This window comes from Orussus abietinus, unplaced genomic scaffold (genome assembly GCF_000612105.2).
Source record: "Orussus abietinus isolate OABI.00-Male unplaced genomic scaffold, Oabi_2.0 scaffold39, whole genome shotgun sequence".
NCBI classification, from domain to species: Eukaryota; Metazoa; Arthropoda; class Insecta; order Hymenoptera; family Orussidae; genus Orussus; species Orussus abietinus.
This window is the reverse complement of record NW_019394554.1, coordinates 1-952,537: the sequence shown is the minus strand read 5'-3', so window position 1 is coordinate 952,537 and position 952,537 is coordinate 1. Positions and strand designations below refer to the sequence as shown.

Below are 952,537 nucleotides of genomic sequence, written 5' to 3'. Positions count from 1 at the left end.
ATGGCGCAGGGGGTCCCTCTGCAGTCAATTAGGGCCCCAGAAAGCATGAATCCAGAGGATTTCTGGAGTTTTACTTAGATTTCTTTATAATTATTATACGAAAACGACAGGTGGAGTATGCCATTTGGGACAATACCCAATATAATTCGATACATCTGTCAATATAAAAACCACCTCGGCAACGTAGGCATTGAGAAAAATCTTCTTTATCGACGTTGATCAAGTTCCTCGACGTGTGTCACTTCACCTTAAAAGCCGCCGTCTTTAGAAGCGAATTGGGAGTCAATGTTTGGACGTTTTTCCCTGATTTCTTCTCGGACCTTCGTCGAAATCGACGGTTCTCTCTCTACACTTAGCTGCCTTTTATGTCTCCTTCCTGCCCGGGGCGCACATCGTCCCGTATCCTGTCCCGTTCAGCGCGCGTCTTCCGCCTCATGAATATTAATCGCCCGATGAAACTCCGTGGAAAGTTGTCGGGCCCGGAGTCACAACTTCGGTCCGTCTTGCTCTTGCCGCCGGTAAACTTCTCGTTATTTCACCTGCCGACTCCTGCGGCTCTGCCCGTTCATCCAAGGGGGGCTTCCGCTCGCCGATCGGGTCTCTCTCGCTCTTCGGAGTTCTCCGATACCCAGTGCGCCGGAAGTTCCCGCCACCTAGGTAGGTACTCTCTAGGCGTCGATCCATATTCCCGCCATTCGCTCTTAGAAATTTTTCTCCGTCTTGGCGGAGTTCGCAACTTTGCCGTTATCCGAATTCCTGTTCCCATTTGAGTTTGCGAACGCGACTCCTCTTCGACCCCCGAGTAATCCCCCGGTCTTTGGTGACCGGCGTCGGCTACCGTGAACCTTGCATCGAATTCCACGGTCCTTTGTTTCGAGTTCCCGGCCACGAGGAAATCCTCTCGTGGACGGTTCCTATCCACGTCGAGTCACTTGTTTGCGGAGCCGCGATCAATCGGAGTCGGAGGGCACTCGGCGCGACAAGTGGCGACGGTAACCAGCGGTGCGCCGATCGTTAAAACAAACGATGTATATAAAGCTGGAATTGCCACTTTGGCACAATTCAATAAAATTTCTTGCAAAGTTTATTGTTAATTCATTGCTATTTTATTGCACAAGAGAAGAATTTTTTGCTCCTATACTTTTCCGAAAAATGGTGGCGATGTCAGCTTTATATAAACCTAACACTGCCACAATAAAAAACAATTATTAAGTAAATATTCATCGATGAATTGTATACCAGAATTTATTGCTAATTAATTGCTCGCAGAAAAAGCGAATTTCAATTTTTTTCCTCACCCCTAAAGGACAGAAACATGAAAAACATGGAAGAATCGAACTATTTGTTCACGTGGGAATTAATCGCTAATTAATGTAGCTTTGAAAATTGTATTTTTACTAAGATATTGGTTCTTCTCGGAGCAATTAATTTCCACGTGAAGAAATAGTTCGATTCTCCCATGTTTTTCATCCTTCTGTCCTGCGATCAGCACTAGGGTTGGCGATTCATCCCTTTAGGGGTGAGGAAAAAAATTGAAATTTGGTTTTTCTGCGAGGAATTAATTAGCAATAAATTCTTGCATATAATTCGTCGATGAACATTTACTTAATAATTGTTTATTATTGTGGCAGTGCTAGCTTTATATAAAGCTGACATCGCCACCATTTTTCGGAAAAGTATAGGAGCAACAAATTGTTTTCTCGTGCAATAAAATAGCAATGAATTAGCAATAAATTTTGCAACAAATCTTATTGAATTGAGCTAAAGTGGCAATTCCAGCTTTACATACATAAACAAACGGTCGTTTCGTCCCAACCTGACGTTTCGTTCCTCGCCTCCCGGAGATCGGCTCGAAGGAATCGAACAATGATCGTCGTCCAATTCCTCGGGCGCGTAATTAGGGGAACGGCCGTCATTTTTTACACCCCCGCGTTCGCTCGTTAGAGGGCGGCACGCCAACGGCGTTGCAACGAATCGGCCCTCCGGCAATTAAACGGGCCAGGTATATCCGGCGCGCATAATGATACCCGTTATCAACGCCGCGAGCACCGCCGCGCCCCGTTTTTCCCCCCGAACCTGCGGAACCGCCTCGCCGGAGAATGATCGTTGTTTTAACCAACGTCGAGGGAAAAAGATAGAGAAGAAAAAAAAAAATTACACGGACCAGGAAGTAGGCCTCCTTTGTTTGGCGGTCGGCCAGTGTTTACATCGAGAGAGAGATACGCCTCGATGCATCCGCCCCAAGGCGAAGTCGAAGCCAATGGCACTTCCGAGCTCGAAGTCCATCCCCTTAACGCGGACGCTGATTAGACTTATCGGCCGAATGCCGCGCATATCTCGCGAGAGCTTTAAACGCTCGCGGGACCCGATTCTCTGATCTGCGTTTCGCGTTTAACGACCCGACCAGGCTCGGAAATCTCGGCGCGGAAAACGCCCCCGCCACCCGGGGAGGCCGAAAGCGGCGACAAACTTCGCCGGCGAAATGAAAAGCTCCTCCCCGGCTCTCGCGCGAAACTCCGGCGGAAGGGTGAAGTCCCGAGACTTTCCATAAATTTCGAAAAGGGGAGCCCCACGGCTGCTCGCCGGATAACCGAGACACCGATACGTAGTCCGGTAATCGGATTAATATCCGCGTGACGAGATTCCTAGGATTTTATCGGGGCATGATCGGGCTGTGCATACCGCGGAATCGATTTCCCCTCCCCCCTCCGCGCGATAAGGCAGACTTTTGGAACGATGGCCGGACTTTTTGCGAGCCTCGATTCCGCCGGATGCGTTTCCCTTTCCTTCCCTTGCCCTCCGCGCCGGATCTGGGGTCTTATCGGTTCGATTGGCAATTCCGTTTAAATTCCGTTTACGAGGTGGACCTCGGCGGCGAAGTCGCTCGCGCGGCTCTAGTCGGCGCGATAACGCGATTGCGCCACCCGACACCGCGGTGCGCTAAACAGCGCCGGGTTCCCCGCTGGTACCGAGCCGCCCTGGCCCGGGGAGCGTTCCTATCGAGCTACGAGGTATAAATCCTGGAACGAGACGGATGTTCCTTCGGGTTTTTGCGCGGGGAAACGTCGAAATTGGAAGTCTTATCGCGGAGGGCGGCAGAAGAGGCGGATCGCGGATGACAAATGGATGCGCCCTCGAATCGGGCGCCGTTTCGGGGAGTTTAACAAAAACCGCTCGATTTTCCTACTTCCTCGATGTTTTTCCTCCCTCTAATGTGGGTCGGTTCTGCCCCATAATTCCTTTCTTTTTTTTTTTTTCTGCGTCGTTGCCGACTTTACCTCGCTCCCTGTGGGTGGCGTCGAGGGTGGGACGCGAACGGCGACGGCTGACGGGAGGGATAATCGGAATAAAGGATCAAATTCCCGGGGTTCTGCTTAATGACCGGAGAACCTAGGCGGATCGGAGGGTGCGGCCAAATCGCACGGAAGGAGATTCGCGGTGGTAAGCGGATGTTTACGCGGCCGTTTCCGAAGGGTGGCGCATACGCCGCGGCGACGCGTCGATGCGCCGATGCAACCCGCCGAGAGGTGGTCTCTACGTGGGGATAATGGGGAGCACCTCAAAGGGTGGGAACGATTTCCATCCCTCGAGGGATGCTCGAGCCGGGGCTAGAATCGTTTGACCGGTGGCGATCGGTAGTCCCGATATCTCCGAAACGCCGACGGTGCTCGACGTCGGTGCGGTCGACCTCCTCCGGTTTCCTGCACCGGGGGCGACGCGTGCACCGAATAGACCCGATCAAGGGATAAACTTCCGCCAACGGCGACCTGCGTAAACGTCCCTGGAACGCCCCCCCCCCGCTCGGACCCGTCGAAGTTGCTCCAATTAATTCCCACCCCGGCCTCGCCGGGATGCCATAAAGCGGACCTCCCGGGGACTCTTTGGTTTCCGTCGGGCTCGATAAACGGCGGGCGATAAACTTTGCCGCGGGAAAACCGTCGATAATGGCGCGGCTAATGGCGCCGGCTCGAGGTTTGGAAAATAATTGTATCGCTAGACGGCGACAGCGGATAGGTAAGGGGGAGACGATCCCCGGCTTTGTTCGGCCTCTGTATCGCGCTCAGAGGTGGACCGTATATTTATAGGAAAATACGATTATTCCCGGGGAAATCCCGCGGTCGGTCGATGCGGAAAGGAAAGCCGCGTCGCGGCCTCCCCCGGGCATGGAAAGCTGGATTTAATTAGCAACTTTTTTCGGGATGGGAGCCGCGCGATTAAATGCCGTAACTTCGTGATAATACATTTGACGGAATCCCTCGGAGGTTTTAGTTGTACCCACACGCTGGGCTTGTCAGTCGTACTTTTATCACCGTGGTCATCGATCATCCGGCCGGTAGGGAAAAATCCATTCGCGGGATGTAACGAACGCCCGACACGTACCTATTCCCCGATGATATCGTTACACCTCGATTACGGTCCCGGAGGATTTATCGGCCGGCACCGCTCGCATATCGCCGCTTCTCACGCGATTTTCGCTTTTCTCGGATGTCCTAAAGTTGGAGACTTTCGTTTCCAAGATCGTCAACCGAGGAAAAGATCCGAGTGCACGTCTTCGTCGAGACGTTTGCTAGGGAGACGGAAACGCAAGTCGGGTTAAATAATTTAATAATTTCCCGCGAGGTATCCGAAAGTCTCCCCGGAAGTGATTTGCGAGACCCTAGATGCGAAAAACCGGGAGAAATAAATCCCTGCCGGGGGGGCTCGTTCGGATATTTTTCGGGAAAAATTAATGGTGCCCGCGGGTCGGGTCCTATTGTCCTAATGGCAGAAATTTGAATTTCCAATGCGCGACTACGTCGCCCCGAGGTGCTCCATAATTCCGCAAGATACCTTCTCGAATTGGGAGCGGCTCGTCCTCGCTTTTATCAGGGGGCGCATTCCTAATGATATCCTTTCGGAGTGACGCGTTTGGACCACTTCCCTTTTGTCAGCACTCGGCCTTAACTCCCGTCCCTTTCATTTACGTTTTCTAGCCGGTTCTTTGTGTCGCCTTTGTTTCAGGACGTTTCCACCTCGCGTCGGGTACCCTTGTTTCTCGGGGAAATCGGAATTAAGGACCCTCGAGGAAACCCGAGCTCCTTCGGCGGGGGCGACCTCTCCTTGGAAACGAACCCCGGGAAGCGTCAACAGCCTCCATTTTCTCGAATATTGGAATAAATTTTATTCCCGGGGTGGGAGGGCTCCGCGGCTGCGGAATTCGGCCATTTTTCTCTCTCCCAACGGCGCGATAGTTAATTTTCTTCCGCGCAGTTCGTCCCGCTTCTCCTATCTGGAGTCGCGTCGGTGCAACAACGCGGCCGTGATTTATCCCGGAAGCGTGGAGAAAAATTTTAACGACTCCGATCCATCACTCGCTCGCGGACCAATAAGCGCGGGCAAACGCGTCAGAGGAGCATAAATTACGGATGTTTTCGAGAACCGGGAGGGCCGGGAACGATGACGGTCGATGCGTCAGAACGAATTGAAATTATCGCGACAATTGTAACTCCTCGTTCCACGTGTCCGCCGAGGTCAGAAGGTCCACAACCTCATCTGCAGGAGTCTCTCTTTAACCCGTGCCGATGGATAATCTCCTCTTTTGCATAATATTTTTCCTGCCCACCAATAACATCTCCATCGCCTCTTCTGCGTCTCCGGAGAGTTCACCGATTATTTCCTCCGGGGTCATTCGGTCGCATGACTCAATCCTAGCCTCTTCTCCTCGGAGTAAAAGATCCTGCATTCTGCCCGGGACAAATTGAACTCCTTCGGGAATTTAATAACCAGTCTTCCTCGCCAGGCGCTCTTCCAAATCCCCGACGTAATCGTTCTAATTTCGATTTTCTATTTCAGGTTGAAGCGGACCAGGAAAAGCCGAAGGGCCCGATTCCGTCGTCACGTACAAGCGGAGGGAATTCCGCGGGACATCCCGAGGGTCCCGACTACTTTCCGCGTTGCCGAGTGATCGTCGAGCTTGGACGAGTAGTCCTTCTTCGAAGATGAATCGGATGCTGTTGCAGGAGCCCGGGTGGAAGTTGGACCGGAAGGGATCGGCCCTTTTCTTGAGGAGGGACAGCTCGCACCTGAAAGCGGCTCGCGTGTGTTTCCGGTGCGACGTGGAAGTTCGCGAGTTCGAGAGGGACGAGGAGTACTACGTGGACTCGGAACCGGAAGCCGCCGCGAGTCCCTTGGCGATGTGCGCCAGCTGTTTGGCAGCCATCTGCGTGACCGTGGTCCTCCCTTGGCTGCTGATCGGCGGATAGATCCGCGTTTTCGCCTCGAACCAGCATCAAGCCCCGATGGATTCGAATCGTCTCGACGAGGGTCGATGAGAGAACTCCAGAGAAGCACAGTGGAACAAATCTCGGGTGTCTCGAAACGGGGGAAGAAACTCGAAGGTTAATACCGACCGCCAACCATCGGAAGAGTCCTGGAAGCTTCCGGTCTTTTTGGGAGCGTCCCGGAAACCTTCCGGGCTAGGATTGACTTCCCGCGGATGTTTTTTGTCTCCGGGAAAGATGGGAATCGAGACGACGCGACGGGACCAGAAAATGACGGAAAACGAGGAACGGACAAATGGCGCGAAAGACATCAAAGGCACGCGCGCCGAGAAGTCGCGACGCCCACAATTCTCGCTCGCTCGGGGAAATTCGTCGATTCTTTCCCTCCCGAGAGTTCGTCTTTGAGCGGACCTTTGCTTCCTTATGCGCTTGTAACGTCGCTCCTTTTACCCTCTCGCTTCCTTTTTTCCCTATTTTCATCCCGCGAGTCCGTCTCTTCTCCACCCTCGTCGCTGAGCAATTTTTTCAATCTTACGTTCACCGATACCGGATCCCGATAATTGTGCCCATAATTATGAAAGTGGTCTAAGTCATATATTTTTTGTTTCGAAATTACATTGAATTAATTTCGTTTGAAATAATATGCCGTGAAATAACTGATACTCATTTTTTTTTTTTTAATTTTGACTTAGACCACTTTCATAATTATGGGCACAATTGCGGTCCGTTCCGCGGACCGTCCACCCAGAGCATGATTTACTTAACTCGAAGCAATTCTTCTCAGCCGAGTGAACGTAATTATTTTTCGTAGCAGGTGGTCGGCGGAAATTTCCCGCTGCGGTAAATTAGTCCCGGTAAACCAATCGTCTCGTTGATCTACCGAGAGGAGTTCCCCGCTGTTTTTCCGCGACAAAGTCGATTTGCTGCCGCGGCGGGTGCTTCCTTTTGTTTCCCGGGAGTATCGGGAGAATCGGTCACGTTCTCCTAGAATTGATCGAAAAATATCTCGGAAGAAGACCGGGTCTCCTCGAGGAGTCGATCGATCGAATCCTTCGTATTTTCTCCTCGGGTTTCTCGCTTTTTCCCGGCGTGCCGGGAAACTTTCTGAGCGAGTTCTCGCGTTACCGCGAATAAGATCCACGTCTCTATGCTCGGTGACTGACTTTTCGAATTCCCGGAGGAATTCTCCCCCGCTAAAGTTCCCGGAGAGGAAGCTGGAAGAATCCGGCAGGGGATCCTTGATATCGACCCATAAGGACGTTGTTCGAAAGAACTTCCGGCTCTCGATCCTCGTTAAGTCGGTTCCTCGGGCGGGAAAAACAGAGTGCTTCCAAACGCGAAAGCGGATTGCCGACTAGCTTATATTTCTACTTTTGAAAATCCAATTTTCGTTGCACGTAATTCGTATATAAAAACAACGGTAGCGTACTCTCTGGGTATTATCGAGTGCGATGTGAAATCTATGTACATAGCGCTAGATCGGACCAGGTATTAAAATCGGTACAAAAAGAGATCCCAGGGAAATGTAATTTCCCTCGAAGTGAAAGCGCAACTCTGACCGTACTTCCATGGGTGGTGCATAGTTTATAAGGACTCGATGTGAAATATACAACTGTCGATATATTAGTGGCGATTCGATATCTAGGAGGTATTTCTACGGAACAAAGTTAATTACGTCGGCTGCTTTTGAGTATCGGCATTGGAATGGTCGTTGTATCGCGGTGAGACTCGTTTTACAAGTGAAATATTTTCAAACGAATCCTGGGGATGTGTGATAATTACTTTTAACGTAACGGGTCGTTAAGTTAACAAGGTCTTGATCCAATTACTGGGCAATATTTCATCGACAATGGCGCAGTCTCGATTACGATCGTATGCCTTCGCGTTACCTGTTTAGATTTCAGGATTATAAGTTATTCTTAAATATAAGTATTATTCCTATTTGCAGTCGAACATTGTATTCGCCCGTCACTTCCTCTCATGACTAGTAATAATGCAACTTTCGATTACCCTTGTACATATTAAAATTGAAAGAGATGTACAATAAAAGTGTTCTATTTTTTAGAGCACTAGATTTAATGCAGTCAGGAGGTGACACCAAGTTTCTAACCTTTTCTCGTTTGAAGAACTTTACGGCACATCTTTTTTACGCGATTTTAAGAACGTGTCGGAGAGTCTATATTAATTGTCCCTGAAGTAGGGTGGCAATAAAAATATCCGAAAGATGGAGTTAATGGTGCACGAGAGGGCCACGTTTATTTCCCAGATGCAACGAGGTCGTATTTCCGGGAGCTCAAACCTATCGGAGCTTTCCGGCAAAATCGCCCTAAATTTGTGAGCCCAGGACACGCATACGGGGATAAAATCGAAATCGTCGAAAAAGCCTGCAATTGATTATCGACTGGACGCGCGGGTCCATCAATGTATTTGTTTATGTTTCTAATAAAAGCGGATACCAATTCAACGTGGATGTTTCCCTCCGATCTTACCATGCCGGGCAACTTCGCAACGGATGCATTTTCTGATCGCGACTTTCGAAATACCTGAAATTATATTTAAATCGGTTATTGCACGATATACAGTCTACTGTGTCGTAATCGATGTACTCCACGCCGCGTGGATAATTTCCTCTCTCGGCCGAATGTTTGGAAATTTTCGCATCCGGCGACCCCCCGGTTCCGGGTTTTCGGAAAATTCGTAACGGGCAAAAATGTTTTTCATTCGGCTCTCCCCGATCCTCCTCTCCGGCGTATGACCCGCGGTCAGTAAAAATATGCGCATATTCTCCCACTGAATTGTGGGAATTTAATTTCCCGGTGCCGGGCATAAATATGCATTGCGCACCTTGCCTCTGATTTATGCGCGATTACGCGTGACCGCCGATTTCACGGACTGAATGTGCACGCCTCGCGTCTTTATGACAAACTCGCCATTTCGATGTTTCCGCCATTTTACTTAGAGATGCCCCCAATTCCACCCGCGAACGATTCGACTCGACTTTTTGATTTCTACCGGGAAAGCACCGGCGAACATTGGCTTTCGGATTCGACAGGAATCGGTACGCGAATTCGATCAGTCTCGCGTAATCGAAAGACGATCCGACCTTGGCTCGAGTCGGTCGGAAAAGACGATAAGCTAACGCATCGAGAGAGGCGTTGCGCAAGAATTGGCGAGGTCATACCTGCGTTTTCCCCGGCCAAAGTTATAAGTGGGCTCGGGCCCGATTTTCGTCAATTGCCTTTGACGCTCGCGAGCGGCGGATGTTTTCCCGGTCCGATTTCTTCTTCCCCCCTTCTTGTTTTCGCTTAATTCCTGGGAACTAAATTTAGCAGAAATCGTCGATGTAGGTTGCCTCGGGCGCGGCAATTTGGCTTCTCAATTTGCCTCGCTTCCGGTAGCGCGCTCGGATGGAGTTTCGAAGTTTCCGGGTAAAATGAATGGAAGTAATCAACTCGGCAGTCCAATAATTGGTTTAATAATCGGGGGAAGGGCCACTCGACGTTGAAAACGCGCACGGAAATCGAATTACTTCATTAGATTCCCTTTGACGAGGTGTACTCCCATTCGTTTCGAATCTCTGAGGTCGGTAATTCCATTCGCGTAGCGGGTGACGTTATCCACCGGAACTCCGTTTCGGTTCCCCTGCGTTCTCGAGATTCTTCGGGTCCCGCTTGTGCCGACTCCACCGCGCTCGAATATCGCGTTAATTTTTCCCGAGCACGCCAGCGTCGGCGGCCTTTTAAATTGCGTGCTCCGTAGTCCGGGATTGAAACAAATTGGCTCTAATTTGACTCAATTGGTCGCCGTTTCGAGAAAAAATCCCACGCGGAGACATCTACACGAGCGAAGAAATCACGGTCAATTAGGCATCTGCGTTACCGGCGCTGGGAAAGGAGGTCGAGGGGAGCACCGACGAGAGCTGATCAACTCTGATCTAAACCTTTACTCGCCAAGACTACCAGCTCCAAATATCAAACTAGGACTCCAATACCATATCCTTGATACTTTTCTGCATTTAGGAATTTCATTACCGACTTGCAGTGCACGTAGGTACCGGGAGCTATCGTAGTTACTCGGCGCGGCGCTCTGCCATACCGACGCCATTTCGGTTCGGCCACGCGCCGAGGGGCGGCGCCACCGCGGCGGTCACGGCCATTTCGGCGTGTGAGGTCGTTGGGCACGGGCCGGCTCTTTCGAAATAGGATAATTTTACCAAAATGTCCGCGTAATCGGGCAGTGCATCGCGAGGAATGGCGTGTCGACGAGAATATCCGAATGAGGTGCTACATCAGCCGGTCTAACTGCACTCGGGTGGTCTATTTCCGTCGTGTTTACCGATGTTTTTCTAAGGGCCCCGCGAGGCCCGAGGCTTACGGCGTTTCTACGGTTTTCGTGTTTAGACATCCGAGAGGTCGAAAATCTCAATAGTGCGCGTCGGGCGTTTCCTTCTCGAGTACACAAAGGGAACGAGAAGGAGCGAAGGAGGCCGAACGGATCCAATCCTCGGAGTGTGATACCGAGCTACGAGCAGGCGGACGAAATAATGCTGCCACTGTTAGAAGACGAGCAGTGTGAGTTTCGGCTAAAATTACGAAGCGCCGATGTGTACGTTACGCTCCTGCGAGCTTAATCCTCCCGCTACCTCCCTAGTAGAGCCACGAAAATGAGGCTCCTGCGCATCGAGTGCCAAGAAGTAAGACATTTAATTAGAATTGAGTAGGGCTTTTAAATCCCGTTGGAAAGTTACCGAATTAGGATTTACGGTACCATGGAATTCAATTCGCGATCCCGTGATGACCGGCAGATGCGATTAAGTGGAGAGTTCTACCTTCAAAATGTATCTTTTCTTGAGATCGTGCCCCATAAATCGCGGTACCTTCTGTGTGATCGGTCCCATTAACCGAGCTCTTTGTTTTCTGTTACAGTTGCCGGACCTGAACAGTCTCGACGACAAGGTGAGTCAAGTTTGTTGTTTATCGCCCATGTTTTGCTCTTCGCGCCAAGAGAAAGACATTGGGCCGGTAGGTACACTCGTTGACTACCAATAAACAGGATAAATCTTGTCTCAACCGCGTGGCGCAACGAGTACTTTTCAATAACGATTCCCCGAGGCTTTAATTAACACGGCCAGGTGGTAATTAAATCCCAAGCAAAATGCCCTTTGCCCCGACTGCGCCGAAGCGATCGGGGAAATATCGGAGCCCGGGAACGATTTGCTCCGGATCGGTCTCAGCCTCCATTGAACATTTTCTTCCTTCCGAAAAAGGCGAAACTAAAGAAACATCGCCGACACCCGTGGCCAAGGATTTGTAGGCCCGGCAATCCGATTTCCATGTTACGCGCGACCCACGTATAGACCGAAGGTTGCGCAACGATCCACGACTCGTTGGATCTCTCGGTAGATCCCATAAAGACCTTTTTTCCCGCATTAGGAAAGCCCGTGTCGGGGGATTTTTATCGGGATAAATTTCGACCGCAAGATCTTGGCTCGATGAACAATGGGAAGAAACGATATATGGTACGATGCCCCTAGGGGAGCGCCAATGGCGAGCGTTGCGTAATGGCGGACCCGGAGATCGGTTTCATTTTCAACGTCACGCCAATCCGGTAATGACAAGGTTCCGTCGGTCATTCCGGTTAACAATCCATAATCGAACCACGACACTCCCCGGTCCTGTCAGCTGCCCCGAGCACGCTTCTCGTTGGGCTCGTATTTTTTTCTATTACCGAATTTCGGCGGACCCTTTACGCAACGATTTCACGGAAGCGACTAGATCGCCCTGTGATCGATTTCCGGATCGACCGATACTAGGGGAAGGATGGGACGGTGCAATGTTTTCTAATTGCCCGTTCGACGTGCTCTCGAGCGGCATGATTACTACCGGTCGATAATACCCGTCGTCGAGGGATTAATCGAGTCCGTCGAAAGACCGTAAATCCGACATCGAGCGTACTTTGGCTAACAAGGAAGGTACCTGAGGTGTCCCCCTCCGATTTTGTTCATTTTTAAATATGTTATAGAGGACTAAAATCTAAGGGACCCGTGTTTTTTTTTTTTCAGCGGATAAACACTTTTAGGGGATGAAATTAGGCTTCAAGGTTGGCCGTGTAAGGGGGTAAGTTGGCTGTTTCATGTAGAAGCACTCGACCGATTTTCATGAAACAACTGTCTAAATGTAGGCAATGAAGAATTATGAAACATGCATTTGGAATTTCTCGAAAAAATTCTTTTTTAAGGGGTGAGCCACCCCTTTGAATACTTCTTTTACCCCTTACGCGAGCAGTAATTGCTCTATCCAATTGAAACTTGGTTAATTTACAGACCAGAACAATACAGAAAAAGTTTCATTTGGATAGAACAATTACTGCTCGCGTAAGGGGTAAAGGAAGTATTCAAAGGGGTGGCTCACCCCTCAAAAATGAATTTTTTCGAAAAATTCCAAATGCATGTTTCATAATTCTTCGTTCCCTACATTTTTACGGTTGTTTCATGAAAATCGGTCGAGTGCTTCTATATGAAACAGCCAACTCACCCCCTTGCACGGCCAACCTTGAAGCCTAATTTCATCCCCTAAAAGGGTTTATCCGCCGATAAGAAAAAACCTTCCTTGTAAGATGGATACTGACTCGCGAATCCGGCCGGTATTTATGGTTTACGTATCTCGGACGAACGGTGGCAGTCCATTAATCCGCTTGACCGAGGAGAGTTATTCGGAGCTCGCGGTCGGCTGCGCGTCCGCGCGTCCGCGCAGCCCGGTCATTAGCGGACGCCATCTTGTCTCGCGCGTCCACCTCGCGACTTTTCGCGGCTCTTCCGGCCGCGGTTCGAGGGGGATTCTCCTCGCGAGACGAATTTATCCTTCCACGCGTCTGCACCGATCGGCCAACCGGGGCGACGATCGCTCACTGTCCGCTCTCGGGTGTTTTCGAGCGGTTAACGTCCGCGCCGCGTTGTCCACGGCTTCCGAGAGCCCCGGGATTTAGGTTAATGTCCGTTGGCACCGACCACACGATCGAACCGTGCCGCCGCGAATTGTTACGCTGAGTTATCGGCACGCAGCTGCGTTACCGGTCGCGTTTTGCCTTCCTCCTCGGGGAGACTCGGAGTCCGCGTCGCCATTGTTCTACCCGAGCAAACGTTGCGGAAAGGACGTTGTTTTGGCCACCTGAGGGCATACTTCTTCTTCGGGAACTTTAAGGTGAAGTGAAACACGTCGATTAACTTGATCAACGTCGATAAAGAAGATTTTTCTAAATGCCTACGTTGCCGACGTTCGTTTTTATATTGACAGCTGTGTCGAATTATATTGGGTATTGTACCAAATGGCATACTCCACCTGTCGTTTTCGTACAATAATTATAAAGAAATTGAATGTAACTCCAGAAATCCTCTGGATTCATGCTTTCTAGGGCCCTAATTGACTGCGGAGGGACCCCCTGAGCCATCTGTGATTTCCAGATCAATTAAATTTTCACTCCGAAACCTCGTATTCCCATCGTTTTAGCATAGAAGCGCACACAACACTTTTTTTGCCTTTATCCCGTTCAAATGCGAGTTTATCGATTACCAGAGTGTTCTAAATTGTCGTAAAATTGTCCTGACCCTTTCGATTCTCATATCAGAGCCTTCGATAATTGTATACTGATCGAAATATGAGAGCTCGACGCCATTTTGGTTCTGGTCTGGACTGAGTTAAAAAATTTGTTTGAAGAATCCAAATTTTTAACGTGTCAGAACAATTCTTAGATGGTCAGAAGTGACGTGTCAAAGTTTCGGACAGTTTGGTCTAATACCCTTAAAAAAAAGTGTTGTATTCGAATCGACTGATTTGAAGGATGTTTCACTTCACCTCAATACTCCGGAAATCCCCCTTTCGATGCGATAACGTACACGAGGCTTCCCAGATGGCGCTCGCGCGGGCGCAGAGGTTAACGAAATATCTGTGTCACCCGACGAGCGGCCGGTCGGATCCGCCCGGCGTAAACAGGATGGAATTTGCATGCATATTCAACGGGGCCGGAGCCGCGAACGCTGGGCGCGTTATTGCGCCCGGACGGCGGCCAGATCGCGCCGCTTCCTCCGCTGATAGGAGAGTTTACGCGGCGCGGAATAATTAGACCGGACTCTCCGCGTCGGTCTCGCGTCTCTTCCCGGGCCTGTCTCGAGTTTGACCCCTACCGATCGATACTCCTCGAAACCGACGCCTCTCTAACCGTAAAAACAAAGAATTCAGAATCCCATAGAAGTCCAGATCCTATGTTAGCGCTTGATGCTCTAAAAGTTGGCTAACAAACCAGAAGTGGGAGTAAAAAAGAGATCGCACGTGTTAGCCAACGATATCTCACGGGAGGAAGAGAGACGCATATAGAAAGGCGAGTATTGCGTGTAAGATAAAGAGAGAATGCAATCGCTATATATCGCCATAAGATTAAGAGAGATGGAGAGGTGACTACAGCGCCGCCATCCGTTGGCTAACATACTATTTATCGAGCGTCGAACGTCCGTATACTTCTGGGCTTCTGTGGAGACTTCTGAATTCTTTGGTAAAAATAACGATTTTTTTCCCCCGCTGATAAGGGAAAGGGGACCCCGTTTAATCGAGAGGCGACCGGATTCCGAGGAAAGGAAAGAAAGGGACCTACCGGCGACGAGTCGGCTCGTAAAGCTTGCCTAATGGCGAGTTGAAATTCCCTGGTCGCTCGGTCGCAGCATTATGTGCAAATTCCCGCGGACACGGACGAGCGCGGACGAGCGCGCGTGCGCGCGCACCGACGCGATCCCTATATGGCCGCTCTCGGTAAACAACAGTGGTTGCCAAATCGCGGCCGCTATTAATAAGTGAAAATTCATTTGCGTAACGAGGGGAGCCCTCTCGCGCGGGGAGAGACGGGGAACGCCGACCCGAGTCGCGAGGAATCGTTCTCTCGAAAAAAGGTGCGGCCTTCGTCTCCTCCACTGGATATAGCAGATATTCTCCCTCTGCTCGAACTCGCCAGGAAGGATTAGACGCAACTTGGTCGAGAGAATTCCCTCGCACCGGTGACGAGTGTTTACATCGATCGCCGCGGAGGTCGCCGCGGATTGCGTCGCGGAAACGCCACCCAAACGTTCCCCCAGATGTCGCGGCTAACCTCCCGTGGGACTTGCTCCCGACGATTCCGCCGTGCGGAAAGTGGACGTTCGGTGGATTTGGAAACTCCTAATCGCTCGCGGAAATAATTCCTAACGAGCGATCTGCTCGAAGGGATGCCCGAGGATGCGCGCGCATCGCGACACTCCACCCGGAGCGATAACGGTCCTGGAATTATGGGAATTATCTCTATCGAGGAGGCGTTTATCCCTCTTGCGGTATCGCGGTCTCGACCGAGACGTATTATTTACCAGAGCCCCGAAGGGGGACGTGCGCGCCGAGGCGAGGTGCAATTTGGAGGTCCACGTCCCGCCCGGGGGAGAAATCTAATTCCCTTCCTCCGCGGGAGAGAAAGTAGGGGAGGCGCTCGAACGAATTACTCCCCGTAGATGCCAATCTCGTTTTAAGCCAGGGTCAACAAGGAGTTGGAATCGAGACGGAGATAAACCCGTAATATCCTCCGAAGGACCTCTCTCCCTCCCCCTCGATCGGACCGTGACATCAGCGGCCGTGGCGCCGAGCTCGAAATATGTGCCGATGTAAAAAAAGACGTGTCCCGGTCTTGTGAAAAAAATAAAAAATTCCTGAAACCTGAGGCCACGACTCGGTTCTTTTTTTTTCTCGCGATAATGGATCATTATACAGCCTCCTCAGGGTCATCCACCGTTCATCGCGGGCGGTGCCTCGAAATACATCCGAGTTTACGCGACACCCACGTGTCGTCGACCACGTGGTCGGGTTTTCACCCCTCGAGAGGAACGACTCCCGTCTCGATACTTCGCCCTCGGCAAAGCGGTGCGAACGAGGTGCAAAATTTTAATACGCGGTAGAGAAAAAAAAGACCGTCGATTTTTTCCTCGAAATTGCCGTTCGCCTCGACTTATCGCGGATCGGGACTTTAAGTCGAGTTTACGCGACACCCACGTGTCGTCGACCACGTGGTCGTATTTTCACCCCTCGAGAGGAACGACTCCCGTCTCGGTACTTCGCCCTCGGCAAAGCGGCGCAAACGAGGTGCAAAATTTTAATACGCGGTAGAAAAAAAAAAGCGTCGATTTTTTCCTCGAAATTGCCGTTCGCCTCGACTTATCGCGGATCGGGACTTTAAGTCGCCGATAAGTCGTACACTTTTTTCCCTATCGTTCCGCGGCGTTTCGAATCTCCGTCTTCGCCACGCGCCAGCTGGTTTTTGTTTACGAGGAATGGCGCCAAAGAAGTATCGACGCGACGCGTCCGATCGCTTTAAGTGTCCGGGCTGGCTTATGCGAGGCGACAGGTGCCCGCGGGGTTTACGTACGCGCACTCGGGAGAAATACTCGAGTTACGGAGTAACGAGTTTGCGCGTGGCGGCAAAATCGGTCGAATTAAATTCGCTTCAGGGGAGACCGGTCCGCGCGCGACGCTCGGCGTCGTCTCCGGCAATCGTCGAGGGAATCACGCGAGCAATATTTTTCTCGGATGGTTATCTCGGAGGAGCACCGGTTAACCCCTGACTCCTTTTTGCACCTTTTACGGTGGATTCGCCGTCGAGGAGATCCGAAGTGACGTCACCTGGCCGAGAGCCGAGTCGTTCCTCGCGGAAGTCGGTCGTCGCGCGTGGCGCCGATTTACGAGGGACTCGTTAACCATTCAAGGATAAGTTTGGTGTACGGGCGTGCACGCATCGGCTTGTAAATTCTCATTTGGCGCCAGTGGTAAAAATAGCCGAGACCGATGCCCACGCCCTGCTCGCTGCGCCGAGAGCGCGCCTCCTCTCCTTCTCTCCCCGTTCCTTGGAGTGACCCTCTCTCCTTTATTCCCGGGATTTAAAAATGGCCCCCGCGCTCGTAGGGACCATTCCTTCGGTGCTCAATTGACCCTCGACCTGGGGGAATTGCGCCGGACGAGCGGAGTGAATTACGGTTGGATTCGCGAGACTGGCTTCGGGGACGGGTCGGAGGTCGCGATCGCTCGAACGAGGACGTGCAAAGGGTACGAAGAAATCGGCGTCCAGTCGGAAAGGGAAATCCAAGTTTACGGGTGGCCCCCAGAGGATTCCGGTACTCGCGAAGCAGAGGGAAGTCGTCTTAAGGTAAAGTGAAACACGTCGAGGAACTTGATCGACGTCGATAAAGAAGATTTTTCTAAATGCCTGCGTTGTCGACGTTCGTTTTTATATCGACATCTGTGTCGAATTATATTGGGTATTGTGCCAAATGGCATACTCCACCTGTCGTTTTCGTACAATAATTATAAAGAAATCTAAGTAAAACTCCAGAAATCCTCTGGATTCATGCTTTCTGGGGCCCAAATTGACTGCAGAGGGACCCCCTGCGCCATCTGTGATTTCCAGGTCAATTAAATCTTCACTCCGAGACGTCGTATTACCATCGTTTTGGCATAGAAGCGCATGCAACACTTTTCTTGCCTTTATCCCGTTCAAATGCGAGTTAATCGATTACCAGAGTGTTCTAAATTGTCGTAAAATTGTCCTGACCCTTTCGATTCTCATATCAGAGCCTTCGATAATTGTATATCGATCGAAATATCAGAGCTCGACGCCATTTTGGTTTTGGTCTAGGCTGAGTAAAAAAAATTGTTTGGAAAAATCCAAATGTTCAATGTGTCAGGACAATTCTTAGATGATCAGGGGTGATGTGTTAAAGTTTCGGACAGTTTGGTCTAATACCCTTAAAAAGAAGTGTTGTATTCGAATCGACTGATTTGAAGGATGTTTCACTTCACCTTAAAGCCCGGTTCTTATTGGCGATAACGACTCGGCAGATAATCGGCGCACAGTGCCCATTTTTCGCCACGCGATTATTATCCGCGATGTAAAAGTCGGATTTTTGCCGTGCCCGTTTGCGCCTACGGCACGGCACTATCGCTCGGTAAGGGGCACGGGGTTTTATCACCATCTTGTTTGTTCCGTCGATCTCGGGCACCGGCCCATCTCGTCGATCTAGGTTTCGCGACGGAAATAGCTCCTCGTGCTCGATCGGCCAAACGAGAGGGAGAGCTCGAGCTTTTTCCCTCGGCACCCAAAAACGCGTTATCTGCGCCGGCTCTAACCGGCCAACGTCATTTCTCCCCGCGTTTATCGCGGGAGCGCATTCGAGAACTCGCGCAATCGATAAGGACCCGGGGTGGTGGCGCACCGCGAGGAAGAATCGCGTGGCGCGTATCGTTATTTCCTCCGCTAATGCGGAGTCGCCGGGCGATAAGCACCGGAGGAGGGAAGCGAATGATAAGCGGGGGGAAGGGGCGCGTTCCAATTACTCTCTAATTGAAGGGGTCGATACTTTAAGCGCGATTCGTCGCCGGGTCGGCGCGACTCGCGACGCTCTTCTATCCAGGAAGGATCTAGGGATGATCTAGGAAAAATCCAGGAAAAATCCAGGAAGGAAATTTCGACTCGACGTGGAGCCCTCCTCGACCGTCTCGGGCTTCTCCGGAAAGTCGGCAATTTTTCCACGCGTTTCCCCAGGGATTTGCATCCGGCGAGATCGACGCGCGGCCACTTGTTGCGGCGGGTGGTCGCGCGGAATCGCCGCGTGGAACGGAGAAACGGGGGATCCTCGGAGAGGCTTCGAAACCGGTGCGGAGACGACGCCGGGCGCCGCATCTTCCTCGGACGCCGGCTCTGACCCTTATCCGGTATCTGCCGGTCTGCGTACAATAACGTTAAATAACAAACGTAAAAGTATGGCGGAGACGTCACTGCAGGATTATAGTCCAGCGCGATACCGGGGTCAAACGCCCTATTATCTCCGCTCACCCAGGCCCGTTTGTCCGGCGCGTAATCGGCGGTACGCGCGACATTTAATCGAAGAAAACCGGGGAGAAAAAGTCCCTTATCGTGAACTCGAAACCGATCGTAGCCACGCCGCCGATAGTTTGTAATTATTCCCAAGGATGTCCGCGGGGGGAAAAACGACGAGGTTGGATCGGTCGCGAAGGTTCCTCGTTCCGCGAGCTCGTCGCCGATTTCCCGCGACAAGGGGACGGCACCGGCCGGACTCGTTAATATTCACGTTTCCACGTGTCTAGCATTGAAAACCGACGTCTGGCGATTATGCAACGGCGCATAAATGTTTTAGCCGGTGGACGGAGGCGAGGAGGAGGGTGCGGGCCAGGACGTGCACCGGGGTCAATGAAAGCGCCGGTTCCATGTTTCCCCCTCGTCGTCTAGGTGAAGAATCGCCAACGGGTGGAACCTCTCTTTCCGACGTTACGATCACACGGACACCTTTCCTCGCGGAGGGGAATCGAATAATTTTTTTTTTTTTTTTTTCCAGTCGCGCCGATCTTCGTTCCGATCCATCCGTCATAGTCGACGTCGCGCGACGAAGTGGATAGTGGATTTCTTTTTCACACCCCTAACCGCTATTCACTCGACCTATCTCTCGTTGCACCGCGACAATCGCTGCCGCGATCTATCCGCGGCGGCCACTCCGCTCGGTCGAATCGATTACCTAGATCGGGATCTACGATTCCTTGGGAGAGATCCGCCGGTTAAGGTGAAGTGAAACACGTCGAGGAACTTGGTCGACGTAGATAAAGAAGATTTTTCTAAGTGCCTACGTTGCCGACGTTCGTTTTTATATTGACAGCTGGGTCGAATTGTATTGGGTATTGTACCGAATGGCATACTCCACCTGTCGTTTTCGTACAGTAATTATAAATAAATCTAAGTAAAACTCCAGAAATCCTCTGGATTCGTGCTTTCTGGGGCCCTAATTGACTGCAGAGGGACCCCCTGCGCCATCTGTGATTTCCAGGTGAATTAAATCTTCACTTCGAGACCTCGTATTTCCATCGTTTTAGCATAGAAGCGCATACAACACTTTTTTTGCCTTTGTCCCATTCAAATGCGAGTTTATTGATTACCAGAGGGTTCTAAATTGTCGTACAATTGTCCTGACCCTTTCGATTCTCATATCAGAGCCTTCGATAATTGTATATTGATCGAAATATGACAGCTCGACGCCATTTTGGTTCTGGTCTGGGCTGAATTAAAAAATTTGGTTTATAAATCCAAATCTTGAATGTGTCAGGACAATTCTTAGATGATCAGGAGGGATGTGTCAAAGTTTCGGACAGTTTGGTCTAATACCCTTAAAAAAAAAAGTGTTGTATTCGAATCGACTGATTTGAAGGGGGTTTCACTTCACCTTAACGTATAGTCGAACTCGAGACGAGTCGAAGATACGAGCCCAGGTTCGGGGGAAACCCTCTCGCGAAATCGCCCCCGGGACTTTCCGTCGTCGTCGGGCGTTATTTATATTTCTCGCCGCGTTAACGGCCGCGTTGCCGGGTGCACCGGCCATCGGCGTTTCCAATAAATCCTCGTACACGCGCGACGAGTGCCCGCGACATGCGCGTCCACCTTTACACGAGCCGCCACTATATATCCCTACTCTCGACTATAGTCGTCGCACGTGCCGGCCGTACTGCGCCGTTTGTCGAATTAAGCATGCGGCTCGACGTGCCGCAAACACCGTCGCTGGACGATTTGGGGTCATCGAGGGAACGCCAGAGTCGCCCGAACTCTGGGGCGTCCCGACGCCGACGTCACCGTCCCAATAATAAATCAATTAACGTACGCCCCGAGATATCGCGGAATCTCTCGGAAGCGAGACCGTAGATATCGGCCCGCGGAATTCGCGCGTCGCGCCACGTGGAGGAGAGTTTCGTAATTTGCATCGCCGATGACGCGACGCTCGAAGCGAGAGCGCGGAGGAAACGGCGCCGCGACGACTGCCGCTATCTTCGGGGAAACTCGACGTCGAGTTTCCTGCGAGAGTTGGACTTCGGGTTGCCGTGATTTTGAAATTAAAAAAAAAAATGTTTGTTGTATCTATTTTCTATTTAGAATTTTTTTCTCTTTTTCCGGGGTGATGGAAATGGGAGAAAGAATTACTCACTATTAAAGTTGATTTGATTTCTTTAATTTAATGTCACGAGGAAGGACCATCTGTACGGTATGAACTTCTCCAGGAGACTAGCAACGCAAGAGTTAGGGTCACAGACTCCACAAGTCGTTGTCGGCTTTATACAAAAGAATCCTTGGTTCTTTCCCTATCTAAATCCTACGTTTATGTTTATGTGACACCGATATTCTCTGCGTCGATTTCTTTTTGAACCCAGTGTGTGGTTTCACTTACATGCTAGTGTATACTATCGGGAATAGGAAGTAACAAATTCAATTGAACAATCCAATACGGGGGAAATTAATATTTGCCATCCGGAATCCGCGCGACGCTGCCAGGATTTCCGAGATTCCTCGATTGGCCCACTCGCGGACGGAAAAAAAAATTCCGGGGACAAACAGTGGCGATTTACTGGCTATCGGGCTTATCTATCCGGCTCGAAAAGTACGCCGATGCCGCGGAATCGTTCGATCGAATCACGCGGACATCCGGCTGCCTTGCGGGGAGGTGCACGCGACTGCAGCTGCACCTCCGATCGTTGCGGTCGGCCCGCGAGCGCGCGCTCACCTTTCGCGTCGCCCGAGGTACTTTGTCGCGAAACCGATTAGACGCGAGGAACGCGACCGCGACCGCGACCGCGCGAGTTGGAAGGGGCCGGAAAGAACGACGTCGGCTGCGAGACGCGCAATTGCCTCCCCGGACGCTCGATTCGTCCTTTTATTTATTTTTTTATTTTATTTATTTTTTTTTCGGGCAACCCGACCTCGACGGGCATTTCGCTACGAATTATCGCGAATCGCGGGAAAACCAGAGACCCTCGTGTCGTTGACACCTATCCCGGCAGGCTTCGTTTGTTTTTTTCGCAACCCGCCGCGAATCTCTCCCCGGCCTTAGGCGTAGGCATTTGCACCAGTTAACCATACGTAACGCGAGTCGCGCAAACACGCTCGGTCGAATTGACATAGATAAGTTATCTCCAATATAAACCTCTTAATATGTAGATTTTTTCGACGTCCTCCGGGAGCTATTTCGGAGAGATGCGGCGGCGATAGGGTTCCGCCGCGCGACAAACAATCCTCTTATCGAGCCCTCTCGAGTTCTTTCCTTTTATCGATTTTTGCCTTATCGACGCTCTTACGTCAAGGAGACGCGGGAAATCGGCCGGACCTCCGCGCCGCCGCTATCGATTCGTCGCTCTTGTTTTTTTTTTTTCTTTCTTTTTTTTTTTCCAGACGCGATCGAGGGTTTTCCGGTGGATTTGTCTAGGCAGCCACCGCGTCTTATCCAATTTTTCCTCCTCGTGGATATGTTGCGACTTTTTCTCCGTTATCCGGCGTTATCCATCGCGAGGTCCATTTCGCGATCGGGGCGCAAATCGACGCACTCGCGACCGGCGACGTATCTACCTCGACGTCGAAACAAAGTGTCAACGGGTTAAAAATAAAGGTACTTAATCTCGCGCGATCGGCCGATGTGTACTCTGGTGATTGGCAATGGAAGGCCGAGACTTGCGCTCTTCTCGTCTCTTTCGAGGGCATGCCGACCGTTCGCACTCGTCGCACGTGCTCGGGCTTTCGAAAAATGCAGGGATCACGCGTCGACCCTGTGGAGATTGCGGGAGGTTCTAATAGCGTCCTCACCCGCGAATCGGCGAGAGCGACGATCCCTCCGGGAGGACGTCGAGTGGCGTCGACCTCCGCGGATCCGAACGACCGACGACAGGGATCGGACCTAACAATAGCTCGGCAAGTGACGTAACGCTTTGGCGAATTTCCGTAAATTTCCGCTATCTCGACTCCCCTTGGCAAGGAAAAATCTAGAAACCCCCCCCCGTCGACCCTGCGGTAATTTCAGAAGGGGTTAAGGTGAAGTGAAACCCCCTTCAAATCAGTCGATTCGAATACAACACTTTTTTTTTTTAAGGGTATTAGACCAAACTGTCCGAAAATTTGACACATCCCTCCTGATCATCTATGAATTGTCCTGACACATTCAAGATTTGGATTTTTAAACCAAGTTTTTTAATTCAGCCCAGACCAGAACCAAAATGGCGTCGAGCTCTCATATTTCGATCAATATACAACAATTTTACGACAATTTAGAACACTCTGGTAATGGATAAACTCGCATTTGAATGGGACAAAGGCAAAAAAAGTGTTGTATGCGCTTCTATGCTAAAACGATGGTAATGCGAGGTCTCGGGGTGAAGATTTAATTCACCTGAAAATCACAGATGGCGCAGGGGGTCCCTCTGCAGTCAATTAGGGCCCCAGAAAGCATGAATCCAGAGGATTTCTGGAGTTTTACTTAGATTTCTTTATAATTATTGTACGAAAACCACAGGTGGAGTGTGCCATTCGGTACAATACCCAATATAATTCGACCCAGCTGTCAATATAAAAACCAACGTCGGCAACGTAGGCATTTAGAAAAATCTTTATCTACGTCGACCAAGTTCCTCGACGTGTTTCACTTCACCTTAAGTGTGGCATTTCGAGCGAAAGATTCTACTTAATATTTTAAGGTTTGATCATTTATTATTTTTTTTTTTTATTTCAATTGAACCTTAGAAACGCCACCTCGCGAGAGGTCTTATCCTGGCTTTTCTTCTCTCGTTCCCGACCTGAAATCTCGGCTCGGCGAGTGCCGGTTACGAAATCTATTAGCACGTATCGAGGGCGAGCCTCTTCGCGGAATCCGAGCGGCGATTCCAGCTAAAACCAGAGCGAGTTCGGGGAATTGGTATCGGGTTCCCTGGAAGCCAACTGGAAAGATACGAAAATTGTTCACAAATTGAGGCTTTCGGTATATTATCGATAAAAATAAATAACCGTTGGACAGTTGCTCTCGAGGCGCTTCGCTCCGGCCGGGAAGCGATTACCGACCGATATAATTCGATTTCGTTTGGTTTAACGATCGGCGTATTTTTGGGAAGGAAATCAACGAGAAGGGGCGAAGAAGAGTTGGGGGGTAGGGGTTGGGACGAACGAAAAGGGGAAAAAATGGGGAAAAGCGAATCTCGCGCCCGGTCGCTTCGCGGGCGGCTTTCGACTCGATAAACACTTTATTTCGAGCCGTTTCGAAAGGTTCCGTCGGTACCATGTGTGCTGGCCCTCTATAAATATACAAGAGTCTGCTTGCAAGAGGCGAAACTGCACTCGGAAATAACTTTTGGAACACCTGGCGTGCCGTCCGTAGCTTTTAGAGTGCAGTCGCCGAGGTGGCTGCCGTTGCGAGATCGAATTTCCTGCGATCGATACGGTTCCGATCGGAGATGCATCTTGGGGGGGTCGAGATCGTTGCATCCGAGATTGGCGAAATGATCTCGATTCGATTACTAAAACCGAGGACATCCAAAGCGGCATCCCCTTGACGTTCCGAAGAATGGAGTCTTCCCGGGCGTTTTTATTTTTTCCTCCCAAGAAAAATGCGAAAAACCTGGAAAAGGGGCTCGAGGACGGCTTTTTTTGGAACCGGCGATCGCGAAGCGTTGTGCACGCGGCTTAAGGGGGGTATTTGCGATCGGTAAGTCTGGCGGATGGCCAAGGGGTGGCTGACGAGAGCGGCGAAATTCTCAAGAGCTATTCCCGCGGATTCTTCCGAGCTCGTTTTCGATCCGCCTCGGGGAAGCCCGGGTCGACGTACGCGCGACGCTCGACTTTTCGTAGTGCCCCGAAATTCGGACCAGGGGATTTTTTTCTTGGATATTTTCACTTTAAGGTGAAGTGAAACATCCTTCAAATCAGTCGATTCGAATACAACACTTTTTTTTTAAGGGTATTAGACCAATCTGTCCGAAACTTTGACACGTCACTCCTGATCATCTAAGAATTGTCCTGACACATTCAAAATTTGGATTTTTCCAACAAATTTTTTTTACTCAGCCTACACCAGAACCAAAATGGCGTCGAGCTCTCATATTTCGATCAATATACAATTATCGAACGCTCTGATATGAGAATCGAAAGGGTCAGGACAATTTTACGACAATTTAGAACACTCTGGTAATCGATAAACTCGGATTTGAATGGGACAAAGGCAAAAAAAGTGTTGTATGCGCTTCTATGCTAAAACGATGGTAATACGAGGTCTCGGAGTGAAAATTTAATTGACCTGGAAATCACAGATGACGCAGGGGGTCCCTCCGCAGTCCATTAGGGTCTCAGAAGGCACGAATCCAGAGAATTTCTGGAGTTTTACTTCGATTTCTTTATAATTATTGTACGAAAACGACAGGTGGAGTATGTCATTTGGTACAATACCCAATATAATTCGACCCAGCTGTCAATATAAAAACCAACATCGGCAACGTAGGCATTTAGAAAAATCTTCTTTATCGACGTTGATCAAATTCCTCGACGTGTTTCACTTCACCTTAAGTCCGCCCGGCGTAAGTACTTTGGAGCTCGAGAGGTGTGCGCATCGGATCGAGCTCGCTTCCACGGAAGAAAGTGCCCTTTTTACTCCTAGAGGAGCACTTGAACGGCAAGGGAGCGGGGGCAATCGCTCCATGGTCTTTTATCCACGCATGTATACGCATATGGGTTCTCGAGTAACGCGATACGCGTATCCCGTGGCGCGTGTACCTCCACTCTTTTATCAAAGCGGCCCGTTAAACGGTGTCCCGTTACGGCGGTGTCGCAATTCAGAATCCACGGGGTGTCGGCTGATAATGCGAGCTCGTTACATCGAGGACATTGTTGCACCCCGGAGACACGTAAAGAGGCGAGAACGACCCCTCGCGATTTCACTACTCGCGTGAGAAATTCGTGGTCCTTCGAAGGGTTCGATCGAGCTCGGCGAGGAACTCGGTTGGAGAACGGAAAAAAAAAATTTCCGACGAATGCTTCCCACGTTCCGAGTCTTCGTTTAAATATTTCATCGACCGGGCGCGAGGCGAATGTAGGGTTGGCAAAAAGTGGAGGGAAGGGGATCGCGGGGCGAATAAGTTTAGCCCCTCTTTGCCGGCCGGCAACTTCTAATATAGAGAAGTTGACACATCGGGAAGCCATTGGAGAGCCGCCAAGAATCCGCCATCGGGGGTCTTTTCTCCTTTCGGTTGTCGGGGAACTCCGTAAAAGCCCGTAGTGGCTCGTCCGCGACTCTGGCCCGCGACCATTCGAAATTCCGTATAAAATCCCCGCCATTGCCAAGATACTTTCCGCGACGACCTGGGCTCTCGGGAGGGTACATTCTTTGAACCGCTTCCAAGAGAATGCCCCTAAATCCTCTCTTAATAAATTATGCAATAATGCCTCCGCTCGCTCGTGCCTCTTCGGAATTCCCTTCGTCTCCTCCCGCGTTATGAAACGATTTCGAGAGAATCGGGAATACTCTAGGAAGAGATTATCGTCCGTCCGAGGCGAGCACTATTTATCGCGTGAATATTCATCGTACGTCTGCTTGGAAAAAGTCTCGGCCTGGGCGCTTATCGGAATTGGCTCAGCCAGGGTGTCATCGCGATAAGCGCGCAACTAACGTCTGCTCGCGAATTAGTTTTAATATTTTTCTAACGTGCCCCCCCCTCACTTTCACGGCGATCGGATCGGCGATAGTCTTTTACGAGGAGATAATGCCCCTTCTTTCGATCTTATCCAGCAACCTGGTTGAGAGGCCTGCCGAAACGAGGTGAATTTTTGCGACGAAGTTGAGAGCCCCGGCATTCGCGCAGATATTTAATTAGTCGGAGATAATCCCGCGGCGTGACCCGTGGCGGAGTCGGTGCTCTATTCCGTGTCAAGGATGTAGACAATTGCGCCTTTCTCGCGGCTGCTGGGCCTTTATCAGCGACGCTCTTTATCCTATCCGGAGTGGATGACAGGCCCGCGATATCGGCAGAAATCGGCGGGCACGTGTAGAATCTTAAGTGGCATCTGCCCGACAGCTATCCGTCCTATCTACCGTCGAGGTTCTTTCATAGGCTCGTTAGAAATTTCTAACCTAATTAGAATTGCCCCCGAGCGAGCCGAGAGTGGTCTCCAAATTAATTTGGTAATATTTCCAAGCGCCTCCAATATTCGTTGAAAATATCTCCGGGAGGGATTAACCCCTTAACTCGAAGGGGGAGGCTTAAGGTGAAGTGAAACACGTCGAGGAACTTGATCTACGTCGATAAAGAAGATTTTTTTAAATGCCTACGTTGCCGACGTTGGTTTTTATATTGACAGCTGGGTCGAATTATATTGGGTATTGTACCAAATGGTATATTCCACCTGTCGTTTTCGTACAATAATTATTTAAGAAATCGAAGTAAAACTCCAGAAATCCTCTGGATTCATGCTTTCTGGGGCCCTAATTGACTGCAGAGGGACCCCCTGCGCAATCTGTGATTTCCAGGTGAATTAAATCTTCACTTCGAGACCTCGTATTCCCATCGTTTTAGCATAGAAGCGCATACAACACTTTTTTTGCCTTTGTCCCGTTCAAATGCGAGTTTATCGATTACCAGAGTGTTCTAAATTGTCGTAAAATTGTCCTGACCCTTTCGATTCTCATATCAGAGCCTTCGATAATTGTATATCGATCGAAATATAAGAGCTCCACACCATTTTGGTTCTGGTCTGGACTGAGTTAAAAAATTTGTTTGAAAAATCCAAATTTTCAATGTGTCAGGATGTCTTAGATGATCAGGAGTGATGTGTCAAAGTTTCGGGCAGTTTGGTCTAATACCCTTAAAAAAAAGTGTTGTACTCGAATCGACTGATTCGAAGGGGGTTTCACTTCACCTTAAAAATTCGTTCTCGGGTCGACCCGAAGTTCCCTCGTATCCGTCGGTCTTAACGTCAACCGGGTATGAACTTTCCGGGAAATCTCGCTCTCGAGGATGTTCCCCTGACGAAGCCGATTTTTCCGCCTTCCCGTGAAATTTCGCCGGAAACGGGGGATCCGGGGATCAACCCTTTCCTCTCGCTGACGTCAGCAAGTCGAATCCGCGTTAAACGAGCTCGGGGACCGAGAGGACGATTCCGGGGTTTCAACGGGTCTTCGGGGAAGGGGCCGAAAGGTTTATCGTTTCGTCTCGTTAATTTTGGCACAATACCGGGGAATCGGCCTCGCCAGCGAGAAATCCCCGCTTCCTCGACGGGGTCTTTCTCGGTTTTCACCGACGGAAATTCCGCGAGTGGTGCGGAATCCGCGGATAAACGGTTCCCCTCCGCCGTCGGCAGGGCGAATCGACTTCGGCCGAGAGGTGGGATTCGAGGGGCGATATCGAGATGGATATCGCTTCGATTCTTCCACTTCGAGACGACGAGAGTGGACGGGCGAATTCAGGCCGATGGCTTCTATTTCCGAAGTGTTTATCCTCGCTCTGCCAAACCCGATGAGAGTCCCCTGTTCCTTCCGCCTCCCCGGCCGGTCAGCCTTGCGGTTATTCCCAACGTTTCTTACTCCAACGGGCTAAATTCCGAAATTCGTCCATCTTATTTCCTGCCCCTTCGGTAAACCCTTTAAGGTGAAGTTAAACACCCTTCAAATCAGTCGATTCGAATACAAAACTTTTTTTTAAGGGTATTAGACCAAACTGTCCGAAACCTTGACACATCCGTCCTGATCATCTAAGAATTGTCCTGACACATTCAAGATTTGGATTTTTAAACAAAATTTTTTAATTCAGCCCAGGCCAGAACCAAAATGGCGTCGAGCTCTGATATTTCGATCAATATACAATTATCGAAGGCTCTGATATGATAATCGAAAGGGTCAGGACGATTTTACGACAATTTAGAACACTCTGGTAATCGATAAACTCGCATTTGAATGGGACAAAGGCAAAAAAAGTGTTGTATGCGCTTCTATGCTAAAACGATGGGAATACGAGGTCTCGGAGTGAAGATTTAATTGGCCTGGAAATCACAGATGGCGCAGGGGGTCCCTCTGCAGTGAATTAGGGCCCCAGAAAGCATGAATCCAGAGGATTTCTGGACTTTTACTTAGATTTCTTTATAATTATTGTACGAAAACGACAGGTGGAGTATACCATTTGGTACAATATTCAATATAATTCGACCCAGCTGTCAATATAAAAATGAACGTCGGCAACGTAGGCATTTAGAAAGATCTTCTTTATCAACGTTGTTCAAGTTCCTCGACGTGTTTCGCTTCACCTTAATCGCCGTTAAACAATTCGGCCGTCTCCGATAATCCCTGCGGGAGCTCGATCAACCGCAAACGGAACGATCTTCCAAGTGGTCCTCGTTGGTACCTTTCCTGGCCTCGACGTTCCAGGAGACGATTCCTCGCCGACCTTTGCAAAGCATTTTTAACCGCCCTGAAGGGGCGATTTTTTGCAAAGGCCAACTACTCGGGCGGTACTGCAGTTATCGTTTGTTCCTCCTGGAGGAACTACTCGGTTAACTGGAAATGTTGGAGGAATTTCCTAGGTGGTCGTAGCCGGTGCCTCCTCGGAGACTCGAAATTCCGGAGGACTCTCCGTATCGGAGGAGGCGAGCGGTAATGGAGGACGCGGATACCCCAGATAAATGGTAACGGTAATGGCGGATGAAGACGAGAGATAAATGGTAATGGTAATAGAGGATGAAGGGTTGCCTAGCTTTCCTCGGGGGGAGAGAAAACCGCTCCGCTCCTTCTTCGACTCTCCTTCCTTCCCTCACCTGGAGGGTCGTTGGTCGAAGGAAGAACTCTCAATGTCCTATCGTGGGGTTGCCGTTCTTATCGCCACCTTAATATGGCTCAAGGACTCGTGGTTGGAACGCCGAGAGGCTCATTGTTCGGGGGAATTTTTTTGTTTGCTCGGGGTAAACCATTGTGTGAACGTGTCAGGTGTTTTCGGAATCGCTTTCCATGTTTGCCCGATATCTCGATGATTCGATCGCGACTCCGACGACGAAAGTCCTCGAGGAGGGGGTCTGTTAATTCTCTAATTTTCGACATATTTATGCTGTTTATTATATTTTTATGAAGACGTGTACGCGGTCCCTCGTGCACCGCTGCCAACAATGTTTGAATTTAGCTCGGGCTGGCCGCGTAACGTAAGATGAAGCTAATTTTGGAAATGATTTTGTAATTAGCTTGCCAGGAACACGCGGCTCGGCCTGTGGACTTGAAATAATAGTTTCATTAGCTCTGGACAAGCTAATAACCTCGGTCTACATTCGGTCAGAAAAGTGCGTTAATATTCTAGCGAGCCAGGAGGTCGAAGACCTCCGGCAGTCGTGTAGCAACCGCGCCGAGCGGCTCCGGGGACAGAAATTCTTCGAGACGATTAGAATGGAAAATTCAAATTTCAGGAAGGAACATACGCGACGAGGGATCAAACTAGTGATTAGTAATAATTATCAGACCGGGGCAATTTTTCTAATTAATTTTTTTAAAATATTATCGACCGTTGCTACGAATTCTTTACACCTCTGGAGATTATCGGGGAAATCTGGTCACGCAAATTTGGTCGATTCAAGTTTTTGGCATAATGTCGTTTAGGGAAGTGTATCACTATAGATGGGAATTCCACATGCCCGGATAGCTCAGTCGGTAGAGCATCAGACTTTTAATCTGAGGGTCCAGGGTTCGAGTCCCTGTTCGGGCGATTTTTTTTCCTTTATCGACGCCATCGCTGATCGCTAACAAGAACCTGGACATGATTTATTGGCCAGTTTTATTTAATTTATTATTTTGATATTTCAACATATTTGCCGTTCGAGGCGAGAAGTGTTCCGGTAAATGTATCAAAGCCATTGCTGGGGCTCTTGGAGGAATATTAATATAATTTTTACTATCGAGTAGGATAGGGAGCATATAATTGTCGTTCAACCACTTCTGCGGTTCTAACGTACTGGTTCGAGGGAATATCTTCGTGGGTTACCTCGCTGGAACTTCCCGTTGTAGTAAGGGATGTATTGGCAGACCGCTTTCCAGTCGGTGAAATATAGCATCCCAAAAAATAAGGCTGCTCCGTATATCATCGTGGAGGTCTTCCTGAAAAAAAAGGTTAAGGTTCATCCTGGACAAGGCGCGCCTTCCTCGGAGCTTTTCCGACATTATCCCAGGCGAAAGCAACGGGAAAACGTTCCGGAAGCGATTTGACGGTTCATCCTACCGGAAACTCCGGGAATAAATGTAACGCGAGCGATTCGATTCGCCAGGACGATCAAACATCGGGAAACACCCTCGACCCGGAAGGGCGCCGAGAAAGGAACGATGTTTCCAGTGGACCGAAATATCTATTTCCGTTTCTTTTTCCCTCGAAACTTCGCGGCGTAGGTTTTGACACTCGCCGAAACTTACCACACTCGGGCCCTCTCGATGTACAATTCCTTTTTCGCCCAGTAAGGCGGGTCCTCTCCAATTCGGAACATCCCGTGGACGAGGTCAAAATTGCTCCGACTTGACGCGTCCTCGAGAGATTTCTCTCCTTCACCGAGGTTCAATTTTTTTTTCTCTTTTTTTTCGGCCTGCCGGATTCGCTCGAAATTATTATTACGGTAGACCGAGTGGCCGTGAATGGCGTACTCTCGTTAATCCATTTACGTGCACGTGCATCGACTAGGTCCAACCGAGGAAGTTCCGTGACAATTTTCTCGGGTCTTTTTGCCCGACTCGTTCCGCGGACGACCCGGACTCGCGAAGACGGTGGTATCGGTAAATGGTGGCTCGTTACGGTGAAACCGAAGTAATTGGACAATAAGGAAAGTGGATTCGTGCCGCTTCACGTGCCTAAATCAGGGAAGTGGAAAATTGCTTTGTTTGCCTGGTTTCGTTTGTTGAGTTCCTCGTCTTGATTTCTTTCAACCGCCGACGTCTCGGCTCGCTCTCGTGTCGAACTCTTTTTGCGCGCTCTCTCGAACCCGCCCTCTTCCTCTTTCCCCGGAAAAGATGACCGGACTAACGGTCTTCCCGACCGGCTTCGGGCTTTCCTCGACGTTTTGCTCCTTCCCCCGGAATTTTCTTCCCTTTCCGGCGATCCCCTTTTCTTTTCCACCGACCACGATTTCCGTTCTCCCCCCGCCGGGACTTGTTAGCTTTTCATCTTTCTCATGGTTTTCCTCCTCGATAACGAGATAAAGTCACGTGCCAATTATAATTTCCTAACCCTTCGCGGGCTCGGTCGAATTAGCAATTTCATCGAGGTCCCTCGATTTTTAAGCGGAAATCGATCCTCGACGTTTCCCTTTTCGGCACTCCCTCGGTTACTTTACTCTTCGTTTATTTTCCCCGATCGATGGCCAGGCATTGTCTTCGAGTTCGCGCAACCCCTTCGGCCCCGTCAGTCTAAGTAAGAACCGTCATCGAGAAAATGAGAGGCCCTCCGCAAATGACTCCCTCGTTCCTTCGGCTTCCCAGGAGTGGAGGGCGTTCAGGGGGCAGCAACAAAGCGTAACGCGGTACCCTCTTGAACAACAATGACCGAGCATTTTGCTCCTCGTAGAGCCGGGAAGGCTTCGAGAACTCCCCTGCTCGGCGATCCTGCGAGCCGGTGCTTTGAAAAAAAAAAAAAATTGGAATACCAAGATCACCCAAAAATTGAATTCGAGTCGAGATCGGGTCGGGTTAAACGTGTGGCGAGATGCAGAAGGAGTGCCGCAGCATCCGCGGTTTTTTTTCTCTCCTTTCCGGGCCCAAAGGTGAAACGCTAAAAAGCGTGAATTTCTCATCCGACTCGAGCCGCGTCGATGCCTCGGCGTGCAACGCGCGCGGTCGCAAGCGGCACGATTGGCACGCAGCGGGACGGACGGCGAGAGCGCAGACTGCGCGGGGCCACGCGGCCGAGCGTGGCTCTTCCTTCTCTCTCCGTCCTCCGCGACTCCCGCTTGCGTCCCTCTCTCTCCGACACCTGGACTTCCCGACCGATCCTCCTCTTCACCTGTAGAAATTTTCGCGGTCTCTCTTTCCCGTCCCTTCCCCGGCCTTATCGCTCTTCCTGCGCTCCAAAGTAGGAGTGGCGGAAGCACGTCGCCGGTCCGTTTGCGTTTTCCTTCCCTCCGTCTCTCTCGAGCCCCCTCTCTTTTCTTCTGGTATACCTGTCGCCGTCGCTTCTCCTCCCCCTCCCGGACCGCGCCCTCTCTCCGCCGAGGAGGAGGTCGCGCTAAGGGGAGCCAACCTCTTAGTTTACGTAACCTCCTCTGCTCGGGGTAATTGCCGCAATAGTTCCTCCACGGTTTGCATCCTCGTGCCAACGCTGTCCGTCGCTGATACCGGGCGATCCCCTTTTCCGGCCGAAATTCCACGAGGTGAATTATCTCCGTGAAATTTCTAAACCTCGGTACGCCGCCACCATTGACCGCTGGACGCGGAAAATTGCGCGAAATGACGTCAGGAGGGGGGTACCGTGACGCGGGACGATAGACTTTTTCGAGCGGGGAGTAAATCCCGTTATGCGTCGTTCCAGTTAGCGTTCTAATTCTGGATTTTATAATTCTGGTAATTATTCCACCGGGGGTGGGGCAACGCATCGTTTCTTCTCGGGTTTGTTCCGCGAGTCCGTTATCGGGCCGCCCTAATTGCCAATTTTACGTACCTCCCCGCGCGGTCAATCCTCCGAATTAATTAAATAAAATTAGGGTTAATCTTCCGCGATCCTTCCGAGTCCTTCCGGGAGTTCGGCCTCCGAAGACGGGGCCCAGGCGCGATGGAGCGATCCGCTCGGTTATCTCGTTAATTCCGAGCTTACGGACGTCAGCGGTATCTCTCTTAATGGCGACCCAACTGCGAAAACAATGAGCCGACAGCTGCGGCCGCGGGCTCCGAGGCCCTGAGATTTCCGAAGAGGAAGAAACCTCGGCGAAGCGTCGTAACGATGCGGCCGCGATGCTAATTTTCGCTAAGTGCGCCCGAGAGATATCGGCGACGCGAGGCACGCGTGAGCGCGTGCCCGGGCGTCGGCACAGAGCGGCGCACAAAACAGCACGCGAGATACATACCTAATTGGAGCAAACCGTGCCCCCGGTCTTCCGCCGTCTTGGCTGACTCACCGAGTCGCCGCCTTGCTCCCCGCTGCTCGATCGATCGACTCCGATGTCGATGAGATCGTTACGAGTCGATAGGGAATCGACGGTTCCTCGTGCTCTTTGAACCCCAGTCATGCGGAAAAATGTGAGGAAAAAAAAAGGCGAGACGATAATTCGCTATCGGTTTTGGACCCTGCGCAAAATAGACCAGCTCCCTCGTTTCGGGACGATTAAGGTGAAGTGAAACACCCTTCAAATCAGTCCATTCGAATACAACACTTTTTTTTAAGGGTATTCGACCAAACTGTCCGAAACTTTGACACGTCACTCCTGATCATCTAAGAATTGTCCTGACATATTGAAAATTTGGATTTTTGGAAAAAATTTTTTAATTTAGCCCAGACCAGAACCAAATTGCATCGAGCTTTCATATTTCCATCAATATATAATTATCGAAAGCTCTGATATGAGAAAAGAAAGGGTCAGGACAATTGTATGACAATTTAGAATACTCTGGTAATCGATAAACTTGCATTTCAACGGGATAAAGGGAAAAAAAAGTGTTGTATGTTCTTCTATGCTAAAACCGTGGGAATACGAGGTCGCGGAGTGAAAATTTAATTCACCTGGAAATCACAGATGGCGCAGGGGGTCCCTCTGCAGTCAATTAGGGCTCCAGAAAGCATGAATCCAGAGGATTTCGGGAGTTTTACTTCGATTTCTTGATATTTCTTGTACGAAAACGACAGGTGGAGTACGCCATTTTGTACAATGCCGAATATAATTCGACACAGCTGTAGATATAAAAACGAACGTCGGCAACGTAGGCATTTAGAAAAATCTTCTTTCTCGTCGTCGAGCAAGTTCCTCGACGTGTTTCACTTCACCTTAAGGTGTTTGTATATTGATCGAAATATGAGAGCTCGACGCCATTTTGGTTCTGGTCTGGGCTGAATTAAAAATTTGGTTTAAAAATCCAAATCTTGAATGTGTCAGGAAAATTCTTAGATGATCAGGAGGGATGTGTCAAAGTTTCGGACATTTTGGTCTAATACCCTTAAAAAAAAGTGTTGTATTCGAATCGACTGATTTGAAGGGGGTTTCACTTCACCTTAAACGGCGCGATCGCGGGCCTCGGTGGAAAGATGGAAATTCGAAACCGCCGCGGAGTCAGTTACCGGGGAATAAATCACCCTTGCTAATGCATCGGCGGAATGCAGTTGAATTAAGTCGGTTCGAGTCGATATCCCATTCCGAACGGATTCCCTGGTCGGGAGGATAAAGAGATCGTTGGGAGAATTGTACGAGATCATCGCCGAGGGTATTCGTACGCGAGGCTGCAGAAATAGGAATAACGACTTATTATACGCGTTATGAAACCGCGAATAACTCGGCGGTTAGTTCTTTGAATGGGTAATTGGATGGCTCGTTTTCCGGAATGCGTTTAACGATGCTAAACCTCCGGGCGATTATAAACGCGATGACTGCAGATTTGGCGGATTTTACGATACGTTTACGTGCCGCGCTAACGACCGTCGTTACGCCGAGGAGTAATTATTTAAAGAACGCTCACGATTCCTATTTCATCGGGAAACGCGCTCTGGAAGGAAATTTAATAGCGGGGCAGAGTGTACAAAGCGATGTCACCGATGCTTGGCCGGGATTGTGAAATATCGACAGCCGAGTCCCGATTGGTCCGATCGGCCGGAGCATGTCCCTCGTAATGTCGCGTCGAATCATCGGTATCACAGGTGCACTCCCGTAATGCACCGTAGCGTACTTAACCTCAACTCCGCGATATACCCAGGTGTGCCCGATCCACCGGTAAGCGATCCTTATCGATCGGTTGTTAAGATCGAGCGTTTGCGGCGAGCTCGCGGAAATCCGACCCGCGAATCGCTCGTCGGGGAAGGTCTGACCCAGATTGATTATTCTAAGGCTGTCTCTAAGGTATCTCCTCGTAATTAAAAAAAAAAATTCAAATTCAATTATATCCCCGCAACGCACCCAGGGAATTTTACCGGATTCGCCCATCGACCAATCTCGAAAAGTTAGCGCAATCGCAACTTGGAGACCGATATCAGGGATTCGTCCTGCGTCGTAGCGGCAATTAGTAATGACACGTTATCGGGGGGATATTGCTTCTTAATTATTGAAGCTTCATTGTCCTTCGTCTCGCTCTCCCGATATCTCTTGCCTTCCTATTCGTTTCGCAATGCCGCCGAAGTGTTTGGACGCTCGACGATGCCTCTTAACCCGTAACCTCCGGGGACGCGGAATCTATAAAATAATTAAACAATAAACGTTTAATTCGGCAAATTCCGCTCCGGCGAGGAAAGGTCAATTAAATCGCCGGACGAGTACCCGGTCGATTCGGATTTCCCGATGCAAGGTACGCGAGAAAAAACGTTAATTAAAACGCAATGGCGACCCAGGGCAGCCGATCGATGCCGATCCTGGAAGGATCGAAGGAGCGAGCAAGAAACGCGATGTCAGGAGTAAAGTCATTTGTCATTCATTTTTTATCGGGCACTCGGCAATCGGTCCAGTAATTACGACAATGTCCATCTGGCTGGGCCGTCTACGTAAGCGGAGGATAAATTGCCTCCGGTCTCTCTCCTCCACCCTAATAAGAATGACGTTTTTTTAGAGTCGATTGGAAATTACAATGTGCGGGGCAATTTCCTCGGCGGGCGTGCGATAAATTCCCGGTGGAAATCGCTATCGAGTGGCCATCGATTTCGGTGATGTCACCGTGGATCATCGACCAATCCGATGGGATTTACCGGTTTGCCCGATTATCCGACAATCGCTCCGGCCGTCCTACCGCATATGCACGCAGGGCCTTATCTGGACGCGGGTATTTTACGAGTTTTATTTTTTAATCCCGGTACATCCGTTCCGAGCCCGTTTGCAGAAAGATTCTTATTTTTTTATTTTTTTTATTTTTTTTTTAACGCCGGAGAACTCGCGCAAAACTTGTTTACCGATGACAGAGGGGCGGGATTGATAACCGCGCTCGGTTACCGTCTTTATCTTTTTTATTCCGCTTTATCGTCGCCTGCAGGCTGCGAAAAGCGTGCCTCTGGAATTCTAATTGGCCGTTTCTACCGATTCCCCCGATGTCGTTCGAACTGGATTTCAGAGTAACCTTGTCGACTTTTTATCACCTCGGCTCTCTGTGTGTGCAAACTATGACTAATTGCTCGCCGGTGGAAAAATATCACTAGCGTGTAGTGACTAATCTCGACAGGTCTCGCGCGACCACCGGCACGTCGGATCTAGACGACACATTTCGAGGTGCCAAATTTCATCGATGAGTCGCTAGGGAAAAAGTCGTAATTCGACGCGATGACGATATCGATACGTGCGGAAAAGCGCGGCGCGACGCCACCTCGAGAGACTTCAGGGAAGACCGATCGCCTCTGGAAGAGACCGGTTGATCAGCCGAGTGGTCGATTAATGTCGGTTTCCAGAGCACCTCGACGCTAATTGTGCCCATAATTATGAAAGTGGTCTAAGTCATATATTTTTTGTTGCGAAATTACATTGAATTAATTTCGTTTGAAATAATGTGGCGTGAAATAACTGATAAACTCATTTTTTTTTTTCAATTTTGACTTAGACCACTTCCATAATTATGGGCACAATTGTCAATGCATATCCATTGCGGAGGATGGAATGATAATTACCAATCGGCGCACGGTAGTTGGGCGCGACTTTTTTTCATAAATCTCGCGACGCTGTTCGCCGATTGGACGATTCGGTCGTCCGACCGGCGGAATTCGTGACGTCCACCCCGTAATACGTAAACCGTGAACGTTACAAACACGAGTTAAGGATAAAGAGAGTTCGACGAGAGAGAAAAATATCGGCGGGTCGTTGCATCATCGCGTGTTCCTCGTTGTCGTTGCATGAATCACCGCGCGGCTTTTTATCGTCCTCGTGGAGAACCCTCGATAGGAAATATATCACCCGGGCAGAAATTCCAGAGCATTTGTTTGCTCGCCATTTTGCTAATCTACCAATTGTTAACGAGCGGCTCCGATAATAGAGCGAACTTTCGATATTATTACGCTTCACCTAGTTTTAAGCGAGGTTCCTTTTCAACGCGGGCGCTCTTGGTGGAATCTTTGATTACTCGAGCGTTATTATTCCGGGGAATACTCGCGTTTGCGTTTTCCGAGAGCGGATCCCACTTTGCACTCCGAGCCGGGAACGCGTCCCCTGGGATGAGCTCCGGACAAAAAAGGGATATTTCCGAGGGAGAGGTCTCGAATTCCTCCACTCCCTCCTGCGAGGGTCTGACGGATCCTTTTTCTTTTCCTTTTCTCTCCTCGGGCCGGGACTCCCGTCCCGTGTCCCCGTGAAAACCTACACGATGGACTTTTCCAAAGAGCGCGGATGCTCCCCGTGGAAATTAACCGAAGAGGCGTGTCGCCAAAACCAGACACCGCCTTTAGGACACGAAGGATCGGACACTTCGATTAAGGACCTTTCGTCCCGGGACTCGGCACGAGGCGTCCATTTTTCAGCCACCGGCTTTTACTCGATAACCCAATTTCCCATATCTGCGAGCTTATCGCTTCCGACCTGGCGATATTTACAAAAATCCCGGCCGCGCTATGAGGAAATTCCTGGTGTAGGTAAATAAAATTAAAAAACGAAATTCAATTCCGTCGCAAAACGCCGAATTTTGCAAAACTCTTGCAGAATCTCCCTGAACTTATGAAGTCACCGTGTCGCGACCCGCGATGTCCTATCACCTCCTCATTTCTTTCAATATAACGCGAATCAGTGTTTCCGTGATCTGTCGCGGTTGTGCAGGGACTCGATACGACAATTATGAAATTACCTCGATACAAAGACCGCACGCAAAATTTCCTTTCATTCTCTCGCGGTTCCTTTAAATCTCGAGCTCGCTCCCTTCATTCCCTACGATATATACGTATAATAATGGCAATTTTCGGTACACCGAGCGAGCAAGGCCGTAAAGTCTGGACGGCGCGTCGATTTGCATAAATTTTAATAAAGCTGTCCGACTTTTAGTCCTCGCGAGGAATCCACGCAGTAGATTTCCCGGGGTATATACGAGCCTGACAAAGGGTGCAGCTCCAAACGGGAAGAAGGGGGCAAGTGAAATAACCAGAAGGTACTCCCTCTCTCATTTAGGGACGAGGAGAGAGAGTTCCGGGGAAGAACGGGAAAGAGGGATGGACGGGAGGGAGGGAAACGCGCACCTGGGAAATGGGGTGGCGCGAAAGACGAGGAAAAATACTCGCGAGAAAGATTTTCCGTTACTGGGGGAGGTTTCGGCTTCTTTAGTGGGCTGGCTTCGACCCGGCTTCGACCCCCAGAAGGGTGGATTATAATAACGCGAAGAGGTGAGGCGGCACGTGTTACGAGGGAAAAATGAAAATTAGCTACCCCGGATCATTGTGCCAACCCGAGGGAAAGAAATTTCGGCCGGTGCGAGGCTTCCTTAGAAATTATACGGATTACACCCTTGGCCCCTTATTATTCGGGGACCAAATTACCGACGGGGCTGCTACGGAAGTTGGCTTTTCTCCGGGGAGAAAAACGGCCGGACCGGTGAAAATAACCTCGCCTTCCCTTATCCGAGGGATCCTTTGTTATTAGCAGGAAAATCGGCCCGAAGGAGAAAATTTCTTCACCCGATTACGGGGGGGTTGGGTTCGGGGTTAAGGGTAGGCTCTCTTGGATTCGCTCCCGGGGAATGAGGATGCATTGCCACCTACCGAATCTCCTGGCGAGTGAATATAATTCTTAGAGATTTTTTTAAACTCATCGCGCACGTAACGCCGAGATGCAGAGGGCGATGAAGAATTCGATCGGCCGCTTTCGATGGAACAATACGATTGGGCCTCCCGATAACGAAGACGCCATATTTCCTTTGTTTGCCCGATCGGTAAGGCGATAACTTGCAAATGAACTTAAAAACAGCGGGAAATGGCTCGGTAGATCCGGATTTATGAAGATAACGTCCCGTGCCTCCGAACTCGTACCGTTCTCCGATCGGCTTGCCATTTTCTTGAGGATTTCCATCGGCTGACAGTTTGTCAAACCGTGGGTCTTTTTACCTGGAGGCAGGAGGAACGTAACCCTAAGCGAGCCCATCAAAGTCAGTCCTTTCCGCAGGGACAATTTCCCTTTCTTCGTGTCTCGGTATTACGCACCATTTGGTAAGGTAGGCACGAAGGACCATACACGGAGCCCTCCTCCTGCGGGAACCCGGGACGAAGGACTAAGGACGAAGGATCCGGGGAGAGGGATCTAGGGGTCCTTTGGGACCCAGGAATGGAGACAGAGATGGAGTCGCGGGATTATAGCTCGACAACTTGGGTCAGTGCCCTCGAAAGTTTTGCATCTCCGCTGTCCCCTTCCCACCGAACAAAGGGTCCTTCCTCTAGGGACCCTTCTCGACCCTTTCCATTTTTTAATTTCTACTTTGCCCCCGGATAAAGAAACCTATTTTAACGCACTCGCGGAGTCACACGATTACCACGTATCATTTAGATTTTTCATCGGGCCATTTTTTGTCCTCGGTAATCGCGATACCTTCGGATCGCATGACCACATGTAATATACCGATTTTTTGCGGCGGACATTTTTCCCGCTTGTAAACGCTCGTGTTACCACGGTATAGTTTCGATCTTTCTGCGGGAGGAAGGAGAGTGCCATTGACAAAAAGGGCGTTTCCATTTAATTCATCGATTTTTCCTTTTCCCGTCTCCTCGGCTCTCTTCTGGCACCCTGGCGGTCCTCGACGCGGCTCGCCACTCCACCCGTAAAAGCGGGCATGAATAACCTCTCCTCCTCCACGAAATGTAGGTCACTACACAAAGGGGTTTATTTCGATGTTGTCGTTAAGTAGAGCCAATCCGACTCGAATCTCTTTGTTTCGAACCCTCGCGCCTCTTCCGCCTCTCGTTTTGGTTCCTTTGAGGTCCATCGATGGGACTCGGTAATCGCCCTCTACGATTATGATTACTGCAAGCTCGCCCGTCGATGTTGTCAAAACTGCGGAATCACCTTTCCCAACCCGAAGAACAATGGGCTAATTATGAAATAACCGTCGACGCGCGTGTTATCACCGATGCCGCCATTATCTTAGCCGGGTTAACCTAACAACGAAGTCCGCCTCATATTTTTGTTGCACGACCTCGACCAAACATGTTTTGGCGACGTTGTGCAATCCTTATCGCGAACGAAAACATAGATGAAGCGGTATCGTGAACTTGGGATTGACAAATTTGTTGCCCTAACACAAGGTGGAGGACGTTCAGGGTATTTCGATGTCTCAATTTCTGTCGGATTCGAGTATGCGTCCGGGGAACAAGGAAGAAGACCGATTCGAGAGGGTTTCGATGGAGTCGTTTGGTCGGATCAAATCGTTGCATTGCCAGGAAAAATGGACGAAGCAATAGCGGCCTATTTAGTCGGTCGCGCGTCGCTATTTCGAGAAATGACGAAACGCATTTCCGCGTTGCATCAGTCGGCCGATAAGAGGAGTTCTATTTACCGATTGTCGATGACGAATGCCCTCCCCCAATTGCCGATCCAAACACGCTGGAATCTCGTTTTCCCTCGTTTCTTTATTTCCGTCCGATACTACCCAGAGAGAGAGCATCTATTTGCCGGCTGCCGATGGGGAGCGGCAATCGGTTCTCTTCGTTCCCTTTCGTTTCCACGGAACTCTTATGTCACGCTTTCCTTATCCCGCGATTCTACTGCACTTCTCAAAGTGCGCTCTCCTTTGTCTCCGAAACGGGCTCTATTTGCGAATCGCAAACAGAGAAAGGCTCTCGACCAATAAGTGCGTCCTTATCGCGACTCTCGTCAAAATCGATCCTATTGCCGTCCAGCCACGTCGACGACGTCTTCGACCTCGTCCTCTCGACCCGATTTCGACGGTTGGCTCCAGTTTACAAATTTTCCGCATTTTTTTTCCCCGCAGCTTCCGCTTTCCCGGGTTTCCGTCCCCTCGGGGGACCGGCTGGCCCATCATTGCAGTCAGTCACAATTCCAGGATCCCCCTAGGAAGTCGTAAACGCCCTTAAGCACCTACCCCTGGTGACATCGGGCTTCGAGGTTGGGGTCGGAAACAGGAGCCGTACCTTTTCCATTGTCGGCGGCGGCGTCGCGGCGCTTCCTTAAGCAAATTTCTACGATTCCGGCCGCGTGCCGTCCAGCCACGTCGTCGACGTCTTCGACCTCGTCCTCTCGACCCGATTTCGACGGTTGGTACCAGTTTACAAATTTTCCGCATTTTTTTCCCCCGCAGCTTCCGCTTTCCCGGGTTTCCGTCCCCTCGGGGGACCGGCTGGCCCATCATTCCAGCCAGTCACAATTCCAGGATCCCCCTAGGAAGTCGTAAACGCCCTTAAGCACCTACCCCTGGTGACACCGGGCTTCGAGGTTGGGGTCGGAAACAGGAGCCGTACCTTTTCCATTGTCGGCGGCGGCGTCGCGGCGCTTCCTTAAGCAAATTTCTACGATTCCGGCCGCGTGCACGCAGCGAATCGGATCGGCGCACTTTACGACCGGAGGAAGTAGACTCGATCGTAAATACTGGCGCTCCGCCCTGGGTTATTATCGAGGGAGTAATCATTTTTTTTTTTCTAAGGATCGATGATCGACGTTCCGCCCGGCCGGCCAACGGCTCCAGACCTGTCCGATGGAGTCGATCCGGGATTCGTCCTGGACAAAGGACGACTCTCCCCCTATCTAGGGCCACTCCGCATTTGATCGCGCCGAATGTCTCCAAGCGGTCACTTTTTGACAACTCCATGACGTCTTTCCCTTCCGGACGCCATTCGATGCGCTCGACGTCCATCACTCCGCGATCGATTTCCGCCACCTGGGGCGAGTGCAAAGATCGTTGCCGGGAACTTTGTCCGAGTTTTCGGTATCGCTGGAAGAGCCACGATGACATCTCTTATATATATTTGACGTCGCTCTTAGGATTTCTTGCGCGACTTGCCACGGTAATAGTTTCGAGCAATTCCACGATTTTCGCGATTACCTTGTCTTCCGTCGTTCGCACTTTGGCCTCGCGCTTACGAAATCGTACCTGGGGTCGTCGTCGAAGGATTCTTTATGAGACGTGATTAATACCTCCTGACCAATCGAGCAACAATAGTCGCGCGAACAAAGACCGAAAGTGCCGCAATCGGTGGCGGAATTATTCATGCATATTGCAAAAGATATCGAGGGGCACTGCAACTCGGTGATAATTTCTATACGCGAAAGGGACGCATTTTCACCGATTGCGCGCAAGAGGGATTTCGAAAAAGGCTGCCAAGGGGATGAAATCTCCGATCCAGGGGATAAAATTCGGACGCTCGAAATTCCGGCCACCCCACGTCGGGGACCTTTTACGAGCAATAAAAACGGAGGCTTTTCATTCTTTCTTTGCCCGCTCCGCTCCGAGTGATTGCTGGCTTCCGATGGCGGAATCAGCGATATATTGCTCCGTATCAGAACCCCAGGATTACTCGGAGGGCATGACGCGCTTCCATCGGGAATGGAAAGCTGTACACCGGGGACCTGTCGCGACCAAATTTGGGAAATCGACCCTTCGATGGCTCCATTCTACGCCGATCAATAAAACTGGACCACGCGGGCAATCGACTGAACAAAGACTCGGCCCTGTGCAACCTGATACCGGGACCGATCCGTCAAAGCTTGTCGCGAAGAAGAAAAAAAAAATCACTCTCCCAGATCGAAAATTCATCGATGACCCGAAACATTTTCCAGGATCTTGGGACTAGAGAGACGAAATTCGAGTCATCGTTTAACGAGAGATTAAATAGATTCGGGGCGTTTTGGGATGCACCTACCAAACGCGGTGCAATTTCGGATGCGCGATCACGTGCCTTTGTTATCATACTTTGTTGGCATATGGGAGCCATTTGCTTTGGCTCCCCTGGTTCGGTGGTGCGTTTCGAAAACCAGGAAGGCGGTTCTCTCCCGCTCGAGGGGGCCTCCAAGATTTTCTTTGTGTTCGCTGTGACCCTCTCAGGACCGTGTTTCGGCGGGGAATAAATTTGTTACGGGCGCCTCCGTTGCGGCTTCTGGTCCGACGTAATCACGATTAAGGGACGTCGAAGAGCTATCGGTACTTTGTCCTGGCCGAGCCGAGGTAAGCGACAAAGACCGATGGGAGTCCGTCTTTGAACGACTTTCCAATGTTTAAATTTATTTTGGCCGACGTCCTGGGATAGATACCGGAGCCAGGTCTCGGTTATTGAGACTCAGCCAACTGAATTTAAGGAAATTAATAACCTCCCGACGTGGATGCATCGCGGATGGGAAGATGGATCGGGTCCGTTGAAACGGCCGGGGAGATAGAGATCGGTCCGGGGTATTTTTATGCGATATCTAGGCTCGACTTGCGCCGTTACGATGTTCCGGTGGAGGAGGCTTATCCGCGTATGGTCATCGGAAGCGATGGAAAGAGACTACCTCCATCGGGCTATTTCTTGCAGCTCGATTATATAAAATATCGGGGCACGTTGTCGCTGCGACATTCTCGGTGGTCTCGAGTTACGCATTGTTGCAGCCTTGTCGGCACGATCAGCGATTAAGGAGTAATTAAGAACTATTTCCAGTCGGGCGAATGAAAAATCAATGCCTGCCTAACGACGATTTCTATTTGGAATCGAGCAACCGATGCGGGGTCACAAAGAGTATCGATTATCGACATCCTTGATCCGACAAGGTCCCTGTCGAACGAGCCGAACGCAAACATCTCGTTCTCGCGTTGTTCCGCAAAGGTGCGCGTGCGCGCACGTAAGTCTTGCGATAATTATGGGTTTCATTGTGGGACGCGAGGGCATCGGTGCATCACTTATCGGGCGTTCTCCTCGTGTTGGATTACGAGTTGCATCAGGGGTCAAGAGGCAAAAAACAAAAGAAAACTAATCTCCTTGCGCTACGTACTCCGGGGAGGAAAAATGGTTAACTCGATTACACCGTTCAATGAATGCGACAATTTGACATCACGGGTTTCCCAAATCCGAACTTGAAGAATCTTTCCGGCTTTCGTCCCCTCTCTCTTAGGGGTATCGAATTTTGGTTCCCTCTACCATGATTCGGGGATGTCGGCCCTCTTTGTCAAGACGTAACAAAGGGCCGTTAGGTGGGGAATTAATTTAGCGACGTCCCCCAAACCAGGAAGCGGACACTCCTCGGTCGATCCCGATCCGTTTCACACCTCTCTCCTGTCACAACGTCGGTCTTTGCCGTTCCGTTTCATCTCTTGTTCATCCACTCGATATGAAGAGCGTCCGCGGACCCACGTGACTCGAGCCCACGTGGCGCGAGGGTATCCGTCACTTTGACAAGCTCCTCGAGGTTCCGCGCGAGACTCCCTGCTCTGCCATTGTCGGCGAAACATTCGTCGATAGCTCGGAAAGGCTCCGATAAATCAATCGTTCGAGCGAAAAGAGCATTTGGATTTTTCTACCGCCATTACAATTTCATTGGATTCGATCGCTCGCCAGGATCGCGGTTCGGGGTACATAGGTACTCGTCGGCTTTTTTGGAGCAGCCTGTACCCGTCGAGGGGTTGCGTGAGGTGCACGCGTGCGCCTGGGAATTCTTTTATCCTCTAACCCAGTGACCGAGAGTCAGGAGGGGGCGGGGCGTATCGGCCGCGGGGGTTGGGCGGTGGTGGGGACGGCGGGGAGCGCCTGTCCTCGGGTCGGCGCGATCATTGCTCCTCCGACCGCCGAGGCGTCGACGTCGTCGTCCGAGGATCGACGCGTTCCGTTATAACGCCAGGGACGTCGAGGGGCCCTGAGGAAAGGGACAGGAAAGAGCCGTGGATCTCCGTAATAGCGCACGCCAGTGCCGTAACGAGAGAGGCGCTTTCCCGAGCGTTGACCTCGAGGCTCCGACGCTAACCTCCCGCAACTCCCTCCTTCGAGCGGAGGGGAACGCCGAATATCGCGGAGCTCGTTCCTCCGAGGATTTTTCCTTTCCCCTCGCCTCCACGGGAAGGGAACGAGACTTCTTATGGAAGGAACAAGGGAGGAAGCTCCGGGAAGAGGGGAACGTCCGGACCTTATTAAAGAAATTCCTGCTTTTTTGCCATGGGAACCGTTTTCGGTCGCCCGGAAAGTGCACCGAGATGTTTTCCGTCGAGGGATACCGACACGTTTTTTGCTCCTAAGAGATCTCTCGAGGAACGCGTCCCGTCCTTCTTCCGGATCACCGACCCCCGATGTCTGCGGTTCCCTCGGGACCAGGGTCCCCGGGGTCTTAATTCTTTAGTCCTCGCTTTCGAGCACTTCTCCGAGACTTATTTTTTCTTCTTCCCTATTCGGCGATTTAACGCTTGTTTAAACTTTTCTTCCCGGCGCGGCGTCCCACTTGCGTCGCGACGCGATCCGCTGCCTCGTTAGCGGTTTATTATTTCCCGCGATAAAAACCCGCCGGGAGTTAATTCGCCAGCGCCGGTTCGAACGATCCGGGATGATAAATCGTCCCTCGTGCGGGGAAATTTATGGCATCGGCTCAAAGCGAGTTAACGGCTAATTCGGTTTGCCATTGGCGCTCCGAGGAAGCGCGGGTGCACCGACCGGGCGATCCCATTAGCATATTGCCATAAAGTCGTCTCGGTCTTGTCGAGGCTCTGCAAAACGTGCCCGTCTCCTTAGAAGAGAGAGGCACGGTCGGTCGTAGGGAATTATCGAATCCCTGCGCGCATGCGTCGCGTCATCGGTCGCCTAGGCAATCCGGTAGGAAGTCACATTTTCGATTTAACTCGCGAATCCACGTGCTCGACGCGTCGAACACAAAGCGGTTGGTAGGTCCTTATTGCCGGCGAGATTACCCTCGATCATTTTTCATTTTCCGAAAGGAGATGAACCCTCCGCGCGGAAAGCGTCGATCCACCCCGGTCGCAATATTTCCTCGATATACGCGTGGCCGCGCTTTTCCAGCTCGCCTAGACAAAGGGTCGTTAAAAGGAATCGCTCGAAACGATCCCGAAGCAAGTATGGCCGAGCTTTTCCCTTTGGGTGGAGGGACAAAGAAACGGCGTCGCTGGCTGGCCCCTTGCGCGCCCTTTGTCGCGCGGCGCGAGGCGCCGATTCGATCGGGTTCCGATATCGCGTCCTTTTCCATCGATTTTATGCGCGAAGGTGGACGCGCGAATAAACGACACGGGGCAAACGTAGAAAGTGGAAAGCCGAGGTTCGTAACGCTATGAAAAATGCGCCACGCCGGTCTCGCGACCGCAGGACCCTCGGGGGCCGAGGCTTTTCCGCGGCCCTAGACAAAGGGTCGTTAGGAGGAATCGCTCGCAATGATTTTCCTACGTCCGTATGGGTGAGCTTTTCCCCTTGCATAGCGGGACAAAGAAACGGCCTGCTCGCTCGGTCGGCAACGTCCCCTTGGGTTTTTTTGGTTCCCCTCATTTTTCACCGGTTAAGGAGTATCCGCGTTCTATTTTGCGTTTCCGCCTTATCGGAGAGACACTCGCCGGCGTTGAAAGCAAAATAACTACCGCGGCCAAGGCCCGTCCCTGGGGCCTTTTAAACGCATCGCTGATGCATTTCCGATCGGGATTCTTTGGCTTCCTCTTCCGGTCGACGCGAGCGAAGTCCCGAAGGGAAATTCGAGAATCCCGGGGAGAATTCTGCGTTGCCGGGTCGTACTTGTCGCATCGGGTGCCGGGTGCCGGCTCGGCTCGATATTCTTAGCCCGGGCAATAACTCTGTTGCTAGGGCATCAGCTGATCCATGCCGGCTTCCTGTGATGAACGCCAGGGCCGTGCTCGTTGCCACCCGGCTCTCGGTGCCCGCTGGAGTCGTTTACCCCCTCCACGCCCCGAGGCGACGAACGCGATCCGTCTTTTCCTTGATTTCCTTGATTCCTGAAGAAAATATAAGAAAATCCACCGATGCGGGGAATGAGAAAAAAATTCAAGTTTTCCAGGGTTGAGGTGATTTTCATCGCAGAACATGTGGGAGATGGTCGGGATCGCGAAATTAAAAATTTCAAGAGTTCTCGAGGCCCGGACGGGGAGTTGCCGCAGGATCGTTAAGAGAAGTCGACTCTTTCGAGAACAAAGAGCGAGGCACCCGCGGGCGCCCCGAGTGGCTCGGCCCTATCGACCAATGGCGGCGCGCGGCCGCCCCCCACTCCTCGCCGGCCGGCACCCCCCACTCCGGCGCGACCAGATGATCGCTGCTCGCCGGCCGCGAGTCGTCAGTTAGCAACCGGCGACCGGCGCGAGAGGTTGTTTCCGTCTCGAGTCTCTCTCGCGGCCCGTAATGTGTTTTTGGTGCAACTAGACTCGCGTCCTGTGCAACTTTCCTGATCGGAGGTACACCGCGCGCGATTCTCTCGAGACCGAGAGCACGCACCGAGATCGATCCACGTCTGTGATATGAGCGGCTCTCTCTCGCCGGTCGTCCTAAAAAGTGACATCTTTCGGACGTCTCCTTCCTCGCGACCCGCGGACGTGCCGGTCGGTCGGTGAACGGGGAACTCTGTCCCGAGGCCGCGACGAGTCGATACCTCGAAGTCGAGCCGCGCCGTTGCGAACCGGACAAAATTCCCGTCGCGGACGAGGCCGATCTCTTCCCCGAGGTGAGGACCATCTCCAGGGACGGTGCCGCCAGCATGGGCCAGATTGGAAATGACGTGAGTTCCTTTACCTCTGTTCCGCGTACTTGGCGCGAGACTCTACCGCGCCGGCTGTCTCTCCACGGCGACGCGATCGTCCCTCTCGAATAGACGGCGATTCAATTCATGGTATTTTTCGTACACGTTGGCCGACGTTTCGCGGGCCCTTTGCGCAAAACTGCAGAAGGTTGCGTCAGCCCGTCTGACTCGCGGAAATTCTGGAATTTCCTGATTCTCGTTTACGTGGCCGATGCATGGACCGCGTTTGCAACGACGTTTTTCTAATTGGGAGGGACGTATCGCCGTTTGTCGGTTTGCTGCCCCGCCGTGTCGCGCCTCGGATTTATCCGTTCTCGCGATAAACGAAAATCTTCATTCTTCCTCGCCGTACCGGTGCTCGCGCCGATCCACCGGCGAACATTGACAATTTTTTTTCTTCACTCTATTCCGCGCTCCGTCCACTATTTACCCTTCTTTCTTTCTCCGTTTTACGAGAACTCGAAGAAGGGTCCGACCGCGTTGCTTCTTTCCGGACAAGAAAAAAAAAAAAAAAAACGCAATAGGATCAAATAAATTCAGGGATCACCGATTTCGCCCATTTTCCTTATATTCTCCCCCGATGAATTACAGCTCGTGAAAGCGCGATATAAAGCGGGAGGCCGGGAATCGATTAATTAAAATTCGCGGGGCAGGGAGTCGTGGCTCCAGGGAAGAAAGGAACAACTTGGAGCACTTTTTCCCGTTGCCGCGGTTCTCGGGGGGGCGGGGCCCGTTAAATAATGGATTTAACTTTCCTCGGCAGAATGCGGCCGACAAGTGGGTCGATGGGGATCGATTTTCATCTCGGGGCTCCGACTTGGAGGTCGCGGATTCGCTTCCGCGGGGGCGCACTCCGGACCGGGTCGCGGGAAACCCCGTATCGGCTACGAGGGATATTGGCCGTCGCGTTTCGAGATTTCCCGTCGCGCGACTCGGCACATCTTTGCGAGGATTTCGTCATCCAAGAGGCGCACCTCGGCCTGAGCCGACTCTTCCTTCGAGAGAAAGGAGCGCCTCCACCCGGGAGAAAGAGAGAGAGAGAGACGTATCGTCGTCCGCCGATTACGCGCCCGGGGCTCGAGGGGAGGCGGCTAGGGCGAATTTATGGGTTTTTGCCGCGTTTCGCGGCGGATTTACGACGTCAAAGTGGGAGATTCTGCTCGCTTCGAGGAGGAGCGCGAACGGGTTTACATCTCGTTGGCCGAAGACGCGGAATTTATTCCGCGTCTTCGGCCGCGGTAGAAAGGCCCGAGCACTTTGGCATTTCTCGTAACGATACGCGTTTATTGGCGTTAGACGGAAAGGCGCAATTAAACGCGGAGGGATTCCGGGGTGATCTCCCCCGCGGGGCGGGACACGAGAATCTCCGAGTACGCCGGGATGTGTAGGATTTTTTTTTCTTTTTTTTTTCTACGAGAATCTAGGCCCGGAGGAACGTAAACTCATCCGAGCGTCTCCGCGAGGATGCGGCTCGATTATTCGCTGCTCTTCCACGAGACCGGCGGCAATAAAGGCCTAAAATGGCCGCGTTAATCGCGGTCTCGCGATGCCCGCGATTCCCATGCAAATTCCCGCCGCCGTTTATACCTCTCATTCATAAACTCTCGGCGGACTCGGCGGTTTATTTGCGTTTTTTCTTTAATTTTTTTTTTCTTTCGTTGAGCCGCAATTACTCGCCCGTTGTTTTTTTTTTTGCTTCTCGGCGTATCGCGTCGTCTTCCCTCGTTAGTGGTTTTCGCGGGATTCTCGGCGGTAGCCGTGGACGCGCCTTTTTTACGACTTCGCTCGCTCTTCGCGGCCGTTGCGAAATTTCCGAAGGCCGACCTCTCGAGGATCTAAGGAAGATCGCGGGAAATGGCCTTATAGAGCGAGTTAGTTATCGGGCCGTGCCGACTTTTGGACGCGCGATTCGCTTGAGGCGCATTTTGCGTTCCCTCGATCGGACGATTCGGAGTAGATCGATCGGGATTTAAAAAATATATCCCGCATTTTCGTCGGGTCGCGAGATCGCTCGTGGTCGATTTTTAAACGACGCCGAGAGCGCGGTTCCACTCGGATCGAGGAGCGATTAGGCTACCGGGCGACCCGAGGCCCGCCACCTCGGGACCTCGGTCCTCTCTCTTTTTTCCCCTCCCGGCCGATCCTCTTTCTCCCGAGATCGTAAAATTGTTTTCCAAGGCGGGAACCGGTTCCCGGGAGATCGGGTTCTCGTTTCCCGTGTTGTTTACGCGGCGGTCATAGGCCGCCATTGCTCGGCCGCGAGAGAGCGGGGACTTGAATGCCGGCCGATGCATGCCATGGGATATATGTGCCCATAATTATGAAAGTGGTCTAAGTCAAAATTAAAAAAAAAAAATGAGTTTATCAGTTATTTCACGCCATATTATTTCAAACGAAATTAATTCAATGTAATTTCGAAAGAAAAAATATATGACTTAGACCACTTTCATAATTATGGGCACATATATCTCGTTTCCCCGGGGGGGAGGCGACTGCTCGACCTTGAGAAGGAGGAACGCAACTTCCCGATTTACGGGGTGCAACCCGCGAGTCCACCCACGTCCATCTCGCGTTTCCGAAATCCCTGAAAATTGTCGAAACGATCCGCCGAGGTCCTTCGCGAGGTCATTTTCCTCCTCCCCATGGAAGGAGGACGACGATCGCCCCCTTCCACGAGCCTTCGAGAACGTCTCGACGGGCTCTCCCGACACGTGGGGGTCACCGTCGACGTCCTTCGTCCTCCTCCACGGGGGAGGATAAACTTCCGGACAAAGTTGCCAGGTCTCCTGGGGACGAGGAAAGAAGTGGACGGGGGCGAGGGTGTCCGGAAAAAAATCGCCAGATAAGGGAAATCCATTTGCGGCCCCCCGAGGCGCTCCCCTTGGGTTTCGGGCAGGTAAGGGACGTCCCGACGGCCGGCGTCGCTCGGGATGGATAGCAGCGTCGATATCGATGCCCGGGGGTCCTTGGCCGCCGCGAGTTAACCCACAAATCATCGACCCCTCGAGGTCCTCCGACCTCCGCCCCTCCACCCGACGACCACCCTCCGCCCACGCGGAAGGGAGTCGCCGGCGATTGCGTCACGGGCGCCCTTGAGCCTCCCCCGACTATAAACCGCTCGGGGACTCGTGGGGAAGGGTGGCGGAATCCGGCGAGGCCTCCTTCATCGAGGACCTTGTCGAGCTCCAACGATTTCGGATCGGGACGCGTTACGCACAGGTTATTCGGGGAAACTACCGAGAGGGTGTTTGCGTTGGCTCTCGTGCCGGCTCCTGGTGGCGTTCCGGAAGACCCCGAGGACGCTCGAAGAAAGCGCTCTTGGCGCTCGTTCTCCGCGCCGGTCGAAAGGACGAGTTCTCGGTTACGCGCGCTCGGTGGAGTTACGCAAGGCGGAGGAATCGCGCCTTTATGACGAATTTCCCAGGTTGGCCCGGTCTAATTTTAGCATCTCGGGCCCGGCCGAGAGGCTAGAGGCCCGGCGAGGGAACCAGTCCTTCTCGATCCTTCCCCCATCTCGGGTAGAAAGTCATTGTTTATGGTGTTGCTCGCCGACCGGTTATTTTCTCGCTTAACCTGCCGCGCGGCCGGATTAGCCCTCGGGTCGCGTAATTGGGCAGGGATACGGGGATCGCCTTGGGCCGGTCGAGGACGAAGCCCCGGGTTCGACATTAATTACCTATTCGGTACATTCTTCGTTAATTCTTGCATTAGCCGTCTCGATTGTTTCCGCTCGGTGGCCGCGCGGAACGCACGTCCGCCCCGCCTGCATCGGCCGAGCCGACTGGCCGGAATTCGGAGCGGAGCTTCGGGTCCTTGTCCTCGGGCGTCTCCGCTACCGCTCGGGCGCGATCGGCCTCTTCGACTGGCCGACTGGCCGAGTCACGTGGCGGCCGGCCTTATAATCGATAGGCGTGATGTCAGAGGCCGCGCTAGTCGGCCAATCGGGCGCGACCTGGCGAGCGGGCCGTCCGCTGATAACAAGGAGCATCGAACTTCGAGGTCTCCGCGCTTTCCTTTGTGCGCCTCCGTCGCTTTCCTCGAATCTCGCGCTTTTCCCTCTCTCTTTCTCCTCTCGAACCTCTCCCGGCGTCGTACGCTATGCCCGCGGGCGCTTGCCCGACCGCCTCGTTCTAATTATACCTATCGCCTTATCTCGCCACGGCGTAGACTCTTTCTTCCCTTCTATATCCCCTTATCTCGTCCTCCGCGCGTCTGTCAACGCCGCGTCTCGGTCGCGATCGCGCAACCTACCCCTTTGCGGGGGCGTCGGAGGGGGTTAAAATGGAGAAGATTCGTCAAACGAGAGATTTTATTTATTTATTTATTTTTTTTTTCGGCACGTCGAATTTTTTGAGAACCTTGAAAGAATCGATTCACCCGGATCTCCGCTCCGATGGCTCCTCTTCGCTCCTCCCCGGGGCCTTTCCGAGGGGAACTCTCCCTGGCCGAAAAAAGCACCGGCTCGCCGAATGACCTCAGAGGGACGGATCCTCTCATTGGCTTTATTCGACTTCTTAACTCGATAATGGGTCGACGCTCCGCCTCTCTACCGGCCGCGCGGTCCTCCTTAGATATTGACGCAACCTGGCCCCGGGATGACTTTTAATGGATTTCCATTAAAATTAAATTGACGCGCCCGGTCTCTCTCGAGCTCCGTTCGCGGAGAGAATCCGCGATCCGAGGTCTCGTTCTCTCCCTCTCGGGGGCGCACTTCGAACTTCGTCCAAGGCGAGCTTTATCGAGAGGCGATCCCGTCCTCGCGCGGTGTGTCTATTATTATCGAAATATCTCGGTGACCATGAGAATACACACGGTCGCGGTGTACTGCCGGGGTGATAGCGCGCGTTATCGTCGACTTTCGTCCGATCGATACGTCTCGTCTCGCCGCGTTGTCGGTCGGGGACGTTACCGGCTTTCGGCGAGATATACGGCCTTGGGGCCGCCGCGAGCGCGTTACGTAATCCCGACAATAGGGAATAGTAAATGAAGTTTTAGGCCTATCACGCCCTGGCTGCGTGCGAGGCGGGTGGGAGGGAATTATTTCGTCAGTGGCGGGACGAGGCGGTATTTTTGGATCCTCTTTCGCCGTTTACCCGTCAGAGTGCGCTCGGGTCTGGCGTTGCTAGTACGCCGATTTGTTGCGGATTCGTTATCTCCTGGGTACGTCGCGATCGGGTAGATCTCGGAAGTGGGTCCTCTCGAGGGGTTCACGGGTTCTCCTTTGGCGTGGGGGTCGTAGTGCCAAAAAAAAAAAAAAAGAGAGAAAAAATTACCGAATGCCCCTCGAATGCCTTTTCGTTCCCTTTGTTTTTCCCGACGTCGCGCGCCAATGGTTTGCTTTTCACGACTGTAGAAAAAAATATGTTAATGTCTCGGTTAAGGCGGGGCGTATATTTTTCTTTTCTTTTCTTTTCCTCTCTTTTTTAAGACGATTCGCTTGGCTACGTATACCAAGAGAGGGCGCCCGCTTCCTCGAGGTCTCTGCGCGTTTCCGATCATTGTTCCTGGATTTCCAAAGGAAATGTCGGAAGGGGCAGGTGATCGTACCTTCATTTTGGTTCCTCCTTAAATTTGGCCGAGGTGACGCGCCTTAATCGAACGCTAAGGCAATTATCGCCTTCGTCGACTTTCTTCCTCGTAAACGAGAATATTCCCGTGTAGACGATTAATCATTCCCATCCCCGACCCCCTCCCTCCCCCCGATGACTTTCGCGGCATCCGGCCTCCCCGCCCTCGCCCCTCTACAACCACTCGCTTTGTTCCTCATCACTTGACGGAATTCAGTGGAGGCGAGGGGTACACGTGGACGCCGGAGGGCGAATCATCGACGTGGGTGTTGATTCGCGAACGCGTGCGGTACGAGGCTCGGATTGTATAATCGGTCGATTGGTGGCCACGTTTTTTCGAGGGGCTTTGTAAAAGCTCACTCCTCGGAGTGAGCTTTTACAAAGCCCCTCGAAATGACGAAACTACTCGTTCCGTTCCGGTCGTCGGTCGAAGCCGTCTTATTTTTTTTTATAAATTTATGTCGACGACGATCCGGACAGGTTTCATTAGGGAATCGATTATCGGAGGTGGGCGATAAACGTCCGCCGCGTGACCCCGATCGTCCGCTCGTTTTCGGACTTAAGGTGAAATTAAACACGTCGAAGAACTTAATCAACTTAGATAAAGAAGATTTTTCTAAATGCCTACGTTGCCGACGTTCGTTTTTATATCGACAGCTGGGTCGAATTATATTGGGTATTGTACCAAGTGGCATACTCCACCTGTCGTTTTCGTACAATAATTATTAAGAAATCGAAGTAAATCTCCAGAAATCCTCTAGATTCATGCTTCCTGGGGCCCTAATTGACTGCAGAGGGTATTATTTCTACGACTTCTCTCTTGAGGGAAATATCCTCGGGGGTAGTTTTTGGGTGTAAGGGGTGGCATTTTGAACTCGCCCGTGGGATATTTCTGGAGCACTTAAATAGCACTTAATTCGGGAACTGCTTTTTTTTTTTTGTTAACCCCTTCTGTAAGGAAATATACTCTGTGGTGGTGCTGAGCGTACGTTCACTCAGCACCACCGCCGATTTTTGGGGTATGGGGTGGAGCACTAAAATTCCGGTTGTAGTACTAAAATAGCACCTGATAAGCACCTAATTCCCCGATAAGATTCATATCATTTTTCTGACGTGGTGGTGCCTACTGTACACATATCCCGACTCGTCCCATGGGAACACTGGGAACGCGGAAACGCGTCTCTCGACGACATCTGGTTATCCCAAGAGCGGCCAGGAGGAGAGGAGTCGGCCCGGGCATTTAAATCCCCGACCGGGACAAGGGGTCCTTTTAAATCGAACCGCCTCCTCCTCGGACCCCTCCCGGAAACCTTTTTTCTTCCTCTCCTCGGGCGTGGTATCCGAATACCCGGGCGCGATCGTGGTCCGAGGAGGAAGGCGGCTCCGAAAATACGCGGCTTATTAATTACCGTCACCGCGGCATCGTAAGAGCCGTCATTAATCTTCCGTTTGGCCGCGCCGATCCGCTTAGGAAGCACCGACGCTCGGGAATTACGCCCACGTTCCGGGGACGTCTCGGAAACGGCGAAAATCGGACGATCGAGGGAGGGCTCGGTCGTCGTGCGTCGAAATCGTTTATCGGGGGCATATCCTAGATTTTATTTTCACCCCTTGACTTCCGGGTGGGCGGACGTTGGGGTCCGATGCCGTCGTAAACACGGTCGCTCTCGCCGCGTCGCGCAATACCGAGGGAGGAGAAAAAAATGGCGGAGGAAAATAAGAAGGAAAAATAGAAACGCTCGGTGGAGAACTGGTTTCCCTCGGATTGGCCGCCGGGCGTTTATTCGAGGAGGACGAAAACAAGCGGAGGATCGCGATCGGGTGACACTATTTTCTCCTGGCCGATGTCTTCGCGCCGGCTAGTATGTCGGGTCGGTTCGAGCGCGTACGCGCCTTCGGTACGTGCTCGCCAGCTCTGTATCTCGGGGCCTCGATAAGATTAAAAATCTAAGCCTCCGTTAAAATTGACGCGGCCGTTTGCGCGCGGCTCCTCGGGCCGGAGGTTGCGCGGCGTTCCGCGCGACGCCCACCTGCCGACTTCCGGCCTGATTTTATCCGATTCCGAGCGGAATGGATCGTGGAAACTGGAACGGCTCGCCTTCTCGGCACGGCGCGAGCCTTGCGGAAACGAAACCCGGAGCGCGTATCTCGCGCGTCTAAACGGAAATAATGCGCGGCCCGCCCCCGCTCGAAGCCCGATAAATCGGCCGCCGCGATTATCTCCGATCTTGTTTACGGGATGCCGAGGACGATCCTCCGGGACTCGAGACGAGATTCCCCGGCTCGGTGATTCCGGAAGGAAGAGACGGGATATATTTCCTATCCGCGGGAGATCCGAGAAACCGGGTCACGCGGGGGGAGAGAAAGGACCGCTTGGGAACCTCGAGATTGGCTAAGACTTCGGGCTTCGAGGTGATTTAAGCTCGTGTTTACGGCACTCCCCGCCACGAGGCGCCAGCGGACCGTGAACGCCTTATGCGCGGAGACGGCCGACCGCTCAGCCCACGAGAGGCGCGGATTTCTTCTCTCGCGTAAACATGACATACATTTTTTCCCTTTCTTTTTTTTTTTTTCTGGGGGCCTGTTTACTCCGCGCCTGTCTAACGCGGAGGGCCCGAGAGCCTCGCAAATAAGCGGTCTTTATTAGACTAGGTCTAACAAGGAAGGTACCTGAGGTGTCCCCCTCCGATTTTGTTCATTTTTAAATATGTTACAGAGGATTAAAATCTAAGGGACCCGTGTTTTTTTTATTGGCGGATAAACACTTTTAGGGGGTGAAATCATACTCCGCGCTTGTCTAACGCGGAGGGTCCGAGAGCCTCGGAAATAAGCGAGGTCTTTATTAGACTAGGTCTAACAAGGAAGGTACCTGAGGTGTCCCCCTCCGATTTTGTTCATTTTTAAATATGTTATAGAGGATTAAAATCTAAGGGACCCGTGTTTTTTTTTTATTGGCGGATAAACACTTTTAGGGGGTGAAATCAGGCTTCAAGGTTGGCCGTGCAAGGGGGTGAGTTGGCTGTTTCATATAGAAGCACTCGACCGATTTTCATGAAACNAAACGAAAGGGTCGGGACAATTTTACGAGAATTTAGAACACTCATTTTCATGAAACGACCGTAAAAATGAAGGGAATGAAGAATTTTGAAACATGCATTTGGAAGTTTTCGAAAAAATTCATTTTTAAGGGGTGAGCCACCCCTTTGCATATTTCTTTTACCCCTTACGAGAGCAGTAATTGTTCTATCCAAATTAAACTTTTTTTGTATTGTTCTGGTCTATAAATTAACCAAGTTTCATTTGGATAGAGCAATTACTCCTCGCGTAAGGGGTAAAAGAAGTATTCAAAGGAGTGGCTCACCCCTTAAAAATGAATTTTTCGAAAAATTCCAAATGCATGTTTCATAATTCTTCATTCCCTGCATTTTAACGGTCGTTTCATGAAAATCGGTCGAGTGCTTCTATATGAAACAGCCAACTCACCCCCTTGCACGGCCAACCTTGAAGCCTGATTTCACCCCCTAAAAGTGTTTATCCGCCGATAAAAAAAAAAAAACATGGGTCCCTAAGATTTTAGTCCTCTATAACATATTTAAAAATGAACCAAATCGGAGGGGGACACCTTCGGCACCTTCCTTGTAAGATAAAGATCCCGCCCCTCCGATTCTCTTTCCGCGTCCCGGGCCTTGGGTCCTATGCTTTGGGGATTTCTCTCCGGATATCAAGATCGCGGAAATAAGGCGCGGTCTCGATCGATCGCTTTACCTCGAATGTCATAACGAAGCCTTGCTAATCGGGAATCACCGCCGCGACCTTTTGGGTCGGTGGAGCACGGACAGGTTGATGTCATCGTTTGCGATTACGTAACGGATAGCTGGGGGGGCGGAAGCACCTTTTTTTCCTTTCTCCTGGGTCTGGTAATTTTGAGAAATTTTTAGGAATTTTCTGACATTAGTTTTTCCCAATGTCGATTCTCTCCCCCGTTGCTCCGATCGATGGAAGGGTGCGGATAGGAATATCCCCAGGAAGTTAGCGGGGTCTCGTTAGCATTCCGCGTGGAGGTCCCCTTGCGGAAGTAGAATCGAGGTCCGCGAGGTTCGAGGTTCGTGGTTCGTTTATTCACCGCATCGATTCGGACACGGTAACGGATCTCTAAGGTTGTGAGCCTCTGGAGGGACCTCCGGAGAGTTCGAGGTTTGAGGTTCCTCGAGTCACGGCCGGGCCTCGGAAAAGAGGTCAAAGTACGGTTCTCGTTTGATCCTCGGCGAGGTCGAGAGGAGGGACCTTTTCCTCGGGGAAGAGAGTACCCGTCGAGGACGAGCGATTTGAGTTTCCTACCCGAGGGTTTTCCCCGTCCCCTGGGACGGAAGAGCGAATTACAAGGATTAATGTCAAGAATTTAATTTTTGCGACGAAACGGGCCACAAATTAACGATGTCGGTATTCCTGGCACCGCCGATCACTGACCACCTAGGAAGTTTAGTCTGAGCAGGGGGCTGAAAAAAATTCGCCGCGAAAGAGATCTTTACGGCAAATTATGGGATAAGTTAGGATGAGTCCCTTTGCGGGACTCTCCGGGTTTGGATACGGTATCGGGATTTCTCCCTGACCCCTCTAATGTATTTTCTAACGTTTGTCGATTCCGGGTGTCGAAACGAAAAGGTCATTAAGCCTCCTTATTTGAGTTTCACTCTCGATCGTCTCGTCCCTCTCCGACTCGCCGCGAGATGGGTTCCCCCTCTTGCTCGGCCGATCGACCGGGAAGCTCTTCGTCAAACGAGCGGCCCGTCATTTGTCACGTTGACGGCGCCGACTCGGTTGCGCACGCGAGACCATTTGTATCCTCTTCTCGGCCGAGGAACCGTCGCCCCCCCTAATCTACGAATTTACCCTCTGAACCCCCGAGTCCTCGTTCCGCTACGTTTACCCCGCGTGTCGCACGGGAGGCCGCCCTAGAGCGACGAATCCCTCCTACGAGCCGATAAGTGGACGTTCCACTCGTGTTAACACTTTGCCGTCCGCACGATTCGTAAATATTTATTCGCTTGGCGCCGGCAGCGCTAATTCGGATCACTTGACTTGTCGCCGGCCGTTTTTGACGTTATCGACACCACTGTGGTGTCGCCGGCCGTTGGCCAAAAGTTTGCGCACATCACCACTGTGGTGTCACCGGCCGTTGACCGCTACTTTGCGCACGTCACCACTGTGGTGTCGCCGGACGGCATAGTGTTAATTAGTCCTCGACATTTGGAGCTTGTCGAGGACTTCGTGAAATCACCTCGCGAAGCGGGGAGACCCCCCTTGAATTTCATCCCTCGATCGCGATTAGTCGGGAAGCGACGTCGGGAATTTAAGGTCGAGAGGGAAGAGGGTGCGCCATGGGTCAGCCAAAGTCTCTCCTCGTGGTCTATCTTTGGCGGGGCCTCGTGCCAGGTTGTCCTGCCAAAAAAGTCGTCCCCAGGGGAATTCTCTGCCCACTCCCTGCACCGAAATGTTTTTTTCTTCTATTTTTCTTCCTGGTATATATATTTTTTTATTCCTCTTTGGGAGCGATCTCGAGGAGAAGTAGGCCCGGTTTGCGTGTCGTTAATTGCGCGACGTTAGCGACCGTTGTTTACTTTGACCGCTGCCGGAATCTCTGGCTTTTTCGGGCCATTTGCCCCTCTGATGCCAACGCTCTTCCTGGGGGTTTTGTTAATTCTCTTTATATGGCAAAAAACGTTAAGGAAAGTATGGAGTGACACCGCCAACAAGCAAAAGAACAACGCGAACAGTTAAATGCTCTTTTAATGAACCGCAAAAAAAAAAAGACAGATACGAAAGTATCTGACAATAACATAATCACTATTAACAATTCTGATTATGAACAAAAAAAATATCAATCAAACGAACATAAAAAACGGCAAATTGATATCAATCAGTTATTAACTGACTTGGATGACCAAATGTTTAGTTAGTAGAATAAAATAAAAAAAATGTTATAGAGACACAGGGACGAAAGTAAACCCAAAAGTGTCCAACTACGTAATATCACTGGTTTTGAATTAATAAAAACATTTTTTTATTAATTATTAATTTATTAAACAACCTCACACTGGGTCCAGGTGACGGTTGGGGCAGTTTGTTGCAATGGTTGCAATTTTTTTTGGGGGGGAATTTCGTTCCCTTCCGCGCGGCTATCAGGGGAACCGCTTTCGGATGGGTCAACCGGGGTTAAAGGCTAACGTATCCTCCCGGCCTCGTTTCGCGGAGTGGAATCTTCCGCCACGCTTTGCGCCCTCGTTCGCCGATCCCGGGAAGGTGGCGCCAAGAACCGGAATATGCCGCCCGAGGACGAAAAAAAAATCCCGTCACCTTCGCCTCGAGTAATCGCGGATTTAACGGCGGCTTTCGGTGTCCGATGATCCCGGGATATGCCCGAGCTAGAAATAAATTCCGCGTCCCGAGCGACCTTTGCGAAGATTCCATCGCGTGGTATTCGAGGAAGATGCCAGGACTCCGGGGAATCTCTCTTTTTTTTTCGGCCATCTTCTCCTCGCCCCGATTTTCCCGGCACCGTACGCGGGACTTTTTTCCCGTCGCCCTGCCGGCGATACTTTCGCAGAATTTTTCTTTTTCTTTTTTTTCCCCCTTCGCGGTCCCTCTCCGGGGATCACCTAACGACGCCACCTTGCTTCCCCTCTTCCCGGACGAGAGACACTTGTTGAGTATCCCCACCGTAACTCGTGGGAATAAATGTGCCCATAATTATGAAAGTGGTCTAAGTCATATATTTTTCGTTTCGAAATTACATTGAATTAATTTCGTTTGAAATAACTGATAAACTCATATTTTTTTAATTTTGACCTAGACCACTTTCATAATTATGGGCACAAATCGGACCTTTGCGTTTTCCGATTCGCAGGTGCGATCGGCGCATGCGCCTCGCCATCGCGCCGTCCCTTTGGACGCTTGCCGAATTTTGTCGATATTTCTTATGGGACGATTCTCCGATATATCCGAATAGGTGGCCTCGGCCTAAGCGAAACCTCGGGTCGTCGACCGTCGAGGCGGTGGCAACAAATTGTCGGGCACTTTTGGCCCGCAACTCGCGGAATTGCCCACGATTCGGCGGATATGCGCGAGCCGAGCTCTCTCGGACTCCGCGAAGTCGGACGAGCGGGCGCATTAACGATTCGTTACGACTCCGTATCAAGTTCCTACCAGGGCATTATGCGAATTACCCGGAATTAGCGGACATTACTTACCCAGGGGGCGTCTCGTCCGTTCGCCCTGGCAGCGCGCGGTCGCTGGAGGCGAGATGAGCCGCGAGTCGCGGATTCGCTCTCGGTCCTCGATTATTAATAATTTTTTTCATCCGACGAATTCTTTTTAATCCACGTCTCGGAAGATCCGCGAGGCACCTTCGCGTTATTCTCCTCGTTACAGGAATTCCGCGGCGCATGGGTGTCATAAAGTGCGGCCGTGTCGCGTTAATATTCATGCAGCTTTATCTTTTGTCCTAGAAAGCCTTCCTCGCATAATGCGGACCTTTGTTCGCGGGTATTAATGGCGCGTTTCAGTGGTTTACTCGCATCGGTCCCCATCGGTATATTGATATTGCACGGGCGTGTGCGGGTCGCCGCGCCTTGGTGCGTGGACGGTGCGTCGGATGATGCAACGTAAACACCTGATTGCGCGATCGGGGATCGGCAGGGAGCGAACGGGTCCCTGGCCTTCGACAGGTTTTCGGCCTCTCGGGCTCCCCCTCGAAAACGAACAATGCGACCCGTTCGCGAGACGAGACTCTTCTCTCGTCGTCCCTGCCTCGGATAATACCCCGACGAGACGCGTCACTTGCCGGTCTCTTAAGGTGAAGTGAAACTCCCTTTAAATCAGTCGATTCGAATACAACACTTTTTTTTAAGGGTATTAGACCAAACTGTCCAAAACTTTGACACATCATGATCATCTAAGAATTGTCCTGACACATTCAGAATTTGGATTTTTCCAAAAAATTTTTTTTACTCAGCCTACACCAGAAACAAAATGGCGTCGAGCTCTGATATTTCGATCGATATACAATTATCGAAGGCTCTGATATGAGAATCGAAAGGGTCGGGACAATTTTACGAGAATTTAGAACACTCTGGTAATCGATAAACTCGCATTTGAATGGGATAAAGGCAAGAAAAGTGTTGTATGCGCTTGTAGGCCAAAATGGTGGTAATACGACGTCTCAGAGTGAAAATTTAATTTACCTGGAAATCACAGATGGCGCAGGGGGTCCCTCTGCAGTCAATTAGGGCCCCAGAAAGCATGAATCCAGAGGATTTCTGGAGTTTTACTTAGATTTCTTTATAATTATTGTACGAAAACGACAGGTGGAGTATGCCATTTGGTACAATACCCAATATAATTCGACCCAGCTGTCGATATAAAAACGAACGTCGACAACGTAGGTATTTAGAAAAATCTTTATCTACGTCGATCAAGTTCCTCGACGTGTTTCACTTCACCTTAAGGCGGCACGAAAGTGGCGTCAAAGAGGTCTCGTTTGTGAAAATTCTTAAAATTTCTTTATAGATATTTTCACAAGATTTGTATAAAAAATGAAATTTTCCGAGGGTCAGGACCTTCCTTATGGCCTCTATATTCACGTTGGACAGTTTGACACGATTCGGTATACACCCAGTTCGTAGAAAAGTTTGAGAAAAGAGTTTTTAGATGCCGTTTTCACATCCCCTTAACTTCTCGATCGGCCGCCACCCACTTTTCCCCCCATCCCTACCGGTCGTCGAAAGGGCGAAAGGATTTACAAGGACCTTTCCTTTGCTTTCAGACGCACATGCTGTTGATGGATGCTTTCGTCCAGAACAACAGACTGGATCATGTCTCCAGGGTGATGGCCTCGCATCCCAGCTACCTGGAGCACTTTCTTCGGACCCAACACTTCATTCTCCGCGGGGATGGACCTTTACCTTACGACTACCGCCACCTGATCGCCATCATGGTAGGTCGACGCGAGGGGTAGCTCTCGACCGACGATATCGATTTTTGCCCTCGAGACTGCCGACTCGACGATCGATGGCGCGCTTCCCATTTTCTCGCGGTACTTTGTCGACGACCGGAGGGAAGACTTTCTCTCTCTTTCTTGGAGAGGTCGAAGGTTATCGAGGATCGCAGCGCCCGGCGCCGCGACTTCCTCCGGATTGTCTACTCGACGGCCGATGACCAACATTTGCCTCGACGGCAGAGGAGAGGTTATCGTCGACGCGAGGTCGCCCTAGAACACGTGGGCAACCTTGACTGTCGGTCGATCCCTCTCGATCTCGAAATTTCACCGCGAAACGCGATTTTCTTTTTTTTAAACATGTTTTTCGTCTCGAATGGCCGAATCGATCGATACTTTTTACCGCATCTCGAAAGTTGCAATTGGCGGGCTTATCGGCCTGCGGGGAATTTCCCATTTGGCGCGATAACATCGATTCGGGAAAAAATATGGTTCCTCGTGAGGCCACCGAGTTAATCCGTGGTATTAAGTGCGGTATTAATAACCGGCATCGGGTCGATAAATGACATGATTTTTACGCGGAAGGAGTCCGCGAATTTTTGATACATCGAATGTTGACCCGCGATCGATGGCTGAGGTGTTGTTGCCGATAGTCTGAAATTCTTATCGGGCATAAAGTTCGTGGGTATTCCAACTCGTATCTGCACTCGTACTCTTTCGCTCGTCGGTCAGCGATAATCGATAAGATATTTCCGAGTAAAAAGATTTTATTTCCCCGGACAAACATGCGGACACGTAGACCCGCGCGACATAGATAGTCCCCAGGGTGATCGATGATCGATCGGTCCGTCGAACGAGTCGGTAAAAATCCGAGCAGGAGTTTTCGTATCCTCGTGACTGGGTCTCTTGTGTGCTCTGGAGGTGTTTTTTTTTTTTCCTTCACTTAACGCTTCCGATAAGAGTATTTATTTACGGCAGATTTTCTGTTTTCGTGGGAGCGTCCTCATCCGTTCCTTCGTAATCTAGTACGGCTCGAGATGGTGAGAGAAAGGTTTTTTATTCCAGGCGGCGGGAAGACACCAGTGCAGTTATTTGATAAATCTGCAGAAAGGAGAGTTTCTTCTTCAGGGTGGAGATCCTTCGTGGCTTCAGGGCTTGAGGTCTATACCGGGGAAGTTACAAGATCTCTATGAGATCAATAAGATCCTGGCACACCGGCCGTGGCTTTTAAATAAGACTCACATTGAGGTAGGGATTTGTTCTCTCTCTTCATTCCTTTTTTTTTTGGTAGACAAGAAAAATCAAGTTCAGCGGATAATTATCTTTTTTTTTTAATGTCGCAGAAACTGACCAAAGGTGCGGACAACTGGTCACTGGCCGAGGTGGTGCACGCGATCGTCCTCCTGGCTCATTTCCATTCGTTGTCGTCCTTCGTCTTTTCTTGCGGTATCAACGAGGAACTCGATAACGTTACGGGGCACCATTACAAGGAAAACGTCCAGGATAACAGCAATAAGGTCCAAGCTGCCAAAGACAAGATCTCCAGCAGTCCCAAGAAAATCCCGCACGCCGGCGGTAAGACTGGTAAGTTTCTTCGGAGTTTCGTATTTAACATTCCAATAACAACCATTGTCATTATGGAGCTTTATTGAAATTAGGTGGCGAGCAGCGATAAATATTCACCGGCACCCGGTTAATGCAAACCTCCAACCTCTTTTGATATTCCATCCTGTTAGAAGTTAACTTTCAGGTTTTCCAAGTGGTATTAGATTTCATTTTTCCAGATATATTTCCAGACAGGTTTTATTTCCAGATGGATATTAAGTTTCGCCTAACAGGACTCAGTTTTCTCATATTTTATTCCGAACGCGGAGGGAACGGCAGAGTACCAGTACTCGTGGAAAATGTCCAGGAATTTTTCTCTTTTTTTTGCGACTACTCTGAAAGTAGTTTTTATGGTTTTTTTTTTCTACGTGGGACTGGAGTAATCGTTGCTTGCACTTTGCAGATAACATCCCATCGCCTCCGTCCTCGCCCAGTATAGTCGGCGAGCAGGAGGTCGGCGTGGAGACCTTAATGGAGCGCATGAAGAGGCTCTCGGAAAAATCCGAGTCGTACCAAATTACCCAAGAAGAGCTTTCCAAGCGGTTCGAGACGGTGGAGTCGCAATCGGCCGAGCTTGCGGCTGCACCTCAGAGGAGCAGTTCGGTCCTCGACTCGGACATCGGCCTTTTCATCGAGGATCCCGCCTTTATTTATCAGGACTTCGCCAAGGTAGGCTTAGGAGGAGCGGCCACACCTTTTGAATACTTTCCCGAGGGTACCGCAGATAGTAACCAAGTGGTCTCCGCGTGCCACGAAGGATGCCCCCGTAATGGAATTCATCCTATCCTCGTCAGAATGGAATATGCAAAGCTCGTATCGTGCACGGACTTTCGACTCCCCTCACTTCGGGAACGATGAATATTCACGGGTCATCCCCTGCCTCGCGAGGAGACCATACGCGTCTATGGTTTGCGTTCTCGTGTCCGAGGAATCGCGAGGAGACCTCTCGCTCGATTAAATTCCATTAAAGCCCCGAGCCCTCCTTGCAAAGATCGTGCCTCGCCTTTGTCGAAAAGGACTGGGCGGTCGGTAGTTTGCCTAATAAATACACTTGTTATCTTTCGTTGCAGCGTGGTCAGCTGAACGACATACCTACTTTTCGAGTGCAAGATTACTCTTGGGATGACCACGGTTACTCCCTGGTAAATCGGCTGTACAACGACGTCGGCAACCTCCTGGATGACAAGTTCAAGACGGCCTACAATCTGACCTATTATACCATGGGCACGCACAATAAGGTCGATACGTCTCGCTTCAGACGTGCCATCTGGAATTACATACAATGTATGTTCGGTATTCGGCACGACGATTACGACTACAACGAGGTGAATCAACTGCTGGAGAGGAGCCTGAAGACCTTCATAAAGAGCGCCGTTTGCTATCCCGAGCGGGTAACCAAAAGGGATTATGACCGCGTCATGAGGGAGTTCAAGCACAGTGAAAAGGTGAGCCATCTCTTCCTTTTTACCCTCGGTCAATGTTAACACCAACTGGAAGGTTCTTCGAGACTATGGATATTTTTAACGATATTTATATTTCTCTTGTTTCTATTTTTCAGGTCCACGTGAACCTGATGATTCTGGAGGCTCGCATGCAGGCGGAATTATTGTATGCCCTGCGCGCGGTAATGCGGTACATGACCTAAGCTTCGTCGAGCAAACCTCGTCTGTATGTCATTTGTCGAATCTTTCCTCGCAAATTCGTCTTCTCGTTCTCGTGTCTACGGCTTGGTTCACCGTGGGCCTGGCATCGCGTCATCCGAGAAAATCTAAGATGGAGTGAAATTTCGTACGGAGACGTCGAGAACGGCGACGGAGAGTAGCCGTATCTCGAGGGAAGAACGAAGAGTTAGGCTACGGAAGACGAAGGTTTGAGGACAAGGCATAAAAAGCGGAGTTCTTTTGAAAGTCTGAAGGTCGCGATGAGAATTGGAAAAAATTCTATCCGGCTGGGCGAGCTACTCGTCCTCCTTGAGGTCTGCGAAAATGAATTTTAGAGGTCGCGAACGCGATGCGAAGCTCCGATGAGGATCTCCTTTGGAAACGGCAATGCGTAGAGAACGTTTATTCCTTTCTTCGGTGTTAGACATGCTTAGAGGGACGTAAAGAGACCTACTATAGGGAGCTGCAGAGGGGTGAAACATGGCGAAAAATTTAGTGAGAGAAAGAGAGAGAGAGAGGGGGGGGGGCAGAGAGAGGATTATCGGAGGGAAGTTTCGATTACTTTGTAAATATTGTATTTTTTTACGTTGAGCGACATACAGCGGCTGTGTCTCGCTTACGCGCATCAAAGCGCCAATTTAACGGGGATATGGCGGTCCTTTGTGATTTTGCAAAATGCCGGGCTTACGGATCCGCTTTTCCCACTTCTCTGTTAGGGGGATACCTCGTTGCAATTTGGAAAAAGTCATTTAATATAAGAATTGTCCCGCGACTCTGGCATTACAGTATTTAAGAAGCACCTAAAAGTTGGCAGGGTATCGGTCGGCTCGTTTTAATTTGAGAAATTATCCGATAGCGGGTACAGAGGTATTCCCTTGAATGTCAAAATTTTCATTGCTCGATGATATCCTTGTTGCATCCTGGTCACCGTAGACCGAAGCGCTGTAAAGGGAACCTCTCGACTACGTGTGTACATATACAGAATACATACATTATTCATATCTCGAGTCATACCTAGGTCTTTGTCACGTGTGATCTTTTAACCATTTAAACGAGAAAACAATCGACGTTGCTACGCCGACGAGACCGACGTCTCCCGAATGCGGCGTTTCCGTACTAGTTTACGCAGGGCTGTATCGAATTTTACATAGCGCTACAAGATCTAATGTAAATGCGACGAGTTTATGTTGAGCCACGATCGGCTGAAAGTCATGCTGGATCGAAATTCACTTCAATGTTTTTTTATCGGGCCCCTTAACGATTCCTGGGGAATGTGTTCGCCAAAAAAAAAAAAGTATTCCGTGAAAGGGCCATTTTTATTCTACACGGCTTATTATGAATTAAAGCAGGCGCTTATCGTGATGTTTAAATTCTGGCTGGGAGACTTTTTTCTTGTGATATTGCTTGAACGGCTGGTCGGGGTGCGCGAAGCTTTCAAGGTAGATCTATATTATATTTTAAATTAAATTGCACTCGGAGATCGATTTTCGCCCACGCGGGTGTACCACTGAATTTTTAACGCGAATCGCTTTTTAAACGATACACTTTTTGGCGAGCATTTTTTTGCTTGGGGTCCTGGCCGGGCCCGTAGTTGTAAATACGCCGAAGACTCGTTAATTTCAAATATTACCGTATACCGAGTATAAGGCAGAAAGAAAGCTAATATAATGTTCGTCTACGTATAACTACAGGATGGAAGACAAACATTTTAGATTCTAGGGCGACCCTCGTGTACGAGTTTCCGTACACGGGGAGGCATTGTCTGTCGGCTATGCTAATGCGATAGCGAAGAGACGTCTATCTCTCCGCAAAATCGTAGATAATGTTTAATGTGACGTGTGTACGAGGGTGAAAGTTAGAGTCGAAGAATCGAGCTGGGTGAAAGTAATGGACGGGTGCAGAGAAAGAGGCAAAGCGTAGGCATCGAGGGTCGTTTGCCCGAGAATTTTCTACCGCGTTACTTTGAAAATGACGAAAACAAGAAAAAAAAAAAATATAAAAACAATTTAATACCATTCTCCTTTCCGTATCGAATGGCTCGAGGATGGTCGGCAATTTTTTTGTCGTATCGTGCTACGTCTAAAAATAGCCATTGTCACGAACGACCGGTGTATGTAGACTGCGTGGTAAAAAATTGTCGGGTGAGATAGTAGGACCGATATTTGCGGACCACCGACGAATCAAAGTCGTGCGTTTAGATATCAGTCGATCAACGAATTTCATGCCTTCGGTAGGATAACTTCATCAGGAGACAGAAACGATAAACGAGAAACATCTTTCCAGAGTTGATCAAGACAAGGACGGCGATAGCGAGAATTAACTGTGAATTAACGTTAAGCTTCCGTTGACAGATATACCGTACTAAGAGAGAAGAAAGCGAGAGTAACATGTAGAGGCGATGTCAAAATCATCTTACAGCAAGGATGTTTAATGGGGCGGTCACTACTCCTGCTTTTTCATTGGGACTCGAGCTCGTATTCCTTTAACCCTCGCTCTTAACGATGACTTTTCCCGCATGGTCTCGATCGGTCTTTCGATCTTCAACCAGTATTCTTTTATTCTCTTTGCTCATCCGTCTTACTCCTCGAGCGGGATTGGGTTAGACATCCTTGGGTGTAAAATGATTTCGGACGAGAATAGCTAGGAGACTCGTTCAGACCAACGCGCGACCGATCCGTAGGTCGTCGCCTACGACGCGCGGACGTAAAATAATAGAGAAAAAAAAAAAGAAAAGAAAAGAAAAGCAAAAAGGCTGCTGTAAGGAAATCAAACACACCGTAGAACTTTCGTAAGGCCGTACACGCACGAATGTGGCAAGAGGCGGGCGAGTCGTCGCAGGTGACAAAGTCGAAACTTCGCAAACAGTGGTTCCCTATATCCGAGAGTGAGGTCGATTACCACCCTTTTCGTTCTCTTATGAAAGCTTGAATTTTCATAATTTTCTAAAATACGTCCTGCCACTACTTCACGTGTTTTGCTTAAAGTCGTTTCCCCCTTGAACGTTCTCGTAGATCGAAAGTGATCACTTCCTCGATTACTCGTTTAATTTGGATTTATTATTTAATCTTAAGGCGTTTATTTATTCAATTCGGAGCGATAGAGTCATTTATCACGAAGTGTCGGTATTTAAACGATTGATTCGTTGACGAAGGATAAACGTGTCGAACTTTGGAGGAAGGCCTTAGAGAGACGTCGAACCTCTCGACCAACATACGTCCTACCGCGTTCTACCATTTAGAGCAGCATCTACATATCAGAGACGACTGTTTTCTCTTAAAGATAGAAAAGGAAGTCACCTGCGACGATTGGCATTAGACAAAGAAAAAGCGGAGCCGAGGTATCCGTCGGTTTTAGGCTCGACACCGCGGGGGTGCGGCGAAGCGCCCTACAGTATTGAGTCTTTAGAAATTATTTTCTACTGAAATCTCTCCGACCTATGGCGGCCCCTCGCTGACCAAACGGTAACCATTAATTTAGGCGAGGCGGTCGAACGATACGAGGACATTTTATTCTTCGACTAAGCGGCGTCCTCCCCGTAGCGAGTCACCTTTATTTTTCTTTTTTTCCGCGCCGGAGGCGGACGAGACAAATCGCTCGCGTATCTTTAACTGCAATAAGGTTCTTGCGAGGTCGTCCGATAGTAATTATTTTTATTCTTGTAATTTATTTAAAACGAGAAAGAAGGGGCGAATGAGGCGAATTCGAGAGCGTGCAAGTGACTCGAGCGAATGTGAGATTTTCGAGCGGAAGGAAATGAGAGGAAGCGAGGAACGGAGGGACGACGAAGGGACATTTTGGTTTCGAGAGAATTTCGACAGGCCGGTTGACGGTCAACTGTGGTTTTTTTTTCTTTTATTTTTTTAGACTTCCCGGAAGTATAAAGGATGACGATAATTTCGCCTTAGGCGTAGGTAGGACCTGCCACATTCGTGAAGCGAAATCTCTCAAACACAAGTCCGAGGACTGGATTCATAGTCGAGTCTTCAACTCGAGACATTATATTTATTTGGCTGAAATTACATGGCGATGACTTTCCCCATGGGTTCGCGAGGCAACCCGTGCACGATTCGTAAGACTGTTTTTAAATACGGGGTACGTCCACCTTGGGACTCGACTATGAATCTCGTTTGTCGTCTTACAAACTATACCCACCAATCCACAGCGTTTCGATTCGTACGTGCCACCACAATTGTGTGATCGTGTGATACTCCAAGTGATTTGACATGGCCCTTCTCATGCAATCGTCAATGGAAGTCGCTTCCAAAAGCGGAAGCGTTGAACCAACGCTACTCCGATGCCACAAATCTCCAGGAACCGTTTCATGAGCATCTTACGAAGGCGTGTTCGAACTTCCTAAGAATGTTCGCGGGGCGTCTGGAAAATTTGTGCCATCAGGATTTTTTCTCCTACATAGCACGCGAGGTCTACGAGAATAATCTTCTTGGACTATCCTAAGAATTCTCAAAGTATTCAGAGGACATTCTCGAGATATCCTCGAATATTCTTTTGGACCGTGTCGCGTGTCTTGTAGGACGGATCGCTCCATGTCCAGGAATCGTCATTTGAGACCGTCGTGCATCCGTTCCCTTTTTCGCGTTTCCCTTAACAAGGATGCCACCCGTCGTACCATTTATCGGCGGACTTTTGTCGCACGTCGACGTACCATCTCGACTCTTTGACTCGGTTAAGCTTGCGGTCAAGCCTAGCTTTGTCATATGGGTCGCCATTGCGACTCCACCTGTGCTCGATTGGAAAAGGTGGCCGATCGCGCGACGTCTCTGTGGTACTTAGACTCATTGGTGTAATGGCTTCGATTCCCTTTGACGTAATTCGCTCCTCATTTCTCGGTATTCCTTATATTTGATTCTCGCAACTGGCGACGGTAGTTCGCGACGATTTCTCGATCATCGGGGCGGTCGTCGAACGCGCGAGGGTCGTATGATGTGATTTCTTTTATATCGTAACGAATAATGAACACGCTCTAAAAAATGTTATAGTTTCGTATAAGTGATATGTTATTTGTCATTTATTTTATTCCTTAATAAATGATGTTATATAAAAAAAAAAAAAAGTATCGATCTGGTTTTGGGATTATTTAACCTGTCCACCTTGTTCTTTTTTTTCAGGCATGTGTGTCAAGGAGGACTCCTTCCGATCAGCTGTTCGACGTGAAGCGAAACGCCGTCCTCGTTTAGAGCTAGGGCCAGGGACAGTTTACCGATGTCAAAAGAAAGGAATATGAACAGAATTGCGCACCGGGGAGAATCATGCCAATCGCGGAATCAAGAAACGTTGCCGCTGCTCTTTTTTAACTGAAGTTTATTTTAACTGGCTGATATACAGATGGGAGTGACATCGATATCGAAATTGTACTCGATTCTAGCATAGTTTCCTTCCTTTTTTAAATGATACTTTATGCCATTGACACGTGGTCCAAGCCTGCCTTTCTAAACTAGACGGTCTTTATGTACAATGAACTTTTCGGCAGGGATGGGCCAATGTATAGGCTCGTGAAACTAAATTCTGGAGCGCCGGAATTCGGGAGGGAAGTCTGCGCGCCCTAGAATTCATTCGTTAGAAGTCATCTCTCGAGTTTCTTTCATGTCCGAAAAACCTTCACAAGGTTTCCAAACGAATGTTGCAAGTTTTTAACAGAGACCTCGGTTTAAGAGAGCAAGAAAGGATCCACGGGCCAATCGACGATTAAAAACGCGGAATGCAATTTTGAAGTAACTAAGAACAGTCATCGCTGTCGATCGGTGGACCCAGGCTTACTTCGGGAATGACTTAGAAAATACAATTTGGCACCTCTTTACTTTTCCTTAAAACTTTCTGGAGAAATCAATGGGAAACGGGCAAAAGATTCTGAACGTCGACGTCCGTAGGTTTCCGGCTTTCAAAACGAATTCACAGTGAAAACTGAACTTACGAGGACGTGGACGCACATCAGAATGGTTTTTTGTTAATTTTCTATAAAGTTTTGCAGAACGTCTTTAACGGAGCAGCACATTGCTCGGAATGGAATCGACTCCGATCGTCCGTACTATTTTAAATTCTCTTTACCGGAGCTTCTTTCTCGTTTTGATTCTTGATCCGAAACTGTCCCGTCATTTCCAAGAGAAATCGCTGATCCATCCTCAGTTTCCCTCGTAATCGTGCGGAGGTGGATGCATGTGAATGTGAGGTGGTAACTCCATCGAAGCTCCCAAGCTGCTCCTCTGCAAAATTGCAACGAAGCACGGATACAACGATATCGGTGTGTAAGGGTCATCCAGATATTTCTTTAATTTTCCGCGGATTCTAACGAGTCCCTACATCAGTGTCTCCAGGACTTCACCTGGGATCTCATCCCGTTGATGGGAGTCGCTGTAGGGTTTTCCTGAGGATATCCCACGGCGTGGGTCGAGCATTTCTCGCAAGCTCGTCTCCTACGGGACGAGGCGTGACATCTCAAGGCCAGACACAACTCACGGGCCATCTCCGAGCAAAGCGACTCCTGGTGGTGTTGCTGGTGCTGCTGCGACACCTGAGGAATGCCCTGCAGGGATCCGGAACACGTAGGTGGTGCCGTAGCGCGTTGCTGGAGATAGAGAGAAACGCCAATCGGTCACCCGGTCATTTTGTACGATTTACTAACGGAAGGCAATAGCAGTGGGATTTCAACTCGAAGCGTCGCGTCTCTACGTTAAGGATTTTGCGGATGTAATTTCCGATGCCACTTCAATTTACGATCGAAATGCTCCCTCCCAAGTGGCATCGAGAATGATTTCGATAGCAGCCGCCCTCGCGGTCGGTCCCATAGCGTTCGGTAACAAGGTACTCACCGCTGCATTTAGTTGATTTTCAAGTACCGGCAGTCGAGTAGTCGCATACTTCAATCGATGAGCTCATGCTGAAGCGAGTTTCGTGAAAACGTGGAGGGTGAATTTCCCACTAATTTTCATTCCATTACCGCACGCGTGCATTCTGTCGCTATCGAGGTGTCTAACCCTCGTTAGGATAGGTTTTCGGAAAATGCGACATGCAACAACGATGCCTCGGCTTTGCCGCTGCCGCGGCGTAAACTTACGCGTTCGGCAGGTGCGCTTCTCTTGGAATTGTAGCAGAACTCGAAGATGGCAATGAGCACCGCGAAGGCCAGACCGCACAGCAGGACCACGAAGACCCCGCCTGGACAGGAATATCCAAACTAACGTACCATTTCTATCGAAAAGAAATACAATTAGAGGCAATTTGGAATTTTCCTACCTATATTATCGACTCCCAGGGCGTTGGCTTTGCTCTCTTTGCCTTTCTCGGTCCTGGTGCACGTGTCTCCGGGACTTTTCCACCACTTGTCGTACAGCATTTGTATCTCCCCTTTCTCCTGCAGCTCCAAAATCGCCAGAGAGATTTTATCCCTCCAGGGTGATCCTGAAAATCCATCTAACTATATTAACCTCGGGGGCGTCCCCCGAGACTTAAGGTGAAGTGAAACCCCCTTCAAATCAGTCGATTCGAATACAAAACTTTTTTTTAAGGGTATTAGACCAAACTGTCCGAAACCTTGACACATCCGTCCTGATCATCTAAGAATTGTCCTGACACATTCAAGATTTGGATTTTTAAACCAAATTTTTTAATTCAGCCCAGGCCAGAACCAAAATGGCGTCGAGCTCTCATATTTCGATCAATATACAATTATCGAACGCTCTGATATGAGAATCGAAAGGGTCAGGACGATTTTACGACAATTTAGAACACTCTGGTAATTGATAAACTCGCGTTTGAATGGGACAAAGGCAAAAAAAAGTGTTGTATGCGCTTCTATGCTAAAACGATGGGAATACGAGGTCTCGAAGTGAAGATTTAATTCACCTGGAAATCACAGATGGCGCAGGGGGTCCCTCTGCAGTCAATTAGGGCCCCAGAAAGCATGAATCCAGAGGATTTCTGGAGTTTTACTTAGATTTCTTTATAATTATTGTACGAAAACGACAGGTGGAGTATGCCATTTGGTACAATACCCAATATAATTCGACCCAGCTGTCGATATAAAAACCAACGTCGGCAACGTAGGCATTTAGAAAAATCTTCTTTATCTACGTCGACCAAGTTCCTCGACGTGTTTCACTTCACCTTAAAATACTTATCGAACGATTTGGCAAAGTTACCCATGGGGGTCGCGATCCCGTAGCCTTTGCTATCGAGGAGACCGCCGATCTGGGTGAGGTTGCAGTCCCTCTGGACGATGTAATCCAGCATGGTGGACTCCATGAGGAAAGCGTAGTCACCCTGAAGAACTCGCTGAATGCCTTCCTCGTAAGTCGGCACAAAGACGGACGGTTTCTTGTTCTCCATGAACCGCCACATTTTCTTGTACGTCTCGATCATGGAATCCTGAAATCATTCTGATCGTTAATCCAGGCTCTTGCTTTATCTCTCATTTTCTTTCATAAATAGCCAGTACCCTGAAGAAGGTCATCGTGCTGCCACTTTCCAAAGTCCCATAGGAGATGTCCGTCTGTCCGGCCAAGTCTTCGGCGTTCTCGATTGGCGTGATCATTCTTTCCACCGTTAAAAATGCGGCAAGGTTGGCCGTGTAAGACGAGATGATGATCAGGGTGAAGAACCACCAGATCCCACCCACGATTCTCGTACTCGTAGCCTGATGGAAATTAAACTATCGTTAGCGCATATTTCCGGAATCCGCCGTAACGGTGCGTTTGCATCAGGCACGGAGTTGAGGAAAAATGAGAGAAGCGCGAGGGGAAGTGAAATATGAGTAATTAACTGAATTTTCATGATACGGTCTCGGTTCAATTACCCGTGAAATACGGGAATTGTAGATTGTCAAAAGAATTAATTGTATCCGGGAGGCCGGGTCGGGCAATAATTTGATAACCCCCATTGCGGGGTGAAAATTCGAAAAATTAAGGGAACGCGCCCGCGTGTCGCGGTATAAGCATAATCGGAGCATAATCGGTGCGCGTAATTCGTCGTAATTTCCCGGCGGGTCGAGTGGAGGGGAACGACTCAATTTCGTTCGAAAATGATGCCGACGTTGTCACCAACGGCGTCGATAATACCATTGTTGCCTCCCGCATCGATATTCAGCCTGGATGCGTAGAGAAAAAAAAAATCAGGAAAAAAATCACATAAAAGTCTTCTGCCGTATTCGCCATACCGGATGGTTTTCCCCTTATATAGAAATTCGGAACCTTTGGGTTCAAGTCGCTGCCCTGCTGCATCAGGGTGCCAATGGTGAACCAGAAGCTGTTGGCCAGGGAAAACTGATTCTCCACGATGTCCGGCCCCGAGTGACAGGGATGCGGATCGTTCCACTCGTAGGGGCTGAACCTGGCGACGACGAACATCGTCACCGACACCAGGATGTAGGCGGCCAAAACGTAGAGCCAGATCTCGATGGCCAGAGGATTCATGAAGGAGAAGAGCCTCGCCGGATGGCTAGTCGGTACCTGCAACGAAATCGACGTCCCTTCCTAGACAAACCGATAGGGCCGCCTTTTCCAGCCCTACGGAGCGACGTCGATCGGTTCCCTGGGAGGCCGAAGACGGCAATCAAAGCCGAGTCTCGGTGGAGGAAACCGAATCCCAAATACCCCGTCGGCGGAGCCGCCTTTGATCTTTCGCATTTCCTCAAACACGACCGTTAATTGATCGAGCTTCGACGCGAAACGGGCTCCGAAATCCGCGGGAACCGGTCGAGCTCGCGAATCGCGAGCGGCCCGGAGGAGTCCTCTTCCTGGAGGGATGACGGACTCGGAGCAGATGGGTCCTGTACCCAATTAGCGAGCCTAATTACCTCGCTCTGTGAGCGCCGGATCGCGTCCCGGCGTTGCACTTGGGCGATCGAAAGGCCACCCCACTGGGCGCACCGTCGAGTTAAACGCCCCAATTTGGGGTCAATGAGGGGACCGACGTTATCGCCCCGTGGAGCCGCGATAAGGCCGAGGCATATTCGAACCATCCCCACGAAATTCCCAACGATTCGCAATCCTTTTCCTCCTGACGCCAAGAAATCGACACCTGGGACCCGAGCGCGACAAAGCGTGGGCTTTTCATTTGTTCCCTTTTTTTAACGGAGTTCCCAGCATTTTTGCAAGGAATTCCGAACCGCGTTGCGCCGGTACCGTGTCCTGAAACGTCTCGTTTCCACGGGCAAAAACCCAGCTGCGGCTCGCTTTACGCGGCGGGAACGACAAAGCTATCGGCGAAAACCCGGTGTCATCCCGTATCGAGTTTTAACCCCGACAATAACACGGACGGATCCGTATCGATAAATCGAGGATCGTTGGAACGATCCCGCGGCTCGTTGATTCGATGCCGAGCGGAGGGCAATCTTTTAGTGGGATCATTTTTCGCGAGCAACCCGACCGTTTCGACGTTCCCGGCCCTTTAGTCGTGGATGCGAGACGTATCGCGGATGTCGGACGGTGCATTAAATCACATCGCGTATCGCCTTCGGCCTATTCTAATTAGCGGGAGACAGGTGGCCCGGGTCAGGGTATGCATCTCGCGGTCGCATACGTGCCTCGGTATAATACGGACTGGTCGGCGCGGAAACCATAACCGGGACGGGCGGCGATCGCGGCTCGTGGACGGAATTCGGGTCCCGATTTAATTGAACCTCCGCCGATCGGACAGCCCCGGGCGACACTTTTGCGACGTCCGACCGAATTCCCCGGCGATTACGAGCGACCTTTCGAGAGGTCTCCTGGAAATCGCGGGGAAAAAAAGGACCTCCCAGGGGAGGATTTCATTAGCGAGCGATGGCAGAGCACCGGCTAGTCGGATTACGGGGAATTCATTGCTCGGCCGGCAAAACTCGCTCTCTGGGGGTCGTTCCTCGTGGATTCATTAGTGTCTCGCCGGGCCAAGGCCAAAATTACAGGAAGCGCCTCGGAAACGAGCCGCATCCAGTGCCGAGCCCAGTTCGGTCGGCCCTTTTCGTTTCCGGGGGACGACTCTCGAGAAACCGAGTCCGAGGAGACGGATACCCACCTTGAAAAGTATGGAGATCCCGAGGTTCATGAACGGCTTCGTGAAGTCGATGACGCTCTCCCGGGCGTAGTTTATCGTCATCGAGCCCACTGCCAAGTCTGCCTTCTACAAACCAAACCAGAGAGCCGTGTTATCGAAGGTACCTCTTACCCCGCCGTTAAAGTACGTTCAAGCTGTACCTCTACCCACTACCGAACTCACGTTTCGCTACCTTCTCAATGTGATCTAATTACCCGGGAGCGGGAGACACAGGTTTCGGGAATTACCTCGATAGAGCGAACGATCCGCGGTTTCGTTACGTGCGTTACCCGGCCAATTTCCATCTAACCCCTGCTTCGCGAGGGCTTCGAGTGGACGCGCCTTTGGAAGGAAGGACAGACTCCGACCAAAGACCACTCGACGCGTCGTTTCCCCGATTCGCCCATTCGGGCGACGCATTTACGGCGTTGCGCCCTGAATCGGGACGTAGCCGATTAAAAAGATCAGCTGAAAGGAGTCACGGGGGGTCGGGGCCGGAATTTACATCTCCGAGCGGCGTCCCTCGGGGCGCGGGTATAGAGGGGACGAGAAAGCTCTCGGTGCAAGCGGTGCAGTCGATACAAGAGGGAGCCGCCACCGAGGAAAGCGCGCGTTCGCCAGCCTCGGTGAAATAAAGAGATTCCGTACCGAGCTGGCCCGGGTCTCCGATATTTAACTGCTTTTTCAGCGCCCGATTCAGCCCCCGCGTGTCGGCGGGGAACGCCCGGGGAGAAATTTATTTTCCGCCACCTGTTCGAAAGTGGCCGTTGTCGCGCTTCGCCGATCCACGAGTTTCGAGGCGCCGATCGTGCACTATTAGGAAGTCTACCGGGGGGGTCGCGAGAATCTGCAGCTTCAGGGAAAATACGGGAAAATCAAGGCACTTTTCGTTCGGAAAACTAACCGGGACCCGTCTGGGTGGCGGCGCCTTTTACGAGGAGGGTCGATGGGGAGGAAAGGCGCGATAGGCGGGACAAATAATGCTCCTCGTGAATTAATCTCGATAAATTTCAGTTTTATAGCCAATACATCCGGCTGAGGCCTCCGGAATTCATGGCTGAAACATTTTTTCGCGCTTTTTAGAGGAGGGCGTAAAATCGTCTCGGATGGGAGCTACCGAGCCTGTCGTCGACCCTAACTCCTTGTCACCCGGGCTCGGTACCTCGCGGCTAAAATATGATGGCCTCTGTTCCTGAGATCCGCTTACTTTTTCACCATCCAGCCAGCATTTCACTCGAGAGCACCGATTCCTCCCCGCGCTTTGTATTCTTTGGTTCTTGCGGTGCTCCCCCCGGATTCCTCGTCTTTCATTTTTCCCACATCCGTTCCTCTCCGCGGTTTGCGTGTACCATAGAAGAGTTCATAAATATGCACGGGCGGGCGAAGAAGGAGCCCTTCTCTTTGGCAAATATTCTACCGTACAGAGGAGGGAAGATAATTAACTAAGTTGAAAAATTCCACCGAGGCCAAATAGGTTCTTTCCGCGGTGGATCCGGAGCACCGATTTCTCCGTTCTTTGCCATTCCCCGGTTATCGCCCCTCCCCCCGTCATCCCTTTCACTCGGTTCCCGTCCTTTCGGAGTCTCCTTGTATCCGTCTCTCGCTTCGGCGGAGAGAACAAATGATGATCCGAGAAAATTAATATAAGCGACCCGACGCATTTGGCATTGTCGCACCTGCGCTCGAAAGAAACTTCCGGAAGAGACCGACGAGCCCGGGATTTTTCTTGCCTCGACAAAGTTTCCCTTCTTTGAGCGTGAAATGAGGGGGAAAGATTTATTAACCCCCGGGAAGAAGCATATCAAGAAACCCGGAATAACTTTATCATCGCCGAAGGGGGTAGGTGCGAGAACGGGGTCTTTAGCCTCCCGCCTATCCACCGCTGCCGATTGAAAGTTTTACAACACCCGGCGATTTAAATTTCATCTTACGAAATACCGCGTCTGAGTTATGTCCGGCTTCCCCGGCACTTCCGGTGGTAATAAAGCGACGATATAACGCGAGGAAAATGACACGCAGAAATATGCTTTCGAGAAGCTGTTTCCCCCAAGCGCGACAATTACGCCCCGTGATTAATCGACCTTCGGGGTGGTTATTAACCGTCGGGCGGCTCTACTTTTCAACGTTGGCAGCTATAATTCATCAAGGATTCGCCGTTTTATCGGGCAATTCTTCCGAAAACGCGGTCGCTGCCACTTGCCGAACCATTGGGGACGCTCCCTCGTTTTCCCATGGCTCCCTCTTCCCCATGACTCCCTGCGGTTTAATTCACCCTCGAGGGTTCTTTCTTTCCCGAGAGCATCGGAAAGGCGTTAAAAAATGGTTAACCAAAAGATAAAGATGATCCGAGCTCGGGAGGGAAATCCGAGGCGCGACTAAGCGAACGTCGCATCGCCGGCTGGTGGTTTCGGTTTTATTTAGATATCGCTCATCGCGATAACGAAGCGAGACGAGGCGGGAGGAAAAGTCGTCGAGTAAGGGAAAAGCGGCAGGCGAGAGGGAAGGATACAACCCGAGGGCGAAGGGAGATATAACCGACTTGGCTCGATTCGGCGTGCAAATGGCGCCGGCTCGGCAGGAGGTACGAGCAATCGTTTCTTCCCGGATTCGGCCTCCAGGAGCCTCGTCGAAGTCTCGATCCCCGAATAGGTCGAGATCCGATCGCTCCTCTCGTCGATCCTCGGCCCCGGGCTTAATTAGGACCGCGAAAAAGGACCGCGACATGGACGACGAACAAAAGTCCGATAACGAAGGTTCGACCGAGCGTGAACCCGCGGACGACCCCGACCCCTTTCCGTTCCCTTCGGTTCCGCTGAATTACGGAAATTGCGGGAACCCCGGATCGCGGAAACGCACGCCGGAAGAACGAGCGAGGGTGGGATCGAGTCGATCGATCGGCTCGATCGATCCGGCCGGAGGGTCTCGGATTAAGGAGGAAAGAAAACGCGTCTGGCGGGCACGCCGACGCGAAATTGGGCATTAGGGAGATCAGCCGTCGTGGGCCAAACTTGAGGAGGTCAACGAGAGCACGGGAATTTATCCCAATTGCGATCCGACCGTCGCGACCTCCTCTTTGCAATGAATGAAAATAGTCTCTTCCCCGAAGAGCCAGGCCAGTGTCATCGGGGAAGTCGCACAACGGCGCAAGAAGTAAAGGGATTGACTGCTCGGATGTGTCCTCTAAATCTGCATCGGTGGTTCTTCCGGGTTCGGTCGTTTGCAATGCAAAGGGGAAACGTACTCGGTGACCGATCTGAAATTCGAATCGGAGAAATTTCGGTCCCGCTCTAACGTCTGCGCTTAACGAAGCGAGTCCACGGCGCTCGTCGAATCGAAAGAGGACTCGATCTTCCGACCGATGGCCTCTCCTGGTATTTTTAATACATCAATAAATGCCGCGTCCCGTCTTTTAGCGGCGCATATAAAGTTTACCGCGACTGGAGCCAGGCTGCTCTCGAAATTCCGGTCGATCGGCTCGGGGGCGTCCACTTCGAATTTCCCGCGGATCGAAAGGGCCAACGAGACGTTTACCGTTCATTTCGTTAACGTAGGAGTTTAATTTTTCTTCCCCGGAGGCCGGGTAATAAAATGATTGCCAACAGAGAGGGGCAAATCAAACCCGAACCGCGAGCGAGGGGGGCGACTGGAAACCGCGACCGCTTCAATTTTCCCCGGCAATTATTACAGGCGCATCGGCTGTTTTCCTCTCGCTCGAAATTCCGCGGGAAATTCTTCCTCCGCGGCCGCCGTTGATCGAATCAATTCCGTTGAATTGCCGCGACCCCCGCAAAAAATAGTCACGTAGGTTTCTCGAATCCGCATATTCGGCAGAAACGATGACGAAAGGAGAACGAGAGGGAGACAGGAACGAGGTTAAAGAGTTAGCGCCCCGGTGTAAACCGGGGGAGAGAGAACTCAAAATTCTCTGGGAATAAAAATCCGCTCGATCGGCGAACTCGGACGCCGGGAAATCCCAGGGAAAAAATTCTGCATTAACTAAAAGCACGTACTTCTGCCCTCCGCGTTTGCCTCGAGGCCTGATTAGGAGGGGCGAATTTAGGTGGAGTAGGTGGGAGGTAATTTCGCCCGCTCGGAGGTCGGAAGCGTAGCCGAGGTGTAGAGAGGGACTCTTACCTTGTCCATGAGCTGCCTTACGATTCCATTCCACTCGCCGGTCTCGTAATCGTAAACCCCGTACTTGCCGTCCGGGACCAGTTCGATTCGGTAAACGAATCCGACCATCCGGGCAATCTCCTTGAGGAGATCGATGCAGAACCCCTCGTACCGTGCATTCCCCGTGTAGTTGCCCTGGCCCCGCAGCATTACATACGGCTGTTCCTACGGGGAGCAGTAAAAGTGCTTCTCTAGCTCTTTTAGCGAAGGAGCGGGAGGTGATCGCGCGAAGGACGCGACGAGAAATTAGTCCGGCGGCGATTTTTCGATTCTATCCTCGACTCGTTTTACCATTATTGCCCTCGATTCAATCGGCGCCATTTTGAAAATTCCTGCTTCGCCTCTCTTTGATGTCTAACTAACGCTCAGAGACCGAAATAACGGGCAACGGTGCGCTCCTCGAGGGACTTGTCAAGTTTCGTGGGTGGTTTGCGGGATAAATGAAGAGGAGATCGTTTGTCACGTCGCGGCCAGCGGGGATAAATTTTTGACGGTCGATACCGCGAGGCGTGATTTTTCCTTTTTTTTTTTTTTTTCAGGGAAATTATGGAATCTGCCCGGGGGTGAATCACTCGGTGACAGTTAACAGAGCATTTAGACTGGATCGGTTGACCGCGATCGGAGCGGTCCCGAGTCCACCTGTTTTCCGGGATTCACCGATATCACCAGGGGTAGTCGCTCTTCTACCCTGATAACTGTCACCGGTGACAATGGTCAAATTGGTATTTACAATGCTCCTCTCGTCGGTGCGTCGTTCGTACCGGTGACACGCGCGTATCAGCCGATACGCCCACACCTCGTCCTCGTTTCGTTCGGTCCGAATACCATGGCGACGCGAATCCCGGGGCGTTCCATGGTGATCGGTGCGGCCGATTGCCCCGACTCTCGACGAGTCATTATTGCGAGACTAAACGAGCTCTAAGAGGGCCAAAGCTAATTTCGACATTACACGAGTCCGCGTCCCGTGATAAATATTTCGGCGCAACCAAAAATGAAGGGATCGATGCCAAATATCTAATGCCTAACCTAACCCTTTGTTCCGAGGGTGGGCATGGCGTGGACGAGTTTGCAGAAAACCCGGAGATAATCGCTATTCGTGGTGGCAAGAAAAAATAATAGAAAAAAAAAAGAAAAAAAAATACTGCTACCCTTTCCCGGGTTTCCTCTACGTGTTATTGTCGAAAAGTCCGAGTTTAAGCAGGAATTAAGGGACCTTCGTCGCGAAGGAACGCTTCCGTTCTTCGTTGAAACTTCGGTCCAATTTCCCGCGAAAAAGTTTCCATGACTTTTCCGGACGTGCGGATGTAAACTTTTGTTCTCTCTCGCGAACGCCCGGGAGGGGGATGAAAAAAATTGTCCAGGCGAGGATAGGGCGAATCGGGAGGTCGTCCAGGAAGAAACGGAACTTCGAGGGGAATTAAGCCAGGAGTTGAGAGATTCAAGTGCTGAACTAACGAAGCTAAGAGGGATGTTTCTTCGAGATAGGGAATCGCCTCGGATCTACTCGAAATTGCTAACGGCTACGAGCAACTGTTACGACACGGCTAATTACCACGACGCGGTTGTACTCGCATCGCCTATTAATACCCTACGCGAATGACTACTGTACTCCAAAGCAAGCCATACTGCAAAACGCTTGTACCCAACATCACCAATAAGCATTTCTACGGTACGGGTATAGGTAAGTTTACACGACTACAGTGTGTTCGGTTAACTGCGAACCGTAACCGTCAAGTGAAAACGTGGCTGCCAAAACAATCCCGGGGCAATTCCGCGGCCACGTCTAAAACAATGGATTCGGGAGGAAATTTCTCGAAACACCGTGAAAGTCCGCAACGCCGGATTCGACTTTGGAGATGCCACCCGAGGGTACATCCTCGCGACTGTCAAAACTCGAAGCGGTAATCGCGGTCGTAAGGTGATAACGTATAATGGGAGCGAAACTCCTTTCAAAGCCAAACACCTACCAAGGAGGAGGAAGAATGGCTCGAAATTGCCGTGACGAACGCAGATGTCGGAAATTTGTCAAAGGCGCGGGAAAGGTGGAGGAGAAATTTCATCACGTACCCGGGTTAAGTGTATTGAATTTTCAAAGGACACTTCTCTCTTAAGGGGGTCGTCTCCTCGGCGCTTCCGGTACGGGCAAGGTAAGAGTAGAGGATGGAAATTAAACAAACCAAATCATACATGTCCCATGAGCTCTCTGACGATGCCGTTCCACTCGCCGGTTTCCGGGTCCCGGGCGCCGTACTTCCGGTCCGGGACGAGTTCCATCCGGTACGAAAAGCCCACCTCTCTTGCAAGTACCTCGAGGAGGTCCACGCAAAAACCGTAAAACCGAGAGTTGCCCGTGTAGTTCTTTTCGTAGTGCATCATCACGTACGGCATCTCCTGGCGCGGGTGATTTTCGTTTAGACGCCGTTGGCAGTTTCGAGGTGAAAAACAAATGGGAAATAATGAGACAAATCAAAGGTCGCCATGCGTGATCCTCGCTATGAAATTCAGATCAAACGGTACTTTTAGTAGAGGGTCGTTAATTGTTTCGCCCTCTATGCCATCGAGGGTGAGAGGGCATTTATCGCGAGAGTTATGAAAGCGAAAGCCGATGGATGAACGTTATGTGATCCCGATTATCGATCGGGTACACATATTTATACGGGTGAGGTGTGTAATTGGGAAAATCTTCGTTGTTTCTTTCGCAACTCACCAGAATCGTAATGACGATCAGAGTAACGTTGGCGGCGCCAGGCTCGAAGAAAGCCGACATGTCGGTGACGTTTATCCCTGCGCCGGGTCTCCATTCGCCGACCTGGAAAAAAAAGAGATTTTTAAGGGAGGAAAGGTACTCGACACCGATTCGAAAAATCGAAGGAGAGTGAGAAATAAGTACCTTAACGAGCGAGTATTGCTTGAGTTTGAGCAGGTCCAGCTTGAACTGTATCCTCCTCCCCTCCTTGAATTCAATCGGCCCGGAAATGCCCTTCATTTCCACCTGTAACGAGAAATCGTCATGCTCGTAAAGTCGTCAACTCAGTCGCGCATAAATAGGAATTGTTCTTTAAAGTCGGCCGACATGTATAGGGTGTTCGACCCTCCCTTAATTCCCTCGACCACCGTTCCCGTCGAAGCTCGGGATTCTTAGGCCGGTCGTTAAACCGCTCGGTATAGCCCTCGCGAAACTCTGGAAAACGTGAAACTCGGATTACGGCGCGAAGATGGACCATCGGGACGTCCCGATACAACGGAAATCGAACTACCGATCTGACGGAAAGTTCGCGCCGGGACGTAAAAGTTACGAGGCGATATTAAAAGGTACGTCTCGTAAAGCCGAACGTCTTTCTTCGGGACTATTAAGACCCGCGAAGAGGGTGTAAGTGCCTGTTTGCGTCGTAAATTTGAAAAAGTACTATAACCAACTCGTGACGCCAGCTCTCCAGGTATATAGATTGTTCGCGAGGTGATAAAGGCCGCGCTATCAGCGGTCGAATTTAGAGAGGAGAAGGATACCGCGAAATCTCGATTCGATCGCCGTAATTCCGATCCCCGTGTTCCCAGGATCCCGGAAAGACTGTCGGCGACAGTAAAATGAATCCACGGGCGGCTACGCAAGCTGAGAAATACGCACCCACCCCGCGAGCAATGATCGCGGAAATAAAAGCTCCTCGAGGCGTTTCCGTCACGGAATGAAATCCTTCTAGCCGTCTGTTCGACATTTTGACGCGGAATCGGCCGCGGAAACCGTAGACTTCCGCTTCGGCGTGAACGTCCCTTTACGATCGGGAACGAGGTCGTTTCCGAGAGACTCCGCGGAGAATCGCGAGACAATGTGCAGGATAAATGCGACCCTTTCAGCCGGTATAATACGGGACTCGATATCAGTCGATATCTACCATGGTACCTCGAATAGGGTATTTACGGCACACGTGTACAGAGACTCCGGTCGGACTCTGGGGGTGTATGCCAGTAATGTATGCACCGAAGCCAGAGAGGGGGTGGAAAGGGCTCGGGGGAGGAAAATCGAAATCGAGACGTTTTCGAACATCGAACGCATCGAGAACGAATCGAAAGGAGACGTTTCCGCAGTTTCCTTTGCACCCTCGATCACGGGGGTAGATAAATCCCTCATAACGTCATAATGTCGCGCGTGTCCAGCATCCCCGGCCGAGGATCCGAAGTCCCTCGCGCGGCCGGAGTGGAAAATAGCTCCGAGTTCCTCGTGATTGTAATTTGTTATTATGAGCCTTTGAGGAGGAAAAAGGAGGAAACTGGGCAGAGGGAGAGAGAGGGGAAGTCGCGACTGGGGAGGACTCGACTGGCCGGAATATCCTCGGCACGCGCCTGGAATATGAGAACCCGGCTTAAAGCACTGTCTGGTAGTTTTGTGGATTTAGCCCAGTGGAGTCTCGCCTTACGTGCCCCGGATTTCCCGGGTGTCGGCGTCGGACGGGGCTGGTCAAAAAGTGGATCAAGTTCCTGGAACTTTTAACTCCTGCGAAAACGGGCCCGCTCGAAGGACGCGTCCCGACTTTCGAGGATAACCCTGGAAACGACCCGCCTCGCCAGGATCCGTGGACCTCCCGAAATCGAGGGGCACGAGGTGGCGATTGATCCGCGAGGCCGATCGATCGAACCGAGAGACTCGCGCTTCCTCATTAAGGCTCCCTTTGAGGCGGGAAATTCCTGCCGATTTTCCAGTCGCTTTGTCCCGATATCGCGGTCTCCCCTCGCGGGCGATATTTGCGACAACGAGACGACGTCGCGTTATAACTGCACGCGTTGCATTCGCGGCACGATTCGGACGCCCCTTGCGACACCGATAACGATTTCCTCGTTTGCCCTCTCCCGTACTCTTCCTTTCGAACCAGTCGATGGATCTTCCGGGGTGGAAAGTCGGTCCCCTCTCCTTGAAAGGGAGGGGCATTAGTTTTCCGTGGCAATTACTTCTCGTTCGGTTCAATTAAGCCACTCGGCTGGACGGTAATTTAACTGGAGGATTTAGCGGGACCTCGAAATGCCCATTAGGGACCGTTAACTAACTTAGTTATACGCCGCAATTCCAGTTTCCCCTTGACATAGTTAGGACCATGGTGTAATGGCACTTTGCCGCCGAGGCCGACGCGCGTCGTCGCCTTGGGGCCGTTTTCGCGTCCCCCCTGGCTTCGCCGAGATTTTCGGGACCCTAGGACGGCTCCCTCCTCTCGCTACGGCCAATTATAATATTTAATTCATCGAAGACGGCATCGCGATTCCGGGGAAATCGAGCCGCTGGGCACGTCTCCGTCGACAGAGGGTGGATCCGCGATTACGGGACACCGGGCTTGCGGATCCTCGCGGTAAGACGCGGTGCGTCGCGACGCTCCTCCCAGGAATTGAATATCTGCCTTACGTGACGAGGGTCGCTAATAGGGCGCCTCCGCGAAATCGGAGAGCTGGCGCATTTCCAAATGGCGTCTAAATGCCGCGCTGTCATTAGCATTGCAGAGCGGCGCCGTTAATAGCGCGCGGTGCGTTTCTACGGTGCCGGAAAAGTGCATTCCCGTCGCCTCTCCGGGAATTTCTTCTAATCTTTCCGCTCTTCCTTAAGGTGAAGTGAAACCCCCCTTCAAATCAGTCGATTCGAATACAACACTTTTTTTTAAGGGCATTAGACCAAACTGTCCGAAACTTTGACACATCCCTCCTGATCATCTAAGAATTGTCCTGACACATTCAAGATTTGGATTTTTAAACAAAATTTTTTAATTCAGCCCAGACCAGAACAAAAATGGCGTCGAGCTCTCATATTTCGATCAATATACAATTATCGAAGGCTCTGATATGAGAATCAAAAGGGTCAGGACAATTTTACGACAATTTAGAACACTCTGGTAATCGATAAACTCGCATTTGAACGGGATAAAGGCAAACAAAGTGTTGTATGCGCTTCTATGCCAAAACGATGGGAATACGAGGTCTTGGAGTGAAAATTTAATTGATCTGGAAATCACAGATGGCGCAGGAGGTACCACTGCATTCAATTAGGGCCCCAGAAAGCATGAATCCAGAGGATTTCTGGAGTTTTACTTAGATTTCTTTATAATTATTATACGAAAACGACAGGTGGAGTATGCCATTTGGGATAATACCCAATATAATTCGATACAGCTGTCAATGTAAAAACGAACGTCGGCAACGTAGGCATTGAGAAAAATCTTCTTTATCGACGTTGATCAAGTTCCTCGACGTGTTTCACTTCACCTTAATTCCGAGCCCGGTGAATGCGAGGGACATCGAGGCGCCGAGCGTTCTCTCCGTATTTGTGAAAACGACTAGGCCAGTAGATGGGAGAATTTGGAAAATGGTCATCATCCGAGAGGCCTTGCGGGATATTTGGCAGCGTGCAGCAATTCCCCCCGGTGTATTCGTACGAGGAGAAAGCGTTAAAGCTCGTCGCGGACGAACGATTGACTGTGCAATTTCGGGAAGCGACCAGCCGAAACATTGCGCTTTTTTGGGCGTCGCGGGTGCGCGAATACGCACCGTTGGAGGTTGCGCTTTTCGCCGCGATTTGACGGTCGCGATACGTTCCGGCAAAAGTGTCATAATTAAATTCCATAACCGAGAAAGACCTTCGGTCGCCCTCGTCGGGGAATGTCTAACAAATTTTGGGATTCCTGCCGGAAATTCGCGTAGAGGACGCGCGAACTTTCCGATGTGAATGCATCCGACGCACCGGTGTCTGACATTAAGCGCGTATGAATATATTCATTAAAGGTCCGATTGCTAGACCTGTTGGTCCTGCCCAATTGCGCCTCGTCGTCAGGGTTAACCCCGGATCCTGAACCATTCCACGTCTCGATTGTCGTCCGAAATTTGCATCCAACTCCGACTCGACTTCGAGATGGACCGGGTCGTTGCGAAGGGTTTTTGGGGGCTATTGAAAAATCCTGGGGGTGGATTTTTTGGCAGGGGTCCTCCCTCGGGCATTAAGGAGATATGAATATATTCATTAAAGACCCTCCATGATCGATTCGAGACGGGGAGTGAAGGTGTCAGCGAGTGATCGTCGAACTTCCGGCATGTGGAGGCGTGCGCTCGGTATGCGGAATTCCGGAATTCCGCACATCTTGGTCACCGGATGGGGTGCAAATATTCCGGTAGTCGATTAGAGGAGAGGGTTGTACGGTGAAGTAAGGGGATGGGCCGATATTGGATGCTCTTGGTGGCGCTATTAAATTAATAGCTGTGCATAAGTGCCGGGACGGTGTCCGCTGGCTCTCGAATATCGCCGATTAACGCCTTCCTCGCCGGACCAAAGTCGGTCCCGATATTAGACCGAACGTCGTCTCGCGAGTGGAATAGTCAGGAGAAATTCTGCGAGTCGACGAAAAAGAACGCTTTAATGACGCTCGAGGTATCGGGGGTATTTCGAGGACGTTTTAATCGACCGGAGGCTTTTAGTCGGTGCACTTTTCACTCGAGCCGTTCGCCTCTGTCTTATTGTCGAGTAAATTAAAAAGGTGTATCGCTTCACGATTCCGCGTTATTAAAAACAAAAAAAAAATGTTTCCGAGACGTTCTTTTCCCTGGGCGGGAAAATTAGTATCTCCGAAATCCGCCCCATCAAATTCTGCTTCTCTCGGCAGTTCCTTTTTGTTCGGGTTCCCTTGGTTTTTCGGCATTCCGGGTTGGCGTCCCGGAGAACGAAGCACACTATAAACAGGTCTCTACCACCCCGGCGTAATGATCTCGATTTCGCATACATATGCATGAGTCCGCATTAGTGGTCGTGGAATTAGCATAATTACCCTCCGGTCACGGGCGGAACATAACCGCGGTTACGACTGGCATTTTTGCGAGGACCTATACGCATATGCCGGCTACTCGGTACATACGTACACGTGTCGTCCTCGCATGACCACCCTCGAAGCTTTTTGTCTTCTTACCACGTGGCACAAAAGTCACGTGCCGCACGGTCGGGTCACGAGAATTAATCCGAGGGCGTTCAAACGTCACCGAGACCCCCGGAAAAATCGGGTCATAAACCGCGGCTCGAAGTACATTTTAATTAGGGGTTTTTCGTGGAGTCAGGTAGATAAGAGCGACTTCCAAATGGTAATTCCCTTGGTTAGTCGGGTCGCGGAATCTCCTGACGCGAACACGCGTGAACACCCTGCTCCCACGGGGAGGGAAGCACGGAAGGATTTGTGGTTTCTGTTCCGGACAGGTTTCGAGCCGTTCGGGGTATTAAACAATTTATCCGCGGTTAGTCCGTGGCGGAGAATCGCCGCGAGGCTGGCGCTGATGAAAATTTCGGGCGGAAAAACGCCCCAGGTCCCGTTTTGTCAAATCTTTTCAGCTCCCGCGTAATTTTCCATCATCGCGGGTCGACCTCGATTATTCGATCGTGTTTCACACCCGAAGTTAGTTTCGCGCTCCGCTGCTCTTTCCATCGTAACCCGGGTCCGGGCCGAGATTTTGATCCACGTATTCGAGCGCGTCCATTTCGGCCCGGACCTGCCTTAACGAGGCCTTCCACCCTCCCGAAGATAAAGTCCACCTCCTCGTTTTTCCGCCGCGGGTATTTCCCTCAGCGAATCCGGAATATCATCGCTTGGCCATCGACCAACTCCCACCATGGACCGTTCACGGAGGCTGGAGATAGCCCAGAAACTTCAACGGCAATCTCGACCAGAACTTGGAAGAATAAGCGCCCCGGAAAGCGTTGCTTTCGTTAGTTTGCTTAAGGTGAAGTGAAACCCCCTTCAAATCAGTCGATTCGAATACAACATTTTTTTTTAAGGTTATTAGACCAAACTGTACGAAACTTTGACACATCCCTCCTGACCATCTAAGAATTGTCCTGACACATTCAAGATTTGGATTTTTAAACAAAATTTTTTAATTCAGCCCAGACCAGAACCAAAATGGCGTCGAGCTCTCATATTTCGATCAATATACAATTATCGAAGGCTCTGATATGAGAATCGAAGGCGTCAGGACAATTTTACGACAATTTAGAACACTCTGGTAATCGATAAACTCGCATTTGAATGGGACAAAGGCAAAAAAAGTGTTGTATGCGCTTCTATGCTAAAACGATGGGAATACGAAGTGGATTTAATTCACCTGGAAATCACATATGGCGCAGGGGGTCCCTCTGCAGTCAATTAGGGCCCCAGAAAGCATGAATCCAGAGGATTTCTGGAGTTTTACTTAGATTTCTTTATAATTATTGTACGAAAACGACAGGTGGAGTATGCCACTTGGTACAATACCCAATATAATTCGACCCAGCTGTCGATATAAGAACCAACGTCGGCAACGTAGGTATTTAGAAAAATCTTCTTTCTCTACGTCGACCAAGTTCCTCGACGTGTTTCACTTCACCTTAAACGGTGAGATTATCGAGACTTTTTATAGGTGGGTCTCGTACGTTGGATCGGCCCAGACTGGAAGAGGAGGGCGAAGTCAACATCTCCAGGGAGGAAGCCACCGAGAGATCTATCACCTTCCGCACTCTCTCGTAATAAATTAGTTACGACCGTTAAAAATGTCTGCGGTAGAAATCTCGAGGGGGGGCTCGCCGATACCACAGGTGAAGAATAAGTGCTCACCGAGTTGATGTAATTGATGAGAGAGAGTCCGCCGTCCCAGGGGTGCTCCAGCTCGCAGGAGAGGTTGGCAGGTCTGAGTGCGTGCGACTGCTCCAACGTCCTCAGGCCGACTGCGAAGACTTGCACGCTGTCGTACATCAGGGCAGGCTCCGCCTGGAAAATCGAAATCCAGCCTCCATTAGATGCCTAAACGTTCCCGCTTCGTCCATGTCAGACTGCTCTCCTCTCCCCTCGCTCAAGGTTTTCGCACCTAAGGATCCACCGTCACCAAGTTCCGCCCTTTGAAGACGTCCCATTAAATGTCGTTTTCCCCGGCGGACGCCCACAAAGAGACGCGTCGGACCTCCTTCTAGGAAAATATCAAAGGGGGATGACTGGAAACGAGGGGAAAAAATCGGAGGCTGCGACCCAGGCCGGACGCGGCCAGGATTTAGAAATATAAATCCGCGAATAACGAAAATAAAATTCCTGGATGTGTTCTCCGAAAAGCGGAGTAAGAAGATAACGTCCTGCTTCGAGGCGATAACTCCTCCCCGCTTAGGAGAAAGAAGCCATGGCGTCCCGTTGCGAAAGCTTTCGGCTCGCGTACTCAGTTTTTATCTCCTCGGCTCGAAAGTTCGCATGTGCTCTTTGCGGGGGAGTCCTTATCTCGGGGGTTCCTCTGTTTCGGAGCTCTCCGAGGAAAATGAAAGATGAAGCCTGGGAGGGAAAACGGCGGGGAATGGATCGGGGAGAGCCGAGAAAAAGCAGGAAACAGAGACTGAGAGGTACCAGACGGCAAAGCGCTCGCAGTGCCGCGCCACGGCCGGCGAACCGAGTTGGACAAACACATTTCCTTTCCATTTCCCGAGAATTTTGCCCCCTCATCGCGAGACAATGCCTCGGATATTAATGCGGCACCCTCTCCCGTCCTCTAAATTCGTTTGTTCGCCCTCCCGGCACCTCCTTGGCTTCCGATCCGCCATCTTGCGTCTTCGTGCCCGAAGAAAGTGCCGCGGACTCGTTCCTTTGCTCGCCGAAGGCATCGTCATTCGACTCTAATCGGTTCTAACCTCTCCCCGCTTTCACCCCTCGATCTCTCGATTTTTATTAAATAAATAATTAATTAAGAATATACGTCGTATCGCCTTCTAAAAAAATAAACGCCACAGGCGGTTCGTGATTTTTCCATATCCTGCCTCTTGAACTTCGCCTTCATTTTTCGTCCTCTACCCGTTAGGAGTGTTTAGGTCTTCTTTCTCTTTTAGCCTCGAGAAGAAATTAATCGCCCTCTAGTCTCCCTTGATCGTTGGATTTTTTCCTTTCGAACCAAAATGCACCCGGGAGGAAAGGCTTGCTCATTTCTACATTTTTTCGCCTTATATCTACCTCTAATCGCTTTCCAGGGGAGGGACGACGTTTATAGTCGAGGTCCCTGCAACTTCAGGAAAAATCCAATCCGACCCTCCGATGACGCGTGCTCACTTTTACCTCGTTTCACGGAGGGTGAGCGTTTTCGCTAAGAGACCGCGATTTGGCACAATTTTCCGGGCGTTAATTCTACTTTTGTACCATTCAGGTAGAGCCGGGAGAATTATTCCATTCATGCTCCACCTTTTCCGACAGTCGAGTGGTGACTTTCGGCTCCGCTGTATCCCGAGGTGAGTTATAGTCGCAAGCTCCCTCGGTCAAGCTCCGGAACTATTCCGGAGGCACGTGGCCGCGGGGTGATCCCACCATGACGAGAGGAAAGCTCCTTGAACGTCGCCGCGGAATCCTGAAAAGGATTACTCGGCGCTTTCCAAGTCCGCGGTTTCCTAACTTTTTCGCGTCCGCGGCTCTTCCGCCGCTGAATCCTCGCGTTTAATTGCCCCTCTGTATATTAAAGGGTTCAGAGGTCCGCACAACCGCCGCAGGAGAAATTATTAACGGGGGACGGTATCCGGAGAGCCTTTCACACGTAGGATACGCCCGGGATAGTCGACCCTTTTTGTCCCGGGTCGGCCGATAGCTGATAAACTTTTTTTTCGAGAATTATTACCCCCTGCCAGGAATTTCTTTATGAACTAAAGAGCAGGATTTTTATCGAGCATCGGGGAATTATTTGACTTTTTAATCCGCCGATAAAGTATGTATCGATTATCAGAGGCGTGGCGCGTTTGCCGTCGACGTCCGGGGAAAACTTGTATATCGGGAAAACAGAAAACTCGGCATCGTTATTTTCACTTTTCATTGGATTTTTGAGCGATCGAAGCTAAGTGTCGATCGGAGATCTACGTTCGGTGATGTTCCCTCATCCGTACTTATTAACTACGATTCATCCCTCGAGAAAACCATCTCGCGTCTGCCGCGAGAGCGCTTTGCTCGGTCCATCCGTCGTTGAAACTTCTTTAAGAGAGTTATAGCCACAGCCCGGAGATCCTTCATCCTCATTGGAAATTTAATTAAGATTCAAAGGCGGGAAACTTGGACAACGTGATTCATCGTTCCTTTCTAGAAGCCCTCGGCGGTCACTGGCTCTGGGATCTGATTCTCGAGTTCATCCGGATTTTTCATTCTCATACGGAGATTCGCATGAAAAATTTTGCATTCTTGCGAAGTCGCGTCATCGGTCAACGTATGAAAGTCGCACACGAAACTGTTACTTTCGCCTGCGAGTGTAGATCTTATGAATTCGAGAATAGGGTCCTTGGAGGCCTATCGTCTCTCTCTTGCTCTCGAAAAAATAAAAAAAATTCAAAATCAGGATCAGGGTTAAGGTGAAGTGAAACACCCTTCAAATCAGTCGATACGAATGCAACACTTTTTTTTAAGGGTATTAGACCAAACTGTCCGAAACTTTGACACGTCACTCCTGATCATCTAAGAATTGTCCTGACGCATTCAAAATTTGGATTTTTCCAACAAATTTTTTAACTCTGCCCAGACCAGAATCAAAATGGCGTCGAGTTCTCATATTTCCATCAATATACAATTATCGAAGGCTCTGATATGAGAATCGAAAGGGTCAGGACAATTTTACAACAATTTAGAACAATCTGGTAATCGATAAACTCGCATTTGAATGGGACAAAGGCAAAAAAAGTGTTGTATGCGCTTCTATGCCAAAACGATGGGAATACGAGGTCTCGAAGTGAAAATTTAATTGACCTGAAAATCACAGATGGCGCAGGGGGTCCCTCTGCAGTGAATGAGGGCCCCAGGAAGCAAGAATCCAGAGGATTTCTGGAGTTTTACTTTGATTTCTTTATAATTATTGTACGAAAACGACAGGTGGAGTATGCCACTTGGTACAATACCCAATATAATTCGACCCAGCTGTCGATATAAAAACCAACATCGGCAACGTAGGTATTTAGAAAGATCTTCTTTATCGACGTCGATCAAGTTCCTCGACATGTTTCACTTCACCTTAAGCGACTAATTCTCGAGTGTCCTATCCGGAGACGTATCGAATATTCATCGGGCCCCTCAGGTCGGCGATTTTCTCGAATCCCGGAAGTTGTCGCAGGGTTGCGAATTAATGGGAGGAGGCGAGTCGGGCGGCGAAGTTCCCGCGAGACGACGTCGCCCTCGCGGCTTAATGTAAACGGGTAAACACAACCGGATGCTGCGGAATTTCTCAGCGTATTTACTCGGCAAATACGTCCCTCGGATCGGAAACTTCGGCGGCCGCGCGGCCGTCCCGTCGCCGTTCCGCCGCCGTCCCGGCGATGCCCCGGCGCGTAAGCCCCGCACACGCACTCCCCCCGCGTGCACGGAGCTTAATTTGCTTCGGCGCGCCGTACGAGAGCGAGCTTTAGTCACCGTTTCGCATAACACGCCCCTGTCCTCGGGAAGCATAAATTTCATTAGGGAATTCATCAACTTTCCCGGCGAGCCCGGAGCGAGTCGTACTTCGCAGCCATGCGAGAGCTTTCCAATTAACGCTCGCCGAACTAAGCGAGCGTCTCCTCTCCGTCGGACTGCCCATTGCCCCTTGTCGCCCTCTCTCGTTTCTCTATTTCTCAATCCCTCTATTACTCTATTTCCCTTCCTCTTCCTCCACGTGGCCAGATTACGGGGCCCTCCCTTGGGAGGTCCGAGCTTTCGCTCTCTTCCCTTCGCGGACCGAATCGGCGCCTCCGGTACTTAGGGTACCGAGGGGCCGGTAATTCGGATTATGAAGATGTAACGAGGGAGACGTAATTCCGCACGCGACGTGTGTCCCTCGTCTGTCCGATCTCGCGGGGGTGTATCGCTATTTCGGGCATCGTCTCCATTGTGGATGTCCCTGGCCGCCCAAAGGGGGTGGCGGGCAACTTAAAGCACCGTGAACGTGGAAGCTCGAAATAACAACGGTTTATAGACATTATTGCAGTTAATGCGACCGCGGTGTAATTAGAAGTTTGCACCGAGAGCTCTCGAGCTCGGAGGAGAGGGAGAGGGTGAGTACCGTCGAGAGTTATGGCTGCGTACCGAGGGCACGGGGTGCCCTGCATTCCACGGGGTTGGGAATGTACGCGAATAAATAATTATGTAAATAAATAACTACTTCTTCCCCCACCGTGGATGTGCCCATCTTGGCCGGTTTATCCGTTCCTCGAGACCTCTTATCTGGGGAGACAGACCCGCGGAAAGAAAAAGGAGGGCGGAAAATGGGAGAAGAGAGGAGGTGCGAAATCGCTGCTTTAAGTTGTAACGCCGGGCCAAGATGGCGGCCCATTGGCCCTGTCGTTTCTAGTTAGCCGGTATTTCGCGAGTAAATTGCAACGCGGTCGGAACCACTTGAAATCTTCATCTCCGTCTCGTTTATCCCGTCTTCCGGCCACCCGCCATCCTCTTCCTGAGATGTCCGGGCGACTTAGTCGATCCTTCCTCTCCCTTTCTCGCCCGAATTTCCCTCCTAGTCTTTCTCTTTCCCTCGCTCCCTCTGGCCCCGGCTTTCTCTCATCGCGACAACAAACTTCCTCGGCGGAAAGGGCACGTATCTCGTTCAACTCGCTAATGCGAATTTGCGAACGCGGAATAAATGGTGTCCCCACGTTTTCGCCCCTGGGCGAAGAAAGATGGCGGCCGCCGGGCGGAAATAGTTGCCGGTCCGTTTGAGTTCCTGTGGGAACTTCCGGAAAGGCGGCCAGAGGAATCTCTCGACGATAACGCACCCCGAGCCGGAAATTTCCGGAGTGTACAGGGCGCGTTAATGCGCAATTGTTCGGATGCCTCCCGGTGATAACGGGAATAATGCAAGGGATATTTAACGTCCCCCCTATAGTTACTTTCGCAATCGATGCTTGATCCCGTCGTATTTTGCCCTTGGACCGCCGATACGGTCGCTCCGGTGATAACTCATAGTTTTATAGGTTATCGCTTCCTGGAGTGGGTTCCCACGTGGTTTCGCGCGTTCGCCTAACGCGACCAAATCCACGGTGAATTTCTGCCACGGTTTTAAGGTGAAGTGAAACACCCTTCAAATCAGTCGATTCGAATACAACACTTTTTTTTAAGGGTATTAGACCAAACTGTCCGAAACTTTGACACGTCACTCCTAATCATCGAAGAATTGTCCTGACACGTTCAAAATTTTGATTTTTGAACAAAATTTTTTAACTCAGCCCAGACTAGAATCAAAATGGCGTCGAGCTCTCATATTTCGATCGATATACAATTATCGAAGGCTCGGATATGAGAATCGAAAGGGTCAGGACAATTTTACGACAATTTAGAACACTCTGGTAATCGATAAATTCGCATTTGAACAGGATAAGGGCAAAAAAAGAGTTGTATGCGCTTCTATGCTAAAACGATGGTAATACGGGGTCTCGGAGTGAAAATTTAATTGACCTGGAAATCACAGATGGCGCAGGGGATCCATCTGCAATCAATTGGGGCCCTAGAAAGCTTGAATCCAGTGGATTTCTGGAGTTTTACTTCGATTTCTTGATATTTATTGTACGAAAACGACAGGTGGAGTATGCCATTTGGTACAATATTCAATGTAATTCGACCCAGCTGTCAATATAAAAACGAACGTCGGCAACGTAGGCATTTAGAAAAATCTTCTTTATCGACGTTGTTCAAGTTCCTCGACGTGTTTCACTTCACCTTAATACTCCGATTCGAAGGGACAATGAAAATTAAATGCCTCCCTAACGTGGAAACGGTGCGCCGGAAATGCATAACTCGGTGGCGCCGGGACGCGCATACGCACTTCGGCGTAACTCGCGGAAATGAATTCCGCAGGGCGAACGGGTTAAAAAGCATTTCGACAAGTAAATTCCGCGCCCTTCCCGCATTTTGCGTCCCGACGACCTTTTCCTTGCGTGTAATACGGGGAAGCGAATGAAAAGTGCACCGGGGATGGTAATTAAATGGGGAGTTTGAAGCGCGCTTAAATACTTTTTTCGTCCATCTCGCGTGATTTGCGCCCTCGTCGGGGTGTCTAAAGAAACCGATAAACAAGGGACGAAAGGATCCAGTTTCCCGAGGACACGGGATCGGCAGGCGGAAAAAGTGCCATTTCGAGGCTGATTCTTCCGGTCGTAAAAATTGACGGAGGCGAGCGGTTATCGACGCTCCTTCTTCGATCGGTCTCCACGAGGGTGTCGGAAACGGAGCCGTTCGTCGAGTTTACAATCAAGAGTGGGAGCCGTGAAGGAGCCTTAACTAGATTTGTAGGGGGCCGGCAGTTGCGAGCCCGGCTTAAGCCGCAAATTCCGCGGAACAACTTGGCGGTGATCCGAGGGAAACTGTCGGTTTCCGCCGCTATTTCTTGCGGCGGTCCCTCGCGTTAAGCCCCGTCCACAAAGTGCCGATTCCATTTTCCACGGGGCGAGCAACGCGGCTTTACGCCTTCTGAAATTGCGCGGTCGTTACCGCGATTACGCGTGTACACGGGGTAAACGGGGGGGCCTCTCGGTACAAGTGCAGTCATCGCGTAGCGCCATTCAAATCCACCGGCAAATATTTGCCGACTTCCGGCGCGGTCTATCGCGAATCCGAGACCGGGTTTCGGGGGCTGCCCTAGAGTTCTAAATCCAGTAAGTTACGTCAGAAACGAAGAGAAATTCCCGGTAATTTATCGCTAATTTCTCCAAAGCCTTTGTTTATCGAGAAATTATGAGAATTTGAATTTTTCAACAGAGCGAACGAGAGGTTTCGATTAGCTATAGAGAAACATCGTAGAGGGGAGTTTCCGTTGCACGTTCTCCGTAGCCAATCAAAACCTCCCATACGCTTCGTCGCAGAATGAAATGTCAGTTCGTTTGAAACAAATGGCATGGAATTTTCCGTGAAGTTGTACATACGTGAATATTTTTACCTGGAATTAAATACGACCCTATAATAAATATTTTCTAATAGTAATTATTACTCCTTAGCTTGAACTTTGAAGTTGATTGAAAAGAAAAAAAAGTTATTTAAACGAAGAAACCTAAAGTATAAATAACAGAATTAACGTTCTCTTAAATTCTCAATGTTCCCGGTAACTTACGGTATGTTTCACAGTTACCTTCTCCAATTTAATGTTACCGAGAATTTTCGAACTCTAGGCTGCCCCTGTCGGCGAGTTCCGGTTAAATTTATCTTGGCATCCTCAAGTCCCGGCCACTCCGGGATGACGAACGCCCCGTCGAAATCTCCACTTAATTGGGAATATCGAGCGAATTTAATCGGCGGAGGGACGAATGAATATCCGGACGATAAATTGACGAGAAAGATATAGATCACCCGGGAGTCCCTGCTCGCGCATGTCGCGTCATTACGGCACGTTACCGACCCTGTATCATTCCCGGCACGTCCCGTTCGAGTTTCTTGCGGGCTCGTCTAGGCACCACCGAAAAGCCATGGCGCGACTGCGCTCGAAAAACAACGGTAGACGGTATAAACCCCAGCGGAGAAGTTCGGGGTCCCGAACATTTACATTTGTATGAATAATACAAACGCGTCTTTCTACACCGAGTCAATTACTCGCTCCTTTCCTCGCAATCGGCCTCTTTCTCTCTCCTGCCCCGCTCCGTTCTTTCTCTCTCCCTTTCCGTTTGTCTTTCCTCGTAGCCATTTGAAACTCATCCGAAAGACGTTCGCCGAGACTCCAGTAGAATCCCCTCTGTTAAATTAACATGGCCGACTCGAAATTTGCACTCATCCGAGTCGTACCGGGGCGCAGCCAACGGCAGAATTTCTCGGCTTTACAGAGTTTTGGGATTTACAATTTATTAAGGTGAAGTGAAACCCCCTTCAGATCAGTCGACTCGAATGCAACACTTTTTTTTAAGGGTATTAGACCAAACTGTCCGAAACTTTGACACATCCCTCCTGATCATCTAAGAATTGTCCTGACACATTCAAGATTTGGATTTTTAAAGAAAATTTTTTCATTCAGTCCAGACCAGAACCAAAATGCCGTCGAGCTCTCATATTTCGATCGATATACAATTATCGAAGGCTCTGATATGAGAGTCGAAAGGGTCAGGACAATTTTACGACAATTTAGAACACTCTGGTAATCGATAAACTCGCATTTGAACGGGACAAAGGCAAAAAAAGTGTTGTATGCGCTTCTATGCTAAAACGATGGGAATACGAGGTCTCGAAGTGAAGATTTAATTCCCCTGGAAATCACAGATGGCGCAGGAGGTCCCTCTGCAGTCAATTAGGGCCCCAGAAATCATGAATCCAGAGGATTTCTGGAGTTTTACTTAGATTTCTTTATAATTATTGTACGAAAACGACAGGTGGAGTATGCCATTTGGTACAATACCCAATATAATTCGACCCAGCTGTCGATATAAAAACCAAAGTCGGCAACGTAGGCATTTAGAAAAATCTTCTTTATCTACGTCGACCAAGTTCCTCGACGTGTTTCACTTCACCTTAACCCCGACGAATCGCCCCGCTCTGGAGAGGGGGAGATCCGGGACAATAAGGGGAAAAAGCGGGGTCCGAAATATGTTCCGGACCGGGTTTCAGGGACCACGTCGACGAGGGCGACGGCGACGGCGCGGAATGTCTATCGGCCTGGCAAATAAAATAATAAAACGCTTCGAGTGCGAGATTGTCTGATTTACGAGGCAAACAGCAGAGGTTATCCACCGTGGCGGAAATTCAGTGATTCATCGGCGACAGAGGGGGAAGGAGGCGGAGACTCCGGTATCCCGGTGTCCCGGTATCCCGGACACTCCCCCGTCTATCCCGACCGGCCGAGAACTTCCCGTCGCGGCGATGAGGGAACATCCAGGAACATCGGCGAACATCCCTTCGAGTTCCCGCTCCCGAGGATCCCTAGGGATGTCCGGGACGCTCGGGGAGTTCCTTAATCGCCCGCTAATCTTACGATTCGCCTAATGTCCCGCTCCGGCAATTACGATCCGATCTCGTGCCGAATCACCGCTCGCATCGAGATCGTCCCGGCAAATTGACGTCATTTTATAATAATTTAATTTGCCGACTGGGATGAAAAAATTCCCGAGTTTTTTAAACGTCGGTCAACTCGTGAGGTTCGACGAGGTAGTTAAATGCCGGTTAGGTCAATCGTATTTAAGTAATTGCAAGTAATTTTCATAAGCTCCATTAATTAATTTTAATTAATTCCCAGGACTGGGAGAGTGGATTCTCGGGTGGGGGTGGCTCCGGTATTCCGGACTCCTAGATCCTCCCTCCTCTGTCCTGACCCCGCGGGGCGGTCGCGAAGTTCCCCTTTTGGTGATGAGGGAACATCCAGGAACATCGGGGAACATCCCTTTCGGGTTTCCACGCGCGAGGAATTGCCGACCCGAATCCCGGATGGATTATCCGGGACGAATGGGAAGCCCCCTTAATCGCCCGGTAATCTTTTGATTCCCCTAACGTCCCGGCCTGGCAATTATGATCCGATTCCAGACCGAGTATTCGTATATCACGGATAGGATGATTTCCCGTCGGCGAGATGTTTCCCCCCGCGTTAAATGGATCGAATAATTTTCCCGTCGACCGACTCCCTCGGCCCCTCCTCCGCGAACATAGTGGCGGGACGAATTCGGTTAACGAGAATTTTCTTACATTTTCCGAACGCTCCGATTAATATCTCACGTAATTGGCGTCTCGATTGCCCCATCGGCCCTCCCTTCGAATCGTTTGCCACGAAGAATTAAAAGGAGGTCCCTCCCTCCCCGAGAAAACTGCCGCGTGTGCGGTAAAGTGCAAAGCTGAAACCCCGTCTGTAACTACCGCGTTCCATTTTTAATTAAACCGGGAAAAATACGAACGAGTTAATGCGCCCCGATTGCTTCTCTCCTGGGATCATTTCCAAACCGAGTCATCGCTTTGGAGGAGAGCCATCGACTCGAAAGGAGCGCGGTTGTCCTTTCCGCTTGCTAAGCTCGTTACGTGATCGATCGACGGGAATATCCGATATCCGAAAAACCACCCACCACCCCCGGCCTCGTCGCAAGGCGTTCCCGGACCACGAGGGAGCAGGAAAAATTCGGCAACCACCCTCTCTCGTTGTCCTCGGGCAAACAACGATGTTTACTTGAGCGATCTATCCCCTCGTAAGAAGGCGACCGGAACAACAAGACGGGGACATAAATTAAGCTCGCGAGATCGAGGCCGCGGAGTGCAACTCCGCGAGGGTCTCCCGAGGGTGGGGTTCCTTAAAAGCGGAGTTTCCCGAAGAAAAAGGAGCGGTTTAACGGGGAGCAAATGAACGTAGCGGAAGTACCGAAAGCAGGGGATTTCGACGGGGATCCGGGGGCGATTAGTATGCAGCCCGGCGTGTTGCGTGCCCTTCCGCTTTTTCTTTACGTTTCCCGTTTATTTCCCGGTCCGCGATTCCCGCGTCGCGCGCTATCGCGAGCTTTCCGCCGCGTTTCCTCGGCGTTTCCTCCCCGGGGGTCCAGGACGGTCGGGACTTCCGGCGGCCCCGGTCGCGGTCTCCTTTATATTTTTCCAAGGTGGCTGCCGGCCGAACTTATCTCGGAACTCTTTGCGTGCTCCAGGCCCGGGGGCCAACCCCCCCAAGACGGGCGGGGGCAGCGGAACTCTTCTTGTTTCCGTCGCCGTTGATTGTGGCCGAGCTTTTTCCGTGCTCTCGCCGGCTAACTTGGCCGTTTAATTCGAGAGGGGGAGGAGGAAAAACCGAAAGCGCCCTGCAGACCCCGGGGGAGGGGTCGGGATAACATCGATGCATCCCCGGAGCCGAGCTCATCCCCCTCGACTCCCGGGGAGACATCCCTCGCCTAGACAAGGGTGTCCGGCCGACCGCGAGGATCCGCTCGCGGTTAAGGTGAAGTGAAACACGTCGAGGAACTTGGTCGACGTAGATAAAGAAGATTTTTCTAAATGCCTACGTTGCCGACGTTGGTTATTATATCGACAGCTGGGTCGAATTATATTGGGTATTGTACCGAATGGCATACTCCACCTGTCGTTTTCGTACAATAATTATAAAGAAATCTAAGTAAAACTCCAGAAATCCTCTGGATTCATGCTTTCTGGGGCCCTAATTGACTGCAGAGGGACCCCCTGCGCCATCTGTGATTTCCAGGTCAATTAAATTTTCACTCCGAGACCTCGTATTCCCATCGTTTTAGCATAGAAGCGCATACAACACTTTTTTTGCCTTTGTCCCATTCAAATGCGAGTTTATCGATTACCAGAGTGTTCTAAATTGTCGTAAAATTGTCCCGACCCTTTTGCTTCTCATATCAGAGCCTTCGATAATTGTATATTGATCGAAATATGAGAGCTCGACGGCATTTTAGTTCTGGTCTGGGCTGAATTAAAAAATGTTGTTTAAAAATCCAAATCTTGAATGTATCAGGACAATTCTTAGATGATCAGGAGGGATGTGTCAAAGTTTCGGACAGTTTGGTCTAATACCCTTAAAAATAAGTGTTGTATTCGAATCGACTGATTTGAAGGGGGTTTCACTTCACCTTAAGGGCTCCGCGCACGTCTCGCCTCGCCCGGGACCGATCTCGCGTCGAATCGGGAAAATTGAAAACCTGAGACGAGCCAGGGAAAGGTCCGGCGAGACTTTCCGCAGCTTCCGTCCTGCTTTGCGAGCCGATGCGCGATCGGGGACTCAAAGTTTCGCGACGCGTCCCGTCGACGGAGATGTACCGTGAGCGGAGCAACGACATTTAGGTACCACCGATTACGCGAAGCGCGAGTGCGAGGACGCGTAACCGAATCGAAGGTAAAGGGGGTGGATTCGAGGGCATCGCTCCCAAACGGGAGCAAAGTGCGGCCCTTTCTCTGGATTAATTTATCGGCCCGTTCCTCGACCGACGCTTTTATTGCCGCGGTACATTTCGGGGCATCGAACGCTTTTACGACGCAGGAGGTTGGGGCCGGTTGCCTGCAATCGCCCTCGATGGGGTTGCCTAGGATGAAGGTATTCGTAGTAAATAATTGCGCGATGGGTATTTGATTGGGGAAATTTTATGTATACGTGGGGGTGAACAAGGTGGACGATGGCCAAGGAGACCGTGCCGCCGTATGGGGTACATCAGGGTGGATGATCTAAGATCCTCGGAGTCGCTTAAAGACCCCGGCGATGAATAACTTCTCGCGGTCCCAGATTCCTTGGAAAAGCTCCCGTATAAGTGTACCGAGCGATTACATGGAGGGTGAAAATTCAACCGCCCCTGCACGTATACGTCTTTCCGACTGCAGCTGCACGATGCGGACCGGCGGACCTTTATATCATCTTTGCGGTGGTATATGCCCGCACGAATGCTATCCTGGGGTGGATTACACCCCCTCGAGAAATAGGGCTTTCTCCGGAAATGTAAGGGGACGAGTCGCAATTTATTTCCCCGGCATTTTCTGAATTCGAATTTTTCCCCGTTTTCCTTCCCCTCGCTTTCTTCCGTCCCTCTCGGATTGCGCGCACTTCTCCGGAGGAGGGTGTCGCGTTATCGCGGTGCATTGAGGTAATTCGTGGTAATTCATGGTAATTCGAGGTAATTCAGGGTTGGAAATTTAGGATCCCCCACGGGACTATGGCTCGTCCCTAGGAGCAATCTTGCTCGCAGCGATTGGTAACTTTGCCGAGGCTCGAGATCGGTGCATTGTTTAAAACGAATCGAACAGGTATTGCCCGACGATTTGCAATTTTCAGGTGATGGGGTAGTTTCATTCGCAATCCCGTCTACCGGCCGAATGCGGCAAATTGATTCGCTGAAGTATTCAGTACGCAGGGGTGCACCTGCAGATCGGTGCCCCTCCCCTGGCACGTGGATTTATTAAATATTAATTTACGCGGTGCACTCCGATTATTTCAAGCGCTGTCGCGTATTTTAACGAGCGTGCGGAATTTACCGGGCCGGCCCTGCGGAATCGGTCCGATAATTACAACCGGAGGCTCCGTTCTTTCGCGCAGTCCCTTCTTTTTTTTTTTTTCCCCCTCACTCTCTCCCCTTCACTAATTATAATAGCACGAGTCACTGGTAAATAATTTCGGTCATCTCGGAGCAATTAGTAACCGGACCAACGAGCGTAATTGCCGGCAGCTGGAGCGCCGTCGATTTGTCGAGCGAGGCACCTCTATTAATATCAAGCCCCGATACAGTCAAACGTACGATTAGCGGAAAATAATTATTTCCGACTGATTCCCGCCATTTGTATCGCGATCCTCTTTCCGCCCTCGTTAGCCTCTCCTCCCCTCTGGCTCAAGTTTTTTCCTTTTCGGAAAAACATGGACGGCGTTTCCTTTCGCGGGGTCGCGAGGTCAGGTGATCCGATTACGGTTAATTAGTGTGCATACACAGTCCGGTCGGTGCGTCGAAGGACGTAATTACAGGGCTCGTCGCGGCGACGGCGCCGACGCTCCAGGACCGGAAACCGCGCAGTCGTCGGTCCCAGGACGAGGTCTAATCTAAATGGAAATTGGAAAAACGCGGGAGGTACGAGTCGCGCGGACAGTTGGAAACTTTAACGAGCAATCCTCGCACAATTTTTCCATCTCCCAGAAATTCGTCCTGGCGACCGATCGACCGATGCCATCGGTTTCGCAAAATAAGGAGTCTCCTCGAATTCGCGTTTGTCCTCGACGGGATCGAGGGATCTCTCGAAAGAAACGAACCCTTCCCCGGGAGGAACTCACCTGGATGACTCGGGACTTGTTCAGGATAGTGTTTCCCGCCGGCTGAAAGCGCTCCATGTCCCTCAGGATGTTCCTCACGGAGAGGTCGTCGGCGTCGACCAGTCGGAAGGCGGTTATGTTGACGAAATTGTACTTGAAGTCCTCGAGGTCGAAGGTCTCGATGTCCTGAAAGTGCGAGCGAGCCTTCGTTTATCCAGGACTCGGGGTCCTCGGAGCCGGTCTTTCCAGATCCCCGACACGGCTCGAGATACTTACGAAAGTCGTGAAGAGGTAGTGGTATTTGTAGTCGTTCATTTGCAGCTGCAGGATCTGAAAGAGGACACTCGGATGAGAATGGACAGCCCTCCGGCAGGATGTGCGCCCGCGGAAATTGTAACGTATCGTTGGTTTACACCGAGGTGTCCGGAAGAACGGCTCCGCTGACCCCTCGCGGCGTAAATTTAACGCCTCTCCTCATGTAGCTTAACGTAAAACGAAACGAGGGCACCAGAGACCGGGAAAAGGATCTCGGGAGCCAGGGTGGTCCAGATGGAACGAAGACCACTTTGCTCCCCGATCGGGGTAATGGACGAGGTATGGTCTCGGGGTTACTCACCATGCGTAGAAAATGGTGCATATTCTCGGGTTTCGTGTCGATCACGAGGTTCCGGATCTCCTTGGACTTCATCTCGGAGAGGACCTGTCGGTAAGACTCGGGATCCGCCTGTCGGAGGTAGACTTCCACCTCCCTGGGCTTCGGGAACTTGGCCAGCTCGCGGAGCTTCACCAGACCTTCGGCAGAGACGAGGGATCGCACAATTAGCTCGAGAAAATTCAAGACCCAGTCCATTTTTCCCCGGATTCAGGGCGCCGTGAAATCGTCTTCGAGGCTTTTCTTATGGAAGAGACCGGTCGCATTAAACGCACGGAAACCCGTGAATCGCGGCATCACCCCTTCCTTCCCTACAATCAGATCAATACTCCGAGCGCCCTAAGTAATCAAGGTATCATCTCGACTTGTGGGTCTTCCACGGGTTCGAGTTCGTTCCCTTCCAAGTTTCCGAAGGAACTCCGGGACCCGGGGTTGAACAAACCCCGGGGCCATCCGGAGGTGACGCGAGGTCCTGCTCCCAGAGCCACGACGTTAATTCAACCCTAACTCTCGAATATTAATATCGACGGAGAAAAATCCTGAAGGTTAAGTTCTCGATATGGCGAGTTCGAGGGTAAATCTCTACCGTCGGTCGGGATAATTGGCCGAAGAGCTCGCAAGGATGCTCCGAAGGTGGTTCCTCGGGAAGGACAGTGATTTCTCCTGGGACAAAACCGGGGTCTTTTGGATTCGAGGACTCGGAAGCGGATTACGGATGGAATCTAATTTATTTTCTAACGGTACGGGTTAGGATCACGGTTTCTTTCTCGTTGTCTAATAAGCCGATTCCCATCGAAACGAGGGGAAGCCGAGGAGGAGGGTAAACCCAGGTCGTAAAGGGACCCCGTTTCTCACGATTTGGATAACAAATCGGCCGGGTGATTGCTGGTTCAGGGTCGAAACGGACGGTAAAAAGCGAATGGCAGGGCGAAATGGAATGCTCGACGAGTTTGTAAAAGCGCCATAATGGTGCGTTTTTTACGCATCGCCCGGGAGATGACTCGAAGGTGGTGCTTATCGGCGCCACCCGGGACGAGGATCGAACCGGAGCTTCTTCGGTAAGACCAGCAATTCCAATCTCAATATTATCCAGGTTGAAAAAAGTGAAATCGTAAAGTCTAGTCGTCCTCGGCTGGCCAATGGTCTTGTCCGGTTAGAGGAGGCCGCGTTCTGGCCGCATCTCGACTATAAGGCCCCCCATTCGAGTAGCTTGCAGGCCGCGTTCGGTCTTGGCCATCTCGTCGGGGGAATTTCTCGTTGGTCGGGTGGCCATTGGCCAAGCAACGGGGGGGTGGAATCGAATTTAGCCGGGGCCGCACCCAGGACGCGTTTTCCATTGTGGCGTCGGCCAGGGTACGCGCGGATATTACAGCCGGGGGGTCCTTTGGAAACGTTGCTCGCCCTGGAATTGCTCCTAAGCCCGAAGCCCGGGACGAAGGCTGCGTTTCCCTTACGTCTCGCGAATCCCAAATGAGCCTCGACGCTCCATTTGACGGCCATTGTCGGATTCCGCGGATTTTTATTTATCAACGTCTCTCCGGCAGTGGAGGGTCATTCGTGGCCGCGGAATACGTCCACGAGGCGACGAGTTGAAATTCGAATCGACCTCTTTTAAGATCTTCGAGCAGGTGCCCCGTGGCAGGTGGAGCATTCCCATGCGTATGCATCTCCACGGGGGATTTATAAAGTGCAGAGTTACGTATACGTCGAACGACGTCCTTGCGTTCGAGCACGCCCGATGCGTCGCGACGGTTCCTTCGGAGCGTTCCGAGCAAACTCGCGTCTCGGAAGCGGAAAGAGGAATACGTCGCATTAACAACGACGAAGAGCGTATCCCCGCGCCCGTCGTTAACCCTCCTTTTGAGAGCCCAAAGGTGGAATTCGCCCGAAGATACGTCGAGGTCCCGATAAACCAGCCAGCCCCGGAATCATCCCCCTTTTGTCGGATCCTGTCGAGACTTCGAGGCGGCCGAAGACACTCCGGCCCTCCTTTCCCTCCCTTTTCCCCGAATTTAAGATTTCATCTCGAAATTCGACGCTGCACATTTTCCCCCGAGTTAGTCGGCGGTCCTCCGGGGACTCGGTCTCGGTAAACAAAAATACCCTCGGAGTGGAAACCCTCCCTTTTCGTTCTCCCCCGTACCTTTCCGCCCTCGAGGCCCGGAGACAGGGAAGAGATCAAATAAATAAATCGAATCGCCGGGAGCGAGCGGCACACCTGCGGTGCATCGGAGTATCGGGATGCACTCGCCCGTGTGCGCCTGCAAGTGCAACTGCAAGCTCGCAGGTAAGATCGCCGCAGCTGCTCGATCGAGAGCCGAACGCGTACACGGGGCTTTAGTACCGAATAAAGTTCCCTACAGCCGTGGATTCCCTTGCCCCCCCCCCCCTCAAAGTCGGAAATCGGAGCATCGGATTCAAGATGCTCCGAGATTCATTTGATCCCGTTAATTCGAAATTTTAATTTTAAGAAATCATCCCTCCGACTCGGTATTCAATTCCTGACTCCTAGAGCAAGGAGGAGTCTCTTATCCCCGAGGGAAAAGGAGGAATTCCGGGAAAGTCTCGTGGGAAGTTCAATGAACGAGGTCATCCTTGGAGGGGAGGGGGGCTCGTGGCTCCGGGATGTCGAAATGGTGTATTTGGCGGGGACGCACAAAAGAGAGGCGGCTCGTATCTCCTCGGGTATCGATAGATTTTACTAGGTTCGAATGGATTCTCGGGGTGGCCCATGAGCCGGGGATGATTGGATAAGGCTGTTTCGCAGTCAGACAGCGCGTGACTTCGAAAACGTATTCCGGGTGAGTGCGTCCCCTGCGTGACTGCACTCCACCCTGTCTCATCCTTATTTATGCCGGCCCGACCGAGGAGCGAATTGCGCGCATACGCAACGGCCCGAGAGAAGGACGAGATGCGTCGTCCGTTGCGTTATCTCTGGTCTTGCACTTTCCGGAAGATCGAGACCAAGACCGAGACCGACTTCGCCGTTCCCGAAGGAGAGCCATCTCGATCCTCCGGTCGAAGGGGCCATTTATGCCGGATTATCCGGCATAACCGAGGATGGTCCGAGGTGGAACGAGTCCGGAAACGTGTACCGGGCGGACGAACAACCCCATAAATCTCTCGTTACAGGGATCCCCGGGAGTTCGACGGGGGTTGAGTCCAGGAGTGGCTCCAGGAGGCGAGGATCTTCCCGAGATTCGACGGGGAGGTTCTAATCGACGCGGTCGCGACGTCAGACTGAATTCGGGACGATCAAGGAGGGCTCGTCGACGCGGTTACGTCCTCGAACAACCCTTGCCGGACTCCTCTTCGGGACCATCGAAATGGTCCCATTGGGGCGAGGAGGAGGCGGCTCGAGTGATGAGAAAACACGGAAGAAGGAATTCTAATGGGGATTTCAATCCGCGCGCGGACCGCCGACAGTCGGCTTTCCTTTTTATTTTATCTCTCCAATTTCTTTGCATTCATTTTCTTACTTCCTACAGATTACACTTCGGGGGGAATGGATGGCAGAACAAACCGGGAAGACGTCGCGATGGGACGGTACTTTGAAAAAATTCCCGATGGAAGGCAAAGAGAGGATCGAGGGTGCGATAAATTAGAGGCTTTTGTATTTCGGTAACGATTGTTCATAGAGTTTCGATTACTTTCCTTTTTTTTTTGGTTTTGAAGACTGAAAATCATATCGATCTGAAATCAGTGCACGCTTTAGCGGCTCAATGTATTTCGTTTTTTGTCCCTCTAATTCCTCCCGGTTAAATGCACCTGGCAGAACGAGGCAATCCGATCTCGCGGAGGAAAGCCGAGCCCGCTCGCTCGAGCGATCGGCGACACGTGGGAGAAAAGTCAGCTGTGGAAACGTCGAATCAAGAATGAAATCCATCGTTAATACAGATACTCGGCGAGCCCGGGATAAATTCGTCCCGTCTGCCTTCCGAATAAATATCCCGAAAGTCGGCGAGCCGGTTTGCCGCTAACGCGAATTACGTATAATTTAATTTCTGGAAAAATCACGGGGGGGTACCTTTCGAAGTTTCCTGGCGGAAAAAGTGGAGGAGCCGGTACGGGTCGGACGAGTCACTTTTGTATCCCGGGGTCGCGGATCGAGATGGATTATGCAGAGCGATCGCAGGAAGGGAAGCGACCGAACCGTGGTATCCTTTGCATAATTCATTATTTCTAAGGACTCCTCAGTGAATCCTATCGGGAGGTGAGAGATGGACCTTTCCGGGACATCCATTGCCGGGACTTTCTCAGGGAATGGTGAATATCTCCTGCGACGTCGAGACCCTTAACGTCGGTCGCCTATAAATCCCGATAGGCGAAATAGGGGAAGGACGTCGCGATTTTGCATGCTCCTCGCGTTGCGAATAATTTTGTAATCGCAGGAAATTTAGTGTTGGTAGACCGCGACCGGCGTAGATCATCAGCGAACGCATTCGATGACCCCCTCGTTACCGAGGAGGGTCGTCGTCGTAATTCACGAGAATGACGATAGGGTGACCGATGACACAAGAGACGCCGACGCGTCGTTTCGCGTCGGTATCATCGATCCTCGTTATCGAGACCGGAAACGTCCTCGTTGGCCCGGCAAAAGACCGGAGGCATTTTTGCGAACGAATCCCGCTGCGACTTTCCCCGCCGAAGGGGGAATTTTATTGCCTTCGACACCGAGATCGAGTACTAGGAAAGTTTCCTCATTTTCCAACTTCCCCCCCGCCGGAGTTTTATTTTACTTTCGGATGAAAAACTGAAATAATGTCATGCGATAACGGAGGATTCCTCCCCGGCAGGGTACGGAGCTCCCTTAGGCGCGCGTAATCTCTTTACGGCATTAATCATTGTGGTTAACATGGCCGGGTAATTGCGACAACTCCCCGGGAAACTAACTCCCCGCGAACGACGGGACTTACCGTAATCGTCCTCGTAGATAACGGCGACTTTGGTCCAGTTGAGGAACGCCATTACGTCGCGGTAGGCGTTATTGAGCAGAGTTTGTGCGGGATGAAGGTTGATGCTGAACTCCTTGGCCTCGGCATCCAGGTCCAGCCTGGCTTCCAGATGCGGAATGTCCAGTGCGTCGCAGATGCTGTGAATGTGCTGTCCCAGGATAGGATCCGAGGGCCCGAAGACGGCCTGCACGCCGAACTTGACCTGCTGGCAGGCTGAATCAAAGGTAAAACTTCATAAGGTGAAGTGAAACCCCCTTCAAATCAGTCGATTCTAATACAACACTTTTTTTTTAAGGGTATTAGACCAAACTGTCCGAAACTTGACCTGCTGGCAGGCTGAATCAAAGGTAAAACTTCATAAGGTGAAGTGAAACCCCCTTCAAATCAGTCGATTCGAATACAACACTTTTTTTTAAGGGTATTAGACCAAACTGTCCGAAACTTTGACACACCACTCCTGATCATCTAAGAATTGTCCTGACACATTGAAAATTTGGATTTTTCAAAAGAATTTTTTAACTCAGTCCAGACCAGAAGCAAAATGGCGTCGAGCTCTGATATTTCGATCGATATACAATTATCGAAGGCTCTGATATGAGAATCGAAAGGGTCGGGACAATTTTACGAGAATTTAGAACACTTTGATAATCGATAAACTCGCATTTGAACGGGATAAAGGCAAAAAAAGTGTTGTATGCGCTTCTATGCTAAAACGATGGTAATACGAGGTCTCGGAGTGAAAATTTAATTGACCTGGAAATCACAGATGGCGCAGGGGGTCCCTCCGCAGTCAATTAGGGCCCCAGAAAGCATGAATCCAGAGGATTTCTGGAGTTTTACTTAGATTTCTTTATAATTATTCTACGAAAACGACAGGTGGAATATGCCATTTGGTACAATACACAATATAATTCGACCCAGCTGTAGATATAAAAACCAACGTCGGCGACGTAGGCATTTAGAAAAATCTTCTTTATCGACGTCGATCAAGTTCCTCGACGTGTTTCACTTCGCCTTAATGTACCTGAAACGTCCACGAGAAAAGCGAGTACCAGATCTACGGTCCCGAAAAAAAAAAGAAATCACAATTTTACACGTTTTATTTAAAAGGAGAGGAAAAAGGAGGATGACTCTTCTGAATATTGCTAGCGATATAAATTCTCCAACTTGGTCGCGGGTCGCCACAAAATCCTAGAGATTACCCTCGAACGTTAACCTTTGACCACGCTCCCTGGAGGGGTCTTTGCGGGGGAAGAGCCGGTAATTTTCGGCGCGATAATGCAAGATAATACGAGATAATACAAATGGGGCGGCGTTAATACGTCGAGAGGTCGTCGCGGTAACGTCTCCTGACTTCCGGCGTTGGTTCCCGTTTGCGGATATAACGCGCGCGGCGTTTTCAGCCCGGAGCTCCCGGGAGTTTGGTCGGTGGTTGCGGTATGGATAACGCCATGGATATGTCGAGCTTGAGGAGGTGGAGGAGGTCGAGGTTGCGTAGGCGCGCGAGAACGGTAGATACGAGTTCGGGGGTTATCCGGGACTCGGATTTAAGGGGGTTGTTACGGCCGACCTGGGCCCTGTATACCCGGAACGCGATACGCACAACGAGCCCTCCGTACCCTCCAAGGGTAAGTGCTCCATGGTGTACGGTACATAGATACGTCAAACTTAAACGGCCCGCCTCGAGGACACGAGGGTAAATCGGGGTTAAGCGAGCCCAGGGTCTCTTTTTCCGGAAAGTTTACGATATCTAGACGGAGTCTCGCCTAAACGGTGCGTCACTTGCGATTCCTTCATTTCCATTTCGAGATTTATTCCGAAAAATTCCACGAGTGCGTTCCCCGGGACGGTCTCTCCGTCGAGAAGTCGCAACTTCGCCCACGGTCGGATTAAGGGGGGATTTTACTTTAATCCAATCTGGGAGAAAGGTCAGAGAGACGAGGCTTTTCGAAAGTAGCCATTGCGACGCGTGCGTGTTTCTCTCTTTTTGCAGAATTCGAGCATTACTGGATTCCGTAGGTAGGTGCATTTCGAGCGGAATCCAGAACGGTTGGCGAAATCGCCGGTGCTGGGCTAGGTAAGAGTATTTCGTTTGTTTAGCCGGTGTCCTTTGCCCGATCCCGGGATTTGCGCAATTAACGCGCACCTAGCCCTTTGCGCTCGTGGGCACCGAGGGCGTTCTCGGTGCTCTCGCGAAAATCCCCAGATAGTCTCGAAGGATTTTCTCGTGGGGTCTCCTTTCTCCTGCTCGGCGAGTCGATTAATAATGTCTTCGCCGTTTCTCGGCGGCGAGGAATTTCTGGAAACACAACCGTTCATAATAAATCAGGTCCCCGGGGGGTACTCCGTTCTCCCCCGGCATGTATGCCCCTGGTATTTCACTTATTTTTTAATATCTCCCGCGGCTCCTGCTGAAAAATCGAGGGAGGTTAAAAGGCGGCGTTCGATTAGAGGGAACCCCCAATCGTTACGTGACTCCTGAACGGAATTGGAATCGATTCCGATGTCGTTCCTCGGCGATAACGCTGCCTTGTCGAGCACTCGAAGGAGAGCTAGTCTCTTCGGGTATCCGGTATAATCGGATAGTCGCATTCCCTGGTGGTTACTACATCCGAAAGAGGCCACTAGGGGAAACCAGTTAAGTTCCGTGGGGACTTTCCGGGAGACGTCTCCGTTGAAATATCCCCGCGTCGCAACGGACGTTTCCAGGGAGCCTTTTTCCCCGTGATCCCGAGGGGGAACCTAATAATGCCGTCTCTTTCGGGCGAAAAAGACACGGACCTGGTGCTTTCAGACCCTTCGAATACCTCGCCCCGGCGAATGCGAATCGCCCGGAATTTCAGATATTTTTCAGAGTCCCGGACGAGTCCGAGGATTCCGCTCGAAGAGGAAGGAACCCAAAAGAGTTCCTTCGAGATTATCGGCCACGATAAACTTTCGCGTCCCCTGTAAGCCACTCGGTTACTTCGGTGCATTTCTTGTCCTCGAAATGTTTCCAGGATGAAATCAGGCCTTGCGCGATATCCCGGACGGAAAGATGCCTTTTTGAAAGTTTCAGAGAAGCCGCGGCGGCTTTGCTTCCTTCTCGGGGCGGTTACAGGACCTCTCAGGATTGTACGGGAAACGATCCAGATGGAATACGAGACGCATCCTTTCTTCAGTTTTTATCCCATCCAGCGTTGGAATTGCATGCGCGAGCGATTCTCTCGGGCTTGCAAGCGTTATATATCCTGTTTGCGCGGAATATCGACAGCCCCGCGGGTTCGTCTTTATTCTCCGGCCTTCACGTATCGACGTATTAAAATTAAATGACGCCCCTCCTCCGAAATGGTCGCTGTATTATCTTTGTGCATAATGCGTACCGGGACGGGGCACAAAGCGCGGCCAAAGCGGATAAAAGGCGCCATTCGAGCGGCTTTCACGAAGGCACGGGGTTTGACGTGGACCGAGTTTAATTCGCGTTAACAATTTGAAATAAAAATCAGGGCAATTCGGGGATCCAATGGTTTACGGTGCAAGTGCCAGCGAATTGGATACGCCGATTACACTTCCGCTCAAACGGCGGATTTCTCTCTCTTTTCGCGCGACGCCTTCTCGCCTGATTTTCCTCTCATGTATCGCCGATTTTTTCGCCCGAATGAACACTCGGCTTCTCTTCGAGATGGGATTGGATCGCCCCAACTGTAGAAACCGTTGCATTTAATCGAGGGGAACGAGGAGAAGAATAAATGTCGCGTACTTGCTTTCTGTCCGTTGAGAGAAAAGATTATTTTCAACGTTACATTCGATCGTCAATTTTACCTGTATTAAAAATGGAGAATTCTTTGGAAGGAAGTGGGAAAAAAAAAAAGAAATTCCCTCGACCTTACCCCTGATCTATAAGCATCGATGATGTGCCACGTGGAGAACGAGGTAGAAGGAAACCTATTGTTAAGGCTCGGGAAATTAGCCTTCACCAAGTTGGCGGAGATCCCCGCTAATTTCTAAAAGCGTTCCCAGCAACGAAAGAGACAGGTCACACCCCTTTCCAGGCAGCTTGGCGGGTTCTCATTAAAATTTCAAAGTGTCCGACCATTTTCCTTCCTGCCTCCTCGGGGGGCACCGGGTACTTCTCTCAACTTCTTCCCCTCCGACGACATTTTCGAGTAGCCGAGCTCCTCGTTAATTGGTTATAATCGCGGATTAGTCCGGAGAGGAGGACCACTTCGGGGCTAACTTTGCGCCCACGGCTCGATCCTGCCATTTTGCCCAATCAGAGCTAAACGAGAGTCGCGGCCGGTAATCCTTTCAATTCCATGGGTCCTCTTCGTGGTACTCTTCGCTCCTCGATCGACGGGCAGAGATCGATCGCGCGGTTTCGTCGAGCCTTTTCGACAAAGGGTTCTCGAAGAACAGGCCGTCTCCTGTATATGGCAAATCGCTCTCTTCGGGATTGATCCGAAAGCCGGTGCTATAGTCCGGTTAGAGGGACTCGACGAAGGCGCCAAAAGCGGAGAGAACTCGAAAAGATGCCGAAAAGCTGCTCTTGACGTGTAGCATCGTCGAGATTCGACGTGACGTCCGCTTAGGGACTCGGCAGAATCCTCAAGAATTCCGGAGACTGCGGGTTAACGCTTTTCTCGCCCTCCGGCACGATTATTATGCATCCTCGGTGCTTCCGCGACGGTAAGTGCATCTGACGCAGCATCGATGCCGATTTTCGATGCTCGAGGTCGGCGTGATGGTCCTGGCCCCGAAAACGAAACCCTCACCGACCAGTCTTCCTCATCCGGGAGGAATTTCATAATTTTCTCGCAGCTGAAAATTTATTTTCCATTTTTGGATCACCCAGTGTCGCGCGGTTCTGGAATCTTCAAAGGGCAAGTGCTCGATTCTTCGGTTTTCGAGCCTCCTGGAGGGCTGTACGGGGTTTCCGCTTTTTTTTTTTCCCCCCCGATTAAATGGCGCGCGTGTCGAAAGCCCTTCCTCCATCTAACCCGGGGATTCGGAGTTTCTCGGATTTCGATTGGCCGCAAGTAGCTCGACGTTTCCGTCAAGGGCCCAGACCTATTTGCTCCCGTGGAGGGCCTGCCGGAAGATCGAAGATGAAGGAGGGTGTAGAGCCACTCGTCGGGATCGGGAACAGGCCATGAAGAGCAGCCACTCGAACACGTCACGTGACGTCACACTCTTCTCTCGATAAGTGACAATGCGCCCACCTTGGCACGTGTAGTTCAAATCCACCCGTGAGACCGATAATACCTACGGGAACGACGATCGAACCCTGGGATCGTTCCTTTCCGTCCAAAAACTCGGCCAAGGCCCGCTCGACGTCTTGGGCAAGGTGTCAAATTTTTCACGGCTCTCTCCCTTGTCGAGCGACACTCCGCCTTGGCACCCGTCGACGGACCTTCCTAATGAGATCGATAACGTCGACCGAGACCGAGATCGCGATTGCTCGGTTTGCCAGAAATTCGGCCAAGGCCCCCTTTAAAGCCGACTCCTCTTCGGAGGGTCGAGGAAATGCGAGGGGGTTGCAGAAAAAATTTCAAAAGCCCTTCGCGCTGATGTCGCACCATTTCTGTGGTCATTTTTGGGATAACAGAAAGTAAAGACAGGGACGATGCATGTGCACTTTCGGGTCGGTTCGTTGCGGGATCCATTCCGGATCTCCGGGGTCGGTTGAAAACGTTCGGTCGGTTCGGTTATCTCGCTATCAAATCCCGCTCCACGTTACGCCTGGCAAACGGGTGCAGTCGAATGTCCACCTTTTTCGCCGCCATTCGTTTCAACCGCTCCGGTGCAACCGCGTCGAGTGATAACTTTTTCTTGCATCGCTCCATGGCGGGCACTTAGGACTTTCGAATGTGCGCGTCCACCCGATACGTGCAAAATCGGGGCACAACGGGGGGAATAATTTCCCCCGCAATGAAGTCGTCGGTGGACAGCTAGAGGCAGGGAGAAAAAAAAAAGGGAATCCCACGAGTTCGGAAAATCCCGTAAGCCTTAACACGACAAACTCGCGGCTGAGTGCATCGGCGCATTTCCTCGACGGGGGGGAGAGGGAAACTTTCCTCGAGTTTGCTCGCTCGTTGCCGGCAGTTTGACAGTTTCCGCAAATGCATCCCCAGTTAATTTTTAAGATGTCCGGCCCGCGGTCGGCTCGGAAAGTTTCCGAAAGTGGCACCGAGTGTCAAGTGCAGTTCATGTACTTGGTGCCCCGGTAACTTAAACGCTCGGCCGCGCGTACACACGGAAATCGCACGTGTGAATTTCAATGACGGATTTTAATACTCGAGATTATTAAACCGGTTGCACGGGCCCCCACGACGCGAACGGACTTAAAATACTTGAACCTATTAAAATACGTCATTGTACGAATGATCCTCCGATTTTGCAAAAAAAAAAAAGGGACGTGGATAATTTGTTCAGGGCTCGGGGACTCAATTAGGGAAAATGCTGGAGTTTCGGGAAAATATCGCTGTTGCCCTCGGGGATGCACCTTGCGGTACGCGCAATTTGTAAATACGGAAAGTTACGAGGATTTCAGGATCTGTCGGCGACTTGGAGACGAACTTTAAGGAGCTTTCGTGAATCCTGGAAATTGCAGCCTGCCCTCCTCAGAAAGCGAGTAAATCGCGGGGGAGGATATCTCAGAGTCGATCGTCACTTTTGAGGACTCCCGGGGGTGGAGCGATGGGAAAGAAAATACGATCCCTGTACCCGCTATCCTGGGTAATCGACGGAAGTTTCTCTCCTGTTTAGAAACCGATAAAAAATGGCGATGACGCACCTCGCGAGGGACCTTTAGCCCCGCCTCAATTTTTTTCAAACTCAGACCTCCTCCCTTTTAATTTATACAATTTTTCCGAACAATTTTCTATTCCCTCCACGGGGTGGACACGCGAAACGTAATTTTCCCCCACGTCGAGGAATCCCTTGGATCTTACGTTTCGAGCTCGGTCGATTGGTCGATCTCAAGAAGTTAGTCGAGTCCTCTCTTCCGCCCGAAAATGGCGAAACTCCATTTATCCGCTTTTCGCGATATTGTCCCGACCGTCCAGAAGCAGATATTGAATTTTATACGGCCCATACGAGTTGCCGACACTCGAGTGGTAAACACTCGATATCGACTATCGATAGAATAGGTTCCATTCCTTCCCCCTTGCCTCTCCACGGTCAACTTTTTCCCCCTATTTTAACGTTCCCGAGCGAACGATAAGTGTTACTAGCTATGAAAGACTACCTGCGAATATGGACTCCAAGAATTCCACCCCGAACGTTTCCTTCCTCCCGGAGATGAAAATCGAGATCTGACTACCGCTAATAGAAATCTCACTTAAAATCATCGATTCGAGGCATTAAGGTGAAGTGAAACACGTCGAGGAACTTGATCAACGTCGATAAAGAAGATTTTTCTCAATGCCTACGTTGCCGACGTTCGTTTTTACATTGACAGCTGTATCGAATTATATTGGGTATTGTCCCAAATGGCATACTCCACCTGTCGTTTTCGTATAATAATTATAAAGAAATCGAAGTAAAACTCCAGAAATCCTCTGGATTCATGCTTTCTGGGGCCCTAATTGAATGCAGTGGTACCTCCTGCGCCATCTGTGATTTCCAGGTCAATTAAATTTTCACTCCAAGACCTCGTATTCCCATCGTTTTAGCATAGAAGCGCATACAACACTTTTTTTGCCTTTATCCCGTTCAAATGCGAGTTTATCGATTACCAGAGTGTTCTAAATTGTCGTAAAATTGGCCTGACCCTTTCGTTTCTCATATCAGAGCCTTCGATAATTGTATTGATCGAAATATCAGAGCTCGACGCCATTTTGGTTCTGGTCTGGACTGAGTTAAAAAATTCTTTTGAAAAATCCAAATTTTCAATGTGTCAGGACAATTCTTAGATGATCAGGAGTGATGTGCCAAAGTTTCGGACAGTTCGGTCTAATACTCTTAAAAAAAAGTGTTGTATTCGAATCGACTGATTTGAAGGGGGTTTCACTTCACCTTAAACGCGTTCAAGAAATTTCCCGGGCGAGTCTTGAATTTATTTATCATCAATTACCAAAGACCGGTGCCGGGCTTGGGACGAGGAGTTGAATGGCAACTCTTAACACGAGGATCGTAAGGGGAATTGGACGGATCGAGCAATTCCCACGGCTCATTCCTAGAACGATCGGTCAGTGGTGCAGTTAATCGGCATCGAGGTCAACCCCGAAGAGGGGACGAATCAGCGAGATTTCCAGGAGCCATCCCTCGGAGGAGGAGGTCCTAACTCATCGCGGAATAGATTCTTGAAAATACAAGCTCCCCTTTTTTTTTTTTTTCCATCCTTTCGCGAAGTACCCATCGTCGGGCAGGATGAGGTGGGAAGAGCCGGGAGAAAAATTATTCGGTAGGTAAACCATGGGGAGTGTTGCTCGAGGTTCGGATAATACGTTTCTGACGAGGCTGTAAAGCGAGCCAGACAATGCTGCTCGCGATGTGTGTAACGACATGGACGGGCCCAGAGTTCCTGGGCGCGAGCCTTGTGTATCCGATATCAGGATAATAATGTGTATGCCGCCTTAATAACGACCGCGACGGCCGAGTAGCCTGTTATCCTGCTCAGCTTATATTCCCGGGTGATAAATCCTCCTTAAGAGCACTTCCGGCAGCGGCCGAAGAGAGCCGCGCCATGTCGGTCCTTTTCGAAGAGCGGAAGTGAAGCCGGAGAGGGAGGAAAAGGAGAGGAACGAAGGGAGAACGCGACTCCCCCGAAAGGGTGAATCCCTGAGAGGCTAACGGCGGTAAAAAAGGTGCCCGAAAAACCGATCCTTCCCCCCCGAATTATCTAAATCAAAATAAATGGAATTTTATATGGCGCCTTTTAGCGTGTGGAAGGATCGACCGGGGTCGTAATCAGGATACATGAGACGAGGTGCAACGATGGGGTGTAATCGCGGGGTAAATAGGTATTACCATTTTGCAGGTGAACGGGGATTAAATTACTAGGCGATATATCTTGCGACGGAGCACTTCCGGTGTGGGTCCAGGTGAGCTTCCCCGGGTCGCGTATCCTTTAAAGCGAGAAAGTGAAGCCGGAGAAAGTGACAGGGCTCGAGATAGGGAAAGATGTTTTTTTTCCTTTTTTTTGGGGAAAGGAATCTCGCGGATTCGCGGGTTGGAGGAGTCCTTTGAACTTGTCCACCCTTTGTGAAAGTATTCCTGGAGTTCGTAGGATTATCCAGTTTCGAGGAGGGAAAACCGGAGGAAGAGGAAGGAAGAAGATATTCCTCCTGTCGAAACGTAAGGGAAAGTTCGGCGCAAAGGGTGGAGGGTGTAGGGGAAAGCTCGTAAAACTAAGGAATTCGCGGATAAATGGAAGGAACGGTCCGGGAAGATCGTGACCGTAAAGTGGGGTACTTCCGGCGCGAAATCGCCTAGGGACGGTTTCGAGGTGGAATCCGAAAATCGAGAACGAGGGGGGCGACTTACCCTTCTTGGACGCGTGGAAGGAATCATCTTTGGGCACGTATTGGATGTCGTAGACCAGGTTGGTCTTCGGCAAGATCACCTTTTCCTTGTTGATCTTGTATACAGCGTACTTGAAGGCCAGCTCCGTGCTGCTATCCTTTTGGTCATGAGTGAATATGGCACCTGGTCAAAACAGAACCACGCGTTAGCAAAAAACTCGTCAAACTCAACTACAAAAAAAAAAAGAAAGAAGATCCCGAAATAGCTAGATTTATGTCGAATAATTCTCAGCCATCCCAGAAGCGACTTCGAGCATCCCTACGGCTGGTGCACCCCCCTCAAAACGAGTCATTTTCGAAAATGCATTTTTTTCTGGAAATGCAGCGGCGAGGAACAATGCACATTTCTGTAAAGATATTACGGCGGGATGGTAAACGCGGAGCAGGATACGCGTTGACGAAGCGATGCAGTCTTCCGGCTCGTAAAACTTGGAAAGCCAGTTCTCGGGAACTCATCGGAGTTATATAAGACCGAGCAGGAGTTCTTGACTTCCGGTTACCGGTGGAATTTCGGAGGCACTGCTATTCCGGAGCAACGTAGGAGCATAATTTAGAGGCGAGCCTCGCGCCTCGTTCCGGCGGTCGAGTTCATCCGAATCGTTCGGCACGTACGCGAGCCGCAATTGCTGCTCGATGAGCCCACTTTGTTCGGGACGTCATGAAACAAGGTCCCGGTGGAGCGCTCATTAAAGCATCGAAATTAATAACGCGGGGCGAATGGAGAGCGCCTACTGAAAGGAACGGATTAAAATGCCGAGGCTCGAGGGATCTTTGAGAGCCGTTCGGAGGTCTCGAGGCGGTGTCTTTTTATCAGCGTATGAAATTCATATCGCGCCACGGTCCCGGGGACAATTAGCCGGCTCTCTTTATGCCGAGGAGGCTTCTCAGAGTGCCAGGGAGCTTTCGAGGCGTCGTCCGAACGTCCCTCGGCCTCCTCGAATATACATGCTCCCATTTCCGCGGTAACTCGCTGTCGAACCCCGAGGGCTGTTTATCCCTCGCGTCCTCGCTCGAAACGTTTTCCAAGATGCTTGGACACCTCGGTGTTCTTAACCCATAGCTCGTAGCGATGCGGAACGGAGATGAGCCCGAGATTAGCGGGATGAATGGAGCTTTCTTGATGGGAAACCGCTTCGAAATGGGACGCGGAGTTCTATCCGAGTCGCGCGTATCGAAGTTTCGGATTGAATCGAAAAATAAAAAGAAAAATATGAGGTAAACCGAGGGTCGAATTCCTGCCTTCGGCGGCTTTTTCACGGGACGAGGTAGATCGAGGACGCGGTTTCCGGGTATTTTAGGGAAAAGGATAAGAGTTTCCAGGGGACGCTTCCGAGACGCGGGATCCGAGGACGGGGTAAATTGTGCCCGTAAAATAAATAACCCCGAATCGAGCGACATCTCCGAATCAACCCTGCGTCCATTCGTCCCCGGCAAGTATCTCGGCTCTACTTTGCTCTTATTTCCTCGCCATAACTTGTCCATTTATCTAAAACGCGGAGTAGGTGCCCGGTAACTCTTCGCCCACCCCGGTTCCTCTGTTTTCCGAGTAGCGCGTTAAGTGCCTCGGTGGACGTGCTTTTTCGGATCTTATTTCCGTTCGGGCGATCCCTCTTCCGTGCAGGTGATTTGTCCGTAAAGGGCGGTTAAAGCTCGCCCCGTCTCGATAAAACGCTAAGTTACAAACGTTTCCAACGTTTCATCTCAGATTTAACAGGATGCCCGTCGTTTCTCATTTATCTTTATCTCCCCGGCGTAACTAATCCATTTATCCGGGAGGGAGTTAGTACCGGCTAAGCCTCGTTCACTCGAGTTCCTTTATTTTTCGAGGGCGGCGATAAGTGCCTCGGCGAGGTGGTACTTCTTTGGATTTTATTTTCGGCCCGGCGATCGCTCCTCCGTCTCCACCGGTGATTTGTCCGAGGTGGTTAGAACGGTCCTTCCTTTACCCTGCACCTTGGCTCGGAAGGTGTCGGTGCGCCCTCGATCACTACCCCCGAGTACACCGAAACCTAAACAAGAGGTCAAGGTTTGACGACGTACAGTTTCATACGGTTCGGATGAATTAAATCGTCCTGTAAATAACTCTAAAAGCGACCCAACATCCGCGGCTTCAATTTAAAGAATCGCGGCAATAATCGTATCCCACCGGGAATTATTATTCGAGTCCGCGTCGAGGAATGTCGCGTACTCGTTCACAGGTATTACCGGTATAAATTACCGGGGATGAAGAAGCTCGAATTAAACCGATTAATTATCCCTTTTAATTTCGCCGGATTCCCCGGTTTTCAATTTCGCCGGTTTCAGCGGGAGGTTTATTCGCGAGCCAGACATCCCGGTTATTCGGGCCCCATTCAGGGGGAGATCCCCAAGGATACCCCTGTGGCCATCCTCGCCGGGGCTAATCTTTATAATGCCTCGTAAACAGTGGGCGCAAAAGTGCGATGTAAAACCGATGCCAAGAACGGGGGGAAGTAACGCGACCTCGCGAGGTCGGCCGTCGAGAGGTCGCTCGGCTAATGAAAGAGACGCCGGGCAGGTGCAAGTGCTTCTTGCCCATTTTTGTCCCTTTTTCCGGCCAGCTACCTTCCCTTCCCCCCTATTATCTCGTCTTCGGGAAAAGCCGAGGAGAGAGCCCGGAAACTGGCGCCGTTGCTCGCCAAGGGGTAACTTTAGCTCGCGAGGTGGTACAGAGAGGCTCGCGGCATAAATCTCCCGCGAATTTTCCGACTCCCTGCCTTCCTTTGGCCTTATTCCGCAAGAAACTTTAATAACACGTGAAACGTATCGATGAGAAAAAAGCTTGGCCGGAGGAATTCCGTCGAACAGGTCGGAGGCGTCGCGACGCCATCGCCAGGGGCGAATCGCGTCGAGGGCCGATGAGGGTTGGGAAATTCGAGGGAATACGTTCGATGAGTTTCCACGAGTTTAGGGTGATTCGAGGAGTTTGCACCCCCTCAAACTTCCCGAGTCTCGCTGAGAAGTTCATGGAAAATATTTCTGGCGGGGCCATTTTTACCTTTTCAGATTTCCGCTTCTTGAGGTCGGGGTCGATTTCATCTTTCGCGAGACTTTGGGGACGAAGAAACGGGGATGGTAAGTGAAAGGCACCGGCGGGAAAAAGAATTCCTTTCGAGAGATTTCCCAAAAGTTGCCGGCCTCCCGCGAACAGGTGGAAATGGCACGATGCCATAAAGAGAAGCTGAAATCGTCTTAAGGGGTGAAAGGGGAGGGAACTTCCTGGAATGCGTTCAATGAGCTTCGAGAAGCTCGAGGAGATTGCTCGCATTTCCGCGACTCTCGCCGCTTTTTGGAAGAGGCTATTCGTCGAACTTAATGGGCCGATCGTATATCGATGATCGAAACCCTCCACCTCGAAAATAACCAACGAAAAATCCTCCTGACACTTTATAAAGAAATAGGTGCGAACGATTAAAATTCACGAGGGAACCGGCAATTACGGGATGGCACGTACTAGAGAAGAGCAAGTGCCATTGGAAAGCGATCAAATTTGAAATTAACACCGGCATTCGGAATTCCGAGCCGAGTCGTTTACGCTCTCTGCGATTATCCCATCGAAGGTCGATAAAGGGAGGGGGGGCGGCGAGGGAGGCTATATTCGATAAATCGAAGGAGGAAAATAAATTTTACTCCCCGCCGTAAGGACATTGGCCGCTGTAAAACGAAGACGTTTAATTCTCCCCAGAGCGATCGGGAATGAATTAAGGGGAGGCTTTCCGGGGTCGAAGGGAGTCGAATTTCTCCGGCTAATTCGCGTAATCTCAAAGGATTTCAATAATCGGGGGGGGGGGGGGGGGACGATCGGGCGCAGGGGGCTCGCAATTTCAATAATTAATCTTTTTCCCCCCTTTTCGAAAGTTCCTCTCTCGAGGTTATTCCGATCGGTCGATGCACGCGCAACGTATACACGGAGAAAACAAGTACCTCGATTTCTGGAGTTTTTTTTTTGTTGCCAACGGCGAATAGAAAGAGGTCCAAAGTTTGGCCACGAGGGAACCATTGAGTTCCGAAAGAAAGTCGGGAAATTCTCGAGTCCACGGGCGAGTCTAGAAAGAATTCCTGGGCGATTCCGATAGCCCTGCGCATTTCTGAGGTCGGGGAGTCAATTTTGACTGGCGTCCCTTCCGCGACGCCGACGAAAACGAAACTCTACGGAAACAGCTTTATCGCTCGAACTTTCCTACCGATAGCGCCGCGACGCGATAGATCCGATCCGAGTAACGACGACGCGGGAAAACTTTTCGGGGAGCTTTCAGGAATTTCCGGGACCCGCGTCCAAGTCTCGACGGGGGGCGAGACTTTTTCCCCCGATTTTATCTATCCACCGAAATCCACCTCGCCATTTTTGGCGACTTTTCAAATTACCACTCCACCCTTTAATTACTATTTTTTATTACGATAGCCCATGCCCGTAGGGCTTAAGGCGAAGGTCCCTTCTCTTCTCGTACTCGAATTCTCGAGCCCGGAGCTCCAGACTCGGCGTCGCGACGTTCACTCGATTTCCGCGAGCCATGGGATTCCTCTCGGTACGTAGGAATTCCCACGGCCGAGAAAATTCCTCGCGTCGATAGCGCCGTCTACCTGACCGGCGTCTCAATTCGAGCGACGCCTCGCAGGCGGCTGCGGATTGGAACCTCGCGATTTCGTCCCGCGACGGCGCCGCGACGCCTCCCCGCGGAATTACGAATGCGGCCCGTGACCGGCCTGCGATTTCGCGGCCATTACCCTGCCTCCGAGATATTCCGGGAATATCTTTTTCCTCTCCACCACAGGATATCTCGTAGAGTGCCTCGTATTATGCCGGAATTATTACCCCCCCCCCCCCCCCCAGGACTCGTGGCTTCCGCAATATCGGTTTCGCGCTTCCAAGTTTCGAGGAAAGCTCCTTCGAAGGCGGCGTCGCGGCGCCCCAGAGAAGCCGAAGGTACCGAGTCTCGCGCGCAACTTCGCAAACGCATATTCGCCTTATCCCCCGTGATTAAATTTCCCCCCCCGGGGAATATTAAACGCGATCATGTCCTCCCGAGGTGAGCTTTTTCTTCCCCGGGGAAGTTGCGGGGGATTATCGATAAGTATCGGGATATTATACGCGTCCATTATCCGATTGAAACCGCGCGGCGATTCCTTCCCGGGAGGGGAACTGCTGCTTTCGCAAAGCATTGTTCCCGAGTAATGTTGGAAGTGTTTTCCAAGTTTTATCGAATTTATCGTAGCTTTCGGGGGAATCATGAGCGCAGTTATGTCGGCGTTACGCACTGCATGTTCCGGTCCATCCAAGTTGGGGAAAGCTCATTCGTCTCGGCGACGGTCCCTCCAACTTCCCCGGGGTCCGCCGAAACTTCGCCGCTGTTTCACGGACCTTCGTCTTAATTATTCTCGAGGATGGGATAGTTGGGAGCGAGTTTCCGTCCGCAGGGTCCCGGGATCGATCCGCTAAAATTTCCGATCGACGAGTATTCCCCTCCCCCCTGCTGCTGGGTCGAAATAAAAATTCCGAAAAATTATTTACACGTCACTTTGCAATACGTAATAATATCCCAGGTCGGTTCGATGATCCTCGGACACGGTTACATCCCCGTCTACGTCAGGACGGGCCAATTCCGTCATAATCGTTCTCGCTGGCAGCCATCCTAATCCTGATTCCATCTGATCGAGAAACCGTATCGGTGGGGCTTAATCATCGACCCGGTGGGGCGTTTTCTGGGGCGTTTCCAATCTCGAAACCAAGAACCGATACCAGAATTTCCGCGGATCGTGTGCCGCACGGCCCTTCCGTACCTTGAAAGAAAGCGGCGAAATTGGAGGAGAAAGAGCCTCCTCGGAAGAGATTCTCTCCCCGATCCCGCGGAAAGGACTTCCGGCCTCGTTTCCGAGAGAACGCACTCGATAAATCTCGATTTACCGGAGGCGGCCGCGGAAACGCGAATTCCGCTTCCGGGATCCCTTCCCCGGCCAGTTCTTCAACCCCCTCTCCCTGTAATATTTCGTAATCGCATTACGTTTCTCCGTTCCCGCCTCAAAAGACCGCTGCATTTTTGAATGCTACGAGGCGATGCAACGCGACGCAAAATATTCCGCAAGGAAATCTTGCGGGCGTTGGCAAGTTGCGGAAAAGCAATTTTCACTTATGGAGGGTTCCTCGGATCGCGACGCACCCCGCTCGAGGGACTAAGGACTTTCCATCGAGGGGATGCATTTTTTTTATCCTCCTCAAAATCCGAAGGATAACGTTCCACTGCATTTTAACTGCGCTTCACTGTGCGTCCTTCCTGGATGCACCGCACGATGGCATTACCGCGTTACCGATTTGCCATAACGAGAATTAGGAGCTAGGAGGGTGCCATTGATAATCGATTCATCCGGTGCCGGAATCGCTCTGATCTCGTACGAGGGTTAGGGCATCGAGTTATTAGATCAATGCACCTTGTTAAAGGGCTAAATGCAGGATCGAAGGGCTAGACAATGTACATCCAGCACGTTGCAACGACCCTGTTGGTCGAATTCCAATGGTTCACATCGAGAGGGTGAATTTCCTCTTGCATAAATTTCCACCCCCTAGGATATCTCCTTCCAGACAGGAGTCTTCCAGGCGATGCACTTTTCTTCGTTCCAGAGACATGCCACGTGGTGCTGGCGATTGCTTCATCAGCTGAAACGTTTCTAGGGGTGTCTTTATTCCGAGGTGTCTCAGGGCATCGAGGTATTAAAGTAATCCAGCGCGTTACCAGTCTCGCAGATGTCCAACCAGGAGCTCGAACGCGGCGCTGCACATTCGGCCGGCCTGCTGCACTCTTCGGGTCAGTCGGGTTGCAATTTTCAAGCCAACTGCTGTGCGGCTCGGGACGACCGGCATTTACGTGGAGTATGCTTCGAGTTCGTTGCATTTCCACGAGAGCGTTTCGGTGGACACGAGGTGTACAGAGGGGAATGTTTCAACCCGTAGCACCCTTCATTTTTACCCCGGAGTGTGGTACTCCGGTTAAATGCATCGGAGCGTCCACCTTGCCGAGGCAGTTTTTTCTTTTTTCTCGCCTCCTCCTTTTATTTTTCCCCCCCTTTTTTTTGGAATAAACTTTACGCCACCAGCCGGTCTGTGTCCCCTTTCCGGGATTATGCCGGGCCGCTCTTCGACTGCAAAGTCGTTGTTTTTTTAAACGCGGAATCCGTCGATGGATATTTCCGATTTTTCGGCGGCCCTTTCTTTCCCGGCAGAAAGCAATTTTTTTTCTCTCGCTCTCTCTCCAATACTCGAAAACGTATCCCGCGCTCCGAATGAATTTTCTCACCGAACACCGGTGAAAAGGGAAGGAGGGAGGGAGTCGGGCGAACGGATGTAACGATAACCGTGAGATGCAAAAAAAAGAAGAAAAAAGGAAACAGACATTTTCGCCCCGAGCCCTTTAAAAAATATCGACGGACCGTCGTTATTCTTTTCGCGGCGCCGCCATCTCGCGCCTCGAGGAACGAAGAACCCTCTAAGCCCGATGGGTTATTAAATTTCATATTCTGATAAAGTGATATTTCATTCCAGGGTGTCGGCGCCTTTTCTCTCTTCCTCTCGTTTCACGGAGGAGCGGAGCCGGATGGAAGTTAACTGGAAACAAGTTAAAAGCAGGCCGACGATATACCGAACTTTTTTATGCCATCAGCGTATTACGAGATATCGCTCCAGCTTTTACGGGAGCGCATTAAAACGATGGCCATCGGTACCGCAGAAGGTATCACTGCGAGTGCAGCGGGCCTGCCAGGGTATGGTTTATTAAAACGTATAAATTGTTACGGCAATGAATAACTTTTGCGCTCCCTTCGGAATATCGTATTACGTCCGTTATTTCGATAGCTGGCAATACGGCGGGCGATAAAGCACCGTACACGTGTCGGAATTAGAAATCCTAACTCGAGTCCTTAAGGGGGTTGAGTTTTCCCTTTCCTTTCGTTAACCGTTTGAGTCCCAGGCAGCGCGATTGCGCTGTTCAGATTTTATTTCGAGAAAACCCAGCACATTTCGAGCGTTGTGGACAACTGACGGTGCGTCACCGATTGTCAAAGTCGCTCAGATTCACTGACCCAAGTACATTACACAGCTCCTTCTTTAAATCTCTTAACTTACAATATCGTGTGAGAGACGTGGTAAATCAATCGGGCCAAACGTGAACAAAACGTGTGAGAGACGTGGTATGTCAATCGGGCCAAATGTAAACAAACCGTATGAGTAGTTACGTTCAGCCAAACCGTGAAATGGGCCGATGTATGACCGACACTTCTGTTGTTTATGGCACGCGCTATTGGAATTTAAATCGTAACGCAAGGGTGTAAATAATACATCTTACAATTCAAGAAACGCTATCGCGCCGAGTGGGATCCATCGACATAAAATAAACAAAGCGCTATCGCGCTGTTTGGCTCTTCTCGTGCTCATTTAGAGAAAGCGCGGTTGCGCTGTTCGGGATTCTTCGACAGTGTTTTTTCAATACCTCTTTTGGTCGGTGATTCCCGTGCATCGGGGCCTTCGTATGTACGGAGGGATCCGATAATATGACAATAACCGAGGCAACGTGCCCTATTCGGACCGAGCCTCCTCCCTGGCGAAACCTTCAGGGTCGTTTCGCGAATCTTACCTTTGCCTCGAGTTACCTCCGGCTGTCCCCATCACGTCCCCCCGCTTTTCCATGAATATGAAATCAGCCGTCGAAGCGCCTTTCCGTTTCCGGGGAAGCGCGACTTACGGACGCATGAGCGGCGATCGATTCTCGAAATCATTTCGAATGTGTCGCGGGTACGAGGAGTTTCGCGAGTGGGGGGTGAAAATTAGAAGCGATCTCGAGGCGTTCGGGAAATTCGGAATCGCGACCGAGCTCGACACCCTCCATGGGAATCTTTAAGACGATAACGAGCGGGAGATACTCATTTAAGGGGCGATAGTAGCCGAGGGTTGAGATAACAGGGGAGGGTCGGGAGATATAACGACGCTTTCGCGCCTGTTTCACCTAAACGAGGCACTCCTTCGGGCAGTAATCCGATACTCCCGCCCGGAAAAGCGTCTTCGGGCAATCTCGGGTGGAAAAGGGGGGAAGACCTCCATTCCGACCGATCTTGGTCGAGGAAGAAAATCCGAGGGAGTAAAGGGTTGCGGAGCCTCTCCCTCTGCGGCCGCGAGTCGGCAGCTGCATCTGACTTTCATGAAAACTAATAAATATTTCCATCGGTTGCAGGTGCACCCCGGTGGCCGGGGTGTCGGCCGGCTTGACGCCGATGAAAACTCGGTCGTCGATCGATCACCGACCGGAGTCGATATTCGGTCGATGTATCGGACAATAGACCGAGTAAGTTGATCGCGGCCGGCTGCCTCATTGAGAATCCGCCGCATTATGCGATGTACCTGCAAACTAGCGGGACCGGTGCACCGATGAATAATGCATCGGCCTCGAGGGACCTTGCATTAATGTCCATCACGTGGGAAACTTACCAGGGGGGCTCGGAAACTTACCGGTCGAGACCGTCCTTAGGCGATTGCTCGCCGACTTCGCCGCTCTTTCCTAACGAGGGAAGGTCAGGGGAGGAATTTAACAAAGGTTTTCACGGGGTAGTATTTCCCTCGGAAATCGAGGAGTCGGGGAATTTTCCGGCTCTTCTAGTGCGCGTCCACGGGAATCTTTTCGGCGAGAAATTACAAGGGGTGGCTCTTCGTAGGAAGAAATCGCACCCCACGTTGCAACGCGTTCGAGAAATTAAGGTGAAGTGAAACACGTCGATTAACTTGATCAACGTCGATAAAAAAGATTTTTCTAAATGCCTACGTTGTCGACGTTCGTTTTTATATTGACAGCTGGGTCGAATTATATTGTGTATTGTACCAAATGGCATATTCCACCTGTCGTTTTCGTATAATAATTATAAAGAAATCGAAGTAAAACTCCAGAAATCCTCTGGATTCATGCTTTCTGGGGCCCTAATTGACTGCGGAGGGACCCCCTGCGCCATCCTTGATTTCCAGGTCAATTAAATTTTCACCCCGAGACCTCGTATTCCCATCGTTTTAGCATAGAAGCGCACACAACACTTTTTTTGCCTTTATCCCGTTCAAATGCGAGTTTATCGATTACCAGAGTGTTCTAAATTCTCGTAAAATTGTCCTGACCCTTTCGATTCTCATATCAGAGCCTTCGATAATTGTATACTGATCGAAATATGAGAGCTCGACGCCATTTTGGTTCTGGTCTGGACTGAGTTAACAAAATTTTTTGAAGAATCAAAATTTTTAATGTGTCAGGACAATTCTTAGACGATCAGAAGTGATGTGTCAAAGTTTCGGACAGTTTGGTCTAATACCCTTAAAAAAAAGTGTTGTATTCGAATCGACTGATTTGAAGGATGTTTCACTTCACCTTAACAAGCGCGGTTGATCTTATCGGGACGTTCGACGGGCCTCGTGAAGCTAATCACCGGATAATTATGGACTGTAATTATTTGCTTTATCGCCGTCGAGGAATCGATAATGGATTCACAGTGGTACAGGGATTCCCGAGAGCGTTCGGGCCCAGGGTTCCTCGTGGGCGGAAAATTCAAAGGTGCAAGGCTGAAATTTACATTACACGTCCCGGTGATTAGCGCGAAAATATTCTCGATACAGCGGAAGGACGAGCAGGGATTGGTCGATTTTAGGCCAAGTTTCGAATTCATGGTCAGCTCTCGAGTCCCGGTATGAATTCCAGCGAGGCACTTTGAATTTATTACGGAAAAATCTGAATTTCCTTGAGAGACCTCCCGGTATCGAGGGCGCACTTAAGAGGGGATCGAATTGTACCCTCTCCGAATAACTCATAGAAACGTCGCAACGAAGCGCGACTCCTTTTCCCTCGCTCCATACGTAATTCGCGGAGCACTAACATTAATTCCACTATCCAATTACCCTGTGGCGTCTCGAGCTTCTATTCTCAATACCATTTGCCTAAGACGGAACCATATTGAGTAGAAAATATCTCTCGGTAAATACCGGCACAAAAGTAGCTTCAGAGGTAGTCGTCGGTAAAGTAGAGCAATCGCGTAACGGGTTTATCGACCTACGAGGAGGATCTAGGGGAAACGCAGAAGCATTTTTTTTTTTTTCTATTTTTCGCGACCGACCCGTTCGCAGATCCGCTCGGCGAAATTATCCTCCTCGGGGAGTGTCCCCAGATTCGGCAGTCCTGGTCGCAAGGGGAGGATTCCAGCCTCCCGAAAATCGACCGAGCCGATCACGGTGCGGAGGTTCGACATCTCGAGGACCGTCAGCTTCGCGGACACTTGGCAAGGGCGAATCTCGGCTTCTGAATTTACCCGTAGAGTCCGGACACGCGTGGCGCTAATGTCCCAGGGGATCTCCATCGCAAGAATGGCACGGAGCAGTGTCCGTTAACCGCAGGAGGTTTGCCAGGACTCGACGGCCAGCGCCTCCAGGACCCTGGGGTCAATGCTCCAGTTGGTCGGCTGCTATCTGGCAAATGTCCAATCGCGCTCACCGGGCCGTCCTATACGTCCAGAAAATATTTACCGTCGACTCGAGCCCCGAAGATGGGTCTTGCCCAGTTTCGCCGTCCAGAAATGGCCCGAGACGACCTGTAGCTAAGAGTCCTCGCGCGACGTCGGATATCCCGGCCATAACTCGAGTTTTCGGGACCACGTCTTCAGGTAAGATCAGTCCCCGATACTCCAACCGAATCCCCGAAATCCAAAAATCCCGTCCAGATCTGGATTTTTAATGTTTTTTCTCCAGATTTATTCGCCGCTTCCGTCGGAGCCGAAACAACCAATCGGGCAAGATGTTTAGCCGGAAGGGGCGGTGCCGGTCCAGGGGGTAGGTGGATGAAGCCCTTGAGGGTAATCGCATTACCAGCCCTCGGGTATAGTTCTCATTACAGCCCAACGCCACTCCATCACCCCTGGGTGAAGCTCTGTCATTAAACCATGGATCCCGAGTCACCTGCGCGCGGCGCCCTTTACATGGCACGTTGCGCTCGTTACGGGAAAAGGAAAAAAAAAGAAAGAAAAAAAAAAAAACAGAAACTGCAGGCGATGTAACGACGCGCCTTTTTGCGGAACCGGTAATCACCGCGCCTCGCCTTGCAGGGCATATTACAGGATCTTCCCCCCCGGCGCGACGTTAACGTAATATCGGTAAACGGGGTAGGAGGACTTGCATAAACGATGTACCGAGCAGCCGCGATAGGATATAATCCCCGTCTTACACGTCGACGTTAAGCGACGACCCTCTGTTTATTGGGGGCATCGATTATCGAGGAGCTGAGCAGCATTTTCGGTCTATCGTGGTCAGGGTCTCCGTAGATCAAGGTGTCCCGGATTCGCCCCTTAAGGGCGCGGCCATCCAGAACTTGGGTAATGGATTCTTAACCTTGGAGGAGGCTCGTATAAGAGCCTCCCTCTCTTTGAGAGGGCGGCCGCTGCTCGATTAACCTCGGGCTACCCCGGGTTATATCCCGGAAGATCGGGATTACCCTGTAAACTCATCGAGAGGATTCCGAAGAGCCGTCGTAATTACGGAGGTTTCTCTACCTCGGGAAGCGGAGTTTCGCCGCGTCGACGACGACGAAAGGAATCTCGAGGTACGGGCTCTGACGGGTTAACCGATACCTCCGCGTTTCTTTCCGGCCTGCATCCGGAGAAAAGAACGCCGAAGGCCTTCCTACGAGTTCGCCGGTAAGCTCCGGCTCGTTTTTTGCCCGGCTGGAACGGCTCAACGGCTCCTTCGGTAATTAGAAATGGTCGCGTGACGACGGAATTAGGGGGAACCCTTTCAAATAGATTTTTCGGGGAGGTACCGGGTCGGGTTTTCTTGGGAACAATCCCCGACGTGGAGACCTCCCTCCGAGGTTACCTCGCGTCTCGTGGAGACACCTCGCCGGGAGGTGGGAAAATTTCATCGAGGATTTTTCGAAAGACCCGACACCGCGAGGGTATCATTTTCAGAGTTGGACTCGAGGTGGGAAAACGGGCCCGGAAGTCGGAAGTAGGCGAGTATCGAGATCGAGCTCGTTTCCGGCTCTTCCAGGGTCTCCTCCCCCGACTTCCGGAAGCCGAGCCAGATTCCACCGCTTCCGCGGAAGCGGCCCGGAAATAACGAGGTGGTCCAATCACGATCGATTATCGAGCCTGTCCTCTTCCGGAGAAAAAGGAGGAGATATCCCGGGAGCGAGGTCCCCGGGTCCCGGGGATTCTGCACACGTGCAGCAATAAAGTGACCGCCCCGAAGTGAGAAAAGTACTTGCGGGATATGACAAAGAGGGAAAAAGGAAGAGGGAGGATCGAGGGCTCGGGGAACGGCGGAGGGGACGCGCGTCCTGTCCGGGGGAGGGACGAAAGGGCAGGAAGGAGGATAGAGTGTCATACTCGGGTGAATTACGAGCTCCGATAACGCCGACAAATGTATTTATTCGTCTGGTGGTCCTTCGGGGGTTTCGCTTCCCGCGCCCCGGCCGAAGGAATTATCCGGGGAAGTGTCGGGAAAGGACGTGCGAATTGCGGGACTGCCGCTGCTGGGAATTTCTTTCCGCGCGAATGGCGATTAATCTCTCGCTCGTGATATGAAATTCGAGATTTGTCCCCGACTCCCGACCCCCGAGATCGCGAGTCGGTTTAATTCAATTGAAAGCAACTCTTCCTCTCTCCCCCTCTCTCTCGGTTAATTAGAATTCCCGACGATGCACTTTGCTACCATCCCGACTGATGGAGGGTACACCTACGGTACCCTCGACTGTTTGTACAATACCGCGAAATTCGATCAAATAATCGAAGCCCTTTCGGAGGGAATGCCTCCCGGGGTGGTTTTGAAAATTGGAAAAAAAAATTCACTCGCCGTTTTTCCCCAAGTCATTATCTAGATTCGATTTTTACCTCCGCTCGGAAGAAACTCTTCGGCGTTAGAAAACCGGAGCTGGTTCTCTCAAGGGAATGAAACGTCGGGTCGACGTCTCGTCTCGCCGGCGGCCTTTTGCTTTGCTCTTGACAGGGTGGCGTTGCGATTCAGGGGGTAGTTTGTCCCCTGAACACAAGGGGACGTTTTCTCGCGGTAAGTTCTGTCGGACCACTGCTCCTCGAGATGTTTCCAACGCCTTCTGCTTCGATCCTCGCTTTGCTCTCCTTTCGGGACCTTCTACCGCGGTTATAGAATTTCGCGATTAAACATGAATTTCCCATCGGGTGTCTGGACAAAGAAAAATGCCGCGGGCTAATCGGAAAGGCGAGATCGATTGATTACCGAAAAATTAAGTCGTCCTCCGATGTGTACTTCTAGCCCTGAGGAATTGGAATGGAATTTAAAAACCAGGCTTGGCCCAATGTTTTTCGAAGAACAATTCGAAGAGTTGTATGGGGAGTTTACGTCAGTGGGTCTGAATATTTATAAGAGGTCTGGCTTGACGGGAAAAAAAAATACTCGTTAAATACCTCCTCGAGGCGAGGGATCGACTAGGGAATTTTTTGAGGTCGGAGCGCGAACCTTCCTGGAAAACTGAAACAAATCTCGCACGACTCGTGGAAACCTTAAAAAACACAAGCGGGGCTAAAAGTATTATTCGCTGGTATAAAGAGACCCCCGGGGTATTCGTTACATTTTTCTTTTTCCTTCCGAAAATTCAATTATTCCTTTTTCTAGAATCTCTGCTCGCCGCCTTCTTTTGAGCACTTTAAAGAATTCAGTAAAGGGTTAATGCTATTTGCAAGTCGCGTCTCTGCAGAGGTAACACGAGAGGATTTAAAGAGAAGCCTCGGATCGATGGGTCGGCATATTAATCGATCAGCGTCAAAAATTGGCCGAGTGGGTCCTTTGGTAGGGGACAATCGGGGTGGCTATCGAGGGACGGAGACAGTCGGGGAGGCAAAGGAATCGCCTCGGTGTGAGATGGAATCGATAGGACATTCGATCCTTCGGAGGGGCCGAGGGTCTCCCACGAGGATTTAAACCAAACTCGGAGTTTGCAAAGACTATCCGATCCTAATCGATCTCTGATCCTAAACAAACCCGGCCGCGACCAAAAGGGAACACGAGCAAAGACGTCGAGAGTGAAACCGGAGGAAGAGTAACTTTCCTTGTAGTCGAGGCTTTTGATTTTCCGGATGCGGTAAAAGAGGGGTGGACGTCGTAGAATTTCATCCCTCCGATCGTCGAGCCCAACCGGAGCGAGGTCTCGGGGTGAAATTAATTTTTTTTTCTTTCTTTCCAACGCGATCGTGAAATTTTGTATCGAAAATGAACGCGTATTCGGAAGGTCGATATGCAGCGTCAATCGGCAAAACAAGGGTAGTTCGTGTCGGTTCGATGTTAAGGGATTATTCGCCACTTCGGTGAACGCGGTAAAACAAATTCCGATACCGCTACCTGACATTTTTCGGACACGTAATAATCCGCTTTTAGCCCTGTAACTTTAACCCTAGGAAATAACGGCGGGCAAATCCGAATGGCAGAGCATCCGGATTGCTCGCATTTTTTGGCCCTCCCACGGGAACCGGAAACCCATTTAAATCCAAATCTGCTCGGCTCGGTTCCGGGAATTCGCGTTTGGTTTTTTTCTCCGCCCCCGACGGTGATGCATTTTCTTCCCTCCACCCAGCCGACAAAGAGAGGAGTCGAACGGCCCGCGGTGTTTCGCCTTTTCGAAGGAGAACAACTCCCGCAATTAAATCGCTAAGTCAACGCGAGCGTTAACAAACCTAAAGGAAAATCAAGTGAGACTCGATGCTCTCCTCGACGGCGAGTGAAGCTACAATAATTATGTTTGTCGAAACTTCTCCCCCGAGAGGTCGATAAAGAGGAACTAGAGAAAAGCAGGAAAAATCGTCAACCTAAGGAGGTGTCGCGAGTCGGCAATTTTGCCGAGTCAACAAAAGTATCTCGACCGATAGAAACGACAAGTGAAACGAGTGACCGAAGTTCGATCCTTCGATTTAACTCGAGCGTTTCCATTTCAAGCCCCGGATAGCCGAGGGGGTTGAAAATCGGAAAAGATCGAGAACCCACCGAGGATACATCCGGGGGAGTGAAACTTATATTTGTCGAACCCTCGTGAATTTATTAAAAGCGTTGCCGGCTCGCCTCGCGACCCCCTTCCCTCCAGAAATCCCATAACCCGAGTATTTCGGAAAGAAGATGGAAAGATACGTCCAGAGTGTCCGTCGTAAAAAGTAGAAATTACATTTTTAAATTTCCTCCGACTAATTCACCTCGTGGACCTTTCTAGTTCTTCCCTTACCGGGTTAAAGAATCGAGGCGATTTCGGGGAATGTCCTCCACCTTCCTTGACGAAGTCCAGGACAGTGGTCATCCATTATCGACGCGAATAAGACATTCGGGGGAAGAATATTAATTGGGTCAACGGGAAATTCTCCCTCGTCCGTTGAGATCCTTTCTTTCCCCCGTTGAGTTATTAGGACTTCCTCTTTTATCCGCGGAACCATTAATGCGGTTCCCAACCGAGCGCCTCCACGTGGATAGGCCGTCGGAATGGCCTCGAAAAAATGAGTTCGAAAAAGAAGAAAAATAATAAGGATAAAATCAGCTCACCAGGAAATTTCGAAACGCGTGCCACGTGCCGCGACCTCCACGGTGTCTAATTCTCCCTATAAATTGGCTCGTTTTTCAGGACCCCCCGCAGGGATAGTCACCGAACAAAGGGGTTCAAGTTCGAAAGTATAGCCCGCGAGGCGCCGCGTCGTCGAATTTCCCCTCTTCCTCGTTCTTTTTCCTTGTAGCTCCCTCTCTGATCCTCTCTTTTCCTTTCGCAACCATTCCTCCCCCGCGGCCTCCTTCCCACTCGTTTTCACCTTCCTCTCTGGCGGGTCCACCTATCTCCGTCTCCTCCAGCTCCGGTGACATCCCCTGCTCTTTCCTCTCGTGGTCGTCGTAGGCACTCGAGCGAGCCACCCTTCCGTCCACGTGGCTCCAGCGGAAAGGAAGGCTGCCCATTGGAAGCGAAGGGCGGAAAAGCGCGGAGCTTCAGCCGGAAAAAGTGGGATGTGGACGTCCGCGGGAAGAGCGGCCACGTCGTGCCGGGAGTAAGAGCGTTTTCCTTTTTATTTAAACTTCCTTCTGCCGGCCTTTATCCGGTCATACACCGCCGGGATCAAAGGGGGTCGAGAAGGGAACTCGTCGGGCGTAAAAATCGGGAGAGAACCCCCTTTCAAAAAGGCCGCGCAAATGGCGCCCAAGAATCACCCCCCTTTTCGGACTCCACTCGAGCGCCGTAAGTTCACGAGGGGGTAGCTCGTTCCCCCATTGATTTTTATCGCGAGCTGTCCAACTTTTCGATTCGGTTTAGGTAAATCTCCATCCACGTGGATATCGGCGGCGTTATATCCGAGGAAAGTGTTGTTTAAACCTCGAACTTCGCGGCACGCGTTCAAAGTATCGACGAATCTCTCCCAGGCGAAGATACTACATGGATTGCCGGTATTTCACGGCCAACTTCGAAACGGCTGTTTCAGTTCCTACGAGGATTGGCGCCGATAAGATAGTTCCCCGGCATAATCCTATCAAACCTTTCCGGTGTCGCGTCATTTCGTCTATTACGGCGCTTATCGCGTTATCCCCGGCAAATTTCTGACAACTTCAGGGAAGGGCCTGGACCACGCTGGACGAAACTTTCTCGAATGACGGAACTTCCGGAGGGAATTCTGGGAAGTTTCGTGCCTTCGACTCGTCAAGGTGGAGAATGGGAATGGACTTGGCAATGTTCACCTCCGTCCACCTTTCTTTACCTACTCGAGAATTGAACGTTCTGGGAATTTACCCTCCACCCTTTTTTTTTTTTTTTTCGCCAGCACCTCGGGAGAATTATGTCTCCGATAAGAAGCCAGATCGTTATAATCGTATGAAACCTTTCCGACAGAGTCTCTCCCTTCGGGGCGATCACCCCGTCAAGCACCGAAAACTCGGAAAAGTTCAGATACAAGACGAGGGAGACTTTTAGAAACGGAACTCGGATAAGTCACCAGGATTCGAAGGTGCTCGAAATCCGGCCATTGAAAGGGAAATCTAGTATTTCAGAAAGGGGTATCAAGCGAAACGTTAAACAGGATCAAGACGGGATGTCTCGCGAGGATTCCTACGAGATAGACGTTCGGCGGAGACTGATTTCTCCTTCGATTTTCGCCCCCCCCCACGTAGGGGTAGTTCGCAGAGGGGATGGAATCGAAAGAGTAGCTCGCGGTTGAGATTCCTTCGCATTTATTTCCGCACGTCGGCGCCTCTTTCGGAACCCCTCTTCTCAGTCCCTCTGTTTGCCGAGGTTTGTCGCGATCTAGTATTATTTGCCGAGGGTTACCGCCGCAACGTGGGGTAATATTACTAGGGGTTTGCCCTAGGGGAATTGTCGCGACCAGCTATCACGTTAGATTAGCACCATCGGATGCGTTACGGCGGCTATCACCGGTTCCCTTTGAACTTTGATTTCCGAATTTGCAATCGATCATTTCCCACGACTCCTCTCCACACGTTCGTCAGGAATTTCAGAGAAGTCGAGGGAATTTCGGATGGCTTTGAGACAGCCGGTGAGAACGTCCACTCCAAGGATCCATTGACCCCGCCTTGGAGTCCTCATCGAAAAGGAGGAAAGGAAAAAAGGGTAGGGGAGGAGAAAATCTTTCGAGTAACGGAAACCAATGGCGGAGGAAGGAGTACCTCGCTTTTCGATGCTACTCGGTGATTTACCGAACGATGGATACGGACCATTAAATCCTGACTGAGTTTCCGCTGGACGGCCTTTTACTTTTCCTCTTGAAATTACCTTCCACTTCGCGATAAGTCGCTAAGGGAAGAATGCGCATTCACGGGCTAGGGTTGAAAACCGAAGCTCTTAAAGCTTCGTTCAAATCCCCCGTCATCTCCCGGTGATTCCGTTCCGCGCTTTCCCTTCCCTCGAAAAAAAAAAAGAAAAAAAAGTCCGACACTGATTTCGAATTACGTGACCGGGAAAATTTTTGTTTACCGAGCCATCGGTTCGCGAGTGACCAAACATTTAATTTACACGGAGAGGATAATTCGATTACAACCTCGTTTAAAATTTAAAGCCTGGCCCCGGAGTGCTATTTTGTCTAAAAACGTTGCCGAATAATTTTGTTCAGAGGTAACAGCAGCGACGAAAAAATTACAGCCAAAATTTATCGCAGGCGGATGGTGCATTTTCATTTTCTGGGTTCAACAAAATAATCAGATAAAGGTGGAGGACTAATTCGTCACGGTGACAAATTTTCCCGCGAGCAATGAACACTGCTCGTTATCAGTGCTAGTAATGTAATAATTATTTTACAGAGGTACCTGCCAAATTTCCCAGTTCCTGTATCAGCACTTCATTTTCCGCAGGAGCAGTTAACCAAATAACCCTTATTGGCAAAGTCCTCAATATCGGCTAAATTATTGCCGTTAATAAATCGTGAAATTTGTTACTAATATGTTACCGTTTGACGAGCCGAATCTGCCGTGAGTGATCAACATTTATTTGATACGTAGTTAATGCTCATTTGCGAGAATAATTTCGCGCATCGGGCTCCAGACAATTGTTCTTACAAATTTAGTGCGGATTATTCCATTTCCACGGGAGGAGCGTTGTTGACGTTTCCGCCGTTCCCTTTTCAATTGAATCCCTCGAGGTCGGCGCGATTTTCTTTGCGCCAGTAAATAAAGTTCTCCGCGAAAAACGACACAGAGGCGGCGATTTGTCAAGATAAACTTTTCAATGAGTCTCGCCTCCCATCGTCGCTTACCGCGTGCAACAATTTCTCCTAATTTACGAGGGTGGTCGCATTTTCCTCCTCTGGTCCCACTTCCTCTCCATCCCCGAGAAATTTCCGGGATTTCCCCCAACCGAGTAACTTTTAAGAAAAGATGCCATTTGAATTGTATAGCACCGAGTTGGGCGGCTTGATGAATCGCCTTTCCATTATTTACAATACATTCCCTCCCTTGGATATCGAAGATGCAATGTTAATTGGCACATCGATTTAACAACCGACGTTAATCAATATACATTTCACCGAGGTCATCCTCCATTTCGTCATTTTATATATTTTCCTCTAAAACGTCAAAGTTACAGCATGGTTTTCAGAGTGGAAGCTAATAAACAAATTAACAGGGGGGGGGCTCGAATTGATATCTTATCGCGCATGGGCGCGCAACGCGTCGAAATTGCATTTCGCAATTTGGTCGCCGGTTCGGGCAGTAAGAGGATTTGTCAAAAGCGAGGGAAGACGAGAGAGTAATAGAATGTTACACAAATGGGGGCAGACAAAGTGGAGGAGTGGATTTTCGATGGTAACGAATACCAAGGTATATCGATATTTCACCAAGCCGGGCCATTCCCGAACCGCCGGCCATTGTTGCATTTATTCGGCGGTTGAGCTCCACCAAATAAACGCCAACCTATTCTCGATGGAGATCGAGTTCTTCGTTGATATAGATTAATGCCTTGGAATTTCCTAGCCCCGCTCTCGGCTCTTTCCCGTCCTACTCTTTTCGCGAAATTTGTACCAAAAAAAAAAACTATTTCGTCAATTTTAGAAAGGTCCGACTTACCGATCTTGACGACTGGAGGAAGGGCATCTACGGTCAGTGTCAGCTGGACCAATTGGAGGACAAACACGGAGGCTATCAGGCAGCCCAGGCCTCCCTTCATAGCTCATCTCGAAATCCCAGTCCTGAACCCGTTCTTCCGGCACACACTCGGTTACACGCGTCCCCGCACAGGTGCAACCCTTCTCAGGGTCCACGTGGCACCCTGGCCCGACATCCACCTGAAAAGTCACGAACACGTTTCCTTCAAGCACATTTCGCCTTCAGCGAAGAGGAAAAGAAGCTCCTTAGCAAACAAGACTCTTTTTCCCGCGAGGAGAAGACGCACCTAATGCGGCGGAGGCAACCCATGGAAGTAATTTTTAGGGCCTTCTTTAAAAAGGTTACAGGACTTTACGAGGCTTCTTAAGAGAAAAAAAAAAGAAGTCCAACTTTACGAGGTGTAACATCGGCGAGATTTTACGACCCGGCTGAACTTTTGCGGCGGAAAATGAGTCGCGAATGGAGAACGGAGAACAGGTGCTCGGTACGCGTACCCGCGGACGAGGTGGGCGCGATTAGATTTTCCCCTTAGAATTTCGCGGATTCCTTTGCCATCACAAAAGACGATGAAACATTGGGAGCGAAGTGGTCACTCTCGGGGAAAAGTCGAGGGGCTCGCAGATCGTGTAATTAAAGGCGGAGGAAATTCGTCGCAACGACCGCCCCGGCCGCGTGAAAGAGAGTTAATATCTCAATTGAATTTACGTAGCTAATTAAACGCCAAGGAAATAGAGGAATTCATTGGGCGAGGTGTCGTTTCTAGCAGAGAGGCATTTTCAAAAGAACTCGACGAATGGCGGAGGCGCCTCCCGACGCATTTCCGCCGGATGAAAAGTGCCTCGGAGGAAGGTGAAAATTGCATCCCTCGAAATCGAGTCGACATTACGAGTAGACGGAATTTCTGTATTCTAAGCAGCACGTCTACGAGCCTCTCCGACTTTATTACGGTAGAGTGGAAAGGCGGAAATGACGTACGGAATTCTAGGTTAGGGTACCTCCGGTATTTACTTCCTATTATTAATTCAAAGATCATCGACGAGTGTCCACGTAGGGGAAGAGAGGGGCGAACGAGGAACCATGGAAGGAGCATATTCCGGGGTATAGGAATTTACTGCGTTATATCATAAAAAGTACTTCGCGTGCATAAGAAAGTAGGGAAGCCCATCGTGGAGAACGACGTTCGTATAAGCGACAGCTTCCGAGATTTATGGGGCACGGCCCTTCTTCCGGCATGACCTCCCTTTTCGGAAGTGGACGGATAAAGTGTCTCCCGGAATTACTCCAGAGGCAGTATTTCCCGCAATGTCGAGAGTCGAAAAATCCGTTACGTCGTACATTTCGACCCTATCGCCGTGGAAAATGATTTCCTCCCGTGAGGAAGACGCTCCGTCACGAGGAGGTTCCCTCGGGTACATAAGAAATCGGGCAAAGTTCGTTGCGGAGGACAGCGTTCGCATAAGCGACTCTTCCCTAGATTTACGGTCGAGACCAGACCTTCCTGAAATTTCTCCTCCTTTTTCGAAAATAGACAGGTAAAACACTGGCCGCGAGTTCTGCCAGGTAAGTTCTTCGCGCCTTCCCTTCCGCAAGCATCATGAATTAATGAAGCCCGGGTCGACGAAATTCCCACGGTATTTTTAAATTCCCATTCCGCGATCGCAAGAAGTAACCTCCCTCCAGAGCGAAGTAGTAGAACGTGGTTTCCCGCAAAATCCGAATTTCTGCGGAGCGATCGCATTAATTCGGTGACAGCTAAATAACCGCTCGCCCTTTCTCGATATTTACGGAAGTGGTCCCTCGGGTCTTTTAGGTCTTCCTTTCTCCTTCGTAGATGGGTAGATATAACATCCCCATCGAACTCTCCCCTAGTCTCCTCGCGTTAGTCCCCCAACAGGAATATGCATTTATGGCGGCTTTCTTTGCTTATCCAAAATGCGCGTCCACCCGCTCGGCGGGCGTAAAAAGGGGCGAGGAAAAAGTGCCGAAAGTAGAGGGACGACATTCAGGGTCGCGTTCTCGGTAAAGCCTCGACGTCGTCGGCGGGAAAAAGTATCGGGAGGAGGGAAGGGGATGGTACTCGTAAAAATTTATGAGGGCGGCAGTGAAGTTTCAATTTGGTAGCGTGCGGCGAATTCACCGCGCCTTGAAAAAGCATCATCAGGGACGCCATCGACTTTTCCGGGAACGCTTCTTCTTTCGATTCCTCCTTTATAGTTTATAGTTGGGGAGTCGGGCTTACGGGTTACCGCTTTCTGATTGTAGCCGTGACGTTACCCGTGGCCGGAATTTTCGGAAAAATATTTCACTCGTCGACCGAGTCGACATTTGTCGCCAGAGCGTGTCGTAAACTCCTGTCGTATCGTCCCGAGGTTGAATAATGTCGCCCACGTTCGGTGTTTGTCACGATACGAGTCCTTTTTTATAAGGAAGTGGTCGTAACATCCTACGTCACGATCCGTCATTGAGCGGAATCTCGAGTTAGAGCCTGGGGGAGTCTAACGCTGAGGAGAAAATCTATCCCCGATTTTTCAGACACCTCCCGCGCAGAAAAAAAAAAACATCCTCATTCAAATAAATCAACCCGTTTTACAGAGGACCGTGTCGGGATTTATTACAACCAAGGAGAATTTACTTCTAGCAAGAAGATCCTCCCGATGCAAAAAAACTTTTACTGGCCTGCAATAAATTGCAGCATTGTCCTCGATCGAGGGGGATTGATTTATCCGTACTCCGAGGATTTACGTTCATAAATTTTAAGAATTCCCGAGAAACTCGCCGTCCATGCTGGCGATACAAATCCGAGGCTCGGCTTTTTTATATCGAATTTATATTCGACTTTTTTTTTCCATTTCCGCGGTGGATTCCTTTTTGGCAACTGCTCGGCAAAGCGTCTGGCGAGAACTCTGGACAAAGTTGTCCCTGGTCCCCCCCTCACTTTCTTTGTTCGGTGCTCTACACTTTCTCTAGTTCCGCGGTTCTTTTTCCGAGTTAGAGACTCGGAAGGAGAGAGAAGGGGTCGGCAGGAAAAGAAAAGAATCGAGAGCGGATCGACTCCAGGGGTAACTCGTAAACATAGGGCGCGGGCGTACACTCTTAAAAATCGTCCGCGTTCAGCAGGTGTCTCTAGGGGTAGGGGTCACCAGGTGACGACTTCCCTTGGAGCACGGTTTATTCCACGACCTCGTCACGAGGGGAAGACCGACCTCTAGCTCCGAAATTTTCTCGCGAAGGGGGACTCGTCCCGGGAAATTGGGAGGGCCCCCGAGGGTGAGTTTTCCTAACGACTCGAACCGGGTAGCTAAAGAAATATTCCGGCGGAAAGTCGCGAGGGGGACAAAAAATCCTCTCCGAATCCGTAATCTCCTCCGTTCTTCAAAGCTAGCCGGGGGGAAATAAGGAAGATCGAGGTGGGCGATTTACAAGGCGCGAATCTGGGCGGCCAAGGGAAACGGATACAGAGTCGGTGACAAATCAATGGCGAGTACAGGGGAGGCTGCGGCAATACAGACTAGCTGGCGTCTCCTCGGACCTGTTTTCTTTGCCTCCCTGCCCCTTCCAGAAACGACTCAGGGTTGGATTTCCGCATTTATCCTCGCCATCTTGCCCTGACGTTCGTTCGCCGCGCCCCGCGTTACAATAGGGCAGCCCTTTTCGTTCTCTCCATTCGTAGGAGAATACCTCGAATTAGTGAAACCGCCAGAGAGATTCCCGAGTATTTTTCTTCCTAATGGAATTTCCGCGATGCGAAACGGCAAGTTCTTTCGAGATCCTTGCCATAAGTAGCGCCGATTGTATCAAGGGCTCCTGCGAGTTCGGAGTGATCGTCCCGCCAATGCGCTCCGCTTTCTGGTAATGGCTTTTATATTCCATCTTGAGAGGCATTCGTTTCCGACAATTCCCGTAATAGTTTCCACCCCTCTCATTTGGAATAATTCATTGAAATAACGAGTACTTTGAGGGCATTTAGTCGGGTCCCTCTCGCGGTCCAGATCGCGGCTCTCTTTTCGTATAAAAACGGGGCTGGAGAAATGCATCTCCACCGGGCCGATGGATCTCCCCTTTCAATTCAGCCAGTGAAAGAACGTTCAATTCCGGGGAACTCCCAAGGTGAATTACATTCGTTAATATCTCAGGGAGTGGCAGGCAGGAGGGGGCTCCCAAAGCGGATGAGTCGAATAACGAAGAAAAGGGAAGAAGGCAAAGGGAACGGCATTTCATTTGCATCTCGAGAGCGCCGCTGTCACGGTGGACGTTCGCGCCGATAAATTTTCGGTTTAATCGCTCCCACCTAACGATAACGCGCGTCCCTTTATTTCTATCCCGATTTTAAGGAGATTTTTCCCTGCAGTACGCATTCCGAGGATTTCGGCGTCCAAGGAATAAATCCATCCCTCCCGAGGAAAACATAAACCCTTTCGATTTCGCGGCGATTAATTTAACGAAGCGACTAATTCCGGCATTAAATCGGAAAGGTTTAATATCCACGATGTTTAACTCGTGGTCTCAGGTCGCTCAAAGATCTGGATATTAAACCCCGTTGGATTCGAGGACCCCCTGGCGCCCTTGTCCGCATCTCAATATCCACAGGAAAATACATCTCGCCAAGAGTTAACCGAGAGACTCGAAGGACGTAGGAGAAAAGGAGGAGCGAAAGAGGAAGTTTCATTTCCATTAGGAGAACGATGTCGTTACGGTCGACGTTTACGTAAACGTGGACTTAATCGCGCACGGCGATGCCAAAGATGATAGGAGTCGCGTTACTCTTATCGGGATTTCAGGATGGACTCGGCGATCTCATGTTGGTCATGGCCCCTCCACCGTGGAGAGCGTTTCCGTCGCATTTTCCTCGAGTAGGCGGGGTTCAGGGGAATGCACTTTAGTCAATCAAATGGGGCCCCCCATCCGAGCGTTTAATTTCGAGGGGGCGAATCGGGCTCCTTCATATTTCCAGGAGAATATCTCGGCAGGAGGGGCGGAGGTCCGAAAGACGAGGAGCTGACGGGTCCCGAGGAAAAGAGGGAAACGAAGAGAACCGGAAGAGGGCGTTCCATTTCCACTGCGAGGACGCCTCGGTCGACGTTCGCGGGAATAAATCGTCGGCTTAATCGGCCCCGCCGTCCCTAATGATAATTCGCGTCACTTTATTTCGCGATCGCGACTTCAGGAAGGACTTAATCGTCCCGGCGCAGTAGGCGCCCTCGGAAATATTTTTATCGGGTGGCCCGATAGGGTGGCGTCGCTCCTTTTGATTTACGGCCGGCCGGGAGCATCTTCGGGATGGAAAATGGCCATTCGGGGGAAAAATTCGAGGCTCGAAATTGGGTCGTTCCTCGCGCTCTCCTCCGCACCTTGGGGTCGGTCTTCGGATCGTTCGACTGCATTATATCGCGGATTGTGTCGTGACCAGAATCGTAACAAGTGTCCGGACACCCCCCGTTTATTTATTCGGCCGGTTCACTTATTTCACCGGGTAAAAAGTGAATTATCGTTGCGCCTGGAGGGCGCTTCACCGGCCTCCGCGGAGGGCCATCTTTCATTTGGTCCAGCCACTCGAGGATCGCTCTCTCTCTTTTTTTTTTTTTTTTTTCGACAGGCGCCCGTGTACCTTCGAGTATGTGACACTCGCAGACGGAATTTTCAAATTGCCCCTCGTCCGTCTCGTTTGTTTAACCGTCCGCATAGCCGGGGCTCGTTTCCGTGAGACCCATTAGCGGCGAGGCCGCCCGAGAATTTAAGGAGTTCTTTGCGAGGTTTATGTGTCCGGAAAAGCTCTTGACGGGGACGTAATCGCGTCAACGCGAATTTTCATTCGGGCCGAGACTCTGGATGGCTCTCCTCGTTATCGCCTTCGCCGAGATGGATGGGATCCGGAAGCGAAATTTCCAGAATGGAATATTTCACTTGTTGATCCCTCGGGGGGGAGGATCGGCGGAAATAATTTAAGAGGTTTCCCTCCCGGAGTGTATATTTAAAATCCGTATCCGACTGCGCGGGTCAGTGGCTCGAAAACTTAACGGAGTTGGCCCGATAAGGGGAATCTCTACCAGGCGGAAATACGCCGCTGAAAAATCATTTTCACCTCGATCCGGTATTTGGAAACATCTTTCTGGGTCTTTGAAAATGACTGGGCGTCTCGGTGGATCCAACAGCAAGGTGAGAATGTTTTTTTTCTTTTTTTTTTTCAGCCCGTTGCCACGGGATACCGCAGCACTTCTACAACGGGTCTGAAAAGCGTCCTCATATCGACATAACCAAACGGACGCAAAATTTCCATTGGAGATTCTCAGCTGGAAAATTGCGGGAAATGTAGGATGCAAGAGCGCAAGGGCGGCGGATTCGTAATTCGTTTCGCATTCATTCCAAATTTCCCGCTTAAAGTACCACCGAACGTTCTCGCCAAGGGAGCGCTCTTTACGCTTCCGCGTTTCCGCCCTTCCGTGGAAATTTGCAAGTGAACTGCCACGATTTTCTGAAACTTCGGTTCCTCGAGTTCCCTCGCGACCCTTCCCCTTGCTTCATTTATTTTCCAGTATTTCCGCCGGGATAGAAAATGTCTCCCCTCGAAGAGTCTACATATTTCTCTCGATAACGACTTAGGACAACGGCCATATTTCCTCCAGTAGTGAACAATTTTTTCATACAAAAATTTATATAAGTACCTCAAAATATGTAGTAATTGATACTGTACAGTGTATTTTAAAATTTTAAAAAAATAAAAAACAAATTAACCGTCTTTAAGGATCGTCCGAGCAAATTCTATTTTCTAACGAAAGGGTACTTAATATCGATTACCCCGAGTCGGAAAATTCGTAGATTATGAAGGGACTATCAAGAAGGAAAATGACGGTTTCCGTCATTTTCACCTCGACGAGCATTTTTCAGGGTCCCCTCCCATTCCTTCTAAAGTATCTCCGCGGGGTTTTTGTCGAAACGCGTCGGCGAGTTATCGGGATCATCCGTGGGTCATATCGGCACCCTCCACCGATTCGCTTTTATGAGTTTCGCTGGGTGTCCGCCTAAGTTTCTTTGCTCGAAAATTGGCGAGGCCCCCCTTTTCCGTAGCGCCTAGGGATACAAATACGCCGGCGGTTCAATGGCTTTCCGGATTATGCGACTCGGACGAGGAACGATCGACACGTTCTGGCACAGTTGGACGCGCCGAAGCTTCCGAGCTTCCGGCGAGTGTCGCGTAAATTTATTCCCGTCCAGTCCAATGACTCTTCCCGATCCCCGAAATCGAGCGATCATATCGATTTTTATCCCCAGGGCCGAGAAGTTAAATCTCACGGCCTCGTAACTCCGACGCCAGGGCGGATTACGGATTACTAGTGTCGATCGTCGCCGATATGTGGATTCTGACCGAGATCGAAGCGAATTAATCATCCCGAAGGACGTAAAGCTGGCCGAGCTTTCTCGATTCCTCGTCCTCCATCGAAAGAACCTGCCTTGTAATTCCCGGCAGGAAAAAAAACCACGAATCGCTCGCTTGATTTATTATGTAAAGCTTAGAAAATAGATTGAAGAAAAAAATAATAAATAAAATTCGTCTCCACCCAACGGGCAACGTTCATCGTCGTTAACGTCGGTGCGTTGATCTTCGTTACTGGGGGGGAAATTAATTGCCGCTACTGTCAGGAGTCCGTTTTTTAATCGTGATATACTCGAGGAATAATTACATTTCGACCGTTCGGGGGTATGTCGCAGAGGTAAGCGTGATCAGCTTGAATAACATCAGAAAAACTACTGCAACGATCCTCGAACAGTGATTAAAAAAAAAATGCTGAACCACAACGCATGTCTATTCCCACGGTTAATCTTTACTCCGGCCTGTAATCCATTATATAGCCGCGTGTATGAAAATAAAAAAGAATATTTGCTCGCGAGTGACATCCAATATTTTTGTTGTTCTCCTGGCGAAGCTGTAGAAATTTGAGCACGCGTTACGAACAGTGAACAACTATATTTCTGTTAGCTGAACGGTGGAATAGTGTTACGCCAGGATGGTCGATTGTTGCCATCGCTGTTCCCGTTGCCAGTGTTGCATATCCCGGACCATCAACGCTTTGCATTGAATTTTTTGAAACGTTGACCGCGTCTCTCCTTGGGATTCGTCGCGACTATCTGAGGCAATTACGGAAGGAAGTTATTCCCGGGTAACGACGAGGAAGACGTCGAATATATCTGGGCAGTTGTTCTCGGGTTTCGGGGCTCGGACGTGAGTTATAAAACGCGACTATAGGTGAGGTTATGGTCACGATACGGAGCAACGAGTTAGAGGCTGCAGGCCAGACATAACCTCAAAACTCGCGGGTCGCAGTCAGTTCGGAGGACGTCGCGGCGCATTTACGATAGGGGTGGCCTTAAATTCCCGGCGAAATACCGCGACGGAAAAGTAAATTCCTCCGGGGGAATTTTTTCTACCCGACTCGAGGAAAGATTCACCGCATCTCGGCATTTATTTATAACATTGGCCCGGTTGTTTCTCCGGTTGCCTCGGCGTTCGGCACATAGCGCGACCGTGTAATTGAATACAACGTAATCGTCGCGCCGGTTCGTGCCTCGAGGTATGCTCCCGGAATTTCGTGGCTTGAGGAAGTTCCTGGGGTTAGGGGTTTATTAATTTAGACAGCGTTAGAGGTGGATACTCTCTCGGAGATATTTCGGGGGAGCCGTAGGGGATGTTTCGCGTTACACGGGGCGTTAAAAATCTAACGCTCGATTTGATGTTCCGCTGTAAGAGGGGACGATCTTTTATGCTCTCAAAAATTGTGCGATAATTCTTCCCGATTGTAATGGCCGTGCGGGGATTATTTACAGTGCACGGAACTTGACAACACCGAGTAGCTGAGGAGGACTTTGAGTTTACGTTTCATAAATGGTCTGTTTATGTCGTTGGTTCCAATAATCAAAGACGTTCGCACGGTTACGAGTTCATCGAAAATATTCCTCGGTACGGGAATGACCTCACTCCCCCATTGAGAAAATTATTAGTTCTCTTTTTAACCGCACCGAACTCGTAGCGAATCACGAAAATGAGAAAGAGTAAGATATGAGCCCCCTCGCGCATGCGCGGGCACACGCGTAGCATGGAACTATGTTAATCACTATATAAACCACCCATCCAATTATCCTTCATTACCGCGAAAGCCCGCACGTACATCCCCTCGAGTGTCCGAATAATCAGCAAATAACGTATCATAAACCACGGTTGACAGATGTTATTTTAAACAATATCTACTTTTCTAACACGTATGTCCCAATGTTGAAGAATCCACGATTATCGTTTACTCACTCGTACACTAAAACGCTTCGGATTAATAACCACCACGGTATTTTATTTTCTACAGTTATCACTGAACTTCACGTTACCTGAACTGAACACGCGGTGTGTATATATATACATATACGTGTGCGATATATATATCTAATCACTGCTCGGAAATTCGAAATTAAATTTATTTCGATCGGAAAATTTAATTACATTTGTAAAATGAAAGCCATTAAAAAATGTAGGCGATTATATATCTTGTAGTAGGACGAATTTTCCAGTGGGGACACATTGGGGTACTCACCTCGATCCTCGATGGAAACACGGATCCTCCCCTGGCAGCGGCTGGCGCGCGACTGGCCGCTGCGGCTCGTTGCCGGAAGGCGCCACCCGGCCGGACCAGGAGCGTGCTTTCTTCACTGCGCGCCGCGGCCGACCACGTGCGAGCATCCCTCCTGCGCCTGCGCGCCACGTGTTGTCTCGCCGACTCGAATCCTCGACATGGACGAGTAAGGATACATAGGATGGTAACATGTACTTCCTCTTATTTCTTTTCTTATTTGTACCGGTATATTTCGGAGTTAAAATTTAATTCGCCATATAATTTCCGAAACTTTCTTCCTCTCTCCGATCAAGTGCTATGGAAAAATTCAATCATTGACATAGATTTTCGGTGTTTTCGGTAGTCGCGTATATGATCTACTTGTAGACGATATCCAGGCGAACGACTCAATTTCAGGAGTTGAAAGCACCCTCGGAAGAGAGCCCGGTAAAGTACCGTTGTTCCTGGCCGAGACCGAGTCACATCGGACTGCAGAAAATGACAAAGGAAACACTCCTCCGGATTCTGGAGGGATCTTAAGCCGAAAGAGATTGCCATTTCCGATGAGAAATGCGATTATCGGTTCTGCATGTACTGGGGAGACTCGAGAGACTTCCTCCTAAAAGTTTCGCGATATTTACTGCCGTCTACTTCTCGATACTAACGATGCTATCGCGTTCCGGAAAGCTGGGAGTGTAATAAAACGATCTCTTTTCATTTTATAAAGACACTGTAGGTTAGAGTTCGGCCAGCAGAAAGGGTGCAGGGAACAAAGATCGTAAATCGATCGAAAGGGCGTATTAGGAGCGCGTAGAAATAATTCCGGGAAAAATACTTGCGATCCATGCTTCCGAACGGTAATCGATAGAAAGGAGCAGGCCGGGGCAAATTGAGTAAAGCGGAGAAAAACGAAGAGAAAGCGGCAGAAAAGACCGTGAGACGTAAACGGTAACGAGTCGTTTAATCGAGTGGCTGTTCGGTCAATCGAGAGCGAACTCAATTCGCTGCACGGTCCGCGGCGCCACCGGGCCATTCCGGAAAAAGTTATGGATAATTAATGTCGCTGGATTGTTTACGATCGCGAACCGGCACAATGCTGTTGGCGGCGAGTCGGTGGCATATTTTACCACGTCGGAACGACAAACGCAGCAATGGGAAGCGACGCGTAGCGTCTCCCGAAACACCCTCCGAATTTCGGACACCAGGCGGTCCTGCCCCCCCGATGTATTTCCAAAATTCCTAAGTCACCGTATCCGTAATTCAATTTGTCCGAATTTATGGAGACACGAGCGATTTCGCGGTGACGATGATCCCATGCCCCAATTGAGTTTCGGATCGAAAGCCCATGCTAATTCGTGGGCTCAAGAACGACGAAGTAGCTTCTCGAGGAACGCGATTCCGGGACATTATGAAACATTTCTCCGCTTCTCTATTTTCCTGTCGCCTCTTTCTCTTTTTCTCCTCACGTAATGCCAGCTTGCGAGGGCATGAAAATCCCGCGAACGGTAACGACTTTCAAAGTAACGCCGGGGAAAATTCAGTTTCCCTGTAATGTTTCTTTTGGCAGGGTAACTCCGCCACCGAAACACGTGCACTCGCATAATTCGAAAGTTTAACTCATTTTTCTCGATGATTGACGCAACTATGGTAAATCCTCGACGAGATGGGCTCCCACTTCAACGGGCCGCGGAACTTCCCCAAGTGGTGTGTTTCATTCGTTGATGGTTACATTAATTTTCTTACTTACAAGGAAGGTACCTGAGGTATCCCCCTCCGATTTTGTTCATTTTTAAATATGTTATAGAGGACTAAAATCTAAGGGACCCGTGTTTGTTTTTTATCGGCGGATAAACACTTCTAGGGGGTGAAATCAGGCTTCAAGGTTGGCCGTGCAAGGGGGTGAGTTGGCTGTTTTATATAGAAGCACTCGTCCGATTTTCATGAAACAACTTTTCTATCCAAATGAGACTTTTTTTGTATTGTTCTGGTCTATAAATTAACCAAGTTTCATATGGATAGAGCAATTACAGCTCGCGTAAGGGGTATAAGAAATATTCAAAGGGGTGGCTCACCCCTTAAAAATGAATTTTTTCGAAAAATTCCAAATGCATGATTCGTAATTCTCCATTCCCTACATTTTGACGGTTGTTTCATGAAAATCGGTCGAGTGCTTCTATATGAAACAGCCAACTCACCCCCTTGCACGGCCAACCTTGAAGCCTGATTTCACCCCCTAAAAGTGTTTATCCGCCGATAAAAAAAAAACACGGGTCCCTTAGATTTTAGTCCTCTATAGCATATTTAAAAATGAACAAAATCGGAGGGGGACACCTCAGGTACCTTCCTTGTTAGACGCGCCGTCCCAAGAAAAGCCTGGAAAGTATAAAGTAACCGAGTCGGTTCGACCGGGTAGGATGAAATTATTTATCGCGTCGAAGTAGACCCTGGGCACACGAAAATATCGAGCTGGTCCCGTCTCGAGTTATCACGTATTTAATACACCGAGTAGATACCTCGTGGCACATAACTCCCGTGAAAGACTCGCAGATATATGTAACACACAGGGATTCGCGGATCCGCGGATGCGGAGGAAAATATCCTGGCGAAACGGTGGCTGTGGGGGGTGAATAAAGAGACTATACGAGAACTACCTACTTTCATGGCTGCGACGGTACACATACAAGCCTGGAATAATGGCTTGGATGGTGTTGCGAGCAAAAGAGGGCCCCGGATCGACCGCGGATGGAAAATTTCAAGTTTCCACGCAGACTGCCAAGAAACCGGCGAGGCAGGGGGCGCTCGAACTATACGATATTAAATTTCAGGTTTAGCAGTCAGCGAGGCTCGTAAACTCCGCGAATGTGTCGCGTAAACTATGGCGTCGGCTAAATTGGACATCAACGGAAGGAACGAATTTTTGATCCCGGCCAGGCCCGATACCGAGCGATCGATTTCATCGATGGGTCGATCCGCTCGTCCTGAAGGCGCCAGAAGGATGCATAAAAATTCTAGAAAAAAAAAAACGCGCTCTTAATATAATATATGCAGTTCGTGGAGTACATGCCAAGGTATATATACAAACACATGAAAAGAGCGAAAGGGGGAATAGGAAGCAAGAAGTTAAGACGGGGGAGCGCGGATCCGCGAGACGCGGATGCACCCGTATCTCCGGAGATTGTTTATGCAAATGGAATGTAAATAATGTCGCGGTCTGTATATTAATTCCGGGGAGGAGGAGAAAAATTTCGTCAAGTTGGTGGGCTCGGGGATTGAGTCGTCGCTCGAAATTACCGGGCGAAATCGTTTAGGAAAATCGATAGTCGAGGGGGGCGGCCGCATAACAGGAAGACGTCGTCGTCCAAGGAGCTCGAACAACGAGGGGAAAAAACCGATTGTATATAAAGCCGGATAATATACCGAAAAGTTGGAAGTTTCCCGTTCTGTCGGGGGCGGGGCGAAAAACTGGATAGCACTACATAAGAATAGACGAGGCGGAGCGGAAATGACGTAGGACTGGAAAACCCTCGGGATGAAGTTACGTTCCGTTTTTCCAGAAACAGACGTGACGTTCCCCTAACGAAATCCCGGCAGATTCGGCGGGACATCGAGCTCCGTCCCCTTGTAAACAATCCACTTTACGCTTTCGTTCCGAGGTAGAAAATGCGCGGAATAACGAATTTCCCGAGGAGAAAGAAACTCTTCCGAAAATACGGGGGAACCCGATTTTCCCTCTGCGGTCACCGAGCCCCGAATCGGATTTTCCTGCGGCTCTTACGAACTGCAAAACTTGGAAATTACTCCGCGAGTTCGGGGGGAAACGACTTTTTCGGTTGCTTGAATCTCATCGTGAAAATACCGCTTTGGATTGAGAGATGGAATGTCATTATTCAGTTTAAACGTTTACAAAAATTTCTATCCATCGGATTTTTAAGCTACAATGTGTTTCGGCCAACTTGCAGTTGGATGTCTCCAATTAACACCGCACCACCTAACCTAATCTAGATACTTCGGCGTGCAATGAGGTACTAACCGTTTCGGTGAGTAGGGTGCGGCGAATTGTTTCAATGGACACGTATTTTTAGATTCAGAGAATCCGAGGCCATTGTGCTGACGAAACGTGCGAAGTCGTAATTGTCTTTGATTGGTATAAGTAGGAGCGAACACGGACACAAACCGTTTTTCGGAGTTCGATCCGCTGGCTTGCGGGTTCAGCCGTCAGCTGGGAGATGGCGGGGGCGTCGCCGCGCTCGCCGCTCGCCGAAGGCGCCAACTTCCAGCGGAGTTACCGCGGTAGATGTGCCCGTGAGATAGTCTGACGAAAAAATTCAGGGACGAGGACCAGCCACCGCTTACTCGGCATCTCGCGAGTCGGGAGTCATTTCGCGATATAACGCCGACTCAGCCACTTTTTGCTCGTCGGCCTCGGCTCCTCCTTGTCGTCCATTATCATACACCGAGGAATCCATCGAGCCGAAACGTGAATTCGTTGCTCGGCATTTTTCACGCCGTCCAGAATCTAGGGAACGCCGGACGGACACCGATGGCTTTTTGCTTCGATCGGACAAATTCGAAGCGAAGTCGATACGAACCAGGCACGTAGGCACAATTTATATACTCGTTGGAATGGGTATGAACTAACTTTATGGAAATAATTTAGGATCTCTTTCCTCTGGAGGTTATTCTATCGCAAGGATGGCTTTCAGGTGTATCAAGGAGCGGAAAACTGATAGTGGGTTGAGAAGGAAGGCAGTGCATCTAAGACTGGCACGTACACGAGGCGAGGGGAGGAGACGGGAAAGGGGTCGAAGGTACCGTGCAAATCAACGTCTAACATTTACCAAGGCATACGTTCAAAATCCTGCTTACAGATTGCAGGCAGCGGATTACGTTCAGCTGGTAACTCAGGGTGTATCGCGAGCCATGCGGAAGGAGAGCTAGAGCGAGCGAGAGAGGTGTATAGAGGGTCAAGCGGGAGTGGGCGAGACGGAGCTATGCGTGGCCCGAGTAGTGGAAAGAGGACGTCCCGGATCAGACGCTCGAGACGTGAGCACAAAGGTGAATTCGTTTGATGGAAGAAACCGTCTTAACCGATGAAAATTTCAAGGCGACGTCTTCTTCATCTTTCACTATTCAGTTAGATGCGCATTTCACGCCAGCTTAGCTGTTTTTAAATTTTAACGGATTGATGAACGTGGATCCCCTAAAAATATGGCGACATGGATGAAGGAAGTTGCGCGCCAGCGATGGACGCTCTAAAAGAAATTCCCATAAACCGTGGAATGGGGAAAGGGATTCGGAAACGTCTTCTTAACTCCGTTTTTTTACTTTTAGATTTTCTTTTGGACGCGTAGACTCAGGATGTCGTAATTCGCTAGATGGGAGTGGCCGCAAGGTGCCGCGTTCTTTTTCGATTTCTCGGACGCAGGCGCCAGAGAAGGCTGCAGAAATTAGAACCATTACTAATGGCGACGACAGAAAGCAACGAGCATAATTTGCGGGCTTGCTCGAGCCATCGGCAAAGCGAAGTTTACGCCATAAAAAGCGAGGTCCGGGAAACTTTTGCGGTACTCCGCCGGAGTTTTCGCGAAAATCGATGTCCACCGTTTGAGCCTCGTTCTGGGTCTCCTGGGAAATGGGTGAATAAATAAATCTCGGGACCGCTCCTCTCGGTGAACGAAAGGTCGGTCATGTGCGAGCTACGAATTATTCCCATGCAACTTCTATGCCATATTCTCGCCAAGGGTAAACAGTTGACAACTGGAAGTAAAGTGTTCAAAAAGTTGGACTACTTAAACGCTGGTCCGAATAAACCGTTTTATTCGCTCTACACATTGGTGGTTGTTTTCACTTCACGCTTCCTGACGTTAAAATTTAAGAGCAACTTGTTCCTATGAAAATATCTTCACTCTGGCGGATTATCGCCGCGAAGTATACGGAACGGAACCTCAATAAGATTGCACTCAGTTTTTCAGCGTAGAAAACAATGACGGGTAATAACCGCCTCCGGGGGTTACTGCCCACGTAACCTATATATCTTCTATTTTTCCAACATCCGTATGCAAATTTTAGAACGTAAGAGCTGAATCCTACATTTCCGATTGTCGGACACGACGATAGGGTTTCCGAGCTTTACGGCATCGCGCGGTGCAATGTGTAATATAATCGCGAACGCCGTAATAAAGGTAAATTATTTACCCGAACGGAATTAGAAGCAGTTCCTACAATCGCGACGTAAACTTGAAAATAATGCTCGGCAAGAATTTGAGCGCGCCTACTTCGCGCACACGATTCTTTGCCGGAGTCTCCGTAATATTTCTAGGGTAATTCCGGCTCGATTTACCGGATCCTGACGAAACGTCGGATTTCCTGGGTACATGTAACCGACTTTCTAGCAAAAATATTTCCTCCTACGGGAACTTATACAACAAAGCATTCCGGAATTTCGAGTCGCAAATTTGATGCCTGAAAATTCCTCCGCGTCGTGATTTACCCAGAAACGATGAACCCTCTCATAGGATTAATAGAGTCGGGCTTCTGAACGGGAAATATAAAAACGATAATCGACGTTTCCCCCGCCCGGAGTAAAGGCGGTATCGCATCGATAAACTTCGCGAGGGAGGTCCTGCGAAATGTAATTGCGGCCGACGAATCCGACCGAACGTGAAAAATCGGGCGGAGCTGAAATTGGACTCTGTTGTTCGATCGCCTAATTTTCTCGCTATCTTTTAAATTGGGTTTTGGCTCGCTCGCCCGGCCCGCTGGCTCCAACGGGCGTCCGCTCCAGGGGAAGTGGCCGCCCATTGGCTGCGATAACGGCACCTCTCTTCAGCGGATGGATCTACGCCGTTGCCAACGATAAGAATGGTTAAATGCCGGCATTAGCGCCCCGATGATGCCAGATAGGTTTAATTCGCTCGCGTCCTCCCCGGCTTGCTCTTGCTCTTCTTTGATCGTTAAGCGCCGTCCACAATAATGAGCGTTTTACCTCCCTTCGGCGCGTGAACGCCTCTCTTTTCGTCTCCTTCAAAGCGATTTATCATGGTTTTCTTCCAGGCGAATTATTTTCTTTCAGAAATGCGCGTTTTAAGGTGAAGTGAAACCCCCTTCAAATCAGTCGATTCGAATACAACACTTTTTTTTAAGGGTATTAGACCAAACTGTCCGAAACTTTGACACACCACTCCTGATCATCTAAGAGTTGTCCTGACACATTGAAAATTTGGATTTTTCAACAGAATTTTTTAACTCAGTCCAGACCAGAACCAAAATAGCGTCGAGCTCTGATATTTCGATCGATATACAATTATCGAAGGCTCTGATATGAGAATCGAAAGGGTCGGGACAATTTTACGAGAATTTAGAACACTTTGATAATCGATAAACTCGCATTTGAACGGGATAAAGGCAAAAAAAGTGTTGTATGCGCTTCTATGCTAAAACGATGGTAATACGAGGTCTCGGAGTGAAAATTTAATTGACCTGGAAATCACAGATGGCGCAGGGGGTCCCTCCGCAGTCAATTAGGGCCTCGGAAAGCATGAATCCAGAGGATTTCTGGAGTTTTACTTCGATTTCTTTATGATTATTGTACGAAAACGACAGGTGGAATATGCCATTTGGTACAATACACAATATAATTCGACCCAGCTGTCAATATAAAAACGAATGGCGGCAACGTAGGCATTTAGAAAAATCTTCTTTATCGACGTCGATCAAGTTCCTCGACGTGTTTCACTTCACCTTAAAGCGCCACTTCTCCGCTCGGAATCCATTGACCTTTAATAACGTGGAAACGTCCAGAGGAATATATTACCGACTCGAGTGGTCATTGCGGTGGTAAGTGTCGATCGTGATTATTTATTAAATAGAGTACTGTTTACAGGGACATCCTGACGGATTTACAAACTGCACGGTTTGCCGCAATAGCCGAGAGCGAACTGCGCCAAGTTTACGTGGGACGGTGGCGGTGCTGAACAATAGTGTTGACGACTTCTGTATAGTTACGGCTCGTAACGAACCGCCATAAAGGTGGGTTCTCATCGTATTCGATGGTAATCCTCTGGTTATATACCGAAGAATACCACGAAATGTTCCCTTGAAAAACCTCCTCCTGGAAAGCGTAGTTTTGTCGTAATCGGTTCATCATTTTCCGTGTTAAAAAATTACTGAATTTTTTAATCCTTGATTTCCTTCTCATGAAAGTTTAAAAAGGAAGTAACCGTTTATTATCTGAATTCGTTTGTTGCAGTATTACCGACCGATTTGATGGAAATAATTATTCGCAGAATGTCTGATGAATTTAAAAATGGGTTTTCCTATCAAAGGAATCCGTGGAGAACCCCTGAACTGCCCTGGCTATAAGTTCTTCTTCGCTCTCTCGTGGGACACAATCCGCGGTAATTTCCAATCGTGGGACTAAAAATTCCCCTCGCTCGCTCGATTTTCAAAAAGGACCACGAAGAGGAACACAATGCAGGAAGTGGGCATGTCCTCGAGGATCCTGGTCCTGCTTCTGCTTTTAGTTCACGGAGCTCAGGTACCGATACTTCGAAGCTTCGGAAAATAAACTCCCGTGAATTTCTCAGCGAAGGAAAAAGAAACGTAACGAGGTAAACCAACAAATGGTCGCCACCCTCGGATAAATAACAATTCCGAGGAAAGTGTAAAATGAAGTACTGAATTATCGATGTAACTGAACTGACAAAACTTACTGCATGTAAAAGTCAGTCGGGTACATCCTTTACCTAAGTGCTCTTACGTGCCTCCGGAGAGCTGAAAGTCTTTTGTAAATTTAATGGGCCGTTTAAGGTGCTCGGGCTCAACTTTTCCCGGGCTCAGAGGTTTGATTTGTTGGTTGCATCTCGTTGAATAATCACGATCGTTACCTCGGGATGTGTCGGTTGAACTGTCAAGACCCCGGCCTCTTGAGAGCGTCGAAACTCGGTATTTCATCCCACGAATCTCGTTTTTTAGTCATTCCGGACGACTGCGAAGAACGTCTTTACCAACGTCAAGGATTTTGTCGTGAAGGCCTTCTCTAGCCTCGAGACCGAGGTTAAAAGGATTGCGAATAAAGTGCAAGTGACAATGAACGAGCTCCTGGACGGGCAAAAATCGCCCAGAAGAAACATTTCCTATATAATGCCACCGACAAAAGGTCGGGTGTAGCCAAAATTCGGGAGTGAGTCCAATCTACCGCTAAGGTGTATTTAAAAAAAATCCCCGAAATCGATGGATGGATCCAGAAATATTTAGTAGCCAAAAAGTGGCCTATAGATGAACCTTGAGAAAAGGTAAATTGCACATCAAACGCTTACGTTTATTCCAATGAAACATAAATCAAATCCACCGTGCTCTTCCTACCTGCCTCTGGTTACCGAAATCCAGGGGTCCTTTGTGTCCCCGAAGTCGTGAAAAAAAGAGAAAGACGCTCTCCGCGAGTCCCTCGCTTAATCCCCAAATTTGTCCAATTACTTTCCCCAAGTTAAACGCCGTTTCCACCGAGGGGGGTTTAATTCGCGACATTACGAGGAACAGTCGTTTTCTTTATAGGATCGCAGCACGCCGGAGATCCTTTAAGGTCCTTTACAATGCTGTCCATTAGTCGGGGTCGCCCTAAAACCCCGCGCCCCCTGGCGACCTCTCCTCGCCCTGGTCGCTCGTACCTTAAGTCCTGTTTGCACCGGGCAAACGCGACCTACCCCAACCACCTCCTAATTCCCCTCGACCCTCCCAGAGACCGACTCCAGGAATCCCCACACCCGTGGAAATTGCGGCGTAAGTCAGCCGCTATCTGAAACGGCGTAAGTCAGCCGTAATCAGTGCTCGATGCGAAGTCACGAACCTCCGACGTCCCGATCGGCCGGTCCGTGACCGTGATATCTGCCGAATGCCGATTCGCGCCTCTAGCCTCTCTTCGGACACGTCTCGAGGCGAGTTGGCTTCTGCCAAAAAGTATGACAAATGCCGAGATCGATTCTCTTTGTCCGAGCGCCGCCGATAAGGTCCAGTTACTGACCGATTACCTCGAAGATTTCGGAACTTCCAAATAAGCCGCTCCGGGAATCAGAACGCGACATTCGGCGGAATTACTGCGTAAAAATGGCCGAGTTAAAGGATCACTTTTCCCTGGGAACTTGGAAATTGGTGCCAGGACGATAACGACGTCCACTGTACAGTAGCCGTAAATTTGCCGACCTAAGGGCTAGTCCCAGAGTGGATTTCCGAGGAGATACGGAATAGGCCCTTCGGGACACGAAAGTGCGGAGAAAGGTTCAAGTGGAAAGAACGGTCTTTTCACGGCCACTTCTAACCGGGGTTGGTTAAAAAATTTTCTCGCGAGGGTAAAGCGACGCCGCAATTTGCCTTTGGAGCGATTCGATGACGGAATGACCGGGAAACATGGGCGCGAACTTGGGAAAGGAGCTTCGAGACGTACCGTGGAAGACGGAACCAAGTAAAGGGAGGTACTTTATACCGTGATAATTTTTTTCTTTATACCGGTTAAAAAATTTTCTCGCGAGGATAAAGCGACGCCGCAATTTGACTTTGGAGCGACTCGATGACGGAATGACCGGGAAACACGGGCGCAAAACTTGGAGAAGGAGCTTCGAGACGTACCGTGGAAGACGGAACCGAGTAAAGGGAGGTACTTTATCCCGTGATCGGTAAATACGCCGAGTCCCTCATCCGATTCCCCTTAAACTCGTTTAAGCAACTTTTACGCGCTCGGGAATTTCATGCCGGGATCGAAACTTGGATCGGAAGAAACTTTCGATTTCGCGAACGGTCGGCGAGTGGACCGAAGTGATTCTCGCGTGCCGATCGGCGTCGCGACGGGTCGTGATCGCCGGAAAGGGAAGATTCCCCGAGACAGGGATCGGGAAAGTTGCAGTTCGCGAAAGAAAAGAAAGCAGCCCGGTCGTGGTAAAGTAAGAGAGAAAGAGCCCGGGGAAAAGTTCAGCGGGCACTCACGGTAATTGGTAATAAATTTGCGACGCCCGATAATTCGATCTACCTATAGAACCGAAACGAACTTCACCTGCGATCGCCGACCCTATCGACACCATTGCGTTTCCCATCGAATCGATTTTCCCGGCAGAAAGACTCGCTTCGTCAACGAATCAATTACATGGGGTAGAACGTAACAACGTTATCCTGGCCATTTTCCTTTTCGATCCCCGGTGTCGCGCAGACTTATCGAAACCGAGTCCAAGGCCAAGTCGGTTTCCGGGTGAATTTTCCGGAAAAGCGGGCCAGCCGATGGCGACTCGTCGATTAAGACCACTCTGGACTCGCAACTTTGCGAGAATTTCCCGCGGTTTATTCCTGGAGAGAGCGTCTCGTCCCTTGGCGGTATCGAGGGCAATAAAACCGTAATATTCGACGGAGCACATGACGTGACGGTCGCATTGCGTTACGAACGGCGAATCGTAATTCGGCCAATGGGCTCGTCGAGTCCATTGCGCTTCCCCGAGCGCGACAATTTGGTATTGTCGTGGTCGCGGCCTGTGCATCAGAGCAAAGTGCCCCGCCGGCTGGGAAATTCGTGTTTTTCCGCGTGAAAATAACCCAAAGCCCGGTCCTCCGGCAGACCAAAGCCGGGCAGGGGTGCGGCCAAAGCGCGCAATAAGCACCGACACGCGAAATTGCGACAACGCCGGCCGATAAATCAAAAGAGTCGCGCCCCGGGACGGGGCCTTAAGGTGAAGTGAAACCCCCTTCAAATCAGTCGATTCGAATACAACACTTTTTTTTTAAGGGTATTAGACCAAACTGTTCGAAACTTTGACACATCCCTTCTGATCATCTAGGAATTGTCCTGACACATTAAAGATTTGGATTTCTAAACAAAATTTTTTAATTCAGCCCAGACCAGAACCAAAATGGCGTCGAGCTCTCGTATTTCGATCAATATACAATTATCGAAGGCTCTGATATGAGAATCGAAAGGGTCAGGACAATTTTACGACAATTTAGAACACTCTGGTAATCGATAAACTCGCATTTGAATGGGACAAAGGCAAAAAAAGTGTTGTATGCGCTTCTATGCTAAAAGGATGGGAATACGAGGTCTCGAAGTGAAGATTTAATTCACCTGGAAATCACAGATGGCGCAGGGGGTCCCTCTGCAGTCAATTAGGGCCCCAGAAAGCATGAATCCCGAGGATTTCTGGAGTTTTACTTAGATTTCTTTATAATTATTGTACGAAAACGACAGGTGGAGTATGCCATTTGGTACAATACCCAATATAATTCGACCCAGCTGTCAATATAAAAACGAACGTCGGCAACGTAGGCATTTAGAAAAATCTTCTTTATCTACGTCGACCAAGTTCCTCGACGTGTTTCACTTCACCTTAAATCTCGATCCTATCGAAAAACGCGGGACGAATCGCATCGGCCATCCGCAAGTGGAGAATCGCCCTGGCCCGCCTACTCGTCGGATCTCCGGTCGGCGTCTTTTTTCATCCCTTCGCTTTTTCTCCGGTTTTCTCTCGAAATCAGGAAATCGCGGAGAATTCGATTTCCGGCCCGGCGGCCGGGTCGCGCGATCGATTCCTTTTGACTCATTTTTTTTTCTCGCTCTTCGGCGGCTCTTTTTTTCTTTCGCTCCACCCGCGCTTCGTTTTTCCCCCTTTCTTTCCTTTTCCACGGACGCGCGGAGTCACTCCGATGTCCTCGGCGCAATTTCTGCCGGATTTTTCCAATTTTCCCAGCTGTCCGGACGACGCCTGCCGTCCTGACGGTCCCTCCACCGCCGGGCGGCGTCGACGTCGAAATGCCGCCGCATTGTTGACGGCTTGTGTTCGCGATATGGTCGCGCGTCTCGTTATTTTTGATCTAAAGCTTTAACGAGATCAGGAAAACACCTACACCACGACCGGACGAAAATCCGACGTTACGAGATCCCGCCGACGTCACAAGATCGTCAGAAGGCGACGCCGATGTCCTCGAAATGTTCGGATTGCTCCGAATTTCGGATGCTGCGGAAAAGAAACGGCGCAACAGGGTCCGTTCCGACTTCGTCGGGATTACATTTTTTTCGAAGTACTCTTGTACCTGGACAAAATTTATACTGATAATTTGCAAATCCCCCGCCGTGAGATTACGCGAAATGTATATAATTTACAAATTGAAAAGTCTTACGGTATCCGGCCCATTAGCGGCGAGAAAATCTCAGTAGAACCGCGAGTCAATGCGACTACGGTAATTACGGGCTGGCAACTTATTGCTCATTTGCAAAACCTACGCATTGCCGGTACCAAATTATACACATCGGTGATACGACTTCCGTTCAGTTAATTCCGTTAACACGCAATAAATTACCCCGGAGTGTCTACGCTCGTTAATGGCACGATCGAATTAGTGCGAGAAATGTGATCAATCTTTTTTTCTCCGATTTTTCCGGGTGCCGGTTAATCGGGTTTCGAAATCACTCGAGATTCTCTCCGGAGCTTTGTTGAATTTCCTCCTCATCTTCAGGCGATACGCGATATCGCGCGAACACAGTCCAGGAACAACGTGCCAATCAATCGTTACGAACGAAGGGGGGCCATCGGACGTTGTCCAGATAATGACTTTCGGGACATGGAACAACATTCGGGATACATATAAGATGACCGCAGTGGAGAACGACTCAGTTCGAGATTTTCTGAAGCAGTTCGAAGAGTTCGTCGCAGAAAGTTTTCGAGGGAAGACCGAAAGTAAAAACTCGGTCGAGCAAGATGTTCCAAAAAGTGGTCGCCTGTTTGTTAATCTACGTCTTCTTCGCGATGAAAGTACGTCTGTCAATAATATCAAATTTAATTATTAATTAATTAGATTAAGTTCGCTTAAAAAAAATGTCATTCCACCAAGTCGGACTTAATTTCGATCAATTCGCGAATGGGTCGATCACCTCCTCGATTGCGTTCCCATTTGGATGGTTAAATCGGTAAATCGATCCAGCCTTGTTGGCCGTGTCGATTCGAATAGCGTAGTTCGGACTATGTAATTCGATTATTACATCCGCTTAAGGTGAAGTGAAACACGTCGAGGAACTTGGTCGACGTAGATAAAGAAGATTTTTCTAAATGCCTACGTTGCCGACGTTGGTTTTTATATGGACAGCTGGGTCGAATTATATTGGGTATTGTCCCAAATGGCATACTCCACCTGTCGTTTTCGTACAATAATTATAAAGAAATCTAAGTAAAACTCCAGAAATCATCTGGATTCATGCTTTCTGGGGCCCTAATTGACTGCAGAGGGACCCCCTGCGCCATCTGTGATTTTCAGGTGAATTAAATCTTCACCTCGGGACCTCGTATTCCCATCGTTTTAGCATAGAAGCGCATACAACACTTTTTTTGCCTTTGTCCCATTCAAATGCGAGTTTATCGATTACCAGAGTGTTCTAAATTGTCGTAAAATTGTCCTGACCCATTCGATTCTCATATCAGAGCCTTCGATAATTGTATATTGATCGAAATATGAGAGCTCGACGCCATTTTCGTTCTGGTCTGGGCTGAATTAAAAAATTTTGTTTAAAAATCCAAATCTTGAATGTGCCAGGACAATTCTTAGATGATCAGGAGGGATGTGTTAAAGTTTCGGACAGTTTGGTCTAATACCCTTAAAAAAAAGTGTTGTATTCGAATCGACTGATTTGAAGGGGGTTTCACTTCACCTTAATTCGCGAACGCCTCGGAATTTCCTACGGGGGCAAATTCATTTTTTACTCGGACATCCACGGAGAGGGGACGTTATCTCCGTGAATTTGGTTTGACGGTTCGGGTCATAATTCGCAAATAGTCGGACATGTTCGGCGTCGATTTTGAGTCACAACTCGGGCATGCTCATTGAAATCGAGACTAGCCGTCCGTGCAACTGCACGGCTCGAGTTGAAATATGTATGGCGGATTCCGTAACGTGTCGCTAGCTGATAATTCGCGAACGGTCAATATCACCGGGAGCTGACGGTATTCGCGATTTGTAATTTAATCGCGGACAAGCGATCGCGATCGGCAATAAAACACCTCGTTGAAGCTGCGCGGGATCGCCGAAGGAGGGAGGAAGAATAATATATTCGCGTGGGTTCGAAGAGGATTAACGATGCACGAATAACCACGCCCCGGTTAATGAAATCCTGTTAGAGGAAGCGAATAAAATATCACGAATACCGAGGAGGAAGGACGCTGGGATTACTTTTTGCAATTTTTTTTTTTTTAACATTTATGTATTTTTTTCATGTCCGCAGGTGCAGGGCGACATATTGAGCGAGGTTGTTACCCCAGATCAGGTATCGGCCTTCCGGACCTCTTTGCAGCAGGTCTTCGGAGGACCTGGACAAGTCATGGACGTCGTTTCCAACAGCGCGTTCTCCGCGTGGGAAAATCGACCGGACCTTCCGATCCCGCTACAGGTGCCACCCAGTATCCTGGCTTTGCGAAATTTGGCAGGACAGCTACCCACCCCGGCGTCTCCAGCGTCTCCACCGGCTCAGCAACCTGTTCCGCCGATAGAGAAACGATAATTCATACCTCCAACTTTCTCCCTGGGCAGTCGGAAGAAGACCCATCACGCCACGTTGGATTCCTCCGAGTTGCGGCGCTCCGACGGAGCGTCATGCCCGAGGGCACTGAAAATTAATAGTTTGAATAAATGCAAAGCAAAAGCGCCTGTTAATCTATGACTGCTCTAGAAATGAGCCGTTCCAAGCTGGGAGCCAACCTTTGCCGAGGTAATTCCGACGCGGTCGAAGAAGCGTATATTACCTGTCCGCATACTTCCACGGACATGGTGCGATTACGAGTTCGCGAGAAAATCCCCGACATTGCAGTCACACGCGGATGTTTAGTGTGAATTAATAAATCGATCGGCTCGTATCTTAACGTCCTTGCGCTCATTTCCCTCGGCGGCGTGTTCACCGATCTGGAGCAATGTCGGCGAGGGCGTAACGTTAATTGCCGATCGGTTACCTAGACGGCCGTTTGCGTGCGCGGATTTGCGATTGCGCCTTGCTCAAGGTATTTCGAATTTTCAGACGCGTCTGAAAATTCAGATCGTCAATTTTCATTTGTGGCTTTATTTAAAAAAGGCAACAATGAATTTCCGGCGACGGATTAGTCGAAGTCGCTGGACTTTTGGAGCGCGAGCGTTCACCACTTGCTGTAAGCTGGGACCCATCGTCTGTTAAAGTCCCATGGATAGGATCCACCGGTGGTAATGGTGCCGGATGGTCCAGAAATGACGGTTGCCGGTACCGAAGGTCCCGAGATGGACACCGATCCCGGGGAAGGTCCCGCGATCGCTATGGGAGCCGGACGAGTCGAGATCGCAATGGGAGTTGGACGTCCAGCTGGCCATCTTGGAGCGACGAGGTCAACTTCCGGTGGGCACCTCGTCACGGGGCGATAATCCTCGCGAATTACGACCGGAGCAGACGAAGAGCCGTCGATCACCGAGGAGCTCGCGACTGCACCTAAAAATGCAAACGTTTCGTAAGGATGTGTAATTACCTCCTCTCAGGAGGAGGAGGTAGGAGGAGGAGGTAGGAGGAAAGGACTGATACACGTGCCGGTGCCGCTGAAAGTCGGTTATTTAGAAGAGGACATTAAACCGGATCATTAAACGGAATAATTATAAGTATCTTTTGAAAGAGAATGGCTGCCATTACGGTGAAATAAAAGGAACTGGAGCTCGGTGAGAGATTCCATTCAGCCTCGCCATATAGAACGCCGTGACGTGCGGTAATGCCCCCCATCGTTATTATCCACTAAACCCAGATACTATTTTTCCTAGTATGCATATGCAAACATGTCAGCAGGGAAATCCCAGAATTCTGATTACCGGACACGAAAACGGTCGTTGCTGCTCGGCAATACAGAAGTGTGGCAGTGTATGACAATCGTAAACACGGCAATAACGACAAGTGGCTTACTTATACGAAATTGGAACCCGTTTCCACAGTCAAGGCGTAAACGATGAAACCGTTTTTTGCAACCGTTTGATCGTACCTACTTCTCGAGGGCGATCCATTACCGAGTCGTTCTTACGCTTTCGAGGTAATACCGGTAAGGAACGATTACTCGTGCAGTCGATATATCCGTTCCAGAGTAGGAGCAGCATCCTGCCTGACGTGACTATATCCTGCATCTGAAATTAGGTCGGGGACAAGGTTGCCGAGGTTGGCGAAGGTTGCTGACCTTTGACAAGGACTGGACTGCCGACCGGCCCCAGGACGGAAACTGGACCCGAAGAAGCCGAAGCCAGGGCACTGGGTGCACCCGAAGCGTACGCTCTTGCATCCGCAGTTGCACCGGAAGAGCTTCGGAGGATCGGGCCGGACAATATCGGCGAAATGGCTGGATCGTCCACCAGGACGGCTCCATCGGGATGCCCCGATGATGCGCTCGCGGATGCGGATGCGGAAGACCCGTACGTGGAGCTTTGTGCCGAGCTTACCGCAACTGGTCTCTCGGTGGGTCCGACTACTGCATAGGGGACTCGATATGAGGCCCGATATGGACTCTCCAGATAATAAGTCCTCTCCGATGGGCCTGTTTTTCAAAATCATACAGAGGACCGAGCACGATAAATACATTGTAGCTTATCGCTAGAAGGAGTGCAGGTTTGTGGGAGAATAATTAGGCATGGTAATTATTTTTTCGGAGCAGTTTTTATAGAGGAGGATTAGAATGTAGGATGAATGAAGAAAATTTCGTTAAAGTTCGAAACGATGTTGCAGGGGTTGTCGGAAGAGGGGAGGCTGAGCGCACCTGCAATTCTGACGGCGCTGGAAAGGGGACCTTTGATCACGACGGGTTCAGAGGCTGGTCCAGCGGAAACGCTTGATGCGTGGGCAGTTGCTACGTTGGAACCCAGGTTAACCGCAGGTACAATTCTGTGAGCCGGCACGGCGATGATTCCATCGTTATCGGAAACCAATCCCACCGATTCGTGATACGGCCAGACGCTGCCGTACGCCGTTGCCAGGAGTACCGAAGCCACCAACTGCAATTGCACCCGATAGTCGTAAAATTAGATAAAGTTGAGGCGTAAACGAGGTTTTTAGGTACGGACGTGCCAAGGAGAGCATCGAGGAGACCCTAGGGTACGAAGGACGAGAAATGTTCTCGATATCGGATCCGTTACGTTTTGATAAAAGACTCGTACGTCGATAACAGGGTGAACGGGTCCACGATTGCGACGGGGGCGTAATGGAAGATGGTGTAAAGGGAATTACGAGAAATAAATGAAATTCATTTTTCCGAAGCCAGCTAATATATTTCCCCTGGCGGAAGGTATTTATAAGAGGGCGAAGCGGGTACCTAGCCCGAAGGTGCCCGTACTCCCGACAGTTTAAGATCGTAAGTACGAAGCATGGTGTGCACATAGGTGCCCTTTTACGGTACATCGTGATCTCTCTTGGCGCATTCGAATCGTAGGTGGGAGCTGGCAAACGCGAAGTGGGGAAAATCCCATCTTTTTCCTTGCCATTAACAGTGCAGTTTCCCCAGCACTTTTCTCGGTTTTTTCCCTCTTCCCTTCTCTCGCTTCCTCCGCGATCCTTCAGTCGCAATTTAACGCGCATCCCCGTAAAAGTGGCAGTAGTTTCGAATAAAAAATGTCAATACGCAACCGGAGCTCTTTGATCTCTCGAGTGCCCCTTGATTCGATAAACGGGATCGTCTGGTTGCAGCTGCAACTCCGATATGCAGCGGCTGGTGCAGTTACCGCTGCCCCTATATAACAAATTTGCGCCCCTTTTCCTTTCCTATTTCGCCGAGACACTTCTTTCCCCCTACTAAAAAAGTAGTTTCGTTCCGCACGGAGGGAAATGATTTATAACGCGGTAGGAAGGAATTCCATTTTCGTGCACACGGTAAAAACAACTGTGCCCAATAAAAATTAACATAATTTGTAGCCCCGCGCAGCGGTTCTCTCATTTCACCCGGAATCACCATCTTCTATTATTTCCGCTTATCCCGGAAACGGGGAAAATCGTAACTCGAGGGCATATTCCACGGCATGAAATTGCGATTCTTCCTCCAGTTTTTGCTGGGCCAATCCATTCGACGATAATAAAAATGTCTTTTTCATTTTTGATATCCAATAAATAATTTTTTTTTCTGATCGATTTAATCGATTAAGCGGTGGCTGCTCTTATCATTCCGAAGACTCACCAGCGACTTCATGGCTGGACACCTAATATCGGTCGAAAGTAGAAACGAAACTGTCACTCCGTCGCTCGGCAAATCAACGGCGTCGTCCCTGGACCACTGATTCGTCTTTCCTGAGATTATCTTGTTATATAGCCTCCTCGTGTGTGTCTTGTTTAGGTGATGGAAAAAATTACCACGCCCTGTTCCTTATGCAGGACCAGTGGAGGACGGTAGATGTCGGACAAGAGAATCCGACAAGGATGTCGCAACTGCCCCCACTCGCGAAGATGCAAAGATGGCGACGCTTCCATCATCGTGTTAACATTGTTATTAAAATAACTATCCTCATAGCGTACAATATTTATGTTACTTTTATGACGGCCGTGGGTTCCTTGGTAATATCCTAAGGAACAAAATTTAAGGACAAGGTTTAAATCGAGGGTGCTCGATTTCGTCCTGGCTTTCGAGCATGTGTACCGAACAAAACCCTTATTATTATGCAAGACGACGCCGAAACGTCGCTTAACATTGATCTCACGAAGGAACCCACTCGTAATCGATCGCAATTCGATCCATAATTATTTCCCAGGTAACCGTCCATGCAAAGAAATCCACCTTGATGCCAGATATCGTGACGGGTAATCCCGCGTAATCGCATCAGGATACGACCACGCACTTCGTCTACGCCTGAGAATTGTAAATATCACCGCCTCCTTAAATCTCGTGCAGCCTTGTACCTACTTTGTACTTTGGTCGCGAAGGTTGGGGAATCGCCATTTAATTTCTTAATCCGTTCAATTACGATTTCCTTCATTAACGTGGGTATCGATGACATTTAAAGGCGTGACATGGGGGATTCTTCTCCAAGGAAATTTTATTCCGATACATTTCTCCGGTGAATATCGTACAATGGTAGAGCAAGGTTGAATTACAAAGGATTTTTAAGATTATCCGGACGACCGGTTGAAATTAGTGCACGGTGAGTCGGAACTTCGACAATGCACTTCTGCTTCGAAGGGGAGCGCCTATCTTACCAACGTCAATTTCCATAGCGCCATACAGCATCGACCGACGATATCGAAGCTGGCATGCAAATCTAATTACTGCCTCGCTTAAACGTTACACGCCTCGATTTACCGCTGATTACTCCTGACTTTTTGCAAAAGTTAAGCCATGCTCCGGGATTGATCGGCCGCCCCAGCGCGGGATAAACTTCTGAAAACGAAGGTAAACCAATTGTCGGGTTCCAACTTCTTCTCGGGAGGTGGCTTATCGAGCTTAAGATTCTGGTCGGCTTAGAATCGACAAGAAAGCACCAGGAGGAATTACAGTACAGTACGTTAATTGCAGCACCCCGAGTTTCATGAAACTCGCGCCGGTACAGTTCGCAGATCATTTAACTCGGACGACTATGCGCAATTGTACGTCCAACTATGCGTATTTGCGAAAGCACCATTGCTCCCGAGGTCATTCTAACTTCTCGGGGGAAAGAGTATCCGAAGTTTCGGCTCCTGAAAAGTCGAGGACTTGCCTCGACCGTGTGTATAGAAATTGTGTCCGTAGGTAAGAGCGCATCGCGTAAACTTTGGAACTTCGAAGGGAGGCCCGACGATTGGTTGGCTGCTTTTGGTGGAATCCCTCGGAAGATGGCCTCGGATTCGCCGGGGAACAAGGACTGTTTCCGATGGAGCATGATCAAGGGCTACCAATAGCCATGGAATCCCAGGGGGCCATAAGGATACACCAGTGCGTGACCATGACCGAGGCTCGAGGAAATTATGGTACCGGAGGGACCGGCAATAATGGCGTCTCCTGAAACATCAATGCTCATGTAACAAATGATTCCTTCGCCTTTGTTCCCAGCCTTACCATTTATTAATTCAAATATTAATATGACTAATTAAAAGCGTACCAGCCGATGGTCCCACGATGGTGGCCGATCCAGCAGCAGGTCCCACCACGGAAACCGGCGGCTGTACAGGTCCAATTATTTTGGTGGCAGGTGCCACTGGTCCAGAAATTGACACTCCATTATGACCATAATCATCGTAATACACAACACCGTCATGGCCCCATCCGAAGTCCAGATATCGACGTAAGCGTTCCGGGGCGCAAGATGCGATGGTCACCGTCAGAGCGAGGATTGCCTAAAAAAATTCCATTGTATTAGCGATTCCATCTCCCGTTCGATAAAATACACCGAACCGCAATTACGGACAAAGTAACCCATGGCACAGGTCGCGATTACGACCCGAGCACCTTCCGCCACTACGCATAAATCCCACTTCCGATAATCCGCGACTTGATCCGCACTCCCCACCCGACTTGGATACGCAGATCAATGGATCGAGCTTTCATAGTAATTAGATCTCCTACCAGGTACTTCATGGCGTCAGCGATGTCACCTGGTTTCTTCGAAGATGGTGAGAAATCCACTCGACTGATGCACAATGTCGAGTCTCTTCGGCTTATATAGTGCATCGTCGGTGATGGCGGAACGTCCGGTATGCATCGTCCCCCGTAGAGAAGTTGCATAGGTAGTCGCTGGGTGTGGTTGTGGGATTAGAATATAATGAGAAATTGCCGATCCACGTGTCGATCAATGTCACCGTTTACCGGCCCCCGGTTACGACTTCGTGACGTTTAACTGGATCGATCATAACTTGCCGTAGCTGCAGCTGCAGTGTGGAGGTCGACCCGCGGAACAAGGTGCGCGGTTCATTCGTATCAGGGTGACATAACGCATTCGATCGGACGTTTACTCGAGGTACACGAGTTTTAAGTGCTCCGTGGGTACTTGCAAACGTCCGCGACCTGCATACCGATCGTTCATATCGAATTCCGTTAAGATTGAAAAATGAGGCGAATCGATAAACCGCCGACCGGTCCCGCGGTCATTGAATCCGTATCCCGGTGCATTCTGCGCATTCTCTTTCGCGTTATCTCGTCATTCTTTGGGAAGACTTTCACCGAGGAGTTCCGCGCATATTAAAAATCCTTAGAAACCGCAGGAGTCCGTCGGTCATTCGAATGGTATCTCGCGATACGTGGGCATGTCGATAGAACTCCGATGAACTCATCGGCCCCGGTGCATTTCCACGTCTGTAAAATAAGCCGTCGAATGAGATTCCCCGTTGCCGGGAAGGGTGCATCAGCTGGTGCAGCTAATTCCGCGGATGGCGAATCCGCGCGTCCTCGCACGGCAAACGCTACCCTGGAAATCGGACACGATGTCCACGAAACTGGTCAAATCGAATTAAACGCGGCTGCGTTTCCGTGCCGACGAATGTGCTTCCTCGTGTTAACGATGCAACGTTGTTGCCGACCGAACAAATTGGCACCGCGACTCTGCACGACGAGCACGTTGACGGGGACGATTGAAAGCGCTCAATGAGGAAATTCGACGGTTTCCGCGTTGCGGGGACTTTTTAGCGGTTCGGTTTTAGGTGGCACACCTTCGAAATGCACGGTTCCATGATCAAACGAGAAACAGTTGGACGTTTTAATTTTCATTTGGAATTTTAACGCGTCGACTCCGGAACGTTTGGTGTTCATCGAGCAATAGATCGTAATCCTTTCAACATCCCTAAGTACGGTCCAACGAGTCGCCCATTGTAAGGTGCAATTGCATCCTGGTACGACGTAATTCCCTGCGATGCATTGCACGCATTTCATAGATTGGTATGAGACATAACAATTCGGGCCACCAGGAAATGCATCGGTATGTTCCGAATCGAAAATGCTCCGACGTTCTACTGACAAATAGACCATCACGGATTTCACGTAAATGATATCCGATTAATCGACATAGCCGTTCGACGATACGTCAATTGAGTTGAGCGAAATTCCGCCTCGAAGGTATTTACCGACAGCGAATGTCCGTTTAATTGGAGAACTGTAAACACGGTTAATTGATTTATAGTTTCGATTAACATTTCTTACGCGATCTACGCGATATCAGGGTTGGACCGAAGGATTGTCTTTCGCGGTGGTTTTTTATTCGACGAAATCATGCTCGGACAAACGGCGCGGATTTTTTTTTCTCATATTCGTTCCGGTCGACCGGGGTTCCGTTGTCGGCAAAAACCCGTGAGCTTTGCCCGAACAAATTAAATGAAATTAAATTCGCCACGCTCGACACCAGAATTTTCCAACACCGCCGACGAGTCTGACGGCCGGATAAAGACGGGCACAAAGAAACTCGCGTTAATTCTTTTTCGAAATAGCGACGGCTCGTTATCCTGGCGTTATCGATCAGGACCGTTAGAAGTCCTTGGTATGCGATCGTTCGATTGGATAATTACAGCGTCGATGCAAAAACATGATCGCGCACTTCGGGCTCTTGGCAGTGAAACCATTAGAAAGTCGTCGGATCGATAATCGATAGCGCGACGCGCTCGGGTGGCAAAGATCGATGGGCTTCGAATCGAAGTCGCCAACTCACGGCTCCATCGAACGCATTAAATTTCTTTCCCCATGATGCGTATTAACGTTTAACCTTACTTTAACTCGGCCTCCGATCGCCGATCAAGTTCAGGAGAACTCGCTCGATTTACCATATTTCTCCTCCGTCTGACGCCGCGTCGAGATTATCACTTACGGCGGCACCTTCCGTTCCCGGTTTTAACGCAATTTTTATCTTTCCCGATACCCTCCCCACGGAATCGTCGAGTCTAACCGCCGATTCCTTCTTTGACGCGGACAAGAACCGCGAGATTGGAGTTGCAAGTCGGAACCGTCAATTCCTCCTTTGTCGGTTCTTATCAAAGGATACACTCGTCTTCGTTCCACTCGATCATCTCGATCAGGTGCTCGGATTACGGCCTTTACACAAGGGAAACTCCTGGCTTTACGAGCGAACCGTGGAAACAATCTTCCCCGACTTCGACAATCGAGAGGGCCGATCTCTCTTCTTTCCGCATCCCTCGACGTCCACGTCTCTCCCTCGAGTGGCGAGAACAGTGCCCTCTTCTTCAGGGGCAAATAATTTTTTTTCCTCCTGAAATATTGAAAATCGACATCCACCCTCTACGTCTCGACTCGCGGAAAGTCTTACCGAGTCCCAGGAATTTCATTCCTCGTCGATAAGCATTTATCGATACATCCTAAGAAGGGGAATTATCGACTTCCTCTGGTGGAGGCTCTTCAAGGTTCCATTGGTCGCCAATCAGCGGCGAGAGGGATGAATAAGGACATCGTGTCGGTCGTCGGTCCAGGACCTCGACGAGGGGAGCAGGGGCGGGGTTCCCTCGGGAATAAGAAAACTAGCCAGGGGACGGGACGCCGGGAGAGCGGAAAGAAGAGGAATCCCTTTTGAGATGGAAATCCGAAGTCGGCATAATTCTCGAAGCGCGGCCGGGTAACTCAAACAGTTTGGCACGCCATTGAAAGCTCGAAGCCCTACGGCGCCGCAGGGCTAGAGCGCGCTTCGGAAAGCTGCGCTCGGGAAGCTCCGGAAAGCTTCGAGTCGCGTCGCGACGCTGATTGAAAACGGAGATTAAAGGCGGAACACGGAGGCTCGGCTAGACTGGGCTCGCGGCCCCGCGACAAAGGGGAAGAAAATATATAGATAACGACAATCGCGCCGCTCAAGGAGAATACTCGACTGATTGGAGTGGCGTTAAAGCAATTTCCCATAATTACATAAGGTATCACCCACATCCGCCCAACCTCTGGATCCTCTGGACCGCCCTACCCAGCCTGGATCGGAATGGACGAGATAGGCGACCCGAGGTCTGCCCAAACCGAGGCCTTCGGATAGACCAAGGCTTACCGCGTTATCTGGGAATTTGCTTAGTGAAATTTTAGACAAATTAATAAATCTTTGGCGATTCTGCCGTTCCACGGACCTTGCGACGAGTTAGAATCGACTAAAAATTCGAATAATCGTCCACGGATCGACCGCAAGGAGCATCTCGTCACGTCCCGACGTCCCGAGGATTCGACGGCCTTCGACCGGACGATAAATACTGTATTTCGTTTTAAGGTGAAGTGAAACACGTCGAGGAACTTGATCGGCGTAGATAAAGAAGATTTTTCTAAATGCCTACGTCGCCGACGTTGGTTTTTATATCGACAGCTGGGTCGAATTATATTGGGTACTGTACCAAATGGCATACTCCACCTGTCGTTTTCGTACAATAATTATAAAGAAATCTAAGTAAAACTCCAGAAATCCTCTGGATTCATGCTTTCTGGGGCCCTAATTGACTGCGGAGGGACCCCCTGCGCCGTCTGTGATTTCCAGGTCAATTAAATTTTCACTCCAAGACCTCGTATTACCATCGTTTTGGCATAGAAGCGCATACAACACTTTTTTTGCCTTTGTCCCATTCAAATGCGAGTTTATCGATTACCAGAGTGTTCTAAATTGTCGTAAAATTGTCCTGACCCTTTCGTTTCTCATATCAGAGCCTTCGATAATTGTATATTGATCGAAATATCAGAGCTCGACGCCATTTTGGTTCTGGTCTGGGCTGAATAAAAAAATTTTGTTTAAAAACCCAAATCTTGAATGTGTCAGGACAATTCTTAGATGATCAAGACGGATGTGTCAAAGTTTCGGACACTTTGGTCTAATACCCTTAAAAAAAAGTGTTGTATTCGAATCGACTGATTTGAAGGGGGTTTCACTTCACCTTAACACAAAGGTAAGTCGGATCTTCTTTGGCCTCTTCTCCCGACGCGAGTCCCCTCGAGCCCGCGGGCAAAACCGAACCCGGCCCCTCTCCCAGATCCGGAAGCCGATCGCGGCCCAAAATCCGGAAATCGTTCCTAAAACGCACCGCCACCGTGGCGGATCTTGGAACGGGGTCCGGACTTCCGAAAACACCTCGGTGATTCCTCGGAAGCCGTAATATCCTATTCGGCGCGCATGAAGCATGAGGTTTACGACGAGCCATTTGTGGAGGTGCTCCGCCGTGAAATTTCAATTGTCCCGGGAACGTCGGCCCCGAACGATACCGAGAAAGGTTCCCCGATGCAATTACGTCTCCTGTTTCGCGAGAATCCGAGCCTGGTTTTAAGTTTCGCGTTTGTCTCGATGCGAGGACGTATAAGGGATCCCTAGAAGAGGTGATCCGAGGCGGAAAATCTGTATAAAAATCGGTACACATTGTTTTCTCCCAATCCAAATAAAAATCTCATAGGTATATAGTATGCGATTTATTGTGTATATATACGCAAAACATTGTTATGTACACACAAACACAGTGAGAGCATCGCGAAGAGGTACGAGCGGTAATGCGAAGAGATCCATCGTGTGCGATCAAAGTTTGAGGTCGGTATGGTTGAAGGGGATATCAGTCGGGTCGTCGAGAAGGTCCTGTTTCAAGAAGCACCTCGGTCGATTACCAGTGTCCACCGGCCCATCCACGAGCGATGCTGCCCACGCCCGCTGGTCCGGCCTGGATGCTGCCGGATGGTCCGGCGATGTAGGCAGGTGCGGCGATGGGTCCGGCCAGGGCGGCAGGTCCGGCTGCAGGTCCGGCCAGGACGGCTCCATGGACGCCTGCGGATTAACGAAATCGTGTCACGTTCCTGTCCATGGGGCCGGGTCGGGCCGTACTCGCGAGTCACCGGTGCGTGACTTCGACCGGTCGATTCTAATGATCCGAGAGTAATTCTTCCTTCTAACACCGGCCGATAAATACCGGGCCCGATAAGCTGCCTCTGACGGAATGGGCGCCATTCTCGGCTGTTCTCCCTCGCAATGGGGCGATCGTGGGTTGGGCGAGCCCCGGGGCTAATTTCTGAGGTTATGAACCGCGCAATAGGCTCGACGATCATTGAATCGGAATGATTTTCATCCGATGGCCGTGTCGCGCCCGTGACGGCCGATCGTAAATACCGGCGACAGAGGCGGCCTATAAGGAACTCGAGCTGAGAATTATTGCCAACCATGAGAGGTGGCGTGGGGTGATCGCGATCGAGAGGAATGCCTGGATCGCGGTGTCAGGTCGTGGGATGATTCTTTTCCGAGCTTTTTCTCCAACGAACTCCCGCAGTCGCAGGTGATCGCGAAAGCCGATTGATCTCGGAATGACCGATTCACGATAAAGGGGACCGAGGCAAAGGTGAGAATTTTTCCCGGGGGATAAATGCGAGCGTTCCTTTTTCATTACCACCGATTGCTAATCGTTGGAATTGTCCCGGGTTGCTAGCGGTATATTTATGGTGGCCGTAAATACAGGGCGGAGGAGTGACCCATATGTATCTCGACGCGAGAATTATTGCGTATTATGTGCGGTAGCGTAGGGTGATCGAGATAAATGCGAAGGTCTGCCGCAATTGCGGGCGGAGTTTGATTTGTGCCCGGACCCCATTAGTGGCGATTCGAATTGACGGAGAAAAAGATAGGTAAATGTACTCCGTAGTTCTAGGAGCGAGATCTCCCGAAGGGTTCCAGAAATGAATTACAAGAAACGAAATGAGTAAAAATTGCCAAAATTAGTAAAATGAGTAAAAATATGGAAAATTAGTAAAAAGGGAAAAATAACAATCTCGAAGACACTCACCGTATCCGTAGGCGGGAGCACCACCCCAGGCGGGAGCACCACCCCAGGCGGGCGCGACTCCCCAAGCGGCGGCCGGTCCCCAGCCTCCGTCAACGGCGGCCGGTCCGGCGACGCTGCCGGAGACGACGGAGGGACCGGCGACGGCTCCCGTGACGACTGCTCCTCCGTCGACGGCGCCGGAAAGCCTAGCGGGTCCGCGAACCGGACCGGCCAGAGACGCAGGGCCCACCGAGGGGCCGGCCAGGGCGGCCGGGCCGAGTGCGGGACCCGCCAGGGCGGCGCCGCCCCAGTAACCGGAAGGTGCCGCTGCCGCCACCGACAGGGCTGCTACGAGGACTACCAGGGTGTACATGGCGAGCGAGTGGATCGGGTGGATGTGGCTTCGGTGAGTCTAGTCGGTGCAGGTTGCCGGGTGTGATGTGACGCTTTGCCGGCAGTCCTCAGCTTTTATAGGAGCTTTCCTCCAAGGCGCACCACCGGGCCCGATCTTGCAGGGCGGGGCAGGACACGCCGAACATTCTCTCACCGACACTCCGTAGGCTTATCAGCGACCACGTTTGAGTTACCGGCGCGCTCGTGGTACGCGACACCGAGACGCGGGTCACGGGGTCCCGGATCCTGAGCCTTTTCAAAAATACGTCTTTAAGAATGTCGAGGCGACACGGCCGCGTTTGTCCAGGACTCCGTACTTGGTGGTCGTCGCGCATGGCGGGTCGACGTCGTACCCGGGGCGGCCATGTTTGCGGCGAGGACGAGGCTGGATTTTTAGCTCGCTCCGATTACGCTACTTCTCTTCCTCGTCGACGAGACGCGTTCCCAGGGTGGAACTTCGCGTTTACCCCTAAATTCGCGACATGACTTATGAACGGTCGCGTACCAAAAATTAATACGCACGTTTAATGCGTTTCGCGTGAACGTCGATGCGGACGGCAGGGATGATAAATCGAATTTATTTATACGGTTAAACAGCGACCGCAGACCGGACGTGAGGTTATGGATTTTGATCCGAGAATCGGGGAGGAGGAAAATTAAATGTCGAGGAGGGATTTCGGTTTTATTGGCGATTCTGGCAGATTACAATGGCGGATAGGATTTCGAGGGCCACGAGGGGCGGGGGTGGAAGCGTTTAGAAGTTCGTCGCGAGAGGTGGATTCGTTCTTGACTTTCGTCGGTCGTGTTTTGTACATGGGGATAATTACTCTCGGTGACATCAAAGGGTCTCGCCAGGAAAATGGAATTACTCGCCACGGGATGGAAATGCCGACCACCCATTTTGGCGTTTAACTTAAAGTAGACGATTTAATCGAATAATGGGTTAACGATGTTTCCCACGTTTGGAAACTCTTTTTGACCCCCGCTTATAGAAGGTAATAACGATTCTTAACCCCGTCAAAGAGTCGCGCCGTGCAATTAAAATTATTCACCGGAGTGTGATGATATCGGTCACCCTCTTTCTCCCCCGAGCGCGTCATTTGAAGAAACGTAAATTAATCCTTTCTCCGTTTCGCCAGAAATTTTTCGCTTCCGACGTCGCGGGTCAGCAGAGGTTTGGAAATTAGACAAGAGACTTCCGGAGGATTCGAGGGCCCGGAGAAACATGCGAGCGTCTTTGACACGAGTGTTGCTGGATCATTGGACTCCGCGAAGTTACGTTAGATAACTTTAAGGTTAGGAAAGCGTGCCCACACGCGTGCCACACCGAGAGCGTCGAAACAATGACGTCCCATTGTCCCGGCGCGGCACAATAGGCACGAGGTCTGTTAATGGATCAATTACCCGCGAGTCAATTATACCGGATCGCCGTGTACTTCTTTGCTCACTTTCGTGCATATCATTTCGTACCTTGACGCGACAATGTCGCGCGGACGTCCCGCGGTAATTGAAAGAAACTGCCGCTTCGTTATGCGGAAAAATTTAACATTGATATATTAGACGCGCTTCGAAGGGCGCAAATTTAATATAAACGAGACCCGACTCGTCTTGGAAATGAGTACCCCCTCTAATCAGGTGATTACGGTAAATATATCTCCCCATCGGAAGAGCCGCGTCTTCTGACGTTAATTAAACCGGTCACCGATCGATCGCGTTTCAGGTATATTATTTCATTCTTCCGGCAAATAAATTTTCCTTACCGGGCGCAATTTGTTTCCAGACAAAAGCTCGCATTAATGGGCTGAACGTTACATAGTTACTTATGGCATAAAATTATTCATGGCTGACAATGTTATTCACAACGAGGACAGTGCACGAGACAAGGACCGCGGAACGAGGCAGAAATTCCGGGGGGGAAGCTGCAGTTCCTTTATCAGGGAATAAACGTGCTCCGCTTTTCGGATTTTGGGTTTTGATTTTGGATCGTTATGTAGTCGAATTATCGGAGTTCATCGACGACCGACGGATGGGTCGAAATCACGGAAAATTCATGGAAAATTGCTCCCCGCTGCATCAATTGACCACGGTTGCATTACGACCGGAGCTGCCTTCCATATTATTAATTTCAACTCTAACGAGAATTTCATCATTGATACCGACTGAAAATTGCTGCAACGAAATTTCTACATCGACGTACAATTTATGAATTCCATTCGTACGGGAATTACGTGCATAAATTCGAAGCATCGGGCCGAATGAAACGTTCGGATAATCCCTCTAATGGGAATTAAATGCAAGAAAATTGCGCATATAAATATCGCGGCCGATCGGGGCAATTTTTCCACACTTGAGGAAGTAATTGAGCGACTGCATCGAGAGATCAGGCTGTTTCTCCCATCTCGCCGTTTCCGTCTCGACGACGTCGTCGATGACATTCGTGGATGCGGAATGCATCTCAGTTATGTTTGGAATGCATGTGCGCCAGTACACGGCTTAATTAGGGGCTTATTGCATTTTCCTCCCTGCGATCGATCCTCTGCTTCTAATTAGCACCGGGTTGTAATTGTTGCCGTCTCGGAATTATTCTATTATAGTAATCCTTTCCTAATCTAGGACCATTTCCCGGTTGTCTGAGTCCTTTTGGACGTCTCCTCGAACTGCAATTGCATTTTCGTCAACCTCCCTCCGCCATATTAACAGGTGTCCCGTTAATGGAATTGCTTCGATAGGTTCGAAATTCCCGAATCTGATGGGGATACGCATTTCCGACCGTCTCTCTTCTTAGTGGTTTTAAAATACAGGAAGAAGAGGCTTTCGATCCACATCTAGTGGAGCCCTTCCTAGGGAGCGAGGGCTTTGTCAACTTAGGCCCCATATTGCATCAGCCCCTGCGTTTTCAACGTGATCGAATTCTTTGGTGACGTTGCAACTGCCGGGTGCGCCGCCCCGCCCTTCTTATCCCGCTGGCATGCAACTCGGCCCACGTGGAGTGCAGCCGCAAGTATAAAAGCTTCGTTTGGTCCCACATACGATGCCACGTATGTCCGAGTGGTCGCGCGATGTCGAATTCGGGAGCGAGCAGCGCGGCCGACTGCAGTTGGCATTGCACTTGCGGCAGCGTAAGAAGTTACCGGACGTTAACGCCGGAAGACGAACGCATCGCGCGATGACCCCTCGAAGTGGTTCATAATGGAAGAAGATCCAAATTTGGGGCAATTCCATCCTCGGGGCATCTCGAAGTTGCGGTACCATCGATCGCAGGTAGGGCAACGAGCGATATGGTGATTGGAAATTTCGAAAATATATATTTAATTTTTATAATAGACCGCTCGATTACAGACGGGCCAATCGGTGGGGCGCCCAAATTCGTGCAGTACGGGGCAATCAATGAATTATGCAAAATCCACTCTGCAGTTATTCGGATCTCCGTTGAATTATTTGGCTCGATTAAATAAAGGTACACGGATAGCCAGGAATTTAAATGGAACGGGAAGGAATTAAATTAGGGAGGAATTAAAAATTAACGGTTGACGAGGAGGAATTTTTGCGTTTTTGATCGCGCGTCCGATCTTTCTGTTGCAGGAGGTCGCGGAGCGCTGCAACCAGATGCAGTAGCGGTCGCCTCCAATTGCAACCCGGCTGCATCTGTACTTCCGACCTTTCCGTCCCACCGATTGCACCCACCGGCAGTCTCTATTTTCCTCGATAATTCGTGGTCGATTTCTCCGAGGCTATGGATGATATGCACTCTGCACTCGGCACGTTTCACGCCTGGCCCTGCATGCTGCACGTCCCGTACCGCATGCACGCTGCTCGCTGCAATTTCTTATCGAGCGCCACATGTCGCCTGTTGCAAATGTCACGCCTCGCGTTGCTAACTTCGCACCTCGCGTAGAAACGCACGCTCTGAACCCCATCTCCCACTCGGTATGAACTTTGTCCGCTGCAACCTCACGGTTTCCTTCCCTGCCTCGCGTGTTGCACCGGAAAGGCTTTGCCCAGGAATTTCATCCCTCGAATTGTAAAATCACACATCAGGGCGAAATATTAGCGATCCATTAACACAAAGTTGAATTTTGAAAATTCTAACCCCCCGTTTGCCCCACCCACTTGCGAAGACCACATTATATGGTTCTCCATGGAAAATCGTAAGGATAAAAAATATAGTACCGTAATTCTAAATAAATTTCAGGGTCCTTGAAAGTCTACTTTCACGTACTCCCGGTTTTACGAAGCTTTTTCCCTCGAGCTTACGCTCCCACATCCTGCGCCCCATGGCCGCGGTTATTCCCACTCCAAGTATGACCCCTTACACGCATGACCTATCGTTATCAATTAATGGCACACTTTCCAAGGAAAGAATGCACATGTTTTCTTCTTTAATCGTCGTCATTTTTATCGCGCTCGAAGGATCGGGGTTACCGTCCGTACCGATATATTGTACTTGTTTATCGCGTGCCCCGAGTGGCATGACTTTTACGTACGCACGGAATAAAAGTACCCTTAACGGCATTGCGCGCCTTGCGTGGCACGCCGTACGCAGTGCCCGACCTATCTCCGTATGGACCACTCCCTATCGATGTCTTCATCCGTGTCCGACGATGTCGGTGAAAAAATGACCCAACCCATTTTTTCGCGGCACCTCGTAACCTCTCGGTTCCTGCTCGGCGGCCACGCGGCTCGCTCGTAAATGTGTCACAAAGAGCGAAAAGGATTTATGCCGTCGGTGCAATAATGTCGTGGCCACACACGGTAGCGGACCGGCTGTACGTGGCAAAAATCGATTGTACCTGTTACAGTGCGCGTACCGGTAGTCGGGCCGGTTCGGCCGTAACATCGATGTACAATGAAACCGGCCACCAATTGTTTCGCTAACAATTACGTTTATTGAGTATGTAATTTGCATCGATAAACCGCCGGTTTACGATTACCTGCCGCGATGTCGCGCCCCCCTATGGCCATGATTTTATATCTATTTAAATTAATTGCGAAATTTGCATACTCCCCCACTTACTTTCGACGCGTCACGCGTCCCACCGTATGTTCGCGTTAACGAGGAACAACATTTCCCGGGGAAAAAATCCTCCCGAGATGCGATCCCCTCTTTTCCCGGCTCGTAATTATATTACTAACGACGTCATAAAATATTTTCAACAAATATCAAAGACCTTGCTCTTCTGCCTTTTACTTAATTAACCTCGCGAAAAGCCCGTTCCCCCTTCCCTTTTTACGCGCCCACCTCGCGCGAGGGACTACCTTTCTATCAAACCATTAGACCTCGTCAAGCACCTCTGAAGTTCAATTCCCGTTCCATTAACTCAAGTTTCAAATTAAGTTTCGTTTAAGTTCGGATAGTTCACAGGGTCGACGCTCGAAACGCAAATCGGTCAACTTTTCCGTTAAGCGGTATTCCACTTAGAACTTCATTTCACGGTAAAAGCCCCTAGTTAAGCAATAAGATCTCTCCTAGTTACCCAGAAATTGATCACGCACGTGAATTCCACCCAAAGTGAACCGAGACGACTCCAATCGAAGCTCTCGGCGACCAACGAATCTATCAATCGATATAATCGAGGATTAAGTTTTAAGCCTCGATAGTTAATTTGCAATTTCCGGCAATTACTAAATATTTGAGCACGCAAGAAAAATTATTTCCTCTAAAAATTCTGCCAAATTATCGTCTTTAATAAAGGAGAACTCGTGGGCGTTGCACGATGTAGGAAGTCCAGAGACTCGAAACAATAAACGTAAAATATGCTTTAATAAACCCACGTGTACTTGTTTCACCGATTTGAATTTTCTGGCGGCGCGAATAGATATGACGCGTAATCGAATACCATTACTCAGGGGTATTTGTATGGACCGAGTTATTCCCTGCGTCTGGGAAAGTTAAAAGTTTTATATTCGTAATAAAATCCGCCCAGCAATTTCTGTATTCACGTATATCGTTCGTTCCGTGTTTCGTCGTTTGGAACAGAGGATGGTGGGTGAAATCGAGGCTCGGACGAACGACCAGCAATTATCGGGAACTCAACGAAAATGTACGAGTCGCCATTGTTTTTTTTTTCCTCCTTTCAATCGTTTCATTGCTCCTAGACCCCTTTTTATCCGGATACGCGTAGGAGTCAAATCTGACCGCAAACGGTGATTTGCCCTCCGGGTCGCGCAATTGATCTAACGTTTAATTTCACGGTACCGGGCTCAGGTTGCAGAAACGGGAGCTCGCGATTACGCAGAAGTCGATCTACCACGCAAATTGCGTCTATGATAAAGTAAGGCAGTTCCAGGCGGGGTTCTTTCGTGCGACCGAGTCTAATCTCGGTGTCCTTTGAGGACAATTGAGTGTTAAATTGCGTAGGAAGTGGAAAGTATCCTTGTACTCTTTCTAGGAGCGGAGAGACCGATCGGCTATCCCGATCGACCGCAAGTATGCGTCCTGGGAGCAGGATGGCGGCCGTCAGGAATCCCTCGGAGAATTCCTTGGGAAGTTTCCCTTGGAATTTTATTAATCGGTTTTACGTTCGACCCGTTTAGCGACGATCTCGAGGTCGATCGATGCATTAATCCTAACACTGGCAAATCGGCCTGCCGACCTTCCTCACTGATTTAAGACAAGTGCAGGAGGAATTTCTCAATGAACTTCCAGATCGGATAATTCGCATCGTTTGACCCATTATCGATTAATTTCGAATCGACGCTCGTCTGATATTTAGGATCTCGGAATATCTTGTTAATGGTATTTCACTTATTTCTCGATTTCGCAAATGATCACGCTATCTGGAATTTCACCATCATCGTCGAGACAAAATTATGTGTTGACTTTCCCGATGACGTGCCCTGAGGATATAATAAAGAGTTAGTAATGATCTAGCAATGAACACGGACGCCATTTTTGCAAGCCAGGACCCCGACGACCTTACCCTTTGCGCGTTTCTCCGTAAGTGCAATTGCAACCGAGTTCTCTAAGCAAGATGTACGAGTCTATCGACTCGGTTGGTTCTAACCGACCAGTCGGCAATTACCCCACAGGATGTAGAACAAAGAGTCACTAAGAGTCGACTTTACGATCCATCTCCCATTTAGTAATCAGCGTCCCGCTGGAAAATTGATTATGCGCCTGATTGGTTCGACGAGGTGCACCCTGCAACATGGGAGTGCACGGCAACTCCATCCGTTCTAGAAGTCGCGGTTCCCACGTCGGAGGGATGCATCTGCGTCGACGAACTCGCCTCCACGCGGAGAAATTCCATTTGTTGACGATAAATTAAATTATTACGAGGCCGCGTCATGTAGATACGATCCCTGCGATAGTTAAAGAGGTCCATCGATGGTCGATGAATCAGATCCTCGTCATCACCGAGTCATACTCTCTACCGTGCATTGCTTTACATTTTTTCCCGATAAATTTCCTCGTTACGAAGGCGGCACGGCGACTTCGAAGCAAAAGCCGAGCTTTCGTTCATAAACAATAAGATTATCCCGGTTTCCCCCGTGAATTTTCTAATTTTATCATCAGTTTTTCTCCTGGATATTTCTTATTCAAAATCCCGAGTCGATTCGACGTCTCGGGTGTCATCCAAAACCACTGATCTCACGTGGAAAAAAACTTGCATTTATTTCGCGCATACAAAGTTCAACGTGATATGTACATAGAAGTAGTCGAGATGTTGAGTATCTCTGTGTGCAATGCGAACATTAATAATCTCTCGGGGTGGTGCGAGGAGGGGAGTCGTCGCCGATTTTGGCAGCTCTTCGCTCAATTTGGCAGTGTCGCTTGGAGGTAATGGCGTCGTTTCCTTCGAGTCGGTTTAGACCATTTACCAGTGGCCGTGGCCGGCATGGATGGCCGCGCCGTATCCGGCACCGTGCGTGGTGATCTTGCCGGAGGGTCCGGCGATCACGGCGGATCCAGAGTGAGGGCCGGAAACTGCGGCACTGCCGGAGTGCGGTCCAGCGACAACGGCTCCGTGAGATTCGGGACCGGCGAGGACCACTCCGTGTCCTCCATGGCCACCATAGCCATATCCAGCGGCGACCAGTCCATGGGCTCCGGGTCCACCGTATCCTGGAACGCGACAATTCTCTCATTTCCTCGTTCCATCGACGCAAATTCCGGCCACGCTTATTTCTTTTTTCCACGGCATTGCTTATCGATACGCGACTCGATTAATTTTTTCCCGCCGCAGAGAATGCTCCGTTACGCCATCCCATTCATCTCGCTTTCCACGGTTCGAAAGTGGCAAAAAGAAGGGTACGAGCGATCTACTTTTTTTTGCTTGCAGATGGCGAAACTCACCACCGTAGTACGCAGGGCCGCCATAGTATCCACCGTAGTAGGCGCCTCCGTATCCACCGTCATGGCCGTCGTATCCTTCGACGTGAGCGGGACCGGCGACGGAAGCGGTCACGACGGCGGGACCGGCAACGGCGCCGGAAACGTGAACGGGTCCGGCTACGGCCCCGGAAAGATGGGCCGGCCCGGTAGCCGGTCCGGCGAGTCCGGCCGCTCCTACGTGGGGTCCTGCGAGACTGGCATGGCCCAGAGCTGGACCGGCCAGGGCGACCCCGTGGTATCCACCATAGTACGCCCCATGGCCACCGTATCCACCGTATCCGTGGCCGTACACGTCGCGCCTCTCCCGGGGAGCCGCTGCTGCGACGACGAGCAAAGCTGCGATTGCGATCTGCGAACACAGGGTAAGTATTCGGCGTGACTCTAGGAACCCGGGAATTTTCGGACTCTGGATCTTTCACCAGGTCTCCTAAAGACTTTCGAGCTAGATCCGGAGTTCCTGCACTGTCTCGCGGTTCACGTGAGAGGAAACTTTGGATTTTTTGGTCGGAGGGATTCGAAATTCCCGCACTTAGAGGACTCGAAATCCGAGTCCTGGTGGAGGCGCTGCGGTCACGGCGACTAGGGCCAGGAGGTCACGAGGCAAAGTAACGCGTTCACACTGTACTACCGTACTACTTACGAAGGACTTCATGTTGTTCACTGTTGATGGGTGAGTGTGGCCACGACGCCTCCACCCAAGCTTATATACGATTCCGGCGGCAAGAAAGACCGCGCCCCCTCTGGTCCCTTCGAGTCATACCTCCCGATGGGAGGCTCACCCATTGTGCAAGAAGGTCACACCCGCCACACCCACCACAGGGACTTCGGTCCTTACCGCACGCGCGACCTTCGTCGGGAAAAAACGCTCTTACACCTCACCACGCGCGAAAACCTGGAGGAATGTCGCGAAATCCCGCGGTGGGAGGGAGCGGTGGGTGGTACCGACTAAATGTCTTTTTCTCGATACTTCGGCGGTACCCCTCGGTGTGGCAATTCCATCTTGCCTGGAAACGAGGGGGATTTTTCCCCGGAGGTTAGGAGGAAGGTCGTCAGATCGCTTGTTAGGAAAAATGGCGCTCCGAGAAAATTATTGGCATTATCTTCTGCTGTCGGTTTTTCCTCCGATTCTTGCGGAAAGTACCCTCGGTTTTTTTTCGATCCACGCACGTGGGGTCTTTTCCGAAAATGGAGTTTACGGCCAACGCTGTACCCTGGAATTTTGCACTTTTTTGAGCAATGCATGGTCGATTTTCTTTTTTTTTTATGCGGTGATTGCGAAACATTTTGGTATCTGCATACCGGGGATATTATGCTCACGGAAAAAGTGCTCGCGGTTTGATATTTAACCGCAAAGAAACGTGGAAGAAGGTGGGGGTGGAGTGCAGGAGAGGGCGGTGGTTTCCCTCGACATTTCGGTGGTGCTCCTGTCGATCGACGCAGAAACGCAGGCGGTGATTTGCGAGAAATTGGCTCGATCCAGATTTCTTTTTCTCTTGGCGATATTCGAAAGGGGGTTCGCGTCGGCACTAAAATCGTACGCCTGGAATGCGTAAGCCATTCCTAAAGCATTAAGCGATACGCTTGCAATCGACTACCGCATTTCTGCGTGCTGAAAAATGTGAAAGGTGCTAAATCGAGTCGTGCCGGCCGTTACGATTTTGGTGTTAAAAATAACACTGCTTTCAGCTACGAAATTATTCTTCTAAGGTCGCTCCCGCCATTACGCGGTCGTTACAGTTAAACACCAATTTGAGAAAACCGTTCCTTGACACCGTCAACCGCGCGGCCTTATATGCACATAATCGGCGTTACACTTTAATGCGCTGTTTAGCACGGTAACATACCTCTTAACGCAAGATTTTTATACGACATTATTCCGGGGATGACATAATACCCGCAAGCTGGAAAAATTTTATTAGAATCAAGCTTTTTGAGTCCGATTTTAAAGTTACGGAGTGCCCATACCATCCAATGCACGATGCAGAAATTAAAGAACTTTTTTTTTTATCCCGATCCCCGTATTCATTAAAAATAATAAATTACGGTTTCCGAGGTTTCATGACACGTTCCAGATGTATAGTTCCATTGGAACAGAGGTTGCTTTATGGTTTTTAAATTGAATCGAAAGTCCCTAAGTAAATACCGTAGGAATCCACATAATGTACTTGCGTAGTCGGCCTACGTGATTTACGTTGCCTCAGCTTATACGTTACGGCTCACTGTTCGCTTTTTGTTGCCCATGATCGTTGGTGCCTTACCCCACCTGACGTTATCGGAAAAATATGATTCATCCATCAATGCTTGTTTCTCAATTTTGGTCTTTCAGCAGTCCGGTAAGTCTCGACCGGCCGCCTTAATTCCTCGGTCCAGGATCGAGGATTAAAATTAGGCAGCTCGAACGATGCACGAAAGTGTTACTCGAGTGCAGCTTTCGAGAAAGAAGCTTTTGGACGTTTCCTTCCTCTCGGCGCTTTTTCCTTAATTGTATTCCCCAGTCGGGGCAACGATCTCCCAGTAAATTTTACAGGGCGCGTTTTCAGCATCGTAAGTTCATTTCCGGGAAACGTTGGTACCCAGTTACGGAATGAACTCGACCTTTAGAATTATGGCTTACGACTTCCTTGCACCCCGCCTTCTTCGAGTACCCTTAAAGCTCTTTACCGCCGGGAATAATTCTTTTTCCGAAATATTTCCTTGCGCCACCTCGCCCGTCTACAATAATAATCCACGAAAAGTCGAGGATAATTACCCAGCCGAGACGTCGAGAAGAAATAAGGTACTTCGGGGGATAATTACAGTTGATGTAATGTCAAAGTAACGTGAGTATCACTTACAGCACATGTCGAAAGTGGCGTTCAAACGCAATCGGGGCACGCGTAACGAATTGTTACCGCAAGACTTAGTATAATTTAGAGTAATGCAGTGTACTCAGTGGCGTAACCTGAAATCTTGGATTCAATGGCCAGTTTTACGTACGCGGAAGAACGGTGACTTATTACTCGGGAAAACACTAAAGTCGAATAACGAAGAGAAAATGCCGCTTAATGAAAAAGAGAATCCGAAAAAAAAATCTGGGAGCGCCTTCAGAGCATAATACTACATTCCTCTACATTTTGTACATAATAAGGAAGGTCGTAAAGGTTGGCAGGATTTTCAGCGTATCGGCGATGTATAGAGGCCGGGAAAAAAATGTCTTTTTGCCGCCGATTTCACCGTGCGGTCTACTCTCCCTTGCCCAACAGTTTTCTAGACGTCATTTCCAAAAAGCGGCCACCTATGATATAATTTATCTTTTCACTCGAAGTGCCTGGCGCATTTTCGTCCACCTTTTGTCAGGACCTTTCAGTTTTCACCGTGGATAATTCTCACGATGCTTCCGCTCGATTTTCACTCTCATCGACGGGATCACGATTGCTCCTTGGAACGGGCGATGGTTCTCAGCAGCGTAAGGATGGTACGAAGTTCAGCGTCGAACTCGACCTTTAAAGTTGCGAAAGACTTGCGATCCAGTTCCCTGAAGAACCTTCGGGTGTGTTCCAGGTCTTATAAACGTGGCAAAGCGTTGCCATCGGTGATCGAGGTGCACGTACCCCTGTGTTTAGATTCGTACTCCGAGTTAATCCGCCGAAGGGAGCAGGAGGGACCAGGAATCAGACGTGATCCGTGGGTAATGGTGGGACTGACATTTAGAGTCATTGTTTACCGGTGCAGATGCAATTCCGATGCTCCACCCGTGAGAGCTGCATTTAAAAAGAAAAGTCCATGCTCCCTATTAACGAATTCCACCGTACGACCGCAATGAAATTCCCTCACACCTGCGGATGACACGTGAAAATTCGCTCGGTGGAAGGACACGATAAGAGAAATATCAGAGAGGAAGACCTGCTGGAATTATCAGTGACCTCCTTGTTTTCGGAGAGGCTGTCGAGCGGACGCGAGGAAAATAGTCAGATTTTCAGGGTCCTCTTAAGGTGAAGTGAAACACGTCGAGGAACTTGATCAACGTCGATAAAGAAGATTTTTCTCAATGCCTACGTTGCCGACGTTCGTTTTTACATTGACAGCTGTATCGAATTATATTGGGTATTGTCCCAAATGGCATACTCCACCTGTCGTTTTCGTATAATAATTATAAAGAAATCTAAGTAAAACTCCAGAAATCCTCTGGATTCATGCTTTCTGGGGCCCTAATTGACTGCAGTGGTACCTCCTGCGCCATCTGTGATTTCCAAGTCAATTAAATTTTCACTCCAAGACCTCGTATTACCATCGTTTTGGCATAGAAGCGCATACAACACTTTTTTTGCCTTTATCCCATTCAAATGCGAGTTTATCGATTACCAGAGTGTTATAAATTGTCGTAAAATTGTCCTGACCCTTTCGTTTCTCATATCAGATCCTTCAATAATTGTATATTGATTGAAATATCAGAGCTCGACGCCATTTTGCTTCTGGTCTAGGCCGAGTAAAAAAAATTTGTTTGAAAAATCCAAAGTTTGAATGTGTCAGGACAATTCTTAGATGATCAGGAGTGATGTGCCAAAGTTTCGGACAGTTTGGTCTAATACCCTTAAAAAAAAGTGTTGTATTCGAATCGACTGATTTGAAGGGGGTTTCACTTCACCTTAACGAGATTCTCGGCAACGAAAGATCTACGTGTAACAGCATCCAGGTACGCCAGATCGCGCCGTGAAATCTCAATTATGCGGCGACGAAAAATGCCGGGGGTCTTTTGCCAGGAGTTAGTTCCAAGGCGGAAGTGGCGAAAGGCTTGACAAGAGCATCGAACGTAACCGCGAAAGTGTGTCTATGGACGGACCGACCTTGGCCGTAAAAGACAGTGTCAGAGGTTTCAGTTGGGAAAAAAAATTCCACGAACGCCACCCCCGTACGGTGAAAGGGCCACGCCTTGGAAGAGGTCGTTCCCTGATAGGTGGACATTGTCCCGATTATCCGAAGGCGGGAGGGACAAAAGGATATTTAAGGTCGCGGTAAATAGTTCGAGCCGTAACAATACCTTGTCAGCGGTGGCCATTTTGTCGGCATTCCCTCCGCTGCAGGAAAGGGTGCAGATTCATAAGATTTGTGATTTATGCCAGGGAACGTTACGCCGGCTTTTTGAAAGCGATAATTTAAAAGTACGGAACGTCAAACAGGGGTTTATCTGGTTGTCGGGCTTATCGTTCAACGAGCGCCGAGGATTTCTCGTTTCTCCGGCTTAATCAGAATATTTAAATATCCGCAAGCTCGGGCGCTTAAATCATTTCATGTTTTAGTAAACCGGTGATTTATTTGTACCGCGAGATCAAAGCCGGTTTCTCGATTGAAACGTATTTTCGCGTAACTCGGTAGGAAACCTGGACGTATATCATTCGTAAAAGGAATTAGCGAACTGCTGTTATTTCGGTCGATATGCTGATAGTGCACGTGAAATGTACTGTAATTACTTCCGTGAATGCAAGGTCAACCGCAGGGGCGTATTTCCTGATAAAGATCACATTAGGATAAAACGATAGAGAAGTTCGACCTTTGTCGCAAAATAGATTCGTAATGCTCTTTCGCCGTTACGGATTTATTGCGTGGAATTCCGATAGTTTGTTAATAATGGTTTCACAGTCGGAATTTTAATCATTCGTGGATGCAAGTAGTGTACCTAGGTTTGCAGAAACGATACCAAATAGTACGACAAGGAACAAATGATGCTTTGAAGTTATTGATCGAGCTAGAAAAAAAATGAGTTGCCCTGTGTAGATCGCGATCTCGCTGCAGAAAGCATTCGGAACGCATTTTAAGTTGACGCGAGCTGGTCGAGAGGGAGCCACCGATCAAGAGACGTTCGAAAGGCGAGGAATTGTAATTACGGAGCAGGGCCAACTGTATAAAGCGCTCCGTAGAAACGAGGGCGATCGATCGCGGTTATGCTCTTTTCACGTCTTTCACGGGTTTCTCCACCTTTAATTACCCCGAAAAAAAAGGAGTAGGTACAAAATGACGTTCCCACACTTCGTTGGGCAACTGCAGCCGCGTCGCGGAAAAAATGTACCCTGACGTAAGCCTAACCGCGGTGATGGAAAGCATAGATTTTGTTAACCTCTCGGAAAAAGTCGCAAAACCTCCGAACCTACGTAATTCATTAAGGCAAACTTTCGACATATGTACCTACATTGCCGTGATCCATTTTAACAATGCGACGTATCGAGGCGAACAATTTACGGGGCAACGGATATATAATTGAGCCCATAATTATGAAAGTGGTCTGAGTCCAAATTAAAAATAAATGAGTTTATCAGGTAATTCACCCCACATTATCTTAAGCTAAATTAATTCACTGTCATTTCTACGATATTGTCAAAAATTCACCATTAGAGAGTGGTTGTAATTTCAACATTATATGGAATTCATTTAGTGTTAATTATGAAAGTGGTCTAAGTCAAAAATTTAAAGAAATTATATAAGCATAACCTTAAAATGGCACGTGGCCCTCTTTGGCGCGTTTTTGAACTACACGATAAGCCGACAAATGACAATCAAACGGTAACAGAAACGACAATACTTTCCGGTCTACCTAACAATACATGGAAATCATTTTGTTCTATTTTTAAAGTGCATTAATTCAGTTGGGCTCTTCCGAACTAATTATTGGCGGAAAAATAATTTATATATTTTACCACTATGTCCGCCGATAGCGGTTCAAGTAAATTAATGACAACGTACATATTATGTGAATAATATATATAATTGCATAATATAAAAATATTTTTTAATTTATTCAAATGCAATTCATGAAATATCTCATAACAAGAAATATATGACTTAGACCACTTTCATAATTATGGGCACAATTAACAGGTAACGTTACAATTTCGACCGACATATAATTAACAAGCAACGTTACAATTGTGACTTACGTTAAAATATGTTATTACAATTTATACGACCGCTGCCTCTTAAAATATCTCGAAAAAAGCTTACTTTTTTCAGTCTCGCGAGCGTTTTCGCCCCGGTTCCGCAAAGAGGGTACGCGTACTTTACACTTCAGGATTCAAACGCGGCCTTAAAGTAAACGACTTCATCGGCGCAAAGGGCGAACTCGGGTTTCGATCTTCAGCCCGGAAAATTCGACGGGCGTGGACTTCTTGCGGGGAAAGCTTAGAAAAGCTCCCTGAAACGGGAGGCCGGGAGACGCGGACTAATTTCGCGGCATTTCCTTTGAGAGCATAAAGGCGCGTAGGTAAAGGCGCCTGGCCCTGGCTGGAAATTGAAACGAGGATGGCACCGGTACCGGCGTCGGTACGTACCCGTGCCGGAAACCGGAGGACGCAGAGTCAGAGCCAAGCGTGCAATAACTGCACGGCCGGATCTCCGGCTTAATCCGCCGCTTTTATTTTACGCCTGGTTTTGCCATCTGGGGGAAAAAGCCTCGGCCTTAGTGCACCCGCGAGTCCGGAAAAGATTTAAAGCCTTTTTACCCCAGTGGCACAAAGACGCAACTGTCGGGAGAAAGAAACCCTCGCCGCGCCACGGTTAGGAAGAGGAATTATCACCGCTGGGAATCTGCACACGACGCGAGGTAAATGATGAATTGCGAGTCCTTTCAGGGTAGGCTCTGAAAGACTGGTTACCTGGAAAAAGAGAAAATCGTGAGCTCGCATCGATCCCATCGTGAATCGCGGATGAACGATCGCAAGCTTCCCACAAGGGGAACTCGTCCTACCTCCCCACCATGAAAGAAGTCTCGTGTATGACTCTCGATGCTCCAGATTCTGTCGTTTTCCCTTTCGTACCTGGATATCGAGCTGTATTTTCGAAAACTGCATCCAGGATTGTTCGGGCTGTCCCATTTTTGGCGACGCTTCTTCTCCCGTTGCCCCGTGAATTTCTCTGGTGGGAGTCTCTCCTGCAATTGGGATCGAATTTATTAAAACAATGCCGAAGAACGGACTCGGAAGGGTGGGCACGAGAGGTACAAGGGAATGAAATTGGGGGAGTTCTTCCTGCTAAAGTTTTAACGAGCCGAGGGGACTGACGAGCGTTAGTTAACTTCATTCGAGTTCTTGGGGGACGTGCAACAGGTCCAGGAGAACTTTGGAAACTCGTTAGAAGGATCCAGCCTCTGGCGTTTTCCAAAAAAATATCCTTCCTCCTCGATATGAAATTCGGGAAATGAAACGATAGGCAGTAATTCGTGTACCTCTGTCAAATGGGGTCGTTGGGTCGATCCACGTGGCGTTTGGCTGTAGGAGTTGCAGAATTCTCTCGGTGGAAGTCTCGGTAGAAAAATGTCCTGAAAACATTTGAGAATAATTAGGTGATAAATTTTATTACGTGCCGATTATGAATTTTAATCGGAAACGGTCTCACTGGATTTTATTCTTCACGAGGGTAGTCTCCAGAAGGTGCCGAGTTCTCGAGTCAGGGGTAGATGGAGATGAATGCCGGACAGCATCTGCCAGCAGTGGGTTGGCCTACTCCAAATAATCACCCATGAATTATTAACGATGTCAGTCTTTCCCCTCGATCTTCCCATTTTTTCGACATTCATCTTTAGCCTGTAAACGAATCGCCTCGGAGCTCCTAAAGATCCGAGTTCCAGTAGTCAAGCTGGGGCAAGAGTCATCACTCCACCATAAATTTCTCCGTTCAGGTTGAGAAAAGCCGGGATTACTAAAATTATGACTTTATGTTCCTTACGAGAGCAATCGCTTCCTAGCTCGCAGAATTGCACCGGGGCGGCAATTTGGAAAACATTTCAAGCACCCTATAATTACTACGCTTTCTATCCCCAGCAAGAAGTGGCTCAATTTCCCCGAGATAAAGCAATAATCCAGGCGACAGTGGAAGGAACTTCCCTCGAAAAAGGACGACAAAAGTCGAGCGTATCGAACTCGAATTCCCATAGAAAAAATTCTGGAAATCCTTGAAATCGTTCCAGGGAGGACAGGGGTCGAAGGCAAGACACAGAGCTGAGTTTTAAATACTGATGCTTTATTTTTATATAAAGTATTGTATAAATGTATAAACGCTATAAATACGTGGTATCTATCTATGGTGGTGGTGGGGTGCTAGTCGTGATCGCAAAGAAAGGGTATGACGAGGGCGGGCGGGGTCGGGGGCCGGCGGCGGCGCGCCATCTATGTACATTCATTCACTCGCGGAACTGCGACCTACCAAAGTCCTTCCGGTCTCCATCTAACGTAACACTGTATAAACGCGCGATCGGCCGCGAACAGCTCGGGGCGAGATAGCGTCCTTGGGCGTCGCGGTGGCGACGCGTCGGGGCGCATCGACGTCCCTAGCGGAGCCCGGTCGAAGGAGCTGCAGCGACAGTAGAGTGAGTAGTAGTACGAGTAGTAGTGCATATACATATGCGTATACATATATACGTGTAGATACATACATGTATATATACCCCCGTACGGTTCGGATACGGGTACATAAGACAAGAGGGAGACACATGCAATGCGCGTGGAGTAATGTAATAATAAAAATATGTATGCTTGAGTGCGGCAGTGAGTAATAACAACATCGAAGAACGGCGGAGGGCCGGGGGGTCCGACCCCCGATCCGGTCGAGGGTGCGGCCGGAGGTGGTGAGTCCCGGGTCCTCTCTCACCCGACTCGGTCCCCGCCTGCCGGGTCCCTGGCTCGGCGCCGGGGTCGGAGGCGCTCGAAATTGACTAAGGGCCCCGGGGGCGGCTGGGGTCGCCCTCTCCGAGAGGGCTCCTCCGGCCGACTCGGCGACGCTCCGGGGCGGGCCGGCAGGTCGGCGTTCGGGGACGGAGAGCGGAGGGCGGACCGTTCTTCAGGGGGGCTACCATGCTCCGAGGGTTGCATACGAAGCTCCGGGAAGAAGACGTTGAGCGCGTGAGGGTGGTTCAGCGGACCGGGAAGACCGTGGTGGGTGTGCCGCCGTCGCCGTGCCGAGATCGCGGGGGTCTTGGATCGTCTACCACTTGCCGTGAATGGGGGCGGGGATGATCGCTCCGTGGGAGCCGAGACCGGCATGGATGGCGCCGGACGGTCCGTTGATCACAGCAACTCCGGCGTCGTGTCCGCCGATGCCACCGGCGATGCCAGGGCCTCCGCCGATGACGGCGATGGCACCAGGGCCTCCCAGACCGGCACCTCCAAGTCCGAATCCTGAAAACCCACCCGTTAATCCGGACCCTCTGCGAGCGACGCCACCGAGGAACTCGGAGTCGAACTCACCACCGGGAGCGGCAGCGGCGGCGGAGCCAGAGCTACCGTCGTCACCGTTGATTCCACCGGAGCCAGCGTAGAAGGCGACTCCACCGTAGCTGGGTCCTACGAGGTTAGCGGTAGCCTGGGAGGGTCCGACGAGGGTGGCGGTTCCCTGGGAGGGTCCAACGAGGGTGGAGGGTCCAGCGGCGGGTCCTACGAGGCTGGCGGGTCCGGTACGGGGTCCTCCCACGGACTTGGCTCCCTCCTGGGGTCCGACGAGGTCGGAGGGTCCGTACTGGGGTCCAACGTTGGCCTTGGGTCCCTCGGCGGGTCCGATGTCGGACCTACCTCCGGTCACACCTGGAGACGCGTCGCCGTGTTAGAAAGCGGTCCCGACCCGAGAACCGGAGTTAGATACCCACCTCCGGAGACGATCTGTTGAACTCCCGCGGCACCGGCGGCGGCGGCCGCTCCGGCGGCGTAGCTGGCGCCCAATCCACCGGATCCCAAGCTAGAGGCTCCTCCCTGGAGGGACGCGGCGGTGCCGGCGCCGGCGGCCAGGCCACCGCTCAGTCCGGCTCCTCCGTGACCGCCAGCGTATCCTGCATATCCTCCGTATCCTCCGTATCCTCCCAGACCGCCACCGTGGCCTCCGTACGCGATCGCGGGACCGTGCGCGATCCCGGCGTGAGCCGTCGCCACTGCCAAGCAGGCGAACACAACCTGGAACCGTCGAATCGTCCGGTCACTCCCCGGGTCGTGTTCTGAGCCGCCTCCGGTGGCCCGGAGAAATCCGCTCCTCGGCGCTTTCGAAGGCCTGGCGACCGGAAGTCGCCGGCGACGCCCGAGCGGTGGAAACACGGAAACGCGACCGCGCGTCCCTGGAATCCGTCCGCCTTTCCCCGGTGGGCCCGCTATGGCCGCGACTGGCGTGCGAACCCATAATCTATCGATATCGCGACCGCGCGCCGAGATTACGGCCTACGTGGGCAGCGCGGCGACGTAACCGAGTGCGCCGCTTTCACTTTCGCCTGTAGCGTGTACGCGCAAAACACCCTGGATTCCCTGGCAACGAGAGAGAACTCCTAGTCCGGACTCTCCTAGGCTTGGTGTATTCCCGAGGTCCGGGCGCCAAGTCTCCGAAACTTGATCCCGGAATTTTGTCCACCCGGTGATCCCGCGATCGGAGGCAGGATCACCGTCATCGGGAATCCCGGATGACGTTAAATGCAGAAATTGGGTACCGAGCGCGGAGGCTTTACGAGGCGCAATTACGATTTGACCGGTACCGAGAACGGCTCTCGGCGGTAATCCTGGAAAGCTATGCGCGAGCCTCCCTCCGCTTATGGCGTTCAATAATGGGCAGGTTAGGCACTACGGATCCGGCGACGAGGAGCCCGGCAAAGTAAACGACTGCAACGATGCGGTTGCTTCATAGAAGTCCGGAGTATCCCGGTATCCCGTTATGTCACCGAGCGGTAATAAGCGAGCGTTGCGCTCCTCGGAAATTTATAAGGGTCCGGTGCCGTAACGTTTCGTAATTGGAGCGATAGCGCGAGCCGATTGCATTTTCGCATAGGCAACGATCGAGCCGGTCGTCGGACACCACGCCTAAGCTGGCCGCCCATATTAGGGTAAGAATTCTCCGACTCTCGGCTCGGGACGACTGCCGTGCCAGTTAGGCCGATCGACGGGGAAAAAAAACTAGGGGCAACGATTACGAGCAACCGCGCCACGTAATGGCGCGACCGAGCGCGAGAGGCATTCATAATTAATCGGGGCCGATTTTGCGAAACTGGACTTTTCCCAAGCGCGGACCGTACTGGGAAACTCGGGGAGTGGGCTTGGAGGAATCCGCGAAATCCGCGAATGTTTGACTCTTTTCTCCCGTAATTCGAGACCGGGTCGAACATCGAATCGACCTAACTTGCCCAATCGAGAAAATGGGAAATGGCGGGGAGAACGAGAGCATTTTGCCGGGCGATGTAAAGGCGAGGAGTAAATTGGATTTATCGGCGATATCGGAGAAGCCTCCACCGAGGAGAGATTTACCTCGTGGAGAAAGGGAGAGTGAGGGAGAGAATTCCGGCGAAAGAAGGAGCTAGGACGCGTTCTTTGCACGTGTCGGGAATCGGCCGAGAAGTTGCACTTAGAGTTGCGAGCCCGGAATTATGCATATCTAACGAGCGGGAAAACTTTCACATCCCGGCGCGACCGGCGCGGAAGCGGACGCGTCTCCGATGCGAAATTCCGAAGAATGAAAGGAGGGTCGCGGCGAAATTTTGTGGAAAATAGTCGGGCCGGATTTCGGTCGCGATGCATATTACGCGGCGTTACGCGATTCATTGACGGGATCCTCAAGGAAGATGCCCCGAGACGGGCGTCGATGACACCGCAACCGGTTCGCGTGAGCGTCCCGGGACGAACACCGTCCCTGGTGGTTATGAATGAACGGCGAAAGGCGCGCCGAGACGCCGACAATGTGCGCGCGTCCACCTCAAAAACCGTGTCAACCCGACGGCATTGAATTCCCATCGCGTGCCCCGTTGAACCTGGAGGCGCGACCGATGACGACGCGTTTTCCGCGACCGTGGCTGGCCGGTCCTTTTCGTCGTCTAAGCGATTTCTAATCTCAAACCGCGCGTTTCGGAAAAGGAATCGCGAGAATCTACCGGGAAAATTGATCCCTCGGAGAAGCAAGAGCCAATTACAGGTGAAAATTGGGGGAAAACCGGAGAACTTCGCGAGTCGTTTTCCGCGAGAGCGAGTCCGATTGCGAATTCCCGAGGCGAGTTTACGTTAACGGTTAACGGTGACGTTTCCAGGTCGAGCCGAGAGAGCGAAAGTCGACCTCGGCGAGACTCTTTCCCCGGGGATGAGTCCGGAGTCGGAGGAAGGAGTTCGGGCAGAGGTCCGAGGTGCGGGCCAGAAGGGCCTCCCTTTGGTCTAAGGGCTAAGGGCAGCTCACCACCCTTAACCGTGAAGGATCGATACTCACGAAGGCCTTCATGTTTGGTATGTGTGTGGTGGGCTGGTAGTCCGGTGAATGACTGACTTGGGCCGGGCCGCTGGGCCTTATATACGCCTAACTCTACTCTGGCCACGCTCCACAATCACCATCCTTTCGAAAGCCGCGCACCTCCACCCTCCCGCCCTCCCCCAGAAAAACTATAATCCTCCGAGTTGAGTCTCCGCGGCGAAGGAGCGCTCGGTGGTAAGGTTATAGGTAGTAGGTAGTGTCGGCGGCTCCGTCGAGCTGCCCGCACCTGCGACTTCTCCGCTGCACCTGGAAGTTTCTCGCGACCGTCGACCATCCTCGATGGCTCGCTTCGTCCCGGGTGCGCTACCGAGAACCACCCGACACAACGTCCTGGCAGGTCGCGTCTCGACGGATGTGCCGTGTTCGAGATGATCCGAGACGTCGAAGCTCGGCCCCGGGTGCCGCCGATGGCGCCTCGACGAGGATCGGGGTGGACTCGAGGATGTCCTTAGATCGAAAATCGGATCGCCCCGGACGACCGGCACTCGAGGTTAAGCATGATGCAACTGATCCACAGGTTACGAAGATCCCTCCGGTCGCCCGAGGGTGGGACGAGTGCAAGATGCATCGGCACCCGGGATGATGCAACCTCTTCGGGGATTACATGGACTCCGGAGAATTGACACGCAAGAAGGAAGGTTGTGGTCGGGCCTTTCGAGTTTGCAGATGTCGGGAAACGCCCGCCACCTGAGCGCGATCTTGGAACCCTAGAGTCGAGGATGTGCGAGCCCTCCGGAAGATGGATGAGTCTGCGGATGCGGTATTTAACTTGCATAAATTATGCCGATCGCGAGTCGAAGGCTCGAATTAACGCCCGATGCACCTGATTCACAGATTAAGCGCGCCATGCCGTTCGGGATCCTGGAGCCCCTGAAACGAAGGTCGGACGGATCGCCCTAATTTGCGGATGCATTTGCAGTTTGGAGTTCCGTGGAGTTGCTCCGAAATTGCAGAGACTTTAAGGGACGCCGGAGGTGGAAAATGTGCAAGAAAGGAAGGCGCAGGTTTTTCGAGGACGAAAACGTGACCTCGTCCGGGACAATGGACGACGCTTGTGGTGGTCAGGGTGGAGTTGCACGTCGGTTGTCCAGCCGGCGAGACCGAAGGAGTATCGCTGAATCACGGTGCCGCTTTACGACTATAGTTTGCGGAAATGAAGGATACGGGAACAACGCTGACTTGTATGCCATTATTATGACTCGATTCCGATGAAAAGAAAAGAGAAGGGAGTGCACTCCGTTTCGAGAGCCGCTTAATAAAAGAACGTCTCAACCTTTTTTTTTTGTTTTCACGAGTGCTCGCGACGCGTAACGAGTCGACGTTAAACTCCTCCAGGTCGAACCTCTTCTCTGAGATTTCTCGAGAATCGAAGTCGAATCGTTTCGGCTCGCCGAGAAAAAGAAAGACATTCCCCGCGGCGATTCATTTTCGGATTGGAGTCGCTGGAAAATGGCCGGTGGAGGGCTCGTCGCCTCGGCTGGAAGGAGAGCTCGAAAAGCCAACCTTTTCGCTCCAGAGGGTGAATAAATTCTTGTAAGGACGTCACGAGGTGGACGAGCGAAAAGGAGCGAAAAGGAATCGCGAAGGGCGCGTCTAGCCGCGGAATGGCGGGTCGTCGAATGGCCTTACGAGACCTGAATTCTTTTCTAAATAGATTGCTCGCCGTCGCTCGTTACTTATTACCTCAACCCACTAATTCCACGGTAGACGTTGAAACAAGAACGAGCCGCAGCCAGAGGGTTGGTTTCCACCGCGAGCGACAGTCCGAATTGCCTTCTCTCGCGGCCATAATGGGCGGTTCGGACCATCCGACGTCGAGCCAGAAAAGTGGCCGACTCTTGAAACGGTTTTCAATAAAGGAGAGGAAAAAGGAGAAAAGTGGGAATTAATTTGCCGATGGCGGCGCCTTTTTTCCTCGTTCGCTAAATTTTATTCTCTCCCGTCCGTTGTCGGTTCGTTCGACTTTACGCCCGCCCATGTCGCGTCGTTACGTCGATCCGACGTGCCGCGCGTGCATACGATCGGCCCGTTACACGAGTTTTGAAAATTTCAGGTGGATTTGGTTATTTTTCTCCCCCCCAGGTCCGCGACTTTCCTTTTCCACCCGCGCATCGGAGGGCCGAATGCCATGCCGTGCGGATGCGTCGCCGTAATTTCATTCCAGCCGTGTCGCCGGTGCTTTGAACTCCCATTTAACGAGTAATTACCCGCGCGGTAATTGCGCGGGCACGCCGGCGGACTTATAAGTTTCGAGATTCCTTTTTCCAAATTACGCCGGGCGGGCCGACGTGACGGAATCGAGCGAATCCGTCGCCGTTGGCTCCTATCCGCGAATCCGCGGGATTTCTTTTTCAGAGATCCGAAGCCGGTCTGACGTTTCCTAATTTTTCTCCCCGATACGCAATTCCGCCTGCACTTTGCCGCAATCCCGCGCGCGGATGCAACCCTCCATTCTTTCTTCGGCAAGCCCGACGAAATTAGTTGCGGAAATTAAGCAACAAAGTGTGCAGCAAAACCCGATGCACCGTTGCAGTTTCATCTTTTCTCGACCCGTGGACCCGGCCTTGTAATCGGAGAGTTTTATTGGAAATCGTTTCAACTCCTTTACCTCGGATTCCGCGCTGGATCCGCTTCGCCCTTTTCTCTTTTTGACGGAAACTCCCTTTTTTGCCATACCAACGATACGTTGAACGAAAGTGAAAGCATTATTTGGGAGCAACAAAAATGTCCGGTCTAATCGCAGTCCGGTCTCTGGGCCTTTTTCATTTGCCCTGACCGGTTTGCATGTAAACGTCATGGGTGTGACCGGGTTTCTCGCAGTTCCCCGCAACCCTGAAGAGTCCCCGAGACGATTTTCCGCTCTACCGAGCCAGATGCAGAGAACGAGTCTTTCAGAATTCCATTCGAATTCAAGTTTCCCTCTTGAAAGGGGGCTTTTGAGCTAAGAATTTCCAACTAAAAGGGTAACTCGAGCGTTATGTAACGCGTCAGGGCAGAGAGCTCGGGCGGGATATGATCGGCAAAAGTCTTGTTTAATCTCGGTAAAGGACTCTTACGTACGTTTATTTGTAAGAACGATACATTCCTCCAAGGAGTGAGTCAAAAAAATAAAAACGGGACGGCAAGGGTAGGTCGGAAGTTTTACGAAAATAAACGATGCTCGACGTCATATGAAACTCTGCGCACGCATTAGGAAATGAAATGATTTATTTCCTTTGATAAAAAATTCCGAAGCTGGACGGTAGCGCCACTCCGCGAGGAAATACGGAAAAAAGGAATCGTTATCGATATCAGCGTCCACGGAAAGATCTCCTCCACTATTCGGCTCGCGTTTTCAGACCTCTATAATTACTCATGGAAATGGATATTTGAAATGCAAGACCGCCGCCTGATTTCGGATTCACTACTTTCCTTGGAAGGAGGGCTTTGCGCTAAACAATTTCATACTAAAGGCGGCATGCAAGTATAATGTAACTGCTCCGAGAAAACGAATAGGTGGGAATCAATGACCCGGAGAAGAGACTCTTAAGAATACGACAAAGTCCTGCGAAAAGGAAGCGGAAAGGCAAGGAAATTCAGAAAGAGAGAGAGACGAAGACGGGTGAAAAGTTGGGCGGAATCGGCTGCGGATCTTCCGATCCGAGTCGAAGACATTTTCCTGCGGAGCCACTCCCAGGGAACTATCCAGGTTTCCGAGCCAATCAATTAAAACGTGGAAACTCGTCCGCAGGAATGTTAAATTGATTAAAAAAGAACGCGCCGTAGTGGCATTTCGTAAAGGGTAATACATTTGAACCCGAGCTCGGGCCGGACCGAATTTTCCCCCGGTAAAGGAAAAATCAGAAATGAAGCAAACACTGGCGAGTCCTTTTAAGCTCTCGAGCGTTCGCTGAAGATTCGTGTGGGACATTTCGCAAAATGGACGCGTTTCCACGTGCACCAATTACTCGGTGGCTAAGTGACTCGACGTAATTAAATCGGCGAACCTGCGGATTTGGCCAGCCAGACTGGGGCGTGATTGGCGGAACGAATAGGCGAGCCAGCAAACGAGTACCCGAACTTGGTAAAATGGCATTCTTGAGGCAAGCACCGGCGAGCGAGCTCGACGGTCCACCGTGGAATACAGAAACGGCCTAGAGGGACCACCGTGGATAATGGTATCGAAATAAAGACATTAGACCACCGAAGCGTTAAATCCAACAATGACCAGATTTTACAAGCCGTCGTTTCATTTACAATGCCGCCATGAATCATATTCCGGCCTGGCCAGGTGATCGCGCTCTTGTTCCGCCATTGACGACTTCCACCATGGGGAGGGTCGTCGGTATCCGACGATTCTTAAGGTGAAGTGAAACCCCCTTCAAATCAGTCGATTCGAGTACAAAACTTTTTTTTAAGGGTATTAGACCAAACTGTCCGAAACTTTGACACATCCCTCCTGATCATCTAAGAATTGTCCTGACACATTCAAGATTTGGATTTTTAAACAAAACTTTTTAATTCAGCCCAGGCCAAAACCAAAATGGCGTCGAGCTCTGATATTTCGATCAATATACAATTATCGAAGGCTCTGATATGAGAATCGAAAGGGTCAGGACAATTTTACGACAATTTAGAACACTCTGGTAATCGATAAACTTGCATTTGAATGGGACAAAGGCAAAAAAAGTGTTGTATGCGCTTCTATGCTAAAACGATGGGAATACGAGGTTTCGAAGTGAAGATTTAATTCACCTGGAAATCACAGATGGCGCAGGGGGTCCCTCTGCAGTCAATTAGGGCCTCAGAAAGCATGAATCCAGAGGTTTTCTGGAGTTTTACTTAGATTTCTTTATAATTATTGTACGGAAACGACAGGTGGAGTATGCCATTTGGTACAATACCCAATATAATTCGACCCAGCTGTCAATATAGAAACCAACGTCGGCAACGTAGGCATTTAGAAAAATCTTCTTTATCCACGTCGACCAAGTTCCTCGACGTGTTTCACTTCACCTTAAGGCCTTTTCCAGCTTGCGATCGGAGGTTCGTTAAATAGTCGATCTAATTCGGTCTTTTTGCAGGACTCGAATGCATCGGCGGTGTCGACGAGCGCCTCGAAGGAGACGAAGAGGAACGGGTCGCGTCGTCCACCGAAGGGTGGTACGACATTATCGGATAATGGAACTTGACACGGTAAGCGAGAATTTAATCCGGTCTTCGCGATCAGCGAAAGAGATCGGGGAGCATCGAACGCGAGGCCTTGGGGAAGTCTTCGTGACCTTCTCTTCCTGCTCTTCCCAGGGAGAGTGCACGTGCTGCAGCTGCACGCACCGAGATGGTAATCACTGTAATCCCACGGTAACGTGCCGCTACCGAATGGAAATCGGCACGGAAATGTTTCACCGGGTCTAGGATGTCCTGGATATAGACATCGCCTCGGATCGGATTGCCTGTCGAAGGGGATTTCGAAAATAAAGGAACGAGCATTCGAGAAAGAATTTAGGTAATAAATGAATATATTTTGATTTCCATCGCAGAATTTCACGGTGCCATCGATTTTCCTCATTTCCCTCCTGTGAGATGCAAAAACCTGGTAATTACGAAGGAAGGCTTTTTACGTAATCATGCGCGTTATGGCGCTCCGCTCTTTTGGAGAGCGTTATAAAATTCGAAAACTTTATGTATTGCAAATTTATCCAATTTCGTGGTTTTTGTTAATAAAACCGCGGCCGCGGCGGAGTTAATATCGCTGATGGGGTCGGTTATGGACTGCTGGGGAAAAATAAAGTGAATTAGACGGATATGGAATATTTGGACATCAAGGTACGCACGGTGCTGACGATTTTTGCACGGTCATTGGAATTACCTGTTCGTTTAAATGGACATTTGAAACATTGGCGCGATCGGAACGGTCCTCGTAATTTCAGGGTGTTACGAGTTTCAGTGGAAACTCGAAACGGGGGATATCTCGATACTGCCATTTCCTGTATTAGGGTGCTACACAGCGGACGAGCTTGTAACGAAACGGCATTATTTATTTCGATTATAATTTTCACGCGAAGTATAATTCATATAAAAAGTAAAAGTGGTTTTCAGGCGAGTCTGTCGAAAGTCTCTCAATTTTTCATACATTTTCCCTCAGCTCTCGGCGTTAAGTTATCTCGCTACGTGAGAAGTAAATTCGTCGTAGGTTCTTGAAACTTCGTCATAAGGAAGCCCGAGGTTGAAGCGGCGCCAATGGGCAGAGCCAAGCCGAATTTGAATGCAGAGGCGTATATCAATTCCCTCGGGGAAAATTGACACCGTTAAAAATGGAGCACGCCGAGCTCGATATCTCGGCCGAAGGAAAGGGAAAATCCGAAGGAAAAGTAGGAAATGGGGGAGAAACGTAGATGCGCACCGCGCGGTTGCAGGTGCGGTCGTCGCCGGTGCGCGCACTTTTGCTCCAATTTTTATGTAACACGAGGATGTGAAACCGGAGAAATTTTATTCATGAAACGCACCCGTGGATCCATGGGAAAAACTTCCTACTATATAACGAAGATGACCATGCGTAATGCTCACCTTGAAAGCCTAGGTGCAGCGAGGTGTATTCACTTTGCGAGCGCATGGACGCGGCCATCCTCGAATAGACGGAGCTTTTGAAAGGCGGGTTTCTTTGAAAATTTCGAGGCTCTTAAGGACGACGTTGCAGCCGCGAGTCGAGGCCGCTCGAACGAACTCGTCTCTGGCCTTAGTTACCGGGATGTAAAGAGCACACCGTGAAGACACAATGCCGGCAAATCGGGTTACGAAGACGCGCGTGGAAACGCGCAGCGGAGATGGATATTCCCTTATTTGCCGATATTCCGCCGAGGGGACGAGACCTCGCGTCTCCTCCGTTCCCTGTACCTGGAAACGCGCCATTTTCTGCCATTTTCTGCCATTTTTTCTCATTTCCTGCAAAATATAAATCCAGATGAGTTCGATGCGACGAGGAAGGAACTCGGGGAGACAAAAGGCGACCCACGTGGGTTCGCGTTCGCGCAATGCGCCACTTCTCTCCGGCCAACTAGCTCGAAAGTATGTTACGTAATTGGTAGCACTGGATATTGCGAACTACCAGTGGCCGGCGTGGAGCTGTCCATCGTTTCCGTGTTCTGGCTGCTAGCCTCGAGCTCTTGCTCGCCCATTTCAGAACATTCTGAGGCCTGCTTTCTGTCGACGTACAGCGACACTCGATGCAGCTTCGACGAACCCGTGCTCTAGCCTGTCAACGCGATCGGCTTATTTCCCATCGGAAGGGGAGATGCCATTTTGCGGTATCGACCCTCTGGGGAAATGTAGATAATTACCGCCACGCGATAAGAATCGAAACACTCGAACGGGTGCAATCGATCGGATGCATTTCAAAGTAGGCGGTTCGAAAAACTGGGAAGATCTTTCTCGTTGCGGGAATTTTTCTCCGATCGGCTAGCAATCACAAATAAAAAGACACCGCGGAAACGATAGAAATCCCACTCAGAAGGGAGAAGATCGTTCTGGGTGAGCGTTGTTTTTATATTTAAAACATGACCATGGGTTGCGGAAGTTCGAAACAACCCGGTGCCTCGTTGGAAGTGCAGCGCGGCGTGCAGTTGATTTTAATGCGAATGCTCTGAATTTCAGGAACTCGGGGATAATTAGTCACGCGATTTTAATGCTTTACTTTTTCGAACGGTGAATATTGAATTTATTGCCGCGAGATCGGTTTCCCGGGCAAGGATCGTTCCTCGAGCGTCGGGAGTAAAATTCGTTCCACGGGATTTTGCGGAAATCGCTGCGGAGAGAGAGAGAGTTTATTATACGTCGGAGTAAGTGTCACGAGTGGCTCGAGATTTTCTTCGACTCGTCGGAAACGACTCTCCGAAAATACAGACCGCGTTCGGTCCGTATCTCGCCGCGAGTTTTCGCGTTCCTTTTAAAGGCCCTTGGCTTTCACTTCTGCTCGAGATTTCTGGGGAAACTCTAAATCTATTTGCGGGAAATTGGAGCGAAGTGCTCGCTGGCCGCGGACAATAAGCGCGACCGCGGTTACCGCTCCAAAGTATCATTTACCGCGGCTAATTCGAGTAAATATAACTTACCAATTGCACTAAATCGATCCTCGCCGACGCGAGACGTGCGGAAACGGTACACGCGATCGCGATTAATGGTCGGCGCGAAAAAGAATGGAACGATTCGGGCAAACGACCGATCCGAAGGCACCGAGGGCAATTGCGGTCGACGAGTAACGCCAAATATTACCGACGAGACGAAATAAAAATGAGAAATACCCCAGGCCCTTGCATTTCCCGATTAATTCAGCCGAGAGCAGGCTTCCCCCTAGGTCCCTTGGCGTTGCTCGAGGTCCGGTTTAATTAAAAGGCGAAAAAGGCCGATTGGCGGAATTTGTCCAGATCTGGCGCAAATTCCCCGGCGGTTCCATTCGGACGAGTGTCGAGCAGAGACCGTTTCTCGCGCAGCTGCAAGGTCGAATTTTTCCTTGCAGCTGAAAGGCCCGGCGATACCAGAGGGGTTAACCAGGCTCGTATGTTAATTGGTTGCACAACCTTCTTCCGGTCTGGATCTAACGGACGACGTAGGGTAGGTAAGCTGGTGCAATTCTCGGCCGATCTCTCTCCCTTTTTCTCGGCCAGAAAGGAGACACGCCTATCTTGGACTTATATATAGAGGTCGGTTGGTACCCGTGCCCATGCGTGTAGTAAATGCTCCGGTTAAGGTGAAGTGAAACCCCCTTCAAATCAGTCGATTCGAATACAACACTTTTTTTTAAGGGTATTAGAGCAAACTGTCCGAAACTTTGACACATCCCTCCTGATCATCTAAGAATTGTCCTGACACATTCAAGATTTGGGTTTTTAAAGAAAATTTTTTAATTCAGCCCAGACCAGAACCAAAATGGCGTCGAGCTCTGATATTTCGATCAATATACAATTATCGAAGGCTTTGATATGAGAATCGAAAGGGTCAGGACAATTTCACGACAATTTAGAACACTCTGGTAATCGATAAACTCGCATTTGAATGGGACAAAGGCAAAAAAAGTGTTGTATGCGCTTCTATGCTAAAACGATGGGAAAACGAGGTCTCGAATTGAAGATTTAATTCACCTGGAAATCACAGATGGCGCAGGGGGTCCCTCTGCAGTCAATTAGGGCCCCAGAAAGCATGAATCCAGAGGATTTCTAGAGTTTTACTTAGATTTCTTTATAATTATTGTACGAAAACGACAGGTGGAGTATGCCATTTGGTACAATACCCAATATAATTCGACCCAGCTGTCGATATAAAAACCAACATCGGCAACGTAGGCATTTAGAAAAATCTTCTTTATCTACGTCGACCAAGTTCCTCGACGTGTTTCACTTCACCTTAAGCCTCTAGGAATACCCTGATACGTGGTTTGCGATTCGCGGGGTATAAAGTACAGTTAGGGACAGAAATCCCGACCGGAGGCAGCGAAGCAGTGGGAGTTAAAAGGCCAAAGAGAGATTACGAGGTGCACTCTCCGAGTAGGTGCAGCCCGGATGGACCGGACGCACCCTGAACGCCTATTCCGCGGAAAGGGAATTTAATCGATGGCTGTAAATTTTAAAAAAAGTATCTCCCTTCCTTGCAGATTCTATCTCTTACCCCAGGGTCTTAGGATGCAACGGAGCGGGATAATATTTCGGGAATGGGAATAATTCGGCCGTTTCAACCGAATCGTGACACGAACCATGTAATGCATTTCCGCATCTACGTCTTCCAGCCACTTTATGCCCAATGCACCCAGAAGGGCATCGCCTGTAGGGCCTGATCCAGCTTGGTTCTCAGGGCATACACCTTAATCCGAGCATACTTGTTCGCATATTAATGAGTTGGACTATACGGGACTCGGAGCGCGATCAGGCGAGCGTGGCGTGTAAACGTTGAATAATAACTGCATTCCATTGGGGCACAGGTATATATTCCCGTGCACATTGCTGCCGAAGACTATTGGCTTGTCGGGCCTCGGCCGATGCAACGAGCTCTCGATCGTTGCTTCGCCGAGAGCGACAGGACATCCAGAGGAGAGTAGTTGGCGCAATTAGCTGGTTCTGGAAAAGGGGAAAAAAAAATTGAGAAAAGCAGGAAAAGTCGAGACCGCTCTAGATATCCAATCGAGTCGATTCCGCGTCTCTATGACCCTCTTCGAGGTGTCCGGGAAGGAGGGCCTGGAACGTCCGAGATATTTAGCCATGAATTTAAGGTGAAGTGAGACCCCTTTCAAATCAGTCGATTCGAATACAACACTTTTTTTTAAGGGTATTAGACCAAACTGTCCGAAACTTTGACACGTCACTCCTGATCATCTAAGAATTGTCCTGACACATTGAAAATTTGGATTTTTTTTTTATTTTTTAACTCCGCCCAGACCAGAACCAAAATGCCGTCGAGCTCTCATATTTCGATCAATATACAATTATTGAAGGCTCTGATATGAGAATCAAAAGGGTCAGGACAATTTTACGACAATTTAGAACACTCTGGTAATCGATAAACTCGCATTTGAACGGGATAAAGTAAAAAAAGTGTTTTATACGCTTCTATGCCAAAACGATGGGAATACGAGGTGTCGGAGTGAAGATTTAATTCACCTGGAAATCACAGATGGCGCAGGAGGTCCCTCTGCAGTCAATTAGGGCCCCAGGAAGCATGAATCTAGAGGATTTCTGGAGTTTTACTTTGATTTATTTATAATTATTGTACGAAAACGACAGGTGGAGTATGCCATTTGGTACAATACCCAATATAATTCGACACAGCTGTCAATATAAAAACCAACGTCGGCAACGTAGGCATTTAGAAAAATCTTCTTTATCGACGTTGACCAAGTTCCTCGACGTGTTTCACTTCACCTTAATGGGCCGATGTGGCCCATTCATGGTCGATTCGTAGTGGAGGCACGAAACGCTAAGGTCGGGCTTTGGATGGATGGGAAGTAGAAGTGCATCCCGTTGACGAGGGATTTCGAGTCGTAGATTTAATGGATCGAAAAATGTAAAGACGTAAAAGTGGAGGGAAATGGGCGGAGGAAAAAAGCCGAGGAAAGTGACACGGAACCTAAATACCAGGACTCTGGGTGAACATGCAGCGACTGTCCCGCCAACTGCAGCCTTAACGTTCGAACGATTACGACTCATAAACCAGGAGCAAGCCGCGTTTACAAGGTCCGGGGAGAGACGGGTTTAGGGGGAGGCAACGAGGAAATTACTCTCCGTTTTATTGGTATACAGTTGAGTTAGGTCAGGCATTTCGAACACTTTCGACGTTCGTCCCGAAGCGACCGGGATCGTCCATCTTCGTCCTTTCGCCGCGACTCCATATTTTTCAATCCTCGGTTATCACGAATCTCGAATAACCGCGAATCTCGAATTATCGCGAGACTCGAGTTACCGCCAATCCGAAGGGCGGCTCGATAAAGTGGAATTTTTATACGCGGGGAAAATGAAATCGACGGGCGTAACCGGACTCTGCGGGTTTTTAATGGGTTCAGGAAATTGCAGTACCGTGCAGTCAGGTGACCCTGGCTCGCGGGTATATACGATAAATAGATGATAAATATACGTAAGCCCAAGGTATTTATTATCCGCGCGGCAAATTTACAGAAACTGGCCGGATTGCGTCGCTCGAGCCGCTCGAAGCTTTTCCAGGTGGACGATAAATAATTCAAAGTTCGGAGAAACGTGTAACGCGTCGAACAATAAGAGTCGGGCATGAAATAACGCGCCGACTTCGGGAGTAACCGCGTCGTAAATTTTACCGCTCAGCGTTATATGCTTTATAATGGAAGCATTTGCTGTAGGGAATATTCTACGGGAATTGCGGCAATCTGGGATCCTGTCGAAAATAATAGCGGTATTACTCAGGATTTATTGATAAATTTGGAAAACTCTAGGAGCCAAATTTAATTACCGTCATGATTTTTCTCAAATATCAGGTCGAGGATTTGTTTGTTGGGCCGAATGTTTCCGCATAATCTTGAAAGAAACTCGAGGATTTCCAGGATCGATTGGAACCGGTCGATCCTTTCCCGTGGCGAGTCCGCAGGCCGGCCAATCACCGTCGCCGGGTGATTCTTTGCTCTGACAAAGTCTTTGTGCAGAGCCGGTTGCACAATAATAGCTGTTCTCCGGATAAGTTCATGCTCTAGAATCGAGGAGATAGAGCGGCACCGATCGCGCAGACTCGGCGCTGCAGAACTCGAGGATATCGAAGTGCATCCTTGACCTCGTAAGACCTCGTCTCGAGGTGGATCAACCTTGAATCCAAGGATTCACGAGAGCGGAGACAAAAATCCTACGAACCCGTAAAAAAAAAAAATTGAAATTGAAAACCGCGCCAGGATATTTGGGAATTAAAATCGTCGCAGCGTCGAATTGGGGCTGTATCGAGGGAAAGGAGAAAACAATGGGCAATCGAATTTTCACCCCGATCCGGAAAATTCTCTCCCGGATCTGCAGTCCCTCGGGAGCCGTACCGGAGAAAACGGAGTTCCCTGGAAGAGTAACAAAGGCGGATTCGCGTCCGGAACCTAATCGAACGACTTCCGCAGCCGACAACCTAATCCTCCCTTTCGCGATGTTCGCTCTCGATCGACCTTCTACGTCCTCGAATTCGTTTTCCACTTTCCCAGGAAGCCTGGCCGATTCCTCCCGGTCGGCTCTAAATTCTTTATTCGATCGATAGGTGGATAATCAGGTGCGAGGACGAGGAACGGAATACGCTCCGCAGCGCTCGCTCGGGGTATTTATTACAACAATTGCGGTTTACGTAAGGAAATCCGAGTACGCGAATAACACGGCCGTCGGCCCAGTTAGTGGCCGGACGACGACCAACTGAAATAGGATATTTTCCGAGTTTCCTTGCGAGGCCGATCCAACGTTTAATTTATGATATCTCTCGCGAGGATTACGATTCGACGAGGTAAGAAGAGCGGGACGGTTAAGGTGAAGTGAAACACGTCGAGGAACTTGGTCGGCGTAGATAAAGAAGATTTTTCTAAATGCCTACGTTGCCGACGTTGGTTTTTATATTGACAGCTGGGTCGAATTATATTGGGTATTGTACCAAATGGCATACTCCACCTGTCGTTTTCGTAGAATAATTATAAAGAAATCTAAGTAAAACTCCAGAAATCCTCTGGATTCGTGCTTTCTGGGGCCCTAATTGACTGCAGAGGGACCCCCTGCGCCATCTGTGATTTCCAGGTGAATTAAATCTTCACTTCGAGACCTGGTATTCCCATCGTTTTAGCATAGAAGCGCATACAACACTTTTTTTGCCTTTGTCCCATTCAAATGCGAGTTTATCGATTACCAGAGTGTTCTAAATTGTCGTGAAATTGTCCTGACCCTTTCGATTCTCATATCAGAGCCTTCGATAATTGTGCCCATAATTATGAAAGTGGTCTAAGTCAAAATTGAAAAAAAAATGAGTTTATCAGTTATTTCACGCCACATTATTTCAAACTAAATTAATTAAATGTAATTTCGAAACAAAAAATATATGACTTAGACCACTTTCATAATTATGGGCACAATTGTATATTGATCGAAATATGAGAGCTCGACGCCATTTTGGTTCTGGCCTGGGCTGAATTAAAAAATGTTGTTTAAAAATCCAAATCTTGAATCAGGACAATTCTTAGATGATCAGGAGGGATGTGTCAAAGTTTCGGACAGTTTGGTCTAATACCCTTAAAAAAAAGTGTTGTATTCGAATCGACTGATTTGAAGGGGGTTTCACTTCACCTTAATCTCTTTTACGGCTCGTAAATGGAAGAGTTGCCGATACAATGTACTCGGGAGAATTTGAAAAATGCCCCGGCCGATTGCAGGGAACGCTGTTTCTTGGAATTCTTCAGCTGGGCGTTGCGTTCGTGGAAGTTCCCGGAGCTTTTCCAAGTTAATTGTAATCCGATCAACCTATTACACGGCGCATAAGCGTTGGGTAACGAACGGTAATTTAGCTGTAAATAAACCGCCGAGCGCCTCCAATGGAACGATTGGAAAGAGTCGAATCTCCTCGAAGGCTGTGCTAGTTTCGCAAGATCGCAAGTGTCATAATGACGGCGATACAAAGTGTATAATTTTCCCCGGATATTGGCACACGCCAATGCACGTCGAGCTCCTCGAGAGGTTTCCCGAGATCGGCCGGTGCCGCAAAAGCCGACGTTTCTTGCAGGCGTGTGTTCCTCGGGGATTCTCGGACATCCTCGGACGTTCTCAAACCCGGGACGCCCTCTCTTGCTCCAAAGTGACGCGATTCTTTTCGCACCATCGAGCGATCGCTTTCTCCACGGGTCGTCAGCTTCGCCGATACTTTCCCACCTCGCGGCTCCGGCCTACTGGGACGATTTTTCTCCGGGTACCTCCTTCCGCGAGGAATTCTTCGTTAGAAAATCATACTTTCCGCACAATATCGCCGGATATCGGCGCGAACGTCATACGGTCATGTAACCGACGCGGGCAAGATGGCGACCGGCTGGAAGAGAGTCGGCCGCGTTTCCTGGGCGGGAATTATGTAAATGTAACCCAAACCCTCGGAGGTTAACGGTCGAAGTCTCGGAGGAGAGGGAAGCGCATTTAAGTCGGGCAAACCGCATCTCGCGCAGAGGCGAACAGACCGCGGCTCCCGCGGAAATTAATGTCCGATCGCGCGGTCTCCGCCGTGCCAGGAGGCGCATGCGCCGACGCGACTCGCCCGCGTGTTGGTAGGTGACCGGCGTCGTCTAACGTCCAACCGGAGTTCGCTTTTGCATTACGCAAGAACCACGCCTAAGTCGGTGTACCGGTTGCACGCAGCTGCAGCGCGGGCTTTGCATGTTGCCAAGACCGATCGCCGGTCTTTTTCTTCATTTTTTACTGCTCGCCGGAGATATTTTAGCGCGAGCGAGGCCGAGGGCGGAAGTCGGATCGGTGGGATTTAGGAACGTGCCAATTTCGTAACAGGGTACGAATCGAAAATTCTTGACAAATCCTCGGATGAGGGACGAGATGGTTCTACCCCGAGAGAAAGAAATCTCATCGAACCAAAAAATATTTCTTCGAATAGTATCAAAGAAATATTTTGTTATTTCGAAGAATAATTATTTCACAAAAATTCTCATCGAACCAAAAAGAATATTTCTTCAAATAGTATCAAAGAAATATTTTGTTAGTTCGAAGAATAATTATTTCACAAAAAATGTCATCGAAGCAAAAAAAATATTTCTTCGAATAGCATCAAAGAAATATTTTGTTAGTTCGAAGAATAATTATTTCACAAAAAATCTCATCGAACCAAAGAAAATATTTCTTCGAATAGTATCAAAGAAATATTTTGTTAGTTTGAAGAATAATTATTTCAGTCAAACTGGAATACATTGGATGCACCGTTTCTTTAGAATTATGACAACTTGAGTATACTTGAGTTATTCTTGGGACTAAGGAAATTTTTCTTCGGTTCAAGGAATTTTTTTCTCAGTGCGGATCAATTGGCACCTGCATCTGCAAATAAACACCTCGGGCCGCGACGCTTCAAAAGGAGCTCGCGAATTTTTCGAAAACTATACCCGATTCTTCCCTCGGGGTTCGAGGGAACTCCTGCAGCTGCAGTTGCAGGTTGCTCGGCGCCTCTTTGTCGATCGCTTTCGCGACTCGGCGATCGAGATACGTCCGATCGTGAATCATCGCTCTCAGCGAATGCAGATTTCACTCCTCGTAGTTACTTCCTCACTTTCCCTGCTGGGACGCGCGGAAAGTAATCGAAAACATGACAGTGAACGATCCGAATCGACGTGGCCACGATGAAAGGGGTGGTCAAGAATACTTTGCAATTCTCTGTCCCCTCGAATTGAATCGATTTTTTTTTTTTTTTTTCAGACAATGGACAGGGCATAATTCCCGCGCGGAATTGTCGTTCGCTGAAAGCGAGGGAAGGATCGCGGAAAGGAATCTGCAATATTAAAGAAACTACCGCGTCCGGCTATCTCGGCGGGATTTCACGGATCTTCCTTGAGATGCATCTGTAAGGAGGAATCCCGTCCCGGCCTTGTGCGCATTCTACCGGTGCATTACTAACGCAGGGCATTTGTAGCGTTTCCGTTTACTCCGAGTGCAGGATAAGTGAGACGGTACGAGGGAAAGGGTCCTTTATAAAAATGTGAAAAAATTCAGAGTGGGTTCTCCAGGGCTGCATCTTTCGAAAATGCCCTCGACTTATCGAAACGCCCCCGCCCGACACGGAGGGCAAACGTTTCTGCGGTAACCGTCCGAACCGCCGAACGGCGTGGCGGTTTCCGGAGCGAAGTCGACGCACGCGCGATAAAGTAGGGAAATTAATCGGGCCACCGGGTAACCGGGGATTTTCACGGTACGGCCAATTGCGCCGTTAACTTAATCGAGCTCGCGTTAGCGGGAGTTCGTTTGTTTACCCCTCCGAGAAATGCAACTTCGAGATGAAGTCCTTGGCGATGACGCAGTCCGGCCCGCGAAGGAATGGCTCGTAAAAGTTACTAGGCTTTTTACCACTTTCGGGATTCATGGTGGCTCTAAAAAACGCGCCTCGTGCTTAACGGACTTGACTGCGAGTCGGAAGTATTCCCAGGTGGTCGATGGGAAAATTTGCCCCCCGAGGCCCCGAAGGATCGGTGAAACAGGCCAGACACTAAAGACGAGGGCGGTGCCCTGATCGTTTATTGCATCGGACACCTGATGCGGCTAAATAATTGCTGCGATATATTTTTTCATACCTATACACGCGTTTTTTATATGTAGCCTATTCAATGCCATGCAACGCGTCAGGCTTGACTCAGTGGAGCTTGGAGCTTTTTCCAGAGTCGAAGTCATCCTTTCTTTTTTTCCTTTTTCCAGGATCCCGGGTGCTGCTCCACAGGACACACCGCGAAGTTGGTCAGCAGGTGCAACGGACCCCGACGACCTTGTCCCTGAATCAGTTTTCCAAGCGATAGCCGTTCGGTTTCCCCGGGCAAAAAAGCGCGCTCTCAGCCTCGGTTGAGCGATCCGTGAGCTTTTTCTCCCGACGACGATTTCTGAATGGCACGGTTGGACAATCGACTCTCTTCGGCGACAGCGGCAGGACCTTGCACATGCAACGGAGCATGCAGTTGTGCAACTCCCTCTCTTCCCTGCGGCGCGGGGCGATTCCTTCCCTGCGTGCAACGCCGAGTCCGGGCCAAGAAATCGCACGAATAATTCGGCCCGACTTTTTCGGGACTTTCGGCCGAATCGCGTCCACCTTTTTCTCGGCTCGAATCATCCGAAAGCGTGAATAATCGGACCGCTACGTGTCAGGAACGAGCGGGACTCGAATCGACCGGGTAACGTTCTCACATTCCCTTCGTTCATGGAGAGAAAAATGAGGAAAAGCGGAATGCAATTGCAATTGAGCCCATAATTATGAAAGTGGTCTAAGTCAAAATAAAAAAAAAATGAGTTTATCAGTTATTTCACCCCACATTATTTTAAACTAAATTAATTCAACGTAATTTTTTCGATATTGGCAAAAATGAACCATTAGATAGTGGTTGTAATTTCAATATTATATGGAATTCATTTAGTGTTAATTATGAAAGTGGTCTAAGTCAAAAATTTAAAGAAATGATATAAACATAACCTTAAAATACCACGTGGCCCTCCTGGCGCGCTTTTGAACTACACAATAAGCCGACAAATGACAATCAAACAATAACATAAACGACAATACTTTCCGGTCTACCTAACAATATATGGAATTCATTTAGTTCTATTTTGAAAGTGCATTAATTCAGTTGGGCTCTTCCAAACTAATTATTGGCGGAAATATAATTTATATATTTTACCACTATGTCAACGGATAGCGGTTCAGTTACATAACTTACGTTAATGATAACGTACTTAGTATGTGAATATGTTAATTATCATTCAGATATGATGTGATTTGCAGATATACGACTACGTAATACTTCTTTAGATGATTCTAAATTCCACGTTTTGAATCTTTCACCTAAAAGAGGAAGACCAAAAATATACGGAAATATTAAATTACTTCCATTATACCCCACCACTAGACCAGTAACGGAAGAAAAACAAACATATTATGTGTTTATTACCATACATCCCTCCAGTTTGTCAGGAACATTTTAAAAATCTTAAAAATACATAATGATAAAAGCCTTAAATGATAAAAATGGATTACTTTTTTAAAATAATTAATAAAGGTTCATGAATTATTTCATTAAAATTATTGTTTCTAATAAAACTCGTAGTTTTTTATTGCTTTAAGTCATTCATAGGACATTCAGTTAATTTTGAAAATGGTCCAAGTCAATTCACACTTTAAAAACGACATTTTGGTATGAAATTCACACAAAATTTCATATTCATAATAAATTCCCATTAATCAAGAGTAATAAAATTCTAAATTAAAATGTTGCATGATATAAAAATATTTTTTAATTTAATCAAATGCAATGCATTAAATATCTCGAAACAAGAAATATATGACTTAGACCACTTTCATAATTATGGGCACAATTGGTCCTCTACGGATAAATATCGTGGATTTCACCTTGAATTTTTGAGACAGAGGCCACGACCGGAATCGATTGCGGCATATTCGATGAGGGCGTAATGACAATTATTTGGAATATTCTGAATATTTTTTTGAATAATCGAGTCCACGGGTACGGTGGCTTTCGCATCGTCCGAGTCGCGGAAGGGCCGATCGGTCGCAAGGCGTCCAATTACGGAGCACTGGGTACGATTACGGTATTAATTAACAATTGCCGTTAATTGAGTAACGGAGAGCCGGTCGAGACGCTCCATGAAGTATGTTGCTTTATCCGGAGAAACCTGACGGGTCGGATAATCGCGTTTCAAGGACGCTCGGTAAGATCGGTATGCACCGAATGCAATCGAGGGGGATTTTGGAAAGCCGTGGTCCACGCCTCGCTGCACTTCCGGCGCGAAGTGCGCGAGGATATTCGGCAATTTGCGCGGAAACGATGGAAACGAAACGCCGATGAATTATTAATGCGATTCTCGCTGCGTGCCTGTAAAACGCATGGCTCGGCGACGCCATTATTTCGCAACGTTCTATTAATTTACGGTACCTTGATGTGGGAGTAATTATCGATTTTGGCTGGTAATGACTGTCATTAAATGGTAACTCAGCGGGGGGTTTATTTGCGCGACGGCCTCGGTGCATGGTCATCGGAATGCACTTCGATGCATCTCGTTGATCGGGAAGCCGCGCGGTCGATCGAGTTTAAGGATTTTAATGCAGTAACGCCATTAATCGCGCCATAACTTTACGTCTCATTAATACCGAACCGGAGTTAAATTATACGCTCGGCTCATTTTATGCCGATTGGAGTAATGATTTTATAGGGAGATCGTTTTTATTCCCGAAGCAAGTGCCATTATGAAAAGCCAACGGGAACGATCCGTCGTAACGGCGGAAAAACTCGATCCAATTCCGCCGATCGTTTAATGGCGTCTTAGGCCCCGAAAAATGGCCTCCACCCTGCTCAGGTTTATCGCCCCTTTTTCCCGGACGCGTTTCCCAATTCCTCGCGCTAACCTCGGTTCGCGAGTTTCTTAACAATCGACTTATGAGCGCACCTTTCATAATCGCGAATAACAGAGATCGGGATGGTTTTGTAATATGTAATAAAATGCATCCTTACGCCCTGCGATAAATTATTTTACGGCCGGCCTTGAAGGACGTTTATGCTCGCGTGGTACGATTTTCAGTTTCCCAACGGCAGAGGAATGGATCCGCGTCGATTTGTATGATAATAAAAATGAAAATGAAAAAAATTGAGTCCGCTAGTTCCCTGCTTTTAGGAATTTTGACAATTCCCTAGCGCCCTTCCGCGCTCGGCCGCGACCTTACGCAACGTCCGCTTAAAGCGCGCTCACGACTCTCGACTCGCTTATTCGAATTTGTAATTATATTCCGTGCTCCTTATCGACCTTTCAAATCGGCCGCCGTCGCGTAGGTTACGTTAACACGCCATAATTGCAAGAGTAAGCCGCATTCCTCGATGCGGAGATCAGTTCTGGGGGAAATTGTCGCAATCCTTGCCGATCGATGCCGATCGAGAGCGCCGATCCTCGCCAACAATGGCCACCGGTTGCAAGTACCTCCTGCGTCGCGAAAGCCTTCCTTGCGAGAAGGGGGAACCGCCACCTATTTTTTTTCTTTTTTTTTTTCCAATGAATTGAACGCAAGCCGACCAATTTCCACCCCTTGCGGAAGCGTCGAATATTGCAGCCGTCATCAAAGGGCACGGGGAAAATGGGATGCACATTCGTTAGCATTGCTCGGTGGCCTAAGTCGGAAAGCAACGTAACCGTGGACTTTCATTAGAGTCCTGAGCTTTGACCAAGGTCCGACGGCCATCGAGGGACCCTGGATCGCCATTAGAAAATCGAAACGCGGGTGCAGAAATTTAATGGAGAACGCGCCGAGTCAGGGTCGACGTTCTCATCCGGCATGCTCTCGGCCAGGAATGTCCGATTTTGAGGATGAAATTCCCGATCGAATTCCGAAAATCGAGCCGCGGGCCGCAGAAGTCTCGGCTCTGAATATTCATTCCGGTATGGACGGCTAAGCCGCCGAGTGGAACGCGCTGGCTGTCGTTATGGCCTCCAAGGGGGTGCATTACGCATTCTTATTGCGTCCTCGCGGGATTTATTACGTGCGACGACTTTGAAAATGACGATCCCCCCTTCCCGGGGCGGGAAATATGAGGAAAGGATCTCCGAGGAGTCCCGACGACGCCCCGACGTCTTCGAGGGACTCTCGTCGAACTTCTCCCGCGGCCTATGAACTCTTTTTATAAGGGGAACTTCGCTCCGCACTCTTGGCCTCGTTCTCCAGGTAGACGTGCCGAGGAAGACCGCGAACCGGAGAGCCTTTGAAAGTGAAGCGCCGTACGAAAAAAAAATTAATCCCGGGATTTTGAGCCGCGCAATTTGCTTCTCCTTCGCGTTCCTTAAGCCCCTTCGCGGGGCTCGCGGGTCCCCGAAAGGATTTCTGGAACGAAATCCTGTCGTGACCCAAATGCGAACGGCCCCCTAATGGCACTTCCTACGTACTTTCTCAGAACTGAAGTTTGGTTTTTGTTTCCCTATCCCGTTTCATCGGGCGGCGAACGCATGCGAAGAGTAGCCGGGGCTACCGGCGGACTTTTATGGTTCTCCGTAAGCAGGTGGCTTTACAATCGTACACATTTAACGGCAGTTTTACAGTCGCGAAACTACCCGCGTGCCTGAGCACGATCTGCACCACGAGCGTGAGCAGATATACGCAACTTTTTACGATTTTACGGAGCAAGGACTGCGTCTCTCGCGGGATCTCGGAGTTCGCGAATGGACCCGGCAGGTTGGTCGGTTCGATGATTTTTACGCGAGCTAAATCTACCCTAAAAAGTCAACACCCCCCGTTGCGAGATCCTGGAAAAAATGGCGGCGCCCGATTTTTCGGGATCTTCGGCTGACACCTCGGAAGAATTCGACCCTGCCGGGTAAACACCCCGAAGACGAAGGAAGGGAGGTTTTCGGTCCCTCTGTCCAGAGACCTCCCGTTTATCGAGGTACATCCAAACCGAGCCGTTGTTTGATCTGGGAAAACACGGTTTTCGAAACCCTCGTCGTCGGTCGAACCCGCCGGGCGGAATTACGCTCCTTCCCGGCCTCAACATTCCTGGACTCTCCCGGGGGATTAAGGGAGAAAATCCTCCTTCGTATCGCGACTGCCGAACAACGTCATTGTTATCCGCGGGCACTCACGCAGACGAAAATTCTATTCGCAGGGTATAATTTCGAGCCGGGGGTGGGTTTTCCATGGAACGAGTTTTCCTTCCAGGAATCGATGCTCCTGATTTGCGTAATTGCGGGCCGGACAATGGGACGAGGCGGACGGTCGTGAGTTCTCGAAATTGAGATATTAATATTCATCCCATTGTTAGACCGGGCTCTAACTCGCGTTTGGTAAACGCAAGTTTTTTCCCAAAATGAGCTTGATTACGCTAACGAGTGAGATGCTCGAGTTTTATGAAAACGCGGCTTTCCTTTCATTCGCGCGGCGTAATGGCGGACCGCATCCCACCGCACAATCGACTCGGGTGTCGTTAAGTCCACCTTTCGAGGCGGGAACGAGCATTTTTCGGACGTGGTTCTCGAATCCAGGTGGTCACACTTGAACCGCGCTTTGACCACCCGGGTCCACGTCGCTCGAAAGGGAAACCTCTCGACCTCTCGCAAAAATAATCGAGACGCCGGCAGAACCGGGGAAAAAGGTGGCCTCTCCGGGGAACAAAGGAAATCCACCGGCAACGTAATCCGCGAGCGACGATTACGCCACCGAGGATCCTTTCTCTGGAAAAAGAAATCCTTCTTCTCACGCGTCGGCGCGGGAGGGAAAAAAAAGGGAGCACAGGAGGTGGCTCGTGCTCCGGCGAATCACGTAATTCTTGGCCCGAAGAACCGTGTCAATCATAACTGCCTCCTTTGTCCGCCTCCTTTTTCCTTTTTTCCGCCACTCCGGCCCGCGTTTTCTATCCCCCCTCGGTTTTTTCGCCCCCCGCGACGAACGCCGAGGATGGCCCCCGCAAAACCGACGAATTAAACTCCTCGTAAATGTTTAAACCGTGCATTATACCCGGCAAAATGTCCATTCAATGCCCCATTTATAGTCCATTATTCCGTTAACAGGCGTGCGTGACCGCACATTTACATAGTGCATTTCTTAAACCGGGCGCATAATGGCCCGTAAGTGAACGCTGTTATTACATGTCCTCGGGAAAAATTTCGGGCGTTATCGTTTTTACACGGGTCTTTAGCCACGATTCAAAAATGTCCCGGGAAGTATCTTTCTCCCAGAAGTTCTCAAGTGACGAGTTTTTTCCCCGCGGACAAATTGGAGAAAGTAAAAGGGGCGGTTAATTTAAACGCGCGCTTTGCGATCGGGTGAAGTGATCTTTCTCGCGTTTTAAGGTGAAGTGAAACCCCCTTCAAATGAGTCGATTCGAAAACAACACTTTTTTTTAAGGGTATTAGTCCAAACTGTCCGAAACTTTGACACATCCCTCCTGATCATCTAAGAATTGTCCTGACACATTCAAGATTTGGATTTTTAAACCAAATTTTTTAATTCAGCCCAGACCAGAACCAAAATGGCGTCGAGCTCTCATATTTCGATCAATATACAATTATCGAAGGCTCTGATATGAGAATCGAAAGGGTCAGGACAATTTTACGACAATTTAGAACACTCTGGTAATCGATAAACTCGCATTTGAACGGGATAAAGGCAAAAAAAGTGTTGTATGCGCTTCTATGCTAAAACGATGGGAATACGAGGTCTCGGAGTGAAAATTTAATTGACCTGGAAATCACAGATGGCGCAGGGGGTCCCTCTGCAGTCAATTAGGGCCCCAGAAAGCATGAATCCAGAGGATTTCTGGAGTTTTACTTCGATTTCTTTATAATTATTGTACGAAAACGACAGGTGGAGTATGCCATTTGGTACAATACCCAATATAATTCGACCCAGCTGTCGATATAAAAACCAACGTCGGCAACGTAGGCATTTAGAAAAATCTTCTTTATCTACGTCGACCAAGTTCCTCGCCGTGTTTCACTTCACCTTAATCGACTCAAAATTTCGAAAGAATCACGCGAGCTCGCATGTCTCGGGAATTTCGAGCGTTTCCGCAAACATCTGCATTTGACGCTTTTTACGAGGGCAATCCTCTCGGTCGTAACTTACGACGCGAGTGCTGGGATCACGCGATGACGTCTATTACATTCACTTGTAACTTCGAACAAAGTTACTTGTAACCGAGTCTCCTGGCATCGGAGACCGTTACAGCCACCCTTGGATTTGCCGCAAACCAACCCTCGTCGTTTCCTCCACCATCCTAGGTTGCGTCCCACGAGGCGTAACGCAGTTTACCGGCAAAGTGCACGGCATTACGCGTAATGCCTCAAATAGTTGCGTAAAATCGCGGTTGCACCGCGTTCGTACGACGAAAATACTAAGGAGTACATTAGGGGAGCGTTTGGGTTTAATACATCTCTGGTATGTATCGTATGCATATTGTGTACAAACCGCGAGTACTCGGCGAGCTACGCTAATTGGGCACAAACGATAGACAATAACGACGGAGCTTCGACCGCTTCTGAGTATATGAGGTTTCCTTAATTATTGCATAATTAAATTCCACGGGAGGATCGAATGTAAAATAATTGGACACGAATCTCGTACCCTCGGTGAGGGTTCTCGGTAAATTGCTTGTAACGATCTCGTCGTATTGATATTTCCGCGCTTTATTTCTGTAATACATTTCTCAGTCGGTTTTCTGGATTTCTTTGGGTCGAGCTTTTCACCGACACGCGCCGACGGAATCAGGGGAGCTTTCAATAAAATTGAGTGACCTTCCATGCAGGGCGGAGCCACTTAAGCGACCGGGAAGCTCGAAGGAAGCTTCCTTCTCTCGTTTCTCCCTCCTTCGGGTTTTTTATCGTACGATTTCCAGGCGAAGCCGCGTATCGGTGTATATTAAGTAGTCCGTCGGGTCCATTCATCGCTTTACGTTTATGGAGCCTTAAAAGAGAATCGCGACGAGGCGCGAAACGAGCGGGAACTTCATTATCGTACGTTATATTTATGGAAGGCGTCTTTCTGCAGGGTGACGCACGACGTAATATACGGAGACGGATGGGAAAACGTGCGACAAGTATCCATCCCGCTGCCTTTTCGCCCTAATTCAATTTGCCGAGATCGAAGTGACTCTTTCCCTCCCCTCTCTCTCTCCACCCTTGCCGGACGACGGATGCACATCCGGTCGACGAAGAAAGTAGCTCCTCCTTCGTTGAATATGCAACGAGATATTGTAAAGTCGAGCCAATATCCAATATACTTCCGCCAATGAAATCCACGTCGAATTACCCTTGGCTCGTATTTTAATCTTTCCCTGTCTCCACCCCTCTCCTGGTTCACAGAGGGTGGAGTTTACGAGCGGCGAGTTCGAGGGAGAACGCTCGCTCATTTATACAACTTTGCGAATTGAATTTGAATACCGCCTGTAAGTGAAAGATTAAAGTCCCTGCCGATATCTTGGCGGTCGAAGTTCATCTCCGAGTGATCATCCCGAGGTAACTCCGCGGGGGGTCGAAAAATCGGAGGATCCTAAAGTCAGATATTAAACGTATGGATTTAGTGATGGGCACATCGGTTATGTTTTATGGAGCGTAAGCTGTTTCCAACTTACCGTTGGGTGGAAAAGTAGCTTAAACGGATGTTTAGTGTATTACCTGTAAGCCGATTATTCGGAGCTCTTTGATATAGGGATGCTGGGTTTTGGGGGATAAGGCGTGTCTTCGAGATGGAGAGGGTTATTAAAGCGTCAAATTGTTCGGAAGGCTCCGACGACATGACCACCACCGGGAGGTGGAGGAGGTCGGAAGTCGAAGGGCCGGCGAGGAAAAGATTCGCTCTTCGGTTTCCGGTGATGGATTTCCCAACAATGCCGGAATCCCGAGGGAATAGGCCGGAACGTCCACGGGGGAGGCGTAGGGCTACAACAATTCGAAGGAACTTAAGTCGCCTTAAGTGCCTCAAGAGCGCTCCACGAAGAAGAGCACCCCGAAGGGGGTTCGTCCGGAGGGATGAGCGGAGGAAAGACGAGCGAACGATCCTCGAATTCTGGAGAGAACGAGACCCCAAAAAGGGTAGAACTCTCGTTACTCCCTTAAAACTGCGCCCGACGAGATCGATCGGTCCGTCACTTTTCCGAAAGGCCTTCTATCTCATTCCGCGAATAATGGGCCTGGAATAAAAAAGGGCTTCGAAATTTAGTGCTCTTAAACAGGGATCCATGAGATCCGAAATGACGTCCACCCCGGGAATTGAAACCGAGGAGAAATTAAAGGAGATTGCGAAGAACTTTCCAGACGAAAAACCAGTTCCCTGGTTTTACATAAAATCACCCCATTCCTTGCAAATCGGTTTATTCAATTCTTGTCGTTACTTCCGTGCGAGCCGTTTCCTTCTCCACGGTTCCCCTTTACCACTGTCCATATATTCCTGTATTCCTTTCCGCGCTGGATGATCCCACCTGCATTAAGGATGAGTACCTGAAAAAGAGAGCGGTAACGCAAGGGATAGGCGAAGAAAGGCGGTGCATTTCATTGGACCCTGAAGAATCGAAGAATCGATTACGACCTATCGGTTCGATGGCTGCGGTTTTAACGAGTATTCCGGAAGTAGAGAAGATCCAATTTGGACTCGAGTTTAGGGTCCTTAAGGTGAACTGAAACCCCCTTCAAATCAGTCGATTCGAATACAACACTTTTTTTCAATGGTATTAGACCAAACTGTCCGAAACTTTGACACATCCCTCCTGATCATCTAAGAATTGTCCTGACACATTGAAAATTTGGATTTTTCAAAAGAATTTTTTAACTCAGTCCAGACCAGAACCAAAATGGCGTCGAGCTCTGATATTTCGATCGATATACAATTATCGAAGGCTCTGATATGAAAATCGAAAGGGTCAGGACAATTTCATGACAATTTAGAACACTCTGGTAATCGATAAATTCGCATTTGAATGGGACAAAGGCAAAAATAGTGTTGTATGCGCTTCTATGCTAAAACGATGGGAATACGAGGTCTCGGAGTGAAAATTTAATTGACCTGGAAATCACAGATGGCGCAGGGGGTCCCTCCGCAGTCAATTAGGGCCCCAAAAAGCATGAATCCAGAGGATTTCTGGAGTTTTACTTCGATTTCTTTATAATTATTGTACGAAAACGACAGGTGGAATATGCCATTTGGTACAATACACAATATAATTCGACCCAGCTGTCAATATAAAAACGAACGGCGGCAACGTAGGCATTTAGAAAAATCTTCTTTATTGACGTCGATCAAGTTCCTCGACGTGTTTCACTTCACCTTAAACGCGAATTTACGGGAATCAAAGTGTCGTATCGAGGCGAGGCTCCTTCTTTCGGGGGGTCGATTAAACAGCTTTCGAGCGCGATACCGCGCATATCGCCCACGCGCGATATCCGCGCTCTTATTAGCGGTAATGCATCCCGACGTGCTCGTGTTTCGTATGCACCGTGCACGCGCGCACCGGCGCGTTTGCTCGAGTGCATAGAGTTCTCGTAACATAACCGGATCCTCGTATCCCTGCCTTTTCCTGGCCGAGACCGCTCTCGTTCCAATCGGCGTAACGAATATTTTTACCAGAATTTTCGCGTGACCTGCGCCTTAGAAATCACGCCAGATCAATTAGACCGCATTTCGCGAGCCGTGAACCAATAAATTATCGTAAACCGTTTTCACCGCGACACGGGCGAGCTATCTCGAAACGCGAAAAAAAAAAAAAAATAATCCTAACGACTTCCTGCTTCTAAATTTCCGCGCCCTGGAGTGCAGCGATTCTCTCGCGGTTAGATGACAAGTGCACCAAATACCTTATGCAACGCCCAGGAGGGAACGCCGGTTTCTCCGTCGATTTAATTTACGCGGCAGGTTCATCGCTTTCACGTCATGCTCGATATTTTTGTCAAGGAGCTGTTTCCTCGGAGCGATAACTTCGCACGTGGAAAGAGTCGGCGTTTTTCCAACAATGTAGGTGCACCAAATATCTTGTGCAACGTTCCCTTGCGAAAGAACACTTACCTCCCCCCCCCCGTAGAAATTAATTTATGCACAGGTTGGCGTAACGCCCTCATTGTATAATTCCAATAATTCCAGCGCGTTCTTATTAGCTCGCCTCGACCGACTAATCCATCTGATAAATTAACGCAAAAAGAGCAGCAACCGCGGCGGGGGGCAAAAATCGGGGGAAGAGTTAGCGTAATCGCGTGAAATACAAATTGGTAAGCTCGTAAAGATTCGTTTAACCGAACGCGATAAAATGCCTGTCTCCCTTTTTCCGAGTGCACGCGATAGCACTCGGCCGTGTGCGCGCTCGCGAGCTGCATTAGCTGCACTCGCACTCGCGTGCATCGCGCTTACGGTTACATCTGTATGGGTGTCATTACTCCCGTCATGCTTCACAGGAACACTTTCACTGCCTTTTAGCTTCGAGACCGTCTAACGCGATGGAAATCTCTGCCACTTTCCGCGCTAGTCAACGGAGAAAAATCACCCACGGTTTAATGCCATTGTGCGTTACGCCGTAATAAGTGCAACAAGGCAAGAAAAAAGGCTCGCTTCTTAGCACTGCTGCGTTGGAAAAGTATTACCGTCGTAATCGGTCTGGCTGATTTTTCAGTCGCGCGCCGATGTCGAGAATTTCCAAGGTTGGGAGTAAAATGCATTTCGGAGCTCGTCCCCGACGAGTGGGGTTGGATATTCCGCGGGAATGGAAACGACGGAGGCGCGGGAAACCGGCTCCGTGACCTGCCGGGAATAAGGCATCTCGGCTGCGCTCACTTCGGGATCCCGGCGTCTAGCTATCGACAGGGATCGGGAGGACTCATTCCGTATCGTACATCGCTCGCCCCGCTTATGAAAAGGACTTAAGTAAATATTATTTTGTCCGAGGTCGGGCGCATCGCGGATTTCCGCCGTTGCACTAGCTGCGCGGTGCACGGCTGGGCCTACCTCAACACCCAGCTCGCCATGCTCCTATAGTGGTTTCGCAACGGGGATACTCGCAAAAGTGAAATTATTTCGAAAAGGCCGATCGGCATTCCGCACTTCGCGGGCAACGGCGGGAGAATAACGCATAACCTTGCAGCGAAAAGGCGTAGTCTGGCACGCTCGAGCGATTCCCACCGCTAGTCTCCCGGCTTGCCGCCATAGTTCTCACAATCCACGTCGCGCTAAATGGGAAGGTTACGTTTACGTAACCAGGGAATTCTCTCCTAACCCCGTCGCGGACGTTTTCCTTCCCTCTATGATCTTCCCTTCTAATTATCCCGACCTCGAAGGAGCCGAGCCTGCCGTTATCGCGGCGACCCGGAGCGTCCGTAACCTGGAATAACAATTTTTATTCCCGCAGGTAAACCGTTTCCCTAGCCCTTCCCATCTAATTACCCCGGGCGGCTCCTCCAAAGGGAACGCCGAGCCTTCCAGCGGTTTTCCCAAGATAAACATCTTGGGCGGAAAACAGCATCCGAGCTGCCTCGAGGTGCATCCGAATTTTCTGCCCGACTCGTCGATCGTTTATTAACGCCAAGGCAGGTGTTTCGTTTAGCGATTCCCCGGGTCGGCGGCGTGTGAATTCCCCCGGGTGCGGGACAAGGTGTCGAAATCGACCTACGGCCTGGAGGAGCGACTCGGCTCTACGATCCTCCAACGCCACCTCCTCGTGGAAGATTGCCCCAACGATTGGCGTGCGTGGGAAATATCGGACGGCGCAATTGCGCTCGTTGCATATGGCAGCCACGGCCCGGGCGGAATGTCGGAGTTCGTATCCAGGATCTTAGGTCCTGCGGGAAGTCAAACGCTATCCCGGTGTCATCGCGCGACCTGGCAAATGACCCGACACCTTCCCTCGGCCCTGTCCCCGTGTTCCGGTAGTTAAGGCTGCCCGGTAATTGGAATCGTACGTCATCCGGCGTTATTTAAGTGGGTTATACGTTACGCGAGCGTACATAGGTACTCGCATACGCGAGTATACGGGGCAAGCCATTCTCACAGGAGTACCATGATTTACTCGCGATTAGTCACCGAGAATTTCCTCCGAGCCGACTTAAATGTAACGCGATGGAGGATGTAAACGACGCGGCAGATGCGGAGGATGTAAGCGATGCACTCCGAGGGCGATTCCTCTTTCAGGGGGCGGGCCAAATTCGGGAACGGACGCTCTCCTGCAGGACTCTCTACACCTATTGCCCGTATAACGCCCGGGGGAGTTCCCAGGATGCCTTTATGTCCTTATTAATCCAGCGATCGGAGGCAGAACGATGACGCCCGCTCGGAACTATTTCAGGATTATGGCGGCTCATTATACCGCCTTAATATCGATCTCTCGAGGTGGAGTCGCCTTCGGGGGTGTAACTCCCGGAGAATAACGCGATTCCCCGCATTATCGGATGTCTCGAGAGATCGTTTCCGCGTTTATGACTGCCAATAAGTTCTCGTTTCTTCGTCGAGAATTTCGGGAAACCTGGAATTCCATCCGCTATTTTAGCGGTAATTCTCCCCTGCGTGGGTGGAACGTTATGGATGTCATCGATATATTAATGAGGTCTGAAACGTATCTGACATTTTACGCTCGGCGCTCTCAATTACGTGCGACGTGGATAGAACTATCAGTATTTTGCCCTGCTGGGTGTGATATGCCCTCCGATATGATCGATACGCGTTCTCCTAGGGTGGTAATTCCAGGTAGATCGATCTTTTATTTCAAAGGACGCGGTGCGCTCGACGCGATCTTAATCCATCTCGTCTTCGGTGTCGATATCTCTTGGTTTCCGCGGATATTCGAGGTGTTCTCGATATCTTCGGACATCCTCGAGCCCTCGAAGACCTAAGAAGCTCCAGGATCGGTCCGGACCTCGATCGCGATCGCAGAGTGGAGGAGCTGATCCTGGGGTGTCCATCGCTCGTCCCCTCGCTCGAGACTTTGGGGACTCCTTCCAAACAATTTGGCCTCTATCCAGAAGGCTAGCAATCGACATAAGCGTGCCAGCTTATGAACAATGGTGCTGGATATCGGAGGGAATAAACGGGGGCAGGTTTTCGGCGTGGTGCGCGCTTATCCTCGATTTACGGCATCACGCATCGACAACCCGAGCACAACCCTTTACCGACTGAGCTATGTATCTCGTAAAAGCGCAAGGGTCATCTCCCATGGCAGAGAGCGCGGGTCTCGTCGAAAACAGTGAAAATTAAATTCCTCGTCTCGAGAACGGTGAGCCGGAATTCGGCGGGTTTTGGATGCACTGGCGCTCGATATTAGTCCGGCGATGTCGAAACGAAAAAGGTTCGCGATGCAAATGCTGAGCGTGCCGATCGTTCCTTCTTCCGTTTCCGGCAAGGGGACGATATTACGGATCTAGGTTTATTTTTCATTTTCTCCAAGGGGACACTTTCGATTTTAACAATGCGAAGTGCAGGGCCCTAGACTCATTTGCTTGACCAAGTTGACGCTCAACCCTTCCCATGATGAAAAGATGTCCTTTTTATTAATCTAAAAAATTCCTCTTCGGGGATCTACATTTTTTCCACGAACAAAAATCCTCCTTTCTCTGGTATCTACCGTGAGAGGTGATTTTAAAGTGACTCCGACTGAATGTTAAGCGAGAAACTTAGGATCAAGGGATTCGATTTTCCTTTTTCTTTTCGCTTCAATGAAGCACACTCGAACGACGCGCGTTGGCAGGCAAGAACGCGGAAACTCTTGGATTTCCTTTCGGAAGATTTCACCTGAATCTCTCCTTCTGACTCCCTCTCTCTCCGGGGGGATACCGCATTCGTTTGGTGAAGCAAGCTGAAATTAACGCGACCTTAATTAGGGGGTGAAACTTGGTGAAGTCGGCGAGGTACAGACGTAGCCGTGGGCTGGAACTTCCGGTGAAGTTCCTTCCCAGCCGTCGGCGACGTCGACGGAGTTCCGCCTCTTTCGGGGGATGGTTTTTCAGTCTCCCCCGACGGGATTTGCGTTCGCGGGACTCCGCCGAGACGCGCCGCAGGTATTTACGTTAATTCATTCGAAATTAACGCCGAATCCATCCTCGAGCTACCCCGAGGAGGCACTTTGGGTCCTGATGGCATCCTCGAGGACTCCGGCAGTCGCGGATGTAACTACTAAGACTGCTGATTTTTACGCGCAAAGGATCCCGCAACCCCTCCCAAGGTAGAAAGGGTAATCTCAAGTTTCCCCGGGACTTAGCCTCGGCAGAAAAAGCTAAAAAAAAAAGTCAATGAATATTGGAAAAAGCACATTACTTCTGCATGAATTTCTCAGTGACTGCTTTGGAAGACGAAGAGCAAGGATTCATAGAACCTCAAGGATTTAGCAGGAAAATTGTGCGGAAATTGACCGCCCTTTTGAAGAAGAACATTTAAATCGTCGATTAACATTTAAAACTACCTCCGTTAAATTTCTAGGCCTCGAAAATTTAGGGGCAGATCTCTCAAACGCGTAAATATTGCTTACAACCTTTCATAAAGTGCAATTCAAAATTCGCACACTTTAACGAGTTAACGATGTACCTAATTACGAGTAAGCGGCCATTATATCGACACCAGTCGCAACTCTTGTCTGCAATTAAATGAAAATGCCGAATACCAGGTTCAGGTCGAGAGGTTAACCCCCTCGAAAATTGTATATAATATTTTCCTCTCGGGGTCTCACTTGGAATTTTGCGAGATGTTGAAACGAGCCGAAATTATCCCGCGGGCTGAAATCTACCTTTTAAACGTCACTCTTTTTAGCGAATTAATTTCATTTCACGGTGAAACCAATGGCGAAACGAGTGGCTCTCGTACCTCGGCTCTCGTTCGCGGAATACAACTTCAGCTTCGGATTTCGTTAATTCAACGTCGCGCGCAATATTTCACGTCGTCGTCGGAAGTAGCGCGGGGCTGCTAATAAATGCAACGGAATGCAGGCGCGTCGATAAAACACTTAAGGGCCATTAATGGCCCCGTAAATGCGCCGGGTGCTAATGGGTCAGAGAAATAATCGCAGAGGCCGTTCCGGGGTATGGGACGCGTGTCCGCGGAGATACACGGCAACTCTCGTTGAAAATCCTCACCAATACCTACGTACACCCGACACGAGTAATCCCTGGATACGTGCTCGTACGTACATGTCGGGCTCATGTCCGAGAGAGAACATATTCAGAATGAAATCAGGAGACATGTCCAACGAGTTTGTCAACCTCTGCGGAACGCGAATGGAAGAGTAATTACGCATCCGTCTGGCGGATGTACATAGTAACCCCGAATTACTTTACGTCCGTAAAGAGTGCATTAATTTCGGGGAGCGACGAGTGCCCCGGGGCATAAAGTAACGAGACAGCGGCCGGATAATGCTGAAGTAGCGTTGATTACGGCCGCGCTTCCCCTGTTCGATAATTAAAATATTTCTGACCAGGGATTAGCTCGGTCCCGAACCTAGAAACGGCGGTATAACCTTTTAACCCGTGAGTCGTCCTCTTCGTTATTAAATTTCCATCCCGGGAGAGGAAATTTCCTGGGAGCCAGGGATCCGATTTTCGGGCAGGCTTCGAATACTTGGCTGGCTAATTGCAATTCGAGGTGGCCAAGACACGTTGAAATATCGAAATATCGAAGGGATCCTGGGCGGGGTGGGTCGATATATTCCGGGCAAATGGTGGACGCGCCAAAGTACCGGTCGATCGGGACGAGATGTCCCGATCCCATGGAAATCCTGTCAGCAGTCTTCCCTGGATTTCGGCCAGGACAACCCTCGGGACTCGGTCAGAAATGTTAGGAACGCGATGGCCCCGACGATGGGAGCCGTTCTCAAGTGCGGGAGTGGATCCTTGGACGTGGCAGCGACTCGTTGCCGATGATCCGATGATCGATTTTAATAGCCATAAAAGGAAGCGAACCTGGCCGGACCCGAGGACCCGTCGCACCGATTTCACCCGCACACCCCCCAGGACACGGGAGCACTTCCACGCCGGGGGGTGGACGGCATCTCTAGGGAAGTTTCGCTCGAGCTCTCCCCTAGCGGAGTCTGGGGGAAATAAATGTAAGCGCCTGAATTTGGATTAGCGACGAGATTACCGGAGTCGAGTTCCCGGTGTCCTTCCCTGGATATTCACGGGGTAACTTTCTTTCTGGAAGTTGGGCGTCTCCACCCCCTTCCTGGAGTAGGGCGTCGCGTCGGCGTTTTGAAAATCCCCTAATGTACGAGGGCGCGGAGATTTGTCGGCGTCGCCCGAGTGCTCGCCTGGTTGTAGGTGTATGCACGCGATCCAGAGTTTCGGAGGGCTAAGTATATTTATGAACTAGGCGTGTGTAGCTGACGTATAACGAGACATGGAGAGGCTTGCCAACGGAACGGCGAGCCCCGCGATTCCGCCGATCCCGAGGACGCAGTTACCCTGCACTTTTATCGAACGAACAGGGACAAAGTGTCGAGAGGTCCGATAGGGATATTTACCGCGCCTCTGGGAAGTATTTGTCGGAGGTCGGCACTTCCACCGGCCGAAGTGCCGGGGAAATATCGCGACTCTTCGCGATATTTTACTCGAATGCACTTTTGATAGGATCTACCGGCGACCCGCCGCCATTTTCCCAGTCCTCCAACCCAGTTCGACTTGCTCGATAGGCATATATTTCTCGAGATCTAACGAACGTCGTTAGGTCGATTTTACGTCCGGTTTTTACTGCCTCCGATGTCCGACCAAAATTGATATGCACTACTGAACGAGTCGCCGCGAGGAGAACCGCAACGTCCGCCGACCGCTGATATGCTAATTTCTGTTTCGCGGGTGGAACCATGGAAAGCTCACCGGATTTTCCCGGGAAATCTCATTCGCCCCGCCTAATGTTTGTTACCTTGTGCACATTTCACCCGGAGTCGGTTTACCACCCTGCCTGGATCGGATTAAACTTGAAGCATCCCGATAATCGAATCCTGATGCACGTATTTATCCATCGGCGGTCTCGCTAAAACGGAGCATTTCAAATATCGTCCAGTGGAGGGCAATATTGTCTCGATAGGATTACCCAATAAATATATATAACCCGGTTAAAAATACTAGGATCGGTGGGAGGATCCGGGACGTCGAGAGGATATATTATTGTTCCATATTTCTTTCGGGGAGTTCAATTGGTTGATTTAGTTTCTATGACGGGGTGAATCTATGGTTCGATTGGAACCGTTATTGGAATGGTTCCACGAGGACTGGCGTGGTCTTCGAATGGACTCCGCCCGTAACCTTAATCCCGAGATTTGGTCGAACGTATATATACACATTTCGGGTGAATCGGAAGGCTTCGCCCATTGTGAACGTGGCTTTGGTCACGCCGCTTAAATAGTTCCGGGAGCTCCATCGAGACGCCGACTCGATAGAGTCTTCCTCGAGAGGGTGAATGCTCATTGTAAGGGCGGCTTAACCCTATATTACCCCACCCATTTGTGAGGAGTCCTCGACAATACACCATTCCTCGCGAGCGCGTCCGTATATAAAATCATCCCCTCTGAATTTCCATCCAAAAAGGTGCAAAGGAAGGATATATACGATCTCCATTTCTTGCGGTCCCCGCGCCCCCTATTCGAAAGTTCAGCTCGCATTTTCTTGTTCCTTCGACATCCGTTCCGCCAACCATCCCGACCGAGTACTTCGAAAATAATCCTCCTCTCGTTAACCCTGGAAAGCCTTCTTCGGCTTCTTCCGTATCCACTTCGAGAGCAGTTTACAAATCCGGCCCAGATGGCCGCCTTCCAACTTCGGTCTTCCATCCCCTTTGAGACCGCCACGAGCGAATAAAAGCGCAGAGACAGAACTCTTTTATCCGCGAGATAATCTCCTGGCAAAAATGAAAATCATTTTTCCGTAACGGCCCGAATACGTTCCGCCTCCGTTGTTCCTTTTCCCACGAAGTTGTACACCAGCTCTTGGCCGGAGTCCTGGGGATTTTTCGAAACTCCCCCAGAACGTCCGATGGAATACTGTCTCCAAAGTTTCCCCATTACCCTCAAATATCAAACCCTTGTATAATAATTTCCGACAAATTTTTCGTCACGGCAATCCATAGTAAATTCCCAGCCGTCCGGAAAAATCAGCCGAGGAGTTCCCGTCACTCCAGGGATGATCGGAGTTAACGTCGAGAATGCCGCGCACGGGCACGCGTAAATCGACCTTAATACCGCCAGAGTCTTCCGCTGGCGTCCTTCCTCAATGATTACAGCCGTCACCCACTGACCCGGTTTCGAGACCATTGACGGGGGGGCCCGCCCCCGAGTGCGAGGCAGGGTGCCCCCGTGCCCCTTCCCCCACAGGGTCTCGGGGCGCAACGTGCGCGCGGTGTCCGCACACTCTCGGAGTCGGAGGGTGGGGCACGCGTGCGCAGCGGCCGGCCGGGGGTGGTCGCCCCCGGAGGCAGCCCCAGCCCCCCGGCGCGCATTTCGGGGTGGTGGTAAGTTCCTGGCAGCAGTGGCCGCGCGTCTTCCGCGACCGACAGACCGCGTGTTCCTCGAGCTCAGGGGGAGTCTCGCGTGGCTCGCGTGTCTCGCGTGCTCGCGTGTCTCGGCTCGGCTCGACTCGGCTCAACTTGGCCCGGCTCGACTTGCCCCCGTCTCACCCTCGGACCCAGTCTTGGGGGGGCCGTCGCCCCGTCTCGTGTGTCCGCGTCGCGTGTGTGTGTGTGTGTACACGTATGCGTGCACCCATATACGTGGACACGGATGGGTGGACACGTATGTGTTGTGTCGTGACGTCGCCCAAGAGTTGGATCTTTTCCAGTGAATGGAAAACGAGGACTCGACCCGCGACCCTCCGAAATATTGAGAGACCCCCACGGTGACCGTTCTCGTACCTCGTGGACTTTTTAGTCGCGGTGGTTTGTCGAGGTCGGAGAGTTTCCGGTGATATTTTGGATGGTTTATAGGAGGAAAGAGGAAGAGATGCTCCCTTGAGGGGAGGGAACGCGCTCGGACGAGGTCGAGGGGGTGCGTGTCGGAGCTGGAGGTGTTCCGGCCGCGAAGAACGGAGGGGAAGTGCGAAGGAGAGGGGGAGGATGAGGAACGAGGTGGCCCTGGATGAAGGGGGCACCGGGATTCGCGAGATAAGGAGGCCTGCCGGTGGACGCTCGAGGTTTCAAGGACGAGAGTGAGGAGAGCTTTCGAGGACCACCTCTGGCACGATTCGGGGAGGTTGGAACCGCTCGAGAGATTTGGAGAGAGTCTTTAAGGAGGACGCCAAGGCGAGCATTTTTTAAGGAGCAAGGTTTGGACGCAGACCGTGCCCGGGTGGATCCTCGAGGGGAATCTCGAGGACCTCGAGGAACACCTTGAATATCTATCTCGAGGACGCGCACCGCCAAGCCCACGGGAGAATTGTCCTCCATCGCTCAGGGGGTTTAGGAAACACGTGGAGGTCTTCGCCCACCCGGAACGGATTTCCTAAAGCTGCCGGAAGCTCTAAAGGCGATTTCGGAAACGCGAATACACGGCACATTTATCACGGTATCAAAGGCGGCTTTGAGGGGTCTCGGGAGGAAAATTCGAAAAACCCCGAATACATACGCCTTTGAGGTGAACAACGCGGACGATTTTAAGAATCTCACGACCAGCTACGGTTTCGGGTCCTGGGCCGGAAACGACGCCGAAGGTGTTGATCTTCTCCCCCTCTTGGAAACTCGACCGTACCTTTGAAAACGGTACCGAGCCAAAGACGCGTTCGAAGTACGACCGCGAAAACGGGAGAACCGTTGAGGACTTCCAAGACCGTAAACCGAATCGGAGACCGGCATTCTTCGACTTTGTCCAACTCGAACTCGAACTGGAAGACCAGGACGTAGAAGCGAACTCCAAGCGCAACTTGGCGTCGTCGACTCCAGTGACGGCGGCGCTCCTCGTCTTTCCCTGAAGTTAAACACGGCTCCCCGGATAACCCCAAAGACGTTGCAGATTATTCGGAAAACGAGTCGACAAACGTTTCGAGAACCTCGAGGACGGGGGACGGCGGATACCTTGTCGAAGAGCAGTTTCGCAGCCTCGTTCTTCGCCTCGGCGCTCTGGTACCGGCGCTTCCTCTTGGTCCCTTTGGACGTCGGTACCAAAATTTGCATACATGTAGGAGACATCGATGACCATGGTACCGCCGGTGCCGCCTGCTACCGAACCCGAGGAGTCCCTCCAGCGGCGGTTCCAAGATTTCTCGAAGGAAGCCGTAGACTCGTAGAGGCTGCCAAAGGTGCCAGGGGAAACGGAAGTGCGTCGCGGCGGTCTCTGGGAATCGATAGCGATTAGGCGACGCCCATGGAAGACGTCGACGTCGATGGATATCGGTGAAAAAAGGACTCCGACTTATCGAGGGAGCGAAATCGAAGAGGTGCAACTCGAATTCGTCGGCGACCTCGAGGACCACGAGGACCACGAGGATTGCTCCAGGATTCGTCGTTCGGCTCTCTCGGTAGGCCAGACTTAACATTTCTCCAATTTTCTGGAAACGCTCCCTTGAATCGGCTTCGAGTCCTTATCCCTTGGTCGAGGCCGATTCGCGAGGTCGAGTTAAAGGCAGAGAGTCGGTTCTTAATTTCACGGAGATGAATATGTTACGGTGAAACACCGAAATCTGGAGAATGTCGACTTCCACCGGTAAATGTCAACATTCGCATAGTCGCTTAGTGTATGTCCGAAATATTTGCTAAATACCCTTATTTCTGTCTTACACCGGTAAATGTTGACATTAACCGGTGTGTGATTGTCGATACACACTGGAGAGGGTCCGAATGTACAACAATGTAATGAAATATTCGATCTTTCACCGACGTATTTGGTATCTGTTGACATTCACCGGTGAAACTCGACATTCTCCAATTTCGGTCATTCACGGTAACAAATATATTTGATGCAAATTGGAGATATCAAGGGTGTCTCGGTGTCTTGACAAAGATTCTATTCACAGAGGGCATTCGCAATGATAACCGTCGAAAATCCTCGGGCTGTGCCGCTTCGGCTTTAATCATGCTTAATAAATAAGCCGGAATATGGTCAGAGGGATTGACTCATCCAAAGTCGATTCGTTATCCGGCTTATATTTAATAATGTATTTAATTATCGTGGTTGTAACCGAGGTAGGACCGACATGTTCAAATTCAGCAGCGGAGGATTTATTTCCGAAAAACTCGAGATCCTTCGTCGTCGCTCGATCGTGTCCACTTGATAAAAATATCCTGTGACGGAAATAAAATTTTGGCATCCCTTAATCGATATTAAAAAAATCTAACAAACCCAGGATTAATTATATCCGGATAGCGGTCGTGGTTTGGGTGCGACCAGATTTTTCTTCAAGACTCCTCGCATCCGAATCTTTTCCTCTTCCGCTTTCTCTCGCGCCTCCGACCAACTTCCCTGGGAACTTGAAAACTGTCAGGAATAATTCAGTGGTTCCTTTCGGTTTGCGGCATGCATTCTTTACGACGTATCTCTCCGATCGCGAGAAGGCTCGAGAGTAACGCACTTGGGAAGATCTTCATAGAGCGTAGGAAAATCTGGCGAAGAAACTCGCGAATCGCGCCGATGTGAAGCCGTATCTTTTCGTATATTAGGTAATGAAATTTAGATTGATAAAAGTTTCCAATTATGCCTCATTTCGTAGGGAAAACTGAAATGCGCCCTCGCGCTGTTAATATTAATCTCCCGCTTCGTGGATCTTTTTCCAAGTGAACTTCAGCCTCTTTCGCGAGCCTTCGTCAGCAGAATTTATTCTCTCGCTCCCCCTTGGATTTATCTTCCGCTCCGCGTCGTCGGCCATTTTTCCGCATTAATTAACGCGGCCGATTATCATTAGCCGGCAATAATATCAACAGAGTTGTCGCGCAGTTTATGCGTCTCAATTAGCACTGGCCGTGCGTTTGGTTGGCTGGCCATTCTTTTCCATAAACCATGCCCTGCATGTGACGAAAAGGGAAGGCAATATTTCGGAATTAGTGTGCGCGATGTCACCGAAAAAAGGTGATTACCCCCGCGTTATTGGCTCGCCCAGTTTTGCCACCCGAATTACGACGTCCATTTAACGTGCCGAATATGCGAAAGTATGTTGGATAATTTCTGGTATTATTATTGATTTCATCTAGACTGTGTCGATTAATCGAGTCAATTTTAAATTACATGGAATTAGCGATGGAAGGAATCGACGGTGAACTACCATGATGAATAGGGCACCGCATATTCCGACCCAGCACAGGGACTCGCTTTCAATCGACATTTAATATTCCTGGTCCATGCTCCTGAACTGTTTAATTGATTCCCATTTAGCGCAAATTGATGCATCATTGTATCTAGTCATCGATACGACATTAAAGCTTTTCCTCGAACAGGGATCGACCTTGGGGTGGTTTAAAGGGGTGCGTTCGCTATCAAACGTTCGCTATCAACCCGAGTGCACTTATTACCGAATTTGCAGAATTCTTTAAAGAAAAGCTCGTGTTTACGGTGGAGGAGTTTCAGGAATATATGCGAATTAAAAATGCATTTCGAAATTGCCATTACGTGCATATCGGTGGCAATCGACAGCCAATAATCAAACGTTCCGCTGATACGGGGCTTCGGTCCGTTTGCATTCTGCGGGGAAAAAGCGGTATCAGTATTCATATTCTTTATGATTTTCATCGTCGATGGCGCGAAAGTTCGGCCGGGCTTTAAACTGCCGACAAACTCAAAAATATCTGAAACTAACCATCGCGCCCCCCTCGGGTCCCTCCATGGGCATTCAACGTTCATAAAGCTATGCTCATAACGCGGCGGGATTTTAATCGGCTGTATTTTTTTTTTCATTTTTGCAGAAGGACCACCCATCTACACTGTCGCCGAGAATTAACCACGAAGCGGTGGGAAAAATCCGCGATATAACACCTCATCCATTTAGCTCTTGCAGGATTTTTCAAACGTGCTTACGTATTTGCGAGTATCCATTTTTATTCCGCCTCGTAATGGTCGTATTTATTAAGAACGTGTAATGGTCTGGATGCAGTGAATAATTATAATAATCGGTATTTGTCTCCTAATTGGCAAATAGCCGGTACCGCACCTACCGTATTACGGTGATATATAATATGTATCGTCGGTCATTTTTCATCGACTTCTCCCACGTTTACCTGGGGTCATTGCTTTTCTCTTTTTGGTATTATTTTTTTTTTTCATTTCGTACGCGGGAATTCTGCTTCCGATGCGGAGTACCGGGTCGACCCAGCGAAATAGTTTATTCAGAATGAAAAGTCGTTTCCAACAAACGACTGCGACAGTCCGTTTCACGTGTGATGGGTGTTCGAAATACCTGTAAATAAAGTCCCCATTTCCTGGATCGCTCCCAAATCCGTTCGTTTCAGTGGGGTGTAAATCGATATGAGAGAATTTCGAACGCGGTGCACGCGACGATTATTAGGAAAATTATTAACGCTCGGGAATATCGAACTTTTCAGGGGGCGAGACCGGTGGCGATAACTTGGGGACGAAAATTGGAGCAACTCCGAAAATGAGATTTACAGGTGTGAATGGTCAACCCCTCGGAAAATTCCCGAGGGACTCGAGGAGGGCTCTACCCCTCTCTCATCCCGAAAGTAATTCTTTCCGACACCTTCGGATCTCCCTCTCATACCGTCGAAAGCGTTACTTTAATTTCGCGCGTATCCGGTGATGCACTAACGCGATTACCGTCGCAATTTGTTCACTACAAGTAGAGAGTGGAGGTGGAGAGGGTGGGAACGGGAGGTGTACAGTTTCTGACAAACGATCACGTTGCCGAGAGCCGTGGAAAGGAGGGGAAAAAAAAAAAAGGGGGAAAAGACCAGACAAGTTGAGAGTCAAGCGAGAGGAAGAGATGGGAACGAGGCTGGTTTAAGAGTAACCGTTGCGGAGGATATATGTCCTTTTTTTCGGGTCTTCGTTGCTCCATAAGAAAGCCTCGAGTCCCGGGAGAGGGATCTCGAGGACGTCGCGTTTATCTCGAAAGAGAACCACGGGCCATTTTTCGAAACGACGACTTTTCAGCGAGGCCAGGCACGAAACCTCACCCGGAGTCCTTCGGGAGGGACAATGGGTCCATCTCTTCCTTCGAGGGACTCCCTTTCATCCCCCGCAATCAAAGGAGTATCCGAACGAATTTTTAGCCCGTCGTGCGGCATGAAAAATGGGATACTTTTCCCTCTCCAGTTTTTCTGTTCTCTGGAGAAACGAGGTGGCAGCGCACCCCGGTTCCCAAAAATCCGGAGAATTCGGAAAATTCGAGGGGGCGAACTTCCTCTCCCGTAGGCGGCATCTCGCGGGGGAGACCTTGGGGGGTCCTGCGAAACTGCATCCCAGGGTATCAGGTGCAACTGCCGGTTCTCAACCACTTCCAAACTTCTCCGAAAGTGAGGCACATGTCGTGCGCATCTGCCCTCCAGAAATTCCGTTTTGACTTCAAGGTTGACTTTGGAGTTGGAACGAAGTCGATTCACGGCGTCTGCGGGAAATGGCTCGGTTTACCGGAAGTTTTCACCCTTCACTTCCGGCCGCGGCGGTTCTGCTCCAAAAGTGGGCGCTCTGAAACGATGGAGAAGGAATCAAAAGGAAATTTGCAGTCGCGGGGAACGGTAGCCTCCGGGGAGGGGATGTCGCGGACAGGATGTTTGGGCAGAAAAATGTTGGAAAATGTATTAAATTTCAGGGGTTGACAATTGTCATTGGATTGGGCCGCTTGGGGGTGGGATCGTGCACTCCGAACTGTATCATTACCCTGGCTGGGAGGCTTTGAAATTTCTCGAGTGTACAAAGTGTGACGAGTGTGTCGGCAAAGAAGCGACGAAGTGCACTTTTCCTTTGAGGACTGCACGACGGCGAACCTCGGTCGTTTACACCTACTAACGACCAAATTAACGTCGAGCCATTCTTATGAGAGAGATTTAGCACCCGGGACGTCGTCCTTTATTTTGAGAGCCACCCGCAAATGTACCCTTTCCGCGCCTCTCGGTGTCGCCGCACAAAGCGCGAGCCACTTCGTATCGAACAAAAGAATAACTTCCCCCTACTTTGTAATCGCGCCGCGAACGATCCGAAATTTTCTTCCCGGCCCGAAATGGTTTTCCAAGTGGTTTCTCGGGGATTCCCGTAGCGAGAGATCCCCTCGACCGGGGAGAGCAATTAAAGACCTAACGAGAGGTGAGTCTTGCATCGCGGAGCAAACTCCTCGAGAGTCCTTCCGCGAGTCTGGAGATTCCCTCGAGAAGTTCGCGAGGACCGACAGGGGTTCTCAGTCGCCCAAAGTGGCCTCGCCGAGGCGGAACTTGCAAAGTGGCAAAGTACCGAGGTGCCCAGGCGTTCGTTTTCAAAAGCTAATGGATCGCGAAGGGAAATCCGATCTTAAAAGGGCGGAGTAGAGCTCCCGTACCTTCCAGCGACCTCGTGTCTCGTCCTAAAACTTTCCCAGGAATTTGCAGACCTTCCTTCGGATGAAGTTTCTATGCGCGCTGCTCTATGTCCTTCCTCTAGATTTCTTTCTTGCGAAAATCCCTTGTCTCGCGGCATCCGACCTCAAAGGTCGAAAAAAATCCTCGTCTTCCGGAAGAGCTCTTTTTTTTTTTTCTCGAAGAGGCTCCATCGCGAAGTCGGCGACAACCGGCAGCGATTCTCAATTTCTCGGCCGCGACAAAGTAGCGGAGCTTCCTCGTCGGAGGCAAAAGGAGGGCAAAGGGGATCGGATCTCGAAGAGGAGGAGTCACCGGCTCGTGTGTCTTCGTTTGACTTCGTCTCGCTTCGTTGGGACGTCGCAGGGGCTCTCATTCCTGGGTTTCTCTCTCGGGCCGAGACCCGCGGCACATGCCTCTCACGCTCGCGCCATTAGAGTTAGCGTAAAGGGATTTGGACTAAACCAATTTAGCTTTCGAAGGAAGGGGTGCCGACGAGACGGGGTAATTTTGTTCCCCTCGTGTTTGTTCGTCACTCCTCCTCTCCCTCGCTGTCGCGATCCGGCCTATCGTGTGCCTCTCTCTCCCCTTCGTCTCGAGCATTTTAAGCGGCCACTTCGTTACGGCGTGCCTCGCGTTACATCCTCCGCGTCCCACTTTTACGACGGACTGGCTCCCTCTTCCACGTGAAAATTTCATAATATCGTTACGGCACCACTCCGAACCCGTTTATAATCCTCATTTTCCCTTAGGGCGATGGGTTATCCGAGAGGTTTTCCATAGAACCGTTCGATTCGAAGGAAATCGCCTTTCTTCTTCAGGGACGAACTGCGGACGAGAAGCACCAAATGCGATCACAAAATAGACCCGGTATAGTGGTAATTCGGAAACATTTTTTCTACATCAGTCGACGGCGAGATTTTCTTTCTTTTTCCGCTTCCATGCGGAGAAAGGCCAAGTACGGTCGCAGGAGGGACGCTATCCAGATAACGAGCAATTTAGCGCTACACAGTTTTAATTAAACGGAACCGGGACCAGCTCAATCACCATTATGTAGTGGGTCCTCGTGCGAAGTCTTACTTCGGCTTGACATCAATTCCCCGGCGAGGTTTAAATCATGGAGCACTCTGGAGCGGGAATTCCCGAAAATCCCCCTGCGGAATTCCTGGGAATTTCGTTAACGAGCACCCGAAGAGGACAATGGAGGTAAATTCTGTGCGTCTTGCTAAACGCCGATTCGATTCCATTTAGCCCGGAACTCCTTTTGTCGGTCTATTTTCACCTTTTCTTTTATTTACGAGGAATCGCGGAACGACCGCCCCCGGGACGTCCACGGCCTCTTTTTAGAGAGAATTGAAAGTAATTTCATTTTCACCGGCTGAATCTGGAACCCTTCCACCCGGGTACAATTTTATAAGCATTCTCTATCCATCCCCAGGGAAGGATCTTTGTCGAGATTTCCAAAATGAAAAATAGAAAACTGCTCCTCCTCTCTATGGCTATCCGCGTGCACCCTGCATCTCGACTCGAGGCTGTCAAATTCGAGTTTCCTTTGCCCCCGAATTATCCTTTCCCTTCATTTCATTCGGTGATGTCGATTTCCCTTGTAAATCAGTCTCAACGATCGTCGCGGCCGCATTTCCCCTTTTTCGGCGAACGGAAACAATCCTTCTCCGCTTTTTAGTTTACTCTTTCTACCTCCTTTTTCCGGGCCTTCCCTTTTTCCTAACTCGGCGTGCGGTTTACGAGACTCGTGAGAGGATGGTACACGAGAGGAAAAAGTCGCAAAAGAGAGATAGAAGCGGCGCAGGGCGTCATCCGTATCGCCGTTAATTGTGATTGGTGGGCTGCCGTAAAGCGCGTCCTCCCACTGGACGACGGAGCTTACTCTTACGGAATCGGGGTCAAAAGTAGCAGTCGTAGCTTCCACATTTCTCCGGCTCTTTCGATGCCCCTTTTTCCTCCTTTTCTTGCGCTTTCTTCTTTTTCGGGGAAATTAATTATCTTCTATTTTTCCCCTCCCCTCCTTCCGGCCGGTCCTCCCGCGGCCCGGTCGTGTAATTCAGTCTTTATTACAATTTCCTATGAATTATTTTACGACGTGTAAATAATTGCTCCTCGACGGCCAACGAGCACTTCCCCCCGGTGTTAACACAACTTTATAACCGTGTAACATTGCGGCCGCTCTTAAGGGATCGCGTCTTTATCTCTCTCTGTCTCCCTCCGCCGTAAATATCCCTTTCCTTGCGTTTTGCGTCACGCTTGAAGCCTTTTCCCCCACTTTTCCTGTATTTTTTTTCGCGTTTCTTCCGCGGGATATACGATTACCCTTATTTATGGACCCGCGGCCAGAAAAATCTGCACCGCAAGATTTTACTTGCCGAGTCGCTCCCCGAGTTTTATACACTGGATGAGTAGTGGTCAAATAAATATCCCCTAGGTCGGGGACGGTGTTAAGATTTATCGCGGCTAAATACAGTTTGCTTAGAACGCGGGGATCCGCCTCGGCCACCTCCCTCGAATGCACCTACTATCGGCGTCGAAAAATCGAGGCGCGATTTTTTATTAAATGGACACTATTTATCTGGACTTTTTCGCCGACTGTCAATTAACGAGTTCCGCGGCCTTAATAGTAAATCGCACCTAGGCGGAGTATACGTACACCGGGGACAACTGGAGTACCTCCTCTCCGATTTCATCGCGAGATGCTTCTCTCTGGGTTCCCTCGAGACTGGTATTCGCTCGAGGTATCGGTTTTACGAGGGCAGCGACAGTTTTTATTCCCTCGATAAGATCGGTCTTATGGACCCGCCGAAACGTCTCACTCCCTTGCGGTCCTTCGCCCTCGAGATACGCCGACTTCCTTGCAAACCCCGGTACACCGAATTTCTTCCTATTTCTTACCCAGAGGCCTAGGTCGGCCATCGATTTCCAATATTTTTTACGAACTCGCTCCATGCAGACTCGAGCCACCGATCGCTCGCTTCGAACGATCTCCTTCCGCAGTCGCGTGGTAAAGCTTTAGCGACAAATCGAGTAAGCTCGCTCTCTCGGGCTCAGGAAAAAATAATGAAGCCTATCACCGACGCAAAATGGGGCAGCAGTAACAACCTCGCGTATATATGCGAGCACAACCGCCGGTGGAAACGAGCCGCTCAAGTAGCTACTATAATTCTATTTTGCATCTTTAAACCTTGAAAAATATCGAGGTACTAGCAGGCGACTAGGAGGCAGGTTCGGCGGTGTAACTCTCGATTGCCCAGAAAGTGCTGGGATAAGTTAAAAAAAACAGGGATTTTTAATTTTGTTTCGGCTTGGAAAAATATACGATCATAATTTTAGGAGTTATATTACCCCGATATGCTCATTTTTAGTGAAGGATCGAGTCTGGATTCTGGGGAATAATTATTTCGAACGGCATTGCAAATTCGGAATCCGTCGACGGTTTCGAGCGACGGTGTTACGGTGAATGACCGAAATTGGAGAATGTCGACTTTCACCGTTGAATGTCAACAGATACCAAACACGTCGGTGAAAGATCGAATATTTCATTACATTGTTGTACATTCGGACCCTCTCCAGTGTGTGTCGACAATCACACACCGGTTAATGTCAACATTTACCGGTGTAAGTCAGAAATAAGGGTATTTAGCAAATATTTCGGACATACACTAAGCGACTATGTGAATGTTGATATTCACCGGTGAAAGTCGACATTCTCCAGATTTCGGTGTTTCACCGTAATAACGATGTGACACTCGGATCGTCACCAGCCGGGAGGTCGAGGTCTCGGCATGGAATCACCAGTGCGCCATGTACTATTACCAGCAGACGTATTACCCGGCTCCTTGGGAAAGGAGTCCAAAACCGGGAAATTCTCTGCTGGAATTCCGTAGAATTCCCAGCCGAGCAGGGGCGCCCGATTTAAATCTCGTCGCGAGATCGGCGCCATAAAGTTTAGTGGCCGTCGTTACTTCCGGCACGAATAGGGAAGAGGCCCTTTGTGGTGGTGCTCTTCAGGGTCCTCCGGGATCGTCCTGGGTGCTCCCAAAAGAGGGACGTCTAGCAGTTGGCACGCGGCACTACCTTCTAAATCTCGATGTTCGATCGCCTCGTAAACTTTATTAGTCGTTATTACTCCTCTCGAGAGATATTCCCGGCCCGGCTGACTTCCAATCTCGGCGAGTCTGCGAGACATTCATGGTTCCGCCTTTTCGTCCCATTATCGCTCGCCCATCCTTTTACGTCTCGTCGCTTTTTCGACACCGAATGGGCTTTTTCGACCTTGAATTAAAAATTCGAATTTTTTTTTCACCGCGATTTCGAGCCGTCAGCCATGGAGCACCTTCGCCCTCGCAGAGAACGGAGGTGGCTCTTCGTCACGAAAACTTGACCGAGTTTCGGGAAGGGAGTTCTTCGTAGAAATGGGACTGTCCCCTAGCTCAAAGTTACCGGGGCGTTCTTGCAAGCTCGCTGTCACGCCTTAATTTTGATCCACTTCCCGTACGAGCACTCGGCTATCATCTCCTCTGGGAGAACGAATGGCGGCTATGAACTTTCGGGACAAATGATAATGCCCCCCGCGGATCTCCGATCTCGTTACGACCGCTCCTCGCCGCTTTCGGTTGTTCGGAGATGAGATAAATCGGAATCATCCCGAGAGCTGCAAGAGCTTCCGGTCCCACCCCCTACCCACGGCTCTGGCCGGAAGAAAGATTAATTATTAATTCTCAGACCCTCTCTGTTGTTGTCTAATCCTCGCTTACTTATTCCACTTTACTAATCCCTTTAATATCTAAATAGGACCGAGACGTGTCTTCCCGCACGAGCTAGGCAGGTCGTCAAGGACTATTAATTGATAACAAGCCGAATTAATTAAACTCTTTTCGCCCCTCGTTTAGAGAGTTTACCCGGGAGAGAAGAGGTGGAGGAAGGCGAGGAGATGCGATCTTTGCGGGACAATAAACGACGCCCATTCCGGGGGTTGGTAAAGCGCCTTTTTCGAAAGGTAAATAGAGTGACGCCGTTTATGCTGGAAGACACGAGGCCGTTTACGCGAAACGAACGTGTACACGTAACGACCCTCCATTAAACTGATGGCGTCCATTAGATTTCTGCATGCGCCATGGAGATGAACGCATCTATAGGGCCATTCCACGCACGCGTTAAATGACCGCCGATAAGTGACGGCAAGGCTCTCTTTTATAGTATCTCCCTACGTGGGCTCGTTACGCTCGCGATTACGCATTAAATATGGCCCTCGAATGACCAATTCTCCCATCCTGGCGACTCTTCTATTCTTTCGCTCGGCGAAATAATTACACGGGCTCGTTACTCCGCGGTTGGACCTTAAATATGCCCGATTCGTTTACCCGGTAATTCTTCTTTCGTTACGCGGAATGGTACATGCTGGATGGGCATGTATGAATTTATCTGCGTATTATTTGCGTGCATATGATTATACATTTTTTACGTGAAGGCAAACACGAGTTCCATAACCATTCCCTGTAAACGGGCCGCTCGAGAAAGTATTTACTGAGGAAATTATGGATTTTAACGCCCGAAATCATGGGGAAATCACCAAGACACCGTTACAATTTTAAGACCGAACGTCACTTGTTACCGAATTGCATCGTTGTCTATCATATGCAATTAGAGGAAATTGGCTCTCAAAGAAGGAAATCGTTTTGGCTGATTTCCAAGTGAGTATCCCCTTGGAGCCGCCATTATCGCTCGGTATCGGTAATTCTTTCCCCGGTTGATTTCGGGCATAGGAAGTCAACAAACGTTTCGAATGCACAAACCGGAGGAAACTTACGTCCTATTAGAGAAACCGGAAGGACCGTAACTTAGGGCACCATAAACCAAACTGGCACGAACAGTACCACTAACTCCGAGATTATTCTGAACATCGCAGTCCTGAATAGTCGGCGCTACCGCTCGAATTATAGTTACGAGAACTATAAACAATCATACCGCGGAATTACTGTGAGTAACTTATGCCGCGACACGTACTTCCTGGCAATATTCCGATCCCTGGTATTACTCTCTATCAGAATCTCTATTAGATGTTAAATTAATCGGAGAGGGTGCCATCTTGCCTGGTTTACTGCGAGGGATCCTTTCGCAAGGAGGACGCGATTCGCGATTAGGGTTTATGGGTGGCGACAATTAATACCATTGTAAATGTGCTTTAATTGCTCAGGAATATTTTTTTTTTCATTTCAGGTGCCAATGGTAGGACTCGTCATGTCGTTCAGCTGAGGTCGGCGCGAGATTCGCTGGACTCTACTCCGGAAGATGTGCAGTTCGAAACTGATGTGTGGACGAAGAGTCGAATCGATCGCGTAGATCCTCCGGTGAAAACGCAGCCTCCAAGGAAGATGTCATAGCCTCCCGTGTCGTGATCGCGTACGGATATGTCAGACAAAATGGCGCTTCTAATCGCCGTGATCATCGTCCTGGTGTCCGTCGCCGTGTCGCTGCCTCCGGTCATCAGAATCGGTGTGTGCTTGAATTTTACCACTTCGATGTTAATGTTACATGTATTAATTACGCGTTACGAACTCGACTGTATCTTCAGGAAATATTTCGCGGCATGGCACGACAACGTTAGCGGCGAAATAATCCTGAGAGAAGCACCATCGAGGTTAGGGGTGTATTAATCCTACGAGGTCTTACGAGCGAAATTGGAGCGCGTTTCAATCAAGTGAAATCACAGAAATCCAGAGCGAATCGCTGGGGAAATATTTTCGCCCTCGATCTCCTCTCGCAGCTCGACCGACCGGCCAAGGGACTCGGATACGATTTTCTTGTCGGATTCGCTGAACATTTCGGCCCAGAATTTGCTGGAGGGTTGCGCCGCATCGAGCCTACCGGAAAAGCAAACATGTTCTTATGAAATTAATCAAATATTATCTCAATAACATCGACTGCAACATTATGGAAACGCCCGCGGGCCCAGCCGATGCGGTTAATAGCGACGCCATCGCTGTCGGTTTTCCAAAATGCACCTTGTTGCAAATAACTCCGGAAAATACAGCAAAATCGGAGCGAAAGTACACGCGGTATGTGGATTCAATCGCGAGACTAACGTGGAAATATCGGATTTTCGGGGTAGAGGCCGGTTAACTGAAACGTACGACCGAACCGGCATACCCTGGGAGTCGTTCGCTTCGTTCATACTAATCAAACCATTCCCACGTGGAAGAAACGGCCAATTAGTGCGATCATTCGCACACTCCATACAGCAAACACGCTCTATGGAAATCTCTACGGTTAAACAGTATCCATTTAGGTGGAAGTCGTTAATTTCGTCGCGCCATATCTGCCGAGCGTTTACATGTGATTAATCATGGATTACCCATCGAGTGCATTTCGTCGACCAGTTTGTTCGTTGCTCTCGACGATTCGGTGTGTCCCGTGTGTAGAAACGAGGGGGGACAGTCGATACTTCGCAGATGGTAACCCTCATTTCCATTAAGTGCACCGTAAAATAGGCCCACAATTAGTAAAGTGACCCCGTGGATCTGTCAATCGAGGTCTGCAATTTGACGTCGATTGGCGATGCAAAATCGACTCTGCTAACGAGGTCTCGAGGACGGCCACTCGCGAGAGGTTCTTCGTTCGGACCTTTCGTCCTCATCTGTTTCGTGCGGTACTCCACCAGGAGATCCCTCCCGAAGGAGACCTGGGGTTCCTCGCCACGACCCCATCTGTCTCCACCCTGACGATGGCTTTGGCTGCATTCCGTCTCCGCTTCCGCTTTCTCTGGCTTCGCCACTTCCGGTTCCTCTTCCTTCGTTGAACGATATTTAATCCTTGGCACTTGCGACCCGTGATCACCGTGACGTCCTGACTGCCTTGACTTCGAGTCGAAGGCCGATGGCCGAATACACGGTGCCGAGTTTCCTCGGGCAAGATGAACGAACGCGCCGGATTCTCCGCGATCGTTTTAATAAATCGTCAAAAGTACTTCGGCAAGACGTTTCGGATCGAGACCGCAGGAGTTCCCGCCATATTTCCTGGTTCGAGGTATCGCGCTTCCGGTCGATCGCGAGGGCTCCGCGCGCTGCACTCGGAAGTGCCTCCGATCGATCGGCAGGACGGCCGGTGAGGTTCGTTTGACAGCCTAACAAAGTGCATCGATTCTGCCGTAACTCGTTAAGGAGAGCACCGGTTTAGGTATCGGCGGAGCACCTGTTACCCAGCACGTGAGACGTCGCCATCGCGCGAGTGCTCCTGGAAGAGTCTCGTAGAAACACGATAAAACTTTACGAGAGGAAATTTCCGCGTATTCGAATCGCGTTCGCTCGTAATCCGACGTAAGGCGACGGAGAGCTCTGACACTTCCGGTTTGAAACTGTTACCGAAGCTTTCCAGGAGAAAGCCCTCGCGAGGGCAGCCAAGAAAGTCGAATTAGCATTTCGCGGGCCTCTTCGGGTGGACGAGCCACTCCATGGGGTTTAATAATCACCACCGGAAGCGAGGGAATCGGGTAAAAAAATTCCGGAAGCATGATCCGGATGGCAGGTAGGACGTGAAATTATCTAACCTGACCTAATTGATCCTGAAAACTTGGTAGCAATTTCCGACCCTGCTACAGGTGCATCGAAAATGTTGCATCCCCGATCGACAGGTATCCGTGCCTGGAAATAACGTGAATTTCGAAGGCGGGAATTATGCGAACGCCCGGAGCGGTACAGGGTGCGTTAAGGGGAGAATCCGGTGCAGGGGTGACTGCACCCTTCACAGGTGCAAGTGCGACCACGAGGTCCTAAAGCGACGCCAGATGCGCCAGTCGCTGATTGCTGCAATTACGAGGGCTATGTCGGGGCTGAAATCTCGAAGGACGATCGGGAAGGACGTTAGGAGGTTTTGCAGCTGCAACCGGCACTGGGGTGACCTGCCACAATGTCAGTTTTGGTAACGATCCCGCCTCGTTAAATTCCGCCAAACCGGAAGAGTCGGGGACACCCGAAACTCGGGCAAGGCGACGGAACCGCACCTTCTGGGGCTGACGTTAATGTACACGTTCTTCGGGCACAGCTTTAATAAAATCCTCGGAATTCTTCCTCCACCTCCTTCCTCCCTCCGGAGGTCGCTTTTACACCCGGGAGATATCGTTGAACGCCGCTTTGAGGAGAATCCGAGGATCCCGCAAGCTGACACTGCTCTAACCTTTTTACCAGTTACTCGGGCGTATTACCGCTCCTGGCAACTTTGCAGCTACTTTGGCCTAATTGACAAGGTGACAAGTTGGCCAAAGTCAAGAGCCGTAATCAGGAGTCTCATCTTCGCGGTTAATTCGAGCTTGCGAGTGCACGTCGAGAGTTTATCGCAGCCTCCCGAGGAGACGGCATCGATACACGAGGACGTTTCGTTGCTCGCTTTCTCCTTGCCCTAAGTTCTTCGAGGTGCACTTCGACCCTGATCTAACTTCTTCGGTTCTGCCCTGGCTTACGTCGTTTTGAGGAAGTTATACCGAGGCGACGTGTTGATCGAAGACAGACGCCCCGAAATTGCACGCTGCATCATAGATGCAGCGTCAATCCGGATCGACGGATTCTCCCTACGGGGTGGATAACTCGCGTTCCGATAAGTTCGTTCGCAGCACCTATCCGGAAGGATATCTCGGTGTAAACCAAAGGACGGTTTGCGAGAAATCTGAAATTCCTGCGTGGCACCTGCAACTGTTGAACGCGGTCGAGCTCATCGGTATTCCAGGGATGGCGACCATGGATCCTCTTTCGACAAGAAGCGCTCCTAAAATCGAGACGAACTCGGGGGGTTTTATACCTTCTCGAGGCAACCGCGAATACCGGAGCAACCTCGAAGACGTCCAACCCTTCCCGACCAAGTTTTCCGCCCTGTGGAAGACGTCCTTCGGAAGCGACGTTGATGGATGTCCCTTAGTACGTGTCTTACCGGCAGTCCGACCACGAAGGGTGTCGATTTCCACCACTCGAAGTGCACTCTCGAAATAAAAAGGTGGGGATGCAACTGTACCCCGCTTTATGAACCTCCGAAGGCATCCTACGGTTGCCCGAGACCGTCTACATGGGAGATCATCTATATGCAGCCTCCTTGGCCGCCCCAATGGCCCGAAATTTACATTTGGATGAAATTCCCTCGGCACTGCAAGAGATGGACAGGGAAGATAATATATATACGCGCACGTACCTATGGAGAGAGCCAATAAGGGATGCAGATAGAGGAAAGGGGTAACCGGCGCGGTCAGGACTACGGAGATAACCATAGTGTGAAATATAAGAGACAAGGGACCGCTAACGAAGGACATTCACCGAGATTCGAGGTGTCTCCCTTCGGTCACGGTACCGTGGAACGGAAAAGAGACCACGACCGCGTGTCCTAAATTTTCCTCCCTTAAAAAAAATTCCCATTTAATTCCCGGTGACCCTAAAAATCCAAACTCCACGAAACGTGCCAGGGAGCAGCTTCTTGTATTTACGGAAAATATTATCCAGTCTCGGCCTTAATCCCGGAATATCCCGGGCACTCATCGGCGCGATCCGGTCGAGCCAACTGCTCTTGGGCGTCAAGTCAACGCTTAAAGCCACCCTCTGCGGCGAACGGAAGTGACATCTCCATTGCGCTAACAGCATTAAAGATTTATACCCCGACGGGACGGTCAGAAGAATTTTAATATGCTCAGAAGCTCTACGAAGGTGTAGTTACCGACCGATGAGCTCCTACGACACAAATTCCCGATTTACGTCTCACTGATTTCACGACCGACGCCCCGAACTGACGTGAGCGATCGATCGAGGTTTAGGGAGGTGGCCGAGGTCGACGGTCCATAAACGATCGACTTAATTTCCCGGTTATTATATTCCGCCTCCCCCGCCTTGGAAGACCGATAAAAACTCGATCGATCGGGGAGGTGGCCGAGGTCGATGGCCCATAAAGGATCGACTTAATTTCCCGGTTATTATATTCCACCTCGACTTAAAGGACCGATTCCGAACCCCTTGCAGAAGGAGATCCGCCCGTGATCGTGGGGGAGCATAAATCGACGTCGAGCGTAACTCGCCTGACGAGCGGAAATCGATCGCCGGGGGTGGAAGCGACCGACGTAAAATTGGAAGCGAGTGATTTCTCGCCGCCGTTCGGCGATCGATGCCTCGACGCATTCCTAGGTAATGGTCGCGAGGCCGTAGAACCGATCGTTAAGGTCGATTTGCAGTAAACGCTCGGCCAGCTCGCCGGAATCGGGCGAGACCTTTTCCCCGGCTTAAAAAATCCTCCCGGCGACGTCCCATGCAATTGCTCGCGCGTCGCGCTACTCGCGTTACGTGCGACTCGTAACTCGCGCTCGCGCCTGCGCATTCCCGGGAAATCGCCCGTAGCGCTGCCCGCGTTTTGTCCGCAATAAAAGTAACGGCCGATCGTTATTACTCTCTCGAGCAGTCGGCGAATCGCCGGGATTTGCCGCGTTTACGAGGAGGCGCTGCTGTCGCGACTTGGTCGCCGCCGTCGCTGCAACCGCTGCAACCGCTGCACCGGACGACGGCGAGGCCCGATGTGGATCAAGGCCCTAGCTCGATGCTTACCTATCCACTAGGAATTCCGATATTGCAATTCAGCGTTTTGCCCGGCCGTTCTCGCCTGCACGTACTCGCGCGCTCGGGATCCGCCCGCCACCCCCGGGGGCGACCCTCCGGGGATCTGGCCCTTTGCGACGGGTTCAAATTTAGGCACCTCGAATCTAGGGAGGAGACATTTCTCCCCAGGGTTTGTATCCAACGACCAAGGCATTCTTTGAACAACGGAGACGAAGCCGTGCACTCGAATGCAACTCGCACGCCAGGCGCGGATGCATCCGCGGGTGCATACCGCAAGGCGTGCAACGTGGATCTCTACTTTGAAATTTTCCTGGATAATTATTATTTTCTTTAAATCGCGGGATGTGGACGGATGTGTAATATCGATGTTCAGGGGAGGAAATAAATTCCAGGTCCGCCCCCTGTATCGAAGTCCATTCAACGACGAAGAAAGGGGTAACGAGGGCGAGAAGTAACGAGACGCGTTCGATCGGGGAGGTTCGATGGGACGATGCGGCATCTGTGGCAACTTTTAACGACGAGGCACCCCAGGAACGCGACGATGATGTCGCCATTACTCCCATCCCTGGGAAAATTATTCCGGAAGCCGGCGAAGCGCCGGCCCGATGTACCTATACCGGTACGCGGACGCCCCTCGGAGGGGACGCTCTCGAACGAATCGATTATCGCAGACGTCCCGAACGTCATCAGCAACTCCGCCAATCGTTTTCCCTTGGTCGGCTCGTTGGGGGAACTATTTAAGGAATTCCTGATCTCGAAGGAGGGGTGCGACTTGGAACTCCGCGCGGAATTCCTATATCGTGCGGGGATCCCTCGGTGGAGGCGCCGTACCCGATGGGGGACATTTTCACAATTGATCACGTACTTATTCCGCCCGCGGAATACCGAGTGTCGTTAATCGGGACCCTTCGTCGGATCGTTTCTGGGGGAACAAACTATAATTTAGATATTTGCAGGTCGAGGTCTCGAATTTTTATCCAGGAAAGGGGTGTAATAAAATCGACGCTGGTCGAATTCGATTCCTCTCTTGGGGTGGCTCCTCCATGGGGTTGATATACAATCGTCGGTCCGATTTGCGGTTTATCTGGAAATAAATGTCGTAAAGCGCTTTCAGGGCACGGCCCTCCCTTTATGTCCGAGATAGCCGAGGCCCCGCTTATCGATGCACGCCGATAATGGCGGCATTAATCCTCCGGGATTCCCTTAAATCACGGGGAAATAAGATGTCGAAAGGTGGTCCTCATCCTCGGAGGCTGCATGCGGGCGTCTTCCTTCTTCTCCCGTCTCCCATCGATCAGGCGCTTCTTTCTCGAGGAATCGTTCGTTCCCGTTCCGGATATAAACCTCCGAATGGAATTTCCACATCCAGAATTCCTACAACCAGTTTCGACTATTTTACGTATCTTTTTCAGAAACACCATGCTCCCTTCCGGTAAGCCTTCGATTACGCCCCATTGTCTCCGGATGAGGGAACAAATCGAATCCCTCGGAATCCCTGATTTCCTCAAGCACCGAAAGACACTCCATTTGCTCGATACTGTCTCCTGCAGAAGTTGCACCCGAAAGGGCGCTTCGCTGCTGCGTCGAAGGCAGCGTGGAAAATGAAATCCCTAGTCCACCATGGTGGACAGTAGCCGTATATTGGATCGGGTCGAAATAGAAGAAGACCCCGGCACGCCATGGTGCTCCCTGTTAGAGACGTCGCAGGGCCTGGAATGGAACGACTTTATCATCGTATAATTTTATCGACCTTTCAAAGCTGACTGATAATGGGTTAAGGCGCTCTAGATTGGATCCTCCTTTCTGTTTGATTTCTATGTTCAACATCGCTCGGCACATAGTCTCGCAGCGTCAATATTGGGACTCGAAAACTGAGTTTCGATTTACACCGATTCTCTTGGGGAGGGTTCGTCGCTCTTCGAGTTCGTCAGAAATCGTGGACGTCTCGTGAAATTCGTTATCTTGTATATTTGAATGTCTTCCTCGTGGGGCGAATCGAAGCACTCGTGGGGAAGGGTTTCAAGATTTCTCGATTTTCTTGAGGAATCCGTCCCGCCTTTGTATGTCGGACGCGTACCTGAAATCATCTCAATCGATTCGATACACTTCCCTGTTCCAATGAAAATACCATGTACTCCTCGACGTGCATCAAACAATGCGCCCGGAACACGAATTTACGTCCTGAAAAGTAGGACATGTTTCCCCGAAATATATAGATAATTCCGTATCAAACCTATCGAACCGTTCGCGACCTTATCTCGGGAAGAAATTGTTCGCAATCGAGTTGATGTGACTTTTATACTATTTCCGGAGTAGGTCTTAGACCGTAATACGACGCTTTTACAACATCGGGGCATGCCTCGAAAAAACATTTCCCTTATCGCGGCGTATACATTTTCTTATTCCTACATCGTTGTCGAACGCTTTCAATCCCGTCGAAACGTTGCCTTGCAGGTTTTACAGCTCGACGCATCCTGCAGAGCCCCAAAAGAGGCTCGATCTCTATCTCGAGTTCCATTTTCTCCACGGTACATTTTTTATCGCGCCATGACGGTAACAATTCACCGTATGCAAACCCCGGCGACCCACTTCCGAATCCGTTTCGTCAATCTCTCGACCTTAAGGGGCCGCAAAGTCCAGGGAAGTATACCTGGAGGAGGGGAAATGAGGAAGAAAAGTGGATACGCGCACACACGAGTCGGGGAAAAGTGCAAAGAATCGGAGGTAACCGAGGGTGGGCCGTTTGAAGATGATCCCCAGCGGGGGTTGTAAACCCCCGGAGCGATACCAGGACAGGGCCGATAACCACAAAGAGCGCCATGAAGAGGACCACCAGGGATCAAAGGCAGGGTTAGCAGGCTGATATTGTCGGGCGGGGTGTGGAACTTGCAGTCATTTCGGCGATGAGATCAGCCTGTCGAACCCGGCTTCTTAACGCGGACCCATCCACTCGATCCGCACCCTCTGGGATCGGGATCATTCCGGGTGGAAAACGCACTTTTTACTTCTCTCGGAGGACATTTCAGTTGCTTTTCCAGGGGAACCCCTGGGGACGACTTCGGTGACCGGGCGCGGTTATTTCACGGGAAATTTGATAGCTCGTCCTCAAAGCGGCGCGGAAGCTCCAAAGTTGCCGCGCCGTTGCGAAGTTTAACTCGGTCGCCGAGGAGTGGAAGGGTGGTTTGGAAGCTTCGGTGGCTGAAAAGCTCCGAGGGGAGTCCGCGAGTCTTCGCGAACGAGCGACCCGGTGGTGCCGCGAGGACTCGAGCTTTTCCCGCTTGCCGAGTTAATTCTGCGGAGCCGCAAGCGCGTCGCACGCGGAGTGTTGCGGCCCCCAAAAACCGAACTTTCGTCCGCCCCCTAGAGCCCCCCCTCAGGAGTTCGCGAACTCGATAATCGTTCCTCCTTTCGAGGGCCTCCTCGCCTTTCCAGGACCGCGCCTCCGGGCGCAAACCCTCAAAGCCCTCATTACGCCCTATAATTGCATTGCCCGTTAATGAAACGACTTTATTCCCCCGAGAATTAGATTACACCTATTTCGCGTTCTTTCGCCGAGACGGCGCTTTGTGTATTAACGGGCAAGCGGTCGCTCGACGTCTCCTGTACTCCCGCGAGCGCGATGAATAGTATCGGAAAATGTATTTCCCGTATCGGGCCCTGTCGATTAAACACCCGTACTCGTGAAAGAGTTGCGATCTCCTGAAATGCCGTGCCAGAAATCGCTGTAAATATTTTGGAGAATTTTTTAGTCAATTTTGTCACGGCTCTTGGGGGTGGATGGGGAGGCCTATTTTCCTTCGGGTCCGTTTTTCGCCTCTTTTAGCTGCTTCTTCGACATCTCCAGGCCACGTCCTAGCTTCCAAGCTCGCAATTACGGGTCCCCCTCCATCGATGAACGCTCCGGAAATTTAGCCCTCTCATAATCATTGCTAATTCAATCCTAATAATGGAATTCCTCGAGGTCGGCGACGTGACGATTCCGGCCGCGTCCGGGATTCTTTGGAGACTCTCAGAATTTCTCAAGCTTCGCTGCAAAACCCCAGGTCGATAAAACGAACTTCGGATGTCTTCCAATAACGCGGACCATTAAAAGATCCAGTCTTCGGATAGAATCAATCGACGTTTATGCAGTGGCGATTCCTTGCGACCTAGACCCCATTCCGAGGAAATCGCGGCGCGAAAGCTCTCGTTATCCAGGAGCTTTCATTGACCGGGGCTCGATTCGAGGGGTTCACCATCCGGAACGGAACAATGCGACATTGTCTTATCTCGGAAGTGTAACGACTTTAATGGCTCGCTCGGAAAGAAGCGGTCCTCGAAAATTAGCCTCCGGCCGGAGCTTTCATATTCCGCGGACTGCCAGGCTCAAATTGTCCCATCAGGACCGGTGAATTAAACCGAGGCCTCGACGTCGTCTTCCTCTTTTTGCGGAATAATTGTCTTCCGCCTGCTGTAATCCAATTTCCTCGGGGAAGAACGCGGCGCGGAGGAAAAATAAAGTCGACCTCTCGGGGCCTCCGAGGAGGGCGATCGGGTATCGCGATTCCAAAATAGAGAAATTATCCTTGGCAAGAGCTTTAATACCTATTCGATTAACGTGGATATCCCTGGACGACGTAGGACTCGTCAGAAAATCGATTCGTCCACCCGATTCGCCGCCAAACTTTCGGCAATCGGGGGAGAAAGTACTCCGGCGATCTGCACGCAGCGGAAATGTCGTTCCGACCATTAGTTGCGTGTAAACTGTCATAACGATGTTAATTTACGAGGGCCTGGGTCGACGGGGTATTTTTTGCGAGTTCCCTCCGTGCTTCGTCGACTCGACTCGCGCGAAGAGTTGAATGCGTTGCTAATAGTCCAATTTTTGTCGGAGTCCCGGGTACTCGGAGAAATTAAAAACACAGTTCCGCGTTTTTCCTGATTCCGTAAATTGCACTCAAATGCGGATTTAACTCCGACCTACCCACGCCGCAATTTTGACCTCGCCCGCGAGCGAATCGATGGAATTTCTATTCCCAATTCCCCTAGGAATATCGGCGATTTTCGGCGATTCTCCCGTTCCATCGCTCGTAGGAAGCTCGGGAGCTTTTGGCGATCGCGTCGGGGCCGTAACCCGGGAAACAGAAAAAAGCTCCCATCGATAACTATTCCTTTTTCGCGTCGCCCGCAAATCATTTCCTCCGGCGCGCGGGGCACGGCCGAAAGCTCTTTGATGTCATTTTCTGATGTCATGGTCTTTCGAGTAGGCTCTCGAAAATTCAAAAACTCGACTCTAATTGACGCTCTCCAGCGACTCTCTCGCTTCCGGTTCAGAAATCGCGCCCGGCGGAAAGAAATCGGCTGGATCGCTAATTGGATCCTCGATATTAGCAAAGAATCATTAAGTGCCGCCAATTATCGAGTTTTATGGCGTCGGTGACAGAAAAGCTCCCTACTCCGCGGAACTCGAAATTTTCCCGAGTTCCTCCGAGAGGCGTTTCGAAAACTCGAGCGAGGCTGTGTAAATTTGAAAATGTCCTACGTTAACGAGGTTCCAGAAAATTAATCCACGCACAATGCGCGCTTATATCGGAACGTCGACGGTGATTCGAATTCGAGATGTCCTGTCATTAGCGGGAGTGGCGCTCGTTCCTCCGTTGGGATTGCCTCGGCTATGGAAGCCCCGGTTCATCGAAGATCCGATACTTTTTAATTAGGAACTCGACGCGAGTTGCGGCTCGCTAGCCTTTGGAACCGACGCCGTTAGAAGCTCGGCGGAAAACGGAAAGCTTCGACGTTTATCGATGATTTTCGAGACCGCTTCGTCGAGTCTCCTCCTTGACGACTGTCCGAACTTTCCGTCTTCGCGCTTCCACTTCTCAATCTCCCCTCGAGCTTTTTTCCCTGCTTCCAGTTGTTCTCCCCGGGTGACCGAGCGTAGAAAATTAGCCATGGTTAATGGCGAAGTCCTGAATTTTTTCTGGGAGTGGATTTTTGAGGAAAAGCACCGTAGGGGAGCGATGGCGACTGCGAGTCTGGGTCAGGGTGGCTTCGCGTAAGGGTAAAGAACGCGGAAATGGAAGTCTCTCCTTGGGGTACCCGCCAATAATGACGAATTCTGCAATGAAAGAGGGGCAGAGAGGGCTGCGATCGGTGCTTCCCCTTTTTTTATTCCCAATGACACCACTCCGTCCCACCGAATACCGCCATTGTGGCACCCCCGCGCATTAAGTCGCGGATGTACTCCCATTTATTGCCGAAGGGTTGCCTCGATGAAACGAGGGAGCAGCCCCTCGCTTGATGAAATCTGCCTCCGCCACGTTTTCTCTGTCGCTACACGTGTCATCGTACGCGAAATTCATGGCTACACCCCTCCTCGTTGCTCGCGCTGCGCTTTGTCTCATCTAAAATTTCTCCCTCTTGCGGAGCTTCAGCTGTTACAGCCGAAATCCTCGCGAGCATACCGCATAATTTCGTCGTAAAGTCAATATCATACACCACCGGGCTGTAGGCTGACGTAACGAGCACAAAGACCGTCACTTTGTGGGGATTTAATCTTTCAATTAAGTCCTCATTGTCAGCGCCATACGAGGTTACGGGGGAAAAATCCACCCCCGGTGAAATTTAGTAGAAAGTGAAATAAAATAAAAGTAGCAGGGGGGAACGGTACTTCCTGGCTTATTAAATATAAATATTGAGCGTGGGCTTGGGCAAAATGTATTCTTTAGTTCCGAGATAGAATGGACAGTTTTTCCTCCCGATGGGAGTGCGCTTTCTGGAGGCGCCTCTAGGGCTAAAGGGTGGAGGTGTAAAACCCGAAGTCTCCTCCTAGATGAGTCCATGACCAAAGCCATGGCCAGAGCACAACTCAGGGAACCTTCCGTCATGAAAGGTCGACGAGAACCTCCGGTGATTCGTCCCGCGCCTACGACTTTTCGTCTTTCATGGCCGAGAAGTGAATTGCGGCCGACCGGATCGTTACGACAGCCTCCGGAGAGGTTCCTCTTCCGGTCCACGGATTTGCGGATGGACCTCGAATTTTAAAATGCAAATATTTCCCCCGGTTAGCGGGGGCCACGTTTCGACATTCAAATTACTCTTACACCGTGCTCGGGTGTAAATCTACGCCGCGGAAAATATAGAGTAAACGTTTGCGAAGGGTCCGATAGATACGTCTTGCCTGTTTGCGCTATCAAAAATGATCTACTTAAGCCGGAGGAGAAAATCGCTAGCGAAGTACCCGTTTCAATTAATACCTCCTGGCTTGAAGGCCCATTTACGGATTACCTCCCGCGATTCGCGGGATCGTCGACCCATTATTCTTTAATCACTGCATCCCGAGATAGCCGTTCCGAGTCGAGATTATAGGCAATGCAGTCGGACCCGCAATTAGCCTAACGGTCCGTGGTGAAGGCAACCCGTTCGACACGTCGGAATCGCGGTTCGGTGGCTCCTTGACAAACAGCAACTCCACCAGGACTGTCGCCTCTGTCGGACGTGTCCGACCTCTCCTGACATGTCCCAAGAGCGACGTCCCACCCGCCACTCCGGCGTCTATCTTTCGGTGGCCCTGCAAAATTCGAGCACACCATCTCCTGGGGATTTCACTCGATTCTTGATCAGGACTCGATTATCCTGGGCAGACATGGAACGCGAAAAGTACACGCGATTTAACCCCAGAACCAAGACAGGGTGAAATTGCCTGGCCGTAACAAGCTGTCCGAAGGAGGACCTCGATCGTTTCCCTTTGTCAAACCTTGCAGGAAAGTGCATAATGGCGCTCTTTCCGCGGAATCTCGCGAAACCCTCTTTCCCTGCACTTACTCGTACATTTCCAACCCGAGGAGGAGCTCTCGAGGCTTCCGTGGAAATTTCACAAGGACGTTGCTCATTTAAAAACGGACATTTCATGCGCGCACCCTGCACACGTAGCGAGTGAATTTCATTTCCACTAAGCAGAAGAGCTCCACTCCTCGTTTAATGAAGTTCCGAGGATGAACACGGTTTGGAATTAGTCGTCGAGACCGGATCCGGAAAGAGGCTCGCCTTTCCTTTGGGAACCGGAGGAGACATCGCAGTCTCGGACGGAAAAGGTCGGTCCATGACCCAGTGACCGAGGCTACGACTGCGACTCGGAGTCTTTCAATTCTTCCGGCTAGCTTTCATCATCCCTGATGCATGCACTTTTCTCTCGCGCGAACACTGATGATCACGCGAACCGGGACGCGCGATTCGAGAGATCAAAGAATCCCTCGGCACAGTTTTTCAGGCCCTCTGTCGGCTCTTTGCGAAATCACAGGAGTCGCCCCTCGAAATTTCATCCCGGGAGAGTCAATGAAAGCGGAGCGTCGAGACGCCCCCCCGAGAGTTCTCATATTTTCGGCCATGAATCCGACGCAACTTTCCAGAAGTTCCCTTAACTAGTCCAGACTGCGGAAGTCCGAGTATATTGGCTCCCCCTGTGGAAGTCTCGATCGAAAAGCTCCGCCTCTTTATCGATGGTCATAAATGTCCGAAATGACCGGTCCAGCTAGGCAGTTCTCAACATCCATCAACCTTCTTATCGCCGATTTCTTCCCCTCGGGCCGACCGAGGTCGAGCTTCCGTTTCCGCCGGCAACTAGCTTTCCAAACATCCTGTCATCTCTCTCGAATGGCGCGCGTCCATGGAGACCGTTTCTAATACGTCTTCCGTCGATAAGTTCCTCCCCTCGTGATAAGCATTCCGAGTCGCGATCGATAAGGATAGCTCTTAACGCCTCCAGGAAAAGAAATCGACATTGACCGAGATCATTTTTCTAATTTACCCATCCAGGCTGAGGAACTAAAAATGACCTGGTTGATGCCGCCATACCGAGAAGAAATTTCATTGAACCAGAGAAATATTTCTTTGGTTCGTGCATCGGTGTGGGAGATCCACTCGGTCGAAGTGCAAAGAGTCGTACGTAAGGTCGGGGATATAGAGGGGCCGTAAATAAAATCGCGTTAAAAAGCAATGAATCCTGGAAACTACTCCGCCAAGTCAGGCTCGGCCCCGCAAACCAGGGAACGTCGATTCCCGACCTCGGAAGCTCGTTATCGGATCGATCCTCGAGCTTCCTTGGCAGGAATGAGAACTAGCTCCCGAGTCAATTATCGCGGAGCTCCCGTGGGAAAAATAATCCCGGGTCTTGCAAAGGATCTTCGCGAACGACTGACTCGGAGGAGAGCTCGACGCGGTGGAACCATTAGCGAGGAGGCTTCTCGACGACCGATCGGCGGGAATCGATGCGTCATCGATCGGTCAATCGGAAGAGCTTCCGAGCATCCATGTCGCGGATACGAAACCCTCCCTATCGTACAACCCGTGAACAACCCTGGCCACGTTCCTGGTGTCATCCGTGTGCTGGCAACCGGCCAAAAATCCGCCGATCGGCGACACCGCTTACGGAGTCCGCCATATTGAATTATGCCCGAATGATACTCCGGAGGTGCCTCTTCGGGACACCGGAAATTCGGCCTCATCGACGGCTCCTAGGCTTTCGGGCACCGAAAATCGATACCTGAGTGCCTCGGAAAGAAAAACCAGGCTTCTACCACGATCTTCTGAAATTGACTCTTGAATTTTTGAGTAATTCATGCCGAGAAAAGAAATTTCATCGAACTAGAAAAATATTCCTTTGGTCCAATGAATTTTTTTCTCTCGTTTCTTCATTCTTAATTAGGCTCGGGGGTTGATGCTCCGGGGATATTAGGGCGGTACGTAAGGTCCTTTGGGGATGCGCGTCATATCGGAAGAATTGAATTATTCGATATCGTCTCGTCCGTGGAATGACAATTCGGTGCGCCGGGAGAACTATGCGCAAGGATGAACGGGAGAAAGTCTGGGTAAACAGGGAGCGGCAAGTTCGTAGCTGACGTCCATGCTCGTGACTGCAGTTGCGGAGTAAGTGCAGTTGCCGGGTCCTGGTCTTGCGGCCTCTTGCTTAGCGACTGCAGTTAGTTCATTATTACACTCCCGAGGTCTGCACGGAATAACGCCGTCGTGTACCGCCGTTCGTATAACCCCGAGACATGGGACACCGAAGAGAATGCAGATCTCGTGCCGAATTCGGACTGCAGGGTGACCACAACTGATCGCCGCGGTCCTTGTCGTAGTCGGGTGCGCAGCCTGCCGTTGAATAGAATTAATAAATCCTATGTAGTCTACAGCGGAGGATTCGCTACGCCGACCGCGAAGATAATTTTTTTATACAATATTTATGAATTTAATTCCAGGAACGGGGAATATGGCGAATGTCGGGTGAGGTGAGCTACTCTACCGTCGATCTTCGTGCGCGAAAAGGGCTTCATAAATATTTGTCCCATGAAATATTCTTTCCCGATGCAGTCCCTTTGCGAAGCGGCGAACATCGACGCCATCTTGGTTGCGGAAACCCCGATTACGGTGGCCCTTGGTAACTGTACCAAGTGCCGCGACATTTGCAGTTTAAGCCGACCGCCGAGGGATGAGCTTTTGCATACTAAATTCAGCCTTAAACGCATCCCAGATACGGTGAAAGATTTACGATGATAGAGGCGGCGAAAGTCGAGGAAAAAAGGCGCGTTTCCACTCAGCTTCTCGTCTCCACGAAAAGGGAAAACGTCGCTCGCGGTCCATGATCGATATATCTCGTAACCGGGCCTTTCGACGCGAAACCGTCGGCTCTCGTTGTTCGATCGATCTACCTGGTCGTTACATTCTTTATGAGATACAAGGTTTGTCTCTCATTATGCATGTAAAAGTTCGATATCGATTGGTTGCACAACGAGACGCAACGGCCCGGTGGGGAAATGCGGGGGTTACATCGACGCCGAGCTCGCCGCTTCTTTTGTGATAAATATATAACGGGGGCACATAACGGATTATTTTTCTATACATGAATTATCGAGGGGAACTGTAAGGTCGGGTATTCAGGGGCTCTTCCTTCATTCCGCGAGTACTCGAACTTTTAATGGCGCCTCCGCGTGGCTATGTCCTGCCTTGTCCGCGTTTTCTCGCGTCGAAGGGAAATATCGGAGGGGATCGGTATTATCGACCGAGATGCACTTTTGCGCGTTCGACTAATTGTTTCGGAGGAACGAGGTGATAGTTCACCGCCTTTGGAAAGCTCCTCGATGCGAACCTTCGACCTACGACCAACCTGTGGAATATCGATGGAGCCGTTCCTCTGGAATTTCGAAAGCATTTCCTCGCTCGGCGATTCATTTTGCGCTAAATTCCCCAAGTTAGCGCGGGTAATTGCTCCATGTGCGTAATGGAAAGTTCACTCCAAGTATCGACGATCGAATTAGGGACGGGAACTTGTTACACCGTAAAATGATCTCGTCCTTTTTGACGACGGAAGCATGTCATTGAAATACCGCGGTATCGTTAAAAAGCATATTATTCGTGAACAGGATAATAATCATTTTACTCCCCGAGGAAATTATTTCACGGAATATGCAAGGCGTTCGCCTACCCCGGAAAGGTTCCTTGAAAAGAACCTTCGATCTACGACCAACCTGTGGAATATCGATTCCCCTGGAACTATTCCTCTGGAATTTCGGAGGCATTCCTTTGCCGGTGATTCGTGTTAACGCAGACATCTTACCTAAGTGTCGGAGAACTTTCCGTTACGAAGAGCGCGTGAAAAATATTTACGGTAAATTTAGTAAAATTCATTTTGGTCCCTCCGACGTATCCGACATTTTTACAGAATTTTTTACAACGTATCAAGATGGAATCATCGATGTTTCACGACTTGGCCCGGGACGGTGTCTCGTCAGGCTCGATTTCATACCCGGGGGAACTGCACTTTAGGTGCATTTTTTTTACGATCTATTATACAAACGATGTCTTGAAAGTTCACCGGGAAGTTCAGACTTCGAGGTTTACACCCGTAATACAGCGGATGTTCGAACTTATACAAGGAACTTTGCAGGATACTTTGGCTTATGGACATGCGAGCGAATTACAGGCCCAATATGTACTTACCGTATGTACTCGTAATTACGCATGATCGACGTCAGGGCGTTTCTTGGAGCCGCGGTAAAGACTACCGCGACTTGGAAAGTTCGATATTAATCTTACAAGATTTTTTTTACTAAAGAACTTTAAATACCCGCTAGGAATTTCAACTTACCTCTCGGGACCGGGAGGTGAAATAAAATATAACGCGATGCGGCCGGAATGCAAATTCGTTTGTTCACCGGCCGTTCGCGGTTATTAAGTGTAACGTACACCCGGAGAAGGATCTTCGCAAGTTTACCCCGGCGTTGCTTTTTTATTTGCTAATGCAAACTTAATGAAGTCCTTTTTAAAGCTTCCTTTAGCCGGCGCGCTATCGATCTTGCCCCCCGACTGTCGGCGCTGGGAATAGTTTGCACATTCTGTCCCCATCGGAAAGCTACTTCCGTTACCGTGAAATCATCTCCACCGGGTGTAGAAAGTCATGACGGACCAACCACACCGTTTATATTTCAAGAAATGACTCGTTGCGACTCCATTATTACATTTCTCGAGGCGTTGAGCAATCTCGATCGAGTTTTTCCTCGGAACTCTCAAGCATGACTAACGACTCCAGTGTGGCGAACTGAGGTGTCGCATATCTCCCTGCATATTTTCTGCACTTTATGCAATTCGGTCTAACGGTAGTCTCGACACCTGACATGTCAATTACGTCTCCAAGGACAGCAAGCAGCCCATTGTTGGCGCGATCCGAGGGCGTCGAGGCAACCTTGCTCGACGTTTTATTAATTTCTTCTCGACGTGAAATATATCAATCTGGTTTTTTCGCAAGATTCGAAGTTGGACGTTTTATGCATCGATCTGAAGGAGCCGAAAAGCCGAGACAGGGTTCCATAGCTCTTTTTCCGTTCCCCCAGGGGTAGTTCCTCCACCCCCATACATTATTCATCGCAGATTATGACTGATACCTCCTACGTGGAATTTTTAAAGGGTTGTCTGCGTCGCGACGACACCTCGACCTCCGTCTTTGGCGCCAGAAATGATCGGCCCCGAGGTTTAAGAAGGCGCGGAAATATCTGAGAAATTTCAACGGAAAGGGTTGCCGCGGCTAAAGGTGGCGGGCAGTCGCGTTTAAATTCCTGGTCGCAGTATTTCCAGTCTGCATACGACAAGGGTGTAGAGAAGTTCGGAAGACCTACAAAGGCTTCCCTCTAGCCCTAAAAGTGGCCCAGTTCTCCGGCGTCCCGTTTAACCATTAACGAGCTTCCTTCCCACCGGCTGTTCCGGATCCCCTGTCTATTTATCGGGCTAACTTTCGCCCTGTAAAGTTTGAAAAACGAGTCGTGGATTCTCGAGGGGTGAGACTGCCGGGCGAGACATTGGACGAGCAATTCCGACCGTCACGCCCCTCGAGATATTTTTCCGCGAGGACATTCGCGAAGAAATCCGCGCTAATAATCCAACCCTCTCGAAATTTCGAGCACACCCCGGTGTCGGCCATAACGCGTAGAGTTCGCCCTCGAAAGTCGCGGCTCTGGGGAAGTTGTCGACGACTGGAGGGCAATTTCGATATCGCCGAGAAAGGGAGGAGCGGCGCCTCGGCGGATCCGGGATTTCGTCGTTACGTACCCCTACAGGAGCATCCCTGTGCCGGGGGATAGGAAATTGCAAAGGTGCCGGTGCATTCTGCGACTGACGGATTTTCAACCCCCCAGCTCGACTATCCTGGAATTTCGGCGCACCTCTAAAGTCGATCGCAAGAGGGTACTTGGGCGATACCTCGGGAAGACTCCTTCGTTACATAGCGAGAACGGTGGAGGCGCCTCTAAAAATGGGGTGAAAAATTTAACGATTACCGGGAAAAGGGGCGCGCCCTCCAACGATTTCATCCAATTTTCTAATGTCCGCCAAAGTCGAGGTAAAACTGGGGAGAGCTTGGCTCGGAACGAAAGATTCATCAAGATCTCGGGAAGCGTGGAGGATTCGTACTCTCGCGAGGGATCCTTCTCGAGGGGGAAATCAGCCTCCAGAAAAGGCCACCTACTTCTTTTTGAGGTTATCCGGACGGAAAGGAGAGAGGAGGTGAGTCCCCGTTCGGAAAGCGCGCGGGGATGGAAGGGCGATTTTGACTAATCCTAACCTTAATTGGGGGGCTTCCCTCCCGAGAAGGTTCGCTCGCCTCGTTTCCCTTAATAGGTTTGCCTTGGGAAAGAGTAGCGGGAAAAAAGGAGGAGGGTAACGAGTTGCTCTTTTGTTCGGCGGATCATCTCTTCCGGCAGGCTGACCTTCGCCAACAATTCCATTGTTCGCGCTCAAAGGCTCTGGAGATTCGGAATCTCGCGGAAGGCGTCGAATCACTCGGGGTTGCTCGACGTAATCGATGGAAATTGACCCGATACATGCCCGAGGTGACGGAAAATCCCAAGGCGGAAAAGAGGGGCACTTAAGACGTCGCGGAAAAAATTCAGACGCATTCGCGAAGGAAACCGAAGAGTCTGAAATAATTTCAGACATTTCCCGGAGGAGAATCCGACGACCACCGACGAGACTAACGACTGGACCGTCCGGGGACGTCGACCAGACTCGTACAAAAAATCTAAATTTCGAGGGCGAAACCGTCGCGACGATCCTCGAATCCGTGACGATTCGAGTCCAGTCGCTCGTACAAAACGACGTCTCGACGCCGCGAAAAGCTCTCGGCTGGTCTCATTCGCATTCATCCCAGGAGCTCGATTCGAAATAAAGCTGCCGATTAGAGGCCCTCTCTCTCCTCGCCGCCATTCAGGGGATCTCGTTTCCGAGATTCCCGGGAATGATCTCGACAATTCGACCGCATTCGACGTCGTCACGTCGCGACGGCGGAGTCGCTCGATCGGCCCGATAATTCGCCGACATTTCCGAAGCTCACGACTTCGAGTGCGCATTTCCAGTTTCCGCGGCAAAAACGGTCAGCTGCGCGATTAAATCCGAAACGAGATCCGGATCTCTATAGAACCCATCCCAAAAATTGAACTTCCGGCTCCTTTTTCTTAACCTGCCTATATGAAACCCCGTGCACTATTTTCCTGCGAATTTCCGAATATCTCCCCTGGGGAGTCTCTGACAAGTAAGGTACCTGAGGTGTCCCCCTCCGATTTTGTTCATTTTTAAATATGTAACAGAGGACTAAAATCTAAGGGACCCGTATTTTTTTTTATCGACGGATAAACACTTTTAGGGGGTGAAATCAGACTTCAAGGTTGGCCGTGCAAGGGGGTGAGTTGGCTGTTTCATATAGAAGCACTCGACCGATTTTCATGAAACAACCGTCAAAATGTAGGGAATGAAGAATTATGAAACATGCATTTGGAATTTTTCGAAACAATTCATTTTTAAAGGGTGAGCCACCCCTTTGAATACTTCTTTTACCCCTTACGCGAGCAGTAATTGCTCTATCCAAATGAAACTTGGTTAATTTATAGCCCAGAACAATACAAAAAAAGTTTCATTAGGATAGAACTATTACTGCTCTCGTAAGGGGTAAAAGAAGTATTCAAAGGGGTGGCTCACCCCTTAAAAATGAATTTTTTCGAAAAATTCCAAATGCATGTTTCATAATTCTCCATTCCCTACATTTTGACGGTTGTTTCATGAGAATCGGTCGAGTGCTTCTATATGAAACAGCCAACTCACCCCCTTGCACGGCCAACTTTGAAGCCTGATTTCACCCCTAAAAATGTTTATCCGCCGATAAAAAAAAACACGGGTCCTTTAGATTTTAGTCCTCCATAACATATTTAAAAATAAATAAAATCGGAGGGGGACACCTCAGGTACCTTCCTTGTATCTATCTAAAAATGTTGCGATCGATCCCTCGATCCGGGGGTAATATACCCAAGGCGCTAGTTAGATTCCTTGCGAGCGCCTTCTGCACCGTGGAAGTGCAAGACGACTCAAGGAAGGGTTAATAAATGCATCGATCTCGTTCGAAGTAGCGTGCTTATGCTGCGGGAACGGCGGCCAGGGGTAGTCCCGAGGGGGTGGTCAGTCGCGAGCGAAGCCCGTGGAAGCCCCGCGTTGGCACGCTTAGTTAAGTCGACATCCACCCATATAACGGCATTATTACTCGTGTGCACGCGTGCACACGACCACGAATACGAAGGGGCATCCCCGCGTACTCGTCCTCGGCATTAGTGAGGGTGCGACTCTTCTGTCGCTAGGGTGGAGGCGCGACGCCCTATAGAGGAGGCACGTGCCCCTACTTCCTAGAGTTACGAGTCATCGATTCCGATGGACCTAATAAACCCGTTCCCCGATTCCTCGACGTCCCCGGATCTACCCCCAACCCTTATGAACCTCGCAGAAATCGGAAAAATCCTCCTGGTGAAAAAAATTAATTTTTAGGAGTACCTGGATTCTGGACGCGGAACAATTCAGTGGATAAAAATGGCCAGTCCAGGCGCTGGAGTGGAAAAAAAAAGGCGACCATTGGGAAAGGAGAAAAATTTGAATGAGAACATCAGGGAAGGAGCAAAGGGGACGCCTCGTCGATCTCGACAAGGGGAGGGCCCGAGGACAAAGGAACTTTATTTGCTTGGCGCGGAAAACAAACAAATTTCTTCCCTCTTCCGGAAGCCCCGGCGGCCGAAGTGGAGGAGCTCGCGGTGGACCGGAAGCGGGACGCGAACCGAAGATTCCTCGGCCGAGAGGTAACACTTTATGAAGCGACCTTACAAGTGGAATAATTCATGAGAAGCAAGGACCGCACACGTCGTTTCCGCGCCGGAACGCCTTGATGGGCTTAGAAAGTTCCCCGGCGAATCGCGTCGCGACTCGATAACCTCTTTTATCGAAACGCCTCCGTTAGGGAGAGATGAATAAATGCGCAGCCTGGAAGAGGGGCCGGAAGTCCCTCTTCGCCTATATTGGAATCCGCTCTAGATTCACGTGAAAATAAAACGATATTTGTATACCGCACTTTTAATAATTAAAAATTGAGCGGGTCTGCAAATGGCGAAGAGTGATAGGGCTCTCGTCGCTGCAACGTCCCGCGTTAAAATCGAGTTAAAATTGCCTGACCGTTTTACGGAGGAAAGTGGCCAGTCTCTATGGAGATGGCTCCAGGGTCGGTGTCCTGGAAGGATTCCAGGATTTTCCGAAATTCCGGGCGCCAGCCAAGAGGTAGATCCCATGCAAACCTGCGGGAAAAGGACTCTTGAACGAGTCTCCGGAAGGACCGATGGGAGAGATCTCGCCGATCGATCCTTTCCGGATCGTTTCCGTTCATCTCGTAAACTTTCGGCCCGGGGTTATGAATAGTCAATGGCCGACACGGTAACTTCCGACCGGCCGGAAGCGGCAACTCCAACCTCTAGGAGGAGAGTCGGAAACTTTTCGGAATCGAGTAAGAGATTGCGCGTCGAGTTTGGTTGCGTCAACGAGGACCTCTTGTAGTCCTAGAGATTTCACCCCTAAATCCACCGACAGGGTCGCAGGTCGAGCTCGGGGCTCCGGGTTATTGGCACTAGCCGATAAGGGAGCCGTTAACTTAGTTAGGAGGCAAGAAATTAGATCGAGATGTGCCAATTAGTGTAAATATCTGCCCCGTGTTCCAATAATTGCACCTATTACTTCGCCTCGACCCTTCCTTGCTTCACTCGAGACAATTTATTTTCCTAGCCTTTTCCATCGACTCCGAGTTTTACGGTCTCATTTTTTCTACACCCTTACCTCGACGCTTAATCACAAATTAATACCACGGTCGGTGCATGGTTCGCAACAATGGCGGCGCGATTGACAATTGAGAACGATGAGTAGTCGGGTCAGTCGGGAACAAGTCGGGTCTAATTAGTCTAGCACGTCCATTATCCCCGGGAGGGTGGATTTCCACTTGACTTTTCGACGCGGAGGATTCCAGGTCTGCAAAGAGCGGCTCGGATGTCTAAAAGCTCGACAGCTTCTTGAAAGCTAAAGAGAGAACGTCCTTTTCGAAAAGCCCGAACGTCTTGCGCATCTCCACTGGGTCGAACCGCTCGATTTCGCCTCTAGGGGGTAGTTGGTCGATCAGGGATAAAAGTTGGGGGAGTTACGAGAGAAATTCGGCGGGTCCCGGTTTCGAAAACGCCCCGAAAAAGAGGTAAACTTAGTTAGCGATCGTTTCCGTAAAAAGCTGGGAACCAGCCGGAAAAGTCGGGACTGTTAATTTCTGGGCCCCGCAGGAATTGCGCCGTTTCGAAGCCCCGGAGCGCTGTAATGTTTTCATCAAGGGGGAAGAAACGGAACTGCACCGCGAAATTTTCCGGAAAATATTTTGCGAGCGAAACAGCAACCCCGGAACCGCACTGCAGCAGCTGCAACGTTTATACGGCGAGTTTTATTGAATCCACGCAGCGCTTTGCGATTGCCCTCGAAAATGAGATCCACCTATTAGCGCAAGTAATTCATTTTGAAGGGTAATGTCGCAGGAAAAGACGATAATGGCGGGTAAAATGAGAGTCCCGTCGTTTCTCATGCATAAACATCTAGAGCAAATCGGGATGAAATAATTATCTACTACGATATGGGGAGAAGGTCGATTTAAAAGTACGTAAAAAGGAATCAATCATCGCCTCCTTCTCGGGAAAGGGAATTCAATCGGCTTTATATTTCCTCCCCTCGGTAAGAACTAGGGGACATCATACTTAAAATCTCTTCCGAGGGTGTTTCGAAGGTTTCTCGGTTTACCCCTCTAAGAGCGATATATTTCACCCCCCGATAAAGATTTCCCGACGTTACATTTAATTTAGTCGTGAAAGATTTGGTTGCTGTCGGGAGAGGATTTTCCTGGGTCATTTTTTATCGCAGATCTTAGCGATAATAATCATTTATTCGTACAAGTAGAAAAATTGAAGGTCTTCCGTTACGCGGAGAGGCGTATCGAGCGTCTTGTTCTCTCTCATGAAAAAGACTGTAGTAGACTTTGTTCTCCCCCTCGAGCCAAGGGACCACGTCGCCCCCAAAGCCTCCTCGGAATATTTCGGGGCTTTTTTGGTTTACCCTTCCGAGGGCCATATTTCACCCCTCGCGAGGTTCTCCTATCTCGACATCGAGTTTATTCCAGTCGTTAATTATCGGACCAATTGCGGAAAAAGAGGGCAAGGGAGCGTCACGCTGAGCCGGGTCATTCCTCGGACCAAGATGGCCGCGCAAAGACCGTATCCGATTGCAATGCCTAATTTATTTACTTCTTTTCCCAGGACCCTCCGGGCCAGAAAAAGCCAACATTTAACGCCAAAGACCTTCCATAAAGCCATTGTGTACCCGACCTCAAATTACACCCCTGCGACAATCCATTTGCGGTTTTTTCGCGAGTTTGTCCCCAGAGGCTCGGCCGATCTCTCCCGGCATCTCCGGATGGACCCCTGGACCACTTCTCGAGGATCCCTGGATCGATTCCACCGTGACTCATTTTCTTTTCCGACCTCCGGGAGGACGTCGAGGTGTCCTTCGCCCAGCGAAAAGAGGCGGAAAGAGACGGAAAGGGCCGCCCTTAAGAGGACTGTCCCAAAGGGAGAGATGGAAGGGATGAAGCGTGGATGGAATTGAGATGCCGCACGGACTTAGAGGGGGAGATCTGAATATTTCATCCCGCACTTTGTTCCGGTATCGCTGTCGACTTTGAGGGCTAAGGAACGCGGCTTGGGGGTGACGGCTCCAGACCGAGGGATGAGGCTGAATTTGACAGGATTCCTCGGAAGAGGATCTCTCCAGGGACACAGGGGTGGATATCCTGCGAGGAGGTACGAGATAAAGGATCGGTCTCGCGGAATTTATTCGGTCGCGTTTACGACCTGTTTCGGAGGCGCTTCTTTCGCTCCAATTTTTCTCTCGCCTCCCCGTGCACCTGTTCACCTGCCAGAGACTAGCCCTGCCATTTTGGCAGGCTTTGATATTCATGGACCGCGCCGAATTTTCCTGGGAAATTTACTCGATTCCCCCGTACCCTGGGAATGAGTTAGGAGCTAGTTTGCAGGTATGTAGGACGGACACCTACAATTGCAGCGCCGTTAAATTGGATTCTAAGTTTTAGCCGCGGAAATCCCCGGGTCATCCCCATGCGAAATTCCGTTCAATTCGATCACGATCGTTCGATAATAAATCTCTTCGCACTCCGCGTTTCCTCCCTTGGAATTCGACCAAGTCCGAGTCCCTTACCTCGAGTCCGCATCGCGTCGTTTCCATTGCACCGGAGATGTGCATCGAGTCCCGATCTCCGGTGCACCTGATCGCATTTGCGCTGCAGGTGCAGTATCGCGAAAACGTGCCCGTTTCCAAGAGGGTACCTTGCCGATAATTATCAGGGGTTTTACCTGGGCGATTGCCCGAGCTCGCAGCTGGGCTTGCATCGAGGTGCACCGGAGATACCCCCGAAGTGCATCGAGAGCATCCCAAAGCGCATCCAATGCTCCCGGCAGGGCGCCCGGTGCACCTATTAGGACGGGCGCATCTTAGCATACAGAGAGGCTACGTGACGACGGCCCTAAACGAGCCGTATTTTCGTAATGGACCATTTAGCGAGCCGGGCTAGATGAGAGGAAAATCGCGTCTTATGCCGAAACGATTGTATCGCGGACCACGGAATTGTTATGGCCTCGCCTTAACGCTGCAATCGTCGATTCCGACGATTGTTCACCGAGGTCTAAGGAGGCTCCCACCAAAGTACCATTTATCCCCCACTCGTCAGTTCCCGAGGGAATATTTCCAAGATATACTCCTCGAAAAGTTTAATCGCTCCTCCCGGTGCATCGCCGATGAACCAAGCTAACTCGGACCAGTTCGGAACCCCTTTCGTCGTATTCCGCGAGTCCGCAATAATGGAAGCCGAGCTTTGTGTCCGCAAATGTGGGTCCCCGAAGTTTGTGCATCTTTTAATCGGACCTCCTCCACCTTCTCTAGGGGTCGATCCGCGGACAGAGAGACGTAGTTTCATCCTCCCTTCTTCGGTTCCCCTTTCGGTCGAGGAAGCTAATGCTTGGCTCGGCACTGTGAAATATAAAGCCCTTCAATGGACCGCGAAGACTGTCGCGACCTTCTTCGCCTCGCCTGGACCACCGGAGAAATTCGGAATTCGCAACTAAAAGTATTTCTTTAAAGGTTTTAATTGAAAGAAAAGCCGCAAAGTCTGAGGAGGTAATTGGCAGGGAGTTTTGTTTTCCCACGGCAAGGACCTTATCTCCGAGCCTGGATTACAGGCGTGATTACCGCAAATGCATTTAACGAGGAAAGGGTGCGATTCCGCGGATAGAGATACAGGGTCTCTCCACCCGCGAGAGAGCCACCCCGGAGAATTCCTTCGTTAAAGCTCGAGTGACTAACGAGGGCCCAAAGTAGCTGAAAGTGTTTCGCGGGCTCTAACCCCCTGAAAGTCGCGATAAGAAGTTCGACCGCGGAACTTCGAATTCCGCTTCCGCGGCAGCGCCGCCGCGATTAAGTCATAATTGCGATCCTCCGGAAGATTAGGGAGCCACTTCGCGGCACTTTGCCTCCACTTCCCCCTTGGCGTCCCTTGCGCCTCTCGCCGCTTCGGCAATTACTAATTATGCGAGCGAGGCTCCTTACAGTTATTACTCGAGCGCGCTCGGGCCGACCAGTTATCGCGTCTCGACGGCTTCCGGAAAGATCATCCCGGTATTATCGCAGGTTTGATTTTAATCCACCGATGGCTCTCGTATATCCCGGTGACGGAATCATCGAATGCCCATCGAAGGTCGACGGATTGCCAGGGCGGATTATCGTTCGACTTTTACTGCCCTCCCAAGTCCCCCACGCGACGTTAACCGACGAGTGGATTCGCGTGATTTAATATTCCAATTATGAATCCGCGGCCGTCACATAGATCACTGGAAACGAGGCTTCGTTGGGAGGGTTCGAGAGTTCGAAGGGGCGAAGCGGCGATCGATGCTCGAACTCGATCGTGAGGGTCATCGATGCAGTAAGTTCCTAATCCGTCGGATGATAATGTGTCGATTGGATGATAAATCTGCGAACAGGCACCCAGAGCGACGTATCTGCCGCATTTATACCGGAAGTACATTATCGGCTCCGGTTGCACCCACCAACGCGTATTTCCCTCGGGGGTGACATCACCGGTCTCGATAATTCAACCGCGGCAATTATTTAGATACGCGATCCTGTCGAAGCTATCAGAAACACTCGAGGTGTTTCTCGCGAGCGATCGATCTCGAAAATCAATCGACGTCTCGTTTGGAAAGCGAGCGGATTCGAGATCAACGAGACCCCACTGGGTGGAGGTGACTTCCGGCATGGGAGGCGTCTATTAAGAAATAATTATCAGAAAATGAAGACCATGGCTGGATTTTGGAAAAGACATATGAAATATGATTTAACGGTTTATATAATCGATTTTTCAAAGTTGGAGCATTTCAACGAAATTTTAGGGAGGCTCTCTCTCGGTCCGACTTTAAGCACGAATGTTCGTGCTCTTCTTTTACTGCCATGAATGATAAAGGTGAGAAAGAAGGGGAGGGGTGGAAGAGGGTCGGCCTGCGGATTTAAAAAGTGCATTTTGATCTACTGCATCTCATCTTTCGAGGAGGTCAAAATTCTCGGTAAAAGCGGCCAGGAGGGTGAAGTGCAAGGAGAGCAATCGAGGAATGCCGAGGCGAAAATGAGAACGGCGGAAGAGAGAAACTCGGTCGGAAGTGCATCCACGACCAAGGAAGGATTCGGGCATGTCGGATCGAACAACCAATGGGCACGAGAGAAGGTGCTGATAAATAAATACGCGCTTTTGTTTTTGAGGGATCTTGCCAGGGGCGCTGGTTTACTTAAGGTGAAGTGAAACACGTCGAGGAACTCGATCGACGTCGATAAAGAAGATTTTTCTAAATACCAACGTTGCCGACGTTCGTTTTTATATTGACGGCTGGGTCGAATTATATTGGGTAATGCGCTAAATAGCATACTTCACTTGTCGTTTTCGTACCATAATGATAAAAAAATCTAAGTAAAACTTCAGAAATCCTCTGGATTCATGCTTTCTGGGGCCCTAATTGGCTGAAGAGGGACCCCCTGCGCCATCTGTGATTTCCAGGTCAATTAAATTTTCACTCCGAGACCTCGTAATGCCATCGTTTTAGCATAGAAGCGCATACAACACTTTTTTTGCCTTTATCCCGTTCAAATGCGAGTTTATCGATTATCAAAGTGTTCTAAATTCTCGTAAAATTGTCCCGACCCTTTCGATTCTCATATCAGAGCCTTCGATAATTGTATATCGATCGAAATATCAGAGCTCGACGCCATGTTGGTTCTGGTCTGGACTGAGTTAAAAAATTCTTTTGAAAAATCCAAATTTTCAATGTGTCAGGACAATTCTTAGATAATCACGAGTCACGTGTCAAAGTTTCGGATAGTTTGATCCAATACCCTTAAAAAAAAGTGTTGTATTCGAATCAACTGATTTGAAGGGGGTTTCACTTCACCTTAAAGAATCCAATTTGGGGTATATTTCATCTTTACGACTGATTCCAAGACGTTAAATCTCGCGCGAGGAGGTGTAATTCAAGCCGGAGCAATCGAAAAAGGGAGAAATGCGGAGCCATAATTCCTGCGGAATATCTTCCTTAATAATCCGCAGTGGTGCAGCTCTCCCCGGGAAGCGACACAAACTGAGTGTGTTGAGCAAACAAATTTAATCAACTTCAAGTCGCGTGATATACTATCGAGGTCGAGCGTAATTGGGGAGGGAGAGAATGACGATAGGTATTCGATGTCAATCGAGGCTCGCTCGATGTGAAGCGCATTAAAAATTTACCTTGCTAATCTACGTCGAGGGAATTTAAGGCGAGCACCAGCTTGATCGAAATGGTATTCCCAAGGACCGAACGGACCATTATCCAGGATTTCTAAAGATCACCCTGTTTAATAATCGCCACCACCGAGCATCTTCGAGGAGTCACAAACCCGGAGTGTTGAGCAAACAAATTTAATCAACTTTAACCCCGTTCCAATTCCAGGCTTAATCGACGGGGAAGAGGGCAGAGGGTCTCGGATGCTTCAACGTCTCATCTTTGGCGGAGATCGCGTCGCGTCAACTTGGCCGAACTTCGGGAAACTTCGCCAAGTTCACCCACCGAAAGCGCTTTGTTCCCATTCGGCGAGTTGTCCCGGGAAGAGCGACGGCCAACCGAAATCTCCTGCAATGCCGTGATCGATCGAACACTTCATTTCGATCGCTATTAATTAAGCCGACTTAGGGTAACGAGGCGACGTAAACCAGGTCTCTGCATAACTCCACCCTCCTTAGGAGTTTGGGATGGATCTTTGGATTAGATACTCTCGACTAAATATCTCTCGCTACCCCGTCAATTAATTGCATTTCTTTATTTCATCGATATTCCCCTTCTATTTCATAACACGGAACTTCTCCAATATCAATTTAATGACTCAATTCTCTGGCTCCCTGATATTACGGCAGTTCAACACCGAGCTTAACTTCATTTAACATGCTAAACGAAAGTTCTGAAAACACGGTTTTCAGAAATTCTGGTTCAAACTCCCGAACTAAATTTCGAACCCACGGTTTACACGATATGCAATTATTGTTAAAGGTTTACACGGGATCACGCGATAAAAATAAAATAAGATATTTGGCATATGAATAGTATAACGATTTCATATACCATTTTTTTCTTATGAACTTTTTAAACCGGTGGAATCTCTGGAAGAAGATTACTCTTTAGAAAATAATTACGAAACCGATTGATTTCCCGGACTGCCTGAGAAAAATAAATTTTTTCTGACCGACCGCAGCATGTTGCGAATTTTCCCTGTGAGCTTTTATTACAAACCGGAGGGAAAAACGGGAGATGCAAAAGTCTAGGCTGAACGTATAAATGGTCTGGCTGGGTGTGATAACAAAAATATGTATTTTTCATTTGATTGCGTCACAAATCACATTCAGTGATAGGTGAGGATGTGATACACAGCTTCCGCGGCTCTGCGGCCGGGAGCGATTCGAAATGTCAGAAAGGGCATAAATTTCCAGGATATTCTTCCCTTTCGAGCGTTATTATTTTTTTTTTTAATAATCGCGCCGCATTCGCTAGTTTGCACCTGACTCGAGCAATACGTCAGGATCCATGGGTACTCGTTCATCATGAGCGTCATGCTATTATCCTCAGATTACGGTAATTGCAGACATTACAGGTGATACAGCGACACTAATTCAAGCTCGAATGGCAATTTCCGTGTATCTGAGATCCCCGGAATCCGATAAATTCTTCACGATGTGTCTTCGCGAATCTTTCGCACCCTGTCGGCTGTAGTGTACCCAATAAATAGTAAATTTTCCATTCTAAAAGAATCGATCTTCGAGAGCGCCATATAGGCCACGAATCGACTCGAGCGGCAGTCGGAAATGCCGATACCACCGGAAAAATAATCATTTTCCATGACCCAGATGAAATTCAATTTATCGCAAGCTCGGTTCCGTCCGAGACAGAGATTTGCTGGAGATATTTATTTCCCCAACAAGATCGGATTTTATTCCACGGTCGGGCCGATCTGCTCGGCGATGCGTTAAACAGAGGTCCAACCGAAGTGTTATTTTGAGTCCTCGAATGCAATATCGAAACTTTTCCATACCGCATTCCCACGGCATTTGTCTTCGACGAAGCCATTCCGATCAAAAAAGTAGAATAAGGTAAGTAAGGACTAATAAAAGGAAACACCTCGTATATTTTTATACGAATTCTTTCAAAGCCACAGAGGCAAAATTTTCGCAATAAATTTGTAAGTATGGGTCAAGGGCCGAGATATTTTTCGCTCGCTTAAAATTTCTATCCGAATTCATTACGTGTCGCCACTGAAGCGAATTTTTCACCACGATACATTCTTTTTAACGAAGAATAACAATTTTCGCCGGGAAACCGTGGTCTAGCCGGTTTTCATGAATACGAACGAGAGAGGAAGGGTGGCGCGTTTACATGCCACCAATTTATACCATAAACGATAGATAAGACCGGGGTAAAAAAAGAAACCATCGGTCAATTAAAAATTTCCGCTGCCAGGGAAAACTGATATAGTCTCCTGGACCCTAATTAAATACAAATGAATCGATTGCACCATTAATCGGTGGTCTCTTCCCCGATCTCCGAACCACCTGTTCGAAGTGAGAAACCGATTAGTGGTCAATCGACATAATCGGAAGGAACTCAGCCGAATCAGCATTCGAGAGAGACTGGTTCCAGCGCTCGACCGCACGTCACATCAATCAAACGTTAAATAATTCGACCGACCCTTGAAAGCTGTGCCGAATATCGAGTTGCGGGAAATCGATTGGAGGTACCTGGATATATCGATGTAGAGTAGCCGCAGAGAAAACGTTTACCGAAACGCAACGGCAACCGCGTTAGAAGAGTTCCCTCGTGCAGTCAAAGAATGTTGCCGCAGCAATTCGTTACCCGAGTGCAACACTGGGAGCCCCCGCAGGGTACACCGACCACGGTGGCCATTAGCAAGACCAGCTACACGAAGCGAGAAACCGATTAATGGCTAGTGGACGTGGTCGGAAGGAATTTAACTGAATTAGCAAGGAGGGGGAGGCAGATCCCGACGCGAGACCGCACACGTCCATGTTCTCGTGTCCATTGACCGGGCGTTGAATAGTTCTGACGCGAGGGAAACGTGCCATGGCGCCTCCGAGAATTGCCGAGAGTTTGTAACGTTGCAGCCCTGGATAAATCCGGGAGCAACGAGACAGGAGAAATCTCAGAGCGCGCTATTGCCAGGGACCTGCCGCCTCTCGGCGCATCCTCAAAATCGCTTCAAACCCCTGTATCTCTCCTTAAAAAAATCGCAACCCCTCATTTGATCGAACAACGTGAAGGAATGTACCTTCCCCGTCGAGCTGCAGTAAAAGCAAGTGCGAAAAAAGCAATGCAAAGACGTAGAAAGACATATAAACGGGTACGAGGGGCAGGTGCGTCGAGTATCTGCTCCCAGCGTTCGCCAAGTTGCAGGAAAATAAAGCGCAAGATGGTGCCGATATGGCCGCGCATCCAGGACACTATTGAAAGAGACTTCGATAGAATCTCTGACTCGGTGAAAAGGTTTGGATGGAGCTTCGATAACTCACCGTCGATTCGATGACGTCCACCAGGAAGCCCGACCACGTCGAAGCGAGAAACCGATTCATGGCCGGCGGACGTGGCTGAAAGGAATTAAAGCGAATTAGCGACTCGAGGTCGTGGGTCGTCATACCTGACCTCATATCCACGTTTGTACTCGCAGCTGCTCTTCGTTCGCCTCCACTAACCGCAGAGAAAATGGCATCGACTCCAGGAAAAGTGCCGCCGCCAGACGGAAATCATTTACGGACTTCTCCCAGCCCGGAAACGTCTCGAGCGACCGAGAGGAATGCTTACGAAACGCCGACCTGGATGAAGAAACTTCAGGACAAGTCGATAATTCGGACTATCCACTGCAGGGGAGAAGGGTGAAACTACAGAAATGGAGAGAAATCACCGTGACCTGGTGATTCAATTTTATTATACCATGGATAATGAGATTGCATTGGCAAGAATAAATGATACATACGAACGATGAATATTCGGGCCTAATGTGGAAGGATACCGAGGTACCTGTACGAACTTCACCCCCGAGGGTTGCGCGGCAAATGACCCCTTTGGCTTGCGGCGCGTCCTTTTATACCCTCGCTTCCCTAGAGCCCCCCTCCCCCTTGCCGCGCAACACGTGCGCGGTGCCTCCTCCACCTTCCCACGCACACTAAATCGTTCCGGGGTGTACATTTCCCCTCGCCACCTGTTCTATTAACTACTTTATTCAATGCTTAAGTGGATTACAGGTAAAAAAATTATAAAGCATTATTTCAATTAGCAATGAAACGATGGCACTATATTTGCTGGAAAAGATTTTCTCGTAGTCTCTCAGGGTGCACCGACAGCCAGAAAATTGGTGTTTGGCCAAGCGACGTCGATCGAAATTAACTCACCGAGATTACCCCGAGATGGATTACTTGTAATAAAGCTTCGGACGAGATTGAACGGATTCATTTTTCGAAAAGTCCCGGGGCCCATTCATCAACCGCCCCTCGGATGACTTCTGCGTTAATCCCCACGAACGCCACCTCTGATATAGACCTTTCCGACTTCGATGTAATTTGGAGAAAGCTGGATTTAATAACTTTTACCTTGGACCGGCTCCCTCGAAGGAAGTAATTTTCGAAATTCCCTCCGCGAAAGACTCCTGATGAGATTTCGCTTATCCGGGGGATTCGATGGAACTTTTAAGACCGAGATCGATATATTTGCGAGCTCCACTTCGTCAATTTTCCGCTGAGAAGAAAACGATCGTGTCGACTCTTTGTTCGGCCATTAATCATGCCGGGTCGTTAGGGGGTCTTAAGGACTAAGAATTTCTTTCTCGAATCCGATTTTATCCTAATTAAATTTCTCATTGGCCGGATGGATCGCGCCTGTGATTAGGCGATATTGTTTCCGCCTTCACGGCGAGATTATCGTGATAAATGGTCCTGGCCATTTGTCACGGATAACTTGATCTTGACGCCCCGTGTCGCTTCCGGCGACACTTCATCTACGGTCCTTATTACTTGGATATTTTACGGAAAGTCGAAGTTGCCCCAGGCTGACGTTGCATAAGACTGTCTACGTGCGACTGGAGAAGGTCCGAGTAATAATAAAAAATCCGTGTCTGTTGCAGGGGCAATTTTTACAGAGGACCAAAAAGACAGCCCGTCGGAGTTGGCATTTAAGTACGCCGTGTACAGGATCAACAAGGATAAGATCCTGATGCCAAATTCAATGCTAGTCTACGACATCCAGTACGTGCCTAAAGACGACTCCTTTCGGACCTCGAAAAAAGGTAATCGAGTCCATTCGTAAATGTTACTTCAAGTATTCCTGGCTACTGATTGTATAAGTGCGCAATTGCTCGCCGGTAAATGAGAGAACGTCTAACTAAGCTCCTTTCTCATTGTCAAAGCGATGTGCCGTTTCCGAAATCTTTCGAGCACTCTTAGACTTTTCTTCGGGCAACGAAAGTTTCCCGAGAGATACGATGGGGGAGTTTCGAGATATCGATAAGTCACGACTTTTCAGCTGGCTGACCTCGAGATAAAAACTCTCTGTCCCTTCCGAAAACGCTTCGTTAGGACGATTTATCCACTCGGAGATTCGAATCGCTTTATCGTCGGTAAGACGGGCGAAATCGAATAAAATAATTCCTGCCACTTAATACGTTACGAAAACGTTATATTTATTTTTATTTTCCGGCTCAATTTCAACGAACTCTCCCCATAGCGGAATCTTTGGTCTCACCCCAAGTTCTTCACCCCTTCTGGGGCGATTCCACTAAGGGTGGCAAGTCTCGGTCGCAAAAAGCCCGTTACCGGCAACATCGAGCAGTGGCGTAGTCTCATTAGTTATGCATACAATTTAATAACGGGGTGATGAACGGTGCCACGAGACCCCGTCGAGATCCTACCCCTGTAAGTACATTTTACCCCCACTTCCCCGAGCACGATTTCGTTCTCGACTATCACCGTAGCTCCAAAAAGATTTTCGCCTCAGTCGACGTGCCATCTTCTGCCCTGACTTCTCGCACTTATTTCATGCAAGTAGATGCGCCTTAAGGTATCATGGTCCGAATAAAATTACTATTTAATATATCAAAAGAAGCGCCAAAATGGCGGCCGGAGAGAATCCTCTGAAATTTGACGCAAAGGAGACACTTCCGCTGGAAATATTTTTCCCTCTATTTTGTAAAATTGGCGAGTAAATTTTTTTTTTTTTATCAAGACGTTGAGATTCCAGGATTCCGAAATCCCGAAAATGTCCGGTTTCCGGGAAAAATCTACCCCCGTATATCTTGGTGGGTTTCTCGTCCTGATAACCGTCTCGTCCACCCTCGCATTCGAGATGCGTAAATTATACTTATGCGACGGCGATGTTCATCGGGACTGACATTTTGAGGGGGTCCCCTACCGATTTTGGGAAAAGCTTCCTTTACGATTACGTCACTCTTATATGTCCCGAGATATCACTTCCGTCAGCGGTGGGCATTCTCTCCGAATTCGGAAGCGTCGGAAAAACACGAGAAATCTCGCGGTGGCGTTCGGAATTTATCTTTGGCCTAAATACAAAAATCAACAGCAGGATTAGCGCGTCTGGGTACCGTAGAAGCGGTTAAATAAACAAATGTCCGCAAATGCGTTTTAGGGCACCCCTTCGGCGTGCACCTGCGAAAGGGAAAATAAACGAAAAAAGGATATTAGCCTGGTAAATCGTGAATTTAGCAAAGCGGTCAAAGCTCGGGACGGACCGCCATCGTAGACGAGAGATTGTTAGTAAACTTCCGTGGATGGAAGTAACTTTCAACGACAGTTTGAACGAACCCTAATGGCATATTTAGCGGGGTGTCACCCCCTTCACCGACGACCCTCGCTAGCCGCCCCTTACCCCCGGGTATATCCATTTTCATGGGAACCTTGGTCTACATACATTTATACATACACGACACGCCGTCATATCGGATAAGCGGGAGATCTTTACAGGATCCACGTTACAAGTCGAAGGGGAAAAAGCATCGTTTCCCCGAGATCTTCCCCTAGAAGCCGGAGAAATGGGAAGTAACTTCCATAGTAAATTTCATTTCCGCGCTCCCACGGAATGGCCGCATAATGCCCATCGCCGAGTAGTTACCTTTTATTTTCCAGGAGTTCAGGGAGAGAGTGGCGAGGGACAAGTCAAATCCATGCGCGGTATGAAGTGGGTTGTAAAAAAGGTTTCTCGTTGTTCCGGTGATATACGGGGCCCCTGAAAAACCGTTCTTTATGGCGGCCCAATTTTGCCACGTGTCCGAACCAACATTTTTCCACGGTTTATGGACACTCGGTCGTGACACCCTAACCGAGCTGATTCCGGTATTTATTCCACGATCCGTTTCGACCGAGCGTTTCTTACGCTTTAATTCATTCATCATCCTCAAAACTTGCCCTATCCCCTTTAAAGAGCAACTTCGAGGTGGACTTGAGATTCATGGGTTTCGTTGGCTCGGCTTGGCAATGACACAACTTATTTGAATATTCAAGTCGAGCGTGATTAAATGAGAATTCTGCGCGTTAAGCAGCCCCTGTAAGTGTCGCGATTAAGGAGGGGCTGGACAACCCGTTAACGTCGTAAATCGATCCCAATTTATTTGTCACCACTTTTTTTACCGTCATGTACCAAAATAGTTTTTCTATTTTTTGTGTGTTTTCGAATCGTAATATTCACAACGAATGACTCGCGTCAGAGGTGGCATCGGTAAACTTCGAAAACGAGACACGGAGGGCGAGGGATAACCAGGACCTGCGTTCCTCGCTTCGACGAACCTTTTGTCGCGTTCCTTACGACTTCTGGCCTGGGCGCCCGAGAAATTGCATTATTCATAACGCAACTCCTCACCTTCAACCTGCCGTGGTTTATGCACGCGATGTACGGCCGTGTACGCCTCTCGAGGCCTCTCCAAAGACACCGAGGCCCGCGGACCGTTCGCCATGTTGTTTTGCGAACGTATGTCCCGTCCTTGCACTTCGCGCTTTTATGCCCTCCCCTTTTTTTTCCCCGGAAACTTTATCCCGCGATTTATCGCGGCACTATTCAAACTTTCGCGACGCTACAACAACCGGTGACACGACTCGCTGGCGAAAGTTCGCTAATCGCTCGTCTACTCGACGTTTTGGGCAAAGCCCACTTTGCTCGAATATTAAACGGCATTTGCAATTTACCCCCGAAGTAATTAGTCGGCTTGAGTGGATGGAAAGGTCTATTAACGCCAGACAGGGGACGGGAAAAAGTTAGATCTTGAAGCCTTCCTTGAAGTCCAAGTCGCGATGCAACTGCATCGGACTCGGGTCGATTCGGGAGATCCTATTTTCTCCTTATCGTCCGATCGCCTCTAAAGAGGGTTTTCGAATTTTCCATCCGGGATCTCTCGATTTTGCCAGCGTATCTCACCGCGAGAGTTTATGCCGGCAATAGCGTAAAGTCAATTTTCATCAGATTCCGTTTCGGCCCATCCTTCTATTTATCCTGCGATATTGGCGCGAGCACCGTTTCCGAACGAGAGCTCGAAAGTTTCTCCATTTGCCCCGCCAATATTTTCCTCGGTATACTCCGTCCGAGGTGTTTCCTAATTTTGGGTACATACTCCCTTCTATTTCCTCCCCGAGTCTGGCGACCCATCTCGAAGTCTTTTCCCCGGCCACGTAATTTCGAAGTTCCCTCGGATTCCTGTCAGAAACGTCGAGATCGAAATTGGCGATAACCGCGACGAGCTGCGTCTGGTCGGGAAGTTTTACCGGATTTCGTCGCAGAAATTCCCCGGAAAATTTAGCCACGACGTGGGATTTTATTTCCCAGAAGTGCACTTTTTCTTTCCGGCAATTCACGCGAAGGCGACCACCTTTTACTTCCGAAAATCGAATCCAGCGATTTTTGCCCCAGATGCGCGCAAACATCGTTGGTTCATTTATGTATAAGGGACGTGACGCGATATCGGATATTCTCTATTGACGTTTTCAAAAGTAGTTATGGAGTATGTAACAGGAATCGTGACCATTACCGGTCCCCGGTCACGGAATGGAGGATGCGGCAGGAAGAGCGGCCATTCGTGGATGTATCCATTTCCCGTCCATTTCCTCTAACATGCGGCATTTTGCGGCTGATCGGACAATTCCCTCTCCCGATCTCTCCTTCTCTCGTCATCTTTCCGACACCTAGCCATCTCCTAGGGAATAGGAGTCTGTTTCATAAATCTCCATTTGCTCCTTTCACGAGGCGGCCATTCTTGCCCGTTTCCTCGGACGGCTCGCCCGTGGGCCCCCCGGAAATTGAATTCTAAGCTCGATCTAACCGACCCCAACGAAACACTTCGTAAAACGTCAAACGAAAACGAACCCGGCACTTCGGCCACGCGTCGGCCCAAAAAGGGCACCAAAGCCGCTTTCCGCCTCGCAAGAAGCGAGAATGCCTCGAGCTCTCGCCATTTTGATTCGACCGGGTGGACGGGGGGAGCCCATAAATCGATATTACATTTTATTGCGCCCTTGATACGAATGCGACCGATAACGGGATAAACGGCACAATTTTTTAACGACGTTCGCAGCTTGCAAGCAGTTGTCCAGGTCGGTGCAGGGAATTTTTGGTCCATCGGATCCCCTCTTGGGAGCTCACATTCAAAGCATCTGCGAGGCTCTGGACGTTCCTCATCTGGAAGCCAGGGTCGACTTCGAGCCAACCTTCAAGGAGTTCAGCATCAACCTCTACCCCTCGCAAGACCATCTCAACAAGGCTTTCAAGGATCTCATGTCTTTCCTGAACTGGACCAAGGTGGCCATAATCTATGAAGAGGATTACGGTAAGTGGTTCATCTCGCTCCTCAACTTCTGACAATGTAAAATCTCCCCTTTCGAATTCCTCGAGGGTCTCGAATATTACATGGGGATCCTTCCAGGACTCGAAACTCGTAAAACTCATCTCACGGTATTTTCCAGGTAATCGGCGTTCCAATTAATCTCTCTCGAGACGCACTCGAGTAGGAACATAAATGAAATACTTATGAATCTCTCTGCACCCCTGAAAGCTCGCCCAGAACGAAGTTAGTGAAAAGTAATGCATCCCTGGAGGCGAGGTACAGGGATGTAAAACATCTTTCCATAAAAAAATCGACGCAAAGGCAGGCATAAAAATGACTGGATTTTAATATTAATTTATTACTTGGCACTCGGGCCATTTTTGCGAGGACTCCACTTCGGAGTTCGGAGAACTCGAATTGAACGGGAACCGAAGCGACGAATTCCGTCGCTTCTCCTGGAAGCTCCTCGACGACGTCGTCGACGATGTGGCCGTTGCTAAAAAGGGACTTGCAAAGTACGATTAACTAAGGAAGTATTCATACCTTCTAGGGATTCCCTCCATAAGTCCCTCCCCCTCGTTAGAACACAAATAAACCTGATCCACTCGCATCTGCATTAGCTCGGCGTGGTAGATGCAGCTGCCGTTTGCGTCCCGACGTTTTCGCAAGCCCTCGGCTCCTGGAAGTAACCTCGGCTCGCTAAGACGATGAATTGCAAGTGCAAAATACTCGCGGAAATGGGAATGGGCACTTGAATCGGTGGTTGTCTGGTACCGTTCCTGCGAGGAACGAGGGAGAAACTGAATGGAAACGGAAGTGACAAGTTCCGAGTTACGCTCGAGTTCTTGCCCGGCACCGCGGACAATGTAGAAGTTGTTGAAAACTCAACTAACACAACTTTGGTGAAAAATGGAAAAGCTACTCGGAATACCTAATGTACGGTTGGCAAAAGGTTTTCCGATTCAGGGCTCGTAGTTGTAGCCTCGATTGGCCTAACGACAAGCGGACATTTCTACTCTCGAGCACTTTCCAGGAGACGTGGACATTTTTCAAAGTACAGTTTTTATCGTCAATTAGAATCCCCGTCTTCTGGGAGAGTTACCGGAACGATCAGAGGTAGGACCGGTAAAATGGCAGCTAGGAGGAGGTGATCGATCGGAAACGGAAGCAAGCAAGTTCCGAGTTTCGCTAGAGTTCCAGACGCTGCCGAAGACAATGTAGAAGTTGTTAAAAGGGGTCTCGCACGAAGGATTCGGAGGTCCTTCCAGGGTGGTCCACGCCGTTCCGCGGCAAATGAAATTACACGCTTCTTTTTCCTCTACGTCGGTACTTCCCGTCCGGCAAGGACGCTCCGGAGTTCCTGCCTACCCTCAAACTCGAGTCCCCTCTGTCCCCTCGTTTGAGTCTCCGGAGACGCTTCTCGAAACAATCGCAAACTGGTGAGGGGCCTCGGTGTTAACTTTCTCGAAAATACCCTCGACCTGGATTTTCGACCGGCGAATTCGGGTCGATATTCCCTCGGACACTCGGTCGTCATTTCGGAAGCACCATTTGCATCCCCTTCGATTCGGTCTTTTTTCGATTTTGCCGGCCCCCTGGAAATTTTCCCACGCTACATCTCGTCCGATAAATCGAGGGGAGTGAAATAATCATTAATGGGCCATTTGAAAAGACTTCGCCCCGTTAAGGGTGGTCGCGAATTCCTGACGAATTTATGGGGGACGTTACAAATTGGCCATCGTCCGTTTCGTCGGCCATGACGACGCGCGTCCGTTCGGTTGACGTTTCGATTTGGCAGCGAGAGGCGTGACGATTACTCGTTGATTAATTTTTTCCATCTGCCTGGAGCCGTGACAAATTAGTTACCGATGAAACCGCCGATTGGAAGTGGTCTGTTTACGAGGAGAGCCATACGGTAAATCGTGCGATGCGCTGACCTGGTGGTTTTCTCGTTCCAGGACTCTTCAAGCTCCAGGACCTGGTAAAGTCGCCACCGTCGGTCAGGACGGAAATGTACATTCGTCAGGCTGGTCCTGGATCCTACAGGCAGGTCCTTAGAGAGGTTCGCCACAAGGAGATCTACAAACTGATCGTGGACACCGACCCCGCGCACATGCAACTCTTCTTCAGAGCGGTAAGTGTCTCGAGGAATGCAATTTGAAAAAAATTCAAGGGATCAGGCTATTCCCTCCGGGCCAAAAAGCTCTCCAGAATATTTCCACGACTTGCGGCACGATCAAAGGACGAATCTGCATTGCATATTGGTCAAGCCGAAGATTCTTCCCGACAAGCGAGACGCATCGGTCGACTTTTTCTCCCGGAATCATAAAGAATCTCGGACCCGGGAGGTCGATCGAATTCTGCGAGGCACGAGTATCGGAGAATCCCATCGGATAGCCTGGAGAGATCCAGAATGTGTGGATATCCCAGATTTATTCGGCCAAGTTCTCTCCGGGGTCCAAAGGAAGGACCCTAGCGGCTTTGTCGATAGGATCGGAAGGATTGCCCACGAAAGTCAGTGTACAGATTGAATTCTGTGAGAAGATGCTGCGGCCTGGATCTCTCCGGACCGTGATTGGTATTGGTCCAGCGGATCCATGGGAAAGGGCCGAGGGGATGATGATTTCTCGGCTGCACTATACGCGGGTCTCGTTCGATAAAAACTCGAGGTCGGAAAATATCGGAGCTGAAATTTTCTGCCCAGTTTTGTTGAAAATGGAGGCTACGGTCGCACGTAGTTACCCTATGGAATATTTGTACAATCATGTGGATCGTGGATAAAATCGCGTAATATCGCCGGGGGACAGAAATCCGAATGCACCAGACGTTCGAGAAATCGATGAGACGATTTCCAGGCAGAAGTTCGAGTTCCACCCGTGGCATACTTCCACTTAATCTTTCGACCGACTGTTTGAAGTTTCTCAGAGTGTGCCGCCGAAAGAGCGATGCTCGCTCTGCTGCGACAGGTGGAAGTGACTTAAGGCTAACCTCAAAAGTGACTTTGATCTTCCCGCCCGCGAAAATCCATTTATCCACAGAGGTGCCGTTCCTCCTGCTTTTCCCTTTTATTCTCCACGAAGTTCCTACCCCTTCTTACGGAGTAAAATCGCCGGATTCCATCAGGCACGACTCGAACTTTTTGAGTATTTTTTTTTAATTCGGTTATTCTCGGGCCCATTTGAAGAATTTCCAGGAAAATTGTAAAGGTTGCGGTTAAATAAGACCCGTTGTTCCGGCGATCGTTCTGATCGTGTTTAACATAGCAAGTAAGATCTTTCCTTTGGGCTAGCCGGGGCAATCTCGTCCGATGTGGCCAGGAAAGCGTTATTTGCATGCAGTCCCTCGGGATCGCTCGGATATTCTCTCCCGGTAGAATAATCAAAAAACATCCCGGCCTTTATATTCTACCCTTCCGGCGTCCCGGATTCCCGGGGATTGCCCGAAAGAATTACCCGCTTCTGGACGAGGGATCGATAGGTCGAAAACTCCTTCGGAGAACGCCGTTGTCGCCGGCCCCCTTTTCCGAGCAGACTTGTCCTCCATAATGAAGTACAAGACGGCGCCTTTGAAGACAAGACGTTGTCTCATGGAGTATCTTAATAACCCTGTAAATAGGTAACTGCCGCGTTATCGAAATGTCCTGGAAAAAATTCTCTCCTTTTCCTATCAATTATTCATAATTTACTCTTTATCATTTTTATACCCCGGTCTTAAATTCCCCTTGAAAAAAATTCCAGTTGATTAAACTAAATTACCAGCACTTTATCCATTTTTTCTTTTTCCGTTTCAGATCTTGCAGCTGCAGATGAACGACTACAGATACCATTACATGTTCACCACTTTTGTAAGTGCCGATAATTATTTACTTGACCCTGTACGATAGTATTATCTGTATATGCAGAGAAGTCTCTGTCATTTCAAGGATCAGTTCGATTCCTTGGTTCCGAAATTGACCTAAGGGTCCTCCTTTGAATTCACCCCAAAGAAATTTCTACGAGACAGCAGGAGTCGAAGACGATCCTTGATCCTTGTCCCCCTCGCTTTGGAATCGATTGATCCCTTTGATGTTCGGATTTCGAATTTACGACCACCTGAATTAGCATCCATTGGGGAAAGTCGTCGGGTCGTCATCGCGTTTACACGGAATATCGAATCGGAAGCATCTTAGGGCCCTAACAGTCTGGGAATATTTGACTAAGGGCCACGAGGGGAGGTTTGTAAATTCTCGAGGACGATGCACGATCTCTCGACAGGAGCAAGCATCCCCGGAATATCCAGTTTGCTCGAATCAATCACCGGATATTTACGAGGGTGCCCACCCAGTATGCACGGCATTACCCAAGCAATCCTTAAAATAATATCCGAAAATTGACGGTACACCTCTCCTCATGCATACGTTACGTCAAACTACTTTAAGCCTCGGAATCTGGAACGACCCGAAAATGTTCCAATCACTTACTCATTTAATTAATCGAACTCATGTAATTCATTGAAAGCCCCCGTGTCGCGGTATCGTAAGATCGGCATAAAGTACGTCATTCGCTGTATACGCGCGAATTTGCATACTATCGTTCATTCAAAGAGACCGGCGTGTTTGATCCTACCCCTTTCGTTCGGAGACGACATCCCCTGGGTCGATAAAACAACGGATTACCTCTAAATCGACAGAAACGTCCCCATCGGAACGCCATCTTTGTCATCCCTCGTAGTTCGTCATTCTAGATATAACCAAAGGATCGATTCTACTTTTTTTTTTTTTTAATACCTTTCCTATGGTGGATTTTTTGGATTCGGGAAATTTGAGGGGCGAAGGACGTTTCGAGGATTGGGATTTGAAACGAGATCGGGGCACGATACCGAATCAACGATCGGTTTTCCAACGGGTTGTAGCTAGTCAAGGTAGCGTCGAGGAGGCGATTAATCGACGAGCGTGATCGGGGCTTTATCGAGACGGCGGATCGATGTCGATATCGATCGATCTGCCCGGTCTAGTTTAATATGGTGCCGGGCACGTAGGTAATTTGGTAGATTTTTGGCTAATCGTTTCCTGGACCGATTGGCTTCCAAACCGGAGCCATCGACCAAACGCTCGCTTTTCCCGAGCAGGAAGCACCTGCCGATTTTTTCCCCTATTCAATTTCTCCGACGCTTTTCCCGCTTTCCAGCTCATTTCCGATCGCAGCTTCGCGTCACTCGAGCCGTGGCGAATAAATCGCCTCTCCAGCGGCCGTTCCGCGTCGGATGTTCCGCGGGCCGCGGTGACCAACGCTCGCGAATCAAATTGCTGGTCGATGGCGCGTCGGGCAAGATTTATTTCCATCGGATCGAATTCATGACGCATTGATTATCCAGACGAACCGACGATTTCCGGGGAAGAGTCACGATTTCCGGGGAAAAGTCGCGGGAAATAATGAAAATCTCCGATTTTAGTATTCCCTTTAGTTTTCGCGCGTCATCCATTTTCGGTGTCCACTTGCTTCCAGGATATCGAGACGTTCGATCTCGAGGACTTCAAGTACAACAGCGTGAACATGACAGCCTTCCGATTGGTGGACCTCGAAGAGCCAAATGTTGCCGAAGTCCTGCGGCAAATGGAACGCTTCCAGCCGATTGGCCACGCCATTCTCAATAAAACCGGAGTTATACAGGTTGGTCGAAAAAAACCCGAACGCCAGGTTAGCACCCTCGGGCTTGTCCACTTTCGGTCCCATCTCGCGCACCCCTCTCTCGTATCGGTGCATTTTACTTTCGCATCCCCTTTCCCATTTGCGATTCCAGCGATGCGCGAACGCGAGTCGCACCTCCTGAGTAGAAATAAAAAATATGTTCCAGGCAGAACCAGCTCTGGTGTACGACAGCGTCCAGGTTTTCGCCCATGGACTCGCGGCCCTCGACAGGAGTCACGTCCTGCGCCCTGCAAATTTATCCTGCGAGAAGGAGGAGCCCTGGGACGACGGCCTCTCTCTCTACAACTACATCAACGCGGTACGTTCCATCGATCCTTGGAGGTTATTAAAAGCAGGAAATCAGGATTTTTCGGCCACTCGCCAACCGGGAGATAAGGAAGCTTCCTTTCCTTGGAACACTCGCGAACTTCTCACGAGGGGAATTAAAATCCGAACTTTTTTACAAGTAGCCTGCATCTGCTGATAAGGGTGCACCTGTTTCTTGAATTTATTAAAAAGTTGGGGCGCCAGTTCTTTCCTTAACTCGTTCTGTCACTTAGCCCGGAATCCCAACATCCTGGCGAGCACAAATTGTCGGTTATTCATTAGGGCGGAATTGCAAATGTCGGCGCACTGACACGCAACTGCAACGCGGTGCGGATCCAACATCCGGGTTGACATAATTAAAATTGATAACGCTCCGTAAATAAATTTAGTCAACTCCCCTGAGGGATGAGAGTTGAGATTTTCTCTCCTGTCAAGCCGCGACTCCGATTCGCAAGAAATCCTGGAAAGGGTTCGGTCAAGTTGGACAGATGGAGGCCTTTAAAAAAGATTCTCGCATCTTGCGAATCCGATCGACTTGCGATCGTATAAAGGGAAATTTCGCAGCTCGCCGTGAATTTAACGAGCTGCCGAAATCGTTTGAAAGCAGCTCGATGCTTCCTTAGACGGTAAATAAGACGTCGTAAACCGAAACCTTTTATTCCCCCGTTTATGTCACTGGCGTGATAGTTCACCGTCGACGTGATATCGTCCTTTTTTCCGCATCTCCTGTATCCCCAGGACCCGGGAAATCCTCTTACCTCGGGTACTCGAGAGAATTTTTCCAATTACCCATCCGCCGGCTTCCTCGACGAGACCATGTCACATTACCTGAGCGGGTATTGCTTTATTTTCATTTAACCGGAAGGTACCTGGTGAATACGTCTAAGGGTTCGGTTTCATGCGAGAACCGCAGTATCCCCTTATTACGCCATGACTTTTTCATGGCATTTTCAGAAGAAGCCCCTTACACGGCCGATCTCTGTCGTTACGCTAAAGCGAACTAAAAAGCGAACTTTGCGTTACCGGTAAATGCCGCGTCGTTATTTAATATCGGAGCTAGGCAAGATCTTTCGGTGAGGTGTTTCAATGCTCTTTCGTGTTTTATGTAATTTATCGATATCTCCTGATATTACGGCGCGATATTCGAGAAAATGGGAAGTATTACCCGCTCTCCTGGAATTCAGCGTAACGCTCATAAGGTGGAATTTATAACGTGGAATATCTGATGGTTTTAGGAGGGGAGGGGGTGTGTTCATCAAAGGTGCATGTGCTAATTAAGACCGTGTTCCTGATAAAGCTCCCTTCTAATGAGCTCCTCGTTACATTTTACTTGAAAGGTTTTCGGTTTCAGACGTCAAAGCGAGCTGGTGATACCGTATACCGACCTCGTCGAAGAGACATTCTCATAAATATAACCCTCCGAATATTAAAATCTTACTAGGGCTACGTTCATTGACCGACCTCGCGCGTTTTAATCCTCGTTCCCCGAAGGTGACAAAAGTCCCACGAATTTTGTCCCTCGTTTTTAACTCCGCATCCGTGGAAACCCGTTCTCGTCGGGTTGAATGCATTTCCGACTCTGACGAGCGAAATCGGAAACGTTTCGGATCAAAATTGACCGAAATTGGACCGTGACAGGAGTACAAAGGGTTTCCACCCCGCCGTTCTACGAGTCCTCTTTAGGACTCGATAAATAATAATTCAACCTCTGTTAGCTAATAAAACTTTTCGAGCGCCCGTCATGTCGACTCGTGAAGAAGTCAGTAAAATTCGTTAAAAAATTCTAGCTGGATAAAATCGAGCGGATAAGTCGGTTAAATCTGTATCGACAGTCTTGGAAAGTTGGGAAGCTGTTCAGTTTAACGAGACACCTGCAACCTGTTGTCGAAGAAAACGAAGTTAGCGGCGGTCAACAATCCCGCGTTCTTGCATAAAGGCGCGAGGGGATGAGCGACGGGAGATCGAAGAATCCCGAGGGAGATGGCACGGTGGAGGAAGGGATTATGGAGAAGTTAAGCTCTCCCGAGGGAAGGCGCGAAAGCCGAAGAAGCCGAGTCCTCTGAAAGGCGGCTGAATTAGACATGGAAGGAGCTTTTTGTAACGCGCGAGAGAGGCCGAGAAAAAGCGGAGATAGCTGCGCTGGACGTTTTCTATTGGTCGTTAGGGGTCGACCGTAAATTAAGGAAATAATTACCGCGACGACGTCGTTAGGGCCAGGGAGGAATTTAAATTCTCCCGTAAATCCTGGAAAACGTGGACTCGTCGGAATAATATCGCGACTGATCGAGCCGTCCCTCTTCGGGGCATAAATGAGCGATTTTGACGAGCGACATAAGAAGGTACTTAGAAAACGCCCAATTAATGAAGAACGACGACCAGGATTTACTCCTCGGCTCCCTAAGGTACTTTAGGAAAGGATGTCCGGATTTAAGAAATAATTTGAGAAACCACCTCGGTCCAGGGAACGCAAGAAAATACTCCCGGCACGTCGGGAAATTAAACTCCGAAGAAGCCCGCTGATCCAGATGAAAATAATCGCGAACTACCAGGACCCAGTTAAGTCGATGAGTCCGAAGGAGGTTCGAACTTTCCGAATTGCGAGATAGGAAATCGTCCAACTTCTCAAGCCGGAGTTTCATCGACTCCATTTCTCTATCGATGAAGTCGCCACCATTCGGGCAGGACGAGGAATCGCGGTATTTCGGTAAAGCAGGGACTTGCTTAATGAAATATATATCTACCCTCCGCTCTCCATTATCGCTCTCGAGTGGCGCTCGATATTCGATATTCCCGGAAATTCCCCGGCGTTTCCCTTCGATTACCATACCGATCGAATCGAGCCCGACTTATTTCACAGCCTACCGAGATTTTAATGAAACTCTGGGACGCCGTTCTCGGAACAAACGTAAATCATTCTTTTTTTTTTCTCCCGAACTCGCAACTCGTTGCAGCTCCCACGAACGGTTTTGCGTTCGAACGGCACTCCACGACTATTCCCAACTACGGGACACAAATACGGGATTCGAGAGCGCAAAGCCAGCCTGGAGAAGGAGCGTATCGTTGGCACATGAATAATTAAACAGTGTAATTAGCAAATAGCTCGGTGCACGAGCTGGGTTCTCTTACACCCACGTGCGCGAATCCGCACCGAGCCCGACATGTCCGAGTACGATGCCATTCGTATCGGATAGGTACAGGTGCGTGTACCATTGCACGCACTGCGGGTGCACGCGTATGCAAGCAACTATCCTGAGCAAGCCGAGGCCGACGGGAGCCGAAGTCTCATTAGCCAGGAATTACTGACAAAATTGAACTTTGCGACGCGTTACCTAACCCCTCCATGAGTTCTTCGAGGTGTTCCGAGCATGTTCCCATGCTTTTCCCATTACCCCGCGATCGTGTACGTAATACCCCCTGGTAGATCTACACATCCACGTGATTTTTCGAGAGATATAGAACATGGAGGACCAGAAGGGCGGACCTTCCGTGCTAACAAGTTGCCAATGAGAGCTGGTGGGACCTCTGGCGGGTAATTCGGTGTAATGGAGGCGCTCGTAATGCACATTAATCGAGGAATGGCCTCGGAAAGCGTTTCGGGGAACGAATGGTCGCTAGGAAACGTGCCCATTTTAACCGACCGTTAACCTATTTTCCGAGGGACTTCTTTGGAAGTCGTACTATTGCAGTCGGCCATTCTCGACAAGTGCAACAAGGCGAGGATCTCCGCGACATCCAGAAATTCCCGTTAGCACGATCAAGCAAACCGTTTCCTCGCTCCTCGGCCGATTCCGCAACTTTACGAGTTCGTCGTCCCGGTTTGACTTTCGGGATCAGCTCGGTTGAATTTCCTCGGAAGGTCCTGCAAAGTCGTCGCGGTGGGGCGCGACGCGGACCGGAAGCGGAGGACGTTCCGCGTCCGTGGAAGCGACCCCCGCGACGTCCGCGGAACGGAATGGCCTCACATCCCGGAACCCGGGGAAACTCCGCGAAACTTATAAACCGGGACAATGAAGACTCGCGAATTATTTGGTTAGACTCTCCTCTCTCCGTCGCGCCGTTAGAACGCGTGGATCCCATTATAAGTTCGCCGGGAAGGAGCGGGCCGAAGACCTCAACTTTCGGCCGCGTCCGTTCCGTTCCGCACAACCCGGTCCCAGAAATGGCCCCGCACAGGCCGGCTCACTTCTCAAAGGAACCAACTTTAGTCGTGAGACGAGGCCCCGGTGGAACTTGGGCAACTTCTTTAAGCTCCGCGAACAAAGTGCCGGATATTTCGCCGCGATTCGCTTTGACGCCGTCCGATTCCATCTTTCTAACCTCGAAATGGGACGAAAGGGACAATTGCGAGTTAAGCGTGGAGCGATTTGAATTTCTTCTCTCCAAATGTATGGAGCTTTCGGCTTTCACCTTGAAGAGGCATTACTAAAGTACCAAGAGACCAACCGTCCGACCGCATCCCGGGGATTGATATCCCAAACCAAGGACTATTCACTTGGAAATCAATGAAAACGATTTCCTTTGATTTTATATGATAAACGAGAATACGAGTTGGTAACGAGTGACGGTTGGTCATAAAATTGTGCCAGTCTTTCGGTGAATTCCAACGATTTCCAGCTGACTTCCACATGATTTCAAGGGCTAAAATCCATGATTTCCTGAGTGATTACCCTCTCGATCTCAAAGGAACGACTCTGGAATTTTTTTTTTTCTTTTTTTTTCTTTCCGTGAGGACCCTCGGGGCACATTTTCGAGCTCCATCCTTCGACGAGAGATCCGGCGAACGCGAACGCCGCGATGCTCTCTCTGTAACTGAACGCTTGCAAATGGATTTATGCTGGCAGCACCTAACATAATTCACCTCCCATCGGCGTGTGCGCGAACGGGGTAGAAGAGCCGCGATGTAGAGCCGCGGTGTAGAGCCGCTATGTAGAGTCGGTGCCAAACCAGGGGTAATTAACGCGCAAATCTGCCAGGACGATTCCAGCGGAAAATCTCGCGCGAACTTTCCGCCGAAGCGTACGTTAACAGGGGGTGATTTACGACGGAAGAAATGGCCGAGTCTTTTCCAGAGGACGAGGACGAATGCGGCGGTTTCGACGCTTTTTGCCCCGCGGATTGGCTTCGAATTCTTAGCCGCGTCCCACTTGCATTAACACGCCGATAATCTGCCAAATCGGTTTTGCACGTCCGTTAAGGGTGGTCGCGATTAATTGTGATCATTTAGGAGGAAAAACTGCGACGCGAAGTGACGAATATCGGTGTTGTAGGCAGGCTTACACGGACTAACCGGCCACATCGAGTTCAACGAGGGCAAGAGGAACAACTTCAAATTGGACCTCTTGAAGCTGAAGAAGGAGGAGCTGGTCAAGGTCGGCGAGTGGAAACCCGGAAGTGGAGTAAACGTTACCGACGTGGGGGCTTTCTACGAGACCACGGCCACCAATATCACCCTCGTCGTAATGACGAGAGAGGTACCCTCCATTTTGCGATTACTTCAACATTCACTTCAGGGTCTCGCTACTAGCAAGAGATGGCACCTGGGGCTTCTCTTCTTCTCTCGAAATGGTCCCCGTTCCTCCCTTTGCGCTCCTTTTTACCATTAATATAAATTTCGAGATCAAAGCCGCGGTGGACCTCGTTACGCCGCGTCGAGAAAATTGCGGGGAAGTGTTAATAAAAAATTAAAGCAAGCCTCGAGACGAAGGATGGGAGCTGCAAAGCCGATTGATCGAATAACTTTTGATCGTAAGTTTAATGTTCAATGTTTGGACCGACGATCGGCTTCCAACTCCCGAGAGTACGTCGCAATTATCCCTGAGGTCGGATCGAGATGAGAGGTTATTTATCACTGCAGGAAAACCTGATTCGCCGATGCAAAAATCGAATTTGCATCGATCGTCCGGTTTTTATTTTCAGGGAGAGGAGAACACATTTTTAGGCACGCTCTCGAAAAGATTGAAAAAGGAAAAAATCGTCGATGGCACTCGGTTACAGTTGAAAGCTTGGGTCGTCACCGAGTTTCGTTTAATCTTGCAAAGTGACTACGTCTAACAGGGAATTTTTTGCTTTGAACAGGAAAAACCGTACGTCATGGTGAAGGAGGACAAAAATCTGACTGGTAATGCCAGATTCGAGGGCTTCTGCATCGATCTTTTGAAGTGGATCGCCAGTCAAGTCGGCTTCCAATACGCGATTCGATTGGTCCCCGATCACATGTACGGGGTCTACGATCCCGAAACCAAGGAGTGGAATGGAATAGTACGGGAACTCATGGAAAAGGTGAGCAGTGGAATTTTAACCATCTCGTAATTTACTTGATTTTTCACTCGGCGGCCTCTTTTATCCAGGAAATCCCGCATAAATATTTTTAACGCCCATTCGAGATACTCGCCAAGGTAGAGGATTCGGGAAATTTATGAACACGTGGAATTAATAAAGGCAAAGGGGAGGAAAAAGAAGTTTGTATGCAAAATACCCTGGAAGTATGTCGCAATAAATCCGACGGTGGGAGAATTTCATTATGCATACCACGACGAAAACATGTGATCTAATTTGATTTTTTTCCCGGTTGCTCCCTCCCACCTTGCAAGCTCCGGCCGGAAATGTCGGCCGGCGAGCTTCGATCCGCGAAACGTCCTACAGATGTTGCCTCCGGGAATTTGCATTGTAAAGCTCCTCTGGATTATTAAGTGTCCCCCCCGGTGTTCTTTCAGGACTTTAGTTGTAGTTTCCCGGAAACTTGGGAGTTAAACGTAAAACCGTGCAGGACAAGACAAAAAAATGGAGGAAGCACTGGGTGTGCACTATTTTTTAAGGAACGCGAAGAAAAGCTCTAGAGAAATTCCCGATTTTTCATTTTCATCCAAATATTTTCCTCGACCCCCTTGCTGTTAGTCAAGTATACGAAGGCTCGTGCACATGCCGAAGCGACAGTGAAAAATGAAGCTGAACTCTTCTCGTACGGTTTTCTTACTTTCCTTATTCCCCTTCAAGCACTTCAAACTTTATTGAAGAGAAAGAAACGGATCGATGATCTCGCTCAAAAGCTACACAAATTTCGAAACAACTATTATTTCATCCTGACTGCCCTTCAATAAAGACGAAGTACGTTTGGACAAGAAGTACGTATTGTACTCGTGGACATTTCATGTAGAGACTTTTTCAGAAATATATCAAGCGACAAGCTTTCAAGAAACTCTATTAGCTTTCACTTTGAAACCGAGTCGATATAATACATATAACGTCCGTATAAAATCGACAGCTTCTCCACCCCTTGCCGTCTCTTTCCGGTGGCGTCTCCGAAAATATTTCACCCTCCCGGTTGGTCGGTACCTTTAATAAATATTTAGAAAAAAATCCTCCGCCACTAATATCGCGCAATTTTACCATATACTACGATGTAAAGAAGCTCAGAATTTTCCTCGGCCCCAGCGTTCTAAATTTTAATAAGCGATTTAACGTTTGAAATCCACATTAAAATCTCGTAAAACGGGACCCTCTGGAGCGGAAGAAGAGCTGGAAGTACAAGGACGAATCGGCAGATCCGGGGCGCGAGTTAATAAGCGATTTCAATAAACTATCGCGTCATCGTCGCCGTGGAAACGAGCCGAGTGGATTTTCTGAAATTGTCGTCGCCAGGAAACAGCCGGAATAACGAGATTTAAACGAGGCGGAAGCTGTAAAGCGAGTACCGGCCCGGCAATGCAAACGATCTCGCTCGTCTTAACGACGCTTGCGACGAATTACTTCTAACGAAATCGCCGCAAACGATCGATCCCGAATACGCGTCCCATAATGCGTGATCTCATTACCGAGAGTCTATAATCGTGAAAGAAAAATTAATTGTTAAATTAACGGAGGGTAAAATAATTGAAAATAATTTCTCCAAGGCATGGAGGGTGCTTTCCGAAGGGAGGTGCAAATTTCGAAGGGTGACAAAGCAGCGCGTCCTTGATGAAGTGAATGAAGTCGTTCAGGGAAACGACGACTCGCGGTGGGAACTCGAATTCGCCCTGCACCTTGGGCGTGCAGTTTCAGCAGATGTTTGCCTTGCAAAATAGTGCATCAATTTTTAATAACGACGAGACGTCAGCCCTCCGCCACGAGAGTCTCTCGGTTTCTGGGTTAAGGCGTTCTCCCTTTTCACGGCGGAGAGATTGCTCTGCATCTTTCATAAAGCGCTGATCTTTGGGATCCGCTGAAATATGTGGTCGGAGTTCTCCTTACTTTGGAACCACCACTACAAACGACGTCCTCGTGACGCGTCCTCTCGATCTCGGGACAAAACTCTTTGTTGCACTTTCAGAGAGCCGATCTGGCGGTCGCCTCCATGACGATCAACTACGCCAGAGAAAGCGTAATCGACTTCACAAAGCCCTTCATGAACCTCGGCATAGGGATCCTCTTTAAGGTGAGTCCTGTAATTTAACACGTGTACCAAAGTACCTAGGAAAATCCAAAACACTGAAATTCAGGGTGAGACATTTTTTACCCTATTTTTAGAGACCGATAGAATGGTTAGAGGTATCGATCGTTACTCGTGAAGGTGTTTTATCGGGACAAGGTGTAATGGCTCAACCTGGATGTAATTTTCTTCGAGGTACCTCGGGTCCTCCGAGAGTATCTGCTGCAGAAGTTCGAAATATATCGAATAAAGTCAAGTCGAAGAAGGCCGGAGGCCTGTGTCGTTACCCGAGAAATACTGCGAATTTTTCGGAGTAACGGCTCGAGTATCTTAGAAATTTGCCGCGAGCGGTACAAGAGAAGAATTTAAAAATGGATAAAAAAATAATCAACGGCACAGATGTTCGTATTATTGGACAGATGATTTCGGAGGGTCGGAAGAAAATTTAGTGGTGGAATTTGAAGTCCGGTCAGGCGTCACGGGACGATCGATTCGCCGAGAAGGTTTGCGGAACGCAGCTCGCAAGCATTCGCTCGTTTCGCGGGAAAGTCGCAAAAAGAAGTAGTCGTAGAGCCTTAGGAGTATACAGGCATAAAAAGGAGCGATTTCGTCGCATCGTCGAGAGTCAACTTTATCCTCGCCCCGCTCGTCTGCCCGGAAATATTCTCCGCAGGCTCTACTTTATCCACTGGCTTTTGCACCCTGAGAAAGAAGTTGCACTCGCGACGTTCCCTGGCTTTCGCGAATGCTCCTTCCTTTCCTTTCCGTCTGAAAAAAAGATACTTCTTATAGAAAACCGAACTTTTATCCGATTTGCGGGTACATTCTCTCTGCAAATCCCGATCCAAGCCCGGGTTCCCAGGTGAGCCAATATTTTCCGACTTTGATAGCCGAACGAGCGACGAAGTCGCCGGAGAAAAATTTCACTTGCATCATTTATTTCCGACAAAATTCCCGATAATAGATTTTCGACCTGAAATATGGCATTCGCTTCCCAGGACACGGTCCACGACGTATCAATTAGGTTTACACGTATCGAGGTGTACGTATCGATAGCCGTTGACAAATCGATCGTCCTACAAGGCGCGACTGATTCGCCCATCGATTGGCCGAACGTTCGGATCGATCGATTGTCGAGTTAAAAAAAAAGCGAAGAAGTCACCTTGCTTCAGAACCGAAAGGGTTCAATCGAGGACTGTCAAAGGGGGACCAAAGCGAGTGCTGTTAAAAAAGTGACTCCATCGGATTCCTAGGGATCTTTTTTCATTACATATCACGACCGCGGGGATTGAAATGCCTATCGACCACATTTAACCGCGGCTTCCAAACGTACAGTTTTACATTTTCAATGTACTTCGCAATTTTCTATTTTTTCCTGATGTTTACTCTACCGAATACCGCGAACGACTATTCGAGGGATCGCCCGACTTTGGCAGGGGGGATTGCTGGACACACAACGGATACATTGACAGGACTTGGTACCGATAGGGTTGAAACGAAAAATCCAAAGTGGAACCAAAGTAGTTTTGCAAACAAAACTAGCGCACTCGCTCGATACACCATTACTCTTCTCTACATACGTCGAAATCGAGGTACGATTGATCGATCCGCCTCTATTATGTATATCCAGTTTCCTTCGACGGAACGTTCGGCCCCCAAAACCAGGTGATCACCGATAGTGTACGTTTGCAAGATTTGATTAGATCGATCGTGGGTCGGTACGATGATTTGAGTTTCAAATTATCGACAAGTATTTTGTGTAGTCCAACTTTTGAAAGTTTCGTCGCACAATACCCTCTCCCGCGTGATAGCTACTGATATCCAGTTGATAATAGAGGGCCGAGCCTCGATATCGGGTGATCGCTTTCCGTAATTACTCGATCGATTCCGCCCTATCGATCCAGACGTCCGAAATGGAGAATTCGTATCAGGTAACTCCCCATATGGGAGTTGTGGCCACCCGAGTAGCTGAATCTCATTATTCGGATATGTGTAGTAGCCATCGGAACCAGTCCAGATCCTGTAATCGAGAGTTGTCCCACCCAGCTGCGGCATCCAGCAATGGGTCGCAGAAACCGGTGAAACATTTTGTGCAGTTCGTATCTATAATTCCTTCCCCAAGGATATGATTAGAATTTCACTCCGGCTCGAGATTTCATGCATGGCGAGGATCGGTCATCCCAGGGTGCAGGGGGATGGCACTCCGCTTAAGCAGAGTGCAATCGCAATCAGCAAGTGCGAGCGGGCAGCACAATTGCCAAATGCAAGTGTGCTCGTTCCATTCTACGGTGTGTTAAACGCCGCGCGATATGGTCCGGCTCGTTAACGTGCGGTTGACAAACGCTCATTGGGTGCCGATAATGCACCTGCATTGACCCATACACTAAACCATTCGATACCATCGCAGTCGCCAACAGCGCCCTTTGTTTCCTCGTTTCGAAGGATTCGTCATAATTACGCGTCACATGTTCGGGCAGAATTTTACGCGTCCATAATCAACGGCATTCTGTAAGTGAAATTACACGAGTCTGACCCAAAACCACGAAGGAGATCGCCAAACGCCTCGATCCATGGTTCCATCTTCCATCCATGATCGATCTCCAACGCTCCCCTGCAAGGTCGCGACGAACGCGGCTGGTTTTAATTAAAATTGTAGCGTAACATAATTTAGGTACCCACCAGCCAACCGACGCGGCTCTTCTCGTTCATGAACCCGCTGGCGGTAGAAATCTGGCTGTACGTGTTGGCGGCCTACATACTGGTGAGCTTCACCCTCTTCGTCATGGCGAGATTCAGCCCCTACGAGTGGAACAATCCTCACCCCTGTCTGGCAGAAAGCGACGTCGTGGAGAACCAGTTCAGCGTCAGCAACAGCTTCTGGTTCATAACTGGTACCTTCCTCAGGCAAGGCAGTGGCCTAAATCCCAAGGTATCATCAGGTGCATCCGACGGAATGCACAACAAATTTGCCGATGGACTTCCGACCCTGATACCAGGCACTTTGAGGTTCCTTCAGGTTCCGTCTTTCTTGACACCCTGAGATGTGTAGAGTGCAACGCGTAATGCCGAAAGCGTTTTTTTCCAGCTCTCGGGGGAGGCGAAAGGGATGGACGGACCCTCTTCAGGGCTTCCATTTTGGTCCATCTTGGCGGTCCACTTTGAACTCTCGCGTGGGGTGGCCTCGTGGACAAGTTCGCAACTGCTAATGGAGGTCTTGTCGGTGTTCCTCAGGTTTCCGGGAGAATGCCGTCCAGGCTGTTCAGCTTCATGAATCCTCTCGCCGTGGAGATTTGGCTGTCGATGCTGGGCGCCTATGTGATGGTGTCGCTGACGATTTGGATCGTGGCCAGGTTTTCCCCCTACGAGTGGGTAGAACCTGCCCCCTGTCCCAGCTGCAAGTGTCCCCTGCAGGTAGGCTCCCGCCAAGTAGTGCAACGTCCAGGTGCATCATCCAGGCCCCAGATTTCGTTAGAAGGGCATTCCGGTAATTGATATAATCCGCGACTACGGTACCCCGGAGGTATGTTTAACACGACGTAAAAAAAAAAAAAAAAAAATAGACGACGTCGGTCGATCTCGTTTAGCATTTTCAATACACTTTTCGTCTGCACTTCCGTGAATTTCCATAACAGCCTGATGAATTGCCCGCGGTCCGGATTATTCGACAATATAAATTTGCATTGCCGCGCGGGAAATGCATCTCTGCCGGGGAGGGAAAAATGGGTATCGGGGTAACATCGATGCAAAAAAATGCATCCACAGCCAGGACCAACCTATAGGCTTTCCGGTGCGATCCGTGGTAAGGACCGTCGGAGTGCAGTTTTGCCCCCCGTGTAATTAGAGCTTGTAATTTTGCACCACTTGGCGGGGGTTACGCTATCAGGGCGGTCACGTCGGCTCCCTAGAACCTGACAGCGACGACATCGAGCTGCCCACGAACGTCAACGAATTCACCATGGCCAACAGCTTCTGGTTTACGGTCGGCACCCTGATGCAGCAAGGCAGCGACCTCAACCCCAAGGTAACGACATCGCAGAGTCGGCAAAATTCGAGACGACCGTACAAAATGTTTTTTTTCCGACTGTTCCAACGGACGACTCGCCGCGGTGCTTCCCGTCTTTACGCCAGGTCGAAGGAGACGCGACACGACTTTCGGAGCATCTTTGAAAGACTCGGGAATTCTGAAAAGGTCTCTTTTCATCTCGACTCGCGCCTATTGTGAGCCGGCGAAGACTCGGACCATCGGATCCAGGGATTCGAGAGTCGAGAATCTCGTTTCCCTCGATAAGAGCCGAAGAGCCGGAAGCTCGGTCGAGCTTTTAGCGTCCTCGTTAAGCGTTTCCAGCGGTAAATGGCAAGCACCTCCACGAGTCTCTCCGTTTTGCCTTACGAAGCTACGGCAACGTCTCGAGCACCATATGAGTACACCGTAGTGTTTTCCGAGATTTTCCTCCTCGAGGCTCTCCCCTCTTCCCTGCCTCCACTTCTCCGTCTGGGAAGTCTTGAGAGGTCGACGGAAAGACCTTTTGAAATTCGTTACCCTCTTTAAGGGAGTTAAATGTATAGTCTCGGAGCTTAAGAATGACCAGAGACCCGAGTTACCGAAGCATGCCACCCCTGCATGCACATAGCGGACGAGCACCTTATGTTTTTTCCGACGTCATGTATTTTCAACCACCCTGCATGCCGACGCGACCCCCTGCAAGCTCGTTCCCGTGAAACCTCGCGACTCGTAGCCATACAACTTGTATCGTCTTTGAGATAACTACGTGGGGCCGAGTCTATGGGAGTTGGTCCCGGAGAGGTGTTTCTTAGGTAGAAGTAGTTCAAGGAAAATCACCAAACTATCCTCGTCTCAGGATGGAGCCGTGCAGTCGCTCGATGACGTTAACGTTGACGGGGGAAATTGATAAAAATCTCAAGTACAAGCATCGTTGACAAGAGTGTAAAAAAAATCGCATACGAGAAGAACGCTCGAGGAGAGAGACCAAGAGAGACCTGTCTGGTGCAACATTTGCATTGTGCATCGCCATTGTATGCACCGTATCCGCGTTGGCAGGTGCACGCGTAGTTTGGGTTCTCCACGGGTGACAGATTGCAAGTTTTTCCAATTTCTCCTGTTTTTTTCCCTCCTTCATTTGGATGTCTCTCTCCCTCTTTCCAGTGTTCGCCTCTCCAGTGGCCGTAGCCGTTCCGCTCCATTGGACGCCTTTTTATCCACTTTTTTTTATATTCTTCCTCCTCCTTCCTGCCTTTGGGCCCCTCTAATTGTCTAGGTCGCTCCGTAAGCGAATACGTTCTCTCGAAAACCCGGACACGTCGCATTCTCCCGATGCCTCATCACCCTCGCGGCTCCCTTTCGCGATTGTCCTTGCCGGACTTTTTATCCCGGCTTGCCCTTCCTCGCCGTAGGAAATAATTTCATTACACCGCGATTTGAACAAAGAGTCGAGTCACCGGGAAGACGGTGCTTTTCAATTTTGCTTTCTTTCGCGAAAAACTCTCCCTCGGCGCTCGACCCAATTCCTGGGTTCCCTCCTGAGAGGTCGACGAAAGAACGCGAAGCATTCGCCGGTAATAAGCACGGCAATGCGTGCGAAAGCTCCGGGCCATCCGAGAGAGACGGCTCGAAAAGAAATATTTGCAAAACTACCCGAGCCTCCGTCGGAGAAAAAGCTCCAAAAGTCGCGAAGAAATCCCCGCCGAGGCGGAGACGCCGAACCGAACGGTGATTTACCCTCCACGACCGTCGACCCTCTTCGAGCACGGTCTTGGGAACTCTTGCAATTAAAACGCTTTTTCGTTCCCCTACTCGCAAAAATCTTTTAAACCCGGCCCCGACGCAGGGCCAGCCAATGACTCGTTTAAAAGTTGCAAGCCGAGGCTCCAAGTTTAATTTGAAAATTTCTCCAAGTCTCTGCCGGACCTCGGACTCCGGACTCAAGGTGGGGTGTTGGTTTAATTAAATAAACTCCTTGTTTTCGTTTCGAATTGTTCGTAGCGACATTTCTTGATATTTGTCCGGTTTCGATCGGGTTGGGCTGATAGGCGTTTGGGATTCCTTGTTTATAAGAGGTAATCGTTGGGTCCGTCGATGCTTTCGAGTTCTAACGAGGAATATTCAATCTTCGGGGACAGCTGCGAAAACGGGGGCGAAATTATCGAGCCGGAAGTAATTAATGTCGAAAGCTCCGTTTGTACAGTTGCACGGCACAGAGCGCGTGGATAACGACTCCGGTCACGGGGGAACAACGCAAACTGCGAAAAGGTTTCCCCCTGTTTCCTTTTCCTTTGCAGTCTACCTTTTTCAGGGTTAACTCCACCTAACCTTGCCGAGATCGCGAGCTCCTTTACATTCGCATTTTTCATGCCGCATGGGAATGCATCCTGCATCCGTGCATGCAGTTTCCGTTCGTTTCCCGATTTGCCTCGCTAGACGCCCAATGTTCCCTTGAACACCTTCCGTTGCCCCGGCATCTTCGCGTAAACTGAAACTACTACGTAAAATAACAAAAATAAGAGAAAGACCCGCAAAACTCTCATCCCTACCCAGGTGGAATTTACGCAGGAACTTTTTAACGAAGTACATTCATACGGCTTAGCGTAATTTAAGTCGTTATTTGTTTAAAAAATACAGACGAAGGAGTAAGAGATCATTCCAGTCTAGAGAGCCAAGTAGAGTAGCACTTGCATGCAAGTTCGATCTCGGTGGATTCAAGGTACTCTTCGGACTCCCAATAGTCACCGCCCTCGGTATTTATTTTTACGGCATGTCGATCAATGTGTACCCTCCATGTCCGGGTGCATGCGAAATTTTTTCCAAACCCTAGTTGTACCGAAAAACGAGAGTAGGTCTTTCGAGGTGGTTACGAGACGGAAGGGTGTCTACGAAAATCATCACGGTGACTATCGAGGTCTGTCATGTACACATGTACAACATATGGTGCTGGCCGGCTCTGTTGGCATGTATGTACATGCGGGGATGTCGTCGCTGCCACTTCTTCAGCATCCGCGAGACTCGCGACACGGTTGGCCACAATGGAATATCATTAGGGGTCTTAATTTACATGCCAACTCCGCTCTCGCGCTGCAGGATGCACCCGGGTGTGGCTCATTGCAACGCACCGCGGGTTGCTCCAAAAGAAAGAGAGAAAAAATACCGTGTCGCGAGTCGCGACCGCGGGATGAAATGTCGGTTGATACGTCGAGATTAGGCGAGTAATAAAGTTATCCCCGGCGACGATGTGCGTGAGAGTCATTCGAGTCTCCCAAAAATGCAGAAGCGGCCAGAAGTGGGTGCAGCTTCCGTACCCCGTGTATGCAATCATTTGCGTGCCCGGAATTTTTTCCGGAATCCACCCAGTGAGATAACGAGACCGTAACGAAGCTGATGGCCATATTGAATACGAAATTTAAATAAAACTGGCCATTACTGTCGCTACGACTTGGCGGGGAAAATCGTCATTACGCGTTGCCGGAATTACCGTCCAGGGCTCGGCGAGGGCAGATAAATTAGAACCATATCTTTAATTGGCACACGTATTTCGTACTGCAGGAAGTAATTACGAGTGGCCAGCCCTGACATAAATCAGGGCGAACCGATACCCGTTGTGTTTTGAGCTTTAAAGCCGCCCAGAGGGGAAATAACGAGGGGGAGCGCCATAATTGCCCGAAGATTCCTTGTAGCTTCTGCAAGGATCCTAGGTAATGCTGATAACGACGCAACGGGGGAGCGGGACGATTCCTCTTTTCGGTTCCTCGGAAGGAGACCAACGAACGCAGCTCTTTCCTTTTCCCAGGGATCGAGAGTTAAACGCTGGTATCAGGGGCGGAAACTTCCAGCCACAATCGCGAGTCTCGAGCATAAGCGAATTTTATTCCGCAAAGCTCCTCGAGGAAAGCAAGATCCCGGGGATCTTCGCCTTGACACCAGGGATGCTGATGGGTTTTCGATCGATCCTTCGAACTGTCATTAGACTCGAAGTATGGCATCGGAGATCTTCGACTTCCTCCTCGAGAATGCATTTAAAACCATTTAACAAGGCCTGCCGGGTTAACGGATGCGGACCGTGATCTTGGGTGGCTTTCGCGAGCTCACCAAAGATGCCTTATGACACTTTGCCGAGGATGATAAAATGGGAATATAAAATCGAACAGCGATTTGCTTGCAGCGAGACTCGCCCACCCACGCGAAGTCGAGGCCCCCGAGGCGGTTTTAAGTTTACTTTGATCTCGATTGAATTTAGGCCACCAGCACGAGAATTGTCGGCGGAATTTGGTGGTTCTTCACGTTGATCATCATCTCCTCGTACACTGCCAACCTGGCGGCTTTCCTGACGGTGGAGAGGATGATAACGCCGATCGAAAACGCGGCCGATCTCGCCGAGCAAACCGAGATCTCTTATGGCACCCTTGAAGGAGGAAGCACGATGACGTTCTTCCGGGTAAGACTGAGAAAAAAATATTTATTTATCGGTCATTGCTGCCGGTTTCTCTTGAATTTTACCCGGGATCCTAATTTACGAGCATTCGATCGCTTGGATCGTATAAAGATTTTAAAGAGCGCAACCAACGTTTATTTAGTTCCATCCGATTTCTTCGAAAGCTTTTTCGCGATACAAACTCTGCACGTGCATCGCGTTACACAAGTCGGAGAGCCAAGTGTGAGTCCTAAAAAGGAAATGGAATTTTCCGGTCCAATCGGAAGTCGTGGACTGATTCCAAACAGACACGAGAAAGGTTTCCCTTACGAAAAGACTCCGAAAAGAAATCATTCCAGAGATCAACTCCCTAAATGAAAGTTTTCACCCTTTAGAAAGTTCCGCAGGGTCACCGCGCTTTTGGCTTCTACGTGTCTCGGCGATTCGCTCGCTATCGAATTCTCTGAAATTGGCAGGGATTGCGGGAAAATAAAAAATCTCTGGAAATTATTTAATTTTTGTGGTGGTTTGCTAGGACTCGAAAATCGGGATTTACCAGAAAATGTGGAGATTTATGGAGTCGAAGAGGCCTTCCGTCTTTGTCTCCACGTATGAAGAGGGTGTCAAAAGAGTGCTCGAAGGCGACTACGCTTTTTTAATGGAATCCACGATGCTCGATTACGCGGTACAGAGGGATTGCAATCTCACGCAAATCGGAGGCTTACTGGATAGCAAAGGATATGGAATCGCTACTCCGAAAGGTAAATTTCTGAGTTCTCGACCGATATGTCTGCAACGAGTTCTGATCGTCGAAACGTTGATTCCTCTTGCCTAGGATCGCCTTGGAGGGACAAAATATCCCTCGCCATCTTGGAGCTGCAAGAGAAAGGGGTAATACAAATTCTTTACGACAAGTGGTGGAAGAACACCGGGGATGTGTGCAACAGGGACGAGAAGAGCAAGGAGAGCAAAGCCAACGCTCTTGGAGTCGAGAATATTGGTGAGTTCTCCATTGTTTTTGATACGTTGGCAAAGCAAAAGTCATTAGAATTCTAACTTACATTTTGATATGTACTTTATCGATTAAAATTGAATCTTTCCTGGAAAACACCAGGGACAAAGAAATGGTCCCCTGCGAGGACCTACGAATACCAAGAATAGGAATCTCAGGGAAAGCGAGAATTTTTATTTCGCGTCCGAGTGTCACTTTGACTAGTATCTTGAGAGAATATTATCAGTAGGTGAAATCCCGCAGAGATATCCTCATTGAAACTACGCGAACGGTCTCCGGGATAGGAAATAATATTTTTCCTACGAAGTCCAAATTTTCACGCAAAATCTCTTCGACTCTTAGGGGACCGTAAAAATTCGACTACCGCGAGTGACGCGAAATTTCACCGATTTACCTACAACTGGCTGCATAAAATTCGAGCCGTAATGGCGAAAGCCTTTCCCGGAGCAACGAAATGTCCAAGGTAGTCAAGACCCCGGAGAATGACTCCACGCAATTGCCAAAAGACGGGAAACTGGGACAGCGCGCCGGCTGGAAATGCTCGAAATTGCAGCAAATCAATGCATAAGTATGTGCCACCTTCGATCACACCCCACACAAAAGCGAAAATTTGCAGAACGAGCCGCTTCGACGGGTACGACCGTGTACGAGAGAGTACGGCTCGTTCGATACATCAATTTGAAGGGAAGAACGGTTAACAACGCGCCAAATTGCACGAGCGACTCCTGAGATTCCGAAAATAGAGAAAAGACAGCTCGAAAATTCATTTCCGGTGGATCCAAGATTTTTTGAATAAAAAAATCTATTTTATTACTATATTTTCTCGCGTCATTGACGAGATCGCTGCCGAGGACGGGCAAATCTTTGCCCAGTTAATGGCTAATCTTCGCCTCTGCCAAGGACCTCGTTCTCTCTCAGCTCGGTTTTCAAGTGGCTATTACACGAGTGGGCCCGAGATTAAGACGAAATTCCCATGGTACAGGACTTATCGCGAGTTTCTGGAGCATCGGCACGGGGTACGTCGGCGGAAGTGCCATTTGGATGCAGCGGGTGCTGGTAATCCGGAAGCTGCGCCGTCCAATCCTGGGAGAGTTCCTCCTCTTTGGTTCCAAGGCGCATCTCGCGTCGCTTTTTCACCCCCCACGAGTCCGTACGTCCTGTAACTTGTTCCTGCATTGGCGGAGATACCGGCGCGAATTCTCGTTATCACCAGAAACTCACCAGCCCTGCCCTGGGAGATAGGCGCGAGTCCGACCTATGACGAGCAGCCACCCTAAGCGGAACTCGCGCTCCGGCTTCCGGTGTCACCTAAATCATGACACCAAGAGTTATGCACATCCGGCAAGCTCGCACGGGAACCCTGCCCTCTCGTGTGACTCCAACTCCCTAAAGTAAGGACCAAAAGGGTTACGTTGGGGACGGTTCGATGGGCGGGAGAGTTCGCGACCGGGAAGACAAAAGAGAGTACAGAGGAGGAACGAGAGAAGGAAATCCGAAACGTCTCGAATATTCCATCGGGACGCACCAACTGCGCGGTAGTATCTTTGACCTCGCCTCGGAAACTTTTTTAATCCCAAGGATTTCTCCAAAATGTCTTCCCCGGGGAGTGACGGTTCGGCGCTCCATATCCGGAGCAGGTCGGAACGAAGATGCCCTACGTGCTGATGGATTGAATTCTCAGCTTTTCGAATTCCTCCCCGAGTTTACGGAACTATGGAGACGGAGTTTCCACGGAAACAAGGGAGGGTGAACTCGGAGGTGGAGATCCTGTCGCCACCGCTAGAAAGGGTTGTACGGTAAAAAAGGGAACGCTTTAACAGAGTTTGCGGAGACGAGGAGCGGATTCATCTAAGTGTTCACGACTTTAAAGTTACTCCGCCGAACAAAAATGTCGGAGTAAAGACGTCCGAGTGTAATTTCGGCACGAGCAAGGGGGACCAACTCGCGCAAGGAAAGTTGCACCCCGAAGCTTCGTTAAGCGGAGGGTACCCTATCCGGTCCTTTCATCACGGGCTTGCAAAACTCACTTTATGAGTAGTTAAGGCGTGCCCTCGAAAACCTCCGGGGGACTCGGAATCTGGAAAACAAGGAAAACCACAAGAATCTCATAAAACCTTCCCGGCGAACGATACAACTCGGAACAGATCACCCGGAAGTAGTAGCCAGAGGAGTACGGAAAAGAAGGTCAGCTTTCCTGGCTCGAGAGCTTTAATATCCTCAACCTTGCGCTTTCTGGGCACAACCAAAAAACAAAGCAAGCAGCCAAGAGGCATCGCCAGAATAATAACGGGAGAAACATCAATCCCCGCCGTCGTAATATTCCGAGTAAAAAGGAGAATCGATCCTCTTCGCTATTCCGCAAAAATAGTTAATTCTACCCGCTTCAAACTCCACTTTAATAGGAATCAGGGATGCAGATTCAATGTGGCGGCACCGATGAAGATTTGCCGATGGTATTGCCGATATCCCTTCTCGAGACGTCACAAATATCATTCTCGGTGTGCCAATTGTTTGTTTAACTCTGATAAAACTCGATTTTCATGCGTTTAGCTTCGATCGAGGAGTTTCGTCCCTCGCAAGCTCGAGTCGAATCGCGTCCACCTCGGGGGTGGTTTCTCCGCCCCCGCAAGTAAAGGGGCTCTCTTCTTCGCCGGAGAAAGCGGAGGAGGACTCCACGAAATCGTGTCAAGAATAGAGATGCGATCTCACCTTCGGCCGACGATGCAACGGCCCATGGAAAAATGTCCAAGTTTTGATAAAGTCCGTAACCGGTCGCACCCATGAATACATAGTGGCCTCTTTTTACAGGCGCGGCACGAGCGCCGATGCGACTCGTCCCTTGTAAAGTAACGACGAAAAGGAGTCCAAAGAGATTGTCATGTGCGGATTTAGGCGAGCAAGGCCCGTATAACTCTTCCGGGTTATGCGCGATCCCTGGATTCCGATCCCGGAGGTCGTACGTGTCGCGGCGTTGCACCCTATGAACCCTATGCACCTCCTGCACCCCATACACCCCATACACCCCGTGCACCACATGCACCCCCATGCAGCTGCATTCGCGACTTGATTCCTATGGCATTTATATTCCGCCTGTATTCCTGGTGGCCCACTAAATTCTTGGGACGCGCTGTCGAACGGCTCCAGGAGAATCCTGATTTTCTACCTTTTCTGGAATCCACAATGGGGCATAGTGTTGCTCCCAGAAGTCTCGACTCGTCGTTGTCTCTCTTATGTTTCCATCTGGAGAAACTGAGGGAGATGGTTATAGAAATGAATTTTTTATTCTCCTTCAAGGGGGAGTCTTCGTGGTACTCCTCTGCGGCCTCGCTCTGGCCATCCTTGTGGCCATTCTGGAGTTCTGCTGGAACTCGAAGAAGAACGCCCAATCGGACAGAGTAAGTTTATTAACTATTCGAGTAGTCCGTTCCCAGATATATGTGTAACATCAAGTATTGCATGAACTCGTGAAACCTTGCCTAAATGATACTTTTTGAGGAACAATGGCGTCCAAACTCGTGTCTCCTCTGATCTCGAAATTTAAGCTCACGGCTGGGTCTGATATCGAGAAATATCGTTATGACAAATTATTTCGTATCACCCTCGCGTTTCCTATCGGGAAATATAAAAACGAAGGGGACGAGTTACGATTTCGACTCAAAAACAATAGTTACGAGAATCGCTCGGGCAAAATGTCGCCACCGGAAGCATATCAGTCGTTATTCATGATCGATGTAACAAATTCCGAACGATTCTCGATGTACATCCCGCTGCATGCATCCTGTGCTAATCGTTGCGTCGTTGTCTGATGTTGTAAAGTATAATTGACGTATCGCATCCTCTTAATAGTGTTCTCTAGTAACTCATGCGACCGCATTCATCTCCATGGTAAATTTGACGATACGTGATCTTGTGTAACAATTTCGTAAACAGTTTCCTATTTGTCGTGCTGTACATATTTGATATCGAACCATTGGTCCATCACAACCTGCTAAAATTGACAAGTAAGCCATAATCGATATCGATATCTGGAATTTTGGCATCGGCGATTTCATGTTCAGATTATCATCCTCCCCTCAACTGGAGTGTAGAAGAGACGCGATAAATGTTTAGGCCTCCCTAGACAATTTTGTCGTAAATCCCTCGACAATTTGTGTGTTGTCCAGGAATTAACCTTTTAATTCCATGTGACTATTTTTTTTTGTTTTAAGTCGATTCCATAAAACACTCAAAATTTGCTAACGTAGTAGTGCTCTCTAAAAGCCCCGAGTATCATGGTAAATATTCTCAACTCTATCCGACCATTAGCACGATATCCAACCCTCTTGCCCTTGTAACGAAGTTACATCAACAATTAAGATCGCTCCAACAAACTTGATAAAGTCGATCCTCTCGGGAAGCTTATTGCTGTTCATAAATTAAACAATTCCGAGATATCGCCATTTCGAGGCAACGCTGCGACATGATTAGACGATGCAAGCTCTTTGTTGGGATTTCTGTCATTAACGGCTGACCTAATTTTCTATGTACCTACTTTCATCGGCATTTCTCTCACTTTAACAAAAATGACAAGTTTTAATTTACGGAAAATTCGAACCTGTTCGCGTCGAAGCTGACCGGTGCACCGGGCGATGCACTACAGCCGACCACCGCATTATCACGGCATTAATGTTGTAAAAAGGGGATACCATGGCATTACCATGATAATTCCACGGTTCAGCGTATCAAGTGAGGGGGTAATTAAATCCCGATTTCAGATGAACCTTTTCGATTATCGATATTTTCGGGAGAGAAAACGCAATTTGAACGCGACTTGCGGTGAGTCTTGCGAAGCTTGCCTCGTCTATGCATATTTTGGAGTTCGAGGAACTCGGTGGTGGTATCGGATGAGGAAATGAGGTGTACCAAAAATGAACGCACGCAGTCCCTGTGCGCCGAGATGGCCTCGGAGCTGCGCTTCGCGGTGCAATGCGGCTCGCGGCAGAGACCAGCCGTAAAGTCGCGCTCACCTGCAGCTGTACCTTGCGCCAGATGCAGTCCGCATTCCTCTACCAGGCGGAATCGCTACTGCAGCCACGAAGAGACCACCTACATACCGAGCATCGAGATACCTCGATTAAATGGTGTAAGTCCTGTCCTGCACGAAGGGCCCACCTACCTCGGGGCGACTCCTCCGGAAAATCAATTTTCCCGCGGTCAAACAATTTTCCACGTGAATTTTATCGGTCACATCGGAACACGCGTGCGATCTGGACACCAAACATGGGCAGTCGAATTAATAAGAACGACTACCCATTATAATAGCTTGATAGCTTAATTCCGAAGTCGAGAATCGAACAGGGGAGAGCAGGGTAAACGAAAATGAGAGAGCAAAAACTTTCCCGGGAAGTTCCCTCCGAGGTAGGGAAACTGCACTCGAGCCACGACCGTTCGATTTCTGCGCCCTCGCAAAGTCGCTTCCAAAGCTCTGAAGTATATTTACCATAGTATTATTAAACCGAGGAAATCGAGCCTCCCGATTGATGAATCCGCCCGGAAGCGGCGAGCAAACTCGACCACTTAAATTCAGATGCCTCGCCAGGAGGTAGAGGGGTGATAATGAATTTTTGCATTTTTCAAATGGAAAAGAAAAGCTCCGATCGCGGATCGGTGAAACGATTCTTTCGGGGGAGGTTCCAAATTCCCACGGAAAATATAGTAATGGGCTCCGGTCTGGCTTCGAGGCCAAAAGTCAAATTCAAATTTTCAGCGGTCATACCTCACGGGCTTCATCGAACGGAAATGAAAAGTCTTTAATGTCCCGAGCGATGCATCAGACCCGTCGAGCTCTCGAAAGGACAAAACGGAGCGGAGTTTCGGGACGAATTGAACGATCGCAGCTCGAACGCAGTTTCGAGAGTCCAACTTTTACCAATAACGTCTCAAAAAGCTCAAAAGGGGGATCTAATCCAAATCCGTCGCCGATTAAGGGAGTATCGAGCTCGTAATAAATTTCTCCGTCTCGTAGCGTCGCATTTACGTGCGACTCTCGGCTTGAACATGTACCGAGGGAGAGTGCCATTGTGTGAACGTGACACGTGTGTATATACGTATATGTGCGTCAGTGTTATGCATTTTGGCACGCCAAACCTTGCCACTTAGTTAATTGACTTTTCGCGCGAACTCCGGGCTGAATTGACTTAACACGCTTACATACGCAACACTTGATACCCAACCTCGACTTGCATGTGTGTTTCAGTGTATTGTCGTTGCAGAAGTCGGATAATCGGCCCTCGAACGAGATCATTCCCTTAAGCTCGGTATTCTTGTGCTCGATGGCTCATCTCTAATACTCGATATAGGCGATAAAGTCGATTAATATCAGGGATTGCCTCGGGCGAAACGTCGGAATTTTGACGAGGGCGATTTTCGGAGGATCCATCGACAAAATTGTGTCGACGTTCCCAGGGAATGGCCGAACTTTCCGGCGCCCCTTTCCGAACAGAGTTTAACGTCAATTCCAGGGGCGACACGAAATCGCCGCGTTTTCGGAGCCCTCTCTGGGATTTCCCTGTCGGGAATTATTCCCACAGCTCGGGGACTCTTTCGGAGCTCCCATCTCCGACGACTCGAACTTTCCACAACGGAGCGTCTTTAATATCGAGCGGTCTTCATCGATTTCTTCGAGTTGGCCGTGGACCTCTTTGCTCGTGAAACGAGCTGTATTAATGCATACCATTTACGCTGACGCGGTACAAATGGCGCAGGAGTCACTGGGACGATGTAGAGTGACTTCGAGGGGCCGAAGTAGATTTCTAGAAGAGCTTTTCCGAGCTCAGCGTTGAATGTGCGATACATGACTCGACTACGTCGCCGGAACAGCCCAAAGTCGAGGGGACGTTCGCGGATCCGGAATTGCGAGCTGGCTTTACCCTCGCAACTGCATGCGTGCACTTCTCAAAACCACCCTGATAAAAATCGATATAAATCTACGCTGGCATTTTTATCAGGGCAGAACTCTGGATCGTTCCTCGAGTCCCTTCCTTCCCAAATTTCCGTGTTTTAGGGACGAAATTCCCTGGATCTCCAGTTTCTTCTCTGAAAATTTCAAAGATTACAATTTAAATCCTAATTACCCGCGAACCGAAACCATCCTGGAGAAGGATGCCCCAGCTGCAGGTAAATTTAGATTAAAGGAGCTCTTCGAACTTCGCTCGGGGGTGGGAAGAATGGAGTCTCCAAGGAGTCGAGTTTTCAACTCATTCCGAAAACGAGACGCCGGAAGGGGAGCCGCAAGGAAATGCGGTTCTGCGAGCTCGCGCCTTCCGGCAGGACAGCCGCCATCTTGGTATAGCTAACACTGTTGGTAACTCTCAGCAGGAGGGTGGTGCGTTGCCGATGACGGAGATGAAGAAGTCATTGAGCTTCGATCAAGTGGCAGCTGCCCGTGGAGGGAACACCTAGCACAGGCCTCCTCCTCTTCGTCTTCAACCACCGCCCTGCAAAACCCCCACGCACACGCGTCACACACACTGCCACTCACACAGTCACAGTCACAGCCACAGTCGCACGCACAAACATCAACCTCCTCCGAGGCAAAGGCGGGGCTCTTCAGGCATCGCCTTGGCTCAAGGTAATCAAATTCCTCCTATCCATCGGCGATAACTTCATCTTCGACCTCGGCTGGAGACCTTGCGAATCCTGCTGGAAAATATCCGGAAGACCTGCAAATTGATAGAATTTCAATTTCTAAGTCACACCTCAAAAAATACGGCAAATCCAGCAGATGTCGCGTAGGATCATCGAAGTATCCTTTATAATCCTTAATTTCTGCTTATTTAACGTTAATTTCTTACATTTTGACAATCCGGCCACGCAGGAGAGGTGGGCTGAATTCGGGGAAGCGTCCTTATTTTTCGGGGGTATAGGATTCTTGGATGAAACGGTTTATGGGACGATCCAACAAGAAGGATTTCGAGGATTCGGCCCATCTCGTTTTCCGCGTGGTCGGGACTTTCAAGACGCGTTGCGCGGGTCGATAGCACCGGCGAATCTCACCCTGTGTAATTTCCTACAGAGACGTTGGAATTTCAGGAGGTGACAATCCTGAGAGCATCCTGTGGAGGTTTGACTGCGACCTGGCAGGTGAGCCCGACGTGGTGATATCCCCGCCACCCCCGCCACCCCCGCCTTCGGCGGCGATTTCAAGGACCACGACTCTTTGACCGATACTCGAAGAGGTGCCCACGGGGGTGCCGATCCAGAAGGAGCTTCCCACGCAAACTTGCGTCGCGGTGAACGTGGATCAAAAGGAGACCTGCTTATAGCGACGCCCCGTCGCCCGAGAGGTCGCGAGGACGTCACATTGAGGTCCTGATAGACACCCACGAAGAAACGTTTTCAGGGTCCTGACTTGCCAGGAATTTTTCCAAATCCCCCGAAATCGTCGTCGTGGGAGTCGCAAGAATGGCGAGGACGAACAAGGACGGGACCTCGGGAGGACCATCGACGGACCAAATTTCCAGCCATCACTGCCAAGATGCCTGAGAGAGAACACGGCCCGGAATGAACGCTCGTTCCTCTTGCGAAAATTTCTTACCGCAGCCCTGGTCCGAACGGGGCTTCCTCGGGACGAGGACCTCCTTTGCGGGGGGGTTTAAACGCCAGTTGTCGTCGAGGGGAGCTCGCGCGAAACTCCGAGGGGTGATCCTTGACCTACCCCGAGGGAAGGCTAGGAAAGGACCCCGAAGAGTGTCCTTAGATTCGACAGAAATTAAGCTTTCCTCGGTCAAGGTGACGTTAATCCTTCACTGGGGGTCGCAGGAATTTGCCATTCCAAGTTTAATGCGAGGGCTTGATATCCTTTCTTCGTGGTCTCGCGATGCATCGAATTTTCTTGGGAATTCTTGCGAGACCATTGGCAGGATTTTTATCGTGTTTTCGAAGGCAACGCTCCTCGACTTCGTGAAATCGGCCGCCGATTTGTATCCGAAATTCCGGTTGCGGTTTTAAATTGTGACCAATTCTTCTCGCTGATGTTTCCACGGGAAATGGATTTCGTCTACCTGGTAACGGCGTCGTTGAGAGTGAGTTATGGAGATAAGTAATCGGCCATATTGAGTCGTTTCGCGCTGAAGACCCCGTAGTAAATGGTTCGGCATCAGCGTGAATGCAAATTGCGATTGCGCTACCACTGCGAATGTCAATTTGAATTTTTATACCCGGAATATTAATCCATCGTGGCAAACGCTGAAACGACACTTTTGTACTTAATTGAAAATCGGGGAATACGAGGTGCGATTCTCTTCCACTCGGCGGTGATTTTTCCCAATTGTCATGGTGGAGATAGGCGTCTCGCGAAGATAATTACCGTTTCGGGAAGATGGAAGTTTCTTGCGGGGCGAACTTCTCGAATTTCTATGAATTTCTCTTTTCGGAGTCGCGAATCTCCCGGGAAGGAAAATATATTCAGCGCCGTTGTAATGACTTCGCTAAAAGCCGCTTACGCGCGGAACGAAATTTCAGATCGCGACGGTCTCGTTTCTGGGTCACGAAAATTGAAATCAGATTATTTTGAGTTTGTCATAAGGACGGCTTACGGTAATCCCGCTGCCATGGTAAAAATCCGCGCGGCGGTTGAGGTATTAAATTTCTCATGGTTTTCAAAATCCGGTTGTTTCGCGATTGCATCCGAAAAATTCACCTGGACGCGTTGGCGGAACGAGTAAAACGGGATGCGTTTCGAAACTCGGAGTGCACCCCGGGTATTTTGGAACTCTACCTGCAAATAAAATGCAGCTCGCGCGTTCAGAATGGGGAAAAATTTTAAACGATCCGACACCTTGGCTATCCCGCCGCCTTTTTACAATTTCAAAAAAATACCCGATAAACGGCACAAAGCAATGCCACACTGCGATGTAGCATAGAAATAGAAAAGATGCATTTCGACGAAATCAAGTCATCCAGTTGAGAATGGCGACGAAATCCTCTCGACGACAACGCAAATCTCGTTGTATTATACCGGAGACGTTGTACACAATTCTAGTTGTTGAAGTCATTGATAAATGTATAAATATGAACATAAATACATATATATATATATATATATATTCATATACAAAAGATAAATATATCAGAATAGAAGTACACGTACGCGGACCCGTAGGGAGGGCTGATCTATGACGGCATTTTCTCCTGTTCATTCCAGATTTTATTTTCCAAAACTGTCCAAGGATCTAAAAGTGCCAAACGAGTAGTTTTTGATACGATAAAAAAATGTAATGATTGACGTAATTTTTTTTTTTTTAAGAGCGTGACCTGAAATAAGCGATGGTGTACAAAAGTCAGACCTGAAGCAATTCTCTTTTTCTGGTTTATGAATGCCATTTTAGAGCAGTTTCCTCTACCGAGCCGTTTGTAAGGTGTATAGCCGCGTAAGAGTACCACTAGTCGTATTTTGTCACGACTGGAACAACGCCAAATGGTAGCCGAACAATTTTCAAGCGGGACAACAATTAGCGAGAACAGGCAGTAGCCTCGAAATTGACTCGGTGGATGGAGCAAAGGCATAAGTTTCAAAATGAGGTTTCGAGATAATTAGCCGAAAGTTTCACACGTGGTGGAAATAAATACTAGCAAGTTGTGTCATGGATGTGACACGATCAAAAAGTTACCTTAATATTCCACGAGCAGGGAAAATACCTTCCAAAATAGTTTCCCGATTCGCAAATTAGCAATTACTAATATTCTTATTATTTCGAAATCTCCCCTGCTAAGTCACCCCTAATTAATTAGCGAAAAATAAAGAAAATATTCTCGGACATTTGCTCCATCCATCGCTTCGATAACAATTGCAATTCTCGTTAGGCCGTTGAACCATATCGCGATTAATTACATAGATTGTGTCTACGCGAGGTTTCGTAAATCCACCGACGAGTTTTATTACTGTATGCGTATCGTGAGAGTGAGTAGATGGGGTAGGAAATGAGAAAAAGAATCAAAGTAATTACCAACGAATTGTTCCCGAAATAATGTCTCCCTTAAAATTGAGTTGTCTGATTCCGAGTGAGGATTAAAATCCGAAACGTGGAAGGTAGATCGATCTAAGCATGCCTATTTCCGTATTCTCTTGGGTTTGAATGCATTCAACTACAACGATTTGTCAAGGAACACTTTTCGAAAACACTTCGAATGTCAGGAAGGCGTCTAATTGTACATATAGGCACATCCGAAGTGCCGAGACGAGTACCAAACGAAACCCAGTTTACTTCGCCAGTACCAAATTTGGCCGAAAGTACATAAGTAGAAGACTAAGAAAGCGTGTATGTGCGAATAATTGCGCGAGAGAAAGCAAAAGACGATGGAGCGAATGCGCCGAGACGCGACGAGCTCTCCGGTGATTACTCGTTATCGATTTTTGATAATTAATTGACATTCTTGGTAATGGAATTAAAGTGTTAATTTTTTTACCTACCACTCGCCGATTTATTTTTAAGCCCCTTGCATGACCAACGCATTGAAATATCTGCGATTACCTCGTTACATCTCGTCTTCGATTTTGTAGCTCTCCGCAAAATTGCCGGGAAAATGGCGTACCGTTATTCCAGATTGACAATTGCATTCGTTTAACGTCGCTTAAAAGGTACGCGTTAAAATCTGGGCCATTCATGTTCTCGGCTCTCGAGGGTGGAAGAGGCCGGAAGCTGAGAACAGACGGCAAGGGTACATCGGAAGGAGGGTCGGGAAAAAGAGACAGGGCAAAAACTGAGGAATCTTGAAAAATAGAACGAGCGGGAAATAGAAATAGGAGTGCGGAAAAATTAAAAGGAAGAAACGCTCCCGAGCTGAGGCGTTTCCACGCATCTATCGGTTTTCGCTTTTCCGCTTTTTCAAACCCCTCAACGGACTCGCGGATAACTTCGAGACTTCTCCGATTTCCCGAAGTCTAAGCTCGAAAAAGCGCCTAAAAGGGGTTTCGAAGAGGAACGATGGAAATTCAAGCGCGCGAAGAGGAACGATGGAAATCCGAAACGGGGGAACAAATAAAAGAGACCGAATAGCGATCGAACGCCCTATGAATTGTCCTTTTCGGTCTTTCGGCAGAATTGGAGGTCTGGTTAATGCGACGATACGTCAAAGCGGATCCTCCGATCGCGGAATGCCTTCACGGCCTGTTGGATCGGCTCTTAATCGGTTCGTTAGCGAATTACAGGGGTCCTCGGGTAATTCGGCTTGCGTTTCCTTGACCAGCAAACCGAAAGCGACCGGCCATCGCTTGGCCGGAAATCGAATCACCCAGGAATGCTCGGTCCAAAAGGCGATCACCGCTTCAAATCCTCATGTAACCGAATGTCCGGTTCTCGATTCCATCGCGATACCGCCCAGGGAGACTGCAATCTAATTATTCAATTTCATCGCATTCCATATCAGTCTGCAAATCTCGTGAATCCCAATGAGAAAGCCTTCATATTTCGCTTTAAGTGAAAATTGAAAATCTTGAAAAAGGAAAAAAGCCGATTTTCGAGGCCCACCCGGTACGAGATGGTCGAGCAGCAGGACAGCGTATCGGTGGATTTATCACGCTACAACGAGCAACACTCGCTTCGGCGAAATTTCCATATTGATTAACAAACACGCTCTTATTACAGACGACATCGACGCGCCGTCGATGGTTTCGCCAAAAAATCCGCAATGTCGATGCAGCGCAACGACTCTCCGTGCTTTTCCTTTTTCCCTCTCGTCGAAGAGCAGACTCGCAATAAGAGCTCTCAAATGCGACGTCCTTCTTGATCAAATTGTCCCCAATCACTCGCGAACCTCTGGTCTTTTTTTCGTGCCGGAAGGAATCGCGTACCCTTAAATCTCCCTTGAATTTTGTCTTCTCTCGTCTTCCGACCTGCAGAGGCCTCACCGTGTCACGAATCCGTGTCACTTCCTCGGAAGAAACTTCAGCCAGAAGTCTACCTTTTTACCCTTTGATTGGTGCCTTTAGCTTCGCTTCTTTCCCTTCTGCAGCTTTAATAGTCGACGAGGAAATGGGACGGAAGAAGAGCCCCATCGTCGCTGCTCGTCGCTTTCCAAGGACCGAAGAATCATTACCATGAGAGCTTCGACTTTGGAAACTGACGTTCGAATGCTAAAGAAGGTGGGGAGATGCGGACAGTATTAACTGGAGGAACTTACCTTCTTACGAGATTAACGAGAGACTCATCCACTGAATGCAAATCACCTCAGCTATTTCCACGATTTTCCTCCTGGCGCTGCGAAAAATGGCGACGATGAAATCGTACCAGCTCGGATGAAAAGCTTTTCGAAAGAGTTCGATTTGGAAATTCAAAAAATGCCTGGCTTAAAGTATCACCAAGGTGGAATGTTGCCGTCCACAGAGGGTACCCTGAAGCGGGTCTATTTATCGACGGTAATGTAATTATCGGCATTTTCGGGTAATCGAGAAAATTGCTATCGGGTTTCCCGTGTATGCTCAAAAACCGGAAAATAATTGTTCGTAAATCAACACTAAGCCCGCCGGGTAGAATGGGGGTGGTTAATTATAGCGGAATAACGTTTCGTCGGGGCTGCGGTAAACCACTATTTCAGGGTATCCCCCTTTGATGCCTCACTGCCATTTATTGAGCAACATTGTCATGGATTTCTACGCAAAGGTGTATCCGCAATCAGTTCGAACGATAACATAAAACCGATATCGTGTCTACAAACGAAGGGCTATCGAAGGGCTCGTCGGGTTTCCCAATGGGCTTCAGATTGGATATCACTTTCCTTGCGCTTGAATCCTGCAAAAAATTGTACGGTATCGTGAAATATAAATCAAACATCACGCGAGTGGGCTCTCTCGATGAATCCTAGTATTTCACTACGGTATCCGTGACTCGTTAAATTCTGTAAAAAAAAAATTGAAAATTGTACTGGAAAGGTAGTGTTCACGAAACGGTACCTTCATACCATTCGAGTTTAGCTGTATCGAAGGCTGGATAAAGAGAACTTATGTCTTGTCGACGGAGGTTAAAAGGATTCCTTTCCCTAACGTCGGTATTGTAGGATTCCGTTGGTACTGCGGTTATATTGTACATTAAATATTAATGATTACCTCGCCTTCACTCGTCGATGAATACTTACTTCGGATTACTGGGGTAAACGGGTTGGTGAAAGCTTTGGCCGATAAAATAATAATCAATGCAAATCTCTGTCGGTAAGATGTCGAATGGGGAGTGCTTGAATTAGCAATTCGAAATCCAATGAAGGACCTGGTGCCGTCCTATTCCTGCCGGTAAGTGTCAGGTGGTATTAAATAAATACTCGCAACTACTGCGCCAATTTTCGAAGGATTTCGGAACTGTCAGGAATTCCCCATGAATTTTAGAAATCCTAAAAACATCAATCGTTTACGAGATGGAGAACGCTGTCTCTGAAAATGCCGTATTCTCTCAGTGTTACTGCCAGTTGCTCCAATCTCTTTGGAACGTATCTACAAATTATAAACAACGTAAAAAAGAAATCTAAAAGTAATTATACATACAGCTGGTTTAATTTTTCAGAAACTAACCCACTGATAACGACCTTATATCCTCTTGAATGATCATTTGGTAAATTTCTGTCCAAAATTTGGTACAATTTGGCAACCGTATCATCCGCTGAAACATGCACTAAGTACACTGTACATCCGTTTAATGACCTCACCTTCAATCGAAGTTCACCACCCTTCCCCGTAGGTCCATTAATTTGACGAATAAATGGTTCCTACAATAAGGAAATAATGAAACAACTAGTTGATTTAAGATGTATACGAATAAGACAAAAATGTTACGTCATTCCGCCTATCCAGCGTCGCCGATTTGCTAACCCGTGGTATTCTATATCCAAAACTTTGTTTAACATTTTCCTTCAAATTTTTGACGTTGTTTGCGAGTGGATACTCCATTTCAGACATCGACCTCAGATTTGGACGTGGGGAAGCCGAACTTACCGATCTCGATCGAGCTCTACAAGCAATGACTTTATTTTCAATTAATATTTATACGTCCGAAACTATTCAGAATTTTAAATTCTGCGTGTTAAATCCAGTGGAGGAAAATTGTATAGTCAATCATTTAAATCGTTAAAGCATTACCTGGGTGTCGTTCTCACGGGAGAATTGTTCTTGTAACTGTGCCAACTTGTACTGCTACTATCTGGAACCCTTGGCGTGTTTGACCGAGGTGTGCTTGTCCTCGTAATTTTTTCATTCGTGGACCCGCGATACTCTGTGCACTTTGTCGCTAAATCTCGCTTCTAAAAAGAAAATAAGACATGGAATTGAAAAATATAAAAAAATTGGGATAATACATGATTATCTGTAGATTTTTGTCTCACCTCCTTTCGACTGCTGAGTGCCAATTCGGCATTTATGTGGGATTGCAAATGACTATCCGAACAGTTATTATTATGCGAAGCAAGGATCTGCGATCGAAGATTCGTCATCCGAGTTGACGAAATCTGGGTGTAAATTTTGGCCTGCCTGGCCTTGTCCGAAACGTTCTTCGACACAAAATCCGTCGAACTTTGTTTCCACTTAGAAATTTCTGAAGTTCGAGATGTGCTCGCAGGACTCGAAATCTGGCGAGGCGAAATTCGGGGGGATGATTTTTTAATCAAAGACCGTTTCCCCAGACGATAGCCCTGGCCAGGAAAATTGCCTTGGCTGTAGTAAATTTCCGTCCTGTGATCGCCCACCTGAATAAAAGGGAGAAAGTAACAAAAGTACTCTACCTCGTAACGATTAGAATCATTTTTCAATCCCGTTTAACCTTGAGGGGAACTCCATTAGGGTAGAATTTCTGCAGCTCTGATGGAAAATAACCATCGAGAATGTCGCGAATGAATGATCCCGTCTTCGGATCATCGTAATTTCTCAAAGGCCCGTCCTGGACTACCATGCCGTTTTTATAGAATTTTAAGGACATGCAGGAAGAAGTCTTGAGGCCAAAAAGAAATATTTTACAATTAATCGCAATATCGTGGATCACCAGGAATGTCAGTTTTTCGCTCACTTTGAAAGAGGCACCAGCTCCATTTTGCTTTTGTTGGATGTGGACCTCGCCTTTGCCCACTGACAAATTCAGCTCCTCGATATTTGTCATCAACTGAGCGTAACAAGACTCGATGTAATCTCTAAAATACGTTAACGAATATACATTGATGACTCCTGTAGAGCTGCGAAATTGATTTACTTTGGCATGGACTGCAATGAATTATTTTCATCGTCTGCATCACCCACCCAGACGAGTCCATAGTCCGCCAGAAACTTCTAAAAAAGACATAAATGATTTAAAAGGAATTTTCCTCGCAAAAAGTGATATTGAACGTCAACGGTACCAATAGATCGGACCTCCATTTCATAGATTTTATGCTCTAACAATAGACATCTTCTGTAAAGGTACTCGGAATCTTCAATTTGCGCACGTTTCTGTTGCAACTCCTTTTTATGAATTAAAGTTTGATTCTTACTCTTCATCTCCCAGTCCTTTACCTGGAAAATAATTCATTCTCCATATTTGCTGCAGAATTATTAAGATAAAATAGCGACTTTGACGTCAAGCACGCTACAGAAATATTAAATGAAAAAAAAAAAGAAAGATATTCCGAAGGTATACTTTTCGTTTGAGACGTCCGATCTCCTGCTCCTTCGATTTCAACCTTTCCTCCGCCTTGGCCAAGACCTTTTGCATTCGCTGCATTTGACTTTCAGCAAGATAGAGATGCTTTGACAGCATTCCAATCAGCTCCCCGTCTGCTCTACCATATTAATACACCATTAATCAATCTGTATAAACGTCCCACATAATAAATGGGTCGTCCCTTTCTTACCATCCAATACATGCCATAAACAATTTATGCTACGCGAATGTCGTAAATCTATCACATCAGAGATCGGATCAACAAGTTTTTGCAAGATTTAATAGACCTTTTTTCGCGGCCAGTGTACTTTCCTACATGAAACCACAAGTTCGATCCATTAATCAGTACGAGTCGATCGCCGTATTTAAAAGAAATAATAGAAAGGTGACGGAACGTTATTAGTACGTATTGAAAATTCAAGAACTCAGCGAAGGGTGTGCCAATTCTGATAATGCAAAGTAACCATTAATGCGCGAACGTGGTTCACGTACGTCTTAAGGTATCATTATGACGCCTATCTGATCAACAACTTTTTGCAGGATTTTCTCAACGTCTTTTCCCTGTACGTTACAATCGTCCCGTGATTATGGACCATACCGCTGTCGCAATTAGCACGTGATGATGAACGCTCGATCGGCGCGAAATCGGGCAGCATCTTCGAGGAGTTCCACGGAGTGCGGCCATTCCGAATCGAGCTTGGAAGCTGGAAAAGCAGTTTTGAATATTACGCCATTCGATTTCAGACTCTACGAATGGAACCTCGACTTCCGGGATGACATCTTTCCTCAGGATCGCCGATTTATTCGAGTTGACCGACGTCGTTGATCGCAGGGACGACTTCGGCTTCGACCCTTCCGGTTCTTCCTCGCAATCCGACATACGGACCAGCATTTACGCGACAGATTTTGTCATACAGACCGAAACATATCTTGCATAGCGTTCGACGGAACGTGGGGCGTTTGGAGACACCTGACAGGTACTGCCAAAAACCGAGAAAAACCGTCAAACGTGTCAGCTAGCCGTTGTTTTCCCGCGACCAGCGCTTTCCTCCTCACTGCCCCCCGCCGTTCATTTCATTTTTACAAAACTCACGCTTTTCCTTCCGGACAAAAAAAAATCCTAATCGCACACCGAACAGATGGATTTCAATCATTTCCCGACACCGAGTCTCAGATGCCGCTTGACCACAATCGGCGCATAATGTTTCTGTTAAAATTACGCAACTCAAGGAATATAACCGAGCACAAAGCGCGATTGAGGTATCCTCGAAACAACGTGAGTCGTGTCGTAATTATTACGTGCAGCCTAAGGAAATTAGCACTGGTCGTCTCTTCGCAGACACGTGAGTTCCACCAGAAAACAACAGCCATGGGTAGTTAAAGTCGTTTGCGGGTTACCGAAAATTCTTTCGACTCCCCTCGACGCAGATGTCCGTTAAACTCTTCACGCCTTTCCGAAAATGGTCCGTGCATGCGGCGTTGTTCGTTCCAGTCTGAAAAAGAAACGAGTCGAGTATTAATACGCGATTAAATCTGTCCGTGGTTACAAGAGAAAGGGGTTCTGGTCTTTTCGAAAGGACGCCGTTCGAATCCGATTGCCGCGCTGCGATAAATCCGGCCACGCGATTGGCTGGTCCGCGGTGACGTCACCCGTCATGCGCGCGGCCGACCGTGCGGTGCGCGACGCGCGGCGCGCGGCGATCGATGGCTGTTACGTCACTGACCGGGTCACGTGACAAGCGGCTCTCGGTCTAGAATGAGTTCACGACTGCGTCGAGCGGCCGTCGGCGTGGCGTTGGCGTCGCTCCGAGGTTCTCTCATTTTCAGTCGTCGCTTTCAGGTTATTGATAAGAAGAATGGGGGTGTCGCTCCTCTGAATATCGCCAACACCTGCGACATGTACTTGGACAACATGCTGGAGGACCCGGCGCCGATAGCAGAGGACTTTGCCAGCCAAGAGAACGATTTCAAGGTGAGCGGCCGAGAGAGAGATTCGCCCTGAGCGACTGTTAATCCGTCACGTGCTCTCGGAACCGTGCACGCCCGGCTGCGGCACGAGTGCGTTCACCGGGCCCTTTGAGATGCCCACCTTTAACCTCCAGTCCCTTACTTTCATTCATTTTTCGGCCGCATAGTCATGTCGTTCTTGCGTGCCACCAGATGGCATTCATGTAATTTATCAACGACGAGTCTTTCCTTCGATTGCATACGGACGGTTATTTTCTGCTGTACGTTCCTTGGATACACCCAGAGTACCCAGACACTAAATACATTATTTGGGCATGATGGCATGAGTGGCTCATTGATACGGTATCGTACATTCCCGGAATGCTTTACTCCGTTTTTTTTTTGCCGATAACGTGCCCGAGACTCGATACGGATAGTTCGGAAAAAACATATCGGAGTGGTCTCTGAGATCGTATCCAGTGCGCTCTCCGCTGCATAATCGCGGATAAGACTTTGAACGTACCGAGAGCGTATCTTTGTTGCAGCGTTTCTCTTAAACTTAACCACGCATTTCGTTTGTCATATGGTTTGCGTCGTATTAATCTACGTATTCCGGGTTGATAGGACTCGAAAAAGTCAAGGCATTCGCCATTCCTGAAGACTCATCTTGCTTATCGCCATTCGGTCAACAAAGCCGGTACCAGTGTTATAGCCAGAGTTTATTTACCATTGTAACGATATCGGGACATCAGGGAAATATTTGCATTCCGGTATTTTATAGCTCTTTCACTTTTATGCAAAAATGGTAGCTACATCGTTGGGATGCTACTGGAGCTCGATTTTTGCACTTTTGTCAACGAGACGGGGTAATCTAAGACGTCGGGAAGTAGGTTAAGCTACATCATGGTCAGACGACCCAGTGGCGAGGCCTTCACCCAGTGGAAGGAATGCCCTGCGAACTCGTTATATTATTCGTCCATCGGACCGATGAACAGGACCGGACATACGCGACCTTGAAGGTTTCGCAATATTAAAACCGTGGATTACGGGACGCGCAGTAGACCCGATTTTCACGTATCGATCCCTTTGCAGAACCGGCGACGTAATACGCATCTCCCTGTATTCGATGAATCATTTATGTAGCAGTAAAGGCCCGGTAGTCATCCCAAATATGCCGCGAAAAACGCAGATGCTTTCCTTTCTGGAGCATAAATCATCCGACTGACCTGAAAAGTGAGAGTTGCGAATTTATATGTATATGTCGTTACAATACGTAGGTATTAAGGGAGGTGACGCAAGCCGGCTATTCGAATAACTTGATGGTCGCCAACGTTTCAAATTAGATGGATTTCTGGTCTCGTAACTCCCATTGAGGAGCTCAAGTGCCAGTCTGAGAGTTATTCAAGATCCAGCTGAGAGTTATTCAAGATCCAAGAAACGATTAGGTCTATACGATGATGGCGCGATTCTTCCCCAGAAATGAGTCAATTGACTTGTAATTCAATTTCACCTGCGGTCAGCAGATTTTCTGCAGCATGGGGAAATAACTTTGGAATCATGTCGCAGATTGGCAGCGAGGCGACGTACACGTATCTTGAACCCTGTCATTTCCGACTGCGATATATGCCGCCTAGTAAGTGACTCCTAAACAATGCACTTTTGCCGTCTCATTCTTAGAAGAAAGCCGAACCGTGTACTCGAGGACTGACCGATGATTGGAAATGATTTTTTATCAAACTTTGACGCAACTCACGTGCCCGTAAAGAATTATCCGACACTACATACAATTTGAAAGTATTATCGTTATCGTATGTTAGCAATAATTGAAACGATCACAAGACATGCGTCCCGTGCCTTGTAATATATTGCGAGATTGACCGAAGTGCGCGATCCTTCCACTTCATGAGGTTAATTACTGAATTATCGGACGAGTGACCGGTCGAAGCGAAAACTCGAGGCAAATTCTAGAATCTTTCTTAGCTATTGCACCTACTGTCTGCGATTACCGATCGAGAAAATTCCACTTTCCAGCGGGACATGTCGAAGGAAAGCTGCGGAAAATCTCGCGAAAAGTCTGCCGTTTTATTCTACGATTCAAGGAATTTTTTAACACGTTTCATATGTAGAGTACGCAGCACCGTTGACTTACTGCTGTAAGCGCAAATCGATAACGTTCCCTCGTCACGTTTCTCCTATCCTGGGTATTTCCTGGCTGCACGATCTCGTGCAGGAGGCGATAACGAGGGCTTTATTAAAGGCCGTCGCGTTGGTCATCGTATCGATAATCGATCGATTACGGATTTGAGCCTCCCCGTGGTATTCTTGAGACTGGCAATAGTTAACGGTGGAGGGGCCACTTCTTAATAGTCAATGCCTCGTGCTTCAACCGGCACTCAGTATACGGAATTCCGTGGCTCATTGACGAGCAAACCAAGGAACGGTCCGACGTGATTTATGCTCCCCATCTAAACATACGTTTCTATCGATATTGACAAAGTAAGTACCGAGCAAAGTTTAATTGCAATTAAACCGCGCCATCTAATAGATGACCATCGGACAGTTCGCGCAAATCATCACGAGTAATTGCTGTTGAATAAAAAATTCGAGTCGATCAAGAGCGTCTTCGAGTTGTCCGTAGAATCGCGCGTTTATTCTAACAAGGACTGGAAGTACCGAAGAGTATTAATATTTAATTTTTTATATATAAACAATAATTGTGATTTCTGCAGTGAATTATCGCAAGACTGTGCGAATACTTTACATAAGTAGTGATGACGATGCAGTCGTTCTCTTGCCATTAACATTAAGTCTATATCTGTCATGATTACCAGCGCGAAAGAACAATTACTATTGCCTTTTAAACTTAACTCGCGATACAATGATATTTGTTTTATCGGCATGCGTTCCTTTCACGTGTTTCTTTTTTTTTTTTTTCCCTCCTACGTAAGAGTTACCGGCATTCTAATAGTACGCTAGTAGTTCGATCGATGAGAAACTCCGAGAATTTAAAGGCCTCGGTGTATGTTAAAACGGGAAAGGAAATGCAATTCGTCAGAGCCCTCCTTATTCCCTTCAGGAATTTCTGACGACCTTCCGTAAAGTCGGATAATAAGATTCCTGTCCACAATTCATTCCGGTATTCGAAAATTTCTCATATGAAGCTCGCGTCTGGAATTTTGATAACATCCCACGATGTGGAAAAATTAATATCGGAGCTGATTCAAAATATTTCCTTCCTCTCAGATTTGTACCTTTAATTACTCTCGTGTAAGAGTACTTCGGTAGAAACGGAATTTGCTGTAAGTAAACCCATCGGTGGGAAAAAAAAAAAATTCAAGGTAGACTTCATCGTAAGAACCGTTTCGATTGCTAGAACAGAAGTTATGTAAACCAGCGTGTACCTTACACGTTCAATTTGTATATCACGACATCCTGATACTCCTGGTCATACCGATTTACGTAGTCATTGAATGTTACATGGTTATAATCGCATTACACGATTATTAATTCATGGACAGGTCTTAACCCTTTAAATACCTCGGAACGCAGTCGCGTAACGTATTTGCCTCGTGATCGAAGGAATTTTTTTGAATTTCAAATCGCTTCGGGTTTCAGAATCAAAGGTGATCTTAGACAAAGAGGATTTCGGAAGGAACATTTCCAGAAATCGCAGCAACTTGCCGCGGTTAAATGAAATCATGGAAGACCCTGAAAGGTGAGAATCCTCAAAATCATGCACAGAATAAGAATCCAAGCGCTGACGCCATTGTTGTCGATCCGGTATAATAATCCAACCTTCGTCATTGTTCGATCGCCTCCTGTTACTCACCAATACCTATTCCTCGGTTTCGGATCACATTGCCTGTGTAATAACGTGCTATTATACGACAGCAACAATAATTAAAAAGCAATGACGGAGATCGATTATATCACCCGAACTTTACGTAAAGAAGAGTTGGATAAGTCTCCGCGTTTAATTGCCCTTGATTTGCTGATTCCGAAGCCATTAAAAAAGAATTGCTAGAAAACGAAGCTCATTAAGTGACGGCCGAAAAATTGCAGAAAAAAAGATTGACGCCCAGCTCCGTGTAGTCATTTGATGGAGCAAAGTCGATTGTCAGACCGAAGAGGTTAAAATCGTCCAAGAAACTGGTTTAATTAAATTTGCATTAATTATTTTAAACTTCATTTGCAGGTACGAGCACCCTGTAATTTTCAAAAGGCCATTATCATGCAGTTTGCGGAAACTCGGAGGTACGAGAAGCGTTTACTTTATAACAGTTTTCGGAATTTATGAATGCCAATGTGGACATATTTCTTATTTCTTGTAGACATGGTGCCAGCAAGGGTAGTCCTGTACATAATGTCATTCACCGGCTTTCTCGTGTCCTTTATGATGCGAATGGACATCAACCTTGCCATAGTAGCAATGGCCAAGCAACAACCTTTGAAAAATGAAACCGTCACCTTTGAGTCTCACTGTTACGTGCCATCGAATGTTTCCTGGGACAACTCCACCGACATGTACCAGGTACGTGACTCGATCAATTGGAAATTCATTTCTCTTATCGTATTAAATACTTCCGCACGTTCGTCGTGCCCATTCCCACGACGAGGTAAATATCGAGAAACGGACAATTTATCTCGTTTGAATTGCTAACATTTTAACAATGACCCAATCGATCGAAACAGTTTCCTTGTAGATCGCATAAATTTGCTCGTTCTCTATTATTATTTTTTATATATATATGTATATAAAAAGTGTGATTGGCAATCCAGTTGGAACGAAACTGCTGTTTTACAACTGGTCAGATGTGGGACTTCATAAAATTTTCAATTTTAGGATATAGCTGAATTCGATTGGAGTTCGACCATTCAATCGACCATTCTGAGTTCGTTTTACTGGTGCTACATTCTTTCTCAAGTTGTCGGTGGTGTTTTAACTCAACGCTTTGGCACAAAAGCTATTTTCGGGGGTTCGCAGCTGGTCACGGCGATTTGCAGCCTGCTTATTCCTACTGCGGCAGAGCTTCATTACGGGGCCCTGATAACCCTTAGGAGTATCCAAGGCGTAGCTAGCGTGAGAATACTTTTCGATGAATTACTTTCAATAAATATTAGTACACCGGACGGGTGTAAGAAAAAAATTTTTTTTTCTCAGGGACTAACCTGGCCTGCCATGTACGCAATCGTGGGACACTGGATACCACCGGTTGAGCGCTCCCGATTTATGTCCTCCTTCCAAGGTGAGAGATCCTCCTTTAAATAGGACATTAAAACTATTTCTTTTGTATTACAGTGAAACTTCGATACTATACCTTACAGTATGCAAACCCGTAATAATTGCGGTTCCAAAAGGTTGTGCCGTACAAAGAACGCACACGTTTTAAATTTATTAATATGCATTTCTTTCAGTATATATCATAGAACGTCGGGGGTTAATGATCAGTAGCAGTTGACTTAAATATTAATTAGAATAGGATACATGAAAATGATTGTCTGATACTAATTTCCATTGATTCAGCCCATCATTGTTGCATTGGCCGGACTTTGGGGTATACTCACAAGACAACCGCTCAACAGCATGAGAAGGGCCGAGTATACTTCTTGCCTGGCAGAACCGATCGTTCACCTTGAACCTCTTAGTAAATTCCCCCCCGTTAACCAACGCCGCTAACCGGAGTCAGAAAATTTGTACAATCCATAATTCCTTAACACGGAGACAAATAATGATTTCACAATTACCCGGTTCGGTACTTGCAAATATACACGACCCACGTTCTAAGAGTATCTCTGCTTAAAGACTTGACAGGGCTTTGCAGCTTATTCGCTAAATGAGTTGTTCTTGATATCGGAAAGTAAATTTTCCCGTTTGTTAAGTCAAAGGACAGCTTTGCGAATAAGATGCAACCTCTAGGCGCTTAAGAAGCGAGACCATCCTGGTCTGCGATGATATCTTTTTTCCAGGTATAGAAGTTTCATTGTCGCGCCTGTATCAGGTTGAACCGTGTCATCTCCTGGTCGCCACGTACTAAAATTGCCACTTAAATCGCTTTCCAGAGTCGCCGTGCATGGCCCTTCGGCGAGGAGACATCGTCGCGTACAAGTCGAAAGTCCCGCGCATAGTACCCGATAGTACTTGGAGACCTGAAAGACAGTCGCAGTTTCATCATGTTTCATCTCCGTACGGATCCCTGGGGTGAGCCACTCCTAACATCTAGATTATGTATATTCAGGGTTCAGCTTCGGCATTGGACTGACCTACCCACTCTGCGGCTTCCTCATCGCCCACTTCGGATGGAGGGTTGTCTTCTACACGACAGGTTCCATCGGAGTCGTTTGGTGCGTCTTCTGGTACCTGCTTGCCTTTGATACCCCGAGTGCTCATCCCAGGATATCCCAACACGAACTTCGGTACATCCAAGGGAGTGTCGGCAATCAAGTCGTCGGCGGCAGCGAGGTATCACCCTTTGTCCCGGTTCCCCCTGGACAGAAAGAAGTCGACAGCGAACGACGACTCATGGTGCTCCATATTTTCAGGGCGTTCCGGTACCATGGAAGTCTATCTTAACTTCTCGGCCTGCTTGGGCCATCGGCATCACCACCTTTGGGAGGATATGGGTCCACTACGTGTTCATCATCTCTGGTCCAATGTATATGAAAACTGTCCTCGGCTTTAGCATTCAGGCCGTGAGTTTCTTTCATTTTTACAAATTTACGCGAACCCAATTTGATAAATCTTCTCTTGCAGAATGGTCTACTCTCGGGTGCACCCTTTATCTGCAGTTACCTCAGCTCTGTCGTTTTTTGCTACGTTGCGGACGTGCTCGTTACGAGGCAAATTCTATCTCTCACGAATGTCCGCAAGATATTTACCGCGTTATGTAAGTCGCTTTTATCCTGCAAATCGTATAAACGTTATTTTCTGCGTTAGCGATTCCTGATATCAAAGGGAGTCTGAACTCGCAGTAATGAGTTAACCTGATAAAATTCAAAGATGTATTAACGTGTCTCCAGCACAAGTCGTTCCTGGCATCCTTGTCCTTCTGGTCGGTTACTTAGGATGCGATATCATCCTAGCTTTGGTGGTGTGGTTCATTGCCGTGACTCTAATCACGGCAGCTTATGCCGGTGCAATGGCAAACATCGTTGACATTGCTCCTAACCTTGCAGGTAAATTATGAAAAAGCAGGTCGACGGTATTAAAGAAATATAAAAATTACTGCATTTGTTTCGTTTTATCATAGGCCCAGTTCTCGCCTTTGCGCAGACAATCCACATGACTGCCAGTTTCTTGTCGCCCATAGCAGCTGGTCTGTTGACGCAAGAGAGCGTAAGTATTATCGGAGTCTCTGCTATAATTTTAGTTAAACTGTACTAGAATTCACGGGCTTGGAATTGGCAACACTGAGCGTAACGACTAAAAACTAAATATTCATATTTAATGCCCTTTAAAATGGATGGGTATTTTATAGCAAACTCTGGAGGCGTGGAGAAGGGTCTTTGCAGTCACGACTTGCGTGGCTTGCGGCACGTACGTCATCTACCAAATATTCGGTACCGCTGATATCCAAGAGTGGAATTATCCCGACCAAAAGTATCCGCAATCCGTTCATGAAGATTCGGAACCTCTGAACGAATCACCTCAGAAGAATGGAAAAATTATCTCGAGGCGACCGAGCATCCAGCGACAAATGTAATCTCAGGACAGTATCTGTATTACGTTTATCGGTGTTCATATTCCGATTGACAAAGAAGTGATATATATTTGTATATACGAAAGTCCTAGGATGAATCTACGGTCAAGGACGATTTCGAGCATTCGTCGTATTATTTTGATACAACCATCGATCGTACGCGTCTCGTGCAATCATTTCCATGACGTCATAACGGACGAGTATCGATTGACAATGGCAATACAGCTGCGTCATGACAAGTACCCGATTGTACGCGTAGGGGTGTCCCAACCTGTATCCAATATTACTAACATTTTCTTTACAAACAAGATATTGGATATTTGACCGAGGGTACGATAATATTATATCGTATTGTCGTTGTCAATTTATTTTCGGTGTTTTAGGTTAGGCCTCGACGCGAGATTAGAGGTCTGGGTACAAAAGTTATCGATAGAAATTCTCTATTGACCGTAGTTTCCACCAAGAACACATAACAAAGAATATTTTTACGAGGTTATCGTATCTCAGGAAAACTGGCTTTTCGTGTCACATAGGGTGTCACAGTAGGATAGTTTTCCTTCATTTGAAAGTAGAATCACCTTCCGTCATTGTGTTCGCCATCGGGGTAATAGAATTGTACCCTTTCTCTGATTACTTATGTTGATCGATCGATTGAAGTATCAATGGTAAATGCACAAAGAAACGCAAAAATTGAGCCTTGCGAATAACGTATGTATAGAGTCTCGTCTGTTTCGGTTCTGTGATCTGATCTTTTTTTTAATTTTTATTAAAGCCGTCAGTACTAGTACGTAAGAAAGGATCTCATAGAACATAGTTATTACCAGAGAATGCACCAATAACGATTGGTTGTTTGAGCTCATGTTCTGTCAAAACCCAGAGTAGGTTTTTCGAACAAATCTTTATCAATGCAAAGCGTAGCATTGCAAAACAATTGCAGTAGGATCGGATTATGCCATTATGATCAGTGCCTTGGGGTATTGTACATGACAATGCAAAAGTTAGTTTTCTCTTCCTTTACAGTACTTACTCAACTCTTAATTTCCCTAAGCCAAAACGTCTGCTATTTGTAAATAAAAGAAATATTACAGACTTTTAAAATACTTCCGCAATGAATTTAGCCGGAAAAATCTTGAATGTTATTTTCTTGAATTAATATCTTTACAATTAATCGCAAGAGATGAAAATTGTATGCATAGTCTCGTTTTATATTGTCGGTTAAAGCATCTTACTACATCGTGTATTAAAATTTTAGTTATTTTTCTACTGTTATCAAGTAGTAGTATCTCACTTCCATTGAGATGTAGTACTCCTTTCACATGGACATAGGATATATATGTGGATGGAAAAAATAAATAATAAATGTCGGCTCTTCGAGGAGAACCGATTATACGATTGTATAATTTTCTGCAAGCGGATGTATCACTTCAACGGCAGAAATAACGTTTCTCATAGGGGATTTAAAAGAAGTGCAAGTTTAAAAGTACTAAGAATTGTACTTATATATGTTGCAACTGATTATCGATGAATACAACCATGTAGTTTTATTAAAGGTGGACGAGTTTCCGAATATTCTTTCTTCCCTGCCTGTAACTAAAAAAAAAAACTTCATGGACGTAGTTCAGAAAATGTTTTTATTCATGATTTTTTTTCAAACAGTGCAAGAAGATAATATTTACATCATACATGCCGTGCTGTCTACCTTCCTTTAACTAACTTACTCATCCCTCAATAACTGTGAATAGAAATAAATGGATTGTTAATAATTAAAGATTAAAAATCTCAATTTTTCCAAATTAATCTACTCACAGTCCTCTCGTGCAATAAAGTAAGCGGTCCAACCTGTTCCTCCGTTATTCACGCTCGTATTATATTTTAGTATCATTTTGGACGTTGTGGATTTAAAGCTCGCTGGTCGATCCTGAATAATATTACAATGTAATTAATTCAGCGTTACCAAAATTATTGACATTAATAGTTTTCTTACCCCTCCGCAATATGTATTTCTCCAGCTTTGCTCTCCGTTTTCTAATACGTCATATAGTTGAACATTATTCGTATCACACAAGTCTCCGTTTCCTAGGTCGAATACATAAAATTGGAGATATACCACACGACCTACTGGAACGACAATGAGCCACGTACATGTACTGTCATTCCGATAAGAATTCGGATACAATGGCGAAGCAAGGCTCCCTGCGTAGTTGTAAATTTCACCACCACAACCTCGACCTAGCAAAAAACCAGATTCTCAATAATGAAAACATACCGGAGCTACAATTATTTTTTCGCTCTATAAACAATAAATGTTATACCCTTGTTGGTCGAAGTGTAAGTAATATCGTAGCTCTCGTAATCTTGTTTACTCCATGTGTGCAAACTGAGTTTGTTACCCGTACTAAAAATTGGACTTGGTGTTGTTGCACCGCACAATGTAGCTAAAACGTTACCACTGAAACTTCCCTCTCTAACCTAAAAAAAAAAAATTCAAGATTTATTTATTTCCTTCTCGCAATCTGTATTCGCACTTACCTGGAAAGCACTGTGAGTACACTGCTCATTGTCGTAAATATTAAACTGTGTAAAGTAGAGTGAAATCGTATAGTTTTCTGGAACAGTTATTGTAATCCAACAATCTTGCTGTCCATTGTATACAATTCGGCCTTGTAAGCTCGTGTAGTTTCGACTACACGAAAGAGAACTAACTTCAAGCTTAAATCCTTTATGCATCTTTTCACTAGCTGTAGACCTGAACGTGACGTCTACAAATTTGCTAGCACTGCATTCAAAGAAAACGTACAAATAATAAATATGAAAATATATATTAGTTTAATCCTATTCAAACTAAGTCGCTACAGATAGATACCTGTAGTAATTCTGAGGTATAACATTCCCGCAAAAGCTGTACGTCCTAATCGAGTCGCTAAACAGCTACAAATGTTATTTATCAAAACATTAGTCAATATGCAAAAAAATCGAAACTTGAATCACAGTAAATGAAGTACTTACGCTCATGTACCTATCACCTTGATTTATCTGCCCACTGAATGTTAAATTCTGACCGAAGCCTTCGACGACGGATCTTGAGTCCTGCCGATTAACGTTAAATAGTAACTTGTAACTATCCAACTTCTGATCTCAAACTAATAAGGATTCCACAATTTCAACTTACCCCATGCTCTGAAATCTGCAGACGATCGCCAGTGCATTTCTGTGTGTCCTCGAGGTCGAGGTCGATAAAGTGAATGTTCATTTGCGATGAACCGTATGCACTTACGAAACTACTTTCCAGAGTCCAACGACATGATATACCAGATGGATAAGGTTGAGGGTACCCCGGAGAAGTGATGATACTATTTTTGTTGCCGATGCGCAGGATTTGTTCCCCACAAATAGCTGGAAAAAAACAAGGTCTGATGCTTCTCGCCGATTTTTAATCCCTTAGAAATATTTCGGAACTACTTTCGTCATTCAGAATTCACCCTTCGTACGTACAAGGAATGCTTTCCAATGAACCAACGACCCCGCTTCCTTGTTTATTAGAATTTGTCACAAATCTAATCCAAAGGACATTTGACATTGAGAATATCGGTGGAGGAATCCAGGTACTACCACAGTATCGACCAATCGATTCCGAGAAAGGGCTACGTCCATCGAAAATCTGAAACAAGTCGATGAAAATATTCCTCATGTAAAAAAGACAAATTTCAACATTTAAACTATCGTAAATTTCTTCGGTTCCTTTAATTCCTCGTAATAATTTATAGATTTGAAATCAATCATTTATATTAAGGCATAGATCGTTGGTTAAATTTGCATTCAAACCTCGATGTAATCTTCGCTACAGGGACCGTCTGTAGAATTCTTCAAGTCCATACTAATGATAGTCATTCGAATTATCATGTTGCGGCCAGCTTCAACGGTCCAATGACAGTCTTGATCTGGATCGTAAGTATTACCAATCTGCGTGTTAAAATACATCACCTTCTGATTTGACGTCAAATTGATGTGGCCTCCACAGCCTTCGGCTGGTGTATTCGCAAAGAGAACCTAGAGTTCGTTAAAAAAACAATGATTTAACTGTCATGCGGATTAATTTGTGATTAATTTCTTACTATTTTTATTGAATCACGTATGTCTTTAGATCAAATTGATTACCTCGGCTTTAAACGTTGTGTATTTCCTCAGCAGGGACGTTTGGTAATTGATGGTCAGTTTGTTACTTTCGGATTTGAAAACAGGCAAGTTTAACGTTAAGTTTCCGCAAACTTCCCCAAGTTTATTGGTTTCATTTATAAAATGTCCTTCGAACGCCGACAGACTGTCAATGGAGCAACTAGAAAATATATTATCTTAACATCGTGGATTCACATTGTTACAGGCATGAAAAGTCTGTTACGTTTTGCTCTGCTCTGCTCTGCGAACTAGAATACTTAGTCTACAAAGTTTAAATCTTACCGTGAGTCGGCAATAATTTGGAATTTCTGGAATCGCACCACGACGCTCTTTTTCGCGGGCGCGGTAATGATCCATGTACAATTAAAGGGAAAGTGGGATCCCGGTGGAATGAAGACCGGCGAAACGATTTCTGATGGCTGAGTTATTGTTCCTCCGCACTCTGCAACACCATAAGTAAATCAGAAAATTGAAAAACTATTAAACGATATTACGACTCCGTACGTGAATCAGTAATGGTCTTCAAAAGTTCAGAATACTTTCAGTTTCCTACTAACCGTCCAGATAATATTTCAATTCGAAGCCTCTTTTATGTACATATTTATCAGTTCTGAAAATGATTTCCACCATATCTTTACTCCTGTATGGAGTTGGCACACTGTGGCCGCATTTCACGGCCAAATTCTTTGCGTATATTTTAGTTGTGATGGTCACATTGTCATATGAGCAGTCTGGCTGATCTGCAAAAAGTATTGCCAAAGTAACAACCGTAGAAGGCCTAAGGCTGATTAATAAATTACTCGTATTAGACGAGTATCTATTTGATACAAGTTCTCGTATTTTTTTCTCTTTTATTTACCGTCTTCAAGGAAGAAATCTGTAAAGTCCACGCGGATGTTCTTCCCTGGTGCCAACAGGGTGTAATTGCAGAACAAATTTCCAGTGTACGCATGGGGATACCCTGGGGATTGAATGTACTTCTGATCATGAGATGTAACGTCGAAGATTCCACCGCAATTTTCTTCCCAACGTGCGGTAAAACCGTCTCCTTGAATAGCCTCATTAGACCGGAAAAGGACTTTCATTCGATTCGTCGTTGACTTAACAGGAGCGGGTGCATTGCGACCACAGAATTTTCCAAGATCTTCCCAAGTTGAATTTTTCGACTTCCAACCGAAGACCTGGTAAAGAAATGTACAACTTTCGTATTATTACCAAAGAAAAAAAAAAAAAACTAGTAGAAGTAGTAATTGTCAGAAATTAAGCCTTCTCACTTGTACAAAGTCTTTTTCGCAATTATTAGAAGTCTCCATCTGGAATCGGTCAACAAAGACCAGGGCGACGCTGTACCCCGGCTCTGCCATGATCTCCCACGTGCATTCCGCATTATTTGGATAAGGTTTGGGGAATCTAGAAAATAATTTCACATGTAAAAGCTTTCGCCTTGGAAACGGTCAAATTTATCTGAATTAATTCCGGCTACCCTGGTGTTCCGATGATCTTCCTGCTACCCCAGAGGGCACCTCCACATCCGCCACTCACGGTCTCTAAACGGAACCGGAAATTACTTGGATCCTGTTTAACATGATACTCAATCCACATTTCGTTCGACTGCGAAGTCAAAGGATCTGGTTTCAAGCTGCCACAGTATTTTCCCATCTCGGGTGACATGGGACCGCCGTTCCTAGAAATTCACTTCTTTTACGATTCCATTTCCAAGCCGGAGATACGATCGATAAATCTACCTGATACTGATGTAGCCGTTTTCGCAACTTCCCAAGTTCAGATTTTCGAAAGTCAACCTGATGGCTTCGCCTTCGTCAGGGAAACGAGCGAACCACACGCAACTAAGAGGATACGAAAGACCTTTTGGAGCCTCCACCGTTTCTTCGGGTCCACTCAAAATCCCTCCACATGACTGCCATTGATACTCGACGGTGAAATTTGTAATATTTGCATGGAAACCTTTCAGAGCCTAAAAATCCATTTCCATCCATTAACAATCAGCTACTATCGGATTCATGGACAAAGGAAGAATAACCACTTACCGAAAGGACGTTATAATTATAAGGACTTCTAACAATCTGAGGTTCAGTTAGATTTCCGCAAATAGTAGCAAGAGTTTCCGTATTACCTGCAGAAAGCCGACGAAGCCTCGTTACATTACACATTTTTTTTTTTTTTCTTTGGATGATATCATTAAAACGCTGCATTATGCTCAAGCCACTCACTGCTAATTTTGATGTTCGACATAAAGTATTTGCAAGACCTGCTAGCTGATACATTATAGCCGATGAGACCGGTAAGTGTCAACGTCAAAGTCTGTTTGGTTGCATTATTGGAATCGACGATGCTCACAGGAGATTTAATCAACCATTTGCAGAAAAAGTTGGTCTGGTTAAATAGCGGTGGTCGCGGAGAGTATAGGAATCCATGATAGCCAGTCACCTCACCACCACAAGCTAAAATATTATGTGGCTATTAACATTTATCATTCGGTCGCTTAATTTTCTTATTGTAAATCAATTACGGGCTGGGGCAACCGCCGTAAATCTAGCTTTGAATCCACGATGTCCACTGCCCGTCGACCAGAACCAAACCATCATAGTGTTGCCAGAACTTCTGAACTGCCTTCGTGTGTCCGTAGGTGGTACATAGGCAATTCGGGATTTGTAGTTGAAGTCGTTGTAAAACTGAAATAATGGCGGCAATTTGCATTAAGCAGAGTTCATTTCGATATAAAAAATGCCCATTTATCGTGTCCTTTACCGAGAGACGATTGCCCATCCTTGCCCAATTAAATTCATTGCCGAGAGCCATATCCAAAATGTCAACCACCACTTGGAAGCCAGGTGGAACAGTGATTTGCCATTCGCAATACCTGAATAACGAGTAATCGAATTTCAAGAAATAATAATAGACACGCGTTAACACCAGAAAAAATATAAATATCGTTAACCTTCGGAGAGGATTTCCGGATGGGTACCCTGGAGACTGGAACGTTCCAGATAATCCTTTCAATGAACCTCCGCATGCTAAAATAATGAAGATTTTTTTACAGGGAAATTTAAAACCGACAAGAAGACATAAACATGTAATTTAATTAGATGCATATCAGGAGCTCTGACAGTCATTGCTACCTTCCTGGCTGGCAGAATAATTCAGGCTAAATCCTCGGTAATTTGTATACTCTCTGTCGTCACTGTCGAACGTGACCACTAATTTGTCACTAGTCGTTTCAATTATTCCAGGATTCGTACTTCCGCAAAACCTTCTCTCCTCGGTATCTGGAATCATTTCACCGTCGGAAAAAAAAAAAAATTTAATTGTCTGCAGGGTAAAGGCTACTAAAGGTAATGACCTCAAGAACACACATGAACTCGTTAGAAAAAGCATGCAACGACAAATAAGGAGAATCCAGAATCCAGGGACGAGTCGAGGATGCGACAAACAGCTGTCAAGATACTACTGAAATACGACTTGTATAATTACATGAAACGACACTATGTCGTAGCGTTGCACATCTAAGACTAACTTCTTGGAATTCTCCATAATTTGTTTCTCTTGAAAAAGTACTCAAATTGTTTGCTCCCACTTCTTCGCTTTAATGAAAAAACGTAGAATCTCGCTGAAATGTCTAACGGAAAATCTAATGTTTGCAAGGAAGGTGCTTTTGAATGACAAATGATTATCACACTATCCGGTCTATATTTGCAACGCTTTGGGTACTGGCATCTTTCCCATTCCTCGAAGGTTGTAACGTGATTCTGACGCTTATCAAAGCTTATTGCAGTGATAAAGAAAACTAGATCGGGAGGTTCGCTTATCACACGATGAGAGCTCCATGCGTAAAACTGATATAAAGGAAATTGCTTATCAGGCGCCACGTTAGTTTCATGTGTACCGTGAATGTTACGAGAATCGTAGGAAAAATAATAATTTCACCTATTTTTGGATTAATAAGGTAACCAAGAACGTGAAAATGCGGTGAGTTTTCAAACAGAAATTGTGTATGATACATTGGGAAATGATTTAAGACATTAAATGTATTCTTTTCAGAGTCTCCTTGTTATTAATATTCCTAATTACTTTGACTATCGTATCCGAGATAGCAACAAAGAAATCAAGTCGAGACGTAAAATCGGAACATTCCGATAAAGAGAAGTTAAGAAAATTTGAGGAGAATTATCATTCCAAGTAAGAAATGAACGTACCTAATCGTTTTGTATTTCCTCACATAGACTTATGTTATTAATTATATTTAGGGCATATAAAAAGAAAGGGAAAGAGAAGGCACGAGAAAGTAGGCATTCGGAAAGCAACGAATTGAATTCATCGAAAAAGGCAAAAAATGGACACATTAAACACGAAACAAGCGCAGAGAATGAAACACCTATCATTAAAGTGAAAAGAAGTCGAGACCTTGAGGAACAACCAGTCGAAGTAAACATTAAAAAATCAAAGGAGACCGGGAAAGCAGGAAAGCAGAAACGTGACACTTATAATTTAAAAAATGTTAAAGTCAGCAAACAAGACTCACTCCCAAATAAGAAAAAGGATAAGGTGAAAATAAAGTCAAAATATTCTGAGGAGGCAAACGATGATAGCAGCTCTGCGGAACAGGACGTTGGCAAGAAGGCAAAACCAAAAGTTACTAAAAAGAAGTTACAAAATTGCTCCAAAAGTGAGAAAAGTCGGGAAATTAGAGAGGACAAGTGCGTAAAATGTGGAGAAGGAAAAAACAAGAAAGAGAAGAAAGTGACAAAAAAGAAAAATACTAGCTTAGAAACCGACGAAGAAAGCACAGAAGGAGTCAATGAAGCTACGAAGAAAATAGAAGATAATTCTTCTAATAATTCTGAAGACGAGTCCAACGAAAAAACTGAGGCAAATGTCAAGTCTGAAAAAAAATTCAAGCTTTCGTCTCGAAGAAATAAAGAAAAATGCAGTTGCGATCTTGAACCAGCTAAGCACGACGAAGAAGTGGACGATGAGTTATCCGGAAACTAGCGTTATTGGAAAAATTGGAAAAGCACTGAATATAAATTAAGCCTACAAATCTGGAAATTAGTACAATTGTTTTAAATTCATCACTTACGAGTTGTGTTAAAATTAAATCGTTCTCCAATACTGACGTGGTCAGTATTCTGGCAGCTTCTAAAACTCGGCAAATGAAGATCGAGGAATTGCAATTTCAACATGTGTTGCCGTGGTCCAACAATGACCCATACACACGTAACATTCTTCGGGTACATAGCGGGATAGTTAGGTGAAGTAATAACGCCCGTAGAGCCTCGTAAAATTCCGCCACATAGACCTATAAGATACCGAACAGAATTATTCTACATATATTAAAGAACTTTGGAAAAATGTTATATGAAATATATCTTGGAAAGCGGAGATAATTCGCTGATATGATTAATCCCAATCCGATCCACCTGTTGTTATGACTGCTTTAAATCCATTTTTCGGATCGGGTATGTCGGTGTAATAGTGAATGTACATGACGTTGCCGGTTGAGGACATTGTACTGGGTGCAGTGTCTCCACAAAATTTGCCCAAAACCTCGGAAGCCTCGGTACCACCATCTCTAATCTCCAGATATTCTCTCTCGCAGCTACATGTAAAAAATAAGATTTAACATAACATTTTAAGCCCATTTTGTAACAAATTTTGTTGCATCCGACTTATTCGTCCATCGTGATTTTCATGACACGAAATAGTTGCATACTTTCGGGTGTAAGCCAGATCGAATCTTTCGACAAAGTGAATCGATAGCCGATCTCCAGGACTGGTCATGAGAGTCCATGTACATTCTGTGTGCGGCGACGGGATATTTGGATAATTTGGAGATTTCATCTCCCATTCGCGCGTTTCCTTAGTCAGATAATAGTTTCCTCCACAATTAATGCCCACTTCCCTAAAATGAAAAGGTCATTCAAATAATTACTTGAGAGAAAAAACATATGAAAAATACCTAGGCGAATTTCGAATTACCTGTAACGAAGTATTAGCCCCAATGCATTCTTTACGCCTTGTATTTTTACGAAAAGTTCATTTCCAGTAGTTTTCAAGGTAGGGGGTAGCTCCGATCCACAATATTTCCCAGCGCCCAAAATGGGGGACGATGAAGATCCTCCATTCTTCAACTATATACAGAATTCGAATTATGCTACAATTGTCGTTCTGACAATTCGGTATTTGTATCAACTGCGCTCGATGAAAGAGTAAAATTAAGGAAGTATTCGGTAAGATTAAGAATTTCACCTCACCATAAGGTAACTATTTCCACAGACGCCTCCTTCTGTCGTTCCTGTCTTCAATTCGGTAACATCGACTTGAATCGTTCTCCCAGGTCTCACTGAAATTGTCCAATTGCAAGAAATTGTCCAGCTCTTTCTCCAAGTTATCAGCGATGAATTCGTGATTTCAATCTCTCCGTTGGGCCCACCGAGACGACCTCCACATTCTGTATATAAAAACCACAACTTTTGTTTTTCGAGTCCACTACATCGTTAAGAAAATTCGTGTTCGGGTTGCAAATGTTAAAGTTTACCTCTCAAGACCGATGCTTCAAATCCGGTACCATTGGAATAGGCATCGGTAATAAATTCCACTCTCATCAGGTTCGAAGCCGAAATTATTTTTCCCTTAGATTCAGAATTGCAAACTTTAGTAACAAGTGTCCACTCCTCGTGCGTCGACTCAGCGATCCCAGAATATACCGCGACGTAGTCGTTTAAACAATATGAATTTGAATTCAAAGAAATACTCTTAAAATTTAAAGAAAGTGACGTTCCCGGAAGTGATTCGAAGATCCAGGAGCAGTTCAAGTCATTTTTGTATCCATTTGGCCATCCAGGTGAAGAGAAGCGGTACTCTAGACTCGTTGGGTCGCTTAAAGAAACAATTTCCTCACACTCCGAAACTGCGATCAAATTGAAATTGTAACAGCCTGTTTCAAACAATTAAATTCACGCAAAGAATCACGAAAAGAATCAGACTTACTTTCCGTTATGGAAGTCCCTCTCACGTCTCTCGGAACTTGCAACCACTTCATGAAAAATTTGGAACCTTCTTGATAGGTGGCCGTATTAAGTTCAATGTAAACGACGTTGCCGGTAGATATTATTTCATCCGGTATGGAGATACCGCAATGGGACAGCAACGTTGGAGCTTCGTTGTTGTAGCCGTCATAAACCTAGAATAACGTGTCATACGAAATATCATTTCCTCTACCATTCGGATGGAAGGAATAATTTTCTACCAAAACGGATACACATTCTCGAAATTTCTCATGAATGCCTTACCGCGACATAGCCATAGCAACCGTAGCTAGTTGCGTCTGTGTGGAATTCCGTGAACGTGATCCTAATGGACCAACCGGATGCAACGGTGATCCTCCAGGAGTAATCTCCTTCCATGGTGTAAAAGTTTGGATACAAGGGAGAAGCAATTTCTCCGCTGGGTCCCTCCAATTCGTTACTGTGTACCAGTGAATACTCTGCCATGAACCCATTCCCGGAGGTGAACTGCTGGTCCTTCCTGAATTTCACCCACAAAGTCTTCATCGATGTTATTTCACCGGCTTGACTTCCACACCACAGACCCAAAACTTTACCAGCGCCGTCGACTTCTCGCACCTCTAGGTAATTAATATCGCAAGTCGTGCACTCATCGCAGCCTAAATTAAATTCGACGAAATTTAAGCTAATGCGACTTCCTGGGGCGGTCTGCAATATCCAAACACACTCTGCCTGAGAGGGACCACTATTTGGATATCCAGGGGAAACTATAGTTCCGTTCTTAGATTCGTAAACGCCACCGCAGGCTGGGAAAGAGACGCTGATTTTAGGAAATGCCGTTCAGATGTAATAAAGAACTTAAATCGTGGGTCCTACCTGTGTTTAAGACACTGTAGATGGCTCTGAAATGATTCGCACTGACACTGTCCAATGGTGACAAGACCACCGTTAATGCATTTCCTTCGCTGACGACTGGAGGAGGCGCCTTATAGCCGGACCAGCTACCTCGAAGAGGACCATCGGAACCTTCACCTTCGAATACATCCACGGTCTGATAGGACCTCTGCTGATCCACGTCATAATGATCCGTCGATGCGAGGTTCATGTATGTAAACGTTAATGTCACGTGGTCCGCTGAAAGTAGCAAGAAAAAGGCAGGACAATTCACGGTTCTGCGGTATCATTTTCTCATATTTTCCAAAATATTAACCTGGATTTTCGGCGACGATAATCCAAGTGCAATTCTCACTATTGAAACCGAATAAGGCGTCGGAAGAGGGAATCAAAACGCCATTTTCGTTAGTCACTATTCTGGCACCACAGGCAATGGAGTAAGAAGCTCTGAAGCCCTTCGATGTAACGATGCTATCCGATCTCATAACTATCAGCAACTCGTTGCTGGTCGAAATATAGCTGGGAGGAAGAGAACTGCGGCAATGAGTGCCCAGAAGAGGATCCTCCTTGGTAGATCCATCGAAGATCTATCCAGACAATTTTTTTCCGATACAGTGTCGCGTCCGATCGTTAGAAAATTATCAGGAATACTAAAGAGAGTACCTTGACGTAATCGTCCGTGCAATTGGCGGTGTCCTCGAGGTCGAAGTCAATGAACGTCAGATTGACGACGTGATTGACGTCGACTCTTAGTAGCCACTCGCAGTTCTGATTGTGTGGATAATTTTTCGGATAATTGGCCGAGTGTATGTACCCGGACGGAGTAGTGAAGAGTCCTCCACATTGAAGGCGGACGCTCTTATAGGTGGCGGTGAAACCCTTTCCGCTGAACGAGAAATCCGACTCGAACTTTATAAATGCTTTATTGCCGGGAGTCGTGTACGTAATCGGATGGTCCGAATGGCACGTCTGTACGAGCATGGGAGCATGCTCGTTCTCACCTCCGTAAATCGTCATCTGATTATAAAAATTGACCAGTTAGAATTCTCGCTTAAAAACCTTCATCAGGCATTCGTTTGGCGTGTATACCTTGTCGTGGTAACATTCCGCCGATTTTTCTGTATGGACCTCCTGCAGAGTAATCTCTATGCTCTGCCAGAAGTCCACCTCGATCAGCCACTCGCATTCGATGTCCTCGGGGTAGGGTTTAGGATAACCCGGAGAGCTGAATGACCCGAATGGTCTTTTAAAGTGTCCACCGCATCCATGTATGACCCACTCCAATCGAAATCCGCTGTAGGTGACAAAAGAGTCCGTCATGAAATTTATGAACACTTGGGACTGCGTGGAAGACAACGGTGGAGGGAGTTCCAGAGAGTCGCAGAATTTTCCGAGCTCTTGGTTCGGCAGATCATTCTCGCCCTCTTTTATTTCCACGTAATCGTAGACACAGGAATCGCTGACTGGACCTTCCAGTTCGAAGTGCGAAAACGTTACGTTTACTTTGTTGCCCAGGGGGGCGTTTATCACCCAGCTGCAGTTCGTCGAGTGCATGTAATTATTCGGGAAGTTCGGAGATTCGATCACCCCGCGGAATCCCCGGACACTGTTGTGGCAAACTGCAATAAATATAAACTCGATTAAAAATACGTTTCCAAAATTATTTCTTACTTCTAATTGTTTCTTATTTGCTTACGTGTGTTGTACTTTATATGAAATCCGCGACCAGCAGTGGTGAAATCACTTCGGAAAATCACAGTGACAACATTAGATGTTGATTTAATATAAGGTGGATACGACGAACCGCAGAATCGACCCAAACTCTTCCCTCGTTTGTCGGGACCGTCAAATATCTCCACATAGTCGAATCTACATGTAGCGTGCTCCTCTAGTTCAAGATCTACTATGATTATTTGAACCACACTGCCAGCTGAAACTACGATCTTCCAGGTGCATTCTGCACTCCTGGTATATGGTTGCGGATAATTCGGGGATGTAATGGCTCCGTTTGTAGAGGTCAACGTTCCTCCGCAACCTATGAAAAAAAAAAAAAAATGCAGAATGAAATATCTAAAATATCTTTTACGACCGAATGCTTAAGGGTTGAATAAATTCACGGACCTATTGTAGTACTATCCCAAAGGAGGCTGAAACCTTTTTCACTTCTCGACGAGTCCGACACGAACTTCAAATAAATTTGGTTGCTCATGCTGGTTATTTTCTGCGGCATATTTGTACCGCAATACTTTCCAATCAACGGTGAGGAGTCATACCCTCCATTTCTAAGGAATTAAAAAGAATATAAGTATTATCCGAATCGACAGAATCTCGATTCGCTGTCGAGACTCAAGATATAATGTACCTAATTTCTAAATAATCAAAGTTGCAGCTCGTGTGGTTCTCCAAACGGAAGGTTTCCACCGTAAGTTTCACTTGTTGCCTGCTTGGAGCCTCTATCACCCAAATGCATTCTCGTCCGATAGGATAGTTAGCAGGATAATTTGGAGTCCTGATAACCCCAGTGATGGCATAGAAACGGCCACCACAAAATTTGTTGGCATCCAGGAAAACATAAGTTGCCACGAATCCTTCTCTGGTGATGCTGGAGTCCGAATGGAAGACTATCGTCATCATGTTGCCTTGAGACATTAACACGGGTGGAATTTTCGCACCGCAGTAACTAGAAAAAACATCAACGAGCCTTAAGTATATCTTCTGAATTTTACTTCATGAAAAAGGAACAATTTTCACCGTCATTGGATGGATTTAATATCGTCCAATCCTTTTTCCTTAAAAGAAAATAGTGTCTAAAAATCTGAGACCTGCCAATGGGAGGAGATTCATCCGACGTGTAATTATCGTAAACCTTGACGTAATCGTGAGCACATTTTGTATGGTACTCCAATTGGAATAAAACCCACGTAAGTTGAATAATATGTCCAACTGGTGCTTGAATCAACCAGGTGCAGGTCTCGCCGTTGTCATATCTTCCATCGCCAGGACTCTGAATAACCCCAGCTTCAGCCTTATACATTCCTCCACATCCTTGAAAAAGACATTAAAAAATAGACCGACCGTATAATCGTTGATAATGTAATAAAATATTTGTCTATTAATTAATCTACGCAGTCAAAAGCTGCATAGCGAGAACTTACTTTGAACAATGGTCGTATAATTTGCCTGAAATCCACGTCCTTCGATGTTGTGTTCCGTGGTGAATTTGAGATACATATAATTAAAAGTCGAGTACATGGGTTCCGGTAAGAAATCATCGGGGCCGCAGTAAGTTCCGATCAGAGTAGAATTTTCGTTGTCGCCATCTCGGACTTCAAGATTGTCAAAGTAGCAACCCGTCGACTCTTCAATGTCCATGTCCGTAAGAGTCAGAACAATGGAACGATCGGAAGGCACAGCGATTTTGTATATGCAGATTTTGTCGGGCGGATAGTTTTTCGGATACGAGGGAGAAGTGATGATCCCAGTCAAATCGGTGAAAAGTCCTCCGCATATTGTCTCGTATCTCACTCTGAAACCTTCCGCATTGTAGGACCAATCGGACCTGAATACCAAAAGAACGACATTCGACTCCAATTTAACTGATGGAGGTAAATCAGATCCACAGTATCGCCCGACCAAAGGAGAATCGGTCGTAGACCCTGAATAAACCTACAAAGAATTTAAAGTAAAAAATTAATACTTATTAATTATGAAAAAAATCAATCTGTTCGACAATGCATTTTTTTCAAGTGCAAGACATAACGTTTATTCCGTTAATCACCAAAGGAGCGAATAGTCACCTCCACGAAGTCGAAGTGGCAGGATCGAGATTCCTCAAGGTTAAACGTTATCCAATCTAGCTTAATCTTTTCTCCGGGAGGAACCTGAATCAACCACTCGCATCTCATATTTGGTAGATAGGTCGAAGAACGCGTGGGATTCGTAATTTCTCCAGACAAATCGGTATAAATTCCGCCGCATCCAGGTAAGCCTAAACATTGCAGAAAGAAAAATATGAAGCGATCATTTTCATTCGGTGGATTATCCAGTTATGTTTCACGCATACCAGGTACGCTTGAGAAGGTAATCTGGAATCCGGCATCCCTTCCGACACCGTCCGAGTGAAAGTGAAGAAAGGCTTCGTTCGAGGTGGTTGTTAACGGAGGAGGATGCGTATGATTGCAATACACGCCAAGGATCGAGTCTTCGCGATCTGAACTCTCCGCGATCTATGAATAGTAATGATATAATATACGAAAACGTTTCCTTTACATTGAGCAAAACTCGAGGATTTCCGTTCACCTTTAAGAAATCTTTTGCGCAGGTGGGATGTTCTTCGAGCATCATCGTAAAGAAGTGGAATTGAATCCTTTTTCCATGCGATACAGAAATCTGCCAAAAGCAATCTCTGTTGGGAGGATACTTTCCTGGGGAACCAGGAGAGCTTATGGTCCCATGTTCGGCGTTTATCTCGCCCCCGCAAACCGGAGGAATCGTTTTCCAAGTCAAGTAGAAACCACTATGGGAAATACTGCTGTCGGAATGAAACCACAGATACAAATTATTATGTGATGAGATGATGGTCCCATTTTGTGGTAAATTGTGGCCACAGTATCTGCCGATAAGATGATCGCCTGCGCTTCTTCCATCATGAACCTACAGAATATTATATTTTTTTACGTGACATATCATTTCTTATCAGCATTGCCGCTACATTTAGTCGATAATACGCATGCGCCTTTAACGTTTCAACTTTTATCGGCAAGCGTTAGAATATTTACCTGCAGAAAATCGAATCGACAATCCCTGGACGTTTCCAGGTGAAAGTCAGTGAAGGTGATGTTCAAAACCATGCTGTGGTTCGTTGTTAAGACCCACGCACAACTAAGGCCGTGTTGATAGTTGGTTCCTCTTAAGGGGAATTGCAGAACTCCAATTGGATCTCGAATGACACCTCCGCAAGTATCTCTGGGAGTTTCGCACCTTGGGCCAGAGTAGCTGCCAGTGCACAGGCAAAGCACTGCCCCAGATGGTGCAACGGTGCATTGTCCGTTGTTCTTGCAGGGATTTAGCGAGCAGGGATTTATCGTGGTTCTGCACGTCGGACCTGAGACATTAAATAATAAAAATATAAATTTTAAATTAAATAAAAATAGTTTGGTCAATTCTCCATGTCCTGTTTTTATTGCTTACCCGTGAACCCGGGACTACAGACGCAAGTGAAGACATGAGCGTCCTCGGAAAGGCATTGACCATGAATGCAAGGATTACTGCTACAAGCATTAGTTGTAACGACGCTGGTACCACCTCCAGCTGCTGGTTGACAGCCTCGAGGACCCATACCGTCGCCCACGTATCCATATGGACAGCGACAGCTGACATACCAGTCAGATATCGCCGGGTTATCGGTGCAAGTCGCCAAAGGATGACAGCCTCCATTATTAATCGTACAAGCTCCTACGAGGAAACAGGACACTCCATCTCCACGATATCCTGGAGGACAGGGTCCGCAAATTCTGGAGCCCTTATCGGACACATATTAAAATTCATTAAATGCAATTAAACCTTCTTGGAATTTCTCGAATAAAACTCCGTTAAACAGAAATCTAGGTAATGGAAATAATGAAATCGAGAGTATTTTATGGCAACGTAAAAATAACGTGTTTACCAAAGTATTGATACACTGTGCCATAGGCGATGTACTGCATCCACCATTATTGGTTGCGCACTCGTCTATGTCCGTACAATAATATCCGTTTCCACTATATCCCTGCGGACAGGTTCCACAGTAGAACGTTCCTGGAACATTGATGCACTGTACAGGGGGATTTACTGAACATGACGGGTGTCTCCCGGCGCATTCGTCAACATCCTTTATACAAGCTGGATTCGTTCCTTCAGCTTCCCAGCCCTACGGAATATTGGAGAAAAATTAATACATCGATGAAAAAAATCAGTGAATCCGTTTTACTAGTAAAGGATTTTAATTAAACCGCACTTGGTCACAGATGCAAGTGTAACCCAACGGAGAACCTAATTTGTTCACGCAAACACCATGACCGCACAACTCGTCCGAATTTTGGGTGTTGCACACAAGAGACTTCTTCGTACAGTGAATTCCATACCAGCCCGATGTGCAGGAACACCTGAAGTCATCGTTTAGTTATTGGGAAAAATCAAGCATTTCATATTCGACATCTTTACACCAAGAAAATTATTAATAAAACATTTTTAATCCATAAACATCGTAAATCTGGTCTTACTGGTAGGTACCAGGAAGGTTGACACACGTTGCTCCGTTTTGACATCCCAAATCGGTACCCTCAAATCTCGCGCACTCGTTGACATCTGTCGCACAGTTTGGCCCCTGGAGAAAATACGTGATCGATCGATAACGAAAAAAAAATAAGGTTCCTTCGATGTACCAACCTCCCAGCTTGGTGGGCAGACGCACTTGTAGCCCTGGTAATGCTCTTTACAAGTGCCTCCATTTTTACAGGGATCTCCTTGGCAATGGTCTGCAGCCAATTCGCTCAGAAGAGTTTTTACAATTCGTCCCAGATCCCGTAACTTTGCATAAAATAAACATTTTTCAACACAGGTCCCTTTTTCGTTCCTACCAAGATTCATTCCAGTGTTCCGACTTACCTCGGTGCTTACTTGCCGTATGCGATTTCTCGCTACCTTGTCGACTATATATGACTAAAAAATATATACGGTAAAAAATGTTGGCTTACAAAATTTGTAAAATACGGCCATTGAAATAATGAGGTACTCAGCCCAGAAAAAAAGCCACGAAACTCACTCGATCTCCACTGAATGGCAAACGAGTAGTTTTATCGTTGGTCGTGTTTCCACTTCCACCCCAATCTAACATATTCATCCTTCGTTGTAAACCGTGAGGACCTTCGATGACATCGGTCAACCTTTGCAAATTCAGCTCCATCTCTAACAGAATACCCGTCTTCCACCTTTCCACCACTCGTGATGCGTCTCTCGCCTGGTTTTTCGAGGTTCTTATTAAATTTACAAATATTAAAAAATTCTACACAACTGAAATTATTAATTTGTACCGCAGTCGTGACGTGCAGGAGATTGATGTCGTTCACGTTAACATAGCCAGATCCTAATATCTTTAACGTGATATTTCGGTCCCTTGCACTCGATATGTACAGGTTGCCGTCGCGTGATTCCAAAACAGGACTAAAAGTTTCAAATTAGGACTTAATAATTTTAGAAGGAAGTAGAGAAGAAAAAATTGGTGAACGTACCGTTCGTCCATCCACGCCCTGCACAAACCGAAACACAGGAACACGAGCCATCGCGAGTGTCCAACCATTTTTGCAGGTAAAACACCATACGAATTCTGAGATCGGATCACTTGATATTATTCAGTAGGAAGGAGATGGACCGTCCCAGAAACGAAGATCATCCGCCACTGACTGAATAAAGTGCACCCATGGTGCGACCTAATCACCGTGGATGGGCGTATTTCGGGAAGATATCACTATCCACCCAATATCGAATTACTAGCGACATTATCCACGCGTAGAACGCACTGGCATCGATAGATAATAGCTGTAAAATAACGTATGTAAAACGTATGCTACAATAGAGTCTACATACAACTGGGAATAATATAATACAGCATTTATTATTCGGTACTCCATACATTAGCGTTTTGTGTAAATAACTAAAATTTCTTAATAATTTAGTACGGTCATATTTCCTTTCCCTGCCGTTATTTTTTTGCTGGAAAAGTAAAGAGAACAGGAAGATCGACCGATGTACGTAGTCGGTCGATCGCGGCGTATCGGGTAAAAAGCGTCGTCACCGAGTGCTCTATGCAGCATTCATATTTGTGTACTGCAGGAAGTCTCGTAATGGAATATAGAGATATTATAGTTCTATAGTTTGTGCATAGTACACAGGTACACAGGTAGTAAAACGGTGGGGCGGATAGGATACAATCGGATACCGAACCTCTATTAATATGGCGAATCCCAGTGATCGAGGTGTACAGCAAGCCAGACGGTCAGTCAATCGCGACCCTACCTGCCCCATCGTTGTCCCGCTACAAGTGTAACAAAGATGGTAAGTTTACTTCCAATTGCAAATTTATTAAACTTCTTCGTGAACTTAACGTTTGTCCACAACTAGTCTACAACTTGTCGAGCGCGGACTTTCCAGCTGATCTCGAATGAATTATTAAGTCTGCTATCGACACATTTGTATGTCAAGAACTTCCTTTGACTTTCGCCCTGAGTTGCTAGCTATTAATTATCAATACGTGTCGTTCAGTACGCAAGTGTCGGGTAATTTGGCAACCGGATGATCGGAAGAGATAATGGTCGATCTCATGTTCCCCGTGAGAATAATTATCCACCTTGCGATGTGACCCGAGGTAACATTATCCGAAGGTTGTTGCGTGACTCTTTTAAACCGTTTCCAGGTGCAATGCTTCGCATCGCTCTTACGTTACTGCCCTTATGGTCATTACCTGACGATTGCTCACGCAATGAGACTTACGGAAGTATTTCAATTTAAGGAAAAAACCTACCGAGTAGCGCAGAAATTCATCTCCAGCTTAAATAATTTTATATCGTCATTTTCTTTATCTCACTAGCGAAGTCTTGCTTGGCATAAATTTGATTGATAATATCATAATATGATTATATTATAATCTTCGGCAGATGAACTATATAAATCTTGCGGTAGTCAGTAGGACGCTCGATCGAACTGCTATGGTTACCGGGTGACAACCTCAGAAATCGATTTTTCCTGTCCCACATAAACCTCGACGCGTAGCTGCGATCCCCTATATAACAACCTATCCGTTATTCTAAACATATGCAGTTATAATTAATCCTTAAACCAATTTCGTAAATTATTCAGCATTGCGCTAGGTCAAGGGTACATAAGTGCCCCTCCATCTAACACACAACTATGCCATTTCATCCAAGCTGACTTATTTCTCCAGGTAGTAACCAACTGCCGAGGAAATTTGTTCCAAATGAATTATTTGTCTAAACGTTCGTATTACTAATTGGAAAATGGATAAGTCATTCCATTCCAATTGTCAAATGGCTAAATAGGTACCTTCGAAAGTAATTTAGGAATTTTAATCAATTTTCCATGAATCCGTTGGATTATACTAACATAAGGATAAAGTATCTCTATATAAGGTGGAATTCCAAATAAAACATTTCTTTTGAAAATTTTACTGTACATGATTTTTATTTGTCATAGCGGGAGTGTATATCAATACACATTGGCCAAGCGGGCGTGCAAATGGGAAATGCTTGCTGGGAATTATATTGTCTAGAACATGGGATCCATCCCGATGGTCAGATGCCCAGTGATACCACAGTGGGGTATGGAGATGATTCCTTCAACACATTTTTCTCTGAGACTGGATCAGGAAAACACGTGCCTAGAGCTGTCTTTGTCGATTTAGAACCCACGGTAGTAGGTAAGACGAAACGGAAAAGAGCGCTTTTATTCTTCTTATACTTATCGAACAATCTTAATTAAACTACATCTTAACGATCCATAGACGAAGTTCGCACTGGAACCTACAAGCAATTATTTCACCCAGAACAATTGATAACTGGGAAAGAAGATGCAGCTAATAATTATGCAAGGGGGCATTATACCATAGGTGTGAATTAATCTAGTTAATCAAAATGTTTAATAAAAAAATATAGAGTCGCAAATAAACAAGGCTCATTTTAGGCAAGGAAATCGTTGATCTGACTCTGGATAGAGTTCGGAAACTTGCCGAACAATGTAAAGGTCTTCAGGGTTTTCTGATCTTCCATTCCTTTGGGGGAGGTACGGGGTCGGGATTCTCTAGTTTACTCATGGAAAGACTGTCTGTCGAATATCCTAAACGGAGCAAGTTGACTTTCAGCATCTATCCAGCACCTCAGGTACTTCTGACAAAAATTAAAGGCATTTATTTCGCACGCAATATTTGCACAAAATGCGGCCGAGCATTTCGTTCAATTTTACTGAATAAAAAAATCACAAATCCAGGTATCAACCGCAGTGGTCGAGCCCTACAATGCAATTCTTTATACACATCCAACATTGGAACATTGCGAAGTTGCATTCATAGTTGACAACGAGGTTCGTAGAATTTGATCACCATAATTCCAAACAAAAATTTTGAATTTCCAGATTTTCCAATATTTTCTTGTAAATCACCAGGCAATCTACAAGCTATGCAGGAGAAACTTAAACATCGATCGGCCTACTTATACTAATTTGAATCGCCTAATCGGTCAAATAGTTTCATCTATCACAGCCAGTCTAAGATTCGATGGAGCTCTGAACGTGGACCTCACGGAATTTCAGACAAACTTGGTTCCCTACCCAAGAATTCACTTTCCACTGGTAATTTTTGTACAGATAATAATTTGAAACCGATTCCGTTGTTTAACTAAGGAAATATACATTTTTAGGCAACGTATGCACCTGTATTATCTGCGGAGAAAGCTGGACACGAACGGATAGCCGTAGCGGAAATTACCAGCTCGTGTTTTGAGCCTAATCATCAGATGGTTAATTGTGATCCCCGAAAAGGAAAATACATGGCGGTTTGTATGCTTTACAGAGGAGACGTCGTGCCGAAAGATGTAAACGCTGCCATTTCGATGATTAAGAGACAAAAGCATGTCCAGTTCGTTGAGTGGTGTCCGACTGGATTCAAGGTAAACGAGAATTTCTGAAACAAAGACGGAAGGTGATCCCTTGTGATTTTTTTACAGGTGGGAATTAATTATCAACCACCGACAGTAGTTCCTGGAGGCGACCTAGCTAAAGTGGAAAGAGCCGTTTGTTGCTTATGTAACACTACAGCCATTGTTGAGGCCTGGGCTAGAATAGATCACAAATTCGATCTGATGTACGCCAAGAGAGCATTTGTACATTGGTATGACCAGACAGTAACTGTATTTTTTTTTTCCTATAATACCACTTTATGCAGGCTGAATACTTATCTTTGATTATACACGATTTCTTATGTAACTTAATATTTAATAAATGATCTTAGGTTCGTTGGCGAAGGCATGGAGGAAGGAGAATTTTCAGAAGCCAGAGAAGATCTTGCTGCCCTCGAACTAGATTACCGCGAGGTTCAAGAAGATGCAGTAAACACTGAAGAGGAAGACGAATATTAAGCGATATTTATTAAGTAACATAAATGCCTGCTCCGTTGTATCCTCTGTCCAGAATATATGCAATTTTCCGAAACGATGGGAACGATTTTTACAGGTTATTAATTAATTTACCGGAATTAAGAAATGTTTGAAAACTGGCCTAGTCTTAGTCTCCTTACTTTTCAAATTTACAAACTGAGTCTCTGTCCTCTGGAGAGCAGCGCCACTATACAGAAACTATTTCTAGGTCCTCTTTCAATGGGTACTGAAACATCATTACACCATATCAACAAGCTTTTCTGTGATACTTCGATTTCATTCGAGTAGTGTTTTGGCTGACTGTGGCTGACTACATTCGTATCGAAATTAAGTTAATCGCGAAATTAATTAAAAATGTCATTGGGTTCTCTACTGTTTAACCCATTGAAATATTCAAAAAATTTGCTATTAACCGGTGTCAGTAGTAATGTAGGTATGTATTCTTCCAACATACCTTCTACACAAAATTGTATATTAAAATCAAAATCTTATTACGTTTTCCTAAATGAGCTTTACATGTAATAATTTACCCAGTCTTTCTAATGGCTGATTATTAAATATCACAGCAAGTATTAGATTTGCATCGAAGAAATCTGCCACGAATACGAGGAATCCACCAAAACATGGAAGACCTAAGCATAGAGGATATAAGGTCCCAGATGGAGTTCGCGTACCGGAGGGCAAAATTTTAGCTACCCAACGAACCACAAGATTTCATCCTGGTTATAACGTAATTTTTACCATAACGAAAAAATTGTAGCGAGTTATTGCTTTAGTTATTATCTGTTATTTTTCCACTAGGTATCATTTGGCATAAATGGAACATTATGCGCATTACAACCCGGTAAAGTGTATGTTACATGTGAAAAGGTCGATCTAAATTGGGATCATGATTGGGTTCAACGGAATTATGCTGGTCACAATGGAAAAATAATTTATAAGAAACATTTTCATGTAATTCCTGAGCGTCAGCATTGTTGCTTCAAGCTTGTTGAAGCAATATAGAAAAATAAAACAAGCTACATATAAAAATATAAATAGATAAATATTAACTATTTTACTTTTTATTATTGCTATTATTATTAACATAAATCATAGAAATTAAGTCATTATCTCTGAAATGCACTGGATTCACTCCATTGAATCGATTGATACATAATAGTCTCTTTATCACTGGCAAATGAAGCATATACTTCAGTTTTTCTTACATGACATCCAATACGACACTCACCGATGAGCTCAGATACGGCTATTTCATCATCTCTATCTCTGCATTGTATTATAAACTGAGAATGGAACATTATCGGATCTCCTATAAAAATCAAATGTTATTGAAAAATTCAACTGTGGACCATAAAATCATAGTAATCTATAGAATATTTTTATACCTGAATATACAAGAAAGTCACCACCAAATTTTTCACCACCAGTTACATAGAACCCCTGTTCCCATAAATCTTTAAAAACTTTATAACGTAAAATTTCTTTAGTAGTCAAAGGATATTTCCAATCCGCTAGTTTTATGTCATCTTCCATTAACCATGGATAAGCTAAATTAAAAAAAAATATGGTACTTCAGAATATAACTTATACATAACTTTTTAAATCCTTCATTAATACACCATTTACTATATCTTTTATCCCACCTTATATATAGTTAATAATCTCACCGGTATGAGTTTGCACAAGAGCATCTTTTTTCTCCAGTTTTGGGAGCTTATCCATTTCCTCACTAACCACTTCTTCATAATTAATTTCTATTTTCTTTGATTCAATTTCCATTTCTGGCGTTAATGGCTTTTTCATCTTTTTCTTGCAGCTTCCTATACCTAATAATTTTCGTCTTTTACCTGCAACAATTCTATCCAGCATCAAAGTCACCTGTTGCTTTCTCTGTTCTCTTAAACATTTCTCCTGTTCCACAAACAACTCCTGCCTATAATCCTCAAAAGCTTTTTTCAATGATTCACTTGGTATTTGTTGTAAGCAAGGATAATGTACTAGTCGTGCTACTTTCTGTTCAAGTAAGACGGTTACCTCTTCTGGAAGTAATAGCAAAGGTAGACCTAAAAGAATTTCTTGTCTCGGCAACTTAGGATTACACCCTACTAGTTCTCCTATTATTCTATGCTCTTTTCTGAGTATAAACCAGTCTGAAATATAACACTTTTATTATTAAAAATAATTAGTCCCACTATATCATATTTTTAGTCTAATTCTGCATCGAGTAATCCCTTACCTTCAGCATTCCAAACGAACGCAGAACCAGCAGCATTCGAAAATACTAAGTCAATCATATTTGTCATGATGAGTTAAAATAAGAGAACCGTATAATTTCTCAAGAGAAAATAAATAATATTATTACTTAAACATATCACATCATTATGTCTAGAAAAATAAACATACACTCAACCATTGCCAGAGATTAGTTGGGAGATTTCTGACAGGTAGGAACGCGTGATTCGTTCTGTGCTGCCCTCGGTGGAGAATGCAGACGGCTAATGCATTTGCCACCTGTTACAACTCTGAGCAGCCCGAGAACCGGCTGAAAAAGTGATGAACTCCTCACAAAAACTCCAAACCCTGTGTCTCCTTCGAAAAAAATCTCATCCACTAGCTCGGAAGATCAATTTAAACACAACAACCTTCCCCATCAAGCTACTGTGGACGCAGTTCGCATCGCAAAAAAATTCACAAACATCCTTTTCCCCTAATTTCCCAAATAACATCCAATCCCCTAATTTCTCGAAGTTGAAAAAAAAAATTACTCCGCGAGCAGATTCAAAAGCTAGCAAAACGACGACCTGCAATCCGAGGATGCGCAGTCCGGGCGTATTGCACATTTATTCGATTCCCAAGCGCGGTCTAATTAATTTTATTGCTGAAAGAAATGTCCCTTGCACCTCGTTACGATCTCTGGATGCCGTCGATTGAGAATTATAGCACCATGTCGATATAAATGTCTCTCGTGGTATGCAATACGTCCCTCGCGCCCCTCGCTATTTTCTTAATTTTTGACGACGTCTTATCGCGGCAAATTTTCAGGAGCAACTGGCGATCCGGCGGCCGGGCCGCAATCCCCGGCCGCGACCCGACTCCGTGATTGGACGACGTCACCGGCCCAATAAAGGACCGTGATCGGGATCGACCAATTGTCGACCAATCGTTACGCCGCCCTTGGGGGCAAAAAACGGTGAAAGCTAACGTACGAAACCAGAGGGCAGCACACGATGTGATCGCGCGACCCTGCCCGTGAGCAATCTCTCAATTCATCTCTGTCTTCGGTTGCATAATAGCAGAATTCATGGTGTGAATTGCATATACAGTTTAATAATCAAGAACTTTCACAGTATTCTACAATGATTAATCTGCGATTAATTTCATTGATACGATTGTCAGTTACCGATTCCAGTAGAAATGCTCAATTATGGTTACGGAAATCCTTTCACTCTGTAAATAGTGTCCATCATTTTTCCAAGCTTCAAATGGGTCAAAGGAACAGTACTAATCTTGGTATTTATTTTAAGTAAATATAAATTAATAAAAATAGATTGCAATGTTTCAAATTCTGTATCGAAACGTACTTTTAAATTGTGCCAAAGTATGGGTTTGCATAATTCTTATAAATACAATTTTGTAGGAGATGCATTTTATAAAATAAATTGTCTTTCCAATACAGTAAATTCCCTGTTTTCAAACTCAGCAAATCCGAAAGCGTGTACAAAAATCGTTCATGGAGAAGGAGATTGTAAAACATTTGACATTTCTTATGAGGAACTTTTAAAAGCACAAAAAGACGATAGTGTTTTATTAATAGACGTTAGAGAACAAGTTGAAATCAATGAGACTGGTAAACTACCAGGAAGTGTTCACATACCAAGTAAGCAGAATTGATGTACATTCTGTAAAATTATTTATAATTCATGTAATTAGTGATTTAAAAACCTTTAATTTTTTTTTTGTTCAGTGGGAAATGTAGCAAATTTGATCACCTCACTTTCGGATGAAGAATTTAAGAATAAGTTTTTAAAACCAAAACCTTCGAAACAGACAAAAATTATTTTAAGCTGTAAAATGGGAAGAAGGAGTGCTACGGTGCAAGAAGAACTTAAACAAATGGGATATAAGTATGGAAAATTATGAATTTTGCGAAAATTTACATACAATTGTATATAAAATTTTTTTACAGTGCTTATAATTACACTGGTGGCTGGCTAGAATGGGAGAGCAGGCAGAAACAATAAACAAGAAAAACGATTGTCTGATTTTTGTATTAGATTTATAGTAAGTATATGTATATTGCAGTTAATGATGACAACAGTATCAAATTAATTAAATATTATACTTAAATAAGTACAAATGATCTGTACAGTGTAAGTTAACAAACTCCATAAAATTATTCCTTATCAATCCCTAATATTCACATATATTTATTTTTTTTGTTCTTGAGCTAATTTTTGGTTAACCATTTCTCGAAACTGTCCTAAGATCAGATTTTCTCGTTTTTGCCTCTCCTCTTTGCTAAACATGGCTAATGCTCTCTTTTCATCGGCAGAATAAATTTGGTTTTCTTTACGAATACGTACAGCTTCCATACGACGATGTCTGCTTCCACTCATTACATATCCTACAGATTCATAGGAAGCAATTTCATCAGATGTGAGTCCAATTTCACCTCTCCGTGGAATACGTTTTCCTTCTGCTACATATGCAGCCATTGCGGCACCTTCACCCGGTAGTAATGCCTTTCCAAAATCCTTAGCAGATAATGTTACGTGTTGTTTCTGTATCGGACCTACGAGTCCTTCGTCTCCGCTTTCATCAGAATTAGATCCCCTTCCTCGTTTTGTTACTTTAGAGACATCCTTCTCTACCCATTCTAGCTTTTCTTCATCTGAATCGTCGGAACTACTGTCAGAGTATTTCTTTTTCTTCTTCTTCCGTTTTTTTTCTTTCCTGGCTTTCTTTTCTTTTTTTAATTTTTTGCTTTTCTATAAGCAATGTACAAAATTAATATATCTTAAACTGACCTAAAGACTATAATCTATCAATAAATGTTACCTTTTTCTTTTCCTTCTTTCTCTTCCGATCTGTAAGTATCGAGTCATCCTTGCGCTTATTAATTACCTCATCTTCATCGCTCGTGCTAATAAAATGAAAACTGGTTAATGTCAACTAAATAAATCATCTTGATAAATGAAACAGAAATGGCATAAGGTATTTTTAATTTTGTAAAAAATAAACGTGCGTACTCTTCAATGCGCGCTGGTGATTTTCCCCATACTCTATCCACACCGAAAAGTCCAATTTGCTCTCGATCTCGTCTTCGTGCATCCATGAGAGATTTTTGACGTTAATGTTTGGTCATGAAAACTAGTCGTACATACATACATAAATAACTCACGCGACGAATTGAAATAAACTGCAATGACTCCTAGCACCGTAATGCCTTATTTCCATACACGCGGAAAGCATACGGAATCAACGCGAAATACGGAACGCGATAGGCGCGTGGGGTTAAGGCATTACGCTGATTGGTTAAGCCATCTCAGGGCCATTCTGCGTTCCGCGCTCCGCGTTGATTCCGCGTGTATAGAAATGAGACATAAACTAGATCACATATAAATTGCCAGATATGTTGATAATCATATTAAATCATGATCCATTTCAGTTTTTTGTACTTCATATCCAAAAACCTGTCGTAAAGCTGACTCCTACAGTTTACATTTTGGATAAGAAATAATGGCGCCACTTGGCAAGTATAGATGGACATGCGCCTGAAACCTCAATTTCGTGTTTCATATCTTATTATAGAACTCTTCTGTATTCTTATTCAATTAAGCTTGTTGCCATGGAAATGAGTGAGACATATTTGTCATGACGCGAACCAACAGTCTTAAACATCTTTAACACACTGGAAATCTTTCAACACATGTTTAAATGAGCATTTTAACATTAAAGCAGTATTCTGGTGTCATATTATTGCAGCATATTTTGCTATTTTTTGATATTTCCGTAAATTCCTTTGCTAGTTTTGCTAGATCACATCCAGTGGATTTGCTCGTCCTTTATGTGTAAGTATACACAAAATATTCTCGAAATTAATGCTTATGCTTATACATCAAATTTACATTTATACAGAATTCAAGATTTCTGCTTAATTGTTGCTCTTACGTTACTTTTGGTCAACTTTTTCTCTACGTATATTTTTCAGGTAACTACATTTTATATTACACTCATAAAATTACGTTTAATAGATTCTTTGAAATAATGATTATGTGAGTATAAAATTTCTGGAAGTTTTTTGTATCAATGATTTTTTTACTTTAGGTTGGATTGATACAATTGCTGTATATCAGATTTCGTATTACATTGATGTTATGTGTAATTTATATAATTTTAAGTATCATGCTACATGTGTGGGATATGACGATTCACTGGCAACATCCATTAAATCAGTATTGGACTAAAGAATTCCATGGTCTTTTCTCATTACATAAAACAGGTAAAAAGTAATCAATTATGGATAGCATTTAATTACATAATTTTATTAAACTGATAAATAAAATACTTTGTATCAATGTATGGGTGACAGTTGCTGTGTCTTACTACTACTTTTACAAGAGGGCATCCTTACGAATTGCAGATCCTAGATTTTTTGAAGGATCTACATGGTTGGAGAAGCCTTTGAATCTTCCATAAGTATAGTTCTTAATGTTCCATACTGAAAATTTATACATTGTTTCAAATAAGGGTAAATATTACATCAGTAAAAAGTACTGTATTTCATATCTTCAAATTTACACGTGATCACATAATATTCACTGGTTTTGAAGTTTCTCTTTGCATGTATCTAATTAACATACAATTTTATGTTTCAATATAACGTATTTCTTAAGCGAGTGTGATAAACTACATTGAATTATTAATTTATAATGCAAATGAGAATATCGTAAGTATTTTTTAAATAAACAAGCTCAAAGATCCAGTTTGTATTTACAAATTTCAACATATGTTACGTATATACAGCAAACGCCATCACGCAAACCAATATCTTATATAATTATGCAATATACAATCCATTAATAATAATGTCAAATGGCCAGGACATAAATGACAATGAGAATAAAATAATTCACATCATTTGATATTATTGTTTTGACCCATTCAATGTTAGTTTTCACCGTTATTTACGATTTTTGTACAGTTATCACAATACATATTCTTGCTTTGCATCGTTTGGTGGACATATGATTTCCATTTTGAGGAACGAAGATACTTTGTCACTTCAAAGAGGTGGTTACTGACAATGCTGTACATCGTGTCTATTGTACATAATAACCCTAAGCTTTTAGTTATAATATCTGTCAGTATATTATAAACAATTTTGGAAACTATGTACATTCATGACATTATAATTAAGGAAATTATTTGAGATAACGCAATCCGTAAAGTTCTTCCAAACTGCTGTAAACTCTCTGCTTTCCATTGGTACATAATTATTCGATTCGCAAGTAAAATATATGTTCAACAATGTATCACAATGGCCCTTCTTCCTCTTTAACACTTTTTGCAAAGTTATCACTGTACAAAAGCACCCTCATAGGAGCTTTTGCTTCATCGCTCTCCAATAGATGAAGTGTATGTATAAATGTGTATATATACATATGAATCGAGGAGTTCGACGCACATCTGATTCTTGATTTAAATATCCTTCCTTAGTGCACGATGAAAGAATGATTCCGGCACAAAGTTTGATACGTTATTAAAACACGGTCGTGCCAAGGAAAGCTGCATCTTTCATGTAGAAATATCGCATCTTTTGGCTGCAAGTTTATCTTTCTTTAAACAGGCAGTTATGCCGCCTTCATTTATATGTTCATACCGTATGATTGCCATGAAGAAATAACAATTTGTCGATCAGATGAGGTGGCAATGCGGCACGTCTTGTGTCGTAAAGAATTTGAGCTTCTGCAGGAATCCGACTGGGTGGTGCACAGCAAGCAGGAACACAGTTATATCTGCGTGCTAGCCTACCAAGATTCGGGCATTTTGCCGATGTTCGAGCCCACCATTGCAAAGGACAGTAATCTAAAGGAGCTGTCGCCTCCGAATGGTATTGCACCAATTCTAAATCTGCTTTCTCTTCTGCTGACATTCCAGTCTTTGTTGAGCATAGCCCACCAAGCAAAAGTTCCATTCCTATAGAACACATAGCCACATAGATATAACGTTTACCATATGAATTCAAAATCGTATAGTCGTATCATTGTTAAGAAAATCTAGGTACCTGACAATCGGTTCTTCTTTGTAACAGGTTCCTCCTCCATTTTGACATCTACTTGGTCATTTCCCTCGTCAGCTATTAATTTTGTTAACATTTCTTTTATCGGTGCTGCAACCATACTTTTATCTTCATCCGTAGCGTAAGGTAGTTGTTTAAATCTGAAAATAAAAATTAAAATTACACCTCTGAACTTCTTATAATTACAGTGGTGTCATGGTAAAATGCATTTACAATTGTTTATCATACATTATTCACAGGTTATATTTGGGAAAAGTTACCTGGGATCTAACGTGGTAGCAATTTGCAGAAGAAGCGTAACATTCCCGTCAGCATATCGTTCCCAGAGCATATCAGATAAGGATTCCTTGAAAGATCGAGCCATTTCAGAATCCGTGTCCTTAATCTTGAGATGAGAAGAAACTAGTTGCCATAGTAACGGTTTTAATAACGATACTAATGGCATTTTCTCCTCACTCAGTGTCATAATAGTAACTTTGAATGGCTCCAGAACACTAACTAGATCTTCTATAACCTTCCATTGCTCGTTAGAAAGATCAACGGTGTCTTGATCAATGCCTTCCATACTCTCTAAGATGGAAGTAATTATGTTACGTCGCACAACCATTTGTTCCAGCATATGGTAGGTCGATGTCCAAACTGTTGGATAATCCATAACCATAGCATTTTCTTCTAACTGAAATATAACAAAAGTGAAGGAGAACTAAATTTTATGCGATTTTATAACGGATAACAAGTTGTAGGTAATTAATACCTCTAAAATTTGTTCTTGCATCGATAGGGCTGCAGAAGCCGCTGGATGACTTACAATTGCACCAATTGCTGCCCTACATTTATTTAAAATGTGTGCAACCTCAAGATTCTCAAAGCATGCTTGTGCACATACTTGCAATGTATGAAGCAAACAAGGTACCAACGGTAACCCTTTGGCATTTAGTGCTGCAATTAATTCTGGTCTCGAGGTTCCAATGACAATTGCTGTGATTCGTTCAATTCTGAGGTCCCAATCGAGCAACAGAGAATTGATAGAATTTCCCCATTGCGATTCAGTCCAGTCCATAGGCACATGCATTGTACCGAGCACTTTACAGTCCAACAGCGCTTCCCCAATATTTTGATAATATACCGACACCGTTACGAAACTCTCATCAGAGTTAGATTTCCATTCTTCCATAGCTAAACCAACTTCACTGTTTATGCAAGACAAATTTGCTGTGACCGATTCTCGAAATGTATCGTAAACCTTTGGTATGATTTCTTCCTCTAATTTATTTTTGCTTGGAATTTCACAAGGAGATCTTAAGGTGGCAACCAGTCTTTGAAATCCTCGTCCTTCCACTATTTCTGGCAATTGAAGATCCATTATAATAAACTCTGCAATGGCATCCGATACAGTCTTTCCGTCGACACTGCTTTGATGTACAGTACTTTCTTCGGGCATAAGAAATGCAACATTCTGACTGTTACCACCTACATTCGATCCTCCCTTTATCATAACACGTAATGGTTGTCCAATACCGATATCATCCTCAATATTAGACAAATTAATATTTGGATCCGTAACGAACTGAATGTCTCCATCTATTTGAACGGTGCCATCGACATTAGTCGTATAAATGTGTTGAGCAGTGGTTAAACCTGCTTTCAACATGCGCTTCTGCGCTCTACGTTCCTTAGTCTCTTGAGAAAGGACTTGCCTCCGTGGTGGATTTGACGATTCTAGCTCGAGCAGTTCTTGTGCATGTTTGTTTTGTAAGTGCATTCGCAGGTTACTCGTATTACGATTGTATGCAATTTGAGTTTTGCATAGGATGCAAACGATTTTCACTTTAGTGAGAATGTCACCGTCGTCGGTGGCTGGAAATCCGAAAAACTTCCAATAAATACTCCGCATAGACATTGGTACAACCAGTTTCTTATAAGTATACGTGTGTTTCTCTTCCATCATTTTTGCAAGTACCATTTGCATTTCACTCCTGCTGTCATCCGTACAAGACTTGGCACTGTTGGACGCCGTTAGTTGCTTACCTTCCATAATTAGGCACCGGTGTACATAACTGATATGAAACTCCGTTTTCTTACGAAGCCGGGTAAAATATACATTTACTCTATTTACAGCGTTTCACAAACTCCATATCTTCCCAAAATGGAGGGCTTTCATTGCATAATTTGAGTCACAACTTCTTAAGAAAAGACGCATGTTTGCTCCTTGAAATTAAACCCGTACTTTCCCGGCACTATAACAAATTTACCGCGAACACTCCGATATTTCAAAACGACATTTGACGAATTATTTTACAGATATCGAACTTCAATTTCTCGCTTCGAAAAGAACGACGAGTCTACAGATATCGACCACCGTTTGTAAACGATGCTATCGACTTTACGTGGTGTCGAGGAAATATCGGATAGTATAGATCGGAAACATAAGGGCCAATCGGAAAGCAAAATGGTCCAACATGGCCGTTGTTTCTGGAGCATCGACCAATCGCAATATCGTGCTCTATACGATACGAAGTATTTGTGGAATGCGTGCGCAAAGCGAGGTAAAACTCGAGTTCTATGAAAATTTGTTTATCGGTACTTGCTACACAAAGATTCTTCGAAATGACAAAGAACAATAAATGGTTAATGTAACGGTTGAGACACTAAAATCGGGGACACCACGAAGTATTATCTACACTATGGCCTTCACGAGTAGAATTGGACGGACCTTTTGTTTATTGGTTGTCTGGAGGTTACTTTCCGTATTTGTGGTTCAAACTGCACACGTGCCTGATGAATACTGGCAATCGCTGGAGATAGCTCATCGCATGGCATTTGGATACGGATACATAACGTGGGAGTGGGACACCAAAATACGGAGTTACATATATCCGTTTCTGATAGCAATTTTATATAAAATTCTAGCTTTTCTTTGCATTGACCATGCTACCGTTTTGATAACAGCACCGAGGTTATTTCAGGCAATCCTTAGTGCATATGCCGATTATCGGTTCTATATTTGGACCCGCAACAAGTGGGCACTGTTTAATTTGTGCATTAATTGGTATTGGTATTACTGTGCAACTCGAACATTGATAAACAGTGTGGAGACAGCATTAACCATTATAGCTCTCTCAATTTTTCCTTGGAGAAGTAGCGATTCTCAAAGTCTTAAATTTGTATGGATCGTTGGTTTCCTGTGCTTTGCGAGACCTACTGCAGCTGTTATATGGATCCCTTTATGCTTGTATCATTTATGTGCAAATTCTCGTAGTAAAATGAATACGTTTATGCGGTACATTGCAATCGGTAGCATGATACTGTTAATATCGATATCGATCGATACGCTATGTTACAAAGAATTTGTGATAACCCCATGGGAATTTTTTCGTGCAAATGTATTACACAAAGTTGCTGACTTTTATGGAAGACAACACATGCTTTGGTATATTATGTGTGGTATACCAGTTATACTCGGTCTGCACAGTTTTACGTTATTGATAGCAATTTGGCAGATCATTAAATATGGCATCACTATGCATAAAGATGTAATGATGCTGTTAATAACTTGTTGGACAATTGGCATTTATTCTACTCAGTCTCACAAAGAATTCCGCTTTCTCCTACCATTGTTGCCACTATTCATTCACCTGATTGCACGTGGCACGACTCATGTGAATTACAAAATCTCAGAATATAAAAGAAAGATTATCATTCTGGTACTCTTAATAAGTAATCTGTTGCCTGGCCTTTATTTCTGTTTCATTCACCAAAGGGGATCGTTGGATTTAATGAAGATACTAAGAAATGAATTAGGAAACGTCAATGTTACAGAAACAAAAATTCTATATCTGATGCCATGCCATGCAACGCCTCTTTATAGTCACTTGCATGTAAACGTATCGATAAAATTCTTAACATGTGAACCAAATTTGAACTCTTTGCAAAATTACACAGATGAAACGAGTATATTTTTTGAGGAACCAATGGATTGGCTCAATCGCAATTACATTGATGATAAAGATGCAACTTTACCTACCTATATAATAATGTTTGATGACTTGGTCTCTAAAATAATACCATTTTTAAATGACTATAAGCTGATTGCTAAAATATATTATACCCACTTCCCACAGAACAACTATGGGAAATATATAGTACTATACAAGAAAAAAAATCAGTGAATAATTGCATAATAATTCTGCAGTGATGTCATTATCACAAAGCATGATGCTTTAAATAAAAATTTTACATTGTACATATGGATATTGACTTTAAAATTCAGATGTGAATTTTTATATTTAACAAATAAAATTATCGTGTAATACCAGGGGTATACGATACATTGTACACTTTATAAGCGACAAGCAAATGATGGAAAGTAATTGATTTCATTAGAACTAAGATAAAGAAGTGTAAATAACACTTTAGATGGTAATAATATAAAAGAAATATAAAGTATCGTATTAATGTTAATTTTATATTAATTAAATTTTGCACCGACTTAACCTCATAAGGAAATCTTGACACAAAAAGGACAAATGCATGGTGAAAGTGGACTAGTCAAGATATTGACGTTACAGGGACTTATTTGTAACCTGTATTGAAGAATGAAAAATAAGCAAAACTTGGGAGTTACATCATTTGAAGGTTGAATTTATAAATTACAAATTATTTTAAAGTAAACGCTGATATACAACGACAAAGGTGAGCCTAACCTAAAACATTGTGGCAACACATGTGGTTCTAAAGAATCTCTTATATTGAGTGGAGCTTTTGTTTATGGGTTTGGTTGTGTCTGTAAATAGAATAATACAGTTATATATTACTTATTTTCTAGTGATTAAATTATGCCGGAAAACCTAGAGGATGTTTGTACCAGAATTGATGGATTGACTATTCAAAATTTGGAATTGATGGAGGAAAAGATATCAACTTGTATACAAATGGAACAGCTTTTACGTGATGGACATATCGAGCTGGCAAAAACTCGGTACATTCGGGGAAAAGAAAGTTTTGGAATTTTGCAGGTCCCTGCTGAAGACCGACAAATGACATCCTTATTTGATTTAGAAACAACGATAACGAAAAATGGAAATAACATAATACCACATTTTGATATTACTTTGAAAGATCAAGAAAACTCTAAAGAACTTTTTCAAGATCCAATTAAATGGTTTGGTGTTTTGGTTCCACAAAATTTAAAGGTTGCACAAAAGAGATTTCAGACTTCGCTTTCCCTTTCCGTGCAGATGGCAAATGTCCAGTCAAAGATAGCAGTTGCAATGAATGAAATTGAATGTTTAAAAATATTAAAAAATAATTTATTAATTCAAGAGGAATAATGTTAATTTAAGTTAGATTTTTATTTAAAAAATAATACACATTGTTATTAGTCTCAGCATTTGTTTAATTGTAACATGTAAGTAAAACATGTTAAATTATATATAATTCAAGTGTAATTCAATTAATAATAAAATGTTACTACAACTTATTTTATTCTTAAAAGTAAATGATTTTCTCATTTTTGACTAATGACCAAGTTGAAGGGAAAAACCTTCTGGGTTCAGCTGGAGTGATTGAGGTGCGAAAAAAATTCACTGGCCTGGCTCAATCCGGGAGCTGGGTCGGGCCAGCGGTCGCGGCCAAACCCAGCTCCCGGATTTCAAATTAAATTTAACGAGATCGATCTACCATTAATATTCTTGACTTTTAGTAACTTATTCGCTATTTAATCTCAGACTTCCTGGATTTTCTTTAATGTTCCGGTTTGCCTGTTCTTTTGTGCCCCATTCCAGGTTTAGGTGGATCACAACAGGATCTATTTTTTTTCAAGTCATCATTAGTAGTCTATTGTAGTCTATCGTCATGAATCTTGCTGGAGATGGTAAGAGACGTTAAAAGATGGTAAACGATGTTTGTTATCACAGAGATGAGCAGAGACGAGTTGGGAGATTGCTCACGGGCAAGATCGTGTGATCGCATCCTGTGCTGCCCTCTGGTTTCGTATGTTAGCTTTCATCGTTTTTTGCCCCCAAGGGCGGCGCAACGATTTTCTGATAGGAGCTCGCGCACTCGCGATGGCGGTACCATCTACCAGTCGCCGTTGGCGGCTCACGTACTTGTGATGGTAATACCATGCGGCAGTTGACGGTGGTGACTTACCTACGCTTACCGATACTGCTCGCTTTTGATGGTAAGGGAAGAACACTCGTGACGCTCCTTTTGACTTTATCTACTTATCTACTACTATTAAGTCCATTGATGCCTCGAAGTCGACGTGATGCGGAGCTTTGGGGCACGCGTCAGTGTCGTGTACGGAACTCTCGTGCAGCGAGAGTGCAACTCTCCGGCACTCTCCGACACTCTCCGGCCCTCTGCGACAACTCTCTGACACTCTCCGGGACTCTCCGGCACTCTCCGAAACTTTTTGGTACTCTGCGGTAACTTTCCGGCAATCTCTAGCAACTCTCCGGCACTCTTCGGTATTCTGCGGCATTCTCCGGCACTCTCATTTCTGAGATGAGTTGGGAGCTGTGATGAGGGGAATCCCTGAATTGGTCGCTATTTGGAGGGTATCAGGTGGCAAGTGCGTTAGCTGTCCACGTTCTCCACCGGGGGACAGCACAGGACTGATCTTGCGACCCCACCCGTGAGCAATCTCCCAACTCGTCTCTGACTTTATAGTCAAAGGTGGCTACTCTCATCTGCTCTCATTTCCCTGCTTTAACATTTTTAACCATTTGTAACGGTGTTGCCGGTAAAATCTCCGAAAGGCACGTTTACGTATTCCTGAGTGTTTATTTTTGGTACTCGGAAAAAAGTCCAATGATATATTAGTTTATATAGTTATATTAACGAAACTTCATCATATAATATTGCAAGGCTTTGAAGTGACTGTTTATAACCGGCATTATGGTAATTTTTAATTAATTTAAAAATAGAGTGTAAATATTATTTCAATTCCATAAGACTTTTTACAGATAAATATTGCACAACTATGCATTATTGTCACAAGTCTAAACTTGTTGGCGGCATTACAATTGACGTTGTGAAATTATTTTAATGTTTTTCAGAGCCAAGTAAGTTCTCCCGTACGATCGGATAGGTATGGAGATACTATGACATCTCCTGCTCCAGACATAGATGAGCCATTTGAAGATGAAAGTGAATTACTTGGTGATAATAATGTTCAAAATGAAGAGGAAGAAGAAGAAGATGGAGAAGAGTTATTTGGAGACAATATGGAAGCGTAAATATGCTTAATATAGGCGAATGCTTATACATATTAAGTAAATGTAATATAATAAAATGCCCTTTTTAAAAAGAGACTACCGTCCTATGTCGGCATTGGATCGATATGATCCCAATCTGGTTGATGATGAAGATTACTCGGAGTTATCCCAAGGAGATAGGCTAGCTGCTGAAGCAGAGATGCATAAGCGAGATCGTGCTGCAGGAATTATTAGAGATGATAGAGAGCTTTTATATGGTAAGTCCCTTATATGAAACTATCTATACTTTTTAGGAGAGTTGATAGTATTCCGTAAAGCTAGTAGCATTCATTTTCTAATTAAATAATTATAGATGAAAGTGATGACGATGAAGTGCCTACACGTAAGCGACGTTTGGCTGAAAAAGCTGCAGAAGGTGAATTAGATGATATGGAGGTCTGTAATTTTTCTATATATGTTTAATAAGTATTCATAATTTACTAATTATGTATACAGCAAAACCAGAACTTTTATTTGCAGTTAATTGAATCGATAGAAAATTTGGAAGATACTAAAGGTCATTCGGTTAAAGAGTGGGTTATGATGTTAGGACCTCGTACAGAGATCGCTAATCGTTTTAAGAGCTTTCTAAGGCAGCATATGAATTCCACTGGGCAGTATATATATAAAGAACGTATTAGGCACATGTGTGAAAGCAATCAGGTAATTATCACTTTGTACATAAAATTGAAAGTAACTTTATAATTGTAAAATTAATACATTTTTCTGTTAAATTAAATACAGTCTAGCTTTGTTGTTGAATTTCCAATTCTCGCAAGCAAAGAACATGTACTAGCATATTTCTTACCTGAAGCTCCATTTCAAATGTTGGAAATATTTGATGAAGTTGCAAAAGAAGTGGTTTTAACGATTTTCCCAAGCTATGAAAGAGTGACATCTGAAATTCACGTTAGGATATCAGAATTACCTCTTATAGAGGAGCTGCGCACATTTAGGTAATCAAATTTCTGGCAACTATTTTTTTCTTATTTTGGCAGTGTTTAATAATTTATTTGTATTTCATGTAATTGACATTGAGAACACTTTTTTCTTTTTTTTTTTAAATTGACAGAAAGTTGCATCTGAATCAGTTAGTAAGGACTCTTGGGGTGGTAACTGCAACTACTGGTGTTTTACCTCAATTATCTATTGTTAAATACGACTGCACAAAATGCGGTAATGTTCTTGGTCCATTTGTTCAATCTCAAAGCACGGAGGTTAAACCTGGCTCCTGTCCGGAGTGTCAAAGTAATGGTCCATTTATGGTAAGTCAAATGTTAATTAATTTGTTCATCATAATATTAATTACTGTAAAAATGATGTGATGTCTTGATTCATTTACAATTTTTAGATAAATATGGAACAAACTATATATCGGAACTATCAAAAGATAAGCATTCAAGAGTCTCCTGGTCGTGTTCCAGCTGGTCGAATACCACGCACCAAAGACTGCATTTTACTGTCTGATTTGTGCGATCGCTGCAAACCAGGCGATGAGATTGATGTAACAGCCATTTACACAAATAGCTATGATGGATCACTGAATACTGAACAGGTATGTTAAACATTAAATTGGACGAAATTAATAAGAAAATACATTAAATAGGTGCAATTAATTTATATTGAAACTACAAATTAATGTATACTATTTAATATCTCAGGGTTTTCCAGTATTTTCAACAGTGTTACTAGCAAATCATCTATTTGTCAAAGATTCTAAAGAAATTGTTGAGTCTTTGACCGAGGAAGATATTAATAGCATAATTTCCTTAAGTAAAGATCATCGCATTGCTGATCGGATAGCAGCTAGTATAGCTCCTTCGATATATGGTCACGAATACATCAAGATGGCACTTGCCTTAGTAATATTTGGTGGAGAACCTAAAAATCCTGGTATGATTCTTATTCAATCCGTTCTAAAATACCCACAAATTTGAATAATATATTAAACATTTATTATGTTTGCTGAAAGGTGATAAACATAAGGTGAGGGGTGATATAAATGTTTTGCTATGTGGAGATCCGGGGACGGCGAAATCTCAGTTTCTCAAATATACCGAGAAAATAGCTCCGAGAGCAATCTTTACGACAGGTCAGGGTGCTTCAGCAGTAGGTCTAACTGCTTACGTCAAACGGTCTCCGACATCAAGAGAATGGACGTTGGAAGCAGGTGCATTGGTATTAGCAGATCAAGGAATTTGCTTAATCGATGAGTTTGATAAGGTACATCTAACTCCTTGATCAATAAGTTTCAATGAAGGTTTCTTTTCTTTTAATAATATATACCCAAATCTAGAGTGCACATTGTGTAGGTATCTGTTTTCATAGATGAACGATCAAGATCGGACGTCCATTCATGAGGCTATGGAGCAGCAAAGCATCTCTATTTCTAAAGCCGGTATCGTTACGACCTTACATGCAAGATGTTCTGTTATTGCAGCATCAAATCCCATTGGAGGACGATATGATGCTAGCATGACATTTTCAGAAAACGTATGAACCTAATATTTTTTTACCTTACAAAATCAGTTTGATGTTTTCTATAAATTTCTAGAGCATTATTATAATCAGAAAGTATTTCAATTATTCCGTTCAGCTGTTTTTGCTTTTATAAAAATAATATATTTTATGATTTTTAGGTGGCTTTGTCAGAACCAATCATTTCACGTTTTGACATTTTGTGTATTGTTAAAGATGAGGTTGATCCCATGCAGGATCGGCATTTAGCCAAATTTGTTGTCAGTTCACACATCAGGCACCATCCTTCGAACGCCAATCGAACTGTTCCCATTGAATTAAATTCTAACATACAAGACATATCAATTCCACAAGATCTCTTGAAGAAGTATATCGTATATGCAAGACAAAATATACATCCTAAATTGGCCAATATTGATCAAGATAAAATTGCAAAAATGTATAGTCAACTTAGACAAGAGAGTCTGGTAAATATCTTGATATATTAAAACTAATATTACCTTTAAATTTACGTGAAATGATTATTTCCTTTTTCTTGTTACAGGCTACTGGGAGTTTACCCATAACAGTACGTCATATTGAAAGTGTAATTCGAATGGCAGAAGCCAGTGCTAAACTGCATTTGCGAGATCATGTGCGAGAGGAAGATGTAAATCTTGCAATAAGAATGATGCTTGATAGTTTTGTTGAAACTCAGAAATATTCTGTTATGAAGAGTATGCGGCAGGTAAATTAACAATAGTTGTAATAATTTAAATGAACAGCCATTTGGTATAGAATTAAGTAAAAATTTGATGAAACACCTGCATCACATTTTATTACAGACGTTTCAAAGATATCTGTCATTTAAAAAGGACCACAGTGAATTATTGTACTATATACTTCGGCAGATTACTCTGGATACATTGGCTTTTCAGAAAGCTTTGCATGGTGGACGTGTTAGTACGATTGAAATTCCAGAAAAAGATATGCTGGATCGGGTAATCTCAAGTTTCTCAATTTTTTTTATTTAAATTCATACACTATTATTTCTGACTATATGTATGTACACCTTAAATTTTGCAAATTTATTCTTTCAGGCTAAACAAATCGATATTCATAATTTGAGTTCATTTTACGAAAGTGACATATTTAAGATGAATAATTTTGTATACAATCCAAAAAGAAAAATGATAGTACAGACTCTCCCAGAAACTGCTGATGAATGAAAAAACTGAAACTGACGTTCATTACTTAACGATCTTTACAAATGTGTACGACGCTACTTGTTGCCTTGAAAATCAAATTCATCTGTGCCTATGAGTATTATAAGTACTATTAATTTACACTTTCCATAAGCTTATAAAATACTTGTAAGAACTTTTTGTACGTGTATGTGAAGTGTAGAAATGTACGATGTAATATTTTTAATTAGTTTTTTTCAATTTTTATCAGTACCGACATGTTTTGATATGAAATTTGTAGCTTTAACGATATTGTAAGTGTATTACGAATAAGTGATGAAATACATTTTTACTTTTTATACAACATGATTAATGACTTAAACTAATGTAGGTGAGACTTACATTTAATCGAATTCTATATACATCGTTGCCATGTCACAAGAATTAAGTTGGAATGTGTTTCATAAATTTAACAGTTAATTTTACTGTTTCACATGTTTCTAGATGAGATGTAATGAGTTAAAAATAAAAAAATATACATATTACATTTCAAACACGATTTAAAATATTTTTGAAATAAAATAAAACTATCTTGAAAGATATTGTATGGTTAAATAAAAAATGTATCTAGGTGTCATTTCTTGTGTTTTCTTATGCTACTAGATGAAGTGCTAGTTGTGCTACTAGATACGCTGTCACTGGAATCTGATTCACTGTCGGAAGAAGTACTATCAGAGCTGTCCGAACTGCCGCTATTACTGCTTGATGAGGATGAATCGCTAGAACTTAAATCTTCCTTTATCTTCTTCTTTACTGGCTTTGTGTGTTCAACTTTGCATTGATCTCTAAAGCAAAAGAAAATATACCACTCTTTACTTTACAAGTATTAAATTCATATTGAATACATGAAATTATATTTAAATGAACAATACAATTTCGTTAAGTGTAAATATAACAATAATATTACGTTCATGTGATTTATTTCTTACATTTTATTTTCGGCTTGTTCTTTTATGACCTTTTTCAAATGTGCAGTACGGGATGTTCGGTGTATGTATTTTCTTTTTCCTTTACATTCATAACTCCAGTGACCCATTTCCAAACATTTTTGACATCGCATTCCCTGAGGATACGGGTTTCTTAAAAGAAGAAGCATACATCATCAAAACCTAACGTCACGACAAACTCAAAAATTGTTTACGTAGGTTAGTGATATCACCGAACGTTAAAAGCTACGAATAACCTATAAATATTATCAAGATCTATACGTGACATTTAATCCGACATTGGTAATTTATAAAGACTGATGACTTTACTTACGGTTTTTTCAACAATTTAAAACCACTTCCATCCATAATTGCTTAATATGCTTTTGTTTATTAGAAATCAAACTCCTTCACTCAGTACGTAATAAAATGTCACGTATATTGTACTATCTACACCAGAGATGAATTGGAAGATTGGTCATGGGCAGGGTCGCGCAATCGACTCCTCTGCTGCCTCCCGGTGGAGGATGCCGACGACTAACGCAGTTGCTACCTGTTACCCCTCAATGGCGGCGCAACACATTTCTGGTGGGGGCTCGCGCAATCGCGATGGCAGATACAGGGTTTGACGATTTTTTAAAGGGTACATGACTTTTTCAGCCGGTTTTCGGGCTGCCCAGCCACTGGTGAATTTTTTTCGCACCTGCGACCACAGGAGCTCGACGGGGAAGGTTTGTTTTTCGCCGCCATATTTAAATGCAAAAATTCAAGTGAGTAATTTTTCCGATGAAAGTTATAAACTGTTTTTAAGGAAAAACCAAGGCAATTTAATGTAAGAGAATGCAGAACGTCAATATTATTCCGGGTCGACAGCCTGTCCAAGATTCTATAACTGAATCAAGTGTTAAATTATGCGAATATGTTGATAAGAACATTAAATTACAATTACTTAAAGACTTAGTCCGTTTAAGTAACCAGATATTGCACCAAAAGGAGATGGAATCGAAAAACGAGATACAAAAATTGGTAAAGTCGAAAATTTCAAATAAAGTTCGCTATTTACGCATTACAAATTTTCCAATTGTTTCAGCATAATCTTCAAGATGAGGCTTGGAATTTAGAAGACATCTTTTCCGAGGACGTGTGGACATTTTCTGAAAACCATTTCCATACCATATTTAAACAACATTTAAAAAGTGTGAAAATAATAAAACAAATAAATATGCAAGATTCAAATATAAGTGCAAAAGAAGAATATAAGTCGATATCAAATGGTGGTGGTACTCATTGAAACACTGCATTGTTCGAGCAATCAAATTCCATTATTAAATTTTTTTTTCCTAGATGTGAGTAAAAAATTGGAGAACGTGAAACGACTCAAGGAGGAAATAGCTGTCATTGAGAAAAAAATTACCGATTTAAATGGAGATGATATAACTAAGCGCAATTTAAACGCAGCATTGGCAGAATTGGAAAATTTGAAACAATTTTTGTTTCATGACCCAGAATGCTTGCGGTAAGGCGGGTTCTTACCACTAATTACAGCACGAAATTTTGATTTTTCAACACAGTGCTAATAATGATATTATCATTATAGATTAAGAAGTGCGTTAGAATTTTTGCAAGAAAGCGACTTGTTATTACAAGTAAATACTGATGAAAGAGATACGAATGTTCCGATTGCGAAACATACTGTAGAAAAAATGCAATTACTGGAATTATCAGGCCAATTTTTTTATACCGGGAGGAAGAACTTTGATGACGAGATGCGTGGATCCAAATCCTACTTGAAGACATCAGTACCTAAATACGGGGCAATTTCAACATTTTACAGGACGTCAAATCAAGACGCAAGGCAAACCTTAGGATCTACGGTTCTATCGCTATCATCGAAATCACCGAAAAAGAAGGAAATTGGAACAGGCAATAAAAAGACTGAATATCTCAGGGAAGAAGTAAAAATTGAAAGAAAACTTGAAGCGAATTCGTTTTCCGACGGACATCAAATAAAGGAAAATATTGCTAGAGAGGTTAAACAGTATGACAACATTTTATACAAGTCTCCAGTTTCTAAATCAGTTTCAAATTTCACAAGTACTGGACAAAAAGTAAGTATTGCCCAATGTACGATCGATGGAAATCGGTGTTTACTTCATTATGACAAGTTTTCGGCAAGGTGAGCCTAATTCTAAAGCAAAGAGTTAATTACAGGTTACAGATGTGGATTTAAAAGACCATAATTATATTGTGAAAACGCCGAGCAGCATATTATTTAAAAAACGTTAAAGGCTACCATTACTTCAAGAACAAAGGTATTTACTTACATTTTACATTTTTTCTTTAATGATCCACTCTTCAAAATAAGTCTACCTGATTTGGATTTTCGAAGATGAAAACATTAGTCATTCAAGTCTTGTTTATAGTACATTGGTATATTTAGAAATATTTATACAGTGATCTATATAATTATGTAATATACATTGAATTACATTAATATTACATTTTTTAAATTAAATGTACAATATAATGCCCCATGGGCTATTCAACGGATTTACGTTTTGAAAATAGTATACTATTTGATTGACAATATTCACATAGATTCGCCATTTTCAAAACATAGGATCGTAGGACATCTAGTTTAGATTTAATCTGTTAAACAGTTAATCATAACGAGTTACGTACTAGCATTTACTCCAGCGATGGGCGTATAGAAAGCATCACTTTCTTCGTTTCTTGCACAAAGATACAAACATACATCTGTAGGCATAATGGCATACAGAGCCTTTTTATATATCTATATGTATGTATACATATTTATATCATTTCTTCGCCTAATGTCAACCTACAAGAACTTTTATGGCTAGTTATATATTTCTTTATGCCCTGAGGTATAACAAGGAGGATCATAGTTATGTTAACAGCTATTTAAAGTTCTTATGTAAAACCAAATACTCGTGTTCATGAGTAATGAATATTCGACTTGGGAAAATATCTGTAAAAATATGTTGTATAATATACAGCGATCTCATCTTATGACAAAATACAACTTTTTAAATATCTTAATTTCAACAATTTCTCTCTCAGCCTCTCTCTATTACTCTCCAACAGTTTGACATGTTTTCCCCTGAATTACCCCAAAACGTTCCCAGTTATTCAGCAAATCAAAGGTAATATTTGCTGGCAACGACAAAGCTCAAATATCTTTTTTTTTCGCGTTTTTTTTTTACGGTTGGCTTGTCGTCAATCAATGAGGAAAAAAAAATTCTAATCTGTGTTTACACCCTTGCAGTGCCTATGCTTATGTGGGTAGCGAATCATATTCGTCCAGAACACAGGTTTGTGAATTGTCACAGTTGTAAAAAATACAAGAAACGAGACAACCCTAAACAACAAACGAAAGAGTACAATTATATACAAAAGTTGATTGCAATCCAGCGCGAGTAAAGGGTGAACCGCGTACTTTGTAGCGGAAGGGAACGATTATACCCCCATGAACACTGGTCGAGCTTTCGATAAACATCGTTCCTATGGAAATTACAATTCACGCACTAACGACAAATTGAAAAAGAAAAAGCACGAGGAGAGCGGCTGGCACGAGTACGGTAGAGCTTACTGCAAATTCTCTACTTGTCGATTACTTTATCACTGTAGAAACTTTCTTCGCATCGCTCGAACCGATAACTCACTAAACGTATAGTCCTTCTAGAAGTCTGTACTTTCTTAACGGACAATATCAGATTTCGGAAGCACTCGTCGAGGCAACGTATTGGCGACCTGTTATCTAAACAATCACTATGACAGTATTACAAATTTATAAACGTGCAATTGAGACACCGAATGCCTTACGCAGTAGTCGTTGGTAACGTAGTTAAAGTGCAATCGATTAACCCTCAGAGGTTGCGTTCTACCATCACGTGTGATCGGTGACACATGCCAGTGTTTTGAAAACACGTTTCAGGATACAATTGTTGTAATGTATTTATAAAATGCAGTAGTGTGCGCCGTACCTACTGCGAAGAGTCTTCTAATTTGCCTTTAACAAGTTTAATCGAACTCAATGGGTGATCGGTACCCAAAGAGTAAGAGAAAACAAGAGACGTGGATATATATATATGTATAGAAAATAGAAATGCAGAATTGCTCAAATGAAATCCTTACGCTCTTTGACAATATCGATAATCACAGCAATGTTTAAAATGTACATGTTTGCGTAACAGGAGTTTCTAGGGCAAGTTAGGGTAGTCACGAATAAACGCATAGTTGAAAGCTCGAAGTAGTTGCACAGTTATTGTAATTAACATGTTTACGAAAGAGTTAACATAACAATGCATAAGGTAAAGCATTAACCGAAGGAAGCATACACTTATTATTGCACAGCCACAGGAGTCTCAAATTTGATCCAAAGGCTCTTTCGTAGAATTTCGAAGGATCGTTGAAAAATACTCAACTAGAGTAAGAGTCACAGTTGTTAGCAACCATAAGCAGAGGAAACCTTTAGGGTATCGGTGTATTTTTAACCTATCTACTTGTTACCAAAAAGTAGTAGTCACCATTGCGGAAGCAACAACTAATTATCTTACCCTATTCATAAGTTTCTGAAACAACGCCAGTTAAGAAACAGTTTCTTTTTCCCGTTCGTGAGCTTTCTCTCGAACTCTTGACGTTATTTAATCTCACTTTGGACAGAGAAACGGGAGAAATTAAAAATTTCTGTTTCAAAGTAAACAATTTCCATCACCTTGAACGATGTTAATAAATATTTGTGGTATATCATCATTTTTCAATCGATGATAGGCATCCCGGAGATAAAGGTATTAAAAAAATTATTACAGTCCACTTGTGCACAGCTAAAATGACAGGGCTTCGATATTGCTTACGCTCTTCGAGCGACCCGCGCGAATACCGCATCAAAAACAAATGAATTCTTTACGATAAGTTATATTCAGACAATGAGTCTAGAAAATAATTTAAATCAAAATGCTGCCAATTACCGAGCGCATAAAGCGTCTCATCTGTCGATGCTTCGGAGTCCTAAGCATTTAGACTTTGTTAAGATGAAAATCTGAAGTTTGACTTTTGGCCATTGGAAAATCCAGTTATACTTTGGATTCGTGAATAGTCGATCAATCTTGAAAAACAATCAACACCAATTACGATTAAGTCCGTGTAAAATGTAAAAATAGTTGCAAGACTCTTTACAAAAAGAAACAACTTTACAAGAATTGACAACATTCCTGTGGTTGCACATTAGACACATGGAAATCACCCGCTTCGGTATCTACATTCTTAACGCACGCAAAGTATTAAACCAACAAATCACTATTGTTATAAGACTTATAAAAATTCGCTGCTGAATGGCACATGCAAAGATTGTTACATGAAGTGGCCCGTACTATGATGTTAAAATGAAATATATGCATATGTATGTATACATACGATCAACGAGAACGGTGCAAATAATTGCAAGAAATTATTCTATCGATACACGCTTGGAACTCTTGTTGCTTGTCAGCCTATGGCCGAAAGTAAAAAAAAAAAAAGACAAGGAAATTACAAGCGTATAAGATAGGTTTAAAATAATGCGTAATTGGGAATACACAAAATTTTGCATCAACAATTTTGACGATATATAGGAATCTTATTTCTGCAATTTGTGCAATGGAAAAAAAAAATATCCGTGCATCAATTCAATCAACGTTTAAGGGCAAGTTCAGAATCGATCGCCACCGTACAAGTATGTTTCTTAAAAATCTTCTTTTCTAACTATTGAAGATGTTTGTAACATTACGTTCCAATAATAATTGTTTTACAAACTAATACTAACGGAATACACTAAAATTAATAATAAAACACTTTGAGTGTGCACTTGCCGTTATCGATGCACGATTATTTTAGCTATTGTATTCCATTCGAGTGACAGACAGGTACTCGTTCTGCTTGCAGTCAATGTGCATTACGGAAGAAAAGAAATTACCAATTTTAAGTGTACAGTCACATTAAATTGTAACCCCTGATGTCATTACATCGATCGATAAGGTCCCTGCATCTTGAGGAATTGTATGACCAGGGATGGTCCTCCAGAGACGATCTCTGGTGGAATTTGTGAGAGCGGACAGTTTTCAATCGACATAATACTGAGATTAGTGCAGAGTGCCAGCTCGAACGGGAGGCTGTGCAAATTAGCATTGTCATTAACATAGAGGGAATCCAGATTTTCCAGCGTACCGATCTCTTCGGGCAGGTAATTAAGATTGTTTTCCCCAACGCTCAAGTGTGTTAAATTTGTTAGATGCCCGATGGCTCTCGGTAAACACGTTACTTGATTCGACTGTAAAATTAATTTTTGTAAATCTCGAAGAAATCCAATTTCATTGGGAAGCGATTCGATTCGGTTTTCTTCAAGATCCAGTACTCGGAGTTTTCTCAAATTTGCTATGCTGGCAGGAATACGTTTCAGTAAATTGTTTGAGAGAATAAGAATCTCTAGACTTTCCAGACATTGAATGTCATCCGGGATCTTGATCAGCTGATTCGTCCCGAGATTCAGTTCCACCATATTGGTCCACGTTCCGATGTCTAGAGGCAAAGCGGTCAGTTGATTTTCCTTCATGTTGAGTTTAGTAAGATTCTTGGCTCTTGAAAAGATCCCATACGGAATCTTGTCGATTTGATTGTGCTCCAAGTTAATGGAATACACGTTAGTAAACTGAGAAGGTCCCCCGGAAGGATAAGCGGTAAAAGAATTTCTCGATAACGTAATCGTTGTTAAGTCAGAGAGACTCGACAGCAATCCATCGGGCAGTTGCGATACTTGATTCCCCTCCACGCTGAACTCGTCCATTAATCTACAATTCGCCAATGACTTTGGAATACTGGACAATCGATTGTATCTCAATCCCAATCTCGTCACTGCGACTAAATTGCCGATAGTCTCCGGGATGTCCAATAGTTCGTTGTGCTGTAAGTCGAGCGTGGATAACTGTACACAGTTGCCGATCTCCACGGGTAAGTGTTCCAAATGATTATGCGACACGTCGAACGTAACTAAATTAACGAGCTTTCCAACACCCGCGGGAAGCTCTCTGATTTTGTTCTCCCTCAGACTGAGCATGGTCAAGTTGGTAAGATTTCGTATATCATCGCCGACGTATCTGACCCGATTGAAGCGTAGAAACAAGGTCGTGAGGGAAGTTAACTTATAAACGACGTCCGGAATCTCGTTTAGCTTGTTGTGCCTAAGATCGAGTACCTTCAGATACCTGAGATTTACCAAAGCATCCGGTAGGCTCGTAAGCGAGTTCTCGCTGAGAGCCAAAGTCTTCAAGTTGGTCAGGCATCCTATCTCGGGAGGCAGAGTGACGAGTTTGTTACCGTACAGGTAAAACTCGACCAAGTGAGTCAAGTCTCTCACGGTAGCGGGAAGATTGGTGATGCTGGATTTACTCAAGTCGAGACGCGTTACGCACTCGTCTCGACACCGGACGAACTCCTTGGATACGTCCAAGTCGGCTTGTATAGGTTTACCCTTCTTAATGGTTGGCTTCGGCTTATTGGACTCGGGGTGTTTAACGGTGACGGTTTTCTTAGTATCCGTAGTGGCAATGGAAGTAGCGGAGAGTTTTTTCTCTTTGGACTGTTCCTTGGAGTCTCGGACGACTTCGACAGCCTCGGGCATGTCGACGGTCGAGCAGGTGGTCAGGCCACAACCTTCCAGGTACTCGGGGATGTCCTGCTCCTTGGCGTAGAAGGTCGTAAGATTCTCCTGGGGGTCCCCTCCCTCCCCCTTCCCGTCGGACAGACACACGGACGAAAAGTTACCCACACCCGTCCGATGTTTGCTCGACTTCTTCATAATCACCGCTGCGAACAGCTAAAAACCTACCGTTTCCGCTTGGCCTAGGCTCTCCCCGTTACGGCATCCTCGAATTCCGACGGTTTTACTTTCTCCTCGGTATCGACATGATCGACGATATTCGCTTCTCGTGGCGCAAACGCGAAACTGCGCGGACGACGGATCGCCGAAGACAGCCGAAGATTACTCGCGTTCCTAAACTCATTCGGTCCGCCCCTTTTCGCAAACGTCAAACCATGGAGGAATCGCGTTAAGTCGGGTTTCCACCAATTGCAGTCGCGTTTTACCCGTGGGTCACTTTCCTCACGGTCCCATTGGTTTCTCATTTTTGACTCTCGGACGTAGTCGGGAGTCGGCGCGCGAGATGGCGCCAGCGGTCCTCCGCGCGCCTCGGGCGCAGCTCGGGCCGTCGAGTTCTCCTCCGCGACTCGCAGGTGGCGGTCGCGTCACCGTAATGGCGTGTGACGGCTAGAAAAGGGAAACACAACACGGGGTACCCCACGGCTGTCGCGGAACGTGTCGAGCCTCCGTGCGCGAGTGCGAGGTGTTCATCGGGAGCCATGACGTCGACGGGAATCCTGCCGACCTACCAGCGGTTCGCGAACGGCGTGCCGGTGCCGCTGTTCGGCCGGCGGGCCTTCCGGCCGCGCGAGAAGTACCTCATACTCCTGGTGTTTTTGACGTTTGGCATCGTGTGCTTCGGGGCCTTCTTCTGCCTGCCGGACTTCCGTGGCGCCGACGGCGGCGCCTCCGCCGTTAACAGCGTCTACCGCGTGTACCAGCGCATGCAGAAGGCCGGTCCGGACTTGCTCATACCGGCGCCACCGCGCGCCCTGCCCGCCCTGCCCGCCGACGACGCCATCCCCGTGGCTCTCGGCCACCACGCGGATCCGAGACGGCCGGACGACCACGTCATCCGCGACAAGCAGAAGCTCCAGGTTCGTCTCTCTCCCTCCCCCCCTTCGCTCTCGGAGACTCTCCGGACGATCTTCCGGAAACTTGCGCAATTTTCTCCCCCCGGGAGGAGATTTCGCGAGATACGAAACGGAACGCCGCCAGGTCACCGCTGGAAGTGGGTTAGGCAACGTGTCGAGGGGAGGGGATTACAGTTTACGACCGCGCGTATAGTTTTGACGGCACTTAAGCGTTTTCCGAAGTTACCTGGTGGGGCATTTTTTCCCGTTCGGGCAAGTCTCGATACGAAGAAGGTCCGCGTTAAGGGCAGTCCAGTCGCGATACGCCGGGGCTCGACCGAGCGTTCCAACGAATCTCTCGTCGTCGTTGCCAGTAAGCGCGGCGTAAACACGAGTCGTCCAAAGGACCGTTCCACCTGCCCCGGGCCCCTCGTTCCGCGCGCACGCGCCGAGCCTCCTCCGACGCCCTCGCGTCGCTCCGTGATTGCGCGATGGCTTTCATTTTTCGGAGTATGGGTCGCGACTCTGGAAAGAGTCCTACCTCGATGGGACGGAGGTACCCGTTTCTAGGTTTTTTTTTTTTTTCACCCGCCAAGCGAGGGCAGGTCTAAGGACGGTTCGGACACGATAGGAAACGCGGTGCCTCGTAAACGGAGAGGGCCGTGACTTCGAATTTAATGGCGCGACCGGCTGCTTCGCCGATCAAATTCCGTTGCGTGCCGCGACTCGCTCGGCCGGAAACCTCCTTGTAAATTTCGGGAGCCTCGTTTTTCGATCTTTGCTCGCGAAAATGCCATTTTGCGGACGTTTATTTGGCAAATCCGCGTTCACCCTCGCGTTCCTCCTTTTTCGATGCCTTTGAGTGCATTGGCAACGCGGATGTTCCATCGACCGATAAACCCCGAAATAAGCTACGGAAGCTCGGTAACTCGATCGTGCGGCCCAATGGTACACGGTAATGGAAATTAATGGCAATAATTGAACGGTAACGCCCCGCGCCAACAAATTCAAAGCCGTCGTATGAACGATGGCGAGAGATGGCGAGCAAACGTTTGCGCGCCAATGAAACACGAAGAATCGATTGTAACGAACATGGACCTTTTTGCGGACATATTGCGAACTCGTTCGACTCGTCTTGGAAGGAAACATTCCGATCCGCGTCCGGGTGACGGAATTTACGATGGAATGTTTACGTTTCTTTCCGAGCGCCTTCCTAGCGCTAGTCACGGTCGAATCGCAATGGTCGTTCTCGGGAGACGGGGAGAGGGGAGAGGGGAGAAAAGGGAAATCTCCAGATCCACGTGGACTTGGACGTTATCGTTAATAAAATAAAATTTGGAAAAAACGAATAAAATTGGGATAATTGTAGGCGAAAATCGACGAGGAGTACCAGCATCAAAAGACCCTGGAGAAACCGGAAGTGGCTAGGGAGGTTAAGGTGCAGACCAGTAGCTCGCCGTCGGTGATCGGACATCGACAGGGCGTCACCTTCGAGACCGTCCCCCCGGCCCCGGCGGTCAAGCTGCCCCTCGCCGTGGGAGGAGAAGACAAGGACCCGGTCGCCAGGCAAAGACGCGACAAAGTCAGAGAGGTAAGTCTCGTCGAAACGTTGGAAAGGTACCCGCCAGCTGGGTAAAGACCTCAAAACGGAGAAGTCAACGTAAACTTTAAGTCGCGGATAACTCGCCCGCCGGAAAAGAGGTTTGCAAAGATTTGGAGCCGACGTGGCCGATTTCGGTTCCGTCGAGTGATCCGAAGCTTTACAAGTTTTACGGAAAGACCCGATGGAGAGGCATTAAAACGAACGGTGCCTCGATAAAAATGAAAGTTGATTAAAAATGATCGAGTTTCCTTCTCGGTGCGGCCACTTCGTGGTAGGCCATCCGGCATCATTCGGTAGGCATTTTACCTGGCCGAGTGAAAAGCAAGGAAAAGGAAGCGGTCGGGTTACGAGCTCGTTCCGATAAAACGGCCGCGGGAAGGAGAAAGAGGGAAAGCTTCGACGGGATCGCCACGAAATAATGAGCCGCGTGGAGAACTCGAATCGCGTCGAGAGCCAGAGAGAGGGCGAGGGAAAAATAAAGGGCCGGAGAGGGACCGAGGGGGCAGAGAGGGAGATTCCAATTTCCGGGCACAATGCTGGTCGGTCGTTCTCTATGCAAATTGCTTGTATAAAAAAGCATAGGTTCGCCGAGGGGTACGCGGCACTCTCTTCGAGATACGACCTACATACTTTTCGGTCGGTCACCTTTCCCGCTAGATCGGGGCAGGGAAGACTCGAGTCGGACGTTTCGTTCGTGGATTCGGGGATTCAGATCGAGGGAGGGAAGGGCATTTTTCCGTTCTTTCTTTCTTCGCGAAAGTTGTCCCCGTAAAAGCGTGTAGTTTTCGCTCGAGTTGCTTTCCATCTTCCCCCGGAACCGCCTTCGACCGCCGGATGAATCTTCGAAAGCCGCTTCGGCGTCGATACCGGCGTCGATATCGGCCATCGCCGCGGAATGGGTCGTCGAGACGAAGACGTGGTCGCGTTCCGTCTCCTTCCCTCCCTGAATTCAATGTCCGTTGACGCGCGAAATGCGTATCTTTTCCTGTTTATTCCGGACTCGTTATTCAACGTCGTCGAGGACGGCATTAGCTACCGGAATGCCAGGGTTCTTCTCGCGATCTCGACTCGCGACTAAATAATGGCCGAGCTTTTAAGCCCCGGAGACCCTTGAATAAATTAGCGTTAGGAGGTGCACCGGCCTCTGTTTGCTCGGCACAATGGTCGAGCTTTTCGAGCAGTTGCTCGCTCGGTTCGTAAAGTACGTACCGTCCGGCGTTCCTCGGCCGAGTGCGCGATATACGCAGGGATTAACGCCGTTATTGCCGTTATCGACGATATCGATTTATCGCGATCCAGACCCCGCGCCACCCTGAAGGAAAGGGTTCGCGATCGCTCGTCGATCCCGAAGAGGTCGAGTGTCGAGGGTGCGGCGACCCGGGCGAACGATTCGCTTTAATTTCGCGAGCCTCCCCTCGGGGACGTACCGGGCCTCCGCGAGCGTTCGGCTTATCGCGAGGAAATTCCGCCGAGCTTTTGCACCTCGTGCCGACGTTAACGTAATTTATTCGGTATCATGCTCTCAAACGCCAGGAGAGACGGGACGGAAGTCTCGGTAAACCGCCCGAGATCCGGTCTCGGGTCCGACCGAAAATTGAAACTATGAAGTCACGAAGTGCGACGTCGTCCATCGGGCCGGGTGATTTTAATTTTCCGGGGTAAACGATCGATCAATGGCGGACGGTCGGGACCGCGGGATAACGATTCGGCCGTTCGTCGCCCAGGGCGAGAGGCGCGCTCGTTTCGGCACCATTGCGAATATCACGCCGGCGATTCCGGAACGATCTCCGTTCCTGCCGGTTCGACCATGAATTTGGCCTTCCTGGACTCGCTCGGGTCTTCCGCCCGTCAGCCCTCGTCGATGACGCGGGTCAATCGCCGACAAAATAAACCGTCGACTCGGACTCGCGCTCGTGCACGCGTTTCTCCCTTTGCGCTCCGACGAACGATCCGACGAACGATCCGACGAACGAGCAGGCAAGCGAAAGGAAATATTGGCGCTCGCTGGTCCTTCGGTTTGGCCGGGCGGGCAAGAACGGACGCGAGTTGATACGTTTCCGACATGGTCCGAGGTAGAACATTTTCCTCCGTTAAATTAGGTCCGGCCGCGAGGAAGTCTCGTCCGGCTTCTTCCAGGGGATGATTACAAAGTATCGAACTCCGAATAAATCCATCGAAGACGTCTACGGTCGCTCCGAGACCCCGATTTTAATTCCAACGTCTAGACGTCGACAATGGACGGCCCGGGTGGAGCCCGGAAGAAAGCGGAAAGGAAAGGGAGAACGTTTAGACGACAATGGCCTGCATCTCGAACGAGACGTCGGCATCTTTCGCTCGTCCAGGAATGGGTAGAAAGGACGTTCTCTCGTTCCAGTTTCCCGCTGGCTGTCGGGAATCGGCACCCCGGTCGTCGAGCCCTCGGCCCTCGACCCGCCGCGGTACTTCCGCGTTTTCCGAAGGTTCCCGAGGAGGAGTTCCCGCTCGAGACGTCGTAAACGTCTCGCGAATCGCCGACCCCTCGTCGTTGGGTCGACGTTGATCGCCCCGTAGGTGGAATATTATTGTCGCCGGCTTCGGGGCCGGGGCCCCTCTCCTCTCCGATGATTTATGTTCCCGGGGGTGCTCGCCGTCGGACGTCGAGAACGACGTCGGGGCGGGTCAGGTGTCGCGTTCTCACGCGAAGTAACCGTCCTCCGTAACGTACTCGACGAAACAACGGGGGGATCCGCCGTCGTTGTTTCGTTACGCGTCCAACGATGAGCGACCATCGTTGAAGAGGGCAGCGACGCCCTCTTCGACGTTGCGTGCTCGTTACGTCGAGCCGAGTAAATATTTTTTTCCTGTCAGCGAGCCGCGACGACTCGCGAACGGAACGAGGGCCACGTTTAACGGAGAAACGCTTTCGTTTTTTTTCACGAGGCGAAAGGTCGCCGCCGATAGGGCGACAACCAGGAGAGACACTCGAGTACTTTGCGCCACGTGCCAGGGTGTTTTCCTCGAAATTATTTCTTTTTTCCGAGAGCGGCATCTGCGGTTTCGGACGACGGACTCTACTCCCCGTGGACGGCGATTCGAGCTCGGTCCCGAGCCGCGGCTAGAAATTCGGAGCAACGATCGCTCCTTGTCCGGCAGGCTCCTCGCGCCAGGGAGGATCCATCTTTCGGATTTCCCCCTGACGGCACCGCACCTCGGAAATTAATAAACTGCCGTGTCCTCCGTTTTCATTTTCCTCGCCACTCTCGCGTCCCTCCCTCTTCGTTTCCCGGTCCGTCCTTTCGTTCTCTTTGCATCTCATTTTGGCCCCGTCGCCCGTCGTTTCCGCTCGCCTCTTCGTCTCCGGACGGCACGGGCTCGTTCCACTTAATTCTCGTATCCGCGACGCGCGAGAGGAGCTTCTCCGGAAATAATGGCCCAGGCCCGAACTGGCGGGTCCGCTCGGACGAACGAAAGCCACCGAACGATATCCTCTTCGTCCGTTATAATCGCGGATAACTATTCATGAAAACGCCCGCCCACCTTTATAGGGGAAACCGTTTAATTCGTTCCGCGCTAAATACGGCCGAGGGTTTTCGTTTTAATCCCGTCGTTATTCCGCGAGGCGACGCCGATTAATAATCGAATCGTTCTCCGAGCGAGGGCAATTCGACGATTCGACGGAGGACACGAGTATCGCTCTTCGATACCTCCGACTCGTAATGGCGATTTAATGGTCTCCGGCGTGGAATTAAATTTTGAGGAAAATCTCGCTCGGCGGATACTTTCCATGGAAATTCCTCCATTTTCCAAGAGAGCCCCGCGGGGACGTCGTACGTTTTCGGGAAAGCGTCGCGACGCTCTCGGACGTCGTTGCTCTCCTTCGTAGAGAGCCGAGCTCCCACGTGGACGATCGTCCTGGCACGTGCAAACGCGACGCGGGGAAGAAGGAAGGTGGCGGAGAAAGAGGGAGATTCGAGAGACCGCAGGAGTCAAAGGAAAAGTCGGAGACGACGGCACGGATCGCTGTCGCCGATCGAAGCTCAAGGAAACGCGCATCCCGTCTTCGTCGATCGGCCAAAGAGAAGGCGGCTGCGTTCTTTAAACGATTTCCACGGGAGCAATCCGTTCCTTTACACTGGGTTCCGTATGTCTCGCTTGCGAAAGAGACCGCGATTCTTGTCCCTCCGCGTTCGCGTTTAGGCATGGGGTGGAATTTATCGAACATCGAGATACGTTCTCCTTGGGGAGTAGGCATCTAGTGCGGGACGAGCGCGGACGAATGCCGCCGTTTCATTCGATTTGGCTCTCGCGGGTTCGTAATATTCCTCGTGGGCTGGCGACCTCGAGATCGGTAAGCTCCGAACGCGCAACGAGTCTTACCTTGGCCTCGGCCGAGCGGGAGGCCAAGGACGAGAAATATCCCCAGGACATCGCGCACCTCGCGCAGAAGAAGAGGAAGCCGCTCTCGCGCGGGTCGCGAAAGACAATTTTAATATCGCGCGACACGGTAAGCGGGAATTTTTCCTCGTCCTCGAGGACGGTCATTTTATTAAATGCGAGATGTTTCCGTCTCGCCCGGGTCGTCCTCTCTCAGAAATTCCTGGCACGAACAACCGGTACGCGAGACTCCCGAAATCGAGGGCAAATTTTCCGACACCGAATCGTCTCGTCCCGGAGCTGTTCATCTCGCGTGGTATCCGAGGCTCACGAGGGAACGTCGCGTTCTTAATCGACGGGGTAGTTTTCCCCCTCCCGTTTCTCGGCTTCCTTCATCCGGCGGGTTTTTAGATTTGAAAAATCTGGGGGCAAACGAGTCGCGACAGCGGAGGCGAGACGAGCGAACGAAGCAGGGAGCGGGAAATGTAAAAAAAAAAACGGATGGGACCTACTTTTAAAATTTGGTATCGCGGTCGTATTTTGCCACCACCCCGACACCTTCTCCTCGCGCGGAAGGATTCCGGGGATTTGCCGGGACACGCGCGACCGCGAGGAACTCCCTAAGCAACTTAGCGACTCCCGACCTGCCTCTCGGGGAATTATCGGATGGCAACGGGCGCTCCGTTCCGGTAAACGATCGCAAAATGTCCGGCCGAATTTTCGACCAACGAGGTGAAGCTGCATTTTAATAATGCACTCGGGAATGAGAAACGTGGCCCGGCTGCGTGGAAATTTCGGCATGCGCGATCGGGCACGACGTGTCCGCCCCTCGAATCTAGATTTTCCACCTCGTTTTGCTCCGGATGGGCAATTTCTGCTATTTCTGATCGGGCTGGAGCTCGGACAGCCGGGATGGATTTTCGGAAAAGAGTTTACGCGGCGGGTTTGCTCTAATCACTTCCGACGACGGACGCGCTCGCGTTGGCCAATCGGTACTTTCGATAAACGCGTTTATCGATGCCGATCGACGCCGGATGAACGATATCGTTCTTACGGCGGAGATTCGCGCGGGTCGCGTTATCGGCGAATCGGCGAACCGGAATTATAACGGTTTGCCGATAATTTATTCGGGCCGCACGCGGCGCGGGCCGTCGAGCTATCCACGTGGATATCGTCGCGACCCGTTAAACCTCCGGCGCCGCCAGAGCCACGCATTTCCTACGGTTTTTCATTTCATTTCATATGTTTTGGGAGCTCGCGATGAATATTCCAAAGAGGGGTGCTCGCGATCGACTAACGGCCACCGAGGATTTTGGGGAAAAGTTTGCGTGGCGTATTCGTTCCGATAACTCGGCGAAACGGGCACGCGAGCCCAACGGCCTGGACGAGCTGACTCCGGAATTCGGTGGCCCCGGGTCCGGTTCGTAACTCCACGGATGGCCGGTTAAAGGCCGGTTAAAGGCCGGTTAAAGGCCGGTTAAAGGCCGGTTAAAGGCCGGCTATCGACGCCACCGACTCGCGTCTTCTTCCCCCGTGCGGATATTCGATCGATCGTTCGGACCGGTCGGGAAAGGCGGGCGAAATTTCCCGAAATCCCGGTGGATCGCTCTCGCCTCTTTCTTTGTTTCCCGTGCTTCGCCAATTTGATTTTCCGGCCCGCGACCCGACGGTTTCTCATGGCCAAAGCGAAAAAGCCGGGACGTTTGTTTCGCGCCGCGGAGCTTCCCAGGGGTGTCCGGTCGCGGCGCTTCTTTCTCTCTTTTTCGTCGGCGGGTCCTTTTGAACGAGGGGCGCCGGGAACGTCGCGATTGTCCCACGCCCGGGAACGCGGACGCGTATTTCGACGAGGGCACCGCGTCGGCCGTTCCGCCGGCGATAGGCGGGATTTAACGGCGTTACAGCAATTTCGGAGCCGTCAATTCGGGGAATTGCGCTACCCGACAAACGCCGGCCGATTGGTGCGTCATTAAAAGCTTTTAACGAAATTTTTGCGAGTAACGCGACGTTGATGCGCGTATCGGGCCGCCGACCTTTTTTTTTTTTTTCCTTTCCGAGGCCGAATGCCGCGACCGCCGTTTCCCGTTACGGCGGATAACCGGCCATCGCCGAAACGCTTCCAAACGCTTCCATTTCGCGTCCGATCCAATGAAAGCCCGCTGCATTCCTGTAAATACAGCCAACGAGCCGGTCAGCGGGTGCATTCGTTAAGAAGGGAATTCCCGCGTCCCGCGGCTTTGCACCGAATTCATTATTATTCCGATTCCGAGCGTTTCTCGTTGAATCCCGCGCAAAACCATTATTCCCCGCTGGGCGGGACGTCGCCGACCATTGGTCTTTTTAACGGAGCACCGCGAATACCGCGGTTCTCGTTTCGGGAAGAAGTCCGAGAAGTCGATCGAGTCGGATCGTCTATCGGACGAGGAGGAACGCGGGGAGCCCCGGAAACGAAATGCCGATCGAAAGCCGACTGGCGCGGAGAAGAGGGACTTTCCACAATTGACGTTCTCGTGGTCGTTTTTCGGAGAAATATTCCCTGCTCTCTTTTCCCCGTTCGCTTCGGGCATCGAGTACGAGACATTTTTCCCGTGCGCGAGAAAGGCGCGGAAAAGGGGCGAAGTACGAGCGGTAGTCGATTTAAGACTCGTCGCGAGTCAGGTTCGAAACGGCGCCGATAAGAGCCTGGCCGATAAGGACGGAGAAGTTCCCGTGAACGGGGTGGAATAAAATTAAGGACGTCGTACGCCTTATCTTGGACCAACTTAAGGCGGAGGCCGCCGAGTTGACTTTTTTCTTCGACCGACTCGTATTCTATGAGGCCATTAAGGACGTTAGAATATTCAAATACGACCGAAGGAGAGGAAAACCTCCCGAGAGAGCCATTTTGGTCGAGATTGGACGTATCGGCGCGTACACCACATCGTTACGTCTTAATTGTAACCTTAATTCGAGCCATTCGTTGTTCGTCCCGTCGTTATGACATTTGACACGTAACGTCCTCGTACGCGTTGAATAATTTCATGGTAAAATCACTCGGGAATAAAAAAAAACACGTCGAACGAAACGATGTCATCCATCGGGTGGAAAATCGCGAGGGTACCTCGAGTCGGGTCGATTTCGGTGGCTCGAGCGAACGGAGGAAGGAACAACGATCGAGAAAATTCAGGACTCCCGGAGAATCGTTTCCCAAGAAATAACCGAGTTACTGCTTAATATCCGGTAAAATTTAAGCATAGGGCCGATTTATCAAACGCGGTTATCGTTTTCTGCGAGAGCGGACGGCTTAAAAGGCGAAATACGAGAGGCGCAGCGATAAAACGGTTTAACGTAATAACGATTAAGCTCGGCGAGACGTAATTGTACCTGCTGCCGGATTAAATCCCACCGAAGACCCGGAAGTCCAGGAACAAGCCGAGACGGCCTCGAATATCCGCTTTTCCTCGAGATTTCCGGGCTCCCGTTACGTCGGAAGCGGGAGAAACTTTGATCGATCGTTTAATTGGTCGATGGGATAATACCACCCGATGTTCTTCTCTTTTCCCTCTTCCCCTGGCATTCGCGCGGAAACTTTGAAATCGCGAGTTCGGAGTTCGTCGAGAAAGGCTTCGGCGGCTTGATTTAAGCGACGTCTTAATTGGGTCTCGACTAACAACGGCGGCGCGTCCACCGATCGACTCTCGGCGCGGCACCTTTTCCTATCCCGCATTTCTCGTCGCCATTTTTTCCGAGGAAGATGCGGTTTCGGTGCTTTTCGGGTGGCCCGGTCTTCGTTAAAGTTTTTCCGTATCCGCATTCGTTTCGGCATCGATGCCTCTGCTACCGCGGCGCGGCTCTCGTCGAACTCGAGCCGATCGTACGCAGGACGAAGATCGCTCCTTATTGGGCAATAAATTCCCGTTGACCCTCCTTGACCCTCCCTCGGTATTACTCACTTCGTTACCTCGTTTACAGCGGGGTAAAATCGCGCGAGGTGGGGGCGGGCTCCGCGCGATAATACCTATCGCGATTGAAACGTTACGAGCCATTAAGCTCTCGCCGGTGCTGCCTCCAATTGATTTTTCGTCGCGACCGCTGCAGCGAAGCTGCACTTTCCCTGCTTGCGCGGCAGCTGCCAAGTCGAAAATAAAACGCCGCTCTACTAAAAAAATCGACCTCGATTCGATAAACGTTTGTCCGAAACGGGGATAGGTACGTTGCACCCTACGAGATTCGCTCTCGTATCCTCGTCTTCGTTTTCCGCGAATTGTAGCGAATCATAGCGAATGCAAGGATAACTTGCGTTTCTCGTTGACGGGATCATCCCGGGGGTCCCAGGGGTCCCGGGGATCCCGGTCATCGCGACGCTTTCGATCAGGCGGATGTAGGGCGAAAGTTCACGGTGCTTCTACGGCCTCTCGTCGGTCCGGATCCCAGAGATGACCCGCGAGTTTGCAGAATTTCCACGTTCCTTTCCCGCGCGCCCATTTTCGGCCTAGCGAGGAAATCCCGGTAGCCCAGCGATCGATCTCCCGGGTATCCGGAAATAGGGCCCACCCTCCCTCGCGAGAGCGGAAGGTGTCGTTCGGCGAGGAGCATTTCCGCGGATCCTCCGAAAGGGTCGTCGCGGCAGGTTGGACCGTAATTTCCCATCGGAGGGCTCCCCGAATCCCCTCGGCTCGGCGCCTCGGCCGTTACGAGAAACCTTATAATTAAAACGTAATCGCTCGTTGGGCCACCACCGCGGAGCGAAACCTAATTGCCGTTTACGCGGGGATACGAGGTAAAGAACGCGAGCGAAATTCCTTCCCGCTGGGCGATAAGATTCCATCGCCCGGACCGATTTATTTCCACCGACCGCTGTACGGACCGAACCATTAAACGGGACGTTAACTCGGCGGATTATCGTCACCGGCTGTTTATCATTTCGAAAACGATCTCCGGCACTCCGGAGCGTTATAAAATTCCGACTCGACCGTATCCGGCGGAGTCGTTAAAAACGAAGGAAAGAGTCCGCCCCGTCCTCTCCCGGCGCGGCAGCGAGAGGTTCCCAGGTCCGCCGTCGTCCGCGGTAATCACGGAGAGTAGACCGGAGCATCCGGACGCGACGGGTTCTCGGAGGGTCCGAAAGTCGAGGCGAGGACGGGTCGATCTCTCGAATCGGCGGGGAGGAGAGGGCGTTATCGGATTACCTCCGCCGGGCACGTATCGCGTATAATCCGAGAGCGTTGCGTCGATACGTCTATGCTCGAGCGAAATTCGCCACCCGGAGGCGCTCTTTGTCTGGCTTCGGGCCGTTTCGAATTCGACGCGGAGCCCGAGTCGTCTCCGAGTCCGCTGCCATCTTGGATTCGTGCCATGGGCGACGAAAGCGTCCCTCGAGACCGGAACCGATACCGGACGGAGCGACCGCGTCCGGGGAGCCGGAGGAACTTCGCGGCGACGACCGCTAGACGACGCTCGCAAAGGGGATCTCCCCGTTTTTTTCCAATGTCCGCCGCCTCGGCACCGGGCGTCGCAGGGCGTCGCAAGGCCGTGGGGGAACTCGGCCGGAGCCGCGTCTCCTCGAGCGCGGCGGTAAAGAATCGACAATCAACCAAATCGCATTTGAATCGGATGCTCTTCACCGCGACGATCGAGTTTAGCCGAGACTCGAGTAAATTAGATCCCGCCGAGTCGGCGAAATCGCGTTTTCTCGTCGCGAGGAAGGAGAAGGATATCGCGGCGAGGACCGAACTCGGCCGACGCCCGGCGGGACGTCGGACGTCGGTCTCGGGACCCCGAAGGCGACGGAGGAAGCCGAGATTTACGGTTCCCGACGACCCCACCCGAAGCCGCTCTCTCTCTCCACCGATAGCGAAAGCAAATTTCCTGCCATTTTACGGCTGGGGTATAAATTCAAGCGACGCCGAGGCGGGACCGTCTTCCTCGACCTCGAAAGCCGTCCGGGAGGAAGGGCAGAATCGGGGGCGATCCGGGACGCGAAACCGAGGAGGGCGAGACTAGAGCCCGTCCCGGCGCTAGTCGGAGCGATTCCGACCGGCACCCCGCGAGGACTCGACGCTCTCGGCCTCCGCCGAGTCGTCCGGACGACGAAAGGAGGTCGCCGAGGGCAAAGCGAAGAGGAGGACGCCGCGACAGGCGGACGTTAACGAGCGGAAGGAGAAAGAGAGAGGGCCGACCGAAGCATTGTTTGCGACGCGGTCGAAGACCGCTCTCCTAAGATCTCGGTCGCGGCCGCCTTTGGTCCTTTGTTTCCGCCTCCGGGCTGCTCCCTCGACCCGCCCTCGTCTCCCGGTCCTTCCGCCGCGCCCCCAAAGATTATTACGCCGGCGTATAATTACCGGTTACTTAGCCGTTTTCTCTCGCCGGGGCGAAGAGCGCGACCGAGACGAACCCCGATATCGCGCCTTTCGACCTTCCCCTCCGTCGAGACTCGTCGACGGCTCCCTTCTTCTTTCGGCCAGGGTCTCCGTCTCGGTCCCGCCCGCCTCGAGGACGTACGCGAGGCGTCTCGACGCGTTCTTCACGGATTCCAAAGGGCGTTCGTTAGTACCGACTCTCCGTATACGAGACGCGTTGCGACGTCTAGCCGGAGTCCTCTTGAAACCCCGCGGGTCGGCCCCGCGCGGCCCAAAATTCGGAGATCGGGGGGGCCGAAGCCGACGGAACCGCGCCACCGAGGACAATGAGAAACCCCGCGTTAATATTCGCGGCATGCCTCTCGCTCCTCCCCTCCCTTTCTCCTTTCCCCCGAAGCTACGTATACGCGGCCGTCTCTTTCCGCGACTCCCTTGGCGAGGCTTTCGCCCGGCGGCGACTCGTGCATCGGATCGCGATCGCAACGGTCTCGTTAACGACCGGACCCTCCGCTTCCCTCGCCCCGCCGCTCCCCTTTCTCCCAATCGGGAGGGGGAGGACGAGCTTCGATTTCAGGAGGCGACCTCTCTTGCCGTCGGAGTCGCTTTCCCGGTCGTCGAGTCGGTCGCCTCCGGGTTCTTCGAGTATTTCCGCGGAGATACTCGGGGAAAATCGAAGGTCGACCTCGAGGGGAGTTTTTCGTGGCGCGAGTCCAAGAGGAGATCGCTCTCGCCTCGGCGCGACCTTCTCGCGAAGTCCATCCAGCCGGTTCTTGCTCTTCCTCCCGGTTCTCGGTCACGGTCTCCCTGCCGTTTCCTCCCCCTGTCCCGCGGAGCAGGAGAGAGAGAGGCGGCGCGTCCGCGGAATCTCGAATGTCTGCTTTGCATTCCGCGGCGATCTCTCTCCGCCGGCAATGCGCAACGGTTACGCCGGATTGCTGACTGGGAAATTTATTCTTCAAGGTTCGGGCACCCGGGTGACGCCGGTACCGCATCGCGCGGGCCATTTCGTTCCGGCTTTCTTTCCTCGCCTCCACTTTCCCCGGATGGCGCGTATATTTCTCGTCCCGTCGCGGCTTAATCCGGAAGCGAGATCGCTCTCGAAACCGCAGGGTCGCGGCCTGCGAATCCGCGCCCGTTTCGAGGCGACGGTCGTCGATATCCGGAACGCGTCGACGTCGGTTTTTCCGGGAGCTTCCATCGCGCGGTCTCGACCCCGTGAAAACACGAATTAGAATGCCGCGAGCCGGCGTTAGACCCTCCTATGGAGGAAAACCGCCTCCGGCCGCACTCGGACCGCGATAATTGAACGTACATCAAGGGCCGGCGACAGACCGGATTATTCCGCGGCGCGATTCAAGCCTCTTCGGGGATCGCCGATATAAATTCGGTAATGCCGTCATTAGGGTCCCAATTGAAAATACCGAGCGTCTATTAAAGCCTAAGGAACTAAGATAATTATCCGGGCGGCGGGCGCTCGCCCCTCCGGCCGCATCGTTCGGCTTCTTACCGACCATTCCGCTCGGGCCGCATCGGCGACGCGACGCGGAAGTCGCCGGGCGCGGCCGGTCCCACGGGAGGCGGTCGCGCAACGAGGAATTCCGGCACGGCCGGACGCACGGTTTCGGGAGCGCTCCGTAAAAAGGTTAAACTACGTTTTTCACGGTGCGTTACATTTGTCGGATACCTCGCCGCGGGAGCGGCACCCCGGCGGAGCCACCGACGTCCTCGGGAACGCCCGCGGCCGCGCGGTGGTGCCGCGCATTCCTCGGGACCGCTGCCCCGAGGGGCCCCGTGTCGGCGTCGTCGCCAGACTCCGGGGAAAAAAGCTCTTCCCGAAACGGCCCCGCTCTACCCGGCGAATAAAGCGCGTTTTCGCGGCCGGATCGATTCCTGCGAGGACTCTCCCACGGACTCGGATCCGGGATCGCTTACCGATTCGCGTCGGTCACGTCCTGGGTCGCGTCGTCGTTTACGAGCTGCGTAATGACCGGCATCTCCTGCGTCTCCGGGGCCCTCCGAGAGGCGTCCCTTTCGCGAGCCCGTTCGAAGACGATCCGCGGGCCGACGACGAGAAGACGTTCTCTTCGACTCTGCGAGCGTTCCCGCCGTCGGGATGGAATTCCCGTTTCGGGCGTCGGAGCGGGTCGAGAGGGGATCGATCGGGTAATTGGCGTTGCGCCCCGGGATACGCGTCCGATGTACCCGCGAGCATGTCGCACCTCGGGTACATCGCGTAGAACGAGACGTTACATCGATCACCGCGGGAATCGGCGGTCGTTCGCCCGAGGAGTCGACGTCGAGGACCTATTCCGGGTCCTCGGGGTCCCGATCGGGGACGAGGACGGAGATATCGGCGGAGATTATCCCGCGATCTCGCGCGTTCGAGGGCCGACAACGCGGACGGCATAATTCGTTTCGCCTCGAGACTCGGCGCGAGCGCACGGCCCGGGCAAGAACTTCATCCCGGTGGACCGGTCGCAAAAGGAGGCCCAAAACCGTCTCGGAGATCGCTCGTCGGACCGCCTTCTTTCGCCGAGAAAAAGGAAGCAGCCGTCGGTTACACCGAGATCGGCCGATTTTGCGGCTATTTTTTCGATCCCTCCTCTCTCGGCGCGTCGAGTCGAGATCTCTCTTCCCGGATTTTCGGGACGCCGCCGTCCCCGCTGCCCGGAACGAAAACCGGGACGCGCCCGGGGCGGCGGTAAACGTAAGCCTCTCGTTATCGGACGGCAGGAGAGACGTCGTTTCGCGGCCAATTCGCGGCTCGCCCCGAGGGGAGCCCGAAGGAAACGGGCCGTTCCATTTTCCGCGAAGGCTCTTCGACTCGACGGTCCTTTCGACCCCTCGACTCGGGCGAAAAGAATTTCGAGGCGATCCGTCGGACGAGAGTCCACCTTGGCCGCGAAAATCCGACGAGGAGGGAATTTGCATACCGCAAATCCCCGGAAGCCGGGGACCTCGAGAGGAGGGTCACCGAGTGTCCGGGAATCTTCGGTCTTCCACCCTTCGCCGACTCTCGAGGTTCCCTCGGGCTTTCGTCCCGTTCCCGTGCCCACGGAAAAACGGCTCCCGCGATGACGACGACGGCGAGCGGGAAGAAGACCGTCTCGAGAGGCACTTCGCTCACCGCGAACAGGGCCACCGGAATCGATCCGGGGCCGAGTCGGCGACTCTCTTCCGCGGACCCTTTGGGCAGCGACTTCTGCCCTCTGCCCTCTGCCCTCTCCCGGCTCGGGTCGCCGCTCTTTCGACGCTCTTCCGACCTCTTCCTTTCCTCGCCACTCGACGACCGCCCCGAGGACGACCGACGGGACCCGTCCAAGGAGTTGCCGACGGAGCTCGGAGCTCCTCGTCCTCGGAAAGAGCTCGGGCGACGAGTTCTCTTCCTCGGCCGTTTCTTGAGGGCCCGAGAAAAAAATAAACGTTGACTCGCCCTCGCTCGATTACCGCCCGATCCTCGTTTCTCGAGAACACCGGCCTTTCGAGGGAATCGCTCGATCCCCCGGCGAGTCGACGGAGACGCGCCCGTAATCTCCCCGCGGAGAGGGCGGCTCGAAGATCCTTCCGCGATCGTCCCGCCGTTTCCCTATCACGGGATTCTTCCCCAGGGATCGGAGTTTATCGGCGGTCGTCCCCGGGAACCTTGACCAGGGCCCATCAGGCTTAACTTTCCCGGACCTCGGCCGACCCTCTCCGACGAACCGTGCGAACCCGGGCATTCGTTCTCCTCGGCCAGGTAACGACGATCGATCCACCGCCCGACCGGGGAATCCGCGGATCCTCCGCCTCTTGCTGCTAGCTCGAATGGACCAAAGCCGACGATCCTTCGGAAGAGGGTCCTTCGATCCGCTCTGTTCGCGGAGGGACAGGGGCACCATTTTGCGATGGATCCCATTAACCGGCGATAGCTTGCAAAGCAACCGCCGTTTACCATTTAATGCGCACGATCCGATTACGCGCGGTTAAACTCCCACAACCGGGTTACCGGCTCGAGATCGATCGATCACTGATCGGCATGGCCCTTTGTTGGCCTCGGAACGTTTTCGCATCCCTCGCGTGCACGGCGATTACGGGAGGATCCAATCGCCTTCGCTTCCGTTCTCGCGGAGGTCTTCCAGGACGCGTTTCGGGGGTCAGGAGGAAGCATCGAAACGACCGTCGAAACTCGCCCGAAAGTCTCGTTCGATGCGCGAGAAATCGATTCCTCGATGCCCGGACGCGTTTATCGACTTGTACGGTGAAATTAACTCCGCGGTCGCGCAAAGAGAGACGCATATATTGCGATTCGGAGCCTTAGGTTGCATAACGCGTAACGGGTACGCGTTACATGGAATAGCTGTAATCGATACCAGGACGGGTATCGCGACGTGCGCCACGTTTGAAGATTAATTGATCCTGTATTTGCGGATGCGAAACGGTCGCTCCTGAATTTACCGCTTGCGCGATGGGCGAGGTGACCCTCGGTCGCGACCCGAAGAGCGAAAAGTCCGGGACGTTTTGCGAGGCCTCGATCGAGGCTCTCGCCCGAGAGAGATATCGCCTTAAACCGCCTTACCGAGCGACGGGGTAGGTGACTCACCGGCGGATAATTCCATCCCAAGGATCCGTCCGCGGTCCGGCGACGACCTTTCGAGCGAATTCGTCCAGCCGCTCCCCCGTCTCCTCCTAGGAAAACGGCGACGGGGGTCGCCCGATGCGGACGGAAGATGCGATCCCTTTCTCTCTCCGGCTCGGAAAATCTCGCCGAGTCGGAGGAACCGAGAGCCGCGGCTTCTCCGGTTTCGGGCCATCGCGGAAACTCGCCTCCCTCCGTGCAGCAGTTTCCCCGGGCTCGCCACAATGTGCCCCGACGTGGGGAACTCGCGGCTTGTAATTAGAACAACGATCGCGCCCGGGTTGCTCCTTGCACCGCAAACTCCGCAATTGGCGCGCCGCGTGCAATTATCGCGACTCGCGCTTTCGGCTAAGGCTTGCCGAGAGAGTCGACGACGTTCCCGGATCTCGTTAGCGTCGGCTACGCGGGACAAGTTTCCGCGTCTCCGGTCGACGAACTCGTCCACTCGCGCCCACTCGCCCCCACTCGCCGGCGGACAGAGCGACCGATCCTCGCCTCGAGGAAGAGGCCGCCGGGCCCGGGGCCCCGAATAAGCCAAGGCCGCTGGGGTGGATTACGGGCCCTTTCGAGGTTTTCGTCGAGGCGTCCCGACAGGGGACCCTGGATTCGGGCCCAGGACCTCCTAGACCCGGGGAAGAAGGGAGCCGTCTTTGGGAGGAGGAAAGCTGCTAATGCGCGAGGACGTCCATGTAGACCGTCGATCGGCTTAAGTCGCCCTAAAGAGGCTTAAGAGCCGGACCGTGGCTCTCCGCCTCGCGGAGAGTGCCCGGGAAGGAGCGCGGTCCGGGTCGGGAAGCGACCCGTCGGTGGTCGACCTCGGCGTCGCCCCCCAGGAGAAAGGGTTCGAGGGTCTTTGAGTAATTAACGACTCGTCGGATCGGCGTCGACGAGGAGGACGATTAATTCCCCGCCCCTCGACCGCCGTCACCTCCGACGGCTCGTAACGAACGGCGTCGACGCGACGGAGCGAACCTTCGGGCCGGGGCGGACGGTAAACGATTTCCCCGGGGCACCGGGAAGAATCACGTCGGGACGTTTCTCGAGAGGAATCGCCGAGTCATCCGATCCGCGGTATCTTTCCACGCTTTTCCGGGATGGGTTTACGGCGCGTACTCGCGAGGCACGTAAATCCAATCCGCGATAGAGCCGACGACGCGGACGAGGGACGGAGCCGAGCGCCGTCCGAACGTCGGGGATTATCCCGGGAAGGGAAGAAGTCGCGATCGCGACGTCCTTAAGGAGACAAATCCCCGAGCGGGAAGAGGAGGGCGGCCGATCCGCGGAGTGGAGGCGCGCGCGAATTTACGGACTCGGGGCGGGACGCGTCGGTGGAAACGTCGAATCCGGGGGAAACGAAATAATAAATAACGACGGTGATTCGGTGGCCCGACGAGCGCGACCGGCGGATCGGGGAGAGGCCGACGGGTGGTCGGATAAACGGTCCTTTATGCCGGGGGACGGGTCCGGGCGAGAGAGGGGAGAAGAGAGACGTTTATTACCCGCTCCGGGACTATATCTCCCGGGCGCCCGAGTGCTCGCCCGGTAATACCCGCACCCGGGAAAATGGGAAATGACGAGCCGGACTTTGTCTTTTCAAAATTCTCGTATTAAAACCATCGATTAGAGTCCGCGGATTTATGGGCTTCCATCGAGCAGCTTTAGCGGCTCGCGCGATTCCGTCGGAGTAAATCTCCCGAAACGGAAAATTGCCCTTTCGCCGTCCGCGGCCGATTCCGTCGGTCGTTCCGTCGGTCCGGGACGCCTCTCGGCGGATGCGATTTTCCTCCCCGTCGTCGTTCCTCGGTTAGGACCAAATCGCTCGATAGGCGCGGGGCCGTTCTCGCGGATTTCTGGGATTTCTTCGAGGGGGGTCGCGGACGGCCGCGACACGAGCTCGTCGGCGTTCGGTCCCAGGATCGCGCGGAGGAGCGGCCGCCTTCCGCCCCGCGGGGTCCCCGAACTTTGGCGTTCCTCGAATTCCCTCCGATAAATATCCATCCGAGGCACTTACGGGAACGAATTCTCCTTGACCGGGTGATTCATGCGGCAAACGATCGTTTCCGTCCGGGCCGCGGTATTCGTGCTCCTTTCGAGCTCCGAGGAGGTCGTCGAGGATTCCGCAATTTCCGGGCGCGGAATGGCTCCGCGACGCGGATCCCTTCCTTCCCGACGGATTACTTTAGCACGGCGAGTTTCCGCGATTTAATATCGCTCGGACGAAGAAGTTCTCAACGCGCCGGGGCGAAGCCGGACGGCGCGGAGATTCGCAATCCGCGGCGATCTCGATTAAGGGGTCGCGCGGTCGGGGGCGGGAGAGGAGAGAAGAAAGGAGGGAAAGGAGCGACGACGACGGACCGGGAATCGCCGTCGAACGATATTCCTTCTCCGGGGGAAAGGGGGCCGCAAATTTAATATAGCCTCGTTACGCGGCTCGGCTCCCCGTTGCGGACCGCAACGGCGCAATAAAAGGATCCGACGCGGAATCAAAGCGAAATAAAAATCTCCTCTCGAGACCCTTGTCACCTTTTTATTCGAGAGGGGTGCCGTTCGGGGTAGCGGCGCTCGCCCTCGAGGACGTCCCGAATTCCGAGGAGGCCGGCGCGTCTCGGCTTCTGGAACACCGCGGGTTGTCTCGTTAGGTCGCGTTTTACCACGGAGGTGAATAAGGCGAGGAGGCGTTAAAGGTTCCGCGATTCGAGACCCCTTACGCGACGGGGACTCGCATTCCTCGGTAACGTCGCGGCATACCGAGACGTACCTCGGCACGCTTTCTTTCCCGCTCGCAACCTCGCCTCACCCGGGGGAATCCGGAGAGTAACCTTTCCGATGCGAAACGTTTTCGAAGGGAGCGATCAATGGTCGCCCCGACTGAGTCTCTTCGCATAGACGTTTCGTTAATTTCCTCAATTTCTGTCCACTGGCCTCCCGTGACGCTCGAGGGGCCGGTCGTCGTCCCGCGGAATTTCCCCGAGGACCGCTATCGGGATCGAGCCGGGAAAGAGGGGGTCTTCTCGTTCACCGTCGCGACGGGGGATTTCGACCCAAATTTCCCCTACTCACCCCTCGGTTCCATCGGGCTTACTTTTAGTCAGGGCTTTGCCGTTTCTTCGGCGCGTGATACGCCCGCACCCGCGATCGACGAACCGCGGTTTCGAGACACGACGAGAGAGGCAAAAAGTCTCTGTCCGGGGGTGGGAAAAAAAAAAAATTCGGTTCGAGTTCGGCGACCAACGGGTGATTTCACGACGGTGCTCGAGGTTCGGGAACTCGTTCGAGCGAACGATAGCGACGAATTGCAAAAGCGATCGATCCTCGGGAAACGAGAAGTCGCGGGCAGGTCGTCATGCAAATTCACGGTGCCGTTGAAACGAAACGATGAATAAAGATGGTCGTCGACCCTCCGGGTTTTCTTTGGCACCCTTTCCGCTCTCGCCGCGGCGTAAGCACCCGCGTTTCGCGGGAAACGTCGAATCCTCGGTGCTCGTCCCACTTTTTTTCTCCTCTTTTCCCGCGAACGACGAGGGCACGCGTATAATTAGAGAAAGAAACCCTTCCGCGTTTCGCTCTCCGGATAGCCTTCTTTGGCTGCGTTCCAGCCGGAACGACCCCGGTCCGGCCCGAGATTGGCCGGAAAATGGTCTGCGAGATGGAGTCGAGGGGGGCGAGAGGGAGGCGAGGGAGGTCGTCGGGAAGTTCGGCCGGACTCGGGGTATCGAAAGGTGAGGCTCGTTAGACGGAAGACGGCAAGTACCCGGGTGGAGGACGTAGTTTACAAACGCGGCACGGGCCGGTGGGCCTTAAACCTTAAGGCTCGTTTAACGGTTCATTAGCTGCGTGTTTGCCCGGACTCGGAACGAGTCCGGAGAGCACTCGGTTTGCTCGGAGTCTTAAAACTCCTCCCGGGAGGGCCGAGCCCGTTAAGGCTGGCTCGAATGCGCCGCGTCTCGTCCGGATATCCTCCGAGGACCGATCGCGATCGTCCGGGAAATTAAATCCCGTTCCCGAGGCCGAAAACTCCCGCCCACGTGCCGCGCGACTCGATTCCTCGGCATTCCCTCGGAAAACGTACTCGCGCCCCCGGGAAAGGACGAGAGTCGAGGAGTCGGCAATTTTGAAGGACGCTTCGCGAGGATCCGTCGATCCGGCCTCGACCCGGAACCCGATTACTGCCCCGGCCTAGGCGACTCGAAGCTCGACGATAAGACCCGAACTCTCGTCGAGTCCCCGACCGACCCTTCCCCAGACTTTACCTTCCCCTTTTGGTATCGAGCGAGAGTAATTCGTTGCGGGGCTCGCCGCCATCCTCCGTCCCCCGAGGCTCTCCTCTCCGCGGAGCGCCGCCCGGTCGGGAGCAAACGCGGCGAATAACTTCCGCGCATCCCATTTGCTCGGAAAATTACGTTTATACGGTTGGCCCTGCGCGGGGCCCGCTCGATGCATCGTTTCCTTGATTTAGGACGAGAGAGGAGCTCGAGGCGACCGCCCGAAATATACCGCCGTCCTTTGGGAAAGCGGCCGCGTTCGTCGCGATTGTCGGCGCTTGGCGCACCGACGACGAGCCGACGATCCCGCCGATTATTGGCGGAATTTAAGAGTCCTGTTTAGGATACGCTCCGCGGAGAAAGTCCGTCCGCCTGGACCGCACATGTCGCTCGAGGGTTTTCCGAATTAGGCTGTCTTTTGGGCAAGGGCGGCCATAAGTTATCTCCAATGACCGACGTAAATCAGTGGTTAAACTCAGCGAGGGTCTCTTTACTGGTTTATTGCTTGATGACGGAGACGTGCTTGAAAAATTCTACGGAGTTTTAGGCAACCCTCTTCAGGGAATTTATGGGCGCACTTCTGCGAACTACCCTGCGATCGGAAACTCACTCGGCGACAATGTTGCTCCCCACCCGAAGGCAAGACGCAGGGGAAGTGTCTTGCTTAACAACCAAAAAGCTCAGTTCAACTCAGGCTTCGGTTAACTCAGGACGTCATCGGGACGCTCCTTCACGGCTTCACTTCGGCTATTTCGGCTATTCACGGCTTTTTCGGCTATTTCACGGCTAGGCTCATCATACTTTGATAGCCTCTCTAGACTAGTTAGCTTAACTTCTTGCGCTAGTCCGCGAACAAAGACGGATACTCGTTAGTTTTATTCACTCGCGTGATCGATAATTAGAACAACTTCATTCCGCGGATCCCGATCGAGTTCAAGTTCGGTTAGGATCTCGCGCCACGCGGTCTAGTACAACCGCGTACAGAACAAGTCCGCTCATGTGGGACCCGAGACCCTCGCTTCGTTCGCCCTCGGTGAATCGCAACGAGACGGACCGCGACGTCGGCTGGGCGTTAACCACCGAGCGGCCCGTTAACGGATCGACGGATAATTCCGGCCGCGAACGACGCGCGCACGAGCGCCTGCCTCGAATCACGCGGATTCGTATCGATGCCTCGTCGATACCCATAATTAGCTTAACCACTCGACCCGAGCCGATCGGCTCCCGGCCGCCGCAAAACCGTAGGAATATCCGTCCGGGTGCCGCTCGATCCCCGTCGAATCGAGGTGCCTCTCTTTCGGCCGGTCCGGCCCCGGGTCGACTCGGGGGCGATTTCTGCCCGTGCGGGTGAAAAAGATGCCTACGTTGCATCCGGTTTCGCGCTCGCGTTAAAGGCAACGTCGGAAGCGATTGGACCAGACGAGGGAGAAGAGGATTCGAGAGGTGACGCCAAGCGGGAAACCGATTGTCCCATGGGTGGTCTTTTTTCGGAGCGCGGCGTCCGCCGCGTGCATTTATTATTCAGGATTATCGAGGACCACTGGCAGCTGGGACCCGCGTTACGATTGCCGGCGACCGGGACGCACATCGAGTCGCTCAGACGTCGGGGAAGGAACGTAGCCATGCGCGTATCGAACCCGTATCGGTCGTTGCGGTTATCGTTACCGATGCGGGGCCGCCGCGGGAAATTCTTTCGGAAACGGCGGCGAATATTTCCGAGGCAAGTCCCGGGAAATCGCGCTTCCAAGAGTGAGAGAGAGAGAGAACGGCAGACCGGGAGGAAAAGATGGGGCGAAAAAGGGACGCGAGATCGCGACGGAGATTTTTCCCGCGCTCGCGCAATTATCCGCCCCTTGCTGCTGCAACGGCGTCGTTCCGTTTACATCAGCGGGCACGCAATCAAGTCTCATTCGCCCGTCCCTCATTGAATTCTTCCACGGCCGATGGGGAAGCGAGATTTCCCGCGACAAATTGATTGCTCCTTGAAGATTCCTCTCGCTCTTGTCGCGCCGAGCGAAAACGCGTAACGATGTTTTACGAGGAAAAAAATCCCTCGACGTAAACGCCATTCCTGGAGGAAGCTTCGACGGCCCGTTTCCCCCCGGGTCACCGGGTCTCCGCCCGCGGCTTCCCCGGGCCGACGCAACGCGCTTAACCCTTTGAGTCCCAGGCAGCGCGATTGCGCTGTTCAGATTTTATGTCGAGAAAGCCCAGCACATTTCGAGCGTTGTGGACAACTGACGGTGCGTCACCGATTGTCAAAGTCGCTCAGATTCACTGACCCAAGTACATTACACAGCTCCTTCTTTTAACCTCTTGACTTACAATATCGTGTGAGAGACGTGGTAAATCGATCGGGCCAAACGTGAACAAAACGTGTGAGAGACGTGGTATGTCAATCGGGCCAAATGTAAACAAACCGTATGAGAAGTTACGTTCAGCCAAACCGAGAAATGGGCCGATGTATGACCGACACTTTTGTTGTTTATGTCACGCGCTATTGGAATTTAAATCGTAACGCAAGGGTGTAAATAATACATCTTACAATTCAAGAAACGCTGTCGCGCCGAGTGGGATTCATCGACATAAAATAAACAAAGCGCTATCGCGCTGTTTGGGTCTTCTCGTACTCATTTAGAGAAAGCGCGGTTGCGCTGTTCGGGATTCTTCGACAGTGTTTTTTCAATACCCCCTAGGACTCAAGCGGTTAAGAAGACTCGAAGATACCACGGAGTCATCAAGACGTCCGAGCAACCCGGTCGACGGACCAGTTTCTCGAGCCCTCTCCCTCGCCGTCCCCAAGGCCGATCCTCCGGCTTTCCCACTCTCGATCGCCGATCTTCCGGATCCAGCTTCCCGCTTCCCAGAAGTCGATAAATCAGGGCGCGGGCAAAAGGATCGACGGAAGCGACCGGTCGTCCCGTCTCCGTTCATTGAGACGTCTCGGCGACGTCGGCGTCGAGTCGATCGGCATCGGCGGTCGATGGCGGTATCGATCTCGCGCTCGCGATTAATCACTCGTCCCGGTGGTCGAGCCGCTCTTCGGAACCCGTTTGACCGATCGGTTCTCTCGCGTTTACGATCGAGCCTTCTCCTCGCGGGCCGGCGGAATCGTTTCCTCGGACGACGCGTCGGACGTCGATTTCCTTGCGAAAAGGACGCGGAAGGCGACTCTTTCCTCTGTCGGTCGGGCCGAGTATCGATCGTCGAGGCGACATCGGCTAATGGGCCTGCAAGTTGGGCGCGTAACCGTCTCGGTCATTCCGGGCGGTGACCGCGCAGGTGGCGGAACCTCGTAAACGCGTTGAATGCGGGGACTTTACGCGGTCGTTCCGCAGGCGGAGGGCCGAGGCCGGCCGGAAGAGTCGGATCGCCGCGGGATCGACGATCGACGTCGCGGCGTTTCTCGGCCCGGATTTCCGTTCGCTTCTCCGGCTACTGTTCAACCCGGGCTAGAACTGGAACTCGCTCGGCTCCTTCCCGTTCCGGGATCGATCGAACTTGCGGCGAGGTGACGATGATCGGTCCCCCGGTGGCGGAGTGGGACTCGAAATCCCGACGAGGGCCGCGGCCGAGAGTAATTCCGGGGCGACTCTTTACCCTCGGCCCATCATCCGCCTTTTACGGCGGAGTCGAGAGAGGGTCGGACGTTACGCGCTCCCTCGGGACATCCGCCGATTTCGGGAAAGACCTTCCTTCCTTCGGAGCTGCGGCGCCCGGGCGAGAGACCCTCGAGACGCCGCGAGTCCTGGGGATCCTTTTACGGGGCACTCGGCCATACGCGTCCCGGGTAAAGGCCGGGAGAGGAGAAACCGTAGCGAGGCCTCGTTCGGGGCGCGCGTTGCGCTACTCTCGGCTACGTGAATCGGTGCTAGATTTTCTATGGGAAGTCGCCGCGGAAAACTTGTTTACCGCGGCCGGGAAAAGCGTCGACCGCCGGGGCGAAAAATCGCGCGACTTTATCTCGTTGCCGTGACGCTCCCGCGGGTTCTCCTCCAGCCCGGTTTCCCGGGATTCCCGTTTTTCCGACTGCCCGGCCGAGCGCTCGTATTCCTCCGGCCAGGGGCGAGGTTTATCGCCGGCCGCGGGCGTCGTGCTCACTTAATCGTACCTCTTCGAGTGCGCGAGTTTTCCCCCTTGTCCGCGGACGTCGGCGAAAGATGGACGGCCGCCGGAGGCTCGCCATTTTTTACGCCCGGTTTTGCGCCCCCGGGCGGCGAGAATTATTCCGAACCACTCGAGAATCGCGTCCTGGCGAACTCGCCGTTTCGTTTCGCTCGCGAAAGGGAGGACGCGTTACGAGTTGATCCGCGGGCGCGGCCGTTCCGCACAAGTTTACGTCGCGATCCGTTCCCTTTTATTCGCTACGCGCGAGGGCGATGGCGGCGAAAAGAGCTTCCGTCGCGCGAGCGGGCCGACTTTTACGGTGAGTGCCCGTGAGAGCGAAACCGCGCGCAAACGACGGTTCCGTCGTAAGCCTCGGGGCCTCGCCCCGACTTTCGCGACGTCCCCGAAAGGAGGCAGGGCGCGAGAACGGTGGACGCGTCTTTCGTTAACGGTGCTCGAGGAGCGTTCGAGCGGGTATTTAAGGTGAAGTGAAACATCCTTCAAATCAGTCGATTCGAATACAACACTTTTTTTTAAGGGTATTAGACCAAACTGTCCGAAACTTTGACACATCCCTCCTGATCATCTAAGAATTGTCCTGACACATTGAACATTTGGATTTTTCAACAAAATTTTTTAACTCATTCCAGACCAGAACCAAAATGGCGTCGAGCTCTCATATTTCGATCAATATACAATTATCGAAGGCTCTGATATGAGAATCGAAAGGGTCGGGACAATTTTACGACAATTTAGAACACTCTGGTAATCGATAAACTCGCATTTGAACGGGATGAAGGCAAAAAAAGTGTTGTATGCGCTTCTTTGCTAAAACGATGGTAATACGAGGTCTCGGAGTGAAAATTTAATTGACCTGGAAATCACAAATGGCGCAGGGGGTCCCTCCCCAGTCAATTAGGGCCCCAGAAGGCACGAATCCAGAGGATTTCTGGAGTTTTACTTCGATTTCTTTATAATTATTGTACGAAACCGACAGGTGGAATATGCCATTTGGTACAATACACAATATAATTAGACCCAGCTGTAAATATAAAAACGAGCGTCGGCAACGTAGGCATTTAGAAAAATCTTCTTTATCGACGTCGGTCAAGTTCCTCGACGTGTTTCACTTCACCTTAATTCCCGCCAAAGATCCCGCTTAAAGCGGCCGACGTCGATTTTTGCGCGAGAAGAACGGCCTGGAAGATCCCCTCGGTTAATTGCCGGTCGAGAAGACGGATCTTTCGTTCCCGGGAGCGACCGTGGATGAGGGAGAGTTCTCTGGTTGTCGGAGTGTCCTCGCAAACCGCGACGACGCGAACGCGCGGACGGGACGAGGAAAACGCTTGGGCCGCGCCAGGTCGAGACCACCCGAGGAGTCTCGAGGCGAATCAGGGAACAACGGAGTCAAAGGACGAAACGGAGAAACCGCTCGAGGATTTATCGAAGCCGACGCCCCGAGAAGCGCGTCCGCGACGTTACGCGTCCGGCGGGCGTCGGGCGCAGGTACCGCGTGCGTATCGCGTTGCCTGGACGCCCGGGCGATAATGCATCACCATTATCGGGCCGCGATCGGTGAATTATTACGCGCGTCACGCGCACCTGCGAAAAATATCCCCCCGACCGCCGCCGATTATTTATAAGAATTTATTACTCGATTCGACCCTCCCCCCGCGGGCCCGGAGCTTTCCTCGTGGCCCCTCGTTTTTAACCCCTTTCCGAGGTAGCCGCGCGTGATTACCGACTTTATCGGGGATTTATCGAACGGGAGGGGAAAACGGAGCGGGCCCCGCGAAGGACGAGGTCTTAACCCGAGCTCGACTCGGCCTCGCCGAGGCCGTTTCCGGTTTGCCTCTCTTTTCCGGAGACGCTTCGTCCGCGTCGTCGCTCTCTCCGGTCCTCCTTTCCGGCGCCTCGGCCGCGTTCATAGAAATCGCTTAAAATTACGAGAGTTTTTTCCCCGGGCGATTCGTCGCGACCTACCTCCCGAGGGAGACCGGGGGCGACCGGGACAAAGAGGACTTCCTATTTCTTTGGCTAATTCCGACTCTTTGCCTGTCCAAGATTTAGAAGAGTAATATCCGCGGCTGCCGGAACTCCTTTTCGTTCGGGTTCTCGGAGGAGCGACGCCTTCTCTCCCTCGCCCCGTACAAGCCGCCGCGGATGTACCTACTAGTAATCCCGGGCGTAATCGTTGCTCGGTTCGAGTACACGGCTTCGCAAGGATCGACTCCGCGAAAGCCCCGAGGAATTCATGTAGGATCAAAATTCAAGTGTCAGGATTAACATGAACGGTTGGTTTATTAATAAAAAAAAATTAATATAAAGAAATCGAATACATTGAAGAGTACGTCTTAAAGATCTTAAAAAAAAAGGGACTTGACTTTCCCTCCGACTTCGCTCGAGCTCTCCTCAGTTAGAACTAACTCTCATCCGATCATTCTCATCCAGCCTCACTCTAATTTCTTTCTCACTCAATCCACATTCCCCACTCTCTCATTCCCACACTCATCAATACATTTCTTTGTGCGTCAAAATTCTCACTCACTGAGTCACACGGCCGCTCGCACTTCACGAACTCTCAACCACGCATAAACAGTATCGCCTATCGAGCTGTCGTTTAATCTAAATACTTCTCACTTCACACCACAATCATACAAACATTACATTTCAGTCTAACTTCTATTTAGTCTAATTCTTAATCTTTATTGCCTTATTGGCGACACAACTATTCGTATAGCTAAACGCTTTCATCTTTTTTTTTTATTCTATTAACTTCATCGGATCGCACAGGACACTGACACTACATTCATTTTGGTTTTCGCTTACAGGCCGGGTACGTTAACGAGGTCTCGTGGGCGCTCGGGGGCGCTCGCTCTCGGAAACCGAGCCATCCCGATCACCGGCGATGACTACATCCGGGCGCGCTCGTAAAAATGGCCAAGCTAATTATCGACGGGGTGACGACGGTGCCTCCGTCCCATAACGAAGCTCGCGACCGGGAGCGCATCCTTGCCCGCGGAGGTTCGAGAGGCTCCGTGGCGCGGTTGCATCGCGCGAGTGCAACGACGTCGCGTCCCGATTTTAAGGAAATACGACTTTGCCGGGGTAATGGGCTCGTCCCTTCTCCGCGCAATTTCGTAATTGCGTCAATCGCGCTAATTGGAACGCGATGGCGTCTAATTAAGCTCTCCGCAAAAAAAGAAAAGGGACCATAAAACGTAACGAACGAACGCCCCGTGTCGGGGGCTCCCTCCCTTTCGCTTTGTCCCCTTCGTTGCGGCCTCTTTGCCTCTCTCTCTCTCTCACTCTTTCCGCAATCCGCCCCGTATCGTTCCGGACTCCTCCGATCGGCGGTACGCGGACGATGAGTAGGTACTTGGACTCTTTTTTTTTAATTAGCCGGCCGCTTTAAACGCGACTTACAAGGTAACGTCGACCGGCTTCCTCGAAACCGAATTTGGCCCCTTTTCGGCCTCTCGCGTCCCCGTTTCCCTCGAAATCTTCGAATGAGCCAATTTCTCCGTTCGAGTCGTTCCGCGAAACCGCATAACGCGGCAGGTGTATCGCCGCTCTCGGAGCAATCGGGTTAGAACGCTCCAAGGATCGGTTTTAAAGTAACTCGTTGCCGGGATGGAAGACGTTAAGGGGATCCAAGGGGTAGCGGGTAAAAGTACGAGAACGGTTAGCGGAGGTACGAGCGTCCGGCCGCGAAATCCGTACCCGGTTCCGCTCGGGACGCAACTATTGCGCCGTAAATCTACCGTGTCTCGGATGTCCCGTTCATATTTATCTCGAGCAACGGAACATAAAGAACGGGTCCGTGACCAGAGGGAACGGAGGGCGGACGGCTAAGTGACGTACGACATCGTCCTCGCACGCGACCGGCCTTCTCAAACTCCCCGATAGCGTCACCGGGATCGAGCTCTCGTCTTCCTTTGGAGCGCGGCCCCCTCGCGGCTCGACTCTTAACGCAACCGAAGAAATCGTTGCCTGCATCGAATGCGTTCCCTAGGCAGTCGACCGAAACGCGGGTCCTCGAGGATGACGTCGGTCCGGCCGACCGTGGCCGCGTGGAAGGGAATTTTTTCTTTTCCTTTTTTCTCATCGAAAACGCGTAAAGTATCGCGGGAGGCCTCCCTCGATCCTTCGATTCGGCAGTTTCGGGTCCCTCGGCGTTCTCCTCGCGACAGCATCTGCGTTTACAGGTGCGCCCGTGCAGGTGCGCGATTAAGCTCCGACTGGCCCGAGTTCGGTATCGGCTTTGGAAATCGAGAGCCGTCGGCCCACAAATTGCGAGATCGCTCGGTCGTAAACGGCCTTCTGGAGCCGATTCGAGCGGATCGGCTCCCCTGGTCGTGATCGATAAGAGCGAAGCCTATCGATAAAACCGATATTAATGCGACGGGATTAATATCGCGCGCGGCCACGCGGATCCGCCGATGAACGGACGAGTGAAATAGGTATGGCACTCGGGGCCCATTACCGCTGATCCCCGGGAGAGCTCCCGAAATGCCGGCGAAGTGGGAACGAGGGCCGGTTCCCCCGGGAAAAGGACGGACGCGACCGACGCGCACGGGCGAATCCCGGATGAGCCGTTTCGAGTTTCCACCCGTCCTAGACGGAAACGGTTGCCATTAATTGGTCTAACCTTGAAAAATTCTCTTCTTACCGATCCGGGACCACCGACGGCGTCCAGCCACGACCGGGCGTCGTCGTTAAACCAATGAAACGCGTTCCCGGCGTTCTCGTGGTCGAATCGCACACCACGGGACGACGCGTTCGGATCGAGGACGAAGCAGGGTGTGCGTAAGCACGTCGAGCTAGGTAAGCCGCACCGGTGGCGTTGCACCGAGCGCAGCGGGAATATCGAAGCACCGATGGACTCGATGCGGCTCGGCCCGGGGCGGCTTTGTTGCCGGAAAAGGTGGCGAGTGCTTCGTTTTACGATGCCGGCAAAGCTGGACAGGAGAAAATAAAAAAAACATTCGGAGCGAGCGCCCGAAATGCCGGTGGAAATTTTCTAAAGTGGATCTCGGGACTTAAATTTCATTTCGGGGGAGGATTTTCGACCGGCACTGGGTTCCGACGGGTTCGATCGAGTCGTAAAGCTACCGGGAATTTTTCCGAGTGCCTTTTCATTTTTAATCAATTTGGATATGGAGCGGCGTCGCCGAGCTCGGAGGAGTAACCGCGAGGTACGTTGGCGCACGGTCGCGGGAGTAACGTTTCGATGGGTCGAATCGACGTATTTTCGGTATCGTTCTTCGGGCTACCGCGACAGTCCGTCGAATCGATTCACGCGTACACGCGCGCAAACGCGGGCAATCCATGGAACGCGCGTTCCCGTCGTTCTTGCGGTGACATCGCCCGCCACGAGTCGGCATACTCGAAACCGGAAGACCCGGGTATGCGTAAACGCCCTTGGTCGACTATGCGGCAGCGATGCCGACGCCGGATTCGCCCCGCAAACTGGGATCGCGTTGGACGACCGTCCCCGCGACTCCGCGTCGATTCCTTATTCCGCGTTTACGTGAAAAATGTCACCCGAAATATCGGTTCGTCGCGGTATCTTCTGTACCCCGAAACGATCGATGAACCTCGCAACGGCCGGGCCCAGGCGGTGGATCGCCCCAGGTGCGCCGTGCCCCCCGAATCGGGGGCGGGTCGACGGGAAGAGTCGTCCGGGAAAGGGATGGCCGGTGTTCCGTTTCGCGGTACCGCGGCATTCGCTCCGGGGATAAATTGATTCGCTTCCGGGCGGGCAAGCTTATCCTAGGAGACGAAGTGCCGCTAAGAGCATCCACCGCCTTTCCGGCCGAGGCGGGGAGAGAAGGACGAAGGGCTTGCCCGATCGGCGACCCCTGCGACGAGGTGCACACAGGGTGGGTCCGTCGATGGACGGCGGATAGCGTTTCCGGGAGGCATTAAAGTCGATCGAAACGTGGGTGTTGCCGTTGGCGATGTTTTCCCTCCGCCGACCCCTCGTCGAGGCCGTCAGTCGAGGGTGTCAGCCAGGGTGCGGTCGATGCCAACAAAGCGACGCCCCTCCGAGGAATTAGCGCGGCTTCTTTCCCGTGGCTCGCCGAAAACCAATCGGTTCGATCCCGGACTGCCGGCCCACCGGGATGCGGCGCCCGCGGAAAAGGGAGCCGACTGCCTCGGGCACCCGGGGCCGACTTCTTCCGTCCCTTTCCGCGAGCGCCGAGAAGTATATTTCGCTTCCGGCGTTCGTTGCCGCGGCGCGCTGAAAATTCCACGTAATGTGCCACTTTGAAAATCCCCGCCCTTTTTTAATTTTCTTTTCGCGGCTCTTCCTGGCGCCACTCGGTCTCGCGCTCCGCGGGTACCCCCGGGTGCCGCGGACGGTTTTCTGCAAGAGGGACTTCCAACGCGTCGGCTTTCGTTAGGATTCCGAACGGTTTCGGAGGACCGAATCCTGGACTATTAATAATCCCGGAGGACTCTTGGCGCGAGTCAAAGTATAAATGGATCGCCGTCGCCCGAGCGGGTCGAGAGGCTCGCCGAGGGACTTCGCGCGGACGAAATTTCCCTCGAATGGAGCGGAACTGTCCATAAGGGCCGTAACGAATGAATCGCGTTATGCAAATGCGGGCCAAGCGTCCGGAAACCCCTTCCGGAGAAGGAATTCCGCGCGAGCTCATCCGAAGTGCCTCGCGGTAGTTTTTACCTTCCGAACCAATTGACATATTTTTGGTCCCCGCATTTTTCCATTTTCCGGCCGATCGCGCGGAACTGGCCGTTGCACGAATTCGGGAAACGATCGCTTTCCGCGACGATGGGGGAACTTTGGAGGTCCGCTCGCGGGACGGACCGAGGAGATGCCCGGACGTCGGTCTCGAGGAGATTCGGTCCTCTTGGCCTAGCGAGCCTTACCCTCGTCTTATTCCTCCCGACCCCCACGCCGGAAGGTCGTAGATCACTCCTAGAGCGGAGCTGTAAATCATTAGCCGCTGCTCGGTCTTGGCGAATTTATCGTCCGCTCACGGGGAGCTTAATTTATCAAGGGGGCACGCACGCGGTGCCCGCCCCCGCGAACACGGCCGGAATCCTCCGTCCTTCGAAGGCCGTCCGTCCTGCCGTGGGTTCCGCGTCGAGGAGCAAAAAGTCATCGATTTTAGTGCCGATAAATACTACCTGTAAACGGCTGGCCGCGAGGGGGCGCGTTTCTCTACGTATTGCCCGTAGGATACGTAATTGATTTTTACCGACCTGTCGTTCGGTTCGTCCCGGGGTCGCGGGCCGAGGGAGCGAAGTTTACAAGTCGGAGGCATCGCTCGACGAACGACGCGGACGGTCCGGCTCTTGGCCGGAAAGGGGAATCTTTAAAGGGAATTTTAAATGACTTTTAAAGGAGGCGACTTTACCGCCGATAAATAATTCTCGGAGGAAAACCGATCTCGCGGATTCGCTCCTACGCTTACGTCGTGAATGGGTTTTCGGTCCTCCCCTTTTTCGTCGCGCTCGGTGTCACGGCCCGTTGTCGTTTCGTCCCGATCCTGCCGGTTGATTCTCTATTCGGTGCAAGGAGGACGGAAAAAACGCGTTCCGAACGCGGGCCAAAAGGAAAGGGAATTTGGCCTAAAGATGAGAATAATTACGCCTCGTTTCCCGGGAAAGCATTTCCATCTCATTTATCTCGTACGGCCGAACGAGTTACTCGGAACCGGGTCTTTCCGTATTACAAGATTTATGGTACAACTTGTAATCAAGTACGGGGTAAAAAAAGAAATAAAATTTGCACGGTGCTTTCTGCGTAATTCACCGCGTCGAAAGAGCGGAGGTAAAAGAAGGAACTTTCCTCGATGGCGGAAGCCACGTCCGCCAAGTATATTTCCACCTCTATTACCGACATCAGGAAAATGAGCTGAAAACAGTTTTCTTGCGGTAACGGTCTCTCGTTTGCCTTCTTTTTTCCTCCCCCGGTTTATTTCGAGTACCCTCGCTCCGTGGCGGCATTACGGCCAGAAGGAGCGTTCCCTTTAAGGCGAGGCGAGGCAAAGCGAAATCCAACCTATCGCGTCGGGTCGGCCTCCTCCGCGTCGAGATCGTTAATTTTAACAACCACTAAATGACGAATCGAGGGTCATGATTAGTAAGCCCGTTTATCGGTCGTTAAATTTAACGGCACGCGCCGAATCGGAACGGAAAGCAGGATATCCGCGAATCGGTCGATCCGGGGGCGACCTCGAGTACCCGTCGCTTTCGGAGTCGAAAACGCGTCCGGCGATGTCTCGGAGGGTCTCACCCTCGATAAATGGAAATTCGAGGATCCCGACCGCGGTCCGCGCACGAAACTCGGTCATTTTCGCGAGTCGAGACGCGATTCGTGCCGCCTCCTCCTATTGTGTGTCCCGAGTCGTTAATTTTAACCGGAATCGCGTGACAAATCGAGAATCGTCCCCGGGAAATCCGTTGTTTAGTGGTCATTAAAAGTAACGACGGGCGCCCGAGGGTGCGCGACGCGGGGCAGCATCCGCGATAACGGCGCGCCGACGCTCGCGTAAATCATCGATCTCGATTACGACAAGCGGGAAAATTGAAACCGCGGTAAACGTTAGAAAAATCGAGGTTAAACGGCTCGACGTCGACGCGGTCGATCGCGCCGCGACTCCGAATCGACCGCCGTAATTGGTAACTCGGTGGGTAAAGTTACCGGAGCGAGGTGGAATATCCGCGGCCATTTCCCCCCAAAGTACATGCCCGAGCCATAGGTCATATCCGAGCACTTTGAGTTTCGGGACCCGCCGGGGGCGAAGGAAACTCCCGAAGTCGAATGTACGCCGACATAATACGGGCGAGCCGCGCGGACGAGTTCCCCATGGATAATGGCGCCTTCCAGATAGGAGGTGTCAACCATGGCTGGACCGGGATGACAAGGACCGTCCGTTCGGTGCCCTAGGCTGTCCCATACGTAACGATTGTCTCTTCGACGTCGGATTACGGCCGTCTAGCGACGCGTCGACTCGAAGAAACGGACCTAGGGAGGCGAATTATCGCGCTTACGAGCCGTCCGTCCTGCGGATCGATTCCTCTTCTCGTCCGTCGATTAACTAATGGCGTCGGGGGCCGTTTAAAGGCGGCACCACCTCGAGCATATTACGGGGATGCCTCGGCCCGGGAGAAGGGAAAACGGATCGCGAAACGGCCCCCGGTCCATTAAGCACATTGCATTCTTCCGCGAGCGAGAGCGGCGAGAAAGAATTAACGGCGAGCGACGCCGCCTGCCGGCGTATTATTCCCCGTTACGGCACTCGAATTAAGTCCTCGGGTTCCTTCCCCCCGCGCGCCCCTTTATTGGAAGTCCCTGCCGACCGACGAGGAGCCGCAATGGACTTTAATTAAGTGCGAGGGCCCCTCCGGCAGACGAGCGCTTTATTAACGCGTTATCGTCCGCGGCGGGGCGATAAGCTCGAGTCCGCTCCTTTTTCGAGGATCGACTGGAAAGTGGAACGAATCCGGGGATTCGCATCGGTCTCGGCCCGCTGCACCTGCGAGCCCCTGCGAGCCCCTGCGAGCACCGGTTGCACCTGCGAGCCCTCCGAGTGCACCCGTCGACGCGGAAACGCCCCGCGGTCGCGATTAATCACCCTTAATGGATGACGATTTGCTTTAATAATCATTCCGGAGTAGATGCAACCTGCGTCACGATATCGATGGGTGCTCGATGTTTGCGCCAACGATATTACCCGCGCCGCTACCTTTGAAGCGTTTCCGACCCTTTTCCTCCGTGCGCGGTGCACTTTACGCCAGGTTATTTTTCCACGCGATACTTTTCAACGGATCGCGATTTCATCGAGGATGTCCGGAGATCGTTCTTCGGATAGCAACGGGGAAGACGGGACGAGTCCGTGAGGCGTGCAAGCGGGAAGCCCTTTTGAGGGAACTTCTTGGGCGAAACTCCGAGCTCGGAGAAGAATGAATCGGCGAAGCACTTTGGTCTCGAGGAAACGATTAACGCCAATCTTTATTATTCCCGAGAGAATCGGCCAAAGACGAAGGAGGGCTTTCGTTACTCCTCCGTCCTCGCCATCTTTTCGGGCAGCCCGGGCGGGGACTCGAGACGGTAATTCTCGACCGCTCTCGGTTTTGGACTTTCTCGATAAGAATTCCAAGTTGCCGCAACCGAGGTCTTTTGCTCTCCGCGAGATCGAGTTTCTGTCCTATCGCTCCGATGTCGTTTCCGGAACTCGACTCGCGCCCAACGCTTCGACGGAAGGGACGAAATCGTCGTGGATCACGGAACCGGTAATTACCACCTCGAACTCTTCCGACCGGGGTGCCCGGGGATTTACGGGTATCTTCTTAAGGAACGGCTTTCCTAATGGACGGTGCGCTCCGAACGCGAAGGGACGAAGATTCAGGGGCCAATTATCGAATCGATTCCCTTCACCTTTGGCGGAACAAGGAGCGAAATTCGCGATATCGTCGTTTCTCTCGATCGACGAATCCACCACCCTTTTCCGTTCCCCTTTAACGAGTATTCGGAGGGCGGAATTTAATCCGGAGCGATGCGCGCGATAAGCAAGGCGGCTTAAATGGCTTTATCCGCGCGGACCATCCTCCAGGAGGAAACGGTTTCCTCGGAGGACCTCCGAGGCGACGGGCCCGAGGCCGAGTAACGAGGATACGTACGGGAGTATTTACACGGCGCCGCGTTTACGTCGAGGCGCGTTTGCCTTCGGAGGCATCCCCGTATTTAGTTACTCTAAACGCTCCGATTCTCGAGCACGGAGAACCTCGGTACGTCCCGCGACGTAACCCTTCGCGTCTCCGTCCTCCCCTCCGCGCTTCCGCTCCGCCAAAGGAGAAAAATCGCGCAACTCCCTACCGGGGCGCGCGCGCTCCTCCCGAGCTTCGTCGATTAAATAATCGGCAGTCCGCTCCAATTTCCTCGAACGACGCCACCCGGAGAAGTCTCGGGAGGAAGGGAGGGCGAATCGCCCGAAGAGGGAGGTGGCGCGCCGGATCTCTCCTCGTCGACATTTTCCCATTAAGGGAGTGACCGCCCCCGACGACCGAGGGCACCCTCGGGATCCGAAAACACCCCTGGAGACAAACTGCAAGAATTAAGATTAACAAGGGCCGCGAGCCTCGCGCTCTCCGTCATTGTCCGCGTTAAGGGAAGAAACATTGCACTTAGGGTGAAACTTTTGCCCCGGCCGAGAAAAGGAGCGCGTCGTTACGGCAAAATGGCTCCTTCTTTATCCGTTCCCTCTTTCTCGGTACCGCTCGTTGCGCGAGGCATTTCGACGGCCGTCCCGCCGGTCGCGTTATTACTTTCGAGGCGACGATAGGAACTCGGTATAATTTAATGAAGTAAATGCTCGCGGAATTATTTTATCGGTCCCTCGGCGAACGACGAGACTTCCGGCCGGGCGGAGAGGCAGGGAGGTTCCGCCCCGGAAGAAGGAAACACGCAACAACCCCCGGGAAACTCGGGCCGAGTTCGTTTCGAGCACGTGGCACGCCGGACCGTCGACTACCGTCGAGCCGGTAGTGGAGGAATTTATTGAAACGCATTTAACTTTGTTGCTTTTATTGCTTCGGCAGCTCCGCAACGCCTAGACCCCCGGCAGGCTCGGGCTTAAAGGAGGCTGCTTGATTTATGCGAGTTAGAAAACTTTATTAACTCTCTGTCAAGAAAGGCGTTGCGCGCGGGGGGCCGGTGGGAGGCGAAAGAAGGAAGCCGCCGGGGAGGTCCAAACGAATCAGCGACGCGGCGGGTAACGAGGCCGCGAACTCGCGATTTCTTATGGCCGAACTTCTCGCCGGTCTCGCGAGACCCCTCCGAGCTTTTCCCCGCTTTTCTCGAACGGCCGGAACCGGCCTCGAAGTCTTACCTTCCTCCACCCTGTCATGGACGGTCGTCGAATCGATCGCTCGGAGACATTTCCGACGAGAGCGGTCGGTCCCGGTAATTCTCCCGGGAAAATGGCGAGATATCGCGCATAAAGGCCGCGTCCCCGATGACGGCCAAGATTCGCTTAATCGCGGCCGATCCGACTCGTCAAAGGGTTCGTTCCGCCGGACTTTTCGGACGGGTCGAGCCTCGCGACAGGGACTTCAGCGAGGACGGGGCTCCGGATAGGACGATTCAACGAGGTTCCCGGACGGACGGTCGTGGACTTTAATTAGGTCCGGCCCGGAGCGCTCTCCGATTCCGCATCGATTCCGCATCGAGTCCGCCTGTCGGCATAGACGGGCGCTCGCGAGGAAAAAGCGAGGCCGACACTCCGGCCGGTTCGGGCGCGGGACTCCCCGGCTCCCTCCTCGGAGAGGAACGGAATCCAATAACCGGGATTAACGTCCACTTTCGAAGACTTCGCCGGGGCTGTCTCTCCGTCAACCCGGACCCACTCCGCCGGGCCATCGAATGTCGGTTTTTGCCATTTTATCTTCCTTCCGAATGGTTCGTTTCACGGGTCAAAGGCCCGACTCGGGCGCACCTTGGCTCGCTTTCGAGTAGGTGGAATGAATTTTTTCCTCCCTCGTCGGGGAGCCGACTTTTTCCGAGCTCGCTTCGCACCGCGAGAGACCGCGAGACAAAGAGACGCGAGCTAGGCAGGAAATTGGACGTACGCGATGCGGTTAACCGTCGAAGCTGAAATTACCGATACATCGCGGCAACGCGGAATGGGAGATCGGCCGCGTCGGGGCGTTTGCGGGAATCCGGATGTCTGGTCTGGTTGTTCGCGATGATTCGAGGGTGCGCGGAATACCCGGGGATATTTGACGCCGATCGGCGGGCGTGGATGGATCCCGTGGGATTTTCGAAGGAGAAAGAGTACGTACTCTCGCGCGACTCGATTTACCGGCTAGGAGGGAAGGGAACCGCATCGAAAAGGTAGCGCCGAGTCTCGAAAGGGACTCGGCGAATGAGCTTTCTATGCCGCTTGTAAAAAGATGGATCGACGACAAGACGGATGGAAGGAAAATGGGGAAAAAGCAGCCGCGGACGCGAAATTCGTCATTAATTTCCAAGCCCGTCTCGGCCGAGAAGAAGTTGCGGGAAACATTCTCTCGCAACCTGGGGGTCGCCATCGTACGTATCGGGGAAATCGTCGGGACGATCCCGCGAGATCTCGAAGCGAGAGTGCCTCCTCGGTATCGAATGGACGACGACGGAACTCGGGAGAGAAACGACGAGCGAAACCCTCGAAGAGTGCCAGGAAGAATAACATTTATCCCGGACCAATCCGGGTCGGGCTCGCCGGTTTTCCGCCGTGTTTGTACAAAGCTCGGAGACGGATGGCTCGACGACGGGATAGATGAAATGAAAATAACGGAGAAGAGTTGGAATTTATGATAAACCCGCCCGACGGCTAAAGACCTTACGTCACGACGCCTCGAGACGTTAAACGTCATAACGACTCGGATTTTGAGGCGTTTCCAATTCTAGGGGAAATCTCGGCGAGTTCCGAGGTTCGACGTTCGCGATATCCCGTAGAAGATACTCGTGGAATAACGTTTTCTGGATCCGAAGACGGTAATCGAAGATGCATCCGTCGCAGCTGAGAGAGTTCTCACGTGTCTCTCTTATTTTCCATCCACTTCCATCGAGGCGTCTTTTCCGTCGGTAGAGTGCACTCGGGAAAAGCGAAAGGGAAGACGCTCCCGAGGTATACAAGCCGGAGCGGCTCGGATTATCCGCCGTTAATAATGCAACGTTTATCGGAGTCGATCCGCGCTATTTTCTTCGGAGCGGAGCGTCGCGGTTTGCCCGACCTCGGGCGTTTCGCGAATTTCGCCACTCGGGGCTGAAAGACTCTTCGATCGGAGCGTATCCGAAGCTCCGACTCCTCTCGGATCTCCGCGTTAATACGTTGCCCTTAGAGGACCGTAAATTATGTAGAAGCCGGCTACGGCGCGGAGCGTTCCGTGACGGGAAAATCGCCCTCGGGGCCCAGCGCCACGGACGATCGGGCCCGGGTCAGGCCCGAGTCCGGACCCAGGAGGTTCGGGCTCGGCTCGGGTGCTGCGTCCTCGCACGAGTGCCTAGGGTCTACCGACAACAAAACGCCCGCCGAGGCGTCGGAAATCTGCCATTCGAGGACCGTTCCCCTCTCGCTGGAACCGCCGCCGAGCTCGTTGGCTTTACGATTCACGGCGTCGCGACGCTCGTATTCCGGGCCTTGGTCGCTCCTCGAGTCGGATTCTCGTTTCACGACCTTCCGCTTCCATTTCGCTAACCAGCGAGCTGGACCGAACGTTTTCCCCTCGGAGAAGACGGTCGTTATCAACGGATCGTAAACGAATTCACCTTCGCGACGACGGAGTTCTCTCGACGCTCCGGGAAGGGAGACCAGCGAGATGAATTTTCCGGTCGAACGTCGAAGCAGGGGGACCGACGCGTCCGGAATAGGAGTCCGTTCGTCGGCCGTGGAGTCGATGGACCTCGTGGCGAGGTGGCGGCTTCCAGTCCCGGCGCGAGCTACCCCAACGGCCGCGACTACGCCGCGTTTCTCGAGTCATATATGGTTACCGCCAAATGGGCCCTCCGTTACCTGCCGGCCCAGCAGGTAACGGAGGGAATCGCGAGACGATGTTTTCTACCTTTCTCGTGGAAGGACTCGCGGTCCGTCGGTCGCGACAGACTTTGGAAGGGCCGCGTCCCACCCAGGACCCGGAATAAGAAGAGCCGTTCGGCGATACGATTCGGAAGGATTTATCGACTCGCCGCGCACGCCTCGTTGATTTACGGGTTTCATAATCGACTTTTTCGCCCGAGTTCGGACGCAACCGGGTACCGGTTGAGAGGTACCCATCGACGGGGAAATGGTTTAATTTGGAGGAGCGCCGCGAGCGCGGAACCGAGTCCCACCTCGACTACCGCGAGGGCCCCGCCCGGAGAGGTCTCGACTCGGGGAAACGAAACGATCGCTCGGGGCCAACGCGAGCGTGCCCGGCACCGCGAAACGAACACCCGACTCGTTCCGTTTGTTCGGGCGAGCTAGCCAGCTGTCGCGCGACGTTAACGGCGTTCACCACCAAGTGGGGACGATGACTTCCACCGCTAGATGGCACTAGCATCGAATTCGGTGGGAGGTAACCAAAACGTACTTTCTCGCTCGGATGAGGGAGACGCGACGCATAATTGGCAGTATTTAGCAACGGGCGAAAAATGTGTGCGTATTTTGCACGTATACAACTCACACAACGGCTAGACGCCTCTGGACTAGGCGCTGAAACGTGTGTGACCCTCGGCCGCACGCACACGCAAGTTGGACGCTCCGCCTAGAGTCGGCAACGGTTGCTAAGGAATGCCCAAATTCCTCGCGAGAAACTTGAAAATCCTGAAAAAGCTGCTCCACGGGGACAACGATTTTGAGCGTATTTCTCAACCGATTGAGCTCAACGAGTCCTCGTTTTAAAGATAAAATGTTGACGTGTGTTTATATGGGAGCGATTTTCGATCGAGCACCTCCTTCCTAGGTAAAAGGGCATTGAAATTATGTCGTTGCACTTTTTTATATGATAATGACCACTTATCGAAAATCGCTCCCATATAAACACAGGTCAACATTTCATCTTCGATATGAGCACTCGTTAAGCTCGATCGGTTTAGAAATACGTTCGGAATCGTTGTCCCCGTGAGGCCCTGCAAGATCGCTGGAGTGGTGAGCGCCCTTAACTCGCGTCCTTTCCCCTCCCGTCGTCCCTACCGGAACGCGGCCGAATTTTCGCGGAAAACCGGCCAGGGAAAAATCCGAGTCGTCGCGGAAGGGAGCGCCGCTTTGCGCGGATTTACTTTCCGAGTCGCGTCGACTCCCCGGCGGGGTTCGCGGCGAAGCGATAAAGGAGAAGCGAACGCGAGATAATGGAGGTTGGAGCGTGGAACGAAGTCGGGGGGAAATCTGCGCGTGGTTCGATGAAAGGCGCTAGGAGTGCTCGAAAGGTTCCTCGTAACTGGCCATAAAGAGCCGTAATTGTTTCCATTGTGAGGGAGGAAAGGAACTCGCGAGGTCGCGGGGGTGTCGGGCGCCCCTTCGTTCGTTTAAAGGCACCCTAACTCGGAGGCGGCTCCGAGTCCCGACGCAAATCATCGGCGATTCTCAATGGCATTGTGTGCCCCCGGTGCCGCAAATGGGCCGCCTCGCATTGTCTCCCGTATTTGTCGCGCCGCCCCCTCTCGCTTTATTATTTCCCGGGTCCCCGCCCGTGTTCTCGTCCCCTGCCGGGAGCGAGCGTCGAGGCGTCGAGGCGTCGTCGCGATCCCCGGGGCTCGTGAATGGAAGGACCTCCGCGAACGTCCTCTGGAAATCGATTCCAAGATTCCTTTCGCAGCGTTTGCCGATCCCGATCGAGTACCGCCGACCCGGCGGATTTCACCTTTCGGAGCCGCGCTTGACCCGACCTCTCCTACCTCTCGAGGAAGTTATTCGTGCACCCGGTGCCGGGATGGAAATGCGAGTTAAGGTTACCCTCCTCGGAACGGAGACGCGTTTCCGGATCTCCCTCGGAGAACGCGAGTCCTCGGCGGGGGCACGCCGCCTCAGAATTCGGCAAAAAGCAAAGGCGAGGACAAGGGCGGCGTAGCCGACGGATATCGTTGCGGAGATAAAACTGCATTGCTGGAAGAGGAGCGTTTCGCCAGGCCCCGAAAACCGGCCTTTCGGGCGGTTCCGAGCGGCGACGCGGCCGAGATTATCTCCCGTGAATCACGTATTTCGCTTAATGGATTCGAAATTCATCCCGGGAGAGAGGACGCTTCCGCGGAACGCGTCAACCGTCTTCGGTTCGGTCTTTCGGTAGCGCCTTCCACCAGACGCGAATAACGTAAAGAGGATCGCCCGGGTGGAAAAGGGAGGAGAGAGCTCGGAACATAATGGGTGCATTCGGAGGAGAAAAGCGGTCACCGATGAATTGGGAACATGTTGCGATTTTCTGCTGAATGGACTGCTCAGTGATCATGATATGGCGGCATCCAGTGTTGCGTAACCTAACCTCCTTATAGCACTGACTACTAATATAATTATATTAATTATATTAGCAGTCAGTGCTTACAGTACATGTACGTCGTGTATTATTTCAGCTACTTCATTACCTGAAGGATTTTGCACCTTTTCGTTACATACACCAACAACTTCTATAGATGATATCTTTTTAGAAAAATATTCGCAACAGAATGTAACGTCTGAAAAAAAAAAACACTCACATGTTCATACTAACTTAATTATTTATTTATTATTAGTTTTTTGGTCTATATTAGGAAGATAGAATACATTAGATTAAGGTTAAGTATACATTTTGAAATAACGTACCATTTTGTAACATTTTATGCACTTCTGCACTCTCTACTACATCGTACCGAAGACCGTTTACTTCACACATTTTACTGTAATAATTGATTTCATTTGCCATCCATGCTTTAACTTGAATCTACACGATTTGAATTTGAATTTGATCTACCCAACACGTTGAGCGTAGGTAGCGTAGAAAATTTGTGATACATAAAATGGCGTCTGATCAGTAAACACGTTGAGTGAACGTACCCATTCAGCAAATGAGCGCTAACCTATCACTCAACAGTTGTCTCCTCTGAATGCACCCAATGTTATCGCGAGAAGGGGATCCGAGCGCGCCCGTGAGAGAGCCGACCGCCCCTCGAATTCCCCGGGTTTCAAATTATTTTATTTTGCTTTTAATACACTCCCGATGCGATCGGCCGCTGCCGGTTGGACGGTCCTGGCTTCCGATACCGGATAAACGGCGGCAGATCCCCCTCCGTCGGGACCGGCACCCGGACCGCGAGCGCGCTTTCCTCGATCCGGAATAATTTACCGCGGGCCCCCGGGCTCCCCGGTGGGGAATCCGCCACCGCTTTTGGAACGAGTCGCGAGTCGTCGGCCGGAACTCGAAACGGCGATTTCCGAGTTCCGGGGGAAGCCGCGCTCGGCCGACGACGTCGACTCTCGAGTCGGCGAGTGCATTAGGATTTTTTATCGCCTCGTGTTTCACGGAGAACTCCGAGGTAGAAAGGGTCCGGAAAAAATTCAATAAAGTCCAACAATGCCCCCGGCGAGGCTCACGAAATACAAAGTGGGTCATACCTTTTTGCGAGTGTCTGGGTGTTTGCCAAGCCCGGGCCGGAGGTTCCGGGCGATGGAAGAGGGCGGCTACCGTTGCAGAAGAAAAGCCGCTGGCCGGAAATGCGTGCGAGACCCCGGGAACGCATCGGTGCTCGATGTCGGTCGCTCCCTCTGCCTCTTATTCGAGGACCTCGGGACGGCCGCGCACCGGCCGCGCATCGGCCGCGTATCGGCTCGTCGCATCGATATTCGCGAGAGGCAATCGCAGCTTTGCCGACGGATATATCTGGGCTGGCGCGGCCTGGGAGGAGGAACTCAATTTGGCCGAAAACCCTCGTAAGAGCGATTGGACGTTTCGTCCGTATTATATATACACCGACCTATCGTTCGGGCCCACGGTAAAGGTGGGTACGTAATTACGGTAATGTTATGCGAGCTAATTGGAGGGTTTTGCGAGACTCGATAAAAACGAGATTACCCCCTCGGCAAAGCTGCGCGTTATTACGCGCAAGAAAAAGGGGTACGGCCGAAAAATTGGCCCGCGCCGACCGATCCCCCCGAGAGTCCGCGATAAGGGCTTCGATCCTCCAGGACGCGGAGGACGGAGAGGGACGAGACGGCCCCGAAACGACGGAAGGTCGTCGATGCTCTTGCGAGCAATCAATTTGGTCGGAATACCGAAAAGTGTATCCGTCAAAGGCCGGCGAGCGCCGCCCGAGGGACTCTCTCCGGGAGCCTCCGCTCGAGATGCCTTTGCATCTTCCCCGCGAGTGCCCGGAGCTTAACGGCAGCCTCTCCCGCTCGCCCGGCTCCGATCCCGCGGGATACGCGTCCTTCCACGAAACTCCGGCGGATATCTCCCGCGAACCTCTCGATGATATCGCGGAACGAGTCCTCCGAAAAGTGCGCTACCGGCCACGCCGTCCGGCGTCTTCATCGGGGAGAGAAATTTCATCTCGACCGGGCGTCGCCGTTATCGGGGTGCGCGAGGGCGACTGCCGGCTCGAGGAGAGAGAGAGGGCCGGATACGAGGCCCGCAACAAGGACGGCCGACGCAAAACCGAGCGGGACCGAGCACCGGAGCAAAAACGTTTGGCCGCCCGCGGAGGCGCCCTTAATTCGCTGCTAAACAAGGAGAACCTGCCGAGTCCACGCTCGCGACGATCGGCACGATAAAAAGTGTCATTGTCGACTGGAGCGTCGAGCGACCTTTCACTTGAAGCGAACCGTCAGGATGGAGCGATTTTCTACAGATCGAGTAGAAACGGCCCGTCGAGCTTAACCGTTTGAGCCCCAGGTAGCGCGATCGTGCTGTTCAGATTTTATGTCGAGAAAACCCAGCATATTTCGAGCGTTGTGGACAACTGACGGTGCGTCACCGATTGTCAAAGTCGCTCAGATTCACTGACCCAAGTACATTACACAGCTCCTTCTTTCAACCTCTTAACTTACAATATCGTGTGAGAGACGTGGTAAATCAATCGGGCCAAACGTGAACAAAACGTGTGAGAGACGTGGTATGTCAATCGGGCCAAATGTAAACAAACCGTATGAGAAGTTACGTTCAGCCAAACCGTGAAATGGGCCGATGTATGACCGACACTTTTGTTGTTTATGGCACGCGCTATTGGAATTTAAATCGTAACGCAAAGGTGTAAATAATACATCTTACAATTCAAGAAACGCTGTCGCGCCGAGTGGGATTCATCGACATAAAATAAACAAAGCGCTATCGCGCTGTTCGGGTCTTCTCGTACTCATTTAGAGAAAGCGCGGTTGCGCTGTTCGGGATTCTTCGACAGTGTTTTTTCAATACCCCCTAGGACTCAAACGGTTAAGTTAGACGGACGCGTCTCGTGCCGGGGCCCGAAGGGCCGATTCCGAGCCCGCGGTCGTAAATAAGACTGTCCGAATCCTAAATACCGGATAATTTCACGTAATGACTGTTGCGCTAATTAAGAGGGCGCAGCGGAGGGGGAGTGATAAAAACCGTCCGTGCCGGAGAGCCGGGTGGACTTTTATCGGGTAATCCTCGTTTATGGAAACGGTCGTTTGTAATTTTTACGTATCCCCGCGGATAAGCGAGAGAATTAAGTATAAAAATGGAAAGCCGCATAAATACCGGGGGCACGTCCTTTCGCCCGGGGAACAAGGGAAGGATCCCTCGGGGCGCGCGAGCCGAACGAGAAGGACCGTCCAGCGGGGCGCGATCTTCCGCCATCGGCACCTGTACCCGATACCGAAAGGAATCGATTCGCACCCCGGCGCCTCCCCTCCGGTGGGTCGGCGACCCCAAAACCGACGAAGCCCTCGGTTTACTTTGGGGACCCTCCATTCGAGAGGCGGACATTTGAGCACCGCTCGAAACCGCTTTTGTTGCACGTCGTGCCGGAACGGGCCTCGCGGCCTTCCGCAACTTTTGTCCGTTTTCTCCGCTGCGTCTCGGATAGGCCGCAGCGGGCAGGAGGCGAAATATGTGAAAAAACGTACCTTTGCTCGAGGATGTCGGGCTTCTGACGATCTTTTCCGCTCGGGGCGCGTCTGCCTTTTCGTTGTAGCTCCGTTATCGGCCGAGGGAACGAGCGGTTCGACGGACAGCGAGCGATCTCTATCCGGCAGGCACTCGAGGAGGAGTCGGGCACGGCTGCGAATCTACCCCCATTTTCCCACCGTAAAGTATACCGCTCGTCCGTAGACGTAGCGGGAGCACCCACGAGGAGCCGGGCCTCCGCCTGATTTTCCGTCTCTCTTTAAATTTCCCTCGACCGCGTCTCGCTCCCGAAGGCCCGATGCTCCGAACTCGTCCTCCGAGCACCGGCGATGTAGCCATCGTTATTGTTACTTTATTGGTCGTAAATTCTCTCCAGGGTGTACGTCGTGCGCGAAACCGGAGAGAGAGAGAGGGAAGAGAGAAATTGCCCGAGCTCGTATGACCGTAATATACAGAGTATAACTGAAATAGGTGGGTAAACTTCGGAACCGTCTTTTGATCATCTCGAAGATGAAAAAAGCGACGCGAGGAGGGAGCGGAATTTCTTCCTTCGGGAGACATTTGAAAGGAGGTCGGAGAGACGAGAAAGTAAGGTTCGCTAAGGTGCGTGCACCTTCTTCGGCTTATTGGCCGTATCTTTGTTGGCCACCTGACCGTGGTGGCGAAAGGAGGAAAAAATGGAGGGACCGGGTGATACCTCTCGATAAACGCCGTACGTGTCGGTCGAAACGAGATCCGATTTCTGGCAAGCGGGTACAAACGGGTAGGCGCTAAAGTAGGAACCATCTTCATAGACACGTTAACGAGCGAACTCGAGAAAGTACACCGCCCGATTAGTTTGCCGTTTTCTCCAGGCCGCTTTCCCCAAAACCGTCCGTGAGATGTGAAGAAAAAAAGAAAAAAAAAAAAGAAATACCGAATCTACATACAGCACCTACAAAATTCGTAATCACCTCGCGGTCTTATCCGGTATCCCGAAAGAGTACCCTGGTCTGGACCCGCGGAATAATCGAACGTATCCGCGCGTGCCGGCGCTCCGTGGGAACGGTGGTGCACCCGGATGCATCCGGATGCATCCGTTGTCGGCAAATACCGCGCGTTGGCTCGCGCTAACTCGATTTTTCGCGAGCTAACGCCAATCGCGAAACGAAGCCGTCCCCTCGCGACTCGCCACTCTCCGGGGAGCCGTCGATCGGCGCGTCCGCCGTTTATCGGCCCCCCGCGATTAACGATCCCTCGGACCGGCGTCATCGATATTCGGACGTCCTCCGCGAAAGAGGCGCCCTCCGCTGCGAAAACGTCGATTCGACTCGGTGGCGCGCGAATACCCGGGGGAGCCGGAGGTGTCTCGACCGGGCGGCGAGCCGCAAAAAGGAGGGTTTTCGAATCGTGGACGTCGATCGGGTTTCGTAGATGGAAATAAATTGGCAACCGATGGAGACAACACCGACATCCTTCGTCCTTGTTACCGCGAGGGTTCCGCGGAGATCCTCGCGTTCCGCGTGTTCCGCGCGTCCACCGAGCGGATCTCGAGGTGCGGGGGGGAAGGAGGCGGAGAAGAAGACGAGGAAGAAGGCGGGGAAGAAGAAGAGCCGCCTCAGAAAACGGTTGGCCTTAATTTGATCTTATCTAAGCTGGAACGGACCGGCGGACTCGGCGGCCGGGGCGGCGCTGCTGCCCGGGGTATATAAATTACGGCGGGACGTCGCCCAATGTAAATGCAATACAAATTGGACCGGGGCCTCTTATTATTATTCATTGGGGACATTTGTTAGCTCATCCTACGTCGCCGCGTCCTCCGCGGGGTCGTCGGTCGACCGCGGGGAAAACCCACCGTCGAAGCGCCTCCGGAAGGAGAAGAGCCAAAGAGAAAATCGGCTCCCTTATCGGGGAGTTCCGGTCACCCGAAAACCGCCGGAGACGGGGCAACGGCGGAGCAACGGAGAACCTCGCCCCGGAGTATTGGCGACTCTCGACGCGGCGCCGGCAGTCGCGAAAGCGAAACTTTCGTGAAACGGGCAATTTTCACGGGAAAGTTTGCGGCCGTTCCGCTCCCTCGTCCTAGTTGGCTCTATCCGCGTCGGTCTCTCGGGGCGAGAAAACGAGAGGACAAAGACCGGAACGGCGTCGCGCCTCTCGGACGAAACGCCTTTAATTAAAGTTCGATGTCGAGCGAATCGGCCGCTGCGAGTTCCTCCTCGCCTCCGTGTCTCGGTCCTGACCGACTCCTTCCCCTCCGGGCCGAGTTCGAGCTCGGCTTCGTCGCCGAAACGTTTCCTCGCGAGTTAACGCGTCCAATTTGGAGGGGGCGAACGGGAATGAATTTTTCGTTCCGCTACGAAAACGGGTCCAAAATCGAAACGCCCGTCCAGGTCCCGGCATTACGGGCGCCGTTTCCCCTCGCTCGCCCGCGCGTCCACCCCGATCGATCCGCTTTATGGCGACCGGCGAGACCCGATCGAGGCTGAAAAAGTGGCCGGGACGTTGCGGAATCTACCCGTCGGTCAAAGATCTTCTCGCGACGATCGACCCGCTCTCGAGGGAGAAGACTTTTCTTCGATCGGCGACAAAGGGGCCTCGACGATACCACACATGGCGTCGATCCGGCCACGGAAGAAGCGCAAAGGAGTAATGCGGCGATATATCAAAACTGCGTGACACCCCAGTCGCAAGGAGGATTTCGCACGTCGGGGGATTATCGGATTATCGTCACGGCGGTCCAAGGGCCTCGGATATTTCACTTCCCCTCCCTACCCCTCGCCGAATATTCGCAATCCCTCCGTCCCGTCGAGAGGAACGGCGGACCGGGAACTCCCGCGTCCCTCCGACCCTTCTTCCGGCGCGCCTCCACGCCGGAAAATTCGCCGGCCGCGCGGGGGCAAGGAAGAGCATCGGAGCCGCTTTAATTAGCGAGGATGCCCGTCGGATAAGATCGGCGGACCTTTCGGAAGGATTGCAGAGGCGAGTCCGAGCCCTCCCCGCGCCGCCGCGATATCGGGCCGGCCGTCGGATTCCGAAGAAATCATCGCGGTCGATCGCCGCTCGGCCCCGAATCGATGTCGCGGCCGGATATACGGTCGCGTCGGCGTCGTTAGCGGTCTTAACGAAGGGAAGGAAGGGAACAAAATGAGAGGAACGGTAGCGAGCTCTTTCGGGCCCGGCCGAGGAGGCGTCGCGGAGGTCGTCCGACGCGGGGCGTCCGTCTCCTTTCGGGCCCGGCTAATGACGTCGTTAAAGGACGATAAATATCCCACGGGAACGGGCCCGAACGCGAGCGCGGCCCTCCCGCGGAGGGGATTCCGCCGCCGTCGTGGCCGCGAGCTTCGCGGAAACGCAATAAAAGGGCTTCCTCGGTTTATATGCTAATTGCGCGGCCGTGCCAAATCCCCGCGCGTCGCGGCCCCCGTAGACCCGCCTCGTAATTTTCGGCTCCGTATATCGGTCCGCCGTAAATCGGTCATCGAGACCGAGAGACCGCGACCGAGGAACGCGGTCGACGGTTCGGCAAAGAGTCCGGCCCGGAGGGGAGACTCGAGGACGTTATTTACTCGGCGCCCCGCTCGTCGATCCTGGATCTCGAGTCGCGAGTCGAAACTCGGGGCGGATTTCGAGCTTTACGAGCTGTAAAAGTTACGACGGATCGGTTGGCATCTTTAGGGGGAAATTCCGGCATTTCCGTGAAAATGTCTTTCTCCCCGGGCCGTGAGAGGAATCGCCGGCCGCGGAACGAACGGGATAACGTCCTCCGGGGTGTCGCGAGTGCGGGCTTTACGAACCGCGACGTAAAAACCCGCGAATCCGGGAGGATGGCGGAAAGAGTTTCCGGAGTGCCCGAACCCCTCGGCGTTCGAGGGAATTCCGGATCGACGCGTTTCCTCGGAGCGGCCGAATCGGGGGTGTCGGTCGAGGAACGGGAATCTCGAAGACGACTCAAGTTTTAACGGCCGGGTGAATTATGCACCGCTCGGTGACTTTTTCCGGATGCCCCGCGAGGTCCCGTCGACGAAGACAAACCGAAGGTTCTCTTCGCTGAACGATCGATCGCCTCTCGCCAACTTTCCGAGGAAGACGAGTCGAGTCGCGTTGATCGTTTGAATAATAAATTGAACCGCCCCCCGGTCAAACAAATCGTAACTTCGTATCGACGTCGTCCATAACGCAAAGAGTTCTCCCGTGCATGCCCGAACGTGTGGACTCGCGATACGCAAAAGTATTTATTCAGTCGATGAGCTTTCGGTGCGGTCGGAGAAGAGCGCCTATCGATAACGGGCGAACGCGCAGAAAATCGTGGAAACGTTCCCGTCAGCCTGGGGTTATCCGCGAGCGAGTGTCGGGTTCGGCGGTTCCTCCCGATGTGCCATTGTCGATAATTGCCAAACGACGATTAAAACGTTCGCGTTCGTCGGGCGGGAGTATTTCCAGGCCGCTATGTTTCGCCTCCGCGGGTGATGCGAGGAAGAGCGCGCGGAACCGCTTCTGTTTAGGATACGCTCCGCGGAGAAAGTCCGTCCGCCTGGACTGCAGATGTCGTTCGAGGGTTTTCCAAATTTGGCTGTCCTTTGGGCAAGGGCGGCCATAAGTTATCTCCAATGACCGACGTAAATCAGTGGTCCTCGAAGAGGGTTAAACTCAGCGAGGGCCTCTTTACTGGTTTATTGCTTGATGACGGAGACGTGCTTGAAAAATTCTACGGAGTTTTAGGCAACCCTCTTCAGGGAATTTATGGGCGCACTTCTGTGAACTACCCTGCGATCGGAAACTCACTCGGCGACAATGTTGCTCCCCACCCGAAGGCAAGACGCAGGGGAAGCGTCTTGCTTAACAACCAAAAATGTTCAGTTCAACTCAGGCTTCGGTTAACTCAGGACGTCATCGGGACGCTCCTTCACGGCTTTTTCGGCTATTTCACGGCTAGGCTCGTCATACTTTGATAGCCTCTCTAGACTAGTTAGCTAAATTCTTGCGCTAGTCCGCGAACAAAGACGGATACTCGTTAGTTTTATTCATTCGCGTGATCGATAATTAGAACAACTTCATTTCGCGGATCCCGATCGAGTTCAAGTTCGGTTTGGATCTCGCCCCACGCGGTCTAGTAAAACCGCGTACGGAACAGCTTCTAAACCCGCGCTAACGAGTCGTCTCCTCGACTCGAGGCCCTGCGGGGACTTTCTTGCCGGTCCGTGTTAAGAACGATTCGCTGACCCTAGAAAACGGAGTTCGCGTGGTCGGGAATCCGCGGACGATACGTCAGCGGCGTGGCAAAGCTGCCGCAACCGCAGCAGCGGGTGCCAGCCCTCGGATTAATCGCGGACACGTTTGGGCAATCGAGCAAAAGGCCGGAAAGGAACGATAGAGTATTTACGAAGCCCCGATCGGCGTCTAAGGCCGTCGATTATCACGGGGAAAATGCTCGAGGGCGGGAAACCGACGACTTTGCCGAGGGGCGAGATTCGGCCGAAAATAGGCCCGGGATATTCGAAGCTTCGTTAAATGGCGCGATAACGAAGAAACCTCCCCGGCTGGCTCTGGAATAACTTCCGAGGCGGCGTTCGAACGAACTTCTCCGGAAAGTTTGGACGAAAATCTTTCACCCCCACCCGGTCGATCCCGCGCGCCGCGAACGCGAAGTAAAGGGAAGTCGGGAACGCTCGAGCGAACTTGGAAAAATTTCACGTCAGTCTCGGCGAGCCTTTCGCCTTATTGAAACGTCTTTCGTACAGTAAAGGATTACTTTTCCCCCGCAGCCCTCTCGACGGAGTTTGCCGATCGATCTCTCGTCTCTTGTCTCGCGTTGCGCGCGCTCCGTCCGAGGCGACTCGCTTCCGATCCGGAGGGGACGCTACTTATCCGGCGCCGACGAGCGCCACTTTTCCACCGGACCGACCTCGTCGCCTCGAATCGATGGCGCCCCTTCGATGGGTGAAATTTCGGGGGTTCGCGTTCTTCTCCCGAACGGCCAGTTTAATCGGCCGAAATTCGACGGTCCCGGTCTTCTGGGATACGCGCTTTTGCATCGATGAAAACCTCGAACACCCTCGTTTCGGCATTCATCGTCGATCCGCGCACCCAGTGGCGCATATCCACGCGGAAATGCTATCCAACGCGTTCGGAGGGACGCTTTAAAGCCGGTGCCCGGAGAGCGTTCCCGTTCAAAGGCGTCCAATTGCATTGTGAGGGGAATCGAGCGCGAGTGTCCGGGTGGAAGTGCATACGGGGAAAACGAGTTTGGATCGATGCTCCGCGCTCCTGTAATCCGGTAATAATCGGGATATTTTAGATTCGGGCGCTCCGGGACGACGGTCGTCGAGGAACGCGTCTGTTTTTCGGACCGCCTCGACGATCGGTTGGACGGCTTTACCTTATCTCGGAAAACGACGAGGAACGAAGAGCGAAATCGCGCGTTTAGGCGCCCGAACTGCGATTTCTCCCGATGGACGTCGACCCGACCGGGGAATTGGCTAACTTAATTTTCCGTTCCTAACCAAATACCTAACAATATTTGCGTAACGGTGCTTTCCAGCACCCCTCGACCAAAGTAATCGGCAACTCAAATATAATTAATAACCATCCAGTTAATCACGCGGGCACTGTGAAAATAGGGCCTCGCGTTCGCGGGCACTCCGCGGCCGTATTTCCGGGACAAATCACGGCGGATGCGGCCAACGGAACCGCGTGACGTCGACGCCGACGAGGAACCGTTGAAATTTCAATTTCAATGGGAAGAACGCCCGAGTGAAATTTATCCCTTGTCGAGGCCTCTTCCGAGTGAGTCGCGACCGGTAGTGGCGCAGGTTACTTCCGTTCTCGCGCACTGGCGTGCGCGTAAGCACCGGTACCGGTCGAACTCGCTTCGGAAAAAGTTGCCGCGTCCCGTAACCCCATTAAACTTTTACGATTTAAGTTTCCACGGAGGGCTGCCACCCTCCGAGCGGGGCCGGCGAGCCTTCCGGTCGGACCGGGACGAGGCGAATAAAAGTCCGTCCCCTTCCGTTGGACCGCGGGGGTTGGGAAAAAGAGGTAAGGTCACGTAGATCGTTCGCCGCGTTCGATTTGTCCCACAGAATCGTGGCCCTTTCCGGTTCGTCGGGCCGCATAAATGCTCTGGTTAAGGGCCGGACTCCGGTCGCGGTTTGAATTAATTCCACCTTTTTACCAGGCGTTCGCGTTAAAAGAAGAATCGGGGTGCTCGCCGACGCCCGGAACGCTGGGAACGTTGAACGCCTCGCGTGGACGGATTTTTCTTTTTTCTTTTTTTTTTCGTATATATATATTTTTTTTTTCGACCAAATGGAACTCGTCTCTGCAAATACGTCCGAGAGGGATAAACTCATTTCGAGCTCTCTTGAATCGGCTCGCTCGAAAGCCCCAGAGTACCTCCTCGTCCTTCGACCTAGGATCTTGAATCCATTTTCGACGAGTCCGGAGCGATTCGAGCATTCCCTCGGAAGGTATCGGACCGACGCCCGACCGCTCCCGATATCGTCCATGGAAATTGTACGTTTCGCGAGGAAAGAATCCTACTTGGCCTCGAGAGTCGAGCTTCTCCGAAGCTTTTGACCCACTTTCCTGGGGCCTTCGTCCGTATCCTCGCGCACGTTGATTCAAAGGCCTCCAAAAGTGCAACCCTTCGACTCTCGCGGAACGAAAAGGAGCAAAAGGGGAGCCAAGGAGCTACGGCAAAGAAAGTGCCGGAGTGTGTCCGTCGTTGCTTCGAAAAATAGCTAATCTCCGTTTGGTTTCCGAAAGCCCGATTTGTCGGCGACCGCGATCCCGATCTTCGTCAGAGGGACGAATATCGAGAGAGAAACGGACTTCAGGTCCGTTAAGGCTCGCTCGATCGCGCAAGAACGTCCGGAGTTAAAACGCGATCCGGAAGATCGGGTCCCATCTTTACGAGATCACCGCGAGTGGGGAGGAATCTCGATATTAAGGCGGCCCGAGGGGGAGAGGGCAAAAGCGAGTCGTTTCCAAGGCGGTATCGGAAGAAGCGGAGCCCGTAATGTAGTGGCGACCCCCCTGGCCGGAGGTGGCCGGAGGGTAGCTCGGAGGGTAGCCCGGAGGGCGCCCTAATGTATTCATGGAGTCCTCCGGCTCGGCGCACCGTGCGCTATATGCTCCGGAGTAACGCCCACTCTGTACTCGGAACCCACGAGTTTCGCCAGCTCGACCAATTTCCCGCGGATTCCTTCCCCCGCGACTTTTGCTCCCGATACCGTTTGCCCCGGAGATCGTTACCGTCTCCTTCCTTTTTCCCCTTTCCCTTTTCTATTCCCATTTCGGCCGCGGTGGCGCACGAGGGGGACAGGCACGAACGACTTCGGACGTCGCCACGGAGGAAACGGTCTTAGTCCTTCGAGAGCGGAAATATTTTCGCGCGCGGGACGCGTCGGTCCGATTATTTCGTTCGACGGGAGCACGTTATCGCGCGAAAGGTCCCGCTGCGGGGCAGCGAGGGGTGAAACCCGGAGGCACGATTCCTCGGGGAGAGAGAGAGAGAGAGCGGCGACACGCGCCACTCTCGCGCTAAACCCTTTCCCATAATTCACCGAGAGGAGATGTAGAACGTAGAGAGTTCCACGGCGTGTCGGGTTTACGCCGAGAGGAGTTTACGACGTCACGGGGAAACGTTTGTGCGTATTAAAGCGTATTTTCACGTGCCAGCGACTTCCCTCGTCCACGGCGCCGCCGTTCCGGGAGCTCCAGGTGGATCCGGTCTGGGTGCTCGGAGCGGAGCGAATGGATTAAACCGCGACGGGGTTTAAGGTGCAGGTGGAGGGGAGAGAGACGTCGATAAGCGGGCCGCGCTCGAAACGTGCGTCGTCCTTGAGTTATCGTTTCAGCTTTTTATTTATTTTACGGACCCGGGGCGCTCGGCGTTGGGCTTATTTGGCACGCAAACGACGTCCTCGATGTTTTCGCTCTCCGGCGGAACCGACGCGGCCGTGCTTCCCTTGATCTCGCTTCGCGCACACGGCGGTTGGCTCCGCACCCCGGACCGCGGATGAATCGGAGACGAAGAAGCTCGATCGAGGGAAACTCCGAGGATTTTCCGGCGGACGCGGTCGCAGGTTTTACGGAAAGTGCGTCTCTCCTCGACCAACCGAAAGGGCGCGGACGCCGGTGGGTCGATGCTCCCGGCGTTGCCCCCGGAGGGTCCTGCTTCCCCGTTTGCCCGACGATGTTTGAGGAGAGCACGCCCGGAATTGATCCGCGAGCTCCTCCCGGAGTCAGGGACCTCCCGTGCAAACGGACTCTCCTCCGGCAGCGACCGGGGCTTCCCGGAGGGTCCGGAGTCCGCCGCTCTCGATTCGCGTCCCTCCGCGAGAAACGGCTCTCCCGGGTCGACGGGAGTCCCCTGGGGTCCCGGCAGTTCCCGAGGGACGCCACGCCGAGATTCCGCGGGGAATAAATTCGATCCGACCCGACCGCGACCTCGGCGCGGCTCGCGCGAATTTATGAAGCGGATCCCGCGCGGCCGTGTCTCCATTTCGGAATTTGTCAAAAAGTGTCGCCATTGTTCTCTTACGAGCATCCGCTCTCGGGCTCGGTGCCTCGCTGGAAATCGCGGTCGTATTTTAAGGGACTCGCGACGTTCCGCGGTCTCCTCGGATGTTCCAATGGGCCGAGCCGTATCCCCTTCGTTCCTACTTTAATTTAATGCCTCCTCGTCGCTCGGGGAATTTGCGTCGCCTCGCGAGCGTCCCGTCGCAAGGAGCACGAGGGATTCGCGAGAGAGGCGTCGGACACCCGATTCGACTTAATTTTCCCCGGCTCGGGCCGTCCGAGGGGACGACGCATAATCTATACAAAGGCGAGGCGATACTCTCGGGCGATCTTATCGAAGAAATCGTTCCGAGGCTCTAAACCTCCGGTCTGCGTTTCGCCGAGCTTTCTCCGAGGCCGATGCCGAGTCGGCTTCTTCTCGTTTCGTCCCTCCTCTTATTTCTAGGGAATTTACGGTCTCTATTAATAATTCCCGCTTATCGATACACGCGACCCCGGGTTATGTACGGTGTCTCCGGCGCGGCACGGCGCGGGGCCGGATAAAAAAGGAGGAGAGTCGTCGCATCACCCGGGGCATTGACGATATTTTTCTCCGGCGGGAGTCCCGGAGGAAGGTCCCGCGTAGCGTCCCGCGGAGCGTCCCTCGAGGTGTGGGGCGTGCGTGCGGGGCCGCGCGAGTGCGCGCGAGAGAGCGCGACGGCCCACCCTCCTCGATCATACGTAAAATATTATTGCCAATAAAAACCTTCGTTATTATTTATGGCGGCCGAGCGATCCGCGGGATAACGTCCGGACGGCGCGGCGGTCCGATATCGCCGCCGACTCGGTACCAAAATGGTGCCACGGGCGAGACGACTTCGATCGGGCCAAAGATTAAATATCTCCGGGTTTCTACTTTGCCGGGCGAATCGACCGCACTTGGTTCCTCGAAACGGACGAGATCTCGGCCAGCGAACCCTGGGGTCGCGTCCCGCGATCGTCCCCGAGCAGCGGCGCGGTTTTATCGCGAGCCCCAAACGAGACGCGGAGCCGGTTGGGTCCGTATACGACTCAAAAAGTGAATTTATCGACTGGCTGGGACCGATAAATCGTTTCGGGGTCCATGGCGAGGCGCAGTGGCGGACGTTATTGAGCCATTAAATCGTGATTACCTGCGTGTTAGAGGGTGCGGTGACACGGACAAGGGACGGTCCCGGGCTCTCTTCTCTCTTCGGGCTCCAAGGGTCGATTAAAGACCCGGCCGCCGTCGTCCCTGCCCTTCCCTCCTCCGAGCCGATTCGCCCGCGAAATCCACGCTCCCGGCTATTATTGAAAATTTGCCGCTTAGGCGAATGGCGCGACGTACTTCTCAGAGATTACTTCCCGTAGTTTCTCACCCTTGCCTCGCTCCCGTCCTCTGGTGATTTTCCCGGGTGGCACCCCCGCCGAATTGCGGCGGAAAAATTGCAACGCGTCTCCGAAAAAATCCTGTCTCGGGATATCTCGGGGCCCGTTCTCGGGCCGGACGAGTTCCATCGATTCCTCGGAGTTCCAGCGAGGGAGGAAAGATGGCCGCGTGCGTGTCGGGGGTAGTTAAGGGAGTAATTGCAAACTAAATATGCAAAAATTCCACGCGGGATGCGAACTTTGGACTGCTACATATTCAACGCCTAAGTGTGACGTATGAATTTTGAGGGTCGCGGCATATCAAACAGGGCGTAATCGCGGACATAATCCGGCGATAAATCTCTCGTAATTAACCTACGTGCGCGGACGGTTCCGCAGATGTTCCCGGGATAGAAATCGGCACCGAGCCGTCCCTTCCGATGCCGTTCGGTCCCATCGATCCGAACTCTCCCGCCTCCTGTGTTGGTCACACTTGTCACGGACCGATCGCGCCGTAACGAGAATAACGACGAATGGCGCGTCGGACAATTTTATCGGCCGAGGCATGGTCAATTTTCCCGGCTCGATTCGTTCCGGACGTCGACGTCAGCGTTTCGCGGTCCTCGGCCGATCGGGTGGAAAATTTTCGAATTTTACAAATCCCGATTCCAACGCTTTTACGATCGGTCCCCCCATTTCGCTCGAGATACGTTCTCGCGAGTCGCGTTCCTTCGAATTCGTTTTCATCCCCGCGCGCTCGCGAAGGATTAATGGGCACTTTAATTTCGCTCGCCACTCGCAGGTCGCATCGGCGATATCGAGAGAACGAGGCCGCTTTCGGGGAACGTGGACGCGAGCACCTAAGAGGATCACCGGCGTATTTCGCGATGTCACCGCGCCCGTGGATGCGTGCGATCGAACCGGACCCACTTACCGTAATGGTCCTCCCCCGTTTCGTCCGCGTTTTCTATCCGACGCCGGAAGATCGATCGCGCTTCGGGTCTGTTTAGGATACGCTCCGCGGAGAAAGTCCGTCCGCCTGGACCGCACATGTCGCTCGAGGGTTTCCCGAATTTGGCTGTCTTTTGGGCAAGGGCGGCCATAAGTTAACTCCAATGACTAGCATAAATCAGTGAGAGTCCTCGAGGAGGGTTAAACTCAGCGAGGGCCTCTTTACTGGCTTATTGCTTGATGACGGAGACGTGTTTGAAAAATTCTACGGAGTTTTAAGCAACCCTCTTTAGGGAATTTATGGGCGCACTTCTGCGAACTACCCTGCGATCGGAAACTCACTCGGTGACAATGTTGCTCCCCACCCGAAGGCAAGACGCAGGGGAAGCGTCTTGCTTAACAACCAAAAAAGCTCAGTTCAACTCAGGCTTCGGTTAACTCAGGCCGTCATCGGGACGCTCCTTCACTTCGGCTATTCACGGCTTTTTCGGCTATTTCACGGCTAGGCTCATCATATTTTGATAGCCTCTCTAGACTAGCTAACTTAAATTCTTCCGCTAGTCCGCGAACAAAGACGGATACTCGTTAGTTTTATTCACTCGCATGATCGATAATTAGAACAACTTCATTTCGCGGATCCCGATCGAGTTCAAGCTCGGTTAGGATCTCGCCCCTTCGGTCTTGTACAACCTCGTACAGAACAGGGTCCCTACGCCCTCGCGCAAAGGAGGGGGATCCCGCTCGCTCCCCGATCTCCTCTCGTCGTCTCGTAGCGGTCTTATCGGTCAACGAGATTCCCCGCAATTTTATTGTTTGCCCCGTAATAACCCCGTAAGAACGAATCCGGATAGAGCTCGGCGCGTTGAATAACGCGGTCCCGGCACGCGACCCGGCCTCGGGGGTCCCGGGCATAGACCGGAGGATGGGAACCTCGCCTACGTCTCAATTCCGCGATAATCTCCCCATCTGTCCCCGCTGCGGCCAGATCGGCCCGGGCTTCCGCGAATCCGCGACCCGACCGGGCCCCGCAAAAAGACCCCCGCGTCTTCACTCAGCGAGCGTATAAATTCTCGATACTTGGCCTCTGCCGGTTTCTTGCAGCAATAAACGCCCGAGGACCGCTCGGCCGGCATCGGGCCTCCACCCAAGTGGCGGACGAAAGACTCGCCTCGACGGTCGTCCGGGATTCGATGCGCCGTGAGCGGAGACGGCACAGGGAAGTGCAGGAAAGCGCGGTATCCGCTAATGGTCCTTGCGACGCGTAAACCGATCACCCCTCCGGCGCGGCTGATCCGGTGCGGCCTTCCCTCCTTCCTCGAATCCATCGGTCGCCGTCGCGGAAACGCCGCGTTCCCGGCGAATGCGTCGACGGTTTGCTCCGTTTCGTTCTCTGGTATTAAATATTCATGCGGGTTTGGATCGTTTGGGTCGTTTTCGCATAATCGCGGAAGAAAATTTAATCAAGAAGCGAGTTTGGATTACTACGGTGGAAGTCAGGATTCGGGTATCCGCCCGAATTAACAGGATTTCTCCCTGGCACCCGGGAATTTCGACTTCCGCTGCAGGTGCTCCCTACGTAACGGACGTATCCTTCTTTGTCGTCGACTCCTTTTTTTGGGGAACGAGTTCCGCGAAGAAGAATCTCTTCGTATCTAGGAGTTTTGTCTCCCGGGCCGCATCGCTCGGCCCACCGAAAATTAGCATTCGAACGTGTCGGGATCGGTAAACATGTATGTTAATCTATACGATAGTTATCACGCGTTGCTCGGCGGTGCCGCCCATATTTATGCATTTCGGGCGGATGATAGCGTAAAGATTCCTCGACGCGTGCGCTTTTTCCCGAGTTTTCGAGCGAGCAGGTAATGACAATCCGTTGCGGAAACGCCACGCGGGGGTTGGTTTCAATTTGCGACAACGTCGGTGGCGGCGAGTCGAAAACCGAGTTCCCGATCGATCGCGTCGTAGCCGAGAGTGTATGGCTCCGGGGGTCGAAAAATTTCAATCGACCAGATTTCGAGCCCTCGCCAACTCCCAAGTTTGCGGTATCCGCACTTGGAAATATCCGTGGAAGCAGCCGAACTGGAGCGGAGGGCTCGTGTGCCGCCTTCTATCTCGATGGCGTGAGGACTGCTCGTTTATCGTTCTCGCTTTGTTCCGAGCCGGTTGTATGCATCCGCGGATAATGGCGGTTATATACGCGTATATACCCCGGTATAATTTACGGAGGAAAACGTCGGAGGAATCAACCCCAAGGAGGCTGCTGGAAATTACGGTCGACGCGTGTTAGTTTCGCGAGGACTATGCCGTGGATCGGCCAGTCGCCAGGAATTCCGAAAAGCCTGTAATCCTTAAGAAACTAAAAGATCGACGGAAAAATTCAAGCGACCCAAGCGAAGTGAAATATTAAAAAATGCACATCTCTGTATTAAATGAACCAATCGGTTTCGTTCATAGCTTAAAAAATGCAGAAAAATCGTCCACTCTCGATGGCCTCGTTAAAGTTGACTTTCCTCATTCAAGAGGTTCAAAAAACAACATTCATTGTCCAATTTGACACGCCAGGCTGAACATCGCAGATAATGATTAGGTCTGAGTTTCGCGCCTCTATATATATATTTGGCGCGAAACTCTACCGAGTTTCTTAATATGCGCGGAGTACCTATTTCGAGGAACAGAGCAATACTTCGCTTCTTCGGAGACAGTCCGAAAAGATATCGTTCTTGCCTCGCGGAGCGTCGGTTTCCTAGAAATTGTAATCGTTTTTCGATAAAAGCACGGATCAACGATACCGCACGATTACATCAATCGGTATACATTTGTCGGAAGTCGGTGAAAATAAATTATCGAGGAATAAAAAAAAAAAGTATTCCGGTACCGGGAATCGAACCCGAGCCTCCTGGGTGAAAGCCAGGTATCCTAGCCACTAGACCATACCGGAGTTGTGGAAAAGTCGTGACGATTCTCGCTTCATAAGACGAAGCATCGGATTCCCTTTTTGTACATTCCGATAAAGTCAGACGTCGCGAGCGATATCGCCGCGTGAAAGAAGCAAGGGGTCAAAAATGCGGATCCGTTTCGTAAGTACCGGAGGAAGAGAGAGAGAGAGGGGAGGGGAAGAGATTTCGTGCGATCGCGCGACTTGGAAACCAAAAGACGTGTCTTCGGTTTCCGGTTTTTCGCGTTAATGCTCCGAGTTGTTTGCGCCCCTGGGTTCTGCGAACGAACTTGGCGAAAAGTACGTGCCCACCAGGAACGAACGACCGAAAGTATTGCCAAGAAGTAGGGTATTTCGCGTTTAGGTCATGGAATATATCCCCGCAAGACCGAAGGAAAAGTTTATCCCGTGATCACCGTCTGGGGTCTAATTGACAAAGTTCTTTCCCCTCCGACGAGACCGCAAAACTTCCGGCATGCCGACGGCTTCGATCCTTCGTCTTCACGCGCGGATCGATACTTCCCTTTTCTACTGATTTCGGGCTCCTCGAACGGCCGGCTTTCGGATGCGGTCTTCGATTCTTTTTTTTCAATCGCTTTTGCGTTACTTACGACGGTCACGCGGTATTTACAGATTTTTTTTACGTCTCTGGAGGACATTCTAGGAGTTATTAATGCCGCTTCGTCTCGAGCAACGCGACGAGTGGGACGACAAAGCGTTAAAGCAAACCCGGTAGACTCGCGAAATGAGCGGTGGCGGATGCACGCCGCGATACGTATGTGCGTCACAAGCCTCGGCTCGTGTTCGCGCTTAACGATAATTACGTTTCATATTACTTCGATGCACGTGATATCGCGCTCTCGTGACCCTGGGGAAGGAGCGGTTACGGTTCGCGTAGGCGAAAAGGCGAGTGCCTCCGCCATCCGGTTCGTCGAAGATCGAGCGAGCGGAGGATAGGCTCGTTGGTCTTTCTGGAAAATCTCGATCTTGCATTAGTCGAATCGATATTACGAGCGAGTCCGCGGGGTTCTCTCGCCTTAATTTAAATCCGCGTCTGTCCGCGACTCCTTCATTTTCTGCCTTCCGTTGGCAAGTTCCTCTCGCTCGACGCCGCCGAGAGGGCGTCGGTAAACACTTCCTCGCCGAGGCACTGAATAATAACGAGATATAGAAGGAAATGTCGCGTTAAAGGGCAAGCACTGCCGAGTCTCGACGGAGGCCTTCCTGCCGAATGGACCGAGCGGGCATTTTCCTCGGTGTATTTATCCTGCATCAAAGCGACCCTTGCCGGGCGGGCTACTCGGAATGGAATTTCGAAGTTTCCCCGGCTAATTTACCGGCTGGATTTGTTCTTACCGCTCCCTGGGATTGCCGCCTGCTCGGAGTTTTCGCCCAGTTTCCTGAAAGGAAGACGCGAGTCCCGCCTCGGTCCCGGCAGGCGAACGGAAGGCCCGCGAGGTGCTCGGAGTCTGGGACCGCTAAAACGGGAGAAGGACCCTCCGAACTCGATCCCCGATGAAAGAGGAGCACCGTCGAGGGGGCGGGGGTCGTAGGTTCAAAGGAAACGGAACTTAAAGACTCTACACCTCTCGGCCACGCGAGGAGGAAACGAGGGGCAAAGACAAGGTGCAAAGCGAACCCGAAGGACGTCGGGATGTAAAGTCCCGTCGAATCGTCTTTGGAAGTGCTCGAGGGGAAAGAGCTCTTTTAAAGGATGCGAACTCTCCGTCGTTTTCGCATCTCCTCTTTCCCAATCGCAGCCTTTTTTAGAAAAAATTGTCTCGGTTGGCGAAAATCCAGAGGCGAGAAAATTCGCCGCTGCGCGACGACGGAGGGTATGCGTCGCGCAACCTTTTCCTTGGGACGTTTCGAAGGCTTCTCGATGTGGTCTCCCGCGAATCCAGGGGATGCCGTGGAACCGGGTAATGCCGGGGCGATTAGATAATGCCAGAAGTGGATCAAGGTAATTCGCGGCTGGAGATTATTCGATCAATTCTAAAACGATTAACGTCACCGCTTCCTCGTCGTGGACGAACTCGGAACGACGTCGACGCAACGTCGAGCGGCGCCTTTCGCCGTTTGACTCGTACCCCATGGTAACGCGTCCAACGGGATTTGAATTTTTCGTAAACCACCCCCGGGGGTCGAAGACTCTCGCGAGGTCTGCAAACGGGCCCCGAGAACCGCGACATCCGATGAGACGCATTCCGAATTTCTGGGGGCGAATCGAGCGCAAACAACCTGTCAGCCGCACACCCGCGCGAGTGAAATCTCGAAGGACGTCGAGGCGTTTTTCGTCCGATCGAAAATCCGCCGTCAAGGAAACGATCCCGCTCCTCGGCTCGGTCGTCCTTTTCGGAACGTCCTCGCGGTGTCGGTTCAGAATCGAATCGCGCTTCCGAGGGTGCAAGGCATTGCGGTAGAGTATCGGGAAGGCGGACGCGAGGAGGGAACGCAACTGCCCCGTGAACTCGCGAACCCCCTCCGGTGAAAATAGAAGAAATAGAAGCGTTCCGGAAGAAAGCAACGGGGGCGGAGGCGCTCGTCCCGGGCGCTAATAAATCCGCGACGAGCGAAACGAGCGAGCCATTACAGAATTTACACAATGGCAAGACGGTCGCTCGCAATTTGCCGTTCCCTGCGAGACCGTTTGCTCAACGGTTGACACGGCGTTGCCGTGCAAACCTTTTGTCGCGCAAACACGGTCCTCGCGGAGGAGGATAGGAGCGACTCGGGAAGAAGCGGGACGTTTCGGACAATCCCGGGCGCGGGGAAAATATCACCGGAAACGACGTCGGAACGAGAAGGGAACCCGTCGAGAGAGTATTACCTTAGAAAGTCGCGCCGTTGTCGCAACGGAGCTATCGTCGCTGCGTCGATACCTCCTTGTCGCTGTCGGTCCGCGAAACGTTCGGGGTGCGCCGAGTAGGTACGATACCGCCGGAGAAGCGAGCACTTTTTTATCCATGCGGTAACGTTGCTTTTTTCGTGGTCGGATTGGAACGAGTCGGGTCTTTCGCCGGCACGCGAACCGATCGTCAGGAGGGGATCGGTTTCCGGTAGGGTTCCCCCTCGTTGCCGAGGAGATCCACCTTTTGCGGGGATGGAGAAATCCAAAGCGCGAATCGCGTAGAGTCCGAGTGGACTTTCGCGAGAGCTCGCCGGACGTGGGAATAATTGTTCGCGCGCGACGTCCGTTTGCCGAAGAGCGAAAAGGTCGGTAGTTCGGGTTTGCGATCGACGACGTCGAGGAAGATCTCGGTCCAATTTCCCAGTTTGGCCCCGACCGCGCGTAATCTCCGTAACTCCGGAACGATCCGGCTCCACTTAAGAGCCCGCGAAGCTAATGGGGGAACCAAGGACCGCTCCACCGGATGTCGCTGCCCATTTCGCGTGGAGCCCGGAACGTCTTTATCGCTTATCGATGTTAACGATGTTAACGATCCGACGCGAGAGACGTTAAAACTGGAAGCTCCCGAGATCGGATCCTCCGCGACCGGCCTCGCGGATCCGGTTCGACGCGAGTCCCTCCCCTCCGTGGCGCTTCCGCTAGGAGACTCGGTTTCGACGAGACGGGAGATCGATCCGACCGGGGAACCGGACCCGGCAGCCGGAGAGTCCGCGCAGCGAGAGGTGTACCGACTCCATGCGACGCACGTATCGCGCGTTTTCGGGAAACTGTCTCCGCCGCTCGAAATCCAGGAGACGGAGGGAAACGTAAACGGGCAGAGAGAGAGAGAGAGAATGGAACGTAATAAGAAGGTACACGGATAGGAAGCGGGAAGCAATCCCCGAAACACCCGTCGCGGCTCCTCGTTCGGGACCGCCTTTGAGATCGGGTTCGCCTCGAAATTGCTCGACTCGTCCGATTTTAATTAGCACCTCGAATTGGAGGACCGCGCGAAGTCCCGAAAATCTTTCGTTGCAATTTCCTTTTCCGGGCCGTTATTTGTTCCTCGCAGCAGTCCTGAAGGGCCGATACGAAAATATGACGAAAGTTCTGCAAAGGACTCGACCGTTGGAGGAATCGTCCCCCGAGGAGACGGAGAAGGGCAGCTCGGGCCACGAGAAACGACGAGGGAGGAGTGGGGAAAAAGAGGTCGCCGGCTTCGGGAGTTTTCCCCGCCGCGGGTCACCGCGGCCATTACCGGTTTATTAGCCGGCGGCGAATCCGCGCTTTTTATCCCCTCGTGTCGGGGTTGCGATTCGACGGCGTGACCGGCCGCGGGTCGTTACTCGCGAAGAGCGGAGCGTCCGTCGGTTTATGCGTTACGCATTGGAGGACGCGGACGTGGCTCCTTTGCGTAAACGGTTTTACGCGCGCCCCATGGCCCGACCACCCGATCCGGTGGGGCCATGGGGTCGTATCGGAGACGAGCGAATTTGTCGGACCGAGGACCGAGGTGGGACTCGGTCTCGCACTTGGCGCGACGCCGGGCAGAGGTGTCCCCCGGGGTCGAGCCGAAAACGCCCGGGGAAGACTCCCGTAAGCCGGGCTTGGATCAAAATGAACGCGGTCGCTTTTCCTCGGCTCGGCCGCGCCGCCCGTAAGTCGCGATATAACGGGCGCGAACTCACCGCGAACGCGGCCGCCCCTGACGAGAAGTAACGGAGCGAGTCTCGCGCCCCGCGGATGGCGGAAACTTCGGAACTCGCAAGGGACAGGGGAGCTCGATCCCGATTCCCCGAGAAAAGAGAATCGCCGTTTTCTCTTCCTCCGGTCCTCTCGCGAATAGCCTCCGGCCCCGTTTCCGAGAGGCGAGTACTTTTTTTACTTATTTTACGTGAGCATAATTCTTCTTCCTTTTTTTTTTTTGTTTCCAATGGGAGGAGGAGCGGGGTTTTACGCCTCGTAGTAGGCGGAAACTTGGACGTTTCCCGTAAGAACGGGGAAGGAGTGCTACCTTCGGGGTCGCTTATATACCGCCTTAAACTTCGTACTCGGAGGTCCGGCTCTTGCGGGCGATCGAACGCCCTCTTCGACTCGACGTCGACGTTCGGGAGATTTTATTTCTTTTTCCGGCGACTTTGTTAGTAGAACGGAAGCTCGATGAAATCCGTTCACGGTTCCGATTCGAGAAACAACGAAGGAAAGTCATGTCCTTAAAGAGAATCCCCTAAAATACGGGCCGCCAGAAAAAACTGGCCAGGTCGTTGGGAGGATGCGCAGAGATTTAATCGCCGAATCCGAGGTAGAACTCGCGTAGGCGGGAAAGGCCATTTCCTAGTTTTTCCCGATGTTTTACGAGAGTAAAACGCGAGCCGTCGTTACCTTGTCGCCGTCGTTGTATAATTTTAACTCCCCCCGTTCCACCGGGCCTTCTCGCCCGCTTTTCAACTTTTTATGATCGTTGGGATACCCTAACGACTTCTGCCACTTTATGCCGCGAATTTAGTGCGAAATCTAGTAGAATAAGAGAGGTACTTTATTGTACAAATCTACCGCTTTATGGAGTAAGTTTTCAGGGGAGACTGGTCGACCGAAGCTGCTACTTGGACGTTCGCGTTTGCCTTTTACGGTTGAACTTTATCGTAAAACTTCGTCAAATAAACGCTCCTTCTGCAAAAGCTCCTCCACGTCGAACGGCGGAAAAGGACATTTGGTATCGGAACGACTCGGCTCGCGAAAAGCGACCTTCCGCCACATTCGCTATTTACTCTACCCCATTTATTATTTATGCTAATAGGAAGCCACCTCGCGGTGGAGTCTCGTCTGCTCGGGTTTTAAGTCCAAGGAATTACCTCGAGCAAAGTTAAGGAATTTCTTAGCGCTGACCGGGTCCGACCTATTTCCACTCCCACCTGAGACTCTCCTCCGCCGCGTTTCGCCCGTTCGAGACGATGAAAAAATATCGACATAAATCCGCACTGCGGGTACATCGCGGAAATTCGGGGAATTACGTCGCGCCGTGTCACTCGTTAATTATTCAAGCGCCAAACACCGGGTTTCCGCCCTGCGGCCCTCGAAACCCAGGGCACATTAGCGGAAAATATTTTTCCGGTCCGACGAGGTAAAAGGGGGACACTTTCCGAGATTATCGTTTATAAAAATCTCGAACGGCGGGATAAAATTTCCCGGAGAAGCTTTCGCTGAGTAATCCGATCAGCGGAGAGGCGAGCCCGGAACGAGGAGCTCCGGAGCCGGTCTCGCCCCCCGCAGGATCGGCCCGTCGACGAGGCGACGATCGATCGGGAACCGCGGCAGGTGTACGCGAAGGAGCGATCGACACGCGCCGCCCCGAGTCCCCAAAGATTGCGGCCCGTTTACCCGGCCGCGGATATCGCCCGAGGAAGGCAACGTTTTATCCGCGATAAAAATGTATCGGAGAATCTTATATTCAGAGCCCGTCCTCCCCGGGGAAGATAAAGCCGGCCACGAAGCCCGCGCCGTGTGCTCGATCTGCATGCCAAGGGGAACGACGTTCTCTCGATCCGCCCCTCCCGCGCCGGCTGCCGCGCGCTGAAACCGCGGCACGCCTCTCCCGCGTCCGCGATTCCTCCGGAAAATTCGGCTTTGCGTCCTCGTGGGAAAGCGGTCTTCGGGTGGAGGGCTCGCGCGTGGCGGCGTTATTCCCGCTCGGACTCCGAGGGCTGCCGACGGAAAATGGGTCCTACCGTTAAGGACCCCGGGGCACGCCAGGATTGGAATTACCGTGGCGTGCGCCTAGTTGAATATCAATGCCCTCGATCCCCGGAAGTGTGCGGCTCGGGCTCGCAATTGCAGCAGTAATCCCTCCGATTGCGCCGAGATCCCGATAGCGGCCCCCCGGAGGAGGACCCGCCGGGCCCGGCCGTGGGGCGTGCTCCGACTTCTCTCGCGGAAAAAGGAAGTCGACCCGGGCCACTCGCGAAGTATCGAACGTCAGCATCCCGGCAAAGAATGGAAGGATAATATTTTTTTTTTCTCGGGCTCTCCTCGGGACCCCGCGGATCGGTTCGATGGCGTTCGTCTTCGTCCGTCCTTCGAGGACCCGGTGCTCGGTAACGGCCGGACGGAGGGAAGGAAGCTTTGTCGACCACCTCGAAAAACGGGGAAGAGGCCCTCGCGGGACGCGGATATCAAGAAGCGCGTCTTGGAATTTCGCAACGGTAGCCCCGCGAGCTTACACCCGCTCCGTCGCGAAAAAGACGCGCGTCCATATCGCCATATGTATCGCCGCGGTATCATTGGCACGCTAGAACCGACCTAGCCCACGCGCGTTCGTTCCCCCGACGGCCGTCCGAGAGGATTTATGTCGCTTGTCGCGCGTATCGGCTCGTAATGTGGCAAATGAAAACGCAGAGGTGAGCGATAAATCCGGCCGCGTTGGACGCGAATCTCGTACAGATGTCGCGTAGTCGTCGGGCTCTCGGGATTGCTTCGTAGCGTTGGTCGCGGTTCTCGAGAAAACTGGCGACGTCCTCGTGATGCTCTTAAGAAACGCGAGGGAAAGGCAATTGCTCCGGATGATCCTCTTTAAACGCCGGGTCGCTCCTGCCAAGTATGCGCCGAGGTATGGAGAAACTATGGGCAAACTTATTACTCTCATCGTTTTACTGCCCCAACTTTCTCGGCAGCGCCCTTTCCCGGCGCGTTTGCCAACTTCTGCCGGATGAGCGTAGAATTCCGATTATCGGGACCCGATTTATTATGCGGTCCACCCAGGCGAGCGCCATCGGTGGTGCTCTACCTACCGAAAGGAGTTCCTAAAGCGTATCGTTAGAATTCCGAATCGCACCGTTTTACCATTTTCGTCGACGGGAGTCGCGCTTTCGGGTCCGCGCGTATCCGCGTTCTCGGTCGCGCGACTCGAAAGAGGACCAGCCGAAGGGGTGGTTTACGAGTCGACTTTAACTACTCGAAGATCATCCGGCACCCTGCCGCCATCTCGCTCCGACCGTCCTCGTGGCTGTCGCTTTGACTTCGGCACGATGTCCACCTGGTTACGACCCGCGGTGGAAATCGCAGACGGGGCCCGCAAAGCGTCCATTAGGGCCCATCGCGGGCGATTTTTCCTTCGCGCCCACGTCCTATCGTGGCCGGGAATCGACTAGGGGTAGACTCGTCCCGTTTATCCAATAATTGAATACCGGGGGAATCGGGCGAGGGAGGACGGGCCCTCGTCCGAGACCTCTCATCTTTGGGCCGGGCCCAAAGCCGGGGCCAGATACGAGAGGAGACGTCGACGGCCCTCGGGAAGAGGCGGAGGGGATCGCCGCCGTGGAATTTAATATTGCGCCGGGGATCCGGTTTAAATCTCACGATCTTTGGTTCTTGCTCAGGGTGGTAGCCCGAGACTCGATGCCGGATACGTTATTACCGCGGAGAGACGGGCCCGCAGAGAAAGGACGTCCAAGGAAGGAGAAAGAAGGCCCGACGGAGCTCGTTTTTAACCGAACTGGACACTCTTCGCGCCATTCGATCCGCAGGGATGAGATCCTTTGATCTCGCGTCGTCGCTGCAGGACCTCCGGAACGGTCGACGACGCGACGCGACGCGTTGCCACCGCCGATTACCCCCGATTACCCTCGATTACCCCTCATCGATCCCTATCCGTCGCCGGTGCCTTATCCTCCCTCGGCTCGTTCCCCTGGTGGATAATCGGACGCCGCTCGGACGCGACGGTTCGCCCTCGTTATCGGAATCCGATCGGCCTCTCCCCCGCGAAGTCGAGGCGAGTCGAAATCCGATGATTCCAGGGCGGTTATTTCCGCGCGAGACATCGCGCATCGGAATTCTTCCGCTCGACCGGACCGGTCGAAACGTGAAGCGATCGAGTCGTGGCCAGGTGCGACCGGTCGTCAGCCGGTGGACGCGCCGGCCGGGTCGACCGTGTCGGATGTAACGCCAAGGGCCCGGCGCGGAATAAGAGAGAGAAAATGGCACCGGTTGACCTCCGAAAGCCGATCCCGATTCCCGAGCGAGGAGCCCCGAAAGAGCCCCGAGCAGTCAGCAAGTGCAATTAGATGCTGCAATGAGATAACCCGTCCATTAATAGCCACCGCGTCGCCGCGTAATTATAGTAATCGGTCGGAGTAGAGTCATAACCGAGGAGCCGGTCCCTCGGAATTCGTAGCGACCGCCCGGTCCGGCGGCTTGGCCAACTTCGGGGCATCGTTGAGCCAGCTCTCGGCGTCGGCCCCGTCGGCTCCGTCGGCCCCGTCACTCGGCAAAGAGCGATCGGCCTTTCCCCGGGAGGATCGCGCTCTCGACAGCCGTCCTCTCGACCGAGAGTAGGCTCCTCGAGAGGGGCGCCCCGATCCGTCGAGACTTTTCCGACCCCGTCGATCGGTCTTTTGTCCACCGCCCTCGGGTATCGCGCGTTCCTCGTCTCGCTTATAAAGCATTTTAGGCCACAGGGGCCACTGGAATCCCAGTCGTTCGGGACTCCGGCCGGAGGTATTTCGACTTTGGGTAACTCGATCGAATCTCGGTAGCGCGTTAAGCCGGCATTCTCTCGCATCGATGGCGCGTCGATCTCGCCCCCTCGTACAGTTTCCGAGGAACGTCCCGGAGATGCCGTCCGCGATAGGGGGCATTGGCCGCGTCGACGAGAGAGCGATCGATTCGATCCGATTGGGAAGGAACGTTCGGCCGGAGGGAATGAGGGAACGTTCCTCTTCGTGGATTTTTTATTCTAATTAATAACGAGCCGAGGTCCTCGCGACGGTTCCGTAAAATGGTTCCCGGGAATCGTTACCTGGCATTTTCGACAGAACGCCCTCCCGCTCCGCGTCGAAGGCATTTCTCCGGCGTGCCGGATTATTTATCGTTTGTACGAAATTTCTCCCGGACGACCCGAAAAAGCCCCCTTCGCGCCGTACGTTTCGCGCCACCGGCGGCTTTATCGAGTTCGCTCCGCCCTGCCGCTTCGTTATTAGACATTCCAGGGCGTCGACGACCTCCTGGCTCGCGGCTGCGTCACCTACGATTTCTCCGGACAACCGATGCCTCCGGAAATTCCCTGAAACTTCCGGACCTCCTTGACGTCCGCGCGACGGCGAGGGGAATCGGGCTCGGCCGCGGAGCACCGATCGAAAGAACGAGTGCAAGACTCGTTTCTCCGTAACTCCTCCACGCGGATTCTGCCGAACCGACGTAAATCGGCCGTCTCACTCGCCCGGATACGCGCTCTCTTTTCCCGAAAGGTCCTGGAAGACACCGGGAAAGGACGAGAGGGCTCGGTCCATCGGCTTGCTCCCGACGACGTTTCGATGCCTTTCCCGACTAACGAGTCGGCGGTCCTCGTACGAACCGCTCCGGCGTACGCGGCGACATAATTCATACATAAACTCGAGTTTAATCCAGCTTTGGTAGCAGCGCCGGCCGGGGAAAGTTACGAGTCCCCGCGCGGCCGCGGATTAGAGCGCCGAACGAATCCCGTTAGCGGCCGTGGCTTCCGTTTCGTCGAATCCTCTATCCGGGAAAAATCGACCGGACGTCCCGGGATCGCGGAGGAGCGCCTGCCTCCGGCACCGATTTTCGCTCCAACGGTTCGCCGGGGACCGATTCCGCTCCTCCGCGAACGAACTCGGTCGAGATGTCTCCGTTCCCTCCGTTTCGGGCTGCTTCGCGAGGTTAACCGTTTGAGTCCTAGGGAGTATTGAAAAAACACTGTCGAAGAATCCCGAACAGCGCAAACGCGCTTTCTCTAAATGAGTACGAGAAGACCCAAACAGCGCGATAGCGCTTTGTTTATTTTATGTCGATGAATCCCACTCGGCGCGATAGCGTTTCTTGAATTGTAAGATGTATTATTTACACCCTTGCGTTACGATTTAAATTCCAATAGCACGTGCCATAAACAACAGAAGTGTCGGTCATACATCGGCCCATTTCACGGTTTGGCTGAACGTAACTTTTCATACGGTTTGTTTACATTTGGCCCGATTGACATACCACATCTCTCACACGTTTTGTTCACGTTTGGCCCGATTGATTTACCACGTCTCTCACACGATATTGTAAGTTAAGAGGTTGAAAGAAGGAGCTGTGTAATGTACTTGGGTCAGTGAATCTGAGCGACTTTGACAATCGGTGACGCACCGTCAGTTGTCCACAAGGCTCGAAATATGCTGGGTTTTCTCGACATAAAATCTGAACAGCGCGATCGCGCTGCCTGGGACTCAAACGGTTAAGGCGATTTTTCGCGTCGTACGTTCGAATCGGCAGGAAATTTCGGGATTCGTCGAGAGTACCGCGTCACCTGTGATTCTCAAACAGCGGCCACGCGCCAAAGGTGGACCGGTAAACATTAAAATCTCCCTGGAATCCGCAAACGTTTTCCCGGCTTTCGCCTTAAGACCGTACCTGGCCGTGTTTCCCGCCAGACTCTCTAGAAAACTCGGGGATGAAAGCGCGGACGCGAGAGTCGATTGAAAAAAGAAGGCGCGCCAAAGAGATTTCGGGACGCGGAGAAATTTAGCCGCGGACGCTTCGAGTATCGCCGCGAAAGGCCGCGAGTCGTTCCTTCCGCCCCGCAAAGAACCCCGGACGTTCCTTTTTTTATCCCCTACCTCGTCTCGCATTCCTCGCCACTTCCGCACCTTCCGAGCACTCGAGCGCGTTAGCGGCAAGCTGCAGCTGCGGTTACGGCGCGTTCTCCCTTTGCGGTCGAGGGCGGCAGGACGAGGTGAGACGAAACTCTGGCTCCGATAAGATTGCCTCTACGTGCGACCCGATGGAGGAACCTGACGAGGTCGTTCGGGGTTTAAGACGGCCTAACGGATTTCTACGCGCGACCGTGTGCTCCGACCTGGCCCCGGTCGTCGTTAACGCGTTTTTACGAAGTCGCAAAACGAATCGTTGCGGATGCTTTCGCCCGCGAAAAGTTTCCCGACCATCCACCGCCTCGGCTCGGGGACTTTACGACCGCGCGGAACGGCCGATCTAAAAAAGAAAACTATGCCGATACGCGCCACCCTCTGGGTCTAACATCCGCTTTCGGGAGACCGTCCCCGAGCAATTTCCGGGTCCGAGTGGGAGAATTCTCGTTGCATTCCAAATTGTAAAGGGCGAGAAACGCGATAAAAAGTGGAAACGGTTTGCGGCGACAACGTTCGACACCCGAGTGCGACGTACGCGTGGTAGAACGCGATGCAACCTCCTCGACGTCGCCCGTCCTGTTCTTTGTTTGCCGAGAGTTTGAGCGACGTTCCTCGGATCTCTCGCGGGCCTCACAGGCTGTGGAGGCTTCGCACGAAACGCGTGAGAAGCGAACTCGGCCAGGACCGGAGGAGATTCCCATTATCGCGTTCCTTCCTCGCTTCGAGAGCGTACCCGAAAGGGCAGGTACCTCTCCGCTTTCATCGCGCGAGGATGCGAACGATCGTCCCGGAATCGGAACGTTCGTTCTTTCCGGTCCCTCGGATCCTGCGAAATGAACACCGCTGGCAGGGCGTTTCAATTTCGCTGACTTACGGTGGCGTCTTCGCGGTTTTGCCGCGAGCTAAGGCAAACGGCGACCCCGCTGACTCCTTCTTCCCGCCCCTAATCCGTATCCTCCTTTCCTACCTCGCGGTCGTTATAAGTTTACACTCGGAGGGGCTCGAGAAGTACCTTCGGGATCTCACGGAGTTCGGAACGTCGGTTCCCTTTTACCGATTCCGCGTCGTTATTAGGACCGAAGGAGCCCCGGGCCACCTCGACTCGCTCCGGCTTTGGCCGTCCCCTCGAGTCCTCGAACGGAGAGGGACTCGCGGACGCCCTCGAAGGAGCTACCCCGCTGTCGTTCGCGATCGTAATTCTCGTTACCGTGGACGAGACAGGAATACGCATCGACGACCCTCGCCTTCCCGCAAGAAAAGTCACATTTCTTACGTTGTACCCGCTTGTACCCTATCCGCGAACCCCTTCTTTTTCGAAAATGTATACCATTTTTTTGCCCCAAATTGTCCTCGGTTCAACATTTCTCTCGATACTAGTGCAATCCGGTCCAACTAAAAAAATATCGATTTTCGAAATGTAGGGGCTAGGTGAAAAAAGTTTTTTTTTTTTTTTTAATTTGTTAATTAACTATTGAAATTAGGATAATTGTTCCGGGACAATAAGGGACTAAGTGGGTACAATATGGTACGAAAGAAAAATGTTTAATTTTCGAGAAAGTAGGGGCCAACTTCACGGACGTCGACTCGGCGCGAATCGCGAGAATTCCGCCAACCTCGAGATTCAATTTTTCGCTCCGATACTTTCCTTTTAGCCTTCTACGACCGAAAAGGTAAATTTGCGTTCGGAGGGTGCGGATTCCTTAGACTCCGAGAGAGGAGCGCAACGATCCGCGAAAAGTGGGAGCGGCCGGGGTTTTTCCTAGGAGCGATTAAACGCGGCTCCTCCGTAACTCGCGGGCGTTTTATGGTAAACTCCGAAGAAGCCGTAACGATCGGTCGTGCACCAAGTCGAGAGTGTCCGCGCCGCGGCGCGATATCGGGCCCTTTACGGGGCCGATATTACATATTTTTTCTCCGATCGCCTTGCATAAATCAAAGGTGTAAAATCAATTTCGCGTTTCTCGAAGCAGCGGCGGGCCGCAGATAGCCGGGGAGCGGGAGAGGGCTATTCGCGTTGACGAACGCGGTGGCCGTGGGGCCGGGAAGATGGATCCCTTCCGCGTGACGCGCGACGCGCCGGAGTGGAACCCATTACGACGCGTAACCTCGGACTCTGCGGGCAAAGTACCTCGGAAGGGAGACCGCCTGGACGCCGCACCCCCGAGGAGCCGACCGACGTCGTTCGGGGGACCGAGCCGCCGACTTCTGCCCCCCTCCGGCTCTCGACTGGAGAATATTATTACGGGTCTCTTATTTCCCTCGGATTAATTAATTAACGGATTAATAGACGCGGTCGCGAGCATAATTTAATTCTACGTTTTAATTACGGCGGGCCAAGTCGCGGAGAGGGGTAATTCATTGTTTTCTAGGCCGTCCGGAGCGCGTCGTCGCCCCTACCTCCGAGGGATGCTCGGAATTACTCCCGCGTTTCTTCTTTCCGGCAGGCAAATTGCCGCCGGCGTCTCTTACCCGAGGAACGCGTCGTGGTCCGAGTCGGCTCGGAGCCGCTTCATTTTTTGGAAAGGCAGGACGAAGGAAGCAGGGAAGCTGGCTCGGCGGGCGACGGACTTCTTTTCGGACTTCGTCCTCGACGCAACGCGTACCGCCGCTTTTCTTGACCGGATCCTTCCCGTCGATTCGTTCGATTAAACGAGGGATAACGATTGGCCCAGGGTTCCACGGTCCACCGACCTTATCGTTTATTTATCGAGCCGGCCATTTTCGGGGCCAGGAGAAACGCGAGTCGGAAATCGGATCCGCGACGTCCGGAAGGGAAATCGAAGCCAGGTCCGTTCGCTCGTTTTTCCCTCCCTAGCAGAATGCACCGTTACTCGACGGGACTTCGGTTACGATGATGCACCGCGACTTTTATGCGGTGTACCGTGGAGAGGGTGCTCTCGCCGAGGCCATCCGGGCGGAAAGGGATAGTAATTCGTGTTCGTACACGAGAAAGATTCGTCTCCCTCGAGGAGGGCATCGATCGAGACGGATTGAAACTCCTCTAAGAGCGAGCGAGGAAGAATCCGAGGAATGGGGACGGACGCGAGAGGGAGGGAGAGAAAGACCGAAAGGTAAATAATTCAAGAGGTGTGGCGTTAAGCCAAATGGCGCGACCTTCCTCTCCACCCTCCGTTTCCGATTTCCCTCTTCGACCGCCCGGTGCTTTCCGCCCGTCTCCTCTGCCCCTCGATCTCGAGAAGGCGGCTACCGTCTTGGCTCCTTTCCACCTTAATGGATTGTTAATCTTTAACGCGCGTAACGTCCGACCTCGACCAGGCTTTACGCCCGTAAGCGGGCAACGCGCCGTACTTTTTCAACCATCGACGGCCAACCTTATGAAACGGTGGAACGACTCGGTCGTATCGCCCCGACGGTCCTTTCGCTCTTCCACGTTCGACGCGCCCCCGTCTCGCTCTCCTTCGCGTCGGGACGCCGTTTTTTAATCGCGACGAAATCGAGCTCGACCTTTTGCCGACAACGAACCCTTTTCGAGTTCACCGAAGGGAGCTTCGCGCGACCTCCGGTGGTACCCCGGAAGCGGACCGTGAGCACGGTTCGACGGGTGTCTCGAGCAAAGGCACCCCCGAGACGGTAATTCCTATCGACAAAAGTTCAGCGGAATCTCCGCGCGCGACAGACGCAGGCTTTGTCGTTGGGTTCGGCAATTCGCGATACGGAGAAAGCCCCGGGCTACTAATAGCCCCCTCTATAAATAGCGTGGAATTCCTATCGGTCCCACCTACCTTTGTTAACGTTTCCTCCACCCTGGGGTCCTCGACTTCCTCGTTTTGCGGTGTCCTCCTCGAGGCGGTGGCCACCGAGACTCTTTATACGGCATTAACCGGCGTCGAATACGAGCAACCGTAATCTCTGCCCGTTGCCCCTTCCGAATGGGTTTTGGAGTTTCCCTCCTTCGTCGCATCGGCGACTTCGCATTCGCTCCTTTTGCGTCGTGTTTCCCTTGACACGGGTACCGGCGAAACTTACCCTCTTCGTCCACGGTTTTCTCTGGATCCACTTTGCCCCCCGTCATCGAAGTTTGGATAAAAAAGTGCGTTTTTAGGGCCGACTCGAGGACCGAGCATTGGGGTGCCCAAGAGATCGTTCTTGGGTGGCTCCGAACCGACTGCGACCGATCTACCTAGGGAGGTCCCTACCCTCGGCCTAGGAAGGAAGAAAGTGCCCTCCATCGAGAAATCGACAGGCGCGAGATAAAGGGAAGAGAGGCAGGGTCGGCGCCGGCTCTTCTCTGTCTGAGAAGCGTCGCGTTATTTTCCCGCGTATCAATCAGGTCCTCGTCCCTCTTGTAATTTCCCTCGGGCACCGTGCCCGGAATTAACCCGCTTCGGCCTGTTGCGTTTCCAGCGCGAAACGCCGGGGTTGACATCGACTCCAAGAGAAGGTATTCCCGGGTCTCGAGTTGCGCGTTCTCCCCGGCAAGGATTAAAATCGGTCGATCCATTCCGCGGAGTTTCATGCAATTTCGATATCCGAAGCCCGAACGTACCTCGAGAAGCGGTTGAAATCTCGCCGGCAAGGCGAGGTCGATCTTCGTCCTTGGAAGGGCGCTCCGAGGTGCTCCGCCGGAGGGGACCAATGGGGGGTTTCCAAAAAGCGACGTCTCGAGGCTGCGTGTCTCGGAAGGCCCCGTCGTAATTCTCGTTGAACGCGTCCAAACGACCCACCGTCCTCGGTGTTTATCGCCGTATTTACCAGGCTCGGTTACCCTTATATCGTCCCTTCCCCTCGGGAGTGCCCCCACCCGTCGTTCCCTTCGTCGTCCCGATGAACCGGAACGGCTGCAAATACGCATTGCGGTGGCCTGTATCGCGTTTGTGCAGCTGCGAATGGTTATATTAACGTTAAGGCGTGGCACCTCGGACCGAGCGCTTCTCGCCTGCGCGGATGCAAACGGCACCTTCTTTCGTTTCTTCTCGCCCTTCGTAGCTTCGCCGTCGGGCATTTTTAGACCGAGCAGCCGAAATCCCGGAGTGATAATTTAAAGGGTCGTTTCGTTGCCGCGCGAGGGGCGCTTCGCAGCTAGACGGGCTCGTACTTAATCCGGACAATGAATTATCCCTCCGTTTTGCCCCCGTCCCTGGACCTCTTTCCTCGCTCTCGGGGCCATCTTCCGCCCGGAAACGCGAGTGGCGTTATTCCGCCAACTACGCCGTTCACCCGAAATGGATAAAAAGGGGTGCTCTATTTCTTCGGGTGTTTAAACCTCTTGCATCTCCCCTCGGGTGCTTCGCTGGAAAACTGCTAAGCGGTGCCCGCACGAGGGGAGGAAATATCGATTTCGCCCCCACTACAGGGGAGGATCGTAGAAAGCGTATTTGGTAACAATTATCGCGTCGATTTCTTTCGCAGAGAAGAGGCGCGGCACTTTGGCCCGGTCCTGCGAGAAATTGCGTCGTCTCGGTCATTGAATCGCGGATCCCGAAATCGGAATTCCTTCAGAATGATTATCCTTTTAATTGTACTACCGCACGCGCTGCTCTTCTGGCGCGTCACTGGAATTTTCATCGGAGAGCAAATTGTTTCGCCGCAATTAAGCCGAGGCCGGACCGGCCCGTAGCCGGTCCGGAGCCGGTCCGGAGCCGGCCCGGAGCAGACTGGGTGTTGCTGAATTATACGTAATTCAAATTCACCCGGTGGAGGCATTTAGTCGGCCGCGCGTTTCCGCGGCTGATACGCTCCGGAAAAGAGAATGGAGAGATTTCATCGAGGGTGCAATTTCAACTGGAAACCGACGCGCTTCGATCGCCCGCCGAGCCTCCATATTTTATCGCTACGACAGATATTATCGCGAAAATTCGAGGATCGATCGGAATTCGAGCGCGTTTAGGAAAACGTCGCGCGGCGCGTCCGTGTCGCGTTACCTCGCGTTAAGGTGAAGTGAAACATCCTTCAAATCAGTCGATTCTAATACAACACTTTTTTTAAGAGTATTAGGCCAAACTGTCCAAAACTTTGACACACCACTCCTGATCAGCTAAGAATTGTCCTGACACATTAAAAATGTGGATTTTTCAAAAAAATTTTTTAACTCAGCCCAAATCAGAACCATAATGGCGTCGAGCTCTCATATTTCGATCAGTATATCATTATCAAAGGCCCTGATATGAGAATCGAAAGGGTCAGGACAATTTTACGACAATTTAGAACACTCTGGTAATCGATAAACTCGCATTTGAACGGGATAAAGGCAAAAAAATTGTTGTATGCGCTTCTTTGCTAAAACGATGGTAATAGGAGGTCTCGGAGTGAAAATTTAATTGGCCTGGAAATCACAGATGGCGCAGGGGGTCCCTCCGCAGTCAATTAGGGCCCAGAAGGCATGAATCCAGAGGATTTCTGGAGTTTTACTTCGATTTCTTCGTAATCATTGTACGAAAACGACAGGTGGAATATGCCATTTGGTACAATACCCAATATAATTCGACACAGCTGTCAATATAAAAACGAACGTCGGCAACGTAGGCATTTAGAAAAATCGTCTTTATCGACGTTGATCAAGTTCCTCGACGTGTTTCACTTCACCTTAAGCGATCGCAGGGAGGAAACGACGAGTGGCGTTCGAGACCGTAGTCATGTCGGTATTCGAAACTCCGGTCGTTCCGCGAGGGCAAACGCTAGCGTTCGCCTAGGTTCGCCTAGGTTCGAAGTCGACGCGCAAAGTTCCATGAGTTTCGACAATTGAAATTAATACCGGCTTCGATCGTCGAGTTTGCTTCGAAACCTGCTCGATTATAATCCAGATTTAACGAGGACCGAGTGGGCTCCGCCCCGTGTTCCTCGCGACCTCGCGAAATAATTTTCCAAGCAGGAGCGTTTCAGAATTGCTCGGAATAATTAACCGCTGGGAAAGGGCAACTCGCGGAAAAGAGAACGGCTTCCGGATCCTGGGGAACCTCCGGTTTGGGACCGTGGCTAATCCGGAGCGAGTCGGGAATGGCTCCCGAAAAATAATCCTTTAAACTCCGGTTAATTAAGTACACGCCGCGGCTCCGGCGCGGCTCTCGTGACGCGGAAACAATGAATCCGGGCCGAGGTCGCAGCCTGGGCTTTTCACCGCGACTTTCGGGAAATTATCTCCGGACGGAAGCGGCGATATCCTCCGGTTTCGAGGCTCGTTCGAGAAATCGGTCCCGATTCCGACCCGATTTCGAGGATTCGACGCCGCGGTGGGAGCCGCATCGGTCACGTGGGTGCGGCTTCCTAGTCGCGGGACGCGCCATTCGTCGAGGCGCCTCGGGGCGCAATTTGTAAGGGCTTCTTCGGCTCGAATTCCTCCCGCCGCCCGCCATTAGCTCGAATATTGGACTTCCATTTCCGCGATAATAGACCACGCGTCGATTCGAGCTTGGCTCGGCGAATCGACGGGCGCGAGGGGTCAAGGCGGCGCGGTCCAAAATTTCCCATCAAAGGGTGTTTATCGTTGCTTTCCAGTCGGTACACTTTCGGCCGTGCACTTAATTCGATTGGGTTCGAGAGCGCGGAAAGGGTTCGGGTTTGGCCCCGTTCGAAACGGGGGCAGTAATTAATTTCGCCGACTCGATACCGTGACCCGAACGAACGGCCCCGCCGGGCCACGAGTCCCTTTATTCCTGCGCGCGCCGACGCGGGAACGAATAAAAACGAGCCCGGTAATAAATAATCGTCGATATCGCAATCACGCCGTGCGCCACCTCCGCGAGGGACGTTCCGGGAAGAAGAACGTCCCGCAAGAGGGACGTTCATACATATTTATGGAGATTTATCGCACGCGCTGCCCGGAGTCCATCCTTTTTTCCGACGCTCCGCCACCGTCACCTGTTCCACCCCACCGGATTTTATTTCCATCCCCGAGCGGCGGCCTACCCCCTCGATTTTACGCCCTTTTTCCCGGACGGCCGGTCCGCGGATCCGAGGAGCGGACGACGGCGCGACGTTCGATTACTATCGATTCCGCCGGGGGAAGTCTCCCTTGATTCCGAACTCGACGCATTTTTCCTCTGCGCCCCTTTCGAGCCCCGAGACTCGAGAGAGACCTCCGGGGCGCGATAGCGCGGATTAATATCCAAGCACGGTCCGCGGCGGAATTTCCGCGCGTCCGAGTTTCCCGCGGCGCGACGCAGCTCCGGCGGATCGACCGCCGCGTCATTTCCGCCAGTCGCCCGTTTAGTTTCCGGCGCATCCGGCGGCTATCCGTATCACTGCGTCATCGCGAGTCGCGAGGGGCGCCCGTGGTAAATCACCCTCGACCCGACCATTGTCGGATCGTGCGCCGATTTTTTGCATCCCTCCCGCGCTTTTTCACGCCTCTCCCCTCTCCCCAGCGGCGGTCGTTCTCGCCGAGGTCGAGGATTTGCGGACGCGCGTGACGACCGGAGCCTTTCCCGTGCGCACTTAATCCTTCCGTGTAGGTGCGAGGATGGAAATTCTTCCCGACGGCAGATGCGAGGCGGAGAAACGCGTCGAATTTCCCGGCAACCCGGCTTTGCGCGCCGCGCTTTTACGCCGCGTCCCCGTCGAGATTTCCCGAACGAGCCGAGCCGAAAAGCGACTTGGGGGCGCTCCCGCGGCTGCTTAATTTCACGGCAATTAAAGTTAAAGGGAGACTCGAATACTGGTCGGCCGACTCGCCGACGAAACTTATCGCGTCTTCGGACAAAAGTCTCCGGCCGCGACGTCCTTAATCCGACGCGCTTTCTCGCGGCTTAGCCTTTCGTTCGAATCGAGCTCCGAACCATAAACGAACTGCGATGTCGCGGCCTCGTCGGCGATTTCGTCCCCGGCCGGTCCCTTTCGGTGGCTGGGGGGTCTTCGGGAGGGTCCTCGCCCGTCTCGGATTTTGGCCGCTTCCCTCTGGATCTCTAGCGGAATTTCTCTCCGGAAACTCGGCGGCCAAAAGGATCGGCCAGGTCGTAGACCCGCCCGGTCGGTGCCGGGGAGGCGTCGAGTGCGGATAACGAGCCCTCGAAATCCTGTTTCGCGGATATGAGGCCACGAGGAGAGGACGCTCGGTCGGCGAGATGAGGTTGGAGCAAAGAGGGGTCGATTATCCCGGCTTAATGGAGACCCCGGGCGAGAGCGTTTGAGCGCTCGGTGGCGCCGCCCGGACGACTCCATCGATCGGGAAAAGTGCCCGGTTAATTTTCGACCGATCGGCCGGAATTCGTCCGAGCGGCGAAAAACGGCGGCCGAAGAGACGGGAGAATTCCCGCTCCTTCGCGGCCGAGGCGGACCGAATCCGGGACAACCGGAGACCAGAGGAAGGCTCCCCCGAGCGTCGAGCGAATTCTCGCGGGGTCTGGCATCGGCGCCAAAAGCCGTCACCAATGGATCGAACGGATAACGCGCTCGCGGCGCGTCCAATTAGGGCGACGCCGCCACTCGGAAAAGGGATACGCGACCGTTGCCCCTGCGGGGAAAAATAATGCCAGCGCGGATCAAAGCTCGCCTCGCACCAACCGCGAACGCCATTCACCGTCGAGCCAGTCAACCGACCGGGAAGGAAATGCTCGCCGACTCGCTTACTTGGTGAAAGAGGAACCGCCGCTTTTGCGCTTTCCCGATTATTAATTAAAGCCGGGGCACGGGCGGCGCGAAAAGGCAGTCGCCAGACAAACGCCAGTCGGGGAGCGCGGCGGATTCCGAAGAAGGAGCCTGACTCGATCGCCCTCGAGTCGCAGCAGCGAATTTCCCCCAGTCCAGTCCGAGGCGAGGGCTTTTCCTGGACGTTCGATTCGGCGAGCGGCGTCATCCGACCGTGTCGGAGATCGTCTCGAGGACGGGCGAGGAGTCGGGGAGGGGAACGATCGGCGGTGCTGCCTCCGCGTAAACTCAGGACGACTCGATTAAAAGGTATTCGATTTCCGCGGAGCTGCCGCGGGTCGGAATTTTGCGGAACGTCGGGAGATTCGTCCTCGTCTCCGATGAGGACGGCATCGGCCGGCCGGGCGAGTGGGACCCTTTTGGCAGGCCCAGCGGGCGACCGCGGTCCCAGAGCCAGATACCGCAATGTATCACGCAACGAGCACAAATCCCGGGCCCGGGGGGCCAGGGACCTGCCCACGATGGATGGACGCGAGCGCCGCGACTCGCCCGCCTTTGTGCCGCCCGGCCCCTCGGGATTTCGCCCGTTCGGAGGATCGGCCACGGATTCGCGCCGGCGGCGCGGACGCGGAGAGACGCCTTTCGGCCGTCGGAGATGATCGATAGCGGGAGGACTCCGCGTCGCGGCTTCGGAGGCGCCCGAGAACGGAATTTCGCTCCGGAGAGGTCCCTTTCCTCGCGCCCACCTCCAGCGGCATCCGCGATTCACTGTTCGCCCCCGCTCGGCGTTACGGTCTCGAACGTCGCGTCGATCGATTCGTAACGCGTTTTCCTCCTGATTTAATCTCCTGTCAGGGCTCGCTGGATTCACGGACCGAAGCCCGGCGGACAATTTGCGACTAAAGCGATGTCGAGCAATGCAAACGGTTATTCCCGCTCTTTGTATACGATTCCTACCGCGGTTACGGGCGGCTCGTTAGCCGAGTCGCGGGCCAAATCCGATCCGAGTCGCGTAACCGCGACCTCGAAGACGAGGCAACCAAAGCGGACGAAGACTCGACCGTGGCAACGGGATTTCGAGAAACGATCGAAACGCGTTAGCGCGACCCGGGGACTACTCGGTGGCTCTCCTCGCACCAGGGTTGGCCACCTTTTCCACGCTCCGTGGGACTCCGCGGAGTGATGCTCCAGGAATTCCGACATTTTTCGGAGCTCATTGCCCGGAAAAAGTATTCGATCTCCCACTTACGACGGCGCCTTTGCTCGTCTGGAAGACGTGCCGCTCTCGACGACGAATCGCGTTGTCACCGACGTCGGCAGAGGCGACGACGGTGAGATCGTCCTTTCGTGCAAGGATATGGACGAGGAGGCATGCCTCGATATTATCGCGACGTAAGATGTCTCCATAGAATCGCTGTCGCGGACGTCGCAGCAGGTGGTCTCGCGGGTGACCTGGGTCATCTTCGGTCCCATTCGAGACCCGGGACGCCATAATCGCCGAGCTCGTTCCCCCGCTGGACCCGGAACCGGCCGACTCCGCGAGATCACGGCCTCGAACCGTCGTCGGGTTGCTGGCTCTTGGCCGATAGCTCCTCTCCAGGGTGGAAAAATATTTCAAGCGACGATTTGGTCAATTCCTTGGAAGAAGAAGGATCGAAGCCGTACCGCTCCGAGGGCGACGGAGCTCGCGGATTGTCGTGGAAACGGTAACAAGGCTCCGCGCTGGATCGACGGTTCCGCGTGCTCGAGTCCCGCGGGTTGAGTACGCGCATTGTAGATGTCTCGTAAAAAAACTCGTTAAATCTATTTCCGGGGATGTCGAGCGCGCAACGAGATGACGCGTTTCGGTGGTTCGGGGTCTCTCGTGAAGCGAATCCAAACTCCATACCTCGAGACGTCCGGAATCCGCGTTGCGGAAAAGTTTCGCGCGTCTCGCCGCAAAGGTCCATTAAACGCGTTTCCGGGCATTGGTCGGGTTTGCGGTAATCCGGTCAACCGTAAGTCAAGCAGTTGGGGGGTAATAAACCGTATCTCGTGGGACGTTCGAATTCGGAACGAGCGATCCGGCAGCTACGCGCCGCTTCCGGACGTTCCGCCGGCCGGAGCGCGGAACGCAATACTTGCATTCCGCGTCGTCCCTCTGGAATGCGGTTTCCAGGTACCGGCCCGTAGCTTAATAACGAGAGTACGTCGCCGGGGGACTTCTCGGACGTCGGATGAACAATGGAGCCGCGTGCCCTTTCGGGCGTTGCTCGCGAACGCCGCGACGAATCGGAGGAATCGTCCTCCCGTCGAGACGACCGATGTTCCTGCCCGGACGGAAGTTGAAATTTCTTGGGTAAAGAGAGCGCTTTGGGGGAAGGTACGCATCGGTATTCCGCTCGAGCGGTCGGCAGTTTCGTGGGAAAAAATCCAAAACAAAGTGGCCTGCCGGGTCCGAGGTCTTAATAAGTACGCCCCTCACGAAGAGACCGTTCGGGGCGATCGTGCAAACGAAAGTTCCCGGGGGGATTTCACGCCTAATAGGAGGATCAAAGGGGCAATTAATTTGTGTCGAAACTTTTAACCGCGACATCTAGTTCGAAGTCAAAGTTGGCGAGCGCACCGGGCCCGGCAAAGTGGCCAAGTTTCCAAGTCGCGGTGGCCCACGAATCCCATAAATCATCTTCGACTGGCCGAAACGAAACGCCCACGGTACGACATAACGCGCCCATTAAAAGTTGGACAATCGGCGCCCCCGAGGAAAGAGAGGTTCGACGGTCGGAAGAAAATGGAGTTTCGAGGCATTCGAAATGCCCGGCGCCACGGTGACCCGCTGAACTTGGACCGGTCCGGGTTGCCAGAAAGAACCCCGGTAGACTCCCGTAAAAACACGTTCCTCGTCCAGGGCACGCGAGATCGTCAACCGTTCCAGAATGCAAAACGCCGCGGTGCCCCGGCGGCCGTGAAACGATTGCTTTTGGGTAACGAATACTCGCGGCGTCGATCGGACGTCGGTCGAGCCCCGGATCGGACCGACCCGATCCGTCTTCCCTCGAAACCCCTTACACCCGGGATGGCGGTCGATCCCCTGGAGAGTCCCATCCCGAGAGCGGTCCCTCCGGCGGTTTTCCATTTCCGACGACATAATCCCCGGCGGCGTTTATCTCGTCGGCGACGTCACTTTACGTCACTTTACGTCACTTCGATCGCTGTCGACGCCGATGCCGGCGTCGGCGTCGAGGGTAAAAAGGTCTTTCGGCGTCTTCCGCGATCTGACTCAATTAAGTAAGCGGGCCTGCCCTCGTTGTGCACCGGTTGACAAAGGACGACATCATCGTTCTTTCACGGGCGGCCCTAAATAAGTGAGTCGGCCGGCATATCGAGTGGCACAGCGGAGGGAGGACGAAGACGAGTCCGACAAAAAGAGAAGAGACGAGGCGGACGCGTCGTCGGTCACTCAGCGGGAGCGTCGGGCCCCATGGGCGCAGGCCCGACCCCAAGTCGGTTACAAGGGTAAAAACGCTCCCGAATGCGAAGGACCTGGGAGCCGTACCTCGGCGAGCGACCGCCTCTCTCCGATCGATCTCGAGTCCTCCGCTGCGGGAAACGCCGGCTTCCGGGACGGACGGTGACGATCGGCACCGCCCGCTCTCGCCGCCCTTTGATCGTCGAGAAGTCACCCGCCCTCCTTCTGCGAGTCTTCGTTCTTCTCGGCCCTCGCCCTTCCTCGGTAATGCGTTTTTAAACGGGCTCCCGACGATCCTCGAAAATTGGAACTCGCCCTCGAGTAGCCGCCGGCCTCTTCGCCGCTCCGATCTTCCACGTCCGGTTGACAAATGGCGCTCGCGCAAACGTTGCCCGCCTTCGCGGTTCCCGGGTCTTTTGCCAAGCCGAGAAGTCGGAGGGGACAAGGAGCGGTTTCCTCGGAATCGGGACGTTCTCGGAGGACCCTTGAATTTTCGATCCGCGGTCTATCGACGGCGCGCATCGCGCGTTTTACTCTTGTATTCGATTCGCGGGGGGGGGGGGGGGGCGGCGGAAGAGAAACGCGCCGAACGGACGCGGCTAATCAAAAGTTTCGGGGGCACTTCCATGGCGATCCCGTCCGAATTGAATTCCGGATAATAATTGCGTTTTCAAAGCCGGGATTTGGAAAGATGGGCTGCGCTCGGATTTGAATTTCAAATGTTGCAGCCAGCCGCCGTAAAGGATGCGATATTCCCGTGCTTTCGGCAAATGGATAGGAAACGTTAGCCCGCGGCACCGCGTGGATAAACGGGTTAGACGTACGTTCGCCACGAGCTCGAATTCTCCCGTGAAAGCTTTCCCGGCGCGTTCTCGAGACGCGAGTTTTCCGAAGCGCGGGGATCCTCGGGACCCCAAAGGACCAAGGTCCCGGAATCGAACTCCATTCCGAAAATGGATCGCGAGCGGAAGAGCCACTTTCGATCCCTTTTCGAGATAACTCGAATTATCCACCGATGGTAAGAAACTTCTCCTCGGATCGCGGCTTCTCGAAAAAGCTGGTAGGAGTTTTCCGAGTTTGGCCCGGGCCGAACGCAAACTCGATACCGTCGAGAAAGTTATCAAAAACTCGACAATTATCGTGAGTCCGCTTCAAGAACGCGGGACGATCGAGACGATTCGATAATTGTAGCGAAACCTGTCCGGGAAGAGGGCGATCCTCGGTGATTCTCGAGCTTCCGATTTAGCGAGTTTGGCGAATTAGGCGAATCGAGCGGAATCGACAAAGGAAAGATCGTCCTCGATCGACGGCTCGACAGGGCAAAGGTGGACGAGAACGAAGGAGGGTGCTCCCGAGGGGAGGCCGAAAGATTTCGCGCAAACACCCCGAGGAAGCTTTCGGATTCGATTGGCTGGAAAGTCGAATCGATGAATCTCGAGTCTTGCCACTCCGTCGACTACGGGGCAGAAAAAAAAGAAATCCCAGCGCCATCTCGTTTTCCCGCCTCTCGCTCGCAGAGGGAAAGAATTTCATCGGCTCGCGTGACGAATCGTTATCGTTCGAGCTTCCCGCGAGGTCGGACGATAAGTTTTCCGTCGCGCTCGCGCGTCGAGCGATAAGTCATAGCGAGGTCGTAAAGCGTTTCCGAGAGGCGGCGGAGTGGACGGGATCGTTTCCGAAAGGTATTCCGAGGTCGGGAAAGGAGCACCCGCCCTTCCGCGGCCGAGTCCCTTTGAGGGGATGCGCCGCGGAAGGGCGGGGGGCCTTTTCGCGCGGAGTGCGGCCGCGGCCCGAGACGGTTCCCGGTATGGCTTTGAATGCCGGCACGGAACCCACTTTAACTTCTTAAGGAGGATCCGAAGGAGTCGCGAGGAAGACGGCGCGGTGAAATGGAAAGGAACCGAACGAGGTACTCGGAGAAGAAAGGCTCGACTTTATCGCTTCCACTCCGCGGTCCCACGGCCGAGTGCCGGCGGGACCGCGACCGAGTGCCCGCGGGATCGCGGCGACGTCGTGTTTTTATTGCCGATCGGAATTATCGTCGCCGTAACTCCTGGCGTTACCTCCGAGGGACCGGCACGCGACCACTTCCGCGGCCCGAAGGAACCCGATTTTACGTTCGAGCGACGTTAACCGTTCGTCTCGTAACGATACCCCCGACCGCGACGAACCGAAAGGAACGAACGTCGGTGGAGGAACGTTCGCGGCCCGACTTCGGGGGGGCGGGTCGGCCCTCGGTAAATAAGCCGCCTTCCCCATCGGAGGCGCACCCGGAAGGTCCGTCGTTCCGCCTCGAGCTTTCCCTAAAGGACTTTATGGGAATCCACTAATGGCACGGGAACGGGCGCGGCCCTTCCTTCTCCTAAGGGTCTCGAGCGGGCGGGCGAGCACCTACTCGGGAAACGCGAGCGATATTTCCTCCGGACGGAGGAAAAACGGATTATTGCTACCCTCGGAGAACCCTCTCCCGGGGAGCGAAACGCGGATGCGCGCATATTTTCCCCTCGATCGATCCGGATTAACCCTTCCGTCGTCGCCCGTCCCGCGATCGATCGTTCGACGGGCGCCCCGAAAGCGTCCCTCGACCGTCTCGGCGCTGTCTCCTCCGCCCGGCGGTCCTCGGTTCCTTTCTCTCCTCCGGCCGCCGACCTTCTTTCGGGTCCGACAAAGGTTAACAATGCCGCTCTCGAGGATCGGGGACGCCCGTTCTCTCGGCGACCGTCGAACCGCAGTCCCGGTTTCCCGGTCGGAAGTCGGCCGCCATGCAAATTCTTTTATCCCGAAACTAATCCGGTTCTTCTCCCCGGCCCTCGCATCCCGCGTTCCCGCGGCAGTCCGGGACCGATTCCTCGATTCGCTCCGAGGTCGGGGCGGCTTCCCGATCCCGAGCCGACGGTCGATGGAGCCAATCTCCGACGTGCCGGCCGGATTGGAACCTCGCGGGGAGTCGGTGGCGAAGCGAGAAACGCCGGACAACGCCAGCCCGGTCGCGACGGACCGCTCGGCATAATGCCAGGGACGTAATCCCGTGGTAGCGATCGGCTTTGTCCCTGGACCGAGCTTACGCAAGGCGGACCCACTCGGAGACCGACGCGGCGACGAGAGCTTTCGACGGCGGTATCGGTGTACCGATTCCATTGTCCGCCGACGGTTTCGATACGTTGAATATTCGAAATCAATGGCGATTAGGACTCGCCGAGTCGAGGGACGAGGGCCACCTCTCGCAATCGAGAGCCCGGACTATTCCGATCGCTGCCAATTGGATCGGGAAGTCGAGGCCGGGATCGGGAGACGGACGCCTCGCTCTTGGTCGGGGCTGCGTGATCTCGCGGTCCCTTTCGCCGGTCCTCCGAGGAGGCGTCGCGGGAACGAAGGTCGTAATCCGCGGATTCTCCCCTCGCGAACCTCGGCGCGAGTACTTCGGGGAAAGGATTCGACGAAACGGAGATCCAATTAAATCGTTCCAGGAGAAGCGCCGGGAACTTCTCTCGACGGCGTCCCGGAAATCCGCTTACGGGTTGCGAACCCCTCCGGAGGAAAAAGTTTGAATTCCTGAGGGATTTGCAAGGATTACGTCGGACCCCGTGCTCCGGGAAGGGGACGCCCGCGTTGGATCGTCGCCGAAGACCGCGAGGGGTTGAAAGCGGCGGCTGCGGCGCGCCTTCGGCGTCGCGCGGACGCTCCCTCTCCCACGGCCTCGCGATCGGATAAACTCCCCGGCTCCGATCGTTCCCGCCTCTCCTTGCCTCGGTCCCGGAATTTCCCCCGAAAAATCCCCAGGGAACGGGTGCCTTCCAATCGAGACCGGAGCCGAAGCCATCGCCCCGCGAAACGTTTGCCCCGGAGAAGCGCCGAGTCAGCCCGATCCCCGGACGTTCCCGGCGACTCGGCCGACTCGATTTCGCCTTCCGAAAGCGGAAACCTTCCGCCAACCCATCTCCGGATTTCCTTGTCCGCTCCGACCGGGCCCATCCCGATTGTTTGTCCTGCTTCAATTAAAGTGGCCCTCCCCGTTTGCTCTCTTTTCCTTCCGCTTTGATCGCGAACCCCTCCGCTCGCGGACCGGGCGATTTCCGCAATCTCGTCGACCGGACCAATAAAGTTTCGACGACCGGAAGCACCGAAGGCTCTTCGAGTTCCCTCTCGAGGCTTCCTCCGCGCCTCCTCTAAGGGGGACCGCGGCCCTCTTATCGGGCGAGACGTCGTCAACGCGCGAGAGATAGGACCATCTCTCGAGCCCGTTCGAGTTTCCGGGGAAACGGAGCGTTTTGAGGTCGTTTTGGAGCCACGGTTTCCGGTTAAGGACTCCACGAAGCTGTGCGTTTCCCGGGGCGCGCCGGTAAGCGTAATAGACGACGGCGTGCAAGGCGGTAACTCCTTCTCGAGGGCGCCTCCGCGGCTCTCTCCGTCCTCGGGGACCACTAGGGTATCCCGGACCGTAGCTCGAGTCCGTCTCGAGGTGCTCGCCGGCTCTCGCGGGTGATCTCGAGTTACCGTTCCGTCTCTCGCCCCAAAATGCGCCACCCGGAGCGCGTACCGAAAAATTATTTAACGTCCTCGAGGCGCCCGTTCGACGATCCAAATCCACTTTCGGAAGCGGATTTCTGCGTCTCGCGTTCGCGGTTTTTAACGATCCGCGCGTATAGGTGTCCGCCTGTCCTGTCGGGAATATCATATTTTCGTGACGGTACGGCTCGCGTTGTAAAACGGGCTTACGCTATTTTTACGGTGGTCAGGGCCGCGGCAAATCCTTTAAGACGACCCCGCGATCTCCAGGGATCTTCCGAGACCACTGGCGGATCTCCTCCGTTTATTTTTCAGGCCCGGGCTCTCCCGGAGATTTCCTACCGAAAAGTACGTTTCGGTTTACGCGAGGGCGGTCGTGCCAACGAATGAAAGGATAAACCAGAAGAAGCTGTTCGATCGAGTAACGCTCCGAACCGCGTTCGATGCGCGACCGCCGCGTTTCATTTTGACAAAAGTTGCCGCGGCTCGGGAGACGAAGCGACTCCAAGCGAGTACTCGAGTCTCGGGGTAGATCGATCCGAGGGCTCCGGCAAAAGAAGAAACGGATCCGTCAATTAGACGGCTCGGAAGCCGGCCGTCCTTCGACGAATCCTCCTCTCGGCGGAATCCGCCGCGAAAGTTTGCCAGTCGGAAAAATGGCCGAGAAGGAGAAGGTGCTCGCGCCCCGGAACAGCATTTCAATTAAACTTCCGTGAAACTTCTACTTTGCCGGCCCGTTGGAGCACGTAATAAAGATCCGATAATACGCCCGAGCGATAATCAGCTTATCGATAATCAATCGTTTTTGCGAAATTTCGTCGGCTCCCGCGGGGTCTCGCATTTTCTCCGCTTTGCGTGCCCGATTTGTCTCGACGCGACGGAGGAAACCCGCGGTAATTTCCGAGTTTCCCTCGCCGAGGTGTGCTGGGCGGAGGAATTCCGCGTCGCGTGTCGGTCGTGAGCGCGACATTAGCGAATCGGGTCGACCTTTGGAGATCGCGTTACGATTCGAGGATTAATAACGAGGCGCGTCACGAACGCGCGAACACGATTCGCCCGGCGATACCACCGGAAGACGGATCGGGGACCCTCGATTTCGATTCCGCTCCTGCCCCCCAAATTACAAAGGCTCGCCTCCTGGCGTGACCGCGCGGTCACGCCCCGTAATAAAAATCCCCTGGAAAATTCGCAGAGACTACCGGCCGGCACGAAGTGGCCCAGTCTTCGGCCCCGATATCGGACGGGGACTTCCTAAACGCGATCTCTCCGTCCGGGAGCGGCGACGCACCACGGGCGAAACGAGAGGGAGTGCTCGTTCGAGTTCCTCCACTCGTCGACCGAGTCTCTCGACGTTAAGGGCGCTCACCACTCCAGCGATTTTGCAGGGCCTCACGGGGACAACGATTCCGAACGTATTTCTAAACCGATCGAGCTTAACGAGTGCTCATATCGAAGATGAAATGTTGACCTGTGTTTATATGGGAGCGATTTTCGATAAGTGGTCATTATCATATAAAAAAGTGCAACGACATAATTTCAATGCTCTTTTACCCAGGAAGGAGGTGCTTGATCGAAAATCGCTCCCATATAAACACACGTCAACATTTTATCTTTAAAACGAGGACTCGTTGAGCGCAATCGGTTGAGAAATACGCTCAAAATCGTTGTCCCCATGGAGCAGCTTTTTCAGGATTTTCGAGTTTCTCGCGAGGAATTTGGGCATTCCTTGGCAACCGTTGCCGACTCTAGGCGGAGCGTCCAACTTGCGTGTGCGTGCGGCCGAGGGTCACACACGTTTCAGCGCCTAGTCCAGAGGCGTCTAGCCGTTGTGTGAGTTGTATACGTGCAAAATACGCACACATTTTTCGCCCGTTGCTAAATACTGCCAATTATGCGTCGCGTCTCCCTCATCCGAGCGAGAAAGTACGTTTTGGTTACCTCCCACCGAATTCGATGCTAGTGCCATCTAGCGGTGGAAGTCATCGTCCCCACTTGGTGGTGAACGCCGTTAACGAACGCGAGCACGAAAATCCGGTGCACCGTCTGGACCGGCGAATGCACTTTTCTCGGCGAGGAAGCTGCTTCTCGAAGACGCTTTCCGCCGTACCTGGAATCGCCTCACTCCGCGAGAGACCGGGACGTCCCCCGAACAATGGACTCCTTTGTGCGGTCCAATAACGCGCGAGTATCGATGCACCTCCGGGTCGATCCTCGGGTCACCCGGAGCATTCACCGGAGGGGCGGACCCATTTCCTGGATAACGCGACGCTCCGTCTTTCCCTGGAGTGCGAGGAAAAAGTCATTCGGTAGATTGTCGGGCCCTCCGGAAAGTAGGTGTCCCCTTGCGGGACGTCCAGTTTAATGACCGCGGTAAGCACCTTTCCGACGAGCGGAAACGTTGAAAATATAGATTGCAAACATCCACAAAGAAGGCCGGAAGAGAGACAAAGTAGGGGGAACGGAAAGCGGGGAGGAGGGTGATTTATCGGGTGGCTGCCGGAGCCACGGCGATTACATTCCCGATGAGTCCGCGGATCGCCGACTGCGGGGTATCGATAGATTTCCCCGCAGACCCGGTATTTCGTTTATCTCGCGCTTTGCCGACCGGAGCTCCGGAATCGGGGTGAAATTTCCGGGGGTCGATCTCGAGGAACCACTCCGCCCGCCGCGAATTCCGCCTAATAAGGCTCCTCTGTCTTCGACTTTTCCAGGGGTTTCCTTCTCGTCTCCGCAACCTTCCCTCCGGTAATTGGATAAAGTTCTCAAGGACTTTTCGAGAATATTTTCATGTTTATTAATGACGGTGTGTATATATATATATTCTGCACTCGACGTCTCCGGAATCCCGGACGCGGCCGGTAACTCGCGGAATCGGGCCAAGAACCGCCGCTTTTTCTCGGGGGAACGCATCGGAGGGCCGAGGAACGGAGAGGGAAGATGAGCGGGTTTCCGCGGAAAATCGAGACCCAGCGAACGCACTCGAAGCGAGAGAAAGGAAAGCCCTGCAGGAAACGATATCGTCGCGTCATAGAGATACATGCGTTGTACGCCTCGTTTATATTTCGCCGGGAGAGCACGTCCTTGGGGAGGCGGAAGTTCTACGAGTTCGCACCTTCTGTACCCATAGCAAGGATCGGTAGAAATACATCGAGTGAAAATTAATGCGTCGGGGCGCCCCACCCTGCCACCGGACGCCCGCCGGCCCGAGGCCTTCGGTAGCGGACTCGTAACTTCCGTCGGCTCGGCGACGCCCCGGGTTGGATAAACGCGTGGGTAAACCGACCTGGCGGACGTCGACGGGATTCCCCCGGAGTCCTGCCGAGCGGCTCGCGGCCGTAAATCTCTCGAAAGATACGCCGACTCGCCTCCGATTACCGTTTCGCGCGGACAAAGGATCTTATTCCCTCGGACCCGCCGGCGTCGCCAGCGTCGTCGGCGTCGCCTCGGACATCGGTCATGCGAGAGCTCGCGGAACCGCGCGAGCACCGACGGTAGCCAGCCGAGATACCATCGGCCATTATCGTCCGTGTCGTTCGTTACCGCCGCGGAGGTAGGATATCTCGGCGGTCGGTTCTTTACGGTCCTTGCGACGGGTTTACGCCGGCGTCTCGCCGTAAACCAACCGGAGGTGGACGAGTATTTACGGACCCCGAAGAGAAGCGCCGCCCGCGACTTTTGCCTTCGGGAACCCTCCGAGCGTCCCCCGCGAGTAGTCAACGATTCGGCCTTCGCCGCTCCGCCTCCGGAAAGCGCCGGATCGTCTTCGGAGTCCACGGGGGCGGAACGGATCGTCCTCGAGGTGGACCGGGGCTCGAGGAGGCGAGGGCCGTCGCGGTTCCCCGGGTCGTAGATCTTCCCTGGCGTGGCGTGGCGTGGCCGGGCAAAAAGGGAGGGAAGTAACGAGAAAGGGGGGAAGGACAGTCGCCGCGTCTATTCTTCGCATGCCAGAAGAAAGAGAGGATCGTTATACCGCTAAGTAGCACCCGAGGCGGCCGTGTTCCCGTTACGTGCACGCTGCTCTCGGTAACGATCCGTTACCCCGTCCCGCGTAATATTATAGCTTCCTCATTAGCGAACCTAACGAGGATAGCGCGACTCGTCCCACCGGCGAGCGAATCGCGCATCGTAACCGTCCGTCTGACGTAACGGCGCCGAGGAAATCCGCCTTGGACGAGACTCGCCCGGGGGGTGGTTCTCCTCCCGGCAGAGCGAGACGCCCGGGTGCCGTCGAGGGGGTCGCGGGTTTTCGAAAAGTAGTCGGCTGCTGGCTCCTTCGGCGAGGCGAATCGGCCTCCGAGTAAACCGAGGAGCGCCGGGGCTTAGGCGCACGCTTAACCTCAAACGAGTAATTTATCCGGCTGCCTCGGCAGTGGGAAGTCCCTTTTGCCGGGGAACTGAAATTGGTATGCAAAACGAGATAAATCACGCTTACGTCCGCGGCAGCTGCCGGGCCTGGCGCAAATTTGTTCATCACCGACCGACGTGCCTCGTTATACCCTACCCCGGTACGGAACTTCACCGGCGCGGAGCTTTCGCCGCGGCAATTCCATTGACGACGTCGTGCCCGCTCGGCCAACTTTCCACCCTTTTTCCTCCTCTTCCCTTCGGACGGATAACCGCCCGTCGATTGCCTCGCGCTCTCCGACGACCGGTCGATTCGTCCGTATCGCGTTCCTTTTAAATTTCCCGGAGATAGTCTTCGACGTTCACGAGATATCCGGATTACGAGACCGCCGAACCGGACGGTCCGCGGCTCCTTCCGGATACGAACTAACCGAAGAAAGTGCTCGGAACGGGCAGACGGAGGCGATCGATTCCGTCCCCTCGTTCCCCGGTCATCCGTCGCATCTCGGGAACCCGAAGGCGCGTTCGACGTCGATACGTTAACCGGAAACGCCTCGAGATTAGTTTGCGGTCGTGGAACGGAGTACCTCGAAGTACGCGTTCCGGTCCGTTCGGTCCGTTCCGGTCAGTTCCGGTCGGTTGCCCCGAGACGTAGGAGCCGCCCTCGGTCGAAATCGAACCGACGCCGATTCCTCCGAATTCTGCGACTCCGCCACGTAAAAGCAGGCCAAAATCCAACCGGCTTCCCGATTATCGTTCGACTAAACCGAGCGCACCCGGTTTCCTCGTTATCCGAGCGACGCGCTGGGACAGCGATTCCTCCGCACTCGAGAAACGAGCGGGCCAATCTCGAGTCGAGGGATAATCGAGCGTGATCACTCGGTGGCACGAGCGAGCGGATTCAAAGGGATGGTTTAAATCAAGCCGGGAGTTTACGATTCCTCGCGGTGCAGTGAATCACGGGAGGACGTTGCGGCCATGTTGCCGGCTTCCTCCCGTCCTCCTTCGGGGATCCATTAAACCTGGAAATCGTCCCTGGGTAGGATCGTCGTTAAACGACCTAACGCCCGGCCAAATTGATCGTTAAGGGTTTTACGCCCGTCCCCCTCCTTGCCACGGAGATTTCGCCTTGGAAAAATCTGACACGCGACGCGAGCCTCGTCTGGGAGGCTCGGGAAGATCGAGGAAGAGACGACGGACTCCTGCGCGATTCGGTCGAGGTGGAGTCCCTCGAGGGGCGAAACGAAGTCGTCTTCGGGTGCGCGGGCGAGGGGCATCGAAACGACGTTCGGAAGAGTCTCCTGCCGTAAATTCGCTAGGCCGGGGTCGGTCCGTTCCCGATTTCGAGAGCCGCCGAGTAATTTCCTCGCTCGCGTCGTACCGTCACGCGATCCTCGGCCGTTCCGGCTCGCTTTTAAGCGAGACCGTTATTTGCATTTTGCGTCCAGAGAGGCGAAAACGCTCGTCTTTAATCGCGACAACGTTTCCACCCTTTTAGCCCCCTGCGCCCTTCGGTCCCTCTCTTTAAATGGAGAGACCGAGCCGGCAAGTGTCGGCTTGTTCCTCGCAGCCGCGTTTACTCGCTCTTAATTATGCGGGATTAAAAACGGCATTTTTTATACAACGCGGCAGGGTCGGCGTTTTAAAAGATTTTCCCTCCCGGAAAACGCGACCGCCCGAACGTCGCGGCCCGGAGGGTCCAATTAACGCCAAATACTTTCTGCCGTCGAAGCAATCGAGAAATCTCTCGCGTACTCTCGCGACGGATCGAACCAGGGGACGTCTCTCTCCGCCAGGGATCGATTTCCTTTCGACGCCCCGACCGGGAGTCCGGATCCAGGGGAAAAGCGTCGGAAAGCGGAGTCTTCTCGAAGCGAACCGCCCCAGCCGCTAATTAAAACGGCAACCCCGGCGAGAGGGCGAGAGGGTGGGTTTCGCGACGTCAGCGCGTCGCGAGGGCGCGCCGTTGCGTTACCGTAACCGAATTACCCGAGGATTTTCCAGGTAATGCGGGACGCGGTCCTCGTGGAGGACCTCGCCGGGCCGGCGGGGTTAAAAGTAGCCCGGCCGGAAAGAGAGGATGCGAGTTCCATACCGCTGACTGCGCGTCTCCGAGGGCCGCGCAAATTACTCGACTCCGAGCTCCTCGTGGTGGCGGCTTAGGGGAAAGACGTTATTTCATGCGCGGCCGCGTCCTAGGTGGTGCCTCCGTCCCGCGGTCACGCGGCTCCTCTGTTTGTCCCTCCCTCGCCCTTCGCGGGTGCGAGAGAAACCCCTTTAAAAACGATTACCTGGAAACGGTTTCCCTCGTCCCCTCGGCCGTCAGCGGGAGCGATTTCGATTCGGGCGGAATTGGCTCGCACTTCGAACGGGCAGTTTCGTTTCCGGCGGAAACCGCGTCGGCTCGCGGGGCGCTTTTTGCAAATCGCCGAGACTCGCGGCACTCGTCCGCCATATGTTGCCGAGGTAAAATATGACGACCCGCGCGTCGGCTGCTCCCGGATGCGGAATGGCTTCGCTAGGGTCCTGCCCGGCCTCTGGATCGATTTTGGATAAAACTAAATAACCAACCGCCCTTACGGGAGAGCCGCTTCGACTCTATGGCCTATTTCGGAGACGACGGGTCCGCCACTCGGGCATTTACTTTCCCCATCGATCATCCGCCCACGCCGCGCCCTCCTTCGACGATTCCTTCGTCCGTCGCCTTCGGTGCCTCCTGGTCGGCCATCCGCGCACCTTGTGCCGGAGCGGAGAAAAAACGACACCCCCCGTGAGACGAGCATAGTCGCTCCGGAGTCGAACGAGGTATCTCGCGTCGCGGTCCTCCGCTCGTCGTCCGTAAATAATGCATTTCGCGAGACGCGCCCCGTTATCTCGCGAGTTATGTGGGTCAATTTTTCAAAAGCAAAAAAAGAAAACGACTCGCGTCCCCGTGGCCGGCGAGCTTTCGAGCGCGGTTACCATCCTGGTCGCGCCTTCCTCCGACCGACCGATTGGCCGCGAAGGTTAAAAAAATTGACCCGGTTCGTTGACCTCCGAGTGACAAGACCCACCGACCGGAAGGAGGCTCTTCGATTCAAGGTTCCGCGGGGACGCCGACGCGACCCGGATGCTTCCGAGAGTTTGCGCTATCCGGAAATCAGGGAAATTTATTCGAGAACCGGTCTCTCTGAAAATTCTTGCGACGCATACTTTTCCGAGTCGGCGCGTCGCCGTCTCCGTCGGAAATGCTGGCTACGACGACAGTAAACGTCGGTGGCCCCGCCCTCGTCTCCGTTCCCGGCATTTTTCTCCAAACGGAGGATGGCGGTCGATCGGCCCCTCTTGGCGCGGATACTTCGAATCGCGAGCTCGTCCCGTGGAAAGTTAGTTCGAGTCGGGAAATCGGGACGATTATGGAAAAGTCGTTCCGCCATTGAATTCTCGAGGGTAGCAACCCGCGGCGCCCTCGTCGGCGGCCAAGGACTCTTCCGAAACCCACGGAGAAGTTGAAGCAGTCCTCCGGGAGTGCCGTTTCGAATTAGTACTCGGCGGAACGTCGCCGGGCCTCGCCCGGGGAGACTCGCTCAGTTTTCGGGCCCGGGCGCCACCGCGAATCGTTACCGCGGCCCGGAAACGCTCCGGTAATCGTTGCGGACGGCCATGGCATAAATAATAATAACGGCCGTGCCGCGGACGTCGTCGATATCGGTGACAGCCATTATTGCGAACCGCGGGGGGCGGAAACGTAACGGTCACCGCGGGTACGCTATCGTTATCGGCGTCGCCGTCGTGACGACGACGACGGAGAACCTCCCTCGCGCTCGATTCTTCGCTGGCCCGACTCCCCGCAACGGCAATAATTTCGGTCGCGTCCGTCCTATCGGTGTCCAAGTCTTCGACCGCTCGTTTGCGCGAAGGATCGATCGATCGATCGAGAGAGAGAGAGGAGTTTCGGGACAACCGTTTTCGTTCCAAAGGTAACTAAAACGGTCGTCGCGACGCTTCGGCTCGAAAAAAAGTCTCGTCGTCCATCGCAACGGGTTGCCCACGGGCCGTCATCTTTATCGTTTCGATTCGCCGATCGATTCCCTTCCCCCGCGGAGTTACGGCGTCGCCTTAACCGGCGGATCGAGTCGTGCCACCGCCATTAATATCGGCGATCCCGCCCGAGTGTATACAACTCGGAAATTAGCTTAAACTTCCGCCCACGCCGACGATCGGCGTGAATTGCGACCCCGGAGAGCCGAGCTCCTCTCCGAACTCGAAACTCGCTCGTCCGTCATCGGCCGAACCAATCGGCGAGGTCCGACGCACCTTGCCGACGGCGATAGCACTTGGCGTACGGCGTTTCGTGCCGTTCCAGGGTATTTATATGCATCGTTAAGAAGAGCCGCATCCGTCGGTGCACGCATTCGCGTCCCCGGAGCGGGCACCGTCCGAGAAAAGGAGACAGAGGGAGGCTGACCAGGTATTTCGACCTGGTCTCCCCTCCGCTCCTCGACCGGAGACGAAGGAGAGAGAGGCCGGGTCTCTCATTTTGGGCAAAATCACGGATTGGGAAGTCGTCGCATCCTTTCCTCTTTCTTTCTCCTTCGGTGTCCGGGAAATCTCTGGGACGTCAACGAGGCCGTTGCGGCTACTTGGCGTAAATGCCACGTACTCGCCGGTACCGAAGCGCGTCCGATTGCTTCTTCCATCGGGGGTCGACCCGCGGCGCCGGTTCGCCCCTCCACCCGGACGAGGCTTTGGATTTTTCCTAGCCACGCCTCGTGCTTCGCGATCGCTTTCAAAGCACTCGTCCCTCGTATCGAGGTCAACGAGGGGAAACGAGGGCCGGGGAATAGGGTGAAGTTCGCCCCGAGACGGCGTCGACCGAGGACCGGAAACGACGGTTCCGCGAATGGGAGGAAATTTGTCCGAAGGCGTTTCGTCCGGAAATTACGCGGATAATCGAAGGAAAAGTTATCTCCGATCCGCGCTCGCCCGATGCAAGATGCAATTAAGATGCGATCGTCGCTCGAACGGCCTTGGCGTGCATCCGTTTGGTCGCGTCCTCGGTCGAGGATGTTCCGCGAGCGACGAGGAATTCTCTCCAGGAACTTAATAAATTTCGACCGTCCCTCGGTGTCCGTTTCCGAAGGGGAAATCCGGCGGCGAGAGGATCCATCGGGGATTTTTCCCTTTTTCCTCGAAGCACCGATCGCGATCCATCGATCAGCCTTAATACGGCTTATCGGTCGTAAAACGGCTCGCCCATTCAATTATTCCAACCCCCGGATTTACAGCGCTCGTCATCCAATATTCATGCCGAAAATTGGAACACCTATAAATTTTACATAATTCGAAAACAAGCCCGGGCACAACCTACGCCTCTACGCATACGCGCGACGCGCATTCGACTCCACCCGTCGACATACATCGGTGCGAGAAAAAACGAGACTACCGAGCACCGCTGGACCGGCCATTAAGCGTATTCATAACGCGTGCGTCGTACACCGTGTACGCGCCCGTCGAACACTCCTAAAGAGATAATGGCTCGATAATTCGACGGATTGTCTTTCACTCGGGGTCCCCGGTCCCCGGTTCCCGTCTCGCGTCGGGACCGACGAGCCGCTGTTCCTCAAGTCATCCGGTTCCGGATGTGGAGTCGCGGGGAATTATTTTCTTTGCCGTCGCGTTTCGATTGGCTCCGGAACGTTTGCGGTTTCTCTTGGTGCACGCGAATCTCGTACCTACCGCGTTATGCATGCCAATTTCTGACAAATTCATCCGTCATCCGGTTCCTAACGCGACAATGCCGACGACGGTGCTTTACGATCTCGTAAAGTTCACCGAGTACGGTTGCGCGTTTCCGCCCCGCGGAAACTTGCCGCGCTAAAGGACAGCTCGTAAAACGTATCGCGGAGGGAAAGGAGGACGTCTCGTCGAGGGGTCGAACGAATCGTTTCATGGTAATTGCCGTTGCAACGATCGAAATCGAGGACGCATCCGTTGGGATTAAGAGGGTATGACGCGTTTGGATAGGTACCGGATAGCTCCCGTTAAATAAAGGTCGCACGATGCGACCGTCAGGATCGCGTTCCGCGGAAAGACTCTTCTTGCCACGTGCCGTGACATTCTGTATTTTCTCCGTTACAGGTAAGGAGACCTTTGCTCCGGTAGGTACGTAGACGCTAATTCGGCCGGGCCATCGGAAGCGCGCAGGTCCGAAAAATTCTCCTTGTCGCGCGAGACCGCCTCGAATGGTAGGTAGGACCGTCCTCTCTTCTTCGGGGTCTTCCGGTAAGTGCGAATAAATTATTCACAAGTAGCTATTTAGAGTACAAAAGGCGAGATCCTCTTTTCGGGAGACTCGGAGGTGCGTTCGCAGCGGCGAGGTAAGTCAAGAAAGTTTCCTCGCATGGATCGCATTCGAGATCAAGAAACGTGTACGGTACCGTTAAGCGAACTCCCGAGCGGATCGTCGCATCGGAGAAAATAAAATCGTCTTGCCGTTTTTTCCGTTGACTTTTCTTCCTACCCCCCGCATGAGCGAAACCGACGAAAAGTGCCACCGCAGCCCCTCGAATGCGTCTTCTCGGCCGATCTCGAGGGTCCATTATTTAAATGCGGTCGTTTTCAAAGCAAGCGACTTTCCTTTTCTTTCCTCCCATATCGAGGAGATTATCCCACATTATGTAAATACGCCCATTGAGACGCGGGGAACATACATGTAAACACGTTTTGGTTCGCCATTATCCATGAAATATCGATCGGAGAAGATGGGACCAATATCGCTGGACGTCCCGTTACATTTTATTCAATTTTCGTAATTCGTTCGCGTAAGTGGCAAGAAATAGTCCCGCCATCGCGCTCGGTCCTTCCTTTCTTCGAACCACGCTCGATCGGCTCGAGGAACGGAAGGAAAGGATCGATGCGCGATCGGGGAAACGAAAAGGGTTAACCGACCGATATCGCGCACTTCCGCGCACCCCCGCCGACCGGGACAAATAAATCGGCACGGGTTATCGTAATCTCCTCCCCTATCCGTCCCCGGCGTCGCCCGGGCCGTTTCTCTCGTAAACTACTTGCGAGCTCTCAAAACGACGGCACAAGCGTCGTACTCCGCGGCGAGCCAGTTGGCGTTAACTTTAAACAGGACCGGGTGGAGTAACGTTCGTTTCAACCTTAGCGGAACAACCCGTCGTGGACGCGTCCGCGCACCTGCCCTCCTTTCCGACGATACGGCCGAGGAAAGGGGTTCCCCGCACCTGCCGCGTAGACGGGGGCGAGGAAGGCGCTTCGGTATCGCGACGAGCAAGTGGCGAAGGAGAGGAGCGTTCGAGCGTGCCAGGACAATGCAGGCCGCGGTGCTTTGACGGTGCCACGTTATTGCACCCTCTGCAAAAATCCATCGGCTCTAGCCCCTATCAAAGGGAGCCTATCGCGTCGAGACGCCTCGAGAGGAGCGATATTGCGACCGGGAAGGGAGGAAATTTCGAAAAGTGTCCCCGATCCGACGACGACGCCTGAGCGTATATGCGCACCTTCCCCGAGACGGTTACCTCAATTTTCCCCGCTCTGCCGAGCGGGGGTTTCGGTGTTTTCTTTAATTTTCAAAGTTCAACAGAAAGTAGGATTTCCTCGAACGCGAGGGATACCTTCTCGATCGAGGGAGACGGCGGAGGACGGTTCCCGGGGACGCGCGTCGCCCGTAATAAATCGATTCGCGGCAGAGTTTTCCGCGGAGAGAGGCGTCGGTCGGGAGATCGAGACCGCGTAGGGTGACTCCCGGTAACTCCGATAATTTCGGATTCGGTTTCGGCTGTCCGCATCCGGGACGCCCGGGCCCTTCGCGAGGAGATCGCCTCCGGAAGTCCGCTCCTTCGTGTTCCCTCTCGCCCGCGCGGGTCTCCTCGGCATTCCCCGAGTATCGGTCGGAGGAACGAGTGCCCCGGGCGGAAGGACGCGCGAGTTATCATCCGCGAGCGCCGAATACCAAATGAGCCCGGATCATAATTTCGTCGGGTTTAACGAGACTCCTCGGCGCTGAATTATGTTTTTCGCGGCGGTACTTTGTTTCCGCGGGCGCTCGATCACGCGCCGCGCCCTCCGGTAAAACCGCTTTCCTCGTAGGAAATGGCAAAGATTTTCTACGTGACTTGGGGGTGACTCCGCGGATCCTCCCGGGCCGCGAAGAGGGACCTTCCCGAGGGTCGGCCCGCGCGTCGATCGGCCGGGGAATTTCTCGCTTACGACGGCGTGCCGCGGCACGATCGTCCGGACGAGGAGGGAGGGGCGGCCTCCGCCACGGGGAGCGGAACAAATGGTTGCATTTAGGAACACGCTCGCTCCGTCGGGGCGACTCGTGTCGACGATTTCTCACGTTTTGAGGCGCACAAGGGCCGCGGCCAAGAAACGACCGGGCCGGGGGTTTGCCCTCGCCATTTTGGGGCGCGCGATAACAAATAGAGTTCGCCGGGGTAACCAAATTAGCAGGAGTGAATTATTGCCGACCCAGGGGATCGTCACTTTTCGCGCGGAATGGCGTCGCGTCGAGAGCCCGTTCTCGCGGCCGGGGGGCCGATTGCGAGACCTCGAGGGAGGTCTTACGAGAACGAGACTCCACGGTCGTCCGCGTTTCGTCCCTCGCTTCGGGAATTTTTCTTTCATGAAATACGAGGCGGACCGGTGGCGGGTGATCGACGGTGACCCTTTTTTAGGAGCGCATCGGCGTTCGGCGAAAATCGGGGAGAGCCAAAGTTCCGACAGGCGGCCACCCTCCGGCCACCCCCAACCACCCCCAGGAAGGACGGGAATTCGATGGCCGCTCACCTCGGGCCTCAAATATTTCAAGTCCTGGCCGTTCCCGGCCCTCTTTTCCGAAGCTCCGGGTGCATCCCGTTGTCGAATCGCGTCGCCAATCGGGATCCGTAATTTGCATTAACGGCCCGATATCGCAGCGACTCCACTCGCGATAAACGTTCCGCGACCACGATCTTCCGACGGGGCGGCACTCGCTCCAGCATCCCGGGAGGGCGGAGGAGTCTTGGGAAAATCGAAGGTCGCGGATTCTTAATTGAATTACCCCCGGCAACTAAGGGACGCCATTTTGATTTACAGGTAATTTATACAAACACCCCCCACCCCGAACGATGGGGGTTATTTAAGGTGCCGTAAATTAGACGGCGCGGCCCGCCGAGCGTCCTCCGTTCGGCCAATAAACGATATCATAGCTCAGCGGAGTCGAGACCCCCTTCTTTCCGTCTCCTTCCTTCTCCCGGGTTCCGTTTAATTCAGGCACCGCGAGCGACCCGTAAATATGCGATAACGAATCTATGAACGGCGAATCTCGTCGCCCCGGGCCATATCCCGCCTCCCCTTCCGCGCGTCCCCCGTGGAGCCGACTATCGCTCTTTTTCATCTCCCTTGATGAGGACGTACGAGGGCGTGCGCTCGAGATGCCAGAATGCATTTGGAACGCACTTCGCGACATGAAACGTCGGTGCCGATTCGAAGGCCTGGAAGGGGGTTTTCTGGCGCGGGTTCTTAAAGGGAAGAGAACTTTGACGTCGCCCATCGCCGAGGGGAAAAAAGGCCGAGGAAGGGTGTCTTAAAAAGAATAGATATTCAAAGTCTTTATATGGACACGCCTTATTTTTTTTTTCACTCCTTTTTCCTCGGAAATAAACCCATCGGGACGAAAGTAACGGTACCGGGGACCGATTTTATTAACGCACCGTTCCATCGATTTCCTGTCGACCGACCGACCCGACCATTTTCAATATTCATCATTTTTTTGCCATTTTGGGCTCGCTTTGGAGTTCGACGGGCCAATCGGCGCGGTCTTCGAGGATTGGCACGCATCATCGAAAAAATCATCTTAACATAACGGACCGCGCTCGCCGGGGAACGGGCTAATAAAATTCCGGCATGGCGCGTACCCCGGGGGAGAGACAATTTATTCCCAGTAAAGAGGCTAAGTAATGGCCGAGTTCGCGAACCTGCTTTTTACACGCGCGTAAGGCAAGCGTTAAAGATCCACGGACAAAATGGCAAATATTTACGAGCGTCGTCCCGGGACGCTCGCGACGCCGTCGACGGAGATGCGATCGGACGGATCGGGAGAATGCGCTTCTTTAACGATCTTTACGCCGTTTCTTTCTTCCCAGCCGGAAACCTCGCTCGCGACAATTGCATTCGTCTCCTTAATCTTTCCAATTGAAATACCCCACCCGGGTAACGAGTCCGACTCCGGGTCACTCGGTAACGAAATAACCGAGTTTCGTAACAGAGATGAGTTGGGAGATTACTCGATCGCGCCCTTGCTACCCGATGCCCTCCAGTGGCGACCCAACTCGGAGACGAGGAAGATCCCTGAGTTGGGTTGCCACTGGGGGGTATCAGGTGGCAAGTGCGCGAGCCGCCCGGATTCTCTACCGAGGGCAGCGCGGAACGCGATCGCGCGACCCAGCCCGTGAACGATCTCCCAACTCATCTCTGTTCGTAACTCCTGTCACGCATCAGAGACATAATTCTGTGCGAGATCCGGTGGGGGCCACGAGGTATCCGATTACAAGACATGTCGGATATTAACGGTAAAACAGCATTTTAAGTGCCGCCGCGAACCTGCAATTAAACGAATACTTTGTCCGCCATTGGAAGGATTGTACCTCTTCGTTATTAAGCTGCATAAAACGAAGCCGGTTCTCTGAAAATCCGAAAAATGTGTAAAAGCCTTTCGACCATATATGGGGGGATACGTCAGCAGGGGGTCCAAAATGATCCCGAGAAGCCGTCTCTGAATCTTATCTCTCGGAAGTATCAATTATTCGGTCTCAACTCCAGAGGGCGAAATTAACGGTGAAAATCACTTCGGTAGGAATATTCGTGAATATATCCGAGTATAAGGCGGGATCGGCAACAACGTTACACTATTTTCGTTTTTACGCTCTTTTAATCACCGTATCGTTTACGTTTTATCCCTCGGCCTCTGCATATATCAGCGCGGAAACTCCCCTTGGCTCGATCCCGCGTCACACCTGCCGGCCACGATGGGCAGAAATTTGCTTAAAAAATCTGCGCAATTTACCCCGCCACTGGCCTGCCCCGTTCATAAATTAACACGAGCACGACCGATTGCGTATTAACTACTCGTTAAGGGGCGGAATTTTGAATCAAGACACACGTCCGACGGCTCGTACGAAGATGTCCACCTGGAGCGTGAGGGAGCAGTGGTCGAGATCGACCGGTCCGGTCGGGGATCGAACGAAATCCCCCGGTTCGCTTTCCGGTTCCGTCGTCCGTGCGTGCTCCCGAGACGCGTCCGGAGGGAAGCGTCTCGACGATCGGTCTCCCGGAAGGATCGACGAGGTCCGGAAGCCCGCTCGTTGGAAGGACGTTCGGTTCCATTAACGCCACTCGTCGAGTCTCACCGAGACGCGCGAGCTCTTCCGCGTGGCAATTCGAGTTATCTCGCCGTCCCCGCGGCGGGGTCGTGCCGGTTTAATTATCCTTCTTTGTCCGTCGAGTGCGCCTCCCGGGGGAGCGAGCGAGATGCGTCGAGGGAGCCGCTCCGAGGTGGAGAGAACGAGAGAGGGGGCGAGCAACAAGTGGGCGCCGTCGGATTCCCGGCAACCGCGTCGCGGCAGGTGCGCGACCTCCGACCACCGCCGTCACCCGAGGGACTTTGCCGAGCCGTCGGGAAGAACGATTCGATCGATCCGGGCAAGGTCCGAGGTTCGATCCTCTGGCGGAGCTCCGCATGGGGGACGGTACCGGATGATCGATCGGAAACGCCGAGACCCTCGTTCTCGAGTCGAGTCGAAGTTCTCGATTAGCGAGGGAGAATTTCTCCCGTTTGCCCCGGGAATTATCTCCGAGGCCGGGAACTCGGAAAGGATAGCCGAAGGTACAGTCGGCACCTGGGTCGGCGCCGTTAATTACTTAATTGCCCTCGGTAGCACCGCCGCGAATGCCCTACCTACATATCGGAACCCCAATACGGAAACCGAGACCACCCGCCAAACCGTGCTCGAAGCTCAGCGAAGCCGTGGTCGGTGTATCTTTATTTTCGAACGGGAGGGAAATCCCCTAGAAAGAGCTCGACGAAATTTGACATGTTTTTTCGATCTCTCGACCGGCCACCTTTTCGTCGACTCGAAGGGCTTTACGTCCCGTGTGGATAACCGGGCCGGATAAAAGGAGGATCGTTAGAACGGTGTAACGAGACTCGTTACTTACGAAGCCGTATCCGGGAGATCACTGTATTTCCTCCTTATGCCGGAGAGCTTTTAACATTCTCCAAGCATACCCCACGTTCCACTAACTTCTGCAAACAATGTCTCGGCGATTTACTGCAAAGGGGTATACGTGATTATTAGAGGGGGCGCTATCGCGCTCCGCTTCCAGAGTGTGAGAATTCGTATCTGTTTCGTTTCATGAGTCGGAGCCGGGAAACAATGGTCCGGAACGTTATCCTTCCGAACGGTCTACGTTCTTCCCCTTACTCTCGAGATTATTTCTGCGAGAAAACTAATGATTTCAAGAAATTCTAGGCACTCGCGTAAGAAAACTGCACCGAGGTAAAATCGTTCAGTTCAGTTTTCCCGAATCCGAGTCAAGAAAACTACCCTCGCGATCGTAAACGGTACACGCACGTACGTACGCCCTTTTCCGAACCTCCTGCAATTCCGATACTACGATAGATTGAATATACAAAGGCACCTGGGGTCTCCTCGTAGGCGCATCGCGTTTCCGGCCGAGTTACGTTTCTCCTTTCTTTCTTCCTCCCGTTTTGCTTCGAAGGTGTACAAAGCTCATACGTGATATCGAAACGCTTTAAGGCGCCGTCCCGTTCGAGGGAGTGCACGGCCAGATTCGAGAACCTCGTTAAACTTTTGCACCAGTATGGCCCTCGTTTTGCCTTTTTCTATCTCCGTTTGTACGCGCGTTCCGCCGTCTTTTGTACGGCGACTTCTCGTTCCGTTTCGCCGCTCCTCTATGCCGAGCGCTCCGTGAGAGCTGCAAGTATACTTAACATTTACAATACGAGTATAACGCTCCATTCCGATCCGCTGCACCCCGTGGACCGGGACCGGGCGTTCGAGTGGCAATATCACCTAACGAATGTCCCTTCTATTTTAGGGTTAACGCCCGGCGAAGCGATTGCGACAGGTTCCGAAAAACGTGCTCCTCTCGAACGGGGCCGTCGAATTTCGTCATTCGTTTTTGCGACTCTCGCACGTCCGGTCGACCATTAAAATCGCAATCGAGAGGAACTCCGGTCGGTTCCAGAGGTTAACGGCGCGGCCTGATTGCCGCGGGACAATAACGAGGCTTTTCCGCGGTTCCCCGTCCGCGACGAACGGTTGGCCCTCCCGCGTTACTTCGAGGTGGAGAGAAGACGGTCGGAGGAACATTCGGAGAAACTCTCGGGAGCGGCGTGAGTTTCGGCGGGACCGGACCACAAAAGGGGCGAAGGAAGGTGCAGGTGCTCCAGGGGGCCGGGGGAAACGAGCGCCAAGTGTTTGTCTAGGGCCTTTGTCTCGGCCCGCTTCCGGAACGTTTAACCGCGGGACGAGAGCTCGTTTGTCGTAAAGAGAAAAAGTCGGAAGAGAGAAACTCGCCCAACGCGGCGAACGAATCTCCTAGCCGAAGGCCGATCCCTCGAGCCTCCTTCGACGAGAATTCGTTCCCGGAGAGCGGCGGGTCGTCGCCCCGCGACCGCGACCTCTGGGGGGAGGACGGGGATCCTCGTCGGTCCGGGTGGGCCGGGGACTAGTTGACGGGAGGCGTCGATGCTCCGTCCTCTTACTTCCAACCGAAGTCCGCACTCTGCGCCGCCTTTCGCCGCGATCCGAATATCCGTGAATACGTCTTCTCCCCTAGCGGACGGGGGCCGGGAACGGACGCGGGATTTAATAAAATCTCTCACGGTGCCCTTCGGATCCGCCGCCCGTCTTCGACGCGAGCGGCGAAATTGAATACGAACCTCGCCGCCGGTCCGAGTGTCCGGCATATCCCGGACGTGACAAATGGATTCGTTATTATCGGCCACGCAGAGATGCTTGAATTCCGCGGATCCTCGGCAAGGGGAAAAGTACACCTCGGAGCCGCCAGGTGGCAGGGTGGCCGCGCGTTTCGCGATCGCGGATACCAAAATCGGTACGTCGATCGATCCATGGGGCCCCTCGGCCGAGGAGAGTTCTCGATTTCCTTCCAAGAGTTTCCCGAACCGTTCCTCCCTCCCTCCGGGCGTACGTCGGGCATTTGCTTGCCGGCACCATGCACCATCGGTAATGACAGGGCGGTGAATATCGTGAGAGACCTCTTCGACCGGGGATAATCGCCGTCGTCGCGGTCGCGTTTCCGCCCCGAATTTGCGATAGTTTGCGCGATCGGTCCTCGCCGATTTTCGGAGGGTCCGGGCTCCGTAATTAGCGGAATAATTGAAACGGATTCGGGCCCGCTGACTCGGCTCGCGGCCGTCGCGCAAGGGGATTACCGGGAAGAGGGCATCCGTTGGTCGAGCGCGATCGATCGAGAGCCCGATAGGAATCGGTTCGTGTCGCACGACGGAGCCAATTTGCTGAGCCGGACCGCGAGCGTGCCCGAGAACTCGCCGCGTCACGACGCCGGCCGGATCGCCGAGCTCTGCCCCGACGTTGTCCGGGACTGGTTCCGGACGGGTACATTTTTTTCGACCTCGGACCACGCGAGTCCTTGCGGAGGACATTCTCGAGCGGATCGGCCTTCTGGCACCGGAGCCGTTGTCGATCGGACGCGGCACGGCGGCGGCATCGACGTCGAACCCGAAATCGCGGCCGTCGAAAGGTGGGAATTCAAATCGAACGAATACGCGCGAAAGGAAAAAGAAGAAGAAAGGATAGAGAAGAATACCGACTCGCCGACATTTTCCATCTTGCCGGACGTTCACGGATGTCCTCGTGGAACGGCTTTCCCTTTCCTTAAATATCCCCCTCCCTCCCTCTCAGCCCTTCCTTTTTCCCGGCAAAACATTTCCCGATAACGATGAGCTTCCACGGGACCACGATACTCGGGGATGAAACCCCATTGACCGTTCCACGCACGTCGCGTCTCTCCGGCACCTTCCCTTCGGCCCATTGTGCAGGAATCCTCTTTGTCGAGTGATTGTCGAAATCTTTTTCCGATTTCGTCGGAACGTCCCCTCGTCTTTCCTCGTCTCCGGTTTCTCGTCAAGCGAGGCCCGGTAGAAATGAAAATTTAACGCGTTCGCCCCCTCGCGACATCGAATCTCCCGGACGGCTCTTCGGAGTCCCGGAACCTCCTCGCGAGATCCGGACCAAGGAGAGAAAGAAGATCCAGGTCGCGTAAAACGGTGGATTCCGTGTTCGTCGGACGTCGTCCCAAATTAAAGAATCCTCCTGACCTCTTCCTTCCTTTCGGCCTCCGTTCGTTTCGTCCCATACCCCGAGACACTCGATGTCGCTTAACACGTTCTCTGCCAGACCGTTTTTTGAAGACTTCAGTTCAGGCCGCGTGGGGCGTATACGCCCCACGATCAAATGAGCGATCAGCAATAGTATTAAGATGCCCATAATTGACTGCATAATGAATTTTTTAAAAATTCTTCATTTTACAATGATAGTACCAAATGGCTTGAACGGAAAGTTCAGCGTGGGGCGCATACGCCCCACGCGGCAGGGAACGTGTTAACGCTGCCCCGCGAAACGAGCTAATGGCAAGTAAGTTCGCCGCGGGACGTTAATTTAATCCGGGGCCGTAGAACCATCTCGAACTGGCCCGGGACACTTCGGTAGGTACAGGTTCGGCAGGGTAACGCCCGTCGACGTTATTGCTTTACTCTCAACGATCGTCGGATCCGTTACTTTCGACGGATCGAAGGAACTCCGAGCACCGAGTTTACCGCCCCGGAGACTTCGGAAGAGGTTCGGTACTCCGACGGCAATTCCGAAGCGTTATGCCCGATCGGTCGTTCGCTTTTACGTCGACGCGAGGCGACGTCGCAGCGACGTCGTAAATGTCCCTCGACTACGACCGATTAATATTCCCCGTCACAATCCCATTTGCGCGGCGCCTTTGACCGATACCGAGCTTAATAGCTCGTTACCGTTCGCCGTACCTGTCGGCGTTCGTGTCAATGGGCTGCGATTTCCAAGGACTGCCCGATTATTTTCACGATAATGGCACCGATTGTCCCAACTCCGAGCCAACGACAACGGCTACCGATCGCAGTCGGAAGTTGTCCTTATCAGGAACTGACGATCGGCGATACCGCGGAAGAAAGTTAAGGGATTGCGTTTCAAATCGCGTACTCTCCGAACGTTGTTACCGTCCCCGACGATCCCGCAAGAACGGCGTATCCCACCTTGTCGGCAAATTTTGCAAATTAAGTCGCTCGGACAGTCGTTGATGCCGGCGCCGACGGAAGGGAAATTGTAACGGAGCCGGAAGGGCAATTTGTAACAAAATGTGCTGAAATTTCGATCAAACGGTCGCCAGTTTAATCCGTAATTGCGATCGTTCGTCGGCCCGATTCGTTCATTTACGCGGCACCTTTGCCCGATACGGTACTTAACGGCATTATTATTCGGCCAGCCTGTCGACATCCGCATCAATGGCTGCGATTGCCGATTATTGTCCGATTATTTCCACGGTAATGACTTCGATAGTCGCGCCAGCCGGGCGGCGGTAATGGCCGCCAGCCATGGGAGGAAACTCCCTTTAGCGCGCGGATCGTAGATCGATATGGGTCACCGATGGATATTCAATCGGGTGGTTCTCTCCCCCCTCCGGGGTAAAAGCTCTACGTTGCACGGTGAGCAATTAGCGAAGACGCGAACGGCCGGTTCCGGTCGCGACTTGGTCCGGGGTCGCACCTGCGCCATCGGCTGGAGGTGCCCTCCACCTTACGAGATTTCCGTCCCTGCGGAAAAGTCGCTACCCTACGGGAAACGCTGGGGGCTCGCAACGACGCCGGGAGGATCCGCGCGTTTATCGCGACCGGAACGATCTCTGGCCGAAGATCGGGGGCACGTCGAGACTCTTTCGCGAGCGGTCCGGACGTTTATCTCCTCGCTGCTTCGACTTACGATCCGAGCTCTCGCCCTTTGACCTCCCGGCCGTTCCGATCCCGAAGAGCGCTTTCGATTGTTCAACGAGAACGACGACGCCGACCTTTTGCTCGCCAAGGGGAATTATCGACGACTCCCCTTCCTCCGGCGAGACGTCGGTCGAATTCTCGATTCCCGTGCCGTCCCGTCGAAGCGACGATCCGCCGGACACGCGCGAGTCGGTTCTCGCGAGCTCGGGAGAATCGCGCTTCGTCTCGTTCAAAGCGACCTTTCGCTCGTATACGAGGTGACATCAAAGCCGCTTTTCCTGCCGTGCCAAAAACGCTCGTTTTCAGCAGGAAACGTTACGATCCAAATTATCGATCTTCGGACGAAATTGCACTTCCGGTTCATCGCCACGAATTTACGCTCAACGAAAATATTCCGGCGAAGCGACTCGACTATAATATCCGGGCACCGTTCTTTTTACGTTTATAGCCCTCCCTTGATGGGCTTTTTATTTATTGTCCATTAAATCGAAAAAGTATATGGGTTAATTCGGCCATTACTACCGTTTACCCCGTTCACGGGAATAATAATTCAGAGAGCGAAGCTAGCTTGATGCACGACACCGTGAACGTTTGCCCGGAGCCTCCGTTGACCGGGCAAATCTGATCCGATATTACGGCCTCGTCCGATCGCCGGTCGCTCCCTGTGCATCATTGAATCGTTTCGCGAGATAATATGCCGTACAAACCTGCGGCTCGATCGCATTCCGCCCGGCGGTCGGAAAGTCGTTCCTTTATTACCCCTGGTCCCGGAGATCCCGCGGGTTCGAACGAGAGCACCCGGTGCCGCGTCGTTCGGGCATTCGAGGGAACGACTTCTTCCCGGAGCCGGAAAGCCCGATCTTTGGACCGAATTCCCGTTCGACCGTCCTCGGGAGAGGGAAGGCCCTCGAGGTCGGGGTGCATTTCGGGGCAGCCGGGTTTGTAATTCATATCAGCGTCCCGGCGGACAAGGCAATCGAGTCTCGCGCTTCGCGGCAAGGGTGGCCCGAATTAAACTTACAGATCCACCGCAGGGCTGCACAAAGAGGCCATCGCGTTCGCGGCCCGGACGGTGGATCAAATGAAAGGAAAATATTGTATTTTTTATGAGCACCTCGCCCTCGCGACCGGCGAAGCAGTCGACGGAGGGAGGACGGAGAAAGGGCGGACGAGCGAGCGGGCCTCGGGGAGATCAAAGTTGAACGAACGCGTCCGCGAGTCACAAAGAGTTTGGGACACTTTATTACCCTCGGAGAGTCGACATCAAAAGGAGCCGCGGCCGTGAACGGCGCGGCCGCGACGTCGGACTCGCGGGGGAGAATCGGGGATAACGGGCCGACGATAACAATGCTCGGTAATGCCCCGCGCCGATGGAAAATGGATATTGCTAATGGAAAATGCAAATCCCGCCGACCAATTAATCGGCCTATCTGCCATTTTCATCCCCTATCGGGGGACTGTGTGCGCAGGACCGGGACCGGGACCGGGGGTGCAGTCAATGGACCGACTCTCGAGCAACTTTTTCGCCGGTTCTCCGGGGCGCCCTCCGATCGAGGGAGCCGGAGTCTCCGGGGTTTCGAGCACCGCTGGCACGCACGGAGAGAAACGCGGGTCGAAAAGAGCGGAATACCCGGACCGCGGGGTGGAACGCCCGAGTCCCCGTGTCGACCGGCGCACCGGTTGTTTACGACGGCGACGCCGAATGCCGATCCTAAAAACGCTAATGCCTCCGGCCCGGCCGGTCGGCCCTGCGAAAAACGCACCCGGGAGCATGACGCCGCCAGATATATTACGGAGTTTAACCTCGCGTTAGCCGCGAGCCCGGCCTGGGGAGAAATACTTTCTTAACTGGAATACCGAGACTCGCATACTGGCATTCTTTCGCCGGTGAATTTGTGAACGAACCGTCGGTCTTCCTCGAGAAACGCATCCGTAGGCGGACTCCGGGCCGACTTTTGGCCTCTCACCGATCCCGAACTTTTTCCTACTACGAAGTAACGAAGAAAGAGGAGCCCCTCCAACGGGAGATTATTTCCGTACTTGCCGTCGCATCGGCCCTAAAGACATAGTTCTTACCTTCAAATTCAGCCGTCGAGCGAGTCGCCGTGATTTTTTTTCTCAGGAGATGCATAGGGGATTACGGTCTCTTTCGATGCCTACCATAACACATTCGCGATATCCTTTCGATTTCGACCGAGTTGGCCGAAATTATCTGCCTCGTGATTTCTCCCTTCCGCCGGGGCATCTGTACGTGCGCGCAATATTAGGAAAAATAACAAGGCTTCGTGCGCCCGTTCCGACCGTCGGAAGGGCGTCGAAAGCATTGGAAAAGTTCGGCATTCGGCCGGGTTCGCCGGTCTGCCCGATGAAGACGTAATCGCGATCGCGTGCCACTAATCGTTAGATCCAACTTCGGTAGGGCCGAGTTAACTGGATTTTGATAAACCTCGCGCGGACGCCGGCTACCGAACTTTATTCGAGCCCTATTATGGACGTCCCCGCCGATCGAGAGAGAGGATTGCCGAGACCTGGATATCGTCTGCGCGATCCGTTCAAAGGTAACGCAAAAAGGGAGAGGGAGGGGGCTCCTTGGAACCGTGATACGATAGGGCGCCTCGCCGCTGCGAAACCGGGCTACGCGCTCGCGGTGACTCGACGACGTGCCATCGATCGACACTTTATACCGAGCGATCGTTCCCGACACCGCCTACCTACCTACCTACCTTTTGTCTCACGGTCGTGAGGTATCGCGGGGCATCGCGGAACCAACGCCAACTCGGACTCGTACTCAGGCGGAGCGGTAGACCTTGGGAGCGTTCTTGCGATCGTCGTAGCGGCGTCGCGGTCCTGCCCGTCCGGTCGGTGGTTCGGCGTAGAGTGAGAGGCGAGCCGCGCGCTCCCGGCCGGTCGGTCGCTCGGGCGTCCTCGAGCGTCCTCGGGCGTCCTCGGGTGTTTCCGAGCGCGCTCGGCGCCGCTAGGCCCGAGTCGCGCCGGAGTCGAGTCACTCGTGGATCTCGCGAGTCAGTGCTCCGCCGGACGCGAGAGGGTGCAGTTGCGTTTTCCGATTCTCGCTCCGGAGTCCCGTCGCCTGGGAGAGCCGGGGGAGGACGCCGCTTCGATTACGTCGCGAGTGAAAGTTGACCTCTGCCGCCGTGCGAGTGCATCCTTTTTCTCCGAGGACGCGTCGCGAAGGCGCTGCGAACGACTGCCGATCTCGAACCGTCCCGAGTGGCTCCCATTGAAGCCACTCGACGCTGGGAGCCGGCGGTGCGCGCGCGGATGTCGGCAGGAATCGGCGGAGGAATAATTGAACGCGAACTTTAGTGGACTCGGCGTCGCGCGCAGCGTAGAAGAGGGAGGAGAGGCGACGGACGAGACCGGACGAGATCGGACGACGTGCGTGCATGCCGGGTGCGGCGCGGGTCCCGTCGAGCTCCAGCCGGGTCGTCGCTCGTCCCGAGCCAACCTGCTGCGCCTAACGACTTCGGCACGAGGTACGTCTCGCAAGCGACCCCGCAGAAAAGAGGCGGATTCCGCGGCGGCTCGGGGGATGCGGAAGAGGATTCGGTTTCCCCGGCCATTCCATTTAACGGCAGATCCGCGCTCGTGAGCTCGAAGCTTCGGGAACATGAGGGAATCCGGAATACTTCCCCGAGAGACGTTGCCCCCTCCCGGCTGGATTTCAAAGTGACCGGCAGTTTTCGGGGGAACGAAGGGGCCTTTGCGCGGAATTTTCCTAAGGAACCTCCGCGTGAAATTCCCCGCCTGACCCCCAAGAGAGGCAAGAATCGACGCCTCGTCGGTAGGGTGTTACCTTTTAGTCGGGAAGGAGACTGGTACCGGATAATTCGACGCGTTTACGTCCGTGACGGAACGAACGGTTGTCGATTTCACCAAAATTCGTGATCGTTATCGGCGTGGTTTTCGGGAACGTTTTATTCCCGATGATCGTACCCACGTGATTTCGGCACGCCGACGGAGTTAAATGGGCGTTTAAAGGCCAAAACGGTGGTTTTAGTCCTCGGATTTTCTTGCACTTTTAACGGCGACTCCTTCCCGACAGCGAAGCCCGTTTCCGAGTACTCGGGAACGTTTAAACGTTCATTTTATTACACCGAGAGCGTCGTCGAAAAGCGAGCGCTTCCCGTCTCGGCACCTCGACGACGGGACGTCCCGAGCGCGACGGCCGGTCGACGAGCGAGTCTTTGCTTTCCTTTTATTCCTTTCGGAGAAAATCGATCCGCGCGTTTCTTACGATCTTTGCTCCGGCAACGAACGAAAGGCTGGTAACTCCTTTCCCCGCGACCGCGCCTCTCTTATGAAATCCATTATTCCATATTCGTTTTCCCACTCGGCGGTTCCGTCTCTCGCGAGAGACGAGGGTACGATCGCCGATGGACCCTTTGCGTTCGCTTCCTTTGGCCGAGTTTCGGGTTTCGAGCCGAGCCAAGATTTACGGAAATTATTCTCGTGCTCCTGGCGGGAACGTCCCTGCTCGATCCCGGCCCCCTCGGAGACGCGACGTCGGTACCCGGGAAAATTCAGGAGCGAGGCCCCCCCGGCGGCCTGGCGGAGGGGGCACGCGGTAAACTACGTTATGCAAGCGCTTTTAAAACTGTATACATTGAAAAAGTTGGGCGCGGCAAGCAGCCCGAAAATTTAAATTGCGCCCGCCGGTACATTGTCCGAGTTCGCGGGAACCGGTACGCATTATGCAAGGGTTACCTCGATGGCCGCGATCGCGAGGACGCGGAAAGTCTCTCGCGGAGCGGGATCGCCCCCCACCGGACGGTCATTTTCGACTTCTTTCTCCGAGTACTTCGTCGCGACTCGATCCTCTCGGCGTATGCCCGCGGGGTAACGTCTTCCCTTGGAACTTTAATGCTCTCGATTATCGAAATCGTGGCCGAGAGGAGTTCTCTCGGAGGGAATCGGGCCCCCGAAAGAAACGAAGCGGGAAACCTCGTTCGAAGTCGCGAAGGAGGCCGTCGCGAGTTCGGGATTACTTTTCCGAGATGAAGTCGTGAGTGCACGCCGGCGCGGATAATCGGATGCGCCGGGATGCAGCCGGGATGCAGCCCGGAGATATCGGGTGCCGACATTGGGAAACGCGAACTTTTCCGATCGTACCTACCGTGAACTCGGTGGCCGGAGCCAACCGAACGTAATGGAAGTTCCCGAGGAAGGAGGGCGAGGGAGGGAAAACTCTTCCGCCGAGTTGACTCCGTCTTCGGCGTTCCAGCTTTTCCGCCTCTCTCCGATCCGGAGGGAGTCGTTGCGTCTTCCGAGGACTCCTTCGCCTCCGTCGACCCTCGACATTCCTTCCGAGGGTCCGAAAGAGGGATAAAGGGAAGGACGGCAAGACGTTAAAGATTTACCGAAAGGCCGGACGTACGCGTGCATGCACGCACGCTCGATGAGTAAGCGCTTCTTTTCCAGCTTTCCGTCGCGTTTCCGCTTAACGTCGGCGAAGAAGAAGCTCGGCTCGAGTCGACGAAAAACGTGGGTTGTCGTCCCGCGACGCCGTCCCCGAGGTTCCACTTTGCGAGGCAAGAAGCGGACGTGCGTTTTGTCGGAGGAACCTCGAGGAACGGAGTACCGTTTCCGCGCCGCGTCCTTTTTCGTCTTCTGACTGACTTTTTGCCGCGACGAGCGCGCTTCCACGACGCTCGGGGTGGACGTTATTTCCGAGTTAACTTCTCGCGAGACGTCCGGGGACTTCCATGCGTTTCTAACGACTTAACGAGGGTAACGGCGCCGACGTATGGACCGCGCGTCGGAGCTCCTTCTCGGCTCTCTCGGAATCGGTCGAGTGTTGCGGATTAGATCGAAAGTACGCGCGATTCCCGTTATCCGCACCGGAACGGATGAAACGATCCTCCAGCGGTATTAAGGCCCTTCGAGTACTCCGCGGAAAAAAAGATGGCGCCAAGTTCCGGACGAATGACCCTCGAGGAACGTCTTCGAAGCGAAATCGCCAGGTTCCGAGGGGCGAAAGCGGGAACAGAAATTGAAATCCATTAAGTCGCTCGTCGCGGGTCCCTGGCGGAATTCCGGGATTGCCATTGATCTCCCGCGGATTCGGCCGCCCCAGAAGTCTTACGGAATAATCTTCGTAACTAGCTCCGCGAACCACTTTTTCCCGGCATTATGGAAAGTACTCTCGGAACTTTAAATTGACTTCGGTCCACTCGAACGTTATTGCATTTGAAGATGTAGCTACATCCATGCTTATATACACACGCGTATGTACGTATTTGGGCATCCATCCTTATCGGTGATGCCGACAGACTTTGTATCGCCCTCCCGCGCGGAGGATAAGGTGTTCCTCGCCGCTACCGTTTGGCCGGCAGAGGCGCTAGTCCTAGAGAGGGGCGGTCGCCGACATGTATATTCATCCGAGCACCCCGAAGGCGTCCTTCCGGCGGCCGCCTCGCCACCTGTCCACCCTTGACCCACCCACCGAGGAATTAATTCCTCGCGAGCACGCCCGGAAGTGTCGGGGACCCGCCGAGCGGGAGCGGGGTGGGCAATTTGAAAACGCGCCCGATTGCAGGGTCGGCTCCTTGCTTCCGATGCGAGCGAAATCCGGGGAGAGTTTTCAAGGTTTTACGTTCGGCTTTAAACCCGCTACGTAACGCGGCCGCGCGTTTTATTGCGCGCAATGGAATATACGTGCCGGGTCATCGTCGGCTCGTTGCGGGAGTGGAAGCGGAGGCTTTACGATTCGCGGGGATTCCGCGGCCGGCTCGGCGGCCTAGAACTTCGCGTCGAACGAGAAGATACAGGGGTGGAATCGAGCGATCGCGACGGAAGGCCATTTTCCGACCGTCGTTTCGATTCGCTTAAATACCTTCTTCCGTTTTCGATAGACGTTCGAAAGGGAGTTTCCCATCCTGGAATCGAGCTCTTCAACTTTTCGAGGGATCGCTCGAGCCGGAGAGACGTCGAGCGCGCGGAATCGCGGTCCTCGATTTCCGAGCTCCCCCGGCGAGAAATTTGCAAAAAAAGAGCAGCGACCCCGCGGAAAAGTTTTCGTTAACCCGGAAGAATCATTCGTTGAACAAACGGGGCGTTTGCGTCGGATCGGGGAACGCGATGAGATTGGTCTCGGCTAGCAAAATTATTCCGCTGAACTCGGCCGGGCGAACTTCCCCCGCGCCGAGGAAAATGCAGTTTACGCGGTGCTGTGCGCGTTGTAATTTGCAGAGGCAACGATCTCGTTCCGGAGTCAGGTTCTCGAAACTTTGGAGAAATATCAGGGACGCTCCGCCGCTCCTACTTTTCGAGCCCTTCGCCCGACGGATTTGACTCCGCCGAAAAGATTACTCCGTCCACCAGTGCAAGAAATAACAACTTACAAGGGAATCGCATGGCGCGAGCACTCGCCCCGTTCCGATTCGTTGCCGCTCCCGGATTGTTATGTATATGTTCGAGCAATCGGAGGTTCGGAGCAATGAAAGCGGTGCCGGGTGCGAAGAGTGAAACGATAACAATAAATTTATTAAGAACAGTTTTGAATCTTTCACAAACTTAGGAAATTCAAGATCGATCGTGACGGTTAAATAAGCGGCGGACGCGTGCAATAAGTAGCGCGGATGTACTTGGCGGAGATCTGAAGAGATTCGCTATTGAGATGAATTGTATCTGACGGTGCCTAGCGGGACTCCCTTTTTAAAAGTTTTGGATGCGGTTCTCTAGGGCGGAGTTTTTTGCCAAGCGTTTGCTAATAGGTCTAGCGAAATGAAGTGGGATCTGCAATCGAAGGCGATTGGTTAATGAGGACTGAGAGAGGGAAAAGTTAATGTTTTTTAAGGAGGCTTAGGTGGGGAATAATAAAAATGGGCTATAGGACTAGAAGTAAACGAATCATGGGCTAAAGGACCGCGGTAGTGTATAAAAGAGTGACACGCTAGAGTTTCTGTTTACACCTCAATTTAAGTTATGACCATACGTTACTGAATTGATGATGCGAGATGACAGGGAGCGACTCGAGGAAGAATAAACAGAGTTTGAGATGAGGAAGAAATAGAACTTCCAGATCGTTGCGGAGAGTACTCTAATTAAAATTTGGCGTTATTATTTCAACTTTGCATATTGGCTTGAACACGGATGACCGGCCCGATATCGGCGGAATTTCGGCGATCCCGTTCCCGGGATCAAGGAGGACGGGGGACTCCCGATCGAATCGGCAGCTCCATATCCATCGAGTTCTTTACGCGGAAACCATTTCGAACCGGTTTGCGTGGATGCGTCGGAAAGGCGCGGACGCGATCGCGCGACGATTTCGTGGTCAGGATCCTCCTCGTCAGGATCGTGCTCGAACGCCCTCGTCGTCTCGGCGCGATACCTCGTTATTCGTTATTTTCCCCGCCGATTAATTCGACTCTTTTCATATCGAGGAGCGGGCGTAATCGCAAGCGCCGGCGGAACGTGAAAAGGATCTCGCGGGTATCCAGGACGCTCGTCCTGGCCGTCCGATGGCTCGCGACGCCGAGTCGAAAGCTCGATAGGGAACGTTCCAGGCTGGAAATCTCGCGTAACGTTAAAACGTAGGAAAAAAATTGAAACCGCGGGATTTTATTTCGCGATATACTTCGTAGGAACGAAATAGTGTATATTTCCATTTTATTTTCATCCTTTATCCGTATCAGTTTTTCCACGAGAGCGTCGTCGTTGCGCTCGTCACCGTTAATGAAATCTCATTTACCGTAATTAACTGGATTCGGGGGACCGGAACGAAGGCAATTAATTTGGATAAAATTTCATTCCGGCTCTCCGAAACGCGTGGTTACGGGTTTATTTGCGTTATCGGGCGGAAATATTCCAAGAGAACGTTGGCCTTTGCCTCGACGCCTTGGTAAAATTCCAGTCGTCTGTTTCGCACGTAATCGCCGAACGCCCCGCAGTCGTCCTTGTCTCGATACTCGATCGATCGCGAAATCTCGTGGGCCGTGAGCCTGCCGTTTCGTGTCGGAGACACCGACGTCGCGGAATGTTTCATCGCGCTGGCAACGGCCGTTCTTAGTCCGACGAACACTTGTTGCAAGGTAGGGCAAGGTCTCTCGACTACCGTATCGACTGCTCCGGCGATGCCGCGAGATGCGAGCGAGATTCAAATCGAGGGCCTTTTCCCCCGACCTCGGGCCGCGCGTTGTTGCCTCGAACGTTCGCGGCTCGTCGTCCCGTTATCCATTGCCGATCGATCGGCGTCGAATTTGCCAGTCGGTTGGAAGTACGACTGCGGAATAAAAAAGGAAAAGGACGGTTGAAATAGCGCGCGCTTAACGGTAAACCCGGTAAACCCGGTGCAGCCGCGCGGAAAGCGGAAGTGCCGCGGTATTAACGGCGCCCGGAACAAACGCGACGTTCGTCGCGAATGGCGAACCACCGACAATCCGGTCGCGCGGCGTATCCGCGTCCCGGCGAGCCGACGTGGCGTACCGTAACGTACGTCCGCGTCGTCGGCGTCGCGCGTTAACCGTTGGACGCCGGAACTCGATGCGTAAATAGACATCCTCTCCACGGAGGTGAAGAAACGCGCCGCAGACGGTTGTCGTTCCAGCGGACCAAATGACCGGTCGGAAAATCCGCACCTTGGATTCGAGGCTCGGCCGATCTCGAGGTGCCTTCGTAGTGGCAACGATCGCGCAATTAACTCGCCCCTCTTTCCGGTTTCCTCTTTTTCCGCGGCAACGAGCGGCGGCCCCGGCGCGGCTCGCGAGCCGTCCTTGACGAACGAGTATTTATTGGAATTTACTCAAGGCTGAGAGCGCAACGGCCTCTCGAGGGGCCCCCGGATGGCTCGGATATTCCCATTTGCTTTTTACGGGCCGAAACAAAGCGGAATCCTCCGCGACCGCCGGGCTCGGGAGGAAAGGAGACCCCCCTCGGGGGAAGAGAGAAAGGGCGAACCAGAGGAAGAGGACCGTTCAAACGAAATCTCTAATTCCCGTGGAAATTGGGTAGACGTTGGAAATGAGTCGAAAGAGCAAACGATGCAAACCGAGCATCCTGGCCTTTGTAGGGCGAATCGGCCGCGTGGAGAAGTACTCGGGGGTTGTTGGCACAGTTTTCCGGTCCGCCCCGTCGACCCAGGGTATCGGCCAAGGGCGGGCCCGGAGGAAGGGTCGAGATCGGTCGATCGACAGGGACTCGGATAAGCAAAGTTTGCCCGGACTTGGCAGCTCGGGCGAAAAAGTGTCATATCTCGCGACGCTCCCTCGGGGCCGCGAAGCCGTATACTTTGCCGGATCCGCTCGTTTCTCGCCGTGTCCGCGAGGAGGAGGGGCTTCCTCTCCCGCTCGTTCCGTCGCTCTCTCTTGCCCTCCGTCGGCTCTCCTTTTCCTTTTTAAAGCCTCGCACTGTGATTGCGTCGAGGTCGCGAAATACGAGTCTTTACTTTCCCGCGTCGATGAGTTTCGAGAAGGGAGGCTTTCTTCCGCTCTTCCGATCCCTCGAACCCCGACATTTCCGCGGAAACGTTGGATTTCGCGCGCCCGCGCATCGACTTTGGCCCAGGCTAATTATGGATCGTTAAATTACAATAAATATTACATTCGAGGCGTGGGAACCAACGGAGGAATTTTTGAGACGAGCCTTTAACGAGGGTTCTTAACCAGCGGACGAGAGCACTCGAGCGAGCCGAGTCGTTCGCCGAGTAACGCCTAAGGTGACCGACGAATGGGAAGATCGCATCCACTGGTTATTCGCAAAGACGTCAATGTTTAACCAGAAGTTGGCTATCGCGCGCGATCAACGATTCGAGAGAAAAGGAGAGCACGGAGGTACATCCGGCCGGCAACGGCGAACGAACGGTCGAGAGCCCCGTCATTTTTGCCAGGGCATAAATGAACCGTTAAAGGTACGGTTGCGTGTCGCAGCCGATAGGAGAGATACGGTAATTAACGAGCTAATTACGGCTCGGGTTACGGCGTCGAAACCCCGCTCGCGGAGGTAGGCATAAAAAGGCCGATAATAATCGGCGATCGATCGATGCGTTTCCGAAGACGCCCGTTTTTGGGAACGCTCTCGAGTGGATAGGCTTTCGCTGAAATCGTCGGAATTCCCTGAGACGCCGTTCGACCAGCGTCCCCGCCCGCGAGACCTCGAGAAGGCATAAAAACGAGGCAAACCACAGGGGGAGGCGAAAGGGTTTCGAAAGGAGACCCGGCCATAAGGCGATATGGCGAGCAATTTCAGGGCTACATCCGGAGCACGTAACCTTATTTGCCCCTCCGGAGGTCGATCGATCCCGGCGGGTTTACGGGGCCGTTTTTCGAAATTTTACGAGAGCCTCTCGCGTCTCGGGTCGTCCGGGGCCGCGGGCCCGGAAAGGCCTCTCCGGGGAATCGATCCCCGGCGACGACCCGGCGAACCAGGAACCGGGGAGCCGCATCCCGGTCGCCCTCCACGGGGATCGATCACCGCAAGACCCGATCGATCATCCCCTCCGCGTGGCCGTGTTATCGAGATTTCGGTGCATATAAGTGTCAAATTTGGATGATCGATGGACGGATAATGATTTCGGGGGCTGGCCGAGGCCCTCGTCCGAGAGATCGATCGGGGCCTTTGGGGGCGGCGCTGGCGGATCCAAATCTGCCTCGTTAGAGGAGATAGAGGGGAAGGTCGGCGAATCCTAAGGGCGCGCGTGGAGGGCGGTTTCCGGAGAGTCGCGACTCTCGAGGCTTCTCGGGGTCTGCTTTCGCTTCGGTTTATTCGAGTAGGGGTAATCGAATCGTTTGCGTTTTGTTCCGGGCCCCTCAGCCGGTCGTAAACTTAGTGCTCCCGTGGTCGGAACCGTCCGATCGCCCCAAGGGGCGTCCGCGATGCGCTTCCAGGTGAAACATTTATTAGCGAACACCCTCTTTCGATAAGACTATCCCCGGTGCCTTCCGCGTCCCCCGGTCTCGCAAGAACGGGGCCTGATCGATGGCCCCGCTCGTACTCGATTCGGCGACTTGCTCGTCGAGAGGAGCGTCCGGGCACCGCGTCGCTTCGGAATCGCGACCTCGGATCGCCGTTGATACAGCCGGTCGAGGAGCACCGTCCGTTCGATAACCGTACGCGTAGAACGAGTTACGCGATCCGTCTGGAACGCCGCGATAAAGAAAAAGGAGCGCGTGCAGATAGCGGATAAGGAAAAAAAGACCGTACACCCGATAGGCCTCATGAACGCCACGATACGCGGCCCAGGAAACGTGGCACTACGTCGCCACTGGAATTATCATCGGGCGTTATCGGGTACGGTCCGATTTGGTTTCAGATGTCGATCGCATGCCGACTCTATTCCACTTTTCCGGAGATTCTCCCGCCGTCGCTAATTCGGCGGTACATCGGCTCGATTTATACCGATTTACAATTTATAGCTCAAAGTTTCATCGAAGGACGTGGAAGATCGCCGAGTACTTAGCCCTCTCGGCGGTAAAGGTGCGCGCGGATATTTGGGAAATATTTCGGGCATCGATTCGACGTCGATTCTTTGTTCCTCGGAACAAAGGATCACCTGCGCAAAGACACCTCCATTAGCGTCACCGGATGGCGATCGATCTCTCTCTCTCTCTCTCCTCCATTTGCGCATCCCTTCGTGACGCGCGCGTCCGCGTCCCTCGACGTATGACCCGCGGAATAAAATATTGGGGCATTTTTCATCGGGAATTCCTCGGGCGGATGCTCGCGGCTAAGTGCGGGGAGCGAGGCGGAAGGGGGAGATGCACGGGCGTCTCGACGCGTTTTTGAGGGCCATCGGAATCGAATCTGGGTTATGACCGGCGGACGGCTCGCCCGGCACATTCGATGGGTTTCTTATCGAGTTTCCGGCCAGAATATTGCGGAAGTCGGCTCGAGAGGAGAACGCCCCGCCCCGACGCGATTTCCGTCGCCTTGGGGGTCGGTTTCGCGCATCTTCTTTCGACCGGGTCGACTCGAAATCTCGACCGTCGGTCCTGGTCGGAGGCGCGTCGTCGCCAAATTAATTAGCTCGAGCCAAGGCCGGGAGCCGTCGCGAACTCGCGTTATCGTATCCATCGCGATCGCCATACGAGCGACGCGTCCGCGTCCGCGCCGGATATTCGGCGTTCGGGGTTTGGCCTCCGGTATGACGCGGGACCGAGAGAAATTAACGAGCCGGATATCATACTCGGCCCTTTTACGGGCCGTAAAGTCCAACGGCGATAATTAGCGTCCGGCCCAGACGTCGCGGTTTCCTCGCGTTTACGGCCGCGCATGACGGGCCTAGATTCGGAGATTGGCCATGCCCGATCGCGTGCCCGTTACCTTTTTATTGGCTCGTAAACGGCCGAAACGCGCCGTTACGCCCGGTCGCGATCGAAAAGGCCCTCTCGCCGTTTTCCGCGAGGACTCGTCGGTTCTCGAAATCCCCGAAATTTCGACTCGCTCGGCCACCCCTACGGCGTAGCTTCGACTCCTGCTGTCTCGGGTCTTCGGTTTCCTCGTCGCTCCCTCTTCTCGAGCGACCGAGTTGGCGAACTTTTTCTTCCGCCGATCGTCCCCGATAGGTTGCGATTAATTAATTCGGTCGTTTTACGTCCCGCTACGCGGAATAGCGATAGAGACCACCGTCGAGAGCCGCCCTCCATCGGGAACGAGCGACCCGGGCCCGATCGGTTTCCGGGGACCGGGACCTTGGACGGCCCTCCTCGGCCCTCCGGATCTTCGGAGACGGACGGGACACGGGGCACCTTTTTAATTCGGTCGACAGCATCGGCGGGGGGACCGGGCGAGGTTCTATTTGAACCAGCGGGGTGGGCCCGTCTCGCGTTCGTTAATGCGATTCTTTTTATTGGCTTCCCTTTCATTAGGCGGTTCCTCGTGGGCGCTTCCTCGCCCCCTCGTACGGTATTCGGCATTGTCGCGCGGACACTCGACGAGTTCCTTAAAGCCTTAAAGCCCTTCGCAAAGCTCGAGGTTCACCCCGGAATATCCTTACGCTCCTCTCCTGTCTCCGGTTTCCCTACCGCGGATGTTCCCTAAAGTATGTCTCGCAGCTATTCCGCCCTCGAGCTAATTGCCGACTCGATGCTCGCAAATAATCGCCCGACGAGTGCGAAGAAAAAAAAAAACAAAATAAGGAAGAGGAAAGCACTCCTTTACCTTGGTTGAAACGGCCGGAGGGTTCTTCGTCCCGACGACGACGCCCTCTCCGTTTCCATCCGTGACGATCGTCTCTCGTGATTTTTGAATTCGGAGGGACTCTCCATCGAGAGAAGCACTCCTCCGTCGAGAACGGTATTCGTCGAACGCTCCTTTCGAGAAAGACCAACGACCCGGTACTTCGGTTCTTCGACTCGACGGTCGATCTTCCCGAGCGGCGGTGACATCCTTGACGAGACGTCCCGCACGGCCCTCGTCCTTGACTTTCGATCACCCTCGATCGGCTCGGGTCGCAGAGGCCGTCGTCGGAATATTTATTACCATGCAAAGATGGCGAGCCGCGCGGGAAAATGGCAAAACGGAGACGTCGAAGCTATACGGGCCGGGCACGAATTTACGACACGGCGACGCTCGTAACTCGATTTTTTACCTTTAACTCCGACGGGCTCTCCACGGGGACGTTGACTCGTCGCGAGGGTCTTACGTCGGGACGCCGAACGGCTCCGGTCGAGCTAGTCGCCGCGGCCGGTCGAACCGAAGGTATCGAAACGGCAGGATTGGAATCTCGCCACCTCGAGTGACCGGATCGAGAACACGGGGCCGGAGCGCTCTCCGGCAACGAAACGTGGAGTCGCGGTGGTCTCCCGGCCAAACGAAGGCGGGCGTCTATCTCGGAAATTCGTCCTCGGTCCAACAGGTTGGACGGCCCTGGTCGCTTTGGCCGTTTTCCGTCTCGATTCGCCATGTCGCGTCTTTTTGGGTTCCGCGCGAGAGTACCTACGGATTTCCGCCGAGGCGAAACGAAGCCGCGTTCTCTCGGGTCCCGCCGGATCCGAGAGGGCCGCGCGGCAACGTCTCGAGGAAACGGCGGAGTTACGGAGGGTAGTTGAAATCGCCTTTTACGCCGACTGCACGCAGTCGGCGAGGTCATTCGCTGAATGATTTATCACCGAGTCCTGTGGAGAATTCGCTCGCCTCGCTCTTCCCGGCCTCGGGAAAAAGTTGCGGCCCGAATCGATCGTCCGGAATGCCTCGGATCGGGTACCGACGTCGAAGCGGAACACGAGTCGACGAACCGACGAACCGCCGTTGATTCCACGTAGGCGGAAGCGACTCCAGCCATCGGGCAATTTAAGATCGACGAATTGGCAATTTAATCGTCGAACGTATCTTCGTCCGGCCGAATTCGGTCGGAGTACCTTTTCGTCCTCGGTTCCTGTCGGAGGTCGCGACGGATCCGCGGTTCCCGATCGAACGTTCCGCGTGCCAGTCGTCGCGGGGACTCGTCCAAGAGCACTCTCCGGGGAGGACGCGAGGCGATCGAACGGGTTAATTTGCGAGCGCAAATACGATCGTTTCGTCCCGACCAAGGATAGCCGGATGGACGAGAGCCGAATCCTCGGAGGTGATCGCTCGCGGAAACGAGAAACCCGATCGGTCAAGGACACGTCGGAGGTTTTAAGGTTCCCGCCGGACTCGTGCCCCGGGTCGTCGCCGTCTCTAGCAGCCGTAAAAGTGAAACCGGATATCTGTACTCGGAGTCGAGGACTTGGCTCCCGGCCGGGCGTAAAAGAGGATAAGTGCTCGGCTTCCGTATCCTCGTGACCACCGGCTCTCGATCGTTTCGTCCCGTCGACCTGCCGGTGCTCCGGCGCCTCGCGAAGTCGTCGTCGCGGACGGCCGAGTAGCCGCTCGGTGCCGATTCAGCGCTCCGGGGTGTTTGCTCTTCTGGCTCGAGTCCGTTCGAGTTCCCGCGGTCGGTTCGCTGCAGTTTCGCTCGAGGAGTCGCGGCTCGGACGTCGACTTCGATGACGCTGCATATTTGCGGGTTCACCGGCTCGAACTAACTTTGCGATTGTTTGAAACATCGTCGAGGTTACGAGCTGCCTTTCCCCTCGACGTCCAGCGTCGATACCGTTTTCGGGGCCGGCGCTTTCGCTTACCTTCCCGCGGGTTCTTTCGCCCGTTTCCCGATCGGAGTCTCGATGCCGAATGCGGCTGAAAGGACGGGGACGTCGAGCCGAGGCGCCCGGGTCGCACTTTCGGCAACGGACGGTTCCTCCGAATTTCCCGCCGAGGTAAACTCCGTCTTTGTAGGCGCGTGCCGCCTCCTCTGGCGAGCACTCTCGAGTTCACCGGGGATCCCGAGGGTCCGCGAGGAGTCGGCCCCGTCTTCTTCCCTCCCGTCCGCGAAATTAGCTCGACGAGGACGTCGAGTGACGTTCCCGAACTCGCTACGGACAACCGCGACGAGTCGAGCAAGTTTAACGCCACCCGAGAAATTCCATTTCCGAGCAGGGCGTCAGCCGGAGAGAGTCGGGGAAGGTTTCGACGGGAAGAAGTTGGACCCATGGACGTCACCCAGCCGAAGTCTTCGAACCGGAAGGGGGCTTCTCCCCTTGGACTAATCGTTCGGGCTCCTCCGACTCCGGTTTACCGAGTCGTTACCTCGTTACCGATATATATAAGGTCGCGGGCGGAGCCGGCGGGCTCGACTCGACGACTTCTCGGCCCTTGCGAAATTTTGGCAACGCTAATTGCCAAACTTCCGACCCGCGGAACTTTCCCCCGTCCCGGGGTCTTTCGTCCCCGTCGCCGGGGAACTTCTGGCTGCCACTCGCTCGGGAGCGAAAAGACGGGAAGGAGATGGAGAAAGTACAAAGTGTCTTTGTTAAATAGGACTTAATCGTCGCTCCGGTCCCGGGGACGGTCGATGCTCCCTTCGATATCCGATCTTTCGGAACACCGGACGGGGGGCGGTACTCGCTAAATTCTTCCCGGAGTCGACCGGAAGGACCGAGAGAGAAGAAGGCTCGAAGAGCGGAAAGTTCGGGCCGGAGTCGGTCTCTTTGAGCGTTTCGCTCGTCAGTCCTTAAACTAATCGGCGGCCTCCCCGACTCCGGGCCGAGAAGTTGCTCTCGAGTTTACCGACTCGGTACCTCGTTACCGATATATAAAGTTGCAGGCAGGCTTCGGCTCGATTCCGCGACGTCTCCTCGTTGCCGGCACCGAGTGCCGAGGAGCCTCTACCCGGAGAATTTCGATCGCACGACGACTCGGCTATTTCCGCGCGGAAACTTTCCGATCGTCTTCGTTTCCCGAGTGCTCCTTGCGGTCGGACCCCTCGTTCCTCGATTCCGAGGAGGTCCCGAGCCCGCCGAACTCTCGACGCTCGCGTCTCGAAATAGGCGAGTGACCCAGTGTCTATGTTTAAGCGGTTTTTGACTCCGCCCGTTTTACTCGGCCCTCAGGAATGAAATCGAGAAATGACTCGGAGCGCGTCGTCCGTTTTTCCGAAGCGGATCGAACAATTTACCCGACACGATTCGATTCGCTCCCGACGTCCCGGGGTCGAGGGGAGCGGTAACGAGACCGTCCGGGACCGGGTTCACCGGCGACGTCCACCCGAGGAGAGCCCTGGCCTTTGTGATCCCGGTGATTCGAGAGGTCGAACTCTTGACCAGAGGCTCGCCGGTCTCGTTCCCATTTATTTTCAAGTGACTCGCCGTGCCCGTTATAGGTATTGGAAAACGTAACCGTGAAAGCGCCGCATCGCCGGACGGAATGGCATCGACGCATCAATTTGCTTTGCGGCGTCGTTCCATTTCCGATTCGAGCGTGTGCGCTGTCGGCAGAAAAAGGGGGAAAAAGGTCGGATCGAAAAATGGGCGAATTTTCCTCGTCCACGCTGAATTTCTTTGTCCTCTTCCACCGAGAACCGGTAAACATTCGTCCGCGGGGACGGTTTCACCAATAAATTTCCACCAAGTAATTATTTTATATCGGTGGAGTGGCGGACGATCGAGAGAGCGAGTCGGCAAGTTCCGCGCCAAGTGCTCGCCCCGGGCGAATCGGTGCCGCGCGTCCTCGTTAATAAAATGTCGGGGCGGGCGAATTTTGCCGGGCGCCCTTAAACGAGTCTCCGGGCCTTGGGAGAAAAAGAAAGGAAAAAGAAAAACGAGAACGCTAATACGAAAAATGGGCGACGGGACCTCCCGCTGTCCAGCGGGCGGATCCTTTTCCCGCTGCTCGTCCTTAACCTTTGGCGAGCCGACGTCCCCGATGCTCCCGCCCTTCCTCGACCGGTTAAACCGATCTGCCAGCAGATATCTCTTTACGATCGGCGAATCGCTTCGTGGTAAACGGGCGCGGAGGTGGAGGCACGCGGCCCGTCTCCCTTTCTCCCGGGTCCTCCGCTCTCGCGGCCGGTTCCCGGCGTTCTTCCTCTCTCCCGGCCTGGGGTGATCGATCTCGATTTTCAGTCGTTCCATTCGAAATTAGCGCGCACTTCGAGAGCTCGAGTCTTGCGTGAGTTACCGCGGGTGGTCCGTCGCGAATCCGTCGCGCTTGAGGTTCCTCGTTCGCGATTTTCCCGAAGAGTGTGACACGTAGCAATCTCCGTAACCCCGAGGCATCGGTCCGGGATTTATGGGCCACCGAGTGTGTGTCCAATAACTTATCTTACCCTCCTTCTTTTTCCTCTGCCGGCTCCCGCTTTCGATCCCCGAAGAGGGTCCAAGGAGTTGATTTTTCCAGCGTTCTCTTACCAGGAACGTCGCGGGGCGTCGCCGGTCGACCGAATTCGAGGGGACCTCGCAAAATCTGGATCGCCTCGGCGATCTTCAATTTGGCGCGTTCGATTCGTTTAGCGCATCGCTTCGACCCGGCACGAAATCCTTCCCCCGGCCGAGACTCCGCTCCTCCCATCCCGGGGAAAGAAACGTCGAGGAGCGCCGTGCGCCGCTGACCTTGTTTCAAAGAGAACCCAGCCAGAAAGGACCCGGGAAGCGGCGAAATCTCGCGCGAGAGCGCGCCTGCCTTCCTTTCCCTCCGATGAGTCTGCCTTATTTCGTTCCGCAAACGGCCTCGCCGAATCTCCATTCGTTTCCGGCTGCCGGTCGGGCCGCCTCGATCCTCGTCCCCGCCGAGCGTGGCCCTCGAAAACTCGCGCGAGCATCCGCCTCTCGCCGCCAACGGAAAGCGCTGAGATAACTACGGGTGGCGTAATTTTCTCTTCCGCAGCCGGGGAAAACGACGCCGCCGCCGCCGTCGCTGCTGCCGCCGCTGCCGCCGCCGCCACCGCTGCCGCCGCCGCGTCCTCTCCGAGGCTTCGGGAAGCGGAAGTCCGGAGGAGGCCCTCCGAGGGGAAGGATCGATGGTACCGCAGAAGAACCGTAGAACTCGAAGAGACGTACCCAGCCATCGTTAAGACGAGCCGGCACTCGTTACGGTGCTCGAGCCGAGAACGCAACAGGTGGTCGACAAGTAAGTCGAGGATCCTCCGCGATTTTGCTCCTTTCGGGGCCGGCCCGGTCGTCACGGCCGAGAAGGCCGGACGAGCGACTCGACCCGTTTCGCCGTCGCGCTCTCTCCTCCGTTGGCGGGCGAGTCGAGCCCTTCGACCGAAGGTCGTCGCCAATCGGTCCTAAATCCTGCGCAGCGCCGTCAATACGAGCGGGAACGCCGAGGCCAGTCCGTCCGGCAGCCGGTGGAGCAAGTGCCCGGGCGAGATGAGACTCGTGCAGAGACTGGCGATCAGCGGGCTGCTGTCGGTGATGCTGATCGTCCTGCTGACCGGCGCCTTCGTTACGCGGCGCGACCTGGCCAGCGTGGTGGACCGTGGGGTCGCGCCCGAGGAACGAGCCGATCAGGTCAACCCCGCCTGGGTGCGGGACAACGACCCCGTGCCCAACCAGGACTACCAAGAGACGGCGCACCACCGGAAGTTCGGCCTGATGCGGCACCGGGCCTCCTGGTCGGAGGCGCCCGCCGCGGCGCCACCGCCGACGCCGACGTCGGCCCCCGGGTCCTACGTCGTTCGGCCGCCGAATCCGCCCCTCGACGACGTCACCAACCAGCGAAGGGAGAAGGTCAAGGAGGTAAGCGCGTCCTTTCTCGAGAAACGTACCTTCCGACCCGCCGGGGCCAACGGAGCCAGCGTACAAGTCAAGGTAAGGTCACCGAGTCCTCTCGTCGGTCCGGGGACGTCCGTCGCCTGCGGTAAGTCCTGCGTTCGCCGACTCGCCTCTCGCTCCGGGCAGGGCGAAGCAACGAGCTCTTTATGGCAGAGCCGGAGCCCGGAAAAATTTCGGACGGGATCGATCGCGGGATTCCCCTTGTAATTGGACGACTACGCCCTCTTCTTTCCGCTCGACGACGGCACCGGCCTCGACACCTGGTGGATTCCTGGCATATTCGCGAAGAAACGGTCCGGACTCGCGATCGCATCGAAGGCGAATTTGAAATTACGAAGAAGAGTTAAGACCGACTCGATGGCCTACCGATCGAATTTTTTCGAGCCACCGTGCGACGAGAGAGTCGCGGTACTCTGGAATTGGATCGGGGGGCGCGTCCGAGGATTTCACGGCGATAGCCGTTCGATTACGTTAATGGGTGCAACGCGTATCGCGGAAACCACTCTCTCGATAGGCAGAAACCGAGCTTGCGTTCGGGCTCCTCTCCCCGTGTCGTTTTCCTTGTCCCCTTCTGCCTTTTTCTTGGATGCAGGGGCAACCGAGATTTGCTCCAGGAACGCTCAAAAAATCCGCGAAAAGTCCTCTCAAAAGGATCGAGTCGTTTCCTTCGGCGAACATTTTCCACGGTCGATCATTTCCCCGAGGCGCTGCAAATCTAGTTTCTTCGACCTTATCTGGCGAGCAGGGTATGCGCTCTCCGCGATTCGCCGATACCCTTACCGAGCCGGTCGCTGGGTAACGAATGGCGTTCCTGGCCAAACATCTAATTACGAGCATCCGCGGGGAATTCGACAAAGTCGCACCCCGGGCGGGGCCGGCTGGTCGTATCGTCCATCGCCGGCGGTAGGGTCGCTCGGGCACAATGGGAACGGTTCCTTTTAACGAGGCCGCCCCTTTCATACCGCGGGAAGGGGGTCGGTAGCTCCACTTAGCAAAGATTAATTCGCGCTATTAGCCTGCGGTCGGGACAATGCGCGCGACTCGCCTCGGACAATAACAAACAAAGCCGTAATTACGGCGAGACGTCGCCAAAAGGGGAGCGGGTCGGCCCGGTCGGTCCGCGAGGGGCGCGAGACGTAAGGAAGAGATCTCTTCGATTCCGCGGGGGTTCGAGGGAGCCGCCTTCCTAGATTCGGCATCTTCCGTCTGGTTACGTCCGGGGAATTGGATCGCCCGTGGCGGAGATCCGGAGGTCCCTTTTGTATCGGGGAGGCGCGCTCTCGAGGAGATGCCTTTAGCGACACCTTGCCGTTATACCTCCGATGGGTGCCTCGGGACGATAACCCGTCACCTGGGTTTTATCATTGTTCGGATAAACGTGCAGATCCTTCGGCGGCACGTAAATCGACGAACGGGAGAGCAGGCAATTTTCTGATTGGCGGGCGAAAGAAATCGCCATCAAGACGTTCCGTCTCTGTCGCGCGTAACGAGACGGGAGGGATCTCGATTTTCCGGGCGGAATCGATTGGATCCACCGACGCGACGGCTCGGCTCGATTATCCCGTCTCGAACCCTGATTCGGCGTCTCCGTAAACCGTCCTCGAGGAAAAGGGAAAGCAACGAGGCCCTTCGGGAGCCCCGGGAGAAAAATCGAGTTCGCTCTCTCGAGGTGGAGGAGCGCGACATCGAATTACCTATCTCGCCGGGAAACGAGACCCATCTCTGGCTCCACGAGTCAACGGAAGTCGAAAAATCGAGGGATGGAGAAAAACACGCCGTTCGCCGATCAAGTGCGGAGGAAAGTCGGAAGTCGGTGGATAAGTCGCGTCGGGTAACGAGAGGTTGCGAATCGACACGCTGTATAGAATCTAACCGACGAACGCGTATTTGACGATTTGACGTGGGCACGCGGGCAACTCGGAGACGTTCGAGAGCGACGCGGCGAACCCTCCACGCGTCGCGAGATTGTTGGTAAAAAGCATTGCCGGAGGCGAAGGTAATTCGTTATCTTAAAATATGTAAGCACCCGGAGGTAAGACGAAGGTGGAAAATCCTTCCAGGAAGGAAAGCCGGGCCGTGCTTGAGTACACCTCCGGCACTCGCACGCGTACCCGTTCCTTTTTTCCTTGACTTTAGCCCGCGACCCCACCGAGAGGCCGGATTAAAATTTACAATCGGCGCTGACTAGGTCGGATTAACGAAGCACGAAGCACGAAGCACGAAGCACGAGCAAGAGGCTCTCGGCGCGGCAACGTCCACCCCGCTTTCTCTTTTCCGCTCTCGCGAGGAAGCTCCTCCTTTGGTCGGATTGATCGCCGCTGCCTCCATTTTTTCCTTCCTTTTCGCGGTCCGCGTCTTTGCATCCTCCGGACGCGCTCGATCGATTGCCTCGGTTCCCGGTTTCCCGAGGTGCGTCGGTAATTCCTGGCGGGGCAAGCAAGTGGAATCCCGGGATTCGCGAAGGAATTGATTCCGTTTTTCCGAGTTTTCCCGGGGCCTCTGCTCCGGCCGAAGGGCTTTGTACTTTCCCCTCTGTGCTAGCCGCGATGCTACGATATAATTCAATAAAATCGTTCGACTTCCTCCTGGAGAGGGTCCCTCCCGTTTCCTTCATCGCTCGCTGAATTGGATTTCTCGAGTTCGCCCGGGCCGCCTCTCTCGGACTCGGAAACGTTCGGGGACAAATATTTTCTACTTACGGCAATTAGGATTGCGCGCTCGGTGCCGCAACTCCTGCCCCGCCGCGTCTCGGGAGACTCGGCCGACGCGATCCGATCCGTTCGATTCCGTCGCGTCGCCCTCGGGGTCGAGATTTGCCGGCAACCTCGGTCAAGGAGGGCGCCGACGCCTACGTGGGTGCTCGGATATTTTTAACGTCGCCGGGAATTTTTTTTATCGCTCTCCGAGACAGGCGGGAGGATTCTCTCGTGTCGGGTCGGTGCCGTTACCGAGCCCGGAGAGTTTCGTATTATATCGGGCCAAAATTATGCCGGCGTAAAAACATGATGAAGCGACCACGCGGCGGTATTACGGCGCGCACGGAATCGCCCAAGTGCCTCGAAAATTCGGGGAATTTTAGTTGGCATCCCTCTTGCGAGCCCGCCGATGCTAACCGACGAGAAGTCGGGGGACGGTCCGTCCTCCCTCGAGGAAGACCAAGTGGCATTCGCGTTTGCGATAACCGCCGACTGCGAGGGAAGTCCCTTTTCGCCGATTTCTTCGCCGGCTTCCGTAATCGGCTCGACGACTCGCGCGGCATTTTTGACCGAAGGGGAACGGCGAATCCGCTGGGTAAAATTTGACGGGTCCCCGGGATTTCCGAGATTCTCCCGGATTCCTCCGCGTTGCGGGGACATTCCCATGCGAATCGCGGCCCCCTCTCGAGGGAGGGATCCCGGCCGTTTCTTTCGCAAGGAATACCTCACGGAGGTTTCCTCGGAACCGTATCGTTTCCCCGGATTCGGCCTCGGAAAACATCGGGTCCCCTCCGCTCCCGTGGGCACGAGGGGTCGAGATTCCCGGTACCTCGGGCGAAATCGGTTCCCTCGGGCGGAGGAGTCGCGCGGTTTTTCCGCTCTCGCGTTCGCCGTTCGAGCTCGAGAGCCGGCGGTCCGTCTCTTGGCCGGATAAAGGGAGGAACTCCGGCGCACTCGGTGTACCCGTTTGCGGGTGAATTCAATTACCTCAGGGTAAAACCTCTCCCGAACGGCTCTCCGCGAAGGAAATAATAAGAGGACCTTTCCGCGCATGGATTTCCACCGTCGACCGCTCCGTGGCCGCGCATATTAGGTGGGATATAGTGCGATAAAACCGCGGTTTTCTCCGCGAGATGGGATTTTTCTAATTTCTTCGGAACCCCCGGCCAGGAAATTGCTGCGTCTCGCTTTGTGAATTTATCGTCAAGGCCGGCAATCCTCGAGGTAAGAGAGTCGGTTCCCGAAGAATCGACCGAAATCGGGCTTCTCTCTCTCCCTCTCCTGGGGACTCGAGGGGTCCCCCGGCACCCTCCTGCCGATCTCGTCGACCCGGAAATTCGGAGCGAAAACTTCCTTGGAGAGTGAACTCTCGAGGAACCCCGAGAAAAATTTCCCCGAGACCTTTTCAGATTTGGGGAAAACTTTCTACATCGAGCGGTCATTTTCACGCGGAACGTAATGAGCGAGATCGAAGGTCGACTTTTTGCTTGAATCGGGACCGACTAAAGATTCGTCGTTTTACTTGTGACAGATGATGAAGCACGGCTGGGACAACTACGTCAGATATGCCTGGGGGAAGAACGAGCTGAGACCCATCTCGAAGAGAGGCCACAGCGCGAGCATCTTCGGCTCCTCTAACATGGGCGCGACCATCGTCGACGGTCTCGACACTCTCTACATCATGGGCCTCCACGACGAGTTCAAACAGGGCCGTGACTGGATCGCCGAGAATCTGGACTTCGACATAGTGAGTACTCTCCTTGGATCGTTTCCGGGCGGATCGCTCGCCCCGGTCGGCGAGTTCTCGTCCGAGACTTTCGACCTCGACGACATCGAACGAGACCGTTTTGCGAAATCGTTAAGAGGAGGTTAAGTTCTTCCTCTCCGAGTTGGAGTTACGGGGCCAAGGGAAGAGTCAAGACTTGCTCAATTTCCCCCTAACTTCCGTTCCAAACTTCGACCAGCACCGTCCCCAAAGCCGGCTTTGGAGTGGAATCGCGAAGACAGAGCCTACTTTTGTCTGCCTCGCGCGCGAGTCCCCTGCTTAAGAACGGATCCGCGCCGGCAAAAAATATACTTTTCCTTTCGTTTGCACGAAACGCGCGATCGAACATTCATTCGGAATACGTCACCGATAAATTGGATTTCCTACGTTGTTTTGTCTGCGAGCGCGCGCGATTCACTTTGCACCGCGGTATTACAGCGTTGAACGCGGTGCAACCTCGAAAGGACGAGAAAGGAAGGCTTTGGAACGGAGAATTCACCGTATTCTCGGGGACTCTCCCACGCGGATCCGAGATATCCCTCGGAGGATATCCGCCGCGAACGCACGTAAGACCGTCCTGGAAGGATTCCCAGGGAACCGGAGATGCTTTCCCCGAATTAGGAGCGTCCTCGAGGAAATACGAAAAAGGACGCGGTAGACGAGTCTCGGGGAGGACGAACGAGGAAAAAGGAACGAAAGGAAAGGAAATACTTGGCAGGAACTCGAAGCTTTTCCACCGAATCGCTATTATTTTAACAAGCAAGAGCTGGCACCGATCTACGGCCCGAGGAGGGGGGAAGAAGGGAATACACAAGGAATCGCGGTCCTCCCTTAATTCTCGCGGATAGAAACTAAGGAATACGCGGAGCATCGAGCCCGAACAAGGGAGCAATTTGGATAACGAGGTTGACCCTTCGCCGTCGGCCCGCGACATCTCGGGGTCGTGTATCTCGCCGACGAGGGCGGTTCGTTTCGTTTCCGGCGCCGATTGTTACCGTGTACTCCTCCTGGGAGGTTTTTCCCCGGAAGAGTCCGTCCGGTCGACGAAAGGAGCGAGACTTCCGGTCCCGGGGCAGAGGTCGTCCGCGAGGAAACACGCCATTCCGAGGCCTTCACCCCCGCTCGTATAAAGACACGCGGAGGTGCCAGGTGGCGCGTCCGTTAATTAAGTTAATCGTTATGTAAATCAATGCCTCTTCCTCGACCGTCCCCTTCGGCCCTCTCGGCCTCCCTCGCCGCGGGGGAGCAGATACGCGATAAACTTGGGTCGAGCTCGCCCCCCTCGCCCCCGGTTTCCGTATAAGTACCGCGGCGCGAAACTTAGCCCGGTTTATCCGAAGTTGGCAACGGCGAGGCATTAAAGAGGACCGGGAGCACCGGGAGGACGGAGAGGGACCCCTAAGTGGATAACTTGGCGTATTAGCCTCGTGCAGCGGCGGCTGCGCCCCTCGGACTCGTCGCTGGCCCCAAAGGAATTCGACGCGCACCCCGCTACACTTTTCCGCCGTTTCCGACCCGCCCCCGCGTCTCGACCGGAGGAGAGAGATCGTCACACGGTCGGCCCGGTTAAAAAAGACCGTAATGGACGAACTCTGGCGCGCCCTCGCGGCTCCGCCGTCTTCCCGGCGTCATTGTCTGGCGGCGCTCGTTGGCTTCACCGGAGCATTTTAATCACGCGTTGCTTCTCGCGGGTGCGCCTTTTTTGCCGCGCACCCCTTCAAAGTCTCATCCTTTCCGCGACCGCCGTCGCCGACTCTCTTCCCCCGTCCTTTGGTGTCGTTTTCGACCATCTAGGCGAGCCGTCGCCCCGATCGGAGCAGCCCAATTTTTCCTGAGGTCTCGGAGAGAAAAATTAGCTCCTGGGCCGAGCAGCTTAAAAAGCCGCGGGAAACGATCGGAGGCGCTTTCGCTCCCGGAACGGCTCGCCTTATTTACCGGTAAAATACCCGCCGATTATTTATTGCATCGTGAACCTAACTACGCGCTAAATACGCGCGTGGTCCCGTCTAATCGATCCAAACGTCGGGTGGCAGTAAATTGACATAATCGGCCCGAACCCGATGCGCACATAAGTCCGGAAACGTAATACCGGATTTCACGTCGCGCGTCCCGCCCGATATTCCATTACGCGGTGGAGCAATGCAGGGCTCGCGTTAACCCCGTCGTCGCGGTACCCGGCCTCTCCCTTGTCGGGACGAGGAAGCCCTCGAGCCTCGGGGCTGGGGAAACTCCGGGCCGGGTGATTCGGGGACGTCGTCATCGGCCCCGGGCGTCCGCTCGAAAGGTCCGGCGGCCGAGCGGAGCGGGCAGAATCGGTCTCGAGGAACGGAACGCGGCGACGCCGCCAGGACGAGAGGAGGGGCCCGTAACTCTCCCCGGTCCCGGGAAATACCGCTCGCCGGACGCGAGGGGGCGCCAGCGGGGAAGGCGAAATTCTCGATTATCTCGCCCTCGAGACCCCAAGTCGAAACGTCAACGTCCCCCTTGAGCTAGTGGCAAATAGCGTGCCGGGATGATCCGGCTCGGGCTCGGGCTCGGGCTCGGCCGATACCCGGAGCGGAGGGGTGCGACGCTTTGGGCGGGCGAGGGCGAAAGGGCTGGCCGAGGTGTCGGGGGCCTTTTAAGTTAACGGCCTCGTAAAGCACGGATCGGCCCGTTAATACGCGCGGACGAGTCTCGCCTTCGCTTTACCCCGCGAGAGTCTATAGAGACGTCGGGACGCGCTCTCGGGTCAGGAACGACCGGTCCTCCTCCCGAGCCCGGAGGGGGAAAATAAACTCGTAAAACGCGCGGGGCTTTACGAGGCGTTTGCAGGAAGTCGCTTTTCATAAATAATGGCGCAAGGATACGAAGGAAGGCAGGAGGCGGTAACGACCGCGAGGAGGATGCCGCGACGGCACTAACGCGGATGGCCCTTAGGATAAGGTGTCTATTAAATTAGTCGGCGCTAATTCCGTAATGGCCAGCCGGAGGAGGGCGGCGGAAAGGATCGAACGGGCGCGAGCCTCGCGTCCGGGAGGCGAATCGATGCGGGGCGAGAAACGCCGCGGACGTTCTCCGAAGCGACGCGCGGATCCGGATCCGAGGCGGCCTCCTCGCGCTCCTCGAGCACTCCCGGTATTAGGATAAATTGCCGCCATTACGACAGGTGGAGCCGGCCATATTTCGCAATTTCCCCGTCGGATGCGTGCCGGCGCAAGATGCGGCAGATTGCCCTAGCTATTTATGAGCGCGATACGCGTGTCCCGGCCGCCCTTGGACCTTCGAACCGAAACCGCAGGCGGCCGCGACGACGACGACGACGAGCCTCCGTTGTCGCCGTCGTGGGTCCTTTTGTCGATAACGGCTCGACCTCGAGCCGTTAAACGCCATTCGGTCGGGGTCTCGCCCCGCTCGTTAGCGTCTCTCGTCGCCGTCTCACTTTTTTCCTCCCCCGTTTCCTGTTCGAGCCGAATGAACAAGGGCTCAATCGAGAACGAATTTCTTTATCTCAGATAGCAATTATCATGTCACGTGTGGTTTTCAAGCCAATACGTAAATTTCAATCATTTATTGCAAATACGGACTAATCCATAATTTAATAATTATCACACTAGAATTATTTGGAATGCTCTCTGCAACGGTCAGGGTGTTCTATTTCTTCCGTATTTCAAGTTCCGTTTATTCTTTCTCGTGTCTCTCATGTCATATAGCACCATTGATTCAGTCACGTATTAGGCTCATAATTTAAATGGATGTCTAAACAGAAACTCGAGCGCTTCGCTCTCTTATCTACTACCGCGGTCCTTTAGCCCATGATTCGTTTACTTCTAGTCCTATAGCCCATTTTTGTTATTCCCCACCTAAGTCTTCTTAAACAACATTAACTTTTCCCCTTCTCAGTCCTCATGAACCAATCACTTTCGATTATCGATCCCACTCTAATTTCTCTACGCCTATCAGTAAAGGCTTTGTAAAAAAAACTCCGCCCTAGAGGACAGCATCCGAAATCGCTCTGGACCAAAGTTCCTCTGAGCATCGAGAGAAGCAAATCTTCTACCGCGAGAGACGGACATTTCCTGCTCTCAGAGACTCCAAATAGTCTCACCGCGGCTCCAAATAGTCTCACCGCGACTCCAAATAGTCACGTGCGAACTTGTACCGTGCGACCGCCGCCGTTCATAGTGTTATCTTTTACAATTGTTATCGGACTTACTCGTTATTGTTAATAAACTATTTCTGTTACAAATTAAAGTCGTGTGCCCGAACTCATAAAACCGACCTGACTCGAGATTTCGTCGAGAATTAATCAGTCATCAAAGTTGGCTCTCACATCCAGTGCAACCCGCGTTAAGACTTTGTTTCGAACATCCGCAACATCATTTTCTGGTCCTCCGTGACGGATCGTGGAGCGGAACTTAACAAAATCACTAACATTGGGAAGGTTAGGGCGCGCGGGAAAGAGGCCCGGATCTTTCGAGGCCGCCATGCCATCGGCCAGGTCGACGGGGACGCGTTCGGTGTTTCCAGGGGCGTCCTCGGTATGGCACCCTCGCGAGTACGCGGCCGTACGTTAAGCAGCGGAGCCGGTGCGACAATTTTCCCCGGTTATTTGCTAATTGCGGGACGATCGTTCCGCACCGAAATAAAACGTATTAGCGGCGATCGATGCGGTTCTCGCGGTGAGACGCGCGGATCGTTGTCGTCGAGCGCTATTCGATCAATTTTTGTTCGAGTTTGAATAATAACGTGGATGCCGATTAATACCGTCAGCGTTTGCATGACGAGTTTCGAACGAATCCAAGCAAACTCGCGGAAACACGCACAAAAACGGAGAGAAACGGTCCCAGCGTTTTGCGAAAATTGTACGAGTTACGCAAACAGTAAACGCGGAAATTGCTGTCAACATTATTATGCTGTCCGCAAAGTACACAGGCGTTCGATGATCCGGAATAATGTTTAATCCGGATCAGCTGGGTCTCTTAACGAAGATAACCCCGATCGGATTTCCCTCACGGTGAATGGCGTAAAAGGATCTTTAACGCCGATTTTGTCTCGAAAGGACAAAAAGTTTGCGGAACGGGCTAATTGCGCCGGGTAAGTACGTCGCGGTCATCGAACGGCGCGTTACGTGCGCGCCCGTCTCTCCGTAAGTTGGTCGGATTCGAATTAAAACCGCACACGGTGGAAGGAGAATTCGCATAGGCTCGCAAGGAAGAAATTACAAGTATTTTCGGCATAAAGGGTCGAGAGAGGGTGCGCTACAGACAGAAAAGTCGAATGGGGTGCGGGAAAGCGACAGGCACGCGGCTGCCATAAAGGGCGCGCAATTTTGCTAACGAAGCTACGAAAGAAAACCGCGAGTCAAAGGTTGCACAGTTGGTTTAATGATGTCGTTTCGCGATGAAAAAGTGTACGAGTACGCGCAAGTGTACCCGCGGTATGTCCCCAAACATGGACGAAACTCGTACATTCGGAGCGAGCTCCTCCCGTTCGGAGAACCAAGTTCAATTTCGTCGGAACCCCCCTCTTCTCGATGCCGCTCAGTTTCCGCATCGCTGGAAAAAAAAAAGGATCCGTTCTTAGCTTTCGTATCCATAATTTTCCGCTCGTGGAACAGCGCGACGAGGACGTTCATTTTAACGCGCACGCGGCATCGAAACTTGCTAAAAGAGGATCGAGTTTACGAAAATAATTCGGTAGCCGAGTTTTCCGGGAGAGTGAGTTGAAAACGTTGCCCGGGAGAACGAAACGATTAAAATGGATCGGCCGCGCGAGCGGCCCGCTTTCTATCGCGAGTTAAAAAGACTCGGCGAAAATAGCTTCTCGCGCCGGTGGTGATTTGGAAATTCCGAGGACGAGGAAAACGCGTTTTCCGCTCGAGCCCTTTCGTTGCGCCCTCGAGATTGCAGGATCTAGGCGGACGCAAGGCGAGGTTTCACCGAGACCTACGAATGTCGGATGCGATAACGCGCGCCCGTGTCCGCGAAGAGGACGGTCTTTTTACCCAGCAGCCATCTCGCAACGGACTCGCTCCGCCGCTTTTCCGGTTCCATCCTCCTTTCCTCTCGCTCTCGAAAGTAATCGACACCACCAACGTCCCAAACAACGTTCCGCGTCGTCTGCCGCGTTAATCCTCGTTACTTCGCACCGCCACGAACGGCTAGTGTTAGGTCCCTACCTAACGTTTTATTTTAAGTAATATGAAGAAAGAGATTAAGCAACGCGTTCGTGCTCCAAAGCGCTCTTGGAGAAATGCTCTCCCTCGTTCCTATCCTTTGTTTATCCGAGTACTTCCGCACCCCAAACTAGATAACCGCCCTGGGAAACGTCAAACATCCAGAATCTCTGGAAAAGACACTTTCCAACTGTTTCCCCTTCGACCTGTCCCCAAGCCAATCACATGAGACATTTCCCTCCTCAATCTTAAAAACCCACCAATAAGCATCCTCCTCCGCGCCTAAGAACATCCTAGGTCAGTATAAAAAGGCCCGCTCCGAAGGGCTCACTCTCTGATCTAAGTTTGAACCGTCTCCATTCTGTAACCTGCGTGCGAGACACCTGTAACTCTCGGCGAACGCTAGTCCCCTTGAGTCGACCGAGTCTACGAGTCGTTCCTATAAACCAAGAGGCAATTGAAAATAAAGTATCTTCGTTACTTTACTCGACGAGGTCTTTGGCTGGTTTCAACCATCTGGAAGCGAATCCCCAAAAACATACCCACGAGGCCATCGGGTAATCGCCATCACCGCTCCCGAGTAAACGATCCCCGACCTAACACTAGCCGTGCGAAGTAACGAGGACGATCGAGGCGGGCGGCCCATAAACCGGCCGACTTTTTGGAACGAGACTCGTCGATCGTCTCGTCACGTTTCGACTCGTGAGCCAGAGCAATGCCGATGCGTCGTAGCGACGGTGGAGCGGAGTCGAGGCGTCCGCGAGAACCCGAGCGGCGTTTAACGGTTAATCGGAGCTTAACGGCGGCTCGGGAACGTCGGCGTCGGCCCATCGCCTCGGTGGTCCGCGCTCGGTCCGAGCCGAATTCCCGATCGCTATCGGGACCGGTACCTCGACGGCGCGGCGCTAATAAAGCGTTCGGCTCTATTAAAGCCCGTTTCTTGCATGCCGCGTTGGACTTCGACGGTTTAAGGTGAAGTGAAACACATCGAGGAACTCGATCGACGTCAATAAAGAAGATTTCTCTAAATGCCTACGTTTCCGACGTTCGTTTTTATATTGACAGCTGGGTCGAATTATATTGGGTATTGTACCAAATGGCATACTCCACCTGTCGTTTTCGTACAATAAATATCAAGAAATCGAAGTAAAACTCCAGAAATCCTCTGGATTCATGCTTTCTGGGGCTCTAATTGGCTGCAGAGGGACACCCTGCGCCATCTGTGATTTCCAGGTTAATTAAATTTTCCCTCCGAGATCTCGTATTCCCATCGTTTTAGCATAGAAGCGCATACAACACTTTTTTTGCCGTTATCCCGTTCAAATGCGAGTTTATCGATTACCAGAGTGTTTTAAATTGTTGTAAAATTGTCCTGACCCTTTCGTTTCTCATATCAGAGCCTTCGTTAATTGTATATTCATCGAAATATGAGAGCTCGACGCCATTTTGGTTCTGGTCTGGGCTAAGTTAACAAATTTTTTCCAAAAATCCAAATTTTAAATGCGTCAGGACAATTCTTAGATGATCAGGAGTGATGTGTCAAAGTTTCGGACAGTTTGGTCTAAGACCCTTAAAAAAAAGTGTTGTATGCGAATCGACTGATTTGAAGGGGGTTTCACTTCACCTTAAGGCGGGGCGATCCGGGACGCTCCTCGACGGCGTGGCGGAGAGGCCGCGTTCGCGACGATTCGCCAAAAACGGACGTCCCGATCGGTCCGCGGCGTTGTCGGAAACTCGGTCAATTTACCCGGCATTTTTTCGGGCCGAGCGCTAACCGTGATTACCGGTGGTAATTAAAACGCGGAACCCATTCCTACAGTTAACGCCCCGATCGTCGCGCGAGCGCGTGCAGCTCGTGCGCGGACTGTCTCGATGAGCTAACTTCTCGTTCTTTCAGAATTCGGAGATATCCCTGTTCGAGACGAACATCAGGTTCATGGGAAGCCTACTGGCCTGCTACGCCCTGACGGGCGACGTCATGTTCCGCGACAAAGCCGCGCAGCTGGGCGAGCTCATGCTGCCGGCCTTCCAGACGGAGACGGGGATTCCGCATTCGCTCATCAATCTCCACACGGGGGTAAGTGATTCCACCCCGAAGGAGGAACTCGCCCGGGAGATGCTTGCCGAAGGTAACTTTCCCAGACTCGAGTCGTCCGATTGTTAGCAGCGGGGTCGCGGTCAATTAGGCCCAGACGCGCGTCGTTCGGTGAGAATTTTGCGGCCCTCCTCGGGCTTCAGGAACCGCCTCGACGCAAGACCCGGAAATCCGAATTTACGGAGAGCTTCGATCGGGGAATTCGAGCGCGTTCGTTGGGAGAACTATAACCTTCCGTTGCGAGGCCGCTACGAGACGTCCGCATCCATCGACGGGGAAACATCGTCTCGACGGGAGGGCGCGCACTCCCTTCCGCCAGCGCGAACGTCAGAAATTAACGTGGGATTTGCGAGCAAAGTTCCTTCCCCGATAAGGAGAATCCGTGGTAGCGCGTCTTTGAATTCCTTTGGGAGCCCGCGAGCTGCTCCTCGCCAAACTTTTTCGCGAGGTAAGCGCGGTCGTTTTAAACGGAGAAGCTCTTCGCGTCGCGGAGTGGCCCTTTCCCGAGGAAAAAATGCAAATCGATGTAAACCCCGACGAGGCGAGCCGAGTCGTTGCACGCACCTACTCGTCCATCTTCCTACGTTGAAATTACCGCCGACAGCTTAATTGGCTGGATTAAATTATAAAACGGTCGTGCTTATCTCTGCCGTACCGGATTTTTAACCGGGACTCTTAATCGCGTTTCCTCGTCCCCCCTCCTTTGTCGCGGTTCTCCCTTGCTCGGCCGGTGATCAGCGATTCCCGAAAGACCTGGATCGACGGCAGCGATGGACGGGAAAGACGAATCGGTCGATTTTGCGCGCATCGTGCGTCGCGCGGTCGTCGGGGGTGGACTCGACGTTTGCCCGTAAAGACGTAGAAAAGTTCGCCGTTGTTCCCCAGGCGAGCAAGAATTACGGCTGGGCCAGCAGCGGTTGCAGCATCCTCTCGGAGATCGGCACGATACACCTCGAGTTCACGTACCTGAGCGACATCACGGGCAACCCCGTGTTCAGGAGCAAGGTGGAGAACGTGAGGAAGATGTTGAAGAGCTTGGAGAAGCCGAAGGGTCTCTACCCGAATTACATCCATCCCAGGACGGGGAAGTGGGGCCAACGTGAGTACAACCTTCCAAGACTTTCCGCGGGTCGAGTCCAGATATTCGGCCCAGGATCTCGCGAATGCCTTCGTTTGACGAAAATGACGCGTCGTTCGTAGGAGACGACGTCTCCGCGTCTTGCAAATATCCTCGCAACCGCCCTTAATGCCTCCCGTCGCGATCCGTGAGTCAGGCGATTCTCCTCGACGATTCTGGCGCGCCCTCCGGAGCCTCCATTGGGACGATCCATACGGACCCGCTCGGTTTCGGGGCGAGCCGCGGTGGAGGAGCGTGCAGGTGCAGCTGCATCGGAGCGCTCTCGCGTTACGGTAATAACCGTCGCGCGGAAAAATGGCATCCCGGCGTGTAACGCGAGAAGCGGCCTCTCGGCCCGTATAAATATCCGTCCCCTTATTACAGTAATTTCATTTAATAAATCTCCGGAGAATTCCGGCAAATAGATTTTTAAAGGGCCGACCTCGCGAGGGTGCGCGACCGGTTATCAATTGCGGCCATTAAATAGGTCCGGCGCGGCTCTTCCCTGTCGCCTCTCGCAGGTTACGTCCGCCACGCCGACCCGGCCGGGCATCCATCACGCCCGGGTTCCCTCGGGCGATCGGGACCTTCCTCCGACCTTCCTCGACGTCCTCCGCCGCGACGGGCGATGATCGAGGAACGGCCGACGGGGATCGCCGCCCCCTGTCGAGTCGGTCGGTCCGGGTAACGCCGGCCAGTCGTCGTAGCTCATGGGAACGGACGAGCGCGACCTCGTCGAGCCCGGCCTTCCGGAGAAGGTGCTCATTTTTCTCCTCTTTTTCTTCTCTCTCGCTAACGTAAATATACCGCGAAGGCTTGCGGTGTCTCTGGTTGCGCAATTCGGGGACGACGGGATGGAATAACATCGAGACGTGGACGCGCGCGTCGGACAGGAAGTAACGCGATCGAGCGGTCGCGTCGCCCTACTACATAACGCGGGTCCAGCTTCGCTTCCGAAGCGTCTCGTTTCTCTCCTTAAGAAGTTCGAGTATGTATTTCGTTCTCAGCCGCGAAAGAAGGTTCACCGTTCCGGTACCTAATCTCCTTGGAAATCTCTCCGGCGTGTGATCCCGACTTTCGTGTTCCCGACGGTGCGATTCCAATTGGCCAGGGCCCTCCAGGTTAGGTTCGTACCCTCGTCCCGACGCGGCCGCGAACTTTGCCGTTTCTCTCTGACACCTCTTCGTTTCTCCTTTTTTCCATCGACGTCTCGACGCCCTTCCAAGAACGGGCCAAGTCGGGTTCCTGCGCTTCTGGCGATTCGGCGTCGTGACGAGAAATTATGAAGGAAAAAGGAACGGCAGGACGCGCGACTAGGTCGCCCCCGGGGTCTTGCGCGCCTCTACCGAGAATTATCGCCCCTGGTCCTTCAACCCCGAACGAAATATCCTGCATTCCTCCGTCCGTCTCCTCTGCCGGGGGATAAATTATGGGACATTTTTTATTTCACTTTATTCCACCGAAGAACTCCCTTTTTATCGAGCAAGGACGCGTCGAGGAGGTCGTCGTCCTCTTCGCTATTGGAAAATTCTGCATACTTCCGAAGATGGCCTCCTTCGTTTTTCCTTGACGCGAGGAAGGACCGATAACGGGCAGCTACTAAAAATGATTACAAACTATAATCGGTAAGGGTCCTGGTTTCCGTTTGAGCGTAACTTATCCCAAGCCAGAGGGAGGACGAAGTTGAGGGAAGAAACCATTTTCCCTTGTAACGATCGCTTAATGAGGTTAACAGTGGCGGGCTATCATTTATCCACAAAGTCGTTTTAAGCGACTACTCATCGCCCCGGCTAAATCCCAGTTTCCCCTCGAAATTTTCCTTTCCTCCCTTTCCGTTCCGTTCCGTTCCCGGCTACCTCAGCTTTTCACGAGCCCTCGTTTTTATTCCATCGCTGGGCAGCCGAATGAATTATCCAAAGAAGTAGTTTGCGATAATCACCGTCATAATTCACCGCTGAGCAGATCGCGAGAGTCTCGACAGAGAGTAAAAAATTCGTCTTTACGTCGAGCAGATCACATGTCGCTCGGCGGCCTAGGAGACAGTTTTTACGAGTACCTGCTGAAGGCCTGGATCCAGTCCGGAAGAGAGGACGTCGAGGCCAGAGAAATGTACGATTCCGCGATGGCTGCCATCGTCGATCACATGATCGTTAAATCGCCGGGCGGACTATTGTACGCCTCGGACCTCAAGTACGACCGGTTGGAACACAAGATGGGACACCTTGCCTGCTTCGCAGGTGAGATAATCCCTCCTCCGCGCGCGCGCGCTTTGGTCCGGGACCGAAAGACCTCGGGTCGGCCGTAGAACCTGCTCGAATCGATGAAATCGGTTTCTGTCCCTTTCTAGGTGGTATGTTCGCCCTGGGAGCTAAAACCCTCGAAAACGACGTGTCCAACCACCACATGGAAATCGCTGCCGGGTTGACCAACACCTGCCACGAGTCCTACGACCGCAGTGCGACGAAACTTGGACCGGAAGCGTTCCACTTCATCGAGGGCAACGAGGCGAGGAGCTTGAAGAGCGGGGAGAAGTACTACATCCTCAGGCCGGAGGTGAAAAGAGATCGCGACGAAACGCGCGCGCTTCTTTGAACTCGCGGCCGGAAATGCTTGAACCGACTCGCGAGGCGTATTAACCGTTTGAGTCCTAGGGGGTATTGAAAAAACACTGTCGAAGAATCCCGAACAGCGCAACCGCGCTTTCTCTAAATGAGCACGAGAAGACCCAAACAGCGCGATAGCGCTTTGTTTATTTTATGTCGATGAATCCCACTCGGCGCGATAGCGTTTCTTGAATTGTAAGATGTATTATTTACACCCTTGCGTTACGATTTAAATTCCAATAGCGCGTGCCATAAACAACAAAAGTGTCGGTCATACGTCGGCCCATTTCACGGTTTGGCTGAACGTAACTTCTCATACGGTTTGTTTACATTTGGCCCGATTGACATACCACGTCTCTCACACGTTTTGTTTACGTTTGGCCCGATTGATTTACCACGTCTCTCACACGATATTGTAAGTTAAGAGGTTAAAAGAAGGAGCTGTGTAATGTACTTGGGTCAGTGAATCTGAGCGACTTTGACAATCGGTGACGCAATGTGCTGGGTTTTCTCGACATAAAATCTGAACAGCGCAATCGCGCTGCCCGGGACTCAAACGGTTAAGGAAACCGACACGGACGTTTTGGTTTCATCTCACCCTCTCTTCGCAGACGTTCGAGTCCTACTTTGTTATGTGGCGGTTGACCAAGGACCCCAAGTATCGGGAATGGGGTTGGGAGGCGGTCCAGGCTCTGGAGCAACACTGCCGAGTTCCCGGAGGATTCACGGGACTGCACAATGTCTATCAGCTGGACTCGAGCAAGGACGACGTCCAGCAGAGCTACTTTTTCGCGGAAACGCTCAAGGTGAGCAGGCGGAGGCGGGACGTATTCGTATTCGCGCATCCCGCGGCCCGGGCTGCTTTTACCGCGGTCGTTAAGGATTAAATCCGATAGAGCGTGGCTCAATTTCCTTGGGCCACGGGCGCGCGTAAAACCGAGAGTCATATAATCCGGCGACAGCTGGAAAGGGCCGCGTCCTCCCCGGTACCCGGGAGGAATTCCGAAAGGAAAGCTTCCCGCGGGGCGGAGGATCCTGGAAACGCCCGTGATCGATCGCACGACCAACGATAAGCCCCGATTTACACCAAAACGGGAAACACCGGGCGTACGGCTCGAACGGCGGTCGGGATCGGCAGAGCTCTTTGCGGTGCCGTCGGATTTACCCTCCTATCGAGCACGGATCGCGTTCGATTATTTATGTACCGTTGTACGTCCCTGTACGGGACCCTCGTGTCGAACGATGACGCTCGTTTGCTGCGTAAACTGGAACGTTAATCAAGATCGTTTCATTTTCAGTACCTCTACCTATTGTTCAGCGACGACGATCTGATCAGCTTAGACGAGTGGGTGTTCAACTCCGAGGCTCACGTGCTTCCTATACGGGGAAATCCTTTGTACCGCCTGGCCCCAACCTTATAGACCCCGACGAGTCGATCGAGAAAATTCGGTAACTACGGCTCCGCAATAAGGACGTAAAATCGGCGCACAGCGAGAGAACGTCGAGGCGACGACTCTCGAACCCGCAGGACGACGAGACGAGGTGCGATTCCTGGGCGGAAGTCGCCGCGGAGGTCGTGCCTCTCGTCGACACGGACCTCGCGGAGCGTCGCGACCGAGACCGAGACCGAAACCGCGACCGAGACCGAGACCGAGAGACCGATTAACTAATTTAACGAAGACACGTAGGCGGCGGATCGTTACTATCCAAGTTTGTATATAAAACGAAGAGTATCGCGAGAGTGAGTGCTTCGCCATCCGTCACCGTTTTCCAGGATGAAGACCCCTGGATCACCCGAACGGATCTCTGACGTGACGTAAATTCCAAAAGACGCGGATACGGTTTCCAAGAGCCGTGCTATCACATCTTGTGACTGACAAATCACCCGCTGATATCGTGGCTCGCGCTCGTTCCTAGATTTATTCCGCGAGACGGAGCAATTCGTTCGTTCCCCGAAAACGTCGCATCGAACTATGCGGGGAACGAATCTCTGGCGCAAACTTTGTACGAATGGTGCGCGATCCATCGGGGACTTGTGGCCGTCAAAAGATCTGAGATGGCTGTGCGATTACGTATCAATGTTAACTAATGTACCGTATCGAAATGCATCGCTCCTGACTCACAATCGGTCGGTCCGAAACTGCGATCTTAAACTCGGAGGATCTCGGATATCTCGAGAACGACTCCACGATTCGGGTTAACCGAAGAGTTTCCTCCTGGATAATAATTCTAATGACCTCGTTCAAAGGAATCGGGGATACGGAGATATCGATAACGTTTTTGCATCTGCCGCCGACTTTCCTTTGATCCGACAGTGAACGCCAATTTCGCAAAGCGAGCATTTTAATTTTAATACGAGATCGCATGGGTGATGCGAACACGTTTCCGTTGCAATTTCGTTTATGTGGCTATATTGCGATAGCGCCGAAGCAGCCGGAATAAGAAACTTCTCACTTAAAGAGTTGAAACGGATTCTTTTTTAACCGGACGTGATCTTATTTAGAAGAGAAATCCCACACGCTTGGTATATATAATATATATTTTCGCGATGCAGATCAGTGTTGCGTAAACGAAATCGCAGCTGCATCACCTTACGCCCGCGTAAGATGTGCAACTTTTGTATTTAACATGATCTACGGTGGGGCGAGAGAAAAGTCTATATAATTTAAAAATATGTATATTGATGCGACATGAATGCGCGCACGTGACGAGATCCAAAAGGCTAGGTCGTGCAACTGTAACGAGTAGGCGAAGGATTCTAGTAGCGAGGCACTATGGATAAATAGACACTGTACATAAATATTGAGAAAGAGAGTCATATTCTATCGAGGCGACGCAAGGAGTGCGCTAGGGACAGTGTTATTTAGAGACAACGTGTAAGTGTATAGCGTTCGCGATCCCTGATACATTCTCGCGATGAAAGTGGAAGGAAATGCTCGTTGGTGCTCGGGTACGAGCGGTAGTACCGAGGCGCACTACTTCCGAATACAATCAGCGTGCTAGGCGCGCTTCCACTGGCGGTTAACGGCCAAAAAGTTACTTAAATAACATATAATTCTGACGGATGTCGTTATCCTCGTTCGGAGCGACGTCTGTATCGAGGCGAAAGTCTGGTATCCAATCACGACCAGTGCTCGATGCCAAACGTATTCGCGTGGTGCTCTTACACAGAGATGGCCACATTTACACGTTAAATATTTTACGTACCATTTAATCGCACTCTTTGCCTGCCTCGTTTTTAAATGAGGGAATACCGACATCCAAGTCCGGTCTATCAATGGGAGCGTCATTATCTTGTATATTATTCTTGGTTATAGAATGCGATTTCAGTTGTCCGATAACGTTTTATTTTCAGTCCAGAAACTAATGTCGTCCATCTCTGTTTGGAGTTCTCACATTCGCGATAAGATCCCTTTTCCACTTTTATCCTACAAAATGAAACAGCCCGCTCGCGTTTTTCGAACTCGAGGATCACTTTTCCGCACTAAACGACAAAGGTCCTTGAATAGCGTTGAGCGTACAATTTTAAGCGTAAGTTTAAACCGCTTTAGAAACTTGACGACCAGACTTCGGGTTTTTGTAACGCATTCTTGTAAACATCCGTTGAACATACTTCACTCGCGGTTCTCCGAGGAGACCCCCAGTCCGTGTTTGTAATAATAAACGATACTGACATTAGTAGTTATAACGATAAACTATACATACTTTTGTGAATAGATATATTTAATAATTTATTTCCTAGGTAGAGTACGCGGTATCGCTTTCGTTTCTTTTAATTTTTTTTAATTTTTTTTTTTTTTTGTTAACTTGGTCCATTTTTGCGACTTTTCAATTCCTCTTGTAGTTTTCCGGTTAACCGGCAACGCGGCTTCGTTAAAACGAGATTTGGGGTTAACACCGGCCTTGTCTTAACATCTGCCGCAAATGTCTCCGTGTTTACGAGTAGAGAAGACGCACGGTCGCTTACCGAGACAAGAAAATCGAGCATTTTCGTTTGATTAGCTATTGCGCTTCTACTAATTGAAGCGCGCATCGCGAGGTGAAACCGTTGTTCGATCACAATCGTACCGAGTACCGCCATGTGTCGCGCGTTACACCGACGATTGAAATGAAATCTTGTTTACGTTTCTAAGTTACTAATCGATCGTATCATTTGTATAGAAATCCGTTTTATAGTAGTAGATGGAAGAATGGAGTCGCGACATGCATAGGTCGCGGAGATCGTTGGCTGGACCCCATTTATATCGTTATTGACTCGTACCGCGTTAGGGGCCAATTCTAACTCGATCGAACGCGTTTCTTCCAGGCAACTAAATCCGTCTAACCGTCTCCGAGATTGACCGAGGATCGTACGTCCGAATTTTATTGCGTTTTTCCGTACAACATAGAAAGGCTCGTATAAGTTTCTCCGGTGGTTGCTTTTTTTTTTTACACCGTTATACCCTTCCAAACCACGATGCATTTTTCCGTTTGGATAATTACGATAAATTGCATCCGATCGTTCAAGGTGAGCAATAGATTGCAATTTCCGTAACGCATAAGTTTCAGGTGCAGGTGGTGTAATCTATCTAGGGTAACGAGATAAAGTGTCACGCGAGTGATTAGTTTATTAGAAGCCCAAAAAAACGCACGAGAATGGACTTTTCCAGGAAACTGCATGGCATTTGTAAATACTCTAAACCGTAATCAATTACGGGGAGGGTTACTCTAACCAGTTTATGTGATTATTTACTTTATCATTACGATCAGTGAATTAAATAAATATTGGTAATATATACACCGAACAAGAGCCAGTTCACCCATCGGCCGTTTCTATTTATTTCCCCCGCCTTCTGGACCTGGTCGACTCGTTTCTGCTCCCTTTGGATCGCGCCGTCCCAAACGGTCCCTCGAAACGTAAACAAGCACGAGAAATTCACGCGATAGCGCGTCAACGGTCGTCCTCCTGTCCTCGATCCCGGTCTTTGTTCCTTACGTGAGATCCCAACCTAAGCGGTCGCAGGCTTTCCGACCGAGTGGCACTCTTCCAATGACTGCCAATTCAGGAGGCCTGGTTCGGATGGCGCGGCTGGAGGACGGGCACGAGGAGCCGGGTCAACGCAGGAAGAACGATTCTCCGGAGGATTCGTCGACACCGAAAGGAGCGCCGAGACGGTCGCCGGCTCGAAAAAGGCAACGATTCGAGTACGCTCCGGTCGCGCCACAAGTAAAAATACCGACGTGGGTAGGGTCCCGAGGGCAACGGTGACGGCCGCGGCGAGGGTCGCGGCGAGGGTCGCGGCGAGGGTCGCGGTGACGGTCGCGGTGACGCCGCGGCCTCGGCCCGTGGAGGGAGTCGGCCCGGAGCTCCAAGAGTTCGCCCCGGTAACTCGCCGACCTTCCCGGCCGACCAGACACGTTCCGACGCGCGACGCCCGCGTAACGCCGCCCCGATCGGCGGATCGACGGTCTCTCCTCCGGTCCGCTCCCCGCACCCGGCCGGTTGGATCGAGCGCCGCCTCCTGCCCCTCCTTCCCGGAAGACGACCCTCGAGGAAGTCGCCTCCGGTGGGTCCCGTCCTCTTCGGATAGGTCGAACGCTCTTGGAGTCGAAACGGAGATCGAGAAGGGACCCGAAATGGCGACGCTCGGGGTGCTGGTCGCCGCTTGTCTCGTAGGTGAGTTCGAAGTCCGTCGGGGATTACGTTCTTCCTGACATGGCACGACCTGGCGTTCCGACGCCTGTCGAGACAATGCCAGACCGTTCGGGAGGAGCGGAGACGATTTGCCCTTTACGGGGCCGGTCTTTGAGCTCGATCGGACGCCTTTGTTTATAAACCGACCCGCGCAACGGAATGCGGCAGTACGGTCCAGTCCGCGGGAGGGGCAACACGGGGACGCGACCGACTCGTGACCTCCGGGCGCCACGAAGCCCCGTCAACGTCGGCCGACGATCGGCGAATCATCGATAAGGTAAAATATCTGCGACGACTCGATCCGTTCGTTTCGTTTGGCCTTCCGAGATATCGCAAATCGTCGTTTCCTCTGGTGCGTCCTTCCCGTTGTTCCCCAGGTGGCGACCTCTGCCTTCGAATTGGCCGTGGCCGAGAGTTATTACCGAGTTAAGTTCAATGTCGCATCCTGCCGACCGTTACGAACCGTGCCGTTCTCTTCTCGCGTCCGCTTGGGCGTACGCCTCGTAAACCGAAGCTAATGGGAGGACGAATCGGAACCGCGCGATTTCCGCGACGCCGAGCTAGCTGCTCCGTCCGCGGACAAAAGTGCCCGTGAGACTTCGTTTACCCGGTGAAACTTTGTACGCCGAGGACGCCGACGTGGTCCTGGATCTCGGACTAATGGATTTTTAAAGCTACGCGACTCGCGACTACCGAATCCAGAACCCGATGTCCGCCGGGGAAAGTGTCCGACCCGAAACCGAACGAGTCCTTTGGCGTAATCGGCAATCGTCGCAATCGTCCCTGGCGGCGAAAATCTGTATTCGCCGAATGCGTATCGATCCGTGGAATCGAGCTGGCTCGGAATTATCCCGGTGGGCGGCCAAAATGTCCGGCTGGACTTCGATTCGTGCGAACCCTTCGGCCCTTCGCGAGGTCGTCTCCGTCCCCGACCGTCGCGTGTCACGCAACGATGCGTCATGCTATTTTTGCAAACCGGGTCGAGTTACGCGAACGCGCTCGTCAGGTTTTCGGGAAGGGCATGTGCCGCCGACCGATACGTAGAAAATTCATTCTAGACGTTACGCGTCGTTTCTGGAATCCGCTATATTTAAACCCTAAGATTCGTTCGATCGTTCTTTTTTTACCGAAACTCGTCGTACTCCGATTCCCCTTGCTTCATTTTGAAGACAAGACGTGCAGAAAAACAGCTTCGCGTTGATTTAGTCGTTGAGTAAAATATAAAGGGCATTTTCCGAATTCTTTGGCGATCGTCGTCGTACTCGTATTGCAATCGTAATTCTTGGCCGACGAGGTTCGGTCTCTCGCCGACGCGTTATTTTGTCCGTTCTCCTCTGTGTAACGTCTTCGTATAGTCTCGAGTAAATTTCTAGAGCCCATCCCTGTCGAAAATTCGCGTGGGTGAGGTTTGCACGGGAACCTACACTTCCGTGGCGCTCGACGGAACGTTTCGCGTGCCCACGCACGTTCGCGTAAACCAACCCGACCGACTTATTTATTCCACGCCTAGCATCTGCTCGTCCTCTTCTTCGTCCGTCATTTCTGTTCAGCCCATTTCATCGACTCGACGTCTCGAAACGTAGGATGACGTGAGGTATAAAGATCGAAACCGTAAATAATTATCAGCCGTTAAATGGGAACCGAAATGCATTACGTGCACATCGAAAAAATTTGGTTACGACGTGCACTTTGTCACGTCACGGTAGAATCATTTCGATGTCGATCGAGTCACTGGCCGGTTTCAACATTCAAGAGATTACTCGACGTTTTTTGCGTTTATTGCGGTATTCGCGAAAACTCTCGTCGAAGGAGACTTCTGATTAAAGAAGAGAGCGATGTTATAACGCTCTTCCTTTTCAAGAGAAAAATTAATTCGGCGTCGTTTCGCTTGGGTTTTGTATACTACGTAAAGAAATTGCACAACCTGCTAGGCAGAAGTTATCTCCCGGTACACCGAAACGTTATTCATTCTAAGGGAGAAAATTTTGGAAATGTACCAGTAGCCGCGTTTGGCTACATCGCGCGTTCTCGGGTCCGATGCCGAAGTCAGCTCTTTCGCATCGGCAATTGCGAATCCCGGTGCGACTACTCCCAAACGTTCTGATTGATAAAAATTGGAATATTTGTATGCGCCCGTTGTTTGTGCCGTTCGCGAATGTAGGCCCAGTACGTGATAGAAACAGGTGCACGGGGAGATGTTCTCTTCAACGCAAATACAATAAATCTACATCCGATCGATCGAATCTGCATTCGAACCGGTCTCCTGTTGGCCCGCGAGTTACATTTTTGGAAACGCAGTAGGCCAATTGCAACGCGTAGAAACACTTTATATTTGGAGCATACCGCTACGCACGGTGGAAAGCAGTATTAGATTTGACTCTCAAGACAAATTTACCAATACTCCCCTACTTTGGAACGTTTACATTTGCGTCGGATGATTTGGACGTAATTCTCAAACGCACGGAGAGAAGATCGGCCAGAATCTTACCGTCATCTACGGGGGAATGTACAAGAGGGTCCGCTGGGTTGAACTATAAATATCACTTATAAGCTCGCGTGTGTTTCGAGTTATTCCTACGCACTCAGGATGACCCGAGTAATTTCTCCGGTTTCCCACCGTAAGTGCACCATTGGTACGAAGCTCGTGTACCATACATGTAAACGTTCATTCGCTCGTCCATTGACATTCGGTTCCATTTTCCTATCGACTGAGCCGAGGTCGTAGAAAATCTTATGCGAAGCGATCGTAAATCGAACGAATCGAATCGTTTAACCGTAAAAATCGAAAGTCAGCTTTTCATAACGCCCCGCGAATGCATCCCTACTTGCGAGCAATTAGAAAGCAGGGATGATCGTCGTGGGATCGGGGAGGATCACATCGGCGACGAGATCTCTTTTTCCCGCGATGCGGATTCGTCATTTAATCGAAGCAATGGACCGAGTGGACCACCTCACCGAGAGGGACATAACCTAACTAGAAACGATACTTTCGTATCCTCGAGAATCGCGGTCTGCTCGAGAATTCCATTCGTGTCGCGTTATGGCCTTATTCTCGTTAATAAGAAATTACCCGGTGTCCGCGGTATCAAGGACGGAATGCGGAAATGGTCGATTCGTTGGAAAGAATTGCCTTTATTGTAACCTTCCGGTAAATCGGGGATAATTAAATCTATGGAACGGTCGTTGTCCGTCGCGACGAGAGCTCTATTGATACGATACAAAGGGTCCTTGTCGTGGGTCGACCGCGTCGTTGTGTGCATTAAGGTGAAGTGAAACACGTCGAGGAACTTGATCAACGTCGATAAAGACGATTTTTCTAAATGCCTACGTTGCCGACGTTCGTTTTTATATTGACAGCTGTGTCGAATTATATTGTGTATTGTACCAAATGGCATATTCCACCTGTCGTTTTCGTACAATAATTACGAAGAAATCGAAGTAAAACTCCAGAAATCCTCTGGATTCATGCCTTCTGGGCCCTAATTGACTGCGGAGGGACCCCCTGCGCCATCTGTGATTTCCAGGCCAATTAAATTTTCACTCCGAGACCCCGTATTACCATCGTTTTAGCAAAGAAGCGCATACAACACTTTTTTGCCTTTATCCCGTTCAGATGCGAGTGTATCGATTACCAGAGTGTTATAAATTGTCGTAAAATTGTCCTGACCCTTTCGATTCTCATATCAGGGCCATTGATAATTATATACTGATCGAAATATGAGAGCTCGACGCCATTTTGGTTCTGATTTGGGCTGAGTTAAAAAATTTTTTTGAAAAATCCACATTTTTAATGTGTCAGGACAATTCTTAGCTGATCAGGAGTGGTGTGTTAAAGTTTTGGACAGTTTGGCCTAATACCCTTAAAAAAAAAGTGTTGTATTCGAATCGACTGATTTGAAGGATGTTTCACTTCACCTTAAGGCGTGCACCAAATCGCAGGCGGTACAAGTAGGACCATTTTTTTCCCCCGACGTCAGTGAACGATAGGGGGTCCTCTGCGATATTTCGGGAGCGTGTCAATGTCGCGACGGGATATTTTTAAACGATTCGAACGCGAGGATACCCGTAATGCCTCGGGTCACGTCGAGGTCGCGCTCGCTCGGTAACAATGGCCGAAACCTTTTCGAGATTTCTCCGACGCGAGCATGCGCTCAGAGAGGGAGATCGTCCCTTTCGTCGACGTTCTCGAAAGAGAACCACGACAGCGATTCGATGAAGCGAGAACGAGCCGAACTTGGATGGAAAATTGCGGCTTGCGACACTCGAGCCAGCGTCGCTACCTGGAGATATCTCGAATCGGTCCGAAAAAGTAGGAGCGGGGACGGGAGTTCGCGAGGATGAACGCAGTGATATTGGAAAATAAGAGCAAACCCCGAGCAGGGCCGCAGTGCGCGAAGGAGCCAGGATGCGACTCGACTTTGCCGGCCGTCTCCTGGCTCCCGACACTCCGGCACGCGTCGAGTTTATGTTAATGAGTGGTAAATTATCGGAAAAGAGGCCACCACGCGTAGCAGGCGTCCATGCCACCACGGAGGTCGACGGGGAGCGCGGGGCAGCCGCGCGCCTGGTCCGCTCGCCGAATCCGTCGACCGGTGCGACCGGCGCGACCGGCAGGGGCCAGTCGGTCGCGGGTCGCCACTAGTCGGCGTCTCGGATGCCCCGGGGATGGCGCCGTCGAGTATCGGTTATCGATTTCGCCACTGCGCCCCTGGTCGCCTCGCGATCTTCCCTCCCGTCAACGAACGCCCAGGCGCGCGCTCGGACCGCTACCGAGTCGACGTCGATCCCTTTCCTTTCTCAAGTCCCTTATTGGCCGGAGCGGAGCGATGAATTACCCCCCGTGTCTCTCGGACGCGATTAACTTTGTTGCGGTGGCGCACGAAAGCTCGCGAGGTAATGGGAAAGGGGAGAGAAAAAACTCGCCCGGGGTGCCGCGGGTATCTCCGGGAACCAGAGAAAGAGATAAATTGGATTCTGCGATTCGTGAGAACCAACGCAGGTTTTAGTAAATGTACCAACCGGAGTAATTTATACTCCGTGGCGTATAAATAGTCCGCAGCGGTTAACCGTTTGAGTCCTAGGCAGCGCGATCGCGCTGTTCAGATTTTATGTCGAGAAAACCCAGCACATTTCGAGCGTTGTGGACAACTGACGGTGCGTCACCGATTGTCAAAGTCGCTCAGATTCACTGACCCAAGTACATTACACAGCTCCTTCTTTCAACCTCTTAACTTACAATATCGTGTGAGAGACGTGGCAAATCAATCAGGCCAAACGTAAACAAAACGTGTGAGAGACGTGGTATGTCAATCGGGCCAAATGTAAACAAACCGTATGAGAAGTTACGTTCAGCCAAACCGTGAAATGGGCCGACGTATGACCGACACTTTTGTTGTTTATGGCACGCGCTATTGGAATTTAAATCGTAACGCAAGGGTGTAAATAATACATCTTACAATTCAAGAAACGCTATCGCGCCGAGTGGAATTCATCGACATAAAATAAACAAAGCGCTATTGCGCTGCTTGGGTCTTCTCGTACTCATTTAGAGAAAGCGCGGTTGCGCTGTTCGGGATTCTTCGACAGTGTTTTTTCAATACCCCCTAGGACTCAAACGGTTAAGAAGACTCGTCCCCCCGCGGTGGACCGCCTCGAATTAACGGCAGGGCGACTATATCGGAGACGGCAGGAAGTGTTTATAAACTAGCTAGACCGCGGCAGAGGGGGTTTTGGGATTTTGGCCGAACGTTGCGAATCGTTCTCCAAACGAAACTCTTCTGAGCGAAATCGCAACGAAGAACGGGTGCAGCTTCTCGGGTGGAGGGTCGCAACGAGTGTCTCTTCTTTCCTTGGAAGGACCCTTTTCTCGAGGTCGACGGTCTTGGGACACGTACTAACGGATCTTCTTCCGACGCATACCAGAAGAGCGAAGACGTTGCTCGAGACGATGACTCGCGGCACCTGTCCTCGTTTATTAATTATTGCGAAAGGAACGGCACAGGATTCGGTCGAAATTGAATTAATCCGGGCATATCGATTCGGTTAAAGAATTTCCCTGCGCTCTAAAAATAAGATCCGAGTGAGTCGCCGGAGAGAGAAATCTTCTCGAGAGGTACCCGGTAGCCGGTAGAGCGTTCAGAGGCATCCTCCCGGTTAGCCTAAGCGAGCTTAGCTCGGTCGCCACCTCTTGGCGCCGCGTGTTCTCCCGGTGGTTCTAAACCGCGGTTTACCAACAACGGACGGATATCTCCGGTGCTACGAGCGCCCACTGACCCCTCCCTCGCGATCGCGCGTGCCGTGTCACGTCGATTAACGAATCCGTCGAACTTGGTCGAAACGAGCCGATCCCCGCCACTTTTGGCACGCGAGTCGTTTCCAGGCGACGTCACTTTCCGTTAGCCGGAAGTCATCCCGGAATCGACCGAAGCGTCACGCCCCGACCCATGGGCCCGAAATTTGGTTCGAGGGGGGGCAACACCTGAGAATTCGGCTCGGGACCTCCGAAGACCGCGCTCGGTCACCCGCGGACCGTATCCGCGCCGCGCCCTCGGTTCGAACCGAGGGGTGGAGGGTCGGTCTCCTCTTAACGGGTTTCGGAGTCCCGGTCTCGAGAGCCGGATCAGCGATTTAGGAGCACGAGGAGACGCCTCCCCGTCGATATCACTCCGCCCAGTCCCGTGCGGGGCTCGTGCGGGGCTCGCGTGGGAGAGGTCAGAGCGTGCTCTTTGTTCAGCAACACTTCCTTGATCCTCTTTCGCCCTAATCCTTAAGCCCGGCCGCCTAATCCGACGGCGTCACTCGCTTCGACGAAAAGAATCGGCCGACGTTCGAGCCGCGTCGACCGGGCGTCGACCGGGCGTCTACCGCCCGAGTCGCCCCTAAAAGAACGGGCCGCGTCGATGGAACTCCGCGGAGCCTTGTCCGGAGGTTCTGGTGCCCTGGTCGGCCCCCTGCTCGGCGTTCTCAGCGCCATTGTCCAGACGCGGTCTAGCGATCCCTAAGCGGGACCACTGGAGTTGCCATAGCGGAAAGAAGAGAGGAGGAAGGAGTCTTCTCTCTTGCGACGCGAGCGCCGTTATCGCTGCGGACTTTCGAGGCGCCCGTTGCGTCGATCCGACCCCGGTGGATGTGGAGGACGCCCTGCCTCCGTTGAATTTTTCCCCGCACTTGCGTCTATATCAGCCTGCCGAGGTGGCGGCACCTGCCAGGAGCTACAAAGTGGAAAGCAAAGTAGGGACCGTGGCCGCTCTCGTCTCGCCTCTTCTCCGCCTCCTCGACACGAAACGGGGGCCTTTCCAGGCTTCCGAAGGGAACCCCTTGTACCGCGTGTTCTCCTGTCGCGTCGCGTGTTTTTTTCTTTCTTCGGCATTTCCGCGTCCGTCGGCCGTTTGGCGCTTTGCGTCCACCTCGGTCGGCTCGTGGGGGATCGTCGACGAAAAAGCACCGGTGTCCTGCTTCCTTTCGCGTGAGCCGCCCATCGAGCCGGACCGATCCCGGTCATGCAACCCTAGTAACGCGTGTGTGGATCGGCCAACGTAATGTGCGCGTCGCACGCATCGTCCTCGTTGCACGGGTCGTGCGCAGCCGATCGCGTCGACCGGGCGACTCACCGGCGCACCCGACCCGTTCGCGTCTCGCTTTTTAAAGTAGCCTCCACTGCGGAAAGTCGTCGACAACCTTTGTTCGCACTGACCGACTCGGCGGTCACTTTTCTTTCCCCTCGTCGGCCTTTGGATTTCCATTGGCATTCGAGGCGTGGCCTCGGCCGTTCGGTCGAGCCCGCGTCGCGCGTTCGGGGCCTTCGGCGAGTCGGGCCGAAAAACGAGCAAAGGAGGGAACGGGCCGGATCATGCTTCCCCGATAACCCGCGTCCGTCCGGCAGTGCGTGCGGCCTAACCGGACCGTACCGGACCGATCCGATCCGTGGTCCGCGTCTCGAGGCGTCAGGCGGCCGACTCCGCTGCTCCTGGTGCCGTGGAACCGTGGTGCGTGTGGAACCCGCGGGCCCTTCGAACACTCCCTGCAAGGACTGGTGCCTTGGTAAGACCACGCACTGCCCCTTAGGCCCTTTGTTCCTCGTCGGCGTCCCCCGTCTTCCGAGCTTCTCCGGATTTCGAAAAACCGGGACGCTAGCCTTGAACCCACGGATCTTACTTCGCGATGGAGGCCTGCGGAAGTCGTCTTTGATAGGGGGGGAGATTCGCGAACGACGGAGATTAAAAGTCGTCCCGACTCGCGCAAGGCCTCGAGAAGACGTTGACGCTAAAGAAAAGGTTTCTCCTGGGTTGGGTCTGGTGCGAGCGGTCTCGCTACCGTTGAAGATTCGAATGCGGCTCGTTATTCACCGTCTTATGAACCGCCGTAATCGCCCCCTCGTTCGATTCTCGATCGACGCTCGCCCGCGCACACCGGACTTCCCTTTGGGGAAGCCAACGTCGCCCCCGTGGGACGCGAAAGGGTCTCGAGCGTTCCCGAATCCGGGGCCGTCGTTCGATTTCGCGGCCGCCGTAGAGTCGACGCGCGGTACCACTCCCACGCTTCGACCTCCTGGCGCTGATGTGGCCCTAGTGAAAATTCTCCTTCTCTATTGTTCCACCCTAATTAGTCGTCCTCTCGAGGTCCGGCCTGCCCTCCCCGGAATCCGACGCGTCCTGGATTTCCTGCGCTCCTACTCCTCCCCGCTGTCACTTATCCGATATCTGTAAAGAAAAAATGGCTATTGTCGTCACCACGCTACCGCTACCGCGACCGAGTGTCCGCGGTTAAGAGAGAACTTCCTTTCTTCCGCTCGTCCGTGGCGAGTCCGAAAGGGAGAGACGCGGTCGTCGCGTAAGTTGCCACGCGAGTCGTCGCTAGGTCGTTACTTCCCACTGGAAGTACGCGTTTACGCGCTAATCGGGGAGATAGTCGAGGACGCGGAATGCTCCCGATCGCGTGGAGACGCGCCCGAGAGCCCGGGATCGGAATTCAGAATTCCTGTAGGAGCGCGACCTTTACGCCTCTCCTCCGGCCGTCTCTTCGAGCAAGGTTCCTCCAAGGAGATTTGGACCGAACCACCTTTTTTTAATACTAAATGTCGCGCCGCGTATCAGGTGAGCATGTCGCAGGTGTCGTCGTCGTCGCTTGCGGACGCAAACGTATGGTTTTCGCGAAATATCTCTGCCTTCTTCTGTTTCCCTGAGTTCCGGCGCACTACCCTGGTCCTTGTTTAACGAAGGCCCCGAGCCGCGGGATCGTGGGCGGTTGCCGGCTAACGCAACGGGAAACGCTGGAGAAAACCTAGAAAATCCTATATTTTCTTAGTTCCGTTCCAACGTGTTTTACCGCCACGACGCGTCGCCACTTTTCCCTTCCCGTATCGCAACGTTGCCGCGTTCGTAACGCGCGATAACGGTTCGATCGCGAAACCAGACTTTGGAGCCAAGTCCGGCCAGGGGCGACACTCGGAGCTAGCCCGCGCTTCCTACGATCCCGATACTCGGATAGCTCGTCTGTTCTAACCCATTACTTCCCGACACGAGCCGTTCGATTTCCCCGGCGATCCCTCGTCTCTCGCCCGTCCCCGTCCAACCGGGGTGCTCGCGAATCGTAGAAATCCGCAATAACGGCTCGTTCGGTTACACCAAATGAACTCCTGCAATGTTGATGCTTCTCTAATATCCCGCCGACCCGCGTAGGCTACCTCCTGCCTCGTCGTTTAATCTTTGACGGTGCTCCGCGCGTCTAAACCGAACCCTCGCGTGTCGGAGCGGCCGTTTTGCGGCCGTTTGCTGTCGTTTCACCGTATCCTCGATGTCCGTTCTCGGCTGCGTTCGCGGAACGAAACGCGATACGAAACGTCCTTCAAATCAGTCGATTCGAATACAACACTTTTTTTTAAGGGTATTAGGCCAAACTGTCCAAAAATTTGACACACCACTCCTGATCAGCTAAGAATTGTCCTGACACATTAAAAATGTGGATTTTTCAAAACAATTTTTTAACTCAGCCCAAATCAGAACCAAAATGGCGTCGAGCTCTCATATTTCGATCAGTATATAATTATCAAAGACCCTGATATGAGAATCGAAAGGGTCAGGACAATTTTACGACAATTTAGAACACTCTGGTAATCGATAAACTCGCATTTGAACGGGATAAAGGCAAAAAAAGTGTTGTATGCGCTTCTTTGCTAAAACGATGGTAATACGAGGTCTCGGAGTGAAAATTTAATTGGCCTGGAAATCACAGATGGCGCAGGGGGTCCCTCCGCAGTCAATTAGGGCCCAGAAGGCATGAATCCAGAGGATTTCTGGAGTTTTACTTCGATTTCTTCGTAGTTATTGTACGAAAACGACAGTTGGAATATGCCATTTGGTACAATACACAATATAATTCGACGCTGTCAATATAAAAACGAACGTCGGCAACGTAGGCATTTAGAAAAATCGTCTTTATCGACGTTGATCGAGTTCCTGGACGTGTTTTACTTCACCTTAAACGTTCGGACAATCGTGCAACCCGTTTTTCGACGAGCAGGGCCTTTCTTACGAAAGCAGGCCGACCGCGTACGATTCGTCCGAATCTTCCGCGAATTCGTGCTTCCCGACCCACCGGAGAACCCCCGATTCGGCGATCGATACCTACCGGCAGGGTTGGGCGAGGTCAGTCCAGAGAGAGGAGGGTGCAACGCGAACCTCCCTCCGAAGGGTACGGTAGCCACCCCCGCTACTTTCGTGCTTTCCTGATAGCAAACCGCCCTTGTTTTCCAATAAATACAAAGCAAGCCCGTATCGACTAGTCGCTCTGAGGGGAAAAATGGCACCGGCCTGGGCAAAGAGTGTCCGCGTGGCATTAGCGAGGCCGAGGCGAGTGGCGTCGAAAAACGCTCGCACCTCCTCGGGCCGCTGCTCGCCTGCTCCGTTTCCGGTCGAGTTTCCACTAGCTGGTCGTTTCGAGCGCTCTTCGCGATATCGCTGCGAGTTCGATCGATCGACTCGACGCCTCGTCCGTCGCTCGAGAGCACGTGGCCACGACTCGAGTTCGTCCGTGGCTCTGCCTTCCGAGTGGAGCGAGTCGTCTCCTCTTCTTTGTCGTAATTAATAATTGAATCTTTCTTCTCTTTAATCGTTAAGGTGAAGTGAAACGCCCTTCAAATCAGTCGATTCGAATACAACACTTTTTTTTAAGGGTCTTAGACCAAACTGTCCGAAACTTTGACACGTCACTCCTGATCATCTAAGAATTGTCCTGACGCATTTAAAATTTGGATTTTTGGAAAAGATTTTTTAACTTAGCTCAGACCAGAACCAAAATGGCGTCGAGCTCTCATATTTCTATGAATATACAATTATCGAAGGCTCTGATATGAGAAACGAAAGGGTCAGGACAATTTTACGACAATTTAAAACACTCTGGTAATCGATAAACTCGCATTTGAACGGGATAACGGCAAAAAAAGTGTTGTATGCGCTTCTATGCTAAAACGATGGGAATACGAGATCTCGGAGGGAAAATTTAATTAACCTGGAAATCACAGATGGCGCAGGGTGTCCCTCTGCAGCGAATTAGGGCCCCAGAAAGCATGAATCCAGAGGATTTCTGGAGTTTTACTTCGATTTCTTGATATTTATTGTACGAAAACGACAGGTGGAGTATGCCATTTGGTACAATACCCAATATAATTCGACCCAGCTGTCAATATAAAAACGAACGTCGGCAACGTGGGCATTTAGAGAAATCTTCTTTATTGACGTCGATCAAGTTCCTCGACGTGTTTCACTTCACCTTAACGTTCGTCGGAATAACGAGTCGCCGGTTGTAGCCTTCCAAGTGCGGAGAAGACGTAATGTCTCATTTCTATATACGCGGAAAGCACGCGGAAGGCGCGCGGAGCGCGGAACGCGGTAGGCGCGTTAGGGTTAAGGCATTAAGCTAATTGGTTAAGCCGTCTCGAGGCCATTCCGCGTGTATGGAAATGAGGCATTAGGAGAACCACGCGATGCTCGGACGTTTCCGCGAGTCTCGGTCTGACCGGCGCGAAACCTCTAGTCCCGTATGTCAGCCCGCTCCAAGAACCAATCGGGAATTCCGATTCTCGATTCTTGACAACGATACTCTCTTATCGGGGGTCGACCGTCGATGGGCTTCCGATAGCTAACGCCCATGAATATCCGTCGAGGCAAGATTCAATTCCTTCGTTAACACGTTCCCTGCCAGACCATTTTTTTAAGACTTTACGTTCAGGCCGCGTGGGACGTATACGCCCCACAATCAAATGAGCGTATCAGCAATACCATTAAGATGCCCATAATTGACTGAATAATGAATTTTAAAAAAATTCTTCGTTTTACAATGATAATACCAAATGGCTTGAACGGAAAGTTCAGCGTGGGGCGCATACGCCCCAGGGAACGTGATAAGTAAGAAGGATCGGACGAAGCAGCTGAGCGAGTCTTCTCGTATCGCCAAGAAGAGAAAGAGAAATCGGCCAGAGATAGGATCGAATAGACGAGTCGTTCGCGAATTCGACGAATGCCAGAGTCGCGTTTCAATGGCCTGGAAGAAATCGAAAGTAACGTTCAACCGCCTTTCCTCGCTGCTGCGCGTCCGACTGGGTTAACCCTTCCGAACGCTTAGCTGCGGTGTATCAGGAAAGCACCACAACGGGAACGTGGTTCCGGGTACGTCGAGTTCTCGCGAAGCAAAAGGGACGCGAATCCCGAAAAAGAAATTATGAGAACTGTCCCTTCGAGTGGCCGAGTTGCGATCTAATTATCGCGGGACGACCCGGCAATGATCCTGCGTTCCTGATCAGGAGGTAGGCCATGGAAGACCTCCTCGTCTCATCGGTTTTCAGTGCCCCGCCCTCGCAACCCCCCGATCCATCGATGGTCCGAAGCGCGCCGAGTTTGCCCGCCGTTCCCTTAATCCCTCCTCGGCCGGAGGCCGGGCGGGGGCACCGACGCGGTTTCGGCCGCGGCGGCCGCCTCCTCGGGGCGATGCGAACCTGCTCCGCTGGCGGGTATCCGCGACGCTTCACCTCTCGGAAGGAGCCGAGAAAAACGCCGGCCCTCCTTTTTTGCGGCGCCGCCTTCGGCGCGGACGCGCCTGGAGACACGGGCGTCCCCGCCTTGTACCGGCCGGCTGGCCACTTGAGCAGCCTCGCGTCTCACTGCGAACAGGGCTGCATGGAGCACCAGCTGGTTGCGACACCCCGGTGCATACGTGCTCCCGCGACTCCGCCTCGGAACCATGTTTCTTTCTCTCTTTGCTCTGGCGCCGGCCGATGCCGCCGCTGATGCTTCGTCGGTAAATTCGATTTATCGGCGTGAAAAACCAGGTACGCGCGATATAGGTTCGAAGCCGAAAAGCCGAATAAACAAAGGTTGAAGATTTTAAGATAAGGTTCACGCGAGAACCACCTTTCGGAGTGAGGCAACCCCGATGTTGCATAGAGCCTCGAGGCGCACCGGGTTGCGTCGGCACTCCTAACGAGAGAACCCTCGAGGAGAGTCGTTTCCGGCTCGAGAGATCGAGTCGAGAAGAGGGTAGTTTCTCCGCTTCTACTATCTCGAGCGCACGTATCGCTTCGCCCCTCGTCGATTGAGCGCACTTTCCTGAATGAAATGTATTCGATAAGGATTCCACGGGGTGACGGCGAAGACCGATGAGACGAGTCGCTCTTCCCGGAGTCGAGACGGAAAGGTGCAGCCTCCTCCTTTAGTGGAAATATTGGAGGATCGAGACATCTTACGTGAAGAGGCGGCAAAGGGGGTCAACGAGAGGTTTAATTCGGATGAAGAGACGGTGAGACGAATGGAGAGGAAAAGGCAGGGAGTATAAGGGAAAGGGAACGCAGCAAAAGAAGGGATTAAAACTGGTCCAGGGGCGACGGATGAAATTACACCTGCTACTCTCGTATGACACCCTGGTAGATGGACGTCGAAGATCATCTCGAGACGTGGTCCACTGTTGCAGCATCTCGATCATCTCTTGCTGTCCTTTTCCTCTATGTGTCGTTTTTCCTTATTTCAAGATGTCGTTACACCTTAAAAGGTGCGATCGATATTTACAATTACTACGAGCAGCTTGTCTCCCAATCATTGTCATGCTTGCGCGAGCGCGAAGAAGTACCACGTCACGAGTTAGCACTCGTTTTTATCGGTGATGCCAATTCACGCTCAGTCCGCTTCTCGTAGTACTCGTGTCAGCCTAATCGTTGCAAGACCCGAAAATGAGTGGCGAATAGATGTTCCAGCGACTACCACGACCCGGAAGCATATCACAAAAAATGCAATACCTCCGACACTGCCGTCCTTCTCGTGGTCAAGCTCGGGTGCTCGACGGAACCTAGCAATTTCGATCACCGACTCGTAACTCCACCTGTATATTCGAAATACTACTTTTTCTTCCACTTACTATAGAAACTCTTCGTCCTAGGAACGCGTATTAAATGTTTTTCCGTATAACGGGAAAAAGGTTCACGTTTTAGATCTAAGACACGAAAGTAATGCTAGCTTTTAGGTGAAAGTTAAACGGGTAACAGGCCAGGGAAAGATCGCGAATCCACATTGACTGTACAGGATGATTGGGTTGATCCGATTTATGGAGCCCCATGCGGAGTCCCCGAGATGTGACGCTCCCGTTCCATTCTGGTGTCCTGGTCGCCTCGAGCCGCCAAAGTGAGTGGCGAACCGACGACCGCAGTAACGCCGAAGGGTAAAACCCCCCGAAGACGCACGCTTCGGCGTCAATGAGCCACAGTCGTTGTCGCTGTGGATGATTATTATTCAAAAATTCGTTTCCTCGCGAACATCGACGGAGGGCCGTAAGCAGGAGAGGGTGAGGCGGAGAAAGTCCTGGGGAACGTTCAAGTAGATTACTGTGGGTTGTTGCCACGGAACGACTGTGCGACCTTCTCGCTCCCGTTTGTCCATCGTATTTGTACAGTCAAGTTACAATGCGTCGAAATAAACCGAGTAATTTAGATGTCGAGACACGACGCATTCAACTACTGTACACCGTGCATTTGAGAACCGAAAGAAACGATATGCATAGACGGATAGCGACGAAGAAGAAGGGTACGTATCGAGGGATTTCGTGCCTTCCACCTCTTCGTCCGTTGCATATCATTACCACGAGTGTGTGTAGCCGTCGCGATATGCTCATCTAATAGTGAATTATTACCACGCATTCATTCGTCATCCTGTTTAGAAGGAGAAAAAAATTGGAACGTAAACTACCGTCCCTCGGTAAATAGGTTTACGCATGCTTCGGCAAACACGCGAGGCGAAGCGGATGAACCGGTACGGAACGGTTCACCTCTGTGACTGCTATGTTCACCTACTACGGGTACACCACTCAGCACACCCTCTAGATTCCCATGGGACGCCTCGCGGACCATGTGGGACCTGACGACTGCATGAGGACGTGTGTTCGCGTATGTTCGGTCAATCAACGTCTTAACGGAGTACGTTCAGTCCGGCGAGAACTTAATGCGTCCAAGAATAAGGGAGAAGAAATTTCGGAGAAAGGATCATTCGAGAACTATGAAAAGTAAAGTCACAAACATCGTGATAATTATTACAAAGTAAACGAATCGACTATTAATCCTTCGTATATGTTAGGCTTTTTAGCAAGGTCTTCCATCGGGGGCGTAGCTCAGATGGTAGAGCGCTCGCTTAGCATGCGAGAGGTACCGGGATCGATACCCGGCGCCTCCACTTCCTTTTTGCAATATTTTTTTTTTACGTTTAAATTGCGCAGATGTATAATAAATGAAAATGTTGATATCAGTTTCTTTACACAACTTTGTTTACTTTCATTTAAGGTTTAGTCTCCAGTCACGATACTCGTGGTGTGATAGAAGTTCCTCTTAATTACAATGGGGCCAAGCGATCCAATTGTCCGGCCGCCCTTCACGTGGATGATCAACCTGCCGACAGGCAGGATACTTCGTTAAGGTTAAGACAATTGAGATCCGAAATGGTGCGCGTCGCTGCTATTCAAGGGCCACCTTTAGACGGCTACATTGTCACTTCTGACGATGATCATCAGGTACTTACTTTAAGTAAATTAATTATATAAATTGAGTGCCTTCGTTCCAGTCGTTATCTTCCTTCCATGATATTGAAAAATAAAAGTCAATTCTCTTCCTTACGATTGTGTCAAATTGTAGCAAATTAATTTACTTTTTCAGACTAAAGGGTCCATAAAACGCGTTGAAATGGGCTCCGTAGAGGTACTTTCGTACGATACTTTGGTTAATTGTTTGACGAATTGGAATTGGGTGCTAATACCTTTCTTACCTCTAATCAAAAGTATACATAGAAAGAAATATAAAGACTGTTGAAAATTAGCGCTGAGTTTAAGAAAAACCATTTCAATGAATTATCTCCAATTGGAAATTAACCGTATGAAAAGCATGAAGACTTCATTAAATAAACGAAAACTAAAACTGACGAATGCTTTTTTCTTGTTAGAGCGAGACCGTTGATCCTCGTGACATGAGGAGGGAATTTCTTACGGGATTTTACGGAAGTGCCGGTGAAGTCGTTGTAACCGTCGATAAAGCTGCCCTATGGACGGATGGAAGATACTATATTCAAGCAGATCAGCAACTCGACTGCAAGTGGATGTTAATGAAGTCAGGTCATGAGAACGTAAGCCGAAACGTTACTTCTTCCGGACGCAAAATACTACAAATTATTTTTGCACTATTGTCCGTTATGTTGTGCAAGTAATTATAATTTACCGTTCTTACTTTGAAGCGTAAAATTACGTATAAATGATAACGTTCAACCTGATTTTTACATTGGATAATGTCCGACGTGCGCGATGTATTAGACATCAAGTATAAATGACGCAACTGTAAAGTCGGTCTCTCCAATCCGATTGTTGGCCATGAGGGAGACCAAGCGACATTATATTCTAACTATAAGTCAGAGAGAGAACACACAATATCCTCTGTTTCACTAAACCACGCTTGCCTCGCTCTCCTGCCGCGATGCTCTTCGGGTTTAGTATCGTCGTTCGCTGCATAGATGGCGGCCTAACCGCTCCGCTTTCTCGCATGCGAAGTCGTCGCGGAAACGGTATATCTAGCCGGTCGGAGCAGAGTTTAGTTAAGATCATACTTCACAGGATCATTTCTGTAGTATATCTTCACATTCTCTCTACCCAATAGTAGAGCGAACGCAACCACGATGAAGAGGTATAGCCTTTCTTCCTGAGCGTGAGGGCGACTGCAGAGCTTGACTTTGTCAGGCTCTCGGTCATCGATGATCGTTCACTCCTTGTACAAAGTGCGAGGAGCAGGGAAGAAAGGCATTCTGAGTGGTTTCTTATTTAAAAAATAAAACGAATAGATTTAGGAAATGGTTATCCGATAAAGTTGCGATATTTCGTTTTCAAGAAGAGGGTTAACATTGGTACGCTGGTTTATGTACATTGTTATTGCGTAGTGCGGATTATAATAGGATTTTACGTACGCTTGAAATTAACTTTCTTGCTAATCGCCAGGTACCATCGATAACGGAGTGGCTCAAGTACGAGTTCCGACATCAAAAGGGAGTCAGGATAGGCGCAGATCCTACCCTGGTGCCGGCGTTCGTTTGGTCGGCTTGGGAACAGGAATTGGGTAATTGAGGCTACCGAACTGTGTGATGCACTCGTAAATTTAACGACGCAATTAGAGGAGGAAACGCAATAATCGGGGCTTGGGAAAAGGCACTAGGAATTTAGTCGGGTTGCACGCCCATACGGTTCCGAAATCGCAGTGCCGATCCCACTAACGATCGTGTTCGTGTCCAGCGAATTCAACCGTAAGATTGGTCGCGGTCCATAACAACCTGGTGGACTTGATCTGGCAGGTGGATCGACCCAATTACAACCCTCATGGCGCTTACCCTTTGAAGGAGGAGTACGCAGGTAGGCCTTGGCAGGAGAAGATCAAGCGTATCAGGATGGAGATGGAATTGGTGTCAGCGGATGCCCTAGTGGTCACGGCCCTGGATGAGATCGCTTGGTTACTTAATATACGTGGCTACGATCTTCCGAATACTCCTGTGCTCAGGGCCTACGCCATTGTGACTCACGGCTCCGTCCATCTCTATGCACCGCGTCACAAAGTTCTGCGCCCCGTTGACGTGCACTTAAAGATGGACTCGTGCTTCCATGCGGATTGCGTCAAGTGAGTGGAGATAAGGACAAAGACGTACTCGCTCTTATTATTACGGTAATAACGAAGAATAAATCCTCTGTCCAAGGTGGCATAACTACACCGCTTTCTGGGACGATTTAAGGACGACGTCGCAAGCTTGGAGCACCGTCTGGCTGCCGTCGTCCTGCGGTCATGTGCAAGGAGCATCCCAGGCTATCTTCACCTCTGTATGTCGTTCTTTCCTTTTCTTTTTACCTAGCCGTTTACGTTACACACACATTTCAATTCCCGATATGGAAAATGAAAATACTTTCTTGGGCAGGAGATCGATCACCTTGCAGGCGTTGCGAGAAAGGGAGACGAGCGGACAAATGCCAGGTGGACGAAAAGATTTAAACGAGATAATCCTAGGTTTAGTTACACCCTTGCGTCCATGTTACCCTGACCCCGAAGAGCTTCTTGAGCTTAGCTTGATCCCCGCGTGACGAGCTGACACGCCTCCGTAGACGCAGCTCGCGATCGCGCCCGGCCGGGGGTCTATTATTATACCGCTGCGCCAACGATTTCGTGTACTTCTTGTGCCCCCTCGGAGCCCTTCCGGCGGCTTAATTATTGGTCGGAGAACGTTGGGAAGGCGCACCACCTCCTGTGAGCCATTCTAGCCGGGGACGCAGGACGCCTTGGCGCCCGCGGCCCCACCGGCCACGGAGGGCCTTCCTTCCACCTTCTTTGTTCGCGTTCTCTTAGTTGGAGACCAGAGAATCCCCGAGAGTTCGATTTAACGGCCCATCGTGCGAATTCCCGCGAATTCCCGCCAAGTAAGTAAAACGTTTCTTGCAGATTCTTCCCGAGAGACGACTGGCAAAAGCGTCGCCAGTAATTGCGTTGCGAGCCGAGAAAAACGAGGTCGAGATCGTTGGCATGAGACGGGCTCACGTGAGAGATGCGGTAGCTATGTGCGACTTTCTTGCTTACATGGAAGAACAAATTTATCTCGGGTCCGAGGGATGGGACGAGTTGCAGGTGGCTCGAGTGGCCAACGAATTTCGACTCGAACAAGACCTCAACAGAGGTATCGCCTTTCCCACCATAGCGGGCTATGGAGCACACGCGGCCCTTCCGCATTACGAACCGAAAAATACAACTTCTGTACCGATTGGGTCTGCTTCTACCCTCGTGGTCGATTCCGGAGGACAGTATCTCGGTACGATGAAGAAATGTTACGAATAATGAGATAGGGAAGCCGAGAGAGAGCAGAAAGGGAACGCAACGATATTAACGGTCTGATTTTCCAGACGGCACCACAGACGTGACCCGTACGCTGCATTTCGGAAAACCGACTCGCGAAGAAAAGGAAGCGTATACCAGGGTATTGATCGGTTCTATTCAATTGGCTTCCTTGATCTTTCCGAGTAACCTCAGAACGGATCAGCTGGATACCCTCGCCAGAGGACCACTTTGGAGTGTCGGCTTGGATTACTTGCACGGGACAGGCCACGGGATCGGTCACTTTCTGTCGGTCCATGAACGTAGGTGGCATCGTTTTACGTACATTCGTTAAATTCTGACTTGTAACTTTCTTAATACCTTTTTACCTTTTCTTTCAGCACCCATCAGCGTGTCTTATTTAGGGGAGAGGTCGGTGTCCTCTGGCTGCAGTGCCGTTCGGATGAAACCGGGATATTTCTTTTCAAACGAACCGGGATACTACAAAGAGAGCGAATACGGCGTTCGACTCGAGAACGTACTCGAGGTGGTGCAGGCAGACAATTCGGTATACACTTCATTTTCATATGAATCACTTGGAAACCTGTCCGCAAATCGACGAAATCTGACAGCGTTGGTATTCCTTTTACAGCAAAGAGGAGGGCAGAAGTTCCTAAAATTCAGGGATGCAACGTTGGTCCCTTACGAGCCCAAGTTGATAGATGTCAATATGTTGAGTCCGGCGCATGTATGTGTTTTTACGTATGTTGCAATTTGTGCACGAACAAAAATTTGCTCGTTGGCTTTAATCGGATACTACTTAAAGCAGGGAACAGCTCATATTATTCGTGAATAATTTTTTCTGATTTAAATGAGAATAATATATATTATCTCTCCTGCATGTTGCAGCGCCGGTGGTTAAACACTTACAACCAACGCATTCGAGAAGAAGTTGGCGCGGAGCTGAAGAAGCAACTTCGAATGAAGGGGTTCTTCTGGATGATGGAGAAAACTCGAAGCATTCCCGAGTGGGGTACGATCGACAAGGATGCATTCCTTGGATTTTCTCATTCGAATGCATCCACTTTCGGGGACTTTCACGCGCTTATCGTCATTGCAATTTTATTTCACGCGTACACAAGTACGTGAGAGTTGGACAATTATTAACAATCACAATATGTTCTGCAGATTTTAATTAGCATTCAATTGTTATCGCGACGATCATTGCACCAGTGTCGATAAAGGTGTTAATACCGTCTTCCAGATTGGTATTGCGTTTACTAAGCCTCGAAGGGAATGTATGGTCACCGGCTTCACCAATCCTAAAATTCGGATAATCTTCAAGTATTATGTCTTACGTTACTACTAATTATATTTTATTTTTGTTACATATATATTTGATAACTATTGTTACATGGACGTATTATACAAACGGCATTTTCTCCCATACAAGGCAAGTCACGTGCCGGTCGTAGTCAACTTGTTGTTACAAGAAACGAGACTTTATTAATACCTTCGAAAAGCGAGTATGGCTGACTACTTGAATGGTGTATCGTCGGATAACAAGTACAATTATAGGTCGAAGCTTTTGAACGTCATAAAAAGGTAAACTGTACAGTCATTCCTTGAAAACGTATCCCCTAACCTTACATTCCTCTAATCGCAGTTTCAATGGATTTTCTGACCGCCGATCCTCCGCTGAATATTTTCCGTCTGTTTAGACATTGAAGTCAACTAATCGGGCAGTGGGATTATTAACAAAATTTTCTAGGGAGACAGGACGACTCGGAATCGAAAGTTCCTTTACCGTTTTTCGATACGACCTGTAGTTTTAGAGTTATTGCCTTTCCTAGATCAAGCAATCAAATTACAGGATTTATTTTCATTGATATCTCCGGAACTACAGATTGTATGAAAACAAAATGGCAAAGATTTTCTACTGGAAATCGCGTGTTTTCCATCGTCAGTGATGTGAACTTCTCCTACCAACTTAAAGGCATACATCTCCGTTCAGTTAGCCAGAGATCCAAACTGGGAGGGGGGGCACTTTTTACACTTTTAAGTGTTTAATGAGGAAGAATTGTAATTATGTGAACACAATCATTTTAAGACTACTGTATATTTTGTTAACATAAAGAGTGTAAAAGCATATTTTAAATACATTCAATCTATAAATATAGTTAGATTTGTGAGTGTTTTGTACTTCTTGGTTATTGGCAATACACACTCGATTTCGTTAATGTTTTTGTTTCAAATGTCAAGCCCATTTGAATTGGATACCAAAACAAGTATAAGTAATCGTTGTCTTAGCTAATGTTCAAAACACAAGTACATATACAAGACAGCCATTCTAAGCACCCCGAATGGGATGTAAGTGTTGTAAATGTTATTAAAAGAATTAAATCAGGCATTTACAATTCTTTTCCAGTGGGTTAAAAATTACGTCATTTTAAATTATCAGTGGTTTGAAGGAACCCTCGCGGTCTAGAAAAAGAAAAAAGCAAATCCAAGTGATGTCAAGAAACGTTAAGATGAAGAGAACGCAGTAAATGTCTAGTTGTATTGATCAAGCGTATACAAGCAAGACCATAAGACAATCAAGATTCTTAAAGTCTCCTTGGATGTTTTTTTAATGACGTGCTAGTTCCTCCACGCCATTGGTAACTGGATTTGACGTTGTCTACCGATCCACAGTGGAATGATTGAAAATGTCCGGGTCTATATAAATAATAAAAGCATACAAATCAGATTACCCGAATGCTTGCTATATTTTATGCAACTCAACAAAATCTACCTTTATAAAAACCAAAGGCTGTTCCTTTGCTTAAAAAACACGTCTCGGTATCGCGATTTGAACCCGGTGCGAGTCTTGGCTGATTGATTATCAACTCGTCGTTAAATCGATCGTGCCTACCCTTAATAAACACAAAAACCTTTGGAGGCATTCTGTATAAGTACATAATAACAAGTGTCGTCGAAATGACTCACCAGCGTCTCCTGTTAAAACACCTTACAAAGTTGTTCAATACTGGGTCGTTTCCGCATCTTCGTGGCCACTTATTCTCGCTTGTTCCAATACCTCGAGAAGTTTCTGCATTTCCATTGAGTCTGACGTATTGTCGAGAGTCCTCTCGAGTGCTCGAACATACGACATGCACGTACGTCCCTCATGATCGAGGTTTTGCGGATTAGCTTTATGCTAAAAAGAGTCACGGGAACGTTCACGAAGGCGGATTGTCAAACGGGTCAATCGTTATATTTGCGTACGGAGAACTCACCCATATTAAAAGTTGCGCCATCGCCAGATTCCCTGTAGCACAAGCAAGGTGAAGAGGTGTTCGCAGATCTTCCGCGCTGACGGAAATGTTGATATCTTCGTGGGTACATCTAGCCAAACACAATGTGAACGCTCTCATATCTCCTCTGAAAGGAAGACACGACTAGTGTATTTATTACTCAGTTTAAAACGAGAAAACTCGAACAAAGGAGAGCATACCGGCAAACCGAATCTATTAATAACTTCCCCAGAGAGATGTTTGGATTAATTGGTGGAAGGAAAACTTTTTCTTCGTACTTCCACCTGATCCATTGTTCCTTCTCTTCTCTGGATGAATCTGCGGTTGGTTTCTGTTTTCCGTTTAAACAATATTCCCAAACACTGTTAGCTATGTCATTACCAAGAGCTAACATTACACTCAGTTGGCCTGCCCTGTGATATTATAAACGAACAATAACCGAAGGAGCTTAACGATAATGTAGCGTTATGCGCGTTCGAAATGTGAAGCATGCGTGTTTAAAAATCCAGCAGGTTGCATTTTGTAGTACTTACGACCAATCATCTAAATCCAATGATCGAACTTTTGATATATGAGATCCTAAGTTTCTGTGTATTCCAGAACACTCGATGCACATTAAAACGCCTATATTTAAACTGGCCCAATCTGGATCTGGAAAGTTATTTAAATAATAAGATCGCCTGCACTGTGAATAGACCACAGAGAGCATTAATAAATATTATTTCTGTGAACTTACTCGCGGCTCCACAATCAACGCATGCGTCATTTCCGGATATTTTGTTTTTAATACAGTGCATTTTGAAAGTGTCGGTCTCATTTTTCTTATCAGTATCACTATTTTGTAAGCTGGATAAAATTTGTTGTTCTATCGCAGTGATCCAACTATCCCTGTCCTCTGCACTATTCCCCTCAAAATGCCAAGTCTTGTTTTCCAATGAAATTATGGAAAATTCAAAACTATCTTCTGCAAATTACAATTGGGTTTTACTTACTAAATATGATCATTGTAGTGGTTTATATTTCTTAATTATTATCATTCGTTCCTTGTTCGAACCTTGAGCTGCGGTTGATTTGGACCCTTTAGGAGTTTTTCCTGGCACTTTAACGGTTACATATTGTAGCAATATTTCTTTACCATTAGTATCATTCATATAATCCTGAACGTAAGATTTACACAATTTAAATATTTACACTCAATCATCAATATATCACTGATCATCGATATATAACCAATTGCTACATACGTGTAGACTTGAATGATAAGTCAGTCGTCCATCTTCTAGCAAGGTAACATATTTCTTTTTCCACTCTTTCAAAGACTTGCTACTTCTTTTAAATAAATATCCTTGCTTAACAGGAATTTCTCTACCTACGCCCATTTCCCCCATGTTATATTTTTCTTTTTTTGAAGGAGTAAATAAGTTGGATTTTCGTCGGAATTTTCTTTAACAGAAATGAAGTATGCAACGAAATTCAATAAATGATACGTACCTTAGAGAGACTACGAATATTTACTTTTTTAAGACATTCGCTTCGTTTACGTTTGAAATAATTAAAAATCTTACCTGATAGTCGTAGGGGTTAAGATAGATGAACGAAACTCTCCATGCTGATTTTGCACATATTGGAAACTATCGTTAGTCACCGTTAAATCCGTTTGAGCTATGTTATCGTGGGCAGACTTAACGATATCGTCTTCCTTTTCCGATAGCTGAGAATAACAAGAGTTAGAATAATCTAAACATGTTATTTATGTAATTAATCACAGAAGTTGAGTCAATAGAACAGCGAATTTACATTTACTTTTAGACTGCCACTATCCATATCTTTGGTAGGTAGCTGTACACTCTTTGTAATTACGGGCATTGAGTATTTTATTTCGTTTTCTGCCGTGTGTTGTCCATTGTGTCGGGGATGTTTTGCAGACATCTTTTGGATAATTTGTTGACATACTAAAACGTTAATTGTTTTTATTATCACTATATTTGCTGTCTAAATACAATTAACGAAAGCGGAATATCTACCATCTTGAAAAACTCGTTCAACATTAAGGCCATATATAGCACATGTTTCATAATAAGGGCATCTAAGATCACAAGCTAACTTTCTCGGTCTGATGTCATTAACAACCCGGGGATGACTATCATTAATTGAATCTGTAATGGTAGATATTAGTGTAAGTACAAGATGACAATTCTATGCTTATATTTAACATTATTTGAGGACAATAATTTAAAATTTAATGAAAATATAATCCGTCTAAATTTCACCCACCTTGTACTCCTACGAGTATTTTTGGTACGTCAGACATATTTCGGAAAGAACACATACGATTGTAATAACTACAACCCACCGAAAAACTTTCTTCGCTTTCCAAACTGAAGACAAATAATACTGCGTCTATCCATGCCAAAAACTGTAACAATCCATAAAAAGTAATAATTCCATCCTTTTTTTCTAAAAAGTATCAAATACAAATTGAATGCAATGACAGGTCTTTTTGTGCTTTAGTATTTATCAAGGAAATGTTTAAAGATAATGACATTTACCTGCGACTCTGGTATTCCACCTTCATCTCTAATTAATAAAAGGTAGCTCTGGTCGTTAATAAAAACTTCTTTCTTAAAACGACCACCTTCTGGAGATTCTTCGTGCATAAATGATCCTGTAAGATATCTATGTACCAGTGCAGACTTTCCAGAATCAGAAGAACCAATAATTCCCAGATGTAACTCTGGTACGTCTCTAGCCAATGTCCACTCGTGACTGTTAACGAATGAGTCTGAAAACGTTTTCAAATTTCTGTATTAAATAGGAATTGATTCAAATTAATTTGGAACTTCAAGAATTTCTTACCTTCGATAGCAACAACATGCTCTCGGATTTGTTTTGCAATATGAGCATCAGAAATGAGATCAATTAAATCGTATATAGCATAAATCGACGGGTGTACACTTTCGAAACGTTGGATCTCTTGTCTGATTGCAAGAGAGTGATCGTGCCCACTTTGGCTAGTTGTCATTTTACAATCTTCTTAATTTTATGCTATAAATAATCTAGTCAAATTATTTCAAAATAAATTTAGGCTGCATTACAGGAATGTGGCCGGTCACGTTCGTCCTTCTACATCGTTCATTAACAACGATTTAGTCAAGTCTTAAAGAGAATATGTCAAGTTTGCATATTTATAAACATCGTCAGATGATTGTAAGGTGTACAGGTTAACTCAGCCAACTGTCATGAATAAAAATCATATGAGAGTTGTTTCGAAGGTCGGTAAGCGTAGATAAGCCACCACCGTCAACAGCTGCATGGTATTACCATCACGAGTATGTAAGCCGCCAACGGCGACAGGTAGATGGCACCGCCATCGCAGTACGCGAGTCCCTACCAGAAACAGAGATTCATCTCTGCCAGAAATTCGTTGTGCCGCCCTTGGGGGCAAAAAACGGTGAAAGCTGACGTACAAAATCAGAGGGCAGCACAGGATGCGATCGCGCGACCTGCCCGTGAGCAAAGAATTCAGAAGTCTCCAGTCTCTGGCAGTCTCTGGAGACATCTGTATTCTTTGCCGTGAACAATCTCCCAACTCATCTCTGCTATGAAATTACACAACTGTATGTATGTACATACACAACTACGCAATTAAGTGAAATTTTTACTAAACAAAGAGATAACACAATAAAACAGCGAAATAACAGAAAATACAACCACATTTCAAGGAAATAAACTGAATAGGGCCTATAGCCTCGGCATAGAACCCTGTCAGGAAATAAGTTGGCATCAATAGAGTCTGCGCGATAAAGACTCTGGAGCCATAAGCAGTAACGAACGAAGTTCCGAGCTTCGTTGGCGTTGACATATGTTTGTTTTAAATAATTAGTGGCTTTTGGCAGATTGGAAATAATCTACGTAATGGGGAAAAATAAACAAGCGCAACGGACCAAGAGCAATGCTCGAGTGAGTTGAATAAATTTCATGTCTCCAAGTATATGCTTGTTTTGGTTAACCTAAACATTCACGTGTTAAGTTGAATGTTTTATGATTTATATTTGGTCGTAAAACTTTTTAATGAATATCATGAACAGTTAAATGTATTTGCAAGTAGATTTTGACAATATGCTTGGTAATATTTAGTACTCCTATACGAGTGTGACATTGCTGTTGAAACCAGTGACATTGGTTTCTAGTAATACGTCTCATTTATTAAATGGTATATTCTAGCCATCTAGCAGTAGCCGTAGTGCAGAACTTCTCGGAGCAACAGTTCCTGGATTTATTGGATTTTCAGCAGATAAAAGTGGTGGTTATATTCCGATCTTACCAGGTCTAGAAATAAATAATGGTAACAATGTCGATGCAAATAATGTTGGCTCCAATTTTCAATTGGTATTAAAGAAGATAAATAAGAAAGATGTCACGACAAAGACAAAGGTATTTAGTATAGTTGGATTTAAAAGTACTTTATTATGCAAATAATGAATTAATTATAGGCCCTTCAAGAATTTGCAGAGTTGTGCAAAAATGTTTCATTAGTAGAAATTGAAGCTGTGTTACCATTTTGGCCTAGAATATATTGTCGGTTAGTCCTGGATATAGAACATAGGGTTCGAGAGGGAGTGCACATAGCGCATACAGCTCTTGTCAGACGAGTAGGCAAAGGTATAGCAATTTATTTAAAACAGCTGGCTGGACCTTGGTTCACCTCTCAATTCGATACGTACCCACCTGCAGCCTCAGCTGCTGCTAATTCCCTTAATGTAAGTTCAGTGTGTATATAAATAGTCTTTAACACTCGATCGTTTCAAGTATGGTCTAATTTGTGGAAATTTATATACTTTTGAAGGAGACATTTCCACCAAATAAGATTATCAATGCAATGGTTCATTGCCAAGAAGAAATTTTGTCGTACATTTGTGACAACATTACAATGGAGACACCTCAGTCATTACTATTGAACATGTAAATATGAAACCTCTTTGGCAATAATATGTATCAATTTGAAATCCATTAATCTAATTAGGTTTTTTCGCGTTAGAAATACTTCATCGGAAGGGATGGATGCAAGGTATCACAGATTGTTAATCGCAAGCTTACAAGGCTATTGTCTGTATCTAACAAAAGTTCCTTTGCATCAAGTTGAAAAGACCCTGAATATTCAGGAAAAAATTACCAGTAATAACAAATTCTGGAAATTGGCTAAACACGAGGTTTTGTTGATAGAGACTGCTTTTTTCAACGTTCTTACATTAATCATTGACCGAGCAAATAAGCTCATTAAACATCAAAAGAAGAAGACAATGACATCCATTATTAATAGTCTCGATGAAACCGACCCAATTCTACTTGCTGCAGTGTGGGAATGTTTGCTTGTAGCTATAAGCAAAATTGAGGTTAGTACTTTAAATACACAAATTTAATCCACGATACAGTATGCATTAAAAAGTAACCAAAGCATCAAAAAACATACATGGTGATTCGACTGTTTTTAGGATTGGTACGAATTTGTACACATCGACAAATTTGTACTACCGAAATTGTGGCAAGTATTGAGAAGTGGAGGGCAATGTTGCGCCAGCATTGTGTATCCAAATCTTTTACCTTTTGTGAGTCAGTTTCCAAAGTTTAATACGGATCTCAATAGTCTGTATACCAACTTCTTCAATAATATGCGGCAAGGGTAAAGCATTGATTTTTCTTCTTCTATAATTTAATGAATTATCATTCATGAATAGCTTTATTAATTTCTCCATAGATTCTCCGTAAAGAGTGTGCAACTGAGCCAATCAGAAATGCAAGCAGTTACTACATCATTCATTGAATGTTTGCGCTATGCTGTTCTTCTTAATAGCAGCGACATATTCTTATGCAAAATTCTACTAAAAGAACAGGTAAAGAATATAATTGTGCCACGTGTCTGTAATTGTATTAACTCTCATTTCACATCGCTATTTTCGATGAACGCAGGCTATGTTCATGGGTCGTTTGTGCACTGGGTTCATTAAATAATGTTGAAGTTGTGTAAATGAGATCAATTTGTAGCGAAATATTAATTGAAACTTCTAGATTAGGGAATATCATTTTAGAAGGGGAAAACTATTTACATAATTGTTTAGACAGATTGAGATGAACAGAATCTTTGGAGATATTACAGGGGACAGATTCCGGTTGCGTGGATGTGAATGACCCACCGACATGGGCCGAGGGTTGAATAAGTGATTAAATAATTAAGTAGGTCTTTATCCCAAATTAGTATGAATACCTGTCTAAACGTTTTCATTTCTTTTTCAGCTTATACCAGTGCTCGAGTCGTGCATTAAAGAATGTTCTCTGATCAAATCGATTTTATTTGGTCAAGTAACCAATTTGGTTCGATATTGGAGTAAAAATCGTACGAATACTGATTATCCGTCCTATGTTCACTTAATAAAAGAATTTTGGACCGAACTTGACATTCTATTTGATAAATTAAATGATGAAGACAATGAACGTGCTCGACATTCGCAAATTAATCTGCTGCTAAATCTGAGAAACGTATCTAATAAGAATCGTGAGAATCTGAGAGTAACATTCTCCGATGCAATCACAGAACCGGTAATTCACAATGACATAAAGTCTGCAAAATCTACCGAAGATACGGTTTTTCTCAAGGAACTTGATCAATTTGTCTTCGCAATCGGCGTTCGATGTTTCAATAAAATTATCAAAGATCGCTCCTCACCTGATATTGAATATTTTAACAGCATCGTTACGAATTTTAAAAATAAGGACTTGTTCAATCCAATTTCCGATGTCTTCATTGTTAATCAAGAAAAATTTAAAGTTTGGCTTACCGAAAATTCCGAGCAAACAGACATGTTACTTCGATTAGCTTTTGCTCTCAGTAAATATATGGATACACAAAATAGAGAGAAGTTGTTAGAGTGGTTGTTAAAGGTAGGCTGCAAGAGAAGCTGTTTGTCAATTAAAATTGTCTATTTACTTATTTTTATAGCAGAATTCGTCATTTCACTACACCAACCAATGAAATTCATTTTACCTTTTCTTATATATTTTCCAGCTTGACGATCCCAGAATATTGAAAAGCGTTGTGTACTGTGCGGTGTCGGAGAATAACAGGGACGAGGAAACTGTAAAGAAGTGGTGTTTACAAACCGAGGTAACATCTGCATTGATTAATATCACCAAGGAATTAATTACAGATGTTAACGGGGACGAGAATAGAAATATTCTTTCACTCGCTTTTCAATCTACTAATGACGGTGGTAAGTAAGATATTTATATTCTTGTTGATATTAGCATGTACTACCTGTCATAAGAGGTTGCCGGTCCTCTGCAAGAAACATTTCAGAATATTTTTATCGGTTTGAAGAAATTTTGGATGAAATTGGAAACGCTCGAATGCATTTCAATGACTAACAATGTATCAAAGTGTAGTTTTGCACACGCAACAGGTCCCCTGATAAGTGAAACGGCAATTAATGACATTACATCTTTATTGTGTCACGCTCTGAACGATACCGAGCAGCGCAACTTTTCAACTCTATGCAAATTTGCGTCACATGTACTGTCACTCGTGTGGTCTTACGAAACACCATCGGTGGCAGCCATTCAAATGTTGGAAACTCTATTTGAATTAAGCATACAACAATCATTCAATGACACCAGTCTTGCACATATTGTACAAAGCTCATGGAAAGACGGACTTGTTCAAATGAGGCGGAAGTTTTCTCAAGCGAAATTTCTTGAAATTACCAGCAAGCTGGCTGAGACATTATGGGAAGATATATTGGAAAGGTTCTCTCTTCCTTAACGTTAACTGTTACTTAAAATAAATTTCATTTTAAATCTTGAAATAAAATGATATTTAAATTGTTTTTAGGCAAGATTTTCGACTTACGGATAAATGGATCGAAGGTGCTACTGACTTCTTAGAGGTAGTAATTACAAACGAAGATGGATATTCGATGGACTTTGTCAAAGACGTTCTTCCGATATTCCTAATTGAATCAAATGTTAAGCCATGGCTGACAGACATTTCTACGATCGTTCTACACGGTGAAGTAATTTCTGGCAATTTATACGCATCCCAATTGCAACAAAGAGTTCCTGTTTGCAATGGTCTTGTTCCCGTTGACACTAAAGATAGTATTAACGATCATATGGTTAATTGTTTGAGATGGGCCATGCTTAGTGCAAGATTAATGAATGAGTTATTTGGAAGAACGGAGAAAGATACACTTAACCAAAATAATGGTCAATGGGAAGTCAACGTGGATACGGAATTTCAACTTATTTGTTTGCCAACTGTTACCGAGATATTGAAAAATGTCATCTACGTTGCTGTACTTGGTCAAATCTATGAATCGCACTACCAATCCGTAAGTTTTAGAATTTTGTTTTTACCAACATTGGTACGATTTACAAAATTAGTACAATTTCCTATGTAATCGCTTCTTCTTCTTCTTCTATGTGATTCCAAGTGACTTAAATCAATTTAAATTACAGACCAAACATTATATTAATACAAGTGCACTACTTATTTCGTTGAAAGGAGAACTAGAAAACTTAAAGAAATTATATATCCCAAAAAGTGTGTACACGGATACCGTATGTAAATTCGAAGAGTAAGAACAATAATTTGAATATAAGCAAAGAAAATATTTTAATGCTAGTACTAATTATTTTTTACTTATAGATCGTCGTCGTTGAGCTCTAGCATGTGGGCGTATATGCTTCGTTTCTGCTGCACTGAATTAGGTTCAAACAACGATCCAACGGTGTATTTAGAAAACTATAAAAAAATCTTTTCTGACGGCAACTCGACCCTGGAATCATATCTTCAAACAATCCAAGTAAAATGGAAAACTGTTCTAACTTTTCCACTAAAGTGGAAAACTCTTTCATACACTTTCCCATTAAACTTTCGTTTTGAAGATGCATTGCATATTAAAATACATCAACTTTCGTTGTAGATTCTGTCAATGTATTTGGATTTGGGTAAAATTTCGTTGAACATGGAAGATGAACTTGATACTTTAATAGTAGGAAGAAGCGTGCTTACTGCTCAGGATGACGAATCGATATTACTAAACATTTTAAATAGCTTAATAAATCGTTATTATGCGGATCCCACCTTTCTGCTCCTGGATCAGTTGAGTATATATTTCCTTATTACGAAGTATGAAATCATAACAAGATACGTAAATAACTATTATTGAACGGATTTGCAGAGACATGCACGACGTTTCCTGGGAACAGGTGACATTGCCGCTCGAAGTTGTTCGACTACTTACTAAATTTGTAGCCACTATTCCTGATAAATTATCTTCCGTTCATTGGGATTGCGTTCTAATATGTTTGGCTTCGTGGCAACTCTCTATTAACAAATCGAAAAGCTATTACGACGATATAAAGGTATGCATTTTTAAACATTTTTTAGTATCAGAATAAAGTTATAACATTCCTGGGTATGTACAGTATTACACGTAAGCTTGTTCGTAGATGCGCTGCTAAAAATGGATTTTCAGTAGAAAATGTTATTTTTAGGTAAAAGCTCTAACCATTGCTGTAAGTCAACTTTTCTGCGCGGTCCAAGGTGTAATGAAAAAATATGAAGCGGAGCCCTCGGTTGACTTGCCTCCTGATTTGTTCGATGAATGGAAGAATGTGTTTAGCAGAGATATACAATTCGGTATCGTATCAACGTGGATGACGTATGCTGGTTCGTTTGCTTCATTGATCTTTAAAAATGAATCGTTCGCAACTACCCCTAGTAATAATCTACACGATCGTGACAATTTATTAACATATGTGCGATATCCAAAATGTTAGAAATTTACCGTTTAAGTATTACGGCAATGATTTATAATTAGTTCTTTTCAGAGATGTCGGATCATGAAGACATTTTAGTCACCAGTGTCATTCCTCTGGATTACTTGGGTGAGGCAGTAAGATTGGTGGACGAGAAACTATTTTTCGAGAAAGAAACCGGTAACAACTTAATGGGTGTTACTCCCGATGAAGTAGTTAATTTCTCCACGGCACTAATCAAGTCGACTGTCCCAAGTATTCAATTGGGAGCATACTACTTGCTAAAAAGCGCTCTTCCGGAACTAGTCGAGCGTGACAAATCAATTATCGAAGTAGAAACCTTCGATCCTGATTCCCTGAATATTCAGAAGTTTGAAAGGGTTGTCTCAGGCATGGGACAGATAGTAAATACCATGTTGATGGATTTCAAGTACGTGAAAGCAGATGATATTTAGCCGAATGGAGGATCCTCAAATAAACGTTTGAATCGTTCCTACAGATTATGCGATGCTATCAGCTGCACGATTCAACCGTACACGGACTCGTATACATACACCCTTGGTTATCTACTTTCATGGGCTATCGTCTTGGAGATGTGTGCACACGCTCATGCCGATTTGCGTTATCAATATGCGGAAGTGCTCAAGTGAGCTCTTTAAATGTTGAAACTCTTCGCTACCTTTATTTTCTGAAGTTATATATTGACTTTTTTTTCAGGAACAATGTTTTCACATCTTTACTGAATAACATCTTCAGAATGATGCCCGTTGAAGTACTTCAAGATAATAAAAATAAGTCATCAATACTAATGAAATATTTCGGTACTACTCCATCCCTTGCCTTAAAAGGTAATTTCGATTTAATAGTAAAGTTTACATGGCTTAGTAATATCGTAACAAATGTAACGCATAAAATGATACCGATTGAACAGAGAGTTGGACAGAAGAGCGGCTGGATCATATGGTTTGTTGGTTATATGCTAACTCTTTAAGGTATTTACCTGTATTGGTAAGGCAGTGGTGGAGTACTACAGATAGTAGGGTTAGCGCTGCTGTGGACAAAATTACTATTCTCTATGTGAGTCCTGTACTATGCCAAGAAGAGCTTCAAAATAACAGATTAACTGACATTGAGAATATGCAGGTAAACGCACAAATGAAACCTACATATATTATAATTATTTCGATCGATGGGATTTGTAAAACATTGTAGTTGATGTATGTATTTTAATATGTCTTAATGACAGGTGAAGATTCATCCTACAGCAAGAGAAGTCGTGGCAGTTTATCAAATGGAAGATACCAAACTGGAACTTAGTATGACACTACCTATTAATCATCCATTAGGACCTATCACAGTAGAACCAGGCCAATTTGCAGGTGGAGCTGCCAATTGGAGGAATTGTCACATGCAATTATCTATATTTCTGACTCACCAGGTAAATTTCTCCGAAAAAGGCAGAAGGAATGCGAGTGCCAAAAATATTGTACGAATTTCACGTTAGGATAATTGTTTCAACATAATATCTATAACCATTCTTTCAGAACGGCTCTATTTGGGATGGACTCTTGTTGTGGAAAAAGAATTTGGATAAGAAGTTCGCTGGTGTGGAGGAATGCTACATTTGTTTCAGCATCTTTCACAGCGTCACGTATCATATACCAAAACTCTCTTGTCGCACCTGCAGGAAAAGATTTCATACCCCTTGTTTGGTAATACTATACCATAATCTTTGTCAAACAATGAGTTCAGAGGTTTCTACAGGAGGTAAGCAAGATATGGATATTCGATTCCAAATAATTAGTACGTTGGCTCGTACGCTTCTCTATGCACGCATTTCCTTTATAAAATAATATGACCTGTCATAGAATTATATGACCTGTCGTTGGGTAACGTGTGTGATCTGTTATTCGTACTCTTGGTCAGTCAACTTAGGGAGTGAAAAGCAATGTAGGGCCTGTGGAAACCTCTGAATTCTTAGCCTGTATTATTAAATATTAATACTTTTATCTTTTCGTATTTCAGTACAAGTGGTTCAGTACAAGTCAAAAGTCAACCTGTCCCATTTGTAGAAATGTATTTTAACTAATATCATTCGGCTATTCTATATACTTTAATAACGCACACTATAAATAAAGATTTTTTTATTATTAGTGTATATAAAAAAAACATTAAATTATAAATATGACCAATACCAAAATGAGGCCATTATTAGCGGATTGAGCAGATACAATTTATGAATGTACAGTCGAAAGTTCCCCATTATCCTGTGCTGTTCTCTGGTTTCATACGTTAGCTTTCACCGTTTTTTGCCCCCAAGGGCGGCGCAACGAATTTCTCAGGAGCTCGCGCACACGCGATGGCGGTACCATCTACCAGTCGCCGTTGGCGGCTCACGTACTCGTGATGCTTACCTACGCTTACCGACACTGCTCGCTTTTGATGGTAAGGGAAGAACACTCGTGACGCTCCATTTGACTTTATCTACTTATCTACGCTCGAAAAACGCTCGATAACGCTCGAAAACGCTTGAAACCGCTCGAAAAACGCTCGATAATGCTCGAAAACACTCGAAAACGCTCGATAACGCTAGTAGGGAAATGTAAAAAAAATCATACGCGAAATGACTCGGCTTATATCCGGGGTTAGGTAAGCCTCGGGAGGATTTTTCGCAGTATTCGACTCTCACGCATACTCCTCGAGTGTAGCGCCGAACGCATACACATACACGTATAATATAATACACATATAATACGTAGACGCGCTGAGTTTTCTAGGAGCGATCGCACTCACGCAGATTCGCTGCATGAGGGTTCTGTACGCGACACCGACGCGTGTCCCAAAGCTCTGCATAACGTCGACTTCCAGGCAACAATGTACTTTATAGTAGTAGATAAGTAGATAAAGTGAAATGGAGCATCATGAGTGTTCTTCCCTTACCTTCAAAAGCGAGCAGTGGCGGTAAGCGTTGGTAAGCCACCACCGTCAACTGCCGCATGGTACCATCACGAGTACGTGAGCCGCTAACGACGACTGGTAGATGATACCGCCATCGCGAGTGCACGAACTCCTATCAGAAATTTGTTGCGCCGCCCTTGGGGGCAAAAAACGGTGAAAGCTAACGTACGAAACCAGAGGGCAGCACAGGATGCGATCACTTGATCCTGCCCGTGAGCAATCTCCCAACTCATCTCTAGTAGAGTTTCCACATTACTGACGTCTTTCATTTTCGGCGGCATCATTCAAAATAACAATTTGTCAATGATCAGGAACCTTCCAAAATTAATTGTAACGTGTTTAAAACGTGTTCTGCGCTTACAATAATTGCAAAGCATATCAATTTTTTTACCTGCAATATTATCACTGATTATCTACTTGTTTTTAATGGAGAAGATCAATACACGGTTCATTATTAATGATTTGTAACTTTTCTTTTTTAATAGAAACCTGGCTATTACTTTGTATGTACATACAGTGACACAAATCCATGCAATTGATCCTTCCGTTTTTTATATTCATCTGCAATGAATAGTAAATTATTTCAAAGATTTTATTAAAACGTTTTATTACTTGCTTTGCTTACCCCTTGCAATATTATAAAAAATTAGTGATACAGCTCGGAATAAAACTGAATGGCATTTCAATGCAATATGACTATTTACAATGGCTTATAGCTAATACTTGACACTGACCTCGTCAATTAATTCCATTTGTTCGGTTACGATTACATAAATATATGGGACTGTAATTATAAAAACGATCCTTATTCATGTATATATAAAATACTTAAATTCAACAATGAGCAAGATCTTTAGTAAGAAACTAGACAACATATTTTCTATCATAATTATATATTTTTTCATGATAATGGGTAACTCAGGGACGAAGAAATTTGCGGCTCATATGAAAATATAATTGTGAAGAACAATACTGGTAATTGTTCATCGATCAGTTTCTTGTTGCAGAGCAGTACTGCTAATTAAACTTAGTAACATAAAGAATAACAATGGTTTGTGGCAAAAGTAAGTAAATTGTACAAGATTGCCTCATTCAAATTATACTACATGTAACATGTTTTTGTTTTAACAATTAATTTTTAAACCGAACACAGTTAAATGTAACAGCATCCAGTTTAATACATGTTACAAGTAATTAACGTATACCAAATGTATACCGGATTTTACAGACCTCATTAGAATTTTACAATGTTATTTTGACAATGAAACATAAAAAGTCAGTAGATATGCCATAAAATTCTAAACGAAGTCTTTATATTTGAATGTGATTACTATTTCCAACCTATTATATAATATCGAATGTACACATTTAAGATGAAATTACTCTTCAAAGATTGCTGTTGAATACAAAATAATAAACTATTTTTCTTACAATCATATAAACACAATCTCTAAGTACAAATAAGGCTTAAGAAGCAATTAAATTTCCAACAAGAGCGACCATTATCTACAATACACATCGAACATGGCCAGAAAATTCTGATACAGGCAAACATGGTGTTATAAAATATACTCTATCGTTATATAGCTACATATAAATTTAATACTAAGTCTGCCTTCTAGAACATGTAAGATACTACGTATTACGGTTTCATCGAATACAGTTCTCCGTGGTAAATTGTATTATTTAAGGCTTGGCTTACGGTGGTCACCGTGACTGTGCCGAAATATTTTTCTTAGATTCTACAAGTGGTTTGTTGCACATGTCATAATGAAAGGAATTCTTTCATTGAAATTCATGAAGTTTGAGTCTCCGAGAAGGCATGCTGCATCTCCAAAAAGCTTCTTGCACCAATATACTTTCCAGGAACATTAGTGATAAATGTATAAAATACACGTTCTTTTGTGTTACTGTACACATGCTTGACTTTATGAACTTTTTCCCTAAGTGAAAATGTTTCAGATTTGGTGTAACCTACATTTCTCACGATATGGGGTAAAAGGCCAACACAGTTGGTGTGTCTCTTTAATTCCTGTAATAACTTCCGTAACTAAGTACTATTTTCTTTTAAATACAACTGACATTCTCTATTCGTCAGGGTGATCTGTCTTAATATGATGCGTAAACATGTATTGTGTCGTAAAACGTTTCTTACAGTAAGGGCATTGATACGGCATTACAGGATGTGCAGATCTAAGATGCGCAACTGCAAGTTCTCGTAAAACGAATGGTGACTGACAAACTCCACAACGATACCTACAATAATTTTATATAATTAGTCAAAAATACGAAAGCCGAGGAATAAACAAAAAAACCGCAGCTCACCCTCCAGCTGTCCTGATAAGAGTTCTTTTAACAGGGATAGGTGCAGCTTCTTCTTTAATTTCAACTTTAGGTTCTATAAATGGCACCGATGTCCCTGCAGATGTTTCAGGGGTTAATTTGGGCATCGATTCAAAGTCTTTCTCCTTTTTAACTTCCTGATTCCGTAATTGCATCTGGAATTATATGGTTGCAGCGTGACATATTTGCAACGCAAAGGGAAAATAATTACGATTTCCACTCTTACAGTTTTCTGGTTTTCAGTGTGCATTTTCATATGCGAGTTTCTTGATTGCGACGTAGCAAAGGCAGCATTGCACGTTGAACACTTATATTTCTTGCTTGCTCCATAGTTCCCTGATTTCTGTATTGTATTTAAAGTTGCGTTTTTCTTACTAAATAAGGATTTTCCTGTACACTGATGGGTCATAAGAGAGAATTCTTTGAAAAATATCTTGTTGCATTTTGGACAATGATATGTCTTATCCACTGTATGTGTTGCCTGATGTGCTTTATGCATATCTTTGTCTGTAAAGGACTTGTTGCATATATTACATGTATACAACGACATATTACCACGTTTATGAATGACCTGTAATTTAAAAGTGAGTAAAACTGTTTTCAATGACGTGTTAAAATGCCATGCATAGAATTTTTCATCATCCTTACTTCATGACGCAGAAGTTGCCATTTCTCTTTGAATGTCTTTTTGCACACGCGACAACTAAAGTTTTTATAAACGTAGTTGTCAGAATGCGTTTGCAAATGTGTTAACATCGTAGTATGGTCACCGAACCATTTCAGACAAATACCACATCGTGCTACGTTCTTAGAGGCATTGGCGTTTGAGAAAGGATTACGCTTTATAGGAGGCTGGTCATCAATAGAAATAACGTCTTCGTCCGCCATCTAGTGATATCCACAACGCGTTAATATATTTAAATAATATTCAACGAATAGCAATTTTGTTACTCGAACCTCAGAGTACGTTCTAGTTCTTCCTCGAGTTCTAGCTTCCCTTGCTTCTCGCGCTTCTCGTTCTTCGTTAAGTGCTTCTTCTTGTTCAACACTTGCCATTACAGGTGTCATTATGGGTTGTTGATTATGTTCACTCAATCTGTGCGCAGCTAATCGAATGAAAAGTCCAAAGGAACGACCACAAATATCGCACTTATGTTTCTTCGGTTCATGGGTACGCATATGATTTGATAATGCACTTTGTTGTGTACACACCTATGACACGGAAATACAAGACAAATGATTTGTAACAATTTTCAATAATTTAAGCAATCAATGACACAAAATGGTAAATAGATAAGCATTATGAACATATATTACCTTTCCACAAGTAGGACATGTTAATGACTTCACATTTTCGTGTTCCTTTTTTATCACTTTAGGTATTTCTTCTTTTTGTGGAACAGATTCAATGGACAGAGATGGCAGTGCTACATGACAAACAGCTTGTTGATGAAGCTGTTTGTGACTTTCGAAACAGTCTATACTTGGGAAAAATCTGATAACACAAATATTATAACTTGCACAAATATATATATTTTTTTAAGCGTTTCTGATCAACTTTGCATTTTTCATAATTACCTGTTGCATAAAGGACACCAAGTACTTCTTCCAATCTCAATAGATTCGGCAACATGGTCTCGTAACCTGTGATGCCTTAACATATCCCAACTGACAAATTCACGCTCGCATTGATGACATTCTTTCACAGTCTCATCAAAATCCAAAGTAATTTTAAGATGATCACTGCCTTCATGTTTTGCAAGCTCTTCAACAGAAGCAAAAACTAATGAACACTTTTTACATGTATACACTCGTGGACAACTGTTCAAATGTTTCATCAAACTCTCCTTTGTTCTGGAAACACAAATATTATTTCATTAATTTACAACTTAGGTTCAAATGTAATCCAAAATTGAAGATGCAAGGATAGCATACCTATAATAATTATTGCAAGGTGGACACCACCATTTCGAACTCAGTCTTGACCTCACTGTCAACTCTTTACGATCGTTTAATGTCAAATTCCCTGTTAACACTTGCTCCAAAATACTAGTTCTTTTTTCTTCTTTCTTAACTTCTATTTCAGGACTTTTCCTTTCGTCCAATCGATCATCTAACAGAACTACATCATTTTCTGGTGTCTCGATGACCATAACATCGTTATTATTCGGTTTCTGTGGATCCACAGATTTTTCTTTTAAATGAGAATTCGAGCCGAGATCGACAAACAAGGGCTCCTCTATTTGGACTTCACAAGGCAATTCTGGTAAAGGATCACCACCGTTATTCACTGGATTTGTTTGTGGATTACTAACAGGAATTGATGGGCATTCAAATGGCAGTGACGTTGGTAGAGGTACCAATGGAGGTGGAGCTCGAGCTTTTTCACTACACAGCTGAACCTAAGAAAGCAGCATAAATGACATAATGTAAAAGGACTATTGCAGATTCCTATTTCTTGCAAAAGATAATTATACATACTTGACACGGGTCAGGAGAGTTTTTCATAGCATCCAAGAATATATGAACAGCTTCCAAGTCCTTCATTGCTAACAATTTGATGTACATACTCTTATAAACGCTTAAACAATATTCTCTGAACTCATAGGCATCGTCCAGTCTAGCCGCACAGAACTGACAAATTTGCTTAGGCAATGGATCGGTTTTGTATACCATTACAGGCAAGCAAGCTCTCAGTTTTTGTGCAACCTTTCGCTGCAGACCCTCGTCTCCAAAGATTGGTAACATCTCTGTCTTTTCCTCGGAGCACAGCCTGCAGGAGTTGCCCCAATTGTTCATTGCAGCCATCGCGTAGGGTTGCTCAAAAATTTATTAACGAGACGGGAACCTTCGAACGAACGTTATTACCGCTGACACCACACGACCCGGATTCCATTGGTTTCAAAAAGTGAAGTCTACTTGAAATTAGGTTAGGCGGCAAAACGACCGTCCGTAGCCGCCACAGCAGGATTCATTAGGCCTTTCCATTATTTTTGTTGGATCTCTGCGATGAGTCCGAAAAATTCGACCTTATCTCTTGCGAATTTCGTTAAATTGAACACCTTTTCTCGTACTTTCACTTGAATACCATCCCTCTATCCATGCAGCCTGTAAAGTCTACCGACTAGAGAACCGGTTCTTGCATATAGTGGTGTATTATTCCCGTCCATGCAGTCTTCGGTCTGTTTTACTCTCGACCGCGTATTTTACTAAATAATGCGATATTATGATTTGAATTTTATTTCTCGCCGAATAGACAACACGTTTTTATAGATTTTTGACAGACAATCATCGACGACATATATACCAACATTAACCATGAACTGTGCATGAGATAGGGAAAAGTGGGTCTCTGCTTCAGAGAGAGAGACGACTCTATTTGAAACTGGATGCAATACGAGCCATTGACTATAAACCCATGGACTCTTAATAACAGACTCCGTCCTTCCGTCAAAACGAACGCCAAAGTGTACACTTTTCGTAAAAGTGTAGTAAGTGTAGGCAAAACGAACAAACCTTATAACCCACACCTCCAACAATGTTCGATTTACAAGGTTCAATTTACAATACCTTTATTTGTAATATTACTAGACCAGAAGTGCTAGTGATTAGCGAATACGTAATTCGGTGAATAAACCCACGTGAGATGGAAGTACGAGAAGTGAGAGTACTCGTCAAAAATACGTAATAAAACGCCCTGAGATGAGTTGGGAGTTTGCTTTATGAAGTTGACTAGGGAGATTGTTCATAAGACGATTTACACTATCGCATCTTATGCTGCCATCTGTAAACAATTTGTAGACATATTTCATATTCGTAGGATCACCACGAGAAGCGCATAACTTGGGTAGTCAAACCGTCCTATGAGTACTTTTCTAAATCGTTTTTATTTCAAGTCGTCAGCGGTGTGATGCCAAGAGTGTAGGAGTGTAATTCATTTCGAAGCGATATGATCGGTTTTTCGGATTCATAGTAACGAGAATAACGCATGTTATTTTTCATATTGCATTAAAAAAGGCCGGTGAGAAAATTATCAGGAAAAATGCCACGTATTATGATAAAGGGTGGCGTTTGGCGCAATACGGAGGTAAGAATGAAAATCGTAACCTATATTCTTCCATTCTGATGCGGTTATTCAAGATACTATACTCAACATGCTTAATAAACAAGGCTTTAACTAAATTTGTTTTTAAGAATTGTGAACTAATGATAAATGCTTCTAGGATGAAATTCTTAAGGCTGCTGTGATGAAATATGGGAAAAACCAATGGAGTCGTATAGCATCATTGCTGCATAGGAAGTCGGCGAAACAGTGCAAAGCACGTTGGTTTGAGTGGTTAGATCCAAGTATTAAAAAGACAGAATGGAGTCGAGAGGAAGACGAGAAGCTTCTACATTTAGCAAAATTGATGCCTACTCAGTGGCGTACGATAGCTCCGATCATTGGTCGTACTGCTGCGCAATGCTTGGAAAGATACGAATATCTACTGTAAGTGTTCAATATTTTGAGTTTTAGTCCACGAATTATGTGAAAGTACTGTACTGATTTTTGGCTTATTTTATAGAGATCAAGCTCAAAAGAAGGAAGAAGGAGAGGATGCAGCTGATGACCCTCGTAAGCTTAAACCTGGTGAGATCGATCCAAATCCTGAAACAAAACCTGCACGTCCAGATCCAAAAGATATGGATGAAGATGGTAAGTAGTCCAGTGAATATTTAACAATATAAGTTGAAGTGTGCTGTGCAGCAATTTAGTAGGTAGGTTAGTAGTAGGTTCTTTGTTAATAATAGCGTAATACATGTTTTCAGAATTGGAAATGCTTTCGGAAGCTCGTGCTAGACTCGCAAACACTCAGGGTAAAAAAGCAAAGAGAAAGGCTCGCGAAAAGCAGCTGGAGGAGGCTCGCAGACTTGCGGCGCTGCAAAAACGCCGGGAATTAAGAGCTGCAGGAATCACGGTTTCGCAAAAAAATAAACGCAAACGTGGTGTTAATTACAATACTGAAATACCATTTGAAAAGCGACCTGCACCTGGATTTTATGATACATCTAATGAACACGTTGATCCACTTGCTGCTGATTTTTCTAGAATGCGGCAACAGCATTTAGATGGAGAATTACGACAAGATAAAGAAGAAATGGAACGACGGAAAGATAAACAGAAATTAAAGCAGAGGAAGGAAAATGACATTCCAATGGGAATGCTTAATAATCAAGAACCTCTTAAAAAAAGGAGTAAACTTGTTTTACCAGAACCACAAATTTCTGATCAAGAATTGCAACAAGTAGTCAAGCTTGGGCGAGCATCTGAGGTAAACCGAGTTATTGGTGCATGAAACGTAAAACTTATATTTTAAGCCATTCTCATACCCAGTTTCTTAAAGACTTTCATGAATTAAATTTATGTAGTTTTATTATTGATACTCTGTGTTCCTTTGATGAGATAAATGTTTTTAAATTATATTCTAGGTTGCAAGAGAAGTGGCATCTGAAAGTGGTGTAACTTTGTCCGATAGTTTGCTTGCTGATTATTCATTGACGCCAAATGCTGCAGTGACACCACGTACACCTGCTGTTACAGACAGAGTGCTTCAAGAGGCCCAAAATGTAATGGCTCTTACACACGTTGATACACCATTGAAAGGTAATTTATGACAAATGATCGCCACATACAATTTCTTTAATAATAAGAAAATTTAAGGTACTGCTTTATCAAATGGCACACAAAAGAAGGTTCATGAAGTAAATTGACTTTTGCAGGTGGCTTAAATACTCCACTTCATAATTCGGATTTCACTAGTGTTACTCCAGTAGCAAATGCCGTAGCCACTCCGAATACTGTACTGGCAACACCATTTCGTTCTCAACGAAGTGATGCTACACCTGCAAATTCATTTAATACTCCAGCTTCTGTACGATCGCAAGGTGGAGGAATAGCGCCTACACCAGTTCGTGACAAGCTTAGTATTAATCCAGAGGATGGATTAGAAGGTTCTGAAACACCCAATGTTCAAAAACAAGTAGGACTTCGAAAAATATATATTTATTTAAAACCATTAGGAGCGTTATAATTATAATTCTTATTAATGAAAATTAAATATTAATAGTTGAATTATTATTCACTAATACTTAGGTAAAGGAGCAATTACGCGCTGGTCTCAGTACATTGCCTACACCTCGTAATGACTACGAGATAGTTGTACCTGAAGGGGAAAATGCAGAGGAGAATGGACCGATATCAGCTAATAACGTAGTTGAGGATCAAGCTGACGTAGATGCTCGGCGACAACAAGAATTGCTTGAACAAAGTACGCTTTCAAAATTATGCCTACGTATTTAAAAAAATATATTTAAATTCAATGAGATGCAACCAGTATGGCTGACTTGAACGTCTAATTTATCTCATTAGTAATCATTACATTGATATCTTTCCAGAAAAAAAGGATTTAGCAAAAAGGTCGCAAGTAATACAACGAGATTTACCACGTCCGGTTGATGTAAATATGAATGTTTTGAGGCCATTCATGGATTCTCCACTGACTGACCTGCAGAGGGTAATTTATTGACTGTTTCGTATTTTCACTAATAGTTTTATTTCAGTTGACATGTATTTTAATTGTAGGCTGAAGAGCTAATCAAAAGAGAAATGATCACAATGCTTCAATATGATGCAATGCAGAATCCGATGGTACCAAACACAAAACGTGGAGCGTCTTCTTTAGCACAGGCACAAGGCTATTTAGAACAACATCCTTATGTTAATTATGAACCAGATGAGCTCACTGCTGTATGTAAATTATAGACTCTAAATTGACACAGGTAATGTCAGAATTATAATTAATTGAATCAATTTTATTTGCATAGGCCAAAAAGCTTTTGTGCGATGAAATGGCAGTTGTAAGGGAGGGCATGGCACATGGAGAATTAAGCTTAGACGCGTACACTACAGTATGGGAAGAATGTTTATCACAGGTATTGTCATGGAGAATAATATGATTTTCTTGAAAACAAAATTAATAAAATGGGAATTAATAATCTTAATGGGATGTTTAACAGATATTATATTTGGATACTCAAAAACGATACACGAGGGCTACTTTAGCTTCGAAAAAAGATAGAGTGGAAGCATGTGAAAGGAAATTGGAGGAGAATCGTGTACACATGACTGGTGAAGCTAAACGAGCTGCTAAAATGGAGAAAAAATTAAAAATTCTTACTGGTGGATATCAGGTAAAAAAAATTCATTGAAATTGCATTATATTAATTCACTTGTTCATCTATAATTTTCCAAATTATCTTTTTGCAGACACGTGCGCAAGTTTTGACAAAACAACTTCACGATCTGTGGGAGCAAATTGAGCAGGCTCATCTTGAACTATCGACATTTAAATTCTTACAATCTCAGGAAGAAGCAGCAATACCAAGACGAGTGAATGCACTCGCAGAAGATGTTAATAGACAGACAGAACGTGAACGTACGTTACAGACTCGATTTGCACAACTTCAGGAACAATTACAACAATTACAAATACAATAGTAATCGCATATGTCGGAGTAGATGTAACATCAAGACAAGGAAGTATTAGATTCTATGAATCTGCAGCGATTACCCATCCCATTCCAGATTTATACATATTACATACATATTTGATAATGACATGAATGATTCTATGGTTGATATATTACTTTCTGAATTATTACACTAAGTTTTATGCCATAACTTTCACTTTTATGTGTGTGCAAAATAACAGAATGTAAATTATCAGAATATCATTTCATTGCAGTTTCAATGATTTATGCTATTATGTATGCTTGAAAATTTAAATTTATATTATAAAATTGCTTTTATTTAGAAAATAATAAGAATATCCCATATCTCATACAAATTTTCTTCTTTAGTCGTTTGTGTTAAAATATAATTTATTGTTAAATGATTTCGAGATAATCATCAAAATACTGATAGGGTGGATCTAAAAATCTTTTGTACATTTTATTCAACTAAATTTTCGACAGTTTCATTAAATGAATATCCGAACTACAATATACTGGATGTTGTTCAGATAATGGGATACGTTCAACATTAAATCTCAGTTTCAACTGATCTATAAACTCTTGCCATATTGGAATTTGTCCCGGAGTATTGCGTTCTTCCTGACAAAATATTATTTCCGAATGTTTGTCTCCTTTACAAATTGTATCTAAAGTATCCAGTAATGGTTTAATGGACTGAAACAGTCAAGTATATACATTGAGAAATTTGTACAGTACTCATTTTAATGATCTAATGAAATATATTTTAATTAGCAAACACTTGATGAAAAATGCCATATATTTGTTCATACATTACTATAAATACCACTAAACCATTTTGTATAGAAACTATAAAAATTATAAGAATTTCCATAAAAATATTATACCTCTTTATAATAAACACAATCGGCAAGAACCACAAGATCTGGTTTAGTGTTCAATGATAAATCTGTGCACCAATCTAGAGCCTGAACTATAACGCTACCTCCAGAGTCCTTCCATTTTTCATTCATTTTAACATTGTATTTTAACATGGGTAGAGCAGATTCTAAATCAGTCAAATAAACTTGTGCTCTATAAATATACAGATATATATTATTTATTATATCCAATGCATCAATTCCTTTAGAGTTTTTATAAAATTTTACCCAAGGCAAGCAGCAGTCATCCCCACACATCCGAGGCCACTTCCAAGTTCTAAGACTATTTTGCCACATAGCCAATTAATTCCATTTCTGTCGATTGCAGCTAATGTATCTAAATATTTTGCTAAAACGATGGATGCATCCCACACTACGCTACTTACATCACCAACTACCCTTTGATAAAACGTTAATGTTTTATTACAACTATCTAGGGTTAACTCTCGTGTAAACATATCTTCCATTCCTCCCATTCCTCTATAGAAATTGTCAAGTTTATAATGTTTAAAATTATGATGAATGTATGTACCTAACCTTAAAACTTACAACAGACATGGCCAATCATTTTCTCGTTCCAATGGAAACTCAAATCGTCGTAGTCTAGTTATTTCTGAAAATGGGTATGTTCTTATTCCCCTAAGCTCCCTATACTTTGATGAAAAGTGTAAATTCTAATTAGTTGCCTACTTTCCCTAATCAGTGAGATTGTACGATTGTTGTTTTTTGTTTTTATCCCCTTTTTTTCTCGATCTGGCATGGATAGTGCAGCAACAGGAATAAATTCAATAACTTGTCGTGCGCCGTTTGGCAAGACTGGTTCGTTGGCCATTGTGTACATTCGCTCAGCTGTTCTTGTGTGCTTCACTGCTCTTGGCCGTATTCTCATCGTGACTCGCTAATCGCCCGATTTTTCCTAGCGTGGCCGTTTATTTTTAGTATTACGTTGAGATGGTGCGCGTCAAATTCCCGAATTTTCGCAACTCGGCGAAATACCGTTCGCCTTCTGATTCGATGTAACGCTCGCCCTCCTGGCGGTCTTCGTCCTGTTGCTACTCGTTTTGGATGCTCGAAATTTCGACTCCTACGGAAGCCCTTTTATGCTTCGACTTTGAATTCACCGTTAAGCGATCCTAAATAATGAGGTGGACCAAGTCCAGTATTTTTCACGACATTTATAATCAACCTTACGATGACTACACCAGACTCAAGCTTTATTCCAGCAGTAAAGGTAACAAATTCTCCAAGTCCGTTAATTCCTCTTTGACAAAGCGAACACTGCTCGGAGGGGCTTGAATTGTTTGACGAGTAGTCTCACTAATGATGTTCCCCTATTACAGCAAGTCTGCAACTCCTGCAACGTATGTCATTGTTGAGGCGTCTGAAGGTCCATAATGGCTGCGTTAATTCTATCTGTTGGAACAGCAATGGAGAGCTGATACTATCTGGCAGCGACGATCAACATCTTGTCCTTACTAATGCTTACAACTATCAGGTATAGGAACGGTATATGTATTAACTGTGTAATGTCTGAATGAAAAAATAGTTCATTGTTTCATCCAAAAGTTGACAGAAATGCTCTTTATTTTTCGCGTGAGAGCCGTATTTTGCTGAGTCACGGTAGACTTCAGTGAATGATCAAAACGTATATTTAATTTCATGAGTGATCTCGTTATCTCTCTTAATTCTCATTTTATTTATAGACTGTGAAATCCTGTGCCAAGGTTATTTTTGCATCCATCCTTGAGATATAGATACGTCCGGAGACATGCACATTTAAAATGTGCTTCTGCTTTCTTTCAGAACTCTAAATAATGATGACAGCTTATTTTTCTCGTATAGAATGGTAGTAGTATTTGTGGTGAAAAAGTAGTTAAAGAAACTTTAAGCTGGCATGGCCTTGCGGTATTAGCCAGGTATTTTCAAGAACATAGAACATGACCCTTTTCAAGGGAATTCTTGACATCTGTGACACGTTTTGTCAAGGCCTAACATTGACATAGATAGAATCACGACTGCTTTGCCAAATAGAATGAAAACCTTCCCGAGTCATCCATTGCTAATTTTATCGTTGTGTTTAGACTTACTTTATGGCTCTTTTCATTGTATTGGTCAAATTACGTAATATTGCGTTTCAGCCAAATAGGAAATTGTCACGGAAGTTCTAAGCTATTAGGTTATTTAATGGTTCTGGCTGAAATTAATGATGATGTTATAAGCCCCAATAAATAAGAAAATTAGTATATTAAAAATGTACAGTATATTTATTAAAGGTTAATTTGAAATAAGCTCCAGAGCAATTATGAATTAGTTTTATATAAATACTTTTCATGTCTAAACATTTGTTGAAATCTTTGTAAAAATTGAAATGCAATTGTTTATCTGTCATAGGTTCTAACAGACTATAAGACCAGCCATCGAGCAAATATATTTAGTGCCAAATTTTTGCCTGATGGCGGAGATAATCGTATTGTTTCGTGCAGTGGAGATGGCATAATTCTGTACACTGGTAAAAATACTGCTAATAAATGATTTAATTCCGAATTCAAATAACAGTGTTTAACAAATATATTTGATTTCTAGATTTAATGAGAAGAACAGAAACTTTTCATAATCAGTTCACATGTCATAGTGGGACAACTTATGAAATTGCAACAATACCAGGAGAACCACATAGTTTTCTTAGTTGTGGGGAGGATGGTACAGTCCGATGGTTCGATCTTAGGGTGAAAGATAAATGTAGTGCTACAAGATGTAGAGAGGTACGTGAATGAAATTTGTAATTTTCTTTTCTTCCTAACACTGTTTTAATAATAGACATTGCAAACCAGTTTTCATTATTTAACGTTATGGAATTATTTAATATTGTCAGGATGTATTGATCTCATGCCAAAGAGCCGTGACTGCCCTATCCGTTAATCCTATAGTGCCTCATCAAGTGGCGATCGGTTGTTCCGACAGTACGGTAAGAACGTTCGATAGGAGGATGCTTGGCACACCAGCAACAGGTAATGAAATTATCAAGTACCTTTAATGGTATTTATCATATATCTCAATATATTCTTCATGAAAAATATTTTTTTAGGATGGACAGACACCGGTGGAGCAGTAAGACCCCTTTGTAGTTTTACAGTACCAGAGTTTGAAGGGAACTCGTACAGGATTACTTCTTTGAGTTATAGTCCAGACGGTCAGGATGTACTTGTAAGTTACAGCAGCGATCATCTCTACTTGTTCAGTGTAAAAGTGAGTACCTATATTAAAAAATACATGAACTGCGGTTTATTATAATTCTATAGGCCCTTTGAATTATCATTCACGAAATAACCAAACTGGTACTTACATTTAAAGTTATATTCTATTTACAGGATCAAGGCAGCGTGCATTTGCGAAAAGACTCTGTAGTTGGTAAGGGCAAAGGTAAGAAACATCCTTTGAGATCACCACAGCCAGTCCGTCGTTTAAGATTAAGAGGTGATTGGTCGGATACTGGACCCGATGCTCGGCCAGAACGAGAAGGCGGTCGTCGAAATGGAACAGGTATGTTATTTTTTAAACTGAAATTATGTTGATTTTTCAATGAATGAAGTCATATAACATTTTGGCTATCTTACCTAAGTGGAAATAATAACGCTTCTTTGACCACTTGTCTTTTCATATCAGAGATCGCCCAAGCGAGGCCAGTTCTTCATACATCTTTGATGCAAAGAATGACGGATGTTCTGAGCAGAATGTTAAATGATCCTGCAACCAGGGCAGCTCTCAGTGGCGGAGGTGAAGACAGTCTTGAAGGTGTAATCGATCAGCAGGTAGAGGGTAATCAACAAAGTAGTGATAATAACACAGAGACCAATGAAGAAAGAAGCCCTAACGCCGACGACTCTGAAAGAGAGTCCAACGAGAGGGCACAGGCTGCCTCCGGTGAGTTCATTTTAATTAACAGCAGTGAGCCGCGATACTTTGGACGTGTTTGATAAGGTACAATTGTGTTAACTATTTTTAATGTCACTCCAGACAATTCTACAAACGATGATACGGCTGACAACAACGACCAGAGCAGAAGACTTAGAGAAACAACTAGCGAGACTGATACAACTCGGGGAGACGAAGCATCGGAAAGACCACTCGAATGCGATCGATTACCCGATGATACTACCGATAACCGTGATATGACATCTCCAGATTCAATACTCGGTGAAAGCAGACCACAAAGCCAGTTTGCAGATGTTCCTATGGATACCGAATCTAGTCACACTGAAGTTTCAAGAACTTCTATCCAATCCTTGAGATCTCTTAGCATATCCCGAGCTGACAGTGCCGGAGAGAGTCCCAGGAACGACGAAGAACCGTCAACCGCGAACCTGGACAACAACCAGGACGAAAATATGATGGAAAACCTGCAAGACAGATTAACGACCATGAGAGATGGCTTCCTAGAAAGGTAAAAAATATTATAAACGGATTTATGTTATGTCGATGATCTGACGTTCTTTAAAATCCTAGGCATGGCAGCGAACCAGCAGTGAGCTTAACCTATTCAGACAAGAGTTCGACGGGTGCTACCATTTCTTTAGGCGTGGGAAACGAGATGATTCGTGATTCTTATCATCCAGGTCACCCGGGTAAATATCACCGGAAATTCTAAATTGCTACGTTCAATTAATTTAGAGGCTGTAAAGATATCTAAAATGCAGGGGAAGCAATTAAATACAGATTATACATCGATTACAGGACCGTCTGGAAGTCAGGGTCAAAGCAGTGACGTGTCCAATGCAGGCCCGAGCACAGGTGGGCATAAGCAGTCTGATTACAATGGTACAGAGCATTCAAGTACTCGGCTAGGAATACTGAAACTAAGGATTCTTGAAACGGTCATCTTTTTATTATACTTTCAGAGCCTGACGAGGAGACGTATAATGATAGCGACGATGAGGACATGGAAACAGGCAGAAGGTACACAGTCGTCCCGGCCTATTTGTTAAATCGATTGTATGTATACTCCATTGTATCGAGAAGTTTGAGTACGATTTTTTTATTTCAGAATACCTAACGCAATCGAAACCGAGATGGACGAAGCCATTGCCAGCGCTCGCGCGTCCCAGGATCACGAAAGCTTCGACGAGACTTGTTTAACCGAGCTACGCGTGAAACAAAAGTACATGGGTCATCGAAACGCCAGGTACACGAAACACTTTACCTGTAGGGAGTATTTGTTAATTAATCGTTCCAACGGCGTCGCCACAAGACGTCGGAACGGTCGAAGGAGCGAAAAGATTCCGTTCCACGGTAAAACCGTACAGGACCCTTACTGAACTCTTCTAGAATTAATCATATAAATTAATATGTGATTAACAACATGCATCCCTGTTTCTTGCGGTAACACCGTGCGGTAGTAACGAGACTCGTAAGCCGAGCATCGACGTCACACCTTACGATAACGTAGCTCCGGAAACGAAAGCCGCAGAAGCGAGAATTTAGCGAGATTGTATCCCGCCAAAGCCTCCATCGGACTGGGCCATTTAGAATCAGCCCATCCAACTTTCTGATCGGTCATCCTTCCCTGGTTTGACTCTAGTTTCTTTAGGACCATGATCAAAGAGGCCAACTTTTGGGGCAACGACTACGTCATGTCCGGCAGTGACTGCGGCCACGTCTTCGTCTGGGAACGGGAAAGCGCCAAGCTGTGCATGCTTCTCGAGGCCGATCAGCACGTGGTTAATTGTCTGCAACCGCATCCCTATTTACCGATGCTGGCTACGTCGGGAATCGATTACGACGTCAAACTTTGGGCTCCGTTAAACGAAGAATCGAGTTTTGACACTAAATTCGCCGAAGACGTAAGTTGGCTTTGTTACGGTAAGAGTGGTACGGTACACCGGTAGTACCTGATCTTCACATGCCTAATCTTGAAGCGCTTCGTATCTATTTTCTTTGGGCTTATCTTCATGCCGATTATTGACTAATGAAGTATCTACGAATTTTTGTCGAGAGGAATTCACGTTACACACGTATGTTTGATGATAGCTTAAAAAGCGGAACGCTGTCATGCTGGAGGAAACTAAGGACACTATCACTGTTCCTGCTGTGTTCATGATTAGAATGCTGGCCTGTCTCAACCAAATACGCAGAGGTACCGACAAATGGATTACGTAGCAATTGATTGCAAGAGATACTATATGTTTGCACGTTTGTGCATTGTTGTAAGGATTCGAAATACATGGTTAAAGCAGGATTTTTTGTTCTATAGGACGCACTCGAATCCGGAGGAGAAGCGGCGATGAAACCGATGAGTTAAGAGGTGGCTAAAGAGATTCTTGTTTTCGGCACCAGATGCTTAGTTTGTTACAATATACGGCCTGACAGCTGCTTTGACAAGCACGGGAAAAATCTGTTTAAGGGAAGAGCACTGATCGCGTTAAATCTCTTGTCATGGAAATCGAGACGCGTGTTTGTCATACGAGTAAATTTGGCTTAATGCACTTCTCATGTTTGGAATATGAATTTTTGGTCGATAACTAGTTGCGTAGTATTAGCTAGGTTCAAGCTTCGACTTTATGGAACGTTTCTTTGTATACAATTGTTTTTTCAAGAAGTTGAACTGGCGGTGCGTTATTGTTAATGATTTTTTTTTGCAGTTCACGGGACGTTCCACGAATTTAATGTAATTACAAATTTCGTACATTTTTAGAAATTCGAGCATGGTCACGTGAAAGAAGAGATTTAACGCGGTATGTAAATCCGAACATAAAAACACGCCCTGCGTAGGTTTGTTTGCAAAATCGTAGACCAATGAAAATATTAAATACTAAAGGAAAATAATTCTCACTTCGCAATTTTCTTACTATTCAGCGTTTTCGTTCGGCTAGAGATAAGGAATATTCAAGCTTGGTACCTTGTTGACCTTACCTTTGCATTTTTCTTTCGTCTGCCGATAAGCATAGTGCATCGGATTGTTGCCTGTATTTCTTGTTTGTTTTTTATTTTAAACTTAGTATGACAAATTTGAGTGCAATACGGCGTTTTAAAGTAACGGTTGTGAGTAACAATAAGGCGTCGTCCTCCAGAGGTAGACTTTAATTGTAGTCTACTCAAGTAGACATTATACATAAATGCGCACGTGAGTAGGATTGAAGGACATACATATCTCAGGAAGGCTTTTTTCCGAGATGCTCGAATCTCGACGTGTCCCTCGTTGAGCGAAACGCGTGCCTTAATGCAATAATGTAATTCCTGATACACTGAGTGAAACAAAAGTACAGAAGTGCATAGGTAGGTAAACTCATAAAATAGTTACGCAAGGGGTGTACGCAAAGAGGATAACTTTTTTCGGGACAAGTATTTGTTATTTCACCGTTAAAGTCGTATTTCTTCACCTTGAATTTCTAGATAACGTCCTCGAGGCAACGATTATCCTGGTAAATTATAAAACCGTAGGAAGCTTATTTCATTAAAATTAAAACAATAAAGACGATTAAACAAATGTAAATATGATTTTTTGTTAACATAAATGATTTGCAATTGTCTCCAATATATTTTTATTCTACAACCGAAGGACATGTACTCGGATTGAATTAAATGCGTATTTAGTCCCTGAATGATTGCTCTCTAAAAATAGTTTCAGAACAACCAGTCTCAAGCCTAAGTCGTCCAGTAGTCTTGCCTCTGGAGAATAGCCCCAATGATTAATATAATTCTAGATACTAAGGACAGTACTTCGAGCAAGTGGAAGTTCTGATAGGATTTTAACAGAGTGTTCCGTCGCGAAGCTTTTCGATTGTATATTTAATATGGGTACGTTTACAGAATGGTATTATATGGTAGAGATTTTGTTTATAATAAAAGCTTGAAGGAACGTCAAGGCCGAGTTTCTTATTCGTCGAAACTTCCCAAAGCTTTCTTTACTACACCTACCCTGGGCGGTAATGACTTAAAAATGAAATTGTATCAGGTGAGGAACTAAATTTTCTCGACGAGAAAAAAAATATTAATATTCACGTCAAAAGGTTCAGAATAAAATTATTTATCCACCCGTACTTATGTGTCGAAAATACCAGGATATAAATGAAAACTCCTCGACGTTACGGAGATTTATTTTTATTTTTTGAACATTAGGACAAAATTGTAATCAATCGTTATTGTTATCATAAATTTCATAATAATTATAATAATAGCATTATATTAAATACCGATAAAAGTTTACGATTTAACTTAGTTGGCAATCTCGTCCGCGACAACGCGATCATGGTCCTTCTCGAGGCGGAACGGAGTTGAGCTTTTTTGCGCGAGCTTTCTTTAACGGTCTCTTGTCTCTTTTCTTTCACAGAGAATATGGATTTTACTGATCTAAGATTTGATGTAAGTCCCAATCCGGCTTTCGAACTGTCCGGGACGACGTAAAATCAAACTCGACTCGTTTTCGACACGCGCGAGAAAGGCCAAGCGTTGTCTCTTATAATTGCCTAATTGCACACAATAATTTCTAGCCTATTACATTACAGGGTAAATCTTGCTCAGTTTTTGAGGTACAGTCAATTCGTGCTCACGCGCCGCTTAGCCGAGTTTTCCTTCGTACAATCTCAATTGTACGGAGAAAAATCCATTGCGTCGTTATCGTACTCGTACTTACATTACATATGCTAGCTGTGATGATAGCGACAATTTACTTCCGTAAATGATGAATTAGATTAGCTCGTTAAATCAAAATCGGAGTAGCCTAAGTGACGTTCGAGTCGTCTCCCAGAATTTCTTATCAAGCATTTTCTGTAGGTGCGGTTCTACAAAGATTAGGAATTACTGCTATTTCCAATTTCAAGGAATGGCGACTAGAAATCCAACCGTATGTTTTAATACTTGTGCAATTGAATTCTTACACTTGGGAGCACGTTGAACTTTACACGTTGATTTAAGAACACGAACGATACCTAGCTACGTTTTCTTTTACATATCCTGGTCTCTACAAAATTCAATTCAGAGTAAACAGCCGTCAAATGCTCTCGTTTATAAATCTCCCATTGACGATCATACCTTCTACCGAGAACCGACTAAAAGTAAAAAATATATCACCGCCGTTGAAAGACTTCCTCTTCGCACTCCCCTATCCTTTTTCCTATCTAATATATCCAATAGAAATATTGAAAAATTTACGTTTAACATTGTGCCAGTTTCACATATGTATGCAAGGTGTACACGCTGTAATAAGCGCAATCAATCTTTCTCTGTAGACCCTCTCACATTTCGGGCAAGTTTGGAAAATGACTAACAATGCGTATGCCCATGTGTTAACTATTAGATTGTTGCACGAAAGTAAAATATTCTTCGAACTATTTCTATGAATTTCTCGTTCCTGTAAAAGGAGTTTCTAGCCTTGTAACACCGAGGGCATATAATATTTAATGCGACAATTATACAGAATCCTTTTTCTATTTTTTCTTTTTAATCAAGTGTCGAGGGTGCTCTCATTCAAACACCAATCGAATACTACCAATGCCCTGCACTTTTTGGAAATGACTATTATTTGTTACCGACAATTACCACGTATCTTATTCAAACGGTCTTCATTATAGACCTATTACGCCGATAAGAAAAGATTCCCTAATAGGTATCTCCTCTGTGCTATTTGAGAAAGAAAGATTTTCTCCGAAATCATGCAGCACTACTTTACCAAGCCGTACCATATTCTAAAATATAGTTGCGAGTGGATAGTTTCCCCGACAGGTACGCATGTTATTATTTACAATATGGCGGACGCTTGGAACGTTCCACGAAATGTCCTACGCATTTCGTATTTTACCATTTCCAAGTCGAATGCGTGTGGTAAGTAAGGACACTGGAAAACAGGAGTCTCGTTCTGCACGTAGTTGTAAAAGCCAGATAAAAGGAGATCGTAAAAAGAAAAAGAAAATGTAATTTACCGAATGCCCCAAACGGCGGCCATATTTCTTTCGCTATGCGCAATTCGGACTGTCCCTCAAATACCGCTCGCACGATGTACATAGTTTACGCATACAACGAATCGTATGAAAATGTACAATAAAAAAGTCCTCGATGGAGAAACGTGAGGAGGCGAAGGGCGTGCATTTAGGGTAAAAAGGTAGAAACGAACATTGTCAACAGACTAATTTCTCGCCCGAGTGGCTCGCCTCTTCTCTCATGGAAGTCTTTGCATTTCCCTGACCGACCATTTACCGCGTCTCTCCATATTTCACTCGCTCGCTCTCTTTTTCTCATGCACACCACTTCACTTTTTGCCACTCTGCCGGTCGCACAAGAGACCAAGTAAATGCAACTGCAATTTTTCATCGTCGGGTAATTCCGCAAGGAGGGGCACTCACTCCCCGACGAATCTTGAAATAACGCGCGACATTCCCCGGGCCACTTGACGCAGAAGAAAGATCTAAAAAGGAGGTAGTGAGTAATCCAGAATTAGCGGAAAGAAGCATGTAATAATATCAACAAAGCTGACTGAATTAATGACAATCCTTCCCAGGGAATTACTCGCCGACGCATCAGGGGACACTGAATTACTTGTACTACTCTTTCTATTCCCATTGTTACAGGTGCAACGGACAATTCATAGGTAAAGAACGGTCTAATTGAAAGACATGTACACATACGAGCTGGCAGCATTGGCGTGATAAAAAGTGGTTATCAAGGCGACAGTACCGCGGACGATGTCAGTCGACTTAGCGACCTGACATTGTGTTATATTTTAACCAGAAGCTAATAACTTTTCTCAGACTTTTCCTTCTTATCGTACGAGGACAAACGATATGCTTTGGTCATGATCATTTAATTTTATTCTATGGTCTCCTCTGGCTTAGCAGGAGTGGCAAGAAGGGAGGCTTGCTATTATAATACAGAGTACTCGTATATTATATCGAGTGGACAAATTGAATACTAGAGTTAGGCCAAACAACGAACGATGGACTAAGGTGTCGTCACTTCGTGCACGACTTCGTCACAAGGTGCGTTAACTCGATGACCACACAAAAGGGTGACTTCCGGTACATACGAGTCATCCCCGAGGGTACCATCCGAGTCTCACGAGTCTCACAGGCGACCGGGGAATCTGCGATCGTGGACCGAGTCACATTTTACAGAATTTTAAATATCCATACAAACAATGATCCGACTCGCCTACGAACACGCCGAGACTCGCGGCTGCGAAGATTTCAATCTCGCGGATAAATAGATCTCGCCGAAAGTGTCTTTTTCGTCTAAACAGAGAATACGAAGCGCGGGCCTCGAACAACCGAGAAGGCGATATTAACACAGGAAATAATTGAACCACCATTTTCGGCGTTTCGCAATACATTTTTGTCGTTAACTATTATTGAATGATTATTTCGACAATAACGCGATCGTTAAGGAGAAAAGTATCCGGCTGCAACGTCTCCTATGTCTACCCCTTTTCTCTCGTAACAGGTAATATTGACAACTCGATAAGCGTATTGCGAGAAAATATATATATATATATTATATGTGTGAAATCGTACGAGAGATTCTCGTAGTTCCCCCTTAAGACTTTCAACGAGACCTCTTTCAAACGTGCAAGATAACTCGAGGTAAAAATCGTATTATGAGAAACAACTATGGTACGCATAATTAAACGAATAGTGTTCGTCTTAATCGTAACGCGAGTTCCGCTTCGAGCGTTTCGACTTCATTGAAATCGTATTTATAATTATTTATAATAAGGAGTGCCGCCCAATGGCGGCAATGCTATTATCATACGAAAGAAAATAATACAATCACGTATCGATAGCCACCTATCCGAATTCAACACCGGTTGCATCGGTAGTATCGGTAGCAGCGATAACAGGGATAGTAGTAATAGCGATAGTAGTAGTAGTAGTCGTAGTGTAGTAATAGTAATATTAATGGCAATAATAATGATCATGACGATACTAATAAAACAATAATAATTATTTTATACAACAATCACACGCAGAAGCGACGAATTAGAGTAGTAGAAATAACTATCGTTTAAATTTAATTTATATATTTATATATATAGCATTCTGGTAATATATTAAATCATATCTTTCCTCGTTATTAATAATATGTATATATGTATATGTATGCACGAGTCGTCGCATTACGGGTTGCCGCCTAATAAAGTGAACCGATAGTAGGAGAGGACACATAACACCACGACCAGTGTTTCCTTTAGTTTCTTATAGTTGGAGACTCATTTTTTTTTTGTTACTTCAGTTACATTGTAGAGGATGTACGAACGTGTAGAAAGATTCATCGTAGTGAAGTAAATTCGATAAAAATTCAATTGCAATCGCCTAACGCCGTTTAATGAGATTCGCGCGATCGTCGCCGATCATCCTTCTCTGTATACCGGTACAGTTTTCTCAAGTATTTATTTATATATATAATATGTATCTATGTAACATTAATTATGCAAAGAGAGATACAACAGAGAGCGCGGGTACAATCCGTTTTCGTCATTTCCGTTAGGTCGCCACCGTGGCCAATCGGCGAGGACCTTGCCGCTTTCCGCTGGGCCCTCGTATATTTATATGCGTGTGTATATGTATTGTTACCAGGCTCACGAATTGTAAATTACGTTGAAAAAGTTACACCCTTGAGATAACTATGACACATCGTATAATAATCGATTACTTTCAAAGCCGTTAATTCCGGTGACCGCTCGTTTCCGCTGCTCATTGCGAACAAATAGCGCAATTAACCCTTGCTCGCAACAAATAGCCAAAGCGCAAGGAACATGCCGGCAAAAGTGACCGCTTTAAAAATAACAAACGCATATACGAGTACAGTTCGAGCTGACAATATCTTTTCTATTTTTCAAGTGATCGACGACTCGCAAGCTTGACTTTTACTCGATTCGTTCTTGGGGACATATGTATATATATAAAAATTACCGGTCAATAAATAATAAAGACGTAGCGGTAGTATAGTTCACGTACGCGTACAACTGCGAGCCCGATGCCAAGAACGTACATACATACAAATTGCGAGACCGCGTGCGAGAGCAGAAGCGCCTAATGGTAATTAACAATCGAGAGGCCTTATCCCTCTGCTACTAATTCGCAAAAAGTGCAAGAAGCACTGATTTTCGCTTCTTTTTTTTTTTCTTTCTTTCCCTCGTTTAACATACTTTGCGGGGGGCAAGCCTCTGCGAGCGCGACTGCGGAAATGAAGATCGTGACATGGAAGAATGTTCTGTACAATGATCATTATTAATATTATTATTAACATTACATTAATTACGACACTGTCGATATACAGATGTACTCGTTATCTCTTTCGGCACTGGCTCGCGACCGCCAACTTTTCCCTGTCGTTTCGTCTTAAGAATTCCCTAGATAACGTATCATTATAGTTTTCCGGCTCGACCGATCGAGACTTTCCGGCCCTTCTCGTTGGAACTTTTAGTCGTGACCCCGCCGATTCCTATCTCAGCAGACGTAATGCTTTTAATCTCTCTTTTCTCCGCGATATATGTATATTTATTTATATTAATTTATTTATCTCGTAGCTACACATTGCCGCGTTTCTCATGGCGCAGCCAGATATACGGGACAAAGGGTCGCCCTCCATGGCTAACGCCGGGCCCTTCTCGTTATTTCGGATATCTTTTTCACCCTAGTCCCGAGTTCCGATACATTTAATACCCAACTCGACGATCAATCCATATAAAGCATACGTTCCGACTACTTAACGTAAGTAGCGAGAGGCAGGACCGCTCTGTCTCTGCATTTTGAGAACAGTCTCCCAATGTGCAGACAACGCGCGAGTTGCGTAGATATTCGAACCTCCCCTTTAAAGTCTCGAAACACCGTTAGAACATTAGGACTTACTATCAACGTTCCGGACTATACGAACGTTATTTAATTACGGCAAACGAAGCGTCACCTCGAACATCACGTGCTTTGATAAGATTTCCAAGCTTTAGCTTCAAGAGAAGGGTCCACTTTTGCGCGGACACGAGATGTCCTAATTTAACGGGAAGTACAATAGCGTGCGCTTTACATGAACTGACTATACCCCGTTAATTTGAAAGATCGAGGAAAGATCGGGTCCAGTGGATACCCCATTTCGCGCAATTCCAGCAAAGGAGAGTGATCTAGGATCGAGAATGCGATAAAACCCTTAATTCAGCTAGATGGCACATTGGTCGATTGTACTGCTTGATCGAACCAAGGATCGAACTGGACAAACCGGTATGCCGACAGATGAAGTCATCTTTATACGTCTAGCCTAATTGTAAAGAGTAGAGTCGGCTCGTCCGCGAGTTCGATCGAGATGTAGAGGCGAGGAATCGTCGCGGTGACGAACGATCGGCCACGGTTCCATCAATTGCCTTCTCCCGATTTTTCTTTCTCCGCTGATCCCCTTCCGGTATCCAGGTGTCGAATATATATCAAATATATCGAATATGTGGAATACGTCGAATGTGCCGAATTTTTTCCGAGGGCCCGGCGTTTTCCGGCGGTCTTCCTTGAGTTTTCCTTGCTTCCCTCCTCGGTTACTCTTCTCCGATTTACTCTCGGAGCGAGTAATCACGGGCTGCGGTGGGGCATACCTGGTGAGTACTCCGGCCGCAATTAGTAATTGGTACGCCAAGCTTAGTACTAGATTCACATAGGATAACTGAGAGAGGTGCCTTCGGTTTATTTGTGGCTGAACGAGAACGGGGAAGGCCCTGTTACCGCACTTCGGTGGAAATGCACGTTCTGCCATTTGTTGTCCCTCTTGTGCCACACGCGGCTCTCCTCGCTCTGTTGGGTGTGCGCTACTCCTTGTCTGCAAAAGAGTCAGATTCGAAATACGTCATCGTTCTTTTCTATTTTCTTACATTTCCAGCATGAAGTAGTATAAGGAGACCCAACGCTAAGTATCGAAATGGTCTCCATGATAGGGGTCCAGGATTTTCAGATTTTTTCTGATCTAGCGCCGAGAGCGCCTCCCCGATGAAATTTTGCAATTAAAAATTATCGCGTTAAAAACATCACATTCTGTATATCATCCGCGGATTGTCGTTTCGCTTTGCGTATCTAAATTGCAAAATTAAAAGCATTTTAGGTCATTTACGTCGATAGGAAATGTTCCGGTCACGTAGGACTGAAGTTCTCTCGTTTTCCGCAAGTAGCGCTCGCATCGTTACATCAGCGACGATCTGAGATCCTGGGCCCTTATTCTGGAGCACTTTCTGCGGAACCGACCATGAGCGTTATGTCTCCTTGTACTGCTTCATGATTGCCAGACTTACTTGTCCATATACTGGGTGAGCCTGACGTACGCGATGCAGGCTGCGTCCTCTCCGAGTAGGTGGACGTGGGGGTTGAGGATCGTCGTGTTGACCGCTTTGCAGTTCTTCCCCAGGACTGCTTGAATTGAAAAGAGCAGTTACTAGAAATTCTCCAAGTCGTTCGTAAACGTACAGCCAAGCCAGTATAACGTAAACAGCTAATAATGCACGGAGATGGAAGGGGACGTGATCGAGCTGATAATCGGGCCTTGTGAATCATTCGAGGTCGGGCAAAATAGGAAAAAGTAGAAAGAGGTAAAAGGGTATATCCGTGACTCTCAAATGATAAATTATTGAATAATAACAAGCGATCCGTAATACGCAATACGCATGCTGCTTCTTTCAGCCATAATCAGAGGAGGATACGCAATTTCGATTGTTCGGCCATTTAAAGTCCGTTATATGATTGGCTTAGTTGCGTTGCGATAATCACAAACTACGAGAAGCAAGCTCAGGTGCAGAGCGCGATAATAGAGTGATGCAAACGAGACATAATTACCATTATCAAAGTAAAATTTGTGAAAGTCCATTCCCTCGACTAAATTACCTAGAGCCTCCGGCTCGAACGCAGTCAGATGTGCATCACAGATTTTCCTGAAAACAGAGAGTTTTCCATTTAAACGTACCAGAATTCAGTAACCAATGATTCACCGTACCGTTAATATTGTGATCTCTAAAACTGTTGAAGATTTTAAATGGCAAACAAAAGTAGGAATTTTCAATATTCTTGAATGACATACGGTCATCTTGAATGATATACATATATAAGAGCGCCGACTCCTGGACTAGGATCCAGGAGAATGAGCGCCGTTAGGAATTCAAAAAACGGCGGTTACGATTCGCTGCATTCCGTTAGACCGGCCACTTACGTGTACGCCTCGAAGTCTCCGGTATTGATGCTTTCGATCAGCTGCTCGGTCATCTTGATGATCTCCTGGCGGCGCGCTGCAATCGTCAACATTTCAGAGTCAGTCGGGATCTCGAGGCGCGACCTTCTCGCGTTGTCAGGCTCTCTTCGATACATGGTACAGCACAACAACCACATGCACGAATCTTTAACATCTACGTCCTACGCCGCGACCCTTGGGATAAGCGGCAGTTTTTTCCCCTCCTTTCCCTGGTCACGGTGCGCGACGGTGCGCGCGCAGCGAGGGATCGACCGCGATCGAGATTTGAATTTTCGCGCCGTGGGCCGAGCGATCGCAGCTACGTCACGTGACGCGTGGCGTAACGGACTACTGGCAGGGTGCAACGAGTTTCCTGATTTTTGAAAGAATAACCGTTTGTAATATTCACGTGAGAACACGAGAGACGTGTGAACGCAATTTCGATGACGGGAGATCGATCGCTAGAATATTCTACTGAAAAGTGAGTGCCTAAATCTACCCTGAAGTGATCAACCATAATTTCAACCGTCCCCACTTTCGATCTAGAAGAGGAGAAAGTCGAAGTAACGTGATTTAAGTATCTTTTTAGAGATAGCGGTATCAGTTGTAACCATGTACGTTAAAATAGCCCGAAGTCGTAGCACTTTAAATGCATGTATACTATGTTACGGTTTCAGATGAAGCTGCCCCAGGTCGGACGTAAATATTTATCGAATCCTATAACGGCGTGGTTATTATTCAAATGCGATCACTCGGCCGTTGGGAATCGAATTCGACTTCGACTTCTGAATTTGAGGAACGAGGTCGCGGCTTACACTAGGCATGGTCTACTCTGGGACGAGTCCACTTCCCAGATACGTTTCTGTAAGTATCAAGACAATAAATTCAACAAAGCTTATTTCGACATTCCATCGATCCTATGTTCTAGGATTTGAAATTTCCACGGATCACGGGTCGAGCAAACTTCGAGCGTAAAGGTAACAACGGATTTAAATACATCTCGTCGATGGTTTGCGTTATGATGACTAAACCGTCGCGAGATGCTATTGATTCCAAACCCCGAGATATTAATTACACATGCGAAAGGGTCCAGACTAAATTACGCGCGACGAATCTAGTGACACTTTGGTAACATCTCCTTTGTTTTAGTTGTCGTCCGGCAGTCGCAGGGTTCTCATTGGCCTAATATCCAAGGAGAAGACTAAGCTAGGCGGAATGCAATTTCAGATGTAAAATTCTACTCTCTACTCTCGGGATCGATTCACGATCGGTCTCTCGGATCGAACCACTCGAGACTGGGCGAACGCCCATTGGCTTCGCCGATTCGCGATATAGAGTGACCACCACCATTACTACCACCACAGTCAGCGCCTCGATTTGCACGGCAATCGCGAGAGCTGATTGACCGAAACAGCCAATGGGCCTCCATCGATTGGTCGGTCTCATTATCAGGCCGCTGTATCAGTCCTGATAAGCGATACGGCACGTCCAACCGCTTATCGTGGATTCAAGTTGCAGCTAGTCGCTCTTAGCTACGACCGGAGGACAAAAGGCTGTGCACTGTACCTCTGAGTTTTTTTAAGTCGGGGCGCAACGAGTGATCGACTGTCATTCGCAGGCAAAAATGGGAAAACGGCATTCTAGGGTACATCATTAAGTGGACAGAATTAATCCTCTATTATTATGCACGAAGAGGTTTTTGGAAATTGTTATAATATACATGCATAGTTAATAGAAGCATGTTAAGTCTTCCTGTGAGAATGTAAAATGACATCACTTTGGATCATGAAATAATAATATTAGACAAGTTTTTATTATCTTGGCCGTTTTCGCAATTTTCAACGGCGAATGACTTTCAGCGATCCTTTCGCCGTTTAACCGTATGAAAGCACGTGGCTCTTTTCGGATGTACTTTTAAACGATCTCTGTTGATTTTATACTAATGAGAAATGACGTTTCATGTAATGGCTCGCAACGCCATGGAAGGATTTGTTTGTGGTGGCATGCGAGCAATCCTATTCTGGTCTACGAGGATGACTCGGGATGTGCAAAGGGGGATCACAACGATGCCTTAAAACTATGTGATCGCATTTGTCAAGCTGATCTATTCGGCCTATCTAGCATATGACCTTTATTCTGTCTATTAACGTAGCTAGTGTTTATTGGCTTTCCTACCGTGATTTAGCCAGATTGATTTAAGTGTTTCTTTTAAGCGAGTTAAAAGTTACATTAATCGCCCATCTACCATTAAGACTAACTATGGCTTTACTAGCGTGTCGATGAAGGCAGCGTCTATTGGCTTGGCTGATTTTGTCCTACCATTGCGGAAATATTTCCATAGAGTAACAGTTTTTTATTCGTGAATGTAATACTTTCTTTTTTTTTTTAGAAAACGGTTACTCGTCAAAAATTCCAGTGGCAAGCTGCTTATGCAAAGCAACAATGTCGTGCCACCTGGAGCTCTATGTGGGACACTATGGTAATCCAACGATGGCGAGACTCGAAACGTTTTACTAGCGATTAACAAAGGGTACACTGCCGTGTCTACTGTGAATGCGCTTTACCTGAGCACTGCGAATTCGTCGAAAGCTGGCTGCAGGTCTTGATAGGACACATGATTCTTATTTCTACAAGCATACACCGATACAAACGGTTAGGGGAGTCCCTCGAGAAGAAGGTGGTTCTCGTGAAACATTATTAAAGAGACGATGACGTCGCCTGTCGGCAGGACCAAGGTACTCGGACAAGAGAAAAGAGGCAAATTCGCGTAATTTCTCTCACTACTCATCAATCAGGAAAAAAATAACAATGGCCAGGGACGCCACTAAAGAATCCGAGGACCTCGGTTCTCCCTATTGCCAAAATGAAATTATCAAAGCCAAAAGAGTGTTCTCTCGCCTCGGTGTAGCCGAATTATACCTCATTTAAGTCTTGAAGCTAGAAACGTCCACTCGATCCAACTACTTTAACTAGCACTTGAATCGTGCAAACGTTTCTGGCACCAAGTGGAAATTACTTGCGCTGAGTTATTGTTTATTTTTGAGTAGGGATCTTTTCCGAAACAGGAAATTTTTCTCGTTTTTGTTGTCGAGCGTTGCGAAGGGATCGACTGTCGTCTCCCTATCCTCCTTTCCGTACACTGGCAAAAATGGAATCAAACGTCGGGAGTCCCCAAGTTTGTAAAATCGTGCGTTCCGAACTTTTCCACTTTAAAGAAGTAAGGAATCGTAGTTGTAGACTGCTTTTTTAACCGCTGAGCAGCGAAAGCTCGAAAAGTCGTCTCTCTGTGCAGGAGTTAGTACTCCCCGGTCGGCCCCGAGCCTCATCGAGTTTCCACGTTTATTGGCGATAAAAGGGGCTTCTTGGACGATCTCTCGGGGTCGGAAGTCTCACGGAGCTTTCGGGGTAAAATGAGCTTTCACCTGCACGAGGAGACGGCTAAATCTCGTTATCCCGCGATCTGTATGCGAGAAAGGCGCGAGTCGTGCCTCGTTCGACGGTGCCAGCTTCGAGCTCGATTAAGGCTGGGTCACAAGACCCTCCAGGACTGCATCCTTACACAGGGGCTTGTATACGTGCAGCGGAGTTAGGGTCGATTCTCTACTTGTCTGCTCGATTCTAATTTACCCGTTGATTTCCCCGTAGAGCGTGCCGATTCAAGCGTCGCTTCGATATCGCCACGGCTGCCTTAGGCGGGATTACTCCGGCATTAAAGGCGCCGTGTAATTTCGCGAAGCCTGATAAAACGATAGGTGTTTTCTCGAACAATGCCCCGAACACTCTAAATCTCTCTCGAAACCGGTAATTCGGTCGGTCGAATCACGGCGTCTCTCGAATCGCTCTTGAATCCTTCGGGCTCTGTATTCCTATTAGAGGTCTAGGACCCTTGAGCTTCCCTAAAGCCCTTTGAAGATTTAATTCCAGATCCGAGGCATAATTAAACCGACGAACGGAAACGTTTCATTGTATAGTAATGCGGTAAAGTTAATGGCCCGACGAAATTGTAATTCACTTTCGACCTAAAATATGTATTTTGTTACGCCAAATAATTATGAACATTTTTTGATTCTGGTAATTCGGGATTCGCCAGGTCTATGCGACTAGCTGGACACGAGGCTAAGAGGCTGAGTCCCTCAGGCGCCATGTTTTATGAATTAATTACGCGAATGATTATCGCTAGGGATGGAAGAATTTTAGTTAAACATGTATCGTTACTATAAGTTGACCAAAATCGATTGTTAGAACCATACCGATTTTTTGTTACATCTTTTAAGAAAAAGGTAAAAAAAATCGTCGGCATGGCGCTCCTGAGGGCATTGAAAGATCTAACTGGGTCTAATATCGCATCTAGCGGGTAGACGCTATAAAGCCTAGAGACGCTAACATATTTAGCACAACACGTCATTCTTTTTTTCTCATATTTCAAATGTTTATTCACATCGTCACAATTTACCTTTAAGTCGAGCACCATCGACGCCTGTACACGCGCTTGCAAGCGTGTACTTTGCTACTTCTACGTCTGCACAACAATGCGTGTATACGTATACATATATGTATATATACACATTATTAATAGCTTCTTCCGTTTTAGAAGCGGGTATACATCGCGATTAACTATAGCAATGTGCCGAGTTCTGGAGTTTCGTGTTCCCGAGAAGTTCGGGAGTTAAGTCTTACATCCGGTATTTACAGAAGTTCAAAGGTAGATTACCGCGAGGATTCTGTAAGAGACTCTGCAAAAAGTAATCGAAGATTTAGGGGAATAATCGGAACGAACGACGATACGCTTTCAAGTTAAACAAACACTGCTGTATCGATAAGAGTAACAAGAGTTGAAACTTCGAACAAGGTCATTATCGATTTATAAGATACACCTAATTTTGTCAATTTTAGCCTAAGTAGATACACGTTCATCGCTCCGATTTTCTTTTCATTTAACTTTAATCTCGCGAGGACCCCAAAAAGGTGGAAACCCCTGTCAAGAGATTTTTAAAGTTTAAAGTCGCTAGTGCACGTGGTTGCAAAAGAATCGCTCCAAGCTCGGGTTAGTCGTCGACCCCGAAAATGGAGGGTTTTAGTGACGAGCCAAGACTTGACGAGCCTCCGATCGAAGGCAGGCAAAAAGTCTTATGACAAGCTACAACGTTTAATTTTCGAGCACGCGTCCTCGTCCTTCGCTCGCGTTTTGGGGCCTCCTCCTTTAGCGCTCCTTTTAGCACCCTTACCGTCTTCCCTCGGGGTGCAATCGGCTCCAAGTTGGCTATATCCGCCGCACTGTCGTCGGCCCTCGGAATCTGATCGTACAAGGTGATCATGCAGGATCATGCAATGGGACCGGAAGCGATCACGTGCATGCATAGAAAGACACAAAACATCCATCATCGTCGGCCGCGGCAAACGTACGGCGCTGCCAACGATCTTAAAAAAGAGGGATTTGAGAAATAAAAAGAACCGAATCGCGCAACAACAGTTCCTAAACAATACCGATGACTGAACCGTATCAATTGTATCTGTGCAGGAATCATCGATGGAGCTTCACGAAGAGGGTCCGCGGATTTACCGAGGAATTATACCGTCATGCAAATTGGATCGCAACGCTGTCCTGGAAGGTGTCTCTCCCGTTATCAAGACTCATTTTCGTGTACATGGGACGTGACATGGACGTCGTACAACCGGAGATTAATTATTTCAATTTAACGGAGATCAATGCAAGGCTGGAAGTTAATCCCTGGAAAATGAGCCCTGACGAGGGGACAACGCGCTTAGGTAAAACCGAAGGCAAAGACTTGTCCAGGCGATGGCTCGATTCTTTCGGGAATTGACTTGACAAGCTACAGACCAGTGGCCGAGGAACTGTGTCGACTTGGCTTGTTGTTAGAGTTGAGGTAGACCATGGAAGCCGACGAAGGTGAGGCCCCTGTCTGGCTGTTCTGGCTGTTGCTACTGCTGCTGTGGCTGGAACCACTGCCACTGCCACTGCCAGCTAGTCATGCAACCAACCAAACCATATTGACACGTGTCACCATGATCGTTGACAGCCCATGCCCGCTGTTGGCACGTCGATCTTCGTTAGCGCGTCCAAGTACGCGCGATTTTTGTGAACGGAGCCTAACATCGACCCGGTGCCAAGTACCAAGCATTGCTCTCGAATGAGACAAGGAAACGAAAAAGAAAATTCTGTCAAGTGGAATACCCGTGGCAGGCTCCCTTCACACCTTGCACTCGAATTTCAATCTACAAGTGCGATCTTATGAAAAAAGCTTGATGAGTATAAATCCATGTGCAGTGAGTGAAACACGGTAAAAAGGTTTCGACACTTTTTCGGAGATCTAATTTCGTTCGATTACCTACTCTGGCTTTGACATTCAAATCTGAGTCCCTCGATTCTTGTGTCTTAATTGTTTAATATTTAGCCGCGATTTAAGGCACGGCCTGACTCGAACGGATTTGCTGGCTGGGAATAAATTAACCGCGTTTGGTTAAATTAACCACGAGTCGCCGATGCAAGTGGTTGCTGTCAACGCTCCTGTCCGGGTCGTTCAAGTTCAACAATTAGATCCCATTGAAAGTGTCGAAACTTTTCCCCCTGCGCAGGAATGGGACTTCGGAAGTTTCCACGCGGCTCTCCCGAGTTGAACGTCGGTTTCCCTGGTGGAGGCGCCGATGTCGCGATCCCCGGGAGAGCGCCGCACGCGTTCCGCATCTCAAGTACGCAGGTTTTCGTGAGCATAATCCGAAACTTAGGCGAGGGCTCGCGAGAAGTTTTGGGAACGCTACTAGAGGGGCCAAATATAAATCCATGCTTGCATGAACTCCGAAGAGCTGCGAGGGGAAGGAGGCTTACCGATTCCTGGAGTTTCGGTGGATATAGGTCGGCTACGATTGGTCAACCTTATCTTCGCCATTTTTACCTCATTTCGCCTGCTTACGATTACGCTGGCTTACCTTTACTCAAGCGAGCTTAACGTAAGATTACTAGATCTGCGGATATAGATATTACAATGTACTAAAGGAATGCCAAAAGTATATCCGATGGAATAATAATTAGCCATGATAATTCGAGAATTCCTAGTATGGCATTTTTAGAGCTGCAGCATGAAATCTATGCGTCGTTACAATGCCATAGCATAGGGTGAGATATCTAATTACAGCGCTTCATGGCTTATTGCTATTTGCTTGGAATTAATGTACATTGCATGTTAGACGTAGAAGTGGTCGATCGTCTGCGTCGTCTTTGTGCTAATATTGTGCAGTGAATATCTTTATTGAAAGTTCTGAAATTGTTTCAGGTGGTTTTTCAATGCCGGAGGGGAAGAATTGGAATTTTGGCTGAAGGCATCCATCTCCAGGATGAACCCAACATGGCGGACCCGCTATTTATTCCCTAATCCGGCGTAATTAATTATTCTGCACGGGATTACGCAGTTCCTCCAAAATGAGGTGAAGCATGGTACCCAGTGTTTTTTTTTCCTTGCAGGGCTTTCGCGGACTTTTTAACCCTTTTATTACGCCCGAGGAGCGCAGAGGGCTTTAAGAGTTATGGCCGTCCTTTGGTCGAGCAATAAGGACGTAATGGCGTGTGGTGTGAGCCGGGTTAACGTTTTCGCGGCAATTTCGCGAAGGTTGTTTCCTTCCTGATCTAGCCTCCATTAGAGACTCTGTAACAAGGGTTTCCCGCGTTAATTTCCTCGTATTTTGTTGCCGAGAAAGCCGCGAGCGACGTTGGACTGAAAAGAGATTTCAAACGTGGACGCGCCATTCGTTTCTATTCTCCGAGGAAATAATCTTAAACGAGGACTCGGTAACGACTTGCGGTTTATGCTTTTGTTTATCAAAGGAAATGTCGCAAAGCCTGTGATCCCTTTTCTTCGCCAGAATTCTGTTCCACCTGGTAACGTAAATTCTGACCGCTCAAGAAATATACATCGTTTTTACTAAGAAATAAAATACCGAAAAACCACGCCGCGTAGTAAGGCATGTCACCGGGGGATCCTAATTTCCAAAAATCCTGTCCAACGTGCAGGAGTCCTGGATTTTAAGTTCCCTCTCGGTGTGCAAAGAACAAATCAAACGACAAAGTTTCAAACAAAACCCACTCTCCGCCAGCGTCCAGACGTGGCTTTGACAGGAGTTTGCAAAGTCAACAAAGTGTTACAACAGACCATTCTCGATTAAACACATTTACGCACGACATAAAAAAATGACCCATTTGTTATTACGTCACGAACAGAATTTTGACTTTTGGTATTAATTACGGTTTCCATCACTATTAAAGGCAATGCATGATAAGAATTTGAAAAAAAAAAATGGAAATTAGTATCCATCGATGAGCAGGTGCAGCCCAAGTACCTGTTCAACCCATTTCTTATAAAAGAAAAAAGTGAATTTACCAATAATATATTTGTAATTAAATTTTTATTCAAGTTGATTCCTAGATGTGAAATCGACAAGGAAAATATCGAGAATATGAAAAATTGTGTCATTTCGGTTTTTTATTCTTTCGTTTTCAATTTTGAAATGGGTCAACAGGAAATCTCTGCAGCTCCGCGTAAGCTCAAAGCACACGTCGAGGGGGCGTTAAAAACGTAAATAAATAAAGAAAACGGATCACATAAATTTGCCAGTCCTGCTCACCCTCACGAGGAGCACTCCAGTTTTACCTTGTGCTCCTTGAAGCAGGACTGCGGCAATTCCTAGGGGATTTCCTGATCCCTGACCTTGCTTATTCGCGGTAGTCGCTCCTATCACTCTTGAGAATACCGATGCAGCCGCAGGACTGCTTGGCGGTGTGCCCTGGGATGCGAAGCCTTCGGTTGTCGAAATGAAATATTAATTTTATAACAATGTTCCAGATGAGTCAACTGAGAAAAAGAAGTCACGGTGCAGCGCAATAGAAAGGGATCCGATGATAGTTAGTCCGAAGTAGGGAGTGGTTGCAAGACTGACTCGTTACCTGCCACTTTCGGGTACAAAACGGGCAACTTAAAGATAAGGTACGACGTGAAGATAATGCACAGCAGTGTCAGTAATGAGCAGGAAACGTCGGACGGATGCGAAAGTTCCTCCATCTCTTTTTGGAGCGCACTATTCACGGCGAGGCACTTCCACGAGAATTAGAGTGTCACGGATGACAAGTGCCACGGTGACAATGATTCTCCTTACGTAAGAGAGACGGTAAGAGGGCCTAAGAGAGCAAAAGAGGACCAGAATAGCCCAATGCCTAATTCGACCGTGGCCTAATTCACGGATCACTATATTTTATACGTCCACGAGTGACATAGAAAATCCAAAGTCCCGCATTAAAGGAACCAATTTACATCTTGAAGGAAAATTTTCCTGGATATGGGAAATGTGATGAGAGGTCCTAGTCCTTTAAAGGCAGATGTAAAATCCTCCGACTCACAATTATCCGCCAGCTTCGAGGGGCCGGGCACGCCGGTCGTGGCGGACATTTTGCTCGCGATATTTCTTTTCGACACTTCCGGTTCAGGAAATTCAGCGTCTATCGAGCGGAGCTGTGTCCCCAAAAATGACTAGCAAGCCCGAAGGTCGTCGAGATTTTCCACATTTCAGGGGAGGACGGAATTAGGCGACTCACAAAAACCACGGACTTTTGCGACCGACGAGATAGGCGAAACGTCAGGGTGGACGTCGAGGACCGCGCGAGAAAGCGAGTCGAACGTTTCGGCTCTGGTCCCGAGTAACTATGCCAGCTGGTCAAGTATTTCTGTAGGTCGCTACGACGGTTCCTCGGCGCCGTTATTTCTGCACTCGGAACTCCGAAAATACACTTTCTTGCCATTACAGAGCCATTCCGATGGGGCCGTCCTGTAGCGGCCGGATCTTTGAAGTCTCATTACGCCGAGGCGACCTCCGTGATCGTTTATAATGCCGGGAGGATAATCCAAGGATAACTCGGCCTTAAACTCCGATTACACAATGGATTAATGTCATTGGAGCGTCGAGTTGGAGCGAAACAGTTGTGCCGCATTTTCGGAACGAGATTGAGGTGCGTGACTGGAGGTCGTTCGATTAGGTAATGACCGATCAATGTCGCGATCATTAATCGACATTAAGCGATTAATAAAGGACCGCTTTAATCTGGCCGAATTAAAGGGCGGGGAAGTTAAATCGCGGACTGAGGCAGTTCTAGACCGAAATGACAGGTAAACCAAATTACTGACTTAGACTCCACGAGTAAGGAAATACATTGTCGTTGCCTGTGACATTTCTCTGGCCTGACATTCCTGACACGAGCTGTACTTTTTAATTAGTATCTTTTTCCCCCTATTTCGGGGGAATTTTTACTTTCAAACCAGGCCTTTGTTCAGGGAAGTGTAAATACATTTGTACGTGGTAGTTAGGCGGGACTTGTACTGTTAAATGTATTCGGCTTAACTCTCTCGCAAAACTTGTTAGGAGTTCCGGGCGTAAAGGGCAGTTCACACAGGCCTCCGGGGAGGCGCGTTAATTTTTTGGTTATCGGGTTTATTTTTTCGGGGAACCTGATTAAGAGGAGTTAACGTTTCCCAGGTTGAATCTCATCAACGGAGGCACGACTCGCGTCCTGTCCTTTCGGGTATTTTTAGACCCCTCGGAGTCTGCGGGAAGTCTCGACGGTAGTTAGTCGAGTATTTGCATATTAGTTAAGGGGAAAAGAAGCGCAAAACCTCCCAATTAGTTAACGAAGATCACCAGGTCGGAGGAGGGAGACGATCTAGTCGAGAATCGACGAAGATTCGCTCGAATTTAAAATTCAAGCTCGAAGACAATTCCAGAATTTTTCCCGGACCCCGAACCGCGGGATTCAATTGGCAAAAAAATCGTGATTTCGGTAGTGCCTTAATTTTTATTTTTAAAAAAAGGCACCCGCCAAAAATATGGGCCGGGATCGCCGATTGGCGGAAAGCTCGCGGAGGATTTTGGAAATTTCCACCGAGACTTGGGAGGCGGAAAATTATTCCCAGAAGTGTTCTTGCAAGTGGCAATCGATCGATTTACCATCGGCGATCCCGATCGGCCGCCAAATCAGAAGAAGAAAATCAAACGACACACACATTGTACACTTAATCGCTCTTGGTGGTAATGTTAGTTTTGGGTTACCTTCAGGCTCTTTGGCAATGACCGTGCTGCTCCGGTCGACGCCTCCCTTTTTATCCTCTGTACAACATACACACATACATCACAGATATACGACATCTTGTTACATACGCCTATGTACACAGTATACGATCCATTTACAAATGCAAAATGCGTCTAGAACGGCGTCGAACGCTTCGGAACTTCGACTGCGTAATCATTAAAAGCTTCATTCGGTTGCGACTAGTTCAATACAAGAAAAAAAAAAAAGAAAAACATGAAGTACACGATTGTCGAAGTCGCAAACGAGGAAGCTCGTCAATCATGTATGTACAATTGTATGTTACATGTGTATTCGCAATGTACAATCCTATGGAATTTCTACGAAGTCGTTCCTCGAAGCTTTTCTGCTCTCTAGCAGAGCGCTCGTTCGATGCAATGGGAGGGAGGAAAAAAAATAGAAAAAATGCAGATCAAAGTTAGTCGATTATTGAGAAAATCGGGGGTTCCTTGGAGAACTATCGTGCTCGGTTTTGGTGATCAAGTCTGGGATTGAGTGAGATAAGCGGGCCCGCTTTTTCGAAGTCGGGCTTCTTGGAGAGCACCAGTATTCCACGAACCTCGTGAAATTCAAGGTTCCTCGCCGAATGGCTGACCTTCTGGTTTTTGAAATTAAACTGGCAAAAGCGACGGGAAAGAAATAGAAAAAACAGTGCAATCCGTCAGAGTGCTTCGATTCGAGCTTGAAGAACTCTTTATATCGTAAGAGAAAAGAAAAAAAAAAATCATCGTACCCCGCAGCAAGGTTAAACATCGTATTTTGATTTTTTCCTCGACTTTGGGCATCCCAAAGGATGTTGAAAAAATTCGCCGTCTCTTTGCGTAACTTTGTACGATCGCTGCAAAAAAAGTGCGACTAGCCAGAGACGGAAATCGAGAAGAAAACCGAGAATATTTGGAGAATCCTCGTTTTGCGAAATCTGAACGTCATTTTCGCTGCTTTTTTTAATTCCCCTCTGTGTCGTTCATATCGAGATGTACAATTAATGGTGCCCTAAGACGATAGATGAACGTGCAAAGCGGGACACATGCGCTAAGCCTGTGGTATCTTGCAGTCGGTCAAGCGAAAATTTAAATTACGAGTGAAGACGGGGGGAAAAAATGAGAGAAATCCAGTGAGGGGATGATCAGAGATAAAGAGAGAAATCTTGAAAAAATTCTCTATCCATTCAGAGTTGTCTTCCGAGATCGATGACACCTGACGTTCGGGTGTGTGGCAATGCGATGATTCTTGTGTTGTCTCTTCATTTACGACGTCTCGATCATTTGAGAAAAGATTAATAAAGGTGTCGATGAAAGTGAAAATTGAAGTTGCGGCGGACCATTTTTCTATATACATACATATATTTTTCTTTTTCGATCATAAGAACTTTTTCTATAATATCGCAGTAATATACTTCGTCGCGAGTTTTCAGTTTTTAATTTTTTGCAAAAAATGGTTCGCTGCGATTTAATATAAAAAATTATTTAGTGGTGAGGTGGTGCTGTGCCGTGAGTGAGGGGTGAGAGGTACTGGCTGTGAAGGCCGATATATCAGGGTAATCCAAGAAATTCGAGCAGTGCTCTAAAGTACGATCTGAATACGTGAGAGATTCGAGGGGATGCAAAGATAATGTGAAGAAGAAGTACAAAGGGAATATAAAGAAATTCGAAAGAAATTACGAGAAATCCTCCTCTCGTCGCCGACCTCGTGAGCGTCTTGAAGATCGATTCCCGCTGAGGCTCCACCACGCTTTTCGATTTCGCCATTTCTCTTTTATTTTCTTTTTTTCTTTTTTTTTTTCGTTCTTTCCTCTTCGGCGGTCTTGCAATTTCCTCCCCATTTAAGGCAATCGGTTCTCTAATTCAAACGGTACGTCGCCGGTCGCGTCTCTCGCGTGACTTTACATCGACGACAGAAATAAAATTATGACATCGAAGGCGGAGGCTGGTACACGAAGAGAAGAGCTCGTTACAAAGCAGGGAATTTCAATCAAAGGAACGAAATATTGCATTCCAGATTCCTGAGCTTTTTCACAATAATTCTCCTCTTTTACGTTCAATTATGCCTGTATGCCCTTTTTTCCGTATACAATAACAAAAGCCTACAAATCAACGAAAGTACAGCCCGTTTTCACACGACAAAAAAGGCCTTGAAGCAGAATTAGCAAAAAAAAAAACAAAACGAAACATGAGAAGTATAAATATTGTCGGAGGAAAATTAAAGTAGAAATTAATAAAAGAATTTCTCCTGAAGGCACTTTTTCGACAACCAAAGCGAGAACAACGTAATTCGACTATCAACTAGAATAAATGTATTAACACATGTCAACGCTTAGAAGAATGATATAAATCCAAAATGATAAAAATATCAAGAAGCGAATTAACTTAACTTTCCTCCAGTTGAAAAACGTCACCGTGTTTAGAATTAATTCCCGAATTAGTTAGAGACCATCGGCGCAATTTTTTCGTTCGTTAATCTCACTTGTACAATCGTTGTACTTCTTAACGAAACGTAAGCTACCTTATGAAAAGTAAGATCGTTGCCCTTAGAAACTGCCTCATTTCGCAGTTACGCTCGCAAATAATATCTAAAAAATGTCTAAAAACTAATTCGGCCTCCGGATTGGTCTAAACCTATAACCAAAATTCTCCATGAGATGCGACGAAATTGCGGTTGGTAGAGAGTGGTGGTCGATATCAAACATTAGAAATGGCCTAATCGGCTTGCAGAACATCGCAGATTTCGCGAACACTGATTATCCACCCTAACCAACGAGAGACTACCTGGAATTTCAATTTCGACCTGTCCCAAAGCCTAATCTAATTTGGTCCAATTAGTTCGACATGAAACTCCAGTAGTCGATTTTTGGGATGGTCCCCAGAAAAGGAATCACTAATATCAACTGAGCATTCCTCAGCCATAGCAGCGGCTGAGAGAGCATCGAATATGTACCGCAATTCCGCACTTGCTCTAATTTAATGTGTCCTCGGGTGTGCTTATGAATTTTTTATATCTCTTTTCCCTCGTTGAAAATGGGAGTAGCGCGCTGTGCGGCAGATGCGTGTAGAAAATTGGTAGAGTCTTTTCCCGAGAGATTCTCGATGTGTAAATGAAGCTCGTGTATGAATGAAGTAATGCAAGGCAGGTCGTGTGTGTACGTGTTGCTCATGAGCTGGTGAATGTAAAAGGAAAAGACGGAAACCTCGGCAAGACGTCGAATGTATTCCCTCTAGGGCTTAATAATAATTTAAAAAAGCACTTAGGCGCTATTAAAGAGAAAATCCTCTGAAATTCTCTGTTATTTCTTTAGAACTTTCTCTCGCGTGTCTTCTTCCCTGAGAAGTTGACAAAACTCGTGAAAGCTCACATGCATTGATTTGTCACGGTGGGTGCAGCCTCTCGACGGAATCGCCGTTTATTTCGGAAAACTTCGACCTCCTTCTGGGAAATCGGCGGTATTGAGGTACGCCGGAAGTTTTCGGAAGTTCGGACGACTTATTCCTGCATACGGAATACTTTGCCAACTTGCAGGTACATGGGAGAATATTTCGATGATGTACCGTCAGGGAGGATTACTAATGCATTCAGTTACGAGTACTGCATCCCCTGAAGGAAACTTTCCATCCGCGACGAAGTGTTGATGTACTTCCGTCCGGTTTACTATTTTTTCTTAGTAAATATCCGAGTACACTTGGAGTTACGCCATTTTCCTTCAGTTTTGGGCAACGCCGTTCCTTTCTGCCAGGCGATATAACATTCACAGCAATATCGCTGCTACATAATTCAGTCCGCAATAATTTCGACCTAACTTTACCCTGCCCTTTGTGGGTCAATGCGATGTAACGTATACCCCTGGTTTATGCACTATCGTATAGTAATAAATTTTCCCATGTACCCGGGCATACCGATGACCTATATCGAGTCGAGAAGCTGCATACGTGCAAACTGCTGCACCTCGGGTGCAATATTCGAGAGATCCTAGAGGATCCTCTCCCACGACTAGGGATTAGCTAAAAAAAATTAATAATTAATGTCCTATAATAATTTAAACCAAATTCTTTCTTAGAGTTTAACTGATTTTGGTTAATACCTCGATCTTAAATTGAAATAAAAATTTAATATGATACTTTCAGGTGAAATTATACGATTCAACCAGTCCGGAAGGTTTCGAGGAAAGTGTCAGAGGATGTAATCGAGACTTGTCCAGAATTGGTGTTTCCGTCCAACGTTAACTACCAGGGCAGGAGATCAATACGCAGCGACCAACTAGCTACTCTTTGTAACCGATCGTAAGCATTACAAATATTATCGGATATACCTAAATAAGAAAGTTGACAGAAAGTGGGAGAGAGAGAAGAAGAGGATCCAAGGTGGAGGGTGACAGCTCGACTGGAGATAGTCATGGAGTAGTCGATCAAGCTAGTCGGCGTTTTACCGGGCTTTTACCGACTCAAATGTCATTTTGGCCAGTCTGCAAGGCTTCGGAGATATCCTGGGATATGGCCGAAGCCTCTCCAGGATTTCTGTCCAGGACTGACTACGGGGGAGGTGGAAGTCAATACGCAACTGCAGCGTCCAACCGACTACTCTTGGATATAACCGAGTACGAGCACTACTGGTTAAGAGTTATGAGATGTACCTAGATAGGAGACAGTTGACAGAAAGTGGAGGAGACCGAGAGAACGATTTGACAGGTACGTGGATCCGGAAGGAGTAGAGGAGGATCATGTAGACCAGCGTGACAGCTCGAATGGAGATAGATATCTAATCTATGGAGCAGTCGGCAGCAACGTCGACAGTTTCGATCGTAGCTGCTGTCAACTGCAGTGTCCCCCTGACGAGGGTTTCGTTTTACCCCGAGTGTGTGTCAATTGGAGCAGGATAGACACTTTGACATCCTAAGGACGAGAGGGAGTGAGCCAGGGAGAGAAAGGACGTCAGGAGACAGACAAGGAGAACCGATCAGCTGTTTTAAGAAGGTTAGTGGGTGACTCTTTGTCATCGCTTCACCAAGGTTTTCCTTTTCTAAATAATTAATAAGAATTGTTCAAAACCTCGCGGGCACGTCTGCACTAAACATGCCATTGACACGTTATTAAAAAATGAGTAGAAAATAATAATTTAGAAAATTGCAACGTTGGTGAAATGTGGCAGGTTGAAGGGAGATAGAGTTAGAATTCTACGATGGTCTATCTACTGAGAATGAAGAGTAGTCGTGGTTCTACTCAAGACAATATCTGCGATTCCTGGGAGGTGATGTTATACTTCTGGGGTGAATACTTGAAGAATACTCCACGAAGGAGCACTCCACGGGCACTTAACCGTCGTGTAATTGTACCATTGTATCATTACGAGGAAACTTACTAACGTACAAAGGGCTGCGCGCGAATTAACACTCGGTTTGCATCCTAACGATTACTCGTACGGGTACTTGATAAACGGGGTTATGTCCTGCATTCCAGGGGGGTGGGTATTTCGGTTCTTGCTACTCGGACGAGAATTCCGATCCAAACCAGGGATTCGTATTCGGGTAGTTTACGTATCCAAAGCTACTCGAGACGCGACTTTTTCCTCCTCCGAGAGAAGCAAAAGCTGTCTCGGGTTGTTTCAGATAACGTCTAAACTGCGATGACCGAGCCTTGGTTAAGATCAGCGACCTTAATTAATAAATCCAGGACCTTGATGATTACACACACATGATTACAGTACAGGTTCTCCAAAACAAGATTTCACGACCTTCGGGATCATTTATGCCCGGGGAATATTAACGATTAAATGAGACATTTTTTATTTTCATGGCAAAAGTACGGAACGTGAATTTCTCCCAGCGAAAGGAAAGCGAGCTTTTTGTTTGGCCGTTTTCTGTCGAGATTTTTTATCGAAACCCAGCCTCCAGGCACTGCTCCAGTTTTCTTCCTTCGGGAGTATAGGCTCCACTTTCGAGCGGAAGGATGGGGGGGATAAAAGTGAAATATTAATAGGAATAATTGGAAGCCGGCTCGAGATTCCGAAACCCTGAAATTCGAGGCCCTTGGGCGCCGTTCAAGGGGTTTCACCCCGAAGGAACGTAATTCCGATCCCGTCCATAAACGATCCCGAAAGTCCCGAGGGCGACGTCCCTTTTCCCTCCAGCCAATTTCCCCAGGACTATTTTTACTTCTCGCGTCAATCGGTGACGTTGCGCGACAAAGCCCTGCGACATGTACATTTGTGGAAAATCGTCCCTACCTTTAACGTCATCGTCCTCGATCGTGGTGCTGCTGTCGGTGGATTCCTTCACCTGAGAAAAATCGCCCTTCTTCGTGATGATGCTTCGACCTGGAGTTACGTAAAAAGAGCGTTAAATTCAGTCAGGGGCCACTCGGGAGGAAGATAGAGTATCTCTCGAAAACGAAACTTGGCGAAACTCTCGTTTCGCCTGCGAGACACAACGAACTCGTCAACATCCATGAGCACAATTCCCGTGGAAGGAAGCAACGATTAAGCGATCTTTCTCATTTCTTTTCGTTCAATTTTCTGCTTTTCGGGTAATTCTTGAATTACCGAAATTTAATCGTGACTCTTTCTGTTTTAGGAAATCGAGGTTCGCGAGGCTTAGGGCGTCCCTTCCGCTTGACAACGCAGCCAACACAGTGTTTCGCGAACAACACTCATGTTACTGTGGAATTGACATCAATGTAATTTCTCGAACGACGTGTTTTCTAGCCAAAGCCAATACCGACATTGTTCGAGAGGCTACCTTCGATTCGCCGGATCGGGGGACACCCCTTTGCTCGCCCAATGATATATTCGCTCGAATGGCGCTTCGTTTGATCGATGGGAACCTAATTCAGGAAATGCCTCTCGTACAATGCTGACAATGCGTGTTCATCCGTCCCCGTTTATTTGTTCGCCGAGGGATTCTCTGTCGCGAATCCAGGGAATTCACTGATAGCGCAGACCGATCCTGCGGATTCATCTTGAGAACGACCGTGGATAAATTCAATTCAACAAATGGAACTCTCATTGCACTTTTTTTATAAAATCATTCAAAAAATACCTCGTCGTCTTATGGACCGAAAGGGGCACTTTCGAAAATTGTAATGATTCTAGTAGAGTTCTCTTGATTTTTTTTTTTTATCACCGCGGGTGAGATTTAATAATGCACCGAGCGGTGAGGCGAGTGAATTATATTTTTTTTTTGAACGCACCGGCATTATTAGAGCCCGATTATTCTTTTTGCAGTCGTGAAATGTTGGATATACAGAATAAACGGGGTCGGGCTCATGTATAGAGAAACGGAACATCGATCGCTAGTAATTGGGAGGTTGAAAGTTCGGAAAAGTCCGAGCAAGTAGTGAAATCGCTCATATGGTCAGACCGTCAGTTGTTCCGAGTTCGTTCGACTCTGAGTTCTCTTTCGGAAGCTCGTAAATAAATCGACACTCTAGATCGTCGGAAATGACTCAAATCTGAAGCGAGGGAAAAAGTGTAGTCCTAACCCCGGACTATTCCGGGGAATAATAAATGCTTTAAGGCATTCGTTAAGAGCTTCGAATAAATGAAATAAGGTGTTAAGTATAGATACGACACTGTCGCGTATACGTGTACGCACGTATGCGTGCGCATTTCTACGCACGTGTACGCACGTACAGGGTTTTTACTTATATAGCGGAGCGATACATATATGTAAAAAGAGGTCGGAGGAAATGAAATAGAGTTAAATTCGAGCAGAAATCATACACGAGAGAGAAAGAAAATGCAAAGCCACTGCGTATAATTAGTTCCCTGTAATTACAAGTATTGGACGGCACGCCAGAGCTGGGTGAAATGCTATTTCAGATTAAAGGATGAGATTCACATTTTCCAGACATTTGCTCCACTTTTCTGGAGCAAATATTAATTATAATAGGAATTAAAATTTCAAGGATACCGCTCTGATGTTTTTGCTTCATCTCGTTATGCAGGGGTGTATGTTAAATATTAGAAGACTACGTGAAATATTATATATTAATAGATTATTTCATTTTAATCGGTACCCAGCACTGTTTGCCATCGTCGGTCAATTCTTTTAACTCGCAATTTCACTCCGTCTCGTGTAGATCAGGGGTGCTTAGAAAGTAAGGAATTATCTTAGAGATTAATTAAAAAAAGAGATCAATTAGGAACAGAGTCCAGTTGTTAAAGAGGTGGGGTGTGTCCTAGGGGAGAAAAGGGCGAAGAGGGTATACTTCTGTCAGAGTAGTAAAATAGAGAGAAAAAGAGAAAAACGTGATCTATGTGTCGAAGTATACACGTCGTGCAGGGATTACACTCAACGTTTACAACATTATTCACATTTTTACGTCCCTTGGAAGATTTCGAAGTTTAAGCAAATTTTAACACGTGGTTACGCATTTAAATGTAACAATTGTCTACGGTAATGTCGAGGTTTAGTGTACTTCCGAGAGACGTATGCAACATAATTAGCGATACCGTTACTTGGACATTTAATTCATTGCAAAACCATCACCTAACAGAAACAACAACGCATGCAACACGTCCAATCTACACACGTGTATGTTTATGAGGCGCGGTATCATACAACAAACAACCGAGTGCAACAAAGCCGTTTTTGTATCCACAAAGTAGCACCCGCCGGAAGTACTCGTTCCTTCTGCTTTAACAGTAACTTTTCCTTTGAAATTGCCTAAGCTGCTTTGCAGCGAGGCGCAAAGCTGTTTGCACGCAGAACTCTGGGCGAAACTACTTTCCAAAATTTACTGGAGCCGCCTCGAGTGCAAAACACAGCGCGTTTTTTTTTTCAAGCAACATTTTGTAAAAGCGAACCGCACATTTCTAAAAACGCATAAAGGCGCGTTCGCCTCTGCCCCATTCGGGCGAAAAAATATTTTTACAGCTCGTTTTATCACGTAGAAAAGGAGGCTGGGAGGAGGAGGTGTGAAAAATTCATGAACCGATAATGACCAGCGCGAATAATAAAAATCCCGAAATAAAGTTTCACCCGGTCAGCTGATATTTTCATCGCTATAAATTCATGGAATGGAATTTCCCGAAGTGGAAGCACGTCAGACTTGGAGAAGAGATATCCAGGGAGAAGTGGCTGAAGATCGAGAATAGCTGAGAAAATTAGTTGAAAAAAAAAAGGAAAAAAAATTAAAAAGACACACAGTCGAAAGAACTCCGCGGAAATACATTATCATGCATGGAGTGCATGTTTATATAAGCAAGAGTAAAGAAATAATAACTTTTTTCTTCATTTTTCCCGAGTACCGTCGTCGCGTGCGGTGTACTTATGTATATATTTATGAAATCACGTCGGCCAAGGTAAAAGAGGCGCAGAGGAAATGGAATCGGACAGAGGGCGAGAAGGAGGCATGAATGAGTAATAATCGAAGCGACCTTCGATACATCCGGGGGCTTCTTGGTGAAATAGAGAATCGATATCGCCGAGAGGCTCCCCGTTAAAGCAGAAAGTGCGAGCACCGCGTCTTGTTAAAAAGCAACGTTCCGAGCGGCGTGTAGAGGTGATAGTGGTGCTTCGTAAACGATCAACAATGTTAATTCTGGCTTAAAATGAAAGAACAGGTAACACGTCTTACCACTTTCTTCGTATCACAGCGTGGGTGCAAGATTTCAATTGGTTGGTCAATTGGATTTGGTTGGTCGTGGTTGGTTTGGTTGGATGGTTCATTGGTTGGTTGGTGTTTGTTTTATGGAGATTTTTTGTTGGCAAACGGGGTCAACCAAAGGAAACAGACACAGACATCTCGTTAGCATCACTTGCTGCTGCAGGCCTGCTTTCTTGCATGTACCGCGCATTGCACTAGTTGCAACCCTTTACTAATTTCTCTAAGTCACTAACCCGAGGGTGTGCGAATTTGTTCTTGTCACGGTACACATTGCGATGAGTGAGTCGCCGCTCCGACGCCGCCATTTTGGGATTTCAGGATTATATCAGGGAATTTCGAAAAATCGAAAATAAAATACTCCCTATGAGCTATCCTCCACTTGAAGCTATCGATGGATCCTCGAAATTAAATCGTTATCTGCTATCAATTAACGGAAATCCCAATGATCGGCGTCGGATTCAGACGCTGCGCGGTCGGCGGTGAGCGTGCGAATTTTTTCATTTGCAAAACCTTGCTGACTAATAAAAACTCCAAAGAAATTTTTCTTCAGTCATGAGATAATGGATGTATAGTGCGGGGTGCATTATTTTATAGATCCATTTAGACCAATTGGATGCTCCAGATTCGCAAACTCTGGACCGCGTTGCGCCACGACGAGCAATGACAACGACGATTACGGCGACGACGATGCAGATGATACAATGGTCGAATATTAAATTACCAGACACGATGCAGCTTATCGTACATTTCACTAAAAGTGCAGTTAGTCTACGGTGAAACGACGATATCGTGAACTAAGGTATCCTTAAGGTGCACTCGCAAGAATGAGGAAACTAAGGGAAATACGGGAGATGAATGTCTCTTCGAAGGCGTCATTGACGTATGTAACGTGGAACGAAGGCGATTAAAAAATGCATCCAAATAAAACAGTGAACATGATGACTGACGCTAAGAGACCGCGAGATGTGCCAGTCAAAAGTAAGGGAAGATAAGTTCAAATAATACCGACAAAAGAAAAAGGGAAACATTTTCTTCTCTTCCGTACAACTAAGGGATAAGTTTGTAAAAAGTAGACTTGGGCACTACAGGGAATGCAATCGCTTTTTTAGAACCTTCACTAATATTGGGTCGTGGGATAAGGAGAAGTACAGATTTAAACGATGCAGGAAATGAATATCTTTCTTTTAACTCGATTCGCGGAATGAGGTCGTTTCAAAACCCGGCCCAGACAACTTCTCTTCATTTATTCAACAACGAAGCAACACGTCGACGTAGTTGGAATCTGAATCTATAGATCACTGCTTATTCATGGGATCGTCGAATCGCGACATTGTGCGCTTTGTTGCCGAGAAAGGAAGAAAATACAGGGAATGGTCGGAGAGCGCTGGATAATGTACTGTGAAAAGAAACAATATGAATGGTAGAGAGGACATGCCAAAGATGAAACGTAGTGTAGCCGTATCCATACGTGCGTACGTACAGATTGTCACTTAAAAAAGTAAAGCGACACATGAAAAAGAAACATGTCATAAGGAATTTCGGAAGAATTAATTTCCAGATGGCTAAATTCGGCGACGAGGACATTCTTTCCCGAGGTAATCGGAAATTAATCACGACGTTAAATAAAAAGAACAATTCCATGGCGCGTTAAAATCGATGAAATACTTTTCTTCCTTTTCATTTTTTCATTCTCCTCGAAAGAAATCCCGATTGAAAATATCGCCGGGGATATTTTTTTCCGTCAAAATTGCGTCGATTCGATTCTCGATCGGGAGAGCAACCCGCCGTTTATCGGCGCTTTATCGGCCGTAATTGACACTGACGGATGTATCGCACGCACGAGGAATACTTCTACTCGGCTCTCGTCGATTGACTCGTATTAAATTACAATGGTTAAATACAATATTTATGTTAGCCAATATATGGGAGGAGGTTTTTCAGGGTTTATGGTGTGGCACCTCCGACCCACTTCACACGCAAGCGCAGGAGAAATCAGCGATCATTTCTGCGGACGGGAGCAACGTTTGCGTTATTCCTGGGAAATCAAAAAAGAGAGAGAAAGAGAAAGGCAGAGAGAGAGAGAGGAGGAAGAGAGAGATCTTAAAGGCAAGAATCGTGCTCGATCGAGCGTCTGCATCATTTCATTACACCTGTTCGTCCCAGTGCACCCTCCTTATTCCGAGGCCGAGAAAGCATGAAATTAGCGAGAACGATTCTAGATTCACGTTCACTCATACGAGAGAGAGATGATCCCCGAAATGAGACGAATGACCCCCGACCACGTTCCGTATTAAAATTCGAATATAAACGTTTCTAGCCGGGAGTATTAAATAAAGAGTCAATTTCATCGTTTGCCCGGGCAAGACCGAGAATCAAGATGGCGGCGCTTAACGCGCGACTCGGGAAAAGAACCGACTATGCGGCCCGGTTGAGCTTCTCAACGAGACACTCAATTTCCCGTAATATCCCGGCAACATTGAAGTAACCGCCCGCAATGTAACAGGAAAAACACGTCGCCGTTAACGAGAACTCGCTCGAAAATCCCGGGATAGAGATCTCGGGTCGAGGAAATGGACTCTCCGTAAAATCAGTCAATTTTCCCCGAGGGCAATTCCCCGATTCCGGAGTTGTAGAATTCAGGAAGAATCAAATCAGTCCAGCTCGAGCCCGGGTCTCTGGATTTCGGGATCTAAATCGGGGTCCTAAATACGGAAATCCGAGGAAAAAAAGGAATTCTTCCCGGTGATTCCCGGGAAGGTCGTTCTTTTTTCTTTTTTTTTTTTTACCGCGCCGGTTTCGGGAAAAGTCTTTCCCCGCGGAATTCCGTAACCGTGAGAAGTTTAAAGGTAGTTTCACAGGGAGTTACGTCCGCGGGGAATTTAATACCGAGTTTCCTGCAATTTTCTCGCGTATATGGAGGCCGCGGATATCATGGGCACACGTATTACCGCTACCCATATCGCGGGGCCACATATGTACCTATTTCGAGTTACGTGCGTGGACATATAGTCCGATATGTCGGGCAACGTAACACCTAACGTGTCGTGGGAGCTGCAAACGCGTCAGGGGTGAACATTCGTCTTCGGTGGGAATATTCCTCAAAACTGTATCAAACTGCGGGGAACGGCATCAAAGCATGAAACTGCATCAAGCCGTATCAACGGATCCTCCGATGTAGGTGTCCATTTTGCTTTTTTCTTAGAGCCCCACCCGAGGTACTCGTATACCTTCCGTTACCGTATAAAGGAAGAGACGTCGGGGCCAATCCCGCGAGAAGTGGGATTGGCCCCATTTTCCTCGGGAAGTAAATTTCCCGTCCTCCAGAGAGCGAGAGGGAAAACAAATAAAGCTAGTTCCCGGTAGATCACGAGTCCCACTAACGGCGCAAGGGGTCCTCCTTGTTACTTCGGCCGGCTGTCAATAGCTTTTCCATTTAGCCTGTCACGATCCGATGCCCTGACAAAGCCCCGTCGACGGTGCATCGCCGGCGGTGCAGAAGTCCTTATTTGTGTCGGCCAGGCCGAGTTGCAGAGCCCGACTTGGGCCGACCCAATTCCGGGAACTTGCAGACGTTCGTATTATTGTTTTTAACGCATGCCTGCTCGGCTGCATCCCGGCAATAATGCGCTCCCCCGTCAAAGGTTCGCGTCAATTATTCAGGTAATTGACCTGCAGCGTGCACCGCTACCACGGCGAGCTAGATTGCAGGGTCTGGAAACGACGCAGCTCCACCGAACCGCCGCTTGACCCTCGTCGTGAAACCAGCGACAACCCGGAAAATAACGCCCCGAGGGTGAGGAAAATAAGCCGGGAGCCTTTAGAAATTTCATAGAAATTAATAAAGATTAATCATTTTGCCGGGAAATTGCAGGAAACGAGGGTTTTAATGAATTTTTAAGTAGAACCGCGCGGAACCCGTCCGACCGCGCCCGATCACCGCGCCATCTTGCCACTCTCCGGTAATGGCGGACTCGTTGCCGCCCCACCTCGCGATTTCTCTTCGCGATTGCACGAAAACTCGTTCGAATTCGACGTGCCTTCCAGCCGCGTTCCACCCGGGGCTCGTGCACGATTACGAATATCCACATTTACTCGGGAAAGCTGCGTACTTTGGAAGTAAGGGGAGGTTTCGCCGATTCTTTGCCCCGGGGTTCGGAGCGTCCCGGGAACTCGGGTTTACTTTGGATCCCAGACGTTATGGATTTTTCTGGGTTCAATGAATCTTTCGAGCGCGCTTTCTCCGGGGTGATGGAGTGCAGCTCTCCTGGGAGTCCATATTTTTTCGCGGGAGAGCTTATGTTGCCATTTCATCGAGTTTCGCATAATCCAGAAGCGCGAAAGTGCAACGATCTAGTTGACGTTTCATTCTCACTCGTTACTTCGTCCAAGGAAGCGGAATATCGGTTCCTTATAAAATCCACGTTTATGCTCTTCGTTTTAATTTGATCTAGGGTGCAGGAGCCTAGGGGTATAAACGGGAAGGTAAGATATCATACACATACTAACACCCAATACGGAATTACAGACAGGTGTATATGTATATACATATAATATATATAGATATACAATGCACGGTCACTTGTCTAAGACATTCTAAGGACACGCTTGGTGCTGTTCGTTCGGCATTTCTAAGACGTAACATGGCTGGGTAATATGTATCGTAAACGACGACCACAGTGAGAAGTAGAAAAAAGTGCGACTCGAATTCTAAGGATGGGTTCTGAGGACTGTCACTGACGTTGTGGACTGGCAGGACACGCACCAGTAGTTGAGCAATACCAAACATGTACCATTCACGGTATTCGCAAGTGGACCAAAACAGTTAGTATTACATCTCGTACGAATTTAACCCTACACCCCGTGCTAATTAGATATTTTTTATTAGATGCAGATCCACCAATAATCGACTATACCGAGTTGGGTGCCTAACCAGGTGCACTATAAATAAATTCACCGATTTAATAAATTAACGTCTACCCGATCTAAGAATTAATAAATGATTGAGAAAATCAACGTCTAAGGTGCGGGGCCGTCCATTGGAATTTTATTCCTAATTTCTTCGTAACAACCTCCCTGTTTAATTTAAAGGTATTCTTTTGCTTATGCTTAAGCTGCCTAATTACAGTCCCAACTTCCCCGTGGTCCGTGAATAATTGTAATCCGTTTTTGACATTAATCGTGCCTGTATTACGCCTCGATGAAGAACGGCACCTCGAATTACCCGGTCGCCAACGTCGATGCAAAGTGGCGCACGGTCTTCCGCGTAATGTATGCAAATCCGACCGCGCAATTGCCCGGAGAGCATCAATAACTATTAAACGAATGACGGCATGATCGATGATCGACCCGATCGAATGATCGAGCGAGGGATGCGATGAGACTCGTGAATGGAACTGCTTCGGTCCATTGCGACGATTCGCGTTACCCAGAACGCTGCGACAAAAGTTCTACCTATATCTCCTTGACAATGATCGACGATTACCGATTATCGATAATCCGACCACGTGGCATCCTTACCTGTAGACCGTTTCACCTGCACAACCCGAACTACCGATTTCCCCGGGCCGGAAGGATAATTAAAAAATGCTTTTCGATGCAACATCTTACGTGGAGTGCGACACCGATTGACAATTATTGCATTATTACAAATTACAGAAGTATTGCATTTAGTTTTTGTGCAACGATCCCTTGGGGTAGGGAGAAAAGGGTTTGGCGTTAGTTCGAGGTACGCAATTTGTCCAGGTTTTGGTAACATTCACGTGGTTTCCGCAATTTCTGGGTAACGTGCCGTGGTTCCTTGCGGGATATGTGGTGCGAGCCAAGTGCATGATGGGATGAACATATGTAATAAAATGCGCATATCACTCTTGTGCACCGAATGAGCGGGGACGATGCACCATTTTCCCGGCAGAAGTCGAGAGGAACTTCTGCGCTTCGATGATCGAGATCATCCTCGCTCCTCCGGGCGACCGATTACGTATAGACGTAAATCATCATTCTTTCTCTGTGCACGAGGAAGGGCTCACGGGGCCCGGTCATGGGCGCCATGTTTTTTCAAGTTTTATCGTCCCTTGTGCAAAATAACATACGAGACCCTCGAACCAAAAGGAAAGCGAACCTCGCGCAACGATATCCGATAACCCCGTAAAGAATATCAAACATCGAGGAGAAATTTATTTCCAAAAAGTAACTCTCAAACGCAGCGAAAATTTAATTGTCAATGAAATTCCATAGCTTTTTATGCGCTGTATCGAAATAAATTGCGCGATTTTCAATTAGTACTGAAATTCGGGGAGATCGTTGGGCGAGGTTTTTAGGTAGTTCTTCATCTTGGATTTTCTTCTCTTTTCAGGTACTCTCGCGCGGACGTGACAGAATAAATCCTCGCTTGTAAAAGCGAAAGGGGAGAAGTGGCGTATCGCAAAAGGCGAGATTCTTTGCCGTCGAGAAGCCACTTACTGGTCGGTCGGCGGAACGATAAAACAACATGGCCACATGACAGAGCATCGGGATAAAGTGGCAAAGAGACAAGTGGCAGATTCTGTAGTGTGAATGGAAGAAGGCCAGAGAGTAGAGGAGGAGGTAAATACGATATATCGCGGTCCATGAAGCGCTGAAGAGGGCCGGAGGTACTTACCCTGTGCATCATACTTACTGGAAAAATTCCGCGTCGCTATCATCGTCGTCAAGATGGCGCCCTGTCGACAGACGACACGAGAGAATTAAATCACACGTCAGGAGAATAAAAAAAAATTAAAAATTAATCGAAAACTTTAAAGACAGGCTGGATAAAATCTACGCCGTCTCGCGTTACGAAGAGAAAGAACAGAAAAAAAAATTCCCAGCAAAATGCGATGTCTTTGAATTCCGACTTCATAATTTACCTCAGGAATTTCGGTCTCCCTCTGCCGACATAATATGAACTTATTCTTCAAGGCTCTCATGATCGACTAATATAATCCAAATTCCCTCTCGTGAAACTGGAAACTTCTGTCATGTCACCTGTCACGAAGTCGGTGTCACTCGTTTCACGGTCCACGAGAACACAGGAAATGAAACTCAGGAATTGAAACGTTTCACTGAACTCGTAACGTTGCGGTGGTCTGGCAGATTCGACATTTAATAGAGGCAGTGACGTCATGAACGGCCAATGGCCAGTAGTTAGATTAGATGTATCCCTGATTTGAAATTTCCCTTGAAGGTTTCAAGTCTAGTCCCAGGAAAAGTCAGCCATGACGAGCGTGACTCGATGACGCGAGTCGCGGGTCAATTACGAGAAGACGAGTGCTCTTTGAACGACTCGCCGAGTTGTGAAGAGCGACGAGAACGAGCTGCGGAATCCTTCGACGAAAGAGTGGGGAAAATCGAGGCCTCCGATCCTACGGGCCGAAATCCTCGTCACGAATTACGGACTTTCGGAGTTACGATTTTCAGTCACGAAGATGGCCACCAAGGTCGCCATGGCGTCTCGATTTCACGCCATCGTTGGAAACGAATCTGACTCACGATCGAACCCCGTGGACCCGAAAACCATGACCATACTATAAATTCGACGTAAACGAAACCAATTAAGAAATCATTTCTTATCAGGAATTGAGATTTAATAATAACATAAATTTCACCGGATTTACGTGGTTAAGTCCCGATCGAGCGGCATCGGCGATCGACGTAGAGAATAAACTGTGTTCAAAGGCGAGACCCGACGATCCATCGATTACGAAATCCCCGGTAATCGAACACTGACTGGGAAATATTCCGCGTAATAATACGTTTTGCGGCGATCTCCTCTTCTGGGAGGATCGAAGATATCGGGTTGCGGTAACCGAGATGGCTTTGCAGATTTATTTAGAATTTTATTAATAACCCAATTAGTTTTAATGACGACCTAGACCCGTGTTTATTGGTACAGAGAGCCAGTCGCAAGAAACGTCGCTGAGAGATTAATAAATTAATTAATTAACGAGATTTATCCGCATCTAAAGGCGACCGCGTCGAGATCTCCGCGAGGTCGGGATCGCTGTCGATCGTTCGGCGATCGTGATCGAACTGTCCATAGTTTTCTCATTAGTTAAGCTCGCTGACAAGAGGCTGGCAATTTTTTACCCGCTTCGAGTCCACTTTTACCAACCGAAGGAATTGCCGATCTCGATTCGAGGTGTTTCTCAAGACGGGCTTTCGCGATTTGCTCGTTGTCGCGCCGACGAGGCTGGTTAAAATGGCCGACTCGCCTCGATAATTGCCAAACGATTACCGGCAGCATTGAAAAACTCCGACACGTACTTCATTGTCGGAGGCGATCATTATCCTCGATTATCAGGTGATACGCAGGAGGAAAACGCCGCCGTTAAAGTGGGACAAAAACTCGAGATCCCTCGACGCATCGCGCGCCTCTCAGGCTTATTTTCTTGTTTAATGAATTAGTAAAGGTTTAAATATAAATTCTTGTCAAACAAAACCAGCCTGTTTTATATAAACACGCAATTATTATTACTGGCAATTAGCTGAAAAATTGGAAATAAATTCCCCCGCGAACTTATGGAACGGCCCGAGTAATCGGCCCTTTGTGGATTTCATTTTGATCGGCACTTTCGAGTGCTTATTTATCAAATTTTATGCACTTCAGGAACAAGGCGTGGCTTCGAATTCCGACTCCACCGTGAGGAGAAATTGCCTCGATTCGAGGGGAGGTCACAAGTCAAATTAGCAACGAGATATTCGGCTCTCACGGCGGATCTCGGCAAACGGGTCGGGTTCTCGATTGCGAAAGCAACCTTTACGGGGTCATGGAATCACTCTCCGTTTATGGAATTGGACATGTACCTCTCCGGACCGAATGCCAGGGGCCGATGTGCGTGTTGGGCATCGATGGGCATTGCAAAATTCCGGGCTGAGGTAATTGGATTCGGCTCGAGAATGCGAGTCAAGAATGCGAAGGAAGAGTGCAAGTCGAAGATGCAACCTCTGATTTTTGGCCCGCGCGATATACATTAAATTCGACAAGATCGCGGCATCGCGTTTGGGATGCAAATGCGCGGTCCTTAAAAATGGCCAGCTCCGAAATTGTTAGCCTTAATGATATATAGAAGCCTTGAAGAGAGTATTCACGCGTAATGGAGCTTTAACTCACCTTTAATTTGCGCCTGGCATTGAACTTCTTCAAGCAATCGACGGTCTCTTGCCTGTGCACCACAGAGGCAACACGCTCACGTTGCTGCAAAAAGAAGAGGAAGAAGCGTTATCGATGGGATGCATAAGTCGAAAGTGACGCGAGGCTGGAGATCAGAAAGATTAAGAAAACGTACGCAGATCCATGGATGCTTCAGGGCCTCGCTGGCAGTGATCCTTTTGCTCGGGTTCACCGTCAACATTTGGTTGATTAGGTTCTTTGCTTCTGGTGTTACAGTGTCCCATTCTGGGTTTGGATACTGCAGGCAATGACGAAAAATCATCAGCGAGGCGTCTCATTTTTATACATTTTTAGAGATTTTTATCAATTATATCTCGTGTCCCTTATCCGACGACACTCCGAAAAAGTTCCTGGAGTGAACTCGATCGAGATCGCCGGACTTATTAACGTAGATAATTTGTACGCTAAGAATGGTTAATAAATCCCGGAGGTATTGAACGGTTCCTTACGTCGTATGCTCCAGCCTTGATCTGGGAGTACAATCGATGCTGGTCCTCGTCCCAAAACGGAGGATATCCGACCAGCAGGATGTAAAGGATGACGCCGCATGCCCAAATGTCGACGGGCTTCCCATAAGGTTCCTTCTTCAGCACTTCCGGACTGAGGTAACCGGGCGTTCCGGCGAAACCTACAAACGAGAACTTTCCATCAGACCTCCTCTAATCGGCGTTCCCGAAATTCCTGGGGGGTCCAATCGATGGACCAGGACCTTCCACCGGGAAACGGCGGAATTTCTTTTTGAGATACACCTTCCTGAACCTACTGGAAGGATTCTTCGCCCATTAATAACCTTCGAAAATTGTCAACTTACCGTACCATGCCTGTGCTTCGCCCTGTACTTCGATCGCGAGTCCAAAATCCGCCAACTTCACCGCTGCGCCCTTCGCTTTGCTCGCAAGGAGCAGATTTTCGGGCTGGAAATATTAATAAGGATATTTGTTTTCTTCACGATTCGTCTTGAACTATATTAAGGAGCGACATTATTTTTCCACGTCTAAGTGGGATTGTTTGGTGAAATTAATTATTTTCAGGAATTGTTCAAATTATTCTTGGCACCTTTAGGTCCCTGTGCACGACTCCGTGGTGGTGGCAGTGGTGAACGCTTTCCAGGATTTGTTGAATACAATGCGAGGCGTCGGCTTCGCTGTAAAATTCCCTCGCGACGATGTCCTCGAAGAGCTCCCCGCCGGTGACTCTGAAAGTTCTCTCTAAATTTCGCGGCTTTCTTGCCATAATTGCGTTCGCGACCCAGCCATTAGGCGTTTCGCGAATCGCGGCCTAGAGCATGGCGAGCCGAAATACACGCACCGTTGCAAAAATGCCTCCTGTAGATATTTCCGTAAATAGGGCTTATTCTTAACGCGGCGAATTTAGAAATGACATGGGTGCTCCCCAAGAAAATCAGGAATAATTCACTCGCGCAGTCGAGTGCAGTAAAATGTTACGCGTTATTTCCGGACGAAGACAACAAACCGAAGCGACCGTTTCCGCGACGTAAATTGACTGAACCGATCGACAAAACGATTGTAATATTAATCGCCAATTGATTATATCGCTCACTGAAGTCTGGGAAGTTTCCCAGGGAACGAAATAATTCTCCAGGAAATAACGTGAAATCAAATGGAATCCAATGAAATCGCGACCAGTCATGATCGATAACTCGAGAGATTTTAAATGGTAATTGAAAATCATGAAGCCACTCACAAGTCGAAGACGAGGTAGTGATAATTCTCCTCCTGTATGCTATCGTGTAATCTCACTGAAACAGAAAAACACGGAGCAGGGTAAATGGCGCGATCCAAACGACCGGGTATTTTTTTCTTATGTTAATACCGATTATTAATATCGGTCGCCGGTAGCGCAGCGTTCGCTATTTTCCCTTCCCGCCTCGAACTGCACTTCGCATTAAATCGTGCTCATAATTGCCGCCATGCATTACGCATTATCGCGCGACGGAATCACGGGACGCCCGGGCGCGAGCATTGCAATTTGCAACAATGTGATTTATTGCAGAGGTGCGAGGGGGAGAGTGCGGGCAGCCTGCAAAAATAGAGCCCTTTTTCAACGGTCGACTTCGGTCACTTTTAATGTCTCGCGTGGACGTTTTTTCTCATTGTAAAACGGCCCGCCTCTAATTGCGCGGCCCCTGGCAACTTAAAATTAAAAGTGGAACAATTCGCGTGACTCATTCTTTGACGGAGAGAAACGATATCGCCATTATGGTGAAGCAAATGCGTCTTTTGGTGCGCCTCCGCCACGAAAACAGCGATAAATCGTCAAGAAATGAGGGGAAAGGACAATTCTTTATTTTTTCATGATTCCCTGTCACCGGGAAAAATAAATCTCAACTTTATATGTAAAGAGTATTTCATGTTGTAAGCTAAAAAGTGAATAAGAACTGGTATTTCTCGGCTCAACGTTGGAAACAAAATGGCCGCCATGTTGCCCGAGAGCGTCGCTGCGGAAAGCTAAATTCTACGCGCAAAGGACCGTCTCCGAGTAAACGTAAGCTGGCCGTTGTAACGATCGATCGTTTCGGCGTCTTATTACTCGGGAAACGATCCTTCCTCCTGAGAAAAATCCGAGTGAAACTTCTCGACGGGTCCGCATTTCTCGGATGTGCGCGCCACCTGGAGCGTATCCTGGAGTTTCGCGAAACTCCCGGCCGGTCGCGGAAGTTCTTGCAAGCCTCGTAAGAACCAAAATGGACAGCGGCGTGTAAGAAGCGACTACGTGTCTGAAATGCCTTATTGGCATCGCCCTACGACGTGTGGACGGCGAAAGAGCCAAAGGCGAAGGACAAAATGAAAACCTCTCGCAAAGGCCTCTTTTCTCCTCGATTGAGCGAAAAGGAGACCGGAAAATGGACGCCTCGAAAGTCGCTTCTTAAAGCCAAAAGCGTGAAAAAAAATATATCTCTAGAAAAACAAAACGTTATCAAGACGGATAATTTTCTCATTGCGTTTTGCAACAATGAAAATATTTCCAGTAATATTTTCATCTCATAAGTCGATATTTTCAATTTTCGATGGACTTCCTTAGTGGCGGAGCGAAGAGGCGTCGCCAAGAAACGTCCGCCCAAGCCGGCAATCAATTACCCTGAAACGGCGATTCCGTGTCATCGATTAGGGTATCCATAAACCTTTTTTCTCCCAGGGCTCGCATTAGGGGACCGTTTACAAGGAGTTCCCTCCCGAGATTTTCTGACACTAATGGGGAGACCGATGCCCCTTGTCTGTCGCAATTAACGTCTGACTATCAATCGCCCTGCACCGGAATATTTCGCTAATAGGTTCATCCAAAAGTTAGGAATTGACCCGATGATTCCAAGATCACTTCCTTCACGCCTGGGGACGTTGCCAAGAAATGGCGTCCCATCTCTCCAGAGGTCCATTGGCAGCTGAGTAACTCTACCGAGTAGAATCGGTCCATCAGGAGCAGACTCCACTCTTTTCGATCGACGTCGAGACTCCTGCCAAGTTCCAAAGTGCTCGGGGATTCAAACTCGGTTAAACTGGAGGATGATTCTTGAACGATATGGAGGGCTCCGTCCCGGCTAATAAAATGGACATCTCGATTCCTCTCTAATATCCGTTTTCGCCGCTTCTTTTCTCGTTAACAGGTCTTTGGAAGTAGTTACGGCCAATCATTTCCTCCGGTATATCGGACGCGGAAGGAGTCCCCGCAAGGAACACGGTTACTCGACCGTTAATGGAGTAAGAGATGACGAACGACGTGGAAAGAGAAAAGGAGAGGATGGGATTAGCGCCAAAAAGATCTCCACTCGAGCGAGTGCAGCGCCGAGGGGCTCGGGTGTTCCGGATGTAAATCCCCGTCGACGGAACTCGTTAGCGCGATCGTTTCTTTGGGGATTCCGGAAATTTCAAAGATCCAATTGGCAGAACTTGGAGAGCCCGTCGAGAGCCTGGTCGATATACCCCTCGCCGGTTTCCTCGCCTCGGCGATGGAATCGCGCCAGAATTGGAGAACTTGTAAGTGGAACCAGGGCCGAGCTCGGACCCGGGAATATAAGGCCGAGCTTGGCCGGCGGAATTTCTCCCTCGAGAGTTTCGTTCCCCGATTTCCGATGCATTCCTTCGACACAGAGGCGACCTCTCCTTTACGGAATCCCTGAGAAACAATTCGGCGAAAACTCAATATCCACGATGTCATCGAAAAATCCTGCTTTCCCCGCGAAGTCTTGGGAATAATTCATTTTTTTATTAACACTTCCAGGAATTATATGATTATTTTGGGGTGATAGAATATTTTGAAGATTTTAAACAAAATATGTATATATCATTTTGTATGCTCGTCGTGAATATTTATCCGAGGAATTATTTCATTTGACTGTATTTGCGATAAATCGACTCGGGTTGCAGGTAATCACGCAGTGTGTTTCTCAGTTTGGTGTCCTTTTACAGTCAACCGGTGACATCAACTGCACGAGCTCGTTGCCTCGGGGTGTGCTTTTTCGTTTCCATTTCGATATTATCGCACCGAGGTGAGACCGGGTCTGGTATCTCCTTCGGAGAGATTTTCACCCCGGGAGAAGATAGGTTCAAAGAAAAGCGAGGAAAAGGACACCTCTCGATGTCCTTTGGAAAAAGTTCCGCGAGGCGGATCCTGGATACGTATATGTCAGCAGCGGGTCAAAAGAGTCTCGCGCCATATACATCCTCCAGGATGAAGGTATCACTTTTTACCGATATCCCCTGCATTTCAAGGGATCTGCAGAAATTCGAATAATTTCCGACCCAGCAGGATGGAGCATACAATTTGAAAATACCGTGGAGTGTCTGTACGTAAAAGCCGTGACTTTACATGTCACTTTGGATTTTCTGGAAATTTTTCTTCGCTCTCACCTTGAGGTATTTTTTTATATTTTTTTAAAGGTACAAAGTATTTCTCTCTTTATCGGGGTAGGAAAGAATTGTACGTGGCCGAGTAAGGAAACGTGATCAAGGGGAATCCTTTTTCTTGGTCCGCGGTAAGTGAAGTTCCCTGCAACGTCGGTAATCCTGGTTCCAGGATATCCCGTCTCGGGTCACTCGGGGTAATAGAGTTGCCGGGTAACAAGGGGAGCCCAGAGACAGGATAGTAATCATCTTAACGTCGAACCGCAGATCCATCACGAGCTCCTCTTACGTCGGTAACGTGTACGTATATCTCTCGTGATACATACATACATACGTAGGTACGTGGGGGCATACATAACGCGGAGCAGGGTACTTCCCGAGGGAATGGTCCCCAAGTCCCACGAGTGTGCTCCTTCGATTTCCCGAGTGAATCGTTCCCTTCCTGTCTAATCGACTTTAACCCGTCAATCGGACCAGTTCGATACCTACGTCGATGTCGATTTCAATCGGTGTGAGAGAACCAACGCGTGATTTGTCCTCGATGTGAAGGATGTACCCCGACGAAAGAGAGACATATTGAATTTCTTTGCCGATATGATAGATAAGGAGCATTTTTTAATTCTTAATACCGATTGGGTGCATTGACCAGATCGATTGATATCGAATATCAGCTTGGCGCGGAGAGACTAAGGGTTAATCCAAAGGCCGATGCGAATCCTTCGAAGAAGATGGACTTCGTTTGCTTATCAGATAAACGGACCCCTTTAGAATTAGAAGAGGTTCCCCTAATGCCCGATCGATTCGGACCCATCAATCCGATTGGTTAGATAGTTGCCAATGACCAGCATGAGGGAGCTCCTGAGTTGATTCGCACCCACGTAGAGGATAATCATTTGGATACATCAGAGCTTATCCGATAAATGGACCCCTTTTTAATGTCGAGACGCCCCTTTAATGTCCACTCGATCTGGACCTATCAATCCGATTGGTCCATCACTCACGCTAATTCGTTTCTAGGGAGCTCCCAGGAAGACTCGCAGGAGAGGGAGATTATCAGGACGCATCGCAATCCGTCTCCACCTCTGATAAGGAGATTAGGATCCCTTCGATCCGCGGACCTATGGCAAAGAGACCCAGTTGAATACATTCCGAGTTTGGATACAGAGATGGGAGAAATTGGAAACCCAATTTCAGAGGTCTGAGACCCCCGGAAGTGGTGGGCAGGAAGCGGGGTGGAGTCGCTTTGCATTCGAGCAAGGACCCCGTTCCCCAATATCCTGATGAACTCGTGTCCTGCGATCGTTAGCCTTCAAATTGACGCGATTTCGCGGGGCTTTTTGCCGGGGAGAGAGAGAGAGAGAGAAAGAGATAGAGAGACGCGAGAATCGGCGAAGCGTAACCCAGATTGTGCGCCGGCCGAGTTAAATCCGCGTCGGTCGATAAGCGGTTAAATATGGCGGCACCTCCGAGGGGAGGAACGCTCCTCGATTTATGAGATTCACCTTCGAAAGGCGCCCTTCCATCCGACCCCGAGGACATAACATCTCGATATCACGCATCCTGGCCCGGCATTAATCATTCGCACCGCGTGTCGCGTACGTTTTGCGTCTATTTCGAACACACGTCGCGTGCGACCGCCGCCATTTGCCGCGCGGCGTCTCTTCGCGGCGGCCATCTTGGAGAACGTCTTTCCTGCGCGTCGTTTATTGAAATTTGGCCCCCTTCTGGGAGAAAATCCCCGGGAACGTTGAACCCTACATCCCCTGGCTGAATTTCTGGTCTTAGGATCCCGAATCCAGATGGAACGAGCGTTTTCCCTCGTCCATTTCACCGACTCGCTACCTTCCTCGGCGTCCTTGCGACCGCAATATGGCGTCGTGCCCATTAATCAGGCCGGTTTCCTAACGGCGTAAGTCGGCGCTCCCGGAAAAATGGCGCCGCCACGCCACAATAGGACGCGGGAGATATATCGCGTCTGTTAGCCGGGTTTAGCACCCTATTTGGCAACAAGCACGCCCGGTGACCATCGTAAAACCTCAGACAGAGGTTAGGGCCGCCCTAACTTGAACCCCATTCGCCTCCCTATGGGGAAGCTGCGACATCGCGGGAGCCTAATCGACACGGCGAGGTCATGATCCCTTATTTTCCGTGGAAAAGGAATCGTACCTCTCGTCGGATTGTTTTTATCTACGCAGACTCTCCATGTTGTTTATGAAGCGAGAGTATATTTATCGATATTTTTTTAACGATTTTAGGGTGCGATCCAAGGGGTGATAAAGGGGGAAAGGCCGAGGGTGGCGTTCGTTATCTTCCTCCATTTTCGCGTGCCGGAAAACTCGGAGCACCCGAGGCGAAAATAATCCGCATCTGCGACACGCGTCCCTCGAAATGAATTCCGCTTTCAATTTTCTTCTTCGTTTATACCGGCCACGCGCAAAAGGCAATACCGCTATGACATCTGTCGGCGCGAACTGAAGGTGAATAATTGTTCTCTTAATTAAAACGGGCATTGCGTACCTCATTTTCACCCGGCCCGGTACATCGCTGTTAAAAACAGACATCGCGTATCCTTTTAAACTGGGAATTGCCGTTCCGATGGGGGCCTTTTAAAAGAGCATTGTTGCTTTAATGGAAACTGAAACGCGGGGCACCTTGACGGGCGAATAAAGCGTGGATGAATTATGTATCATTTCGTGCATTTCAATATCATCGAGTTAATGGCGACTCATTTAAATGTATTTACATAAGTAAATAATATCTCCCCTTGCTACGAGACTCGGGGAAAAAAATAAACATTATGAATAACGTCAATTGGTATGCGCGATTCCACCTCTGGTGGAATTTTTTCAGGACTTCCGTAGAGTCTTGCCATCCATCACTGAAAATTGAAAAAGTGATTAAGGTATATCCCTGGATAAAATGCGAACCGTTGCGTTGTGAATATATTATTATTCTGCAACCCTCGACTAGGGGAGATCGATACGAGAATTTTATCTGATCCACTTGCTTTGAAGAAATCACTAGTTCTACGCGTAAAGGGGCTTCAGCACGTGCAGGTAAGATAATTTATTGCTGGGGAGAGTACACCTTTAAAACGAGCTCCAGATCATACCTTGAAGATACATTGCCCTGTGGTTTGCCCTCTCTTTAAACTCCATTTACGACGCGGTATGACTCTAACCCTCTTATTAAGAAAATAACTCACAACTGCATGTGGGAATTTTTAATGACTCCCGATTTCTCCGGCTCTAAAAAGTAATTTTCACTCTGCTAACAAGTGAAAGCATAAATATACGGAACCGCACGTTAAATCCTGGAAATAAAAATTAAAGAAGAAATCGCGAAGTAAAATTGATAAGTATAATTTTCATCTCCAGACCGCGTCGAGGGAGACTTCAACGCAAGGCGGAACCTCGATCCGTACTTCGAGTCACTCGTCTCGCAAATTCCCAAACATATTGTTTCACTTAGCCCAGATTCCGTTTTCCCCAAACTCCGGCCCGGAAGTCCGGCTTCTATCCCGATCCGGAAGCTGCGATGAGAGCCATTCGAGACCGGCGCCTTGTGGAGCGAAATAATCCCCCAAATAATTCCAAGCAAGTCATTCGAGGTAAACATTAGATTGAGGAATAACTTCCCGCCGTTTTTAACGTAAAGTAACGTAACTAGGACTTATTCCTCAACCTAACCGATGACTTTTTAATTTAATTACAAAAGTATGTTCCCCAGTTTAATTATCACAGGCGATAAGAAGGGTACACCGTGTCCATCGCTCTTACCAGACGCTGGCTCGCGTTTCACCAGAAAACCGTGTCTCGTTTCAGCCCTAGCTGCGTCATCTCTTGATTCCTGATCTCAGGTGACCGAATAATTATCTACGGGACACTAACTCGCAATCACGCCAACGGCCGAGCCGAGACCTTCTCGTTATAATTTCCCGGCAAACGAAACGTCAGCGTCTCACTTTGGAGTGAAAAATCTCGCATAACATCTGGACCAGAGAGCAAGCCCTGTCCGCGCCTTGTCCGACCAGCGGTGTGTTATTACGCATAACTTGGCTCATAAATCTCATTGATTTACCGCAAGGCATGCGACGTCGCATTAAATCCCAGCCAATTTAATGGCGAGTCGTTAATAGGGCCGCGATGCGAAGTTAAGGCACAATTTAACGAACGCCTCGAGTGTCTACAGGGGATGCGAGAGGTTTTATCGTCCTTACCTCCTCTCGGTACCGTGGCAAGAATAATAACAAATGTAATTTAATCGAGGTACCATCGGCTTGGGACTCTTCCAAGAAATTGTACAAGAAGCCGCGTAAATCCTTGGGATTCTTTCCTTATTTCTTAAAAATCAATTACGACTGATTGCAAGACGGTATTTTTTTTTTGTTCCAAGGCAGAAAATGGAGTACATCAGGGTTTTAGGTCGACGGCTTTCGGTCGGACTTTGAGGGGTAAAAGCTCGTCGAGGGGTGCGATGGTACCATTTCCGGCGCATTCGCGGCGGCGCTGATTGGCTGCTTAAGCGGCTCGGCGTTTTAGACATCAGCTCTTAGGGGAAGCTTTTCCTTTTTCCTTTCAATCGACGTCGGCGAGTCAAAGGAAACCGCCCTCGCTGCTTCGGCTCGGCAGATCCGACCTGGGGGCCGGAAACGGGAGGAAAATTGAACCGGAGCCCAGAAACGGAAGTCGGATGTCGTGTATCGACCCAACTCGCTTTTGTCGAGAGCCAAATTACGGGAGAGCCGCCCTGGCCTCCGAATCTCCTAAATAAATAAATTTCCCAGGATCCCTCGCGCCTAAAAAAATATTATCGAGTATCCAGGAAGAGATCGGGGGGTGTAATTAATTTCCACACGGTTTTCGGGAGGGGGTCCAGGAATTAAAGTCGTGAGATCGTTGTCTGGGAAATCGCGCCCTGGTCGGTCGAAGAAATCAATTGGCCGTTCTCCAAGCACGAGGTCTTCGGCAAGGTCCGACTTTCTGCGAAAGCTTGCCAGATATTCGGGCTTTCTGGTCAAGGACAAGGTTTTCGGGGCGCCTATCTCGAAAAAGCCTTTTTCCCCACCTCCGAGTATAGACTCTTCAAACTCCGTTTCGGCTATTTCGCGCGCGAACTCCCTCGCCCCTTTTAGAAGGTTTGCATATTAGTCGGGGCTCGATAAATATTAACGACTCGAAAGCCCGCCAGAGCTCAACGACCCGTTACACTAGTGTCGAGACTTTGTCTACCGACATGTAAATTCCGAGCCAGCGTTTCGCCCTCCACGAGTCGGCCTAACAAGAAGCAAGGAAATTTTGAGCTTGCAATTTTCATATCAGCTTCCCTGAGGTGTTGAAATCATGAATTAAAATTCCCCGGAAGTCGTTCGCTGCATGGACTGACTTTGGCAAAATTCAATCTATTGCGAAATTGAAGTGGATTCGGATGTGGCATTTTTGAGTATTAATTTGCCACGCGAAACGCGGTTTTTATGGAATGGAAATGGCGCGTCCCATTGGGAGTTAGCTAAATTTTAATCAAGAAAATGTATCTCGAGGCGGGTTACGTATTAGAACAATGTAGAATGGGGTGGGAACAGAGAGATTTACGGGAGGATGTTTTAAAAAGACCGAGACGAAATCATCGTTCGAATTTCATGACGAATTTAATCCAAATGCACCTGTTACTTGCACTTCAAAGCGTAACTCCCCTGCGTACATTAACCGCGTGCCATTTGCTCTCCGGGCAATTAATTGCGCCGTTAAAGCTCTCCTCCCTCGTTGCACTTTTTGACACTTTGCGTAATAAAGCGGAGCTTTGAACGCGAAGTCGCGGACCTCTGAACCTACGACTTCGCCCACTACTCTGTTTTACAGCCTTGACAAATTTATTCCTCGGCCATTAATTCCTCGCGGAATAAAGGAAATTATTATTCCCACGTTCGGTCGAGTAATCCGGAAATTTTCGTAGTAATTTCCAAATCGCGACACGCGACTGGGGACGGAATCGCCTTCTATAAGGGATGCAACGATTCCGACGTCAGGGAATCCCGCGAGTCTCATTTTCCCAATTATCCATTTTCATTTGCATTCAGTCGAAGGGGCAAACTTTGCCCCTGGAAATTACGTAACCTCGCATAAATGGAATTTAACGCATTGCCCCTCTCGGTGGCCCATTCCGAAATGCCATCAACTGCAAAACCTAGAAGAGCGAAGTTCCCCTAATACGCTGCTTTCAGGATTTCCTCTCATTTCCTAAACTACGAACGACAATGAGACCCAAACTGCCAACGGAATTTATCATGTCACCTAGACACAATTTAAATAATTACATAAAATATCTCTCGCAATTTGGCCGTCATAATCTCATAAATCCAAGATCAAATTTCATTATTTCACAGATGGAGATCAGTAAAATCCCACATGAATTGTCTTTTCGTTTCTGCTTCATTTCTGGACTCATGATTGATTTTTGGGACCCTCTGAATTCGAGCGTCCGACATTTACGATTTTTTCTTTTAATTTTTTTATGCGACCCAAAACGCATCCGCTCGTTCTAGGATCGCACTCTGCCTTTTGGATGCAACGCCAAAGGATATTCTGGAGCCCGAAAACGTCGGGTTCCATAACTCGAAGGACTTTCGCGCAATCAGCGATGCACATTGCTGGCAAGTTTAGGACCAGGCGCCGGCGAGCTTTTAGCTGATTGTACAACCCGGACGGGCCGTGCTTTACAGGAAACGGCCTGGAACTTATCGCCCTTCCATTCGCGGCGATCTCGAGACTAAATCTTCCCGCTGCGAAATCCGCTTTTCTGCTCGATCGTCGAGCGACACGTCCCGCTATCATCCGGATGGCATTCCCGGATGCCGGCAAATTCTCCCGAGCGACGATAGCTAATCTGTTCCCCGAGGATATATTTCGGCCCTCTAAACCCGATGAAATGAACAAAATACCGCACTAAATAATATTTGCTCGTAAATAAAAATTTCATTTTTATATGTGGAACTTCTCTTTCACATATACAAAATAAATGGTTAACTATAAGTGTCAGTCAGAAGGAGTTAAGGTGATATGGAAGTGCCGTCGAAGAGGTCTCGTTGAGGAAACTTTTCGCCGACCTGGGTGTACCGAATCGTTTGAAACTTTATCAAAATTTGTTTATAGATGTTTTTACAACGTTTTATAGAAATTTCATGGGGGTCAGGGCTTTCCTTGGAGTCTCAATATTCGCGTGGAGAAGTTGAAAGCGATTCGCTACACCCAGGAGAAAAGTTTCACGATCGACCCTTCGGCTGTCACTTTCATATCGCCTTAAGATGTCCGCAATGTAAACATCCCAATTTTTCGTCGCGCCACGGCAATTTTATTCGAGTCCAATTTTATAAGCATTAAGAAAAGCTCGGAAAGAGCTTTTTCATCGGCGGGGCGTAAAACCTCGGCAAATGTAAATCTCCCCAGGGACGATCGGAGCCGCATATTAAATTTCGCCTGCGGATTCCTGCGAGTCGGTCATAAAATTCGCGTCAACCGGCGGTATAACAAACGCCCCCGCGGTTTCTCTCCGTAATTTATCGCGCCGGCGCGGAACCGCTGCGATTCCGCGCCGGGTCGCACGTCGGACCCTCGCCGGAAATTCCCCGGTAATTACGAGCCCTGCGGAGGGAGTTACGATTTTGCGAACCCGGTAACTTCTGCAAAACGAGAGCGAACGTGGTCATGAAAAGGAGGGCGAAGACACGAAAGCGTGAAAATTCGTGAGAAGACATCGCACACCGAAAAGCATCCTCTAATTCCAGCTCGTAATATCCCAGGTCCATTACCGAAATTCGATTAACGATCCTGCCTTCAAAGTATGGAAAATAAAATAGCCAAGACATTTTGGACGTCTATTTATAGAGAGAGAAAAAAAATTATTTTTAATTAAGCCAGTCCATCATTTTCTCGATATATTCGAAGGACCTTTAAATTCCGATACTTCTTGCGTGTCTTGAACATTTTTCTACGTCTTTCAAGTGGGGGTAATTAAAAAAGATTTATTTTATTCTATAAGTAGCCTCTTCTATATCGGAAGGGGTTTCGTGCGTTGAGATCAGCTGATCGGACGCGTCGTCTTATTTCTTATTTTCTGTTCTATTCTGAGCTTCGTCTCTCTCGGCGGATCGATCAGCGACTTGACGAGATTAATGAAGAGCCATCGAGTCGCTTGTGATTTCTGCGAGATCGAGCCCGTTCCCAGGGGCATTTAAATCCTGGCTCGTGTGCCCTAGGTCGGACTCGTTTTCTCAATCGCGTCGAATCGAATCGAGTCGGGCACCGCGAGTCGTCGGGAATTAATAAGGAAGTTCCCCATCGAGGAGGAAACTCGATATTTTTTTACTCATCTCCGGAATTCACTCCCAGAAGTTCGCGGATTGAAAGCCCGGAGTCTCGTGTTTCGATTAAGGTGGAACGAGATGAATAAAGTTAGGTCTCTTCGAGCTTGCATCCACGCCGAGGAGGCCAGATCGCCGATAAAAACTTCGGTTTAAATTTAAATAAATTATTTACAAGGGTACTCCGGACAATAAAAAAAAAAAATAACACACGAAGTTTCGTTTAATATAACGCAGGGTGTCGGAATGATTTTCGGGTTTACTGTAATTTTCCTTTAATAACTAATGGTTTCATCAAATTTTATCATCCCTCGCTTGTAGATAATAAACGTGGGGGAAAAAAGGTATCGATGCGAAAATCGACCGTGGACTTACATAGTATACTATGAATGTTTATTAAAAGCACTTCTCCTGGCAAATGCCCAAGATGACTGCTACTTAATCGCCAGACAAATACTATCTAAGAGATCATGACATACATCTTTCAAGATGCCGATCGTCGAGTATGCAGGGGATGATTATTTCACACGGTAGAATTTTTCTTGAGGACAAAGTTGAAGGCAAGAATCTTGGAATTAATTAACGAGATAATTCGAGGTTCGACTCGAAATCGAGGAGATTCTTTTTTAAGATAACTCGAGGGTGTGTATCGGGGTGAAACACGTTCCCCGGTCGAATTAAATAAAGGGGGTGCAAGCCGGTGGAAATTAATAAGGAGGTTACCACCGGAGAGGAATTCGATACTTTTTCCCTCATCTCTGGAAGTTTGCGTCTTGAAAGGCCGAAGTCTCGTCTTCCCATCAAGGTGGAAGAGGAAAACGAGGTAAAGAGGAAACTGCGGCTTTTCGTGCAGCCCTATCGATGACCAGTCGATATTTGAAATTCCCTCGCGGGAAGGTAAAAGTTCAAACTCCGGCCGAAGAAAAACCGATAAAACGTAAGAGAGAAACTAAGTAAACCCCCGAGGTCCTCCCTTATCGAGGATGGGCATTAAAAAAGGGAGAAATTCCATCTCGAGTAAGCCCCGCTCGAAAACCGCCACCTTCTCGGGGTAATCCTCGGCATCCGGGGTGGAAATCTTTTTTCCTTATCGAGGACTCATCCCTTCGACATCGGGGGAAGAAGGGCCGCATCCAGGCTCTGATATCGATATATCCGCAAAAGAATATCTTTCTCACAATAATCCCCTCGGAGCGTCGGCCTAAATCTCTCCTCCGTGAAATTCCTCCCTTTCTTCGACCATCTCTTCGGAGAAGGACGCACCCCCGGGTCGAGCATCCCCGTAGAGAAAAAAATTCCCCTCCCGGTACCACTCATCGCCGAAAGCCAAAATCATTTATTTCCATTGAAAATCCCTCCCTCGCATTTTCATCCCCGAACGAATGCTAAGAGACGAATTCACCCCTAAGCGGTTTGCACTGAAGGGACAGGACTATCGGTGACAAAATGGATTCCGCGTCGATGAATCATGAGCCCCCGTAAATCTCAACCCCAGTTATAAATTCTCGAGAGGTTTTAAAAAATAGATTCCGTGTCAGTGAATTACAAATCCCCGGGAATTTTAACCCGAATTCGAAGTTTTCATGAACTTTTTCACGAGGGAGTCAGGAATTCCGTTGTCTCTCTCCCCTGTCCCCCGGGAAAAATTTAAAGGGACGTCCGGGACTCTTGAATTTCGCAGAGATTAGCCGGCTTTCATCGCCTTTCCTTCCGTCATCTAGGGCTTTCTACCGTTCCATCCAAACCCCGGGAGATATCAGCTGTCGAGAGATTCCGCGTCTCAGGGGTCCAGAGGGCCGAGGGGTGGTTCTCTAGGGGTAAATTCTCGAGACTCGCAAAGCGACTCGGCCGATTCGCGCTCGAGTAGTCGAGATACCGAGTCTCTTGGAGGGTAATAAAGCGGGAGGGGTTCCTTTGAAACCGGACCAGAGAAGGACACAAAAGGGGTGTCGCCAGGGGTCGGAGAGAGACAGAGCCCGACCCCCGAGGAATGCATTTACCGACAGAGGGAGTCTCCCTTTTTCCCCTCTTTTGGAAAACCGAGCGACGATTCCGCCATTACCGACGAGACGGGGTCCCTTCCTCTTTCTCCCCCAAAATCCACCCCAGAGCCGCAGCAAAAGCTGCACCGCAGTGCAGTTGTTCTCGGTGTTTTTCCTCACGGCTCGAAAGAGCCGCTTTATGCACCCCCTGCATCCTGCGACCGCGCCACCCCCGTCGAAAGCTTCCCTCCATTTTTATTTTTATTCCTCGGCATTTTTATTCCCCGCTTTCGGTTTTTACGACCTTTCTCCGGGGCCAGAGGAACGCCGAGGAGCTTAACGGCGCTCGTGCTCCGATTATAGCGATTGGAAAATTCTCAAGTCGGGTGTACCCACAAGTAGGGGCCGACAGGGGTTCGGGATTACTCCCCAAATGCACCCCAGGGAACGTTTTCGGGTTCTGGGAAGGTCTACGTTCGTTGAAAATATTTTCAACCCTCCATGAGCTTCGTAAAAAAAAATTCGCCATTTTCATTGTTATATCCAGGCAATCTCAAGAAGAATCAGCTGATCGATATCGAGGTCGAAATCGAGAAAACATGACCGGAGGCCATGTCGTGTTTCTGTCATTCGACCACGAGTCGATTTGTCATTCTATGTGGGTCTCGATCCGATCATCTGATTGGCGTCGATGCATTCAATTTGGATTTATAGGATCAATTGACCAATCACGGCCTATCCGACTCTTACCACCTAAGGCAACGAGACCGCAATTCGATGAATCGCAGTCGCGGTTACCCAATCGACCATCGCGATTGCCTGTATTATTGGGATTTATTGATGAAATTCAATTGACAACGTCTCCTCAGGCTGATCGGGCTAAAAGGGACGAGCTAGACGATTGATTCTGTCAGGCATTTTCTTTTCACGGTAAAAGGCTCGACCTTAAAAATCTTAACAGAACTCTCATGTATAATTAATTTTCGGTATATCAAGGCACAAGACTGTTTCACTTTTTTAAAAACTTTTACCGCTGCGCTGCCGGCTTCAATTATGCGGATTTGTAAATATTTTTTAATAATAATTCTTCCAACTCACCGATATTTGGATGCTGTAATTTCCTACATATCCGTGCTTCGCGCTCGAGCTTCTGGAAATCTGCAACAAAAAGGATGGAATTAGTCATTGGGTCGTATTTTTGGGGTCGGTGAAATATTCCATTTGCTAGTAAGAATCGCGAACGTTTTCACGTCCCTCGGACGTGATCCATGGTGGAAACGCCAACCGCACAAAAACACCCTCTTTCATCCACGTCGTCGATCCGTCGAGACCCTCGAGACGAGAAAGACCAATTGGTTGTGGCTTAGGACGAATGAAAAATGACGTTTTGTCTGCTACTCGGCTTCGGGCCGAGATCACGTCTGCGAAACCCCGTTTTTTTTCTGGCCCTTAGTCCGTCACCCCCCAAGACAGGTCGTTATTTCAAGGGAAAACTCATGGGGGTCCCGAAAGAGTTTCCCCTGGGTTTCCTCCCCTAATCCTCCGACCTCTCTTTTTCTCCTTTACTTTTGACCCAGGGCATTATACCAAGGTATGTAGGATATACAATAAAATAAACGAGAAATGATAAAGGAGAAGCATCGGTATGAAGTGTAATAGAAAATGAAGGCAAAAGCAATTTTAATATTACTCTAACGGAGAGGGGAAATTTTGCAAATTTCACATAAAGGTGCTTTAGAGATCGATCAAGATACTCGAGGAATAAATATTCTCCCTCTTATTTGTATCTCGAACCCCTTATCGCGCGAATCGCGGGGGCGAAAACCTCTCTTGGAATCGAATTATTTTCCACCCTCGAAGGAGTCGGACGTGGCTTTTATTCTGTCAGGGAAAAGTGGCGTATTCGCGTGAAAAGTCCTTCTGGGAGGAGAGAAAACCACCCTGAGGATCTTTCCTAAAGATCAGGTGCGACGCTTCGCGGGAGGAGCTGGAAGTGACGGGAATTAATTGATAATAATTTGAACATAATTCCGGGGGCCATGTTTAATTGATATTTCATGTCGAAGTAGTCGTTGGACTCAAGGGGAGGAAATTTACAGGGAAACGTTTACCGGGGAAAACTCATTGCACGACTCGAATCCGATTTCGGTGGGAGCGATGGGGTCTTCGCGGGAAATACACCGAGGGGGAAGATTCGACTTGGAAAAATCCCCCGGAACTTTTCTCCCCTCGGCGTACTTCGGAAACAAAGTGCGATCGTACCTCACGAGGTGTCCGAATCGAGTCTCCCCAGGAAAAGTCCGAAAATCGATTAATCATTCCGAAAGAGCCAGCACTTCTTCCCTCCCTGCCTTCCCCCTTAAGTTCTCGCAGTTGCCAAAGGAGTTTCTACCTATTTTACAAACTACACACGAGGCCTTATTTCACCAGAAGCCCCGGAAACTCGGAAAAAACCGTCCGATCTTTATCGGCCACTCCGAAACTCCTAAAGTTAAAACATCGACGAGTGAAAGAAAGAAGACTCCGAGGAAAAGTAACATTAATTCTGCACATTCACAAAATGGCAATATAAATCTGCTAAAAACACATGTCTCAATAATTTCTATCAGAAAGTATCCTCCAGTGGTCAATTTCCTCAGATCGCGAATTAATTCCGAGCCGTCGATAAATGTGGATAAAAAAAAAAGAAATTAATCCCGCCCTCTTGGCTCCTTCCCGCAATTGCGGAACTTCGTTTTAATCATCGCGACGAGTATTCCCCGCGGAAAGGGGGATAAAAAAATGTCTCCTTCGTGGAAAACCCACCCGGAGAGTCGATTTAGGCACGTCGGGGGAGACGCGAAGTCATATTTCTTTGAAACGGGGAAACCACGAGGCGTAAATGTAAGAGTGTAAGTCCCGAGTGACGTAGAGAGGTGTACCTACACGTATAAAGTAGGAAAAAGGGGGATGAAAAATTCATCACCTACGGTCGGGCTGAGGAAAAACTCTGAATTCCCCGAAAAGGGGTTGAGTGCCCCTGGCGAATGGCGGCCCCCTTCGTTGCATACAAACCAGGCAATAAGTTTTCTATCACGCTAGACGTGGCGCTTCATTCATCCACCTAATAACATATTTAACGCGCACGTGGTCGTGCATACTTTGCATAACTCCTCGGCGGAGCGTTGCAGGGGTGCACGTCCCCCATTTCCCCCCGTAAAATCCTTACGGAGGCTCGTTGCGTATTTACGTGTTCCGCAAACAACGAGTTACACGTACTTCCGCCAAGGTGCACTGCGGCGTCCCATTTGGGCATTTCGGAAGCTGCATGGACAATTTTAAGAGCCCACCCCACGGTCTCGGAGAGGGCGTTTTCTTCCCTAAAGTGGAGATTTTCCCCTCTTTTTCCCCCTTCTTTTTATCATTTTTCAACACGTGGGTATGTACGCGTACCTGTGCACCTTCCTGTCTCGAGCCACACGCGAAGCTGGTAATTATGCAGGAGAGTCATGCATATGCATCGCGGCCCCGCGTGGGGCCGAAAGGAGTGCCTAAGGGGTTGTGCCCGACCTAGGGCAAGGTATTAAAGCCCGATCTCCACGGCGGGTCGAATCGAGACCTACCCAGAAAATTCATGGGGCAAGGACCGACCTCCTTGGTGTCTGCGAGGGACCGAAGAAAATCAGGTAAATCAGGTAAATTAGGAAAATTAGGACAATCAGGAATATTAGGAATATGGATTCCCGATTTACCCCCGCCTGGTTTTCGGCAGGGCCGAGTCATCGATCGCCGCCCCTAAACTCGGTCGCCACTTCCGGTCGGAGATTATTGAAATTGGAATTGACGCGGCGTGGGACAAGTCCGGGATTATTGAGGCAGGACGCGAATGCGCGAATTCGACTCTTGAAAAAGGGACAGCCTGGCTGGACAAAAGCTCTGATTTCGGAACGCCCGACGACTGATTCTTGATATTCGCGCTTTTAAACTGTGTAGAGGGAGCGTCAGAAATAAAGATCCACTCTTAAGAAAAAAATGATAACGGCGGGAGAAATCGAATTGATTTTAGAACCGGGGCTTGGACCAAGTTAAAAAGAGTAATTCTGTCGACATTTATTACATTCTACGTCGCTAACGTTGTTAATAACAGCGATTGTAACGAATCTACAGAGTCGGTGTTTACCAAGTAAGCCTTTGGAAAGTCATAATTCATCCAAGCGTAATTTTTCCAAGGGCGCAACAATTATCGGCTAATGCCGGGCCCAAGCCTTTGTCTCGCCGCCGGTGAATAATTCAACGCGCACCCTACCCTCTCCTTTGCAATTTCATCGAACACGAAACTGTCAGCCAGGGTGCTTGTCGCGTCGTTTTTTGCAAAATTTCAGAGCACCCCCGAGAGGGGTGGCGGAGCGGAGGCGGCCGCGAGGCTAACAAGCCACCCTTGTTCGCGTTAAACTCATTAGCAACCCGAGGGACCGCGAGGGAACGGCAAGGGTTGTTTCGTTTGTTTCGTTTCGGCCCCGTTTACGACGACCCCGGGAAATCGAAAAACAAGGACGCCAGTTTTTCCGCAGAATTATTGGATTTTGGTTCCAACTTTTCCGAAAACGCGAAGCGCATTGCGTCGTCTAACAAAATGGCGGCCGCGGGTTGCAGAGTAAGGGACGACGGGTAATATCACCACGCACCTAACAAGCCCCTCCTTGTTTGCGCTAAACTCGTTACCAGGGCGCCGTAACAGAAGCAGGGGTTGGTCGCACGCGTTCGCACCTGGGCCACCGCAAGACCATGGGGTAAAAATAACCCCATAAGTTTCACCTCGCACGCACGATTCCATACGTCCCGGAGTGCCTGCGAGTGGCATCCTAACCTCTCCCCAACAATGACGACTAATCAAACAAAAGCTTAAAAATTCACCCCCTCCCTTGCATAATCACCACTTAATCGTCACAAATCGCGTTCCCAAGTTATCTCTCTAAAAAAAAAAAAAACGAGTGAACTTATGCCGAAAATAAATATCCGTGTCCATAAAAAAATAGATAAATTAAGACAGTAGAGTAACCGCATGGAATAATTTCCGAGCACCGTCTAGCAGGAAAATAATAGTGATCAAAGCCTCGTTGATCCCCCTCGGCGCCCTCGGAGGAATTTCAGTTCCGGGGACAGGTAAATAATAAATCCTCCTCTCTCCCGGCGGTCCTCGATGGGGATTTATTCATACATGAAATGCGCACGCGGTGTACATTATATATACGTGTGGGTACACATGCACGAAACACGACAGGTACGCCATATGTGCGAGGTTAGGTCAAGAGGTTACTGGGGCAAGGTCGTGACATGCGAGAGCCCTCTTCTGGGCTTCCTGGCTTCGCTTATTAATTTCCATCCCCTTGTGCCGCGGCGAGCCGGGGGTGGAAGAGAGCCAGAGAGGAAGCGAGGTGGAGAGCAGGAGAGGAATAAAGGAGGAAGGGGGAAGGGAAGAAGAGAGGACCACCCTCTCCAATGGACTCGAGGCAAGGGTGGCTGCGCTTTGCTCGCGCCATCTGGAGCCCGGCCTTTAAGCACACCGAGGGGGTCTGATTCCTCGTAAACCGCTACCCCAGGGAGCGGAACAAGTAGGCCATTTTGTCGGGAGATTTTCGAAATCCTCGAGAGGGGGAGAACTAACGAGAGGGGAAAAAAAAAAAGCGCCGTTAAACGACCTATCTCGCGTTGAGTAACCCGAACCCTTCGTGCGACTCTCCAGGGGTGGCTCTTTACCCTCGAAGAGCACCTACAGGGTACTTTCCCGAAATTTTTCCAAATTACAGAGGACCCCTGCCGAACGTGGGTACGAGCGAAGGTCACTGAAAACGACTTTTACTCCCCGCTTGTTCTTTTTTTTTTTCATTTTCTCTGGAAACCGGAAACCGTGGAAAAAAAAGTATATACCCAAAGCTAGAGCAGTCGGATAGGGAGGCGCAGGTGTAAGCGGAAACTGGCGGGTCCAGGGATAAAGCTTGTATATCTCGGGGTATTCAGCGTTTTTGCCACGGCTCATAAAGTTTGTATCCCGTAAAAAACACACGCGGTGCCTTTGAAATGGAAAACCCCCGCCTGCGGTAGCCGCCGCTCTTTTTATATTTTCTCTCTTACTTTTCCTTTTTTTAAATCGAAACTGTTCGTCGGAATTCTTTGATGGGACTTTTTCTAGGGACAGGGTGGATGGCGTGGGAGGGTTCAAGGTCGCCCGGAATCAAAAGTGAATATTTCCCCTTAGCGCCTGGAGGTAAACTGGGCGGCGTAAAAAAATTCTATACGGAAAATGGGGAAAATTCGTGGCGCGGCCAAGCCGGGGATTGGGGGGCCCGGGAATAAAGCTTGTATCTTCCGGTGGTGCCCATTTTTGCCGCGGCCCGTAAAGTCTGCACCCCATAAAAATCGAGACCGGCAAGCCCCTTTACGAGCGCGAGGACGAGCGACGGTTCTCCGGAAAAAGCCTCCGGGTTTTCCTTTTGCCTCCCCGATATGCGGATCGATCCTCTCCTCGAGGGAACCCTCTCTGGCATTTAACCGCGTCCGTCTCTTAACAGGTGCGAACGGCCCGCACAGAGGCCGACCCTAAACTTTATATTTTTATTATTAATAAATACCCCCGCGCCATTTTCAGCCCCATTTCGCTTCGATTCCGCAATCCCGTAAAGAACCCCTCGAAATATCCAAAGAGGGAGGAACTCAACAAATTTCCCGAATTTTAGGAATTCTTATTTTCGATTTTACAACGGGCCGAGGGTCTTGAATTTCCCGAATTTCATTCTTTTGATTTTTAACTCGCCGCTCCTTTCGGAGGGTTGATCAAATTCAATGCCACGATTCGCTGGGGATGACGACGTTTTCCATTCGCAGGGTCGAGTGCAAGAGTCGAATTCCTCGCATTTCCTGCCTCGTTTTGTCATTCGTCCTGTCCTTCGGTGCATCCGATGTATGCGACCCACGGCTCTAAATCTGTCGAGTGCCGACAGAGGAAGGTTCTAAGGTCGCGCTTCCTTCCCGGCCTCTTCCTCGTAGGTGCTCGCAACCTCGAGGACCTCCTCGAGGCCGTCGGCTCTAGGTCGGGTCATCCTCGTCGAGCTGATCGGTTTTCGAGTTTTCTTTTCAACCGGGACGATAAATCCTGCCCCGGAGCCAGACGACGTCGAGCCGCGCGCGATCGACCTCGTTCCTTTTTCATTTCCTTTTCATTCCTTTTTCATTTCTTTTCCCTCCCCCATTCCCCTCCGTCCGTGAGAACTACTTCGCGAAACTACCTCCGGTGGGTAGTTTCACGGAGAGATCATCCCCGAATTTGTCGATCACTCGTGAGGGAATCGATTTACAAGATGAAGATTAAGGGAACTGGTAGCGATCGCGGAGTCTGCTATCACTCGTTATTTCGCGAAATGACGAGGCGTTTACTTCGGCTAGGTAAAATGCGACGGCGATGGCGGATTTTTCCCAGGGAATTTCAAACCGATATTTGGCCGTGGCGTATTGATTGGCAGGTAAAGTCGTTAAACATCGGAGCACCGGAGCATCGAAACATTGACCGAGCAGATTCGATTTGGAGCGGCCCTTGTGACTCCATAGCCCCGAAATACCCGAAATTCGTTAAAAACGTCCCCGCGCAAGTACCGGCCATCAAATATACATATACACGCGTGCATGAATGTGTCTACGCAAACAGAAGTAAAGTGAGGGAAACACTTGGAACGAGCCCGAGAACGACACTCGATGTTTAACCGTCGCCCGTTTGCACCGCGCGACGTTACCGCCCAAAGCAATTACCCCGTAAAAGGGGAAATAATTTGTTTCCACGGAAGGAGCCTGCAAATGTAAGGTGCAATTGCAGAGACGATTAGTTTTACGTGCGATAAGGCTCTATAATCAAATCGAAATTCCCCCGAAGCGTTAGTGCGGAATTAATTGCGCGACGGTAGGAGGGTCGAGGGTTTGATCCCAAGGAGAGGAGACAGGAAACTTTTTTTTTACTTTTTTCACATACATATTTTGATATTCCTTATTTTTTTTATATAGCGCGAGAGTCCGGGAATTAAGAAACGGGTACCAAAAATCGTGCAAGTATGCATCCGTAGACCGATTTTTTCGACGCACCGGTTGCAGCCACTAATTCGATTCCATCGTAACTCGACGCCGTTTATCGGATGAGATTCTACAGTGTATTTTAATTGATTCGATTATAACGCTCGTTTGGCTTCCGTCCTCGTTCACATTTTGGCTGTGCCAGGAAAGGTGGTAGTTTCCTTCGCCTCTTTTCGGCTTTCGAAAAATCCCACGGGGGGCTTTCGGGAAAATCTGATTCTTGTCGTTGTCAGCGGGTGAATTTCGAAATTTCGTGAATTAATTGTTAAGACAGGGGCGAGGTCGTCGCAACCATCGCGTGATCGGTGACCCGACCGGAAGCGGGATTTAAATATTACGAGTACCAGGTACCGCGATATCTGACTGATAAGGGTGGAACCTCGTGGAGCTATCTCCAAATCGAAGCTCTGATAAGGCGAGACTAATCGAGTCGGCTCGCGTGACGCGTAAAAACGGAGGAATTACATGCCACCCGGTTCCTTTCCGGAACCGACTTCCGGAATCTTTAATAGGAAGGAAAATCGAGGCATAAAGGGATTTATGAAGAGAAATTATGGACTGAATTATGAGACCTGGCCCGGCTGATTTTTGTCGAAACTCGAGCCTCCGAGACGCTCCTATTTCGAGATTAGCGACGGAAGTGAGCCCAAAATTGCGGCTCGAGGAAGAAACTTCGGAGCAGGGGGACCAACCATGGCACGGCACTGGCAAATCGTTCGTCGCGATGGAATCTTGGCAGAGTGACAACGGCGTCGCTCGTTGTTTTTAGACATTAGGCGGCACGAGAAACCGAACTCTCGCGAGGTCTCGTGCTCGATGTGCTTTCAGGCCCAAAATGTGGGTCCAAGGTCCCCAAAACAAGGAAACAGGCAAAAAAGGTGCTTACGAAAATTTCCCCCAGCCACTCAAAAAATAGGAAAATAATCTCCGTGATTATCTTAGGATTGTTCAATCATCTCTTAGCTATGAGGAATTTTTTAAAAGTGATGGGCACCAAAAATGCGACTTACCTCTGGAGGAGAGCTTTTTGGTATTGATGATCTTCGCTGCGAACTCGAGTCCGGAGCTTTTCTGCACGCAACGGCGCACCACGGAGAAGGCACCCCTGGAACGAGAGAAAACAGGGGTTTTAGTTATTAATTTCGAAGGATTTTTTGAAAATGCTCGGGCAAGTCTTCGCAAAGTCGATGGAGGTTCTCGGGGAGCTTAGGAACTATCGGAAGCCCGTCGAAGGCGCGATTTGCCGGCAGAGAGAGAGAGAGAGAGAGGTGGGACAAGTCGAGCGTACCTATACACGTTGGATCGACATAATGCTCATTGGCAGTAACTAGTCAAGTAAAGTGCCCCCAGGTATATTCGGGGCTGAAACTTTCCGATTGCCACCTGAGACAAACTGCACGAGCCCTCGCGAGTGAACTTCCCGAGCCCGTACTTCGACCTCGCCTGTGCGAAACTCGGTCGTTTAAATCCCCCCAAGTGCCTCGGCAATATTCCGCAAAAGCACGAGATCGATTCGTTACTTAATGGCGCCAAGACATTCGCAGAACGAGCTGCATCGTTTATCCGAAAGGAATGGAAACTACTTGAGCAAGCTTCGAGAAATTGCCGGAGCCGTCGAGGGCACAGTTTCCGTTAAAATTAGGGGTCCCTATACATAATAATTCCCAAAGGATGGGTTGTCGCCCCCCACAGGCGAGCAAGGTGCCCTCAGGTATCCCAAGACAAAACTTTTCGAATGCCACCTGAGGTGGAGGAGCCGCGCCAACTCCTCGAATCAGCTTCCAGCCCCACAATTTGGCCTCTCTTGAAATTCCATGATTCGATCCTCCGGTAGAAATTCTATTCCCAGTGATTCCGAAATTTAGGTAATGCGTGATACGCGATGCAACGAGGGTTCCAACCCTATACCGATCGCTTTTAGAGTCGAGTACGCGTTCGGGTATTTTTGCGGCGGTACTTTTCTGGGTATTTATGCCCTCTTTTGGCGTTCCGTGCCTTTCAGCGGGTCTTTCGCTAATGTCGCACTTTCCAGCCGAGAGACGCGTCAAGCCGAAGCCGAGTCGACGTCGGAGATATGCTCTCGGTGCTCAGGTGGCACACCTCTAAGGTATCGTGCATAAAACCCCGAGCCTCTAAGTGGAGAAGCTACTTTCCCCGTCACGAAGACGTCCCACGCAGTTGTTTCCATCAGACCTCGGCTTCTATTTCCAGCCCTTGTTTTAAGGGAATTTCATTCAAGAACCCTGGCCCACAAAGTCAACTTTTCAGGAGATTTCGAATCATGGAGACGCGCAATATCCACTAATTACTTTAATATGGATCTGAAAGGGGGCACTGAAAATCCGCAAAATGACACCGAGGAACTCCCCTGCGACAGAAAACTGCGATCGAGCGGAAAGTGCAATTAATTCCCGAGGAATTAATTCGTCAACCGTCGACGACTTAATCCGCGTACTCGCGAAACATTACGAGGGAATAAATCCTCCCAATTACCCGCGAAATCGCCACTCTAGAGAGATCTCTCCGGGGAGTTTACATTTCTTTTTTTTTTTTACAATCCAGAAAACGAGAACCGAGGATCGAAAGGAATGCTCGCCTCATTCTTCGACAATTTCAGCCAATTACAGGGGAGTCATGAGATCTCCTTATGGAGCGACCGGCGAAGTCTTTGCACGTCTAGATACGTCAACTCGTTATCGCGTCTCCCTTTCCTCATTTTTTTTCCCTTCGATTTCATTCCCGATTCGATCGGCGGGATAATTGGCAGGACGATTAATTTTTATTCCTTTTCCCCGGGAGAGTTCTCTAATTCGTCCCTGAGATAACTATCCATCTCCTCGGGATCTCGGTCGTCCTTTCCCGTCTCGAAGTTCCGCCAGGAAAAGGCCCGGCGGTTTAATACGCGGTAGAAAATGAAAAGTTAGGAGGGGATCTCGGTTGAATCCTCTATATCCGAGATTTAAACTCGGGGACGAGGAGATCCCTACTTTCGAAGTCGACGACAGTAGCCGATGGTCCGAGCAAAAAGAGTCCCCGATCTCCGGAGAAGGAAGCCGTTGCCATGACGACCAATCATTACCGGAGATTGTGCAGTCGCGGTAACCAAGTATGCACCGTGAATAGGAATACCGTGAAAGAACCCGGTGCTCCTCGACGAATAGGATGTCTCCATTCCGTAGGACGGACCTGACTCCTAGAGGACTCTAGAGGATGGACCCAGCCCGAAAGCTGGAGCATCGAGGCACGGAATGAGAAATTGATAATTTGCCCCCAAGATCAGAGAACGGCGTCAATGAAACCTAGGCTTAATTTTAATTTCAAGAAATCGTCATCCAATGAAATTGAGAAATTCCCCTGCAAGACGTGGAATTTAAATTTTTATCTCTCACACTTTCAGAAAGCCTAAGGAATTATTCTCAATTTTACGCGATTAGCAAATCCAGGGACCAAGACCGATTTTTCCCGCAAACTCGAGGATACCCACGACGAATAACGGAGATGATAAGAGAGTAATTTGTTATCGAGGGAAGTAGGTAGAATTCCGTATTGATCCGCGCGTTCGGAACGCTTCCTCCCCAGGGAACCATTTCCAGTCTCCGAAGAACGGCCACGTCTGTTCCTGCGATTCGGTTATAGGTGCAAGGAGGAAACTAAGACACAATGGGAATAATTATCGGGAAAAAGGGGGAGGTATCGAGGAGTCGCGACTCGAGGGGAAGGGTAGGACTTTCCAAGGGAACCTGAAGAAGGAGGAAAAGCGGAAAGCAGGAAAGAGAAGGTCGCAAAAGGTCCGTCCCGATCGCAGTTTCATTTGCATCGCGTTCCACCCGAGTTTCCCTCGATACCTTGCAACTGGGTCGTGGGGTCCTTTGAGGCGATATACATGTATCGAGGCGACGCCTTTTAATACCGAGAAACGCGTGCATCCTCCACCTGAACGCATTTTCGGGATATTGCTTTCGCGAAACAGAAGGCGAAAGGGTGGAAAAAGAATTCCGCTGATCGCCGTTTCACCACCTCTACGCTACTTACATAAAAATTATCCAAGAATTGCCCCAGTCTAAAAATCTACCGTTTATCCAGACCCAAAATCCCTTAATTACACATTTTTAATACCTCGGGTGGATTACAATTTTTTTTAGACACCTTTAAAACCTTAAAAATGAGCTGCGCTCATCCTAACGAATACCTGTTGCATTATTTCCGAATTAATTCCGGACTCTATGAATTTACCTGAATATATACATTAATATACATGTTATATATCGTTTTAACCGCGTTTCTTTTCAGCTAGCCTAAAAGTCTCTTAGGCGATTCCATGCACTTATATGCAAGAAACCTCACAGTGGAGGCGCCGTTCTTGCGGATCCGTTCTTTCGTAGGCAGCGATCGTACAACCTCGCCGAATGGATGTATACCTATGTGCACCTAGAGTGTGTATATGCACCTAGAACCTCGTTCGCGAGGGAAGGGTGCATTGAATCGCTTTGTGCAAGGCCAGTCGTCTGAGTCCGACCACTTTAACGTCGGACGGTCGTGCCGAGCTGACGCGGCTTTGAATCGACGATGAAATTGTATAGCATGTCCGTGGTAACTGCGTTTCCATGCTTCGCGGCTCGCAACATGTCCCGTGTACCTCTTAACGAAGCAAATTGTGACGTTTAACAATACTAGCCTTGCTCTCTTTCGTTCCCCCTCCTCGCGCCGCATCACCCACGTGATGCTCGGGTCGTTCATTAATTTTCATATTAAAAAGGCGCCGATACCAAATAATGCCAAAATGTCGCCCCTTATCGGCGTCTTTGTCCGGCGGTGATAATAATTTTTTCATTCAATTTTCATTTTTTTTCTGAGGGATCTTTGAATTTTCTCACGTCTTACGTGATCGCCGGCACAGCGATCGCGCTTTGTAAAGTCGACTTAAACTCGTCCATTAATTTTCATATTAAAAAAGCGCCGATACCAAATAATGCCAAAATGTCGCCCCTTATCGGCGTCTTTGTCCGGCGGTGATAAGAATTTTTTCATTCAATTTTCATTTTTTTTCTGAGGGATCTTTGAATTTTCTCACGCCTTACGTGATCGCCGGCACAGCGATCGCGCTTTGTCAAGTCGACTTGAACTCGTCCATTAATTTTCGTATTAAAAAGGCACCAATAGCAAATAATGCCAAAATGTAGCACTTAATCGGCACCTTTGTCTGGTGGTGACAATAATTTTTCATTGAATTTTTCATATCTTTCCTGAGTAATCGTTTAATTTTCTCACCCCTTACGTGATCGCCGGCAAAGGGTTCGCGCTTTGTCGAGTCGACTCCATCAAATTCTCGGCTCGCTTCCTGTTTCTTAATTAAAACCCAGAGGAGGGAAATTGCCGAGTTGCTTAACTGAAAAGACCCGCGGAGAGACTCGCGTTTTACGGGGCCATGCCGGGGAGGTGGGCAAAAGTTTTCGCGAAGTTATGTAAATCGCGGATAAATATTGCAGGGGCCTCCCTCGGTTACGCAGTTCCGCTCTTCGCGACTCGTCTGCCCGGGAAAAGAATTGTTCCGAGCATTTCCCAGGCTGCGAGATGCGGAATTTGGATGTAGAAGGAGCGCCCATAGCATCGAGTGGAATTTCCAGGGGAAAGGTGGAGGGCCTTCCAAACTCACGTCTCGAAAAGAGATGGGAAAAAGTGGAAAAGGAATTATCATATATTCCGACACGAGGGGTACAAGGAAACTCGATAAAAATGGCGTGCTTCAATTTTTAGTCAATATTTCCCTCGGGAGGGGGTGAGGTCGGCCGCGATTTTCCTGCGTCGAACAACGAGAGTTTTTCCAAGCCACGAGAGACGGGGTCTCTTTGAAATAATTTAAGACCCCCTGTCATCGCGTGCACGTGCCTCGGTAAGAGCCGCTGTCTCTCGACTTTTGAGGGAAAACTCGGAATCTCATTAATATTTCATAAACTCCGCCGGCGAGACGTCGACGAGCCGGGAGGGAAGCGCGGAGGCCCCGTCATTCTCATTTTCGAATTAGACCTTGCCTGTCGAAAGGGGAAAAAATTGGAGACAAAAAAGTACATAGGGAAAAACCATGGGAGAGAAAAAAAAATGTCGATCGATCCAGGGAAATTAAATCGACCTATCGGAGCTCCATAAAACGCGGACGCGACGTTCGCCGACTTTTTACGCCGAGGTATGAATAATAAGTGGCGAATAAAATCCAACGTGGGACGATCCGACATGGAGTAGACATGGATACGTGGCGGCGTTATTTGCAGTCCGGTCTTGACTGAATTATTACGGACGAAGGATGACAGCGATTTATCCCAAGACGAGGGCTTCGGGATTTTTCACGGATACGGATCGCCGATCGGTATCTCGCGAGTCCCCGAGGAGCAATAAATCAGCTGATCGGGATATCTCGAGGATCGAGACTCGAGGCGGTCGCGGCTTTTTCGCGTCCTTCCCTCGTTGATAAAGCGTTCGGCTCGGTATTTATTGGCGCTACTTTCCGATAATGGTTTAAGTGGATTGAAAGTAATTTCGGAATTAATTCGGGAGGAAATTTTGCATTAATTAGAGGGGAACGTCTTCGAGGAAATTACGCGATATCCGGTCACCGAGTGTGCGACACGCCAGGAGGAAGACGCGTCCCATTGGCGAGGTATATCCAGGACGGGGCCATTTCTCGCAGGAACGACCACCCATCGGAGGTAAATTAGATTACGGCCCGAGCCGGAAGTGTGTCGAATTAAATCCCTCCCCGGGGGAAACTTGCGAACACAATGTCCGCTCCCGGGAAATCTACTTCGTAAGAAGTAAATCGCGCGATTTGACGCGAATCCACTCGCCGAGGAATTAGATCGAGCCGGGGAGGATGGCGGAAGAGCGAAAACGACGGAATCGAGGAAAACGGGACGAATGGCTGGAGGATTTTCAAAACTGTGGAATTGAAATCTAATTAAAACGGCCAGAGGAGAAACGGGTAGGAAGACAGAGGAGGGGTCGGGGAATTTAACAGAAATTCCGTGTTACGGAAAACTAAAAGCAGGAGATAAAGCCGCGGGGCAAAAAGACATCCCCCGTCGACGAGCGATTAGGCCCCTTATCGAGGCGACTAAATCGAAGACCCCTGGGTCGACCGGGGCAAAATCGTCGAGGGCAAAACCCTCGAGTACGTCGCGTTTGTCCTTTTGGAACGTCGAAACGCGATTAGACGAGAAACGAGAGCAAGCAATCCACGTTGCGACGTACGCGTGCACTTGAATTCGTAATGGCGGGTCGACCAAGGTGGAGGCTAGAAGAAGCCGAGAGAGAGGGGAGATTTATCGTCCTTCCATCGGTCGCAAATTGTTTTAGAGGGGTCGGGAAAGATGAATAAACTAGGACGTGAAGAGAGTGGCTCCGTGATAGAACAGGATAAGACCCTGAGTGAGTACCTTGGAACAAACCGTGTCTCGGATAATTTTCGAAAATTCGATAACTCGGCAAAATCCACAAAAAATTCCCAACATTCCGATAAATCAATATATCCCTCCCCGGCCCCCTTCTCCGGGATCAACGTGAATTTTCTTAAGAGATATAAAAAATGCAAGTTTAATAATATCAAGTTACAGTCTCTTTTTACTTGGATAAGTAAATAGAAGGGTGGAGGGAAAGGAAGATGCAGCGAGCGATGCTGTCGACAATCGATGAAATAGTTCGAACAATTGCGACCCCGATACGGTCTCGCCTTTATGCCTCAGCGGCCCCTTTTATGCTCCGATAGCGGGGCTACCTCTTCCCCTATCAAGACCCCTTTCCCCTCTCGGCCCCTACCCCCTATCGGCCATCCCGAGGGTGGCGGTCTAGCCCCAGTTTGACGTTTGATTGGCGTGCGACAAACGAAACTCCGAAGCGGCCTCGTCCTCCTCCTGGCCTACCTCAGCATCTCGTAAAAGTGGCCGAGGCTGACACGGCGAATTTCTCGGGCTTTCCTTCGGTCACGGAGTCCCTCGGAAAATGCCACTTTACGCCTCCCGCTGATCATCTTTACGTGGTGCCCCTTTTCCTCCGCCCTTCCGCGTTTCCCCGGATCCCGAATCTCCGAAATTGCCTCACCTTCTAAATGAGAGAAGCCCTCATTTAACCCGACAAATATGAATCCTTAATGGCATGGCATTTTCTTTTATAATAATACGGAGATCCTGTTTTTTTCTTTTTTTTTCACGACGGAGAGACGAGAAAGAAAAATCTTGTCCTTGCCGTAGCAGCAGGCAGGATTCTTTTTATCTCTCCTGGACCCTCGGTTTCGGTCGTGTCGTAAAGATACATATTTGGTCTCTCCATTTCGAAGCGGATCTTCTCAAGGAACGAGAAGGCGCGAAGAGGCAAATACCGAAGTGGAATAAGGAGGTCCCCCGCAGCTCGCCGGCAGGAAAAACCGCCTGATTTACCTGGCCAGCCCCTGGGAACTTCCTTTTCCGTTCTGACGATTTACGAGGCTTTCCTCTGACGATGGAGGTGCCTGCACTTTCTCCGAGGAAATGGGAGAGAGATAGGAAACGAGGACGCTCTTCGAAGTTGCTGGACCGAAAAAAGGGAACATGGGCACATCCACCTGCTCAGGTAAATATTGTGCGGAGAAGATGCAAGTTCATTTGAGAAAGATCTTCACCGACGACAGACGATTGGGATTTTTACGTTTTTGTCTATTGTCACGGATGGTTAGCTCTCCTTAAATTACGTTAAGGAGAATTACCTATAAATTGAAATATTATTAGAACATTATTACTCGAACATTGAAAAATTACTCAAAATCTACCGCTTTACTGAATTTATTATGAATGACACGTTTCAAGGGGAGGAAAAAAATGGAGATTTAAAATTTCGCGTGCCAAACGGATTTCCCTGGCCGGAGTCCGAGTTCACGACGAAGGTTCGTCTAGGTGGTGGAGTCGATAAATTTTTCAGGGATTCCTTTGCTTCAGGGTTCTTAAGTTACATCCCACGGTCTCGCGAAGGGGCGCAAGGATACGAAACCGGGCCACCGAGGGAATAAATTCCGCGAAACAGAAAGAGACAGAGAGAGAGAAAGAGAAGGAGAGAGTTAAGGAGTCGGATAAGAAGGAGAGGAAAGCACCGACGGGCAGGAGGAAGCCGGCGAGATTTAAGGGGGATTTATTTTCGAAAGAAGTAACAATAAGTCCGGGCGGAAAATGGCGTCGGCCATCTCCGGTTCGTGGGGGGTCGGATGCGGTATCCCGGGCGCGCATCGCGGGGGCATAATCGCGAGCATAAATTCCCGCGGAGGGTGCAAATTAACTGCGCTTATGCATTCAGGCTGGGGCGATAAACCTGGGGCGGCCTGGTGCGTTCGAAATGGCAGCAGGACGACGCGTCCTTCCCGCAGTTGCGTGCACGCGGGTCGTCGACCGGCTCTGCCTTTTTTCCTATGAAAATACAAATTAGCGGAAAGAACGAAGAAACAAAGTAATGGGTATGCAAAATCGCATCCAAACCCTGCAACTTTCTCCCAGGAAAAGATTCGAAAGAAAATGTAGGTACAGAATTAAAATGAATTTTATGGCTCGAAGAGATGGCTATATATGTTCGATAAAGGGTATGATGGATGTAGATTTTGATAACGATTAGGAGGGAGGAGGAAAATATTCGATGATTCTTCAGAGGTCTCTCGAAAGCTACTCCTGGCCAATTTCGCTATAGCTCGCTGTCGCGACCACATTACGAGCGGACGGCCAATCGTCCCTCCGTGCGTCCACCCCGAGTGGTAAAACCGGCTTATCTATGCCGCACAGTTGTACCAACTACACGACAATCGATAACAAAGCCGGAATGGAGGAGGGTGCGCGCCGGGACAGCGCCCTGCGACTTCTGGGGAACATCCCTCGATGCTTATCTCCCTGTCTTGGTCATGCCTCGGTACCTGTTATCGCTCCATCCTGAATATTCCCTGCTCGTCCAAAAATGGCCGAAATTAATTTCATTTAATATCCATTAGCGAGCCCAATGATATCATGCGCAAGGACCCTACACTGAGAAAAAAAAAGACATGTCATTGAACCAAAGGAATATTTTGTTAATTCACGGAATAATTATTTGACTCAAATAAGCTGGAATTAATTGGATGCAACATTTATTCGGAATTATGTTAATTTAGTTGAATCGAATAATTATGCGTAATTTGGAAAAGACTCTTGATAACGAGCGGAGGGGGCGCATCGCCTTATCAACGCATCCCTGTACCCCTAAAACCTGGCAAGAACCCCTGATAACGACTGGAGAACGCATCGCCTTATCACGCATCCCGGCTTGCTACCTCTGTGTAACTTTACGAGGACCCCTGATAACGAGGACGGGACGTCTTATCGGTGCATCCACGACCCGGAGGCTCGGCTTAGCCACGTACGTACATAGGGTGTCTTTTAGCATAGCATTGTTATCACTGCCGTTACGCATCCGTTGTCGCAGTTACTCTTCCACGGTGGCCGCAGAGCCACAATGGTCCGCGAGGAGAGTTTCGGCGCGCAGAAAGGCGGCTTTTTGCCACCAACTTTGGAGCGACTCCGGTAAGAGTGGGAACGAGAATGAGGGAAAGAGAGGGGCCCGACTTTTTCGGCTTAAAGTCGGGAGATTTATCGCGGCGAGATTTATTATGGAGAGATTTATCACGGCGACCTACTTAACCGACCGGTCTTAAGGACCGCCGAATGACCGGGACGGTTCGCACGGTTTTTGCGATGCACGCAAAAAGGGGAGCCGCGAACAGGGGGATGATTAAACGCATCCGTTCGCTAACCGTTCGGCCGAATTTAATTAAAAGTTTCGTTTCGATGGCCGATCGGTGAAATATCGCCGATTCCGCCCCGGGCCTCGCCGGGCGGAAGAGGGCGAGATAATTCACGTCGGGCGCTGTTTGAGCGCGTTTTGGTCATTTTTTTTTCTTTTACACCTCCATTAGAGAAGTAAAATCGTAAAACTCGATTATTACCACTATTGGGTAAAATGGTGATAAATGAAAAATGAGGAAAGTGTCCCCGTTTCCCTAAGCGCGATTAGCGAGAGGAAGGCTTTTTCTACCTTCTGTCTCATTTTCTCTAATCTATCATCTCGATTCCCCTTTTCTCTTGGGGAAGCAAACCAGGCGATCTCCTTTGCCGCGGCGCAATCCCTTTCTCAATCCCGAGATACCTCGCGATATCTCGCTATATCCCACGATACCTCGCGATATCTCGCCATATCCCACAATATCTCGCGATATCCCGCGATATTTCTCGAGTCACGTGAGCCCAGCGCAGCTTCGCGTATTCCACGATAAGTGGAAATTTCTCGCCACGCCCAGATCCGACGTGGGTTCGGAAATGACGGGGTCGGAAATTGCTCGTACACGTAATCTCCATGCATTGCCAGATTGCTGTCAGAGGGGGTTCCGACATCGTCATACAGCCAAGAGTCCCGGCCGCCGCGCATGCGCCACTTCGGGTGCATAAATTAAATTCGTTTACATGGACTCGGAACACGCGTTTCCCTTTCCCGCTGGCTGAAAATCCGATTTTTCATATGCTTGATGAGGAATACTTATTACAGGAATAGTATGTACGTGGAATTGCGAGGCTGCGAGGGGGTGGTCGCGCCGGAACGAAAGGGGTGGAGGGCGGAAGCTGTGGGTGGGGGAGCAGGGGACTGGGGCAATGGGGGAATGGGGGAATAGGGGAATAGGGGAATAGAGGAATGGGGGAAGAACGGGGGATACTGTGCCGGTCGATACTCCTCTCGACGAGGCCCTCCTCGTCTCCCCACGAAGAGGGGTGCACAAGGTACGGCCCTGAAAACCAAGCCGGAAGTCGTCGAGCGGGAAACCTGACCGACTGGCACCCTAGAAAAACCCTCGGAAATAGAAACGTAACTGTATTTTCCTATTTCGTTTTTTTTCCCCCCTCAAGGAGGATTTCTCAAGGGAGGAAAAAAAACGAACAGCGCGCTCCGAAGAGGGTCGGTCCCTTAATTGGGTTCTCTCTACATATATACAGGAGCCTATATACGTGATGCTGCAATCCCCGGATTTTTTAGATAATGAGTTCTCGTTATGATTTCCAGAATTCTAGGTCGCCCCGAACCTTTGCCTTATCATCTCTAAGGGAGGCAAGGGGCCGGCTGGAAAGGTGACTAACCTCGGAAATAACGATGTAATTATTTCCCATGTTCTTTTTCGAGTCCCCTGAGAGGAAAATGGGCTCCCCACTCGAGACCGAGCGGGAACGATGCTCTAAAACGCGACTCGGTGATATTCGGCTAATGGCTTTTCCTGGTGGGAACGGTTCTTCTAATGACTTCTAACTTTGCCTCTAATTCTTGAAGCCGCCGTGAACCGCGCCGTACGTAATTCCTATTCCTGGTTCCCTTAAAAGGAAAAGAGAAATTCGCCTCGGTTTTAATTCGGCCCTGGATTTCTATTCGAGACACTTAACCAAATCCTGTCCGGATTTTCAGTCAAAATGTGCTCAACAATGATGCGTCTTTTGATCCTACCCCGAAGACTACGCACACTTTGGCTCCTGGCGAACCGAGAAACGTCAGATGTTGAAAACGCCAGGAATGAAGTACGTCATTTCCCTGCGAAAGTAAAGCGCACTCTCTGAAAACGAGAAACTGTTGCTTTTTTAACGAGCCCCTTGAGAGGAAAATGAGTTGCGAACTTGGAAAGAGCGAAGGACTCAAAATTGGATTCTAAAGCGACACTCCGGGATGTTTAGCCTTAGTTTCAAAATAATTCGCCCTCCCCGTTTCCCACGAAGAGAAAGCAAAAAGGAAGAGATAAAAATTCATCGGGACCGGGATATAATTTCAATTCGAAATTCGAAATTCACCGCCGAAATTTGGATCCCCAGGGAAGTGGGTCGGACGGAGCAGACCGAAAGTTATTTTTAGGGGTCGAAGAAAACGGTTTATATTTTTAACGACATACCCCGAGTCTCGTGAATAAAAAAGCACGTGACACGATCCCGATGTCGCGGCGGAGTGTTCCCCTGGGAGCTCTTTTCCCCCTTTCACAGAATTTCCAGCCCGAGGGAATGCACGTGCCGAATTTTAGGCCGAATTCACGAGAGAGAAAGAGCAGCCATTTCTCGACTTAACAATCCGCAGCAACAATGGTAGCTGGTCAATTCTCCGAAATTCCGGCCGATTTTGCATCCTGCCCCTCATTGTACGATAAACCCAGCGAATCGGAGCACCCCAAATCGAACCGGAAATCGGGGGAAAAAGTCGCCGAACCGAAAGGGCGGAAACGACAAAATAAGGTCGCCCCATTTTCCATCTCCTTTTTCCTTACTTTCGCGAGTCGAGGGAACGAAATCCAATTTCGAAACGGCAAAGGGCTTTCACATCGGAAATGTAGGAAAAGCGGTAGAAATTATTTGCAAATTTTTCAAAATGGAGTCTGCCAGTCAAAGGAGAGCGCTGACATATATGTAGGAGTCTAGATAGAGAAAATGGCGCAGGGGATGAGTCTTAACGTTAAAGGATGCAATTCAACGACGGGTCCTTTCAAGAAACTAAGCTGTAAAAATTATGATCTACAGGGTCGCGAAAGCCGAGAACTTCCGCATAGAACATTTCCGCGCGTTGGGTCTTGCGACTACACACTTTACAAGGCAATTCCTCGTAATGCTTCTAAATTATGGCTCTAAGCCCAGCCTCATATTTCGAGGGTCTCTCGCCGAGGCATGACCTCGGAAATGCGAAAGAATATTCATTTCATTTTCCGAAACCCCTCTCTTGGTTGCCGTCAAACAAAATCGGGCACACGCATAAGTGTCTATCTTCGGTCCTTTCGTAAATAAAAAATCCGGCGCGAACGATATCTTAAACAATACCCAGGAATTTCCTCTTAACGAGGAAAGCATTCACGAGCTCCTTAATGAGGAAAAGAAATCCACGAGATAAAAATGATAATCTGAGACAGGAAAAGTTGGCCAGAGGAATACTTTTCTATCGTCATAATCCCGATTGCAAGGACAATGCGGTTCGGTAAAGGGGTAAAAATCGTCGAAATCGGGCGTTCTTCCAGGGGCATAAGTCGATTATAAAAATTACTCGATCCCAGAGTCCGAAATGAATTGAAATTTAATTCGGCCGATTTTTATGCAGATGTCTTCGGGGTCGCTCCTCCCTTAAATGCCTTCTCGGATATCGGCCGAGTAGCTCCTTTTTTTCCCCGATTTTATCCCACGGCCGAGGCTTTGAATATTCAACAGGGGTTCCCGATCGATGATAACGGGACAATCGAGGTATCGATAACGCGGGGACGAGAATTAACGAGTCGTTTCCGAATCGAGCCTGTCGCGGGTTGATGGCGCGGCTTTGCGTCCGTCCAACCTGGCGTAAGTTACTTTTAAAGAGAGGACTTAAGCCCGACTGATCCAGTTTGCCTCGTCTCATTTCGAGCCCGACGTAACAGGGTGAATCCCCTAATAACCTCACAAAGGATCAGGCCAAAATTAGTCCACCCCGAGGGACCAGAAAGCACGTACGAGCAAAGAAGCCGCAACGAAACTCCCCCGGAAAATCCAATCCGACCTTAATGCGCGCCTCAAAGGGCGCCGCGAATTTCCACATTTCCGAATTTCCCTAAAACGCAGTATTTTCCAAAAAAAAACGAGGCCGGACCCAAAAATTCATCCGGGATACGTGTCTCCTCCAGGAACACGATTCCCGAGTTTATCCTAATTTTTTTTTGCATGCCAATAGATTCGTATGAAAAATTTTCCATTGTTGCGAAGTCGAGTCATTAGTCCACACATGAAAGTCTTATAGGAAAATGTCACTTTCGCATGGCGAAAGTTGATCGCATGAACTCGAGAATCGGGTCCCAGAGTGTACGCGTCAATTCGGAAAACGATTGAAACGGAGTGAGAGAAAATTACAGGTGGAAATATTAAATTTGATAATTCAAGGAGACGACGGAATCCCGGACGAAGGCAATTTCCATTTTTCTCGTCCCCGGGGAAGACCGGGCGGCCTTGCGAGGGAGCACTTGGGCGTAATCGTTTAAAAAGTTGCGACGTCGGCCGAGAGTTAGGCGTCAATAAATAAACCCGTGACAGAGCAAATTTGCAAGTCCCCCAGGAGCCCGAAGGACGCACCGCTCGCCCCTTTCATAACCTCGAAAGAGTCGGGTTCCGAACTTTCTTGACGTCCCCCAAACATGGGGCGCCATTTCTCGCGGCGTGAAATCGTATTTAATATTTTTCACACCCGTGGGAAAGGATTCCGGAGTGGAATGAAGAGGAAACCTGGAAGAACGAGCCCCATCGAGATGTTCCCGTTCTCTACATTCGCCTAGGTGAAGAGAAATTAAATCATATTGTATATTCCTATAACCGTAAAGGAGGGTAAATGTCTCCAGGGTGAACGATACTAATACTAGTCGCGATTATTCCGTAACAAAATAACATATATGGAAATTTTTTTTAAATCTCGACAATGGAATCGTTTCAGGTATCACTTTGGTTTCTCTACGTTTGCAGTCCCGTCGAGATGGTTTGGTGTAATCGAAAGATAGCCGCCATTCGATGCGTGCATCGGATACGAGTGTCCAGCTTGCCGGGTCGCGAGGTAAGGTTTAACGCCCTACATTCCGAAAATACCCGAACCCGTAACAATGCTCGGGGTCGGGGACCGTCAGGAATCCCCGGGAGCGAGAGGTCCGGCCTCGGATCGAAAGTCCGAAGCGAGGAGTCGCGGAGCCCCATTGTTGCCCGAGTGTCGGGGGACACTTAACCCTGAAGAGGTCGCCTCGGTGTACCTTTGTACACCGTTTTTGTTCCTCGCCGCCTCGTCACCGTGTTTGCAGATTACCTCCCCACTTCTCCCCAACCCCCACCGTTAGGATGGATATCGGGTTGATCGGCAACATCTCTTAAGAAACCTCCCTCAAATCTGCATTATTTCATTGGGTCAGTCAAAGGTGATTTACATGCGACATATTCTTTGTAAAAAATTCACAGAAAAAAAATATACATACATATATCTCGACCCAACACTGTAGATTGGAGGGAAATTGTAAGGTTACCGTCAAGATAACTTAGTTCCGTTGAAACTGTTGAAAGGAAAAATATTTATCAATTTAATATATCATCCAATGTGGCCAAGGCGTGGCAACGACAAGGTCGCCTTTTAGTCATTTCCATGCCTTGTAGGAAGCATGACCCGCAATTACCGGTCTCGAGAGGCCTATTTCCGCGCATAAAGCGAAATCATTCGGAAGAAGCAACCTTCGGTTGTAATTTAGCGTTTTTCGAGCGGAAAATCGCAGCTGCCTGGATTAAATTCGGCCCCCGGCCTCGAGTCGCGACGGGCCAGACCTAAATTACGGAGGTGCGCGTACCTTGGGACACCTCGACGTCCCGTCCAATCAATAGCTCGTAATAAATTACCCCGATCACCGAAACGTCCACCTCGGCGGTGAAAAAGGAAGAAAGAAATCGCCTCAAAGAGAGACCGGACCAATGCGCCTTTCCAATAAATTGAAGGGAAACGCGGCTGGTTAATTTTTAGACCCAATGAATATCATCCGTACATTGTTCCTCTTACTTTAAATCGAGTACGTATAAAACGACGTGCTCTTGCTTCATTGCCGGGCGCATTTTGCGAGAGAGCTCGGAAAACGCCAGTAAAAGAGCTTGCAGACTCGTAGCCGAGCCGGAGGCCAACGACAATGTAAAAACAAATGACAATGGGTCTTCAGGGCTGCAAATGTCTGTCCTTTCGAATCAACCAGGATCAGTCGTAAGCCCCTTCCACAGAGTAGAATCGTTATCGTCGTATCACCACAGCTGCGGCTAAAAAAAGAAAAGGGCATTTTCGGATGCGAATTTCCTCCTTTTTTCCTCTTTCTCCTGTATAATTGTTTTCTTTTGTCATGCGGGTAAATCAAAAGCCCTCTATAATCGAACAAAAGCTTCCCGCGTACTCGCATTACGCACATCACAATATTTAATGCCTCGCGGGTGATTACTCCAGAGTGGCGGAAAATTTTAATTAGTTTTCCCCAGCCCCCGCCACGTGGCCCCGTTTCTATATGATATTCTTCGGCATTCATGACTTCCATTTTCGTTCATGCTCCCCCCTCCCCCTTACGTCGTGCTTTCATTTTCATTCTCATTTTTCCCCGCGGAACAATGTCTGTTTTCATTCCATGGAGCGCGGAACAATATTCCGACGAGGATTTTCCATTTCTGCATGCAGACTCGCGGGAGGATATCTGAAATGATTTCTATAAAAGGAGGGCGAGTTTGGAAAATCTCCCTCGTCCCATGGCGCCTTTAGTAAGGTTCTACATTGTACAATGAATATAAATACATCTAAATATTTCAATTCACGGTATATACAAAGTTACCACAAAACTAATTAACGGCAGACATGGAATCTCCCTGGGGACTTCTCTGGACGACTGAAAAAAAAAAAATAAAATAAATCACGCGAGGAGTTCGAAAATTCCGATTTTCCCCGGAATCCGCGAAACGGCCGCGATATTCGCCTTTAGAACGCGGCAACGATTCGATGCCAAATTACGTCTACGCAGAGACACGCTTAAATTTACGCGGGCCAGGATTTATTGTTCGTGTCGCGCCTCTAGGAACGGTTTCTAATTTCGTTCGAGTGGGCAATTTCCCTTCGTCCCGGAGTTACGATTACATCAAGCGCGAAACAGCCAGTCGCCTAGTACCGCACGTAAACAGCCGTGTAACCCCATCAGCGGTGAAAGAAAAAAAAAGAAGAAAGTAAATAAGCCCCCCACGTTACGGCGTAACATTTTCGAGAAACGCGTCGAAACCGCTCGAGAGGCATGAAAAGTCTGAAAATCTCCTCGCATCGAGTTTCGAAGTTCTCCCGGGCCCGCGAGTCGAGGCTTGGGTTGAAATCCTAGGCAGAAAATCGAGGACAGGTGGAAAGAGAAAAATCTGAATAGAAACGAAGAGGTGGAGGAGAAACTCGAGCACACGTCGGACAGGTTCCCCGTTGGGCAGCGGCCCGAGGGCACTTCCGCGCCATTGGAAATTCGTTTCGGAAAAAGCGGCGTCTGGAGGTGCATCCCCTGGAGGTGTCGAGGGGGGGGCTCGTCCGCGACCGTGAAGCGGGACCGAGGATCCGGCCGAGGCCGCGGGGGGTCTCTTCCGAGGGGCCGAGGTGGCCCCTCACGGTTGACGGGGTCCCGACGAGGACCTCGAGGACGGGCCATGGGTCGCAGGTGGACCATGAAGGGCGTTCTTTGTGGCGGGCCGAGCGCGCCGGGGTAAGGACGACACCCATAAAGTCGTCTCCCGTAATGAATCGGGTCAAAGAGCTTGAGAGCGGCCCCTGGCGGGGACTCCGCCGGGGTGTAAGACGCGCTTTTGCGCCCCGAGTACCCACTCGGGGTGTGCCGAACGGAAGTAACGAACGTTAGTTATCGGCAAATCGCGTTACACCGACTCGTCGATAATCGCCGTCGAAAAGAGGGCGGAAACGGGTCCAAGACGGACGAGGAACGGATACGACAGTGGATCTAACAAGAAACAAACGTAAAGTCAGACTTTCGACCAGGGAGTCGCTTATCAAATTCATATGAATTTATTGGCATACGAATAAATTGGCCTAAAAAATTTCCATCCTTGGGAAAATCGTCTGCGTCAATTTCGCATGAAAAATTGAATCGTATGAACTCGAGAATCGGGTTCCAGGGAACCGAACGAGGGACCGTTCACTCGGGGGTCAGTGAAAACGATTTCCGTCTTTGAGAGCCAATTGCCTTTGATTTTATACGATAGATGCGATTCGGTAACAATGACGGTCGGCCCTAAAATTGTGAGAACGTTTCGATGATTTCTACGTGATCTCAAACGTTAAAAGCATGATTTCTTGAGTAAATACCCCTTCGAACCGACGCAGGTCTGCGGCGGCCATCTTGTGTTGCGACGCACGTTCACAGGAACGCGGTCTTAGGATGCAATAAACGTGAATTGTTTTTTCCCGCGTTTAAATCACGCTGGAAACTCAAGATAGCCGGCACTCTTTTTTTTTTTTTCTTTTAGTACAAAGATACTCGGAGTCTCCTTCTTCATAGGTTCATGGACAGGACCGACGCCATTTTGGTACCCAGGACGCGTCGAGACGGTCGCGAGTATGTCGAGGTTGTTCGAGGGGGAGCCATCGCATCGTGTAGGTTATGTTCGAGGGGGTTGGAAAAGGACGAGTCTAATACGTTAGCGGTTACCGGGAAGGTCTATTCCGGGGGCGCTCGAATTTTACTGGTCCCCGGTTCCCGGCGAAGACGTATAGCGTTTTTCGCCGACCGACAGGGTACGAGGCCGTAAAGGGAGCGGGAACGGGGCACGGGCTTCCGGTTGTACACCGGGCTCGTAACTTCGCTATCGCGCACCTATAATCCACACTTTATGGACCCTCCGCGCGCACTCGGTGTCATCGCTCATCCCCTCTCGGAAGCAACAAAACAACAATGGCTCCGTGCCTCGGGTCTCGGAGCGACGACCGAAATACCGAAGTGTGGCGGGTCCGTCTAAAAACCCGACCGTACGCGAACGAGGGGGGTTGCGTGGCGCGCGACCGAAATAGCGGGCAGTTATCATCCTAAATGAACTGTGCCGCTCTGTGGCTAACCTATAAATACCGAGGCGCGCGGCCTCGGCGTCAGCCGGAGGATCGGCGAGAAAGACGAGGAAAACGACGCCCGGTGAGCTGTATCCGCTTTCGGCGGCGGTTTCCACGACGCTTCCGTAACGGCGACGCCGATAAAAGGCGCGATAATTCACGGCGCGCCGCCATCTTGCGCCAACGGAGACTCGAGGCTTCCAAGATGGCGGCGTTCTGACGCTGTCCCGGCGTGCCCTTAAATGGTCGTTATTAACCTTTTCCGAGGATGTCGAATGGTAAGGAGACCGAGTATATACCTCGATATCGATGGCGCGGCCATGTTGGATAACGCGAAGTTCGTGGATCGCTGGAAATCGAGGAAAATAGAAGACGCGGCGGCGCTAAAAGGGACAGGCCGTGGCGTAACCGAGGGGGAGCGGCCAAAAGGAAAAACCACCTCCGAAGTGGAAAAGGAAAGATTTAGGGGGGACATTAACGGATGAAAGAGCCGAGGAGAGAGCCCTGGTCGAGAAGTACCTATAAATACCTAATCGACGACATGCCACTTCTTCAGAAATCCCGGGCCCGTGAAATTTATGGCGAATTAGCCGAGTCCCTTCGTAAAGTGCCGGGGATATCGGCCGTTTATATCTGCGCGGTGGTGCACTTCTTTTAATCCTCTGTAAGCGGCGGCGGTTAAATTAAGTGCGCCACGAGGCGAAAGCTCGAGCTTTGACTCGGTTCCTCGTTTACTTTCTTTTCCGGATGCGGTAACGTAACGGAGATCAAAGGTGCGGATCGTTGGGATTCCGCGAGATTCCGCGCGGTTGACATGGCCGCCATTGACGAGTGCTTTTCTGTGGAGGGAAGAGAGAGACAAAGGAAAGGGCGAAAGAAAATCGGAAACGAGCCGTCCTTTCCCACCCTTAGCGTGTCCCACGTTTCGGATAACCGCCGTTAAAAATCCATCGCACGAAGGGGATTGGAGAACGAGAAAGGAGAGTATGAAGGTCGCGTCGCTCGCGGAAAAGCAAAATGGCCGCCGAAGGGACTCGCGCTTGTCGGGGCAAACTGTGCCGAGGAAGTTGTCCTCGAGGTCGGACGTGGAATTCCTGAACTGTCGACTGCAACTTCTGGCCTATTCCCGTCCTGGAGTCGGCGCTATTTATAAGCCCACCCCACGAGAATCGGCAATAAATATACGCGCCCTCGTGCGTACGTCCACTAACTTACGCCACCTCTGTGTTGATCGGCATTGAACCTAATGCAATCCTAATGCAATCGCCCGGTCTGGTCGGTCTATAATTTATTAACAAGAGTTAGACCCCCGCTCGTCCCCAGTCCGGAAATAATTCTCTACCGTGTCATTTTTACAAGGGGCACCGAAACTCCTCCTCCGACGCAGTTCCCTGGAAATAAATAAATCCCCGGCGTAAAACGATTTCCCGAAACTCCGTCGCGGGTCGAAAAATCGAGGCGGCTAAACGCGGACGGGAGTGCAAACAAACATTTCACACGTACGAGTGCGTGCCACCTATCGGTAAACACGGCTGTTGAGAATTCACTTAAACACTCTGCAACATATTTATCGAGCATTCCTCGGGGGGTGGCCCCGACCCCCGTCGATCGATGAGTCGATCCCTGCAGGACGTTCGACCGAATTCGTCCCTGAACATGCCGATATCGAAGTAGTCGATAACGCGGACATACGCCGACACGAATCGCACGTTTACGCATCCGAATGGTAGGCTCAGCGATATCGATAGGTCGATTAGGAAGGGAGTATAACCAGACAGTCGGGATCGAATTATCGACTTCCGGTCACGGAGGCCCCTAATCGTGGAATTCCCTCGACATAACGCATCTCCACAGAAATAAAGCCCACGTGTCCTCGGTATTTGCGCTCGCATGCGACGTTATATACCCGACTTAACGGGGAGCTCGGTAATTCTACATACTAGAGCAGGTGGATTGCATGAAAATTGCCCCCGCGATTGTTGCATGACAAATTGCTAGGGGGCTGAAATAACCCCGGGAGGCATGCCGGGGGGAAGTTCACGCAATCGGGATTAGTCTTAAGCCCCGAAACGTAATGAAGTCCTCGGGAGGGAAAGGGGGAGGGTCGCCGGGGGCGCTTTTAACCCCTTGTTTTCGGGGAGCGGCGTCGACGAGGGACAAAGAGCGTGGGATTGACCGGAACGGCCGAGAATGCGAATCGGACTTAACGGATGACCGGGATCGTCAATAAACGGAATTGCGAACGGAGGTAGGTGCAGTCGGCCGAGGGACGCGCGGAAACGAAAATCGATACGCACCCAAGGACGACTACGCATGTATCCTCGCACGTGTACCGCGAAATAGGATGTTAAAAAAGAAAAAAAAAAATGGAACACATCTCCTGTTTCGAGGGGTGGAAAATGACGAGCGGGTTTTTAGTGCCGCGGTTCCGATGGTAGATTAATAGGTACCGAGGCTTTACAGCGATTTTCCAATTTAATGGCCCACCTCGCGAAGGATGTTTTAAGGCCCGTTTCGGCTGGCAATTACGCGTTTGAATTTAAATTTGAGATTTTCACGAGGCGGCTACTCCTCGCGATAATGCTATCAGCCGCTCTGTTTTTAGCCGTTCCCACGTCCGACCGCGTTTTGGCTCGCACGCGCTGCAAACGCGACGGCGGAATGACGGATGCGGAACACGGGGCCGTTCCCAGGGCACGTTATCACGAGGACCGGGAAGATAAGGACGGAGTTGGGTTTTTTACCCGAGAGATGACGAGGATATGGGGAAGGTGCCGAAAACGCTCCCACGTGGTGCCCTCAGCGGGTAATTGTGATATGAAACGTTAAAATTTATTGTTCCGTCACTCTATACGGAATTCCGAAATTTTTTTCGTTTCTCCCGAACGAGTCGACATTGCTTGTAAATAGTCGAGGGTCATAATCGTTAGAAATGCGCGGAAGGACTAGTAAATCGCATGGCGGATCGAACATGCAAACGAGGTAAGCCGGGGCTCTGACAACGCACATGGCGCCACTCACACGACACTCGACAGATGTTAATTCCGTCGGGAATTTTGCAATTTCTATTTAAACATCCAGAGGCTCTATCGGAAGCGTGCATCTCGCCTACGTCGTTCCCCCGCCGGTCGGAAGCGCGCTGCAAACTTGTCAGTGGGAAATAAAAAAAAATGAAAGAAGAAAAAACGGCTCGGCGAATGATTAGACCGAGAGCGTATACACGGTATGAGGAAAGTGGGTGGATACTTAAAGTAGATAGAACAAAAAATGAAAACGTCCGTTCCGAATTGATTTTCTAAATTATTCGTCACTTAACTTGAACTCCTGCGCGCGCGTGGGTCGCTGATAGCGATTCGATGGCGATTTATTAATAAATCTCAATGATAATAAATAAATAAATAAAACCAGAGAAGGATATTTTCCAACAGTGGGTAAGAAATATTTTGTTAATCCAAGGAATTAGTATTTAAATTGTCATAATTCCAAAGAAATACGGCCTTTTATTTTCTGGAGTTTAAGTCAGCCAATTGGTCTTTTAATTAATGATACATTTCTTTGGTTCAATGGTAATTTTTCTTCTCAGTGATACTTCAATGATATTCTCGGTGTACGTGGATATCTTTCAGGAACCCGACTGGAATACGAGAGAAATTCGACTGAAATTCGACAGCGATTCGTCGGAAATTCGACAGCGATTCGGATAGAATTCTCCCGAGATTCTGCAGCGACTCGTCCTCTGCCACGGACGGCGCGCGAGTGGAGTGGCTAAAGCGCCGTCCGGGCCGATCTCTGGCATGGACGGCTGGCCGCGGTCCAGCCCATTTTCTCCGGCGTTCTCTCGGTGCACTAACAGCTTAGCCCTGAATTATGGTATCTCGGGCTCGCAATAAAAACCATAATGGCGGATATCCACGCAACTCGGCCGTTGGCATGGTCAACGGATCGACAGGGCCCGCCTCGAGCGGCGAGGTTAACTTAACGAGGAGCCTCCGGCTTGGCAGACCGGCCTCGAAAACTCGGAAAATTAATCAGAAGTAACGGCTGTCGCGATTATACCGGTATGATTATCCACGGCTGGTATCGTTATCGCCCAAGACCCGAGACGAGACATTATCGAAGACATCTCTAAGGGAAAACGCGCCCCTTTAAGTCTCGCTCGCGACGCGGACTCCGGTCCGCCATATTGGACGCTAACGAGGACTCGAGAACCCCCAGGGAGGGGAGTAATTAAAGTCGGAATCGAGAGGTAACTTCCGGCGGAAAAAGAGGACCCCGGCCGAGGCTACCGGGAGCTGGGGACCCCCTGACCCCGGCGCCTCCCCTTCGACCCCGGGCACAAAGGACTCCCCTAGAAAATGAGGCCATTTTTCGGAAATTCGGTCACTCTGACATCCAACATTGCTCTATATAAAAGGACTAAAAAATTAACATTAGAATTTATATTATGGAAGTTTACACGTTTAGAGCGAATGGATTGGTGCGTGTTATTCCGGATATATATTGTAGATGAAATACTTGATGAAATAGTTGGGGAAACATGTAAATCGGGTTTTCGGAGTCGGGGACGGCCTTGTCCCGAGTCTGGGCGCATATTATTCATAAGCGCGTGAATGACCGCGGGATTGGAATCGATGGTGAATTCCGAGCGGGACAGGTCGTTGATCCAATTTTCGGGCGGAACGAGCCCGACGACGCCGGACGGAAATTAAAAGGGCCATTTCGTTTCGGCGAAACGAAATCCCGGAATTCGATTCCGCGCGTCCCGAGTCCCGCGGCTCCGGAATTTCGGAGTTTCAGGGTCACGTGGTCGAGGCGGCCATTCTCCCGGGAAACGCGGGGTTCGAATAAAATCCCCGGAAATTCCTGGCGAAACACGTTTGACGTTCGAATTTGGACGGGAGAGAGCCGAGGACGAGATGCCTCCTCGAGCTTGGGAATTCCGCGCCGGGTATCGATGTTCCGGATACATAGTGATAAGACGAAAGGAGGGTTTCCTCGCGGAGACATAATGCAAAGTTAACTCCTGGCAGAGACCATTTCCAGGATCAAAGAGCCGCACAATGTATATATAGAAATACATATACACGTGTATATGCACCCACGTCGAGGTAGCAAAAACTGTTTGAAAATACCGACGTAACGAGATTAAACCACCCCGTGAGAAAAACCACGCGGCCCCTGTTATTCCTTTGAATATTTGAAGAAAAAAAAAGAGAGAGAGAAAAAAAAAAGAAATATTCTGCCCAAAGCTCGGTGCTTTGGACTCGCAAAGGACACTCACCCTACGGCGAGAATTGGAAAGGGGAGAACGCGAAGGGCGAAATGTTTCCCCGTCGACGCGAATCGAGAAAAGGAAATTGAAAAAAGTCATTTTCGAGGGCCGTTTCGAAACGAACGGTTTCAAAACGGCGGGAAGGGTTGAATTTCAGTGGCGCTAATGTCACGGAAATATTCTAAAGAATTGTTACATTTTTCTTATCCGTCAGGAAACTCGGCAGAGTTTCGTATCGCGGCATCATTTTTTTTAATATTCGCATCTCGTGGCGCGACGATCATAAATCCATTCGTGAACCCTGTCAAATAATGCACGTCCCGCCCGTTGGCGTTAACCGGCCGGTATATATCTCTTCTTTATATACCGGCTTCATCGGGATATACGGTATGTACAGTTCGCCAAGTCCGGCGATTCATCAGAAGAAAATTCCCCCGCGAGGATGGAAATTGGAGCAAGCGTCTCTTAAGGAGTAACGAACGGTCTCGTCCGAGCGATTTTTCCCGAATTTCCGCGCGAATAAATTAGGAGTAATGGGGTAAGGGGGAGATCCCCTCCTCGAAATTATCCCAAGGGACCCGGGGATCCCTGGGACACGGGGTGGACTATCCCGGATTACCGGGATCCCTTCAACTCCTGACGGAACTCCTCAATAATACAGAGCATTGCAGGCCTTTAAGATGGCACGAAAGGGTCATTCTATATGTATCGAAACGTGAAAATATTTATAAAGCTTTTCTCCATACAGGGTGCACAGAATAATCTCAAACTTTAACGCGTGATTATGGAAGCTCTAATGAAGGTGTTGAAAGTGACGCGAGAAAATACCGTTTTCGCTGTTGCTGTCCGGGATGAGTACAACATTTCTTTTCGGAAAATGAAATTTCGCGTGTTATGAGACCCTCATTAGGGCCTCCATGACCACGTGTTTTAAATTATTTGGTGCACCAGTTTGGAGAGAAGTTTTATAAATATTATGACTTTTTTCATTTGTATATATATTTATGACGCTTTCATAATGCCCTTATAACACGGAAATAAATTAGACCTCCGGTCCGAAGGTCCTTGCGGGATCGGATGCGATGATAAAATGGGAAATTCACTGACAAAGCAGAATTCTTGTATCTGATAACAAGGAGATAAATTAAAGAGGCACGGGATACGAGACACCCCAGGGGGTAGAAATGTAATCAACGTCTCCCTTCAATCTCGACGTCACCCCGAGAAACTCTAGGAGGGTTGTTGGATATTAACTCGGGGTAGGTACAAATTAAAGAGGCTTATCAGTACACGTCTAATTACATTCCCTGGGTACGAGAACCGTACCGGATATTTTTTCTCTTCTCTTTTTTCCTAAAACTCGAAACAACAATTTCGAGGGATTTAAGTTCTACGTTAACACCGTATCCATTTTTAGATGGCATTAAAAGTCGAGAGCAGGTGAATTAACGACAGGGAAGTCAAGTGAGTTAGTAGAAGGAAGATGAGATTCGTGATAACGATTAATATAGATCAAGCCGGATGTCGTGATAATAACGGAAGAGCGAATCGGTGCTCGCGAGAACTCTAAGCCTTCGTGACAATGCTAGATTAATTCCCTAATGGAAATTCTTGATAAGGATCAGAATCATCGTATACTCGACCCTATTAGAAAGGTGAAAAGATGGATAAATAATTTTGTGGATATCTGTAGCACCGTCGAATCTCAAATTTGAGCGAAAAGTACGCTTTTGACGGAGAAACGAATCCCGATAGAATCGTATCGTATTATCCGTGGCGCCAGTCCATTCTTGCGCACCGAAATTGGAGCACGCGGTTCTCTGTCCGCTAAAAATAAAGTCCCTTATGAATGGCCGAAGCAGCGAATCGGGCAATTGCCTTCTCCATCGCCAGCCAGGCAGAATTTTCAAACGCGAGGAACCCCCTGATTTTTTAACCCCGATCAAAAATACCGCTCCTGGAACCGCAAGGCAAAGTATAAAATAAACCCAAGAAGAAGAGTTTCCAAACCGTCGGGAAATTATTCACATAAACATGGCAGAGTCTGCAGGATTTCTGAAAAAAGAAAAGAAGAAAAAAAAAGAAAAATCAATGCCTGCCAGAGTATCGTTCGGCTGCAATTAATCTTGCAACAAAGTGCACATACGAGAAACGGCGAGCTGTCCTCGCGCTGAATTTGCACGGCCGAATTCGCTGTCTTGGCATTTCCTTCGTTTCGCGGTATACGCAGATTGTCCGGATATTTTTGTATATAAACTTTCGAGTAATGTCATCATCGATCCATTCGTAAGAAAAAAAAAAGAGAGAGAGTGAGAGAAAGAAAAAGGGGACGAGAGAGGAGGGACTCGTATTCCGTTTTACGAGCGCGCACCATACCGGCACGGATGGAACACCGCTTTCGGCGCGATAAATAAAAAGGCAAAAAAAATAGGAGAAGGAGGGATAAAACTAAGACGGAAGATGGAAGATGTCCTCTTTCGCGGCAATTCAAAGTCGTAAGAATTTTACGAGCCCGACGAGCGTCTCCAGGGAGGCTTTTCCAGGGAGCTCCTGAAGGAAAACCGATCTCTACGTCGAACTCTGGAAATGCACCCGATCGATCCGCGTAAGTTACTCCAATGAATGTCGAGTGCCAATAAGGAGGCCGTAAACGCTAAGTTGGACCCGTCGGACATCGAAGTTCCATTTGACAGGCCAAATGATTCCTGGATTTCGCGCGGACATCCCCGATAAGTCGAAGTTAATTCCGCAGAGGCCGTCGCGAATTTTTCCCCCCCGCCTCGGCGATCGAGCAAGGTCGCTTTTATCGGCCAGAAATGATTTACCGAGCTCGTAAACCCCATTCCCGACGAGGAGGTGCAATTATCATGGAGTGCGCTCGTCGTAAAGAGTTTCGAACCGTCTCGGACGTGTTCGGCCTCGTCCGGCACCTGGCTCGTCGTCAAACTCGGAAACAATGGGCCGGCCCCAGAAATTGCGACAATTCCACCGAGTTCTTCCCCGAAGTATGAAATACCGTCGACTGGACGCCCACCTCCGCCTTCAAAATTCAACTGAAAACGATAAACAGTCGCTTGAAACTTTAGACACTTTTCTTTTCTTTCTTTTTTAATCAAGTTTCCTTCGGCGAAATTTTAGGATTTTATCGCCGCGAGGGGGATGGTTTGTTTTTTTTTTATTATTATTCCGGTCGACGGTCGCATTGGAGGGGTGTTTAATAAATAGGTGAGAAGCCCAATGACATCCGGAACTTTTTTAAAGGGAGTTTTCCTTTCGTCTCCTTTTTCAAGATCGCGACCCCGCGGCGGGCGGGTCTACCGAAAAATGAAAAGCCCGCCTCATTGTTTCTTGGTGTGAATCGACCTTTACCGCGTAACTGGTGCGCATGACGCGGTGCCGTCGCTCGCCGGGGTCGCAATGCGGGTTTTCCGGAAAATTTTTCCACCCCCGACGGGGAAACCATCCCGGTGTTCCGGCCATTCCAGGAGTTCCGACAAACACGCGCGCCAATTTACTCCGCGCCTCCTGTCGAGCTCTCATTTACATTCGATTACATTTATTGCATAAAAATAAAAAGAAAAACCGATAAAATCGCCCCCGATGGAAAATGGAAATGAAATTCGCGAAGCTGGGACTTTCGTCAATGTCGTGATTCATTCGATACTCTACCGAGTGCCCTGATTACGTATGTCCCTGAACAATAAGAGCAGGCTACGAGTCACCGCGTACTGCGTATAAATACAATAAACAAACTCACGGGTTGGGTAAATTTCTTTCTATATTATTTCTTTTTCTTTCCTCTTTCGTTTATTTCACTCGGGTCTCTACCAAGTTCCTTGATGTCGTGAACGGAGCAGGTCGTTGTTTGGGCCCTGTGCTAAATGTTCCGTCTATGTCATCAAATTATAAAAGCAAGTCAGAGGACACCGCTTGCCATACATAAATGCGAAAGTTAAAGTCGGATAAAGTCGCGAGCCTAACTGAAAAATCGCTGAACATTTATACCGGGAGTATTAAATGTCCCGTTTATGTACCGGAATGATTGATATAATTTATTTTATTTTATTATTTATTTACTTTATTCACATTATATTATTTATTGACATACCAGAATTAAAGGATACATAAATACGGAAAATAAACGCAAGCGTATAGGATGAAGTCGCGAGTCTAATTTGAGAATAGCTAAATTAATGTCGGGATCAGAGTTGTATTGTTTGGGCTCTGCATTAAATGTCCCGTTTATATACTGGAATTATAAGAGCGGGTCACAGGACACCGCTTATCATACATAAATACGAAAAATAAACGCAAGAGTCGGTCGAAGTCGCGAGCCTACCACGAGGGGAATCGCTAAATCGTTTCCGGTGGACCGTTACCGTTTCGCCGGTGGTTTTCGATAGAGCCAATATTTACCTCGGCCTTAATGTCAGCGCCGGCTTCTGCCAAAGCCAACATCCAAATCGGTTTAGCTATAATCCGGCACGAATGACGATCCAGCGAGGGAATACCAAACTCGGGGCGAGGAGGATCCGACGATTTTAGGGAAAGCTCCCTTTCCCCGAATGGCCGCCCGAAGAGGGTGAACAAGTAGAGAAAGAAGATATCCCAAGAGTACGTCCAATTCGGGGTGGAGTATCGTACGTCGTAAAGACGTACGATACTCCACCCGATGTACATCCATGAATGATTAATTCGCATTTCTGGCGATCTCGGGCCGGCAGAGTCGTATCGCCCGTAAACGTATCCCCGGAAATGAATAATCCCGATAAAGCTACAAACTCGAGTAGGACGGTCAAATTAGGGTGGAGAAGTTGTCGCCCTAGTGGGGTCGTAAATCTAAAAACGTCCCGCCCTTCCCGGGTCTTCGGGAATTTTTCTTTAAGGGAGGACGATAAGGGGGATGAAGCCGAGCCGCGCCCCAATTTCCTCCGGATTCTTCGATTCGGTCCCCGAATGAACGCCACCCCGAAATCGAGCTTAGGAATTAAAGTTCGAATTTCACGGAGCGTTTCTCGTAATAAGAAATACACGAGACGATTTCGCCCTCCGGCTCGTTAAAAGTTTTCTCCAATTTCGCGGCTGAAGGTTCGGTAGCGGGGAGGCTGAGGAAAAGTGCCCTAATTTCCCGGGATACGTCTTCCACGTCGGCGGCAATCCGTTCGGGTGAGGTACTGATATACACGGGGAGAGGGGAAAAAGGAATATCGAAAAGGTAGGATCGCGAGTATCGATCGCTCTCGCTGACTGTCCTCGACACGGCGACATTTCCGCGGATGCTGCACGCCTGAATAATTCATCGGTGTCGGCGATGTCTCGCGATTATGCTCGATCACGTGTACACGCGTGCACCGTTACGTGTACGCGCATTTCTATCGTAGAAACCCTCCTCGAGCGGGGTCCCCGTTGAAATCACCGAGGCGAAAATTTATATCGAATAAACCCTTCCCCCGATCCCGAGAGCACGTTTTATCGCGTCGGGATATAACGTGGACGTTTCGGGAGAATTACCTCCGGGATAAAATATTCTGCAATCATTCGATCAAAGGATTCCCCGAGAGGGTGGGAAATCTTAATACTTTTTCAACCCCAGGATGGTCGAACGTGAATTTTGGCTAAAAATGTCGAGTCTCTTCGGCAGCGTAATTTAAAAGGGTTAAAGAGGTGTAAAGATCCAAAATGGCGGACACGAATCCTCTCCTAGGAAATACGACGTCGCGTTCATATCCGTCACAAATTTTGGCTAAAAATGTCGATTCCCTTCGGCAGCGTAATTTAAAAAGGTTAAAGAGGTGCAAAGATCCAAAATGGCGGACACGAGTCCTCTCCTAGGAAATACGACGTCGCGTTCGTATCCGTCACGGTACACGCGTGTGATCGAATTCAAACGGTTGCCGCAATCGACGGATAGCGAATGATCGGCCACCTGAGTCGATAAAACGAGTGCACCGAGTTATCGAAGGAGCCGACGAAACGAAAGGCGGAATCGGAGTCCTGACACGTTTTATAGCTCGCGATAGCACTATCGCGCCCACCACGGGCTATAACCCCGTGATTCTGGCACCCGCGGACCCTCGGCTCGCCAAGATTTAAAGCAACAAAGCCCAGCATCCTCGGTACAAGGAGTCATCGGGTACTCAAATATTTCCCCTGGACATTTGCATTTGGCAAACCGCAGGGAAAATCGAGGTTAATATATAATATCGTGATATTAACGTATCCCGCTAACGAATAAACGGCCCCGACCCACTGGCGTCGGGTTTGCACCGGTGGTTTACCACACGTCCATTTAACGTTACGGTGGGCCATTGTTGAGGACAAAACGAACGTAGAGCTGTAAGAACCAGCGATCCGATAAGAAACATGAAACGAGCAAGATGTCAATGTCAGGTAGAAAAGGAGTACGTGGGCAGCAAAGTCGTCCCGAAGCAAGTGGTTCACCTTAGATGACTAACGAACGGCTTAATTTCTCGCGTGTCCTCGCCGGCGTGTCTGCATTTTGCGTGCCGAAATGAGTGGCCCCTATCAGCCCGACTAGACGACCGATAAGACCCGCGCTTGGTGAAATTCCAGCTATTCCGGCGAATATTATCCTCCGTGCGGATTCCCATACAAAAATTTGCTAACCTCGCCGTACGGAGCGATCCGATATTACTCCCTCGCGTTAAGGTGATACGAAAAGGTCATCAGAATATTTATAAAACTTTGAAGGATGAAATTTCACGAGCGCCTCGTTCTTCCTCAGGACCTCCACAATCACGGGTTGAACTTTCAAATGATTCGGTCCACCCGGAAAAGTTTTATATGTTTAAAAAGAGCCTTTCATATCACCTTAAGTGTTCGACATAATCGTACGATCTCTACAAAAAATTAAAAAAAAATCTTTTCCGCGGATTTTAACATCCTCTGAAAATCCACCCAAATACTAATATTCCATCCGTTGAAATCTATTTTATCTAGTGTGAAATAATTTTCTACCGCGAAGACATTACCCAACTACCGCGGCCGTATCATGTAACGCGAAGGGCATATCAGACGTAATTCGACGCATGAGTGTTTCCCGAGTCGGTCCGTCGCGCTCGGAAGTCATTCTTACGTCTTCTTCCTCGATCTTACGTCACGTGGGAGGAGAGCAGTGCGTGCCCCCGCGACAGTCAGACGGGCGCGGGCAGCCGGGGGCGCCGCGTCGCGTGCCCTAACCTCAAAGCGCGCGGCGCTCCCCAAAGGCGGCGCGCCGGGGTGTGGCACCCGCGCCGCCCCGCCGCGCCGCTCCTCACGCACCCCGGGAGCATCGCCGGCCCCGTCCGCATGGACCCTCTGCAACCTGTGCGACCACCTGCACGTCCTCTCCTCCTCTATCGATCTCCCCCGGCGATAAGGCCGCTCTTGGCTCGCTCCCTCTCGCTCGCACTCGCCGCGCCGCCGCGCGCTCCCTCTCTCTCGCTCCTTCGCGCTCGGACGGCGACTCCCGCGCGTATCGATTCCGGGACAGACCCCTAGTCTCTCGCTGCCGGGCCCTAGGGACATCCACGGGGCTAAATCCCCTAGAATCGAACGATTTTCGGAAATTACACGTAAATATAGAAGAAGATACGAGATAGTAGGGTAAAAAATTTAATGAAATTTTTAAATGCCAATTTGTCGGCTCAAACCCTCCCCGGGGAACCCGTTGACGACCCGAAGCTATAGGAGCAGAAGGTAGGTGGCAAGGCCGTTCTATTTTTAAGGCGAGGGGGAATAGATGTGTAAACGCACTCGGATATCGATTCGTCCGGGGCAATTTTCTTTTTTACGGTAAATAGAATTATCTCCCCGGTCTGGATATGCACGTGGCAAAGTTTCCGACGGGCGAACTTCGAGGAAGAGTTGGGCACTGAGAGGTCGTTTAATCGACGGGCTAAAAAGACGTGCTTAGGCCCCTTCGACGAGGGCTTCGCAAACTAAATAAGTGCATGGACTGGTGTACAAATAGCGGGTGGTTTCGATCCCCAAGGAAATGTTAATGAGGGAGGCACGGACATTTCTCCGGTGCGGTAATACGCGATAAAACGAGGCACGATTTCGAGGGGTTTTATGCCCCGCTGCAGTTTCGCTTTCCCGGATAATGTTATCTGGTACTCCAGGTTACTACCTTCGACCCCGTTGGTTATTACACGAGTATAAGAGCTCGGCAACGATATCCGGAAGGGAAAAAAGGGAAATATTTAAAGCCCGGGGAGCGCTTAAATGCAGTCTACGAGTCCCCGAGGATGGCTCGCCCGGAGGGACCATTGGCCGAAACGCGGCATAAACAAATTTGCATAGAAAATTGCGCAAGGCCTCGAAGGCGGCCCGGGGACCTGGAATAACTTGAATAATTTCCCCGTGTCGTCGGGACGACGGGATGCAATGCGAAATTACTTAGACGCCGTTACGGGCGCCAGGTAATTGCGGAAACGGTTAATAGAAACCTCTTCCTCGAGAATTATACGGAGAAAGTGACGACTCCACCGTCTACGAGACACCCACTTAGGTCGATATCGCGTTGCGGATTATCCTGCAGGTGTGCAACCTCGTTTGCATCCGCAGAAGACCTCACCTTGGTCTCTACCGAGTCATATAACTCTCCATCATGGATACCGATATTTAAAAACCTTATCTCGTCCGCTCAAAAAAAAACCGCTTCCAAACTAATCCCACGATACCACGCATTACATACATGGCATCGTTAAAATGTACAATTTGATGCACTCCTACGATACCGTGTATTACATACACGGGATCGTTAAAATGTACAATTTTATGCACTCCTACGATACCATGTACTACATACACGGCATCGTTAAAATGCACCGTTTCATGCAAACCTTACCGAGCCTTTTCACGTTCAATCGTTCTTACTTCCTTATTTGAATTTTCTTTACCGTTTCTAGGGAAGACGGGGAATCATTTCCACAATACGGCGCAATTAGGTTCACCGTGGAGGACGTATTGCAGGTATTGGTTTACCGTCACGGAAGCGACCAATCGCATTCGTCTGCGGATTAAAGGTCGGAACGGTTGGGCCAGTGGCGGCCATGCCGCGCGTGCGGCGTCGTCTGCTCGGCCGCGCGCGCGACGCTCGGCGTTGCCAACCTCCGATGCCGGCGTAAATTCAGAATATCGACGCTGGATTCCCCCTGCAATCGCTAAACCGTGGATCGCCCCCGGGTAGTCAAAAGTTCGTCGCCTAAAAGCCAAAGAGTTTCTAAAGACGGATCAAGGAGACAGAGAGAGGGGGCAAAAAGAAAAAAGGATAAATAGAATTAAAAAAAAAAAAGTTTGTCAGAATTCCAGATCACGCTTTCGCGTCAATGCGGAAAAACTGTCCACGTTTGCGGGAAGCTCGGAGCAGAGACACCGTTTCCACGTTCGTTCGTTAATGCAGGGGAGGAAGAAATCATCCCTCCGTAAATAGGATCTTCCCTTGCAGTGGTAGGGAAGGATTCCCAGCGATGCGCGATCAACGTCCGCGAACAAGACGAGCCGCCTTGTCGGTATGCAAAACACGCGTGGAAATCCGTTCCGCCCCCTCTAGGTGGCGGACGGGGGCGCGTTAAGTGCATTCCCCGGAAGCGAAAAAGAGAAAAAAAAAAACAGTGAAAAATCTCGAAGCGCCGCTGCCCCCTATATCTCTTTACGGCCCGCTGGCGCGTATTCCTCCAGTTTCCCGATCACCGATCGATTTCCGTAGTTTCCTTCGAAAGCGCAAATTCGACCGGTGGCTCCCTCTGGAGGATGTGAGGAGCGTCGATCGCGCGGAGACGCTCCGGGTCGGGGGGAGACTCGAAGGGGCCCGCAGGGTTGGCAGCACCGGCGTGCCGCCTCCCCGGGCCCTTCCCGGCGGCGGGCCGCGCCCCCCGCGGCTCGCTACTTACTTGCCGAGCTCCTCCTTGAGGTCGTAGTTATCACTGAACCGCGTACACGCTGCTGGGGCAGCCATGCCGATAACTGCGGTATCCGGCTGGCTACTGGCCGAGGCTCGCGGCGCGCACTACGCTAGCCAACGTAGCCGCGGGCCGAGCGGGGTCCCGATCGATAACAACCGAGCCGGCAGAACGGGAGGCGCCTGTCCGCGCGGCCGGGTCGCCGTGGCGGCTTGCGCGAGTCCCGAGATGCGAATCGCCCGACCGACCGAGAAGGCGGATTACGATTACGCCGAGGTCTCGTCCGGGGAGAGCTCGATTCACAGACCACGGCCAGCGCGCGCGTCCGCTCCGCTCGCCGGCAGACCCGAGACTGACTCGAGTAGTACGCGCAGCCAACCTTGCGCGGGCACGCCGAGAGATCCCTTCGCCGGAGACGTTAAATTTAGATGGGAATTGCGGGCCCGATACCGCGACAGGCCGGGTACCGGACGCGAGCACCCGGGCGCAGGGGAGCGGCGAGAGCCGGAGCCTCGGTCGCGCCGCCGGGAGGGGGCGCGCACGCGCCCCGGCCGGGCAACCCCTGGCGGCTGACGCAAGCGCCGCCTCTACCACTGGACCGGTGGCACCCCCTGGCGACCAGAGGCCCGAGGGAACCGCTCCGAGACTCCGTGGAATCCTTTTGCCCCGACGGGACGCCGGTCATTGGGGACTCTCGTTCGGCTTCCCTCTTATGGAAAGGGGATGTCGTTTTAATGACCCGTGACCCGAGCTTTGGATGTGCCTTGGCGTAGGGAACGTTTTGAATTCGACTTTTGTCAGGCCCCCCTGTCGGCGCCTTTGGGACGAAGAGCCTCCAAGTTTCGGGTAGGCGCGAGGATGGATAACCTCGAATTTCGAGGCGCTTTCCAGGGATTAGGCTTGGATCTCGGATTTTTCGGAGGCGGAGATCGATGCCGAGGGCTCGTCGAAAAGGAAGCGCTCGAGTCAACGGTCGGAGGGAGCCGATGACGCGGGGGAAATTGGCGGGAGTCGAGAGTTCGATTTTAAGAGTCGATGCCGCTGCGCACGCGCCGCCGAAACCCCTGGCGGCTGACTGGCGGGGTGCTTGTACTACTGAAGAAGAGACACCCCGTAGAGGGCGACACCGGCGGCCGGCCGATTTATTAAGACGATTCTACTTTGAAGGTCGGACGGGTGGGTGGTTCGGAACTGACGTACGAGATGTTACAACCAAGAGACCGTCTCGGTCTGATAAAAGGTCAGACGTATATTAGGATGGATTAGGATTACTACCTCACGTTGGTCGATTTTCAAAATCGAAATTGACGCTGGGGAAACTCGTAAAGGACCGCCCCCCCTAATCGACTAGCTTACTGGAGTAGATATCAACCCGACGGTAATTTTAACACGACCCCGTTCAACCTTTTAGACGATGAAAATTCGAAACTCGTAAAAGGACGCATGTATCGTTCCTCCGACTACTTGACTTTATCACCGAGGAGCGGTCGACGATGACGGGAAATGTCACGAAGTCGGTCGATCGCAATAACGGAAAGGCAATTTTCTCCAAATTGACGTGTCCTTTCGTAATTACCCTCCGTGACCCGAGCGATTAAGCGAGATCCTTCGGCCGTAAAACTTAAAGGAGAATAATGGATCAGAGGGACAACGGAGTAACGCGTCGCAGGCTACGATTTATGGCAGACATGTTATATCTTAATAAAAAATATCGTGATCCGATTGTTACACATTCTTGACAGGTGTTTGTAAGGCTACGCGCTAACACGAATCCTGGTTTTAAAATTGCAGCCCCTCGTGAGGTCGGGTAGCTTTCCGTTAACAAAGGTTACAGGAAATGTCCTCCAATATTATCTATCGCGTCTCGCTGAAGTCTCTTTTAATTCGTCGACGACTGACCAGTAGTGATTAAAGGACTACGCTCTTCGCCCTAATGATCTTGCGTATGTCTTGAATATACAAATGCCTTCCACTTTATTAATTATTTCCATCCGACAGGGAGAAGACGAGATCCTCGTTGATCGAATTTGACAATGTCGAAATGTAAAAATCTTTTGGAATGGACGGCGCCCCACAAGGTTTCACTCGATCCTACGCATAAAATACAAAGCTCTACCGTGGAACAACAAATTCCGCCAAGGAACTAAAAAAAAATAAATCTCGCTCGTTACCTTGAAATTCAAAGCGGTCCGCGTTAAAGGAGGACGTAAAACCCAAAGGTGATTTCTTACTCTAAAGAATTATTAATTATGATCACATGAAACCCCCGGATTGCGCAGGGCGCACAAGATGCGCCGAAAAACCTCAAGCGGGATGCAAATACGGATACATGTGTGTATAAATGCATGTCTGTCGAGTAAAGTAAATTTGACGTACTCACAATAGGAACAGAACTACAGAGAAGCTATATTGCTACAGGCCGTCCATGAGTTGGCTTTTAGAAATCTCATTAAAAACTGTAAAATCCTCCATCCATACTTCGAATACTGTCGAACAGTTTTAAAAATTACCGGGAAACCTTCTGATCAGGTCCGGTCATTCAACGGCAGTTTACGATTACGCGCTGGATGTAATTGCGCCCTGAGATGAAGATGACGTTAAACTGAATAAACTGGCACGCTTGATTGAAAATTGTGCCCCGGAATCAACTGATGACCTATGATCATGTGATTTGCTGGAATCAGACGCTGGAATTGAAAACTCCTTGGCGTTCGGTCAATATTCCCCTGGTTGATTCGATTCCGGTTTCAGAATGCAAATCGCAGCGAATGCGATCAACCATGAATTTCCATTTCGATATTACCGCAAATCGCACGTCGCGACGGTAATCGATTGCTCCGTTGGAGCGAATTTCTTCTCTTTACCCCTCCGTCATGATATCAGGATATAGAGTTCATCGATGAATTCTGATTATTCGACGGTGACCGATTTTGCCAGATTTCTGGGACAATCCACGTTACACCCTCGCAAGACGGCGATGTGGAACGAGAGTAACTGCATAGGAATGACCGTGAGCACTCCCTGAAGACAGTCCACGGTTTTTGGAACTTCCAAAACTTTGTCGGCAAACGATATCGTTTCCTTATCGCCTTCCTCGCAAATGACGATCGGTCTTCCCTCACGGGCGGTGACTTGCTGTAAGGCGTTCATGCATTTCTGAAAAACCGAAATACAATTCTGAGCTAAACACTGTCTATGGAAATGACACCGAATTCACGTGGAATTCAGATAGAAAGAAAAATAGTGTACCACGTATACCGGATCGCGCATGACAATCATGATCACTGGCATGGAGTCATCGACGAGAGCAAGTGGTCCATGCTTCAGTTCACCAGCCATGATACCTTCACTGTGCATGTACGTCAACTCCTTCACTTTCTGGAAAAATAAATCAGGATTAATATTTCTCCTTCCTATCTACGGAAAACCTCTTGACTGTTAATTCCGCCATTTACCAAAGCTCCTTCCATGCAAGTGGCGAAGTTGTAGCCCCTGCCCATGATTAGAAGGGACTTGTGCTGGAACAGAGACTTAGCCAGCTCCTTCACCTTATCGTCGAGCTTCAACACCTGGCGAATTTGATCGTCAAGGTTCTTCAGTCCCTCGATGATCTATACGAAAAATTAAAAGAATTCATAACAATGAACGCTGACGTTTAAGTTATTTTTAAAAATTATCGACAATACCTGTTCCCGCCTCGCGCCGAGGGAGATCCTGTCCTCGCTCATTACCAAAGCGAACATCACCAGAGAAATAAATTGCGAGGTGTAGGCCTTCGTGCTGGCTACTCCAATTTCTGGACCGGCATTTATGTGGACACCACAGTGGGATTCGCGACAAATGCTGCTGCCCACGGTGTTTGTGATACCAACGATCAAGGCTCCGCGACCCTTGCAATACCGCAAGGCCATTAGAGTATCCGCGGTCTCTCCTAAAAGTATGCAATAAAATTACTCAGGGCATTTTTATACATAAATTCACGACTAAAACATCCCGAGAAGATCATCTTACCTGACTGAGAGATGAAGAAGCACACGTCGTCTCTAAATACTGGGGTGTTTCTGTCCAAAAAATCGGAGGCCAACTCGACCATTACTGGCAATTCGGTGAGCTCTTCCAACAATTGTCTCGTCGCTATCGCTGAGTGATAACTCGTGCCGCAGCCGATCAGCATCAAACGCCTACACCGTTTGATCTCAGGGATATAATCCTGAAAAAAAATCACAACGATTGACGCAAAAATTTAAAAAAAAATATATATATAAACGTTTATAACGTGCCAAAGGTTTTGGAAAGTCACCTTGATACCACCGAGGATGATGGAATTGTCTTGGAAGTTCACTCTTCCCCTCATAGTGTTAACCACCGACTCGGGTTGCTCGAAAATTTCCTTCTGCATGAAGTACTCGTAGTTGCCCTTCATGATCTGTTGAATTTCCATCTTCAGGATCGTTATTTCACGGGCGTGGGGGTCGTCCATGCAACGACGAAGACGGTGGATGCTGAGAGCACCATCTTTCACCGCTGCGACGTCATCGTCCTAAAATATTCATTTTTTTTTTTTTTCTAATTTTTTTCGCCAACAGTTTATGCCGACCAGAAATTAAAACTCGTGTCTCTTTACCTCCAGGAAGATTACCCGGTTGGTGTGCTCAATTACAGCACTGGCATCGGACGCAAAGAAGTATTCGACTTCCTTATCTTCCAGAGGCTGGAATTCTGAAGTAAGGTGAACGAATCGGTGAATAAATATTTACATACGACGCCGTTAAAATTAAAAAAAAAAAAAGAAAGAAAAGTAAGATAAGCTGACAAAAACTACCGAATAAGAAAACGCCAGATAAATGCATTATACGAAAACATACATGGAAAAAGTATTTATGTATTCGGAATACTTAACAACTGTCAATATCATTTTATCCTCAGTTGTCTGTAGAGCCTTTAATAAACTCAGTACGGCAATATTGCCTGATACAAAATGCAGATAAGGAGGAGACAAAGTATGTTAACAAGAAGATTGTTCAAGTCAATTAATTACAAATCCCACAACGGGCAGACTGTCACATGTCTATGATTTCGATAAACCACGTAAACAAGGCAATGAAAAAAAAAAAAACTCCGTGTTTTTGCGATTAGGACAAGAAATCAATTTTTCATGAATGGAATCTTCTTATCCATGTCGATTGCGTACAAATACAGGGCGTGCACAAAGTATGCTCTGTTGGAAAGACTGAGCAAACCGTACCGTACTTTTTCATATCGGTAAAGTAAGTTCACCACAAATTATTTACCGTAATATAAATAATTATCGACTATAAAAACATCGGCGTGTAATAAATGGCACGGTGTAATCGAGTTTGATCCGGCGATCGGCTCGCAATTAATTTGAAATTGCGGAATTTATTATCGAAGGAGATTATTCATGAGCAATAGCGATTGCATCGTGCCATTTATTATTTATTCGATTTACTGAAGCCCCACACCACTCTATCCCCAATTATTATGATAAACCATAATGGCATACGGGGGGGTGAAACCGCGCCAGGAAGAGTTGTACTTTTTCTCGCTCAGGATCTTCTCGGTAAATCTAAGTGTAGCAAATGTAGAGAGAAACCATCGTGAAGCCACCGTTAGCATTACTCCTCTACACTGAAAGTTATTTAAGAAAATTACTATATGTACGTGTAATTATTAACCGCATAGCTTGTTCTTAAACGAGCCGGAACCTTATCCAAGGCGTTCACTTAAATGCTTTAAATGAAAACCTTAAAGTACCGCAGAGGCAATTATCCCGAAAAAATATTACGTATTATCGCGCGGGATTTTAATTGTATATTTAATGTTACGATGTTACAATTTAACGTTAGAGTAAAGGATATAAGGTTGCAGATCAAAGGAGTTGCGACTACAAGGAATTGTTTCGTTATTCTTCCTTTGGCAATGGGTTAGCGTGACAGATTGGGACAAACGTATACAAAAGCAACGAGGATGCAAGTGCGCATTCCCATGCACAATAAGTATACAAAAACATAGTACAATTGACATTCCAGCATGCACTCTTATAAGGGAGGAATAGTGTAAAAGTTAATACCTTGAGTTACTGCATCGCTCTCGGCTAAGAATCGGGATGAGGAACAATGAAAAAAATATATAATTAATCAACAAACCAAGGTACAAATCATTGATAAATAATCAAAGAGTTAAGAACACGCTAAGTGTGTGTAAAAATATGGAAATGACAGCGGAAATAATGCATGCAGGAAAACCTGAAAAAGAAAATCGGCATTTTCATTTACTGCCCTTGCTTGGAAAGACAAATCATAAATGTTAAAATATAATTAAACGAAACGTAAAAATCTATACCCCTTTTCAGAAATTTTAGACGGTCACATCGTGCATTACTCGTGACCACTGGATTTCATATTCAAATAAGGGCGCACAGGAATGAAATATTTTTGAGTACGGTCACAAATCTGGCACATATTTTTGATCTATCGCCGATACATTGTCGCACGCCATTATTCGAATTTGAAACAGGTCACTTTTTAAATGACAGTCAATGCGATGAGACAATAACAAGAACAGCACCTAATGTTATCGTAAACGTTAAGGACGGATTTGTAAACGAAACAAGCTGCATGGTGTTCAACAAGATTCCGTGGCACATATCCGTGGAAGGTTAAAGGGAAACGCCGTAATTAATTCTTTTATCACTGTTCTCACGGACACAATCTGATCAGTCAATGTTATTAACAAAGTAAGATTAGAAACATCGTAGAACGATCGTTCGAATTTCCATCACAGAGCGCATTCGCTGGCAATTTTCGGGAAATTTCGGAAATATCGTCCTCGAGGATCATTTCGAAGCGAAAATTAAGCAAGACAAGTATTCAAAGTTAAAAGCGTCATTTCATGGTCGACTCTCCTCCTGCGACTAATTCAATAACGAATGACATAAAGTGATAGATGCCCAATTTGACTAGTTTGTTTAATTTAAGAGAGGTAAATTATTTCGACTAAATAATTCACCGCAGAAGAAGGGTCGATTAATATGCGTTATCAATAGTATGTATACCTTTGGTACGTGGAAGATCATCTGTTCAGGGCAGAGAGTCCGTGAGCAAACCGGATGTCGATCATGCAAAAGAAACACTCGTGTGGTATCCACATCAAAGGCAAAAGAAGAATTCTACGTGCGTGCTCGTACTCGAACAAATAGGTACACCGTATTTATCGCACTGGGTCTAGAATTACATGCTACGGTTTGAATGCAAAACACTAAATCTAAGTGCGACACTCGAAACGGTCGGGTTATCCAAAGGGAGTATCGCATTATCGAGCCGCTTTCATTCCGAGAAGAACAAACATGAGCAATGTGTTAACATTCACGGCGAACAAACCTATAAAATTGCCAGACGTAGGAGAGAGATTAGTAGCAAGACCTCGCAATGCTCAACACCAAGAAGTACGAAAAAAAAAAAATTAGAACAAATGTTAATCTACCGACATACGTCACGTTCAACAGCGGTTAGGCACACTAGCACAATCTTTCAGTATCGCTTTATCGGGACATGTTACTCTACCTACATGTAAATATGCAGAACTGTACACGTAATTGGTACAACCGAGGAAAATATTAATTTAGCATTTTTTAATTATTATATACTAAAATAACTTACAGCACCAACGAGTATCTATCATCTACTCAAGATGGGCATAAAAATGTACGTCGACAACTTATAGTCAGTAGGCCTTACTGTTTCTACTCTTTTTCTTCTTTTTTTTTTTTTTTCCTACGCAAGAGAAAGGCTAGAAGTATGGAAACTCTTACGTATGACAGTGGTCACTTTCGTCGTGACATGGATACTAAAAGCGACGTTCTTCACTCCAGGGCATGCGTAAACTTGAGAAGTTCCTGGTCCATAATCACGACAGGCGCATGCGATTAATAACTGTTAGTCAATAGGATTAGTGCTCGACAATCATTTTGCAATTAGTACGTGACCTGACTATCGGATGTTTCCGAGGAGACCGGAAGGGATAGAGACAGAATGATGTGGGGGATAACTTTATAAGTTTAAACTCTAGATATCGTAGTTTGTCTTCGTGGCTTTAATTTTCGGGTCTCCTTAACGGAAGGACCTAGATGTTTGGTTGCGAAAACAAGGAATAGATCCCTCAAGGATATGTTAGGCAAAAACCAGTTGGCAATGTCGTGGTCACTGCCCTGATCCGATAACGAGGTACCCCCCAGGAAGAGAAATAAGTAGTAAATTAAGTATTCAAAAAATACCAGACCGCAACATGAAATTGAATCTAAATTTTCCACGGCACGATTTCTCCGTCGCCGCAACCTTTGTGCAATATTTCCCCGGCAATTAAAACGGTTCAGCAAAACGCTGCAAGTCATACCTCCTTGGCCGTGGTGATAGCACCGTTCATTATCTTTCGAGTAATTACAACTAAATTCATCCTTAGGCCAACTCTCTCGTTTTCGCAACCGGACAATCGACGCATAAACGCGATATTGGTTAATCACGACCCGTCGTCGTCGGTTATCCTTCACCATGCTCGTTTACGATCCGTCCGTAGGATTGTTTAAATTCAAACTACTGGGAGACGTCTTCAGAACTTTCTACTCCTCGGTAAAAAAAAAAAGGCAGAAAAAAGAAAATAAAAAAAGGGTTTCAGGTCCCAGATAGCGCTCGAAGTGACTCGCTAAAGCACGATCGGTGCACTCCGATCATTTTGGTATCCTTAAGCTTGCAGGCGTCTTTTGGCCGCCGACTTCTCGTCTACCTTCGAGACAAGTCCGTCCGTCATTTGGCAATGCGTTTCGTTTGTTTCTTTCCAGTTGAGCTCACCTTTACCGTAGAGAATCGGCACATGATCGGTGACCAAACTCGTTTGAGTCTTGATTCCCACCAACAGAGGCGAACCTCGCCTCGTTGCGACACATTCTCCCGGGAAATGCTTGCTCTTGAAGCAGAGTGCGAATGCTCCTTCCTAAAATCATAGTTAATTAATAAATAAAATTACATCACAATATTCTCGTGATTAAATTGCAACGCCATCTTGTTCCTATCGGATGCGTCACGTACCAGCTGTTGAACGACATGTTCTACCAGCTCGCGGAAAGAGTAGGTCGGATGTTGAACCCAGAGATGATGGATCAGCTTGGCAATGATCTCCGTGTCGGTTTCACTCTCGAAATCATAGCCCCTCTGCTGTAGAAGAGTCTTGACTTCCTTGTAATTCGTGACGATTCCTGGACAGACGCGTCATGGATTCGTTATTTCAAGAGCAGCTCTCTCGCAAGAAACCCGCTCCCCGAAGGACGCGTGAAAGGCCTAACGGGAGTAAGAAAGTGAGTCGAACCGTTTTAAGGATTTTTGCCATCTCACGGGGATTTCGATAAGGGTTTCCGACGATTAAGTCGTTCCAGACAGTTACGGGGATTCTTCGCCCTGGGATTTACGGTCCCAGATTAAGGGTTAACAACTGGGGAATTGTCGAGGGCTCCTGTAATGATATACTGAAACTTGTTACCGGTTTACCATTATGGACCACGACGAAGGAGTGTTCCTTATCCGATCGCTGAGGATGAGAGTTTACCTCGGAAGGAACACCATGAGTGGCCCATCTGGTGTGAGCGATTCCCACGTGGTTCTTCGTCTTCGTGTCCAGGTCGAGGTTGCTCCCTGAAAGAGGAAAGGAAACGTTGAATAAGTCCGCCTCTCCTGGCAGCCGGGAAATACTTTCAACCGAAATAGCCCCAAGGTAAAGGATCCTTCCTTACGCTGAAAAATCTCATCCTCGAGAGCCTTGACCTTCCCCTGTTTCTTGATGATGGAGATGTCCTTGCCGTCTGGAGAATCGAGGGCGACCCCTGAAAAAAAGGATACGGGGAGAAGAAATTTAAAGGCCCGGGAAATTTCACCGCCACTACCGAACCCCGGAGAGAAACGACCGGCTTAATATCTATCCCATGTTTTTACAGCTTGTTTGCGAACGAACGAGCGAACCTCTGTCCTTCTTTTATACCTCCGCGACTTGTTCAAAGAATGCAGGTAGAATTTTAGTGGGAGGGAAAAAAAAATATATATACAGAAAATATGGACTCAATTCCATAAAATGCATTCCTTCGAAGATACTCTAAGGTTTTTGTTCTTCCATCTCCCCTGCCCCCGTGGGTGCAACTTTCACGGGAGTTTCAAGGATACTCCGTAACCCCTTCCAATTTCCATTTCAAATGATAAGTGACAAAACTTTCGCGCTATTTCCCGGAGATTCGAGGAGAACGAGCCTTAATTACCTGCAGAATCGTACCCACGATACTCGAGTCTCTTGAGTCCGCCCACCAGGAACTCCAAGATCTCCTTCCTGCTCTTCGGAGTTAGGTAGTTCAAGTACGCAAATATTCCTGAAAAAAGAAGGGATAGATAATTCAGTGTTGAACCTTGAGCAATGCACCGAGGTCGGCGGTAATAAAATTAAATGTCCACTTTTTCAATGCCAAAAATTCTGGTTTGCAAAATCTCTGGCTCCTTTCGAAAGGATCCTCGAGACTCGAGGTGTGCATAGCCAAGCCGCGCCTTTCGAAAAGGGGTAAAAAAAAAATAACCCCGTCGAAAGTAAAAACCCAAGGAACGTTTAGTGCGGTTGATCTTTGCCAACCGGTATGCAGAGTGCAGGACCTTGGCGAGATTTGAAAGGCTTTCGGTCTCGAGTAGCTTTTCTCTCTTCCTTCCTTCGAAGGAACGCAAGCTCTCTTTTTTCAAGTTTCCTCTCACCAGCAAGATCGCGACACTGGAACGCACGCGGAACTCGGCTTTTTAATTGTCGCTCCAAGATTAAACCGACATTCCGCGACAGGTTCGCCATTTTAAAGTCGCCATTGCATGCGAGATCCTGATGTAAAATAAATTTCAAACCCCACTCGACTAAACGAGTCAATTTTCGAACAAAAAAATGTATTTTGGAGGTCGCGCGCCATGTTACCAGTTATGGTGGAAAAATTTAATGACGTATATGAAGAAATTTTGAACCAACATTTCGCGACAAATCCGCCATTTTGAAACCGCCATTGCACTTGAGATCTTAAGATGAAATAAATTTCAAACACCACTCGATTAAATGAGCCAATTTTCGAACAAAAAAATGTATTTTGGAGGTCGCGCGCCATGTTATCAGTTATGGTGGAAAAATTTAATGAGGTATATGAAGCAATTTTGAACCAACATTTCGCGACAAGTCCGCCATTTTGAAACCACCATTGCACGCGAGATCCTGATGTAAAATAAATTTCAAACACCACTCGACTAAACGAGTCAATTTTCGAACAAAGAAATGTATTTTGGAGGTCACGCGCCATGTTACCAGTTATGGTGGAAAAATTTAATGACGTATATGAAGCAATTCCGAACGGAGTAGTGAAAGGGAAAGTCATGTAGCAGCCCAAGAGAAACATCTATGCAGAGTGTCGCCTGGAACGGTTTGAATACTTAATTGTTGGAAATATTCGGCCCGATGTTGCGTTGAATAATTCACCTTGAGAACGAATTCTTAAATCGTCTCTATCTAGGAGATACCGATGTACCCTCCGTGGAGGGTAATTCAAAAACAAGACGACCAAGGATAACCTAGTGCAGGTTAAGTCTCTTAATCCCTTTATCGTATTTTTCCGTGTTTGTAGTATTTTGTGAAATGCAAGTTTCTCGCCGGAACATTATCGATAATCCAAGTATCCACAAAGCGGCTCGACTGGAGTACCGGGAAATCTTGCGTTATCGTTCATCACCAATTTCAATTAACACGAGATCGGTTTCTTTCAATTCGCGAAATAGCGCGCACGTAATGCGGTTTCGAGAGCTTATCAGAGGTTGGCGGCTTAACTGTTATCAGAGGCTGCGACCGTCACCGGTCGTGAGAGACACCGCTGCAACGTGACGTCGATAGGCGAATTTTGTCAAATGACGATTAAATCAGTCAGGGTCGTGAAAAAGGGAAAAGAAAAATTCACGTCACTCGGTTATACGACGAGCATTGTCAACTTATCTCGACAACGCCAATCGGGGATTTACAAGACTGTTATGCAAAGCCACGAAAAATAAGAGCTAGCATTGTTCGGACTTTCTTAGTGTAATCATTCATTTTCAATAAAACCTTCGCCATTTGCAAATTTCAAGGTTAATTATCTCTACGAAAGGTATTCTCATATTCTTTATTTTCATCGTCATTCTTGCCGCGTAGGGACGAAGAAGATCGGGAATCGCGTCGAGCCGGCACTGCACTTTTGTATAAATTAGCATAATTGTGTCGCACCTCCACCTTTGTTGCCGGCGATACCGTTAGAAGCATCAAGAGGCATGTCGTAAAACGGTCAGCGCGGTTACACCTGTCTAACCTCAACTTCACCTTCGTGCGAAGATAAATTGATCTCAATAAGAACGGTCTCCCGCCGATAAAAAAAGGCCCCGATATACTCGGGATTTACTGGCACGCTTTTACTGCAAGCCAATGGCAATAATGATAATAATCTGAATAATCTCAATAATACTAATAAAGAGCCCCTTTTGCCGTGATAAAATCGGCTCGTTAGCAACTTCACTTAGCACTACCAGATTTCCAGATTCGCGTTTCCGCCTTTTCGCGACAATTTATTCTTTAAGGTAAACGAGAAACCCAAGAGTAACGAAAAAAAAAAGAAATACATGTCAAAGAACGTTGTCAAGTGACGGATCTACTCGCGAGCATAAATCCTTCGGTGGAGTCGCGTCCGTGCACGTGAAACGACTCACGCCCGTGGAAAGAACAATTGGCATTCTCGATCGCATTCGAAATCAGAACTATCAACGAAAGCGCTTCGAGGAAATCGATCGAGCGATCGGTGATCGATACCCCCCGGCACATTATTCGAGGTATTTCATGAGTTTCTTTGAAATTTCATTTTTCTGCCGATGATCGTAAAAAGGCCAGTCTGGCATTCAAGGTTAATCAAAGCACTCGATTGCGAGAGCTTCGAGCAAGATGTTGTTTTATTAAGAAAAGTGCAAAATAAGTACGTCTTAACTGGGATAATTTTTTTTATCAGTTTTGAATTTTATAATTAAGAATTTTTTGGGGTATTCTGAATAGTGCAATGCACGCGTCCTGCTCCTTCGAATTAACGAAGAGATCGACATGCTCGAGAGTAAACGCTCCTGGTAATATCGCTAGGTCACGAAAGCAATGGAGCGTGAACCGAGACAGTAGACCGATAAAAGCAAATACCTTTCGAAAACACGCGCCATGTCGGCCACTACGTGCCCAATGGCGGAATGTGTCCCCGGCACTTAGTCTCAAGACGTGAACGACCCCGAGACAATTTGAAAGCTCCGCCGCCCGTTCGTTCACGAGCGAAATTTCTATTCTCGTTTTCGTTTTCTCCTCTCAGTGCCTAGAACGGCCAAAAATCGCCTTTCTTTTCGCGAGGTGGCACGACCCGACCGTCGGCACCCCACCTAAATACCTAAGTAATCGAGCCTCCAATCGATCGAAACCCTGCATGGCATAATTGTTCACTCTCGACATTTCCAACGGCATTGTCCCTATCGTTGTTCGACAACCCGACATTTAGTAATTCCTTTCCAAAGTCGCGAAGTGTGGCGGCGGTGAGCGCGGACCACGTGACCCGCGCCCAACGTTGGCGGCCATTTTTATTCTCCCTGGAGGGCGGCTCGTATCACTCCGTATCGACACATTAGGCCTTACGAGCGATTAACAACATTATAGAGATTCGAGAGTGGAATTTCTCGTTGTAGTCCGAAGCGATCGGCGACGTTAAATGTCAGCGGCGTGGCGCGCGACTTTCACTCGAATCTCGAAGTGGCCGATGAAAATACCGGCATTTCGCAAGACTCGAACTCGAAGAACCTTCTCCGAGCCGATGGTCGTTGGCGTAGGTCGTTGCCCGAAGGCCTGCATTTTTCGATTAGACCGCCACCGCGACTAGGTGTCGCAATGAGCGATTTATTACGCCTTATGTCATACACGGAGGCACGTGTCCGCGCCTCCACGCGATCTGCCTTAACCCTTTGGCTACTAAAGGCGTCCGACGTTTGGTCCAATTTTGCCTGCACGCATAGATGAATTTCGCCCATACGTCGAAAGGGTTCCATATTTAAATGATTACGTAGAATACCCTGACGATCCTCCCGATCGGCATCCTTTTAAAATCCACCATCTTTTATTTGCCTCGCGACATTAACCAACCATTTTCAATTTTCACGTTTTATATTCCATGGTATAATTCCATTGTAATAAAAATTGAGGATAACAGTACCCCCGAGAATGTATAAATAATCACAGCTGCGAGTCGGACAATTCACTAGAATGAATCGTTTTCGAACATTTTCATGATTTTCTCAACGCGGGTTTAAATGGAATATATCCTTTTTTTTTTGTTTTCTTTTTCTTCCAGGTGCCGGAGACCGTCTATTGCAGCGACACAAAGGGTCGATTAAGTGGAGCGGGATATTAGACAATCACGCGGATGCAAGAAATCGGGCGTCGAAGCACCTTTCGAGAGAGTAGCGAGAGTGAAATTGAAAAGGTCACCCGAAACGGAAAGCAACTTACGCAAGCGCTTTCGTCATTTTGTGAGATTCGGATGGGCCCCCTAAAGAGTCGGCCTGCAGGGCGGATAAGTTGCCGACCAACAGTATCTTTCCTTTTTTTTCGTCTTTACCCCCTTAAGTGTCGCGTTTCGCTCGAGTAAGCGGTACTAGGAGAGCGACTTTCCACGCAGGTCTCAAGATGTTTGTTTACCGCCTGCAGGGAACGAAAGCACTCGTCGCTCGTCGCCGAAGTCTGTCATATCAATTGTCCAAGAAGGAATTCAATTCCAAAATTAACACTCCGCTGAAAGTATAACAGTGTATCAACTTTTCACGCGCTTACCCTGAAAGTTATTTGAATAGTTCCACGCGTCTTAAAATAAATAAATAAATCATAATCAATCGACTGGGTATCGTCCCCTTTAAGCCAGTCCTGTCACGTCGGATAATTTTTATAAAATATTACCTAATTCAACGCGGTCTCCATAGCGAATTTTAAGCATTCCATGGCTTCCCTTTAATATATTTATATAAGTATTTTGCGAGTCCGGTCGGATTCTCTCCTTAGATTTGGAATGGAAAATTAAAGATGCCGAATTTTTAACGGGCGTTTGTCCTATTTTCACCGTGCGTACAGTATATCAGGAAATCGGCACCGTTCCAGCGCTCACGTGAGCCAAATAAATTCGACGATCGAATCGTCCGGCTGCTTCCACGGCGTGGCGGGCTTCAAAGCACCGGGCCGCCACGACAAGCCGAGAAACTGTCACACGCTAATTCCGTGGAGTTAGCCGATTGGCATTTTGAGTGGATTCGGAGGTGGCGCGGTGGACATATGTCAGCCGTGAGCTCAAGGTTCGCGGCACGTCAATGGATAAAATGAATGGAAACGTCCCCGGTACTTACCGCACATGTTTAGGGTTAACGGTACGTCACGTAGACTCGAAGGAAACCGGATACGAAGAAGAGATATCACTCGTGGGCCGGGCCGCGGACGTCTGAGTCGAAAGATAGCACTCGCACGGTTTTTATGGCACGCCTACTCCCTCGCGTACGGCAGCCTTTCATTGACAGACGGCTACGTCGTCTGCTGGGAGTCGACCCGTCAACTCGTCACCTTTAGGCAGCATCGTTCTCCCCCGAATGTCTCCTAACCTCCGAGGAATATTTCTCGGCCGAGATACCCGCGTACTTGCGAGGCGCACCGATAATTAGATCGCCAATGCTATTGCGTCGAGAGTCGCCTCATTGACTAGCGCGGTGGTCGGAGCGGCGGCCATCTTGAAATCCGTTCGGCGCGCCGGGAATTCAAAAAGACCGCGCGGTTGGAGTGATATTTTTCTTATAAATTTATATTAAGCGTGAAGGTAAGTGAAAAAGGACACTGGTGATTTGATCTAGTATTTAGGAACGACGAGCTACGTGCATCTTGGCAGGTGAGCGAATTGAAAAGGTCCTAGAAAGTTAGGGTGGAACATGACTCTTACTCTAGATGGTGAGAAAAAAGAATTTTAATTTTGCAGGTGAAAAATTAACTGCCGCAAAAGAGACTCTCGAGAAGTTACACGGCGAACAAGCGGAGACGCAGGAGGGCCTCGAACATCGATGAATAATTACAACCAGTTTTATTGCATCGGAAAATATACAGATCTATTATGTTATGTGCAATCGGAGTAACGCATGAGGCTTCCAGATCTGTTTCAAGCAACGAATCAATTAATTAACGGATACTCGGGGGACGCCCTTCGAGTGCTTACCGATGAAAATATCTTTACCGTTAGCGTTAATCTCTAGTCATGATTAGTGTGGCATAAGGTTCATAGAAACGAGAGCGACCTAACCGATCGATGTCCGTGAAAAGTCTTACCTATTACAGACACCCTCTAATTATCCCAACTCGGCCTAAAGCGATCCTCGACCTTTCTACGAGAGGGAAGAGAAAACAAGGGACAGAGGAGTGAAAAGACATTCTCGATATATCTCCACTCTTCCGTAACATTCTATTTTCTTTTTCGCTGTTCCTCGTTTTATCTTTCCTGCGATCCTTCTAGTGTAACCGCATGTACGCCGAGTATAGTAATCTCTGTTAAACTTACCCTAGACTAAAATCTATGAGCCGTTTAGTTAAGCTCTAAAATGTCTGAATTCTCTCGTGAAAGTCGTCGTAACAATCGTGTTCTCTAAACTCTAAGAGCCAGGGTCACTAGCAGTTAATTGTAAGAACGATCTAAGTTAAATTATACCGAAATAGTCCCGAGGATTAAATGTCCTTAGTTTTCGTCAAATGGTTCGTTCCTAATCATGTCGAAAACACGGCGAGAAAGAACTTGACTTGTCCTTTAGACTGTTAATTCCTTGCGACCCTGTTGGCAATTCTGGGAGTGAGTTTCGAAACTGCACGAAGGGTGTGAGTTTTATATTTCATACGGCGGTAAACATTCAACACCCGGATGCATTTAATTGTTTCAAAACCTGCTCCGAAAATCGATACATTTTACACATGCCATGCCATTATTGGGAACGCAATCGCTAAGCGACTTTCCAAAAATCCACGTGTGTACACGCTATAGTTAAATACTCTTTGTACATGTATGTAACAACGCGAATAGAAAATCGGTAAAGTCCACGGAGCAGAGGAATGATCGATTCAAGTTAGAAGGTAGAAAAATAAGTTCAGCCCACGACCTAAGAGAGCCGTTTAACTTGAAATCCATTTTTAAAGAGACGTTGAAAGGGAGACCTTGAAATCGCAATTACGACACCGAGCTATGCCCGACAAGGGCTAAAAGCGAACAAAATCCAAAAGTATCTGCTTCGTGGTTTCACGTAATTGACCTCCGTTTATATACCATCCGATTCCCTTAAAACATTTTTCATCTCTTACCCTTACGTACGTACTCTAATTACATTTAGAAACGAACACAGAAATCCGAAAGGAAAGAGCTGACGACAATAAAACGAACGAAACCGGACAATAGCCAGAGAATCTACGGTTACGTTAATACGCGACCACACACGAGTTAAATATCAGGTGTAAGAATAAATAAAATACCTATGGTCGTGATAGAAAAATGTTTAATTTACCAGGTAAGCTTATACGTTAGTAATACCAAAAGAAACATAAAGGTTCTTACAACATTTATATAATAAAGAGAACATTTTTCAATAACATTCATTACATTAAATAACAAATTATAAAAAATTCAAGAGTTTCTGCACCCGACTCTGGTGTACCGGCTTAAGCGTGAAAACCGCCTCCATAAAACCAAACGTTTCCGCAAACGGTTATAGGAATAGGGATACGAAAAATCGTGGCTCGAGCGAGCAGCTCTCGCGTTTTAACCGATGCGACAGAGCCCTAGGACACCTATGGATCGTTTAAAAGTTCATAAATATTTACACAAATATTTATACTTATATAAAGAAAGTCAGTACTGCTGGGGACAGTTGGCGCGCTACCGTCAAGTATTCACAATGTATAATAATAAGGCTGGCCAGGCGTCTTGGGAGGGTGGATGTATCTCGCGTCTACGGACCCTCTTCCGATACGAATGAAAGGAAATCCATCGGTCTCCTAAAACGCACCTCTACGCGGTCAACGTCGATCGTTTAAGTAGATACGTGTCAAAGGACGTCGACTCGCGCGGCCGATTACATTTTTACATAGCTATTGTTACACCTTATTGAACGACGGTACTACGAGGCCCTCGCGCGGGACTTCGCGGAAATTCCGGGCCAACTCCTTCTTCGGACGTTTCAAATAAATAAGGGAATAGATAATAAGAGAGTAGTAAAAAAAAAGAGGGGGGCGGGGAGAATTACAGTATATAATATAATATATAATACCTAGCCTGCATCCTTTGCATAAGTCAATCCGCGTAACGAAGATAAATAAAGCCATTTGTACAAAGCAGAGACGCGTCTTTAATTAACGTCTAGTCGTATAAAACGCGGTTACCCTCGCGAGGAACCGAAATTTTCTCCAGACGACGGGTCGTAAACCCACGGCAATCGATATCCCGCATCCGCATTTCATTTTCCGCCGTTTGCGTTCTCTTATTCGCCCCCTAGGAGCTCTCCTCCCGTTAATTAACAGGCGGCTCTCACGGGGGAAATAATTAAAACGCAGCAAATAAGAAACGTCGCGCAATCCCGTTCGGACGGCGCCGCGACATATCCTCGTATATATATCCTAAGTTTCTTGTAAGCCTAATAATCTCGCGTAACTAGTCGAAACTGTCGAAATTTCGCATCCGTTTACCTCTGCCTTACAGCGATCGATACTTAGGATCCGTCGCGTAATCTTCCGTATTATTGGTAATATATTGGTTTATACTTGCACACAACCTCATTGTACCTTACGAGTAAATCTACAGAGCAACGAGGCTGGCGGGAGGTCGGTCTTTCCGTTGATTATTGCGTATTTACAACATAATAATGACTGCCCAGGAGATAATGCGGCCTTTGAGTTCGAGATTCGGGTTACGCCCAAATTTTGCCAGCGTAAACTGAAGGGGGAAAAAAAAAAAGAAGAGACCAATACGTATATTCTCCAATTTCTCTTGAGAATGCTAGTCTTCGAGGTCCACCGACGCACGAGGACTAGAATCGAGAGATCGTTTGTTTCTCTTTTTTTTTTTCTTCCGTGATTTTCGCCGGCCAAATTTCTCTCCAAATCCTTAACTCAAAGACTCGTTTCTTTTTTTCTTTTCTATTTTTCTATGGTCTTTAAACCACGACTCACCGTCGCCTTGTTGCAATCCCTAATTCTCCTTTTAATTTCTACACAATAATTGTTCTGTCACTCTCTCACTCTCTCTTTTTCTCTCTCTCCCGCTCTTTCTTTTCGCCCATATAAAAATAACACGCAATGCGAAGCTATCCAACATTGCTTTGTACATTCGCCCGTGCTCCAATGAAACTGAAAATCGAACTTAACGAACCTAAAGTCATTGCCAAACCATTATCAACTAATTGTGCCTGTGTACAAAAATGGCTATTGCTAAAGCTTAAAAGTATAATAGAAGTATCGTTTCAAACGGTCCGCGGTAAAGGTCGGTCTTTGCAAGACGTGTCCAAGAAAGTGGATCCGGATCGTTCACCCTCTCTGATAATAGCATGGCGTAAACCCGACACATCGTGACATCTAAAAAATACAAAAGTAATACATTTGTTCGCGATCAATCACGAGCAACGCCCACCGATTGACCCCCTCGAGATATGTACAAAATTCATTTCTCTGAAGACAAAAGAACAGCAAATAAAAAAAAAATTAATTTAAATACAAAACTGATCCGATCGTTCTACTTTCCGCCAGATTTAAATAGATTTCGTTTGACGGTGTTCAATTTTCCACGTAAAATTCAAAGAGTCGGTGAATCAATTGTGTTGTGAGAAAAAGAAAACCACTTAGTAATTCACTGTAAGGGTGAAAACCTCTTGAGGAGAATAAAAAGTTGTATTACTCGCATCTCTTTTCATCGTGGTATAAAAAAAAAAAAGAAAGAAAGAAAACAGCGACCGAAAGTAAGATACGCTCCTTTTAAGGTCTTTCAAAACCAATTGACTTTAATCCATATACACTCTGCAGCCTTTCAATTGTTCCTTAGTTTTCTGATTGTTGGCCGCACTTATGAAAGAAAACGGGAAGCGCGAAAAATTCAACCATCTACGATCTACGATCTAGACATCTCATCTCGTGCTTACGTTTCGCGCCCTAATCTCAGTCCTCGACTTGGCGAGAAGGGCGTCGCGATTTTCGCGATTTTCGTGCTTCCACGGTCGAGTACGATCCTTCGAACAAGTAGAATTATTACCTAAGATTTCATTCGGATAATAGGATACGAAAGATGGCGATACTATGCGAAACCTATCCCTCGTGCCAGAGGCTCGCTTCTGGTGCGATGTTCCACCCTGAAGAGCATCCTCGACATTCTCTCGAAGAGACACCCTGACCTACTGGCACGCATCTCGCACACCCCTAACTAAGAAGGGGCGATTTGGATAGTGTAAAATAGTACTATACCAGGTCCTCGCTAGGGCGTACTAAGACCTTAGTAGCTCAACTTATTAAACGGGTTATAATATGCGCTTCGACGGTATATATAGTAACGTTATAATGGATGAAATAAATGTGTCTTACTTCCTAGCGGCGTGTGCATCACGCACGCCGGCGAATAAAAAAGAAATATCTCTTAGCAAACCGGTATGTACAGACGTTCACGTATATGAATAAAGGTGCGGCGCGTTACCACGGAAAGATCGTCCGTGAGCTCTCTCCACCTCGGCGTGAATTTAAGACCGTTAATGTTATAAATATAACGAAGCTCTCCGAAACTGCACGTACTACTTTGGTCCGGGAGAATGGCCCACTCCGATCGGTATGGTTCAACCCTGCATCGGTCTACCTCGAGCGTCATCCTTGAGATCATTACTCTGCAACGTCACTCCATGCCTGATGACTTTCACGAGCATATCTACACGACTATTCCTTACGTATTGCATCTAATCGACTCGGTGAAGGAGACCGACGACTCGAGATAAATTGCTGCCCCGACAAAGGAGGGCCATTCTGGTCTCGGTCGTAACTGCATTGGATAACCACATCCTCCGCTAATCGCTCGTGCTTCCAAGTACCGGAAACGCGGCGTTAGATCCACGTTGAGCGACCGCTTAGCTATCCTAAACCGTCGAACTGCATGGACTCGTGTCAACTATCGCGTCAGTCCTTTGTTCCGACAAATTGACGGCTATGGTATCCCAAAACGGGACACGCCGAGTTTGACGATAATCTAGGATGACTGCTGTACCATCTTACCACCTAACCGAACTAAAAGAACACCGTTATTCAGATTCTTTTACCGATAGGTTTAATTTCAAAGTGGACTCTGATTTGTCAACTTATTCCTCCCTTTAACTCTGACTCCTCTCTCGTCATCCCAGCTTACGAAGCGGGGGCCCGACCTGCATCAGCTCCTTAGGAGTCCGTCTATTCTCGACCGGAACGATCGAACCTCTTCCGGGCGTTACTTGCCGATACCTCAGGGATTTTGTCGCTCTCTGACAAAAATCAGACCAAGTGTCAGCACCGGAGAAATTAACTATTCATCCCGAGTATTGGCAAACCTTAACGCTGTATCTCGTTGGAGGGATTGCTCGACCATTCCACCTCTTCGCTCTCGGCGTCGGCGTCAGCGTCTACGCCTTCCGAAAAGTCATCGTCGGCGCCTGCGGTTGACCAGTAGCGACTATTTAGCAAACTTCATGGAACGTAAACAATTTCAGACAGTACCACTTTTATCGGCTTCTATAAACTTACATGTCTCTTCTTCCTCCTCGGACGTAGAGTCGCTGTCGGTGTCCGAGCTCTCGGAGTTGGCGTACAAGGAACACCTGTCGTAGTCCTCAGGATTGGGATAAATCTCTGCTCCCGGGAAAATGTATCTGCCAGGTGCCATCTGATAGTACGAGTTCCCTGTGAACCAACGGCCAGTTTTAAAAATAGAAACGACCAGGTTTCTTCAAGAAAGTACCGCTGAACATGTAAATAACTACTATAAACTACATCTGTAAGCAAAGTAGACTCGCACCAGGTAATCTCGCAGCCAGGCTCTCCCTGATCTTCGGCAGCCAACAATTCCTATCCAATTCTTGAATTTTCGTATCCTCGGCTTCGACCACCACAGTGCCGAGTTTTCCATCGGTGCTGTCGACGCTATTGCAACTGTCCCCTATTCCAGAATCCAACGCCGAGTCAATGGAAGCGTGTCGCGGTTTTAGCCCTAGCTTATCAGTGTCGAGGGATTCACTGGTCTTGACCGTCGAGTCCGCTACAACGCATTCCAGCTCCACCGTCGGATCCGACAACGTGTCGTTCGATCGGAGGTCCAACACCTTCGGGACGACGTGACATTCCTCTAAATGCATGATCTGCCCATTGTTTTCGGATACCGACTCGACGGAAATGACTCGTCTGCCGCGAGTCACGAGATTGCATCCGCGGTCCGTATTGTTAGGCGACCGGGAAGAGGAGTCAACGGAGTCCGTGGCTGGACTGTTGCCTCCGAAATGCATTCTCTTAGGGCTGCTTTCGGCACTGGAGTCGCCCAATCTTCTTTTAGGGCTCTCCCCTAATAACGCGAAGGTTCCTTCACCGCTTTCCATGTGACCGGCGTGGAATGGCGAGATGCAAATGTCCGTATTCTCCATCTGCTTAGGCATCGTATTGGCGTCGATCATCAGACTATCCTGGCTCTCCGATGACACGTTGCGAGGTTTCAGTTGTACCTCCACGCTGTCTTGCGAACAGTCATGATTGGTGGCTGTGTCTTGACTCTGTTCCCAGGAATCGTCGTTTGTGAATCGAGGTGGCAGAAGTTGAGAAGCCTCCTTCAAGATCGTATTCTGCCAGCAGATGTCCGTGTAACAATCTCCCATCCTAAACGGAAGAAATATTGTAACGTTATTATTCATTGTAATTGTTTTTTTTTTTTTTCTTTGCGAAACTGAAATTATCACTTCAACTCACAGGTGACAAATTTGGTTGATTATAACATCGCCATCGCCCAGCAGCTCAACATCGAACTTCAAATGCGGCAGTGATTCTCTGTTAATGAGAATCTGTGGGACATGAGGTGGAATGGAAGAAGGAATAAGGGCGACTGGTCGAACTTTCAGCGAAGAACCTATGACGATGAGCAAATCGCAGTCGTCCTTGTCTTTAGCCATTGCATCGTGGAAAGCATCCGGAAGGCCTTCTCCAAAGAACACGATATCCGGTTTCATGATGCCTTGAGATACCAGATCTGAAATATACAAAAGGCAACCGTGTATCTCGTGCTCAGAATTATTTTACATTTCACTTCCTACATCCCATTTCGTATTTGAATTTTTATTTCGTCTTGTCATTTCACCCACAAGAAATTTCGGAGTAGTGAGTTAATCCGGTTAAATAGGGGAGCCAAAAAAAAGTCATTTAAACAAGTCAAGTAAAATTGCAAGCAATTTATGAAAGGTTCTTTTACCTTTTTGTTATCTCATTATCGAGCGAGTTTAACTTGTAGTTAAAGATTGAGGTACCGGCGTAAGTGAGGATCAGCTATAAACGGCAATGCTTCACTTTGACGAAGACAAGACCACGCGCCTCTAGAGCAACAGGCAACGTTCAGGCCTAATCAACGCGTCGCGGCGCGTTATACAAAAAGTTTAACGACGGAAATTATTTCTAGGTAACGAACTTCTGATACCACAGAAACCGATAAGCCAAGGTTCGAGATATACTGCAAAGAAATGAGTTATCAGCCTAATATCGGGTGCCAGTCTACAAGTATCAATTACCTCTGTAGCACTCGTTTGTGTTAATTGCCGTCATTGAAGGTAGTGCGTTATTTCTACACTTTGGGCAGATGGGTATCCTCTGGGCAAATATATCCTCTCTGATGTCATCTGCCTTGACTTGGTATTTACACCTCGTACACGACGCTGTTGCAAAGGAGCCTTGGGAAAAAATTCGAAAAGTTATTGCAACCCTCGATCAGAGAATCAAATAATATATCTAAAAATATTTAGAAAAAAAAAAAATTACCATGACATTCGATAACATTCTCTATTCCTGCCACTTGTTCTAAAGTGTCGATGTTCTGGGAATAGTTCCTCAAAAGCTGTTTTTGCTTGTCCAACATTTTTATAAACCTGTGACAGGGACTGGGTTTAAACTGTCCCGGATATATTTCACGTGCAAACTTGAAAAAAGGTCGTGGATCTTGTCCAAAGTAATTAATATCAAACATAGCCTGAGAAACAATGATCATTTTGTTAGTTACTAGAAGTCACGCATGACCAAGACATTGGTAAAATACTAGGTTTCACTCTGACTACCTGAGGATCAGGCAAATCCGGAAAGTCCTGTGCCAGTCTCGAGTAAATGCCATCCCTGCTTCGAAAGTCTGGAATTCCACAGCTAACGCTCACACCAGCTCCAGTAAGCACTATGATTTTCTTACTATTTTTTATTAACCTAACAACGTCCGTCAACGTATTTACATGTCTAAGCTTTTGCCGTCTTGGTGGCTCAGACATCATATTAACCACGATCTGAAATACGAATTACAATTATTGGATTAGATACTTTACTTAAACAAATGTGAAATAATAAAAAGATAGCACATCTAACTGATTTAACTAATGTTTAATAATAAATAATGAAATAATATTTAAAATGCATATAGACCTTCCACAAGGACAAGTCGTCGACTTGATCTGGAATCTGTGTAGAATCCATGAGGAGATGATGGAGAAGATCCCTTGGATCGGCACCAGTTAACATTTGTTTCTGAATCCAGGAGGAAGCACTTCTCCACTGATGACCACTATCACCTTCTCCAGAGAGTTCTGACAATCCAGATAAGTCAGACAAGTTGGAGACGGTAGATGATACTTCGTCTTTCTCATCTGCTGTATCCAATCTGAAAATCATCAATCCATTAAATAGATCAGTAAATATACAAAATGCAACATGAATACAAAAATATTCGTAACCATACTTACGGACAACCAGTATCGTCACTTGTGGAATCTGCTCGGGTTGGCGTTGAGGATGAATTTCTTACATAAGAAGTGGTGGACATTGATTTCGAACCGTCGCTTAGCTCGGTAAACCCGCTATCACCTCCCAAGGTTTCTATTAATAATTAAAATAAATCCGTGAATTTGAATAAAAATAGTAGTGAATCTAACTTGGAGGACATTCAATAGTAATTGTTAATCACAAATTACCTAAGCTAGTGCGCACACACATTTTTCTCATCGGATAGGTTAAGTCTCCAACCATGATACAAAAGCTACAAAGTTCTAAATTGTAACATATTTCAACTGCATATTCATAGGAATAAATTTTTATTATATGATTGCAATAACAGTGAAATTCAACTGTAATCGTCAGGGACCAGGCGCATAAAACAGTCCGAATAAAAATTTGTTTCTCCAAACAGGTTAAGTACCCACTCAAGCAAGAGCTAAAATGGAGTACATCATTCGCTTGAAATCCGGCGCATTAATTATAAAATCCCGCTTCGGGTGTAGATTTAATCGGCGGAAACTAACCGTCTGTCACCCTCTTTTGACAGGCGGAGAAATTGGCGCGTGACGGGAACGTCAGATAGACGTTTTTTTTTATTTGTGAAACTTGTGCCATCTGTGAACGCCTCCAAGCTGCACGAAAGGTTCTGCTGTCACTGACCCTGATATTCCCGCGTTAAATTCTCGATCAAAAAAGCTTCACTTCTAGCGCGGTCGGCTTGAAAAATCGCCCAGAAATCCATGAAAATCGATAAAATTGCCTCGGACGCCGGCTACAAATCGACTTTAAACCCTCACTCAATCGAGAAAAAGGCAAAGTGAAATCGCGACGCACCCAAGCGACTGTCATGGCGGCCCCGCCCCCACAGATATCGGAGAAGAAACGCCTTGTGGAAAGTGGGCGGCTGCCGTTCAAGCCGCCATCTTGGAACGCGAGAATTTTCAGAATTAATTGGCCATATTTTTAAGCTAGTACCTTCGAGATCCTCGCGCGGCGACTCGCGGGACTCCTCGCTGCTCCGATAATCGAGTTCCGCATCGGGCGACGATCCGTATGCCTCACGATCGACCTTCCGACGTTTTGCGGGAGACGAATATTCTGGCAGCTCCGAGCGCGACGCCATTTTCGACAGCAATGTAACGCGTAGTTTGGCTTCCTGCCGCTCCTCCGGCAGAGGCCGCCAGCGACTTCCCCTTCCCCATGCCGGACGCCGAACCGTGCTGCCAACTACCGGCCGACAAAACATAGAAATCACGGCCTACTTTACAAAGGCCGTACTGCAAAACCGACATCAACGGCCCGATATAGGACTGAAAGGAAAGCACTATAGTCGGTTACCATTTTGATAATCATTTCAGCAGCCAATTCACGAATCGATGCTTCCTTTACTCCATGAATCTCAGGAACCATCGATTCCCCAGGTCCACCACGTGGAGGTCGCTGCAATGGGACCCATCTTTTAAATAATTAGTGTTACATAATATGCGTATACAAAACATGCGTCACCGAGATCAAAGATGACCAGCGTAGATGTATCTGAGTCACGGAGTTTGGAAATGGAATAAATATTCCCACCTTCGACCACGATATTCCCGCACTCCGATTTTCACCAAGGCAAACGGCATTGTCCGCGCACGAACGTTGAAACGCCACGCCAGATGTGTCGCAATGCATAATAGCGCGTCAAAACCCGAACCTGCGAACTTAAATATAATTTCTACAACTGCATTTCGTTAATACTCTTGGTAAGGTGTACGGAAAATCATATATTACGTGATTGTGGCGGACGTGGCATTTTACCTCGGATGGACCAACGCAACCAATGGAGTCGGTTTCACCGAAACGAGCCGAATGAAGCAACCTTCCAAAGCGGAATGAGCGGAATGATCATACGAATACCGTTATCCACGTGCTCCAACCCCCCACCATGCAACCTGTATTGCTCATGCGCGAAAATTTAGCTGTTCCATGTAGGATTGTTCTTTTTTACACCTCAGGAATTTGATACATCGTGGATCATGTTCCGATAGCGTTAAAAGCTCATTTCATGACAAACCTCGAACATTTGAAATAAAAGACTTTTCTTTTACCCTGCATCAGTCTGCATCTTCACGAAATTAAATAATACATTTAATTCTGCAAATAAATGTACGATTCCACGAAAATGCACTTAGTTTCTGCAGTTTCTCGACACTGCAGTCCAAAAATGACAACGTCGGTAAAGTAGGTAATAAATTCTCTAGAACTTTTTGGAATATACTATGAGAAGAATCCTAAATAGGTTTAACTGCTTTGCTTTGTTTCTCCGCTGTATGTAAATGAGTTTTTAAAGATTAATGTTGATAAAAGACTGTATTTGATAAGAATTTGGCGACACCGATGCTAGGACTGGTTACTTTTTCTAGCTGTCTTATGTTGGCTGAACTGCTGTCGTGCGTGTTTAAAGTACCAGTTTTTACCGCTGAGAGCGCTGCCCGTTTCCGCCATAGCCTTTTCCGAGCGGTGTGAAAATCGGGCAAGATGGTACGTATTTTATATCCAAAAATTAAATGTGAATCGATGAAGAAATGTCATTGCCGTCTATGCAAAAGTTAACACAGATGATCGGAGTATTAGGTCCTGTGAATATGCCCTTTCATCTTATCCCTTGTAACCCTGTATTAACAGTGTTTATCGGGACGCTTTGACAATGTGAATGTGGATAAATATTGATAAGGATCCCGATGTAAAATGCAATTCTAATATTTTCGCGAGAAAAATATATCTTAAGTATGCTACGAACTTTTTCCCTGTTGTTAAGGAGTTTTTTAAGGCCCAAGTCAAAGTTAGAGAAAGTGTGAGTTCTAACCTAAAAGTGATGTGTATTTTTGGTGATTGTTTCAGACCGAAGGAACTGTTTCAATTCGGACTAGAAAGTTCATGACCAACCGGCTACTATGCCGGAAACAAATGGTAAATATCATAATACCGTTCCTTATGACATTAATAATAACCTATACATTTTAATTTATTTAAATCTGACTCTTGGAAATATAACACTTGTTTTTCTATTTTTTGCATTAATGATAAACTAACATTTTTATTAGGTCGTGGATGTCCTACATCCTGGTCAACCTTCGGTCCGCAAGACAGAAATTCGTGAGAAGCTTGCCAAGATGTACAAAGTAACGCCAGACGTTGTTTTTGTATTTGGATTTCTTACAAATTTTGGAGGTGGCAAATCTACAGGGTTTGCGTTACTTTATGATACTTTGGACTATGCTAAGAAATTTGAACCCAAGTACCGATTGGCTAGGCACGGTCTTCATGAAAAACAGAAGCAAACTAGAAAACAACGTAAGGAACGTAAAAACAGAATGAAGAAGGTCAGAGGTACTAAGAAGAGCAAAGTAGGAGCTGCGTCTAAAAAGGTAATTCTTTTACTTCTGTGCATTGTATTAATTAAACTACATTGTATTCATTTCTTTTGCAATATTAAAGATGGCAGTAAGTTGTTTATCTTGAGCCTAAAAAGCAATTTGTGTCTTAATTTTCATATCTATTGCAAAAGAATTGATATTCTTAGTTAAGGAATAATTTTCACATCATCACTGAAATTGTACTCATTTGGGATCAAAATTTTCATTTGGCATTGGGTGCTTTATTTAATTCTATAACTGTTGCATGTTTCAAAAATATAATTTAACATTGGGATTTTTCTTACTTTCTGGTCATTGTACAACCAGCAGGCTTTTAAAATTTCAATATGGCATGCTTCAAATCTTGGTCTTGGATTATTTTCAGTGGATAAATATTTATATATTTAGTTTCTCTTAAGTATATGTTCTTCGTAATTTCATTTCCTCTCATCTCCTTTATAATTGTTTGACAATGAAAGAAAATTATCTGAAATTTAATTGGTTCAAATTAACAAATTCAACTAACTCAATTGGCTGTTCTGGCTTGACAAATTATACTTCATGTTTAATAATGCTTAATATGGATTTAGTTTAACAATTGAAATTAAATTTTGTCAGACACTGAAGGGGTGAGATTTTTGTACATTTCTATTTATTTGTGCATGCTTCAATGGTATATGGTTTTCTGTTCATATTCTAGGCAAGGAAGTAAACAAATGTCCATTTATACTATGAGACAAATGGGATGGTCTCGTAATGGTCATGTTTATACGTGGTCAGCATGCCTTCGCAGTTATGTTACTGAATTTTGTTCTATTCTGTTCAATATCTAATGGCTTGTTAGAGAAACATTAGATACTATTGAAGGAAAAACAAAAATAGCTGTAGTCTAGTAACATTTGCCATTGTGACATCTAAAAAGTATTTCTAACAAGTCTAGAATATTTTCTATACTTTAAATTTCTTGTTTTGTTCTGTCATATCTTTCTTTATGCTTCTGCTATACAGACATGAACAATTATTGTTCTAAAATTCTACTTATGTAACTATAACTCAAAAAATATGCAGCAGATGTGTAGTAGTGAAAAAAGTGAGCTCCATCTTCATGATCATTTCTACGTTTTTCGGTAATACAAGATACACACATTCATTTTTGCATGTTTTGGGTACAGCGTTATATTATTAATTTCATGGTTCATACCTCACCTAATCTCATGAAACGTTGCTTAATCATTTAATTTTTACCGGAAGGCAGTGATCTCATTTGGACAATCACATTTTTCTATTGCAGTAAAAACAAACACAACATGAAGACCACAATTTGTACATCGGCGTAAAAATTATTGTAATGTATTGTCATGGATTGGTGATATTTATAATAAATTTTACGCACAAGCCCATTGTTTTACATTTAGTATATTTTTATCATTAGAAATAAATGTCTTGGACAGCAATTAATATCATATCCATCCGTCATGTTATAAAATAAACTTTTTTTAAAATTTGAAATCAAGAAAAATATTATTTTGATTACAAAATTTATATGCATGGTATAATCAGCAAAACCTTAATTATACAACTACTACTCTTGTCTCCGGAGTTTCAGAGTTCTTGTCCGTAACGTTAACAGCATTTGATCTCTTCAAGCTCCCATCACTTGTTATAATCACTGGTACGATTGGTTTTAATGGCTCGGTGTCTGATTTCCGCGTAAGAATAGGACTTTCATTTTCATCCTTATTAATTCGCCAATCGTACTCTGGAACTGGAATCTCTGGTTGAGATGAGTCTTCCCAATCGATGGCTTCGGACCAATTCCAAGTCTCTTCATCTCCTTTTTTAATGAAGTACCAACTTCCAACACGAAATCCCCAATCTCTTAACGGATCGAACGTCAGTGTTGCTGATCATTGATGAGGTTTACAGTATTGCGTGTAACATGCAAAAAGATATCAGAAAGATCAATTTCCAGGAAAAAACTTAGTCATTGCACAAATCGTGATGAAAATCGACGTATTGTCTACGATGCTAACAAAAGTAATGGTTGATATCAACACGATGCTTAGTCGATTAAATGGACTATATCATGTTCTAAATAATAAAAATATCTTTCAAATCAGGGAGATTTATAGAAACTTACATAAATCAAGGAAGAAACCCCACGAATTGGACGTCTGTTGCTCCAGTAGTTGAGTATTCTTTGCCTCGTCAGGAATTTCATTGGGAAACTGGATCGGATTCTTTTTTCCTAATACTCGGTCTCGAACTTTTTTAATCCAGTCTCGTATGCTTTCCCCAAATTGAACGCTGCGTTGAGGATTTGCGCGGAACCCTGCGTGATCTATGGTACAAAAAATTCGTTGATTTAAAACAAAAAATTATTCTCAGTCGCTTATCTAAAGAAGCTAACTCTTATCCTGTGAGTTTACCGACACCGTAGTTTCGAATCTATATCATGCGGTCCGATGCCATGTTTCCCTTCGGATGATAAGTAGAAACAAATCAATTTTTTTAATCAGAGATTAAATACAATGTCAATAAATAAATAATTCTTTTGGTTCGGAAATGCTTATGTTAAGGTTAAAAATCGTTTCTTACATTAAAATTCCAAAAGCAGTGACGTCGATAAACTCGTCGGATAAGAACCCTTAAAAGTGGTTTCGTAATCGCGTTTTTATCCGACGAGCTAACCGACATCTCACCATACCACCATTTTCGAGATACCTACGTAAAAATGTGTTACATGATTACATAAGCCAGAGGTACAGTTTATAAGAAAAATTTGAATTCGGTTAAAAGAAACTTTTCACTTTTACATACAACCTTAAGAGAGACAAAATAGCATTACGGTCTGACATGTGATCACATGTCAAAATCAAGATAGTCACGTATTTCTATCGGATGATTCATCGGTCAAAAAATAATCCCTCTGATCTAGCCATGTACACATCAAGGTACCACGCAGTTCCTACCACTAGGTTTCAAAAATATGAAAAAGAAAAAAAACTGCGATGTCGATAACTTGTTGGAGCAACTGGTATTCCTACCACTAGGTTTCAAAAATATTCAAATATAACTGTGACGTAGATAACTCGTTGGAGCAACGAGTATCCTTGGAAACCACTTAGGTTCCTCAAAAATTCGTCGACAACACAGCGGTTCAATCACTTCCAATTCCACAAATGGCATGTAAACGATACCAGATATTCACCTTTGTCAGGAAATGTAAGAGCAGACGTGGAACAAACGATCAGCCCCAACAATAAGACCTGCAGCTGCATTTTGCCTCCGTAACTAAGCTTCGCGCTGCCGTTTGCGGCCCCTTTATACCTTCCCACCGGAAATGCACAATGTACGATGGTATCGTTAGTGCAATTGTGCAGCCAGGAATCATCGGGATCTCGGAGATTGAATCGTCGTTAACCTTGTTCATCTGAAGCTATTCGACCCGATGGGCATTCCCAGCCACTCAATCCCAGCGCAATCAATGGAGATCCTTGACCAAAACCAATGCAACGCGGAGTGGTTGGAAGGCACTTGATTTTTCTAGAACTGGACTGCGCAATTACAGAGCTGAGACATCACGGACGGGCCCTTTCTCCTGGGAAATAAAAGAGATCATTAGCTGGCGCCAGTAATTGCCCGATCGATCAGATCTGAGCTCGATCGTCGTCATTTTCCCGGAAAAGTAAGTCCCCAAACCCACGTCCAGGGAGAGCTTCAGAGTCTGTAGTCTTGACGTAATACGGGCCTCGGGTATTGATTTTGTCCTAACTGGAGTACTATAAGCTTTTGCTGCTCCGTTCTCTTGGGACTAGACGGCAACAACGTCGCAAATAATGCCATGGATCCCGCAAGGTGGTCTGAACTCTCGTTCCGTACCTAAAAACGTAGAAGAAGCCCCATGGGGTTCCTTGGGGTCATTGGGCAACTTCATATGAACGAGAACCTCGTCGCCTACATCTGCTGGTCACCTTCCCGGGCACTATTCTGCTTCGCGTTGACATCAACCAGACGTTGTCTTCTCGAGCCCTAGTACACCCAACGCCCTGATCCACTTGCAAGTTCTCTGGGTAGTTCCAACCATAAAACAGTGGGTTACGAAACTGTGGTCTTGAGTGGACGTGACCAACATCGAGTCGTACTTATGGCACCGATTAAAACGCCAGTTAAAATGTTCCCCATTGTTCCAATAGCGAGGACTCAATCGTGGCCGACAGAGTACCCCGGTCCGGGTGGAACCTTTTTGCTTGTGGTGATCGGACAGACGTTTGCCAATGAAAGACGTCTGGTTGGGGTCAGTTCCCCTGCAAGCGGTATTCCGCGTAATTCCTTCTGCATTGCATCGATGCATTACCTCGTTCATAAGTACCTCATGCGTTCGACTTCGTCCGAACTTCACTTGTGGAGAATGTTCCTCAGATGACAGACAAATTCTTAACGTTTGAGAATGGCCAGCTTCATCTGTACTCAAATTCTCGAGAGCGAATCAATATCGTGTTCCAAGGCCACGCCAGGTTGTCGACGTCTCGTCGTTTCCAGCTGGTGTGGTAGACGTCCAATCCATTTCCTGCCATGTCCGTACAGTCCTCTTCACAGAGAAACGCCATCTCTGGGTCTCGCAACAACTGCAGCGACTGGCCTAGCCAATTACAAAGTTTAAATGAATCCAGCTCATCCACACGCGGTTCTTTGTTACACCAAATAATGACCGATACCTAGTTACGTAAAAATGCACGACAACCCATGTATCTCAGCACACGGTATCATGGATAAGATACCCATTACCGTCGACCAGGCATCAGCAATCCTCTAGATTAAATCAATCCGACTTTTTTAAACACGCAATTCTTCGCTATATCTATTATCTTAGCCTATGTGTAGCCCAAACAATGTACGCCCACGCATGAACCTCAGTCCACCCAGTGCCAGAGAGAAGGTATCCTTGTCGTCCACGACGCATCAGTAACGTTGCAGAGAATCCTGGTAGAAGGCCAACCGCGAGATTGCAGTTTGCTATTTTCCCTCGCTGTGTAAGAGGATGAAGCTTCCAAGAGCTCAACAGCTCACGTTCCACCCTGATGCAGGATAGGACGATAACGAGCTTTACTCAGGTTCTTGGGTTCGCTTGAGTAAATACTCCTTGGTATCTGACCAAGTCTAAACGTAGGATCGAATTAATACGAAGTCGCGCCGCAGCGTGACGATCGTCAATGCAACCCGACATAAAAATGCGGCTCGTCGCTTAGGCGTCGTCAGCAAATTCCGACCATGAAGCCGACGTCGAGCAGTTCGTGGTTATCGTCGCAGTTTCCGGCATCTCCACGGCGTACGATACGGTTACTCGAACTGGAATTTGCCGCGAGCGTGTCGAGGCTTCCCCTCGTCCCCAATATCTACGAAGGCTCCGACCAGTTTGGCGCAGCCAGACGTGTCCTATACATTCATGCCAATCCTTCCAGGTGGTCGATTTGCCGGCGCCAAAGGACCTCTAGCAATCTGCACGATAAGAGAGATTCCCTGCTAAGGAAGCATCATAATACCGTCTAGTTTAGTCCAACATTGCGTTCGCAATTTCACAGTCAGGAGTAAACGAAAGAGCTGCCCGCTACACATGGCTCACCGTTCGTTGTTGCTACCCACGCATCGGAATGGACTCGCCCAGTCCACAAAATCCGAGATTAAACCATCCTCCGCGAAAAGCGGGCGAATGAATTCTCAGCATTGCGTTCGCAAGGCACAGTCCTAAGGAATACGACAATAAAAGATCTAGTCCGAGTGAGTCACGAGTCGGAATACTCACAGTACTCGTAATTCCCTCGGCGCTCGGCGACGCCGATTATTCTGGAAAGTGGACTCACCCAAAACCCGTGACGCGCTATTTTTCCAGCGACGAGACAATGGAATCCCTATAGGTAGGCATGCCGGTCATTTTTCGGGACCATACGTACACACAAAGCTTATGATTTTAGAGCGCCATTAGCCATAAACTGCTGCCTGTTCGTTGTTGCTAACCGCTCGGTGGAATGGCCTCGTCTGGAGCCTCGAGGGAGCAGCCACTCGACGACCTACGTAGGCGACTGCGGTCAGTTATAACCAGTCCTGTTAGGATTTTGTTAAGCTTTTCCTGCAAATCATAACCAGTCCCTTTGTCGCGCGTCTTTGTACCTGGCTTGACCTAACCTCGCCAGGTTGCACCAAACGAAACAACACGTGCAAGTGCAGGAAATTCAATAATAATTCCTTAAAGACTTGGTAAAAGTAAAGGATGTGAACTTTGTCGGAATGACTAAATCCAAACGGAGGATGCGATGTGTCTCATAGGAGTGGATCTATTGAGTGAAGTCTCGATCCTTCTTCCCTCGGGCTCTAGCCCTACATCGTCTCCTAACCTTCTAGCTGCGGAATTTATTGAATTTATTGTAACGTTACGGGTTACGGACGTGTATACACTTCGCCCGGAACATGGGTATACACGTGGCCCGGAAAGGGAATGCACCTTCCCAAGACTCGGGGATCCGAGGATAATTCCGCGTCGCATAACATAATCAGCAGAGAGATGTCACCCAGATGGAATGAAGAACCTTCACCCATGATCCTGGATAAGTACGGAGACCTTTGTAGACCCTTACAGAAAGTCCCAGAATACAGTTTGGACCTGCAACCCACCCACGTGCCCAACTGTCCATCCAGGACACCGAAAACCTACGGACCCCAAGCACCATCCAGGACGAAACACCATTCCTTATCCCAGATTCCCAAGCCATCCAGAAACTCTCTCAAGCCCAGAGTTTCTCCCTGTTTGAGGCCCTGTGAGACCCTCGAAACTGGAGGGAACCCTTCGTTAAAGGGTCCTTTGTTGTCTCAACCGAAAGGGGCCCCAAACTTCAAGTCCCGACCCAGCCCTACAGCTGCACGCATCATGCGTGTTCTCCCTGCGTCCGTCCCGGCGTCTAAGATCACGTCCAACTAGTTTTGACGAGATTTTCTGAAAAATCGAGCGCTATGGACGGAACTGATCTCTCCAAATGGACTCTACCCATATCGGCTTTGTCGTTTGGACTGGGCAGATATTGGGCTTGCGTGGTAGCCCGAGTTACTTGCTCCGTTCTAAAGCCCGCCGCACACGGTGCGGTTTTCTTGCCTCGTTTGCCGGGGCCGTGGTGGCAGCTGTTCTGGGACCTATATTTGAAAATGGCGTCACCCCAACAACGATGCTAAAAACCCTCCAGGCTTCGACACCTGCTACTTTTCCTGCATTGTGTTCTGTCTTTCGCATTTATTATCTGGAAATTAGCCCATTCCCCAATCGATTACCGGAGTTTCACGAGAAGCCAAGCCTAAAAGGACTCGACAACCGATATGCCTGCACGACGTCAAAACGGTTGCCCGCACAACCATGCGAACGTTCCGGCAAGATAAGAACCACCGTGTGCGGTCGACTTTAGACCTAAAGTCTTTTTTGCTGGATCGTTTGCATGGATGGGTACTGGTTTGAAGACGACGTCACTGCGGGTTTTTGGCGATCGATCGTTAGTTCTCTTGCATAGTTTCGTCTTTATTTTCTGAGTACTAGTAGAGTTGTTTCGAGGCCAAGCCTGCGTCGCGATTTGTTAGACTCCGGGTAGGCGACCACACATCTGCCGACCCGGCGATCGTGTGGTGAGCGAAACGAGCGGAAACAAAGCGAGGAAGAAACATCGCGTAGTTCGTTTTTAAGTCTGGGCTTTTATCGTGGCATTTGGTTGGAATCTTTGGCCGATCCCGTGGGTTCGTGGGATTCTGTCCTGGCTTGGCTCGCTGGAACGTAGAGGAGCGTCCAAGCGCGCGAATGGGCGCGTCTGGCCACGCAGCCGTACGCGGCCGTGCGGGCACCCCAACCCAATAAAGCCTGTACCAACGAAAACAAGATGTCGGCGCGGCTCGAGCGCGGCCCCCGTTACACCGTCCGCAGACCGTGCCGCGCCATTCCCGCAGACCCCGGGACTCCCTCGGCCACGAATTAGCGCTCGCAAGACTAGCTCTCGACCAAGGGCCTGCCGAGTTCCCGGAGACGCGAGGAGCAGCATGGAGTAGCGCGTCATCGCAGACACGTCCGAGCACGTTCGAGCGTCATGGCCGAATTGACGAACGACCCGGAGCCAGGCGCAGAGGAATGCGTCGACGGCGGCCCAACTGTGCAGTGCAGTCGCACCTCGGTGAGTATTCCCGATACTCCCTGGCCGTGGGAAGTTGGGGCAAGGAAATGGGACGCCTGACGACGTGAAATGCGGGAAATTATATCGGATCTTGGGAAATTTTAGGTTCTAGAGAGAAAGAGAGGGGGGAGGGGAGCGAGAAGGAAAGCGGTCGGGTTTCGCTGGGTTCCGCGATCTGCTTTACCGACCAGTCGGTGCTGAGCGGCTGGGTTGGCGAAACGTTCATCGGCACGCGGTGAGAGGTTAGGTCGCGACACCTGACTGCCGTAAACAATTTTTCTACGCGCAGGGTTGTCCATCCGGGTTTACCGCGAGTTTAGGGAAATCGTAGGGAGAGTTTTAACGTGGAATGGTAACGAATTTCGTGTGTCGGGAGGTGTAACCTAACTTAACCTAACCTTGGCGACGGGACTTGGGAGTGGGGAGGAAGATTGGTGGTTCGGTTGGAATGGAGGGGCAGATAACGTTCAAATCGAAAAGGGACAACGGATGGAAGTGTATTCAAGATTTCGAGATTTCAGGTTGCAAGGTTTAGTGGTGTGCCTTGAAGTGGAGGTTTATCGTGATATGTGTACTGCATTTTTGTAATCTGACGTACTACGAATCTGGTGGCGTGAGTTAGGTTAGGTTTTCGGCGCCATGCAAAACTCCGAATCGAACACTTCTTTGCACCCGGTAAGAGATGTGCGATGTTTCTGATTGGGATTGCGATGTTTGTAAGATTCTTTAAGCTCAGATGTGATTGGAACTGAGAGTGGGGGAGATATATGTAATGTTTACGAGACTGCTTTGACGTTTAGAGAAGCGTAGAGATTTGCAAGGACAGGTGTGCAAGGTCTCTTTAGTTATCGGTCAAAAGCTGACTCAGCTCTCTATCTGCCTTCCATCTGATTTGTATTGGCTATAAAACTATGATGCCCAGAAAACAATTTGAGTCACATTGGTCCATTGTTTTATAATAAAAATATAATTCATTTCTGTTTAGCGATTAACATTTTAACGTCTAGAGCCAAATTACGTGTATCATATATTCTAGTTATTGCAGTGACCGTTTCTTAAAAGCAAAATACATCTTCATCGTATGTAAATCTGTACATGTGTTAAATTATTATTTCGGTAAATGTAACGCACGTCGCTCTTTTTTTCAGAAGAACGTCGAGTGGCCAGTGCGGTATGTGATGGAATATACTTTTAAGAATCCGACGTTATGTTTGGAAAGATGCGACAAGATATGGGAGACCCTTCAACTTATCAGGAATATGGAGGACGAAGTTTCAGAAGAGTCAGAAACCGACGAAGATTCTGAAAACTCGTCTATAGAGAAGGAAAGTTTAATTAAAAATAAATTAACTCCGGCAGTAAATGAAAAAGGTTCTCCAAAGAAGGTAAGAATCTTGGATAACAAAGAAAAGTGTCTACCTGAGAAAAAGGAAAGTGAACCCCAGAGCCCTATTAAACCAAAAGAGGTTGATAAAAAGGTCCAACCTGATACTCCTTATATTAAGTATCAGCCGGTATTAGGAAATGGAAATTCTGCTCTTCCAAATTTTCACTTATCAGTGATGAGCGCACAGAAGCTGTTTCATTGTAACATATGTGGTAAACAGTATGTTGAAAAGCGACATTTTAGGATACATAGTTTGAAAAACCATGGTATCGTAATACCAGTACAAGAGAGAACCCCTCCAGCAACCAAGAGGAAGAGGAACAAGAAGACGTTTCAGTGTGAGACATGTTCCAAAGTATACGTTGAGAAACGAAGTTTACGGGTACATGCACTAAAATTTCATGGAATTGTAATACCCTTGATGAAACACAAAAAGAAAGATCCAACAGATGACGAACCTATTAACAAGAAACGTAAACTAGAGGCAGATTCATTGAAAACCGATGCAGCCAGCATGGAAAAAGTAACATTTAATAATTTAAGCCCTGATAAGATTAACATATATTGTGGAAAAAGTGACATCAGAGCAGCACAGGTTAACGAGCAAGTTGCAGAAACTAAACAAAATGCAGAAAATATAGTAAATATTTCTCCTTCGATGCCTACAAAATCTAAGGTATCGGGAAAGAAGGAGGATGCACTTCCTCCCTCTGGATACGTTAAGTGTGGGTTATGCAACAGGAGTTGTAAGAATATTGGGAAACATTTCATCAAGTATCATAAGATAAAACATCCTGGGCCACTGATTCCTGCTTCCGTTAATCAAACTCTTCTTGATTCCATGGACACCGTTTTAACTAAAAGTGTCAGCGAACATAATCCAAAAATTGTCGAAAATGTACAGATGGAACCTGTGGCTGCATTGAAAAATAGCGGATATCCGAGTACCCAGAAGTTAACCAAAAATGGTCCACGGTCTATCGCAAATAGACTGCAATGCGACATCTGTCTTGGATATTATGTGGATCGTCATAGTTTATACAAGCATCTTAAAGTACACGAGAGGCGAAAAGAGACAAAAGAAAATTTCGACCTCTCTCAGCGTGGCAATGGAAGATTACGAAAATTACAGGATTCCAGTAACATGGGGAGCCTTCAGAATGTTCCATCCAAGGGCACAACCAGCATAGACCAGAAAAGTAATACAAGTGTTTCAGCAAAACCTGTACCGCCAAAGAAAGACGAAGCTGTTGATGCGACATGTGTTTGCGGTAGGTCGTTCCGCAGTCCCCACACTTTATTTGTTCATAAGTTAAAATGTAAATCTCATAACGACACCAATAGAGACCCGCAACAGCTCTCCCGTATCAGCAGTGACAGGGATTCCGGAATTGGAATCAACATAACCATAAAGAAGAGAAACAATTCCTACGAGATTGTGAACAGGGAGAGCGGTGACGAGGAGAAGTCCAAGGACTCGGGACAGGATCACTCCAAGGATGGGTATTCGACCTCCGATGGCTCCGACACCATGTCAGCACATTACAGCGACGAAGCGTACGACGAGCAGAATTACGAGGCTCTGGAGGCCGCCAAGTACAGTAAGGACCACAGTTTTCTAAAATTGCAGCACGTGAAAGAAGACGAGGACATGGAGGTCGACATAGAAGGTACTAACAGTTGTTTCGACGAAGACTCGCAAAGTGCACCCACGACGGATACGAATCGGACGGAAAATGACCGTAACATCTCCCCGAGGACCAAGAGCAAAGCTGACAAGGTATTAAAGTTGACACAAGGGAGCAACGAGAGAAAAACTAATTCCCCGGAAAAAGCGGATTCTAACAGGGATCTAAGACTGACCGAGAGCCCGGATGATACTTCCCGGAAAATTATTCTTCCCAAAACCTGTCCATGCAAGACAAAATTCAAATGCATGGACGCCTATTACAAGCACCTGAGCAAGGATCATCCACGATGCATAACTTGCGGGTACTGCAAGTACGTTTGCAAAAGCATCGTGGACTATTCCGAGCACAAGTGCTTCGTGACGGAACATGGGCCTTTCTCCGAGCCCAAGATGTCCATAAAGTGTTTGCAGTGCGACGTCGAGTACCAGTCATTTGCATCTTTTGACTGGCACAACAAGAGGACCCACTTCAACAAGGAGCTGCCTTATCGATGCCCCGAGTGCCCGGAATGGTACCAGAACAAGGAGGCGCGCAAGATACATATGACCAAGATGCACGACCAAACGGCTTGTTCGATCTGCAGCAAGGCTCTTCACATCAGGGTGAAGTACAAACACGAGGCGTACCACCTGGGCCTTGGATTCCCTTGCCATGCCTGCAAGAAGGCGTTCTCGGAGAATGGCGTATTGCAGAAACACAACGGCATCGTTCACAGCTCGGAGGGGAAGAAGTTGGTGCAGTGCGCCGTCTGCAAGAAGCTCGTCAAGGCTAAGACTTACAAGACCCACATGTACCGACACAACAATACCCCCAGGTGCCATGTCTGTGACAGAACTCTGTACGACGAGCGCAGCTTGACGAGGCACATCATGGTGAAACATCCGACCGATCCTTCGAAAATCTGCGAGTCGTGCGGGGAAAGGTTCTCGAACGACGAGAAGCTGAAGAGTCACCTCGCCGAGGTTGGATCCAAATGCAACCTGGAGCAGTATCCCACTCCGAACCATGTACCTCAGCTGCACTTCATGGTCAGCTAAAACGTTTCTAATATGAAACTTCCATGATGACGTCGTTGGACGAATGATACCTATTTTATTTCCATGAGAACCGAGATGTCCACGTGTTTTCATAATTGTCATCCGAAATGACGGTACCCACGTGTACCGACTGTTCCTAACCCAAAGCTGCGACAAAGCGTTTTATGGGTCTGTTAACGCGGGGTGAAGTCTTTAGAGAGCCTCAACAGAGAGCATGGCCCCTCGAGCGTATTTGACAATTGATTATGTGTAGATAATCGCAGTCGGGTGCCCATTCGTGCTTGTATATAAGCTCACCTTTGCCAGAGTAAGTGAGTGTACAGTTTGAGATAAATCTGATGGTCGGTAAGATTTTAATGATTATTTTAATTCATATTTTATCTATACGCTGTGGTTAAAAAGTGGTCGGCGGATCGCTCGACTTCTCAAGGCTTTAACGTGGGACTGAGTTAACTTTTTTAAAAGAGGTTGAAGGCCATTGGATGAATCTTTGCGATAGATCCGCGACCAGAACCGAGGTCCCTCTGCATAATGCGATTTTATTCCGAACTATTGTTGCTAGTTGCTAATGATTATTTCCCCGAGCTTCCGAAACGCTCGGCCATTGGTTTTCATTATTTAGTACACGTTGGAGAGTTTCTAGTATTACGTTTAATGCCTTATTATTCACGCTTCCCATACATTCGAGAGTAGAACGTTTATTTTCTTAATTGTTGATTAAGTTTAAGGCGTAACGATGAGACCAAAGCGGAAAGTAGCCACTGTTAATCGGAGACATTCACGCGTTTATGTGTCTAAATTGGGCTAAGACTATGTACGGCTCGTTTTTCACTTGTACATGTTAGGACATACCGGAGAAGCACCACATTTCTTGGTACGATGAGGCTAGAATCATCCAAAATGTTATTCGATTGTCTGTCAATTAAATCGAAATCATTCTTTTATAAGTTGTGCGATCTTGAAACAATTGTATCATGTCTTTTCCATGTTTCATAATGGTGTTGAGAAATTTCAGGCTGAGAGATTATCGATGAAATAGTTGGTACCACCTCCGAGAAGAAGTGACGTCCTCACATGAGATCGACCATCAATGATTAATTACGTTTCAACCATGAATGTTTAATTTAAGTTTCGACAACGATTGTCTCAAAAACCACCCTCGCTCTTCCTTAGGATGTCTTCCTCCTATCTTCTTCCCTCTTCGAAGATCCTCTTTTAATTTTTCCATTTAGCAGTTCAAATAACTAAATGCGTGCCTCTTCCCACCGTCGCGCCTAATTTCGATGATTTGTGACACATTTGACAGCCATAAACTGTAAATAAAAGTTCTTATCCAAGAAATGCAGTTTTCTCCATCTCTTAATACTCGAGGGGGTGTTCACAAAAAGAAATCGCGGATTGTAACGTTCAAAATTATCTGGAAATCAGCTGGAAATCGTTAAATATAACCGTAAACAGTGAGTTTTAAGACTGAACGCCACTTGCTACCGAATAGCATTGTTTGTCACATATAATCACATATAGTCGATGAAGGAAATTGTTTTCACTGATTTTCAAGCATTTTCAAGTGAATAACCCCCAGATATGAGTTGGGAGATTGCTCACGGGCAGGATCGTGCGATTGCATCCTGTGCTGCCCTCTGGTTCGTACGTTAGCTTTCACCGTTTTTTGCCCCTACGGGCGGCGCAAGGAATTTCTCATAGGAGCTCGCGCACTCACGATGGCGGTACCATCTACCAGTCGCCGTTGGCGGCTCACGTACTCGTGATGGTAATACCATGCGGCAGTTGACGGTGGTGACTTACCTACGCTTACCGACACTGCCCGCTTTTGACGGTAAGGGAAGAACACTCGTGACGCTCCATTTGACTTTATCTACTTATCTATTACTATTAACTACATTGTTGCCTCCAAGTCGACGTGATGTGGAGCTTTGGGGCACGTGTCGGTTTCGAGTACGGAACCCTCATGCAGCGAATCTGTGTGAGTGCGATCGCTCCTAGAAATCTTAGCGCGACCCAACCAGCCAAGCGCTAAGCTACGGGTCGAGACGTTGAGTACTCCGGCACTCTCCGGCACTTTCCGGCACTTCCGGCAACTCTCCGGCACTCTCCGGCACTCTGCGTCAACTCTAGGGCACTCTCCGACACTCTCCAGTACTCTGCGGCACTCTGCGGCAACTTTCCGGCACTCTCCGGCAACTTTCCGACACTCTCCGGCACTCTCCGGCATTTTCCGTAATTTCCGGCAACTCTCCGGCACTCTCTGGCAACTCTCCGGCACTCTCCGGCACTCTGCGGTAACTCTCCGGCACTCTCCGGCAACTTTCCGACACTCTCCGGCACCCTCCGGCATTTTCCGTCATTTCCGGCAACTCTCCGGCACTCTCTGGCAACTCTCCGGCAACTCTCCGGCACTCTCCGGCACTCTACTGCACTAACAACACGCAACCGCACTGTACGGCTTTTGATAAGTCTCGAAAACACTTGAAAAACGCGCGTAAACGATCGATAACGCTCGACAACGCACGAAAATGCTCTGAAAATGACCGAGAAACGCTTGAAAAACGATCGATAACGCTCAAAAACGCTTGACAAACGCTCGATAACGCTCGAAAACGCTTGAAACCGCTAAAAAAATGCTCGATAATGCTCGAAAACACTCGAAAACGCTCGATAACGCTAGTAGGGAAATGTAAAAAAAATCATACGCGAAATGACTCGGCTTATATCCGGGATTAGGTAAGCCTCAGGAGGATTTTCGCAGTATTCGACTCTCACGCATGCTCGTCGAGTGTAGCGCCGAACGCAACATACTCAACGTCTCGACCCGTAGCTTGGCGCTTGGCTGGTTGGGCGCGTTAAGATTTCTAGGAGCGATCGCACTCACACAGATTCGCTGCTTGAGGGTTCCGTACGCGACACCGACGCGTGCCCCAAAGCTCCGCATCACGTTGACTTCGAGGCAACAATGTACTTAATAGTAGTAGATAAGTAGATAAAGTCAAATGGAGCGTCACGAGTGTTCTTCCCTTACCATCAAAAGCGAGTAGTGTCGGTAACCGTAGGTAAGCCTCCACCGTCAACTACCGCATGGTATTACCATCACGAGTACGTAAGCCGCCAACGGCGACTGGTAGATGGTACCGTCATCGCGAGTGCGGGAACTCCTATGAGAAATTCGTTGCGCCGCCCTTGGGGGCAAAAAACGGTGAAAGCTAACGTATGAATCCAGAGGACAGCACAGGATGCAATCGCACGATCCTGCCTGTGAGCAATCTCCCAACTCATCTCTGTTAAAAATTGTAACTCGGTCGAGGGGGAAATACGATATTTTATTATTCATACTGTCGTCGAAAGTCCTATCACACAATAGTAGAGCTCTGAGACGCAATATTATCTCCTTAACAGTCGGTTGTTTCTTTTCTCTTTTAGCGCCTAGAGCGGGAGAAAGACTGCCATAGCTCGAAGATGCGGCGTGAGAGGTTTCGGAAAACTAAATCGTACAAAACGTTACGAAAATCGTAAGCCGTGTCGATCGGACGTCGCGAAGTCGTCGGGGAGGTTGCACGAAAAAGCCGACGCCTATTTCCGGATCCTCTTTTTTTTTCCCTATTTTTTTTTCTCCCCCTTTTCAGATCGTTTCGGCTAAGCATTCGGACGCTCGCATGTCGAGGGATTGCGCTCGGCGAGTTGCGGTTCTAAAACGCGAAAGGAAAGAAAAAGAGAGTACATAACGTCGTCCAAAGTTTAAGCATCGATCATCGATCGTTTTCGCAGGATCATCGGAATCGGGCGTCTCGCAAGGCGCCATTGAAATACCCTGTACACGTACATGGGACCGATCCAAGTTTGTCTGTTATCACAACGGAGTGGTTTTAGACATTATCGTTAGACATAGCGGTAGACGTATATAGGAGCGGTACAATGTATCTTTATTTTGATGCGCGGGTGATTGTGCCTTTGGTCCTTAGGTCAGGTGGGCTCTAGGCAAGTCTATCGAATGCATACTGGACAGATTACGGATACAATAATTTATAAATCTCGGAAGTGCGTCTTTTTTCACTCTTTCGTGTATATATATATATCTGTTCTTCTCGATATATTATATATTTATTTATTTGTATTTATTATCAATAGAGTATCTTTACGCTAGGAGACTCCTAAATATATACGCCGCACTGGGTGCGACCTTGACTTTTTATCTTTTTCCTTTATGTCCGGTTCTTGCCAAACCACGTCACACCGAAAGCTAATGGCGCCAAATGTCGAGACGATACGATCGTATTTTCTCTTTCTCGAGTCCAAAGCTCCCTTGTTAGGCTCGTTAGACCTCGCTTAAGTGGAAAATACGCCCCGCTCGATCGGTCTCGATAACTCCCGGGGGAAGGAGAGAGAGAGAAAAAAAAAGATAAGAGACGACGAATTCGCGACCGTCGAATACGGCGGTCGCCCGCTGAGCGAGCTTTGGAAATGAAACTGTTTCATCATCGTCTTTCAATGATTCCGATGCGTCATTATTACAACAGTACAGTAGTCATGTAAACACGTGTAAGTTATATATATATATATATATATAATATTTATATATATGTATACGTACGCTTAAGAAAAATAATTATAATGTACACAATTAAAAACTGTTAGGAAGTACATCCCGTTAAATAAGAGAAATTTATACAGTGTATACTCCGCTTGGCGAATAAGGACTGCCTCTTGCAGTTTCCCAGGTCGGGGATCGCTTGGAGAATTCTTCGGGTGTACTTATTTTAAATCGAGGATCCGAGTACGACGGTAAGTGGTAGTCAATTCGTAAAGTACCCATCCAGGATCGATCCGATTCCGCGTTTCTGGGAAACGACAAGTGGTCTATACACCTCGGACGTGTTGCGAAATGGCTAAGCGATTTTCGTTTCGTAGTCGAAGCTCTACAAAGAGCTTGCGCAGTTCGTTCGAGCCCTTACAGCCTAGGAAGCGATGCATGCGTGACGAACTTGACGATGCTACGAGACAAAGAGGACGCACCTCGACCTCGTCCTAGGGAAACGCGTCCTCTCCCACCGAGGAGAGGCTGTCTCGCCTTTCGGCCCGAACAACGCGGAGAAACACCCATTAGATATACCCTAAAACGCTCGTTTCTTCTTTTTTTTTTTACATTCCCCTCGCCAAGATGTCCCAGGACTCCGAATACCATTTCTGCACCCAGCGAGCGATCTCCTAAGCATCCCGCGAGACAAGTTTAATCCTTCCTGAAGAAAGTATTCCGGATTTTTGGGACGACCTGGTCTGCATCGAAAGCATTTCACGGCCTTACTTCGCGTGCTAAGGGCTATGTTCGCGGTCCGGGTCGCAGAAGAAGAGCTGATCATGGACGGGTTTAGCGTAGCTGGGTTTGAACTAGCTCGAAGCTAGTCGAACTAGCGTGCGAATTCGCCGCCCCGGAGAGAGGCGACGGCAAAGGCTAGGCCAGGATCTCGCTGCGGATTCGGTGCGGGTCGGTAGCCAAGAAAATTGTACGCTGTGGTACCGGAAAACGTTCCAAACCGAACCCCTTGGGACGTGATGCGTCTTTAGGGGTCCGGCTCCAAGGATGCGCAACTCCTCGAGGCCCTATCTCCATCGCGTCCTGGGTCCTGACCCAGTCGACGGGTTACAATTTCAAACGCGTAGTACGGTGTTTCCTATCTCGCTTAGAGTATCTCGCTCCATGGAATCCGTAATTTAGCCACAAGGGAAGGAAAGGCGTCTCGTCCATCGTCTTCGAGAACTCGGACCTTCCTATCCGGCGCAACCTTTCGTCGCGTATCGATAAATGTTCGCTTAGAATCTATCGCGAGGTGTCTGCAACGCATGTCCCGAGGGCATTCGCGAGTCGCAGCCTCCCGAAGATGATGCATCTCGGTGAAGATGCGAAGATGTCTCTCGTTGGTGATGGAACATCCTTCTTGCGGGGACCAGGTCCTGGAGCTTGGTGGTATCAACCTCGGGGCGATAAGCTGGCTCGATGCCCCGTATTGCTATCAGGGACGCCGAAGGACGCGCGAGGATGCGTCTTATCGGAGTCTGCGAGGATGCGTCTTATCAGGGGTCGCTAGATGCGCTCATCTCCGAGTGCACTCGCGAATCGCGAATCCTCGGGAGTCTCGCATCTGGAATCTCGCCGATCCCGTGGGAATCGTTCACTGGCCTCTCTTCTCTTCCGTCATGAACCTGTCGACGATCTTCTGCATGGAGTCGCGCAAATCCTCCGGCCCTCCCGACGCCGAGGTCGTGGTCGTCGTCGTGATCGTCCTCGTTGTCTTCGTTATTCTGAAAGGATCGACATAACGTTACACCTGGGTCTCTCTTGTACCTTTTATCCTATAATCAGAACGGCTCAACGGTGATTTCGGGGTACCTCGTTTGCCCATCGGGACCCATCTCCGTCGTGGTCGTTTCCATGTAAGTGGGCTCGTTGTGTTGCATGAAGTCAGACTCTGCGAGGGAAAAGACAACGATTAAGTAAAACTCGGCTCGTACGTTGACACTGTACGTCACGGTAGCTTATCACATTAAAAGACAAGTATCAATGGTGTACCTCTCAATTTTACTTCATGCCCAAGGGGTATAGTTTCTAGACACATATAAAAAAATTCACGACATCGCTAGGATAACAGTTTACAGTTACAAATAGTACGCACTTTCATTCAGCCAAATGTATTACGTATTTGCTTGGTTTTGCATGTAATATCGATGCGGTTAAAAACTTATCGCAAGAAACGCCTCGTGTATCGAGCCACTCGAGATCTCATTTGCATGTCGGATCTTAAAAGGATAATCGGCGAAATTGCACGATGCAGTCCCGACCTCGCGCATAATTCCCGAAAATAAGAAGACGGTATCGAAGATATTCCACCGACCTCACAAAATGAATATCCTCGCCCCTTTGTTAAAGAAAAGAAAATATTTCTATTGCTCTCGGATATAAATAATTTCAAGTCGGCCAATTTCCGCGAGCACTCGATTCGGATTTCTGAAGACGTCACCCGGTGACGGAATTTCTCTTTTTTTTCTCTCGACATTTTTCCAGATCGACAAAGTTTATTATCGGTCCCATATATTTTTTTTCACACATATAAAAAAAAATACAATTGTGCTGCGCGTCGACGAGCTTGTGCAAAGCGCCACTGAAGCGGCTGAACAAAGCGTTTAGCAGTTAGTCAATGTATATCTGTAGTCAACTTTCGCGAAAAAAAAAAAGAGTATATATAGATGCATATATTGATATATGTATGTATATATACTTCAGCTATGTGACCAGAGTAAACTCTTAAGGAGCGCGTACTAACTACTTTGGTTAGTATTGTTAGACGAACTCGCCGAGTACCGTGTAGTCGTATTACTCGGTAACTGCAGGTCGGATTCATTTACAGAATCTTTTCCTTTTTTTTTCCTTTTTCATCGTCTTTCTTTCCAGGCATTTTTACAGCTCCAGGCTTTCCGAGGTAGCTCGTTCTTCTTGCACACGTTACGGGAAGACAATGACTATTTATCGGACTACTCCTCTCAGGTGCAACAATCATCGCGCTGATTATTAGTACGTAGGAGTGGTTACTCGTTTGTACACGCGTGATAAGGATTACACGATAAAAAAAAAGAATCCTCTCGATAAAGGACCATCTCGAAGCACAAAACGTTTTCTTTCAAAAAGTCACGTTCAAATGGAGTAAAAGGTTATTATGTTTAATTAGGAAGAATTTTCTGTAAGAGGGAACCTTGCAGGTTATTGATTTATTTTTAAGGATTCCTTTATCGAGACGATTCTCATGTTCTTTTTTAATTCTCTTAGGCAGAGGGATTCTCTCAGGTGCGACAGACACATACGGAATTACGTCGACTAGGTATTAAATATTAAATATTAAATATTAGCACGGAGAGAAAGAGACAGGTGAGAGATACACGTTCCGTAGTTGCTCGTGTAGTTACTGGTAGCTGCTGGTAGTTACTCAGGGTGCAGAAAATACACGTGCCAGGCTAAACTCGACACTCTCTCGTGCACCTTAGAATTTATGCGCGCCTCTTCGGCGTCGATTTCTCATTATCTCATTTTACTTACATGAAGAGATGTGTAATATCACAAGTACGCATTCGCCTAACAATCCTAACTCGATACTTAAACGACACGATCGTTGGTCCCTCTACACTTTAGCTTTATCTTGAGATGTTCATTAATATGGGAGAGCTAGTAGGATCGTGGTGTACTAGAAAATATTGCAATAACTAATTAATTCCTCCGGCTAGCTCTAGGTACGTGCAACTAGACGACTCGTGATTCAAGCGAAAATCGTGGGAAAAAGTTCTACGGTGTACTGTGCAGAATAAAAAAAATAAATAAATAAAAATTGTTCACTACAAGTTCGTAAGGCCAGACGATCGGTATAATCAGGCTTGACAAGACATGCGAAATCCTGGCTGGAGGATCATGCAGAAAATTCTGGCTTCATCGGAGATACTCGTCCGATGCCTCAGAAAAATAAAGCTTGTGCGTGTCCAAGATCGCATGATACAAAACTTGCGTTTTTCCTCATATAAATGTTTTCTATTTTTTCTTTTTTCACATTTTTCTTTACGCATATTTACCGATCGGCGAGTGTCCCTTGAGAGTAAATCGTACGCCATAAAGAGAGCCGGCTAAATCTGCTTATGGATATTAAAAAGCACTCATTGCTTCGGACTCGGCAGCGGAATCGCGCTCTACGCTGAAATGCACTGAGAACGACAATGATGGATGAATTTTGAAAAAATTAAGATGGACAATTTTTCCTTTTTTTTTTAATTCCTTTATCTTTTCTTTTTGAAACGGATTGTCTTCTCATTGCAGTCCTTCTAAATCGCTTGATTCATGCTAGATTGTAGAATCATGTCTTACTATAAAGTCTTGGAGATCTAGGACTTGGAGTACTTGCGAGTCCCGGACTCGCTTGAACCTATCTGGCGGTACCTGTAACTTTGATTATTTCTCATCTTTGATAAATGCCGGCCAGGACTTATCTCTTACAAGGAGAGTTAAAGAAAACCCACCCTACCGCGTCTACTCGAGATTTCCTTTACACCCTAGTGGGAAAGAATTCGGTACTTCCTACGAAAGGGAATCAACCTAGTGGATTCCCCGTTTTTTAAACATTTTTGTGCCAAAAATTGAAACTATCCGTTCCTTTTCATTTTATCAGGGAACTCGGAATTTCCTTCATTTCCTTTCCAAGGGAAATAAGTCGGATTATTGGTAGTTAATTATCTCTAGTGAAATTACCACGAATCGTACCCAGCTCTTCTCTACACCTTGGTCTGAATGATTTAGGTATTTCTTACGAAAGGGAATCAAGGTACCTGGTGAATTCCGCTTTTTCTTGTTCTTTTTTTTTTTCAATACTTTTGGGCTAAAAATCGAAAGAACCCCTGACCCGCGACTTATTTCGAGGTCCCGAAAAAGTCGGAATTTTCGCAGGGAATTCGGAAGAGTTCCTCGTAGGGGAAACAAGTCGGATTATTGGTAGTTAATTATCTCTAGTGAAGTTACTATGAATCGTACCCAGCTTGCCTCGGGGCATGGCTGGACAGGGTGTGGATTGCACGTGGTTCCAGGGCAAGAATTAATGCGAGCAGGACCACCAACGTCGCGGTTGCGACGACCATCCAACATACGCAGCTCGGCTTTTCCCTAGTCTTCGTCCTAGGCATCTCACCAGTCCCTAGGGGACTGCTCTGTCCCAGGTGGTCTGAGCAGACCAATCGTATCGAACTGCGCGTTGCTTAAACAGTATGCCTTCCTTAGCTTTCTCGGCACTTCCTCTCTTGCCAATTAGTTCGCCCTGGGCGACATTCTCTGGCGAAACTTTTTTCGAATGACTCCTCTCCAAAGAAACGAAAAAGAAAAAAAAATGAAAAAAAAACCTGACCGCGAATCCAACGAGTTCCCCCAGCGAACCCCATTAAATCTGCGATCAGGATATGTTTTGTAATAACTTCGAAGGCTTCATTACAATTTTCCTTTTACTTTTTTTTTTTTTTTTTTGGAGAAAATGTCGCCAGGGATTAAAGCGTTTCGCCGGGGTCGGTACACGGAAATAGCAACACGGAGTCGTGGGACTGAAATAATTTACTTGAATTTCAGGTACTGAGTGGTTAATATTTTATACATATACTTGAGAGAGAAGCAGTAAATTTAAGACGACGAAGGTCTGCACTCTATGCGGTTAGGAATTATTAAACATGGAAGTTACGGCGTGGAATTTGCGTTTTATATCGAGGGAAACTCATGAAATTAGTGGCAGGAATTTTTAATTTTTTGGAGAATTGAATTAAACAATTTTTTTTTTATATATATGCGGCGAAAGAGAAGCTCTCATTGCTTAGGGGATATTGGAAAAGGCGTTCTCTGTTCAGGCCCCGGAATATTAAATAGAGAATTTGCAAAGAAGTTTGGATGTACATTTCAGTGGTTTCCTATTGTTGCTATTTCGTTATAACGACGCACGACGGCTAATACAGGGATGCCGATACGCACACACAGGATGATCGATGGCAACGCATTAAAATCCCAAAAGCTCCCGTTTGTAGCTAAGATAGTATAAATGGCGACGGGTTATCCCTTTTAGATTGACACGTGGAGATGAAAGCGATCCTGGAACGGGCCCTTGTGCTTCCTGCTAGCGACCAATAGGACACAAGTAGATTTATGCGGAATCCTCAAATCGGAATGACACCTATCCTCGACAAGCTTTGTTTTTCCGTTCTGGCAGCTGATTAAGACCTCGTGATGCCTGAAGTAGCTACCGATGTAACGTGCAGGGGGAATTACGCAACATGCAGATGAACATCCACCACCGACTGTACGTGCAAGCATGTCGCAAGATATCTCCTGTAGACTCGTGCAGCCTTTGTATATGATCCCCACACCCACGGCAACCTGGACTATGGACGAAACGAGATTCCTAAATCATAACATTCGATACAAAATTGCAGATTTTGCCGCTAAAAATAATTTACACCGATCACTTGGTACTAAAGGCGGTACGCCTTTGTACCTTTTGTACAGTCGTATCAAACCCTCGGGGTAAATTATAATGTATTTGGCAATAAAGAAGGCGGAAAAATCTGCAACTTCATCTTGAAGAAGGTAAGGCGTAGGACTTGTGGGTCGAAGATAAAAGGTTTGGCAGAGTCCAGTTCCAGGTTGCGAGGATGCATCACCGTGCCTGTATATGCAGATGGATATCTAGGTAACGGGTTAGCGGGATATGTACATTGCTTACTTAGAATGTTAGCTGTGAGTGAGGTACCTTGGTCGTCCTCCATCGGGGACAGCTCGGCCCCTTCATGAAGTGCGACATCCGACCCGCTGGAGCTGCCCAGAGTCCGCCTCTTGCAGGGAGACCGTCTCCTGGGTTGCGGTGAACTGTCACTGTCAGAGTCGCTGTTAAGTTCGTGCCTCGAGTTACCATTTTTAACGTAAACGTCCCCGTTGCCAGAGCTCGGCGAGGTGTCGAGGGAGAACTGAGTGTCCCAGTGTTCCTGTTCTCCAGACCTGCTGGTGGTCTCCCAAGTCTCGACTTTCCCATCGGACAGGTGTTTGGTAACTACTGTCTCCGTCCAAGAGTCGGGCTCCCCTGACTCCGACCTGACGGTGCTAATGGTCTCCCTTAAAATTCCAGAAGGACTCTCGCCTTCGAAAGACCCGGCCTCGACGATCAGCGACTTCGAGAGGTCTTCCTTGAAGTCGAAACCTTCGAGAGTACCGAGATCCCCAGCGTTGCTTCGGACAGTAGTTACGGTTCTCTCGACGGTACACTTCCCATCTTTGGAAGGTACTCCTGCCAAATCCTGGGAATAATCCACGCTTTTCGCTACTCCAGCGTCCTTGAATATGTCCTCATACGCCTCGGCAGGGATCACCTCCGTCACGGCGGTCTTTACGGTCCTTACCGTGAAGCTACTGTCTTTGGCGAACTCTTCGAGTTTCTCTTTAAACGCCCTCTCGCTGAAGTCGCGGGTGATCGGTTCCCCTGAGTCGCTAGCTACTGTCCCTGAGGTAGTTCTGACAGTAGTTACCGTTCTCGTCACGCAACTAGGATCGGATAGCCACGCACCGTCGTCCGGTAGCTCCCCACCGGAGGTCGTCGTCACGGTAGTTCTCGTGAAGCTACTGTCGTGCCTTACCTCATCATTATCCGCCCCGTCAGTAGTTTCTCCGGACCTGGTCACAGTAGTTACGGTCTTTACGATCCTGTCGCCTTTATCGAACTCTTCGGAGGAGGTAACTACGTCCTGTCTCTCGGTAGCTTCTTTCGGTTTCTCGTTGGCGGGTAGTATGTCTTCCACTGTAACTTTAGAAACCCCCCTGAGGGTCTTTGAAGCGACTTCCGACTTGTCTTTGGAGATGCTCTTAGCTACCGTAGTTTTGGTGACAGTAGCTTCTGTCTTTCGCTCTTCGGCGGTCTCTCGTATGTGCACTTTGACGGGGATTTTGCTTTTCGGGCTGGCTTTGGATTCCTCTTTCGGCTCCTTTCTTCGGGGCGATCTCACCTCGAGCTCTGGCAGTTTCGAGACGTGACTTTTCGTTGGCTGTGCGATGGATGTGTCTTCGAGGTCTAGATGAAGATCTGATTTGGTGGACGGCTTGGTGGAGTGACGCGGGGCGGGGACGGGTTGCTTTGTCGGAGTAGAAGTAGCATGCCTCTCTACAGTCCCATCAATCTCAGCCGAATCATGCCCTGACCCATCCAAAAGATGGACATCCAAAGGACACGGACAAGAACAGGAACAAGGACATAAAGCACATTGATACACACTAATGATTTCAACTCTAGTCCAGCTGTGAGGTGGGACTCGGACTCAGCATGTTGTCTCATATGTATATATGTATGGACGCATATATATAGAGAGAGAGAAATCGTGGAGAGCTAAGGTAAGTTAGTTAGTATCAATATTGCATCAGGATTAGTTTGTTCATGAAAACACTCATTAAATGGTGTCTAATATGTGCTTGGCCTTCGTAGGGAGGCGACGAGCTCACCGCCTTTCCTTTCTCGGGCGGGTCGACATTTTCTTCGAAAAACCTTTTTCATAATTACGCGTGATTGCAAAATGTAGGACGTGCACAAATGTTGGCGAGGAGGGTGCTCTGGTGCTCGAACACTTGGGTGCCCTTTAGTACTCTAAATATCTTGTTATCAAAATTTTTATCCCTTATCGATATATCTTTTCACGAGATTTCAGAGCACTGGAGTAATTAGTATCTTCCGAAAATTTGCAGTAAAATATCATTTCTCTCTTGCGTGATATCTTGAGGGAGATCGTTTTTAAAAATAGGCACCACCCCAGGACTCTGATTGCGATTTGATGCATTTTAATCCAGACTTGCCGAATGTCGAGCATCTTGATTAGGAGTTGTTAAAAATCGTCGATAGCTGGTCGTCTCCCGATAGAAGGCTTGCATAAAGTATCAGTTAGTGTGGAAGCGTCAGCAAGTGCTAACTATGAAAGATAAAGCTAAATATAACCGAGGGCACCAAAATAGACTTTGCTAACATACTGATCTTCGTCCTTATTCATAAAAAATTGGCGGGACTCGCGGTTTCGTGTACTTTACCTGCCGGTACTACCGATCTGGCCTCCTCGGCGAGAATTTGGGCCCTCCTGGTCGCCTCCTCGGTCACATCTGAAATGTGGAAAATCATTTTGACTACCGTGGAACCGACAATCGGCACATCCAAAGCAATGATCTCAACAAAGATTAGATGAATGATGTATTCCCTGCATGGCATACCTCGGTTCATGCTCGCTAGTCTGTGGTTTCCTGTTAATTCAATGAGAGTCATTACATTTTACTGCATAATAATAACACGTGATTCGTCTAGGTTACGCTATACGGGAAAGAAATACACAGCAATAAATCAAAAACTCTCTCTCTCTTTCTCTCTCGCTCGTGTCTCGCTAATTACCACGCCAAGTGACAAGGTGTCGCAAAACAGCATATAAGAAACCTGCAAAAAACATGCATCGAAACAACTCAGAAATCCAACGGAAGTCGGTGTATACGAAGGGAAATTAAATGTGGAAAGAGGCCAAAATTATACGTATATACACAGCAAAGAAAAAAAAGGGAAGATTTAATTCGGCGTGGCGGAGACATCGGGACGATCGGTGGATTTTCTCGACGCATTCATACCAGAAAGTGACATTCGATGAACTGCCCGATCATTTATTTTTTCCTTTTTTTTTTCTTCACATTTACTCCGATTGGTCGAGCTGCTCGAATGACGACAAGTGCGAGAGTAAGTGATACTCGTCGAGTCGAAGAGATTGCCGTGTACGTGTATAATGGGGTTGCTGCACAATCCCTTGTGTAATTCATTTATAATTAATTTTTTTATCTCGACACATTCGTCGATTTTTGGGATGGTAATTACAATTACGACTGAGTACTCACGGTTATTATCACACACGCTTTATGATTAAATGTTACGGTATTACCAATCTCGTGAATTGTTGTTAACGGTATGAAGGTGATATTACTCAGGTGTAAATATAATTAACCTGTGGAATGGTGAAATCAATGACTTTAATCCTCTAACGATTCGTGATAAGTAAATCAATAAGAATTTTTCATGAGATATTGTATTTGAAAGGACGTTTATTTAAAAAATATGTTAAATAACCATTTCAGGCAATTATTCCACTTAAGCGCAACAACCCCATTCCTAAAGATGCAATGGGATGAGTTAAATTTTATTCGAGTTTCGCGTTAATATATTGAAATGATGATACAAATGAACGAAAAAGAGAACGATGAAGCCAGTAGCGAACGAATTCCAATAATGCCTCGTGTTTAAATAATGAAATCAGAAAATCGATAGTTCCTAGGAACTAAGATATTTCATATTCTCAAAAATCTACAATTTCCAAATATGAAGAAAAAAAAAAAAACTCATTTCTCCCAGATATCCCCTATTCCATAAGCTCCAATTTCACAACAATGGCAATTATCCCGGATAAAAATAAATTTTGGTGAATCACCCAGAGATCATTTTGTCAAAATCCATGCTTGCAGAAACCCGTGAAAAAAAAAAGAATTAGATTAAAAATTTCAAAACACCCTGAAAAATCAGTGTCGACTGAATTTCAGATCCTAGGATCCAGTTTACGAAGACCCCGAAGTGTATGAACCGTCGAGGCCCTCCCCTCACTTTTTAGCGTGAATGTCGTATGTTGAAATGGCCGATTAGCGTGTGTTACTGTTAAGTAGGTGAATGAAGTTAGATGGTTAGACGCATGGTGGAGGTGCATCGTTACTCGCTCGCCTCGGCCGGTGTAAACTGAGGTTACATAAAGCATTAAACTTAATTAATCATGTTACACACAGCTGGTATGTAATATATCCATGTATATATGTATATATATACGTAATATATATAGAGTATATATGTATAACGCAATTGTTGCAAGATACCTTTAATGCTACCATCAGTGAACTCGGCGGGGCTGGGTGGTGGGGTCGCCGCCGTACGCACAGATTTAGTAACGACTGTGGTCACGGTTTGACGTGCACGAGGCTCGAGGTGCTCCAATCTACTCGAAACCCCGGCTATCAGCCTATCCGACCTTTCGGACCTTTCAGACTTCTCTACCGAACTCTCCACTACCGACACTACCGAGACCTTCTCCTTCAGGGGGCTAACTTTTTGCGGAATGCGCGAGGGGGACGTCTTGGACCTGGACTCGGACCCTGAGGAGCCTGTTCCCTGATCGCTAAGCCTACCCAACAACTCCGAAGACTCTAAGGTAACTTCCGACTCGGTAGCTACCTCGTCCCTGACTATCTGAGAGTCCCTAGGAGGCGAGGAAACGTCGTAGCTACCCGAGACCGTGGCGGCTCCGGACATGCGTTTGGTGTCCTCCCAAAACTTCTCCGAAACACCCTTGATGCCCTCGGCGGCGTGGTCCACCTCTTTTGCGATCTTGTGTGTGGCGCCCTTCGCCCCCTTCACCAGGCTGGAGACCACGCCACCCTTGGGTTTCTTTGATTTAGATTTTTCCTTGTCGGATGGCTCCCTGTCCGGAGGGCTCCTGGATTGCACCGGAGAACCGGAGGACGTGGGGTAGTTGGTCCGGTGGGCGACGTTCCTGGTGTCTTCCAGGAATTTCTGGGTCGCCACTTTGGGGTCCACCGAGGCTGGGGTGTATTGGACCTCCAGGGGAGAGTCGAAGGAGACCACGTGGGTCTCCTCTTTCTTCGATTCCAGGGATTTTTTCCCTGGACTCGAGGATTTCTTCGAGGATTCGGGGCTCTTCGTGGTGTCCTTCGAGGGGTCTTCCTTGCTCTTGATTTCTTTGGAAGGGACCTCTTCTTTCGCATCTTTGCTGGGTCTGGACGGGGATTCCACTCGCTTTGATCTTTCCTCCTCCTCCTCCTCCGCTTCTTCTTTGGTCTCTTCCCAGAACTCTTTCACCTCCTCCGTAACTTCGCCCACCGCGTGCTTCGCTCCTTTTATGATGCCGGATAGAAGACCTCCGCTTTTCTCCTTCGTCTTTTTGGCCTCTTTCGTCGTCTTCTCCTTGACGCTTTCCGCGGTGTCCGCGACTGCTTCCGCACCTGACTTTATCTTGTCTTTGACGATCTGAGCGTCTTCTTTGACTGTCTTCTTCGTGGACTCTTTCGCACCCTTTGCCGACTGAGCTAGATTCTCGGCCTTGCTTTTCACTTCCTTTGCAGCCTTGTCGGTCGTTGATTTAACGGAATCGACCACTTTCTTCTTGTCTTCGGTCAGTTCCTTCGATACTTTATCCTTCGCGTCCTTTACGTCACCGACGACTTTGTCTTTTGCCTCTTTTGCGCTCTTCGCCGCTTCTTCGGCAGCCTTTCGTGCGCGCTCCTCCTCTTCAGCGGCTTCTTCCTTCGTTTCGTCCCAGAACTCCTTTACGTCGTCCGTTACTTCTTCCACGACGTGTTTTGCACCTTCAATGATGCCCGACAGAAAACCACCACTCTTTTCCTTGGCCTGTTTCGCCTCCTTTTCTGCCTTCTCCTTGGTAGCTTCGGTTGCATTCGCGACAGCTTCGGTTCCAGTCTTCACCTTCTCCTTCACGATTTCGGTGTCCTTTTCCACCTCCTTCCTCGCAGCATCCTTGACGCTTTTAGCTCCATTGCTTACAGATTGCGCGACATCTTTCGCCCCCTTTTTTACTTTCGCAGCTTCCTTTTCAACTTTGTCTTCGGTTGTCTTAATTGTATCTACAACCGCATCGCGACCCGCTGCTGCTTTTTCTGCAACCCTATCCTTTGCAGCCTGCGCAGCATCTGCAACCTTCTTCGAGTCCTTTGAGATTCCCTCTGATATTTTATCTTTTGCATTTTTCGCTTCTTTCGCAATTTTGTCCTTTTCGTCCTTGATGGATTTTGCAGCTTCTTCGGCGGCACGTCGAGCGCGCTCTGCCTCTTCAGCTGCCTCTTTTTTAGTTTCGTCCAGGAACTCCTTTACTTCGTCCGAAACTTCGTCGGCACTTTGCTTGGCTCCTTTAAAGATCCCGGAGAGAAATCCACCTGTCTTTTCCTTGGCTTTCTTTGCCTCCTTCGCGGCTTTGTCTTTAGTAGATTCGGCTACATCTGCAGCGGCTTCTGCGCCAGATTTTATTTTCTCCTTCACAATTTCAGCGTCCTCCTTGACGGCGTCTTTTACACCTTTTGCTCCATCGCTCACGGACTGTGCCGCATCTTTTATGTCCTTTTCTACTTTGGCAGCGCCTTTTGCAATCTTTTCTTCCGCCACTTTGGCAGAATCCACTACGGCATCTCGTCCTTCAGCTGCTTTCTCTACAGTCTTATCTTTCGCAGCTTTGGTTGCATCGGCTAATTTCTGCGCATCCTCGGAAAGCTCCTTGGAAATTTTGTCCTTGACATCCTTGGCCTCTTTCGCAGCCTTATCTGCCGCTTCCTTGGTTTCCTTTGCTGCCTTATCAGCAGCATCCTTTACAGATTTTGCAGCCTTATCCGCAGCATCCTTTGCAGACTTTGCAGCATCTTCAGCTGCCCGCCTGGCGCGTTCTTCCTCTTTTGCAGCTTCCTTTCTCGTCTCTTCCAAGAACTCCTTTACATCGTCCGTAACATCATCGGCGCTCTGCTTCGCTCCCTTGAAGATGCCAGACAAAAATCCATCGCTCTTTTCTTTTGCCTTCTTCGCCTGTTTTGCAGCTTTCTCTGTAGCCGATTCGGCGGCCTCGACGGTGGCTTCGGCTCCAGACTTGATTTTATCTTTCACAATTTTTGCGTCTTCCTTCACTTCCTCCACCGCCAAGTCCTTCGTAGCTTTCGTTTTATCCGCCACGGATTTAGCGGCGCCCTTTACTCCCTCTGCAACTGCAGCAGCGCCTTTTGCAACTTTTTCACTTGCCGCTTGGGCAGAATCTGCAACCGCGTCACGACCTGCTACTGCCGTGTCTGAAACTTTATCTTTCGTTGTCTTCAAGGCGTCGGCAATTTTCTGCTTATCCTCGGAAATTTCTTTAGATGCTTTGTCTTTTACATCCGAAAGACCTGCCGCGACTTTGTCCTTGGTGTCTTTGACGCTTTTGGCTGCATCTTCTGCAGCCTTCCTTGCGCGCTCCTCTTCTTCTGTAGCCTCTTCCTTTGTCTCGTCCCAGAATTCTTTGACATCCTCGGTCACTTCATCCACGGCATGTTTTGCGCCCTTGAAGATGCCCGACAGAAATCCGCCGGATTTTTCCTTGGCTTTCTTCGCCTCCTTTGCTGCTTTGTCCTTGGTAGATTCTGCAGCATCTGCAACAGCCTCTGTGCCGGATTTTATCTTCGCCTTCACGATTTCAGCATCTTCTTTGACTGCATCCTTTGCACTCTTTGCACCATCGCTCACAGACTGGGCAGCGTCCTTTAGATCTTTCTCTATTTTGGCAGCTCCTTTGACGACTTTTTCTTCTGTCACTTTTACAGTCTCTACCACTGCATCTCGTCCTGTTGCAACTTTTTCTGCAGCCTTATCTTTCGTTGCTTTGGCGGCATCGGCGACCTTTTGAGCGTCTTCTGAAATTTCTTTCACGACCTTGTCCTTGGCCTCCTTCACATCCTTCGCAGCCTTGTCTTTTGCATCTTTTGCAGATTTCGCAGCGTCCTCTGCCGCCTTTCTTGCGCGTTCTTGTTCTTCCGATACCTCCTTTTTCGTTTCCTCCAAGAAGCTCTTGACGTCATCGGTGACTTCTTCAGCTCCTTGTTTCGCACCCTTGAAGATGCCGGATAAAAATCCTCCAGTCTTGTCCTTGGCCTTTTTCGCCTCCTTTGCGGCTTTGTCCTTAGTAACTTCTGCGGCATCTGCAACAGCCTCTGTTCCAGATTTTATCTTCTCCTTCGCGATCTTAGCATCTTCTTCGACTGCATCCTTTGCACTCTTTGCACCGTCGCTCACAGACTGGGCAGCATCCTTTACATCTTTCTCTACTTTGACAACTCCTTTAACGACTCTTTCTTCGGTCACTTTAACAGTTTCGACCACTGCATCTCGTCCTGCTGCAACTTTTTCTGCGGCCTTATCTTTTGTTGCTTTGGCGGCATCGGCAACTTTTTGAGCGTCTTCTGAAATTTCTTTCACGACCTTGTCCTTGGCCTCCTTCACATCCTTCGCAGCCTTGTCTTTTGCATCCTTGGCAGATTTTGCAGCATCCTCTGCTGCTTTCCTGGCACGCTCTTCTTCCTCCGCTGCCTCCGTCTTCGTTTCATCCCAGAACTCCTTAACGTCATCCGTCACTTCATCGACGGCATGCTTTGCACCTTTAAAAATGCCCGACAAAAATCCTCCACTCTTGTCTTTTGCTTTCTTTGCTTCTGATGCGACATCGGCAACCTGTTGGGCATCCTGCGAAACTTCCTGTCCAACCTTGTCTTTTGCGTCTTTTGCACTGGCTACGGCTTTGTCCTTATCATCCTTCGCAGCTTTCGCAGCTTCCTCAGCTGCTTGTCTTGCTCGTTCTTCTTCTTCGGCCGCTTCCTTCCTGGTTTCTTCTAAAAATGCTTTCGCATCATCCGTAACTTCCTCTGCAGTGTGTTTGGAGCCTTTGAAGATGCCAGACAAGAATCCTCCAGCCTTCTCTTTAGCCTTCTTCGCCTCCTGCGTCGCCTTCTCCTTTGCAGATTCAGCAGTCTCAGCAACGGCTTCTGCTCCAGACTTCACTTTATCCTTTACAAACTCAGCATCTTCCTTCACTTCTTTGCTGACACTTTCCTTTGCACTTTTTACTCCCTCGCCTACTGAATGTGCAGCCACCTGCACATCTTTTCGCACCTCGGCAGCTCCTTTCGCAACTTTGTTCTCTGTTTTCTGCACGACTTCTGTCACTCCATCTCGCGTTGCACCTGCCTTTTCCACGACAGCGTCTTTTGCCGTTTTCGCAGCGTCTGCAATTTTTTTAGCATCGTCTGTTATTTCCTTTGCAATTTTGTCCTTGACATCCTTGACACCAGCGGCAGCCTTGTCCTTGGCATCCTTTACACTCTTGGAAGCGTCATCAGCCGCTCGTTTGGCACGCTCCTCTTCCTCTTCTGCTTCTTTCTTCGTCTCGTCTAAGAATTCCTTAACGTCATCTGCAGCTTCATCAGCTGTATGTTTCGCTCCTTTGAAGATCCCAGACAGAAATCCGCTGCCTTTTTCCTTGGCCTTCTTCGTCTCTTTTACAGCCTTCTCTTTCACCGCTTTAGCACCTTCGGCAACGGACTGAGCAGCGTCCTTCGTCTCTTCAGCAACTTTTTCAGCACCTTTCGCAGCTTTATCGGCTGCTGCTTTCGCAGCTTCGTCAACGGTTTCTTTCCCGGCAGTTAATTTCTCGAGAGTTTCTTTCTTCGCAGCTTCGGCAGCGTCTGCAACCTTCTTCGCATCTTCGGCGACTTCTTGAGTTATTTTGTCTTTCGCGTCTTTAACACCTTTTGAGGTCTTATCTCTGGCCTCTTTAGCAGCTCTGGCAGCGTCTTCGGTAGCTTTCCTTGCTCGCTCTTCGTCCTCTGCTACTTCCTTCTTGGTTTCATCCCAGAAGTCCTTGACATCTTCTGCAACCTCATCAGCACCTTGCTTGGCACCCTTCAGGATCCCCGAGAAAAATCCACCGGCCTTCTCCTTGGCTTTCTTGGCCTCCTTTGCAGTTTTCTCTTTTGCAGCTTCGGCAGACTCCGCCGTAGCTTCAGCTCCAGATTTTACCTTTTCCGATACGGACTTTGCCTCGTCCTTCACCTGCTTTGCCATCGAATCCTTCGCGGTCTTTGCTCCCTCGCTCAATCCTTGCACCGTCTCTTTTGCAGTTTCCACAATACTTGCTGCTCCTGCTGCAACTTTGTCACTGGTAGATTGTGTAGCATCTGCGACCTTCTTTGCGTCCTCGGAAATTTCCTTCGAGATCTTATCCTTGGTGTCCTTGAGGTCCTTCGAGGCCTTGTCCTTTGCTTCCTTGAGGCTCTTCGAGGCTTCTTCGGCAGCTTTTCTGGCACGCTCTTCCTCCTCTGCAGCTTCCCTCCTTGTTTCTTCGAGAAATTGTTTAGCGTCATCGGTAACTTCTTCAGCAGTGTGCTTTGAGCCTTTGAAGATGCCGGACAGGAATCCTCCAGCCTTCTCTTTGGCTTTCTTCGCCTCCTTCGCAGCCTTGTCCTTCGTGGCTTCGGCGGAATCTGCAACTGCATCTGCCGCGGATTTTACCTTCTCCTTCACGAGTTTGGCATCCTCCTCAATTTCCTTTTCGACACTCTCTCTCGCAGATTTTGCTCCCTCGCTGACGGACCGAGTAGCACCTTTTACGTCTTTCTCTATCTTTGCAGCCCCCTTTGCAACTTTATCCTCCGCTTGTTTCACTGCATCTGCCACGGCATCATGACTTGCTGCAACAGTTTCCACGGTCTTATCCTTCGCAGCTTTCGAGGCATCCGCGATTTTCTGAGCATCGTCAGAGATCTCTTTTGCAACTTTGTCCTTTACGTCCTTCGCTCCGGCTATGGCTTTGTCTTTTTCGTCTTTGGCAGCCTCTGCAGCTTTTCTAGCGCGCTCTTCTTCCTCGGCCGCTTCCTTTTTAGTATGTTCCAGAAATTGTTTGGCATCGTCAGTTACTTCTTCCGCGGTGTGTTTTGCGCCTTTGAAGATTCCAGACAAAAAGCCTCCGGTCTTCTCCTTAGCCTTCTTCACTTCCTTCGCTGCCTTGCTCTTCGCAGTTTCTGCGGTTTCAGCAACGGCTTCAGCTCCGGCTTTGGCCTTGTCTTCTACAACTTTAACATTTTCTTTGATTTCTTTGCTGATGCTTTCTTCAGCCTTGGTTGCCCCCTTGCTGACGGTCTGGGCAACATCCTTCGCCCCTTTCACAATACCGGCAGCTCCTTTTGCCACTTCTTGCTCTGCTTTCTTCGCAGTATCCACAACCGCATCTCGTCCTGCAGCTGCTGTTTCCACAGTTTTTTCTTTCGCCGCTTTGGCTGCATCCCCAATTTTCTGGGCATCGTCCGATATTTCCTTTGTCACTTTGTCCTTCGCCTCTTTCACGTCCTTCGCAAGCTTGTCCTTCGCGTCTGCAGAGTCTTTTGTGACTTTATCCTTCGTGTCTTTGACGCTTTTCACAGCGTCCTCTGCAGCTTTCTTGGCCCGCTCTTCTTCTTCTTCGGCTTCGTCCTTCGTTTCGTCCCAGAATTCCTTCACGTCTTCCGTCACTTCCTCTACCGCGTGTCTCGCGCCCTTAAATATGCCGGACAGGAATCCTCCGCTCTTCTCTTTGGCCTTCTTTGCCTCCTTTGCTGCTTTCTCTTTAGTAGCGGAAACTGCATCAGCAGTTGCGCTGACGCCAGATTTGATTTTTTCTTTCACGATTTTCGTGTCCTCCTTTACCTCTGCAGCTGCAGAGTCTTTTGTAGCCTTAGCTCCTTCCGCCAAGGAGTGAGCAGTGTCTTTGGCGCCTTCCACGACTCCGGCGATTCCTTTTGCAACTTTGCCACTCACGGTCCTTGCTGCATCGTCCACTTCGTCTACACCTGCAGCCACTTTTTCGGAAGCTTTGTCTTTAACGTCCTTCGCGACAGTGGAGACTTTCTTTACATCTTCGGAGAGCTCCTTTGCAATTTTATCCTTGGCCTCTTTAGCTTCAGCTTCAGCCTTGTCCTTTGCATCCTTAACGCTCTTTGAGGCATCTTCTGCAGCTTTTTTGGCGCGCTCTTCTTCTTCTGCAGCCTCTTCCTTAGTCTCATCCCAGAATTCTTTGACATCCTCTGTTACTTCACCCACGGCGTGTTTCGCGCCTTTGAAAATGCCCGACAAAAATCCTCCACTCTTCTCCTTTGCTTTCTTCGCTTCTTTCGATGCTTTCTCCTTTGCCGATTCCGCAGCCTCGCCTACAGCTTCGACGCCTGATTTGGCTTTTTCCTTTACTAATTTCGCATCTTCTTTGATTTCTCTACCGACACTGTCCTTTGCTCTTGCAGCCCGGTCTCCAACTTCCTGAGCAGTGTCCTTTACGGTCACCGCACCTTTAGCGATCTTTTCTTCCGTGGTTTTAACTGCATCTGCCACTGCATCTCGTCCTGCAGCAACCTTTTCTGCGGTTTTATCTTTGATTGCTTTTCCAGCATCTGCAATTTTTTGGGCGTCGTCGGATATCTCTTTCGCCACCTTATCCTTAGCATCCTTGACGTCTTTCGCAATTTTCTCTTTCGCGTCCTTGGCGTCTTTAACGGCTTTTTCCTTTGCTTCTTTAGCGGACTTAACAGCCTCTTCGGCAGCTCTTCTCGCCCGTTCTTCTTCTTCTGCAGCTTCCCTTTTCGTGGTTTCCAGGAATTCCGAAACATCATCTACAACTTCTTCGGAAGTGTGCTTCGCACCCTTGAAGATGCCCGACAAGAAGCCGCCGGTTTTCTCCTTCGCTTTCTTCGCCTCCTTTGCAGCCTTTTCCTTGGTTGCTTCAGCTGCATCTGCAGTCGCTTCAACGCCGGATTTCACCTTATCTTTGACTAACTTCGCGTCTTCTTTGACTTCTTTGCCGACAGCGTCTTTTGCCTTTGCAACCTGTTCTCCAACTGCATGTGCAGCGTCCTTTACTCCTTCTGCCACAGACGATGCAGTTTTCACGACTTTCTCTTCAGCCTTTTCCTTTGTTGTTTTCGTTGAATCCACGACTTTCTTCGCATCATCTGAGATCTCTTTTACCGTCTTATCCTTCGCATCCTTGACGTCCTGTGCTGCTTTTTCCTTCGCTTCTTTCGCGGACTTCGCAGCTTCTTCTGCAGCTTTTTTCGCACGCTCCTCTTCTTCGGCGGCTTCTTCCTTGGTATCATCCCAGAATTCTTTCACATCCTCGGTTACGTCATCTACGGCGTGTTTCGCACCCTTAAAGATGCCTGATAAAAATCCACCAGTTTTTTCTTTCGCTTTTTTCGCTTCTTTCGCGGCCTTTTCTTTCGTCGCTTCCGCTGCCTCGTCTGCAGCTTCAACGCCTGACTTGACCTTATCCTTTGCTAATTTCGCATCTTCCTTAATTTCTTGACTGACAGCGTCCTTTGCTTTTGTAGCCTGGTCACCGACTTCACGTGCAGTGTCCTTTGCACCTTCCGCAATTGCAGATGCACCTTTAGCGATTTTCGCCTCCGTTGTCTTAACTGCACTCACCACTGCGTCCTTCCCTGATGCCACTTTTTCCGCGGTTTTGTCCTTTGCTGCTTTCGCCGCGTCCGTGACTTTTTGTGCATCCTCCGAGACCTCCTTCGTTATTTTATCCTTCACATCTTTTATATCTTTTGCCGCTTTATCCTTCGCATCTTTTGCGGACTTCGCAGCTTCTTCCGCAGCTTTCTTCGCTCGCTCTTCTTCTTCGGTCGCTTCTTCCTTAGTTTCTTCCCAGAATTCCTTCGCCTCTTCGGTGACCTCGTCTACCGCGTGTTTCGCACCTTTGAAAATGCCTGATAAAAATCCTCCACTCTTCTCTTTTGCCTTTTTCGCCTCTTTCGCTGCTTTCTCTTTAGTTGCTTCCGCCGTCTCGCCGACAGCTTCGACACCGGATTTGACTTTATCCTTCACGATTTTCGCATCTTCCTTAATTTCCTGGCTAATGGCATCCTTTGCTGCCTTGGCATCATCCTTGACACTTTGTGCGGTTCCCTTAACCCCTTCCTTCACCTCAGCTGCACCCTTCGCAATTTTTTCTTCCGTTGCTTTAGCTGCATCTACAACTGCATCTTTCCCTACTGCAACTTTTTCCGCTGTTTTATCCTTCGCTACTTTCGCCGCATCCGCAACTTTCTGCACGTCTTCTGCCACCTCTTTCGCTATTTTATCCTTTGCATCTGTCACATCCTTCGTTGCTTTGTCCTTCGAGTCCTTTGCAGATTTCGCAGCCTCTTCGGCAGCTTTTCTCGCGCGCTCTTCTTCTTCCACCGCTTCTTCCTTCGTTTCTTCCCAGAACTCTTTTACGTCTCCGGTAACCTCGTCAACGGCGTGTTTTGCACCCTTGAAGATGCCAGACAAGAATCCACCACTCTTTTCCTTGGCTTTCTTCGCTTCTTTCGCGGCTTTATCCTTACTCTCTTCAGCTGTATCTACAATGACCTCTTCTCCAGCTTTCGCTTTGTCTTTAGCTTGCTTCGTCGCTTCCTTCACCTCCGTCGCTACCGCTTCGTCTACCTCCTTTGTTTTATCCGCCAATTTCTTAGCAGCATCTTTTGCACTCTCCACGACTCCATTAGTTCCTGCAACATGTTTATCAGCTTTTTTAGCGGGATCGCCAGGACGATAATCGTCGTGAATGAGGTTGGCGGCATTTCTGGTGTCCTCCAAAAATTTGGCCGTTGCTACTCGGACTTCTTCATCTCCACTATCCACGGAAACGTCGGTGGAAGAGCTCTTATCCTTTGATCTACTTCTTCTCTTGACCGCGGTCTTTGGGCTCTTAAAGATGCTGAAGATCCCTCCGCTTTTATCCTTGGCATCTGTCGGCATGTCCTTCGCCTCACCAACTTGTCTCTCCAGCATTTCCCTCTTCGCTTCGTTGACTTCATCGATCAGAGACGATTCTGGACGATGATCGCCATTTCGTTTTCCAACGAGACTCTCTTCTCCAGGGTGGCGCATGCTGTCTGCCGTTTTTCTAGTATCTTCCAAAAATTTGCTCGTCGCATTTCTTAAGTCCTCGTCAGCTTCGAACGAAGTATCCTGCGAAGAGACCGGCTCCTTCGACTTCCCTCGTTTCTTCGTCTTCAGCTTCGGGCTCTTGAACATGCCGAAGAAGGCGCTGCTCTTCGAGTCGTCTTCGGAGTCCTTTCCATCGTCGGTTGATTTTTCAGACAACTCCTTGATCGTTTTCGGCACCTCCTTCTCGGAAATATCCTCCGAGCTGCTGGTAATTCTCTTGGAAAGGACCTCTTTCGGCTCCTCCTTCGCTTTTTTTGCGACATCCTTGCTCGACTTCTTGTCGGCTTCGACGCCGTCGACCTTTTCGGTGATTTTAATTTTCTCAGCGATGGTTACTTCGTAAGAAGTACCTTTGATTTTCTCCTTCGGGGTGTCCTCTTCGTAATTCCTCGCGACGAATCTGTCCATGGAGTCCTTCCTGTTCTCTTTGCTCACCTCACCTTCGACGGTGCTCTCGGCAATTTTTTTGGTGTCGTTCAAAAACTTCGCAGTGGCAATCCTCAGCTCTTCGTCTCCGCTGTCAAAAGACGTCTCCTTGGAAGAGCTCTTGTCTTTCGACTTGCTTCGTTTCTTCCCCTTCGTCTTTGGGCTCTTGAAGATGCCAAAGAACCCGCCACTCTTATCCTTGACCTCCTCGGCAGCTTCTTTCGCGTCTTCCAATGCCTTATCTTTGGCTTCTTCAACATCCTCAACGACATCGCCGACTTTCTTAGCGACCTCTTTCGCTCCGCTTTTTGCTTTGTCGCTGATTTCGTCGGAAGTATTAACGACCTCTTCGCGAGTTTTCTGGACGCCATCTTTAATGTCCTTTATCGCTGCATCCTTGATTTCCTTGCCTTCGTCGATGGCCTTCGTAGACTTGTCGGCTGCAGACTTAAGAAAGTCTTCAGCTTCTCTTGCGGTTGCGTGAACATCCTGTTTAATTTCAACGACAACCTTCTTCGTCCCCTCCTTCACTGCGTCCTCGGATTTCTTCGCTTCTCCTTTCAGGGTCTCGACGTCTTTGCCAAGCTTATCCTTAATGTTTTTGACTTCGGAGCTCGCTTCCTCCGTGTCCTTCTTCACCTTAGCTTCGGCAACCTCTGTGCTTCGCCTCGCATCATCTGCAGCCGAGTCGATATCATCGGCAAGTTTTTCCTTCTTCCCCTTGACTCCCTTGAAGAAGCTGGAGAAGAAGCCGCCCTTCTCCTTCCCATCATCCGCATCGTCTTCACTAGTCGCACCCTGTACTTCGGGCTTCTCCTTGACCTGGGCAGTCTTCTCCTTGGAATCTTGCGAAATTTTCGCGTCCTTGGGGGACATCTCGTGTACCTGCAGAATCGTAGCAGTTTTCCTGGAGTCGCTCAAGAATTCCGCCGTCGCGAGTATAGGATCGACAGGTTCTCCGCTGACTGCAACCAAAGGTGCTCCCAGAAGCTTATTTTCGCGATGAGTGGCATCGGCGACTCTTCTGGTGTCCTCCAGGAACTTCTTCGTAGCCTCCTTGGTGTCCTCATCTCCGCTATCGAAGGACAGGTCCTTGGAGTCCCTGGACTTCCCCTTCTTCAGCTTCGGAGTCTTGAACATGCCCGAGAAGAGTCCTCCGGATTTCTCCTTCTTCTTCCCTTCCGGTCCCAAATCCTCCTTAGATCCTTCAGCAGTTTGCTGAGCATTATACACGACTTCATAGGCAGAAGCGCGTTTATCATCGGCAGGTTTCTCCTTCGCAGGAGACTCCTTCCCAGCCTTCCCCTCCCCCTTCTTCAGGGTCCCCTTGCCATCCTTCTTCTCCTTGGACTTCTCGTCCACCTCCTTCCCCTCCTTCGACATCTTCTCTTTCTCACTCGAGATCTCCTTCTTCATCGAATCCGCGTCAGGGTACACCTTGACGACGCTCTTGGTGACCCCATCTCTACCATCGTCCTTCCCTTTGACGCCAGAAACCTTCCCTTGAGCGCTCTCTACCTTGGGTCCCTGACGTACCCTACCATCCTGACCTACCTCAACCTCCGTAACCGAGCCGGACACGATGACCTTACCCTTCAGAGGATCTACTCTATCCGTCGCACTATCCTGACCGAAGGAAACCAAAGTGGGTCCTTTTAATGTCACTATTTCCGTCGTCGTCGTGATTTCCGTGGTCACGGTCGAGTCCGTTCTTTCCTCCCTAACGACGGTTTCCAATTCCTGCCCAGTCCTGGCTACGCCTATCACAGGGTCGGAAGGACCGAAGAAATGGGTCTCACCGAATGGAACCGAACCTACGGATTCCTTGACCACCGTGGTCTCGGTTACGACTGTCTGACCTAAACTCGGGTCATCTTGTCTAGTGACCACCGTCTTCGTCGAGACGGTGGGCACCCTCGGGTCTACTTTACCTCCCACGGGACGCTGCCTTTTAACTACCGGTGGTTCGACATCCTGAAGACCTTCCGATTGGAGCGAAACTATATGCTCTACTCGAGCTGGTTGCTGACCTACCGCACCTTCGATCCGCTCGTCCTCGCGCACATCATCATCAAAAACCACCGACCACCCTTCCTTCGCTAACTTCCCCTTCTCTTTCTCAGCGTCTTGTATTACACCTGTTAATTAAGTATTACACATTTTAGGTATCCAGATATATACGTCATCAACAGTGGGGGGGCATATAATTATTTGTCATTTCGTAATTATCGTTTAATTAGTGTAAGCTGGCTGGCTTTGAGATACTGCTCGCTCGGCGAGCTGCGGTTAGACTTCCATGTGGCTTTTGTGCGAAGTGTACGTGCTGTGGAGCAGCTATCATTATTCAGATTACACTCGGGGCAACTCTGACAACAATTGATAAATGTCACCTCGAAAATGAAATTTTTCTCCCGACGCGAGATGGCGAGACAAAAAATTTAGACAAAATGTTCCAGGTTGCCCGATATCGTTGGAAAACGATTCGCGAGAAAATAAAGATAACACTTATTTTCTCTAATTACGATCTAATTGTCGTCTTCGTCCGATCACCGAGACACTGCCAGCCGAGTTAGTGAAACCAAATTTAGTAGTTTTAATTCGAAAATCGTCAGACCAGTGTCAACATGGGTATTATATGTACCAAACGGCAGCGAAAAATTGCCCTCTAAGGAGGAAATAAATAAATAAAAAAAATATATATGTAAAAATATGTATGAGAGAGAAACGAACGACAGCTGCTCCGTGCGCCCACACAGAGAGGCCATTCATGCAACGTCAAATAATTGCAGAGTGTAACCTTTTGCTGAAACAAATTAACAGGGAAGAATGGAAGAGTAGCAGAGCACATTAGTGGAAGATATCTCCTACGGGAGGAAAAACGTCCGGCGAGAATCCGCGGCGGATACTTTGTACGGTGAGTAACAAGTCGTTGGAAGCCAAGGTAATGTGTCAATTATTGTAACTCGGCGTAATATTAGCAAGCCTTAAAAACTCGAAGAGATCTGCACCGGCTTCCAGAACCTGCTAGTGAAAATAAAAAAAAAACCATTGACTTAACCCTTGCCGTACGATTTTGTCGAATTTACAATTTCAGGACTGGCGCAGACACTTTTCTTGCGTCGGACCCGACGAGGTTGCCGATGAGCGTTGAAGTAATTGTGAAAAAGAAAAAAAATGTGAAAAAATTGTTTACCACCGAATCATTGGTCGGGGGAGCTAGAAGAGGTTTCTAGGTTGCGTAACGAGTAATTAACGTACGACAAGAGTCAATTTGTTAAGTGGTTAAAAGCTCCAAGTTCCCGCACACCACTAGAGGGGTATGCGATCCAAGCTGCAGATTTTAACATCAAGTCGTGAGTCGTGTTCAGAATCTTCTACGATCCAGTGGAGGCAAATCAAGATACAGCGATTCCTGCCTGGAGGACTCGCTATTCTCGTTTCCAAATAGTGGATGATAGATGTGCATCAAGTGAGTGCAATCTATTGCATTCACGATCGTCGAATCCCGGGTCAAGCTAAAAAGAACGTTCTTATAAAGGGTAAAAAGAAAAAAAATCGAAATTTCCTTACGATTGGCCCTTAACTCACAATCCCGGATCATGGAGGAATCGTGAGAGGGTTAACTATGAACACGATTTCACCTAAGCCACAGAGTGCGCGCAATAAGAGAACGGTTACTTCCGACTCGATCGACCATGCAATAGAGACATTCGTAAAAAAGAGATAGATAGAAGGAAAAAGAGAAAGAATGCAATTTTTTTTTCGAATTCACGGACCATCTTTTCTTTTCGCTTTCCAGATTCTCCGGCGTTTCGGCTCTTTTCTAATCTCCTTCCTCGTGAATTCTGTGGTTGCTTTCAGGCAAAGCTTGGCCCCACAACCCGCTCATCCTCAGCCATTCGACATGCGTTACTTACCGGCGACTAATTTGTTGGCGTCGTCGAGGACTCGTTGTCGCTTTTTATTCTCATCGTCAGGGTCATCGCGGGACTTTTTCGACATAGAGTCTGAGACCTGACACTTATGCTCTATGAAATCTGCCATCACGTCTCCGAGCTCTTTCTCGTCACTGGCATATTTGTCTTTGATGGGGGTCGAGGTTCCGTTGGGCACTGTGCCGTTTGTGATAGTGATGTGCTGATTGGCTGTTAAGTGCATAATATGTGTTGTAAAGACGTCTAAGGGTTACGAGATTAAAGACAGGACGTACGCATTTAGCCGTATTTTTCTCTTTCGGTTCGTATTCTCGGGGCTGATACGGCTGCCCGACATCACCAAGTGTCTATAAATAAGGAAAAGTACAATTCCACAGACCGACGAAGAACAAACGGCGCACCCAGAAGATTATCGACCAATATCGGTGACCTACTGTGAACGTTGATAGCAAACCGTAGAAAATAGCAATAAATTAAATATAAGTCATTTAACATTAGCGAATAATATTTTTAATCTTCCTTATTTATTTGTTTGGTAATGCCGAAGAGTCAATAACGACTCAATGCGCGTTCGGAGTGGCCAGACATTACGAAGCATTCTATGCTAATGAGCCACGTAGGAAGATCCTTTAAAAAGAAAAGTAATTCCAGCGTTAAAGTTTAAGGCGTAAATGCCAAGAATAAATTTTGAAATTCGTAATCGATGGTCATTAGTAGATGACGATCGACTTCCATGGTCTTCGTTTGGTTACCTCTTTTCGATGACCAGCCTCCCATGATTAGCACTTGATATAATTATATATATATTAAAGATGGACGTTTAATCGATCGTCTCACGGAACGTCACTCGTAATGTCTGCACTTTCACTTGGGGAAATATAATAGATACGAGTCAAAGTGAAGCACGGTGCATCAGACGCACTGACGGTCTCTAGACTACCAGAATACTGACAAGAAAATACGCAGAGTGGTGACTACCGTGATTCAGTGAGTCTCTACTTAGCGATGCCACGAATTAACACATAGTATGGATCACTGACTTAAAGTGGACAGTGACGTCATACCGACTGCTATCACTCTCGCAATGCATTGGTAGCATATATTGTCACTCAGAATTTAAGTCCGTGCGAAGACTAATAATGTACGGTAGATGGAGATATGTAAGAAATGTGAAGGAGTAATTGCATTCCAAGCAGAACTCTTAGAAGGCACTTACATTTCTTAAGGGGCGTCATCCCCTGCATGCTGAGGTCCTCCACCGATTCAGAGTCCTGCAACAAATAATATTAACGTTAAATTATAATATCAAATTATTTAATGAACTAGATTACACAAATCGATCTTTCACGGTTTCGGTGCAGAACGATGACGCTACTTCTAAGTTACGAACGAAGCCAGGCATTTACTGTACGTTAACGATTATTGCTTCTGGTTTATTGTCGTGCAGTTGTATTAGACCGAATATGGCTATTTTTAACTTGCCATTAAATGAAAAAAAAAAAAAACCGATCGCTCTTCAACCTCGTCATCGATTTTCCAAGGCTTTTCGAGGCGTCAAGGTCCGCCGTGAATCACGCGTGTGATTCGTTAAATGTCGAGCTAGAATCTAAATGCGATCTTCACGCAACGCCTCGAGGAATCCGGTTCCACTAAGTTGACTACATTGATATCAACTACCAGAACATGTATTTCCGCCGAATGACCGCATCGTTTCATTCTAGAGGCAAGGATGATGCCAACAAAAGGTCTGATAACGCGAATAATCCCACCATAAGCGCGATGACGCTATCATTTTAAGAGGTATGAATAATTCAAGAACTATTAATTAGGGAGCGTTAATTATAAGGACCTTCATTCGATCGGGTTCTTCGTAATCCGGGTCCATTTTGGGATCCATCGTCGCATCTCGGCGAAGAGACGTATCCCTGGAAGGTCCTAATTCTTCCTTCAAGGAGTCAAATCCTGGCTGGTCTAGCCTGACCCTAGCCACCGCTTTTTCCACGTCATCGGTTACCAATTCCACGTTGAATATACACTTCTTCACGATGTCCTCCCTACCAATTTTATTCAACGCCTTCTCCAACGTGTTACCTGCAGGAATAACAATACTTATTATTGAGCAATATCCTGGAAATGCCGCCGACCATTGCCACACTCTTAATGTGTACCGCTTTCCCACATGACACAGAAACACTGCATGTACACCCGAAGAATACTTTCCTAAATTGCAATTTAAATATTCTCGGATGACATATCATTGCACGATCTACCATATAAAAATATACGCACACCACAGAAATTACTACACTTGATTAAAACATTAAATTCACAATGTATGGCCAAGAGAGTCGTCAACAAAGGCCCGACAATCGGGTCCGTCGCATGAAAGACAAACCTTGTTCCTTAACAAAAACTTGTCTCAAAGAAGGGGTTCTCCTAAATATTAGCAGAAGCTCGCTAACGTGCGAATTGGTTTCTTCATTCTTGTAGGCTTGATAAAGCGTTATAAACATTGTCACGTGGACAACGGACTGCAAAAAGTCACTAACACCTACTAACTAATATATTCTGTCTTCACTGTAAATTTATAATAAATAGTTTATATGCTTTTTTTGCAATTTTTCTTATTAATCCATGGTTTTTCCGAGAGTGTAACCTTCTAAGTTTGTTGGCTTTTCCGAGCTGAACACTAAGGCGCGCGCCGACGAGATGCTTAATATTAATGATTAATTAATAGCGTGTAAAATGCGGCGGACGTGGAATACGAGAGATGGACCTTCTCGACAGGACCCGTCGTATAAAACTAAGCTAATGTTGTTGTTCCGATGATTGTAGTAACGATGCTACGTGCCGTAGTGGGGCACAGCATAGTGATTAGCACGCTCGAGAGGGAAGGGCGAGAGGAGAGCTTATGTCAGGCATAATAATGCGCGGTGAGATCACCAACTACGTCTCTGCACAGATTCCACGCATCTGACTCAACTCTGTCCTGTGTTCCTCAGAATTTCACCTTGCCATTAAACGGGTTTCTGACCGTGTCAACAGAATGCCCGATAGCTCTCACTCTTTCTTCTCATCTCATCTCCTCTTATAACTCGCCATATATAAAGCTATAGGATTATGCGGAATTGCCAACTAAATCGGGAAGTTCTGAGAACCTCACCTTGTTATCAAATTAGTTTTCCGTTATATCGACGAAGTGACAGAACAATAGTCGCTTATAGATTTTCTTCGAACTCGGCATACTTGAGATATTAATATCATGCATATATGCGTTTGAAACGTGATTTTCGGATGAACCATAATTCTTTTTTTTTTTTCTAAACCGTGAAGTGCGTGATTTTGAATAAACACACCTGTTGCTTTGTTGCCGTTGCCCTGCCAGATTTTGAACATGGCTGCAGCTTGTTGAGCAGGCTTTCCAGGGTACTCTTGTTTTATGGTGCTGACCTCGTTCGGCGGAATATTTAGCTCCTCCGCCAACTTTTCCCAATCCGTGTCCAGCAGATTGGCGATGTCGGTTAGTCGGATGGTCGCTCTGTGTATCGCATCTGGTCTACCTGCAAGACAAATGGGAATTCTCAGTACGATTAGTAACCAGAATGACCGTATAGTTTAGTCATCGTATAACGTACTGATGCCTCCATCTCGTAAGAAACTGTAATTCTTGGACAATTCCAGCAGGTCTAGTTCGGATGAAGCAGCTTCCGGCGAGATCTTCTCCGGCAACAGGATGTTCAGGGTGCAGATAGGAGTTTGCGGTGGTTCGCCTTTCGCAACCTTTGGCTCGCTCATGAACATTATGCGACCCATCATGTCGGCTGCATCGGGGTCCTTTATTCTGGCGGTAAATGGAACTCTATTTTCTTTGAAGGCTCTGAAAGGCAGCTGAAGCTGTTCTCCACTCTTCAGAACAGGAACGAGGTTTCCGGCGAACTCCATATATTGGGTCTTGCCTTCGAGAACCTGCATACAGGAGACACTTAAGTCATTCGAGGCTAACTCGCCGGAAGAACATTTACTACGATAGAATACACCGGGTGGTACATTATGGGTGACAATGAAGGTTTACCTCGACGTCCCGACTTTTAGCGACTTCTGTAAAGTGTTCTTGGTGCTCCAGGGTCTTATCCTCCTTATCGTCCGTCATGCAAAATACACGTAATCGCGCCTCCAGCGGATCTACACGTTTTGCAAAGACGACAAATCTGAAACGGAGAAATTAGTGTCAAGTAGTTTTTGCGGCATTGCAATGTTATGATTTTTTAGATTAATATTTTTCTCCCTGGGAAACTGAGGTCTGAGAAGATCGACTTACTTAGCCATAAATGGCACGTGGGTTGCGTGCGTGTAAAGTTCGGTGGCCATTTTCGTGGCCTCGGAAATGTTTCGGCAATCCATCAGCCAAAATCGTGCAGACACGGTCGTTGTGAAGGAGACACAATCTTTGACAAATGTCAATGGGGTGGATCCGGTGACATCCTCCCAGACTGCCCGAGACTGACCCCCTGAACGACATATATGCCAAGTCCAATAACATTATTAAAATATGTCCGTGCTGTTAGTACGCAGACGGTAGAGGTGGATAATGTGTGAGTTATTAGTTTAGAATATCAAGCGTTAAATACAGTTGCGCTATAAATCCTTTTTCTTATACAATAAAATCTAGAAAAATTGCATTCTTTTTTTATTTTTGCAATGTTGAAACTGGTTTTATTTTCACCAAAGACGCTCAACTGTATTTACGCTCAAGCATTGTAATTTGTGCTCAATGGTGATGTGAAAACAATAATAACGTGTTCATGTCATCACAATGATAATGCGTGGCAAGTGAACGAGAAAAATGATAAAACGAAAAAGAAAACGTGTAGAAAGCAAGATGTCGATGAGGCATTGAAAGCGTTGAATTATACTGAACAATTGTGTCTTTTTAACGAAGCTCGGTAGTATGCCTAGATTTAACTTTGTGAATGTGTACGTCTGAATATTCAACAGTTAATTAACAGGATAAATTTAATTATTCATGTTAGAATAAGTATTGCTCTAGATACTCGAATTCTAAATATCTTAATATTGGAACGTTTCTTCCATTTCTACAAGCGGCTTTTTCATCTACGAATATTAATTAATTAGATGAAAATTAACTAGAAGTGAAACGATAACATTTTTCAGTTTCTGAATAATTCATTATCATACATAATCACACTACATTGCTTAAGTTGGAAACGAGAACAACTGTTCGAAATTATATTCTAATACGTCTTGTGATACTCAAAACTATGATGATATAATTTTTAACAGTCCTGATATCTATTAATAATTTATCATCGAAGCAATTACCAGTCAAATGAATGTGCTGAAACAAAAACTATCGAATTAACGATGAGCTAGGATTATAAAAATTGAGCTACTTTAATTAATGATCCATACCTAACTGACTCAATCCTAACAATACGCAAGCATTAACAATGAATTACAACAAGGTTTGTATACAACAATGGTACACAACAAAATTCGTCTATGAAACATGCCAGCTACCATCTGTCTTTCGAATCTCTTTCCGAAAAATCGGCCGACAGTGACACAAATCCTATCAGAAATCGGAACAAACAGAAATCCAGAGTCCGACACGATTAACGCCAATTTTGTATTCACTACCCAAAGTACTTTGACGTTAAGTTTTGCCAAACTCCTGATTTCCCCGAATTCTCAAAAAGGTTGACCATCACTCTAGGCATTTGTCGTCCAGCAAAATGAGAATTATTTTCCAAAAGACCCGACCAATGTATCTATAAAGATTTTTCTCCGTGGACAAAAGACAAGAATAGAAATTCGGTGCTACCGTCTGCATGGTAATTCTCAAAAAAAAAAAAGAAGAAAAAAACGTTCACAACGTTTAACGTTCTCAGCTACGGTAACGTGCCACCTACACTACTAAGGATATATAGATACGTAGACTTATATATGAATATATATATTGAGGGCGATCTACAAAACGGATGTGTGGATACTACCACGGTGTGTCTCGAAATTGACAGGACATTTTTCTCGGTAAGAGATTTTTCAGTAAGGTGGTCCGCCGCACTACGATGTTACGCGCAAGCATATATTACCAGTTATGCTGCACAAGAGCCTCAGAGTCGGAGCATCCCCAGAGTACTGATTGATCATGCCTTTATTCGCAGCCTGGGGTACAGGTATCGTCAAAATAATCGGTTTGTGGAACTTCCTTCGCCTTGGTTCGACGGTGACGATCGGGGATACCGCCACTCGATTGCCCAGCAACTTTGCGACCAATTCCGCGGGAATGGGATGGGCCTAAAAAATTGAAAATCAATTGTCGTACCATTTGGATAAAATCCTGCTCGACTGATTATGCGTCGCATCCAGCGAATATAAATTAAATATAAAGATTCGAAGAATTAATTTTTGTTTCCCAGGTCCTGGATTTACCTGCAGGCCAACTCTGATCTTTTTCGTGAGAGCTGCCGGCGGGAACACGGCTTGCACCTGTGGCACGGCGGAAGAGGAAACGGTACCACCTTCTGGACCAACTGCGTGAACTTCCTGTCTGATGCGCGACACTACGGCGAAGTAGTGAGGAAAGTCCACGGTAAGGATCCTCACGATCCTCGACGTTTGAAGATCTTCTAGCTGGCTTAACTCTGAGAATTTCCAGAAAAAAAAAATTCAGAGATCGGTTTAGATAACAGGTATCTATGTATTACACTTAACAAGACTATGTCCGAGCAAATGTGAGGTATTTCAAGGACTCTACCTTCCCCTTCGAAGCTCTCGTTAAGCACATCCTGGACGGCCTCCTCGCTGGCCTCCAGGGTGTGCTCTCGCCAGGTTTCTCCATTGTCAGATCGCAGGATCACGATTTCTCGTTCCTTTCCTCGCAGGGACGCGAAATGCGGCACCTCTATTATCACGGGTCTGCGGAAAAGGGGAAAGGTGAATTTCAATCAACTCGTTTGAATGAATAAATTGAAAATCGGTAGCAAATAGCGAGCGAGAACTTACCCAAGGAATTTTGCACCAACAGGTCCTAGTTCCAGAATCCGACTCGCCAGGGCCTCGCCTTCCATCAAAGGAGGAGGATTCGTCAATTTGTCCCTCTTCAAGTACCGACAGGTGACTCGCATCGGCATCGCGGCTTTTCTAGGTGGAACGATCACCCTGACCCCACTGTGTCGACATCCCCTCATGGCACCGCCTCTGGCATCCACCAGGAAGGAAACCAGGAAGCTGTTCACAGAACCGTGCTCAGGATATTCCACATAAATCTCCGATCGATTTCCGTAACTTGCCAAGCAAATGCGACTGTGCAGAGGTGTCAACTTTCGATAATGGCAAAACTCGCGGTGGGGTTTGTCAGTGATTCGGAAAGCTCCCTTTTGTGCGTCGAGCGTAATGGCAAGTTGCGGAAGCGGTCCAGCCTCGAGCTCCGTATTTTGCAACTTTTTGGATCATTTCACTGAAAACTACTCGACTTTGACGGCGTTCATTTCTTTCTTCATCGCGATTGCATATTCGATTCCATCGGCAGAGCCAAAAAGTTGCTTGCGCTCGAGGTACGTGGACGCACGTTAACATGTTTAGACAAATGATGTTAAACATATTTACAAGAGGCAAATTCATATAAAACCGTGGCGCGTGAGACCACGTGTCGCCCAATCGCAACAAAACACTGCAAAGATGCAAGTCTCGCAACCCTGAGCTCTCTATAAACCTAGGAACTAATCGATAAGGCCTGGTGTCGTTGTTAAGGGCGGGCTCTTAGTGTGTTTTGCGGTAGTACGTTAGCACAGGTAACATTTGCGTGTCAGAGAGTTATCGGCCATCTGCGATTAATGCTTCTCCGAAAATTTTAAGAAAAATAAATATATATACATATTCAGAGACACTTTGGACGTTGACAACGCGTTAAAAGCCAAGGAAATGAGACTTTTCTAAAAGCAGAGCACTCGGTGGAGGGCCGGGGCCACCCTCCGGCCTCCCCGATGAGAAAATTTCAACTGTTATCGTGTTATCAATTTTTGGGAACCGTGAAAATGGCGTATCGTCTTCCGGGGTCCTCGGGGTTATGCGGACACTGTCGATGAGAGATTCATGATTCGATGATACGACGCCACACTGAGCTATAAATGAACATCTAAGCAAAGTAAAAAACGCATTGCGTGTGCTACCAACTAGAAGTCTGTGTCAACTACTGATGTGTACTTTGGATACCTAGTGAATACATATTTTATACTACCCCCTACCCAGTTACCAATTTTTTTTCTTCAATATAAAATGTATAATACAAGGCTTTAGACAATAAGAAATAGTCCCTTGTAGACTGCGCCACCGTTCAGAAATAACACCGATAATTTACATGTAATTACCATCGAGGATTACGCTAAAGCTCGGATTTACTGCGAATGGCATTCGTTTAAACGTTTGACATTTCTTCTCTCAGGATTTAAATTTATGATTATCTTAAAGGCGAAAATCCGTAAATTTCCCATATGTATTCACCGTACTACTGGCACTGCTAGGGCACACCATAAATGGCAGCATAATTCAGCGACTAATGGGAGAGTGTGCAGCAAGAAAAGAAAATCGCAACGACTAAGAGAGATGTATAATATCTATACTGATATACACAGCAGAATATAATGTAAAAGGCAGAGGCTAGAGATCTTACGAGAGATTCACTTACTTTCTCCACTGTGGAATTCTGCGAGTAGCGCAAATAAAATAACAGAAAGGATCGGGAACAAAACAAAACACGCGTTAGTATTGAATCGTCGATAAACATCGTGGATGGCGATGTTCGATAGACATGACGGATGAGAGGGCGATGTTGAAAGTTCTACTTCCGAGAGAGAGGGGAAGAAGTTCGAGATTTTCGAACTTCTTAATAATCGATTACTAGCAATTTATGGGGAACTCGCGACTAGACGACTAGAGTGGAGATATTAATAAATTCGAAAACCTTCGCATCCTCTCCCGCGAAAACCTACTCCTCTATGCAAACCAGACGTAACAATAATAATTATGTATTATAGTTGAGACTCCTGGTGTATATCGCTTCATTCACACTCTTCGAAATAAATGTAAATCATGTCCGAGACATTTCAGAGGATATATTCCGGGTTGACATCTAGCTTGACGGGGAAAAATATGTTGTGTAGCGACTAAAAGCGAGATCTACGAAAATCTTCCATGGAGAAGCTCGGACGAATTTCGAAAATTCGTCCCAGCCACTTTCTAGAGTGCACGATGCAGATCCTAACATGAATTATGCACAGTGCATCGTGAATAATAAAAAAGAGCAGGGACGAAACGACGTGGAAACCAACTGACCTAAAAAATTCATCACGCCAGGTTGGATTAATAAATTGGAAAATATACATAAATATACTTTAGGATTTCAGTAGAATTAGATATTTAAGGCAGTATTTCAATTGTTAATACAACCCGACGTTGACATGATACCAACGAGAATGAGGCTAAGTTCTTTTCTTATCAGTCGCAATGAAAATAGGGGTAAAGTATCAAAAACTAGTGCTTCTACGTGAGCTGTTGAATTAAAAATCAATTAAGCCCGTAAACCACGTCCAGGAATGAATTGCAAGTAGGCACGGTGTTAAATATAAATAAATAAATTATGTTATTGTAGGGGTCCAATATTTTTTAGTTGATCCCACAATATTAGCCGTATCATAAATTCGGGGTTCCCTCTTCAAGCGGACCAAGTGTTGTTAACTAAGATTAATTAAATGTTTAAATTATTAATTATTGAATTAAATGTTTAAAGTCGCAAGACTTGAGGAGAGTGCGGAGTGGAAAATCTAAATATGCATTTATCCATATTCTCGAATTTTTCCTCGCACTCCCTTCAAGTGGCTTACAGGTTTTGTTGTAAGACTATATTGACTGCCTTTTTAGGCACTTGTCAAGAGGCTTCTGATTTATTTATAAGTCGAAATAAAATAAAAAGGGTATAGTGTACCTGTCCCTCCACATTCCTTGTCCTTTTGGCACGATACCGAGGGCAGCCAGCGACGTATTTAAGGACTCTAGGGACTCGCTAATCTCGGAACAAAACTCCTTGTCATTATCGATGATACCTCTAAGTCGTGCTCATGCTTTTCTCTTTACGTGCAGTACAGACCTTCGTGGGTGTTATTTCGTGTACAATTGCCAAGAGCAATGCTAGACGTGTAACTACTGAGAAACTACCAAATGAAGTCGTGACGATGGCGGATGAGATGATCCGTGATAGATATTTCGGTGGATTAGCCAAGTTCGAAAGTAATTATGCAATTGTATAAGAACACGTCGAGAAGAATTTCGCGATATCGCGGAAGAAGACCGTTTTAAATTCCTGATAAGGCGCACGGGGTGAAACACTTAAAATTACCACATGAAATAAATTACCACCTATTGCACTAAAAAATGCTTCTGATAAGATCGACAAGATTATCAATGATACCTGAAACGGTTCATTCTTAATTCCATAGTAATACAACAAAGACGTATTCCAGCAACTATTCACGAGATTTTTATTCGCCGCATTTTCAGTGCAATGGATGAAAAACTATTCAAATGGTAAAATTAAATACTTTACCTTGCAAAGAAATTTACAATTAATGAAGACGCCATCGATCCTCGAAAAATCGCACTTCCTTATAATGCTTGAAGTGCACCGAGCAAAATTAATAACATCCATCATTAAACACACTTTACTCAGGAGATTTCTTATAGGAATACTATGCAGGATGGCTCTGCATCTTCTACGATAAAGAATAAAAAAAAAAATTTGACAGAAAAATGACTGATAAGAAAAGGAACTTTTCCAGAGTACATTCTGCATTGTTGCGCCGTTCAAATATGACACCGTAGATGTAGATCATTTAACCAATTATTTCTTGTAATGTCTTCAACTGGAATGAGTCAATAATAACGTTAGACCACCGAACGAGTGCACTTACTGCACTTACCGAGTGCAGTTATCTCGGTGACATATTTGTTATCTAATTCATATTCATATCGTACCGATTGTTAGATGTATCGGTTACTTGATATTCATAGCGCAAATTGAACCTACGGTTACAGTTACCCTGGTTATTATGCATTAAGTACGTTATTAACTGCAACCGTCGCTAGCAAGAGAATACAAAATCAGTGTACGGTTTATGTTATTGGAAAAAAAAAAAAAAATTAACGGAGAACGAGGCAATCTTTAATCATCGTCAGTGCAGTAATGCGGCTAGTTAAGTGATTCCGAAATTAACCTAATTAGGAGGTGTTATTTCTAGGCAATGCCTTGTGCATAACGGTTATTACCGGAGAGATTCCGAGTTGATTCTAAAATTCCCTTCCTAGCTATTACGAGTATTTTAGGTGCGAGAAGTGCTCGACAGACAGACCCTCGAAGAGTTTCGGAAGTATCAAATCCATGCCAGATAACTACCACACAACACATATTCCGGAAAAATGAAGATTCTCGAGGAAATTCGCTAACGCCCAAATTCGACGGAGTAATCTCTCTAATTTTTGTTAAGGCAACATTTTCCGTATTGCAGAAAATAGTGCCTTTGCCAGTTATTTAATCGACTGTGGAGGAAAAACATGCGTCATCGAATTTGGTGACAACTCCCGATAGGATTTAAAGACGAGCCAGAGTAAGTTAAAGTCAGCAAGCAATCTTTCACCGGCACACACCATATCACACTATAATACACAAAATATTATTGTTTTAATCGAAGCCGCTCCTATGGGCACGTTATCAGCGGTCAAGATTTATCAACAAAGGGGGAACTCTTCGCAGCTCGAATCGCAATAAACGGAGGACTCACAAACGCATTCCAGATTATTTATTTGAAAAAAAAAAAAATGGCAAACAGGATGAGCTTTGCGAGTTACGTAAAGAGAACTACAGTTAATTTCCACTGATTTTCACATGTCGATAAAGATATGCCATGAAGTGGCAGCTCTTGTTATTTCTTTCTTAATTATGCGTCGAAGTTTAGCAACGTTCTTATTTTTTTTTCCTCATTTTCTTCCCGAGCAATATGTACTGGAATACCGGAGCGGTCGTTCCAGTAATTATGAGAAGTGAACCCGGTTGCATGTTATTGGTTACCGGGAAACTTATGGTTTAAGTGGGACTGCGAAAAGATGATGTGATAATATCACTTACCCGACGTGAATGGGATGCTTGTTAATGTCGACGTTGTCGGGTTTGAGATTCGCCGCGTTGGAACGCTGGTAACTCTCCTTGGTAATCATCTCCGTTATGGTCGGTGCTAAAGCAAACAGCGTTTTGTCGTTAATCTTATTGTTACATAAAAAGTCCCGGGACCTCGGGAAAAATTGCGACGAAAATACGAGCGATAAAAAGCGCCATTCCTTTGATTGGATAAATACCCGTAAATGAGATCTTAACAGGGCGGCATTTGTCACCCAATATAATGAACGAGTCCAAAAGAAAATATGATTAAAAATTGAAATTAAACGTTCTAACTCCTAATTGTGATTTTTAAATATTTCTTTTTTTATGAAAACTCACCCCCAGGGTGCCTGTTGTCCCTCTCGTCGTCGGTGACGTTGACTCTCATGGAATCATCCCCCATGGATTTCATATCGTCGACGGTCATGTAGCGATATTGCTGCTGGTCGCTTAACATCGGGTCTTCGCCTGAAGATAATTCCGAGTTAGCGAGAGGAACGGCTTGCAGAAAAAAAATATCCAACTATATCTACTAGGCTCACGCCAGCTAATATTTAACGTATGAGCCCAATCCACGAGTGACCGAGATTAAATTAAACTTCTACGCACGATGGCGGGAAATGAACAAATTAAAACTGCAGCGAAGAGTAAAAGTTGGAGTTAAATCAATGGAGGCTACTTATTTCGAGCGACTAAGAGAACAGGAGCCGTTTTAAATCTCGTCCACGGCGAGAACCATTATCGGGAATCACTTGAGAGTTCCAAGGGGTTGAACAAGACAGACCGCGTACGTTAGTCGATAAATAAAGTTCCAAGGGGTTGAATAAAACAGGCCGTTCGTCCGAACGATAGGGAAAAAATACAATTCAAGGCTTCGGCGCTTCCTAAGTTATTTCGGGAGTTTGACGAGCGCGGTTACTTCGGGCTCGATTCGGCTGTAAAAGTCTGGGAATGTTCGCCGGAAACCGAGAAAATTAAAATCTATTATTATTTTATTAGCCTCACCATTTAACCCATTAATCCTACGGAGGTACCAAAAAATGAGAAAATTTTGTTCGAGTTAGTTAAAACTAGCAATCTATTAATTAATTTACTGGAAACGCTCACGGGCACGCTTTTAAGTGGCTTTTATCTTGTTGGCTAAAGGTGGATTAATGTTTATGAATTAAATTATCGTATTTACAGACCGGCCACGAAATCTGGTCGCGTGCTTTGTATTTTGTGCGGCCACTGTCAGATTTTTGTCCCGACTGAGGCCCGCTCGGGATTCCGATGAGTTAACAGATATTTCAAGAATGCATGCTTGTAATTATCCAATTGATGACCAGCCCACAAATTCGACCCACGTACGATGATCTCACACGCACGTACCAGAAGTGCCGGATTAATTGAAACTACCTATAAAAAGGTCGCGCATCCTTCAAATACTTACCACGAAGTTATGGCTTCGATAAGACGTATTTTTAAATCGCTTCCTAGTCTCGATAGAGAAACCATTCTCGCGAGAATTATTTACATTGGTTATGCAATGACGAAATTGAATTTTTTTTTTTTCTTTACCCGGCAGTATTTTCGAGTGCTCTTTAAAACTGGTCATTTCAGAGATGTACGCTTGGAGGATCATTGGTAATTATATATTTCCGCGGGGCGTTACTTTTAAATGCCGCGTATGAAACACTAATTATGCACAGGTAATGAGATGTACAAGGTCTCGGTCTTAAAAATAATTTACCGTTCACAGGTAAATTCCTCGAGAGGGAGAGAGAGAGAGAAAAAAGAATTCAGCGTTTTTATGTCACGCAATGATGAAGTAAAAAATGAATCCTGCTCTGAATGAGTTCGAAATTGTAATTAGCATTAGTAAAATCGATATTAAGAACTCAACTGCCGTCGATAAGGAGGATCGTTAAACAGCAATTAGCCCAATTCAAGCACCCATTAATGGAATCGTGTTAATTTTATTAGTTCCTGCCTTCTCAGGGAATTTTCTAATTGCAGTCACAGTGCGCATTAAGGCGCAATTAAAAAACGATATCTTTGAGGAGCATGCATCGATTTCGAATAATACGTGAGCAGTAAAATTTGCAAGCACGAGATGTCAGCATTCAAGATATTCAAGGACACCATCTCAATGAGAATCTATATTATTCCTTTTCTACCACAGTGATTCACCACGCAGGCATTTTTACGGAACAATCGGTGTCTATGAAGCGCAATTAGTCTATTCAAGTTCCTTTTTTTTTTTTACAACTGCAACTCGGAAGATCATGGACAAAAATAATCCACGACCATAACAAAACTTATGTAACTCCATTGCGTTTGACCCAGTTAATGAACGAGTACCAGTTCACGACAAGGATCTTATCACGAAATTCATAGAGCATTTAAATGAAATTCACTGAATTTTGAGTGAATAAATTACTTAAAAAAAAAAAAATGTATACCTAGGAATTAAGTTGAGGTAAGATTTTTTTTCGCATTGTCTAAAGCGGCTAAACAAAGTCCTGACGGATTTTAAGGAACGCAAAATTGTACATCATGCCTCGGCAGACTTTTTCCTCCAAAATCTCCCGAATTTCGAATCTGACGCACGATACACCGGCCTGCGTAAGTAAACAATCTAAAAATACAACTTCGAATCAAATCAAATGTACCATCTACCGCCAGAGTAGGCGCGATTTCGAAAGAGCAAATGTAGCTTAACGTACAAGAGGTCCAATTAAACGTTGTCCAGAGAATTTTTAGACATGACTCTCGCCATGTGACACCAACAGAGCTGACGCTCCATTTCGAAAAATCGAAAAAACAAGGCGCGAGAATAAATTAACCAGAAACGATTTAAAAAAAAATCAATCAGCCGAAAGTTGCTCTTCGAAAAATCAATTCTCGTGGGTTCATATTTCCTTTTCTTCTTTTTAGAGGGAGTGTAAGCCAGAATATTCGGTGGCAAGTTACGAGGCTAAGAAATCAGCTGGACTGGAGGTGGCCTCATTAAACGCGGAGCCGTAAAAATATGAGATTTCTGGAGCGGCCTTAATTTAATAACTTAATGCGGCTTTTATAACGAGATCCGCCGAAGAGAGTATTTCTTCACGGTGAGTTCTCAACAAGTCCACGACATGTGGCGGTGAGGTTTTCTAATATTGGCAGAGCATCGCGTAGCACGGTTTACATGGACTGTACGGAGGCTGCAGTTGCAGTAATTTAACCACCTGACCCAGATATGTGATACGAATATCAATGGCTTGACAGATTTGATTGACAGTGAAGCATAACGCTCCCTCAAGGGCAGCATCCGCTCGGCGGCGAATGGCTCCGGGACATAAGAATTAACACGCAATTATAACCCATGAGGACTATCATGTGCATATTACAGCGACGAGAATTCCCATAAAAAGAAAAAAGTATATATATACATTTAACATTCATAGAAAAAATATTTACTAAATCCGTCGCTGTTCCTACTCCGAGCGCAGCCGCAGCAGGCGATTCCCTTCGACTTCTTCCTCCCCTTCGTCTTTCCTTTGGCCATTGTGACTGTTTTGGCACGATTTCACCAAAGGGAAAGAAATGCACAAAGTTTCAAAACGTTGTCTTAACAATCCCGCACTTTTCCAACCTAAGTAGCGACCTTCCCTAGAACTGCGTTAATTAAAATCGCGACGACGATCATTGACAGTTCGGAAAACGCAGCGATTTCGATATTTCCAAATTTTATCGTGTCTCCTTGCAACTTCTTCACCGTCTATCACTGGCAAATAGGATGTATTGTTATTATAAAACACAGGTGGCACGTGTTTCCGTCATTTCGACTGCTTGGAAGATTTTTCTTGTTCTTTTCTTCGACGCCTTCGGCTGCAAGAGATTCTCGTTTTCAGCTTGCAGACGCGATTCGTGGGAGATCAAAGTCGGGGGCTTTTTAGACGTACACCTTGTCCAGGGTTTCCGTTGAAGTTCTCTATCTTTGCATTTCGCGGCCGCCACGGCGAGATCAGGAACAGCGACTGCTTTGAGATTAATACACGTTCGGCTGAAGCCTAGAAATGTGACCTCATTCCATGAATCACCAATTTTATAATAAGACCTACCGCTCCCGCCGCTCAGTTTCGTAACTTTATTTACACTCCCGCGTAATGCACTATCTTTACTAATTTTTCTTTTTTTTTCTCTACTAGGAAAAACCGCCCGCGATAACCCTTAGCGACGGCCCTGTAATTCCAGATCGCGGGATCATTAATCGAATCGACTAACGCAAGGACGGTCACTTCCACTTAGGTACCAGAAAATGCCACAAGACCACTAGAAAAGTGCCACATTAATGGGAAAATATTAAAAATAAAGCTATAACAAATGAAGAGCATAATTGCATATTTTTATCCGATACTTCGCCGTCCCAAGTTGCGCGTCTTTTGGTACCAAAATGGAGGCCGAGGAAACGCCGGGCGATATCATTCATTCAAGCGGGATAATAAACACGTCTGACTCGGAAAGAAAGCACCACGACAATACGTATCCACGTAATAAATAGATCATTTCAGGGGCGTGGTGAACGGTCTTGGGCGTCCCGGTACCAAAATGGCGGCGCGTCCTGATTTCGAACTCGAGGAGTTTTGGCGCGCCCGTCTTTCGAGAATAACACTGCACCTCGTATTCAAAAACCGCACTGCAGGTGGTCACCCTGTGCGCGATGAATTTGATTAATTATCGTGACATAATTGATAAGTCCGGCGGGCACTTTCGGTACCAAAATGGCGGCACCCCTCGAAACTAATACCGCGGGGTCGGCGAATCCTCGTCCAAACATTCGAAGCGCAATCCGCGCGCATCTCAAAAAGCACTTCGGCGTTATATAAAATCGAGTATTTCAGTCGGATGTTCGAATTTGGCTTGCAGCCACCGCAAGTCGAACTAACGACATCCCGAGACAAGAGCTATGAAACGAGCGCTTGAGGTTATGTAACAGGTAGCATAAAGAAGAGATGGAGGGAGGGCCCCTGCCCGATGATACTTCAAAACGTGCATCGCGTTGATGTACAGTTACGTCGCTCGTTCGCGACCGCGGGATCCATTGTATCGTCCATTAGTATGTAAATTGCATTAACAATAGCCTGCCCTATATTCTTTAATGACAAGCACGTGTAAAATTGAATTGCTGCGCTTTCATGCCGGTCGGACCTTAATTACACGTACCTACGTGCACTCGGATGTGCGTCAAGTGATTGGGAATTCCCTGGTACCGTTGAAATTTCACGAAACACGTAGAACGCCTCAAATAATTCCCCCGAAGTAACTTTAGCTACCCTGATCTACAGGTGTCTTAGATACAACCTACCTTCCAAGAAGTAAAAAACAAACAAAAGTTATAGAAGTGTAATTTCCTACTTTTTTATTTTCCTCGACATGGCGGTTTTTAGGGCGCGTAGGTTTTCGGTTAGGTCACCAGGAACGTGAAAACTCGTTTGTTTAGTCCATCAGGAGCGACAAGTGCCTCGGCGTCGTTCGCGCGTTAATGCGACAATTTTCATAGAGAATTTTCGGAACCAGGCCACGAGGGTTAATGTCGAGAAATTCGAGGCAGCCGAGGACGGACGCGCCCGAAGCCGGGCAATGGAAGTTCGGCAATTTGTTTAGAGTTAAACGTTTTAAAGGTTCCTCCTATATATAGTCCCTGACCTATATCATTCCTATGAATAGAGACCGTGCCAGCGCGCTGACTATCTTCAGTCCAGTTAATATGTTACGGCTCGTAAGAGCATTCCCCCGAAGGAAGTCGCGTCCTGATAACCCAGTCTCCTATAAATCGACGCAGGAGTCCGAATTTTCGATAGAACTGGAAATGGACACTGAATTAATTCCAGAGGGGTGCATAATTGTACATCGCATACGCACCATAGACGGTGCCCAAGCAAAGGGTGAAAAAGTAGACTCGCTGGATAGGCACACACACATCGCCCTATCTACCTTGATAACGAGAAAATATCGGGGATACGTTACGGGGTCGCAGATGAGGACTCAATGGACCCCGTAGAAAATGGGACTACGAGACGAGCTCGCTACTCTTATGCCGATGAGGTGCACTCGGGCGAGATGCGGTCGAGGGTGTAAAATCAAAACGAGACGAGGACGGTCCGGTGACACTGGGTATACAGAGAGGCCGATAACATGACAGAGATATTGACAGCGAGACAGTGAGAGAAAGAACTTACGAGTGTAGGTCATTTGGCCCTGGTAGTAGGAAGGGAGGTACACGTGTTGCGCGTGAGGAGGCTGCCCGTACACATTCATGGCTGCCATGCCGATTTCATCGCCACCTACATTGCACGCCGACCAGTAAAGACTCTCTTCATCAATGCCCTAACGTTTCTTCCATATATCCTGGGATTAAATCCTAGATCCTGCTTTCACTGGGTTGTTAAAGGCCATGCCACACCTCGACTTTAAACAACGCTCGTGAACCCCGGAGACGAGACGACCAAACCCGATCGGTCGGCGTTCTTCTACATCCCCGATAATTAATTTAATTCCAAAGAAGGAAAGAACAAAAAAAAATATTAAGACAGAGAATACCGCTCTTTCTATGGTGGCCATAAAACGCAAAGTCGCGCCACGGAAACGAAGGTCGCTGGAAATGCGTGTGTCGGTAATTGACATTGTAAAATAGTCTAATCGTACGGGTCAAATAATCCGCAAACAACCCAGTGAAACCTTGACTAAAGGCATGCTCTTGCGAAACGAACGTAACAGACCAAGCAAATCATAACTCCGGAGATCGAAGATGTCCATTTGAACTAAAGTAGAGAAATCCGGAAAGGAAGATCAGCTAGTTGTTTCTAAGGTCGTTTCTTGTTCCCGTTGCGTGTTCTTAATCGTTTAGGCTATTTCTCGGCTCGGGGGATCATTATTTCGGGATGTCTTCTAAGGTCGGGGACCTACTCCCAGGCCTCGCTTGAACCCTTGGTTAATTATTCGGACAGGGATTCAGGAGGAGTACTAAAATTCGGGATGTGCAAAACAATCTCTCGGTAAATCATGCAGAAATGAAGTAATCTTTCTCCGAGCCATCCCGTGCAGAATCTCTGAGTCAGCATGCAAATTAAAAAGACTGTATAAGAGAGATCTCGAGATATTAGCGGAGGGTATAGAGTACTGTCACACCACAAATGATTTAAAAAACGGTGCGCATGACAAGTTGTACCGTCTTCAAGAAGTATTGCAGGGGAGAAAGTGTCTTTCGCGTGGCAACATTTTTTAATCGATCCGTTACCTAATAGGCCAAACGAATAGAATCTATTTTTCGCTGCAATTGCGTGCAACTGGCACCGGATCGAAATATTTCAACGAAAGACACCTTTACATAAGCGTGAAAATCCATTCGGCCAATATTTAAGATCCTTGTAAATCAAGCAAACCGGTCAAAATGTCGACTTACCACCTTCGTCTTCGCTGTCGCTCATGAACGTCTCTTGCATGGATTCGGGAGCCTGCACCTTATATTTCTCCTCGATGGTAATGGTATGTGTGGTCGTGATGACAGTCTCCGTCACGACTTTTAATGTCTCGACGACGCTGATGTAGCCAAGTTTTTGTGCTATGTCCAGCGCTGTTTGACCATTCTGGAGAAAACACAAACACATGGACTTCACTTACTGATTTCCACTTCCTGGTGTAAACATTTTTCAAAGGTCGTCCAAAAATATCTTCGGTCAGATTCAAGGGTGACTTACGTTGGTGACAGCATTGGGTTTGGCTTTGCTTTCGAGCAACAAATTGATGACCAATGTATGTCCTTGCTGAGCAGCTTGATGTAAAGGTGTGTAACCAGCACCTGTGCTGCTGTCCACTGTAGCACCTGATCTCAGGAGGAACCGCACCATAGCTGCTTGACCAAAATGAGCTGCCACGTGTAACGGTGTGTATCCAGCCTGATCCAAAAATATTCACGGATTAGCTTCCTACATCACATCATTAGAATAAAAGAATAAAAGGATAAAAGTATCCATTTAACATATCTCAAAAAACATCATACTTCAGGAATCATAGAATCGTTGAGGACAATAAGACTCACGGAAGTCGGAAAATTAATCCAAGTGCGCGGGGAAGACCGCGGAAAAAGCTCACGATTAAATCTCAACAAATGATTACTTCATTGCCAGTGAGTCAAGTGAACCGTTTCTTCGCAGCGGCAAAAAGTGGCGCAGTTACAGTGAACGAACTCTAATAATTTAATTGGATACACTTCTTGCTCTCTATTACCCAGAATCGATGAATCATTTTCTAGGGTCAAATCTCACCTTCGTCGTGGCATCGATTTCAGCACCATTCTTCACCAGAATAGAAGCCACGTTGACCTTGTCCTCTTGAGCGCACAAATGAAGTGCCGTAAGACCATTCTGCAAGGTACACGTTAATCGTCAGATGCCATGATACGAAGCTGTCATTGCATTAAGTCATCGCAATCATTATAAATTTACCTTTGCTCTGTGGTTTGTGTCTGCTTTGTGTTCGATAAGCAACGTAGACATGTCGGTGTGTCCCTCCTGAGCGCTCAAATGAAGCGGCGTGAATCCAGCCTTTGATTCCGCATTTGCCTTGGCTCCGTATTCCAGCAAAGTAGTCGCAATGTCCATCTGATAGGTCGAGTAAAATAGAAACAGTTATTTTACCGAACTAGAAACTGAACCATCTCTCTCCAACTCCGCATAATTTAGAACCAGCCATCGAGATCAGTATTCATTTTGTACACAGGATTAAACGTTTCACCTGGTTTTTTCGAGCCGCAATATGCAGAGGAGTGTGGCCATTTTTTGCCATGGCATGAGGCGAAGCACCCTTGTCGAGTAAAAGTAACGCCACGTTTTGATGATCGTAATGCGATGCGACGTGAAGAGGCGTTACTCCATTCTAAGGACGTTAGTCGAGCGAGCGAAGGCGAAAAGAAAAGAAATAAATTATTACACACAATTCCGAAGCGGCATTAAATCTTAGATACACACGTAAACATATCTCAGCTACGAATAAATGCCCACCTTTCCTTGAGCATCGACCGGGGCGTTTTTTTGCAACAAAAGCCTCGCAACGCTCATGTTGCCGTATTTAGCTGCCAAGTGCAGAGGAGTGAACCCTTTCTTCGTGGTTGCGGTAAGCGAAGCTCCGTTTTCCAACAAAACAGACGCAACCTGGATTTAAAAATAAACTCTCTTAGCAGGCGGGAATCGATTAAGAAAAGAACGGAGAATTCGCTGCGTTTACTCGATAAGTAGAGGAAGAAAATAAAAAAGTTTCACCTCTTCTTGCCCCTCCTTAGCGGCTATGTGGAGAGGAGTGTAAAGGTCTTTCGTGGTGGCGTCAACGTCAGCTCCGTGCTGCAGCAATAACATCACGATGTCGACGTTGCCCAGCCTAGAAGCGACGTGAAGTGGAGTTTGCTCCTCCTGAAAAAGGATAATGCAATGAAATAATAATACAAAGACTTCAGCTTCAAGCTCGCCCAAGCTTGGCGATAAAGCATCGAGGCGGATCACTCGTTCGAAACCCGATGCCGTAACCGTAGCATCGTTTCAAACAACTCACCCTTGCTCTGGCGTCAACCTGAGCTCCGTTTCTCAAAAGTATCCTGATAATATCGGTCTGATTAGCCCTAGCTGCCAAGTGAAGAGGCGTCTCCCCTCGCACCGTAGGTATGTCCGGGCTGGCCTCGTGTTGCAGCAAGTAGATCACGATGTTCATGCACCCCATGAAACTTGCGACGTGCAGCGGAGTCAGTCCCGACTGCAAGAATGAAATAGGACGAGCTCTAATCAGTTCCGACAAATTAATATCACAGGTAACTCTAGAGTATTTTTGTTTTACAATCTCTGCATTATCGGACATTATATGCTGCTAATAACTGATGATATCTGATTCCTAGCCTCAACATTTCTACACATAAAAGTTCCTTCACCTCGGTGGTAGCTTCGATGCTGGCCTTGTGCTTAAGCAGGAGCTCGACGACCTTTATCCTGTTCTTCTTACAAGCTATGTGCAAAGGCGTGAATCCATTGAGTGCCCTGGCATTGGGGTCGGCGTTTCTATCAAGCAAGAGTTTAGCAACTCGCACGTGGCCACAGTGGGCTGCCACGTGGAGAGCGGTCAAATAATCTACGGTGACTTCGTCGACAGGTGCTCTATGGTACAGCAGGATCCTTGCAGCATCCACGTGGTCCCCTTGAGAGGCCATATGCAGCGGTGCAAGGCCGTTCTGCAAGAGGAAACATTACCTCAAATTAACCCGACCCATTCTAGGATCTCCACTAATTTTAATGATCTCTTTATCATCAAGTCCATCGACAACCTTCGTCTTCGAGCCAATCGGCGCTCCCTTTTCTATGAGGATATCGACGACTTCGTGGTGTCCAGACCTGGCGGCGCAATGAAGCGGCGTCAAGCCGTCTCTCGTTTTCGCTTCGATATTAGCACCCTTGCTCATAAGGAGATTCACCATCTTGATCTTCCCCCACTTAGCTGCCACGTGCATCGGCGTAATGTTGTGCTGAAAATTAGGCAGAACGTTGAATTATTATAAAATATCTGCAACTAAAAGAAATTTGAAAATCAGTAGCACGGCGACGAAGGCAATTTCCCGTCTTTAGCTCGTTTCCAATAGACCAGTGAATCTTACCTTTGCCGCAAAATTGACATCCGCTCCTTTATCGTAGAGCAAGGAAGCGATTCGATCGTTGCCGTAGTGAGCGGCGATGTGGAGCGGCGTGAATCCACTCTTCGACGTCACGTCGGGATTGTGATCGTTCTGCAAAAAAAAAATATGAGTGAATATTGAGTTACCACCTTTGTCACTTAATACCACTGTTACAGGATTCTTCCCGCAATAATTAATACTTATTTCAGTCTATTTATAACGCGCCAATTAATGTAACAATTACCTGTAGGAGCAACGCCGCAGCCTTGCAGTCGTCCTTCTTCGCGGCAATATGGAGTGCCGGTAATCGAACTTTACCACGGGTATCGCTTTCCAGCAACACGGCAACAACTTTATCGTGACCCTGTTGCATAGCCACAGCCAGAGGTGTGAAACCATCCTGAATGAAAATGAATAAATAAATTAAAAATATCGACACAGTGCGAGGAACTCCATAGCAGAGTTTGATGGTTTATTTATCATCATCCATCCATCGCACCTCTGTTGCAAGGGTCTGATTAGCGCCTTTACTAAGCAGGAACTTGACGACGGAATCGTGGTTTTCTTGAGCAGCCATATACAAGGGAGTGAATCCATTCTGCGATTGTGCATTCACGGACGCCCCACGCTGAACAAGTAGCTGCACGACTTCCTCTTGTCCAGCTGAAACATAGATTCTCGATAAGGACCCCTGATTACTCTTGCAATTACTCAACGGAAACAAGGATCACCTACCAAGGGAAGCTATGTGCAGAGCCGTGTTTCCCTTCTTCGTGGCGGCGTCAACAATGGCCCCCCTCGTCAGCAACTCCCTGACGATCTCCAAATGGCCATCCTTGGCAGCCAAGTGCAAAGCATTCAATCCGTTCTGCAAAGGAGTCGTCACGTTTCAGTATTCCGAATTAATTAAATTACACCCCCATATCCTAAGTAACCCTAACAAAAATAATTAAAAAATAAATATCCGGCCTCTATCTACAGAACCCGTTAGGGTGGAATAATGTCGAGCTTCGTTAGGAATCAGTAAATATTTTCATTTTTCATCCGGGGGGTCCGAAGGTTTCCTTCCCTGCTGCTCCCCAACAGATTAACGACGAAATCATTTAAGGCGCGGCAATTTACGAAATCCTCGGTTAGCCTTTGATGTACTAAATGTTGTGGGTGTTTCGAACCATGTTGCACGCGTACAATCCTTTCATCCCTTCCCGGGGCCACTTTCCAACCCTAGGTTCAATCCTTTCCTCGTCGATGCCGGCAGAGCGAGTCTTTTGAGGAAGCTCGAATTCACGCGTACGCATCTCGCTAACGAGGGGCGACGAACTGCCTAATTCGCGTGAAGAGCTTGGATGTCGTTTACCCTGGCGTGTGATTTAAACATGCGTGGCCTCCCTTTTCTGTTTTTTAAATATCTGCTCACCGCATTGGACGCGTTGATGTCAACCCCCGATTCCAGATACTCTAAAACTTTCTCCAGCTGCCCCGCCCTGGCTGCCCTCAGGAACGCCGTGCTGGGATCGCTCTGCAACAAGAAAAATACATATAAACCATTAAAATATTATATCAAAGCCGTCAAAAATCTGTTCGGACGATTTATCAACAGCAGCAGCATTGAAGTATTACTTTAACAAATTTTTAGAGGATTTAGAAATCAGCAACGCGATATGAGAGTGTATATTTGTAATCACCATCTCGATTGGCACGGGGGTTAGTGGGCTCTAAAGTGGTTCCTTCGAACAATTCTCGACCAAAGAAGTCGATCCATATTAAACGAGTTCTTTGCTTGACGCGCTCCATACATGCATTAGATGCACCGGTGGAATGAATGATAATGACTGCAGAGACACGTTTATTGCAGCGAGCTCTGGTGATACTGTGGGAAATGGCTCAAGGAAAAGCTTCGACACGCGATAACCATAAAAATCCGCAGCGGGGCCATTATTTATCAAACTCGATCGATCTTCCGAGTATGACTTTGCGTGCCCAGCGAGTATCGTTACACATAGAGTCTGCATAGCGCAGGAAGTAATTTTACTAAAGAGAGAAAAAAAAAGAAAGGAAAAATTTACCACTTATCATATCTAACCTTTTTTTCTCAGTATTTACAGCTCTTTCCTCAAACATGATCCAAGTGGATTCCAGGATCGCGGATTTCTGAATTACGCGAATCCGAGGACGCAATCCCACTCCTGATAAGACTCGATATAAATATTTGGAAAGCCAACGAGAGCAATGAATGAATGAATTCATAGTGGCCTTATCAAAAGTCAGAAGCCCTCGTCAACGAGCTCGGCTGCTGAATATTAATTGTACTATCAATGAGTAAGAGAATAGTGTAAGGCTCGTACGCACGATTACGTATGCGCGAGTCAGCGGCATCCCTTATCAGTCGCTGAAAATATGTCGTACCGGCTTCCGCCTTTATTTCTCTGTAACCCATTTTTTTTTTCTTTTCAACCAGGAAGAGACTGATCTAACATGAAATTGAAAAATATTAAGGCTTAAAAAATATCGATATACGAACGTATGACTTAATTTCGTAGTCACGCAGCGTTATGGACTGTTCGCGTTCTTTTTCGAGAATTTTTTTTCTAATTTTGTTTTTTTCTGCATATCGTGATTCGAAAAGTACGCCCCTTTCGTGTCGTTCATTGGAATCGCAGGGTCCGCATTAAAGGAGACCTCATTCCAAAGGGTGATGTGCTTTGTCGGATAATGGCTACTGTATGGTTGGCACTTAGGAGTATATAGGATGGCGTGGGCGCCGTATAGTCTAGGGTATCGTTCCGGGGTGAGAGAACTCTCGTGCTGCCTGCGATCGTACTTGGGTAAAACGTGTAAAAACGTGTGAGCTCACCACCGACGTACGCGAGTGCACACCGTGCACCGAGACCACGTACCGAGCAACGAGCTCGTTCCCATACAACGCGAGCGTGGCAACGAGGCGTTACGTCCACCTGGAAAAATTGATTCCCTCGTAAAAAAAAACATTTTCCATGCCCTCCGCAATCCAATTCCCTACAAACATTGCAGAATAAAAATCATGACTGCGTTTCTATTCTCGATATGAATTAAAAATGACGTATGTATATGTTTTTTTATTTATTTTCGTTTTAATTCTCGTGTACGGCTAGAGGGAATTTCCTCGTCAGAAGATTCCTGGTTTACCAAAGAAAAAAGTCGGCGGATGACTCCGTACTTCGGACATCTTTTCCTTTTCTTTTTTTTTTTAAACGTACACCATCAGGGTAGAAAGAAAAGGCGGATGCAAGAATTATTTAAAAATGACACATTCGAGAATCGGGTTAAGTGCCTTGCTCGAAGGGAACCCTTGCATGAATTCCAAGTCTCGAATTGAGGTTAGGATAACATTGCAAATAGCCGGAGGAGAGTGGATATGCGCGAGTTTATTGGAAAGGCCATAATTGCAGGCTGCAGTTTATTTATATTTCCACGTGAAGGATCCCAGGCACGTGTTTCGTTTATAGATGTGTATATAAGGGTGTATATATGCGTGGAATCGATACTTCGCGGACACACCTCGTTATTTCAGCCAGAATCTATGTTTTCGATTAAACTATGCGTGCTTCTCTTCGGCACTTCACTTCTGGGCGGATCGAAATTCCAAATAACGTTTACGTGCAGAAAAGCACATTAATCGAGCCTCCCGATTTATTGCAAATAAACTGCCGAGCTGCGTAACACTTTTAGTATTTATCTTCCCCCTCTAAAATGCCGACGGCAGTTGGAACTAGGCGATAGGAAGATTGGAAATTGTAAACTGCATATCGGATCGAGAAGCGCGGCTCTGCTCTGCACGTCATAAAAGTCGAGGGAAAATTGTTGAAAAATAAAAATAAGGAAGGTGCCTATTGCCGAGTGTACCGAGGAACGATAAGGCAGCTGCAAATATTTTTCGTCTTGACGTCCCTGCTGCATTGTGCAGTGACTGGTCTGGGTTGACGTCAAGAGACTTTTGCAGTCCTGAAGGAAGGATTTATATCCCTTCAGATCCGCCCTAGAATCAACTTTTGCAAGGACACTTCCGAAAGTTGGACAAGTCCTTTAACTTTTCCTCTACGTAGAAGTATCGAACATTTTAGCATGCATCTTTGGGCTGCTCTCGAAACTCGTAGGGAGACTTCGGTTTGCTCAACCTAGTATTCGTTCCAAAGGCGGGCCGAGTAAATCCCGAGGCGTTCCATAAAGAAGAGAAACGGCTTCGTCGAAAAATGTCTATTTTCGAATGCGGCGCATAAAGGAAAGCCGAACACCCGATGATCCCGAGTGATTCCGAGCACGTCATCGGGTCAGAAATATTCCCTGAAAAATAATTGGCGGCCTTCCGGAAGTCCCTCTGCAAAACATGCACCGTATCCACTTTCAAAAAGCTTCCCGAAAAGTTCATATCCCCAAAGCGGCCGAGAACGTCAAAAATGACGCCCCACGTCGCTCGAAAACTGCCGGCGAAGAAACGGGTATACAATTCCCCTTTGTAGATGCATTTCGGAAAGAAAAAGAAAAAAAATCAAATATACTAAAAGAACCAAGAGAAGTATAAAATAACAGAAGTGCACCGTCTGTATTCTTTTCAGTGTGAGGCCACGTCGAAAGGTGTCTATTTCCGACTGCGTCGAGAAAAAGCAAAACAACCCACGACCCTGTCGAATGTTTCTCGACGTGACGTCAAGATTCGTAAGATGCAGCTCATTCGAGCCGAGTGCAGTCGTCTTGCGAACGGTGGATGCCCATTCTTCTTTCCTCCCTCGCGGCGTCTCTCTCTTCCTTCCGGAGACTCCAATGAGAGCGAGAGAGACGCCGGTCGGTCTCTTCGATGCTCCACGTGGTTTTGTACGGCCCATAAAAGATATGTTGCGGCGGGTCAGTCCTGGGTACTCGGTACTTACATCGAGGTCGTCCTCATTGTGCTCGCACCCGGCGAGTACGCGTTTACCCCCAGGGTTCCGAAAATAGAAAAGCCGGCTCTATTTCGGGCCGCATTGCGGGGGAATTGCTGCGATTCTGCGAGGGCATTACGCCGGCATTGCGAGGGCATTACGCCGGCATTGCGAGGGCATTACGCCGGCATTGCGCAGGGTATTACGCTGACATTGCGCAGGCATTTCGCCAGCACGCTCTGGATAAGAAAATTGCATAATTCGAGGGAACCCGAGACTCCCTAAGAATAAAACGCAAGTGACGTCGGGTCGAGATGCCGTTTTAATTATTTTTTGAAATTATAGAGGAAGCAGGGGTATGAGTAAATAGTTACCGAGAAATTACACTTCTTGCTTCAACGTGTACCATTGCAGTACCATTCGTCGGCGACCGGGTTGTTAATGCACGCCCTCGATCGTCTCGCGAGGAATAAGTCGTGTAAATATTAAGTACACAAGGGAATAATAGGTGTGTTTATCTCCGAGTTCGTTTGATAATCTCTCATCATGTTATAACGTGCAATTGACAACATTGTACTCGCTGTTGCAGCCAATTGCATGCCATAACAATTTGTTAATAAGTCCCAGTGCCGTCACGTGCGCGTGTTCGTCATTCGCTCCAATAAAAGTGACCGATTGACTAATACAAAGTAATGGCAATATTTAGATGAAAGGGAAGATAAAGGGACGAACGAAATTAATTATTCGGAATTTATTTCCGTATCACGTCGAAATCGGTGGGCCAGATTAAGTAGGAATAATTAACTTTCCAATTTCCGACACTTTAACTGGTCGGCGGTCCGCAATCGTCTATGTGCGCCAGGTTGTGTGTCTCCATCGTGGCTGATAAGCCGAACGATTCGATAAGGGGATCATTTATCGGCCCCAACCTATTTCGATTAAACGAAGGTAAGTCCGTGCCCTTGAACGTGGCCAAGCTAAACGAGGTCTGAGTATTCCGGAAAGGCTCGTTAAATCACTGCTCCCCCTTTACTTTATTATTCTTTGCCCTCTTATCGCGGCCGTTAAAAAGCTTAATCTCTAAATGCTATCCAACACTCGATAAGAATACAGGGTCGTTTCTGTCAACGGTAATTATAGATTATTAAAGGAAAAAAAAATCGGGTAATGTACGAGCGAGTATTCCGATTCTCCTTTCCGGGACTCCGTACCTACTCCACGTGACGAGCAATAATAAATGAAAATTACACTTCCGCGTAATCACGTGCAAATCGAGCGACTGCAAACACGTTCGAGCTTAAAGTCCATCCCCTGGACTGCCCTCGTAATGCCAGTCCGTCCTCTGTGCATAATAATTATCCGTTCATCGTTCGCTTCAGGTACGCGAACTTGACTTTACTCGCGCGCGAAATTGCCAGGTAAAAGTACGCCTTTACGTGTACGTGCACACGCTTTAGTGCTCCTCGGCTCTGATTTACGCCTGCAGGATCTAAAACCAGGGTAAAATTAAACGGTAGGCACTAAAGTTAGAAATACGAGGTCTTCGACTCATTGATGAACCCCGGAAGGAGGGAAGACTGATAATTAATTATTAAGAACTGTTGGAATTTAATAGAATAATTAATAGGAGAGGAATCGATTGAATTCTTTTACACACGATTTTGTATAGACGGCGCCTCGAATTCCTGTAGATTCATTAATAAATCTCGTCTTTGACACGCGTTGAAAAAAGCCACTGCGATAATACTCCCTATATCTCAATGTTCCGACCCGAGTGTCTCGGAGAAACAGAACTCGTAAAATCGTAACCGATACGAGATAAGTGTAATTAGCAAAGCTAATTGTCAGATTAAAGCGCGCCTCGCGAGCAGCTTTGCAGTTCCCTGGTGATACCGAGTATGCTCAAACCGAGGAATTGCGGGAAATTACGAGCACCGAGCACTCGTTCGAGCGATCCTACGCGATAGCTTTGTCATTTGTCTCGAGCCCGCGACTGACTTTATTAGACGCCGAAGAGCGAATGTCGTTTCCCACCTTATCGTCGAAATTAAACGTGCCAAATACGTATCCGCATTTCTGAAATTGAAAATACGGTAAGAAAGGTGGAATTAATTTCTTTCTTTTATTCGGCTGAAACTTTTTATTCCGCTAAAATCGGACGCTGAAGCGAAGGGACGCCTCGAATACGTCGTCGCGACCCTGACGAGCGACCAATTCATGACCCAGCAATTGAAGTTCAAGTGCTTAAGAGCGACTATGTGGAGGACTCGATGAATCACTATATGCCATTCGTGAGGCGTCACGTATGAGAACCCCGAAGAGGCCTGCACTCTTGTTCACACGTTTGCTCCTAAGTGCACGCACGGACAAGCCTTCACACGAATCCGTCGAATCAAGGACAAGATGCATTATTCTTTGCACTCGCCTCGGTTGCATAAGAGGGAATGACAAGCCGCTCGAAAGGCGAGCTCGACGACGATCGGCTCGAGATATGGCTTTAACTCCGTTAATTTATCATCCAACGAGTGGTTAAAAAATAATCTCCATCACAGAAGATACTTGAAAACCTGAAAATAATAAGCTGTAAAAATTAGGGAATAAAATAACTATCATACGATTACTTGGGAATAAGTTCTTAGTATAATCCAGTATTCTAAGTAAAAATCGGATTTGGAGGAATCGCGTGGGAAAATCTCGGAGTCCCGTATCGATGTCAATGTCAATGGATCGTGGAATAAATTGATCACATGGTAAAGTGCGACCCTGGAGCGGCACCTAAGCTACCAAAACAGTTTCGTAATGTCAAGGTGTGCGAACACTCCCACGCGAAATTCACGTACACAGCCAAATCGCGGGTAAATCCTGCAATCGATGACGTCCTCATCGAGACATGTCTATTTTTACTGGCCTGTTATTAAACACGTTGGGTAAGAGCGGGATGTCTATGCAAATTGCGACCGACCGGAACTACGAGTACCCCGGTCCAGGACTCTCTCGATGGGACGTCGTTTCGCCGAGGTCGTCATTTCCCAGCGGGAAATGCGCAAACAGCGTTTATGCACTAACATCGTTCAGACCGCATTGCTGCGGTGTATGCAAGTTGTTTAATGCAACTCGTTTGACAACGCAAACCGATCGCGGCGATGACGCTCACGTTGACACCACGTCTATTTCCGACTCTCGAGGAGACATAAAAATAGTCAATGAACAGTTATCGTCTCATTACGTACATCGGACATTACGTTCATCTTGATAACTGGTCTAAAATGTTATCGCAGATATTCTTAATATAATTTATTCCGGTGACACGGGTGCAAGTGCGCACCGTGAAAAAACATTGTAATTTTATAACCCTCATCGAAAGCTTCATTCGCACGTGGTACATTTTCAAATAAATCTCACAGATTCACGAGGAAAATGTAGATCACAAGTGTATACTGATTTCCTTTCATAATCTCGCCGAATTAAAACGCGGCATCGTAAACTTATAAATTCTTTCAGGGATCCATCCCGTCTCCGCCATCGGAGGCGTGAAATTGATAATTTTACTGCAAGCATTGAAAGTATGAATTTTATATGTGCCCTTCCAGTAGGATCAGTCGTCTCGCAAGGGAGTAAAAAGGTCAAATAAAATCTACGAAAGTAACGAAATTAATTCTTCGGTGAGGGTGTATTTGTGAGTCCTCGAGACGTGGTGCGCTTCGCCGAAGTTCGGCCAAGAATATGCCCCAACTTTGGCAGAGGCGGAGCATTGATCCCGGTCTCCTCTCCGAGAGCAGATCCGGTGGCTTTCAGCCATCGAGGGTCAAGGAAGAGGCTGAGACGAAGCCGCGTAAAGGCACTTTTAAATAATCCAGAGCGAGTCCCGTCCTCGCGCGACACGTCCGGCCCTTCATCTGGAGGGGGACAATCCGGCCATTACCGTCTGAAACGGAAGGGCGAGTCGCTCGCATGGGAACCTCCGTTTACTCTTCCGGAGGAAGAAAGGGCCCACCAACGTCGCAGAAAATCCCGGTCGATTTGTCCGTCACTCTTTGTTCCCGTTTCAGGGTCCGCCAAAGAAGTCGCGACGAAAATAGTCCGCCGTATGGTGAACGGATCTTCCCTTTCCTTCCGCTCTATTTTATTACGATTTCGCAGCCGATGTTAACCTCCACCTCGACTGAATGGAGGTCTCGAGGAGGCTGAAACGAGTGGGGCACTTCGGATTGGATCTGAATGCCCGGGTCAGTTGAATCACGACTTCGTTTGGCCCATGGACCTCGGCATTGTGGGGCGTCACCGTTCGGTCATCCTCGACTGCCGGAAGGATTATTATTAATTAATGGGTCGCCGTGTGCGTGTCCGAGAATCCAGTGTCCCACTTAAGTTCGCACCAGACGCGTGTTTCACGCCTTCAGCCCTGGCGAATCATTCCCGGAATATTTAACCCGACCTACACAAACCAAGGGCCTCCCACGAAATTGATGAAGATTATTAGAGTTTGTTTCTTTTTTACATCCGACGAAAAATTCTTACAAGAGGAGAAATGAGACGAACCTTTAATATATCGAATCAATTTCAATACCAGCATTTATGTACGCCAATTTACGGGTGCAGGTAGGTAGAGAGTTTTGGATTCTTCAAGTCTCTGGAACAGGAAACTGGGGCGGTCTTCCGTTCCGCAGAGTTCACCAAAATGGAGAAAAGGAAGCCCTGGCCGATAAGATCCGACCCCGTAAAAAGCAGGCTTACGAAATCTGGAAATCTTCTCGGCAAGAGCCGGATGCACGGGCCGATGGGATTTCGGAGGAATTATGCTTTGTGCGGACGGGAAATTATCACCGAGAAATTAAATCCGCACAGTGCATCCGACGTCGCCGGCGATATCAAGGATCAACGAGGTCGTCGCTCGCTAAATGCAGAGCACACGTTCCGGAACCTAGACCTTCCTAGAGCTCCTCTCGTTAGTATGTAAATGAGCCCTCGTTACCTGGACCTTGCTGCCTTTTTAAAAACCCTCTCGACGGGGTCCGACTTTCTAACGAGACTTTTATTTTCTGCGCGGTTACACCTCGAAAGAAAACAACGGCCGAAATGTCTACCAAAACATGCCGCATTTTTATATAAAACATGCTGCATTTTTATTCAAAATAGGCTTCGTTTTTATTCAGCGCTCGTTGCGATTAATTTTAATCGATCTCCTTTTTATCGTACTCATTTTTGGAGCAGTCTTAGTAAGGACTATCTAGATGGGTAACGTTGTGAATACAATTTTTTTTTTTTTCGTTTCTTGAATTACTGTCGCTCTCGAAACGCCCTGGAGAGGAACGACGAAGAGGCTGCGCGTAGGCTGAATAACGGTCTCGACGTTGGCTGTACTTTTACGTGCACGCCTTCCCTGGGCGATTATGCACTCGTTGCACGCGTGTGCCAAATAGGCACGTGATTTCGCACGCGAATGCCCGATCATGGCGCAGTCGGGGTGGCAGAATTCGTCGAGGCAAATTCTGCGTATGCGAGACGTGACGATGCCGGGCTGACGCGTGACGTCAGTGGAGAACGCAATCTCGGCTTGAAATTAAAAAAAAAAAAGGAAAAAAAAACCATGATTACGGAATAATTAATTCCTTACCGCGAGAGGATAGAGGGTGATAAGCGAGATAACTCGTATCTCGAAATTTCTGTGAAAATTTGGTCAAAGAATGGTTACCACTCGAAATTGTAGATAGAACGGTATCAGTAATGTAAGGAATTATTTCGCTAATAATAAATCTCAATTATTCCCGAGACGAGCTTCGAGGAATAATTAGTATCTTAATCCCGGAGGGAAAATGGAGGCTGAGAAGCGAAACTCGTATCTCGAAATTGCTGTGAAAATTTATTCAAACAATAGTTACCGCTTCAAACTGTAGATAGAACGGTATCAGTAATGTAAGGAATTATTTCGCTAATGATTCCCAGTTACTCTCGAGACGGTCTTCGGGGAATAATTAATTTCTTAATTCCAGGGGGAAGATGGAGGCTGGAAAGCGAGGAAACTCGAATCTCGAACTGTGCTCGAGGATGAGCACAGGTCGAGTTACGAGTTACTAGTGAATTAAAGAGCTCGCAGTCGGAAAGCGGTTTACAAGTTTACAGGGCGATGCTGTTCCCCGAGCGCGAGATTAATCGAGGAATTCCGGGACTCGCGATTGCGGTCAACGATAATTCCGCTCAATTTAACAATTGTCGTTTATTCTTAACACTTGGAGCATTTTCGAGGGGACCCCGTTGCCGACTAAGATGCGGCGAAAAAGAAAAAAGAACGGACCCTCCACTTGGAATAAAGATTACTCGGTTATCCCTACATTCTGGAGTATGATAAGAGTCGCGAGGAATTTCCAAGATATTTCTCTATCAATGCATCTCTATCGAAATGAGACAATTAAGAATTTCAGAGGATTATCTGGCTGCGTGGGACGCGGGGGGAAAGATGCCGCTTTTTAAGCTTCCCTTAATTGCCACTCTTAAATAAAATAAAGACAATTGCTAGTCGGCACATTAGTCGATTAAAGGCCTCTTGGCAGCTGGCAATGACTTTACACGACGTCCCGTCAGAAGCAGGGGAGTGTCAGGAAATTCCGGGAGTCGCGATTGCGGCCAAGGATAATTGCGGTAAATTTGACAATTGAAGTTTATTCACTCCCTCTCTCGCGTCGTCAGGCATCACGACCCAGATGTGTCAACGCCGAAGAGGATTCTGACGAGAGATACGAACTCGGCGCAAACGTCATCGGCCATATCATTATAGTTGAACGTTACTCCGTGGAATCGCACATTCCGTCGACATTAACCTCGAGTCGAAAAATCATTGTTAGTCAATCATCCCTTTCATTCCGATTTTTCATCGCCGGTGAACTTGAACCTGAAAAATCACCTATATTAAAAATCGCATCGAATACTTTCTCGTTAACAAATTTTGCCAAGATTAAAGTCGATTCGTTTAATTGATCCGTCGTTTCGTAACGGTGCCCGGTACGGATATAAGGGATCGGAAAAATTAGTTAACGCGATAAGGGAATTTTTTCCGGCACTTCGAAGTTTCCTCCGCGGGAAATTGCACGTCGGTGCGAAAACGCCCACTCGACTCGAGAGAGGCGGCTCTCGCAAAGGAAAGTACATAGTAAAGTACCCACTGTCGCAGTGCAGTTCGAGATGCTCGAGGTCCGGCAAATGCGGCTCTAATGGATGAGCAAATTAACCGAGCAATTCAGCTAACCATTTAATGCACTTGCAGTTCCGACTTGAGAGGCGTCACGGGTGCATCTCAAATGCATCGAGTCTTTTCCTCGTAATTTCGAAGTGCCGGAAAGTACCCACCGCGTTATCGTCAACCCCCATTATTTATCGACCCTTTTATGAACTGTGATAAATTTCACCAAAAGAGAAGGATAATTTCCTCGAAACTTCAGGGAGGAAATTCATTCGAGGAAAATATCGATACGTCGAGGCGATGCATGGCTGGAACGGCGAGTTGCTCGGACGAGGAGCAACGAGGAAGACCAGAAGGTGCACCGAGATGCAATTATAAACCTGCCCTGCGCGTCACTGGTATAAATAGAGGCCTCGGGGACGCCTCGGTGCGCACGCGTGCTCTTATTGTACTCGGTTCAGGATGACTGTGATTCCGCCCGACGCGATCCAAAACGCTCTGGATCGTTTGGAAAGAATCCAAAAAATGTTTACAAATTTCGAACCCGCCATTTAAACGGCCCCCGAAAAATTCGACGTACCGCAATCGGTGGTCACAAAATTGCCGAGCCCTCAAAAAATCAATGTTCTCGCAAAAATGTCCGATTTTTAAATCAAACCGCAATTTTAACGTCAATTTTCAAAGCGCCAAATAGTAGAAGAGACGAGGTCTGACTTTTCGTGGCTGATCCGAAACCTCCAGGTCACTCAGGGGGTTGCTTTAACAAAAACTTGAAAATTTCGCAATTCTGCTCATTTTCGACGCGCCGAAAAAAATGAAGTCCGACTCTTCGTGGCAATTCTGGAGCCTCCAGATTACTCAAGGGATTGCTTCAACGAAAACTTAACAATTTCGCAAGTTTGCCAATTTTTGTCACGCCAAAGAGGCGAAGAAATGAAGTCCAACTCTTCGGAGCCAATCTGGAGCCTCCAGATCGCCCAGGGGATCGCTTTAACAATAACTTTACGATTTCCTACATTCCCTGGCGATGCACCAGGCTAACTATAGGGTTCGCTCAGTATAGGCTAACTATAGTACCGTCGTATCCGACAGCTAGGAGAGAATCCATCCCGAGTGGAAGCCTGGGAATCCGTAGGTGGTCCCTCGGCGGTTCCGAGTTTCTATAGAAAGCTCGCAGTCAAAGACCCTTCCTGCCCAGGATTTCGGTCCCCCGGCGAAATCGCGGCGGATCCGCCGCATATAATCCGGCAAACCCCGATGGCCCCGATTCTCCCGGTCAAACGGAGCCCGAAAGATTATCCTAGCCCCCGCTTCCGAGATTTTCAAAAATTTCAAAAATACTCTAAAAAAATCCCGGACCCACTTAGAGGAACACTTCCATTTTCCTCGAGCTCGATTTCTCGACGCCAGTCCCTCTTCCGATAACGAGATACTCCTTCCAGCAATTTTCCTCTCCGAGGACGTGATCTCTCCTCCGGGGATCTCGACTTCGATCTCCCATTAAGGACGTCGCAGTCGAAGGACACCGGTGATCATCAAAGTCTCTTCTTGGAACGAGGTTGCGTTCTTGGACGACCGCAACGGTAACGACACAGGCTTTAAAGGCAATGCTGGATGCTATAACAGCTTCCACTGGGTATAACCTACATCTAGAATCCATCGAATTTAAGTCTCGTCGCCATCGAGTTCGAAAGGAAGATCCAAGAGATGATCCGTCTCGAAGCGACAAAAATGGCGCGTCGGAAATCCGAAAAAGAAGCGACAAGGACGAAGAGGTTGAAACGTTGACCTGAAATATGATCCGGGAAATTTTCTCAATTAAATTGTTTAAATTCTTTCCTTGGGTTTGCATTTTTTTAGAGCTCGCTTCGACGACGTCGGTGCGTCGGAATAAATCCAGAAATGTTTAGTGGGAACAGGGGACGCGACGACGACGTGGCTCAACTTTCTTGCCGGTTTCACTACTCTCACTGGTGCACGGGTTAAGAGGTATAGTCGGTCGCCGCTATACACGCAAGAGTATCAAGAGTTCGTTGACTGGTCGTAGCGTACTAGAAGCGAGGAAGAAGAAGGAGAAGGAGAAGAAGGTCGGCCCTGAAGCGTGACCGAACGCCAGGCCAACCAGACCTGCAACTCGCGTCCTGGACGAGCCGCACGAGGGTTACTCGCACGTTTACGTTGAAAGTTACACACGGACTATAACCAACGCGTATACCAACAACGTACAGTAGATTTTATACAAGTATCAGGTTTACGAATTAATCGGGTCCCAACATGCCTCCGTAGATCGAGAATTTGTAAAATTCGTCGCGGTTTTAAATAAAGCTCGAATGGACAACAAAAATTGTGCGTTTGTGCGTCTAGAGTGTCCAGGATGATTACGATGATTCCAGGAATTACGATGAAGAGCGTACGAAGATCAAGAAAACGTGAACGCCGCGCGGTGAGAAAATGGCGTAGGGTCGCGTCTCGTCAGCTTCCCTTTTAGCAGCGACGCGTCCTCTTATTGAATCGAGCGCGATTCAACGAGCGTGCCGTGCACACACCAGCGAAGCTTCGGTTGGCAAGCGAATCCTCCCTGCCATTGCCACCGGTCGCTCTTGACCCAATGCAAGAGCGTGTGGTGACATCGTTTCTTTCACGGGGCAAGAGCGCGCGGTCCCGAGACCCATTCTCCCGCTTTTTCTGCAACCTCGCTCGAAATGATTTAGCGTTCGCGCACTTTCAGCTCCTCTTTCTCATATTTTCTTTCACAGACGGCCGAAACGTGAGCCGAAACGGAGCGCGAGGTACGTATACCGAGCGGGAGGGCGCCGCCATCTTGGACGCCTCCAACGGTACCAGCGGCCGTCGAAGACTGGAGAACACGAATTAATCGTTACAACCGTTATCCAAACTGCAAATTTCGGATTCCTCTGGTACGCGTGCTATAAAAAGCCTACTACAACTTATGTAAAATCCCTGGCTACGGTTTCCTTCTCTTGTACACTTTTTTTTCTTTTCATTAATTAAAGGTTCTACGACAGCATGGTCCGCACCAACTGCGTTATCCTTTCTTTTCCGGGGACCCTGGAGTACACGTCGCGTCCGCTTAGTCCTTCGTTGCACCCAGTGTTCCCTTTAATTATATAAAACCACGACGTCCCAGGTCGAGCATGTAAATCGATGGTGCCCACCGTACGTAGGCGGACACGGCACCATGGCGGAGGTCCCCGTGCATTGACCCGTCTCGGCGAAGACACGAGTGCGCGCAAAGTTGCACAATCCCGGGCCCGTTGTGTCACGTTCGCGCGTAATGCAATATTTATTTGCGCCGTGGACACTCGACACCGCCTTTACCGTCGTCCTCGACCGCGTCCAGGAACGTTCGATCGATTCGATGGAAATGCCCCGGCCCGGCGTCGGCCCCTCCTAACTTCCCTCGCGAATTGCACAACCCGAAATCAGGCCGTTCGAAAAATCTCAAAAATATAGAATAACCATCTACGTTATCCCTGCCGTTATTAGAATCGATATACATCATGTGTAGATTTCATTTCAGAAGGACCTCAAATTCTCGGAGTTTATCCTCCACTTTCCTCGAAGCCGGCTCGCGTTAGAGTGGAAAAATTCGCGCGAGCAAAAGTGGAAACATTGTTGCATATGGATTATTCCCGTTGGTCCGCACGTATGCCTGGTCAGTGATAAAGAGCCGGTTAAATCACCAGTCCGCGGAAATCGCGTCCTTGGGCGTTAGAATCCGAGCTATGCACTCCGGGATTTGCATACGACAATTCTCTGTCGCCCCGGGAACGGCGGGGAGCTTCTAGCGTTGCGTGCCATCGGAATTTCTAGGTTAGGATTACCATCGACGAATAGAGTGAATTCCGATCGGACCCGCGGATCGACGTGTAAGGCGAAATCCTTGCCGATAAAAAGAAGAAGAAAAAAAAAAGAGTTCACTCCAAGAATCTCCTCTTATTCAGCTGTAAAATTTAACGTCGCTGTAGAAATTGCGAAATATGAAAATCGGGCCCTTGGAGATTCCGCAATTTAGAAAGTCCGAGCGAAAGGATGATCGGAGAGATCCATCACCCGATGGACCGAAGATCGAAGATTGGTCATAGATAGATTCTGTCTTAGATAAGATGATGAATCGAGATATCACCCGATGAATCCCATTTTGATTCGGTTAAATCTCCCAGCGAAATCATCTATCAGTCGATAAGACCCGTGAGCTTTATCGTCTCACCAGGCCGGCGTTTATTCGTCTGACATAACGTCGATCTGGTCGATCCTTATCACGAGTTGTACCAATTATCGGACTCGTCAAATCGAAGACTGGACGTTTCTTCGACTCTATTTACGTCCTGGAAAGACCAAACCGACGTCATGAAATATTCCGTCGGTCTGATTTCGAGGATCTCGACTCGTGAAAATCAAAACAAAAGCGAGATGTTTCTCTCGGCGAGCGTTCCGGCATCTCGACGTGCGACCTCGTTACATTTCGGTAAACCAGGAAATGACGTCGGCGGACAAAAGGGACCTAAACGCGGGATGATACGTCCCAGAGACTCTCGTTCCAGAAAGAGCGAACGCTCCGCTGGATATCTCTGAATCACCGACAAAAATATTTCCCATATTCGACGAGAATTCCTGGTAATAATTTAGCGGATTATTTTACGGCCTGCGTTTTCCCTTTCGACTCCTTTTTCGGATGCGCACCTCGTGAGACCAGTTTTAGTCGGTCTTTTTTCCCGAACGACAGAGAGACCAAAAGCGGAAAACCAGTCGGCTGGACAATTTCTCCTTCACTTTACAGAAACCCAGGTACCGGTATAGACTCTATTCAGAAGAAGCGATTCGATAATCACCTTTAAAAAGAAGAAAAAAAAAACAAATCAGCGACCGATTATCGCAGATCATTTCATATTTTCCCGTTACGCTCCTCGATTTTTTTGGCCGAGAAACGTCATTGTCAAAAATCGCCGGACAAGTGAAATGCATTCTCCAATCTCTGAGAATGATGTTAAGAGACGGCTTACAATTTATGTCCCGCTCTTCGAGCGGCAGAGTGCGATCAAGATGACGTTACCATTTCTTTTTTATTCTCCTATTCATCGCAATGCCGGAAGGCGGGCGATTAATAAACGTCGTGCCGTATGGTTTCTTTTTTTTTTTCTCGAAGGGGGGGGCGGATTTATAGTAATAATACCGGTCTGGAAGTCGGATGGTTGAATCACTCGGCGATCTCTGAAAATAGACGCCGAGACCGAGCACGAGGTTCAGGTGAAGAGACGCAACGAGAATAGTCATGGACGAGAGCCAAATAGATTTCTAATCGTGGGTTAACGTGACTTTGACCAGCACAACTCTCGGCATCGTGTTCCAGCTTCAAAGACGACGAGGATGCTGAAAACGAGAAATGCAATGGACGAGATATCTAATGAACATAATTTTAAGTAATTTTAAAGACTTTTTCCCTGGGGTATTAAAAAAAAAAAAAATAGATTGCACGTATTAGACGCGATCTACAGCTAATATTTTTATCAAGGAAGCCGACCAGTCGTCGTCAGTGATTATCGAATTACCTTTCGGTAAGGTGTAAAAAGAGGTGAAGGCCAGTGAAAGGGTTAATTCACGGGCGAAACTCGTCCCCGGGTTTGCTCGTTTCCTTAGCGATAATTACGCGGTGTGTGCCGAGCTTAATTCGAGTACTCCTTTCGGGTTGGCGAATCACGAAAAACCGAAATCCGCCGGAAATTCTCAAGGACCCTTGCACGGTAATCAGCGTTAAATTGCGTGACACGTGAATTCTGCACAGCGGAATGAAAAATACCCGACAATGTATCCTGTAATCGGCATCGAAATACGTGGTACGCACATTTTACAATCCGGTATAAAAATTACAATGAACGTATATGATAATAAAAATTGAAATAACGCGACACGTACATTTTGCATCGGGGTATAAAAATACTGACAATGAGTAGCGTAATACGGATTAATAAAGGAACGAAGACCGCGAAGGAGAGGTGAGATCATAAATTAATTGCAGGAAGACGTGACGGGTAATGAGATCGAAATTGAAGTTAAAATCGAGGCGCATTGCGCAAGTGCCGAGGAAGTATAAGGAAGGTGACATCACGGATCCATCGTTCATTAAGAGAAACTCATTTGTCATGCAGGAAGCGAAAGGCAAACACGTAGTAAGAGGTTAAGAGTGAACGTGGTTAATTAGCATGTTTTAGGTGGGCGCTTAAAAGCTCTCATCGTGGATGGCGTCTTGGCACCTTGGCTGTCAACGAAATGCCACCATTCGAGGTCAAAGCCTCTGGGCGGTCATTACGTTCTCGCTTCTCTTGCATAACTTGCAGCACACTCGGCGATTAGTGACGTGGGATAGGGACACGTCGAAGTGCACGTAACGCCTCTCGTTACGACTCATTCACGTCCGAGTCACCGAGAGTCTCGATTTGAACCCCATTTATTTACATAATTTTCGAATGTCGAAAAAATAAAAAAAAATTCTCCCACTATAAATCCCGAGCAGCAGCATAAAAAGCCAAACTGGACGCGCCTCGACGCCTGATAATGAAAGCCGTTTTTCAAGGCAAACGTGTACAATCGAAAAGAATTAGTTGAACGATTGAAGGTAATTTTTATATTCTAGAGATCTAAGTAAGGAAATTTAATTTCGATTGGGAGGGTTAATGGAATTTAATTAGGACTTATTTATGAAAGAATGGGCAAAGACGGTTAATGGAATTTAATTAGGACTTATTTATGAGAATATTAGCGAATACGGTTAATGGAATTTAATTACGACTCGTTAATGAAAAATGGACAAAGACGGGCCGGGCTGACTTCGGATCAGCTGATCGCCACCGTAATCGGCGCATTCCGTGGTTTGTAATTCGAGGGGAAGACGGAAGAGAGTGACGGTCCGACTTCGGACCAGTCGTGCAACCACCCTGAAAACCACCGAGTTGCGTGCAACCAGTTAAACCTACACGGAGATCAATAAAGTTGCTCTCTCTTCCGTCAAGGTGGCCACTAGCAACCTGCCTCACCTTATGTAGGTCATAGGCGTTCCCACACGCGATGTCACGAATACAAACACGTATATACACCCGCCCATTTGAATATACACCCTTGTACACGGTACGTACCCTGAAAACAGGGTAAAAAAACCAACTTTTAAGATCGACCGCGGATTTCTACACTTTCCTTTCGGTCCCTTTAAACTTTTCCCCAGATCTCGGCGTTCCTCGAATTTTTTTGGCGCAATTTTCCTCTTCTTCTTTTTACGTCCAGCGACAAAGTGCCTCCGGGCACTTTCGGCGATACTCGACAATACGTAAACCCCCGTCGCGCGTTTCTGTAAAAATTTCAGAAATATCCCACACAGCAGGCTTTTCACGGCGAGAGAGATTTAAATGCCTCTTGAAATACTAAAGGGTGAGGTAGGTCGCGTGCATAAACTTGTCCCAAATTTACAAGCCGGATTTATGTGCAGGTTCAATTTTGTACGTACGCGGTGTATTTGGTACACGGGGCCGAAATACGAGTCCCTACCTGGCGAATTAATTTTTCCAGGGAAATATTTCCATCGAGGAAGTGGAAATTGTACCGATCGGAGAGTAGGTCAGGCCTGAACGGAAAATGCCTATGGTGGAGGTCCTGGGGGAATTGGGCGGGTCGAAAGGTCGAGGTTATAGGGATCCCTAGAGATCATGGGGTGTAACCAGGCGACAGATGGCGTTCTGAAATACAGGGATGAAGGACGAGCCGAAAGAAGGATTTTCTTTATTTTGAAGATACATTTTTATTTCAATTTAACACGTAACATTTTATGACGTAAAAATTTATGACGTAATATTTGTATTTTTGTTCATAAAATACCTCGATAGAATTTCGAGCCAATTATTTAAGGTCTCAAAATGGAGGTGAAATTTATAACGTAAGGTATGGAGTTTAAAATTCAGGGACTCGAAATTCACAAAACACGTAATTAGCACGAGAGTTACTTTGAATTCACGTTCATTAACTTTCGGTTATTGAAACGTTAGAGCAGAGAATATTCGAAAAATGTTCATTTCGTAAAGGTAGAGGTGCTGGTTTTAGGCAACCGAATTAAAATTTCAACGACTCCCGAGTTTCAAGGTGTAAGAGTATAAGTACACATGTACATACCTAGAATGGAGATGCGAATGAAAGACAACCTTTTTAGGTAGACGTTTTTCGATGAAGTTAATTTCATAGTTTCCATTCGAATCCCCGTTCGCCCAATCCGGCGATTGAGATTTTTTTACCGCCGTTTCCCATTACCGACTACAATCGATTTCCACGTTATAAAAAGTTTTCCCATTTACGCAGAGGAGAGAAGGGGGACGAACGAGTGTTTTCGATCTGCGTCGATGAAAAAGCAATCGGCTAATTGCGTCGGAGATTGCGTATTTGATAAGTCGACCGCAATGGAGACGATAAATTCGCGTTGACGAATGGCGAGATTATTTCAATTAAAAAAAAAATATAATTTAAACCGGGATTTAACAAATATTCAGACTGCACCCGTCCTTTCCGAATTTAATTTGCTCCAGATTACGTGACTTCAAAACATCTGAATTTCACTCCTGGGAATGAAACGCACGGCGATGAAATCCGAGGGGAAATCAATTTCGGTATCTTATCGTCGAAAGCTGCGGTCGACTTCGTTTCACTCCACCGTCCCAAGAAATCAGGAAAGGACGAAAAAAGGTTCGGCTCAAAGATTGGACCGCGGATTAAAGTTCGAGGAGCTCTATGGACGCGAATTCCCTCGATTGCGTTTCCCCGTAAAATTGATTTCGCAAACATTTCCCGTCCCATCCAATTGGCGGTTGCAATTTGGTCCTGACCCCTGTCTATTGCCAATCACCGCCGATATCGAGGATTTATCGAATACAAACTGCTCCATTTTCCCTCAGGTTCCCCGGAAACATTTTGAAATGCCTCACGTGTACTGAAAAAAGAAATTCATTGAACCAAAGAGATAACTCTTTAAATAGTACGAAATAAATATTTTGTTAATTCGAAGAATAATCATTTGACTCGAATAAACTCAAATAAATTGTCATCATTCCAAGAGATTTTTCATCCAGTGTATTCCAGTTTACTTGAGGCACTTATTCTTTGCATTAACAAAATATTTCTTTGGTACTAAAAACATTTCTTCGGTTCAATGAAATTTTTTTTTTTTTTTCAGTGTAGCATTTCACAAATTATTCACGACCGAATGAATTTCCAGCTCGGCAGGGACGACCCTTCTTCAGGGCTCTCCCCTAGTGCGCAGCCTTTCCTTCTCGAATCCCGTCGTAAAAAGCCTTGAAGAAACGTAACTTCGTTAACGTCAAGAACCTTGAACGTCTGACCTATATACAGTGTCTGTTCTCCTCGAACGTTTACGGGCCATTTCTCGAGTCGGGTTGTGACCCACTTCCGTTCTTAAAAAGGCCCTCCAAGAGAGGATGCAGTACTGGACCAATTGGCTGCGACGATCGGATGGGCGCAAGACGAAATTTTCCATTATAATTTCTCCTAAAAATCCTCAAATTATCTAGATCGACATTTTTCAATTCGGCCGTCTTCTAAAATTATCGAGATGTGATTAACTCCAGAGAATCGGCACAATCCGTCCATAAGATCATGCATAAATGTCTCATCGTGGGGATGAAAAATACCGGGGAAACTCGTTTCTCCAGGAAAGTGGCAAAAGAGACGCCGAACGTCACATTGTCTCCCATCCTTGAACATTTATGGGGCGTATCTCTCGAGAGGGGTCGTGACCCACTTCCTCCGTTGAAAAGAACGAAGATGTCGCTGGACCGGATCAATTGGCGCCGCCCGGATGCTGGAAACGCATCCATCAATAATCAGGTCTCTCGCCAGACCCGGAGGAATTTTCCAAAATTCTACAACCACCCTAGATCTCCTCCGTTTCCGCTAAATCTGCACCATTTTCTCCCCCCATTTTAAATGGATGATTAAATATCAACAGTACGAGTTTTATTTTTTTTTCATTTCGAAATTATCTCGAATTAAATATTGACATTTAATTTCTTTACTCAAGTTGGCCGACTTCTGGGATTAAAAGGGACACCAGCGAAGACGCTGGACCGGATCAATCGGCGTCGTCTCCCTCCGAGAGGAAATGATCCGACACCGGGAGATCGTGTTCGTCGACCCACATCGCTCTCCCAAATCAGCTAACGAGACTTTATTTTTTTTTTATTTCGAAATTATCTCGAATTAAATATTGACATTTAATTTCTTTACCCAAGTTGGCCGACTTCTGGGATTAAAAGGGACACCAGCGAAGACGCTGGACCGGATCAATCGGCGTCGTCTCCCTCCGAGAGGAAATGATCCGACACCGGGAGATCGTGTTCGTCGACCCACATCGCTCTCCCAAATCAGCTAACGAGACTTAACGACACGTTCCAGGGGTGAACGGGAGCATTAAATAATATTAATCCTCGTGGATCATCCATTCGGACAGCTGGAATTGGGACCTCTCCCTTGATTTCCTCCGTTTTACCCGGGGCGGAATTATTGCGCTGCTTCCTGGCCGATAAATCACCAGGAACCATCAATGACGTATCTCGGTTCCTCAAGCATCTCTCCCACGGGATACCCTCGTGAATACTATCTAAATCATCCCCAACTAATTTTCGATATTCCTACCGATACCTACATCAACCTTACTCTACCAACAAATATTAAAAATAATACGAGATGTAAAATTGCCAATTTTCATCCCAGGTTATAGAAATACGTTTCATTCATTCGGAGGGAGATTTTATGGATTTTTCTTAAATCCGACCTTGCCCTGGCCGTAAAATATTTCCGCCGACATGACGTGAGATATGATTCTTGTATCGAGGTAATTTGATCGAGGTAATGGCGGGTCTTATAAAAGGGTCATTAAGAGTAAGTGCTCCCAAGGTGAGTTCGAGGAATCGACGACCGATTCTTTATCCGATTCGAGTTCCTAATTTCTCCGGGAAGAGTCGCGTGCACCAGGACAAAGTGATTGCTCAATCCCTCGTCTTTCGTCCTCCGAGATATCGACCATGCACTCGTAAGAAGCGAAACCGAGAGAGAAAGAGAATGACCTATGTCACTCGAAATGGAGAGCACCCAATAAACCCCGTCGTATAAAAAGACATTTCGCCCGAGGAAAGTACACTGGACGTACTTTATTTCCTCCTTTTATTATATCCCGGAGGATTTGTCCACGTCGCCGCACTGCAGTTTCGTTATCTTCGCTCTTACCGATATTTAAACTTTTTCGCAGTGACGTATAACGAATGGTCTCGTTTGTCGGTACCAATGCATAAAAATGAATACAAATTTACCAAAGTAAATTTTGGTAAAAAATTGACCAAAATTAATAATATGTTGCATAATGCATTACCCCGTGCTGCACCAGTCTACACTTTATTGTAGAGCTGCATTACGCTTATTGTAATGTATTGTTACATATTGCGCTGTATCGCGCTGTATCGCGCTATATCGCTCCATATCCCGCTGCACCGCGCTGCACCGCGCTGTACATCGTTGCACAGCACGGTGTCGCTCGACGAGTCTGTATGTGGGCCAGGCAAGATGGAGGCCCGAGGGTGCCGGGTCGATACGAGGTTGGCCGCGGCAGCGCTATTGCCGCAAACCGTTCCTCCCGCGTCGTCCTTTCCCGAGGGTCGCCTCCTTCCGCCCACGCGCGACTTCCCCGGCTTTTTTCCTTTCCCCTTTCCCTATCCATTTTCCTTTTTGCCACTCTCAAGAACGGCCGAAGGTTCCGCAGTTCCGGGACCGGAAGTCGGTAGCGCCGACCAAAGTACGACCGGCGAACATCCGGCAGGATAGCCAAGTAACGAACCGCCGCCATTATGGTAACATGCATATAACGCCGAAATTCCACTCAAAGGGCGAATTTTATTATCCAGAGGTAAATTTCTCCCTCTAGAGCTCGATAATACCCCGAAACAGGGAAGAACCTCCCTTAAGGATGGTTTCGGTGGCATTTTTCTCCCTAGAACCGATTTCCCCTAGACTCGGTTTCGCGGGAGCCCCGGTTCCGGGTAAGTGTCGCCGACTCGGGAGGAACTTTCCCTTGGGCCGCGCGCGTAAGTGGTCACTTCCCCTTAACCGTCGAGTGTGATTGGTCGATTCCTGTGGAGCTGCCTTCGGCCTGTGTTAAAGTGCCCGATGCGTCCCGCGAACTTTGCCGAGAGTCCCCGCGGGAAATGAGATTTCCACGGAGGAATGGGCACGGAAAACTCCGATGAAAACGCCGGAATCGATTCGATCCGCATTGCGCGTCGAATTTATGGGTTAGGTAACCAGAGCACTGGGTAAAACGACGGCCAACCCGATTCCCAGGTGTCGTCCTGTGTGCACTGTAAATAGGCATTGTAGCTTGTAGCTACTTGGCCGTGCATCTACATTAATTATATATATATACTCCCACACGTATATGTCCTATGTGCAGTATTCACACATACGAACTATTGTGTCGCCGGCGTAAAGCGCTTGTAGTACGTGCCCCTATGCACCATGTGCATACCATGTGCATGGAATACATGCACCTCCCTGCATTGCAAGAATTGTGACAATCGACTGACAAATAATGGCGATCGAGGTTCAGATCCCTTTGATTCTTTACGAAATCGAACTTCCCTCACGTTTTTTTCTTTCATGCCAATTCAATCTCCGTTGACATTATATCCTTACATACGTAACATCATTAAATGCATTTCAATGACATCCACATTATTCTGAGATGTGCCCAAATTATTATTATTATGTTCTTTAAAAATCTAACGCACGTACTTATGTAATCCCTGTCGGTAATTATTATTAAATGAAATCTGAGATAGGCAGCATTGCTTGATGAATACAAAAAAAATTAAATTCACGGATCGAATCGTGAGTGGCAAGAGATGTTTGGCAATGAATCTCCATTAAATTATTACCGCATAATGACTCGCTGGGGTAATGCGGTGCATGTAGTACCTACGTGGTTCTAAGCAGTATGTGCCCCGGTGCCTATGTACATCGGGCATGTACTACGTGCAGCGCATAGATGCACCGCCGCCGCGTCGCAGGATGTAGGGCAGACGAGTGGATAGGGAAAAAGAAAAAAAAAAGGAAGGAAGGGACAAAGAAAAACACCGAATGCAACGACCACGAGAGGGTGTTTTCTTCTGTTCCGCTGCGGAACGACCGCTCGCTCAAGCTCTCCGGGATAATTTCGCAGCGAAGGCGGAAAATCGACAAGCTGTCATTGCCAATACTAATCTTGATCGGACCGATCTGTATGCACGCGGAATGCTCGGTTCAATACACTCCCCAATTTCCCTTCATCGGTTTCATCCGACACGTCCACCAGTGAAAATCGAATTTCGAAATTCTACCCATAAAACCGGACGTTTCTAAAAAAAAAAAATCGAAACTCCACTCCCTTAACCCATTCGAATAAATTATATTCCCCAATAACCGATTTCAAGAAAAATCTATAATCACTTGAAAGGCAAAAAAAAATTAATAATTTAAGGTAAGGAACGAAACTCGATTCGCGGCGAAGAATATTTTCCCACGGAGGTTTATCCGGATAATCGGATTCCGAGGAGTTAAATAACAAAATTCATCCATTAACTTATCTGTAACCCCATTGAATTTATCGCTCTTGTGGAAGGAAAAATAAGAAATGAATTTAATTTCAATCTGTAATCACTTGAAAGGCAAAAAAAATAAATTAATAACTTAAGGTAAGGAACAAGACTCAATTCGCGGTGAAGAATATTTTCCCACGGAGGTTTATCCGGATAATCGGATTCCGAGGAGCGGTGCATAATGCAGGTCGTTTTTCAATTTTGCGAGGAAGGGCGTCAAATCGACGAGCCGGTCGATCGCGATCCCGGGAGCCGAGGAGATCGATTCGCCGATACGCGATCGAACGCAATTGGTCCGGGCCCGATGCATCGGCCAGGCTGCATAACGGTTTCCGATGCACCGCAGAATCGCAGCCTTCAGCGTTTGGCATTCCGTTCTGTGTCATGGGTGCAGCACCGTATGTCGGATGTCGGATGTCGGATAGCTCGAATCCGGAGAGGCCGACCTCCGATCGCGAACCGTTTCTGGGGCCATTACGTCGGCGCCGCAGACGCTACGGAATGGCGGCGAGAAATTACGATGCACCCGGCCTGGACAGGCTTGCAAAATTGGTACACTGAATGAACAGTGCGTGAACGAGGGAACGTCAGTGATCGATGAAGCCACCAATGCCCACTAAAATAAATAATAATTAATATCGAACGTCCCTTTTTCCAGTATAGAATTTTTTCTCCACTCCCACTAGGACTGAGAAAATTTGTCTTTCCCCCGTATAAACTTTATAGTAAAATCGGAGCACGTGAGCAACTATAAAATCCCCCCCAAAACCGATGAAAAATTCTGGCGACGATCAACGGGTCCTCCTGCGGAGGGAATTAATTTACTAAACCTACTTCCTATAGACGCATATACGCGTCCGACGTTTGGTTGAATATCCCCTGCCCGCATCGATGAATTTCGCCCATATGTCAAAAGGGTCCTCAAAGGATCGACAAGACCCTCAATTCACGAAGGAGTTTCTATACACCTAGAAGAGATTTCAATTAAAAAAAAGGTGTTCCATTATCCAAGGTGCGCGGTATGGCCACATTAATTGGATTTTCTCGTGTTAATCGTTATGTTCATTACTCCAAAATGTGCAAAATATTCTTCTTGTTCGTATGAAAAATCCGAGCGAAGCTGCGCCAGGTCTAACCCGCGATTGTCACCATTCTCATCAGCGATGGCACAAGTGTCGCCATTCCAGGCGGTTGCACCCCTGAATGCACAGAGACGCGTCAGCGTCCTGGCAGGGGGTAAGTCCTATTTAAAAAAGAATGCCGGAAAAGAGGGCGAGGCTTGCGGGCCCGGTCGAAGGGATTGTTTCGGAAAAGCCGTCGCGACGACTCGGCCCTCGAGAAGGAGGGTGCTAAATGGGGGGGAAAAAAGATACGCAAAGGGTGCCTTCTCCCTATCTCTCTCGTTTGGCGAGCACTCGTGCGAGCGAGTGCACCCCTCGATGCACCGAGTGCAACGAATGCAACGAGTGCACCGAAAGTATCTCTGCGTTCGGGTCCGCAAAAGACGGACCGCGGCTCGTTCTCAAAGCTCGAGGGTGTTTTCGTGAAAAGGGGTGCCTAATGAAATGAAACCGCCCCCGAGATCTCTTCCGAGAGGGAGATTCGAAGCCAATCCATTAGCTAAGAAGAGCTGCGAGAGATCGTGGAACCCTTTAGGCGAGGAGTTCCACTATAATCCGAGATTAGCTCTAGTCGCCATAAAGGGACGAAAGATGTTAAAAATATATGTAAAAATATATTGATTATACAAAAAATGTATACACGAAAGTGGTTATCTTTTTTATGTATAAAGAATATATTCAACATATATATTTCCATGTGAGATCTCATTTATTCGTATTCATTCCCGTGAATGTCGAGGCCTCCAAACGGGTCGCGATTAATTCCTGGCGAAACAAGGTGATTATCGCAGGCCGGAAATCGGGACCAGGTATTAATCAATGGCTCGGATTTTGGCCAAACGCGTGGAGAGCTCCGATGCCGGAATTACGGTGGCTCTCGGGGCAATACGTAAGTGCTCTAGAAATTGGGCTAACCACGGCAAGTTGCCAAGCCCGACATAATGGGAGAGCTGGAGACATTTAACGGCGCGGTTATGGCCTTCCCATGCGCCACAATTCCATCCAATGAGATTTCCCTGGAAAGTCGGATGTACGAATAATAAAAAGAAAAAGAAATAACGACTGAAACTAAGCATTTCAAATAAACGCGGAACTTGAGCCGAGGACGCTCGTCAAAAGACCGAGTTTTATTGAAGTAAAACCTGGAGTATAAATTTTGAAAAATTCGTGAAACATGCTATGAACGTTTCGACTTGTAAATCGGTCGTCCATTGCCGAAGGGGAGCATTATCGTTACGTCATAGCCTGACCCGCGGATTTATACATTTTTTATTTGTATTTATTTAAAACAAAAAAAATCTACCTCCGCCCACGAATCTCAGCCTTGGCTTATCCTCAAATGGAGATAAGTACATTTGAGTGATTACTTCGCCCTCGCCGAATCGGCTGCCCCTGAGGCATCCTTTTCGGTCAGCTCCAGGATGTACATTTCACTAATAACTCGGAGATTCATGAAATGCAAATCACAGAGGCCGGGACAAAGGAGAATCGAGGCGTATCGAATAATTTGTGAGAGGTTTCCTTCGTGACCTGGTCTATGCTGTATCAATACCCCTCCCGATAACCCAGAGCTACGGATTCCCATCGATCTCTCTCCAGCCTCGAAAATTACACTTGGAAATTGGAATCCTTTTTTCGGAATATTAAAAGAAGTATAATAAAAAAACCGAAACGTTTCCCCGCATATCTCAAGAGCGTTTTATATCCCTCTAAATTATTCCTTTCAGCCTCGGCTCGGCACTTCTCCCCCAGGAGACAGGTGAAGGGGGAATGCACGCATTCTGCAGTGCCGACAGGTGCAAATGTTATGCAACGGAGGACGCCCCTGCATACGAAATGATCCTTGGTCTAAAATATGACCGGAGTCAGTGAACCGAGAAAATTTAACCATCTTCGGCACGACCAATTACCGCTCATTCTACAATAATAATAAAAAATGTACATATAATACAAAATAAAAAATATGAGTAACATGAATGCATGATATTTCAATCGCAGATCGAAGGCTACTAATTTTCGAGGCTATCGATTAGCCATTATATCCTCCTCGATGGACCAGCATTCACGGAGTCGTCCTCCTTGTCCCAAAATCTCAGTGGCCCCGGAATTGCATAATTTCCATATGTTGCATAACCCGTTCCCGTACTTGCACGAGAGCTTTCGCCAATTTGTCGAAATTCTCGACCTCGAGAGAGACCAGAGGGCAAAATCCGGCCGTAAGAGCCGAAAATCAAGGATCGACGACGGCGAATTTTTAATACAATTGAAAAAATTAATTTCTCAAATACATTTCCCGGCGTCTTGGAAATTCCGCATTCTTTGAAAAATCTAACCTCGGAGCCGGAAATAAGCCGAAATCACAGGCGAGGCATAAAGCACGCGAAAGCACTATTACGAGCAGCCGTGCAGGAATATGAGATGCAGACCGCATTGCGCGCAGGCACGGATTGCACATTCATAAATGTGTATATATATGGATAAATCAACGTAAAGCACCAACACGGTGCCATAAGATCTGCCGATGTAGGTCATACGACGCAGTATTAACACTTTGGTGGCCGATGACGTAGTACAGGGTCTCTTTTAACGTCCCACCAAAAAGAAGGAAAAGAAGGAAATTGAAGGAAAGGTCACCGTAATGCCGCATTAAGATATGTAATAAATTCCCAAGTGCTTCCACGTATGGGAATGCCTAACGAAGTGTCAGGACTAAACAAGCGGTCGCCAAAAACTGTGAAATCATTAAAGTCCCTCGTACCCTGGTGACAGTAGTGCCGAAATCGGTGTAATATTTGCAGCCTCCTATGTCACCGTACAAGGGAATAAATGGATTCGTAAAGTGCAGGCCGGCTTTTATGCAGCATCGCCCGGACGAAATTGCAGGCAGTGCATCACCCCCTAATTGCGTGGCCAGGTGTACATGACCTCAAAAAGCACCCCTCTCGGCCTTTGACAATCGTTGCTAATTTTCATTCTTTTCGAAAAAGCTTAAAAAATACCAACTGGAAAGACATTTGCATCCAGTGGAAACTTTTGACGCGGCTGTTAACGGTTCGCTCGGTCCGCAAAATTGCGCCGCTTTTCACGAAATTTTTCCGGCAGATTTTCGTTGAATCGCGGTGAAGAGAAAAGAATTACTTTCAGTGAGAATCGCGGAATAGGGATTCGACGAATAGAAAATCGCCGGCTCAATTATTCCGAGAGTTGTTCCTCGTTATTCCGTATGTAAGGTAGAGAGTGCGAGGGAAATTACGTCGAAGAGTCCGTCAGAAACTCAAAAGGGTATAATTACCCCCGAGAAAGTCGAAAAGATCCCGTCAAATCCTTCCGTGTAACCTTAACCTTCCGCGACACGTGATCGCATTTATAAAATGAAACCGGGCGCGGCAAGATCTAATTAAACGAGGACTCTCCGTCGTTATTGCCCTCTAATTTCGCTACTCTCCTAATTAGACGATGACTTACAATTGAGAACGTCGTGTGCAGGTCAAAGTAATTACAACGAGTGTTCATAGTCTAACGGGAAAACGCTAGTTACCCCTAATTCATATCTAAAAAAAAAAACATTTTCGAATGACGTAAAGTCGAGTACTAATAAAAAGAAAAGACATTCTATTATTTCGATGTATCGTACGCGAGATGTATGATCATCCTAAGATGCATCCGATAGAAGTGCATCGCCTCTCCTCTAGGGATGCATCTATCACAGAGAATCGAATGTACGGTACATCCCTCGGGATACGTTGAGAACTCAAGCAATCCTTGGGGAAACTTACGCTAAAACGGGAAGAAAAGGCTGGCAAATTGTCGGAAATCCTCTCTTTGTAAGGTCTCGGTCGCATTGTATTCCTTACTCTCTCTCTCTCTTTCAGGATCGCGTGCGCTTCCATTGTTCATTGTTCGCGCGCATCGCGAAGTCCTAATAAAATCCTAATATCGATATTAATTTTCTCCGGTTAATTTCCCCCACAAGAAAAATTCACACATACACGTGTATCCTCTCGCATTCAATAAATATACATCTGCTAATTGTAGATAATTTAAATATAGCCTATATACAAAAAAAAATTCATTTACAAAAGAATCGTAATTTCTCCTCGAGGCTTGAATACACTGTCATAATGTCGTCTTAGTGAAATTGCCTCCTTCCGTCTCATCACGAGAAGAGGACGAAGGAGGGCCGCGGGAACGGCCAGAGAGGGAACGAGGAAAGAGATTTCACGAGTAGGATGGCAGAAATTCTCGATGACGTCACTCCTTAACGACGTAAAAGATAGCCCGGGATTGTCTTTCGTGTACCAATGACGCCATGTCCTTTAACAACCAACCGTAAACCACGGCGCAGCGTCTGCGACGTTAACGTTTAGTCGTCCCTCTTAAATCGCGTCAATGAAATTGCCTTGAGAGACGACTCTATTCATCCGGGGACAAACAATTGACAAATGGCCCCGTAATTCACCGCCGTATCTCAATTCGAGCCTTCGAGTGCTTATCCTCGTTCCCACCGGGGAGTATCTGCAAACGTTATCAACGATTAACCCAAATCATTTAGCCCCAACCAGGAAAGAAGAGCGGACATAAGATAAAATTAGCAAACATCAGTTAACAATTTACAAAGTCTCAAAAAATAGCGATATACAGGTAGGTGGCTTCAAACTTCATGAACTATCGTTTTATTAATAATTCCCGTATCTCGAAAAATATAACATAACATTTTATCCCAGGCTTCGCGACGTAGATGGCTGAAAAAAGCCTCCTGGATTTTCAGGGAGAACCAGGACGGAATATCCTCTTTAAGGGTGCATCGTCCCCTCGAGCCGCGTCTTATCAAAGGCCCTGGAGCCTGCCTTATCAAGAGCCCTTCGCCCTTTCGCGAAAAGACGGGGAAAAAGCGGCGAAAAAGGCGCATCGATCTCCCCGATAAATAGGGAATTCCCTGCGCGCAATGCGGCTCTCCAGCTCGGCCTTCAGGATTTTCTGGGAGCCGTATCCGGCGCTCTTCTCCCAAATAAAAGAAAAAGAAGTAACCCTGCTCGACTCGAGGAATTTTAAATCTCCCCGTAAAGACCGAGGCGAGGGGCCCCCTCGACGTTCGAGCTCGATGAAAAATGTAGAGCGACGTTTTATCGCCGAGTTTCGGGACCGATGGCGCAAGCGAGGTCTCTTGGGCCGAGCGAAGCATCCGGTGACGGATAAGCATCCAAATCGTAACTCGATGCCGATGGATCGAGGGGGCCCGATATCGACGCGACCCGACGAGGGACGATGGGTTTACTAATTCCTCACAAGAACCCTCTTAAGACGTAAATTAAACTTCCAAGCTGGGAACTCAATACCCCGGGATCGATTCGTTAAGGCTCGGGTAGAAAACGCCGATCGGCTTACCGAGGCTCCGACGACAACTTGGAATTATACTTAATAATCGCCCATAACTCAATTTTAAGCTGAAAGCTACCAAACGATAGAAATCTCCCCAGAGCTACGCCCTAAATTAGCAAGCACTCGTAAATCCATACGACTTTCAAAACGAAACGTGATAAGGGGTCAGTCTGCAACATTTTGAAATCGTCCTTAAAAATCGTCGAAACCGTAGAACTCTTGTTTAACTCTAAAAATGAATTTAAAAAAAAAAATTAAGATTAGCCCTAATTAACACGTTACTAGAATAGCCGTTCCCGTAAATTCGCACGGCTCCGTGATAACTATGTGATAACGCTTTACCCCGTGATAAGGGGTCAGGCCGCTGGGTAAACCGTATCCTAGGTTCGCCCCCGACGAGCGCGTTAATTCGCCCGACGTTAGTGTCACCTCTTGTGGACACGGACTCGTATTCCGAGGGTGCGTTTACCTCCTCGCCGCCTTTCCCTCCACCTTTTACTGGGTGCGCCACAGACCCCGCCAGGATATCCGCAAGACCTGTTGGGGCCACTGCTCCTTCGAAGTCGCCCTAACGGAAGAGCGTTTCGCCGGAATAGAGGGACAGGAACGAGGAAGGGCTGCGAGGCACCCTCGTTGCGTAATTGATCCCTTCGAAGCCAGCTCATGGCAGGAGGGGTCGACCCATGGGGATGAGTCCGAAAAACGGCCTCCACCCCACATCCGGCCAATTTTAAGGTCGATCCGGGAAACCCTGGGGTAGGCGATTAAAACGACCGTGACCCTCAAAAGAAATTTCGCTATATCTTGGCGAGGGTAGAAAATTACGTGAAATTTTATTTTCTCTTAATTAATTCGCAATCTCCATCGACAAGATTGAAAGAAATCCAATTTTTAAGTGAGTGAGCGAATTGCTTCTTAAAAAAAAAAATCTGGAAATGAAAATTTAACATATTTTTCTCCCCCCAAAAAATGTCGCCATTTCTCGATCCCTCGAGATAAAGATACGAAGAGAACGAGAGATCGGGGGTAATTCGTTTCTTTTTGAGAATATCATTTTCGCCAATTTAGACTGTTCGAGGTGAATAATGTCGCATGCTCGAATCGAAGCAAGTGAGTTGAAGCGAAACGAGAGCACTCACGTGGGTTGATTAAGGAGGCTCAGCCCTGCGTCTTTCCGAATAAAGGGTACGACCCCCTTCGATCCACTTATTTATGGCGGTTCAAAAGTGCACCCTGCGACATGGGAGCCTCTGAAATATCCTCGAGGTGTACCGAGGAGGGTGAAGCAACGAGCTGGTCTCTTAAAAATGTAGAAGCGGTTCGCACGATAAATAGCCGTCCATTTGTACCTTCTATGAACTGCCGACTCCTCGTAGTAAGAAAATAATTCACCTCGAAATTTTACCATAAAACCGGGAAAGGCTCCCTCGTATCGAATCCCTTAGATCGGGGTTTTCAAAGCCGATAGGCAACAAATTCTCTCCGACTGGCCGACGAAGAGTCCCGATAAAACGACATGGACAATAATTCGCCGGCTAAAAGTTGAGGTGCATTTTTACTTTTTAGTCGTGGAAAGGGGGACACGGTGTAAAGATCGCATTCACGCGGCAAGTGGTCGTAAAGTCCTTCAGTGCACAATAAAGAAACGGAGATATACAGGCTGGTCGTGTTCCTCGGAGGATTAAGCTCAAAGAACACAAAGAGAACGTGACAATCTGATACGCGAGGAAAATCTATCTTGGGAAAGGAAACGAAAGCTGTCCTCGGATTTGTCTAAACTCCCCGAAACCTCCGGAGTGATGTCAATAAACGGCCCGGCCTTTCTCCGAACAATCAATTCGATTCCTTTGTCCATATTCCACGATTCATCGACATTATTCCATCGAATATCCTAAGTGTAGGAGGTATTTAAAATACACGTGTCTGCTATTAACAATTTTCCTACATTTTGTATATCTCGCAATAAGTGTATGAGCTATTTAAAATACACGTGTCTGCTATTAACAATTTTCCTATATTTCGTATATCTCGCAGCCTGGTATAATGGCCTATTATAAGACAAATATGCGTGTATGCCTCAAAACTAGAGTATTCCGAATAAGAGCCCACTGCTCGATTCTGTGCTCCAAGACTGAGTGTCCTTTCTGTCCATTGTTCCTAGAGATAGTCTTGATTTAGCCATATCAGTTGTTTAGGCAATGATCACGTCTTCTCGCCCGTGATCTCCGGAATAGAGTCATACACCTCCGATCATTTTGCCTTTGTCCCTTTATGAATATTTCCTTCATAAGATACAGAATTTCTCCTTCACGACCCTAAAAATCAACGCCCTACTCGATACCACCGACAGAGAACATCTTACATAAAACAATAAGAAATAAAAATTAATTCCTCTCAACCAGAATTAAGAACTCACAATAATTCGGCACGAGTCGAACAATACAAATCGTAAAAGAAACATCCACGTTCTCCTCTCTCTTTCTTTCGGATCCTCTATTACTCCGGGAAAATATCTCTGCGGGAAGCCACCGGTGCAATTTCCACAGGATGCAGCATCCCGCGTGCATCTTTGTGCACTTCCCTACGTGCAACTCTGCCTTCATGCAGCCCTGTGTGCGGCCGCGGCCATTCGGTGCAGTTTCCCTCGCCGAGAGAAACAAGGACTGTGGCCAAGAGCCAAATGGGTTCCGGAGTTTTTCCCAGAGGCGAACACATATCCCATTCCCCGCATTTCGTCCTTCAAGAGGCCAAAAATCGGATAAATTAAGTCTCAAAATCGCTCCAAAATCAACAACCATCGAATCCTCCTCATTAAATCCGCCCATCCAAACCCAAAGTACCATATCCATTATTCCTTCCCGAGCAGGCCAGGAAAATAGGAATGCACAAAATTCTGCATCCTTAAGAACTTCAAAATTGCAGGGGCGCCTGCACAGCGGCGAGCTGGTCGACGGTGCAATCTATGGGTAAAAAGTGAAAACCAAAAAAAAAAAGTAATGATAAGTGGAAAAATCCCCGCGACCTCGTCGCGCCCATGGTTGCTCGTCGCGGATGTTGATAGGGTTCGACTTGGCGATGACGTAAGCAAGTGAAAAATTAAAGAGCTAGCGGTCTCGTAATATCGCAACGCGTCGACGTACTGGGTGAGGGTCACGAAGAGAGGTACGAGCATTCGGCGGTGGTGTACACGCGTCACGGTGCCGTGCCTCGTGTCTAAATATAAGCGTGACCATATGCATCGAGCGAGCTCCCTTTTAAAATTCAAATCCAGCCGGGAATTCGAGGCCCCCTCGCGGTTGCCGGTACATCGTGCGAAACGCACTCCACCGCTTACGAATGATTTAACCCCCGGCCAGGTAATCCCGTCAGAAATTAAATTAACCCCCCTTTAAATGCGTTTCCCTCGCAAGGGGAGGATCGATCGAGGGATTTATCGTGCAAAGGTCGTCCGATTATCGCGCGATAAGGTGGAAGACCAAATGGGCAGATAGAGGGGGGCAGGGAAGGGAATCCGAAATCGGTGTTGGTCAATGAGAGATGGCCCGATCGCACGTACGGGGCGTATAGTAAAGTACCGTAAAGGGAACAGCTGTGGGAGATCGGGCCGAGGCGACAGCTGCCTATTGACCGTTTCGAATGACCGAATCACCCTGCGACTGCTCTGCGTCGACCTTTCACGATTACCGAGTACATACGAATGCACCTCCACGCAGACTGGCCGCGTCGAAGGTGCGGATGCGTGGACGCGATTAGGCACAAAGTTAAGCGTTAAAATGAACGTGGTCAAGTTTAGCTATATTCGTCTGTCGAAATTACTCGATGTGCCGAATTTGCTCCGATCGCCCCCAATGCCAGCTCTGTACAACCTGAGTTCCCGATCATTTGACGAATTTGCTCGCTCCTCTACGTACCGATTTCGCTTGAATGTCGCACCCTATCCCTGCTCTGTACAACCTGACTTCCCGTTCATTTGACAAAATGACTCGGCTCGCAATTTCTTGATTTCGCTCCTTTGTCGATTGGCTTTGTCAGTCCTAAACGGTCCGAGTTCGCATTCATTCGACAAAACTGTTTAATTCTTGGAAATCATCCCAATACCTCGCATTCAGCGTTAAAATACATCCCCTTCCCATTCAAAAACTGCAGATAAAGTACGTCTTTTTAAGCCCTTTGACCGTGAAAGGCGTATACGCGTGCCCAACATTTGGTCGATTATTGCCTGCCCGGGGTAACGAATTTCGCCCATACGTCGAAAGGGCTTAGCAGCGAAAAGGTTGACTCTAAAAGTGAGGTCCATAATCCACTAATTTCACCTTGTACCTGCCCTGTACGGTCACTCCATCTCGCAAACCTACCAAGTCCCTAACCAATCGATTTCGCTCCGAAGTCGCATTCCTATCCTGCCCGTCCTGACATCATCCCCCTGCGCCCCCTGATTTCGCCCCGTCTTATCGACGCGAAAGAGCCCATAAATGAGTGACGTCACGGAGTAGCGCCGCGTATATCCGCCGCGTATATCCGCCCAACGATCGCGTCCGAAGCGGCTCGGGTTACGCGATAAAAAAAAAAAAAGAAGAAGCAGAAGGGAGAAAAAAGCCGAGAAGAAGGGACAGAGGAGCCGCCTAACCGCATTATATCCCGGCGTCGAACGCTCTGCAAACGTAAACAAGCCCGGAACCCGATTACACCATCACCGGCGTATCAGCCACTGTTCTTAAAACTGCTCCCGGAATCCTGCTCGCCGAACCTCAAATGTCGATGCGATAACGGCACGCTCCCTCTCTCTCTCTCCGACTCTCTCCCCCATCTCTCGCACTCCCTCTACGAGACGTAAAGTAAGAATCGTCAGTTAAGCTCGTTCCAGGTAAAGGATCCTCCAGAATAATAATATCGATACAACCTACCCCTTATGTACTAGATAGATAAAGTCACGTTGATAACGCAGATAAACTTGGCCGGTATCTCGACCTTGGATCTCCTAGTGATAAGACATATAAGATGTAAGCGTTAGTCGGACATTTAAAATGAACTCACCTGTTTCCCAGGTCGCGGTAAAGTCTCCATGTTGGTCCCGGTGACGACCGGTGCTTTTTCCGGTGCCCCGTTCTGCCGATTGACGTTCGCGTTATCAGTGGTGCTCCCCTCGCTGGCCCCCCCGCCCCCTCCGGGCCCGACCCCCTTGCCATCCTCCCCCGTCATCGCAACCGCTACCCCCGAGCGATCGTTCCTTCCGGTTTATTCCTGGCTCTTCCGGTTTCCCTCCTCCTGGCTGGTCACCTCCCACCTTGGGGTGAAAATTTCCCGTTATCACCGATTTTCAATGAAAATTTCCCCTCCACTCGGTAGCCGGCCTTTTCCCTTCGATTCTTGAAACCGGCTCGCGTGACCTTGACTTTCAAAAAATCCATATAGATTTTGTTAGGCGACCATAAATGAACGATCACCTCTGTACCGAGTAGAAGCACCCTTCCACTGGTTTGAAGGAATACATGTACATTTTTTAAACAAGCATAAATTATTTCTCCATGCCGAGTGGAAGTGCCCTTCCCTGGTCCGGAGTCGAAGATGAATAATTCTTGAATTACTTGTCGTTACTATCGGTTTCAATGAAGTACACACAGTGGTGGGTAAAAAAGTAATGAAAACGGTCATTTATTGGTCAGGCAGGGACAGGTAATTTCCTCGGGGCAGGTGATCGACCCAGACGATTATCAATGGGGTGATCGATCTGGTTTCGGCTTAAATTGGCCTAAATCGTTTTTCTTTTTAATGCCTGTTATTAACTGCGCTCGTATGCAATCATTGGCGGCTAACTGGAGAAGTTTCGATTTTATATCCGTCCTCCTTATATTCGGAAAATGAAGTTTCTAAAAAGGTAACGATCAAAGGCTGAGCCGTAGAAACCGCTCGGTGGGGTGGAATATCAGTCGAATAAATCTCTTCGGTGAGAATGAGAAACCGGTCATTTTATCGCCGGCAGTTATAACGGCGGGCCGATCGATGTTCCTCTCCTGGACGCAACAAATGCACGCCCAAACTCGATTTGAACAGACTAACGGATTTAACCGATGTGGGAACGCGGGTAGAAAACTCGGGAAGCAGACTCGGTAATGGGGAAATGATCAGAAATAAGGTAGTCATATCGGGCGATGGGGTGATTTTATGCGTTTTGCCTCCAGACCCAAAGGGATCGATTTGCTGAACTTCGATTGCAAAACCTTGGGTCACCGGTACCCAAATCTCGAAGGCATAAAAATCGCGAGTGCAAGTCAAATCGATAATCGAAACCGGTCAAGCTCTTTCAGCCGACCTGGGGATGTCATTTCTCGATGCACGAAGAGGATTGCTCGAAATTTCTATTCCGTCCAGGAAAATCAATTAAGGTTTTACCGCAAGGCCGAACTAACTCGGTCGCCGGCGATTACGCCGCGAAGTCGCGCTGGAGGTAAGCGATGATCCTGGATGGTTTTTAGAACAGATGGGTCATATAAATCGGAGAGTCATCGAGGTCCGTCGAGAGGCGGCCGATCGATCGAGAGAAAAGCGACGGCTGCGAAGACGAGCCACGGCAGCGCTAAGCTATCCGGGACGGGCGATTTTATCGAGCGCGTCCCGACATGTCGAGCCGCCCCGAAATCGCCGGGAAAAGGCGCGTCTTTAATACCTTGCGATCTAAAATCCTCCCGATTAACACTTCCTCGGGGATCACTGTCAAATCACAGGGCGAGCCCTCATATCCCGACGTACCGGCCGAGAGTGCGATCGGCGTTATCGAGTGGCGCCGCGATCGATTGGGACTGCCTTCGAGTGCGTGCGGCTCCGACAGAGAGAAGAGCTCGAGCACGACGCGTCCGCCCCCCCGGCGACTTCGTACCGTTTTACCGGGTTTGCCCGTCGCGGTGGCTTCGCTCCGCAGGGAAGGGGCTGGCAAGGCCACTGGACACCGACTACTGCCAAGATGTCCGACTCGATGCGCAACGCGCACGCTGCTCTGCGCAACAGGACCGCCCGACGCAACCGCCATTTTCCAACATGACCGCCAAAGGCGCAAATTTGAATATCCGAATTTAAGAAGATATGGAAATGATTGGAAATAAAGAAATTAATAGAGTATTAACGAGGAACTGCAAGGTTTATGTTGCCGGCCGAGCCGCAATCCCCGGCCGTGACCCGACTCCGTGATTGGACGACGTCACCGGCCCGATAAAGGACCGTGATTGGTCGATTTTTTTCGGAGGAGATACAGGGTTTGGAGCTTTTGTGAGTTCATCACTTTTTCAGCCACTTCTCGGGCTGCCCAGAGTTGTAACAGGTGGCAAGTGCATTAGCCGTCTGCATCCTCCACCGGAGGTCGCACAGGACGCGGTCGCTCGATCCTTCCCGTGAATCTCTCAACTCATCATTAGGTAGGTTTCGTCGGGGCTTCACTTTACGTTGCCTAGGGGCATTTAAACTCATTGATGAGAAAAGGTGGAAAAAGGATTCACGTCGTCGTTCCTTCATTTATGTGTAATCCGGTCTGCACTTGTCAGGGCATTTCAGAATTTTGTAATATATTGTAATTTGTCATCTTTCACTATGACGACAGATACTGAAAGCGACGTGAAACTCTTTCAATCAATAGGACTCAGTGAACAAAAGGCTAAAGAAACGTTAAAGAATGCCCAAGTTACCAAGAATTTAAAAAACGCCATATGTGAGGTTAGTAAGTTTTAGATAATTTACCGGCGTTTACTAGGAAGTAAAGTTCTTGTCATAATAGATTGAATTTTGGTATCGGCACAATTAAAATGTGCATTTAATATTATTTGTTTTTATATGCCTATCTGAGAATTACTTATAAAATTGATTTTTTTTTTTTAATGAAGGCGACCAAACATGGACATATTGAACCAACAACTGGGATTTTGTTGTACCATCTGGCATCGAAAGTTAAAGCACAGATTCTTGATAAAATTCCATTTATTGCTCAATATATAGTCGAAAAGAAATTGGATACAACTCAGAGAGTCGATGCTGCCTTAAATTATTTATTAAGTAACATTGAAAGTGTTGTCAATATTGCTGAATTTGAGACAGCATGTGGTGTAGGAGTTGTAGTTTCACCGGAAGAAATTGAACAAGAAGTTGAGAAATTGATTAAAAAACACAACGATGAAATCATAGAAAAAAGGTTAGAGATATCCGGTAATAAACTGCTTAATTGGAAAATGATTTGATACTGTGTATATAATGTTAACATTTCATTTAGGTATCGTTTCAACTCTGGACCACTAATGCAAGAAGTACGTAATATTTTAAAATGGGCAGATGGAAAAGCAATCAAAAGTGAATTCGAAGTCCAATTATTAGACTTGCTTGGACCAAAAACAGAAGCTGATCTTGCTCCAGTTGCCAAACAACCTAAATCAGCAAAAGCTAAACCTTCAGAAACAAAAGAGATCAAACCAAATGGTAAACAGTATTTTTTATTTTTATCCACTAGGAACATTGTGACTTTATTCTTGAAAAATTATAGGACAGGAAAAATGTGCAACGGTAGGCGATCATGTAGGAGCACAAACAATAAGTGAACTAATGAAAACCAAGGTGCACTTTCATAAGCCTGGAGAAAATTATAAGACTGAAGGTTATGTTGTAACTCCTAATACTGCTAAATTATTGGAAGAGCATTTAAAGATTACTGGTGGCCAAGTGCGTACTAGGTTTCCACCAGAACCTAATGGGATTTTACATATTGGACATGCTAAGGCCATTAACATTAATTTTGGGTTAGTTTCCTGTTAATAGAAAGAAAGTATTAAATAAACATAACATAAGAAATAAACTCACAGGTATGCAGCAGCGCATAATGGAATTTGCTACTTGCGTTATGACGATACAAATCCTGAAAAGGAGGAAGAGAAATTTTTCACTGGAATTTCAGAAATGGTCGAGTGGCTTGGGTATAAGCCAGCAAAAATCACTCATTCCTCTGATTACTTTCAACAATTGTATGAGTTAGCTGTGAAACTTATAGAAAAGGGACATGCTTACATCTGCCACCAGAAAAATGAAGAAATGAAGGGCTTTAACCCACCCCCCAGTCCTTGGCGAGAAAGGCCTATCGCTGAAAGTCTTGAACTTTTTGACGTTAGTATTTCCAACTGTATTACTTATAGTGTTAAGACAACAAAATAAACACTTTCATTTAACAGGATATGAAAATAGGAAAGTTTGATGAAGGAGAAGCAACATTGAGGATGAAGGTAACATTGGAAGAAGGAAAACAAGACCCTGTTGCGTACAGAATTAAATATGCTCCACATCATCGAACTGGAGATACTTGGTGTATCTACCCGACGTATGATTTCACCCATTGCCTGTGTGATAGTATAGAAAATATTACCCATTCACTTTGCACAAAGGAGTTTCAATCAAGAAGGTCATCCTATTATTGGCTGTGTAATTCATTAGATCTGTATTGTCCCGTTCAGTGGGAATATGGAAGGTTAAATATTAGCAATACTGTCGTCTCAAAGCGAAAAATTGCTAAGCTGATAGATGAAGGCATTGTCTCTGATTGGGATGATCCTAGGTAAAGTAGAAACACTCTTGATGTGATACATATATTATTTTCTTTACTGAACATTCCATTTCATGCCGTAGGTTATTTACGCTTACCGCGTTGCGTCGACGTGGGTTCCCACCTGAAGCTATTAACAATTTTTGTGCTTTAATGGGAGTAACCGGTTCTCAAGCTGTAGTGGATCCTGCAGTCTTAGAAGCATCGGTTAGAGATGTCTTAAATATAACAGCTCCTCGATACATGGCTGTCTTAGATCCTCTTAAGATAACCATTAGTAACTTCCCTCACGAGTCACCGATCAAAGTTACTGTCCCAGACTTTCCCAATGAACCAGATAAAAGTCAACATACTATAATGTTTGATGAAGTGGTTTACATCGAAGCTTCAGATTTTCGAGAGGTCTGTTAGTTAAGCTGTAGAATATGAAAAAAGTGAAACATGTTCCGTATGTATAATATTTATATTTTATATTTTTCAAGACCGAAGAGAAGGGCTTCCGACGATTATCTCCTAAACAAGCTGTAGGTCTCAAACATGCAGGAGTGGTTCTTACGTTGGAAAGTGTAGAGAAAGATGCTAGTGGTCAAATTGTAAATTTAATTGTAAAACAAGAGCCTGTTTCGGAAAGTAACAAACCAAAAGCGTTTATACACTGGGTCAGTCAACCAACACTTTCATCAGTGAGGCTTTATGAACCCTTGTAAGTAATAGTATTAAATTAGTGAGTACTTGAACAAAATTTTGACACTACTACAACAGATACCATAATTTTCAGATTTAAGCATAAAAATCCAGAAGACCCTGCTGAAGTTCCTAACGGTTTTTTGAGCGATATTAATCCTGCCAGTAAAAAAGAAGTCGTAGGTTATATTGATGGAAGCATGGCAAATATTGTAAAACCTTTTGATAAATTTCAATTTGAACGAATTGGCTTCTTTTGTGTCGATCCTGACACAAAGCCAAGCAAGGTAATTTCAATAATCTACATTAAAAAAAAATGTAATAATCTTCTGGTAATCACTATTTTTTGGTTTTAGCTGATTTTTAATAGGACGGTCACTTTGAAAGAAGACGCGGGAAAAATATAGTCCTTCAAAATGTGTCAGCATTAAGTACGCGTTACTCTAAAAGTTTTATACAATGATTTTTTAAATAGTAAATGTGTATAGGAATTTTTGCAGAAAGGAAATATAAAATTAATACACATTTTTATGGCAGCTCTAATACAGATTCGTACAATTCTATATTTCCTTCATTTACATAACTTCTCCAGGGTGACGATTATTAAAGTTACATTGAATTCTTAATCTGTACGATCACAGTTAGAGTATTTTAATTCATCATACAAGATTCATACGTTGGAACCATATACTTTATGTTAATGAACGCATCCTCACCTCCGTACCTTTCTAACACTTCAAGAGTTTCTTGTATTAGATCTGCGACGTTCTCTCCCTTTTGTTGAGAATAATCTATACCTTCTCCAAGATTTACTGAAACATTTAAATTATTTTATATAAAGCGGGAATAAATGTCAACATCAAGTTCTTACCATTTTTATCTTTAAGTAAATTGGGAATAGGTAAAATTTGTCTAAAATATGGCACCAACGCCTCGCCCACGCAATCAGCGGAACGGACCAGCCGTTGTAAGGTTCTCATGGTGTTACATATTATTGCCGGCACTTTTGTATTCAGAGCATCTAAAAATTAGCATTATATATTCATTTAAAAATTACTTTCGTTACCGAATCGTCATTTTTATAGAGAAAATCGTGATTCTAACTTTTAATAGGAATAATTAATTGCGGTACCACTGGCAACACTTTTGGACCACCGTGTTCCAGCATGTCAGATATTCCTTGTTCGACCAAAAACTTGTACGGATATTCGGTTTCCGTCAAACCGTCGAAAAAAAGAGGAAGGTAATGTTGAAAATCTAACTCTTCAATTTTAACTTTCCAATTGATCTTCGGCCCATAGCCGTCGTTTTCCATTGAAATTGGGAATACTCCGCGACTGTAGAATTGTCGAAAGGTCGATGGTTTTGGCGGCCGCGGTTTATATAAACCGCATTTAGGAGGTTTGGCAACAACCGTATTTTCCTGTCAAAACAATGTTACGATAAAATTGAAGAAAGTCAATTATCTACGTAGTATGTCTTCAAATATTTTACCTGCAATGCTTGAATCGTAAAAGCTGGCACGACCCTTGGCTTCCTGTTATATCTTGGAATGTCCTTTCGAATTTCAACCCAGAACTCTTTTTCATTTACCATTTCCGCTTTACACCGAGCGAGACATTTACTTCTTTTATGTTAATCAAAAGCGGAACTTGAGAAGCTCAAACAAACCGGTAGTTGTATTTCTGGTATTTCTGTCCGGCATGAACCCATTTATAACAAAATTCTATTTCGCGAGCATAAACCTCGATATAGGAAATATGTAATTTATCTGGCATTAACTGGCGGTAGAGTATGCGGATATTGAATCAATTTAGATCAAACAAAATTCATCTCCATAGCAACCAGTTCTCCCTACTTTTATAGCGGTGGTATAGGAGCCAAAGAATATGATTCATTCGAGTCTCGTAATAAATTAAATAGTGTTTTATTATTAAATTTTAGGATTTTACAGTTAAGTTATGTTACAGTCTTCGTAGGTTTCTTGTGAAACTGCGGATCGTCGAATACCAGTTGTCTCTTGCGTGGCTCTTCCTTGTCAGCTGTATTGAATCGTTAAGGAATATATTCTGAAAGAATAATTTACTATGCATGGATAATTTTTGTAAATTCTAAATAACACCGTACAACGAGATTTTAGAAAAGGATATTTGTGAAGTAACTTGAAAATTCCAGTTCCCACAGGAACTGGTATGCCCATTATGATAGATTCGGACACTCCACATATTGCATCTTTCTGCCCATAATAAGCAGCGTCGAACAAGTGATCCGCTGTTTTTTCAAACTAAAAAACAAGTATTAGTTTAATTCAAGTTTAATATTTTCGATCGGCGAATATAGGTTGTAGGAGTTACCGATGCCAAGTTCAGTACTGATTCCTTCATCTTTGCTAAACCTTGTCGCGTGATACCAAGAACTTCTCCCCTACTTGTCATCAGATCAGCTACTAACATTGGATGTCTTCTGTCAATGCTCATACCATGATTTTCCATCACCAACTTAATTTCAGTCATGATCGTTGCTCTTGCTGCCTCAATTCCGAGCGTTCGAAATACCTAATAAATTGCAAATTATTAATCCGATTACGACAGGCGATAAATTAATCAACGACATTGTTATCTATTCTCGCCGCACCTCTATTGTATTATTCGACGTGGTTTTACATCCGAGGACTCCGTGCGTTGCCATAACTTCACGTAAATTATCACCTTCGACAAACAACTTGTACTTTGTCTTTCCACTGGAGTCATCATTATGAATAACAGCTCTAGCTACGGATGATAATCCCTGAAATCAAAGTAACTCCATGTACTCCATGTACAAGTCAAAAGATAAATTGCATGGATACTTTTCAAGTTCACCTTGATAACAACATTGGGTATCATCTCTTTGAGTTGTGTGAGAGCTGAATTTAAACTATGCTTCTGTCTATTTGGACTGATGGTGATGATGGAGTCCCCTCTGACATTCACCAATTTAGGATGTAGCCTTAGCTTCGATATGCATATCCTTAAAGAAATATACTTTCTTATAACATATATTTTATGTGCCAAATATAACAGGAATAATAAACATACGAGTATCGAATGGAGTTGGCGTCAACTTCCAGCTTCAATAATTTAATTCTGTCTGTATCGAGTTTGACCAAGAGGAAGCAGTCATCGGGCAAATAAACTTCTTCTATGTATTCAGTTACCTCGCCCAATGTAGTTTTCTCTATTCTGCCCTTAACTCGTCTTGCAAATTCTGGATCCGTGTCGTTTTCCTACGAAGATATAAATTGTAGAAATTCGTAGTTAATTCAATATGGAGATTCTTGAGCTTCCTCACCAGTGTAGCAGTTATAATCGGTGTGCTGATCTTTGGATTTGCATTAATGATTTCTTTGATACGCGGTACACCTTGAGTGATGTTCATCGAAGCTACTCCAGCGAAGTGGAAGGTTTTTAATGTCATTTGAGTTCCAGGCTCTCCGATACTCTGAGCCGCAAGGGCACCCACTGCTGTACCTGGCTCGATCTTGGCTCTCATGAATTTTTCTTTACAAGTGTGAATAAATTCTACCAATTGCGAAACTGTGAGTCGCTCCAGTTGCGATATCACTCGAGACTTTGACGTCACATTTTGCCTAAGACGAGCGATTTTACGCGCTACCGTTTTGAGAAAAACCCTAAAAAAAAATTCGACATTTATATCCCTGTAAGAAAGAGCGTACTAGAGTTTATATAGTTCATAATAAACTTACTCAAGCTCCTGTTTAAATTCAATACTAAGGCATGCGTACTCCTCAGAATTTAGTAATTCGTTAGTAGCCTTTATCACGCTCGGTCCATCCAGGGACGCTTCATCCTTATAAGGAGATTTCGCCTTTACATGATCCAAAACTCTTTTATAATCGACTGGACAATCTTTCCCTGTCAAGTGATAACGTTTAAAATCGCACATAGGTATATATTCTGCACTACGATAGATCAGAGAAAAATATATACCCTCCATATACGTAGGATCCAGCCCATCTCCACCGTATAAAACTTGCACAATGTCGCCTACAGAATTTCTAACAGTCATGTCATAATGCAGACACAAATCTTCCAAACTTTTGACTAATCTCCTTTGCATGTAACCGGTTTCCGCGGTTTTCACAGCCGTGTCCACAAGACCTTCGCGTCCACCCATCGTATGGAAAAAGAATTCAGTTGGCGTAAGTCCAGAGTAAAATGAATTCTCGACGAAACCTTTGGCAGCCGGAATTTTGGAATGTCTTTCGAAGTGTGGCAGAGCTCGGTCTTCAAATCCATTAGGTACCCGACGACCACTAATGGCTTGTTGGCCAACACAAGCTGCACAGAGGACTTGCTTTGTTCAAAAGCTCTTTCAACTAACACAGTTTAATTCATTAAAAATTACCAATCATTTGAGAAATGTTGATAAAACTTCCTTTACTGCCTGACAAGGCCATTACCAAAGGGCTGTTACTAGGATGGAGTTCTTTCAAACAAGCTTTCCCAGCATGGTCTCGAATTACTGAAAGTTCCTTTAACATCATAGCTTCCAATGTTTCTTCTTCCGTACACCCAGGTTGACAAACAAGGCGGCCCTCTTCCATTTGTCGAATATACTCAGTGCACTTAGAGTATCTACCAGTATGTTTCAATTCGATTAACAATAAATAATGTGTTTTAAATATTTATTTGAAGATCGCACATACCCAGCATTTAAGAGTTCCTGCTTCGCTCGAAGCAACCCTTGACCAGGGGTCACATCACCGATGCCAATAGAAAATCCTCGATTCATAAGAAAGTAACTAGCCATTCTGGCTAATCTCCACATAGCTGTCGTTGCCGCATCTTCTCCCCAATCTCGAAGAAGGACATAAAATATATTTTGTTTCGATCCTGAGCCTAAGGTCGATTTATCCATCGAGCCTGCTAAAAGCTCTGAATTGCGAATAATTACGACTGAAAGAATAAACAAGTATTACCTTTTTCTAGAGTGCTCTATATTTTTTTTTGCTTTGCTTTGCTTTACTTACTTCGTATAAGAACTTACATGAATCATTGATGCATAATTCCTCACTGGTGGTATAAGCTCTACCCTTTGTCTTTAAATTGGCTTTGATGTTACACTTTTTAGTTGGTCTTAAAATTAAGCTAAATATTTGTTTTCCAGTCCATAGTTTTCGCGGCTTTAAGATTGCAGCTCGAGGAAGATCAATATGCATACCTGCATCTGCACCTGCTAAGAGACAACTAGCCAATTGACATGCTTGATCTTTATTGAGAAATGTATCCTTTTGTGTTAACAAGTAGCCACCCGTAATAAAGTCTTGAGTAGCTGCGATAAGTAACTCTCCATTACGAGGCGTTACCAAATTAGCTTTATTCTGAAACATTTTGATGATTTAATATGTTTGTTCTTTACTTAATTATAATTTTTACAATAAAGAAACATTCAACAAATGTTCTCAAAGTTTCGTTGAGCATTTATTCACTTACCCCCATCAACACTAAGGCTTCTGCTCTTGCCTCTTCAGATTGTGGTAAATGCAGGTTCATTTCATCCCCATCAAAATCTGCATTGTATGGTGTGCAAACACATTCGTTAAACCTGAATGTTCTGTGTTCAAGTACTTTGGCTTTGTGAGCCATGATTGACAATTTGTGTAAGGAGGGTTGTCGATTAAATAACACTACATCGTCATCTCTGAGATGTCTCTCGACTACATCTCCATACTATAAAATTCATATTAATTCTTAGATATGTTAATGTGATAGCTTTTTTGTTATAATAGCACTTTTAAAACTCACTTGCAAATCTTGTGCAATCTTTTGTCTGTTACCATAACGTAGAAATTTTTTAAATTGTGTCTTGCCCTGTTGTACGAAGTTAGCTCCTGGATGAACATCTGGACCATTTTGTATTAAAGTTCTCATCAATTCAATGTTTGAGCGATTCACACGTTCAGGGTAAGTTAGAATCTTTGCAACATGAATTGGTACGCCAACCTGAGAATATAAATGTAAAATTATTGAATCTTCTGAAGTTCTTCTTGAACATTGAACATAAAACTATTTAGTGTAATGCATAAAACTTACCTGCTCTATCCGAAGGTTGGGATCAGGGGATATAACAGTTCTGCTAGAAAAGTCTACTCTTTTGCCAGACAGATTACCTCGGAAACGACCTTGCTTTCCTTTTAATCTCTGTACCAATCCTCTACCTGATTTTTTTGGCTACAATAACATACAAAAGGTAATTCAAAAATGTATAGTTTTCATATTAAAATAATGAGACAACTAACCTGCATGTTAAGTGGAATACCCGACATTTCGCTATTAATATACAATGCGCAATGTAATTGAAGAAATTCCCAATCTTCATTATACATCTGTACCTTTGCACCACTTTGTCTATGTTTTTGTATAACATCATTAATGAATACAATTTCAGATAACTTCATCGTTAAATTATCTTCGTTTGTACCTGCCTTTAAATCAGACACAACACTTGGCCTAATACAAATTGGTGGTACAGGAATCCTAGTTAATATCAAGTCTTTCGGTAATGCACAATTTGGATTCATGAGTAGTAATGGGACATCACATGATGGTATCCGTTCCAATATACCCTGTACCTGAGGGGGATTATAAAGAATTTTAATATTACTGGAGTACTATATGAAAATTTAATTACAATGACCGTACCTCCAATGGATTTAATACGTATACAAGTCCACTTTGTAAAATTCCTTCTATTTCCTTATTGTCTTCCAATACATCATTATACTCAGCTAATTTTTGTTGGACAATGGGATCAGTTTTCTTCTTGGTCTTATACTTTTCATGAACGATTTTGAGTAAGCCAGCTTTCTTAACCATTCCATTTAATTCTCCACAATGTGGACAAGTAGTTATCTTTTTTGCTTTATCTAAAATTTGCCTTCTTAAAGCCTTACGACCGAGATAACTTAAATTAGGATTAAGGACACGGGTCAAGTAGAATTTTTTATCCGTACTGTTCAACAGTACATGTGAACATTTCTGTAAAATACAATTACAAGAATTAATATTTCATTACTTTGAAAACCTATAGTGAACGCACCTTGCAAATACTCTGTAATATTCCAATGATCGATCTGAAATAACCAACATGAAAGACAGGTAGTTCTAAGTCTATGTACCCAAAGTGACCAATGCACTCATTCAATGATTTTCCACATGTTCCGCAACTGCTCATGTTCGAACATATTCCCTATAAGTCATAAATTGATATAACCAATTCAGAAATCTAGACTTAGTAACATTTCAATACAAATATAACAAATGATTACCATTCTCCTGTCAAGAACACCATACTGAACTGGTGTCCTCTGGCTATCTTGGGTATAGAGATTCTTCGCCACAACATGGATGTGAGCCTGGCGTTCCATGTTGTGGCGACTATCCACTCCAAAGGAAACATGTGATCTGTTTCAAGAATTCCCTAATTAAATACAGTCTCGCTCTTAAAACAACACACACAAAATTATTCAAAAACATGAAAATTAATACCATACATTTTACGTGCAACATCAGTCTCTCGGAACTGTTCCTTCACCATTTTGAGGTTATTGTATTAGTCTGTCGTGAATCAGTGCTGATTGAACGCACGTTTGACAATTCTTAATAAGCTATGGAAACACTCTCGACGCGTAAAAGCAGCGTAAAAGCTTCTGGCCTTCAATTTCCATTATGTAGTCCAGTACTTCTTCCGCTATCAAAAAAAATCTTAAAATCTCATTGGAACACGTGCTTCTGCTACGCGTAGCGCCATTTTGGAGCCATTCGTAGATAAACCAACAAGCGATAAGGCGAACTCGTAGGGAGAATTTTTCTATTATCACTTTCTGGATGTTTCTGAAAAAAAAATGTATTTAGCTCCGGAAACTCCGCAAGATTGCAACACATAATCTCAGCAGCGTAGCAAACCCGTCGTGGAATAAGGTGTATAACCATACTAAGCGTGGAAATGTTTCGGAAGGGCATAGCCAGATGGCAGTGATATATTTGGAGATAAAATCCCTATCCATGGAGAGGGGAAAATGGAGAGGGATTTTTGGCAGCCCTGCCTGGCTCAGTGTGAGAAGCTAACCCTTTGACTATGTAGTCAAAAGGATTTCATACCAGAGATGAGTTGGGAGATTGCTCACGAGCAGGGTCGCGCGATCAGATCCTGTGCTGCCCTTTGGTTTCGTACAGTTTCGTACGTTAGCTTTCACAGTGTTTTGTTCGGCGGTTCATCGGATGTGTTCATTCGTGTCTATTTTGATTTTCTGCAATTAAGGTAGAAACGATAGTGCAACAGATTACTATTCTCTTCATTTGCTGCATTCCTATTTCAGAGTCTATTGAACGCTAAACCATGTTTTAAACAACTAAAATCAAATAGACTTTATTAAGAAGTAAGTTACACGGTCTTGTAAGACTCGTCACAATGATTGACTTACAAAAGTTGGAAGACGAAGCTAGAGCGACGGCTACAAAACATGTAATAAATATGCTTCAACGTCCTGGTCAGTTAGAGAAAGTAGAACAGTATAAACGTAGGATTAGTCGAAAGAAGGCTTCTGTCGAGACTATGCTCAAAACTGCCATGCAGAGTCAGTTGGATGGAGTAAGAGTTCGTTTTGATCAATTACAAAGTTCATTGGAAAGCATATCTGCTGTTCAACATGAGCTTGAATCTATTCGGCAGTCATTTGAGGCTACAGTGGAATTATATACAAAATTACAAGTGGTTCAGGAAGAGAATATGCGCCATTCTCAGTATGCTACTGCTAAGGAGAATTTAAAGCATATATTTACCGTGCCAGAAAGCGTGGAAAAGACCAAACAGTGGATTAATGAAGGAAAGTTGCTGCATGCCCACCAAAGTCTTATGGATCTTGAAAATTCCAGAGATGATCTGCTTTATGAACTTCACAAACTCCCAAATCAGTCAACGGCTGATAATATGACTAAGGTTATGTTGAAGGCTTACTTTGAAGAAGTTGAAACATTATCATTACTTATGGAAAAGCAAATTAGATTAGTCCTAAGCAGGACATTAAATACGGTAAGAAAGGAACCTACAGTCATTGTCACTGCCCTTCGTATTATCGAAAGGGAGGAGAAAGCTGATCAATTTGCAATACAGAGACAGCGGCAAAGTGGTTTTTTACCCCCAGGCAGGCCTAAAAAGTGGAAAGAAATGGCTATGAAAGTTCTTGAGAAATCTGTAGCTAATAGAATTGAAGGTATTCAAATGGAAGAGAGGGCTGACGATAAAATGTGGTTGGTCAGATATTTGGAGTTGACAAGACTTTTGATTCTAGAAGATTTAAGGGTTGTCAAGACACTCTGTGGCCCGTGTTTTCCTCCTCATTACGATATTGTACATAAATTTGTTGAAATGTATCACACTAATTTATCTCAACACCTTAAAGATATAATAGCAGGTGGTCTTGAAGGAAACGAGTATGTTTCTTTATTAGGATGGATTGTAAACACATATATGGGTCCAGAATTAATGAGCCATCCTGAATTAAACATAGACATAGCTGACATTGGGCCGTTATTAAGTGGTGAGATATTGCGCGAAATGCAAGAAAAGTATTTAAAGAACATGTGTCGAAACTATGAAGACTGGACCAAGAAAACTCTTGAAACGGAAAAGGTTGATTGGTGGAGTGGTGTTCTACCCGAAGGTAGTTCGCACGAGACGTACTATCATACAGCTGCACCAGTTATAATTTTCCAAATGGTGGATCAGAATCTTCAAGTTACCAAAACAATTGGTGCAGACTTAACGGCAAAGGCCCTCGTTCTTTGCATCGACCAAGTGACTAAGTATGGATATATGTACCGTCAAGCAATACTTGAATTTAAGAGCAAACACTTTGAAGATAGAAGTCGAGTTCCATACTTTACTCATCATATGATTACAGTAGTAAATAATTGTTTGCAATTCATTGAGCTAGCACAACAAATGAAGCAGTTATACTGGGTACCAGATGCCGATTGTAGTGGAGAGGCAGCTGTTAAATTCGAAACACTTCTTGCCAATTATCAACAGCTAAGGAATGAAGCAGCTATGATTTTATTGGAAGAATCCTTCCTGGATTTGGAACTTCATTTTCAAGATCTGCTTACACCGAAATGGTTGTCTTCTCCTATTCCAGTGGAAACTATTTGTGTAACCTTGGATGACTATTTTCAAGATTATAATCATCTGCGTGTAAAAAACTTTGAATATGTCATTACAGAAGCTCAAAATCTAATCGCTAAGCGTTATATTTCGGCAATGTTACAAAGGAAAGTATCTCTGAAAACATATGATGAGTGCTTAACTTGTACCTCTAAGATAATGACTGAAGCAGAAAAGTTGAAGAGTTTTTTCACAAGAATTGCACCGAAGGTTGCTAATTTTGACTCTCCGTTCGAAATTATCAAGCGTTTAGCTGAAGTATTGCGCTGTGAAGATTCTGAAATTCTCTCCCTTGACTTACATTCGTTAGTTGAAAAGTACCCAGACATGACCGAGGATCACTTGATCAGATTGCTGAGTCTTAGAGGTGACATACCTCGCAGTGAAGCTAAAGAAAAAGTCACATTCATTTTTGAGGCCCAACGTAATCGAAGAGTAGCACAACCAACATCAAATAGTATATTCAAACAAATCATTATTCAAGATAGTTTCCTCAATTGGAAACCGTGAATCTATCCCAAGACAGTATTTTGTAGATGTATTGGAGGTTTTAAAAATCCCATATGCCTGCCTTCAAATTCCAATTTAAATGGACAGTAGGGGATACAATCAGCCTTGATGTCGGAGTGGATGTATCGTTCATCTGGTAAATATAAATATCTCATAACGGCGATAAGTGAATTATCAAATGTCCATTTCAGATTAGTCCAGTGCCGATTTGTTTAATATGGCGACATGTTACATTTTTCTTAATACTCAGTGAGAATGAATCGCTCTAGTTATCTTATAATCGTGTGAAGGTACAGATGTAATAATTGATTTTGAAAAGTAACAGTGATCCATTATGTAATGGGTACTTTCACGTGACCACTTATATTCTTGTTGTGGGAGCAAATATAGCTGAAAACATGGCAAAGCGAAATTTACATGTATAATTTTGTACCATGGATTGGAGTATAATAAAAGTTAACAAATCTGTATACGACATAATACCACAACTATTTATATTGCGAATGTACTTAACATGAGTTTATTTAATAGCATTATTACATATCTTATGCGAAAATTTTAGGAGACACTATTAGAATTCTCTTAGATTTTTGTTGAGGAGACAAATTTTCTCTCTTTATTTATACATAATTTTAATCATATAAATTTTTCAAAGGAGAAATATACAAATGTAAAGATGAAAAGTTATCACCAATTTTTTAAAAAAATGTTCGGTAACCACAGGAATAATGGTTCTAGTAAAAACTGCGATATTCATGGGTTATGTGTGGCTCAAGGTCGTTAAGTAACAAAGCTACCTCATGAAATACTATTCTTGATTACAAGGATGTCTCACATCTGTTTATACTGTTTTTTATCGCGACACTAATAAATAGAGTTCAAGTCTAATGGTATTTAAATATGTTCACGCGTCTTTGATTCGCTGTGTTTTCAGTCCTCGGTCAAGTCTTGTTTTACGTGCTATGTAACATACCCATAAGCAAGTCGACGTTATGTGCACATAGAATACTACCTTGTATAAAGTCTTATTATACATATTATTTACCGTCATTAAAAAAAATATGCAGCGGATTAGTTCCGCAAGGCTGGCATACCTTGATCTGTCAAATAGCAAACCAATTGTTGTCAATGCAAATAAATTGTTTAACATTATCAGTCTAAAGTCAGTGTCTTTTAAATCCTGAAATGAAGACATTTTACAAAATAAAAGTAATAGTACGGTAATAAATCGTGAAGCTGCAGAAAAAATAAACTTACGAGTACGTTGCCGTAGAGTTGAACGTGACTGCAAAGAATCAAACAAAACTGCAAAGATATATATACAGTTAGCCACATTGGAACGTGTGGATCATATTTAATTCTTGACGTGATCTGTGAAGAAAAATTAAATTACTGCAATTGTTCCGTGCCAGAAATATTTCTTTTCTTACATTGAGTTTAAATTCATCCAGTCCGAGGCGAGGACTACTTGGAAACCAACTAGGACCCTTCCAGATCACAGAGAGTTTATCTCCCCAAAACGTCATGGTTGAACATTTTTTGAGCATTTCTCTTGTATAAAAAATCTGTGAATTAAAATTATACGTTCGACAATTTTTTGACGGAACATTACCTACGTTGCGTGGAAATTTTTGTTTTTTAATCCTTATATTTCATTGGACTTACCTGTAAATACAGCGGATTGAACGAACGAGGATTCATTACGAGACCATATATTATGTCTTCTTTTGGTCTTTCTTCCATAAAGGTTCCAAATATTCTGTCCCATATTATAAACACGCCGCCATAATTTTTATCCAGGCAATATAAGTTACATCCTAGAGAAATAATAGTCAGTACAATTTTTCTCCGAAATGATGCTGAATCAAAATTAAAAAAAAAGAGTCACCATGATGAACTCGATGATGTTTCGGAGTATTTAAAATGAATTCCAAAGGTCCTAGATTCTTGACAACGGTCGTGTGTATCCATAACTGGTACACTAAATTTAATTGGTGATGAGTTATAAAATGCGATGGAGGTATGACCAAGGCCAGTGGCAAGTAGAACACCTGCAACCAATCGATAGGAATTACCATATACCTGTATGAAAAATACTTTTTGATGAATTTTACAATTAATTAATATTCCGAGTATTTCATACGTGACGCAATAGTTTCTTAGATACAAAAGATTCATACCGAAATTATTTGTACAAGAAGGAAGTTTTTAATTTCGATTAAAACCAGTTTGAAAGACGACCTCGTTTGTAATTTGATCTGATTCGTCCGTGTGTCACCTAGTTAGAGATACGTAGCCTGGTTAATAATATCACTTACGAAGCTGCACCAATGCTGTAAGACGGACTGCCGCAAACCGACAGCAAGATTAAATTCCTCGCTGCTATGGTGTACTTGATGCTGGGCCCACAGTACATGGATTTCTGTAAACGACGGCAAAGGTTTTATTGAATTTAAACGATGCGATTGCGAGGAGATAGGAGACAACCATGATTTGCACGATGCACCCAGTAGTAACAGAAGTCCACACCAATGACGGTAACATACCACGTCCAAAGGGAATCCCAGGGTAGACCGCATACTCGATACCTCTCGTAAATCCAGATGTACGCGTAATATTCGACTCCACGGAAAAGAATCCTGAAAAGAGAAAAAGAAAGTCGCAAATCTTTCCAATATTCAAGGTCCACCGATATTGCCGTTTTCCCCGTTCCAGCAGTTTCTCGGTCAGCCATTATGTAACATCCTACCGGGTGATAATGACATTTTAATACGATCGATAATGCCGTTAATAATGCGGGTAATAATAATTTTCTTCATACGTCGGGAGGCGACGTGAATGAAGTAATCTCGGACGTTCGTTGGCTAAGGCTTGGCGAGAATTTAAAGTACATTAAACTTGTTTGCGTTACCTGTATTCCAAGGAAATACAAAACCCGGCCGGCAGAACTATCGGTAGCAGAAATTAACATTCATCGACGACGTAACGCGTTAAGCGAACTGTTCCGAATGCAGTTTCACGCATTTGTCAGCATACTTTTAAAGTCATGGAAACCTACCGCCAGGATTCTTGAAGTATCCAGTGAGAAAGAGAAGTCACTTGATCGTTCAACCGAAAAGAGGTTTTCTTCCTTCGGAGCAGTATGAGGTGTTCCAGGACGATGAGGACGAAAAACGAGAGCCAGACCTGAAAAATGTTAAAGTCAAATTAACGATACGTGTTTTCTCCGACTCTCTGTAAATAATATCTGACGAGTGCATAACATATATAACTTGCGAGTAATATAAACGTACACTCTGCGTGTGCCGTGCGTGGCACTAAATTACCACCGTAGCATTGAGATTGACATGTTTACGGTCACCGACTTAATACCATAACGATTAAATTGGATAATTACTACACTTATAGTTGCTCGACTTTTACCGTTATGGGTTGAATTCGGTTACATCAAGTCGATTACGAGCAATTATTACAGTAACGAAGTCGAGATCGTAGAGCATTGTTCGTTATCAGATTTCTTCCCTATAAAAATATCTGGATTTGAAATAATTCGACCATGAAGAGCAGAACTTTGGAATGGAATATATTTTTCGTTCCCATTTCCGTCGCGTACTTCTACGAGTAGCAGAGTATATCCAACACTTCGTCTAATGTTTACATGCATGTGTATCTATTCCTTAACGAGCCCGTTGGTTCTAATCTCGTTTCAGTAACTGCAGTGTTATCGCTACGTTATCATGCTACCCAGTCTGTCGCGAAATCTTTGTACGCATTTTGCATTTTCATAAAATATTGCCGATGTGACAACTTGCGATAAAGAAGAAAAGTACATTTTTGGCTGACTGCGAAAACTCTAGATTTTAAACTTCTCAAGGACGAATTGTGGATTTACGCCCGAACTGGTTATTATTTCAGGTGGCTGTAATATTGAGATACGCCTGTGGCAATTTTCCCTCATAAAGTACTCCGAAAGGGGTCAAATCGAACTCTATACGGAGCTCTTCGGAGCTGATCCCGTTCTACTCGATTTGATCGCCAATTCCACAGCTCCTCTATATTCCGCGAAGCGAAGCCTGCAAAAGTGCGCATTAAATTTAACAGAGGCGCATTTCCCCATCGAAGGTAGTAGGCAATCTTTTTTTAGAGGAGCTTTCAAAATAGCAACGAACATTTCTGAGAGTCACGTCTCGTGTTATTCGGCACAACGAATCGAGCAGATAAGATATAACGAAAGATAGATTTACGGAACGTAAAACTTAACCATTTCTAATAATCGCGAATCCCCTTGCTCATGAAAAAAAAATTAAAGAAGGCGATATCTTCATAATGTAGTCTCCGACGTTCCTGCAAAATAATACTCGTATGTTATCTATTTGTTGATGATTGGAAATGTCGGTTTTCCTTCTTGCAGAAAAAGCGGGCAGTCTTTTTGCAGAACAATTCTCGCAGTAGCTTACAGATACGGCTGAAATCACTGTAAAAGGTAATTGCGAAGATGCTTGATAAGCTTAGACGTCTTTAACGCAGATAAGGGTTTGAAGGGGATCGAAGTTTACCTGCTGCTGATAATCAGGAACCGCATCTGGCGACTCGAAGGTAGAGTCGTAAGGATTTACGAGGTACCAGAGTTGCCCGAAATTCTTGACTTGGCCGATGTAATCGATGTTTTCGTCGTGTGTAACGTTCATGATTTGTGTTCGATAGGTCATCGATGGTCTGCAGTTCGACGTCCAGTAGATTCGACCTTGAACCTGCACCTTAGTAAAAATTACACAAATTATAATTAAATTTACGCACGGGTGCGGTTTTTTTTTGTTAAAATCGTTTAGAAAGCAACGCACGAATTTATGCATCAACCTAATATCATTACTCCTGCATTACTTTTATATTCTGCTAAAACTAATGTCCATGCGAATTTATTCTAGTGCAAGGAAACCGGTCATTGTTATTAAACTACAATTAAAGTATGAAATGTACATTAGGTCAGTAGAAATGCGTTACTAATTGACATGTCGTCAAAAATTGCCAGATTAATCGATCTTCTTATCTGAACGCAATTAAACGTACCTACTCTTTGAATTCGACCGCGATCAGACCGTAACGAAGGTGACGCGATTTTGTAATTATATTTTACCATTTTGGACGGATTGAATTTGGAGGTTTTGCTACGGCTAGTAGTTATTTAATTACAGAGCTTATGTGCGCTTGATAATGCAGTCGTAGTACTCACGTGTGTTAAGTGCTTGGACGATCTAAACCAACCTCCGAAGAGTCTTCTTATCGTCTGGTTCTGATGGTTTAAATGCGCCGACGAACGCGCGATCGACACGATCTGCGCATGCGCCCCTATTAGCGATGCGGTAACAGAAGCCACGATAGCTGGCAGAAATACTTATTATGTAGTTTATTATATATTCGTCACGGTGAATGGAAAATGTTGAAAATTGATATGTTTTATCATTAGGTCGCGTTCCAACTACTGGCCTTTGGCGATGATACTGATGATGCCAAGTAACGGGTTAAACTTAGTAACAAACACCGATAAGCACCGTGAATGCATTATCGATGTGCTTATTAAACGCTTCCTTTGTATTTTGAACTGACAATTACGTTTAATTGTTTCGGATAGCGTTTTTCTTCGGTAAAGAAGAGGAGAATATTTAGCGATACAATGTATATGTTAAGTGGGCAATTCAAATAGACTCTGTAATAGATTTTTGAAAATGGCGCCGCAGTATGTATTGCGAGTTTAAAGCTGGCTTACATGGCCAGTATATTTTCGTTAATGCCACAATCTAATTGGTGACTCACTAGGAAATAAAGAGGTGCCATCTTTGAGGAATCATCGCGAAGCTTAGACTCGGAAATTTGAATATAAAATTGCGTTTTTCAATTGGACGAACGGATTGGGTGAATCCTCATAAATGTAGGACGTTGCCGGAGTGAGCCCGGCGTATTCGACAGAGATGAGTTGGGAGATTGTTCACGGGCAGGGTCATGCAATGTCCTGTGCTGTCCTCTGGTGGAGAATGTAGACGGCTAACGCACTTACCACCTGATGTAGTTTTCGATGTAGTAGAAAAATTATCTTTCTATTTCTATATTACTTCATATGCTAGATACATCCTTTGTTTATAATACAATATATATAATGAAGTGATTCAACATACATTTTTTCACAGTCGGAAGTCGCTGTCTTTATAAATAGTTAGTCCATTTATCACACTTATCAACTGTTGTTCGCACACTCAGGAAATTTCTTGTGAGAGTGAGCCCTGTTGTGTGACTTCATTGCGAGGTATGTGCATACATACATTCCTGTATGAAGGCATTAACAATTGACCTACTGCTCCGTCTGACAGTAAATATATTGAAATATTTATGTAACTTCACTGAGGTGGGCAACGATTGCTCTTAATTTGAGGACTGCTGGTAAATTGTGTCATAACCACACTTTTATGAATTGAATCTGAATCCAGATTGTTTTTGTCAATGAGGTTCTGTTACGAAATTTATACAGTTTTTTTTTTAATAATTTAGGTTGGGAAGATGGGTGCCAGTTCTAGTACTCGCAAGTTAACCATTCCTAATAAAGAGGAGGTTGGTGTCATTAAGCTGTCCACTGCCATCGTAGAACGTTTACAGGGCAGTGGTGAAACTGCTGCAAATGTAGCTGCCACTGATACTGCGGAAGTAGGAACGTCATTTACACTGGCTGCTCCTCTTCCTGAAAGGAATTTTGCTCCTCCGCCTTCTGGCGAAGTACCACCTTATCCAACTCAATATCCAGGATTTACTATATCTGCTCTTCAAATGCAACAATCTAAACAAAGAGAAATAGAAGATCAAGAAGCATATTGGAGAAATCGCTTACGGAATCTACAAAAGAATCATGAAAAAATCAATAAAATCTTGGAGGATGAATACAAGAGAGCAGTGGAAGAATATTCTACTCCAGCAGGTAATTTGTGAAATGAGAGTTAAATTTGGATGTTTTTTTAAATTGATGTCATTCCATTTTGACTCTGTAACCTTGTTTTATGAAACATTCAAAATAATTTATTTTAATGATGGCTTTGGAAAACAATTCTTTACTTATACTTATTTTTCCTTTAGAATTAATTAATCAATGATAATAATGCATGGTAAGAGTTTAATGAAACATGTTACATTTTTCATTTTAATTTAGGAAAAAGGGAAGCTATAGCAAAGTATTCGGCTGTACCTTGCACAGAGAATAGTCAAAAAGTCCTCAAATGTTATCAAGATCACCCAAAAGAGATTCTTAAGTGTTCCGAGTTAGTAGAGGAATTTTCAAACTGTGTTGACCAACGGCGCGCCCGTTTAATTGCTGCGCGCTGCTAATACATCGTTTGATATTCATAGCAATGCTGAAATTCTGTGTTCCTATGCAGAAATTAATTATTTAGTTCCCAATAAATTATGCTCTAATTTAAGGATTTATACGGAGTCATTTGTGTTGAAACGTACCCATGATTCTATATACTGAATCGCAGGCCTGTCCTAAAGTGGGAGCTATAACAATGGTTAACTGAGATGGCTTTATACAATGTAAAAATTGTTATTGCTGTATACATTTAGTGTATATTGTTATGTATCATAAGAATTAAAAATACTCTAAAAGGTCTTCGTACTCACTAATATGTCGAGCTAATCCATTTGAACATCTCATTCATACAGTAAGAAAAGAACTTTTAGGAAGATTTATTTGATGATTTATTTTTCACTTTCAATATACTCCTGACACTTCTTTATACAACCTTTACAACATATGGAGCTAATAGTACGGTTACAAAAATCTGACATAATCATTATTTTAATGACACGTGAGAAAAATGAAATGTGTAAACAAGATGAAGATGAATACATACAATACCTCTCATTATTTTGAATTTTCTGTCTTATAAATTTAACTGACAAGAGCAATGTTGCGATCCGAGCATCCCAGAAAAAAACACTCGTATTTAAAAGGCACCTTCATTAAAAATAGAAGTCAACCAGTAGACAGTATTGATATTTGAAAATGTTTCGTACCTCTTATTTTCTTATCAGATAGTGCAATTCTACTTCTATAAGCAGTAAAATACACCGGATTCTGCATTAATGAATATTACAAAGAGGAGGTTATAGTGTAAACCAAGAATAAAAGTGTATTAAGTTGATATATCATTTACTGTATATAAAATCCTAGTAGCAGGTATAAATATGAGGTGATAATAATGTTAACTCATATGTAATAAATCTATACAACGTGAAACCTCACAATAAGATGGAAAACCTCAACAGGAATCATAGGTGAAACTTCATTCAAAATAAGTAAAATGGAAGAATTCGAAGATTTAATCACTTTTCTTATCACCACTCGAGTGTCCCTGTTTCACGTGTTCTTCACTCAAGCGGTCATATTCTTTAGCCAGAGATGCTGCTTGTGATTTAATGGCTTCTTTGTCCTTCTTTTCCTTTGTCAATTCATTCTCCAACTCATTAACTTTAGATTCCAGTTCTTTAATTTGATTCTTCAGTTCGGAGACAGCCTTATCGTGTGCCTCATTGGAATCATTTTGTGCACTCTCTCCTTTCTGAGACAGAAGAGTTCTTGCCGTGGTGGTGGCGGATTGAGCCTGACGCATTGCGGCCTCACTTTGGGCCAATAAAGTAGCTTGTGCTGAGATCAAGATTACCAGTCGACGAATAACGAGGCATAGGAAAAGTGAAAATCCAGAAATGTAAAAGTTTCGTTGGGCTCTGAACAATCTCATATTACCTAAAATAATAAGGTTATATAGTTGTGTCAGTAATAAGAAGTTAAGAACGACAACCGCATACCTTGCATCTCAGCATCCAAATGAGCATGTTCCCCAGTTTCAACGTTAGAATATTTGCGCATTTCTCTAATAGCATCCAACAGAAACAGAATCAAAACGGCAAGTAGTACTAAGAAATAAATTGATGCCTGATTGCTTAAGCTTTGAAGAAATCTCGATCTGAACAGTTTTTGCCATCTCTTTGGAGAAGCTACTGGAAGTACTAGTAGGAGAACAATAAAGATCTCTGCATAGAGAAACCCAGCTATTAATGTCCACTGTAGACTCATTGTTTTTGGTTTTAGATCCTTGTATTCGAGTAACTGAAATCAAATGATTACAAGATACACAGGTGGGGATAATGCAACGAGAACACACCCATTTCTATTTTTAACCATAAAAAACAAATTAATTTGCCAAAGTTATTATAAGATTACGTACACTAGTAAGTACAATATAAAAAATCCATGAAATCACAATAATGAGTATCAACACCTTCGTATTCTATATTTTTTACAAAAAGATCACGAACGACACGTCATTACAAACAATGTATATTCGTAATACAGGAATATGATTGATAAAGATATAAATAGTTCGATGAATTCCAGAATATATTTTAAAATAATGATCGAAATTCTTAAGTCTCTGTATTAAGAAATAACGAGTAAGATCTCAAATTCGTGATTCAGGAATTGATTTCGGCGAAATTTTAGCATCATTTTTTTGATATCGCGGAATAGCGCAGATGAAATATCGTTTCTAACGTGCGATACGAGTTGCATTGGTTCTATTAAAAATGTATATTTTTAATAAATGTTGATGAAACTTTACCGGCGATGATGACTTCAGTCTTCCGTGATATACGGAATTTACAGGTAGTAAGTTCAAAGTACAAGAGTGGAGAAATTTTATAAATAAGCTGCAGCCAGTGACGTCATGCAGAACAGTGGGAAAGATATTCGCAGATTCATTTACACCGATGAATTCAAACGTGCTCTAGTGTTATTCATTCTTTAAAGATTTTGGAATAAAAAGTAAGGTCTTCAGTTTAGTTGCCTAGAAATAGCGCCACTATTTGAATTGATAACGTTGGTATAAAATGATGTTGACACAACATTTATCAATAGCAAATATAAAATCGATGTAAGGTAGTATGTATACATGATTTTGTGTTACCGCGGTGTGTTTATCAGAGGTGGGTATTAAAATAAAGTAAATACCTAGTAATTTATTGTAAAAAGGTACGTAAATTACCTAGGGTATTTTATTTACACAATCCTGGTAGCAATGCTGAATGTGGAACAGTTTAGGTGGCGGGCCGCTAGGTGGCTCGTTGATAGTTACAAAATATTGAGCGTGTGCATTTGCTATCAAATTGTTTGCTACTCTCAGATTAAACAGGATTGAGAAAATAGAGGTTAGCTGGGGGCAAGATTATACGTAAATTGACACAGCTGGACTAGGTACTGTAATTGGAATTGTTGTAAATGTTTAATGAATGATAGATTTTCAATTAAATGATTAATTTGGTTTTAGGTATGCTATAAGATTATCGCAGACTCGAAAAAGTGATTTCTTGCGTTAGCTTTGGTTGATTCAGTCAATGGATCTTTTTTACCTTGGCGTTAATGAACAATTGTGTACCTTAATTGGATTTACGCTCTAAAGAAACAACGATGGATTTACCACGTGTGCTAATTGTGAGTAGCATCCCTGGGAAAGCAAGCGAAATTGCCCAAAGTGAGTAAACATATTGATTGACTCTGGCAAGGAAGATTTGTAATGTCCATACTAACAATATTTTGTTTAGGTATTGGGTCTGACAGACTGTCAGTTCAGCATGAAACTGAATATTACATTTGGAATATAGATAATAAATACTACACGGCAAAAGTTTTATTATGCGCTTTGCAAAATACAAGTATTGAAGTCGATGCTGAGAACGTGGAAGCACTGATTGTATATCATGAACCAGAAGCGGTGAGGAATTGGTGTAATACGTATATATTTAATTGTTATTAGAACAGAAATATCAATTAGTATTATTATTTCATTTTAAAATAATTCAGGATAAAGAGGCATGCGATTTGGATCAGTGGATTCCAATGATAGCTTCTCTGAATGAGGCTGATGTTCACATACTTGCGTGCAGTTCGATTCCTAACGGAGTTCTTCGAGACAAAGGTAAGAGGATATGTTTTCTGTAACCAGAGGAATCTGCAGCAGTTATCCTTCATGTGTATTCACAGTGGTAGAATGGTGCACGCTTCGTAAGATCGAGTTGGTGACTTTGGATGATGCAGGTTGCAACGAAACAACAGATGCATATGACGATCGCGATACTTGTGGATTAGACAGAATCATAGAAGCGCTTACTGCACACACATGGTCCAATATGATTCTTAAAGGTTTTGAATTCATACCTCGTAGCATTACATAACAACTGTGAGAAAAGGAATCAGGATTCTGAGATAATAATTCTCGGCAGATCGTCCCTCATTATCTCAGGAATCATCTGTGGAACTTAACCGAGTCGGAGACCAGTTTAGAAGTATTTGCTTAGGTAATGGGCATGACAGTAGCGAATCCTTGCAAGTGGATCATATTTTAGGTAATAAGTGTTTATTTTTATATATAATATGATAAAGTTAGGAGACTGTATCAATGAGTTTCAAGTGCCACTGTTCCAGATGGCATTATGGGTGGAGATAATACCGATTTTGGTGAACTTTTCGGTCAATTAATGGCTATGAAAGAACGAGCGGCTTCTCTGCCAGCAAATCAAAGAAGGGTTGCAGCGGAACAATTAGTTACAGCTTTTTGGAAAGCCATGGGCGGAGATCTTTCTGAATTAGATGGGATAAATTAAAAGCGAATGTACCTGAGCATAATGTGTAAACACAATGATAGGTCTGTGGTGGAAATCTAAGATCTCATTAATTATTGAAAGCTGAGGAAGCTACCGAAAGAACAGAATGTAAAGTCGTTCATCCATTAAATTATAATTTTGTATAATATTTAATCCTGATCTCAATATCAGGATGATACTTTACAAAACAATTCAATCACCGACATTCTCATGAATCACTGTAATTTATCCCGTTGAAGTTGTAGAGAGACCTCTCGTTTCAATTTGAGCTCAAACATAGGAGTACAGTGAGGCAAAATGTGGAATGATGACGATTTGGTACCAGTTACAGTACCAAGTGTGTCAATATAAGTGCAACATCATGTTTTATATAACAACTTACATCTCAAATGACGTCAAAATCAGAGGCGCATGTTTGCTGCTCGTAGGTTTGATTGTTCAGCCCACAAAAAGGGCTCCGCCCATAATTTCATGGTGTTTCGAAAACACATATGAACACTTTCCGATTATTTTCGCAAGCTTTTTATATTATAAAAAACCACGTACTCAAACGATAATACCATCTTGTTTTGTATGTCACGCATGCTCCAAGCCTGACTTAATTTTTATCGTATATAATCGACTTATTTCGATGGGTGATGTCAAATCGGTTCGAAATAAAATAATTGTACGTACCGACCACTGCTTTCTTATCCCACTGGTATAATTGAAGTTCCTGAATCGATAGGAATCGACAGGGGTTATCTCGTGGTGAAACAGACTTTCTGAAATTTCAACGAGCCTTCTCAACATATTACATTTATTGAGTCGCATTGAAAGGTAGACAGTTACATGCGTCGTCGGATATGTCTACCGGCGTGCTGTAAATACGTGGAGTAGTCGCGCACATGAAAACAACGATCGGCTGGTCCGAGCGGAGGTATAACATACTTTTCCCTTTTTCGAGATTTTGTTTCTGCCAAATTATCTACGATGGTAACAGGCGACAGGTACATACGACGTGGGTACAGGTACACATTTACAGGTACAGACGTCGCGAAGACGAGGAAGTCGCGCTCATTGTCCGTCACTTTCCTAATCCTTTTTGAGCAAGCGCTCATCTTCGACACCGCCCCTAACCTATTTTTGAATCGGGATGAACTTTTTTTCAACGTATTCATTTCGAAACGACCAAACGCAATTTGCTCACCTTCTCCTTGCAGTACTTCAATTATTAACAAAAAACTATCAGATACCTTGCTCGGGATTCAAAGTCACAGTCGAACTCGGACTTCGGGATCGCCTGTGCGTCGATTCATGAAATTAGATGCGTCACACAGTTATCTCGCACCTCAAAAATCATTCATGACGGACATTGATGACGTTCGCGCGACGGAGTCGTTGACGAGGTTGGGGGTACATTGCTTTAAATTAAATCTTGCATAATTGTTGCAGACGGGTCATTACGCATAAACTGTATACCATAGATCGTAGTTGCAACCGCATGGAGAAGGATAATCCACCATCGCAAAGACAGTTCTTAAGCGTCGATTATTAATTTCTCCTATTGGTTAAATTAATTCCTCGTATCGACAAATCTTCCGTCTTTGAATTGGCAACTTATCGTCTCTGTGTTCTTGAAGGAAACCACATTAAAAATTCTCACGATACTTACACCGGGGGACAATTCAGGGAAGCGCTAACAGTTACAAATGGAGGAACTGCAAGACTATTAAAAAAATATATTACGCACACTTTTAACGGGGCTTTTTATACGTGTCATATTTTATATAACATTCACGGTCTCAGCTGAGTTTCTAGTGTACTAAAATAGAGACCCATTAAACGTGCGCTCAATACACCTCCCGAATAATCCTGCCTCTCATTTTCCAACATTTTGTATAGAAGGTATTCACGATCTAGCGGTTCCGTTTCGCCGTTTTTTCTTCACCCTCGCGTCAAGGCGAAAGATTTTTTGCTTTTATTAGTCACTCGAAAATGAGGTTTTTTCCAGTATCCGCTTATTCCCTTTAAATCGCTAGTAACGATCTCTGGAAAGACTAGCGCCGTTATCGATGCAGAGTAAAAAAAAGTCCGAGTCCAAGCCATTTAATGTAATTTTCTTTTTATAAATTATTGTAGGATATACGCGGATCGACGAAAGACTCGCCACCAAATGGTTTGGCCTTAGGTCGGATGATGATGGTTACAATGCCGGATATTTTACAGTGTACAGGTGGGAGGATTTTTCGATTTTCTCTCTTTCACCGAAAATCTAGTGCCGATGGCGTCCTTTCACGACTTAACAGGGACAATTGACAAGGTCGGGCAGTAAGCTCGATACGTAGGTCGTTAAGTTGCAAGAAGTGTTCCTGGGCATTTTTACGCCAAAAAAGAAAAAGAGAGAGGACAAATTGGCTGCGATAACACTTTGTCAGCTCAGCCGGAGCATCGTGCTGATATGTGAATCAAGAGACTTTTGGTCGAAACCATTGTTACCATTCGACCGAATGCAATGCTCGTCGCAATAAGGAAGAGTTTTCCATTTACTTATAAAAATATACCTTTCACAGTACCGAAGGATTTTGGGCCGAGCACGAGTCGTTTATAATTTAAAAAATAGAAACTCTCGTTCCCGGAAATTCGGATTTCAAACGCGGAAAAGTATACGTATTAATATCCTCAAGACGTACGTATACGTATACACGTAGACACATACTACACGTTAGAGGCGATGCAACTCTCTCGGTACTTGCGTGAAATAAAAAAGAAAAAAAAAAGGAAGAATGAAAATTCGAAAAGGAAGGATATTTCTTCCCGATAATATATATGTATATAATTTGTTGTCCATCTCATTCGGTAAACGTTCATTAATTAAGCGGCCGACAGTTTTGTCGAGCGATCAGCGCGTTAAAATATTCCTCCTCGAATTCTGTATATATATATACATTTGTTTTTTGATTTAGAGTCTCGCACATACGCTCCTCCTTCATAGATAAGGAAAACTACTCTAATAAATGCTCTCTCCATAACCAAACGAACCATTCCGGCGTGGATAAATTCCTTCCGAATATCCAGCCGATGACTAATTCATGCTCATTACCGTAACATAAGTACATCTTAATGAATTTCTTTTTTCAATGCGATTTTGCAGGTGCTTACGGGACGAACCGAATGGTACCTAGGCGAACCCTAATCGCATCTGGAGTGAGGAGAATCTTGAGAAAAGCAACCGAATCTCGTAAACGAGGAGTAGAAAATACTGGTCACCGAAATAAGGCTCGTTATCGCTGGTCCAATTTTGTTTCTTCCAAGTGCAGGTAGAGATACGGGCATGGACGTGTACGTATGCAGGTACGTAGGTACTTTCGAAGGAAACACGTACAAGTTGGTGATTCGCGCGGAAGGGCAACGGTACATCCCCGTGTCTTTCGGGTGGAACGACTAATGGGACTCTTAAATCTCGTAGTTGCGGAACTTGCTGAGGACTTCGCTGAGAGCTTCCGAGTCCCAGTTGAGGTCTCGCCGAGCTCCATAATGGATATTGGACCCACCCTCGGAGGCCCTCCTGTGGGCGTTGGCACCCGTCGTCGGTTTACGTTCCTTACCGTGACCTGGGGAACTCTCGCTGGTACCGGGCAGCATCCTGTCCTTTGTCTTCGGCGTGCTCCAGTGCATCGACTGGTTATCGACCGCCGAGGGAGAAAAAGAAGACGACCGGGAATTATCGACCGTTGCTCGTCGGAGCGAGGAACGAAAAAAGGGGGGAAAAAAAGAAATGTGGACCGGCCACGTTGGCCGGGTCAACGAAAATTGAAAAAGATATTCTTTACCTGATGGACGTGTTCTTTCATGCCCAGCCACTGCTTGTAGCTGATCGCTATACCGCTGCGTCGCCATTTATCGTAATTAATCCTCTTCTCCGGATCGCAGAGAATTTCCTTGGCATTCTGCAAATGCAGGCGCGAGAAGACGGCGGGAGCCGATGTTAATCGGTACGTGACGGGGAAATTAACGTCCATCTTTGTTAAGTCGAGGGTCTTACCTTCAGACGCTGGAACTTCTCCTCGGCCTCTTTGTTCCCCTCGTTCTTGTCGGGGTGGTACTGGAGAGCGAGGACCTTGTACTCCGCCGTAATTTGTTCAACCTGCGAGATAAAAGACCGTTCTCAGGACTGTCGGCGAGACTGGCGGCGTAAATAAATCATCATGAGTGGTCCATTTTCTCGCTAGACGCGAATTGAAGCCATCCAGGATAACCCCGGCGATCCGGTCACGTTTCGTCGCAATTGACGGTTTAAAATTCCCCGGGACCATTCGGCGGCGTTACGAGACGCGAACTCGCGACCCGAGGGTTTACACGCAGACCTCGTGTCCGTCTAATCGTGGTATTGTGCGAGGTCAAAAGTCGGAGAGCAATGGACAATCTAATCGAAAGGAGTAAATGGGTCCGTTGGTGAGCCCTGTGGGGTTCAACAATCCACGCAGATGTTCCGATTTACTCTCTAGTCAATATTTACAGGGAGGACAGGTTGCAGAAGACGAAGTTGTTAAGTCAGAAGATATTTGGCTGCTTCTGTAGCGAGTATTATCTATTTATTAGTTAATGCGTTAATATTTCCCGATTCGGATGAATAATCTGCAATCAACGTTCCTTTGCAGTTATATCGCTGGAGGATTCTGCGAAAAGCTGGCAATTAAACCTCTTGGGAGGATACAGAGTAGCCCAAGGCATTCAATTACTTATCAGCTGCACTGATAAAGGCCTGACTACTTCCCTCCGAGAGTTTTCCCCGAAGTGTCAAAGTTCAGATATATATCCGGGGCTTGAGAAACGTCACGAATACTCGAGAAACCGAGCACGTCATCGATCTTCCAACTCTTCGGAGAAGTTTGTGAAAACGTGTTTCCGTGGAGCATGCTTTTATTGATCCCGAAGAAGTGGCTCGAAGTAAACTTCAAGAATGTGTACAAGAACGTTCACGTGGAGTCCAATCAGCTGACTGGAGCTGATTAATATTTTTCTTCACGGCATCATTGTCAAAAGTCTATAATCAACGTTTAAGAATGAAGAAACTCGGCAGAGTTTCACGCCGAATACATATATAAACTTTTAAGAGGGTAGCGTTAAATTTATCGGAAAAAGTAGGATTTCCAATTTCGTGTACGTCGTCTGGAGGGCGTTTAACAATCGATCCTTGAAATGTGCTCCAGACATTGCTCGTGTGCATGCATAACAGAGTTGCTTAACAACCGAGTATCGAGACACGTCACTCGGAGAGTAAAAAGGTCACATAAAAACGTATTTATCCGCTTCGGGACACTTTTATGCGATTTTAACCAAGGTTCGGGCTCTCGTGAGATTTGTCACGTTACCAATTTCTAGACTCGTGGTCGTGGCAATCGCGGCAGTCCCAAATGCGACAACTACGATTCCCGAAAAAATTGTCAAGATTTTCCTCAAGGAAATTCGATCGTCGAAAGGTTATCCTCGAACAATTTCCTGCCACGGAATGTCGTAGTTACGTAGTCACGAGGACTTTCCTCATCGATCCCCCACTTTTCAAGCAGTCTACGAAAGCGAATCCCGAGCACTCGTACTGGAAGAATCCTCGTACAAATTGATCTATAAAGAAGTAGTCTTGCAAGAGAATAAAGAGTAATAAAGTATTCCTAAAATTTCTTCCAGATTCATCTCGCAATCGAGCCTCGGACCGCGTCATGCCGTCCGCTAACGCATCGATCCCTTGACCCCTAAAGAGCCTGATAGCCTATACAGCTGCATCCAAGCCCTCGAAATGTAACGAGCGGCGTTTATAAAAAGGTTTTTCATACAGCCGCCTCACAGAACCTAACTCCAGTCCGTCCGTAAAAAGGAAATCCCCGAAATGTATGCCAGATTCGCCCTGCAGCCCATCCTTGGACCACGTCATGTAGGTACCACCGCCAACTCATCTCGTCATCGATCCTAAACATCCTATACAGGTACATTCTAGCCCTCGAGATGTAGAAAGCCACTCTACATAATCCTCGAACCACCTCCTCGAAAAAAAGAAACCTCTCTTCGGGTACGTCGAACAATCGCCCCTTAATCAAGCCTCCTCCACAAAATCGCCACCTCTTCGGATCCCTCAACAACCCACGAAAAACTGTTCAACAACCCGAACTTCATCTCCCATCTTTAAATAAAAATCCACCTACAAAAGGACTAATCGAAACTTCGTTCCCCAACAGGTCCTTGAACGAGTCTGAGAGTATTTTCGAGGCACCGTCTCCGAAGATCCTGCGTCTCTCCTAGAAGAATCCTCGGAATCGTCGCTTAGCATCCTTCAAGTCCATGAATGCATTTTTCCGTACCGTGGAACATTAATGGATAGTCAAAAAGAGGAGTCTCACCGAAGCCGACTCGTCGCATCCGAGAAGGGCGTAGAAGTCCTCGTTCTCGTCGGGCTTGTAGTTCAAGATGTCGTCGACGCTCATGCTTGGTTGGGCCTTCACCTGGACAGGACCTGGTGCCTCGGTGGTCTCGAGTAGGTCACGACTGGGTCACGAGTGGGTCACGGCTCGCACCTGTTGCCACTGCAAGGAGGAATCCCGCGGGATAGAGTCTCGGGCGAGGAATGCGTCGGTGGTGCTGGCTCGCGAATCGCTCGAATCGCTCTGACGAGGCCCGGGAAGTCCCGGTTCCCGGGAAGGTGCGGCGCGCGACCACCGCCGACGCGTCGATTCGTCCAGTCGTTAAATCCGGAGCTGCGCAGTTCGAACGCGAACGCCACGAGGTCCGAGATGGTCCATGATGGTTCGGACCGACCCTTAGCGAGTTTAAAGGGACGCGAGTCCGATAGAGCGATGCGAGCGAGTCGTTTCGAAGGGTATTAGGTTTGGAAAGAAAATCAGGGATGCTGGGGATAATAGGAATGATAAGGATGATGGGACGATAGGGACGAGAGGAACGATAGGGGCGATAGCGACAGGGATCAAGCGTCTCTCCCGCGATCGATTCGCCCATATTGGCACCATATCGTCTACAATGTATCAATCTAAGCGTTCCAGAAAGTAATACATGGACTTAAATTCAAGCTACGCTTGTATCTCACCTCGGGAGATACGCGAGAAAACAAGAGTTACAGGAGTTACGTATGAGCGCAATATGGGGACGACACGGAGCAAACGAGTTTATCTCCGGGTAGTTCTATACAAGGATTATTGTTTAACATGTGGAGCCCTATTGTATACCTATACGAGCCGAGTTCCGCAATCCGAATAAAGTATCGTGATGCCCAGTCGTGTCGGCGGACCTCGAGTACTCGTTTCCGTATGGCGTATGAATATTCACGGCGCACTCGCGATATGCTAATGCCGAGCGCCGAGGTGCAGCGTTTCCACGCCAAGTACGCCGGGAAATTAATTCCAACATCTGTAGGTCCGCGCTGTCCGGTATCGCTACTCGCGCACCAAGGAAACGCGATTAGCTCGCGAACGTAGATATTTGACGGGCACGGATCCGAATACGAGGAGCAGGTCCGGCTTATGTATCCGAGACACGTCACGGATAGTCCGACGATACGGGGAAAACTCGGCGAGCCGCGGGAGAGATCGCTCCAGTGTCACTTTCGCTCGCTACCAAGGAGAGACCAAAGAGGCCGAGACCTTGGGCCGCTACCAGTCGCTACCAATCGGCGGCTGCCAACACTCGGGTCCGTCCAAGACGCTCTATTGGCCTCGGTCCGTCTAATTCATTAATCGGCCAATTGTTAAATTCACTCCTGTAATCTGGGTTCAAGTGTGCCGTGCCCGAACAATTCCTAATCGGCGCTTGACCGCACCGCGTGTGCGTGCAATTCGTAATCGGTGCTTCAATTTGAAGTGTTTTTATATATGTATACATATACACGTGTATCGGTTTTTATCCTGTGAAGATTATAGACTAGGAACCAAATCCTGTGACTTGAGTATTTCATGGGTGGAAGGTCTAAGTTTAAGTGTACCGTGTTCAAACAATTTTCAAAGACCAGACCGCGGGTACAATTGGTGCTTCAATTTGCCGTGCTTATATATATACGACTTAATTTATAAATCGAGTTTTATCCGACGAGGATTATCATCTAGGAATGAAATCCTGCGACTTGATTATTTTTTAGCTGGATCTGTAGGCTGCAATCTGAGTTCAAGGGTTCTCATATGTGTGACGGGTGGTCCCATGTTTTCAGAAATCGCGATCTGCCGTTATCACCTCCACCGAAGACCGCAACTCCGGTTTCCTAAGAGCAAATATATACGGTTAGGCCATTATCATATCGTGCTATGTGAACAGGGCTGTTGCAAGTTATCGCGTGCTCCCTCTGTATATAGAAAAATCCAAAGTCGGAATACTTTAGATGCGAATGTTCCCCTTCGGTATACATGGGATGTACTGATAAAGGGGTTTTCAGTATTTCCAGCGAGTGGTAATTAGCATAAATATATACTAGGGTGTACGATAAATATTTATATAGTAGTGCTCGTAATTCCCAATGAGCGCAATGAGCATACATTTGTAAGGCTCACTAAATTAGGTTTTAAAGCGACCCTACCATATCGTTAAACCCTTTTACGCAAGTTAAACCCTGTGTGCGCGGGTTTATTAAATCCGTGACATAACCCTCGACAAAAACCGCGAGATTCCTCCACCCCTGCAAAAAGTTTAATTGCAATCTGGCTCGCTCGGTAGCACGAACTTCGGCCTCCTCTCTTTTTCTCATTACATACCTAATAAAGAGACCCATATAATTTCTTACAGTACACCCCGTAAAAGGATTTCCGAGTCATTCACGCCTCGTTAGGTTACGAGACGCAGAAGAAGCAACCCCCTCTTCGTCCGGTCCTATTTGGACAACTTTTTCGTACATCGAGAAGTCATCGTAATTCACGCCAGATGTTGGATCCTTCATAGAACTTCTAGGTACCCGAGAGCGCCGTCGCCTGCAGAGAGGGAGACAACAGATTGGAAATCGGACTCTTTTCGAGAGACTTTTATAAATGACTCGTCATTAAGGGGATGTGAAAGTGGCACCCGAAGAGTCAATCATGAAACTTTTCTCCGAACTGAGTGTGCCGAGTCGTTTCAAACTTTACAATTTAAACGTGGAGGCCATAAGGAAGGTTCCGATACTCTAGAGATTTCACGTTTCACGAGAAATTTTTAAAAGATCTACAAACAAATTTTTACAGCATTTTAATTTCATGGATTTCAGGGTCTTATTCAGCCTTCGTATTTATATTGTAAGGTTTGAATCGATTCGGTACACCTACTTTGGAGAAAAGTTTCACGACGGAGAACTTGACGCCACTTCACATCACCTTAATGCTTTATTCTCTTGCCATAACTCACTCGAGGTGGCGATGCTTCAGTCGGGAGTTCGGTTTATGGAGGTTTTCTTCTATGTGGACCGTCGAAAAGGAGCTTCTCCGTCGAGAAGACTCGCATGTGGCAGGCACGTGTGCGCGCGCATCGGGTAGCAGGCTGCAGTAGCTGCCAGCAGGCGGGAGCAGGCTTCGGCAGCAACCAGGGCCGTGTCGGACAAAGGCGCCTGCGCCCTACAGACAACTAGCGTGTGTATTTAACGCCGAGCTCGAGCCGCACGAACCCGACGCCTTGGCGTAACTAATCACGGAATAACCATCACGTGTGCAGCATGCACCTTCCTACCTCCGGATATGCATTAAACACATGCGAGCAGGAATCTGGAAGAAGCTCAAAAACCCCGGCAAGAAGCTTCCCTTCCTGTCACGTGCCGGGTCCAGATGATGGCGTCCTCCCTGAAAGGCGCCACCGCGCCGACAGATCTGATTCCTGACCTATAAAAATATGTCTATAAACATCTGCGTACCAAATAATCACGATATTGGATGACAACTAATTAAATTGCCCACCGATTAAATGCCGTGGAATGAAAAGTCGACACGCTTCGGAAAGTGAAAGACTGGAAGAATTGGCAATATGGTTGTACCGTAATAAAATTCGATGAGTTTATAAGTAAATATGTTTCCTCGCAAAACCGTGGTACGTATCAGCGGACTCGTTCGTCCCTGTGAATGATATTCATTCGCTGTTAATTTTTCATAGGAAGTGTTAAGCTTTTAATGTAACAATTTATTTCTTTTATCAATTCCCAGGGAAAGGACATGTTTCGCTTATTGTTGGTGCAGCTGGCGCAGCGGAACTTGGAAGCTGGAGTTTGAAGTCTCGTGAAGGTTACCGCTACGGAAATAGGAAAAATTCTCGGTTCGTTCGTTTTTCATTCTTAATTATGTTGTAGAGTGAGAGATGGCTCGGAAGGGTGTAGACGAGGCGTGAATTTCACCCCAGTGGAGGAGGACATAGTTGCGGGAGGAGCGCCGTTCACGCGAGGAACATGGAACAACGAGACCTTCTGCTTTCGTTTTACCGCCGTAGGCCCGGAATACCGAAAATAGCGGCTTCAAAGTGTTCATTGTCTTCGCAATGTTCAGTCCCCGAGCGCGTTTGCTTTCGTACTTTGAACTGTTGCAAGCAGTAAATCGGCGACTAACGTCGTTTTGAGCTGCAATTATTTTCGCGTCGCAGCTGCGACGTCACTGCCACGGGGAAAAAATGAGGCAAAATGACAAAGGAGCAAAATGAGATTAAGGGAAAAATTCGGTACCGCCGTTTGTTCATCTAGGTAATTTTTCCCCCCTTTTTTTTTGTCGGAAGCTCAAACGTCGGGGGACGACATTGAAAACGCCAGACACAGGGGCGGCGGATCTTTTCTATATATAAGACAATTCTAAAATTGATCGGATGTGTCGTTAGCCGTTTGTCATAAGTCTGATGCCCTAGCAGCCAGTCTATAGCCAACCGCGAGACTAAAAACGAACTACCTTTGGTTTTTAAATAGCTTTGCCATCCGACTCGCGATAAGCGACACGCGACATCCGACCCTTTGTTGGACGGGCTAAATCCGGCTCGATTCAGCCTCCTTGAGTATAAACCTTTTTAGAGCATAAAAATCGCGAAAACCGTGCAAATCGCGCAGAAAAACGACGAGAGTACCCGGTTCAGGAAACAGGTAAAGCGACACGTGAGCGCGCCCACGAATAATCTCGGCTACACGTATAGACAACGGCCAGATATTGTTGCTCTCTTATCGTAAAATGTCGCAAGGACTGCCCACGTAACCGGGAACGTAAATATAGTTTCGAAACGATGGAACGTTGCTAGCTCGTTCCTACAACATTCTCGACCGTGTCGGCAGGCTCCAGCGAGCTCGGAAATTAATGTCAAAATGGTTTATTTCAAGTCTTTAAGTAGTTAAGCTATCTAGCTGGCGGCATCCTTTTGTTTAGCTTCAGTCCGTTTCGGTTTACCCTCTTGCTATGCAAACTATCTTAAAGCGTGGAATTCACGCGAAGTGCACCGGTGCACACGGTCGATGCACTCGATAGGTCCGAGGCACGCATCGATCTGACTTAAGCCAAGCCAGTAAATCTTGAGGTGCTTGAAAATAGATAAATCGCGGAGGTGTATTTTTAAATTTAAATTCACATCTTCAAGAGATGGCTCGAAAATTAATGACAGTGTTCACCGAGGGCTCAAATACAGAATGATATATTTCTCTGGCGCAGAAAGTGAGGAAAACTGTCGTCTGATTTCATATAATTATACCAAGATTTGAGTGATGTGATCGACAGTGGCCTCGCGACCCGAGGTTAAACGATCTATAAATTTGCTTTTTAAACGTCTGGGTCATACGCCTCGCGACACCCATTTGTCGAAGTCGTGGCTAAACTGGCTCGACTTGTTCTCCACGCATACGAATCTCCTTAAGTGGGAGGACGGGGAAAAAAAAAACAAAAAATGACGAGGCGATAAAAATGCTATGAAATCACGCAGGGAGCGCTCTCGTTGCAGCCGAGCGGAGCACTCGACGTGTCTAAGACGAGTTCCCGGGAGAGGCTTAAGTTATATTATTCATCGTTAGTACACGTCGGGATCCAGCTAACTCGAAATCCTGTTTGGAACTACCCGGCGATCTAATTTTCCCACAAACGATCGGTTAAGTGTCGCAACACCTAAGCGGGCTAGAATCGTAAAACCCGAGAAAAAGTTTGCCGTTCCACCCCATCTACGTTGGGTCCAAGTCCGAACCACGTGTTTCTCGAGCTAGTGCCCATATGTTATAAAATTCGGGCGGAAGTGGCGGTGACAAAAAGTCCCTAGAACCAGAGAAACAAAATAGTCCTGACTAGCAATCCCATTCAGCCACCGTGCGAGTCGAACGATCTGCACGTACCGCTTTTTACACGTCTGCACTAAAGCGCGGCCCTTTCTCGAACCAGCCTAAATCTGGCTCGGCTCGCCTCCCTCTCGTCTCTGGGAACATGCGAATAAAAAGATCCGAGGGATAAAAATGCTACGGAATTGCAGGTTTCTTGCAAAGAGCTTGCGTCGCGATTTCTCTCAGACCTCGGGCACGCGCAGGCCTCGCAGATGCGTTTTATCGGTGCGTTGTCTTGAAAAAAGAAAGAAAAGTTAATCACCGTTGTACAGTAATCTCCATATCCTGGTAAAAAGATCGAAAACCATCGGAATCGAAATTATTGGGATTATAAACTAACTGTGCAGTGCTACTACCATAGAATTGAAGAAAGTCGCTTCCTCGACACTAAGCTCTCTCGACGTATGGGCGAAATTCATGGATACGTATTTATTTTAACCAGATAATAACGTTGATTCGTTAACTGACGAGGTAGTTGCGTTCTGCAGAATTTGTAACATTTTTAGAATTTTCGTTGTACCCTGTTGACGGTTTCCGGAGCAAGGGTTGAGAAACACTTTCTTTTAATCGTTTTTGTTACCTGCTGAATGCACCGCACCGAGATGAACGAGGAGGGAATGCTGCGAAATAAATGGATAGACAATGATATAAATAAAGTAACAAATAAAAAATTGGTACGGAACAGTCCAGGACCCTATGGTTAGGTTCCGTACCATTTTATTATTTGTTACTATATTTATATTATTGTCTATCCATTTATTTCGCAGCATTCTCTCCTCGTTCATCTCGGTGCGGGCCGTTGTGGACCGTTGTCGACCGTTCCGGATCGTTCCCTACCGTTCCGTACCATTCCGTACCGTTCCGTACCGTTCCGTACCGTTCCGTACCGTTCCGTACCGTTCCGTACCGTCCCCGAACTCGACCGAGAAGAACCGGAGAGGAGACCGGGAGAACACCGAGAGAAGGAGAGCATAGCGCCGGAACGGTCGCACCCGGCGGCCGGCTTTGCCTTCTTCTCCCCTCCTGAACATTCGCCGTGATTCCTCGCCTCGTATTCTCTCCTCTACCCTCGACTCTCGACTCTCGACAACCACGTCTGTCAGTGCTTGCGGTGCCCGCCGCAGCCGACTTGCGCCCGAGTGCCTCGGCGAGAACTCCCTGTCAATTTGACAGACCGCGTCGCGACAGACCCTGAGTTCGACCGCGAGACTTTCGACACGAGTGACTTTCATCCACCCCACGTGAGCTTCGATTTCAAAAGCCCCTAGGATCACTTTCATTTACATTTTGTGAACCCGAGGCAGTCCCCAGTGACTCGGTGAACCCTGTCAATTTGACAGTTCTTGTACTAGACCGCAAGAAATTTATTCAACACCAGTGAGCTAATATCCCGAAAGCTCCCCTGGATCACTTCTGATTTACATTTCGTGAGCCTGTGCTTGCAGAACTCGTGACAGCCCCGCATGACTCGATGAACGTTCTCTGTCAATTTGACAGACCCGTGAGAATTTTGACACGAGTGAGTTTCACCCAATCTCGCGTGAACTTATATCTCGAAAGCTTCCTGGGGTCACTTGTCATTAACATTTAGTGAACCTGAGCTTGCGGAACGCACCGATCGTCGTATTGGCAGATCTTTGCGGCTCAAGATGGTGAATTTTCCCCAGACTTCGTCGAGCTTACCTCGTGACGGAAGTGCGTAGGGACTGTGAAGCTTTGCGGAAGTATTTGAAGAGGTCTCGTGGGAGGAGAATATTTAGCAGCGTTTCTATCGGGGACGAAGCTCGGTATGTCAGCCACGATTCCCCGTATTCTCCCTCGCCCTGTTCGCCACGTCTGTCAAAGCTCACGTTGCCAAGTCGAGTCGAGATGTGAACTGCCCACGTCATAATTATCGCAGACCGCGATATCTTGCGATTCCGACCGAATTTCGTGGCCCAGTATGCGAGGACTCCCAGCGCTGATTAGTTCCACCGAAGAAGTGGAGACTGTCATTCGGTTCGTGTCAACGAGTCGTTGACATTCCGACCGATAACCGTGTTTATAGTGACCATGAAGTACGATACCGAAGTACGGTTTTAGAAATACTCGGGGAGATCTGAAGAAATTTGAAGGGGACACGGACGGAAGAGATCAGCGAGTGGTCCATGATCTGCAGGAAGAGTCCCGATCTTCGGACACGATTCTTCCGCTTCTAGTCCACGGTACCAGGACACCTCTCCCAAGAACCGGATGCTGCAGTCCTGACAAATGAGACCTCGACCGGTCCAAAAAGCGCCGTCGTATCGGCATACCGTCCCGAATTAGACCATCCACGGTACGAACTACGGCAACCTGGACAGCCGACTCTGCCGCTAGGAATATCCCTCGCAAAACGTCAAACTCCTCTCTCCGACGGTGAAAGTCGATACCAAAGACAGTCGACACCAAACCTGTAAGTACAACTCTACAAATAATGATCAGTAAACTCGAAAACCCTCCAACAAAGCGCTCGCTTCCAGATCCAAATCGGTGTCGACCACCAGCACCACAGCTGATCGTATGAGGCATTAGAATTCCTTATTATTTATCAAAATTATCCCGATAATTCTGCCGATTCTCGGCTCTCCAGACTTTGTTCAAGTCAAGAAAGAGTCCTGTCCACTTGGAAGCTATCAGGTGTATCAAGCATCATCCGACCCCAGAGCACGATAAGATACACCATTTTTTTTCCATATCATTTAACAATAGTAGCCAGACGATTTGGTCGATTTGCGACTCTTCGACGCGAAAAGGTGCACCATCTTTTTTTTTTTCCATATCATTTAACAATAGTAGCCAGACGATTTGGTCGATTTGCGGCTCTTCGGCGCGAGAAGGTACCCCATCTTTTTTTCTTTTTTTTTCATATTAGTTATCAAAAGTAGCCAGGCGATTCGGTCGATTCGGGGTTCTCCACCCCTGGATTGGATTAAGGAAAAATCATGTTCACCTGGAAGCTCTCTGGTGTACCATGGATCCTCTGAATCCAGGGTGCGAATAGGAGCGTCGGGGATACCGGGTCGACTCGAGGTTCTACGAACCGGGGGCTCACCTCGGCGGATTGGCTCGTGAAAATAAGCTAGGCACGCGCTGCACGTTCCATTCGATCGGACCTAAAAAGACCGCCTCTTCTTCCTCCGGCTCTTCCCCTGCGGAATTTCTATTAGCTCGAGTCACGTGCTTCGTGCCCGGATTGACCAACAACGTCGGAATCGACGACTCGCGACCGTTCCGCCTACCGCTCGTGGGCCGCACCGGCCAACGTTTCTTTACGGCAAGGATCGCCGTCTAGTGGTGCGATCGTCCGACGATCACGTAGGGTGCTCGACCAGCGAGACAAGTAAAGGTGTAGATTACGCCTCGTTGCTCCCCCTTGTAATGTACATATAGACGAGATGTTCAATCGTAGACACGGCCTCTCCGATCGCTTCCTACTGCACGGTTCGCATGATGAATGCTTCCTATGGGCACGAGCACGCTCGGGTACGTTGACGCCACTCTTATTAAAATTCATCCGCCGATAATCACCGCTATAACCGCATTAATAATTAAATTTTCCATTAAATCCCTAGGCTTGGCCGTAAGGGACGTTGCACCGACGCATGACGCCAGCGCCTGGTGCTAGAACCGAGAAACTCGGAAGAGTTTCGCGCCAAATTCATATGCAAGCGCATATAAGTGCCAAGCCTTCGTTCGGCGTATACGCAAAACGTTTATTATTATCTGTCAAGTTTAACCTGGGGGGCGGACAATACTTTGGACATTGTCATTGTAAATGATTGCAGCTTCGTGGTAGAAAAAAATTGTTTTTTTAATATTCTTAGGGGATGGAGGGATGCTTATTATAGGATCGTACGAGGTCGTGAATAGGGATACAGTTGGGTGATGCCAGGGCTGCTGGAACTCGGGGCGTCGGTGTTTGTTGCTAATTGCAATTTTGGCGTGTTTTGGTAGTAGTTGCAGAATTTCATTACTGATCGGGGTCACGTGACGCGTGTTTTGATTGGCCAATATCAAAATCGAATTCTCGCCTCGCCCATCTCGTAGGATGGTACCGGTACACGGTACCATTATGTTATCTAGTATTACTACCGTGTCACTCCACGATCACTCAGTAATCACGCGCGGTGCTCGACCGGCGCGACCAGGGGAAGTGAAGAGCTTCCCGTCGTAATATGCATATAGACGAGATGTTTAATCGTAGAAACGACTTCTTGAATTACTTCCTATTGCTTGATCGGCATGAGGAATGCTTCCTGTGGACACTTGCGGGGCACGCAGAGCGCATTGACGTTACGTCACTTGCAGCTGTCATGTCCTGTTGGCTACGGTTGTCAATCGGACCGACCATGTCATGTAACATCCTTCGTCGCTCTCCCTAAAAATAAAAGAAAAAGAAAACTTGTCACTATTCCAAATCTTTCGGTACATGTTTTAATAGACCGTCACAGGGATTCTCAATAAATTCGACATTTCCCGGGAAATGATCCAAAGATATTCCCCACTGCAACCTTATATTACTTACAGCTGTCATGTCTTGGCTTCAGTTGTCAATCGGACCGACCATGTCATGTAACATCCCTCATCGCTCTCCCTAAAAATAAAAGAAAAAGGAAACTTGTCATTATTTCAAATCTCTCGGAACATTTTTTAATAGCCCAGCAGAAATTCTTAATAAATTCGACATTTCCCGGGAAATGATCCGAGGATGCTGCGCACGTCTCGCGCCGTGGGAGAGAAGATCGCTTATTTATAAGTCAGCGTATCGCCGATTCGACTTAATGGCGCTGTCAATAGTCACGAGTTTAACGTTCCCTCGCTTCGATAAACAACCGTCTAAATCGCAAATCGACCTCTAACTCCGCGAAACACATCGCCACGAAAATACCCGCATGGATGTGATAACTGCGCACGCTTAGTATTTCGTAGAATAGAAGAAAAAAAGGAGGAATGCGTTGCTTGAAAAGATTGTTTCGGTTTCTCGCGCGCCGCCATCTTGGATTTCTTGCAGCGAGGGCGCCAGAAATAACCGAGCGGGATTTAGGTAATTAGAGCGATCGCCATTGCGCGGAATTAGAGGGCTCGAGGCGGTAATCGGGGTAAAATATCCGGGGGAAATCGTGAATGAACATCGCGTTACACTTAGAAACTTGGCGAGACCGGTCTCTCCCAGTCGAGGCCTCTCGGCGTCTCGAGAGACTCGGACTCGACTCCGCCAAATATAACATTCCGTACTATTTCCGGCGATGAATGAAACGACCAGTCGGCACCCGCGCGTCCCCTGATTTCCCGGACCTGGAGACCGGCGATCGATCGCGCGAATTTTCCAAAATGACACGCGATATTGCGAGGGAACTCGTTAGGGAACTCGGCTGTCGTTTCCACGGAAAATGACCCTCGTCGCTCCTCGGGATTCCGGGCCGCGTGGGAAGTGCCATTAGCGTGGGAAAACTTATTTATCAGCGCACTTACTCGTAGTCGCTCGTTCCGCCGACAGGTATTGTCGGGAAGGAAAGTGACGTCGAAATTCGGTAAGATATATACCGAAAGGTCCATTACTTCCTAACCAAGTAGCTATCAGCTGGCTATGCTTGGGAGAAAAAAATCGAGAAAAGGGGGTACACCGTTAAAAAGGGATTTTAATTTTGTTACATTTTATGAGTATATTTTATAAACGCGTTCGATGAATCTGTTACACGAAAATTAATAATTATTTGGTAGTTATGAAATCCTAAACTTGTTCAGTGATTTATTGTAAATGCGGACGGTACGTCGTTCACTTGTAAGACATCCGAGTTATCATTCTTTAATGCACTTTTGTGTATTAAAAGTGTATGCAATTTATGAATGCTTTTAACAGGGTGGTTTATGAAGGGACGCTGTGGCGCAGAGAAAGGGGTTGTCTCGGATTAGTTTAGTCAGGTGATTCGTGCACTTTTTATCAGGGGAGATAGTTTGAAGGAAGGTATATACGCGTGGCTGTCGAGAAAATACCAGCTGCACGTATTTTTGTCGAATTTTTTTGTGACGAGGGGTCCGGAAGGGACGAAAGCCCCGCACGTGCATTCGAAGGGGCTCCTCGATCCCGTGTCCTTCGAGCCTCCGGTCTTTCTCGGCACTTGTGCTATTCCTGGTCAGGATCAACTTCAGATTTCGGAGAGGTGCAGCTGGTCCTCCATTATCTGCCGTAATGGAAAGTGCGCCACCGCACGCGCCCTGTGTAAAGTCACGAGACGTCAAAACCGACATTAACTCGAGATGCAATTAAAGAAAGGCCTAAAAGTACCGAACCTGATCTAAATCATGTTCTTTCTTCTTTAAAGACCAGCTTCACCCCTCTGAAATTTAAGCACGCGCCCCGCAAAATATGGGATAAATTCCTTGTTTACACATCTAACCGCTTTCATTAATTACGAAAGATATGGCACAAATAACCGTGGGATTAACTCCGCGGTCCCTGAGAAGTTCATCGAACCGTGTTTGGCGATGCTTTCCGACAATTCGCAGTCCTCGACCTCATCCGAGACGTCCGGCGTCGGGACGCAGCCCCATAACTGCCATAATCCCCCCAGAACTATGACGGACCTCACCCCTCGCGTCCCGCATGAGAATGCCCACATATTCCCGGCTCGTCCCAAGGTTGCATCGTACCCGAATTAGTCTTGAGATGTGCATCCTTCGTTTTATGTTTCAGAGTGGCGAAAGGCCAGTACCTGTTCCAAAGAAAAGACCGAAGAACACGATGGCAGTCGGTACGTTAAATGCATGTTCACAGATGAACTTATATACATATGTACGTATTAACGATGTGCATCTGCATAGAGATACATAAAGGTATAAGCATTCACTCCAGGAGCACATACTCGCCCACGTTAAAGACCCCAGCTAATCCCATTCGATGGCTGTGCGAACGTCCACTGCGTTTCGCGCCAAATGCATCCGAGCTCCCTTGTGATAGTGCGCGCACTTGCGCGCATTCGTACGTACTCGCCAATGTAGACGTACCGAGCCGTACTTAGTGCAGGCCGCATCTGTTATTCCTAAGGCATATCTTTACCTCCCCCGTTCATTTTTCCCTTGCCCCTGGCCCGACCCCTCCGAGCCCTGCAGTTTGCATTCGAGGCATGCATCCGCATGCATCTAACCACGTTATCCCGTGTCTCATCTTGTCACCGCTTCGCGGACCCCTCGCCGACAACCTGCAAGGGCGACAGGGGGGTCGGACGCGATATCAGGGAATTCTAAGCCGCCGATACGTCCCCTGCTTTCTTTTTTTTCCTATCATCCGTCCTGCCCTTGAAGATGTTCTCGGTGATCTATTTTTATTTCCCTCGGAATGCCGCTTATCGAGTCGATAAGGCCCACACTTTGTTGCACTCCTCGGCGCCGACGCTGCGGATGCGCCGCTGCATTTCTGATATTGGCGCCCCTTGCTGTGATTTATTCCCGCGTTTACTCGCAATTTATTGTCCGCAAACCTACGTGATTTGAATGGACGAAGGTGGAGGTGGAATTCTGTTTGTTAATTATTTCTGGTTTTTGAGAGTCAGGGCGGCTTGGAGGGAGATCCGAGTGCATCGTTATTCGCAGATGCAGTCGCGGGTGCATTCTTTTCCACCGTTTTACGAGCTCGCCGACAGGCTGGCGAGGAATTACCTGGAATTTCAAGTCACCTCGGCGATTTCGATAGTCGGGAATTGTCGATGCTCGTCGCTCACCGATTTTTTATTACGGTCCTGTTTATCTATTCAGTCGCATCCAACCACGGGACCCTGGGGACGCCACTGCATTTGTAATATTGGCGCCCCTAGTCATAATTTATTCCTGCTCCTCATTGTCATTTGTTTGCTGTAAAGCCGTACGTGACCTGGCAATCCGGATCAACGAGGGACTCCGTGGTGAAAGTACACCTGCATATAATAAACCTTCAAAGACAAGATAATCTGGTAGTCTGAACTTTTTCTGTAACTCAAAGACGCGAAAGATGGCTAGAAATATTTTGAGCTGAAATTCAAGTTGAAACGAAATTGAAATCCGGTGAAACCACTTGGTTTATTTTCTTAAAATCTCAGCCGAGGAGAGCGAAAGTGTTAAGGCGTCTTATTTTCCCTCTCAATTGCGGGTCGAAAATAGGACAGCCCGATCCGGAATAATCTCTCCTTGAAGAACTTCGTCATCCCACTTTGCGTATGACCGCATCACCGTCCAGATTCTGTGTGGTTGAACTTAATAAATTGATACCCCTCTTCCTCTCCGCCGCTTAAACTGCTTTATCCCCCTTATTATCAAGTCTACTCTCTACGGTCTCTGCGGTCCCCATCTCTTATCGAGGGCTCTTCCTCGTATCTCCAAGTGTGGATGTACCTAGGACCGCAGGGCCTTTATGGGAAAACTTCCTCGAAAACGTCTTATCACCGATATCTCCACCCGTGGAAAAAGGCAAGTCATTGTAGATTTTGCGTCAAGTTAAAACGGAGCAATCGCCCAAAGAACTTCTTTATCCCGTCTTATCCATAACCACGCAACCCCTCGGATTAAACATGGCATATTAATGTACCGGTACAGGGATGTTGGGCCTCATAAAGTGTAGATATTTGATTGGGAATCAAGCCTGACAATTAATTAAGCCTCAAATTGAATGACGGAATTCTTTGAAGGGAGATTACGCCAGATTGACGGGCTTAATTTTAGATGCGGGGTTATTAGCGAGAAGAGGGTGCTCTTCTAATTCGTTACGGGTGGAATAATACCCAGGGAGATGAAAAGATTTTTATTCATCTCCATGAGATAATTGCGAAAAGAAAGGATTAATCTCTTTGATAAAGTCCGTCGTCCCGCTCTATCCGGAACCACTCTTCGGGGTATATATGTGGGGGCCTTTAAATTGGTACAAAGGACGTTGCAAGGACGATATTTGACAGCTGGGCTTCTGAAACCAAGTCGACTTTAATAATTTATCGAGTCATAAAATCACTTTCTTTAGGAAGTCTCTTATCATCCCGTTGGTGTCATTCTACCCTCAGAATTCCAAGTGGCTCCCTTAATAAACCGCGGTCGAAGCCGTGCCAACTATCCAAATCCCCTTACAATCCGGATATCCGGCTCATATTCGACCTTCTTTTGGATATCCGGATGCTGAGACGATGCGGAAACCCAACCCAATCCTAGCGACGATTTACTAAATCCAACCGCGCACGGAACCCGGACGCATATCTTTCTCCCCTCTGGTCCACCTACGCGCGTGTCACTTCGAAATATTTCCTCGAATTAACTTCCTAGTCTACCGAGACGGCATCGATCATCGGAAATATTAGAAAGCGTCTTGGAGTCCCTGCTATCAATATCCTGTTTTAAGTTTAGCATAAAATCTTCCTCTTTTTCCAATGTCTCGTGTCTTCATCTGATACTTCTTCGGCTATCTCTTCGGGTTGCTCTTCAGCTTCCTCCTCAGGTTCCTCCGGTTACCGAAATCCTCCTCACGTAGCTCTTCTCTCTCGGTGTCGGATGTACCTGGGACCAGGGTGTGCACGTCCCTAGGGACCGTTCCTGGAAGAATTTTGTCGCGATTGGTGGTGCCAACGGTGGCAGTGGCGGGGTGGAGGCTTACTTCCGGTGTCTCCTCCCCGTCACCAGATCCTACCTCCCGTCCGGTCCCCACCTCTCGTCGGCATTCGCGTTCTCTCGACTCTTGTGCACCATGGGACAACCGCGGACCAGTCCCTGATCGGTCCCTGATCGGTCCCCGACAGTCCTCTCAGTCCCTGGCCATCTTCTTGGCCCTGCGTCCGCAGTCTGCGCGCCGTTCTCCAGCCTCTTATCACGCGTTATCGCGCCTCTCCCTACGATACTCTTCGCAGGCTGTCGGCTAATCTTGATATCTGCCACCTGAAAGTTTTCAGCGTTAGAGAGATTTTATATTAAATCTCAGAAACTTAAAGAGTTTCGCACATTAAATTTCAATAGTTTAAACGAAAATATTTTACATTCAATTTCAAAATTTTACGAAAATCTATTCAATCAGTTTTTGTAATTATCGGGGGTATCGCGTATATCCGTGTATCGAGTTTTGACATTTCATCGGGGATGAAGAGGAGCCAAGACAGTGAGGTACTCCGCACATGGAGCGACACCTAATCCGCGTCGAATCTCGACTCGTGCCGTAAAGTGTCGGAAGTTGGAGAGTTAAGATCGAGTGCAAGCAGGAAAAGCCCGTGCCCAATCCGGAAAAGCCGATTATCCCTCCAGGGAGCGACCCTTCCCCGAAGGAGGCGCGATTGCATCTCCGCAAGGGCCTCCCAAAAGGAGACTACCTACCGACTGCGCATACGGGAACAGGGAAAACAAAAGCCGGAAATTAATATCACCAAATCAGAGTCCTTTTTCTAGAATCATTTTCTCCCCCCGAGGTGTGAATGCCAAAAGTGAGCGAACGAGCCGAAAACCCACCCCTGGGAACTCTGTGAACAATAACGGAGGAAATTGAGTGAATCCATAAATGTCAAACCCTGAAATTCAAGCAAAATATTTGTTTAAAGAATACAGACGCTTACACGGTACAAGGAAGAGGGAGAGTCCTTTGATAATGTACCTGGGCTCGAAATGAAAATTTAAAACCCAAGATAAACAGGGTGGGGCCTCAACAGGTATTCCCAGTGCGCTGGTTATCTCTCTTGGGTTTATCTGCTCCCAAACTGTGTCCTGTTATCAGAAGTCTATTTTGGAGGTGTCGAAGAGATCCCAGAAAGGTCTTGGAAATTTTACGGAGACTATCGCTGGGTGTTGTTGCGTTTGATCCTGAGAAATCCACCCGTCGACCTCGACGCATCGATAGGATTGCATTAGAGTTGCAGACTCCGTATGTTCACAGACAACCCCTCGTATTTCTCGCTGGCCGACGGAGGGGCGACTCCTGGGGCAGCCGGGGTAAGAGGAGCTTCCTTGGGCTTCTCTAGAACCGCTCGCCCGAAGAGATTCGGGGCCTTCTTCAAGAAGAGGTCCGGGAAAATGGGGGTGACCTCCTCCGCCAGCGTCGTGTCCACTTCTACGACTAGCACCCTGATGCACCACGAGAGCAACAGGAGCAGCGCTTCAGGGTCTTCGAAGCCTTCCACCCCTGTCGAGGAATTTATCCCCAGTCTGCTGCAGCACTCCAGAATCAACACCCTGGGCAGCCCTGGTGCCAACGGAGGGTTCAACGCCGGTGAGTCTCCACAGATTAAAAAAAAAGAAAAAAAGAAAAAACATACTCCAATTTTACAATCATATAAATTTCAACCAGACATTGTACGCTAATTTTATGGCGTATTTTAATAATAGGACAGATATGTAAACGTTAAATTCCCTTGCATTTTTACAAAATTCAAACGTGGTGCTATAGGACTATAAATTTGTTTAGAAATTTATCATGAATTTACAGTAATTCATTTTTTAGGATGATGGATTTATTGTAATTTTTTGCTGAAATCTTGGGTAGGAAAGGTGTATGAACTTTGAAAATGTTTTTGTCTGTGTAGAGAGAGAAGTTTTCTTTTACGGGTTTATTGCCAAATTCGATGTTTGATAATAATTCGTTTGTTTGATTGGGGGAGTAGGAGTGACCTTCAACGGCAACGGAGCTTTGGGTCTTCGTAGGAGCTTTCGCAGCCTCTTCCGCTCGGTGAGCACCAACTCGGACCCGGAGACGACCCAGCAGTTCCTGAAGGGAGATCCAAGGCCTTCGGATGTGGCTCCTCCCTCTCCGTACTTACCTCACAGGTCGCATTCCCATTCGGAGACCGATCGGCGACGACCTGGACGTCGAAGGGTTCTGAAATCGACCAGTGAGCTCCTCTCCAGTGACATGGTCTACTGCGGCCTGCCTGGACACGAAGGCGCCGCCATGTTGGAAAACAGTACCTTCTGCTGCATCGATCTCGACGACGATGACGAAGATGAAGACGACGAGGAAGACATCACGGTGGACCCTTCCGAAGCCAAAGTTACATTGGGAATTGACGGAGCTAGGTATTACAACGTCTCGACGTTGCCGAACCCAGGGTCCTCGAGTTCCGGAAGGAGGCATTCGATCGGATCCTTCCTCGCAAAGGACAGGACCGCCGCCAGGACGAGGTCCAGGACGAGGATTAATAACAGACTCGACATGTCGCCGACCCATTCCGGGAGGAGACCAGGACAGTTCGTTGAGAGGTTCCTCTCAGAACCGAACGCTAAAATCGGGGTGGACGTCGTCGACGCCATTGTTCACGAAACGGAAGATGGCGTCCCTGTTAAGGCTGTAGGGCGAAGAAGACGCAGAGACGGGGTTGGCAAACGTGAGTAAAATTTGTTGCGTTCTTTTTTTTTTATGATGGTATATTTTGTTAGCTTAATTTACATGCTGAGAAATCTTGCATCGAAATGGCGTCCGCAGGGACCCGGGAAATATTCGTTTCGACGACATAGGCCATTATACTCGCCCAAGGAGCAGCTTAGGTGCGAGTAATTCCATCTCCTGTCTGTCTTACCCTTCATCCCGGTAACCTTTGATCTGGCCACCCAAAGTATAAAGTCGGCTTTGTCGGGATCTTTACGGCGAGGCCGGCAAGAGCATTAAACTCCGGCATTCGCCGGATACCCCAAGAGCAAAGGCCCGCGCTCAAAGCGAAGTTCCTCGTTTAACGAAGCCGCTGTGGCTCGTCTTTTCCTCTTCTCTGGTTGATCAGTTCTGAAACCCAAATCCTGAGGTTCTGCCGGCCAAAATCCGATGCATCTTTCATAAATGCCCCATATCTTTCCTGGTACTCAGGGGAGTCGCAGAGTGCCGGACGAAGCCTCGACTCATCACTGCTAGAATAACTGTTTATATGTATTTGGCTCGAAGCTCAACCGTGTGTCTTGATTTGATTTTCTTTGTTTTTCTACTTTATCTTTTTGCCCTGGTTAATCCGTTCGAAATTCTGAATCCTGAGGTTTTGCCGTCAATAATCCGTTGCATCTTCCATAAATGTCTCTTTGCCGGCACCCTGGGGGGTCGCGGGTACCACGCAAAGCCTCGACTTATCACCGCTGGAATGGCTCCATAGAGATGCCCTATAGAGAAGAGCGCGCACTTTAAATTGGCCAGCACGTGCCGACCGCGATCGAATGTGACGAGAACATTTAGAATTCCGCCCGTCTCGCCTAGCGGTAACACTTATATGTATCTACGTACATACAGGCCCGTGGCCGTGCACTGGCTAATTACCGAGCGATACGTTAACAGTTCCTGGCACATAAAGGCGAGCCGATATGCATCGCCGGCTCTCCAGCTCTCGCCATTTCTGGAATGCCCGATCGACAATGTCCCGCAAACTTGCCCTCGACTATTATTGCGCAACCGTTGATGCTCTTCTCGGCCAATAAATATGGAAGAATATCGCACATCCTGTGCGTATGAGTTTGCGCATCGGTGATTTAGATTCATTATTCCAAGACGGCGCGGGAGTCGGTAATAAGGAAGGACGGCCAATTGAGCCGAGTCCGTTAATCGGTGGAACGACTAATTGTTGGGCTGCATCGATTGCTTCTATTGGGAGGAGAAATATTAATTGGAACAGCTGCGACTGTCCGATGGATCGCCGCAAGTCGCGCAATGCTTGTCTCCATTTGTAAGCGATTTGTCCGTCATATATACGCCATTTATACACCATTTCTACGCGATCCGTGTCCAACACGTGCAGTGTTATCATCTTTATCAAGAAAGTTCTTCGGGAAACCTTGGATTTTATTGGCCGTGGCAGATCGGGGTTGCCCGATTTTATTGCGGTTTTATACCGAGATGCGTTATCGACTCGATTGATAACCAGACATTATGCCATGAAAACGCGCAGCAGTAAACCAGATCGGAAGTTCTTTGAGCGCATCTCGACAAGTCGCGCTAACGAACGCGAATGATAAGGCATCGCGAAACCAGCGGTGTCAATCGAGATCGCCATTTCTCTTCAAGTCCTATTGATGATAAGGCTTGATTGGTCAATCGGCGATGTCCGGCGGTATATTTCTCGACGCAATAATGGCCTAGCAAAATTACTCCCTCGTTTACAAATCGCGGGGTAAGAAATGCCTTCGAGGGCTCTTCGTGTTTAATTTAATATGTCAATTTTTCTCCGAGCAAAATTCTCGAATATCCTGATTCATTTTTTTTTTCCTGTTCCTAAATCCACAGTGAAATTACCATGCCCATTCTGTGCACCATTAAAAAATCCGGTGTACGGAGATTTATTTTTTCTTTCCAAGCCCATAAACTTCCCATTGAAATTTTCATACTCCGCGTGTCATTACAAAATCGGATGTGCTGAAATTAACGTTTCTTCTATATCCATAAATTTATCTTCAATTTTTGGTGCCCATCGGATGTCCTATGCTTTGTTTTTCAAGCCCCTAAATTTACAGTTAAATTTCGATGCCCATCGGATACCTGACGATTTATTTTGTTTTTCAAGACCTCAAATTTGTGGTTAAATTTCTATGCCCATTCCGCATGCGTTTACGAGCCTAGTACGCATCGAATCGTATGTCGGTCGCTGCAGGGAACACGCTCGTTTCCTCTAGACAATTCCGACATCCGTCGATCGACGTCGAACATCGACTACGGATGATCGGCACCGGTCCTGAGTATTCCGACCACGCAGTCGTACTTCGTAGCGACCGGAAATGCCGAAAACGGAAGCCGTATGCTGCGCCTTCCAAAGCCGAAGCTCCGCCGATGCGGCAGTCGAGTCGCCGCCTCGATGAAGCTTCTATCCGGTCGGAATATCGAAAAGCGCTCCGATTTCGAGCTCTCGACGTCGTCGAATCATTCGGGCCCTCGAATCCCGGATAACTGAAAACCCAAGACCGAATATACCGAGGATCCCCGAATAATTCGCGCGCTCGATCTGTCAGGATTGCGCGTACAACTTCCAAGTATACAACCTCCGCGCGTGTGTAAGTGTTCTCAATTTTTCTAAGTACGATTTCCTAGCTTAAATAATAATTTTTAAAAATACCTCCGTTTTCTTAAAAAGACCTCCCAAGCCTCCCGGTGTATATAACTCGATCTGCCCTAATATGGAAATCAATGAAGAATTATAATTCGTTGATATTGATTACGATTAATTTGGTATTTTACCTCGAGTCGACTGTCAGAAGTGAATGCCGGGGAAAATGCCGTCAGGGTTTTTTAGAAAAGGATTGGTCATATTTAAGTTACCGTCAAACTCTACTCGGCAGTTTGGGTAACAAGATCATCGCCTCGGCAGGCAAAAGTGCGAAACGAGAAACGATCGGCTAGGTGACGAGTAAATTTAAAGGTCAATTAAACCAAGCGTTAAATAACGAGACGTCTCCGGTGGACTCGGGGCTGAGGAGATATCTCGTGTATAATCGAGCCTCGTTTCGCTAAAAGCACTCCCGATGGCACGGCCAATAAGACTATTGTTTTTCTTGGCAAAAGTACGAGACGGGAAACGTTGCCCAGATGACCCGCGACACGTGGATTAATCCAAACGAGCGCCCCGCTTCTCCAGAGAAGATCTTCCTGCTCTCGCGCGTTGATCTCGTGGCGTTGGATAAATAATCGTAATCGTCGTCTGGCGAGCGATCCTGGCCCGAGGCGGAAATGGAAGGGTGCAGATGGGCAAAGAAAGCTACATAGCGGGGAAATACCTCCCAGATAGCGGAAAACGACCCTAATTGCCACAGATTATACCGAGGGACTCCCGGATGCTGCAAAGAGGTCCAGATGTTCCCCCGAAAATCACAAAAAATAAATATCGAGTTTATATCCGCTGGTCGTAAATAAATTTAGCTGATCGAACGGGGAAAAGCATTGTAACTCGTATAGAAAGATTGTGGATTTTAAATGTGAGGTTTATTTTATTATTGACTGGCCTCTCTTTTTTTTTTAATTATTTTTTGGAGGCATATCTTTTAGCCGAAATATGGAGATTTCGAGGGCGTTAAAAAAAGGTCACGCCAAAGAGCGATGGCGAGTGCTCGTTAGGCATTCCTTCCATTCCGATATGTAAATGAGAATTTCCAAGATTCTTCGGGTCGTTCCTTGACAAAAGTGTCCTTGTTAAGTCGCGGAGGAATTTCTTCGGCACGGGCGGATGTGCTCGTGAATGTTGAAATTTTTAAGGGAGACTGCTCGCGTTTCCTGTCTCTCTTATAGACGCGTCGTGGCGATAAACAAACACGAGGGATTTTGTTTTCACGGAGGGGGGAGGAGGAGGAGGAGGAGGGAATTAATAGCCCCGCTGCCAGATATATTTTCCCGAATTTTCGTAACACGGCGCGCCGAATTGTTATCGTCTTTTCCGTATCCGGTGTTTCCCCCATTCTCTGTAACCAGGAATTTCTCTCGCCTTCTTCGAGTTCGGCCCTCGCTATCGACGGACAAACAATCGCGATTGTCGTCAGTAAACGGCCGTGACGCAAACAAAATGGCACGGGGTGACGAGGAACCGAAGGAAGTGGGAACCATTGTCGTCAATCCTTCCCTAATAACGAAAGTGGACATTCCTCGTCGTCGACTGGCCCCTTCCTGAGAAATCAAGGTGTCCCGAAGGTGCCTAAAAATTCCGTATGAATCTCGAAAATGACCGAAATCACCAAAAACCACGAGACTAAAAATCGGATCACCCATATGAATCCGATATACTGTAATGTCGAGAAGAGTTGGCCGTAAAAAAAGGGGTGGAAAAAAACGAAAGATCCCCCAACTCCGTCTTCCTTCTTAGAGGCCCAGTTTCTCGAGTCGGCGGTTTCCCCCGAGCGTAGGAAATTTCTTTCGACCGGGGCATATCGGTTGGACAAATAATCGTAATCGGGCGGTCGGTAAACGGGGTTCTGGCCTATGGCGGAAATAGAAGGGCGTGGATGGGCAAGGAGAGTCTCGAGGGGGGGAATATGCGCGAGCGAGGAGAGGGAACGGAGGGAAGAGAAAAGTCCGGGCATTGGAGGTTACACGAGGAGACTCGACTTGGCCTTAACGTCGAACGGCCGCGTCTCTCGTCCGGGACTCCCAATTCGATCCTCGAGGGTGAATTTTCTCAGATTTTCCCCCCGGGGCTCCCTTCCGCGTTTTCCGGGTCGCGCCCTCGGGGTCGAGGGCCACGTTGGTCCTCGACTTCCGCTCGCCGGAAATAAACCCCCAGGTACAGCCGCGAGTCCGTCTCGGGCCATATTTTCTCGAGTTCTCCTTTTTGACCCGCGCTTCCTGTATATATCCCCAGGTGGCCGGGCCGTTGTTGGCGGAAGTTCAACTGGACGTCGGAACGAGATGTCCGCCCCGACGACCTCGCCGAGCCCGCCGGAAGTCGACGTGGTGTTCGTGTCCAGCAACGAGAGCGAGGTCTCCGCTCTCTGGGTGAACTACCTCGCGGCGTGCTTCGAGCAAATTAGCCGACAGCAGAGCAGGCCGCCCTACAAGTAATACCCTCGGGACTATTTCGCTATTTCGGGTATTATTAGATCGCTTTAACGCTGGAGTGCAAGACCCGCCAGACCGCGGGGACCGGGATGCGGATTTGTTCGTCTTGTTGCGCGAGGGGGAGGACACGGGCGAGATTCGCGGTTTTAATTATACTCGGAATTATTTCGGGAGGTTAATGTCGCGGTGGGCACGCCGTTTAAGGGGCCGGCCACGGTGGAAGGTCGAAAAAGTCGGATTTCATTTTGACAATTTACTTATTATAATAATAATAATTATTTTATTACGATACGGCACAGGTTTGCGTAGGATATCCTCATCGTTTAATAGATTTCGCTTGCTCATCAATTTCCATTTCTCAGTCACGTATGATCTCCATAAGAAAATCAATTTTTTTTTTTTTTTTTAAGCATCTTGTTACACAGAAATGAAAGATCTTCGATTTTCCGTGTCATTGGCGTTGCAGTAAAATTCTTTTTCTGGCCGCCATTTTGGGCTCGAGAATGAAAATATAATATACACGCGGGTTCTTTTAGATTTTTCTAACAAGGTCCTATCGATAAATATTCCATTTGGATTTGTCGATTGTATAAGAAAAAATTGCAGGGAATTGTAATGAATTTTGAGGACGCAGCGTGGTGCAATCTCTTGGGCGAGATAATGGTCACTGTCCTTGCCACGATTTCTAGTAATATACGGGATCCGGGAATATCGGATTTGCGTTCTATCGGGGATAGGGAACGAAACGTGCCATTCGTCACGTAAATCTGGTCAACATCAGATTCGAGATTCGGCGCGGTTTTAAATCTCAGCTTGTCCGCGGATTACGAAATTGCCCGAGAATACCGCGAGCGTGGGTTATTATCGCGGTTCGCTTTGGAGACACGTGCGAGAAGCAATTCTGCCCCGCTGTTTCCAGACTTCTATAAATATCCACATATTTGCACGTTTTCAGGGTACGCCGAGTTACGGTGGAGGAGCCGATACCACTGGACCTGAGGGGTAAAATACGAAACTCGAAGCTGCAGATCGTCGTCATCTGTCCGGTTTTGTTGGAGCGAGCCGTAAGCAAATCCTCGATCCTGGCGAGCCTCACAAGCCAGCTGGCTCCTGATAGAGTCCTGGCGATGATGCTGGGGGTCCACGATGGTCACATCACCAACGAGCACCGAGCATCTCTCGCATCGTACCCCCAATGGCGGAAATACTTCGTCAAGGATCAGGACGAGACTTTCGTGGGGGAATTCCTGGGAGCCGCAGTGGCCATCCTGTCGACGACTCAGGTTACAGCGATGCGGCCCGACAAGACAGGATTCTCGGTCCTGCCGAAAAAAGTCAAGACTGTAAGTCGAGGATGAGAGACGGCCTGACGGATCTATTTCAGAGGAGGAGAAATCAGTGCGAGAAAGAGAGACGGGGAAGCGACTTTCCTGGAAAAAAGGAGCTCCGGTTGCTTTCGGCGGCTCCTTTCAAACGGGGATTCTGGAAGGCCGTGATTAACTGCGGCTTCCGGATTATTTTCTCTTTCACTGGCTCCCTTGAATTACCCAGAAGGATTTGTTTTCCTTCGACCGGAGGATACATAATCGCGTGTTCGCAGGGGGCTGGGCTCCTTCAAACTCCCTCTAGGATGGCTCCGTCGACTAATTTCCTGTAATTAATATTATATGTCATAAATACATCGTTGCATCGATTTCAGGGGCAGAGTCGAGTGATCGCTCTTCTGAACGATCCTTTGCTGCCGGAGGATAATGTCTCCGTGATGGTGGATCGCTGTGGCGAGGCGATCGAGGTGAACCAGGTGAAGAGAAGAAATCCTTACACCTTGCAGTTCTCCGTGCCCGATAGGTGCCTGGAAGTTTCCATGCTGATCGGCGTCAGGATAATTAAAAATGGATGCGCCCTCGGGAGTCGGCAGATCAAGTGCGAGAGCAGACTTAGAGAACTGGACCAGATCCTCCGAGCCCAAGATAATCCTCTTCAGTTCATCTGCCAAGTGGGTAGCGGCTTGTCTTAATTCTGATTTAGCCAGCTAGTTCCTTATTCTTCTATATTTTTTTCAATTGTATGAACATCTAATTTTTATTCTTGCTTGCAGACCTTCGGCTTCAGCTCGGGCGATCGCGAGCAACTCGACAATTGGATGGTACATTCATTCCAGAGGAACATACCTCCGCATTTCAGTCTCCTGTCCAGACCAGGAGGCGTGATGCAAGTCTCTCTGCTAAGAAATCAAGCGAGTAAGTGATCAAATTTTAATCTCGCCTGTTTTATACTAAATCTATATGGCTGTAGAAAGTGACGACAAAGATCCGTTTTAACGATTCAGCGAAAAAGTTAGCGATGCCTCGATGGGACTATCTACCGAGCCAGCGAATTTTCTGAGTGTCAATCATTCTGCTGGTGTTGCTTTTTTCGTAGCGAGTTAGGAAATTATTTTGCAGAGTCGGCTGAAGGTGGTTTCCATGTCAACGTTGAAGTTTATCGCTGAAATTATTAGTTACTTTTAGAATTTAATTTCCAGTTTTAACTCGATTTTCATCTTTTATAGGCTCGGAGGAGTATCCAACTCTGCTCCATTTCGCGGCACGTTTTGGCCTCGAAAAGCTCACTTGGCAGCTGTTAGAGTGTCCTGGCGGTGATATCGCCTGCGATTTACGGAATATTTCCGACTTAACGCCAGCTGAGATCGCCGAGCAAGCCGGCCACGCGAAATTAGCTCATCAGCTTCGCGGGTACATGGTACGATTACTTACAACTATGCTTATATGCTACATTAGCGGTCGCGTAACACGTCCAGAACACATGTTTTAATTTCTCCTAATTTTTTTTTTTTCCCATTACATTTGGTCACCTTCTTCAATATTCTCCAACGCTTCCCACGACGACTTGGAACTCCAGCAAATGAACGAATTTACAAGCATGTACAGCTACCTGAAGATCGTGAGCGAGTCCGTTAATAAACCCACGCCTGGTGAGTAATGCTGGAAGAACTCGAATTAGACCTAGCTTTTGATTTATCGCTTAATATCTCCGTGGATTAAAAATATTTTGCGTCTTTTAGACGACTCGACTGCGGTTGCTGCAACTACGCCTGTTGCGACACCGACATCAGCATCGGGGATGTCGAATGATGACTGTGGTCAGCAAGAGTACTGTCGTCCTCGACCACTGAGCGAGGTTTATTCTGTCCCTCCAGCTGCTAGACCTCTTACAGTATTGATAGCACCTCCTCAGCAATCGACAAATCCCTCTCGAAACAACTGCACCACTCCAGTAGCTGGACCAACTCCGGTACCAACTGCTGCGGCCTCCGATGCTGCATCTTCGGCATCGACGTCCTTGACGACGTTCAGCGACTTTGAGTCGCCCTCTCAAGGCTACTTGGCGATGCATCCTGCAGGTACGACCTGTGAAAAGCCAAGGAAATTAATTTTTATTGTCGCTTGATACTGAAACGGGTGATTTTCTTAGTAGATCCTCAAAAGGTATCGACAACCCGCCCGGTTGCCCCCAGCAATGCATCAACCTCTGATATTCGCTCGAGAGATCAGAGTGCATCGACCAGATCTTCAAATTCGACCACAAGGTCGAACGACTCTTCGGGGCCGCAGGATGAACTCCTGGAGATCATCAACGACTTCAAGAACGACGTCTTCACGATTTCCGAGGTAGAACGTCTGGTAGAGAACTGGCGGAACCGAAACGACGTCCAGCAGAGCTTCAAGGACAAGCAAAGGCAGCTTGCCACGATGAGGGAGGAGTACGAGAAGATACAGAAAAGGCTGAAAGAGGAGATGAAGGCCCCGACTCCCTTCGACAAGATTCGGAAGTTCTTCTCGAAGGGCAAGAAAGGTATGTGGAAGAGCGATCGTTATGACACGCTGGTCGAGATGTTCGTTGCACCGAGACTATTCATTTTTCGTTCAGATGCCAAGGAGTCGATGAGCTCTTGCGAGGATACTCCATCGACGAATAAGATGGAGGTGCCAGTGACGGTGCACAGCGACCGTCGACCTTGCAGCAGCCTCAGCCTCCGCAGTACATCCAGTGCGTATATCTCTTCGGAACATATTTTGACTTCTCTCTGAGGATGTGTTTCAATTAATCTCTCTTAATGTTCTCTAACAAGGCTCGTCATCTTCCGGTCGGATGAGCACCGTCAGTGGCTGCAGTGGAACCAGCCTCGGTGACAGTGGTACACATTCGGACCCTGAAGACAAAAGGGTGTGTAAAACCGCGTACGCGGATCTTATGATTCACTCGGCTTTAAATACCCTCGCGAGACAAGTCTGCTGCACTTTAAGCCCGGGTGAAATTGCCGTCTGAGTCGATCGCAATGATAAATTCGCCTTTTCCTCGCAGCTTCGCAACCGGAGGGAGGACAGAAACGGAATTAAGTGCTACGAGGTTCCGTCGACTCCCAAACCAGTCAATGGCACTTGCTCGCCACTATTATGCGAGAATTCTTCACCCACGACTGCGCTGCCAAATGGCATCCAGACACATCAGCCTGCTGTAGACCAGAAGACCAACGAGTATTACATTGCGTTCCCTCCGTCCGGATTACCCGTCCACTGTGAGTCTTCATCCCTGCTTCCATCTTCCACGAATACTTTTCGTCGATTCTATATGACATAGATATTCGTACATTTCCAGTGTTTAAACACAACGGTGCCTTGCATGCCGACGACCCGAAGACGCCTGATTCTCCAAGCGACCAGCCAAGATATCCTGAGTCGTCGGGAACATCTTCAGGTCAGGAAGCGAATTCGTCTTCAGAAAACCGCCAGTCTCGAAACTGCGATCCCACATCCCCATCATCCACGTCAGACTGTTCAGCGTCTTCTTCGGGATCATCCTCGTCGATGATCCCGAGTTCTCAGCATCAGTTTGAATCATCTCCGGACCATTCTCACGCATCCCTTGATTATGCAAATGTCTGTCCAAAAGCATGCGACCGTGAGAGAACCTGTTCAGACCTAAGCGATCCGTCGAAAGCTGAGAATCTAAATGGCGAACAAGAAGCTGTCTCGGTAGCGGCAGTTAATTCTTCAGACTCCTCTCCAGAGGTTACTAAAAACATTGAAAATGCCAGAATGGAGATAGAGTCCCAGAAAACGGAAAGAGTCTTGGAACGCAAAATCGACCCTACCGAGATCATCGACGTGGACGTCGTGGACGGGCCAACATCGACGGACCATCTTCCACAATACATGAACATCACTGCGAACGCGATGCAGAGGAACATCCCCGCACTTATTTCCGGGCCCATCGGGACATCCTTGCCAGGTCCTCCGGTTCCCAGACGTGGAAAATTCTCCTGTTTCCCGATCGATGCCGCCGATCGCCTGAACACGATAAAATCCGCGACATGAGCTTATTGAACAAACGAAACGGAGGAGCAGTTTAAACGCTGTAGGCGGAAATTTAATATTGTACATACATACCATGGGCGGAATCGTTTTCTTCAGACACGGGAGATAAAATCGGCGGCAGAAGTATGCTCCGAAACGAGAGGAATGGCCAGATAATATCTGCGACACGGCTGGGCGCGATGTGAGGTGTCTTTTAAACGGGAAGAGTAACTCGATAAGATCTGCAACATGACTCGGTAGGACGTAAGGAATCGTTTAAGTAGATTAAGCAGAAGAACAGTTGTAATGCGTGATACGAGATGGGACTATTGAAGGATGTTCGCTCCTCCACTTTTGATCCTGATGTTTTCTGCAGTGTACATTGTGCATACAGGGATTGAATTAGTGGATCGACGTCCATTTCGGTTCTCCTCCCGAAACGATGCGACAAAGCCCTTGACATGATTCCCTGCAAACAGGTGGCTTTTAAGCGGGAGAAATAATTGCGGCTCGTGAATGAATGAATGAATGAACGAACGACTGACTGTACACCGGGTTCCTTCATTCCTCACTTTGCTACTAGCCGCATACGTTAATTGAATGAATGAATCGCCTTCAGCACAAGTCCGGAGAAGACGGACCTGGATATAAATAGACGGGGAACCACGAATGGTAGGGATAGAGAGGAAAGCGTCGATACCAGTCGTCCTTCGAGTTTGTCGCAACGTACATGTCACGCGTATACATCACGATGAAGGACGCGGGCCAGACTTCGGCGAAATATTGCGAGATTACGGTTTTACCGGAGGTACGTAGCGCTCGCCATCTTGAAAATATAAAACATTTTCACGTTCCTAGGCTGCTCTCTTCCCTCCCCCTGGGAGTGTTCCTTAATCGACGTTTCCTTCCTCCGGATGAGATTCTCCACCAATCTTGCGGGTCCTGCGGTTTCCTATTTGATTGCACAACTTGATCAAGTGCGAGGAGAACCAAGATACCAAAGGATGCCGACATCCCGGAGAACGGGCCGGGTGGGTTCAGGGGCCTGCGAATGTGTGCATTAACACGCGTGTCATACTCCTTGCATGCAAAGTTCGTAGAAGCTTACTTACCGGAGGCATAAAAAGGAGAGTGGAACTTCCAGCTCGCACAAAGCGTCGCGATTCGCCCATCGCGGTTAGAATTTTCAGCCAGAAAACTCGTATCTGGTTTGACTCCTCGGCCGCGTAATCCTTCGACGTTGAAACGTCACTCTTGCCTGGCTCGCGCGAGGATAGGATTAGTACCTGTTACGAAAATCCTCGAAACTTGTTTCTCCATTCACGGATAATAGGCTGAGAGATTCACAAGTGATGGCTCTCTACGTATTGCCGACTAGGGTGCTCGCCTTGGTTCTGGTCATTGCAGGGGTGGCCTGGGCTCAGGGAAATTTTAATTACTATCGGGAAAAACCTGGCTCGTGTCCACCTCCTTTGCCAGTGCAGATATGTTCCAGGTCTTGTCTCGTGGACGCTCATTGCGAGAGTTATGGCAAATGCTGTCCTACGAGCTGCGGTGGAGCTGTGTGCTCTAGACCAGTTACTCAGCGACAACCAAATAACTACGGTGAGTTTTTGCAAAGGCTGTTCTAAAGTTCTTTAATCGGACTTTTTTTATAATACTTTTCAATAAAAGTCCGACTACTGTACGTACAACATTCCATAAAATTCCATATAATTCCACGATTGACGACTTCTTTTTTAGATTCTCAAATTGAAGTAGACTCTTCACGAGATGTACATTACCATTTGATTCATGAACAATGCGTGGATGTTTACTAACATTTAATCCCACAGAAAAACCAGGTCTCTGCCCTAGAGAGCCTACTGGTAGATGGATATGCTCATCCATGTGTACAATAGACAGTGACTGCCGTGGGATGAACAAGTGCTGCAAAAATCGATGCGGTGCTCTCGTTTGCCAGAAGCCGGAAGTAAATATTCCAGAATCCGAGGAACAGCCGTTCGACGAGACTAACTTCCCGGCATCTTCTAATCCGTTCATCGTATTAAACTAATGAGAGCTAGATTCAATGACGAAGTACAGTAGCTTATATTCAGGAACAGAAGATATCCGCTGGGTTTGAAGAACGATGTATTTAATTACTTATCACTACAGGACTGTTGATAAGAGAAATCGTATATGATGTAATAAGCGCATGATATAAAATACGACCACAGTACTGAGGTATCCGATTACGCTTTAATTTGTTTTCTCTGCCTTAATAATAGACTTGCGATATAAATTTGCAAAATAGTTTTACTTTTCACTGATACAATATCGAAGAAAATTTAGCAGATAGGTTATTAGAAAGAATACGATAATTTCAAAATATGGCATACCTTTATTTATTATATAGTGACCATAGGTATCATGACATATGAAAAAATATTCAGTATTTCAAGACTGCTCTCAGACTGAAATGAAAAAAAATTGTATTAATTGGGTGGAATATCTTGTCTTAGATGGAAATTGTGTTTTTAAAGGTTGTTTAATATTACCAATTTCCACTGTGCAGTAGTTCGAAAGCCTCGTTAATCTGGGCGAAAGGTAAATTGTGAGTGACAAATTCGTCGAGCAATAATTTCTTTGACATGTATTCTTGTACAAGTTTCGGCACGCTATCCTTTGATTTCCAGCCACCAAAAGATGTTCCTTTCCAAACTCGTCCTGTTACGAGCTGGAATGGACGTGTTGAAATTTCCTGCCCAGCAGCAGCTACTCCAACGATCACTGAGGTTCCCCAACCTTTATGGCATGCCTCCAAAGCTGCTCTCTATAATCAGAATATATCATTTGTATAAATTCATTGCACATAATTCTTTTCTAAAAATTCAATGATTCATATTGAGACGTACAGAATTAATAACCATACTCAAGAAATTATTACCATAGTCTGAACATTTCCAACACATTCAAAAGTATAATCAAGTCCTCCGTCGGTTATCTCTATGAGAACATCTTGGATTGGTTTATTATAATCTTTAGGATTGATGAATTCAGTGCAACCAAAAGCCTTGGCTAAAATTAACATAAAAGCTATTTAAAATTTACAAGAAATGTAGATATAGTAAAACAGATATAAGGAATAAGTACCTCCTTCAAATTTGGCAGGATTAACATCGATGCCAATGATACGACTAGCACCAGCAACCTTACAGCCATAAGCAACGGCTAAACCTACTGCACCTAATCCCCAGACAGCACATGTACTTCCAGGCTCTACTTTAGCTGTATTCAGTGCTGCACCATAACCAGTTGATATTCCACACCCTAATAGGCATACACTGTGCAAAGGAGCTGCAGGATCTATCTACATGAACACAATACAGTGTTTTATATCTCAATTTAAATATCCCAGGAACGGTTAAAAAACAAGACTGAATAACATTCACAATTACCTTAGCAAGAGAAATATCAGCAACGACTGTATACTCTGAAAAAGATGAACAGCCCATAAAATGATAAATAGTCTGACCCTTGCAAGAGAATCTTGAAGTACCATCGGGCATTAGACCTTTACATTGCGTAGCACGAATTTTGCTACACAGATTGGTTTTTGGAGATTTACAGAACTTGCAATTGCGACACTGAGGAATGAATACCGGAATAACATGGTCCCCTAAAAATCAATAATTATAACGATTGATATAAATTTTTAATTTCAAAGAACAGATTTTCTGAGATATTAAAAATTATATACAATCTAATTTCTTATTACCTGGTTGAAATTCGCTCACATCCTCTCCAACACTTTCCACGATTCCACTACTTTCATGACCGAGAATGCAAGGAAATACTCCTTCGGGATCTAGTCCGTCTAATTCATACGCATCGGTATGACATAAAGCAGCGAACATGATCTTGATACGTACTTCATTAGCTTTTGGAGGAGCTACTTCTACCTCTTCTATCGTTAAAGGCTGTTTTTCCTTCCATGCTACAGCTGCCTTACATTTGATAACCTAAGTCATCAAAGATGAAAATATTTTCTTTTATGAACTATTGAATTTCTATTTCTCATAGATCGACAATATCAAGAAACAAAATAGCGCTACGTATCTACAATGCAGCGGAATTATCGTGTATCATGTTTTGATACAAAATAATATTCAAGGTATATCGGAAAAAGAACAAAGTCATACTTACCTTACCCTCGGTGCTCGCCATGTCTGAATACCGGTTCCGATTTCAAATGTTGAGTTTTGGCAAATAATACAAAATCTTCGATAACCTTTGACGCCTAAAATCGCAATTCAAACAGGTGTTTGTAAACAGTTTAACAACCAAGCGAATTTAATGGTATCCGAAGGTGACTTTAAGCTGAGTTTTGCCCAACTGTTGCTTCGGCAATTGCAAGCCGCAAATTTGCAAGCTGATGATGACGATGATTAAAGCTAATGGAGATAGTGTGCCTGCAAGAGCGATACTTCCGTTACAAGGAACGTCAATATATAACTAAACTCGCGATGACCCGAAGTGACGTGATTATATCTATCTCTGTAACCTTGTAAGGTTCAACTTTTGCACACGGAACTGTGCCGATATTTCGATGTAATTATCCTACATAATAGTAATATAAAACCACACTTAAAATTTGATTATGCAACGCAGACAATAGTATGGTAAACAGGTCTTATAGTCGAAGTGGAAGAATTATCAATGTACTTTTGGCATTTGCATTCAGATTCTTTCGAACTTAGTCACATAAAGGAACGATGAATATTATTGGTGAATAGTAAAAGCTGCTAGGAAGATGGTTTGGAATGATTTTATTTTTTTCCAATTCCTAATAAATTTAATACAAAACTTTATACAGGTCGTAAAGGATAAATTTGATTACCTATGTAATTTCTTGTTTAACTTCAGTGTTAAGAGAGTTTGTATCGCTGTAATAGAATGAGCTACTGTATAGCCGAGGAGCGCACCGATTACACAGGGAATTGGCCAAGATTGCCATGGTCGATCCCAATCGAGAGGAATTACAATAGCACCTAACCATGCTCCTAAAAGAGTCACCTTTGTGTGAGTCTCAGCCGCACGTGTTAATAAATTACAATCATTCTTTCGTAAACCACATAAAATAAACAATGCTTCATCGACCCCTATTTGCGAGCTTACCAAAACAAATGTCAGAACAGTTAAAGTAATAGTTAACGTAGCTGTTTCCTCGAAATGAGATACCATCGGTGCTCCAAAAAGTACAATTGTGATATAATAAATAATTGATAGAGTAAACGAGATGATAATAAATTTAATAAAGTTCCTCAGAAACCTCATCCAGGTTTTCTTGGATTGGAAAGATGTTCGTGATTCGAGTTTCCCTAAAACAGGCTGTTCAGATTTAAAGTATAAAAACACAAATTTCAATGCTTCAGAAAACATTAAAATAATTAAGATTGGAATACATTTAAAAGTTCTAACACTATCTAAGTTATTATGCAATTTGAGGAGTGTTAGCACACTTGAGAAATAAATGCACGTAAACGAGGAGTAGAATAATAACAGTCTTCGTTCCTGTATGCTGTCAATCCCCATTTCTATTTGATCTTAATCTGTAAAAATCATCATACTGTGAATATGAAATGTAAATGGATAAAGACTTGCAAAAATCATAATTACTTGTCTATTAATTCTTAACAGTAAAATAATGGCCAATAACGAGGACTGTTTAATTTAACGTGCAACACGGTGGAAACATGTTGTTATAAAATTATGCAAGCACGTGGAAATCGGAATTTCACATTAATTGGCATATTCCAATAACAAAAACTTCGCATAGTTGGAAAAATATTTGTACCAGAGATGAATTGGGAGATTGCTCACGGGCAGGATCGTGCGAACGCATCCTGTGCTGCCCTCTGGTTTCGTACGTTAGCTTTCACCGTTTTTTGCCTCCAAGGGCGGCGCAACGAATTTCTGATAGGAGCTCGCGCACTCGCGATGGCGGTACCATCTACCAGTCGCCGTTGGCGGCTCACGTTCTCCTGCCCAACCTCCTCCTCCTCCTCCTTAACTCCCTCCTCCTCCTCAACCTCCTCAACCTCCTCAACCTCCTCAAGCTCCTGTTCAACTGCCGCATGGTATTACCATCACGAGAACGTGAGCCGCCAATGGCGACTGGTAGATGGTACCGCCATCGCGAGTGCGCGAGCTCCTATCAGAAATTTGTTGCGCCGCCCTTGGGGGCAAAAAACGGTGAAAGCTAACGCACGAAACCAGAGGGCAGCACAGGATGCCATTGCACGACCATGCCCGTGAGTAATCTCCCAACTCATCTTTGTTATATGTTTCGATTATGGATGGCGAAGATGTGTTCAGGCAGGTCGAGGCAGGAATGTATCACGCAACGTTTTTATTATTATTTAATAAAACGGAGCCAATCATTTATTAAAAACATGTAGTATAAAAAATTAATACAAAATAGTTCCTTACAGCCATGGAGTCCAGCCTACGTATGTTCTACCTAAAATGTTCGGGTCGATTGCTTGATCCAATAAGCAAGCAACCTGTAACAAAAATCGATCGGCGTATGATAAAGAAGATAAAATGCTTCTCGTTTCTATGAAATAATATCGCAATATGAAATGATACCTGCTCTTCTGGTGATAAACATTCGTTTCCCATCGATGCCCGAATTCTTTTCTGGCCTTCCTCTGTACCTTCCACGATCTCCTTATATCTTGGAAAATACTTATCGTTGTGACACTTGTTCAATTGTTCCACAGTGATGAACGACGGCTTTGCACCATTTAATTTTTGTATAACCATACGTGATCGCATCTGCTCTTTTGGTAGCCACTTTAAGTCTGCAACCAGGAGTGTGAGAAATACGATAAAGATACGCAAAGCTATGAATTATTTTTCCTACCAGTAATTTCCTGTTGATACTCTTTGGATAATTTGTTCACACGTTCTACCCAGTTCAGAGGTTCGTTTACAAAAACATCCAGGCATGCGATCAAAGGCCCCTTCCCATTTCTTATCGCTCGTAAAACGTGGATCATTGTTGTCCCTAGTAAATCCATTTCGCTGTAAGGCTGTAATAATCCAAGAATTTGAGGTGTCAGTCTGAATGGTGTAAGTTCTGGAATGTGTAAGTCCACTCCAGTTCCAAATGCTAAGCCGAAGTCTATGCCCAGACATCTTCCTGATTTCACGGAAACCAGAGTATTACTTAGATGTCGATCCCCAATTCCTAGAATCCAATGAGCAATGCACATTGTGGCATAAGTCGTTATAAAATTATGCCGCAGTGCCAGAAAACTCTCGGGAGAAGTGCTAAGTTTTAAAAAAGTTTGGCGTAGTGAATCCCATTTGGTCTTAGATCTGAGTACAGACATTTTTAGAGCGACCTTTTGGGCACTGTATTTCACTGTAGCTTCCTTGTAACATTCGTATTGTTTACAATTAGCTCGAGGGGCAGCATTACAAATCCAGTCGAAATACTCTTTTTGCAGATTTTTATATTCGGTCCGTTTTGCATTATCGAGGGTAAAGTAAATAAATTCTTGCAGAGACTTCGTATCGTTCACCCATTGTATGAGGCCTAAATGATTCGAAAGTGGAATGACCTGCAATTTCAATTGCAAGAAATATTTAAATATAATATATTATTAACTAATAAGAGGCATTCTAATAAAAAGAAATAAAATTATTTTCAATTATCATGACAATATACCTGATACGTATCGATGAACAGTTGTCGCTGTCTACAAATCGCATCTCCTTGTAGGATTCCGTTCATAATCGTAAAGATCTGTTCTATCCTCTGATCCAACCGTAAATCTTCTCCGAATTTAACCAAAAAATCGTAATTTTTGGCGTCGTTCCCGATTATGGTGATTTTCATTGGTCTCTGTTTAGAATCCATAATCTTTACCGAGGATTCAAATTTCATGATTTTGGCGTGATATTTTGGCAAAGGCCTTCTATCTCCGGAATATTGTCCAGGAACCTCGATTTCTCCACCACTGTACGCATACAACCAAGAACTGTAGTTCTTCAGTTTAGTCAACTTCGGGCCTATTGGCTTGTTCATTAAACGGTCCTTTTCACCATTTATTTTCCCCTTCAAGAGAAGTAAATGTTTCACCAACTCGTCGCCTGTTTTTCTTTTTATGTCTTCAATCTCAGTACATTTAATTCTACAATGAATAGCGCTTCGAATTGGAGCAGTTTTACTCCCCCTGTCAGCAGGGTAGCACTTCTTTAATAGAGATTCTACAGCTGCATTTTTATCCCTCGCCAAATCCTTTTCCATTTCGTTAAAGCAGTATACCAGATAAAGTTCAGGCTGCACGAGGTAGTGCATTGCCTCAAGGAAATTTTCAACATCCAAGCTTCTCGAAAGGATACTCTGAATACCTTTTACTTCGGGATCCCGCAAAAGAATGGGATTTGACTCGATGGTTACGCGGAAAGAAAATATTATAGCGTTTGGATAGGTTTCGGCTATTCTTTTGACGATGGGAATAATTAAGCACGCGATTGGCGTTCCAAGGTAGGACAGAAGTTGTGCCTGCCACGCGAGGAAAAGCCATGTTTCGACTGCTTCGACGCCTGTCTGGAATATTATTTTGGTCTCGCTGTCGTCCAAATATTCAGAATTCAGTAAACAAGGGAAATATTGAGTTGCCTCTCGAGATTCGTAACTCATCGCTTTAAGCGTAGACCGAACAAATTCCCTCGACAATTGAATGTTGGACTCTTCGTTAACTAGTCTGTCGTAGCAGTGTTTGGACAGTCTGAAGTAACAGTCAGCCCTTTCTTTGCTGGTCGCAATGCCGCAACAGAGTTTCAAATTAAAAAGTTCATAAGTTTTTAGGCCGTCGACCACATTTCCGGAATCACTCGATTGCTCTGCTAAGGTAGTTTTGATGACGCTGCTTTCATTTATATTGCCGCAAAATTCTTCGTCCTTCTGGCACAATGTAATCAGCGTGGACGACAGTTTGCTCAGATGTTGCATGGCGGTGACTTTGACTGCAGGTTCGCAAAAGCTGTCTTTTAACAGATTGCAGGATAATTCCCAGGACGAGAGAAGCAGCTTCGCTTTTTTGCTCTTGTCCTCTACCAGATCCGCGAAAGAGTATTTGTATTTTGCCTTGACTAACTTAAACTGCTTTTTTATATCTTCTGAGAGTTCCTGGATATTCACTTCATCGATGTGTTTTTTTGCAATGTGCACGTTTCTCTGATTCAAGGCTGTTTCGATAACGTTCAACCTCTGTTGAAGACACGTATTATTCAAAGCATCTACCAATTCTCTGTTCTCAACAGGATTTTCCAATTTTTCTCTCAGGCATTCAGCAAAATAGAGCCTGTAAGCTACTGTGGAATCCCACAGAAGTGGATCATCTTGACTGGATGGCACGTTCCGTTTCCAATATTCCAGCAATTCGCTCACGCAGCTGAGATCTTCCATTAATTTTGAAATTTGCAAGGAAGCGTGTACGTTCTTTATACTCTGTAATTTCCGCAGCTTGCGGACTCGCTGGTTGGAGGCAAGAGGGAGCAAACGCATCCACTGTTCTCTTACGTCATCCAGATTACTTTCCAAAAAGTCTCGAGCGATCATCGGATTGTCGTCCACCATGAATATCGCCACTTCTTCGCCGAAGGACTTCTTTATGCGAGCCAATTTTATCTTGTCCTTCAGCCAACTATCCAACGCCTTTACGAACGACTCATCGGGTTTGAAGTCCAACACCAATTGCGAATGAACTCTGTAAATCCATGGAGTAATCCACGTTTCGTGCCACGTGTCGTCCCAGATAACATCATAATTGCCGTTAAGCTTCCTGTTAATATCATCGCTGATTTGATCCCACGAGGAGAGATGACTTAGACATTCGTAGTAGCCTTCTACACAATGCTCCATGATCGCTCCTGTGGAACTCTCAGCTGCAATCTTATATTGATCGCAAGCTCTCTTCCATTCCGATGCTGTGCGCAATATCGATGCCTCCTAAAAATGCATTGAAAATGTAGTTCAAACAAATTCTAACAGCAGTGTATTATATAATCATTGTTAAAAGTGGATTTAAACCTCATACAATTTTTAATTACCCGTATAACAGCGCTGGATACATGTTTGCCAAATATACTAAGGACAACATCCGCTTCGCTCAACGACTCGTAAAGACCCGCTAATAAGACCCATTCATTCGCCGATGAATTATCAGTATCATTCTTGCGACATTTTTTTATCGGTGATGCACAACCCTCCGATCCGTAAATCAATCTTTCCTCTAAAAGAAGAGCTCCCAAATGCAACAACTCACAGTTCTTGGACACCCTCGACAAAGTGTCCAAATCAAATTCGTGGACGTGGAAATGGAACATTATTTCTAAAATCGTCGCAGCAACCGAACTGTTACTTTGGCAATGATTCAAGGTGGATCTTAGACCGTCAAAGACCTTTTTCGAATATTCGTCGGAATTTTTAGCTGCACTCATTGTCTCCAACAAAGAACAGATCAATAACACTGTAAAATCTTTGCAGATTAACTGGTCCTGTTTGATGAGCTTCTCGAGTGGTTTCAGGAGACTCGAGTTCTTAATTTCTATATCGGGGAAATCTCCAGTCCTGTACTTCCTGTGAACCATAAGTCGCTACTTTTCAATACTATCTTATGTCGGATTATGTTGATAGAATATTTAATAGAGGTTTCAATTCCCAACAATGAATTGTCTTCCTTACCTGTACAGTTTTACGCTGCTTCTTTGTCTGCGCCCCTCGTCTCGCAGCATTTCGGATCTTTGTATGTTTTTCTTCATTTCGAAACGTCGATACGTATCGCTTGAATGAGTGACAATTCTTCTGGACGTTTTATTGTTCGCAGGGTCAGGCACTTTCGGTACCTTGAAGACACTTTCTTGTTCTCCCGAGGAAACATCAAAACTGACATTACTTAGAAATGTAGGTTCAAATTGTAGGGATTGTGTCGCTTGTAAATCATCTCCAAAGTTCCGACTTGGCATATCAAAAGAGATGTCGCTCGATCGAGTTTGCGTCTCTTGAATAGATGAACTAAACAGCGTTTGATTTAACTGGCTCGCCAGAGAAGGTGCGAAGAAAGGCGTTACCGAACTCATGTTCTTTAGCCTCCAAGAACTGGAAATTGTATATTCAGTATATGTGCAATTTTCCAAGGGACTAAACATACTTCTTTCGAAATCGATTGATTTGCTGGCTAACTGTAGCATGGCTAAAGGTAACAACGGCAAAAAGTTTGCGTCTACGGTAGGTGAGTAAACATTCAAGATATTGAGAAGTCTTTCGCCGCAGCGCTCACCCAATTGAGTCTCTTCTGACCAAAATCGAAGGATTTTCTCTTGTAAATTTTCGGCTGGATCGAGCAATCCGGAGATGAGCTCCTTTCTGGCCAGGTCCAGCAGTTGACGAACATCGTCGTCCTCGGAAATATCTTCCACGTACCTCTTGTAGATTTTAATGAACACACCGTAAGCGCTCTCTCTGAACTCGGAATCATTCTTCGATTTCAGGTCTATCCAACTGGCCAGTTCCAGGAGCTTTCCTGGCCGCAGGATTTCCACCAACTTGTCCATGATTTGAATACCGACCTTCTCGCAAAGGAGAATTTTATTCTGAAATATCTTCCCAAATTCCTTCGACTCCAGCTCCAAGGTAATCTGCTCGGCCGTGAGGGAGGAATTCGACAACGCCAAAGAAAATATTTCCCAGCACTGAGCCTTTCCAAATTGGTTCATCCGTGAGAAATTCGACAGAACGAGGTGGAGACTATTTTCTACAATGCGTGGATATCGTTTAGAGATAATACTGACACATTTTACGAGTTTATTCTCATTCTTAGTTTGCAGCGTCTGCAGGAAGGATTGAATGCGCTGCAGGATAACATCTCTGTCGTTTTCAGTTTCACATGTTGCAAGGAACAACCCGAGAATATCGCAGATTCGCAATGCAGTCTCTTCATCTTTGGCTTGATGCAAGGACACGAGCGAGGTTTCAAGAATTTCTGATTTGACTTCGGGCTCAATTTCGAGTCCATTAGACAGGCAAATCGAGGCAAGCTGTATACCGTACTTCTCAGATTTTTTTAATCTTTCCCTGAAGTTGCTCGGGGCCTTCAAACACGTGCGCCATGTTTCTACCAAGACTTTAATCATCTCCACGTTGTACTTGAAAACGTTCTGAGTATTAACCTCTGCCTTGTCTACAATGATTTCAAGCAGTTTTTGAGCCAATTCACGATCCCTTTCTTCAGAGGGAATGGCCACAGTGTGCCAGTCAATTAACACCACTAAAAGATCCATGATCACATAATTTAAATTGTACTTATTCACGCAACATATAATTGCGCTCATTACGGATCCTAAAAATAACTTGGCGTAGGGCTTAAAGATTGTCTGCATATTGAAGATTACCTTTAACAGTAACATTCGGATGTTGACGTGTTCAAATGTCAAAGGATGGCGAAAAAGTTCCAGCCATTTTGGTAGCGCTACTTCTTCACTCTCGTTTGGTAAAGAAGTAATGTCATTGGTGATCATATGATTCAATACTCCACAAATAGAGCCCATACATTCGTGATCGTTCAGGTCGTCTCGTTCGAACCAGAGGGACATACTTTCCGTATTTCTGACGATTGGTTTAGGTAGAATTGTACAGTCATTAAGATCATGATCGTGCAAATCATCCGTTAGCGAAGACGAAGCAAGGTTGTAACTTTGCACGTAGGAATTGTTTCGTGTTTGTTGACCTGTATCTCTCAGGGCTCTTAATGACTTTTTTATATTTATCAGTTTCTTCCTCTTCTTCAGACTGTCCTTCAGAGTCTGTTGTAAATTGTATTCCTTATTGCAGTCTACGATTCGCTGCCAGAGTAGCTGATCTTTTTTCTTATTCTCGCCGAAGATATACTCATAAAACTTTTCCTCGTTTTTCGTGCTGATAATCGAGACACCACAATTAAAAGCGGCACAATGAAGAAGCCTGACTTTTGGAGCGACAATGTTTAATTTCCTTATGTCGCCTGTCGTGTTTAAAAACAACGAATGCAAGAGCTCTCTGCCGTTTTTTACATTGTCAATTGCATTTCTCGTAATTGCGCTGTCAATCCCGACAATAGTATCCAGGGATAACTTAGCAAACATAATGGAGACAAGATCGTAGCAACAAATTTTCGATTCTATAAGCCTGTCGCGATCGGGAATGCTTTCAGGCAAAGGCTGGTTTATAGTGTCGCATATATTTCTGATATTATTTTCGAAGAAGTGCTCGATTGATGTCACTTGACAAAATTCAAAGGACGGCAGGAGGAAATTATTGCTAACGTTGAAGCGAGTCGTTGAATCTTCGGAATCCATGAAAATCTTGAATGCCCCGTCTAGGGATTTGCGAGCACTCTCCTCGGAAATGCTAGTGTAGTATTGTTTCAAATAATTGGAGATTTCTTCAGTAAGTGAGCTTATATCGTGATTTGCGGCGAAGTGTATGGCTGCTTCGAAATTAACCCGAGATTTAGTGATTGGCAGCAACTTTAGCAAGGTATAGAAACATTCCTTTGATTTTATATCCATCTTGCTGTTTCTTTGAGTGGGACCCTTCAATCCGTTCAATATTACCGACAATTCAGGATTTGTTTCAACAGTTTCGCCAATCAGGCAAATCAAGAAATTTTGTAAAATCTCAGTTTTATGAGCGAGATCAGAGTTTTCATTTAATTGGCCTACTATCCAGATATACAAATCGCCCTTCTCATTTAAAACGTCTAGGGGATTGCGCATGAGTCTTACTACAGTTCCGTAGATGCTTACAAACGTCGCTTTGCAATATGGCCTACTATTTATCACTCTTTCAATAGTAGTGCATCGCCTGATAATTCCTTCCGTTAAAATATCGACAGACTCTTCGAAATTCTTTTTATACTGCAATGCAAAAGTTGTTAATTGTTCTACTATCATTATGGCGCAGCTCGCATTGGTTCGAAGAAAATTATCCAGTGCTTCCAAGGTGGTCCTGATCTCTTTTAACATGAACCGAAGTAACTGATTTTTAAATACGTTTAAAAAGTATCTTCCCTGCGACACGGTCGCTGAGTGATCATGAAGCTCTTTATTGTTTATAATTAATTCCATTATCACGTTTAATGCAGAACTCTGAAAGATAAAATATAGATTAAGTGATCCAGCAAACTTCAAAATTAATTGGAATTCTCACCTTTCCCAGACTTAACTCCAAAAGATCTCCCAGGTATTCCTTTGCGTCGGGCGTCAATTCTGCGCAAATATCTTTTCCATAACGTTTTTCTCTCAAGGCATTAAAAACACTTCTAATAACACTTTCCAACCTTTCCATATAGGGTCCATTCTAATGCAAAAGATTAAGATTTTATATCGAAAGAAAAAATGTATAGTTCTGAGGAGATGCGAAAATGAATAGAACCAAATAATTACTTGAAGGACGACATCCAAGAGATGACATTTTTTTAGCAAAAGAACTCCTTTAACATACTGCCTTATTTTTACATTCACATTAGTTGCTAATACAATTTCCACGTCAAAGTACTCCATAAAATCCCTTATTACTCTGCCGGATAGCATGTTTTTAAATTTGTCCAAATGTTGTGCCTCCAAATTCTTTATCAAAGATTGTAATACTTCCTGTAATTGCATGGGTAGTACTTCTGCAATGTCCAAGTTTTTCGTATCAAATCCAAGTAAACTTGGACTTAATAGGCAAACGAATATTACACGAAACAGTTCGTCGCTCCAAAAATAATGAGGAACGTAAGTTTGTAAATTTTCCTAAAAAAGAGATAGTAACATCGTAAGTGCGAGTGGTCAAAGCTGTAGTATCAGTAGAATGAAAAATTACTTACAGGAGCTTCAAGAATCGTCTGTATAAAATCGAACACCGTCAAGACTACCTTGCACCGTAGTTTATTTAAATCTTCTCGTTCTCTCGGCGAGTCTTTTGTGTCCCCATTCAGAAGCGTTCGAGCGAAATTCTTAACGGAATGGAAGATAACATCCTTTTTGGAATTAGCTTCACCAAAGAGAACATTGGAGTCTATCAAATCGTTTCGAAGAAGCCACACGTAGCAGTCCAAACTCCTTAAAAAGGACCTCATCTCATCATAGGAAACAAAGGAACTTTGTTCATGCAAATCGCCGACTACCAAAGAATTCAATTCTTGCATTCCGTGACATTGGATGTACTCAGCGATCATAATTTTTGGTGACTCGTAATAGTCCACGTGTTGAGAAATATTTACACATAACTGCATGCAGATTTTCCTGCAGTCTCGATCAAGAGATCCGATTTGCAGAAACAACCAGTCCACCGCGCTTTTTAGCGTAGCGTCTACGAATTCTGTAGGTATCTTTCGGTTTGGATCGTTATCATCAAAGATGTACGTTCTCTCCTTTAAAACCCTCTCGACATGATTCAGAGCTGCGGTTATTCTCGGATCGTTACATCCGTCCAAGTTTTTAACGAAACAGTACAGGAACTCGAGCCAGTAGAGGTTGACTATTTCCTCGGATTCGCGGAGGATAACGTAAAGATGGTTGAATGCAACAGCGGCTGCGACTCGCTTGCGAGTAGATGGATGAAGCGAGTAACTAGTAATCTTTGGCAAAACTACTAGAATATTCGGATCATTTTCAAGCGGGTGTGTAGATTGTTTGATTGACCATTTGACAAACTCTGCCAGGCATATTCCAGAGAAATCTCTGAGTGCAGTATTGGACTCGCTGCAGAGGCCATCGAAGAGGGAATCCACAAGGTGCACGGTGGACTGCGATTTGAGCATAAATGTCGAGCTTTGCCAGTGGGTCAACTGCAAAAAAAGCGGACGGTATAACAGTTGAATCATGTCATCGGTGTCACAGCCAAGGTTGAGAAGGACTGGATACAACATCTTATAGAGACTCTCAAATTGATCCGCACTTCTTGCACCCTTCGTGTTTCCCAGCAGGAGAGCCACCATGGAGTGTAGCACTTCACAGGCGGCCAGTTTGGTATGTCTGTCACCAGCGTGCAGTGCCAAATTTACGAGTCTGATTAACACCTTATCGAAACAAAGGTCCAGTTTGAGATCCGGGAAATACAGATTATACTTCAGTAAATTTTTACTGTCCCATGTTGCTCCAGTATTCATGGATCCCCTATGAACGAAGCTCAATATCATGTCACTGGGCAAGGACCCGAAGAAGAGTAAAATCTTACGCTGAAACTCTTCCAGGGTGATTTCGTGTTGCACGAACGTTATCCGTCTCATGACTTTCCTTTGCGTTTTCAGGATGTCCTGCAGCAACTCCACGACGCTTTCTCTGCTCTGCAGATATGGCTCTATGCTGAACATAATTTCAAGGAAAAACTCTTTCGTGTTCACCTTGTCAAAATATTGGGACCACTTCTCTAGGGTGTCGAGCGCCGTAAAGACGAGGGGGAAATTATTCAGTCCCGCTGCAAATGCGATTTTGAAAATTGGAGCTGTACAGTCCATGATTTTTTGCGCAATTTTCAGAGGCGCGTGGAATATCAAGTAGAGGCAAGTTATTTGTAACTCATTAGAGAAATTACAAACGAGATCCACTACCGAGGACAAGTATTGGTGTATTAGCTCAAAGCACCGCGAATTCTCGTCAAACTCATCAGAACTATAGAATTCGTGTTGATTCATAAGAATTCCATGCACGAGTTTGTAGAAGCCCGAGATAAGTGGACGTTTGTAAGAGTTTCGGATGACCTCAAATAAAAACTTATATCGTCGAGGCTCTAATAAAGAAGGTTTGCACGTCTTGAAAATATCTACGTATAAGTCAACCAGATTGACGAATGTTCGAAAATCCGTCCCGTTTTCGGCTGTCTGTGAAAGGGCTACATCCCAAAATACGTTGTCATCCTTCAATTTCGTGTTTAAGTCTAATTTGTTGATAATTGAAATGAATGCTTCTAGAACTTCATCCGATACTTGCTGGACGATTTCGCATGTCTGTAGGGGTACTTCAGGATTTAAATCCAATAAGTGTCTCCATAGAGGCAAGTAATTTTTATAACAGATCGGACGTTCTGGTAAATTTCTTCTGTCTTGCTCCAGCTCTGCATCGATTAATAGGGGACGTGAACAACTCCAAATGATCCCTTTGTAAACTGAAAAGCATAATTAGATTCATTTTCCAGTTGCTATTATTTCATAATTCGTAATTATTCAGACTTACTTAGATTGTGCAAGAATTCGCGGTAACGACTACCTCCGAGATTTGCAACATTACTAAGAGTTGTACTCAGCGACTTTTTTGCAAGTGTTTGACCGATTACATCAAAATCGGGAAATCGTTTAATTGACAGTACACATAACTTGGTAAACGTATTCATTTGTGTTGTTGTTATATTAGGCATATGGCTTAATATTGAGGATAAAGCTTCCTGATAGTAAAAAATATCACTTATGTCGGAAGTGGTATCTTCTTCTCTGTAATGTAACATCTATGTGATCATCGCTTTAGAATTTTTAACATACTATACATTATTAGTATGGCGTTGTAATATTACCATAAATAAAAATTCTTACCTAAAGTAAAAGAAAATCGCTCGATTTTCTATTAAAGAATACATCTCTGTAACATCATCTTCAATAGAAAACTTTTCGTATAGCCCAGCTATTTGGCTAAAACCATATATTGATAGAAATACCATCATAGAATTAGAGTCATCATCCGTCAGACATTTTGAGAAGTGCGTTTTAAAATACTGGAAAATAACAGCACTGAACATGGAATAGGTAGTAAAAAATATGAACGTATAATATGTACATGTGTTCTATATAAGTACAATTAACGAGAATAATTATGATCAATTTCTAAAGTATATTGAATTTATTAGCATAGTACTTACCTCGATTGTGTTTATTCCTTCGTTAAAAGTTTTACATTGCAAAATATTTCCTATCGTCTTGTACAAGGATTTCATTGCATTAAAACCAATCCCTTCTTTTATACGCTCTTCAGGTATAAAATTGAATGTAATGATTTCATGCCATAATTTGTAATCATTAAAAACGTGGTCTCCAAATGAGGACATGTGGTTCGATAGCAATTTAATTGCAGTTCTCTGAATCTGACCTTTTCCTTTGGAGCAAATGTGTTTGATATAATTATATAATTTTTCAAAGAACTCTGTTGACTTTTGTGGATTATCTTTATAAGGTGAAATGTTTCCTAACATATCTGTAAGGACATCCAGATATGTCTGGATATCCTTAGATTGAATCTCAGCATCCTGCTTGAACTAAAAATATATTGAAAATCAAAATTGTGTAAACTTGTATGCACTTTACAATAGAATTTTAAATAACCTGAATTGAAAAATCATTACTCAACCATGAGTAAACTTTATCTGCATAACTTGACACAATTTCTGGACTGTATTTTGCCATTGGACCAAATAGTGATAACAGTTCACTTCTCTCTGTAACATAGTCATTTACCATCAATGCTGATTTATGTAATTATTTCCATTTTAGATGTAAATCTTACCATTAATTTTGAATGTGTGTCGCTTTTCAAATATTTTTTTAATGATGTCAGTTAGACCATATTCAAAACTGTTACAAAATTGTATAAGTTTTTTTAAAACCTTGCTACCTTTTTTCATGATGTTACAGTTGGTCCTGAATATTGCTATTTTACAGACTTCCTATATAACAGGTAAGAAAAATGACATGGGTATAATGATTTTTAGACAACATACCACAATAGTAGACATACCATTGTATTAATGATGTATGGCTCAAATGAACTGTGAAATTGTTCGATAATAAACTCCACGAATCGAAGCGCTTCACAAATTGCATTATCGGAACTTTTATTACTACTGGTGGCTTGTAATTCATCCTTAAGGAATCTTAAAAGGCCTCTATTTCCATCAAACAATATTGACAAGATACGATCTGTTAGGAAAAATAAGGTACAATTTGTAAACAACTGTAAAAATAAGAAAAACCACTCGATAAAAGTGTTACACTCACCGCTGTCACTTGCTGACAAATGTAGCAGATTACTGAGGCCACTATTTAAGTGTTCTATTAATCTATTATAATTTCTCTCCCTCCAGAGCCTCTCAAATATTGTAATAAAATCCACGACAGTGTCCATGGCTTTGGTTAAAATTTTACTGTCAATTCTGTTTTCCTGCAAATTGTTTACTTACGTTTTCCAACTACTATTCGTTGAAATAACTGTTACTAGATGCTGCTAGATTATTTCTCACATACACAAATTCAAAGCGTAAGATTAATTAGTTATTGTTTTATTAACCTTCAATGGCTTCTGACCGGTCCGGTGACATGTTTACTTTTGGGATATTTCTACTACGTCTTCAAAAATGTCCTAAGATGCGATAAGCTCTAATCACTGTCTATTTAGTCATCGACATTCCGATTCTCTTTATCACTTCTTCGTATGAAAAGTCAAATTAATTTAATCGTCTCGAAACCGTGGACATAGGATCTATGCCATTTATGTGCGGATCGAGCAATCGTTTGCGGCATCCGCCATATTTGATACGAGTAATTTGCTGGTTCCTAGAGTTTTAAATGATAAATTAAATGATTTTTATAACATACATCGGAAATCTCCAATGACGTGTCTGCTTTTCGCTCAATTATGGGAATTGTATTAGTAAAGCGAAAAAAAAAAAAAAATCTTAAGCATGAATTACGGCACTCAAATACCTGTACTCGCGCCAAAGCCCTTTAAATTCGTTGTTACGTTACATTCCGTCTTTTAAAAAGAACTGATGCTGACAATTAATAATTAATATACGGGATAATACATAGGTATAAACATTTTTAACTATATATTTTTATTGGACCATCATTTCATTATGTACATGCTTAGACCAGTGAACAATATATTGTTAATTTTATACCATTGAACAGGATAATTGAAGTTATGTAAAACAGGCTTGACATTATTATGCCTATGTATCACAATATAACTTGTTAGAAAAAAATAATCGCTTGGTTTTCCCCAATTCACCTTTGTATAGAGATATTATTCTTGTACATACATATCTTTACTCACTGTGCAGCTATAACTATAATTCTAATTGTTTACTTGTGGACCAATCTATAGTTGGGCCACCTACGCTAATCAAGAATTTGTAAAGAGATGTGATTTTATTTTTTTTAGACAGTGAAAAATGATGAAATATAAGTTTATGAAAATGTTCAACATTAACATACTTTGCTGTGTACCATATGTATAATACCAATAAGCTCCCCAGGTGGGGGTTATGACCTGACGACAGAATTATTATTCGGTAGAAGTTGTGCTTTTAATTGGGAGTTTTCTTTCCTTAACTGATGCACAAGTTGTCTGAGTGATTTAGTTTCTTGTATCAGTAGCTCATTCTCTTTGAGACCATGTCCGAGGTTTTCATTAGCTTCTCGTAGTTCTAAAATGTATTCGCATGCTCGTGCCAAAATGCCTCCCTTACTCTAAAAACAGGAATAATATGATCATTTCAAATTATTCTTTATAGTTCAGTCAAATCTGTCAGAGGAATGATACCTGTGACTCAAAGACCGACTTGCCGTCATTTTCTCCATTAAGATTATGACTGTATTCAGGCAATAATTTTTCTAATTTAGAAATCCAATTATTAATCTTGTCCCTTCTTCGGCGCTCAACCTCGTTGTGAGTAGCCCTTCGTCTTTCATCTCTCTAAATAAACAAGTAATAGATCGATGGAGTTTAATAAAATTTCAAAACTGCTGCCGAAGACTAAAACGTATTTCGCAATGTAGAAATTACTCAAAGACTATTTAGCAAGGTCACAGAAACTTACTTTCTTGGTACCTGTGGTCATTTCACGTTGATTCTCAATCCGCAATGTAGCAACCCGTGGATTAAGGGATTTGGATGTCTGTGTTGCAAGTACGTCGTTACTGTTACTAATGACATAAATCTGACCACTATGAGGAGAAGCTACTAATTGAACTGGACTATTTACAGATTGATCCAATGAGAGATTCACATTATCTGATTGACACCCATTGACCACCACTCGATATGCTACATTATCTTCATTTTGAATAGTTTCAACAAATCGATACTGCAAGTTTTCATCCGAAGTAGTATCTTCTGTTTCAAAATCATCGTCATCTTTTATAACAATTTCTTCTCTCTCCTTTCTGCTCATCCCCGGACTGCAGGAAATTATGTAAAGCTATACAATATTATAGAACTACACTTATGCCTAGAGATTCTAGACAATATATTTAATCTCTATTATTAATTTCTCGTAACAAATGAGCGACAATATAGCTGAATTACAAAACAAAGATAATAATTCGGAGATTATTCCTACCTGCCCTTTAAAGAAATGAAGTGATCTCCCAAAACATCCATTTAAGTACGTGATAATGAACTTTTGTGAACTGATCATTAACTTTTGTCACATTCAAAGGGGGACACGAATGCGTTACAAGTTCACATAGACACTTTGGAGGTTCACAACATTTCCTTTTTCTAATGAAGATGTCATGAATCATGAACTTTGAAAACAATTTGGTTACAATAACGGAATAAAAGGTTATGCCATGCTTGAAATGCAGGTTGGTAAAAACAACGACAATGAATTCAGCTAACGATAGAACGCCATTCTTGGTTAAAAATGTGGCGTCCAAAGTAGTTCCGCTAATGCCGCAAGCGGCGCTGTCCTCCGCGAGATAGCACAGAGTGAGTTGGGAGATTGCTCACGGGCAGGGTCGCGCGATCGCATCCTGTGTTGCCCTCTGATTTTATACGTCAGCTTTCACCGTTTTTTGCCCCCAAGGGCGGCGCAACGAATTTCCGGTAGGGACTCACGTACTGGTCATGGCGGTGACATCTATCTGTCGCTGTTGGCGGCCTACGTACTCGTGATGGTAATACCATGCAGCTGTTGACTGTGGTGGCTTACCTACGCTTACCGACCCTGCTCGCTTTTCATGATAAGGGAAAAACACTCGTGGCGTCCTCTTTAATTTTACCCTTCACTTACCTTATTTAAATTACGGGAAAGTGAAATTTCACCGAAATTTGTGAGGCCCGAATACCTGACCACGAGTCTCACACGTGGTTGTAGGGCAAAGGCCAAGCAAATCTCAGGCTTCAGCAATTCTCCGGCACTCTCCGGCACTCTCCAGCAACTCTCCGACACTGTCCGGCAACTATCCGGCACTCACAGGCACTTTCCGGCACTCTCCGGCACTCTTCAGCAATTCTCCGGCACTCTCCGGCACTCTCCAGCATTCTGCGGCAACTCTCCGGCACTCTCCGGCACTCTCCAGCACTCTCCAGCACTCTGCGGCACTCTTCAGCACTCTGCGGCAACTCTCCGGCACTCTCCGGCACTCTCCAGCAACTCTCCGGCACTCTCCGGCACTCTCCGGCACTCTCCGGCAACTATCCGGCACTCACAGGCACTCTCCGGCACTCTGCGGCACTCTGCGGCAACTCCCCGGCACTCTCCGGCAACTCCCCCCCTTGGGGGCAAAAAACGGTGAAAGCTGACGTACGAAACCAGAGGGCAGCACAGGATGCGATCGCGCGACCCTGCCCGTCAGCAACTCTGTATGGTTTCATGTTTTTTACATTAACTAATGATTGTAAAGGAAAATTTGACTCATTGATTTACTTTCTTAGTTGCATACGTAAATAATCAACGTAAATAGGAATCAAGCAAGGTAAGCGTTAGTACTTCTAAGATTTTTTTATTTCATTATCACAGTTATCTTAACATTACCGTTACTGTAGGTATTTTTATCATAAAATCGAATAGAAATTGTATTTTAACAGATGTAAGTACAAAAGAGACCGTAACAGTTAATTTATCATAATATCCATCTGAGACAAGTAGCAACCCATTACGATGTATAAAAGCATTCCAAACTGAAATAAAGTCACTTTATTTCCGACGAGTTGTTAGCACTACAATTTCGATGTAAACAGTGCACTGCAATTTGTTTTTTTTTTCCAGTAATTAGTGGGGAGAGAAAGAAAGAGAGAGAGAGAGACATTATGAGATACGTATCAAACATCGTTGGGTAAAGGAATTACTTGATTGTAATCTGCTAGTGAGTAAGTATATTAATATATAAATGTTATCTAGTAATGTGAAATGTAAGTTTGCTTAATATTACCTGAACACCGCGATAGTGCTTCTCGGTTACTATTATATGTTCAGGGTTGCGGTTGAGGTGTCGCCAAGCGTTTTGCCTCGGCGGCTGATTCAGCGAACCATACGTGTTCCTTGCAATGATCTACAGCCTATTAAAGAAAGGATCTTATTTATTTTTAGAATACCGTGACATTAGAAACTTGTAATTAAAATGTATCAATATCAGCTGACATTAATGTGCTTATATTTATAGTTTTAATTTAATTAGATAACAGGCAAAGGTACTGAATACTACCTTGCACTGTGTGGCGGTCTTATCGCTCGAACACCAATACATGGGTCCCCAAGTGCAACGTTTGGCGCCGAGGTCATCCGATCGTCTAGTCCTAGAATTTTCTTTCATGGCCAAATAGTCTCTGGTAGAACACAATGCTAATTTGCTGCAAATTTTTTTAGGATCTCCATGGGACTTCAGCAAGTTGATTATACTTTGCTCATAGATCTCCATCATCATTGTGCACTGCAATTTACAATGTATTTTATTTATAGACTTTCTAAAAACATTCCGTAGTAAATAAAGTATATTACACTTGCTAGAACTATTTTTTGGAAAATTATGTTGCTCACTTGGCTCGTAGATTATTTATATTTGTAAATTTAGACAGATGTACAAATATTTACCTTGGCCTGTTTACTGCCAGGAAGATATTTGCAAACTTTTGAAACCGTCTCCTCAATGTCACTGTCCACGGTTGAATCGTCGAGTAGTTTATCGATCTTAGATGTAATGGTTTGACACAAGGCACATTCAGAAATAGACTCTGAAACAGCAAAGTAATGTAAACGTCGAAATTGATAATTGACTGAAACGTGTAAAAGAACTGTGAATATACCTTCAATCTGTTTAAGATTAGGCTGGCATAATCCGATTATCGAGCAAATCTCTCGTGGACTAATGTCCTGGGACACTAAAGAAATAATTAGCTCGGCATATTCTTTTACAAAGTCGTTGCATTCTTGAGAAACGGTTTTGGGAAGATGATTGCATACACCATGTACGACTGATTCAATCTCCTCTTGTGTTTTTTTATTTCTTAGAGCTTTCTCGACGTATTGCATCACAAATTCGCAAATCACGCACTCAGTATCGGTCACTGCAGATTCGTGTTGAATTGGATTCAACGGGAAATCAGGAATCTCATTAGTCACTGGAAAAAGTGTCACTTATGTTTCGTTTCTACAGATGGTACGTTCAATTTCTTTTGTCTGGCAAGAAATACTACTTACTTATCTCTCCGTCTTTGTCGAGAGGGAAATATAGGTTCGTGGGGCCAGCATTCGTGGCGGGATTACACAATTTCAAGTAAACGCACACTTCTTGAGGCGTCAGATCTGCAAGTAGCATTTCAACGAGTTCTTTGCTGTAAATGCGTACTAACTGGTCACACTGATCAACCAAATCCTTTGGAAGGTGGTTACAAAGTTTATTCAACGCAGCTTCTATGCTAGCCTGAAATGAAAATATAAATCGTTACAAATCTTCTTTTTCTATGGCATTTACAGTTATCGGATAAAGAAATTAGACATATAATTGACCTCGGTCTTGTTTTCTTTAATGGTGTTATACAGTTGAGATACAGCAAAAAGACACAATGGACAGCTTGGTTTATCTTCTACTTCGGTCTTAATCATCAGATCTTTAGGAATTTGTTCCCACACGTCCATTGCGTCTTGTGATGGGCATACATGCATCATTGGACATACCTGTAATAAAAAATAAAAAAATAATTAAATTCCTGAAATTTAAGCTGAAATAACGTTTGAAAAACAGTACGATACAAGTACGGACCTGTGAAGGAGCGATTTCTTGTGCCAAAATCGCAACCAGTGCATCTCCATACACATCAACGAATTCGTCGCAATTTTGATCTATCGATTTCGGTAATTTGTTGCAGACCTTTTTAAATACCTGTTTCATCTCTTCCTAAAAATAACATTAAGAGGGTTTACAAATATCTATTACTCTCTATTACTATAAAAGAGTAATCTTACCTCAGTAGTAGGATTTGTAATTGCTTGTTGTACATAATGCAAGAAATATTCACACAACGCACACGTTTCTTTGCCTTTAACGTCCATATTCGGTAACGATAGATGGAATGGTACCAATCTTTCAATTGGCAATTGCATCTCATCAGCTTCCGTTACTTTGGGTATTTGCTGACTTTCATCGTTAACCTTCTTTGGGTTCATCACACGAATTCCGATCTCAGCTGATTTCTTTGGAAGAAGACGCCAAATAGGTCCATTCTTGCCATTAAAAGAATAAGAAAGTAAAAGTGATCCAAGATTTGGAAATAACGACCAATGAAAAAATTAATAAAATTATATTACAAAACAATCTTTGAACTTACAGAAACCGTTTTTCCAGGCATTGGGCAAATTCCAGCCATCTCGCAGACGGCATTGCCATTCAGGTTAGCCGTCAGATACTCGTATATTACTGGATAGTATTCATCGACGATAGATTTGCACTGTTCAGAAATATAAAAATTAAAATATCCTTGTAAATTTGAAGAAAGCTCAGAAATAAAGAGTACAAAGGAGTTATACCTCATCAGCAAACGATTTGGTTTGCTTGCAAAGACCTTCTAGTACTTGTTTAAACTCAGTCTCTGTTGTGTTTGCTACTAACAGATCTCTCAAATGTACCACCAATTGTTCGCACAGTTTGCAGGGTAGGTCATCGCTTACTTCAACCATTCCTACACTCGAAAGTGGTCGTATTTCAACTTCCAAGTCCTATCAGAGCATTCAAATGTTAATCCTCGATTTCCACGCGAGCTTTATAATCCGATATTGTCTCAGTAGAACTTAGCAGAAATTAATATAAAATTAATCATCTCGATACTCGACCTTATTCTCGTCCTCGTGTTTATGATACAGGGCGCTGCATTGTCCAGAGAGGTGGCAAATATTTTTAGCGTTGAAGTTCTCTTGGAGATGAGAATAAATCGTATCAAAATAACTCAAAATAATGGAAGAACATGCGTCGGAGAAAGAGCTCATCTCTCCGCAAACATTGAGCATTCTTTCCACGAGTTTATCTTTGGAGGTATCTTCCAACATATGTCCCATATGTGTAGCAATGGTGTAACATTTCGAACATTCATCTGGCTTAAGTTCATCGTTTTCAAGAGTTATCGGCATCGCTCCTCCATTCTACAACGAGATCAAAACCGAGAGACTCTTAAATTTAAGTTCAAAGCGCAATTCAAACTTTCAGCCAGTGAGCACCGAAACTATCAACCATAGGAAATATTCCATGTCACGATCGATGTTGTTAATTTCATTTTCCCGCACGACATTGGATAAGGCATTTTGAAATTTTCAGTCATTAAGCGTCCACAGAAAAATGATTACCGGTAATCAGGAAACTTGTTTTTCTGCCACAAGTTACAGATAACTCTGATTAATTGGGATAGGTTCGATTTGAAAAGTGCCATGGAATCGTAGTCACGATGATACATAAAATTTGCACGAGTCAATTGATGAAAGATCAGTAAAATAATTGGCATTGTAAAAAACGTGACATGAAAAGCTGTCGTTGTTATACCTCCGCAACTGTACGTTGATAATCCAAGAGTAATTCATCGATATGGGCCGAGTTGCAAAGTCCTGCTACCGAGCAAACAACAGAAGGATTCATCTGTGAAGCCAAAGTTTCAACGAGCTCGGGAATAAATTGATCGACCAGCTTGTCGCATTCCTTGACGATTGATTTAACGTGAATCAAAGCACAGCTGCCCTCAAAAACGGCTTTCAAATCCTGTTGCGTTTGATCGCTTTCCAGCTGGTCTCGTGCTTGTTGGACCATATCTTTACAGATCTTACAGACACTGTCACTATCCTCGGGAACTTCCATTTTCTCCCATATATTAGAGATACAATGTTTCGTCGCCTTGCATCCTGCTGCGGTTCTGTAATAATAACAATCCTATTATTATCTATCATCAGTGAGTGAAGTAAGGAGGTCACAAACGTCTCTAATAAGCTCGTGATTTTCTATCATCTTGGACTTAGATCGGTTTTACGGTGATCATCCACGGTCCTTTTTTATTTGAACAACAAACGAGAAAACTCAGGTTAGCAAGTGATAATTACCATATTTCTAGCTGTTTACCCCATTACCACGAAGTATTGCAACAGCCAGTTAAACGTTGCACGTACTTTCACTTGTATGGAAGGAAATTTGAGAATCGAAAATTCCGCCCGCATTGTTATTGCTTTGCAAAAGATTCTTATTATCGCTTTCATTCGAATACATACGTGCAAATTGTATATTTTGATCGAGATAAACGAAAATGTCTAATAATAGTGGAGCTGTATAAGTGCAAAGTCTTAATGTCATATGAACGTGAGTCAGCGACCAGTGAGTAATCGCGGAAGGCTGTTTGTCCATACTCTGCTTGCAGAGTGCATCTCATATGAACTCGTAGATGCAGATGTTATTATTTTCCAAATAAAAACACGTGATACCGTGGGGTAGTGGCGTACGTAATACAATACGAATTTCTAAAGCGATAACCACCCTGAAGCATTTATCAATCAAATGGGAATTATTTTAAATTAAGAGAATTACGAGGATTATTAACCCCTTGCATTCCGTTGTCCCCTCTGAGGGGACATTTTAAGTCTAGATGGGATGGCGCGGGGTGTAAAGGGTTAATCTTATGAAACTTGGAATTTCAATGCAGAGTCATTTCATTTAAAATTGACAAAAAGTAGTATTTTTTATTTTTGCAAATATACATACGAAATATTGTGGCACCAGTACGACGGTCCCCATGTGCAAGCTTTGGCTCCCAAAACAAGCGGAGTCTCTTGAATTTCTGCATTTATCACCACTCTGGCTGTGGCCACTGAGAAAAGAAAATAAGTTAATGACAAATATCACACTTATAGTGTATATCCCCCTTTTGCACACTTTTTAAAACCCAAAAGTAATTCTTTCATTTTTCAGACATAGTTCAAATATTCTATTTATAGGAATTTGGAATTATTCGCTAGTCGCAGTGGTTACTTATGTGTGACGTAGATTTTTAATGCTGGACGAAGAAAATGGAAAAATTAAACTTATTCAGAACAATAAAAAATCGCACTTTTGTCGACCCATTTATTTGAGTGTATCGTTTAAATGTAGCGGCGCGCAAAAGATAAGTGAGAAAAGGAGAGCGATAATGGCTCCATGCCTGACTGATTATTCCTAATGTGTTTCATGTGATAATTCGGGAATTGTGGTCGAGTAAGCGAATTTCATAAATGCGTAAATTTTAGCGAATGCTTAAAATGTGCTTAAAGGATACTGGATATAAAGTAGCATGTTATTTTTGTGGTAACCACTAGACCACATTCCAACAAATATTTCTGTAGTAAGGCGAGTATCCGGAAAAAACGCGTCATTCCTCTTTCACTTTAGAACCATCATAATTTATTCCGTAGAAGAATTTATACTGGGAAGCTATTCTGTCTACGTGTTCTTGGAAGATAATTACCATTTATCGTAATTGAATTAAACATACACAGGTAATTACTGTCGAATTGATTCTACTCTCTTATCTCTCCTTATTTTAAACATAAATCAGGAACTGTCTTTAATTTCTTGTTTGTTGACTTAGAAAATAAATTATTACTGTAGTTTACAAACATGAGGGCAATGATAATTCAGTATAAGTCATTCATGGGAATATATATACTTAGATGGATTTCTTTCTTTGAACTGAGATGTAAGGGATCCAGATCGCCACCAAAATACTGATAAGAGTCCTTATCTGATACAACAGCCTATACATTACAATCTGGCCATTGTGTAAATGACTTCACACTTTCTTAAATTCTTATTTCTTTCTCTTGAAAAATTGTCATATTAATTAAGTGTAGGAAAAGTCATCTACTAGACATTTCTGTTATGGACTGTGTACCTGTGCAAAAACTGGGAGAAGAATTACGTTTTTACAACCCTATATGTAGGTTGCTTATATTTATATTCCAATATATGTCCTTGTCTGCTGAACTCTAAGGCTTCTCATTTGTATCGAACAGCATAATACATATCTACTGGTTGGAATAACCTTTTACACCTGATAGCTATTTCATGCCAGGCACGTAACTGATTAAGTTACAACCTAAGTAATTAATAACCATTGTATCGATGGTGACCGTCATGAACTTTGAATCAGAGATAATCTGAATAGTTTCTATTAGGAGTATCATTATGTTATCTATGAAATGTATTAAATTGTCTACCTTAAAATATACTATACATTTTTTTAGATTGGAATCAACAAGTAATATAGAGTGCTTTTTACAAGATTCTTCTCTTTTTAATTAGACTGTTCTTCTCTATACACAAAAACAATATTGATGAATTTACATCTGTGTTAAAAGAAAGGTTTAATTAAATTCATTACAGCTACTGCAAAACATTTTCCAACAAGTCTGTACCATTCGTATTGGAGCAAACGTTAAAAAGCCTGAGTCACAATCTTGTTTCTCTCTTTCTAAAGGCAAAAGTGGAAACAGAATCTCAGTTGATAGGCAGCCCGTGGAGGTGTGCAATGCCATGACTATTCACTATTTAGAAAACTAAACCGTATTTCCCCAAACGTCTTTAGGACAGGTGGTGAGTAGTGAAATCAGTGAATTATATAATCTCCAAGAAAAACCACCGGTTCTTTTTTTGCCAAATGAGCATTTATGTGCGGAAAAACCTAGAATCTGCGGCCAAACGATTAAAAGCTAATATTACATGCATGGAATACGTAGTTAAGGAGCACAAATTCTTTGTATGTCGCATAAAGAACGAGTAAAAATAAACGCCGCCTAACTTTGTCAATGACTGCTATACCAAAACTGCGTGTCAAATCAACAAAGGAAAACATCGTGCTCGTTATCGGCGAGATTTGCGGAAGTTAATGTGTTAAGCCGCTTACCAGCCAGAATCGCGCATAGCGCGAGGAGAAACTCCTTCATCTTAAACGATGATACGGCCTGCGCCTCTCAATGATGGATAAAACTGAGAAGCGAAATCAGTAATCCCACAAAGTCTGCAATCTGTCGGGAACAGTGACCAGTTCGAAGAATGACGTACTTCTTATTGCAAGCGTCGATTAAACACGCGTTAGTGTGGACTCAATGTTATTAATTGGTCCTTTCTACCGACTGCTACTGACACCAACTGACACTGACTGAAATTACCAGATCGCGCTGACTGCACGCGTGGTGGAAGGGAGCAAGGCTCATTCGCATTTGTAACCAATCAGCGCTCGTGCCGAACTGTCGTTACCGCCATTTTGTATTCCGTTGTAACTGACCAATGACGAAACTCGATAGTCACCATTTCCTGGTTACTTTCGATTGCTTTCGATATCTCGCTACTTTCGATTGTGCGTCCCCGTCAGTTGTCAAACTTGTAAAAAGTAAGCAGTCAATTGCGGAACTTTAATATTAATATTGAAAACAAGAAGTTAATGGTATGATGACGGGAGAGCTGTTATTTTGAGGAAAGAACTGGTTTACAGAGGTTAACGGAAGCGAACCGTGGATTTGTTTGAGGTTATTCACGAATTTTTCACAGCGTCTGGGTTGGAGACCGCAGGGCGTTGGATTTGGTTTCTGTGCAGTGTGAACCCCGATTACACGATACGGGCCTATTGATTTCGAGGTGTGCATCATTCCCGTGTCAAAATTGCGTTTGTTTACCTGCGATTGACGACCCTGAGCAGTTTTTATCGCATGTCGATTAGCTGCCAAATAACTATAAGCTATAACGTGAGTATACATGCGTATTCTGTCCACCCATAGTACTGAAATTCCGATTGCACCTTTTTGTTTTGTTTACTGTCTGTGAATTGCATTTCGGAGTACTCTTGTATTTTCATAGATGAAAGCAGTAATAATATAGATTCTCATATATTTTGAAAGAGCAAATGTAGTAAATTGCATGATGTATATATGAGAGTACATTGGGTAAAAGGTGCATATTTTACACACGATAAGATAACCAAAAATGGATGAATTATATGTATGTCTTATATGTTAGAATTTCTGTATCATAGATGTTTTATTTTAGGATTAAAATGACTCCGGAAGGTTATACAAGGGTGTATGTGGGGGGGTTGAACGAAGGTATTAAGAAGGAAGATCTGCAAACAGAGTTCGAAAAGTTTGGCAAGTTGAACAAAGTATGGGTAGCATTCAATCCACCTGGCTTTGCATTCATTGAATTTTTTAATGAAAGCGAGGCAGAGGTGGCATGCACAAATATGAATGGTATGGAAATTATGGGCACCAAATTGAGAGTAGAGATTTCGAGAGGCCGAGGTCGCGGAGGAAGAGGGGGTTCGGGGGGATTCAGGGGCAGGGGAGGCTACAGAGGAACTGGTACGTACGGAGGAGGTTCTTATACGGCAGGCAGGGGTGGTGGAAGCAGGGGCAGAGGGCGATACGGAGAAGAATATAATGCTAATCGAGGCTCCGGCTATACAGCACGCGACACCTATAGCCGTGATGGCTACTCCACTAATAGTGGAGACAACACAGGAGATTATTATGCCAATAAGGATGCCACAACTCCAAGGTATCGCAGTCGCTCTCCAGTTAGCCGTGGCAGGTACTAATGATACCCCAACCCTCATTAAATGCAAAACGTAGTGTTTGCTATTCAATAAATATACATTCTGGGTTTTGTCGACGGATTCTTTGAGCGATTAATGTTTTAAAAAAATGTTGAACTAGTCTACTATGACTAATGTGGTGAATGAATTCACAAAGATATATGTCTATTTTGGCTAAAAGTTAAGATGGGTTCAATAGATGACTGAAATTACTTTTAACTTAATTGCATCAAGTTATTCTATATATATATCAAACGTATCTGAAGATAAAATATTAGAACAAAGATGGAAATTATGAATTGGAATTATAATCAAATAATGCATGCAAGTGTCTAATGACATGTAATTCCAAATTTTTTGGTGATTACAAGTTATCTGTGAGTCGAAGTCAGAGATATAATGCCAGAAAGTATTATCTCAAAAGAAAGAAATGTAAAATCCTGTTTTGCACTTCCATGTTCACAGTCATCGTCATCTTCGTGAATGCACATAAAAGAACTGCGCTGCGTTGCCAAACTGAACTGCGGGGCCATTCAATCACCCGCCTCAACGACTACATTCTGTCCAATCTTCGCAGCGACGTGTACATACACAAGAATTACTATAACGATATTACGCCATGGCATATATCATCGTATTCAACTGGTTTATAGAGTATAATTGCTGTCGAAACAGTTTTTTTTCATAACTTACCTGTTAGACATCAGAGGAAGTGAATGTGAATTTCGTAGTGAAGCGAGGAGACGAAACTTTTTGAAAGACTGATAAAACATATGAATCATAACTCAGTAGACAGCATTTAATTATGCTGTGGTCTGTGACTTTGCGGATCATTCTCCATTACTTGTTAGTGCTTCAGATTCCACTTATAATTTTAATGATTTTCATCAAGCTTCGTGGTGCTAGAAGTCAAACTTTGTTATTCCTTTCTGTTTTTATATTTCTAATTTTTAATATAAAACTGAAATAGATGAAGCAAATGCAAGAGTCTAGTGCCAGGATTATCGGCTTTTCATGTTTATAGAAAGATGCATTTGCTTAGTGTTTCATTAAATGATAAAATTTAATATTAAACCAAATAACTAGGTTTTAACAAAATTTCATACAAATAAGTGTGATTTGACCTAATGCATATTTCAATGAAAAGAATGGCCTGCTTTGGTAAAACATTTTACGACTATGTAAGTGTTCGTCTGGAAATTAAGTGATATTACAGTATCCTGACATAAGAAAACAAGTTGAATTGGAATTAACAACCTGTCTGTCATAATCTGACTCGTTCAGCCTTACATAGTTTTAAAATTAATTGTACTTCATACTTGGGCTACAGTGACTATCTACTATTAATTTAAACAATCTTACTGAAAAAGTAAAATTAAACAATTATGTCACAGATATATTTTTAACTACCACATTTGCTATGTCATTGGAAAGTTCTGTAGCCAAGTGATTGATTTTTGTAAACTAAAAAATAGCCAGAATATGATCTGCAGGATTTTAATAACAATCATTTGAGTTGCAATGCTTCACCTGTAAACATACATTTTGTATGTTGGAAAATGGTGCATTTTGATCTGCAGTCCAGGAAATATGAGAGAGACGTGAAATTCAGTGCTGCTGGATTGAGTTGTACATTATTTGAAACTTGGATACATTAAACAAACGAAAATGATAGCTGCTCTCACAACTGCCCGCCACCCCCCCTGCCTGCCTATTCTTGTGTTCAATTGTGAAAAAGAATATTAATCAATTTTTTTTTAGTCTCGTAATTTACGACAATTTCCATCAATAATAGAAGAAAGCGAACATGTAATTACCAATTCATTACCGGGACTCTAATAAGATAGTCCTGGCAAAATATTATTTTAGATATTTTGTGACGAGATCAAGAGAATTAATATTCACTATTTGATATTTTTTTATTCTTTGGTATAAATCAAATTATTTTTCTAGAAGTACCACGTGATGTTGGGTGATCAGTGAAAAAAGATTTTGCAGATATAACGGACTGGAAATACATAAGTCCAAGAATAATAGCATTCGAAGAGAATGACGAAGCTAACCCTATGTAAGTATTTTGCATGATCTAAGTAAATTTAAAAAAAATGACAAGCATTTGCACGATGTAATTAAGTAGATTGCTTCACTGACACATTTTTAAAATAAATAATACAAAAAACATGCCGCTACTTATTGTGCATTATTTTATTTTTAATTAAATATAGATTCTTACCTTTCGTTATGGATGTTGTATACGAATTGTAACATTTTATTCCACCCCATTAAATTTAATCTGAATACCTTTCAAGATGGATGAATGCCTGTTTAGATGTATTTGAAAGTTTAACCTGATTATAACGATTGCATGAAATAATTATAAAGATAAATATAGACACATGGTTATGAAAAGTGAAAATAAGCTTTATGTTTATTTAGTTATATTTGTACATTGTTTGTTATTTAATAGTGGATAATAGAGCTGCTCTCCGTTCAGTGTTTTGAAATAGCGCTCTGATAAGTTGTTTCACCTGTTGAGCATTGAAAGCCTCTGCAAGAGGTCCTTTACCATCGGCCCATCTATCTTGAATTTCTTTCAGCGATGCTTCAAGTACTTTTATCAGTTCCGTTAACTTACGCCATTTCCTTACGTGATGTTCAATCGTTTTAGGATCCTAGGGAATAAAGTAAAACTTGTAATTACTTATAAGATGAGTGATTACATTCAGAGATTCAATCTGACGTTCTTTTATTGGACTGTGGATTATTCCAATGCAGTATGAAATTATATTTCTATAAATAAATTCAATTTTGCGTACAGAAGTGGCTATTTTTACAATGAATTAGTTTCCTGTACAATTTCGAAGAAATAAAATTATTCACCTTACAGTGTTCAGATTTCTTTTATCAAGTTCCCCATTCTGAGGTAATATTAAAATGTACAATAAAAAATATAACTATACGAAAGTAAATAAGTAATAAATATATTATACTTACTGGAAAAATAGATGGACCCCTATCAAGCAACATGTTAAATAATGTGACCAACTCTGTCGCAACATCGACGGGAATGTCTTCGGCACTAACCACTTTCATAATTAGATCCTCAATCATGGTATTCATGATACAGCCTATGCATACAAATTAATTATTAAATGAGAATGAAATGTACAGTTCACATGGTATGAAACCATAGATAACGTGATTAAATTCTTACCGACTGCTCTGCAATAAATGTTAGTCGGTAGTACTTCCAACCAAACTGTACGTAGTAATTCTAACTGCCTAATGCATTGTCTCAATGCACGTTCCGTATTTGCAAGTAATTTAGAAACTTGCCCTAACGTTGACAACCCTGTACAAAATAATAGGATCAATAACGAAAATGATTATTGTTAAAAACAGTAACACTTTGACATTTACATACCAGATTCTCTTAGAATGTCAATGATGATATTCCTTTGATACAGCATATGTTCCAAGAAACATTGAGAACCAATTTTGCGAAGAAGCGTAGTTTGATCCGCATAGGTAATATTGTGTTTCAGGAGAATCTTAGGCAACTTGTCTCTATATTCATGAGCCAATGTTAGGAGATGATGTGCAAGAAACATACAATTGTTATGGAACAGAGCTAGAAATAATCGCGCGTCATAACGGTGTTATTACTTGTGATAACGATGTCTCGATAATTTGAGAGTACATTTATTTTGGTATTGGAAATATGTATTGTAATGCATACCAACTTGTTGTGGAATTGTATCCAAAAACTTTTTGTGATATTGAGGCACTAATATTGCATACATCTCGAACACATTTCTGCTTGTATAAAATAATCTCTGGGCAGAGTCATCCTTACTTCGACAAGCCTCATCCAAGATGTCCTTTGTAAGGTCCAATAACTCTTTTGCACTTTTACTGTCAAAAAATTATTAAAAAGACAATAGTTTCTTTTTTTCATAGCAAGTGAACGACAGTTACTAAATAAGACAGTTTCTGGTTATTGGTAAATAGTTCATCCAAGAGATAATGGTTTTATAAAAGAAAGTGCACCTAATGTGATATACTGGGGAGTGGAATGTAGCACTGCTTAATTTCTGGTATAATTCTGAATCATCTTCCAAATGATTTTCAGATATTTTTGATGGCATCTGAAATGTATCTTCAGTGAAAAAAATAATGTTTTTATATGTTCTTGTGTCTAGGATTATTTTACCTGTAATTCATACTTGATTGAGTCATGAAGATCTTTTTTCATTATAGTTCTAGCTTTAGCCAATAAATCCTGACATCTTTTATCGACATACAACTTGTCAATGTTTATGGTGTATTTTGTTAGAAATCTTTCGTCGTTCGAAATAAATCCTGAAATACATTATTCGCGTTCATTTTATTATTACTAAAGACTTAGATATGTTTCATATGCTCTTACCAATTTGAATTAAACAATCCTGAAACTCCTCGATATCTTGCACCACTTCTGCAAAGCTTTCAAGTTCTATGCTAGAACTTGGAATGGTGTTTGAAATACAGTCTTGGATTAAGATCTCGGAAAACTCTTGAAACATGAAAGCATGCAATCTGCTTATAAAGGTATTTTTATCATCTAAGACAACATTGATATGTTGATTTAAAAATTTGAATAATAATGTTAAGTTATATAGCACACTTTTGTACACTGGCTTCTCTGATTTGTTTAGCGTTTGAACAATAAACGTCTTTTCATCGATAACACGAACATCACACTTGTAACGTATAATAGGTTGTATCAGATGTTTCATTAGTTTAATAGAGAATTTTTGCAAATAAGTAACTAAAAGATCAACATAATATAGAGCTTGTATTAATTCTGAAACTTGGGTAACATTACTGTCAAAATGTAAACTTGCAACTGTTCCTTTGTCTTCTTCTTCCTTTTCTTTAAAACAAATATATTCTTGAAGAAGGAATGAGGTATCAGCTTTGAAGATTCCATACAATCTGGAATAATTATTTTTTAATGAACTATAAATATCAAGGTGTTGCAAGTCACTTTCTGAGTCATTCAATAATGTTAGCATTTTTTTAAGTGTTTCTGCCACATCAATGTAACGTTTGTTTTCTTTGTATTGTTCAATGGACCTGAAATACTCATTTAGTTCTAGAAGTTCTCTTGTTAATTTCAGATTAATATCAGATTCTTTTAAAGCATTTGACAACTTCTTTAATTCTCTCGTTGAACCGTACAGGTGTATTTTAATCTATAATAAATCAGTTATTAGATTTAAAGCAATCATATTGTAGTGGAAATTAAAATAAAGATATTACACCAATGTAATGAAATGGAGTATATTGTTTCCCTAAATTTGAAATACTAAAAATTGTACCTGGTCATCAACCCGTTTCCTTAAGGTTTGCAACTCTGCTAACAGTTTTTCAGCTCTAGATACAAGTTTTTTATCATTACTAAGTTTTGGTAAAAATTCAACATATTTGTCAGCCATAAATTCTTTGATGTTGCATTTCAATTTTAATATTTCCTTCTGTATTTGTGTTACCTTTTCATTTAAATCAACTTTCTCCATCTCTTCTGAAATATAAGCCAACGATAAAATATGTTTGATCTTTGGATCAGACATATAAATTCAAGACAATACAAGCTTCAAATTGTAATCACTCTTTAGGAATGCAGAATGAGTAAACTACTTAATTTATTTAACAAACTGTATTGAAAATTATATATCGATTTTCATTCATAACATTTCAAACTTGAATGAAAATCAGGTAACGTTATCTAACCTACAATTTTTTTGTGGTCTTGAATTTTGCCAATAAAACATACGTTTATTGACTACAATGACAGAACTGATAAACAATTTAAATTTCTATAGTCAAATACAATTTGTAATGCTGCTGAAATTGAAAACCAACTTGCAGAAAGATAAATTATTTACCCGCTGTTACCAGCACATTTGTCAAAAACGAAGTCATCTTTCTTTGAGAAGGTTTGAATGCTAAAAATGAAATTTTCTACGATAATCAATGAGATCTCACGCGTAAATTGACATGATCAAGTCCAACGCAAATTCAACGAGTATCTCTTGTAGCGGCGATATTTTCAAGTATTGGGATGTAACGTTCGTGGGCAGTTTTATTGAGCGTGTCGGATGTCACAAAGAATGCGGCGCGTCAACGTGTCGGGATGGAAAACCAATCAGATCTGCGATTGATCCGTGCGTCACCTTGCTGCAATTCTGATTCGGTCATTTTCAAAATACTGACGTGTCGCATCCATGTGACATCCAATGCGATCAATGGGTGTGCGGCGTTGCGTCTTAGCGCCCCATTTGCTTGGACAAAATTTCAGTTTGTGAACTAAATACTTTGGCGGGCATTTCACGGATTATAAAAAAGCTAGAATTTTATATTATCGTATATTACAAAAATCAAGTGATTTACAATATAGAATCGTGAAAAACGAGCAGCCATTCGTGGATTGACGTTTCCTTGCGTTTCCATGCAAGTCGAACCACCAATATTCCCCTGGCCGATCACGATGAGGTTGTTGCTCAACGACTACGTCTACATCGTACTTGAAATCCGGGATTTATCGGCAGTTAACGTTAATCGGTACAGAGGAATGACAGGTCCGTTGTTCAGTTCCGCCATCTAGCGGCTAGCGGCGGAACCTACTAGCCAGCGGACGCGTCGCCTTGGCAACGCTCGCGTTCAAACACCTGAAGTCTTCAGCCCTGGAGAACGCGCTTCAGGTGAACGCAACGACGCGCTGTCCCCAGGCGCTGTCTCGGCGTCGCGGCGGGGGGAGGCAGCGCGAGCGCAACGCTCACCTGTTTCACAACCTGCGTGACGTAGACGAGTCACGTGACCGCCTACGATACCCCTTTTCGAAAGCAGTCGTTCCTGCGACGAGGCGAAGCGAGCATCGGCCGGCAGCGCAACAGTTAAACCGCGCCCAACGGGGATGACGCCAGGCGTCGGCGCCGCAGTCCGTGCATCCTCGTGATACGCGTCTGCCATATTAATCCGTCCCTGGTTGTTCCCGAAGGGACGTTTCGTTGAAGCTCAGCCCGTGCGACGTCCGCCCTCTGGAGAACGCTGCGGCGCTCCCCGAACGATGCCCACCGCTACCATTTCTACTTAATACAAAAAACAGTACAAATTTTTATTTAGAGTCTTTAACCGAGAGATCGCCACAAGACATTAGTCAGTGCATCATAAGGATCTTCGAGGACCAAGAGCTGCGACGAAGACGATCCTGCGAGGAAATTCCTGCGACAGAAATTTAAATTCACGACACGCACATCCCGTAGAGGCTTCGGTGGAAGACGCTAAGAAGACGAGGTGAACCCCCAATGAGTTTTCTCTCCAAGTTATTTCGTTAAAGTGGTGGCCTATTGATAGTACGTATTTTGTGACGTAACAGTGGCGAGGATTTATGAGTTTCTGTTCGGTGTTACGCAGGTGAATGTTGTCGCGTCTGGAGGAGTCGGTACACCCGTCTTAAAAACCTGACGCCAAGAAGAAGCCCCGTGAAGTGAACGAAGGTTGGCTCGTTGGTGGTGCTGGGTAACTTGTCAGGTGATAGTGGAATAAAAGGACTTTTTTCACCGCTTACGATTTTATTCGTACCTCGAAGAGTGGTACCAAGAGAGTTCAATCGCGGGTCATCTCGCGGAGAATCGGATAATTCCCAGTGATTCGGTGTATCTTTTTTTCTTTGGCGGATCACAAATTTCGGATCAGCTGTTAATATTTTATTCCGCTCTTTGATGAGTTTTGGAGCCTAAAGACTTATGACATTTTAGTGAGTCGGAGTGATCGGAGAAGTTTTGGCGTAATGCCGAGGGATTCTTGGATGGTCGAAGCTTCGTGGGACGAGTCGCATCGGTGCAGGGTACCAAAACTCATAAATAAGTGGTCCAAGCTGAAGAACTGCGGGGTCAACGGAACGCACGCGTCAAGGAGTCATCTGATTCTCGGAGGAACTTTTTGACGCTCCTTTCGCAGTGCCAAACGAGATTCGCGGCATCGATGAAGCCGAGAGTTTCCTCCGGGCATTACCATAACGAGTCGGACGTGTCCGTGGAAGCGAAGGTGACCATCGGCTCTCATCTTTCGGCTCTGCGCTAAAACGGAGGCCCCTTGGGACCCTACTTAATTGCACTCTGTTGATTCAGGGCACTTAGCGATTGCGAGCGATAAGCGGTAATTAACCCAATTCTCTATCTACCGCAAATTCGATTAAGAGGCCACGAGACCGTCGATAAAGGAGATGCTGTTCATGGATTTTTCGATCTGATGTAACGCCGGCGGAAGCTGGGAGGAATTTGGAGAACGGATATCCACCCTACATGCAAAATGCGTGCAATATGCTCGATACTCGTGATCGCGTTGGGCATCTTCAGAGGACAGGCAGAGGATGATACGACGTTCCCGCCCTCGATTTATTACACAGAACCCGCGTTCGCCTCCACCTCCGAGGAGCACGATGTCAAGGGGTTCACCAAGCTGCCCGGAGGTCACATCACCCGGGGTCAGAGGTTACTCGAGAGGTCGAGGAGTCCCTATCTGCTGCGGGAAGACCTCTTTGTAGAGCAGGCTGGAGAACTCTTGGTTGAACCTGGAGTCGAGATCCGGTTCGCTCCCATGATCGGTATCACCGTTCGCGGCATTATTACTGCCCAGGTAATCAGGAGCCCTTTTCGATATCGATTGGATCTCGTAATTAAATCTTGGCTAAGGGATAATTTAGGGTACTTTTGTTTCCTTATCGTCTTACGTTCTCTTTTATTTCTTTTGGAAGCGGAATATTCAACAGGGTGGTGTATTATTTGAAAATTATTGAAAAATCCTGGCAGGTATCGATTTATTCGTTGCAATTGTAGATGAGTTCTAAAAATAATTGCAATTACGGCTTGTATTTTCATACAGTGTACTGCAATTGCCGCAACGTTAATGGTACCGCAGTGTCCTTCACACTGCGATCCACACTCGATGGGAGTAACTATGAACGATGAATGGTGGCATAGAACGAACACACGTTACTCGGTCGGAGTAGAAGCGTAGAATCGGTCAGCACGAAGGTTAAAAAATGCTGGAAACGCCGGAGAGGAGGCTGTAGTGTCCCTCGAAGAATGTTCTTTGTCCATCCGGAGAGAAGGAAAGAGAAGGATCGAATCGACAGGAGAGGGGCGGTTATGGAAAGAGAGAGGAAGAGCGATCAGGGCCCTGGGAATAGAGGGAGGAGAGAGAGAGAATGCTCGCGATTAAACCCCCTCCAACACTACTGCTCGCAAACCGGAATTTATGTCACAAGAATTTTACCGTTCCCTCGTTATGAATGGCAGGAAAGCTCCTAATTGCTGACACATCTCGGCATCGTGAAAACTCGAGTTTCGAGTAATTCCACTCAGGGTACGGTGACTTCCTTGGAATTCCTAAGTCCGTCGAAACGATCTATACGTAACATTTTAAAAATTCTTCACGATCAGTAATCGAAGATATTTTAACGAAATTTAGAGACCTCAATTATGCATACCTTGGCGGTGATTTTTTTTAAAGGTTTGACATGTTTGTAAATTTTTTAACCCGGTATCCCTCGTGTGGACTGAATTTTTTTCGCATGATTCATGTTATGAGATATTTAAAAAAGAAAAATTAAAAGAACCAATGTGAGGAATGAGCTAACAGTTTAAAGGCATTTTAAGCCGGGAAAAGACTTGGCCTCTGAATGCCGCGTTTCTTTACACGAAGGACTTTTCATTGTTAAGGGTGCGTGACTTCCCGACGTCGTAGCTATTGAAGGAGCATACATGTAGATACTTATGCATGTGCATGTGGGATATATACGTGATACCGATCTCAGGACGTAGCATCACCTACCTGCAACCTGTCTTCTAGAAAAACCCTGCCTTACCTGTCCGAGCCCTTCGGGTTTCCCTTATGGACACCACCCAGCCGTGTATTCTTTCACCGACTTGTGCGCTCCTCTTTATACGGACCTTGACAAATAGTTCCCACTAATTTCTGTGAAACCGGATGGTTTCAACCGTGTCAGAATCGATCATCAAAGCTACAAATAAGCAGTACTCGCAGGTTAGAAGAAGACATCGGGTGCGTCATAACTGATTCGTGAGAATTCATTAATATCGATTTAGTGATCATTTCTTGGCTCGGCAGAAATTGAGATTACAGTATTAGGGAGTAATAGGAAAAACTGTTTAATACAGATATTTTTAAAATTATAAATCGTATCATCTGAGATGAGTGCTCTGCTCTAGATTTTTTAGGCTATGAATGGCCTTCTCACCTGTGGTATATGTACTCATGAGACATATGCACCTGATGGACCTTATCGAAACCCGCCTATCTTATCACTGGCACGTGCCTGTTTCACACCATGAGTCGAGGAGAACTGTACTGACATACTCCCAACAATAAGCCATGATAACATCCTTTTCGTGATGCAACCATGCTCTTGGTGATTCCGTTGTATTCTTCGTATGAGCATATAGTTGTGCCCAATTTCGAAAATTATCCTGGTTATCGCGAACCGAAGACATCCATTACCTGAAAGCAGTGCTCGAATTAGTAATTGACTCTTTTCAGGGACATTTAGTAGAGACATTACGAATTTTTTGATGCAACTCCTGTTCAAAGAATTTCGGACTGTCATGCAATAATTGCAACACTGCTGACGAATGCAGGCGTTGGACATGAATCACACTTCGGCTAATGATTTGTACCGATGAGTCACGAGTTGTAAGAATGTCGGAGTAACGAGCGAAGAATAGGAAACGATTTTGCGAAAGATTTTCCCCAGGTTAGCCTTCCCCTTCTTCTGCATAAGTATTTTCCTGGACGTTCTTCGTTTAATTATCTATTGGAAATATAACGGAGAATATGATCTGAATCTTTCTTAATTATCTTTTTCTTCTCGCTCAGCTGTTATGCTTTCCGCCTCCCCTGCTAACGATTACAACTTCCTGTTTAAAAGATCGCATGGTTTACGATTCATGTATACAGAGCGGAGTTTCTACGAGAGTTTAATGAGAAATTAAAAATCGAAAAAAATTAGCCAGAAAATAATTAATTTTTATGGCATTGTGTAATTTTCGCGTTATTTTGGGCCACTGACTTTTTGTCACTGAAATCGTCCTGCTCGAGTTAGAACTTCGCGAAAAGAACCATAATGCGTGCACAAGGAGGAGCTCGAAAGCGTGAAATAATAACACCGTGACATTCTGCCGTTATTCTGAGACTTGCCAGTACTGGGTACGCCGACATGTATCACGTGCATGTTTCTTGCACTCGAGCTGATACGTGGGTACCGAGAGCACCATGGCATAGAGAATACGTCTAAGTAACTTATGTATCTACGTCTTCCTGGTCTCATGGTGCGAGGCCTCCACGTGTTAAGATTCTATCGCCTGGGCTTCTTGTGCGAACCGTCTGCCGCACTTTTGCACATTGTCGGCATCTGCGAAGCATTGTTGCAATAATTAGTGAGAACCAAGCCATCGGGGAAAGGAGTCGACAAAAGGATGTCCTCGACCCCTGAGCACAGCTCTTACCAGCGATTTTATAATTAGAGATAAATCAAAGACCTTAAACATGTTATCATAATTTTGTTGATTTCATGAATAATTTTTTTTCTTAGGTAAGTCAGGGATATATTTGATCGAGGCCTCGGTTTGCAATTTTGTAAGTGTTGGTTGTATCAGTGGAGGACTTTGTTGAGCAAGAAATCGTTTGAAGCTCCGGTGGATCCTTTCTCGATCACGGTAGGATTCACTTGGAGTTCACCATAGCTCAGTGCCCCTTGAGGCGGTGCACTCTTGCGAGCACTTTACAGTTCACACTGCGATGCACTTCTGTAACACTATCGGCCAAAGATCCCGAGAAAAGTTGCAGCTGCATCGCTGCCATACATCTCGGAGCCCCGGAAGAATTCCACTTTCAAATGCCGATCCCAACATCGAGGAACTCGAAGTAACGACCCTAATTTCGCCTGGATTGCTGTACTCCGTTTTGCACGGTGCATCGTAAAAGTGACGTACTTAATTGGAGCATTACCACCGACGAGACGAGAGTCGAGATGCCTGGGATGCTGTTACACTTTCTTCAGAACATTCTACAATCATACGAAATGCGTATTTAATTTCCAAGTGAGCAAAAGGCTCTCTAGAACAATCGCAAACGAAAGTTCTTACCATTGTAGTATGTCCCTTTCTCGAGTTTTACTCCACGGTACAGTCAATTGAATGTACGTACGTTCTGTCAATTCCAATCTCTCCCTCGGGCCAATAATTCGAAGATTATATTTCTCCAGGGGATAGAAGCTCGAGTAATGCTATCACGGCAATCTCTCCTGAGTTTGTAATTGCATCCTCGGCATTAAGCATATTACATTTCTCTAATCGCAGATGGGGCGGAGATGCGTTCGGAATTTGACGATCTGAAATCCAATCCAGTCGGTAGTTGCGGTTTAAATATTAAAATATTTCCTCCGAAGCAGCTAATCGAGTTTCATCCCGCTTAACGTTCTCTGGTGCAATTACGAAATCCTCCATTTTTATTCTATTTTCCCATATTGGTAGGTCACGAACGGTACGTAATTTTTGTGCGCTTTCGAAGCAACTTCCTTCCCGTCTGACTCTTTAGAAACGGGCTCGGCGATTGAAAATAAAAAATCGAGAATTTCACTACCGATGTCTGATGGTTGTAGGCATAATGCTATTACGGCAGCACACAAGAGCGGTCACCCGAGATCCTGTATAAAATCGACGGGGTCCCTAGCCGGAAATGCCAGAAACACGTGAATGGGGTACTTATGGTACGCACCGTGCATAACGCTCTGGTAGCTATTGTACTTGGACAACTGCTTTAGAGCCTATACTTTAAACACCACGAATTATCGTGCAAAACGTTATCATTTTCGCCTGGAGGTTCTCTTCGAAAACGTAACATTTTTTAAATTAAATGCCCCATGACGGTACATCCGATGACATTGTCTAGGGAAACTGTACTTCTTCCTTCCGGTGAGGCATTCCTCCATAAAGGAGAGCACGAAAGTTTACCTTAACTTATTATCCATCACGTCGAATTGATCGATCGATCGTTCGGTAGGTCACTCGATATCTCCCCTAAAATCCAAGAAAGGCTTCCAACTTCCTGTGCCGAGCTGTACTCCTTGATGAAGAGCGATAACCAGGACTTCCTTCCTGTGGACTGTCGCTTTACCTAATTATTATTCAACGTTTCTATCGTTGTGTGGATACCTCCGCCATTGCTTAACTAGAAATTTTCGATCGATCGATATGTCGTTAAATCTGCAGGGCAATAACTCTCGAGGACCGAAGTTCTGAGATTTCATCAGTATTCCTGAAGCGAAACTTCTTTGCTTCACGGCATACGCGTACTACTTCCAGCTAAGAGTTTCGGGCCACTGATCTTTACGGTCAGAAGAAGAATACAGGCTCCATTACACCGAGTGCTTCTTTTCACCTCAACGGTAATCGTAAAACCGTTTTTTAAGCCTCCGCCGACGAGGAGAGTTGTCATTGCTCGGTTTAAACCTGGAAGAGCTCCGCTAAAAATGAGATACGATTTTTAATTAAAAATTGTTAGACCTTGCGCTCCAATAAATGTTCTCAAGTCCACGAAGACTTTAAAAACGTTATGGCAAACGGAATAATTTATTGAAATGAAAATACTTGCTTTCTGTTTGTACAAAACATTGAGACCGACAATCGCTTGATTGCCTGGGGGATAAGTGGGTGAAAGTTGACGAAAATAAGGCTCTAGACTTCGGCCACATTTAATTGCATTTGACCGAATGAATGACCCTCGGAAGTGCGCCGATTACGTGGGCGCTGCAAGTGTTCTTGTACATGTGACTTTATTTTTTTATTTTTTTATCTTCGAGCTACCCCTACCGATTAAATAGGATTCTTGTGATTAACCGGGTTAAATTGACCGAAGTGGACGAAGTCTCCGTTCTCAATTTCCTCGTTAGCTCGTCGGGCTTAATTGTGCCACCTTGCCGATTTTCTGTATCTGCTGTTTTAACGCGATTAAACCACTTTCAACGGCATTACTTAACGAATTACTGCTCGTGGTTGTAAGTCGCTCGTGCCGGCGGAAGATCCAACTGGCGACTCTAATTTGTCCATTAACAATGGGAAGTGGTCTGCAAGAATGAATGGGTGAATCAACCCGGTCGCCTCCGCGATACTCTGCAGGTCATGGATCAATGAAGAGTTTTTGCCCTAAGTTAACCTATGGCTTTAACTAATCCCATCTTCCAGGCCCTAAACGAAATCCCTACACGGGACGTTAATTTTACCGTCAATAATTCCCTACAATTTCTCGATTATTTTCCAATTCCATGCTCCGCCGCGTTTAAAATTACTCGGTCGTGAATAACTTGTAGAACGAGAGTCTCAATTTCTGGCCCAATTCATTGGATTTGTCCTCAAAGCCGTTTCGCATAAACCGAGCTAAGAAATCGTACGTTGCGAGGAATGTTTGTGTCCCATTAAGGCCAAATTCGTCAAAGCTATTTGGCTAATTCATTGTCCTTTTCTATCGATTTCAAAGCGAAGAAGGTGGAACCGCCTTCGATTCAAGTAAAAAAGCCTGTAGAGTATTCTTTGTTGTACTGATTTTATCAGCTTTATCAGCGCGTATATGTTCATTCGGCGTTATCAGTTAACCGAGTCGTGATTCATACAAAAAGGAGACAAGAAATTGTTCCCAGGAAAAGTACCCTTCGGTTGCTTAAGAGATTTCCTTTTTATATGACGATTTGGTTTGGTTAGGTATTTTTTAAAATCACTTTCAGTTATTAAATTTAGCAACGAGCTTCTAGAAATTTACGGAGAGGATTAATATCCATTATGGTTAATACGTTTCCTTGTAATTCGGCTCGCAAGGATTTTCGACATTCTTAGAATTTCCTCTTGGATCCTTGTATGTGAAAAGGGTAATACGTTTACCGAGATTTATCCTTTGAATTCGGCCAATTAGATTTCCGTACGTCATGAGAATCCGCGCACTTGTTTTTATGTCACCGAGAGTATATATACACTTGTCGTACCCGAACTCGTAACACTCGAGTCTCAGTCATGGAATAGGTGAGTTTTTCCTACCAACTTTCTTCTTACTATTGGACTTTCTCCAAGTTCGCGCAATGAGTTTCCCCGTCATTCAAGAACCTGATTTTACATCACCGTACGATTATCTCGCGAATTTTGCAATGACTCGTTACATTTCCACCGACGTCCAATTTTCATTTCCTTTGCTCGCAAATAGAAATTGTGTATACCCAAGGAAACAGCGTTTATTAAAAAATGGACTCTTGGAATTCAAGGAGAATCCACTGTGCCTTTAATAATTATTTCTCGTTTAAAATCGAGGTATAGATTTTTTAAGTATTATCCCAAATCAATCGCGAATTCGTTGGAGGTCGAAGATAAATACGATTCGTGACCATAATTCATTCGATCACTGTCCTGGTTGTCTTATTCCTTCCATTATTCTCCATTGCCTCGCATTACGGCCAATTATTCGTATTACTTCATTATTCATAATCTAACTTTTTCGCATTATCGGTAATTGGAGTAAATTTCCAATCGTCCTAACGTTGAATTATTACTTTCAGGGGGAACAAGATAAGCCGATAATTTTGACGAGTTCGGAGACTCCGTCCGGTCAGCCGGAGCCACGGTCAATTCGTCTGGTCGATGGTCCAAGTCCTTTAGAAGGCCGATTGCAGCTTCTTCATCAGGGGGAATGGCGATCAGTGTGTAGCAACTCGAGAAAGTAAGTAACCTACGGACTTATAAGAAAAGCGTACAACTTGTTTTAGAAATCTGTGCTGAGAAAAGACTATCATTGAGCCAAAGAAATATTTTCTTAATTCAAGGAATAATTATTTGACTCGGATGAGCTCGACTAAATCGGATGCAACATTTATTAGGAATTATATAACAATTTATTTGAGTAAAATTATTATTCTTGGAAGTAAAGAAAAATGAGGATAAAACTCAAATCAGAGTTTACAAGAGGCCGTTGTTATTTTTTTTGTTAGCAATAATTTAATAATAATTTAGCGAGCATTATTTTTAGTTCTCCATTTAAATGTGCGGTGTGACGTTTTTTCAGCTGGACTCGAGCGGACTTGGAGACGGCATGCAGAGAGCTGGGTCTTCAAGGAGGTCGTTGGTGGGGCTGGGTGGATCGGCAATGGCCAGCACGGCCTCGACTACTCTACGAGCAACCGCAATGTCGAGGCACCGAGTCTTCTCTGCAACGTTGCGACCAGTGGTCTAGCAGGCAACTCGGTGCAGGAGTATGCGGTAAATTTCTCATAATTTAAACCAAATGAAATCCAGAGGTCCAAAACCGATAATCGGGGCAGACTATCTGGCCCGGATTATCAGGGATGAATGTACTAGGAAATGATTGATAATAAAGCCCTCAAATATTTATGGAAGATAGGGTATGTAGGTGAATGGAGACGGCGAGCGAAATGGGATATTCCGTGTTATCCACGGTGAGGTCATAGATTTTATGAAGTACATCTTGTAGAATGTAATCTTGAGGGTTTAGTTGCTGGGGATTGTGGACGGATTTTTTTTTCAGAATCAAATTTAATGTTTAAAACTGAGATTCTCATTCGGGGCGATTTGATTTCAGATTACCATCCGGATATAGGAATTTCGTGTTCCCCTCGTCATGACGGTGCGACGCAGGCAATTAAACACTGGCGTGGTATCAGGTTTGAAGGGGCGCTTTATGATAAGCCCTTGACGCAGGAAAACACCCTCTATGTGCGCAGATCCAAATCGATCCTTCGGCACGTCGAAATCAAGTAATTACGCCTTCTCCTTCTGTCTGCTGTCTCAGTGCCATAAGATTGCACGTTATATTCTTTACTTTCTGATTTATTGATGTACCGCAAAGATTTGAGATTGCGTGTCAGGCGAGCCTTGACGTCTGGTGTTGCTTTACATCGTGTTCTTGGAGTGTTAATAAGGGATGAGTGAAAGTAAAAAAGGAAAATATCAATGATAAGAGTCGAGGATTCTTTCTCGCCTATTTCTGTTCGAGGTAATGTTATTTTTGATTTCTTGAAATAATTATTTCAGGTACGCTGGTACAGGAAGAGACTTCAATGTTACTTCTGCCCTGCACGTCGAAGGAGTGCCGCCTCGTATGGAGTCGTTGTCAATTCTTCATTCATCTTTTACTGGACTTAATGTCACCGTTCCCGATGGCCCGGTAGTCATCAAGAATTGCACCATCCGTAGTAATAAAGGTAAGTCCTGTCTCGGATATTTAATGTCTCGATACCCGCGCGGTACTTTATACAGATTTCATTTTTTTTTTCTAGGCTACGGAATTTACGTGAACAGCTCGACCGGGCTAACGCATATTGATAATTGTTTGGTACTGGATAATGGTGCTGATGGAATTAAATACGTCCATCACGACGAGAGGCCGAACGACAAGCTTGACCGGACGGATGTCTTCGACTTATGTACATTCCCCACAACTACAAGTCAGATTTTTCCGATCACGATATCTATGGAGCAGAGCAAGTATGCGCCAAACCCGAAACGTTGTCCCCAGGTGAGTCAATCACGAGATAAGATTTTAATAAATAAGAAGACTTAAATCTTTTCAAAAAATCGGGATCGTGATCTAATTTTTCTCTCGTTTCAGCATATTTTCACCAGACCGGGGCATGTCTTGACTTTGCATTTTCTAGAAATGACGACGGATAGGAACGACAGTGCCCTCTTCGAGGTTTACGATGGAATGAGTAGTGCTGAGAAATTGTTGGGCAGGGTGAAGGTCAGGAATAATACACTCCCCCAAAGTGTAACAACGACCAGGCAAAATTTATATATAAAATTCACGGCAGAACCAAGGACCCAGATGATTGCTTTCATTAGGATATCTTCTGGCTATAGTAAGCATTAACGATAAAAATTAAAGTCGCGAATATATCGTTTTTACAAAATATAATTCATTTATATCATAATAAAAAATTATTCCAGGAAAGACGTACGACTTGAACGTCACGAGAAGTACCATAGCCGATAACAATGGTCGCGGAATTGCGGCGGAAAAATTGCGATCTGCACTTCACATACATGATACATCGGTGTCGAACAACAACCACGTAGGTGGTGTTCATGTAACTGGTGGTGCTTTGGATGTGAATATTACAGAAAGCCGTATTTCCTTCAATCGAGGAGATGGTGTGAACGTTACTGTGACCGGAGGCAGCAGGAATATTTCCAGGAGCAGTATTTCTTCCAATTTAGGCTACGGATTTTCCGTGTGGTTAAATGACAGTTCTTACACGGAATATATACATTTTAATCAGACCACCGTGGTGGAGTACTCGGAAATATTCAGAAACAAAGACATCGGGGTCTTGGTGAGTACCAAAATACATCGATTTTCAGTATTATAAAATCTTATGTGAAAAAAAAAGTGCAACTCGTTTTCATTCATATTTTCAGGTGGGCAATTCCACGGGCAAATCATATGTGAACATAACCGGAAATTGGTTCAACAGTAGCACAGAAACAGCCGTGCAAGTTGAATCTAGTTGGAGGTACAACGAAGGTCTTTTGAAATTACAAGTTGGTCACAACGTATTCGTTCAAAATGCAAAATTGGGCCTCAAATTGAGTCCTGCTTTGAACATAAATGGATGTATAGAGTACAATCATTTCCGAGAGCACACTTACGGCGGGATATTAATTAAAAATCCATTGTTCGAAGAGTTCAATGTCCTTCCGACTGATATAGTGATACAACACAATGAATTTTACGACAATCGAGGAGTATATGTGGTCAGCATTGGATTGTCGCCGTATAGCGATGTTCAGAAATTGTTATTTACGAGGAACTTTTTACGAGACAATCACATCAAGGAGCCATTTGATAATGGAGATATCCAAGGGTCCAGATTGATTCCAAGGTCTCGAGTAGCTGCCGCCGTGGTCGTCTCATCCAGCAACGTTCGCGTTTTTCGAAATATTTTGCACAATTTGGAGTCGCAATACGAAATTGGATCGCACCTCGAGGACCAGAGTAAAGTGATAAACTGCACTTACAACTGGTTGGGATTTGCCGAGGAGCAGAAAATAATCGAGAGGTTGTTCCACAGGTGAGGTGTCACTGTTTTACTCTATTTGTATTAAAAAATCGACATTATTAAGAGCGGATTAGGTAATTTCCCACTTTTTGAAATTTAGAAGATAACTTTATAAGATTTTCTGATTTAGGAATGTAATGTATTAAGTTTGAAATTTAATGAACAATTACGATATTTCGATTTTCAGGAAGGACCGATACAATCTTGCCAAGATAGAATATTTACCGTATTTGTTGCACAGCAGCAATCCAGGAGCAAATACCATAATTTCGAATCCCACCTTCGTTCCGCAATTTAACGTGCCAGGAACAAATTTCGTTGGCGGAGAAGTAGACGGCTGGGAGACCTTATCTGCTGGGGAGTACATCGTTCAGCGGGACATTAACATAAGGCCAGGAGGGAAGCTAACGCTTCAACCAGGTGTAACATTAAGATTTCCACCTGCGGTTGGTATGATGGTCGCCGGAAAATTGGACGCTCAAGGAAAGGGGCCCAGCAACATTTTGCTGACTCTCAAGGAAGAAATCGTACTTGAGCCAGACAACGAGACACTGATAGAAGTGTCGATGTTGGATGACATGAACTCTGTACCAGTAAGACTTCTGGGTGGAAAAACGAACCTAGAAGGAAGATTGCAGGTGATTGGACAAATTCTTTTTAAACACCTTTCAAATAGGAGGAAACTAGAGAATAAATTATTCCGTCAGTAAATTTGCAAAGTCCTTTTTAAAGTGCTCTCAGGATTTCTTTAGCCATCAGGCATCTTTTTACCTCAAACCTTGACAAATGTTTAACTTTCAGGTGAGAATCGGCGAGAGATGGGGAACCGTTTGCAATTATGGATGGACCATTCGCGACGCTGCGTTGGTTTGTCATCAGTTAGGATTGACGTTAGATCCGGACAACTGGTTCATGGAAAGGTCCCAAATCCCAAATGCTGGAACAAACGAGGACATTATGCTCAGCAACGTTCAGTGCTCCGACGACGACATTGATGTCTCTAAATGTCGTGCCGAGTCCCAGGGCGAGTTTGAGAATTCGTGCACCCACGAAAATGATGTTGGCGTGAGGTGTTCCGAGGCAGCTTGGGCTGGACTAAGGCTGGGACCTTTGGCTCAGAGAAGCGACCTTCAATATGTAACTATCGAGAGAGCTGGCCTCCTTGATTACACGACGAATTCCTTCAAGCCAGGTAAATATCCAATGATTTGAAAATCCACCATCCCTCCAACATTTCCACATCCTATTACTTAATTCCGTTGCCATCGGCTTTCAGCATTGCAGATCGATTTTGCTCGCCACTCCCTGGAGGGTGTGAAAGTGGTGAACAATTTGCAAGACGGCCTGGGGATCTTGTACTCCGATATTTATTCCGCCGACGCGGTCAACACGGTCAGAAACAGCGAGTTCTCCAACAATCGAGGCAGTGGCATCAGCTTCAAGCAGCTCGGCTTGCGAATATTCAACGCAAGGATCGAGAATAACAAAGTGGCAGGTGTCAGACATAATCCTGCGTTCTCTGCGGTCCAGCAGAGAGAATTTGCAGGATGGTTCGTTAGGTCGCCTGATATGACTGTCGACAGTCCCTACAATCCCATTATCATACCGAACGACAGCAGAGATATCGAGCTCGCTGTCGGCGAGACCAAGTATCTCGTCACTGCCAAGATCCAGGAGAACGTAGAGAAGTTTATAAATATTCGAGTGAGTGTTTGGATTTCTTTTTTATTATTCCCTAAATCTCTCGCTGAATTCGAACTAATGGCCTATTTATCATTACAGTGTACCCCAGGATACGTCGTAGGAATTCAACTTTTGAATCCGATCCATAATCGGAGCACGGAGCAAATTATTTTACATGATTCCCAGCATATTAATCGCAAAGGCAACGTCTGGAACGTTAAAAGAGATCTGACCGTCTTCCCAGTTGCATCCAGCTCTTTCGTGGTTATATTCGAGTATCGCAGCGGAAATAATGCGCTTGGCGGTACCGTCATGGTTCTTACTGCTCTCCCAGCGCCGATTCAGGTATTGTTTTTTTAACATATACAGCTCACTAGGAATATTGAAAAGCCAAATAGCACCTATTTTATTATTTCCTGGGGAGTTAATCAAGTTACTAATTAATTTCAGGACGTTCGTAACAGAATCGTTAAAGGCCCGGTTCCCACGTTATTGATGTCGGCCACAAAAATTCGAAGCAACCGGAAAGGAATATTGGCTTCGTATTACAATCGTTATTTGAACGAGCTAGGCGATCATTTCTTACGAAAAGCCAACGAGTCTATAAAATTAATCAACTGTGAGATTTCTCACAACGTCGAGGAAGCGATTTACGTTCTCTCGCCGCATTGGAACGTGTTCGAGTTGAACATATCCGAGATTGCAATTCATGTTAACAACACCTTGATCACTGATAATGGCAAAGGTATCTTGCAATTCAGCCGCGATATGCGCCATTCGAATAATCTGTTTCATTGGGTGTTACAAGATAGCACCATCGAAAGAAACGAAGGTGGAGGTTTCGAAGTTTCCTTGCCGTATGTTTGGCAGTATAATGAAAATTTCACGCACTCGCTGTACTTTGGCAACAATACTTGGCAGAACAACGATCACTTTAGCTTCTTCGTGGACGGTCATTACGCCATCTTCAATATGTCCCATAATCGGTTCGACAGGAACCGCTGCAAGACAGGCTTAATTTCTATCCGTGGTATGGAGAAAAAAATGAAAATTAATAACAATAAAATCGAAAAAAATACCGGGACATACATGGTGGAATTTAAGGCTGACAGTCAGTCAGAAATTGTCGGTGACGTCGACGCGCACTTTTTTTACAACGAGATCAAGCAGAATAGCTACAGTCCGATTGTTGGTAGAGGTTCCCACCAAATATATAATACCCCGACTTACGTTGTCGGATTTCACGGCATTCAGAAGGTGCAAGTAAATAGGAATCTATTTGGAGAAAATTCGTTGGACTACGAGTTACTTGCTGGCATAAAAACGGCGAAGATTAATAACGAGGTCGACGTCTCCGAAAACTGGTGGGGCACTGACAACGACTCTATGATTAGGTAAATTCGGAAGTTTATATTTTATATTTTATCAGATTAGAATAAGGTAATGCAATTGTCATTTTTTTTACAGGCAAAGAATTTTTGACTTTGATGACTGGAACGATCACGCGGTGGCTAACTTTAGACCTTACTTGATCAGCGACGATTTATATGCCTCTATTTCGGCATCCTGGGAATTACCCTCAAAAGTAGATTTGGATAATCTTGGTGGACGCATCACAGAAAGCATTTCCTTATATGCCAGACCGACTCCATATATTGTCCGATCCGACATTACCGTCATGCCGGAAGCTACTTTACATATCTATCCAGATGTTGTTATGGAGTTTGCTCCCAATGTTGGAATATTGGTCTTGGGCACCTTAAAAGCCGTCGGGGCTTATGGATATGAAATTATTATGAGACCATTAAGTCCAGAATATGCTTCGAGTCCAAAACCTGTCGCCAAAAGAGGCTTGGAAATTAATTCTCATTTAGAAACCATCCGACTGTGCACGGAAGGAAACTGTACTTCTTCGCGCAATGAAGGTATGTTTTAAAAATATTCGTTTATTTAGGAATTATTTAATATACAAAAGATTTGTCGTGTATGGATGGAGATTAATTTTTGCAGGATTTCTGGAATTCTTCAACCAAACGACCTTACAATGGATTCCGCTCTGCGATCGGAGATTTACGGAAAGAAATGCACAAGTTGTGTGTCGTCAGTTAGGATATGACCCTTTGAATGTTTATGTATCTCATGATCGTAGATACGAACTGCATCCAGGCTCGTTAACGCGCATTTGGTCCTGGCCAGAACCTTTACAAGTAAGGATATATAAACCAATGGAAGATTCTAAGTTTGTACAAATTTCTCAGAAAATGTGTCCTATTAGAACTCAGGATGTCATAATTTATTAATCGAGTAATTATCTTCTAAATGTGACTTTCATTAATTTCAGTGTTCCGGCAACGAGGACAGACTCGAAGATTGCCAAATTAGACTGAATGGTCAACTCTTTGGACACCGATATGATTGCCCGTGGGATGGAAAATTTGTTTTCGTACACTGTGGGGAAAGAAATTTAGACATGTCTTACGACTACTGGGGAGGCATTCGCATAGCGAACAGCGAATTTGAACATCATCTTTATGAACATCGGATCCATGATGTAGTCACTCACGAAACAGTACGGCGAGTGGAATCTGTATTGAAATTTATTAACATTACTGGGGCTGGAATCTTACACAATGAAAAATCAGCAGCGATTCAGTCGATTATGAAATCACCTGTAGTCGTACAAGTTAACGTCAGTCGGAGTGCTTATCATGGGATTAACGTGGTATCACCGACACATACGGTAATTAAATCATTAATTTCTTTAGTCTTATCAACAGTGAAATATATAAAAATAAGTTAGTATTTTATTCGGTTAAAATTATAGTAAACATAATTTCTGACAGGTCGAATTGTTGTATAATAACATCAATGATGTGCTTGGCAATGGAGTCAATTTACTTTCGTTAACTGGCGAAGGTCGCGAAGCTGAAGAAAGTTCTTTTTCACCACTGAAGGACTTGAATATACCGTACCACTTGTTCAGTATGGTCCACATTTGTGATACTTCGAAAGAAATCGTAATCGAAGAACGAGTGTTAGTATATTATAAATATGATAACAATCCCGTTAATTGTGTCAAGATATTCAGGAGTGCTTACAGAGCCAAGCCGTTTGGATTCCGGTAAGTTCATTTATTAATGTACAGTACATTGTCTCGGTAACATTTTGGTAGTTAAATATGGTTTATATTAAATTGTCTATTTATTACAGGCTGTTACAGTTTAATTTATTTAATTCTACTGGGAACCCAGGTCGTGCCGATGGCATTACCCTCTACGATGGTGATATTTATAACGTCACGGCCAGGAAAATAGGACACTTGGAATTTGATAGTCCGTATGAAAAAAAATTGTTTAAGACTCAGGGACCTAGTCTCAGTGTCAGGCTGTTTGCAAATGGTGCGAGCAACGTTCATGGATTTATAGCAGAAGTGGTTACCTTACCGATTTCTGCGATTGGATTTAGTAAGTTCGATTAAATAATTCAAATTTAATTCCTAACAGCCGTTTCCAACAAATATTTAAAATAATTAGCATGTATATTTCAGATCGTGACGTTCAACATAATGTGTCGTATTCTTCAATAAGAAATTGTCGGGAAGGTGCCTTAAGATATGCAAGTGCAGGCGAAGTTAATGCCATTATTACAGTGGAACGCGATCAATTTACCAATAATTGCGAAAAGTTGTACGGAAACTTTTCCACCTGCAAGTCTGCCGTTTGGTTAGACGTACAAAATACGCAGTCGTTGTATTTCCGAGTACGTCATTTTACATTCAACCTTCATACCTGAATTTTAATTAAATGACCATTTAAATATTTTTTTTTTCATTATTTGTAGAATAATTTAATCAGAGGAAACCAAGGCGGACTTTCAATTCGAGCCGATTCGAGAGGATCCGCGACTTCGTTGAAAGGATGGATTCACAATAATCTATTCACTGAAAATTCTAACAAGCCGGCATTGTAAGTTGTAAATTGTTATTTTCCCCGCAATTACAATTATTTGACGATTCATTTGTATGGGTCTTGAATATCTTTTTTATACACGTCTTTCATTTTTCCATGAGTTTAGATACGTCGAAGGACGGCATAGCAGCCCTTATCAAGAAGTGACTATATTCAGAAATTACTTCACCAAGAACAATGCACCTTACGATAACAATATCGTTCTTAAGCAAGTAGTCAGTAACATGACCCTGAATTACTTGCATGGAAATCTGGGAATGCACCTTCTCGAAATTTCAGGATTCGAAAGAGTCCGCCTTCCTATTTATCAGACCACATCTCATAACGGATTTTATAAGTGAGTTTCGTTGTCAGGAGACATGAATGGCTGTTCAGAAATTATTATTCATAACGCGTCTATTATTTACAGAAATTATGCAGTTGACAGACAAGGCCGCAGCACGATAATTGCTGGAACACCAGGTCAACAATACGTTGACAATGTCTTCTTCAATCCAGATAATGATTACGAAATATTGACTGTCAACCGATCCAGGTGAGTAAACAACAGTCGTGTACATTTCCAAGCCTCCTGGTTCTTTTAATTTACACCTTTTTAATTTCATATACCGTATCGCATGTGCATATTTAAAAATATTCAGCGTTGTCGGCACGGAATGGTACAATAAGTAAGTACACAAGTACCGCACCTTTGTACTTGCTGTGTTCAATGCTTTAGAGCTCAATAGTGTCGTCCTAATCTTGTTTACACCTTGTACGTCCAAAAATCGTATTTAATAAGCTTCTCTAAATTTAGTACATTTAACATTGAGAACGCCACTCGTAACGCTGATTGTGCATATTTGTCTACTAAATTTCTAATTATAGCCATAATATAAATATTATATTTTCTTTTTTTTTTCTCTAACAGTCAACTGGAATTGTGGAGATCCCACGTGGATGCCCGACATAACTGGTGGGGATATAATAGAACATTGGCCGTAGCAGGAAGAATCCGCGATCGAGGAGATTCCCCGGAATTACTGCAAGTTGATTATCAACCGTATCATATGAATAATAAATCCGTGTTAAGCGGAAAATGCCCACCTGCGTGGGACCTCGTTGGCGACACGTGCTACATATTTATAGGAGCACCTATGGACTTTTTCAGTGCACGAGAATTTTGTCGCGTAAGAAATTCCACGTCTTATGATTACTTATTAACACTGACTGATACAAAAGTCGATTTATTAAATTACACATGAGGGTTGATTTTTTTAATTTACTCATTCAGTCTGCCAATGCGTCAATGCCCTTCATAATGGGCGATTATTTGGAGCTATGGAAATTTCTGCGTAAGCAGCAGCAACGTTTTGACTACTCGGAGCGTGTTTGGGTACAACAACTCGAACGTGTAGATCAATGCACCATGTTTACATATCAGACCATCGAGGTCGATTATTGCGATCAGCCGAATCCTTTCATCTGCGAGATTGGTAAGTAAAATGTTAATTCTCGCAGCGAGACTTAATTTGAAAATGAATACAATGAAACGTACTTCCTCAGATCCTCGAGTCCACATAGATCCATTGTCCTGGCGAAAAGACATCGTCGCTGTCGGGGTATTAGGGGCCATCGGTGTGGCCTTGGCTCTTTTAGCAGCAGCAATCGGTTTATGGGTTTCCAAATCTAAGAGAAGAAGATTAGAACGATTAGAAAGAAGAAACTCTATTCGGCAATCCTTGCACTCCCTGCGATCAGTGGGGTCGACTTCCGGCTTCACGGAATTAGCTTACCGAAGGAAACCTATCCCGGTAAGTCTTACATAAAAAGAATCTTCAATTAATTTTAATACCACCTCCGCTTTCTGACGTAACTCAAACCTACATCTACATATGACTAACCACTTTCGGAATTCGTAGTACATGTCACTAATTCATCATAAATCCCATACGCGGCCAAAGCGAGAAAAAAGAGTGGTCCTGGTACCACCGCTGCAGGTTAGACGATTGTAAATACCCGCCAGAGTAGAGTGGTAGCGTTAAATGGCACTGATAATTACGCTTCAGCTTCTAAAACGTCCATATTTGGACCTTTTGCTTGCATCGTTCCGTTCAGTGAAATGTCTTTATAATGTCTAATTTATTGACGGGCCCCGAAAAAGTTTAGTCTCACATTGATATCTCTTTTCAGACCAAACAGTCCACCGACACCCTGAATTCGAAGTCCTTGGACTACAAGAAGATGATGAACGGAGGTAGCTTGGACTCCATGGACAAGTCTCAGCTGAACTCGTCCATGGAGGACAACCAGAGCTACGACGTCTACGAGGCCCACAATCCTCGTTACTCCCCCAGCACGAGTGACTTCAAGACCTCCGATCATCGCTACCCAAGTAGTCAGCCAGATAGTCAGCCCTACGATTTAGCTTACCGAAACGAGGGTTTCAGAAACCACTCGACCTTCACCTCAAGAAACAACAGCAACTGGCCCTCGGAGGCTAACAGCGAAGTGGCCCCTGAAGACAGTCCCAAGGACCCGATGAACGAAGCTTACCTTCACAACGCCTCCACCTTGCCCCTGAACTCCAGCTTAGCCTTGACCGACTCTATAACGGAGTTGAAACGGGACATTGAAGTGACACCTACGTACCCGCCCATGGAGTACGATGGATACGACGCTACATTACTCACTCCGGGATCTGAACCTGTACCCGAGTACTTCAGTCCTCCGCTTCCTCATCCTTATTACTACGAAGAGAGGCCGAGGAGCGAAGCTCTCCTGGAGACCAACCTGGACACCGCCGAAGAAAAGCCTCTTAGGTCGAAAAGCGAAGCTCTCCTCGAGACGAACTTCGATGTGTTCTTGCCTAACGAACCCACAGAGCTCACTCAGCTTTCAGCCACGGCGAGGAGTAAGAGCCAGCCCTTGGAAACTGCCATGTAAAATCTCGATCTTGAATTCTTTTTGTTAAGAATTTTCGTTTGTAAATGTCGTTTAGAATCCTGACTAGAGATTTACCACCAAGAGAAGGTGGTTCCAAAGCTTGATAATAGTGGCACCGTCGTGAGGCATACATCTAATGTCTCTGTCCTTTGATTATTTTTCTTGACTTACCGTGACAATCGAACGGTCCATTTCTAGATCATCGTGATCGTAGCTCAGTTTTCACGTATTATATTTTTCAAGCTCATATTTTTTTTTCCCTCGTTTAGTTAGTAGTTCGTTATACCACCGATCTCACCATCTGTACATAATCTTGTTCCCCCTATTCCACGACTGTGACGGTCCTATGCCTTAATGTAAATTGGACAAGCACGTCTGCGCAAAATGTGAATGTAATTGAGGAAAGGAGAGCAAGATGACTTATGCCTCCTTGTATGGAATATTTTGTTAAGAGATTTTGATATATCATGGAATCAGGCATATCGAGTGTTAGTATGTATGTATAATTCACACGATCGAGGTCAACTCGAGATAACTTCGAATGGGGAACGAGTTTCTAGCAACTCCCGACAATTTAACTGCAATTACAATGTTACTCTATGCGGCAGTTACACATCGATGCATTGCTTTCACAAAACTCATACGATCTCACCTAAGGTTCATATTCCTGTGACTTTGTGCCTGGAATATGGACCTTAGAGCAAACTACGACGAGTCGACAAGCCCCTCAACCGTTCACGTGTATTTATTATTAATTATTAAATGGTATGCGTTGTCCCATAAAAATGGAGACCGAGGGAAGAGAGAGGCACGCGCGCGGTGGTACGTTTTACAATTGTTTCGCACTCGCGCGAACACTTTGCGATTAGACTTCAGCCCATTAGTTGTAAGTGCAGCAATAGAGATTCTCGGAAGTGTCCGCTAATTTACCTGAAACGTCGCATAAGAGATTCCTTTTTATATAAATATGTAAGATGTATATATATATATACACACAGTAGACGTAGGAGTAAGAAGTACCGTTTACTTTTTTTTTTAACGGGGACTCCCTTTCTTCACTCATTAGTCGCATCATTATAAACACCGATATTTGTGCATGTATTTCCGAGCGTTTTTTATCGCTACTCCGTATTAATGATAAGATATTGCAAGAGGATTCATAAGACACAGGAAGCCCATCGAAACGTTCGTCGTTTAAGAAGTAATTACACCCGCAGTAGGAATAAGAGTTGCTTTCGTTGCGTCGTCTGGTGTGGCCGGGCATCTGTAAATAGTTTATAAAATTAGATTATAGAATTATCATTTCATGAAGAATTCACGCCCTGAAGGATTTGTTCGGCGTGTCGGATGCGCCATTCGGGGCTAAATTAATGTTCCTCATTTGCGTTCTCCATCTCGGTACAGTTTACGTGCACGTGAGTAATCAGACTGAATAATTATATCAAATAGTTGATCGTTCGAGTACATGCTGTGAGTACTCAGCCGATGCGTTGCTTTTTCGCTTACGTGGATTTATTCTGTACGGACTAATTACAAATTAAGCTGCGGCAGCAATGTAACCATTTTTATGTCGTTGAAGGCTGCTATGGCAACATAAGATAATTGTTATATCCCGGGTGATAAGATCTGTATACATATAATGAAATCGCCCAATATCTATAAGTGAACGTACAGAATACTTATGTGTATATTTGTTTCACGTAGAAATGAAACACATACTATACACATGAAGTTTTAGTCTGCACGTTCTCTGTAATACGAGATCTTCTTTTCACCCGGTATTGTCGCTGCAGTTAAGTTTGCCATGACTTTAAAAAAAGGAACTTGATTGTACATTCGAAGTGACCCTGTAATTTATTTGAACAAACCGTAAGGGCACATCCGGCAAATTGAATGGCGTTCCTTCCGGGTGTTTCATTCTCTTTCGCTTACTTTATATATATATACAAATTTATATGTAATCACTGCCAACGATTTATCATCTACTGCCACTGTAGATAGGATCGTCATCATCGTCGTCGTCGTCTACATTGTTTAAATTGTGATATTACTCGCACTATGCGAGTATAATTCTACGGTAGAGTGTCTTAATGATAATGATAATTGAAGGAGGATCATCCACGGTGTACGAGTTGTAGAGTCTTAGAGTTAAAGATTCAGTAGATGTAACACCGCTTTTCTTGCGAAAGAAAAGGGCGCATTATGTTGTAATATATAAATTTTGACTTTGCATAAACACGTTGACTTGACTTCAATGCTGGAGACAATTTTAGAGGTGGATTATTGCCACGAAATTAAAAGTATAATAATTATCCCGGAGAGGTGAGTAATTCACGATTGTTGCAATACAACAATTACATAAAAAATATATCTTTGCGAATAAATATCCTCCTCTAAGTTCGTATCTGGCAATAAATTGTTTCAGTTGTGTCGTCCATTTATGAATGTTTCATGTCAGTCCCGTTAAATCCCTGTTCCATTTATCTACTTGTTAATTGTAAGTTTAAAATTGTCCGTCCATACATGTAAGTCCACATTTCGCAAATATTCGTCCTATCATGTCACGTATATTTCTTTTTTTACTTTTATATTGTATTGAAAATATACACCTATCAAGTACCAGACATGCAAAATAGAACTATTGGTAATTGCGGCAAGTACCACGGGAAATTCCTGTAATTAGAGTATACACGTGACTACATTGATTTATCTTCTGGTCCAGTTTCGGTAGGTTCATCTCTAAATTAATAAAATGTGTTAAAATAACGGTACAAAATATATATTTCCATACAGTTAAACCAAGCGGTAAACATAATGATAAAAAAAAATGTAACGGTTCTGTTGTAGCAACTTTATGGTTATAATTTATGTATAATAAAATGTCCGTTTGGATTCGTCCATTGTTGTGTTTCCAAGTGAACTGAAAACTTCATCCCATTCCTGAAACAATAGGACATTTCAGTCTTGAGGGATCCTTTCTTGTAATTCGGTAAAGAGATTAACAGTAGTGGAAGTCAGTGGGTAATTCAGATAAGCCTCGTGGCTTGCGATTTTCAAAACAATATTTAATACTGAGACAATTAGACAACTGTCCGTTAGTCTCCGGCACTCTCCGGCCCTCTGCGGCAACTCTCCGGTGCTCTACTACACTTAAGAACCCGCAACCGCACTGTACGGCCTTCGATACGGCTCGAAAACACTTGAAAAACGTGCGAAAATGATCGATAACGCTCGAAAATGCTAGTAGGGAAATGTAAAAAAAATCATACGCGAAATGACTCGGCTTATATCCGGGGGTAGGTAAGCCTCGGGAGGATTTCCGCAGTATTCGACTCTCACACATACTCGCCGAGTGTAGCGCTGAACGCACACATACTCAACGTCTTGACCCGTAGCTTGGCGCTTGGCTGGTTGGGACGCGCTAAGATTTCTAGGAGCGATCGCACTCACACAGATTCGCTGCATGAGGGTTCCGTACGCGACACCGACGCGTGCCCCAAAGCTCCGCATCACGTCGACTTTGAGGCAACAATGTACTTAATAGTAGTAGATAAGTAGATAAAGTCAAATGGAGCGTCACGAGTGTTCTTCCCTTACCGTCAAAAGCGAGCAGTGTCGGTAAGCGTAGGTAAGCCAACACCGTCAACTGCCGCATGGTATTATCATCACGAGTACGTAAGCCGCCAACGGCAACTGATAGATGGTACCGCCATCGCGAGTGCGCGAGCTCCTATCAGAAATTCGTTGCGCCGCCCTTGGGGGTAAAAAACGGTGAAAGCTAACGTACGAAATCAGAGGGCAGCACAGGATGCGATCGCACGATCCTGCCCGTAAGCAGTCTCCCAACTCATCTCTGATATTATAGCTGCAATGTGAGAGAAACTCAATCTTATGGAGGAATTTTTCGAAACCGTGATAATGTGACAATTGACAGGATTAAAAATGAAATAGTAACGGATGTCAGTACGCCGTTCCTCGTTAACGATTACTTATGTTATCTACATGTGATTTTAAATATGACATTTCGGAGCCTGGTGGTCTATCCCAAAACTGTTGAGTTTGAAGAAAAGACCAAGCTTTTACCGATGCGAATAACAAGTTACTATTACAGCCCAGAGATGAGTTGGGAGATTGCTCACGGAAGGGATCGTGCGATCGCATCCTGTGCTGCCCTCTGGTTTCGT

At 47.7% G+C, this 952,537-nt stretch overlaps 59 protein-coding genes, 1 long non-coding RNA gene and 4 other non-coding genes across 153 annotated transcripts; 31 read left to right on the top strand and 33 right to left on the bottom strand.

Annotated features, from left to right (window-relative positions):
• The first annotated feature begins 10,444 nt into the window (after positions 1-10,444).
• LOC105697584 (sestrin homolog) lies at positions 10,445-69,458 on the top strand. 3 transcript variants are annotated; one of them, XM_023432701.1, is made up of 8 exons: positions 10,445-10,831; positions 11,186-11,215; positions 63,294-63,464; positions 64,530-64,712; positions 64,808-65,048; positions 65,473-65,738; positions 66,140-66,514; positions 66,628-69,458. In XM_023432701.1, the coding sequence occupies exons 3-8, from the start codon at positions 63,300-63,302 to the stop codon at positions 66,712-66,714; spliced, it is 1,317 nt and encodes a 438-aa protein (XP_023288469.1). In that variant the 5' UTR covers positions 10,445-10,831; positions 11,186-11,215; positions 63,294-63,299; the 3' UTR covers positions 66,715-69,458. The 3 variants fall into 3 exon arrangements, with proteins under 3 accessions (XP_023288469.1, XP_023288466.1, XP_023288467.1); XM_023432698.1 differs by having other exon boundaries at positions 10,445-10,953; XM_023432699.1 differs by lacking the exons at positions 10,445-10,831; positions 11,186-11,215 and adding an exon at positions 48,465-48,884.
• On the top strand, positions 30,775-30,847 carry Trnak-uuu. The gene has a single exon. It is a non-coding gene; the product is annotated as a tRNA-Lys (tRNA).
• On the bottom strand, positions 30,920-31,657 carry LOC105697588 (cytochrome b-c1 complex subunit 10). Its single transcript, XM_012421030.1, has 2 exons — positions 31,546-31,657; positions 30,920-31,236 (listed from the first exon to the last, which is right to left on the bottom strand). The coding sequence occupies exons 1-2, from the start codon at positions 31,614-31,616 to the stop codon at positions 31,086-31,088; spliced, it is 222 nt and encodes a 73-aa protein (XP_012276453.1). The 5' UTR covers positions 31,617-31,657; the 3' UTR covers positions 30,920-31,085.
• Positions 69,459-71,916: 2,458 nt separating the features above from the next.
• Positions 71,917-150,900, bottom strand: LOC105697583 (glutamate receptor ionotropic, kainate 2). Its single transcript, XM_012421026.1, has 19 exons — positions 150,844-150,900; positions 141,233-141,450; positions 120,620-120,781; positions 111,116-111,367; positions 106,164-106,339; positions 105,824-105,877; positions 105,569-105,733; positions 91,522-91,674; positions 84,816-84,917; positions 84,633-84,734; positions 81,887-82,090; positions 77,735-77,839; positions 75,931-76,188; positions 75,180-75,377; positions 74,884-75,109; positions 73,979-74,143; positions 73,800-73,900; positions 73,068-73,310; positions 71,917-72,948 (listed from the first exon to the last, which is right to left on the bottom strand). The coding sequence occupies exons 2-19, from the start codon at positions 141,330-141,332 to the stop codon at positions 72,868-72,870; spliced, it is 2,847 nt and encodes a 948-aa protein (XP_012276449.1). The 5' UTR covers positions 141,333-141,450; positions 150,844-150,900; the 3' UTR covers positions 71,917-72,867.
• Positions 150,901-155,564: 4,664 nt separating this feature from the next.
• LOC105697538 lies at positions 155,565-156,688 on the top strand. Its single transcript, XR_002762220.1, has 2 exons — positions 155,565-155,669; positions 155,730-156,688. It is a non-coding gene; the product is annotated as an uncharacterized LOC105697538 (long non-coding RNA).
• A 7,811-nt stretch (positions 156,689-164,499) lies between these two features.
• LOC105697761 lies at positions 164,500-166,736 on the top strand. The gene is made up of 2 exons (XM_012421386.1): positions 164,500-164,642; positions 166,103-166,736. Exons 1-2 carry the CDS (start codon positions 164,589-164,591, stop codon positions 166,376-166,378), a joined length of 330 nt encoding a protein of 109 aa, XP_012276809.1. The 5' UTR covers positions 164,500-164,588; the 3' UTR covers positions 166,379-166,736.
• A 174-nt stretch (positions 166,737-166,910) lies between these two features.
• Positions 166,911-170,175, bottom strand: LOC105697760 (signaling mucin HKR1). Its single transcript, XM_012421385.2, has 4 exons — positions 170,031-170,175; positions 168,624-168,858; positions 168,051-168,404; positions 166,911-167,326 (listed from the first exon to the last, which is right to left on the bottom strand). Exons 1-4 carry the CDS (start codon positions 170,040-170,042, stop codon positions 167,004-167,006), a joined length of 924 nt encoding a protein of 307 aa, XP_012276808.1. The 5' UTR covers positions 170,043-170,175; the 3' UTR covers positions 166,911-167,003.
• A 691-nt stretch (positions 170,176-170,866) lies between these two features.
• LOC105697536 lies at positions 170,867-172,439 on the bottom strand. Its single transcript, XM_012420902.1, has 3 exons — positions 172,386-172,439; positions 171,922-172,156; positions 170,867-171,821 (listed from the first exon to the last, which is right to left on the bottom strand). The coding sequence occupies exons 1-3, from the start codon at positions 172,395-172,397 to the stop codon at positions 171,712-171,714; spliced, it is 357 nt and encodes a 118-aa protein (XP_012276325.1). The 5' UTR covers positions 172,398-172,439; the 3' UTR covers positions 170,867-171,711.
• A 4,855-nt stretch (positions 172,440-177,294) lies between these two features.
• LOC105697542 (tetra-peptide repeat homeobox protein 1) lies at positions 177,295-178,877 on the bottom strand. Its single transcript, XM_012420909.1, has 2 exons — positions 178,565-178,877; positions 177,295-177,507 (listed from the first exon to the last, which is right to left on the bottom strand). Exons 1-2 carry the CDS (start codon positions 178,875-178,877, stop codon positions 177,359-177,361), a joined length of 462 nt encoding a protein of 153 aa, XP_012276332.1. The 3' UTR covers positions 177,295-177,358.
• Positions 178,878-186,610: 7,733 nt separating this feature from the next.
• LOC105697533 (shematrin-like protein 2) lies at positions 186,611-187,889 on the bottom strand. The gene is made up of 3 exons (XM_012420901.1): positions 187,873-187,889; positions 187,194-187,581; positions 186,611-186,962 (listed from the first exon to the last, which is right to left on the bottom strand). Exons 1-3 carry the CDS (start codon positions 187,882-187,884, stop codon positions 186,715-186,717), a joined length of 648 nt encoding a protein of 215 aa, XP_012276324.1. The 5' UTR covers positions 187,885-187,889; the 3' UTR covers positions 186,611-186,714.
• Positions 187,890-196,920: 9,031 nt separating this feature from the next.
• On the bottom strand, positions 196,921-200,441 carry LOC105697532 (spidroin-1). 2 transcript variants are annotated; one of them, XM_012420899.1, is made up of 4 exons: positions 200,412-200,441; positions 197,836-198,136; positions 197,441-197,773; positions 196,921-197,371 (listed from the first exon to the last, which is right to left on the bottom strand). In XM_012420899.1, exons 1-4 carry the CDS (start codon positions 200,421-200,423, stop codon positions 197,178-197,180), a joined length of 840 nt encoding a protein of 279 aa, XP_012276322.1. In that variant the 5' UTR covers positions 200,424-200,441; the 3' UTR covers positions 196,921-197,177. The 2 variants fall into 2 exon arrangements, with proteins under 2 accessions (XP_012276322.1, XP_012276323.1); XM_012420900.1 differs by having other exon boundaries at positions 196,921-197,356.
• An 83,419-nt stretch (positions 200,442-283,860) lies between these two features.
• LOC105697530 (glutamate receptor ionotropic, kainate 2) lies at positions 283,861-319,923 on the top strand. The gene is made up of 16 exons (XM_023432679.1): positions 283,861-283,948; positions 288,233-288,484; positions 290,440-290,615; positions 292,272-292,325; positions 293,965-294,129; positions 294,314-294,466; positions 299,742-299,945; positions 300,550-300,753; positions 302,780-302,884; positions 305,550-305,807; positions 311,125-311,322; positions 311,834-312,059; positions 312,134-312,298; positions 315,605-315,705; positions 317,232-317,430; positions 319,664-319,923. The coding sequence occupies exons 1-16, from the start codon at positions 283,876-283,878 to the stop codon at positions 319,921-319,923; spliced, it is 2,793 nt and encodes a 930-aa protein (XP_023288447.1). The 5' UTR covers positions 283,861-283,875.
• Positions 319,924-330,732: 10,809 nt separating this feature from the next.
• Positions 330,733-340,149, top strand: LOC105697557 (sialin). Of its 2 annotated transcripts, none has more exons than XM_012420934.2 (12): positions 330,733-330,928; positions 334,519-334,618; positions 335,099-335,157; positions 335,235-335,434; positions 335,747-335,983; positions 336,065-336,149; positions 337,140-337,363; positions 337,444-337,593; positions 337,655-337,787; positions 337,921-338,076; positions 338,151-338,236; positions 338,379-340,149. In XM_012420934.2, exons 2-12 carry the CDS (start codon positions 334,602-334,604, stop codon positions 338,601-338,603), a joined length of 1,572 nt encoding a protein of 523 aa, XP_012276357.1. In that variant the 5' UTR covers positions 330,733-330,928; positions 334,519-334,601; the 3' UTR covers positions 338,604-340,149. The 2 variants fall into 2 exon arrangements, with proteins under 2 accessions (XP_012276357.1, XP_012276355.1); XM_012420932.2 differs by lacking the exon at positions 330,733-330,928 and adding an exon at positions 331,596-333,399.
• On the bottom strand, positions 340,107-358,117 carry LOC105697556 (cubilin). Of its 3 annotated transcripts, none has more exons than XM_012420931.1 (54): positions 357,961-358,117; positions 357,763-357,892; positions 357,495-357,689; positions 357,338-357,391; positions 357,119-357,259; positions 356,953-357,056; positions 356,688-356,835; positions 356,358-356,600; positions 355,883-356,213; positions 355,471-355,796; positions 354,992-355,345; positions 354,756-354,918; positions 354,490-354,680; positions 353,848-354,358; positions 353,515-353,737; positions 353,055-353,372; positions 352,814-352,974; positions 352,389-352,727; positions 351,782-352,311; positions 351,356-351,709; positions 351,009-351,279; positions 350,675-350,932; positions 350,084-350,604; positions 349,782-349,974; positions 349,330-349,701; positions 349,046-349,242; positions 348,771-348,922; positions 348,505-348,693; positions 348,212-348,390; positions 347,872-348,090; positions 345,914-346,060; positions 345,733-345,808; positions 345,543-345,654; positions 345,304-345,466; positions 345,005-345,235; positions 344,822-344,907; positions 344,519-344,748; positions 344,257-344,457; positions 344,048-344,183; positions 343,633-343,954; positions 343,331-343,513; positions 343,056-343,215; positions 342,756-342,933; positions 342,423-342,647; positions 342,093-342,258; positions 341,770-341,993; positions 341,607-341,687; positions 341,464-341,528; positions 341,130-341,376; positions 340,913-341,069; positions 340,585-340,829; positions 340,407-340,518; positions 340,277-340,332; positions 340,107-340,203 (listed from the first exon to the last, which is right to left on the bottom strand). In XM_012420931.1, the coding sequence occupies exons 1-53, from the start codon at positions 358,026-358,028 to the stop codon at positions 340,319-340,321; spliced, it is 11,196 nt and encodes a 3,731-aa protein (XP_012276354.1). In that variant the 5' UTR covers positions 358,029-358,117; the 3' UTR covers positions 340,107-340,203; positions 340,277-340,318. The 3 variants fall into 3 exon arrangements, with proteins under 3 accessions (XP_012276354.1, XP_012276353.1, XP_012276352.1); XM_012420930.1 differs by having other exon boundaries at positions 340,111-340,190; XM_012420929.1 differs by lacking the exon at positions 340,107-340,203 and having other exon boundaries at positions 340,215-340,332.
• Positions 346,605-348,178, top strand: LOC105697560 (nucleolar protein 58-like). Its single transcript, XM_012420941.2, has 3 exons — positions 346,605-346,760; positions 346,833-346,970; positions 347,039-348,178. Exons 1-3 carry the CDS (start codon positions 346,756-346,758, stop codon positions 347,781-347,783), a joined length of 888 nt encoding a protein of 295 aa, XP_012276364.1. The 5' UTR covers positions 346,605-346,755; the 3' UTR covers positions 347,784-348,178.
• Positions 358,118-358,258: 141 nt separating the features above from the next.
• Positions 358,259-361,945, top strand: LOC105697558 (tubulin alpha-2/alpha-4 chain). Of its 3 annotated transcripts, none has more exons than XM_012420938.2 (9): positions 358,259-358,279; positions 359,939-360,161; positions 360,246-360,350; positions 360,425-360,621; positions 360,728-360,820; positions 360,902-361,087; positions 361,156-361,404; positions 361,462-361,625; positions 361,746-361,945. In XM_012420938.2, exons 2-9 carry the CDS (start codon positions 359,981-359,983, stop codon positions 361,870-361,872), a joined length of 1,302 nt encoding a protein of 433 aa, XP_012276361.1. In that variant the 5' UTR covers positions 358,259-358,279; positions 359,939-359,980; the 3' UTR covers positions 361,873-361,945. The 3 variants fall into 3 exon arrangements, with proteins under 3 accessions (XP_012276361.1, XP_012276362.1, XP_012276360.1); XM_012420939.2 differs by lacking the exon at positions 358,259-358,279 and adding an exon at positions 358,305-358,374; XM_012420937.2 differs by lacking the exon at positions 358,259-358,279 and adding an exon at positions 358,590-358,783.
• Positions 361,946-362,165: 220 nt separating this feature from the next.
• On the top strand, positions 362,166-362,942 carry LOC105697561 (39S ribosomal protein L27, mitochondrial). Its single transcript, XM_012420942.2, has 3 exons — positions 362,166-362,323; positions 362,457-362,620; positions 362,692-362,942. The coding sequence occupies exons 1-3, from the start codon at positions 362,245-362,247 to the stop codon at positions 362,893-362,895; spliced, it is 447 nt and encodes a 148-aa protein (XP_012276365.1). The 5' UTR covers positions 362,166-362,244; the 3' UTR covers positions 362,896-362,942.
• Positions 362,928-364,303, bottom strand: LOC105697559 (tRNA-splicing endonuclease subunit Sen34). Its single transcript, XM_012420940.1, has 4 exons — positions 364,130-364,303; positions 363,561-364,043; positions 363,279-363,440; positions 362,928-363,202 (listed from the first exon to the last, which is right to left on the bottom strand). The coding sequence occupies exons 1-4, from the start codon at positions 364,194-364,196 to the stop codon at positions 363,000-363,002; spliced, it is 915 nt and encodes a 304-aa protein (XP_012276363.1). The 5' UTR covers positions 364,197-364,303; the 3' UTR covers positions 362,928-362,999.
• Positions 364,304-365,181: 878 nt separating this feature from the next.
• On the top strand, positions 365,182-366,250 carry LOC105697528 (thiosulfate sulfurtransferase/rhodanese-like domain-containing protein 3). Of its 3 annotated transcripts, none has more exons than XM_012420896.2 (4): positions 365,182-365,403; positions 365,594-365,770; positions 365,858-366,017; positions 366,080-366,250. In XM_012420896.2, exons 1-4 carry the CDS (start codon positions 365,250-365,252, stop codon positions 366,132-366,134), a joined length of 546 nt encoding a protein of 181 aa, XP_012276319.1. In that variant the 5' UTR covers positions 365,182-365,249; the 3' UTR covers positions 366,135-366,250. The 3 variants fall into 3 exon arrangements, with proteins under 3 accessions (XP_012276319.1, XP_012276318.1, XP_012276316.1); XM_012420895.2 differs by having other exon boundaries at positions 365,570-365,770; XM_012420893.2 differs by having other exon boundaries at positions 365,531-365,770.
• LOC105697527 (NKAP family protein CG6066) lies at positions 366,153-367,318 on the bottom strand. The gene is made up of 3 exons (XM_012420892.2): positions 367,143-367,318; positions 366,952-367,036; positions 366,153-366,881 (listed from the first exon to the last, which is right to left on the bottom strand). Exons 1-3 carry the CDS (start codon positions 367,226-367,228, stop codon positions 366,321-366,323), a joined length of 732 nt encoding a protein of 243 aa, XP_012276315.1. The 5' UTR covers positions 367,229-367,318; the 3' UTR covers positions 366,153-366,320.
• A 362-nt stretch (positions 367,319-367,680) lies between these two features.
• On the top strand, positions 367,681-368,792 carry LOC105697708 (transmembrane protein 138). Its single transcript, XM_012421297.1, has 4 exons — positions 367,681-367,964; positions 368,032-368,104; positions 368,221-368,395; positions 368,486-368,792. The coding sequence occupies exons 1-4, from the start codon at positions 367,831-367,833 to the stop codon at positions 368,590-368,592; spliced, it is 489 nt and encodes a 162-aa protein (XP_012276720.1). The 5' UTR covers positions 367,681-367,830; the 3' UTR covers positions 368,593-368,792.
• Positions 368,793-368,973: 181 nt separating this feature from the next.
• LOC105697705 (zinc finger BED domain-containing protein 1) lies at positions 368,974-372,594 on the bottom strand. Of its 2 annotated transcripts, XM_012421294.2 has the most exons (5): positions 372,224-372,594; positions 370,950-372,052; positions 370,456-370,871; positions 370,181-370,335; positions 368,974-370,092 (listed from the first exon to the last, which is right to left on the bottom strand). In XM_012421294.2, exons 1-5 carry the CDS (start codon positions 372,228-372,230, stop codon positions 369,770-369,772), a joined length of 2,004 nt encoding a protein of 667 aa, XP_012276717.1. In that variant the 5' UTR covers positions 372,231-372,594; the 3' UTR covers positions 368,974-369,769. The 2 variants fall into 2 exon arrangements, with proteins under 2 accessions (XP_012276717.1, XP_012276716.1); XM_012421293.2 differs by having other exon boundaries at positions 370,950-372,230.
• A 130-nt stretch (positions 372,595-372,724) lies between these two features.
• LOC105697706 (GPI mannosyltransferase 3) lies at positions 372,725-374,400 on the top strand. Its single transcript, XM_012421295.2, has one exon. It carries the CDS (start codon positions 372,820-372,822, stop codon positions 374,362-374,364), a length of 1,545 nt encoding a protein of 514 aa, XP_012276718.1. The 5' UTR covers positions 372,725-372,819; the 3' UTR covers positions 374,365-374,400.
• Positions 374,401-374,422: 22 nt separating this feature from the next.
• On the top strand, positions 374,423-375,674 carry LOC105697707 (coiled-coil domain-containing protein 115). Its single transcript, XM_012421296.2, has 2 exons — positions 374,423-374,887; positions 375,021-375,674. Exon 2 carries the CDS (start codon positions 375,031-375,033, stop codon positions 375,523-375,525), a length of 495 nt encoding a protein of 164 aa, XP_012276719.1. The 5' UTR covers positions 374,423-374,887; positions 375,021-375,030; the 3' UTR covers positions 375,526-375,674.
• A 1,209-nt stretch (positions 375,675-376,883) lies between these two features.
• On the top strand, positions 376,884-381,162 carry LOC105697752 (DNA replication licensing factor Mcm2). The gene is made up of 15 exons (XM_012421374.2): positions 376,884-377,098; positions 377,257-377,432; positions 377,509-377,672; positions 377,768-377,850; positions 377,935-378,117; positions 378,199-378,410; positions 378,527-378,719; positions 378,806-379,009; positions 379,116-379,347; positions 379,427-379,677; positions 379,783-379,947; positions 380,094-380,399; positions 380,477-380,659; positions 380,757-380,912; positions 381,012-381,162. The coding sequence occupies exons 1-15, from the start codon at positions 377,096-377,098 to the stop codon at positions 381,138-381,140; spliced, it is 2,640 nt and encodes an 879-aa protein (XP_012276797.1). The 5' UTR covers positions 376,884-377,095; the 3' UTR covers positions 381,141-381,162.
• A 4-nt stretch (positions 381,163-381,166) lies between these two features.
• LOC105697753 (zinc finger CCHC domain-containing protein 10) lies at positions 381,167-382,614 on the bottom strand. The gene is made up of 3 exons (XM_012421375.2): positions 382,416-382,614; positions 382,085-382,234; positions 381,167-381,940 (listed from the first exon to the last, which is right to left on the bottom strand). The coding sequence occupies exons 1-3, from the start codon at positions 382,448-382,450 to the stop codon at positions 381,730-381,732; spliced, it is 396 nt and encodes a 131-aa protein (XP_012276798.1). The 5' UTR covers positions 382,451-382,614; the 3' UTR covers positions 381,167-381,729.
• A 1,878-nt stretch (positions 382,615-384,492) lies between these two features.
• LOC105697704 (leucine-rich repeat protein soc-2 homolog) lies at positions 384,493-390,093 on the bottom strand. The gene has a single exon (XM_012421291.2). It carries the CDS (start codon positions 389,931-389,933, stop codon positions 388,101-388,103), a length of 1,833 nt encoding a protein of 610 aa, XP_012276714.1. The 5' UTR covers positions 389,934-390,093; the 3' UTR covers positions 384,493-388,100.
• A 316-nt stretch (positions 390,094-390,409) lies between these two features.
• On the top strand, positions 390,410-543,097 carry LOC105697688 (mannosyl-oligosaccharide alpha-1,2-mannosidase IA). 4 transcript variants are annotated; one of them, XM_012421258.1, is made up of 10 exons: positions 504,900-505,347; positions 520,988-521,230; positions 521,406-521,844; positions 526,108-526,323; positions 534,396-534,575; positions 535,479-535,692; positions 537,723-537,947; positions 538,058-538,263; positions 538,925-539,119; positions 539,612-543,097. In XM_012421258.1, exons 3-10 carry the CDS (start codon positions 521,476-521,478, stop codon positions 539,732-539,734), a joined length of 1,728 nt encoding a protein of 575 aa, XP_012276681.1. In that variant the 5' UTR covers positions 504,900-505,347; positions 520,988-521,230; positions 521,406-521,475; the 3' UTR covers positions 539,735-543,097. The 4 variants fall into 4 exon arrangements, with proteins under 4 accessions (XP_012276680.1, XP_023288452.1, XP_012276681.1 ...); XM_012421257.1 differs by lacking the exons at positions 504,900-505,347; positions 520,988-521,230; positions 521,406-521,844 and adding exons at positions 390,410-390,871; positions 392,217-392,438; XM_023432684.1 differs by lacking the exons at positions 504,900-505,347; positions 520,988-521,230; positions 521,406-521,844 and adding exons at positions 391,204-391,220; positions 392,217-392,438.
• Positions 451,353-451,424, bottom strand: Trnae-uuc. The gene has a single exon. It is a non-coding gene; the product is annotated as a tRNA-Glu (tRNA).
• A 594-nt stretch (positions 543,098-543,691) lies between the features above and the next one.
• Positions 543,692-565,510, top strand: LOC105697677 (xaa-Pro aminopeptidase ApepP). 5 transcript variants are annotated; one of them, XM_012421231.2, is made up of 12 exons: positions 543,692-543,969; positions 559,799-560,025; positions 560,168-560,209; positions 560,451-560,630; positions 561,490-561,607; positions 561,781-562,159; positions 562,236-562,356; positions 562,970-563,333; positions 563,425-563,658; positions 563,737-563,903; positions 563,988-564,097; positions 564,245-564,397. In XM_012421231.2, the coding sequence occupies exons 1-12, from the start codon at positions 543,930-543,932 to the stop codon at positions 564,255-564,257; spliced, it is 1,995 nt and encodes a 664-aa protein (XP_012276654.1). In that variant the 5' UTR covers positions 543,692-543,929; the 3' UTR covers positions 564,258-564,397. The 5 variants fall into 5 exon arrangements, with proteins under 5 accessions (XP_012276654.1, XP_012276651.1, XP_012276652.1 ...); XM_012421228.2 differs by having other exon boundaries at positions 543,693-543,969; positions 563,988-564,083; positions 564,245-565,510; XM_012421230.1 differs by lacking the exon at positions 543,692-543,969 and adding an exon at positions 544,160-544,264 and having other exon boundaries at positions 563,988-564,083; positions 564,245-565,510.
• Trnaa-agc lies at positions 559,619-559,691 on the top strand. The gene has a single exon. It is a non-coding gene; the product is annotated as a tRNA-Ala (tRNA).
• LOC111674012 lies at positions 561,095-561,308 on the top strand. Its single transcript, XR_002762221.1, has one exon. It is a non-coding gene; the product is annotated as a small nucleolar RNA U3 (small nucleolar RNA).
• Positions 564,520-569,855, bottom strand: LOC105697678 (centaurin-gamma-1A). Of its 6 annotated transcripts, none has more exons than XM_012421234.1 (14): positions 569,488-569,653; positions 569,181-569,413; positions 568,906-569,047; positions 568,656-568,787; positions 568,429-568,583; positions 568,197-568,342; positions 567,876-568,074; positions 567,686-567,788; positions 567,368-567,595; positions 567,165-567,282; positions 566,832-567,044; positions 566,614-566,758; positions 566,324-566,534; positions 564,520-564,657 (listed from the first exon to the last, which is right to left on the bottom strand). In XM_012421234.1, the coding sequence occupies exons 1-13, from the start codon at positions 569,651-569,653 to the stop codon at positions 566,358-566,360; spliced, it is 2,157 nt and encodes a 718-aa protein (XP_012276657.1). In that variant the 3' UTR covers positions 564,520-564,657; positions 566,324-566,357. The 6 variants fall into 6 exon arrangements, 5 of the variants coding, with proteins under 5 accessions (XP_012276657.1, XP_012276655.1, XP_023288450.1 ...); XR_001103868.1 differs by having other exon boundaries at positions 564,583-564,657; positions 566,130-566,534; XM_012421232.2 differs by lacking the exon at positions 564,520-564,657 and adding an exon at positions 565,439-566,250.
• A 300-nt stretch (positions 569,856-570,155) lies between these two features.
• On the top strand, positions 570,156-578,663 carry LOC105697718 (E3 ubiquitin-protein ligase listerin). 2 transcript variants are annotated; one of them, XM_012421316.2, is made up of 24 exons: positions 570,196-570,252; positions 570,354-570,591; positions 570,856-571,065; positions 571,125-571,391; positions 571,478-571,593; positions 571,670-572,024; positions 572,124-572,311; positions 572,387-572,522; positions 572,923-573,567; positions 573,692-573,896; positions 574,086-574,428; positions 574,514-575,012; positions 575,140-575,258; positions 575,330-575,486; positions 575,607-575,785; positions 575,865-576,048; positions 576,181-576,355; positions 576,517-576,874; positions 576,944-577,090; positions 577,162-577,292; positions 577,376-577,587; positions 577,691-577,882; positions 577,989-578,156; positions 578,470-578,663. In XM_012421316.2, exons 2-24 carry the CDS (start codon positions 570,547-570,549, stop codon positions 578,527-578,529), a joined length of 5,091 nt encoding a protein of 1,696 aa, XP_012276739.1. In that variant the 5' UTR covers positions 570,196-570,252; positions 570,354-570,546; the 3' UTR covers positions 578,530-578,663. The 2 variants fall into 2 exon arrangements, with proteins under 2 accessions (XP_012276738.1, XP_012276739.1); XM_012421315.2 differs by having other exon boundaries at positions 570,156-570,591.
• Positions 578,664-579,598: 935 nt separating this feature from the next.
• LOC105697741 (PR domain zinc finger protein 5) lies at positions 579,599-584,553 on the bottom strand. Its single transcript, XM_012421357.2, has 9 exons — positions 584,227-584,553; positions 583,681-584,147; positions 583,324-583,599; positions 583,063-583,240; positions 582,703-582,957; positions 582,394-582,633; positions 581,972-582,316; positions 581,728-581,900; positions 579,599-581,658 (listed from the first exon to the last, which is right to left on the bottom strand). Exons 1-9 carry the CDS (start codon positions 584,551-584,553, stop codon positions 581,490-581,492), a joined length of 2,430 nt encoding a protein of 809 aa, XP_012276780.1. The 3' UTR covers positions 579,599-581,489.
• Positions 584,554-585,787: 1,234 nt separating this feature from the next.
• Positions 585,788-589,620, top strand: LOC105697742 (cell division cycle 5-like protein). The gene is made up of 12 exons (XM_012421359.2): positions 585,788-585,832; positions 585,969-586,234; positions 586,311-586,441; positions 586,555-587,057; positions 587,215-587,389; positions 587,506-587,765; positions 587,879-588,053; positions 588,181-588,299; positions 588,368-588,532; positions 588,610-588,717; positions 588,802-588,975; positions 589,052-589,620. Exons 1-12 carry the CDS (start codon positions 585,788-585,790, stop codon positions 589,280-589,282), a joined length of 2,352 nt encoding a protein of 783 aa, XP_012276782.1. The 3' UTR covers positions 589,283-589,620.
• A 94-nt stretch (positions 589,621-589,714) lies between these two features.
• On the bottom strand, positions 589,715-590,679 carry LOC105697743 (protein-lysine methyltransferase METTL21D). Its single transcript, XM_012421360.1, has 3 exons — positions 590,424-590,679; positions 590,163-590,349; positions 589,715-589,971 (listed from the first exon to the last, which is right to left on the bottom strand). Exons 1-3 carry the CDS (start codon positions 590,669-590,671, stop codon positions 589,744-589,746), a joined length of 663 nt encoding a protein of 220 aa, XP_012276783.1. The 5' UTR covers positions 590,672-590,679; the 3' UTR covers positions 589,715-589,743.
• Positions 590,680-590,916: 237 nt separating this feature from the next.
• Positions 590,917-598,053, top strand: LOC105697717 (DDB1- and CUL4-associated factor 6). Of its 3 annotated transcripts, none has more exons than XM_012421314.2 (16): positions 590,917-591,426; positions 591,536-591,690; positions 592,587-592,704; positions 592,779-592,957; positions 593,068-593,203; positions 593,281-593,441; positions 593,564-593,735; positions 593,859-594,116; positions 594,210-594,636; positions 594,699-594,817; positions 594,927-594,983; positions 595,091-595,148; positions 595,237-595,374; positions 595,771-596,032; positions 596,220-596,325; positions 596,443-598,053. In XM_012421314.2, the coding sequence occupies exons 1-16, from the start codon at positions 591,336-591,338 to the stop codon at positions 596,499-596,501; spliced, it is 2,496 nt and encodes an 831-aa protein (XP_012276737.1). In that variant the 5' UTR covers positions 590,917-591,335; the 3' UTR covers positions 596,502-598,053. The 3 variants fall into 3 exon arrangements, with proteins under 3 accessions (XP_012276737.1, XP_012276734.1, XP_012276736.1); XM_012421311.2 differs by having other exon boundaries at positions 590,918-591,426; positions 594,927-595,010; XM_012421313.1 differs by having other exon boundaries at positions 590,922-591,426; positions 594,927-595,010; positions 595,780-596,032.
• A 220-nt stretch (positions 598,054-598,273) lies between these two features.
• LOC105697572 (calcium/calmodulin-dependent protein kinase type II alpha chain) lies at positions 598,274-694,744 on the bottom strand. Of its 21 annotated transcripts, none has more exons than XM_012420992.2 (18): positions 694,383-694,741; positions 660,587-660,681; positions 652,581-652,640; positions 637,990-638,044; positions 637,342-637,480; positions 637,097-637,199; positions 636,735-636,913; positions 636,401-636,523; positions 636,226-636,309; positions 633,736-633,796; positions 623,716-623,805; positions 612,205-612,348; positions 611,591-611,659; positions 606,348-606,423; positions 605,978-606,072; positions 605,440-605,557; positions 604,834-604,973; positions 598,274-604,752 (listed from the first exon to the last, which is right to left on the bottom strand). In XM_012420992.2, the coding sequence occupies exons 1-17, from the start codon at positions 694,445-694,447 to the stop codon at positions 604,841-604,843; spliced, it is 1,689 nt and encodes a 562-aa protein (XP_012276415.1). In that variant the 5' UTR covers positions 694,448-694,741; the 3' UTR covers positions 598,274-604,752; positions 604,834-604,840. The 21 variants fall into 21 exon arrangements, with proteins under 21 accessions (XP_012276415.1, XP_012276417.1, XP_012276419.1 ...); XM_012420994.1 differs by adding an exon at positions 627,069-627,074 and having other exon boundaries at positions 598,274-604,973; positions 633,754-633,796; XM_012420996.2 differs by lacking the exons at positions 611,591-611,659; positions 612,205-612,348 and adding exons at positions 615,026-615,172; positions 617,469-617,525; positions 627,069-627,074 and having other exon boundaries at positions 598,274-604,973; positions 633,754-633,796; positions 694,383-694,740.
• A 2,557-nt stretch (positions 694,745-697,301) lies between these two features.
• Positions 697,302-710,156, bottom strand: LOC105697679 (glutamine--fructose-6-phosphate aminotransferase [isomerizing] 2). The gene is made up of 15 exons (XM_012421238.2): positions 709,895-710,156; positions 704,707-704,814; positions 704,191-704,280; positions 703,949-704,092; positions 703,493-703,659; positions 703,256-703,397; positions 701,467-701,487; positions 700,483-700,506; positions 699,016-699,110; positions 698,692-698,931; positions 698,403-698,601; positions 698,078-698,322; positions 697,847-698,002; positions 697,641-697,769; positions 697,302-697,547 (listed from the first exon to the last, which is right to left on the bottom strand). Exons 1-15 carry the CDS (start codon positions 709,899-709,901, stop codon positions 697,302-697,304), a joined length of 2,013 nt encoding a protein of 670 aa, XP_012276661.1. The 5' UTR covers positions 709,902-710,156.
• Positions 710,157-712,045: 1,889 nt separating this feature from the next.
• LOC105697667 (NAD-dependent protein deacetylase sirtuin-1) lies at positions 712,046-721,429 on the bottom strand. 6 transcript variants are annotated; one of them, XM_012421201.2, is made up of 12 exons: positions 721,338-721,429; positions 720,540-721,260; positions 719,534-719,666; positions 719,217-719,451; positions 718,865-719,080; positions 718,572-718,779; positions 718,325-718,483; positions 717,516-717,792; positions 716,578-717,425; positions 716,307-716,462; positions 716,114-716,215; positions 712,046-716,047 (listed from the first exon to the last, which is right to left on the bottom strand). In XM_012421201.2, exons 2-11 carry the CDS (start codon positions 720,808-720,810, stop codon positions 716,115-716,117), a joined length of 2,604 nt encoding a protein of 867 aa, XP_012276624.1. In that variant the 5' UTR covers positions 720,811-721,260; positions 721,338-721,429; the 3' UTR covers positions 712,046-716,047; position 716,114. The 6 variants fall into 6 exon arrangements, with proteins under 6 accessions (XP_012276624.1, XP_012276625.1, XP_023288448.1 ...); XM_012421202.2 differs by having other exon boundaries at positions 712,046-716,215; positions 720,540-720,791; positions 720,903-721,260; XM_023432680.1 differs by having other exon boundaries at positions 712,046-716,215; positions 720,540-721,004; positions 721,140-721,267; positions 721,338-721,405.
• Positions 721,430-722,006: 577 nt separating this feature from the next.
• LOC105697627 (40S ribosomal protein S24) lies at positions 722,007-724,357 on the top strand. Its single transcript, XM_012421110.1, has 4 exons — positions 722,007-722,087; positions 722,448-722,516; positions 722,651-722,974; positions 724,254-724,357. Exons 1-4 carry the CDS (start codon positions 722,085-722,087, stop codon positions 724,254-724,256), a joined length of 399 nt encoding a protein of 132 aa, XP_012276533.1. The 5' UTR covers positions 722,007-722,084; the 3' UTR covers positions 724,257-724,357.
• Positions 724,358-724,362: 5 nt separating this feature from the next.
• LOC105697625 lies at positions 724,363-726,928 on the bottom strand. 2 transcript variants are annotated; one of them, XM_012421109.1, is made up of 4 exons: positions 726,845-726,928; positions 726,174-726,563; positions 725,103-725,303; positions 724,363-724,865 (listed from the first exon to the last, which is right to left on the bottom strand). In XM_012421109.1, the coding sequence occupies exons 2-4, from the start codon at positions 726,241-726,243 to the stop codon at positions 724,534-724,536; spliced, it is 603 nt and encodes a 200-aa protein (XP_012276532.1). In that variant the 5' UTR covers positions 726,244-726,563; positions 726,845-726,928; the 3' UTR covers positions 724,363-724,533. The 2 variants fall into 2 exon arrangements, with proteins under 2 accessions (XP_012276532.1, XP_012276531.1); XM_012421108.1 differs by lacking the exon at positions 726,845-726,928 and adding an exon at positions 726,669-726,808.
• A 3,689-nt stretch (positions 726,929-730,617) lies between these two features.
• Positions 730,618-736,616, top strand: LOC105697624. 7 transcript variants are annotated; one of them, XM_012421101.2, is made up of 2 exons: positions 730,618-731,160; positions 732,312-736,616. In XM_012421101.2, the coding sequence occupies exons 1-2, from the start codon at positions 731,077-731,079 to the stop codon at positions 735,273-735,275; spliced, it is 3,048 nt and encodes a 1,015-aa protein (XP_012276524.1). In that variant the 5' UTR covers positions 730,618-731,076; the 3' UTR covers positions 735,276-736,616. The 7 variants fall into 7 exon arrangements, with proteins under 7 accessions (XP_012276524.1, XP_012276523.1, XP_012276526.1 ...); XM_012421100.2 differs by having other exon boundaries at positions 732,309-736,616; XM_012421103.1 differs by having other exon boundaries at positions 731,075-731,835.
• Positions 736,617-738,589: 1,973 nt separating this feature from the next.
• Positions 738,590-826,194, bottom strand: LOC105697544 (ankyrin-2). 10 transcript variants are annotated; one of them, XR_001103843.1, is made up of 37 exons: positions 826,015-826,194; positions 790,135-790,236; positions 789,453-789,585; positions 789,217-789,380; positions 788,962-789,117; positions 788,700-788,828; positions 788,373-788,570; positions 787,983-788,279; positions 787,613-787,810; positions 787,327-787,473; positions 787,069-787,218; positions 786,803-786,943; positions 786,514-786,669; positions 786,334-786,432; positions 785,767-785,964; positions 785,472-785,655; positions 784,249-784,353; positions 778,382-778,510; positions 778,013-778,118; positions 774,524-774,541; positions 772,843-773,067; positions 772,595-772,755; positions 772,270-772,481; positions 771,930-772,134; positions 770,135-770,324; positions 769,889-770,024; positions 769,452-769,782; positions 769,173-769,376; positions 767,666-767,907; positions 767,033-767,087; positions 765,799-766,026; positions 750,763-764,019; positions 748,903-748,971; positions 746,567-748,024; positions 744,844-745,063; positions 741,673-741,751; positions 741,519-741,584 (listed from the first exon to the last, which is right to left on the bottom strand). XR_001103843.1 is itself a non-coding variant. In XM_012420910.2 (36 exons), exons 1-36 carry the CDS (start codon positions 826,177-826,179, stop codon positions 741,455-741,457), a joined length of 20,157 nt encoding a protein of 6,718 aa, XP_012276333.1. In that variant the 5' UTR covers positions 826,180-826,194; the 3' UTR covers positions 738,590-741,454. The 10 variants fall into 10 exon arrangements, 3 of the variants coding, with proteins under 3 accessions (XP_012276333.1, XP_012276334.1, XP_012276336.1); XR_001103844.2 differs by having other exon boundaries at positions 746,594-748,024; XM_012420910.2 differs by lacking the exon at positions 744,844-745,063 and having other exon boundaries at positions 738,590-741,584.
• Positions 826,195-828,420: 2,226 nt separating this feature from the next.
• On the top strand, positions 828,421-831,855 carry LOC105697683 (probable glutamine--tRNA ligase). Its single transcript, XM_012421245.2, has 10 exons — positions 828,421-828,681; positions 828,849-829,153; positions 829,232-829,434; positions 829,499-829,751; positions 829,815-830,112; positions 830,178-830,557; positions 830,629-830,947; positions 831,028-831,248; positions 831,324-831,516; positions 831,586-831,855. The coding sequence occupies exons 1-10, from the start codon at positions 828,559-828,561 to the stop codon at positions 831,634-831,636; spliced, it is 2,346 nt and encodes a 781-aa protein (XP_012276668.1). The 5' UTR covers positions 828,421-828,558; the 3' UTR covers positions 831,637-831,855.
• Positions 831,856-831,865: 10 nt separating this feature from the next.
• LOC105697684 (parkin coregulated gene protein homolog) lies at positions 831,866-833,135 on the bottom strand. Its single transcript, XM_012421247.2, has 4 exons — positions 832,724-833,135; positions 832,334-832,652; positions 832,101-832,250; positions 831,866-832,041 (listed from the first exon to the last, which is right to left on the bottom strand). The coding sequence occupies exons 1-4, from the start codon at positions 832,823-832,825 to the stop codon at positions 831,881-831,883; spliced, it is 732 nt and encodes a 243-aa protein (XP_012276670.1). The 5' UTR covers positions 832,826-833,135; the 3' UTR covers positions 831,866-831,880.
• Positions 833,135-839,111, bottom strand: LOC105697682 (DNA-directed RNA polymerase III subunit RPC1). The gene is made up of 20 exons (XM_012421244.2): positions 838,785-839,111; positions 838,560-838,695; positions 838,331-838,480; positions 837,934-838,269; positions 837,531-837,863; positions 837,325-837,462; positions 837,037-837,234; positions 836,725-836,961; positions 836,279-836,612; positions 835,938-836,187; positions 835,637-835,866; positions 835,219-835,569; positions 834,975-835,143; positions 834,560-834,899; positions 834,307-834,494; positions 834,091-834,238; positions 833,864-834,016; positions 833,584-833,784; positions 833,380-833,513; positions 833,135-833,273 (listed from the first exon to the last, which is right to left on the bottom strand). Exons 1-20 carry the CDS (start codon positions 838,826-838,828, stop codon positions 833,189-833,191), a joined length of 4,155 nt encoding a protein of 1,384 aa, XP_012276667.1. The 5' UTR covers positions 838,829-839,111; the 3' UTR covers positions 833,135-833,188.
• Positions 839,112-839,381: 270 nt separating this feature from the next.
• On the top strand, positions 839,382-842,266 carry LOC105697723 (exocyst complex component 3). Of its 2 annotated transcripts, none has more exons than XR_001103873.2 (2): positions 839,382-842,099; positions 842,155-842,266. XR_001103873.2 is itself a non-coding variant. In XM_012421326.2 (2 exons), exon 2 carries the CDS (start codon positions 839,702-839,704, stop codon positions 841,961-841,963), a length of 2,262 nt encoding a protein of 753 aa, XP_012276749.1. In that variant the 5' UTR covers positions 839,382-839,551; positions 839,610-839,701; the 3' UTR covers positions 841,964-842,023. The 2 variants fall into 2 exon arrangements, 1 of the variants encoding a protein (XP_012276749.1); XM_012421326.2 differs by lacking the exon at positions 842,155-842,266 and having other exon boundaries at positions 839,382-839,551; positions 839,610-842,023.
• LOC105697724 (alkylglycerol monooxygenase) lies at positions 842,149-847,266 on the bottom strand. 2 transcript variants are annotated; one of them, XM_012421327.1, is made up of 10 exons: positions 847,194-847,266; positions 846,520-846,720; positions 845,022-845,149; positions 844,451-844,602; positions 844,282-844,385; positions 843,852-844,014; positions 843,629-843,780; positions 843,394-843,528; positions 843,221-843,334; positions 842,149-843,143 (listed from the first exon to the last, which is right to left on the bottom strand). In XM_012421327.1, the coding sequence occupies exons 2-10, from the start codon at positions 846,670-846,672 to the stop codon at positions 842,868-842,870; spliced, it is 1,377 nt and encodes a 458-aa protein (XP_012276750.1). In that variant the 5' UTR covers positions 846,673-846,720; positions 847,194-847,266; the 3' UTR covers positions 842,149-842,867. The 2 variants fall into 2 exon arrangements, with proteins under 2 accessions (XP_012276750.1, XP_012276751.1); XM_012421328.1 differs by having other exon boundaries at positions 846,520-846,714; positions 847,194-847,240.
• Positions 847,267-848,036: 770 nt separating this feature from the next.
• LOC105697737 lies at positions 848,037-849,621 on the top strand. Of its 3 annotated transcripts, none has more exons than XM_012421353.2 (3): positions 848,037-848,261; positions 848,504-848,924; positions 849,153-849,611. In XM_012421353.2, the coding sequence occupies exons 2-3, from the start codon at positions 848,513-848,515 to the stop codon at positions 849,326-849,328; spliced, it is 588 nt and encodes a 195-aa protein (XP_012276776.1). In that variant the 5' UTR covers positions 848,037-848,261; positions 848,504-848,512; the 3' UTR covers positions 849,329-849,611. The 3 variants fall into 3 exon arrangements, with proteins under 3 accessions (XP_012276776.1, XP_012276774.1, XP_012276775.1); XM_012421351.1 differs by having other exon boundaries at positions 848,257-848,324; XM_012421352.2 differs by lacking the exon at positions 848,037-848,261 and adding an exon at positions 848,269-848,395 and having other exon boundaries at positions 849,153-849,621.
• Positions 849,622-849,682: 61 nt separating this feature from the next.
• On the bottom strand, positions 849,683-851,815 carry LOC105697736 (B-cell receptor-associated protein 31). The gene is made up of 3 exons (XM_012421350.2): positions 851,623-851,815; positions 850,811-851,111; positions 849,683-850,748 (listed from the first exon to the last, which is right to left on the bottom strand). The coding sequence occupies exons 2-3, from the start codon at positions 851,076-851,078 to the stop codon at positions 850,324-850,326; spliced, it is 693 nt and encodes a 230-aa protein (XP_012276773.1). The 5' UTR covers positions 851,079-851,111; positions 851,623-851,815; the 3' UTR covers positions 849,683-850,323.
• Positions 851,816-852,171: 356 nt separating this feature from the next.
• Positions 852,172-854,338, top strand: LOC105697577 (alpha- and gamma-adaptin-binding protein p34). Its single transcript, XM_012421017.1, has 7 exons — positions 852,172-852,254; positions 852,328-852,531; positions 852,602-852,771; positions 852,861-852,975; positions 853,041-853,199; positions 853,280-853,402; positions 853,482-854,338. Exons 2-7 carry the CDS (start codon positions 852,468-852,470, stop codon positions 853,658-853,660), a joined length of 810 nt encoding a protein of 269 aa, XP_012276440.1. The 5' UTR covers positions 852,172-852,254; positions 852,328-852,467; the 3' UTR covers positions 853,661-854,338.
• Positions 854,339-854,442: 104 nt separating this feature from the next.
• On the bottom strand, positions 854,443-867,684 carry LOC105697579 (J domain-containing protein). 5 transcript variants are annotated; one of them, XM_023432688.1, is made up of 8 exons: positions 867,600-867,684; positions 863,327-863,475; positions 863,009-863,214; positions 860,875-862,599; positions 860,035-860,217; positions 857,685-857,786; positions 857,473-857,589; positions 854,443-857,320 (listed from the first exon to the last, which is right to left on the bottom strand). In XM_023432688.1, exons 5-8 carry the CDS (start codon positions 860,116-860,118, stop codon positions 857,096-857,098), a joined length of 528 nt encoding a protein of 175 aa, XP_023288456.1. In that variant the 5' UTR covers positions 860,119-860,217; positions 860,875-862,599; positions 863,009-863,214; positions 863,327-863,475; positions 867,600-867,684; the 3' UTR covers positions 854,443-857,095. The 5 variants fall into 5 exon arrangements, 3 of the variants coding, with proteins under 3 accessions (XP_023288456.1, XP_023288457.1, XP_023288455.1); XM_023432689.1 differs by lacking the exon at positions 867,600-867,684 and having other exon boundaries at positions 860,875-861,899; positions 862,387-862,599; positions 863,327-863,988; XM_023432687.1 differs by lacking the exon at positions 867,600-867,684 and having other exon boundaries at positions 863,327-863,988.
• Positions 867,685-868,235: 551 nt separating this feature from the next.
• On the top strand, positions 868,236-890,330 carry LOC105697575. 2 transcript variants are annotated; one of them, XM_012421013.2, is made up of 17 exons: positions 868,236-868,350; positions 872,632-872,689; positions 876,805-877,137; positions 877,529-878,248; positions 883,172-883,367; positions 884,324-884,711; positions 885,068-885,364; positions 885,467-885,608; positions 885,920-886,110; positions 886,270-886,342; positions 886,433-886,771; positions 886,843-887,223; positions 887,299-887,418; positions 887,501-887,595; positions 887,734-887,947; positions 888,028-889,533; positions 890,221-890,330. In XM_012421013.2, exons 2-16 carry the CDS (start codon positions 872,680-872,682, stop codon positions 888,744-888,746), a joined length of 4,218 nt encoding a protein of 1,405 aa, XP_012276436.1. In that variant the 5' UTR covers positions 868,236-868,350; positions 872,632-872,679; the 3' UTR covers positions 888,747-889,533; positions 890,221-890,330. The 2 variants fall into 2 exon arrangements, with proteins under 2 accessions (XP_012276436.1, XP_023288453.1); XM_023432685.1 differs by having other exon boundaries at positions 886,843-887,418.
• LOC105697491 (waprin-Phi1) lies at positions 889,880-890,954 on the top strand. The gene is made up of 2 exons (XM_012420849.2): positions 889,880-890,330; positions 890,561-890,954. The coding sequence occupies exons 1-2, from the start codon at positions 890,078-890,080 to the stop codon at positions 890,779-890,781; spliced, it is 474 nt and encodes a 157-aa protein (XP_012276272.1). The 5' UTR covers positions 889,880-890,077; the 3' UTR covers positions 890,782-890,954.
• A 134-nt stretch (positions 890,955-891,088) lies between these two features.
• On the bottom strand, positions 891,089-893,371 carry LOC105697576 (alcohol dehydrogenase class-3). 2 transcript variants are annotated; one of them, XM_012421015.1, is made up of 7 exons: positions 892,914-893,371; positions 892,486-892,729; positions 892,166-892,386; positions 891,861-892,077; positions 891,655-891,803; positions 891,266-891,540; positions 891,089-891,181 (listed from the first exon to the last, which is right to left on the bottom strand). In XM_012421015.1, the coding sequence occupies exons 1-7, from the start codon at positions 892,932-892,934 to the stop codon at positions 891,157-891,159; spliced, it is 1,152 nt and encodes a 383-aa protein (XP_012276438.1). In that variant the 5' UTR covers positions 892,935-893,371; the 3' UTR covers positions 891,089-891,156. The 2 variants fall into 2 exon arrangements, with proteins under 2 accessions (XP_012276438.1, XP_012276439.1); XM_012421016.2 differs by having other exon boundaries at positions 891,655-891,785; positions 892,914-893,361.
• A 148-nt stretch (positions 893,372-893,519) lies between these two features.
• On the bottom strand, positions 893,520-894,603 carry LOC105697578 (phosphatidylinositol-glycan biosynthesis class F protein). Of its 2 annotated transcripts, none has more exons than XM_012421019.2 (2): positions 894,565-894,603; positions 893,520-894,319 (listed from the first exon to the last, which is right to left on the bottom strand). In XM_012421019.2, the coding sequence occupies exon 2, from the start codon at positions 894,300-894,302 to the stop codon at positions 893,604-893,606; it is 699 nt and encodes a 232-aa protein (XP_012276442.1). In that variant the 5' UTR covers positions 894,303-894,319; positions 894,565-894,603; the 3' UTR covers positions 893,520-893,603. The 2 variants fall into 2 exon arrangements, with proteins under 2 accessions (XP_012276442.1, XP_012276441.1); XM_012421018.2 differs by having other exon boundaries at positions 894,387-894,597.
• Positions 894,604-895,094: 491 nt separating this feature from the next.
• On the bottom strand, positions 895,095-908,295 carry LOC105697680 (DNA-dependent protein kinase catalytic subunit). Of its 2 annotated transcripts, XM_012421243.1 has the most exons (17): positions 908,076-908,295; positions 907,787-907,949; positions 907,527-907,708; positions 907,296-907,455; positions 907,115-907,227; positions 906,655-907,047; positions 906,332-906,510; positions 905,979-906,232; positions 903,632-905,910; positions 903,207-903,557; positions 902,971-903,120; positions 899,470-902,909; positions 898,836-899,364; positions 896,446-898,734; positions 895,636-896,338; positions 895,359-895,573; positions 895,095-895,273 (listed from the first exon to the last, which is right to left on the bottom strand). In XM_012421243.1, exons 2-17 carry the CDS (start codon positions 907,911-907,913, stop codon positions 895,196-895,198), a joined length of 11,442 nt encoding a protein of 3,813 aa, XP_012276666.1. In that variant the 5' UTR covers positions 907,914-907,949; positions 908,076-908,295; the 3' UTR covers positions 895,095-895,195. The 2 variants fall into 2 exon arrangements, with proteins under 2 accessions (XP_012276666.1, XP_012276665.1); XM_012421242.1 differs by having other exon boundaries at positions 907,787-908,295.
• Positions 908,296-908,605: 310 nt separating this feature from the next.
• LOC105697643 (upstream stimulatory factor 2) lies at positions 908,606-912,074 on the bottom strand. 4 transcript variants are annotated; one of them, XM_012421135.2, is made up of 5 exons: positions 910,132-910,506; positions 909,775-909,970; positions 909,610-909,687; positions 909,333-909,485; positions 908,606-909,259 (listed from the first exon to the last, which is right to left on the bottom strand). In XM_012421135.2, exons 1-5 carry the CDS (start codon positions 910,170-910,172, stop codon positions 909,053-909,055), a joined length of 675 nt encoding a protein of 224 aa, XP_012276558.1. In that variant the 5' UTR covers positions 910,173-910,506; the 3' UTR covers positions 908,606-909,052. The 4 variants fall into 4 exon arrangements, with proteins under 4 accessions (XP_012276558.1, XP_012276557.1, XP_012276556.1 ...); XM_012421134.2 differs by lacking the exon at positions 910,132-910,506 and adding an exon at positions 911,948-912,074 and having other exon boundaries at positions 909,610-909,970; XM_012421133.2 differs by having other exon boundaries at positions 909,610-909,970; positions 910,132-910,497.
• LOC105697641 (prosaposin) lies at positions 911,503-919,103 on the bottom strand. Its single transcript, XM_012421130.2, has 14 exons — positions 918,918-919,103; positions 916,742-916,847; positions 915,542-915,905; positions 914,842-915,147; positions 914,539-914,727; positions 914,340-914,459; positions 913,978-914,235; positions 913,775-913,909; positions 913,522-913,689; positions 913,213-913,435; positions 912,819-913,133; positions 912,607-912,746; positions 912,221-912,445; positions 911,503-912,074 (listed from the first exon to the last, which is right to left on the bottom strand). The coding sequence occupies exons 1-14, from the start codon at positions 918,955-918,957 to the stop codon at positions 911,988-911,990; spliced, it is 2,676 nt and encodes an 891-aa protein (XP_012276553.1). The 5' UTR covers positions 918,958-919,103; the 3' UTR covers positions 911,503-911,987.
• Positions 918,457-922,793, top strand: LOC105697644 (RNA-binding protein Rsf1). Of its 6 annotated transcripts, none has more exons than XM_023432705.1 (4): positions 918,457-918,607; positions 919,562-919,755; positions 920,057-920,596; positions 921,066-922,793. In XM_023432705.1, the coding sequence occupies exons 3-4, from the start codon at positions 920,064-920,066 to the stop codon at positions 921,091-921,093; spliced, it is 561 nt and encodes a 186-aa protein (XP_023288473.1). In that variant the 5' UTR covers positions 918,457-918,607; positions 919,562-919,755; positions 920,057-920,063; the 3' UTR covers positions 921,094-922,793. The 6 variants fall into 6 exon arrangements, with proteins under 6 accessions (XP_023288473.1, XP_023288471.1, XP_023288472.1 ...); XM_023432703.1 differs by lacking the exon at positions 918,457-918,607 and adding an exon at positions 919,216-919,403; XM_023432704.1 differs by lacking the exon at positions 918,457-918,607 and adding an exon at positions 919,216-919,403 and having other exon boundaries at positions 919,506-919,755.
• Positions 922,794-923,000: 207 nt separating this feature from the next.
• LOC105697642 (centromere/kinetochore protein zw10 homolog) lies at positions 923,001-926,736 on the bottom strand. The gene is made up of 10 exons (XM_012421132.1): positions 926,531-926,736; positions 925,964-926,166; positions 925,030-925,837; positions 924,814-924,962; positions 924,651-924,748; positions 924,340-924,515; positions 924,025-924,231; positions 923,815-923,952; positions 923,595-923,728; positions 923,001-923,272 (listed from the first exon to the last, which is right to left on the bottom strand). Exons 1-10 carry the CDS (start codon positions 926,565-926,567, stop codon positions 923,057-923,059), a joined length of 2,166 nt encoding a protein of 721 aa, XP_012276555.1. The 5' UTR covers positions 926,568-926,736; the 3' UTR covers positions 923,001-923,056.
• Positions 926,737-927,565: 829 nt separating this feature from the next.
• On the top strand, positions 927,566-950,589 carry LOC105697628 (protein bark beetle). Of its 3 annotated transcripts, none has more exons than XM_012421113.2 (28): positions 927,566-928,691; positions 936,262-936,422; positions 936,765-936,958; positions 937,299-937,473; positions 937,751-937,920; positions 937,996-938,234; positions 938,328-938,577; positions 938,666-939,051; positions 939,137-939,789; positions 939,965-940,415; positions 940,579-940,969; positions 941,054-941,481; positions 941,560-941,805; positions 941,911-942,854; positions 942,928-943,385; positions 943,471-943,667; positions 943,802-944,200; positions 944,304-944,581; positions 944,671-944,924; positions 945,008-945,219; positions 945,301-945,425; positions 945,535-945,765; positions 945,838-945,963; positions 946,070-946,096; positions 946,339-946,597; positions 946,702-946,903; positions 946,974-947,221; positions 947,601-950,589. In XM_012421113.2, the coding sequence occupies exons 1-28, from the start codon at positions 928,629-928,631 to the stop codon at positions 948,351-948,353; spliced, it is 8,520 nt and encodes a 2,839-aa protein (XP_012276536.1). In that variant the 5' UTR covers positions 927,566-928,628; the 3' UTR covers positions 948,354-950,589. The 3 variants fall into 3 exon arrangements, with proteins under 3 accessions (XP_012276536.1, XP_012276534.1, XP_012276535.1); XM_012421111.2 differs by lacking the exon at positions 927,566-928,691 and adding an exon at positions 928,738-929,282; XM_012421112.2 differs by lacking the exons at positions 927,566-928,691; positions 946,070-946,096 and adding an exon at positions 928,739-929,282.
• The last annotated feature ends 1,948 nt before the right edge of the window (positions 950,590-952,537 follow it).

Excerpts from the sequence above, each read along its gene's own strand:
- LOC105697705 (XM_012421293.2), bottom strand. The coding sequence starts at position 372,230 with ATGGAAGGTAAGCAACTAACGGCGTCCAACAGTGCCAAGTCTTGTACG. Across the intron at positions 370,872-370,949 it reads TGCAAGAACAAATTTTAGAG|TTAGAAGAAAATGCTATGGT; the intron begins GTATTAATTACC and ends GTTATATTTCAG. Across the intron at positions 370,336-370,455 it reads GCTACCACGTTAGATCCCAG|ATTTAAACAACTACCTTACG; the intron begins GTAACTTTTCCC and ends TTTTATTTTCAG.
- LOC105697717 (XM_012421311.2), top strand. The coding sequence starts at position 591,336 with ATGAGGTGGACCAAGTCCAGTATTTTTCACGACATTTATAATCAACCT. Across the intron at positions 594,637-594,698 it reads AGAGATGGCTTCCTAGAAAG|GCATGGCAGCGAACCAGCAG; the intron begins GTAAAAAATATT and ends TTAAAATCCTAG. Across the intron at positions 595,375-595,770 it reads ATGGGTCATCGAAACGCCAG|TTTCTTTAGGACCATGATCA; the intron begins GTACACGAAACA and ends GTTTGACTCTAG.
- LOC105697736 (XM_012421350.2), bottom strand. The coding sequence starts at position 851,078 with ATGAGTCTACAGTGGACATTAATAGCTGGGTTTCTCTATGCAGAGATC. Across the intron at positions 850,749-850,810 it reads TTTGGATGCTGAGATGCAAG|GTAATATGAGATTGTTCAGA; the intron begins GTATGCGGTTGT and ends TTATTATTTTAG.
- LOC105697682 (XM_012421244.2), bottom strand. The coding sequence starts at position 838,828 with ATGGTGAAGGAACAGTTCCGAGAGACTGATGTTGCACGTAAAAT. Across the intron at positions 836,188-836,278 it reads ATTATGCATCAATGATTCAT|TCGTAATTATTCGCAATTCA; the intron begins GTAAGTTCTTAT and ends TTATTCTTTCAG. Across the intron at positions 833,274-833,379 it reads ATTTTCAAGTTACTTCACAA|AGCTGACAAGGAAGAGCCAC; the intron begins ATATCCTTTTCT and ends ACGATTCAATAC.
- LOC105697536 (XM_012420902.1), bottom strand. Across the intron at positions 171,822-171,921 it reads CATCGTGGGACCATCGGCTG|GAGACGCCATTATTGCCGGT; the intron begins GTACGCTTTTAA and ends TTGATGTTTCAG.
- LOC105697560 (XM_012420941.2), top strand. Across the intron at positions 346,971-347,038 it reads GAGGAGAATTATCATTCCAA|GGCATATAAAAAGAAAGGGA; the intron begins GTAAGAAATGAA and ends AATTATATTTAG.
- LOC105697684 (XM_012421247.2), bottom strand. The coding sequence starts at position 832,825 with ATGGTAAATGAAAAAGAGTTCTGGGTTGAAATTCGAAAGGACATTCCA. Across the intron at positions 832,653-832,723 it reads TTACGATTCAAGCATTGCAG|GAAAATACGGTTGTTGCCAA; the intron begins GTAAAATATTTG and ends TTGTTTTGACAG. Across the intron at positions 832,251-832,333 it reads ATTAATTATTCCTATTAAAA|ATGCTCTGAATACAAAAGTG; the intron begins GTTAGAATCACG and ends GCTAATTTTTAG.
- LOC105697528 (XM_012420893.2), top strand. The coding sequence starts at position 365,250 with ATGATTAATCTGCGATTAATTTCATTGATACGATTGTCAGTTACCGAT. Across the intron at positions 365,771-365,857 it reads AGGAAGTGTTCACATACCAA|TGGGAAATGTAGCAAATTTG; the intron begins GTAAGCAGAATT and ends TTTTTTGTTCAG. Across the intron at positions 366,018-366,079 it reads CTTAAACAAATGGGATATAA|TGCTTATAATTACACTGGTG; the intron begins GTATGGAAAATT and ends ATTTTTTTACAG.
- LOC105697558 (XM_012420937.2), top strand. Across the intron at positions 360,351-360,424 it reads AAGGGGGCATTATACCATAG|GCAAGGAAATCGTTGATCTG; the intron begins GTGTGAATTAAT and ends GGCTCATTTTAG. Across the intron at positions 361,405-361,461 it reads GGTGTCCGACTGGATTCAAG|GTGGGAATTAATTATCAACC; the intron begins GTAAACGAGAAT and ends ATTTTTTTACAG.
- LOC105697688 (XM_012421257.1), top strand. The coding sequence starts at position 390,494 with ATGACGTCGACGGGAATCCTGCCGACCTACCAGCGGTTCGCGAACGGC. Across the intron at positions 390,872-392,216 it reads GCGACAAGCAGAAGCTCCAG|GCGAAAATCGACGAGGAGTA; the intron begins GTTCGTCTCTCT and ends GGATAATTGTAG. Across the intron at positions 526,324-534,395 it reads AGAATCTGGACTTCGACATA|AATTCGGAGATATCCCTGTT; the intron begins GTGAGTACTCTC and ends TCGTTCTTTCAG.
- LOC105697584 (XM_023432698.1), top strand. The coding sequence starts at position 10,924 with ATGAGGCTCCTGCGCATCGAGTGCCAAGAA. Across the intron at positions 10,954-11,185 it reads TGCGCATCGAGTGCCAAGAA|TTGCCGGACCTGAACAGTCT; the intron begins GTAAGACATTTA and ends TTTCTGTTACAG. Across the intron at positions 66,515-66,627 it reads AGTTCAAGCACAGTGAAAAG|GTCCACGTGAACCTGATGAT; the intron begins GTGAGCCATCTC and ends TCTATTTTTCAG.
- LOC105697743 (XM_012421360.1), bottom strand. The coding sequence starts at position 590,671 with ATGGGAGGAATGGAAGATATGTTTACACGAGAGTTAACCCTAGATAGT. Across the intron at positions 590,350-590,423 it reads ATGACTGCTGCTTGCCTTGG|AGCACAAGTTTATTTGACTG; the intron begins GTAAAATTTTAT and ends GTATATTTATAG. Across the intron at positions 589,972-590,162 it reads ATTGTGTTTATTATAAAGAG|TCCATTAAACCATTACTGGA; the intron begins GTATAATATTTT and ends TGACTGTTTCAG.
- LOC105697742 (XM_012421359.2), top strand. The coding sequence starts at position 585,788 with ATGCCACGTATTATGATAAAGGGTGGCGTTTGGCGCAATACGGAG. Across the intron at positions 587,390-587,505 it reads CGTTGATACACCATTGAAAG|GTGGCTTAAATACTCCACTT; the intron begins GTAATTTATGAC and ends TGACTTTTGCAG. Across the intron at positions 588,976-589,051 it reads TTCTTACTGGTGGATATCAG|ACACGTGCGCAAGTTTTGAC; the intron begins GTAAAAAAAATT and ends ATCTTTTTGCAG.
- LOC105697557 (XM_012420934.2), top strand. Across the intron at positions 338,077-338,150 it reads CATTGCTCCTAACCTTGCAG|GCCCAGTTCTCGCCTTTGCG; the intron begins GTAAATTATGAA and ends GTTTTATCATAG. Across the intron at positions 338,237-338,378 it reads GTCTGTTGACGCAAGAGAGC|CAAACTCTGGAGGCGTGGAG; the intron begins GTAAGTATTATC and ends GGTATTTTATAG.
- LOC105697708 (XM_012421297.1), top strand. The coding sequence starts at position 367,831 with ATGAGCATTTTAACATTAAAGCAGTATTCTGGTGTCATATTATTGCAG. Across the intron at positions 368,105-368,220 it reads TCTCTACGTATATTTTTCAG|GTTGGATTGATACAATTGCT; the intron begins GTAACTACATTT and ends TTTTTACTTTAG. Across the intron at positions 368,396-368,485 it reads TTTCTCATTACATAAAACAG|TTGCTGTGTCTTACTACTAC; the intron begins GTAAAAAGTAAT and ends TATGGGTGACAG.
- LOC105697644 (XM_023432705.1), top strand. The coding sequence starts at position 920,064 with ATGACTCCGGAAGGTTATACAAGGGTGTATGTGGGGGGGTTGAACGAA. Across the intron at positions 920,597-921,065 it reads TCTCCAGTTAGCCGTGGCAG|TCATCGTCATCTTCGTGAAT; the intron begins GTACTAATGATA and ends CCATGTTCACAG.
- LOC105697706 (XM_012421295.2), top strand. The coding sequence starts at position 372,820 with ATGGTTAATGTAACGGTTGAGACACTAAAATCGGGGACACCACGAAGT.
- LOC105697542 (XM_012420909.1), bottom strand. The coding sequence starts at position 178,877 with ATGTACACCCTGGTAGTCCTCGTAGCAGCCCTGTCGGTGGCGGCAGCG. Across the intron at positions 177,508-178,564 it reads AGTCGCGCCCGCCTGGGGTG|CCGTCCTGGCCGGACCTGCA; the intron begins GTGCTCCCGCCT and ends GCGTCCATGGAG.
- LOC105697625 (XM_012421109.1), bottom strand. The coding sequence starts at position 726,243 with ATGCAGCTGCAGGTCTTATTGTTGGGGCTGATCGTTTGTTCCACGTCT. Across the intron at positions 725,304-726,173 it reads TCTTACATTTCCTGACAAAG|ATCACGCAGGGTTCCGCGCA; the intron begins GTGAATATCTGG and ends TTTGTACCATAG. Across the intron at positions 724,866-725,102 it reads GGGTTTCTTCCTTGATTTAT|CAACACTGACGTTCGATCCG; the intron begins GTAAGTTTCTAT and ends ATCAATGATCAG.
- LOC105697583 (XM_012421026.1), bottom strand. The coding sequence starts at position 141,332 with ATGAAGGGAGGCCTGGGCTGCCTGATAGCCTCCGTGTTTGTCCTCCAA. Across the intron at positions 76,189-77,734 it reads GGATCTCCATACTTTTCAAG|GTACCGACTAGCCATCCGGC; the intron begins GTGGGTATCCGT and ends ATTTCGTTGCAG. Across the intron at positions 75,110-75,179 it reads GCACGATGACCTTCTTCAGG|GATTCCATGATCGAGACGTA; the intron begins GTACTGGCTATT and ends GAATGATTTCAG.
- LOC105697753 (XM_012421375.2), bottom strand. The coding sequence starts at position 382,450 with ATGGATGGAAGTGGTTTTAAATTGTTGAAAAAACC. Across the intron at positions 382,235-382,415 it reads TTTAAATTGTTGAAAAAACC|AAACCCGTATCCTCAGGGAA; the intron begins GTAAGTAAAGTC and ends TCTTCTTTTAAG. Across the intron at positions 381,941-382,084 it reads GAACAAGCCGAAAATAAAAT|AGATCAATGCAAAGTTGAAC; the intron begins GTAAGAAATAAA and ends CTTTTGCTTTAG.
- LOC105697761 (XM_012421386.1), top strand. The coding sequence starts at position 164,589 with ATGTTCCAAAAAGTGGTCGCCTGTTTGTTAATCTACGTCTTCTTCGCG. Across the intron at positions 164,643-166,102 it reads ACGTCTTCTTCGCGATGAAA|GTGCAGGGCGACATATTGAG; the intron begins GTACGTCTGTCA and ends TCATGTCCGCAG.
- LOC105697556 (XM_012420931.1), bottom strand. The coding sequence starts at position 358,028 with ATGGTTGGACACTCGCGATGGCTCGTGTTCCTGTGTTTCGGTTTGTGC. Across the intron at positions 357,057-357,118 it reads TCTGCCCACCAAGCTGGGAG|GGGCCAAACTGTGCGACAGA; the intron begins GTTGGTACATCG and ends TATTTTCTCCAG. Across the intron at positions 354,919-354,991 it reads GCGCAAAAGATTTCTTAAAG|ATCGCGGAGAGTTCAGATCG; the intron begins GTGAACGGAAAT and ends TACTATTCATAG.
- LOC105697641 (XM_012421130.2), bottom strand. The coding sequence starts at position 918,957 with ATGAAGGAGTTTCTCCTCGCGCTATGCGCGATTCTGGCTG. Across the intron at positions 914,728-914,841 it reads AACACGAGGACGAGAATAAG|GACTTGGAAGTTGAAATACG; the intron begins GTCGAGTATCGA and ends ATGCTCTGATAG. Across the intron at positions 912,075-912,220 it reads AGACCGCCACACAGTGCAAG|GCTGTAGATCATTGCAAGGA; the intron begins GTAGTATTCAGT and ends TTTCTTTAATAG.
- LOC105697579 (XM_023432688.1), bottom strand. The coding sequence starts at position 860,118 with ATGAGCGTCGACGACATCTTGAACTACAAGCCCGACGAGAACGAGGAC. Across the intron at positions 857,590-857,684 it reads AGAAGTTCCAGCGTCTGAAG|AATGCCAAGGAAATTCTCTG; the intron begins GTAAGACCCTCG and ends CTGCATTTGCAG. Across the intron at positions 857,321-857,472 it reads TGAAAGAACACGTCCATCAG|TCGATGCACTGGAGCACGCC; the intron begins GTAAAGAATATC and ends GTCGATAACCAG.
- LOC105697723 (XM_012421326.2), top strand. The coding sequence starts at position 839,702 with ATGATTGACTTACAAAAGTTGGAAGACGAAGCTAGAGCGACGGCTACA.
- LOC105697704 (XM_012421291.2), bottom strand. The coding sequence starts at position 389,933 with ATGAAGAAGTCGAGCAAACATCGGACGGGTGTGGGTAACTTTTCGTCC.
- LOC105697578 (XM_012421019.2), bottom strand. The coding sequence starts at position 894,302 with ATGGGGATTGACAGCATACAGGAACGAAGACTGTTATTATTCTACTCC.
- LOC105697628 (XM_012421111.2), top strand. The coding sequence starts at position 928,956 with ATGCGTGCAATATGCTCGATACTCGTGATCGCGTTGGGCATCTTCAGA. Across the intron at positions 937,474-937,750 it reads CTTCGGCACGTCGAAATCAA|GTACGCTGGTACAGGAAGAG; the intron begins GTAATTACGCCT and ends TAATTATTTCAG. Across the intron at positions 946,904-946,973 it reads TCCTTTCATCTGCGAGATTG|ATCCTCGAGTCCACATAGAT; the intron begins GTAAGTAAAATG and ends GTACTTCCTCAG.
- LOC105697527 (XM_012420892.2), bottom strand. The coding sequence starts at position 367,228 with ATGGATGCACGAAGACGAGATCGAGAGCAAATTGGACTTTTCGGTGTG. Across the intron at positions 367,037-367,142 it reads TCACCAGCGCGCATTGAAGA|CACGAGCGATGAAGATGAGG; the intron begins GTACGCACGTTT and ends TCATTTTATTAG. Across the intron at positions 366,882-366,951 it reads GAAAGAAGGAAAAGAAAAAG|AAAAGCAAAAAATTAAAAAA; the intron begins GTAACATTTATT and ends CATTGCTTATAG.
- LOC105697752 (XM_012421374.2), top strand. Across the intron at positions 377,433-377,508 it reads TTTGGAGACAATATGGAAGC|AGACTACCGTCCTATGTCGG; the intron begins GTAAATATGCTT and ends CTTTTTAAAAAG. Across the intron at positions 380,400-380,476 it reads AACTTAGACAAGAGAGTCTG|GCTACTGGGAGTTTACCCAT; the intron begins GTAAATATCTTG and ends TTCTTGTTACAG.
- LOC105697576 (XM_012421015.1), bottom strand. The coding sequence starts at position 892,934 with ATGGCGAGCACCGAGGGTAAG. Across the intron at positions 892,078-892,165 it reads CTGATATTTCTCTTGCTAAG|ATAGATCCTGCAGCTCCTTT; the intron begins GTAATTGTGAAT and ends GTGTTCATGTAG. Across the intron at positions 891,804-891,860 it reads TCCTGCCAAATTTGAAGGAG|CTTTTATGTTAATTTTAGCC; the intron begins GTACTTATTCCT and ends AATTTTAAATAG.
- LOC105697677 (XM_012421228.2), top strand. The coding sequence starts at position 543,930 with ATGGCGACGCTCGGGGTGCTGGTCGCCGCTTGTCTCGTAG. Across the intron at positions 543,970-559,798 it reads GGTCGCCGCTTGTCTCGTAG|GTTTAGTCTCCAGTCACGAT; the intron begins GTGAGTTCGAAG and ends CTTTCATTTAAG. Across the intron at positions 562,160-562,235 it reads TTCCATGCGGATTGCGTCAA|GTGGCATAACTACACCGCTT; the intron begins GTGAGTGGAGAT and ends CCTCTGTCCAAG.
- LOC105697707 (XM_012421296.2), top strand. The coding sequence starts at position 375,031 with ATGCCGGAAAACCTAGAGGATGTTTGTACCAGAATTGATGGATTGACT.
- LOC105697577 (XM_012421017.1), top strand. The coding sequence starts at position 852,468 with ATGGATTTACCACGTGTGCTAATTGTGAGTAGCATCCCTGGGAAAGCA. Across the intron at positions 852,772-852,860 it reads TATATCATGAACCAGAAGCG|GATAAAGAGGCATGCGATTT; the intron begins GTGAGGAATTGG and ends AAAATAATTCAG. Across the intron at positions 852,976-853,040 it reads CGGAGTTCTTCGAGACAAAG|TGGTAGAATGGTGCACGCTT; the intron begins GTAAGAGGATAT and ends GTGTATTCACAG.
- LOC105697678 (XM_023432683.1), bottom strand. The coding sequence starts at position 569,653 with ATGACAACTAGCCAAAGTGGGCACGATCACTCTCTTGCAATCAGACAA. Across the intron at positions 568,343-568,428 it reads GTGGCAGTCTAAAAGTAAAT|CTATCGGAAAAGGAAGACGA; the intron begins GTAAATTCGCTG and ends TGTTATTCTCAG. Across the intron at positions 567,596-567,685 it reads CAAATCAACCGCAGCTCAAG|AAGATAGTTTTGAATTTTCC; the intron begins GTTCGAACAAGG and ends TGTAATTTGCAG.
- LOC105697624 (XM_012421100.2), top strand. The coding sequence starts at position 731,077 with ATGGCCGAATTGACGAACGACCCGGAGCCAGGCGCAGAGGAATGCGTC. Across the intron at positions 731,161-732,308 it reads TGCAGTGCAGTCGCACCTCG|AAGAACGTCGAGTGGCCAGT; the intron begins GTGAGTATTCCC and ends TCTTTTTTTCAG.
- LOC105697588 (XM_012421030.1), bottom strand. The coding sequence starts at position 31,616 with ATGTTCCGAATTGGAGAGGACCCGCCTTACTGGGCGAAAAAGGAATTG. Across the intron at positions 31,237-31,545 it reads ATCGAGAGGGCCCGAGTGTG|GAAGACCTCCACGATGATAT; the intron begins GTAAGTTTCGGC and ends CTTTTTTTTCAG.
- LOC105697643 (XM_012421133.2), bottom strand. The coding sequence starts at position 910,172 with ATGGATGTTTTGGGAGATCACTTCATTTCTTTAAAGGGCAG. Across the intron at positions 909,486-909,609 it reads TGACCACAGGTACCAAGAAA|AGAGATGAAAGACGAAGGGC; the intron begins GTAAGTTTCTGT and ends TTGTTTATTTAG. Across the intron at positions 909,260-909,332 it reads AGTCGGTCTTTGAGTCACAG|AGTAAGGGAGGCATTTTGGC; the intron begins GTATCATTCCTC and ends TCCTGTTTTTAG.
- LOC105697680 (XM_012421242.1), bottom strand. The coding sequence starts at position 907,913 with ATGGACACTGTCGTGGATTTTATTACAATATTTGAGAGGCTCTGGAGG. Across the intron at positions 907,228-907,295 it reads ACACACATTCAAAATTAATG|AGAGAAGTGAACTGTTATCA; the intron begins GTAAGATTTACA and ends ACTATGTTACAG. Across the intron at positions 903,121-903,206 it reads TCTTGGATGTCGTCCTTCAA|AATGGACCCTATATGGAAAG; the intron begins GTAATTATTTGG and ends CTTTTGCATTAG.
- LOC105697530 (XM_023432679.1), top strand. The coding sequence starts at position 283,876 with ATGCCAAATTCAATGCTAGTCTACGACATCCAGTACGTGCCTAAAGAC. Across the intron at positions 290,616-292,271 it reads TGCAACTCTTCTTCAGAGCG|ATCTTGCAGCTGCAGATGAA; the intron begins GTAAGTGTCTCG and ends TTTCCGTTTCAG. Across the intron at positions 305,808-311,124 it reads GCAGTGGCCTAAATCCCAAG|GCCACCAGCACGAGAATTGT; the intron begins GTATCATCAGGT and ends GATTGAATTTAG.
- LOC105697627 (XM_012421110.1), top strand. Across the intron at positions 722,517-722,650 it reads TACTATGCCGGAAACAAATG|GTCGTGGATGTCCTACATCC; the intron begins GTAAATATCATA and ends CATTTTTATTAG.
- LOC105697559 (XM_012420940.1), bottom strand. The coding sequence starts at position 364,196 with ATGACAAATATGATTGACTTAGTATTTTCGAATGCTGCTGGTTCTGCG. Across the intron at positions 363,441-363,560 it reads TCTTGTGCAAACTCATACCG|CTTATCCATGGTTAATGGAA; the intron begins GTGAGATTATTA and ends TTTTTAATTTAG. Across the intron at positions 363,203-363,278 it reads TGACTTTCTTGTATATTCAG|GAGATCCGATAATGTTCCAT; the intron begins GTATAAAAATAT and ends TGATTTTTATAG.
- LOC105697718 (XM_012421315.2), top strand. The coding sequence starts at position 570,547 with ATGGGGAAAAATAAACAAGCGCAACGGACCAAGAGCAATGCTCGA. Across the intron at positions 572,312-572,386 it reads TTCAATAATATGCGGCAAGG|ATTCTCCGTAAAGAGTGTGC; the intron begins GTAAAGCATTGA and ends ATTTCTCCATAG. Across the intron at positions 578,157-578,469 it reads GATTTCATACCCCTTGTTTG|TACAAGTGGTTCAGTACAAG; the intron begins GTAATACTATAC and ends TTCGTATTTCAG.
- LOC105697741 (XM_012421357.2), bottom strand. The coding sequence starts at position 584,553 with ATGGCTGCAATGAACAATTGGGGCAACTCCTGCAGGCTGTGCTCCGAG. Across the intron at positions 582,958-583,062 it reads CATGTCCTACTTGTGGAAAG|GTGTGTACACAACAAAGTGC; the intron begins GTAATATATGTT and ends TCCGTGTCATAG. Across the intron at positions 581,659-581,727 it reads CTTATCAGGACAGCTGGAGG|GTATCGTTGTGGAGTTTGTC; the intron begins GTGAGCTGCGGT and ends AAATTATTGTAG.
- LOC105697532 (XM_012420899.1), bottom strand. Across the intron at positions 197,774-197,835 it reads TCAACAGATCGTCTCCGGAG|GTGTGACCGGAGGTAGGTCC; the intron begins GTGGGTATCTAA and ends ACGCGTCTCCAG. Across the intron at positions 197,372-197,440 it reads CGCCGCTGCCGCTCCCGGTG|GATTCGGACTTGGAGGTGCC; the intron begins GTGAGTTCGACT and ends GTGGGTTTTCAG.
- LOC105697533 (XM_012420901.1), bottom strand. Across the intron at positions 186,963-187,193 it reads CGGCCCTGCGTACTACGGTG|GATACGGTGGACCCGGAGCC; the intron begins GTGAGTTTCGCC and ends GTCGCGTTCCAG.
- LOC105697575 (XM_023432685.1), top strand. Across the intron at positions 885,609-885,919 it reads TCTGCTAAGAAATCAAGCGA|GCTCGGAGGAGTATCCAACT; the intron begins GTAAGTGATCAA and ends CATCTTTTATAG. Across the intron at positions 886,343-886,432 it reads CGTTAATAAACCCACGCCTG|ACGACTCGACTGCGGTTGCT; the intron begins GTGAGTAATGCT and ends TGCGTCTTTTAG.
- LOC105697572 (XM_012420991.1), bottom strand. The coding sequence starts at position 694,447 with ATGGCTGCCCCAGCAGCGTGTACGCGGTTCAGTGATAACTACGACCTC. Across the intron at positions 636,524-636,734 it reads TCAAGGCTGGAGCATACGAC|TATCCAAACCCAGAATGGGA; the intron begins GTAAGGAACCGT and ends CATTGCCTGCAG. Across the intron at positions 623,806-633,735 it reads CAGTAAGTATGATGCACAGG|GTCGAAGCATCATCACGAAG; the intron begins GTAAGTACCTCC and ends ACGTAACTCCAG.
- LOC105697737 (XM_012421351.1), top strand. The coding sequence starts at position 848,286 with ATGAAGGCATTAACAATTGACCTACTGCTCCGTCTGACA. Across the intron at positions 848,325-848,503 it reads ACCTACTGCTCCGTCTGACA|GTTGGGAAGATGGGTGCCAG; the intron begins GTAAATATATTG and ends TTAATAATTTAG. Across the intron at positions 848,925-849,152 it reads AGAATATTCTACTCCAGCAG|GAAAAAGGGAAGCTATAGCA; the intron begins GTAATTTGTGAA and ends ATTTTAATTTAG.
- LOC105697760 (XM_012421385.2), bottom strand. Across the intron at positions 168,405-168,623 it reads CAGCGCCGTCAGAATTGCAG|GCCCATCGGAGAGGACTTAT; the intron begins GTGCGCTCAGCC and ends TTTGAAAAACAG. Across the intron at positions 167,327-168,050 it reads CAGTCCAGTCCTTGTCAAAG|GTGCAGTCGCGAGCTCCTCG; the intron begins GTCAGCAACCTT and ends TTGCATTTTTAG.
- LOC105697724 (XM_012421327.1), bottom strand. The coding sequence starts at position 846,672 with ATGACCTATCGAACACAAATCATGAACGTTACACACGACGAAAACATC. Across the intron at positions 844,015-844,281 it reads TACAGCATTGGTGCAGCTTC|GTGTTCTACTTGCCACTGGC; the intron begins GTAAGTGATATT and ends GATTGGTTGCAG. Across the intron at positions 843,144-843,220 it reads AACTCTACGGCAACGTACTC|GATTTAAAAGACACTGACTT; the intron begins GTAAGTTTATTT and ends TCTTCATTTCAG.
- LOC105697679 (XM_012421238.2), bottom strand. Across the intron at positions 700,507-701,466 it reads TGATCTTCCACGTACCAAAG|CCGAGAGCGATGCAGTAACT; the intron begins GTATACATACTA and ends CCCGATTCTTAG. Across the intron at positions 697,770-697,846 it reads CTTGCATGGAAGGAGCTTTG|AAAGTGAAGGAGTTGACGTA; the intron begins GTAAATGGCGGA and ends TTATTTTTCCAG.
- LOC105697491 (XM_012420849.2), top strand. The coding sequence starts at position 890,078 with ATGGCTCTCTACGTATTGCCGACTAGGGTGCTCGCCTTGGTTCTGGTC. Across the intron at positions 890,331-890,560 it reads GCGACAACCAAATAACTACG|AAAAACCAGGTCTCTGCCCT; the intron begins GTGAGTTTTTGC and ends TTAATCCCACAG.
- LOC105697683 (XM_012421245.2), top strand. The coding sequence starts at position 828,559 with ATGACGACAGATACTGAAAGCGACGTGAAACTCTTTCAATCAATAGGA. Across the intron at positions 830,948-831,027 it reads AAGCTTCAGATTTTCGAGAG|ACCGAAGAGAAGGGCTTCCG; the intron begins GTCTGTTAGTTA and ends ATATTTTTCAAG. Across the intron at positions 831,249-831,323 it reads GTGAGGCTTTATGAACCCTT|ATTTAAGCATAAAAATCCAG; the intron begins GTAAGTAATAGT and ends CATAATTTTCAG.
- LOC105697667 (XM_012421201.2), bottom strand. The coding sequence starts at position 720,810 with ATGTTTTGTCGGCCGGTAGTTGGCAGCACGGTTCGGCGTCCGGCATGG. Across the intron at positions 717,793-718,324 it reads CACAAACGAGTGCTACAGAG|ATCTGGTATCTCAAGGCATC; the intron begins GTAATTGATACT and ends TGTATATTTCAG. Across the intron at positions 717,426-717,515 it reads ATCAACCAAATTTGTCACCT|GATGGGAGATTGTTACACGG; the intron begins GTGAGTTGAAGT and ends TCTTCCGTTTAG.
- LOC105697642 (XM_012421132.1), bottom strand. The coding sequence starts at position 926,567 with ATGACTTCGTTTTTGACAAATGTGCTGGTAACAGCGG. Across the intron at positions 926,167-926,530 it reads AAATGTGCTGGTAACAGCGG|AAGAGATGGAGAAAGTTGAT; the intron begins GTAAATAATTTA and ends CTTATATTTCAG. Across the intron at positions 923,953-924,024 it reads TGACATTCTAAGAGAATCTG|GGTTGTCAACGTTAGGGCAA; the intron begins GTATGTAAATGT and ends TATTTTGTACAG.
- LOC105697544 (XM_012420910.2), bottom strand. The coding sequence starts at position 826,179 with ATGACGGGGGAGGATGGCAAGGGGGTCGGGCCCGGAGGGGGCGGGGGG. Across the intron at positions 787,219-787,326 it reads CTAAGGAGGGGCAAGAAGAG|GTTGCGTCTGTTTTGTTGGA; the intron begins GTGAAACTTTTT and ends TTTTAAATCCAG. Across the intron at positions 769,377-769,451 it reads CTTACGAGATGGAGGCATCA|GTAGACCAGATGCGATACAC; the intron begins GTACGTTATACG and ends TTTGTCTTGCAG.
- LOC105697561 (XM_012420942.2), top strand. The coding sequence starts at position 362,245 with ATGTCATTGGGTTCTCTACTGTTTAACCCATTGAAATATTCAAAAAAT. Across the intron at positions 362,324-362,456 it reads CGGTGTCAGTAGTAATGTAG|CAAGTATTAGATTTGCATCG; the intron begins GTATGTATTCTT and ends TAAATATCACAG. Across the intron at positions 362,621-362,691 it reads GATTTCATCCTGGTTATAAC|GTATCATTTGGCATAAATGG; the intron begins GTAATTTTTACC and ends TTTTTCCACTAG.